Genomic DNA, 1036387 nt, shown 5'->3' with positions numbered 1-1036387 from the left:
ATAATCTAGGATGTTGGAAAGTTGTGAAGGAAGTTTCATCTTTACTTTTTTTAAAAAATATTTGATTAGTCAATATTGATATATTTTTATTAACTAAAATCCATAGTTTACATTAGGGTCCAGTCCCTTGAGTTGTGTATTATGTGGGTTTTTGTTTAGCTTTTTATATTTTATTGGAGTATAGCCAATATAATTTACTTTTAAATCATAGAAAGAACTTCATACTTTGTATATGTAATTTCCTCCATTGTTTAAAAAAAAAATTTTTTTAATTAAACCTTGTAGCATGTGGGATATTAGTTCCCCAACCAGGGATCGAACCCACATCCTCTGCATTGGAAGATGGATTCATTCATTTAACAAATTTTTATTGATAACTACTGTGTACTGAGGATATAAGGCTGTATGAGAGTTAGAATGATACATACATTGTTATAGGTACTTGTAGAGAGTGTAAGTGTTGGGAGAAATAGAGGGTTGTCAGCAGTTTGGGGAGGGCTTCCACTTCTCTTTCCTTGATTTGACTCTGCCAATCAAAGAGATCAAGCTCAAGGAGAAGCAGAAATACCAGTTTAGGAAGGAGTAGAAAAGTCCATGTGTTCACTTTCAGGAAGAGAAGGCAAATCTTTCAATAAGGATTGGAGATATTATTAATATATTGTACTGGACATTTTCATTTCTTCACCTGAGGATGGGTTTGCATTTAAAGTGGCTTTAGGAACTTTTATTAGCTAAAAATGAGTGGAAATGTCAAGGAGACTGCCTAGGTTTTCGTCCAGAGGGAGGAGAAAGACTACCTTTCCCAAGCAGTAGTCTTTCCCAAGCAGAAGGGAAAGTAAGAGATTTAAAATGTTGCATGTGCAATACATCCAATGAGTCCTGTCAGTGTACCTGTAACAGAAGGAAAGAACAACGCATTTAAAAAAAATTAATTTATTTATTTTTGGCTGCACTGGGTCTTTGTTGCTGTACCCGGGCTTTCTCTGGTTGCGGCAGGGACTACTCTTCATTGCAATGAGGGCTACTCTTTGTTGCGGCAAGCAAGCTTCTCTTGCTTCGGAGCATGGGCTTTGGGCACTCAGGCTTAGTACTTGTGACACATGGGCTTAGTTGCTTAAGGCATGTGGGATCTTCCCAGCAGGGATCGAACCTATATCCCCTGCCTTGCAAGGTGGATTCTTAACCACAGGCCCACGAGGGGTCCAGAAAAGAGCAATGCTTTTACTTCTGCTCATAAAGACAGGCAAACATTTTGGCTTAAAAGGGCAGGAGGTCACAGTGTCCTCATGAACTAAAGAAAGTACTCTTTCAGCTTCTACTATAACACTAAGGAAAGTGACAGCAAAAGGAAAATTATATAAATCACATCTCACATCTGGAAAATGAATTATGAACCAGATGAGCTTTATACTGGCATTACTTTGTGGAAGAAGGCAAGAGATCCTTAAATTATTCAGTAGTTTCACTGTATAAAAATAAAATATGGCTTAGACCAAGTCGGAGTAGTTGCTTTCTCCTGGCCCTAATCTTACGGCTATGAATCAGCTCAAATATTTACCAAGGTTCAGTTCCTGACTGTACTGATTTTTAGCCAGATATCACTGGGGAAAGTTACTTAGTCTCTCTGTAGATGCTTTTGAAATGTGATGTTGGAGAAGACCCTTGAGAGCCGTTGGACCACAAGGGGATCAAATCAGTCAGTCCTAAAGGAAATCAACCCTGAATATACATGAGAATGACTGATGCTGAAGCTGAAGCTCCAATACTTTGGCTCCCTGATGCAAAGAGCTCACTCATTGGAAAAGACCCTGATGCTAGGAAAGATTGAGGGTGGGAGGAGAAGGGGGTAACAGAAAATGAGATGTTTGGATGGCATCACTGACTCAATGGACATGAGTTTGAGCAAGCTCTGGGAGAAAATGAAGGACAGGGAAGCCTGGTGTGCTGCAGTCCATGGGGTTACAAAGAGTTGGACACGACTTAGTGACTCAACAACAACAAAAATAGGGCTGGTAATAGAAGAACTGATTCATAAAGTTGTGTTAAGCATTAACTTGAATAATATAAAACTGGCAGCTATGAATTAGATGGTGACATGTAATCCAATTATTTCTTCATCCACCATATGCAGAATGACAGGAAGTCTGATGGTGTATTATATAAGAATCCTGGGTTTATGTGATGCAGGCCTGCAGGGTGGAAACACCTCTCTGTGGTGTTCCTGATTATATTTCTCCTTGGCCAGGCCTGTGATCCACTTGAAAAGGACTTCTCCTGGAGGCTCCCACTCCAAATTAGAATTCTTTCTTCCTGTACCTGCTCTTCTTCTTTGTGTTTCCTCTCTCAGGGGATGACACTGTCCAAACCGACTTTCTCCCTCTTTGCCTTTCTCTTTCTCTTCCCCACAATCAACAAGGCTTCAACTCTTTTTATTCTAACCCTATGAACCTCCCAACCTTGTTCCTTCCTCTCCAGGGTCACTCTCAGGCCCTCCTCGTCTCTCTCCAGGACTGTTTAATCGTCCACTAATGGCCTCTGACTCCAGTCTTGGCCCGCTGTAATCCATCCCCAGGACTCTTGCCCAGTGTGATCTCTCTAAAGTTCTGTGTGATCTCATTTCCTTCCAGCTGAATGTTTTCCATGGTTTCTCACTCTAAGTTCAAGTGTGCATGGGAAGCAAGGCCCCATATCTACTTTTTACCTCTTTTGTGCCTGTGCCAGACCACTCTTCTCTGTGCCCTACGCTTAGGGAGCACTTCATGCCTCCCCAGATGGAATGCATTTCCATTTTTGTCTTTACTTATGGCTTCTCTGACTGTCACTGAACATTTAGCTTAAACATCACTCCTCTATGAAACCTCTCCAGACTACTCCTATCCGCACATGGTAAAGGAGGACCACCCACTCCTGGGAGACGTAGTTAGTTGAGGGAGTGAGTGAGTAGAAATGACCCCAATAAAGCTGTGGATGCTTTAAAGCTCATCTTCAAGGGTAACAGAATCCCTTTTTTGCTTCTGGCACCCAGCGACGTCTTTACCTCTTTTTCTTCCTTATCAATATTTGCTATTTGAAGAGGATCTGGTTTCAGTCTTTTGCACTTGAGTTTGAGTTTGTCTACATTGGGGAACTGTTCAATTAATGAATTTTTGAGAAAATATCATAGGTCCGGGGACCATGTTTGTCTTTTCGGTTACAACCTCAGTGAGAAGCAACTGAGCAGGTGATGTGATGATTAATTAATTTTATGTGTCAGATTGGCCACAGGGCCCAGATATTTGATTGAACATTTTTTTAGAAATTTCTTTGAAGGTTTTGTGGGTTTCGTTTCATTTTGTTTTTTTGTTCCAGATGGGATTAACATTTGAATCAATAGTCTTATAAAGTGGAGGACCCTCTATAATAGGGGTGGGCCCTTCCAATCATTTGAAGGCCTTAATATCAAAAGATTGACAACCCTGGATGAGGTGGAAATTCCACCAGTAGATGGTTTTCATACTTGAACTGCAGCACCTACTCTTTATTGGCTCTCTGACCTATTGGCCTACTCTGCAGATTTTGGATTTGCTAGCCTCCACAATTATGCGACGTAATTCCTTAAAATAAATCTCTCTCTATATATACATACACACATCTTGTTGGTTCTGTCTCTTTAGCGAAACCTCAAAAAATACAGTGTTTTATAGTTGTTTCATTAAATATTTGATTAATGAATTCATCATTAATTACATACACTTGAATAGGTAGATAAGATGTATTTTTCTGGAGCATTACTGTCTGAGAGCCTCACGTTATGAGTATGAACGGTGATGTGAAAGGTTTCAGCCTTTATTCAATAGCATGCAGCAACAGGTGTCATTCCCAGTATTTCTGTGAATTCTCTGGCATTTTTTATTTCTGGAAAATTAAGATATTCAAGGGTAAAAACAGAAGCCAAGTCTTGGATTTTGAGCTTTGTCTTTAAAGTATAGTTGATTGAAAATGTTGTGTTACAGAACTAAAACAAATAATTTCACAATTTGTATGGAAATACAAAAAACCTCGAATAGCCAAAGTAATCTTGAGAAAGAATGGAACTGGAGGAATCATCCTGCCTGACTTCAGACTCTACTACAAAGCCACAGTCATCAAGACAGTATGGTACTGGCACAAAGACAGAAATATAGATCAATGGAACAAAATAGAAAGCCCAGAGATAAATCCACGAACCTATGGACACCTCATCTTTGACAAAGGAGGCAAGGATATACAATGGAAAAAAGACAATCTCTTTAACAAGTGGTGCTGGGAAAACTGGTCAACCACTTGTAAAAGAATGAAACTAGAACACTTCCTAACACCATACACAAAAATAAACTCAAAATGGATTAAAGATCTAAATGTAAGACCAGAAACTATAAAACTCCTAGAGGAGAACATAGGCAAAACACTCTCCGACATAAATCACAGCAAGATCTTCTATGACCCACCTCCCAGAATATTGGAAATAAAAGCAAAAATAAACAAATGGGACCTAATGAAAATTAAAAGCTTTTGCACAACAAAGGAAACTATAAGTAAGGTGAAAAGACAGCCCTCAGATTGGGAGAAAATAATAACAAATGAGGAAACAGACAAAGGATTAACCTCAAAAATATACAAGCAACTCCTGAAGCTCAATTCCAGAAAAATAAACGACCCAATCAAAAAATGGGCCAAAGAACTAAACAGACATTTCTCCAAAGAAGACATACAGATGGCTAACAAACACATGAAAAGATGCTCAACATCACTCATCATCAGAGAAATGCAAATCAAAACCACAATGAGGTACCATTACACGCCAGTCAGGATGGCTGCTATCCAAAAGTCTACAAGCAATAAATGCTGGAGAGGGTGTGGAGAAAAGGGAACCCTCTTACACTGTTGGTGGGAATGCAAACTAGTACAGCCACTATGGAAAACAGTGTGGAGATTTCTTAAAAAACTGGAAATAGAACTGCCATATGACCCAGCAATCCCACTTCTGGGCATACACACTGAGGAATCCAGATCTGAAAGAGACACGTGCACCCCAATGTTCATCGCAGCACTGTTTATAATAGCCAGGACATGGAAGCAACCCAGATGCCCATCAGCAGATGAATGGATAAGGAAGCTGTGGTACATATACACCATGGAATATTATTCATCCGTTAAAAAGAATTCATTTGAATCAGTTCTAATGAGATGGATGAAACTGGAGCCCATTATACAGAGTGAAGTAAGCCAGAAAGATAAAGAACATTACAGTATACTAACACATATATACGGAATTTAGATAGATGGTAGTGATAACCCTATTTGCAAAACAGAAAAAGAGACACAGAAGTACAGAACAGACTTTTGAACTCTGGGGGAGAACGTGAGGGTGGGATGTTTTGAAAGAACAGCATGTATATTGTCTATGGTGAAACAGACCACCAGCCCAGGTGGGATACATGAGTCAAGTGCTCGGGCCTGGTGCACTGGGAGGACCCTGAGGAGTCGGGTGGAGAGGGAGGTGGGAGGGGGGATCGGGATGGGGAATACGTGTAACTCTATGGCTGATTCATGTCAATGTATGACAAAACCCACTGAAATGTTGTGAAGTGATTGGCCTCCAACTAATAAAATAATATTTAAAAAAAAAAATAATAAAATCCAAAAAAAAAAAAAAAGAAAATGTTGTGTTAATTTCTGCTGAGCAGCAAAGTGATTCAGATATGCATATATATATATGTGTGTGTGTGTGTGTGTGTGTGTGTATTATTCTTTTTATAAGCATGCTTTTCCATTATGGTTTATCATAGGATATTGATTATGGTTCTCTGTGCTACACAGTAGGACTTTGTTGTTTATCCATGCTATGTAGAAAGAAGCTTACATCTGTTAACCCCAACCTCCCACCCTGTCCTTCCCCCAACCCTCTCCTCCTTGGCAGCCACCAGTCTGTTCTTTATGTATGTGATTTTGAGTTTTAAAAGCTTCAGCCTCAGTGGTTGACTTTGAACCATAGACTTAGGAGGATCTGGGGTTGAGATCAAATTTTCACCCATCTCTGATTTAATAAAGACCTCCTCCCTCAGAAATAAAGACCTCCCAGAGCAGGCAGAGGGGGATCAGAGAAGGAGAAGGGAGTGTGTTGATACTGTGGGTCCCTAAGGAGATCATCCCTTTCCTCTGCCTCCCATGGCCAAACCTGGGAGTGGGATGGGAGGAGAAATCTCAGGTTAGTTGTGAGATCTTGATCTGGTAGGAGAGGGGACTCCCAGGCACTGCTTGGGAAGGCGGCAAGAAAATGCGGTAGAATGTTGTAGCTGAGCAGAGAAGGCGTTATATAAGTAAGCAGAGTGCCCGAGGCTCAGTAAGGCCAGAGAGCTGCAGAATGAAGCAAAGAGGAGGGTGGAAGTAACTGAAAGCAAGCCAGTCTTGAAGGGGCCTCGGGGGAGGGTGGTGATGAGTCAGCAGGCGCCTGTGTGTGCTGACGATGGAAGGACCGTGTTTCAATATACATCAGCATGAACAGTGGCCCAAATGAAATACCACTGAGACTGAGTTCCCCTGCTGAGTTTATAATTAACCTCTCTATCCAAAACTTTACTCTCCTGCTTATCCTGTTCCTGTTCCCTTCAGGATTGAAGAGTATCGAAGAAAAGGGGAGACTGAAACCTAGTAGGACCCTCTGGGGCACTCCCAGTTACAAAAGCCCCTTTGTGTCCCCTGTTCCTTGTTTGCAGGAAAAGACTTCAGCTTCCTAGGCCTCCCCTGAGTTCCAAAGAGTCATTTGGATCACTCTTCATGCTAGTGTACATTGATACATGCTCCTTCCATCATCAGTGCCCACAGGTGCCTGCTGATCACAAACACATAGAACCCAGATTGGTTGGAACCAGAAAGTGACTAAAACACTTTAATGATTAAAACATCACCCTGTCACCTCACCACCAATCAATCAGAAGAAAGTCAACCCTGATCCTTAATTTTGCTCTTAAAAACTCTTCCCTGGGGCTCCCCTGGTGGTCCAGTGGTTAGCCTCCCATGTTTCCACTGCACAGGTTTGATCCCTGGTCAGGGAACTAAGATCCTGCATGCCACGCAGTGTGAATGACAACAACAGATTCTTCCCTGAAACCCATCAGGGAGTTCAGATCTTTTGAGTATTAGCTGCCCATTTTCTTTGCTTGTTGCCCTGCAATAAACTCTGTACTTTCTTTGCCCCAACCCAGTGTCAATATATTGGCTCTTCTGCCTGGCAGGTGAGCAAACCCAAGTTTGGTTTGGTAATACCTCTTCTGCCTGCTAATGCCTTGGGCTACAAAAGAGAGTAAGGAGAGCCTGGGGTAATGGTTTAGAGCATGGACTATAGCATAGAAGACGTGGACTTTATTTCCTTAAGCAGATCACTTAATTTTCTGTGTAATCATCGCCCCATATTTAAATAGGAGAATAATAAAACCTACCTTGGGTCGTTGTAAGATTAAAATGAGTTAAGAAATGGAAAGCATATAAAACAATGCCTACAGACTTTCCTGGTGGTCCAGTTGTTAAGACACCACACTTTCAATGCAGGAGACGCAGGTTTGATCCCTGACCAGGAAGATCCTACATGCCTTGGAGCAGCTAAGCCTGTGCACCACCGTTATTGAGTCTGCGCTCGAGAGCCCAGGAGCTACAACTACTGAGCCCATGCACCCTAGAGCCCGTGCTCACAGCAAGAGAAACCACCGCAGTGAGAAGCCCATGCACCACAGTGAAGAGTAGCTCCCACCCTTGCCACAACTAGAGAAAACCCCACTCAGCAATAAAGACTGAGCACAGCCAAATAAATTACATAATATAAATATATATGGATATATATGAAAAAATATATATATATATAAGATCCAACTTGCTGCGTGGCATGTCCAAAATTTTTTTAAAAAATAAAATAAAAATGCAAGTCTCTTTTAAAAAATAAAATAATAAAATAAAATAATGCCTAGCATAGATAAGTGGTATATAATTGTTAGTTGTCATTTGTCCTGTTATTGTCATCACATAAGCCCTTCAGAATTTAGACAAAACCTCAAGGAAAATGTGTGGATAAGAGAAAACCTGAAATAACTGTGATTAAGTTTCTGCCATCTGATGGCATTAGGATTTGTATTAACAAGTGAGAGAGATTATAGAAAAGTAGAGAAACTTACATTTTGCATACATTTATACGACCCACTCCAGTGTTCTTGCCTGGAGAATCCCAGGGACGGCGATGTCTGGTGGGCTGCCGTCTATGGGATCGCACAGAGTCGGACACGACTGAAGCGACTTAGCAGCAGCAGCATAGGATGACACACGAAAATTTTGTAAGTTCTCCTCGGTATTCCAGGTGTTAAGTGTGAAGGGAGGTTTTTGGGTGCAAGAAGGGGTTGATAATCCCTCGATTTATAGGCCATAGTATCAATGGATGCAAGCTTCCCTGGTGGCTCAGTGGTAAAGAACTTGCCTGAAATGCAGGAGATGCAGCAGGAGACAGGGGTTTAATCCCTGGGTCAGGCAGATCCCCTGGAGAAGGAAATGTCAACCCCCTCCAGTATTATTGCCTGGGAAATCCCATGGCCACAGTCCATGGGGTCGCAAAGAGTCAGACACAACTTAGTGACTGAGCACATCAGCCACCTGAGGAGGGCTGGAGCAATGGAGATCAAAGTTTAGGAGGAAGTTTAGCTCAGGAGGACAGGAAGAAATAAATACCAGAGTACAGGTAGAGGGTTAGCTTTGAAGAGGGGGAATCCCTTCTTCCTAGGGTGAAGGGAGAGAGGAAGGGATACGATGGGGCTGTGATGTCCAAAGCCTCAGCCTTCAAGGGCTACTAATATGCATGGTCTTTCTCAGGTGAGAATTGAGATCATCTACTGAGTCAGGGTTAGAAGTTTGAAAAGAAAGGAACAGTTTTAAAATGGTATTTGAGTTGTTGCTAGGGGATGAACAGCAGCATAGAGGCTATAGTGAAGTTGGACCTTCAGAATATTTAGTGGAAAACCACTTGAAAACACACAAAGGAATTTTTAGTCTGGAAGAAAATACAGCTATAAATGCACACAGTGAGGGGTGTGGATAGATTGGGAGACTGGGGTTGACATATACACATTATTATATATAAAATGGATAACTCATAAGAACTGACTGTATAGCACAGAGAACTCTTCTCAATATTCTGTAATGAACTGTATGGGAAAAGGATCTAAAAAAGAGTGGGTAGGTATAACTGTTTCTCTTTGCTGTATAGCAGAAGCTAACACAACATTCAAGATCAACTATGCATGCATGCTTGCTAAGCCACTTCAGTTGTTTCCAACTCTTTGGGACTCTATGGACTGTAACCCGCCAGACTCCTCTATCCATGGGATTATCCAGGCAAGAATATGGAGGGGGTTGCTGTGCCCTCCTCCAGGAGATCTCCCTGACCCAGGGATTGAACCCACATCTCCTGTGGCTCCTGCATTAGCAGGCAGGTTCTTTACCGCTAGCACCACCTGGGAAGCCCATAAATCAACTGTACTCTAATAAAAATCTTTTAAAATAATAAAACAGATTTTTAAAAAACATTAGAGGAATTCCCTGGTGATCCAGTGGTCAAGACTCTGAGCTCCTATTGCCAGGGGCTCAGATTCAATTCCTAGTCTGAGAACTAAGATTTCACAAGCCGTGTGGCATGGCCAAAAAAAAAAAAAGGCATTAGATCAAATAAAGATACTCCTCAAGGTGAAAAAATATAAACGCACAAAGTTGTTCTATTAGAGTAGTGAAATTCTGAATTTTTTAAAAATTTTCTGTATTTTCAAAATATTTCATAATGAACTTATAATACTCTAATCATTGGAAAGGTTTATAAAAATATATTTTAAAGGAATTTATAATGTGATCTCAAAAGTCACTATAACTAATGTCATCTTTTTCCATGAATCACAATGGTTTGTCTTGTCTAAGGAGTTTTATCATAGATTATCTAATGTTTTCATCTCACTTTGATAACCTTGGCATGATGTAGCTTACCTGTTTCCTTAAACGATTGAGTCAGTAATCCCACAGTGCTGTATGTTCTACTCCAGTTGCCCCCTGAATTATTTTTTAAATCAACTGCAGAAACCAAAAATTAGGATTCAATCCAGGATCTCCTCTGATTACATTAACTTTTGACAGATCAGTGTAACTTAGTAAGATTCTACATTCGTGGAGAGCTATGTCTCACGGAAGTCAGGAAAAATGATTGGCTCGCTCTAAATTAGATTTATTGAGTGTCAACCTAAAATCTAGTGGTACACTTGGATTTTATTCTTTTTTTTCCCCACTGTGACTTTGAATCAGAGATCAGCTCTCCTGTGTCTCTTCATTCACAATTGCCGTAACTGATGCCTAATTCAGAAATGAGGCGGTAGGCATTTCTGTAATGGGAGATTATGTGTTATTCACTCATAAACACAATGCTACAGCTAAGTCATTGCACGCTTTCACAGGGCTATGGTGGGGAGAAGCAGAAGTGAATGAATGTGAAATCCATCATCAAAAGTATATTTAAAAAAGAATAATTCCATTCTAGACTTACTCAGAGCTCTAATGATAGAAAATAATAACTTTTATCCCACGAGGTTGAGGATGGATTGAGAAAGACCAGAGGTTCTCAATCTTAATTCCCAAGTGGTAATCACTAGGGGAACTTTAAAAATGTTGATCTGCCTCCCTCCAACCCCTGCCCTTGTCCCCGGTTTCCCTATCCAGGGAGGCCTAGTTAAATTTGAATTTATAATATTTATAGTATAAGTATTTCTCAAATATTGCATGGGGCATACTTATACTAAAAAATTCATTATTTATCTGAAATTTGAATTTAGCTGTACACCCTGTCTTCTTACTTGCTAAATTTTTCATACCAACACCCTTCCTCCCAAATCCTCAAACAAGATTCAGAAGTGAAAGGTCTGGTTGTTTAAAAAGTTCCTCAGGTGATTCTAATGTGCACCAAGATTCAGAAACACTGGGCTAATAAACCTTAAAAGGTTTAAGCTGTAAAACTCTGGAAGCTGACTGTTGGCAGAAGGCAAACTAAAATAGGAAAGAGGAACATGAGAAATGATTGTTAAGACAGCTCAGTAGAATCCATCATGACTTCTTTGAAGTCTTCTATTTTGTTGTCCTATATTCTATATTTGTTATAATTTATTGAGGAGGACATTCATGCTACACCTAAAGTCCCTTCTGGATTACTATACCCTTGACTGATGCTGAGTAGGGAATTCTAGGTGTTTATGTAGGCATGTGTAGCCATGCTGTGTCACTGATCATTTCTGCCTGTTCCAAACTGTGTCCTCTGGGAACAGAGCTGGCTGAACCTGGAGGAGACACATGGCCCAAGACGATCAGTTTATGGTCTGGACAGTGGCCCATAAGGTATTTTGGTATAAGAGTTCTGCCCTGTAGATTGATGGTGGTTCAATTAGACCAGACAGATTCTCTCTGTGTTTTATTTCTGTATATGGAGCGCCAGATAATGGAAGGAAGCAGAATCAAACAGGATAGGTTAGGTCAGTGGTGCTCAGACTTCAGTGAGCATTAGAATAATTTATAGGGCTAATAGGGCTAGCTTCTGTTGCAGTAACGAATAAGCCCCAGATCTCCACTGTTGAAGGAAACAGAGGTTTATTTCTTGCTTGGGCCACGTGTTTGTTGTAGGTTGTCTAGGTGCTCAGTTTCCAATGTCAATGTCAGCTTCCTCACTCTGAGATTCAGCCTGATGGAACAGCCACTATCTGGGACATCGTGGCCGTGATCACAGCAGAGGACACAGGGAGTGTGTGGTGAAGTACACCCTGACTCTTAAAGTTACCCCTGGAGGTGACATGTGTCACTTCTACTCAGTTGCACTGACCAAAGAAAATCACATGGCCCCACAAAACTTCTAGTGGAGCAGGTAAACACAATCTTATTTTCTTAGAAGGACGAGAACTAAGAGATTTGCAAACTGCTTTAATTATCAACCAATGGCTGGAACAAAAAAAAATACACAGAGAAAGAGAATAGCATGCAGAGTGCATGGGACAGAGGAAAACCCTGGCTAGTTGGAAGGGTTGAGTAGAGACAAGATGTGGGTGTATAGAGTCATATAGTGGTTGATGATGGTTATTGAAGCTGCTTTTGATCCTAAACCACCTCTCAAGTTGTTGCAGTATGTTCTGATCACCATGGATGTTTTAATGTAGATGTTCCCACATCAATGTGAGAGTCCCAAATGCTTATTCCTACAGACACCTGTAAGCTCATAAAGCCTTCTCCCGCAGGGTCTCGTCATATAACCAAGTCACCACCAACAGAATGTGTCCCAGCAATTAAATTAATGTCAAAATGACTTGAGTCTGCAACTTGTAGATCTCAAACACCATGAAGTGGACACGTAGACCAAAATAAAACATCTTAATTAAAAAAAAATAGTTTTCTTTATTTATTTATGGCCGTGCTGGGTCTTTGTTGCTACACGGGCTTTTCTCTAGTTGTGGTGAGCGGGAGCTACTCTCCAGTTGTGATGCATGGGCTTCTCATTGTGGAGGTTTCTCTTGTTTCGAGCACGGGCTCTAGGGCACGCGACCTTCAGTAGTTGCAGCTCTCGGGCTCTAGAGCACAGGTTCCATAGTTCTGGCACATGGGCCTAATTGCTCCGAGGCATGTGGGATCTGCGCAGGCCAGATATCAAACCTATGTCTCCTGCATTTGCAGGCGGATTCTTTACCACTGAGCCGCTGAACATCCCAATTTTTTTGAAAAACTTTTCACTTTATATTGCAATATAGTTGATTACCAATGTCGTGTTAGTTTCAGATGCATGGCAATGATTCAGTTATTCGTATATATGTATCTATTCTTTCAAATTCTTTTCCCATTTAGGTTATTGCTGAGTATCGAGCCGAATTCCCTGTGCTATATGGTAGGTCCTTGTTGGTTATCTAATTTAAATATAGCAGTGGGTACATGTCAATCCCAAACTCCCAATTAATTTTTTAAAGTATGTTTTTCCTGCATAAAGCCCCAATTCTGCCCCAAATCCAGTCTTTGGATTTCTAGTTTTTTCCCCTTCTTTTCCTTTTCTCCCAATTCTGTATTTCAAAATACCCAAAATCTGATTTAGCAATACAGGGGTGGGAACCTGTGTAAGCAGACCCAGCTGGACTCGTGTGTGGTGTTGGAAGAGAGGAAGGTTTAGAGATCCACTTAGGTTAATAATCTGACCCAACAAAACCTTACAACAAACCCCCATTATTTTAGGAAACTGAGAGACATCTAGTTCCTTTTACTTACAGAGTAAAAACAACTTGAACTTTCATACTAGGAGTAAATGATTTCCAGTGTGAACAATGTGTGTGCGGGGCTTAACTGTTCTGAAAACGTTAAGAACAAGAAGGAAAGTGGTAAGTTTTCATCATTGCTCACCTGCTCATCTTTTGAAATCGAGCTTAGTCATATCCAAGACAGCCCCACTGCAGTGAAATTTGGGGTCTCCTGAGTTGTTTTCCCACATGTTTGCTTGTCTAACACGTGAGTTTATCGTGAACCCTGTGATTCTTTTTCCTTACTGCTGTCTCCTGTTCAGTAAATGACTGATTGGACTTGAGTTCTGAATTTGGTCCAAGCCCTAGGGTCACTTCTGTGGACACTTCTAGGGCAGGCAGTATTTCTTTGGGGCTCAAGAAAGAGGGCTTCCTTCCCTGGGCTCCATGCTTTAACAGACTTTGGCTCCTGTCTCTCCTCTGGTCTCAGCACCCCTACAGAGTGAGGACTGCCAGAGATCAAGGGGCCATGCCCACCCGTAGGCCTCCTTCTCACCATTTAGATGCAGTCCTGAAATTCCCAAGCGTTCTGAGTTTGCTTCTAGGGCCTGTGTGGGTCTCATCCTGGGTCTTGGGTAGTACAGATTGTGCCACTGCATGCATACCTCTAGGCCCACAGTGTGGCCAAGGAGTGGCTCTTTGGAGGTGTGTAAATGGAGCCTGGGCATGTGGGCTGGGAATCTGAGACCAGGTGGGGACCAGGAGGTAAGAAGAGAAAGGGGCATATTCACGGTCTGGCTAGCAGGGCTCTCTGCAGTATCATGATTGGGCACAGAACCTTTAAGAACCCAAGAATTTTAACTTCAAACTTGGCTTTCCACATGGTTCTGAAGGTATATTTGTAAAAGTAGTTTGGATAGAATATATTCCACAGTTTCTTAGGTTGGTTTGTCCTTATAACTATTCATAATTATGGCACATAGATCTCCATTTATTTTTTAATTTTAAATTTATTTATATATGTATTTATTTATTTAGGCTGCACTGGGTCTTAGTTGTAGCACATGGGATTTTTTTTTTCAGTATCTTTTTTTTTTTTTAATTGCAGCATGTAAACTCTTAGTTTCAGCAAATGGGATCTAGTTCCCTGACCAGGAATGGAAGCTGGGCCCCCTGGGTACCACTGGGGAGTGTGGAATCTTAGCACTGGACCAGCAGGGAAATCCACATAGGTCTTCATTTGTATCCTTGCCACGTGCTGTGTGTGCTAAGTCACTTTAGTCGTGTCTGACTCTTTGCGACTGTAGCCCACCAGGCTCCTCTGTTCATGGGATTCTCCAAGCAAGAATACTGGAGTGGATTGCTGTGCCCTGCTCCGGGAGATCTTCCAACTCAGGGATCAAACCTGAGTCTCTTTGTCTCCTCCATTGGCAGGTGGGTTCTTTACTACTAGTGCCACCTGGGAATTCCCTTGCTCCAGACCCTGTAAATGTTAGAGTCTGATCTGGAGGGCAGGTGGAGAACTCAGGAGGTCAGGACTCAGATCGTGGCCTGGGGCAGTAAGGAAGCACCTGTGAATGTAATTCTGTGGTGCAAATACTGATGAGTCTGCTTTGACTATCAAATTTTACGGATTTAAGAAACAATGAATTGTCCCCAAATCAGGTTCTCCAAAACCTCACAAAAGAGCTTGGCAGAAAAAGGGTAAATGCTTTTATTTCACTTAGCCAATTTGGCTCTCACTTTAATCTGTCAACAAGTTGTGTACAACATGCTATGTTGTCATATTAAGAGCACTAGTGCTAGAATTCAAAAACATGGTTTCTAGACACTGCAGCCTGGTGGCCAAGAGTGTGGGCTTTGGAATCAGAGAAACACAAGCTGGAAGGTCAACTCTTCTACTTACAAGCTGAGTGATCTCAAGCAAGTATCAACCTCTCTGAGCTTCAGTTTCTCCATCTATAAATAGAATAAGACTCCCTGCTTGACGTGGGTATTGTTAGGATTTAATAAAACACACCTGAAAGTGCCTGGTGCATAAGGGGTAACTGGTGACACTGTGTTTTTGTTGTTGTTCTTGTTATAATTGATTGCACAACCTTCGACCAGCTAGTTATTTAAACTCACTTCAAAATTAATTAGAAAAAAATAGGGTAGCACATTCACGTAGTTAAAATCAGATATGAAAATATATATATATTGAAAAAAATTTTCGCCCACCCCTCTCCCCATCCATTACTCATTTTACACATGTGTTAGTTGTGGCTGTGTCCTTCCAGTATTTTATTCAAAAATAAGGGAATAAAAATAATATATTCTTATTTTCTCCCTTTTCATACACAAAAGGTAGCACACTATATATATTTTTCACTTAGCAGTGTATCTTGGAGATCTTTCCATATCAGTATGTAGAGAGCTTCCTCATTGTTTTCCACAGCTGCATACTATTCCACTGTGAAGTTTATTTCCTTACTCGCCTCAGTTCTGTTCAGTTGCTCGCTCATATACGACTCTTTGTGACCCCATGGACTGCAGCATGCCAGGCCTCCCTGTCCATCACCAACTCCTGGAGTTTACTCAAACTCAGGTCCATTGAGTCTGTGATGTCATCCAACCATCTCATCCTGTGTCGTCCCCTTCTCCCCTGCCTTCAATCTTTCCCAGCCTTAGGATCTTTTCAAATGAGTCAGCTCTTTGCATCAGGTGGTCAAAGTGTTGGAATTTCAGCTTCAGCATCAGTCCTTCCAATGAATATTCAGGACTGACCTCCTTTAGGATGGACTGGTTGGATCTCCTTGCAGTCCAAGGGACTCTCAAGAGTCTTCTCCAATACCACAGTTCAAAAGCATCAATTCTTCAGCCCTCAACTTTTTTTATAGTCCAACTCTCACATCCATACATGACTACTGGAAAAATCATAGCTTTGACAAGATGGACCTTTGTTGGCAAAGTAATGTCTCTGCTCTTTAATATACTATCTAGGTCGGTCATACAGTCATAACTTTTCTTCCAAAGAGTAAGCGTCTTTTAATTTCATGGTTGCAATCACCATCTGCAGTGATTTTGGAGCCCCCCAAAATAAAGTCTGTCACTGTTTCTATTGCTTCCCCATCTATTTCCCATGAAGTGATGGGACCAGATGCCATGATCTTAAGTTTTCTGAATATTGAGTTTTAAGCCAACTTTTTTACTTTCCTCTTTGATGTTCATCAAGAGGGTCTTTAGTTCTTGTTCACTTTCTAACATAAGGGTGGTGTCATCTGCATATCTGAGGTTATTGATATTTCTCCTGGCAATCTTGATTCCAGCTTGTGTTTCATCCAGTCTAGTGTTTCTCATGATGTACTCTGCATATAGGTTAAACAGGCAGGGTGACAATATACATCCTTGATGTATTCCTTTCCCGCTTTGGAACCAGTCTGTTGTTCCATGTCCAGTTCTAACTGTTGCTTCTTGACTTGTATACAGATTTCTCAGGAGGCAGACAAGGTGGTCCGGTATACCCATCTCTTTAAGAATTTCCCACAGTTTGTTGTGATCCACACAGTCAAAGGCTTTGACATAGTCAATAAAGCAGAAATAGATGTTTTTCTGGAACTCTCTTGCTTTTTTGATGATCCAATGGATGTTGGCAATTTGATCTCTGGTTCCTCTGCCTTTTTACTCCCCTAGAGATAAACAACTGGATTGTTTATTTTTAAAAGCAATCTGACTGAAGTGTAGTTGATTTATAGTGTGTTAGTTTATGGTGTATAGCAAAGTGATTCAGCTATGTGTTTATGCTTTTTCATATTCTTTTCCATTATAGATTACTGCAAGATATTAAATATAGTTCCTCATGCTATATAGTAGGACTTTGTTGTTTATCTATTTCATATATAGTAGTTTGTTAATCTGAAACTCCTGATTTATCTCTCACTCTCTTTTCGTCTTTGGTAACCATGAATTTGTTTTCTATGTCTGTGAGTCTACCTCTGTTTTATAAATAACTTCATTTGCATCATAGATTCCACATATAAGTGGAATATGATGTAAGAGAAATATGATATTTCTCTTTCTCTGGCTCACTTCACTCATATGATAGTCTCTAGGTCCATCCATGTTGCTGCAAATGGTGTTATTTCATTCTTTTTATGGCTGAGTAATATTCCATTGTATATATAGTCCACATCTTTATCCACTTATCTGTCAATGGACGTTTAAGTTGTTTCTATGTCTTGGCTATTGTAAATAGTGCTGCTATGAATATTGGGATATTGTATCTTTCTGAATAAGAGTTTTCTCCAAATATATGCCCAAGAGTGGGATTGCTAGATCATATGGTAACTTTATTTTTAGTTTTTTAAGGAACCTCCATGTTTTCCATTGTGACTGCACCAATTTACATTCCCACCAACAGTGTAGGAGGGTTCACATTTTGCTACACTCTCTACAACATTTATTATTTATAAACTTTTTAATGATGGCCATCCAGACCAATGTAAAGTGGTACCACAACATAGTTTTACTTGCATTTCTCTGACAGTTAGGGATAATGAGCATCTTTTCATGTACCTATTGCCCATCTGTAAGTCTTCTTTGGAGAAATGTATATTTAAGTCTTCTGCCCATTATTTTACATTGGTTTGTTTGTTTTTTGTTATTGAGTTGTATGAGCTATTTGTATATTTTGGAAATTAAGCTTTTGTCAGTCACACTGTTTGCAGATATTTTCCCCCAGTTAATAAGTTGTCTTTGTTTTCGTTTGCTGTGCCAAAACTTATAAATTGGATTAGGTCCCATTTGGTTACTTTTGCTTTTATTGCTATTGCCTTTGGGAGACTGACCTAAGAAGTCTAGGAGTTTTATGGTGTCCTGTGTTATACTAAAGTCATTAAGCCAAAGATGGAGAAGCTCTATACAGTCAGCAAAAAAGGCTAGGAGCTGACTATGGCTCAGATCATGAATTCCTTCTTGCCAAATTCAGACTTAAATTGAAGAAAGTGGGGAAAAGCACTAGACCATTCAGGTATGACCCTTATGATTATACAGTGGAAGTGAGAAATAGACTTAAGGGACTAGATCTGATAGACAGTGCCTGATGAACTATGGATGGAGGTTCATGACATTGTACAGGAGACAGGGATCAAGACCATCCCCAAGAAAAAGAAATGCAAAAAAGCAAAATGGCTGTCTGAGGAGGCCTTACAAGTAGCTGTGAAAAGAAGGGAAGTGAAAAGCAAAGGAGAAAAGGAAAGATATACCCATTTGAATGCAGAGTTCCAAAGAATAGCAAGGAGAGATAAGAAAGCCTTCCTCAGCGATCAAGGCAAAGAAATAGAGGAAAACAATAGAATGGGAAAGACTAGAGATCTCTTCCAGAAAACTAGAGACACCAAGGGAACATTTCTAGCAAAGATGGGCTCAATAAAGGACAGAAATGGTAGGGACCTAACAGAAGCAGAAGAGATTAAGAAGAAGTGGCAGGAATACACAGAAGAACTATACAAAAAAGATCTTCACGACCCAGATAATGAGATGGTGTGATCACTCACCTAGAGCCAGACATCCTGGAATATGAAGTCAAGTGGGCCTTAGGAAGCATCACTACGAGCAAAGCTAGTGGAGGTGATGAAATTTCAGGTTGAGCTATTTCAAATCCTGAAAGATGATGCTGTGAAAGTGCTGCACTCAATATGCCAGCCAATTTGGAAAACTCAGCAGTGGCCACAGGACTGGAAAAGGTCAGTTTTCATTCCAATCCTAAAGAAAGGTAATGCCAAAGAATGCTCAATCTACTGCACAATTGCACTCATCTCACACGCTAGTAAAGTAGTGCTCAAAATTCTCCAAGCCAACCGTGAACTTCCAGATGTTCAAGCTGGTTTTAGAAAAGGCAGAGGAACCAGAGAGCAAATTGCCAACATCCTCTGGATCATCGAAAAAGCAAGAGTTCCAGAAAAACATCTATTTCTGCTTTACTGACTATGCCAAAGCCTTTGACTGTGTGGATCACAATAAACTGTGGAAAATTCTGAAAGAGATGGGAATACCAGACCACCTCACCTGCCTCTTGAGAAACCTGTATGCAAGTCAGGAAGCAGCAGTTAGAACTGGACATGGAACAACAGACTGGTTCCAAATAGGAAAAGGAGTACGTCAAGCCTGTATATTGTCACCCTGCTTATTTAACTTATATGCAGAGTACATCAAGAGAAATGCTGGGCTGGAGGAAGCACAGCTGGAATCAAGATTGCTGGGAGAAATATCAATAACCTCAGATATGCAGATGACACCACCCTTATGGCAGAAAGTGAAGAAAAATTAAAGAGCCTCATGAACGTAAAAGAGGAGAGTGAAAAAGTTGGCTTAAAGCTTGACATTCAGAAAACGAAGATCATGGCATCCAGTCCCATCATTTCATGGCAAATTGATGGGGAAACAGTGTCAGACTTTATTTTTCTGGGCTCCAAAATCACTGCAGATGGTGATTGCAGTCATGAAATTAAAAGTCGCTTACTCCTTGGAAGGAAGGTTGTGACTAACCTAGACAACATATTAAAAAGCAGAGACATTACTTTGTCAACAAAGGTCCATCTAGTCAAAGCTATGGTTTTTCAGTAGTCATGTATAGATGTGAGAGTTGGACTTTAGAAAAAGCTGAGCGCTGAAGAACTGATGCTTTTGAACTATGGTGTTGGAGAAGACTCTTGAGAGTCCCTTGGACTGCAAGGAGATCCAACCAGCCCATCCTAAAGGAGATCAGTCCTTAATATTCATTGGAAGGACTGATGCTGAAACTGAAACTTCAATACTTTGGCCACCTGATGTGAAGAGCTGACTCTTTTGAAAGACCATGACGTTGGGCAAGATTGAGGGCAGGAGGAGAAGCGGATGACAGAGGATGAGATGAGTGGATGCCATCACTGACTGAATGGACATGAGTTTGAGTAAACTCTAGGAGTTGGTGATGGACAGGGAGGCCTGGCGTGCTGTGGTTCATGGGATAGGAAAGAGTCGGACATGATTGAGTGACTGAACTTAGACTGAGGAGCCATTTGAAATTTATTTTTGTGTGTGATGTAAGGTTTGTCCAGCTTTCCCAACATTATTGAAGAGACTGTCTTTTCTCCATTCTATATATTTGCCTCCTTTGTCAAAGATTAATTGTCTGTAGATGTAAGGGTTTATTTCTGGGCTCTCTATTCTGTTAATTGGATTGTATCTGATATTTTGCTCTAATGAATGATGTTGCTGTGAATGGACTTTAACATGTGCCATTTCATGCAAGTAGGTATATCTTCCTTAGGTAGGTAACTGGAGTAAATGCACTGGTAATTTTGATAATAATATTAAAATGTCTTCCACGGGAATGATACCATTTTGTACATTCTCCACAATGTATGTGGTTTAAGTCATGTGAACATCTCACTTATTTTTTTCATCTGTCAAACAGGACCAATAATGATGCCCAGCTGTGTTAGTTTCCTGCTACTGTGATAAAGTTACCATAAACTTAGTTGCTGACTTTTTCTATAATTTTTGTTGGAGTATAGTTGATTTACAATGTTTTGTGAGTTTCAGATGTACATCAAAGTGAATCAGTTATATATATGCATATATCCACTCTTTTTTAGATTCTTTCCCCATATATATCATTACAGAGTACTGAGTTCTTTGTGCTATACCATATGTCCTTATTAGTTATTTTATATATAGTAATGTGTATATATCAATCCAAATCTCCCAATTTATCCCTTCCCCCTTTTCCTCCCGGAAACCATGTTTGTTTTCTACATCTGTGACTCTGTTTTATAAATAAGTCCATTTTTTTTTTTTAGTTTCCACATATAAATGATATCATGATATTATCTTTCTCTGTCTGACTTTCTTCACTCAGTATGACAATCTTTAGGTCCATCCATGTTGCTGCAAATAGCACCATTTCATTCTTTTATATGGCTGAGTAATAATCCATTGTATGTATGTACCACATCTTCTTTATGGACATTTAGGTTTCTTCCACGTCTTGGCTATTATACATAGCATTGCAGTGGACTCTGGGGTGCCTGTATTTTTCCTAATTATGGTTTTCTCTGGACATAAGTCCAGGAGTGAGATTGTTGGATCATATGATAGTTCTATATTTAGTTTTTTAACAAACTTAGTTGCTTTGAACAACACAAATCCTACAATTGAACAACACAAATCTTTTCTTATAGTTGCTGGAGATCAAAAGTCCAAGATGGGTCTCAGTGAGCTAGCTATTGACTGGATTGCATTCCTTGTGGAGGCTATGGGGGAGAATTTGCTCCCACAGTCCTTGGCCCATGGCTCTGCATTATATCTTCTCCTTCTAACTTTCCTGTCTCCCTCTTATATGGACCTTTGTGATTACATTCAGCCCACTCAGATAATCTAGGATGATTTCACATCTCAGGATCCTTAACTTAATCACTGTTTGCCATGTAAGGTAACGTAGTCACAGATTTGGGGGATTAGGATAGACTTCTTTGGGGAAGCATTATTCTACCTACTACAACTACCTACTGCATGGGATGTCAGGAGAGTCAAGACAGAGTAATTACCTATAGAAAGTTATAAATTTGCTGTTTCCTTGTTAATCTCCCCAACTGGAATGTAAGAATGGGGGTGCTTTTAGTTCAACTATTTAGTCTCTGTTTATGCTTGATACTGTTTGGTCACTGAGCAGTGCTTCAATATAATTGTTTTATATTTTATAATTATATTTAAGTTATAATGTATGAGAGAGTAAATGAAATTCTTAGAAGAAATATAAAGCATATGCAAAAAAGCCATTATTAGTTTTTAAAAAGAGTATCTATATCCCATTCTTTGAAAAGAAAGCTTGTCTTGCTAGACAGAGAATGGTGATAAAGACGACCGTGAATTATTGAGCCATTATTTTGTCAAATTTTCTGAATCAGTAAAACAATCTGTATTTATTCAAAATAAATTTTATCTTTCAATGAAGAAAATGTATCTGCATATCTAAAAAAAAAGATTTTCAGTTTTTCAGATTAAACTTAACATGCAGATAGTCCGTCCACGCAAAAAGTCTGTCCCACTTTTTCTAGGCTTGTGTCACTGAGTCCATGGATCAAAGAACAGACTGGATTAAAGTTAAAACACACAAACACTGAGGAATTCAGTTAATATGCACTGATAGTGCCAAAGTAATCACAAGAAGAACTGCTGAGACGTCAGTAGGAATCAAGGCAAGGGCACAGAATTACATTAGCAGTGATTGCATTTTCATCATTACACCCTTGCATTAAAAAAATATGTCAGTTTAACTTGAAGAATGTCCTCAGTGAAACAGTAGAAATTATTAATTTTATTAAACCTCAACTCCTGATTATGTACCTTTTTAATATTCAGTGTGGTAAAATGAAATATGTTCATAAAGATCTGGGGCTGCATATTCTGAAGGATGCATATCTTAGGTGATTATCTGAGTTATTAGCTAAACTAGCCACCTTTCTCATGAAATGCCATTTTTACCTGAAAGAATAACTGCCAGACAAACTGTGGCTAGTGAGACCTGGATATCTGACAGACAGTTTCTTGAAAATTATCAAAATGGATTTGCTACTTTAAACAATCAGCAGTATTTATTGCTAATGATAAAATTCTAGCTTTCAAACTTTTCAGAAATAAAACCTTGATATACTTGCATCCATGTTCATGAATTCAGTAGCTTTCCATCAGCAGCTTTTCTGATGAGGTTGGTGGTGAATGTTACTTTTTAAATATTGTGTAATGAATTGGGTCAACATTTGGGAGACCTGCCTAATTCAGAAAACCAGTATTTTCCAGGTATTGGAATGCACGATGATACAAAATCTTTCCAGATGCAAGACAAACCAATGAATTTTAATATGACAGAGTACAAAAAAAGTCATTGATGTCATTTCAGAGTCCAAGAAAAAGAAATGCAAAAAAGCAAAATGGCTGTCTGAGGAGGCCTTACAAATAGCTGTGAAAAGAAGGGAAGTGAAAAGCAAAGGAGAAAAGGAAAGATATACCCATTTGAATGCAGAGTTCCAAAGAATAGCAAGGAGAGATAAGAAAGCCTTCCTCAGCGATCAAGGCAAAGAAATAGAGGAAAACAATAGAATGGGAAAGACTAGAGATCTCTTCCAGAAAACTAGAGATACCAAGGGAACATTTCTAGCAAAGATGGGCTCAATAAAGGACAGAAATGGTAGGGACCTAACAGAAGCAGAAGAGATTAAGAAGAAGTGGCAGGAATACACAGAAGAACTATACAAAAAAGATCTTCATGACCCAGATAATGAGATGGTGTGATCACTCACCTAGAGTCAGACATCCTGGAATGTGAAGTCAAGTGGGCCTTAGGATGGAAGCATCACTATGAACAAAGCTAGTGGAGGTGATGAAATTCCAGTTGAGCTATTTCAAATCCTGAAAGATGATGCTGTGAAAATGTTGCACTCAATATGCCACTCAATTTGAAAAACTCAGGAGTGACCACAGGACTGGAAAAGGTCAGTTTTCATTCCAATCCCAAAGAAAGGCAATGCCAAAAAAATGCTCAAACTACTGTACAATTGTGCTCATCTCACACACTGGTAAAGTAATGCTCAGAATTCTCCAAGCCAGGCTTCAGCAATATGTGAACTGTGAACTTTCAGATGTTCAAGCTGGTTTTAGAAAAGGCAGAGGAACCAGAGATCAAATTGCCAACATCCTCTGGATCATCGAAAAAGCAAGAGAGTTCCAGAAAAACATCTATTTCTGCTTTACTGACTATGTCAAAGCCTTTGACTGTGTGGATCACAATAAACTGTGGAAAATTCTGAAAGAGATGGGAATACCAGACCACCTCACCTGCCTCTTGAGAAACCTGTATGCAGGTCAGGAAGCAACAGTTAGAACTGGACATGGAACAACAGACTGGTTCCAAATCGGGAAAGGAGTACATCAAGAATGTATATTGTCACCCTGCTTATTTAACTTATATACAGAGTACATCAAGAGAAATGCTGGGCTGGAGGAAGCAAAAGCTGGAATCACGATTGCTGGTAGAAATATCAATAACCTGAGATATGCAGATGACACCACCCTTACGACAGAAAGTGAAGAAAAATTAAAGAGCCTCATGATGAACGTGAAAGAGGAGAGTGAAAAAGTTGGCTTAAAGCTCAACATTCAGAAAACGAAGATCATGGCATCCGGTCCCATCACTTCATGGCAAATTGATGGGGAAACAGTGGAAACAGTGGCTGACTATTTTTCTGGGCTCCAAAATCACTGCAGATGGTGATTGCAGCCATGAAATTAAAAGATGCTTACTCCTTGGAAGGAAAGTTATGACCAAACTAGACAGCATATTAAAAAGCAGAGACATTACTTTGCCAACAAAGGTCCATCTAGTCAAGGCTATGGTTTTTCAGTAGTCATGTATGGATGTGAGGGTTGGACTATAAAAAAGCTGAGTGCCGAAGAATTGATGCTTTTGAACTGTGGTGCTGGAGAAGACTTTTGAGAGTCCCTTGGACTGCAAGGAGATCCAACCAGTCCATCCTAAAGGAGATCAGTCCTGGGTGTTCATTGGAAGGACTGATGTTGAAACTAAAACTCCAATACTTTCGCCACCTGATGCAAAGAGCTGACTGATTTGAAAAGACCCTGATGCTGGGAAAGATTGAGGGCAGGAGGAGAAGGGGACGACAGAGGATGAGATGGTTGGATGGCATCACCGACTCAATGGACGTGGGTCTGGGTGGACTCCAGGAATTGGTGATGGACAGGGAGGCCTGGCATTCTGCGGTTCATGGGGTTGCAAAGAGTCGGACACAACTGAGCGACTGAACTGAACTGCACTGAACTACAGCTAACCTTTTAAGAAAGTACCAATTGTCACATTTTAGTGTAGTATCAAAGAAGAACATCCAAAATCATCTGAAAAGGCTATTATAACAGCCTTCTCTTTTCCAACTCTGTAATTTATGAGCCCAGATAATCTTCATCTCCTTCAACCAAAGCCATCACAACTTATTTAGCCCACAAGCAGATGTTAAATCTGCCGTGTTGTACTATGCCATGTACTAAAGAGATTTGAAAAATTAGCTCTCTCTGTCTCCCTCTCCCTCTCTCTTTCCCTCTCTCTTGTGATTTTGGAAAAGATGATCATTTTTCAGAAAATGTTATTTTAACATGAAATGAAATTATTGTTATTTCTACATGAATTGGTAAATATTCATAGATCTAACCCATATAACTAAAAACTCTTTGAGATCCTCAACAATTTTATGTGTGTAAAGAGGTCCTGAGGCCAAAAAGTTTGGGAATCACAATATAATGCAAGATAGGTAACATAACCCTAACCCAGAAAGTCAGGGCATACTTAGGTCAGTGAAGAGGCTATAATAAAATTTTGTTTCATTATCAGTGGGCAACCTTTCACAGATAAATACATTTAAATAATATGTAGTTGAATACATTGGTAACAGAGCAGATAATCAATTTACCCAGAAAGTAGCAGGCAAGTAATTGTCTAAATATATTCTTGTTCTGACCATCCCTTTATTTTTATCACCCTCTTGGGAAAAATCAAATCGGAAATATAATAAGGCCAAACTCCTGCTATCCATGCCCAGCCTCCCATGCCAGGTCTGCCAGTGAGAATTTCATACCAGATCTCAGGATATGAGTGGGATGTATCCCAATTAAAGAATAGTTGTTGACTTCTCTAGAAAAAAACAAAACAAAATAGTGGAATCAATGGATATTTAGCTACAGTAACAAATGGGATTCAGCTGGGGCCTGATAACTGGGTATCAAAGTCTTTACATATTTTTGACAGACTGAAACTCCAGATCTTGTCCACTGATATTGGTGTGCAGCTGCCTACACAGATTTATTCTTTCTCAGCTTTGATTTGGCACTGTCATTGGTCATCTGGTGAATGTGTGAGTCCAGTCTTCAAAACCAAAGACAGTTATACAAGGATGGCTGTTGTTGTTCAGTCCCTAAGTTGTGTCCAACTCTTTGCAACCCCATGGAATGCATCATGCCAGGCTCCCCTGTCCTTCAGTACCTCCCGGAATTTGCTCAGATTCATGTCCACTGAGTCAATAATGCTATCTAACCATTTCATCCTGTGCTGACCTCTTTTCCTTTTGCTTTCAATCTTTTCCAGCATCAGGGTCTTTTCCAGTGAGTCAGCTGTTCATATCAGGTGGCCAAAGTATTGGAGCTTCAGCTTCAGCCAGTCCTTCCAATGAATATTCAGAGTTGATTTCCTTTAGGATTGACTCGTTTGATCTCCTTGCAGACCAATGGACTCTCAACAGTCTTCTCCAGCACCACAGTTTGAAAGCATCAGTTCTTTGGTGCTCAGCTTACTTTATGGTCCAACTCTCACATCTGTACGTGACTACTGGAAAAACCATAGCTTTGACTCTATGGCTGCAGTCACTGTCTGCAGCGATTTTGGAGTCCAAGAAAATAAAATCTGCCACTGCTTCCACTTTTTCTCCATCTGTTTGCCATGAAGTGTTGGGACCAGATGCCATGATCTTAGTTTTTTGAAAGTTGAGTTATAAGCCAGCTTTTTCACTCTCCTCTTTCATCTTTATCAAGAGGCTCTTTAGTTCCTTTTCACTTTTTGCCATTAGAGTGATATCATTTGCATATTTGAGGTTGTTGATATTTCTCCTGGCAACCTTGATTCCAGATGGTGATTCATTCAGCCTGGCATTTTGCATAATATAAAGTTAAATAAGCAGGGTGACAATATACAATCTTGTCGTACTCCTTTCACAACAATGGCAGGCCCAATGAAACCAAAGTCAGCATCATGTCAAGGTTTAGACACTCCTGTTTGCAAGCAGTCTTCACTTGATCATTTTTCTTTCCTGTGTTTGCTGAGAAATTAATATCAAATATTGGCTGACAAATCTAGTCATTGCAGATAATACCCCACTAATATCAGAAAGTGAAGAGGAACTAAAGAGCCTCAGTACTGTATAAAGTACAGTAGTATAGTATCTTTATATCAAGCCCAGATTGTCTGGAAGCAAGCAAAAAGCAGCAGTGATGAGAAAAAAAGCCCTGGCTCAGAGAAAGGACAGTGAGAGACGATAGGAAGAAGTAACTGAAGAACCAAAGAGATTCATGATGCGAGGAAATGGCAAAGGGATTTTCTTAATTTGAGGAGGCACAGAACCCAAACGTAGAACAGTGCACAAAGGCTGCAGCCATTTAGAATGCAATCCAGTGCTACCATGTCATCTATGATGAGAAAAAAGGAGCTACTGCCTGGACATCACTGGATTGCTTTTTTCAAGAGGGTAGGTAGAACTGAATCCAACAAGGAACCAGAACCTGTGCTGTCAACGTCAGGTATGAGTGAAATTGCAGCTTGCCCTCCATCTCCTATTGCTGATGATCCTCCACCACTACCATCTCCCACTTCCTCTCCCTCCTCTGGTCAGTAACTCTTCTTGCCAGTTCACTCGATGCCAGTGGTAAAGAATCTGCCCACCAATAGGGGACACAGATTCGATTCTTGGTCCGGGAGGATTTCATACACCTTGGCGCAACTAAACCTGTGTGCCACGCCTACTGAACCTGTGCGCCTAGAGCCTGTGCTTTGCAACAAGAGAACAGAAACAGAGAGCAGCCCCGCTTGCCACAGCTAAAGAAAGCCCCTGCACAGCCATGAAGACCCAAGGCAGACAAAAATAAAGAAACAAATAAGTAAAATTTAGTAACACTTTATTACTAAAAAAAATGCTAACCATCATCTGACAATGCTGGGTTGACAAAATCTTCCATTTGTTAGAAGCACAGTATCTGCCAAGTACAATAAAGTGAAGTGCAATAATGAGAGAAGCCTTGGTCACTTACAAATGAAACAGTCCTAATAATTTATATTTTAGCTCTTTTTTCTATAAATTTGATTAAAATTCCTGGTCAAAACAAATGGGAGTCCATTTTACTTATAGTTTTAATAATAGCTGATGTTTCTTGAACCTCTTTTGTGTACCAGTCACTGTTCTAAGGGCATCACGTACACTCACTCATTTAATCCTCGCAGAAACCTACAAGGGGCTACATCTCCATTTTACAGATGAAGAAACTGAGACACTTGGTGAGCCCCATTTCCATCAACCCCGTGTTCAACACACTTTCTGCTTGTAGGTTAGGAAAAACCTATGAAGACCTTGCCTACTATTTGAGAAGTCACCAATTAAGTGAGTTATTGGACTTGTAAGGGTCCAAAGTTTATTTCTATTTTCAGAAGTGTCTCACGGAAACCTTAGAAGGATAAGACAGCATTATGGCAGCTGCAATGCAAGATCCCAAAGGAAAAGTCAGTGGCAGGCTGCTTCCACCTGAGGAGGTCTTTTTGTGCAGAAGGAGGGTTAGAAGGATTCTTTTCTCTCTGCAAGATTAACTGAATAATCAAGGGTAGCATACTACTCTCAGAAATAGAGACTCCCGCAGAAAGAAGATGGATCAGGAAATAATGGTGTGTTACCGTAGCAGAGGAGATGGGGAGTGGGCTCTTCTGCTATCTCCTGGCAACCGTGTGACAAGAAGCTGCACTAGGCGTTGAAATACAGGAGAGAAAGCTCCCACTCGGGAATCATCTGAAAGAGAACTTTAATCACGCTTACCTTGGTGCCTCAAGAGAAGATCAGATTTATTAATAGAAAATAAATATGTCAGGCCTCCCTAATGTATAACTCCGTGGATCTTCCTGATGTGTCATGAAAGCAATGAAAGTTTAGCTCATGAAAGCCTTCTGCTTTAGTTTTTGAAAAACATGCCAAGGAAGGATTCGCCCTTGTTTGCAATGGCCTTTGCTCAGGGCCGAGTACTTGTGGAGGTGAGTACCTACTGGAACAGAGCTGCTGATAACCTTCTTCTTCTCTCCAGCCACTAAATCTTCTAGGTATTCCCAAGCTACTGTATCTTTGTCTACTTCATTCCTTTAAAAATTTTTTTGATGTATTTATTTTTTAAAAGGTTAGACTTTATTTTTTGGGTGTGCCATGTGGCTTGTGGGATCGTAGTTCCCTGACCAGGTAGGTATTGGACCCGGGCCCTTGGCATTGAGAACTCAGAGTCCTAACCACTGGACTATCAGAGAATTCCACTACTTTATTCTTTTTAACTGCTGTCTGGAATTTTGTGAAATGGACGTCCTATAGTTTAGCTTGTGGTTGTTCAGTCGCTAAGTGGTGCCTGACTCTTTGTGACCCCATGGACTGCAGCACCACAGGCTGCAGTTTAGTTTACCTTTGTCTAATTCACAGACACTTAGGCTGTTTCCAGAGTTTTGTTATAACAAGCACGGCTCTCCTCACCGTCAGGTTAACGCTACTTGTGCAAATAGGTTTGTTGGATTGAGGAGTGTGCACGTTTAGAATAGTATAGCAACTTCCTAGGAATACCCTTGGCAGTACAGTGGTTAGGATTTCACACTTCTACTGCAGGGGGCACAGGTTTATTTCCTGGTCTCTGGTCAGGTAATTAAGATCCTGTAAGCCAAGTGACATGGCTAAAGTATATATATATTTATTGTAGTAACTTTCAAATTTCCCCTCAAAACACTATGTACATTTACATTTTTGTTAATGGCTCCCTGTGAGCATCCTGCCCTCTTCCTTCTCAGCGCCTTTGTACATGTTCTTCCCTCTAACTGGGATGCTGTCTCTTACTCATCTTTCAGGGCTTATCTTAAACTTTCCTTTTGGGGAGCCTTCCCTCACTCCCTGTCCAGGTCATGGTCTTGTGTCCTAAGCTGTCAGAACATCAAGCTCTTTTCCTTCAGAGCATTTAGTATGTGTACATTAATAATTGGTGTTGGCAATGTGATCTCTGCCTCCTTGAAACCCAGTTTGTACACCTGGAAGTTCTCGGTTCACATGCTGCTGAAGCCTAGCTTGGAGGATTTTGTGCCTAACCTCGCTAGCATGTGAAATGAGTGCAATTGTGTGGTAGTTTGAACATTCTTTGGCATTGCCCTTCTTTGGGATTAGAATGAAAACTGATCTTTTCCAGTCCTGTGGCCACTGCTGAGTTTTACAAATTTGCTGACATATTGAGTGCAGCACTTTAACAGCATCATCTTTTAGGATTTGAAATAACTCGGCTGGAATCCTGTCACTTCTACTAGCTTTGTTTGTAGTAATGCTTCCTAAGGCCCACTTGACTTCACACTCCAGGAAGTCCAGCTCTAGGCGAGTGACCACATTGTTGTGGTTATCCCTCGAGAGATAAGAAGAACTTCTTAAATGAATATTAATGATGGGATGGCCTAGTTAAATCTGCGCTCTCTTTGCAGCTCTAGTTTTCCATTTGTCCCTCCCTTAGATCCATCCTTTGACCTTGTCCAAACTCCAGAGGTTGACCCCAGGCTCCTTTGTCAGCTGGTTTCCGGCTGGGTTTGGCCAATGCCGGCTGTGGAGACTGTGACCAGTACATACTCCCATTCTAGAAAGCGTTCTCCAATAGGAATATACTCAAATATCACCTAATTTAAAAAATCATACACAAATTCCAGTATATTATTATGGGTCCCAAGCGATAACCCACCATATCCTAGAAGTCCCATGAGGGAGAACCCTGAGAACTTTGAGTACTAAAATAGGGTCATCAAATGAGGGCTCCCAAATGGATAGCCAAATAAGGGGTTTCAGATCCAGATGATTCACTATTATTGGTAGTTATAGTCTATGGAGTGGCAGCAAGTACTGAATCATTGCTCCTAGGGGAAATGCAGGGTTAGGTTCCTGCAAGCCTCTGATCACAAAATTTCCATGAGTGAGGAAGATATAACTTTATTTTATGTGTGTTTCTGTTTAAAGACATCTTGTGCTTCATTGCTCAGTCATGTCCAACTCTTTGTGACTCCATGGACTGTAGTCCACCAGGATCCTCTGTCCACAGGGATTCTCTAGGCAAGAATGAGTGGGTTGCCATGCCCTCCTCCAGGGAATCTTCCCAACCCAGGGATCGAACCCAGGTCTCCTGCAGAGCAGGCAGAGTCTTTAATGCCTGAGCCACCAGGAAAGTCCTAAAGACACCTTACTTAATGTATATTTTTGACTCAATTAACATTGAACTCATGGCCAGCAGCACTAAACTTATGCCTAAGTGAAACTAATCTAACAGATATTTTCTCTATAAGACACATCACAGTCATTTTGAGTTTAGGAAAAGACAGCACTTCAACATTATGCTTGGGAGTCATTTTAAACAGCAAGTATATGAAGTGTTAAGTCACTCAGTCATTTCCAACTCTTTGCAACCCCATGGATTATAGCCCACCAGGTTCCTCTGTCTATGGGAATTCTCCAGGCAAGAATAGTGGAGTGGGTTGCCATGCCCTCCTCCACTGTTTCTTCCCAACCCAGGAATCGAACCCAGGTCTCTTGCATTGCAGGCAGATTCTTTACCATCTGAGCCACCAGGGAAGCCCCCTTAAATAGCAAAATCACCAACAAAAAGCTCAAAATTTTGAAAAGTGTGGCATTAAATAGCTTGTGCAAATAATGCTGTTTACAGTGTGAGAGCTAGAACAAGAAGGCAGAATATCAGGTTGTTTAATCTCAGCTAAGTGCCCAGAGACTCAAATTTCTCACTACTCTGTATTTGTGCACAAATGACTACAAAAGTGCTACAAGTACAGTCAGTCCTCTGTATCTGCAGGTTCAACCAACAGTGGTTGAAAAAAAAAAAAAATTCCAGAAAGTTCCCAAAAGTAAAAGTTGAACTTGCTTGCAATGACAACTATTTACATAGCATTTTCATTGTATTATGTACTATAGATAGTCTAGAGATGGTTTAAAGTATACAGAAGGATGTGTGTAGTTTCCATTTAAACACTACACCATTTTATAAAAGAGATTTGAGCATCCATAGAATTTGGTGTCTGTTGGGGTGTCTTTGAACTAATCCCCTGTGACTACTATCTTCCCTGGTGGCTCGAACAGTAAAGAATCTGCCTGTAATGCAGGAGACCCAGGTTCAGTCCCTGGGTTGGAAAGATCCCCTGGAGAAGGGAATAGCAACCCCTCTGCTATTCTTGCCTGGAGAATCCCATGAACAGAGGAGCCTGGTGGGCTACAGTCCATGGGGTTGCAAAGGGTCAGACACAGCTTAGTGACAAACACTTTCACTTTTCCACCTGTGACTACTGAAGGAACTCTTTATTGCTTTAGGGGTTACAAATACAAATACATTTTAGTGAATAGGCAAATTTTCAAATTCAGAATCCTCCAATAGTGAGGATCAACTATATTTTGTTTGACTTGAATGTTGGCACCAGGAAACGAACATTGAGCTGAAATGTTTGGGATTACAGGATGTCCCCACTTCCAAATGTTGACTAGAGGCTGACTGCTTCACACTTACTTTTCCCTACTGGCCAGTAGAGGCATGAGAGTCTGGAACTCCTGGTGTGGTTTACCTCTTCCATCAAGGTCAGGTCTGAGAAACCATCCTCTGTGTGCTATTTATCCCGGTGAAATGGGATGAATGAGTACCAGGGGCAGGCTTGGACGGGCAGGAAATCATAGGAAACAGTCTTGCCTGATGAAGGGGAGGGCAGAGATATTCTAGTGTCTATCCAGGTGGGGGTCAGGATTGTGGACCCCGTTTCCAGTGCCTGGGGTTTCTCAAGGAGCTCACAGGCCACCACGGGAAGTGCTGCCCACTTCCTCCAGCCCAGCCTCTCCTCTTCAGGCCATTGGGTGGGGCCTGGACCAGTCCACCTTCTTGTTCTGCCCTAAGGACATTTCTCTGCAGTTTCAGGTGGGTGGTCTCTCCTTGGGCTAGAACTGGGAGAGAAAAAAAAAAGGGGGAAAACAAAGAACTTCCCTAATGGTACCGTGGTTAAGCCTCCATGCTTCCAATGCAGGGGATGCAGGTTGGATCCTTGGTCAGGGAACTAATATCCTACATACAGTGGGATGCAGCCAAAAGGAAAAGAACTGGGAGAAAGTGGTAAATAGACAAGTTCCCAGCATCTATTCCCAGCATGTGAGGAGTGAGTTTTCCAAGGACCTGAAATCTATCTCTTAAGCACACAAATTAGAATTTCTAGGCATCTAGGTGGAAAGTTTTTGGATAAACATTTTGTTTCACTGCCAGGTAAAATGATAATGTTAAACATAAAATAGTTTATGGCATCACTCTTACTACACTACAGTTTTTCACTGAAGTGACTTCCTTAGGGCTCAAAGACTTCTATACTGAATACCAACAGCTGTCTTCCTTTTATCATTTGTTGGATTTTGACCATTTAGCTGGTCAGTAATTACTCTGCTCCTACCTGCTTTCTCATCAAGTCCAGAGAACTGTCAGGTTCAGACTTAGCAGGGTAGATCTGAGCTGTTAAGCCAGAAAAAATCATCTGGAAACCCTACAGTAAATGCTACAGCGAGTCTGCTTGCTGACTCTGAGTTCCAGAGAATTCTACAGAGTTATTGCTGTAGTGGGTTCCCTTGTCCTGGTCCTATATCTTGGTCAAGATTTTCAGCTCTAAACAGAGACCTATTACTTCTGCAGTTTTTTCCCAGGCCTGGCCTCCTAGTGGCAAACTCGCTTGCTTTTGCCATGCTGTGGTCTTGTAAACTGATCATCAACCTCCACACCCACTCTGTGGCCACTTTTTATTTTTTAATTTAAGTGGTTATGTAGTATCGAATTTTAAAACAATATTTATATATTGATTTATTTATGGCTGCTCTGGGTCTTAGTGTGCAGGCTTCTCTATAGTTGTGACACCCAGGCTTAGTTGCCCCAAGGCATTTGGAATCTTCATTTCCTGACCTGGGATCAAATCCATGTCCCCTGCATTGGAAGGTGGATTCTTAACCACTGGACCACAAGGGAAGTCCCCATGGCCCCTCTTTTCTTTACTGCTTCCTTGCTTTCTGGTCCAGCTCTTGAGGTTGGTGCTGCTGGCCAGAGATGGGATATTACCATGTGCAGTTGATCAGCCGTATCCCAGAATTAGGTTGTTTGCTCAGAGATGGGTTGATAGGAAATCTCAGTGGGTGGAAGATTTCAGGCCTGGCAAAGTTTTCCCCTGAAGGGCTAGAGAAAGAAAGTAGCAGAAGAGTAACTTCAGAATGCCTGAACTATCTGAAGGAGTTTCTAGAACTCCTAATGAGAGCCTGGTTCTAGAAAAGTAAAATTTCTAGCCATTCCGCAATCAGTATAACAAACAGTTTTTGTTTTGTTTCATTTTGTCTGGGCTGAGCAAATGTTGAGATTTTACCAAGCATCAGTTCCCTGGCACAAGCAAACTCCAAATGGGAAAACAGTTTCCTCCCTACCTCTGGGGAAGGCATGGGTGCCCAACACCCCCTCCCCCACCCTATCACCCCCTCCCCCACCCCATCGCCCAGACCAGAAGCCAGGGATGTACGACAGAATGTCCTTTTCCCTCCTGCCCCACAACAGATCTGTCATGAAGTTCCATCCTGACACTTCATCCCACCAGTGTCATGCGTATGTGTCAGTCCTCACCACCGCTTCATTCCAGGTTCTGGTTTCTGATGTTCCACCTGCCACACCATCACCCGAGAGAACTTTCCGAAAGGTCAGTAGTGTTCTCTGCCCCCTTTGTTGTTGTTCAATCACTAAGTTGTGTCCAACTCTTTGTGACCAAATGGACTGCAGCATGCCAGGCTCCTCTGTCCTCCACTGTCTCCCAGAATTTTGCTCAAATTCATGTCCATTGAATCGATGGATATCTCATCCAACATCTTATCCTCTACCATCCCCTTCTCCCCCTGCCCTCAATCTTTCCCAGCCTCAGGGTCTTTTCCAGCGAGACAGTTCTTCACATCAGGTGGCCGAAGTACTGGAGCTTCAAGTTCGGCATCTGTCCTTCCAGTGAATATTCAAGGTTGATTACCTTTAGAATTAACTGATTTGATCTCCTTGCAGTCCAAGGGACTCTCAAGAGTCTTTTCCAGCACCAAAATTTGAAAGCATTAATTCTTGGGTACTCAGCTTTCTTTGTGGTCCAACTCACATGCTCCTTTGCACATCACCAACAGTTTCATCAGCATGGCAGGTGCAGCCTTTCTCTACTTGGCTGACAAAGCATGTGTTTGTTGTCAGTTCAGGGGCTTTTCACCAGACTCCCCAATTTGCCTGGTAGTTCCGCCTAGAAGATGAACCCAGAAATGTGCTGAATCCCAGATGTCCACCTGATAACTCAGTAACCCCAGACAAGTTATTTAACATTTATGAGACTCACTTTTTCCATCTGTCAAATGGGGATAATTATTAATACATCTAGGCATCAAAACTCATCAATTTAAACTGGCATTATCAGAGGATGTGTGAAGAAGTGACTTACATTTTACACAACTTTAGATTGTTGGCTTCTCTAGTAAGAATGCATGCATGTGTAGTTATGTCCAGCTCTTTGTGAACCTTTGGACTATAGTCCACCAGGCTCCTCTGTCCATGGGATTTCCCAGGCAAGAATACTGGAGTGGGTTGCCATTTCCTTCTTTGGGGGGTCTTCCCAACCCAAGGATCAAGCCTGTGTCTCCTGTGTCTCCTGCATTGCAGGTAGATTCTTTACCTGCTGAAGCATGGGGGATATGCATTACGTTCACCAGTAAAAATATTCAAGGGATGAAAAAATAGTCTGGTAGAATTTCTGTAGTGTCTGGTTTAAATCCAGCTGCCCACTTATTCGCTGTGTGACTGTGGGTGAGTTACTTAACTTTTCTGTGCTTACTCTGCTAATTTGTAAAATAAGAGTAACTGTAGTACTTACCTTGCAGAGTTATTTATTGTAATCCTTAAATACATGGCATACATTAAATATTTGGAATAGTGCTGGCACATTAGAAGTGCCACACAGGGGAATTCCCTTGTGGTCTAATGGTTGGTACTCCACATTCCTAATACAGGGGGCCTGGTCGGGGAACTAGATCCCACATGCTGCAACTAAAGATTCTGTGTGCTGCAATGAAGATCTCACATGCTGCAGCTAAGACCTGGCACAACCAAGAGAAAAAAAGACCATGAGAAGTGCTGCCTAGGACTTTGCTGATATTAGTGATGGATGATGAGACTGAAAGAATCATACCTGTCTGATGTCTTCTGCCCTCCCCACATATTTCCTAGGATTGCTGTGAGGATCCAATGAAGTGATATAAGAGTGACTCCTGGTCCTTGTTGAGTGCTCAGTGCCTGCTAAATGAATGCCAATTCTCCTCCCTCCTGCTTTCCTTGCATTTCATGCCTCAGTCGGAGAACTTTTCCTTTTCAAAGGCTTTCCCAATACCTAGGCTGTCTGGGCCAATCCCACATGTTTCTATTTTAGGACACTTTTCACATGACCATGTCATTGTTGGTTTACTTCTGTGTTCTGTGCTAGACTCTTAGAAATTTACAACAAAATTGTCTTAATTTACCCTTACATTTCTAGTCCTTGACCAAGTACCTGGCACAGAATAGGAGCTCAGTATACATTTGCTGTATTTTTTCATAAATAAGTATGATCTCTACCTTCATGCGGTTTATGATGCGCCTAGGGTGAAAAGAATACAAATATCTGAAAGGTCAATCCCATCAGCAAATTTAAAGGTCTATTTTTGGAATATGATGGCACAAGGGGCAGTGAGGGTGGAGGAGAACTCCAGCCCTAGGAAAGGGTCAGGAGACATGGGTGGAGTGTCCAGGTTGGTTGCTGAACATCATAGGAGACTCAGTACCAGGTACCTAACTTTTGTGAAAGGAGGTCCTGTAAACTGGAGAAGATGACAAAAATGCCGGGCTCCAGGCAATCCCTTGTGGCTTAGATGCTAAAGAGTCTGCCTGCAATGCAGGAGACCTGGGTTCAATCCCTGGGTCAGGAAGATCTCCTGGAGAAGGAAATGGCAACCCACAGTATTCTTGCCTGGAAAATCCCAGGGATGGAGGAGCCTGGTGGGCTACAGTCCATGGGGTCGCAAAGAGTTGGACACAACTGAGTGACTTCACTTTCACTTCCCAGGCAAGTGCTTCACACACTGGTGATTAAACACCAGACTTGGGGTAGTTTGTCAGCAGTATTTGAGCCACTTTGAGGGAATGGCTTTCCTGGAGGCTCAGATGGTAAAGAATCTGCCTGCAATGCAGACCTGGGTTCTGATTCCCGAGTTGGGAGGATACCCTGGAGAAGGGAATGGCTACCCACTCCACTATTCTGGCTTGGAGAATTCCATGGACGGAGAGCCTGGCGAGGTATAGTCCATAGGGTCGCAAAGGGTCGGACATGACTGAGCAACTAGCACTTCCACTCTGAGGGGGTGGGCAGGAATTAGGCTCATGGGGAGCAGGCTGGAATATTTCAGGCAGGGTAATAGCTTGAGAAGAAATAGTTTAAAGGGAATGAAGAGACAGACAGGAAACAATCACATATCTTTATTGTCCACAAAGAGAAATTAAAAGACTCATTGGCTTGTGAATGCTGGCATTTTACTTCATCTATCAGTTTTGAAGGAAAGCAGGAAAAACATGACCTGGACTGTGAAAGAAAAGCTAGGTGACAGAGGGGTCTGCTCAAATCTGGAGAAAACTGACTATAATTTCAGTGAAATTACATTTTGAAAAATGGCACACTCTTGCATTTAAAACAAAATAAAAGCAGTAGGTATGGAGATAGTTAAGCTCATAACCAAATGTTTTTATTGCTTTGAAGTTTCATTTAGTTGTTTAAATGAATTTTAATCTTCTAAATCCATAACTCAGTAAAAAGGTCTTAAAAAAAAAAGAAAACAACCCTGGCCTAATTGTTTTGTATTTAGCTTTGAAGAACCAGATGGGACATAAAAATAACACTCTCTATTATTGCTTAACTGTATTTTCTAAATGTTTTTTTTTTCAATGTGGTATTACTTGAGGAACTTTAAAAGTTCTGAAATAAAAACAGACACAAGTTAGGACAACCTCTGAATTTTTTTGAGCTCATAATCTCCCATCTCTGGCTCATTTGCCATTTATAGAGCAGTAGCCCAAGAGACAGTGATAGAAAGGAAACAAGCAGACTCTTTGGTGTCTGTCTATGTGTACTTTGCACCTTATCTACATTTTTCTGATGCTTAGACTTGAATAGTAACAGGATAGCTGGAAACCATCTCTTCTTTGGTTAACCTTTGGCTATTGCCAGTGACTGAGTGACAGATCCTGTTGCTAATGGATGTTGTCCTCTAAGTGGAAAATCACTGGTCCCCACACCATTGGGGGCAGCTACAGGCACAGTGCAGTTTTCAAATCACTCTACCTGTAATGCAAGAGAGATGATTGTCCCCCCCATCCACCCCTGTTTTCAGCTGTTTTGTCCAACCTGGCAATGGGGTGATGGTGGAAAGAATAATGGTTTTCCTAAAGATGTCCATGTCCTAATCCCCAGAACCTATAAATTACTTACATGACTAAAGGGACTTTGCAGATATCATTAAATTAAGGATAGTGAGTTACCCTGGATTATCAAGGCAGACCCAGTGTAATCTCAAAAGTGTTTGTTAGAAGAGAGGCAGGAGTTTCAGTGATGGCAGAGAGGGCAATGTGAAGATGGAAGCAGAAAGAGACAGAGAGAGATGAGAGAGAGAGATGCTACGCTGCAGGCTTTGAAGGTGGAGGAAGGGGCCATGAAAGCAGGCAGTTTCTAAAAGCTGGAAAAGGCAAGGAAGCAGATTCTTGCCTAGACTCTCCAGAAGGATCTCAGGCCTGGTGACACCTTGATTTTAGCCCAGTGGGAACTATCTTGTATTCCTGATCTCTAGAACTGTAAGATAGGAAGTTAGGCTTGTTTTAAGCTGCCAAGTTAGTGGTAATCTGTTACAGCAGGGATGGGTCACTGAAGTGCTGGTTTTGAGAAAAGGAAAGTTACTCATGGACAGGCACTAATCACCCAGGAATAGTGTGAACTGGAATCTTCAAAGTCATTACACTATGAACTGCATGTGACAGAAGGAAAATGTTACTCTTTTGGGCCCAACAGGTGGTCTGCTAAAGTGGCAACCTTACAAAAGCCTATGATGATGAGCACTGTTACTTGGTTGAGAAGAATATATATTATGCTAGAAAGGGGGATTTTTTTTTTTTTTTTAAGTTCCAGAAGCACCAGGCCCGAGCACTTGTCTCATGCATCCAGCCTTGGCTGGTGATCTGTTTCACCCTAGATAATATACATGTTTCGATGCTGTTACCTCGAAACATCCCACCCTCGCCTTCTCCCACAGAGTCCAAAATTTTGTTCTATACATCTGTGTCTCTTTTTCTGTTTTGCATATAGGGTTAGAAATGGTCACCTTCTTAAATTTATTTACTGAATAAATGGAAGAGAGTCATGAATAAAACAACACTGGTTATCAAAAAAAAATGGAGTTGTAAATACATAACAAAATAACATAAGTAATAAAGGTAACAAAAATAAATAAGGAGAATAATGTATCCATGCAAAATAAAAATATCATAGTAAAAGTCCAAATATTGGTAACTGAACAAAACTGTATAAACAGTTAAAAAATACTGTAAGTAGAATAGATGCTAATATTTTCCTAAATAACGCCTTACCTTCTACTTCCATGCTGATATAATCAGTGCCCAAACATTAAACAAAGAGGAAACAATGGTGATTATTTTGTTCTACTTTTTCTTCGAATGGATTGACCCTGTTTTAATGTTTCATTTATTAGGGCAGCTTTTCTTGGAAAGAAATACCCATTTTCATTAGACAATATTTAGGCTACAGGTGCACTGTAGAAAACATAAAATGTAGAAAAACAGAGAATGAAAATCATCTGTAACTCAACTCAGAAAACCACTGTTTTAGCATTTTTATTTTAACAAGTTTTGCAGTTCTTAAGATTACAGAGTATAAGTTTGAATCCTTTAATTTAATATATTGTATGCATTCCCCACATCACTGTAAATTCTCTGAAAAGGTTGCTTTTAATGATGATGCCATGCTCAACTAGCATTCATATTCTAAAGTGACTTACTAGTGCTATAATTGAGCATTTAAAATGTTTGAGTTTCCCAGTACAATGAATAACAGTGCAGTGAATATTTCTATATAATAATCATTGTCTGAATTTTGGCTTCTATCCTAAGATAAATATCCAAAGATAGAATACCTGCTTTAGAGGCTGTGGATAATATCAAGTTCTATGAAATTTATTGAAAAATTATTTTTCCATTAAGTGTGTACTTATTTCCTCTTATTAGTAGTTTATATTGGCTGAGAAATGTGCATATTATAATCTTGGATCAGTGACTTTCAAATATATCTTATTGGTTCACTCTAAAAAAAAACCCGACTATGTATCATAACCCAATACACACACACAGAAACAAAGCTTTCTCTTTCAGCGTAAGATGCCTTACCACTATGATGTTATGCTTTCTATTATCTTCCATTTTTTTAGTGCTAGTTTTGATTCATAAGGTGATTTCAATGCCTGTGAATGAGCCATGACCCAGTTTGAAAAAACTGCTTTAGATCATGGTGGTAGATCCAACTGAGTGTAATTCATATATGTATCTAGAAGGTTCATAGGAACTATGCCTTCTAAAAGTATCTCAAATCTCAAGTTTCCTGCTATTTCAGTAAACATACTTATATGATGAAGTGATCATAGTAGTAGGTTAAAAAATATATCTGTATTAAACAGCTGATCAAACTTTGGAAAACCTGAATTTAGCTCTACCTCAAAGCCTAAATGTTGTCTCCATTAGTTCTACATTATAGATGTTTGTTAATTCACAGGATTCTCACAGGTATACACCTTGTGATTTCTATGCATTTAATAATGGAAAATGAAGTGGCAACAACAGATCCTTAAAATTTTGAATTCTGTGAGATTTTGATGTAAGTTGCACCTTTGGTGCTATCAACACTTTTGTGTGTCTGTGAATTCTTCTAAATAGGCTTTAAAAAAAGATTTCCTTTTCCCAGCTAACATCTGGGGAAGGCGAATGAGCAAGTAATGGGTGTTTATAAATAGAGAAAAGGACATAGAAGAAAGTAACCATCTCTATTTTTACATAGGTGTTAGATTAATTTTCTGGATTCAGGTCTAGAGAAATTCCTTCTCCTGTGTTGAATGCTACCACTGTAATGAAATTTTTAAAAAGTCTACCAGCAAATATATCTAAAATATACTGTAGGCCATTCAGCTCTAGATTTTATGAGTGATTTAAATGCCAAACATTTCATGAAACATACTGTATTTGTGATTACTAGTCTTTCTCTTTTTTTTCCAGGCAGCAAGTCAATGGAGTCAATGCGTTCCTAGAAGAAACGCAACAATGATGAAACAGTTGAATGTCAAAGATGGTGAAAAAGTGCCTGAAAAATTACATTATTTTTTATTCACTTTTCCTTTAAAAAATTCAAAGCACTTCACAGACTTTTGTCCTCATTAGTTTTCACAGTCCTTTAGTATCACAAACAGACAAAACAATTCTTTTTTTTTTTTAATTTAAATTTGGCCACACCGTGTGGCATGTGGGATCTTAATTCCCCAACCAGGGATTGAACCCACAGCCCCCGCATCTGAAGCATGGTGTCTTAAACACTGGACCACTAGGGAAGTCCCTGGACAAAACAATCTTCTATCCACTGAATAGACAGAGTTAGAGGGAAAGAAGGGCTATGGCCAAAGGACCTGTCCAGATTCAGAATTCTGGATGAAAAGCTGACATTTGTTACTCTAAGTCACCATCTCACATGTGACCCTGCCTTCAGTCCAAGTCCCTCAAGAGTTTAACATTCTGAGACCAGAGTTGCATGAGGGATCTTAGCTACCCAGTCAGGGTTCAAATCTGTGTCTCCTGCATTGAGAGGGCAGAGTCTTAACCACTGGACCACCAAGAAAGTCCTCAGAGTTTGTTTGTTAAACACTAAAAGAGCATTACACATATGCCAGGAACTGTTCTAAGTGCTTTCCGGATAAAACTGAGTATTCATATCAATCCATATAAAGTGGGTATGATTATTATTTCCATTTTCCTGAGGAGGAAATGGAGTCACTGAGATATTAAGGACTTGTCCAAGTGAAACCTGGGTTTGAAGACTGCACATTGGGCTCCATGATCTTAACCATTGCCCTTGGTTACCTCCCATACTATAAAGTAAATGAATCCTCAACCTTTCCCTTTGAAAGCCAACCTTCCCTAGGATCTTCTGTTGTCTACTACTTTGGAGCACATTTTTTGACCTGATGATTTTTTTTTCATGATTGTTTTCCAGAGAAGGAATTAGAAAACCCGTGTGTGTGTGTGTTTGAATGTATGAGATATACAGAGATGAAGCAGAATAGAAGTTTACACACTACAACTCAGATGCAAAATAGAAAACAAAGTAACCTTATATACATAAACTTAGTCCATCCTGCTTCAGACTAACTCCCTTCTTGCTCACACTAATGAAGACACCTGCAATTTCTTTGTTAAATTTAACTCAATCTCTTCCAGTTTAAAACTGTCAGCTGGGGGGTAAATAGTGGATTCAAATTCACATCCTATCTCAGGGCTGTGTCTCCCTTCTCCTCAGGCACTTGGGTGCAGAGAGGAGGGTCCTTTGGGTTTCTCCTGCCTTCTACAAGATGACTCTCAGCCTGCAGAGTCTCTGGGCCCTCTCTACCCATGATGCTGAGAAGTAATGGGTCTTGGCTGGGATTTTGGGTGTCATTGCTAAAGTTGAAAGTTCCTGATACAGTCTTTAGTCACAAGGCTCTATGCTCTGTGGTCTCCTCCTCATGATGCCCAGGCTTCCTCTGGTACATCAGTTTTCTTAGCACTCTCTCATCCCCTACTGACACTTATGGGTTTTTCTCAAGCCTTACCTGTGGCATGTAGATGGGGCTCCACTGGGAACACTAACTCTCCATCCCTTCTTAGAAGTCTCTCTGCAGCGTCATTGCCCAATGTGGGACTTCTTTGAATGCCCTGCAGCCTCCTCTGACCTAAAACTCCAGCATCCTCAGGCTTCTCAAAATGTAAAAGTGGGTTCCTTATATCCCTTCTGGAAGTTTCCACCCCACAAGACAAGCTAGGACATTTGCATCTGAACCTTTTTCTCCTTCTCCCCTTTCCCCTTTCAAATATTTTGCCCTTATCCAAGTTTTTCCATTTTCTATCATCCAAACTTTACTTCTTCTTATTTAAGGGAAAGTTTCCAAATTTAGAAAATTACCTTTTGTCACTCAAGAAAACCCAGCATTCAAGATTATCATCTTTGCTGTGGACTTCAAATCAGTTTGAAACTTAAAGCTGAGATCAAAGCTGATTTCTTTGATCCCAGTGGTGTCACCTTGTCTCTGAAGCAAAGAACCATTGAAGAATTGTTGAAGCAACAGATGGAGAATTGCCCAGCAACATGATTTCCCAGGAATGAAAAATAACATTCCTGGACTCAGATATGAGTATTAGAGAATAATGAGGCTCCAACTTAAAAATCTTAATCTATAGACTACTTATAAGAGTAAACTGATATTATGAATAAATATACCTGAATGGGCTCTCTGTTTTTTTTTTAAATTTATTGGAGTATAGTTGCTTTACAGTGCTATACTTAATGTCTGTTGTACAGCAAGATGAATCAGCTGTGCATATACACATCTCCCCTCTTTTTTATATTGCCTTCACATTTAGGTCGCCACAGAGCATTGAGGAGAGCTCCCTGTGCTCCTCTGTAGGTTCTCATTCATTATCTATTTTATACATGGTTTAAAATGTACACCGCAAGTCACCATCATGGCCCTGTCCCTTCCTTCTCTACTGCAGGCTGTCCTCGACCTGCTTTAACAAAAATATATTCTGTTTCTTCTCTGTTTTAAATCCTTTGACTTTCTGTCACCTTCAGGATTAAGTTCAATGTCTTCTGTGACCCAGGCTCAGCCCAGTGCTTCAGCTTGCTTTGATGCCATCCTTTTTCGTAACCATCCTATGTCCTGCCTGCTGAAAGCCAAATCTCCCTGTTTTCTAAACAATTGTTATGTGATTCCACCAGCTAGAAGGGTCCCCATGACCAGACTTTGACACAACAGGCTTTACCATCCCTCTTCCCTCCTCCACCTTTCCCAGGAAAATAGCACCTAAAACTATCAGAAGTAGTCGATAAAACTTTTCACAAGCCCAGTACGGGAAGAGGAACTATGTCCCCATAAACGTCATAGAAGCCGTAACTTGGATCAAGGCCTCTGCTTTTAGATTGTTACAACTGTTTCCCCCCCACCCGAAGAAGGCAACCATTACCCCTTTACATGATGTGTTGTATACAATTGTGCTTAGGTTCACTGGATATATCTAGTATTTCAAGCATTTCCAGTGTGTAGGTAGGAAATGAAGTTACATTTGCTTGTGATGCCCAGCCTAAGATAGTTTTGAGCCTTAGCCAGCTGTACTGTGAGATACCTTCTCCTTATTTCTGGAGGTTTTTTAAAGGGTGCCTCTCAAGTGCTGGGAGACCTGTTTATCCACTAGGTGACCATGCAGTGTTCACCATGTTCTGTCTGTCATGTTCTGGTTGGATTCCCCAGGATGAAGTCCATTGCTCTCAAAACTTCTAAAGGAACCTCACTCTAAATTGCCATTGAGGATGGTGCCTATTGCAAACCTAGCCCAGGGATGGTTTGGGGAGATTTCAGTGGACATTCACAATCTTATTGTAATAAAAACAAGCCTCAAATCAACTCTGCCACCCCTGCAGACACCTATTACATGAACATTTATTAGCAAACAGCAGAGACCAAAATGGTCCTCAAAACCACTTCTGTAATTTCAGTGAAGGTTCCAGCTCTCTGCTATTAAAGTTGCTCTGATGAGTCCAACATCCCAGAGGCTGAATTCAGTTTGGGTTAGAGTGGGCTTTGGCAACCAAAAGTGCTCAGAAACAGTGGCTGGATATGAGATCATTTTGGAAAAATCATTCCTTGGTGTGCAAGATTCTTCCTTCCTGACTCTTAAGAGTGGGAAATGTCTCTAAAATACTATGTCCAGCCTCTTGCTCCCGCTCAGTCACTCAATTATGTCCAATTCTTTGTAACCGTGTGGACTATAGCCCACCAGACTCCTTTGTCCTTGGGTTTTCCCAGGCAAGGATACTGGAGTGGGTTGCCATTTCCTTCTCCAAGAGATATTCCCAGCCTACATATCTTAAATATAATTTCTTTTACCAAATGAGAATGCATTTCTAAGCATGAATCATGTCCATCAACAAGTTGCTAATTTCATCCTCGAAAAGCAATTCCTGATGTTCACTGTTGTGATTAGCAAAGTATTGAAGAAAAGACTGATATCAGAAACACTCTGTTTTGGTCCTTCTGATGCCAACTGATCACCACTGGAGCATGTATTCTTTCTTTGGACAACCGATATGCTTAGAGATGATGCCTAAACTAACTACACACATGTAATCACACCTGGTCAGTGATAAAATATTTAAAGGAATTTTCAGACACAGTGGTGTGCACCTGGAATTACCAAGAACATCTGTTTCAAAGAGCTCTCTCCTGCTGTTGCTAAAGTCTGCTTCCTGGACTTCCAGAGCAGCTGTGAGCAAAATATGGCCATGGATCCTCTTATCTGCTTCATGACCTCTAGGCCACACTTTGTTACTGGCCTTGAACAGTATTGCCCATAAGGCTATCACTAGCCGTTATGGTGCCTTTGTATGGATTCGGAAAAATGCATCCCTTCTGTCAGGTGGGTGCAGGCTGTGCCAGAAATGGATTGGATTATTCTGACCACGCACCCCTTTGGCCAGGTGCTCTTGGGCAGGGCAAAAAAAAGGCCTTGACTCTCCAAGTACAGACTTCCAAAAAACCTCTCACAAAAAAAAAAAAAAAAAAAAAATCCCAAACCAAACAACAACAAAAATATTCCTTTAGCTCTTCCCTCGTATCCTCATCTTTTACAAAAAGTTGTCCAAGTGTATCCTCATCTTCAACACACACACATACACACATCCTAGTAAAACGTAGAAAAGTCACACCACCCATCTCCAGAGAAACAATCATTCGGGCAAACGCTAGTCTCAGATTATGGATAAACAAGAGAGACCGTGCTTTCCTTCCCTCACAGAACCCTCAGTTTCCCCCGACCCTTCACAAAGCAAACTAGAAGATTCAGAGGAAGACAATTTAGCCTTTTGACTATTTATATGATTAAATTAAAACACTAAACATTGACTGCGAGTCATGTATCAGTATGCTTTCAGTGGCAATGAACAGAAGACCCCAAGTAGCTACACCGCTAAGGAAAATGTATCATCTCACTTAGCAAGAAATCTTGAGATAGAATAGCCGCCAGGGCTGAGTATTTCATTGCCTTCAAGAGTGTTTTCAAAACCCCAGATTCAGGACTTCCCTGGTGGTCCAGTGGTTAAAAATCTGCCTGCCACCGTGGTGTGATGCCTAGTCTGGGAAGATACCCACATGCTGCGGAGCAACTCAGCCCGTGAGCCACAACAGCTGGGCCCATCCTCTAGACCACAAGCCACAAGTACTGAGCCCCCGATCTAGGGCCCACAAGCTGAAACTACTGTGCTTTATGCTGCAGCTAGTGAAGCCCACGCGCCCAGAGCCCATGCTCTGCAACACGAGAATCCACCACAGTAAGAAGCCGGAGCACCACAGCTAGAGTAGCTCCCACTTGCAGCAACTAGAGAAAGCCCACACACAGCAAGAAGATCCAGTTCAGCCAGATAAGTAAAGAAATTGTTAAAAACAACAACTCCTTATCAAATTCTCCCTGGTTGGAACGTGTAGTTAAAGAAGAAAAAAGAAAGGGACTTCCCTAGTGGCACAGTGGATAGAAATCCACCTGCAATACAGGGGACTTGAGTTCCAACCCCGGTCTGGGAAGATTCCACATGCCTCAGAGCAACCAAGCCAATGTGCCACAATGACTGAGCCTGTGCTCTAGAGCCCGAGAGTTGCAACTACTGAAACCTTCACACCTAGAGTCTGTGCTCTGCAACAAGAGAAGCTACCACAATAAGAAGCCCATGCACCACAGTGAAGCATAGACCTTGCTTGCTGCAACTAGAGAAAGATTTCACACAGCAACAAAGACCCAGTGCAGCCAAAAATAAGTAAATTAATTAAGAAAAAAAAAAAAAGATTCTGTCTACTTTGCAGTCCTTTTCATATCAGCTTAGCTCCCTCCCTGTCACAAAGTGGCTGCCTTGGTTCCGGGTTTCACACACAGACATGACAGTGTCTGGCAGAATAAAAGGAACTTTTTATTTAATGTTCTTTTTTGTTTAATTGGTGGGAAAAGGGGATTCCCTGTCTGTCCAGTGGTTATGGCTCTGTGCTCTCACTGCTGAGGGCCTGAATTCAATCCCTGGTTGGGAAACTAAGGTCACAAGCCTGCAACACAGCCAAAAAAAAAAAAAAAAAAAAAGGTAGATAAGTAAATGAAGTTTAATTAGTGGGAAAAACTATTCCCAGAACCTCCTCTTCCTCTATCACCTTTGCTTTCCATCTTTTTGTGAGAACTGTGTTACACGCTCACACCCACATCAGTGGCCAGCATGGAATCGGGACACCAGGATTGACCTCGGATACAACCACTGTTCACACTGGGAGCTGAGATCAGGAAGAATGAAGGGCTTTTGTGGAGGTGCACGAGTGTGGAAGAGATGTATTCTAGGATGTGAATACAGTTCTGTATTGAGTCAGCCTTTATCCCACCTGTCACATTGAGGCATTTAATATTCATTTTCAGAAATTTTCTTGAAACTAAAAGCTTTAAGTTGAAATTGCTTTTATATTCTGCATTGCTCTCTGCTGTGTATCCTCTAATGATGCGTAAGTGGAAAAGGATGAGGTCGCTTATCTTACCTGCTTCCCCATTTCTTCTGGGAGGACTCTGTGCAGTGTCAGTGAGATATCTGGTGGAAGTCATTCATAATAACAGGGCTCAGGCATTCCTCCAGGGACCCACACATATGATTCTTCTAGAGGCCTCACCTGGACCCAAGCAACAGTTCTCACCCTACAAGACCCCTCAGACCCCAGGATGGGAACGACTTTTGTATACCTAGACGGCCGGCATGCCACCCTCTTCACCAACTGTCACGGTTGGGACAACTCGGGTGGGAACCTACACTTCCCCCCAAAGAGAGTTACTCACATTTTCCCAAATTAATTTCTTCCTCCAGGTCATTTTCATTTTGAACCCTCTTTAGGCCCTGAGCTGTGACTGTGAGTCTTGGCGCTTCACCTTACATCTATTTTAGTATTGACAAAAATGTCAAGGTTGTGACGCGTGATTCCCTTTCTAGAGCCCTACCGAAGATGCTAAAGAGGAAGTGTGTTGTCAGATGACCTCCCGAGGTCCCCAGAAGGAGCATGCATAGAGAAAGAGAGTGCTCACATCAGCAAGGCAGGTGTTCATGAATAGAAGCAGGAAATACGTTTGCTGTAACCCCTATGGGCCAGGGGATCTACAGACATTTTATTTATTCATTTATTTATTTTTTCACTTCAAAAACATTCCTTTATTATCTTCAAATTTTATTTCATCTGAATCTTATCCTTCAAAGAAATGTGTTCCACATTTTCATGGTATACAGACACTATTAGTTATAGGTGACAATTAAAATAACCTTCAAAACTGCAACAATAAAAGTGAGATTTAAATAAATTTCAGAATCATTCTGTTGATGTGACGTTTTAAAGGCAGACATTTTATTTAGTCTTGCCGCACAGACTTATGGATATTATCATGCCAGTTTTGCAGGTGTGAAAACTTAGTCTGGGATTAAGTAACTTGATCAAGGTGGTATTTAAGCCCAGGTGTATTGCTTTTATTTTATTTTATTTTTTTTTAATTTGAATCATCTGTATGGGGTATTTTTTTTTAATTTTATTTTATTAGTTGGAGGCCAATTACTTCACAACATTTCAGTGGGTTTTGTCATACATTGACACGAATCAGCCATAGAAGGGTGGGATGTTTCAAAAGAACAGCATGTATATTATCTATGGTGAAACAAATCACTAGCCCAGGTGAGATGCATGAGACGAGTGCTCGGGCCTGGTGCACTGGGAGGACCCAGAGGAGTCGGGTGGAGAGGGAGGTGGGAGGGGGGATCGGGATGGGGAATAGATGTATTGCTTTTAAAACCTGTGCTTTTACCAGCGCATCCTGCTGGCCTCTAGCAGGGTTGAGTGAGGCCAAGTGTCCTGTGGGCATTGTGGCAAGAGATCACTGACCTCCATGGTGATAAAAACCTTGACTCTGGGGCCCTGTGGTCATGCCACAGTTTCACTTTGTCCTGGCAGGAGCAGCTAGAAGGATGGGGGAGGGAGCGGGGAGGGGGGGCAGGAGAGGGGCCAGCAGGTTGTGCCCCACACCCTCTACTCCCTTTGCAAATCAGTATTTGCAGCAGCCGCTCTCTCTTTGGAGAAGGCAATGGCACCCCACTCCAGTACTCTTGCCTGGAAAAATCCCATGGATGGAGGAGCCTGGCAGGCTGCAGTCCATGGGGTCACTAAGAGTCGGACACGACTGAACAACTTCACTTTCACTTTTCACTTTCTTTTTTTTTTTTTTTTTAGAGCCTGAGAGAGTCAGTGGCCAATTTTGACTTTTTTTTATTTTATTTTATTTTATTAGTTGGAGGCTAATTACTTCACAACATTTCAGTGGGTTTTGTCATACATTGACATGAATCAGCCATAGAGTTACACGTATTCCCCATCCCGATCCCCCCTCCCACCTCCCTCTCCACCCGACTTCACTTTTCACTTTCATGCATTGGAGAAGGAAATGGCAACCCACACCAGTGTTCTTGCCTGGAGAATCCCAGGGACGGAGGAGCCTGGTGGGCTGCCGTCTATGGGGCACAGAGTCGGACACGACTGAAGTGACTTAGCAGCAGCAGCAGCTCTCTCTTTGGGTCTCACATCTTCCAAGATTTCAGGCAAAATGCAGGCAGGTCATTAGCTCTGAGCCTTGTGCCAGGTCAGGAATAGAAAGATGACAGTTCCTCTCTGAATGACATGTTCTGGGAACTAAAAAGACAAAATGAATTCCTGTGGGTTTTTGTCTTTCCACTATGAAGCCACTGCTGAAAAACCTTTCCTAAACCTCACAGTTTGTATAAGGAAGTAAATTTCCTGCTGCCACAGAACCAGCCTTTCACCCAACTGTGGGCAGAAGCCCTGTGGCGGTGAGGTGCGTCATTCACAAGACAGTCACACCAACCAAGCGCCCATTTATGTGTTTATCCACCAGGAGCCACAGGTGCATATCAGAGAACTAGGTTGTTTGTCTGCCCTGCAGACGGCAGAGCTGGGTGGTCGCACAGTCTAGGACGAGGCACTTCTGCAAAATGAAGCACCTTTGGCAGAGAGCCTGCATTAGGATAGTGACGATGTTTTCATGGATGGATATTCGCCAGGGGACACTCCCAAGGGGCCCTGCATTTCCTTTCTCATATTTCTTTGTTGTTGTTTAGTTGCTAAGTTGTGTCAAATTGTTTTGCAACCCCATGGAGCCCACCAGGCTCCTCTGTCCCTGGGATTTCCCAGGCACCAATACTAGAGTGGGTTACCATTTCCTGCTCCTGGGGATCTTCCCCACCCAGGGATCGAACCCACATCTCCTGCTTGGCAGGTGAATTCTTTACCACTGAGCCATCAAAGAAACCCCATATTTCTTTATTAAAAGGTAAAACTAACTAATACTTTTTGGGCATCATGCGACATACGAAATACAGACATCAGCAAGAGTCTGAAAGGAAATCTATCAAATGACTAAGAACGATTATGTCTAATAAGTTTAGAGGTTATTTACATTTTTGGTGCTTATTATCTGGTTTTTGGTCTCTAAATTGAACATGGAATACTTTCCTACTAAAAAAAAAAAAAAAGGAAAAATAGAAATGAATTGTTCTAAGTAAGACAAAGGATAAGGAAAAGAGCCAGTTCTCCACCTCAAATCTCCAATGTAGAAAGGCAGGAGCAAGATCTGGATTCAGACATTGGCTTTGCCAATGGGTGGCCCATTGTTCAAGTTGGTGTTTTTATTTATTTTATTTGTTTTATTTAAAAGATATTTATTTATTTATTTGGCTGTGGCAGGACAAGGGATTGAACCTGAGCCTCCTGCATTGGGAACTCAGAGTCTTAGCCACTGAACCACCAGAGAGGTCCCTATTGCATGTTTTTAAATGCCATTCCTCTGACTTCCAGTTCGTATCTATAATTAGCCTTCTTTTCTGAACTCGAGATTTGGATTTACAAGTGCCCATTCAGCAGCTCTACTTGGAAGTCTCAAAATTAACATTTTTATTAACGTCAGCATAGACTCTCAAGATTAATATTCCAAGACTGAACTAATTATCACCCTCTAATCTGCTTCTCTCACGAACCTCTTTCTCCAGTGATGGCAGCTCCATCTTTCCAATGCTCAGACATAAACCTTTAGGGTCATCCTTAGCTATTTCTCTCACATCCTACAAACTGTCTGTAGACCCGGCTAGCATTTGTGTCATATCCTGTCATATCATAAAATCAAATTGCTTCTCTTCACCTCCGCTGATATACCAAGAACCACGTTATCACTCTGTACCACGATTACCATGATAGTATCTTGGCTTCCTCCTTTGCATTCGAATAGAATTTTAGGAGGCAGATCTCTGCTCAGATTCGTCCAGAGGCTATCTTACTTGGAGGAAAAAACATCCCCACTGTCTCTGGCCTTTTTTCTTCCCCTCTCTCTGACCCTCCCCCAGTCACACTGGTCACCTTCTGCCCTCTGAACGCATCAGATGCGCAGCAGCCTCCAGGCCTTTGCACTTGCTGCCGCTCCACCTGAGAAACTCCTCCCTCACCTTCTCCAGGCCTTCACACCGGTGTCCCCTTTCCAGTGAGGGCTGTGTGTGCATGCTGAGTTGCTCAGTTGTGTCTGGTTCTTTACTACCCCACAGACTGGAGCCCACCAGGCTCCTCTGTCCATGGGATTTCCCAGCAGGAATTCTGGAGTAGGTTGCCATTTCCTGCTCCAGTGGATCTTCCTGATCCAGGGATCAAGCCCAAGCCTCCTACACTGGCAGGTGGGTTCTTTACCATGGAGCCACCTGGGAAGCCTCCTGGCTCTAAATCCCTCCACCCAGCTTCAACTTGCCTTTGCATGCTTTCTTGCTCTGCCTTTCCATAGAACTAATCACCATAGCACAGGGTTTCTTTTATTTGTGTTTATTGTCTCCCTCGCCCCGACCCCCAGCGGGAATGTGAACTCTATGAGGCAAGAGTTGTGTTCTGTGGCCCAGCTGCTTCCTTGGTGGCTGGGACAGAAGAGGCATCAGCTTAGTGACCCCACAGATGACTGAGTCCTACTCTGCATTCCTTTTAATTTTTTAAGAAAGGAAGAACTTTGTAATGGATATATATATATATTTTTTAATGTATTTGTCTGTGCCAGGTCTTCTTTGTGGCGTGTAGGATTTTTAGTTGCAATATGCGGGGTCTAGTTCTCTGATGAGGAATTGAACCCCAGGCCCCCTTCCTTGGGAGCTTGGAGTCTCAACCACTGGACCACCAGGAAAACCCCTGATTCCTTTTTTTAAAATTTTTTTATTTTTTCCCTATTATTTTTATTATTTGGAGGCTAATTACTTTACAATATTGTAGTGGTTTTTGCCATACATTGACATGAGTCAGCCATGGATTTACACGTGTTCCCCATCCTGAGCCCCCCTCCCACCTCCCTCCCCATCCCATCCCTCTGGGTCTTCCCAGTGCACCAGCCCTATCCTTCTTTTTTTTAATTGAGGTATAATTATTTAACAATGTTGTGTTACTTTCTACTGTACAGTGAAATGAATCACCTATATACACACATATCTCCCCTCTTTTTTGGATGTCCTTCCCATTTAGTTCACCACAGAGCACTGAGCACATTCTCATTAATTATCTGTTTATACATATTAGTGTATAGATGTCAATTCCAGTCTCCTAATTTATGCCAACCCCCCTCACCCCTTAGCATCCAGATGTTTGTTCTCTACATCACTGTCTCTATCTCTGACTTGCCTCCATTCCTTTATTATAAGATATTCTCTCATACTTTATCCTAATACTTTTAGAGTTTTTCTCTTTATTGTTTATATCCAGAGTCATCTGGAATTTATTAGGTATAGGGATCAGATGAGAGATTCAGTTCTTTTTTCTCCCTGACAACCCAGTTGTTCCAATGCCATTCCCCACTGGTCTGAGGGGACATCCTTTATCCAATAGCAATTTTTCACAAGCATTTGTGTTTATTTCTGGGCTCTTTGAACTGCCTGTCTATTCACAGGTTACTCTGCAGGTAATTCTTGTAATTATTATAGTTTTTGAAATAAATTTCTATTGGAGTATAGTTGACTTCATTATTGTAGTTTTGACAGTGCATTTTAATATCTGCTAGGGTTTGTCTCCTCTCATTTCTTCTCATTTTCAGAAAACTTTTGGTTATTCCAGTATGTTTATTTTTCCATGTGAACTTTAGAATCAGCTTGTTAGATTCCAAAAAAAAAAAAAAGATCCTTTGGTATCTTCACTGGGAGAGCGATCTATTTATAGTTAATTTATGGTGCACTGACTTATTTACAATACCTAATATCCTTTGAAAATTAGTTTTAAGAGCTGCTTTAATATACAGTTAATTCATTCTCATTGTAAAAAAATGTTCTGGCAATTCCATTATATGAAAAATATAAAAGTTCCATTTCTCCTTTCCTAGTCCTTTCCCTTGAGATGCATGCATGCTCAGTCACTTCAGTCTGTACAGCTCTGTGCAACCCTTTAGATTGTGGCCTGCCAGGCTCCTCTGTCCATGGGGTTCTCCAGGCAAGAATACTGGAGTGGATTGCCATGCCCTCCTCTAGGAGATTTTCCCGACCCAGGGACTGAACTCACTTCTTATGTTTCCTGCATTAGCAGGTGAGTTCTTTACCACTAGCGCCACCTGGGAAGCCGTTCCCCTAGAGATAACCATTATTAATAATTAGAGATTCATCTTACATGATGGTTTCCTTTTTTTGGCCTTTGTTTTTGGCTGCACAGAGCGGCATACAGGGATCAAACCCATGCCCCCAGCAGCGTAGTCCTAACCATGGGCCGTCAGGGAAATCCCCTACACAATAAGTGATTTTGTAATCATGCATACATTTACACATTTTAACATGTGTAAAATTTATTACATTGCTATATCTAATTTCGTACACACACACTGTTTCTAACCCACTTTTTCATTAATTGTATATTATGAATATATCAATTATATACCATGCTGATACCTATAGGTCTACTTTATCCTTTTAAAGGTCACACAGAGGCCCACTATGTGGTGGGACAGGGTTACCAAAATTAATTTACTCATTGCCCCCACTTGATGAATATTTATGTTGTTTCCAACTTTTTATTAATTACAAATAATATTGCAGTGAACAGCTTCGAGCATTATCTTTGCACCTTTGTGCAAGTATTTTAACCAGGTAGATTTTTAGCAACAGAACTGCTAGGTCAAACTCTAAAGACCCTTTCATTGGTCAAGTACTATGACACAGAAATGACCTCTCCACCAAAGAGAGACTTGCCTGAGAGTGTGCCCTTCCCCGACAGTGCATTCCCCCAAGCCCGAGTCAGGGCACTGTCTGTCGTGTGCAATTCAGAACTCCTGGGGGAGCTCTTGGTGCCTTTACAAATGCATGCCATCCAGTGCCTGGTCCGTGAATGCAACTAACAGGCTCTGGGTGCATCGAGGCTTCGTCCTACCAAAGGGGCTGGCCCTGACTGAAACTCTCACCACATGTTAGGCAGGAATACTGTGGGAGAGACTCAGAGATGGATAGTGGGCAGAAGTGTTCCTGGCTTACTGTTCTGTAACTTGGAAAAACACCTTTTCCCTTCCCTTAAAAGATTGTTAATTTGCAATCCTGAGAGGTGACATTCAAGTAGTAATACAGTATTAGCTCATGACTTCAGGGACCTTAAAGGATAAATGGGCTTTGGCAGGTTGGTGGCTGGAGAATTGAACCACTATAAACAATAATTCCAATAGGACAATGCTTTCTGAGTCCTGACAACTTACTTTAAAATTAGTTTTGAAACCATTTGTAGATCAGAGGTTGTGATGGAAGACACCCTTCTAGCCTTCACCACTTACTCCTGGTGCCTCCTTTCCTTTCTCTGTGATGATCCCAGGTCTGCCAGGGCCCTCTGTTGGTGCCAGACCAGGTCCATGATCCTCAAAGAGTAGCTCAGGGTTTAGTTACATCCTTTTACTTGTCTTTAGTCAATTTCCTCTTCCCTTCCAAACTCTCATCACTTTCCTTAAGCTTTCCACACAACCCAGCTCCCTCATAGTCAGGTGGCTTCACCTCCTATATGACCAAAAAATTAGGTTGTTTGGCAAAAACTGTTCTTGTTTCCTGCCTTTTACTTTATCCCTAATAAATGTGTCTGTCCAATCTCAAAGGATGAGTACCCCAATTAGGGCTAACCTGTGCTCTCAGCCTTGGCTCTATCTTCTTTTCCATCGGCGATCACTTCTTTCTTATATGCAGCTGGGCTGCTACATCACACAGCCATCGGAGGTGTCAGCCACATGTAATGCCATGTAAATGATGCCACTTGGGGTTGGCCATAGACAGTCTTGATTTGAAAATCCTATTTCTCTCCCATCCTTTTCTCCCATCTGTCATATCAACAGTCTCAGTGCCCTCTTTGTCCTTTGTAACCATCACTTATTCTCGCTCCTCTAAGCAGGTCTTTTTAAAAGAGTTGTTACACTAGTCTCCACTTCTCTACCTTCCTTTCCCTCTCTGTTATACTTTAAGTAATTTATTTTTTTCATGTATATTTCTTAACTACCTATTAAGTGCCAGGCACCTCGCCGGCTGCCCAGACCACAATAGCCAGTAAAAAGAAATATAAGCTCCCTCACATTCATAGAGCTTATAGAATGTTGAAAAAGAGAAACAGATAACAAGAAGTCACGTTTTAGAAGTATGTAGTTTCAGAGACAGATTCGGCTTTGCGGCCTGGTGCTGCCACTTCCTAGCTGCATATCCTTGGCAAGTTACCTCTGTGTCAGGATGGGCTGAGTTCCATGTGACAGGATTCTCAACTAGCCTGGCTTCATGCATAGGGATATTCGTTATTTGCTGGAGAAAAAGCCCAGAGATAGGCATTACCAGTCTCAATGAGACCATCAGTGACCAAACTTATCCTTTCCTCCTGCATCCTTAGAGGCATCCCATCCCTGCCTCTTGATTGCCATAGACTGACAACGCCTCCAGCTTCACTTCTTTTCCTGATAATATCCAAAGCCTGAAGCAATAGGAGTGAGGCCTAAAGGGCTTTCTCTTCTGCTCCTTTTTCTGTCATGAGGGAGAAAACACTTTCCCAGGAGCCCTCAACAGTCTTCTCTTTATATCTCTCATGCCTGCATCAGTGCCAACCATGAGTAAAACAGCACATGGTCACCAAAACTGGTGGGGGGACCAATCTTGACTTGCTGATTCACTAGGATCTGGGGTCATTGTCATCCCGGACAAAATCGGGCCTGGTTAATGAGGAGGCAAGTGGCGGAGGCCCTGGTTTGGCAACCAGAAGCATCGGTCTAAGTTGCCTCATCTCTTCAAAGGGGGGATAATGATACCTGCCGCACTGCATTGGTAGAAGGAAGAATGAATAACAAAGGTAGAGCACCTAGTGCATGGCGCTAGGACACTCGCTCAGTGCCCACCCCCTTCTGTGGTTAGGCTGTCTAGACCCTTGGGTCTAGCAGGGACCTCAGAGGTTAGCTAGGCCAGCCCCCTCCTTTCGGGGGTCACAAAGCAAATGGGTCAATTCTAAAGGAAATTGAGCCTGAATATTCATTGGAAGGACTAATGCTGAAGCTCCAATGCTTTGACCACCTGATGCAAAGAGCTGCCTCATTGGAAAAGACCCTGATGCTGGGAAAGATCGAAGGCAGGAGGAGAAGGGGATGACTGAGGATGAGATGGTTGGATGGAATCACCAAATCAATGGACATGAGTATGAGCAAACTCCGGGAGATAGTGGAAGACCGAGGAGACTGGCGTGCTAAGTCCATGAGGTCCCAAAGAGTGAGACACAATTTAGCAACTGAACAACAACAACAAAGCAAATGGGTGTTGAGCCAGACCCAGGAAAAAGATGTGCTTAAAAAAGGATGGTGAGAAAAGGTCAGACTGGGGCTATATTATGGAGTCTTGCCAACAGGATTTGTTGATGGCTTAGGCATATAAGCATCAAAGAGCAGAGTTGAGGATACTTCAGGGTTTTTAGATGGTGCCCTGTGCTGAGGTGGAGAACATCGCAGGAAGGTTAGAATTACTTTGGCTAAAATGGGAAGAAGGCAGTTTGTTTTATTGTATTTATTTTTATTTATTTGGCTGTACTGCACAGCCTGTGGGATCTTAGTTCCCCAACAAGCCCTCAGCAGTGAAAGCACAGAGTCTTCCCTGAACCTCCAGGGAATTCCAGGAAGAAGGTAACTTGAAGCTTTCAAACTTTGTCTTTACATTCTTTGTTTTGCAGATTTGGGGATTATTCATAACATAAAGAATAATGGGTAATTTCTAAATCCGTAGAAAAGAAGATAGCTAAAGATTTCTATATAATTTAACTTCCTCAAATTTCACAGGATTCTGTTGCCTAATGTTGACATCTGATCAATCCAAAAAATCAAATTAATATTTAAAAATAGTCTTCATTTTGCAAAGCCAATGTGCTCTCCCTTTGGTTCACTTCATTGGGCAGAAACAAAAGATGAGAAAACAGCCCATTGTTACCTTTCTGTAGTGTTTGGAGACTTCTGGACAATGTCTTTAAGAGATATAACTCCTGATCCCCATAAAGTGGTAGTTCTTCTTCATTTAGGGCAGAGGTCCCCAATGTCCAGGGTCTAATGTCTGATGATCTGACGTGGAGATGATGTAATAATAATGAAATAAAGTCGCTATAAATGTTTGTAATATACTTGAATCATCCTGAAACCATCCACTGCCCACCCATTCATGGAAAATTTGTTTTCCACAAATCAGGTCCCTGGTGTCAAAAAGGCTGGGGACAGCTGATTAAGGAGATACTAAAGGCAAGGTCTGAAATGCATCCATGGAAGGTGGTTTTCCTTACTTGCTCAAAAACACACTTTTAAATACTTACTGGTTCTTCAGCAACCAGGCCAGATGTGGTCCTTGTCAAACTGAGTGGATTCACTCCCTGGGTACTGGCCAGTCACAGACTGTAATATAGTATCACTACTTACCTTGGCCTTGTAATGGTGGTCGTGGGGGGAGATGGGGAAGCCAAGGAAAATATAGATCAGAGAAAGAGCTTCAAGAACCCTTAATGATCACACAGATCTATGATTCTGACCCTCGGCTGCAATGGGAATCACCTTGGGGATCTTCTAACAACACTAATGCCTGACTCCTACCACTCAGATTTTGACACAAGTGTCTGGGAGTGTAACCAGGACATCAGTAATTTTTAAACACTCCTCCAGTGTTTTTCATATGCAGCTAGGGTTAAGAACCAGTGACTGTTCCATTCTTTCTTTACCGATAAGCTCAATGAGTCCCAGAACTTCTAGGCCCCACGGTTTGTGAGGTAGTATATGAGGTTTCAAACTCAGACTTTGCACATCTTCTGTCAATGGTCTTAAGAAGAAGGAGGCATAGCCAGAGAGAAAAGGGAGGGAGACTTATTTAGAAGGTTGGTGGGAATGCTTGTGAATTCACTGAAAGTAGATAGTTTCTGTGTTTCGTCTAAGAGTTGTGATTAGATTACTTCATTATGTTCCCCAGTGAGAGGGCAAGGCATGGGCAACCCCAGACAACAGCCCTGGTTAGCCTTTCTCCTCCAAAGCCTCCCTTGGGATTGGTGCTCACCCCTCTGGGTAACAGATTTCTAGTGGGAAAGAACAGAGCTCATGGAGAAGGCTGGTTTTGGTCTTGGTATTCCCACGGCTGAAGAATGCGAACGGGAGCAGGACACCTTTGCTCATGACATTGAAGAGGATCATTGGGAAAGTTTATAGGAACCAAAAACCAAAGTTAAGCATTCTAAAGCTTTATTGTTTTCAGTTTCATTTATTTAAAAAACTTTGGAGTATAGTTGACGCACAATGTTGCACTAGTTGCAACTGTCCAGCAAAGTGAATCAGTTATTCACATGCATGTATCCACTCTTTTTTAGATTCTTTTCCCATATAGGTTATTACAGTGTGCTGAGAAGAGTGCCCTGTGCTATTCAGTAGCTCCTGAAACAACTAGCATTTTTTTGTGTGCTTAATAGGCTTTTGGAAGTCTTTTCTGGTGAAATGTCTATTCAAATCCTTCGCTCATTTAAAAACTGGAGTATTAGTCATGACTGTATTAGTCGTAGTAGTTTGAGTTTGTTTGCTTGCATGTTTGTTTTTTGATAGATTCCTTAGGATTTTCTACACACAGGATCATGTCATCTATAAATAAAGATGGTTTTTTACTTCATTCTTTCCAATTTCAGTTCAATCGCTCCATCGTGTCCGACTCTTTGCGACCCCATGGACTGCAGCATGCAAGGCTTCCCTGTTCATCACCAACTCCCAGAGCTTGCTCAAACTCATGTCTGTCAAGTCCATGATGCTATCCAACCATCTCATCCTTTGTTGTCCCCTTCTCCTCCTACCTTCAATCTTTCCTAGCATCAGGGTCTTTTCAAATGAGTCAGTTCTTTGCATCAGATGGCCAAAGTATCAGAGTTTCAGCTTTAGCACCAGTCCTTCCAATAAATATTCAGGACTGATCTCCTTTAGGATGGACTGGTTGGATCTCCTTGCAGTCCAAGGGACTCTCAAGAGTCTTCTCCAACACCACAGTTCAAAAGCATCAATTCTTCAGTGCTCAGCTTTCTTTATAGAGTTGTTTTATCTCTTTTTGTTGCCTTACTGCAGTGACTAGAACCTCGAGTACAACGTGAAATAGGCCTGATGAGAGGAGACATCTATGCCTTTTTCCTGATCTCAGGGTAAACCAATCAGTGTTTCATATTAAGTATGAAGTTAGCTGTAGGTTTTCCACAGATATCCCTTTACAGACTGAGGAATTTCCCTTCCTTTCCTATTTTATTGAGAGCTTTTATCATGAATGGTGTTGCATTTGTCAAATGCATTTTTTACAAGTGTTTGAGATTTGATACCTAATATTGGAAATAGACCGTGGGTGGAGCTGGAAGAGGAAGGTCTCAAGGCTGCTGCTGGAGGATCAGAGGAAAAGTCATTAAAGGCATATTACTGGATTCAGATTGCTAATGTTTTATTTAGAATTTTTGCATTGATGTTCATGTGGATCAGCCTTTAGTTTTCTTGTGATGTCTATCTGGCTTTGTTGTTAGGATAATGCCAACCTCATCTAATGAAGTGGGAAGTGTTCCGGTATCCTCAATTTTCTGACAGATATGTAGGAGGTATTATTTCTTTAAATCCTGGATGAAATTATCCAGGTGAACTTTTACAAGCTTATTTCAAATTATGTCTCTTTTTGACTTAAAATCCTGTTGCTTTCCTTTCTTTCTTTTTTTTTTTTTGGTTATGTGGTTTGCAGAGTCTTAGTTTCCCAACCAGGGATTGAACCTGGGCCCTCAACAGTGCAAATGTAGAATCCTAACCACTGGACCACCAACAAATCCCCCAAATCCTGTTGCTTTCTATTCCATTTAGATCAAGACCCAGCCTCGTCACCTGACTTATAAAAATCCTAAGTGGCCCCTTCTGTCTACTGTTCCAAACTTGCCACTTACCTGTCTGCCACCTTCTCTTACTGTCCTTCAGCCACCCGAGTTTTGTGTGTCCCGCAAACGTACTGAGCTTGCTCTAACCACGCACAACTTGTTTCCACCTCTGGACCTTTGCATCCGTTGCTTTCTGGTCCTGAACCTCCTTTTCCCTACATGATGTCATCATTAGTGCCATCCTGTTTTTAGATCTCAGCCTGAACCTCACCTCCTCCTAGAGGCCTTTCTCAAGACTAAAGGATCTAGTTCATCACTCTCTATCCTATATCCTGTTTTAATTCCTACATAACAAACTACCTTGGAGTTTTTCCTGGATATTTATTAACCATTTCTTGGTTATATTATTAACCATTTTTATTGGAATGTAAGCTCCCTAAGAGCAGAAACCTCATGTTTTTTTCCTGGCAAAGACTTCCCACTACCAAGAACAGTGCTGACACATAGTAGGGGTCAGTAAACGTTGGTTGAACAAATAAACATCCATAACAACAACAGCGGCTGCTCTTTGGGAGCAGGCACTCATTGAAGTGTTTACAAGTGTTATTTAATTATCATAACCCTAGATGCAGATATGATTTTCCTCCATTAACTGAGAAGGAAATGAAACTTAGAGGTGCTAAGTGACATGGTCATGGCCACCCACCTGTTAGGGTGCAGAGTAAGGGCACACCCCAGTTTGTCTGATGGCAGAGCCTGAGCTAATCTGTACCTAGACATACCTCCTCTTTGATTACAGAGAGGAATAACTGATCCACCAAATGACAGGTAGTGATCTCAGGATGACAAGTCTCCGCGGAAGCCCAGGGTGAGGCCCCTTGTTTCCGAGCAGCGATCTGTGTGGACCAGAGGAACTGCTACCAGGGCCCCCTCCCCCCTCCCCAGACAGGCTCAGGCTAAGCTTTCACATCCTCTTTTTGAGAACAGATTCGCTTCCTTAACCACAGCTGGCTTCATCTTGTGCATAATGCAAATTCTTACTCCTGTCTTTTGTGAAATCAGTGACCTCCACATGTCTGTGAGCTAAAGCATTGGTCTTTTAGACAAGCTGGTCCCAGAAATTAATAATAACTAAGAATCACTAGAGAGCTCCTCTGCTCCAAGCACCAAGAACATCTCAGGGATGACCTCACATCATCCTTGCAACAGCCCCAAGAGGTAATTCTGACTATTATCCCATTCTACAGATTAGAACTCTGAGGCTATAAATATTATGATTTATAAGAAATAGATACAATTAGGTCCACCAGATGATCAGAGTATATTTCTAAAATATATTTGGTCTTCATCCACAGCTCCCCAAACCCTTGACATTTCCTGAGCAATAAAAGGAATGGGAACATCTTTTGTTATAATATTTGGTCTCTTGTCCTTAATTCCTGAAAAAAAGAACTTCTTCAGAGCCAGGAAGGTTAAATTGGTGCCTTGTTAGTTATAACAAGCCCTTTCTACCACAACTAGGTTTATGTTAATGAGGCGGCTTCTGTAAAGCATCTAAGGTGGGGCAGGTGTTGCCATAGCAACCAAATAGGAAGCAAGAGTTGGAACTTTCAGTCTCACCCGTGATTTCCCAGGGGGAAGAGGGACTGGAATGGGGTTGATTCAGTCCCCAGTGGCCAATGAGTTAATCAATCATGTCTATGTAATGACGCCTGCATAAAAAAAGAAAAAAAAAAGAGGGCTTTTGGAGAGCTACCTTGGTGAACCAGACTACTTCCACGTGCTGCTGGGCCAGGCTCCAAGCTTCCCAAGGACAGAAGCTCCTTTGTTGGGAACCTCACCCTGTGTATCTCTTCATCTGGTTGTTGATTCGTATCCTTTTATATCCTTTGTAAGAAACTGACAATCTAGTGAGTAAATGGTTCTGTGAGCTCTTCTAGAAAATTCATCAAACACAAAGAGCAGATCATGGGAACTTCTGATTCATAGCCAGTCAGTAAGAAGCACAGGTAACAACCTCAGCTTGCACCTGGCATTTGAGGTGAAGGGTAGTCTTGTGGGACTGAACCCTTTACCTGTGAAGTCTGATTGTGTCTCTGGGTAGATATTGAGTTTGTTGGTGTGGGAAGCCTACACACACACACACACACACAAACACACAGACACAGACACAGACACACACACACACACTGAAATTGGATCCAGGAACCTTTTCAGGCTCAAAGAGGTTAAATTACATGCCCCAAATCACATAACTAGTCCAGGGCAGGCCTGGCACAGGATATGAACCTATGTCTGTCTAGACTCCTACTGCCTACACATGCTTACGTCACTGAGGGCAGTATCTGGCAGAGAACCATGCATTATGTGATGTTTACTCTTACCTTTATACAACAGAGAGAAAATGATGGTGATGACAGTTTGTGGCATTTTGATGGCTACATTATCTCACTAGAGTCCTCTAGGGAGTGCTGTTGGGTCCACCCTCATCACCTTTAATTGGCTGCCCTTCCCCCCATAGTTGGGAGTGTTGGCTGCTCACAGCTCTCAGCTGTTTCCTCCTTCTGAGCCCTGGGCTGCCTAGAAATGATCGCTTCCCTCTGTCACCAAGGACTGACAGATACGGGCTGCAGAAGCCTAGTCCCTTGTCTCAAGCCTGGATAAGTCTGGTGCCATCAGTGCTACAGAGCTCCCTGTGGGGTCAGACCAAGTCAGAACTCAGATGCGCCACTTCTTTCTCGGCTTCTTCCTCTATCCCCTCCCACTTCCCTCGTTCCTCTTCTCCCCAGAGCGTTTCTACCGAGAATCTCCATCTCAGGTCTTGCTTCTATAGAACCTCAGACAAGCCCCGTGAGACCACAACTACTTTCTGTATTTTTGCAGAGTGAAATTGTGGAGGTGCTGTCCCCACTAAAGTCACCTCACGTAGCTTCTGGAGGTGTGACATGACTCTGGGCTCCCTGTCCATGGAGTGGAGGTTTCTCCTCTTTGAAACTACTGCTTCACAAGTATAAGAGGAGAAATCTCACCGTCACGGGTTCTCCACCCTCTGGGTTCACTTTTTCTTATTTCATCCTTTCCCTGGCTTCTGTCTCAGCGTTGTCCTGCATCATCCACCGTGGACCACGGCTATTGGACACACGCAGGCAAGCTGGGGGCTGAGGCAGTCATGGATTTTATCTGCTGGCATGGCTTTTCTCCTGTCTTTCCCACTGATAACACAGCTTGCCTCCCCACCCCCATTCGATTTCAACCACATGTGGGCACATGACATGGCTGGCCTAGTGCACCATCTCCTTCTGGGTGCAGAGACTTGTTCAGAAGTGAGTGGATGCCCAAGTCAGGCCAATTGGCCCCATTAACAGCCAATCAGAACCCTTATTGGGGCTGTTTTGTGGAAACCAAGAGAAAAACCTCCTGCTTCTGAGATGCTGGAAGGATCTGAACCTGGGTCTGTGAGGGGCCATCTTCCCTGCTATGTGGAAAGAGCCCTTCTGAGGTCAAGGAAACTAAGCCAGCATCCAGGGAGCAGCAGCACCAAGAGGTGGCCGGAGAGAAAGCAGTGGTCCTGACAGCATGGTGCAGTCCTGGGTCTGTCATGCATGATACATCCTGGGCTTCCCAGTTACACAAGCTGGGGCAGGCCTGTCATTGATTTCTGTCTGTTGCATTTGAAAAACTTCTCAGCTGCACTGAGCACGCTAGATGTCACTTGCAGGAGGAAGCATTCCAGGAGACAGGCTAGATTTCCCAAGGGCATATCACCAGCTCCATCATCAGAAGGTGAGAATTAGCACATCAGAAATCAGTTTCTTCTGATTCTGGGTCCTATTCCTTTTGCTCCAACCTTCCAGCTTTTCCAGTGAGAGAATTACCAGCCCTGGCACCTGAGTAATGAATGACCAGGATGCAGATCAGCTAGAAAGAAGCTCTGAAGATGTAACTATGTCTAGGTGCAATGGTTCTCAACCTTTTTTGACACCAGGAACTGGTTTCATGGAAGAGAGCTTTTTCACAGATGGGGTGGGTGAGAGTTATGGGATGATTCAAGTGCATTACATTTATTGTGCACTTTATTTCTATTATTATTACATCAGCTTCACCTCAGATCATCAGGCATTAGATCCTGGAGGTTGGGGACCCCTGGTCTAGAGAATCTGATCCAGCCAGAAATCCCCCAGCAGAGCCGCCTTCCCCCAGGTCTTTCCAGCAAGCAGGGATCTGAAGTCTGGAAAGGAGCTTGCTAAAAGGGATATCTCAGGGATATTTTTGGCCTTTGCTGAACCCCAGCAAGGCAAGGTGTCTTCATGGGACTTTCTGTCTTACTGTGGTTTTTGCTACTATGTTTACTCCTCCAGGGAAAACTTAGGAATCTATTCCCTGTGGGGTTGGGAGTTCTGATTAGAGTTCTTGCAGATGTGAGCCACCCCAGGTCTGGCTGGTTCTGGGGGGCTTGAGGAAGCACACACCAACTTCCCTCTTTGTCCTCCTCCTCCACATCGCCTGACTGCATCTCCTGTGGCCACGCCCCTCCCTGCAGTAAAGTCTCTTCTCAGGAGGGGATCGAATATCCTGTAACTATGCAGGTTTTCCTGGTGGCTCAGATGGTAAAGGATTTTCTGCCTGGAATGTGGGAGACCTGGGTTCAATCCCTGGGTCAGGAAGATCTCCTGGAGAAGGGATGGCAACTCACTCCAGTATTTTTGCCTGGAGAATTCCATGGACAGAGGGACCTACAGTCCATGGAGTCACAAAGAGTTGGACAGCAGATGAGCGACTAACACTTACTTACACATGCCTCCATGTGAATATGACATATTGCATCTTCTTCTCTAGGAGATTTTGGAAGCTAGATACATATTTGGGTAATTAAAAATATAGTTTTCCATTAAAATACTTCAGGGAGTGATGGGTATATGAAGCTTTTTCTTTTTTTTTGGTGGGAATGGAGAAAAAAGCATCTCTCCAGAAACTTCTGTTTTCATATGTGAGGATGGTGGTACTGGTTTTCAGGCTTGTCCGCCTTTTTGTGACCCTATGGACTGTAGCCCACCAGGCTCCCCTGTCCATGGGATTCTCCAGGCAAGAATACTGGAGAGGGTTGCCATGCCCCTCTCTAAGGGATCTTTCTGACCAGGGATTGAGCCTGAATCTCCAGTGTCTCCTGCATTGCAGGTGGATTCTTCACAAATGATCCATCAGGGAAGCCTCACATGTGAGGCTACCGCTGCCTAAAGGTGCTGTGGGGGTTCTGTCCTCTTCCTGGAAGTACATGGGCATGATCACAGGTGTTTTTTAGAGACTTTCTCCTCGTGGATATTGCTTATTCTAATGAACTGATTTTGCCTACTTCTTTGGTTTGAGTTGCCCTAGTTGAAGACCCTAAGATGAGAGTTTGAGTGCAGATAATTCATTTGGGAAGTAATCTTGAGAAACACTAATAGTGGAGTAGGAAAGTGAGACTAAAGGGATAGAAATAAATACAGGGTGTATTAGGAAGTCAGCTCCTCCTATAGGCAACTGGGACTCAGTCCCTCTGGACAACTCTGAATGAATGAATGAACATATGCATGAGTGACAGTATTTGTCTCTTTGAGTGGTTTAAGATAAATGAAGGGAAGAGGCTGAATCCTATACCTTGACCAGTGCAAAATGGGGGAAGATGAGGAGCTGAGAGAAGAGCATGGCTCTAGAGTTCAAATACACATAAGATTAGGAGTTCAATGGTGGCAGGAGCTCAGAGGGCATGGGGAGAGATGACCTTGAGAAGATATGATGGAGGAATTAGCTTAATCTTATGGAGCACATGGACATGAGTCTGAGTGAACTCCGGGAGTTGGTGATGGACAGGGAGGCCTGGCGTGCTGCGATTCATGGGGTCGCAAAGAGTCGGACATGACTAAGTCACTGAACTGAACTGATGGAGCACATTAAAATTCTCCAGCCCCTGGGGTGGGGCTGGGTTCGATTTTACATAATCTTGAATGACAAAGAGGCTTCAGCAGACCCCCAGATGGTACATAGGAGCAGCTGACTCAGTTGCAGCCTGACTTCTTCCTCCTGGTGTCAACTCAAGCAGATCACTTTACCTACCCTGCCCTGCCCGCCTTGTAACTTGGATAATGGCCTCAGAGACGTTCCTGTCCTAATCTCCAGGACCTGTAAATGTTATCTCACATGGTGATAGGGACTTTGCTGGTATGATTAAATGAAGGATCTTGAGGTAAGGGAGGTTATCCCTAAGTATTCAGGTGGACGCCAAGTGATTACAGTGGTTCTTATAAGAGGGATGCAGGAGGGTCAGAGTCAGAAAGAAGGTTCTGTGACTGTGGAACCAGAGACAGGAATGATGCAGGGGGAAGCCAAGGAGTGTTGGCATCTTGTAATCGCTGGAAGAATCAAGGAGTGGATTCTTCCCTGGAGCCTCCAGAAAGAAGTAGCCCTGCCCACACCTTGATCTTAGCCCCTTAGGCTCATTTCAGACTTCTGACTCCCAGAACTGTACAATAATATGTTTGTATTGTGTTAAGACCCCAAGTTTGTGATAATCTACTATAGTAACAGTAGGAAACTAATGTAATGCCCAGACTGAAGTTCCTTATCTGAGGTCTTCCCTGGCAATCCATCCAGTGGTTAAGAGACTGGTCTTCCACTGCATGGAATTCGGGTTTGATTCCTGGTCAGGGAACTAAGATTTCACATGCCATGTGGTGCAGTCAAAAAAAAATTCCTCATCTATACCATGGAACCTCAGCCAAACTTAGATGACCTCTGCGGCCTCATCTAACTCTCTCAGTTTTGCACAATTATTATCCTGGCTTTCTTTTTGGCTAGGCACAATAAGTACCTGTCTTTTACACAGAAGTCAAAGTCACTCAGTCATGTCCAACTCTTTGTGACCCCATGGACTGTAGCATGCCAGGCTCCCCTGTCCATGGAATTCTTCAGGCCAGAATACTGGAGTGGGTAGCTGTTCCCTTCTCCAGGGGATCTTCCCAACCCAGGGATTGAACCCAGGTCTTCCTCACCCAGGCAGATTTTTTACTGTCTGAGCCATCAGGGAAGCCCAAGAATACAGGAGTGTGTAGTCTATTCCTTCTCCAGGGGATCTTCCAGACCCAGGACTCAAACTGGGGTCTCCTGCATTGCAGGGAGATTCTTTATCAACTGAGCTATCAGGGAAGCCCCAATGTCTTTTATAAATATTAACAAATCAAGGTCTAGTGATGTATGAGGACACACTGCTCTGGCTAAGGGTGAACTAGAACCCAGTCACTTGTCTCTTCATTTCCATTAGATCAAAGAGTCATAGAAGAGGTCTTTCTTACATGTATTGTGTTTGGATATAGAACAATCTGAGCCTGTTTCAACAGTGTTGGAATCTCGAGATGAGAGCTCAAGGTCGGACCAGGACTTGAAAGTCAGAGTCAAGGTGATGAGCAACAGCTCAGGGTGATGAATTTTCAAGTTTATAAACAGCTTCAAAGCCTCATGGTCTCATGAGGTAGTGCCGCTGGGATTACTATTTTGGAATGAAAGTAGTTTCAGGACTTTTTTTTTTTAACCTGTTAAAGTTTTTGTTTTGTTTTTAATCAGAAAATCTTTGATTTCTACCCTATCAGTACTTACAATTTTCAGTCTCTTCATGAGAAAAATGGGAGAATATATCACGAAGGAGAGAGAAGAACAAATACTTCAGCCATTATAGATGGGTTGCTTGGAGAATTGGCTTCTAATCCAATTGGCTTTAATCCTGCAAAGTTCAGAGAAAAACTACATTGAGTACTTTTAATAGGGTGGTGGTTTATTCACTCTTTCTTTCATTAAGCCAAGGAGTATATGTATGTATTTTTAATTTATGTTATTTATTTATTTTATTGTCGGCTGTGCTGGGTCTTCGTGGCTGCATGCCGGCTTTCTCTAGTTGCAGTGAGCAGGGGCTACTCTTCATTGCAGTGGGCAGACTTCTCACTGTGGTGGCTTTTCTTGCTGTGGAGCATAGGCTCTAGGCACATGGGATCAGCAGTTGCCTCACATGGGCTTAGCTGCCCTGTGGCATGTGGAATCTTCCCAGACCAGGGATGGAACCTGTGCCCCCTGCATCACAGGCTGGATTCTTACCCATTGGATCACCAGGGAAGCCCCCTAAGGAATACTTTTATTAAACAACTACCTTATGCCAGTTACTATCCTAGACACTTGGGATACATCAGTGAACAAAATGGGCAGAAACCCTTGTCCCTATGGATCACACATTCTATATTTGCTGGAGGGTAGCATTACAGACAGGTCATTTGGGTACGCCATGACCAATGGCAGAAACACTGAGGGCTGTGGGGCAGGGGGACTGCTCGGGGATCATTCGTGGGAAATGAGTCACTGAGCCTGAGTCTTGGGCAGCTGTTTCTCCTTCCCTTCAGTGGTTGTTTACATGGTCCAGCTGGAAGGGTGGGTGCTTGTGGAGCCAGGTCAGATTCTGTGGTTTCAGTCCTGGCTAACTGCTTCCACCCCCACCCCACCCCCCGTCTATGTGGTTGTGGGAAAGTCACTTTCAACTTCTCTCAGCCTCCGTTTCCTCCACTGTAAAATGGAGTCATGTGATGACGAGTTTGTATAGTGGTCAGGAGTATTAAGGGGCTTCCCTGGGGGCTTGGTGGTAAAGAACCCATCTGCCTATGCAGGAGACGTGGGTTTGATCTTTGAGTTGGGAAGATCCCTTGGAGAAGGAAATGGCAACCCACTCCAGTATTCTTCCCTGAGAAATTCTCTTGTGGACAGTCCAGGGGTCAAAAAAGAGTTGGACACGACTTAGCAACTAACAACAACAACAAAAACAACATATGAGTGTTAAAGGCTGGAGAATTCTTGCCCCAGAGTATCCCTGATTCTGTTAACTGCTCTCACTTCTAGCGCTGGGCTGGGATAAGCCCTGGGGCAAATAGTTGGCCTGAGATTTGAGCAGAGCTGAGGAAGACAAGCCTGTCTGTGGATGGGTTTGAGAGAGCAGGCAGGGGGCACTGGGGATAGGTGGGAGGGGCAAGGCAGTCATTCATTCGTTTATTCAAACAGCGTTCACCAAGCCCCCTGTGTACCTGTACACTGTGTTGAGACCCAGAGAGCTTGAAAGGGAAGATGTTCACAGTCAGGTGAAAGAGATAGACAAGTAGCAATTCCAATACAGTGTTGTACGTGCTCTGATAGAGGCAGGCACTGGTGGGCTTCTAAAAAGGAGGCTCATCTCCCAGCCTTGCCATGGGGAGGGTGTGAGATAAAGCTTCCCAGGCCACATCACCACTGAGCTGAGCGCATTAGCCAGACGGAAACACATTCCAGGCAGTGGGAAAGCAAGGGTAAAGGCAGAGTGGTGAGGGAACATGGTGATTCGGGGGAACCCAGGATGTGAGTGTGGCTGGAGTTTAGGCATTGAGTGGAGAGGCCCTTCAGGGGTCAGAATGTGGAGTGCTTTGGTTGTCAGGATAAGGAGCTAGGAAACACTAACCCGACATAACGAGGAGCTGTTGATGGACTTTTCACCGGGGAAAGACATGACTAGGCTCATGTTTTCTTTTCTTGTGGGGTGGGGGGTGGGGGTGTGTGTGTAGAGCCGCGTGGCTCAGGGCCCTGGCAGTGAGAGCTCCAGGTTCTAACTCCTGGACCACCAGGGAATTCCCTTAATTTGTGTTTTCAAGCTGTTTCTCAGACTGCATTGTGGAGAGTGAGTTGGGTGGGGGACATTCGGAGGCTCTTGCTCAGTTCTGGTGACTATGAGAGTGGTTAGACCTTAGGAAAAGGACCATGGGGCTGGAGCAGCTGGGCAGTCAGGGGGGGAAGGCTACTGGGTTAGAGAGATAGGGGAGAGGAAATATCTTTGATGGGGTTTCTTAGAATTACCTGGGAGCATTTATTAGAAGTACAGGCTCCTAGCCCCATCACTCAAGTGTGAATCTGAATCTCCGGAGTCCTGGTCTGGGAATCTGCATTCATAAAGCAGTGATTCTTGGTGCTCCAAGATTGGAAAAGCACTCTACGGGATAGTAAGGGTGGGATACAACAGAACCTGGGAGGAGCAGAGGTCTTCCTGCTCCTAGGAGCACTGCCGTCAGAAGTCCAAGAGGACTCAAGGGAGAAGGGACCCAGGGATCACCCAGACAGGGATGGAAGGTCAAGGGAGCTCCATCCGGTCCAGTTAGGAGTTTCCATCGCATGCTTGGGCTTGGGCATTGTATTTGTTAGCTAGGGCTGCCATAACAAAGTACCACAGACTGGTTGGCTTAAACAACAGACATTTGTCTTCTCTCAGTACTAGAGGCTGGAAGTCTAAGATCGAAGTGTCAGTGGGGTTGGTTTCTTCTGAGGCCCTTCTCTTTGGCTTGCAGATGACTGCCTTTTCCCTCTATCTTTACATGGTCTTCCCTCTGTGTGTGTATGTGTGTGTGTCCTAACCTCCTGTTCCCGTAAGTACCGGGTCATATTAAATTCAGGTCCATATGTGTTCAGTTGCTCAGTCATGTCTGACTTTTTGCGACCCCTTGGACTGTAGCTTGTCAGACTCCTCTGTCCATGGGATTTTTCAGGGAAGAACACTGCAGTGGGTAGCCATTTCCTCCTCCAGGGGATCTTCCAGACCCAGGGATCGAACTCATGTCTCCTGTGTCTTGGGTCCACCCTAACTTAAGTACCTGTTTAAAGACCCCCACCTCCAGTCACATTCTGAAGTACTGGGACTTAGGTCTTCAACAAATCAATTTTGGGGCAACCCAGGCAACCTGTAATAGGCATCTCAGAGCTGGAAAGGGAGAGGAAGACAGATAGGCTCTGACACCCATAAGAAATGAGAGCACAGAAATAGATCCTTTTTCTCAAAGGCAGTCTGAGAGAACATAGGCCTGAGCTATAGCAAGAGGGTTTTAGATTACACCTTAGAAAGCTTCAGACAGAAAGGAGCAGATTACTGGGAGACCTCATTCAGAGACTGAGTCAACTCATCAGGGTCATGAATAAAAGGGACAGATTTATGGTGTAAAAAAAAAAACTAGAAAAAATTATGTAGGAGAGGACATAAAAATTGCGCTTATGGTTGATGGCGACGGGAAGGAAAGTTCTTTGTATTTGCATCAAATATTTTGTATTAAGACTTCAAATCCCTTCCAGGTAGCCTTCTAGCAAAGTGTCTGGGTGTGTTTGAATAGATTCTGGTGTGAAGGCAGGGGGCTGGCTGGGTAACCCCTGGGCTTCATTTCAATCCTCCAGTTTCATCAATTTCAGGTTCCTCCTTGGTCCAATAACATTTTTACATCTCTCAGTCTGAACTGTTTCTGCATCTGACTTTTATTTCCGTTCAATATAAATCAACAATGAAATATTTACTACGCCCTTGACAGAGGCACTATAGCTCACATCTATATTCAACAAAACAATAAAAGAAAAGGAAATTGTTCTTTGGATAGAGACTGGTAGAGACGTACCTGCTGACCTTTAAAGAACATCATGTCCTCTTGTGTTTATAAAAATCATTTAAAAAATAGCTTTCAAAAATTATGGCTGATTCATGTTGATGTATGGAAGAAACCAACACAGCATTGTAATTATCCTCCAATTAAAAACAAATAAATTTTGTAAAATTACATCTTCAGTTTACGATATTATTCAGAATGAAATGGTCAACATAGAATTTTTGTAAAAGAAATGTTTAAAACAGTTTAAATGTTTACCAATTAAAGAAATGGTTAAATAAAATTTTGCTTACCCATATGATAGAATATCCTATAATTTTAAACCTGAGGTAGATTTCCATGTATATAAAGTTGCAGAATAATGTGTTACAGAATACTGTGATCCCATTTTTTTCTCTTTATTTTCCCATTTTATTTTAAAATTAGATAAGTTTATGTATAGATGAGTGTATGTTTAAACCAAAAAAATAAAAAAGACTCAAAGGATTTTTTTTCAAAGGATGTTCACTGTAGTGAATAACACGGTGTCCTCCCCAGCATCCATCCATGGTTGCAAGCCCCATTGTATAGTGACTTGAGTTTGAATGGAAAGGACCCCATGTCCACCTCTAGAAATTGGCCCTATTCATGGGGCCAATTAGGACAATTTCATACTTTCTGCCACAAAGGTCGAATTCAGGAATGGGAATTGACCCAGTCAATACTTGACATTCCCCAGGCCTCAATGGTGTGTTCATAAATAAGCACGTGGCCAGATTTGGTCCGATCAGAATGCAGCCTGTGACGTTCACTCCATGGTTGTTGAGTTTCTCTGTCTTGCTTTCTTTTCCCTCCCTTCTCTCCTCTCTAAAGAAGCATGTGGCCCTTTTGGCAATGTTGGGGAGAAAGAATTTTCCTCTACCCTTCAATGGTTCTTTTGGCTGGTCTAATAATCAAATGGATGTGAGACAGATTAATACAAGAAAAAATAAATTTTTCACATCCAGGAACCCCACATACAGGGGAGATGCAAAGATAGAAAGGTAAAATGAGGGATATGGCCATCCTGAGCTGAGGAATGGGGTAGGTTCTGGGGCTTCCAAGGACAGAAGTGTCATTCGCAGGATGATAAGAAGGGCAGCAGATGGTGGGTGATTACCTGTTTGCCCTCTCATACAGATGGGTCACTCAGATAATGATACTCATTTTGGGAAAGATCTCCAGTTTAAATTCTTCTAGGGAATTCCCTGGCTGACCAGTGGTTAGGACTCAGTGCTTTCACTGCCAGATGCCTTTTCAGTCCCTGATTGGGGACCTAAGATCCCATAAGCCACAAGGTGCAGTCAAAAATAAACAAATTCTTCTAGGTAATTAAGGGAGGGCAAAAGTTTCTCTTAACTCCCTGGAGTCTCCATTACTTTAACTTCAAAAGAATCCACATGTCATGGGGACTTCCCTGGCCTTCCAGTGGTTAAGACTCTGCACTTTCACTGCAGGGGGCTTGGGTTCAATCTCTGGTTAAGGAACAAAGATCCCACATGCCCCCCGACACAGTCAAAAACAAACAAAAAAGCATAGCTTCTATGTATAACTGAGTCACGTCACTATACACCTGAAACTAACACATTGTAAATCGACTGTGTTGTTGTTCAGTCTCTGAGTTATGTCTGACTCTTTGCAACCCCGTGTACTGCGGCATGCCAGGCTGCCCTGTCCCTCACTCTCTCCTGGAGTTTGGTCAGACTCATGTCCTTTGAGTCCATGATGCCATCCAACCATCTCATCCTCTATTGCCCCCTTCTTCTTTTGCCCTCAATCTTTCCCAGCATCAGGTTCTTTTCCAAAGAGTTGGCTCTTTGCAAAGCATTGTAGCTTTGGCTTCAGCATCAGTCCTTCCAATGAACATTCAGGACTGATTTCCTTTACGATGGACAGATTTGATCTCCATGAAGTCCTATGAACTTTCAAGATTCTTCTCCAGCACAATTTGAAAGCATCAGTTCTTCAACACTCAGCTTTCTTTGTGGCCCAGCTCTCAGATCTATATATGACTACTGGAAAAACCATAGCTTTGATTAGATGGACCTTCATTGGAAAAGTGATATCTCTGCTTTTTAATATACTGTATAGGTTTGTCATAGCTTTTCTTCCAAGGAGCAAGTGTCCTTTTCATTTACTGGTTGCAGTCACTGTCCACAGTGATTTTGGAGCCCAAGAAGTTAATCTGTCTCTGTTTCCACTTCTTCCCCATCTATTTGCCATGAAGTGATGGGAGCAGATGCCATGATCTTAGATTTCTTAGCTTTTCCTCTTTCACCATCATCAAGGGGCTTTTAGGTTCCTCTTCACTTTGTGCCATTAGAGTTGTATCATCTGCATATCTGATATTGTTGATATTTTTCTTGGCAATCTTGGTTCCAGCTTGTGATTCATCCAGTGAAGAGTCCTAACCACTGAATCACAAACTATGTGGCTGATGGCGGACAGTGGTGAAACTTTGAGGGGACTGATAATATTCTCTTTATTGAATTGGCTCCATGTGGGAGTTTGCTTTGTGAAAACTGAGCTTTCACCTTGGGATCTGTGTACTCTCCTACATGTAATGGGTTGATCCAAAAGGTCATTCAGGTTTTCCCACAACATTTTACAGAAAAACCAGAATGACCTTTTTGGTCAAAGCAATATATTAAACTTCAGTAAAAGATTTACATAAAAATAATGCAGGCTTTCAGGAAGAGGGTCTGCCAAGTTTAAAACCATGTAAATTCAAAAGCAGCTGCCGTTGAGACCTAGGTGTGAGGGGGTGTCTGCCATCTTTTAAGGGGATGGTACAAATGATACGTTCTCCCCCCCCCCCCCCCCATTTTAGCAGTTAACTAATGCTTGATATAGGGCTTCCCTGGTAGCTTAGTTGGTAAAGAATCCACCTGCAAGGCTGGATCCCTGGGTTCGATCCCTGGGTTGGGAAGATCCCCTGGACAAGGGAAAGGCTATCCACTCCATATTCTGGACTGGAGAATTCCATGGACTGTATAGTCCATGGGATTGCAAAGAGTTGCACATGACTGAGCAGCTTTCACAAGTGCTTGATATGGAAGTAGCTGAGTTTATTCATTTATTCCTTCAACACTTCTAAAAAAAAAACTCTCTGCATGCATTGTGATAAGTGCCTAAAACCCTAGGATGAAAAAACTGTGTTCTTGCCTTGAGAAATTTCCTATCAAGCAGAGAGAAGTAGGTGTATAAACAAAATTAGAGAAATAAAGTGTTATTCAGGCTATAACAGAAGTATGGATAGCGTATGAATAGTGGGAGAGAAACAGGAGGAAAGATCAAAACACCTTAGCAGGTGGGTGTATCAGGAAAAGTGTGCAGAGAATGGAACTGTAGAAAGAACAGAAGGTAACTGGGTGTGCGTGTATTTGGCTGGGATTGAGAGAATGTCTAGAAAGCTCTTCCAGGAAGAGAGGATCACAAAGGCAAAAGCACAGAGGTATGAATGAATTATCCAGGCAAGTTTGGGAAACCAAGGAGATTTTGCCTAGTTGAAGAGACAGGGACTAGAGGAATGGGGCGAAAGGCAGCAGGACACAGATGAAGAGGGCTTTCCCTACCAACCGAACAGATTTTTAAAACCTTTACTCTATAAACAGTAGCTGAGGAGCAGCATGGTCAGAGTAACTTTTTGGAAAAGCACTGTATAACAGAAGGTGGAGGGAGTTGGACCAGGGGAAGACACGCTGGCAGGGAGACCACTGCGACGATACAGGCAAGAGATGGTGGGGGCCTGCAATAGAAAAACAGGAGCCTGATAGAAAAGGTAGGTCTGACATAATGGATGTCAGGAAGGTGGAATCCACAGAGGTCAGTCAACAATGACCTGCTGCTTGTAAGGAGTGAGGAAGAGTGAAGTCAAGAGGAGGTGTTTTTAGGAGGCTGGCTCAAGCTGAGAGTGGATGGAGCTGTAATTCTCCAAACTCAGCATGTCCAAGGCAGAACATGTTATCTTTCCCCCACAAAACCGGAGAATCTTCAACCTACATTTATTGACTTGGGGGGTTGCATCTCAGGGCTCTGGGGAGATGAGAGGAGAATTGGGGGAAAGTAGACACCATAACTTTTACTTTTCACATTAGCAAAAGAAAATGCAACAGTGTTTTTTTTTTTTTTTTTCTTTTTTTTTTTTTTGAGTTTATATGAGTCCATTTTCCCCTCTGTACTTCATTCTTTTTAATTCCCTCCTCCTCCCTATCTTTGATGGCCCATTGAGCAGCGATGTCTCATTAGTCCTGCTCAGGGTCCCCTGGCAACTTCTGGAGGGGGTCAGTACAGTACAATCAGCTTCTGCCAAGGAAGACCTACCCTCACAATCTAGATGGTTATTCTGGAGAGAATTTTTATAAATATTTTGATTGCAAAATAAAACACACACATTGCAAACCATACAAATAAAAAAATCTGTGGTATAGCAAATTACTATAAAGCAAGGGTTCCCCAGGTCAAAAACTAGAACTTTGCCAGCCACGCCAGAAGCCTGTTCAATGGGGCCTATCCTCATCCTCACTCCAACCCCCTTCCTCCCCTAGGTAAGCACTATATGGAGAGAATTGTGGGTCTGTATACATTTACACAAAGTTTGAGCTAATTTTATCACAGAATCTTCATGTCTATATTTGCCCTTTCCTGCGACGAAGTGAAAGTGTGAGTTGCTCAGTCATGTCCCACTCTCTGCGACCCCATGGACTATAGCTCACCAGGCCCTTCTGTCAATGGAATTCTCCAGGCGAGAATACCGGAGTGGGTAGCTGTTCTCTTCCCCAGGGGATCTTCCAGACCCAGGTATAAAACCCAGGTCTCCCACATTGCAGGCAGATTCTTTACTGTCAGAGCCACCAGGGAAACCCTGAAGGCCTCAGAAAATTCCCACAAACAGGCAAGGTATAAATACCCGGCTAGGGAATGAGCTATGTATGGATGTGAGAGGTGGACCATAAAGAAGGCTGAACACGGAAGAATTGATGCTTTTGAATTGTGGTGTTGGAGAAGACTCTTTTGAAAGGAGATCAGACCAGTCAATCCTAAAGCAGATCAGTCCTGAATATTCATTGTAAGGAATGATGCTGAAGCTGAAGCTCTAATACTTTGGCCACCTGATGCGAAGAGCTGACTCATTGGAAAAGACCCTGATGTTGGGAAAGATTGAGGGCAGGAGGAGAAGGGGACTACAGAGCATGAGATGGTTGGATGGCATCAGAGACTTGATGGACATGAGTTTGAGCAAGCTCCAGGAGTTGGTGATGGACAGGGAAGCCTGGCGTGCTGCAGTCCATGGGGTCACAGAGAGTTGGACACGACTGAGCGACCGAACTGAACTGAAAGGAATTATCATGAGATAGTGGAATCAGACAGTGTGTGTGTGTTAAGTCATTTCAGTTATATCCAACTTTTTTGCGACTGTATGGACTGTAGCCCTCCAGGCTCCTCTGTCCTTGGGATTCTCTAGGCACTAGAGTGGGTAGCCATGCCCTCCTCCAAGGGATCTTCCCAACCCAGGAATGGAACCCACGTCTCCTGCGTGGCAGGCAGTTTCTTTAGTGCTGAGTTACTGGGGAAGCCCTTTCTTGGGATGCCCCTCTATGTATCACTGTTAGTATTCATTCTCCTGAAACTTGTCCAGATTGCCATTTTCTCTGTGTTGAATGACCACTGTGTGTGTGTTGAGCATTGATGAATCCCAGAGGGTAATGCCCTAGGCCCTGCTTCCTCTCTGTACTCTATTACTAGTTCCTCATGTTTTGTTGATTTTTTTTCTTTTGTAGTTTTTTTCCCATATGTCCCCCATTCCTGACTATATTGTGAGTCTCTTGAAGTAGAAACCAAACCTACTGCTCATGGATTCCAGACCCTTGACCCTTTCCATTCAGAGGGTGGGTCATATGCCAGTATTGGCATCACCTAGGAGTTGGTTAGAAATGCAGATAACTGGGCCCCACACCAGGCCTATTGAATTGAAATCTGCAGCTTACCAAGATCACCAGGGGGTTCTTGTGCACATTCCAAGTTAAGAAGCACTTTCCTGGAGAAGTGCTTTCTCAACTTGGCTACACGTTAGTACAACCTGGGAGTCTTCCAAAAACACTCATGCCTAGGTCCCGCCCTTAGTGCTTCTGTTCCAGTTGGTCAGGGAGTTGATTTGGACCTTAGGATTCTAAAGTATATCCTTACTGTCCCATTTTTCCTAGAACTGCTTTTTTTTTTTTTCTTGTTAAAACCGGAAGTACCCTTAGCAAATGAGGGCAAGTCGGTCACTCTAGCCCTGAAGATTATAACATGCAGATAGAGTTAAAATGCATTGCTTAAGAGCACATGTCAAAGGTAGGGAAGCAGGACTAGACCATTCTTTTAAGTCCCTTAAAAGCAGGCTTCCCTTGTGGCTCAGTGGTAAAAAAAAATTTGCCTGCCAACGCAGGAGATGTGGGTTTGATCCGTGGGTCAGGAAGATCTCCTGGGGAAGGAAATGGCAAACTGCTCCAGTATTCTTGCCTGGAAAATTCCATGGTCAGGGGAACCTGGTGGCTTACAGTCCATGGGGTTGCAGGGTTGGACACGGCTTAACAACAACAACAATAGCAGCCAAACAGTGTACTGGTTAAGAGCAGGGATCAGGGAGCGCCACTCCTGGGGTCATTAGCGATGGTACTGAACCTTATCCCTAAGATGGAAATACTGGGTATTTTACAGGGTAGTGAGGGCTAAGTGGACTCTTTCCTGCCATATCCTTAGAAGTCATGACCTTAGCAGGTGGCTGTACCAGAAGTAACTGCAGATTTATTCCCGCTGAGGCTTTTACTGCCTGCTTTGTTTTTTTGGGCTTCTTGTCCTTTCTTCTCCTTCTTGCATAAACACCAAGGGTTAGGGATCTGGCTTCAAACTTTTCTTATGTACCTTCCTTACCTCTCCTAACCTTCACTGCATTGAAGAGAATTAGGGCTTCGTTCTGAATGGGGCTTTGGCTTAAGGGAATATTGTGTTTGGTCTGATTCTCTATCCAGACTACCAAAACTTTTTTCATATCAGCAGTAAGGTTGTTTTGCTTTTTAACCATTCATGTGTTCCCTGGAGTAACACTTAGTTTCTTCAAGAACTTTTCCTTTGTGTTTTGAGGGAGGCTAACTGTTTAGGGCGAGAGGTCTAGCTTTTTGGCTTATTTCAGCTTTTGTAATGCTTTCCTCATAAGCTTAGTCATTTCTAGTCTTTGACTTACAGTGAGAGAGGTGTGAATCTTCCTTTCATTTGAACACTTAGATGCCAGTGTCGGGTTATTAATTGGCCTGATGGCTGGTGACAGAGCAGTCAGAACACACACCACTTTTATCAATTAAGGTCACCATCTTATATGGCCTGGGCTTGTGGAGCCCCAGATGGTAAAGAGTCTGCCTGCAGTGTGGGAGACCAGGGTTTGATCCCTGGGTTGGGAAGATCCTCTGGAGAAGGAAGTGGCAACCCACTCCATTACTCTTGCCTGGAAAATCCCATGGATGGAGGAGGTTTGCAGGCTACAGTCCATGGGGTTGCAAAAAAGTCGGACACGACTGAGTGCCTTCACTCACTCAAAACAATTACAATGGTAACATCAAAGATTACTGATCACAGATTATAACAAACATAATAATAATTTTAAAAGTTTGAAATATCTTGAGAATTAGAAAAATGTGAAACACAAATGAGCAAATGCTTTTGAAAAATGATGTCAATAGACTTGGTGAATGTGCTTCCCAGGTGGTGCTAGTGGTAAAGAGCCTGCCAATGCAGGAGACATGAGACATGGGTTTGATCCCTGTGTCACGAAGATCCCCTGGAGGAGGTCATGGCAACCCACTCCAGTATTCTTGCCTAGAGAATCCTATGGACAGAGGAGCCTGGCTGGCTACGGTCTATAGCTTTGAAGAGTTGAACACTGAAGTGACTTTACATGCACATACATACAGACTTGCTAAATGCAGGGTTGCCACAAACCTTCAGTTTTTAAAAAAATGCTATCTACAATAAAATGACACCTGTGATGTGAAAGTCACTCAGTTGTGCCAGACTTTTTTCAATCCCATTTAGTGTAGGCGGCCAGGCTCCTCTGTCAGTAGAATTCTCCAGGCAAGAATACTGGAGTGGGTTGCTCTTCTCTTCTCCAGGGGATCTTCCTAAACCAGGGATCAAACCCAGGTCTCCTGCATTGCAGACAGATTTACCATCTGAGCCACCAGAAAAGCCCCCAAATGAGACATGCCTATATTGAACATGTAAAAGGGAATAAACAGCAAAAAAATATACCACTCAATCTGTGTTTTTCAGTAGTCAGGTTACATGTTCATGTGCTTTTACCCAAATGTGACTTTCCAGAGTATCCTGGTAGAAGCCCTGTTTTAAGAATTTGAAATTTCACAAAATTCACAAAACTTCCAAAATCCTTAAATGTACTAACAAGTCCCAGGAAAAGCTAGTGGAACTGGATTAAAATTGTGACTATTAGTTTAATTCTTGACTGAGTGCCAAAGAATTGATGCTTTCAAAATTTGGTGTTGGAGAAGACTATTGAGAATCCCTTGGGCTGCAAGGAGATCAAACCAGTCAATCCTAAAGGGAATCAGTCCTGAATATTCATTGGAAGGACTGATGCTGAAGCTGAAGCTTTAACACTTTGGCCACCTGGTATGAAAAACTGACTCATTGGAACAGACCCTGATGCTGGGAAAGATTGAAGGCAGGAGGAGAAGGGGACTACAGAAGATGAGTTGATTGGATGGCATCACCGACTCAATGGACATGAGTCCATTGACTCATGACATCAATGTCCAATGGACATGAGCAAGCTCTGGGACACGGTAAAGGACAGGGAAGCCTGCATGCTGCAGTTCATGGTGTTGCAAAGAGTCAAACAACAAAATTCTTTCTCACCATTATTCATGAATATTGTACTCCTCATGACCATATTAAAATTTCCAAGAAACTTTAAAGTATTATTAAAGGACCTCATGTACTTTGTCTTTCCATGGTTTCTCTTCGGCAATGGGCAAAATTTAAGGTTAGGATGTCTACCTCTTAGACTCAAGCCTTCTCATCTCCCCCCACTTAATTTTATTTTTTTTTAAAGTAGACTTTACTTTTTAGGATAGATTTTTTTTTTGATAGACTGCAGGAAAATTGAGAAGATAGTATAGAAAGTTGCCATAAACCCTGCACTCCATTTCCCCTATTATTGACGTCTTATGTTAGCATGGTACTTTGCTTTAATTAGTGAAGTATAACTGATACATTTGGATATGAATTTGAGCAGACTCCAGGAGATAGCGGAGGACAGAGGAGGCTAGCATGCTACAGTCCACAGGGTCACAAATGATTGGACACAATTTAGTGACTGAACAACAACAAATTGATACATTATTATTAACTAAGGCCCCAGTTGTTCAGATGTTTTAAAATTTAACCTAATATTCTTTTTCTGTCCAGGATCCCATCTGGGAAATAATGCATTTAATTGTCATGTCTCCGTAGGTTCCTCTTGGCTGTGACAGTTAAGCCTCCCCTTTAATAACAGTTCAGTTCAGTTTAGTTTACTCAGTTGTGTCCGACTCTTTGTGACCCCATGAACCACAGCATGCCAGGCCTCCCTGTCCATCACCAACTCCCGGAGTTTACCCAAACTCATGTCCACTGAGTCGGTGATGCCATCTAACCATTTCATCCTTTGTCGTCCCCTTCTCCTTCTACCTTCAATCTTTCCCAACATCGGGGTCTTTTCAAATGAGTCAGCTCTTCGCATCAGGTGGCCAAAATATTGGCGTTTCAGCTTCGACATCAGTCCTTCCAATGAACACCCAGGACTGATTTCCTTTAGGATGGACTGGCTGGATCTCCTTGCAGTCCAAGGGACTCTCAAAAGTCTTCTCCAACACCAGAGTTCAAAAGTATCACTTCTTCTGCACTTAGCTTTCTTTATAGTCCAACTCTCACATCCATACATGACTACTGGAAAAATCATAGTCTTGATTAGATGGACCTTTGTTGGAAAAGTAATGTCTCTTGCTTTTTAATATGCTGTCTAGGTTGGTCATAGCTTTCCTTCCAAGGAGTAAGCGTCTTTTAATTTCATGGCTGCAATCATCATCTGCAGTGACTTTGGAGCCCCCAAAAATAGTCAGCCACTGTTTCCCCATCTATTTGCCATGAAGTGATAGGACTGGTTGCCATGATCTGAGTTTTCTGAATGTTGAGCTTTAAGCCAGTTTTTTCACTCTCCTCTTTCATTTTCATCAAGAGGCTCTTTATTTCTTCTTCATTTTCGGTCATAAAGGTGGCCATCTGCATATCTGAGGTCATTGATATTTCTCCCAGCAATCTTGATTCCAGCTTTTGCTTCCTCCAGCCCAGTGTTTCTCATGAGGTACTCTGCATATAAGTAAAATTATTATATTATTGTAAGTTATTATGTATTAGTCACCATTTAGATCATGAAATAGAATGCATAGTTAGTACCTCCACACATAGTTTAACATCAATATAATGACAAATTATAACAAAGAAGTAAAACAATATTTAACATGTATTTGCTTTTATAAATGCTCATATCTACATCAGAAGTCATAACCGTAGTAGTTAGATCAGTTCAGTCCTGTTGCTCAGTCGTGTCTGACCCTTTGCAACCCCATGGACTGCAGCATGCCAGGCTTCCCTGTCCATTACCATCTCCTGGAGCTTGCTCAAAATCATGTCCATTGAGTCGGTGATACCATCCAACCATCTTGTCCTCTGTGGTCCCCTTCTCCTGCCTTCAATCTTTTCCGGCATTGGGGTCTTTTCTAATGAGTCGGCTCTTCGCATCAGGGGCCAAAGTATTGGAGCGTCAGCTTCAGCATCAATCTCTCCAATGAATATTCAGGGTTGATTTTCTTTAGGATTGACTGGTTGGATATCCTTGCAGTCCAAGGGACTCTCAAGAGTCTTCTCCAACACCACAACTCAGAAGCATCAATTCTTCAGTGCTCAGCCTTCTTTATGGTCCAACTGTCACATCCATACGTTACCTCTAGAAAAACCATAGCTTTGACTAGACAGACCTTTGTCGGCAAAGTTATGTATCTGCTTTTTAACATGCTGTCTAGGTTGGTCATAACTTTCCTTCCAAGGAGCAAGCATCTTTTAATTTCATGGATGCAGTCGCCATCTGCAGTGATTTTGGACCCCAAGAAAATAAAGTCTGTCACTGTTTCCATTGTCTCCTCATCTGTCACGAAGCTATGGGACTGGTTGCCATGATCTTAGTTTTCTGAATGTTGAGTTTTAAGCCAGGTTTTTTACTCTCTTCTCTCGCCTTCATCAAGAGGCTCTTTAGTTCCTCTTTGCCTTCTGCCATAAGGGTGGTGTCATCTGCATATCTGAGGTTATTGATATTTCTCCCGGCAATCTTGATTCTGGCTTGTGCTTCATCTAGCTGGACATTTCACATGATGTACTCTGCATTTAAGTTAAATAAGCAGGGAGGCAGTGTTATAGCCAAACTCTCCAGGAAACAGACTCAGTCAGGACAGTGTAGATAGTGGAGTGTGGTTTATGACACCAGCGGGTCCGAGGCAGAGTTTCTTCTTTAGCCAGGGACCCCAACTGACTTTTGTGAAAGCCTTATATACCTTAGGTGTACGTGCTCAAGTCCACATCCCCAAATTCCTTAAACCTAGCCTGGAAAATGTTAAAGGGAGATACAAGCAGGTTATAGCCATGATTCATAATCAGAAGGGTCAGCTGGTTATACATTGTAACCTACACCAGTGGATGCCATAAAGATTACAAAGGTGATTGACTACATAGGGGATTATTATATTCTTTATGGCGAAGGGAAATCTTGGTATGGTATCTGGTGTCTATCAGTTCAGGAGGCCTCTTCAGCCATAGGTATGTGATCTCCATTGCTATTAGGCACATAGTCCTAAGTTCACTGGGAATGTAAGATGGAGTTTCCTTCTTTTTCAAGATGCAGTCAGATCAGCCTGCTCCTTTCCTTCTTCAACAGTAAACAGCCCTGATACATCAGGGCTTTTCCAATTGGAACTCCTTTTCCAATTTGGAACCAGTTCATTGTTCCATGTCCAGTCGCTTCTTGACCTGCATACAGGTTTCTCAGGAGGCAGGTAAGGTGGTCTGGTATTCCCATCTCTTTAAGAATTTTGTACAGTTTGTTGTGATCCACATAGTCAAAGGCTTTATTCAATGAAGCAAAAATAGCTGTTTTTCTGGAATTCTCCTGCTTTTTCTATGTTCCAACGGATGTTGGCAACTTGATCTCTGGTTCCTCTGCCTTTTCTAAAACCAGCTTGAACATCTGGAAGTTCACAGTGCACGTACTGTTGAAGCCTGGCTTGAAGAATTTTGAGCATTACTTTGCTGGCATGTGAAATGAGTACAGTTGTGCAGTAGTTTGAATATTCTTTGGCATTGCCCTTCCAGTCCTGTGGCCACTGCTGAGTTTTCCAAATTGGCTGGAATATTGAGTGCAGCACTTTCACAGCATCATCTTTTAGGGTTTGAAATAGCTCAGCTGAAATTTCATCACCTCCACTAGCTTGTTCATAGTGATGCTTCCTAAGGCCCACTTGACTTTGCACTCCAAGGTGTCTGGCTCTAGGTGAGTGATCACACCAGCATTCTTATCTGGGTCATGATCTTTTTTATATAGTTCTTCTGTATTCTTGCCACCTCTTCATAATATCTTCTGTTTCTGTTAGGTTCATACCATTTCTATCCTTCATTGTGCCCATCTTAGTAGGAAATGTTCCCTTGGTATCTCTAGTTTTCTTGAAGAGATCTCTAGTCTTTCTCATTCTAATATTTTCCTCTATATCTTTGCATTGATCACTGAGGAAGGCTTTCTTATCTCTCCTTGCTATTTAGAACTCTGCATTCAGATGGGTATATCTTTCCTTTTCTCCTATGCCTTTCACTTCTCTTCTTTTCTCAGCTATTTATAAGGCCTCTTCAGACAACCATTTTGCGTTTTTGCATTTGTTTTTCTTGGAGATGGTTTTGATCACTGCCTCCATCCAAAGTTCTTCAGGTACTCTATCAGACCGAATCTATTTTTCACTTCCACTGTATAATCGTAAGGGATTTGATTTAGGTCACACCCGAATGGTCTAGTGGTTTTCCCTACTTTCTTCAATTTAAGTCTGAATTTGGCAATAAAGAGTTCATTATCTGAGCCACAGTCTGGTCCTCGTCTTGTTTTTGCTGACCATATAGAACTTCTCTATCTTTGGCTGCAAAGAATATAATCAGTCTGATTTCTGTATTGACCATCTGGTGATGTTCATGTGTAGAGTTGTGTCTTGTGCTGTTGGAAGAGGGTGTTTGCTATGTCCAGTGCGTTCTCTTCACAAAACTCTGTAGTTAGGTATTTATACCCATTTATAATTTAAGAGCAACAAGACAAGACTCTGGTATATTATTAGCACTGTTTTTTTATTTTTGACATTTTGAGGTTAGAGCTAAAGAAAAATATCTAGATACACATTTGGAATAACTGGGCCTGTGACAGTTACACATTTGACAGGTGTTGATGTATTGATTGTGGACTCACAAGCCAGAGTGGCACTGGTGTCATCGTCCTGACTTTTCAAAACAGTGAACAAAGTAGTCTTCTCTAGATTTATACAGTAGTTACATTTACAGAAAATGCACTGTGTATTCAAGTGGTGCAAAAATATTTTATGTGGAAAACAGAGTTGAAGTTCTAATGTAATAGAAGCATATTTTAACTGCCCCAAATGTCCAGTCTGACATATGAAGCCCATGCAGGACACAAACAATCACTGTGCTGGAAAATCCTGGCCTGGTAGAACTTCCTGCAACCTCCTCCACCCTCCACTTAAATGCCCCTTCCTCCTGCCCCTTGTTGTTAGACCCAATTAAAGCATCTGTAAATTTCCAAATTACCCGCTAGGGGGCAGTACTGTTGTGGGCTGTAGTGCTAGCGTTTACCAGGAGACTTCCCATCTTTTTTTTTTTTTAATTAACTTTTATTGGAGTATAGTTTTTTTTTAAACAGGAGATTTGCCTTGATTTCTTCCTTTGTAAAATGAGGGGAGTAGTAGTTAAGGGATGGAAACAATTCATGTAAAACACTTAGTGAGGTGCCTGGCACACAATACATGCTCCAGAATGTAAGCTAGTATTACCTCCCAGTCATCAGCAGAGATTGTTCCCCCAGGTAGATGTGGGTGAGTGAAGATAGGAATCAGGCGAGCACCACATCCCCTGCTTCCATCAGCAGTGAGTTATTAAACACTTACAGTCCGCAAAAAGGAGAGCCCGGGGAGAGCTGGAGTCAGAGAAATCTTTCTGGAGGAGACAAGAATGGCTTATTGAGCCAGGGCAGCTGCAACTTGAAGGAAATATATTTATCCCATGAATAATAAATAACTCCTGGATCCTTGCTTTGAGAGTGTGGTCTTCAGACCAGCGGCATCAGCAGTGTCTGGGGGTTTGTTAGAAATCTTAGCTTGTACCCCAGACAGATTTAGAATCTGCATTTTAACAAGAATCTCAGGTGTCCAAATGCACATTACAGTTGTGATGTGATGGACTAGAGAACCAACTGAGGGACCAGAGGAAAGAACAATGATGCTTTATCCTTTAAGAAAACACAGATCTTGGGTGTGTTTGTGACAGAAGGAGGAGGGGAAGAGAGATGATGAGTGAGTAGGGGGCAGGTTAGTCAAGATTGTGGAGGCCAGTTAGTGAGACTCTCAAAGGTGGTCGTAGAGCAAGCCATCTACATCAGAATTTGTGTTATTCAAATGAAGATTCTCAGCCAGATCCCAGATCTACTGAATCAGAATCTCAAATAACAAGGAGTCAGCATTTAAATAAATTTAGAAAAGAAAAACCTTCTCCAGATGAGTTAAAAATGGTGAGGGAGTTTTAAAAAATAGCCATGTTTTCACCTGTGGTATTAGAATTTCCTGCAGTAGATAAGTCCTAAGTAATTTTGTTGGTAAACTCCCCAGGTGATTCTAATGTTTGTGAGCTATTGACAGGAATTAAATGGGAAAATCTGGAGAAAAAGTCTGGGTGGGAGGGAGTAAGAGGTGTCTGCAAATACCTGAAGGCTGTCTACTTAGAGTGAAAGTGAAAGTCAGTCTATCCGACTCTTTGCCACCGCATGGACTATAGGGTCCATGGAATTCTCCGGGCTAGAATACTGGCGTGGGTAGCGTGTCCTTTACACAAGCGGATCTTCCCGATCCAAGAATCGAACCGGGGTCTCCTGCATTGCTGCTGCTGCTAAGTCACTTCAGTCGTGCCCGACTCTGTGCGACCCCATAGACGGCAGCCCACCAGGCTCCCCCGTCCCTGGGATTCTCCTGCATTACAGGCAGATTATTTGCCAACTGAGCTATCAGGGAAGCCCCAGATTGAAAGTCGCTCAGTCTTGTTGACTCTTTAGTCCTGGGAATTCTCTGGGCCAGAATACTGGAATGGGTAGCCTTTCCCTTCTCCAGGGGATCTTCCCAATCCAGGCATCAAACCCAGGTCTCCCGCATTGCGGGCGGATTCTTTACCAACTGAGCCATCAGGGAAGCCCCTCAGAAGACAGAAGCAAGACCAGTGGGTAAAATTTATTTATTTTTGTGTGTGTGTTCAAATGATCATAGCGTTTTTCTTTTTCCCCCTCCCTTTCTTCCTTTCCTAGCAAGAAGGGGCTTTTGAAATAAATGCCCTTGTCCACCTCTTAAAGTTTGTAGTTATTGTTTTAAAAAGGTAAAGTAAATTGGCCAAGGTCAACTCAGATCTTCTCAATCCAACCCAACAGCAGCAACAAAATGAGTCCCTCTTCACAGTGCTAGTGATATTTCCACTGCACGACAAAGGTATTTTAATCCCACTCGGATTTCCATCGCAGGCAAAGCGAGAATGAGAAACTGGTTACTCTTCAAAAAACAGGGTGCCCTCCCCCACAGTAGGCAGGCTTTAAATGAGGAACTGGCATTTTAGAAGACTCATTAAATCTCAAGACTGATATACATAGGAAGAGGAAAATCTAGCTTTGTGACTCTGGATACGGATAATATATTCAAGCCGAATCTGATAAATGGCCGGTCGCCCTTGGCACCTTTCCGGGTTACACCGCGGGGCGTGGGTCCCAGTCTGCACCCACCTCGTTGGTTCGCTGCGGAGACGAGCCGGGCCGCGCGCCAGGGGTCGAGCTCCGCGCGGTCAGAGGAGGGGACAGCTGGCCGCGCCAAGGAAGCCAGCGGAGGGCTTCCCGTAGCGGGGAGGCTTCGATCTGAAGCCTAAAGTTATCAGCAAGACTTGGCTACTCAGAGAGGAAATAGCTGGTGGCGGACTGGCTGGATCCATGGTCCAAGGGCAGTCTCAGTGGTGGTGGGGGCGGGGGGCGGGGAGCGGTTAGGGTCCAGACTTCTTCTATAGAACGCCCTGGTCCTAAGATACCCGGTCTCTGTAAGTTGGTGCTGGAGGATAATCGACGCTCTTAGAAGACCCAGTACCGGTGTGGGTGGAGGCAGGTGAACCTCGTTCTCCCGAGATGGGCGATGCGGCTGGCAGCCCAGGCAGGAGATCCTGCATAGTCTGTGAAGCCCGTGCAGCTCCAGAGGAGAAGGTGCCACATTAGGGCGCTGACCGCTTTCTTAACCAGCGCGGGCGCAGCCTTCTCGGACAGCAAAGGAAGCGGGTCCGAGGTGATCTCCTCTGGTCACCATCCCGCGGCACGAGTGGGGCGGGTCTCCCATCACACCCTCAGCAGGCCCTGCCCGGGTTTCTGCCGGTCCCGGCTCTCCCAGGAGTCCAGCCCACACCCCCGAGCCTCCGGGCTTCAGGCCTGGCCGGATCCCTCCCTCCCCTCCGGCCTCGGGGCGCGGGCTCCGGCGCCGGGGCCTCGGGGCGGGTCCCTGCCGCACGCACCTGCCCCCGGGGGCGGAGCGCGGCAGCTGCTGCTGGGCCCGAGTCTCTGCCACCGGCCACGCGAGCCGCGCGGCTCCCGCACACCCCCCGCCCCCTGCCGCCGCCGCACCTCCACTCCGCGGCGCCCGCGCGGTCGGTCCGGCCCTTCGCCCGCTCCCAGCCGCGGCGCCTCGCACTTCTGACTCGAGTCCCCGCCGCGCTCGTCGTCGCCGCCCGGACCCGCCGCCCCGCGCCATGGAGACGGCCGCGGGCAGCGAGCGCCGCAGCCCCCCGGGTCCCGCAGTCCCGCCGCCGCCCAGGGGCCACGCGCCCATGGCCACCGCCTCCGGCCCGCTGAGCTCCCCGGCGCGCGAGCCGCCGCAGCCCGAGGAGGAGCGGCAGCTGCGTATCAGCGAGAGCGGCCAGTTCAGCGACGGGCTGGAGGACCGAGGTGAGCGCGCGCCGCCCCGGGCCCCTTCCCGCGGCCCGGCCCCTTTCCCCGGCCGGGCGGGAGCGGTGAGGAGCCGCTGCTCGGGGCCCGCCTTTCCGCTGGCGGGTGGGGCCGGGCTCGGCGCCTTGGAGCGCGCTGGGGCGCGGAGCTCCGACTTCCCGCGAAAGCGTGGAGAGCTGAGGGCGGCAGCCCCACCTTCCGCGGCCGGCACCGCCCGAGCCGCGGCGCCTCCGCCGGAACCCGGGAACCCGACTGCCTCCTGGGCGACCCCGCCGGGCCCGCAGCCTCCTCTCGGCCAGCCTTGGCTCCTCCAGCGCCCACTGGAAAAGTTTGCTGGAGGCGTGTGTGTGTGATTTTTTTTTTTTTTTTCTCCCTTTCCCCTCCGCTTTCCGAGCCGAGCGCTCCCGGTTGACTGCGGGTCGCGCTCAGTTGGAAGGGTCCTGAGCTCAGAGCATGCTCCTTCCCAAACCCCATTCAGCTCCGTGGGTTAACCAGGGAGAACTTCCCTCTGCGGATTCAGCTTAGAGGGGCGACTGCCCCGGCGAAGGGGAGTCGGGTGATCTCCGACCCTCATTTACTAGGAACTCAGTTTATCGTGGGTCGCTGCCCCGCTGTCTGCAGATGGTACAGAGGACTGGGACACTTGGATTTGGACCACCGATCCTAGGTGGATGCCGCTGGAACCTGCTGGTTCTCGGAGCGCGCCTCCCAGCCCCTTCAAAATCCCTGGAAGCTGGCAAACGTCCCTATCCCAGGAGGCCAAGCCCAGCCACCCCTCCGACAGATAGCCGATTACCCCTTTGAATTGCCCACAGAAAACGCGAGAGACTGCCCTATGCATTCCTATGTCTATCTCCTCCTACATCTCTCTTTTTTCCTCCCTAGTTTCCTTTCAGCCCTCTTCTTGGCCACGTCTGTACCTTTTTTGTTTCTTGCAGAATTGTATCCAAATTGGCCCCCTCAAAAAGACTCAATGGCTCTGCTAAAACCGGTTAGTGGCCGAAACTGTATTCCGACAGCCGGCCTTTCCGGGGGGAGCGGCTTGTCGCCGCTTCCACCCCCTGTTCTTGGAAGCCTTATTTTGTTGGCTGTGGCGGATTTGTATATTTCAGTCTTAGCAGGTTTCTGTCTATTCTTGGTATCTCCTGTACATTTTTATTCCGGTTTAGTGTTCGGAGGCACGATCTCGTTCCTCTTAGAAATTTTAAACTGTAGCATGTGAAAAAGAGAATGACATGGAAACGGCAATTCCCAGAGAATCGGCAGGGATGCTCGGGCGAGAACTGGAGCCGCTCCGGTTGCAACGAGTTCCGCACCTATGTTGCAGTTTCTCCTCTTATTCTCACCTAACTCGATTATCATTTTCGAGCTGATGATGGGTGACATCACAAGCACCCAACAAAACCTATCATTTTTATTGTAGATCGTGTTAATTACCTTTCTCTCTGCAACTGATGTAGGATTAAAAATTTTTGTATTGAACAAAGACCAAACTCTGGGATGGGCTTATTTTTGTAGCATTGCAGGTCATCTGTATCAAGCTGGCCTATTTCTCCCTGTCTCACAAAAGGCTAGGAGGGGAAAAACGTGCTAGGGCGAGTTAATATTTCGTGTCATTTTGTAGCTCGGGCTCAAGCGTAAAAAGCCCTTCTGAATTCATACTTAAGGTTATTTTTCACTGGTCAACTGAATTTCATTTTCCATTATGTTATTGCATGAAAGCATTCACTGTTTATAAACTGTCACTGTGTAAAAGCGCTGCGTGTCACACACTGCCAGTCTGTTAAGATGAGTCCTGTCTCCCAAAGAACCCGGCATGGTGTGGCCTTGAAAGCTGAAAGTCAGTGTGACATTCTTCTGTTTGACCCGTTCCTGGCAGCCAAGAGTTAATCCTGAATGAGTAGTTTCTATTAAATAAATCAGAAGCTTATCTAGGGAGGTTTCTTAAAATATTTTGTGTTATTTTTTCTTATGGGGCTGCATCTTTTCAATATCGATTTTTTTTGTATCCCTTGGGAATGGTTCGATTGCTACTACTGCTACATTTTTCCTAATAGTGAGAGGCTTTGGGGAGGAGGAGGCCTAGGTAGCTGTCTGCTGTGTATCTCTATATCATGCCTGGCTTGCTTGTCTTCTAAACCTAAATACCTACCTATAGGTGTGTGGGAGGGTGGACACCTGGATCTGTACCCGTATCTGGCCTTCTCTCTTGCCATAAATTCCTTCTGAGCTGTCAGGACCCTGTTAACAGTCTCAATCTAACTTTGATCAAAGGCTTGCTTATAAAAATCTACTGTTTGGGACCTTTAGTTTTTTTTTTCCCCCATAGAAGTGGTGTGGGCTGGTTCCCAGAAACCTAGCTAGCTCATATTGTCAGTAACCGCAGTACCATTTGGTTGAGCCTCGTAGTTCAGGGGGCAAGAACTTTGTGGTCCAAGACTGACTAAAACAAACAGAACGCAGGCCAAGTTTGTCTTAGGCGTTTCCACGCCCTCCCTTTCAATGCCCACTCTTCTCCCCACAAGTGTTTCCCATCATTCTGCCCCAAGGCTTAAGGCCCTAAGAGTGTTACCTGCTTCAGCATTTTCTAGTGCCTTCCTATCTCACGAATATTCCCCTTCTTTCTGAGGATCCAAGCACGACCAGTTCTTAGGAGAAAGCAATGGGAACTAATTCATACTAGCGTGGAAATGACTGATGGCTTCAACCTCCCTGTGTATATTTGCATCTCCCCAGCCCCAATGTCAGTCCTTCATTAATACAACCTTTATGCTTACTATTGCCAGGGTCCAAATTACAAACAGGTGAAATTTGAGTGAGATTAACAATGTGGAGGCCAACTAAAGACCTCTTGTAGGGGCCATGTGTGCAATGTGAGACCTGCCTTGGCTTCTGTAGGCTGTGCTACCTTTCTTCTGCCTTTGGAACACAGCTTCCTGAAAATTTTAGAAGTTCTCATCACATCTCTGACTTGCACGTGGGCACGCAGCTAACACAGGGTGGAGGGGGGGAGGTAGAGGAACCTGTGTGCAGACAATTCATTTATGAGCCAGGTCTTCATAGATCATTATATCCCACTTCCCTTTGAGGAGTGGAGAGTTATCCATTCTAGGTTTTAGCTCTATTTTTACGAGGAAAACTAGTAGGAAGCAAGTGAAGGTTGGATAGGAATGGGGAAGTGTCTCCCTTCCTGGACAATCTCCATGACATTTACTCCGGTGTTTAAAGTTGGAAACATCTCATGGGGAAGCACATACAGGGTCAGATCTGGGGAAGAACTATCAATCCTGCTGACTAGGTGCGATCCTGCACCAGCTTAGCAGGGCAGTGCAGCCAGGTAAGCAGGCAGCCCACACGCCTCCAGAGTGCTGGCCCCCTCAGGGGTGAGGTGTGTTGATTGGCTGTGCAGTCAGCTCCAGTCACAGGGTTGGAAGCAGCTGGCTTTGGAAGGAAAAAAAATAAATGTCATGTGTTGGAATCAGAAACCCAGATCGTGGTTGTTTCTCTTAGAGAATTAAATCTTCAAGAAGGAACCTTGTTTTTTTTTTTACCCCCAGTGGATAACCTCTTGAGATTGTTGTTGTCAAAGTACCCAGCAAATGAACTGCTTACTTGAGTCAGTACTTAAATGTTACAGCTTCACTTCTCTGGAAAATCAATTGGCCAGGATGAAAGAAAGATTTCTGTGTCATTTGGGAAAAGGGAAATAAATTATTGGGAGTCAGTGGGACCCTGCATCATATTTTAGGTTGTACCTTAAACTGGAATCAAGGGTGATTGCAGTTGAAAATTAAAATGTGTGTTTTTAGCAGCTAGGGAAATAGACAAAGGGACAAAAAGAAGTAGACCAAGGGACAGTTTGAAATCATTTGTACCCGGGGCATAATGTGATAAGAGAGAAGGTTTTTCTATTTTCTGTCCAAGTGCATTTTTTAAAGGAAGCTTTGGTGAGATTTTTACAGTGAGGTGATGGAGTTTATACCTACCTTTTGCAAATTCATCTCCCTTTTGGTTGTAAATGTGTCTACAGGTTTCAATGATTAAAAAATCTGGCCGTACACTGGACTCACTAAGCAGGCTTCATGACTTTTCCCTGTTGTTCAGGACTTGTGGTCTGAGTAGTTAATGGAACTGGGAAATTTTAACAGGGTCCTTGTTATATTTCAAACATGATGCAGTTTTCAGTAACCCAGTGTTTAATGTGGTACCCAGTCAGTCTAGTGGGAAGATGCCTTTTTACACGATGTGTAGGTGTGAATCGTTGCATGCTGTGTAGTATTTTACACGTGGGTGCTTAAATCCCGACTACCAGTTCCTTCATCATTTGGAGCAGTTGTGATAAGGCTGTTCCACCTCTAAAAAGTATATAACGAGTTGTTTGGCTAGAGACGGTGTCCTGTTTATGTGGAATGTGTGCTTAGTCAGACTCTCAGTTGTGTCTGACTCTTTGCGACCCCATGGACTGTAGCCTTCCAGGCTCCTCTGTCCATGGGGATTCTCCAGGCAAGAACACTGGAGTGGGGTGCCATGTCCTCCTCCAGGGGATCTTCCCAACCCAGGGATGGAGCCCAGGTCTCCCACATTGCAGGCAGATTCTTCACCATCTGAGCCACCAGTGGGATGCTGGGCTGAGAATTTGGTTCTCCATGCAACTAAGAGATGCCGTATATGATCTCTTTTCAAAGGAGAAGAAAAAATGTCCATCAAGATCATACTGATGTTTTATTCTTTGACTCAAGGCTGTTGAATCGGGCATTGTCTCATAGGCATCCTGAATTTCTGTTGTTGAGGACTCAGTGTTGAAAGCAGAGGAGATGAACTCAAACCTTTATTGTATGTGGCATGCCTAGGAAGTGACCCTAGTTTTAGCAGGTTTACCCCACTTAATAGTCTGAGAAGTTTTTGACATAAGCTTGATACAAAGGAATAGATACTATAGAGTAGAAAGAGTAGAGAAGAAAACATGTCATGTAATTTAGGCCTGGTGGCTGTTGGTTGTGGTTAAAGAGAAATGGTCCTTCTGTTAATTGATGAGGAGAGCCACGAGGGCATTTGTAGTCCATGACTCACTGCTTTGGGCAAAACCCGGTCCACCAGTGTGGGCCAGGATGGTGGGTCAACGCAAATTGGTGCTGCAGTTGAGCAGCCCAAAAGCCCAGCCAGATGTGGGCTATTCATGCTGTTTTCTTAACGAAAGGCTTCGTTAGAACGAGCAGCACCTGCGTGAGTCATTGAGCCGAGGGAGTTAGCGCAGGAGCAGGGGCATGACTGGGGTCATATGTCCTCAGGTCAGAGGTTGGTAGGCTGGCAGGCTCCTTTATAAGAAGACAGCAGGCATTTCCCTGTGGGAACATGAGCCAGATACGCCTGAGCCAGCGATCTTTCAAGAGACGCCCCAAAGCTTGATTTCCATGCAACTCTCCCAAAACACCTCTTGGATAACTGAATCACTTTGCTGCACCCTGAAACTAGCACAATATTATAAATCAACTATATTTCCATTAACCACCGCCCCCCCCCCCCCCCATCTTGGCCCGCAGGCTGTCAGTTTATAATCCTTGGATAAGAACATTTAGCTGTAGTTGTGGGTTTCTTAATAAGGAAATGCCTAACTTCCTTTTCTCCTTGTATTTGTCAGGCTTACTAGAAAGCAGCACTCGGCTAAAACCTCATGAAGCCCAGAACTACAGAAAGAAGGCATTGTGGGTCTCCTGGTTCTCCATTATCGTCACACTGGCCCTGGCGGTGGCTGCCTTTAGTGAGTATTCAGAGTCTTGCTGATTGATGTATTTTACGGGTGTTGCCGGTTTTCTTCTCTGACTCCTATGGGATGCGCTTTTGCTTTTAGTTGACTATTATTGATGAGTAAATTTTTTTTTGATGGTTACATAGTCAGATGCTTATAAATTAGTAAAAAGGCTTCTCTCTTCTGCAGAGGCAAGAGGTAGTTAAGAAGAAGACTGGGAGTCTAGGCTCTCATCAGTATGCGGGTTCATGGCAGTCAATTCTGGCTGCCAGCTGAAACAGTGAAAATATTCTCTTGGTGGATGCCTTCAGCCTGGGCTGACATGTGACAAAAAATATATATCCTTGAGACTCGTATTTTGAACCTCATGCTACCAGATGAGTGTAATGTTGTAGGACGACCTCTCCTCCCCACCCCCACCCCTGAATTATATTTGCCTGAGGTTTAGAATAAAATCATCTGAACATTTTAATGAAACAAAAATGGGAGGATCCCCTTGCAAGTTTTCAGTGGCCTTGGAAACCAAAATATTTATCATAGTCGAGAAGAACTAAGAAAACGGAACGCTTTTTGCCCATGGATAATCCAGTTTCCCTGTTAGGAAGCCCCATGACATGCATTTTCTCTGCTAACATTTGCAGCCTATAGAAATGTGCATGTGCTGTTTATTCTTATTAACGTGCAGTGATTCATAAGCTTAAGCAGTGACATTCAGCTTCAGCTCAACCTTGCCGGAATCCACAGTGTTTTTTTCTTTTTAATGCTAGGAAAAAGAATGTATTATATGCATTTTGTGATTAATTTATGGCCTTAACAGATTTATATTCTAAGTGATGAGTATCATACAAGGTGCCTCATGTGACAAGCGCAGAGTAGAAGGAAGGACTGTGTCTGCTGGAATATACTACCCTGTGTGTTTTTAAAATTCCATTCTGCACAGTTACAGCAGCTGCTGGAAATTGGTGTTGGCTCCCATGGGGGAATATTAGAATTTGACCAAGTGTTCCCTGCAAAACTCAGTGTATATTCCTCGAAGCAATATCTATTGGAAACACTGTACCACATCTTGGCTTTTTTTTGGCCACATATTTAGCAGCCAAGGATAATGTCAGGGTAGAAGCATTTACCAGTGAGCCAGAAATCTGATCAAGAGGAATTCTGATCCCTGAAAATAGCTACTCCTTCCTTTTTCTTAAAAAAATGCTGAACTGAGTAACAGCCCTATTGACATCCCTGGAGGATAATTTGGCTGCGGTGGCTGGTGGTGGGCTCCAAATCTGACCCTGTAATTTACATATGTAAAGAAAGAGGAGTGGCAGAAAGGGAGGTGATTTACAAACAGAATAATAGTTACTCTGACTGATAGAGCTGTTATGACTTTATAATGTGAGTGTTTGAATGAGGACCTGAATGTGGAGAAATATTGAACAAGTCTTTCCTTTGGGAGAAGAATCCTACATTTGATGTGTTTAATCAGAATAAGAAAAAAATTAGGAAATTTTGGTTTCGCATATTATGCCTGTTTAGTTGGGTTATCTTAAAAATTTTATTCCATTTCTTATAATAGGAAAAGACTGTTGCATAATGCATATGGAATTATAATATTGCTTTGTGAAAAGGGTTCTGTTTTTCTTTAAAATGATTTTACCCCCTTTTTATAGCAAGTAATTTAACTCTTTTAACTTCTTGCCTATAAAATGTTGGCATTGGGGTATACATGGCATCATGATTTTTATTGCTTTCTGTGGTACATTTAATTTGTTCCCAAGTTGCTTTCAACTTGTTCTGGTACAGTTAAACCAAAAAATGTAAAAGTTAAACTATATATTTTCTCATTTTAACTAGAGTAACTTTAATGTGTGTGCACATGTGTGTGTTTTATATTTTAGACCCTCGAGGTAGTCTGTGGCTGCATTGTTAGGGTTGTTGGTTTTATTCTTTAGTTTCCTAAATCTATTTGTAATATGAAATATTAAAAACTTTTAAAACATCACTTGCATGTTGATAGACTTTCACTCAATCCTTTTCACAGTTTTGAAAGGGAAGAAAATCAATAGAGATTAAGCAATATAAGCTGACTTTTGAAGCTGTTTAAATTAGTATTTAAAGGAAAATGGTATGTTTCGGAAAGTAAATGTATTTTTAAAAAAGCCTCAGAAGGAGCCCCCCAGTATTCTCCAAGGAGGTGGTTGACAGAGAGCTGGGATAAAATGGAATAGGCTGGCTTGGTGAACTGCTGTTGTATCCAATGAAATGATCAGGTTGAACTAGTTAACATTTTAAAGAGAATTGCTATGGAATGCAGTGCTATGAGATGGCAGAGAAGTGTTTGGAGTGTGTGCCTGTGTGTGCATGTGAGTGTGGTGTGTGTGAGTGTGGTGTGTGTGAGTGTGGTGTGTGTGTTGCCAGGAGGTGATAGTCATGGTGAAGAGTAGAAGACAGTATTTATTGTCATGTCTTCTTGCTACTACTGGATGGTAAACTCTTCGGGGCAGGATGAACATCCATTTTTACTTGGAAATCAGTACTCAAGATTGTTGAATGAATGAACTGAGAATCATTTTCTAAAAAGCAATTTTTTTTTAAGTTGGGAGAAGCAAAAGATTTCTTAGAAATAAATTTCATCTAAAGATTTGTTTAGATACCAGATTTCAGTTCAGTCGCTCAGTCGTGTCCAACTCTTTGCGACCCCATGAATCGCAGAACGCTAGGCCTCCCTGTCCATCACCAACTCCCAGAGTTTACTCAAACTTATGTCTATCGAGTCAGTGATGCCATCCAGTCATCTCATCCTCTGTTGTCCCCTTCTCCTCCTGTCCCCAATCCCTCCCAGCATCAGGGTCTTTTCCAATGAGTCAACTCTTTGCATGAGTTGGCCAAAGTACTGGAGTTTCAGCTTCAGCATCAGTCCTTCCAATGAACACCCAGGACTGATCTCCTTTAGGATGGACTGGTTGGATCTCCTTGCAGTCCAAGGGACTCCCAAGAGTCTTCTCCAACACCACAGTTCAAAAGCATCAATTCTTCAGCGCTCAGCTTTCTTCACAGTCCAGCTCTCACATTCATACATGACCACTGGAAAAACCATAGCCTTGACTAGACGGACCTTTGTTGGCAAAGTAATGTCTCTGCTTTTTAATATGCTATCTAGGTTGGTCATAACTTTCCTTCCAAGGAGTAAGAGTCTTTTAATTTCATGGCTGCAATCACCATCTGCAGTTATTTTGGAGCCCCCCAAAATAAAGTCTGACACTGCTTCTACTTTTTCCCCATCTATTTCCCATGAAGTGATGGGACCAGATGCCATGATCGTAGTTTTCTGAGTGTTGAGCTTTAAGCCAACTTTTACACTCTCTTCTTTCACTTTCATCAAGAGGCTTTTTAATTCCTCTTCACTTTCTGCCATAAGGGTGTTGTCATCTGCATATCTGAGGTTATTGATATTTCTCCTGGCAATCTTGATTCCAGCTTGTGCTTCTTCCAGCCCAGCATTTCTCATGATGTACTCTGCATATAAGTTAAATAAGCAGGGTGATACTAGATTTAGGTCTTATTTATTTTATAAACAATTGAAATCTACTTAAGACAATTGGATAATCCTACGGTCATTCTCTTACTAAGGGCCTGTCTTGGAGCTCTATCGCTGGTTCAGTTAGAAACCCATCTTTATCTCCTCACCTGCCATTTCCTCTTTAATAGTAATATGGTGATTTTTAGCTGAGCATCCTCTGGAGAAATGCCGTTGTCTCTTTTGTGTTTGGAAATGAGGCTGATGGATATATGTAAGTTTTGGGGATACCTCTTTTTTAAGTACTGGAAAGATTCATATTTTTACATATTGTGTACATTTGCAAATAAAGATTATTACCCTTTACTTCCTACCAGCTTCCAAGTAATCAGGTATGCTTTATTTTCACAAATTAGTAGTTTCTAAAAGACCTAATGATAAAAATAGCTTTGTTTAGTATTACTGAGTGATCGTGATAAATCACTTACACATGTAAATATGGATGACATACAGGATGTCTGACATACAATGGATGATGTACATGGATGTCTGGTATAGTCTGAAAAATTAGGTGAGTTTTCAAAGTTTGTGACTTGAAAGTATTTTGAGAGGAATATGTGCTTTGAAAGGGAAATGAACTATTTTTGGGAATCCTTGGTAATGTAGTGATTTTTAGACCTGCTCAAATGCTGATATAAAACCAGATGGTAATACATCTTGAATATTTCAGAGAGAGCTTTAGTTTGGCTTTAAAATTACTTTTGTTTATAATCGGTAGGCAGCATGGAAAATGGCAATCCTGTTATGAACAAACCTTAAAAAAATCTGTTTTAATAATGAGGTTAGAAAGAGAACAGAAGTTCTGTTTCACAATTCAGGGTTTTGACATCATTGCTGTCTTTGTTAGAATGATTTAGGAAAGTGCATTCTGACTCTGAGGTTTGAATGAGTGTGAGTTCATTTTTAGGCACTCAATACATGTTCTGTGGGAAGTGAAGATATATTTGAAACATTCTCAGGGGAAAACCTTTCCTAAGATACACAGTTCCACTTTGAAAAAAAAATCCAAACCAAGATCTTCTCAGAAAAAGTTCTCTCAAAAATTTTGTGAATCAGTAGATTTAAGAATTGGAAAATTATCTGAAAGGAGTGATTTTTATACTTGGGAATTTTAAAATAAAGTATCTGATTGTTGTATAAACTCTTGACCCTTAAAAATGGTAGAATAAGTGTACTTATTCTTTTTAGTTTGTGAGTTCAAGAGTTGAGTGGAGAAGGCAATGGCACCCCACTCCAGTATTCCTGCCTGGACAATCCCATGGATGGAGGAGCCTGGTAGGCTGCAGTCCATGGGGTTACTAAGAGTCAGACACGACTGACCAACTTCACTTTCACTTTTCACTTTCATGCATTGGAGAAGGAAATGGCAACCCACTCCAGTGTTCTTGCCTGGAGAATCTCAGGGATCGGGGAGCCTGGTGGGCTGCTGTCTATGGGGTCGCACAGGGTCGGACACGACTGAAGCGACTTAGCGGCAGTAGCAGCCAAGAATTGAGAGATAGATAAAATGAAATTATAGGCTCTTGTATACACTCAGCAAAATATGTCTGGGAATTTATTATGGTATCTCTCAACTGACACATGTGTGAGGTGGGAAAGGCAAAAGACGCTCCAGTGGCCCTCTGGTGCCCTGAGAGAGACATCTAAAGAGTTACAGTGGCTAAAATGTGTGGTCTGACCTGGCCTTTGCCCCACCTTGCTCAGACATCCCAGCTTCCCAGGACTGGAGCTGGCATCTTTCAGCACAACTCATCTTCTGGTAGACCTTCATGTGGCCGAATCCTTAGAGGGCCTCACCAGCCATAAGGACTCATTTCCCAGAGTAGTGTTATTCATTGTTCGGTGTATTTTCTTCATCCCAGTTTTCCCCTTTGTGTCCCGCCTCCATTAGGTCATGATGCCTGTGAGACCCTCACTGCTCCTGCGGGTGAACCTAACTAAGACCCTGCACCAAAGGCAGGTGGCTTCCCTTCTGCTCCTAGGATGATCCTTTGTGTCCTTCGCTGTTCTTGCTTATTTTTCTTGATAAAAGAAGTGCGTGCACATTATGAAAGTTCATGAGGCCAGAAGTACACAGTGCCAGTCTCTTTCCCACCCTCAACTTTCTCTCAGTTACCACTCACCAATGATAAGCCTTGTTGCCAGGGTCTTGTATTTCCTTCTAGAGTTTCTCGGGGCGTGGGAAGCGCAGGTGTGGTCCCCGTGTGTACAGTCCCCCGTTGCTACTTAGGTTAGATATGGGGGCTTATTCTTGCTGATCTTTCAAGGAGCCCGGTCTCTTCCCAAGCTGCTGCTTCCCCAGGGTAGTGTGGTAGGGACTTTTCCGGAACAACTTCCCAGCCACCGCCGGTCTGGGCTGCTGTGCTGAGTGGGGAGGTGTGGGCAGGAAGTTTGTGAGCCACATTCTGGGCGTGTTTAGGGGGATAACTGGCTCCCCAGGAATGTGCGGGGCGAATGATAACCAGAGATGCTGATTCTGAGGGCTGGAAACCAGGAGGGAGGGACAGCTGAAATGCGGTTTGGGCACCTCTTGTGGACAACACGCCCTGCCTCCGGGTTCTTCCTTCCTGCTCCTCAAAGGTCCATGCCTCATCTCCCCACCCCAAAGAATGCCGGCTCACAGATGCTTAGGATTTTAGCCCCGCCCCTTTGCTCACCTAGAGGCCCCTTCGGATCTTGCCCCTCCTCCCTGGCTGAACTCGGCTCCTCCCATCCCTCCAGCCAAGCTTGCCCACAAATGCTTCTTGCAGTTCCTCTGATGCTGCATCCTGCTCTTCGCCCGAACATCCATGCACCTGCTCTGCCCTTGGCATCAGAGGCCATGTGTTCCTGCCCCCCATGCTTTGTTCTCTAGTCAAATTTTACTTGTCCCTCAAACTTGAGATGAAAGAGCCCCTAGTGCAGGAAGCCTCCCCTGACCCTCCATTTCCTGATGAAATGCGTTTTTGGAATATAGCCAATATTTTATACTATTAATGGAGGAAATATAATTCTTAAAAACTGTGAATCGCTATGTTGTATACCTGAAATGTACATAAGTAAGTAAACTATACCTCAATAAGAAATGATTTGAAAAATGGAAAGAAAAAAAAATGCCCTTGGTTTCCAGAGCTTTGTGGGCACGGGGCCGTGTTTCAGGAATGTGACACACGATACTTAAATCATTGTGTTGTCGCTCTGTGAACCCTCCTCAAAGGCAGGCCCCGACTTCTCCGGTCTACCTTCTCGGCCCCTAACACAGTTGGCGCTCAGATACTGGTTCAGTTAGTTCAGTTCAGTCTCTCTGTGTCCGAATCTTTGTGACCCCGTGGACTGCAGCTTGCCAGGCTTCCCTGTCCATCACCAACTCCCAGAGTGTGCTCAAACTCATGTCCATGCTATCCAACCATCTTGTCCTCTGTCATTCCCTTCTCCACCTGCCTTCAATCTTTCCCAGTATCAGGGTCTTTTCCAGTAAGCCAGTTCTTTGCATCAGGTGGCCAAATATTGGAGTTTCAGCTTCAGCGTCAGTCCTTCCCAGTGGATATTCAGGATTAATTTGCTTTAGGATCGACTAGTTTGATCTCCTTGCAGTCCAAGGGACTCTCAAGAGTCTTCTCCAACACCACAGTTCAAAAGCATCAATTCTTTGGTGCTCAGCTTTCTTTATAGTCCAACTCTCACATCCATACATCACTACTGGAAAAACCATAGCTTTGACAATACGGACCTTTGTTGGCAAAGTAATGTCTCTGCTTTTTAATATGCTGTCTAGGTTGCTCATAGCTTTTCTTCCAAGGAGCAAGTGTCTTTTAATTTCATGGATGCAGTCACCATCTGCAGTGATTTTGGAGTCCAAGAAAATAAAGTCTGTCACTGTTTCCATTGTTTCCCCATCTGTTTGCTATGAAGTGATGGGACTGGATGCTATGATCTTCGTTTTTTGAATGTTGAGTTTTAAGCCAGCTTTTTCACTCTCCTCTTTCACTTTTATCAAGAGGCTCTTGAGTTCCTCTTCGCTTTCTGCTATCATAAGGGTGGTGTCATCTGCATCTCTGAGGTTATTGATATTTCTCCCAGAAATCTTAATTCCAGCTTGTGCTTCATCCAGCCTGGTGTTTCACATGATGTCCTCTGCATATAAGTTAAATAAGCAGGGTGACAGCATACAGCCTTGATGTGCTCCTTTCCCGATCTGGAACCAGTCTGTTCCGTGTCCAGTTCTAACTGTAGCTTCTGATACTGATGTTTCAGATACTGGTTGGACTGGAGTAGTTTTTAACATCTCCCTGCTGAGGTCACTGTGGCTGCAGCAGGTTGAGGATGTATGTTTGCAGGTAAAAATCTCAGAAAAAGGAACGGCAGATTTTTCCAGTGAATGGAAACAAGCGGGAAAGCCAGTGGGGATGGGGGGGGATGCAGGGCCCTTGTCTCTCCCTCCCCCCACACCCCAACCCTCTGCTCTCCCTCTGCCTCCTCTTGGGCTGAGGGATCCAGGGTTCTATTGACCCAGACTCACTCATGGCTGTTGGGAGAGTGCATCTTCCCAGTCCCCAGGCTTACAATGAGCTGTTGTTTCCAGCCCACAGTGGAGGAGGGGTCTTAGCAGCTGCCCGCTTGTTCTCCCCTTTTCCCTGCATTCTGCACACAGCCTTTAATTAAAATGTGGCCAGGGTGTATTAGCACAGAGGCGTCCTTGTCACACAGCCCCGGCGCTGACTCCGGGAAGCTGAGCTGTGAGCCGCCTGGATTCCTCTTATTAGGCCGGGTGGGTCCTTGCTGCCTCCTTGCTTGTGTCTGGGCTCTGCTAACAAGCCTTCCAGAGTCTGTGGGAAACTCCTAAGGGCTTTTCCTGTCACCTCTCTGGCTCTTCCCAGGCACAGTTGTTAGCAGGTGGGACAAGAAGGGATTTTCTGGTCCACTTGTGCTTAGGGACTGTGATCTGGTCCTCTGCGGATTTCCCCTTGAAGGTGAAATTTCTGGCAGAGTCCTCCTTGGCAAGAGGTTATTTCCTGGTGCCCCGTCCTGAGGGCTGAAGATGAGGTTGAAGGGACAGAGAGGACCTCCTTTTCCCAGGAAAGGAAGCTGTTTCTCACTTTCTGCTGTTTCTTCCTGCGCGTCCTTCCAGGGTGTGGCTGTGTTCACCAGTCCTCAGCGAGCGCCTGTTGCCTGTCTGGTGTTCTGGGTACCACAGAGGACACGAGGCCTGGGACAGTCTCTCCTTCCCTTAAAAAGCTTGGGTCTAATGGGAGGGGGAGTCTGTGGATGTCGGAGCAAATGATAGAGTAGTGGGGTAGGACAGATAACCTGTCAGACGCATAGGATGCTCAAGAAAAGATATCACTGGTCTGTTCGAGAAAGCACAGTCTGCAGCCTCCCCAAGAAAGAATTCAAGGAAAATCAGAGCTATTAATGCAGAAGCTAAGGCCAGAGGCCAGAGTGCAGGATGACTTAGGAGGGGCTTTGAAAACTAAGATTTTGGAATAAAGTAAATGCACTAGAGGATTTTACCTTCAGTGAAGAGACGAACCAGAATAAACCCACCCATCAACCCAGGGAGACCGCTCAACTCTGTGTGTGGGGAGGCTTCTATTAGAATTTATAACCATGGGAATGACTGTGTGCTCATTTGTTTTTGGAATTTTCATAGGTTGCTTTCCTAAGAAATAGACTCTGACTCTGAGATTCACTGCAGGAGGTTTATTAGGAATGGGGGCTGGGAAAGGCTCCCAGGAGAAATTTCTGAAAGGAAGCAAGGGAAGCAGGATTGGGTGGGGGGAGAAGTTGACAGTGCTGTTCCCTCAGAGACTTGTCCCACAGGGACTTGAAGCTGGGATGGCCATTCAGAATTGTCTTACTGAAGCAAGGTTGCTAGACCCGTCATTGGTATGGGCTGCCTCATGCAGAAGTGTGACCTTGGGAGAGGCAGCTTCCTTCAGTAGAGGGCGGATCCAGGAGAGGGATGAGCTGTGAGCCATTGGCGGCCCTCATTCCTGGCAGCTGAAAGAATGAATGGGAAGTCCCTGAGGGAGAAGCCGGGGGGTACACCATGGCATTCTATATAGGTGCTCATCCTGCCTGGGTATCCTAGGAACCCTCAAGCTGAGATACTGACATGGATATGGTCCTATGTTGCAAATATCCCTGGAATGCCTGAAAGAAGCAAGTATAGAACCTCCACTGAGTCCCAGTAGCCTCATGTGGATGACACGCAACCAATGGTGAGCTCATAATTCAGCATTAGGAAGCTCCTGAGAAAGGATCTTAACTAGATGGCTAAGTCATACAGCAGCATGATTAGAACTCGATGAGAAGAGAATCTGATAGAATCTGTAAAATGCATATAGTTAATGACTAGACAATAAAAAAAGGAATCAAACACATGAAGGACACTGAAAAGAGCAACTGGGAAACAAACAAATAAATATCTATTTTTGTTGTTTTTGTGGAAGCCATAACATCAACGTAGTTTTGTTTTTTGCCGCACTGCACAGCATGAAGGATCTTAGTTCCTGACCAGGGATTGAACCTGTGCCCCCTGCATTGAGAGCACAGAGTCCTAACCACTGGACCACCAAGGAAGTCCCATGTGGATGTGATCTTTAAAGTTAGGAACTGTAGCAGCAAACTACCCCCCTCCCACCCTGCAGCTGTCTCTCCTGTTTCCTCCTCATCTCCATGCTGGCAATCACTTTGCCTCTCTAGTTGATTCTTGCATTTTCTTATACCTTTAAAAATAACAGGCTTCTAATGCCAGTTCTTGAATTTTTGTTGTTAAGGCGTTACTTGTTGACTTCCCAGCAGGGAAGAAGATAATTTACTCTCTACTGTCCTGGCCCCACACAGACATGCTGACTTCCTGAATTTCCATCCTTGCATAATAGTTATGGCTTGCATTATTATGACTACATAAATCTTGCTCACTGAGCTATATGGCAAAGAATGATTACCTCTTTCCTGCACCATTTTTTATTTTCTCTGGTTTTAGTATTTCATATGTAAGTTCTGTTTATTCCTATGTTTACTTTTCTCTGCATCTCTTTATTTTTTAAAAATATTTGTTTATCTTCGTTGCTGCTCTTGGACTTTCTCTAGTTGTGGCGAGGCTACTCTAGTTGTGCATTTTCTCACTGCAGTGGCTTCTCTTGTTGCAGAGTACGGGCTCTAGGACGTGCGGGTTTTAGTAGTTGCAGCACACGAGCTTAATTGCCCCACTGCATGTGGAGTCTTCCCCAACCAGGGACTGAACCCGTGTCCCCAGCATTGGCAGGCAGATTCTCAACCACTGGACCACCAGGGAAGTCCCTCTGCATCTCTTTCTTATTAAATTCTAATTCAGCATTTTTATTTCAACCTCAGCTTCTTTGTAATATTTTCAGATGCATCAATAATTCCGTCAGCGTTTTCTTTAAGAAATCTCTTTCAGAGCTGTTTGACATTTGTTAACCTGTTTGGGTTGCCCTTTCTATTTGATGGGCATCCTAGCATCACCCTTCATCGTGGATTTGGGCATTCCCTGTATTTCTCCTCTGTTGAGTCCCCTGTTTCCTGGATGCCATGTTTTTCTCTTTGGTTGACGTGCTTATCTTCTCTTAGCTCCCCTAGGAAGGGGCACATGGGAAGGGAAGCTTTTTCAAGCCTAAAATGTCATTAATATATCCTGACACTTGACTGATGGCTTAATAGAAAATTCTCAGTACAAATAATGTTCCTTAAGAGTTTTGAAGCTCTTATTTCTAGGGTTACTATTTAAGTCCTAAGCCTTTCTAAATCATAATCCTTTGTATGAAACTTACTGTGGCAAGGGCTTTTTCATGAATGTATGCCCCTCCTTTCTATTTTTTTTCCCATTTATCTTTTTCTGTCTCTTTGCGCTACATTCTGGGAAATTTCCTCCACTTTATACTCCTACGTTTCTATTGAGCTTTTCATTCTTACTGTCAAGTTTATTTTTAATTGGCTGCGTGTGCCTTTTAAAAAAATCATCCAACTCTTGTGTTACTGATCTTTTTCATAGACCTTTTCTTATCTTTTTGAGAAAATATTAATGACATTAAAAAAAACCTTTTTTCCTGGTTCTTGTATTGTCTTTCTCTGAGGTGCTATTTTTGCCATTTTCCTTGAGTTTATTGTTTTTGTGAGGAATCCTGTGAGCGGTAATCCTTGATAGTCTGCTCATATTAAGAGTGGGTTTAAAAAAAAAAGTGGATGTGTATCCTATGTTCATAGCAGCACTGTTTATGATAGTCATTCCCTCCCCCAAAAAACAAAAAATACAATAGTCAAGACATGGAAACAACCTAAATGTCTACCAATAATGAATGGATAAAGAAAGTATGTGTATATGACACAATGGAATACTACTCAGCCATGAAAAAGAATGAAATAATGCCATTGGCAGCAACATGGCTGGACCTAGAGATTATCATACTAAGTGAAGTCAGGCAAATGTCATGTGCTATCACTTATATGTGGAATCTGAAATATAACACAAATGAACTTACATATGAGACAGAAATAGACTCACAAACATAGGGAACAGACTTGTGGTGGCCAGTGGGAGGGGTCTGGGGGAGGGATGGATTGGGAGTTGGGGACTAGCAGGTTGAAACTGTTATACATAGAATGGATAAACAGCAAGGTCCTACTGTAAGGCACAGGGAACTAATTTCTGTATCCTGTGATAAACCATAGTGAAAAAATAAGAAGACAAAGATAGTGGGTATTTAAAAGCTGACTGGAGTTCTGAATATGTGGGTGGACTTTGTGGTGGACTGTTTTGTTGGGTGGATCCCAGTTTAATGCTTTCTGGTCCTTCCTCCTGGGCTTCTCAGGTTGCCCAGAGAAGGGCTTTCTGATCTGCCTGGAGGGTAGACACTTACTGCTTGAATTGTGTGTGCTGAGTTGAGGTGGAAGATTGAGATCTCATCATTCTATTTGGAATTCTTCACTTGGTCTGCTGGGTAAGAGTTCAGTTTGGTTTTCCTACCTTTAGCTGAGTCTGGTGTTCCTCAAATAAGAAACTGTTGTACCTTCTTCAGAGACTAGATCTCTAATGTCTGACAGGAGTTGGGGAGGGAACCTGGAAAGGGCTGTTTAAATAGATTTTGAACCAGTCATTCTGTTTTTAGTCTTCTCTTTGTTACACTGTGCTACCAGTTCTTCTTCTTTTTTTTTCTTCAGTGCCCTGATTGTAAATTGAGTTGTCTTTTTGCTTTCACACTGCTGTCTTAGGAGTTTGCTTTCTGGAGTCTTGTTAAATCAATTACTAGTTGCCCATACGTTTTCTAGCATCTAAAAATTGTTTTTATTGCTTCTTCCTTTTTCTTTTTCTAATGGGTTTGTCTTTTTTTTTTTTTTTTTAATCTTTCTACTCTTAGTTTAGAATTTTTTTAGGGGAAGCAAAGGGGCTTTTCTAGTGGCTCAGATGGTAAAGAATCTGCCTTTAGTGCAGGAGACCCAGGTTCAATCCCTGGGTCGGAAAATCCGCTGGAGAAGGAAATGGCAGCCCGTTCCAGTACTCTTGCCTGGAAAATCCCATGGACAGAGGAGCCTGGTAGGCTACAGTCCATGGGATTGCAGAGAGTTGGACACGACTGAGTGACTTCAGGGGAAACAAAAGTAACTGTGAGGAACCATCCTGCCATATTTCCCTGGAAATGTCAAACACAGCAGTTTATAATGAAAATAGTAATACTAAGTGAATTAGAAACCAATGAGAAATAAATGTGAGCCAAAATATAGTCTGAGAAACCTACCCAGAATGTAGCCCAGAGTGATACTTCTCTTTCATATTTTCTAAGAGACATGAAGTTAGGAAAATTTCTAATATAAATGAATAAGAATTCTAAAAATAGAAAAAAGAGGAAATAGAGAATAATCATTTTTTTTAGAGGTGTCTGAGACTGTTTTGGAATTGGTGGAAATTTAAAAATTGATGTCTTTGAACTACATCATGCTGCCCATTGTGTGAGTGACTTGATGTCAGAGATTTTAAAATAAGAAAGAAAAGTACACCAAGATCATGTCTCTTTCATTTAAAAAGGTGCTGGGCACAACCTATCAAATTGATTTTATGTGCCACCAGTGGGTTGTAACTTTCAGTTTAAAGGACACTGATCCAGTGGGTCAGTATAGAACCACGCGTCCAACAAGTCTGTTTAATGTTATGGAACATTTATAAATGTGACCGCTTCCATGGTTACAAAAGAAGTCTCATTCAGTTACTCAGAATTTGTATTTTACAGTGTTGTCTGTTCATAATGCAATGAACATTTGAAATAGCATGTAGCTAAAATGCTTCGATTATGTCACAACATATGTGGGAAATTAACACCTTTCTGAGTATCACTGGGGGAGAGGTGCTAAATATTTAAAAATATTTAGAACTTAAAGTGAGATAAAAATTGATGAGCAAAACTATCTAAAACAAGAGACTGAGAAACAGAAAAGCAGTAAATCCAAAATAGGTGAAAGGAAGAAAACAGTACCTTTAAGAGTACAAATTAATGAAAGAGAAAAGGATAAAATAGAATCAATAATACTAAAAGCTGTTTAAGACTAATAAAGTAGGTTCAGCTCTAGTCAAACTGATCATAACAGAAAAGGAATGAATGAAAAGTAATTGCAAGTTAAATGAGGAGTAATAATTAGGAATAAAGAAAAACGTAGTCAATTAGACTATTTACAGGTTTATGCCGTAAGTCTGAAAGCTTAGGTGAAATGCATAGTTTTCTAGAATCATAGTCTGTTATGATTGACTCAAGGGGAAAAGTGACTAAGTATGCTTGATTTAAATTAAAGAAGTTAATCTAAGCCGTTGGCTCTCATCCAGGTATGATTTTGCACCTAACTCCCTGCCCCACCCTCCCAGAGGGCATTTGGCAATGTCAGGAGACATGTTCGGTTGTCACAACTGGGGCTACGAATGCGACTGTCATCTGGCTGGCAGAGGCCAGGGATGCTGCGAAACATCCCACAATGCATGGGGCAGTCTCCCACAGAACAAAGAATTGCCTGGCTCAAAATATCATCCTCTGTCATCCTCTTCTCCTCCTGCCTTCAATCTTTCCCAGCATCAGGGTCTTTTCCAATGAGTTGGCTCTTTGCATCAGGGGGCCAAAATATTGAAGCTTCAGCATCAGTCCTTCCAATGAATATTCAGGGTTGATTTCCTTTAGGATTGACTGGTTTGATCTCAGTGCAGTCCAAGGGACTCTCAAGAGTCTTCCCCAGCACCACAGTTCAAAGGCATCAATTCTTCTGTGCTCAGTCTTTTTTATTATCCAGCTCTCACATCCCTACATGACTACTGGAAAAGCTATAGCTTTGACTGTGTGGACTTTTGAGGCAAAGTAATGTCTCTGCTTTTCAATATGCTGTGTTCAGTTCAGTTCAGCTGCTCAGTTGTATCTGATTCTTTGCAACCCCATGGACTGCAGCATGCCAGGCGCAGATGACATCACCCTTATGGTAGAAAGTGAAGAAGAACTAAAGAGCCTGTTGATAAAAGTGAAAGAGGAGAGGGGAAAAGTTGGCTTAAAGCTCAACATTCAAAAGACTTAAGTTCATGGCATTCAGTCCCATCAGTTCAGTTCAGTCAGTCAGTCATATCCACCTCTTTGCGAGCCCATGAACCGCAGCATGCCAGGCCTCCCTGTCCATCACCAACTGCCAGAGTCCACCCAAACCCATGTCCATTGAGTTGGTGATGCCATTCAACCATCTCATCCTCTGTTGTCCCCTTTTCCTTCTGCCCTTAATCTTTCCCAGCATCAGGGTCTTTTCAGATGAGTCAGCTCTTCGCATCAGGTGGCCAAAGTATTGGAGTTTCAGCTTCAACATCTGTCCTTCCAGTGAATACCCAGGACTGATTTCCTTTAGGATGGACTGGTTGGATCTTCTTGCACTTCATGGCAAATAGATGGGGAAACAATGGAAGCAGTGAGAGATTTTATTTTTTGGAGCTCTAAAATCACTGCAGATGGTGACTGCAGCCATGAAATTAAAAGAAACTTGCTCCTTGGAAGAAAAACCATGACCAACCTAAACAGAATATTAAAAAGCAGAGACATTACTTTGCGACAAAGGCCCGTCTTTTCAAAGCTATGGTTTTTCTAGTAGTCATGTAGGGTTGTGAGGGTTAGACTATAAAGAAAGCTGAGCACTGAAGAATTGATGCTTTTGAACTGTGGTATTGGAGAAGACTCTTGAGAGTCCCTTGGACTGCAAGGAGATCCAGCCAGTCAATATGCTGTGTAGGTTTGTCATTGCTTTTCTTCCAAGGAGCAAGCATCTTTTAATTTCATGGCTGCAGTCACCATCCATAGTGATTTTGGAGCCCAGGAAAATAACATCTGTCACTGTTTCCATTGTTTCCCCATCTATTTGCCATGAAGTGATAGGACTGGATGCCATGGTCTTCATTTTTTGAATGTTGTGTTTTAAGCCAACTTTTTCACTCTCTTCTTTCACCTTCATCAAGAAGCTCTTCAGTTCCTCTTTGCTTTCTGCCCAGGAGTAGAATTTTTAATTTTCATCACAATACTATGTCTTATACTAACAAACCAAAAGTAATAAATCTAATATACACACAGTTCCTTAAGTTATAAAATATTAAAGTGCATTAAATAAAATCTGAATAAAGAAAGAAATCCTGTTTTCATGATGGGGAAGACAATAAAGATATCAATTTTCCTTATATTAACCTGAATACATGCAATTTTGCTAAGAATTCCAATAATTTTTTTCTAGTAAAGCTGTAAAATTTATGTGGGGGAATAAGGGCTAAATATAGTTAAAGTGATTTTGAAGAACAAGGTACATGGACTTGTCAAAACTTTAAACAGTAGAGCAGTTGAGGACTTCTGTGGTGGTCTACTGGTTAAGACTCAATGCTTCCACTTCAGGGGATGCAGGTTCAATCCTTGGTCAGAACTAGAGATCCTGCATGCTGATCCATGCTGCATGGCATGGCCAAAAAATAACAACGACAAAAAAACTAGAGCAGTTGAGATTATGATATTTTTAGGGACAAATAGACCAAGGAAGTAAAGTAGGGAGTTCAGAATTAGTACCACACATATGGAAATTTGATATGTGAGAGAGCTAGCGTCACAGATTGGGGAGGGAACTAACAGTACTGAAACAATTGGCTGTCTGTGCAGAAAAAAGGAACATAAATTTCTACCTCCCACCACAGACAAATATAAATTCCAAGTGAGTTAAGACATTATACCTGAAAAGCAGGAATCTAAAACTTTTAAATGAAAGTATGAGAATATGCATATGACCTGGCAGTAAAGAAAGTTTTAAAATTTAAGACACAGAGAGCGCAAACATCAGTTAATTTAACTACAACAATAAAAAATGAATAAATTTAACATTAGTAAAATAAACATTCATAAATTTGTCTGCAAGCAGACTGAAATCTTTGTGCATAAGAAAGAACTATATAAAATGAAAGATGAGCCTACAACTGGGAGAAGATATTTACAGAGCAACAACTTTCATATGTGTTCAAGGAGATGCACAGACCGTTCACAGCACTTTTGTTTGTAATGGCAAAAAACTCCGAGGGAGACAGATGTCCATTAACAGGAGAACTGATAAACTGTGTCTTAATTCTGTGACTCTCTCTATATAGCATCACTTTTCAGCTTTCTGAGATCCAGGGTACCCTTTTTATAACTGACATATATATATATTTAAATTTTTTTATTTATTTATTTTTGGCTGTGCTGGGTCTTCAGCGCTGTGCATGAACGTTCTCTAGTTGTAGAGAGCAGGGGCTACTATCTAGTTGCGGTCCACGGGCTTCTCATTGCAGTGGCTTCTCTTGTTGCGGAGCGTAGGCTGTAGGGCATGGGGGCTTCAGTAGTTGTGGCTCATGAGCTTAGTTGCCCCGAGGCACGTGGGATCTTCCCAGACCAGGGACTGAATCCATGTTCCCTGCATTGGCAGGTGGATTGTTAACCACTGGACTACCAAGGAAGTCCTATAACTTATATTTTATCATACCTATTCTACTATCGTCAAATAAACTCCCATCTATACATACAATTTATAAAAATAGCATTATATCCTAAATGCAAAGTAATGGAGAAATAAAAGCAAGATAATTTTGAAGAAAATAGTGTATATGTGACTGTATAGATCCTTGGTATGATGATATTTTTAGATACAGTTAAGCAGTTAGTTGTTTACACTTGTGTATAAGGAGGAAATTGGGATCCAAGAGAGATTTCATTGTTTACATTTTTTACATGTCTACAAAATGTAGGGCATTTTGAAAGAAGAACTGAAGAGGTTGATGATGTTGATGTGCACATGTAGAGTCATCACAAATTTGACACCTACGAGGACAGAGTGATACAAGTGTCTTGTATTGTGTCTTGAAAACCTGGAATGGAATTGCGATTAGTGACCTAATATTTTGAACTAGTTTATAACTCTGTTAAAGTCTCACTAAAACCAATCATACTGTCCTTTTCATTTACATGGTATTTCCTGTAAAAAATCAGTGTATATATAAAACTATGCAAAAGAAAACAAAGTTTCCTGTAGAGGTAAAATAGAATTGAGTTTTAGGCTCAGACACTTTTTCACCTAAATGAGTATCTTGTGGGTTTTCTGAAATCCTATGGGAAAAGAGAACATTTTTCATTGCGCAGGAGTCTCTTCAACATTTTAGAATATTAAGATCCGTGGCTCCCTCTCATTCACTAAATACTACCATCTCCTCAGGCCCACATTTAACAACCAGTGACAACCCAACACATTCCCAACATTACCGCTAGTGTTCTGTTGAGAACTGCTCAACTAGAACTTCTAATGCGGATTCATTGGAAAACAGTGCTTAATAATGGAGGAGTCTACCAATGATATAATCTTAACTAATACTAATGTATTGTGAACTATTGCACTGTTTGTGGATACAGAAGTGTAACAACAAACATGGGAATGGTAAGGTAAACTCAGGACGGTGTCTTGCTTGGAGTGGTTGGACACAAGGGATCAATGAAGGATATAAAGAAGTCTTTATCCGTAACTGTAATGTTCACAATCCTCCCCACCCCCCCACCCGAAAACAAAAGTAACAAACAAAAACCAACTCCAAAAAGTACCCTTTTGGTGTAAATATAGTGAAGTGTTAAGATTTCTCAAAACTGATGGTATGTGTATAGGTGTCCATTCTTTTATTGTTGGATCCTCACCGTATAATGTCAAGCGGGACAAAAAAGGGGACAACTAAGATAAAGGTCAGATAAATGATTAAGGTTGTATCTGTACTTAATTTTTGCTTCCATCCCTCCCCGCTTTTTTGCCATTGTCTACTGAATCCTTACTATGAATTAGTAACCTTTTCTTTCTCCTCCACTGTTTTCCATAGCATCTAATTTGAAATATTCTTTTCCTCACAGTATATACCCATAAGCAGTCAGTGAAGGTATTCTTTTCATATACTCCCTCCCTGCTTCTTCTCTCTTTAAAATATTATGTAGTATTCACATTGTCAGATCAATGTGTTTGGAATTCCCTGGTAGCTCAGTCGGTAAGGAATCTGACTGCAGTGCAGGAGACCTGGGTTCGATCCCTGAGTTGGGAAGATCCCTGGAGAAGGAAATGGCAACCCACTCCAGTATTCTTGCCTGGAGAATCCCCTGGATGGAGGAGCTTGATGGGCTACAGTTCATGGTGTCACAAGAGTTGGATATGACTTAGTGACTAAATCACCAACCACTATATTGTATTTCTTACAGCCATCATTTAGTCTTAGTTTTACAGGTAAATACTGTATTGTTGTATATTGTATATTGTTGAGAGTCGCTGCCAGTCCTTATACTGATGTTTCATTTCAGTTCTTTCTCTGCTAGATTCCTCAGGGAGAATTCATGGGAACATTTCTCGAACTCTTCCACGTATATAATATTTTTTTTACCTTTATACCTGAAGTTCATTTTGGCTGAATATAAAATCCTTGGTTCACTTCCCCCCACACCCGCCAAATATCTTAAATATGTTACATCAATGTCTTATGATATAAGGCATTGCTGTCAATGTTTAAGGACATTGATTTTCTTTCTTAATGATTTGATCATTTTCTCAGATGCCTAAATAATAACTTTCAAAAAAATGACCAAGAGTCTTCCCAAACTATATCTCAGTGGTTGCTTTCTGGATTCAACTTTTCCCAGATAGAAGGTGTATCTTGGTGTCTTTCTATTTCAGAAATGTTTCTTAAAGTATCATTTTTAGTATTCTATTCTGTTGCTTTGGTTTTATACCTTAGAAACTTCAGTGGTAGGTCTGTTGGATCTTCTTTACCTGTCATCTATATCTGTTGCTCATTTGCTTGCTCAGTCATATCTGACTCTTGATGACTCCATGGACTGTAGCCTTCCAGGCTCCTGTGTCCATGGGATTTTTCCAGCAGGAGTACTGGTGTGGGTTGCCATTTCCTTCTCCAGGGGATCTTCCGACCCAGGGATTGAACCTGTGTCTCCTGCATTTGCAGGCAGATTCCTTATCACTGAGCTACCTGGGAAGCCCTCTATATCTCTTAATTTTCCTCAAATCATTTTATCTTTCAATTCTTTTTGAGTTTAAAGATTTCCTTCCTTTCCATTTTCTAGAAAATAGCATTACTATTTATTTGTTCTTGTCATTCTAATGTTCTCTTCATTGCTGAAATGAAAATTTTCTTCTGGCTTTAAGCCTTTGCTGAGTTCTCTCATCTGTTTTTTCAGATGTTTTGTTTCTGCAGTCACGTGTTTCTGAAATTTTAAATTCTGGTGTGTATATATTTCCAAATGGGCTTCCCAGGTGGCGCTAGTGGTAGAGAACCTACGTGCCAATGCGGAAGACATAAGAGAGATGGGTTCGATCCCTGGGTCAGGAAGATCCCATGGAGGAGGGTATGGCAACCCATTCCAGTATTCTTGCCTGGAGAATCCCGTGGTCAGAGGAGCCTGGTGGGCAACAGTTCATAGGGTCACAAAGAGTCAGACACGACTGAAGCGACTTAGCTTAGCATACACATATTTCCATACACATGCCACTTTCTTTATTTCTCCGTACTCCTTTTTGAGATACTATGTTAGAGTTTGCATCACTTTGGTAAGTGTGTACTTTGCATCACTTTTTCCTAGTATGTGCTCACCACATATAGGGATATTTTCCTGCTTCTCATTCTTTTATTTACTTGAATAATATTTGAATGCAATCTTTTTCTGTGACTCATGTTTAAGTAAAACAAGACCTCCTTTACTTTTATGAGGAAGGATAAGTCTGGAGAGCTTTTTGAGCATGAGAGTTTCTAGACCTTTTTTTTTTTTTTTTCCTATAAAGCAATTAAAAAAAATATGGCCTCCTTCTCTGGCCTTCTCCTCTTTGGTTTTGCTCCTGTTCCTCATCTGTCATTAAGATAGAGTTTTTCTTTGCCCCAGTTGCTTGTGGCCTATTTAGTTTGGATTCTGCTTCTAGTAATTTCTTCTAAGTGTAGAGCTCGGTCCTAAGAGAGAGATTTGCCTTTGGTTCAGCACACATAGCTTTAGCAGACTTAATTGCTGTCCTGTGTCCCTGAGTTGGAGTTTGTAAGACTTTCTTGCACTTTGGACTGCCTTCTCAGATTGATTTACTACTAATTCCAGTGGTTATCTGTTTTAATTTGGCAGTTTCCCCCTGTTTCTTCTTTTTTAAAAAAATCTATTTATTTATTTGGCTGTGCCTGGTTTTAGTTGCAGCATGTGGAATCTTAGTTTCCTAACCAGGGATTGAACCTGGGCCCCCTGTAGTGGGAGCATGGAGTCTTAACCACTAGATCACCAGGGAAGTCCCTCTGTTTTCTTGATAATTTCTGATCAGTGTTCAGATAAATACTGATCACAGTATTCAGGTCAGTGTTTATATTTTATGTTTTCTGGCAATGCCTTTCAGCTAGTTTTGTTGTCAGTGTTTGAGTTTTTGTTTTATTTTTATCCTACTTTCTCTGATGTTTTTATTAGGGGACTTCAGAGAGATTAATAAACACTAACTACTGCCACTTCCATTTTTCCAAAAAAAAAAAAAGAAACCCTTGGAGTTTATATTTCTTACTTGGTCTGTTTTGCATGGTGCTTTTTTTTAAGCCAAGGAAATTTCTGGCATTTCTGTTACTTACATTTAGAAACATTATAGCATTTTTCTATGACAAGTGAACTTTGTTTATTTGATGAAGTACATTTTCAAAATGGAGACTTTTTGCCTTTTTTTTTTTTTTTAAAAGAATAATGTGTATATATATTTTGTGAGCTCATTTTGTGAGTGTTTGGATCTAATCCCAGGTTATTCTTTCCTGGGAACGAGGAAATCTGGTATCAGAACTGAAGAGATATTTATTATTGAATAATTGATGTACCAGCCTTCTGAAAGCAGAGGTTTAAACTTTACATGTCCCATAAATAGAGCATTCTTAGGGAATGATTTTTATACAAAAGATGGCTATCTTTTTGTTCTAAGCAGGGACAGATGCAATTTATTTCTGGGGAAATAAGAATAAGTTCTTAGTTGCAAGTAGATTTCATTACCTTTAAGTGCTGAAGTCACCATGCCAAGGACACTAGTCCTTCAGTTCTCCAGTACTCTCACCATAGATCAGGCACCGTCATATCTAAATTACCACTGGGGGTCGTCACGGTCCTCTGCACAGACCAGCACCCTAATGTGTCCCTCTTGGTTGTCAGGGTATCTCCCCCCACCCCATCACGCTGAAGCATCTCAGCAGCAGGCCCATGTTCTCTTCTGTTGGGTCTCGCCAGCACCGTGACACTGCCTGTCGAGCCAGTAGCTGGGTGGTCAGGGTTTACTGAGCTCATTGATTCAATGACTAAGTTGAATAAGAGTAAGTTGTCTCTCAGAGTCATCATTCAGGGCTCCGTCTTTATTTTCATAGTTTATTCGGGTTACTTTGGCGTTTGTGTTTTGCTAGTATTAGCCTTTGCATCGGTTGAACAGCTCCAATTTTGATTGTATAGGGTCTAATGAGTTAACCTGGAGAACCGCAGTGTAAGGAAAGCTGAGGTCAGAAAGTTTTTAATTGTCTAAGCTTGGGTTAGGGGTTTTACTAGTTTGTTCAAGGCTCTGAAGAATTCAGTGGCTTTTCCTCTGATGAATTAAATCTATCCTTCACCTGGATTAGTGACTTTTTATGAATTGCTGATGTAACTTGTTTCATAAATGGAATTTTCAGTTAATGTAAAACCAGAGGGGCAGGTTGAATGTTACTTCTGGGCTGTATGTACAGTTCTTTGGAGAAACCCCATTTTTAAGTGTGGGGGAGCGGCTATAATACTTGCTTAGGCATTCATTTGAAATAAAGTCCATCTGCAGTGATTTATGTTGCATCGAACTGTTCAAATTAGGAAGCCATAATATTTGGTTGGGCTTCCCCGGTGGCTCAGTGGTAAAGAATCCACCCGCTGACATAGGAGACACACATGGGATTGATCCCTGGGTCCAGAAGATCCCCAGAAGAGGAAATGGCAACCTGCTCCAGTGTTCTTGCCAGGAAAATCCCATGGACACAGGAGCCTGCTGGACTATAGTCCATGGGGTCACAAAGAATTGGACACGACTAAGCATGCGTGCAACATCCTCAGCCATATTTGGTTAGAAAAGCTCAAGCTATTAGCTTTTCTAACTGCATCTGTCTTAACTCATTTGTAAGTACTGGGCAAAGGTGAACTGTAAATGTTTTTCCTCTCTTTGTTCTAGCCTTGGAGCAGATCTCTCTGAAAGCCTCTGGGCCCCCATTTCCTCCTAAGTGGTGACAGACTTCTTAGGAGGCATCATCTTGGAGGGGATGTTATAGCGCTGATTGGGAATATGAGCTGGATGGCCCGTCTCTAGAGCAGAACTGTCTAATAGAAACAAAATAGAATTTGAGCCACAGATGAGAGCCGCATAAGCCATTAAAACATTTCCAGGAGCTACATTAAGCAAAGTAAAAAGAGACAGGTAAAATTAACTTCATCGATATTTTTAATTATCCTAGTATATCCAAAATATCCAGCATTTTGTAATAAAATGTAAGAATCGTTAATGAAGTGTTTTACCCTTTTTCATGCTAAATCTTTGAAATCCAATATGTGTTTTGTACTTACAGCACATTTTATTTTATTCACATTATATCTCATATACTCAGGGTTACATGTGTTTCCTGGGTACCATATTGGGTAGCATCCTTCTCAAGAGTGGGTGTGTTTGTGTCTTGGGAGTGAAGATATTCCATTGTTCAGTGTTATGAGATATTTGAGTAGGATTAATACTTTGATGAAAACTGAAGGTCAACTTTTTTATTACTGCCAAACACCTGTTGTTTCCCTGGAAATAAGTGGAAAAGAATTTCTATGAATGCTTCTAGTGGAGAAACTGTTTTACCTGAGAGATTTGGTGGTGGGAGAACTAATTGTTCCCTCCCCAAATTACAAACTTATTTTTACCTACTTAAGAATATTTGGAGGATTAAGCATTCCCATATAGAAAGACTGGAGAACATAGGAGTTTGTATAAAGAGGAAATTGTTAGGGGCTTCCTTGTTGGCTTAGCTGGTAAAGAATCTACCTGCAATGCAGGAGACCCGGTTCGATTCCTGGGTTGAGAAGTTCCCCTGAAGAAGGGATAGGCTACCCACTCCAGTATTCTTGGGCTTCCCTGGTGCCTCAGACAATAAAGAATCCACCTGCAATGGGGGAGACCTGGGTTCTATCCCTGCATTGGGAAGATCCCGTGGAGCAGGGCATGGCAACTGTTTTGCTTGGGGAATCCCCATGGACAGAGGAACCAGGCGGGCCACAGTCCATGGGGTTGTGAAGAGTTGGACACAATGAGCGACTAAGCCAGCACAGAGATTTTTAAGTTTCTCCTTTGTCATTGGCTAATTGCTATATTTTCATAGTGTCTTGTGTACCTGCTGCGGTGACGCTCCTTTTATTTTATTTTCTGTCTGCCAGCCTCTCAACCCCTCTCCTGTGTTTGGAGACTCTCACCATTTGGTCCTTGGTGGGACCAGTAGGGCTCTAGTAGAAAGTTGCTTTCCCAGGGCTGAGGCACAAAATCAAAGCTAAGCCAATTGGAAATTCCTGCAGGGGCTTTGAGTCCAGTGAGGCTGTCCTATAAGATTCCTTCCCGGCCAGGAGTCAGGTAGCTTGGTGCTGAGTGACCACTAGTGGCATGGTAACCAGAGTCACCTGGCCGTATCATTGGCTCCGTGCTCAGCACCTTGTCTTGCTCAGTTTCCACCAGTGTTTGTTTTGTCATCCTTCCAGTCTGTCTGCTGAACTCGGAACTCCTTCCAGGGCAAATCCCTTCTCTTTCTTTTTTTAAAAAATTATTTCTTTGGCTGCGTCAGGTCTTAGTTGTGGCACACAGGATCTGTAGTTGTGGCATGTGGGATCTAGTCCCCTGACCAGGGATAGAACCCAGGCCCCCTGCATTGGGGGGTGAGAAGCCTTTAACCACTGGACCACCAGGGATGCCCCCCATCTCTCTCTGTTAATCAAGAGGTGCTGAATGGTGTTAGCAACCAAGAATTAAGCTCCTTGAGTTTGGGAACTGTTTCCACACTTCTTTGTACCATCCTGTGGAACTTGGCTCATCATCTGTAGTCCAGATAAACTGAGTTCTGCTTTTCACCAGTGATTCATTGGTGAAATAACCCTGAGTACCTACATGCTGATCATGGTGTGTGTAGTCTATAAAGAATTGACCTCCACTCGGAATAGCTCTCCTTAATTGTCAGCTGGATCATGCATTTCATAGTTACGTAAGACCCAATATTGCCATCTCTGCATTTCATAGTTATGTAAGACCCAATATTGCCATCTCTGCCACATGTGTCACTTCTAGAGAGGTCTCTTGTCTGCAGTGTTTGCATAATTTGTTGAGATGTATCCAGAGAATGAATACACAGTGGTTGTGTCTTGTTAAATTTTTGTGTATTTAAGATGAATTTTATTTCTCAAAATGATACATGCTGATGATTGAAGTCAGAAAGTGCTAAATTCGGTAACAAAAACTGTTCCCTCTGGGTCCCCTCCCCTCCTTCCTCCTCACATAGCTTTGCTTACCCCAGAGGGAGCCACTTCCCAATGGTTCTTCTGTGCTTTTCTGTAAACTCTATGTTTCTAAAGTCATTACTTTTTGGCGTTTCTATGAATACATTATGGAGATTTTAACTTTCTTCCCCATTAGGAGATAATTCTCTCTGGGTCTTAGGTGTTTCTGCTTGTCTTGCAAGTAGAGGTGCTAACTCCTGTGTTTCAGATCATCTTTTCAAAGATACAGCCTTCAAGCTATCAGTAATATCTCCTCCAGAGCAGAGAGCAGTTTGCTTGCAGTCTTGGATGGAGAGAGTGTTTTCCTCCAGAGAGAAGAGCAGGTCTGCCTACTGCCTGTGAGGAAAGGTTCAGCTTCACAAAGCTTGGGGTTCTTCTCTTGCAACACAACTCACGATGTATACAGGTATCATGAATGTGCATGGCCGGGAAATAGAGGCTTTTAGAATCAAGGGAAAAATGAGGATCTTCCCTCATGGTCCAGTGACTGACTCTGTGCTCCCCTGAGTGGTCAGGGAACTGGATCCCACATGCCACAACTAAGAGGCATGCCACAGCTTAAAAAGATCCTGTGTGCCACAGCTGAGGCTCCCATGTCCTGCAGCGAGGATTGAGGATCCTGAGTGCTGTGGCTGGGACTAGATGCAGCCAAATAAATATGAATATTAAAAAAGGGAGCAACTTCACCCTGGCTACTGCTGTTGCTGTGAGTAATAAAACTCTGACGCAGAAGTCTCATGTCTTCTTCCAACATCCATGAACCTGACAGGCTAACTTGTTAGTTTTAAAGTCAGGTAAAATCTGTGACCCTTCACAACTTTTCATTTTCATCCCTCCAGTTTTCCCAGAATTAAGGTTTTTGGTTAAATCTGTATTAGGTATAATTTTGACTATATAAAAATTGTACATTGATGAGCCAAGTAGCGTCTATGATTATACCTCCTTTTCTCTATCATTTTTGTTGCTCCTAAAGTTACTAATTGCCTTTTAAAGATATTAAGTTGTTGAGTTTTCTTCTTCTTTTTTTTAAAATATTTATTTATTTGGCTACACCAGGTCTTAGTTGCAGCAGGGAAGTCCCTGGTGAGTTTTCTTTAATCTCTCATCACATCTTCCCATGATTTCTAACGACTCTATAATATGTTTAAAAAAATAAAAGACAGCAGCTCAGAGATAGACTGTTGGATAATCTACCAGTTCTTCTTTTTAACTGTAGACCTACCTCTTGGAGGAACCACCATCTTGTTCTCATGTGTACCTATTACTTTTAGGGGCTCTATATTTGTTTTCGCTGAGCCTCGTGGCAGGCTTCCAAATCCCCATTCATAACTACTTCTCCATTCTTCCATCTGCTTAGAGGCTGGGTAAGTTATATTTTCTCTTCCCTAGCTTATGCAGTCTGGGGTGTCTATGTGAAACTTCTGGCAAGTTACATATGAGCAGAGGTTTATCAGGGAAAATTTTTACTTTCTTGATAAAAAGGACAAGAAGGACTCAGATGGTATTCCTTTCCTCATGGCTTGTTGATGGGCATGATACCAGGACCTGTGACAGTCATTTCTCTGAAAAGGGCACATGAGTATATAGGATAGTAGGGTCCTTGGCTTAAGCCACACCTAACATTAGTTTTGCTCTGCTGCTGCTGCTGCTAAGTCACTTCTGTCGTGTCCAACTCTGTGCAACCCCACAGACGTCAGCCCACCAGGCACCCCCGTCCCTGGGATTCTCCAGGCAAGAACACTGGAGTGGGTTGCCATTTTCTTCTCCAAAGCGGAAAAATGAAAAGTGAAAGTGAAGTCGCTCAATCGTGTCTGACTCTTAGCAACCCCATGGACCGCACCTATCAGGCTTCTCCATCCATGGGATTTTCCAGGCAAGAGTACTGGAGTGGGGTGCCATTGCCTTCTCCGAGTTTTGCTCTAGACTTTCTTTTTGTAACAGGAGTCAATACATCTCTTTTTTGCTTAGGCCAGTAAGGGTTGGATTTTCCAACTCTTATAATGAAAAACTCCAAATGATTGTAAAAACTTTTCATTATTCCTGACTTGGTAACGGAGAGTGTGATCATGTTCGGCAATCTCTAAGGTGCAGAAAATGGGTTTAATGACTATGTGATTGATTTGTAGACAGAGAATCCTTTCCTGGTTTTGACTGTATTTCCTTCTGCCATGTTCCTTTTATAAAAGTTTTATAGCGAGTTCATGAAATGCTGATGGAAAGAGGTGGGAAGTGAGGTCTGTGGTGGGGGTTCTGGATCCAGTTAAGCTACCAGTGGACCTTTCAGTGACTTTTCTGGAAAATCCCTTATTTTATAACATATAGATGTAACATGATGCCAAATTATGCTTTATTATTCATAAATAATTCATTTCCTTAATTTGATATTGCTAGCATTCTCAACTGCTATTTTCAGCAAAGGGCAAAATTTCCCCTCAAATTGCTCATGATAAAAACTTCTAGTTACTGATTAGGTTGTTGATTTGTTGTTTTCTACCTACTGTGATTGAAAAAATATTACCTGCCTTGTCAGTAAACAAAGGATGTTGCAGCCATCACATTACAGCCGCCCTGATGATGAACCCTGAGGAAACTCAGGATGGAGGCAGGATGTCCCCCCATCTAGCAGTCAACAGCTGCAGCTCCCCCACTGCCAGGAGGAGAAAACACAAGATACTGGTCCCAGAGAGCTGAGGGGCATTTCAAAGGAATGATTTCAGTGATATCTGACTTTTGCATTTTCCCATACATAAAAAAGCAGTAAATTTCTTGAGATATCTGATTTTCTTTCACAGTAATCGTTTGATGTTCCAACTGCCTGGTCTTTATTACAAAAACTCGTATGTGTCCTGGCTCCCCCCTTGCCTCTTCTGAGCAGTGTCTCAGAGTTTTCTGAGATGTCAGTTTTGTCCATCAAATAAAACACAACTCATCTTTTAGGTTGTGTATTTTTTTTTTCAGTCAACACTACCCAGAGGTCTTCTTGGATTAAAAATTTATGCGTTATTCAGGATGTTTCAATGATATGTGTAGAGGAAAGAGAGTCCTAAGGGTGGGTTTATAGTGGAAGTCTAGAGCAATTAATTGAGAATTTTGGAAGCAGTTATTTTTAAGGATCAGACATCTCTCAGATGTAATGAATGGCTTCAGGAACCGACTCAGCCATGATCTTTAAACACTGTGCTTGACTTTGGGGTGGGCGCACATACAGCCAATTGCTTGTCAACTTGGAATCCAAGCGAAAGTCTGAGAAGCACTCCTGTTTTATTTTAGCTATAACACCAGTGAGATAAGAACGTGAAGACTGAGATTAAGGTTGGAGAGAGTGGACATTGTTGTTGGAGTGCCATCTTTTCCTGTTGATCTGCTTTATTAGTTGAATTATAGTTGATTTACAATGTTGTGTTAATTTCATGTGTAGTGCAGGGCCAGGTCTTGTATGGACCTTGATCTTGGGAGCTAATTCATTCTACTCTTATGGCTTCTCTCTGGTGTTGCCAGAACACTGGAATTGTAGGGCACCATTTTGCTCTCACGCCCTTTTTTGGTACCTTTGGAGTCCAGCCTCACCATCTGGTGGCCCGACTCCCAGGGGCCTCCCTTGGAAGAAAATGCCCTTCCCATTGTTCCTAGCCTTGAGAGAATTTTCCATTCCTTCAAGGCTCTGCCTAAGCCTTCACTCCTGCTCATGGTCAGAATTAACGGCCATGCTTCTTCCCACTTATGCTTCTAATTACTGCTGCTTATGGTTTTACTTGGTGCTCATTTCATCTTGCCTTGTAGTTGAATGTATCTGTAAACTTCACTAGAGGAGCCCTTAGAGTAAGCTTTGTAGTTGATAAATTCTTTCAGTTGCTAGTTGATAGAAGATGTTGAGTTCCACATTTGTTAAGAGAATGAATGGATATGGGGTGTGTGTAATAAGGCAGAGACCAAAGGCTGTGTGTTTTCTCCATGACCTCGGAGTATTGCACTGAACTTTTGTGTGTCTTGCTTTCCCCACCTGAGATAATAATACTTGATCAGAGTATTGGAGCTCATGCATGCCACTGCTTAGGATGTGAGAGCACACACGCAAGTGGCAACGATCGTCATCAGTTGTTGCTAATAAATCGCCCATTTTACTGCTTTGAATTTACTGTGAGTTAAACTGGACTCTTCAGAGACCACTAGAGAAACCAAGGGCATAGTGTGAAAAAGGGTCCCTTCTATGTTCCCAGTGGTGAGGATCTTAGCACTGACGCATCAAATTTAAGGAATTGCTGATCAAGTCACTTTAGTGCCCTCATTGTCCTTGTACCTGTTACCGGCCACGTTTGTTTTCATAGCACGATCTGAACAACTCCCCTCCACACCCCCATGTCTGTCAGACACTGTGTGAAGCCAAGAACTGTGCTGGGAACCCAGGATTGAGTAAGGGAGACCTACCATCTGCCATTCGGTATGACCAGAAATGAGCACGACTTATTACAGATCGGATCAGGAGGTTTGCAAAATCTTTAGAAACAGACATTTAGGTTCTGGTGTCAAGTGATTCAGACTTTGGAGTTCCCCCTGAAGTTGCTGTATCAGAAAAAAAAAATGTTCTCAAAAGAAAAGAAAAGATATTCCTGTTGTTTGGAGCTTAACAAATGAGTTTGGTTTGAAATTAGAGGTGAGTGCAGTGGACAGAGTATGGGATGGGATGTCAGGAGACTTGGGCTCACAGCTTGGGACTCTGCAGTCATTGCTGTTCCTGGAACCTTGGCTTCCGCACTCGGGTGAGATCTGAGAGTGAAGAACTCTCAGCTGTGGTTCTGAGGACTTAGGACCCCTTTCCCATTAATTTTAACCCCATACGCCTTTCCTAAAAGGATGGGCAACCATTCCCCATGGCTTACTTTGTGTGATGGTGAGGCATGACATGATCAGCTGACTGAGACTTGGCTTTGACCCCCCCAAAACGAGCTGAGTATGATCTTGGCTTCCACAGACAGGAAGAGAAATTTTCAGCTTTGTGAAGCGACAGAGGAAAACAAATACAAATTTGCAAGAAAGTTCCCCATCCTCCAGCCTTTCTCAGCCTCAACTTTGCAAGAGGATGAAGCCCTACTGCCTGAGGAGGCGTGCTGAGTGCAATGATTTAATGCCCGTCTTGGGCATCTAGAAGAGTGGGAGCCACGCACCGTGAGTGAGGAAACTCAAGCCCCCCATTTTCTGGAGACTGTGGTTGAGATGAGGAATCCTGGTTGGAACAGATTGTAAGGCCAAGTGGTAATCTCCGGATTAATCACATTCAGAGTCTTCTGTATTCATTTTCTCAGACATCTCTTAAGTATTGGACCAACTTGAGGTTATTTTTTCCTTTGTAAGGTGTATCCCTCTCTCCTAAAGCACTAGCTTTTTAATTATTACTTTTAAAAGTTCCCCTTATCTCTGGGTTCCTAATTTACACTCGAGTACTTTGGCCACCTCATGTGAAGAGTTGACTCATTGGAAAAGACCCTGATGCTGGGAGGGATTGGGGGCAGGAGGAGAAGGGGCTGACAGAGGATGAGATGGCTGGATGGCATCACCGACTTGATGGACATGAGTTTGAGTAAACTCTGGGAGTTCGTGATGGACAGGGAGGCCTGGCGTGCTGCGATTCATGGGGTCGCAAAGAGTCAGACACAACTGAGCAACTGAACTGAGCTGAACTGAATTTACACTCATGAAAATAAACCTACCACGAGGGTGCTTTGGGGCATATGAAGACTATATTGGCCACATATGGACATCAGGTTGTTTTATTCCTTGAGGAAAAAGGTGCTTGTTGATGAGCTGTCCATTCCACAGACCCTGATTGATGTCTCTGTGCTGGACACCAGGGTCATCACGTGGAAGGCAGGCAGGAGGACTTGTATACTGTGTGTGGTGGGGATGCTCTGCTCAGGGAAGGCATGGTGCCTGCGTCCAGTCATGGAGGCTGGATAGTGGGGTTTCCAGGTGGCTCTTATGTTCCTCTTTGGTTAGGAGAGTGTGTGCATGTGTGTGTGTGGAGGGAGTAGGGAGAAAGAGTTCTTCAAAAGCCTAGTGCCTTTGGGAAATTGCAGGTTGTTAGATCAGTTTGGCAGGAGCACAGAGATGAAGTTTGTGTGGGAGGAGCTACATGAAGTCAAGCTGAGGAAGTAGGGGGCAGGGAATGCAGGGCTGGCTTTTTTGGCAGGAAAGCTGAGGCTCTATCTGGTAGTACTGAGCAGGGTCACTGCAGGAGGTCACACGAGAGTGTGGCACAGCCTGGTGTGTGTCAGAGATGACCACGTGGCCTGTGTGGGGTGGAGGAGAGCGCCCTGCTCGCTGGCTGTGGCGGACACTTGGGTGGGAAAGGAGGGGCTTCACTGTGCATGTGTGATGTGCTCGATGGACAGGAAAGGATGACTTAGGAAGTTAGGGTTGCTGTTGAGGTGTCCTTAAACCACCCTAGGATCTCAGGCAGTTAATGTAAGTGGTTTTAAAGAAGGGTGAAGACACACCTTTATTATCCAGTCTCTATTCTACGTTATCAAATGCACCCTGTTTAACCGATTTTTTGTTTTTTTAGTTCTTTTTTTTTTTAAATTAATTAATCCATGGTGATTGTAGCAGTAACTATTATAAAACTCATCTTTGTTAAGCCCTTCCTGTATGTCAGGCCATCTTCTAAGCCTTCCTTGTGTTTTTGGGTGATTCTCACAACAACTCTATGTAGAAATGGAAGTGTGCAGAGGTTAACAATATGCTCAAGGTCCTACTGCCCACATGTGATGGAGCTGGCTTCCAACCCTGGGCCCCCCGGCTCCAGGGAAATGGTCATCCTTTCTGCACGAGCCCTGAGGAGAAGAAGCCCTGCTGGCCTGAAACCTCTGATTTTCTGAACAGGGATGGGAAGCTGTTCCTACTCTTGTGAAGTGGACAATGGGCAGCAGGTAGGGAACTGTCTGTCATACAGATTGGCTGCCTGAAGGACTGATGGGAAACTTGCGCTGTCCCTCAGGTTGTAATGAGCCTGTGGGATGACAACACCAGTGGAGAAATACAAGTTTGGGTAATTCAGTTAATGAAAAAGTAAAAAATATGTGTGAGGTGGACATTTGGCTCAATGTGACTAGTGACTTTAAAGGCTACTTTTTATAGGTTTCTTCTTTGTGCCTTAAATCCTGCCTTTGATTTAGTCTTTTAATTTAATCCTTTTATCTCTCCACTGAGGGTAAACATCCATTTAAATGAAAATTCCATGAAAACAGTAATGAATTATTTAGGAAATGATTAACACTTTTAAGATCTCATTAACACTTTTTGCTCCAAAACCTTATGTTGAAAACCTTATTTTCCCATGCAGCCATTTACGTGGTTAAGACTTCTAAACCAGCAACCTCCTTTGCCAGTCCTCATGCTAGGTGGCACAGAGCCATGGAATCCCAAGGTATTTCTGTTCCTATTTTGTGGCTTCATTGGCTCCTTTGTATTTTCAGAGGAATTGGTGTTTAGGAAGTATGTGTCCAAGTTGCCTCAGTCATGTCTGACCCTTATACTGGAGTGGGTTGCCATGCTGTCTTCCAGGGGATCTTCCCAACCCAGGGATTGAACCCACGTCTCTTAGGTCGCCTGCATTGGCAGGTGTGTTCTTTACCACTGAGCCACCAGGGAAGCCCGTTTAAGGAGCAAGTTAGGTTTATGCAGGCGCAGGGTGGAGTCATTAGGGGAATGGGAGGCTGGGCAAGTCTCTGGGCAGAGTGGAAGAGGACCTTGTGGGTGAGACCCTCCCCATGACATCACTCAGTTGTGGGGTGGTGGGGGGTCCGGGAGTGAGCTTCTGGGGTTAGGAAGCTTGTTTCTAGATAGGGTACCCCTACAGCTCTGTGACCTTGAGCAAGACCTTGAGTCTCCCAGAGCCTCCCCACCTGTCTGTACAGTAGGGACAGGGCTGCTCACCGTTGGCCTTTCCAAGGCAGGTGTATGAATCAAATGAAGTGCCTTAGAAAGCCCTGGTATGCTCTGGAGTCATTTTACAGCTCCTTACACTGCTCCTCCTTCCAACGCAGAGCTCTTCTCCACTCAATCACTTGGATGAAATTATTCTTTCTAGATGTAAATTCTTACAGGAGTCAGGCAGGCACAAAAATGAGTGAAGTGGGCAGGGTGGCTGGGGTCCATGGCACACACCTGTCACTTACTTGAAATGCCACTGTGCCCTAAGTGGAGGAGAAGACCTCTTCTTTTTTTTTTTTTTTTTTTAAATTGTTCATTTATTTGTCTACACCAGGTCTTAGTTATGACATGCGGGATCTTTAGTTTCAGCATGTGAATTTTTAGCTGTGGCATGTGGGATCTAGTTCCTGACCTGGGCCCCCTGCAGTGGAAGCACAGACTCTTCACCACTGAACCACAAGGAAAGTCTTGAGGAGACCGCTTCTAATATTACTATGTACGACTGAAAATGAATGAGTTTGTTCTAGAGTTGATGGACCAAACAAGTAAAGCTACAGGTGTAGTCATATACACGCATGGAGCATGTTTGGTCATAAGCACATATTCTCTAGCCGAGGGGCTGGGGGCCAGTGGTCCCTACCAGGATGGCTTTGCTGGTTGTTAAAACACCACTTGGCGAGCAGCCACTGGCCCAATCTCCCTGCCTCCACCCTTGCACCCACCCCTACCCCCTGCCGAGATCCTGTGGACATACCCACTAACCAGCTGCTGAAAGAGTGTGGGCCTCCAGGCCTGACCCCAGCCCAGGAACAGATGCTGTTCTTTATGGCTGATGGAGGCCAGAGCTGTGTTGTCAAATATGATGATCATCATCTCTGTGTACAAGGCTATTGTATTTCTGTACATACATAGATCTTGACAGTGTTTTTCACTAGGCAAAAGATTGGCATGGTCATCTCTTGAGGTAACAGTTGTTCTCAAATACAGCAGCCTCGTTAAAATGTGGCTTATCTACTTGGAGTTAGAGGTGAAGAAAACAGCTCAATAAAAATTCATTTTAAAGCAATTAAAAACCAATAACTTGAAAGATCAGTGTATTCAGCAGACATTTATTGATCGCCTGGAAAAATAATAACATATCCCAAGCAGTAACCATTGGATTGGCTCAGTGAATGTGTCACAGCTTTGACGGCTCTGGGTCCTTGCTGCCCTGGGTACCTGCCGTGGTTTGGTTTTACAGGTGTGAAAAATTAAGGAGCTTCTGGGGGAGATGTGAGTAGCAGAGACTGGGTGTGAACTCAGGTGAAGATTCTGGAACCACTGCTCTGACCTCGATGCCTAGAAGCCTTGCCTCCACTGGGCACTGGGGTGACCAGAAGGCTGAGTAAGATAGATGATTCTGGATTTTCCTGCAGGAGCTCATTCTAGTGAGAAAGATCTAGACGTAAACAGAAACAGTCCCCACAACATCATGTTACTTACAAAAAGAAACCTTGTCTGCCTTTTTTCCTGTTTAATTCATAAAGCCTGGAAAGGCAGCCAAAGAGAGGAACACCTCCCTATGCTCACATCAAGGGCTGGAGGACGAGGCAGGATGCACCTTTTGTATTGTTTTGGCAGTGGGCCTCAACTCACATCTAGCTTCCAGAATAGTGGGGTTCCTCCTTGCCCTGGTGTAGCCTGTGGACCTTAAACCTCAGAGTTCCTTGAGGTCTCTGTCCAGCTCTTACTCTTGGGTGTTTGCTAATGGCTCGGGGAAAGGGCAGATGTTAAAGATGATTTTCAAGGGCTCAGTGTGGTTCTAGAAAATATGCCTTCTGGAGCTGCAATAGCAGAATCAGTCCTGAGACCAGAAAGAAAAAATAACCCTGACCAAGAGCGCACAGCAAGCCCTGTTGAGGCAGGGCTGGCCCCCCTGTCTTCCTGGCTTGGCTGCAGGTGAGTTTTCTGGAAGGTGGAGGAGACTTTCACGGCCAGAGCTTCTCCTTGCTATTAAACCTTACGAGGAGAATAATGACCTTGCTTGTTCTTGCCGAGGTGTCCAGCAAAGTGGGGAGAGCTGCTGTCCATTGCATTATGAATTGATGTAACATGGGTTGCGTTTAAATTGAAAAGATAAAAGGCTACTTGGGTATTTATTACCAAGTAATATTATGACAGTAACACATCATTTGGAAAAAAAAAGTAGTCCTCTGTTCTCCCATATCCCAGGAACAGCCACTTTAGTATTTTTTGTTCACCCCTGAACTTTCTTAATCTATTTTAAGAATCATATATCTGTGGTCATATTATAAATACAGTTTTGTATTCTGTGGTTTGGGTCGAGTTTGTTACAAACAGACCTTCTGAGATTGAAACTATCTGCCTTCTATGCTGCCCCTGCAGCATAGAAGTGAAGTCTTTCTTTTGCTTATAAGAGTTTAAACCATGGTTTTGAAAGGCTACCAGCACCTTCATTTTCTGTCTGCCCCATGCTTTTCCTACATGGATTTTGCAGTAAGTTTTTTGTCTGTAGTGTTTCTCTTACGAGGAGTGGGATTTCATTGAGGGAAGGGCAGCCAGATGAGCTGCTGAAACTTGGGAGATGCTTTTGAAAAAAGCATCTTTTTTTTTTTTTTTTTTTTGAAAAAATAACCCCATCACGGCAGTCCAGCGGGCCTCAGGCTTCTCTTTGCAGCCTCCTTCCTGACTTGTGAGAATCCTGGCACATCTTCAAAGGCAACCTTCCTCTGCGTGGTCAAGGCTAGGGTGTCTGTGGGAGGAAGGCAGGAGAGCAGGGTCGCCAGCTTTGATTGTGCAGCCCTCAGAAGTTACACTAAGGGGATGTGGACACATTCATGGTATTTTACATCCTTCTGCATAGGGGCTGTGTCTGTGGGAAAAACATTGACAACAGAAAACATGGATACTCCCCTCAAGTTTTTCCTGCCCTACTTACAATGTCTAATCAGTTGGTTCTAGGAGAGAACAGTGAGGGTGGTTAAGTTTTTCACTTCGCATTGCCTCATGTAGCACTAATTCATTATAGTCTGTTCATCCCAAATCTTTTTTTCTTCTCTCTCTCTCAAAAATTATTTTATTTTTGGTTGCGTTGTGTGTGGCAAGAGGGCTCCCAACCTGCAAGCGTGTGGGCTCTGTAATTGCGGCACGTGGGCTAGTTTTTGAGGTGCACAGACTTAGTTGCCTCGAGGCATGTGGGATCTTATTTCCCCAAACAGGGATTGAACTCTCATCCCCTGCATTGGAAGGCAGATTCTTAACCACTGGACCACCAGGGAAGTTCCATTCCCAAATATTTTTATGTTTAAAAATATATGTATAAAATTACATGTTGTCATGTATGTGAGATACCAGAATAGGCAAATGTATAGAGGCTGAAAGTATATTAATGTTTGCCTAAGGCTGGAGGTGTTGGGGGAAAGTGAGAGGTGACTTCCAGAGTGTAAGGAGTTTGTTTTTTTTTGGGGGGGGGTGGCAATATTCTAACTATTACAGTATTCTAAACCAAGCCACAGTAACGGTTGTGCAACTCTGCAGAATGATTGACTTAGGTGCACTTAAATCAGTGAATTATATGGTGTATAAATTATGTCTCAATAACACTGTTTGAAAAAAATATGAATATATATATGTCCACTGCAGTACTAAACGATATATTAATATAACCCATCAGAAAGACGTGTGTTTGAAGAGAGAACACACAAAAAAACAATTCTTTATGTAAGAATTCATGGAGGTTCAGGCATGTCTGTGAGAGACCACAGAGTTTTTTTGTCTTTTTGAGAATGGGTGAAGAGGTACTCAATGGAGTCCTCTGGCTTGTGAGAGCCAATTGCTAAATTTTCAGGGTTTTTGTAAATTCATCACATTGAGCTGGTAGCTTGAAATTGGCAACAATGTGTATATTTATACCTTGGAATTTGGCAAATGCTGCAAGTCTGGGCTTTTTCTCCCTCCCAGGGAGCCACCACAAGACTGTACCTTTATTGTACCTTGCATCACACACAAGTCAGCTTTCCTCCTGGCCACTGAATTAAGAGCTAAGTTTAGGAGAATTGTATTGATGAGGGTGAGAATGGTGTGGTTGGGAGAATCATTGTCCTGGGTCCTTGCTAAGCTCTCACATTCTTTCTGTCTTAAAGGATCTAATTGACATGTTTCTTTAGCACCTGGGGGCTAACCTGAGGGGTCTTCTCTTTTGGGGGAGCTGTGCTCTGTGGATATGTTAGGAAATCATCAGTGATTGCTTTTGCCTGGCTTCTTGGCTTTTGAGAAAGAAGACAATTTGACTCCCAGATTCCAAGACCTGATCAGTTAATAAGTGCCATTCTCCCATGGAGGCTGCCCTGTTGTGGCTCTAGATAAAATTTCCAACTGTGAAGCTAAGGGACAGAATCTACTTTCCTTCATATTCATCTTCTTTAATTAATTCAATCTGATTTAGGCTTACATATCTAAAAGTAATTTTTTCCAGGCAGGAAATATCTGAATTATTCATATAGTCCCCATTATGAACTGTGCATATCAGTCCCCTGAGAAATCAGAGCTACGTATCTTAGTGCTGTTCCCCTGCGGTGGTTTGTCAACATCTCTCAATGAGATTAGTAATTAGACAGCCAGCCATGCTGGAAATTGTGGAAATAATAGAGGATTTTGGAAAACCTCAGGTGATACAAATGGCTGAAGTTGAAACCCAGATACAATTATCTTCATGCCTACATGGTTCACATTTCTTTCATTGGTTCATCATTTTTTATTAATAAGAAATGTAGTGGAATGATGTATTTCATTAAATTATTATTAATATTTGGTCTTTTTTCTTTGTGTGATGATCAGAATGAAATTTTGACATGAAATTTCAGGAAATGAGTTTTTCCTTGAAATAGAAATTTCTTCATATATGTCTTTTTGTTTTAATACATATTTATAAAATATGATTAGTACATAGAAAGTAAAAGCTAATGTTTAATCCTGTCCTCAGAGGTGTCCCTCCCTCAGATGAGGAAGAGATATTTTTGTATTAATTGAGAAAATGCCTGTGATACCATATATTAAGTGAAAAAAGGCAGATTAGAGACTGTTGTGCATAGTACGATCTGATTTATGTACAGAAAAGTATACCCCTAATATACCCCTAATATATCTATATGGAAGAATTTACATCTTGGATAAAAGTGTGTGTTTGTATGTATCTATAAATGATCAAAAAATAGCAAGCTTTTGTTTCCTAAAGAATGTGAGATACTTCAACTAGTCCCCTGTTGATAGATGCCTAGAAACACAGTTTTAGAATTCTGAACAGTGACGTAATGAGAATATACAACAATATAATTGTGCATATGGGCTTTCTTGGTGGCTCAGCGGTAAAGAATCCACCTGCAATGCTGGAGACGTGGGTTCTATCCCCGGGTTGGGAAGATCCCCTGGAGAAGGAAATGGCAACCCACTCCAGTATTCTTGCCTGCAAAATCCTATGGGCAGAGGAGCCTGGCGGGCTACAGTCCCTGGGGTTGCAAAAGAAATAACTTAGCAACTAAACAACAAATAGTTGTGTATAGTAGTTTGTGTTAATTTCGTATTACTTCTGTAACAAATAACCACAAACCTGTGGCTTAAAACCCACACAAAGTTATTATCTTACAGTTCTTGTGATCAGAAGTCTGAAGTCAGCTTCAGTGGGCTAAAACCAAGTTCTTGGCAGGGCTTTGTTCTTTCTGGTTTCTCTGGGTCTCCCCGGAGCTGTTTTCTTGCCTCTTCCAGTTTCTAGAGGCTTTCCCACTTCTTGCTGTGGGGCCTCCATTTATCCAGCAATCATATCACTGCAATCTCTGCTTCCATTGTCACTTTCCATTCTCCCTGTTTCCTTTACAAAGACTCTTGTGATGATATGGGGTTCACCTGAAGTATCCAGGATAATCTCTTTATCGCAAGATCCTTAATTTAATCATACCCACATAATCCCTTTTGCCATTAAGGTAAAATCTTGAAAGGTTCTGGGGATCAGGACATGGACATCTTTGGGGGGCATTATTCTGTCTGTCACATGATTTAACACAAACTACTAGCTTAAACTTGCTTATGTTGTTCAACTCATCTTCATGTCTGAGCACTCGATCCTAGGAAAACAGAAATGAATGGCATAGTTTTTCTTGGGGGTGAGGGGCTTTTCAGGGAGTTATAGCACTGAAAGGAGAAGGCAACTCATGAAAGAATATGGGCTGTTGGAGGGTCTGTGGGTCATTCAAGTACAAGGCGAGAGAGAGTTGGAAATGACTGGTTTGATCTCCTTGCTATACAGGCCTACAGCAGTGGTAGGACCCTGGAGGACTCCATGCAGGGAAATGCTGTTGTGATTTAATTTGCACCTAGGAAAACTGGCCCCTGTGGGGTTTTGGGGGCACAGATAGAGGCAGAGACATCATTAGTAAGCCCCCCAGGGATGGCAGCTTGGGATGGTGAGGCTGGGCAGATGATGGAAAGTGACAGTGGAAGCAGAGATTCAAGTGATATGATTGCTGGATAAATGGAGCAATTGCTGGTGCGAACCTGTGAGGTGGGCCTTGACCTTTCGATCAGGGCTTCTTATCCTAGGTTAATGGAAGGACCCCAGAAGTCTCTCGTACCACCTGACCTGTGTGTGAAAGTTGAGGTGTTGTGCATTTTCCTGTGGTGGGGGTTGATGATGTTTATTAGATTTTTCATGGGGTTTGTAAACCAAAAGCTCAGCACCAAAGCTGTGGTAGGACCCTGGAGGACTCCATGCAGGGAAATGTTGGTGTGGTTTAATTGGCACCTTGGAAAACTGGCCCCTGTGGGGTTTTGGGGGACAGATAGAGGCAGAAACATCCTTAGTAAGCCCCCCAGGGATGGCAGCTAGGGATGGTGAGGCTGGGCAGATGATGAAACAGAGCAGCAGTACTGGTCTGTGGGAGGTGAGGAAGGAAAAACTGACAGGAGCAGGATGACTTCTGTTGAGGAGGGTGGAGGACAATTTGCCAGTATGCGGGATGGATGAATTTAGTGGACTTAAGGAATATAGGATGATGATCAGGATCAGGGGTCATTCATTGTGGGGTGGGAGGGAGATGATAAATTCAGTTTTGTGTATATTCATGTCATGTGGCCTATGTGGTCTATCCAAGTGGAGGTCAGTAGTATACAACATCTAAGCACAGAGATTTCTAGATTACAGAGGTGGTGCTGTTGTTAAGTTGTGTCCGACTCTTTGTGACCCCATGAACTACAGCACGCCAGGCTTCCCTGTCCTCCACTATCTCCCAGAGTTTGCTCAAATTCATGTCCGTTGAGTTGGTGATTTTATCTGACTGTCTCATCCTCTGCTGCTCCCGTCTCCTCCTGCCCTCAGTCTTTCCCAGCGTCAGGATCTTTTTTTAGTGAATTGGCCGTTTGTCAGTTAGCCAAAGTATTGGAGCTTCAGCTTCAGCATCAGTCCTTCCAATGAATTGTTTATCTCCTTGTTTCAGGGGTATAGATACTCACTAACTGTGTTTCGATATTTTAATTTCTTCCTACCTATTACCATCCACTCTATTCCTTAATGGTCGAGTTAAACTCTTAAAATGAGCAGGATCCTAAGGTTAGGGATTTCGTGGGGGAGACAAGTAGCAATGGTTATAAAGTTTTCATGCTTTTATAATTTGCAGAGTATTTTTCACAAACAGAATCCCCTTCTATCTTTATATCCATCTTATGAAGGGTGGCAGTAGATGAACTGTAAGTGATGTAAGGATAATGATAATGAATAATTGTTGATAACATATATCCAGCATTTACCATGTCAAGCTGGGCTCTGAGTATTTTACACGTATTAGCTTAATTCAGCTGCACAATAGCCTTCTAAGATGGTTTCTTTCACTATCCCATTGCACATAGGAGGCAGCCAGGGTCCAGAGAAGTTGGGTCACTTGCCCTGAGTCACAAGCTAATGATGGATGGAGCTTGGCTTTGAATTCAGGGTGAAAGTGTTAGTCGCGCAGTTGTGTCTGACTGTTTGCAACCTCATGGACTGTAGCCTGCCAGGCTTCTCTGTCCATGGAATTCTCCAGGTAAGAATACTAGAGTGGGTAGCCATTCCCTTCTCCAGGGGATCTTCCTACCCCAAGGATCGAACCTGGGTCTTTTGCGTCTCTTGTGTTGCAGGTGAATTCTTTACCACTACCACTGAGCCAGCTGGGAAGCCCAGGGTGTGACTCTTCAATTCTGTGTTAGGCCCCTCAGTAGTGGGGCTCAGCCTGCATTCTTGCTGATCATCTCCACTTCCTTGCACTTCACCATCCGGTCTCTCCAAGGAGGGGGAGATGACAACTGCGTTTCAGTTTTATAGCCGGTGATGGGAAAGAAAGGACCCCAGGAGAGCGTGAATGGGGCAGTGTCAGAATGGAAAAGAGCAGCATTCCGGGGGTCAGCAGGATGAAGCAGGGGTCTCAGTCCCCATCTCTGGACAGAGGACTTGGTTTGGAGCTTTAACCCTGGGAGGTGAGTGTTCCCAGAGAGCCAGGATGTAGAGAGTGATCCCAGACACAGGAGGGGCATGTGTACTGGTATCTGGTGGAGCCAAAACGGTTTGGGAGGAGTTAGTTGTGACTGATCCTAGAGGCTTTCAGGGACTAGGAGCTGGGGTGGGGTGGGCCTCCTCGCTGGCGGAGCAGCTTGGGTGATTTCAGCAGAGAATCACCTGAGTGTGTTTGGGCCTCTGAACTGGCTTTGATAATAGTGAGGATTCTGCAACCCAAACAGTGCTCCCAGCCTTTGGGGGCCCGAGCATCTTGGGTCTGATGCCAGTCTCAGCATTATTAGCCTTTGTTGAGGGCCAGTGAAGCACTGGCGAGGACAGACGGGGCGCGTGGTCCCACTCACCAGGCTGCAGACAAGGCTTCGCAGGTCGATGGAAAGCCTCTCCAGAGGGAAGCCTTTGCAAACAGCGTGGTGTGCAGAGGGCAGGCCTTTCCCAGGACGGGGACCGAGTTACTCAAAAAAGATGCGCCATCTGTAAGGACAAAGGGATCAGCCCTGAAAAAAGAAATGAGCCAGAGCATCCCAGCCAGGTTTTGTTTATGCAGGCACCTGACACGGTGTTGGTCTCAAAGGCCTCCAAAATCGAGGACTTTAATGTCAAGTATTTGGCTCTTTGTGGAAAAGTATCTACTTACAGATGATTGATCTCACATTCCAGCCAAGCTCAGTTTAAAGGCCTCTGGTTTTCTGAAAGAGAAGCTCCCTGATCCCAGGGCACGCCCCATCCCTTCCTCCCAGCTGTTCCCAGTAAGCCTTTCTTCCCCTCACATGTCACTTCCTGCCGCTGCCCACAACTATTGGATTCTAGCAACTCTGGCCAATTCAGTGTCACCAGTCCATTTTTTTGTTTTGTTTTTGATTGACAAGTGAGCCTGATTCCTAGTTGTCAGAGGTTTGCTCACTGTAGCTGTTGTAGTGGAGGAAGGGTGGTGTAAGGGCAAGAATGCTTCAGATGGTGTGGAGAGGTCCCCATTTCGCCCACCTCTGCAGGTCCTCTGCTCTGGGTCTGCTCTTGGGGAGCACAGGAGGGCCCTTCCCTTCTAGCTCTAAGGATTACCTAACCCCAGTTTGAGATGCCTTGAGGTCTCTCAAGGAATCCTGAAAGAGGTATTGTCAACATCTTAAAGTAAAAATTTAAACTCATTTTTAAAAAGTGCCATTTAGCCTACCAGAAGTTGAGTTATGAAACCGCACACTGATAAGATGTTCTAAGCCTTCCGCAGAGCTGGTAAATTGCTGTCTTGGGGGATAAAGATCCTGGGTTCCAGTCACTATGTTGCATAGAAATGTAGTGGCTCCAAACCACCAATGACCTGTATTTTGTGGTTTCTGTGGGTCAGGCATTCGGGTGCAGTTCAGCCGTGAGGTTTGGGCCTGGGGCCCCTGGTGAGGTTGCCATCAGAGGATGGCTGTGGTTTCGGTCACGTCAAAGGATTGTTTGCTCACATGTCTGGGGTTGGGAGGAGACCCTGGTATAGCTGGGGGCTGGCACAGAGGGGACTTCTTGGATATCCCTCTCCACCCCGTGTCGTCTTTCCACGTTAGCTCTCCAGCACGGTGGCATCAGAATCACCAGACTTCTCTGCTGGCTCAGGGCTCTGAAGGTATGTGTCACAGGAGAGAAAGAACTGGAAGCTGATGTTCTTTGGGTCGTGTAGCTGTAGAAGCTGCGCTACGTTCTCTTTGTTGAAGAAGTCGCAGAGTGACACCCGGGTTCAGGTGAAGGGAATGTAGACCCACCTCTTAGTGGTGAGTGTCGGTGTTACGCTGTGAGATGCACAAGTGGGATGAGAGAGGTACTGGTGTAGCTGTCTTTGGAAGTTGGCTTGTCAGAGCTGATGAGCTTTGGAATTGGAGTGTTAGGGAATCTTCATTAGGGATCCAGTTTCTTTCTTCCAACTGCAGGCGCTATTTACAATCGCCAGGACATGGAAGCAACCTAAATGTCCGTTGACAGATGAATGGATAAAGAAGATGTGATTCATATCTACTGTGGAATGTTACTCAGCTATAAAAAGGGGTGAAATTGAGTCATTTGTAGAGATGTGGGTGGACCTAGTGTCTGTCATCCAGAGTGAGGTAAGTCAGAAAGAGAAAAACAAATACTGAATATTAACGCATATATGTGGAATCTAGGAGAATGGTACTGATGAATCTGTTTGCGAGGCAGGAATAGAGACACAGACGCAGAGAATGGACATGTGGGCGCAGTGGGAGAAGGGGAGGGTGGGATGGACTGGGAGACTAGGAGTGACATATACACACTGTCACATGTAAGATGGCTCGTGGGAAACTGCTGTGTAGCCCAGGGAGGTCAGCTTGGTGCTCTGTGATGCCCTAGGGGGCGGGATGGGGGGCTTGGGAGGGAGGCACAGCAGGACGGGGATGTATGTATACGTACAGCTGATTCTGACAGCAGACACTAGTGCAACGTTGTAAAGCAATTATTCTTCAATAAAATAAAAGTTTAAAAAGCGGGAGTGGGGGCATGGAGGTGACTAGGGCTCTTTATTCTTATCTTTTCTTTTCCCATGTGGTTGGAGGATAAGACTAGACCTCAAAAGACTCCCTAGGCCATTGGCAAGATAGGAGGGACTTTGCAAAGGGAAGAAACAGCTCAGAAACATATGATTGGGCGTCAGAAGGGGTTTGTGTTAGTTTTTGGGGAGGGACTTTGGTCCTTATAGAGTCAGCATATCCTGGAAGTGATCAAAAAACTTTCCATTCACTCCCTTTTGTCTTGTCTTTTTTACACGTGAGGGCGGGGAGCCCAAGGCTCTGCTTGAGCAGGATGCTGCTGTGGTTGGGAAGTGGCCGGGGGTATGCCCTTGCCCCTTCTTTGATTCCCTCCTCTGTGGTGGTCTCTTTCATGTGGCGCGAGGCCTGAAGTGCTGCATCCCTTGGTGTGAGAGTTCCCTTAGGAAGCATCATTTAGTCAATGAGGTGGACAAGTGACCTCACGTGGTGGATTTTCATTTCCCAAGTGTGAAACAAACATGGGCTCATCCTGTCTCAAAGGAAAATGATGTAAACACCCAACCTCCTTTGTAAATTATTTTGTGGTTAGATTCTTAGAGGATCAGTTATTTGTTTAAAGTAAATGAGCTCTGTGTTTATCATATGCAAATCCATTACAGGATATGAAGAGGAGAAAGGCCACTAGAAACCTCTTTGCCTCTTTTCTTTTTTTTTTTTTTGCACAACCTCTATATTAATAGTGAAAGAGGAGCCGGAAATGGCAGAAACAACAACAACAAAAAAAAGGTGAGCATCTGCTACCTGGGGATTGAATTTGGGGTCTGAGTATTTGGAAGAATGTTAACACCAATGATGAAGAGACCTTGTATCCCACACTCTATCCTTCCCTGCCCCACCCCCGCCCCACCAGTTACCTGGGTGAGAGGAAGATGTGGCCAGTAGTGAGCACACATGCAGACACACACACACACGCGGAAACTCTCGGCTTACTCCAGAAGAGGGCTGTGTGCTGACTGGGGTTGAATGGTAATGTGCCAATGGCTTGTAGGTTTGATGGGTTATTCTTTTGGGTTTGGGGTTTTCATTTTGTGTCTTTACTAGCTCTTTTCTCTTTCCAGTGGCTACCGTCAGGCTATTTCTTCCTTTGGTTGTAGGGTTTTGGGCTCTGGCCCCCCTGAGTGTCTCAGCCTTAGTATTCTACCAATATGGGGAGTGAGGGTGAGGCCCCATGGGTCTTGCCCTCCTGGGCAGGGCTGGACCCACAGCCCAGATCTCATAGCAGCAGGTCTGGAACTTTGTCCATTAGATTTCCAACTGTGTGGTTCCAAAAACTTGGCAAAACATTGTAAATGTCACTGCATGCGTTTGGCTGAAATTGTCAGATTTAGACTTTTGGATTGATTTTTCTTCCCATCTCGGGAGACATAATGATTAACTGTACAGTGTGTGACTCATTAAACAAATAACACTCTAGTACTCTAGCTGACTGAGTGTTCCCTTCTAAGGAGTCACTTTGGGATATTTCACAGAATGTGTTCCTTGCTTAAAATGTATTTCAAACTTTTCTTTTGCAATTACATTTAGCAACTATTACATGTCTGAATTAGTTGGACTATAGGTTTGTTTTGCTCTGAGAGACTCCAGGTAGTCGTGGCTTAAACACACTGCTGAGGCATAAGCAGTCCAGGGCCCCTGTGATGGCTGCATCGTATCAGAGATGCTGTTTCCCTTCTTTGTGCTCTGCTTTCTCTAGCATGTTGATTGCCTCCACACAGCGAGACGAGCTTTCCACGTTCTAGATTTCATGCTCACATGCCAATCAGTGGGAAGGGGAATCAGGTGGTGGAAGGTTTATCCTTTTTCTGCAAGGGAAATACCACAAGATCAAGGCCACACTCATCTCATTGGCCATAACTTCCTCATGGGGCCATCCCTAGTGGTGAGGAATGCCGGAAATAGAGTCTTCGTCCAGGTACTGTGTTGTTGTTTAGTTGCTAAGTCATTCTGACTCTTTGTGACCCCATGGACTATAGCATGCCGGGCTCCTCTGTCCTCTACTGGAGTAGATACTGTCCTCTACCGTATCTCCTGGAGTTTGCTCGCATTCATGTCCATTGAGTCGGTGATGCTATCCAACCATCTCATCCTCTGCCACCCTCTTCTCATTTCGCTTCAATCTTTCCCAGCACCAAGGTCTTTCCCAGTGAGTCGGCTCTTCACACCAGGTGGCCAGGGTATTGGAGCTTTGGCTTCAGCAATAGGCCTTTCAATGAATATTCAGGGTTGATTTACTTTAGGAATGACTGATTTGATCTCAGTGTAGTCCAGGGGACTCTTAAGAATCTTCTGTAGGACCACAATTGAAAGCATCAATTCTTCAGTGCTCAGCCTTCTATACAGTCTTTCTCATCCATACCTGACTACTGGAAAAACCATAGCTTTGACCATGCAGACCTTTGTCAGCAAAGGTCATGTGCCCAAATATAAACTGGGCTTCTACTACTACAGAAGAAGAACAAAGAGGGAATAAATATTGAAGGATGACCAACAGCCTCTGCCACAATTTATTTTTAGTTCTTCTCACATGGAGCACTTTGTTTGGTGTGGGTTTGATTTGGGGTAACATTAGACCCTTTGAGTTAAGTGGGTGAATAAGAATGTTCAAGCTCTAGGTCACATTCCTGCTGGGATAAACAAGGGGTCCTCATGAGTGCTGAATGGAGTTCCCTAGTTCCCAGCTCATACTCTGGGTCAGAAAGATACAGTGTCATCGAGGGCTTTCAGTGATGTTCTGAGGATGGAAACTTTGATAGAATAGACCGTGGGCCCCCAAAGTGACATCTCTGAAGGGAAACCACCAGATTACGTAAATTCTGGTAACAGGTTACATTTATTGAACACTTCCTGTATGCTAGTCATTGTTTGTTATGTGGGTTATCTCATTTAATCCACATAAAATCTTTATGTAGATGATACTATCTATATTTTTATTGAAGTATAGTTGATATACAGTGTTGTGTTAGCTTGTGGTGTACAACAAAGTGTGTGTGTGTGTAAACTCTTTCATGTTCTTTTCCATTATGGCTTATTACGGAATACTGAGTATAGTTCTCTGTCCTATACGGGGAACTTGTATCTGTTTTGTTGTTTATCTTTTGTATATAGTAGTTTGTATCTGTTAATCCCAAACTCATAATTTCTCCCTTCCCCACCCCCTACCCCCTTTTGCCTTTGGTAACCACAACTGTTCTATGTCTGTGAGTCTGATTCTGCTCTGTAAATAAGTTCATTTATATCATATTTTAGATTCCATATATAGTGGTATCATGTGGTATTTGTCTTTGGCTTACTTTGCTTCCCTCATGGCTCAGCTGGTTAAGAATCTGCCTGTAATGTGGGAGACCTGGCTTCTATCCCTGGGTTGGGAAGATCCCTTGGAGAAGGAAAAGGTTACCCACTCTAGTTTTCTGGCCTGGAGAATTCCATGGACTGTACAGTTCATGGGGTCACAGAGAGTCAGACACGACTGAGTGAATTTCACTTTCACTTTCTTTACTTTGCTTAGCATGATGAGCTCTAGTTGTATCCACGTTGCTGCAGGTGGCATTATTTCTTTTTTTTAATGGCTAAGTAGTATTCCATTGCACCTATCTACCACATCTTTACCCATTTAGCCTGATACTATTATAATCTCCTTTTTATAGATGAAGAACTAGAGTAAATTCTCCAAGGTCATAAAAAGAGAAAGTGGTGAAATAGGGTTTTGAAGCGAGGTAATCTGGCTCCAGAGGCACAGTTTGTATCCTGAAATGAAAGTCTACCCTCTCGATGGTGAAGCTGCTGAGTTGAGTAAGTCTTCTACTTACTCCAGAACATTGAGAGCTGGTTACACCACATTGAGAGAGAGGGTTACACCACACACTCCCAGGCAGGAGCATGGAGGGTTCCTACCTCAGAAGTTCAGCCTATCCTGTCTTTGCTAGAGGTGAAGAAGGTGGGCACCAGGGAAGGGTTTTCAAGGCAGAGGATGCGGCAGAGGTGGAGGCAGAAACAAGAATGGATTTTGATTCGTGGCTGATTCATGTCAACGTATGGCAAAAACCACTACAATATTGTAAAGTAATTAGCCTCCAACTAATAAAAATACACGAAAAAAAAAAAAAAGAATGGATTTTGAGGAAGTATTTCAGTAAGTTTGGAGTAGATGGTCTGTGTGGATGAGGATGAATCATGAATAGTTAGACTGGGGAGATGGACCCCTGATGGAGGAGCTGGATGGGAAGAGTATGGTTCTTTTTTAAAAAAACTTTTATTTGTTTATTTGTTTATCTGTGGCTGTGCTGGGTCTTATTGCCGTGAGGGCTTTTCTCTAGTTGTGGTGAGTGGGGGCTACTCTCTAGTTGCAATGCTCAGGCTTCTCATTGCAGTGGCTTCTCTTAGTCCTGAGCACGGGCTCTAGGGTGTGTGGGCTTCCAGTAGTTGTGGCGGGTGGGCCCAGTAGTTTTGGCTCCTGGGATCAATAGCTGTGGCCCATGGGTTTAGTGGCTCTGCACGGCATGTGGGATCTTCCCTGATCAGGGATCAAACCTGTATCTCCTGCAATGGCAGGCAGATTCTTTACCACTGAGCCACCAGGGAAGCCAGAGGATATAGTTATTAAAAATCTTCTTACTCTCTTTTTGTTACTGTTTCTAATAACTTACAACAGGATCAGATCTTAGAGGGAGCTGCTTACGAATGTGTCAGTAAACATATCATTATCAAGAAGGAGGCTTCTGTTGATCAGAGTAGGGCATGTCCATTCAACTGCTTTAAAAGCAGCTTCAAGTCACAAAAATAACAGAAGTAAATGTTTGAGCACTTTCTATCAGCCAGGCAGTAGTTAACACACATCATCTCATAATGCTCTCAATAACGCCTTCATACTTGGCAGATGTGGCTGGTGGTGTCCCCAAGTTACAGATGCAGAAACCACGAAGCAGAGAGGTTAAGTGACTGGCTGGGCCACAGGGCCAGTGAATGGTGGGGCCCTGTATTGAATTGGGCTCTGTAACCACATTGCCATGCTCTCTCCTCCCCTGTGAGTTAAAGAGAAGGGAGGGGGTGGGTATGGTGTGTACTCCTTGCAGTACTCATAGTGTTCTGAGTCATCATCAGATCTTCCAGGGGACTGACCATTCCTCAAAGTGGCATTAGGTGTGGGGTGGGTGGCCAGGGAAAGATGGAGTGCAGAGTTCTCAATGTGTGGGTCCTGACCAGCTATATCAGCATCACTGCTGTATTAGTTTCCCATGTCTGTTGTTAGTTCAGTTCAGCTCAGTTCAGTCGCTCAGTCGTGTACGACTCTTTGTGACCCCATGAATCGCAGAACGCCAGGCCTCCCTGTCCATCACCAACTCCCGGAGTTTACTCAAACTCATGCTCATCGAGTCGGTGATGCCATCCAACCATCTCATCCTCTGTCGTCCCCTTCTCCTCCTTCCCCCAATCCCTCCTGGCATCAGGGTCTTTTCCAGTGAGACAACTCTCCACATGAGGTAGCCAAAGTATTGGAGTTTCAGCTTTCAGCATCAGTCCTTCCAGTGAACACCCAGGACTGATCTCCTTCAGGATGGACTGGTTGGATCTCCTTGCAGTCCAAGGGACTCTCAAGAGTCTTCCCCAACACCACAGTTCAAAAGCATCAATTTTTCAGGCTCAGCTTTCTTCACAGTCCAACTCTCACATCCATACATGACCACTGAAAAAACCATAGCCTTGACCAGACAGACCTTTGTTGGCAAAGTAATGTCTCTGCTTTTTAATATGCTGTCTAGGTTGGTCATCACTTTCCTTCCAAGGAATAAGCGTCTTTTAATTTCATGGCTGCAGTCACCATCTGCAGTGATTTTGGAGCCCAAAAAAATAAAGTCTGACACTGTTTCCACTGTTTCCCCATCTATTTCCCATGAGGTGATGGGACCAGATGCCATGATCTTAGTTTTCTGAATGTTGAGCTTTAAGCCAACTTTTTCACTCTCCTCTTTCACTTTCATCAAGAGGCTCTTTAGTTCCTCTTCACTTTCTGCCCTAAGGCTGGTGTCATCTGCATATCTGAGGTTATTGATATTTCTCCCGGCAATCTTAATTCCAGCTTGTGCTTCTTCCAGCCCAGCGTTTCTCGTGATGTACTCTGCATATAAGTTAAATAAGCAGGGTGACAATATACAGCCTTGATGTACTCCTTTTCCTATTTGGAACCAGTCTGTTGTTCCATGTCCAGTTCTAACTATTGCTTCCTGACCTGCATACAGGTTGTTACAAACTACCAAAATCTAGTGGCTCAAAAAAAACACAGAAATGTTTCCTCCTACAGTCTGGAGGCCAGGAGTCTAGGCTGAGTTTTTTGATGCTAAAATTAAGAGCCTATGGAGAATCTGTTCCTGCTTCTTCCAGCTGGTGGTGGCTGCCAGCATTCTTTGGCTTGTGGCCACATCACCCCAGTCTCTGCTCCTCATTGTCACATTGCCTTCTCCTCTTCTGTCATTGACTCTTCCCAAGCTTGCTTCTTATAAGTACCCTTGACATTACATTTGTGACCTACAGACAATCCAGAATAATTTTCCTATCTCAATATCCTTAACTGAATCACATCTGCAAAGTCTCTATTGCCATAAAACCTACATATCTTTGTGTTGGAGGGAAGGGGTGACATTATTTAGCCTATCATACTGGAAACTTTTAGAAATGCAATTTTCTAACCCCCCCTCCCGCTGCCAGATGTGTAGAATAGTGGTCCCCAATGTTTTTGGCACCAGGGACTGGTATCATGGAAGACAATTTTTTTTCACCCATGGGGTAGATGTGGGGGATGGTTTCTGAATGGTTTAAGTGCATTGCATTCATTGTGCACTTTATTTCCATTACTATCACATCAGCTTCATGTCAGATTATCAGGCATTAGATCCCAGAGGTTAGGGACCCCTGCTGTAGACACAGAAGCTCTAGGGGTGAGGCCACTGATTCATATCTTAGCAAGTCCTCCAGATGATTTTGTTAGATGCTGAAGTTGACATTGAGCTCACACAGCTCAGCCTGTAATTGGACACTGCTGAATCAGGGGTCAGGGAAAGGGTAGTCAGAGCCACAGGGATCTTGTGTTACTCCTTATTGATTTCCGCAAGGGTGTGAGTGTTAACAAGAACCAATATGCACCAGCCATGATGAAAGCCTGACTTTGCTGCTTACTAGGGAACCTTGTCTGAGAATTCTAGACCTGGAATTTATGAAACAGTAGAGGGGTACATGGTGTACATAAAAATGCCATGATGCAGGTGGGAGAAGAGGAGAAGCCACAGAACAAAAGTGGGAGAGATGACATTGGTTGGGCCCTTCAGACCACATCTGTAGGGTTACTGAGGGTCAGCAGGTTGGCCAGGTTGGATGTTTACCTGTCAATGTGGCCTCAGGGACTTTAGAGCATCTGAGAAGGAACAGGTGTGGTGGGAAGGACAGGATTCAAATGTTGAGTGTCTTGGTTTTGTTACCTTCTAGCTGGCTAGCCTGAGCGTGTTACCTCTCTTCCCAGCTTTGGGATGGAGGCAATCCTACCTCGCAGGGTTGGAGGAAGGTGTGGGAAGATGCAGGAGGCTGTGTACACAGAACATCTGCATCCTTGCCCAAGGTAAAGATCAGTGCAGTCCTCTTGATGATGCTTCAGGCTAAGACCACGGCAGGGATGCTCAGGCAGAACGCGCCCTGTGATGCAAGTATTTAGAGCACTTGACCACATCTGCTAAACTGTCACCCTTCAGATTCATCCCAGAATGCAATGCAGCACTGGTCCATACAGCCAAGCCAGGGCCTCCTACAGGGCTTATTACTTTGATTTTTTTAGGAAGTGGCCAGGAGTTAAAAGGAATTTTGATTTGATGAGCTTCTGGGGCCTCTGCTGAATTCTGTCCTGCATGTTTGCTTCGTGAACCAGACCGAGAACTCCGGGGACCACCCCACAGACTTCAAAATGTTAGGCCTAACAAATTTCAGAAACCATCCTGAAGTGTCTTCAGCCAAACTCAGAGCTGAATCCTAAGGCTTATTCCTATAGGAGGGGGGCCTGGAGCTCAGAGTCTGGACTGTCACCACGTCCTAGAAAGCTGCTGGGACTGCAGCCCTCATCTTCCACCTTCGTGCCTCTTTCTGGGTCTGTTTAATTTCTTCTTTTGCCACAGCTGGGCTTTCTTCACTGCCCGGGCCACTGGGTGAAGTAAGGGTTTCTGCTTATGAGAAAAGGTTGGTTACCCAAAGGGATGGAAGAGTCCAGCAGATCCAATTCAGGGTTTTCTGGCCAGATGGGCTACTTGTCCTGCGGTGGGTGCTTGATACAAATCATTCCACCAGTGGTGGTCTGGAGGATACTGTTACCACTAGGCCCCCAAGTCTACCAGGCGTGGCACAGAGAAACTCTAACTTGGTTATTAGGTATAAAGTATAATGAGAGGTCTTGGAAAGCCCCTGGTTCTTCCTCATTCTTTGGAAGCACATGATCTGAAAAGTGTCTGGGGTTCTGGTGGATTCCAGGTCAGTGGTGTCAAAAGATTAGAAAAAACAAATTACGCCCTTTTTCCCTTCATCTCTTCTTTCTTAGGAGATAAATACAAAGGAGGAGAATAATAATCACTCACTTCTCAAATCCCAGAATGAGTCACTATTAACATTTTAATTACATTTGCAGCTAATCTTTTTCTGTATCTGTCCAGAAATTGAAATTATATGAAATATTATCTTATAAACAAAACATCACACATTGTTTTTGATCATTATTCCCTTTCTAGCCTTGCTTCCAGTATATCTAAAGATAGCCACTTTTGTGAGTTTATTATGTATCATTTTGGTCCTTTCATTACATCTTTTATTACATCTTTATGTATGAACTCTACCCATTTCAAATATCCATCTTAAAGAAGGGAAAACTATATCATATGTTTGCACATTGGATCCTAGGGTGGAAAGTGAATGAATGAAAGAAAGGAGTAACCCACAAATAATTCCTTGAAAGGCTAAAATTTTGTTATTCATTTTGAATTCTGACTCCATTAAAAAACAAAACACCGTTTTTAAAATCACATGATTCTCTAGGATATACACAGAGCCTTCCAGTGCCTAATCTTGAACTGGCAAAATGTTTTTTCAAGACTGTGTGAGCTGTGCCACATTTGCTTAATGTCTGAATGAAGAAGAGTTAAATTAGTCTTTATTCTATAGAATTTACATGGGTTCTGTATTGTGAATGCCTCGCTGAGGTCATCATAAGCCTCTTGAAACTTAACAAATGTTGCTGTGTCCTACCTGAAAAATTAAGGACTTGCAAAGTCTTCAGGTATTGTTGCATGAGTTTTGTCTAGAGAGGCTACAGAGGATCATTTAGGGATCACGCTATGCTGCTGGGTGAAGCCATTGTTTTGGAACATGAAGATGGTTACAGATTTCATTTGCCAGTTAAATGAAGGAAGTTCTCCTTTGAATAAATACCAGGTGAAAATGATGCCTTGGTATGTGCAAGTACTTTTTTCCTAGGGTCTCCTTCCATTTCTGAGCTATCAGGAGAACACTATTTCTCCCTTTCTCTTTCTTTTATCTATCTCTCTGTCTCACACACACACCCAGCCACGGGGCAGGTGTTTTGGAGATCTCCAGCAAAACCAGCATGCATGCACATGACTACCTGGCTCAGCTATTTAAAGTGATGAACTGATGGAGATCTGATTTAGGTTTGTCTAATGGCCTAGTTTCTCCTGCTCCTCTCTGCCATAGACTGGCCCCATGGTAGACCTCAGGTGGCTGACTTCAAGCCCTGACCGTGGGTTGCCTGGCGGCCCTTGTTTGGAAGCTCAGGTAAATCAGTACCGCTACAGAGAGATGTCTCTAAGCATGCGCTGCTGATTTGGGACTCAGGAAAGGAATTGTTTTTATTTAAAACAATTTGTTTTATTTAAACAAAAACAATTCCTTTCAAAGCAGCCTGAATTTCTACCAGGGCATTGTTTTTTTTTTTTTTTTAAATAAATTAAAAAAAATTTACTTATTGATTTATTTTTGGTGCGCTGGGTCTTCGTGGCTGTGCAGAGGCTTTCTCTAGCTGTCGCGTGTGGGCCTCTCATTGCGATGACTTCTCTTGTTGGAGGGCACAGGCTATAGACACATGGGCTTCAGTAGTTGCAGCACATGGCCTCAATCATTGTAGCGCACGGGCTTAGTTGCTCCAAGGCATGTGGAATCTTCCCGAACCAGGGATTGAACTCATGTCCTCTGCATTGGCAGGCGGATTCTTAACACTAGACCACAAGGGAAGTCCCTACCTGTGACATTTTTGATTTACTTTCTTATTATCCATCCGTCCATCCATCCAGTCCCTCTGAATTCCATTAGCAGTTGTCCAAAATATCCCGTTTGCTCAGCTCTCAACCATCTCTGCTGTTCAAGGCCACCATCCTCTCTTGTGGGTACTATTCCAGTGGCCTCCAACCAACCCTGCTTCCAGTCCCCTCCCAGCTGCCTTATCTCTCCTTTTCCATAGCAGAGAGATCATTTTTTTTGGAACTATAAACTAAACCTTCCCACTCTCTTACTTAAAAATCTTTCATTGCTTCTCCACTGCTCTTATATGAATATCTAAACTCTTTCCCCTGGCCTGCAGTGACCCTACTGGCCCTTCAGACCTCATAGGTACACTTCCTATGACTCATTCCCCACAGACTATAGCCACTTTCCTTGGTTCTCCAGTGCACCCAGATTCCTTATCCAGATCTTGCCTCAAAAATCACCTCTGTGGAGGCCTTCCCTGATCCCCATCTACAATAGCCCCCATGGCCCATATCACTTGATCAAATCACCTTCTTTTGTATTTTTTATGAGTTAGATACTAGCAAAGGTTTTCTTGTGTCTTTGTTGACTCTTTCCCTTGCTTCAGTGTAAGCTCAGTGGTGGGGACTTGTCTCTCTCTCACCAGGACACCCTGAAGGCTTAGAATAGAAGGTGCTTGGCAAATGTTTGTGGAATGAATTGGCTAACATGCCCACAAGAGATGGTACCAGCCAAGGAGCAGGTTTCCTGCTGTCTCTACTGTTCCTTGCATGGTGTGGATGGCATCAAGCCCCGAGATGCTTCAGTCACTTTATGCCGTGTTCTGAGAGGTCCTTCCCAGGAGGGATCGTCAACCCCCAAGCCAGGGACTAGTACGGCCTGTTAGGAGCCAGGCTTCACAGGAGGAGGTGAGCAGTGGGCAAGCAAGCAAAGCTTCATCTGTATTTATCGCTGCTCCGCATCGCTCGCATTCTTGCCTGAGCTCCTCCTCCTATCAGATCGGCAGCAGCATTACATTCTCATAGGAGGGTGAACCCTACTGTGAACTGCGCATTCAAGGGATTTAGGTTGTGAGAATCATCCTGAAAAACACCCCTTCCCTCCCATCCGAGGAAAATTTATCTTCCAGGAAACTGGTCCCTGGTGCCAAGAAAGTTGGGGACCACTGCTTTACAGGGTCTGTGCTCATTATGGCAGGGAGCAGGGTCAGGGTGGGGTGGGGCCGTTGATCTTCTTTTCATCTCTCAGACTTTAAAGTCTGTTGTCCTTATTCTTTTAGAAGCATTTTAAGTTTCTTTGCAGATCGGAGTTTCATAAAAACATAAGGAATTTTTATGTTATCTTCTCTTTGGAATATGTATTCTGCTTTTTGTCTGCTAATACAATTGTTTTGCTGATGTTAGTACTCAGAACAAGGCCAGTGTATTTGTTCTGAAAACATTAAAAAATACATAATTTTTCAGATTTATGCATTGTGTCTCTATCATGTGGGGGTGGAGGCAGGGGAAGAACTTATAATTTGAACAAAACTCACAAAGGCCTTTCATATTACATTTATTCTTTGACTTAAATAGGATTCTGAATTGAAAACTGGCTTTCTGTGACCTTAGAGCTGTTGGGTTGGAACAGTGAACATTCATGGCTGAATTTTTTCTTAGCAGTTTTCTTTCTGCAAGGGCTGCTCATGTTTTGGGGTGTTGCTTTGTGTCCTCATAGGCTTTCGCCCACACATCATAGAAGCTTTCTGAAGGCCATAGGAATCTGCATGTGGATGGCTATGACAGGCCTACTGAGTAATAAAAGTAACAATAAAATATTTGATTCTCATTCCTACCTGTTACAGCTACTTGTTTCTAAAACAGGCTTTTACTTAGAAATAAACCTTTCAATCTTGATTTGAAACCTTGTCAACACCTGTAATTTCACTGCTTCAACACTATTTTAATTTTTCACTTATTTGATTTTGAATATACAGACAGTTGGGTCCTTTAATTTAAAAGTAACACAGGTTGACAAAAAGTATATACTATAGAGAAAAGAATAATTTAAAAATTACAGTTTCCAAGCATACTTTTTAGGTGTTAATGTTTGAAATATGTAATTCTAGATTTTTAATACATATACATATTAAATCTTTTTGTGTTTTTTTTTTTTTTACATAAAAATGTGGTCATACTGTGCATATTGCCTTATTGTTTAGTTGTTAAGTTGTCCAACTCTTTTGTGACCCCATGAACTCTAGCCTGCCTGGTTCCTCTGTCCATGGGATTTTTGAGGCAAGAATACTGAAGTTGGTTGCCATTCCCTTCTCCAGGGGATAGTCAGGACCCAGGGAGTGAGCCGCCACCCCTGGATTACAGGTGGATTCTTTGCCACTGAGCCACCTAGGAAGCCTGTCTCATGGTGCGCTATACTTTCCTTTACTCTCAGTAATACGTTGTGGACTTCTTTGCATGCTACCACATAAAGAACTACTGCATTCCTTAGCGTGGCTACAGATAGTGCTCTCTTTTGTGTTATGTTAGGTGCTTCCTCAGTAGAGCGTATGTAAGTTTATTTTTTTTTAATTTCATTGGAGTATAGTCAGCCCTAAAGGAAATCAATCCTGAATATTCATTGGAAGGACTGATGCTCTAGCACTTTGGTCATCTGATGCAAAGAGCGACTCATTGAAAAAGACCCGGATGCTTAGAAAGACTGAAGGCCAGAGGGAAAGAAGGCAACAGAGGATGGAATGGTTAGATAGCGTCATTGACTCAGGCGACATGAATCTGAGCAAGCTCTGGGAGACCGTGAAGGACAAAGGAGCCTGGTGTGCTGCAGTCCATGAGGTCGCAAAGAGGTGGACAAGACTTTGTGATTGAGCAACAACAGATAGTTGATTTACAGTGTTGTGTTAGTTTTAGGTGTACAGCAAAGTGAATTAGCTATCCATACACCACTCTTTTTTAGATTCTTTTTGCATATAGGTCATTACAGGTATTGAAAGTTCCCTGTGCTATGCAGTAAGTCTGTATTATGTTTTATACATAGTGGTATGTGTACGTCCATCCCAGTCTCCCAGGTTACCTCCCCCTCCCTATTTCCCGTTCCCCATTTCTAGATCTGTGAGTCTGCTTCTGTTTTGTTAAATAAGTTCATTTGTATCTTGTTTTTTTCTAGTTTTTACATATAAGCGATATCATATGGTCTCTTTTTGTCTGACTGACTTCACTCAGAGCGACAATCTCTAGGTCTACCCATGTCGCTGCAAATGGCATACCCAGTGTTCTATAGCAGTAGTTTCTGTTACTTCACCCATTCCAATGTTGAGTGACATTTCAATGGTTTCAAAGTTTTAGCTATTAAAATATGCACTCATATGTTAATGTAATTTCAGGGTACTTTCAAGTTTTTAATCATTATACACATTTATCCATGTTTTTGTTGTAGAGTTACTGTCTAAAATTGGCATCTTTCAGCCAAAACATTACCCAATGTTTTGTAATGCTCCTAAATTCCGCCTTTTCATTACTATAGAGAGTACTTCAGTGGATTATGCTGGACTGTTGTTTGCAGAAGGGACTGTAAACATTTCCAGTGCAGCAGGACTTGGAGGATGTATCGGTCACTGGTATTAGTTCTGAGTACTGGGCATTGGGTATAGAGGGGAGTGAGTGTTTGTGTTCTGCTAAGCATGAGACTCCTTAAAGTTTTGAGTACTGGTTGAAATGGAACATTTCAAGTGTTTATTTCCTTTTCTGTGAATTGTGCACATGTATTTTGTGCATTTATTTCTTGAAGCTTTGAGTTTCTTAATGAGTTTGAGAATTTTATGTATTGTAAGTATCATATTTTGTTTTTTAGCCATGAGCCATCCACTGTAGTAATAGCCTGAGGAAGTGTTTACTTCTGGTTGAAGTGAATCATTTATGTCCCATATTAGCGAGGGTTGAATGAATATAAGAAATATCACAATTTAATACTGTTGGCAGGAAGTAAGTTCTTAGCACCATGAATCATGAGACTGATTTCAGAAAGGTTATTATAATTAGAAGCAGCAATGCTTACACAGATTGCTTAGTTATAAGTTTGTATGAGATTGTTGTCCTTTCCTTTTATGTCTGAGTGTATAATTGAAATAGAAGTGTAAATACAATACTTTGTTGTTGTTGCCAGTTGGACATTGGCTCTTCTTCACATCCTTAATATGTGTCTTCTCTACGCTTCAGTTGGTTTTCCAAATACTCAAAGCTGGCGGTGGGCAATGTGTGTTCATTTTTTTTTTATATAGATTTATTTATTTATTTGGCTGTGCCAGTCTTAGTTGTAGCTCTTGGGGCCTTCAGTTGTGGTATGCAAAGTCTGAGTTGTGGCATGTGGGATCTAGTTCTCTGACCAGGAATCAAACCTGGCCCCCACTGCATTCAGAGCATGGAGTCTTAGCCAATGGACCAGCAGGGGAGTCCCAGGCAACGTGTTTTTGATGTGTTGGCTACTTTTCAATGTCTGTGGGGTACAGAGAACATAAATCCTTCTAACAGCTGACTTTGTCTACCACCTCCACAATTAACATTGAACTTGACTGCTTTATCCAATGAGAATTTAAATATTATTCCCACTGTATAGGAGTGCTCAGAAATTATTGAAGAGAATCTTTCACAGGTAATTTTAGGGTTTGGTAGAACATTCAGAGACTGTTAGATTCTAGTTCTGTTTCAGAGATGAGAGATGCTGGGGGTGGGGAACTAACTTTTATAGTTTAAATTTCATAAATGACTGAGATTCTTTCATTTATGACTATGTTTTGTGTATAAATGCTTCCTCTTTATTAGTTTTCTTTTTAGTACTTAATAAATATGCTTCCTAGACATTTTGATTAATGAGTTAATGGATAATAATATAAACTCAATTTATGTTGGAAGGGAATATTGGGGGGATTTTCCTTTTGTGAATGAGGAGATTGAAGCTTGGAATGGTTAAGTGGTTTGGCCAAGAACACACAACTGATTGAAGACAGGTCTGGTTTTTCTGAGACATATCTAGTGTCTTTCTTCTCAAGTTGAAAATTTGCACTATGCTTTTTGTCAATGTTGGCAGAATTTTCTGAGTAATTTGGGTCTGGAAGTAAGGACCCAAATTGGGAATAAACTGTAGCTGGTTTGCCTTTAGCAATTACACAACTCCAGGTGAATGCAAATTATGAGGGTGAATTGTTTGTAAGTGTGAGTTATCCTGAACAGTTTCTTGTGTGGCTTTATCATGAATCCAACCACATTGTGTTTAAGTCCTCAGCCTCTTTCTAATGACCCAGTCTTCTCATTTAATTAGAAGAACCAGAGTAGGCGCTGATGCTGAAAACAAACACATGATCACTGAAAAAGCTATTCTGTGCATGTACATATTGAGACTATATTACATACATTAATCTTCAGATACTGGAAGTGAATAAATATACAGGAGAAGCTTAATATTAGAGGCAAAATCTGTTTCTTGAAAACTTTGCTAAGTTAACATAGAGTAAAATTGAGTTTGTTTTGGTATATATACTACTATGACTTTAACACATGTACAGTTTTGTGTAATCATCACCATAATCAGGATACAGAGCGGTTTTACTACTCCCCAAATCTGATTGTACCCGCCCCTCACAACTAAGCCTTCCTGCTGCTACTGCTGAATTGCTTCGGTTGTGTCCGACTCTGTGCAACCCTATGGACTGCAGCCTGCCAGGCTCCTCTGTCCGTGGGATTCTCTAGGTAGGAGTACTAGAGTGGGTTGCTGTTCCCTCTTCCAGGAGATCTTCCTGACCCAGGGATTGAACCTGGGTCTCCTGCATTGCAGGCAGAGTCTTTACCGCTGAGCCGCCAGGGAAGCCCAAATATGCCTTGGTAATCACTACTCTGTTCTTTTTCACCATAGCTTTGTCTTTTTGAGGATGTCTTGTGGTAGAATTTTACAGTATGTAACCTTTTGTATGTGGCTTCTTTCACTCACTTAATATCTTTGAGATTCATTAAAATTGTGTGTCAATAGTTTGCTCCTATTTACGATTGGTTAGTATATCATTGTATGGATATAACACAGCTGATTTATCCATTAACCTGTTGAAAGACAGACATTTGGGTTGGTTCCAGTTTTTGATGATTATAAATAGCTGCTCTAAACATCTGCATTTTGTGACAATTAAATTCTTTTTTCTAGCACAGATGTTGGCAAACTTTTTCTGTGAAAGGATGGATAGTATTAATAAATATTTTTGGCTTCGTAGGCTGCACAGTCTTTGTTGCAAGTGTTCAACTCCACTGTTGTCGGAAGCAGCCAGAAACAATACAAAAAGAAATGTGTCTGGTCGAATTTGGATCACTGCTGAATTTGGCCTGAGGGCTGTAATCTACGTGATGGTAAATTCTTAGGAAGGGGATTGTTGGACTGAATGGCAAGTTTATGTTTAACTTCTAAGAACCAGTCAAATTCTTTCCCAGAGTGGTTCTATTATTTTGCATTCCTACACTGATAAGAGTTCCAGTTGCTCCATATCCATTTGGTATTAGCAATTTTTTTTTAATGCCATTCTGATGGAGTTGTATCTTACCAAGGTTTTAAACTGCATTTTCCTCTTGGGTAATGGTGACAAGCACCTTTTCATGTGCTTGTTTGCTATCTCTATATCCTCTTTATTGAAGTGTCTTTTTATTCATTAAAAAATGAATTTTCTCACAGTTGAGTTTTGAAAGTTTTTTTTAAAATAAATTCTGAATAGAAGTCTTTTGCTCAGTATATGATTTGAAAATATGCTCTTTTAGTCTGTAGCTTGTCTTTTCATTCTCTTTATTCTGTCTTTTGCAGAAAAATATTTTTAATTTTGCAAAGGCATTTTATCAGTTTTTTCTTTTATGGGTCTTGCTTTTGGTGGCGTGTTTAAGAACTCTCTGGCTAACCCAGGGCTCCAAAGATTTCTCTTAAAAGTTTGATAGTTTCATGTTTTGCATTTATGATCCATTTTGAATAAATTTTTGTGCAATGTGTGTGGTATAGGTTGTGGCTTATTTTTTTTTCTTTGCATATGAATGTCCAGTTATTCCTACATCATTTGTTGAAAAGACCATCTTTTTTTTTATTGAATTGTTCATATAGCTTTGTAGAAGGTCAAGTGGCCATATTTGTGTGAGTCTATTTCTGAACTCTTGTTTCATTGATCTATTTGTCTTTTTGTTGATACCACACTGCCTTAATGACTATAGCTTTATAGCAAATTTTCAAATTTAATAGTGCAATTCCTTTAATATTGTATATTTCTTTCAAAATTGTTTTAACTAATTCCTTTGCATTTCTAAATGAATTTTGGAATCAGTTTGTCTATATGCAGAAAAAAAAATCTTGCTGAAATTTGACTGGAACTGTGTTAGGTCAGCTTGTACTGACCTAACTGTACAGGTCAGTACAGGTCAGCTGTACACGTCAGCTGTACAGGTCAGCTTGTGAAGAATTTGCATCTTTACTATGTTTAGTCTTTCAATCCATAAATATTCAGTGCCTCTCCATTTATTTAGTTCTTCTTTGACGTCTTTCATCAGTGTTTCGTAGTTTGAGCATAGTGCTACTGGACATGTTTTATTATACTCACCTGTATTTACTTTTTTACACTATTAAAAGTACTCAAGAAGTTGTTTTCAATTATGCACTGTTAGTACATAAAAATTCAGTTGATTTTTGTATGTTGATCTTATATCCCATGTTCTTGCTAACCTTACTTATTAGTTACATAAGGATTCATTTTTTGCTGTTTTTGAGATTTTGTATGTAGACAGTGTCATCTGCAACTACAGTTTTCGTTCTTTCCAATCTGTTTGTCTTTTATTTCTTTTTCTTGCTTTATTACACTGGCTAAGGCTTCTAGTATAATGTTGTATAGGAATATTGAGAGTAAACATTCCCTTCTGTTTGTAGTTTGTGGAGTTTTTGACATGAATGGATGAATATTGAATTTTCAAAATTTTCAGTTGAAGTGATCATGATGTTTTTCTTCTTTATACTATAAGTATGTTGGATTATGTTTGTTGATTTTTGAATATTTAACTGGTCTTGTATTCCTGGGATAAACCTCATTTGCCCATAATGTATTTTTCTGTTTTATATAATTAGATGTTTGTTATGAATTTTTGCATCTGTGTTCATGAGGGACATTGGTCTGTAGTGTTTTCTTTTTATACTTTCTTTGATTGGCATCAGGGTAATACTGGCCTTATGAAGTATTCCCTCTTCTTTTATTTTCTAGAAGACTTTATGTGGAATTGGAGTTATTTCTTTCAATTTTGGTAGAAATTTGCTAGGGAAATTATGTGGACCTGGAGATTTAGTCTGCAGAAAGGTTTTAATTACAGAGTCAGTTCCTTTAATAGTGATAGGGCTATTCAATTTATCTTTTTCATTTTGAGTGAGTTTTGTAGTTTGTTGTTTATTTGAAATTGATCAATGCAATAAAAATTGAAAAAATCATGTATATAGAATTTTCTGTTATTCTTATATTCCCTTATTCTTTTAGTGTTAGTGGAATCTATAATGATGTTTTCTCTTTCATTCCTGGTGTTGATAATTTGTGTCTTCTCTCTTTTTTGGTCAGTCTTGCTAGAGGTTTATAAATTTTATTTTTCCAAAAACTGGCTTTTAGTTTTATTGATATTTTTCTCTTTCATTTCTTTACTTTCAGTTTCCTTGATTTTTGATCTGTATCATTCCCTTTCTTCTGTTTCCCTGATTATTTTGCTCATCTGTTTCTAGTTTTAAAAGGTAGAAGCCAAGATTATTGATTAGAGACTATGTATTTAATAATCCAAATGTTCCTTGAAGCACTGCTTTGTTTGCATCCCATAAATTTTGATATATTGCATTTTCATTTTAATTAAAAATATTTTGCAATTTCTTTTGAGATATCTTGTTTAACTCATGAATTATTTAGAATTATATTATTTAAGTTCTAAATTTTTAAAGTTTTTGGAGTCATTTTTCCATTATTGATTTCTATTTTATCCTGTTATGTTCAGAGAATATATTTTGTATGATTTCAATTTTTTTATTATTATAAGTTGTTTTATTTACTCAGAATATGGTCTGTCTTAGTGAATATTCTGTGTGCACTTAAATATTTATTCTACTGTAATGGGTTAGTCTATATATGTCAGTTCCAATTAGATGCTAGTGTTATCCAGTTTGTACTTCCTTGCTCATTTTCTTACTAGTTCTGTTAATGAGAGACTAGTATTGAGGTATTCAGCTGTAATTATGAATTTGTCTATTTCTCGTTTCAGTTCTTCTTTCATGTGTTTTGAATTTCTATTGTTAGGTGCGTATGCATTTAGGATGTTATTTTTTCTTGATGACTTGACCAACTCATCCTTACATAATGTCCATCTTTATGCTTGGTTGTTCTTTGTTCTGAAATCTACTTTGAAGTGAAGTGAGAGTTTCTCAGTCATGTCTGACCCTTTGCAACCCCATGGACTGTAGCCCACCAGGCTCCTCTTTCCATGGAGATTTTCCAGACAAGAATACTGGAATGGGTAGCCACGCCCTTCTCCAGGGGAATCTTCCCAACCCAGGGATCAAACCTGGGTCTCCTGCATCACAGAAGGATTCTTTACCAATGAGTCATCAGGAAAGTCCTGAAATCTACTTTATCTGATTTTAATATATCTTCTTCAGTTTGCTTTTGATTCATGTTAACTAGCATATCTCTTTGACTTTTCACTTTTAACTTATTGATATAAGTGTATTTGCAATAATTTTTTTCCAGGTATCAGAAAATCAAGTTATTTAATTAATTTATTTATTGGGCACTTTGCATGGCTTGTGGGATCTTAGTTCCCTGATCAGGGCTGGAATCCATGCTCCTTGCAGTAGAAATGCAGAGTCCTAACCTCTGAACTGCCAAGGAAGTCCTGATAATCAGATTCTGTTAAAAATTTTATTCTGTCTTTTAAAATTGATATTTAGACCATTCATATTTAATGTAAGCACTGCTATACTTTCCTTTAAGCATATCATTTTATTATTTGCTTTCTGTTTGTTCTCTCTGCTTTTTGTTCCTCTGTTTCTTCTCTTCTGCCTTTTTTGTGTTATTTGACTAATTTTTAGTATTCTATTTTGACTATTGAATTTTTGATGATCTCTCTCTATATATGAACATGTATATATTTCTAGTAGTTTTATTCATTTGTATATCTTATTTTCTCCCTCAGCCTGCTGCTTGACTTTTTATTTTCTAATCATATCTTTTTCTGAGGCGAAGACTTAAAATTTAATTTCTCACTTTTTAAAATGATATTGCTTTCTGTGTTATATTTAAGAAATCTTTGCCTATCCTCAATTTGCAAAGATGTTTTCTCATGTTTTAACCTAGGAGTTTTATAGTAGTTTTCATGTTTATGCCTACACTATTTCAAGTTAATTTTTATGTATGGTGTGAGGTAGGAGTCAGAGTCCATTTTTTTTCTTTTGATTGGATATTCATTTATTCCAGCAACATTTGTTAAAATGATACACCTTTTGCCCCTGAAATATCCTGGCATCGCATCTTTGTTGAGAATCAGTTGATCATATATATGTGGGTCTGTTTCTGTTTTTTATGTTCTATGCATTGTTTATATAACGGTTCTTATAACAATTTTTATTACTATTGAGCATTTACACTCATAGGCAGTTTCCACTGGTTTTCTAGTTATGTTTCCTGTCTCACTGTGCCCTTTATGAGCTTTCTAAACAATGCTATGCACCTTTTCTTTTTCGTGTTTGTAGTATGTTTGCACATTTGCTTGCTGTTGGTCATATGGGTGTTGGTCATATGGCTCAGCTCAGCATGTATCGCTCTATCTAGACCTATTTTTTATTTTAATAAGGTGAAGCTGATTTCTCCATGCACCCTTTCCATCTGAAACGATACTTGCTTGCCTTCCTCACTGAACTGGAGTTTGAGGACTCTGAGTGTTAAAAAAAAATTTTATTCCCTGAAGGTGTACCGTCAGTGAAAGGGATTGGGAATGGAGCTTGGTTAAAGCTGGGTACAGCCATTTTGAATGGCCTGAGATATGCTTTCTCTTCTGAAATTTGGTTAAAGATTTTAAACCTGGGTTTACCCTCTCAGAGTTACAGATATGCCTGTTCCCATGAGGTGAGGGTATGTTCGGGCTTGGAAGCATTTTCCCAGTTCCCATGACACTTCCCAAATAACAAGCTCTGCCAGTTTTCCTGACCTCCACTAAGACCTCAAGATACTACAGTGATGGCTAGAACTCATTTCTGCTCATGCCACTGTGCTTCATACTTCTTAGCTATTATCCATTTCCTCATCTTGCTTCTCTTTAAATTGATGGGTGTTGGTAGAAATTTTCAATGTGTTGCAAAAACATACTGCTTCTTCTTTGAAAATCTACCCATTTTCTTTTTTCGGGCTTCTATTTTTCACCATTTTGTTAGGTATTAATGAAGGGAAGGAGTGCTGATCCTTAAGCTTTTCCATCTTTACCCAGTTGTCTGAAAGAATCGTTCATTCTTCCTTTTTCTGGATTATTTATAATTTTACCTTTATGGATTTGCATTTTATGCCCATTTTATTGACCTGAGTTTTAACCTTTACCTTAGTACTGGTTGCAGAGCTGGTGCTTTAAAAATTGGAGCTCTATTATGGTAAATAGAAGTGACAGTAAAGGGAACCAAATTCTTAGATAAACTACAACCTGGGAACACTGATTCTTTTAAGGGAACTTAAATTTTAGGCATTGTTTGTGTTTGGGAGAGAAGTAAGGAGATGATTCAATATCCGAAATTTAATTTGCTACTAATTTATAACTAAATTTGTAATTAAACTTAATTTGTTGAATTTAATGATGGTACTAACTTGATAGTAAAGGAATGAACCAAAGAGACTTTAGCATTTTCCTTCCCTGGAAAAATGGGGCATATTCAGAAAAAATACTTTTCATTTTATTTCCAACAGTAGTATCTAATACCCTAAGCTTTGGGAGGAGTTATATGTCATCTTTTGCATTGCTACTTGTTTTTGTGACATTTTCTAGGCCTTTATTTCTGATTTAGCAGACGAATTGCTGTAACTAGACAAAAGAGTCCTCCACGGACAAGATTATACACAAACACAGCACATTTCGATGGCGGCTTGTGTTAGTGACATTTTGCTGTGAGCCTCTTAGAAGCTTAGCAGCTCACAGCATCTCCAATGGAAGCAAAAGGCTACCAGGAAATGAGAAATTGGACTTGGAGCCAGAAACCAAAAATAAAAGTAACCATGGCAGTGTCTAAGCAGTGTGATGGTGAGCTGATTTTCAGATGGTGAGACTCTCATGTTGGTCATGATACTGAGGTGTTTGGGGCCAATAGTCCTGAGATTCTGCATGTCAGTTGCCTCCTTTGTCTTCAGTTCTCTGCTGTTTTTTTTTTTTTTTTTCACTGAAGCCTTTTCTTTGACATGTGAACTCTGACGATCTTCCAGGTTTCCTTAGAAAAATCTCATTTTCCTGCTGTTCTTGAACCCTGTGTCCATTCTGCTACGTTGAATGCAGTTTCCGCCTTGCTTCCTTGCATTTCTGGGGTGTCTCTTCCTGTTGTTTAGAAGATTGGGCCAAGATGCCACCTCATCCCTCTACTCTTCTGCTGTGGGCTTCTCCCTCCCTCCAGACTCTTTTCCACTTGGCTGACACCTCTGTTGGCTTTCCTGACCCACCATTGTGCTTTTTGTCCCTGTCCTCTCTGTTCGATTGCCTCGTCTTGGCTTCTTAACTGTTGGTAACACAAGGGAGGTGGCAGTCTGCACCCTTCTTTCCTTGGGTGGTTCTGTCTGATTCCAGTCATCTTTCTGGGTTCCCTAAATCTCTATTTCCATTCCTGTCTCCTCTCTTGAGCTTGGTGAGACATTTCCAGTCAATAAAGTTAATAAAGTCTGCCTGGTTGTGCCATAGACTCTCCACATCACCACGGGCAGCATGGAACTCTCCTTCAAGTAGGAGAGCGCAACCACACGAAGGGTTTTGTTTGGTACCCATGTCCTCCTGTATTGGTCTTGAAATCCCTTTCCCTCTTTTCCTTTTTAAAATTAAAAAAAAAAAAATTTCAAGGTATGCTGCTGCTGCTGCTAAGTCACATCAGTCGTGTCTGACTCTGTGCGACCCCATAGACGGCAGCCCACCAGGCTCCTCTGTTCCTGGGATTCTCCAGGCAAGAATACTGGAGTGGGTTGCCATTTCCTTCTCCATAAATGTGAGTATTTATTTAGAATGAGAAAAGAAATCACAGCAAATTAGAAATTTTTAGAAATGGACAACATCACAGACTCCCCAAATATAACAAGACATCTTTGTTAACTACCCAAAATACTTTTTTCCTTTATAATTTTTGGTTTCATATTCTTTTTTTAATTCCAATTTTATTGAGATGTAATTGACATACAGGGCTACATAAATTGAAGGTGTACAGCCTAATGGTTTGACTTATATACATCATGAAGTGATTGTCACAATAAATTTAGTGAACATCCATCATCTCATATAGGTACAAAATTAAAGAAACAGAAAATTTTTTTTTCTATGATGAGAACTCTTAGACTTTGCTCTCTTAACACCTTTTACGTGTAGCACGCAGCAGCAATAATTATGGTTATGTTTTACTTCACATCCTCCCCTGGTCTCTCTCCTTGTCCTCAATCACGTCTTCCGAGCTGCCCAGCCCTGCACCTTCCTAACTACTCTCTTTCTGTCATCCCCCTGCCTTGACTCCTTCACGCTTTTCTGTCCAGATGTCTCACCTTGACCTACAGATGTCTCTGACCTTGTCTCCCTTTCTTTTCCTGCCTCTACCGCTCACTCAGGAACCTTCAGTGGTGCATACCCTTTGACACAGCATTTCCACTTCTGCTAGGATTTATTTTGCAAATTTACATAGACATGGGCATGCCAAGACTGACACTCCATTTGTTTGCTGTCTTGTTGCTAACAGCATCGGGGGTAATAACCTCTGCCATCAATAGAGCTCCGCTTAAATGAATAAAGGTGGAGCTGTATAGAGAATAGGATGTTCTATGGTGATTAATAATAGTGAAGTATGTATGTATTTGCTGACATGTAACAACTCCAAGACACATTGGTCAGTTGAAAAAAAAGGGTAAGGGACATGATAGTGTGTGTTGTTGTTGTTCTGTCACTAAGTCATGTCCAACTCATTGTAGCCCCATGGACTGCAGCATGCCAGGCTACCCTGACCTTCACTGTCTCACAGAGTTTGCTCAGATTCATGTCCATTGAGTCAGTGATGTCATCCAAGCATCCCATCCTCTGTCGTCCCCTTCTCCTCCTACCCTCAATCTTTCCCAGCATCAGGGTCTTTATCAGTGAGTTGGCTCTTCACATCAAGTGAACAAAGTATTGGAGCTGCAGCATCAGTCCTTTTAATGAATATTCAGAGTTGATTTCCTTTAGGATTGACTGATTTGATCTCTTTGGTTTGACATCTGATAAAATGTGCTCCACTGGAGGAGGGAATGGCAAACCACTCCAGTGTTCTTGCCGTGGGAACCCCATGAACAGTATGAAAAGACCACAAAAGTGTGTATTTTAATATATTTCTATTTGTGTTTTTTAAAAAGGCAGGATGAGTTTATATACACACGAATATTCATAAAATATTTGTGGAATTTTACTGGACAGTTTTGCACAGTTTATTTTTGAACTGTGTGTATGTATTGCATTTTTCCTACAGAAAATTTAGTAAATAAACAAAACCTTTCAGGCACTTCTTGGGGCTATAGAAGCAAGTCTGAATTTCTGAACCAGCTTTCAATGAAAATGCCTTTAGATATGGCACTGTGGGTGTTGCCAGCCTCATACGTATTCCTTTCTTTTGTATGGTATTTATCCCAACCTGAACCTACTGAAGAAAGGCACAGACCTCTTACCATTGGTTTGGTGGGTATGATGTGGGCACAGCCCCAACTGAGGGGCGCTCGACACTGGGGTGTCATGTTCTCACTATAGTAAGTAGATTGTGTGGACAAGTGAGAAGTGGGGGAGGGTAGCCAGGGTTATGGTAGCAGTTCTCACTATAGTAAGTAGATTGTGTGGACAAGTGAGAAGTGGGGGAGGGTAGCCAGGGTTATGGTAGCAGAGTTGGGTAAGACAGGAGTGGGTGGACTGGGGAGATAGCCGTATACCTTCTGATATGGACCTTTGGGGGATTTTAACAAGTGGCCAACCATTCTGTTCTCTCCCCACTGAATATCACCCCAAGGCATCCTTTCTGTGGCCTCTGCTTGCTAGCTAAGTATGTGCCCGTATCCTTTGGTCTTTTCCTCTTGGAACACTCTTCCTAATCTCTGCCTTTGCAGATACACCCGCCCTTCAAGGCTTGCTATCTTCATCTTCGTTCCCTCCAGTTAGTCAGTTCAGTTGCTCAGTCATGTCTGACTCTTTGCAACCCCATGGACTGTAGCACCCCAGGTTTCCCTGTCCATCATCAACTCCTGGAGCTTGCTCAAACTCATGTCCATCGAGTCAGTGATGCCATCCAGCCATCTCATCCTCTGTCGTTCCCCCTTCTCCTCCTGCCTTCAATCTTTTCCAGCGTCAAGGTCTTTTCCAATGAGTCAGTTCTTTGCATCAGGTGGCCAAAGTATTAGAGCTTCAGCTTTAGCATCAGTCCTTCCAGTGAATATTCAGGACTGATTTGCTTTAGGATTGACTGGTTTGATTTCCTTGCAGTTCAAGGGACTCTCAAGAGTCTTCTCTAATACATCAGCTTCTCTAATACATCTCTAATACATCAGCTTTTGCACTCAGCTTTCTTTATGGTCCAACTCTCACATCCATACATGACTACTGGGAAAAAAACCATAGCTTTGTCTCTATGGACCTTTGTCAGCAAAGTAATGTCTCTGCTTTTTAATATGCTGTCTAGGTTGGTCATAGCTTTTCTTCCAGGGAGCAAACATCTTTTAATTTCATGGCTGCAGTCACCATCTGCAGTGATTTTAGACCCCCGCCCCCCAAATAAAGTCTGTCATTGTTTCCATTTTTTCCCCATCTATTTGCCATGACACGGGGCAAATGATGTGTCCCATGATGATGGGACCCGATGTCATGATCTTTGTTTTTTAATGCTGAGTTTTATGCCAGCTTTTTCACTTTCCTCTTTCACCATCTTCAAGAGACTCTTTAGTTCCTCTTTGCTTTCTGCCATAAGGGTGGTGTCATTTGCGTATCTGGGGTTATTGATATTTCTCCCAGCAATCTTGATTCCAGTTTGTGTTTGATCCAGCCCAGCATTTCTCATGATGTCCTCTGCATATAAGTTAAATAAGCAGGGTGACAATATACAGCCTTGACCTACCCATTTTCCAGTTTTGAACCTGTCCATCGTTCCATGTCTGTTTCTGTTGCTTCTTGACTTGCATACAGTTTTGTCAGGAGGCAGGTTAAGGTGGTCTGGTATTTCCATCTTTTGAAGAATTTTCCATAGCTTGTTGTGATCCACACAGTCAAAGGCTTTGGCGAAGTCAAAGCAGAAGTAGATATTTTTCTGGGATTCTCTTGCTTTTTCTGTGATACAACAGATGTTGGCAATTTGATCTCTGGTTCCCCTGTAGGTTATCAGGGTCTGCTCTCTGAAGTTCTGAGTCTTTGTGTGTCTGGGTTTTCACATTTATCTTTTTCTTTTCCACGTTTTTCCTTGTCTTACCTCCCCTGGTGATGATGTGCTGGTAAGACCAGAGTAATTCATCACTGTATTCTCTTTGCCATGAGATTTCCTAGGATTCCTGTGGTGTTGAATGTTTGGTCTGGTCCCTGTAAACAGAGGGATACTACTTAGTCCAGTGTTCTTGTGAAATGGAAAATTTCCTGTCGTATCAATAAACATTCTGACCCTCCAAATGTGAATTTCGGAGCCCAAGGGCAACCAGGAAGGAGAAGGGTGAGCCAGGAACTAAGAATGTGAAAAATCAACTCATAGGATGCTGGCCCCAGATACCTGAGATGCATATAAAAGGAGTGATTTCATTTAAGCCCAGACTCTTGCATCTTCCCATACATAGAAAAGCGCTAAATTCCTTAACTTGAGATACTTGGTTTTCCTTATTTACAATAATCTTTTGATGTTCAGGCTACATGCCCCTTGTTGGAAACTTCTATATAACCTGACTCCTCCCCTTACCTCCTCTGAACAGTTCTCTCAGGGTCATTGAGATGCTGTCTCCTGGGCTTGAAGTCCTATAAGTTCCCACCAAATAAAGCGTAGCTCTCAATTTTTAGGTTGTGACTATTTTTTTAAGTCGACAGTCTTGACTTCTTGTTTGGAAGATTTGACCCCTGAATGAGGGGTAATGAGAACGGGAGAAGGATGAATTGTTTTTCTGCTCCTTTAGCAAAGGAGATTAGCAAAGCCCTTCTGCGATGTGTGGGGGGGAATGGGGGGTGGGCTCAAGGATGCACTGAACCACGGGCTGGCTGGCAGTGAGTGCAAGTCCCTGTCACCAGGAAGTAAGGTGGGAGTATTTGTATTTTCCAGATCAGTCCAAGAAGCTTAGCAAGGAAGCAGATTGTAATTCTCTCAATGTGCAGTGAAAATGGACTTTCATAAATGTTTTTACTTATGTGTTTCTTTAATTATTTTTTCAAAGGTATTTTATTTTTAAATATTTAATTAACTTATTTGGCTGTGCTGTCTTTGTTGCAGCATGCAGGATCTTTCGTTGCATGTGAGAACTCTTAGTTGTGGGATCTAGTTCCCTGACCAAGGATTGAACTCTGACCCCTTTCATTGGGAGCTTGGAATCTTGGCCCCTGTATCTTCAGAAAAGTCCTTCTAATTTATTATTTTCTGTGAGACTTTTTCATGTTTTTTAGTCAATCCTTTTGTCCTCCCTTTTCTTTCTTCTCAAGAACAAAGAAGCACAAAACTTGTGAAGCCAGTTGTCAACACTGGAAATTCTGCTAGGTGAGATACCTGAACATTTGATCTTACTTTATCTCAATATGTTTCTCACATGTCTGTTATCTTCTTTAAACTTAGCAGCTAGAATTAGAAGTTTAAGAACATGTGCCTGGTTTGGTTTTATTCCATCTTTTTATTGCAGGGTCAGTGAACTATGGCTGATCACTCAGTTACTAGCTGTTTCTGTGAAAACTTTATTGGGATACAGCCACACCCACTCATTTATGGATTGTCTGTGGCTGCTTTCCTGATTCAGAGTTGAGTAGTTGTGTTGAGGACTATATGGGCCTCACACCCTAAAACAGTTACTCTCTGGCTCTTTTCAGAAGAAGTTTTCTGATCATTGCGCTGATTTGTGTTAAATTGTCTTCCATTCCCTCTCCCCATCTCCACCCTGTGATCATGTTTTCTTCTTGGTTGATTCTTTTCCAGTATTCAGACCATGTTGGTTTGTTGCTAACTCATGACTGACTCTTTTGTGACCCCATGGACTGTAGCCCTCCAGGCTCCTCTATCCATGGGATTTCCCAGGCAAGAATACTGGTGTGGGTTGCCATTTCCTTCTCCAGGGATCCTCCTGACTCAGGGATCAAACTTGTGTCTCCTGCGTTGGCAAAGTAGATTCTTTACCAGGGTGTCACTAGGGAATCCGCTCAGGTCATGACATGTATTCAGTTATTCAGCAGACAGGACTGGCTGGTAGAGAGCAGACCTGCCCTTCGCCTGGCTGTCCTTGCAGGGGGTGACTAAGTCACTGGCCTTCTTGATGCCCATGAAGGAGGGTCTGGAGGAGGCGTTGAACACCTGCTGCTGCTGCTGCTGCTCAGGAACCAGGCATGGGCTCAGTGCTTTCCATTGCTTGTGCTGTGCTTAATTGCTCGTCGTGTCTGACTCTTTACGATCTCATGGACTGTAGCCCGCCAGGCTTCTCTGTCCATGGGATTCTCCAGGCAAGAATACTGGAGTGAGTTGCCATGCCCTCCTCCAGGGGATCTTCCCAACCCAGGGATCTAACCCAGGTGCAGGCAGAGTCTTTACCATCTGAGCCACCAGGAAGGCCCTATCCATGCTTAAATTCCACCACTCACATGTAGAGGATGGTACCATCTTTGTTTTACTGGGGAAAAAGGAGGCATGGAGCTGTTTAGTAACTTGCCGCAGAGCATGATGGGCAAAGGCCAAGCCTGAATACGCATCAAGTCTAAGGTCTGTCTGACTCCAGAGAGCGGTGTCTCACCTTCTGTGCTTGGTTGCTGCCTCACTGAAGCCAAACCCAGCCTGAGGCCCTGCAGGCCTGTGTTCCAGCTTGTTGTACTTCATCTTTCTGGTGCGATTGAACTGTGAAGCCTACTGTTGGCTTCCCTACCTCTCCTATCTAGAGATAGAAACTCTTTCTTGGCTTCTTTACCATAGTCTTCCTCTTACTTTTGCATCTTAAACCTAGGCACTCTTTCAGAGTCTTCTTTGTTATGCCTCTCTTGGGCATCTTATTTCTGGTTGAAGCTTGAAGAGGCAACATTCTACAGAAAACTCTAAACCTGAAACTTGCTTTGTGAACTAAACCTTGGTCCTGTTCTTTTCCCAAAAGCCCACCCCCTTCTTTATAATGTCTTGGTGGACTTTCCTTGGGTGTCCCCCTGAGATCATAAACTCATTTTCTCCCCTGGGTTTCTGTTCATGGCCCTGTTGTTCTCTCACTCATTGCGATTCACAATGTAATGGTCAGGTTTCTTCTTATTCTTTTTTCTCAGTGCTTCTTATGTCTGCATTATCTTGTGTTTGCCCCAAAGTGTCCCATTTCTGCCACATCAACCCCATGCCAGCCCTCATAATGCCTTTTGCTTAGACTAGTAGAATAGCCTCTTTCTGACTGTCTTTAATGTTTCAGGCCAGGAATGACAGACTGCCTCATGGTTCTATCTTCTCTTGTCCAGACTGTGCTTTAGAAGCCTTCTCAACACAGTGATGGCGGTCAGGGTGCCATCTCTCAACAGTCAGTGACGGCACTCCTGTCCATCCCTTCTCTGATTTATTTATGCGGTTACAGTGATATAATTTCCTGGAAGTGCAGCATCATTTGTATCATTGATCTGCTTAGAAGCTCAGTGGTTTCTCAGCAGTTAGGCAACTGAAAGGTCCTAGCAATTCCTTGCTTCCCACCTCCAGGCTAATCCCTCTTCTCAGAATGCCTTTCCCATCTTGCAAGGCCCATGTCAGTTGCTGTTGTCTTCTGTGGTTTCTCTGATTTCCAAGCTAAGGTGAGTTTTCTCCCTTCCAAGACTCCATTTGGCTTTGTTTAAAACTTTCTTATGGAACTTGGCTCTTTACACCTGTGTTGTGACTGCTGAACTTATCTAATCATCCATTTACTGTGGTCACCCATGGCAATGGGGTGGCTGTGGCATGCAGCAGCTTGAAATGGGATCTCAGTTCCCTGACCAGGGACTGAACCTGAGTTAGATCAGTGAACCCTAACCACTAGACTGCCAGAGATAAGTGGCTAGGAGCCGGGCCCCATCTCTTGTCTGCTTTGAAGAAAAAACTCAGCAAAGAAATGAGAAGTAGTGAGGCAAGTAAAATGTTTATTAGGAGAAAAGATATGTGCAGAGAAAGTATGGGCAGGCTTAGAGAGAGGGGGATGCTGTGTGCTTTTGGGGTGTTTAAATCACTTACATGGGGTCAGTTCTTCTGGGTTTCCTCTGGCCAATCATTTTGCTTTGTCTGGCTTTGAGTGCACATTTGGTCTGACTCAGGGCCCTCTCCTGTATGCACCCATATCTTTTAGCCAAGCTGGATTCTAGTGCAAGTGTCTCTGGGAAGCTGACAGAATATACTATCATATGGCGCCCCCTCCCCTGAGGATCCTTTCTGCAGATACCTAGCTTGCAGGAGTCAGGGGAATGTTTCCTTAACCTCAAGAATGAGAAATCTGTGATCTCTTTATCCTTTATCCGAGCAGGACTCAACTTCTCCTTGCCTCTGCTATTATCTTTGTCTTGGAGTATCCGTCCACAGGGGACAGATTACAGCTGCTCAGCCTGGAGCCCATGTCTGTCCTGTCTCAACTGCACTGCTGATGCACTGAAGCAGGGACTCTTCTCGACTTAACTAATGTTCAAGATCCCTTGAAAATGTTTAATAAATATTTGTTGAATCAGTCCAAATGGTAGCATAGGAGAAAAGTCACAAGGTTGGCCATGAAGTTGAATAGCTTCTCATCCCCGTATCTCTAATATACTGTTAAGTTCTTCGAAATATGCCTTTGGTAACAGTCAAGTTTTAAAATACTGTCATCTTCAGTTTAAGCCCCAGGACGAGTCAGTTCAGTGTGATAGACACAGAGAACCAAGGAGCAGCTTTCATGGCACGTCCCTGTCTTGGTCTCTGCCTCAGCTCCGAGTCAGTCTGAGCCTGCCTCTTGGCCTTTCTAGGCATCAGTTTTCTCATCTGTAAACTGGGTGTGCACGAAGATCCTTTGGTTTTCTTAAAAATTAAAAAAAAAATTGTTCTGTTTCTGACTGTGCTGGGCCTTCATTGCTGCATTTGGGCTTTCTCTAGTTCCTGCACGCAGTGGCTCTTCTTCCTCGTGGGGTTTGGGCTCCTCACTGCTGTGGCTTTTCTCATTGTGGGGCACTGGCTTTAGCCGTGTGGGCTTCAGTAGTTGGGGCACACGGGCTTAGTTGCTCCACGGCATGTGGAATCTTCCCGGACCAGGGATTGAACCCACATCCCCTGCATCGGCAGGTGGATTCTTACCCCCTGCCCCACTGGGGAAGTCTCAAGATCCTTTTCTGATAGAGCAGCAGTGCCAGGGGAATGATTTTGTTTCCCAGGGGACATTTGGTAAGGTCTGGGGACATTTTTGGTAGTCCTTACACAGGGATGTAGCTAAACTCCCTCATTGTACAAGACAGCACCCAACAAAACAATTATTTGGTCCAAAATGTCAAGAGTGTTGAGGAAACCCTAAGGTACAAAATACTATGACTCAAAATCTTACTTTAATTGAAATAAGTATCACAAGTCTGATATTTTAATTATAATTTAATGGGAGACATTCTTTTTCTCAGAGGTGTTCTGAGATGCAAGATTGTTTTCATTTTTTAGTGTTTAAACAAATGTGGATAATTAACATCTGTGTGTGTGTGTTAGTTACTCAGTCATGTCTGACTGTTTGCAACCCCATGGACTATGTATCCTGCCAGACTCCTCCGTCCATGAGATTCTCCAGGCAAGAATACTGGGGTGAAGGAGGGAGGGTGGGGAGTTTATTTACTTATTTACTTTTTAAAAGAATACTGGAGTGGGTTGCCATTCCCTTCTCCTGGGGATCTTCCCGACCCAGGGATCAAACCAGGGTCTCCTTCGTTACAGGCAGACTCTTTTACCTGAGCTTCCAGGGAAGCCCTAATTAAACATCAGTATGGAGGCTTAAACTGTAAATTCATATCCACCTTCATCACATTGGGCCTCTAATTCTACAGGTTTCTGTCTTATTATTAGAACATTTGAAAGAATTTGAAGGGAAGAAGTTAAAAAAAATTGGAAACCATGTGTATGTGGGTTGAACATTAATGGAGAAATTAAAACTGAAAATTTTCCCCTTCTTATTTCCCTAAGTACCATATTTACAGATGTTGTCTGGGGGAGTTCCTGAAGCCTGATGAAGGTGGGGCCTGGGTAATTTGAAGGTGGAACTATTTGCTATTCCTTGGGACCAGTTTCAGTTCAGTCGCTCAGTCATGTCCGACTCTTTGCGACCCCATGAATCGCAGCACACCAGGCCTCCCTGTCCATCACCAACTCCCGGAGTTTACCCAAACTCATGTCCATTGAGTTGGTGATGCCATCCAACCATCTCATCCTCTGTCATCCCCTTCTCCTCCTGCCCTCAATCTTTCCCAGCATCAGGTTCTTTTCAAATGAGGCAGCTCTTCACATCAGGTGGCCAAAGTACAGGAGTTTCAACTTCAACATCAGTCCTTCCAGTGAACACCCAGGACTGATCTCCTTTAGGATGGACTGGTTGGATCTCCTTTCAGTCAAAGGGACTCCCAAGAGTTTTCTCTAATACCACAGTTCAAAAGCATCAGTCTTCGGCACTCAAGCTTTCTTTATAGTCCAACTCTCACATCCATACATGACCACTGGAAAAACCATAGCCTTGACTAGATGGACCTTTGTTGACAAAGTAATGTCTCTGCTTTATAATATGCTGTCTAGGTTGGTCATCACTTTCCTTCCACGGAGTAAGCGTCTTTTAATTTCATGGCTGCAATCACCATCTGCAGTGACTTTGGAGCTCAGAAAAATAAAGTCTGACACTGTTTCCACTGTTTCCCCATCTATTTGCCATCAACTGATGGGACCGGATGCCATGACCTTAGTTTTCTGAATGTCGAGCTTTAAGCCAACTTTTTCACTCTCCTCTTTCACTTTCATCAAGAGGCTCTTTAGTTCTTCTTCACTTTCTGCCCTAAGGGTGGTGTCATCTGCATATCTGAGGCTATTGATATTTCTCCTGGCAATCTTGATTCCAGCTTGTGCTTCCTCCAGCCCAGCGTTTCTCATGATGTACTCTGCATATAAGTTAAATAAGCATGGTGACAATATACAGCCTTGACGTATTCCTTTTCCTATTTGGAACCAGTCTGTTGTTCCATATCCAGTTCTAACTGTTGCTTCTCGACCTGTATACAGGTCTCTCAAGAGGCAGGTCAAGTGGTCTGGTATTCCCATCTCTTTCAGAATTTTCCACAGTTTATTGTGATCCACACAGTCAAAGGCTTTGGCATAGTCAATAAAGCAGAAGTAGATGTTTTTCTGGAACTCTCTTGCTTTTTCAATGATCCAGCGGATGTTGGCCATTTGATCTCTGGTTCCTCTGCCTTTTCGAAAACCAGCTTGAACATCTGGAAGTTGATGGTTCATGTATTCCTGAAGCCTGGCTTGGAGAATTTTGAACATTACTTTATTAGCGTGTGAGATGAGTGCAATTGTGCAGTAGTTTGAGCATTCTTTGGCATTGCCTTTCTTTGGGATCGGAATGAAAACTGACCTTTTCCAGTCTTGAGACCACTGCTGAGTTTTCCAAATTTGCTGACGTATTGAGGGCAGCACTTTCACAGCATCATCTTTTAGGATTTGAAACCAGTACCCAGTTAATATTGCTTTTTAATATGTAAAGTTTATCTTGTTAAAACCCCCAAAGCCCAGAAAGGAATAAAGCTGGTGTGGAGGTAGAAGCCAGGTCCTGTGTTGTTTAAGCTCTTGTTCCCTTAGGATACCAGGAACCCAGTCTGTGTGCCCCTTGCCAACTGTAGAAACCAAAGGGGATACCCTCTTACTGTGGATGTGTTTGGGGTAAGTTGGGAGAATAAGGTCATTTTCTCTTGCTTCTTCCTTTTCATAATCCATCTCTCCACAGATGAGCTTTGGAATGCTACCAGGTACAAAAAGAGAAAACGTAATTTATAGAGAATCACTGTTTTGGAATGAACTCAGAATCGCATTCTAAGAAATTAGTGTGAAGTTGGCACAGTTGCAGTGAATGGCAAAAATATAAAAATAAGTGAAATATATTGGAGTGAAATGAAACTATTTACTAATTAAAAGGATTAGATGATTTGGTAATAACACTTAATTTTACTGTGGTGCCATTAACCGATAATGAAAGAGAACCCACAATTCCAGATTTCCTGCAGGAAGACATGTAGAAAACTTGACTAGGGTGACTTAGCTGAATGAGAGGTTATTCTTCTAATTTGAATCCAGAGGAAGGCAGTTCAGAATCCTGCCAGGGTCCCAGACTTTCTAGCTTTTACTTCTCAGTTCTTGGTAGCATTAGAGTTTCATTGTCATGTTCATAGGATTGCTGTTTCGCTTCCAGGTTTTGCATCCCACGTGCTTGGCAGACAGAGGAAGGGAAAAGGTCTGAACACGGTCTGCTCATACCCAATTGTCTGGTTCTGGTTCACATGGCCGCCTTTAGTTGCAAAGGGGCCTGGGAATCAGTCAACCTGAATCAAGATATTGCTGTCTCACCAGAAGTGGAGTTGTCATGGAACAGGCTCAAGCAGAGTGAACCTCAGAGAGGCCCAAGGAGTGTCTGCTGCTCAATGCTGTCTGGTAGACCTCAAGGATTGTAAATCCATCCCTTCACTGGCCTAGGAGAAATAGATCAGGGAAAAGAATTTTCCCCATGTTCCCCTGCTGCCTTTCTCTTTCAGTTGGCTGAGTTGAAAGAGAGTTTGTCTTGTATTTGATTCCTTTTTGTTGACAGAAAGACTTTAAAATTATCCTTTGCTATGTGCAGCATCATTGTGCTATTTGATTTTCCTGCCAGGACTAAAATGTTCACTTCCCATGCTGGGGCATAAGGGCTAGCTTACAGGCCTTTGAATGCTGCACAATGAGAGAGGCTAGAGAACATGGGCACGTTTTAATTTAGAGAGGGGAGCATGAGCCCCTTCCTATTTTCATATTGGTTAAGTATATGGTGAAATATTCTTTCAGAGGAAGATGCTGGCTGTTCAGGTTACCTGTGTTTCTGGAATTTTCTACTCATGAGTGGGTGGCAGTTCTGTGGAAACTGGTAAGCAGTGGTGGCCACATAGATGTTGGCTTATATGCTGTATGCTGACTGTAAGGCGAATAAACACACATGCCCGCCTACATGGTTTATTGTTCTTTATTGTTCACTGTGATTACTGAACAAGATGTGTTTATATTTTGATCTATGTCAACTGCCGGCGACAGTCAGAGCCTCTGTGTCCACGCTGATTTTTTGCTGGACCATTTGAGTCAGAGATCTGGTGAACCTCCTTTGGGGCTTTTTTCTTTTTATTGGTATGTCCTTCTCTATACCTTGAAGAGACTCTGGGCTGCCTTTAATCCATTTCTTTTAAGTTCCTGTTTGTACTTGGTTGCTGATTTTCCTCTTTCAACCAATTTTTCTTTTTCTCAAGTGTTTGACACTTAGCTGAATGAGGCTGTCAAAATGTTTTCCTTCTATCATTAGCATAGCCTGTCTTAGCTCGGTATTGTGTGTGTTTGTGGTAGGTTTTTGTTTAATCTGCCGAGCCACAGATTAACAGCCAGACCTCCCCCTCTTCCCCTCACACATCTCCCATACAGAACAGATATAAAAAAATTAGTTTCAAAAGCATCCTAGACATTTCACATCGCTGAAGAGGACAGGCTGCCTGCCTCACTGACTGGAGGTGGTATGTCTTCTTGATGGAGGGTTGCCATGGCAACCGTGTGCAAGCTAAGGCGTCCTGGGCAAGGGGGAGGGGGCCTAGCTGTCAGACCCTTGTTCAGCCCCTCAGATATGTCTTATTTCTTACCGCACTCTTGGTATCGACGTTCGACTCTCCAAGTGCACAATGGATGTGAATGTGTGGAGATGGCTTTGTCAACTGTGCCCTTATCTTGGTTATTTCCTTGTGCCTTTCTGTCACATTCCAGTATCGGGTCTTTCCCTCTCTTCCAACATCTCTTATTCTTTGCTCAGTGCTGCGTTGGAGATGAGGGGCCTTATAAAGGAGATTCAGCTATATTAAGCCATCACTGACTTTAAAATGCTGGAAATGAAAGGAATATTATTTAGAGGGTTTTTTTTCTCTTGCTTTTTGGAATGGGCTGGTTGTGTGGCAGGTGCATTAAGAGTGATGATACCTTTCTTTTATTAGATATCTACAGTGTTCGAGAAACTTACCATGTTTTTTTTTTTAATCATTGTCTCATTTGATCCTCATAGCAATTCTCAAATGTAGATAATTATTATTCTCACTATACAGATAAGAAAAATAGGATCAGGGAGGTTAGATAACTTTCTTAAGATCACACAGCAACTACGTGACCGAAGTTAAACCCAGGATGCTACTCGTTGAGCATCGTGAGCAATCCCGACATAGTAGGCACATACAGTGCAGGTTGCATGATTGAATTCGGTTGCTACTGACAAGGGCCTCAGGGGGCCTGTGAATACTGATATTGATGCACAATTCAACATGTCCTCTTATTAGAAAATAAGTAGCTCACTGATGTTCAGATGTAGCTGTTTCCATTAGTTTGGGTGTCTACCTGAAATGCCCAGTCAACACAGATCAATTTGTCCGTCAAACTCTTGCTTCACAAGCAACAGATGTCAACTTCGAGCCAGCCCCCCTTGGAATCACAAATTCTGAATTATTGTTTCCTTTATGGATAAGGCTTTGCTTCTGTGTGAAGTCCATGCAAATAATTCTAATGAACATACAGATAGAATTTTATTGGAGAAGTTGATAAGAGTGATACTGAAGTTTATTTAGAAAAGTAAATGTGCAGAAATAACCCAGACTTGGGACAGAGATTGGTGACAAAGGACCGGGGTATAACCAGAATTACAATGAAGATTAAATTGAAGTTTAAGTTAAAAAAAAAAATGGAGCAAGTCCTGATCAGTGAGAGAGACCAGAAAGACCAGAAACAGCTTCCCCTTACCACCCCATGTGTCTATAAAAACTGAGTATACGGTAAGGCAGATCTTATAACTACCAAAAATTATTGTAATGTTAATATATGCTTTTACATAAAAATGTAATATATGCGAAAGTTCAATGTAAAAGTAATATCTTTTCTTCCTGTAATCTCACTCCTAAGAAGAGATTATTAATATACTGTTTTTGATGTATATTACAAATGTACCTACAGACATGCATACATTTTGGGAGACAGCAGCATGGTGCATTGGTCGCTGTTGTTCAGTTGCTCACTTATGTCCAGCTGTTTGTGACCCCATGGACAGCAGCACACCAGGACTCCCTGTCCTTCACCATCTCCCAGTGCTTGCTCAACCTCGTGTCCATCAAGTCAGTGATGTCATCCACCATCTTGTCCTCCATTGTCCCCTTCTCCTCCCGCCTTCAATCTTTCCCAGCATCAGGGTCTTTCCCAATGAGTTGGCTCTTCCCATTAGGTGGTCAAAGTATTGGCGCTTCAACATCAATCCTTCCAATGAATATTCAGGGTTGATTTTCTTTAGGATTGACTGGTTTGATCTCCTTGCAGTCAGAGGGACTCTCGAGAGTCTTCTCCAACACCAAAGTTCAAAAGCATCAGTTCTTCAGTGCTCAGCCTTTTTTATGATCTAACTCTTACATCCATACGTGAGTATTGGAAAAACCATAGCTTTGACTCTACAGACCTTGTCGGCAAAGTAATGTCTGTGCTTTTTCAATATGCTGTCTAGTGAAGTTGAGTGGGCCTTAGGAAGCATTACTATGAACAAAGCTAGTGGGTTGATGGAATTCCAGTTGAGCTATTTCAAATCCTATAAGATGATGCTGTGAAAGTGCTGCCCTCAATATGTCAGCAAATTTAGGAAACTCAGCGGTGGCCACAGGACTGGAAAAGATCAGTTTTCATTCCAATCCCAAAGAAAGGCAATGCCAAAGAATGCTCAAACTACTGCACAATTGCACTCATCTCACAGGCTAGTCAAGTAATGCTCAAAATTCTCCAAGCTAGGCTTCAGCAATATGTGAACCATGAACGTTCAGATGTTCAAGCTGGTTTTAGAAAAGGCAGAGGAACCAGAGATCAAATGGCCAATATCTGCTGGATCATTGAAAAAGCAAGAGAGTTCCAGAAAAACATCTGCTTTATTGACTATGCCAAAGCCTTTGTGTGGATCACAGTAAACTGTGGAAAATTCTGAAAGAGATGGGAATACCAGACCACTTGACCTTCCTCTTGAGAAACCTGTATGCAGATCAGGAAGCAACAGTTAGAACTGGACATGGACCAACAGACTGGTTCCAAATAGGAAAAGGAGTACGTCAAGGCTGTATATTGTCACCATGCTTATTTAACTTATATGCAGATTACATTATGAGAAATGCTGGGCTGGTGGAAGCACAAGCTGGAATCAAGATTGCTGGAAGAAATATCAATAACCTCAGATATGCAGATGACACCACCCTTAGGGCAGAAAGTGAAGAACTAAAGAACCTCTTGATGAAAGTGAAAGAGGAGAGTGAAAAAGTTGGCTTAAACCTTGACATTCAGAAAACTAAGGTCATGGGATCCGGTCCCATCAGTTGATGGCAAATAGATGGGGAGACAGTGGAAACAGTGTCAGACTTCATTTTTTGGGGCTCCAGAATCACTGCAGATGGTGACTGCAGCCATGAAATTAAAAGACGCTTACTCCGTGGAAGGAAAGTTGTGACCAACCTAGACAGCATATTAAAAAGCAGAGACATTACTTTGTCAACAAAGGTCTGTCTAGTCAAGGCTATGGCTTTTCCAGTAGTCATGTATGGATGTGAGAGTTGGACTATAAAGAAAGCTGAACGCCGAAGAACTGATGCTTTTGATCTGTGCTGTTGGAGAAGATTCTTGAGAGTCCCTTGGACTGCAAGGAGATCCAACCAATCCATCCTAAAGGAGATCAGTCCTGGGTGTTAACTGGAAGGACTGATGTTGAAGCTGAAACTCCTGTACTTTGGCCACCTGATGTGAAGAGCTGCCTCATTTGAAAAGACCCTGATGCTGGGAAAGATTGAGGGCAGGAGGAGAAGGGGACGACAGAGGATGAGATGGTTGGATGGCATCACCAACTCAATGGACATGAGTTTGGGTAAACTCCGGAAGTTGGTAATGGACAGGGAGGCCTGGCATGATGCAGTCATGGGGTTGCAAAGAGTCGGACGTGCCTGAGCAACTAAACTGAACTAGGTTGGTCATAGCTTTTCTTCCAAGGAGCAAGCATCTTTTAATTTCATGGCTGCAGTCACCATCTGCAGTGATTTTGGAGCCCAAGAAAATAAAGTCTGTCATTGTTTCCGTTCTTTCCCCATCTATTTGCCATGAAGTGATGGGACTAGGTGCCATGATCTTAGTTTTTTGAATGTTGAGTTTTAAGCCAGGTTTTTCACTCTCTTCTTTAACCTTCTTCACGAGGCTCTTTAGTTCCTCTTTGCTTTCTGCCATAAGGGTAGTGTTATCTGCATGTCTGGGGTTATTGATATTTCTCCTGACCGTCTTGATTCCAGTTTGTGTTTCATCCAGTCCACCATTTCTCATGATGTAGTCTGCATGTAAATTAAATAAGCAGGGTGAGAATATACTGTCTTGATGTACTCATTTTCCAATTTTGAACCTGTCCATTGTCAATGCCTGTTCTAACTGTTGTTTCTTGACTTGCATACCCATTTGTCAGGAGGCAGGTAGGGTGGTTTGGTATTCCCATCTCTCTCAGAATTTTCCACCGTTTGTTGTGATCCATACAGTCAAATGCTTTAGAGTAATCAATGAAGCAGAAATAGGTGTTTTTCTGTGAATCTCTTGCTTTTTCTATGGTCTAATGGATGTTGGCAATTTGATCTCTTGTTCCTTTGCCTTTTTAAAATCTAGCTTGAACATCTAGAAGTTCTCAGTTTATGTACTGTTAAAGTCTAATGTGGAGAATTTTGAGTATGACCTTGCTAGCATGTGAAAGTGCAATTATATTGGTTAAGAATGTTGACTTTTGAGGTAGGACAGTTAGTTTCAAATGGATGTGTGCCCTTGGATGTGTTATTAAAACTGCGTGCCTCAGTTTTCTCATCTTTACAGTGATGGTAATAAAAGTACTTGCAGGGTTTTTATAGTGGTCAAATTGCATAATAAGTACAAAACTCTTAGATAAATTCTAGATAAAGATAAACAGGTAAAAACATCATGAATGTTCAATAAAAGTTAGCTTTTAAAAGTGTAAGGCTGTACCAGGTATGTTTTGCAATTAATTTATATTTGTCGTAGGCAGACACTGTGAGTGGATACTCTTTCATGTAAGTGTGTTTCATTCCTTTCATTGACTGTATGTTGTTCCATTGCACCAATTTATCAGGCACCTGTTGGTAATGTGTTGGGTGTTTCCAAGACCATCCTCAGTCTTATTGGTTCACCAGAAGGACTGACAAGATATAGAAAAGATGTTACCCTTGCAGTTATGGTTTATTACAGGGCTTCCCAGATGGTTCAGTGTTTAAAAAAAAAAAACAAACAAAAAAAACACCTTCCAATGCAAAAGATGCAAGAGACATGGGTTCAGTTCCTGGGTCAGGAAGATCCTGACCCCTGTAGAAGGGAATGGTAACCCACTCCAGTATTCTGACCTGGAGAATCCCATGGACAGAGAGGCCTGATGGGCTATATAGTCTGTAGCGTCACAAAGAGTCAGACTCAACTGAGCGCACACACGTGCATGGTTTATTACAGTGAAAGGATATAAACTGGGATAAGCACAGGGAAGAGGCACATAGTAATGGGGTGAAGTCAATAGAAACCAGAAATCAGCTTCCAGATTTTCTCCCAGTGGAGTCACTTGGATGCACTTAGTTCTTCCCGCAATGTTGTTGACAACACATGTAATGTCTTGCCAAGCAGGGATATTCACCAAGCCAGGATATTTATCGGGAGTCATTATATAGCATGCACTGCCTGTGTGACCTGCCTCAGCTCACCACACTCTAGCCCTTCAGAGCAAAAGCAGGTGTCAGCCATATATCATATTAGCATAAACCATCTGATGAAATTGGTACTGCAGACATACAGAAAAACTCTTATCAGACAGAAAATTCCAGGGGCTCAGAGCTTATCTCCCCAGAGGTCGTCAAAGAATCAGTCCTGAAGATGGACTTTCCTTGGAAATGTGCAGGGTCTGATCAGTATGGGTCTATTGATTTAAACCTATTCCACAGATGGGCATTTAGGAACTTTCTAGCATCTTGCAAATATTGTGTGTAAAGAATACTTGAAGAAATAGCTGTATACATATTGTCTTAAGGATTTCTGTGTTTTTATAGTATAAATTCATAAACTTGTTGAGTCAAAGAGCATATAGAATTCAACTTTTGACAGTTGTGTAATTTTCTCCATGAGAAGGTTGCTCTCACACTCTGACCAAGGAAATCAGTGTTGACATTCCTCCCCCACCCTCTAGAGTGTTTTATATCCTAACTCTTTTCCAAACCAATCATGACAACATGTCAGTTTAATTTGCAGTTCATTGTGATAAAAGAGATTATACACTTTTAATTTCTTTTTTGAGTTGAAGTGGCCTGTCAAATTTAAAGGATAGAAGGCTCAATAGAGTCAGGACAGTTGGTTAAATTTCTTTGAAAAAGAGTAGGTTTATATTTTTCTCAATATGCAATAAAGTACATCTCACATGAATTGCTTTTCTATAAAGGACCAGGTAGCAAATACTTCAGGCTTGGTGGGCTCTACTGTCTCTGTTGTATGTCCATTTCTTTTCTCCCAAATAGCTCAGGGGCCATTAAAAAAATAAGTAACAAGTCTCATAGTTTGCTGGCCCTGTATTTGAACAGTTTACTGTAAAAAGTGAGTCATCTGATTCTTACATGGTTAGTACGAGAATATTTTTATATTAAATAAGACTCAAATATAGAACGTTTTCTACTTGTAGTTCAGTGTTCTATTATACTTCAATTATAAGCAATAAAGAAAGTCAACATAAGGGAAAATAATGTACCAAAGGGAAGAGCCTGGTGACTAAGCACAATCTTTAAATGAGGATTTAACTGTTTAGTCCCAAACATCCATAAATGCAGTGCAAAAAGAAGGTGAAGAACTAGATATTTTTTAAATGCCTTTATAAAAGATATTAAGCAGTGTAATAGTCTTAAAGACAGACATGGCTACCCACTCCAGTATTCTTGCCTGGAAAAGTCCATGGACAGAGGAGCCTGGCGGCCTCCAGTCCATGGGGTCTCAAAGAGTCAAACACGGCTGAGCCGCTAACACACACACAGAAAGAAAAGTCCTGTCATATTAGAAAATGGGCAAAGGACACAGCCAGACAATTCTAAAGGAAGAGATTCAGGTTTCTACTAAATATGACATCTAGAACACATTGTCACTGGAAAGAAAAGAAATACATGTTTAAACATTAGGCTAGCATTTCCAACCATACTGGCAATGATTGAATAAAATAGTAATGTTTCATGATGGCACAAGTGGTGTGAAATGAGTACTCTAATAGGCTGCTGCTAAGCATGTAATAAAAAGTCTTTCCAAAGGACAGTTTGCAAAGCTCATCTCAAGAGCCTTAATCAGGAGCTCAGATTCTTAGATCTGAAAATAACCACAGGAATGTTGAATGATTTAAATCATACAATCTGTGTTTTAGCTTGGGCTACTGTAATGAAACACTGTAGACCCAGTGGTTTATCAATAGCAGAACTGTATTTCTCATAGTTCTGGAGGCTGGAAATCTGACATCAGGGTGCCAGCCTGGGTGAGTTCTGGTCAGGGCCCTCTTCCTTGTTATAGGTAGTAAGCTTCTTCCTGTATCTTCACATGGTAGAGAGCAGAGAGACAGAGCTAGCGCTTGTGTCCCTTCTTATAAGGGTGCTAATGCCATTCATGAGGGCTCCACCATCATGACCTAACTACCCCGGAGGTCCCACCTCGACATACTGTCACCATAAGGGTTAGGATTTCAACATATGAATTTAATGGGGAACATAAACATTCAACCCTCTTAACAGATCTATTTCAACATATTGAAAACACCAAAATGTTTAGAAACAATTTAATAGAAACTACATGAGTATTTTACTTACCCTTAAGAGGGAACACTATATGTGCTAAAATTCATATCCCTGAAGAGTATTTTATTACTAGGTGTGTTTTAGGCAGAATAAGTCTACCCTCAACCCATGTTTGTCCCTGGAATCTGTGAATAGGTGACCTTACATGGCTATTGGGACACTATAGAATTAGGTGTGATTAAATGTGGTGTTGGAGAAGACTATTGAGAGTCCCTTGGACTGCAAGGAGATCCAACCAGTCCATCCTGAAGGAGATCAGTCCTGGGTGTTCATTGGAAGGACTGATGCTGAAGCTGAAACTCCAGTACTTTGGCCACCTGATGTGAAGAGTTGACCCATTGAAAAAGACCCTGATGCTGGGAGGGATTGGGGGCAGGAGGAGAAGGGGACGACAGAGGATGAGATGGCTGGATGGCATCACCGACTCGATGGATATGAGTTTGAGTAATCTCCGGGAGTTGGTGATGGACAGGGAGGCCTGGCGTGCTGAGATTCATGGGGTCGCAAAGAGTCGGACACGACTGAGTGACTGAACTGAACTGACTGAAGTAAGGGATATTGAGATGGGAGGATTATCTTGGATTTTCTGAGTGGGTCTTATGGAATCACAAAGCTACTTCTATGAGGGCGGCAAGACAGTCAAGGTCAGAGAAGGTGATGTAATGACAGAAGCAGAGGTCAGAGTAATATGGGGCTAGGAGCCAGGGAATGCAGGCCACCTTTAGGAGCTGGAAAAGCAAGGAAACATTATAGAGCCTCCAATAGACGGCAGCCCTGCCAACACCTTGAATTTTGCTCACTTAGTTGCTCAGGGAGACTTACGGACTTCTGACCTCCAGAACTATAAAGTAATAAACCTGTGTTACTCTGCCACTACATTTGTGGTATTTGTTATGGCAGCAGTAGGAAAGCCATACAGTAGGGGAAAGCTCGCATCCTGTCAGTGGGATTGGGAGACAGGATGTCACCGCAGTGAGGGGATTGTTGGGGTGTGGTGCACCCCCTGCAACAGACTCTCTGATAAGCTGTTGACCCCGTCTGCCCAAAGTGTACACTTGCTGGATTAGACAGCTTTAGGCTTAATGTTGCCCTGTGTCACAGTCTTTTTTTGTATTACTGTTTAGGAATGCCATATGCAATGATCTGTTTTTCCTTTTTTAAAAAATATTTATTTGGCTGCTTCGGGTCTTAGTCGTGGTGTGTGGGCTCAGTAGTTGTGGCCCAGTCTCAGGAGTTGTTTCGAGGCATGTAGGATCCTAGTTCCCTAACCGGGGATGGAACCCAACTCCCCTGTATTGAAGGTGGATTCGTTGTATTGAAGGTGGATTCGTAACCACTGGACCACCAGGGAAGTTCCGTGATCTGTTTTTCAATGGACGATATTTGCAGCCATTCAGGACCTATTTCATTTTTGAGTTAAGCTTAGCATCAGCAAGGTGACATCTCACATAAAGGAAAATTCAGAATCATGTCCAGGTATCTCTGCTTCCAACCTCTCAAATCCTCTGAATGTTCATCGCCCTATAGTGTTCCATGGTGACTCTGGCCCAGAACTGCATGTGGCTTGTGATCACAAAGTCCCTCCCTCCCCCAACCCCAGGAAAATACGGATGTGCAGACGAATTCCATCAAGAAATGTTGTTAACCAAACCTTGTGAAACTTGCTTCTTCACCTGTCTGGGCCCCACATGCCTATATTCCCTTAATAAAAAATAGGAGAGTTTAGATGCTGTGAACTTCTGGTCTTTCCATCTTGAACGTTCTAGAATTCTGAGTTGAATCTAGTCCTCAGATGTGAGTGGCACTTTCATAAAGTGTAAATGGAGGTCACAAGATGAATTTAATATGGTATCCACAGGGGATATACACCCCTGCCCCTCCAGAATCCCTGGATGCTCTAGTCTCTTGTAAAATGATATATTATTTGCATACAACCTGTACACATCCCCCGGGATACTTTATTTATTATTTATTTATTTTTTCATTTATTTTTATTAGTTGGAGGCTAATTACTTCACATATTGTAGTGGTTTTTGCCATACATTGACATGAATCAGCCAAGGATTTACATGTGTTCCCCATCCCAATCCCCCCTCCTGCCTCCCTCCCCATAGATGACTTAATACCTAGTGATATGTAAATACTATGTAAATAATTGCAAATTCAGTGTGCATAGTACAGTGTAAATAATTACCAGCACAGCAAATTCAAGTTTGGTTTTTGGAACTTTCTAGAATTTTATTTAGACTTTTTTCCCCCATGTCGAGGCATGTGAGATCTTAGTTCCCTGACCATGTGCCTCCTGCAGTGGAAGTGTGGAGTCCAAACCACTGGGCTGCCAGGAAATCCCCGTTTTGGAATATATTTGGTCAAAGATGGTTGAATCTTCAGGTACAGAACCCATGGATACAGAAGGCTGATTGTATACGCCTGGGTACGTAGACTTAATTGATGGCTATCATCAGAATTTGCTGGGGTTTGCATGGTTACAGAGGAAAAAGAACACACAAAGTCAGTGTTGATGAGAAGGTGAAGTTTCTGTCCCTTTATTTTTTCTTCTGTTCTTTTTCACTACCACCAGAAATCTTTAGAAGAGGGCTAGAAAACAGAATGGGAGGAAAGAAATGGTGCGGTCCTCTGAAAGTCCTTCTTAAGAAACTGATGGATGGGCAGAGGTTAGAAAGCATTCTTGCTGATTCATGTTTTCGATACCACCTCTCCACTTCTGCCTTCTTTCTGCTTTCTTCTTTTGGTGAGAATAGATTTTGTTTAGTGCTAAAATACTCCAGGGGCTCCCCTGTGCTTCTCTGTAACCAGTGCTCCATTCAGCAAGAAGGCTGATGGCTTTTCAGAACTTGAGAAGATTGCTCAATTTAATTTTTTTTTCATTTATTTTTATTAGTTGGAGGCAGTAGGTTTTGTCATACATTGACATGAATCAGCCATGGATTTACATGTATTCATATTCTTAAACATCTGCATCTGGAGTTTTCTTCTCATAATACTTTCTGTTGGGAATTCACTTATAAGTCTGTGGGGGTAAAAAGAAACCAGTATTATTTATCCCAATACTGAAGGACATACCACACTCTCTTAGTGTCTTAGGCACTTGGAAGCCAAATGCTTTAGTACCAGTTTCACCACAGCCTGTTGGCGATGCAAAGACTAGCCTTTGCTGTAATTTAGCAAAAAGATCTTTTTGGCAAGTTTCATTCCACAATTAGCATTCTCCCTGTTAGGGAGTGAAACCATGAGTTTCCTGCTGCGGGAGTGACAGAGGCAGTGTAGGGATGGAAAACAAACTTATTTGCTGTGCCATCCAAGCTATGATTTTTGTTGAGGTATAATTTACGTAGATGATCTGCCAGTTGTAAAATTATTGAGTTATGCAACCATGATTCATTGGCTCACCCCCAAAAGTTCTCTAATGCATGTTCACATCCAGCGCTTGTTCCTAGCCCTGAGGAACCACAAATCTTTGTTTCTATAGATTTGCCTTGCCTAGAAATTTCATATAAATGAAACCATGTAATGTGTAGTCTTTCATGTTTTGCTCCTTTCAAATGGTTTCGGGTTTCATCCATGTCGTTGCAGGTGTGAGCATTTTATTCATTTTATTTAATTGAAATATATTTGATATATAATATTGTATAGGTTTAAGGTACAATGTGCTAATTTGATACATTTATATACTGTGATATGTTTATCACTGTAGCGTTAGCTAACACCTCTATCATGTTGTACAGTTATTATTTCTTTTATGAGCATCAGATCTCCAGGACTTATTTATCTGCTAGTTGTAAGTTTGTAGTAACACCATTTCTCCAGGTCTGCAATTCCCCAGCCCCTGGTAACCATCATTCTGTTGTTTGGATGTTTTTTTTTTTGTGGGGGAGAGGAGCCACACTGCACAACATGTAGAATCTTAGTTCCTAGACAAGGGATTGAACCTGTGCTTCCTGCAGTGGAAGCGAAGAGTCCTAACCATTGGACTGCCAGGAAATTCCCTCTGTTCTCTGTTCTTATGACTTTAGCTTTTTTAAGATTCACACAGTGAATATTCATATAGTGACACCATACAGTATTTGCCTTTTTCATCTGATTTACCCTCATTTAACATAATGCCCTCAAGGTACACCCTTATTGTTGCAAATGGCAGGATTTCCTTCTCATGGCTGAGTAATATTCCACTGTGTGTAGGTACCATATCTTCTTTATCCATTAATCCAATGATGGGCTCTTGTTTCCACATCTTGGCTATTGTGAACAATGTTACAGTAAACATGGAAGTTCAGACATCTTTTCCATATGCTGTTTTCATTTCCTTGGATATACACCCAGGAGTGGTATTGCTGGATCATATGGTGATGCTATTTTTACTTTTCTGAGGAACCTTCATACAGTTTTCCATAATGACTGAGCCAATTTGCATTCCTACCAACAGTGTACAAGGGTTCCCTTTCCTGCACATCCTTACCAACAATTGTTATGCTTGTCTTTTTACTAATAGCCATTCTAACAGGTGTGAGGTGATATCTCATTGTGGTTTTGATTTGCTTTTCCCTAGTGACTAATTATGTTGAGCATCTTTTCCTGTATCTTTTGGCCATTTGGATGTCTTCTTTGGATATGTCTATATAGTTAATCTGCCTGTTAAAAATTATTATTGAGTTGTATGAGTCATTTATATATTTTGGATATTAACTGCCTATTGACATTCGGTTTGCAAATATTTCCTCCCATTCCATGGTTTACTTTTTCATTTTGTTTGTTATTTCTTTTGTTGTGCAACTTTTTAGTGTGATATTGTCCCACTTTTGATTTTTGCTTTCGTTGCTTGTGCTATTGGTGTTAGATCCAAAAAATTATTGCCAAGACCAATCCCTCATAGCTCAGTCAGTAAAGAATCTGCCTGCAATGCAGGAGACCTGGGTTCAATTCCTGGATTGGGAAGATACCTGGAGAAGGAAATGGCAACCCACTCCAGTGTTACTGCCTGGAGAATCCCATGGACAGAGGAGCCTGGCAGGCTACAGTCCATGGGGTCACAAGAGTCAGACTCGACTTAGCGACTAAAGAGAGAGAGAGAGAATGCCAAGGAGTGTCTTCCTTTTGTTTTCTTCTAGGAGTTTGTGGTATTAGGTCTTATGTTTAAGTCTTTAATCCATTTTAAGTTAGTTTTTGTGAGTGGTATTAGGGTCTCATTTCATTATTTTGCATGTGACTTTCTAGTTTTCCTAGCTCCATTTGTTGAAAAGACTATCCTTTATCCATTGAGTGTTCTTAGAACGTTAATTGACTGTATATGTAGGGTTAGTTTATTCTTTTTAATTGTTGAATAGTGTTCCATTGTATAAATACCCAGCATTTAGTTTATCCATTTAGTTAATGGGCATTCAGATTGCTTCCAGTTTGGGGTCTTTATTAATAATATGGCTGTGAATACTTACATATTGTGTGTATTTTCATTTTTTTATGTAGGTTTTCATTTCTCTTGGTAATATATTGAATTATATGGTAACTCTTTGTTTAACCTTTTAAAAAACTGAAACTGGTTTTTAATGTGGCTGTATCATTTTACATTCCTACTAGCAATATATGAGAGTTATATTTTCTAAATCGTCTGCTAACATTTGTCACTTTGTTTTTTTATTGCTAGTCATTCAAATGGGTATGTTGTAGTATCTCATTGTTTTAATTTGTGTTTTCCTAATGACTGATGTTGTTGAGCACCTTTTCATGTACTTTTTAGCCATTTCTTTGGTAAAATACTGTTTAAATTATTTGTCCATGTTTTTAATTGAGATGTTTGACATTGAATATTATGAGATAGATGTATATATATGTGAGTCATTGATCAGAAATATGACTCAAAAGTATTTTCTCCCAGTATTGGCTGGTCTTTCCATTTTGTTAATGGTATCTTATGAAGTGTAAATCAAGATTTATATTTTGATCATATTCAGTTCATCAACTTTTTCTTTTATGGATTGTGCTTTTAGTGTCATATCTAGGAAATCTTGACACTTAATCCAAGGTCATAAAGATTTTCTCCCACTTTTTCCTCCACAAGTTTTACAGTTTTACAAGTCTTATCCATCTATTTTAGTCAATTGTCCATTTTAGTTAATTTTTTTTTTTTAGGAGTAGGAAAGATTTTTTACTTGGAGCAAGTAAATGAATACTGGAGATCATTCCCAAAGCAGTATCTCCCATTTTAGTTAATTTCTTTTTTGTATATGGTATCAGAGTAAGGTTCTATATTCATTTTTCTTCTTTTGTATGTAGACATTTAGTTTTCCAGTGCCATTGTTGAAAAGGTTGTCATATCACCCCCTGAATTGCATTGGCACTTTTATCAAAAATTAATTCACCATAACTTAAGTTTTTTTTTTTTTGGACTCTCAGTTGTGTTTGATTAATAATTGTATCTGTTTTTATGCTAATATCACACTGTTTTGATTATTGTAGTCTTTTGCTGCTGAAATCAGATAGTGTAAATCTTCTGTCTTTGTATGTCTTTTAAACAATTTTTTGACTTTTCTAGCTCCTTTGAATTTCTATATAAATGTCATGAACAGCATGTTCATTTTTTAAAATAAAAATATATGGATTTTCGGGACTTCCCTGGTGGTCCAGTGGCTAAGACTCTGGGCTCCCAAAGCAGGGGGCCTGGGTTTGATCCCTGGTCAGGGAACTAGATCCCACATGCTGCAACTAAGAGATCCTATATACCATAACTAAGGTCAGGTGCAGCCCCCCCCCAAAAAAAAAATTATATATATATGGATTTTCATAGTGTTTCTGTTGAATCAATAGATTGATTTTTGTAGAATTTCTATCTTGGCATTACTGGATATCATAGTAGAACATTTTCCCTTTTATTTAGTTCTTTAAGTAATGTTTGTAGCTTCTAGTGTAAAAATCTTGCACTTCTGTTATTTTCTTCCTAGGTATTTCATTCTTTTCAAACCATTGTGAATGGGGTTGTCTTCTTCATACCTTTCCAGGTTGTACATTTGTAGAATATAGTATATATAGAATAACACTGAACGCCCACTCTGTGTCCAGAACTCTGTTTAGTGCTGAGGATGTGATGAGACTTGGGTCAGAAAGTGGCAATACTTTGGGGATGAGACTTTTTATGGAGCCTCAAGCCCAATCTACCTCCTCTGCAACTGGGATTGCAACCTCAGCCTAGAAGAGGTGGGCATAGTTTTTCCAACCTCTGGTCCATATCAAGTCAGTCTTTTCTGGCAGTGGTGCTACGAGTTTTCACATTCAACTTGGCCCTTGTATCACCACCATCCTATTCATTGAACTGGGTTGGGTGGTGGCTCCTGTCAGAGTCCTACTGTACTTACCCAAAGCGGAGCATTATTTTATGCACATATGCATCCCAATTTTTCATATGCCTTTCATTATTTTCCAGAGACCTGAAACGATTGTTTTGACAATTTTATCCATGTATTGGGTTGTTTTTTAGAGAAGGGATTTATTGACTTCTTTCCTTTCCTTCCTTACCAGAAGTCATGCCTATGATTTTAAATGTCTAGAATATATAAGGTATAGTGGAGTATGTGTGAAAGCCTAGTGGAAGAAAAACAAGGTTTATAATGAACCTCATTCTAGCATTCCCAATTATATATATTGTGATCATTTAGTAACATGAACTCAAAGTGAGTGTACAACACCACCTTGTGTTGATGGGACCCTCCATCACAGTTCTTCAACTGTCATAGTGTACTTCTTATTTAGAGAAACAGAAAAAAATCTTACTTGTTTTCCCAGTGTGATAATCTTGTAAAGCTATGATGTATTGATGGAGGTTAAATAAGAGAGACTTGTTTGTGTATGTGTGTGCTCAGTGGTGTCTGACTTTGCGACACCGTGGACTATAGCCTGCCCCGCTCCTCTGTTGTTGGGATTTTCTAGGCAAGAACACTGGAGCAGGTTGCCATTTCCTATTTCAGGCAATCTTCCTGACCCAGGGATCAAACCCACCTCTCTTGTGCCTCCTGCATTGGCAGACAGATTCTTTACCACTGTGCTACCTGGGAAGCCCAAGAGAGACTTAAGTACTATTAAAATTAGACTTGGTTGGATTGCTATAGATATTAATACTTCAGTATTCAAGTCTACTATACTTTGAGTTTCAATAGAATTTACAGAAGAAAATATAGGTTATAATCTGGTTTAACAATGCCATTTAGGTACATAATATAATAACATAATCAATACCAACTTTTAGTAATTCGTTAGCTTATCATTAAAGGTAGTTTAGGACAAAACACTCAGGTTACTGTGAGCTTTAAAGTTCTGAGGCATCCCACACATTAATCGCCCAGCACAAGCAGTATTATTTTTAAATTTCTAAGACAAGTTGGTCAGTCTCCAGTGCAGCATTGTATTCTTTAAAAAAGTGATTTATTTTTGGCTGTGCTGGGTCTTCATTGCTTCACCCCAGCCTTTTCTAGTTGCAGTGAGTAGGGGCTACTTTTCATTGTGGTGCACAGCCTGCTCGTTGTGGTGATGTCTCTTATTGTGGAACTTGGGCTCCAGGTGCCCAGACTTCAATGTTGCAGCCTTTGGGATCTAGAGTGTGGGCCCAATAATTGTGGTACGCAGGCTTGGTTGCTTTACTCTGTGGGATCTTCCTCCACTGGGGATCAAACTGGTGTCCCCTACATTGGCAGGCGGATTCTTAACCATCGAACCACCAGAGAAATCCCCAATATTCTGCTTTTAACAGCGATAGCAAAGATCATTTCTCAAGAAGGCAGGATTATTTTATTTTCAAAGTTAAAATGTAGGCCACATATTGTCAAACTGAATTCATCAATATGTAAAAGCATTATACTCAGTAACCAATGAGATTTATCCCAGGATGCAAGGTTAGTTTAATATCTGGAAATAAATTAATGTAATACTTCATATTAATAAAATAACAAAAGTCACACAATCATCTGAATAGACACAGAAAAAGCATTTCACAAAATCTACCCTTTCTGGGGGCTTCCCTCGTGGCTCAGCTGGTAAAGAATCCACCTACAATGCAGGAGACCTGGGTTCAATTCCTGGGTTGGGAAGACCCCTGGAGAAGGGAATGGCTACCCACTCCAGTATTCTTGCCTGGAGAATCCCATGGACAGAGGAGCCTGGTGGGCTATAGAGCATGGGGTCGCAAAGAGTTGGACATGACTGAGAGACTTTCACTTTCATTTTATTTCACCCTTTTTGTATCAGAATCCTCAACAAACAAAAAATAGTTACCCTAAATCTGATAAAGAACATTTATGGAAAACCTACAGCTTACCATCGTACTTAACAATGAAAGACTGAATGCTTTTCCCCTCAGATCAGGATATTACTCTCACCATTTCTATTCAACATGGTACTGGAGGTTCCAGTTAGGGCAATCAGGCTAGAAGGAGAAATGTATCCAGATTGAAAAGGAAGACATAAAACTGTATTTGCAAGTGACAAAGTCTGGCTCAGATGGTAAAAAATTTGCCCGCAATGCAGGAAACCCTGATTCCATCCCTGGGTGGGAAAGATCCCTTGGAGAAGGGAATGGCAACCCACCCCAGTACTCTTGCCTGGAGAATCCCATGGACAGAGGAGCCTGGTGGGCTATAGAGCATGGGGTCGCAAAGAGTTGGACATGACTGAGTGACTAACGCTTTCAGTTTTACTTTAGTCTTCCATACAAAAAATACTAAAAATTCACTAAAAAGCTATTCGAACTAGTAAATGAGTTCAGCAAGTTTGCAGAATACAAACAAAGTAAATATACAGAATTGATTACATTTTATGTAATAGCAGTGAAAAGTTTGAAAAGGAAGTTAAGAAAATAATTTCATGAACAATGGCATCAAAGCAAATAAAATACTTAGAAATAACATTTTTCATTAGGAATTTGTTTCCTTGGGAAACAGAAGTACAAAACTTGAATTTTTGAAGCTACAAACCACTGTTGAAAGAAAATAAAGATCCAAATAAATGGAAATACATCCATGTCTGTACTTCATCATACTTACTAATCCCAGCTCCCCTGTTGAAATAAGACTCACTTTCCTTTCTGGCTTCACTGTACCCCAAAGAAATAGCTGTCACAGCACCTTTAACACTTCATTATATTTTTGGTTTGTTTGGATACTTGTTGCTTTCTTCTAGCCTGTCAATTCCTTATAGGTAGAGACTATATTTTTCTGTCTTACTAATTTTTGCATCCCTACCTCTGTGCCTGGGGACCTAGCAGGCTTTCAGCAAATGCTGAATGGATATGTGGGAGACTTACAGGAAATCCAAGTATGGATGAGTGATCCTGGTCCCTTCCGTGCTGGGATAACCTGGATTCTATTTTGTGGAAATTACAGGTGTGTGTGTGTGTGTGTGTGTGTGTGTCTGTGTGTGTGTGTGTGTGCACGCTTCCGTGGTGGCTCTAGTGGTAAAGAACCTGCCTACCAATGCAGGAGACCTAAGAGATGTGGGTTCGATCCCTGGGTTAGGAAGATACCCTGGAGCAGGGCATGGCAACCTAACCTACTCCAGTGTTCCTGGAGAATCCCCTGGACAGAGGAGCCTAGTGGGTTACAGTCCATAATGTCACAAAGAGTTGGGCATGAACTAAAGCTACTCAGCATGTGTATGAGTGTATGTGTGTGAATGAAGAGAAATAGTAACTGAGTTTTGACCACAGGGTACCTATTTTGGGTAATTCCTCATTAAATTTTTTGTTTTATTTTATATTGGAATATGCTTGATTAACAATCTTGTGCTGATCTCAGGTATTCAACGGAGTGATTCAGGTATACATATACATGTATCTATTCCTTTTCAAATTCTTTCCCCATTCAGGTTATTCCAGAAGTTCCTTGTGCTATACAGCAGGTCCTTATTGGTTATTTATTTTAAATATTGTAGTGTGTATATGTCAGTCCCAAACTCCAAGCTTATCCCTCCCCTAACTTGTTTTTTTTTGTTTGATTTTTCAAAATACTTATATCAAAATCATTTGTTTTAAATTATGTCTTATTTGTCTGTTTTGTGTGCAGCATCCTGTGAACTAGTTATTTGAACATGGCTGACCTGCCTCTTGTAGAAGACAGTTGGGGTAGTTGAAATTACATTCTTGGTAAAGAAGCTCTTTGGCTTTAAGGATCTTGCCCAATCTGTATAATTATCCCCAGCCCTAGGGTCCTTTCACTCACTCCCATTCCTTCCAATAATTCCCTAAGGCTATACTTCTCATTCCTGCTGCTCATTGCATTCACCAGGGGGAGCTTCAAAAAATATTTCTTACCCCCTCCCACGGATAAACTGCCTCCAAATTTCTAGGGATGAGACCTAAGCATGGATATCTTTTGTAAAACTTCCAGGTCAAAACTAAGCAGGACTCTTGTGGGGCCTTCCTGGGTATAAGAAGCTTTCTGTGTTCCCTGATTCTTGTTTGTAAGGAAGACTTCATCCTCCCAGACCTTCCCTGAGTTCCAAAGGGCAGATTCAAGCAGTTTAGTGATTAGGGAAGTGAGGAAATGCAGGAACTAAAGGAAAAGCAGTCAAGAAAGAATAGTAGAGCAATAAAGCAGAGTCGTGGTTCCTCTTCAAGGGATGTACTTAGCAATCTGATACACATCTTAGGGTTCTTCTACTGAACTAAGGCCCCCAAACAGGTGGAGGATGGTGACTCCATACTGAGTACAAGATTCCTGGAGCACTGCTCTGTGACCTCACCACCATCAGTCAGAAGAGAGTCATATACCCTGAATCTCAAATGTTGTTTTTAAATAAAAAGTGTTGGAGAGTTCAAGCCTTTGAGTATGAGCTTCCCATTCTTGCTTTTAGCCCTTGCGATAAATAAGCCTTTCTCTGCTCCAAACTGAGTGTCAGTTTGTTTGGCTTCACTGAGCGTCAGGCACACAGACTTGGGTTTGGCCATGAGGCAACTGCTATGCACAGTGTTGATAATCAAACTCTGTGGGCATCCTGGGGGTCTTTCAGAGATGATGCTGGCAGTATGTGTTTGAACTTTTGAGTGCAAATCCCTTCTTTGGGAGAATGAATTAAAGCAGATTCTCAAAGTGTGGGTCAGCAGATCAGCAGCATCAGCATCGCCTGGGACTTCATTCAAATATGTATGTCCTTGGACCTCCACCCCAGACCTACTGGATCAGAAACTCAGGATTGGGGCTCAGCAGGCTCCTGTTGCAAGCCTTGCAGATGATTGGTATGCTCTGAAGTCTGAGAATTATTGTGTTAAAAAAAAATCGGACCTCTGTTCTTGTAAGGCCTGAGGCTAGACCACAGCTGGCGATGGTCCCCAAGTTGGGAGTCTGCACTTCTCAGGCCTCCTGTGCTGCAGGAGACAATGTGGGGTGTGAGAGGATGGTCATGTCCCAGGTCTTAGGTGAGTCCCTGGGATGACCACCAAGTGTGGCTTCATGCAGGAAAGAACTCAAGAGTGAGCCATAGTACAATGAAGGAAGGTTTATTCAGGGAGATACCGACTCCGTAGACATAGTGTGGGCCATCTGGGAAGGCGAGAGGCTCCAAAATATGGGGTAGTCAGTTTTTATGGACTGGGTTAATTTCGTAGGCTAGGGAATGAGGATTATCCCAACTCTTTTGGGTGAGGGGGTGGGGATTTCCAGGAGTTGGGCCATTGCCCATTTTTTGACCTTCGTGGTCAGCCTCGGGAACTGTCATGGGCCCTGTTGGTGTGTCATTCAGCTTGCTGATAGTTACAATGAATGTACACTGAGGCTCAGAATCTAGCGGAAGTCAGCTCATCCACCACCTTGGATCTAATTGGTTCTAAGCAGTTTATGTCGTCCTCAATGGCTGTCATTCTTTTAAAGGTGGTGCCCTGCTCCCTTCCTGCCGTACCTGTACCCTCAACAAAGCAGAGAGCCTGGCTCTGCCTTGATTAAGGAGGTGAAGGTCCATCCTGGGCTAGTTTTGTTTTCAGCAGCCTTTACCCCTCCTCTCATAGGTATCGGGCCTCCTTGTTCTGGTGAGGATGGTGCCTTGGTCTGTTTTGTTTAGCCCACTTCCCCTTCCTGCTTCTTGCAGGATCTTCAGTCCTTTTGCCTCCCCCTCACTCAGCATCGTGGGTTTTGTCTCTCTGCTTTCCCCTTCCCGATCCCCTGCAGACCCTGCTAGCCTCTCCCATAAAACCTTCCATGATCTTTTCATCACCGGAGTGCTCAAGAGTCCATACTTTTTGCTGCACCACACACAAGCCTATAACTGTGTAACTTGTAACTCACTTCTTGATTATTCTAGTGAAACTGCTTTTCACTGAACTGAAGTTTACTAAATCTAAATCCTCCCTTCCCTCACGATTAATCGTAGTCTTCTTTGAATTTTCTATGTTGTTTGATGTTCTTGGTCACTGTTTGATTGATAGATATTCTGGGCCATTTGTGTATCACTTACCCTCTTAGTTTTATTTTTCCTGCCTTCCATTAGTCTGGCCCCAGAATTCTGTTCTCTGCTCACTTATTCCTCGGACATTGACATCCATGCTGTGTCTGACACTCCGCTTGGTCCTGGGGATACCACAACACACAACACACAGCCGTCACCTTCCTGGAACCCCTGGTCCCCCAGCCCGACTCTTCCAGGGAGACGGGCTCTGGGAATACTTTGGGTGGAGTGATGATTCCGCAGGCCTGGTTAGGAGCGACTCAGAGGAGGGGTCTTTGGCTCAGGGGATGCCCAGGAATTTGCTCATGGCAAGGGCAGGGAAGAAAACATTCATTGTGAGCAGAGGAAGGAACGTGCCATTTTCCGAGCGCGGCGGTTTTAGCGTTAGATCGTGGGATTCACGACAGCAAGTGTTGGAAGTTGACCCTGAAGGGGGCTGGGGAGTCAGATAAAGACATTACATGCTGTGTTTAGACATTTGTACTTTACCCTGAGAGCAGTGAGTTAAAAAATACATATATACATTTCCAATTTAACTTTTTCCCAAAATAACCCATTCTCACTGCATCTCCTTCTACAGTATCCCCTCTGTAGTACTCAAGTATTTAAAAGGAAAAGTGAATGCCCTCCCGCACCAGAATCATCCCATGGGTGACTTCTGTTACCAGTTTCTGTGTATCCTGGATATTTATAAATATAAAACTTGCTACAGTCCCTTGAACAATATATTGCTCTCATCTTTACACGTCAGCATGTTTGGATCTGCCTCATTCTTTTGAAGACCTGTGGCATTTCGTTATACCAATGTCCTGTATTTTGTTTAACCACCATCCTATTGATGGGCATTGAAGTTGTCAAGTGTTCACTATTGTGAATGTATAACAGTGCACACACACACTCATGCACATAGCAGCACATATCCTTGTCTGTGTTTCTTTGTTCTTTTGAGTTCTTCCAGTAAACTTTCGAGGAACTTCAGAGGAAACACGAAGGGGAAATTGCCAGGCCCAAGATTAAGTTCATTCGTGTCCCTCCAAGGTGGTTGGAGCCAAGAGAAACTGCCAAACTGATAGGTGAAAAATAGGCATGTAATATTTTAGTAGATATCCCTTTTATGAGCAACATTGAGAATATTTTCCTATGTATGTTGACCAATAATTTCTTCTGTGAAGTGTGTATCATTTGTCTGTTTTCCTATTGGGTTGCTTTTTTTCTTATTGAGGCAGAGAGGTTTTAAAAAGATTTGAGTTATTATTTTTTCATTGGCATTTAATTACCATTTTAAATTAATATACAGTTTGTGAATACTTGAGGATACAAGTTTTGAATACTCATGAGGGCGGTCGCTCCATCTCCTTCCCTCAATCCTATTCTGTGTCCCTCTGCCCCAGGGCTCTTACCAACTTGGGGAGTGACTTTTCAGGCCCTTTTATATCCCTTTAGACCCCTTTGTATTGAGAGAAAATATCTTGAGGATTTTGTGTTTCATTAGCTGCTGAAGATGCATTTCAAGTTCTGAAACTTTTTCTTGAACAGTATGTCTAGTTCATCTTTCTTTGTTGCTACCAATACATATAAACCCAGCTATCATGTTTACCTGCTGCATAATATTCTGTGTGTGGCTGTAACAGGATTTATTTAACCATATCCCCCATGGATTAACCTTGCCCCCTTCCTCCCCAATCTATCCTGTGTTATAAACAGTGCTGCACTTACAATCCTTGTGCATTCCCCCCTGATCACTCCCGTGTTTGTCCTAAATGGTTTAAAGCAAGAGAGTTAGGATCAGAAGTGTCTGCAGGAGCCACTCTGACAACAGAGTGAAGGAAAGGCAGCTAGGTTGGAACCAGTTAGGAGGTTATTGCAATAGAAGGGGTGAAAGAGAAAATGAATCTGAATTGATGCATTTCAATTCAGAAATTGAAATGGGTTTAGAGAGAGATGCAGTAGGTTTGGAGAAAGAGGAGACCTGTGAGATAGATGTGGAGTGGTTTAGACTGCCCACAGACAGGGTTTGAAAATTGAAACAAATCTTCTTTCTTTTCATTGGTTAAGTTGGTACATGGATCTGCCAGATATGAGTAAAACAGTGCCAGCTATAGCATTGTCTTCTGCAGTGCTAGTCCTTGGGGAAGGAGAGAACCTTTAGCCCAGGGAGGGTTACAGGTGACGCCTGTCACTCTGTCAGGCAGGACCCAGTATGTGCTGAGGTCAGGGGTGTGTGTGTGTGACCTGGAACCCTAAGGGGTGCTACTTGACATTCTTTTGTCAGGTAAAGGACAGCAGCTGTGTTAGTGGTTTCCAGAAGGTGCCATAGTAGTCACTTTGTCTAGCCATGGGCAGATGGCCAGAAAACTGCTGCTTTTGTGGGGCTCCTTTCCTAGGCATCTAGGAATATATGGGGTATATTCACTCACTGTCTTAAATTACTTGGCTAAAATCTCTCATGATCTTCAGTTCAAGATTTGAGTCCCCTTTAGGGCCAAATCCAAACCCTAATGAAATTCCATCATCTTTTATGATAGTATTTAGAACCTTTGAACTTGAACTAATTTAAAGGAGAGTCTGTTAGGGAAAGGGTAAAAGCCTTGTTGAAAGATAAAATATACCTATGGTCCTGTGCCTAGAAGGGAAATTTTCTGGGTGATCACTTTCAGCCGAAAGATCGAAGGTTGAAATGACCTGCTGTTGGATATGGGGCTGGGAAAGACAAGTGCAACTTTGAATTTGTGATTCGGGTGACCAGAAGGATAATGTATAGATGGGACAGCAAAATACATCTGTGTTAGAATACAGATTTAAGTTTACAGTGCCCATAGCCCACACATTAGCCAGGGTTCTCCAGAGAAACAGAACCAATAGGAGAAACACACACATAGACACACACAAACACACACTCTCATGCAGACGCTCACACGGTTATTGTTCAGTTGCTAAGTTGCATCTGACTCTTTGTGACTCCATGAACTGCAGCATGCCAGGCTTCCCTGTCTTTCACTATCTCCTGGAACTTGCTCAGACTCATGTCCACTGAGTCAGTGATGCCATCCAACCATCTCATCCTCTGTTGTCCCCTTCTCCTGCCTCAATCTCTTCCAACATCAGAGTCTTTTCCAATGAGTCAACTCTCTGCATCAGGTGGCCAAAGTATTGGAGCTCCAGCATCAGTCCTTCCAATGAATATTCAGGATTGATTTCCTTTAGGATTGACTGGTTTGATCTCCTTGCTGTCCAAGGGACTCTCAAGAGTCCCTTTGCGACCCCAGGGACTGCACCACTCCAGGCTTCCCTGTCCATCACCAACTCCCAGAGCTTACTCAAATTCATGTCTATAGAGCTGGTGATGACATCCAACTATCTCATCCTCTGTTGTCCCTTTCTCCTCCTGCCCTCAATCTTTTTCAGCATCAGGGTCTTTTCAAATGAGTCAGTTCTTTGCATCAGGTGGCCAAAGTATTGGAGTTTCAGCTTCAACATCAGTTCTTCCAATGCATATTCAGGACTGATTTCCTTTAGAATGGACTGGTTTGATCTCCTTGCAATCCAAGGGACTCTCAAGAGTCTTCTCCAAAACCACAGTTCAAAAGCATCAATTCTTCAGTGTTCAACTTTTTGTATGGTCCAACTCTTACATGCATACATGACTACTGGAAAATCATAGCTTTGACTAGACGGACCTTTGTTGGCAAAGTAATGTCCCTGCATTTTAATATGCTGTCTAGGTTGGTTATAACTTTTCTTCCAAGGAGCAAGTGTCTTCTAATTCATGGCTGCAGTCACCATCTGCAGTGATCTCTGAGCCCAAGAAAATAGTTTCTCATTGTTTCCCCATCTATTTGTTATGAAGTGATGGAACTGGATGCCATGATCTTAGTTTTCTGAATGTTGAGTTTTAAGCCAACTTTTTCACTCTCCTCTTTCACTTTCATCAAGAGGCTCTTAAGTTCCTCGCTTTCTGCCATAAGGGTGGTGTTATCTGCATATCTGAGGTTATTGATATTTCTCCCGCAGTCTTGATTTCCAGCTTGTGCCTCATTTTGCATGATGTCGTCTGTATATAAGTTAAATAAACAGGGTGACAATATACAGCCTTGACGTACTCCTTTCCTGATTTGGAACCAGTCTGTTGTTCCATGTCCAGCTCTAACTGTTGCTTCCTAACCTGCTCACAGGTTTCTCAAGAGGCAGGTCAGGTGGTCTGGTATTCCCATCACTTTCAGAATTTTCCACAGTTTATTGTGATCCACACAGTCAAAGGCTTTGGCATAGTCAATAAAGCAGAAGTAGATGTGGAACTCTCTTGCTTTTTCAATGATCCAGCAGATGTTGGCAATTTGATCTCTGGTTCCTCTGCCTTTTCTAAATCCAGCTTGAATATCTGGAAGTTCATGGTTCACGTACTGTTGAAGCCTGTCTTGGGGAATTTTGAGCATTACTTTACTAGCGTGTGAGATGAGTGCAATTGTGCAGTAGTTTGAACATTCTTTGGCATTGCCTTTCTTTGGGATTGGAATGAAAACTGACCTTTTCCAGTCCTGTGGCCACTGCTGAGTTTTCCAAATTGGCTGGCATATTGAGGGCAGCACTTTCACAGCATCATCTTTCAGAATTTGAAATAGCTTAACTGGAATTCTATCACCTCCACTAGCTTTGTTCGCAGTGATGTTTCCTAAGGTCCACTTGACTTCGCATTTCAGGATGTCTGACTCTAGATGAGTGACCACACCATCGTGGTTATCTGGGTCATGAAGATCTTTTTGTATAGTTCTTCTGTGTATTCTTGCCACCTCTTCTTAGTATCTTCTGCTTCTGTTAGGTCCATACAATTTCTCTCCTTTATTGTGCCTATCTTTGCATGAAATGTTCCCTTGGTACCTCTAGCTTTCTTGAAGAGATCTGTAGTCTTTCCCATTCTATTGTTTTCCTCTATTTCTTTGCATTGGTCACTGAGGAAGTCTTTCTTTTTTTATTTTATTTTTTATTTTTTTTTCAGTGGATTTTGTCATACATTGATATGAATCAGCCATAGAGTTACATGTATTCCCCATCCCGATCCCCCCTCCCACCTCCCTCTCCACCCGATTCCTCTAGGTCTTCCCAGTGCACCAGGCCCGAGCACTTGACTCATGCATCCCACCTGGGCTGGTGATCTGATTCACCATAGATAATATACATGCTGTTCTTTCGAAACATCCCACCCTCACCTTCTCCCACAGAGTTCAAAAGTCTGTTCTGTACTTCTGTGTCTCTTTTTCTGTTTTGCATATAGGGTTATCGTTACCATCTTTCTAAATTCCATATATATGTGTTAGTATGCTGTAATGTTCTTTATCTTTCTGGCTTATTTCACTCTGTATAATGGGCTCCAGTTTCATCCATCTCATTATAACTGATTCAAATGAATTCTTTTTAATGGCTGAGTAATATTCCATGGTGTATATGTACCACAGCTTCCTTATCCATTCATCTGCTGATGGGCATCTAGGTTGCTTCCATGTCCTGGCTATTATAAACAGTGCTGCGATGAACATTGGGGTGCACGTGTCTCTTTCAGATCTGGTTTCTTCAGTGTGTATGCCCAGAAGTGGTATTGCTGGGTCATATGGCAGTTTTATTTCCAGTTTTTTAAGAAATCTCCACACTGTTTTCCATAGTGGCTGTAATAGTTTGCATTCCCACCAACAGTGTAAGAGGGTTCCCTTTTCTCCACACCCTCTCCAGCATTTATTGCTTGTAGACTTTTGGATAGCAGCCATCCTGACTGGCATGTAATGGTACCTCATTGTGGTTTTGATTTACATTTCTCTGATAATGAGTGATGTTGAGCATCTTTTCATGTGATTGTTAGCCATCTGTATGTCTTCTTTGGAGAAATGTCTGTTTAGTTCTTTGGCCCATTTTTTGATTGGGTCATTTATTTTTCTGGAATTGAGCTTCAGGAGTTGTTTGTATATTTTTGAGATTAATCCTTTGTTTTCTCATTTGCTATTGTTTTCTCCCAATCTGAGGGCTGTCTTTTCACCTTACTTATAGTTTCCTTTGTTGTGCAAAAGCTTTTAAGTTTCATTAGGTCCCATTTGTTTATTTTTGCTTTTATTTCCAATATTCTGGGAGGTGGGTCATAGAAGATCTTGCTGTGATTTATGTCGGAGAGTGTTTTGCCTATATTCTCCTCTAGGAGTTTTATAGTTTCTGGTCTTACATTTAGATCTTTAATCCATTTTGAGTTTATTTTTGTGTATGGTGTTAGAATGTGTTCTAGTTTCATTCTTTTACAAGTGGTTGACCAGTTTTCCCAGCACCACTTGTTAAAGAGGTTGTCTTTTTTCCATTGTATATCCTTGCCTCCTTTGTCAAAGATAAGATGTCCATAGGTTCGTGGATTTATCTCTGGGCTTTCTATTCTGTTCCATTGATCTATGTTTCTGTCTTTGTGCCAGTACCATACTGTCTTGATGACTGTGGCTTTGTAGTAGAGTCTGAAGTCAGGCAGGTTGATTCTTCCAGTTCCATTCTTCTTTCTCAAGATTACTTTGGCTATTTGAGGTTTTTTGTATTTCCACACAAATTGTGTAATTATTTGTTCTAGTTCTGTGAAAAATACTGTTGGTAGCTTGATAGGGATTGCATTGAATCTATAGATTGCTTTGGGTAGAATAGCCATTTTGACAATATTGATTCTTCCAATCCATGAACCCAGTATGTTTCTCCATCTGTTTGTGTCCTCTTTGATTTCTTTCATCAGTGTTTTATAGTTTTCTAAGTATAGGTCTTTTGTTTCTTTAGGTAGATATACTCCTAAGTATTTTATTCTTTTTGTTGCAATGGTGAATGGTATTGTTTCCTTAATTTCTCTTTCTGATTTTTCATTGTTAGTATATAGGAATGCAAGGGATTTCTGTGTGTTAATTTTATATCCTGCAACTTTACTATATTCATTGATTAGCTCTAGTAATTATCTGGAAGAGTCTTTAGGGTTTTCTATGTAGAGGATCATGTCATCTGCAAACAGTGAGAGTTTCACTTCTTTTCCTATCTGGATGAGGAAGGCTTTCTTATCTTTCCTTGCTATTCTTTGGAACTCTTCATTCAAATGGATATATCTTTCCTTTTCTCCTTTGCCTGTAGCTTCTCTTCTTTTCTCAACTATTTGTAAGGCCTTCTCAGACAACCATTTTGCATTTTTGCATTTGTTTTTCTTGGGGGTGGCCTTGATCACTGCCTTCTGTACCGTGTCACAAATCTCTGTTCATAGTTCTTCAGGCACTCTATCAGATATAACCCCTGAATCTATTTGTCACCTCCACTGTATAATCATAAGGGATTTGATTTATGTCATACCTGAATGGATTAGTGGTTTTCCCTACTTTCTTCAAGGCAGTCTTGAGGGCCTAAAATACTTTTGTATTTCACCCATAAAAATATTTTAATTTCTTTTAAAATCAATAGAAAAATAGAAGTTTTAGGTTAAAGCAAAAGTTTTCATATATAGTAGTAGAATACTCATATATAAAGTTGGAAAATATATGTAATTAATAGGTCTTCCCTATGTAATTAATATATAACTGCTGGAGGAAGGGGCAAAAATGACCAGCACTTTTAAAAGTCAGACCCCTGGCTGTGATTTGCCTGGGATCACCTAGAATATGGTGGACTTAGGCCTAAAATTGTTTTCAAGTCCCTTTCCTATGAAACTGGGGCCTGGAGAGGCTGTGCTAGGCTGAAAATCCATGCTGTTGCGCTGTTGAGGTCATTTGTCTTTTGAACCTCTGGCTAATGCTTCTTGCCTGTGTGCTGTGCCCCACTGCCTGAAAAAGCTTCTGAAGAAGTAACTTAGATGGATATCATTTCCAAGTATATTTCATTTATTTTAATTATTTCAACAGATGATTATTGACACTCTATTCCTTAGTCATTTATAAGGAAGTCACCAGTAAGTGGCTGTGAAGTTTCAATCACTCTTCAATCACACTAGATAAAACTTTTTACTGTTACTAATAAACCAAGTCTTAAAGGAGAGTAAGTTAAGGGGCCATTAGGTCCACAGATACTACTCTTAAAGAGGAGGAGACCTGCTGTACAGATTTTTGTGTTTTAAAATGAAAATGCATCTGGGGGCTTCTGGTCGTTAGTAGTTAGGTATGACTTGATTCCTTTCCTTTCTCTTCTCTTAGGCAGCATTTTTAGTCTTCTGCATACATCATGTTTTATGGTATTGTTTGTTCATTATCCTGTTGGGTCAGAGACAAGTAAAGAATTAAGTCACATAAAACAATTAAATCACATATGAAGACCACATTCACCTTCATTACTGTTTCAATTCCCTATGCTGTTTTGCTCATCTAGACTGAGTTCCACCTAGCCCATATGACAGGTGCGTTTGATTCTCTTTCATCACTTGTACAGTCATTCATTCAACAAATGTCATTTGATTGCCTTGTAGGTGGTGGGCTATTTTCTAGGCGCTGGGGATACAGAAGCAAACAAAGCCGGCAAACCCTGCTCTCAAGGAGCTTGATGTCCAATGTGGGTAACACTAGATTTGTTTGACAGCGTTTTTAATTTTGAGGTTCTCGATAGCTCTGATGTGTGTGTGGGGAGTTTGTATGTGTAAATACTCCTACACATAGCAGAAGCCTTTTTACTGGATCTGATTAAGCCTGGGTGTTTTGTTTAAGAAAAAGTACGGTAAACCTGGGAACTTAGATATCATCAGTGTTAATTGTAATTTTATGTGTATGAAGTTTTTGTGTCTACACCTAAAATATGTAGACCCCTTTTTGAATATGGATTCAGTGGTCAGTGTTTTAAATTTAGCTTGTAATGAACCATATCCAGAACATGCTGCCCCCTGATTTCCAGTTGCCTGGGGTTAATACAGAGCAGGCATGTACATGTCAAGACATGTCAGGTCATCCAAGCCCAGGATTTTACATTTTTATGATTTTTTCCTTTCCTCCCAGTCTTTCACAAATATCTTGCCCATACCTGGTGTGAAGTTGGTTATTTTTCAACAAAATGGTTTCAGCAAGTCTTTCTAAAGCATTTAACCTGATTTATAGAAACTATGTCTTCTTTTTTATCCTCATGAATATGAATCTATCTAATATTTGTGTAGCCTAGCCTAGTAATTAAAAGTGCAGGCTGTGGAGCCAGACTGCCTATGTTCTGTCATAGCTCTGCAGCTTTTAGCTTGAAACTGGGTGGTGGCCTGTTTTCTCATTGATAAAATGGACCTAATTATCAGACATATCTCACAGGATTGCTGAGAGAAGTTTATCAGCTAATACAAACAAAGTCCTTAGAGCAATGTCCGGGACATAGTATGTATTAGCTTTTATGATTACTGTAAATATTATGTAACTGTATTCAGAAATTCAACTGGCATGTGCAGGACTGGGAGCAGGCAACAGTGTTTCTTGGCTAAAAACTGGTGAAATTGGAATGGAGCAGGCATCCAGGGAGAATAGTCTAGATCCCTGGGCATCTTACAGTAGGACTAGTGGCTGCGACTATGGCAAGTATGTAAGTGGAGGTGAGTTGAGAGAGGTTATGCTCAGTGTATTATTGATCATCTATGTGCAGATCCTGTAATTCAGAACTTGCATTGAGCTGCCTGTAAATATACTGTCCATCTTTTTATTTTGTTCAGTGAAAGCCATTCCCCTGCTACAAAGCCATTCTCTCTGATTCTCTCAGACAATGAGGAAAAGAGACTGACTGACTGACTGACTGACTGGTCTTGAGCTCATGCTCCATGTCATGCTGTGGAGCTAATATTCTGCAGATTCTTTGGGATCCAGAAAACTGGCCACTACACTTTCTTCTGGATTTGGCACACTATGTACTTGAGGAAATGATATTTACTTGCTGATTAGCTAAACTAGTAGATGGAAATAAACTGAAAGTAACCAACTCAGCAAGCAGGCTATCTGCCTGTGGGCATGCCTCCCTGGATTACGGTTCTGCCTCATGCATCCTCGGCTCTTGTGATGGGGAGAGTAACTTTTTGCACCACATATGTCTTTGTTTTTATCCTGCTGTGTGTGTGAGAGGGCATGTTGACAGGCAGCATATAAATAGTTAGCTTCCATTTTTATTTTTAGTGGTAATGACTTTTTTTTTGAAGTGTGATTTCTTATTTAATACATTCTGGGATGTAATTACCACCTCGTCAGAATGCATCGCATTGATTTGAAACTCTCAGTAAAATTGAAGTCCACGTATAATAGAATAAAGTAAGCCTGGTGATGAAACAGATAACCTTTAGGCTGTTTTAATGTTCATTATTTTCCTCTCTCTCTCTGCCTCCCTCTTTCCCTTCCTTCCTTCATTTTTTATAAATTGGAATTATGCTGCTTAAAGCTGTTTATAGAGTGAGCTAGATGGCATGTGTTTTCTGATATCCCAGCTCTCCCATTGTTCAAGGGTTGTACCTATAAGTGGATTTCCCCCTTTGCATCTTTATTTACGTAGTTGCCCACAGCCTTTAAATTTATCTGTCTAGAGAACCTGAAGACTTCATTAAATGACTTTTCTGTTTGGTATCCAGACAGGCTATGTGCTGGCAGAATAGCCTTCATAGGGGTTAATCCCTGCAAGACTGCCAGCATCTTCCTGAGTTAAACCTCTGCGTGTAAAAAACCACCCCAGAATCAGAGTCTTCTTCAATATTTTATGAATCACGCTTTTAGTCACTCGAAACCATCAACCCTGCAGTCGTAAGCATTCTGAAGCGCCTGCGTCCAGATTGGAGAAGCAGTGACTAGCGGTCGGTTTTGGACTTGGGTTACCTCCCACCCTCTCCCGTCCTCTCCTCCCTATTGGGCTCCGCTCTTACCACACAAGGGCTGCACTTCCAAGGCTTTTCATCAGAGTGTTTCTTAGGTGATCCCCTCCAAAGAGAAGGGCAGACAGCACCAGGGCACGTGTCTTTTGGGGAGTGTAGTGTTGGTTGGTCCTGCAGAGCCCCTAGGAGATGCAGAGGGCAGTGGGTGAGGGGACTGTCTGCTTCTGCCTGGGCTACTCTTTGCAACAGTCTGTCTTGCAGGGAGCAGCGTGGTGTCCTGTGTTGTTTCCTCACTGACTGTCAGGCTCAGTGCTCAGAAAGGGCTTCCTCATGTCATCTTAAGTGAATGCATTTAGAATCACAGTGGGACTTCTAGGGGATTTTTGTGTCCTCTGAAGAGCTGAGAGCACCCTTCTCTTCTCCACGTGTCTCAATTCTGCCCTCACCTCTAGTTCCTTTTTTTTTTTTTTTTTCTGACTGCACTGTGTAGCATGTAGAATCTTAGTTCCCTAACCAGGGATCAAACCTGTGTTCCCTGCATTGGACGCATGGAGTCTTAACCACTGGACCACCAGGGAAGTCTCTACCTTCACCTCTAAAGGCCACCTCAAGTTCTAGTCCGGCCTGATGGCAGGTCTTGTCTGTTTACCTGGATTTCTCCTTTCTCTGAGCTCATGGGAGCTTAATCTGTACTGTACAGCCCAGATATTCATCACTTATTTTGTCTCATCTTCCTGAAAGCTTCATATTTTTATTCACAATGAAACAGAAGCCCCTGGAGCCTAAGCTTTGGAAGCAGATTAGATGATATTACAACACTGGTCTCCTCTCGTTTCCAAGGATACATGATATCTATGTCATGCCTGTCTGATACATGCACATTTCTGGGTTGTGAAGGCTTCAGGAAAACATAACCTGGTTGTTTCTCCTAAGAGCCAAATGGGAGGCAGCCACACATTTAAGGCATGGTATTTGACTGGCTGTGGGAGTCCTAGAATGTCAGACTGTGGAATTCGAGCTTTATTTGGTAGACACTTGAGGAGCTATGAACCTTTGTAGATGGAAGTGGTGTGAGGAAGCTCTGGGTTTAGACAGACTTATCTGGAAACAGTGGGCAGGAGCTGGTTGGAGCCAGACCACAGGTGTGAGACAGGAAGCTGTCACAGTGGTGCGCATGCCATGGGCCAGCAGCCAGTCTGATCTGGGGACTCTGAGAGCAAGGGGAAGTGTTGGGTGAAAAATGTCAGGGAGGAGGCAGGCAAGAACATAGGGTTAGAGACAGTTAAGCTGCTCTGGCTACTGGCTGTGTGATCTTGGGCAGGTTACTTAACCTTTCTGTATCTCTACTCGGTCCTGGTCTGAAAATGGGGTCCTCAACCTTAAACTTCATAGGATGGCATTAGGTGTAGCTCATTAGTAACTCTTAGCAGAAATAAGAATCAGAGAATCTTGGGACTTGGAGGATAGGAGAAAGCCTTATGAAAGATGATGGAAATTTTAAGTCTAAGTGACTGATGAATAAGAGCCAGTTATCTTTATCCTTCAAGTTCAAATCGTATGACTGCTGCTGTTACTAATGTGGTTCTTGATTTTCTACCTCCCTCAGGCTTCTTGAGGGGTTGGGGCTGTGCGCTAGTCTTATTTGCATTGTCAATGCACTGCATGCAGTAGGTACTCAGTGAGTGCTGAGTGTTGGCCTCTTCTTTGATCTTTCCAGTGCCCAGTTCCTGTGTGTTTTGTCCGTATATCAGAGCTCACCACCTCATTGCTCTTTCTGCTGCTTTTTGCTTCTGGATATCAAGACCTTGTACACAGACCATTGCAATAACCGCGTAATTACACTCTGCCTTCAACCTTTATCTTGTCCAGTCCTTCTTGGGGATTCCTGGGTAATAGAATAAACTTTTTAAAGCACATCTTGTGTTCCCTCTAATATTCAATGACCCTCATTCCTTGGAAGATAAAGCCCATGTTCCTTAGTCTGCTGTTTAAGGCCCTATATGAACCCTCCCCTACCCTTCAGTCTAACTGGTCTTCTGCCCTCCACCAGGAATGGCTTCCTCCTCTCTTGATTTTTTGCATATCTGATTACCATCCTGAGATACTGAAGCTCAAGTGTTACCTGTAGCCCTTCTTGATTCCGCCATCAGCAAGCAATCTTATGGCCTCTTGGACTCTTAGGACAGACAAACTTTACATTGTGATACATTTGCCTTGTGAATTTCCAGGTGTCAGGGTCCATGTGTATATCCTGGGGTATGCACATGGGTAGGTTCTTCACCACCTCATCTGGTAGATGTCTTGCACGCCATAGGTGTCTAATGAACATCTGGATTGAAAACTCTTCTTCTGAGAGGAGCTGTGGTGTAGCCTTGGTTAATGGTTTGTGCCATCCCTGTGTCCTGCGAGGGCCTTGTCAGTGTCCTGAGAGAGTCTTGTCTTCCCTCAGATTTCATCTGATTTTAAACTTCCGTCCAGTTTTATCTAATTTAGGGACTGTAGATTGGATCCCAAGGTGATAATTATGTATTTTTTTGGCTTTGCTTCTCTGGTCTGAATGATGCTGTGCGTGTGTGCATGCTAAGTCACTTCAGTCATGTCTGACTATTTGTGACCCCATCGACTGTAGCCTGCCAGCTTCCTCTGTCCATGGGATTCTTCAGGCAAGAAGAATACTGGAGTGGGTTGTCATTTCCTTCTCCAAGGGATCTTCCTGATGCAGGGATCAACCCTGCGTCTCTTTATGTCTCCTGCACTGGCAGGCAGGTTCATTGCCACCAGCGCCACCTGGGAAACCCTGAATGATGCTGTGAGATGAGGTGACTGGCGTAGGTAGGCTGTGGAGGCAGGTGCCTTCACTGTAAAACCCTCTCTCTTTCCCCCTTCTTTCTTGTTCTCTAATTCACTCTTTTCTCTTGGAGTTGCCAGAGAATGACTTTTTAATTTCATTCACAGCTTAACAGCTTTCCAGGTCTGTGGGCTGAGTGGTTCTCCAGGTTCTTCTCAGCTCTCCATGCAGTAGGGTTTTTTGGAAAGACAACAGTCCTCATTCACAGCATGAATTCACTTGGCTCCAGAGTGATCACTTAGGACCCCAAGGTAAGCAGACTTGGACTTAGGGAGATACTACAAGTTTTATACGAATCTACCTGACATTGAAGGGATTTGGGTTCATTTCCCCACCCTGGGCTTCTGTAATGTTTTACTTCCCTTTAGATGTGGCAATTTACAGGCACTGTAAACTGACAGGGTTAGTTTTTCTTGTAGCACAACAGGGAACACAATGAAGTTGCTTTCCTCCTGAAAGTAAATTAAATATAAACACTGTGGTCATTGGATTTGAAGTGCATCCCTTCTTGTTCTGTGTCTGAAGACCTCTTCATCAGTGCCTGGGAGGTCTCTGGAGCCTGTTAGGTTTTTAACTGCGTGACTTAACTGAATCTTTGTTACCAAGGAAAGGAGTCCCACCAGTTGGAAACCCTGGGGTAGCATTTGTGCCTCTCTGCTTAAGCAACTGCTTTCCTATTCAGAGTCTGAGCATTCCAGAATTAGAACAGTGATGAGATAGAATTTCTTGATCCCCGTGCTGTGATTTATCTAGGCGTTCCTGTCTCTTTTGTGTCTTCATCAGCAGGAACATATATGCCCAGACAACATGGTTTGTGTACATGGTTCTTTTAACCCAGCTTCCCAGGTAGAGGTGATATTTTGGTTCAAGGTCAAGGGTAAAGCTTTTCTTTTTTTTTTTTTTTTTTAAAGCACTTTAAAGACCATAGGTTTTCAGAACTCTGGAAGGAGATATTAAATTAAAAAATTGACTGTTAATAAACCCTTGTTTTCCCACCTTTTCATTTTGCCCAAGTCTCATGGGAAAGAAAATGCCCCTCTGTCCTCTGTTCTTAGGTGCGGGAAGGATAAAACGATCCTTTTGGGTTTTTCTGGTGAATTAAATGTTGGTGATGCTTTCTTTAAGATGACTTGCTATAATAACCCCTACTGCTCTACTGCATTTCTGTGGTTAATTAAATCCTTCCTAACAACTGCCACTGGGACCTACCACCATCTTGTGATGGGGTCTGGGGTTCTGTTGCGGCTGCAACACCAATGCCACTGGCAGGAAGGCCTGGACTCTTGTCAACAGCTCTGATGGGCTGACTTGTATTTCCCAAAATTCACACGTTGAAGTTCTAACCCCCAGTACATCAGAGTGTGACCATAAGATCCACAGCTGTAATTATTCGGTTAAGATGAGGTTGTACTGGAATCGGGTGGGCTGCTAATCTAGTATAACTGGTGTCCTTATAAAGAGGAGAAGTTTGTACATGACCCAGAGGGAATGCCACGTGAAGATGAAAGCAGAGAGTTAGGGAAAATAGCCGAAGCCAAAAAAAGGACAAAGCTCACCAGTAAACGATCAGAAGTCAGGAGAGAGGCATGGAGCCTGTTGCCTCTTACAGTTCTCAGAAGGAACCAGTCCTGCCGATGCCCTCATCTAAGGCTTCTTGCCTCCAGAGCTGTGAGACGATACATATCTGTTGTTTGAGCCCCGAGCCTGTGGTGCTTTGTCACGGTAGCCCTGGCACACGAATACACACTTGGTCTGAGATTAAGGGATCCCCCAAGAAAAGGAGGGGCTTCCCTGAGGGCTGAGTGGTAAAGAATTTGCCAGTAACGCAGGAGATGCAGGTTCGATCTCTGGTCCGGAAAGATCCCCTGAAGGAGGGCACAGCAACCCACTCCAGTATCTTGCCTGGAAAATCCCACGGACAGAGGAGCCTGGTGAGCTCCAGTCCATGGGGTTATAGAAGAGTCAGACGGGACTGAGCAACTAAAGAACAAAAGAAAAGGAAGTTGCCCTGGAAACAGCCCTTTCTGCAACAAGTGTCATCCAAAGGCTTTATACAGCATTTACATACCTTTATGTAAAGCTTTTTACAACTGACGACCCAGATTCTGAACACTCTTTGGAGATCCTTAGAGCCTTGCTTGCTCTTCATTACTATGAGTGTTTGTACTAAAATTTTGGCTTTAAGTAAGTAAGTGTTAGTCGCTCAGTCGTGTCCGAGTGTTTGCAACCCCATGGACTGTAGCCTACCACACTTCTCTATCCATGAAGTTCACCAGGCGAAAATACTGGAATGGGTTGCCATTCCCTTCTCTAGGGGATATTCCCAACCCAGGGATTGAACCCGGGTCTCCTGCATTGCAGGCAGATTCTTTACTGTCCGAGCCACCAGGAAAGCCCACAATTTTGGCTTTATTTGTATTTAATGAATAAAAAAGCAGCTATCCTCTTCTTTCCATGGTTGCATTTTATGAATGAGATATCTTAATTTTACATCATGTTTATAAGAAATGGTAAGAATAGCTAACATTTATTGAGCATTTACTATGTCAGGCTCTCTTCTAAGTACCTTATTGTACTAATTTATTTGATTTTCACTTCAACCCTCTAAGAGGAAATGGAGGAACAGAGAGATTAAGTAATGTGCCTAAAATTGCCCAGCAAGGAAGTGGAGGTGAGATGATAAAGTGTTTGAGAGATATTCAATTTGCAGCCTTCACCTGAAAATTAATTAGGTTAAGAGGTTGCTATCTCTTTCTACTGTTTCTGAGGAGGGGTGGATGGAGGGGTTGAATGTATCACTTTAACAAATGCCTTTCCATGTGATGTAGTTATAATAGACTGAGTATGTCTGTAGGCAGAGCATCAGTTTTAGTGCCTGTCCTTTAAGTTCCTAAAGACCATCCAAGTGTCTATGACGTGTCTTGACGATGAACATCTGTAGGGTAGTGGGCGGGTAGTGGGCAGAGACCTGTGTGCAGTTGGGGTCCAGAGCGGGGCCTTGAACTTTGCAACTTACCAGCTCTGTGGTTCTCGACAAATCGTGGCCTCTGGTTGCCTGAGCTTCCGTAGCTGTATATGGAAATACTACCTTATGTTTACAGACTCACGCCTGAGCTTGTTTTAATACTTTCACCTTATAGATGGTTTTGACAAACTTTCCAATATGAATCCAATATAGGTTGCTTTTTTCTTTCCCTAGCAAGAATCTTGGTCTTCATCCTGTGTTTTTCAACTATTTTTTATAAAGCAGTTTCAGAGAGTTCTTTTAGAATGAAATGGTGAACAAATCTGTGGTTCTGGGTACTTTGTCTTCCAAATAAACACTGAGGATTGTATCTTGCTTGAAACTTAGTTTGTGGGAGGAATTTTTCACCTGTGATTTTTACATCGGTGACAGTGAAGGGGTTGTGTAGACCCCTAGGCAACCCTACGATACGTTCTCTGGGTAATTGTTCCGTGACTTAGGAGGAGCTCAGTGAATACATGCCTTTGCAGATGTTGCTTTGAACACCATAGCTGAGTCATGAGTTTGTGGTGTTGAAGGCTGTTTCCTTTCTCTGATCCAGCCCTCTATTGACAGGCTTCTATGTTTATGCTTTTGATTTCAAGGCAGTTGCCTTGTTCCTCAGCTCTTCTCCTGATGACAGTTGAGAAATATTACTTGAATATATCAATAAGGGCATCCAAAAATGTGATTTCATCATAGACAAGTAAAGAGAGTTTAATGGTGCATCTGTTTATCATTAAACCTTTATTTCTAACAATAGCATGCATTTTCTGGGCAGCAATCTTGTAGCCCATTTGTGTAGACCCTACTACGTGGCAGATGCTGTTCTAGATCCACGAACAGAAATCCTGGTCCTTATGGAGCTCAAGAGAAATAAAATACATATGCAATTGTTAGTAGTGCTGTGGAAAAAAGTGAAATGGAAAGGGACTAGAGCACAGAAATAGCAGTTCCATGTTAAATAATGGGAGAAAAAACCTTACTGAGACGATCACACATGCGAGGAGGATGTGAGGGAATCAGCATGCAGGTGTCTGGGGAGGCGCATTCCACACACAGGGATGGACAAGGCAGCAGGTCGTGAGCAGGGGAGTGGGCTTCTCAGAAGAGCTGGGCAGCCAGTGTGCCCTGGGCAGGGGAGGGGCATGGGGGCAGGTGTGAGTTTGTATGAGAATCTGAGCACAGAATAGGAGCCTGCTAAAGTCAGAGTGTGGGTTGAAGGCAGTGCCCATGAGTGTGGTGAGACCCCTTCCTGGAATTCCGTTGGTTCCGGCTCCCCTGTTGGCCCTTGAATTCCACCTCAGTTGAAGACATGTGGCCTCCTGCATCTGAGGGCCGGTGGCCTTCTCTGCGGGGATTAAGTGAGAGGCCTTATTATTTGCCCTTGATTTGGTTTCTTTTTCCCCTTCATTCTGTAGGAGCCTTTTTGTCCTCTGAAAGTTTTATCACGGAGTAACAAATATGAGCATCCCCAGGGTGATGATGAGGAGAGCTAATTATTAAAATCTTAGCTGCCAGTCGGTGTTTACTATATGTCAGGCGTCTCCGGTGGCTCAGACCATAAAGAATCTGCCTGCAACGTGGGAGACCTGGGTTCGATCCCTGAAGATCCCTGGGAGAAGGAAATGGCAACCCACCCCAGTATTCTTGCTTGGAGAATTCCATGCACAGAGGAGCCTGGTGGGGTATATAGTCCATGGGATTGCAGAGTTGGACACAACTGAGTGACGAACACTTTCACTTCACTTTCACTGAATGCTTTACATGTGTCAGCTCCTTCGATTCATGGCAACTTCATGAGCTAGAGATTATCATTCCCATTTTACAAGTGAAGAAACCCAGGCCCGAAGACATGAAAGAATTGGCTCACTTTTCAATGCTGAGCAAGGCTGGGCTGAGTATTCAAATCCAGACCACTGGATTCTCAAAGCTGGTGCTCTGAGTAATTGCTTTGCCAGTAGTAACATTCCAAGGGAGCTCCTAAGATTCCACTCCCACGTGAGTAAATGAAAGTGAAGTTATTCTAATATTTTCTTTTTTCCAAACAGTCATTGCACACTGAGATGCCTCCTAAAATAGAGAAATATGTTTTAGTGCCATTGTTATAGGAAGTAAAGTAGAGATGTCTTAGTAAGCATGTGAGACATGTTCCAGCAGGTGGATTCTCTTTTACATATTGCAGGTGAGGAGTTAAGCTCCTTGAATCCCCAGAAGTGATTCCTTTGACTTCTGCTCTCCCCCTCCCCTCTGCCTCCTCTCAATGTGGAGGCTGCCCCCCACCTCCACCTGAGATAGCACCACCTCCTCTTTAGGTGCCAGTGACTTAATGTTGCTATAAAATAAAGTATCAATTTGACACAAGATTATATTTTGTTCCTTTTCCCAGAGACTATTATGATTAATTGGTTCTATGCAACTGGTTGTCCTTGAGGCAGGACCAAGTTGAGTGGAGGTTTCTGACTAATCCAGGTACATGTATTGGCAAAACTTACTATCCCTGACCTAGCCTCTACCCTCTCTTTATAAATTTAAATAATTTATTTTTGTTATTGAAATGTAGTTGATTTATAGTGTTGCATTAGTTTCTGGTATATAGCAAAGTGATTCCGATATATACATTTTTTTTCATATTCTTTCCCATTATGGTTTATTAAAGAATATCAAAGATAGTTCCCTATGCTATTTAGTAGTGTGTATCTGTTAAACCCAAGCTCCTAATTTGTACCCCCTCCCCAGCCCCTTAGGTAACCATATGTTTGTTTTCAAAGTCTGTGAGTCTGTTTCATAAATAAATCCATTTGTATCATTTTTTTTTAGATTCCACATAGAAGTGATATCAGATGATATTTGTCTTTGATTTACTTCACTTAATATAATAATCTCTAGGTTCATCCATAAATGGCATTATTTCTTTTTATGACAAGTAATATTCCATTGTATGTATGTACTACATCTACTTTATCTACTCATCCTTCAGTGGACGTTCAGGTTGCTTCCATGTCTTGGCTATTGTAAATAGTGCTGTAGTGAACATTGGGGTGCATGTATCTTTTTGAATTACAGTTTTCTCTGGATATATGCCTGGGAGTGGAGTTGCTGGATCATATGTCTGCTCCCCTCTTTAGTTCCTTTCTCTCTCAGTAGGCATCTGTCTATAGCACACAGCTTTCTTTCTTTCTTCCCTTTTTGAAATGATCATACTTTGCAGAAACCCTTTGAAATTTTCCTCAGTCTCCTGCATTTCTTGTGTTCTGTCATGGACCTCTGCATCTGACGTGTGTGTGTGTGTACATATGTGTGCAAATCTGAGCAGTTCTGATCGAGGTATCTCTTGATATTTCCACCCACACTCATGGTGATGAAGCTTCACGACACCGTTTGGAAGGGGAAAGTCCTCAGTTACAGGAAGCCCTATTTTGACCCATTGAATATTTACAGTGGAGAATCAGTGGCCCAGAGGGTGGAGGGATAGTTACCTTTTTAGTTCTAGGGCTTCATTTTAAAGGTGTCTTCTTTATGACTGATATGGAATAATTAGTGTACATGTGCTGATATATATGATGGGAAAGGATGGGATAGCTAAAAGTATTAATAGACTGTCCCTTCATCAAGGTCATAAGAAGCTTTCCCTACCCCAAAGAGTATGAAGAATATTCTAAACTCCTGTAATTGGGGGATTGTTAGGGGGTGGGCTGGGGGAGGCTCCATACAGCAAAGGAGCCAGAGTGGGATGGTGGCTGCTTTTTATATTTAGATGAAAATAGACCTAGGTCTGAGCTTCACTGTTGGCTCAGTGTAAAGAATCCACCTGCAGGGCAGGAGACATGGGTTCAGTCCCTGCTCCGGGAAGATCCCACATGCCACAGAGCAACTAAGCCCATACGCTGCAACGACTGAGCCTGTACTCTAGAGCCCAGGAGCCGCAACTACTGAATCCATGTGCCCTAGAGCCTTTGCTCTGCAACAAGAGAAACCACTGCAATGAGAAGCCTGAGCACCACAACCAGAGATGGCCCCCAGTTGCCACAACTAGAGAAAAGCCCTTGCAGCAACAAAGATCCAAAACAGTAAAAAATAAGTGAATAAAACAAAATAAAAAACCAATAATGGACCCCAGTTCTGGAATGAATGTGAATTGTTGACATTCAGTTTTTCTCACTGAAGTAAAGTGGAGAATTTCAGATATTTTTGAAAGAGACAAGCAAGGTGTGTTGTTGAGGCTATGTGCATGTATATACTTGTGAAGAGGATATGAAGGTTGTTTTTGCAGTGTGTATTTCCTAGTTAATTAAAGAAAAGCAATTGTCTTTTTAAGAGGACAAAGGCTGAGTTACTTTTCACATAGCTACTTTAGGCAATAGAAGGTTGGTCTTTAAGAAAGGTAAAGGAAAGAAGGAACAGAACCAACTGAAAATGTTGCCTCAAGATGCTGCTGGTACCTCTGTACTCCAAGTTCTTTCTGCCCAGTTGGCCCAGGGAGTCTCCAACCCTAAGTGTGGCATCTCCCTGCTCTGCTCCATTCTCTCTGGCACCAATGTCTATAATGGTCAGCAAGTTTGTTATAGGATCTTGTTCATTATAGGATCTTGGAACTATATTGAGCCTTAGTGGTTACCTCATGAAACCTTTCCTGGAGAGGTTGGTCAGCCAGAAGAACCACTATCCACATCTGGAGAAGGAAATGGCAACCCTTTCCAGTATTCTTGCCTGGAAATCCTATGGATAGAAGAGCCCGGTGGGCTATAGCCCATGAAGTCACAAAAGAGTTGGACATGACTGAGCATACGTGCATACTATCCAATCTTGCCTGTGTCCTAAGATTGTTGACTTATAAATGCATTAGTCCTGGACCCAGTTACAGATAAATTTCTTTTTTACCCAAAGATGGACATCCTTTGCATAACGAATGAATGAAACCATTTTATTACATGTATATTAGTGTGTATTTTGAGGGAAAGCTGGTGAACTGAACAGGATTTTGTTTTACTCTTCTTTTTTTTTTTTTGGTAAAAGGAGTACTTTATAGCATCATATAGTCTGTCCCATCAACCTGCTTAATTGGGCTTGACAATTAGGTTTTGGTTCTTAAACAGTTTTGTAACCCTCCTAATTAAAATCCAGTGTATGGTGTTATGTCTCTTAAATTGATGGCTGTGACTCATGGGGTTGAGATGGACTAATTAATTTTCAATCCTTAATGAATTCTAACTCTTTTCACCTTTGTTTCCTTCACTATGAAAGTCATTGAGGTCCAGACAACAGCATTTAATGTGCTGTGAAAATTCATCTTCTCAGTTGAAGAGAATTCCTTTATTAACATGTGATTAGATAAGTGAAATACTTCTGCTTTGCTTATTGAAGCTCTTGATGAAAGCCTGGAGTTTCGATTTCTTTTAAGTACCAAATCTTCCCTGGTTTAATAATCAATAATGTACTTTTTCCTGTGACTTTATATTGTTTTTGTAAGATTAAGTTTTTCAATTTGGTATCACATGAGATCTTTTATATCATATTTAAGAAAAGAAATTCTTAACATTAACCAATTGCCAAGAATTAGTTGTTTTTAAAGCAATACACATACAATAAGAAGTAAATTGGGTACTACATGATCGATATTTTACAATATGTTCCTTCTAATTTTTCAACTTTGTGAATTAGTATCTAACTTTTCAGAGGTGAAAACTGAGGTTTAGAAACATTAGATAATTTGCTCTTTTATAGTTGATGTCATGTATGGATGTGAGGGTTGGGCTATAAAGAAAGCTGAGCGCCGAAGAATTGATGTTTTTGAACTGTGGTGTTGGAGAAGACTCTTGAGAGTCCCTTGGACTGCAAGGAGATCCAACCAGTCCATCCTAAAGATCAGTCCTGGGTGTTCATTGGAAGGACTGATGTTGAACCTGAAACTCCAGTACTTTGGCCACCTGATGTGAAGAGCTGACTCATTTGAAAAGACTCTGATGCTGGGAGGGATTGGGGGCAGAAGGAGAAGGGGTCGACAGAGGGTGAGGTGGTTGGATGGCATCACCGACTCAATGGACATGAGTTTGGGTGAACTCTGGGAGTTAGTGATAGACAGGGAGGCCTGGTGTGCTGCGGTTCATGGGGTCGCAAAGAGTCAGACACGACTGAGCAACGGAACTGAACTGAATAGCTGATGTAAGGTCATAACTGGATTCAAATCCAAATCTGTCTTAGTGCCTTGTGTAGACAGCTTGACCCCACCACCCCTGAAAGAACACTTATTCTTCCTTGTAAGGGAACAATTAGGGGGAAAAGGTACTTAGTGAAAGAAACTTTAATTTTACTTAAAAAGAAAACATGGAGGAATGAATCACCCTGAAAAAATTGAGTCAATTAGAGGATCAGTGTCCTATTTGTAGTTAAACAGATTTATCGTGGTGTGGTTTTAAATCCATTTTGTTTTGTACTGTGAGAAAAACAAATGGAGTTTTGAAAAAGAATTCTATGTCCACACTATGTATGTTTTAACCTCCTGGAAGTTTTATCAGTAATCTTTGTGTTGAAAGCTCTTATAGGGATAGTTGCCCTTTTGTAGACAGAATGGCACCCCCTTGAATGGCCTTGGGTCAGCTGGGGGTTGCCAAGGATACAATGACAGGACAGCTGGGGCTGCTCTTGCAAAGTGGGGTGGAGCTTGGATGGACCGGAGCCACCCCTCACCCACCCACCTCTGAGTCTAGGAGGGCTTGATATCATCCTGCTGGGATTTTTGTTTCTTTGTTCATTTATTTATGGCCACATCAAGCCATGTGTGGACTCTTAGTTCCCCAACCAGGTATTAAACCTGGGTCCCCTGCATTGGGCTTCCCTGGTAGCTCAGCTGGTAAAGAATCCGCCTCCAATGCAGGAGGCCCTGGTTCAATTCCTGGGTCAGGAAGATCCCCTGGAGAAGGGATAGGCTACCCATTCTGTAGGGAAGCTGGTAAAGAGTCCACCGGCAATGCGGGAGACCTGGGTTCGATCCCTGGGTTGGGAAGATCCCCTGGAGAAGGGAACAGCTACCCACTCCAGTATTCTGGCCTGGAGAATTCCATGGACTGTATAGTCCATAGAGTTGCAAAGAATTGGACACGACTGAGCAACTTTCACTTTTCTTTCCCCTGCATTAGAAGAACAGAGCCCCAACCACTGGACCACCAGGGACATCCCCCATCCTGCTGTTTTCATGGACTCCTTCCAAGTGCTGTACCTGCTGGAAATTTCTGCTCCATCTTTTGATATCCTCTAGGAATAATTGAACCATGCTATTTACTTTTGGGTTGTCTATTTAGATACTGGATGGGTTCAGCATAGAGGTTTGCAACTCTGTGGTAGGGGATTTGGGGATGGAGGGAATGCAGTATGTTAAGTTGTTGGGGACTAGAGCAGTCTTTTCCTCTTTATTTCCTCAGAACATGGTCAGGTACCACTTGGCAGAGCTATTAAAAAAAACGGTTGCTTCTTATATACATCCACGTAGAGACACATGCACACACACGTGTGCACGCATGCACGAGTTATTTATGTTTTCATGTGATCAGAATTACCTCATCTAGGCTTCATGTCAGATTCCTGGGACAAGACAAAAGGGGACTAATCGCCACTGCATGTTAGTGTCATTTTGGATGTGTACAGTATTTTCGCATTAACTGTACCATGGGGAAGTGTTATCTGATGCTTTTGTAATTTGTTACCAAATTAGTCTCAAAATAGCTGCATGCAACATTACACATGCAGAATCTGTTAGCAAATTGGTAGCCTGGACCTGTGCCAGGGCCCTAGGCTGGGCAGGGACCCCTTGCCTTGGTTGGGGAGGTTCTTTTTCTTGGAATTTGCACAGCCCTTAAAGAGCACAAGCTTTTATTCAATGGTCAAAGAATGGAGAAGTGGGAACTCCCAAATCAAGTTCTCAACCTGATTTGTCCTGAGTCACTATATATATACACATATATGTATGTATATATATAACACGGGTCCAGACAAAAGGGAGGGAATTGAGTAAAGAGAAGAAGGAATATTCATGAATTCTCTTAGGACATGGGTGTGGTTTGGATCCAGAGCTGAGTTGTTCAGTTGCTAAGTCGTGTCCAACTCTGCAACCCCATAAACTGCAGAATGCCAGGCTTCCCTGTCCTTTACTGTCTCCTGAAGTTTGCTCAAATTCATGTTCACTGAGTTGGTGGTGCTATCCCAACAGCTCATCCTCTGCCACCCTCTTCTCCTCTTGCCCTCAATGAGTTGGCTCTTTGTATCAGGTGGCTAAAGTACTGGAGCTTTGGCTCCAGCACCAGTCCTTCCAATGAATATTCAGGGCTGATTTCCTTTAGGATTGACTGGTTTGATCTCCTTGCAGTCCAAGGGACTCTCAAGAGTCTTCTCCAACACCACAGTCCAAAAACATCCGTTCTTCAGTGCTCAGGTCCAACTCTCACATCCGTACATGACTACTGTAAAAGCCATGGCTTTGATTATACACATTGGCAAAATGATGTCTCTGCTTTTTAATATTCTGTCTAGGTTTGTCATAGCTTTTCTTCCAAGAAGCAAGCGTCTTTTAATTTCATGGCTTCAATCACCATCTGCAGTGATTTGGGAGCCCAAGGAAATATGGCAACACTCCTTTTCAGTCCTTATATGGGCTCTTCCCGTTGTTGTCATAGTGGTAGGGTGTATGTCCTTTAGTCTTGGAGCTTCAGCATCCAGGCTTTCCCTAGTGGCTCAATTGGTCAGGAATCTGCCTGCAATGCAGGTGTGTGAGTTTCGATCCCTGGGTTGGGAAGAGCCCCTGGAGAAGGGAATGGCAATCCACTCCAGTATTCTTGCTGGAGATCCACGGACAGAGGAGCCTGGCGGGCTACCGTCCAGGAGGATCTCAAAGAGTTGACAAGACTGAGCGGCTAACACTTTCCAATGAATATTCAGGGTTGATTTCCCTTTAGGATTGACTGGCTTGATCTCCATGCTAATATATTACAATGAGTGTATAATGAGGCTCAGGGGTCTCCTGCCTGATTCTAGGGCATCGGCTATGGTAACATAACGACAGAGGTAAATGCGTGACTGTTTACTTATGTAGCAAGCTGGAAATATAATTGGCTGAAGTGAAAGTCACCCATGACATTTCTGGTTCTAGAGAGACTATGCTAGTGCAGTGGAGGCATTAACATCACCAGAGTGTCCTGCTCTTCCCTTTGGTGTGTCTGCCTGGGTTCTCCTGTTTGACTTTGGTGAGAGTAATTGTTTTGAAATGAGCAAATCTACAACACAGAATGTGAGCAGAATCTATATGTGGACATTTTTTTTTTCTTTCTGGTTAAATCCTGTAATTAAGACTTTTAATGTAAACCTGCCAGGATATTGCATATCTCATTTGAAAACTACCTTTCTCTTATTTTTTAAATTATGAAACTCATATATTACCAAAATCAGGAAAATTGGAGGATTAAAGGAGCCATTCAGCCACCATTTCCCCTCATTTAGGACAGAAGTAGGTAACCGATGGGCCGAGGCTCACAGTGGCAGGTGGAGGAGGAGGAGGAAGCACCTCCCAGCTGATGTGGGTGTGACCTGGGCACCTAGGAGCCTCCTGCCGGCAATTGCAGGTAGGGAGGGAGGCTGGGACACTTCCGTGGACCCTCTGTCCTGGCTCTGAGCCTTTGGCAGAGCAGCCTTGTGGGGACTTCTTTCAGGAGCAGCACCTCTTGCTGGACTCTAGGCTCATGCTGGCTCTGGGGACACTGTCACCTCTCCTTGTCACTCCAGCCCTTGGAGTGGAAGTTAATGTTCACCTGTGGGTGAGTTTGCTCCCTTAACCCTGCAAGGTAAAGTCACTTCATTTGAACCACTTAGGGTGACTTCTGTTCCCTGCTGGGACCTTGGTGGATGGAAGGGATGCTTGGGGAGAGGAAAGGACCGTCCAGAAGAGAGAAGACGTGATTCCCTTAGAGAATGAACATGGATTTTGGTTCTCAAGAGGAGTTGATTTAGAGTCCATGCTGTACATATATTTGTGCGTGTGGTGTATTGAAATGTGCCATGCACATATGTCTGCATGTATATTATAGACAGAACCTGGGCTGAGGGCAGAAGGGTGTGTGACCTTCTCCTGATTGGTCGGTGCTGAGGTGTTAATAACAGGGCGGTGCTCCAGGATTCTTGCGCCCTGCCTGAAGTTACCGTCCTCCAGGTTGCTGGGGGCCTTAATTCTGCTGAAGAACTCAAAGATACTATTCTGAACCAGGACTCTGCACTTTGGTTTCTTGTTTGTTCCTCCATTGTTTCTGCTTTCCCTGTTTGAACCTGCCCTTTGGAATTCAGGGAAAGTCAAGGAAGATGAATGAAGCCCATTTCCTAAAAAACAAGGAATAGGGGATAAAGAAAGAACTTGTACAGGGGAGGGCCCTGCAGGGTCTTACTCTGTCTCATGTGTATATGACATACATGCATCTGTCTATCTGAAATGCTAAAAAATGGCCGCTGCCTTCATAAAGTTCAGGAAATATTTATGGGGTGCCTGTTTTGGGTCAGCCTCTTTGCTTAGCCCTGGGGTGAGGATGGAGAAGGGGCTTACAAATGGGGAATAAGGTATTAATAGTTGCGGCCCCTGGGGAGCTTCCCAGCTGGAGATGTCAGAACCAGCAACCTGGTTTGTGTGGGCTGTGGTAGGGCACAGATCAAGGTATTTACAAGATTTGAAAAGCACTGGCTGCACAGCATATCAGCAGGGAGGATTATTATTAATAGTATCTCTGTGTAATGATAATTTCATTTTTAGCAGACTTCAAAGGATTGTCCCTACCTCCTGTCCTCAGACAGCATTTTAACTGAAAGAAAGGAACCCGTCTGCCTTAGAAGAACGGAGGTGGGCCTGCTTGCTAGTGCAAAGAGTGCTATCTCTGCAACTTGAAATGCTTGCAGATGTATTAGATCTGGGGGAGGGCGTGTCCCCTGCCGGCCCTAAACCCTCAGCTTTGTAAGCAGAGAGGCTCAGGCTCCGCTTGGCCATTATCTTTCTCTCCTGCTGGTTTGTGTGGCAGACCTTTCTCTCCTAGAAAAGAAAACCTTGGCCTCTGAGAGGCATTCAGCCCGATTGGTAGGGAAATCCTGCTGGGCCCTTTGTTGAGGGTTAACCTTCTCACTGCCGCTTAATGGGTGGCCTTTCACTTGGGAGAGCTGACCTTGCGGGCTCCTCTGGGGTCAGACCTTACAACTGGGCGTGCGACTTTCCCTGTAGACGTGAACACCAACGGCCCTATTGGCGTTTTTTTGATTTCCTAATTTAGGGTTTAGTGAGAAATGTAACAACAACTGGTCCTTGAGTAACTAAAACCACTTTGTAGAATTTCACGGAGAGGTCATAATCCCCTACCTAGTATTTAGTGACTTTCTTTTTAAGATCACCCACAAGTTTCCAAAGTCATCACATTCCCTCTGTTCTTCCTTTGTCTCTGTTGTCCTCATTCTGCCCACACAGGTGACCAGTCAAGTGTCCTTTTCTCAGAGGTTTGTCCACCTGTGGACACTGTTGATGTCCTCCCCCGCCTCCCCTGATGCTGGCCAAAATCTTGGGTTTCTCTGCCTACCGAAGCCAAATAAAAATTATGGAGACAGAATTTGTAGGTATAGAAGGGTGGCTTTAGTTCTCAGCTGGTGGAGAAGGGAAGACTGTAGGCTCATGCCTTGAAGAAGTGTGCCCCCACTCCATGAGGACTCTAGGGGCTTAGATAAGATGAGGACTCACAGTCAGGAGTTGGTGATGAGCAAAGGTGTTAGGATCTTGATTTTTTCCACTTTTCTTGTTTCAGAAACAGTCCTAGGCTGGTGACAGTGACCCGGTAATTGAGTCTGGCAGGTAGCTCTGAGGCCTTCTTTCTGATATAAAACTACGAGGGGAAGAGTGTCCTAAGGGTAAACACCAGATACAGGGTGTATTTAGCATAGAGTCAAAGGAAAATAGGTGTGAGGTGGGGCTCCTGCAGAGTTAGGAAGCAGAAAAGCAAACTTAGTTACAGACATGCAGAGTTAGGAGCAGTTGAAAAAACAACTAGGAATTCTCAGGCCTGCTCACTGTTCCCTTTATCTTCTTGGTTCTCAGTTGTGTCCAACTCTTTCCGACCCAATGAACTGTAGCCCACCAGGCTCCTCTGTCCATGGAATTCTCCAGGCAAGAATACTGGAGTGGGTTGCCATTTCCTTCTCTAGTTCTCAGGAAAGGGAAAGAATAAAAACTCATTCCTCTTTTTTTTTTTTCCTTTTCACCATGACATTCCAGCACACCCCTTAAGCACATAAGGCACTAGACCTCCTAGCCCTCATTTTCTCCTTCCCCTTGGCTCCTTTTGTTCACTGGCTCTTCCATTTTTTCCTACCTCTTAAGCATAGGCAGTCCCCAAGGTCGTTCCTCAACCTTTGCATGGCGAATTCCGCTTCCATAGCCAGGGTCCTCTGTAAGCCCTGAGTTTTGGGTAAAGAATGGCTTTATTGCTTTGCCAGACAAAGGGAGACACAGTGGGTTCCTGTCCTTGAAAACTATGTGTCCCAACCCAGGAAGATTGGGTGAGGAGTTCCATAGCAGTAGCTCAAGGGAGGTGTGGCTGATAAGATTAGGGTCTGTGCAGGGCCTGCATGCTTTAATCTTGTCTTCCTAATCTTGATGAGTTTCTCTTGTTCCTTTAATCTGGAATGAAGAATACTAACACCTTCCATTTGTTGGGGGTTTGAATTCTGTAAAGAGCTGAAAGGTACTGTTATGTGTAACCTTTGAAGAGGAATCAGGACCCTGCCTCAAGCCTGCATTATTGTTTCTTGACTGCTTCTCCATAGTTTCTCCATCCCCTCCCTTCCCTGATGGTTGTTGTTGCTCAGTTGTGTTGGACTCTTTGCGACCCCATGGACTGCAGCACGCCAGGCTTCCCTGCCCTTTATCGTCTCCTGGAGTTTGCTCAACTCATGTCCATTGCGTCAATGATGCCATTCAACCATCTCATCCTCTGTTGCCCTCTTCTCCTCCTGCCCTCAATCTTTCCCAGCATCAGGGTCTTTTCTGAGTCAGCTCTTTGCATCAGGTGGCCAAAGTATTGGAGCTTCAGCTTCAGCATCAGTCCTTCCAATGAAAGGTTGATTTCCTTTAGGATGGACTGGTTTGATCTCCTTGCTGTCCAAGGGGACTCTCAAGAGTCTTCTCCAGCATCATAGCATTGAAAGCATCAATTCTTCGGTGCTCAGCCTTCTTTATGGCCCGGCTCTCTCAGCTGTACTGGAAACACCATAGCTTTGACTATAAAGACCTTTGTCAACAAAACGATGTCTGTGCTTTTTAATACACTGTCTAGGTTTGGCATAGCTTTCCTTCCAAAGAGCAAGTGTCTTTTAATTTCATCGCTGCAGTCACCGTCTGCAGTGATTTCGGAGCCCAAGAAAATGAAGTTGCTTCCCTGATTAGCACCTGACCTAACCTGCGCTTTGGAACTCAGGGAAGGCCAAGGAGCCCTGCAAACAAGAAACAGGGACAGAAAGACGTCTCCGGGAGCCCCCCAGGGTCCTGCTTGGTTTCAGTGCCTCTCCTGTTTGAAGATCGTCTCCCCACAATGTGTCTTCTTTTGGTGTCTGCTAGAACCAGGCTGATCTGTGAAATCTTGTGTGCTCTCTCCCAGCCCAATCTGACACTGCACAGCTGCAGCAAATTCATTCTGCCTTCCGAGAGGCTGGGCATGGCTCCCTGTAATGAGAGACCTATCTCATTAGAGGGTGACTCAGAGAGATGGTGTGGACCTAGGAAAAATCCCAAGAGTACTGCCTATGTGTCTGTCTCACCCACTAGACTGTGAGCCCAGGGGCAGGGATTTTTCTGTTGACTTCTGTGCCTGCAACTGTTGTTTAGCTCAAGCCCCTGTGCCTGAGTCACAGTGAGGCCAGACAAATCGAAATGTCCGCGTTTGGAGCAGAGAAGGGTTTATTGCAGGGCAAAGAAAAGAGAACAAGATGGCTTGTGCTCGAAATACTGGAACTCCCAGATTATTTCTAGGGAAGAATTTTTACAAGCAGAATTTGGAGTGAGGGCAGCAGGATGGGTGACTTTTCTCCTGTTGGGTTGGTGGTGAGGTAACAGGGTGATTCTCCAAGAATCCTTTGCTCAGCCTGAAGTTGCCATCCTCACCTGGGCGGGGGCCTTCGTTCCCATAGAACAACTCTAAGATGTATATCAGAGTGTTACCACACCCCTTGAGGATGGACTGGGGTCCTGTTTATGGTACACTGTTGTGTGACTGCCTTTCCTGTGGTCTGCATTCCCTCACTTTCCTAATTAGTAACTGCTTGACTTGCCCTTTGGAACTCAGGGAAGGTCTAGGAGGCGGAAGTCTTTCCCTACAAACAAGAAATGGGGGGCACAGAAAGGCTTTTGTGCCCAAGGGAGCCCCACTGGGTCCTGCTTGGCTTCACAACCCCGCACAGATGGCAGGCCCTCAGGCAAAGGGTGTGGAGCTGGAATAAAGGCAGATGTGCCCGCTACCTCAGGGAATTGTCTGACACCCGCCGAGGCAGTTCTCAGCCTCAGCTCCTGGATGAACATAAGCAGGAATGATGGGAAGCTAGAGGGGGCAGGAGGAGAGTGGGGTTGGACCATGGTTTAGATGGATTGGTTTGCAAAGTGCTTAATCATTTTGTAGGTGAAAACTAAGGCCAAGCATCTTTATAAAGTTATCCTAGCTATCAGTATGTGTGCTTTATGATCATTTCCTTCCTCCTAATTCTTTCCCCTTAAGCTGTGCTGAAAAAAAATCCACCAGGGCTAAGGAGGTCACGATTCTCCCTCCCCTCCTCTCTGCTCTGTCTGACCTTCCAGGCTGCATGCTTAGGACCCCAGCCTCACCTCCTTTCTCCCCAGAGCCAGGCAGGTCTGGGATGGCCTGGCTAAGCAAATAGATCCTGTCTCACTCTCTACCACTAGGCCGTGGGACACCTTTGAGCATATTAGAAAAACGCCCTTTTTCCTGAATCTGGATGTAGGCTCCACGGCAAAGCGCTCAGCTTGACTAGCCCTCCACCAGCCCTCACTAAACTCCCTTGACAGGAAACCCTTGCACAGTGAACAACCTTCACAGCTGTACGGGGCTTTACATCAATCTGTGCTATCATGCAATCTCTTCCCATCTTGCAGCTAGAAAACCTGCAAGCACAGCAGGAACTCTTAATGAGTTTACCGTACCATTTGGTCTTTAGAGAATTTCTTCATCCAAATCGGCATTTTCTTTTTTTTTTATTTGAATTTTTTATTTTTTTCCATTTATTTTTATTAGTTGGAGGCTAATTACTTTACAATATTGTAGTGGTTTTTGTCATACATTGACATGAATCAGCCATGGATTTATTTACATGTATTCCTCCCTATCCCCCCCTCCCACCTCCCTCTCTACCCAATCCCTCTGGGTCTTCCCAGTGCACCAGGCCCGAGCACTTGTCTCATGCATCCAACCTGGGCTGGTGATCTGTTTCACCCTAGATAATATACATGTTTTGATGCTGTTCTCTCGAAACATCCCACCCTCACCTTCTCCCACAGAGTCCAAAAGTCTATTCTGTACATCTATGTCTCTTTTTCTGTTTTGCATATAGGGTTATCATTACCATCTTTCTAAATTTCATATATATGTGTTAGTATACTGTAATGGTCTTTATCTTTCTGGCTTACTTCACTCTGTATAATGGGCTCCAGTTTCATCCATCTCATTAGAACTGATTCAAATGAATTCTTTTTAATGGCTGAGTGATATTCCATGGTGTATATGTACCACAGCTTCCTTATCCACTCGTCTGCTGATGGGCATCTAGGTTGCTTCCATGTCCTGGCTATTATAAACAGTGCTGCGATGAACATTGGGGTGCACGTGTCTCTTTCAGATCTGGTTTCCTCGGTGTGTATGCCCAGAAGTGGGATTGCTGGGTCATATGGCAGTTCTATTTCCAGTTTTTTAAGAAATCTCCACACTGTTCTCCATAGTGGCTGTACTAGTTTGCATTCCCACCAACAGTGTAAGAGGGTTCCCTTTTCTCCACACCCTCTCCAGCATTTATTGCTTGTAGACTTTTGGATAGCAGCCATCCTGACTGGCGTGTAAGGCATTTTCTTTTTTTGTTAAAAAAAAAATTTTTTTTACCTTATTTATGGCTGTGCTGGGTCTTTGTTGCGGTGCATGAGCTTCTTTTTGTGGTGGCTTTTCTTGTTCTAGAACACAGGCTCTGGAGTGTTCAGGCTTCAGTAGCTGGGGCGCCGGTTTTAGAGCTCAGGGCTCAGTAGTTGTGGCATGCAAGTGCAGGCTTAGCTGCCCTGTGGCATGTGGGATTGTTCCAAACCAGGGATTGAACCCGTGTCCCCTGAGTTGGCAGGCATATTCTTAACCACTGGACTACCAGGAAGTCCCAAATTGGTGTTCTCTTGGTGCAGATTTGAGGAACACTGAAGATCTTGACAAGTACTGAGTGATTTGGGGGTGGGGGCCTTTGAACACACCTGCCTGGATCTTTGGTAAATAGCTGGTACCCTGCTTCTATTTTCCTCTCTTCATACTTGGCCATCCCCACCCCCCACCCCCCCATAAACACACGATAAGCAGATCTTATTTATTTTTATTGTATTCACCCACTCTGTCTCCTAAGTTACCAGGATCTGCTGTTTCTTGACTGCTTGGCAATGTGCATTTTATTTCTCACTCCTAATTACTGTCTGGATTTACCAGTGTTTTCATAGTGGGTTTAAAAGTTTTACTCTAAACCCTTAGAAATGTAATTAAAAATACAAACTGCTGGGTGGTAACCGGAGGCTCTGGCATGCAGGCCACGTAACAGATGATGGCGGCCTGGACAAGCTCCTGGCTGTGGGTCCCTCTCCAAGTTCACCTGAGGGTCTTAACTCCCTGAGTGCTGACAAGGAAGCAAAAACTGAAGCTGGCATCTCAAGTATAATGAGCAAATTCTAGCAAAACACACTTCAAGTTTTGCAGAACGAAAGGGCACAAGCCTTAAAACAGTGAAATAAACCAAAACTCTTTCTAAATATTTACTGCAATGTGAATCCTCTGGTTAATTAAGTTATGTTTTAAATTCCTTTTTAATGTTTGAAATTATATTTATGTATCATCATGCTTCATACTAGAGCATCACAGAATTCTTAGAATCAGTCTGTCTACACATTCTTAGAACTGCAAATTGGCCTTTATCTCTCTAGAGTAGTTCTTCTTGTCCTCAGCGCTGTTCGTATTTTGGTCCAGTTAAATTTTGTTGGTGGGGTGAGGGGGAGGCTGTCCTGTGCCTTGTAGGAGGTTCAACAGCATCCCTAGCCTCTCCTCACGAGATGCCAGGAGTGTCCCATCTCCCAAGCTGTGACAGCAATGTCTCCAGACATTGCCAGATGTCCGTGCCTCCAGGTGAGAAGCACGGGGTTTATACTTTTCTCATACAACTTGAATGTCACTTTCTAGACTGAGCCCCTTCTATCCATCAGTTGTTTTTTTTTTTTTTAATTTGACATGTATTTCACATTAGAATATGGAAGCATTCTCAGCATTTGGGTCTCCCAGTTGTGGATTGCATACGACAGGAATCTGTTCTGTAGGGAAATGATCGGTTTTCTGTCTTTATGTGCCTTGGGGCTCTCTTCCTGCCGTGTGATGATGATAATGTGCTGGGGTGCCTGAAATCTGTTTCCTCTGGCCAGGAAAAGCCCCTTGGTATTCTTTCTTCAGCACACAGCTTCCTCAGGAGTTTGGGCGTGGAAAGCCCCTTGGTAGTCATTCTAGTGACTGCACTTGTAGGCCATCCGGGTCTTGGGCATAAATTTTTGCAGATTCAGCACTGTGTTGTGCTTCTGGGGTAATTATGAATATTTAAATGAGGATGCATATACAGCATCTAAATGTTATATTAAATATCCTCTAGTGCAGCAGTGATTTTTATTAGTTTTCTAATTTTCTGTTGGTTCTTTGCAGAGCTGTATAGATTTGCTTAGGTCATGAAGAGGACTTCATTTCAAATCATTAAGCCCTTAAGAGCCTATAATAAACATATATGGTCTTCTGAGCTATGACCCTGGACTGATAGAATAGCAGAAGGCGCTAGAAGGTCATGTTACTTGAAGTCAGGAGAAGAGGGGTCTGGTTCCAGTTTTTAGACACACTGATGATGGGGCCTCAGTTAAGTTGCCTCCCTCTCTGGACCCCAGTGCTTTTTCTGTTAAATAAAGATGTTGGACTAGACAGACCACCTCTAGGGACTCTTCCAGCTTTAAGTGAAAATGAATGATTTTAATTAAAGTGATAATGAGCTTGGTATTTTCAAATATAATTAGATTGAGTCAGAGAGGTATCTTTTCTAAGAGGAGGGTTACTGCTAGAATATTAAAAAATTATATGCATTCCATCAGTGAAACTTTCAAGTAACAAATGTAATTAATGTTGCCATGGAGAATTTGTGGCTGGAGAATCAAAGCTCTCTTTGCATCTTCTTCATTTGCAGTCTCTGCTCTGGAGCAAACATCTTTGGACAATATGTGTCTGGAGGCCTAGGGTGGGACTGACCCTCTTTCTCTCTCTGTGAATCTGGAGGCCTGGGTGCCAGTTCTAGCTCTCCTCTGTGATTTTGGGCAAGCCACTTTGTGTCCCAGGGCTCTCTTCTCACTTTGATATGAGAAATTAAGCTTTGGTCCTGTGCAGAAGCTCTAGAAGCCATTAACTTAGCAGGTGGGCCCCTGCGGTTGTAGAAAAGCCTGCTTACAAGGCTGGCTCTTGGGTGGCACATGTGGGGACTTGACTCGTGAAACACGCATATCACACTGTCTCTCAGTGATCAGAATGGCTCACTGAGCATAAACTGTCTGTTCAAACAGTGTGGTTTATGCTGAGCACCTGCTTGCCTTCTGGGAGTGTGAGGTTTTGGTACCTGCTAGCTTCCCAGGTGGCTCAGTGGTAAAGAACCCACCCGCCAATGCAGGAGACATAAGAGAAGTGGGTTCGATCCCTGGGCTGGGAAGATCCCCTGGAGGAGGGCTTGGCAACCCACTCCAGTATTCTTGCCTGGAGAGTCCCATGGACATAGGAGCCTGGAGGGCTATAGTCCATAATGTCGCAAAGAGCTGACATGACTGAAGCATCTTTGCATGCATGCACGCACAGACAGAACGTATGAACAAGACAATCCCCTGAGAGAATCCCCAGGTGCTGAGTCTCTAATGCACTTCTCCAGGAGTCAGCATTTTCCCTGTGTTCCTCAACTTGTTGCTGGAGGAATTAAGCACACTCTTCTCCATCTGCCTGGGAGAGGACTCTGGAAGCTTGGTCTTCTCTGGAGTTCGCTCTGAGCACCTTTTCCCTCTGCTGATTTGACTTTGTGTAATTTTGCTGTAATCAGCCTTAGCTGTGAATATGACTAAATGCTGATTGCCATGAGCCCTTCTGGTGAAGGGTTGCTGATATAGGTACTCTAAAACTCTTCCAAACTCTATACAGTAGCATTCTTTGGATATTTTTTCCCCATACCATAGGCTTTCCCCAGTCCTGAACTGAGCGGGAGACATCCCCCTGCTCTGTGGTTAAACCATAGCCTGAAAGTGAAAGTGAGAGTTGCTCAGTTGTTTCCTATTCTTTGCGACCCCATGAACTATATTCTCCGTGGTCCCATGAACTATATTCTCCAGGCCAGAATACTGAATACTTTCCCTTCTGCAGGGGATCTTCCCAACCCAGGAATTGAACCGGGGTCTCCTGCATTGCAGGCAGATTCTTTACCAACTGAGCTATCAGGGAAAGCCCAAACCATAGCCTGGTTGGTTAGAAATAAATACCAGTGAGAAAGGATCACTGCGAAGTGAGTTAACTAGGCAAGACCATTTCAGCCATCATCCTGTTAGCTGTGTGTTTTACATATTGGTGCATCCTTCTTGTTATTGAATTGGATATAGTTGGATTCTTAAGACTGAGGCTATTTATAATTTGAGGGGAGCTTATTGTTTATAGAAACCCTCCTGAGAATCGGTTCCTAATTTATCTTTGAAGTGAAGCCAACGCGAGTGGGGGAGTCTTGTTTATTATTGTGTCCTGATTGAAAAAGACGTTCATGTGTTGTAGCTGTCAAGATTGTTCCAGTTACAAGCAGTAGAGATCCCTCATTAATTTAAGCAGCAAAGTAATTGAGAACGTATTACCGAGTGCTGTTGGCTGGATCCGTGCCCTCGTGGATTCTGTTTCTCTCTCCCCTCCTGCCTCTTTCATTCTCTCTTCTCTCTCCTTTCTTCTGTGTCAGCCTCTTCTCAAGCCGATTCTCCAGTATGTGGTGGTCTTGAATTATCCCCAGAGTCAGAGCCATTTTAGTAGCAATTACCCTCGGTGGGAAGAGGCAGATGTCCTCAAAAGAAAAGATTTATTTTACCTGTGCAAGGAGCAGAATGAGCAAAAATAACTATCTTATGTAAGTGGATCCCATATAACAGTTCCATGGTGTCCACAAAATTGAGTCTTATGGGGTCCCTTGGTTGGTGGTATCTTTAAGGACCATCACTGAATATGGGAATAAAATATGACTATTTTCCCTGATGGGAAATAAATGTATTAGAGGCTTGATCTGGGCCAGGGGCTGGGCATGATCTAGAACACCAGTCCCAACTACAAAGTCCCACCCCCTTATTATTATGCAAGGGGAACCTTCATTTAATGTGTTTTTCAAGTGTTCTTTATATTAATTAACTCTTTACAGCTAAATTTTGACAGAGCCCTAATTCTTTTTTTAAATTTATTCTTAATTGGAAGATAATTGCTTTACAATGTTCTGCTGGTTTCTGCCATGCAACAGCATGAATCAGCCATAAGTATATGTATATCTCTTCCCTCTTGAACCTCGCCTTTACCCCATCCCACCCCTCCATGTTGTCACAGAGCACCAGGCTGAGTTCCCTGTGTTATATGGCACCTTCCCATTAGCTGCCTATTTTACATATGGTAACATGTATGTTTCAAGGCTACTCTTGCAATTTGTCCCATCCTCTCTTTCTCCCATCATGTCCACAAGTCTGTACTCTTTATGTCTGCATCTCTATTCCTACCGTACAAATAGGTTTATCAGTACCAGTTTTCTAGATTCTATATGTATGTGTTAATATACAATGCTTGTTTGCCTCTGACTTACTTCATTCTGTATAACAGGGTCTAGGTTCATCCACCTCATTAGAACTGACTCAGGCATTCCTTTTTATGACTAATATTTCACTGTATATATGTACCTCAGATTCTTTATCCAGTCTTTCATTGATGGACATCTAGGTTGCTTCCATGTCCTAGCCACTCTAAATAGGGCTGCTATGAGCATTGGGGTACATGTATCTTTTTCAGTTATGGTTTTATCAGGGTATAATGCCTAGTAGTGGGATTGCTGGGTCATATGATAGTTTTATTTCTAGTTTTTAAAGGAATCTCCATACTATTCTCCATAGTGGCTGTATCAATTTACATTCCTACCAACAATGCAAGAGGGTTCCTGAACCCTAATTCTTAATAGTAACAAAAAAGGAAGTTGCTCTGCTTGAAATGAGATAGGAGTGGGCTGAGAGATCTGTATTATCCCTAAAGGTTGTAAGCCTAGAGACCCTAAGGAATTCATTTTGAAAAACCGCCAGCCACAGTTAAGAGTTTGAAAATATTTCATTCTCTATCCTGATACATAGTTATGAGTTATTTATCAGTGCTGAATGGAAATAAAGCTGGTCCTATCAGAAGAAATATTGTCATAGGATCAAGAAAAAGTCATGATTCCTAAGTTTTACTCTCTTCTGGGGAAATCACTGATCCATCTTTGATTTATAGCTCAGTATCACTGGGAGATAGTCCTGGTTCATATAAAATGCCAAAACCACACCTCTCCATCTGTAAAATCCAACCAGAGCGCAGTTCAGGCTGTTTGTCTCAGGATAACTCTGAGTCTTTGGCTTAGACATCATGGAGTGTCTTTATTTCACATTCAAGGGTTGTATCTTCCATGTTAGTTCTTGCGACTGAGCCTAGGCTTCTCCGGTGAAGTTGTATTGATCGTGGGATGGATCTGCTGATGTCTTTTTTTTTTTTTTCTCTGTTGTACTCTCTCCACTTTAGAATGCTCATGGGGCACATGTACCACTGATGCATTTATTGACTTAGAAACCAAACTTAAGATTTCTTTCCTTTATTCTTGTTTCTACCTTTTCATAGGCTGTGACAATTCATGCTCAAAGTTGATGAAAGCTGACAATACTGAAACATAATAGACCTGGCTGACCCCCACATATAACAGTTAACAAGATTTCAAGTACAGTAAAGTGAATCCTGTCTGTTGAGTAAATTGCCTTATTCTAGTATCAATCTTATTTAAATCTCATTTTACTATTTTAAGTAATAAGAATGCTAAGCTCATGCAATTAACTAATTCAGATGTGATGGTGACTTTTATATAAGAAAATATATGTGTTTTTTTTGTAGTTTTTTTATTTTAAAAAATTTAAATTTTGTTGAAGCATAGCTGATTACAATGTTTTCTTAATTTCTGTTGTATAACAAAGTGATTCAGTTATACGTATATTTGTAGATATTTCCATATTGTCTTCCATTATGGTTTGTCACAGGATACTGAATACAGTTCCATGTGCTATACAATAGGACCTTGTTTGTCCCTGAAAGTTTTCAACCCCTAACAGAGGGGTCAGTGTAGCCAAGCAGAGTCCTAACCTTTTTAGCTACTGCAGAATATATTCTCTGACCTTTGTGTCTAGGACACAAAGTGAGTGTCCGAGACAGTTGTATGATTGAGGATGTTGGTATCTGTTGCTCCTTCTCTTGATTCTCCATCACCATCATCCCCAACTAGGAAGGCAACGCTTTGTTGCAATGGAGAAAAGGTGCTATCTTGGAGCCATTAATTTTGGGCAGTCTCTGACCTGTATTTTCACTTTGCTGTTGCTGTTGCTGTTCAGTCGCTCAGTCGTGTCCAACTCTTTGTGACCCTATGGGCTGCAAGCATGCCAGGCCTACCTGTCCTTCACTATCTGCCGGAGTTTGCTCAAACTCATGTCCATTGAGTTGGTGATGCTATCCAACCATCTCATCTACTGTCACCCTGTTCTCCTGCCCTCAATCTTTCCCAGCATCAGGGTCTTTCCCAGTGAGTCATCTCTTTGCCTCAGGTGGCCAAAGTGTTGGAGCTTTAGCTTCAGCATCAATCCTACCGGTTATTCAGGTTGATTTCATTTAGGGTTGACTGGTTGGATCTCCTTGCAGTCCAAGGGACTCTCAAGAGCCTTCTCGAACACCACAGTTCAAAAACATCTTTGGTGCTCAGCTTTCTTTATGATCCAACTCTCACATCCATACATAACTGCTGGAAAAACATGGCTTTGACTATGTGCACCTTTGTCAGCAAAGTGATGTCTCTGCTTTTTAATACACCATCTACGTTTGTCATTGACTTTCTGGATATTGACAAATAGTGGGTCTAAGTGATTTTTTTTTTCTTTTTTTTTGTTTGCACCTTGCAGCCTGCAGGATACTTCCTCAGCCAGGGATGGAGCCCTGGCCCTCGGCAGTGAAAGCAGAGAGTCCTAATCACTGGACCACCAGAGAATTCCCTAGGTGATTTTTAACTGGAGAGTAAGCCCAGGTGGTCTAAAAGTCAAAGCATAGCAACTCTAATCTCCAGCTGCAGAAGCCTTTTTGGCCAAATCCAATTTAAGTGTGTGATGGCACTGAATTGCAGTGACCATATCAAAAGTGGTTAGGCTTCTTCTTTCTTTGGTTTTGGTGAATGAACCTTGGAAATACATGTGGGTACATTAAGTATAAGTACAGAGTAAGAAGCCAAAAGGATGTCCAGTGGGATGAGAGCATCCTTTCAACTTCACATTTGCAGTACCCTTCTGAGGTCATCATCATCTACAGTTTGCTGTGTAACTTCTCTGAAGTTTTATCCATTTATGTATGCATTTATTTCTGTACATACAATCTATTACTTTGTTATTGACTCACTACATTTTGCAGCATTACTAACTTTTTTCAAAGAGCTTAATGAAAACATCTCATAGAATGAATGTGTGATAATTTACTAAATCACTCCCTTCGAAATGGATACCTAAGTGGTTAATGTTTTGCTGTTTTACATCTGTATTAAATACTCTTGTATGTATTCTTTCTGAAATTGTGGCAGTTCAAGTATGAGTATATTTCTCACAGTGTAACTTCTGGTTTCAATGTATGTGTAGGTTACATTTTGCTAAACATTTCCAAGTTTCCCATTGAAGAGATTTTCCCATGATATTGAATGAGAGGATTTGTATCCCATGCCCTCACCAACACTTAGCTTTTAAAACATCCTTTTATTTTTGCCCTTCTAATAAGTGAAATAGAGCTGATGTTTTCTTGTATTCAGTATTTTCGTCTTAACGTTTATTGGCTGTTTTAGATTCATTTTTCTGAAGCTGCTTGTTCATTTCCTTTCTTGACTTATCTTAAACTTAAAAAGAATAATTTTTCATTGTAGTATAGTTGCTGTACAATATGTTATTTTAGTTTTTGCTGTATAGCAAATAGAACCAGTTATACATATACATACTCTTTTAGATTCTATTCCCATATAGGTCATTACAGAGTATTGAGTGGAATTTGCTACTCTACACATTAGGTGCTTTTTAGTTATCTACTTTATATATAGTAGTATGTATATGTCGATCACCGTCTCCCATTGTATCTTGCCTTTTCCCCTTAGGTAGCCGTAAGTTTGTTTTCTGCATCTGTGACTCAATTTCTGTTTTGGAAATAGGTTCATTTGTACCGTGATTTTTTTTAAAGGTTCCATATATAAGCAATGTCATAAGATATTTGTCTTTCTCTCTCAGACTTACTTCACTTAGTCTGATAATCTCTAGGTCCATCCATGTTGCTGCAAATGGCATTTTATTCTTTTTTATGGCTGAGTAATATTCCATTATAAATGTACCACATCTTCTTTATCTATTCTTTTAAAAAATGCTGATTTATGAGTATGCTTGTGAAAAACTGAAGTATAATAGATATACATTAAAGTGTCCTGATCAAAATTATGCATTTTAAATTTTCATGAAATGAACACATCTGTGTAACCACCACTCACACTCACTCATCTTTTCATCTGAGAATCCCTTCTCCTGCCGTCTCCCAGTCCCAGAGGTAGCCACTATCCTGAATTCTACCGCCATACATTGCTTTGTCTGTCTTCAGAGTTATGCAAACAGAATCATAAATAGATCATCTGTCCAGCGAATGCTTCTTTGTTTGTGTTCTTTTCCACCTTATCATTATTTGTTGAGACTCATACATGTAATTGTGAGTAGCTCTAATTTGGTTATTGTCACTGTTGTGTGGTATTCCACTGGATGAATATACAGTACCAGCCACTTATCCACTCTGCTGTTGAATATTTGGGTTGTTTACAGTTTTGACAATTAGGAACACTGCTACTGTCAACATTTGGTAAGCATCTTTTGGTATCAATATGTGTGCATTTCTCTTGGATACAGGGGAGGAGAATGACTGGGTCATAGAGTGTGACTAGCTTTTGTAGATACTGGCCAACAGTTTTCTGAAGTGTGCCAGTTTACATTTCTACCAGCAGTTTTTAAGAGTTCTAGCTGTATCACATCCTTACTAACATTAGAAATGGTCAGCCTTTTGTTTTTCCTTTGGTCATGGCATCTCTCCATGGGTTTTAATTTTATTTTCCCGGGTGACTAACGAAGTTGAGCCTATTTTCAAATGTTTGTTGGTCACATATCCATCATCTTTCTTGAGGAGCTTGCTTAAGTCTTTTGCCCATTTTCCTAGTGGGTTGTTTTTCTCTTTGCTCTTTATTTGTTAGACTTAACATAGTCTGGATTCAAGTCTGCTAGTAGTTATAAGTGTTATAAATATCTTCTACCCTATGGCTGTTTGTTTTGCTCACCTAATAAGGTCTTTTAGTGTAGTTTAATTTAATGATCTTTCCCTTTATGATGAGTATATTTAAGTCGTATTTAAGAAATTGTTTATTTCCCACAAGATTATGAAAATATCCTTCCATATTATATTTCAGATATCTCCTATGTTATCATTTACTTAGCATATTTATATCTATAGCTCATCTGCAGTTGTGTTTTGTGTGTGGTGTGAGGTAAGGTCAATGGCCCAGTACCATTTATTGAAAAGACCTTTCTTTCCTCCACTGTACCTTAGGATACCTTGATTGTCACCCTGTATGTGTGGATCTTTGTCATTCTGTGATCTGTTTGTTTATCCGTGTGTCAGTACTATTCTATCTTAATTGCTGTAGCTTTGAAATAAATTTTGATATCTGGTAGTGACTGTCTTCTATATTGTTCAGTACTATCTGACTATTCATGACTCTTTGCTTTCTTCTTAAACTTTAGAATCAGTTTATCAATTCTCATTAAAAAACTGCTAGAATTTTGATTGCTGATAGTAACTCTTCTAATCCACGAACATGGTATGTCCCTCCATGATGTGCTTACTCTAATTTCTCTCAGCAATGTCTTATTGTTTTTCTTAGTAGGGCTCTTTAGCATTTTTTATGTTTCCCCTCTAGATATTTGATGTTTATGCTGTATCTTTAAAAATTGTATCTTCTTACTATTTGGTATAGAAATAACTGTATGTGTGCATTGACTTAATGTCTGGTGGCCTTGCTGAATTAAGTTCTCATTTCTCTTTGGTTCCCTGGTTCCATCTACCAGTTTGCCATACATCCCCGTCCTAACATTTTGGGATGTTTGGAGAGCTGCATGCAGCTTTGAGTACCTTTTCGCTGTACATTTTCCATCCAGTCTCAGTTGTAGGGAGCATCTTCCTGCTTCGTGAGCAAGAGAAGACTGCGTGGCTGACAGTGTCTCTGCTCCTTTCCCTGAAGGTGCCATTGATTTCCCCATTGCCTGAATCTTCTACCAATGCTTTCTAAGCAACTGCTCCTTTGGCTTCACCTTCCTTGCTCTGTGGTGTGTGAAATGTGGGGAAAGGGATCAGGCGTGGAGGCTGGGGCTCACTCCAAAACTTGCTGTTGCTTGTAAGGGGTCATCAGTTGTGTCCTGATGATTGTACTGTTGAACTGAGGAAAACTCTGAGCTCTGTCTGCATAAGATTTGATTGAGGTATGTTATCAGCTCTCAGCACATTCCTTCTATATTCCTATAATGTAAGTTTTAATGTATTTGATAGATACAAAAACTTTACTTTTTAAATTTGGGGTTTGGGTTGGTCATTTCTTAGTGTCTCTGGTCATTATATTCTTTCTCTAGTTTTCCTTGCTTCTTGTTGCTTTGGTGGGTTTTATAGAGGACAGTGGTAGGGAAGGAGAGGAGTAAAGTCCTCTTTCTACCCTGTTTAACTTTTATTCTCTGAGTGATAATGTTAATGGTTTTCTAATAACTTTGATTCAGCTCAATTAAGTACATATTTTTCAGCACCGTTTTTTTAAAGCCAAGTCTTTAATGTCTTATTCAGTGTATTCTTCTTCCCCACAATATGTTGTTTTTTTTTTTTTAAAAAAACTTCCATTAGCAGTTGTTTCCACCAAAGAAGTCCAGTGTGTGGTATGGTGTCATAGGTTCTGGACTCAAGGGCATCTTAGTCATCTGACAAGGCTGGACTTGGGTGGCAGGATCTATCCCCTTGCCAGCTCTCATTGCCCATGGCATTAGCTTTTGATTAATCCTTGAATGTTAAATAAGAAAATCAGATATTATTATTAGGTTTAGAGATTTTGCAAGCATTTATTGCTCAGTAAGCATTTATTAAGTTGCCACTGTGGGCTGGTGCTTTCACAGACCCTGGGGCTAGAAAGTTGAATACTATGGAATGAGCCTGACTTCAGGTTTTCACAGGCTGGTTGGAGAATACACCAGGATCTCTTCTGCGTGGTGAAAGGTGAGGGCAGTAGGGACAGGGGCTTTGGGTGCCAGAGGAGAGATGCTGAGCCAGCTTAGATAATGATTTGAGAATGAGCATTCAAGCTTCAAATTTCTAGCAACCGCACTCAAACAGGGGCTTCCCAGGTGGCGCTAGTGGTAAAGAATCCACCTGCCAGTGCAGAAGATGCAGGAGACACGGGTTTGATTCCTGGGTAGGGAAGATCTGCTGGAGTAAGAAATGGCAACCCACACCAGTATGCTTGCCTGGAGAATCCCATGGACAGAGGAGCCTGGCAGGCTATGGTCCATGGGGTTGTAAAGAGTCGGTCATGACTGAGCAGAGCAGACACTCAAACAGTAGTCTAGAGACAACAAACTGTCAAGGTTCTGTTTTCTGAAACTCTCCCACTTCTGTTTTCTGTTCAGTGAATGCTTTATTTATGAGGCAAAAGTAGCATCATTCTGTTATGAAGGGATAGTTAGGACTTTTAGAAGCATGTTTTATCAAAACACTGGGCAAGTCATGGCTGTATCCCCAGCTCACCACAGCAGTGAATGGCACATAATGCATGCTCAATATGTATTTGTTTATTGAATGAAGGAAGATTGAGGAGCTCAGGCTGCTCTGGTTGTTCTGGAGAGGGTTGCAGGTCAGGGTCTGAGTATCATCTGAGGACCCCTGACCAGGCCTGTCACCCACAGGTGATAGAGCTGTGCTGGCATCCCAGTAACCAAACACGGGGGGGTGGGGTGGGGGGAGTAAAACCATATGTAAGGGAATTGTTAGAAACATGCAGGTGATGTTCCCGAAGAACCCAGCTCCTCCCCTTAGTTCTGGTGAGTGAGAACTTTGGAATGAAAGTAGCAACCAGTGAGGGTTGATGTCCATTGACAACAGTCTGTAAGTGATCCTCAGAGGTGGGTAACTGTGTTTCCAAAAGCTCTTCTGCCGGTTTATTCCTGGTTTGTAGAAGAAGCAAAGTGAAAGTGTGCTGCTGAAGAAACTCTAGCATGAAAACCTGGGCTCTGGGCTCTTCATCCCTGAGTTAGTGCTTCTTGTGCCTAGAACCCCTGAGAGCCTCTCAAAACCTGGTTTTTCCCTATTAAGTGACAGTTGTCCCATGCACATTCTAGGAAGACTGATTCCCACTCTGGGATGGGGGTGAGTGCCTTTCATGTTACACTCACTGAAGCAGAGGGAATGACCATCTGCTGTGTGTTGGAAGGAGCGAGATGCCCCTGGTTCAGGGTGGAGACTCTCCCTGGGTTGTTTTCATTCTGACTTCTTTTGAATATGTGTGTACTCTTTATTCTGTCTGGCTCTTGACTTTCCGAGTTCAGGACTATTCTGGCTCTTCCCGTAGTCCTAGAATTTTGCTCTTTCCAGATGCTCTGAATTCTCCTTAAGGGAATGGGCCTTACCGAGGCTGCTTTCTCTGTGACACCCTGCAGAATTCAGGCTGCCACTCCTGTTTGCTAAGGGAACGGCTGCTTGGTCCCCCATCGAGGCCTCTCTGCATGTGGAACCCTAGTTCTGTCTGCTGTCTCCCTGAAGACCCTATTCACTACAAGTTGGAGCTAAGGGGAAGGTGTTGTTTCAATCAGCCAATCAACCTGAGTGTTTTCATGTCTTCAGGCAGTGATTTAGGTATGTGAGAGAGACCAAGGAACAAAAACGAGAAGCCTACAGCCTTTGTGGTGCTTACATTCTAGTGGGTGAAGGGGGCAAATGGTATACAGTATTCATAGATTAGTAAATGGGATGGTGTGGTAGATGTATGTACTCTGGATAAAGGAACTCTAGAGTCTGGTAAAGGGAAGGTTGCAATATTAAGTAGGGAAGTCAGGACAGGCCTACAAACTGAGCTTTGAGCAGAGACCGGAAGGCAATGAGGAACTGGACCAGTTGGATTCTGGGATAAGAATGCTGTGGGTGGAAGTACTAGCTAAAACACAGGCTGGCAGGAATTTGCCTGGCTCAGGGGAGGCTAGTGCGCAGGTGCAGCTATAAGGGGAGGAGGTCAGCACATGGGGCCTCATCCATCACAAGGATGGTCATGGGCCAGAGGTGCAGGCAGGGGGACGTGGGAAGTCCAGGCAAGACACTTTGGGATTTTCCCCCTGTTATAAACCTGAATGCAAGTGCATCTTTTACAGCAAAGCTGCCCAGGTCACCATCAAATGATGTTTCCTGCCCCAGAGCAGTAGCTCAAAAGCAATGATTTCTAACGTCTTCATACACATTCTTGCTGTGGGTCACACAGGTTATTGTGTGGTGGGATGGGGGAAGGAACTTTATGGCTACTTTCTGTACATGACCGCCTGTCTCTTGGTCCCATGAAAGAAAGAGAGAAACCTTCATAATCATCCCTGAGGTCTCGACAAGGATTCTCTGCAGATAGGCAGAGCCCTGGGTGGTGGGTGGGGAGTGCCCATGGCCTCCCTGGGCTAACGAAAGCTTCTCAGATTCCAGGGAAGAGGAAACTCTCCAAGAATGGTGTAGGCTTTGAGAACTGCCCCATGATACAGCTTTCTGTAATTTGCCACGAGCCACACCTGTCAGTGGAAATGGCAGACGCTAGTGTTTGAGAAGCGCACGTGATTCTTTAGCAGGCATTTTGCTGGGTATTGCAGACATGGAGATGACCCTGCTATCTCTTCCCTTAAGCTGCTCAGGGCTACACCCTCAAGCCTGCCTGGTCAGCTACATACCCAGAGGGGCCAGTTGAGCGAGGCCAGCCAGGTCCAATGCTGCAGGAAAGATAGCTGGCCAAGAACATGTCCTGTCCGAATGCAGCACTGGATCTTCTGAAAGAGACGGCCCAGCACCAGCTGATCTCGGGTTTTCGAGACAAGCCAAAGATTCAGGTGTTTTTTCCCATTCCTTCCTTTCTTCCCTCCCTTTTCTCAATTAAAAATTTTCAAAGTTCTGATACCTGAATCGTACTATATGGGTCGAACACAAACTTCTGAATTTCGTCCTCAGGTGGCCCTCTTTGCAGATTCTGGTCTAGACAAAGTACAAGGTCGTGCTGCCCCTGAAGATGAGTAGCTGAACAGGTTCAACAGCCTTGTTGGTTTGTTTTTTTAACTGTGTTCCCTCTTTCCCTTCAGTGATGACTAAATTCAACATCCTGTCGTTCACTTTTGGTAGTACGTTATATTCTTGTTTGAGTGGGAGAGAGTGTCTGAAAGCTGTCGGAGGTTCTGTTTAAGTGAGTCAGAACATCAGTCAATTTTGTCTCCTCCTGCTGCCTAGATTGCCGCCAGTATGATGAAATCGGATGACGGAAAGATAGGTTCACAAGTCGAGTTAGTTCCATGGCTGTGGGTGAGGTGGTTGCTAGGCATCTGAGTGACAGAGGTGGTCTAATTAAAGTGGGATTGATTTATTAATGGAGCTTTACTGGGTACATAATTTAGCAACTCAGAGGTGTTATCGGGCCTGGGGTATTACTAAAAGAGTGCTAAGACTCAAGACAATTATTGCCTGGCTTTGGTGAGAATGACAGATGGGTCCTCATTGTTTGTTACATTTTGCCTGCAGTTGAAATGGCCTTCTTTGTTTCATCCTTGAGGGGCTCCAGGCCCTGACCCTCAGTTGCCTGCTGGCTCGCTCACCTCCCTGTACATGTCCAGGGCACTTTCTGCTCCTCCCGAAGGCTCTCTAGGAGCCCGCTGCTGCTGCTGCTTACTCAGCTGCATGATTTGCATGTGGCTTGGCCCTGACAATGGGTTGTCTGGGTCTGCTCCATTTTCCAGCTGTCCTTCTGTTTGAATTGGAGTTTCCAGCTGAAGTGATTTCTGGCCTGAGTGGGATTTATTTAAAGAAGGTCTGGTCTTTAACTAGACCTGTATAAATATTTATTTAGGACTTCTGTTGCATGTGTGCTTCTGGGAGTGTAGCTCTTATTACCCCCTTGACATGTCAATGAAAGAAGAGTGTGGGACACATAAAAACTAGGGAGGCTGGAGGTCCCTTACGGGGGAAGTGACATTTTGCTTGTGTCCCTGGCCTGTCTGCCCCCACCGTGCTTCTGAGAACTCTTTGGAGGCATTTCCAGGCTTCTCATGTAGGTGATTTGGCCTTGGGAAATGGGTTTCAGAAACAGAGACATCACGAAGACGTGTATGGTAGCTTGTGTTCCTCTTAAACAGAAGCTCATGCGTGCTCATGAGCTCACAATGCCGCCTGCTCCCTGGTGTGCATCATAAATATGATTTCTGCTGCATTGTTACAAGTTGGATAACTTTTCCCCCAAATAAAATGGATTTCTTTTTCTAGTTTGAATGGACGTATAGGCTGGTTGTGGAAAATATAGGCAGTACAAAGAAGTAGAAAGAAATCTACTCAAATATTCCCACCCACCAAAGATTTCCTGCTGTTAACACTGGATGGATTTTTTTCATATAAGTTGTTTTCAGTGCATTTTTAAAGCTTAAATGTACAGTATCACATATATCATTATGTTGCTTACCTTTTCTACCTATTCCCAAACAATAAGGAGATCTATTATCTCACATAGCTCCCCTCTTACTCCCTTTTGTCTCAGACCAAATGGCCTCATACATTCCAGGTACTCCACCTCAGGGCCTTTGCACTGACTCTTCCCATTATCTGGAAGTTTCTTCATCTAGGTGACTGCATGACTCACTCCCTCACCCCCTCCAGATCTTTGTTCAAATCTCACTTCTCAGCGAAGCCCCTTCTGACCTCTCCATTCGGTTTGCACCTGTACCAGCCAGGGGGCCTCCTTTGTGGCTTGGATGGTGAAGAATCTGCCTACAATGCAGGAGACCCGGATTTGATTCCTGGGTCAGGGACATCTCCTGGAGAAGGGAATGGCAACCCACTCTAGTATTCTTGCCTGGAGAATTCCATGGACAGAGGAGCCTGGTGGGCTACAGTCCATGGGGTCGCAAAGAGTTAGCCATGCCTGAGTGACTAACACTTTCACTTTTCAGCCAGAACTGCTCCTGACCTGAACCCATTCCTTTCCCATGATTCCAGTACTGGTGGCACTCAATACACCAGCTATTTATTATCAATGTTATTATTCTCTCTAGTATGCTAAATAAGCGTTAGCCAGCAGTACACATGCTAAACATTTTTGAACAGCTATATGTATAGCTTATTCTTTAAATGGATCATTCTTTAATCATTATCCTACTGCTGGGTATATAAATTGTGTCCAGTGTTTTGTTATTATAAATCATGCAAACCTGCTCTGAACCTTTTGGTAGAAGGTGTTTGTCCATTTCTTGGGCATTAAAAGAGATTCTTGGAAAAGGGATGATTTGGGTCAAGATGTATTATATCCAGTGATACAAACTTAACTCAGGCTGGCTGAAGTAAATTAAAGGGAATTATTGGTTGATGTATTTGAACAATATAGGGGTAGACTTGAGGTGGGGCTGATTCCAGATTTCAGTCCATGTCCCCTGGCTTTGGTTCATTATCTTCATATCTGCTTTCCTCTGTGTTGGCCTCATTCTAAGTCGGCCTTCATCATTGAGGACAGAATTGCTACTGGCAGCTCCTGTTGTCATGCTGCCAACTCTGCATCCCCTCTTAGATAGATAGACATCCTCTTCCCAGTATTTTCAGCAGAATCTCAGGATAGGTTCTCACTGGCTCAAATTGAATTGTACCATCTCTGAATCATTAATTTTGGCCACGGGATGGAGGTAGGCTAGAGTGGGGGTCATGATGACATCCCACCCAAACCCCATAGTCTGAGGGTGGGTGACCTCCTATTTTCCAGAGGAGACTCAGGACCCTTCTATCCAAATGGGGAATGGCTGCTAGGCAGGCCCCAAGCCACAGATCTTCATTTGACTTAGGAACATCCTAAGGACTCTGCGTCTTAATATATAAGAAACAATGAGATAGCAGGGAAAGCGAGAGGAGCCCCGACGCTATGTGTGCGTTTCTGGGTGTGTAAGGTCAGCCTAATCAGATGGTAGCCTGCTTTCACTCTCATCACGGGGCAGTGAGAGGTGGGGAGTAGTCTAGGTCCCAGCTCCTTGGGGAGTGAGACTGTGGCCTGTAGGTAGTACTGCCTCCCTGAGTGCATGATTCAGTGATGAATGTTAGAGACAGTCTCTGAATGTGAGGAGCAGAAACATTGCTGAAAACCTCCCCAATTTCCCCACTGGTACCAGTGGTATCCAGATGAATTTGGAGGCTGCTGACAGTTGGAATGTGTAGCCAAGATTCATCGTCTGTACACTTTTGTATCAAATTGAAATGAGGAGACAGGTTTGGGGTGAAGTAGAAAAGAATAGCTTTATTGCTTTGCCAGGTGAAGGGGGATACAGCCAGCTAATGCCCTCAAAACTGTCTGCTCCAACCTGGAGGGGGTAGTGAGTTTTATTGCAATGGTTCAAAGAGGAAGGAGTGATCAGCTCATGGACATTCTGTGATTGGTTGGTGGTGAGCTAATAGGGAGCATCATCAACCTTCTGGTCCTTACTGGTCTGGGCTGTGAGTGCTTCTGGACAGCATACAGTTACCTTCTCCCACCTGATGGGAGTTTCAGTATATACAAAACTGGTAGCAGATCCCTGGAATAGGAAATGGCAACCCGCTCCAGTATTCTTGCCTGGGAAATCCCATGAACAGAAGAGCCTGAAGGGCTGCAGTCCATGGAGTCGCTCAGATGCTGCTGTGTGTATATCCCTTGAGAGGGAAGCAGGATCCTGTTTAAGTCTGCAGTCTTGTTTTTTGGCTGCTCCTCCCTTGTCTCTACATCCCCTCCCTTCCCTTATTAGAATATGTTTGGAACTCAGGGAAGGCCTTGGAGGCTGAATGAAGCCTGTTTCCTGCAAACAAGAAAACGAGTGACGCAGAAAGGCTTTTGCATCCAGGGCCCTGCTTGGTTTCAGGTGCTCTGTTCAGGAGCAGCTGCAGTATTAAACAGCCTCATACCACGTGCTGAGAGCCACCGAGACTTCATTACCTTCAGCTGGACCTCTGCCTCCACCAAGAACAGCCTTCCTAGGCGAGCTTCGCCCTTGCAATAGGGTGGGACCTTGCCAGCTTGCAGCGTAATGGCCTGAGGTCAAAAGGGCCTTTTCCTCTTTGTCGTCCAGCAGTGAGTCTATCACCTGCCTGAAAGGCACTGCTGGACTTTGGATGGATCTTTGCTGGCTTCCCAGCCATGTACATGTGGGCTCAGGGCCACCTGCCCTGTAATCTCTGCCTCGGTGGGTCATTCTGGCCCGGGACTTCTTCACATGGAACTCATTCTGAGCGTGAGGGAGGTTGAAAATGCCATGATGAAAATCCCACAGGTGGCTCTCTTTCTGTGGGAGCAGGGGCTGTCTAAACTAGTCCCATCTCTGAGTCCCTTCTTATCCCAGAACTAGAGTAGGTCTTGTCCAGTTAGGCTCCCCACACTCCCGCCCCCACCAAAACTCTCTTCAGAAACTCCTAAAAAGCTGACTGATCTCTTCCCCTGGGTCCTGGGCTCATGACTATGTGCTGTTCTGTCATCTCAAAAGCTTGGGGATTGCTCCCACAGGACAGCCGCCAGAGCTGTGGCCAAGTGGAGCGCCCTTCAATGCACCCTCAGTTCCCCACACAATCTCCAGCCTTTCCCATCTAGAAAATTAGATGGAATCAATTTAGAAGTAAATGGGACATGGGAATGCTTTCCTTCTCTTCAGGACTGTAGGTGGTCCTGGAGCCCTCCCGCTCCCATTTTCCTCGATGCATGGGGGTGTAGAACAACATAAAGATTTCACTTGTCCTATAAGTGATTCATCCACTGGGCAGGCTTAAGCCACACAAGCAGAGTTTTCCAGTAGAGTTCTGAAAGTACATGACATCATGGGCCTTGACTGCCACGGAGTCAGGGAAATCCCACCCTTCAGTGGCTGTCTCCTTTGTCTGATTCTAGAGTTTCTGAGACAAGGTTCCTTGTGTTTCTTAATAAAATCAAGTGGGTGTCAACTTTGAAATCTGTAACTTGTGGAGCCCTATGTCAATGTCACAGGTGTGGAGCCCTATAGCAAGGTCAGAGGACAAAAAATCTCTGGAATTAAGCAGGTTCCATCACAGCTGTTGCCATGAGCCTCCTGATCTAAACCTGCCAATTCCTTGACCCCATATTAGGTAAAATACCCACTCTATTTAATGCACCCTGGTGTCTCAGACGGTAAGGGAATGGCAACCCACTCCAGACGGTAAGGGAATGGCAACCCACTCCAGATGGTAAGGGAATGGCAACCCCCTCCAGTATTCTTGCCTAGAAAACTCCACGGACAGAGGAGCCTGTGTTTATACCCCATGCCTGTATCTCTGCTCCTCCGTCCGTGTAACAAACCATGGCCAGCCCTACCTCTGGTGTTTCCAAGTTTCAATTCCAACAGGGTAAATTGACCAACTAGAATCCCAGTCTCAATTATTTGCTTATTTTTTAGTAGGAAACTTTACTAGAACACTTGCCAAATCACATTTCCCAATTATCTGTACAAATCAAGTCAGTAGTTGGTTGCTTATAACATTCAAAGGGGCTCCCCCGGTGGCGCAGTGGTAAAGAATCTGCCTGCCAATGCGGGAGACTCGTTCAATCCCTGGGTCGGGAAGATTCCCTGGGAAAGGAAATGCAGCCCACTCTAGAATTCTTGCCTGGGAGATTCCACGGACAGAGAAGCCTGGTGGGCTGCAGTCCTTGGGGTTGTGAAGAGTTGGACACGACTTAGCGGCTGAAGGACAACAGCAGCATTCAAAAATCCATCAAATTGATGCTAGGCAAAGAAGATAGGTATACAGACATTCTAGATTAGGTCTGCCAGGAACTTGGTTAGCGTTGGGAGAAATGAGTTCTCAGTGTATTTATCAGCTACATCCTTTATCACAATAACGTTCTTAGATTCCATTTCTGCTACCCAGAGGAATTCCTTATACATAGAAAATGAAACATGTTTGGGTTGCCCTGGGTTGGATGCTCCCCCAGTGGCTGAGGGCAGGAGTACAAAGCCCAGTATGCCTGCCTGGGGTCCATGTGGATACGCAGAGAGCAGCTCTCAAGAGAAGGGATGTGTGCTGAGTTGAGGGGGAGTCCAAAGGGATGCTGACTTCCATGCTCTGTGTCCACACCTTCCTTACTCCTTGAGTGAGTGCTCGTAACACCTGTGCCTGGAACAACCCACAGCCTTGCTGACCCTCGGGGTTGGGTTCCATTCTTTACTAGTGAGTGGGCATGTGCTTGTGTAGTAGGGCTTTTGCCTGGAGCCCTGCCTTATTAAGTCAAATTGAGAACGGTCTTGGAAGCTGCATGTGGTTTTGGCACAGAACAGATCACAGAATCAGACAAAAGTGCTACCCAATTGACTTGCCTCCCCAAAAGGTAGATTGACTTTTGAGTATGGATGAAATATTGTCTTAACTATAATTGTGGCACTTACTTTTATAGACATCTCTTGTTTAAGGTAGTTTATTCTTGTTTTTCTAAACAGTTTTATTGAGGTCCACACTGGATTTTAAGCTCTGGAGGGCAAGAGATTTTTTTCCAACTGTGCTAGCAATGGTGTGTGTATCAGTAAATACCTTATTATGAGAACAGTTCAGATGGTTACAGTTTCACTTTCAAAGTTTAATATGGTTCCCAGCCCTCTATTCCCAGTTGTTAAATTCTCAGAGTCTCAGCAGTCATTTGATTGACAGTCACTTGAGTGTTTTCATTCGGAAGCTGGCCCTTTGGTGCTTCAGGGTACACTGGGAAGGGAGGTCCTTGCAAGTAAAGTCTGGAATCTTTTCATATCACTCTTGAATTTTTTTTTAAATTCTCAGATATGACAAGTACAGTTAATTTTAAATTTCATTCTCATAGAACTTTTCCAGTGATGCTTAAAAGGCTATATCAAATATATGAATACTCTCACAAATGAGAGAAAATATTCACAAGATCTTAAAATATTCTGAATAATATTTTCTTTCTTTTTAGCTGTCTCCGTTATGAGGTACAGCGCCTCTGCTTTTGGGTTTGCAGTAAGTAACCTGAAATGTACTTTTATGAAGTTTTGCACGTTTCTCCTGGGCCCACAAATCTCACACTGGGGCCTCTGATTTAAGAGGGTGGTTAGCAGATGAGAGAGAGAGCATGTCAGACATCCCTTTTATGGAAATCGCTTCTACAGACAATTATAATTTGATAGAAGTAAACTGCAGTGACAGTGTATAATTCTCAACAACAGATCAGGGCCACCATGTTTCTGCAAATCCTTGAGAGGATTCTTTTTTTTTAGGGTTTAGACCTTTCCCCACCCCCTTAAGGTTGTAGGTTTGAAAATGGGCACACACTGAAGTGAAGCATTTGCTGGTGTGGGCAAAGGTGATGTGAGATAAGACGGGGCTGCTGGCAATAGGATGTCAGTCTTCAGCCAGACTAGGGGTACCCTGGTTTCTGAACCTGCTTCCTGATGGGAGTTGGTTAGAGAAGATGGGTCTCAGATACTGAAAACTTGGGTAAAGTCTCCCCATATCTTTGAGAGAGCATTAGTGTTTATAGTTTTCCAGACAAAAATGTGTTGGGGTGAGATGATTCATGCAAAGTTCATTTCAACAGCCCTCCTGCCTCAGGGCTTCCTATACCTGCTGGTGTGTGTTCCCTGTTCCCAAAGCCACTTTTCCCGTTGTTTTGAGGACTTAATGCTTTGAGGCTGGCAGATTCTTTTCAGAATCTTTTGAAACCTGTGGACTGTCTCTTCAGAAATTACACACACACGTCACCCTCCTCCCCTGCCCACCTCTCTCACTCCTCTCTCCTTCCCTTCTTTTCTTCACTCTCTCTCTCACACATTCACGTCTTCATTAGAACAAAAGCGCTGATTTTGTATCCCATTTCACAGTGTTGGCAGACCTCGTGGAGCATCCTGGGTGACCTCACCCCTGGACCCCAGGACAGTCCTATTGAGAGCCAGAAACAGAGTCCTTGGCCCAAATCCTTTGCTTGGGATGGACAGGAAAATGCTGAAATTATCTTGCCTGCCCTGGGGAGATCCATTTCACATGTGTCATAAGTGTCATCACCCCACCCCTATCACCAGCGTGCTGGGAGTCAGGGGTCCTGGGAGCAGAGCTCAGCACACATAGAGTGTGGCTCCCCCCGCACCCCTGGCAGCAAGCGACCAGGAGGAGCCATGACCCTGGCACCACGTGGGCGTGTTGGGTGCTCTGACTTAGAATTCCCAGGATCTCCACCTTGAGGATGCTGAGTGGCCAGCATTGTAATGATGCGAAGCCTCTTTGCTCTGAGGTCACTGGTTCAGATGTTCCAAGTCACAAAACAATTGCTATGTGTCTTCACAGTTGTGACCTATGAACTCTGGAAAATCACTAATACTGTGTCTCCTCCTTCTAGTTTGATGCCATCCTCGATGTCCTGTCATCGGCGATTGTCCTATGGCGTTACAGCAATGCGGCCGCTGTACACTCTGCCCATAGGGAGTACATGTAAGTGGATTTCTATCTTCTTTCACTTTGTAGAACCCTTACCACGTAATTAGGCTGCTAGCATGATTCACCTTGCAGCTTTGGTACAGTGATGAGAAGAAGGTCCCCACATTGCCTTTGGGAGTGGCTGGTGTGATATCGCCTATATGATTGGTCCCTTTTGGAATGCTCAGAGAGATGGGATGTCCCCTTATAATTTTCCCTGTTCTCTGCTCTTGAGCCTGGAGTGAATGTTTGTATGCTTATTTGTCTGTCCATCCATTCATCTATTCATTGATCAATCTGAAACTGCACAGCTCAGATTGGGACTTGAACCCACTGTCTTAATTAAAATCATACATTCAGTCTCAGGACTTACTGAAGCTCAGATTCTTTATGTCTCAGCACAGAACGAATTTAGTAAGAGACACAAAGTGACAGCTAAGAAGTGGATTTATTTAGAGAGATACACATTCCATAGACAGAATGTGGTCCATCTCAAAAGGCTAGAGTGGCCGTGGGAGAAACACACTCCACAGACAAAAGTGTGGGCCATCTCAGAAGGCGAGAGACCCTGAAATATGAGGTGGTTAGTTGTTTCCTTTTTAAAAAAAATTTTTATTTATTTGGTGTGCCAGATCTCAGTTGTGGCATGTGGAATCTAGTTCCCTGACCAGGGATCAAACCTGGGTCCCCTGCATTGGGAGAATGCAGTCTTAGCCATTGGACCACCAGGGAAGTCCTGGGGTGGTTAGTTTCATGGGCTGGATAATTTCATAGACTAATGAGTGGGAGGATTACTCCAACTAGCTTGGAGAAGGGACAAGGATTTTTAGGACCTGGACCACCACCCACTTTTTGGCCTTTTATGGTTTGCCTCAGAACTGTCATGACACTGGCGGGTATGTCATTTAGCTTGCTAGTGTATTACAGTGAGCGTGTGTATAATGAGGCTTCAGGCCTACTGGACATTGACTCTTTGCCATCTTGGACCTAGTTGGTTCTGACCATTTTTTATCATGTCCTATGTCAATGCCCAATGCCCATATCCTATGACATATGCCCATGTCATTCTTTTAAAGGTCATGCCCTGCCTCCTTCCCTCCTGATTCAAATCCATCTAACAATTCATTCATCCTTCCATTTTCTTTCTCTTTGTGTTACTGAAATTTTTGTTCCTTTGAATTTTCATGCTTTTTTCCCCCTTTCTTTTAAGTAAGATGTGTTCTCCACTATGATTTACAGAGGACATTTTGAAAGCATTCTAAATTATTCTACTTGTCTTCTGTTCTTCTCTGTATTAGAAAATATTGCTTCCTCAGTCTCCACGTTTCTTGGGTGATTGTCTTTGAAGTACTTGTGTTTGTGACCATAAAGCATGTGTCTTTTTCCATTTCCATTTTTTATATTCGTGGTAATCCCCAGGTTCCAAAGTCAGACTTGTTGACTTTGAATCTCAGCTCCACAACTTGTCAGCTTTGTGACCGTGGGAAGCCATCCTAACTGCACTATGCTTTGTTTTCTTATCTGGCAAAAAGGGAGTATTTGACAATTATGTGAGTGAGATACTAATCGTCATGATATACGACATAATATCATCATATATATAAACTTATGACAGTGTCTGGCATGTAGTTCAGTAAACTTTAGCTGCGATCATTATTAATTATTAAGGGGGTTCCCCTGAGACTGAGTCACTGTGGCTTGTCATTAGAGCAAGAGCTTTACCCCACTTCCATCGCTTTTGGACAGCTGAATACAAGTGAGGAAATGCCCTGTCGTTTGTGGCGGTGGCCAGACAAGAGGCACTTTTGGTGGAGATGCTGTGTCACACTCAGCCATATAAATGTTGAGTGTTAGGGGACTCAGGAAATAGTAATATATCTGAGGTTGCTTGTGCCAAATGGAAAGTTTTTGAAAGATGATGCCAAAACTGATTTGCAAATGAGAGCCGATTTTAGTTTAGTTGTTGGCTTGAGACAGAGCACTAGAGCTCTGCTTCAAGTGTTAACTTAGCCCTTTTAAAAGTGCATTAGCCCTTTTAAGAAATATAATTAAAATATCAAATCTGTGACATCATAGATGATGTTATTTAGGATAAAGTTAATTTTTGAAGAAGTGAGCCAGTTCACTGATTGGAAAAATCAAGAAGCAATAGTAGTAAGCTGATTTTGCAGAAGATCAAATGATGGTTCCATAGTGATCAAAGTTGAATTACCACCTGTCTAGCCAAAGGAACAGTGAATGCATCTACTCAGGCTGTTGCTGATTGGTCTTTGAGGAATACAGTAAGAACAGTCTAGAGCATGCAGTATAGAGATATGCTTGACTTTCAAGAGCTAGTCCCTATCCTGTCAGATGAACACATTCTTTGGATCCATAGTTCTGTTACCAATATGGCAGCCACTAGAGGCTCTTTTAGCATTTGTATGTGGCTGCTCCTAACTGAGAGGTGTTGTAATTATAAAATACACACCAACTCCCAAAGATGTAAGAAAAAGGGAATACCAACATTTTATTAATTTTAGAAAACAATATGGATTACATGTTGATATAATAATATTTGGAATATATTGGGTTAAATAAACTACTACAGTTTTACTTCTGTTTACATTCTTAATGTGGCTTTTAGAAATTTAAAATGACATATGGGACATGTATTAAATTTCTGTTGGGCCTTGCCCTCTGAAAAGAAAGCTCTTCCCTCTGCCTTGCTTATTTTAGAATTAATAATCCAGAATTTGATTTGCAATTCTAGAAGGAATTGTGTTCACTGTTTCTCAATTTCTCTTTTCTAATTTGCTTTTTAAATCTGATTCCCTTTATGCTAAAGTGAGTCTCTTACATATTAGTCACAAAGCCACAAATTATTGTGGCTTTTCTATGGTGTTGGGATCTCTGTGACCATTTACCAGGTGGCCAGCATGTTATCTAACATTGATTGATTGATTAGAAAAGTCATTGGTTTCACTGTTTTTAATGATCCCCAAATATATACCCTTAAAAGTGTATCTTTAATAATACCCATAAGGCAGAAACTCACCAATTTGCTTTGATAATTCCCAGATGATTGTTCCACGTGATGATGCCCATGGATTCATTTGGAGATTCTTAATCTAGGGATTAAAACAACACTCAGAATCCTCTGTATTGTTGGTTTAGTTTAGAATTTTAATCTCTGGCTCATCCCATGTAAATTAAAAATTCATGAAATCACTGCCAGCTGAGAAACGGGTGTTTGCATATTAATAAGCATGAATGAATTATAAGGGGCATAGCTAGAAAAACCACTGGTTTTCAGTTAGTTGCTGGAGAATAAGATTTGCGAAAACGAGGAAATATCCAAGCAGTCCTTAGTTACCTCTTCTCATTTTCCCTCTTTTGTTTCTAAGCCTCAGAGTGAATCTCGACCTTGGAATTGCCAATGCCAAGTGATAGGAACCCTGCTCGGCCTTCTGCCTGATGACTCTGTGCGCTGACTGTGGGTGTGTGATGCTCGGGGGGGGAGTGTGCCTTCAGCACCGCCACAGAGCCCCAATAGGCTTTGCTTTGTGTCACACTTTTTTATTGTGGGGAAAAACACGTCATATTTACCATCTGAAATATTTTAAGTTTACAATTCAGTAATGTTAGGTGTGTTCACAGTGTGGTGAGCAGATCTCGCAAATTGAGACTCCATACTCATTACACAGCTTCCTACCCTTCCCCCAGAGCTTGGTAACCACCATTCTACTTTCTCTCTCTATAAATTTGACGACTCTAGGTAGGTCCCTCATATAAATGAAATCATACAGTTTTTGTCCTTTTGTGACTGGCTTGTTGCATTTAGCGTAATGTCCTCAAGGTTTATCCATGTTATCCCATGTGTCAGAATTTCTTTCCTTTTGAAGGCTCTGTAATATTCCCTTGTATGTTTAGACCATATTTTGTGTATCCTTTCATCAACCAATAGACAAGTGGGTTGTTTTCCCCTCAGCCTTAATAAATAATGAACTGTGAACATGGATGTACAAATCTCTCTTCATTGACCCTGCTTTCAATTCTTCTGGAAATACACCCAGAAGTGAGATTGGTGAGTCATGTGGTAGGGCTATTTTTAATGTTTTAAGAAACCTCCATACTGTTTTTCCGTAGCAGTTGCTCCATTTTGTGATTCCACCAACTAGTGATCTATTTTGAAAAGCTCCAAATTTAATCGGTTACCATCTTGTCGTAGGGAATATGTATATGGGGAAGGTGAACCGTCGGGCTTACATGTTGTCAGGTTTTCAGCGGGAGACTGTGATAGAAGGAGGGGCCAGGGAGGGCTTCTGAGAACATAACAGGACATCCAGCTGGCTGAGGGCTGGGAGAGAGGACCAGACAAGGGGAGTGAGAATCCCACTTCTCTTGGTGGTGGTTGGTGTGGGGCACTATCTTGACAATGGGATGCTAAGAACCAGGATTTCACAGGTGGTTCATTTACGGGTGTGGATTTAGGGTGGGAGTGGGTGGCTGAGGTAGGTGGCTGATAGCCTACTTAACTCCCCCCTCCCCACCACCTTTCCTCTTTGGTAACCATAAGTTTATTTTTGAAATCTGTGTGTCTATTTTGTAAACAGGTTCATTTGTGTCATTAAAAAAAAATTAGATTCCATGTATAAATGATACCATATTTACATATTTATCTTTCTCTGTCTCAACCAGGTTTCATTAGGGCAAGGGGTGAGGGAAAGAGGCGGAGAAGTCTGGGTAGGTGGAAACGGGAAGTAGGATGGAAGTGTTAGTGGGGGAAAGAGCAGGGCCACCCAGGAGGGCGCCCAGGAGTGTGGGGTTATAGGGTGGGGTGGTGACGGCTGCCCTGGTGATTGTGGGCTGCTGTGAGGCCACACAGAAGAATGAAGCGCTTCTTCATTGTACACTTAAGAGTGTCATCTCTGAGGTTCACTAAGGGAGGAAAGCCTGGAGCCAAATCATGTTTAAAGTCTTTTCTCTTTGGTTTTAACAAATGAGGTTTGCATCCACACAGGCTCTTTGGACATATGAAAAATACCTCTGTGAGCTCGCAAAGGAGACTGGCAGCAGGGTCGCCTCTGGGAGGGGGACTGGGGACAGAAAAAGAGGGGAGACACTTTCTTTATATCCTTTAGACCAGAGCTGTGCATTGAACTCTCTGTGATAATGAACATGTTTGCTGTACTGTCCAGTATGGTAGCCATTGGGCACATGTGACCTTCGAGCCCTTGACATATGGCTAGAATGATGGATGATCTGGATTTTAAACTTTATTTAATTTCAATTAATTTAAATAGTCACACCTGTGCCTAGTGGCTACCATGTTGAACAAAGCCTCTTTAACTAGTTTGATCATTTTTGTGCTGTTTTAGTTGCTAAGTCGTGTCGACTCTTGCGATCCGGTGGACTGTAGCCTGCCAGGCTCCTCTGTCCATGGGATTCTCCAGGCAAGAATTCTGGAGTGGGTTGCCATTTCCTTCTCTACGAGATCTTCCCGACCCAGGAATTGAACCTGGGTCTCTTGCATTGCAACATCATTTTTAATCTATTAAAAAAAAACACCAGACAATGTTAATAAATTAGTGTCCAGGGAATTTGGAAATGAGAGGAAGATATGATGGGGAGGAGGTGATGGAGGCAGAGGGTGTGGGAGAAATTAGTGCAGGAGGAACTTGGCATGGTTGGAAGATGTGGAGAATTTCACGCCTCTCTTAGCCATGCCCAGCCCTGGGTACCTTGTAAGTCCACAGGAAGTATCGCAGCCTCCCGCTGCCGTCTGCTGTGGAGGGCCGTCAGGATGCTTGCCACGGAAGGTACAGCTTGATGCTCGCTGGGGGCCGGTGACATTTTGCATATGATTGCAGCACAGGTGGGAGGCCCCCCTGAAGGTGCCCAGTGCCAGCTGTCTGTTTGGGCCATTTATCCGTCAACTCCCTGAGATGGAGAGGTGGAGGCAGATGGGAGGCTGTGCACCTTTACAGGCTTCTCATCCTGCTACAATGAAGCAAAATCGCAGCCTGGGAGGTTGTTCTCTTGTGCCAAATGTACCTCCAAATGGCATCATGCTCTGCGGCGTTTCAGGAAGCGAATGTGAGGAATGGAGAAGTATTCTTAGAATCTTTTGTGTGTCTTCTCGTGTGAAGAAGTTGGGACACCCTGATTCTCAAGGAGGCAGGGTATTCACTCTGTTTCTCTTTTCATTTTGCTTGGCCTGAAAACTACCTGTTGAGAGGATAGCTTGATAGTCTTTTGATTCCTGGTTTCAGTAGCATCCTTGCTGGTTTTGAAGCCAGTGCCAGAAATTGAAAAAGAAAACCGATGCAGTCAAGAAAGCATGGGTTGGTAATTTGCTTTTGGCATCTGGTCTAAGTGGACTGCAAAGGCAAGTGTTGTACCAGGAACATAAAATAGTACCACATCCCCCTACCCCACCTTCTCAGGGAGCATCCTATCTGATCATAAATTGAGGGCTCTGGGAAGGCGTCTAGTGCTCTTAACTTTACAAAGCTTTTGAGTGTGTTTTAGCTCAAGAGCAGACCTTGAACTAGAAAAATAAATAACTTTGGAGATGCCCTCTGTGACTGATGAGAGCTAATGCAGAAGGTAGGGCCTTGATAGCAGGACACGAGCTCATTCATCTGCCTGGAAAAATTTGGATTTAGTCTTGCCTGAAGGCAGAAGGGAGTTGCTTTCCACTGTCCGGAAAAGAACATATGAAACCTGCCAGACATAGACATGATATTGATGGGTTGTGATGCAGTGGGCAGGATGTATATTAGAAGGAGGAGGGTAGGTTTGATCCCTGTTACAAGTTAAATGGTGTGTTACTGAAAGATGTTGACGTTCTCACCCTCTGTACCACAGAATGATACCTTACTGGAAAATAGGATCTTTGCAGATGTCAGTAAGTTAGACCAGGTCCGAATCCCGTAAGATTAGGGTCCTTGTGAGAAGAGCAGACACAGAGACAGCGGCACTCAAGGAGAAAATGTGTGACGCTAGAGGCAGAGTTCAGAGCTAAGGGATGCAAGGACTGTTGGCAAACCCCAGCAGCTAGCAGAGGCAAGGAAGGCTTCTGCCCTGTACGTTTCAGAGAGAGTGTGGGCCTGCAAACACCTTGATTTCAAGACTTTGAGACCCCAAAACTGTAAGACAGTAAGTTTCTGTTGTTTTAAGCCCCGCAGTTTGTGGTGCTTCGATAACAGCTTCACAAGAAACTAATACTCTCCCTGAGAAGCGTTCTCTGTCAGACTTGCACTCATTTGCTCTGAGTTTCAGTGATACATTCATCTTTTGAAATTTCAGTTTTCTCATGTGTGAAAGGGGGAGGGCCCTGATGGCTACCAAAGGTCACTGAGATGAAGCTTAAACATGATATTGAATGTGATGTCAATATATGCTCAAAAATGTCAGCTCATTATGTTCCATCTTGAGAGTTTTGAATTTTTTTTTTTTCAGTCGTACTGGGATAGTTTTTCATTGTCTGCTCTATTGTTCTGTTTTCCTTCTCAAGAGTGTGGAATAAAAGACTCTGCAAAGAAAAATGGGAAAAACTCAAATACATGCTTTGGCATATGTAGAAAGTTGCTTTCAACCTTGAGATATGGGGTAGCAGTGTAGTGAAGTGATAAAAGATTATTCCTGATTTCATCCCATACACCCCACCCCCACCCCCGCAAAGTCTGAAACAGGACAAAGCAATGCTTGATCATTGTAAAAGGTTGAGGTAATTTCTAGTGGCACAAATACAATAAAACTTACTAGCTATAGGACCCCCCAGAGCTAACATTTCGATGTTGTGTGTGTGTGTTTGGCATGTGTGTGCACTCAAGCACTCGTGTGCATGGTTACATATACATCCTTTTTTCCCCACATAAATAGAGATGATCTATATTTACCCCTTTGAAATCTGGGTTTTCTCTGCTACCACCATGTTTTGAACATCTTTTCATCTTAGGACAGAGATATGTTATTTTTTTTATAGCTATGCGGTATATCTATGTATGGATTTAACATAATTTGTTTAAGCAATTTTCTACTGAAGACATGGGTTGTTTTCAAAGTCTTGGGGTTAGAAACAACCTGAAATAACTGTCCTTACACATTTTTATTTTAATGCTTATCCTCTTATTTCTTAAGGATAAATTACTAGATATCTGGGTCAAATAATATGCTAAGTTACAATTGTGATACCTGGTGTTAATCTATGCTCCAAAAAGGTCATACTGATTTACATTCCCACTGGCAGGGGTGAGGATGTGTGTTTGCTCACTTTTGCCAGCACTGTGTCCTCATTCTTTTTGATCATAGCCTTCTGTTCAGGTGGAAAATTGAATTCTCTATGTTAAAGTGCATTTAAAAAAATGTTAGTTACCAATCTAGCTGAACATATTCGCATATGTGTTTTTGGCATTTGTATTTCTTTTGGAAAATGGGTTGCCAGAATTTCAAACAGGATTAAAAGTCTTTTTATTTCCGTTTTGGGACATTGCCCAGACTGGTTGCTAGAACTTTGGTGACTGAGGAAGTACAACTTCCTTCTTGCTCTGGCCACCATCACTCATAATTTTTTTCTTTCTTTTGCTGTGCCATATTTTTTTTCTTTCATAAATCTAATTACCTATGATGTATTTAATAGAGGTATTAGTAGATTTGTTTATTGTCCATCACCCTCACAAGATTGTATACTCACAAAAACAAGGGTATTCCTTAACAATGCCTGGCATTTCGTAGGTGCTGGTTAAAGAGTTTTGAAATAAAAAATCGAACTATGGAACCCCTTCATCTTTTTTCAAGTTAATTTTTCTTGGAGCATAGTTGCTTTGCAGTGTGTTAGTTTCTGCCGTAGAGCAAAATGAATCAGCCATAGATATACACACAGCCCCTCCCCTTTGGATTTCCTTCCGTCCAGGTCGCCACAGTGCATTAAGTAGAGCTCTCTGTGCTAGAAGTTCCTTAACTGATTTACAGATAGATGGAACATGTATTTCATTTGTTACCTATTTTATATATAGCATCAATAGTGTGTATGTGTCAATCCCAGGCTCCCAATTCCTCTCACCCCTGCCTTTCCCCCTTGGTGTTCATACATTTGTTCTCTACGTCTGTGTCTCTATTTCTGCTTTGCAAATAAGATCACCCATTGGAACCGCTTCATCTTATGTAAAATTTTCATAGCCTTTATTAAGAGGATAATAAATATTTCCTGAGCACCTGCTTTGTGCCAGGTATGTCAGAATGTGCGTTAGGTTGCAGGTGTTAGTTAACACTTAATAGAAATGCTAAATATTGCTCCTGAAGGCTCATGGCTGGTAAATGGATGCACCTGGGGTTTGAACCTAGGTCTTGCTTGCCTGGACATTTGCATGTCACCATTATGCAACCCTGCCTCTCCAAATGGACATTTGTGTGTCTTAGTTATACCACTTTTTAAAAAAATCCCTTCCACCCTCAGAAATGACCCTTGCTAGCAATTAACTGCAGCCCAAAATAAATGGAGGGAGAGGGAAAGTGGAATTAAGAACTATAAAATTAGGCAACATGAAGTGCTGTCCTGGGCTTTGGTTCTGTGTGTGGTGGTGAGATGGCTGGCAGTTGGCCAGACAAGGATAAACTGCCCAGGCCACCTTGGGACAGGCTGAGGACTGGAGTGGCTGTCCCAGGAGCGGGCGGTCATGTCCTGGGTCACCTGGCAAAGTTCTGCAGTGACAGGCACTGTAGCCCTTAGTATCTGAAAAGCCTTGCAATGAGGATTATTTGCCTTAGCTGTCATGCTCTTTGCAGCTTTTGTTGCTGTTTTCAGGCCAAGCTAGCAGCTGAGTAGGGCTTCCTGGATCCTGGGCTGAGGGCTTTGCTGTCAAGGAATGGGAGCCCGTGCTGGTCCACAGCCATGGCCTCTCCTCTGGTACCTGCTGCAGGTTGGGGCATTTCATTTCACCCCAAAGATGGTCACCTTTTGGAAGTTTGGGCCTGAAAGTCTCATTGTCTGTCATCATTTTATCTTCCACTCTAGGCTGCGGTAGCCTAAGCCACTGCCTGTTCTTGGAGGTGAATGGACTTAGTTCAGGAGCCCTCTTTGACGTGGGGAGGTTTGAGGCCTTTGAGAATGAGGCCTGTCTCTTTGTGATCACTTTTGCGGGCAGGAGATGTTGGCGTATACTTTCCTTCCTCTGAGGTGTCCTATTTTCAGAGGAAAACTCTGTGGGTTTGGTTTCTTCAAAGTTGTCTTTGAAGGTTCAGGTCAGAATTTTCAGATATATTTCTTCTCCCTTTAGTCTCTAGAGCTTGTCCTGTGTGTTAGCTGTTGAACATGTAAAATTAAATTTTGTATTGTACTTGCCACTAATGACTAGTTAACACTAAAATGTTGATGTTGGTGATAGCTGGTGGTGACTTTCTTCTTTATGCTTTCTGATTTTTCTGAAAAATATTTTACAAGGTACATATGTTAGTTTTGTAATCCTATCAAGCTATTTTTCCTCTGGGGGAATATAAAAGGCAAATCAGTGTAGGAACAAAGAATGAAGCTCTCCTGTCCTCTCTGTTGGTTTTCCCTGCCATGATTATCCTATGGGTGCTGCTCTTCTTGCCGTCAATGTCACAGCGTGCTTTTAGCTGTGATACTGTCCTTATGAAGGGACCCAGCACAGTTCATGTAGCCTTCCTTTGCGGGTTGGGGTTGGGAGGAGTCAGTCAGTGAAATTGCCTTGATTGTAATTCTGGTGACTTCTTTCTCCCTGTCTCTTCCTTTCTCTAAGTAGATACACCCTTTGTAGCTTTTAGTTAGCACAGGTTTTACAAACATCTCTATATGATTTGGCTTATTCATATCACTAAATAGAAAGCAGCTAAAGGGATGCTTCAGTTTTTTTTGTATTTTTGTTTATTGAGAATAGTTTCTACCCACCTCATAAAATGGTTATGAAGAGTCAGTAAGAAAACATAGGTAAGGTCATAGTATTGCTTGTTACATACAGTAGGTATTGGATAAATAGGGTTATTTTTAACAGTAGGCTTTCTAGGCAAAATAGAGATAGGGTTTGTTTTTGTTTTTGTTTTTTTTTTAGTGGCTTTATTGAAGCAGACTCGGAGATCTAGGGAACAAATTAGTGATTACCAGTGGGGAGAGAGAAGGGGGCAATATAGCAGTGGCGAGAAAGAGGTACAAACCATTAGGTATAAAATAAGCTACAAAGTAAACAACAAGGACCTGCTGTATTACCTCAGGGAACTATATTGAATATCCTATAATAAGCCATAATGGAAAAGAATGTGGAAAAGGATATATATTTATATAATTGAATCACTTTGCTCTGTCACAGACATTAACACAACACTGGAAATCAGCTATACTTCAATAAAACAAAGTATATATAAAAAAAATAAGCTACAAGGATATATTGTACAACACAGGGAAGATAGCCAATATTTTATAGTAACTATAAATGGAGCACCACCTTTAAAAATTGTGAACCACTATACTATACACCTGTAACTTATCTATTATTGTACAGCAACTATACTTTGGTAAAAAATATTAAAAATAGCTTTATTAAAATATAGTTCACACGGCATACATGTTTATGCACTGTAAGTATACACGTCAATGGCTTTTATAATATTTGCAGTTCTGCACGTCTATCAGTATAATCAATTTTAGAATATTTTTACCACCACACAAAGAAGCCTCATTCTTCTTAACTTTCACCACTCCAGCCTCTCCTAATCCCCTTTCCCTGCTCCTAGTCCTTGGCACCTATGATCTCCTGCCTGCCCCTGTGGTTGCCTATCCAGGACCGCTCATGTAAGTGGAATCATACCCTGTGTGGTTCTTTACTTAGCATGCTTCCATCCCTTATTTAGTTGGTCCTTTAGCATAGTGTTTTCCACGTCTCCATACCGTAGTGGGTATCAGTGTTTCTTTTTTGTTGCTGTATAATATTCCATTGCATGGATGTGCCACATTTAATTTATCCCTCCCTCCACTGGTGGACATATGTGTTGGTTTACATTTTGGCTTTTATGAATAATGTTGCTGTGAACATTTCTATGTAGGTGTTTGCCTGGAGACATGTTGTCATTTTAGGGGTGTTTATACCTAGGAGTGGAATTGCCGTGTTATATGGTAACATTTGAGGGATTGTCAAACTGTTCTCCAGAGTTGCTGTACCGTTTTACATTCCTGTCAGCAATTATGAGGGTTCTAATTCCTCCATATCCTTGCTAGCACTTGTTATTATCTGTCTTTTTGATTCTCACCATACTAATGGGTGTGAGTAATATCTTTGTGGTTTTGATTTATATTTGAGAGTTCACATGCTTTGGAAAAATCACCTTTTTCTTCCTTTGTTTTAGTCTTGGTCTTGGTTCCCACAGACCCTTTAGAAGTTGCATTACTCCTGCTAGTCAGGTGGTTTGTGTCCAGAGAAGCCTTCCTCTGAGAGGTCCCCCATCCCACTGATGATGACCTCCGGCCTCCCTCTGGCTCTGCAGAGTCTGGCTTTTGGCCTTCCAGGCTGAGGTTTGGCTTTAATGGCACAAGGACAGGGGACTCAGCTTAATCAAGCTTGTAGAACTGACTGTAAAAATAAGGTGCCAGTTTATTGGTGGATGTGAAGTTTCTCCATCGTGAGACCTAGTGTGGGTATCCGTGTAGTTTTTTTCATCTTTGTCCCTGTAGGTAGACCAGTGTAGAAATCCCAGGCATGGGAACAAGCAGGGGTTGGGGATCAGTGTTTAGTGGATCGGGCTCTGAGACCCTGATATTGACGTATTTTGTAGTACATGCTTGGTTTTGTCCGACTCTGTGACCCTGTGGACTATATAGCCTGCTTGCCAGGCTCCTCTGTTTGTGGGATTTTCCAGGCAAGAATACTGGAGTGAGGGGCTCATTGAACCCGAGTTTTCTTTCATCTCACGCATTGGTTCTTTTCCAACTGTGCCACCAGCAGAGATGCTGTCTCCTTTGAAAAGCACACTCTGGAGGGATTTACCAAATTTGTCTTCATGATTAATTTTTCTTTGTGCTTCCTTAGTTGACCAACCCATTTCTGTTTTATGAGATTTTTCTTCAGTTATGTCAATAGTATCACCATCTGTAGCAATGGAGAACTTCCCATTCTTTTCTTTTTTTAATTCTGTGTTTTGAGTGCCTATAGGCCCTAAACATACAGCTGTGACTTTCATAGTCTGTCAGGGAACACTTGCCCGGCGTTGGAGAGCTGGGATGTATGCTGATGATTTGCACCAAGGCCTGCTAGACTCCAAAACCTGGTGTTGCCTTCATTTTGAGATGGCTCCCTGTAGATTTTGCTTGGCTGAGAAGCTCCGTGGATTCCTTGTGTGCTGATGGCAGGAATGACTTGGGTCCCGAAGTAAGCAGGAGTCAGATAACAGCTGGAAACAGCCCCAAATTTTCATCAGCACTCTCAGGGATATCTCGGGGCGTCACGGTGAGTTGGAAAGGCTTGGTGAATGGGTCTCCTTTCTTTTCCCCCACAGCCCAGAAAGAAGTCATCTTTCAAATTTAAGAGGCCCAAAAGCCATGTTTCAGGTCTGTTTCTGCTACACATAATGTAACTCCCTTGTGCTTTTATTTCCTCATCTATTAGGTAAAGATTAATCTTTATACCTGCCTTGGGGGTATCAAGTAAAATATGAAAAGAAAGTGTCTTCTGAAGAGTCAGAATGTTATTTACATGTTGTATGTGTATACATGTGCATGTACATATACATACATGTATACATAATATATAAGTAAATACATAACACTCTATATGTATAAAATTATGTATCCTTAAATACAATTAAACTAATAAATTTAAATTCTTTAAAATGATCTTTATTTTTTTGTAGTAAGAACACTTAAGATGATGATGTTGTTTACTCACTCTTTGCAACTGTCAGACTCTTTGCGTGTCTGACGCTTTGCAACCCCATGGACTGCAGCACACCAGGCTTACCTGTCCTTCACTATCTCCTAGATATAGGAGAGATAGTTTGTTCAAACTCATGTCCATTTAGTCAGTGATGCCATCCAACCATCTCATCCTCTGTCATCCCCTTCTCCTCCTGCCCTCAATCTTTCCCAGAATCAGGGTCTTTTCCAATGAGTTGGCACTTCGCATCAGGTGGCCAAAGTATTGGAGCCTCAGCTTCAGAATCAGTCCTTCCAATGAATATTCACCCCCTAAAAACAAGCCTGACTTTACCTACTTTTAGATTAAAGTTCAAATCCTCATCCTGTCCCAAGATGAGTGAGGCCAAGATGATGGGAAAACCAGACTCTCCAAGGTGCAGTTCTTCCAGGATATAAAGTTATGTGCTGGAGTCTAAAATTACATTCCCTTCTAAAATAGTAGTGGTACAGAGGCTCTGTTGACAAGTCCTGTCTAAGAATGGATGGAAATTTGACAAATGACACATTTACATATTGCAATACCCTCTTGTATCCTTCTATTGAGTAAGCATTTTGTTTGCTGCAGTTAAGACAAATTTGGCTATGTATCTACTCTTCCTCAGGGCTCCTTTGGCTGCCGGGGTTGACAATTCAGGAAAGGTGGTCCTGGAGGGGCTCCTTCCTGACTTCTGTATGTGTAGGAAGGATTCATGAATAAAGAGACTTCTGTGAAGTATGAGTGACTCTAAACCTCATCCCTCTTTTGAATTCTGTGGCTCATTTGCATTTTTGGGTGATGATCTAGACATCTGATTTCTGGTCAGATAGTGTTCTGCAATTGTGAGGAGCTAAACTAAATTATTTCTTTGTTCACCTCATATGTGAAGAACTAAACTTTGGGCTTCCCAGGTGGCACAGTGGTAAAGAACCTACCTGCCAGTGTAGGAGACTCAAGAGACGGCGTTTGATCCCTGGGTTGGGAGCATCTCCTGGAGGAGGAAATGGCAACCCACTCCAGGATTCTTACCTGGAAAATTCCATGGACAGAGGAGCCTGGCGGGCCACAGTCAACGGGGTTGCAAAGAGTTGGACACGACTGAGTACACAAACTCCATTCCAAACTTTGTTTTAAAAAAGTCCAGTTCTCCTGATCAGGGGAGGTATTTTCTAACACCTGACTCTGATATGTACTCATTGACTCAACAATGATTTGTTGAGTGCTCACCAGGGACCAGGTACTTTTTGAGACATCAAAAAACAGACACATTTTCGCTCTAATGGACCCAAAAGGAGGTGACAGAGAGTAACGCAATTGTATAGAGAAGTAAGAGCCAGGTGATGTGACAGAGAACGTGTGAAGGGCTTCTCTGAAGTTGCGGGTCAGAGAGGGTCCCAGAACTGTATTTCAGATGGCAGGAAAGGGCCTGGAAGAGAAACATCTCTGGGCAGAGTGACTGCTGCAAACAGAGGCATGAATGTGGGAACCAGCTTAGTGCGTTTGAAGGTAAGTAAAAAGGCTCTTGTGACTGGACCCAGTTAGTGCGGGTGGGAGGAGAGATAAACCCAGGAGGTGGACAGGACTTCGGGGCCCTTGGAAGGAGTTTTGATGATAAGAGCAGTGGGAAGCCTTGGGCAAGTTAAGCTGGCCTGGGGGTGAATTGATCTGATTATATAATTAATGTCAGAGAGCTCAGGTAGCTTGTCATAAGGAAATTTGGCCATTCTTGTAAATGTGTGAAGCTGTTGTTTCTTTAAAAATGAAAATATTTTTATTCATTTTACCGATTGTAATTATACATACTTGTGGGTCAAATATGTTTCAATTCATAACATTTTTTTGAGAATTTAAAAAAATTTATTTTGTATTGGAGTGTAACAATGTTGTGATAGTTTCAGGTGGATAGCAAAAGGACTCAGCCATACATATATATATACCTATATATATATATATATATACACACACACACATGTATATATATGTATGTATCCATTCTCCCCCAAATACATGTATCTATTTCCCCCCAAAGTCCCCTCCATCCAGTCTGCCACATAGCATTGAGTTGAGTTCCCTGTGCTATACAGTAGGTCCTTGTTGGCTATCCCTTTTAATATAGCAGTGTGTACATATTGATCCCAAACTCCCTAAATAATGATTGATCTTTTTTTTAAACAAAATGTTAGTTCATATAAATTTTAAAGTGAAACATTCATACTTACTTTCATCCGTTCCTCTTTCTCCCCCTGAAAAGAGAATTACACTGAACAGTTGTGTGTATGTTTTTCCAGAATATTTTCTATGGGAATACAATATAATACACCACCCATATGCTTTACACACACACACACACACACACACACACACACACATGACTAGGTGTAAATGAAAATAGAATCTGTACATATTGTTCTGGTACCTTCCTCCTTTTTCAACATAAAACCTAAGGACATTTTAAAATCTCCTACCTATGGATCTAACCTATCCTTTTTAATGGCCTCATGGAGTTTTGTTGTTAACTATACCAAAATTGATTTTGCACTCTATTGAGAAGTCTGAGTTGTTCCAGCTTTTCTGTTGTAAGCTATAATGCCATCTACTGCTTGTGTGTGAATCTGTACTTTCCTCTTTGTGTCTGAAATATGGGGTGCTTTTTTTCTTTAATGAGAGGCAGACTGTGAGTTGAAAAGTCCTGTAGTGTATCCTAGCCAAGTCTGTTTTCTGAATGCGGGTGAATGCTGGTCTGTTGGCAAGAGCGTGCCTTACACAGGAGAACTGTCAGTCCTCACGTACGGTGGGGTTGTTGTTTGCCCCTGATTCGTAACCTTGGCAGTTCTTGGAGTGGCCAATGTGATTGGAAACGGTGCCAGCCACAAATACAGGGGAGAATGAGGAACATATGCAGGGGCTGGTAAGCTCACCTACTTTATATGCATGTCAAGCCGGCAGGATTCCCCAGGCACCCCTCACTGTGTGGGCCCAGCTGCAGGTCTGCATGTTTTCCCGAATATCATGAGTAACTAAAGCCCGGGGACAGGCTTACAAACAATCAACTACACAAAGCTAGGTCTGCCCTTTGCATAATTAACCTGCGATTCTGCATTTCCAGAAATGTGATGGTCGGAGGGAGTGCCAAGCCCGTTCAGGATTAAATACACAGTTCCTTATTATCTAATCTGCATCTTGCAAATATCACATTCTGTTAAAAGCAAAGGAGCTGTACACCCATGGCGGATTCATGTCAGTGTATGGCAAAACCAATACAATACTGTAAAGTAATTAGCCGCCAACTAAAATAAATAAATTAAAAAATAAATAAAAGCAAAGGAGCTTAGGAAGAAAGATTGGGCTGATGCAAAGTCTTGGGAGAAAGAAATGACTTAAGAGTAATTTTCTGCATGTTGTGGTCTCACCCATTCCCTATGATGTGACCATCCCTGAAGACGAGTCTCACCGATATGTCTGGGGAAGAAGTGCACAGCCCTGGGGCTTGCTGTGTGTGAGTTGGACGTGAGGTCTGAATCCACCCCCACCCCTCTACCATGGTCTCTATCCACTGCCTCTCTGTGCCTGGTCACCAGCAGGGAGGTGGCAGCTCCCCTGAGAAGGTGAATGGGCTTAGGATATTAGCCAGAGTACATATCTCAATGGCCTTTTAAAAGGGGGCTTTTTTTTTTTTTTTTTTATGGCAGAGCAGCGCAAATGTAGATGTTATTACTTCCTTCTCCACATCAAAATCAGACTGTGATAAAAGCTGATAAAAGCTGACTTGAGCATCGGTGCTCAGGTCAGAAGGAATCAAAGCAAAGAGAAGGAAATATAGCAAAGTCTATCAATCAGTTTCTCTTTGGGGTCTAAGCATTTTTGTATTTGGCCCGGTTCAGAGGGAGAGTGTGTGTGTGCACATGTGTTGGGAAATTGTACTGTGGGAGGAAATGTATTTACGCATTAGTTACTTTCCAGAAATAATTGCTTTGATTTATTCCCCCTCCAATCCCAGAGGGAAGCCCAGGTTATTAGGTTTAGCTCCGAAGAAGACATATGTCACTGAGTTAGAGAAAAAGCCTTAAACTAGTAATTCACATTTTTTCCTTTTTATAGAATAAAAAGTATTTGGATAGATTTATTGAGGAGGACACTTTTTGCATCTCTCGAGGACCCATTTTATATTGGGAAGTCAGTCTTTTTTCCCCCTGCCTCTTAGAAAGTAGAAATGGGGGAATCTACATGGATGAAGGAGCTGTTTCTTGGGCATCTGAAGAAATGGGTGTTTGTAGGATGCAATTTTACTTTGGGATTCAGGTGCGGATATGGGACTTCCTCACCTGCGTGATTTTAATTTTCCCGTGAAGGGCTGGACAGGCCACTAGATTGGAAGTGACCTTGAGGTCCCCAATGCATCTCTTCCTCAGTGTTGAAATCTTCCTTGTGGTGTTTCTGTTATAATCCTGGGTGGGGGCCCTGCAGCCCCTGCCTGGATTCTCACAACTTATGAAAATCAGGGGTAAAAAAAAATATTTTATGACTTTAATATATATTTATTATTTTAAAATTGAAAAATAATCTCAAAGTGTAAAAGTAAAAACTACCCTTCATCCCTCCCCTCAGAGAAAATGCTTAACTTTCTTTCCATCTCTTTGACACTCATGCACAGGTTTGTGGGTACTTTTACAGAATTGAGTTAATGCTCTGTGTACTTTTTCTCCCCCACTGAACCTTCTAGAGAGTGAGCATTTCTGTTGTTAAAAATCTTGATATTTCTTTTTTTTAAATTTATTTACTTTTGTTTGCAAAAAGTAAACTTTAAAAAATTTTTGGCTGTGCTGGGTCTTAGTTAGACAGGGAGGATCTTTAGTTGCAGCATACATACTCCTAGTCACGGCTTGTGGTTTCTAGTTCCCTGACCAGGGATCGAACCCCAACCCCCTGCATTGAGAGCATGGAGTCTTAGCCTCTGGATCACCAGGGAAGTCCCTGATATTTCATGTTAAGTGTTAGTATTGCATCTCAAAGGATGCACCATCAGTAACTGTTCCCAGTTGATTAAATACTTGTTTTTCTTTTTTCTTTTTCTATTATAATCCAGCAGCAGAGAGTGTGTTACATTCTTGCCTGTATCTGATTAGTTTTTAGGGAGAAAATTCCTTGAAATGGAATTTGTAATCTGATGTGATACCTGTGACTACATTGTCCTCTGAGAGGATTATGACAGTTTATATTCCAGCTGACACTGGGGTTTTTCTTTTTTAAAAATGGGCAACTTAAGAGGCAGAGTGGTATCCATTACAACTTTGTTTCCTTTTCAATTTTTTTTTTTTTACGACATGACATCACTCCAAATTGATTGTGTTTAGCTAATCAAGATTTTCTGGAAGGGTCCATGTCAATGTATGGCAAAAACCACTACAATATTGTAAAGTAATTAGCCTCCAACTAATAAAAATAAATGGAAAAAAAAGCAAAAACAAACTGATTGTGTTTAGCTAATCAAGATTTTCTGGAAGGGTTATCCAACTAGAATTTAGTTCAATTAACTGCACCCTCATTTCTCTAGCTTGTTCATAAGAATATCATAAGAAAAAACTCTTGGCCTTCATGAAATCAAAATCTCTAATCCAAAGCAATATGCTGGTTTACTAGACTTCTGAAACCATCTATGAAGGAGATGAAGTTCACAGCCAGTGCAGTTCAGATGGACAAAGTCTTGCTCATTTTGGAATGTTTCTAATAAATCTGTTGAATAAGTCAACTAAGGTTTTGAAGTAAAGCTTTTATCAATCTTTAATTTCTAAGATCTATTTAAAAATAATAAGACTTGTTTTCAGACCTGTAGAAATATTTTGTTTGCCCTTATTCTTTTTCAAAGACTGCTGGCAAATTTTCCATAATAACATTGAGTGGTATTTCAGTGTTTGGAATGATGGGGTTTGGGACCTGGAGGCTGTTAGTGTGACTGAGAGCTTTTCCTGGGTCTCTCTGGCTGCATGTGTGTGTCTTCATGAATTTCATTTTCTGTGCCTGTGCCTTGTCCACTTGGAAGGTCAGGGTGAAATGAAGAGGAAGTGGTGCTCGTCCTGTTTTTTTTTTGGTCTTCTTTTAACGTGGACCATTTTCTTGGGTTGGAACCCACCTGAGAGTTTTTCTCTGAATAGCACTTGAAAAGGTTTTGTTTTTGCCTTAAAAGTAAAAAAGATGTTCTCAAGGCTCAGCCCATTTGGGACCTATGTTTAATATACGAATTTGCACTATGTATTTGATCATGTCTTGAGTAATTAATTGATTGAATATTTTCTTACATTCCTCTAAAACCTCATCTCATCAGAGAATTTCTCATACTGTCACAGTGATGAATTTATGGGCATCTTTTCTTTCAATCTTGATGTTTTCCAAGCCAGTGCTCCTGGTTTCAGCCAGGACCAGAAATGACTCCCAAGATTAGGACAGGTAACTCTGGTAGCCTCACTCAGGTCTTTGTAAAGACAGGATTTGGGAAGCCTCTGAGATGTTGGTCTCATTGCTACATGTTCCTCTGGAAATTATAAAGCCCTTGTCCCTTGAAAACTGCCTACCACACCTCCTTCTCTTTACTCTCTGCCTTGAGCTATGTTAGAGCAGGATTTTGGGACTCTGGGACTTTTTATTATCCTTTGCAGATATTCAGAATTTGTTTTATTCCCCTCTGGAAAGTTTTCTGTTACTTTTCTAAAGTTTTGTGTGTTTTTTTTAACAAACTTTCCAAGTTCTCTCTCCTTCCTTTGTCTGTCCATCTCTCTAGTATATGTATATTTGTACATCCATAGGCACACATACACACACATAAACATGTAAATGGCACATATATGTAGACACACATACACATGTATACATCCATAGGTAGAGATTTGCAAAGGAGCCAGGGGAAGTGGGAATGAGAGAATGAAAGTAAGACAATATCTTAATGACAAAGGATATGAGATTTATTCCTGGTTATAACTCATAGTCATGTCTGAAAATGGTCTGTGATGACTGGAAAGGAAATGAGGAATATAGGACATATACTTAAAACTCTAGAAATACTTAGCACTCTAGAAAGACAGTTCTTTGCCCCCATTTTGTTTTGAGGTGAGACATTTTTTATAAGGCCTTTGGGGCTTCCCAGGTGGCGCTAGAGGAAAAGAACCTGCCTGCCAATGCAGGAGACCTAAGAGACGCAGATTCGATCCCAGGGTTGGGAAGGTCCCCTGGAGGAGGGCGTGGCAGCCCACTCCAGTATTCTTGCTCAGAGAATCTCATGGACAGAGGACTTAGCAAGCATGTTTTAGGGCTCGAAGCTTAAAGAGTGAATGATGGGAACCTCCATCTGTACATCCACCTCCGCCAGGCACACTGGGCCTTGCTGTCTTGTAGAGGTAGTTTATGTACTTTTTTTAATGAATTTTTGCCCGCGCTGGGTCTTGGGTGCTGCACAGGGGCTTTCTCCAGTTGCCGTGAGTAGGGGCTCCTCTTGGTTGTGGGGCACGGGCTTCTCATTGCAGTGACTTGTTCAGAGCACGGGCTCTAGGTGTACGGGCTTCAGTAGTTGCAGCACTCAGGCTTAGTACTTGTGGTACGTGGGCTTTGTTGCTCTGCAGCACGTCAGTCTTCCCAGACCAGGGATTGAACCCATGTCCTCTGCATTGGCAAGCAGTTTCTAATCCACTGTGCCACCTGGGAAAACTTGTGTACATTTTTACTGTTGGATTTTCCAGTGAAAGTTTGATGGAATCTGGTAAAAGACAAAGCGTGGAGGATATGTGTTTACCTTGTCCTTCTTAAATTCTGATGGCCCAGTTAGGACAAAAGCAGACACAGACCTTCAGAAACAATGATGTTTGGAAGTAGATTTCCTAAAGGACCTATCAGTGCAATGCATTGCTGGGTGGTTTTCTGTGCTGTTTCTAAGGCAGTGAGAGCTCCAGTTTTAGAAGTAGGTAACCTAGATGAAGAAGCTTCATAAATTACACAAGGGTTCATGTCAGGCAACCGGGTTGTCTGTCATCGTTGGTAGCATGGATTTTAATTCAACTCCTCTCCGACAGCCTTTTGACATGGATAACTATTTTCCTTAAAGTATTTTACAAATCTTGGGTGGTTTTATAAAATTCTCTTGTCATGCTAAATGATCCTGAAGCATCCCTTCCCTTTTCTTTCTCTCAATAGGAGGGGGAACAATGCCTTTGTTCCTCCCTATTGGCTTTGGAAAAAGTGTATTAATTCCAAAGTGATAGTCATCATGTTTTTGGACCTGTTGTAGGCAGAGCAGATCTAGTTATGAAAGCTGTATGCCCAGGAACTGTGGTTGGCTCTGGAAAAGACCTGGCCCAAATCATCTCTCCAGTACACTCTTCGCAGGAACCACCTCTCCTAGCCTGAGGGGTGAATTCATTGTGCTCTTTAAATGCTTCTTCCTACCTGCTTGTGTTCCTGTGTTTCTCCAGCCTGCTCCCTCCTTCCTCCACTTATCCTCATGTTACTCCCCTAAAAGTCATGGGCTCCTCTGGAAAGCTTTTCTGGACTCTATACATCTGCTGGGTGTGGAAGGTTGATTAGACTTTAAAGGCCCCGTGAAGTCTGGCCAGGGGCCAGGGCAGGTTCTGCGATGGTCCACAAGTGGTGCCCACCCTGTGCTCAGGCTGTCAGGAGGCAGATTTCAGTGGGTCCTTCCCCAGATACAGAGTTGGAAGTCAGAGTTCAATTGCATGGCTCCAAACTGTCTGTATGTGCACCTTTAGCCCAGAAGTCAGTCTCAAAAGCACATTCTCCATTCCACTGGGCACACCTTCATACAAAGCCTGCAGGGCCACAGGGAAGGAAACCAGGGCCTTCAAAGCGCTGCTCAGTGAGTGATTTTGGAATAAGTGGAAGAACACAGTGATTTAATTCCAAACGATCAGAAACTGATGGGTGGTTGGGGGCATGCCATTTACTGCAGCGCTGCTCACACTCAGGGGCCCTGGACCCCATGAGGACTTGCCAGAGCTCACGCTGTGGGGCCCGCCCTAGAGTCTCTGATCAGGAGATGGAATGAAGGTGAGAGTTTGCATTTCTAAGAAGTTCCCAGGTGGTGCTGATGCTGGTGGTCCAGGGACCACACTTTGAGTAGCCCTGATAAACCATATTTGAAGACCATGGTTCTTACACTTGACTGCACATCAGAATCACCTGAGGAGCTTTTAAAAGTCTTGCTACTCAGATCACCCCTCAGACCAGTTCCCCTAGATGTCTGCGCATGGGACCCACACGTCCTGTGACCCGGTGATTCCCAGGAGCAGCCAACTTTGAGAACCATTTTTCTAAGACTTCTGGGGGTTACAAATGTTAATACACTTACAAATGGCTCTGGGAGGTTAAAATGCAGATCATGGTTCAGGACTGGAAATGGACCTGTGTGAGCTGCTGGTCCATGAGCCACACTTTGGTGGCAAGGGGCGAAAATACTGGAGTAAAACAGAGTATCTTAGCTTCAGTGCTGTTGATATGTAGAGTCCGGTGATTGTTGTGGGGCTGTCCTGCGCCTTGTCAGATGTTTAGCAGTGACCCTGGCTTCTACTTACTAGATGCTGCTAACACCCACACATGCATGTATGACAACTAAAAATGTCTCCTCCTTTAGTTGTGTCTGACTCTTTGTGACCCCATGGACTGTAACCCACCTGGCTCCTTTGTCCATGGAATTCTCCAGGCAAGAACACTGGAGTGGGTTGCCATTCCCATCTCCAGGGGATCTTCCCCACTCAGGGATCAAACCCAGGTCTCCTGTATTGCAGGCAGATTCTTTACTATTTGAGTCACTGGGGAAGCCTAAAAATGTCTCCAGATGGTGCCAAATGCTACCTGGGGGTAGAGGTGGGGATGAACTCACTGGAGTAAGGGGACTTAACTGAGGTTGGAAGGGCCCCATCTCCCTTCTTCACATTTCTTTTTCTTGAATGGAAATTTTGTTCCTGTGAACTGGAGAAAAACCATTTATCCACATGTGGACTGATCCTAAGTGCTTGGCAGAGGTCCCACAGTGACCAGAGTAATTCATAGCAAGATGAATGAAGCTTCAGCTTCTATTGCTGAAGGCTGGGGAAGATGGCAGAATAGTGATGAAGGAGTAGGTAGGTGCCTGAGAAGTCGTAGGGCTTGGGGTGGGGCACAGAAGTACCCAAATAATTGTTTCCATAATGGATTTTGAAAGTGAAAGTGAAGTCGCTCAGTTGTGTCCGACTCTTAGTGACCCCATGGACTACAGCCTACCAGGCTCCTCCGTCCATGGGATTTTCCAGGCAAGAGTACTGGATTTTGAAAGGTATCAGTAATTGCTTTATGTATATTTCCATGTGAATTTTTGCTTGTTCCCCATTCCAGTCATCTCTGAGTTTTAAAAACAGTTTGAATGCCACATGTCAGCTCATTTCTGTTAAGTGAAGTTTTTGGCATGTGACCTTTTAACAAGCCCATGAATAATTTCCTTAATTGACTGGCTGGTGATGTTTTTATTCAGCCGTGTCAGTAGCAGTCCAGTGACAGAACACACACTCCCACCCCGACCTACACACCCACTGACAAGCTATTAAATCAGCCAGGGGTGCAAATTGCATATCTCTTTCATGATTTTGAATTGGAATCCTTTTTTTACACAAAGCCTGTTAATGGTTAATAAAACTACTGTGTACACAGACATCAGTCTTTATCTACAAGACCCTAATTCTCTAATTTGCTTGAACCACCTCTGGCATTAATGGTGCAGATTGAATGTACATTGTGATTACCCAGGGCCTCTTTATATAGGCTCCACTGGGGTGGTGTCGTTCTTTTCCATCTGTCAGGAAACCATTGGGCTGGTAATTAGGAAGGGAATGGGCATTGCAAGGGCTGCTCAGAGCCACGTGGCATTTTTCTTTCAACATGTACAGGACCGCATGTTTCTTACACCCTCCCCCCTTTTTTTTAAGGCAGTGACAGTTTACTGTAATTCAAAACCACTAGGTAGTCTAATAGAGCAAAATGGGGTACTTGGAACAGTAGGTAGAATGATTATGATGGGAATAATAAATGACTTTCCTCTTCACTGCTCCCGTGATCATTTGTTCCATGTGGCTGCAACCTGTCCCTTCTAGGATCTTTATGTTGGTGGTTGATAAAGTCTCTGTTAGATCTGAGGCCCCCAACATAGGCAGAGTGTATTCTTCACAGATGAGCCCCTGTAGTTTCTGGTTGTGGGATTTAAGAGGGCAGATTATCTGGTATGTGTATCCAAGAAGCTCTAGGTTCTGACACTGTTAGTACCAAAATAGTATAGGAGACTAACCCATTTAGGTGAAACACATTTCCTGTTTTAGGAGCTGGCTTCCCCACAGGAAGGGCTGCAAATTCCCTGCTGACTGACCCACTGAACTGGTGTTTTGTTTTCTTTAGTTTAGTTTTGATTCTCGGGGGAACCTCTGTCTTTTGGTAACAAAGTTGGTCTCCACTCTCTATAGGAAACAAGTCCCCACGGCAGTGAGTCTCAGTAAGAGGCTCAGTTGAAGGCCACTGAAGTACAGTGTCTGGGTCTCAGATTTCAGGGTACTCAAGAATCATCAGTGGAGCTTATAAAGACCCCAGAGTTGTGCGGGTCCACTGGAGAAATTTTCTACAGATTTGGGGTGGGGCCATGAAATGCTAGGTGCAACAGGAGCTTCAGATGATGCTTTGGAAAAATGAAGATCCAGAATGATGTGAGAAGCAGCACAATGGCCAGAGAATGGGCTTCTAGTGATGCAGATGAACACAGGGCACACCTCAGCTTGGCAGCCTTCAACATGCTCCTGAAACCCATTGAGCCTTGGTTTCCTCATCTGCTCAAGCCAGTCAATAACATCTGTCTTAAATGGGATAGTGAGGCAAAGCCTCGAGCCCAGAGCTTGCCCCTTAGTAGGGTTACTTGGGGGGGGTGGAGTTTGTTGGGCAGTGAAACTGACACCCATGGATCAAAAGGAGTAGCTCTTGTCTGATGTGTCTCTTATTGTGGGTGTATCCTTCTTAAGGAAGCTTATCTTCGCCTTTCGTGCACAGAGGTTATGGCAGCCTTTCTCTGAATTAATTCCTGCTCTTTCCAAAGGTTTTGCCCTGCATCAGTCCAACATGTGTCACCCAACATAGATCTCTTATCTCAGTGGGAGGGCCCAAGTTTGATGAACTTGGGAACCTGATGTCCATGCACTGGACCTTGCCCAAAGAAAGTCACGTGCTAGGGATGATTGAGAGCAGGGTTTTTCAGTGTTGGCATGGTTGACATTTTGGACCAGATGGTTCTTTGTCGTAGGATGCTGTCCTGTACACTGTACAGAGCAGTCAGCATGTCTCGTCTCTACCCCTGGCATGCCAGTAGCATCATCCCAAGTTGTGACAGTGTAACTCCAGGGACTTTCCTGGCGGTCTAGCAGTTAAGACTCTGTGTCTCCACTGCAAGGGGCGCAGGGAACTGAGATCCCACATGCCTCATGGTGCAGCCAAAAAAAAAAAAAAAAAGAAAGTATCTCTAGACATTGCCAAATATCCCCTCATCTACTGGAGGGTAAAGTAACCCCAGTTGAGAACCACACAGACTCAGAGCCTTGCCACTGCCTTAAAACTGATGTTCCCGAGCCTCTTGCTTCATAAAATATCAGGAGAGCTCTATAAAAATAAAAACAAAAACAACCACCACCTGCCTATGCCCTGCAGTAGACTAGAGTCGGCTCTTTGCGACCCCATGGACTATATAGTCCATGGAATTCTCTAGGCCAGAATACTGGAGTGGGTAGCCTTTCCCTTCTCCAGGATCTTCCCAACCCAGCGATCAAATCCAGATCTCCCACGTTGCAGGTGGATTCTTTACCAGCTGAGTCACAAGGGAAGCCCTAGACTACAAAGTCGGAAATGTCAAGGAGTGCCCACTAATCTGAATTCTTTGAGCCCCATAGATTACTCTGATGAGCAGCTAGTTTGGGGACCAAGAGATGTACCTGTTGTGGCCCCCTTGCCGGTAGCTCTGGGTGGACCTGCCTGTTACAATATCATCCTAAAGATGAGTTGGCTATCTGCTTTGCTGGATCAAAGGATTAGTAATGGTAAAGGAAGATTGTAGATGAGGAGGCACTTAGGACTTCATGTGGTGAGTTATACACCCCCCATCATAGGAAGATGGGCATGTGGTCCAAGAAAAAAGTTTTTGTTTGAATCAGTTACGTTTTGTGCATCATGCAGCTATATGCGTGTGTATGTGTGGTCTCTCAGTTGTGTCCAACTCTTTGCGACCCCGTGGACTGTAGCCCCCCGGGCTCCTCTGGGATTCTCCAGGCAAGAACACTGGAGTGGGTTGCCATTTCTTCCTTCAGGGGATCTCCCTGACCCAGGGATTAAACCCATATCTCCTGTGTCTCCTGCATTGGCATCACACTCTTAAAAACAAAAGAACCTCTGTGTCCAGGTACTGTGCTAATAAGCTCTGTATGGGAATTAATTCATGGTAATTATTCCTATTACACAGATGGTGAAACTGTGGCAGAGAGAGGTTAAGTAGCTCTTCTGAGATCATATATTGCTAATAAGCACTGTCGCCATGATGTAGCCAGGCGCTGGATCCAGAGCCTGTGCTTTGAACGATACTTTCTTCTCCCTCTTTTTGTATCAAGAATGAAGGTTAGAAAAAACAAACATAATTCCCTCAAAATTTTTTTAAAAGAAAATTGATAAAAAACAAATAGAAAAAAACAAAAAACAAAGAATGAAGTTTCAACTAGAGCTTTCACTGTTTTTGTCAATGATTGGGGCATTAGGGTTGATTTCACAGAACTGAAATTGAAATTGAAGGTGAATAATTCCTTTTTAGAGGTATCCACATCCTTAATTAATGAGTTGACAAATTAGTCATTTTTAGGACACTGAGTTGGTTATTTGGAGGAAGGGAGAATATATCAGAGACAGGAGGCCTTTTAAAAATGGTCCCTCCCTCCCTTTGGTAGTACATATAGTTAGCAGAATTAAAGCAAGATTTTCTTGATGCCCCTCACCCATATTTTTTTCTTTTTTTTTTTTTTGACTCCTCCATGAGGCATGCAGGATCTTAGTTCCCAGACCAGGGATCAAACCTCTGTAGTGGAAGCATAGAGCCCTAACCCCTGCACCACCAGGGAAGTCCCACTCTTACCATTATATTGGTTGTATGAGTTTGGTTTCTAGATAAATATGGAGGACAGGACTGGTGATGTGAACTATCTTGTCCTCTACAGTTGGTCCTCCACATCAGCAAGCTCTGCATCCGTGGATACAGAGGGCAGACTGTATTAATTACACCAGTTTCTATAAAGGATTTGAGCGTCCATAGATTTTGGTATCTGCAGGGGTCCTGGAGGGCTTCCCTGGTAGCTCCACTGGTAAACAATCAGCCTGTAATGAGAGAGACCTGGGTTCGATCCCTGGGTTGGGAAGATCCCTGGAGGAGGACATGGGTTGCCATGGAGATACTGGAGCATACTCCAGTGTTCTTGCCTGTAGAATCTCCATGGACAGAGGGGCCTGGCAGCCAGTCCATGGGGTTGAAGAGTTGGACGCGACAGCGACTGAGCACAGCCCAGCCCAGCCCAGCACAGCGGTCCTGGAACCAGTGCCTCGAAGATCGAGAGGGACAGTGGTACTCAGTGCCCTGGAAAGGGTGTTTCACGATTCACTCTCTCTGTCTGCCTTTCTGATTGAACTTTTTCAGATGACTCAGCACTCAGGTCCTCCCCTGCATCCTGGACAGTTGTTGTTCAGTCTCTAAGTCGTGTCCAGCTCTGCGACCCCAAGGCTTGCAGCACTCCACACTTCCCTGTCCTTTACTATCTCCCGAAGTTTGCTCAGATTCATGTCCTTTCAGTCGGTGATGCCATTCAACCATTTCACCCTCTGCCACCCTCTTCTCCTTTTGCCTTCAATCTTTCCTGGCATTGAGTCTTTTCCAATGAGTTGGCGCTTCACATCAGGTGGCCAAAGGATTGGAGCTTCAGCTTTAGCATCAGTCCTTCCAATCAGTATTCAGGGTTGATTTCCTTTAGGACTGACTGGTTTGAAGTCCTTGCAGTCCAAGGAACTCTCAAGAGTCCAGCACCATGGTATGAGTCTTCAGAGTCTCCTGGCCAAACTTTCTTGTGTTCATCTGCCCAGAGGAAGCTCCTATCTCTTTCTGCTTCAGACTCACCCTAACCTCCTAGTTCACACCCAGATGCAGCTTTGTTCTTGGTGTTGATTTGTGGCACAGACCTCAGCCCTGACTCAGCAAGGCCTTCTTTTATGGAGCTGGACCAGATTTTAAAGATTGCCCCCTCAAAAGAGGGGAAAAAAATCACAGGACTTCAGAAGCAAAATATCTAATGATCCGGAGGGGAAGTCTCACTCTCTTTGGCTCTCTGATCCTGTTTATTTGGTTTAGTTTATTCATAAACTAAATGATTTTGCTTCTGTGAGTTTCTTATAAGGTAATGGGGAATTATAGGCTCCTATAACAATTGTTCTCAAGACTGTTGCTTTTGGTTGAATGTTTGAGCTTGGAAGAATGGCCCAGTTCTGGGGGCCTTGCCCAGATTTAATCTGCAAAACCAGGAGAATGTTGAAGTGGCTGTCCTGAGTCTACGTTGGGTTGTTCCCATGGATGTTTGTGATCAGACACTGAGTTTGGCCATGTTATCTTGCTTTCTCTTTATTTTGACACTATACCATGGCTGTCTTTCCTCTCAATTCTTCCTGGAACAACTGCTGTCTCAGATCGGGGCCTCAGGCAAGGAGCTAGCTGCAGGGGAATGATGGGGAAGTGATTCTGGAGTGATCCCAGGAGGCAGGAGGAAAGGAGGGTTAGGGAGGGAGGAGAAGCCAGTAAAGAGGTATGGAATTATGGTCCCTTCTGTCGTGGTGGCTTGATTCTCCCCAGACTCTGTCGGAGAGCCTAGAGCTTTCCACTAGCCATCCTCTGAACTGGGGATATGATGTGGCTCTAGAGGCATCTCCTCCTATACCTGCCAGCCTCCTGCAGTCTTTCCGGTGACACTCGTGCTCCCCACCCCCATGGGTGGTTTAAAAACCCCACCTGTTTACTCCGAGATGTCCTGGTGTTTATTTGGCACTGCAGCAAGTTGTGAACAGATTCCTTAATTCCTCCATTCCAAAAATGGGCAGGGTGATGATGCGTGTGTGAGTATTAGCGTTTCTCTCTTAAGATGGTATGATCCGTGATGTTTCAGCTTACACTGCTGGTTTGGTCCCAGATCAGTAGCCTGTTTTTAGGCAGATGTATATTTTATAAGGAAGTGTTAGTGTTTTGCGACTCTAATGAGCGAAATCGATGTAACTTAAAGTTCCAGAGTTCTTAGGAACTAGCTTCTCCAGGTGAATGCTTTTAGGGTTACTTATTAATGTGCTTTTCCCACATGATAAGTTAGTGAGGTTACAATATATTCATGTTATGCAAATAATTTAAAACTGTCACTCTCTCTGGAAAACTAGTTGCCCAACTCAATGAATGCATAACATTGTCTTTTAAAGTGCTCTCTTTCTGTTTTATCTATTTTTTTCTCTCTCACTGTGGGAAATGTCAGCCTTTCAAAAGAGTAGAGTGTGTAGGTCACAGAGAAGTTGCAGGAATAGTAAGAGCCAAAAATGTGGTGAATTTTTCTTGCTGTCTGACAGCTCTGCAGTAATATATGAAGGGAAGCCTATAATTTATACAGCACTCAGTGGGAGGCTCATATTTTTTCCCCTAACTTGCCAGTAGGTAAATAATACCTACTGTTCAGTTTTTACATCTCAGCTCTGCAGATCAATCTGTGCCCCAAACCTGTGGATTTAAACTAAAAAGCTGTAATGAGCCAGAATTCCCTTTGCTCCATTTAGACTTGAATTTTAGAATGTCAGGACCTTGGTGTTTAAATCAAAGTTGCTAATTTTCAGATGAGGGTGGTGAGGTCTGGAGAGGTGTCACCTATTCTCCTATTCTTTCCCAAGTTCATGACAAGGATAGATCTTGAACCCAGGGCTCCTGAGCTATTTGAGTTAGAAAATTCTGTACGCAAAACCATGTACAAAAATCATATGTGTCAAAATTGACAGAACATCCAAATAAATACAACTCTAGCTTGTCTGTTGTAAGGCTCAGGTTTGATTTGAGTCTCAAGTTAGCTACTGACTAGCTTTATAATCGTGAGCAGGTCATGAGGTCTTGCCTTCCCTCTGCCTGAATCCTGCTCTCTCAGCCCTTTTAATTTATCAGATGGCAGCCTTGATACGAGGTCAAGTTCATGGAAGTTCTCTGTAAACCAGACTCTTAGCCACATGCCAAAGGGTGTTTGCCCCAGGGAATTCATACCCATGGATTTGGCCCTAAGACTCTGCTGCAGACAGGACATGCTAAAGAGTGGGTCCCAGATACGGAAGAAAATGCCATAGGATTAAGTTAGAAATGTTATTTTTATTAGTTTACATATGTTCAGTATCATCTTAATACCATACCATTTTATCCATTGTCTTATCTGTGTTCAAAACAATTTTGGGAAGGAAGTAGTATTTTTATCATCCCCATTTTACTTGTAAGTAAACTGAGGCTTAGAAAGGGGGGCATGAACCATAGAGCTTGGGTGGAAGCTTACTATATTGCTCAAGCAGCCGTGCTGTAACCCACCAAAAAGCATGCCTTCTGCCTGCGTCCCCCTCACTTTGCAGGACATAGAGTCGGTGCTCAGTTAAAACCTGATTAGTTTGTACCATCAAAGACCAGTGTTTGATGTCTTATGAAGACACAATAAAAGGAAATGTTAAAAATGATACAGCTGGAGAAGGCGTTTTTAGACATTTTCTTTTCATTATGAAAGTACAACACATAGAAAAGTAGAAGGAAAAAAAGTCCATTTTCTCACTATTGTTACTTTTCAGTGTATTTCCTACTAAAAATTTTTCCCCATGGTTTAGATTTATTTTTACATATTTCTAATCTCCATGCGTATAAATTTTATGTTTTTCATTTAATATTTTATCTGTTGGACACTTTTTTTGTTGTAGAGACAGTTTTAAATAGCACTTAATAGTCTTCTGAATTGACAAGTCACCACCGGTACTGAAACCCTCCTTTTGTGACACATTTAACTTCCCCATTTTTAAATATAAAGAATGCTATCAATAAAGAATTCAGACATTCTTCTGCAGAAAGCTTTTTCTTTAGGGATGCATTCCCAAAGGTGGATCAAAGAGAATGAACAATTTAAGCCAATTACTTTAAATACAGTAATCAAGAAGGTTAGAAACACTGGAGAATAGGTTACCAAGGCAATGATACAGTATTTTTGTAGGGATGAAAAGAAAGAGAAGATTCAATTAACCAAGTCATGCTGATAAGCATGTCTCCTGAAGGCTCAGAGCCTTTCATTTCCCGCAGAGACAGAGAGTGGAGTTGGTGCCTAATGCCTGCAATGCAGAGGCGGGACTTCTAGAAATCTAGGAAGATTCCATTCTTGTATACCTTTTTGATTCTATAAGAATAATCATTAAGAAGTGGTTTTCTTTGCATATCTGTGACACCAGGATGGCCTGCTTTACAAGATGGACTGAAATTTGAGTTGCTTCCTCTCTGCTATAGGGCTTCTCTGGTGGCTCAGACGGTAAAGAATCCATCTGAAATGCAGGAGACCCAGGTTCAATCCTTGTATCAGGAAGATATCCTGGAAAAGAGAATGACTACCCACTCCAGTATTCTTGCCTGGAGAATCTCATGGACAGAGGAGCCTGGTGGGCTATCGTCCTCGGGGTCACAAAGAGTCAGGCATGACTGAGTGACTAACACTTTCTTTTCACTTTACTCTCTGCTATAAGCAAATTGTCATCAGACATGTGTTGTACAATGATCCTCAAATAGCCAATGGCCCACTCCAGTTCCAGGGCTGCTTTTTGGAGACAGCCTTTTGCTGCCACTACCATAAGAGGTTTCTCTTTCAAGAACCTTATAACTGTAAGTTTTGCTGCAATAACAAACTGCCCCCACATCTCAATCACTTTAAACCATAAAGAGTCATTTCTCAGTCATTTCCCATTGAAGCTGAGGTTTGGTGTTGGTCCTTTTCCACCTTAGTTCTCATTCCAGGTCTTGGTCCAAAGGATTGGCTCCTCTCTGAGGATTGCTGTGCCTCTGGCAAAGGGCAGAGCTTCTGCTCAGGTGTGGTGTATGTATTGTACATCATCTCCACTCACATTTCATTGGCCCAAGGAAGTCACATGTCCACGCCCGAAAAGTGGGCAGGAGGCACACTTCCCCTGCTCAGCTGTACTGCGAAGCACATGGCAAGGGTAGGAATGTGTAGTTGAGATCAAACTTCTGTGAACAAGGATGCAGTCTACCTGCTAGGAATTGGCTTCCTTGTTTTCTTCTGATCTCCTTCCATCCCCTTGTCTGCTGCAATACAGAACCTAGCTCTCTCCATGTGAACTGCTTTGATCCCCCATACAAGAGGGTCTCAAGATACAAAGGATTCGCTAACTGAATGTGTGACCTGTCGTTCCCCTATAAGAGATGATGTTTCTATCCCCTCTCTTTCATCTCAGCAGGTCTATGACTCACTCGTAGCCAACAGAATGTTCTGGAAGGATGCTGGAGTCTTCTGCCTGATTCTTGGGGATTGCTTGCTCTAGGGGAAGTCAGCTGCCACATACGATGAAAACCTGACTACTCTGAGGGATATTGGTTAACCTCTCTGGTCTAGAGTCCCCACTGACCTCAGCCTTCCACCACCCCTGCTGTGGGGTGAATCATCTCTGTGTTCAGTCTTTGTTTCATTCATCTTAGATTCAAAGACCAAGGCAAGAATATCTGAATTGCACAAGCTTGGGTTAATTGCCTAGGTTCAAGGCCAGGTGCAGTGATTGTCAGTCTTCTCTTTGAGGAGCTGCTGCTGCTGCATCGCTTCAGTCGTGTCTGACTCTGTGCGACCCCATAGACGGCAGCCCACTAGGCTCCCTGTCCCTGGGATTCTCCAGGCAAGAACACTGGAGTGGGTTGCCATTTCCTTCTCCAATGCATCCATGCATGCTAAGTCGCTTCAGTCGTGTCCAACTCTGTGCGACTCTATGGACAGCAGCCCACCAGGCTCCTCTGTCCACGGGATTCTCTAGGCAAGAGTACTGGGGTGGATTGCCATTTCCTTCCCCATCTTTGAGGAGAGTAGGGCCTAAAAGTGGAATGGATGCAAGTCAGAGCCAGCAGAACTACTCCAGTAGTTCATGGAGGCTACTGACTGAGTCAGCTGTTGAAATGCAAATCTAGTCATCTTACTCCATGTTCAAAGCCATTAGGGGTTCTGTATGGTTTTCATAAGAAAGTTTATACAACTTTGATTGGTCTGTGAGGTTCTTCAGCATTGGCTCTTGGCCCCTTCACTCCCCAGCTTCCCAGACAGGATCCCTCATGGAACCTTGATTCCAGTCTTACTGAGGCACTTGTAATTGAACAAATGATCTCGTCCACTTTCAAGGCTTTAAGTACAATCTGTGTGATGACTCCTGGTATATATCCCGACTTGGACTTTTCTTTGAAACTAAACTCTTGCCTCCAACTGCCTTCTCAGCATCACCACTTGGGGACCTAATAGACATCCCCAACAGTGAGTCCAAAACCCAAATCCTGATCACCCCTACCTCCCTGCCCCACCCCAAATCCTGCTTCTTCTGCACTCTTCCCCATCTCAGGAAATGGTAACTCTATCCCTCCCTTTCTTCACATCAAAGACCTTGAATCATTCTTGAGTCTTGTTTAGTTATGGTACTTGTCAACTGTACCTTCAGAATAGATCCTGAACAGACCAAAACTTGAAATCAGACTATATCCGGACACTCACCTCTTTCTTCAATGCTTGAGTCCTGACCCAAGATACCATCATTGGTCACTCTCTCATCTGAGTATTCCAACTGCCTTCTAACTAAGCCCTGTTTCTGCCTTTGCCAAGCAGCAGCAATCCTGTTGAAACATGTGATATCATGTCTTCTCCAAGTCAGAGCCTCTAGTGGCTTCCAGCCTGTGTAAATACCTAAAACTTTACAGTGGTTTTAAGACTTGACATGACCCTTGGCCTCTGCCTTCACCTACCATTTTCCTGCTTCATCTTCAGCCCTCCGGCTGCCTTGATGTTCTTCCATCAAGTCAAGCAGACTTCTGCTGCGGAGCCTTACTCTTCCCTCTGCCTGGAAGGTTCTTGCCCCATATGTCTGTGTGGCCTCTCCCTAGAATGGTGCCTGACACAAAGAAGGCTTGCAGGGAAATGTGCTAGATGAACGGATTCTGACAGGCCTCTGGACATAGTTTCCCTGAAATATACTCTCCTATCAAGCTGACTTCTTTTGGTTCTTTCAGTCAACTTAAATCTCGGCTTCTCTAGGACTATTCCTGTGATTTATTAATAAATATCCCCTCTTTCTACTCTTTGAGGAAAAAGACTATGTCTTATTTGTCATTGTATCTAGTGTATCACAGGTTTCTTTGCATCTGGTTGACCCTCAGAAAGTATTTCCCTCAATCTCAACATTGATGTAGTATTTATTTTAATAGATGATACCCATATGTTGTTTACAAAATACGTAACATGCATACTAGGGTAAATAGGGAAAAGCAAGCTTTTGTTCTCCACATATTTTCTGTAGAGACTGTCATCCCTCTTATTGGGTATCTCCTTGCATATATTCTATTCATAGACCAGCAGTTAAACATTCAGTATTTGTTGTTATTTACTCTCTAAGTCTTATATGTCTCATTGCAACCCCATGGACTGTAGCCCACCAGGCTCCTCTGTCCATGGGGATTCTCCAGGCAAGAATACTGGAGTGGGTTGCTGTTTCCTTCTCCAGGGAATCTTCCTGATCCAGTGATTGAACCCACACCTCCTACATTGGCAGGTGGATTCTTTTACCACTGAGCTACCAGGGAAGCTCTAACATTCAGTATTTGTTTAAGAAAAGAAAAAAATTGAGATTGATGTACAGAAAATTGACACTGAATATAATCTTAAATATAAACTTGACTTAAATTTACTTAAATGGTTCACTCTGGGTAACCAGTTTGCTGAAGTAGTAAGATTTCTTATTCTCCTGAAAAACAAATATTACCCTGAAAGTCCTTTTTAAATATCTTTAAAGCTCATCAGTTCACTTTGTACTTCCCTAGGTTGAAAACAGTGACTGTCAGTACATTTGCCTTGGATCTCTCAAGAGCTGGTAGAAACCAGCCCTCTCTCCCCATCTCCACGTCTCCTGCCCTATTCTAGCAGCATCTCTTTTCAAGATCATTGTTGTTACAGAATTGAGTCTTGTGGGCTCTGCTAAGACCCAGGGCTGTGGCAAAGGTTCTATTTCTGTTCCGGTTCCTGTAGCCTAAATCAAAACCAAAGCTGAGACTGAAGCAGTGCAGGCTTTATTCAGTGGTCTGAGAATGGAGAGGCAGGAACTTTGTTCACAAATCAGCTTCTCATCCCTTGGTGAGATGGGATTTGATTTTAAACAGTAGAGACACAGGGAGGAGGCGTGAGGTTGGTGATGAGGAGGCATGTGTACCAGTTTACCAGGGAAGGGGCAGTGCTTTTGATGGCATGGGTGCCTCCCTCTCTTATCCTCTTTTGGTCCTTGATTTCTGATCATGTTGCAAGTAGGTTATATGTTATAAAAGTAGGCTATATGTTATAAAATCAACGTATAATGAGACTGTGTTGGAGGTCAGATATGTCACCATCTTGGTTCCAACTGGTCCCATTTGGTTTTTTATTTTCTCTTCCTAAAGATTTGTGATAACTCCTATTAAATGTGGGGGCAGGTGGATTTTGAGAAAGGGAGCTTCCCCGATTGCTCAGCGGGTAAAAGAATCCACCTGCAATGAAGGAGACACAGGAGATGTGGGTTCGATCCCTGGGTTGGGAAGATCCCCTGGAGAAGGAGATGGCAACCCACTCCCGTATTCTTGCCTGGAGAATTCCATGGACAGAGCAGCCTGGGGGGTTGCAGTCCATGGGGTCACAAAGAATTGGACGTGTATGACTCAGCAACTGAGCACATACACTGGTTCTTGTTCTGGCAGCGTTATCTTCCCTTGGTCTCCCCGCCTCCACCAATGGCCCTCTTTGGTGTGCTCTCGACAGAGTAGCCAGATTGATCCTGCGAAAAATAATGAGTCATTTCTCTGTTCAATCCATTGTTGGTTTCCCATCCTACTCAAAATAAAAGCTAAGTCCTAGTATGACCATGTATGCCAATCAGGAGAGCTCTATCGCTGTTCATTGAAAATGCTGGGTTCCCTCTGTTACCGGGCCCTTTCCAGATCCTTCAGCAGCAACACTATAGAAATGAATATCACTTCCATAAGACCCTTAGATAAGCAAACCTTTCTTATTAAGGGAGGGAGCTTGTGCACAAGGGAGAAGGCAGAACAAAATAGTGCCAGCTCCCTAAGTAGAAGGGACAAGTTGCTTTTACAACAAAAGGGGGGGGGGGGTTTGCCTCATGATCACTAAAAATTTCCAGAAATTGTCCACCTTTTTTGATCAGCAGGAGGTGGCTCCAACTGGATATCGGGAATAGGGAGTGTTTCTGTGAAGAGAAAGGAGTGCAGGAGAATTTTCTGTGAGAAAACATCTGAGCAGATATGTCTAAAATTTAGAGTTGAGGGACTTCCCCTGCAGTTCAGTGGTTAAGACTTCATGCTTCCAGTGTAGGGGGCAGTGGGTTCAATCCCTGGTCAGGGAACTAAGATCCCGCATGCTGCATGGCATGCATAAATAAATAAGGCAGTCTTATTAAACTTTTTTCTATAGTTGAACTTCTTGTCTTCTGGCAACTAAGTATATTCTTGAGTGTAACACAGGTAAACTTAATATTTTATTCCTGAAAGTCTGGCTTTTGTCTCTGGGACTTGGGCGTTTGTTCTTTAGTTGCCAAGGCCTGTTTTGCCCAAGGCTGTTTCTTGGCCTTATTTCTGGACTGGCTGTCTTGCCTGCATGGGCACCTTTGCTCCTCCGGCTGTCTGTCTAGAGTGCTCGTCCCCAGGTAGCTGTTCAGCTCACTCTCCCATCTCTGAGATCTGTGGTTAAATGTCCGCTCCTTAGAGAAGGGTGATGACTGTGTGTAGAATACACGCCTGTTGCGCTCCTCCTTTGCGCTGCTTTACGTCTGTAGAAGGTTCTTATTTGTTCACATGCTTCTTGTCTGTCCCTCCCTGTGTGAGCTGCATGACAGCAGGCTGTTACTCGTGTGCTTCTTTGGAGCTGAATCCTGGCACCGGAACACTGAAGGTGTCAATTGGTAATTGTGGATTCAAGGAGACTGATGAGGCTCTCAGGTCTCAGCATACAGCCCCCTTGCAGCATATATGGGAAGTAGAGGTACTGGCTGGGGTCTGGCAATCACTAGGAAGGTTGTTCCCCGTTCCTTTCTCTCCTCGCATCTCTCTATACCCAAGAAACAGCATCCTGAGACCTAGGGGCCCAGGAAAGTGGTCCTGGGCAGCAAGGCTTGGGTGATGCTGCTTCCACTAAGCTCCAGGTATCTGGCTGTCTGGACATTGCTCCTTGAATTTTGCGAGTCCTAGACTAGATTCACCACCAGCTCCCCACCCTGGTCTCATTCCTCCTGCTTTGGGATGTGTCACTACCTGTTTCCTTTTGGAAAGAAAGATCCGGTTTTCCTGGCATCCTTCTCTCTGTCCAGTTGGTTACCAGGGTCCATCCCTTCTGCCTCTGCAGGGTCTTTGCTATTGACCCTCTCAGCTGTCACGGATACTCTGTAAGGGGTTATCACTCGTGTCCTTGACGACTAGCCTTGTCTCCCAGCTGATTTCCTTGCCTCTAGTTTCCTTCCCTTCAGCTCTGCCAAACTCCCCCCATTCAGAAGGTCTTTGTAAAGCCCAGATCACATCATGTGCCCCCTTGCTTAAAACTGTTTAACAACTTCCTGTCACCACTACCGGCTTCCTCAGCTTTAGACGTGTGTGTTCCACCTTGATGATTTGTGCTGTATCACCTATGCTATTACTTACTTAACATTTATTTAAATACTTGACATTTTTTCCTTCAGCAATATAATCCTTGTAGGCATGGGGTAAAAATCAGTTTTTCTAATGTATGTTTAAGTATATAACTATTATATATAATATGCACTGGTCTATGTACTAAGATGCATTGTAAATATCATGTTGTCAAATTCTTCCCAAAAATTGTGAAGAGGAAGCAACACTCTTAAAGAGATGCTCTGAAGCCACCATCCACCTGATATCAAAACCAGACAAAGATACTGCCAAAAAGGAAAATTACAGACCAATATCTTTGAATATAGATGCAAAAATTCTTAACAAATTTCTTAGCAAACTGTATCCAGCAATATAAAAAAAACTCATACACCATGACCAAGTAGGATTCATCCCAAGTTCCTAAGGCTGGTTCAACACATGCAGATCAATCAATATGATTCATCACACCAACAAAAGGGAAGACAAAGACCACATGATCATCTCAATAGATGCAGAAAAAGCTTTGTGCTTATCGTGGGTGGTGGTGTGCCCGGCATCTCAAGGGGACTTCCAGGATACCGAGGGCCCCTTCATCGTGTGGCTCTTGCACGGCTGCTGCCCTAGCCTGATGCTCCAGGAAGAGCATCTCCACTTTGGATTTCCATGGAAGCAGGACTGCACGATGTTGGACCTTCACATTTTTGCTTATGAAGTTCCCTCTGCCTGGAGTGCCCTCCACAGCCTTTCAGCTTCTCTGCTTGATGACTCATGTCTAGTCCTCTAGACCCAGGTTAACTGTCACACCACAGAGTCATCCTTCCTTCCCACCCCATCACCAGGTTGTGTTTCATCACTTTGGTTTCTTTCTTCATTTTGTTCTTTGTCCATTATCAGTTTTCACATTCACTACTAATGACTGTTCAGTAATGGTTTTCAGGTTTGGGAGGCTGGGGAGAGGTTTTGTTTTCTTACCTTGGCATTCCCATTCACATTGAAATGAGAGTGAATGCAGTTACCCCTGTGGAGCAGTAGATGTATGAGGATTGCTTGAGATTAGGTGAGATCAAGAGTGAGGTATGTAAACCTGGGAGTTGGGGGTTAACTGGAAGGAGAGAGGTGATGCATTGACTGAAGAAAGGTACCAAAGGCATGATGTCCCTTCCCAAGGTTTTTTAGAGTAGAACCTGCTGGACTTCCCTGATGGCTCAGATGGCAAAGAATTTTTCCTGCAATGCAGGAGATCCACGTTCAATCCCTGAGTTGGGAAGATCCCCTGGAGAAGGCAATGGCAACCCACTCCAGTATTCTTGCCTGGAGCATTCCATGGACATAAGAGCTTAGCAGTCCATGGGATTACAAAGAGTTGGATACAACTGAGCGACTAACACTACCACTACCTACTGCTGGCCCAGATCAACTTGCCTGATTGATTGTGTGTCTCTCTCTCCATATATATATATATACATATATAAACTAAACAGATTTTTTGGTGAATGTCTGTGTTTTCAACCCAACTATTAGAGTTCCACCGTTCAGTATGGTAGTCACTAACCACATGTGGTCATTTGTTTTAATTAATTAAAGTTTTAATTAACTTAAAAAGCAGTTAAAATTTAACTTCTTCCATTTGAAGTCTCTGTAGCCACGTGTGGCTAGTGGCTTCCCTTTTGAACAGAACAGAATGGAACATTTCCTTCATCACAGAAAATGTTATTGGTCTGCACTGCTCTAGAATCTGAGTCTTTAACAAATCTCCCATGCTGATTTTTGTCCCTAAAATTGAAGCCAAGAAGAAAGTTCTATGTCAGTGAGATTCTACTTGGATAGAATTAGTCAGCTTGTGTATTGTTCATTTGTTGAGTAAGGAGAGGGTCTTAGTGATTTGGTGTTGAGATGGACAGGTCTTATCGTGGACAGGGTATGACCACATGCCTGTAGAGCTCTAGCCTGAGCAGCCATCCCTGGTCCAAGCCACCCTCCCCCTCACCACAGCCTGTTGACAAAACAGCAGGTGGATGAGGTTAAAGCTAAAGAAAGAAGAGAGAGGAGGACACAGGTAGGGAGGGGAGACGGAGATTTAGAGCCTGTGAGGGTCAAGCAGGTAAGATGAGGGAGAGCAGAAAGAGGAGGGGAGCAAACCCCTGCAGTGGAAGAGGAGGTGGGTGCTGGTGGCCATGGCGTGAAAGGAGGCAGGGAGTCTTGAATCAAATGTTGGCTGTTTGGCGAAGCCATTGTAGAGAATGAGAAATGGCTCTTGGCATTCCTGGCGCACTTTCTCTTGTCTCCTAGCTGATTTTGTGTGTTGTTTTACTTAAAATGGCAGACTACATGCAGTAAAAGAGGACGAGCTAGAATGAAACAGCATTAGAAATCGTACATCCCTAAGTCCACGTGTACTTGCCACTTGACTGTCTTTTGTTTTTTATTATTTCATGTTGGATTGAAGATGGACCCAGATTACAAGTGCTTTGAAGGCTGGGGTGGAACATGATAAAACATTACACTCTAAGCTGTGGACTGAATTGGTAAAGTGCCAGAGCAACTGTGTTTTAGGACTTTTGTAAATTAGGGGATTATTAGAAGAAGTTTCTCTTTGGCAAATAACTTAGAATTGATATGATAAGACCCAGGGTTTATAATCTAGGGTGAAACAGATCACCAGCCCAAGCTGGATGCATGAGACAAGTGCTTGGGCCTGGTGCACTGGGAAGACCCAGAGGAATTGGGTGGAGAGGGAGGTGGGAGGGGGGATCGGGATGGGGAATACATGTAAATCCATGGCTGATTCATGTCAATGTATGACAAAAACCACTACAATATTGTAAAATAATTAGCCTCCAACTAATAAAAATAAATGGAAAAAAAAAAAAGATTGAGGCTTTATTCATATGATCTCAGGCCTTTAAGCCTATAGTTGACCAGGGACCAAACTTCCAACCTTCTCTCATTTGGGATGTGAGAGTGTCTGCCAATTGGTTTCCTGTACAATTTCAGAGGCAAAAATTAATGCTGACTGCAAGGTGATAGGTAGACTTACAATGCTGAACACAGTAAGAAATTTGCAGCTTTTAGGAGAAGAAAAAAAAAAAAGATACCAGTGGCTTCAACTATTTCTTTGGATGTTACTAATCTTTCAGATATTATTAATAAATATATATTTGACAAGATTAATACTACAGTGTTTCTCAAACTGCAGTGAATGTCTGAAGGACTTATTAAAATACAGATTGCTGGATCCCCATCTGCAGAGTTTCTGATTTAGTAGGTCTGGGTTGACCTCCAGCATTTTCATTTTTAACAAGTTCCCAGGTGATGTGGAGACTGCTGGTCCATGAACCACGCTTTTATAATCACTGGTCCTGTGAGAATTTAAATGCAGCTTCAGTCTGGATTGGGAGATTGTGTTGAAGGGGGGGGGCAGCAGTTCATTTGAGGAGAAGGGGGCGACAGAGGATGAGACGGTTGAATGGCATCACCCACTCGATGGACATGAGTTTGAGCAAGCTCTAGGAGATAGTGAAGGACAGGGAAGCCTGGCGTGCTGCAGTCCCTGGGGTCACAAAGAGTCAGACACAACTGAGTGACTAAACCACAATAACAACAAGCAGTTCATTTGCCTCTTTTTTATTCAATTAAGTTTTATTTCTTTTATCTTGTATTTTTAAAAGTTGTAATGAGCATACTATAGTTGATTTATAATGTTGTGTTAGTTTCAGGTGTAAGCAAAGTGAATCAGTGATATCCACTGTTTTTTTTAGATTCTTTTCTCGTTTAGGCCATTAGAGAGTGCTGGGTTCCCTGTTCTATACAGTAGGTCCTTATTAGTTACTAGTGTGTATACATCAACCACAATCTCCCAACTTATCCCTCACCCCAAATTTTATTATTTTTAATTGAAATATAGTTGATTTATAATATCATGTTAGTTTCAGATATATAGCATAGTAATTCGATTTTTTTTTTGTAGATTATATTCCATTAAAGGTTACTACAAGATATTGGGTATAATTTCCTATGTTATACAGTAAATCCTTGTTACTTATGTTTTACGTATGGGCATTTGTATCTAGGAAAGGGAAAACTACAATAGGGAAGGCAAATGTAGAGTGAGGATGGAAGAGCCCTTAAATAAGCCATTGCATGGATTAAGAAACAATCCAGAAAATTATGAAATCCATCCTTTGCTTCTTTCTGACAGTGTTTTCCTGCTCTAGGGTTTGGGCTGGAGGGAGAAGGAGTTGTGTTCACTGCGGTGACCTGGCTCCACCCTGCCCTCTTTCCCTGCCAGGCTGGCCTCTCCAGGTGAAGGCCATGGTGCCCTGATGGAGCAGGTCCCTTCCCCCATCCCTCACCGCCTCCCCACAAACCAGGAAGCAGCCCACACTTGCCCGTTCGGAAGCAGCCATATTTGCAGCATTTGCTCCTGACCCAAATCTTCTCTGCTTCCGGGAGATTGCTGCAGTCCCAGGGGAGTGGTGGTGTGAGGATGTCACGTGAATGCCCAGAGCCTTGGAGCGGCCAGGGAGGCTGACCACTGGGAGGACGTCAGGAGACCTGGCTTCCATTTCTGGGTGGACTTCAGATTCCTGGGGTGACCTTGGGGAAGCCTGCCAATCCTCCACAATCCCATTTTGACTCCTTGTGTTTGTGAAACAAACCTCTCCCCACCCCTGGCCCCTCCAGTCCATGAAATAACAGAAAAACAAAAACCTAGGTCTGGTCAGTGGCCCCCAGGGCATTTAGGAGCTGATGTGCAGAACTGTGAGTGCCTGAGGAGAAAGTTGCTGTGTAAACACAATATATTATTAATAACATGTTTAAAAAAAATAGCATCACACGCTTAGCTAATAATAACTGCTTTCAGCTATGGGGGAGCTCTGACACACAGGCTTCCAGCAGTGTTGACGAAAGGATGACTGGCTTCTGAATTTGCAGCACATTTAAAAGAAGATGAAAGTAGGTTTTTAAGACATTTGGAGCATATTTGTAGGTATATTTTTGAGGCAAATATGATGACAGATCTGTAAAATTCAACATGAATGAACAAATCATCGATTTCTTTGGATTTTTTTTTTTCATTACATTTCGGAGTTGTTTTACAGTGTGGGCTGTTCCATAGGCATTTTGGCTCAAGTGTTAGGAGTCTCTTTCCTCTTCCCATCCCCCGTGGTAAGTGGCTGAGGCCCCTTTAAACTCTGTGGGGGGAAACTTACAAATCAGCCAGTGGTTAGGTAATCAGTTAATATAGGGAGGTGGCTCAGCTGGTAAAGAATCTGCCTTCAATGCAGGACACCCAGGTTCGATCCTTGGGTTGGGAAGATCCTCTGGAAAAGGAAATGGCAACCCACTCCAATATTCTTGCCTGGAAAAGTCCGTGGACAGTGGAGCCTGGCAGGCTACAGTCCATGGGGCCACAAAGAGTTGGACATGACTGAGCAACTAACACTTCATTTCAGGGAGGGTCAAACCTTCCTGGGTGGACCCCATTTGTGGCTCCAATCAGTTAATGATTACATTTACTCTACAGATGCATGCAGGGGAACCTGCCAGGTGTTGCTGCTGTAGATACTGAAATATGAAAATATGTTTCTCACCCTTAAGGAACTTCTAGGTAGTTTTGATTAAAGATATATAAGCAAGATATTATGTAAGGAGACCATTGCATCTCTTATACCTGTCTCCTTAACAGAATCCAACAAAACCCAAATTCACTTTTTGTGCATTATCAAGGTGTGCCTGTGTTGACTGGGAGAAAGATAAGAATCCTGCAGCATCACTGGTCCCTGTCAGGAAGCAGCTCAGACATTTGTTTCTGTCCCCTCTGTGGAATTTGGAGATGGAGGCCTCTTGAAGATGTTGTAAATGCTCTACAGAAGGTTCAGCACCCAAGTAGTGCCTCTCACTTGGGTTCTCTCAGGCCTCAGGGAGAGAAGACTGATCGAGTAACGGGTGCGCTGCAGGTTTCTCAGGGAACATTAGACCCCTGCTTCCTTAGCAGCTGAAGGGTGACTGCTCCCTTCTCTTCAGAGAAGGATGGATTGTCCCCCACAGTGGAAGCTTGCTAAGGACAGGGCCTTCCCTTGAACTAGGCCTGGGACTCGGCCCTGACAGATTCTTCAGGGAATTGCCTGGGGAGCTTGATTTTCTTTTTCTACTGAAGTATAGTTGGTTTACAGTGCTGTTAGTTTCAGGCTTACAGCACAGGGATTCTGTTTTACATGTGTGTGTGTATCTTCCCTGGTGGCTCAGATGGTAAAGAATCCGCCTGCAGTGTGGGAGACCTGGGTTCGATCCCTGGGTCAGGAAGATCCCCTGGAGAAGGGAATGTCTACCCATTCCAGTATTCTTGCCTGGAGAATTCCATGGACAGAGGAGCCAGCTGGCTACAGTCCATGCAGTTTCAAAGAGTCAAACATAACTGAGTGACTAACAGTTTCACTTTTTCATATATATGCATATACATGCATATGGGAGAAGGGAACGACAGTCCACTCCAGTATTCTTCCCTGGAGAATCCCATGGACTCTAGAGAAGCCTGATAGGCTACAGTCTGTGGGGATTGCAAAGAGTCAGACACGACTGAGCGACTAACACTTCACTTCATATACACACATACATGCATTCTTTTTCAGATTCTTTTCCCTTATAGGTTATTGCAAGATATTGAGTAGAGTTCCCTACACTGTAAAGGAGAAACTTTCTGTTTATCTCTTTTATATCTAGTATAGCATGGATGCTCAGTTATGTCCAACTTGACTCAACCCCGTGGACTGTAGCCCGCCAGGCTCCTCTGTCCACAAAAGACAGTAGTGTGTGTATGTTAATCTCAAATCTCCTAGTTTATCACTCCCCCACTCTTTCCCTTTAGTATCCATGAATTTGTTTTCTATGTCTGTGGGTCTACTTCTGTTTCTGAGAAGCAATTTAAAAAGCAAATACAGATGCCTGTATTCACCCCTAGAGATTCTGATAAAATTGACCCTGAGGAGCCGTCCCTGGGCCACAGTTCCAAAAATTCCTCAGTGGGGTGTAAAGTGTGAGGGCTGGAAAACCGAGTTAGAGATTAAATTTGTCTGAAGGGGTCAAGCAGAGAGAGCATGTGTGCTAGTCACTTGAGTGGAGGCCTGACTTTTAGGCTCTGTTTCTGAAATGGCACCTCTCACGGTCCCGTTTGCTAGCAGGGAGAAGTGGTTACTTCAAGTGCTGGGCACAGTGGGTCCATAGTCATCTGTCCTGTGGGATAGCCGGGCCTTGACCTAGTTGCTTTGGGAGCTTTGATACCCCAAGCCCTGGAATCCCTGGTCCTGCCCCGGTGTCTGGTCACTAAAGGGCCCTCCAGGAAGCCGTCTCATTCCTGCACGATGCCCCTCTTGGTTGTGGTCCCCTCCACCCTGATCACCCTGCCAGGACTGTGGTGACCAGCGCCAGGCACTCCACCTACTGTAGCTGTCTTCATTTCTGCTACTGTGTCCCTGAGTGCTTTTTGCCTTGTAATCTCCACACACTGCCACCCCCCCAACACCTACCTGTAATCTGTCTACACACATGCACACACACACACTCACACCCCACCACTCCCCTACCATCCGCCACCTTGAGTGCATGTTTTCCCCCAGGCTCTTTATGAGGATGTATGGCGCCCGGGGTGGATCACCTGCTTGGTTTACAGGTCCAGGATTCTCTTTAGCTCAAGTCTGTACCAAGAGCCCCAGCCTGCTTATTACTTTTCCTTTGTTCTTTTGTGTTTCACCCCAGCCCACACTGATTGCTTCTTCCTCTGTTTTTGATTTTGTGATTTTTACTCTTTGACTTCATGCTACAGCATGTGGGATCTTAATTCCCTGACCAGGGATCGAACTCGCACCTCCTGCATTGTAAAGTGGTGTCATAACCACTGGATCGCCACTGAAGTACTTTCCCATCTGTGTTTTTGAGAGAATAAAACCTACAACTAATGTGTTGATAAGAAGCCTTTGGAGTGAACTCCACGCACCCTGTTTACCCACTTATTTCTGACCCTTAGGTTTGGGAAAAGGTGTCTGTCTATAGGCTGGTTAGGATTCTGAGTAGGTGCCACTTTGGGTCCTGCTATTAGTCCAGAACATGGTAATTAAAGCATGTACAATGAAAAATGGTTTTATTTTGTAGCTCAGGAGGAGCGCTGAGAAGGTTGCTAAGTGATGGTGACCTCAGGTTGGGACAGGAATGATGTAGGGCTGACTGTAGTTATTCCTGTATTGGTTTCTTTTCTGTTTCTCTTCATTTTCACTTGGTATTTTGACCCTTGTATCTCGATCATCATTTCGTCAGGTTTACTTTCGTTTTCTGTATTTTTACCTCCTGTGAGTGTCTGGGTTGCCAGTTGTTGCATCTCAAGCCCAGTAGTCATCCTCCCAGCTCCCACCCCACTCCCCTGGCTGGGTGTCCTCTGACTTTTCCCATGACCTCATTCCTAACTTGCTCTCACCTCTCCTATCCATGGTGTCTTGGTTGACCCCATCCTTCCTTTTCTCCTCTCATTTATTTTTTAAAAGAATTGCTTCATCCTGCCATGAACACTTTATTTTTTTGCTTTTAATTTTATCTTGGAGTGTAGTCAGTTAACAATGTTATGATAGTTTCAGGTGGACAGTGAAGGGACTCAGCAATCCATATATATGTATCTGTTCCCCCATAACCCCACCAAATTCCCCTACTATCCAGGCTGCCACCTAAGATTGAGCAGAGTTCCCTGTGCTATACAGTAGGTATTTGTTGATTATCCATTTTAAATACAGCAGGTGAACTCTCTTCTTTTGTCATTACTGAATCATTCCTCTTTTTATGTTTGAGAAAATCCAAAAGTGTCTATCCTGTTCTATCAGCAAGAGACATCCAGGATGTGCTTTCCTTTTCCATCATTTAAGCCAGCATTAATGGGTTAATTTTGTATCCTCTGTGCATTATCTTATTTCATCTTCAGGTAGGAAATATTCCTCCCACTTGACAGATGAGGAAATAGAGGCTCAAAGAAGTTCAGTAGCTTGGCCAAGATCGAGAAGCAGGTTAAATGGTAGAACCTGGGAAGTCTCATGTCAGAACCTCCACTCTTTGCTAGTAAACTCTGTACCCTCCAGCTAGAGGAGGGGTGAAATGTCGTGTTGCCAGGCAGGAGAATGGGTTTCATGGCCTTGAAGACCCTTCCATACCAGCATTCTTGGGATGCTGTGAGGTCATGTAGGATGGTGAGACCCTTTCCCGTGGGGTTGATTTTAATGATAAATCACTGAACTGTGTTCTAGAAGTGATTCAGTATTGATTCTGATACTGTGGGTGGGCATGGTGGGAGGACGGCGAATTATGGTGGGTCCCAGGGCCTTGGGTTGTGTCGTTGTCACTGTCATTGTGTAAACTGGCAAGATGGAGTTCTCCCCGTTGATTCCCAATGTTCTGCTTCTTTGCAGAGCCTGTGTCATCTTGGGGGTGATATTCCTTCTGTCATCTGTGTGTATAGTGGTCAAAGCCATCCATGACCTCTCGACTAAGCTGCTCCCGGAAGTGGTAAGTTTCTTCTTTTTTCCTAAGAGTCTTTCCTGAGGGTACCAGCCTCTTGTATTACCTCTTACCCCAGATTTACTAGGGGAAGTTGGGCAGGTGGAAAGAAAATAAATAGTATCTTAGGAGTCCAGAAGACCTCATATTAGAATGTGAATGACTCAGCAGAGAAAAGCACTGGGCAAGACAAAAAGTTTAGCTGGTGCATGTTCTGTGTCTTTTGAATACTTTTAATGTCTTATATTAAGAGAAATGAGGTGATTTTTATATAGCAGTGACCCAACCTGTGTTGTTTGCATCTGTTCTGCATCCACTCAATGACTTATAGTAGAATTATTTTTGCCTTTGCACCTCAATTTAGTACATAAATCTATTCACATTAGATTTTATGACACAACTAACATTCAAAATGCAGAAACTGGAGGGCACAATTTCATATTAAAGTGTGTTTTTGCCTCATTTTCCTGGTGAGAGGCACCAGATTCTTTTTTTTTTTTTCTTCTTGCACTCTGATTCTATTTTTGCCTCGCATCTTATGAATACTGATATAAAAATATTTTTACAGTCTCCTGGAGGCTAATTTACTTATCAGGAGATCAAGATAACTGCCATTATAATGATTCTCTCTACAGACTTACCTCACAGATATGATGGGTTTAGTTCCAGACCATCACAGTAAAGCAATTAATGCAATAAAGCAAATCACACTTTTTTTTTTGTTTCCCAGTGCACATAGAAGTTATGTTAATACTATGTCTATTATATGTAGTCTATTATGTGTTCAATGGCATTATATCTTAAAAAACAAAAACCAATGTACATACCTTGATTTAAAAATACCTGTTGCAAAGATAATGTGAGTTATCATCTGAGCCTTCAGCAAGTCACAATCCGTTTGCAATGGTAACATCAGAGATTACTGACCACTGTAAGAAATGTAATAATAATGCAGGGAAGTGGGTAGTAAATTGGGAGATCGGGATTGACATATATACATGACTCTATATAAAACAGATAACTAATATGGACCTGCTGTATAGCACAGGGAACTCTACTCAATGCTCTGTAATGACCAAATGAGGAAAGAATCTGAAAGAAATCAAAGAGGACACAAACAGATGGAGAAATATACCATGTTTATGGATTGGAAGAATCAATATTGTCAAAATGGCTATTCTCCCCAAAGCAATCTACAGATTCAATGCAATCCCTATCAAGCTACCAACGGTATTTTTCACAGAACTAGAACAAATAATTTCACAATTTGTATGGAAATACAAAAAACCTTGAATAGCCAAGTAATCTTGAGAAAGAAGAATGGAACTGGAGGAATCAACCTGCCTGACTTCAGACTATACTACAAAGCCACAGTCATCAAGACAGTATGGTACTGGCACAAAGACAGAAACATAGATCAATGGAACAGAATAGAAAGCCCAGAGATAAATCCACGAACCTATGGACACCTTATCTTTGACAAAGGAGGCAAGGATATACAATGGAAAAAAGACAACCTCTTTAACAAGTGGTGCTGGGAATACTGGTCAACCACTTGTAAAAGAATGAAACTAGAACACTTTCTAACACCATACACAAAAATAAACTCAAAATGGATTAAAGATCTAAATATAAGACCAGAAACTATAAAACTCCTAGAGGAGAACATAGGCAAAACACTCTCTGACATAAATCACAGCAGGATCCTCTATGACCCACCTCCCAGAATATTGGAAATAAAAGCAAAACTAAATAAATGGGACCTAATGAAACTTAAAAGCTTTTGCACAACAAAGGAAACTATAAGCAAGGTGAAAAGACAGCCCTCAGATTGGGAGAAAATAATAGCAAATGAAGCAACAGACAAAGGATTAATCTCAAAAATATACAGTCAACTCCTGCAGTTCAATTCCAGAAAAATAAATGACCCAATCAAAAAATGGGCCAAAGAACTAAACAGACATTTCTCCAAAGAAGACATAGAGATGGCTAACAAACACATGAAAAGATGCTCAACATCACTCATTATCAGAGAAATGCAAATCAAAACCACAATGAGGTACCATTACACGCCAGTCAGGATGGCTGCTATCCAAAAGTCTACAAGCAATAAATGCTGGAGAGGGTGTGGAGAAAAGGGAACCCTCTTCCACTGTTGGTGGGAATGCAAACTAGTACAGCCACTGTGGAGAACAGTGTGGAGATTTCTCAAAAAACTGGAAATAGAACTGCCATATGACCCAGCAACCCCACTTCTGGGCATACACACTGAGGAAACCAGATCTGAAAGAGACACGTGCACCCCAATGTTCATCGCAACACTGTTTATAATAGCCAGGACATGGAGGTAACTTAGATGCCCATCAGCAGACGAATGGATAAGGAAGCTGTGGTACATATACACCATGGAATATTACTCAGCCGTTAAAAAGAATTTATTTGAATCAGTTCTAATGAGATGGATGAAACTGGAGCCCATTATACAGAGTGAAGTAAGCCAGGAAGATAAAGACCAATACAGTATACTAAATGCATGTATATGAAATTTGGAAAGATGGAAACGATAACCCTATATACAAAACAGAAAAAGAGACACAGATGTACAGAACAGACTTTTGGACTCTGTGGGAGAAGGCGAGGGTGGGATGTTTCAAGAGAACAGCATCAAAACATGTATATTATCTAGGGTGAAACAGATCACCAGCCCAGGTTGGATGCATGAGACAAGTGCTCGGGCCTGGTGCACTGGGAAGACCCAGAGGGATCGGGTAGAGAGGGAGGTGGGAGAGGGGATCGGGATGGGGAATACATGTAAATCCATGGCTGATTCATGTCAATGTATGGCAAAAACCACTACAATATTGTAAAGTAATTAGCCTCCAACTAATAAAAATAAATGGAAAAAAAAATAAACGAAACAAAACAATAAAAAAAAAGAATCTTAAAAAAAAAGAGAGAGTGGCTATATGTATACATGTAACTGATTCTCTTTGCTCTACACCTGAAACTAACACAACACTGTAAATCAACTATCCTCCAATAAAAGTGTTTTTAGAAGTTTGAACTATTTTGAGAATTAAAGTGACACAGGGACAGAAGTTGAGTAAATGCTCAACTTCTGAGGGAAAAATGGTGCCAATAGACTTACTGGACCCAGGGTTACCACAAACTTTCAGTTTGTAAAAATAAAAGTAATAATAATTATCTGCCAAGTGTGGTGACATGAGGTGCGCCTGTTTACAAGTTGCATAGTGATGTCATGCAAAGTTATGAGCTCTTCTTTTAGGGTGTGACTTGGTTTGTGCTTGACTGTGCACACCATCTTATAAAAGGCCTAAGTTTTGAGACCTTTAGTTTCACTTTAGAAAAACACATGTTACTCTTTTGGGGATAATGTATTGCATTTGTGTGTGTGTGTTTATGGGGAAGATGAAAATGGAGTGGGCATTACACTGTATTTAGTAGAGCTGTGAAAGTGACTGCCTTAAGTTGTCCTGTGTACCTAACGCCCCCACCCCTCGCCAGCCTGAACCTGAGATTAGAGCCATTCCTTTGGTACCTCCTCAGGATCTCAGCTGTTATTTATCATCACAACTAACAACTCAGTGACGCAGAGGAAAGATGGATAGCAGGGTAGTAGTGTGCCTACCTGTGGATTTCATCTTTCTCAGAAGAGCTGGCTTGAGCAAATAATCCCCTGTCTTATACTCCACATGTTATATCTTATCTTGCCTTGGTCTTCCTGGTTACCTGGGATCCTGGACTTGTTCATCGTCTTCCTTCATCAGACTGACTATCATGTGTTCCATTCCATCAGAATCTGAAGCTTGAAAAAAGTGAAAGTGAACATGTTGTTTTCTCAGTCATGCCCGACTCTTTGCAGTGCTGTGGACTGCAGGCTGCCCGGCCCTTCTGTCCATGGGATTCTCCCAACAATAATACTGGAGGGATAGCCATTCCCTTCCCCACGGGATCTTCCTGACCCAGGGATTGAACCCGGGTCTGCTGCACTGCAGGCGGATTCTTTAGTGTCTGAGCCACCAGGGAAGCCCTTTAAAAATTAGTTGCTCAGTTGTGTCCAACTCTTTGCAAACCCATGGACTGTAGCCCTCCAGGTGTCTCTCTCCACGGACTTCTCCAGGCAAGAATACTGGAGTGGGTAGCCATTCCCTTCTCCAGGGGATCTTCCCAACCCAGGGGTCAGGCAGGCAGATTCTTTACTGTCTGAGCCACATCTAGACGTAAAAGTATTGTGTGATTAAGATGTCAGTCAGATAACATCTTTGCATTTTACAAGGGATGGAAATCTGACTCCACTCTAAGAAATGGTTATTGGTGGGAATTTTTAGCACTGGGCTCGTTGACATTTTCGTCTATTTAGGTATTAAAAATTAATGTGAGGCAGGGCTTATTTGATGTAGAGTGGATAGCTGTGCTCATAGTCCCTTGTTGGTGGCCCTCCTTGTTTTTGTCTTGAAAGCTGAACAGGTTTTAACTGAAAACAGACTTATATCTTATGGTACAAACATTCCTAAGAGAAGAATCTCACCAAGTTAAAATCCACATCATTGCTAGGGTGTCTCATGCCCAGCCTAGGTGAGATCAGAGAGGGTGACGACCTCTGTGATTGAACCAAGTCTGTCCCTGTCTTGGTAGGGTTCACACCCACTATATGTTATTAGTCCTGGTGTGGGATTTAAAAATCATACCTGTTTATGGTCATCCTGTCAGAACTCTAGGAAAGATGTAAGGTGGTCTGTTGTATTTGTTTGTTTCTTTAAACCTTCAGATTTGTGGAAACGCTGGCATATTTATGTAACCAAGTAACCAAGGCATATTTATACTTAAAATATTTGGGGAACCCTGGTTAGGAGCAAGTGATTAGTTTCTGGCAGACCAAACGCAGTCTGTGCCTCTTGGTGGCTCATAGTTTGTGGTGGTTGAAACCAGGGAGTTTGGTGTTTAGGGTTTTGATGTCCTAAATTTTAGGTCTAAGTTACAGCTTCACCCTTGCCCTCATCTGCAGAATTGCCTGTTTTTAAAAAGATTTTTCTATATGTACCATTTTAAAAGTCTTTATTGAATTTGTTACAGTATTACTTCTGTTTTATGTTTTGGTTTTTTGGCCATGATGTATGTAGGATCTTGGCTCCCCAACCAGGGATCGAACCTGCACCCCCTACATTGGAAGACAAAGTCTTAGCCACTAGACCACTAGGGAAGTCCCCAGAATTACCTTTTGATGTATGATTTCCATCAAGTTGTTACATGGGTTTGTCTGAAGCAATGTTTTCCCTGCCCCAGGCCTGTTTCCCCAGCAGCTTCCTTTTTAATGTCACCGGCACAATTCTCAGAGTGCGAGTAATTTGTGAGAATGGGTGAGTTTTGAAAGGAAGCCTTGCGGTTAGGAATCGCCATCTTGTGAAGTCAGCTGGCTCTGAGCCATGGTGTCGCTTGCTCCTCAGCGGCCTCATGCTGGAGGAGACAGGCCAGCCCAGTTCTCAGGGGACCCCCGAAAGGATTCCATAGTGTCTCCTGCAAGGGCTTCTTGAGCAGATGGCTGAAGGTTGCTCCCTTAAGTTTGGGCTGCATGGGGTCTCACTGGATCATTGACGAAGCAGATTCCAAAAGAGCCTTCTCAGAAACGGCATGAACTATGGTTCTAGCAGCTGGGGAGTGTGGGTGCTGCTGCAGATGTGGTGGCAATGGTTTGGTGCAGTATCTGTGGCTGCTTTGACGTGAGCAGTGTTGTGCTGCTGTTTTCACACCCACCACGCCCTAGAAGGGAAGGCGGGGACCCGTGGCACCCTTCTCTCTTGTGGTGGCACCTGGGGGCTCCGAAAGCAGAAGTGATCTTCCTGAGGTCATCAGCTGGTTGGGGGCAATGCCTGGGTTTGAACCCTTGTCTCCTTGTCTCGGGCTGTCTTGGCTCCTGATACTGTGGGATTCCGTGGTCCCACTGTTCATTGACTTTTCAAGTCTGAACTTTCTGTCTTATTTCTTCTCCTTTTTTTTTTTACCCCCTCCATTTGGTTTTTGCCTTGCTTTTTCTCGTCTTCTCACATTCAGGTTGAGGTGCCCGGCTCCCAGCTGATTCCACCCCTGGCATTTTCTGGCTACCGCGGCTGCTCCCACCATGCGGGCCCCCTGCAGTCTGTGCCACTGACCAGGGTGCGCTCCTGTTGCTTTGTCTGTTGAAAAGCATGCAGGCAAGTGTACCAAGAACTCATGGAAAAGTAGAAGTTTGGAGTGAGGGAATTCAGGGGTTACATGGAGTCACGTGGAAAGAGGTGAGGGCGTGGAGGCTGAGTGACTCCCCGCCACCCCAGTACCCATGTGACCACTGCAAGCAAATTGCTCCATCTCTCTGACTCTGGGCTTCCGGATATGCCACATGGGGACAATACTTAAGTCAGGGGTTTATGATAAAGACCAAGTGAGCCATTTATTTAAAATAATCGATATTATTAACAGGAGACAGTCCTACTATGGTGGTGACTACTCTTAACTTTCTGATTGTAAAGTTTCTGAATTGCTCGTGGCCTGAGTTTCTTGCAGATGGGCCCCTTGATCCCTCTTTCCTGCCTCCTGGTCCCCCTCCCTCTGAGTGGATAGGACTAGCGCTTGTCTCTCTCTGGCTTCAGGTGGCCACAGCCAACTCTGGGCCCCTTCCTTTTGGGGAGCACCCAGTACACTGTAGGCAGGCTGTCCTCTGAGTCTAACCCACCACTCGTTGGCTGTGAGATTTCCAGCAAATTGTGTCTTCTCTCTGAGAGACAGTTTCCTTCTTTGTAAATGGGTGTCATGCCCCCTGCTCCACAGCAAACATTGTAAGAACTAAGCGATGTGATGAATGTGGAGTTGCTCCAACTGGCGTGTGCTTGGCGAAAGCAGAAGGTATTATGTCAGATCCCATGACCCAGGAAGTCTCCTCCTTTCCCATGCACTTTCTCTCAGCGACCTGTTGAGTTGTACTAGCTCATTACACTTTTCTGTTCATAGGCTGTGACTTGTTTACCTTGAGCTCTTGACAGTGTCTGGGCCTGACCTCCTCTTTAAGTCACATGCACCAAAAGTGATAACAATTATAATTAAAATGATGCATTTTTCCCAAATGGCAATGAATAACATATCGTCATATGCTGATAATAATGATTGCTACCATGCGAGTGCCTACTGAACCCTACCGTTCCTACTGTCTAGGCATTGGGGATTCAGAGTTAACTAGCACTAATGGTTAGTGTTTCTTCATTGCCCTACAAAGTCCTTTACTTCTCCTAGGAGCTGGCATTTGCTTTCCAGGAGCTCACAGTTGGGGAGAGACCCAGAGAGCTTAAACATTTGATTTAGGTGATGAGGGCTGTAGTAGAGACAGGCAAACCTGCTATGGGGCAGGTGTGTTGGGGTCTCCACTGTGATCTGTAGGAAGAGTGGACACTGGGGAGACAGGCTTGAGTGAGGAGGGTCTGGGGCTGAGGTCCAGGGAGGAGGAGGCTCTTAGAGGCAGAGCAGCCACAGGGTCCATGGGATCTGTGTGAGCTTGCTTTCTTTTTCTCAGGCCTTTGTTTCCTGTTGACTCAGTGTGTCTGGGTAGGAGGAAGGAATAGAGAAAGGAAAAGGGAGAAGGAAGAAAGGAGAAATAACTCTGTTGTGGATCAGGAGTGGTTGCTCGGCATCGTTTTGATTCTTCTTCCTTGAGTCGCAGGGTTGCTTTTAAACCTCCCCTTGTTTTCTCTCAGCTGAGTTCTTGCCTGAGAGTCCATCCCACCCACCGGCACAAAGGAGCTTCCGCCAAGGGGAGGGAGCCCCTCTCACAACTGTGTTCTTTCAGGCAACCAGTCATGAGCCCTCTTTCATTTCCAGTCCTCGGGGGACAGGAAGGCGGCTGACGGTGCGGGGTGGCCGCCTGCTTTCATGGGCACATCTCTTCCCGCAGTGTTGCTATAGCTCCCTCACTCAGAGGCCTGGCTGGCTTTGCAGAGCTGGGGGCGGTCAGTGGTGTCCTTGCATGGGCCCCCGATGGGATTTCACTCTCAGGAACAAAGCTAGAGAGATAACTTTTGTAAAGGATATATTAGGATTGTACTTGCAAGTCCACAGCTGAGAACGTTCCCCAAGGATCTTCCTCCACAGTGACTGTGACTCTTGGATTTGTAGGCTTTTGTTTTAGTGAGGTGTTTAGCATTCAGGAGTGACTGGGTAAGAGTTCCTTAAGTTCTTCAGGAGCTTGTCGTCTCTTGGCCCATCTTTACCGGGTGGAGAGGATGGAACCAGCTCAGCCTGCCCCCTACCCACGCCCCTGTTTGTCTCCTCTCTTTCCTCCTTCCCTCTCACTCAGGGCCTCTCCCCTTCCCCTCCGAGCTCCCACCTTGTCCACTTTGGAAATTGCACCTCCGCACTCACTCCTTCTCCTCCTGGAACCCTCAGTCACTGCCTGCCTGACTCCTCCTCCTCCTCAGGCAGATGCCTTCAGGTCCTTCCCACCCCCTTCTAGCCTCTGTTGCTCTCACAGATGCTCTGTCTGAAGACACTCATCCCTTTCTTCCCATTCATCTTGTCCCCTCAGCTTCAAACCCAGCCTCCCCTCAGCCTGCCCCAGCAGTCTTTCAAATCCATTCTGTATGACCTCCTTTGGGAGGTAGGAGATGGTTAACAGGAGGACATGAGAGAGGATGGAGGGTCCAGGAGTGAAGGCTTGGGGCCCGGTGAGCAGGCTCACAAAGATGCTGCTTACCCAGTCAGCTTGTCTGCCTCAGGTCTTCTGGAGCAACTGCCTCATCCATGGGAGTAAGGTTCCTGAGGCTCTTGTACTGAATGAGTACTCTGAGGCATGTCACCTTGTGGTTAAAGATGTGGGAGAGAATTCCCTGATGATTCAGTGATTAGGACTCTGCACTAGATGAGTCACAAGCTGGAATCAAGATTGCTGGGAGAAATATCAGCAACCTCAGATAGGCGATTGATACCACTCTAATGGTAGAAAGTGAAGAGAAACTAAAGAGCCTCTTGATGAGGGTGAGAGAGGAGAGTGAAAAAGCTGGCTTAAAATTCAGTATTTAAAAAACTAAGATTAAGGCATCCAGTCCCACCACTTCATGGCAGATAGATGGGGAATCAGTAGAAATAGTGACATATTTTATTTTCTTGGGCTCCAAACTCACTGCAGATGGTCACTGCAGCCATGAAATTGAAAGACGCCTGCTCCTTGGAAGAAAAGCTGTGACAAACCTAGACAACATACTAAAAAACAGAGACGTCACTTGGCCGACAAAGGTCCGTAGAAAAAAACAAACTATGGTTTTTTTTCCCAGTAGTCATGTAAGAATGTGCGAGTTGGACCATGAAGAAGGCTGAGCATTGAAGAATTGTTTCTTTTGAATTGTGGTGCTGGAGAAGACTCTTGAAAGCCCCTTGGACTGCAAGGAGATGAAACCAGTCAACCCTAAAGGAAATCAACCCTGAATATTCACTGGAAGGACTGAAGCTGAAGCTACAATACTTTGGCCACCTGATGTGAAAAGCCGACTCACTGGAAAAGGCCCTGATACTGGGAAAGATTGAAGGCAAAAGGAAAAGAGGGAGGCAGAAGATGATATGGTTAGCATGACTGACTCAATGGACATGAATCTGAACAAACTCTATGAGATTGTGAAGGATTGGGAAGCCTGGCGTGCTGCAGTCCATGGGCTCCCAGAGTCTGAACACAACTTAGTGACTGAACAACAGTGACAGCTTCCACTGTAGAGGTCGTGGGTTTGATCCCTGGTCGGAGAAGTAAGTCCTGCATGCTGGCAGTGCAGCCAATTAAAAAAAAAATGTGGATGCTGAGGTCAAGGAGACAGAGCCCAACTCTGCCTCTTCCTAACTAGAGAAAGATGGGGCAGGAGTCCCAGCCTTCTATGTCTCAGCCTCTTTTTTGTAAAATGGAAATAGTAATAGCAGTCTTCTTGCTAAGCTTGCTAAGAAAGAAAATAAAACAATATAGATGATGCATTTAGCAAATAATTGTTGAGTGAACGTTGACTAATACTATGGTTGTTGGGCCAGAGAAGAGGTTTCTAAGGAAGTTGGTGGACCTTTTGATGCCTTTAGTTCTGGAAGCTTAGTCTGTATTGAACCATCCAGGAAATGCATTCAGGGATCCTATTTTCAGCTCAGATTGGGTAATGGTGTAGGCACCTTCTTGTGCAATAGTCTATAATTTCTGGATCTGTTATAAGCAATAGATTCATGTTCCCATATGACATGCTCTCAAGCATAACTCTGAATTTAATTTGGGAGTTGTGTTGACTCCCAAATATTTTAAAAACAGACACTTGTACACAGTCAAGTTCCTCACCATCCATCCAACCTGCCAACATCTCCCCAGCACTTCACAGAGAAAGGCAGAAAATTCCTGCTGTTAGACTATCAGTGGTGTCCCACTCTTACTACTTTAGACAGAATTATTCTATCACCTCAGCAAGACTGACCTCTTCATTTATTCTAGAGCCACAGTCCACAAGTTTCTAAACAGAAGAGAACTGAGCTCTGATGAAAGTGAGTTATATTGGCTGGAGTGATCTCATGGAGAATAGAGCCCAGAAATAGATGTGTACATATCTGGTCAACTGGCTTTCAACAAAGGTGCCAGGGCAATTCAGGAGGGAAAAAAGTCTCTTTTCAACAGATGGTGCTGGAGCAACTGGAAAGCTTTATGGACAAAAATGGACATTTACTTTTATATAAAAACTAGATCAAAGTGGATCAAAAACCTCAATGTAAAATCTCAAACCCTAAAACTTCTAAAGGAAAGCAAAACAGAACATTAGGTATTTAGGTGAAATTTATTAGATTTGGCATAAAATTTGCACCATAAAATTAAAAAATTGAAAGTTGAACTTTATAAAAGTAAGAAACCTTTGCTATGGCACCATTTATGACAAGACTTCATAGACAGTATACATAGATCAGACAAAAGACTTGTCTCCAGAACACGTAAAGAACAGTTTAATAAGAAGACCTGGTGGTTATGTATAGATGTGATAGTTGGACTGTAAAGAAGGTTGAACACCAAAGAATTGATGCTTTGAAACTGTGGTGCTGGATGGAGAAGACTCTTGAGAGTCCTTTGGACTACAGGAAGATCAAACCAGTTAATCCTAAATGAAATCAACCCTGAATATTCATTGGAAGGACTGGTGCTGAAGCTCCAATACTTTGGCCACCTGATGCGAAGAGTTGACTCACTGGAAAAGATCCTGATACTGGAAAAGATTGAAGGCAAAGAGGAAAAGGGGTTGACAGAGGATGAGATGGTTGGATGGTTGACTCAATGTACATGAGTCTGAGCAAGCTCGGGGAGATAGTGAAGGACAGGGAAGCCTGGCGTACTGCAGTTCATGTGGTCGCAAAGAGTTGGACATGGCTTAGTGACTGAACAATAACAATAACAAGAAGAAGACAAACAATCTGATAACAGAACAGGCATAAGATTTACAGACAGTTGCTAGGAGAAGAGATAAATGAAGAGCCAATAAGCACATGAAAAATTGCTCAATATTATTAGTCTCCATGGAATTACAAATTAAAACCACCATAAGATACCACTGCATACCCATTTGAATGTCTAAACTTGAAAAAAACAAAAATATGTGGACCATTTACAGCTCTCATACTTTGATGATGAGAGGATAAAATGGTTCATGTACTTTGGAAAAGAGTTCAGAGGTTTGTTAAAACATAAACATCCATTTACAATATGACCTAACCATTCCTTCCCTAGATATTTACCCAAGAGAAATGAACATATACATTTGTAGAAAGACCCTCAAACAAATGTTTATTGCATTTGGATTTCTCATATCAAAACCTAAAACTAATCCAAATGTCTATGAATATGTGAAAAGGTGGTATATCCATACAGTGGAACACTACTCAGCAATAAAAAAGGCACTGCTGACTCATACAACAACATGGATGAAACTCAGAATAATTAAAGTGGGTTCCAGATGCAAAGCCAAAAGAAATACATTAGTAGTGTACAGGCATACCTTGGAGATTCTGTGGATTTCATTCTATACCATTGCAAAATATTGCAATAAAGCAAGTCATGTATAGTTTTAGGTTTCCCAGTGCATAGAAAAGTTACATTTATACTATACTATAGTCTATTAAGTGTGCAGTAACTTTATATCCAAATATATACATATATACCTTAATTTTAAAAATAGTTTATTGCTAAAAATGCTAACCATCATCTTTAGCCTTCATTGAGTTGTAGGTATCATCAAACATCATGGATCACAGATCACCACGACAAATATAATAATAATAAAAAAGCTTGAAGCAGTGTGAGAATTACCAAAATGTGACAGAGACACAAAGTGAGCAAATCCAGTTAGAAAAATGACTCTGATAGACTTTCTCAATGCTTGGTTGCCACAAGTCCTCAATTTATAATAAATGCAGTATTTGTGAAGCACAGTAAAAGGAGATATGCCTGTATCATTCCACTTACATAAATTTTTAGGTGTAATCCCAGTAGCCATGACATGGAAAAAAGCTAATAAATGGATAACAAATAAAAAACAAATAAATGGATAAAGAAAATATGGTATATATATACAATGGAATATTACTCAGCCTTTAAAGAGAAATGAAAAAATGCCATTTGTAGCAACAGGATGGACCTAGAGGTTATCACACAAAGTGAAGTAAGTAATAAGGAGAAAAACAAATACCCTATGATATCACTTATATGTGGAAGCTAAAATCTGACACAAATGAACTTATCTACAAAGCAGACTCACAGGCGTAGTGAACAGACTTGTGTTTACCAGAGGGAGGGAGGGAGGGCTGGGATGGGAAGGACTGGGAGTTTGAGATTAGCAGATGCAAACTATTATATATAGAATGGATAAGCAACAAGGTCCGACTTAGCACAGGGAGCTATATTCCATGTCCTATGATAAACCATAATGGAAAAGAATGTGAAAAAGAATATATATATAGCATAACTGAATCACATTGCTATACAGCAGAAATTAGCACATTGCAAATCATCAATAAAATAAATTCTAGGAGCAGTCTAAACTATAGTGACAAAAGGCAGATAGTGGTTGCCAGAGGATGGTGTTAGAAGTGGGAGGGATTATTAAAGAGTCATAAGGAAGCTTTTGGGGGTGATGGAAAATATCCTCTTGCTTTTGGTGATGGTTTCACGGGCATATGTCAACACTGGTCAAGCTGTCCGCTTTAAATATATACAGTGCAAGTACATCCAGATGACACGCTTGAACACAAGTGACCTCACATTGCCACACCAGATAGGAATCCTGCTCAGATCTAACAGGATAAATATCTTAAGGTGCTATGAAGTGAGAGTTTAGTTTCCTGACTCTAACCCATACCTGGAATATGGACAGCAGTGCTAAAATTTATCCTGTAAACAGTCAATGCTATGAAGACAAAATAAATGATAAGAGAGGAAAGTGCAAATAGTAGGCTAAATCTAACAGCTGTCGTCAGAGGTACCTAGTAAGAGGAGCTTTTGCTGAAAATGACTGATCTCATGTAGTTGCCACAAACACCCTGGAAGTGCCAGCTGGTGGCTCAGTCTCTTGAGTGAGAGTATTAACCATTTTAAACCTGAAAATGTGGGTGGTCTGTCTTTTCAGTTCCTTGCATGCGGTGCAATTTATTTGTCAGTTCAGGTGTTACCTAGGAAATTGCTCTGAAGGATCTCTTATTGGTTCTCTTTTCCTTGCTATGTAAGCCTTGGATTTTAATCAGAATGTGATGTCTGTGAGCAGTCTGCCGTGTTGCTCTATTCAATTACACCTCTTTGTGCTTTCTGTTTCATAAAAGCACTTTTTAGCTTGAGGCTCATTAGACCTTCACAGTATTTCCGAAGTGGGCAGAGATACCACCATTTTATAACAAGGAAACAGATCTTCAGATAAAAAATTAAAATGACTGTGTAGTATGCAGTGTCAGAGGCACACACGGCAAGCCCGGACCTGGTCTGGTTGGGGCTCTTTCTCTTCCATGGACTGCCTCCTGAATACTACCGAGTTTGAGACCCCAAAGCAAGCTTTTCAGAAAAGCTAATACAGCTGACTTCCTTTCCAGGTTGAGAAAATGCAGCCCACAGGCTCCTCATAGGGGATTCTGAATCAGTTCATTGTCTAGGGTTTCCCACACTCAACTCAATGGGAGTGAACTCTGTCCACCCCTGCCATCTTCCCTGTGGCCTTGAAGATCCCAGGATGACATGTGCTATGAAAACGTGTCTAGGGGGCTTCTGGGTTATGGTAACAAAAATGGAAAAGAGAAAGGAAGGGAAGGAGAGAGGGAAATGTGCTCATTCTTCATCTCCTAGAAACATCTGTATATTTAAAGATATGGGTGTTTATCAAAGGTGGATGTTGCGGGGTCAAGGTTGAATACATTGCTATTTAGATGCGTCTGTACTTGACCTCAGAAAGTTTATCTCTTGTTACCTGTTTTCCCAACTAGAATGAGAAAAGTTATCACGTTAACTTAGCACTTCTTTTTCTTTGTGAGATTTTGAGAGTGCTTTTATCTTTGCAAGAATAACATTCTTTTCAAAAGTGATTTAACATTTTAAGGTAATTAGTTTCTTCATTCACTTCCCTAAGTATAGCATGGACAGTGCAGTCCTCATAACATTTTTGATTTTCTGCTTATTGTTTAGCTAATGGAGAGAATCGTACTGAATGCCTTTTTATTGCTCAAGCTTTGATTGAAGTACGCCTGTGTGTCTGGTGCACACAAAATATCCCAGTAGAGCAGAGCCATGGGGACCACGTGTCCACAGTGATGAGCGCGCCTCCTGTAAATTACTTGTGCTCTATTCTCCCATCACACGAGCAGTGCTGGTACTTTGAAATAGTCTGCCTGTGACTGGAATGTATGTGGTGACAAAGTCACACGTTACTGGGTTGTTAAAGAAACATTTGATACTGGGAAATATTAGGCTGGACAAAAAGTCTGTTCAAGTGTTCCCAAACATGTCAAACTTTTTTGCCAACCCAATGGTTTGGGCACATTGGGTAAAAATTCTTCTTAAATAATCCTGTTGAAAGTGGACTCTCTCATCATCTGAGCCTCCATGGACTCAATATAGGACCTTTACTCTAAACACGTTATGGGAAAACTTGAACTTTTTGGCCAACTCAATAGTTTGGGCATATTGGGTAAAAATTCTTAAATAATCCAGTTGAAAGTGGGCTCTCTCATCATCTGAGCCTCCATGGACTCAATATAGGACCTTTACTCTAAACACGTTATGGGAAAACTTGAACTTTTTGGCCAACTCAATAGTTTGGGCATATTGGGTAAAAATTCTTAAATAATCCAGTTGAAAGTGGGCTCTCTCATCATCTGAGCCTCCATAGACTCAATATAGGACCTTTAAAGAACTTTCTGAACAGAGATAAAGCATGAGAACTGAGCTGACTGTGGGTGCTCGTGAAGGTCAGCTGCTATAGGAGGGACCCTGGACTTTCTCCTTTGTTTCTGTACAGTGGCTGTTCACAGAGGGAGGCTGTGTGCAGAGACTGTTACAAGAGGAAGCAGCTGAGTTAAGGCTCTCACTGTTGAGAGCTGTGGTCATCCACGGTCCCCCTGCTGCTAGTGAGAAGCAGCATTGGTGACCATGTTGCAGTAGGCTCTGCCTGCTGTCCTTCTGTTTTACCTAACCCTCCCCTATCTCCATTTGGCATTATCCAAATACCACCCCGCTCCAGTATAGGTGCCCTGCTGCCATGACACCTCGTGTTGATTGCTGGGCACACTATAGGGTAATTTCCTGTCTACTTGTCTCCCAGAGAAGACTGTCGGCTCTTTGATGACTTAGCCTTGCATGTAGCAGAAACTCAGTAAATGGGCTGCATGCATGAGGCTATTGCCCTTCCATGCAACAGGCTAGAGCCACATGTAGGAAAAGGTTGTAACTAAGAGGAGCTTATCTCTCAAGGAAATCCAAGCAGAGATTACCTGGGACCTTACTCTGAACACTTACTGACCTCGTTGAAAGAAACTCTTGCTTGCAAAGCTGGCTTGTCTCAAACCCCCGCCCCCGCCATCCATTTATATCCTAGACTTTTCTGTGCTGTGGTGCTAGAGATATATATGAAGAGGTGATACAGGGGTGAGGCACTCCATATCTCTGGCTCCTTTAGACCATTGATGATGTTAATTGCCCATCATGTAGATTCATGTACCTTTAACCTCTCTCCCATTGGTGGACACTGGGTAATTTCCAGCTTAGTCACTATATCAAAGCTGGTAAAATGAACCTGTTGTACTATCATGGTTACTGTGTAGTGTGGGCAGATGGTGTTTGTTTTTTCCTTCTTTTTAAAAAAATTTTTATTATAGTGTAGTTGATCTACAATGTGTTAATTTCAGGTGTACAACAAAGTGAATCAGTTATACATATACATATATCAGTTACATGTATTTTTAGATTCTTTTCGCATATAGATCATTACAGTGTGTTGAGTAGAGTTCCTTGTGCTATACAGGAGGGCCTTATTAGTTATGTTTTATATATAGTAATGTGTATATGTCAATCCCAATTCCCAATTTATTCCTCCCCCACTGTTACCCCCTGGTAACCATAAATTTACTTTCTATAGTATATCTGTAACTCTATTTCTGTTTTGTAAGTTCATTTATATCTTTAAAAACAAATTAGTATAATTGCTTTACAACGTTGTGTTAGTTTCTGCCATACACCAAAGTAAATCAGCTGTAAGTATGTATATCCCCTCCTTCTTGCATCTCCCTCTTACTCCCCCATCCAAAGACACTATCCCGCTCCTCTAGGTCATCATGGGGCACCCAGCTGAGCTTGCTTTGCTTATATAGCAGCTTCCCACTAGCTGTCTGTTTTACACGTGGTAGTGTATATATGTCAGGGCTCCTCTCCCAGTTCATCCCACCCTCCTCTTCCCCACTGTGTCCACCTGTCCATTCTCTTAAGTCTGCATTTATACTCCTGCCCTGCAAATAGGTTCCAGATGGTGTTTTTTTTGAGAATAGTATTTTGAAGAGGAATTTTTGGATAGTAGAGGATGTGCGTGTTTTAATAGGTACTGCCAATTTGCCCTTGAATGTGGCTGCACCAATTTACATTCTCGATTGTCCCTGTATAACCTTCAAACTTACCAGTTTTCCAGTCTAATGAGAGAAAAATGGTATTTCATTTTAGTTTGCTTTCCCTTGATTATTGGTGAAATCAATTATACATTAAAGGGTATATTTATCGTCTGTTTCCTCTGTTATAAACGGCTACTTTGCCCATTTTTCTGTAGTTTTCTTTTTCTTATTTGTTCTTAGGAGTTATTTATATGTTCTGTGTACAGTCTTGCTGTATACAAGTTGCAAATGATTTTAGAAGTAACCCCTTGCCCTCATCTTGCGTTTTGAGTGTCATGAAATTTACCAGTCTTTTCCTTTGTGGGATTGTGGTGGTTGTGTTTTGCTGGAGAAGGTAGGGGGTTAAGAATGCTTTTACTCCTGTGAATTAGGTAATAATAATGCATGAATGTGAATAAATGAATAAATCCATCCATCAGTTTATGCATAATCCTCCAATAATAGAAACTGAGAGTCTGTGTTAGGTTTTCTTTGGGTAAACAGTTATTCCTCATTCCTGCTCTTTCCATATGTATGAAAGAATCTTCTTTTAAAATAATCTTGGCCTATCTCTGCCCCAGGGAAGAAGTGGCTTTCTTATCTGATCGCTGTACTGGGGAGAAGGGTCTCTCTCTATCTCTATTTGAAATCTGCCTTTCTGTAGACAGCACAGGTTCTCTTAACCTTTGCTCATTTGATGCAGAGGCTCTTCCTCCACTGGGATGCACGAATGCTCACTGTGTCCAGCTCTTTGCCACCCCGTGGACTGTAGCCCATCAAGCTCCTCTGTCCGAGGGATTTCCCAGGCAAGAATATTGGAGTGGGTTGCCATTTCCTTCTCCAGGGGATCTTTCTGACCTGGGATTGAACTCGCGTCTCCTGCATTGCAGGTGGATGCTTTACTGAAGACCTGTGCTTTTCTTGTCTGAATAATTATGGAGCTCAGGTTTGGAAACCAGTTTGGCACACATCTAAGCCATGTTCTCCAACATCGTCTTTGATGGTAATAAAGCTTACATTTTGGTTTAGAAAGAAAAATACATTACGCCTGGATGCCATAAAGATATCTTTACCTTAATTTCTTTTAATACATGTAAGAAATTAGACTTTAAAATTGGGCCTTTAGTTCATCTAGAGTTTATTTTTGTGTTTGGTATGAGTTAGATATTAAATTTTGTTGATTCACCCTGCTCCCACCTGAGATGATTATACTGCTTTCCCAATACCATTTCAAACACCATATCCATCATATGGCACCTTCCCATGGGTGTGTGGCTGGCTTTGAATTTCATACTTGAGGTTCAATGGATCTGTCAGTTCATTCTGTTCTAGTGCCATACTTGTAGAATTTCTGTAATTACAGTAAGTCTTAACATTCGGTTACCCTATCTTCTAGGGTTTTTGAAGAGGTTTTGACTAATGTTGCATTTGTAATACTCCATATGAGTTTTGAAGTCATTTTGACAAGTGGGATGAAAAATCCTTTTGGAGTATTGTGAATTGCATTCAATTCATTAATTTTGAGAGAAATTTTCTTTTTTTAACTACTTAACACTCTCCTCCATTTCATCCATCTCCATGAGGACCTTAGAAATTTTTGCCAGGGCTATACCTTTATAGTTTGTAAGTTTTGCTGCTTTATATTTATTTCATTTTCTAAATTATTACTGTATAAAAGAGGTAATGATATTTGAATATTGATTTCATCAGCCTGTAACCTTGCTGATTTTTAAAATTAGTTTCACTTTTCAGTTGATTACTTTGGCTATATCATATGACAGTTTTTCTTTCCAATTCTAATATTTCTCTTTTTGTCTTATGTTGTTTATTAGCCAAGATCTTTAGTACAACATTGAATGGTTTGCTGTTGATTTTGGAGCAATGGCTGCATTTCTTATTTGCAAAGGATTTGTTTGTTTGTTTCTTAAATTACAAAGAAATGTGGAATTTTGAGTATCTTTTCTGTGTACTCTGAGATGTTTCTTTTAACATGTTCATATTTTAATTAATCAGTATTTTAATATTGAGGCATCCTTGCACTTTCAAGTGAATCCTGCTTGGTCAGATATTATTATCATTTTAGTCTATTGCTGGTTTCCACTTACTATTTCATTTAGGAATTTTGCATCTGTGCTCATAAGTGGCATTGGTGTAAAGCTTTTGTCCTTGTGTATCACATATAATGAATTGAGTAAACTTTTCTTCATTGGCTGTGCTCTGGAGTACTGATTATAATGTAGGAATTACTTGTTCCTTTAGGTTTTAGTCAAGCTGATCTGCAAAATTGGGGATGCTGCCCTTTGGAGAGACAGTGAAGGGTGTCATCTGTTAAGATGGTGAACTCTGGGGCCGGGCTGCCCAATAAATTAGCTGTGGCCCTGGGACCACTTGCTTTACCTCTGGTTCCAGTTTTCTCATCTGTAAAATAAACATTAGCATCTCTTTCATATCATTGTAAGACTTAATGCAGTTAATACACATAAAAAGCATCTTAAAAAGTGTTCAACAGTTAGTCTTAATGATAGGTGTTCGTGGCTTCTATTATCAGCATCATCATTATTGTTATTATTGAGGCTTTTTTTCTTGCCATCTCAAATATGTTATAGTTTTTGTTTTTGGAACGTTTTTCAAAATTTGTTTTTTGTAGAAAATTGCCCATTTTATCTAGGCCTTCAAATTTACTGCATTAAAGTTGTTCGTATTATTTTCATATAAAGATCTCTAATTCCCCAGTCATTCCGTGCCCTCTAATTGCTAGTGTTTTTTGATGCTCTTTTTGTCTCTGAAGCTAGCTTGCCAAAAGTTTTCCCTTTAAAAAAATATCTGCTTTTGATTATGTAGATCAAGTTGAGTTGCTTTCTAGTTCATTAAGCTCTCATCTTTATTTTGTTCGTGCTCACTTTTGGGGGTGATTAAGTGAGTTTCATGTTGGCATGTTGTTTTTCTTTTTCTGTTTTGTTTTCAAACAATGGGAGAGACAGACATTTGTTCATGTAAGGAGCTAGCAAAGTCCATTTGCTTGGAAGGGTGTTCTGCATGGCCATTTTCCACATTGTCTCTATTAGGTGTTAGACTTTGAGTTCGGGCCACCCTCTTCCGTGTAAACCGTGCCTAATAAGCACTTCTGATGCAGGCCCAGTATGTTTAAGTGTGAGGAACAACTTTACTGGCTGCTCTGCCCAATGGCTGTTCTTGGGGTAACTATCTGATAAGAGTGTGTTACCCAGTGCCACGGTCAGTTTAATGTGCCAACTGGCTGTGGGTGCATGTTGAGTTGCTTTAGTTGTGTCTGACTCTTTGTGACCCCATGGACTGTAGCCCACCAGGCTCCTCTGTCCATGGGATTCTCCAGGGAAGAATACTGGAGTGGGTTGCCACACCCTCCTCCAAGGGAATCTTCCCAACCCAGGGATGAAACCTAAGTCTCTTCTTACATCTACCTGATTGGCAAGCATATTCTTAACCACTAGCACCACCTGGGAAATCTATCAAAGGACAGTACAGCCACTATGGAGAACAGTGTGGAGATTCCTTAAAAAACTGGAAATAGAACTGCCATATGACCCAGCAATTCCACTCCTGGGCATACACACCGAGGAAACCAGATCTGAAAGAGACACGTGCACCCCAATGTTCATCGCAGCACTGTTTATAATAGCCAGGACATGGAAGCAACCTAGATGCCCATCAGCAGACGAATGGGTAAGAAAGCTGTGGTACATATACACAATGGAATATTACTCAGCCATTAAAAAGAATACATTTGAATCAGTTCTAATGAGATGGATAAAACTGGAGCCCATTATACAGAGTGAAGTAAACCAGAAAGATAAAGACCAATACAGTATACTAATGCATATATATGGAATTTAGAAAGATGGTAACAATAACCCTATATGCAAGACAGAAAAAGAGACACAGATGTATAGAACAGACTTTTGGACTCTATGGGAGAAGGCGAGGGTGGGATGATCTGAGAGAATAGCATCGAAACATGTATATTATCAAGTGTAAAACAGATCGCCAGTCCAGGTTGGATGCATGATACAAGTGCTCAGGGCTGGTGCACTGGGGTGACCCAGAGGGATAGGATGGGGAGGGAGGTTGGAGGGGGGTTCAGGATGGGGAACGCATGTAAATCCATGGCTGATTCATGTCAATGTATGGCAAAAACCACTACAATATTGTAAAGTAATTAACCTCCAACTAACAAAAATAAATGAAAAAATATTTTATTAATTGTCTGTTAATATAATTGATTTCCTTTATGATCTATTATATATTTTATCATATGTTCTTAAAGTCATTTTCTCTGTTCTCGTGGGCTAGTCAACTTCCCAAGGCAGTAGGTACACTCCCTCAACTCTGTCTTTTCTATGTGGTAATCCAGTGATCGCAGCCAGCCATGAAATTAAAAGATGCTTATTCCTCAGAAGAAAAGTTATGACCAACCTAGACAGCATATTAAAAAGCAGAGACATTACTTTGCCAACAAAGGTCCATCTAGTCAAGGCTATGGTTTTTCCAGTGGTCATGTATAGATGTGAGAGTTGAACTATAAAGAAAGTTGAGCACAGAAGAATTGATGCTTTTGAACTGTGGTGATGGAGAAGATTCTCGAGAGTCCCTTGGACTGCAAGGAGATCCAACCAGTCCATCCTAAAGGAGATCAGTCCTGGGTGTTCATTGGAAGAATTGATGTTGAAACTGAAACTCCAATACTTTGGCCACCTGATGTGAAGAGCTGACTCATTTGAAAAGACCCTGATGCTGGGAAAGACTGAGGCAGGAGGAGAAGGGGATGACAGAGGATGAGATGGCTGGATGGCATCACAGAGTCAGTGGACATGGGTTTGGGTGTACTCCGGGAGTTGGTGATCGACAGGGAGGCCTGGCGTGCTGTGGTTCACAGGGTTGCAAAGAGTCAGACACAACTGAGCGACTGAACTGAATCCCTCCTTCAGCTGGGCGTGGTGAGCCCAGCTTAGAGACCCTTTATTTTGCTCTCTGCAGTGAATATGCTTTCTCTCCTGCTGGGGAGCAATGTCATCACCCCCTGGGAAGTGGGGGAGGGGTGTGGGCCTCTGAAGGACATAGTCAGTGAATCCTCCTGCTCTTGATCTCAGGTCTTTCACGCCTTTTCCAGGAGTGCCTAGTGAGTAGCTTTGATTTTCCAGCCTTTGGGAGTTCTGACATCTTGTTTCTCGACCACCCCCTCTGTGCTAGAGTCCACCGTTCCCTGTACCTTTAAGGCAGCTACCACTCTTCTGTTATCCCTTCTCCTGTTTTCTTTGTCCCTGTGGGTTCATGCCTTAAAAAAAAGTAAATAAATAACTCCTGTGCTACCGTTTAGTGGCCTCACAAAGCTGACTGTGTGTTTTCAATCCACCATCGTTAACTGGAATCCCTTCTGATTTTTTAGGCATTTTCAAATATATGAAGCAGTCCTCTTAGCATTGTGAATTGTTTTTTCCTCTGCTTTTATTTAGCCAGACTTGAGATTCAGGGCCATATCTTCAGGAGAAGGGTGATAGATTTTCGATCGGATAGATAGGGGTTTGAATACTATCAGTGTCATTGACTAGTTGTGTGAACTGATCATAGGGGCGTGAATTTAACCTTTCAGTTTGGAGGCCATAGTTTCACCTGAGCAGGTATCTTCTGATGACTTAAAATAAAGTAATTTATTAAGCCTTAGAAAAGGAGCATTGTCTCTAATGGGCATTGATAATAATATGTGCTTATATGACTCAGAGGGTAAAGCATCTGCTTGCAGTGTGGGAGACCCAGGTTCGATCCCTGGGTTGGGAAGATCCCCTGGAGAAGGAAATAGCAACCCACTCCAGTGCCGTTGCTTGGAAAAATCCCATGGACGGAGGAGCCTGGTAGGCTACAGGCCATGGGGTCGCAAAGAGTCGGACATAACTGAACGGCTTCACTTTTTCCTTTTTTATGTGACTGTTATTTAAGGAACTCTCTAGTCTGTGTTGATGTGACATTATTGGCATGGTATTCATATCAACAAAGGGAGCAAAAGCAGTCAGCCAGAACTGCTTCCTTTGCAGAACAGAGCTTTTCAAGGGTGGCAGTGCCTCTGTCATGAGGATTTAGCTGAGGGGATGTTAACTTGGTCCTGGCTTTAGGGAACCCCAGAGGTATTAAAATACCTGGTGATGATGGGCAGGAAGATTGTTAGCTGAGCAGGATGGCTCATCTCAGATTCTGTGGCTTTGTCCAGGGATTAGAGTGCTTGTTCCGCAGTGAGCCTTGTGCTCCTGTCTTGTATCAGAAAAGAACAATCAGGGAATTCACCGGCGGTCCGGTGGTTATTGAGACTTGGGCTTTCACTGCTGTGGACCTGGGTTCAATCCCTAGTCAGGAAACTAAGATCCTGCAAGCCACAAGATATGCCTCCCCCGCAAAAAAAAAGAAAGACAAGAAAAAAAGAAAATGGCAATCAAATGCTTCGCTTAACAGAAGCCAGGCTGTGTGTGGGGGTGGAAGCCAAGCGCTTCCGAGCGCCCTCTTGTCACTGAGGCAGGCGTGGTGCCTCAGTCAACGCTGCCTGTCCGTCCGCTCCTGCGTCCTGTGACCCCGCCAGACTCAGTTTCATGATGCCCATGGAGCCAGGCATCTGCTTCCTTCCCAAGCCCTTGCAGGCACTCTGCGGTCAGGTTGGCCAGCGCGGCCAGGAACTGCCAGGACTCCAGCCCCCAGTCTGTCCTGCAAGCTCGCCAGCGGCCCTGGCGTCCACTCTCTGCAGAACCTCCTGCTAACCTGGTTATCTAAACACCAACTCTCTACCCTCCCAACATCAGAATGGCTTGATGCTAATTTAAAAATTGTGAAGTCATTTAATGTGACTCTGTGGCAATTTGTCAATATAATTTAATAACCAGGGGAAATTGCAGGCTCGTGCTTGCTGTCATTTCCTCCACATCTGCCATCGTTCCTTGTCGGCCGGGGTGGGGCGGGGAAGGGGGCGATGAAAAGATCTAGGGATGAGAGTGACTTTTAATTTCACCTGGGGCCATAAATCGATACACATTTCTTATGCAGCCAGCACTCACATTTCCCTGGGTAATTCTAGAACACATGTAGTGTCAGAAGGGTTTGAAATTTGTCCTCATTAGGAAAGCAAAGGACGCCTTTTTTTTTTTTTTTGCAGACATAGCAAGTGAGCCTCCACACTCTCCCCCACCCCAGCTGTCATACAGCTTATGAAAAGGGAGAGTGTTGGTCTCCGGGGGAATAGGCAGTTTGAGTTTCCAGACGTGACCTCTGGCTGGTGTGAGTGGCCACAGCTCCCTGCGCCCTGGAATTGCATCTAATAGTGTCACCAATGATAAGGCATAAACTGAATATAGGAGGTGACAAGTGGCACTGCAGAGAGGAATGTCAGTGCTGCTAAAAGTTCTTCTGTGAGTGATACCAGGAGTCAAAATACTTTGAGATGAGACTGTATGGAAAAATGTTGGGGAGTGGCCGGGGGGAACGGAGACACTCAGTGTTACAGTGTTAGAGACTGCTGCTGGAGGCTGGCCAGCCAGAAACAAGGACGGTCCCTTTCATGTGATGATGTGAATCTGTCAGAAGATGAGTTGGATTTTCAGATGTTAATTCACACCCCCACTTCCCTGTTGATGAGTAGAGTATTGGTGGAAGTGATGAGGGCAGGGGCCTTAGCCATTCTGGCTGCTCTAACAGGGTGTCAGTTACAGGATGCTGTATGCTGAACTGACTCAGTGACTTTTTTAAAAAAGTATTTATTTATTTGGCTTTGTTCAGTCTTAGTTGTGGCTTGCGGGATCTTGTTGCCTGATGGGGGATCTTTCCCTGTGGCTCATGGACTCTCTAGTTGTGATGCTCAGGCTTTGTTGTTCCAAGGCATGCGGGATCTTCCAGGACCAGGGATCCAATCTGTGTTTCCTGCATTGGCAAGTGGATTCTGAACCATTGGGCCACTAGGGAAGTCTCAGTTATATTAACTTTAAATTTAAATAGCCAATATGTGTTTAAATGTGAAAAGTGCTATCAGAAAAAATAGGTTAGGATATAGGGAAGGATTATTAGTCAGGGACCATCAGAAAGCGAAGAGGAACTAAAGAGCTCCTTGATGAAGGTGAAAGAGGAAAGTGAAAAAGTTGACTTAAAACTCAGCATTCAAAAAATGAAGATCATGGCATTTAGTCCCATCACTTCATGGCAAATAGAGGGGAAAAAGCGGAAACAGTGACCGATTTTATTTTCTTGGGCTCCAAAATCACTGCGGGTGGTGACTGTAGCCATGAAATTAAAAAGAGGTTTGCTGCTTGGAAGAAAGGCTGTAACAAATCTGGACAGTGTATTAAGAATCAGAGACATCACTATGCCAACAAAGGGCCGTCTAGTCAAACCTGTGGTTTTTCCACTAGTCATGTACAGATGTGTGAGTTGAACCATAAAGCAGGCTGAGTGCTGAAGAATTGATACTTTGGAACTGTGGTGCTGGAGAAGACTCTTGGGAGTCCATTGGACAGAAAGGAGATCAAACCAGTCAATCCTAATCAACCCTGAATATTCATTGGAAGGACTTATGCTGCAGCCAAAGCGCCAATATTTTGGCTATCTGATGTGAAGAACTGACTCATTAGAAAAAACCCTTATGCTGGGAAAGGCTGAGGGCAAGAAGAGAAGAGGGCGACAGAGGATGAGATGGTTGGTTGGCATCACTGACTCAATGGACATGAGTTTGAGCAAACTCAGGGAGATGGTGAAGGAGAGGGAAGCCTGGCGTGCTGAGGTCCATGGGATTGCAAGAGAGTTGGACATGACTTAGTGACTGAACAACAATCTCACCAAGAAGGTGATACATGAGCTATGATATGACAGAGGTAGAGGAGTAGAAACAACATGTGCAAAGGTCCTGAGGCAGGAGCACACTCAGGGTGTTTGAGGAGCAGAGAAGAGGCTGAAGTGGCTGGAGCCGGGTGAGAGAAGAGGCAAGTAATAAAGGTGAGGGCAGAGGGGTCAGCTTCGTCCAGTGGATTTAACTGGGTTTGATTTCACTGAGACGAGCTGGAAAAGATCATCATGTTATCAACATCCATCAAGTCGTTAGTATTCTTATCTACCAGATCAGCAAGCTATGTGTGGCAGGCAGTGCAAGGACCCTGTGTCCTCCCGGAAAAAGCTGACTGAGACCCAGATCTGGCTGACCACGGTCTCCTGAGCTAGTGTACAACTCACACGTCAGCACAAAGATCCTCCCCAGATCAGCTTTTATCAGCTCTGCCCTGATTGCTTTTGAATCCTAAAATTAGCCCTGTTGCTGTATTCTAGCCCGGACTTAAAGAGCTAGAAGGAGTTGGTGATGTCAGGCTGCTGAGAAAGAGGCAGAGTGGGTGAGAGCCTCCGCTGTCTTTGGGGAGTCACCTGCTCTTCCCAAGCCTCAGTTTCCCCTCCTGAATCATGGGTTATATGACCCATGCTTTTCCAATTCCAGTGCTCTGTATTTTTCAGACCACTTCATGTTTATATAGACAGTATACCCTCCCTTATCTGGTGGTCGGCCAGAGTTGGGGGCCTGGTGGTGGTGATGCTGGCCGGTGTGGGGGGTGCTGGAGAAGGGGTGCTGGGGAAGGAGCATGATCTCTACAGCCTGATCTCTTGGCTGAGACAGGATTAGTCTTGGCGTAAATCAGATTTTGGGATGGAGAGTTTTTCATACTGCAGGGGTCTATCAGGTTTCTGGAATTCCTCTCTAAATGATTCATCCCACTGAGTAAAGATGTTTCTTTTCACACTTGGGGATCAACAAAGTTAGAACATTACAGAGCAAAGGCATTACTGGCTCTTAGAAAAGACAGATGGACTGACCATTTCCTTTATCACATGCTCTCTGGGGTGTCTTCTCCTAAGCTGGTCTGAAGTTTAGGTTGGGAGTCATGGGTGATTGCTCAGACAGGCAGGAGGCACTCTGCAGGTCTGGGGTAGGCATGGGGTGGTGGGGCGGGCCTGGGGTGGCAGCCACAGTCAAGTCCTTATGCCCCACATCCCTGGCTGCAGGCAGCAGCGGGGGGTGTTCAGACCCAGTTCGTGTCTGGCATCTTCGAGTGTGAGTGAGGCCGTGAGTGTCTGTCAAACCAGGATTCTTCTGTTGTCACAGAATTTCAGGCTTGCCCTCGCCGATGTCCTCTGTCCAACAGTCCAGGGTCACAGTTGGTGCTCAGGAGCTGGGGTGGTATTTCTTCCCACTCCGAGGTACATTCCAGCATCCCATTTGATCATGAGGAAACCAGCCAGCTTAACCCTCTCCTCTCCCCACCCTCACCAACCTAGGCAGGCATTTACCACTTAGATTTTTAAGCTTATGCTCCTTACTTCCACGGAGGGTCAACATAGCAAATAGCAATGTGGATAAACGTTTCTGCAACTTCCAGTAAAACTGCTTGTAAAAGGCTTTGTTGATTATGCTTTTAGTGTCTCTCTCTGCAGCATAGTAGTTCACAGCACAGATTTTTATTTTTTTTATTGCAATGGGTACAGCTCCTGGGGTGGATGAGAAAGGACCTCTCCACTCAGCTCACAGGAGAGGGGGACAGTGAAGGAAGAACATGGTTCCAGGGGCTATGGAGTGGAAACATTGTCAAGAAATGCTTAATAGAGGAGGAAACACTGGAGATGAGTCTATAAAAGGAAGTTTACTTACCAAGACAGTGGAAACACATTAATGGAGGAAATTCATGAGACCCAAAGTCAGTCCATCTGGGTACATATTCCACCACTGACCTCTCAAGCCTCTGATCTAATCTTTCTTAGATTAGATTAGATCTCTGTCCTCTACCTCACAGTATGACAACGAACATTATGTCCTTTATAATAATGTGCATATGCTGAATTGCATAAATACTAGTAATCATCACCTTGGGATCCCTGAGATAAATTGCTTTTGCTTTTTTAAAAAAAAATTAGTTGTATTAAGATGTAATGTGCATCAGTAAAATTCCACTCATATATTTTGATGGGTTTTGGTAGATGGTTATAACTACAGAACTACTGTCATAATGAAGGTAGAAAATATTTTTGTCACTCCAATAAGTGCCATCATGTACTTTTGTGGTGATCAATTACTTCCTCTTCCCAACTACTGATCTGCTAGCTGTCAGCATGCTTTTCTTTTTCTAGAATGTATTAGAAATGAATCATGAACTGTTGACTCTCTCCTGTCTGCTTTCTTTCATGCAACGTTTGCTTGTCAAGTACAGCTGTGTTCTGACTGAATACACCACTAGTCCTTTTTCATTGCTGAGTAGTATTCAATTGCCTGGCATTTTATCCATCTAATAGATATCCATTTATCCACAGTTCATTTATCCATCACTTGTTGGACATTTAAGCTGTTTCCAGTTTTTGGATGCTATGAACATGGTAGCTAAGAACAGTGGTGTGCAGATTTTTGTGTGGACTTAGGCATTTTTTTCTCTTGGGTAAATACCAATGAGCAGAAATGTTGAGTCCTATGGGCTTTGCTGGTGGCTCAGACGGTAAAGAAACTGCCTGCAGTGTGGGAGACCTGGGTTCAATCCCTGGTCTGGACAATCCCCTAGGGAAGGAAATGGCAACCCACTCCAGTGTTCTTGCCTGGAGAATTCATGGACAGAGGAGCCTGGCGAGCTATAGTCCATTGTGTCGCAGAGAGTCAGATATGACTGAGTGACTAATATTAATATATGGTAAGTCTATATTTAACTTTATAAGGACTGGCCAAGCTCTTTTGCAAAGTGGCTATACCATTTTATATTCCTACGCACAGTCCAGGAGAGTTCCTGTTGTTCCAAATACTCACCACAATTGATATTCTTTCTCTAGTTTTACTAATTCTAATAAGTATGTAGCAGTATCTCATAGTGGTCCTGATTTACATTTCCCTGTTGACTAATGACGTTGGCTGTCTTTTCATCTGCTTATTTGCTAGTCATGTATCTTCTTTGTGAAGTGTTTGTTCAAAGCTTTTCCTCATTAAAAAAAAAAAATTGAGTCGTCTATTTTCTTCTTATTGAGTTGTGCATGCTCAAGTCCTTTAACAAATGTGTTTGCAAATTTTTCCTCAATCTGTGGCTTTCCTTCATTATTTTAATAGTGTCTTTCAAGGAGTAGAAGTTTTTAATCTTTTTGGTTAGAGGGAAAATGGTATCTTGGTGTAATTCTTGTTTTTGTTTCTTTCATGAGTGTGTTTAAGCATCTTTCATATGTTTAACATTTGCTTAATTTTTGTGTGTGTCTTTGCCCATTTTCTATTAGTTTTTTGGTCTTCTTTTGGATTTCTAGATTAGGGAGACTAACCCTTTGTGATAACATTTTTCCAAGTATGTATAATTTATCTTCTGCATATGCTTTAATTTACCATGTAGTCAAATATATCAATTTTTATGGCTTTGAGATGGTTATAAAGCCCTTCACCACTACAAGGTCATAAAGAAACTTGCCAGAATGAACATGACTTATGTCGCATTTACCTTTAATATACACTTATCCTCGGCTTCTGAGTGGGTGGCTAGTTGTCTGGAACCTTTTTTCACTTATTTCTATCCATTTAGTAATGATCCAACTGTGAGAAACCACAGTGACCCAGCACTGCTAACAGTGGAAACAGAATACCTAATGAGGAAATGCCTGTCCCCCTGTTTGCACAGGGTCCATAGTCAGTAATGTGAGAGATGCTTAGGCGGCCGTGGTTGAGACATCCTGGTAAGGTTTACAGCTGGGAACAAATCCAGGTCCTGCTTCCAGCTGAGTGACCTTGGGCAGGTCATTTCACTGCTGTGCATCTGTCTCTCTACCTTTCAGATGCTGCTTGACTGGGCAGTGAGGATTAAGTGGGACATGACAGGTGCGGCTGCACTTGGAGAGAAGCCATCAGTGGTGCATACCTACTTGGGTTTGCAATTTCTCTTCCTTATGTAGCATTTACCTTATGTAACATGTCACGTCGCCTCTGGCTTCCCGACTCTCAGGAAGGTGACACTCAAAACCATCTTAACTCAGGATGACATAACAAAATACTATGGACTTGGTGGCTTTTATTTCTTATGGAATTTATTTCTCATGCTTCTGGAGACTGGGACTCTGAGATCAAGTTGCCAGCAGAATCAGTATTTGGTAAGGGATTGCTCCTTGGATCCCAAATAGTTGCCTTTTCACTGTTACCTCAGCTGGCCTTTCTTCAATGTGTGTAGGTGGAGAGGATGAGAGAGAGAGAGAGAGAGAGAGATCTTTTCTTCTTGTTATAAGGACACTAATGCCACCATGAGGGCCCCATCCTCATTATCTGATCTATTTCTAATCACCTCCCTCATCTCCATCTCCAAACGCTATCACAGTGAAGATTAGGGCTTCCACGTGATGCATTTGCAGAGGACACAAAGGTCTATAGGAGGGACTGATGTCTTGAGCAGGCTCATGACTACTTCTCTGTGACATTATGCTCATGTTAACCATAGATATGGAGGCTAGGGGAAGAGAGAAGACCCAGGTAGGCTTTGGCTGGGAGAATGCCAGCAAGCTTCTAGGATGTTGAAAGCTGATTTGGGGTGAGGGCGTTGGCAGGTCTGTGCCAGTCCAGTCCTCTGTTAGACCGGCCACAGGGTTTATTTTGTCTGAAGCAGATCAGTGCAGCAACGGTGGGCAAAGCCTTGTAGCTCTCAACGAAGCTTTGAGGTGGCCCCAGTGTCTGTCTTTCCCAGAGTTGAGGAAGGCAGATGTTCTTTCAGAGCTGATCCTGGGAGCAGACTGGTTGGTGGGAATAATCCACAGACAGGAAAGCCCTGAGTTTGGCACATTGGCTTCTGTGCTTTTAAATATATCAGTTATTCTGCACCAGGCCCTGTTGGAGCACTTCAGAATATCCTTATGAGGTAATATGTGAGGCTTCAGCGGGGAAGCAGAACCACTCTTAACCGGTCAGGATGGGGCTTTATTACAGGATGGGGTGTACAGAATAGTGGGGGCTCCTGCTTCAGGGTCTGGGCTTCTCCCCAACAAGAGGGAAGCAGAGCAGGGCTGCCAGAGACCCTGGAGGAGCTGCATCTGAGTCTCAGGGTCTCAGCCTCAGGGACCTGGGTGATCTGATCTGCAGAAGAAGCTTTTGGCATGAAATCCCACACTGAGCGCCTGGCCCAGGCCTCAGAGAGGCTGGAGGAGGGGAGCCAGGGGAGCTGGCAGAGCTGAGGGCTTGGTGTGGCCCTTCCCCCTCCACTAAGGGGAGCAAGTGGGTCAGCAAGATCCACTCTGCCCTGCAGCTGTCTTCAGGGACAAGGGACCGCCGCGTCACGTCCACTTTCCAGACCTCCTGCAGGTGTCTCTGCTGGCCGAGTGTGGCTTGGGAACACCTAGCTAGGGGATTCTGGGAAACGTAGCTCCAGCTGATCCTTGTGGACACACTACACAGCCACCAGGGGTGGTAGGTTGTTCTTTGTTTTGGGGGGTTTTTTGCATTTTACAGGTGCTTAGAGGGAGGGAGGTTCAGTGACTTGCCCAGAGTCACACAGTTACTAAGTGAGCCTTCTGCTTGGGTGCCCTTAGTTATCATGCGATGCTTCTACTTTATGACATCAGGAACCCCCTACCTCCAGAGGAACCCGGTTCCTCCAGTATTCCAGTCCATGGAAGCTTCTCCAAGGTAAAGGGTGGGTCCTGAGCGCCCCTTCACCCTTGCTAAGTCACCACAGACACCAACCACAGTTTCTCTTATGCTTCTTTACACTGCCCCGTGTGTGGCTTTCTCTAGGTCATGAGTTCACTGTTTCCTGTATAGGAGCAAATGAGTCAGTTCTTCGCATCAGATAGCCAAAATATTGGAGCTTCAGCTTCAGTCCTTCCAATGAATATTCACGGTCGATTTCCTTTAGGATGGACTGGTTTGATCTCCTTGCTGTCCAAAGGACTCTCAAGAGTCTTCTCCAGCAACACAGTTCAAAAGCATCAGTTCTTTGTTGCTCAGCCTTCTTTATGGTCCAACTTTCACATCTGTACATGACTATTGGAAAAATCATACCTTTGACCCTATACACTTTGTTGGCAAAGTGATGTCTCTGCTTTTTAATATGCTGTCGAGGCTTGTCATAGCTTTTCTTCCAAGTAGCAAGTGTCTTTTAATTTCATGGTTGCACTCTGGGTCCGCAGTGATTTTGGAGCCCAAGAAAATAAAGTTTGTCATTGTTTCCCCATCTATTTGCTAAGAAGTGATGGGACTGGATGCCACGATCTTCGTTTATTGAAAGTTGGATTTTAAGTCAGCTTTTTCACTCTCTCCTTTCACCTTTATCAGGAGGCTCTTTAGTTCCTCTTCACTTTCTGCCATTAGAGTGGTTATTAATATTTCTCCCAGCAGTCTTGATTCCAGCTTGAGCTTCATCCAGCCAGGCATTTCCCATGATGCACTCTGCATGGAAGTTAAACAGGATGACATTGTACAGCTTTGATGTACTCCTTTCCCAATTTTGAACTAGTCTACTGTTCCATGTCTGGTTCTAGTTATTGCTACCATCTTGCTTAATTAGACTGAGTTCCCACATGAAGAAAGCTTTGATTTGGGGAGTGGGGGGGGTCCTTCCCCAACACCACCCCTAACCCCCTGTTATGTAACCTCATGCACAGCAGGGACTTGGGATCTGCCAAGAGGCCAGGTTTGGCATAGTCCTTACTGATCTTTTGAGGAACTGAAACTTTAATATGGTAACTATTCTAAAAAAACTGTAAACTTTGGGATAGTCTTAGGTTTATGCATCAGTTACAAAGACAGGGTTTCCCTGATAGCTCAGTGGGTAAAGAATCCACCTGCAATGAAGGAGATGCTGGTTCAATTCCTCGGTTGGGAAGATCAGCTGGAGAAGTGATAGACTACCCACTCCAGTATTCTGGCCTGCAGAATTCCATGGACTGTATGGTCCATGGGGTCACAAGGAGTTGGACACAACTGAGTGACTTTCACTTCACTTACAAAGACATTACAGAGAGGTCCCATATGCCCTTCCTCCAGCCTCCCTTAATATTAACATCTCATGCAGATAACCAAGGTGCCTTTACTCACACTACGAGATGATGATGATGATGTTCAGTCACTGAGTCATGTCCAGCTCTTTGTGACCCCATGGACTGTAGCCCACCAGGTTCCTCTGTCCATGGGATTTCCCAGGCAAGAATACTGGAGTGGGGTTGCCATTTACTTCTCCAGGGGATCTTCCCAAACCAGGGATCCGACTCCCATCTCCTCCATTGGCAGTTGCGTTCTTTACCACTGAGCCACCTGGGAAGAACACTATGAGATGACAACACTGTTAACAGAACTCCAGCCTCTGCACTAATTTCCCCAGATTTCCTGCTGATGACCTTTGCTGTTTCTGTGGCATTTTATCCTCACGTCTCCTTCGCCTCCAACCTGGGACAGTGTCTCAGTGGTTCCTCGTCTTTCATGATCTTGACTTGTATGAAAAGTAGTACTCAGGTGTTTTATAGACCGTCCTCAATACTGTTTATGTTTTTTCACAATTCAGCTGAGGTTATGGATTTGGCATAGGACACCCAGAGGTGTCCTGCTCACGTCCCATCCTATCCGGAGGCACGTAGTAGCCGTATCAATTGTGTGTGGACATGCTCACCTTGCTCACTCGCCTGGTTTCTACCCTATAAAGTTATGCTTGGGTTGGCCAAGAAGTTTGTTTGGGTTTCTCTTTAAAATGTTATGGAAAAACCCAAATGAACTTTCTGGCCAAACTTGTTTTTCCTCTTTTCTGTATTCTGTTAGATTTGAGTCAGGAGTTGAGCTGACATGCAAAGGACCAGGGGATTAGGCTGTGCCTTTTGGGGGTGGGGCGCAGTGAAGGATTTGTGGACATAAGGTAAAGCCAACCACCACTGGTCAGTGTTGTGGAGGAGGTGCTTTGCAGATACCCTGTTTCCAGCGAGGTGAGTTTTCAAATCACTTTACTCAGGTTTGAACCTGGGGAAGCAGGCTGTCTTCCTAGCTTTCTGTTACTTGGTTATTTGAATAATAAAATGCTTAAGGAATTCTGTTCTTTGAGTATGTGTGTGTGCATGCTCAGTCGTGTCCAGCTCTTTGTGATCTCATGAACTATAGCTCACCAGGCTCCTCTGTCCATGGGATTTTCCAGGCAAGAATACTGGAGTGGGTTGCTATTTCCTTCTCCAGGGATCTTCCTGTCCCAGGGATTGAACTTGCATCTCTTGCTTCTCCTGCAGTGGCAGGCAGATTCTTTACCACTGCGCCACTTAGGAAACCCATTCTTCAAGTACATATGATGCTTTATCAGATTTCTGCTGGCAGTGGCATTTTCATATTGGGAGATCTGGAACCTGTGTCTCATGGGAGTGATGCCTGGGAGCCCTAAGCCGAGAGTTTCCATGGGCCCTGCTGTCAGGCAGCAGATACAGTGCTACTCACTTTTGCATGTGATTCACTCTCTTGCTTCCAAAGGTGAGCTAACAACTTAGAGGAAGTGCTAAGATAACATCAACAGCAAGCTATATTTTTAGATGCCTTGTCCCACCTTGAAGGCTATGTTTGAACTTCTAGCTGCTTGTATGAAGTTAAGGAAAGATTGTGGCTAGGAGTAGCCATATCGATCAGTCATAACTGACCCTGTGGCAAGCTCAGCTGGCCCTGTTCTCAAGCCAGGGATCTACTTACGTGTTCCCAACTTTGCAATCAGCTGCTTTTTGACTTATCCTTGGAAAACTCTACATAGAAGTTACTGTTGTTAGCACTTTGACCAACTCTGTTACTGATCAATGATTGCCAACCATTTTGGCAGAATAGTGGGAAGGGAAATCTCCTACAGGAAAAGAATCTGTAATGGGTTCCTGAGGTTTCTGAAGAAATATAAATCTGGGTTATGTGTTTCTGAACATCCTTTCCAGTTTCCAGTGACACAGGTAACAGGTATAAAAGCAAGCGATATACTCCCACCTTGTGGCAGCATCAGTCACTAAGTGACTCTGCCGCCCCGTGGACTGCAGGCCACCAGGCTCCTCCAGGGGATCTTCCCCACCCAGGGATCAAACCCGCATCTCCTGCATTGGTGAGCAGATTCCTTACTGCTGAGCCACCAGGGAAGGTGGAGTGGCAGCGTACTCTACTGTTAATTCTGGGAGCGAAGGCCAGTGATTTGCCGATGATCTGCTCTGGCATGAGCTGAACCACTGAAATCTGGAACTTCCTCTTCTAGGATGACTTCCTGTTCAGCGTCTCCATTTTAAGTGGGATCCTGTGCAGCATCCTGGCTGTGCTGAAGTTCATGCTGGGGAAGGTTCTGACCAGCAGAGCACTCATAACAGACGGTGAGTAAGGCCCGTGTACCTGGCCCCTGGGGGCTGAGCTCACACGGTGAGGGAAGGTGCTGTGTGGGTCACTTTCAGCTGCTCATCTTGCAGAAGCGTGCAACAGCCTACAATCTGTTCCCCACTGTCCTCACTTCCCCAGGCTGTGTCAAGATTCTCAGGGTTCCCTATCAGGGCAGATGTTCTGTGTCTGGGAATTGAAGATGCTCATCCTAAAGCACCTCCACCCGGACCTCCTAACAGGATAACTCAGGGCTTCCCCCCTAATCACAGAGCACAAAGGGCTTCCCAGAGTCTTGTGTTGGTTGTGTATCACTCCAAATAAAAAGTAAGTACCTTCCCTGGATCCTATGACGGTCTGGTGCGTGCTCCACACCCATTTCCCCCTTACCTGGGAGCTCAGGTTGCAGTGACTAGGACTTCACTGGGGAAACGAGCGACGTGTCCCTCTGTGTCCTGTGGGTCAGGAGGAGCCTTCTGTGTGGCCTTGGGGCTGATGGAGAAGGGTGTGTGAAAGTAGGAAAAGCACTTTTCAGTTTTTGCAAACTAGTGCTGGCGTGTAAACTAGAAATGTGATGAACACAACCTCCCGGCTGTTTTCTTTCTCTTTATCCTGGAGCATGTGAAGTTTCTGAGGGTCGGGAGCAGAGACATGCGTCCCTGTGCCCTGGGGTGGGGGGTCACAGGTCCTAGCTGGTGGATGTGCCTGCATAAAGTAGAGCAAAGATCGTAGGATTTTTTGTTCCCCCTCTCGGCCGCACCACGAGGCTTGTGGCATCTTAGTTCCCTGACCAGCAATTGAACCCAGGTCCCTGGCAGTGAGAGCGCTGAATCCTAACCATAGACCTCCAGGGAATTGCCATGATTTCTTTTTAAAGAACCACTCCCAGCTCCTCAGACTCTCAGAGTTCCCTTCTATGTGAAATATGTGGGTGCAAAAGCCTATGGGTGGCTCCTTAAACATGAGGAACGGGAAGGCGGGCCTGGGGGGAGACTGCACTGGTCAACACAGTGTACATGCTAAGTCACTCCAGTCGTGTCCAGCTTTTTGCGACCCTGTGGACTGTAGCCTGCCAGTCTCCTCTATCCATGGAATTGTCCAGGTAAGAATACTGGAGTGGGTTGCCATTCCCTCCTCCAAGGGATCTTCGCTACCCAGGGATTGAACCCATGTCTCTTATGTCTCCTGCATTGGCAGGCGGGTTCTTTACCACTAGTATCACCTGGGAAGCCCTGCGTTATTCCCGTAAGTCTGTCGTACGTTACACCCTTAAGTCACAGAGTCTGTGCTGATAGAGAATCAGCACTTTCTCTGTTCAGTTGACCACAGCTGAGATGCTGGACCGGAAGCCCCATCAGTCAGACCATGCTCCCCCAGCTGCCAGGCGGGGGGCCCTGTCCCCTTCCCACCCATGGCCCTGAGGCTTGACCCCCTTCTTCTCAGAATAGTGGGGCCTCTCCCATGACAGGCGTCCTTCCTTAATATTTTGAGAGAATCCCCTGATGATAAATTTGTGTTTTCTAATGAAGTGACTCTGGATCCATAGTTTTCACCTACAAAATCATCCAAACACGTAAGTGGTCTTCCCATCTGCCTCCTGAACCCTCAGGAAGGGGTCATTACAAGGAGGAGTGAATAGTTTAAGGGAAAATTGTCCCACAAACAGACAAAGCGGAGACAGGCGCTCCTCAGGCAGAGGGAACCGAGGTGGGAGGGAGCCTTCAGCCTTGGTAGGGGGTGGGGGGGGCTGTTGCGCGGAAGGGTCGCAGGGTGAGGGGCCCTGCCAAGTGGGCAAGGGTGGACCATTCGGTATGCTAGGTCAAGCGCGGGATTTTGGATGTTTTGTTAAACATTTAAACAGATGAGGTGGTGACATGGTGGATGTTTTTAAATGATCCTTCTGGCCATCAAGGTGGAGAACAGAGCAGAGAAACTCCCGGGAGGGAGAGGTCTCTGGGGAGCCCAGGGGTGGTGGCCTCAGTGGTGAGTGCAGAGGGGTGGGGTACGGGGGAATTGAGGAAATGCCGGTGATGTTTATAAAATGGGCAGAGCTGAGGGACAAACAGGCCGTGGAGGTTGAGGAGAGACAGCAAGGCTGTTGCAAAGAGTGGAGGCAGCACCCCCACCCCCAAGCCTGCCCATAACCTCGTTGCCTGGGGGTGGGGGGAGGTTTGGCACACTCTGCAACCCCTCACTTAGTGGGAGTATCAGCAAAATATGCAGCAGTAATTACAGCCTCCTGCTAATTGCATTGTCTGGGATCCCGATTTTCCTCATTCATTGATTAGCAGAACCATCTGTAATTATGTCCTCACTTGGGGGGGTAGGCGGCAGGCTAGGGTTCAGGAGCCCTGCCTGCCTTTCATGTTGGCTTGGCCCAGGGCAGGGGAGCAGGCCAAGTGCTTTCTCTCCAAGAAGGAAGCAAGTCCAGCAAATTGCTTCTGGTGCCGAGAGGCCGGGCGGGTCTCACCTGTCACCTGGTGAGGCGGCTGGTTCCCAAGCTGGAGTTGTGTGTGAGATGGGTGGGGCCGTGTGTGCACTGGGCCAGGCTGACTCCACCAGATCCGGTGTGCCTGGGTCCTGTCCTTACAGTCAGGAAGCGTATCTTCAGGGGAAGGGAGGGAGCAGGGTGCAGGTGGAGTCCAGACTTCCCCATGCTGTGCAGGAAATCATGTCTAATTGGGTTTTCTTGCCCTGAATATTTAGTGATGTGATAGCATGCGATCATGGCTATCAGGACTAGGCTGAAGCTGGCTTTGTATTATTTAAGACAAAATGATTTTGTGCAGGAAGTTAATCCTACAAATCAGACAGAGGAAGATTGTGGCAAGGTCTGTGGGGGGAGTTCTGAACCCTCGAGGGGCTCCAGAGCTGCCCACAGGACAGCTGGAAACCTCTCTGAGTTGAGGGGCCTGGGTTGACTCTACCCAGAGCCTGTGGTGGTTTTCAAGTACACGAACAACTTTGAATCCGAATTTTCTGCATACAATCAATATGTGCTTAATTATATAGATGCTTATCTAGTCATTAAAGCCAGACCGTTAAAGCCCCTAATCAAGATCAGAGGTTCTTATGTGTTCCGAGGTGATGACAGCATTTACTTTTTGCAGCTGCTCTGTTTGTTTGTTTGTTTTTTTAATTAATGTATTTTAATTGGAGGCTAATTACTTTACAGTATTGTAGTGGTTTTTACCATACATTGACATGAATCAGCCATGGGTGCACATGTGTCCCCCATCCTGATCCCCCCTCCCGCCTCCCTCCCCATCCCACCCCTCTGGGTCATCCCAGTGCACCAGCCCCGAGCACTTGTCTCATGCATCGAACCTGGACTGGCGATCTGTTTCACATATGATAATATACATGTTTCACTGATATTCTCTCAGATCATCCCACCGTAGCCTTTTGACAGGGGACACGGGAACAAGCTTATGGGCATGGGAGGTGGGAGTGGGCCCCCGGAGGTGAGGGACTGATGGGGCCTTGTGGGCCGCTTTGGTAAGCTGGGAGGTCTGCGGGGTGGGGCCGTGAGCTTAGGGTCCTTCATGGGAAATGGCTGTAGCTGAGGAGGCTCTAGAATCCTGGAGGATGTGGAAGGGCAGATACAGAATTGTCCCCTGGTCCGGGTGTGCTGGTTCCAGTGTTTCCGCCAGGCTCACAAGAGGTGCAGCTGAAATAAGCCATAACTAGAGGTGGGCGGAGAAGGTCAGATGCTCCTGGAGGGGATGGGTGAACGAGGTGAAAAGTTCCATCAGCTGTAGGGGCGGGTGGGTCCCCCCACTGTCCTGGGCTTGCTGAGCCCGGTGATTTGGTGGAGCGAGTGGACATCTAGTGGCCGTCTGGGGGAACCTCACTCTCTACACTGAACTCCAGCGGGCTTGCTGAAGGCTCCGGGGCCACTGTGCCCATGACGAGGGTGGAGAAAGAGGGGTGTAGGATTCTAGTCTGCCGGGGGCAGCAGCCATCTCCTTCCTGTCTCTGCCTTTCCCCGGCCACCCCTCAAAACAGAACTTCCCCAACTTTGAGGATGCTTGAGAGGTAAACGCCAGCCCAGGTAGCCCCTGAACAGAGTAATGGCTTTTGTGGATGCTCTGTGTGGCCCTCTGTGAGAAGATGTGGGCTCCAGAGACTTTTTTGAAAAGAGGACTGGTCTGATTCCATGCATGCTTGTGTGGTTAAGTCGCTTCAGTCGTGTCCGACTCTTTGTGACCCTATGGACCGCAGCCCCCCAGCCTCCTTTGTCCGTGGAATTCTCCAGGCAAGAATATTAGAGTGGGTAGAATGCCCTTCTCCAGGGGATCTTGCTGACCCAGGGATCTAACTTGTCTCCAGCACTTCCTACATTGGTGGGTGGGTTCTTTACCACTAGCGCCTTCTAGAGTCTGATTCCATTTGTCATTAATAAAAAGAATAAGAGGATTCAAGGCCAGCCAGAGAGAGGCAAGAGGGTGAATGCCAGCCTCTTCTGATGGGAGAGAGGAAACACTGTGATGATCTCGATGTGTCAGAAGACAGGAGGGAAAGATGACCTTGCCATTCTCAGAGTGAACCTGCTGCCCCCCATTTGGGGAGACTGGAGGCAGAATGGAGGGTGTGATTTGCAGAGGCCGAAACCAGGGGTGGGTCACAGAGAGGAAGTTCCAGGTGCCCCACATGCTAGGAGCTGGGAAAGACTCGGCTGGCACCCAGCTTCCCATGAGGTTGACAGAAGGCTGGAGGGGCATCAGGTCCATGAGCTGCGTGGAGAACATAGACAGAAGGGAAGCAGAGTCCACTTCCTCATTATCTGGAGGTGAATGAGCCTGGAGGAGCCCCAGAAACTCACAGCACAGGGGCCTGGGCTGCAGCCTTGCCCCGGGCACCCTGAGAAGGGGCACCCAGGGAGTCGCCTGCCCCTGGCCTCCGCGGCGGGGAGGTGGAAGGCTGAGAGATCTGGCCTTGGGACTCAGTGTGGTGGGACACATCTCAGGTGAAGCTCACGCCAGCCCTGCCCTCCCGCTCCCCCTAGGACACCCAGCGGAAGCTCCTTGTCAGACTGGCTGTCTACCAAGGAGGCCTCAGTGGGTGAGGGGTGGGAGGCTCACGATGGGGCGGTGGGCAGAGATCCCTGGTTATACACAGCAGGGCAGGAGAGGCCCGCTTGGAACAGCCCTCACCAGCCGCAGGCGCCCAGCAGGTCCTGGACTCCTCCACACAGTTCCCTGGACTGGCCTCCGGAGCATGTGGCCCCAGTTGGGGGAAGGTGGAGGGGTTCGCCTTTCCTCATCCTTGTCGCCTGCATTGAGGTGGTCTGGGTTGGACAGGTCCACCAGGCATGAATCTTGTGGAGTGGGGAGGTTGTCTCCATGCAGCCCCTAACCACACCCCGAAGTCCAGGAGTAAGCCCTCTGCCTCCCAGTGGCTGTCCCCCCGGAGCTCTAGCTGCAGGCTCTGCCTTGGTAGAGAGACCCCAGGGCCTGGGCCGTGGAGGCATCTCTCTTGGAATAGCTCTGCCCGGTGAGTAGGCATCCTCTTAGCAAGACTGAGGTCCTTCTGTCCATCTGTGAGGTCAGTATGATTCAGCAGTCAGTCGAGGCCCTGAGCAGTGGCAGCCTCCATTCTGGGACTCAGAATACAGCAGGAGAGAGACAAAACTCTCCATAAGCTCCTTACTGGTGGGAAAGAGAGGGATGTTTGTAAAAAGAAAAACAGTTAAAAAAACACCACAGGATGAAGGGCCCTGGAAAACAGTGAAGGAGGGGCAAGGATGAGAAAGTAGGAGAGTGTGTCAGGGCTGAGTTCAGGCCGGGGAGGCGGCGGCCTGGGAGACCCCAGGAGGAGGAGTCCAGGAGGGTGGTGGTCAAGTCCAGTGTGGCCGGAGCACAGGGGTGAGGAGGTCGGGGGGCCTGATGTGGACAAGGCGGGAGGGGCTGGCCACGCACGGCAGGGCTTGTCGGCCGTGAAGAGTCTGCACAGGTTCCAGGGTGGGCAGCTTGTCTACTGGAGGGTCTTGGCTGCTGTCCACTACCACAGTCACTCTGGCTGCTGGGAGGGGAATCACTGTGAGGAGGGAGATGTGGGCAGGAAGGGAAGGGGATGGAGGAGGAAGGAGGGGGGCTTGGGCTGGGGGTGGGTGGACCATGACTCTTGGAGGGAACAGCTGAGAAGAATGACTTGATGGATAGATTAGATTTGCGGGTGAGGAAAGTCCAGGATGGACTCTTAGGGTTGTAGCTTCAGCAGCTAGGTGGATAGGGGCGCTGTTTACACAGAAGGTGGCTGAAAGGTAAGTCGTTTGGAGGCAGAATGTTTTATTCTGAACATATTCAGTTTGAGATCCTTCTGTGTCTGCAGCTGAAGGGGGAAGGTCAAGATGAAAGAGAGCTAGGGATTTTGGCTTATGGGATGGAGGTGAGAACCTGGGGGGAGAATGTTGATGGTGGAGGACCTCAGGGGACTAAGCCAGGAACTCGGATGGGGGTGACTAGGAGGATCTAGTGAAGGAGAGTGAGAAAGAGCAGCTGGAGGGGGAAGAGAAACAGTGGCAGAGGGCAGTGTCACGTGAGGCTGGAGGGAAGCATTCCCAGGAGGGTGTAAGACGAGCTCGGGGAGGCAGCCATGGCTTGTGACAGCCTTGAGCCATCCATGACCAGGGAGGGCTCAGGGGAGGGGGGATCTAAGGGTGGGGTAGGGTAAAGAGAACGGGAGGTATGCTGGGGTAGACAGCTTCAGGGAGCTTTGCAAAGGGAGGTAGCGAATGGGGGTTGTGTTGGGGGTGGCATGGAGTCAAGGGAGGAGGTGGAGGTTTATTCCAGTGGGAGTGATCCAGGAGAGGGAGAAGAAATTCAAGAACAAAGTCCTTCAGTGAACAGAGACAAAGGCGCGGTCTGACACAGGAACAGCGGTAACTGGAGAAGCAGCTGAGGATGTGGGGGCACGGGAGAGTGATGCGTTTGGTGTTGGCAAGATGAGGCATTGTGATCTGAACCAATGTGCTCTAAGATGTGCAAGGCCGAGTCCTCAGCTGAGAACTGGAGCAGGGAGGTGATGGAGGTCTGAGGGGAGAGACGAGTGTGTGATGCAGACACCAAAGATGACCTTGCAGGCCTCGCTTCATCTGGGTTCCATTGTTGGAAGCAGCCTGTTGAGGTCTACACCTTGGATCCTGAGAAGGGATTTGGCCCAAGTCTTCTTTGCCCTACACTCTTCTTCCTTTCCCCCTGCTCTTCGTTTAGAATGCCCCCTAGTGGTATACAGCCCCTACTGAATGCATTGAAGATTGATCTCAATTCTCCCGCTGGAACCCGGAGTCACCGCTTTTGAGTTCAGCAGAAGCCTGGCGCCCTCACACAGGCCGGGCTGCCTGAGAACAGACCAGGGCCTGCTGTTGGAGTGATTCCTGGCCTGCGGGGCAGTGTGGGCCTGCCTGCGGCTGCTCTTAGGTCTCAGTTACACTGAGGCAGGCAAGGAGCCTTGTGGCTCACAGCACAGCAAGCCCCTGGGAGCCCCTCTAAGCCGTCCCCTCTCGTGTGGCCTTGGAAAACCTACAAGTAGACTGGAAATGCGACGGCCAAGTTGTAGGGGCCCACGGAGGTGACACATGGGGAGGAGACGGTGACTGAGGTGTGCTGTGTCCAGTTCTTGTTTGATTGCTGTTTCTGTAGCTAATTCGAGGCTTTGCATGTCCTTTCTGGACATTGAAAAGCTTCAGGTGACTTAGGGAGACTGTTGGGAAGGCATGTGGGTTCTGGCGTCACCCCAGCCTTGCCCCTTTCAATCCATGTAACCCTGGTCAGTTTACTGAACCTCACTCATTCTGTTCAACTTAAGTTTTATTGTTGGTAAAGTGGGGGTGATAATCTGACTTCACAGAATTGAGAAGATCCCAACTCTGTACTTGCCCAGCAGACATCAGACAGACATGAGCCCCTGAGCATTGCATCTGTCCCGTGTGTTCAGCAGGCCTGCTGCCCCACCCCTCTCAAGGCCTGCGTTCTAGTGTGTGGGAGGGAGGCGTTGGGAGCCACACACAGGCTACATCACTTGAGCACGAGTGCCTGGCTGGGGATGGACACTGATAATGGGGGTGATAACTATCCAGGGGTCTCTGGTGACATCTGAGCGGAGACTTGGCAAGCCACGTAGGTGTCTGAGGTGGTGGCTACCGCTTGCAAAGTGCTTCTGGAACATTCCTTCCAGTGCACGCTCTGGAATGCAGAGGCACACCTGGCATTTGGGGGCTTTTCCTTGTGGCCACGCTGGGCACTGGCCTCAGCCTCTCTCTGCTTCCCTTGCAGGGTTTAACTCCCTCGTGGGTGGCGTGATGGGCTTCTCCATCCTTCTGAGCGCAGAGGTGTTCAAGCACAACTCGGCTGTCTGGTACCTGGACGGCAGCATCGGCGTGCTGATCGGCCTCACCATATTCGCCTACGGGGTCAAGTAAGTGCTGCTTCCTCTTTGCCCTCTGGGCGGCCAGGGGTGCTGTATTCCCCATGTCTGATAACTACGTCCTGTCCCTGTCACCCTCCTGCTCCTGGGCGAGGCTGGGGACTGGAAAAGTCCTGAGCAGCCATCACACATCCTTGTGGCTGGGAGAGAAGGGAGGTGAGTGGTCCTCCCTCTAACTCTTGGTGCCAGAAGATCTGCGCCCCTTCCTTCCTCTATAGTGAGGGTCATGATGATGCACCAGGCAGGCCTGTGTGTTATCCTCACCCACTAGCCCCCTCTGCCACCTGCTGCAGCCAGTGGGGAGGTGGTAGATTGAGAAAACTTTTTATAAAAGGGACTTTGTGCAGAAGGGCTGCATGAAGAAAAACCCACCCAGGCCTTGGGTTCTAGTCTAGCCTGAGGCCACTCACTGAAGTGCCCTGTAGGCATGCCTGGCTCTGTATCCAGTGTCCAGACTGGAGTCAGCCTCTGAAAAGAAAACAGTTTCTCAAGCTTTTAAATGTTTACACGCTTCTCTCTCCCACAAGGATGGCTTTAATAAAAGAGACAGTAAGTGTTGGTGAGGTTAAGAAGAAATCAAAACTCCATATTCTGTTGGTGGGGATATAAGATTGTTTAGCCATTTCAGGGGTAGGTTAGCAGTTTCTCTGTGTTAAACACAGAGTTGCTATTTGGCCTAGCAATTCCACTCCTCTGTACATAATCCAGAGAAATGGAAACACATCCATGTAAAAACTTACAAACAATCGTAGTGATGTTATTCACAGTGAGCAAAAAGTAGAAAAAACTCGTATGCCCAACATACAACCCATATGCGGGTTTTAAAGAACACAAATGTCCATTGATTAAATAAAAGGTGCTAGAGACATAGTGGAGGATTTATTCAGCTAGAAGAAGAATGAAATACTGATTTGTGCCACATGGATGAACTTTGAAAACACACCCAACGGGAGAAGCCAGTAACAGAAGGCTAGATGGTGCATGATTCCAGTTATAGTCAATACCTCGAACAGGCAAATCTTTAGAGAAAGTAGATTAGTGGTTGTTGCAGGGGGGTGAGGTGGGGAGTGACTGCTAGTGAGTTTTTTTTTTGGGAGGGGGGTGATGAAAACGTTCTAGAATTAGGTGGTGGTGATGGTTGCACCACCTATGTGTACAATAAAAACCACCGAATCACAGAAATTTTATGGTATGTGAATTGTATTTATAGAAACAAAGCCCCCATCTGTTCCCCAAGCCCAGGGCTGTGGAGGGTCCTTGTTGGGGTGACCGGTCCGCTTGCTCCTCGCAGACTCCTCATCGACATGGTGCCCAGGGTGAGGCAGACGCGCCACTACGAGATGTTTGAGTGAAGGTGGCCGGCGCCGGCCGCCCCGCAGCTGCATGAAGACGGTCAGGAGCAGGAGACGTTTCCACGCAGGCAGACGGTGCCCATGTTTAACTTGAGCATCAGCTTCTCTCTCGGAAAGCTTGTGCTCACGGGAACGAGGTCTACCCCGCAGGTCGGACTGCCCTGCTCTCCTCCCACCACCGCCCCCCGCCCGACACCGCAGGACAACACTCGCCGAGCGGGGGCCCTCCCTGGGAACCGACCTCGTCCACCTTCTGCGGTAAAACAGGTTCGTGGGGGGAGGGTACACGCCCTTCCGTGGTGCTCCCAGCCTGACACGGATGGTGACTCAGCAGGCCCACCTCCCCGGGGCCCCACGGGGGCCGAGCCTCTGGTCTCCTGGCCGATTTTAAGAGAGGACCGTACCCTTTGGTCCCACACCCCTTTCCAGAACCATCGTGTAGATCACCTCCTAATTTCTATCCGTGTACTTCATTCGTTTCATACTGTTTTACTAATCCTCAATCTAAACACTGGATTTGTTCTAAAGGAGACCGTTCTATTTTTAAAGTATTTAGTGATAGGTGTATGAGCTTTGCATGGATCGAACTCAGCCCCAATCCTTTCTTGTACGTTCAGAGCCCAAACATATACGTGTAAACACAGGATCCCTTTTGGAGAGGTGTGAAACTACAGTTTATTTGTAATAAATTATATAATCTATCCATAGATGCATAGATCTATATGCTGTGTGAAGTGGTAACGGTACATCACAGTCTTCTCGTGATGGCTTCCTCCTCTGTAAGGAATGAGATGTTCTCGGTTTATGTAGCGTTAGTCGTAGACTCTGTACAAAACGGTCCCCACATGCGACATTCTGTCCTCCAGCACTGCTGCTTATCCAGGCAGCAGTGACCAATAAAGACCTTTTCCTGTTTTGTATGGCATGGGGAGGTGATCGCCAGAGTTGTCACTGCTGTGCGCAGGTTTTCTGTCGTGGGTGAAGGATGACTTGTGCCCGGGTAGAGCCCCTGAAGGGCAGGTGGTCTGTTCTAAGAGGTCACTGACCTTGGTTCAGTCCGATGCATTCAAGAGTGCTTTTCTCCAACGGCATTCTGAAGCATGTTCTAGGGGCTGTTACCATGTCACACACACACAAACCAGACACTGTTCTGGTCTGGGAAATACAAGATGCAACAGGTTCCTTTTCTGCAGGTTTTTCTTCCTGCAGCAATGTTTAATGTAGTTCCCACTGTGGAATCTTTGTGTAGCATCCCCAAAACGTAAGCACTCAAGTTATGCTCACCTTCCTGGGGACTTGTGTCCTATGTGTCTCCCATAGAGTCTCTGCTCTGGGCAGCGTCCAGGCACTCTGCTGTCTTCAGAGAGGCTGCACCATGGCCCTCCAGCATCACCTACAAGTCCCTGGTGGGAGCATGAACTTCACCTTCCTGTTCTCAGGGCACGTGCCTAACCAAGTGCTCATGGACCACTGAGCTCTGGGGTCAAGGTGTTCTTTCTGAAGCAGGGAAACGTGGTCCAGGTCTCATAAGCCCACAGACAGCCTCTTAAGGGCTACTGTACTAGCATACCCTGAAGGATTTTAAACATCTGTTGTAGCCCCCGGTTATCTTAGAAAAGCCTAGGAATCCACTGACAGATTCAGTTCCCCTCTAGGTGAGTACAGCGGGGGAGGAGCACTCCACCATCAGTACTGGTGGATGTGATAGAAGGGAAGAGTCTTCGACGGTGAACACTTACCCCTCCCCCAGTTCCTTAAACCTACCTTCCCATCGACGATTCCAGAAGCGTGTCTGCAGGCGGTGAAACCGTGGCCGCCAGTGCTGGGGGAGTGGCTGTATCGCCCCCCTTGCACCCACCCGGAACCTCCCACCCCACAAATCAAGTCCACCTGTCACACAAGAAAAGTTTATTGAAAAATAAAGTTCTCCCTAGTTTTCTCTACGACAGTGGAAAACGAAGCAGTGCTCTCTACGCCCGTACAGTACATGTGACAGCCACACCTTATTGGCAGAGCCTTGCCTGACTTAACCCCGGGTGGACGGTAGAAAACGGCCGTACCAGGAGCTGGCTGAAGACACAGACGCGCATGGCCGTTAGCTTATAGACACTGAGCGTGGGACAGCAACTACGGCAGAAAAGATGTCACCATCTCCTTTGGCATCGGTTGTCCCACCCGCATTTGTCCTGTTCATACCTGGCCAGGACGGAGCAAATGCTCCCTAAGTTTGCGCCATCTCAGCTTGGGCAGAGGTGGCCGACTGCGCTAGCTTCCTGTCCGGCTGTCCCAGGGACACCTCCTGCAAGTGCTCTGAGCACCCAGGACCACCCCCGCCCCCCGCCGACTCCCCAGACACAGGGCCTTGTGCCCCGCATGGGCACACAGCTGCCCTCTGTCCCTCTGCCCTGCCTCACCAGCTGCGGGGTGGGGGGGGGGGGTTGGGGGTCATCTAAAGGCTCCACAAGATCTGGGGAAAATCGAGGAAATGCTTTGAAGAAGGTGCACTTCAATCTGACATCCACATACATGTAAGACTGCTGATGGAGCTGAAGAGAATGCAAAGGATCTTAAAAAGACACCAACAAATTCCTCCATTTCCCACAAATGCAGTCTATCCAGAATAGCGCCAAAATAGGAGAGGAGATGAAAGCTGAGCCTATCTAGGGAAGTAAGAGGCTGACACCAACCCCGCTCCCCACCCACCCAAAAAAAAGCCAACTGACTTTCAGGTGATTTGGAAAAACATCACTAAGCTAGGAGCAGCCTCTTGGAGTTCTGAAGAGCTCTCTCCACGAGACTCTCCTTTAATTTGATAGAAACATAACAACTAACCAGCCTGGGAGTCTGATTCTCTTGGACTGGACACTGGAGAAGCCACCCTGGCCAGCAGGGGGCAGCCAAGGGACTTCCCGGGGAATGAGTGCGTTCAAGAGGTCATTCCTTTTCCCTTAAATAAAAACACAGAAACACCTCTATTATTGCATTTCAGAGGAAGATGGGTAACTTTAAGGGAACAGTCTGTCAGAGGATTTAATTTCCAGCCCCAAAAGTTCTGCATACACCCTGGAAGGGTCCAGAAGATGTCAGAGGAGTGGGGTCTGGCATGTGGCCACACTCTTATGTCAAGCTGATTAATTCTTGCAGCCCAGTTCCACCTGGGGCTTAAGTCAGGCATATTTTCAAATCAGTCAGTGCATTCAGGGACACAGTACCATTTTAGCCAGCAGGGTGGACACAGGACTTGGGCATCTTAAACCTGTAATTCCTACAACATTCTATCAACTTGGAGTATCTTCCTGCACCTACAGGAATCAATGATAGGAAGTGAGCTCAGCTCTTTTTTTCCCTCAACTTTTAGAAAATGTGAAAAACAACAATATTTAACATTTACTAGGACTTACTATATGCCAGACATTGCTAAACACTGAATCCTCACAAAACCCCTAAGTGCTAAGAAAGCTAGGGTAATTTTTTTTTTTTCTGCATCTGACACTAGACAGCTAATTTGGCCTTTTGCCATATAAACTTGGGTTTTCCATTTTGTTGTTGAAGCCAACAAGAAGGAAAAGAACCCACCCTCTGCTTTAGGCAACTCCCACGTTCCTAGAGCAGCCTGAATCTCTTGACATCGGTCCTTCTCTTCACATGAAGATGCTCTGCAGCCTAGGGGATGGGCGGGATTAGAATGAAACCAATGTGGAAATGAAAATATTCTTCAATAAATAAAACATTCCAGGCTTGGGAGAGTAACACAACCACAGCCTGTCGTTAATAGAGCTTTTTTTAAAATCAAGAATTGGTGTGGGGTGTGGGGGAGGGTGGGGAGGGTGGTGGGCGTGGGAGAGGGTGACAATGTCCCAATTATGTATATATCATCTAGTAGGGAAACCATCCCAGCGAGGGGGTGGCCTGAATGGCCTGGTCTAAAAAGCACTAACCCGCCCATAACAGCACAGTCTCTGCCTAACTGCTCACAATCACAGTTTTACCACCAGTGAGCTGCACTGGGGCGCCAAGGGAGCTTACTGGGAGGCTGACGTCTGCCAAGGAAATAAAAACGGGGGGTGCATATTATTTCCCCTTCATCCTGCTAGGGAGATAGAATGATTTGGGGCCCGTGCTTCCAACGAGCCCGGCAGGGCCTGCATGGGAAGCCCTCACACAGGGTTGGTTCTCTGCCCCCGCCACCCTCCACCAAGCCCCAGGGGGGCACCTGTCAACCATCTGTCTCCAGACAAACCCAGGGACCTGGCCGAGCAGCCTGGGAGGGTGAAGGTGGGTCTGGATGAAGTCAGCCCTCTTCTTGGGGCCCTCGTGGCCGCATGGGGGTGTCTGCGCACATATGCTGTGATCTGGGGAGCTTGGAGGGCATGTCTGGCGTCCAGCCTGGGCTGCCCTATCTCGCAAGGACAGGTCCTATCTATCTCCAAGCTGGAGGAGTCTGCTAGCTTCCTTCAACAAAACCCGGATCCCAAACACCGACACCAGATTCCAAAAACCAATCCCAAAGAAAAGTGAAAAGGCACCTCAGAGAAACAATAAATATCACCAAAGAAAAGATAGCTTAATACTTACAAACATACAGCAAACACAAAGTCAAAACCCCAATCTAAGCAAAAACGCGAAAAGCTTCTCCAACTGTGCATGTGCAAATCAAACTGCATACCAGAAATAAATGAGGTGTTTACTGGCATGAGAAGTGTGTTTTCCCTTTCAGGAGTTTTTACTCCTGAAAGTGTTTACATTTCAAAGGAAAAGCTTTCTCTTCTTTAATAAATTAAACCTTTTCCCTCAAGTTTTTTTAAGAACTTAGGATCACAGTGGAGGAAAAATAAACCCAAACTTTTAGGGGAAAATGTACAAAAAACTTAAAAACCAGGTAGAGAGGTGAGAGATGCTCAGAGCACAGGAAGACGCTAGTCCTGACTGGGAAGATCTCTCCCTGTGGAACCGTCATGAATTACAAGGTGGTTCAGGATTCTATCAAGATTGGCACTGGCAAAACCACCCAAGGCTTCTAGCCCACACCCTGAAAGGCGCCGTCTTCTCCCAGAGCAGGCAGGAATCGCAGCCCTTCTTGCACAGGGCAGATGGAGGCCGCCACCCTAATGTCCTCTGGGGTCACTGACCAGACTCGGGCCAAGTCTGTGGAGGCCTGGGAACCAGTCTACCTTTGGTGTCGCCCCCTCTGCCCTCAACAACTGGAGTGTGGGTTTCTTTGCACCAGGAGCAGCAGCCGCGTCACCCCACCCCGGGGGAGCAGAACTCTGGCTTACTCCCGGTCAGTTCTGGGATGGGGGGAGCAAGAAGGATCTTAAGGTGGGGAAGTGCTCCCTGGGCTGCCTGACCGAGGGTCCTGGCGTGGAGGAGGCAGAGTCCCTGAGCCCAGGGGCAGCCGGCAAACAGTCCCTGCAGCTTCTGGAACACAAGGCCGGCACAGCGTGTTTCTGAGAACCGGGCTTTCCAGCCTCCTTGCTTTCAGAGCTCCTGGGCTTGTTCTAACGGATCTCTGCCAGATGGGCGAGTCTGGCAAAGCGTGGGAAACTGGTCTCGGCCCGCGGGCTCCCCCTGCTGGTCAAACACGGGCACGCACCTCCTCGCACCAGAAACGGCCAGAAGGGCCCGGGAGAGGGCAGTGCTGGCCCAGGAACTGCAGGTCTGGGCGCTAAAGCGAATCCCCTCTCGGAAGGCTGCAGCCAGGAGGCCCGTTCGTGGCAAACAGTGGTTCCCAAGGGCAGGGATGGCAGCTGTTTCCTCCTCTGGCAGGAAGCTGTCCTCGCGAAGCACTCAGAAGCACACGGGCACTCACAGCCTCTTGCCCAGTTTCCTTTCGACTTCTGCCCTTGTTTCTATGCTCAGCCAGTTTGTGAGGGGTGGGCCGTGGCATCCCTGCTCAGCACCGAGGTTTCCCCATCAGAATTCTCCCTGGTACAGGTAACTCGGGGGCCACCTATGGGGTGGGGGAGACCCTGGCTGCCCTAATTCCCCCACTCCATTCTCTTAAGATCCACTGAGGTTAGTCTAAGGAAAGAAGGCCGGCTGCGCATTTGATATTAATTTTATACCCAGGAAGAAGAATCGAGGAGTGGGTGGAATCTAACCTCCCATCCCTCACAGCCCCACGCTCCTCCTGGGTGGGCCTCAGACTTGAGAATTCTAACCTGAACCTTGCGTCCCGAAGGCCCACCCAGCCGTGTCCAGCTTTTCTGCTCAGCAACCAAGCCACTCAGAATCTTCAGTGAGGGCTGGGTGGCTCACGGGACAGCTTTCAAGGGGGACATTCTGCCAGAGAGAGAAGGGAGCTCACTCTTACCAGCACGGAGATGCCAGGGGCATCACAGGACACACACACACGCACGCACACGTGCGTGCACGCGCAAAGCACTGAAGCACGGCGTGGGGGGAAGAGAGTGGGAAGGGGCTGGGGGAACTTGCACAAGCGCAGAGCGCGGGGGCTCCAGGGTTTGGTCCAACCTGCTGACCAGTTCAATACCCTCCTCCCCAGTATTTCTGCCTGGAGTAAAAGCCAGTATCAGATTCCTACCCCTTGCAAACCACACCCACACTCACAGTCAGCAGCCAAGACAGTGCACATTCATCCTGGCCTGCCCTTGCTCCCCCAGCCAACATCCCCTGGACTTCGGTGACATCGGACCGAGTGAATATGACACAAGCCCAGCTCAGGTGGAGCCACTAGTTCTTAGGGACCAGGTTCGCTCCTGTCCAAATCGCAGTTCAAAGACACCCCTTTCTCAAGGGGGGAAAGAGCACCACCTCCAAGTGCAAGGGAAGCTTGTAATCCTAACCAGAAATGACAGCCAAGCTGTGTGGGGGTGTGTTCCACCTCGGGGAGGGATGGAACAGACCAAAGGAGCCTGTCACTGCAAAGCAGCCCATCTCTGGCCCCTGCTGGGCTCTCTGGACCACACAGGCATTTCCCCGGACAACCAGGGGGTGCCTATCCCCTAGCCTCTGCCACCTGCTAAGCACAAGGAATTTCTTTTCTTCTGCCACCATCCACTTTGAGGAGCTAGGTAGCCACAGCTGCCCTTAATCATGCCACCAGCCCTACAGCGTACTCTGCCCAAAGCAGACAACCGTCATGTTATAGTGAAGAGGGATGGCCAACAGAGGAAAATCAGAGAAGTAGCAAGACGCGCAATCAATCCCTCTTTGCCCTCCCCAGCTCCCCCACCCTCCCTCCCAAATAAATAAATTAATGGGTTTAGGAATGTTCCCGTAGGAAGTTCTTTCCAACTAGCTTGATTCCTCCTCTGGTTTTGTTTCGTTTAAACGAATGTTGAGATTCTCTTTTTTTACCCTGGAGCAGCTGCACAGTCCCCCTACTGTAGCTCCTCCAAAATTAAAGACGAAGTTGTGCCCGGGAGAAGCCAGGTTCCCGGCCTGAGGTTGGCTCTCGTTTTGTTTTGGTGAGAGCTCCGCTGTGATGCTCTAACCGCAGCGGGACCAGTACCAAATCGAGACCTTCCACCAAAACGTTCAGGCCCTGGGGAGAGTCCCTGAATGGCGTCTGTGTCCCCGCCCCATCCTGGTGGGGCTGGAGCCACTGTCTCCCCCTGCAGAGCGTGGGCGCGGGTGGAAAGGTGGCCGCTATAGACAGTCTTTACAGAGAGCCACCTGGCCCTTGATGAAGTCCCGGCAGGGGCAGATCCTCCGGTGGCGGGCGTGGGCGCCGGCACAGCTGAACAGCAGGAGGTCGCCTTGAAACACACAGTGCTTGTTCTTGGGGTCGAAGGAGGGCGCCACGATGTCCTTGGCCAGCTCTGAGCTTTGGCAGTTCACCTCGTACCTGAAGAAGAAGAGGAAGGGGTTGGAGAGGCAGGGACCGTCCTCAGCCCTGGCCGCTTCCACCACCCTCCAGTGGGGAAGGATGTCTGGGGCCCCTGCTGACCACCCTCTGACCCAGCCGTCCTCACCTCTGGGAACCCGGGCTGGAGAAGGGCATGTGAGCGCCTGGATGTGGATGTGGCTACAGTATGTGTTCAAGGCTGCCTAGGGAAGCACTGTCCGTCACAGAGAAGAACTGGAAATAACCTGAAGACTCAGCACGTGGGGAACGGCTGGGTCCCCTGTGGCTCAGCTGTGTTATCAGAGTCACACGCAGCACTTGACAAGGAGGTAGGAATGCGACCACCAGCAAGAGAGCAAGTAATAACCGGGGGTGCAGTGTATCTACATGTGTGTGTGTGTGCGCGTGTGCACACACAGAGTGAGTGTGGGAGGGAGAGTGAGGGGGAGAGAGAGGGAGAAGAGAGAAAAAGAGGGAGACAGGAAGAGGGAAAGAACGTAGAGCAGGTACACTAAAGATTTAACAGTGGTTACTTCTGAGAAGTGAGACTGGGACAATGATATGCATTATTTAAATGCTTTTTAAGAACATTTTAAAACTATGTCTATTTTTAAAATTAATGCTTAGAGAGATTTCTGTTGTATGACCTTCGTCTCCCGCTGGAGAGCAATCAGATGGTCTCCTGGGCATGGTGTGTCCTGGGGCCTCAATTCATGGGACCTTTGCAGTCGCCTTCCATGGCTGTGGCAATAGAATGTCCTACCACTCACCCTGGTCCCCGGCCCCTGAGGGTTCTGGATGCGCAGAGCAGGGACTGAGTCCAGGCCCTGATCTCAAGCCCATGTTCTTGCTCCTCCCCTATCTTCTCCCACCCGTCTGGCTGTGGGCTGCAGACCCCTGGGGTTTTGCTTCCTTAGGCTGAAACCCCCACCTGGGGGGCTCAGGAGAACAGTGTTGGCCTCTCATCTCAAAGAAGAGCCACGTAAGTTCTCTTCCTAGCTGGGGTGTTTGGGTCCCACCATCCTGTCCCCCATTGTCCCACATGCCTGGTGGGGAACAGCTCAGAGAAGGTGGCCAGACAGATCTGAGTTTGCATCCTGGCTTCATCTCTTATGAGCCGTGTGGCCCTGGACCAATGCCTGAGCCTCCCCGTGACTCAGTTTCCTTTTCTGTGAAATGGGGATAAATAACCCTTGACTCACAGGGAAGGTCATGTGCTTAGTCGCCTAGTCATGTCTGACTCTTTGCAATTCTCTGGACTGGAGCCTACCAGGCTCCTCTGTCCATGGGATTTTTCAGGCAAGAATACTGGAGTGGGTTGCCATTCCCTTCTCCAGATCATCTTCCTGACCCTGGAATCGAACCTGCATCTCCTGTGTTTCCTGAACTGCAGGCGAATTCTTTACCCACTCACAGGGGGAAAGCACGGGGATTAAATTAATGTTTACAGAGCAGCTGGCAGAGTCCAGCTCTGAGTAAGCATTCAACGCATGAGAACTAGCATGATCGCGCCCACTGGTCGATGCTGGGTGGACTGCCACCTTCTGCCCTCACCCCACACTGTGAATTTACACACATGCCAAGTATCTCCATTTTGCTTTGTTCACAGAAGTCCTGATTCTTGCTGGCAGGGAGGGGATTCGGGCGGGGAACCTGAGGTTTCCTGCCGCTTCTGGAAAGCTTCCAAATGTTGGGAGGAAAGCATCTGACCCCCACCCCCACCCAGTGTTACTCCTGTCCGCTCGCCTTCCTTGGGCCAACTAACTGCCTAGGCCCACCTGCCCCCTTGCCGGCACTAATCTGTGATTTCCAGCGCATCTCCTGGGCTTCTGGTGAGTTCCCCGAGGCCTCCAGCCCAGCTCCTGGCTCTCAGGAGGGCAGCGCCCCCTCCTGTCCTGCAGTCTCCAGGGAGCTCTGTGACTTCTCTAAGTGGCCTAACACCTCCTGATGTTCAGGGTGCCAGCTGGGAGACGGAAGCACCCAGAGGATTAGGGTCATGGTGAGGGCAAGGAGCTGGGGGCTCCATGGACTTCCTAAAGGAAACACAAGTCAGAGTCAGGGCCCACCTGGTCCTGCCTATTTCCTGGCCAACACTGAAAGAGGGTCTCCAGAGCCCAGCTGGGCATGAAGTTTCCACATGGAATGTGGCCTTGGGATCCAGATTTGTGCTTATGCTATTGATGTATTTAGGTGAATCATGGCAGCTGCTGTGTCTTAATGCAAGCCATCTGCCTGGCACACCGCTCATCAGGGGCGTGAAGTCTCCAGAATTCATCTCGGACCCCGTGGCGAGTGGGAGGGACTGTCACGAGCCAGGGAGAAACACGCCTGCTCCTGGCCTCCTGGACTTGGACTCCAGGCCCAGCGTACCAGGGTGTGAGCACATGTGCCCATGGCCACGAGGCTGCAGCAGCAGCCGGTCCAGGGCTGATGTCCAAAGACCACCACAAAGCGTGGTGGGCGGTCCCCGGAGCCTCGGGTGACCAGCAAGCTCCCCAGAGGCTCAGCTGAGTGGTGGTGGGGCCACCCTTGGGTGCGACCCGATCCCTGGCCTGGGGTCTCTGTCCACAGCCCCGGGCCTGCAGAGAGGCCCCTCGAGCATCCTTGCTGAGCTCAGCAGGGGGAGGGGACCTTCCCAATCTCTGGAGCACATCCTCACCCCGACGTGGTCCCTTGCCTCTTCAGGGCGTGTGTGTTGCTGTCCTGCCTCTGTTCCTAGCATGTCTGTCTTGCCTGCACGGGCGTGTACACACACACACACACACACACACCCCTTGTGCTGTTTCCATTCTGCGGCCCCTGGGTGCTCGCCTCTCTCTAACTGCCCTCAACAGCTTCACTCACAGGATGGGAACTGGGGCTTCTGAGGCCCTTCAGCCCTCACCGGAGAGCTTAGAGCTCTTGAAACAGAAGAAAAAGGCAAGGCCTCCCCCTCCCCATGGGGACGCCTATTTCCCAAGAGAACAGAAGCCCCGCAGCCCTCTCCACACGCAGACCCACGCGGGATGAAAGGAAGGAAGCCGGGCCCCACCTACGGGTCTCCTTCCTCCCCTCCCTCCTCCCCCGATTCCACCTTGCTAATCCCAACCTCGTATCCACCAAGTCTCCCCAGGCTCACTAGTCACCACTCTGAAGCACTGAGGCACCACAGTGCTCACAATCCAGGCTTCGTGGCTTACAATTCCTCTTCCAAAAAAAAAAACAACACCCCAAACTCAATAAATTAATATTTTAGAGGATACAACTTGCAATGGTAGCAACATTACAAAGAAGATCTTCCACGAACATGTGTTTCTATTTCTGGGGGTGAGGTGCTCCCCCCGGACCCCATCAGCATGGACTCCGGCTCTTTCCAGGACCTCTGTCCTCTGACCTCTCAGGGGTGGTCTGGGTCAAGTTGCACCTGAATCACGCATGCTTTGTGGTCCCCTCTCCATCACTCCCAGAGCCCCGCCTGAGCAGGAGCTCCAAGACCAGCTGCCTGACTCCCTGAGTCCAGACGACAGCATGGGACAGTTGACACCTGTCGTATCAAGTCACACCGCATGGTGAGGATAGGCCGGGGACACCCGGAGACGGAGAGGAGCTTCAACTCAGAGCCAGGCCCCAAGCTGGAGGAGAAACAGCAGCCTGGGCTCGGAGGAGCCGCTCACCGCTGAGTGGCCATGAATATGGATCAGCCGGGACGGCCGCATTGGGGAGGCACTTGGCAGACTTGCCAGAGCGCTGTGACGTTATCAGTATTTACCAGTGCAGAAACGAAGGTGTTCAATAGGGCTCTCGTGTTCAGAAAATTAATTTCAGGTGGCTCTGTTGCAAAATTAGCATGTGCAGCAGCCTCCTAGGGAGAAAACCCACAGATCTTCAAGGGGCTAGGTGGGCGGGGGCTGCTGAGTCATGCCTCGGCAAAGGGCCTGGCCCGGGGTAGCCCCTCACCCAGGCCTTCTGCTGCCCTGGGCTCGGCCTGGTGCACGGGATTGCCGGTGGGGGACGGGGTGGGCTTTGGGGGGGGCGGGCGCTCGCTTTTCTGGCCGCAGCCCAGTGACTTCAGGCCTGCTCCATGGCCCACGCTCTTGGAGGGAAGGACTGTGCTGAGCACCATCACTGCGGCTGTCCCCATTCCACAGGTGGGAAGACTGACAGAACAGAGGAAACGCGTCCACTGGCTCCCCTTCCAGTTCCCCTGCAGGCTCGGCAGGGCCCTGGGCTCTCTGAGCCGGGCCCTGACCCTCCTGCAGCCCTGCCCCCGGCCTGGCCAGGAAGGCCCATGCCTCTGAGCCGTCCCATCAGGGTTCCCTCCTCCAGAGGCAGGCGGGGCTACCTCTACACGTGGACATTTGACAGTCTGTCCCTAGTGAAGCCAGATTTCCTGACAGAGGGAGACACTCAGGGTTCTCAGGAAGCCACCTTCGTACAGGAGTGGCCTGCAACAGGGGTGAGTGGGAAGCTCCTCCTGCACTTAGAATTGGGGACACGTGCTCTGGAGGTAGAAACTTCTAGCACCACAGACATCAGACCAGCGCTGCCTCTCACATGGCATCACCGGCTGCAAAGCAGGATGCCAACCCACTCTGCTGGTCTGGCCTCTATTCTGCTGGTGGAATTGAGGCCACCTCTGATCCTGGTCTTCATGTTAAAAAAGAAAAACGAGAAAAAATAGCATCCCCTGAGTCCCTACTCAGGAAAGGAGCCCTGCAGGCAAGATGCTAGAGATCACGTTTCCTCTCTGAAAAGGGTTTTACACCTTATTACTTGAGGTGAGCATAATAAGGCTTACAGGCAGGGCCAGGCCAGCTCAGACCACTGCCCAGATAGATGCAGTGGCCAACTGTGCTCTAACAGGGCGCGAAGCCAGAATGGAGACCCGTAAGCCTGGGGCCCCAAGTCCATCTGTTCCGAAGACTGGGGCAGGGGCTTCCCTGGTGGCTCAGGTGGTAAAGAATCCCCCTGCCATTGCAGAAGACACAGGTTCGATCCCTGGCTAGGTAGGAGCCCACATGCAACGACTGCGTCTGTGCTCCAGAGCCCGGAAGCTACCAACTACTGAGCCCATGTGCCTCGGAGCAACTGAGCCCAGGCTCCACAACTGCTGAAGCCCGAGTGCCTGGAGCCCATGCTCCACAACAAGAGAAGTCACTGCGATGAGAAGCCCGTGCACCACAACTAGAGACTTGTCCTCCCTCGCTGCAACGAGAAAATCCTGTGCAGCAACGAGAAAATCCTGTGCAGCAACAAAGACCCAGCATAGCCAATAAATAAGTTAAAAAAAAAAAAATACTGGGACCTAACTACTGCTCTGCAGAATATCTGGGGTTGGGAGAACAAATCCCCTCGGGGAAAAGACCACATTAGAGCTATTGAGGTTGGGAGGGAGGTGACAGGTAATTAACTAGGTTGTGGCCCAGTGAGTGAAAGTCGCTCAGTCGTGTCCAACTCTTTTCAACCCCATGGACCATACGGTCCATGGAATTCTCCAGGCCAGAATACTGGAGTGGGTAGCCTTTCCCCTCTTCAGGGGGTCTTTCCAACCCGGGATCGAACCCACATCTCCCTCATTACAGGTGGAATCTTTACCAGCTGAGTCACAGGTCCAGGGTGGGTGCGATAAATATCGAGGCACAAATTTAGCCCTGACTGAGGTCATGAGTCAGAGGCCAGAAGAAAGCTCACATGAAAATTTGGAAAATGCAAACACCAAACTCAAAATGCCACCACAAAAGGAAATGAACGGTGTTAAAGAAAGTAAATGGTTCCCTGGTAGCTAAGTGGTAAAGAACCTGCCTGCCAATGCAGGAGACGTGGGCTCATTCCCTGGGTCTGGAAGATGCCCTGGGGAAGGCAACCCACTCCAGTATTCTTGCGTGGAGAATCCTATGGAAAGAGGAGCCTGGCAGGCTATAGACCACGGGGTTGCAGAGTTGAACATGACTTACCAACTAAACAACAACAACTGTAAGTAACACAAGCAGCACAAGGGAAGCAATGCCGGCGAGAGAGAAGACCCCACTGGGCGACTCTGTAATTCCAGTGCTGGGCCCGCCACCCTGCTCGGGGACCCTCAGGGACCCAGCAGTGCAGGCTCACAGCTGGGATGCACTCACTCCAAAACGGCTGAAATAAAGTACAAAGGGGACGGGGCTTCAGGAGGGCAGGGCGGCAGTGGATTTGCTGTGGGCAGTTCTGTGCCAGCTCCTTGCCCACATTTTTCATTCCTCCCTGACTCCAGGGTTGAAGACTGTCACTCTGCTAGATGCCATCTGGGGACCAGGCTTCAGCCTGGGACCTCAGGGGCGGGTCCGTCCATGCTTGCGGTCTGGGCCCATCTTGGCTCTTATGCTTCTTGGGTACGAATTAGCTAACTGACACCTCCTACCATCTCCAAGCCCAGACTTGGCATTATTTATGCACATACAACACCCCCATTTGAATTCTAAATGTATCAGCAGGCCCGGTGACCTCATCTACCTAACAGTAGAAATGCTAGGCCAACTTTCTCTGGGTAGGGGGAGATGTGGTGTGACCCGCTCCTTCTCCACAATTTATTCCAACAGCCCCTGAACCTAGAGCCTAGAAACGCAAACTTCATCCCTGTCAACCCAACTCTAAGCCCGAGGCGAGCTGGAGGCGGAGCTGCCCCTCCCGCGCTCCGGCACTTACTTCAGCAGGTCCTTGTCCTTGTTGAGATGCTGGAAGAAGGACGGCTCACAGATGAGCTGGTTCTCCTGACAGACTTGCTTGCAGGACTGCCCGGGCTCGGCAAATTTTACCTGCAGGGCACTCAGGGGCGGCCACATCACTTGCCCGTGGCAGAAGTCCTAGAATGACAATGAAACTGTCAGGCAAGGGACCAGGGATGCGGGTGGGGGGTTCCCCGGTCTGCCAACCAGTCCCAACAAGCTGGAGCACTGGCTGTGTGAGAGTGGAGACGGGCAGAGGATGAGAGCCAGACAGACTCAGGCTGGGATCTCAGCTAGAACAGGCCTTGGCCTTGCCGCCTCTGCTCACCAGCTTCCTATGCCCAGCACCATGCCTGCCAGTAACGGGCTATCCCTTCATGTCCACGATGATACAGTCGAGCTATTTGAAGTCTCCGCCCTTGAAGGCCCATCTCCAGGCCCACGTTCACCAGCTGTTCCATTCCCTCCGCCCTAATTCCTAAGACATTTTCAGCGACTACCTAATCTGACACAGAATTTAACAACGGTTACCTAATATAACACTGTTCTGTGAGTGCTCGTTTCAACTCAGGGAAGCAAAAGAGGTCTGTAGGTCTCTGGAATAGAACCTATCGTGGGGACATGGTCTTGATAGAAGCTCAGTTGGTTGAAACAAATATAACACAAATTCAATCGCTAGAGAAGCTGTCCGAGGATGTGTGATAGGAGGTGAAGTAACCTGGTCCCCACTGAGAGGAGAGGCACCCGGAGGCAGGGAAGGTGGGGGTGTGCTCAGGATGGGGCTGGTTGGTCATTCCTGGGATCTACTGGGAGCGGAGGAAACACACACGTCCAAGGGAGTAACGGGCAGGGAGGACTAGGAGGAAACATGTGCAGCAGGGATGAGCTGAGCGGTAGGGAGAAAGGTGAACTGGGACCAGGGATAGGGCAGGTGAGGAGCGGGAACTCTCCCCGACCTGGGACCCCAGCTTTCATCTCAGCCATGCCAGGAGCAAGTCTGAACAGGTACCAGGGGTGGGAATTCAGGTACCACTGACACCTGGAGCCCGCTCTGCTTAAATGTTGCTGATGGAACCCTAGTCAAAGCCCTCCAAATCCCTGAGCCATCCAACCTGCAAAAGAAAAACTGTGTTTGTTTAACTTCTTTTGGGGTGGGCTAGGCCTCGGGGTGCCCAGTGATGGCTAGGATCCTGGGCTCTCAACTCTACTTGGAGGAATTCACCCCAGACATATGGGACACATGGGGCAGAGAAACCTACTCAGGACACAGGGAAACGTAAGCAATGTTGTTGAGAGGAGAAGTGGAAGACTTGAAACAAACTAAAGGTTGTATATAAATAGGTTGTGTTTAAACACCGAGAGCCAGACATCCTGGAGTGTGAAGTCAAGTGGGCCTTAGGAAGCATCACTGTGAACAAAGCTTGTGGAGGTGATGGAATTCCAGCTGAGTTATTTCAAATCCTAAAAGATGATGCTGCTAAAGTGCTACACTCAATATGCCAGCAAATTTGGAAAGCTCAGCAGTGGCTACAGGACAGGAAAAGGTCAGTTTTCACTCCAATCCCAAAGAAAGGCAACGCAAAAGAATGTTCAAACTATCACACAATTGCACTCATCTCACACACTAGCAAAGTAATGCTCAAAATTCTCCAAGTTAGGCTTCAAAAGTATGTGAACCAAGAATTTCCACATGTTCAAGCTTGATTTAGAAAAAGGTAGAGGAACCAGAGATCAAATGGCCAACATCCATTGCAACATAGAAAAAGCAAGAGAATTCCAGAAAAATATCTACTTCTGCTTCATTGACTAAGCCAAAGCCTTTGACAGTGTGGATCACAACAAACTATGGAAAATTCTTAAAGAGATGGGAATTACAGACCACTTTACCTGCCTCCTGAGAAACCTGTATGCAGGTCAAGAAACAACAGTTAGAACCAGACATGGAACAATGGACTGATTCCAAATCAGGAAAGGAGTACGTCAAGGCTGTATACTGTCACCCTGCTTATTTAACTTATAAGCAGAGGACATCATGCGAAATGCCAGGCTGGATGCAGGACAAGCTGGAATTAAGATTACCAGGAGAAATATCAATAACCTCAGATAAGCAGATGACACCACTCTTATGGCAGAAAGCAAAGTGGAACTAAAGAGCCTCTTGATGAAAGTGAAAGAGGAGTGAAAAAGCTGGCCTAAAACTCAATATTCAAAAACCTAAGATCATGGCATCCAGTCCCATCACTTCATGAGAAATAAATGAGGAAACAAGAGAAACAGTGACAGACTTTATTTTCTTGAACTCCAAAATCACTGCGGATGGTGACTACAGCTGTGAAGTTAAAAGACGCTTGCTCCTTGGAAGAAAAGCTATGACAAATCTAGACAGCATAAAAAAGCAGAGACATTACTTTGCTGACAAAGGTCCATCTAGTCAAAGCTATGGCTTTTCCAGTGGTCATATAAGGATGTGAGAGTTGGACCATAAAGGCTGAGTGCTGAAGAACTGATGCTTTTGAACTGTGGCGTTCGAGAAGATTCTTGAGAGTCCCTTGGACTTCAAGGAGATCAAACCAGTCAATCCTAAAGAAAATCAATCTTGAATATTCATTGGAGGGACTGATGTTGAAGCTCCAATAGTTTGACCACCTGATGCCAAGAGCTGGGTCATTAGAAAAGACCATGCTGTTGGGAAAGATTGGAGGCAGGAGAAGGGGACGACAGAGGACGAGATGGCTGGATGGCATCACCAACTCGATGGGCATGAGTGTGAGCAAGCTCTGGGAGTTGGTGATAGACAGGGAAGCCTGGTGTGCTGCAATCCATACAGTCGTAAAGAGTCAGACACCAGTGGCTGAACTGAAGTGAAACAATCTAAAGGTTGTATTTAAACAGGTAACTGTTCAGATACAAAGAAAACCAAGCAATGTAATAGGTTACTATGCCCTGACATGGAAACATCTCCAGTGCAAATTGAGAAGGGAAAAAAATAGGTTGAATGCGGGTATATAGTGTGTTTCCATTTGTGTCAATACACATAATCAGGCCTGTGTTCCTGTAAGAATATTTCTGGCACCACTAAGAAAAGGAAATGGATAACAGGGTTGGGGATCATCAGGGAATTTAATTTTCAGTGTATGTCCTTCTGGAATATTCTTTTCCCTCTTGCTTTCTCTCTATCCTCTTTGTGGATGGGGAGCTGGTTAACCATCTCAGGCTTTCAGAACTGGAGCCAGCAGGGACAGGTTCCATGCTCCTCCTGTTGGTCACGTGGAGCATTGCAGGACTGGGCCCTGCAGGGTCCCTGAACAGCGAGATGGGTGAAGCCCCAGAATGCAGGCCAGAGATGCATCCAGGGGGCCCTACAGTGCTGTTTGCATTTTTCCTCTTTCAAACCTCAGCCTCTTCATCAGAAAAATGTAGATGATGAAACTGATGATTCCCTATGGTTCCTGCTTCTCCCTGCTTCCTTGCTGAAGGAGGTGAAGCTATTACACGTGGAGGAAGGTAACTGGCAAGTAGGCTTCTATTCCAGTCTCCTCATCAGGGCTTGAGATCCCACCAGTAAGGTGAACTTGCTGTCGTCTCCCACGTTACATCGTCATGTGAGGCTGTGCATGCTTGAGCCTGAGTGCGTGCGTGCTCAAGTGGCTTTCGACTCTGCAGCGCCATTGACTACAGCCCGCCAGCCTCCTCTGGCCATGGGATTCTCCAGGCAAGAATACTAGAGTGGGTATTTGCTCCTCCAGGGGATCTTCCCAACCCAGGGATCCGAACCCTCCTGTGTCTCCTGCGTTGGCAGGCGGGTTCTTTACCACTAGCGCCACCTGGGAAGCCCAAGTGAGTTTGGGGCTTAACAAATACCTCACAGCGTGAGGTCAGGAACTCTAGAGCCTGAATTTGTATCAGCTGACAGCAGAAGATTCCAGAATGGTCTAATAATTCAGATATGAAAGAAATGCACTGGTTTAATAGGATCCAGTTTAAGGTTTTGACAGTGCCACAGGGCAGAGAGTAAGCAGAGTGTCCTCCTATCTCACAGCCCAGGGCTGGAAGACCTCATCTAGGTCTTCAGATTTGTGATCATCTTCAGCATAATCCATGGAGTTGCTAAGACTGGTGTAACACAATTATTTCGGTCTGGACACTGTTACTAAGGGTGACAGCATAATGGCAGACCCAGGCACCCGGAATGGGAACCCTGAGTGTTCACTGGTGGCTGTCACTCTCTAACCAGGCAGCATATGGAAACTTACTGGCCGAACTTTGAAAATATGTCCATCAAATAGGAAGGAAGATGCATGATGATCAACATAGTTATTGCTGATCAAAGCTGAGCATGTACATGGATATTTGGAAAAGGCTAAGCATTGGATTTTTGGCTTGTTTCTCTGGCTGGCTACTGTAAGCAAAAAAACTGATGCTTTTGAACTTTGGTGTCAGAGAAGACTCTTGAGAGTCCCTTGGACTTCAAGGAGATCAAACCAGTCCATCCTAAAGGAGATCAGTACTGAATATTCATTGGAAGGACTGATGCTGAAGCTGGAGCTCCAATACTTTGGCCACCTGATGCAAAGAGCTGAGTCATTAGAAAAGACCCTGATGCTGGGAAAGATTGGAGGCAGGAGGAGAAGGAGACGACAGAGGATGAGATTATTGGATAGCATCACTGACTCAATGGACATGAGTTTGAAGCAAGCTCTGGGAGTTGGTGATGGATAGGGAAGCCTGGCGTGCTGCAGTCCATGGGGTTGCAGTCAGATGTGACTGAGCGACTGAACTGACTGACTGTAAGCAACTTTGCCTATAAGTCTTTAGGAGAAATCTGATAGTGTTTACAGCCATTAAGTATTATAATAAAGAGATTCAAAGTCTAACGGACACCAAAGCCTCCTGAGTGACTGTACACAACAGGCAAACAACTAGGAACCCTGGATCACTGGACACCATGACACCTGAAGATGCAAACGCTGGCTTCTACAGCTTGGTAAGAACACTGCAGAACGTCCCTCCTACAGGCAGTGAGAGCTGAGGGTGGTGTCTACACCTGCAGAGTCTGGTGGACTCTTCAGAGACTGCTTCTTATTCATTCTGAGCCTCACGTGGTTATGCGACGCAGTCCAAGGGATAAAACTGAAACGGGGAGAAAGATTCTTGCTTGTTAAACTAGGAGGTGGTGGGGCCAGGGAATGTGCTTCCGATCCGAGACCTAGATTTGAGGCCTTGGCCTCACCAGGGCGGGGCTTCGGGCACACTGCCCTGCCTCTGGCCCTGCCTCTGGTCCATGCGGAGTGATGCTGCCAGGCCGTGGGTGGCGCAGCTGGGCTGAAGGCTGGCAAACAGCAGGCGCTCCCCTAACGCTCACCACCCTCCCCTGGTCCCTCTGTGGAGGCGGTGCCTGTGTCCTGTGTTGGGCTCTGGAGGCATTGCGGCGCTGGCGTGTGCAGAAGCAGGAGTGCTGGATAGATGGAGCCCTGGGCCTTGTCCCCAAGCAGGGCAGACCGAGCCCACCTGCTGAGTTCTTACTAAGCCCCTGCAGCCGCCAGCGCTGGTTCCCTTTAGCAGGAGAGCTTAACTCAACTCCACATGAACCCCTGGGTCCCGGTCACCCTTGCTTTGGCTCACCGGGGGCTGGGCCGGTATCCTCTCACTAGTCTGTTCTGGGTACCAGTAGGACCAGAAATAATAAAGATATATGGGTGGGAGTGTAAACTGGTGCAGCCACTGTCGAAAACAGCATGCAGGTTCCTCAAAAAAACTAAAAATAGAGTTGTCACATGATCCAGCAATCCCAATCCTGGACACACACCTGGAGAAGAGTCTAATTTGAAGATATAAATGCACCCCAATGTTCACAGCGGCACTACTTAGAATGGCCAGGACATGGACACAACCTAAATGTTCATGGAAAGACAAAAGGTGAAAGGAGACATGACATACATGTATACATACATGTAATAATACATATGTATGATGGAATGCCACTCAGCCACGAAAAAGAATGAGATAATGCCATGTGCAGCAACACGGATGGGCCTAGAGTGTCCTATTAAGTCAGAAGGAGAAAGACAACTACCATATGATATCACTCATATGTGCAATCTAAAACAAAACGTGTGAATCTGTCTATGAAACAGAGACTCTCAGACGTAGAGAACTGGCGTGTGTTTGTGAAAGAGGGCAGGGGGGTGAGGGAAAGATGGATCGGGAGTTTGGGACCAGCAGACGCAAACTAATATATATGTAAAAGTGAATCACTCTGCTATACACCAGAAACTACAGAACATCACAAGTAACTATACTTCAATAAAATACATTTTAAAAAAAGAACGAAATAGGGAAAATAGCGGCAGGCCCCTTTTAAGGCTTGGTGAACCATGTGGAAAGCCTGAAGGTGAACGGGCTTGAAGACAGGGAAAATGAAAGTGTCCCCAGTCTATGTGACAACAGGTGAGGCAGGAGGGACTGGGGATCCAAGTTACGGTTCTGCCTCCAGCTGCGGGACTTCACAAATGCCCCTCACGTTCCCTCTGCCTGCTTTCACGTCTAAATGCAGATAATACCATTCGTCCTTATATAACTCCTGTGAGATAAAAAATGAAGTGACTCTTACGAGGGTACCCGTGAAAGTGTTAGTCGCTCAGTCATGTCCGACTCTTTACAACCCCAGGGAACACAATCCACCAGGCTCCTCTGTCCATGGGATTCTCCAGGCAAGAGTATTGAAGTGGGTTGCCATTCCCTTCTCCAGGGGATCTTCTGGATCCAGGGATTGAACCCAGGTCTCCTGCACTGAAGATGGATTCTTTAGTATGTAAGCCCCCAGAGAAGCCAAGAGGGCGCTGAGAGATGTTAAATATCCCAAGGTGGAACATTATTTGCTGCCAGGGTTCAGAGGGAGAAGTCGAGTTGCCTGGATTACCTATGACAATCGTCCACAGGGGCCATCTCTTTGTCCAGCTGCTTGCAGGACACAATTGACGCAATAGCTTGTCATAAACCTCTTCTCACCCCAGGTGCCAGCCCCGCTGGGTGCTCACGGAAAGTGAGAGGTCCTCTGTTTCACTCAACCTCAGCATCAGCTAACAGGGCAACGCCAACTGGCCTCATCTCCTTGTTCACTCACTCAATTCACTCGTTTGTTCATTTGACAAATACTGTACTTGCTAAGAAGCAGAAAAGCATAAGGGTTTGGAGTTCGGATTGCTTAGGTTTGAATCTCAGCTCCTCCGAGCAGCTGAGTGTTCTTGGCGAGCCCCATAACCTTTCTTGGCCTCAGTTTCCTCAACTGTAAAATGATGAAAACGTCAGCAGTGACCTCAGAGAGCTGTGGAGGGGAGTAAAGTAATTATAATGTGTGAAATGCTCAGAAATGTGCATGATCAAACACCATGGGTTGGCTCTTACTGTTATTATGAGCAAGGGACTTTTCTACACCCTTGGGGATGACTTGGTTAAAAAACAAAAAAAAGGAACTAAAACACCTGCCTTTATAGAGCTTCTTTTCAGTGAGGGAGATAGAGAAACTAAATGAATAAATTATATGTAATGTTAAAAGCTAGTAATTGCTCTAAATAAAATGAAGTGAGGATAAGGAATTAGGATTGTTGGGGAAGAGGGTATTCAGATAAGGCATCACTGAGAAGGCAACATTGAAGAAAAGACCCGAGGAAGGAAAAGTGTGAGCCACGCAAGTGTCTGGGATGGACATAACAGAAAGCAGCAAACGAAGGGCGAAGGCCGTGACAGCAAAGCGTCCGGCGGGTTCTAGGAGGAGCGGGCTGTTCCATGCAGCCTGAGCTGTGAGTGTGTGTGTGTGTACGTGTGTGTGTGTGTGCGCATGTGTGTGTGCATGTGTGTGCATGTGTGTGTGTGTGCATGCGTTGCGGGCTGGAAGTAGGAAGAGATGGTATCTGGGAGGTCAGAGCACCTAGAGCTTGGGCACGGGGATGGCCCATATAAAGCCTTGGCTTTTCCTTGAAGTGAGATAGAAGCTACTGGAGAATTCTGGGCAGAGGAGTGACAGGATCTGCTGAGTTGAGAACAGTAGACAGGAGCAGAAGCTGGAACAGAGAGACAGTTAGGAAGCCACACAGCAGTGCAGAGAGAGAGAGGACAGCCTTGGGCATCTTTTTCCAACAAACCTCCATGAAATGCTCATAGGGTGGCTTTGAAGGGTCTCTCAGGCATCCGTTCAAAACTTAACGAACAACTATTAACACTCACCCTGGGTGCTGGAAATCTGAATGTGGATGAGACAGAGTCTCTGGGGACAAAGGCCCGCACTTAAAAAAATTACAGAACAGTACACAACAGATGTCCAACCAGGATGCAAAGGCCACTGAGAGGAGAGAGAGAATTAACTCTGGGGACGGGAAGGGGTGGGGGTAGTGTCAGAGAAGGCTTCCAGGAAATAGGGGCTTCCGGGCTGGGTTTGGTAGGCTAACTAGGAGTCGGTGGCTTAGCACAAACGCAGTGTTTTGCAGATAATTGGTGCTCAATAACGAGCCACGGAACAGCACTGAATGGTTTTGGCATCCTGGGGCTTTGATAGAAATAGAAAAAGATACTATTCTAACCCAGAAGCTTTACATAACCACAAGAGACATAAACAGTAATTTCCAATCTGGTTAACAAGCTCACTTAGACACAGAACATCTGCAATCCCCTCTAATAATGATTTTAGCCAGTCACCAAATTTCCCTAAGTTTGCTTCAGTATGAAATTTCCCGATAGTAACAACAGTAAGAAAGGTCTATTAATCAACATACTTATGAGAAGTAATGTTCTGAGCCAATGAACACAACGTACTATGAACAAGAAGTAAGGGAGATGCCTTTGTCACAGAGGCTAAGTAACAGTATGGAGAAAATGTGATTCACCTAACACCCAAAGAGCTGGAGAAGACACGGGGTGGGGAGAAGGGGAGGCTGCTCCCTTGGAGAGAAGTGCCTGGTTGCAGGTAATGGGATCTTTTCCATAAAACCTCCACCTTGAGTGGATGTCTGGCTAAACCTTTGATTGAGTTATTATACCCATGACATATCAGGTGCAGGTGGATTCAGATACAGGTCTGGAAGCAGGATCTAAAGGAAGTAAGGTCAGGGATTTGCAAAAGAAAAAAAAAGGGTGGGCAATGGAAAGCAGGTTCAAGGTTATGAAATTGGGATTTGGGCCAAGTTTAGCCAGCTAGGTGAGGGGTAAGGGGTATATTTGTTATTTATGTTACAGCAGAGGAATCCAGAGCCAAGCACAGAAAAAGTGTTTAATATATCATGTGTGACTGATTGAATTAAACACATTTCAGTTGCTTGCTGGTACCTGCCATTCTCAGCTTCTGCTGTCCTCAAAAAGAGTGAACTCTGTCCATGGGTGGCCCCCGGGGCTGATTCCCAGCAGCAGGTGCAAATTTACATTTCCACAAGGGAAACAGAGAAGGTGGTCTTGAAGCTGAGCTGTGGTGACTAATCTCTATGGTGATCTTTATACTGCAAGTCAACAAGCTCATGTTGCAAAGATTTAGACATGAACCTCCCACATTTCAAACTCTTCTACACGAGCAGTCTATGGGGAGAAACAAAAACATATGTGCACATATATGCGAATGTTCAAGGTAGCACTCCACTCTTCACAAAAGCCAAAAGGTGGAAATGACCCATGGGTCAATCAGTGGGAGAATGGGTAAACAAACTGTGGTCTATCCACACAATGGAATACTATTCAGCAATGAAAAAGAATGACGTGCTAAAGCATGCCACAGTATACGTGAACCATACAAAGATTATGCTGAGAAATTGCACGAGGCACAGAAGAGCTTTTTAGGGTGATGGAGATGTTGTAAAACTAGACTGTGGTAGCGGTTGCCCAACCCTAATAATTAACAACAACAAAAAGCCCCACTGAATGAAATGCTCTTACCACAAGCTCTTCAGCTATATTTTCTACGTCCTGTAAAAACCCTATAAATGCTATACAGGGTGATTGTGCTCACATCATTTTGCAAGAAGCTGTGTCTTTTACGTGAAAAGCAAGTAAATTGGTTTCTGGGCTCCTGCAGTAGAAGTTAAGGCTTTCAGAGGACCTACTCGGTGCCAGGTACCCTCTCAGCCTTAAACATGCATTCATTTCTTGATTCCTCTACCAATCCCAGGGGTGGGTTGTGGTTTCCCCACTGGACAGAAGAGGAATCAGCATGCAGAGGTTAGGAAACCTGACCCAGGTCACCGAGAGTGCGGCTAAACCCGAAGTGAACTTGGCTGTCAGGCTCCAGTGAACTTGGCTGTCAGGCTCCAGGGCCTAGCACTCAGTCGTTACCACTTAACCCCCCTGGGTTCAGGAATGGCTGGGCAAACAGCAACCACTAATTTTTCAAAAGAGTGAGTACTTCTTAAGCAACTGCCAGCCTTCTCCCTGTTTCCGTTCCTCTTCCTCTTTCCCTGTGACCTGGCACTTCCACCCCCCCCTGCGCTGAGCTATCCAGATTCCCTGCCAGGTTTGTTCCTGCATCTAGAACATGCCCCTTGCAGGTCAGGATGGGCCCCCATGAACCAGATTTCCCAGCAGCTAAAGTTGATTCCAATGCGGCTCTTGGAGTTAACTCTTTTCTCCTCCTCCCTATCTCCAGAGTGCTTTTCTCATAAACTATACAGCTCCTTGCAAAATAATGTGAGCATGGCTTTCAGAAATTAACCTGAGCATTGACATTCCATCAAAAGAACTTGCTCTCTACTCTCTGGCCTGAGGCAAGCACCTAAGTCTTTCCCAAGAAATGCATAAGGAGAACCTTAACAAGCCTGAACACACCCAGATTAGGGGAGAAGAGTGCTCTGGATCTTGGAATACATTGGATTTTTCTCCCTGGCACGAGCTCCTACTGCTCAAGAGGGTGCTTCTCTCGGAGAGCAATACAACAGGGCTTGCTATGCAAATCGACACTATTAGCACAGTAGAGGGAATGGGGGCATTAAGGGAAAAAGCAAGTGGTTTTCCTAAAGCCAGGATTCATTCCCATTGGGTGCCGCCCAGTCTGGAGGGGCAGGTTTCCTGCTGTCAAGCACTCTACAGAATACACGCTGAGGCCCAGGGCTTTCTCAATTGTGGTCAAATGGCATCCTCTGGCCCCCATTGCCTGGGGTGAGTGTGATGAAAAACCTTGAAAGGGTTCTGGGATAAAAGCTTCCTTATTCCCTTAGCAGACCACATGGAGGGCTCTGAAGGCAGAGATCAGCCTAATTAGGGCTGTGGCGCTCCTACGATTTAAGAGACGGCAAGCATGCACTGCCACCACCCTTCAGAGCGTGAGGCTTTCCTGTTCACACCAGAAACAGCCTCTGCCTCTCACTGCTCTTTGAAGATGGTCTTTGGGCGGCAAAAATACTGAACGCTCCATGTTCTGAAACACCAGAGCCTGGAGCTAATCGTTAAGAGGCAGAAGACCCGATCTGTGAACCAATCGGGTCTTGCCTTGCTAATTTCCTTCTGGAGTTGGGGAACATTATGGCTTCAAGAAAACCCTCCCTGGAGGTCTAGGATAAACTCAAAATAGGCCCCTTTATTGCTCATTAGCAGCACTGAGAGAATGCTGAACAAGAAATGCCCCTAAACACAAATGATTCCTAGAGTGACTTTTCTAAAACACCAATCTGATAGCATCACTGCCCTATTCCTGAATTAAAATCTGTCTGCAGCCTCCTCTTGTCCCAGAATCAAATTCTGAGTTCTTGAGCTGAGCCTCAGCATCTTTTCATGATGTATCTCCTCCGACCTCTTCTTGCATCATCTCTCTCTTTTCAGTCACAGCGCCAACCTTCCAATTCACCACCATTTCTCTTTTTCCCCCAGGCCTTTGGACCTCAGCCTCTCAGGTACTCCCACTTTGCCTTCAGGACTCATCTCCTGCAAAGTGCTTCCAGACACTCTCCTCCCTTCCCCCGTCCCCACCCTGCACCTGAGTTACGTGATCCCAAAGCACACCTGGCTAGTCGCTGTGACAGGTGTAATCACTGGCAGCAGCACTGCCTATCATTCTGACCTTGAAGCTACTTGAGGACAGGGACTCATCCCTCCACACCTCTTCTTCCCCAACTCCGGGCACAGTCTGCAGTCCCCTCCAGTTGACAAATACTTACAGAGCAGATGCATGAATAACAGCAGGCAGAAAAGAAACTCCTGGGTTTCTGTGAGCTGCAGAGCTCTGCAGAAGAAACTCTACCCAGGAGAAGTGTGAAAGGGCAATTTTATGAGCATGTTTTCTAGGAGACAATTTTATTAATTGTCTCTCTGAGTCATTAGGGTTCAGATGAGCCTCCTGGATCTTGGCACACAGGAATGAAAAGCACACACACTCATTGCCCTCCTCATTCATTTAATCATTCTTTCAGGTTTGTGCACCTTCTCCCTGCCAGGCAGAGGACTGGGCACTTGGATGTCAAGGGGATCAAACTGGGTGTGGCCCTGCATCACTGATCATTTAACAAGGTCTATTTGGGGAACAAATAGACCTTCCTGTTTGAAAGGAAATCTAGTAATAGGTTTAAAAAGAATGGGTCACCTGACAACTTCTAAGGACTGGCTGGCATTCAAGAATCTTAAGGAAGAAAGATGGCCTTCAAATAAATATGATAAAGTCTTTTCAAATATCATATGATACCACTTCCACTTATATGTGGATTCTAAAAAATGATACAAGTGAACTTTTTTTTTATAAAACATAAACGGACTCACAGACATTAAACAGAAAACAAGCTTATGGTTACCAAAGAGGAAAGTGGTGGTGGTCGGGGGATAAGTTAGGAGTTTGGGATTAACATACACACACTAGGGACAGCGACAGTCACTCAGTTGTGTCTGATTCTTTGCGACCCCGTGGACTGTAGCCCGCCAGGCTCCTGTGTCCACGGGATTCTTCAGGCAAGAATACTGGAGTGGGTTGCCATTTCCTACTCCAAGGGATCTTTCCGATCAGGGATTGAACCCAGATCTCCTGCATTTCAGGCAGATTCTTTACCAACTGAGCCACCAGGGAAGCCATATACACATGAATATATATATATATATAAACTAATCAACAAGGACCCACTGTATAGCACAGAGAACTATACTTAATATTCTGTAATGACCTACATGGGAAAACGATCTGAAAAAGAATGCACCTGTGTAACTTCATCACTTTGCTGTTTCCTGAAACTAATACAGTATTGTAAATCATCTACACTCTGATATAAAATTCAAAATGTCTTTTCACAATGTGGTGGAGAGTAACCATTCTCCCTCAGAGGAAGCTGAGACAGGAAAGGTGGGAGTGGGTTCTGGCAGGGATCCTGGTAAGATCTCAGCCTCCGGGAAGGGTAGTAAAGTCTGTGATGTGTTAAAATCTCACTGCCACAAGCCACAGCATCCCTGTCTGCACCTTTGGGAAGGGCTGGCAGCTTCTTGAGATCAAAGATGGAAAGTATAGCTCTGGGACAAGTGTCACTGCCTAAGGCTCCAGCAATGCTGTTGGAGCAAGCCTGCATGGACTCAAACCAACCCAGCGTCCAACCCTGATTCCATGACTGAGCCCTACGACCGAGACTCTTGGTTCTTGTTATCCAGAGAATGGGTGATGATTGCTACCTCCCAGGATTACTGTGAGGATAAATAAGATGATGTGTTGGGATGTAAAGTCTGTATGTAAAGGGCTGCCCCCGTCAGGATAATGATACTGTCATTTTTGAGTTAAGTGTCATATAAAGAGTGAATGAGATAGTGATTCAAATGCTCAGCTATCCTGGTAAAGGCTGATGAATACTACTGTAGAATACACTGTCACATAATAATATAACAATGTATATTAAATAAGCAACAGCAATAGTGTGTCTTTATTGAGCATATGTGTCGGCCTTGTTCCAAGCACTTCATATGTACTAGCTCATTTTCACATTAGCCGCTTGAGGTTCTAGTATCATCCTCATTTTGCAGCGGAGGAAACTAACACATCCAAGTCATACAGCCAGAAGGCCTCAGCAGAGGGGCTGGAATGCCAGGGGAGGGCTGCACTGTAGACCCTCTTTCCATTAACAAATGTTCAGAACATCAGGCCCGGGCCCCTGAAGCCTCTGTCTCTGGCTGGCCCCGTCCAGCGGCTGCGCTCAGGGCTGTCCATGGCTCACCACAGTCTCTGGCCTCAAATCTTTCCTTGTAAACCTGCCTTGGCCTACAGTCCACGCCTGCTTTCACTCTGAACACGCCATTTCTACTTTCAGCCTTCAGAATCTTCCCTGCCTACGTGTCAAGATCTGATTGCACTAAGATGCTCTGCTTTGAAGCAGAGTGCCTCATCTCTCGCATCTGGTCAAGGAGCTCATATTCCCCTACCCATGGGGGCTCTCGACCTGCCTATTTCTAGCTTTGTGCTATTTCTGAAGCCTAAGGGATTAAGATGTTTTAAAATGATGGCAACGACACTTTTGGCCTTTACTTCTCTGAGCACAAGACACAGTGTCCCAACTCTGTTGGCGGTGGTGGGACCCGAGGAGCCCTCCCCAGCTCTGGAAGTAAAGTTTTGCTTTTATCTGTTTTATATACTTGGATCTCAAGTAAAGTTTCATTTGAAAAGGAATCCTATTTTTAAAAACGTTTGAAAACCACTAAAGAGTCCTACCTATTTGGAATCACTGACATATACTGAGCCATCTCTCTGTCCCCCTCCCCACCCATCTTTGTGCGGTTCCTGGACAAGGGTCAGATCTGTTGGTGAAGGTTTTCATCTTGACCATCCAGTCCCTCCCTTCAGTATCCATCTGACGTTCCACCCACAAGGAACATTTTTACTCCAATGACAGCCAGACTTCTCTGACCATGGCAGTTCATATGTTAGAATTTCAAGAAGCCCTCATCTAGCTTGCGGAATCCTCCAAATCAGGAACATCTCCCAGAGCATGGTGAGCTTTCACTTGTTCACGAGTTGCCTGGGGTACCAGAAGGGAGGGAATGGCGAGGACAGATGGACTTAGGGGAGTCTTACCTGTTTTTCGATGAAAGCATTGATTCTCTGTAGCATCCCCTCGCATGTGAATTCATATGGCATGTATGGCTCAATCTGCAGAAACAGAACAGATCATGAAAGAGGAGGACATGAGACAAGTAATCTGTTCCCAGTTCTCCACTGATTCACCCACACTCAGGTGCCAATGCCTGCAGGTAGTCAGGTGAGGGGCTAAGAATATGAACTTGGAAATTAGCAGACCTGTCTTCACAACCTCCCTGTTCCTTATCAGCTGTGGGCCCCAGAACAAATTAACTACCATCTTGGAGCCTCAGATCCGTCAAGTGTGAAATGATGATAAGAAAAACCCATTCTTTGGGAACTGTGATGAATATTACATCGAGGGAAAAAGTAAAGTGCTTAGTTCAGGGTCTAACACATGGAGGGCATCCAACCAAAGGTACAGAGTGTCAGTTGTTGGAAGGTAAGATCTATGGGGCCGGATCCATGGCTGCGGATCAGCTGTATCCTGGTCCTGAGCATCAGGGCTCAGCTGGAACCAGCAAACGCCTGGTGAATGTTTCTCCTCCCCTGAGAAAGGCATGTGGTGAGTTATTTCACAACAGTGAGAAAACTTCCTTTTGTATTAGTAGGTGAATATGTACCCAAAGAACTCATGGAGCAAAAAACAGTGACGACGCATCACAGAGATTTCAGCAAGAGGGTCCCAGGAGGCTAGAAGGTCAAAGCCAACTTCTGCTAATGTTGGGTTTTTAAGACCAGCTATGATTCCAGCAAGCCAAGACTGAGGGAGGGCCAAGATATGGAAGATGTTCTAGGGGGAGGCAAGTAGTGGGAAATTAGACTTGAAAGAAGGAGTGTGGGAGGCCAGAACTAGGATCATGGAAGCTAATGAGCTAGGTTAGGAAGCAGCTCACTGGATTTCCACAAAGGACTTGAGATTTCTACCCCAAGGAGCCTGGACTTTATCTGAGGGTGCAAGTAATGCAGAAGGTGCCTCACTAGGGTGGGGGAGGCAATCAACACTGTGATACTGACGGAAGGGGAAGAAAAGTGGGTTGGAATTCTGCACTGCCTACGCCAATATTCTGAGGTCCATGTCTTCAGGGGCAGCCGTCTGGCATTATTAACCTGAAATGGACATTACACTTGGGAGAAAATCACCAGTAATCCAATTTTTTTACAGCTTCAGAGAACCCAACAGCAGTTGGCACATTCATCACTTCCCTCTTAAGTCTGCACTTGCCTATCTCAAATCTACAGGGTGGAGGCCTGGACAAAACATCTGTGAGGTGAAGCCTGATGAAAATGGGAAACTGACAGAGAAGATACTCATCTGGGGGAAGCCAAGCAGTTGGGCTCGAGGCATATTCTCCCGTTTCCTGTGTTGATTCATACATTACTTTTGAAATCTTCATCATCTATCATTGTCACTTTCATAACGTGTCTTTGAATACACAATTAGATGACATATCACACAGCCATTGCTCCGTCATCCACCCAGAGAGCACCAAAAGAGGCAGAGCCATAAGTACCGTAATACCAGGGCAGGACTATTTTGCAAGAACTGAGGTCCTTTTGTCCCTAGATAGTTCATCTCAGACGAGCACAAAATTCTATAACTGACTTACATCTTCCAAGCCTGCATCTTTTCATCTCAAGCTTTTGCACTTGCTGTGCCCTCTCTAGTCCTTTACACCCAATGTATACTTCTTATTTTCTTTTAAAGAATATTTATTTAACCAACCTGTTAGTGATTCCAGAAGCTTTCTCTAATTGGCTAGAAATATGTCTCCCCCCATGTTTGTTGGAAAATATATGGAGGAGTAAGAACAACAAAAAACATACAATAGAGGACTTGGCATGTCGGTTTCATTTATAAAGGGATAAGTAGGATTTCTACAGTGAGATAAACAAACATCAGTGACCATGCGTCATGCCACCAACAGATCCAGTTATGCGTTAGGAAGCATACTAAACACTCAAAGGTCATTCCTACAACATATTCCAAAGGGCATCCATTAGAAATGAAAGTGAATTAATTCAAAGAGCTCATGCAATAAACACAGAAAAACGGCTCTTCCTAGGTCACCCTACCAACCAAATCCAGGTTAACCAAAGGGATGCTGACTCATTGCTTGCTCTGTGGCCAGTTCACTGTTCTAAAAGATAAGGAACCAATTTTCCTATAAAGGAAAAGCCAAAAAGAAAAGAAACTATATTCTTAGGCCATCGCTGCCAGCAAGTTCCATGCGCCATCTTGCTGTGGATGGGGACAGGGCCCTCTGTGTGGGAAAGCTCTGCAGCTTAAGGAATATCGAGCACTGGCTAGTCTCTGATGTTAGATCTGTTGCACACATTTTGTGTGTGTGTGTGTCAGTGAGAGAGCGAGCTTTCTGCATAAGAGTCCTTCAGGGAAAGTCAAGGCCTCTTTGGGGGATGGAATGAAAGGGAATGTGAAACCGCACCAGTCACTGAGAATCCCAAATAGGGCCAGTTATGGAGAAGCAGGGGGGAGTGTTTGATCATCCCGCCTGGTGGAAGGACTGTTAATCATGGCCACAGGAAGGATGCCTGCAGACTGCACCACGCAGTCCCTCCTGGCCTTGGAAACTGTCCCTATCCCCTACATTGTCCTTCATTTTCTCCTCTTTACCTTCTTCCTTCCTGTGCGATGTCCTCTCTCCTCTAGCATCACTCAGCGTTCTGAGTCAGAGTGTGGATTTCTACGGGAACTGCAATCTGAGATCAGCTAACCCCTGCATGGCCCCACCTGACCGGTGGCTTGGCACCAGTCAATGAGAGATGGTCTTAGAAGGCAGGAGACCACGGGTTGAGTCTTATCTCCTCTATCTACTAAGTCGAGAATTTTAAGTTAGACACTTCATGTAATTTCTCTTGATGATTTCAAATGTAAGGCAGGTCATGCCATTCCACTTTTCAAAACTACCCATCATACTTAGAATAAAATCCATAATCCCTATGGTGACCTCTTTAAAGGCTCTATACATTCTGGCTCCTATGGAATCTTCTATGGTCTCCATTATTTCCAATAGGAAGTTAGTTGTCTTTTATACTGTTATTCCCCTGAATGTAATAAATTTTTCTCTGGCTGCTTTTAAGATTATTTTCCTTATCTTTCATTTTTGGCAGTTCAGCTACAATGTTCCTGTGTTTTTCTCCATATTTATCCTGCTTGGCCTTCACTGAGCTTCCAGGATCTGTAGGTTGATGTCATTCATCAATTTTAGAAAATTCTTAGCCATCATCTTTTCACAAATATTTCTTCTGATCATTCTCTCCTCCAAGATTCTCATCACACATGTTAGGTTGTTTGATGTTGTTCCATAGATCTTATATGCTCCCTCTTTTTATCTTGTTTCTCTAATTTCAATAATTTCTACTGACAAGCTGTTAAGTTCACTGATTATTTTCCTCTGCTGTGTACAATCTGCTGATAAATCCAGTAAAAGAGTTCATTTCTGATACTGTCTGTACCTTCGGTTCTAGTATTTTTTCATTTGGCTTAAAATTCCTTTTTCCATTTCTGCTGAAATCCCCCATCTGTTCACATATGCTATCCACTTTTTCCATCAAACATTTTAATATATTTGTCTCAGCATTTAAAATTTGCTGTCTGATAATTCCAACATCTGGGTCATCTCTGGGTCCGGTTTTATTGACAGAGTCCTCTCTTAATGATGTGTCATGTTTTCTTGCTTTTTTGAGTGTCATGTAACCTAAAATCTTGTAATTAAATACGAGAAATCTTGGTACCAAATTTCTGACACATTTATAACAAGCTTAAGGGTTATAATGACAATTGTTTTTGTATTACTCTCATCCCTTATTTTATCTCTCTTTCTCTCAACTTTTCCTTTACTTCATTTCATGCTGTTTTTCTTTTTAAATTTCATCTTAATAAACCAGCCAAAATACTAGTTTCTATCCAGGTCCTACTACTTACTAGTTGTGTGATTTTAGGTAAATTACTTAATTTCTTTAAACCTTAATGTTCTTATCTGTAGAAGGATTAAATGAGATAAGGCTCATAAAGATGCATAGAGAGATTCTACATGTGTAGAAAGAGCTTCTCCCTAAATATCATCTATTTTAATTAACACCCTCCCCCCCACCAGTTAAGTGGCCTTAGTTTAAAATTATTTAAACAAATCTGTATTGTTCAAACCACCAAGGGAAAGGGTTTTAAAACATGGAACAGTAGATGTTCCATGGAGTGAACAAAGCCTCGCTTAGGAGTGGACAGAACTCGGCACCCACTCACTGCTTTGTGTGTCAGGCATTCCCACAAGATTTCTGTCTGACAAAACAGATCTACTAGCTACAAGGTTTTGAACTTTATGATCCAAGATTTTCTGTCTGTACATTAACTTTTGAACTACTCCTTTTCGAGGCCATGTACACTTAACTAAGTGTTATGGGTTGAACTGTACCCCAAAAAAGATATGTTGAAGTCCTAACCCTGTGAATGGGACTCTATCTGGAGATGCAAATAGATACAATCAAGTGAGATGAGGTCATACTGATTTAGGGTGTCCTCTAATCCAGTAAGGGCGTCCCTGGTGACTCAGAGGGTAAAGCATCTGCCTGCAATGTGGGAGACCTGGGTTTGGTCCCTGGGTTGGGAAAATTCCCTGGAGAAGGAAATGGCAACCCACTCTGGTACTCTTGCCTGGAAAATCGCATGGATGGAGAAGCCTGGTAGGCTATAGTCCATGGGGTCGCAAAGAGTCGGATACGACTAAGTGACTTCACTTTCTTTTCTTTCTTTCTAATCCAATATGACTGATGTCTCTGTAAGAAGTGGAGAAGACAGAGAGACATACATATGGAGACCATTTCATGACAAGAGAGACAGGGATTAAAGTGTTGCAGCTACAAGCCAAGAACAGCAGAAGGTGGATGAGACAAGGAAGGACCCTCCAAGAGGCGCTTCAGAGGGCGTGTGGCCCTGCCGACATTTCACTTTAGACTTGGAGCCTCCAGAGCTGTGAGGGAATAAATTTGTGTTGTTTAAACCACCAAGCTGTGGTTCTTTGTTATGGCAGCTCTTGAAGCTAACACCCTAGAAGACTCTGAGACTGAAGAAAGAAGAGCTTCTTTATGAGGAGGACCCTCTGGTGGGGAAGATTCAGGTGTGCGGCAGACACTTGAGGCAGCTAGCCTCACTAGGCACTCCATCTCTCGGCTTGGCCACCAGAGGTCTGGGGAACTTCTGCCCTACACCGATGAGGCAGAGATGTCATTGTACACGTCACTGATGGGAAGCTCTGAGCAGTCACCCCAGAGCTCAATAAGTATACTCCCTCTAAAGGGACATGGGCAACACTGGAATGCTCCTGTTCCCTGGAGATGTTCTCAGGAAGCTGAAACTGGCTCTTGTGGGGTGTACATTTTATTTCTCAAAGGGGTCAGATGGTCCTTTACATGGGCCAGCTGGTGACTTCTCCCAGCATACATGCCTTTCTAGACTCTTCCCCGTGACTCTCACTGTTCCTCCAAGATAAGATACTCTTATCTTCTTGAACCCACTTCTCAGTTTAGGTTTGCAGATCCCTACTTATCCTCTGAGACTTAACTCAATGCTGCACTCTCCTGATGTCCTTATAAGAGGCAGAGAAGACACAGAAAAACCTACAGTTATCAGAGGGGAAAGGAGCCGGGAGGGATAAATTAGGAGTTCGAGGTGACAAACTACTATATATAAAACAGATAAACAACAAGCTCCTATACTGTATAGCACAGGCACGATATTCAATATCCTGTAATAAAGTAAAATGGAAAAGAATATGAAAAAGAGTATACACACATATCTGAATCATTTTTCTGTACACAGAAAACTAACAAGATATTGTAAAATCAACTACACTTCAATTAAAAAAAAGAAGCAGAGAAGACAGACACTTCTCAATCTCTGGCATGTTGGTCTTGGCATCAAACATCCTCTGCCTTAGTGTGGTGATTTGCAAATATCTATCCTCACTCCCTCCATGCTTCCCATGCATCTGTGAGGTACATCATTATGCTGGGTCCTGAGAACACAGCAGTGAGACAGATACAGTTCCTGCCCATGTTGCTTACAATCTAGTGAAAATCAAGACTATCCCTAACAAAAATAAGAGTATTATAGCATTACAATGGCCGTGACATAGAAACAAACCTAAATGTCCATCGATGGAAGAGTGGATAAAGAAGACGTGGTATATATGTTACTTACACACACACACACTAGAATATTACTTAGCCACAAAAACGAAATAATGCCATTTGCAGCTACATGAATGGACCAACAGCCAACAGACTATCATACTAAGTGAAGCACGTCAGATAAAGGCATATCATTGTACGATATCACTGATTTGTGGAATCTAAGATACAACACAAATGAACTTGTCTACAAAACAGAAACAGACTCACAGACATAGAGGACAGACTTTTGGTTGCCAGGGGAAAGGGGGCAGGGGAAGGTTGGATTGGGAGCTGAGGTGAGCTGATGCCAACCATTACATATAGGATGGATAAACAACCAGGTCCTACTGTATAGCACAGGCAACTATATCCAATATCTTGTGACAAACCATAATGGAAAACAAATATGATAAAGAATTTATATATAGATAACTTAATCACTTTGCTGTATACTTGAAACACAACATTGTAAATCAATTATACTTCAATAAAAAAGAATATTATTGCATATGTAATACTAACATTGACTTCATGTGTGCGTGTGCGCTAAGTCACTTCAGTCCTGTCCAACTCTTTGCCACCCTATGGACTGTAGCTTGCAGGCTCCTCTGTCCATGGGATTCTTCAAGGCAAGAATACTGGAGTGGGTTGTCATGCACTTCTCCAGGGGATCTTCCTGACCCAGGGATCAAACCCGTGTCACTCATATCTCCTGCATTGGCAGGTGAGTTCTTTACATTAGCGCCACCTGGGATTGACTTCATACTACTGGCTAAATGTTTATTATGACGCTGACATTACCTTTAAGCACTTTATATTCATTGTCTCACTGAATCTTCTCAAGCACCTGTAAAGCAGATGAAACTATCCTTCATAAAGGATGAGGTAACTGAGGCTCAGAGATTAAGTAACTGCCTGAGGGGGTGCTGCTGGATCCTAGGTGGAACCAGTCTCCTCTATGTTTATGAAGTAAGCATCCCCTACAGTGGTTCAGAAAGTGCTCTGCATACAGTAGGGATTTAATACATGATGCTGAACTGATCAGGAAAAGTCCAGAGAAGTTAGTTTCTTATATAAAATTCTGTAAGATGCATAGGTAGAAAAGTCAAATAAATAGATGCTATAGAAAAACATTTCCCAGTAATTCCTTAATTATTCCTTATCCTTCTCACTTCTTTTTTTTTTTGCAGGGGAGCAGGACTATCTTTTATGATCTTTAGGAGAGCTACATAATTAGGTCAAAGACTCAAGTAACAATTCAAGCTCCTACTACCCAGGAGTCATGTCAAAAGATCTGCAGAATCCGCACTCATCTGGACACCAGCTCCATTTCCACGTCATGGAACACCCACCAAATCCGCAGGCCAGCCCTTCAACTGGGCTGTTTTCTAATGCCAGAGTTAAGCTGACATGGAAATGTTCTAACTACTCAAACGAAGCACCTGGGATGCTTTCCACACCATCCCGTTCACATTACCAATGGAGAAGATGGAATAAGAGAAACAACCTTCTGACTTAAAATCGCTTTCACGGCATCCTCGACCTCCTCCTGATTGCCAAGGTCAACGGTCCAAACGTGTGGCCGGCCGATGAAAACTTCAGCGTAAGGATGCTGTGACGTCAGCTGGAAAAGGAAAAACAGAACCTCAGTCTCACAAACACTGACTTTTTTTAGCCTTCTGTGCCAGGTGAAGTGTGATGCTTTTTATTATTCAGACTTGGACTTGTGTGGGTAACAAGTCATTTTCTGTTCTTCCTCCTGATGACGGAAACCTCCTAAGCACCCCATGAGCATGCGTGCAAGCTAACTCACTTCATTCGTGTCCAACTCTTTGCGACCCGATGGACTGTAGCACGCCAGGCTCCTCTGTCCATGGGATTCTCCAGGCAAGAATACTGGAGTAGATTGCCATGCCCTCCTCCAGGGGATCTTCCTGACTTAGGGATCGAACCTGCGCCTCTTACCTCTCCTGCACTGGCAGATGGGTTCTTTACCACTGCGCCACCTGGGAAGCCAAGTCAACCCCATAAACAGATAATAATAAACGGGGGAGGGCTCCGTAGCTTCTCTGTTTTTGACCCAGCAGGACATCCACTGGGCCCTCCTAGGTCAGGACTGGATATGTATACCCTCTGGATTCGCATGCACAGCACTGACGGGTTCAGGTAAGGAAACCAAGGACGTACAGTGTGCCCGGCTGGTATCACCCCTAGAGCCTGTGGGTGCCCATCAAGTTCACGTGGGACATTTAAAAAGACACATGGGGACTTCCCTGATGGTCTGGTGGCTAAGACTTCAGGCTCCCAATGCAGGGAACCTGGGGTTCAGTCTCTGGTCAGGGAACTAGATCCCACATGCCACAACTGAGTCTGCATGTCACAATTAAAAGACTGTGACATGTAAGATGTAACATAACACAATGAAGATCAACAATCCCGCATACAGCATCAACAATGCTGTAACTGAGACCTGTCTCAGGCAAAGAAAAGTTTTTTTTAATTAAAAAATAAATATATTAAAAAAAAAAAAGACACATAGCCAGGCTGTCTTAGACTCTCTGGGCCTGGATCCTGGGCACTGTAGAGGGGATCCTAGGCATCTGGGGGTCCCTGGAGAGTGAGATGTGGGCCATGGCCCTGCCTGAGACCCACAGGGCAGGTCCAGTGATGCTCCACACCCTGAATATCATTTGGAAGAAAGAGTTACAGTGTCATAACCAGGTGATATGGAGGCTGTTACAAGTGGCTGCTCAATCCCTCAAATCACACCCAGAAATAATGAACATTATTTCCTCAATTATAGCCCAGTCCTGAAAATCACCTAGATGGAACTAGTATCTATTATAAAACACTGGTTAGGACAGATAAACATGATAAAATTACAATAAAGTCATTATAGGTTTTAAAGTCATAAAGAGACATGTAATGGCACATATGAAAGGCGACAAAAAGAGAAACAAGAAAACCAGGAAAAACAGAATTTTTGGAATAATCATTAGCAGAACATCGGAAACTTAACAGTCATAAAGACAATGTGTGATCAGAAAAGCCAGGAAAGGCAGCTTTTGTTCTAAAGGAGGTTTTATTTTAAAAACAAAGGGCGACCAAAGAGACCCAGAGGATTATTGGTAACTCCCAGTTCTCGAAAAATCCAGTTTTTAAGAAAACTAAATTTACCCCTCAGACTCATTCCCACCTTTATTCTTGCATCCCTATAACGGTGTGATATAAAGACAGCATTCTAGACTCCGTGAGCACATGTTCAGTTCTTGGGTCAGCGGGTGCTCTCCTAGTCCTTGGCTGAGGACCAAGGATGCCAGATGCCTTGAGATGGGATAACAGTCCTGCATGGGGCAGAGCTGTCCACTCCCCACAGGCCTTCACATGCCTCCCCAGCTCTCATGTGGGTTCACAGAATCCACTCTTTGGCACAATTTGAACACACATTGAGTTTTCCAGGAACATAACTGCCTATGTAAATCAAAGAGCCTTTGTGCTCTGTTTTATTCAAATTTCACCAACGAGTCATTATTGTTTCAGAAAAATCATGGCAGTAAAGTCAATGCCACCCAGAAGCGCTGGGTCTCCAGGACAGTGTACACTAACTAGTCCATATTTGCTAATTGTGTATATCTGTGTATCTATGCGTAGGCACCTTTCCATTTAGCTTCTCTTTCCTGACTGCAATGATAAGCAAAGAGGGCTGACCAGCTTCAACTCGACATCTTATTCCTCTTAAATACAAACATATTCACTGTAAGGAGGCAGGAGACACCATGGCTGCCTTCCAGGGTGCCTTTTCGTGGGTATGGGATAGCATTTCTGGACTGTGTATACACAAAATATCTTCTACCTTTCTGCACAGCATTTTCCTTTTATTTCTCTTTCATATTAGAGTTAGAGAATCAGCCTTTTAAAAAATTATATATGTTAGCAGGGCATACTGTTTATGAATTCATTTCAGGACAGAAAAGTAGATGTAATAATATATGTAAAAGAAGGGGCTGGTTCTCTTTTCTCCTTCAGACCCCAGCATACTCAGAGAACTGGAGGACTCAATGGGCAGCTCTCCATCTTGCTTTTGATCACTGCTCTTTGTGCTTTACCACATGAATGGTGTGCAGGCAATAGTTGGTGGTGGGGAAGCGGGGAGAAGATAAATTACTGAGCCTTCGCTGGCCCCCACTCATGTGCTTCTAGACGCAGGAATCCTAGGTTTTATTTTTGCCTCTGCCAGCGTCACACCTCTTGCTAGCCTGCAGTTCCCCATCCGTAGGACACGTACCCTCTTCTTTTTGCTCATCTGTGTCCTCAGTGAAAGGAAAGTGACTGCAGCTTCTTAGAGCTGGGGGAATATCCTTTTCTTTTTTTCAGCACACATTGTAGTTTGAGCACGTATCACCGAAGCCCCTCGTTGGGCCAGGCACTGTGCTCATCACCCATGCAGACATTATTATCAGGTTTCCCGTGTAACAGTGAGGATTCTCAGGTTTAGAGGGGTTTACAATTCATCAGAACTACATAGCCAAAAAGCAACAGAGCAGATTCAAATCCAGATCCTTCAACAACTTTTTACCTTTTGACAAAAAACGAAGATGACAATTTTAAAAGATGCTCTTGAGTTCTTAAAACAAAGACCAAAAGAAGCTCAATGTAAACACCAGTCTTTTCATCATTTTTTAAAAAACTTGCTAACCTAAAAAAAGAAAAATTGCAGGACTGAATGTATGTCTGTATAAGACCTTCCCTGAAGCTGGGCAAAATGTCACACCATTTTCATTTTGTGACCTGTAGAACCAACTAATTAATTCTTCCAATTGAATCAGGGCAAATGAAAGTTGCCGTCAATGTCACTATTTAGCAGTCTGTCTCCCCTCTGCCTCTTAAGGTCCCTGCTTATTTACAAGGTTGCTCTAAGCACTTAGAAGACACAAAATGCTGAGCCATTATTATCATGTTCATTTACATTTATGGAGGGTTACTTAATTTTATGAGTAAGGCTTTCTGTGATGCCTTATTCCCCATCTGAATGTTACACTCCTCCTTGTTAATTTATTGAGAAGCATCTGGTTTGAGACACTTCATTGTATATCCATTAGTATGTTTACTGAAGTATATAGTTTGTAAAAGTCATGAAAATCTTATTAACTATGAGACATTATTTCAGAGTGGCCATTAAATCTCCAGGAAGAACATGAGCTCTCTTTGTGGAAGAGGAAACCCTGGAGCCAGGGTATTTCCAGTGGCTTACAGAACGTCAGAATAATGATCAAGAACCTGCTAATATGTTTCCCAATATAAAGATTAAAATACAATTCATATTAAAGTATAACTTGAACCAACCACACTATACTTAAGGCACATGGAACTTCTCTTCCTGAGTATGCAGAGTATGGTTTTAAAAAGGGGTCCAATGAAGGGGATATCAGTTCAATCCCTGGTTGGGGAACTAAGATCCCACATGTCTCAGGGTGATGGCACCCATAAGGTCTAGAGCCCGTGTTCCAAAACAAGAGAAGCCTGCACACAGCAAGTAGAGAGAAGCCCCTGTGGAGCAACAAAGAGCCCACATGCCGCCAAAAAATAAAAATGGGTCCAATGCAAAAATAAAAACAAAGCTTTTTTCCCCCAAATACAAAGAAAAATTTATACTTCTCTTCAAATGAAGGCAAAGAAGAGACATAGATAGAATTTATATGGATGCATTTATATGGATCAATTGCTGCTCAGCTCAAAAGATTAGCTAGAGCACAAAAAGATGGCTATGCAATTATATACGCTTCGGTTAGAATTTTTCAATTTGTTGAGGGGGAGAAAATGATACCTTCTAGGGATTCTTGACCCTTAGAAATCTGTACAAGTGTTGATAGCTCTTTCCCAATTAAAAGCATCTTTGGTATATGTGCTGCCGAAGTGGGCACTAAAAGCATCTTTGATCAGGGGGATTCTGTGAGCTGAAAGAGCAGAGCGCGGTGGCCCACGTGCTCATGAGGTCAGGTTCACTGGCTCCTCTCAAAGCTGAGTCACGTCGCTGGCTATCAGCCTGCTCTCTGCACCGTCTCCAGCAGAGAAGGAAATGGACATCAGATGGAACCTGCCCTCCTGCATAAAGCAAAGTGACCTGCTTGGGGTTTCCCTCCAACTCATCAACATTCATGTTTCTCAAACTTGAAACCCACCTCTTCTTTTCCCTTAAAGCACAGCTCCTCCACCATCCGCATCTCAGCTAACCCAGCCTACCCACCACCTGGCAACACTCCAAGTTAACTAGCCTTCTTTAATGTACTCAGTTATTTCCTTATGCATTCCCATTGATTAAGCATCATTCTTATCAAGCTTCCAAATCAGTTTGAGCTCCTGGGAACAGGAAATGTGTCTTGAAAAGTTCCCTTAATGTAGTAACTTAGTACCACAGACCCTGTGGGGATACAGTGAACATCTGTCAGCTGACCTCTGCTTCCCAGCCCTCCTGTGGGGGCCCATGGCTGATGGAGTCACCTGTGGGAGGTCACTCGCTGAGCAGCTATTGAAAGGCTCCGCCAGTGCCACTCTATCTGGAGTCTCATTCCAGCACCGGTGGGGCCATGTGAATGAACAGGAGGAACCAAATGCCTGGGTGACAGCTCCAACACCTACTCCCTTTTTATGCTGTGAAGGATGAAAACCCTCCATCATCTCAACAAAGAAGTAAATTACTAAAGGAATGCAACTGACAGGATGAACACACTCAGCAACTGCAGCCTGGCTGATCTGTCCTATGTATCATCACATTACATCACATCACACACTGGGAAAGGGTTACATTGTGTTTAAGAGGGGGGCCTACATTTTTTTTTCCCCAGGAAAAAGTAGTCAGTTGCAACACAGTGCTATCAAAATCTTCATGAATCAAAATTTAAATTATTATCTAATTCTAATGATCTAGAAGGTACCAATGTAAAATACTTTTGATAACTCATTTCCCAAAGGTTTATATATAGAAACTGCAGCAAGAAGAGATGGGTTTCTTTGCTTTTCACGCACTTAAAAAAAAAAAATTCAAGATGACGGAAAAATCACCATTAGAATACCACTGTAATAATGGTTGCAAGCAAGATCTACCGACACATGGTAAAAATAAATGGTCAAAAGTTGGAGGATCTACAACAGGTTGAAGGGTAGGGTGGGGAGAGAGATGGGAGGGAGGTCTGAGAGGGAAGGGACATGGGTGTACCTATGGCTGATTCTTGTTGACGTAAGACAGAAAACCGGAAAATTCTGTAAAGCAATTATCCTTCAATTAAAAAATCAAAAAAAAAAAAAAAGAGTTGGAGGATATTTGCATGGTTTCAAAGTACTTCCCCCCAAAATAGAAAAAATTAGTAACTTCACAGGGGAGAAAAGCTGGCAAACATGACCTTGACCAAGTGATCAAGGTTACATCATCAGTAACAAGACACTGACATCACTAGCCCCCTGATAAGATACACTGAGGTCACATCACTTCTGCAGGATTCTTGCCAAAAATGTCTAACCTTAAACTCATCAGGAGAAAACACCAGTCACATCTAAATTGAGGGACAGTGTTTCGAATCACTGACTGGTACTCAAAAATGTAAGGTCATAAATGACAGTAAAAGATTAAAGAACTGTCACAGCTTGAAGGAGACTAATGAGACACGACAAGTAAAGCCCATGTGGGATCCTGCACCAGAAAAGGGGTGTTCGTGGAAAAACTAGTGAAATCCAAATAAAGTCTGTAGCTTAGATAATGCTAGGGTACCAATGTTAATTTCTTGGTTTTGACAATTACACTGTAGTTTTATAACATGTTGCCATTAGTGGAAGCTGCCTGAAGCACATAACCAAACTCTGTACTATTTTTGCAACTTTTCCATAAGACTGAAATTATTTCAAAATAAATAAAAAGCAGGTTCCAACAATTCTGCCCATAGGTATATATACCACAAAGAACTGCAAGCAAGGATTCAGACAGATACCTGTATGCCCACATTCACAGCAGCATTATTTGTAACAGACAAGAAATGGAAATAACCCAAGTGTCCATAAACAGATGAATGGATACATAAAATGTGGTCCATTGATACAATGAAGTACTACTATTCAGCCTTAAAGAAGAACAAGATTCTGACACATGCTACAACATGAATGAACCTTGAAGACCCACTTAGTGACATAAGCCAGTCAGAAAAGGACAAATGCTGCAAGATTCCACTTATATTAGGTACCTAGGAGAGGTAAGAGACAGAAAGTAGGGTAGTGGTTACTATTTTGTTCAGGGCTGGGGGAATGGAGAATGGGGCATTATTATAATGTACAGAGTTTCTGTTTGGAACAATAAATGTTAAAAGATAGTAGTGAGTGGTGATGATTACATGATATTGCAAATGTGCTGAATTCCAGTGAACTCAAAAAAGGTTAAAATCATAATTTTTATTGTGTATAATTTATCACAAAAAGTGGAAAAAAAACTGAAAATCACAAATAATTACCCAATTTAGGCAGACATAGAACTTCACAGGTTTCCTACACTCAAATGAAAACAGAGGAATGACTTGATAACCCACACTTTTTCCCCAGAGCTCCAAAGTTTCAAAATCAGTCATAGGCTAAAGCACAGATGCCTAAATTGAGATATTCTCACTGCTGGAGAGTATCTTTTCGAAGTTTTCCAAAGAATAAGTTCTCAAAGAATAAGACTGAAGGTTCCTGATCTGTGCCCTGGTGCCTCCCACAGCATGTGAAGTCCAAACACTGTTGAGCATTAAATATTCCTGAGGAATGACCTCCCCCTCGCCCTTCCAAAATGAAGAATTCAAATTCATAATATTAGCAGAAGGAAAAAGAAGGTAAACACGCACATGCGCACACACACACAGACACACACACATACACACACACACACTCTCACTGACACAGCCCATTAACCTTTGTCAGAGGTTATCTGGTCACAAGTCCATCTTTTTTCCGGATAATCTGTGGTCCTGCTGATCTTTCCCCATCTCCTTTGGCCCTTTCACCAATGATGGGGAGGGTCAAAGAAAAGAACTCTCAAAATAATCAACTCTATTAACTGGTCAGCTCTCTGACTGGTAAAAAGGAATCATGGAAAACATGCTTTATTCACTGGGGGCGTTTCAGGAGAATTGTCCTATAAAGGTTTGAAAGTAGCAGAGTTGAAAGCAGTATGCTTTAAAAACATGTCTGGGGGTCGGGGTGGGGAGGGTTGCACAGCAGAATCATCCTTTTGTCCTGAATGATAGGGGCACTGGGACAACTCAACACTTAGAGGCTTCCTCCTCGCAAGCAGCCCACAGAGCCACTTACTAACTAAATAAATACGAAATAATAAGAAATTGATCTTACTGTTCCTTGCACATGCTTGTTTTCTAAGCAGATATAGAAATACCCAGCTCGGTCACTCACATGCACTTTTGTTTATTGTCCCAAATAGAATCCAACTGCCTTCAACAGTGATTCATTCCCGGTTGTGGGTTTTCAAGAGAACCCCTGAAGGCAATTCAGATAAGGCTTCTGCAAACAGTTCAAACAACAGCATAACTGCTTCTCAGGGTGATGCTGGCTGACAGTCAGCTAAAATACCAGGCACACTATTTAGTCACTTTTGATACATCACTTCTCTTAAGGATGATGATTCTTTAAGGAAGGACCCCACAGCCCACTTTTTATTCCCCAAAGCTCATCACAGAGAGTAGGTCCTTTAAAAATACCCATTAATGATCCAAAAGGATACATGCACCCCAGTGTTCACTGTAGCAATGTTTACAATAGCCAAGACATGGAAGCAATCTAAATGCCCACTGACAGAGGAATGGATAAAGATGTGGCACACATGTACAATGGAATATGACTCAGCCGTTAAAAAGAATGAAATAATGCCATTTGCAGCAACATGGGTGGACCTAGAAAGTGTCACACTGAGTGAAGTAAGTCAGACAGAGAAGCAGAAATATTCTATGACATCCCTCATATGTGCAATCTAAGAAGAAATGCTACAAATGAATTCACAAAACAGAGAGAGAATCACAGGCTTATAGAATGAACTTATGGCTTCCGGGTGAAAGGAGGGAGGAGAGAGGTAGTTACGGAGTTTGGATAACCAACAAGGATCTACTGTATAGCACATGGAACTCTGCTCAATGTTATGTGGCAGCCTGGATGGGACAGGAGTTGGGGGGAGAACGGATACATGAGTCCCTTTGCTGTTTACCTGAAACTACCACATTATTAATTGGTTATATACCACAATACAAAATAAAAAGTTTAAAAAAAAAACCTGTTCACCAGTTGATTTTCTTTTTATTCCATAAACTAATCATTCAGAAAAATAGAGTGCAGCCAATTAGAAGGCTGGAGATATCCATTCAAATTACGATGGAGATGGGGTAGGGTGAAAAGACCCCATATTTTGTAGATGGACAGAAATTAGACTGGATCTTGGCTCTGAAACTACCTAGTGAGGGGATGTAATCAAACCCTCCATGTCTGAGACCCTATACACCCTCCTCTTTCTACCCAACTGTATGAAGTTCCCTACATACAAATGAGTTCCATTCTGAGAGCACGTTTGAAATTCTAGTTTGTTTGTAAGTTCAACAATTGTGTCTTACTAACACAATTGGCTATACAGTAGTACTGTGATAGGTTTATAATACTTTTCACACAAATAATATGTAAAAACGAATACAAAAAGTAAAGAAAACACTTTAAATCTTATAGTACAGTATCTTAGAAAGTATAAGAGCTGGCACAGAGGGGCTGACATCAAGTGAACAGGCAAGTACCAGCTACATCACTGCTGCTTTTATGCTTGCCTCTGGACATCCTGGGCTTGAAATAAAGATATTATCCTTACTGTACTCTACAGAATACTGCAAAGTGCACAAAAGCACAGCCACTTGGAGAGGATGCAAGCACACGGCACTGCATCCCAGGCACGTGACTGATTGATTGCATCCCAGGCACGTGATTGGTTGATTGCATCCCAGGCACGTGAACTCAAGTGACTGATTCGTGAACATACGCTCGCATCTTTGAAAGTTCAAAACTTGAAGGTGCGTATGTAGGGGAGTTACTGTACGTGAAATGAAGTTGGCAATACCTACCGTCCAAGGCTCTGAGGTTCAAATGGGCTCCTAGCACTCAACAAAGAGGTACCATTCATAGGCGTGAAAGCAGAATTGAGTTTTATTGATGCTTACCTCTCTCAGAGTTGGCTTGCCAATAAAAAAGTCTGTGTTTTTGCTGCTTTTGGGTGGGTTGAACTTGGGATTCAGAAAAGCACATCCATTTGCGATGGCCTCCAGTGGAGCTGGGCCCTCGTACGGGAACCCAAGTCCAACAAACAGCTGTAAGAGAGAAGAACATCACACGTCAACACATCGAGCGGGACTGGCGGCCCTGGCTCACAGGGCTCTCCTCTGGGCTCCACGCCTGTGCGGACGCCGCTGAGATTGGGAAGTTCCAAGGCCCTGGGGAGCTGGGGTGATGAGAAGCTGGCTTACAAGAGGACCTGAAAAACAGGACCAGGGACCTTTAAAGGCCCAGGAAGGTGCTCAGGCCATGAGGAATTTCACTCCTTTGTAAAAAAAAAAAAAAAAAGGTAAAGGAGTAAGAGTCGGGGTGGGTAGTTGAGGGGGTAGGGAGGCAGGGGTATTCAAAGAAAAACAACAACAAAACTCAAGACTCAACAATAATCTTTCTGTAATGCAACAGGAGACACGACTGGAAAAACACTTGCTTAACTAAACAGAAGGTTTCTTCATTGAACCTAAGGAACAACAGGCCCTTTCAGGGATGCCGGGCGCAGGGACAGAAAGGTCGCTCGGCAGTGTGATTTCAGTTCCCGTGGAGCTGCTTGGAAATGATGGCAGGTCAGCAAACACGGGTTTTCATAATGGGGTTCTCACTGGGGGACATCAACATCTAGGTTTTTATTTTCTTCTCGATGTGGGGAGAGGGTGTGGAGCTGTGACTGGGCCAGGCTTTCCCTCTCCAGCAAGTAAACCCTGAGCTGTCCCCACAGCAGACGACAGATGGCAGCAAAAACACATCTCAGAGTCCTTGTGGAGACCGCGGCGGCCCAGAGCCCCGGTGACAAAAGGGACTTGCTGCAGTTCAGTGGCACTGATTCCTGGGACCAGAAATGAAGCATCATCGCACAGAAAAGCCTCCCTGTGTACCCGCCTCCCAGGGTGTTTCACAGCGCTGGGGGCTGTGCGTCCTGATGGGCAGGCTCTGAGTCTGGGCTTGGTGACATGTGAGATCTCCCTAGCCACATGACGGAGCTGCTCCTGAAATCTCTCCAGTTTCTGAGGCACGGCCAGTGGCAAAGGATGACTGGGCCCCAGAGCGTCCTTTCCTTCTGCCATCACATTGGGGTAGACCCCAAAACTGAAGGAAGCTGCTGGCTTGGACATGGCTGGATGCTTGATTCTCTTTTCCTGGGTCCTCTCCCCAGCCATCCTATCTCTGCAGCTTTAATTGAATGATGATTTGGAATGGTTCTGTCAAGACAGCCCTGAGTACAAGCTGCTGGGTTCCCCAGGCAACACTGGAAGATGAAGCATGTATGTGCTGGGCACCCAATTCCAGGGCTTAACCCAGTGTGGTCCATGTTGGCCATACTGAAGAGGCAGGAAGGCCCTGCAGGGAATTTTCTGGGACAAGAAACTAAAATCTCAGGTTTTTCCTATAACTGTATGTTCTTTTGCACAAAGCAGCATACTGAAGTGCTTTGTTGTTTTGGAAGAATAACCTTTCATAACTTGTAGACCTTGAGATGATTCTCAGAGACATCTGCAGGGGAAGGAACTGTGGAGGAAAAGCTTTGAGAAGCCAGCTGAGCTCCCTCCGCTGGTGGGGGTCATTTCTCCTGGAGCAGAAAAGCCAGAGACACAGAGGGGTGGGAAACACGGCGGCCGGATCCTGGAAGCTCTCTGGTATGAGGGGCATCTCCCCCACCATTTGGAGGCCCTGATTTTGCATCTTATTATGTAGCTAACTTTATTTTCTTGGGCTCCCAAATCACTGTGGATGGTGACTGCAGCCCCGAAATTAAAAGACGCTTGCTCCTTGGAAGAAAAGCTATAACAAACTTAGACAGCATATTAAAAAGCACAGAAATCACTTTGCCGACAAAGGTCCATCTAGTCAAAGCTATGGTTTTCCAGGAGTCATGTATGGATGTGAGAGTTGGACCAAAAAGACAGCTGAGCACCGAAGAACTGATGCTTTTGAACCGTGATGCTGGAGAAGATTCTTGAGACAAACCAGTCAATCCTAAAGGAAATCAACCCTGAATATTCATTAGAAGAACTGATGCTGAAGCTGAATCTCCAATACTTTGGCCACCTGATGCAAAGAGCCGACTCAATGGAAAAAACTCTGATGTTGGGAAAGATTGAGGACAGGAGGAGAAGGGGACGACAGAGGATGAAATGGTTGGATAGCATCACTGACTCAATGGCTATTTGTTTGAGCAAACTCTGGGAGATAGTGAAGGACAGGGAACCTGGCATGCTGCAGTCCATGGGGTCACAAACAGTCAGACATGACTGAGCGACTGTAGAACAACATGCAGCTAACAGGAGTAAGATTGTCAGAAAGAACTTATGTGTACAGGGTATGACCTGTGTATGCAGCTTAGGGCTGGGAGATAACTGACAACAGTAGAAGAAATGAAGGAACTGTTGGGAAGATCTAGTTCCAAGACATCCCAGCTTCATTAAACATGAAGAATCCAGGGGACACTATCCTTGAGGCTTTTGATCTCTGTGATCTGTCACCCCTGGCGGATTTAGGGGACGAGGTGCCGGCTCTCCAGGGAAAAAAGGACCTCTATCAGGCTGTGGCTGGACTCAGGAAAGCAGAGGGCTTCCAGATCCTGAAAGATGCAGACAGGGGTCTCCATTGGTTTAACCAGAGACCATAGTATTTCCTAACCTCTGAAAATCAGGGCCTGCCATGAAGCGCTGACACCATCATCAACACTAAACTGCAAAGAATAACTTTGGAGGAAATGCAGGAACCACAATGCTTGTCTATTTAAATAGAAAATCCTGGAAAAAGAAATTTAATTAGCTCCTTCAGACCTACCAATCTGAACCCATTAATTAAAAGGATTTGAGGCTGTTGCTTAATGGACTCGAATGTGACCTAGGTTTAATTATATCTGAATAACAATTTGCACCATCTCTTCTGCCCTGCTGGCAACTGAGTATCTCAGTACACATAAAATAAACACTTTGGGCTAACTCTCCAAAGCCTCACCAGTTCATAATGAATTTTAAGCAAACACCACACAACTTCTTGGCAATGAGTCTTCGTCACACTAATTAGGATTGCAGGAAATGCACCACTTGCAAACACCAAAACAACAGTTCTTTGTCCCTTCTGTCAACAAACAACTTTTCTTCTTGCTTCCTGTGTACTCATTACCTGTGACATTCTAATGTAGCAGATGTATTAAGGTCAAAGAGCATACTTGAGGTTTGAATGACAATAGGATAGGCAGAGAGAGTCTGTCACCACCAAGGGCATTCTGTGAACTTGTGAGGGCTTATGGTCTTGCCACACACTGGCACTTAACCACACTAAATTGCTTTTCCCCCAACTCCCCACTCCCCATCATTCTGCCCACTTAGATTTCCTTAGCACAGGAGAGACACTGCAAGAATGCATTCAAGTGCAAAGGCTCAACTCAGGAGGAAGCAGCATGTTTTATTGATACTTCATCTTGTCTTCAGAAGCCTAGACTGTAATGAGGATATTCCAGATGACAGAACATCTCCATGGCTGCAGCTTGACTCCATCAATGAGTGTTTCTAAATAGAACTCTAAATTACATGCTCTAAAATTTAACTTTTGAACTAATACTAAGGAAGAGAGAAGAGATGAAGCTCCAGGACAGGGACATCCCTAGGTATCGACAGAGTTCAGTTAAACTACTCAGATTTTCACTCTGTGTGAAAGGAGGAACGAAATTGTTTTAAACCCCTAAGTGGAGTAGTTGCCAAAGAATCCCTTAAGTGTAGATAAAGGTAGTTCTTAGACATCAGTGCATGTATGTGGAATCTAGAAAAAATGGTACAGATGAACTTAATAGAAAGGGGTGGGAGGTGGGAAGAACTGGGATATTGGGATTCACATTACACTATTAATACTATGTATAAAATAGATAACTGATGAGAACTTACTCTATAGTACAGGGAACTCTACTTACTCTGTGGTGACCTAAACAGGAAGGAAATTCAAAAAACAGGAATATATGTATATGCATGACTGATTTACTATGATGTACAACAGAAGCTAATACATCATGATGCAACTACACTCCAATTAAAAAATTTTGTTTTTCTAAAGGTAGTTGTTAGGCAGATTCCATGGCTGTGGTCAGTTTCCAGGCTCTCTCTCTCTCAAGTGGAATATCCAGGATAACCCAAACCAGGAGATTGCATGCCCAGCAGACACTTTTCTGACTTGTTTTCATTAGCCAAGTTAGTGGAGTCAATCAGGATGGAGTCTGAGCAACCCGTCAACCTCAGTTTATCCAATAGGTAGATCATCACCACAAAGTGATCCGGACAACAAAGTGATTAAGAACACAAGCTCTGGAGTCAGGCTGACCAGGTTTCTAAGCCTGACTGTATCATCTCCTAGCTCTGTAACTGTGAGAAATTGTTATATCTTTCTCTCCATGGATTATCTGAGGTCCAATGACAATGCATTTTCTCTAGTTGCAGGTCTCAGTCAAGGTAACACACGCTCTCTGAACCTGTCTCTTCATGTGTAAAATGGTTGAAAGTGATAGCGCTTTATTTCATGGGGCTGCTGTGAGGATTCAAGGAGGTATTTCACAGAAAGGATGGATTCCAAGGTTTGGCTCTTGGACTAGTGTTTAGTGAACACTAAGTCCAAACCCAAGTTCCACTTGGTACCCCTATGGGCCACATGCTGTGGCTAAGTCTTACTTGTTTACCTTTCAAATAATGGTTGGGAATCATTATTTGGTAACAGGTATCCCTTTTACATTTTTAAATAGAATCTACACAAGGCTGGGTATGGAGAAATTTTATTTTCCTGATAAGTGATGTTTTCATGTAACCCAAAGGGTCTCTCTCTGAACATCTGTCTTTCGTTCAGTACTGAAAGAAGAGACAACAGTGGCCAAAATCTCTCCCCTATATTTTTAGCTATTCCCTCTCCTGATCTCCAGGATTCCCTGGTGGCTCTGATGGTAAAGAGTCTGCCTGCAATGCAGGAGGCCAGAGTTCTATCCCTGAGTCTGGAAGGTCCCCTGGAGAAGGAAATGGCAACCCACTCCAGTATTCTTGCCTGGAAAATCCCATGGACGGAGGATCCTGGCGGGCTATAGTTCATAGAATCACAAAGAGTTGGATATGACTGAGTGACTACACCTTCACTTTCTCCTGACCGCCATAAGCTCCTAACCAAAACTACCTGAAAACTGTCTCCTAAAGATCCACAAGGACAAAGGAGACAAAGGTAATATCTGCCAAGCAGGTTTAAGTGCCCAAGGTTAGTTGGATGCTAAATCCAAGTCCGTTTCCTGGAGGCCAACTCATTGGGCAGACTCCCAGACTACACCTAGCTACTTACGTGACGTTCCAGAAACAAAACAAAACATATAGCAACATCAAAACCACACGATTGGTTTGTGCAAAGTCTCGGCACTTTGGTCATTTGGAAGCCACAGCACAAAATCAAACGCATCACAATTTGCACTGCAGACCCACGACTTTGAAGATGAGGAGTAACAGAACATTCAAATGCATGTAAAACTGCAGATGCTGACCATCTCCAACTGTGCCTGCGTGAAATGTCTACGCGAAAAGGCAGTTCAGGTGCACCTCCTTGGAGAAGCCTCCCCTGCCCACCTCTCTCACCCCAAGTCCACGCCAGGCTGACCACTCAGCTCTCAACAGTGAGGAGGCCTCACAGGCCTGCGCACTACCACAGTAAGATAGGCTCTAATGGTACTGAGGTCAGAGGACTAGAGTGATGGAGAGATAATTCATGGAAAGGGCTTAGCACAAGGAAAGGTTAGAGAAAATGGGTGTAAAACCCCGTGGTCACGTGTATCATGGTAACATGAACCAGATAAATGTGTTACAGCTGGCTCCTGCCCTCCACGTGGGCTCAACTTGGTACTTCCCTGATGTCACCAATCACAGGGCAACATTTTCCACAACCGAATGGCTGACCCTGCATATGAGGGGTCCCACACAGTGAGGTCTCCTGTTGGGATCCCTTTTTTGTTTTCATTATTATTCCTCCTACCTGTGTATTTTTCACAGTTACGTCACCTATTTACCTGTCTGCCTCCTCTGCCATAGTAGTATCCTCCTGTAGGCATGACTGCCTTAGTCAGCCCCAGATCCAGAAGGCCCAGCACAAGTCCTGAAATATATTCTGTACTTCACCAACATTTGTCAGATAAATGGGCAAAAGAATAAATATTGCCAGATCTTCCAGCAATTGAGCATCCCTGTAAGGAGAGGATGAGCAATTTTTGTGTGCTATTTCTGTGTGAGGAGGTACTTTTGTTCTTGAAGTCACAGAGGTTATTGAATCCTATGTCCAAACATTCTTCACTTTATGTACATATGTGTGAAGGGAGGGGAGAGGATGGAAGGTGGGTGCATGTGTACCCAAATTACTCCCCATCCAGTTAGAATGAAAATGGCTTCTGCAACCGGTCACTTGCTTGACTGCCTGAAGGTAAATATTTCAGTATCTGAAACAGACATAGAAGATGGATTGCTCCATCAGTAAGCCCACTCTTGAGCTCTCTCACAGGGTCTGGAGATGTGGGCACACCACAGGGAGACAGGCAGGCATTTCGTATCAGAAGGACCTAGTCTCCTGCTGGCGAGACCTTAGAGATCAAGGCACACGATTCTTGAGAAAAGCAAGAAATCACTCCTAAGGGCATGGCCCCAAGACCCCAGATGACCAGTGGACTTTTCTTCGTCTCCTTCATCATTCTTTATACAGTTACCCGAAGGCCTCTATAAGCTAAGCCCCGAGAAGGCACTGCCAACAGAACAAGCGGAGCCCTTGAATTCTCATGGAGCTGCACAAGGAGTCTGTTCCATCTCCGTCCCCGGGCAGAGGTTGCTTGGAGCCCAGGGTTTTTTGAGAGAGCTTGTGCAACCACATCCAAGCTTGTGGGATGAGCCACAGCTGATTAAAGAGACCAGACTCAAGGATGGGTTAGAACAGGAACAGAAGTGCACACTGCCTGTCTTCCAACCCTGTCTAGGCTTCTTGGGGAGCCCCACAGCTAAGCTGCTGAGATGACCTGGTAGGGAAACAGGGCTGTCACACCCTACCAAGGGCTGGAGGGGGACATGGCCAGAGGTGTGGGTAGAAAAGGTGCGTGGCAACAGCAGGACCAGAAGCTGCTACTTCCTCTGAGTTCACACAGGCACAATATGTTCTTGACTTTCACTGTCAGAAATGGGGGTTCCCATTTGGGCTCACTCCGAATGGTGCTCCAACCCAGCGTGGGATGTGAATGCCCCGTTTCATAAGGAAATTCCCTGGTGAGACTGAAAGCGGGGTATGTGGGCATGGAGGGGTGAAATTTGGGAAATGGAAGAAAGAAACCTCATGAAGAGAGACTGTTTAGACTGAGGCTAAAAATTAAAATGTGCCACCCCATTCAGCCCTTAACTGCTGGCTTAAGTTGCTCGCCTGGATTTTGCTGGCCTGAATGGCTTGTCTACAATCTTCTGATACATCATGAGTTCATCCACATGTATATGTCTATTAGAAGAGTCTTCCAGATTCAACAATTTCCCGGCTCTTTGAGCCCTGACGTGAGAGTGACATGAATCCCATCCTGTCTCCAGAGGCTCCGTGTACCTGGGCCCCTCCTGGCACGCCAGGACAAAATTCTGCTGAGCAGACGGTTTCCTGGCTTGATGCAGAGCTTCAAAGATGGTTCATAAAGAAAAATAATGAGTCAGAAGCTGATTATGCATCCATCATTTCAATCTGTGTCTAGACCTCGAGGGGCACCCGACCCACTTCCCGCTCTCATAACAAGTCTGAGGAGCGTGCGAGTCCCATTTATTCCACGCGCATTTGCTTCTCTGCATCCCCAGTTCTCCACTTTCGATGTGGATTGGAATAAATCGCTTTTAAATTGCTCAGAGACACTGAGGAAGGAGTTAGAGGCAGAAAGGGTTATAAATGCAAAGCCTGACTAGTCTTTAGTGTCATTATTCCAAAGCCCAAGATTCATTCATTTCACTGCCTGCTGCTGTGTTCTGGGTATATGGGGAGGCTCAGAGATACACTGCCTCATTTTCATCGCATTTACCAACTGTTTTAGCCGTAATTCTACTTGGAGAGCTTTCATATATGCTAGTCAGAGGAACAGGCAATACAAAATGGGATCAGCGACATCCTCTGAAGGTACCAGTTTTTCAAGAATAAATAGTTGCTCCTTGCACTCAAAATTCCAATGTAATCCTTGGTTCCTGGGCAATATCTTATATCATGGCCCAGGCCTTCCAGACCTGCTCTCTGCTCCTCCCCAAATACCAGGGACCCCAGCTTCAGCCTATTTCGCATTCTCTAACAGGGTAAGTGGATGGTCGGTAAGGAAGGGTTCTTTTAAGATCTACAAAGCTGAGTAAGACATTCATGAGTCTGGGTTAACATAAGCACGTGAGACAGTGATGGCAGAGAACCAGTGCTGCCAAATGTACTTTTAAAGGAGCTTGAGCTGTTTCCACATTCTGATGTGGGGGAAAGTAAAATGAGGCAAAAACAGCACTGCCGCCAAAGAGTCCTGACATTCTAATGCCTCCAAACATCCTCCTAAGACAGAAGGTGAACGCAAAGTCAACAGTACAAACCGGTGGGCACACTTCACTCTGGAATGGCCCCCGTCGTCAGCCTGCAGATGACCTTGCATGGAGATGAAATCTTAAGCAAACCAGATCTTTGGCCAAGAAGAGAAAACCATCACATGAATGTATTCATGGCACCATATGCATGACTTGGGAGGTAGCAATGTTCAAACGCAGAAAGGAGATGCAGATTCTTTCAGCTGGTGAGTATCCACTGAATGTTCTTATGTTCATGCATTTATTCATTAGGATGGTTCATGGAGGGCCTAGCAGAGCTTTGATTTGCTACCCCCTCACCAAAAAAAAATCCTGAGTCATGGTTATCTCCAGGGTGACCTCCGTGACTGCGGACAAGCCCAACTCCATAGTCTTACTTCCTCTTGTTTAGAATAAAGTGAATAGTAATACCTGCCCTGCCTGCCTCTGCTTACTTGTGAGAAGGAAACAGGACAGCATTTGTGAATATGCTTTCCCACATCGAGGTATCATACACACAGATCAGAAATGCTGTGATGCCACAGACGCTCGTCCATCCAGCCTCTGTCCTCTACCCTGGAAATGAAAATGCAGCCCGCAGGGACCAGCACTGAACAATTCACTGGTGATAATGTGCCTCCCTCGGCCTGAGGAAACACTCAGGCAGAGATCATGCTTGTTTCTTTGCTCTTGCATCCTGTGTGTGATGCCGGACACACGGGAGCTGCTTGAGACGTGTGTGTAAAATCCACAGAGAAGAGTTTATTTTTTTTACTCTTCTGTTTGTAAAATGGGGGTATCGTTGTTTTACAATGCTGTGTAAGTCTCTGCTGTAAAGTGAATCAGCCGCGTGGGTGTGTACACCCCCTCCTCTTGGACCCCTCACCGCACCCCACTGCGCTCTCAGGGTCATCACAGAGCACGTGGCTGGGCTCCTCGTTGCTACACTGCAGGTTCCCACTAGCTATTTTACACGTGGTCCTATGCGTATGTTAATCCCAACCACCCCATCACCACTTCCCATCCAACTTGCTCACATGTCCATTCTCTACATCTGTATCTCTACTCCTGCCCTGCCAGACAGATTCATCCATACCATTTTTCTAAATTCCACATATGTGTGTTAAGTAATAAAGAGGATTTTCCTATGTACTGCAATTCTCTTTTATTATCTAAACAATTCATCTCTTTTATTATTTAAACAATTCACTGTAGCCTGATGTATCCGTCTTATACCTGTGATGCTATTGTGTTCAATACTATAACCCTTTAATGGACTGTAGTATTTTACCTAAAGAACGTGAAGCATTTTTAGGCAAGCTTCAGGAATCTATGTGATAAACATGTGAAAAGGTAGTCTTCTCGCTCAAAAAATGGGAAAAGTATGAACACTGACAGACTATATAATACCCACGGAGTCATTTTGGCTGTAACCTTTAAAACTAAAAATGTATATATCCTTTAGCCCAGCAATTTCTGATAGGGAGAGATTTTCAAGATATAGTTATACATGTACATAAACACACATACACATTTATTCTGAATATTTTCAATACTAAATATGTTGGATTAAAAAAAAAGATTAATAAACATGAGGAATACATCAAAGCGCCAGCCAACCCTTAGAGGTCCAACAATGTTCTATTTGCAGGTCCCCTAACTTCGCTGGGTGCATCCAGAAAGGACAGAGATGGTGTCAAAACCATGCTTATCATGCCACAAAAATGCCCTCCACCAGCAGCTCTCCCATCTATTCACACACATACACTGAATTCTACATCTGTGACAATCAGACCCTCAGCTCCTTGTCAAACTTCATCTTCCTCTATTTCCTGACACAGACTCACCGGGTTGGCCTCCTGACTCTCCTGAAGGTATCATCTCCACCCTTGCAATCTGACTCACTCCTGTTTGTGCCAAATGGCCGGTGCATCCACACCGCACCCACCTTCTATCTCTCACACCTTTCATGACGCTTCCTCTGCTAAGCCCCAAAGACTCTCCCCTTATCTCAACTTCTCCAGTACAAACTTCTTGGACAAGCCAATGTGATGAAACACAGAGGTGACTGAGGAGGTGCGGGAGGGAAGCACTCCAGGCTTGCTGAGAAAGCAGCTGCTCTGAGAGAGGGTGACACCCTCCCCTCTCCTGCTTGCCACGGTGTCTCCAGCCCCTCGCTTAATGGCTGGCACAAAGCAGGTCCTCAGAAGATGAGCCTTCCATGGTAGCAACTTCCTTCCACAGTTCACTGCCTTTTAAGCTATAACTGGTTTAATGTATCACTGCCCAGAAAGGACCAGAAGATCAATACGCCAATGAAAATAAAGCATGGGAGATGCTGATCCCATTTTCAACACCAACAGAAACAAGCCTCTGCCCAACATCATGGATGCAATTTTATAACAACAATGAAAAACTCACCTTGGTTTCTCGGAGAAGAAACTGCAAGTCACGTCCACTGAGGATCCCATGATTTTTCACGTAACTGGGAATGTTCTTCGTGCTGGAGCCGTGAACAGTTGCGTGTACTTCCGTGTATGTGTGGATGATGTCCAAGTAGACCTTCTTATTCTAAAGAGGGGACACAAGGAGAAGGTGTTTCTCTTTTCATTCTCATAAAAACCTGTCTCACGGCTGGGAGACCACAAAGACAGGAGTTCTTAACATGGAGACTGCACAGATTTGGCAATCCAACTCGTAAAACGTCTTTTAAAAGTAATCTGGCTGGATTTTGAGGGCAAAAAAACAGTCACATGAATGCTGTATAATTTTGCAAGAAGAAATATATTATATAGTGACCTACTACTGAATACCAATGATGGCTCGAGGCTGACTACTCTGAAGTACTGTCCTCGCCTTGTAAATTACCAGGGATCCAACACTTTGCTTTTGGCTTGTCTTCCTTATGAGGGAGGAAGTTTGGGGGAAGGAAAGCACAGAGAAGGCAGTCAGTTGGACTGGAATACTTATCTGGAGATGGTAAGCTGTCCCCGAGGAACACAAACATCCCCAGCTCTTGCCAATATTTCTAGTGATGATTAACTCATGTTGTCAGAACTGGATCCCACCTAATTCGGATCATGGGGAGATGAGCGTTTCCCACAGTATACACGGGTTGACTTGGCGGATAGGAGAGATAATGAGAACATTCAGGTAGACAAAAGGTGGAAGAAAGATTAAATGTAGACTCGGATGAGTCCTGAAACATTCACGAGTCGTCTTACTTTTCTTAGAAGCAAAACAGAACCTCTCGTCTGTTATTCGTGAGCGTTGAATTTGAGGCACATTTTCTAAATCAAAACCACCTGCGAGGAGAAAGCAGGCTCTCTCTCCCCCTTCATGTTTCTGTGTGACTAAGTTACAGAAGTCGGATTCTGTGGGTTGCCCTTTGAGGCTTTTTTTGGACATTTGAAAGGTTCAAGGTCTGTAATGTTTTCCAGTTGTAGGAAAGTGGGTCAAGGTTTTCCCCACTTGAAGCCTGTTTTCACACACTCCAGGCAAGTGTAATAATTGCCAGTTTTGTGACTTAGGACCACAAAGGACCTGGGGTTGTGGCATCAGTGGCCACTGAGCCCCTGACAGGAAGCAGCTCCCCCACCAAACCAGCATCCTGAGCCCTGTTCAGCGTCTGCCCCTGCTTCACCACTCGGTGCGGATATGACAAAGTACTCAACTTTGGGGGAATACATGTTTCAAGTCAGGCATCCAGAGTCTTCATGATGGAAAAACAGCACACTTCACAGTCTATTTTATGCACCAAAGAAATGTGTGTGGCAACAAGCAAGTCGACCTTGCACCCCCACTGTATGAATAAAACGAACACTTCAACTGAAAGTCTAATTTCATGCCATGTTTGGTGGGGCCGGAAAATGCTAAATTCATTACTTGAGACATGTATACTCTTCCATTTGTGCAGAGGTGACTAGGAACAGTTTACAAACCCTGACTCCCATTCACAGCTTGAGCCAAATGTAGGATCTCCTTCCTGGTGTGAATAAACAGGAGGGGGTCTATGACATAGTTTTTGTGCTAGAGGGACCCGATCACTCCTTCCCAGGGGCTCTATCTAGGTAGACAGGGTCTTCTGTAACTCTGGCCCACCCCCTGGCACTGCTGATGGGCCCAGGTGTGTCTATCCTGAGGGGGGACCCATCCCCAGGCTGCCTGCCAGCCTGGGACAGAGTGGCTGGACTCAGGAAAATGAGCTGAGCCAGTCAGGACCCTCTCTAGGGGGCTTAGAATCCTAGTCACAGAGAGATGATTGCCAGATGGTCGGCGGCTTTAGAGCACAAAGGTCATGTGGTGTTGGAGTCTGGGCAATTATGGACCAGATACAAGTCAGCTGCCAGTTTTGGGGGTGGGAGTGGGAAGGGAAACAGGTAAGAGCAGAATGGAGCGAAGAAAAAGATGGATAGTTGGTAGTAAGAGGGACCTAGAGTGACTGAAACCTAGACATTCCTCCTGTAAGTGTGACAGGGGTGGGGAGGGAGGGGGGGGAGGGAGGGGGAAGAGGGAGGGGAGAGGAGGGAGGAGGGAGGGGGAAGGGGGAGGGGAGAGGGGGGAGGAGGGAGGGGGCAGGGGGAGGGGAGAGGGGGGAGGAGGGAGGGGGAGGCGGGAGGGGGGAGGGGGAGGAGTGACTGAGACCTAGACATTCCTCCTGTAAGGGTGACAGGGGTGGGGAGGGAGGGGGAGGGGAGGGGGGAGTGGGAGGGGGAAGAGTGACTGAGACCTAGACATTCCTCCTGTAAGGGTGACAGGGGTGGGGAGGGAGGGGGAGGGGGAAGGGGGAGGAGGGAGCGGGCAGGGAGAGGGGAGAGAAAGAAGGAGGAGCAAGGAAAGAGGAGGAGGAGGAGGGGAGAAAGGGAAGAGGAGAAAGGGGAGAGGGAGGAAGAGAGACAGATGGGGAAGGAGGAGACAGACTGAAGAGGGAGAGGGAGGGAGGGGAAGGGGAGAGTTAAAAGAGGGGATGAGGAAGAAAAGAGATGGGGAGAGAAGAGAGTGAGAAAAGAAAGCAGGGAGACAGGAGAGAGAAAAGCAGGGTCAGAGGTGCTTCTGGGTACCACCCCATCTGCAGCTGTTCCCTGCCCTAAACCCCCAGATCTTTCTGGATCCTTACAGTAACAGCACCTTCACCTGGGCCACTGCAGGGAGATTCCTACCATCCAAAAGGAGGTCTGTAGGACATCAAGTTGGGCTTTTGGCAGGGATGGGACTGGGTTGGGGATGAGGTGGGAGGCAAGCATCCTTCCTTTAATAAAGCAAAAAAACCCACATTTCCCTGTGAAGAACCAGCTGCTAACTAGTGAGGATGGACCCACAGCCCCTGACCAGGTCTACAGTGAGCCACAAAGCAGAGCAGCGAGAGATCACCTGGGTCCTAGCTTGGAGAAGAGCACTCACTGGGTTCCCAGACCAAACGCTGGGGAAGGGAGCAGGTGGAAACAGGAGCTCTAGCATTCATCCCAGAAAAGGCTGTGGCGCCTTGAAGTTTCACCAGGGGGTAAGTTTAGGCAAAAGTATTTGCCAAGGTCAATAAAGCCTATGAACCTATTAACATGAAAGCATGGTAAAATCTGAAAACAGAAGTACCCTTCAGAGCTGATTCTGTTAATTTCACAACAGGTTATGAGGGGGAGGAAAAGTTTTCAGATATAACCCTAACCTTTCAAGTTGACATGACAATGAAGAAATTTCCATCTCATGTTGCCACTTGTTCTGAAGAAATCAGGTGAACCACACTAAGGATTCCAGGCAAAGGAATCTGAACCACGCATGCTGAGTGCCCTGGCCCCTCCCTCCCAAAGTGAATGCTCACCAGATGCGCAGGGATCCCAAAGAGGCATCTCTGTAGGCTCCCAACCACTGTCTGAATTTGGGGTCCAAAAATCCAGCTGCCTCCTGAACCTCCCCATCTGTGTTGCCACAGACACTTCCAGCTCTTATGGGTCAGAAAGGGAATCCAGTGCCTGACTTCCCCAGACCAGCATTGTACCACCGCCTCCCACCCCTCTCCCCTCCTAATCTCAGTGACTGGCATTATCTGCTAGCCAGTTACCAGAATCACACTTGTCATTCCACACATCAAATTAGTCACAGAGTCCTGCTGATTCTACCTTTGTAATATCAAATTGTCTCCTCCCCTCCAAGCTGCAATCCTTGCTCACCTGGACTGGACTAGGATGAACACAGCCAGTATCTTAACAACCTGCCTGGAGCTCAAAAAGATGACACAACTTGTCCATGGTCCAACAGTCCTCGGAGGGATTGCAGAAGAATCTGTATGACTTGATGCCACTTTTTTAACCATGAAGAGCAGTATTATCCAATGGTATGCATATCAACAATACTTTACATGGATATTTGTAGTTAACTATAAAAACATGCATGGGGATGTTAGGTACCAACTTCCGGATACTAATTACTGAGAAGAAAAGGGAGGGTTTGGGGAGGTGGATGGAGCTTCAACAATATTTGAAGTATATCATTTTTCTGGTAAAGAAAACTATTGCACAGTATCAACATCTGTACATCTGGGTGGTGAGTATGTTTTATATATTTCACAATTAAAAGAGAGAAAAATTAAAATGTATGTAGTCAACAAAAAATAGAAACCAGTCTGTATGACACCGAGGCGTACACCATCGCCATCTCACATCTCTTGCTGGGCTCCTGTACCTGTACCTGTCAAAATCGCTTAGCTGTCTTCGACTCTTTGCGACCCCATGGGCTATGCAGTCCATGGAATTCTCCAGGCCAGAATATTGGAGTGGGTACCCTTTCCCTTCTCCAGGGGATCTTCCCAACCCAGGAATCAAACCCAGGCCTCCTGCACAGCAGGCAGATTCTTTACCAGCTGAGCCACAAGGGAAGCCCAAGAATCCTGGAGTGGGTAGCCTATCCCTTCTGCAGTGGATCTTCCCCACTTGGGAATCGAACAGGGGTCTCCTGCATTGCAGGCGGATTCTTTACCAACTGAGCTATTAGGGAAGCCCCCTTGTTGGGTTCAGTTCTTTCCATAAAGAGGTTCAAAGGATCTTCTTTTCTCTTCAATGGATAATGCTATCTTTTGTGTTTAAGAAATAAGGATAAATTAGGAGGCTGGCATTAACATATACACACTACAAATTAGGTAATTCACAAGGATATACTATATAGTATGGGGAACTCTACTCGATACTATGTAATAACCTATTAGGAAAATAATCTGAAAAAGAGCAGATACATGTACATGTATAACTGAATCACTTTGCCCAACACCTGAAGCTAATACAACATTGTAAATCGATTATAATTATAAATAAAAGTTGTTTTTTTATCTATAAAAATAATATAAAATAAAAGTTGTTTAGAAAGAAGCTGCTGAAGTTCTGTAAGTCAACCATGGTCCTGGCCTGCCTCTCTCCACCCACGGGAAGGTCCACAGCAGGGAGGGATGTGTGTGCAGGGGGAAGAATATTTTCCAGCAGACCCCTCCTCTCCTGATTTTGGACATCCAGGTTCAAGGTCAAGGTGACACCCCAGAACTAGGGGTCCTGTTGATCCAAGAACTAGGTCAGTATCACTCCTTAGAAAGTTGTCTTCTCTGACTTAAGAGGACAAGGTCAGAGAAAATTACCTCCTCCATAAACCCTATTGGGCTTCCCTGGTAGCTCAGATGATGAAGAATCAACCTGCAATGCAGCAGTCCCGGGTTCAACCCCTGGGTCAGGAAGATCCCTGGAGGAGGGAATGGCAACCCAACCCCGTATTCGCGCCTGGAGAATTCCATGGACCGAGGAGTCCAGGGAGTCGCAAAGAGATGGGCACGACTGAGCGACTAGCATTTTCACTTTTCACTTTCTTTCATGAACCTTATTACCTACAAATTTGCTGAGACACAGTCAGAAGGGGCTTGCACGGAATTACCACGCCGCAGCATGCCCCCGCCCCTGTCTCAGGGGTGAGACCTGCCTCCAAAAGGCCCCGCCAAGCAGCCTGCAGCCCCTTAAAGCTCTAGGTCTCCGGTTCAGTCTAAATTCCCATTAAAAACAACCAATCAAACTGATTAAAATTTCAATCTTCCTAAACTCATTTAGATCTACCTAAACTCATCAGGGAGCTTCCCTGGTGGCTCAATGGTAAAAAAAAAAAAATCTGCCTGCAATGCAGGAGACCCGGGTCTCCATCCTTGGGTCAGGAAGATCCCAGGAGGAGGGCACGGCAACCCACTCCTGTATTCTTGCCTGAAGAATTTCCTGGGCAGAGGAACCTGGCGGGCTACAGTCCACGGTCGCACAGAGTTGGACACGACTGAAGCGGCAGCAGCAAACTCATTAGGAGGCGGGGGAAGGGAAGATGCCAGGGAAAGGAAAAGGGAAGAACATACTGGAGCCAAGGAGCAGGGCTTTCAGCGTGTCTTCAGTGGCTGTGAGTGCAGCTGGAGGCAGCTGTTTGCAGAGCTGGTAGGAAGATATTCAGAGGTTGAATAGAGAGCTCCGGGAAAACAATTCAATAAAGCAACACTCGCCTGAGTCCTTAGCAGGAGGAGAGGTAGAAGGCACAGCCACAGAATCAGGAGCCCTTTTCTTCTCCAGCTGGTGAATGAGGGGCTCAGGAAGGTCCTCTGGCGAATGGCAGTGTTCTGAGCTTTGGGCCGCAGGGACGTTATGTACGTTTCTCCTCATCAACACCCTTGCCCCCCAGGGCACTTATGCATATCCCTTCTCCTGGACCCTGTTTCCCCTCATTCACATGGCACTTGGTATAATAATTCTGCCGCCCTGCGCAGAGGTGGTTGGTCCATGGAGAGTGCCTGGTGAGTGGCTGGGCTAGTGGGCATCCTCCCCAGGAAGGGCTGAGTGGTGTGAAGAGTCAATGTGCTCTAAAGCCAAAGCAATCAGTTAGGAAACCAGCTGCTGAAGCCAGTGTGGGTCCTGTCCCATGAGGGTCAGGCTCCAGACAGAGAAGAAGAAAATCCCCTCACAGAGAAGGCCAAGTGTGAGAGGGGGAATGTCCCGGCGGGGTCATGGTCCCTAGTTCCAGTGACATCTCTGCCCAGTGCATGCCTGCCCCTCCCTGGGTGCTGAGAGTCTCCCAATCCTAAGCTAGGAGAGCTGGGTTTCTGCCAATTCAGTAGAAAGAATTCTGACAGGTACACTTGTGATCAGGTTCCTTATGTTGATCACCTTGGATTTTTAACCATTTTTAAAGTAGTAGCTTCCTCTTCTTCCCTGACAAATACAGGAATTGGACTATCCCATGACTTTATGAATGAGTATTCAGCGATGAATCATATATTTTCCTTAGGAAACTTCAAGTCCATAGAGTATGCCTAGCTCCATATTAGCCATGGAAGCCCTTTACTGATTGCTGTGCCGTGCTGAGTCACTCAGCCGTGTCCGACTCTTTACGACCCCATGGACTCTGTCCCACCAGGTTCCTCTGTCCATGCAATTCTCCACGCAAGAATACTGGAGTGGGTTGCCATGCCCACCTCCAGGAGATCTTCCCAACCCAGGGATCAAACCGGGGTCTCCTGCATTGCAGGCGGATTCTTTACCGTCTGTGACACCAGGGAAGCCCAAGAATACTGGAGTCTGTAGCCTATCCCTTCTCCAGGGGGATCTTCCCCGACCCAGGAATTGAACTGGGGTCTCCTGCATTGCAGGCGAGTTCTTTAAATAACTGAAGGGAAGCCCTTACTGACTGCTGCTGTGATGTATCTCCTTGAAAGGTCGGGGTGGGGCTTGTCGACTCTACTGAATGAAGATCTTGCACATCTTTCTCTACACTGGCCTCCTCCGTTCACTCTGCCATCCATCCCCTCCTTCCTGGACTGCTGTGATGGTCTCTGAGAGAAGCCCGATGCCTGACTGGTGACACCCCTTATGGACCTCTCAGATCCCCCCAGACTGCCTGCTCTTCTTTTTCTTTCTCAGCTCAAGCTCACAAAAACCAGGCTGCCCTCTGCTGTTAGACTGGGAAGAAGCTACACCAGGGGTGGGTGGGGGGCTAGGTTGTGGAGGCCCCCATCCCAGAACAGCATTCCGGAAGTGCGGGACACCAGTTCCCTGTGATATGAACCACGAAGCGGAGGGCGCCTCTTTTCTCTCTTCTACAGGCTATGCCAAAGGGAGAGGCAGTCGCTCCCTGCAGACCCTAAAGGGGGTCCAGAGTGCCCAGAGTCTGCGTGGCTCCTGGCGAAGCAGGAAGAGTACTATTACTCCAGGTAGTGATACTTCAACCTTTGCTGCAGGCCCTGCTTTCTAGAAGCTCTGGGTTAAGACACTTTTTCTAGGATCCCAGCCCTTCAATCCACCCTCCCCAGTGCCACAGTTTTCAAAACTGAAGATTGAGTTCCCCTGTATAGAAGTTTTCAAAGGCTCCTCATGGCAATGAAAGGCCACCTCCTCGGCTCTGCACACATGAGGATCTTCACACACTGGGTTTCTCCGGGCTCTGCAGCTCACCACTGGCCCTGCCCTCCCCTCCCTTGCTTAAGGTCAACCTACACTTATTCCGTATTCCCGAACTCTCCTGCTCTCTCGCCTGTATCTGATCTTCCATGGCCTTCCCCAGGGACACCCTTCTTCCCTCCCTCCTCTTTTCTCTCCTGAATGGATTCCTCCCCACTCTTCCTGGGCTCGCCCAGGTGAGGTCAGCGGGGCAACCTCTGAGCCCTTGATGTCTTCCTGCTTGGCCCCTTTGGACTGCGTTGGCACTGGAGGTGCCCACCCACTGGGTCTGTGAATGTTGGAGAAGGACCCTGTAGGTCCCATGTCTGTAGGTGTGGCGCAGAGCAGATGCTCGGTAAACCCATGGTGGCTCAGGAGGAAGGCTAAGGGGGTGCAGGAAACACAAGACATTTCCGGGAAGAGATGTCTCAGGCACAGCCGGGCTCCTCCCACCCACTGTGGTCCTGCCTACCTTTCCACCCTGTCTCAGGGGCCAAGTGCTTCTATATCAAAGCCTGCTCTCAGCCAATGAGCTTCTTAACATCTGTGACTTTACCTAAGGGTGTATCTGAATCAAAATAAAATAAAAAGAGAGCTGCAAACCTTAAATGATATATTTCATGGTTGATTCATCTTCCTTATAACGTGGCAATCAAGTATGAGGTTCTCTCTTAGGAGCTGTGAGGTCAAAGAAAGGGAGAGAGCGAGAGAGACACAAAAAGAAACGACCTCATCTGCCTGTTACTGGAGTCAAAAATTCAACAAAGATTCTTTTATTCCAAGATTAGAAGTCAAGTTCTAAAATGCAAATCTCTGTGAATTTCAGCAGTGAAGCAGAAACAATTTACATCACAAAATAATGTTAGTCCTTGGCTTTTTTCCTGAGTCCTTGGCTTGTTTATTTCAAGTAACTTCCCAAGGTGAAGGTGGGGTGTGTGTGTGGGTTGGGGGTGGGGGGAGTCCTTACTCTGTCCCACTCAGGCCACTAGGGCTTTTGAAGACTCCAGCAAGCTGAGATTCTTAAAGCCTACACACCTCTGATTCCTCCTCTTCAAATCCTTACCTCTCTGGGAGACAAGATGGTGCTCAATGATTACAGGGGGAATAATAATAAGAGGAACCTTGTTCTCTTGGCTCCAGTCTGGCTAGTGGTCCAGCTACAGGCCCACAGGTAATTAAGAGGGGGTCTGCTTTTTTTGGCTGTAGTGGGTTCTATACTTACTCTTTTTGTTTAATTTTTATTTATATTGAAGTACAATTGACTTACAATGTTTTGTTAGTTTCAGGTAAACATCAGAGTGGTTTAGTTATATATATATACACACACACACATATATACACACGTATTTATACGTATATATACATATATCTATTATTTTTCAAATTCTTTTCCTACTCAGATAATTACAGAATATTGAACACAGGTCCTATGGTATACAGTAGATCCTTGCTGGTTATCTATTTTAAATATTTATTCTTGACTGGACCTCACCTGGTATAAATTACAACTCACCTAGAGCAGCAGGTGAACAGCTGGTCGTATGCCTTAAAGTATGACATGAGTGGTTCTCGTACCTACCTTTGAGTTTGGGATGGAAAAGAAGAATTTTCAGGAGCCCTTGACTTATACTTAAAATACTTTGGCCACCTGATACGAAGAACTGACTCATTTGAACAGACCCTGATGCTGGGAAAAATTGAAGACGGGAGGAGAAGGGGATGACAGAGGATGAGATGGTTGAATGGCATCACTGACTCAATGGACATGAGTTTGAGTAAACTCCGGGAGTTGGTGATGGACAGGGAGGTCTAGCGTGCTGCAGTCCATGGGGTCGCAAAGAGTCAGACATGACTGAGCGACTGAACTGAATTGAACTGCCTTATTATTCCTTACTATCTGATCAGGTGAAGAATTTGGTCTCTAGCTTAAAAAAAGAAACTGGGAGATTTCTGAGGCTAAATATATGAGTAATGCAGACAGAGCCATCAGTCCTGTTTTCGCAACCTGATGGATCTATAAATGGGATAATATCGCCTCCCAGTTCTATCAGACACCCACTAACTGTGCTGAGCTAGAAATGGGAATAATGAAATGCATGTAAAAGCTGTTTAAATATGTATTCTTAGTGTAAAACAGTGCAGACACTACCCTGCGCCATCCAATGGGACAAACAAGTGCTGAGTCTGGGGATGGTCAGAGCCTTCACACCACCGGCCACACCCACAGCAAATTTCTCTGGGAACCAGCGGGTTAGTTCCTATGCTTCCCTGTTCCCAGCACTTGGAGGTTTCTGGGATTTCTCCGCTTTTGCACTGGAGCTTTCTGCTACTTAACGAATGCCTTTTAAAGGACCCTGGGGACTCGCTAGCCAGTTTGTGAAAACAAGAAGCCCTCTGACATGACCTCCTTTCTGCTCTGAGACAGGCAGGAGGTCTTCAAATTGTAAAACTGGCTTGTTTCCCCACCAGGGCAGACGGAGTCACTTAGGGATAATGTTATCCCTCACTCCGGCTCCAGCCCGAGAAAAACAAAGCCCCCCAGCTATGCGACTGTGCTCAGAAAACAGGCTGAAAGGTGGAAAACAGACCGCTGTGGCCTAGATGTGTCACCTGGCTCCTTCAGGAGCTCTGCTAATCAGTCTATCTAGGTGGTAATCACAGAAAGACTGGCCGGTGGCAGAGAGCTATCACGAGGGAAGGGCAGAAAACCAAGAGGCTGCCTGGCAACACGGAAGCTGACTTTTTTATGGAACTTCCACAGGATCAGGGACTTGTGGATGGAATGGACTTGACCCGAGAGATGCATCCACTCCTGACAAAGTGGAGGCGAGGTTACCCTGATGGGCTTTGGCCAGCGCCTGGCAATCAGATGGTGCAACGCCTCATGGAGAGACACTGAGGTCGAGAGGATGCCTGGAAGGAGGGTTCCTGAGCAGAGCCCGCGTGTGCATCAGCAGAAGCACCCACAGTTTCTCAAAGGAACAGACGCTGTTTTCTCTTGGTGCAGGCGTGAATCCCACAGAAGGGCGCCCAACTGGGTCCCAATGGGCAGAGCTCTGTAAAAGGGGCCACAGGCAGTGTGGGCTGCCAGAGGCTGGTGCCAGGAGGAAGCCACATGAGCAGTCCAAGGGGGCATTGCCAGTGATGTGTGTGTGGGGACACAGACAGGTGAGGAAGGGCCACGCTGTCATTCCACCACGCACACTGGCGGCAAGGCCATGGCCCGGGGACTCAAGCTCACTCTCTTTACTCCCTTTATCTAATGGCGGGAACAGAGGAAGGCAAGAGGAACCAGACCAAATGGTTCTGAGTAGGGAACATGCACATGGAGGGAGAAGGGGGGTGGCAGGTCGCAGAGGCAAGAGAAAAAGGAAGTGGTCAGCTTTCCCTCAATGATCTCTTGCTTTGCAAAAGTCCAGGGATGGAAAGCTTCCTCATCAACGACACTCTCACCCTGCAGCAGCTGTCAACTGCAAACATCACGCAGGAATCTCCTCCCCTCTGTCTGGATTGTGAGTTTCTCAAGTTCACCCCAAAGAAAAGTCTTGAGTGAGGCCAGGCAAGGCTACTCAGAATGAAGTGTTTAGGAGGCACGATACCCAGGTATAAGCTTAGCTCTTCTGGAATGACTGAGAGAAGTCTGAACAACCTACTTTATCCACTGTAACATCAAATTCCTTGGTTTTAAAATGAGGGAGCCAATGGTTTGAAGGTCCTTTGAGCCCTAAAGTTGCAAGATTTTTTAAATTTATGACTTAAAGCACCTTCCTCTCTGCTTTCCCAAGGGTGATACCTATTCATCTGCAAAGGAAAGGAGGTGTGGTGGCTGCTGGTGGCCAACCAGGTCCCCCTTCCCCACCATGCTACCATCCCTAGGTGTTTGGCTCTGACCATTAACCTCACAACTACCCTACCTCCAAGAGCAGCTCTCCACTGAAGAAACCCAGAGGCTGTCAAGGGTTCCAGAAGGCCGACCTCTTGTTGCAGGGTGGGGTCACCTCTCCAATAACTCACTCCCCACCAAAGAATCAGACTGAAGCTGGTCTCTAGCCGAAAACCCTCAGTTTGCCCGGACCACCTGACACCTGAAGGGGATCGTTTGTTCACACCCTCTCCTCTGGATCAAAGATTATTTTCAGTAATAACCATGAAATGGAATAAATAGTAATGACGGTCAGAAAAGAAACACAGACTGTGAATATTTTCTTTTCTGAACTTTGTATATAAGATCTATATAATCATGTCAATTAAGAATAAAAATATGACCAGGTGAAAACAAGTGATAGATTAATACTCTTAAATCACTTACTGTATTTTTCTATTTGTTGTTGTTCAGTTGCTAAGCTGTGTCCCACTCTTTGCAATCCCATGGACTTCAGCACACCAGGTTTCCCTGTCCTTCACTATCTCCCAGAGTTGCTCAAATTCATGTCCATTGATTTTGTGATGCTATCTAACCATCTCATCCTCTTTTACCTCCTTCTCCTCCTGCCCTCAATCTTTCCCAGCATCAAGGTCTTTTCCAGTGAGTCGCCTCTTTGCACCAGGGGCCAAAATATTGGAGTTTCGGCTTCAGCTTCAGTCCTTTCGATGAATATGCAGGGTTGATTTCTTTTAGGATTGACTGGTTTGATCTCTTTACAGGAAAAAAAACTCTCTGGTGGTCTCTCTCAGTAACGAATAACAACATGACATTTTCTGTTATCGACTGGCAGCTTCTATGGATCTGTCACTGACTCCACCAAGACTGGGGCTTTTCATATTGTCATGTTAGAGTGTAGCCACATCTGTCTACCTAACTAGTTTATACAGAAACACTTTTTATTCATTTCAAAAAGTTTCTTTCACATGAAGTAGGATACATGAATCAGCACACACAAGGGAACTGGTGGAATACACACCTAACCTGGATGAACACAGGATGAGAGGAAATTGCTTTCCTGCAATTTCGGACTTTCCCACACGACAGACGGTGGAGGTGGGGGGCAGATAATGACCTGTCTCCAAAATCACACAGGGCAGCCCTGAAGGGTACACTTCAATGCAGTGACCGTGTAGAGATCTGGGAGGTGGAATACACAGAGACAGCCCTATTTTGTTGGGAAACTAGGAAGGGAAAGTAGCATATGACGCACATCTATGGGAGAGTGCGCACTTGCATCCTTCATACTAAACAGGGAGGGTTTCCCACGGGCCTCACTGCCTTGCGAGCCTCTCCCAGCTCTGAATGAGAAGGAAAGCTCTAGTTGCTGAACCACACACACAAAGACAGGATTTACACGGCACTGAATACCTGTGCGCTTCTTCTCGGACCTTGCGAAGACGGAAGTGGGGGTGGTGCACAGGAAGATGGGCTCCATTCATTTAATTCTGAGTTACAAAACCACAAGCCCAGGCCACTGCGTTGTACACGAATAGCAACACACAGTCTGGGACCGAAAGAAGTTTCCTTTAGGGAAAAAAAAAGCCTCGTTTATGGTTTCACTGATTTTCAGAGAATTAATAAATCGATTCGATGCTGAGGCAGTATTTGGAGGTATCTTCTCTTTGAAGCCTTAATGAATAATCAAAAGCACCCTGTTGGGGAGACGGGGACAGCCACACAGATTAGGCAGGTCACAAATGTGGCCAGCGGTGCTGTCCCAGATCCTGACTGCGAAGCCTGCACAGGAGGGAGACATCTCTGAATAAGACACAATTACATGCCAGGAGGCTCTTACTGTCAGGCCGGTTACATGTTGGGTGATGAACAACACTGCTTCAAAAACACCAAGGGCTTTTTGAAGATCCTTATGCTTGGGGGCTCTTACCAGCAGTTGGCGCTCAGCGTAAACGCCAACTCCCAGAATGGATGGCAGACGTGGGCCACCTGTCCCAGCCGTGTTTCATTATTCGGAGTAGGAAGGGACTGCTGTCTGCCTGTGGACAGCCTTTCCATGGGCAGGCCAGCCCCTACTCTGATCTGAAGTGATTTAGGCCCTTCTGGGGACCCATCCACATTTGTGTAAAATTTAGTAGGCAGTCTGGGGTCCAGAAAGAAGCAATCTGGGCTTTTATGCCAGCTCTGTAACTAACTTCTTGTGGGACCTCTGGGCAAGTTCCCAAGCTTGGTTTTCTTATCTGTAAAATAAGGCAACAGCGCAGCTGCCCTATTATCTCCTAGGAGCATCTGCAGAAACAAATGACTCTTATCATTACACGACAGGGTCACAGCTCCTACCATATTATCCGGCACACAGGCACAGTCATGCAGCCCACGCTCCACAGGCCTCTGAAAGAACACCCACGCTTTGTCCAGGTAGAGACCAGGCACCCCACTGACCCTCAGGGTGCAGTGCCTCCCTGTGGAACAGGACAGATCCTTCACTCACAGACGGGTCTTTGGTCCTTGTTACAGGACCCATGATGGAGGAGATCCCACCTCTGGGTGGGTCTTCTCAGGCTCGCTTCCACTGCAGTTTCAAATTTCCAGGCTTAAGCTCTACTGCGTCAGGCTGTGCTTGTTAAATTTCCTCTCCCAGGCATTCAGCCCAGCACCATATGCATTAATACCCAGGACTTCACGATGATGGATGTGTCAGTGGGTAATAATGTGTATAATCTCTCCCCTCTGAATAGCAAGTGTCAACACATCTTTGTTGTAAAGGCTGGGACCTGACATGTGATAAACCAGGCCATTTAAAACACAAGACTCTCTCTCTCAGGCTCTTTCCTTGTCCTGCTCCAATCAAACCAAGAACAACCTTCCGGATTCCAGGCACAGGCATAATAAATACCCTGTGCTTTTTGAGGAAGTCAGAGCATACAGATCCCGACTTTGTCACAGCAGAGAATATTCCCTTTGATAATGGCTAACCACTGGTCTTTAAGTGAAGGACTGATTTTTAAGAGGGAAGCTAAAAATACTCTTTTCCATTCCTTGAAGTAAATCACATGTCTCTTGAAACCTCTTCCCTTCATTCCTCCCTTTCTGAAAACATGGAAGTTAGCAAAATACAAGTGATTAGCCTAATCACACACATTTGAATCTAAAATGCCACAAATAAATATATTTAGAAACGAAAAACAGCCAAAGTGTCTAATTTAGAAGCAATAGTTTGAAAACAGAAACAATTAAAATACACTGGGAATACAAAGCTGAGGTCTAACGCTTGCCCATCACTTTGGAAACTCCTTCAGGCTTTCTATAACCCCTCTCCCCGCCTCAGTCCACACCTCTTCCCCCACCTCTCACACATTTCCAAAGATCTGCCACCAAACCACCACTCATCATAACCTGCCCAAGGGAGGCACAGGGAAAATGGTGAGAGACCAGGAGTCAGGAGACCTGGGTTTGGCCATTTACCAGAACTGAACCACCATCTCTTCCAGAGAGGTCCAAAAAAACTACATGAGATGATGTGGACAAGTGACTCAAGCTATAAAGAGCTGTGTCAGGGTTAGCATTCTTCTTAGGATTTCTCAACCTTGTCAAACCTTTCTTTCATCCCGAGCTCATGGCTCAGATGCACTCCGATGGTACCTTCTCTTTCACACTTTTCTCAAGCCAATCACCAAAGGCACCATCTCCTCTCCTACTCCTCAAGCTGCCTTCCTCCAGCCCACGGACCATTGTCCTCCCCACCTACTATTTCCAATGATGAGGACGCAGTGTCTATGTCCCCAACCTGATTCCCAGTTTCCAGGGAAGGCAAAGACCTAGTTGAATATGTCTCTGAGCACTAGTTTAGATCAACACCATCAGAAAGCACAGCAAGATCCTCTAGAGTAATGAAAATAGAAACAAAAATAAACAAGTGGGACCGAATTAAATGTAAAAGCTTTTGCACAATGAAAGAAACTATAAGCAAGGTGAACAGAGAGCCCTCAGAATGAGAGAACATGATAAATGAAACAACTGACAAAGAATTAATCTCCAAAATATACAAGCAGCTCATGCAGCTCAATACCAGAAAAATGAACACCCCAATCAAAAAGCGGGCAAAAAACCTAAACAGACATTTCTCCAAAGAAGACATACAGATGGCTAATAAACACATGGAAAGGTGCTAAACATCACTCATTATCAGAGAAATGCAAATCAAAACCACAATGAGATATCATCTCATGCGGGTCAGAATGGCTGCCATCCAAAAGTCTACAAACAATAAATGCTGGAGAGGGTGTGTAGAAAAGGGAATCCTCTTACACTGTTGGTGGGAATGCAAACTGGTATAGCCACTATGGAGAACAGTGTGGAGATTCCTTAAAAACCTGGGATTATCCCTGGCTCATTCATGTCAATGTATGGGAAAAACCACCACAATACTGTAAAGTAATTAGACTTCAATTAAAATAATTAATTAATTTAAAAAAAAAGGAACAAACAACAACTTGGAATTGAACTGCCATACGACACAGCAATCTCACTGCTGGGCATACACACCGAGGAAAACGGAATTGAAAGAGACACATGTACCCCAGAGTTCATTGCAGCACTATTTACAATAGCTAGAACATGGAAGCAACCTAGATGTCCATCGACATATGAATAGATAAGGAAATTGTGGTACATTTACACAATGGAATATTACTCAGCTATAAAAGGGAACACATTTGAGTCCATTCTGTTGAGCTGGATGAACCTGGAGCCTATTATACAGAGTGAAGTAAGTCAGAAAGAGAAAGACAAATACTGTATATTAACATATATACATGGAATTTAGAAAGACGGTACCAAGGATTCTGTATGCAGGACAGCAAGGGAGACCCACGTAAAGAACAGACTTTTGGACTATGTGGGAGAAGGAACGGGTGGGATGATTTGGCAGAGTAGCACTGAAGCATGTACATTACCATGTGTAAAACAGATGACCAGTGCAAGCTCGATGCATGAAGCAGGGCAGCAAAAGCTGGTGCTCTGGGACAACCCAGAGGGATGGGGTGGGGAGGGAGGTGGAGGGGGGTTTGGGATGGCGGGGGGGACACATGTATACCTGGGGCCGATTCATGTTGGTGTATGGCAAAAACCATCACAATATCGTAGGGTAATTATCCTCCAATTAAAATAAATACATTAAATAATAAAAAAAGACGAGCTCAATGTGCATTTGTTAAAATAAACAGTCAGGAGTCCAAAAGGCAAAGACCTCTGGGGTCTGACACAGGCCGCAGAGCAGCACGAGTCTGAGGATTGATATAACTGATACTGAAAAAGGGGTGTTTCTCCAGCAAAAGAAACTGTGGAACATGGTGGGAAGTAGCCTGCTTCCGGGGAGACCTGGCCCACAAATAATGTAATGTTCTAAAGGAACTGTGCACTGACTGTTTTAACAGGAATCAGTGACCACTATCATAGATTGGGGGGGGGGGTGACAGAAGCTTCACATATTATAATACATATCATGTAACTTCATTGTGTCCTCAGCAGCAGTCACACGATTTCATGCATGAGTGGACATAGGTCAGATTCAAGTCCTTCAAGAAGTTCCACCTTTGAAATGGTTATGGAGCCCTGTCATGCGATTCAAAAGAAAATTTCACTTCCGAAAACAGTAAAAACCTTTATGCTGAAAATAATGTCTTACTGTATTTCCTGATTTTAAAAATTAGTTAAATTTTGCCTTTGAGGTATGGTATGTCCAGAGGGTACCACTGCCTCACTGGAACTTCATACAGTGTCTACCCTAAATGATGTGCACCCCCAAAGTGGGATGTGCAAGGAGATCCAGTGGGATGTAAGGGAAAAAAAAGTGAAAATGTTTGTAGTTTTCAAGGTTTTCAGAATACACATAACATTATTACAGTACTGTTCATTCTTTATCATTATATTAACACCCATAGATTGACAGGGGGAGGGGGTGTTCTTGCTCAAATTTTTTTTTCATTGACATGGATGTAACAATTAAAATCAAGCTGAAGGCCAAGGAGCAATCCAGCCCTGAAGAGGTGCTTGCAAATAACCACTTTCCTACTGAGAAAAAAATCTGGCAAGTCAAATTTTCCTAGAAGGAACGGGTGGGAAAAGCTGATAAACCACACTAGTGCCTCATTGGTTTTGGTCATTTGCAGTTCTCAATTTAGAAAGAGGAAACATAAAAGAAGAACGGCACGGTCTTCCAGATACCAGCAGAATGTGAAAAAGGGAAAGTGAATGTCCTCCTTAAAAAGGTGCAGAAGAGGAGGCCTTTGATCTCCTGTGTCCTAGACAGAATTTCTGAGTTCAGGGCTATATGGCTTCCCCACAAGGGAGTTACCTAACACCCACTTAGGCAGAAACAGAAATATTCCACATTAACTGTAGGAACAGCTTGCCATATTCCACATTAGTTCTGATTCATATTTATTCAGGTCACCTTCACACACCATTAACTCAGTTACTCACCATTAGATACCATATGTGCACCATTGTGGGCCTCTGGGTCTCCAGGAAAAAAATCAATCACCAGGAAACCTATCTAGCCAGTAGGTCTGAAAGTTCAGCTGGTTAAGCATATGGACATAGCACAGGGCTAAGGCTTAACTCCACTTAGAAGCATTAAAGTGAGAAAGCTTTAAAAAAAGGAGAAAATCTGGGAAAGGCAGAGGGTGCCAGCACAGTGCAGATGTTAGCCAGGTCTTTTCACTTAGATGAATTTTCGGATGTTCCCAAACTTAGCATTCACAAAATTTAAATAGGCTGAATTTTAAAGTCAATATAATATTAGCAGGAATAACTTCGACAGACTGAAAAGCATCTAATATATTTAAATTAAGTGAGTGTGTAAAAAGATTTAATTAGAAAATCGTCATTTGCAAGCATTGATGAACTAATGGATCTAGGCAATGATTCTTAATAGCTGAGAACATCAAGAAAAACAAGATAAACAGACTTCTGCACCTCCTGAGGGTAGTCCCCAAATATACCTCCAAAGTGGCCTTCCAAAGAGTCAAACCTGAATTTGATCAAGCTGGAATCTCTTATCTACCAATTTCAGAAAAGAGAGTAGGGAGAGAAAGATGGCGAATCACACCATGAGTGTGCAATTAATAAAATTCAGACTGTGGGAAACTACAGGATAAATAACCCCATTTCTTCAACAAATGAACCTCCATTAAGAGACTTATATAGAACATAACCAATAACAACGTGTGGATCTTATTTTCATCCTGACTGAATAAACTAAAAAAAAAAAAAAAGTGTAGTTTAAGAAATCTGCACACTGTGTATTCAATGTTAAGAATTTAATAATTATTTTCAGGGGTGATAATGGTACTGTGGTTAAACTGTTTTGAGACTTGATAGAGGTACACAATGAAATACTTAGGGGTGAAATAATGAAAGGTCTTGGATTTGCTTCAAAATAATCTGGGGGTGGGGGACAAAGAGGAAATATGGCTGGCCACGAGTTGATAACTGGTGAAGCTGGGTGAGGGGCTCGTGATAGTAATCTTTTATTAGATATTCTCCACGATAACATACACAAGTCACCATATTTTATTCTGAGAAAAGCTTTCAGACACTCAGAAGCGTTCAAACATTTTTTCTTTTTTTGCTGTTCAAGGTAACTATTTTGATGTTTCCTAATTTCTCATCACTCGGATTGCTATAATCACAGGATTGATTGTACGTAGCGGAATCATCCTGATTCTTCAACAGTTGCCTAATCAGTCACCTTATCTTGGGGGTTTCCAGGCAAGTCATCCACTCACAGACATGTTATTTCATCTGGCTCTGGAGCTCTCAGGTACACACTCAATACACAATTCTCCCAGTCGACGAGTGGGCTCCTTCCTCCCAATATTCCTGGTCCTTCTCATTCTTCAGTAGATAACTGTTGAGGACTAGGTCAGGATGAATGAGATCCCTCCCTCGCCCTCCAGCATGAGATTAAAAGACCTTGCCAGCTGCTTTGCGCTCGACTGAACAGGACTCCGAGCAGTTACATTCGTGGGCGTGGGACCCCGTGTGCTGGACTCCCAGTGTGTGCTGGGACTTTTCATGCAGCATTTCCATTAATCCTCACAAACCTTAGGAGGAAGGGACTGCTGTTGCCACCTTCCGGATGGGCAAACTGAGGCTCAGAGAGATCAAGACACCTGCCTAAGGTCACCCTGTGAGTTACATGGCAGAACCAGGATTGGAACAAAGCTCTTCACCATCACTCTCTGAAAGTGAGTGTCTCTGACAGCTTATTTAGGAAAGAGACTTTATCATACATATCTTTTTTTTTTTTTTCTCACCAAGTAGTCTCTGACATACTCCTATTGTGGCAACATTTTTATTGTTCTTTATTTTACCTTTACCCCAACTTTAGTTTATCTTGAGACGTTGTCCTACACAGGCATATTTCCTGGGCATCCTCCCTACCCTTCATTTAATACAAAGATTAGCTCAGCACATATCCCTCTGGTGGTAGAGACAGCTGGTAGTTACACTTCTCTTCTTATGAACAGAACTCCACTGCAGAAATAGTTCCAGATAAAAGGTCACATTTCCCAGTCTCCTTAGCAATTAGGGTAGGTCAGGACTGTGTACAACTCTCAAGAAAACTCTGAAGAGGGCTGCCTCGCCTGACGGGAAGGGGGTCTGGGGAGAATGGACACATACACATGTATGGCCGAGTCCCTTCACTGTCCACCTGAAACTATTACAAGATAGTTAATCGGCCAGACCCCAATACAAAATACAGAGTTAAAGAAAAAGAAAGAGGGCTGCCTCACCAGAGGTGTTTCCTTTCTAGTCTTCCCTGTTTCTCTTGTGTCCAAAGTGGACTGAGGACCTAATGGTTGGAGTTTCAGCATCCATACTGGATCAAAAGATAAATTTGAGGATGGGTGGGCTTCCTCCGTGGCTCAGTAGTAAAGAATCTGCCTGCAAGGCAGGAGATGCATGACAACCCACTCCAGTATTCTTGTCTGGAGAATCCCATGGACAGAGGAGCCTGGCGGGCTACAGTCCATAGGGTTGCAAAGAGTCGGACGCGATGGAAGCAACTGAGCGCACAGGCACACACGCACATCATTATGGTGGAGTAGAAAGACAAAAGCAGGCTGGATCCCAGATGATGGGCCACTAAAGCAGCCCTGAGTTGCCTGTCTTTCTTAAGTAAGAGAAAATAAAACCCTTAATTTATTTGTGAAATTATTTGTGTCTGTGTGATCTAACATTCACATTTGAAAGCAGTTCCAAATTTAGTTAACACATCCACCCATTGCAACACTCCAATTTGGGGACACTTTAATGCCAACATTTTATCTATGCAGTTACTCACTTGACTGGCATTTCTTCTAACACTGCTGAGGTCACTCTTCCCTTTTGCATTTTCCATCAATGGCTTGTTCAAACATTTCATATATTGCCTCTGACAGCTGCTCAAATCCTGACACTTAACTGGCTCTCTACAGTCTGGTCACAAGCTAATTCTGCACATTTAGAAATAACCCATTATTTTACTTTGCCTCAAATTTTTTGCTCTGACACCCTTTTGATGATTTCTGCCAGCATACCAAAATATTCCCAGTGCTTACTGTTATGTGATTCCAGCTGATAACAAGGTGCTCTTTACACCTTATCTCACCTTCCACAAGACCACTGCTGCTCAGCACAGCTTCTGCTGAACTTTCTTTATTTTCTCTATTAAGACCAATATGACATCATTGTATATGCCCCGAGCAAAAAAAATACTAGATTTATCTTTCTTTTAACAACATTTTTCAAAGTCTAATTTTCTGTATTTCTTCTTCCTCCTGAGAATGTTCAATATTTTTCAACTCCAGTGGGTTTATTATTTTTCTCTAGTGTTACATCATTATGGGTTTTTCATTTCTTATTGTCATACCCTATTCATGTGTTGATATATACTTATAAATACCCAACCTTACGTGTGTCTTTAAAAAAAATTATTCACAGAGGCTTCCCTGGTGGTTCAGTGGCTGGGAATCTGCCTGTCAATGCAGGGGACACAGGTTCAGTTCCTGGTCCAGGAAGATTCCACATGCGATGGAACAACCTAGCCCATGAGCCACAGCTACTGAGCCCATGCTCTAGAGCCTGTGGTCCTCAACTACTGAGCCTTTGTGCTGCAACTGCTGAAGCCCACTGTGCCTAGAGCCCGTGACCCACAACAGAAGTCACTGCAGTGAGAAGCCTGTGCACCGCAGCTAGAGAGCAGCCCCAGCTCTCCACAACTAGAGAAAGCCCATGTGCAGCAACAAAGACCCGTGCAGCCAAAAATGAATAAACAAACATGCTACTCAATCAGCAGCTGATAATTTCTCCAATGGGGAGCCAGAAGTGAGGGCCTTTACCTGGCACAGGGGAGGATCAGGTGATTAATAACCTTCTAGTCAACCTTTTATTCTTCATTCTCTTTGGATTTAATATATACTGTGGTATATACATGCTGTCTTGACATAAATGCTGACCTGGAATTTTTAATGTTCATTTGATACTGGCTTGTTTTTTTTGCCAGTTACTGGGATTCAGATTCTTCTGCCCATACTGCTGTTTAGTACATAAAATTATTTTGAGAAAGGGAAGAAATGACAGAGTCTGAAGGAGAAAAGCACAGTCAGTTCTGCTAAAACACATGTTTTGTCAATGCCAATAAGCTTCTACATAAGGGATAAGTAAGGAGTGATGTGAACAGAGCATGTTAGTGGCTTTCATACACGATTTCCCCCCCAACGCATTAATGTTCTATAGAATCAGAAACCGCAGTTGAATGCAAAAGAAAACTCACTCAGCTGTATGCACAAGCCACAGAGGCACAGAAGACTGCACACCATGAATGTTCTCCCTCCTGGCTCAGTGTAGCCATAGGCTCCATCTGGGAAGTGCTCCCGTGGGGTTCTCCTCCATCACTGTGCATCTGATCCTGTTTCCATAGAAGTGGAAGGAGCCTCCAGTCACCTTAACTTCCCCTCTTTCCCAAGCATACTGATTTGACCTTCTTAAAGGTAAAGTTATATATTTATTATAGTATTTACTTCTTAGGCTTTAAATGTATCATTTCCAACTCTGCTGCTGTTTTTATTAGGAGTATTATCTTTATATAATAGCTGTGGTTCACAGTATTCAGATTTGTAGTTGTCTGCTCTGACCCTTTTTTTCTCCTAAGTTCTGTTATTTTCAGTCTGTGATTCTGCAGTTGGAGATGTCTTGGAAATATAGATATGATACAGCAGAAGTGCTCGCACATCCAGCCTCAAAAAGGTAATGGCAGCACCAAAATAAACAGCAATTTAAAATAAACGTGTCCTCCATGAACACGGTATTTTCACAATACTGAATCACAACAAGATCCTCTATGATCCACCTCCCAGAATATTGGAAATAAAAGCAAAAATAAACAAATGGGACCTAATGAAAATTAAAAGCTTTTGCACAACATGGGAAATTATAAGCAAGGTGAAAAGACAGCCTTCAGAATGGGAGAAAATAAAGCAAATGAAGAAACAGACAAAGGATTAATCTCAAAAATATACAAGCAACTCCTGCAGCTCAATTCCAGAAAAGTAAATGACCCAATCAAAAAATGGACCAAAGATCTAAACAGACATTTCTCCAAAGAAGACATACAGATGGCCAACAAACACATGAAAAGATGCTCAACATCACTTCATTATCAGAGAAATGCAAATCAAAACCTCAATGAGGTACCATTACATGCCAGTCAGGATGGCTGCTATCCAAAAGTCTACAAGCAATAAATGCTGGAGAGGGTGTGGAGAAAAGGGAACCCTCTTACACTGTTGGTGGGAATGCAAACTTGTACAGTCGCTATGGAGAACAGTATGGAGTTTCCTTAAAAAACGGGAAATAGAACTGCCATATGACCCAGGAATCCCACTCCTGGGCATACACACTGAGGAAACCAGATCTGAAAGAGACACGTGCACCCCAATGTTCATTGCAGCACTGTTTATAATAGCCAGGACATGGAAGCAACCTAGATGCCCATCAGCAGACAAATGGATAAGAAAGCTGTGGTACTTATACACAATGGAATATTACTCAGCCATTAAAAAGAATTCATTTGAATCAGTTCTAATGAGGTGGATGAAACTGGAGCCCATTATACACAGTGAAGCCAGAAAGAAAAACACCAATACACAGTATACTAACACATATATATGAAATTTAGAAAGATGGTAACGATAACCCTACATGTAAGACAGAAAAAGAGACATAGAGGTATAGAACAGACTTTTGGACTCTATGGGAGAAGGCGAGGGTGGGATGATCTGAAAGAACAGCATCGAAACGTGTATTATCAAGTGTGAAACAGATTGCCAGCCCAGGTTGGATGCACGAGACAAGTGCTCAGGGCTGGTGCACTGGGAAGACCCAGAGGGATGGGATGAGGAGGGAGGTGGGAGGGGGTTCAGGATGGGGAACACATGCAAATCCATGACTGATTCATGTCAATGTATGGCAAAAACCACTACAATATTGTAAAGTAATTAGCGTCCAACTAATAAAAATAATTGGAGAAAAAATAAAATAAAATAAACGTGTATTTGTAGACATTAGTTTTTGAGTCATTAAAAAAAAATTTTTTTAAAGCTGAGATCTGACTTTACAAATATTTTATAGTTTAGAAGATCTAGGCGCTTGAGGTCTTATACACCAGAGGATTGGCCAGAATTAAATAGGTGAACAAAGAACCCCTGAAAAACTGACCCAGTTACATTCAGCACATTTACTTTAAAGCCAGGCCATAGGCAAGCCCTCAAGGAGAGTGGAAAAGTGTAGGACTAGAAGCAGTGACTCCCCAGAGGGACAGCTAAAAAAACAAGCTGAATAATTCAGGGAGAGCCGGCATTTGAGTTTGAGGTCCACCACTTTTTTCTTAAAGGGCCAGATAATAAATATTTTAGGTTCTCTGAACCAACACATAAATTCAGTAAAGTTGCAAGATACAAAATAAATACACAAAAATCTGTTGTACTTCTATACACTAATAATGAGCTATCAGAATGAGAAATTAAGAAAACAATGCCATTAACAATTGCATCAAGAAGAATAAAATATTTAGGAATGAATTTAAGCAAGGATGAGAAATGGCTGTAATTTGAAAATAACAAGATGTTAACGAAAGAAACTGAAGAAGACACAAACTGAAAGATACTCTGTCCTCATGGGTTGGGAGAATATTGTTAAAATGTTCATAATGCTTGAAGGAATCTATAGATGCTATGCAATTCTATCAAAATTGCAATGGCCTTTTCCACAGAAATAGAACAAAGAGGCCTCAAGTTTGTAAGGAATCATAAAAGACCCCCAATTAGTCAAAGCAATTTTGATAAAGAACAAAACTGGAGGTATCAAACAACTTGATTTCAAACTATATTACAAAGTTCTAATAATTGAAACAGTGTGGTGCTGGCATAAAAACAGACACAGAGATTAATGGAACAGAATAGTGAGCCCAGAAATAAGTGCATGCAAATATGGTCAATTAACTTATGACAAAGAAACCGAGAGTATACAACTGGGAAAGGAGTCTCTTCAGTAAACGGTGATGGAAAGACTGGACAGCTACATGCAAAAGAATGAAACTGGACCACTATCTTAGGCCATATACAAAAATTAACTCAAAATGAATTAAAAACCTGAACATAACAAAGGAAGCTATAAAAGTCCAAAAAGAAAACGTGGGAGGTAAAGTTCTTGACATTGGCCTTGGCAATGATTTTTTGAGTTTGACACCAAAAACAAAATCAAAAATAAACAAGTAGGCCTCCATAAAACGGAAAAACTTCTGTATAGCAAAGCAAACCATCCAGAGAATGAAAAGTCAACCTACTGAGTGGGAGACAGTATTTGCAAATCATATATCTGATAAGGGGCTAATATCCAAAAATATATAAAGTACACATACAAGTCAGTAGCAAAACTCGACAAAACAATCAGACTAGAAAATGGGCAAATCTGAATAAACATTTTTCCAAAGAACATATAGAGATGGCCAACAGGTATATAAGATGTTGACATCATTAATAATCAGGGAAATGCATATCAAAAACACAAGGAGATGCAAATCAAATTAATAATTAGGGAAATGCAAATCAAAAACACAGATCAAAAACACCTCACACCTATTGGAATGGTTATTATCAAGAAGACTAGAAATAAGAAGCAAAGGAGAGGATGTGGAGAAAAAGGAACCCCTAATACACTGTTGATGGGAATGTAAATGGTGCAGCCAGCCATTATGGAACACATACATACATACAGTATGGAGGTTCCCCCTCAAGATTATCACCTGATCCAAAAATTCCACTTCTGAGTGTTTGCTGGAGAAAACAAAAGTACTAATTTGAAAAGTATTGCACTCTCATGTTTATTGCAGTATTATTCAAAACAGCCAAGATATGGAAGCAACCTAAATGTCCATGGATGGATGAATGGATAAAGAAAACGTGACACACACATACACAAAACAGAATACTATTCAGCCTTTAAACAAAACGGACATTCTCACACCTTACAACGTGGATGAACCTTAAGGACACTATGCTAAGTGAAACAGTAAGAGAGACAGAAAAAGTCAAATACTGTCTGATCTGTTTTATACGTGGAATCTAAAATCATGTATTTCTCACATGTCACAGCTTACTTTTTTTAAAAATTTGTTTTCAACCATTTAAAACCATAAAAACCAGGCTTAGCTTAGGGGCTGTATCAAAGCAGGTGGTGGGTCTGGGGGTCAGAGTTTGCCAACCTTGATTTAGAGCTCTGAGATGTATTAAGGATGAGATGAACCACTGTATTACAAATAACAATTGGATACAAAGTGGCAAAAGTAGACAATGGCAGTATTGACAAGAGCCTGGGGTGACCAGGGAAGACAATTTCAAAAGCAAATCTTTTAGTACAGTACAGATTAACAGCTAGATTAGTAACTGGTCTTAGACTAATTTTTCTTTCACTGCCTGATTTAAATTAGACGTATTGGTCTTACATGAAAAATAGAAAGTTCACTAAATTATTTACTGCTGTTTAAGAAGACAGAAAATTAATGCTGTATCAATATCTTAAAAGCTAATCACACCTACCCTCTCCTTGTACAGCGTCTATCACTGCTCATTGTTTCTTTCGTAACAGAAGAGGGAAAAGTAGTTGGTCAGCTAAAAGTAAGCAAAAATGAAAGGGGATACCTATATATCAGTAATGTTTCATTGTAAGCAAAAACTATAACACTATATCTAAACTTGGCATTGTGTAACTTAAAAATACTTGTAGAGCAATATAAGTGAAGTCACTCAGTTGTATCCAACTCTTTGCTATCCCATGGATCATAGCCTACCAGGCTCCTCTGTCCATGGGATTTTCCAGGCAAGAATACTAGCGTGGGTTACCATTTCCTTCTCCAGGGGATCTTCCTGACCCAGGGATCGAACTTGGGTCTCCTGCATTGCAGGCAGATGCTTTACCATCTGAGCCACCAGGGCAATATAAACACAGAGCAATATAAACACAGCCTCAAAACTCTTAGGAATTTCCCATTATTTTACTGTTGTTTCAACCACCCATAATTGAATAGCGAATCATTTTTCAGAAGACTCAATTTGATCAAATCCTTCCTGAGTAACAACCTAAGTTTGTACATAAGTGACTGTTCTTAATTTTCATGTTTATATTTTATCAGTTGATATAACATTTAATGAAATTATGTAATTACAACACACGTATGTGGCTGTAACAGGTTAGGTAACAGACCCACCTGATGCTAGAGATGCACACGATTCAAACTGTGGGTGCAGAAGTACTGGCCGCTGTGAGGAGGGCTTAAATTCCAAGGCTTTCTGGGTTCAGCACGTTCGACAAGGAAATAGCAGATGTGGGTTACTCAGGTCTCTGAGAAGTGGGGCTGGTCAAGAGATCTTTCCGTCTACTGTCAACTTTTCAGTATATCTTCAAGTCTCTGGAATGCCTTAGAATCATCTGGGGGAGGCACAGGCTAAAAAAATTTAAGTCTGGCTCCCTGCCCCCTCATCTCTACCAAAATGACACAGAAGACCTGTAATCCTCTGGCCGTGCCCAGCGTTCCTTCATTCAGATCTCCAGATGTACTTGCTTTTTGCCAAGCTCCCGGATGACTCTGATGCATACCATCTTTGAAAACTATCCTTTATTTATTTATTTACTTAATTTTTATTGGCGTATAGTTACTTTATGGGCTTCCCAGGTCTCAGGGGTAAAAAATCTACCTGCAATGCAGGAGACCCGGGTTTGATCCCTGGTCGGGAAGATCCCCTGGAGAAGGAAGTGGCAACCCACTCTAGTACTCTTGCCTGGGAAATCCCATGGACAGAGGAGCCTGGTGGGCTACAGTCCACGGGATCACAAAAGAGCTGGACATGACTTAGTGACCAAACAACAACACAACAACAAAACATTTGCTCTAAAATGTTGGCCTAGTTTCTGCTGTAGAGCACAGTGAGTCAGCTACACGTACACATATATCCCCTCTTTTTTGGAATTCCTTCCCATTTAGGAAAATCACCCTTTAAAGAGGCTTGCCTGGCAGCCCGATCCTTCCCATAAGACACAGTAGTGATGGTCAGCCTTGGTTGTACCCTGTAGTCACCTGGGGAGGTTAGACAGAGATTTTGATCTAACCGGTCTGGGGCAGATGGGTCCTGAGCACTGGGAGTTTTGACGGCTGTCCAGGTAACTCTAGGAGCAGTAGCAGCTGGGGCTGAGAACCACCACCATACTCCAAGGTGAACATTAACGACGGGGCCAGCTCATAAAGATGCTTCTAAACTCCCCCAAACCCAAACTTAATTCACACAACCAGGGTTGAGTAGGCAAATAATGGTTTTCAACAAAAATACACATTTCTAATGTGTGTGTATGTGTGTGTTTTCCCCATAAAATACCTATATTCATACTGAATCAGGGCCCAGGGAATACACACAGCAAAAAATCAACTTGTAAAGGATTGCAAATTGCAATGATGGTCAGAACAAGCCTATAAAAGCCAAGTTCCTGAGTTGATTGCAAGGTTTGAAGCAGCTAAGACTAAGATATGCATTTGAGAGCCTGGGCAGGATTTTAGATAAATGTTTGCATATCTGAAGCCAATCACTCTTTTCAGACATTTATATGGGTACCTGGAATCAGTCATTCTAGAAAGTCATTATAATCAGGCCAGAGACATGAATTCAAACTTCCCATGATTCAAGCAGAATTCAAAACTTGTTTCCACAAAACTATGACACTGGCTCTTCTATTTGTAAGGCTTTTTACTGGAATTTGGGGGAGGCGGCAGGTGTACTTAAAAAAAGAATATTCCGGCCCCTCTCAAAAAAGGCAACTTTCATTATTCTTAGTTTTCTTACCTTATCTTATTATTGCTCATAGAATGCATCACTATACTATGTAGCTACTTAGTGGTTTATCATCACCTTTTTTCTTATTAAAATATAAACTCCATGAAGGCAAGCTTAGGACCTATTTACTCTTGCAGTACCAGACCCTGGAACAATGTTTGGCATACAAGCAGCATTCAGTCTGAATGAATGAATGAATGAAACAAGGTTCTTGCCTTCTGGAAAGTTAAAAAGGGAGTCTAACCCACTGAGCTGCAGTGGGGCAAACGCAAAGCAGCTGAATGTGGCAACATTTAATTCTATGTTTGACAGCAAAAGCAATACAGAATTGAGGCGTAATCACAAAAGAAGGTGGCTTCCATTCTCAGACAGCAGGAATGCTTACACTCTCCTCTTGTGAGATCTACCCAGCACGTGTGCCCGGAAGTGAAGACGAAACGGAAACGTGGAGCACACAGGTGGCTTACTGACAGCCACAGCGCTGGGAGGTGAGCGGGTGCAGGGGGTGGTCTGCCCTCCTTCTTACATAGACTCACTGAAGCACACGCGAGCCTAGGGAGCGTGTACGTACATTTCAGGGGCCTGAAACAGAGACGACTATTTTTCCTTAAAAAGCTAACCTATGGGATGGGGAGGGAGGTGGGAGGGGGGGATCAGGATGGGGAACACATGTAAATCCATGGCTGATTCATGTCAATGTATGGCAAAAACCACTACAATATTGTGAAGTAATTAGCCCCCAACTAATAAAATGAATGAAAAAAAAATAGAAGTACAAAAAATAAAAAGCTAACCTAGGTGCAACCACAAATGCTGAGTACTGGTGTGACATCATAAGGTAATAATATTTACTGTTTGCTAAGCAAGTACTGCGTGCCTGCCACACCAATGTGTATTTCTAGTTTACTCCTTTCCACAACACTCTGTGTGTGCGTGCTGAGTCATCTCCCACTCTTTGAGACCCCATGGACTACAGCCCATCAGGCTTCTCTGTCCATGGAGTTTTCCAGGCAAAAATCCTGGAGTGGCGTACCATTTCCCCTTCCAGGGGATCTTCTCGACCCAGGGATCAAACCCACGTCTCTTGCATCTCCTGCACTGGCAGGCAGATTCTTTACCTCTGAGCCACCTGGGAATCCCACAATCCTCTGAGATGAGCATCATCATCCCTGTTTAGCAGATGAAGTTTTAAAAACTTCTTGAGTCAAACAGATGTGGGAGAGGACGGACTAGAAGGCGATTGTGTAAACCCTTTCTTGGTGCTAAAACTCTGAGTCTGAATGTCGCCTTCCTTGACTTAGAGGAAAGGAAGCCGCAGCAAGCTTTCCTTGAAATTCTGTGGCAGACACTAAATGAACCACTCCCTGACCTTCCTTATTTCACTTCTGCAGCCCTATGACCCAGGCACTCTTGGTGTCATTCTTGTTTTACAGATGAGAAAGCTGGGTTTATGGAGGTTTAAAGGTGCTCAGCGACTTCACTTTCACTTTTCACTTTCATGCGCTGGAGAAGAAAATGGCAACCCACTCCAGTGTTCTTGCCTGGAGAATCCCAGGGACGGGGGAGCCTGGTGGGCTGCCGTCTATGGGGTCGCACAGAGTCTGACACGACTGAAGTGACTTAGCAGCAGCAGCAGCAGCAAAGGTTCTCAGAGCACATGACGGAGTCAAGAGCAAGTCCAGAGTCCATGGTGAATTCACTCACTGCAGAAATGCAACTTCAGGATGCCAATCACTCTTTTTTTTTCTGCTTTCACTGCAAAATGCAGGAGTTGCTACTGACAGGGGCTGGAATAGACAGCACATCCCCCTGGCCCCAGGTTCACATGTGAACAAGACCCGCAGTGCCTGCCCTCAGGAAGCCTGCCGTCCAGCCCATAGCTGCTTGCTGGTACAATGAGTCCCAGTCCGAGCGGAGGCAGCAGTTGCCCACAGAACCACTTGCTCTGGGTTTCCTGGTGCTGGCGGGCTGCCTCCGTCTGCTGGTCTGCCTGCACAAAATGTAATTCTTTGAACTCTATATCCAGCTGGAGGAGGGGAGCCCTAGAGTTACAGATGTTTCCTCCCAAGGAAGAGAAACTACTTAGACTGAGACCTCTGTGTCTGATCCCGAGCTGTGACTCATCGATCTTTCGGGTCATGGCCAGAATAACGCTGCCTTCTTATCTTATTCCTGAAAGGACAGAACTAGAAAGGGAACACTTGACCCTGGAGACAAGGAACACGAGCAAGTCATCACAGGATAATAAAATACTCAGAACAAACACATGTGCATTTCTGCAAGGCCCTGAGCAAATATTTCTAAACTGTTTCATCAAGCCCTTGTTAAGTCATCATAGCCAAAAGCTAAAAATAGGGAGAGAGGATCAAGACACACATGACGACAGGATGGATAAGCAAGGGAGAGTGGAGAGTGTAGAGATCAGAAAAAGAGAGAAAGGCAGAGGTGAAGAGGAGGCGAGGCAAGAGGCTTGAAGTCACGTGGACCCGCACGTAAGTAAGGATTCAAAGTGGGAAGGACTCAGAAATCACCCGGTCCCATCAACCACAGCGAGCCTCCCAACAATTTACAGAGTGATTATTATATACCACGCATGCCGCTAAATGTTTTCATGTCTAACAATGATCTCCAGTAATCCAGATAACCCTGTGAGTGGTATATTACTCTCCCCATTTTACAGCTGGGAACACTGAGGCTTAGATGAGTTCAGTGTCAAGTAAAGGAGCACACAGTGAGTAACTTGGCAGACCCTGGAAATGAATTCTGGTCTATCTCTGAGGTCCATGCTCATCACTGCTGGGTCCTGTCTCTAAGGTTCTATAGACATGTCTATGGCCAAGGAGCCTGTGAAATCTGACTTTGAGGGTAAATAAGAGAGACAAATTTTAGAAGATGAGAACCGCACCACAGGCTCTGCTTCCCAGATGATGAGCCCTGAGCCCACATACTCTGCCCCAGTCACATGGTCCCCATCTCCTCTCTCTGGCTCTAGGGCCTGGGTGCTGCAGGAGCCAGTAAGAACCAGATGCTGAATCCCTTTTCTCCTACATCTTTCATGCACTCTGTACTGACAGTGTTCGAGAGCCAGCTGCAAAGGAGAAATATTTCCAGGGCCCAGATCCACTGTCACGGAACAATTAGAAAGGGTGAATTTGTACTGAGCCTCAGTAAGCAGGTACCTGGCACACTGGCTTACCCTCCTGCCAAGAGCAAGAGATTTCCTGTGTCTGGAGGCCTAAGTGGGGTCGGGAGTGGAGGGCTAGCAAACGCTCCCAGGTGTGTGCTGGGTATAGTAGATGCCACATGGACTTTGTTGAGAACTGTGCTGGAATAAAGCCCTCGGTCCCTGCTTGGACTCATCTGCTGATCAGGCCAGTATGAGCATGAGCCAGTTCTCTGTAAAAGAGAAGCTGCGGGCAGGTCTGTTCCAGGAAACAGGTGGAAAAAGAGGATCAAATCGAGAAAAACTGATCAGTATTGATGGCGGGAACCTCTGAATGACCAAGGTGCATCAGGTGGGGGAGGCAAGGTCCTGGGGGACACACATTTTTTACTTTTTCTCTCTCAATATTGCTGATGAAGTGTTCTATCTCCAAAGTGTCATCTGACTGTGATAAAGAGAAAAGGGTAAGTGAACATGCCACAGACTCAAAGCCCACTTTGCTCTCCTCCTGCCTTGTCACAGGAATCCCAATACCCTTGAGGTCCCTGGAATCGTGACTGACAGTCAGTCACAGACATCCCTTCCTCCACCTTCCCTGACTCCCTTGTGACCATGTGATGCCAATCAGAAAAGACCACACATCAGGGGGGAGATGAGCAGGGGGTGCTGCAGTGTCTGATAAAAGGAACAGACATGGCTGGTTCCATCCTCTTCACCCCCCTTTCTGCTTTGACCACAAATAAGATGCTTGGTGCTGCAGGAGTTCTTGGGACCAACAGCTAGCCCACTAAGGTAAGGGGGGGGGGTGTCAAGCAGAAAAACGGAAGCAGACTGGGTCCTTAGTGACTCTCAAGAGGAGAAATGCCCCTGCCGTGGGCTGTTGACTCCCAGGTGAAAAGTAAATTCTTGTCTGCCCCACTGCTGGCGAGGTATCCTGCCCACTCCTGCTGAATGAACTTCTACTGGGTCTGAAGCAATGGGTCTTGGGCATACCTGTCTAGCATGTGGTAGTTTAAAAGGTATTTTCTCAACTATATCTTGTTTGATTCTTATGTCAACCCCCTAAAATAGGTGAAACAGAGGCTGTGAGCTCATCTGAAGGATAAGGACATGGCTTAGCAGGTGAAGCCATTAGGTCAGAGCACTGAGAAGACTAGCGGCAGAGCTGGGGTCTGAGTGCCCTGAGCCCGCATCACCTTGGACAGCACTGGTGCCAAAATGCACCCTGCCGATGGCTGCCAGCTGAGTTCCATTTCGGGGGGCAGTTATCCTTGGATTATGATCCTGCAAGAGTCAGCACTTGATCACAAAATAAAAGTAAGCAAAACTAATCTTCTCTGTCCTGGCTTCAGCTGAAGGATGGGAAGAGGCCTGCTAGTTACAATGGCATCGGACAAGCCACTGAGCAAGGATGGCAAACAGCTTTCTCCTTCTTGAGGTTCCTGCAAACCAGGAGATGTGCTGTACTGGGGGTCATCGAGGAGGAATTGTTATCTGGCCCAAACGGTGCGGAATTTGTCCAGGAAAGTGGCTACACCTCCCCTTCTCCTTCAAGTTGTTACCAAACTGCCCCTGGTTTAAGTTATCCAACTGCCAATTCATTCCAGGTAAACATCATGCCTAAGTTAACAAGATAAAAAGGCACTGTCTGATTTAGGACAAAGTCTCTATAGCAGCTGATGAGCTATAGCATATCTAGTAAAGGATCTAGATACTTTAAAATACAGAAAGAGGGAAGGAAGAAGAGGGAAAGAAGAGGGGAGAATTAAAGGAAGGAAGAGGGGGAGAGAAGGAAGAAGGAGGGGAAAAGGAGGGGAGAAAAGGGGGAAGGAGGAAGAGAGGGGAGGGGAGAAGCGGGGAGACAGGAAGGGACAGAAGGAGACAGGGAAGAAGAAAGAAAAATCTTTGAATTGGATGCGTCCCTTCTTTGGCAGGGGTTCAAATTCCATGTCTCCCAGACCCATTTTCCTCCTGGTAAATGCAGGTAACAGTGCTCCTTACAAAGTGGTAGGGAGGCCCTATGTGTCTGTCATCACTCATTGCAAGTGCACTGGCACCATCTGGAGATCTGGCCAAACCCTGGCAGGCTTTGAGGACCTGGAATGACCACCAGTTGGTCTGGATCCACAGGGCTGGATGCTGCCCTATTCCATTCCCTAAATTGGTAATGGTCGTGACCTCTGGGGGTGTGTTGAGGAAGAGCTGCAGGACCCTATGGGGGAGCCCCCTGCTGACTCCCACTGCAAGCCCCCTGCTGTCTTGAACCCTCACCCCCCCAGCAGTCTGGACAGAGGATGAAGATACTGGGTGAAAGACAGTGCAGGTGGCTTCCTAAGCCCCTTTCCTCTCACCACCACCACCCCCGGCCCACCCTCCCCTCCTTCACTTGAGCTGTGAGTTGTGACTTCATTAAGGAAATCAGATGGAGTCCCCCTAACCCACACACGGACTATCACTCACCCCTTATAGGGGCCACTCTTATCCTCCAAGAACTGACATTTTCAAAATCCATTTGGGCTCATGGGAGTACTCTCCCACTTAGTTTTAAACTTCATTTTTAAATACTCCGCCCCACTCCCCGCCACTTTTCTCTTTCTAGGTCAGTATTTCTGTCTCACCTATTAAGGCAGATATGCCTTTGCAAATCCTGATATTCAAGTAGGTTCCTGATAACTGGTTCTACAACAACTATTTCAAATACAATGAAAATGGGCAGGTTTCATCTTTGGATCTGGGGCAGAAGCAAATGGTTTCACCCGTTCAGTTTAAGTTGCCACAGAGAATCCCATAAAACTTTACCTTGAAATCTATCCATCATAGATATAATCAGGTTCTTGGGATTTCAGGGGATAGGCAGGAGAAAGAGGAAGAAGTTATGGAGAGAGTCCATTTCTTGGGAGATGGTCCAGTGTTGGGGCTGCAGTATACAACCCTTCAATTCAATCTTGATTCAGCCATTTATTATGTGTGGGGTCTTAATCTCTGTTTGCCTCAGTTGCTCACTCGAAAATGTCTGAGCCACCAGGGGAGTCTCAAAAATATGGAGTGGGTAGCCATTCTCTTCTCCAGGGGATCTTCCTGACCCAGGGATCGAACCTGGGTCTCCTACATTACAGGCAGATTCTTTACCATCTGAACCATGAGGGAAGCCCCACTAATGGTACTGACTTGATAGAACTGTTGTGAGGATCACACCTGGTATATAGAAGTCCTCAAATATTAGCTATTATCATCACCTCCCCAAGGAGCTCAAAGTAGTTAAAAACAGAATCAGAGAAGAGAGATGCAAAGCCAGCAAGCTGTAAAAATTTCAACTGACTGTAGATAATGGCAGTCTTCCCTGAAGTTCCCTCAAGCCCTAAGATTGGACCAGGATTCTTGAGGGGGAAGTCCTGAGTTATCTTTGAGTACAGACAGACTCACTCAGTGCTAAGGGATGCACAGCCAGATTTTATGAGCATATGCTGTTTATATGAATTTTACTTAAGTATAAAATTGTATATAGATACTAAATATGATTTTGAGAAGCATACATATTACTACATTAAAAAAAAAATCTTCTCAATTGGTTTATCGGTTTCTCGAAGGTCATAATACCTCTTCTTATAAAATGATAAATTTTGCTTCCAGAAACACTTGACATGGTAAATGATGCTCCCAATCTGTATTTTTGCTATAAAACTCCACCAACCGGCTCTGTCCTTGCAAGGCCTGTTTCAAAGTCTCAATGACTGGCTTTGTGCTGATGCAGACGTCATACAGGGCAAAGTTCATGGTGTCAGGTCTCACCAAGAGCAATTCCTTGGGGATTCAGGCTAGCCTGGGAAGCCAGCTGGGAGCTAGCTCACACAGACACCTTGAATACCTGGTCTCTGACGCAGTGAACACAGCACCAGGAAGAGGTCAAACTTCCTTCAACTGGCCCAACACACTCAAGTGCCTTGTTTGATTACCACTCTCAGATCTATAATCCGAGTTGACTCTAACCTCATTTTAAAACAACACGTCTACCTGGCTATTTTCTCTGAGAAACAGCCAGAAACACACTTCCATTTCCTTCTACTGCCATGGGTTGCTTTCTTCACTGAGTTTCTCAACAAGGGAGGATAAACAGACCACAGGGAACCCATGTAAAGGCATCCTCTTCTGGGTGTGTCTGAGCCCCTCTCCAGCAAGGCCGATGGGGAATGAACTCATTCTCCCAGGAGGTGGCCAGGGAGCCTCAGGGATCTGCCTTCTCCACAACCTCTCCACAGCTCTCAAGTCTCCAGGGACTGAGCATCTCCGGCTGGGCTGAGCCACCGCAGCAGGTGTGTGGGACCACCGCCCAGCTCAGCCTCCGCTCTCGGCACCCTGCGTTTCATAGGATGCCCACATCCTCCTGGCCCAACCAGCGGGCATGGCTGAGCACAGGTGTGTTCGCTATAGTTGTGACTGTGCTTCTGGAAGAATGCGAATGATGCCTCGGAGTTGCATCCCCAACCATTTTCCTCTAAGCTGTGCTTGCATAATGTTCTATCTGAGGGATTCATGATACCAATATGATATCTCAGTTGTCCTTATAAATCTGGGCCTCCCATTCAGAACGGCACGCCTTTCAGACTATTATAAATTCACAGGCATTATGTCTTTCTCCTTTCAAGAACTATCTTAACCCTTTCTTCACTTGAAAGGAACAATCTCGAAGGCTTTGGTAACTCTTCTTCCCACAGCCCTCTGGCTTTTCCCCGTGCTGTTGAGCATGTGGGCGCCTGAGACCCGCTGGCCACCCCTTCTTCAGGGAGCAGGGCTTCCGCACATTTGGTGTCGCTCAGTGGCTCCTGTCCACAGACAGCCGTTGCTTTCGGCTCACAGACGGCAATTTCTTTTCCCATCCCTAAACACCATTGTTCCCGTACCGTGTGCCAAACTGTTAGGGCTGGAGTAATAGTAAAAAGCCTCGAGGCAAATTACAACCACAACAGCTGTGTTTACTAAGAGCTTTACAAATGAACTCATCCCAGCGTCATGAGAGCGGGCAGGCAGTGGCTCGGAACCTTCCAGAAACACCCCACCCTCAGGATGATCACTGGCTGCCTCAGCCTCCTGCTACACCAGCCAGTCCCAGCTTTTGGAGGGGACCCTCTGCTTCGCACCAGGGACCTTTTTTCACCCACAATACGTTGATCTGTATTCTTCTCCCAGCTGCGATGATTTACACTCAGCTGTTTATCCTCCGGGAGGGCTGCCAGTCACCGACAGAATAGGCAACTGGACGCCGGTTCTGCAGAGGCAACAGGAAAACAACCATCCACCCTGAGGGCCCTCGAACGCCTCCCTAACCACCTGCGGCGAGGCCTGAAACTCCACCATTCATCATTCACACCTTTGGGCCGCTGGTGACCGCTCTAAATGCAATACATGTTGCAGTGCGTGGCATCAAGAGAACTATCACTCATTCATACCTTTATGTGGACCTGTTGCTTCTAAACAGGTGGCTTCCCAGCTGGCACTAGTGGTAGAGAACCCGCCATCCAATGCAAGAAAAATAAGAGACTTGGTTTCAGTCCCCAGGTTGGGAAGATCCCCTGAAGGAAGGCATGACAACCCACTCCAGTATTCTTGCCTGGAGAATCCCATGGACAGAGAAGGTGGGCTACAGTCCATGGGGTCACGGAGAGTCGGACACGATTGAAGTGATTTAGCACAACAACTCCAAAACTTTGTGCTCTCACCTGTAAAACTGACACATGCTTCATGAGGCTATGTGGAAGTTGCTGTGCAGCTTCTCAAATTCCTGCAATTCGTATTTGAATTACTGGGTTAAAAAGCAAGCATTCTTGAGAGAGACTTCACTGGAACTGGTACCAACTCGGCACTCTTGCATGCATTAATTTAGGCAACTCGCTGTTACCACGGAAATCAGAGGGCGGGTCCTTGGGCTACAAGCACAGGATGCAGCCTAGTAAAACAAGGGCACACACATCTTCTGAGCATGGGGTGGTTCTGAGCCAAGTAGCAGCCATCCACCAATCCACCATGTGTGAAAAAGAAGCCGTTAAGGTTTTACTGACCTAGGAAAATTCTGACTCTCTAGTACAACTCACCTGTTTAAAAGAATGATCTGGAGCAACATACAATTCCCAGGTCTCTTTGGTGGAGGTTCTGATTCGATGAGGCTGAGCAGGGTCCCTTACATCTGGATGTTTCACAAATTCCCAGGTGAAACTTACGATTGGGCAAGTTTGTTTAACACTGACCTAGATTCTAAGCACCAACTTAAGCTTCCCTGTGTTTCCTTGGAACAGAGGCTGGAAATAATTTTTTCAAAAAGCAAAGAAACCCACAAGTCACTGCTACCCCAGAGCACCAGGCCAGTTGCCTGCACAGACCTACAATGGAGCAGCTGCTTGAAACTATAGCCCTGAGAAGTTCTATTAGCTGGGTTCAAAGGGGGAGGTCTTCACTCCCAGGTGGGAAGGAGTCTAAAGACTTTATTACATTATATGTGAGCAGTGAGCTGACAGGCTCCACGTCCCAGACACAAAGTCGATGACGGCCATACATTCTTCCCGGGCTCCCCTAGTCGCCAACCCAAAGGTTGAAACTTCATTTCAACCACAAGACAGCTTGGCAGAAACAGCTCTGGCAGCGTATTATCAGGGTTGGGCTCTGACAAGAAGAAAAACTCAAAGTCTCACAGTCAGATTTCAAGAACCTGGGCTTCCTACTAGAGCCGCAGCTGAAAACAGCCTTCATCTCCCTCTCAAAACTTCCCTGATGCCTCAAAACTTGACCAACATCAACACAGGTCACTCAAAGGATGCTGTGGCCTGGATAAAACATGGAATTCATTCTCCCACTCAAAGCTTCTGTCATTTCACCCTCTTGTGAAGAAACGTATTCTCTGAGAGTAGGAGACAGAAACAGGGGCTTCTTCCTGACCTCCCAGGGACAAGTCACAGTCTCAAACACCTCCGGGGGCGGAGCAGCTCATGGAGGTTAGAGATGGACCTGCAAGGACTGTCACTCTGGAGCATCCCATACGTGGTGGTTGCCACTACTCAGCTCAGCCACCCTAAATGTGTAAAGAGAGTCCAATTTGCCATACCACCTACATTTTCAAGAGAAGCTGGGGATTCTGGCTTTTCAGATGAACTTTCCCAGATGGCAAATGTCCCAATTGAAAAAATGTTGTGCTGGGAATTCCATGGCAGTCCAGTGGTTAGGGCATCGTGCTTCCACTGCAGGGGCCATGGACTCAACCGTGGTCAGGGAACTAAACTTAAAACCCCGCAAGCCTTGCAGTGTGGTGAAAAAAAAATACATCATGCTGGCTAAACAAAAACGTTTGTGGGGTAACCTATATGGGAGAAGAATCTGAAAAAGAATATATACATGTCTTATATACACGTATATAAGATATGAACATACATATATATATTCTCTTTCAGATACTATGCTGCTAAGTCGCTTCAGTCGTGTCTGACTCTGTGCGACCCCATAGACGGCAGCCCACCAGGCTCCCCCATCCCTGGGATTCTCCAGGCAGGAACCCTGGAGTGGGTTGCCATTTCCTTCTCCAATGCACGAAAGTGAAAAGGGAAAGTGAAGATGCTCAGTCGTGTCTGACTCTTAGCAACCCCATGGACTGCAGCCTGCCAGGCTCCTCCATCCATGGGATTTTCCAGGCATAAGAGTACTGGAGTGGGTGCCATTGCCTTCTCAGATACTAAAAAACTGATTCACTCTGCCATACACCTGAAACTAACACAACATTGTAAATCAACTATATGTCAATAAAAAAATTAATCAATTAAAAAAATGTCTGTGGGGGATGTCGCTGGGGGCTTTTGCTCCTTGCAGTGCCTTCTGCTGTCTCCCTCCCTCCTGCCTCTTTCCACCCACCTGCTAGACACATCCTCTCGGGCTGCCAATACCACACAGGTGGCCCGGCCCCCGGCCGCAGCGGCCCCTCTCCCCAAACCTTGCTAGTGTCCCTGCGGCCAGCAGCAATGCGGGCCACGGGCTGACGGCTTCCCAGGTGGCCTGTCTCATCCCCGGACAGCAATGACGGCTGAGTTATACTTCATCTGATCTTCCTTGACAGCTCGACAAGTTCAAGAGCGGCCTGTTTACCATCCTTTGGTGGATCATCCAGGACCAGTCTGACTCCTCATCTCCTGGCTGCCCCTGTGGAGTTCTCACCCACCCACCCACCGCCTCCATCACGCTCCCTGCTTCCCAGCCAAACACGCTAGGTTCTTCAAGCAGTCTTTGTAAAGCAAGTTCTGAGTCTCCATACATCGTACTGCTTCCAATCAAAAGTTCTAATTTACCTAGATGATAATAGTAACAGTAAAACCTAACAGATACTAAGGAATACCAGGCATGGCTTTAAGAGCTTTGTATTTATTAACTCATGCATTCATTCTTCCTAAGAACCTTAAAGAGGGGTGCTGTTATTACCACCCATTTTACAGATGAGAGAAGAGAGGCACAGGAAGCCTAAAGCACTGGCCTGCGACCACACAGCTGGTCAGGGCAGAACCAGGATGGAACCCCACCAGAAGTCACCACCACATCCTAGAGTGCAAAGTGCTCTCAAATGGATGGGAACACCAATCCTTCACCACTGAAGGTCCATTAGCCACACTGTCGACTCACATAAGCTTACTGTTAGTGACTCTCTGAAATCTCTTTTACATACACGAATGCTAAGTCCCAGCAACCCCATCCTTTCCCCAGGCGGTGGGTTTTATGAACTCTGTGCCTGGCCTGGTCCAATTACCATCCTGCTGCCCTATTTCTGATGGCCCATAACATTGTCCTGGAGGACCTCTTCCCTGTGCCCTTGCTCGTAAAAGAATTAGGAGGAGGCCAAGGAGGAGTTCAGATTATAGAATCATGGAACTCTGGGGAACCAAACAAAAGAACATCCAGGCCTCCACCTCATTTTACAGATGAGGAAAGTGAGAACTGGAGGGCAAACGAATTCCAAGGACAAGCAGCTGGCGAGCGGTGCGGTCGAAATTAGAACCTGGGCATCTGCTTCCCACCCAGGGCTCCTCCAGCTGCTCCAGACTGTTTCCAGCCCACGTTTCTGGGCTTAAACAGAAGGATGATGAGGAAAATGTGCTCTATGTGCCAGTCGATGAGGAAACCTCAGTGGGTTTAAGATGACAGCAGAGAGCTGGCTGAAACAGGGGACAGACCTCCAGGATGATGAGACTGGGGGGAAAAGGCCGCCTGAGGCTCTCTGAGCTCTGAGTTCAGCATTCAGTCCTGCACACGCTGGCTCCTACACACTGACCGGGTCATGCCAGATGCCCTGCGGGGTTAGGTGCAGTCAGCACGCAGCCCAGGAATTGTTTGAAAAGTCCTTAAGTCTTCTGGACTGTAGCCTTTAAAATCTTAAAAGACAGTGATTCATGCCTGATGTTTCTCTTTGCGCTTGGCGTGTCTTCCTTGTTCCCCTGCTCCACTCCCCTAAGCTTATACTTGAATGTGGGCAAAGGCTCTGCAGAATGACTGCCCTTGTCATGGGCCAGGCCCTGAGCCAGGCAGGACAGGTGACCGAGGCTCGGCCAGCAATCACCCAGGAGGAGCATGTCCACTCAGGGACATGGAAGTCATCCCCGAGAGGAAGAGACCTACTCCCTGCCTCTGGCAAGGGTGGTCTCTCGGGGACTGTGATGGGGTCTTTTCTGATTGCCCATCCAAGGGGGACAAACTGGGAGAGATACAGGGATGCTTCCAAAGGCTCTTCTGATGGAAACCAAAAACAGGACCTGTGATCACAATGCCTACATTTTCCGGAAAAACTTTAGTAAGACTGATTCCAATTTCATTATTTCAAAATATATAGGCCAATTTGACTTCAGGTAGGTTTAAGTATGGGACTTCCTACGTGGCCCAGTGGTAAAGAACCCACCTGCCAATGCAGGAGACACAGGTTCAAGCCCTGGGTTGGGAAGATCCCCTAGAGTAGGAAATGGCAACCCACACCAGTATTCTTGCCTGGGAAATCCCATGGACAGAGGAGCCTGGCGGGTTAAGGTCTGTGGGGCTGCAAAAGAGTTGGACATGACTTAGTGACTAAACAACAACAGATTTAAATGTATCCGGTTTATCTCCATCTCATCTGGGAAGAAAAGTCTGGCCAAGTACTTTAAAGAACAGGATGACAAGGTTTAACCTGCTTACAAAAGCATGTTCCTTTCAAGGATTTCAATACATCCTTTAACGACAAAGGTCTTTGGTGATTCATTAAAACAACATATTAAGAGCAGTTAAATCTCCTTATGAAATAAAATGGCAGTTCTCCAAACAACTCCCATTTCCAAGCTTGCATTAATTTAAATTAAGCCCAAATCAACGAAATTAGTGAGCTAGATGATGACACAGTTTCTAGAATGAGATTTTATCAGACTCAGAAGAGAGACTTTCCAGATATATTTCTGGTTGTTTAAAGCAGCTGTACTCTTTTTCCCAGAGAAATCTGACTGGAAATCCAAAGCTATGCCACAGACAAACCAGCGCTGCTGCAGTAAGTGGGCCCAGAGGAGCTGGTCTCCAGGGTTCTGAAGGACACAGGTGAATAATCACTGATCTCATCCAGGGCTTAGCAAACTTTCTCTATAAATGGACAGGTAGCAAATATTTTAGGCTTTGTGTGAACATATATGGTCTCTGTCATATATTCCTTTGCTTTTACTTATTATTCATTGCATTTTTTACAACCTTAAAAATGTAAAAACCATTTTTAGCTTCAGGCCAAAGGCCCACAGGTCACTGTTAACTTTGATTTAATTTTTAACAGCCTTATTGAGGTATGATTAGTGTATAAAAAACTACAGCTTTTTGTTGTTGTTTGTTTTAAACCGTACCCATGGCCAGGTGTGTTTTTTAAAAGCAATATAATAATTTATGGCAACATCATAACAATGAACATTTTCTCTCCCAGATGCTTGACTTCTGAGGCATCTTGTACAGAATAACATATTCAAAAAGCCTGCTCCTTCCCCCACATGGTCATCTGTTCAAATGTTTGCCCCTCCTCCAAGGAAAAAAACGGCACATATTTAAAGTGTGCAATTTGTAAGTGCTGACATATGGATATAACTCAGACCCATCACCACCATCAAGACAGCAGACATGCCCACCTCTCTCACCCCTCCTCCAGGCAACCAGCCATCTGCCTTTCATCCCCATGGATTAGTCTGCATTTTCTAGAGCTTTATATACAAAGACTCATATAGTATAGACTCTTTTTCATGTTTGATTCTTCCACTTGGTGTAATTATTTTAAGGTCTGCTATGTTGTTGTGTATATCAATAAATCAATCTTTTTTACCAGTACCTTCTTCATTCATGTTATTGTTTAGTTGCTCAGTTATGTGTGACTTTTTGCGATCCCACAGACTGTAGCCCGCCAGGCTCCTCTGTCCCTGGGATTTCCCAGGCAAGAATACTGGAGTGGGTTGCCATTTCCTCCTCCAGGGGATCTTCCCAACCCTGGGATTGAGTCCATCTCACTGCGTTGGCAGGCAGATTCTTCACCACTGAGCCACCGGGGGAGAAGGCAGGAAAAGGAAGCTGGAAGTGCTACTCAAAATGCCACAGACAGTCCAGCCTCTTCCCAGGCTCTCTAACTGCTAATTTCATCACAGCTTTTGAAAAAAAAAATATTTTTTTTTGACTGTGCGGTGCAGCATGAGAGCTCTTAGTTCCCTGACCAAGGATTGAACCCACATCCCCTACAGTGGAATCGCAGAGTCTTAACCATTGGACCACCAGAAAAATCCCTTGAAAACCTCCTGACACCTTTCAGTGGTCTGAGGAACTTGCACAAGTACCTCCACTCCTTTCCCCTTAAATCCCTCCTTCCTGTGTCCCTCGGGCCAGAGAGACTTGGAATCTTCCAAGCCATACCCTAAATTGCACAGATAAATCAATGTGAAAAGAAATCAAAAGGAGACCAGTTCATTCATTCAGTAGGTACTGCATGCCTACCATATGCCAGGCACTGTGCTGGGTAGAATAACATCAATGATGATTCCTGTCCCCAAACTGCTTCGTTTCTTAGCAATCAAGAAGAGACTGACAGAAAAAGATAAGTATATGATCACAAAATGATTTACATAAGAAGTGGGGGAGAGGATGCTGTGTTCGAGATGGGCGGAGGTGACGTGTGGTTGAGAGCACAGACACGGGACACGGTGGCCCTAGGAGGTGAGGGCTGGGACAAGCCGGGGCAGGGAGCAGCCCGGCAGAGCCTGAATCCTCATGGAAACTGGATTTCACAGGAAACACAATGTGCTCCAAGTTTACAGTGAAGCCATCGCAGGGACTCCAGGAAAGGAGGAACACGATCCAATTTACATTTTTAAAAAGATCACATGGGCCGCTGCTGTGTGGAGACTGGATTAAAAGGGCAGGAAGTTAAAAGAGAGAAGGGAAAGGCTGTGGCACATTTCTGTTGGTGGCTGTAGGGATCTATATCCTGTATGATGAATTACATGTTCATAACTATTTTGTTCTCCCTCATTTGCACATTTGCACTTGCGTTTTGAATGGCTGTTAATTACATACAGACATTTAAAGATTATTACAGATTAAAGGCAATATCATCTCATTCTAATGCACTGCCAAGTTTACCAGGAAATGCCTCAGAGACAGCATTCCAACTTTCAGTTGATTTATCAGAAACTTGAATATGGGGTAAACCTTGAATGTGAGAAGCAACCGTGGTAGTGTTACATTTTTATGGAAAAAATGGCAGTTCTGTGGATATCTGTTTGGAAATTTCATCGTTTAATAACTGAAATGTGATAATAAAACTATAGTTAGTTAAGTCGCTCAGTCATGTCCGACTCTTTGCGACCCCGTGGACTGCAGCCCACCAGGCTTCTCCGTCCATGGGATTCTTCAGGCAAGAATACCGGAGTGGGTTGCCATTTCCTTCTCCATGGGATTTTCCCGACCCAGGGGTTGACCCAGGTCTCCTGCATTGCAGGCAGATGCTTTAAACTCTGAGCCACCAGGGAATCCCAATAAATATTCCAAGTTAAAAAAAAAAATCACCGTATTCCCTGTACCCTGGGGCCTGGGAATACTGAACTATGTGTCATTTTAGGGGAAACTTTAAAACCACAGTTTTTTATAAAGAACAGACTAATGGTTGTTAAGGGGAGCAGGGGTTGGGGAAGGATGGAGGAAGAGGTTGGGGTTAGCAGATGCAAGCTGTTACATACAGGATGGATAGACAAAAAGGTCCTACTGTAGAGCATGGGGAACTAAATTCAATATCCTACTTAAAACATAATGGAAAAGAATATGAAAAAGAATGTGTATTTATACACACACACACACACACACACACACACACACATAATTCAATCTGTTGTACAGCAGAAACTAACACTTCACTATACTTAACAAAATCAAACTATACTTAATAAAAGAAACAATAAAAAGAACACACAGTCTTTGTCATCTAGATAAAAAGGAACTTTCCAAATTCTTATGAGACTATCTGACTTTGGTTGCTGCCAGGCAGGTTAGGGCTGGGGCAAGTCAGGCCCCAGGGTCTGGAGCCAGAAACAATTGAACCTGCTCTCATCAGGCATATTTACTCTGCAGAACTGGCTGTGAGGCTGTAGCTGACTCTGTGTGTGGTAAGCACCCAGGAGCAATGCTTTACCTGTTATGTTAATGTTTGCCCAGTGCACCAATATCACCTATGCTTCCTGGCTTCTGAATCCAGCTCGAAGCATGGACTCCCACTGCTCAAGCTCTGAGTGTAAGTGGCAGCCAGAAGGCACTTTCCTAGAGGGAGGTTGGACCCTTGACCTGGTTCTGGATTGGTCCTGCCATGGGCCACGCCCCTCCATCCATCTCCTTGAGCTGGTTTCTGTGCTAGAAAGCAAGCTGGTGAAGGAAGTGACAGCTGATACCTCAGATGGAGTTACCCTGCACTCTCTAAATAATGGCTGTGAAAGGCCCAGAGAAGTGTAAACTCTGCACTAATATTAGACCCTCTTTCAGGATAGTGTTGGGGCTTCCCTTGTGGCTCAGTTGGTAAAAGAATTTGCCTGCAATGAGGGAGACCTGGGTCCGATCCCTGGGTTGGGAAGATCCCCTAGAGAAGGGAAAGGCTACCCACTCCAGTATTCTGGCCTGGAGAATTCCAGGGACCGTATAGTCCATGGGGTCACAAAGAGTTGGACACGACTGAGCGACTTTCAGTTTCACTTATAATTGCGTTAGTTATTGATTCAAGTGGTAGCCTCTGCTGACTGCCTACTAGCAAGAAATGTCAGACCGAGGGCTGGGGATTCCATCTTTACAGTAACACAGATCTTAGTAAAGTCACACTTCATTTTCCACGGATTGCTTATCCATCAGCCTTAATTACACAGAATACAAGCAAGAATCCTCAAACAGCTAAAAAGACCTGATGAGATCCTGATTTGATGGCCAAATGTGTCCTTCAAGACAGACTCAGTTTACAAAGGACATGGTGTAGTTCAGAGGTCAGCAAACTTTTCTATAAAGGGCCAGATAATAAAACATTTTAGGTTTTGATGGTCATACAGTGTCTATCGCAACTATACCACTCTGCCACTTTAGTGCATAGACAATGGGCAGGTGTAGCTATGGTCTTTTTTTTTTTTTTAAAATAGTTGGTTTATAGTATCTTGTTAGTTTTTGCGTATAGCAAATGATTCAGATACACCTATATATTTTTTTCTTTTTCATATTCTTTTCCATATGGGAATCACAATTTCTAATTTTTTTTTTTTTTAATTTCTTTCTCTTTTTTCTTGGCACATCACCAGAAATGTGGGATCCTAGCTTCCTGAGCAGAGATCAAACCTGTGTCCCCTGCGCTGGAAGAGTGGAGGCCCAAATAGAACGAGCTATGCTCTAGTAAAATTTGATTTACAAAAACAGAACTGGCTCAAGGGCCAGAGATTGCCGACAGAGTTTAAAAACTGGAATCTGAATATCTGAGAGCAGGTTTGTAAATGCAGTTCCTTAGAAGTCCTACCCTGAACCCCAGCTCCTCCACAACCTCATATTTCCATCAATTCTCATTATGTTTCCAAGCTGACCCCAATAATTATGTTAATAATAGCAAACATTTAGACTTACACTGTGCCAGGCCCTTTTCTAAGCACTTTACATACATTACTGCATTTAATCACTGAAGAAACCCTACTGTCGTCATTCCCATGATAAACGAAGCCAAGTCAAGTTAAGCAACTTGCCTTGGGGTGCAGAGGCAGGATGTGAACCCCACTGTCTGGCTCCACATCAGTGTTGTTGACCACTATGCCCTACTGCCTGGACCAACTATATACACCAGGGTGACAGATGACTAGGCAGGTACTGGACTTTCTGCCTCCTCGGAGAGTCCACTGTTGACCACGGGCTTACCCCACTCAAAGGGGTCAGGCGCCAGAGACTGGCAGGAGCAACACTTTGCAAATGTGCTTACTGGGAGGTAAGCCTGGGGGGCTAGTGGAATGAGTAACTAGCATGGGTAAAAAGTAACATGAGAGCTGGCGGCCTGACAGGAGGAGCAGAAAGGCCAAAGTAAAGAGGAAAAAGGAATTATTTATTCACTGATTGGCCAGCTACTCAAGGCCAGCACTCTTCACAACCCCAAACATCTCAAGGCCTTGTGCTTTGATCAACCTCACCTATGTATCAGCTGGGTGCTTGTATGAAATGCAGGATCTCGGCCCTGCCCCAGGAGGTCTGAATCAGACTGAGCATCTTCTATAAGACCTCATGTGCTTCCCGTGCACTCTGAAGGCTGAGAAGCCCTGCCCTACACAGCAGTTGTTACTGCTCCCTTCTCCTGGGTTATGCACCTAAGACTCGAAGAGGTTAACTACTTCCCACACTGGTGAAAGCAGGCTTCCGTCTGAACTCCAGCTTGTTGTTTAGAGGCTATTTCTCAGAGGGGCTTAAAGCCAGTTCTTCAAGACATTTACTTCAGTAGCAAATGTGTATCAAGAAGTAACATGAATATTATGGTATGTAACATGTTGACCTACCATCAATATAAAAATTGATGTAGATCAATAGATGCAGTTGTGCTCAGGATGAATTTTTAAGAAACATGAAAATGAAAAATTGAGTCAAGCAAGTTTCAATCACTTAATTTCTACAATTTTCAAACTCTCTTACTTTTAGGAAACTACCTTATTTTTTACTTCCTGATGACTTAAGGTAACGGGAAGCTGAAGGACTCTGAATTAAGACACACAGGACAGACTTTTCTCTTTCTAGGCACAAGTATCAGCTGACGACAATGACCAGACTGCCCCATAGGTAGATGAGGATAATCTAAAACTGTGGGTTCTTGGGCTAAGAAAGAGGGTTGTACTTGGGATCAGGCTTTTGCAATCTTATTTGATGCTAAGGGTCTTGAGTAATGATGCTTTCTAAGTGGGTGTCTTTGGGATTATGGACTCAAGACAGCAGGTGCTCTCTTTCCCAGTCACCTCTCCACTATGTATTATAGCATCAGGAGACCAAAGGGTAACTCCACCATGAATCAGGGAAGAGGTGAAGAGTTAGCCCACTCTTCCTTTGCCTGTATTTTTAACAGACTGTATTTCCTGACAGGAATTGGAAGGTAGGGAAGATATCTTAGAGGATATCCTTCACATAACAATAAGGAACAGAAACAACCCAGAATACTACAAGAGAACACAATGAGATAGAGATGTATGATCCAGAAAAAGAAAGCTTCCAGGACTTCCTTGGTGGTCCAGTAGGTAAGAATCTGCCTGCCAATGCTGGGGACACGGGCTTGATCCCTGGTCAAAGAAGATTCCACTTGCGAAGGGGCAATTAAGCCCATGTTCCACAACTACTGAGCCTGTACTCTAAAGCCCGAGAGCCACAACTACTGAATCATTGCATCTACAGCCCGTGCTCTGCAATACGAGAAGCCACAACAATAAGAAGTTCGTGCACCACAACCAGAGCAGCCCCTGTTTGCCGCAACCAGAGAAATGACCACACACAGCAACAAAGACCCAGCACAACCAGTAAATAAATAAATACAATTTAAAACTGCACACGCTCAAGCACACATACACACAGAGAAAGGTTCCAGGAGCTCTAAGCTACTTTCTCTTTCTTTGCCTCCAGGCTGCATGGGTGGATTCTGCCTGTATGCCTTCCAGCCTGCACCCCCGGCCCGCGCCGCCAAGCTACCCCGTGGCTCTGCCCCATCATCCTCTCGACAGCACCCTCTCTCTTTCTAAACTGGTCCTGCTTCCTCCTCGCTGGCCTCCTGGAAGGCTTCTGCCTTGGCCTCATCACAACACTGGACACATTCTTTCAATTTCTGTCCCCATGGCTCACTGCCCCTCTAATTTCCAATGTCAAGTGAAGAACTCCATCGATCCAGGGTGGCTTTCTGAGCCACAGTCAGGGCAGCCAACCACTGAAGAGCCTTGGGGCTGCCTTGGGCCAGAGGACAATCCCCTGGGCCAATCAGCCCAGGGTGGAGGGGTCATGGGGTGGCATTCCCTAATCACATGCCTTGGAAGGTGGGGAGTGTGTGGAGTAGGAGTAATAGCCTCGCAGTTATCTTCAGAGTTTCAGTGAGTCTAGAATCTCAGGGTGAGCGAGGACCTCCTGAGTCATTGGGTCCAAACCTGTGCCTGCCCACAAGCCCTCACTGCAGTCCCAAACCCCCCCAGGACTGACAGCGTCACTTCCCTTCCCAGCAATGCTGGGTGGGAGGAGAGAAAGGGACAAGGGATGGGAGAAAAATTCACTGACCTTCCTGCTGAAGTCAGTGTTGAACACGACTCTGGAAACGTGACTGTAAAAACACTGCACTTAAAGGGTGTGTCTGACTTCTATAAACACCCACGAGGTACTACAGGATGGGGAAGATTTGAAAGAGGAAGCTAAGTTCTCATATACTGTGCCGTGTTCAAAAGCCTGAGAGGATGTCCTGAATTTATGTGAGAACTTTAGGGTATTTTTTGTCTTCTGGGGCCTTTCGCATCAAAGAATGTTGGGTAGTTATGATGCATTAAAATGGAAACAATACCCCAGATTTGGGGCACTCAAATTCTAAAGTAGACACACTGCCACTCCATCCTTTGTAATACTTCCAGCACGTGGGAGGTCAGGTAACCTGTGGAGTTTTGGAGGGATTTCCAAATCACTCCCCAAATCTCTTGGGCCAACACGGTTAGTAGTTTAGGATTCTGATTGGCATCACGGAAATTATCTTTCTAGTGGCAGTATTACTTTGTCCAAGAAAGGTGGCTGAAAAGCTTTCAGAACCAATTTACTGTTTTGTTTTTCTAGGGCTAGATCGCTCAGTCATGTTTGACTCTTTGCGACCCCATGGGTTGTAGCTCGCCAGGCTCCTCTGTCCATGGGATTCTCTGGGCAAGAATATTAGAGTGGGCTGCCATGCCTTTCTCCAGGGGATCTTCCCACCCCGCACTGAACCCATGTCTCTTGCGTCTCCTGCAATGGCAGGTGTATTTTTTTTTTTTTTTTACCACTCAGTCAGCTGGGAAGACCCTTTTGAAACTGAAAAAGCTGCCAGGAGCACCTAGGAGGAAGCTGCACTTGGGTCCAAAACCCATGTAGTTTCAAGTCCACGTGGACATACAAACTACCTTTTTTTTGAGCAGGTACAGGAGGGAGAAGGGAGTTACAATTTTTTTTTTTTTAAGAGCTCAAGTCTTACTAAAACCAGCTCTGAAAGTCTTAAAACCAATACTACGATCCGCGCATTTTACAATGAAGCAGAGAATGACAATATCCAACGTACACTTTTAAACCCAAGTTCACTGGAATGGCAGCTGAAAAATGCTCCGTTCACAAGGAGCGGATTTTGACACAAAGGGAACGAAGATGTACACATTCAGGGGAACATCTTAAGTAACCATTTATAATCTCAGCTGATTTTATTTTACTTGAGGGGAGAACACATGGAATAATATATTAGGAAATAAATCTTGTTAACCAGCCCTAGTTTCTCAGCCTTGGCACTACTGACATTCTATGCCAGGTAATTCTTTGCTGTGGGGCTGTCCTGTGCACTGTTGGGGGGTTCAGCAGCATCCCTCACCTCTACCCAGTAGACGCCAGGGGTCCCTACCCTCTGTCACGACAACCAAAATTGTCCCTAGACATTGCCCGATGTCCCCACTGGAGAACCACTATGCTAAACCAAAACAGGATTCTAGCTGTATACAGCAAAGGCAGTTATCTGGAAATAAATTAGCTTCCCTGGAAACAGGCTGACGTGTTGTCCCTTCCACATAGTTAGCACTTAGAACTGAAGAGGCGTGGTAGGGCTTTCCCTTTTCTGAACACGAGGTCAGATAACTGACAGCAAGGGAATTTTCTGTGTGTACATCACGGGTGCTCCCTCAGCGGTCAGACTTCCAACTTCCTGAGTAAGGGAGACATGGGACCAGGAGACCACAGTCCCTGATCATTCCAGAAAGCCAGTAACTTTTATGTTTAGGAAGACGCATATTTTCCAAGTCCTGGAGACTGTTCTGTCTTGTACAAACATATCTTCCAAAAAACTCGCAACATCGCATGCTAAGGCAGACTTTCCTTATAAGAGGATCTGCATGCCATGTGGACAGGTCACACCCCCAATCCAGTTCCTTTTTTATTGTATCTTTTTCAGACGGGGCCTGGAAATCACCCAGGAGAACCAAGGGGCTCTCCAGGGCCCAACAATCCAATGTTCTTGGAAAACTTGGCTCAGCCTGTGGCCAAGAATGCTGCTGCAACCAAGATGTCCTCAAGTAAACTGTCTGCCGTCAGCAGACATCTCCCTTCCCTGTTTAGTTGAGTACTGATCACACTAGTGACCAAAGCCAAGAGGATGTGAAGGAACACCTTCCCCAGGCAAAGGGAGCTGCCTCCCCTTACGAACCATCTCACAGAAGGCCCAGGAAACGAATCACTAGGCAAAGGGTCCCCCTGTGCAATGCCTTGCTCCAGAAACGCATGCAGCCTCTGAGGGGCCCCGGCTTCCGGGGGTAAGCCCAGGATGGGAGAGGAGCCGACACATGTCACTTTCCACATGCAGAGGATGAGGGGCCCTGCGGGGCAGCCACTGTACAGACGGGCAGGTATAGCTTTGCTCAGACGCCCAAACACCCATCGGCCCAAATCCCCACATGGTCTTGTTTATTTCTAAGCAGACCCTGTTAAGCTGTGGGCACTTGGCTTGATTACTCCCTGGATCAAAGCTGAATTAAATTACACGGCAAGTTTCTTTGTGACCGAAAGGCACGCACACAGGCTGACTCACTTTCCAGAAGCTGTCCACTTTGCCGTACACGAGTGACTGGTTCTGCCTCTTGATTTCGTTGATGTGGTGGATGTCGCTGGAGTTCAAGTGCTGCTCGACCACAAAGCCCAAGAAGCTGTTGTCTGGAGTGTGAGCTGGGGTGGAGAAGACGGGACATGGCAGTTAAAATTCAATCAGCAGGAACAAACACCAACCATTACCAATTTCACTCAAGCTGTCGCGAGCATAATTAAATGTTTTCATGTCACCTTGTTCTTTCTTTACCTGGGAGGGAGTTCAGGGGGGCGGCCTGCTCCCACCCAGCCCCAACTCCACCTTCACAGAGAACTGATTCTCTCCAGGATGGAGAGAATCCAAGCCCAGCCCTGATTTTCTCAGTGGAAAGTCCATCTGTTTGAAAACCATTCAGCCGCGCCCTCCCCTCCATCCTGTTTCCTCAGCACAAAGACACTGGCTCCTGACAGAAATGCCCTCATCCAGGTTACTCCAACCAGCGGCTGGAAATCTGAAGGGAGCAGGGCTGAGTCCACGATCCCCAACAGGGTCAGCAGACCCTGCACGCTCTCCTCCGACTCCAGCTGTGCTCCCCATCCAGTGAACCAGGCAACATCACCCCCACTCTGCACTGCCTCTAAGAATCATTCACTAACGAAAGATTTAATTCTGCATGGATGGATGGAAGACAGAATAAAAGGTGAAGCTCACTGGGATGTGAACCACTTCTGAAAAGTCAACCAACCTAAGAAATCACATCTAATCTCCAAGATAGACAACTCTGGAAGAGAAAAGGCATGTTCCTCTGGATCATTCATGATTTGAGTTCTAAAACTTCTCTTTTTTTTTTTTCCATTTATTCATTCTTTTCTTTTTTGGACCATGCTGCATGTAGGATAATCTTAGTTCCCCAACCAGGTATCAAACCCCTGCATTGGAAGTGAGGAGTCTTAACCACTGGACTGCTAGAGAAGTCCCTAAAACTTTTCTGTTTTAACACCTGACCAAGGGAGAAAGCAAGTCCACACCCTCCGCAAACATTTATCTCTTGTGTCCATAATTTTAAAAAGGAATTTCACCAGAAGGCAACCATCAGAAAAGAGTCTCTCTCGAGGAAACAGAAAGCCCTTCTCTCCTCTCCAAACATCTGGCCAGAGAACTCTGCAGAAGATGACAATGCTGCAGAGGCCCCACCACAGGAAAAGCAATGACTTTGACCTGAACAGAACGAAAAATAACTTAAATGGAGAGAGACTGAAAATTTAATAAAATCTACACAGCGACGCTCCCACCCTATTCATTCACAGGTGGGTGGCTGACAACCCACAACCGGAGGAGGAAGTTGGTTCCCGCGTCTTGTTTCGGTTTTCTCAGGAGTCTCCCTGACAGGAAGAGGGCACAGAAGCCCTTTAAGATGCTTCAGGGACCTGAAGGCCCTGTTCCCCCTCAGGCACCCGCAAGAAGATGAAGGAGGGAGCTGGGCAGAGAGCCCTGAGCCGTGGACGTGAATGAGCTGCATAAACACTTGTGATCACCATCCTGTCTCCCAGGCTGCTGCTTAATGGGGGTGACAGAATGAGGAGATAATAGGGCTGTGACTAGGGAGTTGTGTGCGGTCTGGCCAATCTGTTATTTCATTTCTGCGTTTTTGAACAAGCGCCCAGAGGCAACGGCAATGGCTGCAGTTGGCTGGAAAGTAAATTACTAAATAAATTCTACTGCCAACAAGAGGCAATGGTCGCTTTTTCACTTCTCCCCCTTTTGGAAGAGCTGGCGAGGAGGGGGTCTGACGGGGTTTAGGGGAGGGGCAGAGAGCCTGTGTGCATTTGAAATGCTGATAAGACAGTTTAAAAAAAAAATCTCTTTCTAAAACTTTTGATCCATGGTAGAAATTCTGAAATAGAATCTGATGCTTTAAACGCTGAAATTGTGGTTTTGTCTTCAGAAAATTTATGCGGTGACTAAAGCTCCACGCTTTAGATATTTGTTTCTGCAGTTCCGTTCTCTAGTCTCTTGGTGGGCCCGTTTTAAAATATGAGATAATCTAGCATCTAAAACACTTAACAGGTTAGAAAAATAGATCCTGTACTAAGGTGCTTTCAAAAAGAAAATGATCATCAAGACCCAAGAAGAAAAAAAAATACGTCTGTTTATATTAAAAAAGACATCTGTTTACATTTCTGTGTCAAAGATTCCCCACAGCTTGAACAATAAGAGGGAGGAGAAGTAAACAATCTACTCAAAAAAACTTGCGGGGAGTGGTGGGCTTTTACCATTTTATGACTGGTCATTTGGTATTAAACTAACTTGGACACTGTATGAAGAAAGAATTACACACACAAGCTCTCCTCTTAAGTTTTCATCCACACACCTTACTTCAACTCTTTTCTTGTCCCCAGGTATAAACTTGGGGACTGACAACCTGCAGGAGCCATTTAAGCAGCTCAGGTGAGACTTAAGGAGAAATACGGTAGCACTTACAAACACGCTGCCACATTTTACGAGCACCAGGCAGATCGGCCACGTCTCTCTCCAGGCCACACTGGACCTGTCCCGGGACACCGACAGTCTGCAACATGAGCAGATGCTCACCTGAGATCTGCCCGACGGGGGACTTGGAAGTAACCACAGAGCAGGTATGCCTGGCCTCCAAGGAGCTGGGTGTCTGTCTGGTGAGACGCCCTTCAAGAGCCCCCATCTGACACAAGCCTCCTTCCTGAAGCTGAGTATAGAAAGCCACAAACCACAAGTGCAGGCTGGTGGATCTGCAAAGATCTACCCTCAGGCCAAGCTTTGTTTTTTGCTTTGCCTTCAGAAGGGAACACAAACTTCAGCTGTGTTGGGAGGGCTTCAAAGGGAGGGTATTTACATTTCAAGGTAAATCAAAGAAATCCCATCATAAATGAGACACAGGAAATCCTGTACTTCTGGAAATCACTCCATCCCAGGAGGTAAACAAATGAGATTAAAAAAAAATAGCTCACAATCTGAGCGCTTTATAGTGATCATTTCATTATATCTTCACAAAAACCTTATAACATGTTTGTACAGATGAGAAAACAGAGAGAGTCACTTAAACTATCCAAGTTGACAAGCCAGGAAATGGCAACATTGGGATTCAGAGTCAGACCAGCTGTTCCCAGAATCCAACCTCCTTAAAGCACTTTAATACACAGCTTCAGACGCCAAGTATCTTATTTTCCGGACTCTGTGAAACATAATGGTAAACATGCTTTACAGGAAAATAATCTTATAAGGCAGACCAGGATATACATGAAAGAACAATAAAGTATAAATATATATATATGGAGTCTTCAGAATTGATGCTTTCTAACTGTGGTGCTGGAGAAGACTCTTGAGAGTCCCTTGGACTGCAAGGAGATCAAACCAGTCCATCTTAAAGGAAATCAGTCCTGAATATTCATTGGAATGACTGATGCTGAAGCTGAAACTCCAATACTTTGGCTACCTGATGCAAAGAGCTGACTTCCTAGAAAAGACCCTCTTGAGGGCAAGAGGAGAAGGGAGTGACAGAGGATGAGATGGTTGGATGGCATCACTGACTCAACGGACATGAACTTGAGCAAATTCTGGGAGAAAGCAAAGGACAGGGAAGCCCGGTGTGCTGCAGTCCATGGGGTTACAAAGAGTCAGATGTGATTTAGCAACTGAACAACAACAATATGGAGTCTTTCCTCAGTTTCTTGAGCAACTTATGTTATATGTGTATGGAACCAAGCTGATTTTTTCTATATGCAGCAACTGGAAGGGACATTGTTTCTGAGCTGACTCCTGCAATGATTTTTTTAAAGAATTACTGTTGCTTTGAAAAGTGAAAGTGTCAGTCGTTCAGTCATGTCCAACTCTTTGTGACCCCATGGACTGTGGCCCACAAGGCTCCTCTGTCCCTGGGATTCTCCAGGCAAGAACACTGGAGTGGGTTGCCATTCCCTTCTCCAGGGGATCTTCTTGACTTGCCACACATTTTAGAGGACTCTTTCTGCGAACCAATTTTATGTGCTAGGTATTGAGGAATGACAACATAAAGATGAGTTTCTGGCCTCATGAAGCTTACCAACTACTTAATAAAAGAGGGATAGATACACCATATTCACCATGCAGTTATAATGGCCTCTTTGGAAATGCAATTCACAGTTTTTATTAAGTCAAACTGAGCCTTCTTTCAATGGCATAAATTCTCCCAGGTCTGATTTTTCAAACAGTCAGTTCTAAACATCTCTAAGAAGTACAAAATCCATTCTAACAGATGCCTGCCAGCCTCTAACTGCAGCTGGCCCTGCAGCTTTGGGGACCCTCATGCCACCTGGTCACCAAGGGCAGAAACTGCAGAGCCAGCTGGCCTCCCTCTGCAGCCCCACAGCCAGTCACCAAGTCCAGGGGATGTCAGCTTCTGAAAACCCGTCACCTCCTTCTCTCCTCTTCACCTACCTAGTTATGACCTCATCAAGTCCTGTGAAAACTTCAATAGACAAGTTTGTCTTTCCTTTAAATAGAAATATATTCTCAGTGTATGACTTGTCTCAGATAATAGAGAATGATAGAAGGAAAGAAAGATGTCACCCATCAATTTTACCACCTAGAAATAACTACTCTTAGGCTCCTTTTTTTCTAGACTCATGAAGCCTTTTTAATCCTCAAGCCAAAATTGGATCTTACTGTACCTATTCTTTTATGAAATTCTCTTTTCACTTATACAATGTGCCATGGGTATCTTTCTAGGGGTAATAACCACAGCTCATCACAGCTTGTTAAAGCAGCACAGTGCTTCAGCACCTCGATTCTCCCCACTAGATGGAATGCCCCTAGTTCTGGTCTGCCAGCATCGCTATGTGGAACTAACTGCCCTTCCCAACCAGCCATGCAATTCTGTTCCATTCCGATAGCCTGAACTGGTGCCAGTCCTCATCCCTTGTCTCCCCAGCTCCCCATGCCTCCAAGGATGGGCACTTGACCGAGAGGACTCTACCTGACCATGGCTCAGTTGAAAGATGGGTTTATAACCCAAGTTCCATCCATCACGGTTGCTCCATGATGAGTGGCAGCTACTTTTGGGGTCAACATCTTTCTGCTACAGTCACTGCGGGAGCAGGGCGGACATCCTGAGCCACAAATGCCATCTCTGTGTCCGTGAGAGGACAGCCTGCCTAAGAATAACGCCAAGACAGAAATACTAAGGCGAGATAGGTAGAGACTGACGAGAACCTCCAAGCCTGAATCCAGCTCTGCCTAAAGCCAGTTTCCTCCCATCAGGAAGCTTCCACAGGCCTCTTATCCTTATCCATCAGAGGGCAGAAAGAACGAAAACCATAATCAGAGAAAACTAATCAAACTGATCATGTGGATCACAGCCTTATCTAAATCAATGAAACCATGAGTCATGCAGTGTAGGGCCACCCAAGTCGGATGAGTCATGGTGGAAAGTTCTGACAAAATGTGGTCCACTCGAGAAGGGAATGGAAAACCACTTCAGTTTTCTTGCCTTGAGAATCCCATGAACAGTATGAAAAGGCAAAAAGATAGGACACTGAAAAATGAACTCCCCAGGTCGGCAGGTGCCCAATATGATACTGAAGAAGAGGCTGAGCCAAAGCAAAAACAACGCCCAGCTGTGGATGTGACTGGTGATGGAAGTAAAATCCAATGCTGTAAAGAACAATATTGTATAGGAACTTGGAATGTTAGGTCCATGAATCAAGGCAAATTGGAAGTGGTCAAGCAGAAGATGGCAAGAGTGAACATCGACATTTTGGTATTCAGTGAACTAAAATGGACCAGAATGGGCAAATTTAATTCAGAGGATCATTACATTTACTACTGTGGACAAGAATTCCTTAGAAGAAATGGAGTAGACATCATAGTCAACAAAAGAGTCTGAAATGCAGTACTTGGGTGCAGTCTCAAAAATGACAGAATGATCTCTGTCCGTCTCCATGGCAAACCATTCAATATCACAGTAATCCAAGTTTATGCTCCAACCACTAATGCCAAAGAAGCTGAAGTTGAATGGTTCTATGAAGACCTACAAGACCTTCTAGAACTAACACACACACACACACACAAAAAGTCCTTTTCATTATAGGGGACTGGAATGCAAAAGTAGGAAGCCAATAGATACCTGGAGTAATAGGCAAGCTTGGCCTTGGAGTACTAAAGGAAGCAGGGCAAAGGCTAACAGAGTTTTGCCAGAATACACTGGTCATAACAAACACCCTTTTCCAACAACACAAGAGACAACTCTACACATGGACATCACCAGATGGTCAATACCAAAATCAGACTGATTATATTTTTGCAACTGAAGATGGAGAAGCTCTATACAGTCAGCAAAAACAAGACTGGGAGCTGGCTGTCATTCAGATCATGAACTCCTTACTGGCAAATTCAGACTTAAATTGAAGAAACTAGGGAAAACCACTAGACCATTTAGGTATGACCTAAATCAAATCCCTTATGATTATACAGTGGAAGTGACGAATAGATTCAAGAGATTAGATCTGATAGAATGCCTGAAGAACTATGGACAGAGGTTTGTAACACTGTATAGGAGGCAGTGATTCTAACCACCCCCAAGAAAAAGAAATGCAAAAAGGCAAAATGGTTGTCTGAGGAGGACTTACAAACAACTGAGAAAAGAAGACAAGAGAAAGGCAAAGGAAAAAAGGAAAGATATATCCAGCTGAAAGCAGAGTTCCAAAGAATAGGAAGAAGAGATAAGAAAGCCTTCCTCAGTGATCAATGCAAAGAAATAGAGGAAAACAACAGAATGGGAGAGTCTAGAGATCTCTTCAAGAAAATCAGAGACACCAAGGGTACATTTCATGCAAAGACAGGCACAATAAAGGACAGAAATGATATGGACCTAACAGAAGCAGAAGATATTAAGAAGAGGTGGCAAGAATTCACAGAAGAACTGTACAAAAAAGATCTGCATGACCGAGATAACCAAGATGGAGTGATTACTCATCTAGAGCCAGACATCCTAGAGTGCAAACCCAAGTGGGCCTTAGGAAGAATCACTATGAACAAAGTTAGCAAAGGTTATGGAATTCTAGCTAAGCTATTTCAAATTCTAGAAGATGATGCTGTGAAAGTGCTGCACTCAATATGCCAGCAAATTTGGAAAACTCAGCAGTGGTCACAGGACTGGAAAAGGTCAGTTTTCATTCCAAACCCAAAGAAAGGCAATGACAAAGAATGTTCAAACTACTGCAAACTATACTCATTTTACATGCTAGCAAAGTAATGCTCAAAATTCTCCAAGCTAGGCTTTAACAGTATGTGAACTGAGAACTTCCAGATGTTCAAGCTGAAATTACAAAAGGCAGAGGAACCAAAGATCACATTGCCAACATCTATTGGATCACAGAAAAGGCAAGAGAATTCCAGAAAAACATCTACTTCAGCTTCATTGATGATGCTAAAGCCTTTGACTGTGTGGATCACAACAAACTGTGGAAAATTCTTAATGAGATAGGAATACCAGACCATCTTACCTGCCTCAAGAGCAATCTGTATGCAGGTCAAGAAGCAACAGTTAGAACCAGACATGGGACAATGGACTGGCACCAAATTAGGAAAGGAGTACGTCAAGGCTGTATATTGTCACCCTGTTTATTTAACTTATATACAGAGTACATCATGAGAAATGCCAGGCTGCATGAAGTACAAGTTGGAATGAAGATTGCCAGGAGAAATATCAATAACCTCAGATATACATATGACATCACCCTTAGGCAGAAAGCAAGGAGGAACTAAGGAGCCTCTTGATGAAAGTTAAAGAGGATAGTGAAAAAGCTGGCTTAAAACTCAACATGGAAAAAACTAAGATCATGGCATCCAGTCCCATCACTTCATGGTAAATAGATAGGCAAACAATGAAAACAGTGACAGACTTAATTTTCTTGAGCTCAAAAATCCCTGCAGATGGTGACTATAGCCATGAAATTAAAAGATGCTTGCTCCTTGGAAGGAAAGCTATGACCAACCTAGACAGTATATTAAAAAGCAGAGATATTACTTTGCTGACCAAGGTCCATACAGTCAGAGCTGTGGTTTTTCCAGTAGTCATGTACGGATGGGACAGTTGGATCATAAAGAAAGTTGAGCACTGAAGAATTGATGCTTTTGAACTGTGATGCTAAAGAAGAATCTTGAGAGTTCCTTGGACTGCAAGGAGATCAAACCAGTCAATCCTAAAGGAAATCAGTCCTGAATATTCACTGGAAGCACTGATGCTGATGCCCTAATACTTTGGCTACCTGATGCGAAGAACTGACTCATTGGAAAAGATCTTGATGGCTAGCCCCCCTGGCTGCAACCATGGTGGTGTTCAAGGGGTCCCCGTGCTCCTGTCCCTGGAGCTCCTCTTCACCCTGGCGAGAATGGGGCACGGAGATGAGATCGTTCTTGCACACGTGAACTTCCCCAGCAGCTCCATGTGCAGAGGCGGCCCAGAGGAGATCCGTGCCAATGGCCTGGGCATCCCCCAGCTCCTAGCGGCTGTGCTGCAGCTGCGACCCCTGGACACCTACGTGCAGAACCTGGCTATGGTCATGGAGCTGATGCCCAGCGACTGGAAGAAGGGCCTGCTGACCCCAGTGTGGATGAGCTACCAGTCCATCCTCTCCAGGGCTGGCTATGAGGGCTCCCTGGGGATGGTGGAGAGGTTTGCGTTTTATGAGCGGGCAAAAAAGGCTTTTGCTGTTCTGGCAACTGGCTCTGAGCGATCAAGCCTCGTCTCTGGCCCCAGATTGAATTCTTCTCCTCCGGAGGCCAAGAATCCCAGCGTCTTTGTGTGATTCAGCAACAACCTTTAATCTTGGGGGTTTGTCCAGGATTTTTCAGGACAAGTGGGACTATCTGGACGAGCCAAAAGATAGCCCTGGTAATCTATGTGAGCCTGCTTCTGCTGACTCCAAATATCCTGAGTCTGCCGTTTGATCAAGACAATGCCTTCCTGTCTTGGGCTCATTCCTATGCTGAATTCCACAACCAGTCTAACTGTTGGGTCTGTGGAGCGCTCCCCTCTTCATCAGTGGAAGGCTTTCCGTGGTGGACATCTCCACTTCAAGAAAAAGACTTTCTCCAAGTCTGTAAATATCTTCAACAACAATCGCATTTTAATCGATTTTAAACTGATGGCATCTTCTTCTTAAACTGATGACATCTAACAACCTTAAGATGAACTGATGTAACTATGGACATAATGTGACTTTTCATTTTGATTTTCACTTGGTTTAAAGATTATTTTGCCTTACGTCTGTAACTGTATAATGGGGTTTTCTGACCGTCTAAAAGCTTTTAAGTTACAAATGGTTGTCCAAGCTCCTATGAATGCCACAGCCTCCTCCAACTATTACTTGGGTCCCCTGGATCAGAGACCCTCAATATGAGGGTTAGGAGAATATGTTGCCTCAATAATTTAGGGACTATGCACCTAAACAGCAGGAAGTAGTTATGGAATGAAAACGATGCCCCTTTCCCTTGGCAACATAATTCTCCTAAAAGAAAAGGGGGGAATGAGAGAGTCATTTCCTAGGCTGGTTGATAAGAAGTCTAGGAGTCCCCAAGGAGAGAGGAGTCTGGAATTCTCAAGGAGGAAGAAAGGACAAACTTTTTTCCCTCTACATTCCTTAGGATTATATAACAATGATGTATCCCGCTTGAGGACAGTCTCTCGATTAAACCTTCTGGCTAATCCTGTTATCTTATTTTTTTTTTTTTTTAATTTTTTTTTTATTTTTTTTATTAGTTGGAGGCTAATTCACAACATTTCATTGGATTTTGTCATACATTGACATGAATCGGCCATAGAGTTACACGTATTCCCCATCCCGATCCCCCCTCCCACCTCCCTCTCCACCCGACTCCTCAGGGTCCTCCCAGTGCACCAGGCCTGAGCACTTGACTCATGCATCCCATCTGGGCTGGTGATCTGTTTCACCATAGATAATATACATGCTGTTCTTTCGAAACATCCCACCCTCACCTTCTCCCACAGAGTTCAAAAGTCTGTTCTGTACTTCTGTGTCTCTTTTTCTGTTTTGCATATAGGGTTATCATTACCATCTTTCTAAATTCCATATATATGTGTTAGTATGCTGTAATGTTCTTTATCTTTCTGGCTTACTTCACTCTGTATAATGGGCTCCAGTTTCATCCATCTCATTAGAACTGATTCAAATGAATTCTTTTCAACAGCTGAGTAATATTCCATGGTGTATATGCACCACAGCTTCCTTATCCATTCGTCTGCTGATGGGCATCTAGGTTGCTTCCATGTCCTGGCTATTATAAACAGTGCTGCGATGAACATTGGGGTGCACGTGTCTCTTTCAGATCTGGTTTCCTCAGTGTGTATACCCAGAAGTGGTATTGCTGGGTCATATGGCAGTTCTATTTCCAGCTTTTTAAGAAATCTCCACACTGTTTTCCATAGTGGCTGTACTAGTTTGCATTCCCACCAACAGTGTAAGAGGGTTCCCTTTCCTCCACACCCTCTCCAGCATTTATTGCTTGTAGACTTTTGGATAGCAGCCATCCTGACTGGCGTGTAATGGTACCTCGTTGTAGTTTTGATTTGCATTTCTCTAATAAGGAGTGATGTTGAGCATCTTTTCATGTGTTTGTTAGCCATCTGTATGTCTTCTTTGGAGAAATGTCTGTTTAGATCTTTGGCCCATTTTTTGATTGGGTCATTTATTTTTCTGGAATTGAGCTTCAGGAGTTGCTTGTATATTTTTGAGATTAATCCTTTATCTGTTTCTTCATTTGCTATTATTTTCTCCCAATCTGAGGGCTGTCTTTTCACCTTACTTATAGTTTCCTTTGTAGTGCAGAAGCTTTTAAGTTTCATTAGGTCCCATTTGTTTAGTTTTGCTTTTATTTCCAATATTCTGGGAGGTGAGTCATAGAGGATCTTGCTGAGATTTATGTCGGAGAGTGTTTTGCCTATGTTCTCCTCTAGGCGTTTTATAGTTTCTGGTCTTACATTTAGATCTTTAATCCATTTTGAGTTTATTTTTGTGTATGGTGTTAGAAAGTGTTCTAGTTTCATTCTTTTACAAGTGGTTGACCAGTTTTCCCAGCACCACTTGTTAAAGAGGTTGTCTTTTTTCCATTGTATATCCTTGCCTCCTTTGTCAAAGATAAGGTGTCCATAGGTTCGTGGATTTATCTCTGGGCTTTCTATTCTGTTCCATTGATCTATATTTCTATCTTTGTGCCAGTACCATACTGTCTTGATGACTGTGGCTTTGTAGTAGAGTCTGAAGTCAGGCAGGGTGATTCCTCCAGTTCCATTCTTCTTTCTCAAGATTACTTTGGCTATTCGAGGTTTTTTGTATTTCCATACAAATTGTGAAATTATTTGTTCTAGTTTTGTGAAAAATACTGTTGGTAGCTTGATAGGGATTGCATTGAATCTATAGATTGCTTTGGGTAGAATAGCCATTTTGACAATATTGATTCTTCTAATCCATGAACACGGTATGTTTCTCCATCTGTGTCCTCTTTGATTTCTTTCATCAGTGTTTTATAGTTTTCTATGTATAGGTCTTTTGTTTCTTTAGGTAGATATACTCCAAAGTATTTTATTCTTTTTGTTGCAATGGTGAATGGTATTGTTTCCTTAATTTCTCTTTCTGTTTTTTCATTGTTAGTATATAGGAATGCAAGCGATTTCTGTGTGTTAATTTTATATCCTGCAACTTTACTATATTCATTGATTAGCTCTAGTAATTTTCTGGAAGAGTTTTTAGGGTTTTCTATGTAGAGGATCATGTCATCTGCAAACAGCGAGAGTTTCACTTCTTCTTTTCCTATATGGATTCCTTTTACTTCTTTTTCTGCTCTGATTGCTGTGGCCAATCCTGTTATCTTAAAATGTAAATTATGGGAGTGGGTCTGATGAGGTCTTTACAACCTCCAGACATTCTTTGGATTCATTGGAGAGTATATAACTCCATTGCTAACACTAGCAAGGGGGTACCCTTTCTACCCCCTTCTGATGTCTATGTCAGAAGGTTTCTCTATCTCCTTTATACTTAAATAAAACTTTATTACACACACACACACACACACACACACACACACACACACACACACACACAAGACCCTGATGCTGGGAAAGACTGAAGGCAGGAAGAGAAGGGGACGACAGAGGATGAGATGGTTGGGTGGCGTCACCGAATTGATGGACATGAGTTTGAGCAAGCTCCAGGAGTTGGTGATGGACAGGGAAGCCTGGCGTACTGCAGTCCATGAGGTCGCAAAGAATCAGACAGGACTGAGTGACTAAATTGACTGAACTGAAAGCCAGTTTCAATTCTCAGCGTCACAACCGCCAGTGGCAAGCACCAACAAACCCTTGAGACCAAGTCAATTTGACAGAAATTCTAAGACACCCTACCACACTTAGGATTTTTCCAATTTTTGACTGTCCAGATCAACAAATATTGACCATCACTGCACCCTAGTAATTTCTGCAGTGGATTTCCAAGTAGTCGCCATATCTCCAGCCTTGCCCTTTCGTTTCTTTCTCACTGTCCCCCAACTCTAGTTCATGTTCTCTGTTGCCTGACAAAGTATTCTTTGAAACAAGTATGTGACTATGACAGTTTTCTGCTGAAAAGCTTCACTTCCTTCAGGGGGAAGCAAGGCCCAGCATTCGTATCATCTCAGGTCACCCTTCCATGGGTACCTCTGCTCCAGGATGACCTACTTGGGGCTTTTAATGCCATGTTTTCCCATCTTATTTCATGCTGGCATGTGTCTGGTATGTCTATCACTTCTGCTTCCCTTTAACTCTCAGTTCTCATCACCTCTCAGGTGAAGGGTTCCCTGACTCTCTAAGACTGAGGTAAGTAAGTTCCTTCTTAGATCAGGAAGAGTTGGAGTTCTTGTCACACATCACTATTTCTACTTATGGATATATACTCCTTGAGGACTGAGTCATATTTTATGTGTCTCTGACTCTCAGGGGCCCACAGCATAGTAGGAATTGAGAAAATATTTTTTGTATGCACAAATGATTAAGCTTGTTGATTAATGATGAATGTTTAATTACCTGATGTGATTGACTTCATAGGCAGAGCCCCATTATTAGGCAGCAGAGGCCATGCTGCCTGAACCATTTCCAGCAGCACGTTCTTTGCACACAAGCTCCCAAACCAAAGCCCATTCCTCTCAAGATTCAGCATTATCAGAGGTAGCTCACCACCCTATCCTAGAACCTCGCTCAGGCCTGGTATAGTATAGGTATTCAATGAATATTTATTAAATAGATAAATGAGCATATCTTTTTTTTTAATCTAGGTCACAAAGTGTTGGGAAGAAGGGAAACAAATCAGTCATTTGGGTTTTTAAAAACATCACAAGTTTCTAAATATCCTCATTCATTCAACATCCAGCACATTTACTGAGCACTTACTGTGGACCAGGCAAAAGGTCAGGAGTTAAAGATGTACCAGTGAACAGGATAAGCAAGGATGAAGTTCCCCTCATGGAGGAGAAAGAAAGTAAATAAGCAATCAAATAATTCAGTGAAATACATAAAAATAAACACAACTCGTGTGGTGACCAGCATTGAACTCTAGTTAATGATGTCATGCTGCAACATCTAAGGGTTAAGTGTTCTTTTATGCCAAAAAGAAAAACAAAGTCGGATTGATGGATGGGGAGAAGATAGACATACGGATGGACAGGTCATGGAACAAATAAAGCAAACGGTTAACTGTGGAGTCCAGGCTGTGGGATTCTCTTCTACATTTCTTCCCCATCCCCCACCCCCCACTTTCAAAATATTTCACAAATTTCACAACAAAGCGGGGAAGAATATTGGCTGCATGGCATTCACAACGTTGATGCTGATTCTGACGATGACAAAACTGACATGACAGAAAAAAACCCCACCAAAAAATAAAGTTATATCACACGAGAAGCAATCTGATTTTAAAAACTGTACATAGTGATGTGACGCTTCAAATTTCACCAAAACTGATGCTTTTTCCCCAAATGGTAGTGACGCTAGCCTCTTTGAGAGACAGGAGACTGGGATATAGGCTGGGGAAACTATTACGTTCAGTTGAGTTGAAAAGGATGAGCATCTGAACTGTTGACAGAAGGCACACCAGAGTAAATTTTTCAAGTGTCAAAAAGCAATTTAGGAGGGAATGGACCCCTTAGAAGAACATCATTCCTGAAGGCTGAGACTCAGACTGAAGGAACTGCAAGGCTGAACCTATTATTCACTGGTCTGCACAGAAGTAAAAGGCAAGAGCCCTCCTGATCCGAGTTAAAAGCCAAAAAGGCCGTCTGAATCACAAATAGCTCCTCTGCTTGTCAGCCTCTAAAAATAAAGTCGTACGTGGAAGCAATGCATCCTTGGCTGAAGCCAGCACGTTCGTCATTTGTATGAAATGAAACTAGCTTGTTTTTAAAATTCCTGTTGTGTCAGGCAAAAGTTTTGGTCTACAAGCCACTATTCTGACTTAGCTTCAAGCTCCAAGTCCCTGGAGAAACTGCGTTAGAACGTCAGCGACAACAACCATCAGTACGACTTCAACACCTCTTGAAAACCTAACCATGTGAATAAATTCTGTGGGAAGACAAGGGAGAGTAACCTGAGGTCACTAGCTTCAAGAAGCTTCTGTACTTTCAGATTTTTTTTAAAAATTGAAGTATTGTAGAATTACAATGTTGTGTGAATTTCTGCTGTATAGCCAAGTGATTCTCATCCCATCTCAGTGAGGTGAGGATGAGACAGTTGGATGGCATCACCCACATGATGGACATGAGTTTGAGTAGGCTCTGTGAGTTGGTGATGGACAGGGAAGCCTGGCGTGCTGCAGTCCATGGAGTCGTAAAGAGTCAGACACAACTGCACGACTGAACTGAACTGAGCCAAGTGATTCAGTTATGTATATATATATACTCTTTTTGATATTCTTTTCCATTATGGTTATTAATATCCTGTAATGGTTATTAAATATTACAGGTTATTAAATATAGTTCCCTGTGCTATACAGTGTAATCTTAGATTTGTACATTTGTACCTTCCTTATTTTTCCCTACATTGTTGCATGAACTAAAAACAGAACAGACATTATCACTGAATTTAATTAAATCAGTAAGTATTTTCTGAATGCCTACTATGTGCCAGATAGCCTTCAAAGTGTTGGAGTCTCAGCGATGAACAAAACAGACAAAACTCCTACTGACACTACCCTCAGAATCCGGCAGAGGAAAAGAGAAAAATAACAAAAGTCTGTGAATATGCAGTTTATATTTATACCAATTTATACCATGCAGTATAAACGCTTCATGGTAAAGCAATTATAGAGGAAAAGAAAGCAGGGAAGGGGTGTAAGAAGTTGCAGAGAAAAGAGTTGCATTTTATAAAGGGGAAGGGGGTCAGGATTAGTCTCATTGAAATGACATTTGAGTCACAGGCCCAATTTAAGGGAACAATATTCGGAAGACGGAACGATCAATACAAAGGTCCTAGAGTAGGAGTGGGTCTGGCCCATCTAGAAAACAATAAGGATGCTAGAGAGAAGTGAGTAAGAGAACATGGAGTAAGCGATGAGGCCAGGGGAGTAGCGGGGCTGGACCCCTTCAGGCCTTGCGGCTACTGGGGTGACTCATCTCCCCTCCAGTGAGAGGTTACATCACTGGAAATAGGAGGGTCAGGATGTGACTGACATCTTAATGAACCCATTCTGTGGTTGTGTCTATCTGTTCTTTATTCATTAATTCAACACACATTTACCACCTATGAGGTTGCTTCAGATACGGAAGACAGCAGTGATGATGCTCGTGGAGACCAGAAGGTGCGATCCGGGCTGGCCCACGGGAGCGGGGAGGACGCGGGGAGGAGTGTGTGGCTCAGGGCGGGAAGGCTTTCCGGAGGACAGCCCCTCCCTGGAGGGTGGGCAGGGCGAGGGGAGGCACAGGGCTTCCAGACAAAGGAACAGCACACGCAGTGGCCTGGTGCTGTCCTGGGGGACACCTAAAAGCCGAGCAGAGGCAGGGCGCCATCAGAGAGGCCAGCGGGGCCGAGGCAGTGGAGCAAACGGAAAGGGTCGGAGGTGAGACCGGGAGGCCTTGATGCCTCCAGAACCCCTCCAATCTGTTCCTCACTCAACTATCACAGCTTCCAAATTTCCACACCAAGAAACACTGAACATCCCCCAGCCTGGACTACCTGACATGAGCAGCCAGAAGGCAAATTCTCAAAAATTACTTAAGTAAAAAATAAACTAATGCAAACAAGACTTTGCCTCAAGAACTGGAAATATTCTAGGACAGTGACATGAACAGTGAGGTTGCTAAACAGACTAATAAATGTTACTGAAGCTTTTCAATGACAGGAGGTAAATACACACCTGAGATGCAATTTGCCTGAACCCAGGCATGAGGACTCTGGTAATCTCTGCTATTGCTACCTTCAGCCATAGTCTCCACAACGAGAGGAAAATAATGCGATTAGATGAAGATGTTTTACCACTGCTCATGTTTTCACATAAGCCAGAAGAAGCTGTGAATGAAGGGGTCACGCAGATCACTAGAACACTATCCAAACACGGGATAATTCAAGACGCAAGACACCAACTTCACGGTTTATTTTCTCTTGTAAATGGTATAGGCAGATGACTTCTCTATTTGATTTTTCTGTGTGGGCAGATTCCTTTCATTCCTTTACTGGGGTATAATGCGCCTTGTTTGGGACTGAGAAAAACAGAGCATGCCTTCAAGAGCTCAGTAAAAGCAGTATAGACAGCAGATTAAAGGCTTTTGAGTGAAATAATGCCTAAATATAGGGTCAAGTCCCTAGCAAGTCCAGAAAAAGTAACAATTAATTCTCAACAAGAACTAGCAAAAGTATCCCAAATAAATCAAAGTCTACTTGACAGACTACACAAAACAGTTCTAGAAACATTAGTTTAAAAGTAGAACCTTGAGGGGAGAATGGATTCGTGTATATGTATGGCTGAGTCCCTTTTCTGCTCACCTGAAGCTGTCACAACATTGTTAATTGGCTATACCCCAATACAAAATAAAAAGCTAAAAAAAAAAAATGTAGAACCTTGACAACTTCCCTGGCAGTCTAGTGGTTGAGACTCCACCCTTCCACTTACAGGAGGCATGGGTTCAGTTCCTGGTTGGGGAACTAAGATCCCACATGCCAAGAGGCATGGCCAAAAAAAAGTACAACCTTGAAAAAAACTTTTGATGTATGAAGTGGAAAATTAGTGAAAAAAAAAAGAAGACACAAAATTCTAGTATGCATGTTACAATGATGTAAAAATGTACCCCTGAAAAAAAGATAATAATGCTTATATTAGGGTATGGGAACCTTCTTCCATGGGGAGGCTTTCCCCATTTTTGTGATAGGGTTATTATTATTATTTTGTATTTGATTGGAAATATGGAGGGAATCACACTTCAAGAGAAAAAAATAAAACCTTGCTATCGGAGTGATCTGAAGGAGGCAAAGGTGGTGAGGAATTATGGGCCACTTTCAGAGAGCAGCAGGCTGTTGGTTGAGGTCGGGTTCAGGGGAAGGGCAGTGGTGGGGGAGAGAAGACGGAGGGTTCAAGAGCTTTGCTACGGACTCTGAACCCAACCCCAAGGGCAAAGGGAAGGCATTGTGGTCTGTGAGGAGGAACAGCCTGGTCCAAGCTGAGCTTTTCCGAGCTGGCTCTGGGTCAGGAGGAGGGTCTCAGAGCACAGTTCAGAAGCCACGCTCAAAGCCATACTAGAGTATGGACAAGAGTTTTGGAAAAGCAGGAACCAGAGGCCTGCTCTGATGGAGGAAGAACCACACTTCTCAGCTCAGCTTCCTGGGGAAAAAACCATCATTCAAAGATCTAGTTAAATGCCCTTACTATTCTCTGACCACTTGGTTTGCCCCTATAGAAGCTGTGTAGGAAAGTGCTGGGATTAGTCTATGCTGACTCATAAAAATGCTCGAATGCAAACAGAATACACAAAGATAGTTCTCTGAAATTCTGAGATTTGGGGCAAAACAGTAAAGAAAAGCCAGCTTTTCCAACTCATAGAAACTCCACCAACTTGGTGAGGAAATGAGTTAGAGGAGAAATATAAGCAGCCTCAAAGTGAGGCGTGTGTTCTGAATATTCAATAGTATCTATCTGGTCAGAAGCATCCATCTCACTTCCCTGCTCCTAAAGATGCTTCAGCAGTGGTGGGTGTGTTTTACTCTCTCCTTATCCTCCTGCTGGGCCCTTTCTAACCAGCCTTTCCCACCCTCCCCCTGCACTCCATACCTGCCAAACACCTAAGACAGCTGGAGTTGATGACAACGATTTTACAAGTACGTTATTTCTGTGGTCTCCAAACTTCTCCCTGTGCAACCATCCCATCAGGAGAAAACAACCTAAATACATCCACAGTGTATGTGCATATTGTTGTTCAGCAGCTTAATTCATGTCCAACTCTCTGTGACCCCATGAACTGCAGCATACTAGGCTTCCCTGTACTTCACCACCTCCCGGAGTTTGCTCAAATTCAAGTCTATTGAGTCGCTGAGCCATTCAACCATCTCATTCTCTGTCACCCCCTTCTCCTCCTGCCCTCAATCTTTCCCAGCATTAGGGTCTTTTCCAATGAGCTGGCTCTTTGCATCAGGTGGCCAAAGCATTGGGGCTTCAGCATCAGTCTTTCCAATGAATATTCAGGGTTGATTTACTTCGGTTATGTAAAGATTACTATCAGCCCATCTTTTAAGTACTAGTAAATGTTTCATTTTTTTTTTTTAATTGACAAGACATAGGTAAACTTTTGACACTTTTATCTTCTATTTAAAGGAATGGTTCCCCAAACCCCCATCCCCTCCACTTCAGGTCGTGAGAACAGCCACAGTTACCCAAAGGGCGGGGGATGGAAGGTTCTGTGGGAACAACTGCGTTAGACTAGATCTGGACCCTTTGTCCTGTGGGAAGGGAAGGACCCTCTCTGAGGGGTGCAGCCAAGTTCTCTGCGGGCAGGCTCTGAAGGTAGGGTGGAGTGGGGAGGCACTGCTTTTTTCCTACAAGTTCTCCAACTTCAGGCACATCCTCAACAAGATCAAGGTCCCCAACTGCTTCGTTTCCGTGTTTCCTCCATTCAAGACTGCCTCGACCATGAGGATGTTTTCCATCAACCTGTTCACTGATGGATTTTGCCACCATTGATAATCCCCGCCTTGCTCCACAGTCTTATTAATTGTAAGATGCTGATTTTCTAATTTTTCATTCCTTTTGCATTTATTAGCTGTGATTTCTTCATAATTAACAACGTTCTCTCATCAACTGATTATCTTCAAATACAATTTGTCCTAGAAAGGCAGGATCAAAACTGGATTCTTTCCCTTTATTTTTCAAAGTAATGAAGTGGGTGTCCTAGCAACTTCTAAAGGTGATCAATTGATTTTGTGGATTTTTCTTGCTTGGACTATCATTCTGGACTCATGGATTATTTTCTATTGTTTGATTCCCTCCACTGCAGTTGTTATTATTATTATTTTTTAATTTATTTGGCTGTGCCAGATCTTAGCTGCAGCATGCAGGGTTTTTAGTTGCAGCATATGGGATCTAGTTCCCTGACCAGGGATTGAACCTAGGCCCCCTGCACTGGGAGCTTGGAGTCTTAGCTACTGGACCACAGGGAAGTCTCTCATTATTATTTTTGATGCTCAAACTACCCCATCTTTGGCTCCTGTGTCCTTCTGACTCCACCCCAGGGGTCTTTCTTAGCCTCCTTGCTACCAGATTAAAGATGTCACATTTTTAATGTTTGCTGCTCTAGACTTAAAATCACCTATTTATCTTAGAAAGGGATTTCTTCAGTGGGAAAGGTACTTCAGTTCAGTTCAGTTGCTCAGTCGTGTCCGACTCTTTGCGACCCCATGAATTGCAGCACGCCAGGCCTCCCTGTCCGTCACCAACTCCCGGAGTTTACTCAAACTCATGCCCATTGAGTCAGTGATGCCATCCAGCCATCTCATCCTCTGTTGTCCCCTTCTCCTCCTGCCCCCAATCCCTCCCAGTATCAGGGTCTTTTCCAATGAGTCAACTCTTCACATCAGGTGGCCAAAGTACTGGAGTTTCAGCTTCAGCATCAGTCCTTCCAATGAATACCCAGGACTGATCTCCTTTAGGATGGACTAGTTGGATCTCCTTGCAGTCCAGGGGACTCTCAAGAGTCTTCTCCAACACCACAGTTCAAAAGTATCAATTTTTCGGGGCTCAGCTTTCTTCACAGTCCAACTCTCACATCCATACATGACTACTGGAAAAACCATAGCCTTGACCAGACGGACCTTAGTTGGCAAAGTAATGTCTTTACTTTTTAATATGCTATCTAGGTTGGTCATAACTTTCCTTCCAAGGAGTAAGCATCTTATAATTTCATGGCTGCAGTCACCATCTGCAGTGACTTTGGAGCCCAAAAACATAAAGTCTGACACTGTTTCCACTGTCTTCCCATCTATTTCCCATGAGGTGATGGGACCAGATGCCATGATCTTAGTTTTCTGAATGTTGAGCTTTAAGCCAACTTTTTCACTCTCCTCTTTCACTTTCATCAAGAGGCTTTTTAGTTCCTCTTCACTTTCTGCCATAACGGTGGTGTCATCTGCATATCTGAGGTTATTGATATTTCTCCCGGCAATCTTGATTCCAGCTTGTGCTTCCTCCAGCCCAGTGTTTCTCATGATGTACTCTGCATATAAGTTAAATAAGCAGGGTGACAATATACAGCCTTGACGTACTCCTTTTCCTATCTGGAACCAGTCTGTTGTTCCATGTCCAGAATTCTAACTGTTGCTTCCTGAGCTGCATACAGGTTTCTCAAGAGGCAGGTCAGGTGGTCTGGTATTCCCATCTCTTTCAGAATTCTCCACAGTTTATTGTGATCCACACAGTCGAAGGCTTTGGCGTAGTCAATAAAGCAGAAATAGACATTTTTCTGGAACTCTCTTGCTTTTTCAATGATCCAGCAGATATTGACAATTTGATCTCTGGTTCCTCTGCCTTTTCTAAAACCAGCTTTAACATCTTGAAGTTCACGGTTCATGTATTGCTCTGAAGTCTGGCTTGGAGAATTTTGAGCATTACTTTACTAGCATGTGAGATGAGTGCAATTGTGCGGTGGTTTGAGCATTCTTTGGGATGCCCCAAACTGAGTGTTAAGGATACTCATTGCCACCTGATTGTCTTTACTTTTGATCCTTTTCAAAGTACAGAGTTAGGAAAGATTTCCTTTTCAAAGAGAAAATATAAGCTCATATTGATATTTCCTATTCAAGCCGAATATTATATGGTCTTAACTTATTTAAGCATTCCCCTTCCTATACATTGCAAATTCTGGTTCCCAGGGTATACTTGTAATAGTTTCAAATAATAATAAATATTCCCCACTACAAATGAATGGTCCAAAGATTGTATTTTAAAGTCAGTTGAAATAATTATTTTATCTGTGTGAGAGATTAGTACCAACCTGACATATCACTAGGTGTGTTTCATATTTTTTAACCTCTTTTCAATCTTTACTGAATTCTTGTTTCTTTTTAAATAAAACATTTATATGGTTCCAAAGTCAAAATAGAGTACATTAAGAGACATCTAGCATAGAGAACTATATTCAATATCCTGTGATAAATCATAACAGGAAACACTATAAAAAAGAATATATAGATATGTGTTACTGAATCACTTTGCTGCACAGCAGAAATTAACACAACATTGCAAATCAATGTTTAAAGAAAAAAAAAAAAAGACATCTATTTTCTATCCCTGTCCCTTCAAACCCTCCTCCGGGGTAATCATTTTTATTAGCTTGTTCTTTAGTCTTCCATTGTTTCTTTTGAAAATATAAGCGCATTCACATACATCGGCATACACACATTTTCCTCCCGCTGCATACCCTTCTTGCGTAGAAGGGAGGGACTCCACATACTGCCCTGCACTTTGGTTTTTATCACTTAATACAGACTAGACATCTCCCTTCAGACAGTGGAACCTTCCCTCGGTCCTTCTGCACAGTTACACATGATTTCACTCTATCAATGGACTACATGACTCAGTTCTCTAATAGGAACCTCTGGGTTACTTCCAGTCACTCCTTAGTACAAACAGCGCCCTGATACACGGCCTTGTACGCATGCCATGTATGACCTTTGCTTACTTGTCTTTGGGGTGGAGTCCTAGATATGAGCTGCCCAGCCACAGGAAAGACGCCTAGAAGCTGTGCTGGGCGGTGACAGATCCCCTGGATCTGCATTCCTAGTGCTCTCCTGAGGTCTCACCTGAGGAAGAGCTGCGCGAGCAAACTTGCAGGTTCTTGCTAATGTGATACGTTGGACATGGGACCTTGGTGCAATTTTAAAATGCACTTCTCTTATCATGAGTGAGGTTAACATGTTTCATATATTTGGAGCAACACGTTTCTTTTTTTGGACTGCTTTTGACCATTTGCCTACTGGATTGTGGAACATTTTCATCTCAATTCTTAGTAGCTTTATACATCAGTGATATTAACCCTCTGTAACAAAATATGCTATGGTGTTATTTTTTTTGGTACTGTTGTTTTGGTCATACAGATCTTTATTTTAAGGCAGTCAAATGTATTGGCTTTGCCCCCTAATTCCTGCTGAATTCTGAGTCACTTAGAAAACTATCTCCTTCCCAGGTTAACAAGAACTAATCTATTTTTTCCATCTTTAGTTATATTTTAAGCAGTGAATGGATTTCAATTCAACCAGCACTTTCAAATCCTCCATTCATAGAAAATAAAATAGGTACTTCAGGACTCTGAATCCCAGCATTCTAAATGAGAACTTATTTTCTGGAAAAGCCTCCTATGTTTCTGCCCCAGATGTAGGGAAACACCATTCCATGGAGGGTATAAATATATTATGTCATTTAAGCAGTTCTGGCCATTTTGCACAACACGGCTAAACATTGTATTTATGTGAAGTAACAGACAAGTCACCCCATCCTGGCTCCTCAAAGGTGCATAGCCGTGTCTCCCCATGCTGCCAGCCACCTGTCACCCACCACCCCATATTAGTTTGTCCCCTGAATTCTGCCCCAGGAACAGACTGTAACAGCAGGATGACAGCGCTCCAGAAGCAGTAACAGTAACGTTTACGATGCACACGGAACTTTCACACACCTCTCTGAGCTAAAATGAACATTTAAACGTGAGCACATTTCCCCACCTGCCACAGCCCTTAATTCTTTGTCCTTCTCACACTTCACACTCAAGGAGCAGTCCAGTGTATCTGCTGTTGTCCTCAGTGAACCCAACGAAAGGTCACCTTTCGGTGGCTGTTTGTGTGTGTGGGGGGTCAGCACACGGGGAAAGGGTAAGGGGAGGGGGATTGCGGGTCTTAACAAGGGAAACAGATTAGCTTTCAGATAGTAATTCTAGGATGGAGAGCTCTGGATTAAAATGATTCCAAGAATTTAGGAAAACAGAAATCTGCACTCTGACTGTACAAATGAACTGTTTACCTTGGGGGAATGGTCATTTCCAGAACAGGCATTCGCCTCATCAAGGGGAATTATCAAGGTCTGAACAATAGAGTTATCTCTGGCATGAGTACTATCAGACTTGGCATTTGGCTTCACAGTCCTCAACTAATTGTAAATGAAATCAAACTGCGGGCAGGTAGACCAATGGCAGCAGCGAGAAACGGTCAGTGTGGGAAAGAAATACAAATAAAAAAACTCTGAGAGGCTGCAGCTGGGGCCAGTGAGTTCATCGTCTTTTAGTCTGTCCGTTACATGACTTTGCAAAAGAATCACTGCTGTTGGCAACAAGACATCACATGGGCAAGAGAGGGTAAGATTTCATCCTGAGCCCAGGGTTTAAGAAGTCAGTAAGGTATGAAACAGATTCTTTAATCATTCCATCTTGAAAAGGCTGGCTTTTTCTTTATAAAGTTTGATGCCTAAAATAATGAACGTTCCATTACAGTATTTGGAAAAATGTATAGACACGGAAGATCTCATTCCTTCTGAATCATCAAGTGGACCTAAACAGGGTCTGTGAGGCAGGAAGCATGTTTACTGTCTGTCAATCAAAGATCACCGAAAGTCTTTCCCAAGTGGTTTCCAGTGATACTTTAATACTGAACATTTTTCTCCAGAATATTTGCAAGGCTTTTCACAAAATGTTCACAGAGCCTTTCAATTCTAGTTTAAAAAAATCCAGTTATTCTCAAGAAAAAGGTTCCACAGCACACATTTCTACAGCTAAAGACCCCAGGAATCACAAATGAGAACACACGGTAGCCTCATTTCTTCTCCCCTTTGTCTCTGACGGGATTCTGGAAAGCAGAGCTGAGACACGACTACTCACGGAACATGGTGTAAAACTGCTGTGGGTTCAGATTCCACTTGCCCCAGGGAGTCTTGTGGCCTTTCAACTGGGCATAGTTGGCATGGTTGAACTCTGGCTCTGTGCCAAATGAGTCCAGGATTCGGAGCATGCACCTGAAAGATAAAAGATGCCATGAGTAAAATAACAACCGTGACCCCAAAGTCAAAAGACCAAAAGCTCTACCCTCTTTCTCAGGAACTACTAAAGATGGACAAATTCTTTAAGAAATGCCACTGGGCAGGAATCGAGAGGTCTTACACTAGCCTGTCTAGTAAACATCCCCTAGGTGTGACTTTCGAGCCAGAGCCAAAGCACAGCTCATACAATCTGCTTTGGACAAGTTGACTAATCACAGAAGATGCTCAAACATCAGTGAAATAAAAAGTTCCCTAAAGCTAGAACTGTAGAAGGCCATGGTCACTGCTGTGCCCCTAGCCAGGGCCGAGCATACAGTGTTGACTATTAATGAACAACTGTAGAAGAAGAAAAGAATTAACATTTTTAGAGGTTACTATGATATGAATGCTTATCTCCATCCCCCACCACCAGCCCCCCACCCTTCCCTACCCTGCCCCAGCAATTCATATACTGAAATCCTAAGGAGATGGTATTAGGAGGTGGGGCTTTGGGGAAATGATAAGCTCATGAGGGTGGAGCCCTCATAAATAGGATTAGTGCCCTCATATAAGTGATTCCACAGAACTCCAGAGCCCCTTCCACAGTATGAAGAAACAATATGAAGTCTGCCACCTCACCTCACCATGTTGGCATCCTGATCTCAGACTTTAAGTCTCCTCAGTATGTGAGCAATACATATCTACTATTTATAAGTCACCCAGGATTTGGTACGGCAGCCCAGGCCCACTGAGACAGAGGTCTTATTCTGCTCAGAGCACAAAGCTTGCTCTCCTTCAACAATTATTCAAGATTTTCATCAATTGACTAGAGTATAAGATTTTTGGTAAAGCTTAGAATCTCACTCAGTAGGCAGTTGTGATTTGTATGTATTTGATAGTAGCAGGACATTCTTGTTTTCTCCCAGAGCTCAAAATGACTTGAAACTGAAGATGTTTCATTTGGTTATTCCACCAAAGCCTTAGAACAGCACCAACCAAACCCAGTCTATTGCCTGCTTCTGTGTGGTCTTCCAGCTAAGAATGGTCTTTACATTTTTAAATGGTTAAAAAAGGGAGAATATTTTGTGATGTGAAAGTTACATGAAATTCAACTCTCAGTGTTCAAAAATGAAGTTTTATTTGAACTAGCCAAGCCTAGTTGTTTCTGTATGTCTGTGGTTGATCACCTAGAGTAACAGTAAAGTTTGGTAGCTAAAATGGAGACCACATGGCCAAGCAAAGACTGAATTATTTATTACCTGGCTCTTTACAGATAAAGCCTTCTGATCATTGCTTTGGAGTACATAAAGAAGGATCAATCAGAAGAAAGGAATCAATACTAAAACAGAATTTATTGATTTTGGTTACATTTATATCATCACTGATTTTCAAGACACTGATGTAAATTTAACTCATGACTGGCCAATGAAAACAGCGTTGTTTTCTGTATCTATTATTATTTCAGCACTATTATTATGTATTAATAACAATTCTGAATGGCTCTTACTGGGCCAATAAGCATAACAGTAAAGAGGGATCAGAGCCCACATTTTAGTATCAGATGATGACAATAACTTTCAAGCATTTGATTCTGTTTCCCCACTAGTAGGAAGTCCATCTTTCAGTCAGTTTTACATCAATGATGCAGAAAAAAAGAATGCAAAAACACCAGACTGAATTTTCCAGGAAGAGCAATATTAAGTTGTCATTTTAGTTAATGACTTTCACATCAGCATCATCTGTCTAGACAAGGAAGAAAAGAAAGAGGGAAGGAAAGGTGGAAGGCGGGTGGGCCGTGACTACAAAGTAAAATACAAGCTGACCACAGAAACAGTGTCCTTCTTCCAGGTCCCCATGTGGTTCTCAAGGAACAAGGGATCAAGCTAATGGTAGAGTTTATATGTACGTGTAACTGGATCACTCTGTTGTACACTTGAAACAAACACCGCATTGTAAATCAACTATACTTCAGTATAAAGAGAGAAAAGAAAAGAGCTGGGATGATGGCAGCTCTGTAGAAGGCCACTACAGGAAGACGGAGGACACACATTGATTTGTGGGATTGGGGAAGGTTCAGCTCCCGTGACACGACCAGAGCTGGGAGTCAAAGGTGACAGCGCTCTGAGCAGGCGCGGCAGGGAGAAACCCGCCACCCTCCTCACAGGAACCTTTGCCTTGAAGGCTTTGGCTGCCTACACTTGTTTGTAATGGGCTCTAACACTCTCAGCTTGTGATTCTATTTTTAACTTAGAGTTTTGCTGGAGTTATTTTATATTTGGATAATTAAAACAAACCCTGATGAGTAAAGACGCCTGGCAGGAGCCTCACACTTGAAATCCTGGACTTTTAGACAGTGTCTAAATGTGTGCTACGTGATGCTGGCTTCTATTCAGTGGAAGAGTACAGAATGAATGATGATGGGATGTCTCTACACTTGTAGCTCTACATACTCAAAGCTTTGATCTGGGAACTGTCCTTTTTCTTTTCTTTTTGAGCTGATCTTGGTTTGTTTTACAAACCAGAGGCAAGAGACTGATCACTGTCTATGACAGGGGAGGCCGAACATTACAGTTTTCCCTCTTCAATCACTTTCTATTATCTGTGTGTTTTGGAATTGGGTTTGTGTTGTTAATATTTATGCTGTTCCTCTAATGCCTTTTGTGTGTCTGGAGAGTCAGGAACAGACTGATGACTTTAAAAGATATTTGCCTCACTGCCCGAGGCAGCTGGCTTCCTAACAGGGATGGCTGCAGCAATGCCAAATGATTCCTGGAACATTCTCTCTGAGCTAAGCCCCACTATTACAAGATTGGATACTCACAACCTCCTTGCCAGGACCTACTTTCTAATTTGGAGTTTGATATGAAACAGTGTATCTTGGACTATTTGCATCTCACTTTCCTGTGTGTCCTCAATGGCCAGCAAAGGCCTCACATGAAACAAAACAGATATGAGTTTCGCAGTACCTAGCAGGACACTAGTCACATGTAGGTATTCAATACATGTTTAATTGAATGCCCTCAGTTCAATTCAGTCGCTCAGTTGTGTCCAACTCTTTGTGACCCCACGAACTGCAGCACACCCTGGGTCCCTACATAAATTGGACAGAATTTATATTTTTTCAAGATCAACAGGATTCATAAGTTTGTGCCTAAACAAAACATCAAATGATAAACTTTACATTTAACAGAATCCCCCATCATCTTCCATTACCCATGATGAATACAGGGAGCAGCACTAATTTCTAATCTTTAAAAGGAAAAGGAATAGGCAAGAAACTTTCTAGAGAACCTGGTTGGCCTTTGGATGAGAATCTCAGATATATCACACCTCAAAGACACCAACGCTAAGTCCTAACAGACCTCCTGCCAGCTAATATCACTGACACAGATGATTTATTAAAGAATGGAGGGATAAACATTACACTCTCCCATAAAATCCCCTCTGAGATAGCGCCTTTTCATCCAACAAGAATCAAATACCCATCAGCAGTGACCATTTTAATAATAAAATCATCCTTTTTAATTGACCTAAATGCTACCACCGAGAATATATTTCCATCCAGACAGCCTTTCTTAATGATGAGAATATGTGAGTCCAGGGACTCTCAAAAAGGCCAGTTCCTTTGGCATGTTCATCAGATGCCTGCCACTCGTGAAAGCCAGAGAAAAACAGCTCTGTCTTTCTTGTTTTTAATGCTGTTGCTAAAAAGAAAAAAAAACTTTATTCACTTATAAGGCCTATTAACCAAGGATAAAGATGGCTACTCCCATATAACAGAGAACATTTATGGTGGTCTGTGATTCATGAAGATTTGAAAAGAAAACAACAAACTGCCGTCCTGGACCAAACCCAGATTTATATTTATATATATATATATATATATATATATATATATATATATATTTTTTTTTTTAAGAAACTACAGGCACACCTCATTTTATGGCGCTTCACTTTTCGCATTTTGCAGATATTCATTCTTTCTTCAATTTTTAAATACAAATTAAAGGTTTGTGGCAACCTTGCACTGTCAGATGTTGGTTAGCAATTTTTAGCAATAACCTATTTAAAAGACTTTGCTTTCCCTTTCCAGTTTTAATGAAAAATAATTGACACACAGCACAGAATGTTTCAAGTGTATAGCATAATGATTTGATTTATATACAATGTGTAATGGATACCACAAGCTTAGTAAACAATCATCATTGTAGAGATACAAAATAAAATTTCTTTTCCTTGTGATAAGAACTCCTGGGGCCTGATCTCTTAACAGCTTTCCTAAATAACACAGCAGTGTTAATAATATTTATCACATTGTATATTACATCCCTTACTTATCTCACAACTGCAAGTTTATGCCTTTTGACTACTATCCCCCAACTCCTCCTCCCCCATTCCCCACTTTATTATAACCACAAACCTGACCTCTTTTTCCATGAGTTTGCCTGCATCTTTTGTTGTTGAAGTATAATTGACCTATAACACTATGCCAGTTTCTAGCGTGCAACTTAGTGATTCCATATTTCTGTAGGTTACAAAATGATCACCACGATTAGTCTAGTTATCATCTGTTACCATATTACTGACTATATTCTCACACTGTGCATTTCATAACTGTGAAAGTATTTTTTAAATTAAGTATGTATATTTTTATTTTTTTTTTACACATAATGGTGTTGCACATTTACAGTATAGGATAAACAGAACTTTTATATGCACTGGGAAGCTACTCCCCCCACCAAAAAAAAAAAAAAACTGTGGGACTCAATTTATTGTGGCATTCACCTTACGGCAGCTGGATTTGATGTGGATTCAAGTCACCCTTCCTCCTGGAATGCCGGCAGCTATCACCTTGCTTTGGGGGGGACTGGAGATGGAGGGGCTAGAGCTGACGTTGGGGGTGAGGTGGGGCTTCCTCTGGGCTAGGCGGCCGTCACCTTCCTATGAGAGGTGATCTGATCCTAAGGTTCTGGAGCAGAAGTCCTGAGATTTCGGCTCAAGCTGGCTCTGTTCCTATCTATTTGGCTGCCTGGGGACGTAGGTGCAGCACACAGGATCTTCGCTGCATCATTCGATATCTTCGGTTGTGGTACATGGACTCTTAGTTGCGTCTCATGGGCTCAGCAGTTGTAGCGTGCAGGCTTAGTTACTCTGCAGCCTGTGGGATCTTAGTTCCCTGACCAAGGACTGAATGCATGTCCCTTGCCTTGCAAGGTGGGTTCTTTACCACTGGACCACTAGGAAGTCTCATCTGTTCCCGTTAAGTGTGTGCTTTTCCCTGTCCCAGCACTGGAACCCTCAGCCCAGAGTGCAGAGTGCTGAAGCAAGGGCAGAGGGTGCAGGCTCTCAGCTTGTCAGCCAACCACAGAGATCCGAGCTGTCTCTGACATGCTCTCTGTGTGGGCACCAGCCACCGTTTCCCTTCCTCTACTGAGATGCAGTCTTGGGTCCAAGTACCTTCTGCAGCTCACAGACTGCCTTTCGCCGCCCCCAATCTCCTCTGTCTCTGCCTATTTGTGGCATCGCTGGCAGGTGGAGCCTGTGTGCCCAGGCATTTAGGGTGAGCTGCCGTCAGAGATCTGGGCTGCTTCTAATGCACTGTTTGAGTAAGCTTCAACAACAGCCACTGCCGCCCACTCAGGTTCCATCCTGGGACCAGGTCGCCTCTGTGTCCCACTGTTTCCCCTCTCTCATCGTGGCCACCCTGGATCCAGGGCCATGCTGTGATGTGGGGTAAGCAGGGCTGGCACACACCGAGGCAGCTGCAGGAAGCCTCTGTTCAATCTCTCTGCTCTGCCTCATGGGCAAGCCTGGGCACACGTGCTCCTCACAAGCAGGGTCTAAGCTTCCCACAGCTCTCCTCTTAGTGCTGGTGGTCCAATGTAACAAGGGGGTTCATCTCTCCCGGGTAGGACCCCACGACTCAGGGCCCCAGTCTGGCTCTCACCACTTCCCAGGGTAGTGTCCCTCTTCCAGAGTGCCCTCCCAGGGATCCCTGTCTGATCGCTTTTCCTTCCTTCCTCCCCAATTACATGTGGGTCTTTCTTACAGTCCTGGTCATACAGGACTCTTTCTGCAAGCTTCCAGTTAGTTTTCAATGAGAACTGTTCCATGTTTAGATGCATTCTGGATGTTTATGTAGCAGGAGACAAGTTCCACATTCTCCTACTCCACCATTCTGATCAATCCTCCTATTATTCTTCATTAATAAGAATTATTAAAGTCAAACTGGATACTTTATTTTGCCTGCTGAACGCTGAGACTTACTGCTATTCCCATGCAAGTGTTAAAAGTAGTGTCAAGGGAGATATGCGTATACTTATGGCTAATTCACGTTGTTGTACAGCAGAAACCAAGATAATATTGTAAAGCAATTATCCCCCAATTAAAAAAAAGTAGTATCTGAGATACAGTAGCATCAAACTAAGCCTCTCTTAGAAAGAGTGTAAGGAAACTGAAAAATTAATACACTTCATTATACAATTAAATGTTTTTTAGTGTCAGGCTTGTGTACCATGTAAAACTGTTTCAAATATTAAGTCATGGTTTCAAACCCACAAATAGGGAAATAGTGAGATCTTCTACTAAATAATAAAAACCGCACAGAGTAACACTGAACTCAGGTCATACTAAGCATGAGGCTTATCTTTAAAAGTATAAGACTCTACATTTAGACAAGCTACACCCAGCTTTTTCTTCCAAGCATTATAACAATACTGATGGAGGAAAGGGACAGAGAAATGAGTCGTCATCTCAAATCTAAAGAACACAAGAAATGACACTGTCCACATTTTATCAAAATTGTTATTTGATTAAACGGATGAGATTAGTATATGCAGACAGAGACGCAAGCTAAGTGTTAGGGGAGGAAAAAAGAAGGCTGGACATTTGGTTTCGACTCTTAAATCAGTGAAACTAATGAAGAGTACTTGAAAGTCAAAAGACACCATGGAGAATCTGAACTTCAATTAGGAATGAGAAACACTCTACAGAGTTCAAAAGATAATATTTGATAAGCCTTTTCTGCTGGCAACCATGTAACTCTTGTTAACAAAATAACAAGCTCTAAAAATTTAAGAACAATATGGAGCACTTACTGGTAATGAACCCAGGATGGTCCAAGAGTTTTCTTGAATTGAGCGAGTCCTACAATATCAATATAAATGAGCTCAACGATTCGATCTCCTACAGTTGGGCAGCCAGATCGGTTTCCAACAACCTTCTTCATTATTCTAGAGAAAGAACAGAAAGAAGAAAAAAAGAAAAGCAATTTACTATAAGCACTACACTTAACAACTTTAATAGGCTAAGAAACATCCCAAGAATCCTTATCAGGGAGAATGACATGGCTGTTTCCAGTCAGCTGCCTATCCAAATTCTGCTCAGTCATCAGGTCCATCCAAAGCCTCAATTCTGAGTCTTGCAAAAGCAAATGGTGGTATACAAATACAGCCTTAGAAACCAAAGATGATCTGGGTCTCAGTCTATCTCTATTTAATTTGCTGGTCAAGAAGATTATGCAGGTCTTTAAGCATTGGTGAAAGGGCCAGATGTGTTATTTAAACAGGTAACTGTGGAAGCAACATGGAGCAATGGTTCCCAAAAATGCCTGCACATTAGAATCACCTGGTGACCTTGGTGGATTTTTCCTAAGCCCAGGCCATATATATTCCAGACAACATAAATCATACTCTCCAACCTAGCAGCCATGAGATCTTAGGAAGTTAACTTCTCTGAATCTTTCCTCATCAAAAACAGAACAAAAAGGACTAGATATGGAGAATATGGTAAGACAGAAACCTCTCAGGAATTCTTTAGGTAGTTGAAATAAGTATTGAGAGGAAAGTACATATACTGGATACTCAGTACCTATCAGTTTCTCCCAGAGTCTGTTCTTATTATACAGCCTTTACTGACCTCCTTCCATTTCAATACAAGCCTTTACAGTACAAACTTCTTTTTATACTGCTCTGTACAGAAAATACTTTGGCCAAGAGAATGCACTATCATAGCAAACACCTTCTTTCAACAAAACAAGAGATGATTCTACCCATGAACATCAACAGATGTTCAATACCTATATCATACTGATTATATTCTTTGCAGCAAAAGATGGAGAAGCTCTATATAGTCAGCAAAAACAAGACCGGAAGCTGACTGTGGCTCAGATCATGAACTCCTTGTTGTCAAATTCAAACTTAAATTAAAGAAAGTAGGGAAAACCACTAGAGCATTGAGGTATGACCTAAATCAAATCCTTTACAATTATACAGGGGAAGTAACAAATAGATTCAAAGGATTAGATCTGATAGAGTGCCTGAAGAACTATGGACGGAGGTTTGTAACATTGTACAGGAGGCAGTGATCAAAACCGTCCCCAAGAAAAAGAAATGCAAAAAGGAAAAGTGGTTGTCTGAGGAGGACTTACAAACAACTGAGAAAAAGAAGAGAAGTGAAAGGCAAGGAGAAAAGAAAAGATATACCCATCTGAATGCAGAGTTTCAAAGAATAGCAAGGAGAGATAAGAAAGCCTTCCTCAGTGAACAATGCAAAGGAATACAGGAAAACAACAAAAGACTAGAGATCTCTTCAAGAAAATTAGAGATCCCAAGGGAACATTTCATGCAAAGACGGGCACAATAAAGGACAGAAATGGCAGGGACCTAACAGAAGCAGAAGATATTAAGAAGAGGTGGCAAGAGTACACAAAAGAACTATACAAAAAGACCTTCATGACCCAGATAACCACAATGGTGTGATCTCTCACCTAGACCCAGACATCTTGGAGTGAGAAGTCAAGTGGGCCTTAGAAAGCATCACTACGAACAAAGCTAGTGGAGGTGATGGAATTCCAGCTGAGCTATTTCAAATCCTAAAAGATGATGTTGTGAAAGTGCTGCATTCAATATGTCAGCAAATTTGGAAAACTCAGCAGTGGCCACAGGACTGGAAAAGGTCAGTTTTCATTCCAATTCCAAAGAAGTGTAATGCCAAATAATGCTCAAACTACTGCAAATTGCACTCAGCTCACACGCTAGTAATGTTGAAAATCCTCCAAGTTGGGCTTCAATAGTATGTGAGCCAAGAACTTCCAGATGTATAAGCTGGATTTAGAAAAGGCAGAGGAATCAGAGGTCAAATTGCGAACATCTGCTGGATCACAGAAAAAGCAAGATAATTCCAGAAAAACATCTATTTCTGCTTCACTGACTATGCTAAAGCCTTTGTGGATCACAACAAACTGTGGAAAATTCAAGAGATGGGAATACCAGACTACCTTACCTGCCTCCTGAGAAATCTGTATGCAGGTCAAGAAGCAACAGTTAGAACTGGACATGGAACAATGCACTGGTTCCAAATCGGGAAAGGAGCACATCAAGGCTGCATATTGTCACCCTGCTTATTTAACATATATACAGACTACATCATGCGAAATGCTGGGCTGGATGAAGCACAAGCTGGAATCAAGATTGTTGCGAGAAATATCAATAACCTCAGATACACAGATGACACGACCCTTTATGGCAGAAAGTGAAGAAGAACTAAAGAGCCTCTTGATGAAAGTGAAAGAGAAGAGTGAAAAAGTTGGCTTAAAATTCAACATTCAGAAAACTAAGATCATGGTTCTCCATCCCATCACTTCATGGCAACTAGACGGGGAAACAATGGAAACAGTGACAGACTTCATTTTCTTGGGCTCCAAAATCACTGCAGATGGTGACGGCAGCCATGAAATTAAAAGATGCTTTCTCCTTGGAAGAAAAGCTATGACCAGCCTAGACAGCATATTAAAAAGCCAAGACATTACTTTACCAACAAAGGTCGATCTAGTCAAAGCTATGGTTTTTCCAGCAGTCATGTATGGCTGTGAGAGTTGGACCATAAAGAAGGCTGACAAACAATTGATGCTTTTGAACTGTGGTGTTGGAGAAGACTCTTGAGAGTCCCTTGGACTGCAAGGAGATCTAACCAGTCCATCCTAAAGGAAATCAGTCATGAATATTCATTGGAAGCACTGATGTTGAAGTTGCAAGTCCAATATATACTCTGGCTACCTGATGTGAAGAGACAACTCTCTGGAAAAGACCCTGAGGCAGGGAAAGACTGAAAGCAGGAGGTGAATGGGATGACAGAGGACGAGATAGTTGGATGGCATCATCGACTCAATGGACATGCGTTTGAGCAAGCTCCAGGAGACGGTGAAGGGCAAGGAAGCATGGCATGCTGCAGTCCACGTGGTCACAAAGAGTCAGACATGACTGAGCTACTGAACAACAACAAAATACTGTTCTGTACTGTTTGCTAATTTCTTCTCTTATGTCTATTTTTTCCTTCTGACTAGACTGTATTTAAGAACTGGCACTGTGGTTTATACTTTTTCATTATCCTTCCATCCATCCACTAATATAAACCTAATCATCTATTTAAAGCCACCCTTGCACTAAGAGACAACATACTTGATTGTAGGTGAGTTTCACATGGTGAGGCATATAACTGCTAACCACACTGCCATCTGCCCAGAAATTGGCCATTTATCTATTTATCCCTGCTCACATCCCATAATAGTCCTTAACCAGACTATGGACACCCTACTCCAAAGGACAAGAGTCATCAACAGACCTCTGCCTACAGCTCCACAATGACACTGCTCTAGGTACTCTTTTTTTCCACTGGGTTTCTGAAAGAACCAATATCTTCCCAAGAATTTGAAAATTTTTTCTGTAAAGGGTCAGGTAGTAAATATTTTCATCTTCACAGGCCACACATTCTCTGTCACAGCTATTTAACTCTGCTCTTGTAGAAGGAAAGCAGTCATAGATAATATACAAACAATGGGTGTGGCTGTGGGCCCATGAAACTTGATTAACAAAAGATGATCCTTGTGCTATACCTGGGAGCATCAACAGAGACTTATGCCTGAGTCTTACCCCCAAAAGCTGTCATTTAATTAGTCTGGGATATGGTCTGGGCTGGGGGAGTCTAAAAAGATTCCTGCTGCTGCTGCTAAGTCACTTCAGTCGTGTCTGACTCTGTGCAACCCCATAGATGACAGCCCACCAGGTACCCCATCCCTGGGATTCTCCAGGCAAGAACACTGGAGTGGGTTGCCATTACTTTCTCCAATGCATGAAAGTGAAAAGTGAAAGTGAAGACGCTCAGTAGTGTTTGACTCTCAGTGACCCCATGAACTGCAACCTACCAGGCTCCTCTGTCCATGGGATTTTCCAGGCAAGAGTACTAGAGTGGGTTGTCCTTGCCTTCTCCGAAAAAGATCCCTAGGTGATTCTAATGTGCAGGCACGTGTGGGAACCACTGCTCCAAAATTAATAAACACATCTGGCTTTGACACCAGGGCTTAAAGACCTCCATGATCTTCTTGACCAGCAAATGAAGTTTCTGCCTAGTAGATCCCTAATATGACTTTCCGGGCTTCCCTAGGGAGTACCGATCCCCAGAGCACCCATAGTGTTCCATTTCTTCACCACCCCCTCCTTCCATCGATCTCTTCACTTATTTGTTCAGTAAACAGTTATGAGTACCTGCTGTTCTAGGTGCTCAATACACAGTGATGAGCAATATTCACAGTTTCTCCACTCCCTGTGCTTATCATCCTCATCTCAAGTAGTACTAATCACATTTCAATTAGTGTCACTATTATACAATGCATCAGTTGTAATTATCAAAAGGTTTGCATCTCCTTGACCACAGGCTGATCATCGTTAAGTCCCATGCCAAGAACCAGCCCAAAGGAGGAGGTGAAGGAATGACCGTGCAATGTATGAATACATCCACTTCAGAGGTTGTGTCTCCAACGTGTATTTTTAGAAAGCAGGGCAGAGGCAATGGCAGGCAGCTATTAAAGAGTGGTGAAGGGCTCAGAAAGACCTCAGGTTTCTCGAGCTTTGAAAGGAGCATTGTGGTTCCATGGTCAAGAGCAGAGGCTTTGAGGTCAGAGAGACAGAGGGCTCACATCCTGGCTCTCCCACATACCTTCAATAGGATCTTGAAGAACCCATTTTTGGTTTGAACCCCAGTTTCCTCATCTTTAAAATGCAGAAAGCAACAGTACCTACTTCCAGGCTTGCACTAAGGACTAAATAAAATAAAACATGCAAAGTGCTTAGTATCTGGTGCATAGGAAGAGTTCAACAAATGTTAGTTCTAAATGGGCACCATCAGTATTATGGTTGTCATAACTGGTGACATATGATATTTTCACCATCAATATCATAACTGTTGATATTACTGCTGTAACTAAAGCCCGGATCATGGTTTTAGCATATGAAAATCACTTAACAAATGAGAGCTGACACTGTTTTATTGATAACACTGCTTTTTCATCTCAATACTGCCTCTAATCCTGTGTGGACCTTGGACCTAACACAGTGACCTCACTGGGCAACAAAGTAGGAGCCAGGTGGGACATATGCTGTCTTACCTCTTCCATCTCTAGAATGTCCCTTCAAGTGTTTTCTTTTGGAACAGTTGACATATTGCTTCATGCTAACTTGGCTGTTGGTAGAGAGTCTCAATGGGCAGTTATCCAAACAGGAGGGAAGGAGAGCTAAGCACTTCTGCTTGACCAACCGTGTCAGTCTAAAAGTGATTAACGGAGGACTCAAGCTAGAAGCACACTTCAGTGAAACCAAAAAACCTAGGTAGAATTAACAGACTCAGAGTTGCAAGTGGGCTAATTGAAATAGGATTGGATCAGGGCTTTCGAGAAACTCATCCTCTCCAAATTAAATTACAAACAGGAACCTGCCCTGTTTGAAGATTTAGAAAGTGGGATGTTGAGGAGGGAAGGGTATGCATTTCAGCAAGAGACAGGGAATTAGGAAAGTCAATAATGTTTTGTGCTGCAGATGTTGGAAGCACCTGTAACAGCAGAGAATAAGCTCCTTAGTTTGAATTTTCTGGCATTCATTTATCAAGCCTCTGGAGCCTGCAGCTACAATGAAAACATATTAGCCTTTTCACAGTGTATGTATTTAGCGCCTGAAAATAATCTTCTTATCTCCTGTTTAGTGAATTATCACTTTCATTTTCCTCCACAAGAAATTACACACTAATAGAGGGCTTTAAGAGTTTACAATTTCTTTTTTGTATTCTGATTTTAAAATTGAAAAGTAATCTCCTTACTCCTTGAGCTCTGCCAGTGAAGCTGAAATCCTAATGTCATGGCCCAGTAAGTACAGAGACGTAATTAAATCACTCCACTGAACTAATTCACCAAGAGGGCCACCACTGAAAGCTGTCTCTGCAATCTTAAATCCAGATTCCTTAGTCAGGAGGCCCAGGTGAACAAGGACCTGAAAAAAAAAAAAAGAGGGACATACTGATTCTCATTGGATCAAGTACAAATTCCACAGAAACCCATCAAAAAACCACCCACCAATTCCAAAGTCATGTTTACATTCTAACAAAATCTCAACATGGGGTAAATAATTTTTCTAGAAGGTACATAGAAAGAAAGGAATGATCTCTCGTTGTTTTAGAGAAATAAAGTCATTACTGCATTTGGTATGGCTATGGACAGATAATTCTGCTTCCCAAAGGTGAAAAATCAGGTTTAAAGGAGAGTCAACCATGACAATAAAATATCTTTTAATAATACTGGGCTTTTTTTCCACAGTTGGAATATTTTTAAGATTTTAACATGACAAATTTCAAACACTAACAAAAACAGATATGACAATATAGTCAATTCCGACGTACTTAACAATTACTGACTTCAACAATGATTAACTCCTGACAGATCTTATTTAATATACACCCCTCACTTTCTTCCAACCCCTCCAGCTTATCTTGAAACAAATCCGAGAGAACCTATCATCTGTAAAAATCTCAGCTGGAATTTCTAAAAGAAATAAATTTTCACTTAAAAAATATAACTGTAATATCACTGTCACCCCTAACACAGCTATTAATTCCTTAGTATCATCCAATATCCAGTCAGTGCATACACTTGCTCAATTGTCCCTTATTTTGCCCAAGAGCAGTTATTTGAGCCAGAATTCAAATAAAGTGCATAAACTTCTCATACCTCCCCCTTAGCCTTCTTTAACTGTAGGTTAACTGCCTGATCTTCCTTTCTGGGAGAGGGAGGGGTTTGCAATTTACTTGTCAAAGAAACTGGGTTGTATTTCCAGTAGAGTTTTTCACCCTCTAGATTTTACTGACTGTAAATCAGATTTTTCTGTCCCTTGTGTTTATGGTATATCAGTAACTACAGCTGCAGCCATGATCAAATTTGTATTTGATTTTTTGGGTAACACTATTTCATAGGTAGTGCTGTGTGCTTCCAGTGGTAGGAACAATATCTGGTTGTTTCTGTTTTGTGGTGTTTGCAGCTACTGATGATCACTAACTAGATGCATTAATCCATTATGGCTTGCCATTGATGACATTCTATCATTCCTTCTGCATTCATTAGCTGTAATATTGGTACTTCTAGAAAGAGAAACTATCCCTCATGGACAGCCTGCATAGGAAAAAAACTTGGTAAATACCTGATTCTTTCCTTTTACTTACTGGTTTTCAAAATAACAAATTTGTTCTTTAGCATTCTCTAATGATGACAGAGGAAAATTTTTTTTAAAATATGTGTATTATTATACATGAACATGAACATAAGTATATTTGATGGGTTTCAATACAGTGCAGTTATTATTCTTACTGATTACCAAATTATGCCACCTTGGAAAATGGGAGGCTATTAAAGTTGGCTTTCAAGTTCTTTGAAAAAATTCTAGCAGTCTTTGATAATTTTTTTTTCATATATAGAAAGATAATTATTATGCTCACATGAGATTCATATTTAATACATATCAGTATGTTTTAGCTGACAGTGAGAACAGCATTCAGTATAGGTTTCCAGGTGTAAATTCAGAGTAGCAAGGCAGCTTTTAATGTGGTCCAACTGACTGAAGTCTAAAAGGAAAACAGCGATGTTAGCTTAACTAAACCCAGGGTATAAGAGCTTCACGCTCAGGGATATTACAGCGGGTTTCCCAAGCATCTCCTCATGAACGTCAAAACAAACTCGCTCTAGTTTAATTTACAGTATCTCTGTCTCAGGAACACAAGCAGAACGCCACCAAACAGAGCAGCAATGAAACTCACCAGCTGGCTGCCCAAGTTACAGAACTGACAAATACCCAGAGTGTGAAACTGTCATGATGATGTAACAGGAAGTTCTTTAAGGTTGCATTCGAGTAAAGAAAAGAGAATTAAACTTCCTGATGGTACTGAGAGTGAGTCAGATGGCACACAGGAAAATCTTACAAGCAGATATTCTGCTTGGCTCCACTGAAAAAACACGTGTGCTAGTTCCTGCTAAGACCGTTGTAAACTGGGGAAAGGAAAGCCCCAAAATGGCTGTGGAAGAAGACACCCCAAGGGAATATCACCGGGGACATGACATTTCTCTTAGTCTTGCCTCCATGAAAATCAAATTTTCAAGGAAACTGGCATTCAGCTGAAGTGAATTAATCAGAAACTCACTTTCTTCCGCTTTCTCTTCTCAAGATTCTGCTTCATTGCCAAGGACTTGATTGCTTGGATCCACGCATCAGCCATTCGCCGGATCCGCAGTCTCATCCATCGGAATTCTTCATGCTTTTTCATCATACTGTAGAGAATATTAACATCTGTACGAATTTCTGCCTAGAAACAGAAATTTAATAAAAATGAATAGGAGATAAGAAGCCCAAAAGCATAATGGTTTTCATGATGTGACGTTTGAAAACTTGAAAGAGAGAGTCAATTAAGCATGTGGCTTCAAAAGGGAGTCTGGCTCATTGAAGAACTCTGCCTGAAGGTCCTGGGGCTGCAAACTGAAGCAAAGGGCCACTGACTGCTGCTCCGCTATATAAGGGACATCATTAAAAATTCAGAAGCGGAGAAAAGCGGCACAGGCATTGCCAAGCCCTGAGCTAGGTCAAAATGTGTATTTTACAGTGAAATGTGCTTGATGCATCTTGAAATTGTCTGCACCTGAATTTATTGGCCCTTTGGATCTACTTCGGGGGAGCAGACTCCTGGGAAAACTGAAGTGTATCCTTAACAGACTACCTGCCATTATGGAGGCTGCCACAAAGCCTCATTCTGTCCACAAAGTAGGAAAATACATGCTGGCCCTCTAGTCTTGTCCCAATCCAAATAAACAAAAGTTTATTATTTTCTACAAGGAATTTAAAAGCCAGGGATATCACTTTCCTATTGTAACTGAATAAAATTTCGAATTCAAGCCAGAATAACTTAAAAGTCAGAAAGAGTATTTTTCTACAATAGCTGAATATAACCAGTGATTGAAAGAACAGGGAGAAATAATAACATTAGTATTTTTTTCATATAAAATCTAAAGAAAGCATGCTGAATCCATCTTTCAGCAGTCACCATAATTGATTCTAAACATTCATCTAACCATGCCATGACTCAACTATGTCCCAAGAATCCCATGGTCTAAGCGAGGCTCAGTAAACTCTGGCTCTTTGACCAAATCTTTCTTAGTTCAGTTGCTCAGTTGTGTCCGACTCTTTGCGACCCCATGGACTGCAGCACGCCAGGCTTCCCTGTCCAAAAGGCTCCAACTCCTGGAGCCTACTCAAACTCATGTCCATTGTGTCATGTGATGCCATCCAACCATCTCATCCTCTGTTGTCCTCTTTTCCTCCCACCTTCGATCTTTCCCAGGATCAGGGTCTTTTCCAATGAGTTGGTTCTTCACATCAGATAGCCAGAGTATTGGAGTTGCATCTTCAGCATCAGTCCTTCCAATGAATATTCAGGACTGATTTCCTTTAGGATTGACTGGTTGGATCTCCTTGCAGTCCAAGGGACTCTCAAGAGTCTTCTCCAATACCACAGTTCAAAAGCATCAATTGCTTGGCTGTCAGCCTTCTTTATGGTCCAGCTCTCACAGCCATACATGACTGCTGGAAAAACCACAGCTTTGACTAGATGGACCTTTGTTGGTAAAGTAATGTCTCTGCTTTTTAATATGCTGTCTAGGTTGGTCATAGTTTTTCTTCCAAGGAGGAAGCATCTTTTAATTTCATGGCTGCGGTCACCATCTGCAGTGATTTTGGAGCCCAGGAAAATGAAGTCTGTCACTGTTTCCAATGTTTCCCCATCTAGTTGCCATGAAGTATGAGACGGAGCACCATGATCTTAGTTTTCTGAATGTTGAGCTTTAAGCCAACTTTTTCACTCTCCTCTTTCACTTTCATCAAGAGGCTCCTTAGTTCTTCTTCGCTTTCTGCCATAAGGGTGGTGTCATCTGCATATCTGAGGTTACTGATATTTCTCCCGGCAATCCTGGTTCCAGCTTGTGCTTCATCCAGCCCAGCGTTTCTCATGATGTACTCTGCATATAAGTTAAATAAGCAGGGTGACAATATACAGTCTTGATGTACTCCTTTTTCTATTTGGAACCAGTCTGTTGTTCCATGTCCAGTTCTAACTGTTGCTTCCTGACCTGCATACAGATTTCTCAGGGGGCAGGTCAGGTGGTCTGGTATTCCCATCTCTTTAAGAATTATCCACAGTTTGTTGTGATCCACACAGTCAAAGGCTTCGGTGTAGTCAATAAGGCAAAAGTAGATGTTTTTCTGGAACTTTCTTGCTTTTTTGATGCTCTCCTTATTTTTCGATGATCTTCCTCACTCCCTGTTTTTCTACATAATGTTTTGTGAGAACATAGCCACGCCCACTCATTTACATGTGATGAGGGCTGCCCTGGGCTACAAGGTCAGAATTGAGTAGGCGTAACAGAGACTTCCTTATGGTCTACAAAGAGGAAAGTATTTACTATCTGGCCTTTCATGGAAAAAGTCTGCTGACCCCTGAGGAAAAGAATAAGGGCTTGAGTGTTAATATGAAGCTTTTCACAGCCCCTACCTACCTTTCCCAGCTCTTCTTCATTCCAGCTCCTTCAGACCCCATGGCCTTTTCCCAGGCTCTTCTCCTGAAAACGCCAGGCTCTTGTATGGGCACCTTTTCACCTCCCATCAGAGACATCTTTCTCTCCCTGACTTGGTATAAATCCATTCGTCACTTCAAATTCAACTCCAAGGTCATGTTCTCTTTACATCTCTCCTGACCCACGCAGGCTGTGCTGGCCCCTTCCTCATTAACTTCCGTGGGCCTGTGTTTCAGTGTTGACACGGGTGTGGTCACCATTTACCACCACCACCTTCATTACCAGATCACTGGGCACCTGCAAGTCTGGCACCAGGTCTTATTGACTTAGGAACCCTCGGAGAACTGCTCAATAAACAATCATAACGCTAACAGGGTCACGTGGTCACTCACATTTCCACAGGGCTGGGGACACAAGTTCTTCAGTTTCCTATTATTCCAGATTACAAGTGGCATCTCTAGAAGACTCTACATGTATCACTTGGCATCAGCTCCAAATCACAAGTCAGGTAAAAGGCTTCCAAGACCACTTACCAATGAGTTACGATCAGCTTCTTCGTAGGGATTTTTCGCTCTCCAAGGTAAATGGGGACACCAATTTTCAACCTGAGAAACAGGAACCAGAGACACTAAGTATGCGGTTCATTTGCAAATGAATTAACGTCTGTGCCAAGCCTCCAGCACAGTGCCTGGTACACAGAAAGTGGCTTATTATTAATACTCACATCCCTGCCTTCTCCATGATCCTCCAGTGGGTTATAATTGTTAATAATTATTAATTATTAGTCAGACTCCCACACTTTTAGCTAGCAACCCAGAGAGGTGTGCTCTCAGATGCAACAATAACCAGTCAAGGTCCCAAGAAGCATATGATTACACTTCACACCCGTCCTTCAAAAACTTCATAGTCACTAATTCCTTAATCATTTAATCTTCATACGTCTATGCAGAAGGAGAGGGGGCTCTTATGGTAGAAAGTTAAAAGATTTGAACACTGCCGCCAGGGGATAGGAATGCAAAGGTGCTTCTGTGCCATTTATTTAGCAAAAGGACAGGAATGATTTGTTATTTGCTCTGGCATGTCTGGAAAGGTAACAGCAAGTCATCTGAGGCACAGAACTCCATCATTTATCTCCAAATTAGGAATGCAACTGAGAGTTTAAGGCTAACGGATCAAGGCTTCCCCTCATTTTGTGGCTGTTCACTTCACACTATCTCAAGGAACAGGGTGATAAAACCTATTGGAAAGAGAGATGAGGAAAGAAAAAAATCCTTCAGCAATCTTGTGAGAGCCATTGTGGAAGATTGATTGTTCTGTCAATGCACCAGAGTTTAGAGAGCAGGAGAGGAAAGAGAAAGCAGAAGTACCAAATTTTACAGGAATGACTTCAAAGGGTACCAAAGAAAATTAAGGCAGATTTACATTTTCTACTAAATGAAGAATGCACTGACTGATATTGATGTCTGACCTCTTTGCTCAAACTGGCCATATAATTCTAAGATAGCATATCACCCATTAACTAATATGAGATTATTAAAGATGGCTAATAAACAGGAAATGAAAATAATGTTTCTATGGCCAGGTGGACCCATAAAAATGAACAGAGCCAGAGGGCAGGGGGCATCCTTGGAGGATCATCGAGAAGGCAGGGATGTAAGTGAGGTTAGACTTTCAGGTCAGCAATGCAGAGTCAGACAAGCTGGTTAGCCCCCAGTTCTGGGCAAGTTTTCAAAGACAGCAGTTTCACTACTCTAGAAATAAAGCAAGGTGATTTTGACTAGAACCCAAAATAATTGGGCAATTTGCATAAAGCCCTCTGCCGCTGCAAATGATCTGAAAGCAATATGCAGAGGGCAGCTAAGTTTGGGGGTGGGTAGAATTCCTGGATAGGAAAAGTATCATATTCTCTTTTCTTTTTGTGGAGTGAAATTAGACTTGACCAGCTTTGTGAATGGTTTCAGAGACTCAAATGGACTTCTTATAAGAAAGGTTGCAATGGTTTTTACTCGTAAGAAAATACCAACTTGCCTGAAATGTCTATGTCTAAAAACTGAGCGCTTACACAGCAGCATCACCATGAAAGGCAAAAATCACAAAGGAAAAACACTCTGTAAGTGAGAAAAACGAGGAAGAACCAGCAGAAAAGAAGGCTCCAAGGGCACGAAGCTGGTCCCAGCAGCACTGCACACATCCGTGCCTTGTGTGCTTAGGCTGGACTGAATTATTTAATTCAAATGAAATTTTTGTAAATGGACTCAATAAGACAGTGCTTTAAAGCATATTTATACCATGAAGGATTCAAATAGATTGCTGACCTGACTGCGAGACCTTCCACTGCACACAAAAGCGCGAGGGTGAGCAAGCAGGGCAGAGATTCATAGTCAATCCCATATTAAATAAATAACAGCAGCATGTCAGAATAAAAAACGTCCTCATGAAGAGCATGATAGGGAGAGATGAGACATGACTATGAATAAAGAAACTCAAGCAAAAGGAGACACATTAGTGAGATCAGATAAACGAGAGTACACTCACTCCTTCGCCCTTCGAAGAATCTTCCAAAATTTACTCTGATGAAAATACAGTCCAAGGTGATCTTCTAAAATATGACTTCCCTACAGAATACTCAAGACTTTAATTCCTCTTTGAAACTGATCATTCATCTCAGTTCTTCTTACTCTAAATCACTGGATAATACCATGTGAGATTTCAAGGGCATCTCAGTATGGGAAATGGAGTCAGTGTATTTTGAATTTAGCAAGAAATCTTACCATTACATACACACTCATAATAGAGGAAAAATTCATTCTGAGTATCTTGACACAGAATGAGGACAGTGGGTTTTTAGGGTGGCTGTTTTTGTACATTGTGATAAGCTAACTGGTTAACAAAATAATTAAATTATACATAAATCAATTACTCCATGGGGAGTGGAGGAAAAACAAACAAACAAACACAGTTCTTTCTGAAACCTCAGTGGATTACCAGGACTGGAAGAAAGCCAGCACTGGCAGTAACTCCACGTATTGAAACAAAACAGCCCTCAAATGAGCAACATTTTCCTAAATAAGAACATCATTGACAACACAGAGAAAATCTTGTTCAGGGATCGTAATTCAACTTCCTCATCCCTGTTTTGTCCAGTCTACCCTGGCTCCCTAAATGAGTTTAACCACTCAGCACACCATCCTACCTAAGAAAGCTGAAACCCAGGGAAAGCCCCCTGTCTTCCTGATCTAGAAGTTCTATTTCAACTCATTCTCATCATCTTAGTGTTCTTCTGGCTCTCAGAACCCTAGGGCCCTATTTCTGCCTGTGGTCACCTACTGACTTGGCTATAATTTTCCAACTGCAACCTTAGAGCTCTCTCTGGGATAAGATCTGTGGTGCTGGACCCTCCCACTGCCTACCCCCACCTCTACCGAACTCCTGCAAGTCCTCCGTCAGGCCCTCTGCCAGGGAAGCGACTCTGCAGCCTTAAATTCTCCCACAAATCGCTGTAGTGAGTCTAAGAATTGAAAATCATCTGAGTTCATGGCAACACGCATGCAACAATCAATAGAGTAGCAGAACCATGACTATAATAACCTTTGATTTGAAGGTGAAATTTCTACAGGAACTAATCTTTTTAGTGCACTAGCCCAAGGCTACAAAATAGAAAGTCAGGGGAGGAAAGGGTGAGATATATGGAAAGAGTAACAAGGCAATTTACATTACTATATGTAATGATAGCCAGGGGAATTTGCTGTATGGCTCAGGAAACTCAAACAGGGGCTCTGTACCAATGTAGAGGGGTGGAATGGGGCTGGAGATGGGAGGGAGGTTCAAAAGGGAGGGGATATATGTATACCTATGGCTGATTCATGTTAATAACAAAATTCTGTAAAGCAATTATCCTTTAATTAAAAAAAATTTTTTTTTAATATGAAGAGGAAATAGAACCAGAAAAGACTAGTCAGGCTAGACCTTTGGAACATGAAGGCATCTCCCAGAGAGAGGGCACAAAGAATCACTTTTCTTGAGCAAGGAGATCTAAAATGAACCAATTTTATTTTTGACATTCCTCCTTCCAATGATTTAAACTTCTTTGATCCGAGATGGTTTTGCAGCTTCATCAATGCACAATGTAAATCAAAGCAAAGTTCCTAAACAGACCTCAGGTAGGTCATACTTACTTTCAAGCTCTTTCGGATGGACAATTCTTACATTTAAGAAGAGAGAAACTACCAACAGAGATGCCTACAGCTCGAATTGAATTTTAAAGAGGGAAAAGAAATAATAAAATTACAGCAAAAATGAGTAGGAGATTTAATGTATATCTGCATGTACGTCTGCAGAACTAGCCTTAATCTCTGCAGTAATATTCTGTTCTTTTGAAAGAATAATAATCAGGCTCTGATATGGCCTCTTCTCTCATGGATAATGTGAAGTGGTTTTGCCTTAATGGATCACTGACATACAGAATTTCATCTGTATTTTTCCAAGAGTTAAGTGTGGTCAAAAAGTAAATACACAAAATGCATAAGAAAAGTCTAAGATTACCTCTAGAAATTGATGCCTTGGATGCTTAGGATTCTCTTCTTTATGTAAATTTTCATATTATGATTTTTTTTAAACAAAGAACATTTATTGAGTAATTTTTAAAGGCATTGCATTATATAAGCATACAATCATTGACTGAAGGTTTACAGTTCAGTGTGTCTGGAAAAAAAACAAATGAACTTGACTGCATCCCATCATTTAATCCCCTGAAGTGCCCCAGAAGGTGGGTACCATGCCCAGATTACACGTGAGGAAAGCAAGACTTAAAGGTGCCGAGAACCTGCAGAGGTCCACTCACTAGTGACTTTCCTGTGGCTCAGATGGTAAAAAAGTTTGCCGACAATAAGGAAGACCCAGATTTGATCCCTGGGTCGGGAAGATCCCCTGGAGCAGGAAATGGCAACCCACTCCAGTACTCTTGCCTGGGAAGTTCCATGGACGGAGGAGCCTGGCAGGCTAGGTAGGCTACAGTCCATGGGGTCACAAAGAGTCGGGCACGACTGAGAGACTTCACTTTCACTTTTCACTCACTGGTGAGTGGCGGGGCTGGGTGATGACTGAGATCCCGTCCCTGGACCAAGACATCAAGTGTCAGAGGCACTTTAAAGGGCAGGGACAAGAGGGCTGCTGAATCCGGAATCCACCAAAACAGATTCTATGTCCAACTCCACAAACAACTAGAGGTATAACCTTAAACCATGTGACTTTCAAATTTTCTCATCTACAACATAAAGGTGCTGGCTTGGGTACTCTATAGTAATTCTATTAGCTATGAGACCTAAAAAATATAGTTAGACACCACCATGCGGGTTACCTATCAAAATGACACAACTGATTATATTCATTAGGTAAACTGATGATACACACAGGTATATGCATACACATATTTGTTGTACTAATAATCTATCTAATGTAGCTACTCATTAAGGAACATGTTTTAAAAAAAATTTCAAAAAGATCTCTTTACCCCACTCCATGCTCCTCCCAGGCCTACTCTCCTTTTCTTAAAGATTCAAAAAGGAAATGCACATGGTAAAAAATGTCTCCACATGTGAGCGGTTCTAGTACCTGGCCCCATACTCTCCATCAAACACCTGAGCTGATGAATATTTTGGCCAAGTGGCTTGTTAGGAAAGGCTGTGCCTGGGGAAGCAGGTGGATGACAGAGAACAAGAAAAACCACAGTGCACCAAGAGCCAAGCACGAGGAAATGCGCTTCACACACATTGGGTCCTCTGGTTTCCACGTACTCACACAGGCAAGGTCGCTCATCATGACAGATGAAGGCACGGGTGCAGGGCGGCCCCATGGCTGGGGACGGAAGTGCCATCTGTCCTGTCCAGGGCCGGCACTTAGCAGGGAAACCAGACATGTGGTTCCTGCCGTCCCACGAGCACAGTCCAGCTTCCAATATCAGAGTAGGACTGCCTAGATCTTCTCCACAAAATCCTTCAGAAAGGGTTCCCTCTGCTCCCGCTGTGGGGCAGAGCTGGAAGGGCCATGAGAGTGATGACAACTTGCTGCCTGCAGCCTTCTTCCCTGATGTCTGTTCTGTGCAGCAGAGGTGATCATTTCAAAGCCTAAGCTGGATTACATCCTACACTAACTCAGACCCTCCAGGGGCTTCTCCTTACCCTTAGAATAAAACCCACAATTTACCCTCAAGCTTACACGGCTGTCTCACTCCCTCTGCCCTCCTAACAAGAACCTCCTTCCACATCCAAACACCTGCCAGGTTCATTCCTGCCTCTGGAGGTTTGCCGGACTTGTGAGAAGAGGGGAAAAGATGCTCAGCTAAATTCAAATTTCAGACAAAGGATGATTTTTCTTTTTAGTAAGCTGCATGCAGTATTTGTCATATGTGAAAGTGAAAGCGTAGTCGCTTAGTCGTGTCTGACTCTTTGCGACCCTGTGGACTATAGCCCATCAGACTCCTCTGTCAGTGGAATTCTCCAGGCAAGAATACTGGAGTGGGCAGCCATTCTCTTCTCCAGGGAATCTTTCCGACCCAGGGATCAAACCCGGGTCTCCCATATCGTGGGCAATTTTTTTTTTTAATCATTTAAGCCACCAGGGAACCTCCATTTGTCATATACTCACAGTTAAATAAATAAAACACTCTGCCTGAAATTCATGATCATTGGGCATCCTGTATTTTACCTGGTAACCCCACACCTCAGGCTTCAGTATCCACACTCTTTCTACCTGAAATGCTCTTCCTCCCGGAGTGCGCATGCCTCCCTCTCTTTCCTCCTACATACTGTGCTCCAACTTTTCCTGAGAAGCCTTCCCTGATCTGCCTTCTGGCCACTCTACCTCCTTACTCTGTTTTTCCTTGTCACACACACCACATGTGGAAATTATCTGACCCATGGGATGACTCCTGTTTGCTGCCCCAACGAATGTAAGCTCCTTAGGGACTTCAGTTAGCCAGTTCAGTGCTCTTTCCTTATCGGGAGAACAGGGCCTGGCATACAATAGGTCCTCAATCATTGCTTATTACATACAGAATGAAAAAATGGGTGACTTGAGTGCTAAAGATATTCATTATAAGGATACCCTTTTCCTTTTAAGTGGCACAATGTATTTTCATCACTGTATTAGAATCTTTCAACAATACCCTGAGGCAAGCATGGCAGGCTTTACCTTGACCTCATTGGAGATAAACTAGTCTGAAAACTCAAGGGAATGTTCTAGGCCACACAGGTAGGAGCTGAATCCAGACAGACATTTTTTTTCCCCAATGGAAAGGCATTTTAAACATAGAAGTGTGTACATGTCAATCCCAAACTCCCAAGCTATTCATGCATTTTCTGCAATATGCAATGCTGCCCCCAGCCATGGGGGGTAAGGCAGGAATATCAGAAACAGCAAATATGGAATCAATCATGTGCAAGAGAGCCGGGGGCTGGGAAGACCTGAGACAGGACTACTCAGGATATTAGGGAAGGGATAGGACTTCAAGAGAAACTGCTGTGTTTTCAACACACCCCAAACAAGTGGGGTTCTAATGAGAGGATGTCAGAGTTTCAAAAATCCATCCCAAATCTCTGTGGTAAGAGACCTGTCCATTTCCTTTATACAGGAGAAGCAACAAATGATTCCTCTGTCATGAACTATTCAGATAATAGAGAGATGCTTCTTACACTGCACAGAGGCAAACTCGGTCCCACTGGGCCTGGATTCACACTGAGGACAGTACAGCCACAGTCACCCAACTGATAAAAGTGGTCATATTCCAGTCACCAAGGACAGAGCTCCTCTTCTGTGGCAGTGTGCAATTTGCCTAAAGTGTAGATCCAGGCAAATAATGCTGAGTGACAATATGAAAGGGCTTCCCAGGTGGCGCTAGTAGTAATGAACCCACCTGCCAATGCAGGTAGATGTAAGAGACATAGGTTCAATCTCTGGGTCGGGAAGATCCTCTGGAGAACAGCATGGCAACCCACTCAAGTATTCTTGCCTGGACAGAGGAGCCTGGCGGGCTACAGTTCATAGGGTCACAAAGAGTCAGACACAACTGAAGCGATTGAGCACATGCATGTGCAAAACAGCTCTTCTTTTGCGGTAGTATGCAATTTCGCCTGAAGCGTAGATCCAGGCAAATAATGCTGAGTGACAATAAGAATAAAAGCTGGGCCAGAAAACTGTGCCTTCTAATATAAATGGCTAATTCCATTCTAACAGTCTAACCTGATCCTCTGCATTCCCCTATAGATAAAATATTAAAGAGCATTATATTAAAATTGCTAATAGGTGCTCAAAATGCCCTTGCTTCATGTCTCAAACTTAATGTTCTTAGCAGATTTTAATCTTAAAATTTTACAAAAACAATTCTTCAAGATTGGAAAGTTGATAGCTGGTGAAGTCAACCCACTTAGAACAAAGAGACAAAAAAGCTATTAACTACTTTTAAAAATGCTTTAAATAGAGTCATTCATTCAATAAATTTGTGTTCCAGGCACTATTATTCCTATAAACAAAACAGATAAAAATCTCTCTGGAGATGACTCTCCATACACTTTTTTTTAATGCCAGATGTTGATGGTCACCCCAAGACCTTTGCACTGACTGTTCCCCCCACCTGCTAAATACCTGTGTCAGACTTCTGAACCTCTTCCTCTCTCAGCTCCCTCAATATGGTGCTCACACATCCTCCTCCCATTTTTTCAGTAGGGTATTTTCTGAACATGCTATCTAAAACTGACACCATCACTTCTCATGAGCATTTTGAGTCCTATCTCAGTTTTATTTCTCTCCATAGTTCTATTGTAATCTAAAAGATATATATTTTACTTTTTGCTGCCCATCCCCTCCTATAAAACATAACCTTAAGAAGTGTTTGCCTTGTGGTTCACTGTCATATGCCCAGCATCCAGAAAATCCCAATAGCAATGAATTCCCCTGGTACCCAGACTATGGTTTGTCTTATTTCCCAGTAAAAGGAACCAAGAGGACTTACAGAAAACACCCAGGGTTATGTCAAAAGGCCTCAGAAGACAATTTGGCCCCCACTGGTCAAAGAAGGAGTAATATGAGAACTAGCAAGAAAATAATTGGAATGGATCAAACATATCCAACATAGTTCAGTCAATGCCTTGATTGAAACAAGGTGCTAATTGAAACAACAAGCATTAAAACAAGCAAGCAAACTACTGGTCACCAGTGGAAGATGCTAGGAAATCAGCAGAGAAATCAAGGTTTCCTTTATGACCTGTTCCTCAGGGTAACCAAATACCAGATGAGGACTCATTTCTCTATACAGAGTATTCCTGATATATTAAGAAAGAATCCTGATGAATCCAGGCAGTAATTATCGATGGCTGCTGATATCACAAAAAGAGAAAGAACTAGGCATTTATGTGTCTCCTGCTAGAAGCATTTAATACCATCCATGAAACAATTTTGAAAAAAATATTAAGCCTGACTCTGATCAAGCCTCAGACCAACTATCAATTTACAGGAAATACAAGGGTTGGGGAAGCAGGTTATCCAACAACACAGGGATACGGTCATAAAAACTCAGAGCACAACAAACTCTTCTAAGAGTACAGAGTACAACAAGAGCTTCTAAGGCAAGTAAAGTTTCATCACTGAAAAATCACAAGGGGCACCACAGTTGTAATTTATGTTCATTGCTTGAAACTCCATTCAAATAAATAAACTTCAGGTTACAAGATGGTCTACAAAACGTGAATAGTCATCTGACATTCGAAGATACTATGGAATTCTGTGATTTTTAAAATACGGGGCAGTTTTAGTAGTCATATGTTTTAAAAGAACCTCTTTTAAAGGCTTGTAGTGAAATATTCACAAATGATGCGATTTGGGGGATTTGCTTCAAAATAACCATCTGGGAGAGGTGTCAATGAATGAGGCTGGCCACAAACTGACACTGATTCAATCTGTGTCACAGACACACAGTTTCCTCATATCTGTTTCTTTGACATAGGTTTGACATTTTCCACATTTAAAAAAGTTTAAAACATAAAACTTTACAAATGTCTTACTGGTATATAATATGAATGATCAGAGACAATAAAAGTTTGTAAAAACACAAACTGGAGATGACTCCATCAAAGCCCCAATCTGCCACATATTTCCAAAGAGCGAACAGGCAATGGTTTGGGGTTTGGCAAGTTCTGCTATTTACCCTTTTAATTTTTGGAAGGTGGAGGTCAGAGTAAGAAATCTCAATCTAAATGTTGTAGTTTGTGGAGAAAAAAGATAAATGTTGTAGTCTGTGAAAATAATAATTAAAAAAAGATATAAAACTAAACGCTGTGGTATGTGAAACTGACAAACAGGACTGGTCATAAAAGTATGAACTCAAAAGAACGTAAAGGCTGAAGGAAACTGAGAGATCATTTAAGCTGGTGACAAATACTGTTCGGTAAAATCAGGATTGTTTTAAAAAGCAATTTCTAAAGATGTCTTAGAATTCAGGTAATACGAGCCACAAAATCACAGATAAAGAAGATAAAAATAAAGGCTGAATTCAAGAACTGAAAAGAACAAGATCATAAATCTCTGTCACCTCCTGTGTTGCCAAAAAATATTATCTCACAGAAAGAGAATTTCCTGTGTCAAATGGCTAAACATTTAAAAGGTGTGTGTGGGTAATCTCAGGCAACAGTCTCGTGGTATTTTTAAAGTACTCCCCGACCCGTCCCAAAATGTTAGTTATATTTTCTCATTCAGGTTTTCTCCTGCAACCTAAACAGTCAATTCTTTACTGCGGCCCACTTTGACAAATTAGTCTGTGCGACACCATTTCCAAGATATCTTTAGCAGCCAACATAGTCCATAAATCCAAATCATTGTACTGGTTATTAGAATTTCATTTCATGCTCACATTCACAAACATTTAAGCTTTCAACCTTTGCTGTTGGGCATTAATCTTGGCATTAATCAACGGATTAAGTACGCTGAATTTAAACTCAAGGTTAATAGCATGCTCAGCCAATATTAGTTTTACATATTGCCAAGGGAGAACAGGAAGACATGGAGACCTTTATGCCTGTTGTTTCTGAAACATAAGAAACAGACTGATGAGTAAGGCATGAAATTGCTTCTTTTGTTCCTTTATGAGGGACTCACACATACAGGTGGGTGTGCGCACAGACACACACACACACACACACACACACACACACAGAGTTACTCACTCAACTAGTCCAAATTGGCATTTGCAGCAAAAGCTTGTACACATCCTAAGATCTAGCAATCGATCACTGAGCGATTGATTATTTCAGAGCAACTATACTTCCAATGGCACCACAAGTCCTTAAAAAATAGTACAAACAAATTAAGAAGTCTGGCAGGGTGTGATGGTTGCTAGTTGCTACAATAATTGTGTAGACAGGAAAAATGTGTGGGCATCAAATATATCCGCACCATCTATCAATATAATATCAATAGGGGTAAAGACACTTATTCTCAATTGTGTAAAAGCTGACAGCAGTATAAGGCTCTGCAGAAGGCTAAGTTAATAATACCTGAAACAATGACATTCAGAGTAATTACTTCATAGGCTCTTGTCTCTAATGGGAGTCGTTACGTGGCTCACAAAAACAGATACAGAAAATGAACTGCCCGATGATCTGGAAATGCAAGGCTGGTTAACGGACATGAATCATTCATTTGCTCCCACCTGAGTACTTGGTGTTCATGAGTTGTATCTTCAGGAGAATTGGTGATGCTTTGGTGCGGGAGGGGGCTAGTAAAATATTAAAATTATGAGTATTTGAAAACCAGCAATGAAGACTGATTAATGGAAACCAGCTAACTTAGAGCTGTGTTTCAAACACAGGTGGACTGGAGAATAGAACTGACCGCAAAGGCAACGGTGACAGATGATTTCATTTGAATTCAGCTTTCATTTGATGTGAAAGGGCAACAGTAATGGCGAGCGCAGAAGTACTAAGCGACTACACCTCTTGGAGCCTCTAAGCGCAGCTCTCCGAGCTGGGGAGAGGTTGAGATGGCGCTGTGCATCTGAGGTGTCAGGTACACACGGGGCTCGGTCACGTTTCATTCTTCTCTTACCGTCTGCCACCCAAGAAGGGCAATGCTGAGACTCTGAGCACCACACCCAGGCCCTAATGCAGCGTCAGACACATAACAAGCATCTGTGGGGATAATGACGAATAAACACTGATGGCTTTGCCTTCTGAGAGTCCCCCTAAGAGGCTGGTAGACTACTAGTTGGTGAGGGGAAGATTAAAGTTTCAGGGGAAGAAAAATGTAGGAAGAGTGCCATCTTCTAAGACTGTCTGAATCTAAATGCCTCAATTCAACTAGTGACTGACTATGGGAGATATTTTACTTCACGTCCTTTTTCATATGTGTCAAAGCTCTGGAGTTAAAAGTACATGGAAACAAGAACTGGCTCTTCTTCAGTTTTTGTTGTTTTTCAGTCCCTAAGTCAAGTCTGACTCTGCGACCCCATGGACTGCAGCACACCAGGTTCCCCTGTCCTTCAGTACCTCCCAGAGTTTGCTCAGATTCACGTCCATGGAGTCAGGGATGTTAATCATCTCATCCTCTGCTCTTCAATAAGGATTAAGAAAAGAATCAAAGTCACCAGTGTATTCACTGATGAAATAAAAAAATCAAATGAAACTGTCAATCACCTTCCCAACTGCAAGAGTAAGCTGGCGTATGATACAGGTTAAATGAAGTAACAAAAGAAGGAAAGTGTGAAGAAAGCAAGAGGAAAAAAAAATAGACAAAAACAGCACCACAAAGCCACAGGTGTTGTCCAGGATTTATAGACTACCAGAACAGAATTAACAGCATTTAGAAAACATCTCTAATAATTTCATTTTAACAATGGCAAGAGGTGCACTGCACCTCCACACATCCAGTTCATGAGTTTAATATGAACAAGCATCACATCCTGAGAAAGGAAGCCAAGGAGAACTATATCCTTCTATATTGCTAGAAGTCTAGGGATCTAGAATGAAATGAGATTAGTGAGTGAGAGCCAAAAATTCATTCTAATTCTAAGAGGAAATCAAGGTCCCAATAGAAAATGTCCTGGACTATATGACACTCCACAACTGTACTCAAATAATGGCAACATCAAAAATCTATCATGCACAGACATAGAGAACAAATGAATGGTTACCAAAGAGGAAAGGTGTGTGGGGGGGAGGGGTAAATTAGCAATTTGGGAGTCACACACACACACTATTTTATATATAAAATAGATGACCACAAGGACCTACTATATATTACAGAGAATTACACTCAACATTTTGTAATTATATAGGAAAAGGGGGCTTCCCAGCTGGTGCCAGTGGTAAAGAAACCACCTGCCAATGCAGGAGACATAAGAGATGCAAGTTCGATCCCTGGGTTGGGAAGATCCCCTGGAGGAGGGCATGGCAAACAACTCCAGTACTCTTGCCTGGAGTATCCCACGGATAGAGGAGCATGGCAGGCTACAGTCGATAGGGTCGCAAAGAGTTGGTCACAACTGAAGCAACTTAGAACGTATATGGGAAAAGAATTTGAAAATGAATATATATATATTTTTTATACACACACACACACAGAAACAGACCTGAAACTAAGACAACATTGTAAATCAGCCATAGTTAAATAAAAAAACTAAATACCCTCCACGAAAGTAAAATTAAAAAAAAAAACTTTTTGTGAAAGTATCAGTTAAAATGATTATCATTTATCAGGCTCTACTCTAAGCATGGTCCCATAGAGACTCAGGAATCTTCAAGGTTGGATTCTTTAAGAACAAAATTAAAACTTTTATATTATAAAGGAAGAACCTGAGACACAGAGAGAGCAACTTTTCCAAGAGCACAGAGTTTAGCACGCATCAGAAACAGAAGCTGAAGTCAGGTGTGAGGCTCTAAGACAGTACTGACTATTGAAAGACCATATTGGTTACATTTTCTTCTCTTATAGGGTACCTATTAAGATGCTTTGAAAAAAGGAAAAAATTTTTCTTTAAGTGCCAGAGTTTCAAGATAATTTTCACATTAAAACTTTGAAGAAGTCCCTAGTTGTTTCCCAGGACCCCTTCCTGGCTCAATTACCTGTATCCAGGCTTCCTCTTCTATTAGACTTTAAAGATAATGAATGCATAGCATGGTGCCAAGGAAATGAGTTCTCAGTAGCTGTTGACAATCAATGAACATAATAGATGTTCAGTAAGTGCTCGCTGAACTGAGTTCAGTGGAACAAAAAGGAAAGTCTGATCATTTGCATAAGAAAAGAGTAGAATAAGTCGAGGGGGGAGGAGCCAAGATGGCGGAGGAGTAGGACGGGGAGACCACTTTCTCTCCTAGAAATTCATCAAAAGAATAACTGAACACAGAGCAAACTTCACAAAACAACTTCCGATCGCTAGCTGAGGTCACCAGGCGCCCAGAAAAGCAGCCCATTGTCTTCGAAAGGAGGTAGGACAAAAGATAAAAGATAAAAAGTGAGACAAAAGAGCTAAGGACGGAGATCCGTCCCGGGAAGGGACTTAATAGAGGACGTTTCCAGACACCGGGAAACCCTCGACCTGGCGGGCCTGGGGGAAGTGTTTGAATCTCGGAGTTTGAATCTGGCTGGGAGGGATAGAATAAATAAAACCCACAGATTACGAGCCTAAAAGCAACTCCCAGCAGAAAAGTACCCCAGACGCCCGCATCCGCAACCAGCAAGTGGGGGCGGAACGGAGAGGAGCGGGCGGCATTGCTTGGGGTAGGGTCTGGGGCCTGAGTGCCCTGAGGACAATCGGAGGGAACTTTTGTGGGTGCCCAGCCTGAACTGTGGGAGAGCGAAAGAGAGAGAGAAAATTAACCGGCCCGAACACACTGCCGGCAGCTCGCAGAACAAAGGGACCGAGAAAGTCCTGAGAAGAGCTCGCAGGCTGCGGACCGGCCCAGCCCCGCCAGAGGCAGGAGGCAGGGGGGAGGGGAAGGGGGCAGGCTCGGCCCCAAGGACCACATCCCCTACCACACTGCAAACGGGCCTCCGCCTTCTAATCAAAGACCTCCGGGGATTCTGGATGGTCGACATCTGCCGGGAGGGTCGCGACTAGACACAGTACAAGCACCCGGCCAGTGCGGGCGGGATTGGGGCTGGGGACGCAGAGGGCAGAAGGCGCACGCACCCGACTGGCGCAGCGGAAACTGAGGCTGGGATAGCGCAGGACAGAAGGCGCGCCGCACACGGGGAGAGAGCGCCCGACAAGCGCCTGGCTGCCTGAGCCACTCGGGCGGCGTAGGGACAAACCGCAGGCGCAGCTTTGTGTACCACGCTTTTGTGAATCACCCGAGGGCTGGAACCGCCTGGAGCCTGAGCAGCCCAGAGGAGAAAATAGCGCCAGCCCCTCCCTGCAGCGCCAGCCCCACCCCGGAGCGCGACGGAACTAGCTACCTGAATAAGAATCCACCTCCGCCCACCTGTGTCAGGGCGGAAATTAGGCACGGAAGAAACTGCCAACAGAAGCCAAATAAACAAAGGGAACCGCTTCAGAAGGGACCGGTGCAACAGATTAAAATCCCTGAAGAAAACACAGACTTCACCGGAAGGACCTATAGATATCGAGAAGTATAAGCTGGAACGAGGAGATATCTGAAACTGAGCCGAACCCACACTGACCGAAACAGCTCCAGAGAAATTCCTAGATATATTTTTTTCTTTTTTCTTTTTCTTTTTTTTTTAAGTAAGAAAAAAAAAAAAAATTTTTTTTTTTCTTTTTTCTCTTTTATTTTCCTTTAAAATTCCCTATTACTCCCCCATTACTCCTTAACTTTCATTTTCATAAGATTTTTACGATTTTTTTAATTAGGTAAAACAATTTTTTTCTCTTTTTTTTTTTCTTCTTTTTCTTCTTTTTTTTTTTTTTCCTTTTCTTTTTTCTTCTTCTCTTCTATTTTCTATTTTTCTTTTTCTCATTTCTTTTAAAGTCATCTAGTACTCCTCTTACTACTCCTTAATTTTCATTTTCAATACACTATAACCTTACAGGGGGAAAAAAAAAAAAAAAAAGAAGAAGAAGAGAAGCCCTATTTTTAAACCAAACTTCATATATATTCCTAAAATTTTTTTTTTTTTTATGTTTTGGTTTTTGTTTTTAATATAGTATTTTTAAGAGTCTAACCTCTACTCTAGATTTTTAATTTTTGTTTTTCAGTATATGATATAAATTGTGAACATTTAAGAATCCAATATTCAGCTCCCATTTTTATTCAGGAGTGTGTTGATTATTCTCTCCCAATCTTGACTCTCTGTTTTCTACCTCAGAACACCTCTATTTCCTCCTTTCCCCTTCTCTTCCCAATCCAATTCTGTGAATCTTTGTGGGTGTCTGGGCTACGGAGAACACTCTGCGATCAGACAACTTCGTAGATCTGTCTCTCTCCTCTTGAGTCCCCCTTTTTCTCCTCCTGTTCATCTCTATCTCCCTCCTCCCTCTCCCCTTCCTCATGTAACTCTGTGAACCTCTCTGGGTGTCCCTAACGGAGGAGAAACCTTTCACCATTAACCTAGAAGTTTTATTATCAGTGCTGTATGGTTGGAGAAGTCCTGAGACTACAGGAAGAATAAAACTGAAATCCAGAGGCAGGAGACTTAAGCCCAAAACCTGAGAACACCAGAAAACTCCTGACTACATGGATCTTTAAGTAATAAGTGACCGTCCAAAAGCCTCCATACCTACACTGAAACCAACCACCACCAAAGAGCCAATAAGTTTTAGAGCAAGACATACCACGCAAATTTCTCCAGCAACGCAGGAACATAGCCCTGAACGTCAACATATAGACTGCCCAAGGTCACACCTAACACATAGACCCATCTCAAAACTCATTACTGGGCACTCCATTGCTCTCCAAAGAGAAGAAATCAAGATTCACGCACCAGAACACTGACGCAAGCTTCGCTAATCAGGAAACCTTGACAAGCCAATCATCTAACCCCACCCACTGGGTAAAACCTCCACAATAAAAAGGAACCACAGAACTCCAGAATACAGAAAGCCCACTCCAGACACAGCAATCTAAACAAGATGAAAAGGCAAAGAAATACCCAACAGGTAAAGGAACATGAAAAAAGTCCACCAAGTCAAACAAAAGAGGAGGAGATAGGGAATCTACCTGAAAAAGAATTTAGAATAATGATAATAAAAATGATCCAAAATCTTGAAAGCAAAATGGAGGTACAGATAAATAGCCTGGAGACAAAGATTGAAAAGATGCAAGAAATGTTTAATAAAGACCTAGAAGAAATAAAAAAGAGTCAATTAAAAATGAATAATGCAATGAACGAGATCAAAAACACTCTGGAGGGAACCAAGAGTAGAATAACGGAGACAGAAGATAGGATAAGTGAGGTAGAAGATAGAATGGTGGAAATAAATGAAGCAGAGAGGAAAAAAGAAAAAAGAATCAAAAGAAATGAGGACAACCTCAGGGACCTCTGGGACAATGTGAAACGCCCCAATATTCGAATCATAGGAGTCCCAGAAGAAGAAGACAAAAAGAAAGGCCATGAGAAAATACTCGAGGAGATAATAGCTGAAAACTTCCCTAAAATGGGGAAGGAAATAGCCACCCAAGTCCAAGAAACCCAGAGAGTCCCAAACAGGATAAACCCAAGGCGAAACACCCCAAGACACATATTAATCAAATTAACAAAGATCAAACACAAAGAACAAATACTAAAAGCAGCGAGGGAGAAGCAACAAATAACACACAAAGGGATTCCCATAAGGATAACAGCTGATCTATCAATAGAAACTCTCCAGGCCAGAAGGGAATGGCAGGACATACTGAAAGTAATGAAAGAGAATAACCTACAACCTAGATTACTGTACCCAGCAAGGATCTCATTCAGATATGAAGGAGAATTCAAAAGCTTTACAGACAAGCAAAAGCTGAGAGAATTCAGCACCACCAAACCAGCTCTTCAACAAATGCTAAAGGATCTTCTCTAGACAGGAAACACAGAAATGTTGTATAGACGTGAACCCCAAACAACAAAGTAAATGGCAATGGGACCATACTTATCAATAATTACCTTAAATGTAAATGGGTTGAATGCCCCAACCAAAAGACAAAGATTGGCTGAATGGATACAAAAACAAGACCCCTATATATGCTGTCTACAAGAGACCCACCTCAAAACCAGAGACACATACAGACTAAAAGTGAAGGGCTGGAAAAAAATATTTCATGCAAACGGAGACCAAAAGAAAGCAGGAGTCGCAATACTCATATCAGATAAAATAGACTTTCAAATAAAGGAGGTGAAAAGAGACAAAGAAGGACACTACATAATGATCAAAGGATCAATCCAAGAAGAAGATATAACAATTATAAATATATATGCACCCAACATAGGAGCACCGCAATATGTACGGCAAACGCTAACAAGTATGAAAGAGGAAATTAATAGTAACACAATAATAGTGGGAGACTTTAATACCCCACTCACAACTATGGATAGATCAACTAAACAGAAAATCAATAAGGAAACACAAACCTTAAATGATACAATGGACCAGCTAGACCTAGTTGATATCTATAGGACATTTCACCCCAAAACAATCAACTTCACCTTTTTCTCAAGCGCACACGGAACCTTCTCCAGAATAGATCACATCCTGGGCCATAAATCTGGTCTTGGAAAATTCAAAAAAATTGAAATCATTCCAGTCATCTTTTCTGACCACAGTGCAGTAAGATTAGATCTCAATTACAGGAAAAAAATTGTTAAAAATTCCAACATATGGAGGCTAAATAACACGCTTCTGAATAACCAACAAATCATAGAAGAAATCAAAAAAGAAATCAAAATATGTATAGAAACGAATGAAAATGAAAGCACAACAACCCAAAACCTATGGGACACTGTAAAAGCAGTGCTAAGGGGAAGGTTCATAGCATTACAGGCTTACATCAAGAAACAAGAAAAAAGCCAAATAAATAACCTAACTCTACACCTAAAGCAATTAGAGAAGGAAGAAATGAAGAACCCCAGGGTTAGCAGAAGGAAAGAAATCTTAAAAATTAGGGCAGAAATAAATGCAAAAGAAACTAAAGAGACCATAGCAAAAATCAACAAAGCTAAAAGCTGGTTTTTTGAAAAAATAAACAAAATTGACAAACCATTAGCAAGACTCATTAAGAAACAAAGAGAGAAGAACCAAATTAACAAAATAAGAAATGAAAAGGGTGAGATCACAACAGACAACACTGAAATCCAAAGGATCATAAGAGACTACTACCAGCAGCTCTATGCCAATAAAATGGACAACTTGGATGAAATGGACAAATTCTTAGAAAAGTATAACTTTCCAAAACTGAACCAGGAAGAAATAGAAGATCTTAACAGAACCATCACAAGCAAGGAAATCGAAACTGTAATCAAAAATCTTCCAGCAAACAAAAGCCCAGGACCAGATGGCTTCACAGCTGAATTCTACCAAAAATTTAGAGAAGAGCTAACACCTATCTTACTCAAACTCTTCCAGAAAATTGCAGATGAAGGTAAACTTCCAAACTCATTCTATGAGGCCACCATCACCCTAATTCCAAAACCAGACAAAGATGCCACAAAAAAAGAAAACTACAGGCCAATATCACTGATGAACATAGATGCAAAAATCCTTAACAAAATTCTAGCAAACAGAATCCAACAACATATTAAAAAAATCATACACCATGACCAAGTGGGCTTTATCCCAGGAATGCAAGGATTCTTTAATATCCGCAAATCGATCAACGTAATACACCACATTAACAAATTGGAAGATAAAAACCATATGATTATCTCAATAGATGCAGAGAAAGCCTTTGACAAAATTCAACACTCATTTATGATTAAAACTCTCCAGAAAGCAGGAATAGAAGGAACATACCTCAACATAATAAAAGCTATATATGACAAACCCACAGCAAGCATCACCCTCAATGGTGAAAAATTGAAAGCATTTCCTCTGAAATCAGGAACAAGACAAGGATGCCCACTCTCACCACTACTATTCAACATAGTGTTGGAAGTTTTGGCCACAGCAATCAGAGCAGAAAAAGACGTAAAAGGAATCCAGATAGGAAAAGAAGAAGTGAAACTCTCGCTGTTTGCAGATGACATGATCCTCTACATAGAAAACCCTAAAGACTCTTCCAGAAAATTACTAGAGCTAATCAATGAATATAGTAAAGTTGCAGGATATAAAATTAACACACAGAAATCCCTTGCATTCCTATATACTAACAATGAAAAAACAGAAAGGGAAATTAAGGAAACAATACCATTCACCATTGCAACAAAAAGAATAAAACACTTAGGAGTATATCTACCTAAAGAAACAAAAGACCTATACACAGAAAACTATAAAACATTGATGAAAGAAATCAAAGAGGACACAAACAGATGGAGAAACATACCGTGTTCATGGATTGGAAGAATCAATATTGTCAAAATGGCTATTCTACCCAAAGCAATCTATAGATTCAATGCAATCCCTATCAAGCTACCAACGGTATTTTTCACAGAACTAGAACAAATAATTTCACAATTTGTATGGAAATACAAAAAACCTCGAATAGCCAAAGTAATCTTGAGAAAGAAGAATGGAACTGGAGGAATCAACCTGCCTGACCTCAGACTCTACTACAAAACCACAGTCATCAAGACAGTATGGTACTGGCACAAAGACAGAAATATAGATCAATGGAACAGAATAGAAAGCCCAGAGATAAATCCACGAACCTATGGACACCTTATCTTTGACAAAGGAGGCAAGGATATACAATGGAAAAAAGACAATCTCTTTAACAAGTGGTGCTGGGAAAACTGGTCAGCCACTTGTAAAAGAATGAAACTAGAACACTTTCTAACACCATACACAAAAATAAACTCAAAATGGATTAAAGATCTAAACGTAAGACCAGAAACTATAAAACTCCTAGAGGAGAACATAGGCAAAACACTCTCTGACATAAATCACAGCAAGATCTTCTATGACCCACCTCCCAGAATATTGGAAATAAAAGCAAAAATAAACAAATGGGACCTAATGAAACTTAAAAGCTTTTGCACAACAAAGGAAACTATAAGTAAGGTGAAAAGACAGCCCTCAGATTGGGAGAAAATAATAGCAAATGAGGAAACAGACAAAGGATTAATCTCAAAAATATACAAGCAACTCCTGAAGCTCAATTCCAGAAAAATAAATGACCCAATCAAAAAATGGGCCAAAGAACTAAACAGACATTTCTCCAAAGAAGACATACAGATGGCTAACAAACACATGAAAAGATGCTCCACATCACTCATCATCAGAGAAATGCAAATCAAAACCACAATGAGGTACCATTACACGCCAGTCAGGATGACTGCTATCCAAAAGTCTACAAGCAATAAATGCTGGAGAGGGTGTGGAGAAAAGGGAACCCTCTTACACTGTTGGTGGGAATGCAAACTAGTACAGCCACTATGGAAAACAGTGTGGAGATTTCTTAAAAAACTGGAAATAGAACTGCCATATGACCCAGCAATACCACTTCTGGGCATACACACTGAGGAATCTAGATCTGAAAGAGACACGTGCACCCCAATGTTCATCGCAGCACTGTTTATAATAGCCAGGACATGGAAACAACCTAGATGCCCATCAGCAGATGAATGGATAAGGAAGCTATGGTACATATACACCATGGAATATTACTCAGCCGTTAAAAAGAATTCATTTGAATCAGTTCTAATGAGATGGATGAAACTGGAGCCCATTATACAGAGTGAGGTGAGCCAGAAAGATAAAGAACATTACAGTATACTAACACATATATACGGAATTTAGAAAGATGGTAACAATGGCCCTATATGCAGGGCAGAAGAAGAGACGCAGAAGTACAGAACAGACTTTTGAACTCTGTGGGAGAAGGGGAGGGTGGGAAGTTTCGAAAGAACAGCATGTATCAAGTGCTCGGGCCTGTTGGGCTGGGAAGATCCAGAGGAATCGGGTGGAGAGGGGGGTGGGATGGGAGACCGGGATGGGGAATTCGTGTAACTCTATGGCTGATTCACATCAATGTATAACAAAACCCACTGAAAAATAAAAAAATTAAAAAAAAAAAAAAAAGAAAAGAAAAGAAAAAAATCGGGTAACTTAAAACCTAAAAAAAAAAAAAAAAAAAAAATAAGTCGAACAGGCAAACGAAGCACCATTCCATGTCCCGGAAGGAGAAAAAAATAGTTAAAGGTTCCGAAACAAGATACCCAGGCTCCAATATCAAGTCTACATGATCCATCACATCTTTACGCAGCCCAGTCTATCCCACACTCCTCTCAATTTACCTCCACAGAAGCTCCCTCTTCTCTCATCTTAGCTACATCCTTCCTTCCCTTCTGGTAGTGGTAGGGTGGCTGTTTCAAAAGGAAGGGAACCAGGTCCTATGTAATTGCAGTCCTCTCCATCTGAACCCTTCTCCCGCACCTCCCCTGCTCTGGCTCAGGAAATGAAGACCCAGGCTGGAGGGGGCACCTCAAACCCTCTTCCTCTCCCTTCACTTCAGCAGTCCTCCCCAAGATGCAAACTCTCAGGAAGGTGTGAAATTAGCTCAGCTTGTCAATCAGGGAGTCCAGTTAGACTGTGGCTAAATTCTACCAAATGGAAATGAGCAAAAAACTTTTGAAAATTGAACTAAATGAGGGACTTTTCCCTCAGGGCAGGAAAGGTGCCTCTAATTGACTTCTCACTGGAGTGAAGGTTCACCCATAGCCCCAGGCCTTACTCCCCTGGAGAAGAAAATGAGAAGGCCGGCCCCAGGCCACCCAAGCTCAAAACACACTCAAGTACATGATACAGAGTCAACTTGCCAGCAGCCTGCTAATAAGGTACATCACACACCCAACTCTCAGAGCTTTTTCATTTCCAAGAGGTATTTTAACTATCATTTACTCTGACAGTTGCCACAATGGCCTTAGGGTGGCCATGTAGCAACCTCATCCAAAGAAAAAAAAAGTCTGACTCTTAACAGAGGAAAGAGAAGGGTGCCAAGAGCGACAAATCCCACAGATTCCAGGGCCACATGCCCTAGAGCAATACTGGTTTGGCTTCCATCCCCCATCATCTTATGCCACAGAGGAAGACACCTGAAGTATGTCAAGGAAAAGTATGGCAAAAAAATTTCATTTAGCCTCAAAATGGAGGCATTCTCCTCTCTGCATGGCATCACCAGGGAGATGTTGTTAAGGTTAGACAACAACAGTACCAAAACTAGGGGTGCAAATAAAAGGAGATGGAAGCCAAGAGCCTATCAAGCGCACAACCTTAAAAATTTAGCCAGCATCCATTTCACAAGCTCTGAGGGCTACTGCCACTGCCCATAAGGGGTGGGGGATAGAGCCAACGGAGTTTTCATTCCCTGCTCAGTTCTCTCCTGTAGCTGGCTCTGAAAAAAGTCTTAACCCCACCCCACTCCATCAACCTTTCTAAAGGTGAAATAAATCACTGAAGCATGTAATAGATTCCATGTGGTCTGTAAAAATGCCTTGTAACTCTTAAAAAACAAGCTGCTATTTAAACTCAAGGGTACAAATGAAAATGAAGTTCAGATAAAAAGGTGGAAAAAAAAGGGAGAAAGTTAATAATTCAGTCTGTAAGTAGAATAAATAGCTAACTCAGCCAAGAAGCATATGAAAAGATGCTGAACATCACTAATCAGTAAGAAAATAACAGTGATACAATGAATGAGATACTCCCTCATACCCATTCACATGGCCATTAGAAAATAAAAAATAGAAAATAACAAGTGTTGGTGAGAATGTGGAGAAGTTAGAACCTTGTGCACTGCTGGTGGGAATGTAAAATGGCACAGCTGCTATGGAAAATAGTCTGGTGGTTCCTCAAAACATTAAAAATAGAATTACCATATGATCTAGAAACTCTGTTTCTGGATATATATCCAAAAGAATTGAAATCAGGGTCTCAAAGAGTTATATGTACACTCATGCTCACAGCAGTACCATTCACAACTGATGAAAGATGAAGGCAACCCAAGTGTCTCCTGAGAGATGAACGGGTAACAATATGCAGTCTGTATACATAATGGAATATTATTCAGTCTCAAAAAGGAAGGGCATTCTGACCCCTGCTAAAACATGGATGAACCTTGAGTACACTATGCTAATTGCAATCAGTGGATCGCAAAAGACAAACACTGTATATTTCACTTACAGGAGTACTTGGAGTAATCAGAAGAAGGTGGGAGGCTGTGGAGTCATGGTTTGATAGGAACAGTTTCAGGTTGGCAAGATGAAGTGTTCTGGAGATGCATGGATGGTGGCGATGGTTACACAACAACATGAACGTACTTAATGCCACCGAACTGTACGCTTTATGATTAAGCTGGTAAATTTTGTTATGTGTATTTTACTACCTTTTTTTTAATTGGTAAAAAAAAATTAGGGAACTCAGACTATTTTTTCCTCAAGGGAAAAAAAAATATCATGCTACTTGGGGACAAAGGAAAGCAATGAAGAAGGAAATCATAAACCGTTCATGTAAAAACAATATACATTTTTCAGCTTTCCAAATTCCAGGCTCAGCTATGGAACAGACCAAACCACACACATTGACTCCACCCCTCCCAAAAGACACAAGAAGCCGCTCACCTCACTGAGGTAAATAAAAAAAGAGCAGGTGGACCCATCCACTCCGTATTCTGCGTAGCAGGGATCCGAGCGCCACATATTTTTCATCCACTGAAAAAACCAGAGGAGGAAGAGCAATGATGAGCAGCCAGTCACTGTTGCGGGCACGTCTGCAAAGAGGCTGTGAGATTCAGCCAGCAGTAAAGCCCAGGAGCACCAATGGGGAGGAGTGTTTTCTCAAGAGCAAGTGCCTCACAGACCCTGGCATGAGCGTGCCCTCCCAGAGACCTACAGTTGCACCAGCCCCAGCACGGAGCCTGGAAAACAGCACAGGAATCAAGGCAGGAGCACCGTATGTACTTGAGTCCCATGTGGAAGTCATTTTTGTTTTTGTTTTTGTTTTTTTCATTTATTTTTATTAGTTGGAGGCTAATTACTTTACAATATTGTAGTGTGGAAGCCATTTAAAATGCTCTGGGGTTTGTCTCACCATCCTGGGAACAGAAGAAACTTTTCTCTGAAAACTACTGAGCAGAGGAGTGGTCTCCCCAAGGTTTGGCCACATAAATGCGATGAAAAAACAAACAAATGTTAAGAGTGGCCGACAGCTGTCTGGGTACTCAACTGCGCATGCAAATGTGCCATTTAAATAACAATCTGGAGACCTCTTGGTTGAGGCCTGGGGACTTGGGAGAGGGGAGGTGGACATTAAATCAGGGAAGCCCCTTGTCTTTGGCTCTTGAAGGATCACCCACTGGAGGACGGGAAAGAGAGGGAGCGCAGTTTCAAAGACACAGCAGGTGCCTGCAACGGCCCAGCTCTTTCAGTCTGACCAGTGAGTCACTGTTGACTAAGCCCATGGAGCTGGCATAAGCAGGGAACGGTTGTCATGGCCACAGCCCCAAACTGGCAGGGCTGATGCATCCCTTAAACGACTTCCTTAAAGAGGGCTCGATCACCCATCTGCATCACTGGGGAGGAGAAGAGACGGGAGGGGATGCCACAGGCTGTCAGTGCAGGTGGAGGAGGAGGGGGTGAATGGACATTGCTCTTGACTTACCTTGATTTTCCCCTCGCAATGGGGGTAGCCATCCATAGGAGGCAATACGCATTTTTCTTGAGCTCCATTAATGATATCTGAAAAAGAGGGAAAAGAACAGAGGATACCATCAAGTTTATGGCAAGTGCAGGACAGAAAGACAAACAGAAAAGAGAAGTCTATCCTGGGAGCCACACTCTGACCCCTCCAGCTGGTCTTACTGGTCTACAGAGAGGAATTGACCCAACCACAGCCAATCTCCAGGGTGGTCAGAGGCCTGTGATGGGTGAGGACAAGTTTGAAAGGAAGAGTCAGGTCAACCATATTACTTAGAAACTTGCAACTGGAAAACTGAGAAAACAAACAAGTGGGCAGGGGGCGGCGGGGGTGGGGGGGGGGGCAGGAAATGAAGCCAGGAGATTAGGAGGGTCTCTGGGTCAAGCCAGACTGGGCCATGAGGACAAACTGAGGCCACGAGCAGATTCATGAGCACGTGTGCTTGTCATTTATGAAATTGAAAACAGTGGTACAAATGAACTTATTTACAAAACAGAAATAGACTCACAGACATAGAAATCAAACTTACGGTTACCAAAGGGGAAAGTGGGGGGTGTAGTGGAGGGATAACTTAGGAGTTTGGGATTAACAGGTACCTACTACTATATATAAAATAAATAACAAAGTCTTACTGTTACAGCACAGGGAAATATACTCAATATTTTATAATAACCTGTAAGGGGAAGGAATATGAAAAAAATATATATATAAAACAGAAACCATTTTCCTGTATATCTGAAACTAACACAACACTGTAAATCAACTATATTTCAATAAAACAAAACACACAAGTGCCTGAGCTGAGGCAGTCCAGGAGAGAGAGTGGCGAAGGTGTGCAGAGGAGCAGAGAGCCACAAGATGCTTGTGCAAGGTACAACTTTGTATACACCCGGTTCTTATATTTCCACCAAGATCTCCTTATTCTTCCAATCTTTCCTCCCAATAAACTCCCTTTCTATCAGCAAGCTCAAGTGAACTCCTATTTCTTGTAACTACAGAATCAAAACTAAAAAGAATGCCCTCCAGAGGCTTATAGTTAAGTGATGAACAACAAACTGGTCAAAAACTGAACAGTTGCTTAAAAGGCTTTATATTAGGGAGGGGCCAGGGAAGGATGCCCAGACCAGTCTCTAAGCATCAGAGAAGACTTCCTGGATCCAGAGGCATCTCAGCTGAGATATGAAGGTGCAGAAGTGACCCAGCTAGAGGGAAACAGTAAAGATGGTGTTCAGCGAAATGTCCACATGTAGGACCTGATCTGATGAGAGTGAATGAGAGTGAGGCACTGAAATGCGAAGAGCTGACTCACTGGGAAAGACCCTGATGCTGGGAAAGACTGAAGGCAAAAGGAGAAGGGGACGACAGAGGATGAGATGGTTAGATAGCATCACCTACTCCATGGACATGAAATCCGAGCAACTCCAGGAGATAGTGAAGACAGGGGGGCCCTGTGTGCTGCAGTTCATGGGGTCACAGAGTTGGACACGACTTAGCAACTGAATAACAACAACTCAGAGTCAGACAGGGCCCAAACCAGAAAGGCCACAGAGACTCCAGCCTCTGTGCCAAGGGCATGGCTGGTGGAGCGCTGAAAACTTTTAAGGAGAAGATAGTTATGATCAGGTTTTCGTTTAGAAATGATCATTTCGGTTGGAAACTAGGACAATCCTAAACCTACATGCTTCTCTTCTGGGACCAACTATATTTTCCAGACATGCTTGCAAAACTGTCCCCGTTCTCACCACTGACCATTTTCAATACAAAGTACTAATCGGAAATTAGATCCCAAACTACAAGGTCATTTGACAGTGGTTTTTAAACAATGTCAATGGCTGCTAGGGCTAAAACAGAAGTTAGTGCAAAGAGGAATTTTAGTTGTACCTGTCCCTTGAAATTCAGTTCATCTGAGAGTCTAAAACAGAAATCCCAGACCTCTTGATTGAGCCTTTTCAATGAGCATTCTACCTGCTAAGGATAACTAGAGCGTAAAATCAGTACCTTCCTTATCATAGGTTGGAGGCTGTCAGTTGATAACATGAAAAACACTTAGCTTATTGGAGTCTTTGTCTTCCCATCTGTAAAATCAGAATCACTGCAGTTCTATTTCATCCAGGTCTTATTAAATAAGTTAACATTTGTAAAAAGCCTGGTTGGCACTCCTATCGGCTGGTATCAGAGACCACAGCAGGTGCTTAAGAGTCGGCATTTGCTGTATAATTCCACACAACTTTCAATTGCTATATCCAGGAAAGCAACGTTTCAAATGCACAGCTGCTTCTGGAAATGAATTCTCTTCATTTTTAAAATAACTGCAGGCTTGAATGGTGGATCTCCCTAAAGTTCCCCTTCTGTCTCACTCGCACACCGACAGCCAGCTCCAGTATCCTCAGACAGATGGGCTGCCTTACCAAAGAAGAAAGATGCTTTCCAATGACTACTGCTCCAATGACTAATTCCAATTTTGCTCACACTCAACAAGCAAACAAGAGGCAGCACAGGTTCTGAGAAACTAAGCAGAGTCTAGAATTGCTGAAGTTCGGGGTAACTGAACATTTAAAGGGCTCCTTAGGGGTTAGTAGGCTTCCCAGGTGGTGCTGGTGGTGAAGAACCCCCCTGCCAATGCACGAGACATAAGAAACTTGGCTTCAGTCCCTGGGTCGGGAAGATCCCCTGGAGGAGGGCATGGCAACCCACTCCAGTATTTTTGCCTGGAGAATCCCATGGACAGAGGAGCCTGGTGGGCTGCAGTCCATAGAGTTGCAAAGAGTCGGACATGACTACAGCGACTTATCATGCATGCATGCATGCATTAGGGGTCAGTAGCTCTCCTGTGTTACACACAATAGGTATTATTCCAGTTCTGGATGTTTGGAGCCAGAAGTTATTGCAACTAAATGAGTTGGAGGTATGCTAGTGTGGGGCAAAGAGAAACCACCAGATGATAAAATTAACCAGCAGGTCCATGAAAGGTGCAGGCAAAGCCTGGTTGCTGGCAATGTGGGTCCACTTCATCTAAGAGTTTCAGGGAATAAAACTATGTTATGCCAACTTTTTCTGCAAAGGGCTAGATAATAAATATCTAAGGCTGGGTAAGGCACATGGTTGCTGGGATGGAGCAGTCACAGCAGGGGAAATGGAATGATGTGTGTGTCTGTGTTTCAATAAAACTTTATTTGCAAAAACAGGTGCAGACCCTGGTGTTTGCTATGCTAAGAGAGCCCCCAAAAGAGGATCCTTGCTTCTTCAAAGACCTGTGAACTGACGTCTTAAAGGACATCTGCAGGTACTCTCCTGCCAGATGTGCCCTTCCTCCACCCACTGAAAGCTCTTCCTCCTTTAAAACAGAGTTGGAGCATCCATCCCCGCCTGAAGAAAGCCGAGATCCTTCCTCCCTATCTCTATGTTCAATCAAGACTGAGTCAGGACTGAGTGCTGCCCCTTCAGCTCCTGGCCCTCCCATGGCAGTGAACAATCCTGTTCTCTTTTCTGCATCTGTCCACCCCCTTTGCTAGGACATGAGAACACTGTGGGAAGGTTATGTCTTTCTGCTCCACCACCAGGCACTCAGCGAGTGCTGCTGAACTGGATGAACACTCACGTGTTCTGCCTGACCCGCCCCCGCTCCCCACCCGACACTTTGGATCAAGTAGAAGGAGACTGAGCTGAGACCGCAGTGTTTTTCACTCCTCTACTAAGCGGCAGTATGTCAGCTAATCCAACAGGGCTCCTCTGCATTTCCATGATCTTAGGAGGGCTTTTTTCACTATTTGTTACACAGCGATGGGTCTGAATAGATGGCAGCTTCTAAAAGTGCAGTTCAGTGGCTGAAGGCTCTGAGGTAGGTGGGATCTGTGAAAGGGACACACAAGAACTGCCAACCTTTCTTCTGAGCATGGGGTTGAAATGCTCCCAGAATCTGACCACCCGTAAGTAACCTGAACAAGACCCTCCACTACCCCCCAGGCCCTGAGGAGTCTCAGTACACCTCACAGGGCAGCTCCCCATCTTGCTTCCATCACGAGGACAAAATTCCAACGAATCATGTTTCTAGATTTTTCTAATAGAAACAGAAGACTTTTCTACCTCTGGAAGAGCCTCCAATCTCAGTTCAGTTCAGTCACTCAGTCATGTTTGACTCTTTGTGACCCCATGGAGTGCAGCACACCAGGCTTCCATGTCCATCAACAACTCCCGGAGCTTGCTCAAATTCATGTCCATCGAGTTGGTGATGCCGTTCAACCATCTCATCCTCTGTCACCCCCTTCTCTTCCTGCCCTCAATCTTTCCCAGCATCAGGGTCTTTTCAAATGAGTCAGCTCTTCGCATCAGGTGGTCAAAGTATTGGAGTTTCAGCTTCAGCATCAGTCCTTCCAATGAATATTCAGGACTGATTTCCTTTAGGATGGACTGGTTGGATCTCCTTGCAGCCCAAGGGACTCACAAGAGTCTTCTCCAACACCACAGTTCAAAAGCATCAATTCTTCGGTGCTCAGCTTTCTTTATGGTGCAACTCTTAAATCAAATCCATACATGACTACTAGAAAAACCATAGCTTTGGCTAGATGGACCTTTGCTGGCAAAGTAATGTCTCTGCTTTTTAACATGACTACTTTTCAGGGGGCACTTAGCTTACTGCTCATGAGGCCCCTCCAAAAAAGGAGACAGGATTCTGCCAAGATATGTTACTAGAAGGTTCTTCCTGCTGTTTCCCCCACCCTCCCCCACATGTCAAATTATTTTTTTAATGGTGAAAGGGCAAGGTGCTAATATAAGATAAAATGCAAATGTAAAATAAGACGCTAATGCAAGCAAAGAAACTCAGCTTTTACTATTATTCAGGATTCAGTTTCATTTCTCACCCTAATACCAGCTCAAGTAGGGCCCCGCACTGGAAACATCACCTCTGAACTGATTCTATAGTGCTGTCAACCCAGTATTAGAAAAAAGGAAGGACATCTAGGTGTAAAAACTGTTTTTTTATCAGTGTGGTAAGAAGTCAAATATTAGGTTGAATCTAAGAGAACAGTTTTCTTATTATCAAAAATGCTTACAACTCAGGAAGAGCACCTGTACCGCAGGAGAAGTGACAGAAGATGCCATAAACACATCCAGAGCGAGGTGTTCCTGCCAAGCGTGGAGCCAGATTCTCCCTGACAGCCCTAACAGGTGTATACAGATTGACAGAGACACAACAGGATTTCAACTATACATTTGGAAGTGACAGAGACCAAGAGATATGGAACCAGGCAGGGAGATGTTTTTAACTCATGCTTTCTTCTGCCCAAGGAAGGAAGGAAAGTGGGAGAGAACGGGGTGGAAGTAAATGGTAAAGACGATCTCAGAGGGTTGGTGACAACAGCAAAAGGGTGATTCAGGAAATGAAGGTGGATGATTGTGACCTCTCAAGATATAGGACCAGCCTTTGGAAAGTGCTGGCACACAAATTATCACACTTTACCCTCATCACATCCTCCTGACAAGGAAGACAATGACCTCATCTCATGGTTTGGAAAGAAGCTTCAAAATCCTCAGTATCTATCTCCAAACTCAGCCCACAGTTGCTTGGAATTTCTCCCCAAAGCCTGTGGCTTGCCACGTGCTGAGATATCAAAGCCACATCCTTGAAAGATATGGTCTGTATCCTCGAGGAGCTCCCCAGGGCTTGGGGAGGGACCACATACAGCAGAGCGAGGCACACATCAGCGGAACCCCATCCCCAGATAAACCTCCTGAAAGGCTGGAGAGCCACCCTTTGGCTAGCCCCCACCTACTGCGTGGCACCCCGGCAGCTCCGCAGAGTTGTTTTTAAACAAATGAATGAACTACTGTCACAAAAGGATGAAAAGCCTCGGTTCCAGAGAAGTGCAGGGAGGAGGAGAATAAGCCGCAGAAGAAAGGGGGTGAGCAGTCCTCACTGGGAATCCTTAAACCAGAAACTCTTGAGTTCCGGACCACACACTAAATAAGCCAGAGGAATCTGGGTTCCACACGAGGAAAAACGACAGAAGCAGCAGCAGTGAAAAAAAGACTCATTTCCCATGCAGAGAGGGAGGAAGTGGATTCATTCCCCGTGTGAATTACTGATATTCATACCTTCTCAGCATTTAAAAAGAGAGGCTTATGGTTTTGTGAGATATGATCTTCATGAGTTCTATGTTAACTGTCCTGATATGTTTATAAATGAAGCGCAAACATTGGGCAGCACACAAGGAAACCTTTATCTTTTAACTGCCCAGCTCAACGCACATACGGAGATGCTGTTGTGTTTTTAAAGTAAACGATCAACCATGCAGCATCATAAAACACTCACCTACTACAAACTCACATTAAGTTAATGATAACCATTGCTCATTTTGAAGGACAAAAGTAATCCAGAAAAGAAAGAAGCTCAAAACGAGAGGCTGGCAGCCAGGTGTCACTCTTAATCTGATTCTATCAATGCTTGTGGGTGGCACCACCTGTAAGAAAGTCAGCTACGTGCTTCTGGTTGACGATGATAAAGTGAGGACATGGAGGGGAAGGGAGTGGATGTGTGTGGGGGGGAGGAGGCGGGCTGAGGAGGAGGTGGGAGAAAGAAAGAGAGGTGTGGCTGTAAGTGAGCCCCACACAGAAGACAGTCACTTCAGAATGAAAGCTGACCCTCCCAAGAGAGCCTCCTTTGTGAAGGCTCACTTTTCTGAATATTTATTATAGCAAAGACAACATGTGTTTTGAAGTGGCATTTCTTTTTAAGAACTTGTAAGACACGGTGCCATTAATTTTTTAATCTAGAACTCAACGGGCATCAATAGGTTAAGGGTTTCTGATTTCCTCACCATCACTATTTTAACAGAAAATGGGGAGAAAGAAAGAAAAAGTGTTTTAAAAGCCTCTCAGAAACCTCAAAAAACACAACCATCTGTCCACCCCCGGAAGTTTTGGAAACCTAGTTCAACCTCCTCATCCAGTTCTGTTGCCAACAGCTCAGATAACCATCTTCTTGAGTGAGGGCTCAATCCGCCCAAAGGTACCCCACGCATATCTCCTCTTAAAAGATAAAGGGTCTCCAGCGATCTGCTTTGTGTGTAAGACAAGGAAGTGCTTCTCTGGGAACACCTGATAGGAACACACGGCCCCAGTTATCAGATGGCCCCTGCAGGGCCCCCACGTGAGCACTGCGCTGGCTGGGAGCCGACTCCAGCTTTGCGCTCAGCCTGGAGACCAGGCTCTTGCCAGCACCTCTATCAGCTGGCCTTGTGTCAGGAGTTAATAGCAATAAATCGGACAGAAATCAGCCATGGTGAAATGTAATCTCCCATTAAAGGTGACCTCACCAGTCATTCTCAGCTTGACAAATATTCATTCAGGGCCACTTTATATCTGCATTATGAAAAAGTGATTTAATTTCTATAACTGAATCATGTACACATATTCCAGACCCAGGGCCCACAGGAACAGGAAACTCTCTGCCCCCTGAAGGAGCTGGGGCAGTCCTGATGGGTAATGGGGCATGACACACTCAGACTCCCAGGGATGGACAATGAGCATCTTGAGAAGGGTTGTCTGCATTTTGTTGGTTTTGTTTGGCTTTTCAGCCTAAGAAGCTAGAAATGTAATCACTGTACCAAAGAATTTCAGAGTTGCAAAGGACTTTCTGAAGCCATATTAGTAAGCAGTTAACTTTTTCTGATTCATAAGAATGTACTGAGTGATGAAGTGCCATCCTTATTCAGTGATTTAACAAAATTCACTAATTACCTCCCATGCATAATGCATTCTGCAACCCTGGCCTCTGTCTTCTAAGTCAAGATTGTTTCCACTTCTGGCTCTTGGTATTAAAAGGTACACCACCACCACTATATTCATGGTCTACTCTAGAAATCTGAAGAGTCAACACTGAAGAATAAAATGACCAATTTTCACTTGTCTCTGAATAAGTACTCCAAGGGCCTCATGGACTTGCTAAAAACCTGGAGCTACAGTATTGCACGTGAAGAAATGCTATAGGCATAATGGAAGTCAATAGGAAAATCACATTTGATGAAGTTTTCCAATTAAGCACAGCTTTTCAAGGATGGTATTAATGTGTGAAAAGAAAGAAATTGTGAGGACTATGAAAATACACTGCCAAGTATAATCAATGTCAAAATTTCAAATCACAGTAATAGCTAAATAAACCTATATCATTTACATTTTCTTCTGTTACACCCTGTGTCATTTGTTTATTAATATTTATTTTTGCAGGATTTCTACCTAATTAAGTTTTTAAGCTAACATTAACAAGGTTTCATCTTTTGTTGATAAACAGAATTAAAAAGAAGGTCTAGGATTAGCATCTAGGATTAAGATTCTCAGTACAATGAGGTATCACCTCACACCAGTCACTGGCCATCATTAAAATAATAAATGCTACAAATAATAAATGTTGGAGAGGGTGTGGAGAAAATGGAAGCCTCCTACACTGTTGATGGGAATGTAAATTGGTGCAACCACTATGAAGAATGGTATGGAGGTTCCTTAAAAAACTAAAAATAGAGCTACCATATGATTTTGCAATCCAACTCCTGGACATATATCTGAAAAAAACCATAATTTAAAAAGATAACATGCACTCCAATGTTCATAGCAGTACTGTTTACAATAACCAAGACATGGAAGGAACTTCAATGTTCACCGACAGATGAAGGGATAAAGATACGGTGCGTGTGTACACACCATTAAAAAGAATGAAATAATGTCATCTGCAGCAACAGGGATGGACCCAGAAATTCTCATACCAAGTGAAGTAGGTCAGACAAAGCAAGTCCAATATCGTATGATACCGCTTATATGTGGAATCTAAAAAAAAAGGATTTACTTACAAAACAGAAACAGACCCAAAAAACAAAGAAAACAAACTTATGGTTACCAGTGAAAGGTAGGGGAGATAAATTAGGAGACTTGAATTGGCATGTGCATACTACCACATATAAAATAGACAACCAACAGGGACCTGCTGAACGGCACAAAGGACCCTACTGAATATTTTTTAATAACCTATAAGGGAAAAGAACCTGATATGTATAGAATCTGATATGGTGTGTGTGTGTGTCATACATACGTATGTCAGTCACACATATGACATATGACATACACATGTCAGTCATACATATGACATACATATGTCAGTCATACATATATGACTGAATCCTGATCACTGTTCTGTGTATCTGAAAGTAACACAACATTGTAAATCAACTACACTTCAACGAAATAAATTTTTTAAAAAATTAATTAAAAGATTCTAGGAGGGGCAGGGTCCATAAGAATGTTGTATGTGTGCATGCACACACACACACACACACACACACACACACACCCCTCTATTCTGATATGCCTCCCGGTACTGCTTCTGATAAAACATGTCAGATTCCTCGGGATTCACACCTAGGACCACATATGCATAGTGGGCAGAAAACACATAGGATTAAACACTTGCCAGTGACTTAACAACAACAACAACAACAAAAAAAGCTCATCGTTGTTAGTCATCAGGGAAACTCAGTCAAAACCACAATGAGATATCACTATACTCGCTGAAATGGCTGGAATCAAAAATTCAGGTCATAACAAATGTTGGCAAGGAGAAATCAGACCCCTTAAGCACTTCTGATAGGAATCTCAGATGATGTGGCTATCTTGGAGAACAGTCTAGCTGTTCCTTAACAAGTTAAACATAGAGTTACCATTTGACCCAGCAATTCCACTCCCAGGTAGATACCCAAAACAAAAGAAGACCTTAGACCCATACAAAAGTTCACAGCAGCATTAATCATAAGAGCCACAAGTTAAACACTAAAACAAACCAAATGTTCACCAATGGATGAATGGGTAGACAAAACACAGTATATCCATACAACGGGGTATCATTCAGCCATAAACGGAATGAAATACCCATTCATCCCACAACATGGATGAACCTTGAAAAAGTAAGCTAAGTGAAAGGAGGCAGTCACAAACGACCACACATTACATGAAAGGTCCAGAATACACAAATCAACGGATACAGAAAGTAGCTTACTGGCTGCTTAAGACTGGGGGAAAGGGAGGTTCGGGGTGTGGGGGCAGGTTGTAGGTCATGATGACTAACTGGTACAGAATCTTTTTTGAGGTGATAAAAATATTCTATACTCGATTGTGGCAATGGTTGCACAACTATGTGAATACACGTAAGACCTTTAAATTATACTCTTAAAAAAGGCAACCGGTAGGGTATGTAAATTATATATCAATAAAGCTGCTACGAAAACCCCCAAATCCCTGCCACTGACTCACTCAGCAACCACTGCACCTAAATGAGACCTGTGATGATTTTAGTCCCATCCTAAGATGTATACCGGGGCTTCCCTGGTAGCTCAGCTGTTAAAGAATCCGCCTGCAATGCAGGAGGACCCCGGTTGGATTCCTGGGTCAGGAAGATCTACTGGAGAAGGGAAAGGCTACCCACTCCAGTAATCTGGCCTGGAGAATTCCACGGACTGTACACGGGGTCGCAAAGATTTAGACACGGCTGAGTGACTTTCACTTTCACTTTAAGACGTATACAGAGGAATACAAAGTAATCTTAACCTTGAGGGAGCCTAGAATACATCTAAAACTTGCCCATGAGAAAAGGCAGATGACATTCTCTGGTGCACTAGAGAATGAAGGACCGCAGATGAGCAGCAGGCGGCAGTGGCCTGGACTTGGCAGCCAACCACCATTCCTCCAGTCTCATCTCTCTCTACGTTGCAGTAACAGAGTTTTAAGCTGAACCCCTAGCCGGCCAGGTAGGGCCTCTGTTGCATCTAGATGTGACCATGAGACTATGCTCTGGTCAAGGAGACATGAGAGGAAGTTACAGACAGTCCTCAACCTCAGGACTCTCTGCCTGGCCAAGTTTGCAGTTCTGATCCCCTCCCTGTGGGCTGGAAGACAGATCTGTGATGACTCAGCAACATGGGAGGGATGGGGAATCTCGAAAGGCAGTGTGTGGACAAGAGCCTCCTGGAAGCCCTGACTGGTGGCTGCTGGATCATCATGTGAGAGAGAAGACACTCGGTCTCAACGAAGCACCACCGTATTTCGGTCTCCTCGTTTGTTCCTTAAATAATCCCCAGGCAAGTGGGATTTCACTCTGAAGTTGAGCTTCAAAGCAGAAGTAGGAGTAGACAGGAGGGAAAAAGGAAGATGAACACCGGGTAAAACAGTGATGAGGACAACCAACCTGAGCACCAACCAACATCCACGCATGTGAACATCCCACTTCATCCTCACAGTAACTTGAGAGCTATGAATACATATACTATCCCCATTCTACAGCAAAGGACACTGATGCCCAGAAAGACTGAGTAACTTGGCCAAGGTCATAGAATAAGTCTGCCCTTCCACATATTAAAATCATTTCAGGGGCTTTGAAAAATGGACTGTACCCTCCAGAGATTCTGACGGAATGGTTTGGTCACTGCGCTTTTTTATGCTCCACTCGCCTAAGGTGATTTTGATGGGCAGTTACTGTTGAGAAACAATAGAATAAATAGGGAAGTAAGATGGGTACCCAGAAAGAGAGGAAAGGCCGGAAATGGAAAACAGGTTTTTATCTCTTGTTTTAACCCCGAGTGTCCTACTGAGACAGCAAATCCACCCCTCAGTGGGTGAGAGCAACCCATCCACCATCAATGTCTGAGAGGGTGTGGAGAGGGCAAGGTGGTCAGTCTGGCTGAAGCAGCAGCCTCAGAGCAGGAAGAGACAGGCTGGAAACCCAGCCGGCATCACACCTCCCAGGATCACAAATCTCCCACCGCGGGAACACACTGCATACTCTTGGGGCGTGGATGCAGTGACGCCGGGGAAGAAAGGCAGTCTCTGAGGAGCAAAGCAACACCCTGAAAAATGTGAAATCCAGGGAAAACGCAGAGCAACACCATGTGCAGGATGAAAATCTGATCCTGTGGACTGCATCAGCATCAAGTCTTTATAGATGAGTAGAGTTTATCTTGAAAGTTATAAACTGTCTAGGAGCAGAAAGTTGTCTTTTGCTGGTAAGGAAGCTCATGCTATTTTTCCAACACGGGGTCTTGAAAGATAATTATGAATGTTTAAACCCTTTGATTTATAGCTGTTTCGAATGCCATTCTTGCTCTGTTTACATTTAATGAAATTCTCATTGATGCCTTCTTGGCAGGTAGGGGTAAATTCTTTTCAAATTTTCAAAGGTTTTCCAAAATGATGTGGCATAAGCCTCTGAAGTTGTAAAATGATAAATATCTGTCTTCTGACTATAGTTAACGCTGCTGTATGGTTTATCTCAAAGTTGCTAAGGGAGGAGATCCTAAAAGTTCTCATGACAAGGGGAAACAAAAAAAGCACCTTTTTTTTTTTTTTCGTCTCCACCCTCTTTTTTCTCATATCTATTGGAGAGGATGGGTGGATGCTAACTACATTTACTGTGGCAATCATTTCACAGTATTACATGAGTCAGGCCTCCATTCTGTACACCTTAAACTGACAGCGCTGTATGCCAGTTGTATCTCAATAAAACAAAGGAAAAGCATCTGTCTTGTCCATGCCTCAACTAGTAGATCAATCCTCTCACGAAATGCTATCTTCCCACCACAGTCACCATGCTACATGCCCCCTCATTATGAGGCAACCCGCTTCTGGAATTGATACAGTAAAACGTGCGAAGAGAACGCAGCCCTCCATGTCCTGGTATCTGAGTACGTGACCACATCCCACCCCAGCAGCGGAAATGGTAGAAGAGGTGAGTAGACTCTGTGCCGGAGAGGACTGAGGTAGCTAAGAGATTGTTGCTAGGATTATTGCTCAGTTTCTTACAACCTAGGCAGGTTACTGGACCTTCCTGAGCCTGCTTCTTCATGCAACAGATGGAGTCAGTAAAACTTTCTAACACCTGAGTTATCACCTTTACTGTGTCAGTACTGCCCCTGGCACTCATTTACTGTCTCACATCATCCTGAGCCTTCAAAGTCAAATAAGAAATGCTGGAGGAGATAGAGCCGTAAGAAAGAGAGATGCATATGTTACACTGAAATATCACACGCTAACTCTCATTCACTCAATTCGCCTATTTGTAAAATATACTTGTTCTACTGTCCCTGTATCTCTGTGTCGTTACCCATCTCTGATTCATTTTAATGTCACAATGCTTGGTGGGGTGTGAGATATAGCCAGTGACTAAAATGTTTTGCATTTATGGAAGGAAAAAAGTTCAAAGTCTTTTTAAATGAATGTCACAAAGGCATACACTGTATATTCTAAGAGCTCTGGGACTGGAAAATAGAACTGAGTGTGCAATATGATTTAGGCAATCAGCATTCTTTTCATGCATAAATCTACCTATATTTATCTCCAAGCAAGTATCATATTCTATAAATTTATACTTCATTTCCACTATCATTTCTTCTGCAACAAAATGTTCTTTGGCATTTTAAGTAACAATGTAAGGGACATAAAATATTCCATGTGGCTATTATGTATCCAGTTATAATAAATGGACATAACAGTCACTAAATTGGGGGAATGTCACTTTTATGCATCAAAAACAAAATATAAAGTTATAATGGTATTGTACATCCAGAAAAAAGTTTCCATATAAAATATTTTTAAAAATAAATGTGGTTTGCAGCAATATAGATGGACCTATGAAAAAGCCAGATGGAGAAAGATAAATATCACATGATATAACTTTTATGTGGAATCTTAAAAAAAAAAAAAAAGATTCAAAAGAACAAATCAAAACAGAAAGAAACTCACAGACATAGAAAATCTATTTGTGGCTACCAAAGGGGAATGGGGGGTGGGTGGATGGAGGTGGGAGACAGAGATAAATTAGGAGTTTGGGATTAATATACATACACTATTATATAAAAAGTAGATATACAATCAATAAGGACCTATTGCAGAGCACTGGGAACTCTACTCAATATTTTTTAATAACCTATAAGGGAAGAGAATCTGAAAAAGAACATACATAGTTGTAAATCAACTATACCTCAATAAAAAATTACTAAATAAAAAAATAATTCAGACATTTAAATAAAAAATAAGATATACTACTGACAGATTTTAATGCTTTCTCAGCTGTCAACTTAGATGCAAGAAAGACTAAATGGGAGGTAGATGGCAGACATTAAAAATTCCAGGTTATACTTGCAAAATTCTCAAGTTGGGAGCCTTAGGGCAAGTTTCACACCTGTTCTCCTTTTTCAAAAACAGCAGGGGACTTTTCATAATGTCCCTCTTTTCACACACAGTTTACTGTAACAGCCACATGTCCCTGACACTTAAAGAATATACACATCTTCCCTCTCCCTTCCAACAACAAATACTTCCATTTTTCTTCTAAAACACAGTTAAGCACAGCTCACACATTTCTAACTATTCGTATCAAACTGTCAAAGTGTTTGGAGTTTGGATTTTGTTAAGTAAAAGAAATGTACACACAGTGTATGAATGTGTGTATTTGTTGAAACTAAAGAAGAAAAGCAAGCAATACGGAATGAATAAATGGAGAAGATTGGCTCTGTGTGTTAAGTCGCTTCAATCACGTCTGGCTCTGTGCAACTCTATGGACTGCAGCCTGTCAGGCTCCTCTGTCCATGGCCATCTCCAGGCAAGATACTGGAGTGGGTTGCCGTGCCCTCCTCCAGGGGATCCTCTGGACCCAGGGACCAAACTCGCGTCTCTTAAGTCTACCTGCATTGGCAGACAGGTTCTTTATCACTAGTGCCACTTGGGAAGCCCATCCCTAGGCTATTTTGATTGAACAAACTACTAGAAACTACTGTTCTCCCCCTTCACACAAGGCCCCTTTTGAACCACCTGTCATAAGCCTTTTTGTATCTGTTGGTAAAGACAGGAATTATGATTGGACATCAGACATCTACAGGCAATGAGGAAGCGCTTTGATTATCCTTTTGATGGGAGATCAAGATCATTCACTCATATGAATGGGGTTTTTCATTTTGTTTTGGTTGCTTGGTTATAGCCTCTCTCCTCTCTTTTTAGCATGGAAAAATAAAATGTAAGTTAATTTAGAATTAAGATGACACCCTGATAATAAGTTTTAGATACTACAAAAAGAAGCGTGAGAACAAAACACAACAAAAAAAGAAGCTTAAGGTCTACAATATTGATAACACCCTCCAGTGCATCAAACCTTTGAGTATATGTTAGAAGAAAGGTTGAGAGCTACTTAATTTTTAGGTCCATTTGACTTATCCAGAGTTGCCTGAAATCTGCAAGCCCCCTGGCACACCACATACATGCTATGCCTGCTAGATATGTCCTTGGCTAGGGGGTTGTCTCTCAAAAACCAGGTGGTCTTATAACCTAATTCCTATCTCTCCTAGCCTTTAGTAGGTTTCTCTTTTTGTGGAAAGGAAACATGTCTGCCTGAGACCATATAAATTTGGACAATGGTACTCAGCTTGAGACATTGAGAGGGTAATGTGTGTATACTTAAACATTATGTCCTACCCTGAAATGCTAGTCACCTACTCAACAGAAAACGTTAGTAAATACGTGAACACAAGCTCTTTCCAGTATGGTTTTCAATGGCCTAAGAATCTGTTTCAGGAAGTAGGAAAGTTGGTTTTTGAGTCAGTTCTTTGACAGTGCTGACCCTCTGGCAGTGGGATTACCTGATGGTCTTCACCTAAAGACCCATGCCACCATGTCAGTATCCAGAGCAAACTGCACTCACCCATTCGCTCTTCAGCCATGGCATCTAGGATAGGGAGAATCCTCATTAAAAACACATTCTCCTTGTCAACATAGAAATGGAGGTTATTGCATCAGAAGATAGAAAGCTGGCAGGCATACATACCAAAAGGCAGGAGAAAGTCAGAGCAGGGATAAGAAATACCTCAGATGATTTGCTGGCCAGGCACACTCCTGAACCACACTACTTGTGCAAGAACTGTGTGATCAACTTAACTTGGGACTCTTTATAAAGCAAGGCTGAGAAATCATACATTGGCAATGGTAGAGACGCTTATATAGGAATAATCTTCCCACAGATAATATTTATAAAACAACAAAGAGTAAGGAAAAAGGACAAAGCCAGAAGGAGTTTGAGCCTTAAAAGAAAGGGCCTACACTGGATAAAGGGATTCCCAGCTGGCACTAATGGTAAAGAATCTGCCTGCCAATGAAGGAGAGGCAGTAGATGGGGGTTGGATCCCTGGGTTGGGAAGACACCCTGGAGTAGAAAATACCAACACATTCCAGTATTCTTGCTTGGAGAATTCCACAGACAGAGGAGCCTAGAAGGCTACAGTTCATGGGGTTGCAAAGAGTTGGACATGACTGAGCAGCTGAGCACACTGGATAAAACCCACAGTAAACAGCTTTGCCTTGAGGGGACTCTGGGTGACGGTGGGACCACTAGAAGGTTAAGCAAAAGGCTACAGGCAAATCCTTAATCTTAGGATTAAGTTTGGGTAATTAGGACAGCAAAGAAACTGAGGTAGAATGTTTCCATAAAGAAGGAACCAAAGAAGGGGAGCCCCCAAATCTGCATATAAACGACCTTAAAATCCTTGAATGACCCTATCACTGAGTGTTTGTCTGGGAGATTCCAAGGAAAGCTCTAAAGGCAGTCAGAGATTCAGCTGCTGCTTGCTGCTGGGGAATCAGAGTTTGAAACTGAACAAGTCAGAGGGGTTTGGCCAACGTTTCAAGGTTTCCACTGAAATCACAGAAAGCCTTGCATCAGGCCCAGGACTTAAGACTTCCTCAGACTAGGATAAAAACTGAAACAGACATGCCCAACAAAGCATAAAATCAAGACCTCTTAGGCTCAAAGTGGTCAGTAATTTAATTGCCTGCTAGAATGAAAAAAATCAACTCTTCAGAGGATGATACACACACTCAACAACATATTGTAATGCCAAATACATAACAATTAGTAGATTTGTGGAAAAACAGAAAATGTGAATCAGGGTCAAGAAAAGAAGTCAACAAAAACACATCCCAAGATAACGTACTGCTGGAATTGACAAATAATTTAAAGCAATTATCATAAATATGACTAAAGATAAAGAAATGGACAGTTTTTAAAAACACAAATTCTGGGACAAAAATGAAAAGTTGACAAATGAAATTAAGAACAGCTTGAAGATGGCAAAAGAAAGGATCAATGAACTCAAAGTGAAAGTAGCTCAGTTGTGTCCAACTCTTTTCGACTCCATGGGCTACACAATCCATGGAATTCTCCAGGCCAGAATACTGGAGTGGGTAGCCTTTCCATTCTCCAGGGGATCTTCCTAACCCAGGGATCGAACCTAGGTCTCCCACATTGCAGGCAGATTCTTTAGCAGCTGAGCCACCAGGGAAGCCCAAAAATACTGGAGTAGGTAGTCTATCTCTTCTCCAAGCGATCTTCCCAACCCAGGAATCAAACCGAGGTCTCCTGCATTGCAGGCAGATTCTTTACCACCTGAGTTATCAGGGAAAATAACAATTCTTCAGTCTGAAAAAGAGTGACAATGAAGACGGGAGGAAAAAACTTCGAAGAGCCTTACAGTGACCTGTGGGCATCATACAAGCTAAACTCTGTAAAAATGGATACCAAAAGGTAGAAAAGAGGGGAAAAAAAACGGGGAAAAAAATAACTTTTTTTTTTTATATAACACATTTTTTTAAAATAACTTTTTATATAACACTTTTAAAAATAACACTTTCCAAACTCAGATTCAATATCTCAATGAATCGCAAGTAAGCAAAATACAAAGACAATTACATTTACCACCATCAAAATGACAAAAGCCAAAGATGAAGAGAAGATGCTGAAAGTAGCCAGAGAAAAATAAGACACATTACATTACACAGTGCAAAGGCAGAAATGTTGCCTAACTTCTCATCCACAAAGGATGGAGGTTTAAGAAACAAAGAAACAGCATTTTTAAAGTCCTGAAAGAAAACTACTGCCAATCTAGAATTCTCTACAAGAAATCGTGAAACATCCTGGGTCCCAAAAAGTCATTTTCAGATAAATGAATAATGAGAAATGTTACCACCTGCAGACCTTTGTGGCAGGAAATAAATAAAAGTGGTTATTTGCACTGAAAGGGAAATACCTTAAGAAGGAAACTTGGAGCTACAGAGAGGAATAAAAGTCATTAGGAATGTTAATATGTAGGTAAATATTAAAGACTATCATTTTTCCTTCCCTTAATTTCTTCATTAATTGACTTTCTAATACAATAATCAAAACAGGGTACAGTGAGGTTTAAAATATATGTAGATGTAAGATATTTAACAATAGTGCAAAGGATAAGCAAGCAGGATTAACAGAATTAAACATGACGTTTGCAATATCAACCCTCAAGTAGAATGTGTAAGTTAAAAAGGTCTATTGAAGTTTTTAGAAGAGGGAACAGCAAACTACAACTTAGAGGTCAAATCTGGTCTACTGCTTATTTTTCTAAATAAACCTTACTGGAATACAGCCATGCCATTCATTTATGCATTGGCTATGGCTACTTGTGCACCATGTTAAACAGCTGAACCAGAGATCATATGTCCACAAAGCTAAAATATTTACATCTAGTGCTTTACAAAACTAGTTCAGTAATCCCTTTGCTTTAGCATCCTTTGGTCAGTCTTAGTGCTGAGAGAATTTTGAGGGGCTCTAGGAGGTAGGACAGAAAAGGCAATGGCACCCCACTCCAGTACTCTTGCCTGGAAAATCTCATGGACAGAGGAGCCTGGTAGGCTGCAGTCCGTGGGGTCGCTGGAGTCAGACACGACTGAGCAACTTCACTTTCACTTTTCACTTTCATGCATTGGAGAAGGAAATGGCAACCCACTCCAGTGATCTTGCCTGGAGAATCCCAGGGACGGGGGACCCTGGTGGGCTGCTGTCTATGGGGTCGCACAGAGTCAGACACGACTGAAGCGACTTAGCAGCAGCAGGAGGTAGGATGTAATGATTTGCTTCCACAAAGTTTCTTTTTCAAGATAAAGAGCCCCAGCTTCTGTAGAACATTCATATCCCAAGGGCAGAGGCAGAAAAAAAAATAAGACAAGGGGTCACTCTGTCATCATTCGCTCCAGCTCATACTTGTGGATTCCAGCATGCTATTATTTTCCTCTACTTAACATTCATCTTCCCTTGCTGGCTGACTTTTATGTATTTTAAGTTCCAGCATCAGACACAAAAACAATACCTTACAGAAACTGTTAAACCAACTCCCACAACTGTGTATGGTCAAAACAAATTCCTTAATAAACATGTGCTCACACACACGTACACACAAAACTAGTGGTTCTGATTCTGATTTAATCTTGTCTGAGAGACAAACTAACAAAGCCGAAGTTGACTCTTTGAAAAGATGAATAGAATTTAAAATTCCTAGCAAAAGTGATCAAGAAAAAAAGAAAATTTAAATCAGTCATATCAGGAATTAAGAGAGGAATGTTGCCACAAATCCTACAGATATTCAAAGTGTAAGAATAGGAAAAACTTAGGACAATATAGTCTAGAATTTAGAAAAATATGATGGGCTCATGTATTTTTGGCAGCACTCATTAACAGTTCAAAACTGGAAATTACTCATATGTCCATTATCAGGAAAACAGATATCATCAATTATGTTTATACTCATAAAGCAGAATACTATTTGGTGATTAAAGAAAAGAACAAACTGATAAATGCAATACCACGGATGAACCCAAAAAAAAACCATCCAGAGAGAAAGTAGCCAGCCACATACTGTATGATTCCATTTTTATGATGCTCAAGAACAGGCCAAATTAATCTATGATGATAAAAATCAGGACAATGGTTTCCTACAGGGGAGGGAGAATAAATGGAAGGAGACTTGAGGGAACATTCTGGGGTGAGGAACAGGTTCGATATCTCGCCTGCAGTATTGCTTTTATGGATGTACATATCCATCAAACCCATCAAATGGTACGCTTAAGATCTGTGTCTTGCATTATATGTAATTTGGCTCTCACATAAGCTAAGTTGCTTTAAAAAATGTATGCTTTCTCTATGCTTAGGAATATAGATGAAGGAATACTATTTTCCTTTGTTAATTTCCATTTATCAATTCTTCGCCAAACATCTTCAGAAGAAAAGATACATTCTCCAATGACGTCACACACATCTTAAAGCATCTCACAATACCAGTGCCTTCAACAGCCTCTGATACACGTTTCACCATGGGCGGGCAGTGCTAGGGGATCCCTCATTTAGGTTGGTTACACAAGCACAGAGGGAACTGATGTTTAATTTTTCTTCTAGAAATTACAACCTTGGAATTAAGCACAAAGTTGGGAAAGTGCTTTCTCCCACCCCCGATAATGACTGCATCAAGGTGTCCCTTATTTAGAGTAGACCAGTTAATTGTGCATTTATAGTGCTCAGCATGATGCTGAAAGAGGTGTTTAAATAAAATCCTTCACTTTAAAATGCAACTGCATGTATGAAGAGTGAAGAGTCAGCAGTCCTAGGAAATAATCACCCAAAAGACACTCAACAGAAGAAAGGCTGTGATTTCACTCCTCCCGTCTGCAGCCTGCAACAGAAATCACTTGAATTTAATTTGCAATATGCAACTCTGATTGCTCAGTCTATCTGTAATATGTGGCATTCTGCCTTTCAAGCTAAGCTCCTAAACAAGTCCTGAGAGGAGAGGATGGTCTAAGTCAGGGGTCCCCAACCTCTGGGATCTAATGCTTGATGATCTGAGGTGGAGCTGATGTAATAATAATAGAAATGAAGTGCACAATAAATGTAACATGCTTGAATCATCCCAAAACCATCTCTTCCCCAGTCTGCAGAAAAATTTACTTGCATCAAACAGGTCCCAGGTGCCAAAAAGGTTGGGGACCACTGATCTAAGGGAGGCAAACAGGAAAACTGGGAATTTTTCATTTTTCAGCATTGTAAAAAAATAATAAACCAGAGGGTCGGAGAACAGTGGCTTCTTGCACAAGTTAAAGTGAACAGCAGGACTGTCAGGACTAAATCTCACTTGACTTCCATTCTGTTCACTAGAACACAGAAATGAACTTAATAGTAACAAGTGCCACAGACGACTTCCCTGGTGGCTCAGATGGTAAAGAATCCACCTGCAATGCAGGACACCTGGGTTCGATCCCTGGTTTAGGAAGATCCCCTGGTCTTGCCTGGAGAGTCCCATGGACCGAGGAGCCTGGCGGGCTACAGTCTGTGGGGTCGCAAAGAATCAGACAAAACTGAGAGACTATATGCACAGTACCCAGTGCTTCAGAACTGCAGGCTGACGAGTAATCATTAATGACTTCTGTATCAGTGTGACAAAACTGCAGATGAGCTTGGAGATATTCAAAGAGTTCCAAGTAAGTTTAGGGCAAGGCAAGGAGAAAGCCAGTGAGTAGTCCATTGGGAAGAAGCAAAGTTTATGTGTTCCAGGGGTGAGCGTTTGCTGCAGGAGGGGACACTGCCCAAGGAGGCCTTTGGGATTAAAGGGAGACAGCTTTGAAGTGGAAAAAAAAAATTTTTTTTTCCCTGGAGACTGTACATGTTAACTCTGAAGTTCTAGAGGAGTCAAAGATGACATGGGAAAAATAACTGATATTTATCCAAATATTATCTAAATGATACATGAGAGGGCAAGAATTTCCAGGAGTTGCCTCAGATATTCCTGTTTGTGTTGGTCTTCCCATTTGGAACTAGAAGACAGGGTGCAACTACCCGTACCAACACCTGAAGTTCATCTTGCTGGAATAAAGATCTTGATGCAGAGGGTGACTGCAGCCATGAAATTAAAAGACGCTTGCTCCTTGGAAGAAAAGCTGTGACCAACCTAGACAGCATATTAAAAAGCAGAGACATTACTTTACCAACAAAGGTCTGTCTAGTCAAAGCTATGGTTTTTCCAGTAGTCATGTATGGATGTGAGAGTTGGACCATAAAGAAAGCTGAGTGCCAAAGACTTGATGCTTTTGAACTGTGGTGTTGGAGAAGACTCTTGAGAGTCCCTTGGACTGCAAGGAGATCAAACCAGTCAATCCTAAAGGAAATCAGTCCTGAATATTCATTGGAAGGACTGATGCTGAAGCTCCAATTCTTTGGCCACCTGAGGCGAAGAACTGACTCATTGGAAAAGACCATGATGCTGGGAAAGATGAAGGCAGGAGGAGAAGGGGACAACAGAGGATGAGATGGTTGGATGGCATCATCGACTCGATGGACATGAGTGTGAGCAAGCTCTGGGAGTTGTTGATGGACAGGAAAGCCTGGCGTGCTGCAGTCCATGGAGCCTCAAAGAGCCGGGATATGACTGAGCGACTGAATTGAACGGAACTGATACAGACACACTTTAAAGCAAAATCAAAGAGCTACGAAACTTTAAATATAAATCTTGTATCCACTTATTCAATGCAATGAAGGTCATGCAAGTAGCTTTCAAAATCTTGGCCAGCCTTCAGATAGAGCTCAAAGTTCCCCTTACCTACAACCTTGGCAACATTACGTCTACTCATCTGTAAAATTTTTAATCTGTACTGAAATCTAGAACTCTATTGTGTGTTCATTCTGCCCTCTAATTGAGGTGTGTTTGTGTACACAACCCCAAAATACTGCAAAGTCAGTGACTACTTAAATCAGCTTCTTTTCTATTTCCCAGAAAAACAGAATAACAATGGCTTACACAATTGATAAGGTTTTGTGAACTAAAGATGGTGTTGGTATTGCCTATACTTGAAAAGGTCAGATAGGAACCCCAGGGGAGAACAAAAATGATAAGCTCCTGTGTTTCTGAGCAAGATGGAAAAGTGCTGTCAGAAAGACCTAGGTGAAAATATTATTCTTAAATGAGGACATCACTCTTACAGAGAAGGAATCATTTTCTAAATGTCACTTTTCTTTTCCATTCCTCTGTTGTCTTCTTCGTTCAGAGGGAATTCATAGTCTTAACCTGCATCCATGTCTGCCGTTATGAAATCATCTCAGCTGTACATATTATATCCAGCCAGCCCCAGTTTCGACCCATGGCCCTGGCCAACCAACATAAACAACATGTGTGTGTGCCCCTACACACATATACACTCAACCACCATCACCACCACCAAGAAAAGTCACCCCTTCCCCATCCCCCGCCTAGATGCAGTTCTTTTTTTTTTCTTTTTCACTGTTGTTATTATTTAGATGCAGTTCTTTTTTTTGTTTTTCACTGTTATTATTATTTAGATGCAGTTCTTTGGCACACTTTTTTATCAAATATCATTTATTGCATTCTAATCTTGGTTAAATTGTTTATATTCGTAGTTTAATCTGGTTTGAATTTTTTTTATTTATTTACTTTAATTGGAGGCTAATTACTTTACAAAATTGTAGTGGTTTTTGCCATACATTGACATGAATCAGCCATGGGTGTACATGTGTTCCCATCCTGAACCCCCCTCTCACCTCCTTCCCCATCCCATCCCTCTGGGTCATCCCAGTGTACCAGCCCTGAGCACCCTGTCTGATGCAACGAACCTGAATTGGCGATCTGTTTCACATATGATAATAAACATGTTTCAATGCTATTCTCTCAGATCATCCCACCCTCGCCTTCTCCCACAGAGTCCAAAAGACTGTTCTACACATCTGTGTCTCTTTTGCTGTCTCGCATATAGGGTTATCATTACCATTTTTCTAAATTCCATATATATGCGTTAGTATACTGTATTGGTGTTTTTCTTTCTGACTTACTTCACTCTGTATGACAGGCTCCAGTTTCATACACCTCATTAGAACTGATTCAAATGTATTCTTTTTAATGGTTGAGTAACATTCCATGGTGTATATGTACCACAACTTCCTTATCCATTTGTCTGCTGATGGGCATCTAGGTTGCTTCCATGTCCTGGCTATTATAAACAGTGCTGTGATGAACATTGTGGTGCACGTGTCTCTTTCAGATCTGGTTTCCTCGGTGTGTATGCCCAGGAGTGGGATTGCTGGGTCATATGGCAGTTCTGTTTCCAGTTTTTTTTAAGGAATCTCCACACTGTTCTCCATAGTGGCTGTACTAGTTTGCATTCCCACCAACAGTGTAAGAGGGTTCCCTTTACTCCACACCCTCTCCGGCATTTATTGTTTATATATTTTCGGATAGTATCCATTCTGACTGACGTGAGATGGCAGCTCATTGTGGTTTTGATTTGCATTTCTCTGATAATGAGTGATGTTGAGCATCTTTTCAAGTGTTTGTTAGCCATCTGTATGTCCACTTTCGATAACAACTAGTAAGATGCCCTAATGGACTACCCCAAATTATCTGTGATCCTGATACAGGTCATACTGAAAATAGCTTCCAGCACCTGGAAACTGGAAATCTATATTTAGTTGACATTAATTTTTGATAAACAAGGATTTGTAACAACAAAATTTGATTTATATGATGTCCAGTTTTCACTATAAATAGCTCCTTCAATTATCTGATCATTCTTAGGGCTGGGAAAAAATAAGAGACATGACTTACTAAAAATAGAAATAATGTTCTAACTCTAAATTTTCAATTACATTATTTATAACAAAGAATTCAATGCTAACACATAAGAAGCATGCATTCACACTCAAAAGAAAAAAAACTGCATATATGACCTTACAATTTGGACAAACAGAAAACACAACAGATTTAAGGTCTTGGAAGCTTTGTAAATTACCTAGGTTATTTTTTCTAAGTTTCTATTAGGAAAAAAATGGAAAACATACACAACAGTAGAATGAAATAGCAAACCTTTACTGCCCATCACTTAGCTTCAACAGTAAACAATAAACTGTTGAATACAAGTGACAAGTGCAGACAATCTTGCCTTTCTGCTGATCTTAGGAGAGAAGTATTCAGTTCTTCTCTATTTAAGATGCTGTTGTTCTTTAGTAGCTAAGTCATGTCCAACCCTTTCGCAACCCCATGGTCTGTGGCCCACCAGGCTCCTCTGTCCATGGGATCTCCTAGGCAAGAACAGTGGACTAGGTTGCCATTTCCTTCTCCAGAGGATCTTCCTGGGGGGATTGAAGCTGTGTCTCTTGCATTGGCAGATGGATTCTTTAATATTGAGCCACCTGGTAAGTGCATTAAGATACTATTTGTAGGATTTTTCCTAGTTTGTTGAGAATTTTTCCAAAGTTCAGTTCAGTTCAGTTCAGTCGCTCAGTCATGTCCGACTCTTTGCGACCCCATGAATCGCAGCACACCAGGCCTCCCTGTCCATCACCAACTCCTGGAGTTTACTCAAACTCATGTCCCTCGAGTCGGTAATGCCATCCAACCATCTCATCCTCTGTCATCCCCTTCTCCTCCTGCCCCCAATCCCTCCCAGGGTTAGATTTCCTCAAATGGTTTTCTTCATCTATGAAGATGCTACGTAATCTCTGACCTTTGTTTCATTAATATGGTATATAATGATCACTGAATGCTAAAGCAACCTTGCATTCTTGGGTTAAATTTCAACTAGTCATGATATATAATCCTATTTATATATTGCTAGATTTGGTTTCCCAGTACTTTAAGAATTTTTGTGTCTGTGTTCATAGGAATTCATGGTTTGTAGTTGGATTACTTGTGATGTCTTTGTCCAATCTTTAGTGTCTAGGTAATAACATTGGACTGCTAGAATGTGTTGAGAGGCATTCCTTCTTCCTCCATTTTATGGAATAGTTTGTGAAGGGCTGGTATTATTTCCTCTTTAAGATTTTGATAAAATTTACCAATGAAGTCATATGAGACTGGATTTCTCTTTGTGGGAACAGTTTTAAATACTAACTCAACTTCCTCATTTGTTACTGAGATATTCAGATAATTTTGAGATAGCATGGATTATTTGCATCTTTTTCGGATCTTGTGGAAATCAGTCCCGAATATTCATTGGAAGGACTGATGCTGAAGCTGAAACTCCCAATACTTTGGCCACTTGATGCAAAGAACCAACTCATTGGAAAAGACCCTGATGATGGGAAAGATTGAAAGAGGGAGGAGAAAGGGACAACAGAGGACGAGATGGTTGGATGGTATCACCAATTCGATGGACATGAGTTTGAGCAGGCTTCAGGAGTTGTTGATGGACAGGGAAGCCTAGTGTGCTGCAGTCCATGGGGTCGCAAAGAGTCAGACATGACTAAGCAACCAAACTGAACTGAGGAACTTGCCCAAATTTATCAAAATTGTCATATCTGATGGCATAAACTTATTCATAGTATTTCCTTATAGTCTTTCTAATTTCTGTGAGGTCATTTGTGATGTTCCTTTTTTCATTCAGGATTTTAGTAATTTATATTACTCTTTTCTTTTTTTCATCAGCCTAGCTAAGGATTTGCTAATTTTCTTGATCTTTCCAAAGGGTCAACCTTTGATTTCACTGATTTCCTCTGCTGTTATGATTTCCATTTCACTGATTTTTACTCTTATCTTTAGTATTTCTTGATTCCTGCTTGCTGTGGGCTTACTTTGCTCTTCATTTTCTCATTTCTTAGCACAGAGGCTTACTGATTGGAACCTTATTCTTTTCTAATATAAAGATTCAAACCTATAAATCATACCAACATATGTTATAGACCCAATAATATTATAATTATTTCATTAAATCTTAAATAAGAAAAAGAAAAAACATACCTATATCTATCTATTGATACAATCTTTCATATTTACCCACACATTTACTTTCTCTGGTGTTCTTCATTTCTTTGTGTGGATATAAGTTATCACGTAGTGTCATTTCCTTTTAGCATAAAGGACATCTTAAGTTTTTCTTGTAAGGCAAGTCATAGTTAGCAACAAATTCTCTTGAGTCTTTGTCTGGGGATGTCTTCATTTTGCTTTCACTATTGAACAGTTTTGATGGAAACACGATTAACTGCTGTTTTTTCTTTTTTCTTTCAGCGCTGTGTATTAACAGTATCTTCTAGTCATTGTTTCCGATGTGACGAGTTATTTTCCACTTGTTGCTTTCAAAAATTTATCTTTGTCTTTCAGTGGTTTGCCTATGATTTGCCTATGTGTGAATCTCTCTGTTTATACTGCTCTGGGTTCATTGAGCATCTTGGTCACTAGGTTAAGGCTCTTTATCAAATTTTTAAAGTTTTCAGCCATTATTTCCTCAAATGTCTTTTTCTGATCTCTTTTCCTGTCTCTCTTGTTGGGGTTCCTGTGAAACATATGCTTGAATTAAGACAAGTCTCTTGAGTGTACATTTCATCATTCTTTTATACTTTGCTTTTCAGATTGGATATTTCAGGGTCTTCCTCAGTGGCCCAGGGGTTACAACTTCACAATTCCACTGCAGGAGGCGTAGGTCTGATCCCTGGTGAGGGAACTAAGATCCCTCATGCCACACACTGTGCTCCTCACCACCTCCCAAAAACAGAAAACAAACTCAGAGTGGATAATTTCTATTTACCTATCTTCAGCTCCATTAATTATTTCTTTTGACATCTCAGATATTGTCATGAGTCCCTTTGGTGAATATTTCATTTATTTCATGTTAGAATTCCAGAACTTCCATTTGGCTCTTTTTTTTTTTTTTTTTTTTTAATGTTTCTCTCTTTGCTGTGATTCTCATTGTTGAGTTATTGTCATCATGCTTAAACATGTCATCATGTTTAATTTTTAAAACATGCTTTCCTTTAGTTCTTAAAACAACTGCTTTGAAGTGCTTTTCTGGCAAGTTTAAGATCTATGCCCACTCAGAGAGAGTCTCTATTAACTGCTTCCCTTGGACTCCTAGTTTCACTTCCTGTTTCTTTGCCCAGCTCGATGCTTTGGATATCTATTATAGCAACTCTGGGGTCTGTCCACCACCACCACCACCACCACCACCTCACCCCTGCTGGAAGCTGTTGTTGCTAAAATTTTGTTTGTATAGCAATCTGCCTAGACTAAATCTGAAATCTGTCTCCACCTTGGTATTTGGCTGATGCTTCTGCTCAAGTTTTTTGTTTATTTTTTAATTCCTGGTTCTTACTTTTTAAGTCCAGATCCTAAGAATCAACCCTGTGTCTGCACAGCTCAGCAGTCAGGCAAACATTTGTCCACTACAAATTGGCCTTTGCCATTGGCCCTTGCCATCTACCTCTATAAGAATTAAATCATGTGCTTGCATGCTGATTTTCAACACCCTCTGAAAGAAGTTCAGGGTGGAGAGCAGAAATGAGGCACTCTGTGCTCTGAGAAAAGCTGCCAAAACAGGTCTTCAGATAGATATTTTCAAGAGCCAATTTTATGAGCCCAATTCTTGTATCTCCTCATTTCTAGAATGGTACTAAAATCCTTTATGGTGACAACTGCTCCTCATAACTAGCAGAAACCTTCTGCAAAAAATAAGATGCTTGATTGCATGTATTCCTCCTTCACCAAAATTACATATATACCGACCTCCCCCCTACTTCTTTGGAGCAGTTTCTCAGAGCTATCTGAAATGCGATCTCCCAGACTATAGTCATTTTACCCACAATAAAACTTAACTTGAAACTCTCACATTTGTGTATTTTTTTTAATCAGCACATTGTTCGGAGATCTGTCTGTTGATAGGGCATTCAATGTTCAGCAGTATTTAAATCCATCTGGCTTTTATTTTCTGCCATAGCCCCTTGTGTTTCCTCCATATGCGCACGCAGGTTTATGGTCAGCTAAGGATGAGTAGGCAGCTTGAGCCCTATTTGGTCTCTCCTGAGTAGATTTGAGAAGCTTATAACACCTTCTTAAGACTGTCTTATTTCCCAGATCTTCATATCTGGCTAAGTCTTCTGGTTTACTGCTTGCCCCAAACCAGGAAGCAACCTCCATCCTGCTGAGTCAGTGGTGTTCGCATTCATTTGCCAAGATCACTGTTACTGACTGGACATGGAATTTATCTATGCTCTGCTCCAAATCAAGTCAATCCCCTTTCTATCAATCAAGCTACTGGTTTTCTCAAACCAAAACCTCAGTTTTCTCAAACTGAGTTGGGGTGGAAAATAACAGCAACTCCAGGCAAAAGGCTATCAACTATTTCAGTCTATTTTAGCAACATAAAATAACAGAAGAAAGAGGGGTTACATGAAATAGATTACAACATCTGCAGAATAAGGTCAATTTTAAAAAGAGTCTCTATTTTTGACTGTCTCTCATATACTCTGTAAGAGTGGAAAAGTGGTTTTTTTTCTTTCAAGTAGGACAAAAAGAAAGAGGAAGTAAAAGAACATTAAGTTCTGGTCCTCTGCTCCAAAGTGGGGGAAAATATATTTAAACTCCTACCAGTAAAAACTTGAAGTCAAAGATATTAAGAACAGGAAGTTCAGAAAAACTGAAGGAGCCAGCCACTCCCTCGATACCAAACCAAGTAATTTAATATTTGGTATTTATTTAGTGCCCACAAATTCCAGAGAATGACTTCCAGGTTCAGCCAGTTATATATGATCATAGAAACTTTTAAAACTGTGTAGGGTTTTTTGAGTACCAGGTGTTCATTCTCAATTGCCGGAAATACAGCTGTGTGGAAAACACAGCAACTCAAATACAGTTGGCTTTGCCAACCATACTACACAAAATTTAATGAATTTAGTCTGTTTCCCACGCTTTTCTCCCCCTACCCCATCTTTTTGCCTAAATGGTCAAGATCATAGTATTTCTTTGTCCAAAGTGTCAAAATTCAAATTAGAACAAACACATGTGCTTCAGGCTGCCAAATACTATCAGATACTATTTGGCCTATCACCTCCAAAGGATTTCATCTTACTTAACACTTCACAAATAAACTTGTAGTCATTTTTGGATCCAACTACAAACCATAAACCCATAGATTTCTACGATTCAGAAAGAACGTTGTAGAACCATCTAACCATCCCCCATCCTTAAGGAGAACTTAGATTAAGACAGAGGAATATTTGTTGTGTTAAGGCTCAAAGATTGACCCGAAAGATGAACTGCACCTTCGTGTACCTCAAGCTTCTGAAACCACTCTGCTGAGCATCAAAGCTGTGCAGACAGTTCCCGACGCTTCCAACAGAAACTCTGAATAGCCCTATCCCATTTGGCTAAAGCCAGTGACATAATCAATGAGCCACTATCAGGCTACCACGTGGTTCTTGTAATTCTTGGAGAGAATCTATGTGATGTTTTCAAATATAATGAATACTCTTAGTAAAATGATCTTAAAACTACCTGCCAAAATTAAGACAGAGAAGAGTGAGAATAAAAGAGAAGGCCAATCAGGGGAACAAATATTTTTAACATCAAGAAGATTTCTTTCCAAGTATCATCCTGTTTCATAGTGCTAATGTTTGAAAAGTACTGAAAGAGGACATTCAAATGACTGCATCTTCCCTGCCTGACTGCAGAAAGCCATGTACTGGACTTGGGTCCACTGACCTCCCCCTCACTGTCCACACCCTGCCCCCTATTCCCGCTGTCAGCCTCAGCAGATACTTTTAACACAATCTGAATCTACTATGGTTAAATTCAACTTATCAGTACCTTACCCACAATTTATACCATTTTTTACCCACTTCAAGTCTCTAATTGTTCTTTTCTGAAATCATTAAAGCCCTTAAGAGTCATCTAATGTCAGTCAATATACGGGCACCCAAAAGTATATATCTGGACTGGCCTTTTATGAAACCACAACCCTCAGCATGCAGGACCTTTATACAAAAGTTTATCTGCAGTGAGACATGCCTGGGATAAAAATCCCTTGTTACACTACGTATTTCTAAAGTTTGTCTCAGAAATAAGAGCATCATACTCGGAATACTTAATCCTAGGGGCTTCTGGAGCAAAGTCACTCAGCATCCCAAAAAAACCCTTATGTTGGGATCCTATGTTAAGACTTGGAAGCAAATGAAAATACAAATGAAAAACTTAAACTGAAGACAGATACTTTACTGCCACTACCTACAAGAGACCCTCCCACTACTTACAAGGTCTATGGGGCTAGACTGCAAGTGTGAAAGTGAAAGGTGCTCAGCCTGCTTTTTGCGAACCCATGGACTACACAGTCCATGGAATTCTCCAGGCCAGAATACTGGAGTGGGTAGCCTTTCCCTTCTCCAGGGGATCTTCCCAACAGAAAGATCGGACCCAGGTCTCCTACATTACAGGCAGATTCATTACCAGCTGAGCCACAAAGGAAGACAGAAGGTGCAGCCCTCAGTTAATGCCTGAAAGAATGCAGACTGGCCACCACGAAGGAAAGTAGACCACAGTTTCACCTCTCTCCTCTCTGTGTCCCTCACTCAGAAGCAAAAGGATTGTGGCCACCAGAAAAAAACGCAGAAGATCTCTCTGCTGGATGGGAAATTCGGTGTGAAGCAGTCCAAGAACTAGTCCCTGCTAGATGTATCTTCTGTCCATTGAAACACCCAGAGAACAAGGAGGCAGGAATCTGGGAGCGGCAGAAAGATAGTGAGTCACTTCACCCATCTGTCCACTCTCCCACCTCCCCACTGTCTTTCACATCCATGGCATCCTGTGCAAGAAGAGACAGAGAGTATGGACAGAAGCGGTCTGACCTCATTCTAGCCAAGCCATGATCACACACCTGGGAGAGGCTGCATATCCCCTTGTCAGCCTACTCTAGCATCCAGGGGCGTGGCCACTATCAAAATGGACACTTTTCCAGCTCAGCTCTTCTTTGATTGAAAGGAGGAGAGAGGAGGCATAAGAAGAGGAAGGAAAGGAGAAAGAAAGGGGTAGACATATGGATGAAGAGGGAAGAAAAAGAAGGGAGCAAAAAAGTACCCACTTATTTGTACCAATATCCACAGGCTTCTATAACTGCCCCCCCCCCCATACTTATTATCCTAAAATCACAGCACGAGTAACCAGCCTGGCGCTTGGAGCCAAGTGCCAGCTGATAATGGATTCATTTGCAATTTAATGAATCCACCATGAATTTTCAATTTTCATTATTTTCCACTCAATGAATAGTAACATTTATTATCATATACATGTTATAAAAACATGCAGGAGGGGCCAGGGTGCAGAGTGGTTCCCCAAATGAATTGTAATTAAATGAGAAGTAGTTACGTCTCCTGTGTGAAGGTCTGGTAAGGACCTGGGTTCCCCTGGAGGCATGTATGCTTAGACTTTTACCAGTGACAACAGTGGATTTGCCCTGAGCCTGGCACCCATCTGGGAAGGGGTGAGTGGAGACCCATGATTTCTCATCTGAAAGCTATTTGGAGATCTCACCTTGAAACACGGCCTTCAAGGTTCCTACCTGTTCTTATCAACTTAGGTATTTGGGCCAACTGCAGCGGCTTTTCAAAGAGCTGCAAGAACAGGGGATCACACGCCTTGATAAAGAGTCCCTGCATGGCCTGGAGAGCCTACAGCACAACCACTGGGGACTAGAGTTGCCTGTGGAATCTCCAAAGCAAAATTTAGCCACCAGCTACGGTCCAAGACCAAGAATAATGAGGAAGACAGATCCTAAAGGCGGGGAGGCGGGGGGGAGGAGGCTGGCTGGGATCCTGGATTGGTTGGGGTAGGAGCTGGGGGGGAGATAAACCTAAATTCTATTAAAAATCACAGAATTTTGGAGCTGGAAGACCTTAGAGAGAACCCAAATCTTCTAATTCCAAAAATAAACAAAGCAGAATCTGGCTTTATCCTCAGGTTAACACTCCACTGAGCAGAGCTGGCAAAAGAAGCAAAGTCTCCTGTGACAGGATACAAATACGATGGACTGAAAGAGCTCAGAGTCAGGTCACAGATGTTCTAGTTAAGAACGGGAGATCTTGAGCAAAGGACACTCCTCTCTGCTGTCCTGCCAAAGAGAACTAGGAGGGATATTCTCGGCCTGCTTCCTGCGGGGCACCCTGTTCTGAAGACACACACAGGATCCGAAAACTCATCACTAAATGAGGCCATGCTTCCCAGCCAAGGTACTGGAAGGTTTTCATTTTACTCACTCATTCTAAGGGGGCCCAACACTTTCACATGTTAAAAATGTCAAACTCCAGATTGAAAAAAAAAAAAAAAAAAAAGATGACATGTATGTATATAGACCCAGCCTACTGGGTAAATGCCTTTGAGAGGGGAACCTTCTAGATAAACAGTCATGGAAGGTCCCAGAATGGACCAAACTCTATGACTGCAGGTAAACAGGCATAGATGGAGTACCATACTTAACAAAGCCTGTTGCTGCTCATTGCTGACTCATGCTCCACTCTTTTTGACCCCATGGGCTGTAGCCCACTAGGCTCCTCTGTCCATGGGATTGCTCAGGCAAGGATACTGGAGTGGGTTGCCATTTCCTTCTCCAGGGGATGTTCCCGACCCAGAGATCGACCCCACATCTCCTGTATTTGGCAGGTGGATTCTTTACCACTGAGCCACCAGCCTGGGCAACCACCAAATACAGAGTATTCACAGATTCTAGCAGGGCCCAAGTTTTATAAGTTGTTAGGAATAATGGACTGAAGAAGTAATAATCATAGCAGCTGCTGTCACAACTATCAATACCAACATAGTCTTCCAGCAGCCAATGAACAATCCTAACGTGTCCAGCAAGGCTCTCAAACCTCAGCCTGTATCTCTCTCCCCCTTACTCACTGCTCTGTGGCCACACTGGCCTCACTTTGACCTACAGACATACTAAGGAAGGAATGTCCCAACTCCCAGATTGTCTCCCTGCTGTTTTCTCTCTCTTTAATGCCTCTCCAGGCAGTGTCTCTTTCACTTCATTCAGATTTTTGGCTCACCCATCAGAAATGCACTCTCATCCAGCCTCAGGTCATTCTTTCTCTCTTAACCTTGCTGTATGGTTTTTTGTTTTTAATCACACTTATTACTCTTGAGAGTCCCTTTGACTGCAAGGAGATCCAACTAGTCCATCCTAAAGGAGATTAGTCCTGGGTGTTCATTGGAAGGACTGATGCTGAAGCTGAAACTCCAATACCTTGGCCACCTGATGTGAAGAGTTGACTCATTGGAAAAGACCCTGATGCTGGGAGGGATTGGGGGCAGGAGGAGAAGGGGACGACAGAGGATGAGATGCCTGGATGGCATCACCAACTCGATGGACACGAGTTTGAGTAAACTCCAGGAGCTGGTGATGGACAAGGAGGCCTGGCGTGCTGCGATTCATGGGGTCGCAAAGAGTTGGACATGACTGAGCGACTGAACTGAACTGATCACTACTTGACATTAATGTTATATATAAACTTGTTCATCTACTGCCTGCTATACTCACTAGAATGTAGGCTTCCAGAAGGTAAGTCCTTGTCCATTTCACTTTGTATTATGTCCCAGCTCCCAGAAGAGGCTGCACAAACACCTACTGAGTCATGTAAGTAATTTTCAGGCTCCGCACACCCAATCTAATCATGAACTGGTGTTGCTCTGCTCGGTTCCACTGAAGTGTTCTCTGCTATGCTTTTCTGCCACCACTGTAAAGGGCTGAAGAAAATGGTTTCTCCCTCCAGTATAGCTTTCTCTGCTGGCTACAGATAGGAAGTAGAGAAAAAGTCACAGTAATCAGCAAGCCCCTCTGTCACAGGGATCGACTATGTGTGATCAGCCCACTGGTGTGCATTTTCAGGCGGGCATCCCTTTCAATACAAAACCATCGGGGAGCCAAAGGGTGATTGGGAGAGGTTTCAGAAAACTATACATATATCTGTAGCCAGACATCAATACCAACCCAACTGCAAGACATGACTAAGACAGGAAGAGATGCCTCATTCGCGTGTGGAGTGAACACAGGAAGAAGAGTGTGACCGGGGCGGGGGAGGGGGATGGCAAACAAACCACTAGTCTCACATTTCTTGTACTGTAAGTGGAACTCATCTCTGTCATCTGTGTTTTCATCTCCCACAAACACCCGAAAATATGCCAAGGCAACACAATCAGAGAAACCCAAAGGGGACAGCTACTATAGAAATGGTAAGAGCCGGAGCTCAGAATGCACCAAAATACATCAAGTGGCCAAGATAAGGCTGGTGGGAGCAGCTTTCTCAGTTTCATCTCATTGGTTCAAGTGTATGCTTTCTGAAAGAGAGGATGAACCTGAGAAAGTGTGTGTAGGATGATCCGACACCAGATAGCCTGTCTTAAATCTGCATAGTCTGGGAGGGTCCCAACATCCTGAGAGCCAGCCCTGAAAATACCCACTCCTGTCAGGGGTCAGTATTCAAGACTGCTCCTAAGTTTGGCAATTCCAAAAACACAGCTAAGATCTATTTCAGCAAAAGTAAAACCACCAAAGGGAAAAGGTATGGGTGGCTGAATCAAAGCAAACGAGGTAAAAGTCCTCTCCCAGTGGAGTCACACGAGATGCAGTTAATTCCTCCTGCCACGAGTTGTGAACACACAAGTGAAATGTCATCCAGCTTATTAGAGACTCGATGCTCTGCATTTTTACTGGGGACTGGTTACATAGGGACTCTCAGTCCAGCATGAGCCAAGACTCAAAACTCCCAGAAGAAAAGCAGGTGTTTGCCAGGAACCACACTGTCTGCACAGGTGATTTGGGCACAGTGAGCGCTCCTATCAGGAAATGGTCGGGACCTTCCTGAATCCCGAGCTTCCAGATGCCAGTCACAGGCCAACCGTCCATGCAGGCCTGTCTAAGGATAACAGGTCTCAGGATCACAACGTCAGCCCCTTCTGCATGGACACCCCTACACCATACCCACGTCCGTCACCTCTGCACACACACAACACACAGGGCCCTGCTGCCAAGAGGTCGTGTCTCACGGGGTGTGCGAGAGAGTGGGCAGGGAGCACCAGTTGGCAGCTCTGAGTCCAGGCCACCACCCAGGGGTACTGTCGGCAGGGACTCTGGAACCGCCACGCAGGGGATGTGAGTCCCAGGAAACAGAGGCTGTCTCCAAGGGCACAGCAGTAATTCTTCCACAGTCGGAGAGGGAGAGGCAGGGCCACATCACAGAAGACAAGCCCCACCGAGGGAAGCCATGCAAAGGGAGCCACCCACGCATGCCCCAGGGTAAACACAGCCCTCCAGAGGCCAGCGTCTGGCTCCTGAGGGGTGGGAGGCGACCGCCACGGAGGCAAGTGCGCAGAAGCCACGGGAGAACACCGGGGCACTCCAGACAAGTCAGATGAAGGACAGCCAAAAAAGACTGGTGGTTCAAACATATGGAGAGGCGTTCAGCTTCCACATGCTAACCGCTGGCATCCATCTGCCGGCTGCCTGTGCAAGGCTTTGAACATAGACGAAACAAGGATTGAGAAGGCTAAGCCCATTTTGTACATCTGGTATTTCCGGAAGGCAAGAGGCGAGGAGAAGACGAGTAGAAAAGAGAAGTGGCTGGCTTGCAGGTAGGATGTGGCTACAAAAGCAATATTCCTAGAACCCTCCTGTGCCGCTGGTGGAAATGTAAACTGGTGTAGCCACGACAGAGAACAGTACAAGGTTCCTTAAAAGGCTAAAAATAGAGTTACCATATGATCCAGCAATCCCACTCCTGGGCAAATATCCAGAAAAGATAAAAATTCTAATTTAAAAAGATACATGAACCCCAATGTTCACAGGAGCACAATTTACAATAGCAAAGACATGGAAACAACCCACAGGTGTCCATCAGCAGATAAATGGATAAAGAAGATGTGATACATACATACAGTGAAATTTCACTCAGCCATAAAAAGAATGAAATCATGTCATTTGCAGCAACAGGGATGCACCCAGAAATGATCATACTAAGTAAGTCAGAGACAGACAAACATCATATGATATCACTTGTGAAATCTAAATAATAATAATACAATGAACTTATTTACAAAACAGAAACAGACTCACAGAAAACATAGAAAAACTTAAGGTTACCAAAGGGGAAAGGGGGGAAGGACTAAATGAGGAGTTTGGGACTAACAGATACACATTACTATATATAAAACAGATAAACAAGGACCTACTGTATAGCACAGGGAACTATATTCAATATTTTGCAATAACCTGTAATGAAAAAGAATCTGAACAAGAATATATATAAATATGTGTATATATATTTTTTTATAGTCATTATGTCGTGTCTGACTCTTTTGTGACCCCATGTACTATAGCCCGCCAGGCTCTTCTGTCCATGGGGTTTCTCAGGCAAGAATTGGAGTGGGTTGCTGTTTCCTTTCCAGGGGATCTTCCCAATGCAGGCTAATTCTTTACCGCTGAACCACCAGGGAAGCCCTATATATGTTATATGTATACACACAAATGTATGTATAAATAACTGAATCACTTTGCTATACACCTGAAACTAACACAACACTGTGAATTAACTATGCTTCAATTAAAAAAAAACAACAACAAAACGCAATATTCTTGGAAACCAATTATCTGGGAAATTGACTGAAGGGGGTACTGACCAGCTATTACGCCAACATACATCATTAGAAGAAAGATGACTGCCACTGTCATCTGACTTATTAGCTTTTGCAGAAGGCATGACAATGACACTGATTAGTTTTTGTTAATAAGAAAAGGAACCATCAATTTTCCTAAGCCTTTGCAAATACATATATGGTATGAAGCAACCAACAAACATCTAGTTCAAGGGTTTGTGAACTTTTTTTTTTTAAAGAGCCAGATCATAAATATTCTAGACTTCAATGGTCTCTGCCTCAGCTACTCAACATCTGCCATGAAAGCAGCAAGAAAGTAGCCATAGGTACATGTAAACAAATAAGCATGACTGTATACCAGCAAAACTTTATTTACATACCAGGATGTGGGCTCGATTTTGGCCAACGGGCCATCATTTGCTGACCACTGGTCTAATTTATATATAGAACTTGTAAGAGGCAAAAACAGGTCTTGGATGGCCTTTAAGGTTTTTAGTTGAACTGGTGTTGACCTCTCTGAGAAGAAACGCACATCACGTGTCAGATTAAGTATTTCAGGTGCCCCTGTCCCACAGGAGGCTACTGGTGCCATGTCAGGGAGACACGAAGCCAACAAATACAAAGGAGGCCTTCACTTCCAGACGCCAGGATTCAAACTTCAGTGGCTTCTCAGGAGAATAAAACCAAAAAAGGACATGAACAGAGTATTTATGAAATATACGAGTCTCATGAAACATATGGAAAACATCCAACCTCTCTAGTCATCAAAGAAACACATGTAAAATGTCATTTTCTATTTATTATGTTGGAAGACATCTTTTTTAAAAAAGGAAAACATCAAGAATTTAGACAGAAAATGTGAAACAGAAATATCAGACATTACTGGTTAAGAGTGTCATTTGTAACATCTATACTTCAGATGCTTACACTGGAGATTTCCAGTCAGAAACAGCAACGGTTTATTCTCTGGGCCCAAAAAAGTTTCTGGATCTAGAACAGCAGGGATAGAGAAGTGTGGGAGAGGTCCCTACTCCAAGTTTTAGAAGGCCCTAATCTGCAGCTTTGCAACAGTTTTAGGAGTGATGCTTTTTGTCCCCTGCGTCTCTGAGGAAACTAACCAGAGAGAGAAAAGCCTACAATCAGATACCCGGGGGATTCATACACCGTCCCCTATGGCTCCTGTGTGGAGAAGGAAATGGCAGCCCACTCCAGTACTCTGAACGGAGAAGCCTGGTGGGCTATGGTCCATGGGGTCGCAGAGTCGGACACGACTGAGCGACTTCACTTTCACTTTCGTGGTTCCTGTGAGCTGGCAGAGCAGCCATCAATCCTCGTCTACTGCCAAGCCCTGTGGTCTCTGGACCTTTCCCTCCAGTATGAAGAACTACTACAGGTTACTAAACATTTAAGAAAATATTCTAAAGTGAAAGAAATCAAAATAAATTCATAAACACAAAGGGAAAGAAAAATAACTCAGAGGAAACAGAGGCAGCACAGACAACAGAAAATGATTTTTTAATAACTTTTTAAAAATATAGTAAATATCTGACAGATGCCAAGAAATACACTGATTCAGGAAACCAGAAAAAGAACAGAATGCTATCGTGTTTTTTTTGTTTTTTTTTTTAAAGAGGAATCCTGAGAGAACAAGCAGTCTTGGAAATGAAGAGTAAAACAGAAGAATTAACACATTCGGTAGAGAAGCTGAATATAAAGCTGAGGAAATCTTCCAGAAAACAGAGCAAAAAGATGAACAGAAGGATAATAGAAGAGAAAAATTAGGAGGGAAGAGAGGGGAAATCAATTACAAGTGCAAATTCCAACTGACGTTCTAGAGGAAAAGGTAGGGGGAAATGGTAAACAGGACTGGGGTTGGGGGGACAGAGAGAAAGAGGGAGATCAAACATAATAGTTTAAGAATACTTCCCAGACAGAAAAGCATAAATATCCCAATTGAAAGAGTCCACGGAAGGGTCAGAATCATGATGAGACAGCCCACACCAGGCGCAGGGCAGACAGCAAAGGCCACATGCTTCCAGAGGGGCCACAGGTTCACACCCAGGTATGAGAATACCACCAGGTATCTCAAAATAACACAAAGGAACAGGTCTTCACATTTTTAAGAAAAACAGTTTCAAAGTTAGAATCTTATATTCAATTACTTTTACATTCAAGTGGCTCAGCAGCAAAGAATCCATCTGCCATGCAGGAGACCCAGGTTCAATCCCTGCATCGTGAAGATCCCCTGGAGAAGGAAATGGCAACCCACTCCAGCATTCTTGCCCGGGAAATCTCATGGACAGAGAAGCCTGGTGGGCTAAAGTCTATGGTTGCAAAAGAGTGGGACACGACTTAGCAACTACACAACAACAACGATTTCCCATTCAAGGTAGAACAAAGATGCTTACTATTCACTGAGACTTACTGTGATGAGCATTATGCAATATATACAAATATCAAATCATTACACTGTACACTTAAAACTAATATAACGGTACATGTCAATTAAAAAAGGGTATGATTCAATAGTCAAAGATTTTCTCCCCATGTACCCTCTCTTAGGAAACTACCTGAGAATGAGCTTTATCTGGGTGAGGCAGTAAAACAATTTTAAAAAGGAGCAAAAGAGAGGGAAAGAGTCTTCCTAGGGTGTTGGAAATAGGGCAGCAGCCCCAGGACAGACTGAATAGGAGGGCCAGAAACCAACCAGGCTCAGCTGCAATAAGAGGGCAGAAGGTTCCAGGAAGAAAGCTGCTAAATAAAAATGCCTCCAAGAAGCTATCAGATCTGCTGGCCAAGTTAACAGGAATTCTGATGCAAAGTTTAGGACTGAAGCTTGATGAGGGCAAGAATTTATTTTGTCCAATGATGTATTCCTGGCACCCTGAAAGTAACTAGTAAACATTTACTATACCTATTAAAATGAAATAAATATAGAAAGTTAATTATTAACTCTGGGACAAACAAAAAGATGTATCAGGAAGGCAATTCAGTATCATAATATTTTACTCGAGAGTTAATCTATGTCTTTATACTTAAGTACTGACAGCTGATTTAATTTAAAAAGAAGAAAATCAGAGTATCAGAATTCTAGCAGATGGGAAGAGAAGCATGTGTGGGAAGGTTCCTGACAATGGTGGGATGTGGTGTCAGAAAGTTACATTCCAATCTTCAACAACAGAAAACCAGGAAGTAACACTGTAAACCACAAGAAAAGGAAAAGTAGCAGAGACATGTTAATGAGAAACACAAAGATATGTATTGGAAGGAACAACTAAATAGAGGTAAAGGTATTCACACTTGTCAGGGAGAGGGAAGAATGAATAAACACGGGACAGGTGACTGGTTTTGTAGAAGCCTGGTATTAATTAAGTGTACGCCTTAATTTGATAAAAACAAAAATTAAACATGAGACGGGGTTTATACTTTAGGCCTAGCCATTTGCTAGCCATGAGACTCTCCCAGGAGAATAATCAGAGATGCAAAGATTTTTGTTCACTGTAACAATCTTCATAATAGAAAAAAAGGGGTGATTTATTGATATTATTTCTTTCATAATAGAAAAATTAGAGATCTAGGTAATGAAATAAGAGGACATTATGTAGTTATTTTAAAAATAAAGCTTTTGAAGAACAATGAAAACATAATAGAATGCTCCTTTAAAGATAAGGATTTCGAAACTATACGGTGTACGAGGATAGTGGCATAGAAAAAAGAAAGAGGCAAGCATATGTTAACAGTCAGGTGCTCTAAACAGTAGGTTTACTGGTCATTTTTATTTCTTTTATACACTTTTCTGTATCTTCCAAATTTCCTACAGTAAATTTGTATCATTTGGTCAAGCATTTTTACAGTGATTTTAATTTACAAAGTAGGAACATTATAAAAATTGGAAAACAATTTTTGGGATTTCTCTAGAGAAATGACCTCATTTGAATACTTAATGGTTAAGAAGAAAATCAAAGGGTAATCAATGCACAACAGCAAAAAGACATCCCCCCCAAAAAAATCAAAACCCACGAAATAAAGTATGCATGGTGCCTGACACATTTATAATACAGAATTACCAAAAGAGGTCCCATCTCTTACATTACCTTCCACTGTTAAGACTTAAACTGATCTCATCCTTTAAAACACCCCGGATGTGACCTTGGCTTGAGGGTCAACGAAATTCTATTGTCTCAGCTGTGGGTGTTTCCGGATGTGCAGTTTGGTTTTGAGCCAACCAGGATCTGAGTCCCAGCTCAGGTTTTCACCAATTTAGGCAGATTATACACTCTCTCTTACTCTGCTACTCCTCTATTAAGTTGGGATCATTATTTTGCAGCTTTGTTCTGAGAGAAGAACTAGGAAAGTATTTTAAAATGATTATTGCTCCTGGGACAGCAATCCATCAATAAATGGTGGCTTTTTTGTTGTTGTTTTATTTAATGAACACCCCACAAGTCAAAACTGTTTAGCCACAGTCACTAATACAAAGTGTGTACTCATCCACTCACTGACTCCTTCTCCCAAACTTAACTATGGGCCACATGTGCTTGATCTGAGAATGGGAAAGGGGATGCCTTATTTCAAAGAACTACACAGCAGTGACTGGCTCACTGAGTCAAATTTTTACAACTTCATCTTTATTAAGAAAGCAGCTATCTCCAAGGGAATCTGATCAACCTGCAAAGGATTTGTGAGTTTCTTTTTATTTTTTATTTTCGACAAATAACAAATGAAGTTCAAGAGGTACAAGGAATGTACAGTGGTGAATCACAAAGAGCTACGCTGCACCAAGGCCAGTGTGTTACAGCCACACAAGGCATACTTAGCTGATCATTTTCATAGTAATTTCATACAGGGCTTTAAACATTTTTAATAGTGTTTTCAACGACTTTGCTTTTAATTTCTATTGCCAAAATCTGGAGGGTGGCAAAGTGTAAGTATGATACAGATTTGAAGGATGGGAATACCTGCACCATTATCTAGAAACTGTTGAAAAGACCAGAGATGGGCAAATGTTTCCTCCATTCAAATGTGGTAGAGGAGATAAGATTATGAAAAGAATAAGCTTCCTGTTCATTTCTGGCAAAATTCTAGATAAGATTACTACACAAATGAGTACACTTAAGAGTAATTAGAACACCAACTAATCTATAATTATTCACAACTGCATCCCTCCCCCTTCTTAAAGGGGTACCAGATCAGGAAAGGAGGGAAGGGTGAAATGTCCTCTGACATGATATCTTGACATCACTCTTAATGATGTCCCTGTGATTAAGATGGGAAAGTGACTGGCTAACTAGTTGCACTGTACCTGGTCTGGCAATTATACCAGTAACATACTGATCAATGGGCCAATGTCAACCTGGAAGTTGTCTCTAGCCCTATCACCATGCCTCTGCTCTTTCACTGACTAAATGAAAGCCAAAAATGGAAGAAAAAACTACTAATTCAGAAGACAATAAAAACTTCAAAGCATCAAGAGGAAGGTAAGGCCCCTCCTTTCTTCCAAGCTCTGGACCATGCAGCTAGTTTCCAGAGGAATGAACACAGCTCTGGTACCCCACTGTAAGTGCAGAATCCTGGCAAACTGGAGCACGCTCAGAGGACAGCATGGGGTGTGGGGTGAATGGAGACACCACACATCAGGCAAGAACAGGCTGGGGACAGATCTGAGAGGGTGAGGACGGATGCCTGAAAAGGCATACTCTGCAGTCACATGACACAAGCCTCCAAAGATTAGCAGTTATTCTAGAAGGCGAAGCCAAGATGAGTAAGTGAAAATACCAAACCAGAATGGCCCCAAGCTCAGAGGGTCATCTTTTATGTTGGCTGAGCCCTACCGCCATAGCTCATAGAGCATAGGCCACGCACTGCACTCCAGGGAGCACCGCTCATTTAGAACCAGGGGCAGCAAGCTTTTTCTGTTAAGAGCTAGGAAGTAAATATTTTTCAGCTCTGTGGATCATATGGTCTCCACCACAACTTCTCAATTCTATATTTGTAACATAAAAGCAGCCATATATGGAAACAAATGGATTTCAATGCTTTATTTAAAAAACAGGTGGTGGGCCAGATGTGACCAATGGGCCATATCTGTTAACCCCTCATAGACAGAGACTCATTGATGCTGCATAGGATCTAGGCTAAAAGAGCAGCCCACCAAGGATTTCAGAAGGTTGCAGTCACTCAATTTGGGGGAAAGGTTACAGTGTCCTTTAGTCTAGAAAGGGTGCTCTAAATAGAAAGTCTCCTCTATTTCCAAAAGTCCATGAAAATCTGTCTATGAAAGAAGAAACAGAAAAACTGATCTCACAGTCAGTTCTGACAGCAGTAGGTCTAGAACCCAGACCTCCTGGGTCCCTGGTCCTATACTCCTTCACAGTAGCTCACTGCACAAAAGACCTGGTATTCCTCAAACTTGTGGCCAGCTTACACTCAGAAATCTTCTAAATGCTAGCCAGTCTACCACGAGCCACTCATATATTCTCAGAAACCTTCCAGCATTGATGCCCACATCTTGGCATCCCCGACGTCACAGAGAGAAAACCCAGTGGCCAGGGGAACGCACGTGATTCTCTCCTTTGGAGACTAAGGACAGAGCAGGCGGAGACTGGAGATCATGTGTGGAAGGAATTCTTGTGGAGCTGGAAGGCGGGGCAGACCTTCATCTCGTGACTCCATGTGTCCAAGAATTCATCTTGAGTCAAGGAGAGCAGAGGAGGTGACCGAAATACTGAGAAAATCTGCATCTTGGACCCAGATACACCATGATGACTTATCCACGCACCATCTTTCAGGAAGCAATAAGCTGAAAGCTGAGAACCCAGTGTAGATCAAGCCACACAAATACCACCCAGGACCAATGATGACATCACTGTGTCCTTTTGAAGACTCACTGTCATACACCGACATTCCCAAGTCTGAGAACAGGTTCTACAAAAACAAACACGACATTCTTCAACAATGGTTTTAAATCTGAAGAAACAGGCAAAAACAGAGAAGTTGCTGATCTCCAACCAAATCTGCATCTAGTTCATGACAGAAAGCTCAAACCCCACCCCAAATGCATGATCTTTCTGTTAAAGCTTTGATTATATTTGGCAAATGAATAGAATTTGTCCCCACTTTGGTGCCTTAAATACAATTTTTGAAACTTAACTTTATTGAAGGATTTATTAAAGTTGATTTACAATGCTGTATTCCTTTCTACTGTACAACAAAGTGATTCAGTGATACATAAAAACATTCCTTTTCATATTCTTTTCCATTATGCTTTATCACAGAATAACTGTTCCCTGCACTATATAGTAGGACTTTGTTGTTCATCCATTCTAATAAATCATAATTTACATCTGCTAATCCCAAATTCCCAATCCATCTCTTTCCCACCTTTCAATGCAATGGACAACAAGTTTGTTAGATTTGGTTAAAACATCTCTGAAACAAAGTCACCTACCATTTGCCAAAACTGCATTTGGATCATTATCATAATAGCCAGTATTTTCTGGTCACTTTCTGTTTGCCATTACTTTGTATGCACTTTCTCACAAGGTCCTTCCAATGTCCCAGTGAACTAATTTCTGTAGTACAGATGAGGGGACTGACACTTGATTTCTCTGAATGACTGAGCCAAAGCCACACGGCTGGTGGAAGTCAGATTCAAACTGCAACAACTTGAGCACGGGGCCTGTACTCACGGCTTCTACACACACGTAGATCATCACATACCAAACCACTGTGTTAACACAACATCTGACCATGGTTCCATTAACATCTCACAGATACCCAGTCTGAGCCTAGCAGAAGAATAAATCTCAAGTGATACAGTTGATAGTACATGTTTTCTTCGGGGGTTTTAATAAACCATCTTCTGCAGTAAAAGATTTAAAGAGCACACAAGTTTTCTTGAATGCATCCAGGAAGGCTGTGCCAGGGATCCCTGCGCAAGGACCAACCTCCCCCAGGTGGCCTCGTGGCTCCCTTCCTCATTCATCTGGATTTCCATCCATGTCACTTCTTCAGAGAGATTTTCCCTGACAACCCACCCAACCTGAAACAGTCCCCCCTCCCGCATCTCCTCATCCGGCTTAGTTGTTTCCTAGAGCATTTATCACCACTGGGCACAGTGTGTTTCCGTATTTGTTGATCATCTGCCTTCACTGCTGGGCTGTTATCTCCATGAATGAAGACACTTGGTTTTGCTCACCCCTCTGTCTCCAGTGCCTAGGAAGCACCCAGCACAGAACACACAGTATGTGGTAGGAGAGCAGCAAATCAATTAATCTCTGGGTGATAGAATAACTGCTGCTTTGTATTTTTATCTCTGTGCTTAGTTTGCAATGTCTAAATTTTTAGCAGTCAAATTTTATCCCTTTTTTATAACACAGAAGTAAAGTTCTGTTTATAAAAGCCTTTCCTTTAGAGAATCGTACCCTATTATTACATAAACTCAAAGACAGAGATTATGGCTGCTTTTGGTCACTGGTAGCCTAGAGGCATGAAAACCATGTTAAATCAATCCCCTGGTGCCCTCAGATGACAGGTCAGCACGCCCAGCCAGGGGCAGGCACTCATCACGGGCTTTCCTGGCCAACTCAGCTGCTGCTAATGGCCTTCTGCCTCCAGTGAACAACATCCTCCCAGCATGGCATAGCCATGCGCCAGCAGCCACCTTCCTGATCCTCACAGCGTGCCTGGAAGTACAGAGAAGGCAGTTTCTCTACATTGCCATGGTACTCTGTCTCATGGGGGCCAGAAACGTAAGGAGAGAACAGAGCTCACAACTGTCCCCCAGAAGACACCCACTGGCCTCCCCCAGCTCAGTACAGGGGAGCCACCCGAGAAAAACTCCTGGAGCTTCACCCAAGAACTCCACTGTATTTCCACGTGAGACACCATCAGACTCAGCTTTTACTAATCTTCTCTTTACCCCAACCCAACTGCACCCTGAAATAAAGTCTTAAATATTTACTTTGTTCTTTAGCTCATCTTGCTATAACATGTACTGCTCCTATTAACCAAACTTAATGAGAGCAATTATCGAGAAAGTTATATTAGCATAAAGTTTAGACAGGTTAATGACTGCCTTCCCTTGGGAGCTGAGCTCTACATGCATAAGAGCTCCCCACCCTGCTCTGGAGTGAGACGGTGCAGTGAAGGGTCAGCACCGTTTCCAGAAGGCCTGACTTGGCTGCAACGAAGGCCATATGCCAGCCATCGTTCAGCGGGCATTCCTTCTGTGCCAATCCCTGTAGGCCATTCCCAGACCTATCGCCATGGCTAGAGAGTTTGAAGGTCATTCCCCAGGCAAAGCCAACAGGTCCTGAAAGAAGCTCTAGGCTGAGAGCTAAGAAAGGTACCATGAGCACCATCAACCTCCCTTCCTTCTCTGCTACATGGCGAGCCCTATATTGCCCACAACTGCCTTAGCTTCTGACCTGGCTGCACCACCATCTGCCCCCACCTCCCCCGCCACCACCCCCAGCCTGGCACAAGGCCCAGCACCCTCCAGGCAGGGCTGGGTATAAAATGCACATTAGAGTTTGCTGTACTATATTTGGACTCCTCCCTTCACAAAGGGTGGGATCTGTAGGTAAGTGGGGCAAGATGCCGTGCCAGGCTCTCAGCACACGTTTATCTCATCACACACTTGCCACTCATGGGGAGAACGTGGGCATCACTACGTCTCTGGCACCTACGACAAATCTAAGACTCTGCAATAGTAAGAAATCGCCAATAGCAGGTTAGAAAGGGGACTGGGAGCTCTGCTCAAGGTCATTTGATACCAACTGTCCAGTCTGTGAGCGCCAGGAACTTATTTCCAGGAACTTATTTCCCCAGTTCTTTCCAGTAAAAATAGCATGAGAACTGGGTAGTTTACACACTCATCAAGCACTGACCATCTTCTACCCGCCTGACCCACAGGTCCAACCCTGATCTGCATCCTTAAGATATGCATGTCCCAGGGCCCAAACCTTACTGAGTTCTTATTTTGTGTGTGGCCTTTAGTGTTTTCCAAGGAGTAACTCACAGTCTTCACAACAGCACCACAGCCCAGGTACTCTAATCCCATTTTACTGATAAGGAAATTGACTGGGTTTCTCCAAGGACACATGGTTAGGACGGGGCAGAGCTGGGATGTGAACCCAAGCAGTCAGGGTTCAGGGTCTGTACCAGAATCCTATGACCGCAGTTTGATCATCCTCTGCTCCCACAAGGACTTCACTTGCTGTTCACCATGGGTCTTCCGTAATGACTCTGTTTCAAGAGCCCATCTCCAGCTGCACCCAAGCAGAGAGGAAAGTTCCCACTGTAAATGCTGACTTGGGAAATTCACCAAGATGAGACATCAAGACAGCTTTAAAGCAGTTCAAGACTTGTGGTTCCCAAGGGGGAGGAAGGTGGGAAGAAGTAGATAGGGAGTTGGGGATTAGCAGAGGCAAACTATCATACATCGGGATGGATAAACAACAAGGTCCATGTAACCCATAATGTAAAAGAATATGAAAAAAGAATATATATATAGATATGTACAACTGAGTCACTTCTCCATGCAGCAGAAATTAACACAACATCGCAAGTCAACTATACTTAAATAAAATATTAAAAAAAAAAAAAAAAGGAGTTCATAGTGTAGCTGGTCACCTCAGACAAAGCACATCAAAATGCATTGTAAACACTCTGTCAACCCCTGACAGGGGCCCCTCTGCTGACTCTGTCAATGCAACAGACCCCCAGTCTGGCATGAATGGACTTGGGAGGCTATGATCATGCCCATGAGATATGCCCAATGTCCACAGGGCAAGGAGGGACAGAAAAAGGAGATCGCCATGAAATGAGATCGGCAGGTTGAACCATGGGGCAACTCAGATCCTCTTCTTCACGTTTCAAACTGGACACCTTTTTCCTTCATTTCTAAACTCAGCCAAGAACTTCAGACCACCTTCACCACAGAGGCTCCATCTCTTCTTTTTCTGAGATCCAACGAGGACAGAAAAACTGAACTGGCAACTGATTTTCACTGAGGCTGCCTAATTTTAGAAGCTAGGGATATGCAAAGCAAAAGCACGGCTTAAAAGAAAATCCCTCAAAACCGCAAAAGCCTCTGAACAGAAAAATCCTTTTCAGCCACGTGGAGACAGAGACAGTCCCCTGCTTCCATCCAAACAGCTTTCATTCCAAAATGTTGCTAGGTTTGTACATCTCAGGCTCTAGATGGCTTCTATTGAAGTAATGTGTTAAACAGGTAGAGAGAGGATGAGGCGGCAAAGACAAGGGAACATCTTGGGTAAAGCATATGCGGGGCCGTCGCTGTGGAACGTCTTTTGAATCAATACCATATGCAAGCTGATAGCACAACTGTATACACATACCTCATTAAGCCAAATTAGAGCAAGTGGGATCTGTCGCCTTCTGATTAAAACAAACACGTCTAATTTTGGCATGTCCTATCTCCCATCCGCAGAACCACCCTGGAGGCATTTTCATAGACACAGTAAAGCCTGCACAAGTTCCCAAGGCCAATACTGCCATACACGCTCCTAAGGGCTGCTGTTCCCCCTGATGTGTTCCATCAAACAACTGGGGAAGCGTGGCATCCCCCCAAACGGATACTCACTCTCACTTTTTGAAATGGAAAAAGTCACTTTGAAGGGTCAGTAAAGGGTCCAAAAGCACTAAGACTGATGGGTCCCCACCTCTCTTCTGCAAAAACTCTTCATTCAGAGAAATCCCTAATATAAGGCTTCCCTGGTGGTTCAGATGGTAAAGAATCCACCTGCAATGCTGGAAACCCAGATTTGGTCCCTGGGTCGGGAAGATCTTCTGGAGAAGGGAATGGCTACCCACTCCAGTATTCTTGCCTGGAGAATCCCACGGACAGAGGACCCTGGCAGGTTACAGTCCACGGGGTTGCAAAGAGTCGGACACAACTGAACGACTAGTATTTTTCACTTTCAATACAGTGTAGCTGTATTGGTGAGAATTCTTTTTTAATCCTACTTACATATTTATAATTACTCATGAAGAAATGACAAAGTAAATTACCTTATGATGGAATCATAGTTTCCAGAAAGCACAGGAAAGCAAAAGTATTTTTCCTTCTGAGCAACTTAGCAGTCAGCTTTCTAGGTACTTTCAGGAATTCCTAAAATATTTAGGAAACTGCCAAGGCAGCGGACACAGTGATTCGGAACTGACAGTGTGGACACCAGTGTCATGCTAAAAGCTTCAGAACTGTGGCTGACCGGGGGTGTGGCCAGGAGAGGGAGGCACGCGTGCAGCTGGACAAACGTTCATTGAGAACCTGCTGTTTACCAGGCTCCCTGCAATGTGGGAGACCTGGGTTCGATTCCTGGGTTGGGAAGATCCCCTGGAGAAGGGAAAGGCTACACACTCCAGTATTTTGGTCTGGAGAATTCCACGGACTGTATAGACCATGGAGTCGCAAAGAGTCAGACACGACTGAGCAACTTTCACTCACTGCAATATACCAGGCTTATAGGGTTGAAAGGAAAAATACAGCTATTTTGCCCATGCCTTTGAAGAGCTTGAAGTCTGGCTGTGGAAACATCCAGGGATGCACGTAGTAGCCATGGGGGAACATAAAGCAAAAAGAAATCCCTGAGGGCAAAGGACATCAAGGAAGCCGTCTTATGGGAAACAGTGCTTCAGGTGAGTCTTGAAAAAATATGATAAATAAGGGTAAGATAGAAAAATGGAGGGCATCCGGGCTGAGGACAAAAATAAGACAACGCTTCAGGCACACATGAACAGCAGGCTGTAGGCTGGGCCAGTTCCTAGAAGGGCTGGGGCAGACACTCAGGCACAGCAGCATTTAAACTGGAGGCAGACGTCTCCGGCGATCCAGCGGTGAAGACTTCGCCTTCCAACGCGGGGGGCGAAGGTTTGATCCCTGGTCAGGGAGCTAAGATCCCACATGCCTCCCGGCTCCAAATCCAAAAACATAAAACAGAAGCAATATTCTAACAATTCAATAACGACTTTAAAATAAAACGGGGGCGGGGGGGGGGGGCGAGCACAGAAAGGCTAGCATTCCAGAAGCCTTGTCCTCTGAACCTTGCTGGAAAGAAAAGTCTGAGCTGGGCTTAAGATGACTCTGGAAATCCAAGCCATAACATGAGAGGAGTCTCTGGTCATTATCTATGTTCTATCTGCTTGCTTGGAATCTTTTTAGGGACGCTCTCCCATCATGGAATCTCGGGGTGACCTATGTGATGGAGGTTACTGCTCACGGCCACTGGGTCGTGGAGAGGCATACACTGCAACCCAAGCTGTTCCCCAAAAATATTGCCAGAATCCTACAGCCTCCGGCGATCATTTCTGCCAGCACCCTGTGAGGGTGGCCAAAGAGTGACACCCATGCTGACAGCAGAACTGCTGAGGTTCCTGGAGATGGTTCCCGTGTCTGCCTGCACCCAGCAGGGTGATCTCGGCCTCATCTTCCAAACCCTCCAACCACATGGGCCCCCAATTCTGTTTGATTACTGATAAACACGTGGATTTCCTCTCAGTATTGACAACAAAAGTCTCTAAGACCTGATAAAAACATCAACTGGGGAACTTCAAGTTTTAAAGTACTCAAGGGAATAGTATACATGTATGAAAATATTTCCTAATCCATAAAACAGTATACAAATATCAGTTCTTAGCTTCACTGTGGTGATAACAGCTAGTCAGTATTATATTACATATAAGCATTAACAACTAATAACTAATAATCCAGTCTTCATTCTTATATCAATATTCCAAATGTGTAGCCTTTAAACTGTAACTAACAATGTTTATTTAGTGCTGACTTTGCAGCAGGTATATTTCTACATAGCTTACTGATCTCACTTAAACCTCATAAACAACCCCCCATGAAACGGGCACTATTATTATCTTCCCAATTTTACAGAAGAGGAAATGCAAGCATTGACAGATTAAGAGAGACTCCCTGGTGGTCAAGGGGTTAAGAATGCACCTTTCAATGCAAGAGACTCAGGTTCCATCCCAAGTTGGGGAACCAAGATCCTACATGCTGCGGGGCAGCTAAGCCTGTGTCTCGCAACCACTGAGCCTGCACGCAACTAGAGATGCCCACGTGCCACACGCAAGACTCCCACGCGCCGCAGTGAGGATTCCACATGCCACAACTAAGACCCGACACAGCCAAATAAATAAATAAAAAGAAACATTAAGAAACAGACCCAATGTCACGAAGCTGAGCAGGGTTTGAGCCTGGGTAGCATGGAACACACACTGCCTTTCACTGTCCCTCATCTCCTGAGAACTAATGCCCCAACTTCCTTTAAACTGGTATTTGTAAACAAATGGCTTGCAGCAAAGCAATTTATACTCCAAAGTCCACATTAACACATGGCAACTGTCTTTCCCAAATCTTGCCTTTGCTGGCTTCTTTCCCTCATAAATACACCACCCCAGTGTTCCATCATGCAAGCTCCATCCTTGAGAATCGTTGTGACGCCTCCTCCCTCACCCCTTCCCATGGTCCACCAGCAACCCCGTCAGGTGAGCTCCACCCGATGTGGGTCTCAAATCCTCCCCTTCTCCCTAGCCTCACACACCTCTCTTTCAATCCTTCTACACAAGTCAACTAAACTTTCACCTGGCTTCTCTATGACCCCCTTTGAAAGCATTCTGTATCCACATTTTTCTCTGAAAATACAGACCTCGTCTAATCATCTGCCTGCTTTAAACCTTCGTCAGCTGTCACTGCATACAGAACAAGACAGAAATTCCTTAGTACTACATTAAAAACTCTTCACAGACCCCCCCAACCTACCTTTCCTGTCTCATCTTCTTTTATATTGCTCCAGTTAAGGTCTGGAGAGTATTTCATGCTGTGAAGTAGATCTTTGGGGACCTCTCTTGTTTTCCTTAACTTAGTTAATTTACTCGCTCATATCTAGATAATTATATACTCTACTTAAAATTAATAAAATGGAACTTCTTCTAAAACATACTGGTAATTTAAATCCACTCTCTCCAACCACTTTGCCATCATTATTCTGAATTAGTGGCTCTTTTATGAAGAGAAATAATTACATTCTATATTAGCCAGAGTAAAATGCAAATTGCCAAAATTGTATGGTTTGGGTCCAGGAAAGAGGCTTCTTAAGGTCAGAATCCTAGAACAGTCTTCTGGGGGTGTATAACTTCTCTTAAAGGTTCCAAAGACCAGTTGCAAAGCTAAAAGTGGTGAGGCTTGCAAACTGTCTTGGTAGGAATGGGGAAGGAGACTAAAGGTTTCAGCTGGTGATCAGGAAACCTCAATGTCTCAAACATCTGTCTCCACTGATCATAAGTGGGAAAACCAGTTCTCAACAATGTCTTATAGATGAGGGTTTCTGAACTACCACACAATTGACTTTTGGGGTTAAATAATTCTCTGCTGTGGGCCAGCCTGCGCACCACAGGCAGTTCAGCAGCATCCCTGGCTTCTGTCTACGAGACGTCACAGCGTTCTCCATTGTGACAACCAAAACTGCCTGGAGGGAGAAACCACAGGTAGTTGAGAACCAATGATATTAATATCCAGGCACACAGAAATCAAAACCACAATGAGATATCACTTCACACCAGCCAGAAGAGCTGCCATCAAAAAATCCACAAACAATAAATGCTGGAGAGCATGTGGAGGGAAAGGAATCCTCCTAGACTGCTGTTGGGAATGTAAACTGGTGCAGCCACTATAGAAAACAGTATGGAGGTTCCTTAAAAAACTAAAAATAGAGCTACCATACGACCTTGCAATCCCACTCCTGGGCATGTATCCAGAGAAAAACATGAACTGAAAGGTGTATACACGCAGCCCACGTTCACTGCAGCACAGTTTACAAGAGCCAGGAATGGAAGCAATCTAAATGTCCACTGACAGAGCAACGGATAAAGAAGATGTGGTGCATATATACAAGGGAATACTACCAGCCATTAAAGAGAATGAAACAATGCCATTTGCAGCCACATGGACTGACCTAGAGAATCTCACACTGAGTGAAGTAAGTTAGAGAAGGAGAAATATCCTATGACCTTCCTTACACGTGGAATCTAAAAAGAAGTGATACAAATGAACTTACAAAACAGAAAGAGACTCACAAACTTAGAGAATGAACTTAGGGTTGCCAGGGGGAAGGATGGGTGGAAGGGATAGTTGGGGAGTTTGGATGGGCATGTACACACTGCTATATTTAAAATGGATTACCAACAAAGACCTGCTATAAAGCACATGGAACTCTGCTCAATGTTGTGAGGCAGCAGGAATGGGAGGGGAGTTTGGGGGAGAATGGATAAAGTATATGTATGGCTGAGTCCTTTCATTGTTGACCTGAAACTATCACAAGGCTATACCCTAATACAAAATAATAAGCTTAAAAAATATTTAAAAATACCCAGGCACACAGGTCAGCACCACTCCTCCTGAACTGTATTTTCTTCCTTTTCCTCCTTCCTTGTGATAAAAAGTCAAACTGCCCTTGACCACACAAAGTGAAAACCAGACCAACAAAGACATACATTCTCTGTGACGGTACTAAAGGGATTGTTTCTGACAAGTAGCCAAATACTTACCACCCCCTGTGCAAAGAGTGACACAGAAAAGGACAGGTAGATAGACAGAAGGAACATACTGGTTTCTTGCTCAGATTAATAAAAATCTCTCTTTAATTACTAAAAGGCAGTCTCCTCTCTCTCCTTTCTCTCGGGCAGCACCTGGAGTGTCACTGACAGGCTAAAGCCCGATCCTGGGAAAGGCATCCGCTGTGCTGTTTCTGGGCGGGGCAGGGCCACTCCAGGTGCTAGGCCAGCATATCTGATGTCACGCGGACACAAACAAGCAAACAGCCCAGGTGCGACTTCATTTCAAGGTCCATTAGCAGCACCAAGAGGGGGCAAGCTGTGCTTCCAAACGCAGTCCCTGGAACTCAGCAGGAACATTTTTCAATTTTCGAATGCTAAGAATAACAATTATGGTTCTTTTCTTGAGAACAACATCCCAGTTCAAATACACCGCACTTCAACTCCAAATACTAGAATATGTTGCATGCTGAAACTGACATTTGGAAAACGCAGGGCTGCCTAATGTTCAACGTAGACTCAGTATCAGAAAGCATCCTCTTGGGCTGTGCCTGTATTTTTGATCTTGCGAATGTTTCCCAATTCATTTACCTTGCAACTGTAAACGATCACAGCACAAGGGAATGGATGTGGTCATGATGTTCTGTCTTCTAGTCAACTGTCAGCGTTGGCCAGTTATTCAGCTGATGTTGAATGACAACAACAGGCCCTTGAGGGTATAAATGAATAAATTTGCACACACAAGTGCTCACACTCCTGCCTCCCCTCCCCTCACCAGAGAGCTGCACAATATCTCCACTCCCCACAAATATTACAGCCTAGAGTGGGAACCATCACATACTATAAGGGCTCCAGAGCACCAAATCACCCACAGGAAGTTCAGTCATGGTCGAGAAACACGGAGTTGTATTTCTTAGATGGTGTCTGCCACTGATGTCTAAAAAAGGAAAACGAGAAGCCAAGTCCCACTTGTAAGCAAATCCTTGTACATGTAAGTGGAGAAGGGGAGCTACAGGGAGGAATTCCTTGCAGAAGTGAAATGCTCGCCCCTCCAGCAGAATCCAACCCACGTGGACAGTACTTACTAAACACCTTCAACAGCAGGCTTTGAATGAGACACAGAGGCCCAAACAAGACTGGAAGCAGGCACTGGCACGTCACACACTGGTGGATCTTTACCTTTCCCCCATGTCAGGACACGGCCAAGAACCACCAGTCCCAATCTATTCTCTCCACTTCAGAATTTAAGATCACAAATCCACAGAAAAGCAGAATTGGTCTCCAAAAAAACAAAAAAAAACAAAAAAACCCAAGTATCATTCCCAAAATAAGTAATCTTGACAAGGAAATATACAAATTCTATCAGTGCTTAAACCTGGAGAAATCAAGATTGGTTGAAACGTAGGTTTGGGGTTTTTTCCAACCTATTTTTTTCATTTCTTTGATTCACCTTCCTCTTCAGTAAGATAAAGATTGCTCAAAAATGCAATTCAAATCTGGTTCTTTATTTTCCTAAAGTCCATTTCCACCTCAATTTCTCTAGGGGAACATTCATTTTCACATAATAAAAAAGCCCTAGAGTAATAAATTTGGTAAGACAAGCCATTTTGGATAAAAATCACATACAACACAGTTAAACAGAGCAAGGAGAAGGGAGACACACACACACATTACCCCTAAAAAGAAAATAAATTTAGAGAATTCTTCTTCAACTGCTATGGTGTCCAATTTAGACACAGTTTATAGTCAACCAGAAGATATATCAGCGAGCAATAAGACACAACAGTAAGCAATCAGAAACATCCGTTAGCAATAAGACACCAGAGTAAGCAGTAAAGACACCAGGGAGAACATTTCTGAGCAATTACCACATGTCTTAATGCAGCGAGGGAGGAAGAACAACTTCACTCAACTAGGATTGGAACCCTATAAAAAATGAACTCTCATAGCTCAAAAGCCACCCCTGCTACGACAGCAGGGATGTGAGAACTGCTAGCCTGGCCATGGATCAGGAAAGAGGGCAAAAAAGCCATGAGGGGTTGACCATGAACTAGGACTGGGATCTTAAGTGCTCAGGCCCTCTTTATGGACACTAACCCATAGACCTGGCAAATAAAAATACACGTGTGCTCTTTGACAAGATATAACGGCCCCTCCGACCTTTGGAGGAAATAAGGGCGGATGCCTGCATTCTTCACGTCCCATCTACAGTCACTGTGGCTAGCGCAGTGTCTGGCAGGGGTGCATATGCACGCACGCACAGAGGGAGGACATTTCTTTTTGTTGCTGCTTAACACACAGGTCAGCCAAAGAAACAGACCCTCAGACAGAAAGAACTTCCACTGTAGACTGGATATTAAGTAGTCCAGCAAACTGTCAGCTCTCTAGGAACCTCGAAGAAAATGGGAGCACATTTTTCTAGACTCACCATTTGAGATGATTCACAAAATGAAAAGCAAGGAGCAGGGCAAACAATCTCTTCTCTGCTTGGCACTAGGAGGTCTTCACCTCAGCCCCACCCCATCCCGCATACTTAAACTCATAAAACCTGTGAAAGCACTTACTTCTGAGATGCTGAGAAGAGTAACAAAATCAAGGCTCCAAGTTCCTCCAAGGCTCAGGAACTGGAAACAGTTTAATGGCAGAGAATGGCGAGTTTCTTCTCCTTCCTTCTAACTTCTTACCTGGGTAGCAATCCATCTCTAGTCTGTATCTCCTCCTCAACCCTCAATTCCCTCCATCCTAACCACCTTCTAAGTTTACCTTCCTATCAGAAGCCTTCCAAAGACAGCCCCTCTTACAGTGACCATAGTCTGTGTTATTCCATGCATGTGTATTATTTTTCTAATTGGCCAGTAAAAATCTCAAAGGTATGGAGCATGTCACACACGAAAGATGAAAACGAGTAAGAATGAGGTTAATTATCAAAGGCAGAACTTTAAATTAGCTCCCTTTTCCCAAAAAGGAGAGATAAAAAACCAAATACTCTGGTTCTATAAATATTAGTAAAAGCACAGTACCAGTGGCACTTTTAAAGAAGCCCTTTTCAAATCCAATGACTTTGTGCAGAGGTCCCCAATCTTTTTGGCACCAGGGATCAAGTCAATGTAAGACAATTTCTCCATGGACAGGGAAGTGGGTGGTTTCGGGATGACTCAGGTGCATTACATTTATTTGCACTTTATTTCTATTACTATTATATCAACTCCACCTCAGATCATCAGGGATTAGATCCTGGAGGTTGGGAACCCCTGACTTAGAGAATGTGCTCAGAGATATTTGTTAACCAAGTGTACTAGCTCCATGCACAGGTCAGGGACTCCATTTGAAAAGAGTAGTCACTGCCTCCATCACGTTTCATTCCACAATTGTGCACCCTGGGACTTGGAACTCAGGCAGGAAATCTCCCTGTGAGCCTGGCATACAAACAAGACAGAGGCAGAGAGATCCCTTATCAGGGAAGAGAATGATGGTAGACACATGGACACGGGCCCTCCAGGACAGAGGCAGTGGGAGGCAGCGATGCCAGAGACAGAACACCGCCCCCACCCCTGCCAACACACACACACACACACACACACCCCACCCCCACTCGCTCTGAAACAGGAACCTACAGAACTGCCAGGAAATCAGAGAGGACCTTCTCAACAGCACTTCCTACTGGGAACAGGGGTGGAGGAGTGGAGGCTGTACAGGCCTGGGTTCCATTTATTAATAAGCAGCTCAACACAGTGGGAGGTTTTCTTGTCTAATTACAGAAGCTGTTGGAAACTGCAAGGAAGACAGGATTTACGGCCCAGATGACACTACCTCTGTGTTGTAATTAAAAGTTATTTTTAATGCCTCTGTTTGGTCAGATACTTTGGATTATTAGAAATATAGTTTGCAATTTAAAACTTGCTAAAGGGCAGAGAACACAGCAGAAAGGTAATACAACAAGCTTGCATAATGTGAAACAGTTAAATGTTTTCACATTGGGAGGTGGGAAAGGAAAAGAATCTTGCTCCCACTTAAGGCTGAGTTTTCCTACAAGAAAGGGAGAGAAAAACAAGCCAGAGAGGGTATTAAGCTGATTTTTAAAATTTCAAAAGTAACCCAGCTACTTATTTTATCCATTAGCTAGAGCTTATATACCACCCACCAGGAGTATAGATAACTCATTCACAGCCATTTCATTCAAAGCGCCTAATCCTTATCCTCATTAAAGCTCCTCGCTTTGTCCTGGGTCCCCAGGAAATGACAGTGGTCACCCTAACAAGGCCAAGGCCTGGCTTAATCACAAAGGCCAAGAGGCCAACGTCAGGGCAGAGCGATGCGGGGGAGGCAGTGGCGGGGGAGTGGGTGGGTGGGTCCAATGTGAGCTGTGGACATCACCTGTTGTGTATGATATGGGGGTTGCTTTAAATCCATTTCTCTTCTTTTATCCAAGAGTCCAGTTTCAAGAAGGGGGTCAGACACACACATCCAGGTGTCCACAAGTAGCTACAGAATCAGGCCAAGATCAGGCAGGGGCCATTTATTCCCCCAAATGCCATTTCTAGAACACCTATTTCCCCAGATATACAAAGGAGGCAAGTCTGCCATGAAGGCTCTTCTTTAACAGCAGGGAGGAGAGAATCTATTATGTGGAACAGACTTTAGAAATTGTTTGATGAAAACGGGGAGGGGAAGGAACCTCTACCTGGTGTGAGCCTCCCAGATCACCTCTGTATTTCCTTTATCCCTGCTATGAATCTCCTCATTAAAAGTAATTCCAGGAGCTCATTATGGGAAACATATCACAGAAACCACCCAATATTACACATCATGATGAGACTGTAAAAGCCTTTGAACACATTATTCAAAAATAAATTTAAAGTTAGGGTTACAGGGAGCATACCAAGTTGCTAACCACTGTGCCCCTGTGGTTCTCTTCCTAGTTCAGAGCAGGCCTTGACTCCACGTCTGTGCATAGACTCGTGGTCCTTACCTGCCACATTAATTTTCTCAAGTAAGCTGGGAGCAGGTGTGGTGGAGTTGGTCAGGTTCGTCCCGGTGCCATTGCTTACGAGGTTGTCCACCTTTGACTCCAACTTGCCAATGCGCTGCAAAATGTTATCCAGCAACACAGCAAGTGTCTTCTTCAGATCTGCAGCAGAAAACATACACAGTGTTTAAATACAACAGCTTAGACATCCTCCGGTCCGCCCCCCATATCGGCCTGGGACACACATGCACACTCGCGCTCGCTCTCTCTTTCCGTCCCTCTGATGTGAAGAACAAAATGTGGCAAATCGAAAAGCACCACATGAAGACCTGTCCTAACAAACTCCACCTGAAAGGCAACAGAGGCCACATTCAAGGGGCCCAGAGAGTCCAAAACACATCAGTTCGCTCTGTAGCATAAGCTTCACAGTAAGTGACATAAAACTGTTCAGCTAGTAGGATGAAAGAGAAAACTCCCTGTTACTTACCATCCTACCAAAGCATTCAATTCTTCCTCCTTCTCTCGTATGGCGGTTACTAACACACAGCATGACAAGCCCCAAATGCAAGAAGGCCTTGAAGTAACTTCCAGATCAAGTTCATTGTTGTTGTTTTTTTGTTTCTTTGTTTTTTAGTGCTGTATACTCTCGCAAGTCCCAATTTTTTGAGAAGTCTTTACTGCTGTTGGTTACATACGGTAATACTTAATAAAAAGTATGGGCTTTCCTGGTGACTCAGCGGTAAAGAATACACCTTCTAATGTAGGAGATGCGGGTTCAATCCCTGAGTTGGAAAGATCCCCTAGAGATGAGAATTGCAACCCACTCTAGTATCTTTGCCTGGAGAATCCCATGGACAGAGGAGCCTGGCAGGCTACAGTCCATGGGGTCACAAAAGAGTCAGACACAACTCGGCGGCTAAATAACAACAAGACAAAAGCTACAGTTTCAGATTTCAGATACGCTGGATAATCCAAAGTTAACTATAATGCAACTTAGAAGCACACTTAAAGACCAGATTCATTCATTAATTCAAAGTGAAAGGCGGTTAGTCATGTCCGACTGTTTGCAACCCCATGGACTATACAGTCCATGGAATTCTCCAGGCCAGAATACTGGAGTGGGTAGACTTTCCCTTCTCCAGGGGATCTTCCCAACCCAGGAATTGAATGGGGGTCTCCTGCATTGCAGGCGTATTCTTTACCAACTGAGCTGTCAGGGAAGGAGTTCATTCATTCAAGATATTAATTAAAAAACTATGATGTGCCAAGCATTGTTCTAGTTGCTGAGACTACTTTTCTTCTGGTCCTTACATTTAAGAGTTGATTCTCTCTCTTAACATATCTGGCTATGGGTTACAGAGAAATGTACTTCTCTCCAGATAAATTACAGACACATATCTTCAGGCCTACATAAGTGTTTACTAAGTTTGTATACAAGGTACTCTACACACAGAGAGAGATTAAGTTAGCCCCTCCCCTCTGGAGACTCAAAGACAGTCTGACTTGTACTTGTGAGCAAGGCAGGAGGATCACAGGGCAGCAGTTATGTGAATAGACTCACTTATGAACTGGGAGTGGGCCAGGGGAGCAGGATGCAGCAAAATCCTGAGTTGAGACCAAGGGGAACCTTCCAATCTGCTGGGAACAGAGCACACCTGCCCTGAACAGGTGCTCAGATCTGCCCAGGAAAGCACCACAAACTGGACCAACCCACCAACCCCAGAGCACAGCCAGCGACCGTCCACTGACAAGCAGGCAGGCTTTCCATTTCCAGTCCAGGGAGAAACGCTCATCCGAACAGAAACAAGACACGTAATTGACATGCAAGTTTGCATTCCCGGGGTTTGCAGACAGCATCACTAAGCTCACTAAAGACTGGAAACAGAACCCACATCTTTATCCTGGAAGTCTGGATCTTTGCGCTTGGCATAATCTCAATCCCCCCGCCACTCCCAACACCAAACGTAAGACTTCTTCACAGCATTAAGATCTGTAGCAGTCTGTTCATTCAATCTCTCTAACAAACATCTGACCAGGTCTACTTTTTATTCTTCATTGAGTATGTTACCCACAGATACTGAGACAAGCTGGCCATGCAAAAGAGCAATTGGCCAAAAATAAGATTATAACAAAGAAGTTTAAAAAGGAACAAAGAGTTCCTGAATGCCTATCAGGTGCCATGCACATATATAAGGAACTGCATTTATTAACAACTTCACATTCTCCATGAAGCAGGTGTGACTTCATTTTACAGATAAGAAAACTGAGGTTCACAGACAGGAAGCAATTTGCTATGGTTCTAGACATACAAAATCACAAATGGGGACTCGACTCAGGTCTGCCTAATTCCCTGATGCCTCGCTGCAACCAGCGAGAAGTCAAGAGCCAGGGCTGAGAAAAGAAAGCAAGTGTGAAATTCAGTGACTTTCAGCTTAGTGATTAAGGGCTTAGACTCTAATCACTTCCTGGGTTTGAGTCCTCACTCTCCACTTCTGTACCCTTATTTGTAAGAGTGAAAAGAATAAGCCTACCTCTTTGGAGTTATAATGAGGATGTAATGAGTTAATATTTGTAAAATGTTTTGAACACTGCCTGGCACATAATAAGTGCTACATAATTGTCTGTTACATAGGTAAGTTAAAAGAAAACGCTCTCATCCTTTCTAGAGAAATCTCTCCCCGAGTGATGCAAAGCTTTATAATTTCATCCAAAGGGTCATGAGATCACGCTCCTCGGGGGCTGCAGCCCGACATCCAGTGTGACTCACAGCCTGCCCCTGACACATCATTAGCTGGCACAGACAGCAGGAGTCAGACACCAGCTCTGGTCTTGCACTGACTCTGAAGCCCTGCCTGCCTCTCCAGAGCTCTGAAGATTGCCAAAGGGTAGCCACACAGATGGGGGCCGTGCTGCCGCTCAGAGGTGGCTGCGCTCACTGTAAAGAAACCACTCCTAGATAAATGGTATCCACCTCCCTTCCCCCCTGGCCCCCAATCTCAACCCCTCTGCCCAGAGCCTGAACTGTCAGCCAAGGCATCCTTGTGTAAAAAGGGCATTTAACTCTTACCAGCAATTGCAGTTAGCCAGACACAGAGGCCCGATCTGCCAGTCTGGCTTTACTCAGGAGTCTGTTTCTACGCTACTGACACTTTGGCCAGATAATTCTTTGCTTGCCGGGAGGGTGGGGAGCAGGAGAAGGAGACTATCCTGCACTATGAGATGTCCGCAGCATCCCTGGACTCTCGCCACTGAACAAGAGTAGCAATCCTCCTGTGTGAACCAGAAGTGTCTTCAGACATTGCCGATGTCCCTTCTGGGGAGCACAACTGCACTGCGTTCGAGAACCACTGAATGAAGCACATGCTCCCAACACTTGTCTCCCGCACTGCCCTTCTGCGGAGCTATCAAGACAGAACTTGGACAGAAGGGTGACGGGAGAAAGAACGAAGAGTGAAAAGAGAGTCACTAAACTTGCATTATGCATGACGTCCATGTGACACTACGACAAATATGATGGAAAGTACATGAGGAAAGGTGGGCGCTGACACAAGCCCACGCTTCCGGTCTCTCAAGAGCTGGTAACCCCTTTCAGCCTTCTGCCCTTCGGTTAAAAGGCAACAGGACACCTGGAGAGAGCCTCCCAACCCATAGCTTTTGGTGGCACACACACCCTGCGTACAACACACGGTTGTCACATCGGCATTAACAAGACACTCTTCCTCAATTCTTAAAACACAATCCACTAGTAAATGTCACTTACTATCTCTTGTTGATCCCACCTACACAAATGCACTTTGTGTGACTCTATGAGATGGTATAAAGGAATTTATGACGATGAGAAGAATGCCGATGTTCACCACCATCACTCCACTCCAACACCACTGCTGCTAAGGCTGCTACTGCTGCTATTATCACTATACTGATGCAACTGCTACTATTGCTCCTCCACCAGCACCAGCAACACCATTTCTTGAATCTCATGTGTTAGTCCTGGGCTAAGCATTTTAGATGGATTAATTCATTCAGTCCCACCAAGACAATATGAGAAACATGTTGCCATTCCCATCTCCATCATACAGAAGAGTAAACCACAGTATCTAGAGGTTAACTAATTTGTCCCACGTGACTGCAGATCTGGGGGCCAAACCCAGGCAACCTGGTTCCAGACCCAACAGTTCTTACCCACCATGCTTTACTGCTTCTTAAGGAACCTTATGGACCTGACAGCCAGCAAGCATCTCTGACTTGCTGCTTCTGAACACACTTAGCATGGATTAAGTCCTGGGCTTCGGCCGTGTGTCCCTGTTAAATCATACCCCAACCTCCCTCAAGACTCACTGATGGGGCGGTTCTGTGAGCAACTCCAACACGTAAACATAATGAAGAACTGCTTTTTCTGTATCTTCTCCCTTAAATTCCATGAATTGAATACAAGGCTATTAAAAACCTTGGCCTCTCTAGACACTTTACCTGGGTAGGCATGTTTTCTCTCCCAATGTGGAAAAAAAGAAAAAAGTTCATTTTCAATTCAAGCAGCTATTTGAGTCACTATTTCGAGGCACTCCAACACAAGATGAAAGATACTTGTGTCAATAAAAGACACAAGGGCAAAGATGATCCCAAGTTCATCTCTGAGTCCTTACAAACTGGCATGGTGCCTGGCACAGTGATCAGTAAATGTGTGTTACCTAAGTGCATATGTGAATGAATGAACCAACAAGGAAAGGAACTATAGTCTTCCCACAGATAAGGCTGAATAAACGATACCTTTCTAGGTGATGTAATTGTTTCTCACCTTTGTATTTCACAGCTAAATCTGCAAGAACTGTTAGAGTTTTATTGCAATTTTAAACTTAATACAGAATATTTTTGTATGCATTCTTAGTCTTAATGTTAACCCATATATTTGATAAGACTGAACACTCAAGACTAATTTCATATAGTTTAATAAAGAAATGAAAATATTCTTCCAAATTCCAGTGTAATATCTTCATATTTATCATTGTGTTTTATAGTTATTACAGCCATAAACTGGATCCTCAGCAGGATTACAATTTCCAATTACTAACAGACTTTTAAAATTTTGTTTGTGCTTCAAAGCCTCAGTAATAAAAATTTAATCCCAACATTACTACTGCAATTCTGTGTTCTGAAAACTTATTGAACATGATAAAGATGAGATCAAAGTATGTGAAAACATTTTAAATGTCCCGCTGGAGAAAGAGAGCTTTGGTTTCTATCAGGCCAGGAGTTCTTTGATAAAGGATGAGATCAACAAAACCTCAGAACAGGTGCCCTGGCAGCTCTGGAAGTTTTCATTTCTGGAAAGCCATGACAGTAATGCTGAGAGAGGCCGGAAGAGGCTTTCATATCCTTGAGCAGAACAGTCAAGGATTTATCACTGCCTGCTATATCTTTCCTCATAGCTGGGGTCCAAGGAGATGGAAACTCAAGAAAGGGGGTCCTGCTGGTAGAAAAAGATCTATCAGTTTATAGGTCTATTGGCTAAAGCTGTGAGACTGGGTGATAAACCCTGACTGCCCAGATGAGCAAGTCAGTTAAGAAAGCCTGTGCTGACCCCACCCCGTGCCCCTGCGACATGCTTCCCAAACAGGGGTTCTCCAGCCTGCAGTCCATCAGGTTCAGTTGTGGAGTCAGAGGTACCAGGTCCCATCCTCAAGCCACTCCATTGGAACCTTCACAACCCACACGTCAAGGATTCTGGGCCCAGCCACAATCAAGAACTACATTTAAGGTGCAGCTGCCACGACTCACTGGCACAGAACCAACTGTGCAATGAGCAAGGACTTACATCAGAACTGCCAGAAATCATTTACATCTGGGCTTGCTCCTAACGCAAATCCCTCTCTACCATGGCCACCCTTCAAGGGCAGAGCTCGAACCAGAGGACCCCAAAGCAGATTCAGTCACTGCTCTGGAGAAGCCAGCAAAAGACAGGGCGATAATGAGAAAGGAAGGTGCTAATGAAAAATGAATTAACCCCAACCTCCCATTCCCAATGACTGCCAGGAATGTCAAGTTTCATCAGTTACATGTTTGAAAATTAATTTGAAAGTGACCTTTCCACAGAAAGATAATACAGTTAGAGCAATGACCAAAATACAGTCCATTCATTATGTACAAGGACATTCGAAGCAGTGTTATGTATAAAAGAGAACAGTGTTATTTATTACAGAGAAGCTGTGGACACTACCCAAACACCAGCAAAAAGGTTACATTATATGATGTCCAACTATTCCTAAAATGGAATAAATCACTAGATTGGAGCCCGGGGAGGGCAGAGAGCAGGTCTGTCCTGTCATCTCTGTTTATTGCCACAAGCTACTGACCCCGAGAACTCAATAAACATTTATTGAATGAAACGTTTGGATGAAAAAGGAAAAGTGTATGGCCATTAAAAAGATCTAATGGATGAGGAAATACAACAAAGATGAGTTTTTAAAGCTCTGTATAAAATATTCCAATTAAAAAAAATAAGCATACATATATCTATCTGCATTTAAATAAAGGACTAGAGAGAAATCAAATTTATCTGGGTTTGGGGGTAAGGAGTATTTTCTTATTCTTTGTTTGTAAGAATGCGATGATGGACTTGGGACTATCTCTGCCCTTGTGTGTTTTATGGAATAGTATCTTTTATCTTGTGTTGAACAGCTTTGAAATAGTGACTCACATGGCTGCTGGAATTGAAAATGAATTTTTTTTTCCTTTCACAATTGAAGAAAAAAGAAGCTGACCCAGGAAAAGTGCCTGGAGGGTCCCAGGTTTTCGTCAGCTCATGTTCCAGATGCTCTGTATTTTCTATCAATGTTCATATCACTCTGACTATCACAAAGGTATGAAATGCTATCTGGAAATGCAGTCAGAACCATGTATTCTACCTCGGAACTTCAAAACACTGGCCACGGGTACCCTGACACCCCCTACTCTTCTGAGAAGCATCTCGGTCACTGACCGAGCTCCATCTCATCTGACTTCTTCAAGCCATTCAGAGGACAACTCACCCACATCTAAACTCACCGATGCGCCCTTCACCCTGCAGTTGTCACAGGCAGCCAGACCAGGTCACAAAGGGAACAATTATCACAAAGTGAAGATCAGCTCCAGAGGCTCAGCATCACTGACTGTATGCTCTCCTGGGTTAGCTGTAGGCAATTAAGCTGTGACTTGAACTTGCACCTAGAAGTGAACGCTATTCCTGTGCTGTGGGGAGGGTCATGAGGATTTCAAGAATTGTGAGGCATTGCAATCTGAGACAGGATCGTATCTAGGCCTGTGGACGGTAGTTAGTGCTTTACGGAATCTGTAAACAGCCAGAATGGAGTTCTTGGGCTGCTCTCTCCCTTTTCCTAACACTTCGCCAGCTGCATGGAAAAGGACTCAAGCAACTTAGCAAGTGGTATAGAAAAGTCCACAGGGTCTGAAAGGTCAAGTTCACTGTCACCTCAAGTCCCCAATGACTCCAGGGCATCTTCCTTGTCCAGAAAGAGGAGCCACAGCATAGACCTCCCCACTCACCATCCACCCCCAGAAACTGCTCCAAAGGTGCCCACTTCATAGACAAAGCGAGACAGGCTGCACTGGTCCATCCCACACCCATTAGAGAAACAAACACTTATCTTCGAATAGGAAGACAATGACAATCACACATTCTGTTTCTAAGATGCCCAAGTCACTCGATGGCGCTAACACACCTTTAAAAAGGGACCCAGGGCAGAGCCAAACTCTCCATAGAGTCCAGAGCAGCGGGTCTCAACCCTGGAGCGGAGCCCAGCATTTGTGTTGTCACAGCAGCCCGGGGATCCTGGTGGGCACGCCTTGCCAGTCTTGTTTAGGAGGGAGTGGCAAGCCTGTTTCCTCCACACCACAGCTTATTTCCTCTCTTGTCTGGTTGGGTCCTATCCTCTGTAAACCCTAAGAACAGCCACATAAACAAGCTCCTGAAGCCCCACATCTTGTTGTTGAATAAACAACATCAGGGCTACATGGACAATTCTCGTTGGCTCGTAGCTACTGCAGGTCCGTGCAGGCCAGAGTGAGCAATGACTCATAACAAATACACGTTACTAATCTAAGTGCTTTGATATGCTTGGTCGAATGCAATCTTTACAGCATGCCTATGAGGTCAGTGATATTTTATCAGCTGTTTCTTAAAAAGAGGAGGCAGGTTTTTAAAACATCAGTGACTTGCCCAAGGTCACACATCTAGTAAAGAATCCTTCCACAAGCCACAAATAAACACATTCCCAATGCCTTCCAGAATACACAACGGTTCCCATGTCCAGATCCTGCATAACAACTACTTGGAGGCGCCTAGACACCCAGTCCATAGGGAATCTCTTCTCATTTCCTGTCTCACTGAAAGCATGACTAAGTCACTGGGATTTTCAAATTAGCCTCAGCTGGAGCTGTACTGCAGAGAGTCAGGGTGGAGGGGCCACTGCAGCTATTCACCCGTGGTCCCACTGTGTGCTAGGCAGGTGCAGAGGCCCCAGAATACTGTGGGGAACAAAAGACATGAAACTCTCTGCTCTCTGGGAGCTTACGATCTAAGTGGGGAGAGAGGTGATGATAAACAAAGACATGTCAGTGTCATGACAGGTGGTTTAAATGCCATGGAGAATGAGAAGGAAGCAGGCCTGGGGCTCTGCTTCTGCAAGGGCCTGGAAGGAGAGGAGGGAGCCATCTCTGTGGAGGAAAGGCACACAGGTGGAGGGAAGAGCAGTTGCTGAGGTTCAGAGGCAGGAGGATGCACGGCCATCACCCAACAGCTGGTCCTTGAAGATGGCTACACCACGAGGCAGCATGAGTGGGGCAGACAGCTCTTCAGGGTGGCCGGGAGCTCTGTCCAAGCAGTTCTGACCGAAAGAGCCCAGGGACACAGCTGGAAACGAGGGAAGCTACGTCCCCCCAGGGAAGGTGAAGGACCTACAGTTCAGGGCGGGATCTGAGTCTGAGGCCAATCCCTTCAGCACCTGTGTTCCCTTCTCCAGCCAGGACCAGGAGCAGCGGTGTGGTATGAAGAAAAAGGCTTGAGGACAAAGGGGAAACAAGCAAGAGTCTCCAGTTCCTCCCGGAGATCCAGATTCTGATAATAGAGCTGTCCCAAACACACCCAAGGTCCTCCTCAGACATCCGGACTGGGCGGGCATGCCCGTGAACTTGGCCTGGCTCAGACGGGCATGCTGCATGGGCCAGGCCTCTACCACAGGCTCCCTGGAAAAGCCCCAAGCCCCAGAGAGGCCTGTTTTCAGGTTCCAAGCTTTTAAAGCAGAGCCCTTTCTTGAATCACACCAGCCGTATCACCATAGAGTAACCAGGGCCTCCTCAGACAACCAAATGGCCCACCTCTCTCCTTTTTTTTTTAACCCCCTATCTGGTTCACTCCAAGAATGTATTTCCCTCAAGTGCAGAGAATTTCTGCCTGGGCGAAGGTAGCTTTTCCACTTCACCCAGGCCTCCGAAAAATGTCCCTTGATCAAATTTTGAGGAACAGAGGCAAAAGAAAAAATTAAAAAAAAAAAAAACAACAAATCTTCACAGGCCTAGTCAATGAAATCCAAGTTCGTTTTTTTTTTTTTTCCTTCTTCTAACACTAAATGATGTTAGTCTTGGAAATGGACATCCCCAGGCCAACGAGGGCCACAGAAGCCCAAAGTTGCTACCACTCCACTGCCCACTGGCCAGCAACCAAAACTCCACCCTAGTTCTCCAGCCCCACATCCCTAAGGAAACAGAAAGAACTCCCTTCCTCCTTACCTCCCTGCCCCACTGTGGAAAGGACAGTGGACCAGAAGGCAGGGCTGAGCTCTACAGAAGGGCATCCGCCCATCTCACCCCCACCACTCCCATCACACCGCGACCACAGCCTGCAAAGCCACGGCACCCATGCCCTCTGCCTGCTGCTCCCCCATCAGCACCAGCCAAGCCACCCCGCGCTCACTTTCTTCTCACTGCAGTGGCCTCTGCTCTGCCCTGGGCGTGCACACGAGGCTTTGCTGCTGCTGTTCAGTAGCAGCTGCTGCTGCTGACTCTTTGCGACCCCATGGACTGCAGCACGCCAGGCTTCCCTGTCTTTCACTATCTCTCAGAGTTTGCCCAAGGCCTTAGGACCTGGCACACATCATGCTTCTTGCCTGGCCTGATCTGCCTCCATCTCCCACCTCCCACCCTACCCAGTAGAGCTCCTCAGCATCCTTTGGGCTAAAAGACACCTCCCAGGAGAAGCCTTCTTTGACCTTCTCCTCCCAAGTATCAACAGCTCCACAAGTACTTAAAAAAAAAAAAAAAATCCCACTGTACTCATTTTTCTTCCTGGAATTTACTGTTATCTGTCATTCTCTTGTTTATTACTTCTCCCTCCAAGTAAGTATAACCTCTGTGAGAGCAGGAACCCTGGCGGTGTTTTCCCAGCTGGGATTGGGACGAAGCTTCGAAGGCGTTGACAGATCCCGGCCCACAGCACAGACATGGTCGAGAGTGGCAGGCTGGAAGGGTAGCAACCAATCTAGGGGACAGTCTAGGCCCAAGGGGCACAGGGAACCGGGAGACAGGAGGTTAGGCACAGCATATGTACACAACCTGGAGGCCAAGAGGAAGCAGGCAGCACGGAAACAGGATATTGGTGGGGGGCTGGCCGAGAAGCGGGGGCTCTCGACCGCTTCAGCCTGAGCCGGTGACCTATCCAGGTCAGAGCATCCCCGTGCACAGAGAATCAAGTGAGAAGAGTCATGGTTAATTAGGTGAGGATGGACCCCTTGGCTGGGGAGAGGTGTGTCTCATCAGCCCAGGTTTCTATTACTTTGCGAACAGGATGGACCATGCCTGGTCTATTAAAAAAGAGCTGATCACTGAGCATCAGAATTTGGGTCAAGCCATTGGAGACAGACATCAGTTCGCCTCAAAACAAGCCCAGCACTGACTAGAGCGAATGGCACCATTTGTGATGCAATTCCCAAGAAATCACAGACAGGCAGGGCCCTGCCACATGGGCCTGGGAGTCAACGCTGGAGGCTGAGCTGTGGCTGGCGCTGACTTTACACACTCCTCTCCACAGTGACAGAGGAGCACTCAGAAATGCCCTCCACACCCCAGGGATGAACACTCCAACTGTTCCACACAGGCTGCCAGGGACCTCTTCCAGGCACTGCTCCTGAATGACCAAATCCCAAAAGAAAGTCAGAAATCTCTTTTCGTATCACCAGACCAGGGTTGGGGGAGGGGGAGACAGCATTTGAAAGTTCTTCTACTGTTGTCTGAGGATTAGTCAAATGAACAAGCAACTGCAATCCTGTTGGAGATGGACAAACATTTTTGGCAAAGGACCAGAGCATAAACATCTCAGGCTTTTGTACTCTATGCAGCAACTACTCAGCTTTGCAACTATCGCACCACACAGCCACAGACAATACACAACAATGGGATGCCAGCTTCCAAATCCTTCCAAAGCCATATGAAAACAAGAAGATCTGGCTCAAAGCCATGGGAGTCCTGGGAAATTGTTGACACAAGGAGGGATATGATCAGATGAGCTTTTCAGAATGAACTATGGCGCCTCCTGAAAGATAGAGTCAGCACACTTTAGATGTTATGTGAAACAAATCCTGGTATTGTCACGTTTGTCTGTTATTAGTTGCTATAAACAAATGACAGTGTGTGTATTTCAGTCAAACTTTATTTACACAAGACAGGCAGAGTTCCAGATGTGACCCATGGGTCATAGTGTGCTGAAGACTTCTGCTCCAGCATCTCAAGTCAGAAATGTTAATAAGTCAGTAATAATCTAAAGTCATCTACAGACTGCCTGTGTGATCAGCTGCGTCCAACTCTTTGTGACCCCCTGGACTGTAGCCTGCCAGGCTCCTCTGTCCATGGAAACTTTCAGGCAAGAATACTGTAGTGGGTTACCATTTCCTACTCCAGGGGATTTTCCTGACCCAGGAATTAAACCCACGTCTCTTGTGTCTCCTGCTTTGGCAGGCAGATTCTTTACCACTAGTGACACCCAGGAAGCCCCCAAATCATCTACTACAGTTCTTCAAACACCTGCTGCAGCTACTGAAGACAAATTATAACATATTAAGAGCCTCTGATTATACCAATACAGGATGAGAGACGGAAGGGATTTTTTTTTTTTTTTTTGGAGGGGGAGGTGGTCTATTAACTGGATTCATTCAAACCAGACACGGGTCCCAGCCACTGAGGGTCAGCTCTTCACTGTCCCAGAGCAGATGTCCAGGAGGTGCTCTGTGCATGGGCTGCCTTTGTGGCAGAAAAACACTGCAAACCAATGGCTCATGCATCCTCATGCCCACGCCTCCAGCCCAGCTACACTGCTGAACATCCAGCAGTCTCCGTATCTCCATCCAACATATAACCTCACCCACCAGAGCTGCCCAGCTACCGACATGCCCACAACGGCTAGTGATGGATTCCAGGGGAAGCACATATCCTCCCAGTGGCTCTCCCACTTCCCAAGGACTGGGCCTGGATAATATCATCGGGCTCAATCCCAGTTGTTGGTGCCCAGAAATGAGAACCAGGAGAACCAACTTGGCAAAATTTAAATAACAAAATTCAATTATCTGCATGAGGACTTCCATGAGAAGATGCTGTTAGATGGGTTTGTTGTTTTCAGTCTTATTGCAGTGGTTCTCTAAGGTGGGGAGAGGGGAAATTTTGCCCCCCAAGCCTGGAGATATTTTTGAGGCTGGTGGATACACAAACCAGAGATGCTGCTAAGCATCCTACAAGATACACCACGCACAGAATTATCTGGCTCCAAATGTCAATAGTGCTGAGAAGAGAGCCTATGTCTTGGTAAGATTTCATCTCATGATGATCCCCAAACCTCAAACACAAATGCGCAGTCCAATTAAATTCTTGAAACTCAGCTCCAAGGACCACTTTGATTGGCAGCTTGAGTTGATTAGATGAAAGAGAAAAACAGGCTAGACTTGCCGTTTGGTTGTTTCTCTGCTGTTTCTGAGGAACAGAATTATTCTGCTAAAATTCCTCTGTAAAGGGGGAAAGTGGAAATAAATTTCCGTAGTTTCTTTGAGCTCCAAAGTCTTATGATTATAAACATACAAGGTGATTGATATTCTAACTAGGCTACTCTGAAGTTTTTCATAACTTTCTAAAAAAAAATATACTGTCTCTGTGGGGCTGAAAAGCTAAGATCATTGCTCTTTAGTGTGGAGAAAACTCACGCTATGAGATGTTCAACAGTACACAAGAAATAAAACCGCTGCAAACAACTAGAAAGAAAAAACTCTATGCATTTGCCATTCAAGTGGTTTTTTCCTTTCCATGATGAAGATTTGAGAGAGACAGAGAAACAGGAGGAAATCACTACAGGACTAGACCCCTTTCTCGCCAAATATGTAATAAGGAATACACTGAACCAGAAATTGGAAAAGCAGCACCTGTTTTACTCGTGACATTTACTTGTAACACAATAGAAACACCAATGGTGACAATTTATCTTTTTTTGGTGGTTTACCTAAAATATTTTGGTTTACTTAAAATATTTGGGATTCAAGTCAACATGTAATTTAAAATGCACCCTCCGAAAAGCTACCTAGTCGTTTTTCAACATCAACTCTCAAACTAGCCTCATTTTTTGATTCATCAGATCAAAGAAAGGTGACATTTGGACGTATTAAAAAAAACCAGTGCCAACAGACACTGCCAAATCCTGAAAGACTGGATTAAAAGCAGATTGTGTGATCATTCAAACAGTGGGCACTGAAAAAGAAAGTCCACATTGTATGTGAAAAACAACCATTTCCACCTTACAAAAAAAATATATATATATATAATTAAAAAGTAACCATATTTCTTGGATTTCTTTTAAAAAGAAAGAAAACATATATGTACAATTGAGTAGGATTTCTGAGGTGGCTCAGTGGTACAGAATCCTCTGATGGATTCGATCCCTGAGTTGGGAAGATCCCCTGGAGAAGGAAATGGTAGCCCACTCTAGTATTCTTGCCTGGGAAATCCCATGGGCAGAGGGACCTGAAAGGCTACAGTCTACAGGGTCTCAAAAGAGTTGGACGTGACTCAATGACTAAATAACAACTCCTCTGTTTGAACTCAAAGTTCAACACCTGTTGCTACACATTTTCAGGAATCGTCATTTGAACACTAAAGTAGTCCATCAATGTTTCCCACCTCAACCAACCCCACCCTTGTATCTGATTTATATTATACCTCAGGTTCCAAACCTTGAGGCCACTGAAGTCTCCATTCAATGGCCAGAACTGTCACTGCACGACTTCACAAAGGTCATCCACTGCAAACCAAGTCCACTCAAATATTCAGTGATCATGGGAGGGCTGCAACTTGGATTCTCCGAAACACGGTCTGATCCAAATTTCATTTGCAATTTTTGTTTTGTATGTGTGTGGTGGTTTAGTCGCTAAGTCATGTTTGACTCTTGCAACCCCATGGACTGTAGCCTGCCAGGCTCCTCTGTCCATGGGATTCCCCAGGGAAGAATACTGGAGTGGGTTGCCATTCCCTTCTCCAGAGGATCGTCCTGACCCAGGAACCGAACCTGGTCTCCTGCACTGCAGGCAGATTCTTTACCGACTGAACTACGAGGGAAGCCCCCATATTGTATTTGTGTATGCTTTGGTAAATATTTTGTGTCCATATATACTTGTGTGTGAGTGTGTGTGCATATACATATATACCAGAAAGATATACAGTGAAATGTTAATTGTGGTTATTTCCCACAGTAGTAGATTTATATGTGATTTTCCTTAATCTTGTTTTTTTTAGTTTGTCTACAGCTTCCAACTTTTCTATATTAAGCCTAACTTTTGCCGAAAGAAAAATAATATTCCATATGCATATCTTTTCACTCAACCTCATTTCAAAAAGAATTTCGAGCACCTGACAAAAAAAGCAACGAGTAGCAAAAGATTTCTTTCAAAGTGAGAGCAATCAGAGACAAGAAACGAGAGAGCCATAAACTGTGAGGAAGCCCAAGGTTAAAGCTACTGATCAGCACGTAGGCTCCGATGACGTGCGTACTGGCCGGAGGGAGGCACACACTTGGCTCTCAGTTTTCTGGCAGGCCTAGAACATTCCTCCTCACCCTCCTTACCTCGCCCCTACCCGTCCTAATTAAGTTTTGTTTAGGGAACAATAATGAGACTATTTTTCTACATTCCCTGAACATCCTCCCAGATGAGATCATGCAATTCAGCCATGTGTCCAGCGAAGAGGAGCCAGCTGCAAATACAACCAACAGAGAGCCGAGAGAGAAGCCCCACTGCTCCGGGCACCACGCGTCAGTGTGTGTAAGAGGTCAGAGTCTCCCAAAGGGCACTGCTTTAACTTTCTCAAGGCATCCCTTTGTGCGCCAAGTGTCGCCAGGAAGGGAGTGGCAAGGGGTAGACTCAATCCATGACCAAGTGTGAGAGCCTCTGGGGTCCCTCGGAGGCAAAGCAGAATTGGACAGAGGCGCCCCGGCAGTGCAGAACTTACCGTAGGCCGTCATGACCCCCGCATAGGGTCCATCCACCACGTTCCTGTTTTCTTCGGCCAGTGCCTTGATGTACCTCTTGCTGAGGTCCAGGATCTGCTCTCGGAGCATGGAGCTGCTCTCGGGCTGAGTTCGCTGCTGGATGGTAAAATGCAAGAGCATCATACCCCAAATAAAGCCGAAAGTCACGAGGAAGAAGCCCAGCTTCTGAGAGGACAGCTTCCACGGAGTGAAGAAAGCCATTGCTTTCTGCCGACTTCACCTGGCCCAGGCTCCTACAGCACAGAGGGGAGACGCGAGCTCATGGTACTGGCTGGGTTTGCGGGTTTCCTCGACTCACTCTGGCTCCTGCATCAGCTGATTTCCTTGCCTTGTTTCCATCCTGCTGTGAAGAAGGGGGAAAGTTAGCAGAGTCCTCGTGGCAAAACACGGCGAAATAAACCAGAGCCTTGTTTTCACTCAAACAGCTCTGAAACGTGCACTTCCTTTTTTCTTCATCTGCTGGTAGCCTATCTTGTGTTATGATTTGGGATCTGTAAGCCGAGAGGGGAAATCTGGCCGGTCGACAGAAAGCTGTACAAATACGGAGGGGAGGAATGTGTGTCTGCGCGTGTTCACAGGTGTAGTAGCAGGGCTGTTCCAGTCTGGACCAAGTTCAAAACAGGAAATTTGCTTTGCAAGGTGGGGAGGAGATGGAAGGATATTTCACTGAATGTCAGCAAAAACCCAAGAGGAGGGTGAAGTCGTATCACCAGCAGGCACTTCTGTGCCTGTGAAACTTGAACTTACCAAGTCACGATTCTCTGCTCTGGCAAGGATTAGCGCCCGTAGCTGGAGAGGTGAGCCAGAAAGTGGATGCCCCCTAGGGGGTAATCAGACAAGGAAAGGAGCGAGCCCCCCTGCAACTGGTATTATTTGAGCATGGTCAGTTTTCAGTAGCAGTGTCTGGAGCCGAGCTGAAGGTCTCAGGGCCACCAGGTGGCCTCTCCCCAGACAGCGGCACAGAGAGGCTGAGCAAGGGGCACCCGACTATCTTTTCGTGCCAGCCACACAAGTGAAAGCTGCACCGTACTTCTCACTTGCACACTTCAGCACAGGAAATGTGGGGCACATGACAGCCTGCTTTTTTGTGGTTCTCATTTTTACTCATACCAATGGGGCAAAATGAGAGCTTACAAGGCATCCTCTCAATACCAATGCAGCCAGATGCTATCTGGTATCAGCACAGGCTGCACTGTGGTTCTGAATCAAGCCTTCCCAACAAATGAGGCTGAAGCATGAGTTACAAATGCATTGCAATAGCATAGATGGGCCCCCTTCTGAGAGTCCTGGGCTCACAAACCAGCCAGCTCACAAATGGCACATTCTTTAGGCATCTGAAAGCAGAGGCTGAGCATCCCCTCCTTCGAGGGACCGACCCAGGATGTATTCTGAGTGTGCCTATGTTGCGGGTGAAAGGATTCCTCTTCCTGAGCAGCATGAGAAGAAATGATAGTGGACCCTGGAGCAATTAGCTTTCAGGGTCAATGATGAACCAGATCTGTGCTGCTCTTCCTCTCTCTTTTCCTCGCCTGTCAACCGTCATCAGTAGCTGGTAATACCTCTACTGATACTGATAGTAAATGATACATAAATTCTAGTGATGTTCCAGGGACTGTGATAGATGCTTTTCATGCCTCAGCTCGTTGAATTCTTAAAAGAGTCGTATACGGTAGGAACTATTAATGTTATGTCTGTTTTACAGATGAAAAAACAACAACACGGAGATTACCTTGACAAAGGTCAGTTGGCTACATGGCAGAGAAGAGAGAGTCTACGGAGGCAGCAAACCAGGCCCTGCCTTCCCTAGACCATTCCTCTTCCCTGCCAATCTGTTTATGGCCAAGAATGGTCTGAACAGGCTTAAAGGGTTGTAAAAAGCAATGAAGAACATGTGACTGAAATCCTACCATAGTTCGAAAGCCTAGAACATTCACTCTTGGCCCTTAACAGAAAAAGTTTACCAACTACTGAATTCTAAGCCAGTGGCTCCCAGAGTGTGGTCCCCAACTCGGCAGCGGCAGGAGCATCAGTGAGAAAACCAAATTCTCAGGTTCCACTCCATTCCTACTGAATCAGCAACTGGAGGCAGCCAGCAAGTGGGAGGAGGGGTGGACCCGGCCACCTGTGCTTCAATAGGCGATTCTGATGCCCACTCACATCTGAGAGCCCCGAACGCAGGCAGATGCCTTCACTGTGCCGCGCCACGGCTCTGCCAGTCCGTGTTGCGGTATCTCCCTCCTCTCATCCCATGAGCTCCTCTGGCCCACCACACCCTCCACATCGCCAGTCTGCCACCCCTTAACCCCCAGGGTCTCCCTGGCTTCCCTCAAGCTGCTCCCCAGAGCCTGCCCCACATCACGCGGATCATCCAAACCAAGCCTGTCTCCCCCTCCTCACTCCCACCCAGCTCCATTCCCATCTGCTTCGGACTCCTCCCCTCCCTCCAGGGTGTGATGCCCCCTCCTAGCCTGAAGTTGTAAAACACTGTCTACCTCGACTGTTTACCAGTTTCTGTATGGGATCCATGACACCTTTAAGAGACTCCCCGCTTGTGTTCTCAGAGAACGATGTGGCCATGGAACCAATAAAACCCCTACAGACGGAATGAGCTGGTTACCCAGGCTCGGTGGCACTTCATTCAGCCCGTTCTCACATGGACCAGCTGAGAGGCACCTGTGTTCATCGCTACAAGGATGCACTGAGCATGTGTCAGGCCCCGGGGACTGAACAGGGACGAGACAGGGCTCCCATCCTCAAGGCCTGAGGCTTCAGAAGGCCCCCCTCCACCCCAGGAAGTGGCTGCACTTCCTTTTCAATAAGCCATGCCAGTTAGCCGATGTCACCCCAGGGCTGAAGGGATTTTCCCAGAGCAAGCAAACAAGATGCTGACCAAGAAAGACAGCCTCCGGTAATTTTCTTTTGCTATTTTAGGAGAGCCCCCAAAGCAGACAGGAATTACCTGTCAGCCTTCATACAAGAAGCTTTCCTCCAAGGAACCCCTGAAGAAGCCACTCAAGGCTGCAAAGTTTAAGCAAAGGAAAGAGCAGGCCCAAGAACTGAGCAAGGACCCAATAGCAGGCGGTGCTTCTCTGCCGTGGCTTTGGGGAGAGGCAGGACCCACCCAGGTGATACATGCCAGGGGCAAAAAGAAAACCCAGACATGGCAAAATCACTTCCTAAAAGAACAGTGATCACTTCCTCGCTTCCCATCCACTCATCAACACGCTGAAATAGGGTTTCCCTTTTGAAATGTGATCAAAGATCACATTTGGCAAGGAAATACATCTTCATTAAAAAAATAAAAGTATATGAAAAGACACCAAAAATTACTAGCCTTTAGGGAAATGCAAATCAGAAGCACAATGAAATATCAATTCCCCTCCATCAGGATGGCTATAATCAAACAAGACAAATAAGAACAAAGGTTGGTGAGGATGTAGGAATAGGAGAACCCTTATATCCTGTGGGCGGATATATATCCTTATATCTGTGTACAATGGTGCAGCCGATGCAGAAAACTGTCTGGCACTTCCTCAAATGACTAAGCAGAGTTATCAGATGACCCAGCTAACTCCGCTCCTAGGAATTCTCCTGAGAGAAATGAAACCACACGTCCACACAAAAACTAATACATGAACTTTCACAGCAACGTTATTCAAAATAGACAAAGAGTGAAACCCAAATGGTCATCAAGTGACACATGGATGACCGAAATGGGGCAGACTTGTTCTATTCAGCAATAAAAAGAGATGAAGCACTGGTACATGCTGCAACATGGATGATCCCCAGAAATCCTAAGTGGCAAAAGGCAGTCACAAAATACCACATATTACGTGGCCCCATTTATATGAACGGTCTAGTAGAATAGGCAAATCCTAGAAGTAGAATGTGCACAGTAGTTGCTTAGGGTTCTGAGGGGAGTGGGGGGGGATTAGGAGGTGACAACTAAGGCTTGCAGGGTTTATTCTGAGTGGTAGTGAAAATGTTCTAAGATGGATTGTGGTGATGGATGCACAATTCTGTGGATATACTAAAAACGCTGAACTGTATACTTTAAATGGGAAAAGTGTATGAAATGTTAAACATATCTTAATAAAACTTTTCCAAAAAACAAAAAGCAAGCAAGCCCACCTCCAAAGGTGGGGTAGGAGGGAGAGCTGAATTGAAGACAGGCAGAGGAGCCTCGTAAGTGCACTGCGGCCCCAGTCAGGACCCACCCCTTCCCCTACTTCCACAGCCGAGATAAGGCTGGACCCTTACTGAGGGCTGACCACAGGCCCTGCAACAGAAGCAAGTGATGCAAAGAAATTTGCCACCCATTTACCAGGCAACGCTAACCCTTCTCCTCTGGATCAATCACTCTTCGAGGCAAGGCCTGCTTTGCCTACCAGATGCCAATTTCTCAACACACTTGAGGAAACTCTCAAAAGCAGCCCTGTTGTACAGGGGTCAGAACCAGACTGAAGAAGCAGTGAAGAAGCTTCATCAAAGGCCCATCCGACATTAGTGGGAGACCATTTGTCACATCAGGACCCGTATCTTTGGAGGATGGATGAAGACAGAAATGCCTATCCCTTTAGGAGCAATACCAGCCCCAGACACAGAGATCTGACCTTTTCCTCAGGCCCACAGGACAGTCCCAACACAGCCTGGAGGTACCACATGCACATGGGTAGCACTGCCTGAACTTAGTCATTCCCACAACTTTGCTGTCCTATTAGGGGTCACCCGATCTTCCCACCTGTCTCTGGATGGCAGCCATCAGGGCCTACCCTCTTGCCTCCCCCTCCACAGTAATAGTCAAGAAATCCTATTTGTGTTCGCAGAGGCTGCTGCCACACCACCATCACTCTAGCTCTCCAAAGCCAGTGCACCCTCTAGCTCGCCAAGCTCCAGCGGCAGAAGAGGGTAAGGAAAGAGGTCTCTACACAGACTGCCAGGAAATCCACCCATGGTCAAGCATCAGAGAAGCAACTAGCTACACCAGCTGCTCCCAAGAGTGCACCCTCTACCAGGGGGTAGAGAAGCCTCACTGTTACAGGCCTGGTGAAATTGAGTCGCACACTTTCGTTCCTGTGTCTGGTGCTGGAAATTGCTCAAGACTGCAAAACAGATCTGTGCTTCCAGACTGCAGCTACTGGAGCTCTGCAGGAGGCAAGCAAGACCTGCTGCCTTTTAAAAGACACCAACCTGGACTGTATCTATGCCAAGTGTGTAACCATCATGCCAAAAAATATCCAGCTCGCGCACCACATCCCTAGAGATCCTGTTTAAGAACCACTATGATGCAAAAAAACATTTAAGAAAAATTCTCTTCTTCCTATTACTGGTAGTTCTGAATGTTAAAATATTCCCCCCGCCCCATGAGGGTCAAAAGATACCTAAATATATAACTGCAAGTGGAAAATGGGGTGGGGGTGGGGAATCAGTATTGGCAATTTTCCCACTTTCATTTGTGTGAATTTTTAATATAAATGTGGGGACATAAAGCATTAATGCAAGTCAAAATGTTTCAGTGGACAAGTTTCAGCAGTTCAACAATATAAATAAACCTATTAAATTTTTCTGGACAACGCCAGCATCTGGATTTTTTTAAAAACAGGCAAATTTCTTGTTGACTGCAACTAAATGGTATTTGTAGCATTTTTATCAGTAGATTCCATTCATTCACTCTACTTTTCTGACTTGTCCTACGTGCAAGTACATGTTTTTAAGTTTGCTACTGAAATACATTAAACTGTTAAAAACACACACACACACAAATCCTGAGTCCACTGTACTATTCATCCATGTTGCCTTGGAAACCCCGTCACTATCTCACAAATGAACCCCATATCCTGCCTAAAACCTTCCCTGGATTCCTGGACTGAGGGGGGCCCATCCTCCTTGGAGCACCCCCCAGAAGTATGTGCTCCTTCTAAAGAGCTTCTTAACTACTCCATCGGATAATTTTTTCTTTCATTTCCCCTGTAGGGTCTATAAGCTCCCTGGAGACAGGAAGTGCCAGGAATGGGTCTGCCTTGCACACTGGGGACGGTCATTATGTGTTTGCCAAATGAAAGAATGGGATGGCAGGGATGACAAAATACAAATGAGCAGTGACCTCTGGGACCACCGCCCGGGTGAACCACAAAGAAGCCGGACACTCTGAGGATGTAAGTGAACCTCAGCTGTTGGGAGTTTTTAACCCGAGGATCTGTCACATAGCAGTGAACGACTACTTTGCCCTTGACTAGGTGGGTGTTAAACTAAAGAGGATGTGGTGGAAGATGGGTACAAAAAGAAAAAAAGGGGACAAAAGCTTCAGAAAATAATTCGAGAAGGGGCAGTGACGTTAGGACCAAAAAGATGTCCAAGATGAGGGATAGGAGGGGAAAGAAGTTTGGGGGAAACTTAGGTAGAGGCTGTTGGTTCCATCACTGGGTGTCCAAGATGATCCTAGGACATCAGAAGGGAGATGAAGGGGAACTGAAAGAACTCCTGCATCTAGGGCCTGGAAAGCCACAGCTGGTCCCACCCACTAGCACTGTGGGACTGTAGACAAGTCTGTCTCAGGTTCTGCGTAAGTAAAATGGGGAAAGTTGTAGAACCACAGAACACATTGGTAAACTAGATGAATAGGGGTTACTGGTGTTCAAACTGTGTTCCAAAGGACTTTAGGGTCCCCAGAGATGTTTCTGAGCTTCCACAGATGTTTTCATTTGAATTTTGTCTTCCTTAGCGTAATATTTCTTCCTTTAAAAAATTTGGTTAGGAAAAGTTTTATACTATAGATTCTCAACAAAACTCCCACATACCTCTGTATGTGGAGTTTAAACTTTGAATTCCTATGCTAATTTGGTAGGAAAATTAATGCTTGGCAGTGGTCTTATTTGCTTATTTGTTTTATAAAATTCAGGTCCACATATCTACTCATGTAAGATTGCATGATACCAAATACTATGAGATCCAGATTAAATGTCAGATGAGGGTCCATCATAAATTGTATGTTTCAGAGACATTTTGGCTGATCATTCTTCATTACAAGTAATAATAACAGTCTTTAGAGAATGCTAATGACTCAACTCTGAAACAATTCCCTACCACTTTTCTTTCCAGCCTCTGTACAAATTTACATTAATAGCAACTTAGAAAGCCTGGTGTTAAAAAAAATAGTAGCCATTACCATTTGCTATCAGGGTGAATCTGGACATCCACTAATCTACAGCCAAAATGCAGCACAGAAATCAACTGTGTGCTAACTAGACATGCATGCACACCATCTCACTAATTCTGACTTTCCAGAGTAGCTCACTGGTCTAGTCATCCACTTTAAAAGGAAGTAGGATTAATTAAAGTGTATAAAATCACTACAATATTGTAAAGTAATTAGCCTCCAACTAATAAAAATAAATGGAAAAAAAAATTTTTTTTAATAAATAAAGTGTATAAAATAGCTGTATGCAGACTGGGATACTATGTGAGATCTCACTTAGGAAAATAATAACCAAGTACAAACTCTTCATTCACAGAGGAGGACACTGAGGTCCAGAAAACATTCTGTTTTCCAATGAGATTCAAAATCAAACCATAGCTCAAGCTTCCTGATCCCATTTGATCTGCTCCACACCAAGCTGTATCTCCCAGCTGCCTGCAGAAAACTCAAAGGGGAAGAAATTTACCACATGAAACCCCAACCAGAAACCACAGTCCAGTGACAGTAAGGACCTGTGAGTCTACTGTAATGCCGTACCAAGCTCGAGGAGCTGGGAGAATCAGCAGATGAAAAGAAGAAAAACATACATTCATGGAATTACTGGTGCAAGGCAGGCAGATGGCCTGGGGTGGGAGTCTTGCTCTAAATGTGGTATCTTCTGTTGTTAAAAGGAGAAGCTGAGCAGGAGGGAAGGACAAGCACAACATTTTTTCCTCCCAAGTGGAAGTCCAAATTCCTAGGAAGATGCCCCAAAGCTGGATACTCACTGGCTGCATGGTTCAATGCCACCAAAACCTGAAGCCAGTCCCGGGGCCCTCTCACCAGCTGCCCCCGGTCTGAGGTGTGAGTCCTTGACAGCTGCGCTAACCACGAGCTCGCCTCCCAATTCGTGGAGCAAAGGAGCCCGGGAACCAACAGTGTTGGAGGCGCTGCTGGAACACGTACAGACAGGGCCCTCCTCGTCCACCTTCTAGACTGGGTCCTCTGACATATTCCAGTTCTTTGTAAACAGGAAAAACACATTCGAAGTGAAAACAGCCTGTTCTCTTCGGAACCGGCTCAACAAGTCTTATTTTGAGTCACTAACCAAAGACACCGGCTAAAGCAACACACCTTTGCTGAGGGGGCGGTGGCTGGGGGTGGTTCTGATGTTTAGGTTTTATATGACCCGTGCCTTTTATATTTGAAGTGATCAAACCAAGACAGCCCTGTGGCCGGTTTGCATTTATCAGGCGGCACTTGCATTCTCCATGTGGACAGACGGAAGGGAAATGGCCAGCCATGCCCAGTTGAGGCAAGATCTGCCTTGCAGTTACACTGTTGACTGAGTGTAGTTTGGGGCTCCATAACTGGCATTAATAAATAAGTTTTCAAATACTGTAATAAAGCTAATGACTCTGTATCCAGAACAGGCCCTCCTTCCCACCCTCTCTATTCCATTCCTTCCCCACTTCCACAGCCAACTATCCTCTGGTGTATGTGGCCACCTCCACTAGGGGGAGCAGAGGGGCAAGGAAAACACTTGGAAAGGCACACAATGACTGTATTCTTCTGACTTCCCCTCTTGGGCAGAAGGCTTGCACATTACGGGCAGGTGGACAAAAAGGAAAGGTGACAAAGGAGTGCGGAGGAAGCTGTCACTCCTGGATCAGATAATATCTTTGTTCTGTAAGTTTCATTTACCAGGCTCACCAGTTATTCACAGTTGACAGAATTTCCCATCATCAACAACAACAAAAATAAAACCACAGCAAGTCCAAGAATTCAGAAAACATCTACTAAGCCACAACAAAAAGCATGGGTCCCTGAAAAATGAAATAAACCCATTTAATCCAAGGTGTCTCCATCCTTGGCACAACTGACATTTGAGGCCAGATCATTCTTTGTCATAAGGGGCTGTCCTGTGCATTATACAAATTTGACAGCACCCCGTCCTCTAGCTACTAGACACCTTTAGATGGACGCCTTTAGAACCTGCCACCCCCAACTGTGACAATCAAAAGTGCCTCCTGACAATGTCAAATGTTCCCTAAAGGATAAAAGCACCCAGGTTGATAACCAGCGCCTTAGCGCACCAGCAGGACCTCACCCAACCCACTGGATGAGGCTCAGGGAAGGTGAGGCTGTAGGACTAGATCACAGAGCAAGGAGAAGCAAACCAAGCGAACTCAGGAGTCCAGTCACCAGCCCTGAAGACGCGCAGACTCAGAGCCCTGAGCCAAGACTGAGGCCACAGACGGACAGGGCAGAGCAGGGATAGGGGCTGATTGCTGACGCTGTCCCAAGCTGACCGACAGAGGAGTCTCATCTGTCACATCCCATTTGAGGATCTGACTGTCATAACTGTCACATGAGTCTCATTTCGTCCACATCCTTCATTTCCAGTGCTATCCTGGTACCTGCCAAGGAGCTCATGCTTGGGCTGGCTATGCCCCCGTTTACTAATTAGTATGTGGCATGGAGGCTTCACTCCACAAAGATCCGAGTCTACAAATCAAGGCACAGGGAAGAAGCCTTTGAGAAGACAGTCTCCGACGCTACATCAGACAGTCTTAAATAGGAAAGGATTGTCATCTGGCTTCCAGCCCAGGAAACCGTGAACACACACTATGACAGGTCGATAATGACTCTCTAGGAAGAAAAAAGGAATGGTCTGTGAGAAGATCACATAGTGTGTAAATCTGTTAGGTAGGTCTCCTCCGTGTTGGATGAAACACTCAAATATTCGCTTTCATTTAGGGCCAAAGGACAATAAAGCCACAAAGGAATTTTTTAAGTATGAAATGTACTTCTTCCCCCTGAGGATCAGATTTCTGGTAACTCTCTGTCCATGTAGAAAACATCTACAAATGACAACAGGCCCTAGATGACCCCGGAAAACCAGAGTCACAAAGATCATCAAAATTACTTCCAGAAAGTAGGACAATGCCTCAAGATAAAGCTCGTTATTCAACAAGTGCTCCCAGAACCCTATAAGCCGATCATCCCAGAACCCTACTCCTCCACATGGGTGGAGCACAGGCTGAGTGCTGGACCACAAGTGTTCTAGCTGCACTGTCTGCAGAACAGCACAGCTCTCTGAGCACTGGATCTGATAAAGATCAGCAAGTTAAAAGTTCTTTTTCTTAAAAAAAAAAAAAAAAGACTAGCTGATGAGTGAGAAGATGAGTGCATACACACGCAAACATGCACACACCATTGGAAGTGGCCAGTCAGAGGCTTATCAAACATAAACAGTTTAATGAATTTCCCATCACTTCTAAAATGGGGTTATAGCAAATCTCCATGAAGCACAAAGTCCTGGACTCTGGCAGATCCTGGGTCATAAATGCCCCAAGGCTAAATTTTCTTAAAGAAGTTAACCATCCAACACTGGATGATAAACTTACTTATCCCTTTGTTTATAAACCAAGGTCAGTTCTCCCAATAACTACAAATATCTGGTCACAAGTTACAGGATTACATAAATGATGAATTATCTCAAGTTAAATGATGCATCTCAGGAGAGTTCCCTGCCCTCCAAGTTAAGAACTGCCTAAATCCAGGCCTTTCAACCCTGATGCATTTAAGAATCACCTGCATATGTGTTCACTCAGTTGTATCTGACTCTTTGCAACTCCATGGACAGTAGCTTGCCAGCCTCCTCTGTCCATGGAATTTCCCAGCAAGAATACTGGAGTGGGTTACCATTTCCTCCTCCAGGGGATCTTCCTGACCCAGGCATGGAAGACACATCTGTGTTTTCTGCATGGGCAGGCGGAGTCTTTACCATTGAGCCACCTGGGAAGCCCAATAATCACCTGGGCTCCTTAAGAGAAAAAAAAAGATGCCCAGGTCTCACACCTAAAGATTCTGGTTAACTTGGTCTGAGGTGTTACCCAAGCAAGGGTATTTTTATTTAGTATACAGGCAGATGTGATAACCATTACATCTTTGGAAAGATATCCTTTCTATCAAGTCTATGGATACTATCTAGTGGAATCCAAAACATGGTCTACCCAGTATTTATAAAGATAAACCCTCTTTTCTGTACAAATGCAGGTGTGCTGTTTACTCGACAATCTATATGCAAGGCCTTCTGGTTTTCTCCTTCAGGAATCACATGCTGATCTTTTCGGGTCAATGCCCAAGGCACCCTCCCCAAGGAGGCAGCCTTTCAGGAAGGGCTAGTCGACTACAGAGCCCTGTTAGACCTCTGTGCTATGGAAGGACATGTTGAAATAGAATGTTGGACTGTTAGGGCTTTTATTAATCTCTCCTTGGCACTTGGCTCCAAAGATGAGAGATTATCTGAGGCTAAAATAATGACCTCAATGTCTACCAATGCCTCTAGTAACCAGCACCTCTATAACTTCGTCTGACTTGTGGACCAGCAGCACTGAGATGAGCTGCTAAATTGTTGGAAATCTCACGCCCAATCCCAAAGCAACTGAATTGGAACTGGCACTTAAAATGAGATGTACAGGCATTTGCACATTAAAGTTTAAGATGCATCGCTTTTTATCTCATCCAGGATACTAAGAACGAGAGCCTCTCAGACACTAATATCCACTGGGGGATGGTGGAGAAAACAGCATAATTCTTCTTTTTTAATGTTCTAAGAAATGAATGATTTGGTATTACTTATAAATGGGGTTTTCCTGGTGACTCAGTTGTAAAGAATCCACCTGCCAATGCAGGAGATGCAGGTTCAATCCCTGGGCCGGGAACATCCCCTGGAGAACGAAATGGCAACCCACTCCAGCATTCTTGCCCGGGAAATCCCATGGACAGAGGAGCCTGGTGGGCTACAGTCCACAGGGTCACAAAAGAGTTCAACACGACTTAAAGACTAAACAACAACAAATTACTTTTGAATAAACTGGAGGCATTTCAGGAAAACCAGTTATCTTATAGACTTAGTTACTGTAAGATGCATCCATTCAGTGAGAATGACATCTGCAGGATTTTGATTCATTTTGCTAAAATTCAAGACATGTTTGGATCCACGTCTTCCAACATTAACTCTGATATAGCAAATAACTCTACACAGCGAATCATTCTATGCAGCAACCCAACATATACTCTGTTCTGCGCAAAGTTAGATATCATCGGGGGCAAGGGGGCTACTGGGTTTTTGTGTTATAATCGCTGAAGCCCTCAGTTTAGAAAACTTGCTTAACAATTCTATTGTCCCAGATGACTTCAAAGTGAAACAGTCTTCAACCCAGGTAACCATCCTCATCAGAGGATGCTTAATTTTGCCTGAGATGATGTGAACCAATATTTCAGTTTCTAGAAAAGCCTCTAATTCTGGTATTTTCCAGGGCACATAACTGACTTTATGGCCACTGTAAGCCTTTCAATGTTTTGCTGAAAGAAACTATTTTTGAAGGATGACTAAAGTTCTTTCTGAAAGAAACTCTATTTGAAGGATGACTTCATACATCCACTGTTCTAGATTGACTTAGCCCAACCTTTTGTAACAAATGAATCTTTAACCATCTCTCATTCTCTTACACTCACATACACACAAGCACATGTACCTTAGGAACTTTCTAAATATTTCTTAATGCCTATTTCATTCTTGAAACAAGATATTAGTTTATGAAGTTCATTCATTTTGATACCACCTTTGTTCACGTGCAAAATGATTAATGACAAATTACCTTTTGCCTATTTAGGCTGTTACACACAATAGGCTCATTATATGAGAAAAACATATGATTAGTCAACAAAATCAATTTCAAAATTACAGTCTTATTAGTACACATTTGGGGTGGGGACCCACTGTCTATTCAAAACCAGAAAGCAATCTAATTACCAGTCCCAGCAACAAAACCAGACAGGAAACAGCCCAATTTCTTATATATGAATTTAACAACAAATCAAATGGTTTATAAAAGGAGGACCCTTTACTTCCTCTGGACACATTTTCACACAGAATGTGTGTTCCATTTCCCAGTAAGAACCACAGAGGGGACTAAAACTACACTATCATCAGTGCTCACAGACCTTCTGGGGCAGGAAGGACAGCATCTCAGTGGGGAGGATGGGGTGGACTGCTGGGCTTCCTGCCTTGGGGTGGGGGTGGACTCCCCCTTTCCCAGGCTCCAGGAGTTAAAGAGAGGGGGCTTCTCTAACCAGCAGAGTCCGCCCACAGCTTCTTGGCCAACACCCAGGCAGCTGTGTAAATTTCCATCTAGGATGGGTCAGAAGTCTTACACCCAAGATCCATCTTCCAACTCAGCTTACTCTAATAAAGCTGGTACTGTAATCTTCATCTGGCTTCTACTATTCCCTCTACTTCAGAACCCAGAAGGAAGGAAGAGTATAATTAACTGGCATCTCCAACTCCCCATAAGTTTATTTTTTAAGTTTTCCTTGTTTTGTTTCTAAATATCAGGGTGAGACAGGTGGTTTTCAGCAGCTACTTGGAAGCATTTCTCCACAAATAACACATTGCAGGTGTATGAATCTTTAATTCTAATAAATTAAAAGACAAAATGACTATCACAGTCAAAATATTTTCTCCTTCTAAACATTGATTTTAAAAAAATACTGTAAGATATGCCAAAAGAATCCTGATCAGATAGATGAATCCAACTTTTGGCTAGAAGGAAGATAATCTGGAGGAAAACTGGCAGAATTGTCAGTAAAATGATCAAATTTGCACTTTGACCTCAGTGTTCCTTATGTGTTGTATCTGTAACCAACAGCCTATTAGGGGTATAAATAAATATTTTTATAACATACCATGTCCAAAAACTTCTTGGGTTTCTGATTCAGAACTACTGACCATGATATAAGCTCTTCATAAATGCTGGGAGGCTTTCAAACTATTCCATCTCAAAGGGGGATTGGAGATTATGTTTGTAAATATATATTATGTTTAATGACTTTCAAAAATAGAAACGTTAAAAAGGACATCATCACCGTTCAGAATGAAAGCCCAGGGCAACCCCAAGAATCCCCAGAGCATAAGCAACATCACTTGGCAACCGCTGCTCTAGGCGTTTCCAACCCCTAGATCTGCCCTGACCCTAGACAACATTTCTTGGAAGAAATCGTCAAAGGAATGTATATTTAACCTAAATAGAAAGCAGTAAAAAGGAAATGGCCGGATAAAACATATCTCTGAGTTTACCATAAACTTGGCAAAAGTTTTCCTCATTATTCTTTTTTGTTTTCCGAAGGATCCAGAGAAGTTCTTTCATCTTAGCATCATGCCGCTGCTGTGCTCAGTCATGCCTGATTCTTAGCGGCCCCATGGACTGCAGCACTCCAGGCTTCTCTGTCCATCAAATTTTCCAGGCAAGAATACTGGAAAGGCTTGCCATTTCCTACTCCAGGGGATCTTCCCGACCCAGGAATCGAACCGGTATCTCCTGTGTCTTTTTTGTGGCGAGTTCTTTACGATTAGCCCTACCTGGGAAGTTCTCTCAGTATCATCTGGGCATTTGAACAATTAGTTGGATTTTACTCAATGACATGTTAAAATATAACTGATATTGCTTCACCTTTCAAGTGGCTAAAGTCAAAGCCAAAATCACAGCCCACTTCTAGGAAACAAATTGGTGTCAATTTTGTGTTTAAACCTCATTCCTGACTCTTCATTTTCTCTACTTTTCTCCCTGCTCCATTTTTTTCTCTTCATTTTAAATGTATTATATATTTTAATCTTTTTTGAAACAAATAAGTAATTAATTAACAAAAAGGAACAAGACAGCTGTAGCATACAGAATAGTGGTTCTCCAAATATGTCCACATTCTATCCTCAGAACCTATTACATGACAAAAGGGGGATTGCAGTATTGGATGGAATTAAGGTTGGCAACATCTGTAGGATCATCAGAAAAGCAAGAGAGTTCCAGATCCAGAAAAACATTTACTTCTGCTTCATTGACAATGCCAAAGTCTTTGACTGTGTGGATCACAATAAACTGTGGAAAATTCTGTAAGAGATGGGAATACCAGACCACCTTACCTGCCTCCTGAGAAATATGCATGCAGGTTAAAAAGCAACAGTTAGAACTGGACATGGAACAACAGACTGGTTCCAAATTGGGAAAGGAGTATGTCAAGGCTCTTTATTGTCACCCTGCTTATTTAACTTACATGCAGAGTACATCATGAGAAATGCCAGGCTGGATGAAGCACAAGCTGGAATCAAGATTGCCAGGAGAAATATCAATAACCTCAGATATGCAGATGATACCACCCTTATGACAGAAAGTGAAGAGGAACTAAACAGCCTCTTGATGAAAGTGAAATAGGAGAGTGAAAAAGTTGGCTTAAAGCTCAACATTTAGAAAACTAAGATCATGGCATCTGGTCTCATCACTTCATGGTAAACAGATGGGGAAAGAATGGAAACAGTAACAGACTTTATTCTCTTGGGCTCCAAAATCAATGCAGATGGTGACTGTGGCCATGAAATTAAAAGATGCTTGCTCCTTGGAAGAAAAGCTATGACAAATCTAGATAGCATGTCAACAAGCACAGACATTACTTTGCCAACAAAGGTCCATGTAGTCAAAGCTATGGTTTTTCCAGTAGTCATGTATGGATGTGAGAGTTGGACTATAAAGATAGCTGAGTGCCAAAAAATTGATACTTTTGAACTATGGTGTTGGAGAAGACTCTTCAGAGTCCCTTGGACTGCAAGGAGATCAAACCAGTCAATCCTCAAGGAAATCAGTCCTGAATATTCATTGGAAGGACTGATGCTGAAGTTGAAGCTCCAATACTTTGGCCATCTGATGCAAAGAACTGACTCATGGGAAAAGACCCTGATGCTGGGAAAGATTGAAGGCAGGAGGAGAAGGGAATGACAGAGGATGAGATGGTTGGATGGCATCACTGACGTGATGGACATGAGTTTGAGCAAGCTCCAGGAGTTGGTGATGGACAGGGAAGCCTGTCATGCTGCAGTTCATGGGGTCGCAAAGAGTCGGACACGACTGAGTGACTGAACTGACTGAAGGTTGCTAATCGGATAACCTTAAAATAGGAAGATGATTCTGGATTATCCTGATGGGCTCGCTGTAATCACAGGATCCTTAAAAGTACAAAAGGGAGACAGAGGATAGGTTAGAAGGATACAACAGTCTCAAGAACTCAGACTGATTACCAAGTTGTTTGCATAAAATCAGGCACACTGATGTAACACATTTGGTCGTTTGATTTCTCCCGGTAACCTTTGGTGCTACTCCAGTAGTGAGAGATACAAATAAGGAGGGCATAGATGGAGATGACAGCACAGCAAGTAATTGCAAAAAAGGACCATAACTTGGCACCATTTGGTATAAGGGCCGGCAGCCTCTCAGGAGGGCCTAGGAGCATCATTCTGTGCTTCTGACCAAAATGGATTTTCACAATAATGACACTGCCTCACTTTTTAACAAGCTGTGATACAGAATTCTGGGATATTTCTAGAAAAATTCATATAGCTGAGCTCCTCACTTACAGATAAATGAGGTATGGATGGGGGGTGGAGTGTAGAGAGATGGAAGGCCATATGGTGAGATGGGAAAAGCACCGATGGGCTCAAATGTCATGTACGCTGACCATGGTGCTTCCCCACTTGACCCTGGCTTCCACACAGGCATTCAGTCCCTGAAGGCGAGACTGTTCTCCTCCTCACTGCAGTGAGAGCTATCAGTTATCACCTATCGTACATCCTCTCAGCTGATCAGGTGGGGACGATGACTGTCCCCACATAGAGCAGGGGAAACTGAGGTATGAAAGACCATAAGCAATCTGTTCCAGGCCACACAGCTGCAAGTGGTAGAGCTATTATAGACTCCAGCCATCTCGCTTCTTAAGTCTGGCTCTTGAATGCCTCAGCACCTATCAGAGAGCCTGACATCTTGAAGGTATTCCACTGATGAATTAATGGAGTGAGTCTGTGAGAAGCCAAAGGGATTAATTCCCTTGCTTGGGCACATAAAACAAGCTGTGGTTAGTGGCTCAGTCGTGTCCCACTCTTTGAGACCCCATGGACTGTAGCCTGCCAGGCTCCTCTGTCCATGGGGATTTTCCAGGCAAGAATATTAGAGTGGGTTGCCATGCCCTCCTCCAGGGGATCTTCCCAACCCAGGTCTCCCACATTGCAGGAGGATTCTTTACCGTCTGAACCACCAGGGAAGACAAAACAATAAGTACTTAATACATAACAGTTGTTTTCCACTGAGTATTAGTCAACTCTTTTCAAATGAAGAGCTGGGGAGATATATAACAATCATCAAGAAGTTTTTCAAAAGATATAGCCCTGAGCAGAGCCCTCCCTCATCCTCTTCCCCCAATTTAGTCATCCTGAGTTGGGCTTCTATCTGGGGATTAAAAAAGAAAACCACTTCCCAGGTGATCCTGCAAATACCCACTCCTATCCCCACTGGCAGCCAGCAAAGCATCTCTGTTATGAGGTGTCTTGGCTCCCGTGTCAGGGAGGAGAACCCAGGACGGGCTGAGCGTGGAACCTCATACGTATGTACAGTCGTGCCTGACTCTTTGCGACCCCATGGACTGTAGCCTACCAGTCTCCTCTGTCCATGGCATTTCTCAGGCAAGAATACTGAAGTAGATTGCCATTTCCTTCTCCAGGGGATCTTATTGACTCCGGAATTGAACCTGCATCTCCAGCACTGACAGGTGGACTCTTTACTACTGAGCCACCTCATGGTGGAGACTTAATTTCAAAGGTCTGAGGAGGCACAACCAAAATTGATACGATCAGCAAAATAATTACATTATGAGAACTTTGGCAGGCAGATATAGAAAGCGGATGAAAACACACACAGACCTTACAGTGCAGAGGCTATCCTGAGGAGGATGGGCGATAACTAACATGTTGCCTGTTTAGAACGAGATCACAATCTTACTCTTTTTCCCATGTGATTCCATCAAAGTGATGTTAAGGTGGCATTTTTTTTTTAGCATTTTCCATAGAACAAAACCAGAGAAAGTGAATAGAGCACAGAGACCTCCCATCAGACAAACATGCATGAAGGAGCTCACTGCGTGCCCTTCATGGTTCTGGATGTTGTAGAGAAGACACCAAAGGTTCAAGAAATGGTCCCTGCCCTTAGAGACAAGTGTCACCCTCCCCCGACAGACACACACAGCTCTGCAGAACATGCTAACTCTGGGCTCTGTCCAAGGCGTGACACCAGGGTGTCCCAAAGACACAGGGGACGAAGAGAAGCCCCCCAGAAGTTTCAGAGACCCCCTGACATAAACTGGGTCCCTTCCCTTCATTTTCCCTCATTTTTTAAGCTCCAACTAATGCCAGACTCCAGGCTAGTCGCCTGGGGATAAAGGATGAATAAAAGTTCTGGAAGCTACTGACTGCAAGCCACAAGCTTGAGGAAGGGTACACAGCCAGAGAGATACCCACTTTCTCTGCAGTCACAAGGGTTGAGGGAGAACAGCTCTAAACCAGAGGGAGGGGACCATGAGGCACAGACTTCCAGGACGAGGGGCAGAGTTTTAAATGAGTTATTTAACATCTCAACACCTTGGTTTTGTCTGCCCTTGAAAGGAAGCCGCAGAAATAGGTGATACCTAAGTCCCTTTTATTTTAAGATTCAAATAAGAACATACATTTACTGACCAGTTACTCAAATGTTTTGATCATTCAGGATGACCACTCTCATAATCGAGAATGCAATCCTGGCAGGAGGGGGATGGGCAAGTGGGCATCAGATGGCAGAAACTGGTTTACAGTGAGGGAATTACACACAAATGGGGCCACTGTGCAGAAGAGAAACCCCCAAAGTTCATTTTAACCGTGCCACCTCCATTTTATCCCTTGCCTGGAATACACTATATTCATGTCACTTGCCTCTCAGGACCACTAGATTTATAAGCCTATTAAAAAATACTTTGATAATCATTCTGTGCAAAACAGTACGGTCATTATTATAAATGATTTAAACGCCTGCAGCAGTGCGGCAAGATCTGGGGGGAGTTTATTAATGCCTTAGCAAAATGTGCCATGAATACACCCTTGGGATATTTGCTTTGAGAAAAAGTTCCCTGAGTTTTTCCCAGTGAGCTCAGTTTGCGGCTCAGACAGTAAAGAATCCATCTGCATGCAGGAGGACCTAGGTTCCATCCCTGGCTCAGGAAGATCCCCGGGAGAAGGGAACGGCTACCCACTCCAGTATTCGTGCCTGAAGAATTCCATGGACAGAGGAGCCTGGCGGGCTACAGTCCATGGGATTGCAAAGAGTGGGACATGATTGAACAACTAACACTTTCAGCTCCCACTGTGTTCACATTGTGCCGGCCCCAACCAATAGAACAAGGTAAACTGTTTCCCCATTTCCTCTGCCCCATGGTGCTTCTCCTCCCTGAAACCTACCCCAGGATCATGCTAAGGCACTGGTTCCAACCCTTACAGTGCATCAGAACCACCTGGGGAGACTTTTTAAATACAAATGTCAGCCCAACCCCCTCCCCAAGATGATTCAATTGGCCCGAGTAAAGCCAATGTAATTTTAAGCATGTGCCCAAATTCTGAGCACTACCGGGCTACAGTTTCCACCTCACCAGACAGATAAGTCAATGCGGCAGAGAGAAAAATGGGGGGGGGAAATGTGTTTGAGGGGAGAAAGTGGTGGACGAGGGAAAACAGGGGTTGTGATGAACCAGAGACCCATCTAGAGGCGGCAACCACTTTGCAGATCCGGACATGGGACCACTCGAGGGAAGAAAGACAGTCTGGGGTTGGCTACATCTTTCAGTCTTTCCAGAGAACTAGAAAACCAAAGTCTTAGGACAGAACTCTGTATGTATCAATGTCCGCACTAACTTTTTAAGTTCAGGTGGGCCCAAGTTCAAAGGAGTTTAGTTTTGTTCACCTGCTCAGGCCATCTCATCACAGGTATGTTACTTTATCCTAATCGCCTAACCATTCTTAACCTTCTAAACAGTAGTCACTATTGTTCTCAACCAGATACTAATTTCTGATCATCAGTCTCACAGGCTTCAGAGCTCTAGCTTCTAGCCACATGCTCTACCCAACACAAGCTTGTGAATTAGTGACATCTAATTGCCACCCCTAAGAATTGGAAGGGCATTTAAAAGTCATCTAGAAAGAGAGATGCAGACCCCAGGATCCAGAAAGTGTAAGTGACCTGCCGAGGACCACAAAGACTGTTGAAGGTGGGGTGACCAACTCTGCCCTCATATAAATTGTTAGTTGCTCAGTCGTGTCCGACTCTTTGTGACCCCAGGGACTGTAGCCCGCCAGGCTTTTCTGTCCATGGGATTCTCCAGGCAGGAATACTGAAGTGGGCTGCCGTTCCCTTCTCTAGGAATCGTCTCCACCCAGGGATTGAACCCACATCTCCTGCATGGCGGGCGGATTCTTTACTGTTGGGCCATCAGGGAAGCCCATCCTGCTCTAAGCACCCAGGCAAACCAGATGGCTGGCTGCCCTGAACGAAGGACAAAGTCACATGGCTGTCCCTTGGGAAGGCACCTCTATTATCTGGAATTCAAGATACATATATACATTGTAGCTTCATGTAGCTTCATGTAGCCCTGTTAAGATTCAAACTCCTTGAAGGAAGGGATTCAAGTCCTGCAAATTAAGTACTTGATATTTGCTGGGGCAAGTCTTTGCAGCTCCGTGGTCAATAAAGATACCTGCCAGTGTTGTCCCAGGAGAATCCAGGCATCATTGCTCTGGGAATCTCTTTTCAGAACCCAAGGTCTTGACCATTCACAGGAGCTTCCATCTCAGCCCCCACTGACTGCTTCACCACCTCACTGACAGCGTGAAAAACACGAAGAAACAAACCAGATGAGTAACTTGCAGCTGGCTGCTTCCTTCTCTCCTCGGACCACTAAGTCTCCTTCCTGCCTAATGAGGTTTTTACCCATCATCAAGGGACATGGCATCTAGCACATTTCGAATTCTCCACTCGGAAGGCAGCCTCTCAGCCGTGAAAGAAGTCAGACTCTGCGGTCCTCTCTCAGACGCCCGCCTGGAAACTACTCATGAGGGTCAGAGCTGAACACCGAGTGTCTTGCACGGATGCAGAGGCAATCTGGTGTGGCAGCAAGATCCAGATTCAAATTTCAGAACTGGCCCTGAGCCCTCTTCCTTCGGGGCTTCTCAGGTGGCGCTAATGCTGAAGAGCCCGTCTGCTAATGCAGGAGACCTAAGAAACATGGGTTTGATCCCTAGGTTGGGAAGATCCCCTGAAGGAGGGCATGGCAACCCACTTTAGTATTTTTGCCTGGAGAATTCCAAGGACAGAGGAGCCTGGCGGGCCACAGTCCATGGGGTCGCAAAGAGTCAGACACGACTGAAGCGACTAAGCATGCACACATGCACCTCTCCCTTTGGGAAGTTATAGAAATGCAGATACAGCCTCCTTCTCTATAAAATGTCTAATCTGCAGGATTTTAATTTGCAACAGTGCCTGGTCCTTAATGAGAGGTGAGTGTTACTGAATAAGTCTCAGGACTCCTATAAGGCTCCCCAGCAGCCTCTGTGACTGAGGTGAGAAATCTCTCCACTACTGCCTTATTTTAGAACATACCACCAGCCTCCGCTAACCAGGTTTTATTCTGAATCAGACAGTGGTTTCCTTACTGCCCCTCAGTTCCTTTTTCCAAAAGATGCAAACTAATCTGTCTGAGATGCAGAAAGCGGAGGCAAGTGTCAGCAAAATGTCACCATGACTGACACAAAGGATTTTTCTAGTTCGCCCATCAGTTTTGCTGGAGAAGGGAGCAGAGCTCAGTCACCAAGCCCGATGCCTGGTGTTGGTAAAGATTACTGCTTCAAAGAATGTCCTAGGTCAGCACCTAAAAGCCTGAAACCCATCCCCCTGAATTCATTATAAGCCACAGTAATTCAGTAGGACTCTTGTCACTCAGAGCAAAACTCCACTTTCAGATTCACAGCCTAGAGTCATTCCCTCAAAGCAGCTGTAGTTTAGAATTACGACCAAAACAAGACCGAACAACAACAACAAAACAATCCCTATGCCCTTATGTTTTACCATTTAAACAAGATAGAACAAAGCAAGATTTACACGTGCCTGGGAAACAACTCACATGGACATCATTCTAAGCGAACTGTATCTTAGATTCAAGAAGAATAACTGCACTGTTCTTCTAGCATAAAACCTGTTGTGGCAGTTCTGACTTTTTACATAAGAAAGTTATGACCTCAGGTCACCAGATAGAATTACAGGGCTCAGATTTATTCTTTGGGGGTATAATCCACTTTGCAAGGATAAACAAGTGACAGCTATCAAAATCTTATGGACATTCACATACAGTAAAGACCCCGGCTATGACCATCAGTGCTCACAGACGTAAGACTGTCCACGCTGATCTTGAATCAAAATGTGTCACAGGACCTTCCTGGTGGTCCAGTGGATAAGAATCCATCTTGCAATGCAGGGGACATGTGTTCGATCCCTGGTCACTGAACTAAGATTCCACATGTCACAAAGCACCTAAGCCGGTACGCCACAACTAAGACCAGATGCAGCCAAATTTAAATAAGTGTTAAAAAAACAAGTGTCCCAATGAAGTTGAGAAATAACCCATGAGTCCACATAACAAGAAGTTTGACATTCTAACCTAGCAAGAGAAATGGACAATAAAAAAAACATTACTTAGGTCTAGCAAACTAATACTCAAAATTCTCCAAGCTAGGCTTTAACAGTACATCAACTGAGAACTTCCAAATGTTCAAGCTGGATTTAGAAAAGGCAGAGGAACCAGAGATCAAATTGCCAACATCCACTGGATCATAGAAAAAGCAAGAGAATTCCAGAAAAACAAATACTTCTGCTTCATTGACTACACCAAAGTCTTTGATTATGTGGAAACTGTAGAAAATTCTTAAAGAGATGGGAATATCAGACCACCTTAACTGCCTCCTGAAAAATCTGTATGCAGGTCAAGAAGCAATACTTAGAATCAGACAGAGAACAATAGACTGGTTCCAAATCAGGAAAGGAGTATGTCAAGGCTGTGTATTGATACCCTGCTTATTTAACTTATATGTAGAGTACATCATGCGAAATTCTGGGCTGGATGAAGTACAAACTGAAATCAAGATTGCTGGGAGAAATATCAATAACCTCAGATATGCAGATGACACCACCCTTATGGCAGAAAGTATAGAAGAACTAAAGAGCCTCTTGATGAAAGTGAAAGAGGAGAGTGAAAAAGTTGGCTTAAAATTCAACATTCAAAAAATGAAGATCCGTTAAAAAGAATTCATTTGAATCAGTTCTAATGAGATGGATGAAACTGGAGCCCATTATACAGAGTGAAGTAAGCCAGAAAGATAAAGAACATTACAGTATACTAACGCATATATATGGAATTTAGAAAGATGGTAACAATAACCCTATATGCAAAACAGAAAAAGAGACACAGAAGTACAGAACAGACTTTTGAACTCTGTGGGAGAAGGTGAGGGTGGGATGTTTCGAAAGAACAGCATGTATATTATCTATGGTGAAACAGATCACCAGCCCAGATGGGATGCATGAGTGAAGTGCTCGGGCCTGGTGCACTGGGAAGACCCAGAGGAATCGGGTGGAGAGGGAGGTGGGAGGGGGGATCGGGATGGGGAATACGTGTAACTCTATGGCTGATTCATATCAATGTATGACAAAACCCACTGGGAAAAAAAAAAAAAAAAAAACGAAGATCATGGCATCTGGTCCCATTACTTCATGGAAAATAGATGGGGAAACAATGGAAACAGTGACAGACCTCATTTTCTTGGGCTCCAAAATCACTGCAGATGGTGACTGCAGCCGTGAAATTAAAAGACACTTACTCCTTGGAACAAATGCTATGACAAACCTAGACAGCATATTAAAAAGCAGAGACACTACTTTGCCGACAAAGGTCCGTCTAGTCAAGGCCATGGTTTTTCGAGTAGTCATGTGTAAATGTGAGAGTTGGACCATAAAGGAAGCTGAGCGCTGAAGAATTGATGCTTTTGAACTGTGGTGTTGGAGAAGACTCTTGAGAGTCCCTTGGACTGCAAGGAGATCCAACCAGTCTATCCTGAAGGAGATCAGTCCTGGGTGTTCATTGGAAGGACTGATGCTGAAGCAGAAGCCCCAGTATTTTGGCCATCTGTAAGAAGAGCTGACTCATTGGAAAAGACCCTGATGCTGGGAAAGATTGAAGGCAGGAGGAGAAGGGGACAACAGAGAATGAGATGGTTGGATGGCATCACTGACGTGATGGACATGAGTTTGAGCAAGCTCCGGGAGTTGGTGATGGACAGGGAAGCCTGGCGTGCTGCAGTCCAAGGGGTCGCAAAGAATCAGACACCACTGAGCAACTGAACAGTAGTCAATGTCCTGGCATATGAAATGACATCGCTGGGGGAGGTGGGTTCATAAAACTCTCTGTACTATTTTTGCAACTTCCTATTAAATAATTATTTCAAAACAAAAATATGTTGCTTCTGAAAGCATTATTTATCGAGCTTCTTCCTGTTTGGGGAGATTTTTCAATATTTTTCATCATTCAGAAGCCCAAACTCCATTCCAAATGCCCCTTTTCTACTGATGGGTCCAGGAGGGGACCTATATCTAAATAATGTCAAAAGGGTCTGAAGATGTTTTTGGACAACCTCCCCTGTTCAACAAGAGCCCCAAACAATGTAAATCACTGGAGACTCTTAAAAGCAGAGAGACCACCATATTTGATCGTGGCTACTATGCAGAGGATTTGAAGAGGGCCTGACCATAGCTCTGGAGGTAGGATCATGCAATTCTGGGTGAAGACTGAGTCAGATAAAGGCCTCAACAGGGTAATGGTAGACATGGTAGGTGGACACAATCAAGAAGTCAAATTGGCAGGACAGTGAATGATGACTAAGTGAAGGGAATAGGGGGAGAAGTCTCAGATGACCACTAGACTTTAATCTTGGACAGCAGGGGCTATCATGCATTAAGACAGGAAAATGAAGAGCTGGTGTGTAAAGGAGGATCAGAAAGGTTGCCATAAGGTTTTATGTGTTGTTTTCCACAGTGCGGAAATCCCTTTTTCCTTATCTGATGGGGCATAAAGAACCGGGGATGGACAACTTAGCACAGTGGGTAAGAAAGGCGGCCTTTGTTCAGCCACATCAGCCACGTGGCCATGGTCAGACCATTCTCACAGCCAGCCACACTCCCAAGCCTTAACCCTATGTCCCTCCACTTGCAAAAGAGCTACCCAACCGAGATGTCCCCCACAGGATCTAGAAATGTTAGATTCTAGTATTCCTATAAATAGAACTAACCACCACAAGAAATTCGACTTAAAAGTTTTTTTCAAAATTGAATATCCTACAACAGATGTTTCTACATTTTCTTTTACACGTAGGAGAACAGTTTATCGGGAATAGGAAAAGGGTCCCTGGACAAACATTTCCTTGGGTGGACTGCCACAACCACTCAAAGTTTCATTTAGAAATGCATTTCTTTGAGGCAGAGAATTCAAATTTCAGGAACCCCTGCAACAAAAGAAACATTCCTAGAATAAATCATCAAGAATCGTAAGAAGGAGAAGGGACCTCAAAAACAGTTACTTCAACTGTATACCTGAAATGAATGTAAAATTGTACATTAACTATACCTCAATAATTGGGCTTCCAAGGTGACACTAGGGGTAAAGAACCGCCTGCCAACATAGGAGACATAAGAGACACAGGTTCAACCCCTGGGTCAGGAAGATCCACTGAAGAAGGAAATGGCAATCCACTCCAGTATTCTTGACTAGACAATCCCATAAACTGAGGAGCCTGGTGGGCTACAGTCCATGAGGTCACAAAGAGTCAGATACAACTGAAGCGACTTAGCACGCATACCCCAATAAAATAAATTTTAAAAAGTTAACTTCTATTACCTTCTCTATAACCTAAATGAATCCTTTCAATACCACTGATGATCAGAAATTAGCTTCTTCACCATCTACCCCATCCTCCACCCCAATCTTTACCTATTGAAAGGCCATTTTCAAATAAAATGTTGCCTTGTTAGGCTGCAAACACACAGGATTCCTCCCTTCTGTTTCTCTCATGATTTTTGTGAAATGTCTGTGCTAGGGTCACTTCTGTACTTGGATTATTCCTAACTATATCATTTTTCTATATTATAAGAACTATTTCTTGAGTGTTTGCCATGCACCAACTAGGAGCTTCATGTAAACCTTAATTCTCACAGCCAGTATGGTATCTGCATTACAGAAAAAGAACCCAGGACTGAGAGATGCTGATTCTGTAGTAAAGTACAGAAATGCTCTCAGTGATATTTCTCTGTCCCAATGCAGGCTGCCTCTCCCTGTAAACCTTAGTTTATTCCACATTACACATGTGATGTGAAGGTTTTATCCCCAGCACATTGAATTCTGGTTTTCCCACAAAGGTGTTCCCAGAAGAAAAAGACTCTTTAGTGAGTAAAGATACACAATGATTATTTGCTAAACTGCACAAGCCCCTCCCCAAGCAGGGCCACCCTCTGTCTGCAGGCCCTGTAAGTCAGTGATCCCGTTAATGAGATCTCAGTGTTCCCAGTGGGATCCGATGTTTGCCAAGTATTGGCACTGCTGTTATCTTCCTTAAGCTGGAACCCCTACTGCTAGAACCATCTTCTATCATCTGTATCATCATCATATAGCACCTACTAGGTATAGCTTTAAGGCTTCACAAACATTAACATGGTTGATTTTCACAACAGTCCTGGCAAGGCTGATGCTACTATCCCCATTTTACAGATGAGGAAACTGAGATGCAGTGAAGTTAAACAGCCTGCCCTCATCATTCAGTCATTAAGTGGTGATCTGGGGTCTGACTCAAACTTCATGGTTAGTTTTCTAGAACTCAGAGCAATCTTTGGCTCTTATTTAACCTTCTTTCTGACCATAACCAAATTAAAACCACCACAGCTTTATTTACAATTGGAATTACCATTAAGCAGGGTCTTCTCCACTCTGAAAGAAAGTGAAAGTGAAAGTCATTCAGCTGCATCTGACTCTTTGTGACCCCATGGACTGCATGGAACCTGCCAGGCTCCTCTGTCCATGGAATTCTCCAGGCCAGAATACTGGACTGGGTAGCCGTTCTCTTCTCCAGGGAATCTTCCCAACCCAGGGATCGAACCCAGGTCTCCCACATTGCAGGTGGATTCTTCACAATCTGAGCCTCCAGGGAAGCCCACTCTTCTCCACTCTGGGTTGGTATAGTTGTTTTGTGTTTGCATGCATGACTTCCTATTTACAGTGGTGCCTTTCTTATCCTTGGGGGATATGTTCTAAGACCCCCAGTGAATGCCTGAAACTGAGCATAGTACCAAACCCTATAATATGCCATTTTTTTTCCTATACGAACATACCAGTGATAAAGTTTAATTTATAAATTAGGCACAGTACAATTAACAATAACTACCAATAAGATCAACAATTATAACAATACATTGTAAGAAAACTTATATAAATGCAATCTTTCTCAAAATACCTTACTGTGCAAATTTAAAGCCTCCTCCATGTTAATTAAATACCACATCTGTGCTGTGGTTATAACTTTTGCAGTCCGAGGAGCAACAGCAAAACCAGTACAAACATTCTTTTCCTTCTTTAGAGCATCTCAGATAGAGATTCATTTTTACTGTAGATGTTACCAACTTCAATAAGTTGAGAACCTTCACCTATGCATTAAAGAAATCACTTTATAGCTTCTCTTTGGCACATGTAAATTGCCAGCATCACCACTCCAGTGCATTGGGGTCAGTATTAAGTAAAATAAGGATGACTTGAACACAAGCCCTATAGCTGATTTGAAAACTGAGATGGCTACTAAGTGACTAATAGGTGGATACGCTAGACAAAAAGATGATTCACAGTCGGTCAGGAAGCAGTGTATTGTTGTTATTCAGAATGGTGCACAATTTAAAGCTTTTGAATTGCTTATTTCTGGAATTTTCCATTTAATATTTTTCATACTGTGGTTAACTGTATGTAACTGAAATTGCAGAAGGCCAAACTGCAGATAAGGGGCTGCTGCTGCTGCTGCATACCCAAGACATTTTATATTGTTAAATTAGGCCCATTGTTCTATCCCACTGTTTTTCTTTGATTGTTTCTGTCAATTAAAGTTCTAGATATCATTTTGGCTTTACATCACTTGTAAATTAAATAATTTACAAATTTACAGATTCCTTGGGCAGCTACTATCACAAGACCCTGAGCGGAAATGATATACAATTAGACCTTAAACACTTAAGTAGTGATGGAAAACCAGGAGAAAAACCTCAAAGAATGCATTGGTTCTCCAAACTGCTTCCTATACTGGAGAGCTGGAGAGGAGAGGAATGCCCTGTTAAGAAATCATGCAGTTATTCAGTTCATTTTGCAATAATCTCCCTTAAAGAAATGGTTTCCAAATTAAAAAGGAAAGTTCTATGTGAAAGGACATCCAAAGAGAAAGCACTTCATGAAGCTCCTCTGACCTGTGGACAATGGACCTGTACGTTTATACATCGGCAGCATTTACCACCCACCACTGAGGGATGTGGTTTATCTGACTATCATTTGTCTAGGTTATCTTTTTTTGGTGACAGCTTTATTGACACACACTTCATATACCATACAATCTATTCTTTCAAAGTGTGCAATTCAAAGTTTTTAGAATGTCCACAGAGTTGTGCAACTATCAAATCAATCAAATTTAGAATATCTCCATCATTTGGAAAAGAAAACCCTTCAGTTCACTTCCTAGTCCTCTACCCATCCCCCAGCACTAGGCAATCACTAACTCACTTTCTGTCTCCATAGATGTGCTTATGGTAGATGGTTCATATAAACAGAATCCTATACTACGTGGTCTTTTATGATGGTCACCTTTCACTTAGCACAACGCATTCTTCTTGTTCAGTTCAGTCGCTAAGTTGTGTCCGACTCTTTGTGAACCCACAGACCGCAGCACGCCAGACTTCCCTGTCCATCACCAACTCCTGGAGCTTGCTCAAACTCATGTCCATCGAGTTGGTGATGCCATCCAACCATCTCATCCTCTGTCATCCCCTTCTCCTCCTGCCTTCAATCTTTCCCAGCATCAGGTCTTTTCCCATGAGTCAGTTCTTTGCATCAGGTGGTCAAAGTGTTGGAGTTTCAGCTTCAGCATCAGTCCTTCCAATGAATATTCAGGACTGATCTCCTTTAGGATGGACTGGTTTGATCTCCCTGCAGTCCAAGGGACTCTCAAGGGTCTTCTCCAACACCATAGTTCAAAGGCACCAATTCTTCAGCACTCAGCTTTCTTTATAGTCCAACTCTCACATCCATACATGACTACTGGAAAAACCATAGCTTTAACTAGACAGATCTCTGCTGGCAAAGTAATGTCTCTGCTTTTTAATATGCTGTCTAAGTCAGTCATAGCTTTTCTTCCAAAGAATAAGCGTCATTTAATTTCATGGCTGCAGTCACCATCTGCAGTGATTTTGGAGCCCCCCAAATTAAAGTCTGTCACTGTTTTCATTGTTTCCCCATCTATTTGCCCAGATGCCATGATCTTAGTTTTCTGAATGCTGAGTTTTAAGCCAACTTTTTCACTCTCCTCTTTCACTTTCATCAAGAGGCTTTTTAGTTCTTCTTCACTTTCTGCCATAAGGGTGGCATCATCTGCATATCTGAGGTTACTGATATTTCTCCCAGGAATCCTGATTTCAGCTTGTGCTTCATCCAGCCCAGCATTTTGCATGATGTACTCTGCATACAAGTTAAATAAGCAGGGTGACAATATACAGCCTTGACGTACTTCTTTCCCAATTTGGAACTGGTCTGTTGTTCCATGTCCAGTTCAAGCTGTTGCTTCTTGACCTGCATAAAGATTTCCCAGGAGGCAGGTCAGGTGGTCTGAGATTCCCATCTCTTGCAGAATTTTCCACAGTTTGTTGTGATCCATACAGTCAAAGGCTTTAGCATAGTCAATGAGGCAGACATTTTTCTGGAACTATCTTGCTTTTTCGATGATCCTACGGATGTTGGCAATTTGGATCTCTGGTTCCTCTGGCTTTTCTAAATCCAGGACTGGGGAAACAGAGTCTTGGAGGGCACAAACAAAACCTGTGGATATACCCTTGGTAGACGAGAAATGATTTTTCCTTAATGACATAACAACATTTGGAAAACAGGGGTATTTAATATAGAAAACTGAGTTTCTGGCAGCTCCTGAAAAATGGGACTATCTGGTCACATTAAACCTTTTCCTCTGAGAGGATTTTGGCAGTAGTGTTGGGCACAGCCCTCCAATTTTCCATGGAAACCGTGCAGACTTCTTTATATACCTGTTACCTAGTCTTATACTAAATGATTATACGATCTAAGGAGGGCCAGCCATGTGTTACTTTTATTCATAAGCACATTTCAACACGGTGTTGGGGACACAGTGACCAGCAACTGGGCCTGCTGGATACTAGGCACTCGATATCAAATACCGTGCTAGACCCTCTGTACATACCACTTCGCTTCATTCTTACCCTTTTGAAATAATTGTTCCTCACTTTACATGATGTTCAGAGAATTAGCCAACTGCCCTTTCAAAGCTCACCAGCTAGTAAGTGATTAAAGAATTTGATCCCAAGTTTATGTGATTCCAAAACAAAGGAGTGTGGAAAAGCAAGTAAGGGTATAGATAAAGAGTTTCTCATAAAAAATAATAAAAATAAAAAACACAGCAAGAGGCAAACACTCTGGTTTCCCAGACACAGTTTTTGTTCTACATCTGTCAACAGAAAGTACACACATTATAGGGTCATTGCTTCTTTCTGCTACAAAACTCTTAATCTTGCACCAAGAGAGGCAAGCAAGGTCTCTCTTATCTTCTGAGATGGCCCACACTCTATGGAAACTCTTCCTACAGGGCCGCTCTCACTTTCCGAGATGGTCTGCGCTCTCTCTGTGGAATGTCTTTCTCTCAGGGATCCTCCAGCTTTCTGTGATGGTCCATATACTCTATGGAATGTCTTTCTTTCAAGGCCCCACTAGCCTTCTGAAACAGTCTACGCTCTATCAAATGCCTGTCTCTCAGTGCCTCTCTAGCCTTCTGGGATGTTCCACACTCTGTCTGTAGAATGCTTTCTCTCAAGGCCTCTCTAGCCTTCTGTGTGTTCACACTCTATGGAATATGTTTCTCTCATGGTCTCTTAGCCTTCTGAGACGGTCCACACTCTGCCTGTAGAATGTGTATCTCTCTAAATAAACTCTTTCAGTTTAAAAGAGAGAGAGAAAGCCAAGATCTACCTCCTAAATCTTCAAATAGGTTAATTCAGCTGTAGGGATTAGTGACCATGCTTCCAGCTAGGCGATTCAGAAGGAAAAGCATTCAGCTGAAACATAACATGCCTTCAGTGTGAGATCACAAAGACAAAAAGTCACATCGGGAAGTCATTCCACGGAATAGGAAGTAGGGATCCTTAGCCAAGGGGCAGAGCCCAGAACAAGCACTCAACGACAAACATTCTCTCTTGGGTTACATACCAGCTGACTGGTAACTGAACAAATGGCTATTTAAGCTACTTGCTTGAAAACACAAAAAGTGCTATCCAGTCACAGTTTGAGGAGGCATCACAGAAGCTCCCAGAAGTGGTCAGATTCTGGTAAAGGTCTAAAATGACTTTAGCACATAGCGCTGTCCACCTATCAATATCTACTGATATGGGTGACACGTCGGCAGTGGGACAAAAATCTACCCACTCTTTTCTCTGATTCCTTATGAATCACAAGATATACTATGAGATGAAATCACTCTTTTAATGCTTATCCTCCTGGACCAGACTCCTCAAAGTCAAAACCAAGGTCTTACTGCTTGAATCCCAGAACCTTCTACAATGATTGCATACGGTGAGTATGAGTAGATAGTCAAAAGGATTCTTTTTCTGATCTACACATTTCCTTTAACACTCACAGCAAAGTACCAAACCAAATCACATACAGATATATATTGCAGATACATATATATTTATTTTATGATAAATTCTAACACAAAGTAGCTTATATATATTTGTGTTAGAATTTACCATAATTCTAGGAGAGAGGAAATCAGAACCAAATCTGACACAGGGAGGGGCCGTGCCCACGACACAATGCCTCAGAGAGATTTGACCACTGCCCATGAAACATGCTGAGCCTAGAACTTTGCTCCCTGAACATTCATGTACCTGTGAATCACCTAGGACTCTGGTTATCTGTAGATTCTGAGTCTGTGGGTCTCAAGAATCTGCACTTATTCTTTGGTTTTTTTTTTTTTTTTTCTTTTTGCATTTAATAACATTTTTTATCACAGTTTTTTTAAGACTTTTTTTGTTGTGGATCATTTTTAAAGTCTTTATTGAATTGAATGTGTTACAATATTGCTTCTGCTTTACTTTTTTTAACTTCTTATTTTATACTGGAGTATAGCCAATTAACAATGCTGTGACAGTTTCAGGCAGACAGCAAAGGGACTCAGCCATAATATACGTGTATCCATTCTCCCTCAAGCTCCCCTCCCATCCAGGCTGCCACATAACACTGAGGAGAGTTCTCTGTGCTACACAGTAGGATACTGTGAGTTATCCATTTCAAGTCCAGCAGTGTGCACACATCAATCCCAAGCTCCCTTTTTAAAATTAAAGTTGATTTAAAATGTTAACTTCTGTGATACAGCAGAATGACTCTATTATACATATATACATTCTTTTTTATATTCTTTTCCATTATAGTTTATCCCAGGATACTGAATACAGTTCCCTGTGCTATACAGTCAGACCTTGTTGTTTATCCATCCTATATATAACATAGTGTGCATCTGCTAGTCCCAAACTCCCAATCCTCCCTCTCCTGCTGCTAAGTCACTTCAGTCGTGTCTGACTCTGTGCGACCCCAGAGACGGCAGCCCACCAGGCTCCCCCGTCCCTGGAATTCTCCAGGCAAGAACACTGGAGTAGGGTGCCATTGCCTTCAACAGACCTCCCTCTCCTAGCCCTTGGCAAACACAAGTCTGTTCTCTGTGACCGTGAATCTGTTCCTGTTTCATATGTAAGTTCATTTATGTTGTATTTTAGATCCCACATATAAATGACATGCTTTTTAATAAGTGATAAATGATTTGGCATTGGTCTTTTTCATTCTGACTTTCTTCACTTAGTATGATGATCGCCAGCTGCAAGAGTCTGCACTTCTGATAAGCCTCCAGATGTTGCCAACACTGCCAGTTTGTGGAGCACCTCTGAGCAACAAGGATCTAAGAGCTCCAACAGGGACCCTGACCGCCTTGGTTCCTGCAGACCCCGCCACGCCCTAAGGAGCTGGGGTGACAGGCAGCAGAGGGCAGAACTGGGGAGACGTGCTTTAGATGGGAAATTCCTAAGGCAGTGACCTTCCCCTTTTACTCCATTCAAGCTCTGACAATCTATCAGCAGTCATCCCTAATGGGTAAGAATTAGTACAGGGGGAAAAAAAAGCAAAAAACTCTCAAAAACAAATTCCAAGCACCTTCCTGACCACCCCTTGTGTGGCTGCCACAGCCGTGGAGATCTGGGCCGCGCGCCTCCGATGCCGGTGAGGGCTCCGTCCTCACTAGAAATGTGTTCCTTCATGCTCCTCTATCTTTCTCTTCAAGATCATGCATTGTTAACTTCAATCTCTTCTGTTGTTAACTCGCTCAGTCGTGTCCGACTCTTTGCGACCCCACAACCTGCAGCACGCCAGGCCTCCCTGTCCATCACCAACTCCCAGAGCTTGCTCAAACTCATGTCCACTAAGTTGATGATACCATCCAACCATCTCACATCCTCTGTCACAGGGAAGCTAAATATTGGGGGGCCACAGAATCCAAGGGGAATCTGAAAAAAGCTATGAACACTCTCTGCCCCCCAAATACCCAAATTTAACATTTCAGAGGTTTCATAGACGGTGCTGAATCTATAAAAGGAAACCTGTGCCCTGTCTTCTAGAAGCTGTACTTCAAAACAAAACAAAACAGGTTAAGACTTACTCAGAACACTTTGTTTTTAAAATATAAATCCTTTTCTACAAATACTCCATGGGAGATATCGTGTCCCTGGCTCTGGAAACTTTCTGCAGATCATAAAATGCCTGCAAACAGGTGACATGCCTTGTTACAGAGCGAGATGACAAATGAATGAAAGCCCAAATTTCAAGACAAAGCCACCAGCCTGGAAACAATAACTGTGATGGCCACTACCCCACCCACATTTTCTTAAAAGCATGCAAGAGATGGTGGGACTTGTTCTGTTCAGCCACAGAGGACTGTAGGATGGAGGGGACCAGAGGAAAAGCGGGGAGGAAAACTAATTAAAAAGCGAATGGGGAAAAATGAGCTTGGAAAGGGCTCACTGAACTGCTGACAGCCTAGAGTGCGGAGGTGAAAAACAAATGCAAAAGAGATTTGGCAGAATCCAAAAAGAGCAGGATCAGAATGAGAAATGAGGCCACGACCAACTCCCAGCTACAAGTCAGAGAGAGGAGTCAGAGTGACATTTGCGTGGAGGAGAAAAGAAAAAGTTCCCTGGATGAAAGGGGAGTGAACAGAGTGGACTGAAGGAGAGAGAGAGATAAGGAGGACCATGGAGAGATAGCCGCTCCAGAAAATAAAACATGGCAGCATCACATTCACACACATAGAACATCAGAGATCCAAAGCCATCACATGCTCTCTCAAGAAAAAAGAGGGAGGGGACAATTAGCAGCCTAAGCCATCACAAATCAGCTTAAAATTACAAATGAAAGCCTACCTGGTGCATGGAAGAATTTGCAGGCACCTGCAGGAGTGCCCCCTGGCCCCACCCTCACATCTCAGGCCAGGTGGCTCCTGCTCATTAATGCAGGAAACGACAAGCCAGAGAGACACCCTCTTATGCTCCTTTCATCTGAGCCACTGATGGTGGAGACAGGTCATTTCACTGCGGGGAGAGGTGGGGATGTGGGAAAGAGACTCCGTATGAATGGAGGTGCCTACGAACAGGACTTCGAAACACAGCTGCATCTGCAAAGTAAAGTTCCCTGAAATGAGAAGCTGTGGGAGAACAAGGGTCCCACCGCCAGGTGTGAAGATGCACAGCACTGCCCTGCAACGCCACATAGAACGGAAAGCCCCACTGGCCACTCAGAGACTCGTGGACTTCTCTGCAGACCTTCCTTCCAACAAGGGGTACCTGTGCTGTGCTTCTGTTGAGTGTGTGTGTGTGTGTGTGTGTGTGTGTGTGTGTGTGTGTGTGTGTACACGCACGGATGCACACTCAGTTGCTCAATCCTGTCAAACTCAGTGACACCCTATGCTTTGTGTGTGTGTGTGTGTGCGCGTGCACACGCGGGCGCACGCTCAGTTGCTCAATCCTGTCAAACTCAGTGACACCCTATGCTTCTGTCCCTTATAAAAGACAATGGACTCAGCAAGAGCCCAATTACAGGGGTGATGCTGAATGTTAAGGTGGCTAGCCAGTTAGTGTTCACCCACTACCAGTCTCCACTTATAGCCTTTTACTTATACGAACTCATTTATTCCTCTTGGTCACCCCTGCATGAGGAGGCACCATCTCCACTTTATAGATGCACGACCGAGAAAGCAACTTGCTTGCCGAAGTCACACCTCTAATAAGAGGCAGGGGGCAGCATTTGAACCCAGGACCCTTAACAATTTCACCAGCAGTTCCCAAACTCAAGGGGCTTCCCTGCTAGCTCAGACAGTAAAGAATCCACCTCCAGTGCAGGTGACCCAGGTTCAATCCCTAGGTCAGGAAAATCCCCTGGAGAAGGGAATGGCAACCCACTCCAGTATTCTTGCCTGGAGAATTCCCATGGACAGAGGAGCCTGGCAGTCTACAGTCTATCTGCAGATCTACAGTCTACAGATCTTTGTGATCGCACAGAGTCACACACAACTGAATGACTTAACACTTTCACTCTTTCCCAAACAAACTTTCCCACTTTACTGTGCCTTTAGAGATTTAGTCATTTTTTCAGGACACCCTTTGGCCAAAAGAAGTAACTAAAAAAAACTCCACTTAGCAAAACATTAGGTCCCAACAACTTTGTGGTGGTAGTGAGGTGGTATCTGGCAAAGAGAGCTATTTTCCTCACAGTTACACAATATCCTATGACTTTGACTTAATCTCGTGACTTCCTCGGGGCACCCCAGGGTGCCTCGGCACACAGTTTGGAATCCACAGAACCACACTTGCCTGCCTTCCTCCTCCTGGTGGGGAAAAGGCATCAGCCTGCAATAATCACACTGGCTGTTCCTTCCAGTGCATGTGTCAGAGAGAAAAAGAAGTCTGCCGACAACTTCCCTTTGGCTGTGAGGAATGGCTGCACCCTGAGCGCTCCGAGCTGCAGGGTCTACGTGGCCCACTCGATCTCCTGCCACTTCGCCCTAACAGGGACCCAAGCCTTCCAGAACAAGCTGCTAAGGTCCTGCCATCTGCGTGCCCTTCCGTCCAGCCATTTCCTGCTCCCAGTTCCTGGGTGACTTCGTTCCTCTTCTGAGAAGTCTCTCTACCCACAGAGAGAGACTTGGTTCACCTCTTCCTCTGGGGTCAAGGTCCACTTTGCACACAAGATTTGCTGGGCAACTCCAACTGGCCGTCTTCATGTGTATTTCCCCCACCCCTTTGGTGATGAACTTTTGCAAGGTGAGCTTGTATCTCACTCATCTTGGCGGCTTCTTCAATGACTCTGCACAGTAAACGGCACACAGTCTTTTGAGTTTTCATTAATAAAGAATGGAACAAGAGTGAAGGATGGCTTGAGAGACCATAAGAAGGATTATGGGGTGAATGAATAAAAAGGATAAATGTAGGAGATGCAGGGCACTGCTGGCCCCAATTAGGAAAATCCCTTATCCACACACCTTGCAATGAGACTCTGGAGCAACTCTCACCAAGATCAGTCTCCATCTTACCCTTTGAATCTGGACACATGTTGCACCTTGCTTTGCTAATAAATGTGGTAGAAGTCAGGAATGCCAGTTCTGAACCTGGGCCTCAAAAGACATTCATCGCATGCTTCTGCTTATCCTATAACCTGGATCAAACGGCTGCAAGAGGGCAGGCCATGTGGAAGGGAGCCCAGCCAACATCGGCTGGGACCTGGAAGCCTTGGCTGCAGTGTTTGCACTTGGACAAATATCTCCCAAACAACAAAATATAGAGAAACTATACGGGACTAAAAATAACTGTGAATGTATGAGTGAGTGAGTGAAAGTCACTCAGCTGTGTCTGACTCTTTGCGACCCCATGGACTATACAGGCCATGGAATTCTCCAGGCCAGAATACTGGAGTGGGTAGCCTTTCCCTTCTCTAGGATATCTGCCGCTGGGGCAAATTATGGACAAAATGATACAAAAAGACCGAAAAACCCAACTGCCATTTCTGAAGAGCCTGAAGCAAAAGTAGGGTACTGTGCATGCCCCCTGCACCCAACACCACCTACGGGGTTGGTGGTAAGCCACCTCTCTGGCCACACCCCTACCCTCACCCTATGAAAGGAACCAGATCACCCTCCCAATGGGGAGCAAGTGAGCAAAGGAACCTGTTACTTGTTTACACTCCCCTCCTGCTGCAGCAGGGGCCCCAGTAAAGTCTTGCCTGAATTTCTTGTCGGGCTTCTTACCAATTTCGATTGATTAAGGAAGCCAAGAACCCTGGTTAGTTGCAGTCTCAGCTGAGACAATCCTGGACCAAACTCAGTCAGCCAACGCCCCCCAAACATGTGAGAAGCCAGCTAAGAACAGCAGACTGACCCCCTAATCACGACATGAGTAAACTCAGTGGAAACCAGAACCACCACCCAACTGACCCAAGACCTGGGAACACCAATAAATGACTTAGTGTTTTAAGCCGCTAAGAGTTGGGATAGCTTGTCATGTTGGTATGACAAGGGCTGACTGTTGATGAACAGTCTAACTTAGGGCAGTCAAGTCCCAGAAGGCAGGGGCTGTGAGTGTCTGTCCTGTGCTGAGCACCCACATTACTGAGCAGATTGTGGGCCCATCTTAGGAAGTTATCTCATGATCTGTTAGGTATTTTTTGTTTGTTTGTTTGAAAGAATGAGAGTTTTATTCATGAGCACTTAGATGTTTACTAACATTATATATATATTTTTTAAAAAGACTGATTTCATGTCAGTCTTTACAATCACACTCACATCTAGAGAGAAACACTGTTGTAAGGGATTTGAACAGAGTGTTTCTGAATTTTACAAGGGATTGACTTGAAGTTAGGTGTGGATTCATCATTACCCTCATCTGTAACACTAACCTCTCTGCATTGTGATCAGCTTTCTTGAGGAAAGAAAAGAGCAGAAGAGGAAAGAACCTACTTCCTATTGTGCCTCCTAGAAGCCAGCAATAATAGTCAGAGCCAGCAGGTATTCACACCTGTCTTACCCACCCTCTCCACTCACATCAACTGCCTGGAAACCAGCTCCCAGTGCATCTAAACCACCATTTCCGGTGATGATGTCAAATCCTTTTGAGAAAGGGCAAGGCATAAAAACATTTTTCCAAGTTATAATTCATTTTTTTTTCCCTTCAACGTTCCATGTTTTCCACCCCTCAATCAACATATTGCTTATTTGTACTTGGCACTGAGGAAACCAAAGACATGGCTTCTGCCCCTGGGGAACTCCAGTCTGATTGACCTAAGAGACCTACTTCTCTCAACAGGAGGCTAGACAAGGGCCCATTCCTTACTCCTTCGGGCTATAAAAGTCAGACATTTACCGCAGGTGGTGAGCCCAGTAGGGCCTGCCGTCTAAACTGAGAAAGCCTGGTGACCACCCCCCACCCCCACCATGGTGGTTGTCCCTCTGGTGCTGTAGAAAGCCTCTAATCTCAACCCCACTTCTGAGATAAAGAAGTTTCATGAAGGCCCTTGTGGAGGGTGGCTGCTGCTTTTGTTGTAGGAAGGGGGAGGCACTAGCGAGAGGGATTCTGGGAAGCGGACGGACACGCGGTGTATCTTTTCGACCTTTCCCGAACTCTTCCAGTTGGTGGTGGCTTATTGGTTCCGTACTCCTTACCAGGACCTTCTGTCCCGAAACAACTCATGGGAACGGTTACTAAAGGGCCTGGCCAGGGAGGGCGGTTTCAGCCAGTGTGCTTCCCCTAACACACTGATGGCACATGCCGTGTCTCTCCATGATGCCTTTCCTCTGGAAAGTAGCTTTCGGTTCAGTTTTTAGGTACCCACACCCACTTTCCCTTACACTTTTCCAGGGACTCTAGTCCAGCAAATCCTCCAGGCCTGCAAGCCTTAGTTTCACACATACAAAGTGGAGAAGACATGAGGTTGAATAAGTTGATACATGAAAATTCAAAGGCTGGGCAGAGTCCCAAGCACCTATAGGTGCTCACAAATGTCTACTTTCCCTCCTTTCAGCTACAAAAACACAGGTGCTACCCTACACACACAAACATATACACACTCAGACTCCTTCAGGCCATACTTAGCCCCTTCTGCCCAATATAATGTCACATTGGGAATAATAGTAGGAGTGTAATGTCCTGAAAGTCAGATTCCCAAAACACAGGTATTTATTCAACTTTTACCCAACATCACAATGGGTATGATCAACGTGGGGACCCTGAGACTCCCACCAACCTCCAAGGGCACTATTCTTACTAAAAAGGATCATGACAACCTTCTGAACAATCCACAGAACAACTAGCAAGCAAACACGCCACTGGGGTCCTAGCAAGCAGCATCTTATTATCCTACTGAAGTCAGTATTCTGCCAAGTCCATAGTGACTTTATTTTCTGGCAAACACATCTTTATGCTAAGCAAGACTCCCGACATGTCCAGGCGAGGGATCCGATCTATTCAGCTGGCCCTCAACTGTCAAGCACAAGATGGATCATGTCTCCCACTCTGGAGACCTCACTCCCCCACTCCCACCTCCCTCATTCCCAGAGCACCTGAGCTGGCCCCTAGATAAAAACAGTCACAGCAAAAAGAGCAGCATAAAAAACGATGCCAAATCTGTCTTCATTAATCACCTTCCTCTACTGGTGTGAAACTCTCAGGAAAAGAGCCGGAGAATGACTCAGATAACCCGCTTACATAAGGAGACCTGAGTCTCTAACATGCTTCATGTACCAACATTGTTTCCTAGTGAATCTTTAATTCCCCCTCAGGATCGCCACGGTGCATTCTTTAGATCATGCAATTGCCTCGACAAACAGAAAAACTTGAACTCCATTCTAGGAAGCAATACTACAATGAGCTTTCAGGTTGTCAGGGGTTTTGAGCTACTTCATCTTCATTTTTCTTCTTTGGAATCCTTCCATCCTGAAAGTGTATTCATGACAACAGGGGAATTTCCCACTCAAAACCTGAAAATCGAGTTTGATCTCACCAGACCTGAATTTGAACAAGATTCAGACTTCTCCATCTTCTGCCCACTGACTCCTCTGGATTGTAAATGCCTATGGTGGGTACTAATCAAGTCAACTAGACCAAATTAAGCCAGCCTGACTTAGATCTTGTTCCTTATTTTTGCTGATCTCACTGCAACCAACCATACAGTGAACAGAATGGTTATTCAGTACAAGACACCAACTTCACACGCTTCTCCCCTACAGAACAGCTGGGAGATGGTGGGGTCTGTTAGAAAACATCAGCCTCTTCGGAAACTTAAAAAATTATGCTTGCCTAAGGTCGCCATCTAAAAATAGTAAGGATTACAAAGTCCATTATAAGCACCAAACAAAAGCACATAACCAAGTCCTTTGGAATCAAATACAAAGGATGAGATTAAAACCACAACATAATACCACTACACACCCGCCAGAATGGCTAAAGTGAAATGGACAGGAAATAGTGTACTGAGGACACGAGGAGGTCAGCTCTCACACACTGGTCAAGGCACAAGCTGGTACCACTATTTACAGAAACAGGCAGTGTTCTCATATAGCTGAGCATGCATACTCCGTGTGACCCAGAAACTCCCCTTCTAAGTATACAGTCAATGTGCAGTGTGGCCTATGCCCACCAAGAGCCATATACTTGAGTGCTTCCAGAGGCACTATTGAGAAGAGCCCCAAACTGGGAATTATCCAAACGCTCATCTGTGGTAGGATGGACCAATCAATGGCAGCATAGTCACACAATGGAAGACTCTATAGCAATGAGAATGGATGGTCTACAAATGCACACGATGGTATGAATTTCACAGCACAACATGCAAAAAGCCTAAAACGGCACACACCGCATGAGTTCGTTCACATAGAGCACACAGAAGCAGACCAAAGCAGTCCTTACTGGTGAGGTCAGGAGAGCTGTATGGGTAGTGAGTGACCAGGAGCGGTGAGACAAGCTGGTTCTGAATTGCTGGTGATGTTCCGTTCGTCTACCTGGGCAGTTGGGTAGGTGTGTGCACTTTGTGCAAATCCATCGGGCTGTACACGTGTCATAGGCACTTTCATGCATGTATATATATATTATATATATATATATATATATATATATATATATATAATATAGCCAATTAAGAAGCTAAAAATAAAATCAAGGGTGGCGCTTTCCTGGGTAAGGCCCTGCCTGCCTCAGGGACTAGCCAATGCTGGCTGGCCAGTAGGTGGAGCTAAGGCTCTTGCTGACTGCTGCTCCGGGAACCAGCTGGCTCAGGCACTAGCTGGCTGCGTGGCCTAGGGCAAACGCCTTTACCCCACTTGCCTAAACGTGTTAATAAGTTTGGACAGAATGCTGGCTCAGGTTCCTTCGCAGTTCTAATTCTTGAAGATTATAATGTTGCCCTCCTCATCCATTCCTTCATGAGGTGGATAGGAATCACAGGGGGAGGTGGCTGGGGTTTAGGATCCTGCTAGAACCAGAGGAACTGACCCTCTTCATCTTAGAATGCAAGATGCCTAAGGACAGAGGCCCAAGTCTCACTATCCAGAAGCGTCTGATGTTTCCAAAGCCAATCCAATCTCTGATTAGACAAAATGGCACCTCACCATCTGGATCTGCAATTTCAACCCAAGAGCTCAATTTGCTGCTCACCTGTCACTTGCCTCCTTTTCTTTCCTCTAGGAAAAGGAGTTGACAGGGTATAAGCAAAGGGATGCTTTTACACAAGTCAGCAGCAAAGGCCCTCTGAAAATAAAGTGCAAATATTCAAAAGGCTCGTCCATACAGGGCTCCTCCAAAGAACAAAACCTATCTCAATGTCAAAGAGAAGACAAGTCAAACATTTTGCACCTGCGCTGACTGCAGCAAATCAGCCTCCCTCGCCCAGTGAGGCCCAGCACTCAAGCTGGTTCATTTACCCACACCGCTCCCTTTGGAGTCTCAAGGTCTTACGGACATCCTCCCTCGCCCTGGTTCAACACAGCACAACTGAATAATGAAAGGAGTATTTGTGAAGAAGAATGAGAAGATGATGTGGGCGGAGAGGTGGACAGAACGCAAGAAGCAGGGAAATTTAAGTTTTCCCCACAATTTTCCTTGTAAAATAAAACCTTCGTTTGGGGGAGGGAAGTTGGAGATGCTCCAAATTTCCAGAGAACTCTGATTCTACATTCTCTCAAAGCTGGACAAGAGGCGGCCAGGAAGCAAGGTGATCATTTCAAGGGGTTTTATGTGGGACAAAGAAGCCAACCCCATATACAACTCCCCTGACCCCCTAAAAGCAAGAGAAAGAGGAAGGCAAGGGCCTGCTGGAGACACACAATTTCAGGACAGGCCTTGGTCTTTCCATGCACACGGCCCTCATGCTGACAGAGCAGAGACCACCCAGCAACCCTGCTCTCAAGGCCCTGGGAATACCTGACCCCATCACAACCCAGGGGTCTCTCCCTAGTGGTTCTCTTTATTATTTAACTCTTCTGCTTTCCCCAGAGGCTGAAAGTAAGACCAAGTTTTATTAAAACAAAGACTATCACACAGAAAGTTTTAAAAAGTTTAAAGCCCAATTGAGAAAGGTCAAACAGAGTTTTGTTTATTACATTTTTGCTTCACTTGAATATTGAGTTTCATGGTCTGGTGAGGGCCCTGTTTTGACCCTATTTTCATAGTCATTCCATATAAAAGTAATGTAACTTTTTCCACAACTTTTACTCCCAGTAGGATAAAGATGAAGGTGTGTTGTGGTTTTTTTTTTGGGGGGGGGGGGGGAGCAGGATACACATTTCTGTTATCTATATTGTAAATACTAGTGTTGGTAACTAAACTCTCCTGCTTGCTGGGGATATCAGCTTGTCCACATCCTGGTGGACAGGAATTCTATTTGCAATGCTTCTAAATAGCTAACCAGCCATCCTCTTAGCTGCTAAAGCTAACAGAAGTCTGGCTGATGACTCCATCTCCCTAGAGCACCAACCCCCCGGGGCAGTCAGCATAGTCTCATACAGGTTTGTTCCCAGATGTCGTACAGGTGCACTCTGAGAGTACACACAATAGCCAAACACAGCTTTGATTCTAGTTGTGCAGTAATTATTTCAACCCGCACACACACCAAACTTGTACCTTTGTAAATGTTGTCAATTAGGAATTAGGATAAGACCAAATTAAAATGCATGATAAATTATATATAAATAATACATTCTTATTAAAACAAGAATAAATTTGAAGAAAAATATGTTAAGTAACTAATACAAGTAGCAATAGGAAAATGGCAAAAACTATGCATGAAGTTTGGAAAATACTGATCTGCTTTAAAAGAAAAAAGTCCTGCCAAGATTCAAAGAGCTGTGGTTCTACGGCTGCCTGTGTCCTTGGGGATCCTCCACATTCCTTCCCTGGGCAGCCATTGCTAGAAGAAGGACAGCAGCGGAGCTGACAGGGTCAGGGCAGGATGACAAGTGCAAAATCTTCTAAAAGAGAACACAAGGGCTTTTTGCCTTCAATTAAGGTGTGGCTTCTGTCCACCTGAGTCTCATGGACCAATATAGTTTTGACACATACACCGAAAGGGTAATAGACTGAAAGCTTAAACCTCCGTAGAAGCTCCCGGAGCTGTGGCAAGTCATCCTGCCAAGCTTGTAGGCAATGACCTCCCGAGGTCTGCTTGGTGGTGGGCGAGGGACAGTAGATGGTGGCGCCCCAACAACACATACCGGTGAGGCCTGGAATCTGATCTCAGTGACAACCATGCCCAAGATTCCCAGGAAGAGAGAACGCTCCAAGGTCATTCATCGTTAGACTCTCAAGACCACTTCTGAGCTGAGCAGAAGCAAATGACCAGCATCTCTGGTTGAGCAACTATCTTGTTTTAACCTGTCAGTCTCATCCTGGGGTTTGTCATGTGCCTTGAGAAAGCAAGCTTGAAGGCTGAAACACGAAAGCCTGATTGGCTCAGAGATTGGAAGAGGAGAATAACACCAGGTGGGCAAGTTAGGTTTCCCAGAGAAGACCTTTTTTTTCACCTTATATACTATTGTTGACACATTATTGACTGGCAGATTTCTGCAGAAACAAATTCCTGTGGCGTGAATAAATCTCCAGTCAATAATGTGTTAAGTAACTGCCCACCATCCATAATAAACAGAGAATGTCTGCCTGCCCCCTAAAAAATGCCCCTGTCCTAATCCCCAGAACCTGTGAATATGTTGCCTTACATGGCCAAGCGGAATTAAAGCTGCCCACGAAGCGTGCAGGGTGGGGATGGGTGACTTAGGGGAAGGGGATGCAGAGGTACAAGCTACCAGTTATAAAAGTCACAGGATGTAATGTACAGCACAGGGAGTGTAATCAATAACATGATAACAACTCTGGATGGTACATAATCTATAAAAAATATTGACTCACTATGCTGTGCATCTGAAAGTAATATTTTAGGTCAACTATACTTCAGTTAAAAAGAAAACACAAAGTTGTATCTGGAATTAAGGTTGCCAACAGGATGATACTGAGAAGACGAGACTGGATTATGCAAGCGGGTCCATAAGGGACCTTACATGTGGACTCTGTCAAAGTCACAAGAGTCAATGTCTAACAAGCATCAGGACAGACAGATTTTTAAGATGGAAGAAGGCCACCAGTAAGGATGGCAGGCAGACTCCAGAAGCTGGAAAAGGCAAGTCAGCATTCTCCCCCAGACCCTCCAGAAAAGAACGCAGCCCTCCTAGCCATGAATTTAGTCCAGAGAGGCTTTGTATTAGCCTCCTATCGCTGCTGTAACAAATGACCACAAACCCAGTGGCTTAAAACAACAGAGATCTATTCTTTCAAACTTCTACAGTCCCGAAGTCCTAAAAACATTTCATTAGGAGGAAACCAGGGTGTCAGGAGGGCCCTACTTGCCCCCACCCCCACCCGCCACCCAGAGGCCTAAGAGAGAATTTGTTGCCCAGCTCCTCCAGCTTCTGGGGACTGCAAGCGCCCCTTGGCTTGTGGCTGCATCAGGCCAAGCTCTGCCCCCACACACTCTGCCTTCTCCTCTCCTGTCTCTGGGTCATGTTCTCCTGACTCTCTGTGATAAGGGTATTTGTGATGGCATTTAAGGCCCATCTTAATAATCCAGGATAACGTGCCCATGTTGAGATGCTTAGCTTGTATCTGCAAAGTCTCTGTCTCTTTCCGTATTTGTTATTGTTCAGTCACTAAGTCGTGTCCAACTCTGCGACCCTATGGACTGCAGCACACCGTGCCTCCCTGTCCCTTACCATCGCCTGGAGTTCACCCAGGTTCATGTCCATTGACTCAGGGATGCTACCCAACCATCTCATCCTCTACCACCCTCTTCTCCTTTTGCCTTCAATCCTTCCCAGCATCAGAGTCTTTCCATATAAGGTACTGTTTATAAGGTCTAAGAGTCAGAGCCTACAATGTGTGGAGGGCATTATTCAGCCTACCACAGACCCACTGCAGACTTCTGACCTCCGAACCTTAAGATAAATGTGTGCTGTTTTAGGTCACCAAGTATGGTCACTTGTTACAGTAGCAATAATAGGAAACTAATAAGCTCCTATCTCTCAAATGTGGGCTACAGATGAGGAGACAGCCTGGATGAGGGAAAGGAGCTAGCCCATCCCTACTAGTCACATCCTGGGCTGGGGGGGAGCTTTGCATCTAAAGATGACACCCCTCTCACCCCACCAGATGTGAAAGACTATTAAGATTCCACAGCACGTGGCCAACAGAAGCTTCAGAAATCACCCTTCTCTCTTTCCTTTCAGCTACTGCAAGGTTCTTAAATAAACTTTATGGTAATTCATAACGCAAAGCTTAGGGGCGAGAAAAGAACTGCCATTCATTTCCAGGAATTCCTCTATCATATAATGAGTAGGCTCCATCCACAAATGTCAACGGGTTTTGCTCACAAAGCCAATAATCCTTACCACAAATATAAGATAATATAAGACCTTGAAGGACTGTATCCCTCAATTAGGAACAGCCTCTTCTGATAGCTTTCCTATCCTTGCAGGGCCGGAACATCACACTTTCAAGCACCCATTCATCACTGTTCTTTCTCAGGAAAGGTTACACTGCTAAATGTCTGTCATCTCTGCAGGGGTTTCTGTTTGCAGAATTGCGCCTTCTCACTGATCAGCCTTTAGGACACTACAGCAATTCCCGGGCGGATCCTATCCCAGGATTCACCATGCTGGCACACCCATAGGTTCTGTCTCCAGCCCTGTCCTCTCTGGGTTCTCTCCCTCAGTGAGTGTACCCTGTTCACAACCTCAGATCCATGTACCCAGCCTTGACCCTTGCCTGAGAGAGTTCCAGTTCCAAACGTCCAAATGCCTCCTCCACTTAAATGTTTAGAATCTCCCCAATTTGCCGGTCCCCAAACAGAGCTGCTAGTTGCACACAGAAGCACCCATCGGCTTCATAAATGCCACCGCCATCCACCGAGAGCTCTGATGAAACCCACAGCTTTCACATTCACGATCTCTCCATTCCTTCTTGCCCCTCATATTTAATTCATCAGCAAGTCTACCAGCTCTGTCTCCAATATTTTTCCCAAGGCTGAATTATTTTTCAATCCAGTCCAAGCTCCCCCCCACATCCCAATCTGACTGTGTGTGTCTGTCAGTTGCTCAGTGGTGTCTGACTCTTTGTGACCCCATGAACTGTAGCCTGCCAGGCTTCTCTGTCCATGCGATTTTCCCGGCAAGAATACTGGAATGAGCTGCCATTTCCTCCTCCAGGGGATCTTCCCCACCAGGGGATCAAACAAGGGTCCCCTGCATTGCAGGTGGATTCTTTACCATCTGAGTCACCCAAGGTAGGCCCATTCAGACTACAGCTATTGGCTACCAGCTGGTCCTCCTGCCCCAGGCACCATTGCCTCCAAGCTGACCCTCCAACCTCCTTGGGGCCGTTGGTCATCTTTCTAAATTAGAAATCCAATCCACCCCGCACTGTGAAACTGGCTTCGGGCTACACACAAATTCACACTTGACCTTGATCCTGAGGCAATCTGGCCACTGCCTAGCCTGCAGCCTCTCTGCCCCTCTGCTCACATGCACACACACTAGCCTCTGTCCTCATCTGGAACATGAAAGGTTTATCCCACCTCCGAGCCTGGGTGCCTGCTGCCCCCAACCTGACCCATCCTCCAGATCTTCTCATGACTGTCCTCTTCCACGCTGAGGCCTCACCTCAAAAGTTTAAGACCTGAGCACAGAGAAAAAGACCCTTCAGTCACCCATTTCTCTCCTACCCTACTCTGTTCTCTTCGGAACAGAGTACCTGAATAGGTCTTCACTGTCTGTGGATACAGTGGGGTGCCCTTCTGGGGGAATGCCTGCTCACAGAGGGCAGGACTCTTTACCACGGTCTCCCCAGTACCTGGCATGTCTTGGGGACACAAGAAATACTTGGTCACAAGCTTGCTAAGGGTTTTACAATCCAGTCGTGTCCGACTCTTTGTGACCCCATGGACTATACAGTCCATGGAGTTCTCCAGACCAGAATACTGGAGTGGGTAGTCTTTCCCTTCTCCAGGGGATCTTCCCAACCCAGGGATCGAACCCCGGTCTCGCACATTGCGAGTGGATTCTTTATCAGCTGAGCCATCACAGAAGCCCTTACAATCCAAGGGTAATATCAAACCATCTTAGTCTCTTTTAGCTTTATTTTTTTTTACACTATTTTCCCTTTTCTTTAAATTGAAGTATAAAAGACTCACAATGCTATCTTTGTTTCAGATGTACAGCAAAGTGATTCAGCTTTATATATATAGATCTATTCTTTTACAGATTCTTTTCCATTATAGGTTATTACAAGATACTGAATATAGTCTCCTGTGCTACAAAGTAGGTCCTGTTGATTATCTAATTTATACACATTAATAGTAATGTGTATGTTAATCCCAAACTCCCAATTTATCCAGTCTCTTTGAGGAAGAATGATTTCCTGGGTTCCAACAGGAAAGGCACCAAGAGCCCCCTCCCACACAACATTTCGCATCCCCTTTCCCGGCTCCTCTGCCTTCCTACATTGTGTCCCATTCTCTACTTTCTACCAGCTAGCTGGCTTCCTAACCTTTCACTTTACATTGTTTCTGCTTCTTCATAGAGCTCAGTGGGTCACTATACTTGCTAACAACAAAGCTTTCTCTTACATCTCTCAATTCCTCTTCCTGGGAGACCATGTCCCTGGCCTGAATATAGAACCAGAGCACCCAGGCAGAACTAGGAGTTCTAGTAATGAGATGAAGAAATCCTCCCAACAGTAGTGGGACCAAATGCATCTCCATTCATCCTCCCTGAAAAGATGAGTACGTGACCACAGGATCCTCCCAAAAGGGTGGGAGGGGTGTCAAACTCAGCAGATGGTGGGAATCACGAGGACATGTGAAATGAGAATGAAGATTAGGAGAGAAACGAATCTCTGTGTAAACAACGTGATTCATTAAGAAAAATTAAGCAGTGCAAGGACACGTCTGATTCTTCCTTAAATGCCTGTACAAAGGCTCGCTCTTTGGTGGAAGGCTTCCTCTTGGCCAACGTACAACAACTCCAATTTGTGCTAGGTAGTAAACGCGCTAGAAGCTTTTGCTCAAATCAGAGCTAATGCCTACAACATGCCTGCAAGGGAACTAAAACCTCCCTTTTCAGGAGAAGGAAAAGATGTTCATGATGGCGTAAGGACAGTTTATCCAGGAGGCATGACATGTATGGTATCGAGGGCCTGTGAAGCTTTTAGGGGCCATGAAAACGCTTTCATGTTTTGTTTTGTTCTTTAATAAGAAGGAAAAAGTGAATAGAGTTTACCCTGAATGAAATCATTAAAATATATGCAATGCATTAAAATTAATGCAATCATTAAAATTTTCAGTATTTTCACAGAGGAAGGGATCTGTTAAACTCAATGTACCTAGGGCCCTCGAGAGTCCTAGGGTGACTCCGAAGCGGTGGAGTGATGTACCGACGGTCACTAGAAGCGAAGAGCTGAGAAAAGGCCAGACCAGCCCTGCTTTCTTTCAGAACACCACTCTTACTTTTAATGTCTCATGGACCCTGAAAACTCCCAGGCTTTAAAATGTCTACATCACTTCTTGGAAATGCATTTTTTTCAATGCAAGAATCAAGGAGCTATATAACACAGGGAACTATATTCAACATCCTGTGATAAACCATATGGAAAAGAATATGAAAAAGAATGTATGTGTGTGTGTGTGTATAGACAGATATATCTATCTCTCTCTGTATATATATATAAAATCACTTTGCTGTACCACAGAGGATGAGATGGTAAAACAGCATCAGTGACTCAATGGACATGAATTTGATCAAACTCTGGGAGACAGTAGAGGACAGAGGAGCCTTGTGTGCTGCAGTCCAAGGGGTTGCAAAGAGTCAGACACAACTGAGCAAATGAAAAACAACAACAAGAAATTAACACAATTAACAAAATTAACACAAACACTTTGTAAATCAACTATACTTCAATAAAATGAATTTAGAAAAATCATAGACCTAGAAATATACCTTTCAGGACTCACCAAATATCAGACCATTCCTCCTGTGCTTGAAAGAGGAGGAGTTCGTAACATATTAAAACAAGTAGGCTCTGAGTGTTCCTATCCCCAGGACTTTCTTCAGGGAATGCTTAAGGCAAATAAAGACTGAGTTTCAAACAACTTGTCTCAAAGCTTGTCCTGGGACTAATAACTGCCCTGCGATGATGAGGCATACTCCTTAAAAATGTAGATTCCAAGGCCCTGGGGCTTCCCTGGCATGTCAGACAGGAAAGAATCCACCTGCAATGCAGGAGATGGGTTTGATCCCTCAGTGGGGAGAAACCCTTGGAGAAGGGAATGGCAACACACTCTTGTATTCTTGCCTAGAGAATTCCACGGGCAGAGGAGCCTGGCAAACTACAGTCCATGGGGTTGTAAAGAGTAGGAAGAACATGACTGAGCAACAAATACTTTCGCCTTTACACTCTCCAGGGCCCCACCCCCAGACCTGCAGAACCATCTGGGTTAGAGCCTAGAAATCTGCATTATAAACAAGTACCGCAGGGGAGTCTGATCTGCTGTGGAGATTAAGACGCACTGGGTAGGAGCCCAGATGGGGACAAACAACTCCTTGCACAGTTTCAACATCTTCTAAATTTTTGCAGAACACAACTGCTATGTACAATGAACCAAGACTTACTTTGCTTTCTCTCAACTTTACCACAAGCTACTAAGCATGTAATTAAAAAAAAAAAAATCGTATCACTGATGACAAAACCACTCCTGGAATATGAGTCACCCAATCAACCAGGTACTTAGGGTTGTTAGATTTATTGGTGATATCACCAGTACCTACAGGGATCTGACAATGTCATCTCAACTCATTAGTTGGGTCCAAGCATTTAGATAATGAAATACCTATTTGAGGATGCACTACTTTCATTTCTTTTTCACATTAGTTAGGAAGTTGCACTGATTTTTTTCCCTCCAATTATGTGTGCTGCTAAGTTCTATCATCTGTGACTTGCACTACACATGGCAAAGAGAACAGGACAAAATAGCTGTTATAGGAGGAGACAATGGGCCTTATAGATTAAAATTTAACTAAAAAAGATTCTGGCTAAAAGGTACTCTGAGATGTTGCTGCCAGTGTCACAAGGAGGGGAGGTCCCAAAGGACACTGCCCAGCCATCCACTTACCCACATACAGAAAAGAAAAAAACAGTGAGCAGGGCCCTGGGAACTGGCAGCCAAAGCAGATACCTACAGCAGCACCTCCATCCAGGAACTGAGCCCTGGGCCAGCCACAAGGTAGACAAGCTGTGTGAAAAAACAATAAACATACAATTCTGGCACGAGGATGCTGGGGCAGGAGGCAGGGGATGGGAGAAAGAGGAACAGAGAGATATGAGTTCCTGGCAAGTCCAAGTCCTTGGGTTGGATGGTTTCAAAGTTATTCAATAACAACACAATAGCAACAATAATAATAATGCTATGTGACCAGTTGCATGTATTCATTAGTATCAGTCAACTACTGTATCATAGAAAGGAAAATGATTAACCTAGCAATAGCACCAAACCCTGGCAGCTTGCATGATGGACAAGAAGCAACATATTAGCACAGAGTCCTTTAAGCCTGAGAACTCATTGGCAGCTTCTGAGAGGGATGGTGAGTAGTCACTGTTCTCATATTAATAAAAAGAAAAAAAAAAAAAAAAAAAAACCAGCAGCAGCAGGCACTTGGCACAAGGAGCGCGGCCTTCTGAGCACCGTGTCAGGCAGATAAAGATGCTGGCGCCCAGCGGCCACCAAGGCCACCATTCTCCTTCCTCATTAGCATCGTGCAGCTGTTACCTCACTAGACAGTAACACCCGCTCTGGGGGATCTGACAAGCACAGGTCACCCTGAAGGCGAGGGCAGAGAAGGAGCCGAAGACAAATCAGAGAAATTGTTTCACCCTGACTGGAGCTGTCACAGGTTGACTAGACACAGCAGAAGATGGCGACTTCTTTTCCGAGGGCCTCCGGAGGATTCAAAAGGGCACTGGACTGCCTGCTCTTCCCCCCTCCCTCCCCATCACCTCATCTTTCCTAATAGTTGGTTCCCTAACGTAGAAGGATATGAAAACAGGAGAGAGGGGAAAATAATTTGCTGCTCGTGGCCAAAACCTAAGAGAGGAATCTTCTTCCCATACGCTATTCCATCATCGCAGAAGAGCGGACAAGTCCCTCTTTGGTGCCCCCCAAAAGACACATCTTTGTGCCCCCACTGACCCCTGGTCCTGCCTTTACATGATCATTTAAGACTTCACTGTACCTACTGATTCACAGATGCACCTGCCCAACTATGTCAGAGAGGACTCAAGACAGCAAAGACCACATCCTTTCCATTTTTCAGAAACAGCACCAGGAGTAAGATCAGGCACAAAGCAGGTCTTAAATAAAAGTAATTGAACAAATAAGTACAACAGATAAGCTCCCCCAAACTGAAGAATAAATCCATTATTTGTGTGTTCAAATTCCAAAGTACCTTGTGGAACACCTAGGCACTGACGTGACATAAAGTCCATGACTATGCATTTTATTATCCTATATCACACATGACCTTTAAAGTCTTTATGAGCCCTAGTGATAACTGACAGGAACAGAAGAGGAGGAGATAGAAAACTCTAGGCACAGCCCCAGATGGGGACAGAAAAGGAAAGGACGGTTGAGAAAGCCGGCCACAGCTCCCAGAATGTGGAGACCCACAATCTGCTCCAGGAACTTCTTTATTCAACTTCTTTTTTCTCTCCCTCCAGATTCCAGAGTCAAGAAGGAGCATCAGCTAATATGCCAACACAGGGACAGATAGGCAGTCAGGGATTGGCCTGAACTCACCTTCCCACGGCAGCTCCACGAGTCAAGATGATCACCAAGTACAGCTTCTGCAGTGGCAGATGAAGCCCTTGTTAGGATGGAGTTATCAAGGAATGGAGAATGGCATGGCATGTCACTTCTAGGAAGGATATCAAGTATATAACCTGGCACGTGCATCTCAATGCCCACATACAAGTAGGGAACTCAGCCTATTGGCCCTGACGGAAATGTGAGGTTGTTGGCACAGACTTCCTTAGTAGGGCCCGTCTTCCTTATTCCAATGATGCCCATTACACTGCAGGGAAAATTCGCAGCTCCTTACCCTGGCTATATGCAGACTATCTCGATCAGCCACCTCCCCACCCTCATGTCATCCCACTCCTCACTCCCTGCCCCCATCTTTGGCAATGAGAACAAGGCCTACTGCATGGTAAGTGCTTAACTATTCCCTCATGAATAAATAAATGGACAAGGGCTAATGGTCAACAGAGATGACATTGAAGGACACTTGACCTGTACCAAATTGGGTTTATCTGATTACAATTAGAGAGGGAAGGTCAAAGAGAGGCAAAATAGAAAAGAGAGGGAGACCAGTGGCATTGCTAATTGGCAAGGACGGCCCTGGTCCAGGGGCAACAGCTGTGTCCCTGAGAAGGCAGCAACGCCGCAAAGACGAGAGAAATTTCCAGAAGGACTCACAAAGGAAGCCGATGTCAGGGGACCTCCAAACAGCCCTGTCTGAAGCATTCAGGCTGAAAGCTACACTCCCTTGGCAGAAAATCTGTTGAAATCCTTCAGGCATGACTATTAACAGTGTCCTTATCAAGGTCAGTCACCCACATATTTCTGGAACACTTTCCCCGAATTGTGACTTTCTCAGCCCTTATTGGCGGAGGAGGGAAGAGGGCCAGAGGATCAGCTAAAACAATCATCTTTGTCCAAATAAAAGGCTAATAGCTATGTGCAAAGTCTTACATAATCAACTCTTCGTTTCAGAGAAGTTTACCTAAGACAGAGAAAACAAACTCTCAGGTATCCCAGAAACACACTTCTAGTCAACCGCTTTAATGATGCATGAAATGTTATCTTTGCCAGACTACAGAAGTTCCTTGTGGGCAAGAATGTTCAATTCTGCTATCTGCTCCATTTCAACAAAAGCATCACGCAGTAGGTACCCCAATCAACACCAGCCTCCCTTAAACCAGCAGGGCCAATGAGCAACAATGGATATCAGCCATTATGCAGAGCCATTTCCTAAGCAGAGGATTTTCTGGGTCACCTTTCCAAAGTTTAAAGTTCAAATAGTAAGGGAGGAGAATAAAAAAGCAAAGGAGTCCAGGTAAACCCTAAGAAAATCCTGAATGACTAAGGGAACAAAATCACAGAATGAATATCTGAATGATCAAACAGTTGGGGAAAAAAAATCACAGAATAAAGACATGAAAGAGTTGTTAGGCCAGTGTGCAGAATGGCGTAAAAGTCATCATGTTTCTCTCAACAGAGGTTTAATCCTCCAGTCCCCACAAAGTGAATGGAACAAAGAGGTACAGGCTACTGTTTTTAGAAAAAGAAAACAGAGCATGCAAACAAAAGACAGCTGCAGCCAGCCCTGAAATGCCAGCTTCCATCAGAAACAGAGGAAAAGTGGCTTTATGTCAAAGCTGGTCCCACAGCTTCAGCCACTTGACCCTGACTCCCTCCAAGAATTCAGTCCCATCCCACCAGATTTTGTCTCATGAGATACACAACCTTCTGAGTCCTACGAGCAAGCAGGAAAACATACTGTCTTCCTGTGGAAGGCGGAGGATGGGGGGCAAAGAAGTGTAGTTAAGAAAGGAAGGGAATTTGCTTCTCTAAGATTCTAGCCAAATTACGTGCAAAAGATTTCCCTAACGAAACACTGGCACAGTCTAAAACCTCCAGAACGGAGTTTAATGTTTACTTTCCAATCTATCACCAATTTTGGAAGATCTGAAAGTATTTAATTTCCCTGAAATGGTACACATGCAACATTTCCTGGTGTGTTCATTTTTACCTTCTGTTAACCAAAATGTTTTAAGACAACTTAATATGCCATAAGAATACATTTCAAGGGAGCCTGGGAGCTGCACACAAGTATCATTCATTCAGAAAATAAACTTTTGTCTCTTGAAAACTTACTGAGCATCAGAGACAGACCAGCACTTTGCACTTACCAGTTAAGCTGTAATACAAACCCCTCAGTAGAAGGGGAAATGAGATGCAGTTCACGAGAGTTGTAAGTAGTTATGGGAAAGGTTACAAAGCAATGGGTCCCAAACCTGGCCCATTGTTAAGTCCACACAGAGGCGGTGTTGCTTAAATGTCCATTTCTGGGCATCAGCCTGAGAACCTGCTAGAGCTGGTCTACTGTGGTGGATCGCAAGAACCCACAAATTTAACCAACCTCTCCTTCATGTGATCACAAGGCAGGTTTGGGAGCAGCTGCTATAGGAAACACGGCAAGGGTGAGCTGACTGTGCTCACCCACACCATGTAACCTCAAAGTCTATAGGCAGCTTTGGACCAAAATGCCCACAAGATCTCATTAACTCAGCCACTTTGGAGGGAGTCCAGATGGCCCAAGACAGCTCAGCTTTCCATCCAGCTGGACTCTGGAGCAAAGGGAGTACTCCTGAACACTTCCTGGGCATTGCTGCCAATAGCTTGGCAGTTCTGAAGAACGCTGGGTCAGAATGCTAGAAATCTTCAGAGCAAGATATGTGCATGTCTGCCTTGGCACTTGTATTGCCCATAATGGTGAAGGTCACAGAGGGCAGCTGGAAGTCAACTAGAAGGCTCAGGGAGTTGGAAGAGGCAGACGGAGAGGGTAAGGCCTGTTTCATTTTTCACTCGAAGAAAGTAGGCTGTGGCTAGCCTTCTTGATGACTCAGGGGTTAAAGAACCTTTTATTTGTAGTTATCAACAGTTTCAGCTGCAGAGGACAAGGTCTCAATAGGGCTATGATGGACTGCAAATGTTCACCCCCAACCATTCTCCACTCATTCCAAAGACTCAGAAACTGAGCAGAGCACCAGGATCTCCTGCAGCAGGTGGCAAGGGTAAGAGGAGAAGAAATGTGTGCAACTTCTGGGACACTAACTCCCCTTGCCCTTCCTCCCACACTCTATCCTCCCTTGTTCTTGTTTAGTCGCTAAGTTGTCTGACTCTTTGTGACCCCCATGGACTGTAGCCCATCAGGCTCCTCTGTCCATGGGATTTTCCAGGCAAGAATACTGGGGTGGGTTGCCATTTTCTTCTCCAGGGGATCTTTCCCTACCCAGGGATTGAAACCATGTTTCTTGCATTGCAAGCCAATTCTTTACCACTGAGCTACCAGGGCCAAATGACAGAGAGAAGCCCTGGAGATGCAGCCCAGTGGAAGGAGTTCAGGCCCTTTAGCATAAGAGAAGTGCTGTTCTAGCCAGCTTGAGTAAAAATCACTGCAGATGGTGACTGCAGCCATGAAATTAAAAGACGCTTGCTCCTTGGAAGAAAAGCTATGACCAACCTAAACAGCATATTAAAAAGCAGGGACATTACTTTGCCAAAAAAGGTCTGTTTAGTCAAAGCTGTGATTTTTCTAGTCATGTGTGGATATGAGAGATGGACTATAAAGAAAGCTTAGCAAAGAACTGATGCCTTTGAACTGCGGTGCTGGAGAAGATTCTTGAGAGTCCTTTGGACTGCAAGGAGATCCAACCAGTCTATCCTAAAGGAAATCAGTCCTGAATATTCACTGGAAGGACTGATGCTGAAACTGAAACTCCAATACTTTGGCCACCTGATACGAAGAACTGACTCACTGGAAAAAAAGACCCTGATGCTGGGAAAGATTGAAGGCAGGAAGAGGGGGTACGATAGAGGATGAGATGGTTGAATGGCATCACTGATTCAATGGACATGAGTTTGAGCAAGTTCCAGGAGTTGGTGATGGACAGGGAAGCCTGGTATGCTGCAGTCCATGGGTTCGCAAAGAGCTGGACACGACAGACTGAACTGAATGGAAACTCTGGGTTGTTTAAGTCACTACTGTTTTGCGTTAAAGCAGCTCCTCATGTATTCTAATACAAGGGCTTTCTTTCCTACATGGAACACAAAAACTACTGCTCAGAAAATGATCCCTTCATACTCCCTTTTCCTCCTCAGACAGACATTACCATCTTCAGCAACAAAGGATAGCTAGTTAAGGTCAGGAGACTCAGAAATCTCCCTTTAATCCCCAACATCAAACTTTTTACGTGCTAGACACACCTGAAAAAAAAAAAGAAAACCTTTCATCTTCTACCCAACTAATGTCTCAATCTACCTTCTGAAGTGAATTTTCTAACAGTAATTACTATGTAAACTATTCACCATTTCTGAAACAAGTCTACTATCACTTCTCCAACGCTAATGGTGTTCCGCCTACCTGAAAGGCCCTTCCTGACCTGGAAATTCCTCCATATCAGTGCCAATTTCAAATGCAGAAATGTCCCCATTCCTAAGGGCTTAGAGGACTTTTTAAAAAATGGATTGGAGCATATTGTGGTAAACATGCCTGTTAATCCTCAAGGCTGTTGGGTGCTTGATATCAAGAACAGCTGGCTCGTCTTTGTAACCCCATCGCCATCGCCAACCCCATGCATGTCAGTACCTAGCATGGTATGAATGAATTAAATATCTGGGGAACTAATGAATAAACGTGTTGAATTAATTGTGTTAAGGCTATCTTGAAAATAATTTCAAAATTGTTGAAAATTCAAAAGCAGAGCATATGCCTTAAGGAAATTTCCATGTAAATCAAATAACCACAAGTATTTCCCTTAAATTATTCAATATTATACCTTAGTCTCTTAAGGTAGGCAACTCAGATTTTAAAGGATCATGGTGGAGTTAAAGATCCATGGCACTTATGAGCAACAACTATCATTTATTAAAAGCTGTACTTAATGGAAAGACAATTTTGCACCAACTAGAAAAACAGGTAGCACAATAAGAAGTCTGAGTGGCCATATTTTTTTTCAATGATCCTTTCGCTTTGAAAGCAGATCCTACATTGACTCAAAAACATACACACATTAAATAATGTTTTTAAAAGTCCCATTAGATAGTATATAGATTTGTTTTTACCTAAAGATCTGAAGGAAAAAAAGTATATACACATTCCATGCTAGCACTTGAGCATCGGAAATAACAGCCTAAGTTCTCTCTTTTCAAAGATAAGGAGCAGTATTTTCACAAACACCAAGAATAGGTCATGGATCACAATTCCCAAGTACAAGGCAAATCTGGACCAAGTCTATGCTCAGTAGAAATTTCCACTTTTGTGACTTGCTTACAACATGACTTGGGGACTAAGCAAATGTCTAACTAAAGGTTGAAGAACAATATCGGCAATGAGAAAATTTGACTCTCAAATCACACCACATTCAGAATATAAAACAGGACCCTGAGGGGACCTACCTAAAATGATAAACCTGAGGGAAAAGTTACTTCAAATTCTGTAAGGATCATTGAAGCCTTTTATCCTGGAGTTTCTGAAAAATAAAGCAGGTAATTCTTAAGCTCACAGCATTTTAAAACTGGAGGGACCTTCAAGACCATTCACTCTAGACGCCCAGATATATTCAATGACTTTCTGGGCGGTGGATGGATGAACCTAGAAGCTGTCAAACAGAGTGAAGGAAGTCAGAAAGAGAAAAACAAATATCATATATTAACACATACACATGGAATCTAGAAAAATGTTACCAATGAGCCCATCTGCAGGGCAGGAGTAGAGACACGGCACAGAGAGCAGAGTTGTGGACACAGCAGGGGAAGAAGAAAGTGGGACAGATGGAGACAGCAGCACTGACACATAGACACTACCATCTGTAGAACAGATAACCAGTGGGAAGCCGCTGCATGCCACAGGAGCCCAGCCCGGCGCTCTGGGACGACCTAGAGGGTGGGATGCTGGGGGGATGGGGGAGGACCAAGAAGGAGGGGGTCCATGTGTGCTTACGGCTGACTCATGCTCATGGGCAGCAGAAACCAACACAACACTGTAAAACAATTATCCTCTCATTAGAAATACATAAAAAATTTAAAAATGACTCGCTGGCGAACACAAGCCAGTGACGGGCATAGCAAAGCCTAGACTCCCCAATCCTCAAAGATCTAACCCAGGGTCTCTCAGCACGGCATAAAGAATAAAGACGACTCCTTAACAAAACCTACACAGAGAAAACCAACTCCAGGCAAGGAGATAACCCAGTCCATTCAGAAGTTCATCTTAAAACACACACACACACTAAGCATTCAATACAGCAACAATTACAGACATTAAAAAGCCTCCAGGCAAATCTTACATTGGGATTCACTTAATGCAGCAGGTATTTACTAGGAATTAAAAAATGAGTGAAGCTAAAGGAAACACATTCCAACAGAGTTCACAGTAACTGAAGGAAACAGAGGGGCCTACATACATAAATTACAAAACCACATGCTTCATCCCATATGGGAGATAAAAACAGAGTATTATGGGACATTTCTGACTCCATGATTAAATGTTTATTTGAATCTTTCTTCCCTCTGTAATTTCTAGGGTAATGTCTAGAAAATTATACTCTAAGCTAAGTGAATAAGATGCAAGAAGTTACAGACAATGCCCAGACTAAAATCAAAAGACTCTTTCAGAACCTTTGAAAAGACAAATTGAATCTTTCTCCAGAAGAGGAAATTCATCCTTGAAACTTTTTTCTAAGTCAAGTTTAAAAACATTGAGGGTATTGCATTTGTGGAAGACTAACAAGGACTCAATTCTAGTACAATATCTTCTAATCAGATTTAGGTCACCTTCTCGGGTGGGTGAGAAATAAACCTGAACCACTGACAGGAATATTCCAAGTAGGCGTTGTCTTGAAGGTCAACAAAGTCCATTATGCATGACCCCAACATCAACTATGTTCTGGGGAAATTTGAGGTCAGAGACCACAAAAATAAAATAGACATATGACCTTCACTTCCAGAACCACTAATAAAATACTGGAAGATACTAAGTACTTGAGCAATTGACTCAGATCAGAGAGAAAAGATTTGTGAATACTGGTAAAAGAGCTCCCAACTTCAGCTCTCTCTCTGACTTCCTGAAGCAAGGGTCTTGTTGGGGTTGCATGGACCATCCAAACCACAAAATACCAACCAATATCAAGGAGAGGAATAAATGCTCACAGAAGACCTCCCACCAGGGCCTTCACCAGAGAAGAAAGTGAGGGCAGCACAGAAGAATGCTCACTAGAAGGGCTGGTGAATGAGCCAGGATTTCAGAATCCACTTAAGTGACTGGAGCAAAACTGTATTGCAGAGGGATCTATACCTCCTGGAGAACAGGAAGAATTCGTGTGGGCAGGACCAAAACATTTGGATTCTAAACATGCCCCATCATTTATTACATATTTTTAATGCCAAAAATATTTTGTATTGAGGTATAGCTGATTAGCAATGTTGTGGTAGTTTCAGGCGAATAGTGAAGGGACTCAGGCACACAGATACACGTATCCTTTCTCCCCTAAACCCGCCTTCCATCCAGGCTGGCCCACAACATTGAGCAGAGTTCCATGTGCTATACAATAGGTCACTGTTGATTATCCCTTTTAAAAAAGGCAGCATGTACCTGACCTTCCCAAACTCCCTAACTGTCCCTCCTTTCCCCACTCATTGGCCATCACAAGTTTGTTTCTTAAGTCTGTGAGTCTGTTTTGTAAAAGTTCATTTGTATCATTTATTTTCCGATTCCACATATAAGGGATGTCATACAATATTTCTCCTTCTCTGTCGAACTTAACTTCACTCAGTTGACACACTCTAGGCCTGTCCATGTTGCTGCGCTTATTGCATATTTTGTGAGCAAAAGTTCTGAGTGACTCAAATGTTCATTTTTACTGCACAGCACCCAGAAAGTCATATCTTCTTCAAGCTGTTGACCAATTATGGGGTGAACTTAAGACGTAAGAGTCTACATACACACACTAGTGTATATAAATAGATAACCAACAGACCTACTGTGTAGCACAGTGAACTCTACTCAATATTCTGTAATAACCAAATGGAAAAAGAATCTTAAAAGGAATATATAGACATGTATAGACATAAAACTGAATCACTATCCTGTACGCCTGAAACTCATACAATATTGTAGATCAACTATATTTCAATTAAAAAAAAACTTTTTAAGAGTTCATATTCTACCCTGCCTCCAAAGTTGTACCAGGAATGAGTGACAGAGAATGGACGTGGAACACTGCAACAGAAGTGATATTATAACTACCTGCAGCATTTTTCTGGCCCTGTTCACACTGATACCTACTCGCATACTATTCTACTGAAGGCAGCAAAACTGTATTTTAATGCTACCCTTGCAGATAACTCTGAGAAAAAAAATGTACTTTCCCCAGAAGTTGGCACATGTGTTTATTTACGGAGACATATCTATACAACACTAGCAATAAAACTAATTCAACTTCTGGGAACCAGAGAGTCGATGTCACCTCTATCTCCTTCCCAAAATTCCATGAGGGAGAGGGGGAAAAAAAAAAAAGCAAATTGCCACTGGCAGAGTCTTGTGTTTAAGGTGCACAGAACGATTCAAGAGCAAGTCAAGGTTTCCCAGCAAATGCCTATTCATTTACCCAGTAGGAGGTGCCACGCCATCTGGCACTCACGTCCAGTGAAAGATATATTGCTCAGGATCAATGCTGAGCAGCGAGCAAGTTTATTTTTATCCCTTTCATGCGCAAAACTACAAGGACATAAATGTCTGCGTTAGACACGCCAAAAAAGACTTAACGAGACTGGAAAATGGAATCCAAAAATGGGATCTGGCAGAAACCAGCTTTCATGGAACTTGATTAAATAACACCCTCCTCCCGACGCTGAGGAATCCCAACAAACCCCTCAACAACTCAGCCAGAGACTCCCCAGGAGTGGAAGGAAGGGGAGACAGCGCTGCAGCCACTGATGTCAAAGGACTTGAAGGGGCGCACATCCCAGCCGGGACTCTGGGCACCTCAGCCTGAGTGCAAGGCCAGCCACGGGGGAGGGTCAGCCCATCACTGGGCACTCCGTGATCTTCTCCCTCTGGGGCTCTTTGAGTCCCCCAGAACCAACCAGGATCTTCTTCTTCCAAGTGAAGTTACTACCTTTTTCTTTAACAGAAACATTATGTTTCTCATGCCGAAAATGTACTCAGTGCCAAATCATCAGAAAAGCACAAATCAAGTTAAAAACTCAGTTCTCACATCACCACTCACATATCAACCGCCACGATTTTGGTGTATTTCATATATACACAGAGAATGTGCGGATACACATATATATGTATCACGAAAACAATATTATATTTGCTTTCTTATAGACTGGTTTTATGGGCTACCCAGGTGGCTCAGTGGTAAAGAATCCGCCAGGCAATGCAGGAGACACAGGAGAGGTATGTTTGATTTCTGGGAGGATTCCAGGGAGGATCCCCTGGAGGAGGAAATGGCAACTCACTCCAGTATTCTTGCCTGGGCAATTCCATGGACAGAGGAGCCTGGCGGGCTACAGTCCATGGGGTCACAAAGAGACACAGCTGTGCACACACAGAGCCTGCTTTTCTATCTTAATGACACATTTTAAGTGTTTTCTCAGGATAACAAATATCTTTAGACCACAATTTAAAAGGTAAATAGTACTCCACCATAATACCACCCTAAAGGAAATCAACCCTGAATATTCACTGGAAGGACTGACGCTGAAGCTTCAATACTCTGGCCACATGATGCGAATCGCTGGAAAAGACCCTGATGCTGGGAAAGATTAAAGGCAAAGAAGGGGATGGCAGAGGATGAGGTGGTTAGACAGCGTCACCGACTCAGTAGACATGAATCTGAGCAAACCCTGGGAGAGCGTGAAGGACAGAGGAGCCTTACAGGCTGCAGTCCAGAGTGTCACGAAGAGTTGGACATGACTTAGCAACTGAACATCAACAACAATTGGGCATTTATCTTTCTCCCAGTTTTTCTTTGTTAGAAAATAATGCAACAACAAAATGTTTCTCACTCCTATCCTCGCAATTTCAGATACTACCTCAGAAAAAAGGGATAACTAGATGAAATAAAAGCATTTTTAGGCTTTTGATATAGTAATATTACCACATTTTCTTTCAGAAAAGTTATGCCAACCTATACTCCCCACTAACAAGGTACACGGATGCTCCAATACCCAGTGGTCTCAAACTTTTTATTATCTAGATTTTATTATCACTTAAAAAATGAGTTACCAATCAGTGAGGTGTACCTGACTACTGATAATAACAACAGTAATAATAATAATACAATAATGACATTCACCAGGCACTTACTGTCTACCAGGCACCGTTCTAAGAGGTTTACATGTGTGAAGTGTGGCAATATTCTTGACCCCACTGTATGGATGGGGAAAATGAGGTACAGGAAGGTGAGGTCATCTGCCAACGTGTAACTGGAGGAGCTGGGAGTTTGAATCCATGTGATCTAGTTCCAGAGTCCAGGCTCTTAATCACTAGACCATACAACCACACAGGGAACTATCAGGAAGAAGGAGAGAAAAGATAAGATTAACATCCGGTGGATGGATCACTGGAAATACCTCTGGCCTGTCACACCCTGACCTTTATTCACATGTTCAGTTATCACCATTGGTGGGGTGGTCCCATAAGTGACAAACTAGAGCTGTCTGTTCTAACAAACTAAATCTGAGAACAAACTATGTACTTCCTACTGGCTCACTCATTAAAGTGACTGTGTTTATTTTTTTGACATGTAACTATTTGCCCGGTCACACCAGCCACATAAAAGGAAGTGGCTTACTTGTCTCCTTGTGTAATAAGGTATTTGGGATTCGGTAATTTCACTTGTGGGTAGAGAGATAACCCTAAAGTACTGAAAGTAAGAACTGGACCAGATATATCTGAACACCTGTGTTCACAGCAGAATTGCTCACAACAACCAAATGGTGGAAGCAACTCAAGACTTCATTGACAAAGGAATGGATGAACAAAATACGGTATACATGTGCAATGGAATAGTATTTAGCCTTAAATGGGAAGAAGATTCCGGCACGTGCTACAGTATAGATGAACCTTGAAAACATTAAGCCAAACAAAAGCAGTCAGTACAAAAGGAGAAATATTGTAGGATTCCACTTCTGTGAAGCACCTAAAACAGGCAAAGGCAAAGAGACAAAAAGAAGAATGGTGGTTGCCAGGGGCTGGAGGTGGCTGCCAGGGGCTGGTTGCCAGGGCCTGGGGTGGTTGCCAGCAACTGGGGGCAGTCAAAGGAAGCAGGGGTTGTTCTTTAATGGGTACAGAGTTTCAGGTGGGAAGATGAAACAGTTCTGGAGATGAATAGCAGGCAAGGTTACACAGTGATGGGAAAGTACTTAATGACACAGCTGTACATTTAGAAATGGTTTACACGATACCTTTTATGTTATATGTACTTAACCACAATTGAAAAAAAAAAAATTTGGAAGCAAAGGGCCTCCTATGAGCTTTGTATCTAGTTAGGATGCTTCAGCCACTCAGGCCCTCATCAGATCCCCATAAACCTTTCTGGGAAAGGCTACCCAACAGAAGTTGAGAGGGAGTACAAATGCTTAGGAGATGGAAATGCTTCTAGAAACACTCAGTCTTAAACTGCAGGGAAGAACTTGCACTGACTTCCACAAAAGTGAGCAGTCTGAATACCAAAAGAAAAAAATGGGATTCCAAAGGATGGACTATAAAACCACACCTGTACAGGAATCAAAGAACCAATGGGAAAATGAGGTGAGCATTCCCTGATAACTGCTGAGGATAACAAGCACAACCACAGGAAAGGTGTTCCCACTAGCCTGTAGATCAGCAAACCTCAGGTCTCCAGTGGCCTAGAACATCAGGTGCAGAAAAACTGCCCATCCACAAGTCAGGTTTGGAGTACACTCTGGGAGTCAGGAAGATAGCTTCTGAACACTCAGCAACTCACTGCATTCACACAGCATCACAGAATAGTTTTAGAAAGACTCAAATGCAGAACTGTTGTCTTTGTGACTTATTTAATAGAAGGTCACTATAACATTCCCAAAGACAGCTTAATCACCATGAGACTATATAAAGCTCTTCTAAAGAAAGGAAAGCTAGCACTATCAAGGCTAATCACACATTACTGCCTAACCATAAACCCAACTCTACAGACACAGAATTAGACAGACAACATCAAGACAATGGCTGGGCTCACCTCCCAGGCCACTATCTTATATCTTGCTAACTCAAATATAATCCCCCCTTATACAATAAAGAATTTGACTGATCTTAGTCCTTGGTTCTTGAAAGGGAGACTATAAATCCTTGGCATTTCCTGAGTAACAGAAGTGTCTTTGTTATTCACGAGCTCCCTGGATCACAGCTGAGGTTATCTAAGACAAGAAGACTCAGATTGGAGGCTGATCATCAGTAAAACCAACCATGTGATTAGAGAGGTGGGGCTTTGAGGCAGCCCAATCCTGAGAAGAGGAGGAAGGCTGGAGATTGAATCATTGGCCATGTGGATGGACTCAATCAATCATGCCACCATAATGAAACCCCAATATACTCTCTGGACACCAGACTCAGTGAAGCTTGCCGGCTGGTGAATACAATGATGAGCTGGAAGGTGACAAACCCTAATTTCACAAACAGAGGATGTGAAAGAGGCGTTTGGAAGCCTCTCAGGCTGTGCCTGTGTCTCTTTATTTGGATAGTCTTGATCTACGTCCTTTAAAATTAAACTCCAGGCAAGAATACTGGAGTGGGTAGCCATTCCCTTCTCCAGGGGATCTTCCCTACCCAGGGATTGAACCTGAGTCTCCTGCATTACAGGGAGATTCTCTATTATCTGAGCCACCAGGGAAGCCTGATCTATATCCTTTAAAATTAAACTCTAATCTTCAGTATAGAACTTCCTTGAGTTCTCAATCATTCCAGAAAATTACTGAACCTGAGGAGTCACGAGAAGCCCCAGACTTGGCAGCCAGTCAGAAGCGTTAGTGGTTTAGGGGCCCCAGTTGTAGTTGGCATCTGAAGGATGCACCAACTCCAGGTGGTCAGTATCAGAACTGTAACTAAGTGGCATTAACACAGTCCTCCCAACACACATTCCCAACTGACTCAAGTGCTATACACTGGTTCAACACTGCAGTCCACATAACAGAGCTTCATCTGCGAAAATTTAGGCAAACTGCTAATGACTAGAGATTTTTCCACCATTCAAATACTGCCATTTTCAGCAACATGGATGGACCTAGAGATCATCATACCAAGTAAAATAAGCCAGGAAGAGAGAGAGAAATATCTTGTGATATTCCCTTATATGTGGAAACTAAAATATGATATGAACGAATTTTTCTTTTTTTTAAAACAAAGCAGAAACAGACTCACAGGATAGAAAACAGATTTATGGTTACCAAGGGGAAAGGGAGTTGGGAAGAGAAAATCAGGAGTTTGGGATTAACATATACAAACTACTATATTTACATATATCAGAGAAGGCAATGGCACCCCACTCCAGGGCTCTTGCCTGGAAAATCCTATGGATGCAGGAGCCTGGTAGGCTGCGGTCCATGGGGTCGCTAAGAGTCGGACACGACTGAGCGACTTTACTTTCACTTTTCACTTTCATGGATTGGAGAAGGAAATGGCAACCCACTCCAGTGTTCTTGCCTGGAGAACCCCAGGGATGGGGAAGCCCGATGGGCTACCGTCTATGGGGCACAGAGTCAGACACGACTGAAGTGACTTAGCAGCAACAGCATATATAGATATATATATAGATATAAAACAGATAAACAATAAGGTCCTACCGTATAGCACAGGGAACTATGTTCCATATCCTATACTAAACCATAATGGAAAAAAATATGAAAAAAATTATACACACACAAATATATGTATATATAACTGAGTCACTTTGTGGTATACCAAAAATTAAAACATTGTAAATAAACTATTTTAATTAAAAAAAAAAAACCCACAAAAAAGAAATTTTCCCCATTCAACGCTCGTGCTCCTGCTTAGTCGCTCAGTCGTGTCCACCTCTTTGTGACCCATGGACTGTCGTCCCCCAGGCTCCTCTGTCCATGGGATTCTCCAGACAAAAACAGTGGAGTGGGCTGCCATGCTCTCCTCCAGGGGATCTTCCCCACCCAGGGATCGAACCTGCATCTCCTACGTCTCCTGCACTGGCAGACGGGTTCTTCACCACTGAGCCACCTGGGAAGCCCCACCCCTCCAAGGATTCACAGGTCATTGCCCGTCCCACCCCCAGTTGCTCCCATTCTCCATCCTTATGGCCACGTGCCTAGTTCCTTGGGCAAGAATGCATGCTTTCTGCTGATAGATTTATTCAGCTTTGACTGGAGCTCAGGAAAACTAATTTTGAGAACACTACAGAACTGGGGGAGATTAACTGTTTCCCTGAAAATCTTTTCCAACAAAAATACAAAATTAACAGCTGGATTACATCTGGAGCCATTCAGCTGTTAATTTTGTATTAAATTTTGTGACAAATTTCCCTGCAATAAATGAATAGATTCAAAGTTGTTCCTTTTCATTACCATCTTGCTCACCGCAGGCAGAACTTCTCCACGGGTGACACGAATCCCTTTCTCCCTTCTCTTTTCCCCCAATTACTTAAAAGTATTACATAACCGCTTCTTCACTTTTATTAAACTGGTGTAAGCTTAATGTTTTCAGTTTGCTTAGTACTGTAATTAAAAACCTCAGCGGTCACAGTGGTCATTTTTCAAACAGAAATGATGTAAGAAGGACAGCAGCTGACTGTCCTTATAATTCATGTCCTCTTTTCAGCATTCAAGGCACTCAGGACTGGGCAATCAGAGAGCCTGCTTGCCCTCAGGGCACGTACATGCCAGCAGGGGATGAAGTCAAAAAAGGGAGAAGTGTGGGCAGGCATGCATTGTATGTGTATATATGCATAAATAGGGGCAAAGATCAATGATGTTAATAATAGCGTGAGTGTAGATAGGCAGAAGAACAGGATGTGTGTTTCTGGAGTGAAATCAACATTTTTGATTGAAAAGGGTAGGAAATGAAGACACAGAGGAATCAGATGGTTCTGAACTAAGGTATCCAATCTCTCATCACTGTCTCCTTCCCCTCCCCGGAATCTATGCCTCCTTCCCCTTACACTGAACATTTGTCTTTCCTACCTGACCTCCAGGCTTCCTTATAGCCCGTTCTCCATCCAAGCTAAATGACCTTTACAAAACAGAAATCAGATCAGGTCATGTCCCTGTTCAAAACAATCGGTATAAAACTAACTCTGCACTGTGCCAGCGAGGTTCTCCATGTTCCAGAAGTGCTCGCCCTCCAAACTCAGCATCTTGTTCCCCTCTGCCCACACAACCTTCATGCTGAGTCAGGTTGCTCCTGCCTCAGGCACCTACACCTGCCGTTTCTTCCTGGAGCTCCTTTCACCCTGGATATGTGGACTCAACTGTCATTCACATCTGGGCAGAAACATCCCTCCCAGGAGCAGCCTCCTAGACCACCGAACCCTATACAGCACCCCACGCATACTTCCTACCCCTCACGCAACTGGATTCCTCTCCCCCTTCACCTCCACCTGACATATGATTTACCTCTTTCTCCACTTCCTCTATCCTTTCGCACTACTCTATCTGCTGTGCCTAGACTGATGCTGGGCACACAGCAGGGGCTCAGTGAATAGATGGAGGGATGAATGGCTTTGAGGATGCCACCAAATTCCTAATCCACAACCCAGTGAATCCAGGCTCTCCATGCCCCCTGCCCCCAGACCGCATACTCTTGGGTCAGCTCTTATTGTCTGCCAGTGCAGAAGACAACACTTTCCATCAGATTAGGCCAACTGCTCCAATTCCGCCCCCCTGTGATTCTGATCCTAAGAGCATAAGGACGTCCTACAAAATCATCTGACAACCCAACACTTACCAAAATGGCCCCAAAGTGCTTCTTGGTCGATGCATTTACCCAAATAGTGAAATAAGGATCATCGTCCTTTCCAACAGGCAGAGGCTAGAAAGGACTCCTGGGGAGGTAGAAACCATCTCCAGGGCTCCCTTCTCTTGCACAGACTCAGTTACCACTCACTGAACTCCTCCCAAGTCGGGCCTGTGAGCTCATCTCTGGGAAAACAATGAATCTCAAGTCAGTCCCTGGGGCAGGGGGCTTCATGAAGTCTAGTATGGGAGAAAGGCAAGACTGGACATCCTTCAGACAACCACTGTGAGCCTCAATGCTTTGTCCTCTCAAAAATCACTATTGGAGACAGACCCACAGAGAATGAACTTGTTGGTTACCATCAAGGAAGGGTGGGGAGAAGAGATAGTTAGGGAGTTTGGAATGCACGTGTACACACTGCTATTTTTTAAATGGATGACCGACAAGGACCTACTGTACAGCCCAGGAACTCGGCTCAATATTCTGTAATAACCTAAACTGGGAAAGAATTTGAAAAAGATACATTTATATGTACAACTGAATCACTTTGCTGTACCCCTGAAACTAACACATTGTTAGTAAACTATATTCCAATATAAAATAAGAAATTAAAAAAAAACAAAACAGTGTGGCTCTCAGCAACCAAACTGAAATCTCCTTTGTGTGTGTGTATATGCGCTCACTCACTCAGGTCCAGCTATTTGCGATCCCAAGGACTGTAGCGCGCCAGGCTCCTGTGTGTGTGGAATTCTCCAGGCAAAATACTGGAGTGGGTAGTCATTCCCTTCTCCACGGGATTTTTCCAGACTCAGGGGTGGAACATGTGTCTCCTGCATTGGCAGGCGGATTCTTTACCACTGAGCCAGCAGGGGAGTCCAGAATCTCCTTTGAGACTACTTCAAATTGCCAATATAAGAAGTGACTATATTACTGCACAAAATAAAACTTTAGCAGGTACGGCCTCCCTTTCTGAGATAGTTTAAATACACAAATACCATATTTGACTAGGAATTACTGTGATAAAATATGGCAGCAGTCATTAAAAGATGGCTTCCAGTGTCAATGTAAAAAAAAATTTTTTTTTTAATCACCGTTGGGGAAAATATGGTGTCAATAACTACACCTCAGGGTGAAAAGTAGGCCTGGTGGGAAGGCTTGAGTGGGGTGTGGGGGAGAAGACTGCCCAAAATCTCACCCCTGAGGCTGCCTTCAACACATTCACAGAGGTCAAAGACAACTTTTCCCCTCTTCTCTGGGCAAGGGTAGTGACACGAAGGCCAGGTTCGCGGGGACTGACAGGGCCTACCAGCCTCAGTCTGGGAGCAGGAAGGTCCCGCTCGGGCGGCCTGTGTCACAGCACATCCTACAGACAAGGGCTTCCAGGGGAGCTTTCTTGACCGAAGTCACTGTTCTAGGGCTCGGTCCTCACCCGGGCCCTCTCCGCCCACATGACTGAGCTACTCTCCTGTGACCTCAGGCCAGAGCAGGGTGTTCCATTCATAGGAATTCTCACCCCACAACAGGATGACACATTCAGTGGCCATCACGACGTGCTCTGCCTGGACCATTCACGCTGACCTGCCTGGTCCTCTCATTTGGGGGAGAGGTAGGTGAGGAGTGTGTCTGGTCATCAGTTTTCTCTCTCCTTTTCTTGTCCCTTGGTTGGCAGCAAAGAGACAGGCCCTATGAGCCATGAGCCTCAGGTAACTCGCCTCTGTCTGTGAGCCAGGGACCCCCAAATGTGAACCAGGGACCCCCAAAAAGAGCAGAACCCCTAGCATCTTGGCCTCTGGGACTCCTGAAACATGAACACCCTCCTTCTCAACCAGGAACAACCCAACGAGCAGGGCAGGGTACAGGTGGTGGACAGAGGCCTCAGCATCTCAGAAAAAAGAAGATTAATATTAAAGTCACATCTCCCTGCTTTCCTACAGCATGTTTTTATTACAGTTCTTCTTTCTACCACCCATGGGTCTCACTGATTGATAGATAGGTGATTGCCAAAGGTCTAAGCAGGTTAGAGGAGGGGAAGAAAATCAAAGACAATTTTGGGAAAGCTCTATCCCATCATTTAATTTTTTTCTGGGAACTGAAAAAATACCACTATGATTCCAGGCGCTAAGCACCTGATTTCAGGTAAGCAATCATGCCAAAATTACTACAGAAACAAGACATGCAGCACACAGGGCCTTTGTTGAGATGCACACTCATCATGTAAAAATGACAGTTACTTCCTGTAAGGGGTGATGATTAACAGTGCCTTTACATAAGCCCACTGTTTTTTAAGTTTTTCTTTTTTCCTGATATTTTCCTGCATTAGCAATCAGCAGGGTGATTGACATCACTGTTAGGCTTTTTCTCTGAGAGATGAACACTTTCACCAACACTTCCCTGTAGGCACAGAAGTGCTCCCTTTTGAAAAATAAAGCAAAGGGATGGGGGATTTTAGGGCATAGTTCTTGCCCCACAGCATTCTGGGGCTCCCCTGCCCCTGATCCCAAAGCCACTGGATGAGATTCTGTCCATACTCAAGATTTAACACAAGTGAATGTGGTACAGGAAAAACTCTCTCTTGCTTCTAAAATGCTCTCCTCATCAGGTCAGCCTCGCCTGCCTGCCATTCAAACATTCGGCCCACCCCCTTCCCCCAAGGCTATGACACTCACAGCTTATGGGATCTTAGTTCCCCAACCAGGGATCAAACCCAGGCTCGTGGCAGTGAAAGCGCCAAGTCCTAACCACTGGACCACCAGGGAACTCCCAATTCAAACATTTTTGAGTACTTCTGTCAGGTACTCAGTATGGGCTGATGAGTAGGCATGATCCCAGCCCTCAAACTTTAGTGGCAAGGTAGATAACAATGAATCATTCAACTATAGCATAAAAGCAGAATCTACCTAGTGATTCCACAAATGTTTGCTGAGCACTGTTCTGGATGCCGAGCACATGCTGGTATACAAAACCAAGAGGACATACACAGGATAACCTAAGAACATAGAAGAAATCCATCACATCCTATCCAGGAGGATCAAGAAAGGCTTCTCTGAAAAAGGAACCCCTGGAAGGAGTCTTAAATGGTGAAAAGAAGATGGTGGAGGAAGGCACCCCTAGCAGGGAGTAGGGGACTGTGAGTGGAGCAGAGGCACTGGTGACCAAGGACACCCCAGGGCCCGTCCCACTGCATGCCTGGAATGGGAGGCAGGGGGCCAAGATGAGTCTTGGGAAGCAAGACAAGGTAACCGGGACCTTGATGCCACTGCAGGACTTCCCTGTTGCTGATGTTCAGTCGCTAAGTAGTGCGCAACTCTTTGCAGCCCCATGGACTGCAGCATACCAGGCTTCCCTGTCCTCAGCTATCTCTCGGAGTTTGCTCAAACTCGAGTCCATTAAGTCAGTGATGCCATTCAATCATCTCATCCGCTGTCATCCCCTTCTCCTCCTGCCTTCGATCTTCCCCACATCAGTGTCTTTTCCAATGAGTCTGCTCTTCGCATCAGGTAGCCAAAGTTTTAGAGCTTCAGCTACAGCATCAGTCCTTTCAATGAATATTCAGGGTTGATTTCCTTTAGGATTGACTGGTTTGATCTCCTTGCAGTCCAAGGGAATCTCAAGTCTTCACCAGTACCATACAGGGCTCCCCTGTAGTTGAGTAAATTTGAAGAGCCTGAATCCCAAGAGTGATGTGATCCAACGTCCATCTCAGATATATCGTGAGATGGTTTTTGTCTGCAAGTATTGCCTCTCCTGCCTCAGAGGCTTGAAAATGCAAAAGACAAGCAGATTTAGATTAAGTAACTGGATACAAATACATTTCCAAAAAAACTAAGAATCTTCTATTCCAAAAAATAGAAGATTCTTCCCTGTTTTAATTAGAGAAGATGGCTAGAAACCACTAAGTGAGTGGGAGGGGGGAGAGAAGGAAAAGGATGCTTTTTTCACAAGCCCCCAAAATTAAGTGAGCAAAAAGCAGTTTCCCAGAGACAAACAGTACTGACTTAGTAATTCTGCTAGAACTCTTCGTTTTCATCTCTGCTGGGACCAACAGAAGCTGCGTGGAAACGCTCTTCACGTCCCGTGTGGCCTGCTGCCACTTCACACCTCAGTAGGAGCCACACCAGCCTCCCAGCTTTGCCGCCAAGTTCGTCATGAAGAAGCCAGCCTCTGAGAGATCCAGAAAGGAGTGAGCCTACATATTCTCACCACAGAGGATGGCTGCAGAGAAGGCTGTTTTTTCCATATAATGTTTTACATTAATTTAATAGTTCAGCATCCCCAAGGGCCTTCAGACTGAGGACTGCAATTCTACAACATGAAGGACAATTTCAGATCCCCACAGCCGAAATTTCAACTATTAAACATTCCATCCCTATAGACAAGATACACTTACTACTCAGAAAATGGCACCCTGAATATAACACAGATACAATGATATCACACTGTGACATTATAGTTTCCAACAAAAATCTAATTAAAAGCTGCTATATAGTGTATCCTGCTTATTCACCAAAGTTTAAGCCTACCAGCTATTCTAGCTTCAAATGAACTTGATAGCTTTGATACAACCACAAACTCCAATTTGATAACTACACAATTATCTGCCTTCCAGAAAATTCTAAAGCCCAACACGTAACATCATAATTAGGTTGGTTACATTTTTTATTATGGAAGGACGCATATTAAATGTTACTACCTTGAAGGCCAATGTTTCTCTTAGGGAAGCCAAGCATGAAACAAACTGGGGAGTTTTGTTCACCTCCCACTACAAGTTGCCAAGATGTTTAACTGCCACATTTTAGGATAGTCCAAAAGTTCCCAGTCAGAATTAAAATTGAGAGATGGGTTAAAAAGTAGTTTTCTTGGACTTTCCTGATGGTCCGTCCAGTGGTTAAGAATCTGCCTGCCAATGAAGGAGACATGGGTTCAATCCCTGGTCCAGGAAGATTCCACATGCCTCGGGGCAACTAAGCTCATGTGCCCCAACTACTGAATCCCCCGAGACTAAAGCCTGTGCTCCAGCACAAGGGAAGCCACTGCAATGAGAAGCCCGAGCACCACAATTAAAAGTAGTCCCCACTCCCCGCAGCCAGAGAAAGTCCTCATGCAGCAACAAAGACCAAAAACTGCTTTACCAGACATGTTTTCATTCTCCTTCATTCATTTTTCTTAAAGATCCCAACCATATGTTCATCGCAGCATTATTTACAATTGTCAAGATCTAGAAACAACTTAAGTGTCCATCAATGGATGAATGGATAAAGATGATGTGCTATATACACACAACGGAACAACACTCGGCCATGAAAAAGATGAAATCTTGACAATTGCAACAACATGGATAGACCTTGAGGGTATTATGCTAAGTGAGTAACACAGAGGAAGACAAATACTGTAGGATTTCTCTCCTGTGGAATCTAAAGAACAAAAAATAAATAAATGAACAACCAACAGAAAGAAACACGAGGACACAGAGAAGAGAGTAGTGGTGGCCAGAGCGGAAAGGGTCAGGAAGGAGGGACGAGGGATGGATAAAAGGGATCACCCGTTAGATGAAAGACGGAAACTTAAGTTTTTGGTGATGAGTATGCTGTAGGATATATAGAAATAATAATATGACGTTGTATACTTGAAACTTACATAATGTTATAAACCAATGTTACTTCAATAAAAAATAAAAATAGATCTTAACCATCCTAACAGTTGTGTACCCAGCACAGGGAACACCCAGCATGGATTATTATTTAACCATTCCCCTCCTTCATACAATTCAACTACGTCCAGCAACAATCACACAATAATCATCATTCTACTCTTGAATCCTCTAGTTTTAAAATGAATATTTAAGTCATGTGGCAGCCTGGATAGGAGGGGAGTTTGGCGGAGAAAAGGATACATGTACACGTATGGCTGAGCTGTTCTGCTATGCACCTGAAACTATCACAACACTGTTACTCAGCTATACCACAACACAAAATAAAAAGTTAAAATAAATAAACAAAATGAAGGCCAATTTTAAAGTGACTTCTAAAACAGCACAATTTTTCTTCCATGATCTGAAATATGCACTTAGCCAGCAACATGACACCTAGGAGTTCTCACTCTCTGTTTTAAATCTCAGTCACACATTAAAACCTCCAAATGAAAAAAAAAAAGAAAATAAAATAAAACCTCCAAATGGTCACACAGAGTGACGGAAGTGAAGAAGCTCGATTTCTGTTTATTCATCTTAAACTGCACTATCACTGTTTATCTCAAAGTCTTATTTAAATTTAAGAAAAGGTTGTACCATAAGGACAAAAGGCACGAAGTACTCCTAAAGAAGCTCCAACAGCCCAAACCACTGGGATCTCACTCTCAAGTCAATGAGTATCACTTAGTCCACGAGAGTCAGGGCCAGCTGGATAACAGAGCTGCCCAAATTAATTTCCACGTACAATACAATGCTTATTAAAGGGAAAGCTTTTAAAAACATGTGCTAATCTGATTGTGTAACTAAATATATACTCGAAAAGTGAAAGTGTTACCCACTCAGTAGTGTCCAACTCTTTTCGACCCCATGGACTGTAGCCTGCCCTCTCCTCTCAACACGGAATTCTCCAGGCAAGAATACTGCAGTGGGTAGCCATTCCCTTCTCCAGGGGGTCTTCCCAACCCAGGGATCAAACCCAGGTCTCCCACATTGCAGGCAGATTCTTTGCCACCTGAGTGTTTATGTATATATGGGCTTCCCAGGTCGTGCTAGTGGTAAAGAACACGCCTTCCAACGCAGGAGACATTAGAGATGAGGGTTCAGTCCCTGGCTTTGGAAGATCCCCTGGAGGAGGACATTGGCAACCCACTCCAGTATTCTTGCCTGGAGAATCTCATGGACAGAGGAGCCTGGCGGGCTACAGCCTATGGGGTTATGAAAACATCAGACATGACTGAAGAGAATTAGCACAGCACAGATGTGTATATACAGTTATTTCGGCATTTTTTTAAATATTGGAACATGATTGCTCTGCAATGTTTCTGCTGTTCAACATCATCAACCAGCTGTGTGTGTGTATTAGTCGTTCAGTCATGTCCGACTTTTTGTGACCCCATGGACTATAGCCCATCAGGCTCCTTCATTCATGGGATTTTCCAAGCAAGAATGCTGGAGCAGGTTGCCATTGCCTACTCCAGGGGATCTTCCTGGCCTAGGGATCAAATCTGCATCTCTACCATCTCCTGCAGAGGCAGGCAGATTCTCTACCACTGGGCCACCTGGATTACCTGGCCATAAAAAGGAATGAAACTGAGTCAGTTGAAATGTTGTATTAATAGATGATCCTAGAGTCAGTCATACAGACTGAAGTAAGTCAGAAAGAGAAAAACAAATACCATATATTTACGCATGTATATGGAAAATAGAAAAATGGTACTTACGAACCTATTTGCAGAGCACAAACAGAGATGGAGATGTAAAGAAAGAACTGTATTATTTATATGCTGTTTTTCAGTCTCTAAGTTGTGTCTGACTCTCTGCAACTCCATGGACTGCAACACGCCAGGCTTTCCTGTCCTTTACGATCTCCCAGAGTTTACTCAAACTCATGTCAATTGAGTTGGCAATGCCATCCAACTATCTCATTCTCTGTCACCCCCTGCTCTCAATCTTTTACATGTATATTAGTAAGGTAAGGTAAAGCCGCTCAGTCATGTCCGACTCTTTGTGACCCCATGGACTGTAGCCTACCAGGCTCCTCTGTCCAAGGGATTTTCTAGGCAAGAGTACTGGAGTGGGTTGCCATTTCCTTCTCCAGGGGATCTTCTCAACACAGGGATCGAACCTGGATCTCCAGCATTGCAGACAGATGCTTTACCATCTGAGCCACCAAGGAAGCCCACATATATATTATATATATACAATTTACATAATCATATATAAATTATTCCCTGGAGAAGGAAATGGCAACCTGCTCCAGTATTCTTGCTTGGAGAATTCCACGGATGGAGGAGCCTGGCAGGCTATATAGTTCATGGGGTCGCACAGAGTCTGTCACGACTGAGCGCACGCACACACACACACACACACACACACACACACACACACACATATATCAATTTTTCAGAACTTAGACAAGCAAAAGGATTTTTCCCAGAAAGTATTTTATCATTAGCTTTGTTTAGAATTGCCGACACAAGCTGATAACAAAAAAAAAGCAGAAGGTTGAAGTCAGCTGTATTGGTTTGAGGCTCTCTAAAGGCTCAAAGACCTTGGAAAAGACCCTGATGCTGGGAGGGATTGAGGGCAGGAGGAGAAGGGGACGACAGAGGATGAGATGGTTGGATGGCATCGCCGACTCGATGGGCATGAGTTTGAGTAAACTCCGGGAGTTGGTGATGGACAGGGAGGCCTGGCGTGCTGTGATTCATGGAGTCACAAAGAGTCCGACACAACTGAGCGACTGAACTGAACTGAACTGAAAGGCTCCACCCTCTGACAGCCCCACTTGGAGTGGACCACGCCCATGGCCCCACCCACAGGAGGCAGCTGCAAACAAGTAAAAGAAGCCTACGAACAGAAGCCTTCTGAACACACAAAAATGTAAAGGTTCAGACACAAAAGCTTCTGTGTTGCCAACATTTGTAGTGAGGGTAAAACAGGACTTTTCAACATCAACACTACTACCATCTGGGCTGGGTAACTCTGGTGTGGGCGTGTCCTGTGTGTGATAGGGTGTTTATCTGCATGCTAGGCCCTGCCTACTGCAGTCACACAACAGCAATACACTCCCATACCCTCCACCCTAAGAGGTGAGAAAGGTCATCCCCATCACTGGGCAGCTGAGAGTCCCCGGGGTGGAGGTTAGAACACCTTGGAACAACACACAGATCAAGCCCAGTGCTCACACCAGGGAAGGAGACTTTTTTTTTTTAATAGCACCCTTTTAATTCTTAACAAGTACATCTATTTCTTATTCAAACACACACATTTAAACACACAAAGAGTATGCCACTGAGAAAAACACCAGCAGCCCTCGTGAATTATTTTCCTTTATTTTCAAATATTTCCCTAGTGACCAGAAACAAAACTAGCATCGTCCCAAAAAGGCCATTCAAACCGGTGAAAGACAGTCTGTAAACAAGGGCATAAATGATTATTTTAAAGAAAGTATTTCTGGATTCTCCCTTGGAATCACTTCTTTCACGCCCTGTTCTAACTAGCTGTGGTTTCTCCAGGTCAAAGCAGCCTGGAAGGAACCAATCGGAAAGGTGGTGTCAAGGTCAGTATTGGGTACCCAGAGAACCTGGCAGACAGGCAGCCTGGGTATTCCAAAAGGAGCCTAGCTTTGAAACCGGCTTTGGAAACTGGCTTTGAGTCTCTGTTCTATCCAGCACTTTCTCAACCCCGGGCCCTGCCCAAATCACAACCTCCCAAGAAGCTAGCTTTTATTTATGAAATCAAGGGTGATGTATGCTTCTGAGAGCTGCGCTGAGTTAGTCAGTCAGTTCAGTCGCTCAGTCGTGTCCAACTCTGCGACCCCATGAATCACAGCACGCCAGGCCTCCCTGTCCATCACCAACTCCCGGAGTTCACTCAAACCCATGCCCATCGAGTCAGTGATGCCATCCAACCATCTCATCCTCTGTCATCCCCTTCTCCTCCTGCCCTCAATCTTTCCCAGCATCAGAGTCTTTTCCAATGAGTCAGCTCTTACCATCAGGTGGCCAAAGTATTGGAGTTTCAGCTTCAGCATCAGTCCTTCCAATGAACACCCAGGACTGATCTCCTTTAGGATGGACTGGGTGGATCTCCTTGCAGGCCAAGGGACTCTCAAGAGTCTTCTCCAACACCACAGTTCAAAAGCATCAATTTTTCGGTGCTCAGCTGCCCTGAGAACTAACTCACTTTGTAACAGGAGGGAAGGGAGCAGTGCACAACTTCTGAAAGTATGACGTAACCCAAGGACACAACATAAACCAATTAGAATCAAATGGGTCCAAGACGGCGGACAAGTCCACTTTGAGGGATCCTCAATCAGCAAGCTCAATGACACACCCAGAGGCGCCATGACAGTTCCAAGGCACTGTCAAAAGACCCAGGAGTGGGTGGTGGCCCAATTCCTGGAAATACCCACCCCTTCTCCAAAACAGATGAAACAATCCTCCCACTGATTAGCATATGAAATTACGCAGTCTATAAAAACTAACCACACTACCCTCTGTGATGGCCCAAACTCAGTCTGTGGAATGTGCTTCTCTCTGAATCTGAATAAATCCATTTCTTAACTATCACTTTGTTTCTTCTGCAATGAGACCTGAACTTCATTAGGTCTTGAAACCAGGTACCATGGGTTTTATCTGGGTGGGTTTTATCTGGGTTCAAGTCCCAGCCATGTTGGTTTGAGCCCCAAACTGGATTTTGACTGGGTTCAACTCCCAGCCACATGGGTTTGAGTCCCAATCTGAGGTAAATGGCTTCAATTTGAGCTATGTGGAGGTTTTCAAAACATGTCACATATTATTACCTTTATTGTAGAATTATACATGTCAGGAATCTCAACCAGAGGTAACTGCTGGCCCTGCCACCAGGAGTTTTATCACTGAAAAGAGCTGCAGGGTTGATTCCGACAGCATCAACAGCAGATTCAGGAGATGGAAAAGAGTAGGAAACAAATATGAAAGCGTCGAACACGTGGTGAAGTGCAGGGAGCCTGACTGCCTGGGTTCTCATCCCACTGGGTGATGCTCGGCAACCTCCTGGACTTACACCACCTTGGTCTCCACCTGCAAACTGGGGAAAACAGTGGCAGCATAACGGCCATCATTTCAAGTCATGATGCTCTATAAAATCTACAAAAATCGTGAACACTAACTTGGCAAATATTAAACCAGTGCTCCTAGGGGAAGGGAATATGGGCTTAGGTTTCCATGATCCTCTGATTAGAACATTTTTGTCACCTGATCAATGCATAACCATCCACTTGGACTTCCCTGACAGTCCAGAGGGTAAGACTCTGTATTTACACAGCAGGGGGTGCAGGTTCAATCCCTGGTTGAGGAACTAACATTCTGTGTGCCCAATAAATAAATAAATAAAACAAATATTTTAATTTCACCTATTAATTTTTCTTAAAAAATCTGAAATAAATTATTTAAAAAATAAGATCACTGTTTTTTATGTGTATCTGTTTTAGGACACCTTATTTACTATAAACTGTTGGTTCATTAAACTGAAATTGCAGCCAAAAGGCCTAAGCTCATGTTTGAAGAAGTTTATCTAATATACCTATTTTCTCTCTAAGGCACAGCACAACCTTCTTGCCCTCAGGAACTCTAGATACAGTCCCAGTACTAGGCTTGGGTTTTAAACAACAAAATCACCAGTCAAAAAACCCTCAAAAATGCCAAGAGTTGCACTAATTATACCAGGAAGGGGACACCTACTTAAAGTATAAGACCTGAAACAAAAAGGCAGAAGATCTCCTAAGCTGGGAATGTGCACATCAGTAGCTCAAATTTTCCTCCACTCTGAGTCTGTAAAGGGTTGCACAAGCGCTGCAACCCTGATTTGGGTGTTATACACATAAATTTTAACAAGGAAGCAAATATGTACATACACAATGTGCAAATAATGAGGATCAACTGTACTGAGCTGCTCTGAGTAGGTCTGATGATTCAATGAGTGAATACAGATAAAGTGCTGAGAACACTGCCTTCCCCGTGTATAGTAAAGTGTAAGTCGCTCAGCTGTGTCCTACTCTCTGTGACCCCATGGACTACACAGTCCATGGAATTCTCCAGGCCAGAATACTAGAGTGGGTAGCCTTTCCCTTCTCCAGGGGATCTTCCGAACACAGGGATCGAACCCAGGTCTCCCGCATTGCAGGCGGATTCTTTACCAGTTGAGCCAAAATGGAGTCTGTGTATAGTAAGCACTCCACAAATGTTCTCTGTAATTATTAGGGAGTCAAACATGTTCATAAAATATCACATGGTGTAAAAAGGTGAGCTATTTCTAATCCTGAAAGATGATGCTGTGAAAGTGCTGCACTCAATTGGTCAGCAAAGTTGGAAAACAGCATTGGCCACAGGACTGGAAAAGGTCAGTTTTCATTCCAATCCCAAAGAAAGGCAACGCCAAAAAATGTTCAAACTACTTCACAGTTGCACTCATCTCACATGTCAGTAAAGTAATGCTCAAAATTCTCCAAGTAAGGCTTCAACAGTACATGAGTTGAGAACTTCCAGATGTTCAAGCTGGTTTTAGAAAAGGCAGAGAAAACAGAGATCAAATTGCCAACATCCACTGGATCATCAAAAAAGCAAGAGAGTTCCAGAAAAAAAACACCTATTTCTGCTTTATTGACTATGCCAAAGCCCTTGACTGTGTGGATCACAATAAACTGTGGAAAATTCTGAAAGAGATAGGAATACCAGACTATCTGACCTGCTGCTTGAGAAACCTACATGCAGGTCAGGAAGCAACATACAGAACTGGACATGGAACAACAGACTGGTTCCAAATAGGAAAAGGAGTATGTCAAGGCTGTATATTGTCACCCTGCTTATTTAACTTATATGAAGAGTACATCATGAAAAACACTAGGCTGGAGGAAGCACAAGCTGGAATCACAATTGCCGGGAGAAATATCAATAACCTCAGATATGCAGATGACACCACCCTTATGGCAGAAAGTGAAGAAGAACTAAAGAGCCTCCTGATGAAAGTGAAAGAGGAGGGTGAAAAAGTTGACTTAAAGCTCAATGTTCAGAAAATGAAGATCGTGGCATCCGGTCCCATTGCTTCATGTCAAATAGATGGGGAAACAGTGTCAGACTTTATTTTTGGGGGCTCCAAAATCACTGCAGATGGTGATTGTAGCCATGAAATTAAGACACTTACTCCTTGGAAGGAAAGTTATGGCCAACCTAGACAGCATATGAAAAAGAAGACACATTACTATCAACAAAGGTCCATCTAGTCAAGGCTATGATTTTTCCAATGGTCATGTATGGATGTGAGAGTTGGACTATAAAGAAAGCTGAACACCGAAGAATTGATGCTTTTGAACTGTGGTGTTGAAGAAGACTCTTGAGAGTCCCCTGGACTGCAAGGAGGTCCAACCAGTCCATCCTAAAGGAGATCAGTCCTGGGTGTTCATTGGAAGGACTGATACTGAAGCTGAAACTCCAATACTTTGGCAACCTGATGCAGAGAGCTGACTCATTTGAAAAGACCCTGAAGCTGGGAGGGATTGAGGGCAGGAGAAGAAGGGGATGACAGAGGATGAGATGGTTGGATGGCATCACTGACTCAATGGACATGATTTGGGGTAAACTCTGGGAGTTGGTGATGGACAGGGAGGCCTGGCGTGCTGCAGTCCATGGAGTCGCAAAGAGTTGGACATGACTGAACTGAGACTAAAAAAGACTGACACGACTAAACTGAACTGAGCTGAAAAATCTTAATAAAATTGTGAAAAAAAAGACCATAGACGGTGACAGAGAACCACAGAAATATGGCACGGAAGAAAGAAATACAATTTTAGAAATTTTCTTCCCTAGAGCAATCGTCCATTCAATCTATTATCTTCCTTTCTCTCCACCAAAAGGTTACACTCTCCAGGCCAACCCTCTGCATGTCTGCTCTCACATACATTCTCTGGACACCTTGTCCTTTTTGCAACATATTGTAGCAAACTCCATTTATCAAACTCTCCTGCCAACTATGTAGGAGGGGTACCATTCATGTAGGGGGGTACCAGCAGCTCCTGGGAAGACAGGAGCAGGAAAAAGGCCGGGGTCTCTCACCCCTTTTCCAACCACCCACAGGCATCTCCGCCAGGGATTCGGTCCTTTCCAGAGGGTCCCACTGCCCCTTTCTGGTATCATGGCCAACCCCCATGCCCCCTGCAGCCCCAGGGGAGGGCGCCTTCCGGTGGGGCACACAGTCTCTTTGGTATGACACTGGCACCTCTTCCATCACCGACAAACCCAGTTTTCTGTAGTAAGTTCTCTGTTGACAATGCTTAGTCCAGTTATTCTGACATGCCACCACACACGACTCCAGAAGAACGTGAAGCCAGGCAAATCTGCCAACACCAGCCCCACCACACACAGACGCCCCCATCCCTCCTGCAACCTCACCTCTCACATCTGGACTCTCAGGATTAAGGACAAATAAAGGTCCTTTTGTTTCTTTTTTTTAATTCACTGCTTGCAGGGGGCGGAAATGCACTTACAAAACTATTAGAACGAAACTATGAGAACTATTCTTCAGCTTTTTATCAAGTACATGAACTTCCCCATCTTTCAACAGAGGCTCCTGGCTGCCCCTGCGCCAAAGGCTTCTCGCTCTGTAAGTGCTATTTACTTTAAAAAGATTAAGCAGTACTTTCAACTCCTACACACCTTGATTTTTTTTTTTTTTAAAAAGATCCAAATGCAGCCAAGGGCACATGGCCAATCTACTCTCCTGGTCGGCACTGGCGACTGCTGGCTGCTGACAGCAGCTGGTATAATCAATGTCCATTAATCCTGAGGCAATTTCCAATCTTCTCCTCCCATTGTTTCTTATCCAGGGCATATAAAAATGTAACGCCTGACCATAATCACATACAAACATGAAAAGAGAAGTAAACCAGCTCACGCAGATAAAAGGATGCAAGAGTGAATCAGAGAAGCAGGAGGTGGGGGGGGGGGGGATTTGTGGGCAATGCTTGCTATGCACAGAACACACAGTCCTCTTCTCCCTGGACACACAACTGGATGAGGTGTCTCAGCAAGGGGCGGGGGCGGGGAGGGGGGGTGTCCAGGGGACCTGCATCTGTGGCCCCTTCCAGGGGCTAGAATGAGCACTGCAGGGTGATCGGAGGGCAAAGGTTCACAAAGTCAAGACCTATCCAGTCTTGGTCACTAAATATTTTTTTTTTTTTAAGTTGAAGCGCAGCTGATTTACAATATTGTGTTTCAAGTATATGGCAAAGTGATTCAGCCATACATATATACCTATATTCTTATTCTTTTCCATTTTAGGTTACTGTAAGATGCTAAATATTGTTTCCTGTGCTATACAATGAGTCCTTGTTGTTTACTTCATATACGGTAATGTGCATCTGTTAATGCCATCCTCCCAATTCATCCCTCTCTCTCTTCCCCTTTGGTAACCATAAGGGTGTTTCTCTGTCTATGAGTCTGTCTGTTTCATAAACAAGTTTGTTTGTACTATTTTTTAGATTCCACATAGAAATGATATAATATTTGACTTTTTGACTTACTTCACCTAGTCTGATAATCTCTAGGCCCATCCATGATGCTGCCAATGGCATTATTTCATTATTTTTATGGCTAAGTAATATTCCATTGTACATATGTACCACATCTTCTTATCCATTCATCTGTGAATGGACATTTAGGTTGTTTCTATGTCTTGACAATTATAATGCTTCAAAGAACACTAGGCACATATATCTTTTCCAATCCCAGTTCTCTCCAGGTATGTGCCCAAGAGTGGGATTGATGGATCATGATAACTCTAGTTTTTTTTTTTTTTGAGGGCCCTCCATAGTATTTTCCTCAGTAGCTGCACCAATTTATATTCCCATCAACAGTGTAGGAGGATTCCCCTTTCTCCAAACCCTCTCCAGAATGTATTATGCTCAATGAATACTTTTTAAAAATTTTTTATTTTTAATTAGAGGATAATTACTTTACAATATTGTGATGGTTTCTGCCATACATTAACATGAATTGGCTGAATGTCCCCTCCCTCTTGAATCCCCCTCCTGCCTCCCTCCCCATCCAACCACAGAGCACAGGCTTTGGGTCCCCTGGGACATACAGCAAACTCCCACTGGCTACCTGTTTTACATATGGTAATGTGTACGTTTCAATGCTATTCTCTCAAATCATCCCACCCTCTCCTTCCCCCACCGTGTCCCCAAGTCTGTTCTTTCTGGCTGCATCTCCTTTGCTGCTCTGCAAGTATGATCATCAGTATACTATCTCTCTAGATTCCATATATACATGTTAATATATTGACATCTGTCTTTCTCTTTCTGACTTACTTCACTCCGTATAATAGGCTCTAGGTTCATCCATCTCATTAGGACGGACTCAAATGCATTCCTTTTTATAGCTGGGTAATATTCCACTGTGTATATGAACTACAGCTTCCTTATCCATTCATCTGTTGATGGTCATCTAGGTTGCTTCCGTATCCTAGCTACTGTAAATAGCCCTGCAATGAACACTAGGGTACACGTGACTTTTTCAATTATAGTTTCCTCAGGGTATATGCCCAGTAGTGGGATTGTTGGGTCATATGATAGTTTTATTCTCAGTTTTCAAAGGAATCTCCATATGTTCTCCATGGTGGCTATATCAATTTACATTCCCACAGCAGTATTAGAAGGTTCCCTTTTCTCCAAAACCTCTAAACGACTTTTTAAAAGGGGTCATTTCCTCATCTCCACCAGCCTAAAACTATGAACTAGGGGGGAGAAAAAAAAAAACTTGCACTGGGTACAAAATGACTATACATTTCGAAACACACACAATTACACACACACAAGAGGTCCTTCTGTTACAGAAGGTCTTGAACGCATGGATGTGTACTTTTCAAATGAGCTGGGCAGACATCTGGTCAAAGTGGTCATGGGGGTGCATGAAATAATCCCCAGCATGTCCCTTCCACACAGATCTCCAAAGGGAGAACCATTTGAGTGAGGGTCACAGGAATAAGCACTGTTCCTGGTTCCCCAGCTCCTGTTAGGGAGAACTGTGCCCTGTAGACCAGCAATGCTTCTACTGTGTAGCACAAAAAACAGGATTCAGAGAGGTCAGGGTGGGCCTTTCAGCAGCAACAGAGCTAAGACCCCCATCTCCCAGGTCAACGCTACTCCAAGCGGGGTGGGGGCGCATCCACAGAGCAGGGCCAGTCCACAAAGAGCTTCTGGCCTTTGAAGTGCCAAAACTGAGGGTAAGTGTTCACTTTTACAGCCAGTGGACAGGGTAATTTTATGTCTTTGAATCTCATAATAAAATTGAAGGCTTGTATTTTACACTGCTTTTTTTATCTCACTTTTCTAGTAATTTATTTTTATGGTAACAGTCTGTGATGGTTTAGAATTTTAAAAGCTGGTTCTGTTTCTGTCGGCACCCAGAGTCCCCAGACTCTTCTACCAAGACCACTGCACCCTCTTCCCCAGTCCTTCCTGCCTCAGGCTCACCCAGGGTCTCCTCCACCCACCCTTCACCCTTCCTCTCCAGGAGGTGCCTCCCTTTAGACAGGTGAACTTTCCCAGAGCCCCTCCAATGCGTGCGCTGTGGACACCGATTCCTGTGAGCCATCCTGAGCTCAGACCAAAAGGAAGTCAAGTGATTGATCAGTCCTCCATCCACACAGCTACAACAACACAGGACTCTGGTCCCAGAAAGGCTTCCCTGGTGGCTCAGTGGTAAATAATTCACCTGCAATGCAGGAGACCTAGGTTTGATCCCTGGGTCGGGAAGATTCCCTGAAGAGGGATATGGCAACCAGTATTCTTGCCTGGAGAATCCCATGGACAGAAGAGTCTGGTGGGCTACAGTCCATGGGGTCACGAAGAGTCAGTCACGACTTAGCAGTTAAATAACAATGACAACAACTAGTCCCAGAAAGCAGTCACAGTACAAGAAGAAAGGGCTGGCTCTTACCTACATTAATTAACCTAAAAGAGAACCTCAGCATGCCTGACAGATGCTGTCTATCCATCATCTCAACCTAGGATGAAAAGGGAAGGAGACTTTGCCTCTCTCCTCCAGGGAGGTGGGGATACACAGAGAGATGCCACACTGGCTTGGAGAGAAAGGAGAGATTATTTACAGAGTAAGTCATGTGTGAGAGTGTGTGTGTGTATGTGTGTGTGTGCGTGCGTGAGTGTGCACGAGTGTGCGTGCGTGAGTGTGCATGTGTGAGTGTGCATGCATGAAAGAGAGTGTGCGCATCAGAGAGTGTGTGTCCGTGTGTGTGGCATCAGGTATGATGAAGTATTATGGAAAGGGAAGGGGATGTGGAGACCACATTAGCTCTGCCCAATAGGACCCACTGAACAACCCCTTAAAAGGGAGTCCAAACTAGTGGGGAGGAGGACCTGGAGAGAAGGATTTAAACACATACATCTCCTTGAAAATGAATGAAGAAAAAACCAGACAGATCGCAAAGATGGCCATGACCTAGCAGAAGGACAAAAGGAACCCTAGGAAACAGCAGAGTCAGGCAGCACCAACCCTCCCCAGAGTAGGGATACTACGCAGGGCTCAGTGTGTGCCTCGGTTCCAGGCAGACCACATTTTTTCAGAATTTCCAGAGACAGAAGGATGGTAATTTTAATAGAAGCCAACATCAGCACCTCTCAGTTATTAAGACATGTGTCAACCATGGATCAGAAAGGCAGGGAGTCAAGGGGGGTGGGGGGTAAATGAGCGAGTGTTCTGCTAGGCTGCTGCACTTTTCTGGGTATTTGAAATTTAAAAAAAAAATTTTTTTTTTTCAAGTAAACCAGAGAACAGATGCATGATGCTGTTTTGAAACTTCTTGCCACGAACAGAGAGCTCTGATTAGATCCTGTCCAAACTAGGCATGCCTTGAGAAGACAACTGCTCTGCTGTTCCCTGTCTGGCCCAGTGACAAGACAAAGGGTGGCCCCTGCCCTCCGCCCTGCACCCCCACCTTCCCCTGAGGCCAGCAGGGCTAGCCCAGTGTGGTTATTATCAATGAGCAGCAGCTCTCTAGATAGAACACAGGCACCTCATGGGCTTTGAGAAGGACAGAGATGGAGTTCCCGTGCGTGCCACAGGCAGAGGGCCGGGAAGGTGACAACTACCCTCAGCTGATTGTCTTCACAAAGCCTGTGGCCACCCACAAGCTGGCTCAACAGCCTGTCCCTGCCCCACTCCAGGCAGGCCACACACTGGACTCAGCTGCCTAGCATATGGCTGAAGTCAAGCACCGACATTTCCTAAGACGAGACTCATGTCCCAGGAACCACAGAAAGAAATCGCAGCACAAAGAGTGAAGCCTGTTTCATTTTAACTGCACCCCAGGCATGCCATCTAAGCACCCCCTTCCTGTTACATCTCTTCCAGGATTACTCATCTTTGATGCCAACAGGAAAACATCATGAACTTGAAACCCCATCATCTGGATTTGTGGATGACTGTACTTCAGTGCCTACACTAGCAGGATACAAATAGAATGAAACCAAACTTTTCTACCTAAGACCCGTTTCTCTCTGACATTCGTTGTTTCAGCTCATCCTGCAGCCACATGCCAGGATCTTCACTCCCCACCAGTGATGTGAAGGGAGTAAGGCCAGTCCTTCTGCTCAAGAAATTTACAGTTTACACAATGAATACAAGGCCTTCCGCCGCCCTCCCGCATCTTCTCCGCCTTCTTTTGCAGTGTGTTCATGTGATCTACTGGGGTGGCTACGGTTTTAGTTTTTTTTATCATCAACACTGCATCTTTCAGACATTTTTGGAGGTCCAGCGGTTAGGAGTCCGCCTGTCAATGCAGGGGACACAGGTTCCATCCCAGCCCAGAAAGATCCCACACGCTGCAGAGCAACGGAGTCCATTCGTCACAACTGCTGAGCCTGTGCTCCACAAGAGAAGTCACTGCAATGAGAAGCCCTCACCACAACTAGAGGAGGCCTGCACACACCAACAACGACCCAGCACAGGCAAAAATAAATAAACAAATTTAAAACAAAACACTACCTCTTTCTCTTCCAGTCCTATCTCCAGAAACGAAACAGAGAAGATGTTTCTTTGAGAAATTAAGGCATAAAAAACCAGGTGTGGGATCTACCAACCTATCTGAGAAACACCCCCCTTTTTATTTCTACACCCATTTCCTACCACAGACTCTGCGGCAGAGCTCGAGAGTCATTTGTTTGCAGAAGCCAACCACCTCCCTGATCTAAACTGTTAGTTTAGATCATATGATTACACATAAACCCAAGCAGAAAGCCGGGACGTCTTTTCCCCAGCTGAGTCAGAAGAGAGATGGTTTTACAGACTGGCCAGGGGAGAAAGGTAACTGCTTCTCCACCTTCAGGAAGACCCAAGCACTGCCCAAGCCCTGGGCGTTGTCGAAGTGTGGAGAGTGTGCTTTCTATCCAGAACGCTATTTAAAGGATGATAAGAAACGCAAACTCATCTGTGATATGGCTTTCAAGTTATAAATGTCAATGACAGCCAGTCTGCCGCGTTGGGAACTCCTCCAACAGGTTGACAACGGCCCAATTCCACGGCTCTGGAGGAGGCCGACAGACAGCTGCTCTTTCAGCAGTTATTTCGAAAGGAGCCAAGAGGCCCTTCCAAAGGCAGCTAGGTGTTGGCGCGCTGACGGGGGAAGGTGACACCATTTCTGGTGGCAGACAGACACAGCCCAGGAGTGCCGCGAGATGCCAACATGTCTGCCTGCTCCATGGAGACTGTTAACCCGACATAGAACAGGGGGCAAAAAATATCACAGGAGAGGTAGAAAGATGCGTATCCTTCCCAGAGAACAAGCCACAGCACCTGGGGACCAGGGACCACAGACCCAGTCCTGAGTCTTCACCATGTCAGCCTGCGATGCCCCCAGCTGCCACGCCTGGCAACCCTTGGAGGGCAGTGAACTAACTTCCCTATCTGTCAACACTACACTAGTTTCAGGCAGACCCTAGAAGACAGACGGTTTAACTAAGCCAGTCTCTGAAATGAAGCTCATTCCCTTTAAGTCATGTGTGTGATATGGGGGTGGGGAGGGTGTATAAGATGGATTAAATATGCTTGTTCCATCTCAGACAAAATCCCGTATCTTTAGAGATGCAAAATCTCTTTGAGGTTCTGAAGGAGACACTTCTTATTTTCTCTGGTTTCTCCCAGCGGGACAAACTCTCAAGGTGACAGAGAGAAGCCTCTGATAAAAGTCACACGGTCACATGATTTGAGTTCTAACTAAGGCTTTTATTCACAGACATTCATCTGCTTGTCAGTTGCTGGGGTGGTTTTTCTTCTGTGATGGTGTTAAGGACAAAATCTGTTCAAAGACCCACACACATGAAAGAAACACCAAATATGAATGCTTAATGTTTCATTCTGCTGGCCCCGTAACCTCAACACCCAAATCTATCAGCCTGTAAAATTCAAAACTTCTGCTCCCAAGTTGAAAGTCTGATTTACCAAGGTGACTCTCAAAGGTAGCTTAGATCATGGTTTTAAGCACTCAGGACTATTTGTACAGTTAGAACAGGAACGTCCTTAGCAAATTGCTTCTCCATAAAATATATTCATAACTGGGGGCTAAGGAAAATGTACTCTTTTACAACATTCTTTGATACGGACACAGTTCAGAGATCATGGAGTCATTATGAGTCACACTCTTCAGTTCATTGGCTTTGTTATGTTCACACCACGATCCTCAGTGTCTGAAGGGGCCTGCACGTCTATCTAAGAGTAGCTGGCCAAGATTCGGTTCAATATAGTTATGTTTGACAACAACTGAATAAAGTAACAGACGACCTTCTGCTCCGGTCACATTACTAATTCGAAGCAGATAAAATATCCTTGCCCAATTAACCCAAATGATAAATTTCACCAGGTCTTAACCAGATAGCCAGAAATGTACGTGCCCTCGGGACTGAGTCGCACTAGAAAGGTGATCCCCTGGCCCTTTGGGTTGTGGTGGTCCAAATGCTCTGACTCAAGTACTCAGCCCTCTCTCTAAGGGCAAATATCCCAGTCTGTGCTTAAATATCTGCTTATTATAGTACTTACATGGCCTGATGGCTCTGCCTCCAAAGTCCACTTTAGAACAGTAATCACTCCTGCAATCACAAAGACAAAGACATCTTTAAGTTTCTCCTCTTTACCAACTTGAGCCCCTGCAAACAGAAAGGCTGACAAAGAGCTTCTAGAACTATGCCTCACATTTTGGAACTCAACCGCCTTTTAAGATAAACACCTAAAAATAGCTAGATGAGAATTCCCTATCACTCCAACACCCAGAGGCATATCTCTAAAAAATTACATTATCTCACTTGTTAGGATCCAAACCCATCCATTATTAGTTCAGCAGGAGTAAGGCTCCATTTGGCAAAGATGGAGCATCTCCACAAAACCACTCTCTTGGTCTAAGTCTCAGGAGGCATTAAACCAAAGCTTTTACCAGTCCTAATGCTTTCCGGACTAGACTACATTAATTCACAGTCTCAAGTACATGCATACACACAACTTTAAAAATACACAGCTCTGTGACAAGAAAACCAAGGAGTTTGCAATATGCGATAAAGCCAATTGAATGACAAGCCTGTTCATTTAAATATAACAGATTACTTGCAGCTGCTTTACCTTGAAAAAGCAAACCAGAAGAGCAGTAAAAAGTCATTTTAGAAATATATCTACTATGTGCTTCTGATATCACTAATATTTTCCCTAAATAACACTCCTTTTCAGAAAAGGGAGGAAAACAGTCCTTTTACAGATATACACAGTGTGTTTCTGATAGTCATGGAATTTATCAGCAGATAATTATAAAACTGAGAGCTCAATAGAGAGAGAGGGAAGGAGAGAAGGAGGGAGAGAAAATAAAGACCAGGCGGCACAGATCCATCTTCAAGCTGACTATTCACAAGTTTTTAAAACTAGCCAACAGGTCTACCTCCTCTGAAAGCCCCATGTGGAAGAACATCTACCATCTTCTGCTGAAAAACATTTGATAAAGTTTTGCATTTTTTTTCCCAAATATGGTCTGCAACATATAACTTCCCTTCCCAGTACTAACATTTTTGTCTGTGTCAACAATATCTGAACAAGAGCAGAGGGCTGTGCACTGGGGCAACTTATAAGAGCAGATTCAATCTATTATCATTCCAAAACCATGACTTCCATGAAACAGTCTGGCCTCAAATGTTTGCTAAGGAAGGGTAGAAGGCTGGAAGGGTACCGAATCAATGCCTGTGATCACATGACCCTTTTTATAACAGCTATTATCTGAGATTGCTTTAAGGTGAAGGAATGGGTTGTGAAACTGGGTTATCATGATACAGGAAAAGCTACCATCTCCTGTAAGCAGCACCAAGATATAGTTAGAGAAAACAATCCTAAGCACCTTCATCAACATCAAAAATACCTTCTTTTGTAGTGGTATCAGCTAACAAAATGAACACCTGTGTGCCTCCGACCTGCATAATATCAACTTACTTTCAGTACTCTTTTCTGCATGTTTTCATAAACACCTAAGTTGTTGTATTACATGGTAGTTTGCCTTTGAATATTGTGATCAAGTGCACAGGCTGTGGTGGCTAATGAATCATATAGTAGTGAGACTGGTATGATTCATAAGTCAAAATGTTCATGACGAGCCAAAAGGGAAAAAAGAGTTCACTATCTTTTACCTCCCCCAATGCTTTCAAATCTGGATTTTTTATTCTTTCATAATACTCATACTAATAAAGAACTCAATTTTGACTTCACCTTAAGAATCAGGCAAACTACTCCAAGTCATATGAAAATATACATTAGTAAAATTCATGGTCACCAAGAAGCTCATAGGCTATTCGTTTTCATCCTCAGCAAAACTTTCAAGTTCAGCTAATCTTAAATATCCTTTCCTACAGAGCCAAGTGTATAATATTAATGATTTTTAGCTGTGTTTATAGGTAAATGTCTTAGATAAACGTTCTCCTTCCCCATTTTCCAAACAGCACCACTCCATAGCTTTATCAAGATTTTACCCAAAAGTATCTTTTCTGTAAGTTCCCTCAATCTCATCTTGGGTGTATGCTTTGATTTCCCACCTTAATTAAACCTAACTGTGAAAGCACTTGTAAATAGATTCTTCAGGCAAGAATACTTGAGTAGGTAGCAGTTCCCTTCTGCAGGGAATCTTCCAGACCCAGGGATTGAACCTGGGTCTCCTACATTGCAGGCAGGTTCTCTACCATCTAGGCCACCAGGGAAACCCCAAATAGAGATCATGGGAGTGCAACTCAATCTAAAAAGAATAAGACAGCAATCACTGGGGATGGACAGTGAGAGAGTACTTAGGAAAAACTGAAGCATCGTTTTCAGACATTACACCTCTCAATTTATAATTTCGAGAAGATATATTATGAATGACCCACAAACAAAATAACCTGCTTGGTGAGTTCTGCCCTCTAGAGTGGCACTCTATTAGAAATCCGTATATGAGTATCTTGCCTATGGCCCCTTCCCCATTCAAAGCATCTTGAAAGGGGAGCCATGATAAACCCTTGTTGAAGGACGCCCTCTGCAGTATTACTCTGCATCTGATGACACCGGATGACCGCCGCCAAGTCCAGGCATGTGGATCTCACGCCTCCCTTTCCCTGATGCTCTTCAACACTGCCATCTGTCCGGTTGACCCCATTTCAGTTTTACACTCAAGAGTCCCTCTTCTTATTTCCTGTGGACAGTCCCTCTCCAAATGGAGAATCTCAGAATCTTGATGTAACCTCAGATATAACTCCAAGCAGGCTTTCCCTGAGAGCACCAAAGCTGTCCCATATACAGATTCACGGGAGCAAATAGTTCAGGGGAGCCTACTGCTCTGCCTAAAATATTTTCATGCCTAGAACAAAGATTTTCCATGATAAGATCACTGAATGGTACACATTAGAAAAAATCATGACCATCATTATACGCCTTACTTTTTAAAACTTTTTCTTCAGTTCTTTAAAGAAATCTTTACAATTGAAATGTAGTTGGAAAAAAAAAAAGAAAGAAAGAAATGTAGTTGATTTACAACTTCATGTTAGAGCACAGCAATTCAGTTCATGCATATGCATATACACACATATACCACTTCTTCAGATTTTCTTCCCTTACAGGTTATTACAAAATATTGAGTATAATTCCCTATTGTTTGAAGTCCTTCAATCTCCCCTAAGGAACATCAGATAGTCAGAGAGGAAAGAAGTGCCATAATTACAATCCTGGCTTCATACGGCTTTCCCCTTAGGTTGGGCAGACTGACTAAATGTACTGCGAATGCGACGCTGCCCAGTAACAAAGATCTAGAGTGGACCTTGACAACAGAACTTGCATAATCTTGACCTTTGTTTGGTTTTGTCACAGGTCTCTCATCAAGGCTACACGGAGAGCTTCCCAAAATAGACTCCAATCTAAATCTGCCCCCTAAGGCTCCCACTGCCTGGACACAAACGCAAGGCCCAATCTCACAACCGAAGCCTCTATCTTCTTGTGTCTGAGGCAGAGGCAATCTCAGTGCCTCTATCAGAAATGATGAGGGGACTCACAGACTATCACAGACAAAAAGTGCAGCTGTCACATCAGAGGGGCAGCGAATCCTCTACAAATGTTAGTGATTATCACTATTGTGTTGTTACTGCTATCGGGATAATAAGCTAATAGGATAATAAAAGGGCAGTTCTAGAACCAGTCAGAAGTCTGGAAGCACAGCCTGGTGGCGCCCAAAGCATCACATCTTCATTTTGCTAACAGCTATTTTGGCAGGTGGTGGATCAGGAATAAAGAATCCACATGCAATGCAGTAAATACGGGTTCAATCCGTGGGTCAGGAAGATCCCCTGGAGAAGGAAATGGCAATCCACTCCAGTATTCTTGCCTGGGAAATCCCATGGACAGAGGAGCCTGGTGGGCTATACTTCATGGGTTTGCAAAGAGTCGGACACAACCGAGCGACCACATCACCACCATTTTATCAGGCAGGTGTGACAATTAGAATGATTCAGTGGCTTGGACACTGGAATACCCTTACTTAACAAGACTGTTACCCTGTAGGTGGTTCCCAGGTAAAGTGCTTGATTTAAAAATTAGAAAAAAATACTCAAATCTTGCAATGTTCTAATTCATCACTAACTTGGATTAGAGAGAGAATACCTGTAGCCAAAAAAGTTTACCCAAGATTTTATCAAGACATGATGACTGCAGGTCAGGGGATCACTTATGTAGGCTTGCAACTATTTTTAACATTGACAGTGTCACAAAAAGCAGATCCCCTTTACAAAACTTGTACATAATCCCAAACAAAACTTGCTATTTTCATAAAAATTATTTTAAGAGGCACAAGGGAAATTCATCTTAAAATTCTGTTTTTGGAACCATCCCCACATTACACCTGTTTCTCTCCCACAGCCTAACAGTTCTCAATGTATAGGCCCAGATCCAGAAACACCAACATCGTCTGGGAAGTTGGGGATGCAAAATCTCCAACACCGCCACCACACATCTACCAAATCAGAAATTCAACTGGGGCCCAGCAATCTATCCATACAAGCCCCCCAGGAGATGGGGATGTACCCTCAAGTCCGAGAAGTGCTGACAATACGCTATTCACATGTGGCCGGGAACACCACTTCAGGCAGCTCTTTTCCCTAAAAGACGATCTGGCATTTTTCTGTTCCTTAAAAACCTGCTATAAGATGATGTCAACTGTTCCCTTCTATTTTTAATTCCTCATGATGAGGCTGAAGATGATTCATTCGGCACCTTATGTGATCACTTAAATAGTAAGGCTCCCTGTCTCCCACCCCTAATGGAAGGTGACTGCTGCCTGTTAGCACTGATGTAATTACAAGAACGATTCAGCAACAAAAGCCTGTCCTTTATCAACCTCAGTGAAAGCTGTAATAGAGAGTTATAAAGCTCCATTCTTTTCCATAACATGTTCATAATAATGTATCCTTTGAAACTGATCATACCGCATGTCATAACAAGGAAACACACAACCCGGGATCAAATTTAGTTTATTGTAAATAGAAATCAAAACTGCCAGTGTTTGGGCAAATCCTTTCAACTGACAGGAAACAAGGATGCATTAACCATCTGGCTTGATCTCATTTATCTACATGGAATATGAAAAAAAGAAAGTTGAGTTAAGGCTTTCCATGGGCCCTAAGGTGACCTCAATACTGAATGGTCTTATCACCAGACATCACCCATCATCTAACTGATTATCAAAGCGGGAAACATTAAGGGGCATTTCTGAAATAATAAATAATCCTTTTCTATACCTTTAATTTGCTGAAGTGTGTATTAATTCGAAGTTAATATCCTCCCTGCTGTGAGGCCTCCTGATGGATTGTGACTACCGATGTTATTATTAATTTCCCTTTCCTTTTTGACTAATTTCACACTCAGGCCAGAGAAGAAAGGCGAGATTAATGACGTCTGGAAGACAATGTTTGGTTCTTGTAAGATACTAAATTAACTTCAAGTGTTCAAGTAAACAGAGAACCCAGATAAGGATATGATAATGGAATCATATCCCAGAGATGTCTGAGGTGCCATGCAAATAAACGCCCAGAACCCCAGGGAGTGTGTGAGCTGTGAATTCCAGTTAATACTCTTCTGGGATGCAAGGAGAATGAAAGTGGGAATTCTGAAGATCACAATACACCCTGATAAACTTGTGCCCCTACCAGTGACTGCAGCCATGCATTTATTTATCATACTGTAATTCTCGATTTTGCAAGGGTCCCTCTGTGTATTACTTAGCCTCTTCACACCCTTCTTGTCATCTCTCCAATCTCTCTGGGACAATCTCAGGATTCCTTGCCCAACATGTGAAGAGACAGATCTCCTTCGGAGGATATACAGAAAAGGAGTATAAACTCAGTTGTGTGATGCACTTTAATAGTCAGGGAACTGTGTATATATATGCTAATCCTATTTCCAATAATAATGTCTACATTCTTTGAGAACCTTCTATGTGCCAAGATACTAGAAGCTTGTCACTAGTATAAGTCATCTAACATAACAAAAGCTCTTGGCGGTACTATTGACATTATATACATTTTACAGATTAAGAAACAAAGGCTTAGAAACCTAAATATCTTGCATAGGTAACCACCATTTTCATACTGATCTGTCAGGCCCCCAAGCCTGAAGTCTTCCATATCATACTGCTTCCCTGGGAGTGCGAAGAAAGAGAACACTTATACCTACATTGTCTTTATTCCAGATGACCTGGAAGCTACAGGCTTGCCATTATCCTCCAAGAAACTTTCCTGCCTATTCTAGCTCCACTGACCCAAGTCTTCTCTGAAGTCTAAGATTTTTTAAAAAATTTTATACTAGAGCATAGTTGATTAACAATGATGTGTTAGTCACAAGTGTACAGCAAAGTGACAGTTACACCCATGCAAGTATTCATTCTTTTTCCATTTAGGTTAGTATAGGATGTTGAGCCGAATTTCTTATGCTATACAGTAGGTCCTTGTTGGTTATCAACTTTAAATACGGCCATGAGTACATGCCAATCCCAAACTCCTCATCTATCCCTCCTCCTCCCACCCTTTCCTAGTGGTAACCATTAACTTCATTCTCTAAGTCTGTAAGTGCTCCTGTTTCGTCAATAGTTTTTTAATTTACAAAGTTCATTTGTATATATATTGTTCATTGTATATATATTGTGTGTATCTATATATATTTCTGAAGTCTAACATTTAAATAAAATTCAACAATTCTACACTATCTTTTAGACTTTCTCATGCCCACTAGAGTACCCTTAAGACATCTCTCCTCACAAACAAGCCTGCTCAACTAAGACCTCATAGAATAGAGAGTGTCAGAAATGAGAGGCACCAAGAAGCAATCATTATAAGGCGTTCCATTCAGGAATAACCACTCTCATGGAACCATAGGTCACGATTCACCAGGAACAACCACACAGACACTTGCACAACCACCCACACTCGTTTCTCTAGGCTCGTCCTCACCAAAGTCCTCACCACTATTTCTCCTGGGCAAGACAAGGGCCCTACATTTGGTCTTTTGTTTCTAATCACAAAGCAAGAAAATCACTTTTCAATCAGACTGATATTTCCCACCAATCACTCTCAACTGCTTCATTAAACGCTGGAGAGTTAGTAATGAGACAAACTTTTGGCGACAGAGACAGTAGGCTTCAAAAGAGAGCCTTAGTCCCCTAGTGACCCCTGTCCTGGAAGTAGTTACTTAAAAGATTTCCAAGAATTAAAAAATTCGAGAAACTCTGGGTATAGCTAACCTTTAAGGGAGGATCCCAAGATACAGTGTTACTGTTGGATTAGAACAGCCTTGGGTGGGACTCACTGAGTGATAGAGAGGCAAAGTCATGGATCTGACCTTTGACTGTTACAATCTGCAAATGCCCTGCACGTGGCATTTCTTCTCTCCCTCCATTCGTCATTGCTTTCTCCTTCCTCCTTCCCCACTGTCAGAACTCTAGGATTGAACGCCACGCCCAAGAAAAGCCAGGCTTCACGGCTGCTGACATTGGTCCAGAAAGTGGTAGATGAATGTCTGAATGCCACCTCCACTGCCAAGAAGGAGAGTTTTCTGATGAAAATGCAAATCAATTCATCCCCAGTTAGGAGGAGGTGATGATAAACTAACATCTCTCTCTCTTAGAGCCTATGAAAGTCATCTCATCTCTAAACTCCCAACTCAATCACAAGTAAGGCCAACTTCTGCCTCTCCTGTCAGCATTACTCACCTTTGCTTAAGGACCACAGCCCACTGAATCACTAACTCTAAGGAGAGGCCCAGCATTAACCCTTTCCTGCCCAGGAGCTCACAACAGCATTCTCACCTGGGGGACCTTTCTCCAGCCTCATCCGTCCACCTCCCCATCCATTCCTGACCACCTGCCTGATGAGACTTGGGAAGCACCTCGGGGCCAGCCCATTCCATGTCAATAAGATTGCCCAAGTGCCACCATCTTGAAGATCAAAACTTGGCCTCTAAGGTTCTCCTGAATTAGGAATGGATGACTCTGCTCAAACCAACTTGTCTACTTTTTCTCCTTGCCTTCAGGTCTTCCCTGTCCCCAATACAGTCAACTTACCCTGCAAAAACAACATCTGCTCTGGGGAACTTTTGCAGACCCTGAAATGCCCATCGCCTCCCATGTGTGGTAAGACCTATAACCAGTCAGCTCCTCAAGAACAGGGCGTGTCCTACACTTCCCAGTATCTCTGAATAGCATTTCAGACCCAGACTCTTACACAAAAATCAATGCTCTGCAAGTATTGGATAATCCACTGAAAATAGCTTCTGTCCATGTTTGTAAATCCATCATTTCAATAGTGGATTTTCAGACCACTAAGACCCCTTCCATATCCAGTTTGCTCGCTGTGAGCAGAAGGAGGCTCTGGACTCTGTGTTGCGATTCCCACTCCACCATCTTCCAGGAAATGTACTTAACACCTCGAAGTCTCAGCATCCTCTTTTGTGAAACCAAGGCCCTAACAGTAGTAATAGCTGTAATCCCACCACCATCAACATCCCCCACCAGCTGTGGACTAGAAACAATGGGAAAGCCCTTAGCACAGCAAGCATTCAGGAACTTTCACCTCTTTCTCCTGTTGAGTAAGTTTCCTTAAAGGGGCTTCCCTGTGGCTCAGCTGGTAAAGAATCCAGCCTGCAGTGCGGGAGACCTGGGTTTGATCCCTGGGTTGGGAAGATCCCCTGGAGAAGGGAACATCTACCCACTCCAGTATTCTGACCTGAAGAATTCCATGGACTATATAGTCCATGGGGTCGCAAAGAGTCGGACACGACAGGGCAACTTTCACCCACTCACTCCTTTAAGGGGACACAGGGCATGGTTGCTTTAACATGGTCTTGTAACAGCAACTTGTGTTCAGATCCCAACTCAGCTCAGATCCCAGCTGTAGGACCTTGGGGAAATTATTTTACTCAGCCTCAGAATCTTCAGCTGCAAAAGGGGTTAATAATCCACCTTAAAGGGCTAGTTTAAGAATAAGGGAATACACCTAAAGTTCCCAGTACTTAGTCAGCAATTCACTTCATGTCATTTACTAAACATGATTTTGCTTCAGTCAAAACACAACTGAAAAGGGAAAAAAAAATCCATGTATCCACACATCACTGTCACCCCGCCCCCCTTTCAGTCACATTAACCCCATAAACAGGGCCCCGGGCATTTTGAAGCTGAGCAGGATGCTGTGGCGGGCTCTCTAGGGTATAAGAGCCTTTCCGAGGGCCCTGTTTCTTGTTTGAGGGAAAAGGGCTGCGACCTCCTGAGCTCCTGAGGGAGTGAGGAACGCAGGAAACAAAGGAAAGGAAGTCAAACAATAGCGCAGCGCCTGATTCTGTGCCTCCTGGGGGATGTGGGCAACAATCCGACAGGACTCTGAGAGCCTCTACAAGGACCAGCCCCCCACCCTCCCAGGTGGAAGGAAACCTTCAGGCTGAGCAAAAGCACGTGGACCCCAGACTGGCTGGAACCAGAAGGCTGACGACTGAGACCCCTGGACCACTCCAACCCAACGGCTGGTGGTTCCCTCCCCACCAACCAACCAGAGGAAGATCATACACCTTGCAGCCCTCACCCCAAATTCTGCCTATGAAAACTCTTCCCCCAAAACCATCGAGGACTTCAGATCTTTTGAGCACCAGCTGCCCCGATCTCCTCACTGCGCCCTGTTATCAACCTTACTCCAACAACCATGATTCAGTTTGTTTGGCCTCACTGTGTGTTGGGCACATGAAGTCGGGTTTACCAAAAATTTCAGCTGCCAAGCCCCACCTCCGGGGACATCAGCTAGAGTCTTCACACAGTGAACGCCAGAAAATTCCATTCAGAGTCGCAAGGAGACCCGTTTCCTGAAGGAAAGTATATGGGTTCTCACTTCCAACACTTTCCCATCTCCAAATATTCACATCTACTCAGATTTACACTGAAAACCAGCAAGGTCCCTCCTAAAAGGAAAATACACTAAGATAACAAGCCACTTATCAAAAACAAACCTATAATTGAAGCCATTCTAACCAAACAAGAGCCCCATGTGCTAAGAGAGAAAAATCCACAGGTTTGAATATTCAAACAAGTGGTTGAAATGATACTACCCCAGAAAGGCAGCTCCCAGCCAGAATCACACTCCTATTGAAAAGAAACACTACTCCTTCAGATCAATTTGCAAGTTTCTGAAAACTCAGAGTGGGCAGTCAGAGCAAAGAGAAGCCTGGTGCACCCACTTTTGCCTTATATGAGGCTCCACGGTTCATGCCTTCCACCTCCTCCCAGCTCAAGGCCAGGATCCAGAAGGCCCCAGTGCTGAATCCTTGGCTCAGGTCCCTCCAGGGCTGGAGGTGAGAGGAAGGGCAAGAAGCCAGCATTCCAGGGTGACAGGAGTGAGCAGGTAACCAGGTTCCCACCAGAAACATGTGTCTTCCCTGCAATGGTCTTACTCCCCAGAGCTGAAAGATGACTTCGTTTTCTTCCCCAAACAGCCAGCCCAGCCATTCCCTTGATGACCTGGGCTCCCTCAGACTCACAGGCTCTTATCCCAGTCCCGCTCAGTCAGTTGGTACAAGGAGTCATTCTCCCAATGCAGGCCAAGGAAGGCCTGCTAGCACCCAGGGCAAGGGAGCTGTGCTTTACAAGAGCCCAGATCTCTAGCGCTGCGGACCCTCCGACAGCCCCGGAATCCACTGAGCAGCTCTCTGCCCCAAGCTTCCTCACCTCCTTTCACTACCACCTCCTCCTCCACGTGTTGTCAGGTTTTCCCCTCGCCTGAATCTGCCTGGGGTTCGAAGGTGTTCCTCATTAAAACTATTAAATTAGCTGGATGTTCCCGGCCTGAGGTTCACCGGAAGTAATTAGATACCACGGCAGAACAGCAAGCGGCATCACCCACTGTCTCCAACCAGCCATGATCTCCACGACCAGTGACTTTTACAACCACCTTCCTCTTTGCAGATGAAGGAACAGAGGCTCAGAGACTTCAAGTAGCCAGCCCAATGTCACACAGCTGACAGGTGGTGGTACCAGGATGTGAATCCAGCTATCTAACCACAGAGCTCCCCCTCATAACCTCTGGACCAGTCTCGTACCTTCCAGCCAGTTTCCACCACCTGTCCTCTCACCGTCCTTTCACTGGAGGAAAGGAGGACCTCTTAATAAGCCCAACTCGCCATCATCAAGAGCTGCGTGCTGGGTGGAGGGGGCGGGGGGGACCGGCTGTGTCAACCCCCAGCTGCACGCAATTCCTCATAAGCACCTCTCCGAGAGACTCGGGCAAGCCAGACAGAGCTTTGCAGAAAGGAACACTGGAGGTTTATGCTGCAGGCCAGGCTGCACTGCCCCCTCCCAGCCAAGCAAATGTCAGGCAAATGTGTCCAGTGACTTGCTGGGTGCAAATCCAGCCTCATTCCTGGGAAATGCCAGCGTGCAGAGCTCAGAAATCTGCATTTCACTCCCCACATGACTCTGATGCCCCTTAGGAGCCCCTGGACCGCCCACTCTTCCCCAGAGTGGTAGTTCTCAAGGCAGACGTGGGAAGGCAATGAGAGACACACCCCTCAGGAGCTGTTAAAAAGATGTGCCATGACCCCCAACAAAAATAAAGCCAAAGAAATAAACCAAGAAATCTGTAATCTAGGGCATAAAGAGTAAGGTGGGAAGATGGGAGACAGTGAATGACTTCGTAGCTTTGTGGCCCGGGAGAAAGCACTCACTGCCTTTTCTACTGAGCAACCTCATCATTCTTGAAAGGATGTAACATTCCCAGAGATTCATTTAGCAGGCTCATTGTAAAAATAGTAAGAGAGAGGTTGGAGGGGGGGAGAGAGAGAGGGAGAGAGAAAGGAAGGGAAAAGGAAGGAGAGAAATCCTGGTGAAGCCTTTTACCTGTCACAGTGATAGGAATAACAGGGCCCTTCACACACACACACACACACACACACACACACACACACACACACGATTTAGACCACACACACACACACACACACACACACACACACACACACACACACGATTTAGACCACACACACACACACACACACACACACACACACACACACACACACACACACACACACACACACACACACACACACACACACACAACGATTTAGACCAGCACTCACCAAAAGGAAAACAATGCAAGCTACACATGTATTTTAAATGTTCTAGTAGCCACATTGAAAAGTAAAAAGACACAGGTGAAATTAATTTCAATGCCGTTTACTTTACCCTATATAGCTACAATACTATTGTAAATCATATAATCAGCATCTCGGCATCATTAACGAAATCTTCTACATTCTTTGATACCAAGTCTCTAAATGTCAGTGTGTATTTACAGCATATCTCAGTTCAGATTAGCTGCACTTCAAGGGCTCAGACAGCCACATGTGGCCAGTGGCTGCCGCATTCAACAGTCCGAATTTAGACAGAAGTGGTCAGCTAAAGGGGCTTCCCAAGCGGTGCACTAGTAAAGAATCCACCTGCCAACACAGGAGATGCAGGTTTGATCCCTGGGTCTAGAAGATCCCCTGGAGAAGGAAATAGCAACCTGCTCCAGTATTCTTTTTTTCTGAAAAAGAAACAACTTTATTGAGGTATAATTTAGGTTCCATATTTAAACTGTACAGTTCAATGACCTTTCTAAAAAGGTTTAATTTTAAATGTACAACTGGCTGCAAGACAACACTTCATTCTAGATATGGGTGGCAATAGATGTTATGGCAGCGAAGCCAGATGCTTAAACAGGAATGGAATTGAGGACCACTTCAACGAGCTTCATTAAACTTACCTAGTTGTGCAACCATCACCACAGTCAAGTTCTGTAACATTTTTATCTCTCCAATAAGATTCCTCTTACTAATTAAGTTAGTGATGATTCCCATTCTTACCCCTATGGTCAGTAGCTCAGTCGTATCCTATTTGTGACCACATGGATTCCTCTGTCTACGTAATTTTCTAGGCAAGAATACTGGGGTAGGCTGCCATTTCCTTCTCCACCTGCTCCAGTATTCTTGCCTGGGAAATCCCATGGACAGAGGAGCCTGGCAGGCTATAGTCCATGGGTCACAAAGAGTCGGACACGACTGAGCAATTATGCATCACACATAGGCAGGTAAAGAGGAAAAAGAAGGGGTGGAAATAAAGCCTTGAACAAAGAACTAAGGGAGTATGGCACCCAGGAACATCCATGACCCACAGTCAGTGTTTGTAAGGGGTGAGATGTAATTACCTTCATTCTCAAAGTTAGTACGTTAGCACAGTTGCTAACCAAGGGAAAGCTGGTGTCACCATGCTGGTGCCTGAAGTACCAAGCCCAGAACTGAAGAGTCACAGTCCGTTAACTCAGTAGCATGGCACCCACCTGCTCATCACACACACCTGCTAGACTTCAAACCCCAGTGTAAGTTCTCCCTCACATAGCGCTCAGGCCTTCAAGGGGAGTAGCTGAGAACTGCTCTCTCAAGTCCTGTGGGCATAGCTCCACCCAGGGAAATCAAACAGCAGGGCCCTCCCATCCACAGGCTGTAAAGGGGAAGAAGAACACAGGCAGATGGAAAAAGGAGAAGATGACTTAGCACTTGCAGTGGGCAAAGTCCATCGGCCCCTGATCATGTCCTTGTTAATTCTGAGAACTTGGCAATGTTGCCTTACATGGCAAAAGGGGCTTCGCTGATGTGATGCAGTTAAGGATCTTGGGATGGGAAGATTACCCTGGATTATTCAGATGGGCCCAGGGTTTTATAAACAGGGTTCTTATAAAACAGCAGCAGGAGAGTCAGATCAGAGAGGCGTGGAATCCCAGAAGCGGAAGTCACAGTGACGTGATCACTTGCTTTGAAGATGGAGGGAGTGCCAAGATCCTCTAGAAGCTGGAAAAGTCCAGGAAACAGAGTCTCCCCTTTCAGAAATAATGCAATCCTGTTGACACCTTGATTTTAGCCCGGTGAGACCTCCACTGGTCTCCAGGACGATAATGAATCAGTATTAAGTCACCAAGTTTGTATCAACTTGTTACAGTAGCAGTAGAAAATGAGCATACCATTTGTAGAGTGGTCAGCTAGACACACACGTGGGTTATGACCCACGTTATGACCTGGTACCAGAGGTGGCAAGGTATCAGAGGTGGTACCTGTAGCTGTCTTTGTAGTAATGGTAACGGCCACCATGTATTGCTGTTTAGTCACTAAGTCGTGTCCAACACTCTTTGGTGACTTCATGGATTATAGCCCGTCAGGCTCCTCTTCTCTGTCCATGGGATTTCCCAGGCAAGAATACTGCAGTGGGTTACCACTTCCTTCTCCAGGGGATCTTCCTAACCCAGGGATTGAACCTCAGTCTCCTGCATTGGCAGGCGGGCTCTTTACCACTGAGCCACCTGGGAAGTCCCCTACCATGTACTGAGGGCTTACTAAATCACAAGCACCCTAATTACAGAAATAATTCACCAACATTTTTAAAAATACACTTTTCACTTTGGAATAATTTTCAATTTACTGAAAAGTTTCAAAGATTGTACAGAGTCCCTGTATCCGTTTACCCAGCTTCCTGAATATGCCAATCTCTTACACAATTGTGAAACATTTGTCAAAACTAAGAAATTAACATCAGCACAACACCATTAACGAAACTACAGACTTTCCTTGGATTCCACCAATTGTCACAAATACTTTATCTCCCGAGAACCCTGTGAGGTGAGTACCCTTCTAATTGCCATGTGATAAACGATAATGCTAAGGCTTAATAAGGTCCAGTCACTGACTCATGGTCATAACAGTGAACACTAGCAAGGCCTTTCAATTTCATGCCACTGTTTGGCTTTTCAACTTGACCCCTACACCACAAGCTCTCCTGGATATCATCATTCCCGCTTTATAGGACAGGGAAACCCAAGCAGAAGCAAGTTACCCAAAGCAGCAAACCTGGGAGTGTCTGACTCCAAAGACCATGGTCCAGCAACACCATCTCCCTCCTGGACACGGAGGGATGAGAAGCTGCCAGGGCCCATGAGAGCCTCCTGAAATCATGAAAATATGGAGGCTGTGATGGGAAAGGAGGGGATCAGGCCTCCAGACAAAGCCTACCTGTCTAGGGCCACTAGTTAACTGTGACTCTCAGGCAGCAAACAGAAACCCAAGGGGCCCCCTAGACAGTCCCTTACAAGGAGCTTTCTTTGAGCATCAGGCAGCAGAAGGGGCTGCCACCAATGACTCTCCTGAATCCAACTTCCATCAGACCTCCAGGATCCTTGCCCTGGGGCCTTTACATGATTACAGTGAGCTCCTTGAAAACATTTCTCTCCCTAAAGCAATTATATTTCAATTTTAAAAAAAACCAAAAAACATTCATTTCCTGGGGGATCCTTTTAGCCCTGAGATTCTGCTGCTAAGCTGCTGCTAAGTCATTTCAGTCGTGTCCGACTCTGTGCGACCCCTTAGACGGCAGTCCACCAGGTTCCGCCGTCCCTGGGATTCTCCAGGCAAGAATACTTCAGTCCAAAAAAGCAGGAAGAGCTTTTCCCACTGTGAAGTCATTAACAAACTCACACACAACTACACACAAGCGAAACAGGAACCAGTGCAAACTCACCTGGATTGCCCACAAGAAGATCTCGTTCACTCTTCCCATCTTTCTTTCTTTTGTGGCATTCCATGATTTACAGGTTTCAGAGCACTGTGACAGGGACTATTTTGCTATCTACACATCTCTTTCGGTGATTCTCAAACCAGCACCCTCACCTTCTCGCTTCTGAGAAATGCAAGGTCTCAGGTCACTTTTCAGGCCTAGGGAATCAAACTCTGGGGGGCTGCACCCAATAATCAGCATGTTAACAAGCTCTGCTGGTGTTTCTGATGCCTGATAGTTTGAGAACCACTAAAGTCTATAACCCCTGCGACCCTCCATGGCTGACCTATAACCTAGGCATGTTTGCAAAATTCCCTGTCTGCAAGCTAACATGATGTCATACACCAACTGCAGGCCCAGAGCAGGAGATCACAGCCTGACTGGGGCAGCAGTATTCATTCATCACATATTAGGAAGCAGTGTAAGCCAGTGCAAGCCAGGCCTGTGTCACGTGCTAAGGATCATCCTTGGCTTCACGGTGCTTCAAGAGAAGAGAGCTTCCCCGGTGGCTCTGATGGTAGAGAGTCTGCCTGCAACATGGGAGGCCCGGTACGATCCCTGGGTTGAAAAGATCTCCTAGAGAAGGAAATGACAACTCACTCCAGTATTCGTGCCAGGAAAATCCCATGGATGGAAGAGCCTAAAGGGTCATAGTCCATGGGGTCACAAAGAGTTGGACACGACCGAGACACTAACACACACACACACAAGGGAGGAGAGCTTGAAGGCATCAGTCAAGCAAACCTATAGATGAACAGAAATTATAAACTGGCCAACACTATGATAGCAAAGAATGGGAGTGCCATAATACAGAATGACAGGGTTCTCTTCTCACCTCAGTGGTCAAGGGAGGCCTCCCTGAGGAAAAGACACTTAGACTAAGACACAGAGGAGGAGCAGGAGTCGGCCAGGCAAAGAGGGAAGGAGGCAAACATTCACAATATAGAGAAAAGCTTGTGCAAAGGCCCTGCGGCAGGAGAAGGAATGGTGCTTTGGAGATGCTGAGAGAAGCCAGGGTGGGCAGGAAACAGAGAAGGAAGCAGGAGTCATCCTTGGGAAATACGAAAAGTTGTCCAGCCTTGTCTCCTGGTGCACCTCACAGGCTTGGTTAGGTGTCTGTGTTGGAGTCTAGACTTAGACGATCCAAGAATTTTAGGTGGAACATTGACAATAAACATAACTTATTCAGTTGTGGCCTAAGTGTTCCATGTAAAAAGATAACCCTTATAACAACTCATGAGTAGGTTCTATTAGCAGCAACATCTCCATTTTGCAGATGAGGACAGAATGTAAGTTGCCCCAAGTCACCCAGCTAGTGAAGGATTAGAATCCAGTAGGACCAACTTCAGGCTTCCCTGGTGGCTCAGTGGTAAAGAATCCTCCTGTAATGCAGGAAACACTGGAGACATGGGTTTGATCCCTGAATGGGGAAGATCCCTCAAGGAGGACAAGGCAACCCACTCCAGTATTTCTGTCTGGAGAATCCCATAGACAGTGGAGACTGGTGGGCTATAGTCCAGAGTTTCGCAGAGTCGGACATGACTGAAGCGATTAAGCACACACACAGGACCAGCTTCGGAATCCAAGCTCTGGATCACCTTGACACAAGGCCTCTCAGTGGTAGAAAACAGATGGCAGTGATATGGCTTGCATTTCAAAAGCTTGTGGAAGATGCTATATAGATGGGGAAGAAAAGACAGATGCAGAGGCCATTGTATCTTCCCAGGAAAAAATAGCATGTCTGGGCCTGGGTGGTGGGAGAAAAGATGCTCATCAAGAGAAGTGTCTGGGTGCAGAGAAAAAGTGGTCTCTCTCAGGGGTTGCTTGCCTAGTTCTCAAGCTCCTGAACAAAAGTCAGTGCATCCCAACCCATGCCCTGCACGTTCCATCGGAGAATCAGAGTAAGAGCTGTGAGGGCTCCCTGTCCTGGGAGATAAACCCAAAACACAGGGTTGTCATTGTGACAGAAAGAGAACTTGGCCTCTTCAACTGGAGCCACTGTCACTCTTTAATTTTTTTACGGGTAGCACAGCAGTAAGAATCTGCCTGCCAATGCAGGAGGTACAGTAGACTTGGGTTCCATCCCTGGGTCAAGAAAATCCCCCAGAGAAGGAAATGGCAACCTACTCCAGTTTTCTTGCCTTGGAAAATTCCAGGGACAGAGGAGCCTGGCGGGGCGACAGTCCATGGGGTCCCAAAGAGTCGGCCACGACTTAGTGATCAAACAAACAGCTGATTTACTATGTTGTGTTACTTTCTGGTGTATGGCAAGGTGATTCATTTATGCATTTTTTTTCAGATTCTTTTCCACTGCAGTTTATTATAAGATATTGAATATAGTTCCCTGTGCTAAACAGTAGGACTTGCTGTTTCTATTTTAGTGTGTATACGTTAATCCCAAACTCCTAATTCAGCCCTTCACCCCACTTTGATCACTTTGTTTTCTATATCTGTGAGTTTGTTTCTGTTTTCTAAATAAATTCACTTGTATTACAAACTTTAGCATTCTGAGGAAAACGTTTGTTGCTTGTTCAGGATGGATGTCATTTGCCACTAGGAAAGGTCACCAACAGCAACAGGACCACATCAACAAGGGACAGATTCAAACCTGGAGACAGAGGCTTCCTGCAAGCATCTGAATGAACAGTTTCCTTTAATTTCCTTGACTGCCTCCTAATTCATCAGGGAAAGTGCAACAGCACATCCCTCAGGGTGGCTGACATTTCCAGAAAAGTCCTGTCTATGACTTGATGAAATGGTCTGGGTCTTGGGGAAGACAGTATTCATCCATTTCCTTGGGTTCCATTTACAGTCCGAGGGGTGTGGTCGGTGTGACCTGACTTTAAAAGGGTGAGCGGGGGTGTGAGGCTTCACTGAATCATCTGACAGAGCCTGAGACCCAAAACCAGTGGCTGAGAGCTGCGTTGGCAGTGGGAAGCCCCCACCAGCCACCAGAGCCTCTGGGCTTCCTGTTTTCATGGGTCTGGAAGCCATGGGGCTGCCATTTCCCCATGGTGAGCCTGGCTTCAGCCTGCAGGTGTGGATGCAGCTTGGATTGTGGAGAGGCTCGGCCTCTCCTGAGAGTGGGGACCATTTCCTTACATAAATCAGTCACAGCCTCGCTTACTACAGTTGTGAAAAGGCCCCGTGGATTTCGGAGTTCTGAAGAGCTTTGTCTTTGAAGGCTACAGAAGTGGGCAAGCTGTCCTTCTGAAGCCTCTCTGGCATCCATTCCCCACCCACCATTCTTCTGCCCCATACTCTTCTTAGCACTGCCTGCCTTATTGAGCTGCAATGTCTCTGTCTTGTACATTGAAACTGTAAAACCTGGAAAGTGAAAAAGGCTACATCTTGCTCTTGTTGACAAAAGTATGAAACTAAACTGCCTCTTGGTTTGTAGAGCTCTTGTATCTTTTCCCCTAGATGACAGTGAATCTTGAAGGGAGCTAGAGGGACTCCCCTGGTGGTCCAGGGGTTAAGACTCCATGCTTCCACTGCAGGGGGCATGGGCTCAATCCCTAGCAGAGGACTTGGCCAAAAAAAGGAAAAAAAGGGAGAGAGAAAATGGACTTCCCTCCTGGTTCAGTGGTTAAGAATCCACCTGCCAAGGCAGACACTGTTTCAATCCCTGGTTTGGGAAGATTCCACATGTCTCAGAGCAACTAAGTCCAGGTGCCACAACTACTGAGGCCCAAGGGCCTAGAGCCCACTCTAGCAAGAGATAACCCCCCGTCCTGTGCCTCAACTAGAGAAAGTCCACACACAGCAATGGAGACCCAGTGCGGTCAAAATCAATTAATTAATTGAAAATAAATAAAATATCATCTGTCAACAACAACAACAAAGTGAGAGAGAGAGAAAGCTACAGCCCTGCCCTTGCTCCGCTTGAAGGGGCCAACACACTTCCAATGATGTAGGAAACATAAAGAGACAGGGTGGGAAAGAGAACCCCACCTCTCTTGGCCTGAACCTCCACGGCATGGAGCCCTGAGGAGTCTCCCTTCCCAAGGAAACAGAAGCAACGGTTAAAGCGCCACGCAGGGAGCTCTAGGTGAAGCACAGCCACGATCTCGGAGCTGATGGTCCTCCAGTGGCCTGTAAGATGCCGAATGAGTGGCTTAATCACCCAGCAGGGCCTAGTACGAGATACACAAAACTCCTCTGAGACAGCAGGCCTGCAAATGGAAAGCATTTTCATTTGTAACAGGATTAATAACAACACAGGCTTGAAACCAACAGACGCCACTGGATTATTTTTCCAGCCTCTTCAGGCAGACCACTGAATTCAAGGGATGGTTTTATTTCTTTGTTTTCAAGCAAGACAGAACTTCCATGTGACAGTAGGACTGCCAGACTGCGTCCAAGGAATTTACTTCTGATGCATCTGTCCAGCCAGTGACAGGCTGCCTGAAGTGCAGGGGTCAAAAAAGCAAAATGAAAAAATACAGTCTGGAAGAAAGTCCAGAGGATTTTTACCATTCTGATAAAGAAAAAAAAGACCAAAGATCTCCAGATTAAGCATCAGTACCTTAAAAATGGCTTAAGGGGAAGCAGGGGTGGAGTTTGGGAAACAGGAAGAAGATAGTCAAAAGGTACAACCTTCCAGCTATCAGCTAAGTAAGTACTAGGAATGCAGTATACAGCATGAGAAATACAATTAACATTGCTGTTATACTTGTTATATTCAAAAGTTGTTAAGACAGGAAATCCTAAGAGTTCACCTCACAAGGAAAAAATGTTTCCATTTGTTTAATGTTGTATCTATATGAGATGATGGATGTTCACTAAACTGATTGTGCTCATCACTTCAAGATGAATGTAAATCGTTGTTCTGTACAACTGAAACTTATACAGTGCTGGTGTAAGTATATACCTGTATGTGAAACAAAGGTGTTCCGTTGTGTCCAACTCTGCAACTCCAAGGACTATAGGGTGGTAGTGGCTTAGTTGCTAAGTCAGTGTCCGCCTCTTGTGATTCCATGGACAGAGAAGCCTGGCAGGCTTCTCTGGGATTCTCCAGAGAGAATGGGATTCTCCAGGCCAGAATACTGGAGTGGGTAACCTTTCCCTCCTCTAGGGGGTCTTTCCAACCCAGGGATCGAACCCAGGTCTCCCACATTACGGGCGGATTCTTCAGCAGCTGAGCCACAAGGGAAGCCCATATATCTGTATATATCTCAATAAGACTAGAAGAAAATAAAAACTTAAGATATGTGTGTTTCCTAAACTGTGCTTCTTGAACCACCTGGGGTGTTGGCTACAAAGGTGGACCCCATGTCTCGGGACAGGGTTGCAGGGGCTGAGATCTGCCTTTTTAATAAGCTCCTTTGGTCCTTTCTTAGAAAACTGAAATAGGTAAACTACTGCCCTATGGACGGCTGACGTCTGAGACTGATCCCAACTTTTTTTTTTTCAAGATTTTTTTTTATATGAACCATTTTTCAAGTCTTTACTGAATTTGTTACAACATTGCTTCTTCTGTTTTATGTTTTGATTTTTGGGCTGTGAGGCATGTGGAATCTTAGTTCCCTGACCAGGGATCGAACCTGCAACCCCTGCACTGGAAGGCAAAATATTAACCACTGGACCACCAGGGAAGTCCCCCAACTTTTCTTTCAAAATCATGATAGTCTCAATCATGTCTGTGTGTAACTTGGGAGGTAAAACAGAGTTCACCATGCTCACCAGCCCGTCTCTTGCCCCTAAATCTTTCAACAAGCAAATATTATTTAAGGAAACTAAAAAGACATTGATTTTTACATTTGCTTCCTTTGTTTTCCTTTGGTAAAGTTTCTATGGACTAGCCATGATCTACAAAAGTCAGCATCTGGAGACAGAAAGATGAGGTATCCCCATGGAGGTGAGCTAGTCCACCCTGGTCCATAAGAAGTTCCTGCAAGTCTCCTGTACTTATGTTTTATCAGACTGACAATTAGGAAAACACAGACATACTTTCCAAATCTAGGTCTCGGAAGGCATAGAGGGAAAGTGAATCAAAGCACATAGAACCTAGAAGGATGGGGGCGTTAGATTTGGCAAGAGCCCAAGTCACAAGAGCCTCAGGCCCAGACATCTGACACTTTCTCCCACTGAGTCACAGAGCCTCACAGAGATACAGCGATGGGGCTGAAGTGGAAGTCATTCATTATATAACTTTGAACAGATATCCTGGTAATCCAGATCACACCACCTAGAGTGTGCACTCTCTCCATTGTTTTGAAACTCCTCTAATTATCTCGTGGAAAGCATGGTTAGGTCATATTATGCTTCTTTGTGTTAAAAACATGCAGTTCTTAACATATAACCATTTAAGATTCTCTGCTGCTGCTGCTGCTGCTAAGTCGCTTCAATCGTGTCCGACTCTGTGCCACCCCATAGACGGCAGCCCACCAGGCTCCCCAGTCCTTAAGATTCTCTAGGATGATGTTAATCCTAATATGCATTTTCCCACTTTTCAAATACATTGGAAGGCTCTAAAGATGGAAGCAGCTGGATCTTCTCTTGAGTTCTGAGAGGCTGACCTGCGGAGTGGCTGGTGAGGCTGACTGGGCACCAGTGTGGTCTCCTAACTGCCAGAGATGACACCTACTACTGGAGATCTCCAGGCATGGGTGTCAGGAGAAAGAAATGAGGGTGTTTCCAAACTGACATCTTCTCAACTAAGCCTCCGTGTGTCTGGTGTGTTACCTGCCCAGCGGCAGTCATGAACTAGGGAGCAACAAACACTGATAGCTTCTCTACACAGACACCAAGAGAGCCAGAGCTCAGAAAAACATGAGAGATCTTGATTTGAGGGTTTGCTTTTTAATAGGTGATGGTCTCCCTCCTTTTCTGTCTCCCTGAATAACCTTGCTGGTGTTTCTTTAAGACAGGGTTGAACAAGATGCCACCTAAATCCTAAGATGCCAGGGGAAGGGAACACCGCGTCCTGGGCCCCATTTAGGTGCTCAGCCCACTGGCGAGCACTTCCTTCACTTCTGATGTCTAACAGCCACTGTGTGTGCCGCTCATCTGGTTCTTTTCCGTGGCCACCTCCAAGCCGGCCCAGCCCGAGCCTGGGCCCTGGCCAGGGGCACCTGTGGATTACATCACCAGGTACATCGCCACTGCCTGCTGGCTTCCCGCCGGTTGGGCCCAGCGGTGGACTGGACAATTAGAAGAGATAGCGCAGGGTACTTTTCCCAGCCCCATCCCTTCTTGGATGCCACCATCTTGGGGGTAGATTCTTCTTGAATGCTCCTCTCTAGTTCCAGATTCCACTGGGATCCAGTAACTCTACTTTCTCCCATCCCCCTCAAGCCTAGCAGATATACTGGTTTCCCACTGTTGTCCATCCTTCCGTGCCTCACAGTACCTGGCCAACGCCTCCGTAACTGCTCCTTTCCTCAGTCTTCATTCAAACCATCTGGGGTGAATTCTGTTTCTGGTCACATGATCTAATACTGGTTCTCACCCTAAACATAATTGCTTCTGCAAGTGAGATGAAATACAAAGTCAATAAGCTAGGGTGGTGCGGGGCCGGGGGGAGGAGGCGGGGGGCAGGTTGTCCATTTCTAAGAATGTGTTAACCTGGTCTAAGTACTTCCCTGAGAAGAAGTGATAAGGCTAACTCATCGTCAGTGTGGCCTTGGACCCAACTCCTAAATCAGCCAGATGATAGCAATCCCAAAGTGTGGGTTCAGGGCCTCTACTGTCTGCAGTGGTTGAACAGGGATTTTTCTCTTTAACTTACCTCTTGTCTTCTGTGTACTAATTGAAAAAAGAACTCTGAGAAGACCAAGGACTACATCAAGCTCCTCTGAGGAATACAATCTGCAAAGAGAGTCATGATAATAGCTGGCTACACTTCAGGCAGATTCTTTACCATCTGAGTTACCGGGGAAGCCTCACTTGATTATAGCTACCTGTCACCAACCTTGCACAGATTTCACAGCAGCCCTAAGAGGAAGCCTTCGTAGTCTCCATCTGACAGATAAGCAAACAGATTCAGAGAAGTTTGCAAGGATAAGAGGCTTGCCCCAAGGCCCATACCCCAGATGGGCCTGACCCCAATGCTGTTCTTTCCTGTCCATCCTGCTAGTTCTTAAAAGAGGGAAATAAAAATCCACAGGCTTCCAACTACTCCTGAATTGTGCCTAGAGGTATGAGGCTCCCTAGTTGAAGGCAAATCAAAAACAGCAAAGAAAAGGAATTTAATCTCAAGGACCAATTTAGCTCAGAAATTAGTTTTGAAAGCTCTCTATGTGAAATAACTTGTAGAGTATGTCTGCATAGGGTAATATGTATAGTATAATCCCACTGTGGGTGTATGTGTGGATGTGTGTGTCTGTAAGGATTAATTATGCAAAAAAATTGTCAGCAACAGTTATATCTAGGAAGGTGAGTGAGCTGTGTTCTTCGTACAGTTTGAATTTTCTACCATAAGCATGAAACTGAAGTTATTTAAAGAATCAGAAAGGAGGCAGAGAGGTTTATCTGAGCATATAGGCCAGTGGTTTTCAACCTCAGCTACACACTGGGATCACAGACCTCATTTCCATAAGTTCTAATTTAATTAGCCTGGTAGTCTGGCATTATGACTCAGGTGGGGCTTTCCAGGTGGCTTTGTGGCAAAGAGCCCACCTGGCAATGCTTGAAGACTCAAGAGATGTGGGTTAGATCCCTGGGTCAAGAAGATCCCCTGGAGGAGGAAATGGCAACTCCCTCCAGTATTCTTGCCTGGAGAATCCCATGGACAGAGGAGCCTGGCAGGCTACAGGCCATGAAGTCACAAAGAGTCGGATACGACTGAGCACGTGCACGCACAAACACACACACACACACACACACACACACACGACCCAGGCACCAGCAATATCTGAAACTTCCAGGTAATTCATACAGGCAGCCAGGGTTGAGAGTCACTCTGGTAGGCCCAGTTCCTTGCTATAAAATTTAAATCATTAAGGAGGGGCTTAACCTTTCGTATGCCTCGGACCCTAGGGCCATGAGGTGATGCTTCTGGAAGTCTCCTCCAAATGATGTTTTTAAATACATAAAACACAAAACATTTCAAAACAAAGAATATTTAGATTTCATCGTCACCATGTGTTAAAACTGTGATATAGTAATATATCAGTTTATCAGTAATATATCAGTATATTAGTAACATATATCAGTGAATATTAGCATGTTAGCAATGTATTATATAACTAATATTATAATATATAACTGTATTACATGATTATATTATAATTATATATATTATATTAATATAAGTAATATATTAGTAATATATCAGTGTTTCTTTATTAATACACCAAGTAATAAGATGGAAAAATAGTTCTGGGATCTAGCATTATTTTGAAGTAGTGATGTGTGTGTATAACACCTGATGGTTTCTGCACAGCTATAATTCAATACAGATATATGGGGACAAAATCAGGATCCTTTTAACACTACTTTGGTTTGCTGCCTAGGTTCATAATGGAAGAAAATGCCTAACTTCAGTTAGAATTCATTGTACATAAAGATGGATTTTCTTTCCCATTCAAGCTCACAGATTCCCAGGTGTTGAGGGAGGAGGACAGGTCACAGCAGCATCAATATTACCACAATAAGCTATGGGGTAAGATCTTATACTATAAGGTGTAAGATCTCAAACAGAAGAACAAGGGAAAAAACAACTCTAACCTTGTTGTTCGGCCACTCAATCATGTCTGATTCTTCGTGACCCCAAGAACTGCAGCATGCCAGACTTCAAATTTTGAGCAAACTCGGGAAGGCAGTGAAGGACAGGGAAGCCTGGTGTGCTGCAGCTCACGGGGCCACAAAGAGTCGGACACAACTGAGCAACTGAGCAGCAGGTCCGTTGAGTCGGTGATGCCATCCCACCATCTCATCCTGTCATCCCCTCCTCCTGCCCTCAGTCTTTCCCAGCATCAGGGTCTTTTCCAATGAGTCAGCTCATCACATTAGGTGGCCAAAGGATTGGAGCTTCAGCATCAGTCCTTCTAATGAATCTTCAGAGTTGATTTCCTTTAGGATTAACTTTATCACATGCTAATTTCCAGTAGAGGCTGTCCTTCACCCCCCCTACCCTTTTTTTTAAAGTAACTCTGTAAGGTTCCTTCAAGACATGAAAAATGTACATTTCCCGAAAACTAACTACACTGTATATTTTAATTACAGCAGTATTTTTCAAGTATCACTTCGTGTGAAAGGATCCCTGTTTCTTCCACTCAAAAGACTCCACTGTTTTATCTGCCTCAAGACATCCATCACAGGAGTGCCAATATCTTGGGACTTAAAAGGAGGTTTTTGGGAACTTTCTAAGAGTTTAATCAATAGGTTCTTTTTCGTACTGTGCTGCGCTGCCTACATAGAATCTGAATGCTTTTTTTCCCTTTCATCTGAATTTAAAATGGAATTTACCATGTATTGAGTGACGGTTACACTGCAGGCACAGCGCTGGGTTCTTTTCCTGAATTAGTCCTAATGCTCATATCCACGCTGACTACTAGACCTTGTAACTGGAAATAAAAAAATGAGGAGTTTCACAACGGAGTTTGATATTATAAAATCACTCTCTCAGGAAGGAAAAAGGAAAAGGAAAAGAAAGCCCCCAATACATCAACATCTGTGTTGAAACTCCAGTCATAAATTAAAAGGTAGTTATTTTCATCTAAACAATAAAATATTCTAAAATATTTTCCTGGGGTGGGGAGGGACTTACCACACCCAGTATCCTAGCAACAGATTGAGCTAAGTAATTCAAAGGCCTATTTTTTCTTCATATCCATATTTTTCTGAAGAATGACTGTAAAAGCTTCTTCCATCCTTCCATTCTCAAAGTATACAGCACTCTGATTAAGCACAAGAAGAGAACAACATGGTCACACCCAGGAAACAGACTGTCCAAGCAAGCGGTACCCAGAGATGAGAGAAACGCAGCCTCTAAGACAGGCACCCAACAATCCTGTCCTCTGTAACATCAAAACAGCTTGGGGAGGGTCCCCAGGCCACCAACACTGTCATCATTTTCAGATAAAAAGGTTCCTGTTTTATAACTACAAAACAGCTTTTGAAACAACTCTACTCAAACATCATTTGAAATGCTCTCTGAACTCATTTCCATTGACTTAATATCTGAAATTGGGGTGGCGGTGGGAGTGGAGGGGTGGGGAGGGTGTTATTTTGTTTTCTGCTTCCTGTGAAATCAGTTCCTCAAGAAGGCATTTCATGAGGTGAGGGAGCCTCATAATTAAGGAGTTGTTTCAACATTAAACACCTTAAGAAAACTCAGGATGCCCCAAACTCTCCTTGAGACAGTATAGAGGCTGGGGAAAGAAACCCACGAAAGAGATCACAAGGCAAAGAGCAGCAAAGTTAAGGATACCTTTAAACCAGCACAAGAGTAAGTCAGCGATTCACCCTTGTTCTTATCTGACTCCTCCACCAGGGCAGAAAGATACAGGAGACAGGGTGGGGTGAGGGGTGTCCAGGAAGACAAGAAACTGGCATTTATTGAGCCCTAGCAAGTTTAAGGGGCTTCCACAGTGTCATTAACTCCTCTGATCTTGCCCATAACCTTATCAGATAGAAAATCGCCTCTCCAATTTTAAAATAAAATCAGTTGTCAGAGAGGTTAAGCGACTTGGCCCAGCAGCACAGAGCTCATAACAGCAGTCAGAATTGGAAGTAAGATTGCCTAGACCCAGGACCCCGCTTTCTCCTCCCCTGCCTCCTCAAATCTTGAGTTATTTCGGCTCAAATTCCAAGGTTTAGGAAAACATTATCCCAGGTTCTTAAAAAATCTCCCCTAGGTCATAATCTCTTGGGAGGAGAGGGAATAACATTAATGAATATTCATGAAAACAGAAGAAAAAGGGGGAAAGGTCCAACTTAAAAAAAAAAAAAAACTGGGTTGGGGATGGATTTGAGAAACAATTGATGCTGACTGGTATTTAGGTACTACAAGGAATATCCAGCACACTGTTGGTGATTAATTTTAAAAGGTGATCCACAGTACATAATGGGTTTGCACAAAGCCAGTGACTCCACGGAAATTTTATGCCCTTTCTGGAAAATACCCATATCTGGCTAAGCAGGCGATGGTGAGAGGCACAGCAGACACAGGGCTTCTCCTTCAGCAAGTCATATGACCTACTCTCCGATGGGACATTACTCCCAAAAGTTTCACCCCAGGCCTGTGAACCTCCCAAAACAGTCACTTTCACAACTATTTTGTTTTCTTTTTTTTTTTAATTTTTATTGTATTTTAGCATATAGCTGATTTACAATATGGTACAGAACAAAGTGATTAAGTTATACATACCCAGGTCTCCCACACTGCAGGCAGATTCTTTACCATCTGAGTTACCAGGGAAGCCCCTATACATATATGAACATATATTCATTCTTTTTCAGATTATTTTCACATGTAGGTTATTATGGAATATTGAGTATAGTTCCCTGTGCTATACTGTAGGTCCTCGTTGATTATCTATTTTATAATATAGTAGTGTGTATCTGTTAACCCACAGATACACAGATATAGACAGGAGGGTACATATATTAATCCAAAGGTCCATCTAATCAAAGCTATGGTTTTTCTAGTAGTCATGTATGGATGTGAGAGTTGGATTATAAAGAAAGCTGAGTGCCGAAGAATTGATGCTATTGAACTGTGGTGTTGGAGAAGACTCTTGAGAGTCCTTTGGACTTCAAAGAGATCAAACCACTCAATCCTAAAGGAAATCAGTCCTGAATACTCATTGGAAGGACTGATGCTGAAGCTGAAACTCCAATACTTTGGCCACCTGATGCAAAGAGCCAACTCATTAGAAGAGACCCTGATGCTAGGAAGATTGAAGGCAGGAGGAGAAGGGGACGACAGAGGATGAGATGGTTGGATGGCTTCACCAACTCAATGGACATGAGTTTGAGCAAGCTCCAGGAGTTGGTGATGAACAGGGAAGCCTGACAGATCATGGGGTTGCAAAGTGTAGGACACAACTGAGCGACTGATCTGTTAATCCCAAACTCCTAATTTATCCCTCCCCCCACCTTTCCCCTTTGGTAACCATAAATTTGTTTTTGAATTCTGTGAGTCTGTTTATCTTTTCCAAATAAATTCCTCACAACCATTTTGACCACACATTCCACTAGTAAAAATGAGCATGCACCCCTAATTTATTTATTTAAAAATAAGAAACATGTAAATATAACTAAAACATAAATCCTCAATTTTTAAGGGAAAAATACAAGTTAAAGGGGGCGGTCCTAAGAAGGCGGAGGAATAGGATGGGGAGACCACTTTCTCCCCCACAAATTCATCGAAAGAACATTTGAACACTGAGCAAATTTCACAAAACAACCTCTGAACGCTGGGAGAGGACACCAGGCACCCAGAAAGGCAGCCCATTGCCTTTGAAAGGAGTGCTGTGTGGATGGAGAAGTCTTGAGGCTACTGGAAGAATAAGACTGAAAACCAGAGGCAGGAGGCTTAAGTCCAAAAGCTGAGAACACCAGAGAACTCCTGACTCCAGGGAACATGAATTGATAAGAGCTCATCCAAAAGCCCCCATACCTACACTGAAACCAAGCTCCACCCAAGAGCCAACAAGCTCCAGAGCAAGACCTATCACGCTAATTCTCCAGCAATGCAGGAATATAGCTCTGAGCTGTAATATACGGGCTGCCCAAAGTCACACCAAATCCATAAGACATCTCAAAACTCACTACTGGACACTTCATTGCATCCAGAGAGAAGAAATCCAGCTCCACCCACCAGAACACCGACGCAAGCTTCCCTAACCAGGAAACCATGACAAGCCACTCATCCAACCCCACCCACTGGGAGAAACCTCCACAATAAAGAGGAACCACAAACTGCCAAAATACAGAAAGGCCACCCCAAACACAGCAATCTAAACAAAATGAAAAGGCAGAAAAATACTCAGCAGGTAAAGGAACATGATAAATGCCCACCAAACCAAACCAAAGAGGAGGAGATAGGGAGTCTACTTGAAAAAGAATTCAGAATAATGATTGTAAAACTGATACAAAATCTTGAAAACAAAATGGAGTTACAGATAAATAGCCTGGAGACAAGGATTGAGAAGATGCAAGAAATGTTTAACAAGGACTTAGAAGAAATAAAAAAGAGTCAATCAATAATGAATAATGCAATAAATGAGGTTAAAAACACTCTGGAGGGAACCAACAGTAGAATAACTGAGGCAGAAGATAGGATAAATGAGGTAGAAGATAGAATGGTGGAAATAAATGGAGCAGAGAGGAAAAAAGAATTAAAAGAAATGAGGACAACTTCAGAGACCTCTGGGACAATGTCGAACACCCCAACATTCAAATCATAGGAGTCCCATAAGAAGAAGACAAAAAGAAAGACCATGAGAAAATACTTGAGGAGATAATAGTTGAAAACTTTCCTAAAACGGGGAAGGAAATAGTTACCCAAGTCCAAGAAACCCAAAGAGTCCCAAACAGGATAAACCCAAGGTGAAGCACCCCAAGACACATATTCATCAAATTAACAAAAAACAAATAATAAAAGCAGCAATGGAAAAACAACAAATAACACACAAGGGGATTCCCATAAGGATAACAGCTGATTTTTCAACAGAAACTCTTCAGGCCAGAAGGGAATGGCAGGACATATTTAAAGTGATGAAACAGAATAACCTACAACCCAGATTACTGTACCCAGCAAGGATCTCATTCAGATATGAAGGAGAAATCAAAAGCTTTACAGACAAGCAAAAGCTGAGAGAACTCAGCACCACCAAACCAGCTCCTCAACAAATGCTGAAGGATCTTCTGTAGACAGGAAACAGAAAGGGTGTATAAACGCAAACCCAAAACAACCAAGTAAATGGCAACTGGACCATACCTATCAATAATTACCTTAAATGTAAATGGATTGAATGCTCCAACCAAAAGACAAAGACTGGCTGAATGGATACAAAAACAAGACCTTTATATATGCTGTCTACAAGAGACCCACCTCAAAACAAGGGACACATACAGACTGAAAGTGAAGGGCTGGAAAAAGATATTTCATGCAAATGGAGACCAAAAGAAAGTGGGAGTAGCAACACTTATATCAGATAAAATAGGCTTTGAAATAAAGGCTGTGAAAAGAGACAAAGAAGGACACTACATAATGATCAAAGGATCAATCCAAGAAGAAGATATAACAATTATAAACATGTATGCACCCAACATAGGAGTAACACAATATATAAGGCAAAGTCTAACAAGTATGAAAGGGGAAATTAACTATAACACAATAATAGTGGGAGACTTTAACACCCCACTCACACCTATGGATAGATCAACGAAACAGAAAATTAGCAAGGAAACACAAACTTTAAATGATACAATGGACCAATTAGACCTAATTGATATCTATAGGACATTTCACCCAAAAACAATGAATTTCACCTTTTTCTCAAGTGCACACGGAACCTTCTCCAGGATAGATCACATCCTTGGCCATAAATCTAGCCTTGGTAAATTCAAAAAAGTTGAAATCATTCCAAGAATCTTTTCTGATCACAATGAAGTAAGGTTAGATATCAACTACAGAAAAAAAACTATTAAAAATTCCAACATATGGAGGATAAAGGACACGCTTCTGAATAACCAACAAATCACAGAAGAAATCAAAAAAGGGAATCAAAATAAGCATAGAAACGAATGAAAATGAAAACACAAAAACCCAAAACCTATGGGACACTGTAAAAGCAATGCTAAGGGGAAGGTTCATAGCAATACAGGCTTACCTCAAGAAACAAGAGAAAAGTCAAATAAGTAACCTAACTCTACACCTAAAGCAACTAAAGAAGGAAGAAATGAAGAACCCCAGAGTTAGTAGAAGGAAAGAAATCATAAAAATTAGGGCAGAAATAAATGCAAAAGAAACAAAAGAGATCATAGCAAAAATCAACAAAGCTAAAAGCTGGTTCTTTGAGAAGATAAATAAAATTTACAAACCATTAGCCAGACTCATCAAGAAACAAAGGGAGAAGAAGCAAATCAACAAAATTAGAAATGAAAATGGAGAAATCACAACAGACAACACAAAAATACAAAGGATCATAAGAGAGTACTATCAGCAACTATGTGCCAATAAAATGGATAACTTGGAAGAAATGGACAAAGAAAAGTATAACTTTCCAAAACTGAACCAGGAAGAAATAGAAAATCTTAAGACCCATCACAAGCACAGAAATCAAAACTGTAATCAGAAATCTTCCAGCAAACAAAAGCCTAGGACCAGACGGCTTCACAGCTGAATTCTACCAAAAATTTAGAGAAGAGCTAATACATATCCTACTCAAACTCTTCCAGAAAATTGAAGAGGAAGGTAAACTTCCAAATCCATTATATGAGGCCATCATCACCCTAATACCAAAACCAAAGATACCACAAAAAAAGAAAACTACAGGCCAATATCACTGATGAACATAGATGCAAAAATCTTAACAAAATCCTAGCAAACAGAATCCAACAACATATTTAAAGCATCATACATCATGACCAAGTGGGCTTTATCCCAAGGATTCAAGGATTCTTCAATATCCGCAAATCAATCAATGTAATACACCACATTAACAAATTGAAAGATTAAAAACCATATGATCATCTCAATAGATGCAGAAAAAGCCTTTGACAAAATTCAACATCCATTTATGATAAAAACCCTCCAGAATGCAGGAATAGAAGGAACATACCTCAACATAATAAAAGCTATGTATGGCAAACCCACAGCAAACATTATCCTCAATGGTGAAAAATTGAAAGCATTTCCCTTAACGTCAGGAACAAGACAAGGGTGCCCACTCTCACCACTACTATTTAACATAGTTTTGGAAGTTTTAGCCACAACAATCAGAGAAGAAAAAGAAATAAAAGGAATCCAGATTAGAAAAGAAGTAAAACTCCTGCTGTTTGCAGATGATATGATCCTCTACATAGAAAACCCAAGACTCCACCAGAGAATTACTAGAGCTAATCAATGAATATAGTAAAGCTTCAGGATATAAAATTAACACACAGAAATCCCTTGCATTCTTATACACTAACAATGAGAAAACAGAAAGAGAAATTAAGGAAACAATTCCATTCACCATTGCAAAAAAAGAATAAAATACTTAGGAATAAATCTACCTAAAGAAACAAAAGACCTATATATAAAAAACTATAAAACACTGATGAAAGAAAAAGATGACAGAAATAGATGGAGAAATATACCATGGTCATGGATTGGAAGAATCAATATAGTGAAAACGAGTATACTACCCAAAGCAATCTTATAGATTGAATGCAATCCCTATCAAGCTACCAACGGTATTTTTTACAGAACTAGAACAAATAATCTCACAATTTGTATGGAAATACAAAAAACCTCAAATAGCCAAAGCAATCTTGAGAAAGAATGGAACTGGAGGAATCAACCTTCCTGACTTCAGGCTATACTACAAATCTATAGTCATCAAGACAGTATGGTACTGACACAAAGATAGAAATATAGATCAATGGAAGAAAAGAGAAAGCCCAGAGATAAATCCATGCACCTATGAACACCTTATCTTTGACAAAGAAGGCAAGAACATACAACGGAGAAAAGACAATCTCTTTAACAAATGGTGCCGGGAAAACTGGTCAACCACTTGTAAAAGAATGAAACTAGAACACTTTCTAACACCACACACAAAAATAAACTCAAAATGGATTAAAGATCTAAACATAAGGCCAGAAACTATAAAACTCCTAGGGGAAAACATAGGCAAAACACTCTCTGACATAAATCATAGCAGGATCCTCTATGACCCACCTCCCAGAGTAATGGAAATAAAAGCAAAAATAAACAAACGGGACCTAATTAAACTTAAAAGCTTTTGCACAATGAAGGAAACTATAAGCAAGGTGAAAAGACAGCCTTCAAAATGGGAGAAAATAATAGCAAACAAAGCAACAGACAAAGAATTAATCTCAAAAATATACAAGCAGCTCCTGCAGCTCAATTCCAGAAAAATAAATAACCCAATCAAAAAGAGGCCAAAGAACTAAACAGACATTTCTCCAAAGAAGACACGCAGATGGCTAACAAACACACGAAAAGATGCTCAACATCACTCATTATCAGAGAAATGTAAATCAAAACCACAATGAGATACCATCTCACGCCGTCAGAATGGCTACGATCAGAAAGTATACAAATAATAAATGCTGGAGAAGGTGTGGAGAAAAGGGAACGCTCTTACACTGTTGGTGGGAATGTAAACTAGTATAGCCACTGTGGAAAACAGTGTGGAGATTCCTTAAAAAGCTGGAAACAGAACTGCCATATGACCCAGCAATCCCACTGCTGGGCATACACACCGAGGAAACCAGAATTGAAAGAGATACATGTACCCCAATGTTCATCGCGCACTGTTTATAATAGCCAGGACATGGAAGCAACCTAGATGTCCATCAGCAGACAAACGGATAAGAAAGCTGTGGTACATATACACAATGGAACATTACTCAGCCATTAAAAAGAATACATTTGAATCAGTTCTAATAAGGTGGATGAAATTGGAGCCATTATACAGAGTGAAGTAAGCCAGAAAGAAAAAAAACCAATATAGTATACTAACACATATATATGGAATTTAGAAAGATGGTAATGATGACCCTATATGTGAGACAGCAAAAGAGACACAGATGTATAGAACAGTCTTTTGGGCTCTGTGGGAGAAGGCGAGGGTGGGATGATTTGAGAGAATAGCATTGAAACACGTATATTACCATATGTAAAACAGATCGCCAGTCCAGGTTCGATGCACAAGACGGGGTGCTCGGGGCTGGTGCACTGGGATGACCTAGAGGGATGAGATGGGGAGGGAGGTGGGAGGGGGGTTCAGGATGGGGAACACATGTACACCCATGGCTGATTCATGTCAATGCATGGCAAAAACCACTACAATATTGTAAAGTAATCAGCCTCCAATTAAAATAAATAAATTTTTAAAAAAATACAAGTTAAAAGTTTTCATCTTTTCTTCCCATATCCTAATGGGTTATCCTGAGTACCAAATTTGGGAAATGACTGCCCCAGCAATACTGTGACCATTTGGAGGCTTTCAATGGCTGTCACCTTCACTCTATCTGAGCCACACCCTGACCTCTAGTTCAGGTCAGCTATCTAGGTCTCCACTCCCAACACCAATGACCTGCTCTCCATGCCTCAGAGTTCGGGGATCATTTGCTTCCATTTTCTCCATGTACAGAGCTGACCCCTCCAGAATCCCTTACCTCCCTGAACTATTACCACCAATGCCCTCTCTTCCCCCAAATCCTGGTCTTTCCATTGTAATCACCCCGCCCCTTGTAGCAGCAAACTCAGCCTCATAGGCTGCCTGCTCCTCTGCACTCAGCACTACCAGGAAAAGCATCTGTTCCATGTGCCTTCACGCCCTCATCTCCTGTAGGCCACCTTTTACCATCAGGAACCCAGGCTTTTATCCTCAGCTCCATTTCCAGTTATCCTCAGCCAAAGATTCCAAACTAGCAGCCCCTTCTGCACTCTACATCCAGGAGCCTGTCTGACCTTCCACCCCATCCATTCAGGCCACCATTCTTTCATCCATTCCAGCATCTACAAAGCACCACCGTGTGCCGGGCGCTGCTCCCGTACTAGACAGAATGGAATCTCACAGCCCTCTCTTACTTTCTAGTAAACAAATTGCCTTCAGCTGTTGGGAGATGCTGACAATAAAGCTGTTACATAACAGGGAGCAAGCAGGGGCCAGAGAATCCTGGTCACCGGATGTGACCCACTTTGCATCCTTCCCACTTGCCCTCTTCCAATTTTTTTTTTTTAATTGAGGTAAAATTTACATAACTTTGAATTAACCATTAAAATTTTTCAACTCAGTGACGTTTAGTTACATTCACAATACTGTGCAATCAGCACCTCTGTCCAGTTCCAAAACATTTCTGTCTCCCAAGAAAGAAATCCTGGACCCATTCAGCAGCTCGCCCCATTCTACCCCTCCCCCAGCCCCTGGCAACTAGTAACCTGCTTTCTGTCTCTGTGGATTTACCTTCTCTGGATACTTGCATGCTCGGTCACTTCAGTCGGGTCCGACTCTTTGCAACCACGTGGATTGTAGCCCACTAGGCTCTTCTGTCCATGGGATTCTTCAGGTAAGAATACTACAGTGGGTTGCCATGTCCTCCTTCAGGGGATCTGACTGACCCAGGGATCAAACCCACATCTCCTGCATTGGCAGGTGGATTCTTTACAACTGAGCCACAGGGGAAGCCCCATCTATTCTGGATATTTCCTATGGAAGGAACCCTAGGAGTCCCCTTCAATTCTGACAACAGCTCTGACCTTCCTGCTTTCTTCCCTCCAGCCAGCTCCTCCTCCTCCTCCTCTGTGTTTGCCATCCACCACCTGAAACATGGGTCCTGAGTCCCCAGGGTGACGCCTGCCTCTATCTTCAAAATCTCCTTCTGAGCTGGCTCCTTCTTTCAGAAAACAAACCTTGACCTTACCTCCTCTTGCCCTCAAGACAGTTCCAACATCCTCTTCTCAAGCTCTGCTTCAGGATTTGCAAAGGTCTGCAGAGATTTCCATACTGACAAAACACATACAAAAAACCAGGGGGGCCCTCATTTCATCAGGGAGGTCTGACCCTGCAAGGCATGTGACCTTGGGTAATTCTGACTAATGCTCTGTTCCTTGCTTTTCTCTTCTGTAAAATGGGGCTCAGTATAACACTTACCTCATAGGGGTTTCATAAAGAACAGTTGAGAGAAAGCACCCCCAGTGCATGTCCATATGCCAGCACACTGAAAGGACTCAAAAAATGCTATCACCTCGGTGATCAGTTCAATAAAACCTGCGCCGCCCTGCTCTGTTCCAGCAGGACCAGGCCTCTCTGGCCTTTGCCCTGGGGCTTCTTTGGGGCTCAGCTTCCAGGGATTGGCTCTTTCAAGGTAACACCGTTTGGGGGAAGATGTCATTCACTCTCCTGGCTTTAACCAGCACCTGATGCAGGCACTGCCCAAACCCCCATCTACCCCATCTTCTCCTCCAGCTCAGCTAGTTTGCACTCATCCAGGAGCATGTGTATAGCACGCCAGCAGCCCAGGACCCTTGAAACACACCCAAAGTTAAATGTGACCTTCCCCTCCTCTCCCTCTAGCCACCTCCACCCACACACCCACACCAGCATCCCAAGATCTCTCGCTGGGACCACCAGGGTAGCTTCTCCCCCGCCCAATCTTGTTCTTGTTCCTTCTCTTTACACTGTAGCCGGAACACCCCCATCTGAAATCCATAGCTGCTCATGTCACTCCCCTGTGTAAACCCTTTTGCGAGTTCTGTCTCCACTGTTCTCAGGAGCAAGCCCAAACGCCTTCCCCAGGAAGGCTTCTCCTGACCTCACCCCATCTCCACCAGCCCCTGCCTGACCGTCTCTGTTCCAGGCATAGCTACCTGGGGCAATGCTACAGTTAGTTCACATGGCTCCTCTGCGTGGCATGCCTCTCCCACCAGATTCTCCCAAATTCTGCTCATCTTTCAAGGCTCAGTTCAGGGATCAGCCCCTGAAGGAAGGTGTCTCTGATAACCCAGATTGGACTAAGCACCCTTCCTGCCTGACCATGACTGGCACTGCTGGGTGTTTATGAGTCTGTTTTCCTTCTTAAACTCCCTGAAGACCTTGTTTATCTCATCCATCCATCTATCCATCCATCCATCCGATCATCTAGCCAGTCAGCCATCTGACCATCCATTCATACATCTATCCAACCATCCATCCATCCAACCATCCATCCATCCAACCATCATCCATTCATCCATCCAACCTTCCATCTATCTATCCATCCATTATCCATTCAACCATCCATGTATCTATCCATCCATCCAACCATCCATCCATCCAACCATCCATCCATCAAACCATCCATCCATCCAACCATCATCCATTCATCCATCCAACCTTCCATCTATCTATCCATCCATTATCCATTCAACCATCCATGTATCTATCCATCCATCCAACCATCCATCTATCCATCCATCTAACAATGGCTCAAGAGCCTATGTTCAGCCAGGCACTAGGACTAGAACAATTAACAAGACAGAAGAGGTTACTGCCCTCAGGCAGCTGACAGTCCGGCATTGGAAACAATATGTGACAACCCCCCCCACCACCACCACACATACACAGCAGTTGCACAGTGTGAGCTGTAGAGCCAGGCCCACCGGGTTCAAATCCTAATTCCACCAATGGTTAGCTGTGAAACCTGGGACAAATTACTTCATTTCTCAGTGTCTCAAAAATTAGAGCAGTCTGCCTAACTCATAGCGTTGTTGGGAGGATTAAAAGAGCTAATACAGATGTAGATCAATGGGAAGTAACTATAACCCTGCCTGCATACAACAAAAGCTTCCTAAGAGTTAGTTCTCCTTGCTGATGGGCCAACAGGGGAACTTATAACGGGGCCCCACCCTAGATGTAGGGCCAGGTGATACATTTGTGCCCCTATGCCTGACAAAGAGGTTCACTGGGCCACTCTGATTAGCCCTGCAAAGATAGTTCAGCATCAAAGACTAAGAGCTGGAAGTCATGTGTGTAACCTCTGACCCAACTCGCCCACTTGTGCAGAAGAAAGTGAACTGGTGGGAGGGAAACACCAGCCCCCAGATCTCCTGACTTCCCAGTCTCCTGTCCTGTTCCAAGAAGACTCTGGTTACCCGAGACAGCACAGCTGCCCTGCATCCTCTACGGGTTCTCATTGTCCACAGTAGAAAGGCTGCGGCCACCTCTTTTATCCCCTTGCTTCCCCTCACGCCTCTCGTCCAAGACTGTTTTCTTTTTCTGTCTTGTGACCCATGGTTCTCTTATTACCAAGGGGAAATCTTGCCCTTCAAAAAAAAAAAAAAAAACCCACCAAGGATTGCAGTCTTCTTCATGGACCTGCTCAAACAAATCACAAGCAGGTGCAATCCCCGAGCCCCCCAGCTCCTCTCCTGCTCCCACTAGCTAGGGGAAGGCTTCTCCTCCATCACCAGAAAGTTTCATTTTGCCTGCTCTGGGAGTCAGTATTTTCTGGATGCTCCAAGTCGCAGAAGGCACATCCCTCAGGGACCTGGGTGTAGAATGAAGGCCAAAGAACAGCTCTCATTTGAAAGCCAGATCCCGTCTCTCCAGCCAGACACGTAACTCTTCCCCACCGGGCCAGCTTGCCCTGGATCCCAGCAGTGGCCTTTGAATGGCACGCCATTCTCTGGCATCGCTGACTTGATGATGAGCGGCAATCCAGCAGATGTTTTTAGAGGCCATGGGATTTACAGAAGTGTTCTGTTAGGAAACTTTCGCTTTCACACCTCAACTTGCCTGGAAGGTGGCAAGAGAATGAGACACAGAGAAAAAATAAATCCCGGAGCGCTGTGTAATGTTCTTTATTACTTTCCGTGGTCAGGCTGTACCATCAGTTTTAAGTACTGTGAGTTTTACCTACCTTTGTGCCTGCACGCCTGCTAGGTGTATTCACACACGCATGTCTGAGGCTCATAAAGCCTCATCACAAGCCAGGGTATCCAATCCTGGGAGTGCAATATTTTCAAATGTGAGGGCTTTTATCTTAAAATCTCATGGTAATGGTTATACCACACAGATCTGCCTCGTTAATAACAGTCACAGAGTGCTAAAAACAGGGGTAGTAAGTGACCTACACACCTTACCATGGAGAATTCATTACATTACGGTTTACGGCAACCACCACTGGCTATGAAGATGTTTGCCCTACATATGGAATTTTATGAGTCTTTCTCTATCTTTCTTGGAAAGGCTATAGCAGACCCATTTTTTCCCCACAACAACAAAAGGGAAAACCATTTTTCCAGAAGAGAAAAACCATCTGCCTTTCCAACAAAACCCATTTTACCTTTTTATATGAGAGGAGATCTCTAGTAGATCTTTTTCTTGCCAAAGGGAACTTTAACCTAGCCTAAGAGGAATTTCTCTTTGGCTCTCTAACCAATGTAGAACTCACCTTCAGAAGTTTATTCAATTTGTGCCTTAACAATTTATTTGTAGCATCCCAATTTAATGCAACTAATTAAATACAGGTGGGCAGACAGGCTCTGGAATTGGACCTGAATTAAACCCCCAATCTGTACCTTCTGTATTAGTAAGGGGGTCACATGTCCCCATTTATGGCTGTTATTCTAGCTTCATCATTAATTTAATAGCACCCCTTTCACTCTCAAGAGTGTTCATGTTTCAGGACTTCCCTGGTGGTCCAGTGGCTAAGACTCTGCACTCCCAATGCAGGGGGCCCTGGTCAGATCCCTGGCCAGGGAATTAGATTCCACATGCTGCAACTAAGAGTTCAAATGCCTCAACTAAAGATCCTTCCTGCCGAAATGAAGATCAAAGATCCTGAGTGCAGCAACTAAGATCCAGTGCAGCCAAATAAGTAATTTAAAAAAAAAAAAAAAAAATAAGACTGCTCAGGTTTGGATGATAAATTATATGATCACCTTATAGTTATGGGAATCACTCAAGACAGAACATTTAACTTTCCCATACTTTGGTTTCACATTTGTTCAATGAAAACAAAAGATTCTAATTTACAAGGCTGTCACGAGCATGAAATTAGACAGTGTCCTCAAGGCTTGGTTCCCAGGAGGGCCCAGTATGCCTGCAAACACTAGTTACGTGCTCAAGAGGTTCACCTTCTGGAAAAGGCGTTACTCTGTGAGATCTTCCCCTTTAGATCGTCAGTCTGAAGACAGGACCTGCATTTTCCATTTTTCACTGTGATAAGATCTATAAAATGGAAACGGTATCTGTGTCTAGCAGCTACACAATTAATTCTGCCATCTCTAACCAGGAGGTGAATCACTTATGGACATTTTAACCCCTATTCTCTAGATCTTCAGGACTTCATTTACTCTCTCCACAAAGGTAGGATTAAGATCAAAATTACTTCCAAACCAAACCTCTGTGAAAAGTAAGCCAAGGGCTTGTGGCTCAAAACAGGAACAGAGGAGGGATAAGAGATCCTTTTAACTGAGTGAAAGCCACATTCCTCAGCCGATGAGCTTGGTAAATTTCTTGCTTTCTCGAGCCAAAAAACACTGGCCTTACCAAACCAATGACAGGATAGTTTCTCAATAAAAGGATCCGAGGTATCTCATTTTAATAATTAAGCCAAACACTACCCACAATCTTACACTTGCAACTGTGATAGCATCATCAGTTCAGGAAGCATGTGTTGTTCCCTTTTGACAAAGAGAGAGAGAGAGAAATGCTATCACTTCACTGACAGCTTGTTAAAGACACCTAGGTTCACACAAGCAGGAAAAGTATCTTGTAATGGGACTGATCTTACTTCAAGGTAGTGGTTCTGACTCAATGAGAGATATGATCAACACCTAAACTCAAAGAAGTAGTCCACTGCCCAAGAAATAGGTCACACAATTAATTGGCTGCCTGGGTGTTTTCCTAATTTGTGGGGCAAGGACCATTTCCCAGCAAGTAGGCTTTGGGGTGAAGGCTGACAACCTCATAAGGGGTGCCCTTTATCCTGGATGCTACCTTGCCACTCAGCGAGTCCGCCTTAGAGGGTGCTGGGCCCCAGCTGTAACACACCCTCGTGAAGGTGCGACATTTGAAACTATTCGATTCCAATCTTAGATCATATTTTCTGAAACACAGAATGAACCAATGCAATTCCCATTATTACATAACACGGTTGCTCAAGGTATTATTAGTATTGCATGCGTAAAGATCCCTCTTGTGCTCAACTTCTAAAGAACTAGAAAGGAAATTTTCAGGCTGTAAATATAGAAGCTGTGTGACAAAAATGATGTACATAGCAGCAGCACAGCAGTAACTGCGTCTGGAGGACATCAAGGAAAAACAGCAGGCTATTCTGAGGTCAAGACGGTTCCTCCCCACAGAAGTTTCTAGCAACAGGAAGAGACTTACGCCACTCCCAGAAATCCAGTTCCAGCTGGGGCACAGCACCCTCCAGGGTGGACTCGCTGGGCAGCAAGGTAGTACCAGGACAAAGGGCAGCCCTTATGAAGACGTCTACCACCCAAACCCTACCTGCTGGGAAATGGTCCTTTTTCCACAAATTAGGAAAACACCCAGGCAGCCAATTGTGCAATCTATTTCTTGAGCAATGGGCTACTTCTTAGAGTCCTGTGATTCTAAACTCTGAAGCACACAAAGAGGAAAAGAGAAGTTAGGCTATACACAGGGAATTTTCCTGCAGGGTGTTTATGGTTTTTCTCCACTTGAAAAGCTCAACCAGAAATCACACTTCTGCTCCAGATTCAGATGATTGATACATTTGGCTTTAAATGCATCTTGTACCTTGTACTGATCAATACAGTTCAGTTCAGTCGCTCAGTCATGTCCGACTCTTTGCGACCCCATGAATCGCAGCACGCCAGGCCTCCCTGTCCATCACCAGCTCCCGGAGTTTACTCAAACTCATGCCCATCGAGTCGGTGATGCCATCCAGCCATCTCATCCTCTGTCATCCCCTTCTCCTCCTGCCCCCAATGCTCCCAGCATCAGGGTCTTTTCCAATGAGTCAACTCTTCACATGATGTGGCCAAAGTACTGGAGTTTCAGCTTCAACATCAGTCCTTCCAATGAACACCCAGGACTGATCTCCTTTAGGATGGACTGGTTGGATCTCCGTGCAGTCCAAGGGACTCTCAAGAGATCAATACAAGCCTTCCCCAAAGGCTATTCTGATAATCTTGCCTCCTCGTGTCTGGTAAGAGAATAAGCCAAGGGCAAATCAAGAACCGTTCTTTGACCAGGTCTAGGAAGAAAAAGCCAACTGGAAATAATAAGTCCAGGGCCCTACACACCCAGACCTGGCTGTCTTGGGGAAAGGCTGAGTCAGGAGATAGTCAACTCCCCAGAGACAAGGCAGAGTGGGGGGCTGTAGTGTCTCGAGGACACCTCAATTCTACTACACAATCTCTGCGCCACCCAGACCTACACAGGCTGATGAGGTGGTACTCCTCCAAACCCTTGAAATGCATAAAATACACAGAATCGGAGGAAACTTTTAAAATTGTAACATAACAACACATTTGCTTCTTTGTTAATACATTAAATAACACTATCAAGCAGCATGTAATAACCACTGTAATTTCTAAGTCATAATGAGCATGACATTTCAAGGTTATCTGTTAGATACCTAAAATGTGATACAAAAATATAGAATTTCTATTGGTGACAAAGTTGCAAACAATGCTAATATTACTGTGGGTCATGACCAATATCCAGAAGTTAAGGGATTGTGCAATTTTGGTCAAAAGTGTGTGAAAATCAAGGTGTAATATTTTTCCATGCAATCTCACAGATCCCCTTGAATCTCTTGCAAAGAGGTCTATAGTAGTTCACATGAAAACTCAGGTGATAATCTCATTTCATCCCCTATCCTTCAGGCTCTTCCAGAATAACGGAAATCCACATTAGAACCTGATCCCACCAACAGCCTCAACCACCCGTAAGGGAGTGGAAGGGAGGATCTTCACCAAGGAAAGTCTCTAGGAAGGAGCAGGGTGGGGCCAAAATCCCCTATTCTTTTTATCTCTGTCAGCTCTGTGTTAAGGGTTATTTAACCCCATAGTTGTATGGCAGAAACCAACATAACATTGTGAAGCAATTACCTTCCAATTAAAAATAAATGGTTTCAAAAGTGGAGAAACAAAGTTATTCAATTCAGTTGACTCATGGGAAGGGGGGAATTACTTTCCAGATCACTTGGCCTAGGGCTGTGTTATAAACTCTCTAAGCACCAAAGCTCAAGGCTGACAGCAAACTTCCACCTCTTTACTTCCTGAAATCAATACTTAGATAAACTTTCCGAATACATTTTCAAACATATGTATTTACTGCTTTAATAGTAGTATAAATGAGACTAAAAGGAAAATATAACAAACTAAACCTGCATTTCAATATGCGATTAGTTGGACAAAAACCAATCTAGAAGGCTTAAGAAGTCATTAGATGCTTGTGTCAAAAACCAGGTGAGCTACAAATGTTGACTAACACAGGTGATATGGTGATGCCATGTGATTTTCCAAAATGGCAAACACCTCATGGTAAATTTCCCAGTAAAACAAACCACAATCTTTCTTCATGGACTGGAAAAGTCAACATCTATTTGAAACATGCAAAATACTCCTTATGTGTAAGTTAGGTCTCTAGGTTCAGGTAACAAATGGGTTTTGTCATCCAAGATCACCTGGTAACCAAACTGGTCAACTAGACCTGGACTGGGGTCCAAACCTAGGCAGAGGCCCCTTGTCTCAGCCTAGGTTTTTGTTTTTTTTTTTAATCAGATTTGCACAGCCAATAATAAAGTCATTGCTGCTTCAATGGCCAAGAAATGGAGAACCGGGAACCTAGTTCAGAAGTCAACTTAACCCAATTTGGCCAGAGACATCAAATATATAGGAAGGTGAAGGTAAAAGGATTTGGAAGGAGTGGGAGAAATATTCATGAGTTATCTGAGAACAGGGGTGTGGTTTAGACTTGGAGCTGTACCAACTTGCTCCTTGAAAGAAAAACTATATAACCAACTTAGACAGCATATTAAAAAGCAGAGACCTTACTTTGCCAGCAAATGTCCATATAGTCAAAGCTATGGTTCTTCCAGTAGTCGTGAATGGATGTGAGAGTTGAGTGTTGAAGAATTGATGCTTTTGAACTGTGGTGTTGGAGAAAACTCTTGAGAGTCCCTTGGACAGCAAGGAGATCAAACCAGTCAATCCTAAAGGATATCAGTCCTGAATATTCATTGGAAGGACTGATGCTAAAGTTGAAGTTCCAATACTTTGGACACCTGATGCAAAGAACTGACTCATTGGAAAAGACCCCGATGCTGGGAAAGATTGGGGCAGGAGGAGAAGGGGACGGCAGAGGATGAGATGGTAGGATGTCATCACCGACTCAATGGACATGAGTTTGAGCAAGTTCCGGGAGATGGTGATGGACAGGAAGGCCTGATCTGCTGCAGTCCATGGGGTGGCAAAGAGTCGGACACGACTGAGCGACTGAACAACAAATGTCTCAGTAAAAATAAAAATATATTTTCCCAAAGTCTTTTCAATTCCATAAGTCCATGATTTGATGTCTCTAAATTTTATTATGCTCAAAACAATACTAATTCAGAAATGTGACAGTAAGGACTAGGTGCCACATAGGTGTTCTGAAAGAATCCCAGGTGACTGTTTTCCAACCTCTTCCGTTAATGGACTCCATTATATCACAAAAAGAGGCACTGCTGGAATCTAATGAATAAATAACTAGCACTTAAATAGAATTTGTGTCCATTTTAATTCCAGCTACTTTCCACAAGAAAGCCTCATTTAAATTAGAAAGAGGGAAAAAATAAATAAATTAGAAAGAGGGGGAGCATGCTTATAATGAAACATTTTCAAAGTCCTTTAAAAGTTTCCTATACAAGTCAATCAAGTATAACGTTAAATATTAATAGCAAAAACTTAATTGTTGAATCTAAGTGAATAAACCAGAGAGCTTGCGTGTGACACAGGGAAAGGGTTCATTTTCACATCTGCTGGATTTGCTTAGTGTAACTTCCAGATGCATTATGGGGAGAGCTAAAGGTCCCTTAAAGTGTGTCTTCTAAACGGAGGATCACAAGTCAGCCATGGGTTATGAAACCAATTCAGTACAGAGGTCAGAAAACTTTGTCTTCAAGAGCGGAAGTGTAATACCTTGGGCTTTGCAGGCCAGATAACGTCTGTCACAACTGCTTGACTCTGTCATTGCAGCTTGAAAGCAGCCATAAACAAACCATGAACAAAGGGGAGTGGCTATGTTCCAACCAGACCTTATTTACAAAATAGGCTGCAGGCCACCGTGCTGACTCCTGACCAGCATTTTTTAAACAAATGAAATATAGTAGAATATATCAGAGGCCATGACGACAGAGGGTAGGTACTGTCTCGGGAAACTTTTCTTGCTGCTACACATTTCCAATTGTAGTGTTGAAGAAGATTCTTGAGAGTCCCCTGGAATGCAAGGAGATCAAACCAATCAATCCTAAAGGAAATCAGTCCTGAATATTCACTGGAAGGACTGATGCTGAAGCTGAAGCTCCAATATTTTGGCCATAGGATGTGAAGAGCCAACTAATTGTAAAAGACCCCGATGCTGGGGAAGACCGAAGGCAATAAATAGAAGAAGGGGGTGGCAGAGGGTGAGATGGTTGGATGACATCACTGACTCAGTGGACATGAGTTTGAGCAAACTCTAGGAGATGATGAAGGACAGGGAAGCCTGGCGTGCATGGGTCCAGTTCACAAACAGTCGGACCCTACTTAGCAATGGAACATACACATCTGTATATGTGAGCTTTTAGTAAATATGTATTTCTTACTGTAGGTTGAGGGTCAAAAGTCACCATATTAGAAACAATAAAAAGAATCTGAAAAGAAAAACATAAGTCTGCTTCTGACTGAAACTGGTAAGAGTTTAAAGACTTTCATGCCCACACCCCCCCCACCAAAAAAAAAAGCAAAGAAAAAAGAGTAGAAATAATGGGCAAGTTCTTGAGCCTAACATATGATCTTAAAAATATTTTTTAAATGTATTAAAGTTTTGAAAAAAAAGAATATGAATTAGTTATAAGTAGTCCAAGACGGTCTTCAAAAGGACATTAAAATCACTTCTTATGCTTTGTAAACATCCGATATAAACTGTATATCAGTTAGCAACAGCTGCATAACATACTTCCCCCAGAACTCTGTGGCTTAAAATCATCATCAATGCTTTCTGCAACTCTACACGTCAGCTAGCTGGTTCTGATGACCTAGGACAGGCTTAACTAATCTTGGCAGGATAAGCTCAGGAGACTTCGAGCAGCTGGTCGTTCACTTGGGAGCCAACTAGTCCAGAAAGGCCTCAGCTGAAACAATTTGGCTCATTCCCCTGATCTCTCAGTTCCTCCCTTAGACTAGCCCGGGCACGCTATCGTGGAGGTGGCAGGGATCTGAGTGAGCACGCCTAGCTGTGCAAAAGGCAATCAGAAATGCGTGGGCTCTTAAACTCTGTTTATGTGGCATTAGCTAACACCTCAGGGGTCAAAGTAGTCATGAGGCCAGTAGTAGGAGAGAGGGATGGGGACTAACAAGTTACAAGGCAGAGTGTGGACACAAAGAAGGAGGCCATTAATCGGGGCCGTTACAGCATCACTCTGCCGCAAACATTATTACTGTTTGTCACCACCTTGGCAGAAACAAGAGATTTTACATTATTTTAAGTTTTCCCATTACCATTTCTCATTCTGATTTTCCGTTATCACTCCTAAGGCAGGAAGGCAGAGTGAAAAGAACACAGTCTTTGGAATCAATGAGATCCACTTTTGCAGCCTGGCTCTGCCACTTTTGGCTACCTGACCCTGGGCAAGTCTCCTTTGCACCTCAGTTTCCTCATCACAGCAACTACTAACATAACATGAGCCAGAACACAGAACATGTGTAGGTCAGTATCTGGTTATCTCAGAACTCAAACCTTAGACACTGTGTGTTTGTGAATAGCTAAGTATATTCAAAAAGATGAGAACAAGGAAATCGGCAAATTTCCTGGGACGTAAAGTTTTTTAACAGAAAAGAACAGTTTCCTTTATATATTAACTAAAAAGTCATTTCTTTACAAAGAGTTTTGGGGACTATGACAGGCAGAAATATGGCCCCAAGGATGTTCACAAGCTAAACCCTGGAGGCTGTGAACATGCTACCTAACAGGAGATGTGTGAAGTTAAGGACCTTGAAATGAGATTATCCTGGATTATCTGGGTGGACCCAATCTAATCATACAGATCCTTAAAGTCAAGGAATCTTTCCAATCTGTGGTCCCAGTCTGATGGCAGAGAGACAAGGAGTCAGCCCAACACTTCTGGTTTTGATGCTGGAGGAACGAGCCACGAGCCTGTGAATGTGAGTGGCCGCAAGAAGCTAAATGAGGCAAGGAAAAGGATTCTCCCCTACAGCTTCCAGGAGGAGTGCACACCTTGGTTTTAACCGGTGAGACCCGTGTTGAGCTCTGACCCACAGCATAATAAATCAATAGTTTATGTTGCTTTAAGCCTCCAAGTCTGTGGTTATTTGTTACAGCGGTAACAGAAAGATGACGTAATTTGTCATCTTCATAGAGAGGCTGACAACGAGGAAACAGGAAAGTCTCTCAGAGCCCCTGAACCAGGAGGAAGAAACTATGGAATCCAGAGAACACTAATCAGGCAAGGCACCAAAAAGGAAAGTCGCATCTGATGCTGGTTATCAGGGCAATTAAAGAAAAGGCAGCATGACAGAATAAGCAATTTATTATCAGGGAAAACACGTTATTGCAGTCTACAAGGAAGTACAATAAAATCATTATTTATCCACACTCTCTCCAAAGATCCCTGGTTATAACTGACAAGCATGTACCAGGAGAAAAACCGTATTTTAAAAATCCTTCCACAGAAACTTTCTAAAGGTTTCATTTAACTGAGGGCTGTTTCAGAGATGCAGTGCCAACTCTGATCACTTTCATTTCTGTTTGTAGATTATATGACAAGAAGGTAACAAGCCCTAGTGGTGTGTGGACATGAACACACACACACACACACTCACAATTTATGAGACTTCATGAGCCCACAAATAATGCTTACAGAGAGGGAGAAAAATGTGTACACCCAAAGCCCACTGATGGATTTAAAAAACAGAACTCCAAGCCACAGCCAAAGAGGAACTCAAAATCAGGGACACACTTGGAACTTCCCTGGCAGTCCAGTGAATAAGACTTCCTGCTTCCATTGCAGGAAGCAAGTGTTCAATCCCCAGTTAAGGAACTAAGATCCTCATGTGGTGCTGGCATGGGCAAAAAAAAAAAAAAGGAACACACTTAAGAATATTTTGGACTCTGTGGGAGAAGGCGAGGGTGGGATGTTTCAAGAGAACAGCATCGAAACATGTATATTATCTAGGGTGAAACAGATCATCCCAGGCTAGATGCATGAGACAAGTGCTCGGGCCTAGTGCACTGGGAAGACCCAGAGGAATCGGGTGGAGAGGGAGGTGGGAGTGGGGATCGGGATGGGGAACACATGTAAATCCATGGTTGATTCATGTCAATGTATGACAAAAACCACTACAATATTGTAAAGTAATTCGCCTCCAACTAATAAAAATAAATGGAAAAAACAAAAAACAAAAACAAAGAATACCCTTGATAGATTAAACCATCTACAGCAGATGAGTATGCTGGGCTCAGCCAAGAAGTCAGACTAGTAGAATCCCACAGATGCAGCTGACACTAAAAGATGCCTCAGGTAACAGAGGAGAAACCAGATCAAAAAGCAGGGACAAGACCTGCCCGGGGGCAGCCGGGCTAACTGCACAGAGGCCGGCCCTGCCGAGCAGCACCTCACCTGTGCTGCCCAGCTGATCATGTGACTCTGGGGTCAGGCCCTCTGCGAGGCCATGGGGCTTCCAGTCATGCCTAGAGAGCTTGGCTCCTTGCTTAGAAACCCTTGGGGCCAGATGCAATTTTTTAACCAACCCGTGGGGGGCTGGGGGGGGGGGGGACTCTCCCTTTCTGGAGCTCCCATCAGAATAGGAAATAAGGAATGGTGGACCTAGAGAAGAAAGTTGATAATATTTGCCTAAGAAAATTACATTGGCCTGCACTTATCTGGTACAGTGAAAAAGTACCCACATGAAAGAAGTGTTAGTCCCTCAGTCATGTCTGACTCTTTGCGACCCCGCGGACTGTAGCCCACCAGGCTCCTCTGTCCATGAAGATTCTCCAGGCAAGAATACTGGAGTGTGTAGCCTATCCCTTCTCCAGGGGATCTTCCCAACCCAGGAATCGAACCAGGGTCTCCTGCACTGCAGACAGATTCTTTACCAGCTGAGTTACCAGGGAAACTCATTAGAATAAATACTAGTAAATGAAAAAATTAAAGTTGAAAATAACAGATGGCCAAAGGTGGGGAGCGGGAGAAGCAGCTTCAAGGAGATTGTTATTAAAGTCTCTATTCTTTCAACATAGTTATTTCACAGGGAAGCAATAATGAAAGTACGTAAACAGACTTTGGCCCAGCTTGTGGCAGTATAAACACTTAGCCACTGCCTTAAGGGTGCTATGCCGGGGAACCAGAGAACTCCGGGAGTCTGGTCATCTTCTGTTCTTTGAATCTCAGTTTCCCAAGAGGGGAAAAATAACTTCACTAGGGGAAGCAGGTTATTTCTAGACTGAGAAGGACCACAGCCTTTTATTTCTAAACATACAAAAAGACGTATCCCAAAAGACAGTGATGGTAGAGGGCTAGGTCTTCTTAGGTAAGCAATTCAGCTGTCTACTAAAGAGTCTGCCAGCAAAAGCAAAAACAACTTGAGCTTCTCCTCCATCTCTTTTTGTTCAAGACCGCTACTTTATTTCTTTATTCTATACTTCCTTTGCCACATGTGTAGGATTATAGGCAACTTGAGGACTGAACAGAACGTTGGCGCTTGTTCAATCCCCACGTAGCCTCTAATGTAAAAACTAAAGCCCAAAGCAGCCGCACGGGCTGAATTAATGTGTTCTCATTTGCATATTTCTTTTAACTGAACTTAACTCTCTGTGTGGGCCCTGCCCAGGCCTAGACTTTAAACTCCATAAACAGCTAGAGACTATTTATTAACCACAAAAGTTCAGAATCAAGAACAGGTGAGAACAATGACGTGCCTAATGTGAGGCCAGTCAAATGTAAGGAATAAAATGAAGAGAAACAGCACTCAATGGTACACCTGATGGAAAAATACCACGAAATATGAAAATCTCGGTGGTCAGAGGAATATTTTGTGGGACTTCAGCTCTATCTAGGATCCCAGAGACACTGGGGGAAATCCTTAGATGTTCCCTTTCATTGGAAATGTTGGGGCATAGCCCTGACTCCTCTGCCAGATTACCCCTGGCCCACCCCATGCCCAGAAAGGGTGGAAATCAACACCGAGCAGAGGACTGCCCTGGTGGTCCAGTGGTTAAGAATCCGCCCTCCAATGCAGGGGACAAGTGTTCGATCCCTGGTCAGGGTACTAAGATTCCACGTGCCACAAAGACCCAGCACAGCCAAAACAATAACAACAACAAAAACACAGCCAGGAGCCCTAAGACACAGAGACAGAGATCCAGAGACAGAGATCCAGAGACAGAGAATGAATATTTAAGAATGAAATGTGAAAAAAAAAAAAAAAGAATGAAATGGGAAAGCCTTCTCAGGCTATATCCCTAAGATGTGAAACTTAAAAAGTGACATACGCAAGGGAACACCTCATATAAAGGCACCTAAGTCGCTTAGATTCTTCTATTTGGGTATGGGCAAAAGACAGGGCCACAGGCACCTGCTCCCGGCCAGACTGCAGGGTGAAACTGGATGTGGGCACATAGGGTGCTGGGAGGGGGACGGACAGATGTCAAATGACCATCACATTCTCTTCCTGAGTCAGGACTGCAAACAAAGCAGGCACACATCTGCTATCAGCTGTTATTCCTAAGGGACCAAGGTCCAGCTTTACCACTGCCATCAAGCAGGGAGACTTCGAGCAGGTCCTTCTGCTCCTCTACACCTCCAGGACTGCAGCTAGAAAGAGAAGGGGTCCTTGAGGTCCCTTCCAACCCAAGTGATGAAGACTCTTCTTGGCCTTGTTGTAAAGAAGGAGATGGCCCGTACAGGGTGAGCTTGCTAGCCTAAAACTAAGCTAATGTGGACCGTGGACCTAGACCACCCAGGTTCAAATCCTCAGCCAGCTGCTTGCATGACCTTGGCCAGCTTTCATAACCTCCCAAATGCCTCAGTCTTCCTACTGTATAAACTGGCAATAACAACCCATCTCAAGTGTTGTAGCCAGAAATAAACGAGATACAAATGAAGCCTTTGCAATCACATCAGGTATAGAAGATACATTTTTCATCTCCATCTCTCCAAGTTTCTCACCCACCTGTTCTGGACATTTTTCTACCCAGATATACAATCACTGCAGATGGTGACTGCAGCCATGAAATTAAAAGACGCTTACCTCTTGGAAGAAAAGTTATGACCAACCTAGACAGCATATTAAAACGCAGAGACATTACTTCGCCACCAAAGGTCTGACTAGTCAAAGCTATGGCTTTTCCAATAGTCATGTATGGATGTGAGAGTTGACTATTAAAGAAAGCTGAGCACCAAAGAATTGATGCTTTTGAACTGTGGTGTTGGAGAAAACTCTTGAGAGTCCCTTGGAATGCAAGGAGATCCAACCAGTCCATCCTAAAGGAAATCAGTCCTGAATATTCATTGGAAGGACTGATGTTGAAGCTGAAACTCCAATACTCTGGCTACCTGACCGGAAGAACTGACTCATTTGAAAAGACCCTGATGCTGGGAAAGATTGAAGGCAGGAGGAGAAGGGGATGACAGAGGATCAAATGGTTGGATGGCATCACCAACTCTATGGACAAGAGTTTGCATAAACTCCAGGAGCTGGCGATGGACAGGGAGGCCTGGCGTGCTGCAGTCCATGGGATCACAAAGAGTCGGATACAACTGAGCGACTGAAATGAACTATACAATCTTTGCTGATCACCAACAGAACACACTCTCATGGGTGGACAGGGGTATGAAAGAGATCCAAAACTGTTATGCTGGAAGACTGTTCCATGTGGGATATTATTTAAAAAAAAAAAAAAAAAAACCATCTTAGCAGCACACTAGGACTTAGCGGGCTGGGCTGAGAACTCAGCACTAGGGAGTGGAGCTTAAGCAGGACTGGGTGGGCGGGACTTGGGCCTGGGTCAGTGGGCGGGGCTTGGGCGGAATCCCTGGACGGTACACCTCACTTCAAGGACCACCACCTACCTGCAACCTCACCCTTCCCCATGAGAGAGGGATGCAAAATCAGTGAGGCTGTTATTCTTCTAAGGATAACCTTGAAGTGATGACATTTTTAAACAAAGTAAATCAGTTGCAAACACCAGTACTTAACTCTTGCAGGTAAGGAAGTATTTGGGTACATCTGGCTGCTGAGTTCATAGGCGACAAGGTGGGATCAATACTCCTTAGCCATCCTAAGTTGCTGCCCCAGCTGGGGCCAAGGTCCAGCAAGCATTAGCACAGGCATGGCAGTGGGGGTGCCCGTTTAAAGGGAGAATTGCCCCCACAAACCCAGCCACAACAGCTTAACCCCCCTGCCTGTCCAGATTTTTGAGGCTGGACAAAGGCCCTGACAGAAAGGCCCCTGTCCTGTTTCCAGAAGGCTAGGTGTACAAACAAGAGAACTGTGGGATTCTGAAGGAAAAAAGATTCCTATGACCTTTCTCATGCATACATACAGCTTTCCAGATACGACAAAGTCAGGGAAGGATAGACTTAACTATGGTAATGAAAAAGAAAAAAATGAGGAGGAAATGGCAACCCACTCCAGTGTTCTTGCCTAGGAAATCCCGTGGACAGAGGAACATGGTGGGCTACAGTCCATGGGGTTGCAGAGTCCAACACGACTGAGAACACACACACACACAAAGAAAGTGGGCAAACACAGATCAAGTCCCAACTCTTCCCGCGGAGAACACTGTTAGAGCACTAAGGCTCCTGGGACCCATCTTGGCAACTTTCCAAGGGCTATTAGTCTGCCTTAACACAGGGAAAGAGAAGGTCAGATGCATTAAAAGTGAGAAGATAATTTTGAAGGAGGACATCTTCCTACACAGCACCAGCACCCACCAAACCAGCTCAAAGTGGCCGCCTGATAAACACTCAGTGAAAACCCACAGCTGGCACTGGGGTCACAGCTATGCGCAAACTTTTCGCTGACTGTTCGGGGGCATGGCTTAGACTGGTAACTTTAAGAAGATGGGGTTGGGGACAGCTTAACTCAATTTCAAACAGAAATCTTAAAGTTTAGCCATCTATTCAATATCCTGGAACAAACCATAATGGAAAAGAATATAGAAAAGAATGTACATGTGTGTATGACTGAGTCATTTTGCTATACGGCAGAAACTGATATAACATTGTAAATCAACCATACTCTGATTTAAAGAAAAAAAAAATTTTTTTAAGTTTAGCCATCTTCCAGCTATTAAGAGTGACTTTATACTTCAAAGCAATTATGAACTTTAAAGGCAGCCTAGTAAAACGTGCCCTGGCGAGTACCAAATTTATTTCTCACATGAGCCTCTCACCTGTCACTCACCTGGCACTCTCTCCCAAATATAAAGGTATTAGCTCTCTCTTTCTTAAAGTACCTAGATTCTGAAACACACGCATCTTTCTTCAGCCAAAACTATCTGTTAACAGTTCACCTGACACCAAAACCCTTCCCCAAAACTTGACGTCCCCCCAACAAACCCCCAGAGAGCATGCCCCCCACAGCACCAGCTTTTCCAAGACCTCCTGTGGTAACATCAGTGCACCCTCAACAGCCACTCCCCCTCCTACAGCTAGGAGGCCAAGACACACTGGAGGAGGAGAGAAAAATGAATCCTCTCTGCTCTTTAGGCCTCTAGGGAAGGAGCAGAGCAACTACCTGCCTGGAGGACCAGAATGCAAAAGGACAAGAACTTCCCAAACTAGGTCTTACTGATGAATGCTCCCGGCAAGTTTCCAGATAGCTCTGCAGGGGACAGTGGTCACTGTCTGTTGTCCCCAGCCAAAATCACCCTGAGAGTGACTCTGCAATGACTTAGAGCATTAAGTCTCTGCAACGACTTAAAGCCACATGGAGTATTAGGAGGCTCACTTCACAGCAGAGGAATCACAGGCACTCCCTGGACTAGGATCACTGGGGATTCTGGCGCTGCAATGCTTTTGGAGGCCAACTGGGCAAAGGCTGGTTGGTTATGTTTAAACTGAGAAAACTGAACAGGAAGAGAGCAAATTTGAATTCCTGTGATCTCCTAAGGTCCCTTCCAGCCCCAAGATGCTACCAGAGAACACTGCATACGCACATACATGTGTACATGCTTCTTTATAAAAGCATGTACGGATGTGTGAATATATATAAATGAGTCCTATATTCACACTCCCAAACACAAAGCACTTCAGATGCGCGCAGCTGAGGCAATTCAGAGATGCTTGAGCTGCTAGAACACAGATGCCACTGGCAGATCTGAGCAGAGCCACCCAGCCCTCCTGCCTGCCACTGCACGCGCCTTCAAACCAACCTGCAGCCGCGTGTGTGGGCGCGAACCCTGCAAAGTCCCAAACAGCAGCCTCCTTTCCCAGCGGCTCCAGTCCACAAGTATCCCAGACTCCAGAAGGTGGGCTGGAACCAAGGAGCCGATGAAAAAACGTCAAGACCAAACCTCTATCCAGGAACCCCGGTCTGCCAGTCAGGGGTCCGGCAGAGCAGCGTCCTTCTCTTTCCGCCCCCCTCCGCCCCTAAAAGAGGCCAAAAGTCACCCTCTTCTGCCACTGCCATCACCTCTTCTCAGGGTCTCTCTACTTCAAGTTGACTACATGGAATTCGAGGTAGTAACTGAAGAAACTAAAAAGTCCTCTAGAAAGCGGAGCTTTGCTCTAATCCTAACAGAACTAACCAGATTTGAGGGTTCCCCATCTCAGCCCTGAACAATAAGAGCAATAAGAATTTGTGCTTGGGGGCGAGGGGGCCAGGGAGGAATAAAAAGTCCATTTATTAAGAAACACCTGTGATGGTTTACCCGTCCGTGAAAAACAGTTTGGTGATTTTCTCCAATTAGAATCGAAGAACTTCTGATCCGAGTTAAGGATCCGAGTTCAGGATGCAGGTAGCTAAACTGGGGGACGGGGTGGAGGGGGGAGGAGGGGGTTGGTGGGTGTGTCTCTCGGAATACAAACCCTCGGAGTCGCTCAGGTCCTGACAATGAACGGAGGCGGGGCGCACCGGCTTCCCACCCGCCCCTCTTTAGAATGAGATTCCACCTCTAACACTCGGATCCGAGTTGTTTACAGGTGCAGTACTGTCATTCCCTGGGGAACCCCGCACAAACCTCAGCCTTCCCCTCCCCAACTTCACCGCCCCCAAAGTGCCCAGCCGTTCCTAACTGGGCCGTCAGGGCCGGGTGCAGATGGAGGCGTCCGCCCTGGGCCGGGCCTGGCAGTAAGCGACAGGAGTACCGGGCCCCAGACCTCGACTCGGGAGTCTCTGAAAACCCTCTGCATCGCCAGGTTACAACAGCCCGCAAGCGCCCGGCACCCCGTCGGCGCTCCGAACGTCGCCGGACAATGCAAGCGCCACCTCTTTTCTCTTCCGCGCGGCAGCTACGAAACCAAGGCTTTGTGTGTGACAGCAAGTGTGTGCGCGCGAACGTCCCCGGGCTCACACACCCCCTTCCATCCAGTCTGCTCACCGCGCCTGGTCCGCGCGCGCGGCGAGCGCATCCCGAGCGGGTCCTTACATCAGGCGGCCTCACCGCCATGCCTCTGGCCACCCGGCCTCGGACCTGGCCTCGGGAAGCTGGGGGCGACATTCACGCCCCGGTTCTCAGCCGCACGGGCCACCGACAGGAGCACCGCCGGGAGCCGGGCAAAGACGAGGCAGGGACCGGGGGGAGGCGAAAGGGCCACTGGCGCGCGCCGCGCCCCCAAGTTTGGCAGCCGCGGGCCGGGAGGGGGCCGGGAGGGGGCCTGGGCGGCTCGCGACTAGGCAGGAAGTTCCAAGGCCGCACTGAGCATGCTCTCGGGGATTGTGTGAGCGGGTGTGGGCTCTGCGCTCCTCGCAGCCGCTCCGGCCAGGCAGCCTCCGGAGCGCGCGGGCGGGATCCGGGGCCCGCGAAGGTCCCTTAAGGGTGGGGGGCACCCCCGGGCTTCCCTGGTCCCCTGAACCTGGTCCTCCCGCCACATCTCTCTTTCCCAGGGGCCAGGAGCCAGCCTTCCTTCTTTTACTCCCCAGCGGCCGGTGGCTGAGCCCGCCCTGCGCTTCCAGGTCCCCGGGACCCCAGCCCGGCCCACACCCTCAGCGTGACCCCACCAGGCTCCTCCGCGGTCCGAGCGCCCATCTACCATCCCTGGCCGCTCGCCTCCAGTCCGCGCAACCAAAGCCTCCTCCGGACAGTCCCTTGAAAAGCCCACAACCCCCTCTTCCCAAGGGCCATGGAGACCCTGCAGTCTCCCGTGGGAAGCGGTTGCCCCGGGCAGATGGGCGCCTCAAGGCGTATCCCTGGCCGCACTCACGGGTCTCTCAACCCGGCCAGGGCACCCAAGCAGGCGGCGGGGTAGCGGAGGGCGGAAGACCCCAGCCGCGCAACCCACGGTGCAGGCTCTTCCCCCACCCCCGCGCCCAGCTCCCCGCGCCCTCCGCGGTCCCTTCTGCGTCCATCTGCCCGCGGAGATGGAGAGCTTCGACGCGATCGCCCCGACCCACCGGCTCTCACCTCCTTGTGTGAGCAGTCGCAGCAGCCGGGAGTGCCTGCCAGCCGCTGTTCCCCGGGGAGCCCAAGGCGCGGCGGGGCACGGGGTCGCGGCGCCCCGAGCCTGCGGCGCGGCTACCTGGGCTGGATCGCGCCCGGGGCCGCCGCGGCAGCCGCGGGAGCCGCAGGGCCGCCGCTGAGCGGGCCGCGGCAGGGACAGTCTGCAAACTCTCAGCCCTGGCGGGGCCGCGCACGGCGCGTCCACAGCCGGCCTGGACACTGCAGAGACGTTCCTCCCGGGCTCAGCCGACCAGGGCGGGAGGTCTGTCTGCAATTTCTTCCTACCCTCCCTTACGGACCCCTCCAACTTCCCTCTAGCTTCTGAGCTCGCAGCTCTCTAAAGGCAGGGATTCCGGCCAGGGACGTTCGGCGAACTCCCCGCCCTCCCCGCGGAGCGCTCAGCCAATTCGGAACGCCCCAGCCTCTCAGGGCCCGTCTGCAAACTCCCAACCCTGTCGGAGAGGACTTCTACCAACCCCTCAGTTCCGCAGCCCAAAGGGAAACGGGAGCAAGGGAGACCCTTTGCGGCCACAAATAATAATCTAGCAAGGTCAGGGGCAAGTATGCAAATGCTGATGTGACCGTGCATCCTCCAGAGAGGTGCAGTCCAGGCCACTCAGCACCAGGGACCTTCCTCCAGCAGTGAAGCCCAGTGGGGGAAGATTATGGACTCAACCATCTGCAGGTACAGGCTGCTTGAATCAATGCCCTGAGCCTCAATTTCCAACTTTGGGGAACGGGTTACATGAAGTAGTATGAATTTCAGCCTGGTTTTTGTGACCTTGAGCAGATCACTTAACCATCTGAATTCAATTTCTTTATCTACGAACATAATAAATGGTGTTCCTTGAGGTTATTTTGAAGATGAAATAAAATATACCTAAAGTGCTTAGCAATACGCGGCACATAGTAGGTGTTCAATAAATAAATTCCATTTCTCTTACTCTTTCCTGCTCCCACCCCCGGGTTTTATGAACACTCTGGACCGGCTAACTGAACATTGCACTGTTATAAATTCAAAAAGAAATAAAGCATCCCATGCCCTGAAGGCACCACAGGGAACATTGACTGACACGACATATTAAATCCAACCAAGCCCCAGGAGAGAGAACATTGTACATTTACATCGCTAAGTATTATAGATCCTTGTTAAGCAGTTTCTGAAATGGAAGGAGAGTGGCCTGGTGAATTACCTAGGGGTGGAAATGACAAGGTTAATAACCCCATCGAGTTCCAAGCCCTTGTCACTGCATCAAGTTACTGTATGAGGGTTTATGTTCAACTTCCCTTACCCTCCCTGCAGAATTTCTCCACCCCCATTTCACTGTCCCCCTAGGGTCTTCTTTCTTCAACTTAGATCACCTTGCTCTGACGCTCACCCTCTTCAGCAAAGGCATTTAAAGACTAAAGATAATGGAATTCTTAGACCCTAGAAATGACAGTCCAAGTGCCTCACATTGTAAGTAAGCTCTTGTGGCCCCCCAGCTGGTTACGGAGGTCTCCTGTCTCCAGAATCTTAGCATCCATAGAACACACACTGAAGCCTCTCTTGCATTGAGCTACTCTAGGCTCTAGGCACATTAGATCGATCAGTCTACTTTTAATTCAAGATGAAGGAAATGACTCTAACACTTCCTGACCAGATGAGCCCCAAATTATCAGCCACTTAGATCCTCTGCTGTCAGGAACTGTCTGGATAATGACCATAAACTACAAGGAAATCTGTATGGGCAGGATGATTCCTCTTAATGAGACCTTTTGGTAAAATCCCAGGAATGTTGGGAGTCACGTTTTTCTCTCAGTCCCTTGAAAGAAAAACATCTCTCCCTGTCTGGACACTGGGAGGGAAATAGAAGAATGGTGACATCTGGTGGTCAGGACTTTCTGTGCGTTGGATATGGTGGTACAGATTCTGATCCTAATAAATTCACTTTGAAGCCAAAGTTCCTGCGGCTGCTTAATAATTGTACCACCTGGTTGCCTAGTGATTTCTGAAAGACATCAGTTATTTGAACTCTGCGGACCCACTGCTATAAAGGATATTACAGATGGTTATTATTTCAGGATATTTTTTATACAAAAGGGTATGTGTATATAGAGAAATAAAGTATATTTAGGTGTAATGTTCATATATATGTACATACATCATATGTATTTATAGAATATATATTTGTATTACATATATTCTATTTGTATGAATACTATACTTCAATGCTTTTGAGGGAAATTATATTATCTCAATTATTTTCTATATAGAATTAAGGTTGTAACTTATAATAATCATTGCTAAAGGACACCACTTGTAGATGTAAAGATGCCTGCTAGGATGGAGTTGTATGTTTCATCATATTCTCTCAAGAGAGAATTGATTACAAGTTTAGAGAGGAAGAAAATAAGACAGTGGTGTTTCAATAGTGAAAGCCCTGGCAGCTGATGGTCAAGCCCAGGCTTACATGATAAACAGTGATTCATTTTCTGCATTTCACCACTTGTGAACAATGGTGTTAGGTTCAAAGAAGAAAATGTTTGAATTACTTCACAACAATGCAACAGTGTCTGTTGGTGTTACTAAATGTTCTCCATTTCTTTCCATGTTTGTTCCAGGTACCATCCTTTAGGTAATTGCTCAGTTATAAACTTGGAAAACACAACTCTGTCCATACAATCAAGTCCGTTGCTTCTCAGAATTGCTTATTAAATTCTATGTGAATTGTGTTAAGCTTTTTAACAACTTATAGGGTAGATTTTACTATACCCATTTTACAGAAAAAGCCAAGACTGAAAAGTTAGCTAATATACTCACCAGAAGGCACTACTGAGGAGTCAGTCAGGATTAAATGGAAAATTTTCCTGCCGCCCGAAACCAGAATCTTTCTCCTGTGTTGTGTTGCCGACTCTCAGGAAGAAATGAAGATCAGAAACCACTCTGAAGGGTACACTGAAAACTACCTAAGTAAGGGGATACTTAAGGTACTACAGTGAAACCACATTTCCTGACCTATTCAAATTGAAAATTATAAGCAACAAAATAACAACTGTACCTGTAAACCTTATAAAGCTGAGACCCATGTGATTCTGTCTTTGGAGCAGCTCTCCGAAATAAAGGAATTTTTTTCCTGCCCAGGACCTGATCTATCTTTAATGGCTTGAGAATTACCCACTATGTAATCCTGAGTGACTCCTAACATTCCCATTAACGATTGTTGTTCCATCACAGGTAATTTTTAACTTCAACTTTTATACTTGTTTATAATTGCTTATAAATGAAATTTCTGTATTTCAGATCCTATTAGTCTAGTCTGTTGTTGCTAAATTGTGTCCAACTCTTGCGGCCTCATGGACTGTAGCCTGCCAGGCTCCTCTGTCCATGGGATTCTCCTGGCAAGAATACTGGAGTGGGTTGCCATTTCCTTCTCCAGGGCATCTTCCCGACCCAGGAATTGAACCTGGGTCTCCTGCATTGCAGGCCAGTTCTTTACTGACAGAGCTACAAGGGAAGCCTTCTCTTGGAAGACAACAAGTTGGTCCCAGTATGAAGCCAAATCACATTTGAGGATGTCAAATGTTTACAAATTTCATACCTTAAAAATGATAGAGTATATTTTAAAGATAATCATAATGCTTAAGATGACATTATTTGTAAAAACAAGGGAGTTAGGTTTCTTCCTATATATGATTGTATTGATGGCGCTTTATTAGTTTCCAATTGCAAAAGTAACAAATTACCACACACTTGGTGGCTTAAAATAATGCAAACATATTATCTCATACAGTTCTGTAGGTTAGAAGTTCTAAATGAGTATCCAGGGGACAAAATCCAGTGTCAGCAGAATTGGTTTCTTCTGGAGAATCTAAGAGAGGATCTATTCCTTGCTGCATCTAGCCTCTGGAGGTTGCAGCATTCTTCAGCTGCTGGTTACATCACTCCAATCTTTGCTTCTGTCATCACATCACTTTCTCACTACCTCTGTCTTATAAGAGCCCTGTGATTATATAGGCCACTTGGATAATGCAGGATGATAGTCCCACCCAAAGATGCTTAACGTTCATAGCTGCAAAGTCTCTTTTGCCATATAAGGTAATATTCACAGGTTTCAGAAGTTAGGTTGTGAACATCTTTGTCGTTGTTGCTGTTGTTCAGTCACTAAGTCATGTCCAACTCTTTTTGACCGCCTGGACTGCACATGCCAGGCTTCCTTGTTCTTCACTACTTCTTGGAGTTTCCTCAAACTCATGTCCATTGAGTACATGATGCCATCCAACCATCTCATTATCTGTCCCTCCCTTCCCCTCCTGCCCTCAATCTTTCCCCCATCAGGGTCTTTTCGAGTGAGTCTGCTCTTTGCATCAGGTGGCCAAAGTACTGGAGCTTCAGCTTCAGCATCAGTTCTTACAGTGAGTATTCAGGGTTGATTTCCTTTAGGATTGCCTAGTTTGATCTCCTTGCTGTCCAAGGGACTCTCAAGAGTCTTCTCCAGCACTAGAGGATCCTTATTCAGCTCACCAGACTGTCTTCTGGCCCCTAAAGATTTACATCCATCTCGCATCAAAATATATCACCCTTTTCCAACATCCTCTAAAGTCTCAACTTACTACATCAACTTACAGTCTAAAATCTCTTTGCATATTTATCAGTTCGACAGTCCCAAACCACTTTACTAAATCATGGAAATTAAGAATGAGTGAGAAAAATTCTTTTCTGTCCCTAGGCCTGTGAAACTCGAAAACAATTTATCTGATCCCCCAAATAGGATGGTGAGATAGCCATAAGATAATAGGTAGAGACATTCCCATTCAAAAAGGAGTAAAATAGAGGAAGAAGCCACTAGTGTGAGCAATTTTGAAGTCCAACTGTGAAAACACTATTTCAAGGCCTATTTTAATCTTCTGTGGCTCTACTGTCTAAGCCCAGGAATCCACTCTCAGTCATGCTTCCTTTTTAAAGACGAGTAAGACCAGTTTTCACCTGAATAGTTTTACCCATCTGTTTCGTGCCTGTGGAATTTTGGGAGTTCAGCAGTCTTTTTAAGTTTTGTCCTCTCTCTGTTCCCTTTGGTTCAAGCTGGCAATATTTCTTCTCATATTACAACATCAAAAACCTCATGGATCTCCCATGCATGTCCCAGAGATGTCTTCCATTATACAACATGCTTCTCCACATATTTTTCCTTGATAGGTCTATGAGATGGCTAAAGAGATTGATGGATCACATGCTTAATTTTTTCAAAGAAACCCTGTGCAACAGAATACACACACACACACACACACACACACACACACACACACACACACACATATACATATATATATATATATATGTTGTTTTTCAGTTGCCGAGTTGTGTCCCACTCTTTGAAACCCCATGGACTGCAGTGTGCCAGGCCTCCCTATCCCTCACCATCTCCCAGAGATATATATTTGATTCCAGGTACTAGCAAAAGACTGTCCAGCCACATCCTTGGCTTTCCCTCTAGAGCATGCTTTCCTAACAGTAAATCTCCTACTTTTAGCCAAAATCTGGATAGGCTGAGAATTTCCAAAACTACTTAGTCCTAGTTCTGTTTGCTTAATAGTACTTTTATCAATTTATCTCTTTCTTCTTGGGTTTTACTAAAAGCAACAAGAAAAATCCAGGTTGTACCTTCAACACTTTGCTTGGAAATCTCTTCAGTTACATATCTAATTTCATCATTGACAAATTCTTCTTTTCATGTAAATGTAGGACATGATTCAGCTAACCTTTCTGCTGCTATATATTAATAGCAAGAATCTTCTTTTCTCTGGTTTTGAATAACATTTTCCTCATTTCCTCCCAAGGCCTTACCAGCAATCTTTAACACCCATATTTCTACTAACCATGTATTATTCCAGGCAATCTAGGCTTTTTCTATCATGCTCTTAGAACTTCTTCCAGAGTCTACCACTTATCCAATTCTGAAGTCACGTCCACATTTTTAGATGTGGATCTCACATCTAATAGCACCTCACATCCAGATACCAAAATCTGTAGTGGTTTTCAATTGCTCCTCTAACAAATTATCACAAACATAGTGGCTTAAACAACACCAATTGACTCTCTTACAGTTTGGAGGTCAGAAGTCTAAAATCAAGGTGTTGATAGGGCTACATTACCTCTGGAGGCTTCAGAGGACATTCTGTTTCCTTGCCCTTTCCAAGTTGTGAAAGTTGTCTTCTGTCCTTGGCTCATGGTCCCATATGAGATCACCTTTCCTCCTTCTGCCACCGTTGTCCCAGGTCCTTCTTCGAACTCTAATCTCTTGCCTCCCTCTTAAAAGGACCTTTGTTGTTACACTGAGCAAATCCAGAAAATCCAGGATAATTGTTCCATCTCAAAATCCTTCATTTGATCACATCTTAATTTAATCACACTCAAAATTTCCAGAGATTAGAGTGTGACAAATTTGTGGTGCTCTTTTCAGCCTACCCCAGTCCCCAGTTCACCGCTCCCTGGTCACGTACTCTTACAGTGCCCTCTTTCTGTGACGGGGCATCCTCCTCACCTTGGGCTCTGAGGTTGGCCCTCTGATTTGCTTTGACTCATAGAAAGAGGCAAGTAATGCCCTCAACGGGTCTTCCAGATTTCCCACTGCCTTTGAGCTCTTGCCATTGCCAGGAGAAGGAATGTTTCCATCAGTCTAGCCCAGTGGTCCCATGAGATAGATGAGGAATGTGTGGGGCACAGCTGCCCCACAGAAACTCAGTTTAGGGTGGAGCCTCCAGCTGCTCCACAGACAAAATAATAAGCGCAGTTAAGAGTGAATAGTCTCTGCCACTAACCCTCAAATGTGAGGAAATAAATGCTTATTGTTGAATGCCACTTACTCCAGAGTGATTCGTTAAGCAGCAAGACAATTCTTTTATCTCCACAATAACTGTAAGGCCTAAGGGAAAATTACCCATGCCCATCCAATTGTTCAAAATACCTACAATCATGTGAATTTTAGCATGCGCACACACACACACACACACACACACACTTCATTTTATAGAATACGAAACAAACTTTTAATGGTTTATAAAAACTGCTTCCAAAGAAAACATCGTATGGGCTGAAGCAAAGAGGAATCAGAGAAAAATTGGAGAAGGCAGTGATTTAAAATAGAGGGACCACATATCTTGGAACATCCCCAACAGAAGTTGAAATTATGAGGAAGGGTGTTTACTGAAACAGGTTTCCTAAAGACCCGAATATTCTGTAAAGAACACCTTCAGGTCATGCACACTGACTCTTCCTTGTTTCACAGAGTTTGCAAGTTAGAGAGTGTTTCCCCAAGTATTCTTTGCAACCCTAGTTTGGCAGTCTTAACTGATGTTGTTGCTGTTGTAGATGTAGTCACTGTGTCCTGACAGACAACTAACCGTATACATCTCTTTCCAACTCCATGTTCAGCAGCAGTTCAGTGACATCAGGTGACAGCTAGTAATGAATTTTGGTGAAGCATTTACACCACAGAGATCTTGCTTTGGCTCTGGATGTATGCACTGAGTCATAACAGCAAGTGTATTTCTTTTCTTTTTTTTTAGCAAGTGTATTTCTTACACTGGGTCATAGTCAGAAGCTCTGAAGGCCATGGCTCCCATAGTGATTGAGTAAACTTCAACTTCCTGCAGTACTAATGATCTATTTGTGCAAAACATTTTTGCCCCTGGAAGCAAAGCCTGACACAGTAACAAAGCAAATGGTAACATTACCCACATTAATTTGGAAACAGGCATTTTTCTGTGGAAGCTTCTGCCAGGGGTGTTTAGGTTTCTGTGTTTCTCTTTGTCCTCTAGCTAGCTGCAGCAGCTGGGGGCAGAGAGTATGTGTTTGTAGATGCTTCATCCTCATGCTTCAGGCTACAAATTACAATTTATGTCAGTGATAAGGAAAGAATGGGTGTTTTCTCTGGTTAACTTCAAAAGACAGCGATGGTCCCGTGGCCCCTTCTCTCAGCCCACGCCATTGTCCCAGCAGCGCTATTCGGAGGTGAGGTGGGGGACAGCACGGACTTTGAACCATGCTGGTGGCCCTTGCCTGCATCCTGCAGGTCCTTGCCCAGCAATTTGAGAGCCTTTATGCTCAAGAATAATTCACGCTCGCCATGACTGAGAACTTGAAGCAAATCCCGTGCAGGTCGGAACAATCTCTGTGTTAACACAACAATGTTAAAAGCTCATTTTGTGTCTTCATCCTGATGAGGAGGCCGAGATGTTGCTCTTCATTGAATTTCCATATTTTGATGAAACATCATATGTTTTGACAAACACACCCAATATTTTCTCCTGCTTTATGACTTTCTGTGTATCCTGAGTCTCAGACACATTTAAGAGTCCTGGTACCTCTCTGCCCGTTTTACCGAGTTTCCCACTTTCACTGTAGCAGAAATTTAAACAGGGGCACTAGGGATCGGTACTGATGTAAAAGGCACCTTCCTGGAGCCATATGGTGCTAACCATCTCAGAAAACCTTAGTCAAGTTTATTTCCTACCCCTACTCCCCTTTACACACACAATGAGGGTGGCATTAGCAGGACTTTACCCACATCCCAATCTCCAAAGCCTCACTGTTTGATCAATTGACTGGTCACTCTCACCTAAATAGCCATCTGGTATCAAGTTAAGCTCTTACCCACCCCCACAACTTTCAACTAGATGGGTGCTGCCGAGCAGCTCCTGTAGTCGACTGGACCCTGACTCCTGTCGGCTTTCCCAGAGAGCAACAGTTGACCAAAAAGATCCTAAAAGGATAACAATGGTGGAAAGTCTAGTTGATGTCATGGGTAATCCTACAAGCCAGACATCATTCTTGGGGCTTCACATCTATTAAATCACACAACTCTTCTAAAACAGATGCCATTAGCATCATTTTACAAATGAAGAAAACCGAGGTTAAATAACCTGCTCAAGATCTCCGAGCCATTTAGTGTCAAAATCTGGATCCAAACCCAGAGAATTTGGCCCCAAGGGCTCAGACTTCTAGCAAAACACCCCTGCCTCCAAACCCTTTACCTCCTTCTCCAGACTGAGTTCTAACTCGTGAGAGAGGCCCAAAAGGCCCTCCTCATGTTATCCTCTGCTATCTCTCCAGCCTCAAACTTCCCCTGACCCTCCTCCCTCCACCTCTCCTCACACTAACCAACTATTATTGCCCTGAGCTTGCAGCACTGCTTGAAGACCCTTTAGCACAAGTTATTCCCATCCTATAACACACCAAGTGAATAGGAAGGTCACTGACTATGTCTAAAGTTATATTTTTCAAAGACAAATCCCTTTGCAATATTTGTGTTTGACTTACATGTAGTAAAAAAGAAACTGTTATGATGCATCTTACAATGGATTACAATGATCAGTGTGGTATGGTGCCAATGTCAAAAGCCAAAAAGATGACAATATCTACAGCTTCCATTTAGTTGCTTGATAAGCCCTCAATATTTTAAAACTTGAGCTGAGTTCTGACTCCAGGAAAAGAGCAGAAGTTAAGAAATCCTATTATTTTCTTTTTTTTAAATTGAAGTGTAGTTGAAGTATAGTTGGAGCTCCAATACTTTGGCCACCTGATACGAACAGCTGACTCATTGGAAAAGCCCCTGATGCTGGGAAACATTGAGGGCAGGAGGAGAAGAGGGCGACAGAGGATGAGATGGTTGGATGGTACCACCAATTCAATGGACGTGAACTTGGGCAAACTCTGGGAGATAGTGAGGGACAGGGAGACCTGGCGTGTGCTGTCCATGGGGTCACAAAGAATCAAACATGACTTAGCAACTGAACAACATAGTTGATTTACAATGTTGTGTTAGTTTCAGGTATAGAGCAAAGCAATTCAGCCATATATATATAATCAGCTATATATATATATATATATATAATCTGTAAAAGAAAATCTATGTATATATAGGCAGGTGTGCATATATATATGTGCTCTCTGAAGCACATAGAGAATTTTCCCCCCAAATGCTTTAGTATCAATTGCCGTACTGTGGCAAAACAAGAATTTGGTTTCCTCTCTATTAAAACGACAAAATTTGCTGAGATGATTGGTCTGCTCTTTAAAGAGACTCCAAAAGATAATTTCTACCTTCTGTGTAATCTGCCTAGATACCAGATTCTTTATAAGAATAATTTCCTATTCTTGATGTTGACTGTCATGTTCTTGATTATTTAAGAGAACAAAGCTTGCTCACTTTTGAAAAAGTTAAGTAAGGGTTCTTGAACACCACAGTACCACCTATGTTTCCTTTTTAAATCTGTTATTGTCACTTTGATTAAATGGGTAGCCAAGTATTTATTCTCCATAACCTATGATCCTCTTTTAACCAGTGTTTCAATCTCCTGACAACTTTTGATATTTTGCCTTCTCTAAATTAAATCCTATATGATATCTCTTACTTTTAAAGCTGTCTTTAAGATTTCCTAGAGGGTCCCCAGAAAATCACAAGCAATTTCTTTCAGCTTGTGAAGAGACATGCTGGAAATAGGTTTATTTGATATGCTACAATTGTTGAATTACATGGAAAACATTTTGAAATCAGAAAAGATACTTAAACATTCCTAGGTCAAATTTATATGGGTAAAATATTATTAATATGATTATTTTGAAATGATATGCCCTATAGGTGTGATCACTCACCTAGAACCAGACATCCTGGAATGTGAAGTCAAGTGGGCCTTAGGAAGCATCACTACGAACAAAGCTAGCGGAGGTGATGAGCTATTTCAGTTGAGCTATTTCAAATCCTAAAAGATGACACTGTGAAAGTGCTGCACTCAATATACCAGCAAATTTGGAAAACTCAGCAGTGGCCACAGGACTGGAAAAGGTCAGTTTTCATTCCAATCCCAAAGAAAGGCAATGCCAAAGAATGCTCAAACTACCGCACAATTGCACGCATCTCACATGTCAGTAAAGTAATGCTCAAAATTCTCCAAGTCAGGCTTCAGCAATACGTGAACCGTTAAATTCCAGATGTTCAAGCTGGTTTTAGAAAAGACAGAGGAACCAGAGATCAAATTGCCAACATCTGCTGGATCATTGAAAAAGCAAGAGAGCTCCAGAAAAACATCTATTTCTGCTTTACTGACTATGCCAAAGCCTTCGACTGTGTAGATCACAATAAACTGTGGAAAATTCTGAAAGAGATGAGAATACCAGACCACCTGACCTGCCTCTTGAGAAACCTGTATGCAGGTCAGGAAGCAACAGTTAGAACTGGACATGGAATAACAGACTGGTTCCAAATAGGAAAAGGAGTATGTCAAGGCTGTATATTGTTACCCTGCTTATTTAACTTACATGCAGAGTATATCATGAGAAACGCTGGGCTAGAGGAAGCACAAGCTGGAATCAAGATTGCTGGGAGAAATATCAATAACCTCAGATATGCAGATGACACCACCTTTATGGCAGAAAATGAGGAAGAAGTAAAGAGCCTCTTGATGAAAGTGAAACAGGAGAGTGAAAAAATTGACTTAAAGCTCAACATTCAGAAAACTAAGATCATGGCATCCGGTCCCATCACTTCATGACAAATAGATGGGGAAATAGTGGAAACAGTGGCTGACTATTTTTCTGGGCTCCAAAATCACTGCAGATGGTGATTGCAGCCATGACATTAAAAGACGCTTACTCCTTGGAAGGAAAGTGATGACCAACCTAGACAGCATATTAAAAAGCAGAGACATTAATTTGTCAATGAACGTCCATCTAGTCAAGGCTATGATTTTTCCAGTGGTCATGTATGGATGTGAGAGTTGGACTATAAAGAAAGCTGAGCGCAGAAGAATTGATGCTTTTGAACTGTGGTGTTGGAGAAGGCTCTTGAGAGTCCCTTGGACTGCACGGAGATCCAACCAGTCCATCCTAAAGAAGATCAGTCCTGGGTGTTCATTGGAAAGACTGATGTTAAAGCTGAAACTCCAATACTTTGGCCACATGATGCGAAGAGCTGACTCATTGGAAAAGACCCTGATGCTGGGAAAGATTGAGGGCAGGAGGAGAAGGGGACGACAGAGGATGAGATGGTTGGATGGCATCACCAACTCAATGGATATGGGTTTGGGTGAACTCCGGGAGCTGGTGATGGACAGGAAGGCCTGGTGTGCTGCAGTTCATGGGGTCACAAAGAGTAGGACACGACTGAGTGATTGAACTGAACTGAACTGAATATGAGTGCTGTTTTCTGTTGGGACTCTGGTTGACAAAATTTATTTTAGGACCTCAGGAGACATTTTGGTTTGGGGGAATCCACTTTCCAAACATTCTGTGGAAGGACAATGGCTTCAATTATTTTCAAAGAACAAGACCCACCATGATCTGGCCCCTTTCTCATCTTTATACCTCTTCTCACACATTTCACGCTTGAGTCAACTGAAATGATCAATATTTGAAGTTCCCCAAGTGTGGGATGTTATTTTGACCCAGGCTGAAACACACACTCACCTAATCTGGCAAACTCTTACCACTTCTCAGGATCCAAGGCGAGTGCCCTTTCTAGAAATCTCCTCTCCCTGGGCCTTTCAGGCAGGAGCGCCCACTCCCTCCTCCACAACCCCTGGTACTCACCTCTAGTTCTGCACCCACCATGCTGTCCTGGAGAGGTTGTCTCCATGTCTGTCTCCGCAGGATATTCCTAGACCCTTGAAGATAGCGCATTGTGGGTGCTAAGTTGCTTCAGTCATGTCCAACTCTTTACAGCCCAATGGACTGTAGCCCACCAGGCTCCTCTGTCCATGGGATTTTCTAGGCAAGATTACTAGGACAGGTTACCATGCCCTCCTCCAGGGGCTCTTCCCAACCCAGGGATAGATCCCAGGTCTCTCACGTTGCAGGGAGATTCTTTATTGTCTGATCCAGCAGGGAAGCCCCTTTGAAGATAGGGTCTTATTTAATTCTTGCTTCCCTGGGCCAGAAAGATCTGCTGGAAAAGGGATAGTCTTCCCACTCCAGTTTCTTGGGCTTCCCTTATGGCTCAGCTGGTAAAGAACCTACTTGCAATGCAGGAGACCTGGGTTTGATCTCTGGGTTGGGAAGATCTCCTGGAGAAGGGAAAGGCTACCAACTCCAGTATTCTGGCCTAGAGAATTCCATGGACTGTATAGTCCATAGGTTCACAAAGAGTCAGACACGACTGAGTGATTTTCATTTTTCACTTCCATTTTCAGCATATAGCTTGGGTCTTCCCAGGTGGCACTAGTGGTGAAGAATCTGGTTGCCAATGTAGGAGGTGCAGAAGACTCAGGTTTGATCCCTGGGTTGGGAAAATTTACCTGGATTAGGAAATGGCAACCCACTCCATTATTCTTGCCTGGAAAATTCCGTGGGCAGAAGAACCTGGCAGGGTACAGTCCATGGGGTCACAAAAAGTCAGACACAACTAAGTACCATTGCATTGCAGCGTATGGCTTGCATATAACTAGCCCTCAATAAATACTGGGTTTATTGAATTAATTTACAACTGATTGAATTAAACTGGGGGTTCAGTTCACATTGACAGAGTGAAGAAAGAGAAGGGCATAGAAATGGAAAGGGTGGGATGTTCCATCCTGATTTTTTTTGCCTAGGGCAGGCTCCATGTACCTTTTATAGCCATAATAAGAAAGAAGAGAAAACTAAAAGCTTCAGAGTTAATATCTTAGTGGCAAACTGGGTCATAGTGAAGCTGAGGGTATTTAAATTGGTCTTCTCTCTAGGGAGGCACGCTACATAAATTAATACACTGAACCATGGCCTGAAGGGCCCCAAGGCTTTAATAAATAAAGAGCTGTACTGGGCCAAATAAGAACATAACACTGCCAAACGTCCCGATGTCTCAGTTACAATAACAATGTTTCCTGGGTGTGGGCCAGAGAGCAGCTCAAAGAACATTAAAGAATTTTTGTGCTCCTCTTAAATTCCTCTTTGATTGAAGAGACAACTTTGGCATCTTCCAAAAGCAAAGCAGGCATCTCCAGTCTGCTTAGGCTCCTGCCTGACTCTGGCTTGAAAGGAAAGGCTATCTCTGGAGCCTTTCTCTCTGCACTGTTTTCTTCTCTGAGACTTCTCCATTTATTTAGGATAAAAAGCCAGCTGATGTTAAAGGGACAGTTCTGCTGGGTATGCTGGGGTTTTGTTAACAAGATCTCTTTTACAGAGAAAAAGAGGATACATCTTGGGATGAATTCCCTCTTTCCCACTATATAATATCAGGATATTTGAGCGAGACAGGATCTTAGAAGTTATCCCATGTCTTATTTTACAGATGAAAAAACTAAGGCCCCAAGGGTGATCAAACACACTCACAGTCATAGGGTAGGGCCAAAATTAGTTTAGGGTTCCAATCTGGTGCTTGATTCGTTCAGCACCTCCTATTCTTTGAATATCTCTAACTTTCCATCAAAAGATTGAAAAAAAAAATTAAAAAGAACAAAGATTGATATTTGGCCATTCATAGCACCATGGATGGACTCAGAGGGTGGTGGTGTTGTTGTTGTTCAGTTGCTAAGTCATGCCCAACTCTCTGTGACCCCATGGACTGCAGCACACCAGGCTTCCCTGTCCTTTACTATCTCCTAGAGTTTGCTCAAACTCATGTCCACTGAGTAGGTGATGCTATCCAACCATCTCATCCTCTGTCGCCCCCTTCTCCTCCTGCCCTCAATCTTTCCCAACATCAGGGTCTTTTCCAGTAAGTCACCTCTTCATATCAGGTGACCAAAGTATTGGAGCTTCAGCATCAGTCCTTCCAATGAATATTCAGGGTCAATTTCCTTTAGAATTGAATGATTTGATCTCCTTGCTGTCCAAAGGACTCTCAAGAGTCTTCTCCAACACCACAGTTTGAAAACATCAATTCTTCAGTGCTCAGCCTTATGTATGGTCCAACTCTCACATCCATACATGACTAAAGAAAAAGCCATAGCTTTGACCATGAGAACCTTTGTCGGCAAACTGATGTCTTTGCTTTTTAATGCACTGTCTAGGCTTGTCATAGCTATTCTTCCAAGGAGCAAGCGTCCTTTAATTTCAAGGCTGCAGTCACCATCCTCAGTGATTTTGGAGCCCAAGAAAATAAAATCTGTCACTGTTTCCACTTTTTCCCCTTCTATTTATGCTAAGTAAAATAAGTCAGAGAAATACATATACTGTGCAATACTACTTATATGTGGAATCTAGAGAACACAACAAACTAATGAATATAACACAAAAGAAGCAGATGCACAGATATAGAGAATAAAGTAATGGTTACCAGTGGGAGGGGAAAGGCATTGTTAGGGGTAGGGAAGTGGGAGGTACAAACTACTGAGTGTAAGATAGGCTATATGGTGTACTCTACAACATAGGAAATATAGTCAATATTTTGTAATAATTGTAAATGAAGTATAACCTTTAAAATTGTATTTAAAAACTTACTAGGAAATATACACAATAAAATATTGTTTACGAGAAAAGGAAGCAACTGCAGTAAGTAATCCATATGGGAGGTGATGAATCTGAAAAAAGGATGGACAGCAGAAGTGATGAGGCAAAGACAGGGACTTCTCTGGCAGTCTAGTGTTAAGATTCCACTGCAGGGGGTGCAGGTTCAATCCCTGGTCTGGGAACTAAGAGCCTGCATACCACATGGCCAAAATAGAGGTAAAGACAGATGAGACACGTATATAGGAGGTGGACCCAAAGGGCTGTAGAGATGGATTGAATGAGTAGAGAGAGTGATCAGTGATCTAGGGCCAGCCATAGAGAAATAATACGCACAGCAAGATTTCTCAAGCTTTCCTTAGCACCATTAGTATTTTTGGACAGATAATTCTTTGTTCAGAGGAGATGTGCAGCTGTCCCAGACATTTTAGGATGTTTAGCATCATCCCAGGTCTTTACCCACCAGATCCCAGTACCACATCTTGCCTTCCCCCATTTATGACAACCAAAAATGCCGTAAGGTATTGCCAAGGGTCAGGGCAGGATGAGCGAGGGGAGCAAATCATCTCCCAGTAAGGCTTCTCAAAAACTGACCTGAACACCAGCAGCTTTGGCATCACAAGAAACCTTGTTTGAAGAGCATTTTCTGGAGCCCCAAACCAGATCTACTAAGCCAGGAACTCTGAGGGTACCCAGCAAGCTTTGTTTGAATGAGGCCTCCCTGGGAACTCTGAGAACCAGTGGTCCCAGAGGGGAGGAAGGAAGATGAGGGTGAGGTTAGAGGCTATGGACTGGATAGGGTACTTTCGACCTGAAGAGGGTGTGTCCTAGAGGGAGATTAGGTGTCTCTTAGTAACTCTGCTTAAAACCAGGCTCAGTCGTGTCTGACTCTTTGCGATTCCATGGACTCTAGCTTACCAGGCTCCTCCATCCATGGAATTTTCCAGGCAAGAGTACTGGAGTAGGTTGCCATTTCCTTCTCCAGGGAATCTTCCCAACCCAGGGATCAAACCCAGGTCCCCCGCATTGCAGGCAGATGCTTTACCGTCTGAGCTACCAGGGAAGCCCTAAAACAAGATCAGACCACTTTTTCCTGAAGCCAGCATGTAAGGGGTAGAGAGAGAGCTAGAGGATCATGCAAGGTCCAAGGATGGTGATCTATTTTTTGGACAAAGCTTAAATATCTGTACAAGTGTAGTCCAAAGAGCCAGCTGGGACAGGGTTTAAAAGCTGCAAAGAGAGACATAGGAAATCTAAGACAGAGTAGTTCAGAAGAAAGTAAAATCTGTAAGTAAACAATACAAAACATCAAAGAACACAGTGGCAGAATGGTGTCGTTTAGACCACAGTCTCATGGGAGAGGTAGGGGAAAGTTCATTATTCAGGTTCAAAGTCAGCCTTGGGAATGTGCCTGAATCCTGCAAGGGTCTCATTGAAGATTCAATTCTGGTGTATATTCATGCAAAATACCTATCGTTTCAGGCCAAGAAGAAAGAACTAAGTCCTCAATTATTTGGACATATCAATTAAAAGGGTTTCCTTTACTTAATGAGTTTCATTGCTCAAATTAAGAAGATCTTTTCCCACCTTATCAATCCATTTATCTTGCTCACAGATCCCACTTCAGTGGCCTGGAAACTTCAAGTTCATAAATCACTGTAGAGTCCTGGACTCTTGGTGTGAGAGAGTACCTTAGAGGTGAGCTGGTCTCTGTCCTCTCTTTGGGCAGGTAAGGCCTATTTATGCTTACCATTATAGGTAATTCAACTGAGCACCCAAAAGAGAATGAGATTTGCTCAAGGAAACAGAGTCACCTTGTCAGTATGTTACACATTAAATATTAAATGATGTGCTTGATACTGATGGCTCCATGAATGGATGTCTGAGCATTATCAGGGTATAGACCGTAATGGACAATTTCAGAGTGATGAATACAAACCCTGAAACAAATAATGCTTGTTGAGAAGATGACTAGTTAATGTTACATAACTGGAAAGACCCTATGGACCAAAGAGGTAGATTCTCAGGCCATTTGCTGTACTCACAACTCACACTCCTTCCAGTGAGTCATCATGCTGTTTCCTTCTGAGCCTTTTTTCCTCCTAACCTTGGCAAACTGGGCAAGAAGTAAACACTTGATCTAACCACAACCAGAGTGCAGGCTCTGCAAAATCTCTGTTCAAACAAGGGACTTCACTGATCAATCAGATTCCCCCTTTCCTTGGACTCTGAACTGCAGTTGAAAGGAGAAAGGCAGTTAGTTGGTATTGTGAGGACAGTTGAGAGGGGCTTAGAGAGAGGAGAAAGAAACTTTGTCACAAAGGTAATGGAGCCCTAGGGTGAGGCTCACAATGATCTAGGGACTGGGGTTGCTTTGGATTTGGAGCAAACTCTGAACTCTTGACTAGATTCCCAGGCTCTGGTAAGCCCGATTTGCCCCCAGGATCCTGGTGATGCTACTCCTGGGCTAACATTAGAACAAGCCTGAAGCTGTGATTCCAACCAAACCAAACCAAACCACCACCAACAACAACAAAAACCCTTTCTTCCTTCCCTAAGGAATTTGGAATCTCTGTTGTTTGCAACCAGATGTGCCTGGTCTGGCAGTCCATTCTAGAACCTCTATTACTGCTGCAGCCACTGCACGCGTGTAATGTGCATGCTAAGTAGCTTCAGTCATGTCCAACTTTTCTCGATCCTGTGGACTGTAGCCTGCCAGGCTCCTTGGTCCATCGGATTCTCTAGGCAAGAATACTGGAGTAGGCTGCCATGTCCTCCTCCAGGGGATCTTCCCAACCCAGGGATTGAACCTGCGTCTCTTGCATCTCCTGTATTGGCAGGCAGGTTCTTTACCACTAGTGCCACCTGAGAAGCCCCAGCCCCAGCACATACACATCCTAAGATGAGGTCAGAGTATCCCAGCAAAACCCCCATGTGCTAGATCTTAGATACCCTTCTATCAAAGGACTGTGTTCAGAGGGAAGGAAGGTCAGTGGATCCACAGTTGTCCTCTGTACTTTCAGTACAGACGATGCAGCTAAGGTTAGTGATAATAGTAATGTCTGTGGAGGAGATGGTAAGAAGCTGAATCTAGCCAGCAGAATTCTCAACAAAGTTTTCAGTAACATACTTACCCCTTTTCCTTCCATCAGTCAATTTGGGGTGTGCAAGATCTGTTCTCTGCTCTCAAGAAGCTCATTGTTTAGTGGGAAAACAGCCATGCAAGCAAGTGAATGCAATACAATGTGACAGGTACCATGATTGTTGCAAATACAGGGGAAGTGAGAGGATACACTGAAGAGAGGAAGGAGGAACAGGCCATTCTGAAAGAGAGAAGGACACGTGTGAAGCCCTGGAGGCCAGGAAGCAGGGGGAGTAGCACCCAGAGTGCAAATAATGCAAGAGATATGGGTTTGATCCCTGGGTCTGGAAGCTCCCCTGGAATAGGAAATGGCAACCCATTTCAGTCTTCTTGTCTGGGAAATTCCATGGACAGATGAGCCTGGTGGGTTATAGTCCATGGAGTTGCAAAGAGCCAGACACGACTGAGCTATTGAGCACACCCCCAGAGTGCTATGGATGAGGGAGCCAGGGAGAGTCAGCGATGAGTGAGGCCAGGCCAGGTCAAAATGGGCCTCATCAGAGATCCCCAAACTTGCTCATTTCTCTGCTCTCTTAGTTTGTGAGTTCTTTTTTTCATGGTACCCTGAAGCCAAAAGAAATATATGGAATTAATACAGTTCCATGTATTAAATAGTTGGGCTTAAGCAATTAAATGTGTATTTATGTCCTAATGATTATTGCCACTTGAAAAAATACACACAAATTAAATGAAAAACACATATTATCACTCCGTTCTTAAAAGATCATGATTAATTATGAACAGGATTCAGGTACCTGTTGGACCCAGCACAGTTCCTCAAACCTTGGAATCAGATTGGACTCTGCCACATCATTTTCTGCTTCAACTTGAATTTCGGGTGATATTTCCTTTTCATCATTGTGACCACACAAAACCCAGCAAAGATATAATGTTATTAAAAGAATGAGTTGGGTGGAATGCTGAATTGTGAACTGTCTCAGGCTGGTGACCCTCAAAGTTGAGGACTGCTGCGTTTCCCTCAAAAATGTAAAATATCCTGGGCTCTCCTGTGAGTTCTCCTCCAAGTGCTCTGATGTACTTCAGAGTCCAGTGTGGGAATCCTGGGGCCATGATATTGTTCCTGGTTTCCCAGAGAGGTACAACAATGAGACCACACAATGGAAAACTTAGAGATAATACTGGGATACTTAGCTATTTTAGGCATTGTTGGTGAAAGATAGAGGAACTCTGGTGACTAAGATGGGATATATGTATACAAATAGCTGGCCTAAAATTCAGTGTTCAAAAAACTAAGATCATGGCATCCGGTCCCATCACTTCATGGCAAATAGATGGGCAAACAATGGAAACATGACAGACTTTATTTTCTTTGGCTCCAAAATCACTGCAGATGGTGACTGCAGCTACGAAATTAAAAGATGCTTGCTCTTGGAATAAAAGCTATGACAAACCTAGACAGCATATTAAAAAGAAGAGACTTTACTTCACTGACAAAGGTCCTTCTAGTCAAAGCTATGGTTTTTCCAGTAGTCATGTATGGATGTGAGAGTTAGACCATAAAGAAAGCTGAGTGCCAAAGAATTGATGCTTTTGAACTGTGGTGTTGGAGAAGACTCTTGAGAGTCCCTTGGATTGCAAGGAGATCAAACGAGTCCATCCTAAAGGAAATCAGTCCTGAATATTCATTGGAAGGATTGATGTTGAAACTGAAGCTCCAATACTTTGGACACCTGATGTGAAGAACTGGCACTCTGGAAAAGACCCTGATACTGGGAAAGATGGAGGGCAGGAAGAGAAGGGGACAACGGAGAATGAGATGGTTGGATGGCATCACCTACGTGATGGCCATGAGTTTGAGCAAGGTCCGGGAGTTGGTGATGGACAGGGAAGCCTGGTGTGCTGCAGACCATGGGGTCACAAAGAGTCGGACACAACTGAGCAACTGAACTGAACTGAGAGCTGATTCACTTTGCTGGACAGCAGAAACTAACATAACATTGTAAAGCAACTAAATCCAATACAAAAAATAATAAAAAATAAAGTTATTTAAGTAAAAAGCAAACAAACAAAAAAGAGAAACTCTTTGGACACATGCAATGGAGATGGAGATAAAGGAACAATGGAGGGTAGAGATGATAGCCAAGGAGATGCTGTGTACTTGAGAGGTTATTATTAAGCCTCTCTAAAAGATTTTGGTTTCTGTTACCAAGTGATAACCCTCAGCCTGGGTGAGAGGAGGAAGGCTGTGAACTCGAATCAGCCAGTCCCTCCCAGGTGTGCTCTGATGACCCCCCGACTCCACCCTCTGTCTCTTTGGTGGTTGTGTGCTATCTGTGCGTAGGCACTTCTGTTTCCACCAAACACAAAAACACTGAAATAATTGCTGTGGGCCCTAGCCCTCTTCCATTCTAATCCCCAGTTTTCTGTCCATTGTGAGTGGAATTCCAGGGTTTCCAAAGGACTGTAGAGGCAACAAATGTCAAAGGAGACAAAAAGATTTAAAAAAAAAAAGAGAGAGAGAGAGAGAGAGAAAGCCCGCAGGCAGCAAACACAGAACTTAATAGGAATGGAAAGACCCCTTCCGTGAAGGAGATAAAGCAGAGAATGCCTAACCTTTATTCACAGGAGATGAGATACAGTCAAAAGAGCAGACGCCGTGAAAAGGAAGGGGCAAGAGAGTCCTGGAGAGATAGGAGCATTTTTCTATCACTTGGACAGTGGTGACATTATTGAGTCCCTGCCTGAGTTTCCTCCTACAGGAATTGTCTCTCTGGGCTGCCTGAGGAATGGGTCGAGACACTCCTAGTAAGAACAGGCAGCTGGTGGCATGGAATAATTAGAAAGTCACATAAACTCCCCAGCCCTGGACCAAAAATAACCTCCCTACAGGCCTTCCACCAAACCTGGAATGCTCACCATTGTCACACTGCTTTTGAATTGGGGCACTGTGTCTCCAGGGTTCCTGTTAAAATAGAAAGGTTATTCAGGGAGGATAAAGCATTAACCCAACAGTGTTTGCCCAGATTTTAGCTCAGAATGGCTAATGGTTAGCCAATATTATCTAACAAATTATCTACTAACGTATACTTTTGTATCTCACGTCACCTACCTCCGTAAGACAGATTATCTCAAAATTAGTGGCTTAAGACACTAAGCCACTCTCATAGTTTGTGTGAGTCAGAAATTTGGGAGTGGCTTTGCTGGCAGTTCTGGCTGAGGACCTCTCAAGAGAATGTGGTTAAGACTTTGGCTGTAGCTGCAGTCCTCTGAAACCTTGAACACCTCCGGGACAGCTCCCTCATTTGGCTCTTGGCAGGCAGCCTCAGATCCTTACCAAATGTGCCTCTTCTGGCGGCTGTTTGAGCACCCTCACAACATGGCTACTGGCTTCCTTCAAGAGTGAATGATCTAAGAGCCGGAAGCAGAGAAGGAAGCTATGATGCCATTTATGATCTAGTCTCAGAAGTTATACTCTCTCACTTCTGACACACCTCATTCCTTGGGATAAAGTCACTAAGCCCAGGCCACATTCTGGCGGAGAATGATTAAGCTCCATCTCTTGAATGGAAGAGTATCAAAGATTTGTAGGCATACCTGAAACTCGTCACGGCTAATCAACCGATAGCCATAAAGAGATGAAGGATGGTCCAGGTGAGAACTTTTTAAAAAATAACTTTCTTGTACTATATTTGGTATAGCCATACAATCTACCAATGCAAGGTGTACAATTCAGAGGTTTTTAGTACAATCAGGGCTGTACAGCCATCACCAGTAATTCCAGATCATTTATATCACCTCAAAAACAAAGCCTGTATCCATTAATGGTCATTCCCCATTCCTCCCACTCACCAAGCCCTAGGCAACCACTCATCTACATTAGGGATTAGGTTAGTTTTTAATCGTTTTTAGTTTAATTTAAACTTTTTTATCTATTTAAACAATTTTTAAAGATTACTTTCCATTTACGATTATTACAAAATATTGGCTTTATTCCCCATGTTGTACAATTCTTGAGCCTATTTTACATCCGATAGTTTGTACCTCCCCCTCCCTCACCCCTATATTGCCCCTATCCTCCAGCTGGTACTCCTACAAGATACTGGTAACCATTATGTTACTTTTGATAGACGGTTAGTAAAGGAGAAAAGATCAGAATAGATTTCTGTCCTGGTCTTCCACCTTGCTGAGGAGGGCATGGCAACCCACTCCAGTGTTCTTGCCTGGAGAATGCCATGGACAGAGGAGCCTGGCAGGCTACAGTCCATAGCATCGCACAGAGGCGGACTCGGCCGCCGTGCCTAACAGAAGCAGCAGCTCCCACCTTGCTAAGGCTGGTCTGTGGAGGGCAGTTGAAGGCAGGAACCCAAATAAGGCAGGCAGAGATATTGCCAGGCCGAGCTGTGTGCCACACACAGCAGTCAGAGACCACTCAGGACTTCTCACCATCCGCAGTCAGAGCAGACGCTGCCTAGGAAACTGGGTCTGCCTGATGGTCTCTGGTGAGGGCCCTGAGCGGCAGTCTAATGCCTTGTAGCAGGGCTCAGGGGCCTGAATGGAGGCTACAGGTTGAGGGATGCTGGATCTAGAATCTGATACAGCTTTGTTAGGATCCTGGCTCTGCTAACTTGTGTCTAGTCAAATTGCGTGAATTTATTTAAGTAGAGCTTTCCTTGGAGGGTAGTACAAATTTAATTTTCCTCCTGCCTGCTAGTTCCTGAGACCCACCACAGAAGCATCAAACTTGCAATTTATTAGTTAAGTATTAGATAAAACAGATAACTAATGAGAACTTACCGTATAGCACAGAGAACTCTATTCAATGCTCTGTGGTGACCTAAACGGGAAGGGAATTCAGAAAAAAGGGGATATATGTATATATATAGCTGATTCACTTGGCTGTACAATAGGAACCAACAACATTGTAAAGCAACTACCCTCCAATAAAAATGAATAAAAAATAGAAGTATATGAATATACTTAGCCTGAGTATATGCACGCGTGCTCATTTGCTTCAGCCCTGTCAGACTCTTTGTGATCCCACAGACTGTAGCTCCTCTGTCTGTGGGGTTCTCCAAGCAAGAATACTGCATTGGTTGCCATGCCCTCCTCCAGGGAATCTTCTCAACCCAGGGAACCCACAACTCTGATTCTCCTGCACTGGCAGGTGGGTTCTTTACCACTAGCACCACCTGGTAAGCCCCAGTAAAATAAGAAGCATATGAATATACTTAGCCTGAGTACTTTGCATATATTATGTTTTCAACAGAGGATGGTTATTACTACTATTATTCACAAGGTTGCCTGGGAATCACTTGCATTTAGGCTGAGAGCCTTAGCATTTGGGGATAGGAATCCAGGTGAGTCGAGTCTCCCTTACCTTTCTCCAGCATGGGACACACTTCTTTTGTCTCCTTTGGGGATGCTCTATGTCTTTCTTTTGAATGAAGGGTGAATTTGAGAAACTATTTTGTTCTCACTGCACTTAGAAATACAGCAAGAGCTTAGAAATACTGCTATGTAAGCTTATGAATTTATAGAAAAGTTGCTTTCTTGCGTTTTGAATGCACACCATCTCACAAACACATGTGTACACAAATGTACTGCCCTGCCATGTTAGCAGAAAACACAGTTCAAACAACAAACAAACAAGCAGATTAGCCCAGCTGCAGAGGCAGCCGGAGAAAAGGCAGGTAGCAGGATGGGCTCCTCCCCAGGGCTCCTGTTTTAGATTTGCCCACGGGCTAGAGCGGTGTTAATATTACCCTCGCTGCCCTGTTTGGTGCCATCAGCCCTGGACATACCTCATGGCAGAGAAGCACCAGGAAGAGGACCTGTGATTTGAGAGAAAGGAAAGCAAGCTGCCCCTCTAGCATCCTTCCTCCCCGAGGCTGGCCCTCCCTTGGCCCAGGGGGGGCACAGAAGGTTTACTCACAACCTCCACATCTTTACTTCCTTGTGTGATGGGGCACTGGCTGTATAAGGAGCCCCTGAACAGGTCACTTTTCTGATCTCCCATCTTACTTGGGCACCCCCTCCATCCACTCACCATCAGGTCTCCATGTTTTATCCTTTTTTTTTGGCCATGCCACACTGGAAGTGTAGAGTCTTAGCGCTGGTCTGCCAGGGAAATCCTCCACGTTTTACTTCCTTCATGGCAGTATACCTCAAAATCTTTTGTTTGCTTCTTTGTTCACACTATATGAACATAAACTCCAAAGGTGCCAGGGATTTGCCATTTTTCCATCCAGTTTCCCAGTTCCTGGAATGCTGTGTGATGCATGGCAGACACTGGGCAAATATTGCTGAGAGAATGACTAGAACCATCCTGCACTTAGCATCTTACAAAGCTTACAAAGCGTCTTACAATGTTCTTCCATGCATTATCGCATCTGATGCTTCCCCGAACCCATGAGATAACCATTTTTGTTGACTTTATTTTATAGATGAAGAAATGGAGGATTCTAACCCTTAAATGACTTATCTAAAGTCACACAACTAGAAAGAGAAGGAGCCAGAATCTGAACCTGCTTCTCCCTTTTTTTTTTTTGTACCAGCTTCTGATTCCAGATCCTTCATTCATTTTACCAAATCCTGCAACCATCCTGTGTGCCCCATGACGGTGCCCCTACTTCCAGTCTCCCTCCACCCACACCCTCACCACTGCTCCTGTGTAAGACTGGTGAGCTATTAATACCATGTTTTTTTCCCTCAACATGAATTTTCATCTTTCATGATAATGTCTTGTAAGAAGGCCACCAAATAGAAAAGTGTACTGGTTGCTAAAAGCTTAGATTCATGATACTTTTCATACATTAAAAAAAACTGCCTTTAATTCATTGGAACTGATATGGAGTAATCTTCAAAATAAAAGGAAAAAAGCAAGCAGTACATTGTATATGGAATACTACTGCTTGGGTAAAGAGGGAAGGGAGATTATCTGATCCAGCAAATGGTATTTACCCAAGTGAACTGAAGCCTTATGTCCACACAAGAACCTGCACATAGATGTTCATAGCAGCTTTATTCTCAACTGCCAAATTTGGGAGCAACTGAGATGTACTTCAGTAGGTGAACAGATAAACAGACTCTAATATACTCAAACAGTGTAATATTACTTAGCACTAAAAAGAAATGAGTTATCAAGTCATGAAAAAAACATGGAATCTTAAATGCATAGTACTAAGTGAATGAAGCCAATCTGAAAAGGTTACAAACCATGGGATTCCCACTATATGACATTCTGAAAAAGGCCAAACTGTGGAGTGATGAATAGGAGGAACATGGAATATTTCTAGAGGGTTTTACTCTATATGATTGAAATTATGCAATTATTCTATATGATACGATAAAGATGGATACATGATATTAGGCATATATCAAAACCCAGAGACTATACAACACCAAGAGTGAACCCTAATGTAAATGATGGTCTTAGGTGATAAATGACATGTCAGTATTGGTTCATCAGTTGTAACACATGTACCACTCTGGTGGGGGATTTGATAATGGGGGAGGCTGTGCAAGTGAGGGGGCAGGGGCTATATGGGAAACCTCCATACCTTTCTTTCAAGCTTTCTATAAACCTAAGACTGCTCTAAAATATAGCCTATTCTTTAAAAGCTCAAAAATTTAAAAATTAAGTTAAAAGGGAAGAGGAAAGAATACTTAGACGTGTTTGCTTATATATGTATTACATATTTCTGGCAGGGTAGATAAGAAATTAATTACATTAATTGTTTCCAGGGAAGTAACTCCAGGTCCCTGGAGTTAGGGATGAGGGGAAGGCTTTTCACTGTGTACCCTTTTGTTCCTTTAAAATATTACAGTGCGTGACTATGTAATACTTTCAAAAATAAAATACCTCTTACCAACCAACAAGAACCTACTGTATAGTACAGAGAACACTGTTCAATATCCTGTAATAACCTAAATAGGAAACGGATTTGAAAAAGAATAGATACATGTATATGTGTAACTGAATCACTTTGCTGTACATCCAAAACCAACACAGTATTGTTAATCAACTATGCTCCAATACAAAAGAAAAAATAAATACCTTGCTGATAGAACCCCTGACCATACCCACTGTCTGCTTTTTTTTAAGTCTAATGACACAGATGAATTCTGAATACCCAGTCTGAGTTTCCCTTGACTTTCCACCAAAAAACAAAAAAAATAAAATAAAGTAAGAGAAAATAAAAATGGCAGGGCAGCAGGATCCCAGCTGGGGACCACGGGCAGCTCCAATATCAACCTCTCCCACCCAAATCCGCCCCCACAAGATGCTGGTCCTGGCAGGAAGCATGGCTCCAGGTACAGTAAGTGGACGACCCTCTTAGAGACCCCAAGGCCACATGCTCTGATTCCCCTTTCACCCTCCAGTCCCCAGAAGTAGAGATCGGGGCTGAGGCAGGCATTCTGGGGAGTAGTTGTTTTCCTGAGTTCGTTTTCCGAAGTGTTTTTTCAGTAATTTTTCCTGCCAGGTAAGCTGTTGATATGTTAGTTGTTAGAACAAATGATAAAAACATTTTTTTCACAAGAGCACGTGATATCCGACAGAGTTGGCAAAAGAAGTTGCTGCTCTTTATTTTTAAAAATTTTTATTGGAGTACAATTTATAATGTTCTATTAGTCTCAGGTGTATAACAAAGTGAATCCACTATGCATATACACATAGCCACTCTTTTTTAGATTTTTTTCCCATATAGGCCATTAGAGACCATTGAGTAGAGTTCCCTGCGCTGCACAATAGGTTCTTACTAGTGGGAGTTGCCACTCTTTTCTCTCACCAGTTCCCTCTTCCACCAGCTACCAAGCACATGGCTGGGTCATCCCTAGCGCCCTCCTCCTCCCTGCCTCCAAGGTGAGTGCACGTCCATCCCTCTGCTCGGTTCCCACAGCCAGCTTTTCCTCTTTGAAGACAAAATGGTAAGAATTACACACAAACACTTAAGATCCTCTTTTCCCCTTCTAGTCTCTCCTAGACAGCTGGCAACACTTCCCTCCTGCCCTGGACTTTAACGCCCAGGATTTTAAAGCTTGTACTGCTTTCAGAATTGATGGCAGATAATTTCCTATTCACTGCAACTCCCCCACCTCCCCAGGAGCTAAGAGCATGCTTGTGACCTCACTTGCCACAGAAAGACACCAAACATCCCCCAGAGATTCCTTAACCACCCAGAGCCCTATCCACTCAAGCATCCATTAAGCGCAGCGCCTGCTCTCAGGCACCAGTGAGGCAGAAGGTAACAATCAATCTGAAAATATGTACCATTGTCTGAAGGAGTCTTGATTCAAATAGGGGAAGCACACATCATACTTAAAAAATACCGAACATAATAACATAGTGCAGTAGCGACAGAAACATAAGTATGCAGCTAATTACAGATAGGAAAGCAGATGGCCTCAGCCTCATGGAAGAGATGAGGAAAACCTCTGGCGAGCAAGGTTAAGTGACAGCTCTGATAGGCCCGTGGCAGATGGAAGAAAGGCAGGCTTTATCTACCGTCTCATCTGTCCTCCCCACTCTTTTCAAGGCTAGAGAAGTTCTCCGTCATTAGCCTGTCAGAGCAACAGCCGTAAACAAAGAGAAGAGCCCCCACCTTTTTGGCGACTTGAAATACGGAGAGGATAAAAGGAGTTGAGAGGAGGAAATGAAATGCTGCTTTGAGCTATTTCCTCTGCCCTTCCTACTTGGAAGCATTCCATCCAGTGACTGCCTCTGACTGCATGTATCCCCTAACCAAGCTTGGGAAATGTGGGTCTTGCACATCTTCGCCTTGATTCGTGTGGTTGTTACAATCACAGTCCTCAAATGAGTCCTTGTCTTAATCCCAGAAGCCTGGAAATCTGATATGTGCGTGGCAAGGGGCAGTGAAGGGAGCAGAGGGAATTCAGGTTCTTAACCAGCTGACTTGAGGAAAGGAGATGATCCTGGGCTGTGCAGGTGGGCCAGTGGTCCTTCCACCACGTGGGCCTTCCATCACACATGGAAGAAGGATGAGGAAGAGTCAGCATCAGGGCGATGCAGCAAGAGGACTCAAACGGCCATGACTGGCTTTGAAGATGCAGGGAGGGGCCACAAACCAAGGACTCTGCGTGGCTTCTGCGAACTCCGTCACTTAGTCATGTCCGACTCTTTGCAACCCCGTAGACTGTAGCCCACCAGGCTTCTCTGTCCGTGGGATTTTCCAGACAAGAGTACTGAAGTGGGTTTCCATTTCCCTCCACAGTGGGTGGCTTCTAGAAGCTGGAGAAGGCAAGAAGAAGAAGTCTCCCCTAGACTCTCCAGGAAAGAACACAGCCTTGCTGACACCTTGATATTAACCCAGTGATGTCTGCTTTGCACATCTGGTCTCCAGAACTATAAAATAAGTTTCCTTTTTCTTTTCTTTGGCTGCACCATGCAGCGTGTGGGATCTTAGCTCCCCAGTCAGGGATGGAACCTGCACCCTTTGCGGTGGAAGCATGGAGTCTTAACCGCTTGACTGCCAGCAAAGTCCTAAAATAAGTTTTCGACCACCAAGTTTATGGTAAGTTGTTACAGCTGCAACAGGAAATGAATAGAATTAGAAAATCAGATCCTACTTGACTCAGGTTGAGGTAGGACCTGCCTCCAAAGCTGTCCTGGAGGGAGTCAGCTCCATCATCATCATCATTCACAAATGAAGGTCAAAAGAACGTGAATTCCACCCACTGGCTCTGAGCTAAGGCAGCAGGAAGGCTTGAGAAGGAGTCTCTGACCTTTAGTTTCCAATATCTTGGGGAGAACTGAAATTAAATGGTGCCCAGTACTCATAAGAGCAGAAGACTGAAGCAATTGCGTAGAGGTGTAGGTACTAAGTGTTGGAGTCAGCCTTGGTAAGAAAGCACCGCGTGACCTCAGGTGGCGGAAGCAGACGGGGCTTTGGCCTGAGGTTGTCCTCGAGGGTCTAGTGAGATGGAATCAGAGGAGGACACTGTAGCCCGAGGGGTCCCCAGGAACCGAAGCATTCTGGAGGGAGAGGTGCTTCTTCACTCTTCAGAAAGAACCACCTGGGCCCAGAATCACTGACACACAACAGAGTGTCTCCTGAAGCTCTGAACGTCTTGCAGATTACAAAACCAAACCTTGGGGATTCATCAGAAAGGGGTAATGACCACGGAATGGCGTGACAAGTACAACTTTAAAAAATTCAGTAGAAACTCATTACTAACTCATTCTTAGAATCAGCTTTTAAAAATCCCTATTTTCAGTGCTCAGGAGGTATGGAATTAAGCTTCACAAGCTGTTTTTATTTTTCTCCCAAAGGAAACACAACACATAATGAGTCCAAGCTTCTCTTTATTTCTCAGCCTTCCCCCAGCTGACTCCATCTTTTATCCCCCAGGGAAACATTGTTGGTGGGGGGTGGGGGAGAGGCTGTGGAGAGGAAGCAGAAAAGCATTTCTTGGCCATCCTGCTTACTGAAACAGGGAGCATGACCCCAGAGTGGGGGCGGCCTGAGCTGGAACAGGTTGGAGGATGAGGGAAGAGGGCACAGTATGATAACCAGAGCAAGTCTAAGCAACACACTCTGGGTTCCCTTTAGCTGGAACCCAACTCTTAGCTCTGAAAACTCTAGAAGCAGAGCTCATGGCTGTTCACACATTACATCCCACCAGAACCTCTCCATCCAAGTACCAAGTAGAGTGCTGAGCACAGGACATTCCACTAAATCCCAGCCAAATTGCATGGGATTTGAATAGGCAGCTGGGCTTCCCTTGTGGCTCAGCTGGTAAAGAATCCACCTGCAATATGGGAGACCTGGGTTCGATCCCTGGGTTGAGAAGATCCCAAGGAGAAAGGAAAGGCTACCCACTCCAATATTCTGGCCTAGAGAATTCCATGGACTGTATAGTCCATGGGGTCGCAGAGAGTCGGATATGACTGAGTGACTTTCACTTTCACCGAAGAGGTAGCCAAGGTCTTCTTTCCCTCCCAGCAGCTGTGACTGATGGGCTCTCTTGCAGCAGACACCAGGACTCTCTCTGTACCAGGTCACAGGAGTTTAAATGAGACTATGTAGCATTAATGTGAATTGAAGAAGTTGTAAAAATGCCTCCAATTGGAACACTACTGGATGGATAATTTGGGGTGTAGTCTATCTTCTTAGGAAAGCAAATTTATGATAACTGAGCTTGCCTCCTGCTCTAACCACACTCTTCCAGTTTCTCTCCCTCTTCCACAGACTCACTGAATGACTCAGTTCTCTGCAAACCCCAGATTCTTTGGGGCTATTCCTCTGCCTGGAGTGCTCTCCCTGTTCCCTCTTCCCCATCTATCTGGCAAATTGTCATTCTTAAAACTCAACATTCAAAAAACCAAGATCATGACATTTGATCCCATCACTTGACGGCAAATTGACGGGGAAAAAATGAAAACAGTGTCAGACTTTATTTTCTTGGGCCCCCAAATTACTGAAGATGGTGACTGCAGCCATGAAATTAAAAGACAATTTCTCCTTGAAAGAGAAACTATGACAAACCTAGACAGTGTATTAAAAAGCAGAGCTATCACTTTGCCAACAAAGGTCCCTGTAGTCAAAGCTATGGTTTATGAAATAGTTATGTATGGATGTGAGAGTTGGACCATAAAGAAGGCTGAACGCTGAAGAACTGATGCTTTCAAACTGTGGTGCTGGGGAAGACTCTTGAGAGTCTCCTGAATTGGTAGGAGATCAAACTAATCAATCCTAAAGGAAATCAACCCTGAATATTCATTGGAAGGATGGATGCAGAAGCTAAAGATCCAGTACTTTGAATACCTGATGCAAAGAATTGACTCGTGGGAAAGTATTCTGATTCTGGGAAAGATTGAGGGCAGGAGAAGGGGATGACAGAGGGTGAGGTGATTGGATAGCATCACCGGCTCTATGGACATGAGTTTGAGCAAGCTGCAGAAGATGATGAAGGTCAGGGAAGCCTGGTGTGCTGTAGTTTATGGGATCGCAAAGAGTTGGACATGACTGAGTGACTGAACGACAACAATAATTCAGGTCTCATCTCTCCCAAGAAACTTTTTCTGATGCTACAGGCTGGGTTCGGTGCCTCTTCCCCAGGAACTCTTACTGACTGTCACTTGTTTCAAGCATAATTAATACTTGTCATCTTCAGGGACTGTGTCATTTATCTTTGTATCATCAACCTAAAAAATTCCTGGCATGTAGTAAACTCTCTACAAATGTCTTCTGAATGAATGACCCAGTATTAACAGATACTATTTATTGGGCATATTTTACTCTGGGCATCACATTCTTCTAAGCTTTATGTGTATACTATCTCATTTAGTCATTTCAACAGTCATACAAATGTCCATCCACAGATGAATGGATAAAGAACATGTGGTACACGTATATAAAGAAATATTACTCAGCTATAAACAAGAAAGGCTTTCCAGGCGGTTCTAATGGTAAAGAACACACCTGCCAGTGCAGGAGACAAAAAAGATGCAGGTTCAATCCCTGGATTGGCAAGATCCCCTGGAGGAGGGCATGGCAACCCACTCCAGCATTCTTGCCTGGAGAATCCCGTGGACAGAGGAGCCTGGTAATCTACAGTCCATAGGGTCGCAGAGTCGGACACAACTAAAGTGACTTAGCACACATAAAAAGGAATGAAGTATTGCCATTTACAGCAATGTAGATGACCTTAGAGATTATCATACTAAGTGAAGTGAGTCAGACAGAGAAAAGCGAATAGATGATACCACGTATGTGGAATCTAAGAAAATAGTACAAATGAAGCTACCGACAAAACAGAAGGAGACTCAGACATAGAAAAGAGACTTGTGGTTACCAAAGGGGAAGTGGGGAGGGGATAAACTGGGAGTATGGGATTAACAGAGGCACACATGATGTATAAAATAAACACCAAGGATTTACTGTATACTGCAGGGAGCTATATTCAATACCTGGTGATAAACTGTAATGGAAAAAATTTTAATATATACATATATGTATATAAATGCATGTATACATACATATATGGGGCTTCCTGGAGGCTCAGGGGTAAACTATCTGCCTGCCCATGCAGAAGACACAAGAGATGTGGGCTCTATCCCTGGGTTGGGAAGATCCCCTGGGGAAGGAAATGGAAACTTGCTCCAGTATTCTTGCTTGGGAAATCCCATGGATAGAGGAGCCTGGCGGGCTATAGTCCATGGGGTTGCAAAGAGTCAGACATGACTGAGCGCAGCAAAGCAGGGTACACACACATACATGTATAACCTAATCAGTTTGTTGGACATCTGAAACTAATACAATATTCAACTATACTTCAATTTGAAAAAAAAAAAGTAAATATGCTCTCCTATTTTATAGATTCAGGAACTGGGGTCTGAAGAAGCTGAATAATCTTCCCAAGTTTACCGAGCCAGTCATTGGAAAAGCCATCATTCAAATACAGGTTTATCAAATTCTCTCTGGGGTCTTCTAAGGTTCCTAAGAGGGTTATGGACCACCGCTTTAGTTTAAAATAGAAAAGATCAGGATGGTCATCTTGTGTTTCCCATTTGTCCTCTAGTACATACCCTTCATCATGTGAGTTTGCAGTTCCTACCATAAGTGCAGGAGTTAATTTTTGGCTCCATTGATGTTGGGTTTGGCTGTGTGATTTGCTTTGGCCAAAGGAATGTTAGTGATGGGAAAGGAGGACAGACTTTAAAGCCATCAATGGGATTGGGCTGGTTCCTTGTGCTCCTACTTTTCCCCAAGGGAACACCATGCCTCAGGATACCACTGATCAGAGGAGAATGAGGGACAAATTGGGTAGCCTTGGTCCCAACCACAGCTTGATGCCAACTTAGCTGAGGTCAACCTTGATCAGTCAAATCTCTCGCAACCCACAAATACCTGATCAAGAAATCAGTGCTTTTGCTAAGCCACCGAGTTTTGAGATTGTGTCTCAGGCAGCATATTTTTGGCACAGCCAACAAAGACAATTAAGAAGTAACTTTAGACACATAAAATATAATAATACATGAATAATATCCCTTCCCAGTGAAGATTAAAAAGGACCTCTAGCTTTTAGATTCATAGGAAAAATAATTTATCAATGGTTACTGTGTTGTCCTAGATTGGTTAATTGGGAAACATAGGATATTTTTTTCCAGAAGAGCCTCACAAAGAGTCATTTTTCTAGAATAATTTCTTGCAGAGACTCAGATACAGTAATAAGCTAGAAGACCTTTAAAAAAATCCCTTAAAACCTGGAGATTTTGCTGGCCTGTAATGATATCTAAAAGGAGTTTAAAAGTCTTTGAAGTTACAAATATGTAACTGAAAAAAATTTAAACTGGCAACCTTTTGATTAAGTAGCAAAATGGTACTATTTACTTTCTGGCAAGGTTGCTCTTGGGAACGGCAGTACGGCTCTGTGGTTAAGGTAGGAATATAAATTAGAGGCCAAAGAAAAGAAAGGATTTGGATTCAGGAAAAATATGCACACACAGATTATGAAAGCTTTCAGTATGTTCCCATCACTCACATACTTCCATCAAATTCTCTGCCCTCTAGCAAATTGCTGCTGAAATCCTCAGTGTGAGAAGCCCTTCTCTGGGCTTTCTGGGGAAAGATGTCAAGCTGAGAGATGAGGTTCATTCCAGGCTCCTCTTCTTGGGGCTCAGTCTTGGCCTTTCTCTGGCACTGTGTCAGCCTCCTTCTCAGACAGCAGGAGGGAGATTGAATGTTTGCGGTCAAGTATGGCAGGCTACTGAAGCATTCATTGTAGAATAATTGCCTCACCACCCGTCCTTCTTTTGATAATAATTTTCATGTTGATGAACTCATCCGGGGTAGGGATGAAGATCATCAGTCCTTTAGGAGTTTTTCTTTTTCTAGGGTGATTTTTCTTTAATTAATTGGATGAGTTCCCCTCGCTCTTAACCCCCAAGTATAGCTGGTGAAAGAATTAAAGAGAATTGTTGAGATTTATAGCAACACAGTCTGACCTACTTTGGAACAAGCACATTCTGGGAAGCCCAGATTTCAACTATCTGTTCTCTTTGTATCTAAATCCCTCTTTTAGTAAAGAAGGGCCAAAGATAAACATGGTTTCATTGAGATTTAGAGAATTTCATTTTCTGTGGTGGATAGTTGGCTAATAAGCTTGATTCTGATGCAAGTGAAGGCCATTACATAAAGGAATAGCCTTTGTAGCTGGGTCAAGAGAGTAATTTTCACTTCAGCTTCATTAAAAACTCAAAACTCGGGGCAAACATTAGCACTTTCTAAAGCTGACCAAATTGGAAGGCTAAATGTTTAACTTTTTCTGAGAGTCTTAAAAGCAGAAAGGGAAGGGAAACTTTCAAACGAATAAATGTTATTTGACAGTGCTGCTTTAAGTCTTCCAGAGCCATCTCTTAAAAATAGCTATTAAAAAATTCAGAGAAGACAATGATGGGAAAAAAAAATACTATTTTTTCAGATCCAGAGAATCAGTCAGGTGTGTTTGAACAACTTTCATATCCATGACTTTTAAAATTTAATGATCAAAAAGGCAGAGTCTGATTCAACTGCTTCTCAACCAATAAATACCTGAATATATGACCCCACATCTCATAGAGGCCTCAGAATTCCTCCAAGGACAAGAATTTGGGAATTGGTCATGGGGTGGCATCAGGGCCATGGTTTTCCCCTAGGCCTCTTTTTCCTCATTCCACTTGCTAGAAGGGTATTCCTTACATATATCTCCACCTGCCAAGTTGTCATGGATCCAACTCACCAATTGCACTATTGCTCTGTGTCTTTTCCACCCTCCCCAGGTTGACCTGATAGGCATTTAGTTACAAGAGAACGGTACACAGCCACAGATAACTAGAATCTCCATGTAATCGGGGAGCAGCCATTATCACAAATAATCTCCACGTACTTGCCACTTAGCTTAGTAGGCAAAGCATAGCAAGAATCAGGAGACGTCTGGATGACTGCTCACAGGTATACCACTGTGATAGTGGAAATGTCCTAAAAATGTTCACAAGCCTAAGGGCGGGTAAAAAACATTGTGAAATAGTCATAATATAGATTACCACAGAGAATGAGACATGGGTACACTTTAAAAAATTCTGGAAAAAAGAAATGGTTGCAGAAGGGTCCCAAAATATGACAGCAGAAATATGAAGTCTAAAAGATACAGAAAATATACTATTAGATGATAGTAGGGCTTCCCTGGTGGCTCAGTAGTAAAGAATCTGCCTGCTGTGCAGGAGACACGAGTTCAATCCCTGAGTCAGGGATTGAGCCTCTGGAGAAGAAAATGGAAACCCACTCCTGTATTCTTGCCTGGAGAATTCCATGGACAGAGGGGCCTGGTGGGCTACAGTCCGTGGGGTTGCAAAAGAGCTGGACATGACTTAGCGACTAAACAACAACAAATAGAGGATAACAGTAAAGGCAGGAAGATCTTCAAGGGGACAAAGAGCAACACATTCAGGATCGAGGTCACCACTTGCGGGTGAGGTTGGAGGAAGAGCAGGAGTCTTCATTTATATTTTTTATTTCTGATGTCAAGTGGTGGCCACAAGATACTTGCCTTATTTTTGACTTACTTCTTTTATATGCCGGGCAAAATTCATTATAATAAAACTGTGAGAAAGAGAGTGCTGTAGACTGAGTGTTTATATCCCTCCCATATCTATGTTGTGTATGTTAAAACCTAAGCCCCAATATGAGGGTGTTGGGAGGTGGGGATTTGGGGGGTGATTAGGTCATGAGTGTGGAGCTCTGGTAAGTGCGATTACCACCCTTGTAAAAGAAGCCCCAGGGGCCTCCCTCAATCCTTCTGATTTTTGAGGACACAGCAAGAAGATTCCATCTTGAACCAGGAAGAAGGTCCTCACCAGGCACCAAACCTGCTGGTCCCTTTCTCTTGAACTCGCAGCCTCCAGAACCTTGAGAAATGAAAGTCTGTTTAGAAGCCAGTGGTATTTACCAGCCCATGGTATTTTGTTACAGCAGCCAAATGGACTGAGACAGTGAGTTTTCTAAGCCATGAGCTAGAAAGAGCTGGCCTCCATCATCTAGGATTTTAGATACCTGCCTGCAAAAAAGAAGACACTCCACCTGTCTGCTTGTCAGCATCCTTCTAAGCTGTGTCTGGACGACAGTGAGGATGAGTGAAAGACTGAAGTGATCAACACGTGTGCTGGGTCACTTCAGTCATGTCTGACTCTGTGGCCCCATGGGCTGTAGCCCACCAGGCTCCTCTGTCCAAGGGATTCTCCAGGCACGAATACTGGAGTGGGTTGCCATGCCCTTCTCCAGAGGATCATCTTGACCCAGGGATCAAACCCACGACTCTTATGTCTCCTGCCTTGACAAGCAGGTTCTTTACCACTGAGCTACCAGGGAAGCCCTGAAGTGATTAAGGATGACACCAAAAGACTGACATGCCTGATGTTTTTTTTTATAAATTTCACTGACTTGCTATATCATCACCTGCTGAAGGTCCCCTGGCTGGCTGGGACTCCTCTGTTCTCAAATTTCTTCTGGAGAAAAAAAGATTCTATAGTTTTCCTTGGTAGCACTCCCTAGTTTCTGACAATCTCTACTAAAGAGTGTAGTAGAGATTATGTGTAATTGGGGAGCATGCTATAATCATTCTTTCCCCCTTTATCCCTTAGCATTTTTATATTAATAAAATTATAGATTTATATAAAAAGTATATATTAAAAATGCCACTATAAGAACTTCCCTGGTGGTCCAGTGGCTAAGACTCTGATGGCTATGCAGGAGGTGTGTGTTCAATCCCTTGTCAGGTAACAAAGATTCCACATGCCTTGTGGCATGGCAAAAAAAAAAAATGCACTATAATAATCTTTTTTTTCTTTTCAGAGAAGAATTAAGGATTTCACAAAATGCCCATGATATAAAGTTCTATCATGGAGAATATATAACTATGTACGGTATGATACCAAGTCTGTTAAAAAAAAAAATCACACACTCACACACATGACTGGAAGGAGGAAGATGGAAGGAAATGCATCTAGGCAGTGGAATTATGAGTGATTTGACATTTTCCTTCATATTTAAATGAATTTTCCAATTTTTCTACAAGAAGTATGGTTTTACTGTTTTAACAGATTATCTATGTGCATGCATTACTATTTATTTTAAAGCGTGATTTGTTTTGAACTGGAAGCCAGGTTTCTAGCACTACCCTCCTGCCCCCAGTCCCTGCACTGGAGGAACCTGGGGCGGGCTCTGAGTTAGGCACCAGGGATGGAGCACAGAGCCTTCCTGAGAGTCGCTTTTACACTAAGCCAGGTGTTCCAAAGCCTGGTTTCCTAGAGGCATTTGAGGCTCCATTTGACACATGGCAGAAGAACAAATGCATCACCAGAGAGGATTCTGATGCTTCCAGAGAGTCATAAAGAGTGGAATGGCGTCGGTTCTCATTGCCAGCATAAAGTCTGCATCTAGGAGGTGATCAAATGCTCCGATACATCTCCTCAGCCAGCTCAGCTGCCCAAAGTCTTAGTGAGACATCCCCTTAAACCACACAAACATCTCAGTCTTAGTCAGCTTGGGCTGCCATACAAACACCACAGACTGTGTGGCTTAAAGTTTATCTTCTCACAGTTCTGGAGACCGGGAAGTCCAAGATCAAGGTGCTGGCAGCGTCTGAGCTCTGGTGAGACCTCTCTTCCTGGCCCAGTAGACACAGCTTCTTGCTGTGTCCTCACATGGCCTTTCTTCCAAGCGTGCATTTAAAGAGAGCAAGAGAGCAAGCTCTCTGCATCTCTTCTTTTTTAAAAACAATATTCATTTAATTATTCGGCTGTGTTGGGTCTTAGCTGTGGCCCACGGGACCTTGTTGTCTTTTGGTGCATGGGCTCCAGAGCTCACGGGCTCAGTCGCTGAGGTGCACAGCTCGGCATGTTGGATCTTACGTCCCTGACTTAGGGTTGAACCAGAGTCCTCTGCATTGAAGCCAGGTTCTTAACCGCTGGGAAGTCCTAGCCTCTAAGGACATTAATCCTATTAAATTAGAGCCCGAGCCTTATGACCTCATCTAAGTTTGCTGCTACAGCTAAGTCGCTTCAGTTGTGTCCTGCTCTTTGAGATCCTACGGTCTGTAGCCTGCCCAGCTCCTCTGTCCATGGGATTCTCCAGGCAAGAATGCTGGAATGGGTTGCAATTTCCTCCTCCAGGGGTTCTTTCCAAATCAGGGACTGAACCCACATCTTTTATGTCTCCTGTGTTGGCAGTTGGGTCCTTTACCAGTAACAACACCTGGTAGCCCCATCTCTCCAAATACAATCATATTGGGGGGTTAGGGCTTCAGCATATGAATTTGAGTGGGTGGGGGGTGTGTGTGTGTGTGACGAGGGTGGACACAACTCACTATCTAGCAATCTTCTGAAAGTAAACTTTGGACAGAACTCAGTTTTGTTTTTCTCTTTTGGGTCAACCAGCCAATGCCCTTGAACCTGCATGGACCAGTTCTTTAAAGAACATAATGGAAAAGACACAGGCTGATGTACTGGGTTGGCCAAAATGGTCGTTCACATTCCTGAATGAACTTTATGGCCAACCCAATAGAACTAGGTGGAGAGTAGACATCAGTGATAGGGGGGTACAAGGTGACATCTGGTGAGGGGGAGCACTTGTAAGGAAACCCTACTGGCTTTCTAAACAAACCACCAGCCAATCCTACAAGGTTGGAAATGTAGGGAGACATTTCAAGTATGCAGAAATGGCTGGAATTTGGGTCCCAAAGATTTATCCTTCTCTCCAGAAATCTCTCCTTATTGATGACAACCACCATGATGGCCTAAAGGATGTCTGTTCTCTCTTATGAATCCCCCTTCTAAGGGTGTCATTGATTTTTTCTTTTCAGTTCCCTGATATATATGAACAACCAGAGGGGATCATCTCCCCAGAAGGAGGGTATTTCTTTATGTTCTCTTGGGCACCCAGAGGTGACTTATTCATCTCAGACTTAGTCATCGAGAACATTCCTTGGTTGATAACTCAGGGTATTTACTCAATATTACCTCTTACAGTGCTAATCTTGGAAACAGAAACGACTAGATGGCAGAGACTGATTTTACTTTAGAACAGTTAGTAAAGCAGCCGTGGAATAAGTCTGGGTTCTCAGAGATGCCTGTTACTGTGTCAGGTTCATTACCAACTTAGGATGGCAGATGGGCCAAGGAGAGGATTTATTGTCCTTGTGGCAGAATGATGGCATGCTTCAAATGACCTGGCATTAGTCTAACACCTGAGCACAGTGTAGGCAGTTCAAAAAAATATTTGTTACTGTATACACGAATGAAATGGCCAGTCAGGGTGTCAAGCATAGTGATGCTCTCATTATCATCTTCATCAATAACAAGTTCATCCTTACTGAGCATTTCCTATGACAGGGGTCCCCAACCCCTAGACCACAGGCTAGTATAGGAACTGGGCCACACAGCAGGAGGTGAGTGAGCAAAGCTTCATCTGTATTCACAGCCCTGCCCTATCACTCACATTACCACCTGAGCTCTGCCTACTGTCAGATCAGTGGGGACATTAGATTTTTATAGGAACACAAACCCTACTGTGAATTGCAAATGCGAGGGATCTAGGTTGCACGCTCCTTATGAGAACCTAATGCCTGATGATCTGATTCTGCATTATGGTGAGTTGTACAATTATTTCACTATATATCACAATGCAATAACAATAGAAACAAGTGCACAATAAATGTAGTGCTCTTGAATCATCCCGAAACCATTACTCCTCCTCCCCCTGCCTCATCTATGAAGAAATTGATTTCCATGAAACTGGTCCCTGGTGCCAAAAAGGTTGGGGACTGCTGTCCTACAAGGCCAGAATATTTAAATCTGCTTTTGAAAAAGAAAGTCATTCACAAATCAAAGCACCACAGAAGTCATAGAATCTAGTGTTCTCACCTAGGAACCCTAGGGCTGCCCAAAGTTATCTCAGAGGTTGTGTGTAGGGATAGCCAGGAGAAAATAGCATCGTTTCTATCTGTCTTCTATTTTGGCAGTCTCAAAAAAGGGTATCAGGAGAAAAAGGGTTCCACTGCTAAAATCCGAGGAGCATTGCTTCATTCAACACTCTTATTGAAAAAATCAAGTACTAGAGTAGAAAGAGGCTTAGCAAAATGTTACACAGTTAGTAAATAACACAGATGAGACTAGAAACTTGGTCTCTAAGACAGTGCTCTTTCAATCCACACCCTCTGCCTATGATAATACTGTAAAGGTAACAACGTACTGATTTTTGGATTACATAAACTGGGTGACTACAATAATAGAGGCTTTGTTGAGTCCTTGCTATGTACTGGGTATTGCTAAGTACTTTGTAGGTATTTATTTAATTTTCTTAAGAATCCAGAGAAGAAGATGCTGTTATTGCTGTCATTTAATAGATTCAGAAATTGAGACAACAAGAGATGAAATCACTTGCTTATGGCCTCACCATAGGAGTGTGATAAAGTTAGGATTTTACCTCAAACAATATAGCTTCAGAGTTCATCTCCTAACTAATATATTATTCTGCATCTCAAGAGTAAAATGAATTCATACAGCAGCAACATGAATGGACTTGGAGGGCACTAGGCTAAGTGAAATAAGTTGGACAGAGAAAGACAAATACTGTACGATATCACTTACATATGGAAGCTTAAACCTACAACAAACTAGTGAATATAACAGACACAGCTAAAGAACTAGTGGTTGCCAGTGGGAAGAGGGGAAAGAGAGGCAATTTAGGAGTGGGGAGGGAGATACACAAAGTATTTGGAATAAAATAGGCTCAAAGACGTATTGTAAAAAAAAAGGGGAATATGGCCAATATTTTATAACAACTGTAAATGAAAACTGATCTTTAAAAATTGTATAAAAATTTTAAAAAAGAATTCACATCAAAACAAAGATGCATAGCGTTAGTCCTTAGCCTTTTCTGTCTGCTCAACAATTCCTTTTGGCCTGTCACCTTATTTCCCAACCTTTAAGAAATGAAAATTATAGAATCCTCAATGGATTCATTGCAACCTCTGCAGGGACGAATTAGCGGTGAAAGGAATTATTTCTGCTTTATAGATGAGATGCCTCACAGAGGCTGTAGGCACAACTCACCATTTCTTATGCAGAAAATGCAGATAAAGTGGGAAGTTATATTGGTTTGAGTCCCCAAGCTTGGTTCACCTGACAGTGGGAGCTGCCTGAGTAGACCAAAACAGTTGCATGTGTTTGTGTGGTGGGAGGAGGGGAAGTGCGGACTGGTTGTTGAGAGATGAGGCTAGAGAGGTATTCAGGGAGGTGGCCTCAGTGACCTGGAAGCTCTTCAGTTGCTGTGCATTACACAGAGGCCACAGAAGAGCTTTAAGAGAGTGAGTGAACAACAGTTAGCATTGTGTTTTGGAAATATCACTTTCCATGGTAAAGATTGGGATGTAAATTGGTGTAGCCACTATGGAAAACAGTATGGAGGTTCCTCAAAAAAAGTAAAAATAGCACTACCATATGATCCAGCAATCCCACTCCTGGGCATATATCCAGACAAAATTATAATTAAGAAAGGCATGTGCACCCTTATAGTGCTGTTAATAACAGCACTATTTACAATAGCCAAGACATGGAAGCAATCTAAATGTTCATCGACTAATGAATGGATAAAGAAGATATCTTTTATCTTCTCTGGATATCCAATATGGGCTTCCCTGGTGGCTCAGAGGTTAAAGCGTCTGCCTACAATGCAGGAGACCTGGGTTCGATCCCTGGGTCAGGAAGATCCCCTGGAGAAGGAAATGGCAACCCACTCCAGTATTCTTGCCTGGAGAATCCCAAGGACGGAGGAGCCTGGTGGGCTATGGTCCATGGGATCGCAAAGAGTCGGACACGACTGAGCAACTTAACTTTCACTTTCACTTTCATTATATATATAAATTCCACATATAAACAATGGAATACTACTCAGCTATAAAAAGAATGAAATAAGGCCATCTGCAGCAACATAGATGGACCTAGAGATTATTATACTAACTGAAGATAGTCAGAAAGACAAATACCATATGATATTACTTAGTGGAATCTAACATACAACACAAATGAACACATTTATGAAACAGATTCACAGACAGAGAGAACAGAACATTAGGTAGACGCCTGCCAGGGGAGCAGGAGGGGTGGGGGAATGATGGATTGGGAGTTTGGGACTAGCAGATGCAAATTATTATATATATTGAATAGAATGGATAAACAACAAGGTCTTAACTATATAGCACAGGGAAATATATTCAATAACCTGTGATGAGCCATAATGAAAAAAAAATATGAAAAAGGATGTATGTATTCATAACTGAATCACTTTGTTGTAGAGCAGAAATTATTTTTATTTTATTAAAAAAATTTTGTACAGTAGAAATTAAATACAACATTGTAAATCAACCATACATCAATAAAATTTTTAAAAAAGATAATTGGAGTTGGCTAATCTTGAAAACAGCATAGGAGAGTGGGGGTCAGGGAGTTGAGTTAGGACGCTGATACAGCTTTCCAAGAGAGAGACGTTGAAGATATTTGAGCAGTGACAGAGGTGTCTGACCACATTTGTATGCAGTCCCCGTGACTTGAGCTTTCTACATCTCAGTGATGAAAAATACTCCCTAGCATCCCCTAAGCTCTCAGGAAACCCTCCAGTGTTGATTGACTGTAACGGTGGTTGAAGACTCATGGTGTATGGATGCTTGATTGGAGATTTCAAACTAACTAACCTCTGTCCCTGGGGGCGGCAAAGGATGAAAATTAACATATATAGTTATTACATCGTTGAGACCATATTATTGAAAAGTGAAGTACGCAGCTAACAGCAGGACTGAGTAATGGGAGAGTGAATGACAGGGAAGGTGAGTTGGAAGAGATGCTTACCCTTTGGAATTGTTCCATCTAGAAGGAAGATGAAGTGATAACAGCGGGCAGGCATTAACTGTTCAGGTGAGGCCAAATACGACAAAGGATCTAAGTGCAGGTCATTAAAAGTGACAAATGTCCTCAAGTTGGCCAGTGGTAAGAAGGACTGGTCAGGAGTAAACTTAGCTTTTTATTCATTTTGCTGCAATGTGCTAGGCTCTGTGGAAATACATCAGTGAACAAGAGACGAAAACATCCCTCGCCATGGAGGATTTACGTTTTTGGAAATATTGTTAGAGAAGGTGGGTGGGACTTGAGCTGGCTTCAGAAGGAAGCAGAGCCTTGATTGGCAGAGAGCAGACAACATCAGAGAGGGGAATAGTTAGTATGAAAATCAGACACAGGAAACACTTACACAGGAGATAACAAGAGGAGGCTTGGGGAGTGGCCAAGGTGACTTTGTACTTGGGGGTGGGGACATCAGGAAATCAAACTGGAGAATGAGGTTGGGACTAGGCTTGAAAACTTGGCAGGGGAGACTGGACTTTATCCTGTAAACATCACAGAGTCCTGGGGATGGGAGTGGAGCTTCAAGTTGAAAGGAGTCGTTAGAGATAGCACAGCAGATGGTGGGGCTGAAACCTGTGGCCATTTCAGAAATTAATTATTTCTCTCTCTCTGTCTTGTCATTTTCTCCACCCTCTGAGTTTTAAAGATATCTAAAATGTTGTAATTATGTCTGAACACATAAGAAGAGTAGAACCAGGTGGGAACAGCATACAGATCCACTGAAATTATTATGTAAATGACTTAGCAATAATCTAGTCAGTGTTCCCAGAGTGAACACTTAACCATTCTTATACTGGCTACTTAAATATATTGTGAGCTTAAGAATAAATCTAGGAGATTGATGTGCTTGGGTGAAGTGGGTCCCTGAGCAGGGTCATCTAGATATAGTTCCTCTGTTGGAAGTCCCTCATGGAGAATTTAATTTTAAATGGGTGATAATAAAGTGGAGAATTAAGAGTCAATGACAGGGAGGGAAAATGGATAAAGACTCCAAATGCTTCTCTCTCTCTCTCTTATGCATACCACACACTTTATGGAATCTTTTATCATTTTGACACTTGCCATTTATAGCCCCAGTGTCTTCTCCCAGATTTATTTTACCATTGAGGAGAAATAAAGCTGCTTATGCAATACTCTAGCTTGCTCTGCAAAGAGCAGCGTCCCCATGATGATTTCAAGAGTCCGTCATCTCTGGAACTTCTCAGAGCAAAGGTGAGCATCATCTTTACCTTGAAAAGGTATATGGGAGCCTTTCCCTGACCAACCCAGACGTGCCCAAGCTGATTGTACAAATAATCATGGGATGACTGTGGAAACTCAAATCTTGGGCACAGAATCCCTCAGTGATTTGAGGGAGTCTCCAGACGTGCCTTGCTTGTTCTCATGTCCTCCTTCTGCTGCTGGTAAATGTGCAAGAATGCATTCTGCTTGGCACACCGGTCCTTGAACCCTTAATCACCTGTGTCTTCAGATGACAATGCCGCAGGGTGAGAGCCCTTACATCTTATCATGGAGACCCTGGAGCATCACTGCTAGTATCCAGTCTCACAAAGTCCTTATGTCTTTCAACTTTGAACTCTTCTGTTCACAGAGTTCAGTAACAGGCCATCAGAAATAGGCAGAAAAATTGTATTGCGGATGTGCTTTAGTATCAAAGGACCAAAATAAATTGATTTCCCATTGAGAAAAGAAATTGACTGAATATATCATGATATAGTCATACTGTGAAATTATAGGTAGACATTAGAGATAATGAACTAGAACTATTTCAGATGACTTGAAAGGATTGAGCTGCAAGTAAAAGAGGTAGAAATGTATATGAAATTTGATCCCATTTTTGTACAAAATGGAACCTGTGCAATAGTGTAACCTGTAGAAATAGTGTGTATTTGTACAGGTTACATTGTACAGTGTATTATACATTATTTGTACGATAATGTACACTGTCAATCTGTATGTTTTGGTATATGTGCATATGTAAAGGAGTTGTTTAGTAGGGCATTTATAACACACATTAATATTAAGAAACAAGACATAACTTAGGTTGTTATAAAGGTATCAAATACCTCTTTTGCCTCAACATCTTTTTAAGTCCACCTGTAAAAAAGATTTATTAAAAAATTTAAGAAATGTGGTAAAGTACACATAACATACAGTTTATCATCTTGACCATTTCTGAGTGTATAGTTCAGTAGCACCATGTATATTCACCTTGTTGTGAATATATTAACACATCATCACCGTCCATCTCCAGGAAGCTCACATCCTTCCAACTGATACTCCAAACCTACTAACCAATAACTCACTGTTTCTTCTCCGCCAGGTCTGGTAACCACCATTCTACTTTCTGCCTATGAATTTGACTACTCTGTATACAAGGTACCATATACAAGTGGAATCATACAGCATTTGTCCTTTTGTGATTGGTTTATTTCATTTAGCCTGCCCTCAAGTTTCATCCATGTTGTAGCATGTATCAGAATTTATTTCCTTTTTCAGGTCAAACAATATTCTATTATCTGTATTGAGCCCACTTTCTTCATCTATTTGTCTGTTAATCATCACATGGGTTGCCTCTATCTTTTGGCTATAGTAAATAATGCTGTTCTGAACATGGGGATGCCAACACCTGTTTGAGACACTACTTTCAGTTCTTTTGGGTGTATACCCAGTAGTATTGCTAGATCATACGATAATTTTAGTTTTAACTTGTTGAGAAACTGTTCCACTGTTTTGCATAGAGACTAAACCATTTTATGTTTCCTCTTATAGTACACAACGTTTCCAGTGTCTTCACATCCTTGCCATCACTTATTTTTGTTTTCATTTTTGTTTTTGATAGTAGCCATCCTAATGGCTGTGAGTATCTCATTATGATTTTGACTTGCATTTCCCTCATATTTAGTGATGCTAAGGATCTTTACATATACTTGTTGGCCACTTGTTTATCTTCTTTGCTGAAATGCCTATTCAAGCCCTTTGCCCCTTTTTTCATCTGTTTGTGTGTTTTGTTGTAGCTGTTGAGTTGCAGGAGTTTTTCATATACTTTGGATATTAACTCCTTATCAGATATATGATGTTTAAATATTTTCTTTCATTTTGTGGGCCACCTTTTTACTCCATAGGTTCCTTTTCATTGCACAAATGATTTTACTTTTGATATAGGCCCATTTGTTTATTTCATTCTTTTGTTTCCTGTGCACTGGGTCACCTTCTTCGCCAAACTTTGCTGGAGCTACTAGCTTCAGTGGACATCACTTGACCGCACCTCACTTCAACTCCCCTTCTTTCACTCCAGATCTCTGGTGCCGGCTGGACGCACCCAGCATTCACACCTGCCTACACAACCTGCAGGTTCCAAGTGGTTAACACTCATGTGGCAAACCTTGATCAACAGGGCTTGGATGTGGTGGATTAACCCTCTCCTCTTTCTCTCCTGAGATGGGCAACTCTGAGGTGCATTTTGTTGAACTCCTCAGATGCCTGAGGTCAATCAAAAAATGACCTGCCCAAGGAGATCCATGTCAAATCTCTAGATCTATGAATGTTAGCTTGTTTGGAAAAAGGGTCATTGCAGGTGTGATTAAACGATGGATCTTGAGATTATCTTGGTTTACCTGAGTGGGCTCTAATTTCAATAAGTGTCTTTTTCAGAGCAAGGCAGAGGCACACTTGAGACAGAAGAAAAGACAGATACAGGGGAGAAGGTGATGTGAAGACAGAGCAGAGGGAGGTGTAGCCACAAGCCAGGGAATGCCAACAACCCCAGAGGCTGGGACAAGCAATGAAAGATTCTTCTCTAGAAGCTTCAGAGGGAGAATGGCTCTGCTGACACCTTGATCTCAGATTTTTTACCCCATGGAACTGTGAAAAAATACACTTCTATTGTTTGAAGCTGATAAGTTTGTGGTGATTTGTTACTGCAGCCGACGAAGCTAACAGTCTCCTGGGGTGGGGGTGGGGGGCTCTAGCCCTACTTGCCCACAGTTGGGGCAAGCTCAGTAAGTGAAGGACTGGCTTTCTTTCCTTCTCTGTCTCATTCATTCCCGACCACCATTTCTGTTCGCTAGGATCATTTCCCAAAATACATTTCCTGCATGTAAACCCTGGTCTCAGTCTCTGCTTTCTGGGGAAAATCTAGGTGAACAAAGTTAATTGCAGCAGTGACCCTAGAAAGCAGAACCTCAGCCGGCATTGTGGGATTGGTTCGCTCACTGATCAGACAGAGATAAGGACCTGCTGCTGGTGGGAAGCAGACTGGTAACAACTGCTGGCTTCCGGCACACTGCCGATGCGTGTGGGGCCCCTGATGACGTGGGAAGTGCAAGGACAGTCCCAACAAATTGCCAAGGATAACTGATTTTTCTTCTTGTACCTCTTTTGCCAGGTAAGAGACATTATGCTTGTACCTCTTTCGATTCTGGAGGTTACGTTGAACACATTTGGGAATACTGCTCTTGTCCTTTGGTTGGGTCACTGAGAATCCTGTCTGTTTTGAGAAGATTCTGCAGCCTGTCTTGGCTTTGGGGCAGGCTGTTCTGCCACTTGAGTCATAAGACTTGGCAAATCCAACAGTATGAGAAGTATCTACAGTAGATAAGAATGCTGTGTGGAGTCCTTGGAAAACCCTTATAGGAAAATCACAGCATAGAACCCTAGGGATGTCACACAAAGTCACACCTTCTGCAGCAGAGATTCACTCACCATTTAAAAAGCAAATGTATGCTACTTTGTATCCTGTTAGGCCCTAGTGGACACTGACCATCTGCCATGAACCATCCAGGGGCTATGTGACCTCAGCTGCCAATCAAAAGTTGGGCATTATGGCCTGCACCAAATTCTGTGACTAGATAGGTACAGTAGCAGCTACTTGTCCAGAAAGAACGGTAGATTTTTGAACTGCATGTGAATAGGCACTGGGGGTGCGAGTAAGTGACATGAACAGGCAGCCCTGACTCCCATGTCACCTGCCTCAGTGGTACCACTGCCTCCTCCTCAGCTTAAAACAGGCAGCCTTGTGGTCAGGAGAGAGGGAGTTATGACCAACTGACACGGGAGGAAAAAACTTGGAGATTGTTCACAGATGGGTAAGTTCCGTATGCTGCTGGATCCCTCTGCACTACAGCCCCACCCAAGGGGGCCCTATGGGATCGTGAGAAGAAAAGTCCCGTTTGCAGGAAGATCTACTGCAGTACATTGATGATTTAATTCACATGGGGGCAGAGATAATCTGAGATATGTCTTTTACACAGACTGCTGGCGGCGTTAAGTGGCTTGGCTGAGTGGCTAAGGGCCCAAGGAACAAGACTGAAAGATAAGAGTCGAGGAAGTTAGGAGATGAGGCATTTATGTCCATGAACGTGGGCAGGGTATGTAAGATTTTTGTGTCTCATGTTAATTCTTACCAGAGAACATTCAGCACAGAGGATAGCCCTTTTGTGCAGATAACAACCAGCTTCTCTCCTTGGTCGCCGAGGTCTTATTCAATGATCTCTTGAATGCCATAGGGACCAAGATAAAGGCTATATAACTAGTCCATCACCTGGAACTTCTTCTTATCAAGGTTGATCAAGTTATTGTCACTGATGAGTGCCTAGATTTCCAGCCAAAGTAATCATAGAGAAGCTCTTGATGGGATAACATCACTCAATGAGACCAATAAGTCACCTGGTGGTGGGTGAATTTCCTTAGATTTTTTCACCCTGGTAGGGCAGCAGTTTGTTCTTACAAGAAGTGACATTACTCTGGATATGAGATTATGATCCCAGGCTGTCAGCATCACCAAGCAAGGGTCTACAGAATGCCTGGTTTACCAACATAGAGCCTTAGAACATTGCCTCAGACCCACTTTATAGTGAAAGACATGTGCCATTGGATGCATGGCTATAGGAATCACTGGAAGTTGACAGCTAAGAAGAAGGATGAAGGATTTAGTAAAGATTCCGGTGAGATGTTCTCTTGGGCACAACACTTAGTAGTGGGATGTAACTTTCATGATATGTTACATGCACTGAATCATGGCCAGAATATGGTTTGTGTCCATAATAGCTAGAATATGTGGGTCCTGGTACCAAGGGGTGAAAGAGATTAGCTACTCTCACCATTACTCCCAGGAATCTACTTGAGGAATTTGCACTTCCCCCACTGAGACCTTTTAGATGGTCATATTGGCGCTTACAAGGGGATGGAGTAGAATAGGGGTTGAGAGGCATGTTTGCTCTACTGGATTTGAAGTTATAACTACTGCCTAGTCATTTTAGATTTCTTGAGCAAGTGAACTGTAAATAGTTATATTGGTGAGGATAATGGACCCTGATTACTATAAGGAGCTAGACCTGCTGATCACCAATGGAGTAAGAAAGGAACTTGTCTGGAACCCATGGAATACTTGTGCTTCATGTCAAGTGGTAAGTAGAAATGGGCCATCACAGCAACCATGACTAAATAGGGGTAAGAGAACTAAGGCCCCAACTCTGCAGAGATGAGGGTTGAAAAGTTTGGCCAGGGAGAGGGAAGTCTGGAATGAGCATGGGGGAAAGAAAAAATGCACATCAACAATGGTATTGGGACCATGTACAGCTGGGAGGACTGTAGCTAGGTCTACAAACTCTCCTGTCTCTTTTGTAGAGACTGCTGCTGGCCATCACATTAAAGCAAAACAGACTCATAAATACAGAGGACAAACCAGTGGCCGTGGGGGTGGGGGTGTGTGGCAGGGGGACAGATGAGATGGGTGAAAGGGATTAAGAGGTACAACCTCCCTGTTATAAAATAAATAAGTCTCAGGGATATCATGTACACATACGGAATATAATCAATAATGTTGTAACCATTTTGTATGGTGAAAGATGGTAACTGGACTTATTGTTGTGAAAATTTCATAGTGAATAAAAATATTGAGTCACTATGTTGTACACCTGAAACTAATATAAAATTATATGTCAAGTATAACAATGAAAAAGGAAAGACTGACTGCATAGACTCCAGGAAGGGCTTGAGTGGGTGCAAGTAGTGTAAGGAATGAAATATATCAGTCACCGCTCATGCCTCATGCCTTGTATCCCTTCAGCCTACCTTTTACCATGTCCATTGCTGCAGTGACCAGCTTCATGCAGGTATGACCTTCCAGCATCTTCCCTGAGCTGAACCTCATTTCTCACTTTCTGCCTGAGGCTCTCTCTGAAGTCACTTGATGAAATGGCTGCTACACCAGTCTGGCAGCTGCTCACTTGTGCACAATCTAGAAATAAAAGGAAATTAATATTCAGGGGGCAATCCTTGACCAACGAGAGACAGAAATTAGTGAATAGATAAGTGCTTCCACCTTCCCTTCCCACAGGTGGACAATTCTGAGTTGTATTCCAATAGCTCCTTAGCTGGTCCCTGGGAGATTGAGTCCCAGTTGCTCACGGCCATGATCAGTTCAATAAAGAGCGTGTGTATTGACTTTCTTCCTCGCTTTGCTCTTTCCAGCTCTTCATTCCTGTTCCCTGGGTCACTGCCTCAAATAAACTACTCGGGTGTCAACCCTTGTCTCAGGCTCTGCTTTCTGGCTAAGACACAAGGGTTAATTGGGGAAAATGGAGATGGGTATGGGCTGATGATCAGAGTGAGGACAGAGAGAGGTGGGGAAAGGTGTCCACAGGAAAAATGATCATTTACATAAGATCCCACTTTTGTAAAATTACATAGATATGTGCATGTATGCATAAAGAGATGCTTGCAGAAGTGGTCATCAAAATATTAGTCTTTGTTATTTAGGATGGCACCATTTTTATAAAATAAATAATATATAAAATAAACTAATATATAAAATAAATTTTATAAAACATTCTATTACATTTTTATATTTTAAAGTATTATATCTTTATAAGTTGTTGGAACTATTTACAATGAATGTGTGTTAGTTACATATTATAATCAGATGACATTGTAAGGAGACGGGTATACATAGTGGGAAAAAAAATGTAGGTCTTGAAGCCAAGATGGGATTTCTCTGTCCAGATATCTGTGCACAAAACTTTCCCTCCTTCCTGAAGCCAGGAAACAAATCCTCTGTATATATCAACTCAAGGGAAATAGAAATTCCAAGGCATGATGGGACCCCGCTAGTTCTACAGCAGGGGGTGAACTCTGATTTGAGTTCAACTGGGATTCTTGCTATACACACACAGATGAATGAAACCCCAACTTGTCGGGAAAGAAAAAAATCCTGCTCATTGTGATTTGATATTTTCTCAAAGTTTTCACTTATGCTAGGCAGCAAGGAAAGCTAAAAGGCTTATAGATTACAGAGGATGAGCTGAACCCTCTGAAAAATGATGCCTTCTATTTATTATTTTCTTTCTTCCTTTAGTCAAAGGTCACCACCTGGAGGTCCTAACACCATCTGATGCTAAAGGTCTCCAGGCAGCCCACAGCTTCAAGTGTCTTATTTAAATAAAACTGTCCTCAGCACAGCTTGGCTTAGTTCATCAGCAAACCAGGCCCGGGGTAAAACACGGGCAGGACACGAGGCTGTGCTTTTGGGAGGTGGATGAAGCTGGGGAGCTCTTCTTTCGGACTAGAAATTGGATTTTGGAAGATAGAGGAAAGTTTCTAATTTGAAGAGTGGGTTGTCATGCCCCTGACAGAGGAAACCTTCTGGGTAGAAGATTCTAAGTACGAAAGATTTTTAAATGTGACCTAGAAAAAAGAAGGTTGGTGAAATCAGATCTCAAATCCCGGGTTGACAGCAGCTTTACGTTATTAAATCCTGACTTTAGAGTGGAAGGAAATTTCCCACTGGAAAAAAACAGAATCAAAGCTGATACTTGGCACCGGACTCGACAATCAAGGAGAGAGAAAAGACATCTCTCTGTAAACATCAGTTTAGGGATTTAAAGGCAGCAGGAGCATCTTTTTTTTCAGCCTCTAGACCAAAGTTTCCACCCCTCAGTGGCTATTAACAAACCTGCAAGCATTATCATTCTTTACTGAAAACTGTAATATACAAGTCAAGTCTATCAGGTTTCACTGCTGTTTTTCTCTTGTCTGCCACATTTGAATTTTCTTTAAACCTCACATTCACTGCCATCCTCAACCAGCTCCAATTCTCCTTTTCCTTGCCTTAAGCAAGGTCCCCATGGGATCAAATGTCTGATGATCTGAGGTGAAGCTGATGTAATAATGATATAAATAAAGTCCACAATAAATGTAGTGCAGTGCCAGTGCAGTGGACGTGGATTCGATCCTTTGCTGGGGAAGATCCCACACGTCGTCAAGGAGCAACTACACCCACAAGCTGCAACTACTGAGCCCATGTGCTGAAACTACTGAAGCCCGAGTGCGTAAAGCCCATGCTCCGCAACAAGAGGAGCCACTGCAGTGAGAAGCCATCGCAGTGAGAAGCCCAAGTTCCGCAGCTAGGGCGTAGCCCCTGCTTGCTGCAACAGTAAACCCCAGGGCAGCAGTGAAGAACCAGCACAGCCAGAAAAAAAATAAAATGTAACGCACTTAAATCATCCCCAAACCATCCCCCTGCCTCGGTCAGTGGAAAACTGTCTTCCACAAAACTGGTCCCTTGTGCCAAAGATGTTGGGGATCACTGCCCCTTAAGGTTTCCTTTACTTTGTCAAGAAAATGTTCTCAAGGGCATGCGGCTGCTTGGAGAGGTTCTGAAGCCTGAATGGCTTGCAATTGCCTTTAAGAGAAATTTTTCCTCCAATCTCCCCTGGCTGCCTCTGGGAGTCCATTACACATCTGGGATAAGCTGGCCAGCCAGGCAGAAGGCACAAGAGGCCTCAATTTGCATAACATTTAAATGTCATGTCCATATTTGTGTGCCCTAGGAACCCTGTGATGATGTTGAAAACGGTCTCTATCTTGGTCAGAGTGGTGGCTACCAGATCTATAATATATAACAATTAATCAGCTTTGTACTTGGTTGTGTATACACTGCAATTTACAAGTAATTTAAAAAATGCCTTCAATATGTGCACAGATAAAACCTCACACTGTCCTTCTTATTCCTATGGACATTGAAATATGCACTAGAAGCCATGGCTATTTTATAGGAAGCCAAACATTGCTAAGATAATATACATTTTGAATCAATAGTGGTTTTGGTTCATACTTGCATCTTGTAACTGCAAAAATATTTCTTTTCTTGGGAGAAACATCAGAACTCAGAGAAGAAATGGACCTTTTATGGCACGGCATTGTGAAGGGAGGCAGTTGTCTGCAGTTAGTTGATTGGTTTCTTTTTCTTTTTAAGGTGACGTTTGATTTATACTTGACAGTACCCAGGAATGCAGGTTAGTTTCAAAACTGAAAATCCTCAGTTCTTGAGTGAGTTGTGGACGGCTCCTGCATTCAGGATCCTTCCCCAGGACAGCTTGCAGGACTGTGTCACTGGCGGCTTTTGGCTAGAGCCAGTGGGCTGGAAAGGGACCATCCCTGATGTTGTTCCACTGGGCAGAGGCCCAGGCGCTCATTTTGTATGTGGCTTCTGCTTCTCTGACACAAGGCTCTTGGAGAGGACAAGACACTCTGCAAACCACAGGCCAGGTATCTGTTTATAACTTGGAATTTTCTGTTTTTATTCTATGAAATCAGCCACTCTCCGGGCGATCTGAACAAGCTGTTTACATCGGGGCTTCCTTTTTTTGGTCTGTAAAATGAAGGAGTTGGTCCGACCTAGTGGATGATAGCCCTCGAGGCGGGGGAGACACTCTAAGGTTTAACCAGAACAGAAAGCAGGTGCTGTAGCAGACTTTTTTCAAGGCTCCGACTTGCAGATAAGTCTGCAACAGAGCAGGACCCTGCGGTGCCTTCCCAGGGACAGACCTCTCCCACGGATCCTCTCCTGTAGCGTACCTCCATATTCCCTGAGTTTTTCAGATGTTCAAAACCACCACCAAATGGAAGAAATTAACTACTTGATGATCATGAGCACGTAGCTCCCAGACGTATTGGCGCCTAAGGATTGATCATATTAACTGCCCTGCTACCTCAATATCAACCAATCAGAGAATTGTGCACGAGTTAATCACATACCTGGAGCCCCACCCCACTTTCTTTTAAAGACCCTTGGTTTTGCTGAAACTCTTTGAGGATTTGGGGGTGTCTGGGGACATGAGCCACCTGTTCTTCTTGCATGGAACTGCAGGAAACCATTCTCTGCTCCAAACTCCCACATTTCTGTATTGTTTAGGCTCACTGTGTATCGGGCACATGACAAATTTGATTCTGTAACAAGTCCTTGGGTTTTTTAAGTCATGGAGGACATGCTTTTAAAAACACATGCCTGTACTCACAGACATAGAGAACAGACCTGTGGTTGCCAAGAAGGGGTGTGTGTGGGAGAGATGGATGGGGAATTTGGGGTCAATAGACAAAAACTATTCTATACACTGTAGGATGTATAAACAAAACAAGGTCCTATTGTATATCACAGAAAATTATAGCCAATATCCTGTGATAAACCATAATGGAAAAGAATATGAATTTATGTGTGTGTGTATATATATATATATTTATGTGTGTGTGTATATATATATATATATACATAAAACTGAATCACTTTGTTGAGAGCAGAAATTAACTAAATCAACTACACTTTGATAAAATTAATTAAAAAACACATGTCCATAAATTCAGAGGAAACCCTTATTTGAAAAGATACATGCATCCCAATGTTCATAGTAGCATTATTTACAATAGCCAAGCCGTGGAAGCAGCCTAAATCAACAGATGAATGGATAAAGATGATGTGGCACATCTCTGCAACAACACAAATGGACCTAGACATTATTTTACTAAGTGAAATCAAACAGAGAAATATGTATCATATGATATCACTTATATATGGGATCTAACAAAATGATACAAATGAACTTATTTCCAAAACAGAAACAGACTCACAAACACAGAAAACAAACTTCTGGTTACCAAAAAGGAAAGAAGGGGGAGTAATTCATTAGGAGTTTATCGTAATTTTAGGGATTAAAAGATTCACACAACTATATTTAAAATAAATAAACAATAAGGATCTACCATATAGCACAGGGAACTATATTCAGTATCTTGTAATAATCTATAATGGAAAAGAATCTGAATCACTTCTATATACCAGAAACTAACACAACACTCAAAATATCTTACTTCAATTAAACAACAAAAACATAAAATGCCTGGTGAAACAGTCTTCGTCCTCCATCTCACTGAGTGATGTTCAGAATGCACTAACTTTGCAATTAAGCATTTTGATTATGTTCTGTAATCTGCCCATTCCTCCCTGTTCACCCCACCTCAAGTCATCCTTAAACATTCCCTGTTAGGATCAATGAAACTATCATTCAGTTATTACTATTTTTAACCTTTGTCTTTTGAAATAATTTTAACTACAAGATGTTGCAAAAAGAATACAGAAAGTTCCTGTTTATCTTTCACCGAACTTCCCCCCAAAACAGCATCTGACATAACCATCATCACTGGTCATTATTTCAAAACATGATTTACATCATCCCCACTCTTTAACCTCAATCAATCTTGGGATCTGAAGGAGCCTAATATCAAACAGCAGCACATTTGCAATAAAAGAGTGTGGATCTGAGACAAAAACTCATTTCCTCGTTCCTAATTCAGAGCTTGTGTGTCTTTGTGTGATCCGGCTTCACAAGGAGGTTAAAAACAAATCCTCAAACGAAAACCAATGGTTTATTTATTTAAAGTAGATGCAGTGAATAACTCAGGAATTCATGCATTTGCTTATTAGTCAGTCTCCTTTGCAGTGGAGATGGATGAAGAAATCAGTTTATCTCTCTGCCTATACATCTCTTTCCACCATGCAAAGAAAATGAGACAAGTTGGAGAATGCAGTGAGGTGTGATAGGAAAGAGGATATCACTGAGACTTGGGAAGAAGAAGATTTAGTCCTGGTTCTGCCGATGGGTCAAATTTGGTAAGTAATTTTCTGAGCCTTCATTTTCTTGTTTGTAAAATGAGGGAGGAGACCTGGGTGGAAGTACCCTCAGAGGCTCAAACTGTATGTCTATGAGAATAGGCCTGGTAGGTTGGGTTCCCTAAGTATCTCACTTAGAGAAGGGGGTTAGCTTGCAGGATGCTGGTTAAGGAGAAGTTGTGGGAGCAATGTCATTGAAGAAGGAGGCAGAGGGAGAAGGTGAGGCCAAATGAAAGACTTGGCCAATTATGCATGGAGAACTCTGGAGCTGGCATAGTGTCAGTAAGGGTGAAAGGGCTGGGTGCTCCTATGCCACATCTACCAGGTGGGCTGTCCCAGGACAGGATGGCACTCTCTGCAGCTTGAGGCAGCTCCCCAGTGACATCCCTAACATCTGAGTAATAAAGTCTTCACTGAAGGTCCTAGGCGGGCTCACCACTGTGGCCACCACAACGGGAAAGCATTTGTTGTTGCCATTGTTTAGTTGCTGAGTCGTGTCTGACTTAGCCTCTTTGGCAGCCTCATGAAGTGTAGCCTGCCAGGCTCCTCTGTCCTTGGGATATCCCAGGCAGGAATACTGGAGTGGGTTGCCATTTCCTTCACCAGGGGATCTTATCAACCCAGGGATTGAACCTGGGTCTCCTACATTGGCAGCTATATTCTTTACCATTGAGCACCTGGGAAGGCCTGTGAAAGCACAGGTTGCTATTCCTATTAATTAATCCTATTAATTAATACAGGTTCCTATTCATTAATACTATCCTAGGAATGATAGGATGTTAACATACATAGGGATATTAGAAAGCACGCAGCTTGGGGCTCATCTGGAGGCTCAGTGAAGAGTCCGCCTGCCAATGCAGGGGACACGGGGACACAGGTTCGATCCCTGATCCGGGAAGATCCCGCATGCCACAGGGCAACTAAGCTCTTGTGCCACAATTACTGAGCCTGTGCCCTTCAACAAGAGGAGCCCCACAACGAGAATCCTGTGCACCATGGCTAATGAGCAGCCCTGCTCACTGCAACCAGAGAAAAGCCCTCACAGCAACGAAGACCCAGGACAGCCAAAAATAAATAAACAAATAAACAAAACAAGGAAAGAAATCATGCAGCTCAATTGTTTCATTGAACAGAGAAGGAAAATGAAGGGTTCTGACTTGTCTGAGTGAACCTGAAGAAATGCAACTTGAGGGGCTCTGGGGAGCTCCGGCTCTTCATGTCTTAGCATAGAAAGAATTCAGCTGGAGTCTATGTTCTCTCCCTGGCTCCTGGTTAAAAGGGGGAAAGTTTAAAATGCATTAGTATTAGCTCCAGTGGTAATGGTTCCTCAGTGCCTTCAGCCACATGGAAAATTCTTTAATTCATCATGCAAGGTACCTCAGCTGGTAAAGAACCCACCTGCAATGCAGGAGACCCCAGTTTAATTCCTGGGTTGGTAAGATCCCCTGGAGAAGGGATAGGCTACCCACTCCAGTATTCTTGGGCTTCCCTTGTGGCTCAGCTGGTAAAGTATCTACCTGCAATGTGGGTGACCTGGGTTCGAAGCCTGGGTTGGGAAGATCCCCTGGAGAAGGGAACGCTACCCACTCCAGTATTCTGGCCTGGAGAATTCCATGGACTGTATAGTCCATGGGGAGGCAGAGTCTGACACGACTGAGCGACTTTCACTTCACAAAGCTGGACTGACAGAACACAGAGCCAAGCCTGAGAGGATTGGGAACAGGCCTTTCCCCCTGGATTTGCACAGTTTCTTCCACAAGGTGTGCTGGGGCCTGGACTGGAGAGGCCCACGTGGCTGGATGATGGACTCTGGGGTCTTGCGGAGAGCTTGCTGGGGTGCCTGGCAGCCCTTGGTGAGGTGCGGAGTGTCAGAAACAGTTACATTTTGTAAGAGACGTGTCTTATCTTGTTCCATTCACAGAGGAAAAGAAAACATCAGTTCCAGAGCCAAACCTATTTCTCCAGGTAATCCATCTCTGTACAGCTGCTCCCTGCAAAGCTCTCCTATGTTGTTTTCTGGGCTTCAGACTAATTCACGCACTGTCTCGGAAATTTAATAAGAGCCCTATGTGTCTTTTGTGATTCCTGTTTCTGTGTCTTATCTCCACATAATGTGTTAATATGGAAATTAATTTAGTGCTTATCAGATAGCGGAGTGAATTGTCAGGGTGTGGGTTTCTTTGGGCTTTGTTGAAAGTTCTCCCCGCCCCATTCTCTCACAGCCTAATACTTAATGTTATCCAAACAGGAGGAAATTAACTTGCTACAAACACAGAGAAACTACTTTAGAGATGAAGGGATTCCTTAACTTTTCAAGCCTGGATCATAGCTAGCCTTCCCTGCTCAGTCTGTTTTCCCATCACTCCTTCCTGTGTCCCCCTCACTTGGGTATCTTTCTAGAAGATTCCTAAATGCTCACACTGCCCCAAGTCTCTGTCGTTTAGTATATGCTGGTTCCTCTGCCCAGGCCTGTCTGCCCTCCCTTCTTTACGGGAGAAACACCTTCACCTTTTTTTGGGGAGGGGGGGGCACACACTGCGTGCATGTGGGATCTTAGTTCCCCAACCAGGGACTGAACCTGTGGTCCCTGCATTAGAAGTCCATTCCCTGGACTGCCAGGGAAGTTCTTCACCCTTTAAGGGTGTTAAAATGTCACTTACTCCAAACAACAGGGGTTGGGGGTCCTTCCACCCTGAAGGTGGGATCCGTGGCTGGGGCCAGGGACACGCTTCTGCAGGTGGGCCTATTAGACCTCCCTGGGGAGCTGTGATTCTGATTCTTTGCACACCTCCCTCCACGGAGAGAATTCCTGTAAGGGAGACCAGCTCCTGCTTCCCGGGGCTACCCCTGGCCGTGGTTTTCAGAGTTTTTTCCTTTGTTTGGCGCCTCTTGGATAAATTGTCAACAATTCCCCTGTAGGGACCTGGCCTGCCATTCGTTGCTGGTTTCCAGACCTTAGCAGGCTCAGGAAGGGGGCAGCTAGTAAGAGTCTTTCTCAATGAATACATGAATAAAAGAGGGAAGACATGAAGTAGTAACAGGAAGTAAATGTGTTTCCAAGGGAAAACAACTGGGAAAATTACTTTTCCTCTGATTTACAAGATTACAGTGTTTTTTTTTAAGTACCCTTCTCTTTAATAGAGAAAAAAGTTAAAAAAAAAATATCTATGAGTCAGAAGTCAGAAAGAATTTTCATAGCTCTGAAACATGAGAGCAGTAAATTCACTCCCCTTGGACCCCAAAGGCATGTGCAAACTGCCTCACCTGGAAGGGTCCCTTTGTCTGAAATATTTAAAGGAGGAAGCTCGTCTCGAATGTTCTGCCCTGAACTGTTCCTCTTTGGAAATGGGGCTCTCTTTTCCACCCCAGCATAGCCACAGGCCTCTTTCCTGACCACATGCCACTTCTGTAGCCCCTGGACCCCTGCATCCTTACCCGCATCATTGCCACTGCCTTGAGTGTGAGGGCAGGAGCGTGGACACAGTGCCCGTCCTGTTACCACTCCCACCAGCTTCTCACAACCACCTCTCTGAAGGCTGTGTGGGAGGGTCTGATTTCCCTGCAGGGTGAGGAGACGTAAGAAGCAATGCAGACACAGGAGGAAAACATTAAGAAAACTGAACTTTATATTGCCACTTACAGTGGCCAAGAGAAAAAAGCAAAGCTAGCCCCTCTTAGAGATGACATGCCCAAGTCCCTAGTCTGCTTCCCTCCCCTCAGGTCAGCCTCCTCTGAAAGAGAATCAGGGGCTACCATGTACACTTACTTAGCGTGCAGGGGAAACAGCACCCCCTGGAGTTGGACAATGCAGCAGCCCTGGAAAGAAGCCCTTTCAAGCCTTCACATCCTCGGGAAGGAGACCCCAGAGGGCTGGTCTTGTCTAATTTCACTTCCCTCCATCCTCCACGCCCAACTCCCACCCCCCTCTGGAGACAGCCATTCCCAGCACAAGACCCTAGACACAGCAGGACGCTCCTCAGTGAGCCTGGGAGGTTCTGCTGGTCTCTTTGGAGTTCTTCCTGCCAGTGTGACATTTATTCACATTGCATGATCTTGTCGTTGTTCTGGGGATAACTATTGACACAATTCCCAAAATCATATGTAGGCATTCTTCAGAGATATTGCAGATTCAGTTCCAGACCACTGCAATAAAGCGACTATCACAGTGAAGCAAATCATATGAATGTTTTGGTCTCTCAGTTCATACAAAAGTTATGTTTAGACCATACTGTAGTCTGTTTAGTGTACAATAGCATTATGTCTAAAAAACTATATATATATATATCTTAATTAACAAAACCTTATTGCTAAAAAGTGTTAACCCGCATCTTGCCATTCACATTGCCACAAACCTTCAATCTGTAAAAAACTCAGTAAAGCAAATAGCACTAAAATGAGGTATGCCTGTATTAAGTCCCTCAGATCGCATACTCTGTTTTGTTTTTCAGTTGCTAAGTCATATCCTACTCTTTACTACGCCACAGACTGTAGTCTGCCCGTCAGGGTCTTCAGCCCATGGAATCTTCCAGGCAAGAATACTGGGCTGGGTTGCCGTTTCTTCCTCCAGGGGATCTTCCTGACCTAGGGATCGAACCCGTGTCTCCTGCGTCTCCTGCATTGGCAGGCGAATTCTTTACCACTGAGTCACCTGGGAAGCCCTGAAGAAACTGAGATATTATATTAATATATAATAAATACATCACACAGAGAATTCCACACCTAGGGCCCAATGAGAGTATAATCAGGTGACATGACTTTGTAGCCTACTGGACTGCATGTAGGGCAACCCATGGGCAGAAGGAGACCCTAAGTTGTCACAGTGAGGTTAACTGCTGAGAGGGAGTAGCAGGCCTAAGTGGAAACAAAATGAAAGAAGGATCCCAAAGACCAGGGGTCAGACCCAGTCCCACAAAACAGCCATGTGACCTTTAGCAAGTCCCCCTCAGAGTTCCAGTTTCACATTCTCATAGCAGAACACAGGGTTCTTGTGAAAATAAGATAATACAGATAGAACGTCCTCCAGGAGTTTAAAAGCACAAAGTAAATGTTTGAGTTTAATTATTCAGCTCCATGTTTAAGAAGAAATGTGAGCAGGAAGATTTAAAAAGAGTTCCAGAATGGGAAGGGATGACTCTCAGTTCTTTGAAGATTTCACTTAAGTAAATGTGTGTGGGGCTTCCCAGGTGGCTCAGTGGAAAATGCTAGAGATGTGGGTTTGATCCCTGGGGTGGGAAGATCCCCTGGAGGAGAAAATGGCAACCCACACCCGTTTTCTTGCCTGGAAAATCCCATGGACAAAAGAGCTTGGCGAGCTATAGTCCATGGGGTTGCAAAATGTTGGACATGACTGAGCAACTGAGTATGCATGCATATGTGATCTACATATCTCTATGTATCTATCTATCCATCTATGAACAGTATGAAAAGGCAAAGAGATAAGGCACTGAAAGATGAACTCCCAGGTTAGTAGGTGCCCAAAATATGCTACTGGAGAAGAGTGGAGAAATAACTCCAGAAAGATGAAGAGACAGAGCAAAAGTGAAAAGAACGCCCAGTTGTGGATGTGACTGGTGATGGAAGTAAGGTCTGATGCTGTAAAGAGCAATATTGCACAGGAACCTGGAATGTTAGGTCCATGAATCAAGGTAAATTGGAAGTGGTCAAACGAGATAGCAAGAGTGAATACCGACATTTTAATAATCAGTGAACTAAAATGAACCAGAATGGGCGAATTTAATTCACGTGACCATTATATCTACTACTCTGGGCAAGAATCCCTTAGAAGAAATGGAGTAGCCCTCATAGTCAACAAAAGAGTCCGAAATGCACTACTTGGGTGCAATCTCAAAAATGACAGAATGATCTCTGTTCATTTCCAAGGCAAACCATTCAATATCACAGTAATCCAAGTCTATACCCCAACAACTAATGCTGAAGAAGCTGAAGTTGAACAGTTCTATGAAGACCTACAAGACCTTCTAGAAATAACACCAAAAAAAAAAAAAAAAAAAAAAAAGATGTCCTTTTCAACATAGGGGACTGGAATGCAAAAGTAGGAAGTCAATAGATACCTGGAGTAACAGGCAAGTTTGGCCTTGGAGTACAAAATGAAGCAGGGCAAAGTTTAATCAGAGTTTTGCCAAGAGAATGCATTGGTCATAGTAAATACCCTCTTCAACAACACAAGAGACGACTCTACACATGGAGAACACCAGATGGTGATGGACGTCATCAGATTGAGTACATTCTTTGCAGCCAAAGACAGATAAGCTCTATATAGTCAGCAAAAACAGGAGCTGACTGTGGCTCAGACCATGAACTCACTGCAAAATTCAGACTTAAATCGAAGAAAGTAGGGATAACCACTAGACCATTCAGGTATCAAATAGTTAAATCAAATCCCTTACAATTACACAGTGGAAGTGACAAATAGATTCAAGGGATTAGATCTGATAGACAGAGTGCCTGAAGAACTATGGACAGAGGTTTGTGACATTGTACAGGAGGAAGTAATCAAGACCAACCCCAAGAAAAACAAATGCAAAAAGGAAAAATGGTTGTCTGATGAGGCCTTACAAATAGCTGAGAAAAGAAGAGAAGTGAAAGGCAAAGGAGAAAAGGAAAGATATACCCATCTGAATGTAGAGTTCCAAAGAATGGTAAGAAGAGATCAGAAAACCTTCCTCAGTGATCAATGCAAAGAAACAGAGGAAAACAATAGAATAGAAAAGACGAGAGATCTCTTCAAGAAAATTGGAGATACCAAGGGAACATTTCTTGTAGAGATGGGCACAATAAAGGACAGAAACGGTATGGATCTAACATAGATATGTTATATGTTATCATAACAGAAGATATGAAGAAGAGGTGGCAAGACTAGACAGAAGAACTGTACAAAAAAGATCTTCATGATCCAGATAATCATGACGGTGTTATCACTCACCTAGAGCCAGACATCCTGGAGTGCGAAATCAAGTGGGCCTCAGAAATCATCCCTACGAACAAAGCTAGTGGAGGTGATGAAATATCAGTTGAGCTATTTCAAATACCAAAAAATAATGCCAATAAAATGCTTCATTCAATATGCCAGCAAATTTGGAAAACTCAGCAGTGGTCACAGGACAGGAAAAGGTGAGTTTTCATTCAAATCCCAAAGAAAGGCAATGCTAAAGAATGTTCAAAGTCCCACACAATTGTATTTATCTCACATACTGGCAAAGTAATGCTCAAAATTCTCCAAGTCAGGCTTCAACAGTACATGAATTGAGAACTTCCAGATGTTCAAGCTGGATTTAGAAAAGGCAGAGGAACCAGACATCAAATTGCCAACAACCATTGGATCACAGAAAAATCAAGAGACTTCCAGAAAAACATCTGCTTTATTGACTATGCCAAAGTCTTTGACTGTGTGAATCACAAAAAACTGTGGAAAATTCTTAAAGAGAATACCTGATCTGTCTCCTGAGAAATCTGTATGCAGGTCAAGAAGCAACAGTTAGAACCATACATAGAACAACAGACTTTTTCCAAATTGGGAAAACAGTACATCAAAGCTGTATATTGTCACCCTGCTTATTTAACTTCTATGCAGAGTACGTCAAGCAAAATGCAGGGCTTGACGAAGCACAAGCTAGAATCAAGATTGCCAGGAGAAATATCAATAACCTCAGATTTGCAGATGACACCACCCTTATGGCAGAAAGTGAAGAGGAACTAAAGAGCCTCTTGATGAAAGTGAAAGAGGAGAGTGAAAAAGTCAGCTTAAAACTCGACATTCAAAAACGAAGATAATGGCATCCGTTCCCATCACTTCATGGCCAATAGATGGGAAACAAAGGAAACAGTGAGAAATTTTATTTTCTTGGGCTCCAAAAATCACTGCAGATGGTGAGTGCAGTCATAAAATTAAGACACTTGCTCCTTGGAAGAAAAGCTATGACCAACCTAGAGAGCATATTAAGAAGCAGAGACATTAATTTGCCAACAAAGGTTCATCTAGTCAAAGCTATGGTTTTTCCAGTAGTCATGTATGGATGTGAGAGTTGGACTCTAAAGAAAGCTGAACACCAGAGAATTGATGCTTTTGAACTGTGGTGTTGGAGAAGACTCTTGAGAGTCCCTTGGATTGCAAGGAGATCAAACCAGTCCATCCTAAAGGAAATCAGTCCTGAATATTCATTGGAAGGACTGATGCTGAAGCTGAAACTCCAATATTTTGGTTTCCTGATGCAAAGGTGATTCATTTGAAAGGACCCTGATGCTGGGAAAGATTGAAGGCAGGAGGAGGGGATGACAGAGAATGAGATGGTTGGACGGTATCACCAACTCAATGAACATGAGTTTGAGCAGACTTCGTCAGTTGGTGATGAACAGGGAGGGCTGGCGTGCTGCAGTCCATTGGGTCGCAGAGAGTCAAACACGACTGAGCGACTGAACTGACTGCACTGACCTATCTATCTCTCTCTCTATCCATCTACAGAGAGAGAAATGGGAAGTTTCATTGATGGTAAAAGCAGAGGTTCTGGAGTCTCTTATGTAGAATGTGTATGTTCATTCATTTATTGATTTCCTGAGTGTCTACCACGGAACAGGGGCTTCCCAGGTGGTTCAGTGGAAAAGAATTCACATGCCAATGTAGGAGATGGGGAATCAATTCTTGGGTTGGGAAGATCCCCTGGAGAAGGAAATTGCAACACACTTCAGTATTCTTGAAATCTCAGGGACAGAGGAGCCTGGCGGGCTAAATCCACGGGGTTGCAAAAGAGTCAGATATGACTCGGCGACTGAACAACAACCATGGAGCAGGCCTTAGGCTGGGCACAGAGGATTCAACGGTGAGAAGAGACCAATATACTCATGTCAATTTTAGTCTTGGTGGAGCACTAATAAAATAATCCTACTAAAGAATGTATTTTCAAAAACTGCAGTGGTTGCTCTGAATTATGGCCTGGTGGTGCCAGGTTACCTGGTTTGAGCCCAGAATTCTGGCGGGGTGAGATTTGGTATGTTACTTAACTCTGCCAGGCTTCAGTTTCCCCATCTATTAAATGGGGAATTATAGCGACATCTCTTAGGGTTGTTGGGACAGTTAAATGAGATAACACCCTAGAGGAGTGATTCCTAATCTTGGTATGATAGGCATTTTGGGCTGGGTAATTCTTTGTTGTGGAGGATTGCTCTGTACATTGTAGGAGTTTTCATCCCTGGCCTCTTCCTGTTACAGTAGGCCAGGAAGCACCTTTTCCCGACACCATGGCAACCAGCCATGTCTCCAGACACTTTCAGACGTCACCAAGTTCAGAAGCACTGGTCTAGAGCACTTAGAACAGTGCCTGACACATGTTGGATACTCTGTGTATGTTGACTTTTATCATTTTCATGAAGGGAGGGTACACAGGAAGACCTTGGATTCAAATCATGATACTGTCATTGACTGGTTTGTGCGGTCAAATTTGGGGAAGATTAATGACACATAAATACCTTGGTCTCCCCATCTCAAAAAAATGTTGATTATTACACATAGCTTACTTTGTTGATCTTATATAAACTATATGTATTATTGTATTTGAAACAGATAACCAGCAAGGACCTACTGTATAGCACAGGGAACAATACTCAATGTCTTGTAATAACCTATAATGGAAAAGAGTCTAAAAAGATTATATATGTAATATATATATAAAACTGAATCACTTTGCTGCACACTTTTAGTGGATCTTAAATACTATATTAAGCATTAATTTAGCTCCACATGAGTATCTAAAATAATGTTTGCATCTTTAAGGCAAAGGTTGACAAACAATACCCCTTTGATCAAATCTGACCTGCTGTCAGTTTTTGTATAGTGCACAAATTAAAATGGCTCAATTTTTCTTTTTTTTTTTCTTATTGAGTTGAAATTCTGGTAACATAAAATGAACCATTAAACATTTTAAAGGGTACTGTTCAGTGACAATGGCTTTTAGGCTTTTTAATGGCTGAAAAAATAAAAAGGAGAATATTCTTTTCCAACATGTGAAAATTATATGAAATTCAAATTTCAGTGTCCACAAATAGTTTTGTTGGAACAGAGCCCCCACTCATTCTATGGCTGGTTTCTCTCTGCAACAGCAGGGTTAAGTAGTTGTGATGGAGACTGTATGGCCCAGAAAACCTAACATATTTACTATATGGCCCTTCATAGAAAAAAGTTTGCTGACCTCTGATTTAAGTGTTAATAAGATGGAAAAATTAAAGCCCTGGCTTTTAGGAAGTATGTGCGTCCTTTTTTACTCTGCTTGCTGATTTTAATGAATGACAGAGTGTACTTGAAAATAGGAAACACTATTATTTTCTCCCATCAATCTGGCATAATAGGCAAGATGTGTAGATGTGAGGTCCTGGAGGCCAGTGAAGAGGTTGGTCCCATGAGGATCCAGGGCAGGGAGGTGGCCTCCTGCTATCTGATCTTCAGTTTCTGCTCTTGATTTCCCTTTGCTGTCTGGGGCCAGCAAAGCTATCTCTGATCTTGAATGGTTTCATTTTGGAAGGCTTTGTCATTTTAATTTCTGGTCATAAACCCAGTCTGCCCTTGTCTTTCTATCCTTGGTGTCACCTATTTCTGTCTATGGTATCTTTCCTGTGTTGTTCCTTAGATGCGAAGTCATGTCTGACTCTTTGTGATCTCATGCACTGGAGCACCTCAGGTTCCTCTGTCTGTGGGAATTCCCAGGCAAGAATGTTGGAGTGTGCAGCCATTTCTTTCTCCAGGGGATCTTCCCCACTCAGGGATCAAACCCACATCTCCTGCATTGGCAAGCAGATTCTCTACCACGCAGCCACTTGGAAATACCCCATAAAACATTTTACTCTCCTGTTTCCATCCCTGGTCTAAATTAATTGACCATGGAACACTGCTTGGTCCAGTGTTTAAAAAGAGATTCCCATTACTGCTTAGTTCATGTTAAATCATTAGGCTGTCTTTTCTAGGAAGTTTATTAGTGGTGGTAAAGTGGTGTGGACTCTTGGAGGTCAGTTTATGGTGACCAAACTGGTTTACCTGTCTGTCCTGCTGTTAGCACTTAAAGTCTCATGTCCTGGAAAACCCAGGCATACGAGACCCACTCTAGTACTCTTGGGCTTTCCTTGTGGCTCAGCTGGTAAAGAATCTGTCCGTAATGCAGGAGGCCTGGGTTTGATTCCCTGGGTTGGAAAGATCCCCTGGAGAAGGGAAAGGCTACCCACTCCAGTATTGTGGCCTGGGGAATTCCATGGACTATACAGTCCATGGGGTCACAAAGAGTCAGACACAACTGAGCAACTTTCACTTTCACTTTGAAGGTCATAATGTAGAAAAAAACCTGAGGAGTATTTAGCTTGAGTAGATACAGTTAAGATGCAAGCAGGAAGAAAATCTTTCATAAGATACAAAATTCTTGAGTGCCTCTGACACAAGTACTCTAGACTGTGGAAAACTTGAATCAATAGTCTAGGAAAAGGCTTCTCATGTACATGGAAAAGCCTTCCCGAGGGTTTATTCCCATAGCCTGACCAGAGTGAGGCCCTAGGATTCTTTCCTGGCTTCTGATAAGAGCTGAAGACTTTCTGGCCATTATTCCCCAGGACCCTTAAAGGATAATATCTAGATAAAATGAAGCCACAATACCGGACTTTTCACCCTAGCAAGCCTTATTTTTCACAGTGATTGAGTCAGAGTCCTTCCTTCCTGGGTATATATTATACAAATGTGGAGGCTTCCACTGAATAAATGTTATTTTGATATTGATAATTCTGTAGATCAACTTATACTCTAAGGATCCCTTTGTCAAAATTCATCTATAGTCTTGCCCCTAGGATGCTGTGTCTCCCAGGTTGGGTCTGAAGTAGTAGCCATGGTGACAATATCAGAGAGAACTGGGAAGATTCACAACAAAGCTTGCAAGAATTTTTGATGTAGCAGATCTTACTTAGGAGGAGGTCAAAACGCGTCTAGCAGTAGCTTTGAGCCTCAAAAACAGTGAATGTTGATTCCCCCTGAGGCAGACCAGCCACATCCTTGTCTGCTAATATGAAGAAATTTTAGACTCTTAAATTTCCTTAGCTCTGAAAGGCTAGCTTGGAATGAAAAGAATTAATGCATGGCACAAGAGAAGTATGCCCATTAGTTTTATATTAGAATTATTCAAAAATTAATGTAATAAAAATAGGAGTCAGAAAAATGCCTTCAAGTTTCTTAAAATCACTTCAGGAAAGTCTCGTCTTTCAATCAGAGGATAAAAGACAGTGACAATGACTATAGTAGATGGACAATGTACACCATATCTGTATGACACTGCATGTGTGTGCATATTCAGTCCCTCACTTGTGTCTGACTTTTTGCAATCCCACAAACTGTAGCCTGCCAGGCTCCTCTGTCCATAGAATTTTCCAGGCAAGAATACTGGAGTGAGTGGGCCACTTCCTCTTCCAGGGGATCTTCCTGACCCAGGAATCAAACCTGCATCTCCTGGGTCTCCTGCGTTGGCAGGCGGATTCTTTACCACTGTGCTACCTGGGAATCCCCTATCTGTATGACGCTAAAAACAGTAATAATTTCAACCCGTATTTTGGGGTTGTCATATAGACCTTGCACTCTCCTTTAACCTTTGATGCAAAATGGAGAAGTGGGACTTCTTAACTTCCTGAAGAAGGGTTTCCCAGGACATGAGACTTTCGGTGCTAAGAGCAAGACAGACATAGGTAAACCAGTTTGGTCACCATAAACTGACCTTCTACCACCACTTTCTCCTAGATCATGCTCTGGGTGCTGGAAGCCTAGAATTCCTTGCACGAATGGTCCCAAGACTGGTTCTGGAAACTGTACAGCCACTCTCCTAGATCTACTCTTGATTATGCCACTGGTTTTCATTTGCCTATGCCTACAGTGAATGTGTTGGGAGGAGGGGGCATACTCTTTGCAGGTATAAGGATAAGCTAAGTAGGTGGCTGGGGTGTCTACATGCATAGTAGAGCAGTCCCTGGAAATATGCAGCAGAGCAGGGCTGCTGAGAGTAAGGCTTGGCCTGAGACTGACTCTCTCCATGTCTCCATCTTTGATACAGAATTCTAAGTAGTCTAAGAATTTTAACTTAAATATGGGCTTCCAAGTTGTTAGGAAACTATCTTTTTCTGGATAGCACAATAGAACATCTTTTCCTTAATAATTTTCTAGCTTGATGTGTAACTTTTAAATATGTGTAGAAACAGTTATGTGAATATCCAGTCATACTTTTACCCGTGGCACTGACAAACATTAGGGATGGGTTTTATCTATTTTCCTTGCTTGCTCCTTGGAAGAAAAGCTATGACCAACCTAGAGAGCATATTAAAAAGCAGAGATATTACCTTGCCGACAAAGGTCCGTCTAGTCAAAGCTATGGCTTTTCCAGTAGTCATGTATGGATGTGAGAGCTGGACCAAAAAGAAAGCCAAGCACTGAAGAATTGATGCTTCTGAATTATGGTGTTGGAGAAGACTCTTTAGAGTCCCTTGGACTGGAAGGAGATCAAACCAATCAATCCCAAAGGAAATCAATCCTGAATATTCATTGGAAGGACTGATGCTGAAGCTGAAACTCCAATGCTTTGGCCACCTGATGTGAAGAACTGACTCATTTGAAAAGACCCTGATGCTGGGAAAGATTGAAGGCAGGAGGAGAAGGGGATGACAGAGGATGAGATGGTTGGATGACATCACCAACTTGATGGACATGAATTTGAGTAACCTCCGGGAGTTGGTGATGGACAGGGAGGCCAGGTGTGCTGCAGTCCATGGGGTTGCAAAGAGTTGGACACAACTGAGCGACTGAACTGAACGTGCCTATTTTAGTCTTACTGCTTGAACAGAAATTCTATAGGCAGTTTTGTTTGGTAGAAAATTTTGAAGGTCCTAGGCAGGTATGTACAGATGTTCGAGTTGGATCATAAAAAATACTGAGCACCAAAGAATTGATGCTTTTGAATTGAAGTGCTGGAGAAGACTCTTGAGAGTCCCTTGGACTGCAAGGAGATTAAACCAGTCAATCCTAAAGGAAATCAGTCCTGAATATTCACTGGAAGGACTGATGTTGAAGCTGAAACCCCAATACTTGGGCCACCTGATGTGAAGAGCCAACTTGTTTGAAAAGACCTTGATGCTGGGAAAGATGGAGGGCATCTCCAAGATCACCAACTTGATGGACATGAATTTGAGCAAGCTCCAGGAGATGGTGAAGGACAGGGTAGCCTGGCATGCTGTAGTCCATGAGGTTGCAAGAGTCAGACATGACTGAGTGACTGTACAACAACAAAAGGCAGGTATTCTCTGAAATTTGTCTTTAAAAGATGAGTTACTTTTAAAAAATGAGATTCTGATCCATTTATTTTGTTTATTCTTTCCATTATCTGGTTGAATGATTATTGCCCCAAGAACTGAAGAAGAGCAATTAGCATCATTTTACTAAATGACTTCAAACCATCTCTCAACCCTTGGTGAATGAACATACCTTCCTCCTTGACCTGTGTGTGTATTGAATTGACATTCACTTTATAAATTAAATATAGCAATGTTTATATATATTTACAAATATAATGCAAAATATAGCATTTTGCACATGGACCAGATTTTCCTATCTGGATAAACTTGAGTGGAAAATACAGTGACTAAATCACAAGCACTGTACTTGTGTTTGGGATTTAGTCAGTTTGGGGTTACCTTTGTAGAAGTCCCATCTGTCTGTGACAACATAGCCTAATGAGATGGGGAATGAGCTTAGAGTACTTCCTGCTAAAGCCAAAGTCAAATTGCCCATGTGGCCACTTTGATCCCCTAAAATCTGTGTTCAAAAGAAACAGAAGTTTTGACAGCTTCATTAATAACCTCCTTAAACAGGATATCTTAGTTCTAATCCAGAGTCCACTAGACACTTAGTGAAGAAAGAGGTCAGGGAATTTTAGTTCTGATGACAGACAAGTCTATTGCTTTGCTGAAACTTTTACCACATTCACGCATATGTCAGCCCAGTTCATTCCACAGTTCCTAATTCTAATATCATCCAGTATCCTAACTCAGGTCTCATTGTTTTACCTGGCCAATGCATTATTTTTCCTCTCCAGTATATTCCTAACCTCTTACCCTTTCTACCATAACCAATGGCTTACATCAATTACACAAACGAGATTAGTCGGGGAATTGCTTGAGCTGTTGCAGCCGCTGAAGTTGCTTCTCTCAAGGACCATCTATTTCCTCTTGCACTTACCAACCATAAAACAACTATATGACTTAAAGAATGAGGCCTCTGATTAGAAAAAGGCCATCAGGAAAACAGCAGCTTGCCTCCTTCACTCTTTTTACAACCTGTTTATATCCACACTGTCATCTCATAACTCCTGAGGCCCCTCTGTCAGTTAATACATCAGTTAGAGGGGACATCCAGGAAATTCAAGGGAACAGAACAAATCAGAACTGCCTGTGTGCACCTGCATTATCCAGCAAAGCAGCTTGTTATTGTGTGTGCTCTCTGCTTATGGCACAGGGCAGCTGGTGCTGGAACCATCCAGGACTTGACTGGTAGCTGGATGCCCTCTATCTACTAGTGAATTAAATGTATCAACAATCTCCTATCAAGTGATGACCCCAAGTCCTAATTATAATATGCTTATTTTATAGAGGGTTCAAGGATTTCCCCTAGGAGAATAGTTTCCAAACTACAGGAAACAATGAACTATCAGAAAGAGAAATAGCAAACTCTCACAAAGAGAAATTAAGGAAACAATTCCGTTTACCATCACATCAAAAAGAATTAAATACTTAAGAATAAACCTACCTAAGGAGGCAGAAGATTTGTACTCAGTAAACTAAGAGAAACTGATGAAAGAATTTGACGATGACACAAACATGTGGAAAAATATACTGTGTTCTTGGATTAGAAGAATCAACATTGTTAAAAATGACCATAGTACCCAACACAATCTACAGATTCAATGCAATTCCTATCAAAATACCAATGACATTTTTCACAGAACTAGAGCAAATTCAAAATTTGTATGGAAACACAAAAGACCTTGAATAACCAAGAGTACCACATCTTCTTTATCCATTCATCTGTTGATGGACATTTAGGTTGATTCCATGTCTTGGCAATTATAACTAATGCTGCTATGAACATTTGGGGTGCATGTGTCTTCTTGAATACTGGAGGCAAAACAGGGTGTTGGGAGCAAAAACAGAGTACTGTGCATGCCCCCTGCACTAAACACCACCAAAGTGATGGGTCAACTACCCAAGCCACCCCTCTGGCCTGACCCTTGAACCTGCCTATACATTCACTCCATTTAAGGAACCAGTTTGCCCCTCCTGGGGAAGTGAGCAAGGGAAGCTGTTACTTGTTTTTCACCCCCTCCTGCAGCTGCGGGGGACCCTTGCCTGAGTTTCCTGTCCAACCTCTTATCAGTTACTATTAATTAAAGGAAGGCCAGGACCCCTGATCAGGATCACAGCTACTGAGGAAAACAGTATGGAGGCTTCTCAAAAAGCTAAAAATAAAACTACCATATGACCTAGCAATTTCACTCCTGGGTATATATAAAAAAACCCCACCAACCCCAAAACACTAATTCAAAAAGATACATGCAGCCAAATGTTCATAGCAGCATTATTTACAATTGCCAACATATGGAAGGAAACTAAGTGTCCGTCAACAGATGGATGGATAAAGAAGATGTGGTACATATATACAATGGAATACTACTCAGACATAAAAATGAATGAAATAATGCCATTTGCAGCAACACTGATGGACTTGGAGGGCATTATGCTAAGTGCAATAAATCAGACAGTGAAAGACAATTACTGTATGACATAACTTGTATGTGGGATCTAAAAACCTCAGCAAATTAGAGAATATAATGAAAAAGAAGCAGCCTCGCAAATATAGAGAAAAAAACTGACAGTTACCAGTGGTGAGAGGGAAATGGGGAGCAGCAGCATAGTAGTAGGGTGATAAGAGGTACAAGTTATTGGGTATAAAATAAGCTACAGGGATATATGGTAGAACACAAAGAATATAACCGATCTTTTATAATGATAACTATAAATGGACTTATTGTTGTTCAGTTGCTAAGTTGTATCTGACTCCTTGGTGACCCCATGCACTGTACCTCAACAGGCTCCTCTGTCTATGGGATCTCCCAGGCAAGAATAGTGGAGTAAGTTGCCATTTCCTTCTCCAGGGGATCTTCCCCACTCAGGGATTGAACCCACATCTCCTGCACTGCAGGTGGATTTTTTTTACTGCTAAGCCACAGGGGAAGCCCATAAATGGATCATCAGTTCAGTTCAGCCGCTCAGTCGTGTCCTACTCTTTGTGATCCCATGAATCACAGCACGCCAGGCCTCCCTGTCCACCACCAACTCCCGGAGCTTACTCAAACTCATGTCCCTCGAATCGGTGATGCCATCCTGCCATCTCATCCTCTGTCGTCCCCGTCTCCTCCTGCCCCCAATCTCTCCCAGCATCAGGGATTTTTCCAATGAGTCAAATCTTTGCATGAGGTGGCCAAAGTATTGGAGTTTCAGCTTCAGCATCAGTCCTTCCAGTGAACACCCAGGACTGACCTCCTTTAGGATGGACTGGTTGGATCTCCTTGCAGTCCAAGGGACTCTCAAGGGTCTTCTCCAACACCACAATTCAAAAGCATCAATTTTTCGGCACTCAGCTTTCCTCACAGTCCAACTCTCACTTCCATACATGACGACTGGAAAAGCCATAGCCTTGACTAGACAGACCTTTGTTGGCAATGTAATGTCTCTGCTTTTTAATATGCTATCTAGGTTGGTCATAACTTTCCTTCCAAGGAGTAAGAGTCTTTTAATTTCATGGCTGCAATCACCATCTGCAGTGATTTTGGAGCCCCCAAAATAAAGTCTGACACTGTTTCCACTGTTCCCCATCTATTTCCCATCAATATCAATAACCTCAGATATGCAGATGACACCACCCTTATGGCAGAAAGTGAAGAGGAACTAAAAGCCTCTTGATGAAAGTGAAAGAGGAGAATGAAAAAGTTGGCTTAAAGCTCAACATTCAGAAAACTAAGATCATGGCATCTGGTTCCATCACTTCATGTGAAATAGATGGGGAAACAGTGGAAATGGAGCATAACCTTTAAAAATTGTAAATCAGTATCTTGTACATTTGTAACATATAATATTGTACAACAACTATACTTCAATTAAAAAATACAGGTTTCTGGGCCACACCTCCAGTTCCTCATTCGATAGTATGTGGTAATGCCTAAGAATCTTCATTTCTAAAGAGTTCCCAGGTGCTACTAGTGCTATTAATCTGGTGACCACACTTTGAGAACCACTGCCCTAGAGGAAAGCAGACATATGACTTTGCCAAAACCTTGCTCCAAAAACACATTCCTCAATGTAGACTCTGATCAAGTTTCTAGTTTTTATGGGATAAATTTTCCAATTTTTATGTAAAGCCCCCAGCATTAAATTCTAACCACAGAACCCAGAAGCTTGAAATGCTTTGACAAGGTAGATTATGATGTGAAGCAAGAATTAAGCAGACTTTTCAGTGAAGACCTTAAATGGCCTGAGACCTTTCCAATTATCATAATGAACATGAAGTTCTGTAGCCAGAGAACTCAGCCCATGTGAATTGTAAGAGGGGATGGCTCAGGCTGGTTCCAACTTATGTTCCAGCTGTTTTTCTTTAGAACAGCAGTTGGTAAACTATGGCCCACAGGCCAAATCAGGCCTGCCATCTGTTTTTGTATGGCCTGCAAGCTAAGAATGTCTCTTATATTCTTAAATGGTTAAAAGGAAAAAAAATATATGGACGACTGTTTCATTGAATGTGAAAATTATATGAGATTCAAATTTCACTGTCCATAAAGTTTTACTGCAACATATCCATGGCCAGTTTTGCATGTGTTGTCTATGGCGGAGTTGAGAAGTTACAACAGAGACACTATGACCCACAAAACCTAAAATTTGCAGTCTGATCCTTTACAGAATACATTTGCTGACCCCTTATTCTAGAGGGAAAAAGAGGTTACCTTATGGCATCTACTGAGTAAAGACTATGTGAAACCTGCAAAGACATGAAAAACTCTTTGGAGCCACAGGCCATGTGAACTCAGATGTTGAGATGTGCATTGGAAAATGCTGAGTTTCCATGTTCCCACAGGATTATTAACCATCTTTACGTTGCTCACCATTGCAGTTGCTATATCTGCTAGGAAGACTTTTCCTCCCGCCATCTGCATTATCTGTGTCCAATACCCCAGTTGGACACAGGTTTAGAAACCAGTTCCCTAAACCTAGCAGCTGCGTTGGAAAACAAGTCAGTGCCAGGTTTGTGTGTGTCCGTGTATTCAGTCACTTCAGCCGTGCCTGACTCTTTTCGACCCTATGGACTGGCAGCCCATGAGATTCTCCAGGCAAGAAGTGGAGTGGGGTGCCATGCCCTCCTCCAGGGGATCTTTCAGACCTGGGGATCAAACCTGCTTCTCCTGTCTTCTGCATTGGAGGCTGATTCTTTACAGCTGAGTCACCGGGGAAGCTGTGTGTATGGCCCCCTTAATGATAGTGAGCCTTCTTTTCACAGACTTACTATAAACGTTTCATTTTGGAACAATTTTATGGGTTGAGGGAAGGCTTCCAGATCAAAACAGTTAGAACAATGCTAGGCAGGAGGCTGCGTGGCCACCAGTGTGGTCACATACAAGCCTCACAAGCTTCACAAGAGACACACATAGCCAATCACTAGGTCAGTGGCGTAAGTGCAGCCTCATAATCTCCTGTGCCTGACCACTGATGGAACATACTGGATCACAGCAAACTCCCCCCAAACACAAACATTCAGCAAAACAAATACAGATATTTTTGAATAACAATGATGTTTTGTACCCCTTGGAACATTCCTTCTATGCAATTGAAAAAAAAAGAACACTTGACTGAAAGTGTAAAGTTTCCATTGATAAAGCTGTAAGGACTCTATGTTTGGAGATTGCCTAACATCTGTGTGTTTTCATAACGAGGAAAAATATGTAATTTGTTTGTATACCACTAAAAATTATGAATTAAACTGTTTTAAAAACAAGTCTTCTATTTTTCCACCACAGCCTTAAGCTCAAAAACTTCTGATCTGCTAATAAGAAAACATAAGCCAAGGAATGAAAAGTCCTAGTTCAAGAAAGCAAATATGTGGGGGTGATTTTTTTTGGTTTTGGGTGATCTTGTTTTTCTAAAACATATTTTTCAAATATAGAATTTGTATGTTGCTGTTTAAGCGCTAAGTTGTGTCTGAATCTTTGTGACCCCATAGACTGTAGCTACCAGGCTCCTCTGTCCATGGGATTTCCCAGGAGAGAATACTGGAGTGGGTTGCCATTTCCTTCTTCAAGGCATATTCTTGACCCAGGGATCGAACCTGCATCTCCTGCACTGGCAGGCAAATTGTCTACCACTGAGCCAGCAATTTGTTACTACTTGCCCAGAGAGACTGTTCTCTCACTGCCCGTCTTGACCTGATAGTTACCAAGAGACATTTCCTGTGTCATTCATAGCAAACACTGTAAACTTGGTGCTATAAAATGGAAAGACATCATTTTACAGAAGAAATCTTCCCTCCCTCTTTGTTCCACAACAATAATGCTGCTGTCACAGAGACTGCTAGTTTAGACCTTGGAAAACAAATAAGAACCTTATGTTTCAGTTCTACTGAACAAATAGTGTGACCTCTTTCAAAAGTCAGTTAAAAGTATGCTTTAGAAATTGCTAACCCAGGCTCCAGTTTAAGAGAACTGCACAGACCACCTCGCCATGTTGCAATATTTGGCTGAGATCAATTTGCTTCTTATTTAAAGTAATCCATTGTGCCCCAAAGAGTCCATTGTTTCTCTGATAGGTTTAATTTGTAAGCTGAGAAAGGTCAGTCAAAGGATGGGGTGTGACTGTTGTAGAATTTCCCTCATTTCTTCCTATATGAGGATTTTTGGGGTAGTAATAAAGTCTTCCTCAAAGCCTGAAGTCTGAGGACTTATCTTCTACAATAATCAAAATTACTCTTGAGAGGCCTGTGACGTAGTGACTGAGAATCCAAGACCTTCTTCAAGGGAAAAAAAAAAACCCAAAAAAACATAACCTGTAAACTGCCTTCATAGGAAGGTGGGTTTTGTGTCTGGAGAGACCCTCAATTTGCTGAGTACCCTGACACAGTTGCCTGGGTGAGTTGTTCTGAATAGCTGAGTTGGGTGAGGACTTTGAAGTTTCCCCCATCTAATTGCCATGAAGTGATGGGACCCGATGCCATGATCTTATTGTTTTTAATACTGAATTTTAAGCTGGTGTTTTCACTCTCCTCCTTCACCCTCATCAAGAGGCTCTTTAGTTCCTCTTCACTTTCTGCCATTAGAGTAGTATCATCCACATATCTGAGGTTGTTGATATATCTCCCCGCAATCTTGACCCAGCTTGTAACTCATCTAGCCCAGCATTTCACATGATGTGCTCTGCATGTAAGTTAAATAAACAGGGTGACAATAAACAGCCTTGTTGTACGCCTTTCTCAATCCTAAATGATAAAGAAGGCAGAGCGCCGAAGAACTGATGCTTTTGAACTGCAGTGCTGGAGAAGACTCTTGAGAGTCCCTTGGAAAGCAAGGAGATCAAATCAGTCAGTCCTAAAGGGAATCAACCCTTAATACTCTTTGGAAGGTCTGATGCTGAAACTGAAGCTCCAATACTTTGGCCACCTGATGTGAAGAGCCAACTCATTGGAAAAGACCCTGATTCTGGAGTGAAAGCAGGAGGAGAAGGGGGCGACAGAAGATGAGACGGTTGGATGGCATCTCCAGTTCAATGACCATGAACTTGGGCAAACTCCAGGAGATGATGAGAGACAGGGAAGGCTGGAGTGCTGGAGTCCGTGGGGTTGCGGAGAGTCAGACACTACTCAGCAACTGAACAATAACAACAGCAGCAACCCATGGCTCTGTTCTGCTCGTGGTGAAGACATGACCTCTGCCTGTCACTTTGCATGTACACAATGCAGGTGGCTAGGAAGAATGCACAATAAACATCCGCTTATAAGAGAAATGTAGTTAAAAAACAGGAAATAAGTAGATTAAATATTTCCCCGAGGTACATTAAGAGCCTTTATGAGGACTGCTGAAAGGGCTTTGTGATTTCTCCCACCTCCTCATATCTATGGAGCACTTTTAACTTCTCAAAGCATTTTTCCCCATCCATTATCTAATTTGTCGTTTACAACTACCCTGGGGTAGGCACTGCAGTTCTTATTCTTTTGCTTCTTCTTCTACAAAGATATATTCAAAACACAAATTTACCAGAATCAGAGCAAAGATTCAAAATGGAATAAACAATGATATTTCTGAGAAGGATACAATGGCTCCCTCCTCAGAGGGAAAATTTAAATGAAATGAAATATTTAACATATAAATAATCCCTTTCCGCTGAAGCACAGCACTAAGTGCTTATTAAAGAAGAACAAATTTTCAGGTCAATTTTTTTCCAAGAGAGAAAATGCTTATAAAAAATTCAAACAATATGGCAGTGTTGTAGCGCATACTTAAAATTTTTCGCTCACCTAAAAAAAAAAAAAATCAGAGAACTTATGTGAGGCTGAATCCAGTTAGGAAACAGAAATAACAATAGTTATTTGAATAAAGCAAATTTTATATAAAGAATAGCTAACTAGGTACAAAGTGGTTAACTAGGTAACTGAAAGTGTAAACAGAGAATAAGGCAGAGGTCTGAAAACTATAATATAACCTGTGGGCCAAATCTGACCAGCTGCCTATTTTTGTAAATAAAGTTTTATTGGAACACAGCCATGCTCATTTCCTTACAAACTGTTTATGGCTGCTTTGTGCTATAATGATAGAATTAAATAAACTCAACAGAGGCCATATTGCCTGAAAAGCCTAAAATATTTACCATCCAGTTCTTGGCCAGAAAGGCCAAGGGGTATCTTGGCCAGATACCCCTGCTCAGTATCAGTATCAAAGGTTTCCCAGTATTTATCTCAGTGGTAAAGTATTCCCTTGCCAATGCAGGAGCTGCAGGAGATGTGGGTTCGATCCCTGAGTCAGGAAGATCCCCTGGAGAAGGAAATGGCAACCCACTCCAGTATTCTTGTCAGGATAATCTCATGGAAGTTTCAATCCTTTAGTCACCTGATATCAAGAGCCAACTCATTAGGAAAGATCCTGATGCTGGGAAAGATTGAGAGCAAGAGGAGAAGGGGGCAACAGAGGATGAGATGGTTGGATGGCATCAATGACTTAATGGATATGAGTTTGAGCAAACTCTGGAAGATAGTGAAGGACAGGGAAGCCTGGTGTGCTGCAGTTCATGGGGTCACAAAGAGTCAGACATGACTTAGCGACTAAGCAACAATCCCACGGACAGAGGAACCTGGCGGGCTACAGTCCATGGGGTCACAGAGTCAGATATGACTGACTGAGCATGCACGCATGTTCAGTTTCAAGGAGGCAGCAATTGCAGGAAGCAACTTTGGCCTCTAGAAGGGAAAGAACAAAGAGAAAGAGTTGGAATTATTAACACTTAGAAGCTTGGAGGAGCCAAAAGTGAGACCACAGAGGAGGGCATTGCAGTGTGGCTGCTGCTTGAGTTTCAGGGATGGGGCACCATAATGCTGGTTTTCCAAGTGTTGGAAGAACTATAAACTTGGTCCCTTTGAGCCAAGGAATGAGGCTCACAAGGGTTAAGAGCCTGCCTTCAGACCACACAGCCTTAGGAGCAGAACTGTAAGTCCCTCCAAGAAACAAAATTTCAGAATTGCCATAAAAACGTTGGAAAGGAGAGAGAGCCTGGTAGGATGGTAATGTTGGAAGAGTTTTCTTATTAGCGAACAGCTCAAGGTGGGAAATGCAATGCAGGCTTTAAGCTTGGGGAAAAAAATATGAAAAGGGTGCCGGATCCTCTGCCCAGGTCGCAGCTCAGACAGGTTAAATCAGGTCCTCTAGGCATGGTTCTTGAGCATCAGTAGTTCTGAAAGCTCTGCAAGTGATTCCAATATGGGGCCAAGGCTGAGACCTAGTGTTTGAAATGAGACATGGATGCATTCATGGTCAAAAGCATCCTCATACCCCCTCCCTGCTTCACTCATGGTATCTTATACCTTGGAAGGAGTCCATTGTTTTAGGATGGAGGGGATCACTTCTGCATTGGGGGGTGGGGTGGCTGTGGGCGGGAGAAACAGTAGCTCCTTTTAGAGAAAGAACAGTCTCTTATTCCTCAGCAAACAGAGACCTAGGTACACCTAGGTACTGCAGCCACAGGGGTGAGCAGCTGTTCCCAGACTCTTGGCTTAGAGCAGCTTGGCTCCATCCTCTGTGTTTCTCTTGCAGTCAAGCCCCTTAATCAAGCTTTCATTGAGTGAGGTCATTTTCAGAGCATTAGCACTGGTCTGTTGCAGAGAAAACAAATCCTCATGAAGGGGGAAAAATCCACACAGGAGGCTAGGGCAGGAATCTCCTCACCTCAGGTAACTCTGAGCTGGGCCCTCCTGTGGAAGGTGGTACCAGACGGACCCAAGGAAGGCAGCTTTGCTGAGCAACACATCAGCCTGATTCTTCTTTAACAGGGGCCTGATTCTTCTTTAACACTTTTTTTCACAACAAAAGAAGTGCATGTTCATTTTTTTTTTTTTTAATCTGAAAAATCCTGAAAAGCACAAGGTAGAAAATCATCAGCTGTATTCTACTCCTCAGAGATGATTACAGGTAGAATAATAGGGTGATTGGCCTGGACAAGCCATGCATACATAAAATAAAATATAGATAAGAACGAAATTTGGATCATACTGATTGTACATCTTTGTCCTGTTTTTTCAAACTTAATATATCTTGAGCATTGTCATCTGTAGTGCTATTTTAAAGAGTTCATTGGATTCTATTGCACAGACTTTTTTTTAGAGTAGTTTTAGGTTCACAGTGAAATTAAGAGGAAAGTACAGATTTCCTATATATCTCCTGCCCCCACACTTGCATAGCCTTCACCATTATCAAATCACCCACCAGAGTGGTACATTTGTTACGGCCGATGAGCCCACACTGACACACCATAATCACTCACAGTTCGTAGATTACATTAGAGTTCTTAGTGGTGTATTTTCCATGGATTTAGACAAACATATAATGACATGCATCCATCATTATAACATCATATAGACTTTCTTCACTGACCTAAAAATCCTCTATGGCATAATTAATTTTTCCCCTGCTATTGGACCCATGGGTTGCTTTTTATTTTTCATTCTCATAAATATTACTCTAATGATCATTCTTAGTAAGTCTTGGTACTGCTGCTGTTTAGTCGTTAAGTCATGTCCTATTCTTTGCAACTCCATGGATTGTAGCCTGCCAGGCTCCTCTGTTCATGGGATTTCCCAGGCAAGAATAACTGAGTGGGTTGCTATTTCCTTCTACAGGGGATCTTCCCGGCCCAGGGATCGAACCCACATCTTCTGCATCTCCTGCTTGGCAGAGATTCTTTACCACTGAGTCACCTGGGAAGCCAGGTCTTGATACATATATTGATTTTTCAGTTCCTCTTAAGTTCTGAGGTGTGGGCTTTTATACCCTCTGTCTGTACCACTTCCCTCTCTCTAGGCTCTTTGTTTAGTTAACTGTGAGCCTAAAATATCAATTCCTCCAGGGAGACTTCCTGATCCCAAGGCTAGGTTAGACCTACTATTATATAACTTGGTAACAACTGTACTTTACTTTCATAGCAATAGGACACTTATTTCTGTCTTGTTCTCTCCCAAGCTCCCAGAATTTGAATAGTGTCTGGTCTACAGCAGCTATACAAGCATATGCTAATTGAATTTATATGGTCATCAATGCTTCTCAACAGGGTTTTCAGATATCTTTTCATTTTTCAGAGAAAAGTCTTAGAAGACTGATTTAACCTCCAGTTCACCCATAGTCCTAAGGCTGCATTGCCCAGGTTGCAGGTAATGAAGTCAAGGTCACAGTCTGATCATTTCAACTGTTAATTAATTGTGTTTGCCTGATGACCATGGTCAGATCCTCCAATCTAGGCCCCAAGGGAACAAATTAATCTTTACTAGAGGAAAACCTACATATTTCTCTAACCAGTCACCATCTGTCAGCCTGCCCATCCATCCATCCATCTTACTCAGAGTGGACATGTATTATTCCTTCTCTCAAAAATATTTATTGAGTGTCTACCATGTGCCAGGCATGGTTCAAGTTTCATTATGAAATGATGAAACTTTCATTCATTCATTATGAAACTAATGGCTAACATTTCATTTTTCTTGGAGTTTATAATTCATCTATTATATGGAAAACATCACGCCATCAATTTAGAAAATAACTACAGAGAAAGAGACATGGTTCTGATTCCTAAGGAACTTAAGGTCTACTGATGAGTTACAGCAAGCATACAGATAGCCATAACACAAGAAGCATAAGAGCTATTAAAAGAAACTAAGAATTGTCACGAGTTAAACATTACCTCCTTCATGATGCAGTTCCCATGTTCATATATAATTTCAGCTCTTGGTCAGATGGTGGGATGTCATTCAAACTGATCACTACCCTCTGGTCAAGGTGTAGAGAAGGAATCTGCTTCCTTCCTCAGAATATTTCAAGCTAAAATCGAGAGTATCTGTTTCTTTCTAAGAATGTACACTTTAAGAGTGTACATTTTAAGTTCCAAGGAGCTGTAGGCAGCATGTTTCTTGACATGTGGGGAAAAATGTGCTGCAGGGAGAGAGAATGGAGCCTCCATGATGGAGATGGAGAATCTGGTGCCTTTCCTTCACGGTTCCAGCTGTTTTTGCAGCCCAGCTGTGGTTTTTCGGTTGTATTGTCTGTTAAACTTTTCCTTATAGTCCAACAGCTGACATATTTACCACCAGTATTTATTGCTTAGAGTTGAGTTTGTGTCACTTGCAACTAAAAGAATCCTTTCTAAAACTAAAGACTTTCCAGAAGAGGTGAAATTTGAGCTTGAACAATAAATAGGACTCAGGGGTTTTAAGTTTTGACTTTTGCTCCAAGCCTGAGCTACCAGATAAAATGAGTCAAATCACATTTCAACTGTCATTTTGTATTTGGAAAAAAATTGAAATAATTTTCCCCCTGATAATGTTAAAAATATGAATATTTCAAACAATACAGATAAAGTTAGTATTTATCTCTTAGTGCCATTTAATCCCACCCTCAAGAAATAACCATTGTTAACAATATGGGATGAATACACAGTATTCTATAATCTACTTTTTCCCTCACTATGGGCTTCTTTTAAAATGATTTTATTTAGAAAGTTTTTTTTTTTTAATTTGGCAATAATTTCAAATTTACAAAATTTTGAAAAGTCAAAATAGTACCGTGAAAAGAAGACAACCTAGATTCATCTTATCTCACTTTCTTTTCTTTTGCTTTTTTTCTTTGAGTCATTTGAAGGTAGATCATATACATCAAACCCTTTAACCTCTAAATTCTTTAGTGTATATATGTAAGTATAGGGACATTCTCTTATATGACTATACCTCAGTTGTCAACTTCATAACTTTATACCAATATGACAGTCTTACCTAGCCTACAGTCTACAGTCCAGTATTCCAGTTATCTTAATGATGTCCTTCACAGCCAGGGACTGCATTTGGCTGTCATGTTTCCATAGCTTTATTTAATCTGGAATGTTTCCACATCCCTTCTTTGTCCTTTATGACATTAACATTTTAAAAATAGAAAATGCTTCATTTTGTGTTCACTTGATATTTCCTTGGGGCTCCCTGGTGGCTAAGCAGTAAAGAATCTTCCTACAGTGCAGGAGACAAGTGTTCGATCCCTGGGTCAGGAAGATCCCCTGAAGGAAAGGGCAACCCACTCCAGTACTCTTGCCTGGAAAATGCCATGAACAGAGGACTAGCAAGCTAGTCCATGGGGTTGCAAAAGAGTGGGACACAAATTAGCTACTAAACACAAACACACACATGCTATTTCCTTGTGATTAGTTTGAGGTTATTTATTCTCTGCCAGAATACTGCATAGGTGATATTATAGCCTTTTCAGAGTATTTCATCTAAAGGTGTAAATTATATGAAGAAAACTGCATGAATCCAAAGTGCATAGCTTAAAGTCTTTTTTAAATTGAACTATAGTTGATTTATAATATTGTGTAGTTTCAGCATATGGCAAAGTGATTTAGATATATATGTGCATAAAATATATATGAAAATTACATACATATATATATATATTCTGACTCTTTTTCTTTTCCATTATAGGTTATTACAAGATACTTAGTATAGTTCCTGGTGCTATACAGTAAATCCTTGTTGCTTATCTATTTTATGTGTAGTAGTTTTTAATCTATTAATCCCATTTTCCAAATGTATTCCTTTCCTCTTCCCTTTCTCCTTTGGTAAACAAAAGTTTGAGAATTTTTCTTTCATATTCACATACCCATATGACAAGGTCAAAGTCTAGAATATTTAAATCCACTCAAAAAGTTTTCCTGTGCCCCTTCCCGGTCAACGCCCACCATCATCCCCACCTGAGAGAACCACTATTCTTCTATCACTATATATTAGTTTTTTGTGTTCTTGGATTGCATATAAATGGAATCATGCACATGTTACTCTTCTACATCTTACTTCTTCATTTAGCATAATCTTTTGAGATTCTTTCATATTGTGTATATCAGTAGTTCACTTTTTCCCCATTGTTGCTAAGTACTCTTTTGTATGAATGCACCGCAATTATTTTTATCCATTTTCCTGTCGATGGAGAATGTTTTCAGCTTTTGGGTATTGTGAATAAAATTGCTATGAAAAACCTATTTACAAGCCTTTTGTGGATATACAGTTTTATATGTCTTGGGTAATTAGCTTGGAGTAGAATTGCTTAAGAAAGTTTATGCTTACATTTTTTTTTTTTTAAATCGCTAGTTTTCCAAAACAATTCTATCATTTTAAGCTCATAGCATGAAAATCCTGTTGCCCCACATTCTCACCTAGGCTTGCAGTTGTCAATCTTTCATTTTAGCTTATTTTAGTGATTATACATTAGCTTATCTTTGTGATTTTCATTTGCATTTCCCTAATGATTAATTATTTTACACACCTTTGCGTGGATCTTTGGGTCATTTGGATGTCTTCATTTGTGAAATGTCTTCTTGAGTCTTTTGTTTTCTTCTTTTTTTAATTGGACAGTTTGGTTTTTCTTCTTGATTTCTCAGAGTTCTTTGCATATTCAAGATGCAAGTTATGTCAGATATGTACATAGTGAATATTTTCTCTCAGCTTCCCCTTAATTCTCTGAATAATGTCTTGTCAATGAGTAAAAGTTTTTTATTTTGACTGAGTCATAATTTCAGCTTTCACATTTCACGTATCTATGTACTATGTTTTGCATATGGTGAGAGATAAGGATCGAAGTGTCACCCTATAGGTGTTACAGGCCCTTATCTCTCGCAGGACTCTGGACCCCAAGCCCTGGATGACTGTGCCTCTCTCTCTGCCCTCCAGCCAGGCTGTAGTTTCTCTGCCTGCTGTCACTGCACCCCCAGCACCTGGGATGGGAAGAATAGGTGGACATGGAGAGTTAGCTCTGCACTGAAAACTCTAAGAGATCCCAGGCTCTCTGGCCAACACAAAGACTTTCTGAGCTCTACTGGTTCCTCCTTATCCCTATGAAGTCTCTGCCTACAACAGGATGGATTCTCCATACACTTAAGTCAAGACTCAGCAGATACCTCAAAGGAAAAAAGCAATCGATAATCTCGTCTCTTCTGAGGAGATCCCATCCTTTGCTGGTACTTTGTTCCCTTAGACTTTTTTGCTCTCCCAAATTCTGGAGTCCTTTAAAAATGTACATTTTATTTGGCATATCCACTTTTTAAAAAAGTTATTATAGGAAGTGTGATGAACCACTACAACTGTCTCTGTCAGAACCGAAGCTAGAAACAGAGTTCCATGAATTTCAACTACTATTGTCCTGTTGTTGATTCTCAGTTGTTTATTTTGAGCCAGGATTATGCTAATGAACCCCAGACTTTTATCTCTAGTTGTGCTAATATTCTATCACCTTCCAACATTTGCAAAGAGTAATACACCAGCTTCTATCTGGAATTTCCTGTCTTGGTGCATACCATCCCCACCCACCCAGCCACTCAACCCCCAAACTTGTTGATTTTTCCTTCTCTCTCTCTATCCTAGCAATGGGTTATGATGGTAATTTCACTGGAATCTATCTCTGAAATCCTTACAAGTCCATTCTCTTCATTCCCTTACCTCTGCTCTACTCAAGGCCTTCAGAATCACTGGCCCAAACTATTATAACAGCTTCCTGACTGAACTCTGGTGCCTCTCTCTGCTTCTCTCTCTATTTCCTTTCTAGAAACACACCACACACACACACACACACACACACACTATTACTTTCTACTTTAAGAATGATCTTTTAAAATAAATATCATTTCGAAGAGACAAACATGGTTGAATAGCTCCAAGACTTGGGCTCAGTTATGAGGATCTTTGTATTCTAAATGTCAGGCGAGTGTATACGCCTCGGTTCCGTCTCGTCACAACAAAGGTTTGGAGTGACGGACATTAAAGCCCTCGGCCTGTCACAGCTCTCGGGTCTCGGACAGACCGTGTTATAGCTCTCAGGTCTCAAATGGACCGTGTTATAGCTTAGACAAATCAGTGTTACAGCTCCGTGTTACGGCTCTATTTTATTTAGATAATAACAGGAAAATCCATCCTCAACGCATGAGGGCATGTCGACCCAAAGACGTGAAGAGAAGAGCACCCCAGCGCACGGGGTGGTGGGGAGAGAGAGAGAGAGAGACCCCCAAGCCCTTTAGCGCCTCTTTTATTTTTCTTTTTCTTTTTTTTTTTTTAACCCCTGGGCCTGCCCTATGTAAATTGGGTTAGCTAGGAGTGTTGTTTGTTCTACCTGAGGTCCTCACTCTGGTCCTCGGACCTTCCTTTGTTCTATTTTCGCGGGCTTTTTTCTTCCTTATCTTTTAGCCACCGCCATTCTGGACTCCTTTTCCCTATTCTAACTACCTAACATAAAGAACTTATACTTTCTTCCTTGGGAATTAAGAGAGCTATCAGGAATAAAGTAGAAATTCTTTAGACACCAAAATCCTTTATAACCTAGCCCAAACCTACCTTTCCAGTCACACGTCTGGTCCTCCCACTTAGATGCTTGTGGACCAACTGATGTGAAGCTTCTGGGCACCATTCATATGAAATTCTATATAAATGGTTTCCAATAAAATGCAATATCACACTGGAGTTTTTGCAGTGAAATAGCCTGGTTATACTATAGCATCTCTAGATCGTTTTCTGTCCACCCCCCCACCCCCAAATAAAGTACGTTTACACCTTGGTATTCTTTCTTATGTTCCCAAGAAATCCCTTCCAAGCTGGCAAAATTCCTCTTCTTACTCCAAGACCCAGTTCAGATGGCTCCTGGCCACCTTAGGTTTTTCTGAAAACACCCTCATCCTACACAGAGGAATAAATTATTCCATTGTGTTATTGTTGTTTGTTTCTCTCTAAGCAGTCAGATCTGAGGAGAAGCTTATGTGGTTATATATCCTCATCTACTAGGCTGGGTAATCTTTACTCATTTGAGTTAGAAATAATTTAGATGTCTGGGTGTGGCTGTTGTTGAGAGCTTTGAATATCAGTTTGTGGAAGTTGTATTTATCCTGTAGACAATGGAGAGGCATTAGGATTGGAGCCGGGTGAGTGGTAGGTAATAAAATGAACCCTCCTGTGCTTAACAAAATAAGTCAGTGTCAAACAAAGGAACAATTCAGGTATCCGTGGAGGCAGGAAGGGCAGCTGGGTTGCCTGCCCAGCCCACCTGCGTCAGTAACAATCTCCTCACACATTACAAACAGTCATGTTGTCATTCAGTCACTAAGTCACGTCTGTCTCTCTGCAACCCCGTGGACTGTAGCCCGTCAGGCTCCACTGTCCATGGGGTTCTCCCGGCAAGAATACAGAGTGGGTTGCCATTTCCTTCTCCACAAGCAGTCACATGAAGGCATTATTTTTCAGAAGAGAATAATTAGCCAATTTCTGAATTGTCCCCCTGTTAGCTTTCAATTTGAATGTCCCATTTAATGGTCCAAATGTTGATTTGCTGAAATCTCCCTGGAAGCATATTCATGTGTATTTCTTGATGGCTTTGGCTAGGCTGTCTCTAGGTATAAGGAGCAGTTTCTTCATTTATGATATGACTGCATATTCTGCTTTCTGCTGGGATATGTGGGGAGAGAACCACTCAGCTCAAGAGCAGGTGTAGGTCCAGTCTCTTCTTCATTCCTTTGTTTGACTCTTTTCCTAACTGGATCCCACTGACTCCTCTAAGCAAGCCTAGGGCCCTTCCTTGCTGGACATACAACATTTTATTTCAAGACAGAATCAAATCATTTTTGCAGTTCCTCTGTTTCTCTCTCCTTTCTTTATTTGCTTTCTTTGTTTCTCACTTGGTCTTGATTTTCTATTTCATTAACCTCATTGTATATTTCTGCTGCTGAAAGCCATGTCAAATATACTGTGGAAAAGGCAGGCTATAAATAAAATCAAGGAAAAAAAATGAAACAATAGCATGCTTTTGAAAAAACCAATACATGTGTATTACAGAAATTTTATGACACGTAGACAGGTAAAAAGAAAAAACTATTTAGAGAATAGCAGTATTAACATTTTGGTATATACCTGTAGGCAAAGAATGCTGCCCACCATCAAGCCATCAGCCAGTGCACCACCCCCTGCAACAAACAGTGCACTCTGAAGGGAATTCAGGACGGAGAAAATAGGATGCTAGCCCCAGATGGTTAAAATGTGTATTAAAGGAATAATTTCAACAAGCCCAAACTCTTGCATCTTTCCACATATAGAAAAGCACTAACATTAACTTGAAATGTCTGTTTTGTGATTAGCAGTAATCTTTTTTCAGCAAAAATTCCTGGGTATCCTGGCTCCTTCCTTACCTCTTTGGAACCATTCCTCAGAGCTATCTAAGAGGCACCTTCCCAGGCTACAGTCCTCAATAATACCTCCAAATAAAACACAACGCACAATTTTAGGCTGTGAATTTTTTTCAGTTGTCTTGCCCTTACAGATTTTTATATAAAATTTACATATTTCCACACTGTAGTTTTACATATCTATATTTGTGGGCTTCCCTGGTGCCTCACATGGTAAAGATCTACCTGCAATGCAGGAAACCTGAGTTTGATCCTTGGGTTGGAAAGATCTCTTGGAGAAGGGAATGGCAACCCACTTCAGTATTCTTACCTAAAGAATGCCATGGACAGAAGAGGCTGCTTCCTCAGTTCTATATACACACATATATCTATATCTTTAGGTTTCAGTATAGATACAGATCTATGCAGAAACATTGATCAAATATGTATTTTTATAACAATAAAATGATTATTTGATAACCTGCCTTTTTATCAACGATTTGTTTCTCCATGTCAGTCTATATCCATCTAGTTTCCAGATAAGTGTAGTGAAATGAAATTGGAGCTTAGAGTTTATTTCTCTCTCTGTCTAATTAAATAAAAGCAGCAAAAGCAAAAACAAAAATAAACCCAATGCAACTAAATAAACACAATCTCATCATAACCTAATATTCTTTTTTTTCAAATTTTTATTTATTTTTTTACCTCACTGCATGGCATGCGGGATCTTAGTGTTCTAACTAAGGATTGACCAATGCCTTCTGTGTTTGAAGTGCAACGTCTTAACCACTAGATCACCAGGGAAGTCCCTAGCCTTCTGATCAGGAAGACAAATATTTCCTTTTCCAACCCTCAGAAGCAGGTTATGAAAAAAAGAATATTAATCAACAAAGCCCTGAGAATTTTTGCAAATATTTTCTAATATGAAAGGAAAAAAGAATAAGAGTTAAACAGGAAGCTCAGGATCTTTTCTATCTAGGGAAGTAAGAACATCTGTTGGGAAGAGATGAGTGAAAAGAGAAAGTAAACAACAGGAACTGACAATCTCATATGACATATAGTTTCTAGGGAGTCATACTGAATTAAGCAAATAATCCAAAGTTGAAGTGCAGAACTAATACTTCCCACTTTATTAAGTGGAGCCCTTTTACAGGACATTTCAACTCACTTGAGACAGGTCAGAGCCAAGTTTTCCAATGAAGATTGCATACAGTGCAAGCTGATCACTTCCTCTATCTTCAAGGGAATCAAATTTCATACTTAGTTGATTTGGAGCAGAAGGAAACAGATGTCAAGTGGGAAGGAGTCAGGGTAATTTATTTATCTTCCATTGTAGGACAGAACTTCCCTCTTAAGCATGAACAAGATCAAAAGAAACTACATGCCACTTAGGCCTATGTACTAATAGTATTAATAGAATTAATAACAAGAAGTGAAAGGAACATAGAATGCAGCTGACTGCTGAAGATTCCATTCTGTGAGAAAAAAACCTAAGAAACAGAAGAAAATTATCTGCAAATATTTCATTCTACACAACAATTTAATGAGAATTTGAATGCAATATTTAGAAGAGCTCTGAAATTAGATGATAAAATATCTAAATGAGATGGATATAGAGCTGCAAAATTAAGAGGTGATAATTAAGAATAAACCACTATCACTATAGAAGTTATTACTTAGAATAATTTAGAAATAGGAAGGAATAGAATAATTGTGGTTGGAAATGTAACCATGGAAATTCAGGAAAAGCTAGAGGCAATTTCAAAAAATTTAAATGATTTAGGGACAAGCTAAAGGAATTAGAGAAAGAGACAATAACAGCTATAGAAGAGAGATAAGAATGATCAAACATTGATAAACATGAAGCAGAAAACCCATCAAATAGAATATAACATTTATTAAATATCATAAAAGAAAAATATCCCTGAAAAGAATACTTGAGTTTGATACTGTAGAGAATCATTGGTCCAGATGGTAGACTCTGAATTTTATCCTTTTAAACTTATTGAAGAAGGGAAAACTAGTATTCTTTAGGTCACCATGAATAAAAATGTCTTTTGAACAAGAATCAGGTTATCTTTAGACTTTCTACAGCAATATTTCTTTAGAATTTCTACAGCAATGTTCAATACAGCAATGCCTACAATTAACATGAGGTAAAGTATGAAAAAAAACCCACTTAGCAATTAACAAACATTAAAGAATCAGGAAATAAGCATATATGAATCATTCTTGAAGCAAATAAATCAACAGCTACTTTGTGATAAAATCCAGTTGATCAAGAGATGAATGTAGAGGCCACAGGGAGAAAAACAACAACAAAAGATTAGTGGAACAATTTATGCAAGAATACAGTGAAATAATGTCTACAAATTTTTTAGGTGAAGAAAGTGTGACTCAAAGATTTTATAGTCACATTGATTATATAGCAGAAAGGTGAGGACTCATCTCCACAGCCCCCAACATACACATGTGAGAGTTGGATTTAGTGATTAGACTCAGAAGTCTTGCAAAACAGAGAGCTGAAGCCCTCTGGTGATGAGCACGTGTTCTATGGAAGTTCTCCCTTGGACTACTGCTGCCGTTGTGCCATCTCATATTCTGACCTCAGTATCTCCACCACTCTGACGTCTATCTCCTTCTTGGTCTGCCAATAGAAAGCATGAGATGGGCCTGGGACCTGGAACCCTTTGGTGCAGTGCTGCAACGCTTGCACCTGGACACCCCTCTCCTCGAGCAACAAAATGCGAAAAAAAAAAAAAAAAGTATAGGACTAAAAATAACTGCATGCACATGCAGTTGGATCAAATTCTGGACCCCCAAAATTCAAAGAGACCGAAAAATCCAACTGACAGTTATGAGGAACCTGGAGCAAAAACAGAGCGTAAGGAGCAAAAGCAGAGTACTGCATGTACACACCCCCTGCACTCAACACCACCAAGGGGGTGGGCAGACCACCTAAGCCACCCCTACCCTCACCCCATTTAAGAAACAAGCTTGCCCTACCATCAGGGAGCACGCAAACAAGGGAAATGGGCGTTTGTTCTCACTACCCACTGCTGCAGCAGGGGTCCCAGTAAAGCCTTGCCTGAATTTCTTGTCTGGCCTCTAGCTAATTTCTATTCATTGGGGAAGGCCAAGAACCCTGTCAGTAACAAGAGCATGATACTTAATGCAGGGATTCTGAGTTTATATTCATAGTTGAGGTTGAACTAAAGTATTACTTTCTCATAATCTCCTTGCTATTTTTGAATCAAGGTGATGTTTACCTTATGAGTTGGTATGTATTTTTTAATTTTTCAATAGTTTGGATAAGCTTGGAATTAATTTTATTTAGTTGTTATGTAATAAGTGTTTTTAGTTGTGAATCTCTATATTACTAGCCTAATAGTAAAAAAGGACAGTCTGATGATACCAGTTGTTTGAAATTTACTGCGATATATCATATGGCCCAGTACAAATATCATTCCCCAGTACAAATATCGATGTCATTCTTACAAATGCTTAATGTTTGCTTCATGTTTTATTACTGGATCCAGAATTATATATGTGCTATTAGGTCAAAATTGTTTATTATGTTGTTCAAATTGTTTATACTCTTATTTATTTTTTCTCCACTTGAAATCATATAATCACTTCCAATCATGTCCTCTTTCTTTATATGCTGTTTTTGTCATTTATTTTCATTGTAATTTTGTTTTATTTTCTTGCCACAGATATTGTTCTTTGATAGTTACTTATTTGGTTTTCATAATACAGCCCATAGTTCAAAAAGTCAAAATACTGAGATAGGTATGCTAAAATCTCCCACTATGATTATAAAACATTCATCTATATCTTTTAGCAGTTCTGTCAAATTTTGCTTTATTTTTTTGAGGCTACATTATTAGAGAAATACTATATTAATTACATCAGTCATATCAAATGCTATGTAGTTAAAATTTTGTTTTTAGAAAGTCTTTATATTTTAAAATGGATTTTTAAAGTTTGACAGACTTTGTGTATGAATGAGCAATTATTTACATATATTATTATTTGTGTATTTAGATTTATTTCTGCCACTGTGTGTTGTGTGTTCTATTTGTTGTGATTTTTCTCATTGTGGTTTTTCCTCTCTTCTCTTTTTTTTTTGAAAGATTAAATATTTTTTCTTTATTCATTTTTTGGTCCACAGATTCAGAAGTCATACGCTATTACTTATATTCTTTTAGTCATTAATCTAGCATTAACATTAGTGCTTAACTTACTACCTTCTAGGGCTTCCCTGATTGCTCAGTGGGTAAAGAATCCGTCTGCAATGCAGGAGACACAGCAGACGCGGGTTTGATCCCTGGGTTGGGAAGATCCCCTGGAGGAGGAAATGGCACCCAACTCCAATATTCTTGCCTGGAAAATTCCACGGACAGAGGAGCCTGCGGGCTATAGTCCATGGAGCCACATGGGGCCACAAACAGTCGAACGTGACTGAGCACCGTGCACATCTCCATTCTAAAGTTATATAAGGGGTTCGTTTAACATCTCAAATAATAAACATCAGTTTCAATCATGTCCCTTTCTTTTTATGCTGTTTTTGTCAGTTACTTTCATTTTCATTTTGTTTTATTTTCTTGCCATAAGATATTGTTCTTTGATATTTATTTGGTTTTTATAATACAGCCCATAGTTCAAAAAATCAAAACACAACATTAAAGGGGAAGTTTAATAAAAATTCTTCTTTCGTTTCTGACTACAACCCACTTCCTTACCTCTCCAAAGAGAAGCTTTTATAATCTTCTAGTATTTCTTAGTATTTGTACAAACAGCTATAAATGTAAATTCTCATTTTTTGACTTTCATATATAACTGCCAGCATACTGTAAAACGCCTGTGTATTTTGATTTTTAAGTTTAACAGTATGCATTAGAAATGATTCATATTTGTCATTTAGTCACTAAGTCATGTTCAACCCTTTGTGACTCCATGAACTGTAGCCTGTCAGGCTCTTCTGTCCATGGGATTTCCCAGGCAAGAATATTGGAGTCCTTCTCCAGGGATTCTACCTGACCCAGGAATTGGACCCAGGTCTCCTACATTACAGGCAGATTCTTTACTGCTGCCCCACCTGAGAGGCCCATTAATACATAGAGATTGTCATTATTCATTTATATAGCTGCACAATATTCTACTGTCTGGGTGTATAGTAATTTATTTAACAAGGTCTTTATCATTCGCAACTTGGGTTGTCCTTCATCTTTTCCTAATACAAACAATGAAGTAATAAATACTCTATATGTGAAAACTATCTTTTTATAGGAGGGCAATTAAACCTGTGAAACAAATTCCCAGAACTGTCATTGTCAGGTCATAGGATAAATGTACTTTTCATTGAACAGATATTTCCAAATTGCCCTGGTGGACTTGGTTTGCTAATATTCTGGTAAAGATTTTTTACACCTATGTTCATGAGTGAGATGGACTTGCCTTCCTGTCATGTTCTTGTCAGATTGGGGTGTCAGGATTACTTTTATTTCAGAAAACAGATTTGGGATATCCCCTTGTTTTCTTTACTTTGGTAGAGTTTGTATAAGATTGGTTTTATTTTTTATTAATTATTCAGTAGAATTTATCAGGAAAGGGCCTGGAGTTTTCCTTGTGGGGAGGTTTTAAATTACAGCTTCAAAATTTTAATTGAATTATATGGCTTGCCATTACCAGAAAGGAAACTCCCTATGGCCTTATTATCGAAAGAAATCTTCACAGGTAAAAAATTCAGGCTGCTATTTCTCTCAGCACAGAGAATTGATTGAATATAGTGGTCAAGGGCATAGTCTCAGAAACAAGGCTAACTTGATTTGAATTTTAACTCTGAAATTTATGAGCTGTGTGAACCCGTTAAGATTCCTGCTTGACGTGGGCTTTCCCTGGTGGCTCACTTGTAAAGAATCTGCCTGCCAATGCCGGAGACGTGGATTTGATCCCTGCCCCAGGAATATCCCAAATGCCACAGAGCAATGAAGCCTGTGTGGCAGAACTATGGAGCCTATGCTCTAGAGCCTGGGAGTCACGACTACTGAAACCCTTGCACCCCCGAGCCCATGCTCCATAACGAGAGCAGCCCCTGCTCACAACTAGAGAAAAACCTCCACGGCAATGAAGACCCAGCAAAGTCAACAACAACAACAGATACCTGCTTCGGTTTTCTTATGTGTAAAATGAGAATAGTATCAGTACCTACCTCCTTGTGATTCTGAGGAGTGAACAAATGGGTTGTGAAGGCAAGAAAAACCCTTAGAACATTCTTAGGTACAATACAGGTACCATGGAAGTGCTGATTTCTATTATTCAAGATATCCTATGATACCATCGTTTTTCCATTGAGAGGAGATTAGAGTTTAGCTTTTGTTAATTTGAAATTAACCTGTGTTTTCTTCCTGGCTACTTGTATGATCTGCTTTTTGTTTTTGGTATTTCCCAGTTTGATTATGATGCATCCCAAAATATACTTCTCTTTATTAATCCCCTTGCTTTTTAAAATTTTCTATTTTCTATTGGAGTATAGCCAATTAACAATGTTGTGATAGCTTCAAGTGCACGGCAAAGTGAATCAGTCATATCCTCTTTCTTCTTTTTAAATATGCGCATAAGAGTAACACAACTTTTTGAAAATGTTGAGCTCTTATTTCCTCAAAGACTGCTTCTGTCTCATTCTTCTTCCTCTCTTTTTGGAATTCTAGCAATACATGTGTTGTACCTTCTACTTTAACTCCTTTTTGTGGGGGGATGTGTTTTTCCATCTCTTTGTGTCTGCTTAACTTTGGATAATCCTCCATTTCTCACTTTGAGTTTGCACTGTCTTTCTTCAGTTGTGACTAATCTGTTTTGTAGCCAATCATCAAAGTTTTAATTCCAATTATTAGATCTTCTTTTTAAAAATTTCTAGAAGTTCTGTTGGGTTCTTCTTGAAATCTGGATACACTTCGTATTTCTAGTTCCTTGCTCATTTTTCAAGTGTCATTTTTCAGTTTCTCTAAGCATGATAAACACAATTTTAAATTATGTGTCTGATAATTCTAATATCTGAAACGTTTCATGCTGCTTTAGTCCTCTCTCCTGTTTTGGCTTACTCTCAGACCTGGTGACTTGTGTTCATGTGTGTTTTATGACATTATATTCTATATTATATGCTCATTTTTTTTGGTACTTGATGTGTAAGAATTCTCAGGACCTGGGATGAGTGGGCCCTTCAGAGAGGAACTGTGTTTATTTCTTCTCTGTATCCTAAGGCAGTATCACAGTCTGTGATGATTTGAAACTCTATCTTTGGTTTGAAGATTTTTAAAACATAAGGAAGTATGAATTTGGGGGTTAAAGCAAAATTTAAATTTAAGAAAATCTAAGTAAAATAAAATACAATTAACTTTAATACTTTAAAAGTAACAGCATCAGATCCTTTTGCAGTTCATGAGCATGAGGATGGGTGTTCACGCTGCTGCATGACATGTGCCTCCCTCTAAACCTTGTTAGGACATGGGCACATTACCTGTCTCCCGTAAAAAAAATAAATAACTAAAGGCAACAGCATCTACCTGTCTGTCCAGGTGTCCATACGTGTGTCCACGCGTCTATTTGTCCAGCTTTCTTTGCATATGTGTGCTTAGAATTGTCTGAAATGACATCCATCTGACAGCAAGAAAGCTTATTCCTCACTGATACAGCTTACTGCTTTATTCTTTGGTCTCTGTTCTTTTTTGTATTGCTTAGTTTTATGTTATAATGACCACATGTTCATTTCCTAAAACAATGAAGTCATTTTACTTTGAAAACAAATGAATATGCAAACACTTTTCCATCTATGCATAGTCTATAAAATATTCTCCCTCAGTCTGACCAGGAGGCATCTGGTCTGGTCTCTCCTTGTGTTTTTTCCTGTAACTGGATTCCTGCCTACTGCTCTGGTCCTAAATCTCCTTTGTAACACTGGATGAGAGTCCAGTCTCTGGTTTCTAATCCAGCATGTCCAGCTTCACGAGTTGCTGACAGACTCTGAGCCCGCCTGCTTGGTTTTCCAATCTGGCCAGTAGGCACAGTCTTCTTGCCAAGGTCTGGGGTCCCAGCAGGTCACTCTTGTCAGATCTTGGTGCTGACTGTTGTCTTGGAATCGCATCGGGTGTCTCTGGTCCAGCCCTCAGGATGGTGTGCTCAAACCAGATCCTCTGGACACCTTCTGCTGGACCTGGGCTTCCCTTGGGGCAAAGCTACTTGCAGGTGCCAGCTGTCTGTTCTTTAAATCTTTCCTTCCTTCACTCTTTCTCCATCTCACCTCTTCTCGAGTCCCATTCCCCCTTCCCCTCATGATCCTATCCCACCCCCTTTTCTTTCCACTCCCCTTCCATCCCCCTTCGCCTTTCCTTCTCCCCTCAGCCACCCTCCATCCCCTCTTTTCATCCTTCTACCCTCTTTCCTTTTTCTTTTTCCATTTCTTTTCCTCCCCATTTCTTATCTATAAAATGCTTTGTTAGAAGGACTAAATGGGTTGATAAAATGTCAGTTTTTAGCATAGTGTTGGATACGTAGTTACTGCCTGTTCCATATGGGCATCACTATAATTGCTATCTATTCACTGATTCCTTCATTCTGGCAACAAACATGAGTGAACCTACCACACACCAGGCACAGGGCTAGGCATTCACAGTTACAGTGAGGATTCAGATATTTTGTCCTGAAGGAGCTCACAACCAAGGAGGGAGAAAAAGCACAGGAAAGGACAGATACTGTGCAGTTAGCTGGCCATTTGTGCTCCCATCACCTTGTGCACAGAGGCTGGGGATTGTCAGTTCTGGGGCAGAATTTGAGAGAACCACTCCATGACTTGTCACTGTTGCTGCTGAAGGATCTGCTCCCTTAGTGAGGAGGGGAAGGGCAACAGCAATGATAGATTCTACACCTTAAATAAACGGATCTTTTTGGTCTTCTCAGAACTCTAAGTCAGCCTGCTTACTCTCTAAGTTGGGACAGCTCTGAAGCAGAGTTTAAGGAATCTACATTCGAGCCACTTTTATTATACAAGCAAGGCAGTAAATTGGAAATCAGAGGGAGCAGGGATGCTTGCAGGAGGCAAACTTGGTCTCATAAGAACTGAGGTGTCCTTTAAAAAAGAATCACTGTGCATTCTGCCATTTTCATTATGAGCCAGATTTGGGCCTCCTGCACCTCTTCTAACACACTAAATTTTGCCTTTGGAAAATAAGAGGTCCAAAGACATTCAAAGGACAATTTTCCACAAAGAGTCCAACTGCTTTTAAAACAATCGTGTGTGAAATGTACTATTTCCACCCATTATAGGCCATTTGGCCTTTGCAGTAGCCCCCCTGCCAAACCGCTGTGCATGTTAGGTGTCCCAAGGCGGGGCGGGTAAGCTTGGCACTGCAGTGAAGCCCAGGCAGGAAGCCCTGTGGCCAGACTTACTGTTATTTGTGCATGTCAGCCTTAGCGCTTCTTCTCCAAGTCCCCTTCTTGGGTGTACCCCTGGATACGCACAGCTGCCCACTGCTTCCTCCAGGCTGGGTGGTGTGCCCTGGAACTTTGGGTACTAAATCTGCCAGCAAAATCAACCTGTCACCTGACTCCTTAGACTCCTGAAGTCTTCAAGTGTTGCTGTTGTTTAGTTGCTAAGTCACATTTGACTCTTTGTAATCACATGGACTGCAGCATGCCAGGCTTCCCTGCCCTTCACTATCTCCAGAGTTTGCTGAAAATCATGCCCATTGAGTCGGTGATGCTAACCATCTTCTAACCATCTCATCCTCTGTCGTCCCCTTCTTTCGCCTTCAGTCTTTCCCAGCATCAGGGTCTTTTCCAATGAGTCAATTCTTCACATCAGGTGGCCAAAGTATTGGAGCTTCAGCCTCAGCATCAGTCCCTCCAATGAATATTCAGGGTTGATTTCCTCTAGGATTGACAGGTTTGATCTCCTTGCAGCCCAAGGAACTCTCAAGAGTCTTCTCCAGCATCACAATTTGAAAGCATCAGTTCTTCAGTGCTCAACCAACTTTTTGGTCCGACTCTTACATATATATGTGACTACTGGAAAAACTATAGCTTTGACTATATGGACTTTTGCTAGCAAAGTGATGTCTCTGCTTTTTAATACATGTCTAGGTTTATCATAGCTTTCTTTCTAAGGAGAAACTGTCTTAATTTCATGGCTGCAGTAACCATCTGCAGTGATTTGGAGACCAAGAAAATTAAGATCTGTCACTGCTTCCCTTTTTTCCCCTTCTATTTGCGGTGAAGTGATGGGACCAGATCCCATGACAAGACTGTATATTGTCACCCTGCTTAGTTATCTTATATACAGAATACATCATGTGAAATGTTTAATCAAGAGTGCTGGGAGAAATATCAACAACCTCAGATATGCAGATAATACTACTCTAATGACGGAAAGTGAAGAGTGAAGAGGAACTAAAGACTTTCTTGATGACAGTGAAAGAGGAGAGTGAAAAAGCCCCTTAAAACTCAACATTCAAAAAAAAACCTTAAGTCTCCCAGTGACCCAAGGTGATTCCAGGTGTTGTATTAGATCACAGCTTTCCTGGTTGGAAAGTAAATGCTAATCCCCACCAGGCACTGGTGATGGTACTCGTCTTCCAGAGTTTTTTAGGGATTAATCTCCAAGCAATCTCCAGGAACAGTGCAGGCGGGTGAGAGAGGGATTCAAGGGTCTCTGGGATTTGCTTTACCCATTGAATCACACCTATTGGGAGGCTGCTGTCTTTGTCTTTAAAATGATGCTGTTTTTGTTCATTTGTTTGTTTGTTTGCTTGCTTGCTTTGTTTTTTGCTGTTAAATGTCTATCTATCGCACAAGGTTCTGAGAAGGGAAGGGCCAGGCCAGGCATGGAAGGAAGAGTGAGTGCCCCAGGCCTTGGTCAGTGTCATTTTCTAGGATTATATTAGAGAGGTCTCAGCCAGCAAGTCTCTTCATCTTTTGAATAACACTTTTCCCATATATTTTTTCAAATTTCAAGAGAAATAAGTGCTTGTTTTAGGTAATTAGAAAAGTTCAGAATATTCAGAATTAAAAAATATAAATCATCCATAATCTTACAGCCTAGTTATAATCACAACTACCATTTGGTGAACATTGTACTTCAGGTCATAGACAGACAGATAGATGGAGAAGCCTTAACATCACTACATTAAGCTGTGTCCAGACCATGGTGCTCCTTAACTCTCTAGAAGAGTGGTTCTCAAGATGTCATTCCTGAACTAGCAGCATTTTGGGGAAACTTCTTAGAAATGCAAATTATAAGGCCCCATGTCAGACTTCCTGGGAGTCCAAAGCTCTGGTGGTGGGTCCAGTAATTTGTAATTTAACCAGCCCTTCTGGTGATTCCAATGCACACTAAAGCCTGAGGACTTCTATGTCTGTAACTAATCTGATCCTCTGCGGCATTCTGCGGAGAAGGCAATGGCACCCCACTCCAGTACTCTTGCCTGGAAAATCCCACGGACGGAGGAGCTTGGTAGGTTGCGGTCCAGGGGGTCACGAAGAGTCGGACACGACTGAGCGACTTCACTTTCACTTTTCACTTTCATGCATTGGAGAAGGAAATGGCAACCCACTCCAGTGTTCTTGCCTGGAGAATCCCAGGGATGGGGGAGCCTTGGTGGGCTGCCGTCTATGGGGTCGCACAGAGTCAGACACGACTGAGGCGACTTAGCAGCAGCAGCAGCAGCAGCAGCAGTGCCACTCTGACCCCTACCATCCTCCATCACTACAGAGGGTTGCTAGAGAAGATCTTCCTCTTAGCTCACTTGAGTTGAAACTTAATCCAGACTAATAATTTATATAATCTCTTTAGGCTTACCTTCATCTTCTTGGGACGATTGTTGAGTCTTTCAGATTCTTACCCAGCTCTTCTCAAAGTAGCATTTGGGAAATATAGGGCTTAAGCGCTCATGTCCCCATAGCCAGAGGGACCCCTGGCCGTGTGCTGGTGTCCCCCATGTGCTGACTGCTGATGACAGACAGCTGGCCGAGTCTCATCTTGGACCTTCTACAGTCATTTGCCTCTCCCATGTGTCCTAATCTTTCTCAGCTTGTTTGGGGGCCAGCGGCTTCCCTCTGCAACCTAGGTCATTGCATGGCTCCTACAGGTGCTGCAGACCCCTGAGTTCTCTGTCGTTTCTTCTTCTTTACTCTTGATCGGTTCAATCTACCCATGCTGTGACCTGTCCGCATCTTAATTCAGGTTCCCCAGCCACGGGGAAGCCTGCTCTGCCCAGCCACGGGGAAGCCTGCTCTGCCCAGCCACGGGGAAGCCTGCTCTGCCCAGCCACGGGGATGCCTGCTCTGCCCAGTCACGGGGATGCCAGCTCTGCTCAGCTGTGTCTCTCTGCTGCAAGAGTTGTGCACCATGGACTTGTCTTGCACCTTGGCCTTGCCCGCTTCAAGAGGAGACCTGGGTGAGATTCTGTCTGCCCTCAGTCCCCTGAGTTCAGCAGAGACTGCTTCCCACTCTGTCTCCATTCTCCTTCCCTCTAATCCCTTATTCAAAGCCACTGACTTCCCAACTTTCAAGCCCACGTCAGGTGTAAAATCCTCTTTTGAATGTCAAAAGCTAAACAGTCATTCTTCCCCTTGGCATCTGTAATCATGCCTTGCCCCAGGCAGATGGAAGTAGGAAGGCAAAATAGAAAAACACAACAATATGTTTCCAGATCTTACCGTCTTCTCCTAATCAAACATACACACCACTTCCACACAATTTGAATTCTACCGCACGTTCTTTCGCATAGGTCTTTTCTCGTGTGTCACTTATCCATATGCCATGAACACTGTTTCCATGTCATTAAATACTTTTCTACAACATGACTCTTAATGACTCTGAGGAATTCAATTAAATGTGTGGTGGGAAGGAAAATAAACTGCTATTTTGAAAGCCATTGGCAATTTGTCTTGGTTTCTCTAGGATGTGGTAGCAAAATTCATTTGAGGGAGAATTTTTTTTTAATTGATATAAAAGAAACATTTCAATGGGTCTTTGATGATGCAAAGTTAAGAACAAATTCCTTCAGTGGAGCCAAAGTTTGAAACAAGGAGGAAATAAGTGGCAGCAAAAAATGCCTCTTTAGTTGTTCTAATAGTTATTGATTTTTGGCTTCCTTTAGGGGTCTGGGGTCAGGGTTACAGGCTTAGGACACAGAAAGGTGAGAAGAACATGGATATAAGTAACAGTGGACTTTTGAGGGGTGGGGTTGGGGAGGGAGTGGTGCGGTAGGGGATGGGCCAGGACAAAGAGGTGAGGTCAGCAAGGAGATCCTTGTATTGAGGCACCAAAGATGGATTTATGAAGATTGATGTCTGATTTTGAGATTTAAGTTTAGTGTTTTTGGTCTTGAACTCTATGATCTCCCCAGTCAAGATTCACAGTCACATACCCAAGTGATGCCTTGAGAAATGAAACAAGGGGCCTATTTCCATGTTTACAATAAAGTGGAGAGAGGGTAAGGATACCACCATAAGATACTAGAAGTCAACAGATCAAGAACCAAGGGGTGAGACCCACTACCAATTGCTATGTCTACTTCCTAAGATTTGTTAGAAATATTTAGGAGTCCCAGTGTCACAGAGAATAAAAAATCCAGTTGATTCATTTGAGAATTAAATAGCAGGGTGACTACACAGGGTTGGAAAGCCTGGGACACTTTAACCGTAAGTGTATATAACTTATTTAAGCCCTTCATAATTTTGGGCATTTTCCTCTCCATTTTCCACTGTCATTCATAACACTGCTATAAGCAGCCTTATAGATAAAGTTTGGGGTATATTATTGATTGCATCCTTAGGGCAAGTGCTAGAAGTGGAATCGTGTGGGTAATGATATGCCCATTTCAAAGCATGTTATGCAGAGCAATTTGCTTTTGTCCTTGAACTCCCCAGAAGAACAGACATGTAGGTCACATGTCTATCGGAATTGGCACTTTGCATGTAGTCTGTGAACCAGACAGAGGATTCTAGTGTTTGAAGGAACATCTACATCCTGGGCTCAGACTCTGGCACCACACCGTGGCCTGGGACACCTGAAGTGAGTCAGATGTCTGAGACTTTTCTCATTGAAAAATGTTGTATATAAACGCCTATACGTGGACTCTAGAAAAAATGGTATGTGTGTGCGTATTAAATCGTTTCAGTTGTGTCTGACTCTTTGTGACCCTATGGGCTGTAGCCTGCCAGGCTCTTTTGTCCGTGGAATTCTCCAGGCAAGAATACTGGAGTGGGTTGCCATGCCCTCCTCCAGGGGATCTTTCCCAATCCAGGAATTGAACCCACATCTCTTATGTCTCCTGCATTGACAGGTGGGATCTCGACCACTAGCACCACCTGGGAAACCTATTTCCAGGGGAGGAAAGGAGACACAGATGTAGAGAACAGACTTGTGGACACAGCAGGGGAAGGGGAGGGTGGAGCAAATCGGGAGAGCGGCACTGACATATAGACACTCCTGTGTGTAAAATAGCCAGCTAGTGGGGATTTGCTACACAGCACAGGAATCTCAGCTCGGTGCCCTGTGGTGATCTAGACGGCTGGGATGGGGATAAGGGTAGGGTTGGGTGGGAGGGAGGTCCAGGAGGGAGGGGATATATGTATACTCGTACCTGATTCACTTCATCATACAGCAGCAAATAACACAACACTGTAAAGCAATTATACTCCAATTGTAAAAATTTTTAAAAAGGAAAAAGATAAAACGAGGATGATTCCATATGAGCCGTATCAATTTGATTTCATGGAAATTACACATAGAAAGTGTGTGGAATTTTATGTATGCTAAAAAAATCATAGATATTAAAACACTGAGTTCTCTGCCATTTTTTTATTTAAGAGTGAAAGAAACGAAAATTTCAATGCTTTCATCTCTACAACTCCAGAAAGGAAAGAAAAATAAACCATGTAGAACCTGCTTGCTGTGGCAGCTGCGGTCAGCCATTAGCCCTAGTAATTAAATTCAAGGATATTTATGACCCATTTTTTGAATCATGGCAGCCCAAGCAGTGCTGTTTCTCATGTTCTCTTGCTGAGAACTCAATGTCCAAGCAGAGGCTGTGTGGTTTTCTGTAAAGAGGTGGGTAGAATTTCTCTGGAAATTCTGGAAACCTTTCCAAGTGTGCAGCACAAGTTGCGAGAATGATAGAGACAGGCTGTCATGCAGACTCAAGTCTGCTCTCTTAGTGTTGCAGCCGTGAGCCTTGGGGAAGTTCTTGCCTCCATAGGTGCTCATTCTCTCTGACACTCATTGGCAATAATTAGATCCCATTCAGTGAGAAGGATGGGCTCTGACTCTCTCAAAACCATTATTTCACTGAGAATTGTTGTTCAGTTCCTCAGTTGTGTCCGACTCTTTGCGACCCCATCGACTGCAGCTTGCCTGTCTTCCCTGTCCTTCACCATCTCCTGAAGCTCGTTCAAACTCATGTCCATTGAGTCGATGATGCCGTCCAACCACCTCATCCTTTGTCGTCTCCTTCTCCTTCATTGGAAGGACTAATGTTGAGGCTGAAACTCCAATACTTTGGCCACTTGATGTGAAGAACTATCTCATTGGAAAAGACCCTGATGCTGGGATAGATTGAAGGCAGGAGGAGAAGGAGACAACAAAGGATGAGATGGTTGGAGGGGGTAGGGATAAGTTAGGAGCTTGGGATTAAAAGATTCACACTACTAAGATATTCAACAAGGTCCTACTATATAGACAGGGAAATATATTCAGTATCTTGTAATAAACCATCATGGATTCCCACCAACAGTGTAAGAGGGTTCCCTTTTCTCCACACCCTCTCCAGCATTTATTGCTTGTAGACTTTTGGATAGCAGCCATCCTGACTGGTGTGTAATGGTACCTCATTGTGGTTTTGATTTGCATTTCTCTAATAATGAGTGATGTTGAGCATCTTTTCATGTGTTTGTTAGCCATCTGTATGTCTTCTTTGGAGAAATGTCTGTTTAGTTCTTTGGCCCATTTTTTGATTGGGTCATTTATTTTTCTGGAATTGAGCTTCAGGAGTTGCTTGTATATTTTTGAGATTAATCCTTTGTCAGTTGCTTCATTTGCTATTATTTTCTCCCAATCTGAGGGCTGTCTTTTCACCTTACTTATAGTTTCCTTTGTAGTGCAGAAGCTTTTAAGTTTCATTAGGTCCCATTTGTTTAGTTTTGCTTTTATTTCCAATATTCTGGGAGGTGGGTCATAGAGGACCCCGCTGAGATTTATGTCGGAGAGTGTTTTGCCTATATTCTCCTCTAGGAGTTTTATAGTTTCTGGTCTTACATTTAGATCTTTAATCCATTTTGAGTTTATTTTTGTGTATGGTGTTAGAAATGCAAACTAGTACAGCCACTATGGAAAACAGTGTGGAGATTTCTTAAAAAACTGGAAATAGAACTGCCATATGACCCAGCAATACCACTTCTGGGCATACACACCGAGGAAACCAGATCTGAAAGAGACACGTGCACCCCAATGTTCATCGCAGCACTGTTTATAATAGCCAGGACATGGAAGCAACCTAGATGCCCATCAGCAGATGAATGGATAAGGAAGCTGTGGTACATATACACCATGGAATATTACTCAGTCGTTAAAAAGAATTCATTTGAATCAGTTCTAATGAGATGGATGAAACTGGAGCCCATTATACAGAGTGAAGTAAGCCAGAAAGATAAAGAACATTACAGCATACTAACACATATATATGGAATTTAGAAAGATGGTAATGATAACCCTATATGCAAAACAGAAAAAGAAACACAGAAGTACAGAACAGACTTTTGAACTCTGTGGGAGAAGGTGAGGGTGGGATGTTTCAAAAGAACAGCATGTATATTATCTATGGTGAAACAGATCACTAGCCCAGGTGAGATGCATGAGACGAGTGCTCGGGCCTGGTGCACTGGGAGGACCCAGAGGAGTCGGGTGGAGAGGGAGGTGGGAGGGGGGATCGGGATGGGGAATACGTGTAACTCTATGGCTGATTCATGTCAATGTATGACAAAACCCACTGAAATGTTGCGAAGTAATTGGCCTCCAACTAATAAAATAAAATTTAAAAAAAAAAATAAAATAAACCATCATGGAAAAGAAAGAAAAAAAACAGAATGGAGTCATGCCAGTATGGACAGTGGGTGCAAGGGGGAAAAGAAATATTTTCAACTGTGCTTGTGCCCCTTAACACCTGAGAGGTCAAATCCCAGCCACAGATGATAGTTCCTCGCGAGAGCATATGCAGTGCAAAGTGGTGGAAGAAACCGTTGTTGAGTGTGTCTTTCTAGCTCCCTGATCTTGTTCTGGAGGCTTTTTACAGAGATGATCTCATCAGGGCTGGGCCTGGGGGAGGTGAATGAAGTGCATTGTGCCAGTGCAGGGGTGGATCCTGTACTTAGAATTCGGAAATTTTGTTCTTTTTTTTTTTTGCATGAATTTTGCTCTAAGAAATATTGCTGTGGTTGAATAGCGTCCCTTCAAATTCAGAACCTCAGAAGATGACCTTATTTGGAAATCCATAGAGTCTATGCAGATGTAATTAGTTACAATAAGATCATACTAGGTTAGGGTGGATTCTAAGACCAATGGCTGGTATCCTTATGAGAAGGCCACCACGTCTATGTGATATTCAGAGACACAAAGGGAAGACATCCATGTGAAGGCAGAGGTAGGAGGGATGCAGCTACAGGCTGAGGGATGCCCAAGACCACCTGCAGTCAGCAGAAGCTAGGAAGAGGCAAGGGAGAATTCATCCCAGAGCCTTTAGGGGAGCATGGATCTGCTGAGACCTTGACTTCTGTCTTCTAGTGCCCAGAACTGAGACAGAATAAATTTCCATTATTTTGAGCCACTCAGTTTGTAATACGTTTTATGGCAGTGCTAGGAAACTAACACAATTGCATTAAAATATTTATCTGACTACTGAGGTTTTGTGTGCCCCCTTAAATATTTCACCCAAGTTGGGTGCCTTCCTCTGCTCACTCTAGTGCTGGCTCTGTCCTTTCACTTAACCATTTGCAATAGCCCAGCGAGGAAATTGTTCAGAGGAAAAATGGACCATAGGCTCCTTTTGACATAAAATATGATATCTGAGTGATTTTCAAATTGAAATAGAGATAGTTGACAACATTGTGTTAGTTTCAGGTGTATAGCCAAGTAACTCAAATATGTATATGTTGATTCAGATTCTTTTCCATTATAGGTTATTACAACATACTGAATAGAGTTCCCTCTGCTGTACAGCAGGTCCTTGTTGTTTATCTTTGTCTTATAAACGGTAGTGTGTGCATGTTAATCCCAAACTCCTAATTTATCCCTCCCCCAACAAGTTTCCACTTTGACAACCATAAATTTGATTCTAGTCTGTGAGTTTGTTTCCGTTCTGCCCTAAATAAATCTGCATCATCTTTTAGATTCCACCTATCAGTGGTATATGATTGATACTAATGCGACTTCATTTGAACCTCCGGTTGGTGAGTTCAACATATCCAAGCTATAGAAGTGCACAATGGCATTCATTCATTCTTTTAACAAATACTAGGTGCGGGCAGTGTCAGAAACTGTGCTGAGTGACAATGCTGAAATACACAATCTTTGCAGTGAGAAGGGGATATAAGAGACAGACATAAGCATCACAGAAAGAGATGGCATAGAGTGGGGTTCACAGTCCCCCAGAGGTTTTCATCTGCAAGGATCCTTCCAGGCCTTTTGCAAAACACTCCCTGGACCTCGTCCTTCTCATCCACAGAACAAGAGATGGAGCTGTGGGAGAGTTTCCTTTGCCTTGTTCCCTCCCTCCTGCTTTCTGATAGGTGTGGTCCTCCTGGTGGTGTGCCAAAACCTCCTCTCTCTTGGCCAAGGTTGTGAGTGAGGAGGTCAAGCCCATAATGATGTCAGAAAAACATCCAGAGCCAAGACACCCACGCCAGGGTTCAGAAAGCACATTGTCAAAATAAAACTAGGAATACACATTTCTCTTGGTATAAGGGAGTATGGATAGGGGACCTCAGTGGGGCTCAGGTTGAAAAACCATTGAACATCTGCCAATTATAAGAGGATAAATCAAATCTCTGTTGGTTTGGAGAGCCAGTTGGACAGGATAGGCAAGGAAGAAGAAACAGGTTGATGGTCCCATGAGCCTGGGATTGCAGGTGATGCCATAGTGGAAGAAGAACATCAGGGGAAAGAGGGATGGGCAGTGACTCTGGTACACAATTTTCCCAGCTGGAGAAAACTCAGCCTTCTTGGAACCAGCTGTACATAAAACCATTTGCCTTAGTGGTGCAGGTTAAAAATAGTGGTAATTGCCAGCTGCCTGAGTGTGGCCAATTATTACCATTATTATAGTTGGACTGGAAATTAACCCATTGTGTACGGAACCCACAACATATCCATGCTTGTTTCAGGCCAGCTGGTTTGCAAAACACTAGTGTTAATGTGGTTGGTGTTTTCTTGGAAGAACTCAAAGCAGGGGTGGAGGGGGTGGGAGGAACGGTTCCAGCTGTAGCCCTTGATTTTCCAAGCTCTGCAGCAGTTCTTCTTTTTAAATTATTTTTTATGGGAGTATAGTTGCTTTACAATGTTGTATTAGTGTCTGATGTACAGCAAAGTGAATCAGTTATACACATATCCCCCTTCTTATAGCTTTCCTTCCCACTTAGGTCACTACAGAGCCCTGAGTAGAGTTCCCTGCACTGTACAGTAGGTTCTCATTCATTGCCTATTTTATACATAGTAGAGTCTGTGTGTCAATCCCAACCCCCCAATTTATCCCATCCCCTGCAAGCTGATCCTCTACATCTGTATCTCTATTTCTGCTTTGCAAATAAGTTCATCTATACCATTTTTCTAGATTCCACATGTAAGCAATATTATATGATATTTACATTTCTATTTCTGACTTACTTTACTCTGTATGACAGACTCTGACTCTATCCATGTCTCTGCAAATGGCACTATCTCATTTTTTTATGGTTGAGTAATATTCCATTGTATATATGTACCACTTCTTCTTTATCCATTCCTATGTTGATGGACATTGATATTGCATCCTTGTTCTGGCTATTGTAAATAGTGGTGCATATATGGTTCCAAAGTGAGATTTTCTCTGATATATGCCCCAAGTGGGATTGCTGGTTCATATGGTATCTTTTGTTTTTAAGGAACCTCCATATTGTTCTCCATAGTGACTGTACCAATTTACATTCTCACCAACGTGTAGGAGGGTTCCCTTTTCTGCACACCCTCTCTAGCACTTATTGCTTGTAGATTTTTTTGATGATGGCTATTCTGCATCATTTCTAAAGTCTAAAGCTAGGAGAAGCTGTGCCAAGGGGCTGAGTGGCTTTGCCCTTCCTGGTGAAGTGGCATTCAGCCTCACCATCATGATGTGTTTACCTGCTCTCTAGGGGTTATGGGGACAGGGCTGTGATGGTGAGACCTGTGTGTTGTAGAGGGTGTGAAGAGGTCCGAGGTCTCTGAGAACTCCCAGCTGACTGAAATTCTGAGGCTCACGTAGAAGGCTTGTTCATTTTGGAAAATCAGACCTAGTGGGAAGACACTGCCCTGAACAACATGGTGAGGAGGAAATAAGGGCTGGGTGTTTCCACCTGGCAAGTTTAAAGTCGAGATGGCACTAGGATTAGGCCTGCAAGTTGCCTAGGATACAAAATTTAAGGGGGCTCTCAGTCCCAGGTTCACACAAGTACACTGCTAGCACTTGCATGAACCTGAGAGTGACAGCCTCCTTAAATTTTGTGTTCTGGTCCCAGTACTGCTCTCTGGATGCTTTTCCCAGGTCCTTAATCTGAGGAGAAGCGTGAGCATGATGCCTGTGATGGGAGTGACCTAGGAAGGAGCTCAGGAGGATGGGGGCTTTTGGGGCAACAGTCGGTTGCCTCCTTCAAAGTTCATTTCTCCTTCCTTCTTAGGAATAGGAGCCTGATTTTATTTAGGGGGATGAGCAATGAACCTAGTTTAATAAAAGCACATAAAAGAAGATTTCCCTGGTGCCCTGTACCTTACAGCTTGGTCATGAAATTGAGTTCTCCTCCTTGAAAGAGAAGTGTAAATGCATGTCATATGGGCAGGACAGTCTGCTTAAAAGGAGTTGATTAAACCAGACAGGGCTCTTTCTTTCCTCCCATTTTGCCATTTCAACTTTTCTCCTCCTTCCAGCCTAAAAGTCAGAAGCTCCAAGAGCATTTTGAATCATTAGGTGACCTTGAGAATGGAAGCCTTGTCCTAGGGAGATGCAGTAGACTAAGAAATCTGGGTCCTTAATGCCAGTGTGGAGCTGTTAGTGACGCTGTTATTAAGTCTCGTATGAAACAGGTCTTTATAGATAAGGAAGCATGATGCTGAGGGATAAAGTAACTGGCTTTACAGCCTTTTCCTAAGAAAGGTCAAACAGGCCTTGAGACTCAGAACCATCTGATTACAAACCTATGTTCTTAGCTGCTACCTATTCTACTGTGAGCCAAGGGTGCTTGTGGCCAACCTTTGGGAAATAAGTGGTACAGGGGTCTGTTTGGGGCAGGACTAGAGGTCAGCCCCTTCCCTGATACAGCGGGAAGGTTTCTGCCAAGTTCCCCTGAGTGGCTTGTGCTCCCCAGACCTGAAGCCTGATCACTGGCTCTGCAGTCCCACCCTTATCTCCGCAGGCCGGCCTAAGGATCAGCTTCCCTGCTGGAACCTTTGAGCTCTCAGCTTCCAGAGCGCCAGCTTCACTGCACTGGCTCACCTGCCCAACCAGGACAGAAACACTCCCTAGGGCTTGTTTTTCCAAGCTCCACACATTCATTTAGATTAGGTTTCCATGAAATATGTATGCTTTTTCCTATGGTTCTGGGAAGTCTATGCCTGCCAGGATCAGCTCAGCGGGCTGATAAGTCAGGGTGAGGAGAGCTACTTTTTTATTTAGCTGTTTGTCCTCTACCAATGGTCAGATGGCAAAGAATCTGTCTGCAATGCAGGGGACCCAGGTCGGGAAGATCCCCTGGGTTAGCATGGCTAACCCCTCCAGTATTCTTGCCTAGAGAATTCCAAGGACAGGGGAGCCTGCTGGTCTACAGTCCATGGGGTTCCAAAGAGTTGGCTACAACTGAGTGGCAAACACTTTCACTTCATTAAGGGGCTGCAGTATCTTCACACTTTGAGGGCAGCTTGGGATCAGAAAGGTGCCCACCAACCGGTTCTGTGGGTGGCAGGGCAGGTACAGTGGATTGTTCTCAGGCAAAGCATTCAGTCAAGAGGCAGGACAGGGCCTATCTGGTGTGACATGAGGCCCCTGGTTCTATCCTGCTGCCCTCAAACTTCCCACTTGTCTCCAACCCCAGAAACTCTACCAATAGCAGAGATGCGTATCTTTCATCTTGAAGCCTGTGAGACCTTCAGCAGGTTTCCCAACCCAGTTGAAAATGTGAATTGTGTTTAGGGTTAGGGTTGTGTTTATCTTAGGATTCAGCCTTGCCTAATCAAGTGGAGAGCTGATGGTGGGGTGCCATGAGAGGCCACTGGCGGGGGTTGGGGGTGGGTTGCTGCTTATATGAAAAATAAAGGAGTTTGTGGGGAAGGATCTTAGGGTTAGAGAAGAGAAAGTTAAAGCCATACTTTGGTTCAAAGGGTAAGGAAGGGGATGAAGGTGAGGAGGGGCAAGCTCTTTTTCCATCAGAAGAAGCAGCCATGGTAAAGGATTTGGTGTCAGTCACATGAACTTTGTGTGTGTGTGTGAGCTGGACCGTAAAGAAGGCTGAGCACCAAGAATCGGTATCTTTGAACTGTGATGCTGGAGAAGACTCTTGAGAGTCCATTGGACAGCAAGGAGATCAAACCACTCAATCCTAAATGAAATCAGTCCTGAATATTCATTGGAAGGACTGATGCTGAAGCTGAAACTCCAATATCTTGGCCACCTGATGTGAAGAGCTGACTCATTGGAAAAGACCTTGGGAAAGATTGAGGGCGGGAAGAGAAGGGGATGACAGAGGATGAGATGGTTGGATGGCATCAGTGACTCAGTAGACACGAATTTAAGCAAACTCTGGGAGGCAGTGAAGGACTGGGTAGTCTGGTGTGCTGCAGTCTATCGAGCTGCAGAGTTAGACATGACTTAGTGATTGAACAACAATAACGACTACACATAAGCTGTGTTCCTGCCTTCTTCGTGGAAGCCTCATGTTGCTCTGTATCAGCCCCGTTAGCTCCAGGGGATGCGCTGACTGTGAAGTGTGGGCCATGGTGCTGGATACCCAGGGGCTCTGTACCCAGGTGCAGCTTTAGTGGCCCCAGAGGCGGTGTCAGCGCTGGGGGACAACCACCCCCGCAGACACAAGCAGTCCAGCTGTCGCCTCTGCCGCTAGCACTGGCGGGGGGGGGGGTGCTTAATTTTAGGTGTCAACTTGTCTAGGGTATGGTGGGGGGGCGGTTTAGATATTTCATCAAACATTATTCTGGTGTTTCTTTCAGAGTATTTTTTGAGATTAACATTTACATTGGGAGATTGGGAAAAAAAGCAGGTTGCTTTTCTCAATGTGTGTGGGCCTTAGCCAATCAATTGAAAACCTGAATTGAACAGAAAGGCTGACCTACCCCTAACTTGAGAGAGAATTCTGCTTCCTGTGCCTTTCAGACTGGGACATCCGCTCTTCCTGGTTCTACGGGCTCTGGCTTTTGGACTCACTTGTCAGAGTCCAGAATTGTGTGTGTCAATTCCTTATAATAACTCTTTTCATCTATATCTATACCTAAAGCTAACCTCCTAATGATGCTTTGAAAAACCCTTAACTGTCCAGAAACATCACCACAGGGGCCCAAAATAAAGGTTCACCTTTAGCTTCATCACACCTGTCATGGAGTAGCCAAACCACCTGGGGAAGCTGAGTGCACTGAGAAACACATGTGGAAATTTCTAGAATTATCTGATTAAATCTTTAGAAAGAATGGCTTATTTCCTTAGAGTGAGTGAGTGCTTAGAGGATGTCACCAAAGAGATACACTTGTGAGGCCGTGTGGTAGGCTGAATAATGGTCCCCTAAGGATGACCATAGGCTTCCCTGGCAGCTCAGATGGTAAAGAATCCAGCTGCAATGTGGGGAACCTGGGTTCAATCCCTGGGTGGGGAAGATCCCCTGGAGGAGGGCATGGCAACCCACTCCAGAATTCTTGCCTGGAGAGTTGCCATGAACAGAGGAACCTGGTGGGCTACAGTCCATGGGGTCGCAAAGAGTTGGATGTGACTGAGCACAGCAGAGCCCAAGGATGACGATGACCTAATCCTCAGAACCTATGACAGTGTTACCTTTCATGGCAACAGGGACTCTGTGGTGAGTAAGTTAAAGATTTTGAAATGGGAAGTTTGTCCTGGAAGGTCCAGGCAGGCTCAGTGTAACTGGAACGGTCTTCATAAAGAGGTAGGCAAGAGGATCAGAGAAGAGGGTAAGAGATGTGAAGGTGGTAAAGTTGCAGTGGTGTGCTTTATAGATGGGGAAGAGGTCATGAGCCAAAGGATGCTGGCGGTCTCCAGAAGATGGGAAAGGCAAGAAAGATGAATAGCTGGAAAACACATTACTGTCCCTGAGAAGGGTAGGACATGAAGACATCAGTCGAGCAGAAGGCAAGCCTGTCTCTACACACGTGGGAAGGCAGACCCGGAGAACGGCTCCCCCAGCTGCATAGACTGACGTACTGATAGCACAGAACAGCTGAACTGACCCTGGAACGAGCTTCCCCCAACTGTCTTATTACATTACAAAAACATATACACCCTTCTGGGTGAGGTCATAGTGTAGGAGGGTTTTCTAATGTGACAGCCAGGCGTGTCTGAAAGGACCCAAATCTTGGCTGAGTCTCCTGGGGGCATCTCAAAATATTGCGTGGGGGCTGGGTGCTTTTTAGAGACAGAAAGGTTTGCAATTTATTTCCCTTGTGCATAAGGCGGGACCATCCCACGGGAGAGAAGGGTGTGGAGACCCTCTTGCTGCCCCAGGATTTTGACTTGTTTAATGGTAGCATAGTACCAGACAAGGCGGTTTGCTTATCTGATCTGAAGGCTTTGATGTGTGGTGCAGGTGACCTGAGATGGTTTCTGCCGGGAAGGAATAGCAGAGGGAGAGAGCGCTGCTCTGTCAGCCCACAACAAGGAGGGGTGTAATTGTTGCTGGGGAGTGAGGCTGTGGTTCTGTTTTCTCGCTCTCTCTCCCATTTTGTAGTTTTTCTAAGTTTGGCTTGGCTGCCCAAATAATCTGATTTTCACATTCTGTCTTTGTGTTTGCTTTAACTATTTTTAGATCCTTAGTTGGCAGCTGCTCTTCCCCCAAATACTTGAAGAACTTCCAATTCCACAGTCAGATGAGGCAAAGTTGAGGCGGCTGGGAAGAAACCCCTTCCCACTGCCGCCTTCCTGAGTCACCGGGACGCGGGTGGCCTGGACTCAGCAGGGCGTGCACTGGCCCGCAGTTGGCATCCTCTGCGGGAGAACTCCAAAGGAGGCTTTCTCACGCGACCGGAGAGCTCACGTCACCTCCTGTGAATGCAACTTATGGCAACATTTTGAGGGCAGCCCTAGAAGTCCTTCCCTGGGAGAACTTACGCTAGCTCTTCCAAGGTTCTGTTTGCCAGAATGGGCAAAAGTAGGATTTCTGATGGCAAACTTCTATGGCAAATGCATGGGTTTTAAACTCATCTGAGATTTCAGTACTACTTTCTGATCCTTCAGTCATTCCCTGGGTATTTCTTCTCTAAATCCGGACATTGCTTGGTGACCACCTGGGTTTAAGTCCTGGCTTTGCCACTTTCCCCCACGTGACCATAACCTCTAAGCCTCCGTTTTCTCTTCTGTAAAATGGATATGATGATAATAGTGTCTCCCTCCTGGAGTTAGGACGTGGGTTAAATGAGTCAGTATACATAAAACACTGATGACAGTGCCTGACACATAACTCACACTAGGGAGGTGTTAGCTATGTTCTCAGGCGATGGTGCTGCTGTGTCGCTGTCTCATGACCGAGGAACTACAGGCTTCTACTACCAATGATCTCAGCTCTGTTCCATTTCAAAAATTGATATTTCTAGTTCAAATCTTATATTCTGTGTATGCTAATTTTACAGCTGGACAGACAACATCAACACTTTGCCTTGGATTGTTTTTAATTGATTGAGTACCCAATAAAACCTGAGCCATCTGAAAAAAAAAATTGGTGTTTCCTGAATTTTTATCCTCTTCTTGTTGATCTCAAAGGACACACGACCCCTCCTCTTTGCCAGAGCTAACCCTTCTGCCTGTGGGGTTGATCACTGCTCTTGTCTTTAAGTCTGGGTCTCCAGGGCTTTCCCATCTTAGGTTGCTCCTTCTTTTCATGGTTGTACCTCTTAATTTCAAAGGAAGTCCTGAGTAAAATACTTCCATAGTAGGATAAAATATAAACAAATTTTAAAAAATCAACCAGAATCTCACTGAACTGGCCCCTTCTCCAACCTTAAGATAATGAGTAGTTCTTCCCACTCATGCCAATTGGTCTTTCTATGTGTCTATTTTGTCACATCATCCCCCTGCCTCCAAGGGTCTCCACTTTCCACAGAAGAATATTCATCTTCTTCAGGTTGCTCCTGGAGCTCTTTGTCATCCACCTTCCCCTCCTTCTCTCCTTCCCAGGAGGCCTTTGTGAGCCCCCAACCTTTGTTCCAACTTGTTTCTCTACCTTGTAAAATTCTACTGGTGATTCAGACTCCACAACAGATGGTGTCTGTTGGGTAAAGCCTTCCATTTCTATCAGCAGTCAGCAGCGCTGGCTGCCTCTGTCCTTGGTCACGTTGTGTTCAAACTTCTAACGAAGCCCTTATCACACATTACCACCTGTGCAGGTGCATATTTACATGATTCTTCAGATTCATGGCATTTGGCTGCTGTGTGATTCTCTCTCACTCAGTATTCCTGGAGACGGCTGAAATATCAGCAGGGAGTTCTTCCTCAGAGTTGCATGCATAGGCATTTAGCTTACTTTTGGAAGTAGCATGCTACAAGTAGTCCCAGACCTCCACTTGCAACTGGAGGAGGGCATTTTAGGGGCTAGTCTTATGAGCACCCCATCAGGTATATCTTTTGTGGTCTTCCCAGGAGACATGGGTAACTCATCTATGTCAGGTTTTCTGCTGTGCATTTGCCTTCCTGAGTTACTTAGAATCTGCTCCTTGTTGAACTTTCAACCAGGGGTTCTCAATGGCAACCCACTCCAGTGTTCTTGCCTAGAGAATCCCAGGGACGGAGGAGCCTGGTGGGCTGCCGTCTATGGGGTCGCACAGAGTCAGACACGACTGAAGTAACTTAGCAGCAGCAGCAGCAGCAGCAGATTTCAGCAGATGTCAGAGTCACTTGGTAGTGGAGGTGAGGGCTGGTCAGAGGCAGGTGAAGAGGGGGAAGGAGAAGAAGAATGTGTTAAAATGCAGATGGTGGCGGCCCCACCTCCAGGGTTTATGATTCCCAGAAGGTCCCAGATGGGGAACTCAAATGTGCATGTCAACTAATGCCCCAGGAGAGGCTGATGCTGCTGGTCTGGGGACCACACCTGGAAAACCTGTGTTCTTAGAAGAGGGACAGGCTTAGACCCTGCTTTCCTCCACTTTCACTGCCCTGCACTGTCCTTTGTCTCAATGGCAACGGCCACAGGTTTTTCCTCTGCTTATTACCATCACTACTTGTGATACCAATCATTTTATATCCATTCCTTGCTTTTCCCTGGCCCTCTTTTCCTTCTCCAACATGCCTATTATGAACACCCAAAGGACAAAGATAATGCCAGTGAGGTTTTTATATCCTCGTTGTCCACAATGAGTGACACACACTAGATACTTGAATAAACTTGAGAATAATTGAAGTGGATGTCTGGTCCTGGCCCTGCTATTGCACTTTGTTCTTTTGGTAGTGAGTTAAATACTCTCCCATCCACTTCTATTGTTGGTAAAATGAAGGGAATGGTGTTTGACAGTAGATATGCATTAGAGAATTGGGTACAAAAACAAGTCTGCCCAGGAAGAAGGTGAATTAATAACCTGTTAATCAACCAGGTGGAGGCAGTGTCCACTGGTGACACTGGGAGTGGTCGTGCTGGGCAGCCGAGAGCCCAGATGGCCTGCAAAGCTGTCTCCAGGGCAGGATGCTCCCAAGATTTGTTCCTTAATGTGCTCCACAGGGACACAAGCCACTGCAGCATCCATGAGAAGAATTTTCCCCAAAGAACTTCAGTTTGGGAAAAGAAATAAGGAAATGTGAGCCTTTATACAGCTGCTCTGGCCTAACACTTCACAGGATAGTAACATAAAAATTGACTTTAAAAAATGTCTACTTTTTTCTGACTTAAAAAATTAATTTATATTTTAGAAGTTTTCAGGACACAAAATGTATCTTGAAGGATATAAGTTATCGGCAACCTTTGTACCCAGAAATTACCTGCATTTACATGTTGAATAATTTTCTTCATTTCAGTGTCTTTTTTGACCTTGTGAGTGCACATGTGTGCGTGTGTGTGTGTGTGTGTGTGTTGGAGGGGCAGAATATTTTATGGGGTTTTAGCCTTTATATATTATGTGTCCTACTTTGAAAAATTAACCTTGCATTATAAACATTTCTCTGTCTTCCATCAATCTTCAAAAGCATAATTTTTAGCAATTTCCGTGGCAATCTAGGGAGCATGGGTTTGATCCCTGGTCAAGGAGCTAGGATTTCACATGCCAAATTGTGTGACAAAAAAAAATACCCATAATTTTTGATCTTCATTTTTTTAATTACAAGAAATTATAGTAAGTAAACCCAAGGATTCACAATTATATATAGTAGAAAAGAGAAATTTTCTCTTCTCCAAATTCATTCCCTAGAAGAAATCACTGCCAACAGCTTGAGACTTTTTATTTCAGGCATAGTCAGTAATTTAAAGTTTAAAGAAAATAAACAAATGGGTTTATATCATTCTGCCACTTGCTCTTAAAAAAGATTTAGCATTTTGTAGCCACTTCTTTTATACGAAAAAAAGTGAAAACGTGATTTTTTTCGCTAGCTATTCCAAGATTCTATTATCGAACACTCCCATTGTTTGGCATTTTCAATATTCTAAAGAATGGTGAGAACACCCTAATATAGACTTCTTTGTCTGTGGGACGTAGTAAGTAAGTGAAGGTCACTCAGTCATGTCCAACTCTGAGACCCCTTGGACTATACAGTCCATGGAGTTCTCCAGGCCAGAATACTGGAGTGGGTAGCCTTTCCCTTCTCCAGGGGATATTCCCAACCCAGGGATCAAACCCAGGTCTCCCACATTGCAGGTGGATTCTTTACCAGTTGAGTCACAAGGGAAGCCCAAGAATACTGAAGTGGGTAGCCTATCCCTTCTCCAGTGGATCTTCCTGACCCAGGGATCAAACTGGGGTCTCCTGCACTGCAGGCAGATTCTTTACCAACTGAGCTATGAGGGAAGCCCCCAGGGGAGGTAGGACATTTTTCATGGCACTTGTATGCTAAGCAAGTCAGTATCAAGGATTCAGTCTTCAAATAGGGCTCTTGACTTTGGTCTCACCTTGACTCCTGACCTCACCCCTCACTCCCACCAATGTCTCAAGGACCTTTGGGGTTGAGTGCTGTCTGCAGGGTGGATCACTGAACTCTGGGTCCCTTACTTGGTCCCTCAGGTCACGCTCAGGGTGGCATTTTCCCAGAGAAAGGAAATGTTTTGAAAAATTCAGAGCAGCAGAAATGTCCTAGAGGGTAAGAGTGTTCTTATCATTCATCCCTGTGAACACCCAGGGTCAGGGGGTCAGGGATGAATCCTGCTCCTTCCTTCACTCCCTCAACTGGAAGTCTTCTAGCTCCATCTCTGCTCCTGAAACCCACTAGAACAAACATCTTGGGTATATGATGCTGAAAGCTCAGCTTCTCTGTACAGCAGTGCCAAATCAAATCTCAGAGACAGAGTCCTGGGTGAGGTAGAAAAAGATAGCTTTATCGCTTTGCCAGGCAAAGGGGGACACACTGGGCTAATGCCTTCAAAACCATCTGTCCCCACTTTGGAAACATAAGGAGAAGTGTTATAGTAAATGAGGGCATGATCAGTTTCTGGACATTCTTCTGATGGGTTAGTAGTGAGGTAAGTGGGAGTCAGCATCAACCTTCAAGTCCAACTGGTCTGGGTCTGCATGCTTGTGGACAGGATACCATTAACTTCTCCCACCTAGAGAGGGTTTCATTATCTGTAAAACAGCTCAAAGACATTGTTGTGTTTATCCATTGATGGGGAAACAGGACCTTGTCCCACGGCAGCTCTTGAATGTTTGTTTCTCCCAGTCCTGCATCACCTCCCTTCTCTAATTAACAACTGTTTGAATCTGCCTATTGGAACTCAGGAAGGGTCATGGAGGATAAAGAAAGGCTGTTTCCTATAATCAAAAAAATGGGGGACACAGAAAGGCTTTTGTGCCCAGGAGCCCCACAGGGCTCTGCATGGTATCAGATAGAAACTTCTGAAGTTATCAGGATGATTAAATGTGGAGGACAATGTTACTGGCCCTCCTGGAAAGTCAGATTCACTGCTTATATGGGGGAGGGGTGGGATTCTGACAGCAAGCTCTCAAGACAATGGATAACAGGGCTGAGAGCTTTTGAAAGGGAGGGCGTAGACCCTTCTTCGACAAAACCAGAAATATGTGCAGTTTCACATGACAGGAATATGTGCTTCTTGGTGAAAGACGAGAGGGTTCGCAGTTCACTGGGAATGAGCAGGAAATCTCCTCCTCCCAAGATGCAGAGAGATAAGGGAGGAATCCTGAGTCCTTGAGAAGCACAGCTGATGTGTGATTGATTATTCCAGGCCTGGGACACAGTTCAGGGGTCTTGGCAGCCATTTCTCATTTCCTCCAGCATTCTTGCTCTAGAATCATCCCTGTCATAATCCCCTCCCTGAGATGGTGCAACATGGGAAAGGATGAGCCTAGAAAGAAAAGAAGCCATAAAGGCACAAAGACTTCTCCTCCAGACCCAGGGTTGGGGGTTTTATGATGGATGGTTATTGTGCAGACTGGGGGCTCTTCAGAATCTCACAGGGTGTGTGTCTGGTGGTCACATCTCTGATCCTTTGAGCTAGACCTACCAAGCAGGAACCTATGGGACCTTCCAGGGACGGGACCCACCCCCATCCCTTGACCACCACTCCCCACCCCATGATCTGTTTGCTTCTTGTTTCATGAAAAACGTTAGCCTTCTAGGCCTTCCCTGAGTTCCAAAGAACAAATTTAATCAGAGAGGTGAGAAAATACAGTTAAGCAAGACAAAACAATAATAGTTTAGCCATTAAATAAAGTCAAGGACCTTTAGTGCCTCCTCATTGGCTCTTGATAATATTCTGAGTCATATCCTTGAGTTGAAATCTCCATGAGGTGGAAGAAATCAACAGCATGCTGTCCGCAAGCACAGAGACCCCATACTAGTTGGAGCCAGAAGATTGATGATGTTGACTCCTGATTACTTTACCACCAACCAATCAGAAGAATGTCCAAGAACCAATCACACATTCCGTAACCCTTTCTCTCATCCTTTCTTTAAAATATCTTTCCATAAAAGGGGGAGTTCGGGCCTTTTGAGCATTAGTGGCCCATGCTCCTTGCTTGGCCTTGCAATAAATGCTGCACTTTCCTTCACCACAACCTGGTGTCAGTAGACTGACTTTACTTCGGCAGTGTGAGTGGACTCAAGTTTGGTTTGGTAACATGTGGGTCAGGATTCAATCAGAGAAGCAGAGTCACTGGGAATGAATATCTATACCAGGGACATCCCTGGTGGCACAGTGGAGAAGAATCTGTCTACCAATGCAGGGAAAACAGGTTCGATCCCAGGGAGGATTCCGTGTGCTGAGGAACAGCTAAGCCCATGCACCACAGCTACTGAGGCTGTGCTCTAGAACCCATGAGCTGCAACTGCTGAAGTCCACGTGGCTAGAGCCTGTGCTCCACAAGAGAAGCTCCCACAATGAGAAACCTGCAAACCACAACTAGAGAGTAGCCCCACTTGCCACAATTAGAGAAAGCTGCACACAGCAACAAAGACCCAGCATAGCCAAAAACAAAATAAATTAATAAAAAAGGATATCTATCCCAAATCCCTGCAACAAAGTATTTGTATGTATTATATATAATATAATGCCTTTATATTATATATTTGTGTAGGTAGTGCTTACTCTTGGTAAGGTCAAATTCCTGCAACAAATTATATATAGATAGATAGATGTAGTTGGCTAATAATATTATATGGGAGAGACTATTGGTCTCTATTCACACTGTTTATTGGCAAGGTCAAACTTCTGAAACACATTATATGCCTATGTATGTGACTGTAAAGTAGAAGAGAGCAAAGGACAAGCTGGAACCCACAGGATGAGTGGGGTCTCATGAGGATAAACTGAATCCCATGTCAGTTCTCACTGCCTCTGGACTGGGTGGCATGAACACCCCCATAGGAAGCTGAGGCTCTTCGTCAAGGTGTGAAACACACTCTTGGTCCAGGAACTGCACAAGCTGAAGAAGGATTCAGGAGAAGGCAGAGCAGTTGCAGCCCTGACTTCTTCATCCCAAAGAGATGAGCCAGCAGATAAATGAGCACATGCGTGAGCTATTCAACACCTGCAGCTTCCCTTCCATCCCCAAACCCAATCTCCCACAAGAATATCTCTTGTGGCCCATCCTAACCAGTGACACTGAGCCAGAAAGGGAACCTAGCAAACGTAGGGTAGCTTAACCACACTGACGCATCACACAGATACTGGAGTCTGCTTCCTGACCATTTGGCACTCATACACACTCCTGAAACCACACTTTTTAATCTTCAAATAAAGACAGTAGCAAAGTCATCCTTCCACCTACCATAATATGACTATTTAGTGTGCAAACAGAAACACTCCAGCCATTTTTCCAAAAAAGAATATAGAACCCTTTTTTTGGTCTTTGGGTAATGTTTCTTTTTCCCCTAGGAGATTCACACACCCTCTTACATCCTCTACTCTAAATATTGATATTAAAATACCAGGAAGGTAGATAAAGCATTCTGTAGGTTCATAGATGGTAGTTTTGGCAGAAGACCTGCAGTCAGGAAAGGCAAATTTCTGCCCAGAGTAAGTGGCTACTCTTCCATAATATTCCATAAATATCCACTGGGAATATTTCCCTTTTCCACTGTCCCTCTGGCTCATCCATGAGTGAGGCTATAATGAGGCAACCACCTGCTTTCAGGTACAGAATCAACTGTGAACCATACCCAAAAGTTCTTCATTCTTCTCCTCAACCAGTTGTCACAGGAAATTTCCTATGAGGCCATAGGTGTGGGTTAAAAGAGAGAAGGTGATGAGAAGATAGAGGAGCTGTGGTTTTGGTGGTTTAGTCACTAAGTCGTGTCTGACTCTTGCAACCCCACAGACTGTAGTATGCCAGGCTCCTCTGTCCATGGGATTCTCCAGGCAAGAACACTGGAGTGGGTTGCCATTTTCTTCTCCAGGGGATCTTCCCAACCCAGGAATTGAACCCAGGTCTCCTGTGTTGCAGGCAGATTCTTTACCAACTGAGCTATAAGGGAAGCCCTAGAGGAGCTGCAGGGATCTGATTTACTTCTTCATGCAACTTGAATCTTTAAAACCTGCTTGACTCTGATCTCATATGTACCACTTCCATGTGATGATGGAGTGCTGCTGTGGGTCAGACACCCCTGCCCCCCACACCCAGTTAACAATGTGTAGCTCAAGTCATATAATAATGTAGTTTCCTATGGTTAGGAGCATTTTGTCTCCACCAACGCCCACTAGAAAGCCCAAAGCTGTTGTTGTTTCTCAAAGGAAAGTAATTATCTGCATAGGATAGCTTGACTTTGCGCCCACATCCTAAGAATTTGCCCTGTGAATCACATACAAGTGTCTTCCAAAGCCTCCAGATATCATGCCTACCAGCCATTGCCACTTCAAGCATGACTGGATCTGTGGCTTCTGTGGTCCAAGTGTCAGAGCAGTTGACATGGAAGACCTGTTTTAAAATCTTCTCTTGTTCCGGGACCCACTCAAAACAGGAAGCATTTTGAATTGCTTGGTAAATGGGTATGTGTTGCCTCCAAAATCCAGAGAACACTATGCAGGATGGGACAGATATAGCAATTTGTCCTTCACATTGGAAGAGATATCGCAACATGCCTCAGACAATGAAATTTCATTAAGGTTTTTGTGGAATTTATTTCCCTTACCTTACTTAAATGTTACCTCAATATGCCTGAAGTTTGCTCACTAGGTTCAATTATTATAATATCTTCAGTGAAATGGACAAGCACAGTATCATATGGGATGGAAAGGTGATCATGTCCCTATGGACTAGATTGTGGAACAGGACTGGAGAGTTTCTATAGCCCTAAACAATGAAGGTGTATTACTGGCCTTACCAGCTGAAAGTAAACTACTTCTGATGATCTTACTAATAGGTATAGAGAAGGAGGCATTTGACAGACCAATAGCTGCATACCGGGTGCCAGAGGATGTGTTGATCTGCTACAACAATAAAACCACATCTGGCATGAAAAGATGCTCAACATCACTCATTATCAGAGAAATGCAAATCAAAACCTCAATGAGGTACCATTATATGCCAGTCAGAATGGCTGCTACCCAAAAGGCTACAAGCAATAAATGCTGGAGAGGGTGTGGAGAAAAGGGAACCCTCTCACACTGCTGGTGGGAATGCAAACTAGTACAGCCACTATGGAGAACAGTGTGGAGATCCCTTAAAAAACTGGAAATAGAACTGCCACATGACCCAGCAATCCCACTCCTGGGCATACACACCGAGGAAACCAGATCTGAAAGAGACATGTGCACCCCAATGTTCATCGCAGCACTGTTTATAATAGCCAGGACATGGAAGCAACCTAGATGCCCATCAGCAGACGAATGGATAAGGAAGCTATGGTACATATACACCATGGAATACTACTCAGCCATTAAAAAGAATTCATTTGAATCAGTTCTAATGAGATGGATGAAACTGGAGCCCATTATACAGAGTGAAGTAAGCCAGAAAGATAAAGACCAATACAGTATACTAACACATATATATGGAATTTAAAAAGATGGTAACAATAACCCTATATGCAAAACAGAAAAAGAGACACAGATGTACAGAACAGACTTTTGGACTCTGTGGGAGAAGGCAAGGGTGGGATGTTCTGAGAGAACAGCTTTGAAACAAGTATACTACCAAGGGTGAAACAGACCACCAGCCCAGGTTGGATGCATGAGACAAGTGCTCAGGGCTGGTGCACTGGGAAGACCCAGAGGGATGGGATGAGGAGGGAGGTGGGAGGGGGGATCGGGATGGGGAACACATGTAAATCCATGGCTGATTCATGTCAATGCATGGCAAAAACCACTACAATATTGTAAAGTAATTAGCCTCCAACTAATAAAACCAAAATAAAAAAAATAATAAAACCACATCTGGAAGAGCAGCTGCACCTAAATGTACTACCTGATTAAGTTTAAGGTAATTCAAGGTCCATCTGTTTTCAACACAGGTGAACTATATTATAGGCTAGTTGTATGGGATGTGGTGGTAATCACCATGCCTACATCTTTCAAGTCCTCAGTAGTGACAACAGTCCCCACAATCTCCCCTGAAATGTGGTACTGCCTTTGTTTTCTGATTTTCCTGCATATAGAGAGTACTAGTGGCTTCCCTCGGTCTTTCCTAGCACAGTAGTCCTCATTCTACAGATTAGGGATTCTGCTATGTCTATTTCAACTATGCAGCCCAGATCTGGGGAAGTAACCACAGGATGATTTCAGGAACCCACTGAGCCCCCTATGAAGTGTGACTGTACCAGAATTCCATCAGTCATTTGATCAACAGAACCCCTGCTCTGACTGGTGGACCACGGTGACATTTTAGACTTTTCAGGAATTCATGCGAATCCAGATTCAGTGTCCCAGAATCCCTGAAAAGTCAGAATGTGTCTCCTTCCCCAGTGCACAGCCTCCCTGGTAAACAGTCAGAAATCTTTGGAGAGAAGGATGGGAGGGAGTTAAACAAGACATATTTTTGATGCTGGAGAGGTGTGGAGAAAAGGAAAGCCTCAACACTTTTGGTGGGAATGTATTGGATAAATCAGTGCAGCCACTATAGAGAACAGTATGGCGGTTCCTCAGGAAGCTAAAAATAGAGTTACCATGTGATCCTTTAATCCCATTCCTGGATATATATCCAACGAAAGCCATCATTTGAAAAGATATATGCACACATATTTTCATAGCAGCAGTATTTACAATAACCAAGCCATGGAAGCAACCTCAATGTCAATTGACAGATGAATGAATAGAGATGTGGTGTGTATACATATGTATATATATATATATATATGTAAAAAATTCATATTATGTTATATATAATATAATATGAATATTGAATGAATATGAATGAATATTATTCAACCATAAAAAGAATGAAATAATACCATTTGCAGCAACATAGATGGACTTAGAGATTATCAAACTAAGTGAATTAAGTCAGAAAGAGAAAAACAAATACCATATAATATCACTTGTATGTGGAATCTAAAATATGACACAAATGAACATATCTATAAACAGAAACAGACAGTCATAGAGAACAGTTGTATTTGTCAAAGACAAGTCGGGGAGAGGGAATGATTGGGAGTTTGGGACTAGCAGACACAGACTGTTATATATGGGATGGATAAACAACAAGGTCCTACTATATAGCATAGGGAACTATATTCAGTATCCTGTGATAAACTATAATGGAGAAGAAAATGAAAAAGAATATATACGTACATACCTGAGTCACAGCAGAAATTATTACACAACACCGTAAATCAACTATAATTCAATAAAAAAGATACACTTTTGAGAGTGTGGCAGGCTTCTTCAAGGACCCACTGAGTCTGGGCTGGTGAACCGGCTTAAGTTTGGAGATGGACTGAAAGGCTAAAACTTTCTAGTTTGATAGCTTGAGTCAGAATTCTGTTCACTTAACTTCGAGCTTTGATGACTATACAAGTAAAGAAGGCTTTAATATACCGTCCAACTATTTTGGTCCTAGGGACAGCAGGATCAGTTATTCAGTGCTAAAGATCTCTGTGAGTCAGACTTTTGATTACTGTCTGGATTCTGTGCCACTCCACAGTCCGATCATTCTTATCACACTTAGGAATCACAGTCGAGTCACAAGTCACACTATAATATCTGATCTACAGAGAAGAGCAATCACAAAACTCTTCAATGATGCTGGTGGAGGGTATCCTCTAATTAATTTATCACAGCCTTAGTGAAAAGTGTATCCTCTGGATCCCACCCAGAGTGGATGAGGTGGTATTATACAATCTCTCCTTCCTATCTGTCCCAATCTCAGCAAGGAAGTTTTGGCATCTCATCTTCATTTACTATAGACCACTTTTAGATACAAATTTCACTCAATCAATCAAGCAGAATGTGAGAGCTATCCCAATTTTCTTGAGCTAAATCCTCAATTATGGATTCTTCACTCAGTGAGCCTGTATTAATTAGAGCTTTCCAGAGAAACAACCAATCAGGGGTGTGTGTGTGTGCGTGTGTGTGAGATTTATTACAAGGAATTGGCTCACAGGACCATGCAGATTAATTCCAAGATCTGCAAGGTGAGATTTGTGAGGTGAGTCCTAAGTCTGTAGGGTGAGTTGGTAAACTGGAGACCCAGGAGAGTTGAGGGGGTGGTTCCAGGGTCAAAGTGGGCAGGCTTGAGATCCAAGAAGAGCTGATGTTTCAGTTCAAGCCAAAGGCATGAAAAAGTCAATGTCCTAGTTTGAAGGTCATCAAGCAGGAGAGCTCTTCCTTACTTGGGAAAGTTCAGCCTTTTTGCTTTATTCAGATCTTTGACTGCCCACCCACATGAGAGAGAGCATTTGCTTTACTCAGTCTACTGATAAATGTTCATCTCACCCAAAAACAGCTTCATAGAAATATCCAGTATAGTATTTTACCAAACATCTGGGCACTGTGTGATCAAATTAACACAGAGAATTAACCAATTTAGAGTCCTTATCAATAAGTTTGGATTGATTCAAGTTTATAATTCTTCTACCTGAAGTAGCTAAGGCCGGAAAGGAGAGGGAGTGGAGGAGAAAGCTAGGATAGAGAATCTATATGGTATATAATGATCTTACTGGTCACTATTTATACCATGATGTACATTCTTTAGAATCCCCAAGAGATTGATAAGGCACACTTCCTAACTAGCAAGGCAGCTAGCTTTACCCTTAATTACCTTATCTTTGTATTGTTAGCCTATTCTTAATTTTTGAATTGAGGTGAGTAGACAACAGAACTAGGAAAGGGTGCTATTGTCATCTGGATTCTATTCCTGCTCCTTCTTTTTGGAAGGGAAAGTACCTAAATTCTAGTTTCTTTCTCTTTGAATGGGGTGTTGCTTTGTGGAAGTTGTGATGATTAGAGACACTCAGCTAGACCTGAGTTCTGGCTTCCCAGGTGGCACAGTAGTAAAGAATCTACCTGCCAATTCAGGAGATGCAAGAGACTCCAGTTTGATCCTTGGGTTGGGAAGATCCCCTGACATAGGAAATGGCAACCTACTTGAGTATTTTTGCCTGTATAGTCCATAGTGTCACAAGGAGTTGATCATGACTGAGCATGCACACAGCACTGTAAAGAGCTTGGCACAGAGTCAGCATGAAATAAAACACTTGGTATCGATTCTTATCATTAGACCTAAGCATGCAAATAAATTCCATTCCCATCCTTTTTGCTTGAATACTTCTAGAGAGCTTTTTCGCTTTTAAATTTTGAATTAAAAAAAAAATCTTGAATTTTGTGTAATCAGAAAATTATCCCTTTCATGCCCAAATACAATTCCTTAAGAAAACTATCTGAAGGACCTGACATCACAGAAATAATGAGAAGGTACTGTTTTGTAGTATTAGAAACATAACAATGACTGGTTTATTTTGTGCAAACCTCGGTGCAAATGCTGCTTGACCACATGGGGGAAAAAACCAGGGTAGTGGAGTGTTTCAAAGCATGTATTCTAGAGCCAGTTGGTGAGGGTTTGAATCCTGGCTAGGCACGGCTTATCAAATCTCTTTGTACCTTGGTTTCTTCAGCTGTACAGTGGGGGCTACTGTGCCTACTCTGAAGGCTTGCTCTGATGATTAAAGTTGTTAACACATTAAAAACCTTAAAACAGCTGCTGGTATGCTGTCCTTGTGCTCAGTAAGTATTGCTATTGAAAGCAGGTCTCTGCAGTGTACAGCGGCTATGTATTATTAATATATGATCTTCGGGGGAAGCAGGGTGAAGGGGTTCATGGGAATAATTCTCACTGTTTTTGTAACATCTTGTGTGTCTTAAATTCTTTCAGAACAAAATGGTATATAAACAAAAGGGAATCTCCTGACTCCAAAGCCTATATCCATCCTTAGATGTCTCTTTCTTCATTATTAGGAAAGGCATTTCTTAAATGTTCCACTACAGTAGCTGCTCTGGCCTAAGGACTGCAAAGTTAATCAAACGGTTCTTCAGGGTCCAACTATGCATATAGAGAACAGCTTTAACTACTTATGGAGCAACAAATTAAACCTAGAAGGAACTGCAAGTAACTTGTAGTTGAGAGGCCCAGAAGTAAAAAGCAATCAATGACAGAAATATCACTCTGTCCAATTTAACTATGAGTAGAAGACATTGGCAAAAAGTCTTCAGTAGCCTGAGTTCAGGACGTGTGAATATACAGCACACACTTGCCTTAGGAACCTCAGAGGTCATCTGCTTGTCATGTGCATATGGCTGAGGTGTCCGATAAAGCCCCATGTAAGAATGGAGAACATATGCTACAATCTTCTGCATCACACAAAGGAAAAGAAACAGGAGGAAAATCCCCAGGAATAATCGAATGATACATCCAAACCCCTATTGATCAGGTGATTTTTGCTACTCTCAGTTCAGTTCAGTTCAGTTGTTCAGTTGTGTCCAACTCTTTGTGACCCCATGGACTGCACTATGCCAGGCCTCCCTGTCCATCACCAACTCCTGGAGTTTACTCAAACTCATGTCCATTTAGTCAGTGATGCCATCCAACCATCTCATCCTCTGTTGTCCCCTTCTCCTCCTGCCTTCGATCTTTCCCAGAATCAGGGTCTTTTTTGCTACTTCAGGGAGGAACATGAAGATTTTCAGAGCCAGGGTAAAGAAGAAACAAATAATTTTTTGACTCCTCCTACTTGCAAAATATTCCTCCTTCAGAGGCTCTTGAACTCTAGGAAGTATTCCAGAGAATATACGTTCAGACAAAAGTTCCTACTTGTAATGTCTCTCTCAGCATTCTTCAAGGGCAGTGAGAAGGTAAAGTCTCTCAAATGGGAATATGAGTGGTTTGAAACATATATAAATTGTAATAACATTTATATTTGGAAGACAAACCAAAAAAATCATTTTTGTAGTTCTAACTAGAAAAGTAAGACTCAGTATAAATCTTGGCTAGAAGGCTATGTTAAAACAAAACAAAACAGACTCTTTTGCACATTAATAATTCTTAGGGTGGTAATGAAAATTTTTCTATCAAATGGTACATGTGTGGTCAGTCGTTCAGTTGTGTCCAACTCTTTGTGACCCCAGGGACTGTAGCTTGCCAGGCTCCTCTGTCCATGAGGTTTCCCAGCAAGAATACTTGAGTTCATTGCCATTTCCTACTCCAGGGACTCTTCCTGACCCAGCGACCAAACCTGCATCTCTTGTGTCTCCTGCACTGGCACAGAGATTCTTTACCATGGAGACACCCGGGAAGCCCCTCATCAAATGGTGATATGGGTTAAAAAAAAACTATTGACTCAGAAAACTAAAAATAGAATTAGCATATGATCCAGCAATTCCACTCCTGGGCATATATCTGGACAAAACTATAATTCAAAAAGATACATGCACCTCTCTGTTCAAAGCAGCATTATTCATAATGGCCAATACACGGAAACCACCTAAATGTCCATCACTGGATAAATGGATAAAGAAGATGCGGTACCTATACACAATGGACGACTACTCAGCCACAAAAAAGAACAAGATAATGCCATTTACAGCAACATGAATGCAGCTAGAGACTATCATGCTGAGTGTGTCAGAAAGAGAAAGACAAGTCTCATATGATATCACTTATACACAGAATCAAAACTATGACACAAATGAACCTATCCATGAAATAGAAGCAAACTTATGAACATAGAGAACAGACTTGTAGTTGCCAAGGGGAAGGGATTTGGGAAAGGGATGGACAGAGAGGTTGGGGTTAGCAGATGTAAGTAAGCTATTATATATGAATGGAAAACAACAAGGTCCTACTGCATAGCACAGGAAACTATACTCAATATCCTGTGACAAACCATAATGGAAAGAATATTTTAAAAAGAATATATATATATGTATAACTGAATCTGCTGCACAGAAGAAATTAACACACATTGTAAATCAACTATAATAAAAACAAAACAATTTATATGGACAACTATTAAGTATATATATATATATATATAAATTTATATTTTACATTAAATAACATATATTAATAAACATTTTAATTTATATTTTAAATTAAATGGCAGATGAGCTTATTGAAGGCGAATGATACAGCAGAAGCAGTAGAGTATAAAAATGCACAAGGAATGGTAAATTTGAAGAGAAGTTTTATACTGATGAAGAGTAAGTGGTTCTGAAGTCATTATTGAACAAGGGAGATTCTCTACCATGGAGCCACCTGGGAAGCCCCTTCTTATTTTTAAAATGATAGAACTTTTAAAAGTAGCAATATGGCATTACATTTGTATTTTCTTACCTTGTTTCAAGTCACAATTAAGTCTTAAAAGAAACTAGAAGAAAATCTATTGAAAACTTCTGGACTAGATGGTACAATTCTCAGGTACCTTACATCTTATTTGCCACCCCTCCACTTCTTCCTCCCTATCTTCAACCATTGGATAAGACAAATTTGGATGACTGCTAAATATTAGCAGAAATTTATCTATGGCATAATTAAGGACTCAATATTTGGAAGGGGAGTTGGAGAAACATTTTTCCATGGACCTCTGCTCTTTCACTTGTCTAAAAGAGCAGAGTTCTCTGAGTTTGGAGAACAGCTCAAGGTTTATTTTTTTCCACCTGGTTTCCATGAACTATAGACTACACATCAGCTCACACCTTCCCTCTGTAGTCCTGCTTGACAAGGCTGACTGCTAGACCTGAATCCTATTTCAACAACTTAAAAGCTGAACTGTATTGAGTGACACATTTAATCTCCTGAACCTCCATTTCCTCATCTATAAAGTAAGAAGGATAATAAGAGTACTCCTAAGGTGGTCATTGAAATGCTTAAATGAGACAATGCACTTAAAGCCTCCAGCAATTAAAAAGTCCTCAGTAATATTAGCTATCATTATTCATATCTGGGGATAGAATTAACTGATCCTTTGCTCCCCTTCACCTAAATGCCCCCTCCCCATGACCTTCTCCACACATGTCTTCAGTGCTAGCATAGGATCTTATATAAATGCCTGGTCATGTTCCAAGTATGTATTTGTTGTACGCATAAGAAGACAGTCAACCAGAATCAGCATTAATCTGTAATTTGGACAGTGGTCAAGATGGAACCTGGGTATAAAAGGCTGAATTCCAGATGCTTCAACCTGGAGCATCTCTCTGGTCAGGAAAGGCCATAGTAAGACCTAATAACAATCCTTGACCTTGCCTATTAAGTCCTTAAAAGCGTTATCCTTCTTGGGCTTTCTCCAGGGAACCCTGAAACATCCCAAGTTGTAGAAAACAGGACCTAGGTTGCCCACTCCCTTTTCACTCAGGAGCACGTCCAGCTTGTGAGGACCCAAAGAGTATGGGTCCCCATCCTGATAACAGATGAGCAGTTTCTCCAGCAGACAATCCACTGTCTAAGGCTCCTGTGCTCCCTGAACACCCAGCCTGCATGATCCTGGATTTTCTCTCTGTGAGCCGAGTCTCTCCTGAATGGAAGCCAGCTGAACTTTGTGGAAGTGACCTCAGGGTGACTCACATTTACATTTCCAATTTTTTTTTCCTCTTTGGCGTTTTGTTTCTATTTTTTATGCTCCTTTTTTGGTATTTGATATATCACTTTAAGCCATCTGCCATCCTTTCTGGAATGAGATGGCATATAAATACATACATAGATGCATACATAAAATGAAATGCTGAGATTTCAGAGAGACATCAAACACAAATGCACCCCTCTAGGTTATTGATATTCAAGAGAGTGACAAGGAGGGGAAAGGAAAGGGAAGCTCTATTGTTCAAAATGCACATCCTAGTATTTTCTTCTGATCCTTCCCTACCCCCACTCCCCAGCCTCCTAGGTAATGTGAAAATCAAGGTGAAGGGTGGATTTGTATTTTGAAAAATTCTTTCAGATGATTTTGATATACCTCTTTGTCTCCCAATCCTCTCCCCAGAGCTCAGAGCTGCATCTCCAAGTTCCCTCAGCTCTGTCCTTGTGTTTGGTCAGGAAGCAGCCCGTTCAGCCAGACTAGCTCATCTCTCCATGGAAATGCCATCCCAGGGTTATGATGGAGAATTATGCCCTTGGCTCTTAAAGTGGGATAACATAAGAAACAGGCAAGACAGTTGAAGGGCATTTCTAAATCATTTGCAAAACCTTAGATGAGGCCACTGTCTGCTATGTGACCAAATGTCACCCAAATAAAGATTTCTCTTCATGGTATTCAGCCCCTGAGAAAGATCTGACTCTCCAGGAAAACTTGACTGTCTATAGAGGAGAATTGCAATGCCCATCATTCTGTCATTCCCCCCCCCCCCCAATTATCTTTCAGGGGATTGTATTCAATACAGCAAATATTGGAAGCTGGGTACCATGTTACATACTGGTTTATAAAGATCAGCAGGGCCACTTCTGGGCCCTGGAACATTTATTCAATACAATTTACAGGATGCAGAGTGAAATACACATTCCATTATAGCTATACTTTCCTCAGATTCTTCTTATAATAATATCTCCTTACTTTCTCAGTAGTTTCTATAAAGCTTTGTTATATGAATTTTTTTAAAATACAACAAATGGATAAGAAAGTTGTGGTATGTATACATGATGGAATATTACTCAGCTATTAAAAAGAATGCATTTGAATCAGTTTTAATGAGGTGGATGAAACTGGAGCCTATTATACAGAGTGAAGTAAATCAGAAAGAAAAATACCAATACAGTATATTAACGCATATATATGGAATTTAGAAAGATGGTAACGATGACCCTATATGCGAGACAGTGAAAGAGACACAGATGCAAAGAACAGACTTTTGGATTCTGTGGGAGAAGGCGAGGGTGGGATGATTTGAGAGAATAGCATTGAAACATGTATATTATCATATGTGAAATAGATCACCCATCCAGGTTCAATGCATGAGACAGGGTGCTCAGGGTTGGTGCACTGGGATGACCCTGAGCGATGGGATGGGGAGGGAGGTAGGAGTGGGGTTCAGAAAGGGGAACATGTGTACACCCATGGCTGATTCATGTCAATGTATGGCAAAACCCACCACAATACTGTAAAGTAATTAGCCTACAATTAAAATAAATAAATTTAAAAAAGAAAGAAAACACTAATACAGTATATTAATGCATATATAGGGAATTTAGAAAGACGGTAATGATGACCCTATAATGCGAGACAGCAAAAGAGATACAGATGTAAAGAACAGTATTTTGGACTCTGTGGGAGAAGGTGAGGGTGGGATGATGTGAAAGAATAACATTTAAACATGTATATTACCATATGTGAAACAGATCACCAGTCCATGTTCAATGCATGAGACAGGGTGCTTGGGGCTGGGGCACTGGGATGACCCTGAGGGATGGGATGGGGAGGGAGGTAGGAGTGGGGTTCAGGATGGGGAGGGAGGTAGGAGTGGGGTTCAGGATGGGGAACACATGTACACCCATGGCTGATTCATGTCAATGTATGGCAAAAACCACTACAATGTTATAAAGTAATTAGTCTCCAATTAAAATAAATTAATGAATAAAAATATTCTTATACAATTTTTAAAGATTACTTTGCATTTATAGTTATAGAATATGTGCTATATTCCCTGTGTTGTACAATATGTTATACATGTACAATGTAGTACATCCTTGAGCCTATCTTACACCTGATAATTGTTGTCTGAATTTTTAATGTCTTAGCTTTGGTTTTCCCCCAGTGGAAGACAGACTTTTGGAGGTGTTTTCTGTTTTGTTTGTTTGGTTTTGGCTGTTTGCTGTCCTATATTTTCTATCACCCTATATCCACTACTCAAAATCTCTTTATAAAAGCCCCACATGCAGTGTAACCCCTCCTCCACGGTCACAGGTAAATGGACTGGAGGTGACCACCTGACCCAAGCTGGGCAATAAGGTTTTTCACACTGGGAATTTGAAATTGGAACTCTTAGAAACAAATCAAGTGGTCTTGGGGGCTCAGGTTACCATTTTGAGGTGACTGTGGTGGAAGTGAGAGGAGACTGAATTAAACAGCCAAGAAAATCTGACATAAAGACCATAGAGAAAGAAGGAAAAATGGGTATAAGTCTAAGAGGGTGAGAAAAGCAGATGGCAGCACATGAAAGTTCTCTAGATTATTTCTATTTTCTCAGTGAAATGAAAGGTGAGGTCTTCAGCTGAGATGAGCGGTGGGAAGGAGGTGGGCAGCTTGAGAGGAGAGAAGGTGGTGTGAATTACTCATCATGCAATGGGGGAGTGAATTGACTCAGGGAACGTGGTGGGTGTGACAATCAGTGCTACAGACTCACTGGAGTGACTAAGTGGAGACAAGTCATCCTAGCTGTATGCTTTTCTCTGACCACTTTCAGCTGTGTGGATATGGAGCTGCCAAGTGAATATGACAGAGCAAGAGAGGAGCAAAGGAGTCGACTATGCCTGTGAAGGAATTATTCCAATAATGGACCATGGAATCTAATGAGGGAGTGGACAAGTGAAATGATGACAGGGTTCATGATCCCAATGTGGTCAAAGCATCGGTGATACTGGAGTACAGAGGGAATAAGCTCGAGACAAAAGACTGAGAATCAGTTCAGTTCAGTCGCTCAGTCATGTCCGACTCTGCAACCCCATGAACTAGAGCATGCCAGGCTTCCCTATCCATCCCCAACCCCCAGAGCTTGCTCAAACTCATGTCCATTGTGTCAGTGATGCCAGTCAACCATCTCATCCTCTGTTGCCCCCTTCTCCTCCTGCCCTCAATCTTTCCCAGCGTCAGGGTCTTTTCCAATGAGTCAGTTCTTCGCATCAGGGGCCAAAGTACTGGAGCTTCAACTGCAGCATCACTCCTTCAGATGAACATTCAGGACTGATTTCCTTTAGGATGGACTGGTTGGATCGCCTTGCTGTCCAAGGGACTCTCAAGAGTCTTTTCCAACACCACAGTTCAAAAGCATCAATTCTTTGGTGCTCAGCTTCCTTTATAGTCCAACTCTCACATCCATACATGACTACTGGAAAAACCATAGCTTTGACTAGACTGACCTTTGTTGGCAAAGTAACGTCTCTGCTATTTAATATGTTGTCTAGGCCTAGACTACTTGTTTTTCCAGTAGTCATGTATGGATGTGAAAGTTGGACCATAAAGAAAGCTGAGTGCTGAAGAATTGATGCTTCTGAACTGGTGTTGGAGAAGACTCTTGAGAGTCCCTTGGAGTGCAAGGATATCCAACCAGCCAATCCTAAAGGAAATCAGTCCTGAATATTCATTGGAAGGACTGATGCTGTAGCTGAAGCTTCAATACTTTGACCACCTGATGAAAAGAACTGACTCATTGGAAAAGACCCTGACGCTGGGAAAGATTGAGGGCAGGAGGAGAAGGGGATGACAGAGGATGAGATGGTTGGATGGCATCACTGACTCAATGGACATGAGTTTGAGCAAGCTCTGGGGGTTGGTGACGGACAGCAAAGCCTGGCATGCTGCAGTGCATGGGGTCAAAAAGAGTAGGACATGACTGACCGACTGAACTGAACTGAACTAGGTGGGTCATAGCTTTTCTTCCAAGGAGCAAGTGTCTTTTAATTTCATGACTGCAGTCACCATCTGCAGTGATTTTGAAGCCCACCAAAATAAAGTCTCTCACTGTTTCCATTGTTTTCCCATCTATTTGCCATGAAGTAATGGGACTGGATGTCATGATCTTAGTTTCCTGAATGTTGAGTTTTAAGCCAGCTTTTTCACTCTCCTCTTTCACTTTCATCAAGAGGCTCGTTAGTTCTTCTTCACTTTCTGCCATAAGAGTGGTATCATCTGCGTATCTGAGGTTATTGATACTTCTCCCAGCAATCTTGATTTCAGCTTGTGCTTCATCCAGCCTAGCATTTCACATGATGTACTCTGCATATAAGTTAAATAAGCAAGGTGACAATATACAGCCTTGACATACTTCTTTCCTGATTTGGAACCAGTCTGTTGTTCCATGTCCAGTTTTTTTTTTTTTTTTCCATGTCCAGTTTTAACTGTGGCTTCTTGACCTGCACATAGATTTCTCAGGAGGCAGGTAAGGCGGTCTGATATTGGTTTACTCAAAATACAGATTGTGGAAGGGTGTGGCCTATGGTAATGACAAAGAATAAAGTGGTGGTGAGCAGAAGTAGGGAGGACAAAATAAGTGGAGAAGACAAGATCAGGAAACTGGGAGGTAAAGTCCTGGAGGTATTATCTATGTGAATACTGAAACTATCAAGTATTGTACAAGGAGTACTAGAAGGAGAGAGAGGGAAACCAAGACCTTCACCTGGCCTGATAAGATGGTACCATATGGTGCACAAGCATCATGGAAGCCACGTGTGTGTGTTTGTGTGTGTGTACAGGAGGAATGAAGGTCTGAAAGTTGCAATGAAGAGGAAAGAGGACATGTTTCCCACATATAACCTCAGTGGTTGGAGAGGAGTGAGATAAAGCTTGGACTTCAGAGGGCTGCAGGGGTTGGGGAAAGTCCTCAGGGAAGAGTCTGACTTCAGCCAGAGCACCAAGAAGGAAATATTCAGCTGTTAAGGATGGATGGGATTTTACTGATGGTGGATCATGAGTTTCAGAATGCACAGTGAAAGAGTTATGAATCAATAGGAAATTGGATTTGACTAGGGGATGTTTTCAAGCTTACAGGGGTGGGAGTCCAGGTGGAAAAGAAAGACCGGCACTGTGGAATCTTGTGATGACTTAGGGAAACAGGAATGTAGGATTAGATGGGAATGGCATTTATGGTCTCTGACTGGGAGGTGGCCAGTCCATTGTAACTGTATCTTTTTTTGTATCCTCTCCTTAAAAGTAAATTCTCAGGCAGATGGTAACAGTGAAGAGGAAGTCCTGGGGAAGGTTGCTTTGTGGTGTTCCTGATGGTGGAGGCATGACTGGATAGGCATGGTGGTGTAGAACACAGGAGCAGGCATGTGACACATTCAACCAATCAGAGACCCCAGCTCCCATCAGAGATGGTCTCTAACACTAGAAACCAGTATCCAGGTTTTAATGATCTTTTGTCCACATCCTTGCTATAACTCTGCCATCTCTTATCCCTTATTCTGAAATCCTCCTACTTTGAAAATCAAAAAGCTTTATGTTATGCATTTACTGGCAAAGTCTGACCTGATTTGAGTTAACAAGAAAATTTACATTAACATCATTATCTTGAAAGTGTGACTATTCAACCATTTTACCATAAAAGATTGCTTGAGTTGGATGATGGAGTATTGCTCTACACTCCACTGGTAGGGATATAAAATATATACCCTACATGATGTTTGTAAAATCTGAAAAGTTATAAAACTTATCTGACTCCTAAGGTCTTGGGTAGAGGTTTTTCGATTTACATATGTAACCAAGTCTGCAAAAATCTCTCCCGAGCCTCTTGAAGGTGGAGCAGCTTCATGGGTCTTGACCCCACCTGGGAACACTCTGAGAGCTCCCAGGACCTGGGGGTCCTGTGGGCTTGATCTGCTTATTCTCCATTCCTGCTTCCAGTCTCCTCCTCTACAGGCCAAAACAAGATGGGAAGAGAAGAAAAATACAGCCATAGAGAAGAACAAAATTTTAAAAAAAGAATGAAATAATGCCATTTGAAGGAACACAAGTGGACTTAGAGATTAATGATATAATAAGTGATGTAAGGCAGAAAGAGAAAGACAAATATACCATATGATATCACTCATATGTGAAATCTTAAAAATTATACAACTTATTTACAAAACAGAAATAGACTCACAGACATAGAAAACAAACTTATGGTTACCATAAGAGAAAGAGGTAGAGGGAAGGATAAATTAGGAGTTTCTGATTAGCAGCTACAAACTACTATATATAAAATAGATAAAAAGGACCTACTATATAAGCACAGTGGAGAAGGAAATGGCAACCCACTCCAGTATTCTTGCCTGAAGAATCCCATGGACGGAGAAGCCTGGTGGGCTACAATCCATGGGGTCGCAAAGAGTCGGACATGACTAAGCGACTTCACTTCACTTCACTTCTTCATATAAGCACAGAGAACAATATTCAATGTCTTGTAATAACCTATAATGAAAAAAAATCTGAAAAGGTATATATAGATATAGATATAGATACACACACACACACACACACACACACACACACACACATATGCATGTATAACTGAATCACCTTTGCTGTATACCTGAAATTAACTATAATTAACACTATAAATCAATCATGCTTCAGTAAAAAATAAAATTAAAAGAAGCTATAAACTTCCATCTTTCTCCTCTCTTTATTGATAGCAGAAAGAGAAGGAATTCTTATTCAGGCACTGAAAATTCATACTCACTAGAGATTCCATGGCTGCTGGTGGCTGTGGTTCCTGCCCTTAGAAAAATCTTTCTTTAGAGAGTAAAGGTGAAGCCAAGATTTTAAGACAACATGGGTGGAAGGCAGGGCTAGAAAGCAGATCCTAACTATGTTCCAGTCCTGGAATCTATTATTTCTGAGTTCCCAAATCCTCATCTCCTGCTTAAGCTGGTTCAAGTATTCTGTTAATACATGACACAAGCAGGAGTGCCCTTTCAGGCAAGTGGTGTAAAGTGAAAGAGATCCCTGGCCCTGGGGGTGTTGGGCATCTTAGAAGACAGGTAGTCGTGAGTACCATGGAAGTGTGTTAGCTATTGCAAAGTCTCCATTTCCTGGGCTTCAGGATGGGACTCAAGTCCTGTAGAGAGAGAAGGGGAAGCTAATAATCCCAGAGAAACCAGGGTCTTAATGAGTTCCAAGTCAAAGACTCAGGATCATGAGGCAAATATACGTATTTCAGTATTACCCTCAGCCAAGCAGGGTCCAAGATGCTGGACCCAGGAGCTCAGGTGGTACATAGAAATAAGAATGCAGTCTCAGGGGCAGCATCTGGGTTGAAACCCAGTAATAAAAATCAAACAGCTTGTCCTAAGTAGTAGTTGTCATTGGAAAGAGTCTAGGCAGAGAGGGTGGATATGGTAACACTTGTAGATAGAAGAGGCTTGGTGACTGAGCACACACACCCAGAAGAGAAGCAGATGAGAGAGAAGATCCTCAAAGAGGAATGAAAGAGGTAGGGTCTGGAGAAATCCCTGAGTTAAGAAAAGGTAGGTGTGGCTTCTTTTTATGGGTTATCTGTGGCTTAGGTTTTGAGTACAGAGAGAGTTGACAGCAGACAGCAGATGCACAATGGTCAGAACTGGGGCACAGGATTGGGTTTGGACAGGACTCTCAGATGAGCCAGATTGCGCTAACTGCTATGCTTATGGTCCCTAGGAAGCCACGTGTCTCAGTATTCACACTCTTGTGTGATCCTTCCCATAGTAGTGACTCTGGGCTCAGCCAGATAACTAACTGGCTTTGGCCAATGAGATGTCAGCAAATCTGATTAACTAGAGCTCTGATAAGCACTTGCTCATTGATTTTACACACTTAGAATTCTCCCTCTTTGAACTCTGCGGCCACCACGCTATGAGGAAGCCCAAGTTCGCCATGTAGGCTCTCAACGTGGAGGACAACCAAGGAACTCAGCCAAGAACCAAACGCTAGGTCCCCCAGTTGGCCAGTCCCCCATCTGAAGCTTCAGATATCTTGGAGCAGAAACGAATCTTCTCCATTGTGTCCTTCCCATTTCCTGCCTCATAGCATTGCGAACAAATCAAGTGATTGTTGTCTCAGGTTACTAAGTTTGGGGCCCTTTGTTATGCAACAATGGGTAACCAAAACAGGTGACCTCCTGCCTACCGAGTTACCATCTTAGGTCAGAACTGGCCCTAAAGCTAGTGGGGTCAGGGGTAAGAACAATCAAGCCTGAAGATTTGTTAATTAACTATTGCTGTAAGGTTTGAAAGGTGGAGACTTGACCCAGGGCTGACACAGTGATCTGTTTGCAGAGCGTGTTGCTGGTTATCTACTATCTTTTATTTCTCTTCCTAACAGATTCTGACCAGGTATACATCTCTACTCTAGGTGATTTGTAGAAAGGTGACCCCAGTCCCCAGGGGTAGATACTGATTATGGAAGGAATATGTGGCTTAGTTTTGGCCAATGAAGCATGAGGGTGATCCTGCAATGGGGATATGTACGGTTTCTTTTTTATTTTTTCCACTTTTTAAACAAGTATATTTGATTTACAACTGTGTGTTACTTTCATGTGTATAGTGAAGTGATTCAGTTGCAGTATACACACACACACACACACACACACACACACACACACATACATATATATATTCTTTTTCAGATTCTTTTCCCTTATAGGTTATTACAAAATATTGAGTATAGTTCTCTGCCTCTATAGTTTCTTGATCCTAAAAAAGTACTTTTCCTTTCAACAGTCATTGCCCACATGACCGGACGACCTATTGTTATTTTTCTACAAAGCCTGTTAATGAAGCCATCACAGGAGGAATGGAAAGAATGAGAAAGTTACAGAGATGTGGGGCTGGAACTCTAATACAACAGGTCTGGTACCCTCTCTGCCCCTGGTCTTCTTGTTAATGTATTAATGTGTTAACTTTTTGTGTGAGCTTTTCAGTAAACTCAGTTACTTGTAGCTGAAAGTGCATTAACAATATAGGCTTGGACTTTGTTGTCTTTTTAATCTTTGGAAGTAAAATTCTTGACATGGGTGTTTACTGCAAGCTGGAAATTCTATAAATAAAAATATTTGCAAACTACTTCCCATCTTCAGTGGGGAGGCTCTATCACTGTGTCCATACTTTCTCCCTACCCGATCCCTTCAGGACCAATTTCTAAAATGCACTGGAATGCAGCAAAGAGCCAGGCTGGTAATTTTAGAGCATCACAGCCATGCAGAATTATTATGGGTTATGTGTATTCATTTTGAACTAAGATAGACTTTTTGGTTCCAATTGTCATCTTGTGACCCAAGTGGGCAATACCCATTTATCCTTGTTCCAAAGGGCTTTGAGGGGCACACCAGATAGAAACACTTCTTTTATCCCTTCTTGCTCAATGCCTAACACATCTGCTGACTTTTCCCTCTAGTGCTTGAAACTTTAAAAAGGCAATAAAAGACACACATCAATATGCTAAAATAACCATATCTTCCAAATATCATATTCTGGCTTTCTGGACATAAAAAAGTATACAATAGCCTTGTGTAAAAATAAAAGCACAGCTTATAACACTATTTCCATCTGACATGTTCTCCCGCAGAGAAGACTGTATTATATTTCCTAATGTTTCCCCAATGTCTACTTGAGTATCAAACAACTGTAAGATGCTATTATAGAAATTAGTAGTTATTTATCTGTAATTGTCTTCAGGTTCAACTGTATCTATAATAAGTCACTGTGCTGAGGTCATTAAGCTCTAAATAAATCAGAGGATTGGAATGACTCGTATCTATCCTCACTACTGGGTGACAACTCAAAGCTTGTCCTTATTACTCACTCTGGGGTGTCTTCCTAAAGAGAGAAGAGCAAGGCTGAGTTATCTGGAGAAAGCTGAAACCTGTGAATGCAGAGGCACAGCAGTGATCAATGGAGCATCCCCATCATTCATCACTGGGAAAGTCTAGAGAGGGACTATGTGCCCTATTTCCTCTCACCACCCTTAATGGAACACAATCTCATTGCTCCATCTCTCCCCAGAGCCTGTGCTAGAGCAAACAGTCTTGGGATGTGCACACTTCAAAGCAGCCCCATTAAGTCAGGCTGGCAGATGTTGCAAAGAATTTGCCATTCCTCCTTTTGGATAAGTTGGATAAATGTGGCAAGTGGTAAAGACTTTCCTACGTGAAGACTGTGACAGAGCCTTAACTAAGTTTAGAGCAATAGGTCAAGGTCCTTTCGCAGAGGAGAACCACGGACTACTAGTAGCTATACTAGAAACCTGTGGGTTTGCCCTAAGGCTGTAGCTGGAAGCGGAGCAGTTATTGGGACATTCAGGCCAGAGTTCTTTCCTCTGAGCAGTGCTGCTATTCCAGGAAGACAGGTAACTGAAGTGTTCAGTGGGTTCCGTGTTTTAATCTCCATCACTCCATTGACACTTGCTCTTATCCTACTTCCATCCCTTTCTCTTTGATCTTATGCCCAGCTGTCTGCAAATTATAGGACTTCTTCCATACCCAACCAGGGGATATCTGGTCACTACATTTCCACATGCTACCAGAAGCCAAACAGGATAAGAAATTCTAGCAACTCAGTTTGTCTATGGAAGAGAGATAGATGGTGCAAGGGGATTTCTGTTTAATTCAAGTAAGAATGTACTAAGTACCACATACTGATGAGGCCATCAGGGGACACAAAGGTGAATGAAGCATGCCCCATCTCAAAGACCTCACTATCTACAGAAAGGATTGGCAAACTACATCTGAGGGCTGAAGACTGCTGCCTGTTTTTGTAAATAAAGTCTTACTAGAACACAACCATATTCATTCATTTACACATGGCCTATGGCTACTTTCCCTCTACGGCGGCAGAGCTGAAGAGTTGTAACAAAGATCATGTGACCCACAACACCTATGACATTTACCATCTGGCTCTTTCCAGATGTTTGCCCACCTCTGTATAATTCAGTGATTTTTTTATATATTTACAGAATTATTACACTCATCACCATTATTGAATCTGACAACATTTTCATCACCCCAGGAGAAACACAGTGTTCATTAGCAGCCAACACCCTAACCCCTGGCAACCACAAATTTGATACCTATCTCTATGGATTTGCCCATTCCTGACATCTCATATAGGTAGAATAATATGTGGCCTTTTGTTACTGCCTTCTTTCATTCACTAAGTATACTATTTTTCAGGTTCATCCATGTTACAGCATGGATCAACACCTTATTCTTATTGTCAAACAATATTCCATTGTGTAAATATACCACATTCTTCTTATTCATCAGTTGATGGATATTAAGGTCATCTCCACTTTTTGACTATTATGGTTAATGCTGCTATGAACATTTGCTTTGTATAGCTTAAGTTTTCAGTCCTCTTGAGTATATAAGTAGGTGTGGAATTGTTGGGTCATACAGTAACTATATGTTGAACATTTTGAGGAACTAGCAAACTGTTTCACAAAGCAATGGCACTGTTTTACAAGCTTAGCAACAATGTATGAAATTTCCTATTTCTCCAAATTCTTGCTAACGCTTCTTATTGTCCATCTTTTTGACTCTATCCATCTAACTGGGTGTGAAGTGGTATATTACTGTGGTTTTGATTTGCATTTCCCTCATGATGAATAAGGTTGATCTTTTCAAGGGCTTACTAGCCAATTGTATGCTTTCTTTGGAGAAACGTCTATCATATCCTTTGTCCATTTTAAAATTTGAGTTATTTGTCTTTTTATTGTTGAATTAAGAGTTCTTTATATACTTATGCTCTTGATCATAGTCACTGATCAGATATGATTTGCAAATATGTTCTCTCATTCTGTGGGTTGCTCTTCACTTTTTTGATGATATACTTAGAAGTAAAAAAAAGATGTAATTTTGTCAATGTCTAGTTTATGTAATTTTTTTTGTTCACTTATGCTTTTGGTGCCATATCTAAGAAACCATTGCCTAATCCAATATCACAAAGATTTATTCCTATGTTTTTCCTAAGAGTGTTATGGCTTTAGCTTTTACCTTTAGGTCTATCATCCATTTTAAGTTAATTTTTGTATATAGTGTGAGATTGGGGCCCAATTTAAAGTTTTTGCATATGATGTTATTTGTTGAAAAGATTATACTTTCCCCATGAATTGTCTTTACATCTTTGTTGAAAGTCAATCAACTGCAAATATGAGTTTATTCCTTGATTGTGTTCTGTTCCATTGATCTATATGTCTATCCTTAGGTTTGTACCACACTGTCTTCATTACTGAAGTTTTGTAATAAATTTTGTAATTGTGTGAGTCTTCTAACTTTATTCTTCCTTTTCAAGACTGTTTTGGTTATTTTGGATTTTAAGAAGTTTGTTAATTTCTGCAAAAAAAAAGTTATCTAGGATTTTTGATTGTTGTTGTTCAGTCACTCAGTAATGTCTGATTCTTTGCATCCCCATGGACTACAACATGCCAAGCTTCCCTGTCCTTCACTACTTCCCAGAGTTGGCTCAAACTCATGTCCATTGAGTCAGTGATGTCATCCAACTGTCTCATCCTCTGTTGTCCCCTTCTCCTCCTGCCCTCAATCTTTCCTGGACAGCATCCATATTTTCCAATGAGTCGGCACTTCTCATCAGGTGGTCAAAATATTGGAGCTTTAGCTTGAGCATCAGTCCTTCCAATGAATATTCAGGGTTGATTTCCTTTAGGATTGACTGGTTTGATCTCCTTGCTGTCCAAGGGACTCTCCAGAATCTTCTCCAGCATCACAGCTCAAAAGCGTCAAGGCACTCAGCCTTCTTTATGGTCCAACTCTCACACCCGTATATGACTACTGGAAACATAGCTTTGACTAGATGAGGCTTTGTCGGCAAAGTGATACCTCTGCTTTTTAATAGCTTTTCTTCCAAGGAGCAAGCATTTTTAAATTTCATGGCTGCAGTCACTATTAGCAGTGATTTTGGAATCCAAGAAAATAAAATTTGTCACTGTTTCCATTGTTTCCCCATCTATTTGCCATGAAGTGATGAGACTGGATGCATGATACTAGTTTTTCAAATGTTGAGTTTCAAGCCAGCTTTTTCACTCTCCTCTTTCACCTTCATTAAGAGGCTCTTTAGTTCTTCACTTTCTGCCATTAGAGTGGTGTCATCCACACGTTTGAGGTTACTGATATTTGATAGAGATTGTGTTAATCTGCAGATCAGCTTGGAGAGAATTCCAGGATCAGTATTCACCCTTTTGTTTACAAAATGTGAGGATGGATCATCTGGGTAACTTTCCTCAGTGATGTCCAACAGTTTTGAACATCAAGATCCCTCTATAATACCAAATATTATTGTTGACTCCTCAAAGGGTAAAAATTGTACTTTTTTATTAATAGTAATCATTTATTGCCTAAGTACACAAGGACAAAAACTATTATGAATTTGATAATGCTTTCATGTGAATTTGTATTTTATCAATTCACAGTTGCATCTGTATAACATCCAGAAGTCATAAGCCATAACATGAAGAAATGCTAAGTACTCTGTCTTCAGTCATGTGTCATATATTTACGGCATTTACAACAATGCCGTAAATGGCTCCCATGCTGAGAACCTCTGGTCAACATAGAAATCCCTCTTATGTATTCCATCATAGTATTCCTTCTTTCTGTACAGAATACCTCAGCCTCAGAAGAAGGAAGTTTGGCCAGTACTGGCCCCTGAGAATTAGCCCACAAACAATCCAGTGCTTGTGATAACCTGATTTTCTTGTGGGAGGAGGAAATCCCATCCTGAGCCACTGCTCTGCCACCTCAGGCCAACCATGCTGATTGTCTCACCTAACTTCGAAATCCTTGCTCCCAAAATGATCTAACAATTGAGCTAATTGGCAGTAATACTCCGATGAACAAATTAGCCACAGAGATACTGTAACATTTTTTCTTTGACACCTCCAATTACCAGTCTTTATAAAAACAGAAAACAAGCAAACAAAACTTATAAAACATTCTGATCTTCTCTGCTGCTACCACTTTTCTTTATATTTGAAACAAAGTGAAGAAATGAAAAATTATCATTTTTTTATGAGTCAAGGAGCTCTACTGAATAAAAGAATGAAATACGCTGATTGCTTACAACTGCACAGAGAGATGTTTAGTTTTTTATTCTCTTTTACTTGGAAAGATCCATTTTGCCATATTTTAATTTAAAGATCACTGATTTTGGCATAAAAATATTTGAGCTCAAGTCTCAAACCCCTGTCTTGCCAGTCCACATTTCTTTATCAGTTATAAAATTAGTGATACCTAACTTTTGGTTATGAGAATTAAGGAGAAACTTGAAAAGAAGTAGGTCAATAATTTAAGTATATTTTTGTCATTAGTGTACCATTTCCACATTAATACTAATGTGGATGTGCTCAGTTGTGTCTGACTCTCTGCAACCCCATGGACTGAGCCAACCAGTCTCCTCTGTTCATGGGATTTTCCAGGCAAGAATAAGGAAGTGGGTTGCCATTTCCTCCTCTAGAGAATCTCCCCAACCCAGGGATCGAACCTACATCTCCCTCATCTCTTGCATTGGCAGGTGGATTCTTCACCACAGAGCGACCTAAGAAGCTCTCTTTAATACTAATGTGCTTGATACCTAATAAGATTCCCAGACTCTTCTAGAGGGTCAACTATTTTCAGAGAGGCAAGAGTCTACATGGGCTTCCCTTCCTCTGGAACAAGTAGGAGATGTGCACACTCTCAGAAGTGTGCCCAAATCATGGAAACCTCAAGAGATGCCAGGAACCAGGAGTTTGTTTCTGGGACAGGAGTTCTTTCTTTCTGACGGCAGGAGTTGCCAAAGGCAATGGGCCACAGGCCCATATGAAGTGAGGCTGAGACAGCTAGGAGAGAGAGAGGAGTATACAGTTTTTCTCTCTCCAACATCTCACTTGCCCACGTAACTGGCATTGCTTTAATCTTCATGTGCCCTTTGGGTCCCTGGGTCTTCTATTTTCTTTTTCAGTATCACTTGGTATTTTCTGGGCTTCTATCTTGGTGCAAACTATTTGCCTTTATGGAAAATAGTACTTTTTTTTTTTAAAGATTCACAGCTTTAAAAATCCCTCTAGTTCCCCCTTCTTTTTTCTCTTTTCCCCCTTCTGACAAACCAGATTCCATTTTGTGTTCATTGCCTCAGGAACAGCTTGAAAGGGCAGGCTAGCTTACCAGTCTCTGGCTTCATATTTCTGAATCCTGACCCACAAACAAGAGTGGGTAGGGTGCCCTGGGTAGGGCTGGGGGATAATAGGAAAGTATGAAGATGGAGAAAGTGTGAATGCCTCTGAGGAAAAATGCCCAGGGTCACCAGAGGAGAGGTTCTTCCCCCTACTCTCCTTTCTCCAGACTAGGAAAGGGTCCTCCGGGCTGAGGTTTAGGTTCAGAGGGAAGAGGTGAGAGCAGAAAGTCAACGAGTCAGAGAAGTTGACTTATGCACCCTACTTCAAAGGCAGGGCCGGGGGTCTCATGCAGCCACAGAAATTTGGGGGAAGCTGGAGAGCAGGTTTGCAACCTTCCTCCACGGCAATAGTCCAGAGAGGCTGCAAGTGCCTAGATGGGTTATGTCTGAGCAGGATTTCTCACAAGATAGGCCACAGGAAACCTGGCTGAGAATCTTGTGTTCTGTTCTGCTCAGAAATTTCACAATGGGTCATAAATAGAACAGAGAAGTGCAGCCCCAAAGGGGCTACATGAATAAGAATCTTAGGATGTGGACAGCGAAGCAAGTGGGGTAAGGCACATTTTGGTTAATACCTGTGACTCAAGGAACAGGAGATGCCTTCCCTCTACCCCCACCCTCATGGCCTTGGCACTAAGTAATATCTCTTGAATTAAAAAAAGAAAAAACAACACCCTGGGCAAAGGAGAAGTGGATTCCTACCACGTGAGATCACATCTTTGCCATTCTGGCAGGATGAGGGCTCAGATAAACAAACTGAGTTACAGGGAATTTTGTACTTCTCACTTGCTTGAGTTGGTGGAAAGAAAGTCATACCCACCACACATTTCTTTGTTTATTCCTTATATATATTCTACTCTCCTTGGTGTGAGTCCTTTAGACTGGATTACTTCTGGTAAAACAATTATAATTGAGTCTACCATTTGCCTAACTCTGTATTAGGTGCTAGGCACACCCATGTGACTGAGATGGATTGCTTGAATGAAGCTTCAAGGAAAGCCCAGGTGATCCCCACCTCCTTGGGCAATTTCCCAGGTCTCTTGGTATTTATGATCTTCTGAATCCGCTCCGTTTGGGTATAGACTTGATCTAGTGACTCACTTTTAGCAAACAGAATATGGCAAAAGTGACGGAATGCCATTTCTAATATTAGGTTATGATAAGACCACTGAGGAAAGTCAGCTCCCATGTGGTGAGTCACCCGATAAATAGATCCATGCAGAAAGGAATTGACGTCTCTTGTCAACATCCAGTGTGTCTTGTCAATAGCCATGCAAGGGAGCTTGATTTCTTTCCATGTTAGACCTTAAGCTCTAGTTGACCCTTGATTACAGCTTTGATTGCAGGAGATGCCCTGAGACAGATACCCAGAGAAGCCACCTGGATTCCTGACCCCTGGAAACCATGAGATAAAAAATGTTTTCTTTTTGAAGCTGCTAAGTTTAGGGGGGTGGTATTTGTAGCCATAGATAACTAGTACATGGTCCTTGTTCTCCAACAACTTTTGCTCTAGGATGAGAATTTCTTTGGAATGGGCATCCATGATAAACAATGTGAGCTGGGCAGATTGACATGGGTTCTGTTAATTAGGCTTCAGGTGGTGAGATGGGAAGGAGGGGATACTCAGATTGATGAACAGGCAATAATGGCTTTTGACATCTGTGATGGACTTCCTCTAGACAAGCCTTTCTCTTCAATTACAAAAGTTCATTTTCTTGAAATGACAGTATCCGTATTTTCACTTGGTTGGCAGAAGTTGGAGAAATAGCATCAAGTGTTAGAGAAGAAAAATCAGGGCTGTTCTGTTCTTGAATTTAGCTCAAATCAACATCTATTTGGTGGGGGGGGGGCATGCCGATATTATACTCGTGTATGCTTCATACGCACACATGTTCTGCCCTAGGCCTTTACTGAGGACATCTTTGCTAGGAAGGACTGCCTGTGAGTGACATCCTGAGTCTCCATCTCTTCTGTGATTGGAATGTACAGAAGGGATGGGAGTTCTGAGTCAGTGATTCTCATCTGCCATCATTTACACTTGTAACCAATTTTGGAACTACTTTATTGAAAATGGAAGAGGGTGGTGGTGGAAGTGGAGGTAGTCATGAAGGAGAAATTGGACAAGCACCGTTTCTCCTAAACAGTCTCAACTTAGCCCAAACATTAGAAGCAGTACAATTTTTTTTTTTTCTTTCCGCTACCTACAGCTGAGGATCCCTAAACCACTATCAAGGTAAACTGAATTTTCATCCCAAATAGTGTATTCTAACAAAAGCAATCCTGAGCATTTAGATCATTTTCCTACCTATTGATTTTTTTCCCCTTGGGTGTCATCATATTGAAACATTTTTTCTGGCTCTTCACGTGAGGAGAGTTCAGAAGAAAAACTTCAAACTGAAAGAGGGCATTGATATCAATTATAAACCCATTAGCTTGAAACAGTTTCCTTGTTCTTTTTCTCTTTTCCCCCTTTCTGTATTGGCAAGTGCCCACGCATACTGCATTTGGGTGCAATCAAACTGCTCCAATCTTCTGATAACTGCCTTGAATGTCAGAAGTAACAGGGAGTACCAGCAGTCGGGCACCATTTCTGCAGAAACACCACTGAGTAATACGGAATTACACGAATCTTATCAGAACAGCTTATGTTTCATCTCTGAGCCCAGTACCTTAGCTTACTGCTTGTTATTTGCAATGTTTGAGAGATAACAAAGGTATTTGCTCCTTTGTCTTCTGTTAATAGCACTGGCTTCCTGGGGGGTAGATCCCCCTTTTGGTCCACATGATTGGGTGGGACTGCTCCCACGCTTGGCTCTGGAAGAAGGTGCAGGACTCAGGGATGAGCCTTCAGAGCACTGTATCTCCTGGACCTAGTAATTGGTTTAGGATGGACTGATTACCCAATCCCGGCCAAGCCATCGAGACTTGATTCCCAGATGTTTCTTAGAAGGGTTGGAAAAGGCATGCTCTGCTTTGGGGTTGGTGATGGCACCCCTCTTCCGGTCACAAGGGAAGTGCCTAGAGGTGAGTGGAGACAACACAGAGGAAAAGGGAGCAGAGAGAAAAGAGAGAGAGGAGTTTTGTGAGTTGATATATTTCCCTATATCTCCTTTATTTTTTGGTTACATTTTGTTTAAACAAGCTTAAGCTGGGCTTCTGTAATTTGCAACTTGAAGCGTCTTGGGTAATGTCAGGGAGCAACCTGTATGGGCCCTGCACACTCTGGCTGGATATGCCAAAGTCTCAAGGCCCTGACTGATCTTTTTTTGATACACTTTTCAGGACTGTGTTTGTACAGCAACTTGAGGGATGAGGTGACCTCTTCCATAAAGAGCACACTTGCTTACGAGTGCTATAAAGGTGGTGAATCCTCCAAGCTCAGTGTTCCTTTCCTATACCACTACTTACCACGTTTGCAGACATTCATCTGATCCAACTGTGTGCGCTGGGGAGCCTGGGAGTGGAAACAGGAGAAGAGACACAAACCAACAGAATGTTCACATTTTCCTGGCTGTGACGGCTAAAGACCTTTGTCTCTTACCCAAGAGTCTCATGTCTCCTGCCAACATCCATGAAAAAGTAACAAAGTAATTTATTAGCTTGAAAAGTAAAGCAAAATCATATCCTTCACCCCTGTTGACAGTGTATAGTTCCTAGGGCTTCCCTGAGCCAGTGTGGGGGTGCATGCTGTTTCACTAGGGCACGCATCAAATAGGAAGACAGACAGTTGATTCTAGGCTCTGCCTCTGACTGGCTTTGTGATTGTGAGTTTAGTTACCTAACCTCTTGCGCTTCCCAGGTGGTGCTTGTGGTAAAGAACCTGCCTGCCAATGCAGGAGAAGTAAAAGAGGCAAGTTTGATCCCTGGGTTGGGAAGATCCCCCGGAGGAGGGCATGGCAATCCACTCCAGTATCCTTGCCTGCAGAATCCCATGGACAGAGGCTGTCGGGCTACGGCTCATAAAGGTGCAAAGAGTCGGACGCGACTGAAGTGGCTTAACACTCGTGCACATGTACCTAACCTCTCGGGCTGTCTGCTTCCTCCTCTGTGGAATGGGGCTACCATTGCTAATCACAGATTTTTTCCACGAGGACAGAACAAGAAAATGATTGCAGTATGCCTGACACAGAACTTGGCTCAGGTAAGAACTAGGGTAAGCTCAGCAAGTGTTAACTATTATTACCACCTTAGTCATAGCATTTAGTACATTACATTATTTTTAAAAATATTCTGAAATATTTTCTCATTACAAGAAACTTTATTGTTGATAATTAGGAAATACATATCGAAAAATAAGAAAAGCTTTTTAAAAGTTATAATTCCGCAACCCACACACTACTTAATATCGTTTTGCTCAATATCTAGCTAGAATTTTAGTGTGGCTATATATGTGTGTGTGTGTATGAGTGTATGCGTATCTTGTTCAAGGCAGGGTTATAATGTACACATTGTTTTGTTATCTCTTTTTCCTTACTTAATATACCATGACTATACCTTCTTTTCAAGTTATACTTCAGTTTATACTTTATATTTCACTAAAGAACGAGGACTCAGAACTCAGGAGCCCACCATATAACTTAAACAGGAGACTATCCCCTACAACTCTGAGCCTCCTATGTGCCCCTTCCTAATTAGATCATCCTGCCTCATCCCTCTGCTCTCATGATACCGCAATCCTGAGTTTCTATTTATCATTCTCTTACAATTTGCATAGCTTTACCGTGCATGTGTATGTTAATAAACATTGCATAAGTTGGTTTGCTCATAGAACCTAGTAGACATAGTATTATGCAGGATGTTTTCTGTGACTTGCTTTTACGCTTGGCATGTGTCTCTGAGATCCAACCATGTTGATTCATGCAATTGTTCTTTTGTTTTTCATGGATGTATGGTCTTCCCATGTAGACATATGCCACTATTTAGTCAATGATATTTGGCTAAACTGCCAAGGAGATGGGTTTAGTGAAGGATGTCTACCTCCCTTGAAAGGTGCTTCAGACTCTGGGTGGGAGATGGGAGTCCCACCCCAACCTAAGCTACTTGCTCCCAGGCCACTTAGAGGTTTCCCAGCACTAAACAGACTGACCCAGATAATACACATCCTAGGGGTAATGTGGAGGAGATCCTTACAAGCACAGAGGAGAAAAAGGAGGGTTGGTGGTTCAAGGCTACAGATAGAAGACAGTATGGATGCCATAGGTTAATTGCAAATATTGCACTGAGAGAAAACATTTTCCCATAAGAATAAATGGCTGGAGATGTAGTACTGGAAAAGTTAAGATTTTGCCTAAGAAAAAGCATGGAAAATGTCATGCAATTTAAAACAAGCTATGTGGGCTGAGCGTGTGGGTAACTGATACTCTTTAACATTGCTAACAAGAGGATAAATTAGCAAAACCTTCTCGGAGGATAATTTGGCTGAATTTACAAAAATGTAGATCTAAAATGTGCCAAAAATATACCTTTGAGCCAATGATTAACTTTCTAGGAATTTATCTTACAGATGAGTAAAATTATATGTGTAATTAGTTACTTACTGCAGCATTATTTTGATAATAAAACATTGAAACAGTTTAAATGTCTTTCTATAGAGAATTAGATAAATTACATTTGTTCCATCCAACGGAAAAAACATAGCTGTTACAGAGGATGAGGTAATCTCTGAGGTACTAGTAGGGTGCAATACCCAAGTTTTATGAATTGAAAAGGCAGAGTGTAGGGGTTTAAAAAAGAAACTGTGTTGTGTGTATTTTCTGTCTATTAATAGAATATTCTTGGTGGTTGCTTCTGTGAATCTGGATTATAGTGACTAAAGATGGGAGAAATATATTATGGCTACCTTTTGTGCCTTTACAATTCTGTACCATATAAATGTATCAGTGAGCCAAAGAGTAATAAACATAATTAGAGATGAGAAGCTGCAGTCAAAGTGAGGGAAGCAGAGAAGTGAAGAAGATGCAAGTAGAAGCTGGAACTTTGAGGAGAAGCAGAGGGATTTGTCCTGAAGGAGACTGTCAGAAGATATGGTGGATTTCAGAAAAGAGGATCTTTGAGATGTTTTGCAGACTGTTGGCGTAGTATGCCATTGTTTTGCCAAGATGGCCTTTGTCTGAGAAAATCTTTACTCTTAATGCAATTTGTGAAGTTGGATTCTTTTTCTTTTATTATTTCTATTTTGTTTTTCACCTTTAAAGTGAAAGTTGTAACAGTGGTAGTAACCATAATAGAAAAATAATGATAATACTAATATCAACAATGAAGATTGGTTACTATTTTGGCATTTAGAATTTGACAGCCATTGACTAAGAGTTCACATTCTTGATCTCACTGGATTCTTGTATCAACTATAGGAAGTCAGTGGCACTATAATTCCCACTTTATAGATGAGGAAACTGAGGCACAAAAATATTAAGTAACATATATTAAGATTACATAGCTAGGAAATGATAGCACTGAAAAGTGAGCTCACTTTTGTCTGCTTTCAAAGACTCTGCTTTTATCCATTTTGCTGTATTCTTTTCCTAATAAATGAGGAATCTGTTAGAAAGTATAGTAGCCTGAAATCATGCATACACACACACACACACACCCCTCATCTAACTTCAGATATTAACTGCTTACAAATATCTATGGGCCAACTTTCAGGTAGAGGTGGGATAAGAGCAGGGAATTGATATTATAATCTTGTTCACCCAAGAAAAATCTAGATATTAGGGCAATAGGCAGGGTAGTCATTTGGGGAGTGTTAGGAAGAAAGATGACTGCAAATCGACAGCTAAGCAGGTGTTGCTGCCATTACTATTAGGCTACTGGGGATTCTCAGAATGTGAGGCTGAGGAGGAAATCAAATAAATGCTTTGCTGACTCCACTAACTTGCAAAAGTATTTTCAAAACTCCAAGCAGATTATTGCCCACTGTTCAGAGGCTCTCTGACTCTTGGTGATATTTCAGAGATAATGTGTTAAGCCAAAAGCTCTCACAAATCACCCCAGAGCTAAGATGAGCCAAGCTACTTCAGCTCACATGGGGCACGATGGAGCCACTATTTTCCCTGGAAGACTAGCTCTTTATTGTTCCAACAAGGCTGATTTCAGTAAGTTTTGGAGAATAATTCAAGGCCTATTTTCTCCTAAGGGAGCTGAAGTAACATTAGTATCTTTGTTACCACCAAAGGAGAAGTGTGTTTCCATATTGTTCCCCACCTTTAAGCTTTGATTTGTTTGGACAGAAAGTTTCTAATCAGTTACTCATATTCCCATCAACACCAACACTTTTTAACTCTGGCTTTAAAAGACTGGAGTAGATTTGTGCTATTGGAGGCTATAGTCCCGAGGGCTCAGTGGGTAAAGAATTTGCCTGCAGTGCAGGAGACACAGGAGATGCAGGTTTTGGTCACTGTGTTGGAAAGATACCCTGGAGGAGGAAAATGGCTACCCACTCCAGTATTTTTGCCTGAAAAATCCCATGGACAAAGGAGCCTGGTGGGCTACAACTCAAAGGGTTGCCAAGAGCCAGACCTAACTGAGGAACTAATTGCGCACATACACACACACACTGCAGTCACTAGTCTATGTGGCTCCTGAGCACTCGAAATGTAGCTAATCTAATCTGAGCAGTTCTGTACGTGTGAGATGCATACTGTATTCTGAAGACTTTGTATGAAAAAAATAATGCAATATATCCCAAACTTTTACATTGATTACTGAAATGATAATGTAGGCAGTCCTTGCTTTACAGACAGTGCAAAACCACAAAAGTGACTTAGTAAGACAAAACTACACTTAGTAAGCCAAAATGATTGCAATAATCAATGGAGGGAAGTTATCATTATTACGTGAACATTAGTGCTCACTTTGGCAGCACATATACTAAAATCGGAATGATGCAGAGAAGATCAGCATGGTTCCTGTGCAGGGATGACACCCAAGTTCATGAAGCATTCTGTATTTTTAGCATGAGAAAGGAAACATTCACTCAAGTCCACTTGAAATATTCAGTCAGAGTCCCATATAGGAGTACTCCAAGGAGGAATACATCAAGACACATATTAATAAAACTGACAAAAGTTAAATACAAATATATTAAAATCAACAAGGGAAAATCAACAAATAATATACAAGGGAACTCCTAAAAGGTTAACAGCTGATTTTTCAGCAGAAACTCTTCAGGCCAGAAGGGAGTGGCATGACAATGTTTAAAGTGATGAAAGGGAAATATCTACAACCAAGAATACCCTACCCAGCAAGGCTCTCATACAGATTCTATGGAGAAATCAAAACTTTACAGTTAAGCAAACATAGAAAATTCAGCACAACCAATCTAGCTTTATAACGAACATTAAGGAATTTCTCCAGGCAGAAGGAAAAAAAAAAAAAAGAGACCACAACTAGAAACAAGAAAATCATAAACGGGAAAGCTCACCAATTAAAGAAAACATACAGTGAAAGCAGGAAAACATCCACACACAAATATGAAATCAAAACCAGCAAAAACAAGAAGAGGAAAATACAAACGCAGGAAATGGAAGGTGAAATTAAAGAGACTAGCAACTTAAAACAAACCTTGTATATAAATAGACTGCTATATCAAAACCACATGAAAACTGCAAACCAAAAAACTATAATAGACACACACACACACACACTCACACACAAAAAAGCAACCCCAACACAATAATAGTCATCACAAAAGAACTATGGAGGAAGGGAAGAGAAAAGACCTACAAAACAAATCCAAGACAATCAAGAAACTAGCAATAAGAACATACAAATTGATAACTACCTTAAATGTAAATAGATTAAATGCTCCATTCAAAAGACATGGACTGGCTGAATGAATACAAAAACAAGATTCATATATATGCTGTCTATAAAGACTCACTTCAGAATACAGATTAAAAGTGAGGGGATGAAAAAAGATATTTCATGTAAATGAAGTTCAAAAAAACGAGAGTAGCAATACTCATATCAGACAAAACAGACTTTAAAATAAAAACTGTCACAACAGATAAGGAAGGATACCACATAATGATCAAGGGATCAATCCAAGAAGATATAACAACTGTAAATATATATGTACCCAATGCAGGAGCACCTCAGTATATAAGGTAAATGCTAACAGCCACAAAAAGAAGAAATCAACAGTAACACAGTAATAGTTGAGGACCTGAACACCCACTTACACCAATGGACAGATCATCCAGGCAGATATTTTTTCCCTGTCACAACCACATTCATCATTTCTGTCAATAAGTTTACCTTCACTAAATTTCCGAGGCTATTCATCTAGTCTCTTGAACAGTAGAATTGTCAGAGTCCCTACAATTGTTCATCATCACATCTGCTTTCACTTCCAACAGTATCTTTTAAAAATTTCTTTGCTGATCTCTCCCTTTATCAGGCAACTCCCTAAATGATTATTCATTTTTGCAAAGTGTTATGTGGGTTTAACACTGAGCTATAAGAAGGTAACACAACTATATGCTTCACTGTCTATGCATGAATTGAATAACAGGTGTGCAGTGAACAATTACCAATAGACTTTGAAAGAAAAAAATGTTTTGATTGGTAACTGATAATGATGCTCACTTGTTCAGGTTTGTGGACTGAAAGTCTAGTAGTGAAGTTTGTACTTTATGCAACTACTCACTGTTATTACATCAGAATAATAGAGATTCAGACCATGTTATTGGAAGACTACTTTTATTAAACTAAATGGTGGTAACTGAAATTAATGCATGCCAGAACCATGCGAAGTAAAATCTGCCTGTATTTTGGATACTGGGTCAAATAAATTATATGGTTAAAATAATTATATCTGTTTATTTTTACTTTCTGAATGTGACTAACAGAACATTTTAAATCACATATGTGTCTTGCATTAAATTTCTATTAGACAGTCATGCTGTATACTGTATATTAACAAAAATGTTACAAGAACAAAAAGAAATACCCAACTAGGAAAGAATCAAACACTGTTAAAGTTTCCAAGTGAGAAGAGTAGTCACAAGCAAAGGAACAGATTCAAATCTACATGAACTGAACATAAGTGTATGGTGAAAAACAGCAAAGCTAAAACTAAAAGATAATAAATTGGGAAAACATTTGCAACAAATGTGAGCCAAGGGTGAATTGCTGACATTATAAAATTACCCATTCAAATTTATTCTAAAAGTATCAAGATCCCAGTAGGTTGTAAAACAGATGAATAGGCAATTTATATGAGAGGAAATAGAAGTAGCAAGTAAACACCTAGAAAAGTATTTATCTTGTCTAGTTATCAAAGATATGAAAATTACTCAAACTTTGAGTTACAATTTAGAATCCACTTTATTAACAAAACAATTACAACACCCAACACCGTGGGGAATTTTGTGAATTCATGCATGATAACTGGCAATGTATAAACAGGAAGAACCATACAAATATTCCTAACCCTTTGACCTCATAATGCCACTCCTGAGAATTACTTGAAGGAAGTAATTCAGCAAGAACAAAAAGTTATATATATATAGTAAGATATATACTGTATCTGTATCATTGCTTATAATGGTAAAAACCTGGAGATATTCTAAAAATTTAATGTAGAACTCTGCGTTCAACAATGAAAGAATACACAGTGTTTTTCAAATGCATATCAAACATTTACTAGAATTTACCATATGCTGTGTCATAAAGCAACCTGTAATATATTTCAAAGGACTGAAATCATTCAGGGTGTGCTCTCTAAGCATAGTGGAATTTCTCTCAATACCCATACAAAAGTTAATTAGAAGAGCACCAACTGCTTTTAAAATTGAGCAATAAAAATCTAATCAATCCATGAATCAAATATAGAAAACATTGAGCTAAATGACATTGAAAATATGGCATATCAAAACATCTGGAAAACAGTTACATGATGATCAAGAAAATAACTACCAACCTGTAATTTTATAATCATCAAAAGTATCCTTTATCTTCATATTAACAAAAACTGAGAGAATTTATGCAGTTCCTAGAGGAAAATTTATATTCTTAAGTGTATATATTAGAAAGAAAATAGAAAGCTATTCATCAGTTTATTCATCAAGTTTCTATCTCAAAACAAAAAGAACGCTACATACAATTAATTAGTACAGAGAAAGTAGAAGGAAAGAAACAATAAAAAATAAAAGCAGAAATAAGAGAAACAGAAAACAAAATACAATAAAGAAAATCAACAAAATGAAAAGTTTATTCCTGGAAAAAAATTAATCAAATTGATAAAATTCTGGAAAGACTGATGTAAAAAGAGAAAGAAACAATATACTAATATCACCAATGAATAAAGAGACACTAGTATAGGTCCTATAGATATTTTAAAAATAAGACTGCAAATAACTTTGGCCAACTTAAATGAAATAAATTCCTTAAAGAATATAATATATTGAAACTGACACAAAAAGAAAGAATAATCAGAATATCATATATCTACTAAAGAAATTAAATGTTTTATTTTAACCTGTCCACAAAGTATGCTCCTAGCCCAGGTGGTTACTTTGGTGAATTCTAGCAAATGGTAAAGAAAGTAGAAACTTCAATTTTATATATACTCTTCCAGGTAATAGAAAAAGAAGCTACCTTTTCCAATATTTCTATGGGGTCAGCATAATCTTGATAGCTAAACTGCTGCAAAATTTAAAAGAAAGGAAAATTACAGACAAATATGCAGCATGAACATACACATATAAACATTTAATAGATTAGAAAAGGGAATTCAGTAATATATAAAATGGATAGTGCATCACAATTAAATGAAGTTTATTCCAGGAATGCTAGCAATAGTTTACCAGTAATAGGACTTTCCCAGGTGGCACAATGGTAACCGATCTGCCTGCCGCTGCAGGAGATCAAAGAGACATGAGTTCAATCCCTGGGTCAGTAAGATTCCCTCGAGTAGGAAATGGCAATCCACTCCTGTGTTCTTGCCTGGAAAATTCCATGGACAGAGAAGCCTGGTGGGCTACAGTTCATGAAGTTGCAAAGAGTTGGAAACAAGTGAGCAACTGAGCATACACAGGCAATAGTCAATATAATTCAACACATTCACAGAAATATGGAGATAAATAAAACGATGACCTTAACAACTAGAGAAAAACTTTTGATAAAATATTGATTTATGATGAAGACTCTTAGCAAATCAAAAGGAGAAGTTAATTTAATGATCAATTACTGAAACTTTCTTCCTGAGATTAGGAACACTATATGGATTCTACTAACACTGCTTCCATTAAAATAAAAAATAAGATCTTAAGCAATGCAATGAGGCAATAAAAAGAAACAAAAATCATAATATTTAGAAAAAGAAAAAATAAAACTATTAATACTCACAGAAAATATAATTGTGTATAGAGAAAAATCTTTTTAAAAATCTAGAGATAAATATTTAGAATTAACAATTATTATTCAGGTTGTTGGATCTAAGGTCAATGCATGAAATCAACTGTATTTTTACATACCAGCAACAAAAAGTTTGGAAAAGAAATTAAAGTGATAACACTTATAGTAGCATACAACCCTTTAAATCCAAAAATGTATTTGTTGATAGATGATCAGGACCTCTACACTGAAAATTGTAATGCTTTGTCAAAAGTAATGGATAAAGGCATAATAAATAGATAAATAATTTTCCTCCATTTTCATGGACTGGAAGAATTTAAAACTATTAGAATGTAAATTTTTCCTAAATTAATTTTTAGATTAAAAACAGAATTCTAATTAAAATCCCAATACATCTGTGTAGAAATTGACAAGCTGATTTTAAAATTCATATGAGAATGGAAGAAGGCAAAAACAGTCAAGGTGATCATTAATAAATAGAAACAAGCTGGAGGACTTATACAGCCAGGTGTCACAACAATTAAAAAGCTATTAAAATTAAGACAGATTGAAGTTAGTATAAGAATAGACTAAAAAAAAAAGCCAGTAGAAAAAAGAGTTCCACATCTCAGGGCTACCTCATATTGGCAGAGGTGACACTGTGGTGTAGTGCAGAAATAATGCTCTTTTTAACAAATGGTTCTAGGCTGTTTGGATTTCCAAGTAGGAATAGTTACTCTTTAGTATCACCCTTCACAAATCAATTCTAGGTGAATTATAGACTTAGATATGAAAAACTTAAGCAAAGGCTTTAGAAAAAAACTGGACAATATTTTTATTGACTCAAGTAGACAAAGTTTTCCTCAATAGGATACAGAGTGTTCTAATCATAAAACATTAACTATATTACTTCCCTGGTGGTTCAGATGGTAAAGAATCTGCCTACAATCCAGGAGACCTGGGTTCGATTCCTGCTTGGGAAGGTCCCCTGGAGGAGGCATGGCAACCCACTCCAGTATTCTTGCCTGGAGCATCCCCATGGACAGAGGAACCTGGTGGGCTACAGTCCATGGTGCCACAATGAGTCGAACATGGCTGAGCAGCTAAGCACATATTAAAATTAGGACATTCCTATTCCTCAAATGACTCCATTTAATTCTAAGTTCAGTTCAGTCACTCAGTCATGTCCAACTCTTTGCCACCCCATGAACTGCAGTATATCAGGCCTCCCTGTCTATCACCAACTCCCTGAGTTTACCCAAACTCATGTCCATTGAGTCGGTGATGCCATCCAACCATCTCATCCTCTGTTGTCCCCTTCTCCTCCTGCCCTCAATCTTTCCCAACATCAGGGTCTTTTCAAATGAGTCAACTCTTCGCATCAGGTAGACAAAGAAGAGAATCAAAACTCAAGCCATACAACATTGAATATATTGGTAATTCATATAAAAAGACTCATATGCAGGATATATAAAAAACTAAACATTCAATATAAAATAGGACAAATGACTTAAACAGTCAAAGAGGATAGCCAAATGGCCAATAAACATATGAGACATGTTTAACTTCATCAATCATCAAGAAATGCAACTTAAAATGACAAAATAATATCACCACACATTCACTGGAATAGCCAAAACAAAGTCAGACACTACCAAATTTAAGCAAGGGAGTAGAGGAACTGAATTCTCATTCACTGCTGCCAATTTAAGTGTAAATTCATACAACCACTTTGGAAAACTGTTTGACAGTCTCTTCTAAAGCTGAATGTATGTATTTCGTATAAGCCAGTAATTTCTCTCCTAGGTATTCATTCAATAGAAATACAAACATAGGGCATCCCAAAACTTACAAGAGAGTTTATTGTAGTATTTGAAATAGCTCTGAACTGAAATAATATGTATTTGTCAATAGTTGAATGTATAATTTTTGTATGTTTATACAATAAATAAAAATGATAATAATGACCCACTGCTACATGCAACAAAGAGTGAATCTCTAGGAGTGACATGCGCATCCTGGAAGCCTAAGCTACCCCTCTTTTCTCCTTTTAAAACAACTAATTAGACACCCATGACAGAACAAAAGTGCTTCTGCACATTACACCAAGGCACTCAGCAGGTTTCTAGCCCACCTGCACATCTGAAAAATAAGCAGAGCCTGAGAAAGAGCTGAGGACTCAAAGGAGTCAGCAAGCCTGTCCCACCCCACTAGCCATGACCGGGAGAAAGGAAATCTGAAGACTGCACATGCAGGCAGATACCCATGGGTGAGGGAGAATCTGTGGACGTGCAACCTGCCTAAGGGGGAGAGTCTAGTATAACACTGGAGAGGGGTAGGGATGAGTTTGAGTGCAGAGGAGAGGGAGGAACTTGCCTAGGTAACAACCCTCACTAGGGTGACCCTGCAAAGGGTTGGACTTCTGGTGGTGGCAGTGGGGACGTGTCCAGCAAAAGAGGAGGAAAGCAGTGACCTTGCCTGTGGAGGAGGCAGAGAGAAAAACTGATGAGTAACTGCCCGGCTACCCCACTTAATGAACAGAAGGAGCTCTTTACCAAAGAGAGTGAAATTAAAACAAACAAACAAACAGAAATTCTGGACCTGAGTAATTCAATGAATGCGATGAGCAATACAATAGAGGTTTGGTAATAGGGCAGACCACGTGGAAGAAAGGATAAATGACTTGTAGGATAGAAATATAGAAGTAATTCAATTAGAAGAGGAAAGAGTTCTAAGATTTTTTTAAGTGAAGAAACCCTAAAAAATCTATTTAATTTGATAAGAAAGGTAAATATAAGAATAACTAGCTTATAAGAGGGGAGGAAGAAAAGAAACAGAGTATATTTAAAGAAATAATAGCGAGAATTTCCCAAACCTGGGGAAAGACTTGGACATAAAACTCCATGAAGCTAATAGAACACCTTATTATTTCAATGCAAAAAGATCTCCAAGACACATTATGGTGAAGCTGTTAAAAACTATAATAAAGAATCTTAACGGTAGCCAGAGGGATAAAAGAAAGTAACTTACAAAGGAAGCCCTGTTTGGCTATCAGTAGATCTCTTAGCTGAAACCCTATAAGATAGTAGAAAGCAGAATGATATGTTCAAAGTGTTGAAAGATGAATTTGTCAGGCAAGAATAATTTCAGCAAAGTTATCCTTCAGTTATGAAGGAAAAATAAAGATTAAAAAAAAAACTAACAAAAAATTAGAAAAGAAACAACCAAAAGACTGAGGGAGCACACGACCACCAGATCTGCCTTGCAAGAAGTAGTGAAAAAAGTCCCTGAAGCTGAAATGTAAAGAGTGCAACATGAGAATGTATGAAGGGATACAACACACACTGGTGTAGGCGAAAACAGAATTTAAAAAATGCAATTCTGTGTTGAAATGGTGTGTTAACCACTTAACCAGAGTATAAAGATGAATGGAAAGGAATATTACAAATAACTATAGGTACAATAGTTTGTTGGGCTTCCCTGGGTAGCTCAGCTGGTAAAGAATCACCTGCAATGCAAAGACCCCAGTTTGATTCCTAGGTCAGGAAGATCCCCTGGAAAAGGGATCGGCTACCCACAGCAGCATTCATGGACTTCCCTGGTGGTTCCAACGGTAAAGAATCTGCCTGCAGTGTGGGCGACCTGGGTTCAATCCCTGGTTGGGAAGATCCCCTGGAGGAGGGCATGGCAACCCACTCCAGTATTCCTGCCTGGAGAATTCCGACAGACAGAGGAGCCTGGTGGGCTACAGTCCATCGGGTCACAGAGAGTCGGACACGACTGACTAACCACGGCACAGCACAGCACTCTAATTTGTTAATAAATACACAACGTAAAAAGAGATAAACTGTGACATCAGAGGTATGAAATGGAATGAGTACAAGAGTGGGGCCTTTATAGGTGAACGAAGATAAGTTGCTATCAGTATAAAACTGAATGTTTTATCTGTAAAATGTTTTATATAAGCCTCAAGATAGCTACAAGGCAAAACTCTAGAATAGATTCGTGAAACATAAAATAGGGGGGACAGAGCTTACCAGAAGGAAAAAAAAAAAGCAATGGGGATACCTAACAAACAGGAGGCAAATAACCGCATGGCATAGTAAGTCCTTGTTATTCAGCTGCTCAGTCGTGTCTGACTCTTTGCAACCTCGTGAACTGCAGCACGCCAGGCTTCCCTGTCCTTCACTATCTCCCCGAGTTTGCTCAAACTCATGTCCACTGAATCAGTGATGCCATCTGATCATCTCATCCTCTGTCACGCCCTCTTCCTCTTGCCCTCAATCTTTCCCAGCATCAGGGTCTTTCCCAGTGAGTTGGCTCTTTACATCAGGTGGCCAAAGTGTAAGTCCTTACATATCACTAATCACTCTAAATGTAAATGGATTAAATTTACCAATCAAAAGGCACAGAAAGGATGGATAGATAAAAAACAAGACAACTATATGCTGCCTGTAGGAGGCTCATTTCAGCTCTAAGGACACACACAGAAATAAAGTGAATAGGATGAAAGAAGATACTTTATGCAAGAGGAAACCAAATGGAAGCAGAGATACTCATATTTATATGACACAAATTAGACCTTAGGCCAAAAATGGTAACAAGAGGCAAAGAAGGTCAGCATGGTTAGAGAACAGGATGCTTGGATTAAAAAAAAAGGTCACGTGGAATCAATTATTTCTCTATGAAATTGTCATTATCGTCACTTTACGGATGTGGCTTAGAACTATTAAATAACCAATGGCTATACAATCTAGTAATTCACTGGAGTGAGATCTGAACATGGATCTACCCCACGCTAAAGCTTATTTCTTTCATAAAATGTAGCCCATAGCTGTTCTCTGTACAAGCAATTCAGTTATAGGAACTCACACAGCAGAGAGAACACTGCAGGCTGGGTTGATCTGGAAGCTGTGTGGAGGAGGGGGATGCCCTTTGAGATTGGATTTAAACAGGAGACCCATGGAGAGGAAAGAATCCTGGGTTGACAGTGGAGGTGGTCAGGAAAGTGTTGGGAGTTTCAGTGGTCAGTAAGCAACTTGTTTGATTGAAGAAGAGGATTTTCAAGTTCCCTGAAGTCAGGGATTGTGTCTGTTGTGATAACTGAGTTATCCCCTGAGCTTGACACATTTTAAATGCTTGATTAATATCTGCTAAATGAATGAAAGGGTAAATGAATAAAGGTTTCACATCAAAATTAGGTTGAAGCAACCTAAATGTCCATTGTCAGAGGTTTGGATAAGGAAGATGTAGCATACATATACAATGGAATATTACTCAGCCATTAAAAAGAAAAATATAATGTCATTTGCAGCAACATGGATGGGCCTATATTGCCATATTGAGTGAAGTTAGAGAAACACAAATATTGCATGACGCCCCTTATGTGTAGAATCTAAAAAGAAATGATACAAATGAAATTATTTAAAAAAAAAAACAGAAACAGACTCACAGACTTAGAGAATGAACTTATGGTTACCCGGGGGGAAAGGTGGGGGAAAGGGATAGATAGGGAATTGGAGCTTGACATGTATACATTGCTTATATTTAAAATGAATAACCAACAAGGACCTACTGTATAGCACAGGGAACTCTGATCAGTGTTATGTGGCAGCCTGGATGGAGAATGGAAACTTGTATATGTATGGCTATCTGCTCTGCACCTGAAACTATCACAATATTGTTAACTGGCTATACTCCAATATAAAATAAAAAGTTTTTAAAAATTGGGCTAAAGGTAACTGTTTATAGATGGCATAGTTCATTTACTCCATGAATAACACAATTTGACACACCAGTTAAAAAGTACTCAGAAAATAAGATGGTATCAGCCAAATTTATTGAGAAAATATTCAGGGAAATTGAGCTTTCCAAGCATGACTTTGCATATAGGCGCTGGGGGTATCTTAGAGCACAGGGTGGAGGTAGCCTGGATTAGGGCCAACACATAGACATGCTACCCAAGGCATCTGCCTCAGCCCTTCCATCTGGGGCTTTAGAACCTTTGTCCTTCCTGTCAGAACTGCATTTTTTGGAAATTTCTTTCTGAGTTCTCTTTTCACTAGAAATACAATTTCTTGAGATAATGATCTATACAATGCTACAAAATATTTCAGGCACCACCTCTGCTTTTAGGGGGGAAATTGGCATTTCAGGTCACTGTTAAAGAATTTCTCTTTTTTGGTGTTGCAGGAACACTGCTCCTCAAACAGTTTCTTCCTGGGGGAGGAGGAGATGATGAATCTCCTAATCTCAGTGTCTCTGACATTTACATCTGTGGGCTTCAGGAAAGACTCATTTCTAAGATATCATGGTTGGCTAATTACAAAGGGTATTGATTAATGGACCCAAGTCAACCTTGAAAAATGTTTCTAATGGATTGCAACAAGGTTCTGTGACTCTATCCATTTTATTATCTACTCATGAATATATGAAATCCAGACTTCAGACAGACAATTGGAATACATTAGTAATATATGTTGGATGAGAAATTCCAGTAAAAATTTCAGGTTTTAAAAATGTGCTGAAATTCAATCAGTACAAATGATGTCATAGGTTCAGATAGCCAATATCACAAGTATGGAATGGGACACATGAGACTATACATCAATTTAAATATAAATAGAAAGGACAGCTTAATTAACTGCTAGTCAAAAAAAGAAACCTAAAACATTGTACTCTCTAGTAAACACTTGCATGCCCATCTGTACCACAAAATCTGGTTCTCTCCCATAGTTAATGGGTCCAGGAGTGGGCATGTGACTCAAAAATGAGATACCATATCTTAGTTCTGATTTAATAATTATTAAGTTCATAATAATTTTTAAAATATGACTATTTTGATATAGACAATGGTAAGCCAGTCTCACCTTGAAACCCTAGGTTCTGAAAGGCAAGGCTCTAGATTTGTAGGCAGCCATGTTTTCACCACTGGGGCAACAGAGGAATCTGGCACAGAGAGAACATCAGATGAGAGATGAAAAAAGAAACTTCTGTTGAAATTTGGGTTCCTTGGCTCGGTTGTACCTATGACTCAGCTCCATTCCTCCTTTCTTAATATCATTCTATTATGATAGCCTAATGTGTGTTTGTGTGTGTGTGTGCACATATGTGCATGTGTGCGTGCACATGTGTCTGATACTTTGCAAACTCATGGACTGTAGCTTGCCAAGCTCCTCTGTCCATGGCATTTTCCAGGCAAAGATACTGAAGTAGGTTGCCATTTCCTTCTCCGGGGGATCCCTCAACCCAGGGATCAAACCCTTGTCTCTTGAGTCTCCTAAACTGGCAGACAGACTTTTTACCACTAGCACCACCTATAACTGAACAGAACCTGAGAAATTACTTTTTAACTCAAGCTATTTAAGTTTCTGTTACTTGTAATACAAAATGTCATAAGTAATAATACACAAACTTAAGCTCCAACTCTAGTATCTGGAATAAGGGTGGGATAATCATTAAATACTAAATCTCTAGGTAGCTATAATCTGAAGCTCTGTCCTGGCCACACTAGTATGGACTGTTGTGGTCATTTCTGGGTTCAACTTTCTACAGATGCCTGTCAACAGGGAGAATTCTTAGAGGAGGAGGATGCAGTTATATAGAAAAGTTTAAAGGGCTTCCATGTGGAAGGCAGAGTAGATGTTCTATTTGAGTCAATGAACAAAACTCATCCTGAGTAGGAAGTTAGAATGAAGATTTTGACTCAATATAAAGATAGCCTTTTATATGGAGACAGTAGCATGGATGCATATACACTAACATATGTAAATAGATAACCAATGGGAATTTGCCGTATGATTCAGGGAACTCAAATGGGGGCTCTGTAATAACCTAGAGGGGTGGGACTAGGCGCGAGGTGGAAGGGAGACTCAAGAGGAAGGAGATATATGTACACCTATGATTAATTCATGTTGCTGTATGACAGAAATGAAATCAATATTGTAAACCAATCAATCAATTAAAAATAAATATTAAAAAAATAAAGGTGGTACTTCTAAATCTTAGAGCCATCCAATGATGGAATGGACGACCTAATGAATGATAAAGGTCTCCATCAATGGGAAGGCTGGCTCTGAACATGGACAGTCACTTCTTTGGTAATTTGACAAATAGGTAGCAACTAATAGCTACAATCTGTTGAAGCCTTCCTATATGTAAAGTTCAGTGCTTAATATACACTTTATATAAATTTACTCATTAAATCTTTATAACAATGAGTGACTATCACACACTAACAATTTTGCAGTACTCTTGGGGCTTCCCTGGTGGCTCAGATGGTAAAGAATCTTCCTGCAATGCAGGAGATCTCAGTTCAATCCCAGTCGGGAAGATCCTCTGGAGAAGGGGATAGCTACCTACTCCAGTATTCTTGCCTGGAGAATTCCATGGATGGAGGAACCTGGTGGGCTATAGTCCATGGGGTCGCAAAGACTTGGTTATGACTGAGTGGCTAATAAGACAGACAAGACTCATTTAATTTATGTAACAATCAAACAAAGCACACATTTCATATCTGTTTTTTTAAAAGTTACTGAATATTATACATAGGGCAATATTTCAATAATAATAAAAGGTAAAAAATAATGTATAGAATTATACTACAGATAGTGTCAATCTTTGTCATAAGTACTTATAATTTTACTATTTCATGGTTATCTAAGTTGATAAATAGTTCTCAACTCACTTCTATAGCAAATGGTATCCTATAAGATTTTTAAATATGGACAAGATATAGCCCTTTCATCTCCATTATGATAAATTCAATATGTTTGCCCAACAGCCTCCCTGTAGTGTCTTCAGGACCTAGTGGATAATGGCTTTTCATTTATTCTATAGTAGGAAAATTGACCTTTGTTGTCCTAATATTCACTAGTTGCGAAGCTCAAACACTTTCTTTCATAAATGGGTAAGATAAGGAGTTAAACTGCCTGCTTTACTATTGCTCATCAACTCCAAATCTTTAATATTATCTGTTACGTGAAAATTCCAAAAACCACCACTGCTTAACATCAGGCTAGAAATGAATCATTTCTTTCGGAGGATAGCCTAAATTTGATAACTAACCCAACCTACCATGCTGTTTATATAATAAGGAAATCTTATCCATCACACTAACTTCTAAAATATATTTTTGAGTTTTAAAACATTTTCTATAGCCATCTATTCAATTTTGCGTTTACTTTTTTTTTTACCAGGTACTGTAACAATTTTGTGAAAATACATCAGTATTGTTTTCCCTTATCTCTTTTCTTAGTTTGCCCCACATTCTTTTTCTTTATAAAATGTCTGTGAAAAGACTAAACGTAAACATACAAAGATCCCAGCTAAGCTAGATGCAGAGAGACTGACGGTTAATGCCAGATGCTGGAGGTTCTCTTCAAATTAAATATTCAGCACCAGGTGTTTGAGTTGGCCTAACAAAGGAACATGTGCTTATGAGGGATACAAAGATGGAATTAGAGGGACCAATTCTCATTTGGATAAATTATTTAATCAAAGTATGTAAGGAGGGTTTGAAATCAGAATAAAAATGAGATTAAGTTAAATCATTCATTCACAGCTATACAAAAGAGAAATATTGCAATTTGTAAAATTTCTTTTCAAAACTCATACTTAGGACAAATGCTGGTATTTATAATACAGCTAAAGGAAAAACCTCTTTAATTTGCTTTAGTGACAGCATAATGTTGCCTGTTTCCAACTCCCTACAGACTGCTGCTGCTGCTAAGTCGCTTCAGTCGTGTCCGACTCTGTGCGACCCCACAGACAGCAGCCCAGCAGGCTTCCCCGTCCCTGGGATTCTCCAGGCAAGAACACTGGAGTGGGTTGCCATTTTCGTCTCCAATGCATGAAAGTGAAAAGTGAAAGTGAAGTGGCTCAGTCGGGTCCGACTCTTCGCGACCCCATGGACTGGCAGCCTACCAGGCTCCTCCGTCCATGGGATTTTCTAGGCAAGAGTACTGGGATGTGTTGCCATTTCCTTCTCCCCCCTACAGACTGGTAATATTAAAAATAATCAATTTTTTTTTCATCTGACTTAAAGTAGAAATAGAATTTCTCTCAATAACACATTTCATTGCTGAAAGATCTCACAGCTGAAATTCAGGTTGATGCATTGGCTACAGTAAGTGACCTGACCACACAATATGACTTCACACAGAAACTAGTGACCTTAACAGCATTCTAAGATGCTTTCTTAACAAAAGCAAAGCAAATCATCACAAATACACTGTGAAATGTGTTTAAGACAGAGGTTTACACATGTGTAGATGATGCGGGCAGGTGAATATTGCTATTGTCAAAGTTGCCACTGTTTCAGAAAGCTATCAAATGAAGGCAGGATGCCTATTTTACCATAAGATGTATTTATCAAGGTAGCACTGTCATCACTTACATTTATTTCATAAAAGTTACTTTTTAAGAATATAACACAGATGAACGAGAAAGTAGCCTCCTAAAAATATTTCAGACAATATTACAAACAGCAAACACAAGTGCACAGCTGTATTGTCAACACACAGGAGTCTCCTTTCTTCTTTGCCAACCATCACCTTGCAGAAATAAGCTGAATACACAGAAGAACTGAACAAAAAATATCTTCATGACCCAGATAATCATGATGGTGTGATCACTCACACTCACCTAGAGCCAGACATCCTGGAATGTGAAGTCAAGTGGGCCTTAGGAAGGATCACTACGAACAAAGCTAGTGGAGGTGATGGAATTCCAGTTGAGCTATTTCAAATCCTGAAAGATGATGCTGTGAAAGTGCTGCACTCAATATGTCAGCAAAGTTGGAAAACTCAGCAGTGGTCACATGACTGGAAAAGGTCAATTTTCATTCCAATCCCAAAGAAAGGCAATGCCAAAGAATGCTCAAACTACTGCACAATTGCACTCATCTCACACGCTAGTAAAGTAATGCTCAAAATTCTCCAAGCCAGGCTTCAGCAATATGTGAACCGTGAACTTCCAGATGTCAATCTGGTTTTAGAAAAGGCAGAGGAACCAGAGATCAAATTGTCAACATCCATTGGATCATCAAAAAAGCAAGAGAGTTCCAGAAAAACATTTATTTCTGCTTTATTGACTATGCCAAGGCCTTTGACTGTGTAGATAACAATAAACTGTGGAAAATTCTCTAAGAGATGGGAATAGCAGACCACCTGACCCACCCCTTGAGAAATCTGTATGCTGGTCAGGAAGCAACAGTTAGAACTGGACATGGAACAACAGACTGGTTCCAAGTAGGAAAAGGAGTACGCCAAGGCTGTATGTTGTCACCCTGCTTATTTAACTTCTATGCAGAGTACATCATGAGAAATGCTGGGTGGGAGGAAGCACAAGCTGGAATCAAGATTGCCAGAAGAAATATCAATAACCTCAGACAGGCAGATGATACCACCCTTATGGCAGAAAGTAAAGAACAACTAAAGAGCCTCTTGATGAAAGTGAAAGAGGAGAGTGAAAAAGTTGGCTTAAAGCTCAACATTCAGAAAACTAAGATCATGGCATCCGGTCCCATCACTTCATGGCAAATAGATGGGGAAACAGTAGAAACAGTGACTGACTTTATTATTTTGGACTCCAAAATCACTGCAGATGGTGACTGCAGCCATGAAATTAAAAGACACTTACTCCTTGGAAGGAAAGTTATGACCAACCTAGACAGCATATTAAAAAGCAGAGACATTACTTTGCTGACAAAGTTCCATCTAGTCAAGGCTATGGTTTCTCCAGTGGTCATGTATGGATGTGAGAGTTGGACTATGAAGAAAGTTGAGCACTGAAGAATTGATGCTTTTGAACTGTGGTGTTGGAGAAGACTCTCAAGAGTCCCTTGGACTGCAAGGAGATCCAACCAGTCCATCCTAAAGGAGATCAGTCCTGGGTGTTCACTGAAAGGACTGATGTTGAAGCTGAAACTCCAATACTGTGGCCACCTGATGCAAAGATTTGACTCATTGGAAAAGACCCTGATGCTGGGAGGGATTGGGGGCAGGAGGAGAAGGGGACAACAGAGGATGAGATGGTTGGATGGCATCACTGACTCGATGGACATGGGTTTGGGTGAACTCTGGGAGTTGGTGATGGACAGGGAGGCCTGGTGTGCTGCGATTCATGGGGTCGCAAATAGTTGGACATGACTGAGCGACTGAACTGAACTGAACTGAGAGCTTATCATTATGGAATACATTCTTTCAAGTCTTTCAAACAGCAGATTATTTTTATATTAAAAAAGGTAGGAAAAAACAAGCAGATTTCATATCTGTTTCTGATACATTGTTGGACTTCTATCGTTTACAACAAGAAACACTCTAATATGATTTAAACCTTGCTCTAAAACTCATCTTTTATGTTGAAAATCTTTAAAACACTGAAATTTATTCCAAAGACTTCATGTTAGTCATGATCATTGAGGCTGAACATGGCAGGAATCAAGAGAACATAGGATGCCCCATTAGTCAAATGATAGAACTGTAAATGAAATACCATCACTCTCATGTAAATATCATATATTTCATGATTTCACAAATATGATGATGCAAATGTTTACACTTTAAGCATATAACATTGAATATTTAAATGATATGGGATATGCTTAAAATAAAATGAAAAAGACAATAATATTAGAATAATGTAAATAACAATCTTATTTGTTACTGAATGGCTGGATAGTAACTGGTTAATTCAGTTGTTAAGAATGTGGTTTTCACTACCTGTGGCATACCAAGTTGACTATGTCAAAATCTAAGAAACTTAATATTTTTTAAGTATTTTTACCATAATATTACAACATAATTTTAAAGGTTACATGCATTTTTAAAAATAACACTAGCCATAAAAACATTCAGACCCTTCATCTATGCTAACCCACCACCAACTCCCTCTCCCCTTAAGTACTTATGTTTAATTTTTCTAGCTATTTCTTCTGGAATTTACTCTAAGTTGGGTTTGTGTGTGTGGGAGGGTTGGTGGTTGGTATGGATTTTGTTTTTGTTTTTGTTTTGCTTTTTGGCTGTGCTATATGACTTGTTGGATCTTAGTTCGCTGACCAGGGATTGAACCCAAGCCCATAGCAGTGAGAGCGCCAAGTCCTAACCACTGGGCCACCAAGGAATTCCTTCTGTATTTTGAAATAACATGTGTGTGCTATACTATTGCTTCCTGAGAGGATGTATTAGTTTTCGGTTGCTTGTGTAACAAACGACCACAAACTTGGTGGCTTAAAAAACACAGACTTACTATCTTACAGTTCTGTAGAAGAGAAGTCCAACACTGGCCAAACTGGGCTAACATTGAGCTGTCAGCTGTGTTTTCTCCTGGATGCCCTAGACAGCGTCCACTTCCTCACCTTTTCCATCTTCTAGAGGCCACCCACATTCATCGGCTCATGGCCCCGTTCATCTATTTTCAAAGCCAGCAAACTTGCATCACTGCTTTTCTTCTGTAGTCACATCTTCCTTTGAGAGACCCTCTGCCTCCCTCTTTCATTTTTAAGGATGCTTATGATTTTCTCGGGCTCACTGAATCATCTAATCTTCCTGTTGTAAGCTTGGATTATTAGCAATCTTAATTCCATCCAGTAGCTTAATTCCTCTTTACCACGTAATGTAACACATTCACAGGTCCTGAGGATTAGGATGTGGACATTTTGTGGGGAGGAGTAGGTATTTGTTTCAATTAACAAAGGGGTTATGGGGATGTCACCATCCAAATAGAAGAGTTTTGCTCAATTTCCTTGTTTTTACTGCAACAGCCTATCTTGTCTATTCCTGGTGTCTCGGAGTCCCTTGGTTCAATTTCCCCTCTAGTCTTCAGCTGTTGTGAAAGAAGATCTGACAACATGCAGCTAGAAAGGGAACCTAAGATTTTATCTGCTTCCTCCACCTTCCCCCATCCCCTTCCCTCACCCTCAGCCAGGCAAGAACACTGGAGTGGGTTATCAGGGGATCTTCCAGACCCAGGCATTGAACCCACATCTCTTGTGTCTCCTGCAATTGACAGGTGGAGTTTTTTATGCTGCACCAGTTGGGAAGTCCTCCGCAGTGTCACGTCCCCTCCAAATCTTGAAACTCTCTGAGGTTCTTTGTGTTGTGAATTGACTTCTTTCCCTGAAAGAAATTGGCTTCTTTCTGCTTATAAGTATTTTTGCCCATTTTCCCCTCTCTATTTCTCTTGTTTCTTATGGGTAAAAAATTCTTTGCTGCAATTTATGAGAGTTTAAAGAAAGAGTGGAGACAAACATGTGTGTTCCATCAGCCATGTCCAACCAGAAATTTAGGATACTCATTTTACAGAAGAAAAGCAAAGTCCCAAGGCTATCAAATAACTTGCCTATGCTCACAAAGCCAGTTAATTTGGAGCCAGAATTCCTGTCTAGGCTTTTCTGATTCTTGCATTGGGAAGAAGATAAAATGAGATGAACTTCAAGTTCTCTCCCTAATCTAAGACTTTATGGATACAATTAACCACAGTGTTTCTCAAGATTTATTGCCTCTGACTGGAAAGGCAATTTAAATTTATATACATGCCATATAGCATCTATAAGATGATAATTACCTTGAGAATTTTATATCTTTTTAACTCATGTGTGTCATAAACATAATGGTCACCTGATAAATATTAGAATGAAATAATTAAAAAATTCTTATTTGCGAACAGATTTGATCTTCAGGGTCTCCTAATCTATAATTCTAGAAATGGTTAGTGTCAGAGCTAGAGCTCAAATTCAGCCCCTGATATAATGTAAGCATTTCTCTATAGTAGGATTTCTGTGCTTTGTGAGTCAGCAACCTGCTCATGTGGTGTTTCCAAGGCTCTTTCAAAAGCACATGTAAGACAAGAGGCCATGGACATCTGTGTGGATTGTTAGCACTTGGTATATATTGGCACAGGATCAAAATTTTGGATAATTTTTCTTGTTGACACTTTTGGTATTTGGGGCTGGAAGACATCAGTGTTAGCAATAAAGTTCTTGCAGTTTCCTATTACCAGACAGAGTGAAGATGTATTAAGCCTGGGCTCTAACTTTAAAGGGTATGAGAATTGTAAAAATTTATAGTGTCCAGAGAATGAGAAGATAAACCACAGAGTTGGAGAAAACACTGTCAAAATACACATCTGATAAAGAACTGTAATCCAACATATACAAAAAATTAAAACTCAACAGTATGAAAATAAACAAACCAACTAAAATGGGGAAAAGACCTTAGCAGATACCTCACCAGAGAAGATATACAGATGGAAAACAAGCATATGAAAAGATATACCACATCTTGTTATTAGGGAATGCAAATTAGCACAGCAATGAGTTACCACCACACACCTATCAGAATTGCCAAAATCCAGAACACTGACAATACCAAATGCTGACAAGGATGTGGAACAACAGGAACTCATTCATTGCTGATTGGAATGTGAAGTGGTTCAGTTACTTTGGAAGATAGTCTGATGGTTTCTTACAAAACTAAACATACTCTTACCATATAGTTCAGCAATCATAGAGTCTAGCTGTGAAAACTGAGGCAAGTCGTGTTATTTCTCCAAACCTCAGATGCTTCAGTAACATTTGCTTTAAAATACCAACCCCTTAACACATACATACTACTATATATAAAATAGATAACCAACAAGGATCTACTGTATAGCACAGGGAACTATACTCAATATTTTGTAAAAACTTATAAAGGAAAAGAATCTGAAAAAAAATTGATATATATATGTACATATAACTGAATCACTTTGCCGTACACCCAACACAACATTGTAAATCAACTATATTTCAATAAAAAAAGAGAAAAAGTTTTTTACAAGTCATTTAAAAACTTATTTCATCTTCCATTTGTGTTTTTACCTGTGCAAATACATGTGTTTAAATGAATAAAATACATATTTTCCACAGATGTTTACTTAAAAAATAAAATACCAACCCCTTAAAAGGAATGTGAGGGATAAATGGAAAAACACATTAGGAGTTAGTGCCTGCCAATAGGTATCAGTTCCATCCCTCCCTTTCCCATTATAAATAAGGGGATTCTGGTGACAATAATGCAGTACATTTTATGTAATTTAAAAATTACAAAGCAGTTTCATATACATTCATAGAATGATCAAATATTAGTGTTTGAAGATAATTTGAAAATGATCTCATTCTTTATTCCTGTCCATGAATAAGCTGACATCAAGAGACTCTATATAAAATGTATCCAAGGTCACCCAGTTAGGTAAGGGCAAGATTAAGATGAAAAACGTAGGTGATACTCTGTTCTTAAACACACCTTTGGATATGTTTTATCTTTATGGAGGATGTAGAGTAATATAATGGTAGCTATTATTAATAATCATTTATATACCGAAATCAAAGTGATTACATTCTTTGTAGCCAAAGATGCAGAAGCTGTATACAGTCAGCAAAAACAAGCCTGGAGCTGACTGTGACTCAGATCATCAGCTCCTCATAGCAAAATTCAGGCTTAAACTAAAGTAAACTGGGAAAAGCACTAGGCCAGCCTGGTTTGACTTAAATCAAATCCCATATGAATTCGCAGTAGAGGTAACGAATAGATTCCAGGGACTAGACTTAGTTAACAGGGTGCCTGAAGAACTATGGGCAAAGGTCTCTAATACTATATAGGAAGCAGTGAACAAAACCATCTCAAAGAAAAAGAAAAGCAAGAAGGCAAAGTGGCTATCTGAGGAGGCTTTACAAATAGCAGAAGAATGAAGAGAAGTGAAAAACAAGGGAGAGGGGGAAAGTTACATCCAATTAAATGCAGAGTTTCAAAGGATAGCTAGGAGAGACAAGAAGGCCTTCTTCAATGAACAGTGTTTAATAATAGAAGAAAACAACAAAAGGGGAAAGACTAGAGATCTCTTCAGAAAAATTGGAAACATCAAGGGAACATTCTACCCAAAGACGAGCACAATAAAGGATTAAAATGGTAGAGTCCTAGTAGACACTGAAGAGATCAAGAAGAGATCAAAAGAATACATGGAAAAAAAAAAACCAAAAGAATACATGGAAGAACTGTATAAAAGAGATCTTAATGAACCAGATTACTATGATGATGTTGTTAGTCACACAGAGCCAGACAGTGGAGTGTGAAGTCATGTGGGCTTTAAGAAGAACTAGCTCAATAAAGCTAGTGGATGTGATGAAATTCCAGCAGAATTATTCAGATCCCTAAAAGAGGATGCCATCAAGGTTTTGCATTCATTATGTCACCAAATCTGGAAGACCCAGCAGTGGCCACAGGGCTGAAAAAAGTCAATCCTCATTCCAGTTCCCAAGAAGGGTAGTACCAAAGAATAAGCTAACCATCGGACAATTGCACTCATCTCCCATGCTAGTAAGGTCATGCTGGGCTTCAGCATTATGTGAACCAAGAGCTTCCAGATGTCCAAGCTGGGTTTAGAAAGGGAAGAGAAACTAGAGATCAAATTGCTGGATTATAGAGAAAGCAAGCGTATTTCAGAAAAACCTCTATCTCTGTTTCATTGACTGCACTAAAGCCTTTGACTGTGTGGATCATGACAAATTGTGGAAAGCTCTTAAGAGAGACAGGAATATCTTACCTGTCTCCCGAGAAACCTATATGCGGGTCATGAAGCAACAGCTAGAACCTTGTATGGAACAACTGATTGGTTCAAGAACAATAAAGGAGTACAACAGGTCTGTCTGCTGTCTCCCTGTTTGTTTAATCTACATGCTGAGCACATCATGAGAAATGCCAGGCTGGATAAGCTGGAACCAAGACAGGTGGGAGAAACATCAACAACCTCAGATATGTGGATGATACCACTCCAATGGCAGAAGGCGAAGAGGAACTAAAGAGCCTTTTGATGAGGGTGAAGGAGAAGAGTGAAAGAGCCGACTTAAGACTAAATATTAAAAGAAAACTAAGATTATGGCATCTGGCCCCATTACTGTATGGCAAATAGAAGGGGAAAAGGTTGAAGTAGTGATAGATTTCCTCTTCTTGGGCTCCAAAATCACTGCAGACAGTGACTGCAGCCATGAAATCAGATGTTTGCTTCTTGGGAGGAAAGCAATGACAAACCTACACAGTGTGTTGAAAAGCAGAGACATTACTCTGCCAACAAAGGTCCATATAGTCAAGGTTATGGTCTTCCCTGTGGTCACGTGCAGTTGTGAGAGCTGGACCATAAAGAAGGCAGAACACCAAAGAATTGATACCTTTGAACCGTGGTGCTGGAGAAGACTGCTCAGAGTGCCCTGGACTGCAAGGAGATCAAACCAGTCAATCTTAAGGGAGATCAACCCTGAATATTCACTGAAAGGACTGATGCTGAAGCTGAAGTTCCAGTATTTTGGTCATCTGATGCGAACAGACAACTCATTGAAAAAGTCCCTGATGCTGGGAAAGGTTGAGGGCAGGAGGACAATAGGGCTTCAGAGGATGAGATGGCTGGACGGCATCACCGATGCAATCAACATGAACTTGGGTGAACTCTGGGAGATGGTAAGGGACAGGGAGGCCTGACATGCTGCAGTTCATGGGGGTTGCAAAAAGTCAAGTATGACTGGGCAACTGAAAAACAGCAATAATCATTTACCAAATTCCAAGATTTTCACAATACTTTCTCATCTAATTCCCACAATGATATTCCAAGGTGGGTACTATTATTTTCCCATTCAAGGAATTAGGAGTGGAGGCTCAGAGAGGTTGAATAATACTTACAAGTTCACTCAGCCAACAAGAGACAGTATAGGAATGGGTCTGACAAATTCCACAAAAGTGTTGCCAAATGGGGTTATTAAAGGACAGTTTGGGTGGAATTAGCTGCACTGCTCAAACCACCTGTATGAGTAACTCCCTGAGACTGGTATTTATTACTAGGAAACATGGTAGTGAAAAGTCTATCTGCTTTGGAGTTAGGCAGACCTGGGTTGGAGTTGGAACTTCAGAGGAGATCTTTTGAGTGGAGTGGTTGGGTATGGACTCCGGTGTCCACCTGACCCATGTTCCAGGCCTGGCACTGCCACTGACCAATTATGTGACCTCCAGTCATGTGCTACTTGTCCTCTCTAACCTCTTTCTCCCATCTGTGAAATAGGCATAATAATAGTGTCAACCTCGCTGGGTTGTTGTCAAGAGGAAACGAGGCCAAGAATGTTTAAGGAAACGTAGTAGAGACACAGTATTTTGTACTGTGCTTGTTACCTAGAGGGTGCTTACTGAAGGCTGACTCTCTTTATTATTGTTTTCAATAATTTTCTAACCTCTCTGAGTCTTGGTTTTTTTATTAGTAAAATGGGAAAATGATATCTGTATTATAGTATAATCATTAAAGAAATGTATGCAAAGTACCTGGCACCAAATAAATGGCAACTCAAAAGTCCAGAGTGCCCTAGAGACTTTTATCACGGAGTCTCTGCAGATAAATACTAAGCATTCGGAAAAGTATAGATAAGTAGTCTCAATGCCAGTAATGCTGTCCTAGATGGGAAGTTGCTTCCTTATGCTCACATTCTTGGAGAAGGAAATGGCAACCCACTCTAGTAGTCTTGCTTGGGAAATCCGGAATGGACAGAGGTCCTTGGTGGGCTACAGTCCATGGGGTCACAAGAGTTGGATACAACTTAGTGACTAAACCACTACCACCACCCATGTTCTATTTTGTGAAACCAACTACCAGAAGTAAATGAAAAGCTACAGATTAGGAAAGATGTCAGCTTTGCCTAGGACTAATTTTTTTAAATGGCTGAAATGCTCCCAACCCCAAGGTTGAAAAGCAAAATCTGTTGTTCTTTTGCCTTCCTCCAACATTCACTGACAGCAGAGTTTGCTGAGACATTAGACTTAGCTTATAAGAAAAATGATTTAAACTAGTTAAAATAGCAATAGTTCCAGAAGGCTCTTGAGGAGGAAATAAAATGGTGGGCGTTTCATGGCTTTGCAAAGAGTGTTGAATGTGATGCCTTTTCTCAAGCGTGCATTTTGTGCCGCATGATTCACACTATGTGGTGAGGTACTGCTCATATTACACCCAAGTGACTGAGTCTTCTCCTCATGCTCCTTGGCAGGCAGAGAAACAAGTGGTTTTCTGAAGCCAGCGTCTGCTTGGGGACGGGGTGGGGCTGTGAGTAGCATGGCAGATTGGGAACAGGGGTCCTGGACCAGAAGTTCCCTTGAGTGTACAATGGTTAGGAAAAACTATACATCCCCAAGATGCTGTCATGGGTGGTAAGCAGAGAGACCACTCAGGAGGACCCTGATGGGAATGTGACCTTGCTGGGTGCCTCTGCCTTCAGCCACAATGCCCTGAGATCTTTCTACCTAAAGCCTAAAGAAGGCTTAGTGGGGGTGGTTCCTGACATCATGGTAGCCCTTCTCCTTCAGATTGCCTCATGGAGGATTGGGTGCACAGGGGCAAAGTGGGATGCCAGAAACCATTGGGAAACAGAAAGGGCATAAGACAAACCCCAGCTCAGTTTTCTATCCGCTGGGGACCCTGGGTAAGTAAATAAATCAACACCCCTGTGTTGCTCTCTGACTCAACCATTTGTAAAATAAGAACTGTGAAAATGAAATGCAGAACTGTGTTTGCTGTGATGTATTATGGGTATTCCAAAAATGTCTTTAAGTATTTAAAAATCATCAATGTTAAATGTTGGAGAAATAGAGAATACATCATAAACAGCAACAACAAAAACAAAACAAAATCCCTGAACCAAAACCAAACCTGAGCTTTCCAGGTCTCTTGTTCAAAGCATGAAATAACATCCAGTGGATTGTTTTGATGATTACCTCAAGTCTAAATTGGCAGCACTGTTTAAAAAATAACCATTGATTTAGATTTTACTGGCTTAAAACTCCCTTGAAAGACGTTTTCATCAGTGACATACTCTTTCTAAATTAATTTGAGAGATTAAGTCATACAACTGTTTGAAGTAACTTAAAAACAATTCTTCTTGAACACTTGTTATCTCAATAAATAAATGAATTTCTAACTTTGGTATTTCAAATTAAGTAATCACCTATTGTCTAGAAAAAAGTCTTTTTATATTTCTGAAAAGCTTCCTGCTATCATCTTAATTATGACAAAGTATTTAATTTTGTAGGAATATTGCCCTTTTCACAGCTCACATGATTGCACAAAGATCAATTAATGGATTCTGAATCCCTGATTTGCATAGTTTAAGGCCATAACTATGAAGACTCAGAATATTCTTTTTTATAAATTAGGTCATTTCCAAAGAGCAGCCAAAACCGGATCCCCTGACTATTCCAACCTTTTCTTACAGGAAATAAAGGTACAATAAATACATTTCCCCAAATAGAATCTGTAGGTTTCCATATGGAAAGGCAAAATCTACACCTCCCCAAAATAATAGTGCCAAGAAGGAGAGGAAATAGTATTTATTGAGCATCTGCTTTGGAACCTAAAAGCATTAGATGCATGATCTCATTATACTTTCACAGACTCCATTTCATTTTAGTCCTTACAGCAACACTATGACATAGACATTGCTTCCATTTTTCTGCATCCTGCTTCCCAAACCTGTCCCTCTCCCCATTCATCCTCCCTGCTTCAACTCCAGGTAGACATTGATTCCCAGCATTTTCACATCGTGGCATACCTGGAAAGGTGTAACATTTGCATGGTACATTGAAACAAACAGTAGAGTCTTCTGAAGCACTTAGATAAGGCTTGGTGAAATATATATATATATATGTATATATATATAATAAGAAAAATAAAGCACATATATTATAGAAGATATTAAATATGGAATTTGTACCATCCTTACAAATTAAAATGTTTTGAGAAACTTAAAGCCTACTTTTGCATACACAACTTCATTTTTCATTGGAAAAGTTTATTGAGGCTTAACATCCAGTGAAATACACTGAGTTTAATACACTTTTGATCATTTTTGACAAGTGAACAAATACCTACCCCCCAATCAGAATACAGAACATTTTTTCACCCTAAAAACTTTTTTTTGTGCCAACAATCAGTCAATGGCCCTAGAAGCAACCCTTTGATCTGGAATCTATTACTGTGGAAAAGACTTCATACAAATGGAATAAATCAGTGTATACTCTTTAGTGTCTGACTCTTTTTATTAAGCTTAATATTTTAAAGATTCATTCAGTTTGTTCCATGTATTGGTAATTTGTTACAGGCATACCTCATTTTATTATGCTTTGGAAATACTGCTCTTTTTTTTTCCCCTACAAATTAAAGATCTGTGGCAACCTTGTGTTGAGCAATCTATTGGCACCATTTACCATTTTTTCAACAGCATTTGCTTACTTCAGATCTCTGTTTCACATTTTGGCAATTTTCGTAATATTTCAAACTTTTTCATTATTTTTATAGTTGCTATTGTGATCTGCAATCAGTGATCTTTGATGTTACAATTGAAATTTTTTGAGGCTCCATGAACCATGCTCATATAAGACAGTAAACTTAATAGATAAATGCTGTATGTGTTCTAACTGTTCCATGGATCAGGCTGTTCACTCATCTTTCTCCCTCTTCTTGGACTTCCCTATTCCCTGAGATACAATATTGGTATTAAGCCAGTTAATAACCCTATGCTGTCAAAGGAAGATTCACATGTCTTTCAATTTAAATCAAAAGTTAGAAATGATTAAGCTTAGTGAGGTGGGTGGTGGTGGTTCTCGCTGTCGTGTCTAACTCTTGTGACTCCATGAACTGTAGCCCACCATGCCCCTCTTGTCCATGAAATTTCCCAGGCAAGAATACTGGAGTGGGTTGCCATTTCCTTCTCCAAGGCATCTTCCTGACCCAGGGATTGAACCTGGGTTTCCTGCATTGCAGGCAGTCTTCTGCACTGCAGGCGATTCTTTCCTGCAGATCCACCTGGGAAGCCCAAGCTTAGTGAGGAAGGCATGTCAAAAGCTGAGGTAGATCAAAAGCTAGGTGAATGTATGGCAAAAACCACTACAATACTGTAAAGTAATTAGCCTCCAATTAAAATAAACAAATTAATGTACAAAAAAAAAAAAAAACAAACTAGGTCTCTTTCTCCAGTTAGCCAACTTGTGACCATAAAGGAAAATGTCTTGGAGGAAATTAAAAGTGCTACTCCAGTGAATACATGAATGACAAGAAAGAAAAACAGCCTTATTGCTGATATGGTGAAAGTTTTAGTGGTCTGGACAGAAAATTAAACTAACCACAACATCCCCTCAGGCAAAAACTAACCCAGAACAAGACCCTAACTCTCTCCAGTTCTATGAAGGCTGAAAGAGGTGAGGGAACTGCAGATGAAAAGTTTGAAGCTAGCAGAGGTTGGTTCATAAGGTTTAAGGAAAAAAGACATCTCCGCAATATGAAAGCACGAGGTGAAGCAGCAAGTGCTGATTAGAAGTTACCTACAAGATCTAGCTAAGATAGCCACGGAAGGTAGCTACACTAAACAGCAGATTTCCATTGTAGACAAAACAGTCTTGTGTTGGAAGAAAATGCCATCCAGGACCTCCATGGCTAGAGAGGAGAAGTCAACGCCTGTGTTCAAAGTTTCAAACGACAATGTGATTCTCTTGTTAGGGGCTAATGCAGCTGGTGACTTTAAATTGAAACAAGTGTTCATTTATCATTCTGAAAACCCTAGGGCCCTTCAGAATTGTGCTAAGTCTACTCTGCCTATGCTCTATACATGGACCAACAAAGCCTAGATGATAGCATGTCTATTTGCAACACAGTTTACTGGATATTTTAAACCCCCTGTGAGACCTACTGCTCAGAAAAATGATTCCTTTAAAAATGTTACAGCCCGCTGACAATGTACCTGGTGACTAAAGGTCTCTGATAGAGATGTACAAAATTCATGTTGCTTTCATGCCTGCTAACACAACATCTATTCTAGAACCCATGATGAAGGAGTAATTTTGATTTTCAAGTCTTATTATTTAAGAAATACATTTTGTAAGGTTATCATTGCCATAGAGAGTAATGGATTTGGGCAAAGTAAATTTTAAAATTTCTGGACCTAGATGCCCATCAGCAGACGAATGGGTTAAGGAAGCTGTGGTACATATACACCATGGAATATTACTTAGCCATTAAAAAGAATTCATTGGAATCAGTTCTAATGAGATGGATGAAACTGGAGCCCATTATATAGAGTGAAGTAAGCCAGAAAGATAAAGAACATTACAGCATACTAACACATATATATGGAATTTAGAAAGATGGTAATGATAACCCTATATGCAAAACAGAAAAAGAGACACAGATGTACAGAACAGACTTTTGCACTCTGTGGGAGAAGGCGAGGGTGGGATGTTTCGAGAGAACAGCCTCGAAACATGTATATTATCAAGTGTGAAACAGATCACCAGCCCAGGTTGGATGCATGAGACAAGTGCTCGGGCCTGGTGCACTGGGAAGACCCAGAGGGATCGGGTAGAGAGGGAGGTGGGAGCAGGGATTGGGATGGGGAATACATGTAAATCCATGGCTGATTCATGTCAATGTATGACAAAACCCACTACAATATTGTAAAGTAATTAGCCTCCAACTAATAAAAATAAATGAAAAAAATATATATACAAAGGAGAGGTTATAGAACAGGAGAGACAGAATAACAGTAACGGGCTATGATTGACATATTAGATTAAGGAAGAGAAAAGAATGTAAGAAAAGATCAATGTTCCTCAAAATAATGACTGCAAATATTTTCAGAACAAAGAAAATCTGTAAACTAACTACTGAAGACACACACTCATTGTGCATCGGGATAGATAATAATAAAACCACACCAAAATATTATCCTCAAACTAGAAACTATCAAAAATAAAAATGAAATTTTAAGTATAAGAAGGGAGGAAAAACGAATTACTTACACAGCAACTATAGTCAACTTCTCATCAGCAATGCTAAATGCTAGATGAGGAAATGTTATTTAAATATGTTGAATAATTTTAACACTGAAAATTACCATTCAAGGAAGAAAGTATTAAATTAAAGTATTGCCAAGGATACAAAAAACAAGAAGTCTTTCTCCCTGCAAATACTTTTCAGAAAAAATTATTAAAAATGTAGTTGGAAAGGAAGTATGTTAATAAAACCTTGACCACACTTAAAAAAAAAAGTCTTTGTGGCACACGACCAACTGCTTTGTATATCAGCTGCTCTGTGAAAAAGTTGAAAATGTGATAGATTTGCTGACAAGCACATTTTATGTTTGATGTGCATAATTTTTTTTGCAATGATAAAAATAGAAGCAGTTAAGAGTTGGAAAAAAAAAAACTTCTGGAAAGGATTCACAATTCTCGATGCCATTAAGAAAATTTGTGATTCATGGGAAGAAGTCAAAATATCAATATTAACAAGAGTTTGAAAGACGTTGACTCTAGCCTTCATGAATGACTTTAAATGGTTCAAGACTTCACAGGAGGAATTAACTGCAGATGTCATAGAAACAGCCAGAGAACTAAAATTACTAAGTGGAGCCTGAAGATATGAAGATGATAAAACATTAATGGATTAGGAGTTGCTTTCTTATGAATGAGCAAAGAAAGTGGTTTCTTGAGATGGAATCTACTGGTGAAGATGCTATGAGGGTTACTGAAATGACAACAAAAGATTTAGCATATGACACAAACTTAGATGATAAAGCAGCAGCAGGGTTTGAGAGGATTGACTCCAGTTTCGAAAGACATTTTATTAATACTGTGCATAAAATGCTATCAACCAGCATTTCACGCTACAGGGAAATTATCCATGGCAGGAAGATGTGGCTTTGCCACAGCCATCCCAAACTTCAACAGCCACTACCCCAATCAGTCAGCAGCTGCAAATATCGGGGCAAGGCCTACACCACCAACAAAAAAAAATTCCCTCTAGATTCAGATGCTGGTTAGCATTTTTTTTTTTTTTTTTTTTTTTAGCAATTAAGTATTTTTTAACTAGGGTATGTAAACTGTTATTTTTAGACATGATGATATTGCATACTTATCATGTAGTGGACTACAGTCTAGTATGAGCTTAACTTTCATAGGCACTAGGAAACAAAAAAATATTGTGTGACTTGCTTTATTGCAGAATTGCGATATTTACTTTACTGCATGGTCTGGAACCAAACCTGCAATATCTCTAAGGTATGCCTGTATATAGATATCCAGTTGTACATCCATCATGTTTTAATGATACTTTCCTTTTCTCTTTGAATTTCTTAGGTGCCCTTGATGAAAAATCATTTCACTATATATGTGTGGGTTTCTCTGTTTTGTTCCATGAATCTGTTTGTTTATCTTTTACCAATATCACACTGTTATGATTAATGTAGCTTTTAAGTAAGTACTGAAATGAAGCTAAGTCCTCCAAGCTTATTTTTCCTTTTGGAAAATTTGACTCTTATAGATCCTTCTTGTTTATGTAAGTTTTATATATATATAAAATTTTTTTTTTTCCTTTGGCTGCATCTCATGGCATGAGGAACTTCCCCAACTAGGCATCAAACCTGCACGCCTTGCAGTCGAAGTGCAAAGTCTTAACCACTAGGCCACCAGGGAAGCCCCTTGTTGAAGTTTTAGAATCAACTTGTCAATTTCTACACATAGTAGAAATTGTTATTTTGGCTGGGGTAGCACTGACTCTAGGGCATTTGAGTAGAATTCCCATAGTAACGCACTGAATCTTCCCATTCAAGAACATGGAATTTTTTCCATTTATGTCTTTAATTTCTCTTAGCAGTGATGTTTAGTTTTCAGTATAAACGTGCTGTGTATCTTTTGTTAAATTGATCCTTAAGTGTTTTATATTTTGGGGTGCTCTTATAGGATGGTATTTTAATTTAGATTTTCAGCTGTTTGTTGTTAGTACATAGAAAAATCATTTGATTTTGTATATTTTTATATACTTTGTATTCTATTGTTGTTGTTTAGTTGATAAATCGTGTCCAACTTTTTTGCAAACCCATGGACTATTACGCACCAGACTCCTCTGTCCATGGGATTTTCTAGGCAAGAATACTTAAGTCAATTGACATTTCCCTCTTTAGAGGATCTTCTCTTGACCCAGGGATTGAACCTGCATCTCACAGTTGGCAGGTGGATTCTTTACCACTGGGCAACCTGGGAAGCCCCTTGTATTCTGTACCTCTGTTAAATTTTACTTATTAGTTCTGATAGAGTTTTTATACATTCCTTAGTATATTCTATACACAAAATTATTCCACCTATGGAAAAAACTGCTACTTCTTTTACAAACTTCATTCATTTAAAAAAAATAAACTTTATTTATTTTTGGTGATCTTACTTTGCTGGGTAGGGCCTCTAGTAAAATCTGTGATAAAAGATAAAGTAGTAGACAAAACATTCTTATCTTGTTCCCAATCTTAGGAGGAAAGCATTTACTATTTCTCTGATATTAGTAACAGGTTAATCATAGATGGCTTTTATTACACCGGGAATTTTACTTTAATTCCCAGTTTAAGATATTTTTGGCTTATGTGAAATAGTGTTGAATTTTGTCAAATGATTTTCTGAATTCATCAGGAGAATCATATGATTTTTTCCCTTTAATCTGTTAATGTGGCTAACTACATTGATTCTCCAAGGCTTAAACAATCTTATATTCTTCCAATAGATTCCACTAGTTCAGGATGCATTATTCTTTATGTTATACATATATGCATATTTCATATTTTTATATGTATCTTTATATTTTATATATACCTGAGTTCAATTTGCCAATATTTTGTTAAGAATTTTTGCATTTACGTTCATGAGGACTGGGGTTCTTGTAGGGAAATTTTAATTGACAAATTCAATTTCTTCAATGGAGCTAGGAATTTTCCCTTTTTTGTTGTGTCAAAAATGCTTTTCAAGGAATATGTTTATATCATTCGAGTGATCAAATTATTAGAATGAAGTTTCTCCTAATATTCTTTTATTATCATTTTAATGCCTGGAGGATATAACCTGCTTCCTTTATTATTGATATGGGTATGTGTGCTTTTTTCTTTATGCTAGCTGTTAATCACTCTCATTGATCTTTTCAAGACTCTACATTTACTTGTTGATTTTTCTCTATTGTTTTTCTATTTTTTTTGGTTTTGTTGTAATCTTTTCCTTTTATTTATGTAATTTGAATTAACTACGCTATCTTTTTAGCTTCTTAAAGTGGAAGACTGGATCACTGATTTTAGGTTTTTACTCTTTCTTAATATAGACATTTAAAACTATGAAATTTCCTCTAAAAACTTTTATCTGTATTTCATAAAATTTGAAAGTATGTGTTTCAGTATGATTCTGTTAAAAATATCTTCTAGTTTATCATGCTGACTTAAAAAAAACCATGTATCATTAGAAATGTGTTGTTTAATTTCAAAATATATGAACATTTTCTACTTTTCTACATTTTTACTATCCAATACAGTAGCCACTGGCCATATGTGTATATTTAAATTTTAATTAATGAAAAGGATTAAAATAAAAAATTCAGCTGCTAAGTCACTCTAGTCAAATTTTCAGTGCTCAACAGTTACACATGGAAAGTGACCACCTTACTGAGCAATACAGATACACAGTATTTTCATCATTACAGAAAAATCTATTATGTTCTATTGTTATTGATTTCTAATTTAATACATTGCAGCCAGAGAATACCCTATATGATTTTGACTTTTTTTGAAATTTATTGAGATGTGTTTTATGGCCCAGAAAAGAGTCTATCTTGGTGAATTTTTCATGTGCACTTGAGAAGATTATACAGTCCGTTTCTATCGTTGGGAGTAACTGTCAATTAAGTTGACTTACATCTTCCATGTCTTGGGTACTTATTCTTTTTGTCTAGTTGCCCTATCCATTGCTCAGAGATAAGTGTTAAATTCTTCAATAATTGTATATCTATATATACTTTTCTTTAGCTCATTTAAACCTTTTGTGGTCTTTTTTTCTTTGATGTGGACCATTTTTAAAGCCTTTATTGGATTTGTTATGATATTGCTTCTGTTTTATGCTTGGTTTTTTGGCTATGAGGCATGTGGGATCTTAGGTCCAGGACCAGGGATCGCTGCATTAAAAGGCGAAGTCTTAACCACTGGACCATCAGGGAAGTCACCTGTTACAGCCTCTTGATCATCTAGTCCCTTTATTATTGTGAAATGCCTCTCTACCCCAGTAATACTCTTTATCTTGATGTCTACTTTTGTTATTAAGTAATGGTAAATTTTTAATGATTAGTATTTGAACAGTATATCCTTTTTCATGTTCCATTATTTTACTTTCAAATTTTCTGTGTCTTTGTGTCAAGTGTGTTTCTTGTCAACAGATACACTTTAGTCTCGCTTATTTTTAGCCAGTCTGACAATCTCTGACTTTCAGTTTGGCTCTTCAGTCCATATGCAGCTATTGGTGTGTGTGTGTTTGTGTGTTAAGTAGCTTCAGTTGTGTCTGACTCTTTGTGACCCTATAGACTGTAGACCACCAGGTTCCTCTGTCCATGGGATTCTCTAGGCAAGAACACTGGAGTGGGTCTCCATGGCCTCCTCCAGGTCATCTTCTTGACCCAGGGATTAAACCCACATCTTTCACATCTCCTGCATTGGCAAGCAGGTTCTTTACCAGCAGTGCCACCTGGGAAGCCCAATTTACATGAATTTTAATCAACCATAGTGATCATAGTGATCTTTGATTTATATTGTTCCATCTGCTCTTTTCTTTGATTCCTCCTCTTCTGCCTTTTTTTGTGTGTGTGATTTAATTATTTTTAAGTATTCATTTTATTTTTATTTTCCATGCTAGTTATTATCAACAGTTATGTCTGTCCTTGTTAAAAATTTGATGGTTGATCTAGAGATTATCATAGGCATTTCTAACTTGTCACATATACCATGAAAAATTATTTACTACATTACAAAGTAAGAATCTCAAAATAACATGCTTTAATTACTATTCTCTCACTCTTTGTGCTCTTGTTATATATTTTACTTCTAAATATGCCAGAACCTCACACTACAATGTCATTAGCTTTACTTTAAAAGATTAACAGTCTTTAAAATGTGTATTTTTGTGTTTGTGGGTTCTAATGTCCTTTATATTTACTGACATGTTTTCTCTCCCTTCCCAAAGAACTGGTTCTCTATCTGGTATTGTTTTTATTCAGCTAAAACAATTTTTGCATTCCTTATAGTAGAGGTCTCTATGAGACAATTTCCTTCACTTTTGTCTTTTTGAAAATATCTTTATTTTGCCTTTTTAATTTAACAATGTCTTTATTTATTATCGGAGGACCCCAGGATCTCTCCTAAGTCTCTATATCTATTTTGGGTAGTCCCCAGGAAATGTCTCCATATGCTCACAAACTGACACTAGCCAATTTTCTTATCTCCTGCTTCAATGCTGAGATCTCAGACACACTCAAAAAATTTGCCAAGGCATTAATTTTCCCGAGTTCTCGGAAAAAGGCCTTCAGCTACAGCCGAGGTTGTTGCCCCCTGTGTCTGCTTTTTCTGAGTCTATTGTGCCAGCCTTTGTGCTCTGATGCCAGAACCACGTGTGTGTGCTCAGCCCTCGGTAGTATCTGGCTCTTTGTGACTCCATGGACTGTAGCCCGCAAATCTCCTCTGTCCACGGGGTCCTCCAGGCAAGAATACAGGATTGGGTTGCCTTTTCCTACTCCAGAGGCTCTTCCTGACCCAGGGATCAAACCCACATCTCCCGCAGACATATATTTCCTCTCTTCTTGATTTCCTTCCCATTTAGGTCACCTCAGAACACATTGAGTAGAGTTCCCTATGCTGTTCAGTAAACTCTTGATAGTTATCTATTATGCTTAGCAGTGTATATATGTTGATCCCAATCTCACAGTTTGTCCCACCCTATTTCGCTTTTCTTAATTTTCAGGAAATAATTCCACTAGATCTAGAATTCTAGATTGATTTATTTTCTCCTTTCCTTGAAGCTGTCATTGTTCTCTCTTCTCCATTGTTGAGAAGCTATAATTTCTATTGTTGTTCCCCTAGATGTAATGTGTCTTATTTCTTCTTGCAGCTTTTAAGATTTTCTCTTTAATGTTCGTTTTTCAGCAGTTTGGTTACAATGCTGTAAAGGTGCTTTTATTATTATTTCTTTGTGTTTATCTTTCTTTGGGTTTGCTGAGCCTATTGAATCATAGGTTGATGTCTTTCATATATTTTAGAAAATGCTAGGCCATTCACATAATTCTCCAGGAACTCAAATTACCTGTTTATTTGGACATTATATATATCCCAGGTATGTGTGTGTGTAAGTGTGCTAATATATATGTTTAGTGCAAACAGAATTCAAAAGTGAACTCTCTGACTATTTTCAATTTCACCAATTCCTTCTGCTATGTCCGGCCTGCTAATAAACTCATTGAAATGAGTCTTTATCTCTGGTATATTTTCTATGTCTAGCATTTCCACTTGGATATGAAACTGTTCATCTGTTCAAACATGTTCACTTTTTCTGTGTTATCATTTTATATATGTATTGCTATATAAAAATGCCTGATAATTCCAGCAGCAATGCTACTATTTACTAGGTCTGGTTCTATTTACTGTTTTCTGTTTAAGGGAAGAGTCATTTTTCCATAACTTGTAACTTGATTTTGACTGAATTCAGACATGATAAATGATCAATGAATAGTAGAGTCTGAAGAAATCAATAGAAAGTGGTAGACTTTTTTTTTTTTTCTGGCAGGCCATTAGGGAGAATGTTTGATACAATCTAGTCTGTCCTTGATCCAGGTCTGAAAGTTTTGGTGCTGGAGTTAGATTTTGTTCAGCATATGCTTCACGTTAATCAGAACCTTTCCTGTAGCAGGGCTTGGAATATGAGTGCTTGAGGGTACGCTCTCAGCACTCTGCCTTGTCCTCATCGCCATCTCTGGCGGTTTCTCTCAACAGCCCTGTTCTGTCCTTGGATTCTAGCCGGCCCTATGCACTTATATTCAGAGCAAGGTGTTTTCCTCAGCTCACCAGCTCCTCCCCTGGCAGGGAGAAGGATGGCATCTGGTAAGGTAAGACCCTCTCCTTGGACTCCAGCAGGCTTCACCCAGCTGCACGTGGAGAAGCTTTCCTCAGCTCTCCAGTTTCTCCCCCAGGAGTAGGCAGTTACTCCTCAAAACCAGCACCAGGATCTTAGAGCTGAGGGAGGTCCCCAAGTTCTCTTGCGCAGACTTCTGCAGTCTCCACACACCTGTGCATTGGGGGTCTCTCAGCAATCTTACCATACCCTAGTCTGTCCTATATACACTCTGTGAAGGCTTGTGGAAAGAGTTGGTGGGGAGGCGCAGACCCCTCTGTGTCTGAGCTCCTAAGGATTTAAACACTTTTAAAATTGCACTAAATACATGCACCCCAGTATTCATAACCACACTATTTACAGTAGCCAAGATACAGAAGCAATCTAAATGTCCATTGACAGATGAATGCTTAAAGAAGATGTGGCACATCTGTATGTTTTCTTTGGAGAAATGTCTATTTAGAACTTCTTCACATTTTTTGATTGGGTTATTTTTTTGATATTGAGCTGTATGAGAAGTTTGTATAGTTTGGAGATTAATCCCTTGTTGGTTACTTCATTTGCAAATATTTTCTCCAATTCTGTGGGTTGTCTTTTGGTTTTGTTTATGACTTCCTTTGCTATGCAAAATTTTTAAGTTTAATTAGGTCTCATTTGTTTATTTTTGACCAAAAAACACATGAAAAGATGCTCAACATCACTAATTATTAGAGAAATGCAAATCAAAACCACAATGAGATATTACCTCACACCGGTCAGGATGGTCATCATCTAAAAATCTATAAAAACAATAAGTGCTGGAGAGAGTATGGAGAAAGGTGAACACTCCTATACAGTTGGTGGTACTGTAAATTGGTACAACCACTTTCTTTCTTATGGAAGTTCCCTAAAAACCAAAAATAGAGCTACCATATGATCTAACAATCAGACTCCTAGGCATATATCCAGAGAAAACCGTAATTCAGAAAGATACATGCATCCCACTGTTCACTGCAGAACTATTTACAATAGCCAGGAAATGGAAGCAACCTACTTGTCTATTGGCAGATGAATGGATAAAGAAGATGTTGATAACATATATAAAATGGAACACTACTCAGCCATGAAAAGAATGAAATAATGCCATTTGGAGTGACATGGATGCTTTTTGAGACTGTCATACTGAATGAACTATGCCAGACAGAGAAATACAATTATCAATGATATAGCTTATATGTGGAATCTTAAAAATGGTACAAATGAACCTATTTACAAAACATACATAGAGTCACAGTTGTAGAAAAGAAATGTATGGTTATCAAAGAGGAAAGGTCGGGTGGGGGCAGATAATTTGGGAGACTGGGATTGACGTATACACACTACTGTATGTAAAATACATAACTTATATGGGCTTACTAGATAGCACAGGGAACTTGACTCACTACTCTGTAATGACCTATATGGGAAAAGAATCTAAAACAGGGTGGACATATGTACATGCATAACCCGTCAACTTTGCTGCAGAGCAGAAACTAACACGGTGCAAACCAACTATATTCCAGGAAAACTAAAAAAGATAGATAATGGAATATTGCTTAACCACAAAAAGAGAATGAAATAATGCCATTTGCAGCAACGTGGATGGACCTAGAGATTATCATATGAAGTGTCCATAAGTCAGACAGAGAAAGACAAATATCTTATGGAGTCACTTACATGTGGGATCTAAAAAACAAAACAAATGAACTTATTTACAAAACAAACATATGGTTTCCAAAGGGAGAAGCAAGGGAGGGAGGGATAAATTAGGAGTTTGGGATTAGCAGATACAAACCATTATACATAAACAACAAGGTACTACAAAATAGCACAGGGAACTATACCCAATATCTTGTAATAACCTATAAGGGAAAATAATCCGGAAAAGAATATATGTGTGTGTATATATATGAATCATTTCGCTGCACACTTGAAATTAATAGAACATTGTAAATCAACTGTACCTCAGTAAAAAAGGTTGCGGCCAAGATTCCGCTTTTTTCTTATCAGCTGCCTCTCACGTTCACAGTGCTGCCAAGGATAGAAGCAGCTCTCAAGAAGGATGTTGCTACTTTTTGGATTTGGGTTCATCAGGTTTCTTTATACTCATACCAGCTTTCAAAAATTACAACTTTGTAGATTATCTGGCTTGTTCTTATTGTTAGGGTGAGAGCAATGTTCTCCTGTGACTTTCCATATCTCAAGTAGAAAGAAAAGTCAACGAAGCTTTTTCTATCAGCTTTATGTTGAAATGGTTATAAGCAAATCCTAATAGGCTTTTTAATGGTTTCTTGTCAAATCCTCATCAACACCATTGAAAACAGAGTTTCATGTAGAGGTGATAAAATACTTGAAAACACTTTTCACACTCATTCAAACAGTTGCAAGAGCTAAAGCTCATTTAAAAACCTCAATAGCGCATCCCTTTCTTGTACGGACAAAGTTATGTTAAATTTTATTTTGTAATAATGCAACCAGAGTTCAAATGGAAACTATCTTTGGCATATCAAGTATTTGAAAATAATCATGAGGCTTTAATTTACAGAACATACATAGCAAAGCCTCTACCAGGAAGATATTTGGATTGCTAGTAAGAACACTTCTGCCACAAAGCAACACTTTCTGTGTGAAAGAGGTTTGGAACTACACTATCCAGTCTTCTAGGGCCCCTGGCCAACAAATTGCCCGTTGGCCTATAAACCCTGTTCTGTGGGCATCTGGAATACCCCTGGCCACCTTCACCCAATAAGCTGTACCTTGACCTATGACCCCTGCTATGTGGGCACTTGGAACATGAACCTTAGTGGGTCCATGAGTCCCGTGGCTGTGATAGGCAGCTGAGTGCTTTAAACTGGCTGCTGAGGTAGAGGTCCATCTGGAACCATCTAGATGCTACCTAAGGAAACCAGGGGCCCACCACTAGACCTCATCATGCCTTCATCACCCTTCAAAAAGCCCTAGAAGAGACTTCTATGGCTACAAGTGCCTGGCCTTGTGTTCACCGTCATCCACGGGCACACACCAGTTAGGGAACTCAGGGACAGAAGTGGCCTCACACTGCTTCCAGGCCGCCCAGCCTCCCTGCTCTTCTCCCACTTAACCCTGTGTTCTGAGCTTGGTTCTCACTTGTAAGGTTGCCAAGTAAAATGCCAGAAAAAAAAAATCAGGTAAACATAGATAACATATTTCATATGTCTCAAGCATTGCAGGAAACATACTTTTACTTAAAATTATTTTCTATCTGAAATTCTAATTTTACTGGGAGTCGTATATTTTTATTTGCTAAATCTGGAAAGGCTACTCACTTGGAGATAGCCAGTAATAAGGCAATCTCCTGGTTATTTTAGTCTTTGATTAGCTATAATGAGTTGGCCAACACACTCAACCTCTGTACCCTCATTAGCTCCACTATTGAACAGGGTTGGGTAAGATTCAAATGAGATAACCCATGTGAGTGCTGTTGGTGGATGACAAACTTCTTTACAGAAGTAAGACAGCATAATGATTACAGAAGTGACATAATCTAGTTAAATGACTAATTGTGACAGAGAACAAACCTGGCCCCAAGGTGGATCTATTCCTTTAGCTCCAACCCTTCTGTTTGTTGCCTGTGCTTGCTTAGTCATGCTGGCCCTGCACTTTGTAAAAGAATGTTGCCTATAGCTTGAAATATCTCAAATGCTCTGCCTTTCAGGCTTAGCCTTTAAAGGTATAACAATTTTCCATTCATACAGAGACAAAAAATCACAGAACAGAAATAACAATTGTTTTGGAAGATTATAGGAACCTTGCGACCAGTCTTATCTGGACAGTCACAAGAACAAAGGATTCCAGCACCAAGACATTTGCAACCATTAGCTGCACCTCCTCCCCTTTCTGTATAAAAGAAGCCTGAATCCTAATTCTGGTAATATAGTTCTTTGGGACACTAGTCTACCATCTTCTCAGACTGCTGGCTTTCTGAATAAAATTGCTTTCCCTTGCTCCAACACTTTGTCTTTTGATTTATTACCCTGTCATGCAGAGAGCAATATGAGGCTGGACTCTGTAACACAGCCATTTAAAAAAGTCTTTTTACACTGTTCTCATTTCAGGCCACGTGTCTGTCCATGGGGGAGACAGGATAGCGAAATCGGGGAGTTCTAAGCTTGAGGCCTCAGTTTGAATCCTGACTCTTCCAGTGAACTGGCTGTGGGATGCTGGACAAACAATCTGTTATGTCTGTGCCTCAGACGCCTAGAGACCCCGTTAGTGCAGAGCTCAGAGGGTACTATGTACTCACATTTAGAATAGCATCAGCAAGTGGCAAGTGCCCAGTGTGTGAGCAGACCTTCCCGCTTTTGCATCCAACAGGAGATTGCCTCCTCCACCTTTGTACAAGCATTTTCTTATGATATTAATAGATGTTCTGAGAAAAAAAAAGTTTATGTGATTAAAAGTTTGGGAAGTGCTACACATTACAAGCCCCTTTGAAGCTTCATAGCATATATTTACATATCAAAGCTACTGAGATGATCCACTGTAGAGAAACTTATTCTATTTATTGATCCAGGATTTCTAAAACTTATTTATACATAAAACACCCTTTTAAAAAATGGTTCATCTATTAACATCCTGTGTAACTATGTTTAACTTTCAACATTCCTGTTAAAAATCCTTCCAATGCAAGGGAGAAAGTCAAGAGGTATTATTGTTTGTGGATAATGGAAAAAGACATAATGCTGTGGAATATATCATTTAAAGTGACAAAAATAATCAATAGAGTTAGTACAAACAGTGATAAACCTTTACTGAAGTTAGGAATTGGGATGATTTTTATAGGGGGGCTAAATCTTCATCTACTAAAGAGGGTCAGGAGATCTCTCAGATTATCACACAAAGCAAGAGTGATAGAAACATGTTTTTCTAGGCAAGATAGGAACAACCCAAACAACTGAAAACAGGATGGGGGGGGGGGTGAACAGGGGCAGAAATGTTGTCTTTTATTACCAATTCCTCGGTAAAGTCTGACTTTTTAAAAAGTATATGCTTGTATTATTTGGATAAAAATTTTAAATAAGAAAAAAAAAAAACCTTTGAATCCTCAAAGTTTTCAGGCTTGGGCAACTCTAAGTTGGGTCTACATCTGATGAAAAAGGAATTTCTTGGGACTAAGAACCCCCCCAACACCCCCCAGCCCCTCACCTCCACCACTTTGACAACAAACAGAGCTGAGATCAATCAATACCAGCCGGTTGGAACTTCATGCAAGGCTTTCTACTTGCTCCCTTTCAATTTTGTGCTTGCTCTAATACTCTTCCCTCCCTCCCTTCTCTCTTTTTCACATTTCACGCCATCCTGCAGTTCTATATTGTGGGGTAAGATTAAAAAGAAACTAATAAGCCCAGGGCAACTGACTGATTGGTGAATTCAGCTACCATACTATCTAGACAATATTATGACTATTTTTCCTCCAGCAACTCCACATATGCCTGCTCCTTTATGGCTTTTCCTTTTTTTTTTTTTTTTTTTTTTTAGCGAAAAGATGCTGAAAAGTCTTAGTAATCCTAAAATAAGAAGAATTTCAAGATGCAGCAGACTTTAGAAATGGCATCCAGATGCATTGTTTAAGCCCCCTGACATCATCAAGGTAGCCTGCCTGACTGATTAAATGATTAATTCTGCCTGGATTTAATTTCTGGCTCTTTTAGAATTCCGCTGTGGTCTAGATTAAAGCATTAGTCTTTTACCGAGAAACATGAATTTGGTTTACATGTGCAGCTCCCATTAGGAACTAGTTCTCATCCGTCAAATCTCAGCTCATAATTCACCTCCTCTCTCAACTCCATTTCCCTCCTCCTCCTCTGATTTTACTGCTAATCGCCTACAGGTCTCATATGCACCTTCTGTGCCAACACCTGCTGTGCTATATTACAACCCTTTTACCTGTTAATCCTCACCTCACTTACTACAAGGTATATTTTAGACAGAAGATGGTATATAAATGTGTTGTATGGCCCCCTCCCCCTGAGCATAGGCAGGATCTGTGAATAGGACATTTTATCACTCTGTTGGCCAGGTTACGTTACAGGGCAAAGGTGATGGGAGAGTCCCTCTGTGATTACCTCGTGTTGCGTAAGACGCACAGCAGATAGCAGGGACCCGCGCTGCTGACGCCTTGGCTTTAGCCCACTGAGAAAGATCTTTGGACTTCTGATCTTCAGAAGTGTAAAATAGTAAGTGTGTGCTATTTTAAGCCTCTAAGTATGTGGTAATTTGTCACAGTAGCAACAGGAAATTGATAGAGATTTCAACCCCTGCCCCATCCTATATTCTCTTGGTGACTATCAGTCACTGTGCTTACACCGGTTCCTCTCCAAAGAGAAGATAGGATTCAGATTTCCTATCCTGGAATATGAATTTTAAATGAAATGAGACCAGGACCAGAATGGAAGGCTTCTGGAACTAAATCATTCCAGGGCAACACCCAGTATAAGGCTCTTAAACAAATTCCAATTGCTGAGATCCCTATAGGTGCATTGTTCTCAAGGTTGATAGTTCGATTACACTTTGAGCCAGTTAGTGCCCCAGCATCTTTATAAATTCCTCTTTTTTTTTTTTTTTGGCTTAAGCTAGCCAAGTGCAATTTCTTTTGCTTGCAGCGAAAAAAAGAAAACAAAAAACAAAACAAAAAAACACCTAACCAACAAACAAAATCCTACCAGCTATCACATGGAACTCTATTACAATGATTAACTCTTTTTAGTAACTCTTATAATAACTTTAGGATTAGCTGTTCTTATTCATTTCACTGAAGCGAGACAGATACAAAGGATTAACTTGCTCAATGCCACATGGCTATTTCATGGCAGCACCTGAATTCAAACATGGATCTCTTATTCCAAAGGTCCACTTGCCCAGCCATGAAGCTATATTGCTTTAAAATAAGTGATGTTTGTTGAAGAAAGATGAAAGAGGCACTCCTCAGAGGGAACAGAAGAATCTAAGGTTAAGGGCAAGGAATAGACTATGTAGATGTTGTAGATACAGAAGCTAAAGTGAAGTGAAAGTCACTCGGTCGTATCTGACTCTTTGTGACTCCATGGACTATACAGTCTATGGAATTTTCCAGGGGGAGTCTATTTTCAAAGAGGAGGAAAACTCCTGGTTAGAGGATGAATCTATCAACCAGTGTAGGCTGTTCCTCTCAGTATTGTGTTCAGTGCTGTGATATTTGGGCGCTGTATTGAGTAAAAGAATTATGAGGAACAAAAGGCATAGTTTCTGTTCCCATGAATATCAGTAATCTACTGTTGATGATAAAAACCAGTGGTAGCAAGGGAAAGGGCTGTTGGAGAGAGCAGATTTCAGGAGATAATGCAAGGAAATCTCTCAGCAAAGTGTTTGGCCAGTATTGAGGCTAAACAAATATTTGTTCTAATTCTAGGACTTCAAAGCCCTCTGTTAAGGAAGAGAGTTTTCCTTTAGATATGGTAGTGACTCCACCTGAGACTTGCTGCAGCTTACAGCCCTGATCCAGTGTTGGTTGCTTCCTGTTTGTGTGTCTGAAGGCAGTTTTATTTTTTTCCTATTTCAATTCCTCAGAGAACTTTTCATTTCGGGTTCTCACACATCGTTACCAATGCCTATAGGATAATGTGGCAGGATGAAGCTTTTTCCTTTCATCCCAGACTGTCCCATCTTCTCCTTTTCCCAACTGTGTGGCCAGAAGACCATCTTTTATGAGACAAAAAAAATATGAACATAGCAAAGGATCAGAGCTATCATTCTAGCGATATTAGAAAGGTTTATTGTCTTCAAAGATTCCCACTTACACTGGATTATTCAACCTAATATCCTCCAGAAAGAGTGAAAGTGAGTGTTAGTTGCTCAGTCATGTCTGACTCTTTGTTACAGTATGGACTGTAGCCTGCCAGGCTCCTCTGTCCATGGAATTCTCCAGGCAAGAATACTGGAGTGGATTGCCATTCTGTTTTCCAGGAGATCTCAACCCAGGGATCCAACCCAGATATCCTGAATTGCAGACAGATTCTTCACCATCTGAGCCATCAGGGAAGCCCTAAAGAGCAGAAGGATCTAAAATCTTTTCCAGAACTCTCTAGGGGAAACTATTGCAGAGTCGGGGTCTAGAGGAAGAGATGAAGAATGGGGGAAGAGCAGAGATAAAAAGACCGAAAGAAACAAAGAGGAGAACTGGGCAGAACAGAGGAAGTGGAATGAGAGACAAGAGGGACAGGTACACCCCATTCATTCTATGAATATTTGGGGGGATCTACTACACTTCAGGGAATGTGAATATGGGAAAAGAAGGCCCCAGATCTCAAGGAATTCACATGACAGTGGGTAATAAACTAGTTAACAATGGATGAACTAGATGATTACTGAGAGTGGTAAATCCTAAGACTAAAATACAAGAGGATGATGTTATGAAGAGCACCTAGGGATGAGAGTCAAGGGAGTGATATTGGTTTAGGGGCCTGGGGAGGCCTCTGAAGAAGTGGTGGGTAAGCTAAGATCTCAATGATGAGCAGGCAGCATGTGAAGATGAAAACAAAGAATGTTCCTGGCAAAACCCAAGCTGCAAGTCAACACGGAGGTGCAGAGAAAGACTGATCCAAATAAGAGAAGGACTAAAGTCTCAGTGGTCATGGACCTGCTGTGGTCAAGCAATGGGAAACAGACTTCAAGCAGAGGAGTTCCTGCTCCTTCTCTTGGAGCACAGATACAGGTAGCATGGTCCACTACAGAGTGGACTCCTCTCTGCTTTCTCAGACAGCATCCTTCCAAATATTCAGGGGAAGCACAGGGACAGTGATGTACTTTTTAACAGATGAGGAAACCTAGGCACAAAGTGAAGATGACACTCCCAGAGAAACAGAGCAAATGAGTGGCTGAACCAAGGGTTCAAAGCTATCACAGCCACATGATGTATCCCTTAAGCCACAGAGATGTTCTCTGGGTTCAGTTGTTGGGTTGCCTGCTTCTAAAGAACAAACTTTCTTTTCTCTAACATCCTGTCTGCCATGGATGTTACAATTTCTTTATTTGGCTACATCAAGTCTCTCAGTTACATTAAGTAACCAATAGGTAAACTTCCTTTTTCAAAAATTTAATTTTTAAATTATTTGTTTATTTTTATTGGAGTATAATAATTGCTTTACAGGTCTTCCCTCATAGCTCAGATGGTCAAGAATCCACCTGTAATGAAAGAGACCTGGGTTCAGTCCCTGGGTTGGGAAGATCCCCTGGAGAATGGAATGGCAACCCACTCCAGTATTCTTGCCTGGAGAATTCCATGAACAGAGGAGCCTGGCAGGCTACAGTTCACAGGGTCGCAAAAAGTCAGATACGACTGAGCAACTTTCACACACACAATTGCCTTAGAATGCTGTGCTAGTTTCTGCTATACAGTGAAGTGAATCAGCTGCATGCATACATATTCCCCCACCCTCTTGGACTTCCCTCCCATCCCACCCCCGATGCCACCCATCTAAGTCGTCACAGAGAACCAAGCTGAGCTCCCTCTGCTTTAGAGAATTTTCTAAGTGTCTCCTTGAATATCCCTTGAAATCTGACAGGTATCATAACACTTGGGTCAGATAGCTCTAGTGCTTCGTGGCTGGGCTTCGGCTCTGAGAACCTAGGGGGAAAGTATGGAAGGCTGTGACCCTGGTGTCAAGTGTCCACCCTCTCTTGGTGGCCAAGTAGTTCTTCCCTCTGTCCCGCCTGGCATTGTTCTTCTGGAGGCCTCAACAGAGCTAACTAGGGAAACAAGAATTCCTCTCCTTACCCATTAGGGAACCACTCAGGAATCTGCATTTAACGTAAGTTACCTTAAAGAATTCTGACCTAGGTGGTTCTTGGACTAGCTTCCAGTAATGTTGTCTTAGGGACTATACTCTGGATCCATTTGTTCTTTCATTCATTTTATTCTTTCCTTTATTGATTCACAAGTGTTTACTGACCCCTACTCTGTTCCAGGTACTGTTTTAGACAACACTGAAGAAGGAGCAGTGACCAAAGCAGGCAGAAGTCCTGCCCTCATGGAATTTCATATTTCTCTGTTGTTAGGCAGGCAATAAACAAATTAACAAAGAAAAACACGTAACATAGCGTCAGGCAGTGATGGAGAGAGGGATGCTGGGGAAAGGGAAGAGGAGCAGGGGTGCTACTTTGAAAAGGGTGATCAGGTCTCCTGGAGCAGATGTCACCTGGGCAAGGCCTGGGGGCAGTGAGGCTGTTCTCGAGGGAAGAGAGTCCTGAGCAGAGACCAGCATAGGCCCGTGGCTCTGCAGTGTCTCTGCAGCCCGTGTCTCTGTGGGAAGTCAGGTAGGACAGCTGGAGCAGGAAGATCAGGATGAGTGGGCAAGAGGAGGAGGAATGAGTTACATGACTGGCAAGGCCACTCAGGAGGTCACTGGGACCTTGGGGGGGGGGATTCACATTTTAACTGCATCTCAAAGGATGGACCTCTTTGGATGGTGGGGATGATCATAAGAGTGCATGGTGCTGGTGACCTGCCTGGGGCCTCTGAGACTTGCTTTCCTTGCTCGGTGTGTTCATCCCTCAGCTTCTGCGAGTGTTCAGAGGACTGCTCGAGCACCCTGTAGCCATGACCCCAGGGAGAACTGGAAGGGCTACAAGAGCTTGAAAGCTTACAGCCTGCCTGAGAGCCGTGGCCCTGAACCAGTGCTGACTGATGTGGTTAACAAAAGTCCGCCTCCTCCCCTTCCCTAGCATGCTGCCCGCCCCCACTCTCTCACTGATGTTTTGTTGCTTGTACTAAATCTCTGGTTCAAGTTCTGCTTCTGGGATGATGTTCTGCCATGACAACCTCCGGGTTGGCCGATACTCCGTGAGCCTTCTCTTTGCCAGCCCAAGTCCCTCGTCGCCTGTGGCAGGCAGGCTGGCAGCCTCCAGCAGTGATTCTGTATGATTCCCACTTGCCTCCTATTCATTTGGCTTTATCTTCCTGATCCTTTTGATTTTCAACATCTCCCTATGACTGAGAGTTCAAAGTGTAATTCTGGGGTGGCAGACTTTCCCACCCAAGAGAGCTTCGGTCTTGGCTCTGACACCTGGGGCTGTGTGACCTGCGCCATTGAGGTGTGGTTTTCTCTTACAGAAAGTGGTGACAATCAAGCCACCTGGCCAGGTGGTTGTACAAGTTAAATGCCACAAAGCATGTGAAGTGCCTGGTTCCCAGGGTTTCCTCAGCAAATGTTGTAACTTTCCTCTCCTGTCCTGCCCTTAACAGCTTAAACTCTCCTCTCCTCCCTCTCCTCAAGGAGCTGAAGAAGGCTTTTGAAAATGGTTACACAATAGCAAACATAGTTGCATATCAACTAATATTCCAGATGAGTGTTAAACACTTTGCACGTGGTTTCTCTCTGAGCTCTCTTGTGTTAACTGTGATTTACTTGAAACTTTTGAACCAATGTATTCTTGTGTGTATGTGCGATTACAATTAACCAGTTGCCTGGGTGCAGCCAGTATTCCATTGTGGGCTGAATGGCCAGAAGTGGTCCGTAAGCACTACCCAAGAGGCCTCTCCCAGGGCTAATGCAGGCTTCTGTATCTGTATCTCCATCAAGCTCAGATGCTTTGCCTATTAGCTCAGAGAACGTCAGAAATGTTTCCTTACTGGTGAAATTAATGGCTTGTTAAGTAACATAGCAAGGGCAGTAAAGAATCTGCCTATCATAAAGGAGACTTGGGTTCAATCTCTGGGTCAGGAAGATCGCCTGGAGAAGGGAATAGCAACCCACTCCTGTACTCTTGCCTGGAAAATTCCATGGACAGATGAGCCTGGCAGGCTACAGTCCAGGGGTGGCAAGGAGTTGGACACGACTGAGCGACTACCACTTGACTTCAAATAAGATGGAAACTGTTATAAATGTGTTTCAATGGGGAAATAAAAACCTTCAAGATGTTTGGGCTAGATAAAACATTTGAGAAATGCTCTACAGCCTGACTCCTAAGAAATAGCTCACAAAGGCTAAATCTCTAATTTGTCTGATGTCCTGCGTAAGCAAGGAAGAGTCTGGGGTCTGGTGCCAATTAGAACATAAACTGAGTCCCTGCCTCAGCAGTCCCCACGTGTCCTCCCTGAAGGAATCTCCCAAGCAGACAGAGGTGGAAACACAGAGAGGCCGAGAACCTCACGGAGCTAACAGACAAGCACTCACTATGAATTCTTTTGGGTTTGCTTTCTAATAACCGTGTGGCAGAATTGTAAAATCTCCTTCCTTTTTAACCGGGTTAGCTTGTAGAGGAGGAGTTGGCCAACTCTTCTCTACCTCAACCCTCTTTGTTACCCACATCTACCAAAAGGAACCTAAGAAATGTGCAAGATCATACTCCATTAACAGTTATTACAAAAAAATGACTATAATTCCCTGTGCCTTGTAATATATCCTTGTTGCTTATTTTGTTTTATACACAGTAGCTTGTATCTCTTAATTCCCCTACTCCTAATTTGCCCCTGCCCAGTCCCTCTCCCCTTTGGTAACCACTAGTTTGCTTTCTATATCTGTGTGTCTGTTTCTGTTTTATACATACATTAGATTTTAAGATCAGACTGTTTCAGCTGAAGCTGGCTGAGATGCCCTTCTGCCTATTCCTTTAGGAATAGAGGCTGCTTCAGTGAAACTCTGCCAGTTCAGCCCTTGGCCTGTTCCTTTGGAGTAGGGGTTGCTTTCTGGAAACTGGCTGATAAAGCTTTTGGTCCAGCTCCTCCCAGACCAAGCTATCTTCTTAGAACTGGCTGGCAAGCTGCTTGAATTGAGTTGTTCGTACTGTAAGCTGTTCGAACATGATTCTTCTACTCTAGGGGAAAAAAACCTCTGAGAAATGGGATCCCAGTTATCTAGTATTTAAGTGAACATGCCCACCAGAGACTCTGGCTGATTTTATGTTTAAAAACCATGATTCTTCCTCATGCATATTTCTAACTAACTGGACTGACCTAACCAAAGTCCTCTGGGCCTCCCTGGCGGCTCAGACAGTAAAGAATCTGCTTGCAATGAAGAACACCTGGCTTCGATCCCTGGGTTGGGAAGATCCTGTGGATAGGGGAACCCACTCCAGGATTTTTGCCTGGAGAAATCCATGGGCAGAGGAGCTTGGCAGGTTATAGTCCATGAGGTCGCAAAGAGTTGGACATGACTGAGTGACTTTCACTTCACTTCCCAGTAATAAACAATTTTATTGTCCTTCAGGCTTCCTAGGCGGTGCAGTGATAAAGAATCCACCTGTCAGTGCAGGAGACACATGAGACTTGGGTTCGATCCCTGGGTCGGGAACATCCCCTGCAGTAGGAAATGGCAACCTACTTCAGTATTCTTGCCTGGAAAATTCCATGGAGAGAAGAGCTTGGCGGGCTGCAGTCCATGGGGTCACAAAGATTCAGACATGCCTGAGCATGCATGCACACACACACGTTATCCTTTAACACTCTGTTGTTTCTAATCCTCATATATTACCAGCATCCATTCTCACCAGAAATAAATTTGTTACTGTAATTGATTTACACAGGGCATTCTTTAGTATTGCAGCTGATGAAGCGAGTCAATACCTTTTGGTTTTCACTTGGGAAGAAAATAATTCACCTGGTCTGTAATGCCTCAGGGTTTTACTCACTCCTTGTTTCTCATAAATTCTAAAGGCTGATCTGGATGATACAAGGTTCCCTGGAGGTTCTACTTTCTTGTAATATGTGGATGATTTGCTTCTTTTCTCTCCTTCTCAAGCCTCCTCAGAGGAAGACAGCATCTAATTGCTAAAGCTTCTAGCCTTAAAGAGACATAAGGTCACCAAAGGACTTTGCAGATCCACAGAGACTTCATGGTGTCCCAAGTTTCCCCAAACCCAAAACTAAGTGCCAACTGCAAGGCTTTCTCAGGCTAGTTGGTGCTGCTGGAGCTGGATCCCAAACTTCTCTTTTGACTAAACCTCCATGTGTTTTACCCAACAATAACTAGCCAAAAGCAATTTTATGGGAAGACCAGGATGATATTACCATTAAAATCTCAAAGGGAGAACTTGATGAGCTCATCTACCTTTGAGCATCCAAATGATCAGATTTCCTTCCTCCTTTCTGTACATGAAAAAGAAGGGAACGCCCTTGGAGTACTCACTCCAAAAGACAGGGATCACCACTGACCCAGAGGCTATTATAGACAGCAACTGGACCCTGTTATATGGGGATGCACTCCTTGCCTTAGAGTCATTACTGCCCTTTTGGTTAAGGCCACTGAGAAAATTATTGTGGGCTCTCCTTTAATCACTACTTGTGCCATATGCAGTAGGGGTTCTCCTGAATTCACATCACATCCAACATTTCTCAGCCAGTCGCCTCACCTTCGAGGCAGTCCTTTTGTTAAGTATTCTTCACATAACTCTTTTATATTGCAGTAACCTTAAACCGGGCTACTCTTCTCCCCTCCCTCACTGACACAGTCCTCATGACTGCTTAATGCTGACAGACCACCTCCTGACTCTATGATGATCCACATTAAATTTTTTGGGGGTAGTTTTGACTTCTCATGGGTTGCTGATAGTTCTTATTTAGAAGGTGACAATGGCAAGTACTGTGTTGGACATGCTATTTTTGATAGTGTTGATGCAGTAGCTTTACATATGGCTATTTCAGCCCAACCAGTTGAATTATTTACTCTTACTTGGGCTTGTACTTTAAACAGGGACAAAACTGGCAACGCTTATACTAATAGTAGTATACTTTTGGAGTGGCTAATGATGTTGGGATATTGTAGAAGCAACATGACTTCCTTGCTTCCAGAAGGAAAAAAAAAAAAAAAAGGTCTGTTAGGCCTTTCTCCCACTTTTTGATCAGTCATTTGTTTTTCTGGTATTGACTTGTAGCAGGATGCTTATGTATTTTGGAAATTAATCCTTTGTCAGTTGTTTCATTTGCTCTTATTTCCTCCTATTCTGAGGGTTGTCTTTTCACCTTGTTTATAGTTTCCTTTGCTGTGCAAAAGCTTTTAAGTTTAATTAGGTCCCACTTGTTTTTATTTCCATTACTCAGGAGGTGGATCATAGAGGATCTTGCTGTTATTTATGTCATAGAGTGTTCTGCCTATGCTTTCCTCTAAAATTTTTACAGTTTCTGGTCTTACATTTAGGTCTTTAATCCATTTTGAGTTTATCTTTGTGTATGGTATTAGGAAGTGTTCTAATTTTATTCTTTTATATGTAGCTGTCCAGTTTTCCCAGTACTACTTATTGAAGAGGCTATCTTTGCCCCATTGTGTATTATTGCCTCATTTGCCAAAAATAAGGTCCCCGTAGGGTTTATCTCTGGACTTTCTATCTTGTTCCATTGGTCTATATTTCTGTTTTTGTGCCAGTACCACACTGTCTTGATGACTGTAGCTTTGTAGTGTAGTCTGAAGTCAGGAAGGTTGATTCCTCCACTCCATTCTTCTTTCTCAAGATTGCCTTGGCTATTTGGGGTCTTTTGTGTTTTCATATGAATTGTGAGATTTTTTTTGTTTTAGTTCTGTGAAAAATGCCATTGGTAATTTAATAGGGATCACACTGAATCTGTAGACTGCATTTGGTAGTATAGTCATTTTCACGATATTAATTCTTCCAACCCAGGAACATGGACTATCTCTCCACCTGTTTATGTCGTCTTTGATTTCTTTCATCAATGTCTTACAGCTTTCTGTATATAGCCCTTTTGTCTCCTTAGGTAGATTTATTCCTAGATATTTTATTTTTTCTGTTGCAATGGTGAATGGGATTGATTCCTTAATTTCTCTTTCTGATTTTTCATTGTTAGTGTATAGGAATGCAAGTATATTGGTTTCTGTGTATTGATTTTGTATCCTGAAAATTTGCTAAACTCAGTGATTAGCTCTAATAATTTTCTTATAGTATTTTCAGGGTTTTTTGTGTATAGTATCATGTCCCCTGCGTACAGTGAGAATTTTACTTCTTTTCCTATCTGGATTCCTTTTTTACCTCCTCTGATTGCTGTAGCTAGGACTTCCAAAACTGTGTTGAATAATATTGTTGAGAGTGGGCACCCTTGTTTTTTTCCTGATCTTAGAGAGAATGCTTTTAGTTTTTCACCATTGAGAATAATGTTTGCTATAGGTTTATCATATATGGCCCTTACTGTGTTGAGGTAGCTTTCTTCTATGCCCATTTTTTGAAGAGTTTTTTTTTTTTTTTTTTAATCATAAATGGGTGCTGAATTTTGTCCAAGGCTTTTTATGCATCTATTGACACATACAGATGGCTAATAAACACATGAAAAGATGCTCAACATTACTCATTATTAGAGAAATGCAAATCAACATTACAATGAGATGCCACCTCACACCAATCAGAATGGCCATCATCAAAAAGTCTACAAACAATAAATGCTGGAGAGGGTGTGGAGAAAAGGGAACACTCTGGCGCTGTTGGTGGGAATGCAAACTGATACAGTCACTACGGAAGACAATATGGAGATTCCTTGAAAAACTAGGAACAAAACCACCACATGACCCAGCAATCCCACTACTAGGCATATACCCTGAGGAAACCAAAACTGAAAAAGATCCATGTACCCCAATGTTCACTGCAGTACTATGTACAATAGCTAGGACGTGGAAGCAACCTAGATGTCCATCAACAGATGAATGTATAAAGAAGCTGTGGTACATACATACAATGGAATATGACTTAGCCATTAAAAGGAACACATTTGAGTCAGTCCTAATGAGGTGAATGAACCTAGAGCCTACTATAGAAAGTGAAGTAATGGGCACGGCTGGGTGGGAGGCGAAGGAGAGGGTGGGAGTTATGCAGAGAGCAACATGGAAACATACATTACCATATGTAAAATAGATAGCCAGTGGGAATCTGCCGTATGACTCAGGAAACTCCAACTGGGCCTCGGTAACAATTTAGAGGGGTGGGATGGGGAGGCAGGTGGGTGGTATGCTCAAGTGGGAGGGGACATGAGAAAACCTATGGCTGATTCATGTTGATGTTTGGCAGAAACCAACACAATATTGTAAAGCAATTATCCTTCAATTAAAAAGAAATAAATTAAAAAAAAAAAAAAAACGAAAAAACTAAGATCATGGCATCTGGTCCCATCACTTCATGGCAAATAGAAGGGGAAAAAGTGGAAGAAGTGACAGATTTTCTTTTCTTGGGCTCCAAAATCACTGCAGATGGTGTCTGCAGCCATAAAATTAAAAGACGTTTGCTTCTTGGAAGGAAACCTATGACAAACCTAGGAAGCATATTAAAAAGCAGAGACATCCACTTTGCCAACAAAGGTCCACCTAGTCAAAGCTATGGTTTTTCCAGTGGTCATGTACAAATGTGAAATTTGGTCCATGAAGACAACTGAGTGCCAAAGAACTGATGCTTTCAAATTGTGGTGCTAGAGAATGCTATTGAGAGTCTCTTGGACTTCAAGGAGATCAAACCAGTGAATACGAAATAAAAAATGGTCTCTATGTTTACAGTGATTCAGTGGATGTGAATTTGAGCAAACTATGGAAGATAGTGAAAGACAGGGAAGCCTGGCATGCTGCAGCCCACGGGCTTGCAAAGAGTCGGATACGACTTAGCGACTGAACAACAAAGTTCACAAATTATAGGATGCAATACTTATACCTGCTGCTTTATATGTTAAGATTCTCAAGTACTCTAAACTTCACTCTCTAGATGTTAAGGGAAATTAACTTGCTGTTATTTCTGCAAAGAATGCTGCTCTTAAAAAGACCACCAGCAGCCAAACTGCTACCACGGTCCAAAGGCATATTTTCCCAAATGATAACTTAGAAAAACTGGCTACAGAAGCCCAGCAATTGACCTCTGAAAGGGAAAAACAAGATTGGAAATCCAACAATTGTTGGTTGATAAAAAGAGAAAGCTCTGGTTTGGACCAAATAACAGCCCAGTCCTAAAATTCCCACTCCTCACCACTGTGCAAACACTAAACCAAAGATCTACTGACACAATGATAGCCTTCATGAATCAATACTGGTGGAGGAACATAAACAGGACTGTAAAAGTGCTACCACACTTGTTCAGTTGTCTGAAGTATAACCCAGGGACGACTGCTCTTACTACTCCCAGATGTTTTAAACTGCCTAATGGGCCATGAAAGTTCTGGAAAATAAATTTTATACAACTTTCTCCATCTTGTGGATATAAATATGTTTTAGTCATGATCTGTATGTTTTCACACTGGACTGAAGCCTTCCCTTGCAGACACGGTACTATCTGTTCTATGGCTAAAGTCCTTTTAGAAAAGATTATCTTTACATGTGGACCTCCCCTTGAACTTCACAGTGATCAAGGGGCCCGTTTTACTAGTGGAGTACTTCAGCAAGTTTGCACTGTTTGCCCAGTTTTACAACACTTTTCCTGCTCTGGTTTAGTCAAATGCACTAATGGCATTGTTAAAACTCAGCTGAAAAATTTGTACAGGCTCTCTAAATGCTTTGATCAAAAGCGTTGCTGTTGATCTTTCTAAATCTTAAATTCACCCTCTTAAAACCTCACTCGATAGTCACAGGGCACCCAATGGACTTTGCTCCTGCCTTTTTTTTTTTAAACCTAAAACTGATTTTAAGAAAAAAGAAGAGCTGTTCCAATATTATATATGCAAGTGAAAGTTGCTCAGTTGTTTCCGACCCCATGGACTATACAATCTTTGGAATTCTCCAGGTCAAAATACTGGAGTGGGTAGCCTTTCCCTTCTCTAGGGGATCTTTCCAACCCAGGGATCAAACCCAGGTCTCCTACATTGAGGGCGGATTCTTCACCAGCTGAGCCACAAGGGAAGCCCAATATTGCAAAATCCTAATTGTTTCTACTGCAATTAACCATATTTTGATAGAGCACTCTTCACAGTGCATTCTCAGGAGATGAAGACCTGAAGCATCACATCTTGGAACCTGGAGGTTTTGTCTTTTGGAAAAGATACTTCCAAAAGTGTTCTCTTCAACCTCACTTGAGTGGCCACTTTCAGGTACTGCTAACCAATCCTTGGGTCACCAAACTCCAACAAACAGACTGATGGATTCACATGACGCACCTAAAGAAAGCACTGAATCCTGACTGGACCTGCATATCATCTGGTGATTTAAAAGTGAATTATTTCCTGGAGTTGAAGCAGATAACATCTGTTAAGATAGTTTTCCCAAGAGATCAGAACCAGGACTCTTGGAAGTTTATCTCCACATCTTTGATGATGACATATTGCTTCGGATGATCTCCAGCATCTATGATGTTGAAAACATACGGACTTTAGACTAAAAAGTGCCTGAGAATTCTTCCTTGTACCCCTTCTTTTAACTCAAACGTGACTTTAGTAAGTTTCCAATCTGTTTATTTTCGCTCTGACATGGACACTAACCTAAGAAAGATCCCTTCTGACACTGAGGGACAAAAAGCTGCTGAAACTGCAGAACCTAACTCTTCATCAGTGATGCTTTCAGAGAAAAATCTTAATCAAGAGGGAGAAATGTAAAAAACTAACAAACAGAAGGCTCAGTTAAACAGAGTTGGGAGACCAGAAGGGAGAGCTCTTATGCCCTGCAACGGGAGCAGAGCCCAACTGAAAGTACAGACTCCTCTTCTTTTCTGGCAACAAGTTGGCCAGTGAAAAGTCATGGAATCTTTGTTTACTATAGCACACTCAAAGTCCTTTCTCCCCTCTATAAAACAGTTCTGCTTTTCTTGTAGCATGAAGACTTGCATGTGGCTCACCATGGTTGTAGACCTTGAATTGCAATTCTCTGCAAATCCCAAATAAACCCATCTTTGCTGGAGAAACACCTTGCAGTTTATTTGTTTTAGGCCAACAGGACAAAGAGGGCTCAATTTTCAAAAACTTTCTAAACAGATGAAGGATATTATTTGCAGAGACGGAGAGAAAAAAGAAAGATAAGAAGATAGATAGATACTGAGAAAGAGGTATAAAAACCATTGTGAAACCATGAGTGTTCACAGTCTCACCACATCTGTCTTATTTTATATTCTCACAACCACTATGTAAAGTATATGCTATTAGCCTGCTCTCCCCTTCATGGATCACTACCTTGTCATGGTGAAGGGGTTTGCCTAACTCCATGAAGCTATGAGCCATGCCATGTAGGGCCATCCAAGACAGATGAGTCATAGTGAAGAGTTCTGACAAAACGTGATCCACTGCTGGAGGGAATGGCAAATATACTCCAGTATATTTGCCATGAGAACCCCACGAACTATATAAAAAGAGAAAAAGATGTGATACCGAAAGATGAGCCCCCTAGGTTGGAAGGTGTCCAATATGCTACTGCAGAAGAGCAGACGACAACTACTAATAGCTCCAGAAAGAATGAAGCGGCTGGGCCAAAGTGGAAACAATTTTAGATGTGTCTGGTGATGAAAGTAAAATCCAATACTGTAAAGAACAGTATTGTATAGGAACCTGGCATGTTAGGTCCATGAATCAAGATTAAATTGGACATGGTCAAGTTAGAGATGGCAAGAGTAGACATCAACATCTTAGGAATCAGTGAACTAAAATGGATGGGAATGAGTGAATTTAATTCAGATGACCATTATATCTACTACTATGGGCAAGAATCCCACAGAATAAATGGAGCAGCCCTCATCATCAACGAAAGAGTCCAAAATGCAGTGCTTGGGTACAACCTCAAAAATGACAGAATGATCTCAGTTTGTTTCCAAGGCAAACCATTCAACATCACAGTAATCCAAGTCTATGCCCCAACCACCAATCCCAAAGAAGCTAAAGTTGATTAGTTCTATGAGGACCTAGAAGATCTCCTAGAACTATAGAAGGTTCTAAAGATCTCCTAATACCAAAAAAAAAGAAAGGTGTCCTATTCATCAGAGGGGGTTGGAATACAAAAGTAGGAAGTCAAGAGATACCTGGAGTAACAGGCAAGTTTGTTCTTGGAGTACAAAATGAAGCAGGGCAAAGGCTAATATAATTAGAGAGAATGCACTAGTCATTGCAAACACCCTTTTTCAACAACACAGAAGACGACTTTACACATGGACATCACCAAATGGTCAATATAAAAATCAGATTGATTATATTCTTTGTAGTTGAAGATGCAGAAGCTGTATAGAGTCAGCAAAAAGCAAAACCTGGAGCTGACTGTGGCTCAGATCATCAGCTCCTCATAGCAAAATTCAGGCTTAAACTAAAGAAAAATGGGGAAAACCACTAGGCCAATCAGGTACAACTTAAATCAAATCCCCTATGAGTATATAGTGGAGCTGATGAATAGATTCAAGGGATTAGATCTAGTAAACAGAGTTCCTAAAGAACTATGGACAGAAGTTCATAATATTGTACAGCAGGCAGCGAACAAAACCATACCAAAGAAAAAGAAATGCAAGAAGGCAGAATGGTTGTCTGAGAAGACTTTACAAGTAGCTGAGGAAAGAAGAGAAGTGTAAAGGAAGGGGGAGAGAGAAAGATACACCCAACTAAATGCAGAGTTCCAGAGAATAACAAAGAGAGACAAGAAGGCCTTCTTCAACGAATAATGAAGAGAAATAGAGGAAAACGACAGAAAGGGAAAGACTAAGAGATCACTTCAAGAAAACTGAAAGTATCAAAGGAACATTTCATCCAAAGATGGGCACAATAAAGGACAGAAATGGTAAAAACCTTACAGAAGCAGAAGAGATCAAGAAGCAATGGCAAGAATACTCAGAAGAACTACACTAAAAGATCTTAATGACCCAGATAACCACGATAGTATGGTCACTCACCCAGACTGAGACCTTCTGGAGTGTGAAGTCAAATGGGCTTTAGGAAGCACTGCTGCCAATAAAACTAGTGGAGGTGATGGAATTCCAGCAGAGTTATTTCAAATTCTAAAACATGATGCTATTAAAGTGCTGCACTCAATCTGTCAGCAAATTTGGAAAACCCAGCTGTGGCCACAGGACTAGAAAAGATCAATCCTCATCCCAGCTGCCAAGAAGGGGCAGTACTAAAGGCTGTTCAAACCACTGGACAATTACACTCATCTCCCATGCTAGTAAGGTTATGCTCAAAATCCTTCAAGCTAGGCTTCAACATTACATGAACTGAGAACTTCCAGATGTTCAAGGTGGGTTTGGAAAAAGCAGAGGAACCAGAGATCAAATTGCCAACATTTGTTGGATCATAGACAAAGCAAGGAAATTCCAGAAAAGCATCTACCTCTGTTTCATTGATCATGCTAAAGCCTTTGACTGTGTGGATCACAACAACCTGTGGAAAACTCCTAAAGAAATGGGAATACCAGACCATGTTACCTGTCTCCTGAGAAACCTGTATATGGGTCAAGAAGCAAGAGTTAGAACCTTGTATGGAAGAACTGACTGGTTCAGAATTGAGAAAGGAGTACGATAAGACTGTTTATTGTCACCTTCTTTATTTAACTTATACACAGAGCACATCATGTGAAATGCCAGGATGGATAAGTTACAAGCTGGAATCAAGACTTCTGGGAGATATATCAACAACCTCAGATATGCAGATGATACCACTCTAATGGCAGAATGTGAAGAGGAACTAAAGTGCCTCTTGATGAGGGTGAAGGAGGAGAGTGAAAAAGCCAGCTTAAAACTCAATATTTAAAAAACTAAGATCATGGCATCCAGTCCCATCACTTCATGGCAAACAGAATGGGAGAAGGTAGAAGCAGTGACAGACTTCCTCTTCTTGGGCTCTAAAATCACTGCGGATGGTGAGTGTAGCCATGGAATTAGAAGATGATTGTTTCTTGGCAGAAAAGCTATGACAATCCTAGACAGTGTGTTAAAAAGCAAAGACATCACTTTGCCAGTGAAAGTGCATATAGTCAAGGCTATAGCCTTCTAGTGGTCATGTATGGATGTGAGAACTGGACAATAAAGAAGGCAGAGTGCTGAAGAATTGATGCTTTCAAACTGTGATGCTAGAGAAGACTCTTGAGAGTCCCTTGGACAGCAAGAAGATCAAACCAATCAATCCTCAAGGAAACTAACCCTGAATATTCATTGGAAGGACTGATGCTGAGGCTCAATCTCCAAATCTTTGGCTACTTGGCGCAAAGAGCTGACTCACTGGACAAGACCCTAATCCTGGGAAAGACTGAAGGTAGAAGGAGAAGAGGGCAACAGAGAATGAGATGGTTGGATGGCATCACTGATTCAACGGACATGAACTTGGGCAAACCATGGGAGATGGTGAGGGACAGGGAAGCCTGGCATGTTGCAGTCCGTGGAGTCACAGAGTCGGACATGACTTGGTGACTGAACAACAAGCCCCAAGTTAGAACTAAGGAAATGAAAGATAGAAAAGTTTAATGTTCCTAATGCCACACAGCTGATAATAGAGGAGAGCGAAATCTAGTACTCTTCAACTTCAAAGGCCATGCCCTAAAACACCACCCAGCAGACGTTGACTCTCAACGCTGGGGCACTGGGTTAACAGGGCAGGAGATATCTGCCTTGGGAAAGAGTTTCTCAAACAGTCTGTGACAGGAGCCAATCTGCTTTAGATCAATAAGTGTGTTTACTGGACCCATTCACATCTCATGCCACAAATGACTCACTAGCAACTGAGCAACATCATGACTGTTCCAAACCTGTCCGACGGATCACAGCCTTGGATGTCACAGCAAGCTCAAACCACCCTACCAGTTTCTAACGCTCACTCCAACCCTCTGTTCTTACTTTCTCGTGACTTGGTAGCAAACCACTCACAGAAAAGAAGCACTCTGTGACCCACACTCAGGATCAGTGGCGCAGGGCCCAGCTCTTGCCGGGAATCCGGGCCTCCAGCAGGGCCCTGAGGTCAGGGAAGAGACACTGTCCAAGGAAACGAGCTAGCATTCTTCCTGCTAGCCTCGCAGTAGCAATCTCTAGGCGTTTTACAACTCAGCGGATGCACAGCTGGCTCTAGATAAATAATTTGACAATATCCTCATTCATGGGAAAGAATATCTATGACTCCTTTGAGATGCTAAATGAAATATTTTCAAAGTTTCCTTTGCTCTCCGTGTGATGTTAATTATAGTGTATTTATGGCTGTTGCTATGCGTTTTTGCCTAGGAGGCAGTTGAATCATTTAAGAGCTGCCATTTCAACAAGGACTTGTTAAGGTGTTTGGACATCCTCACTGTCGGTGATTGCGCCTATAATTTTTCTTTTCTTGGAGCACCCATGGGGATTTCTGTGTGCTCCTGGTAAACACGTGTATTTAAATAGTCTGCTTCTCTCAGGATTATGATTTTTCAACTGGAATACAAACATTAGGATTTGCTGCTATCTCTTTCTGTCATCATTCAACACCCGAGGAAAGGTGTTTTCCAATCTGCTTCTTGAACCCTTGGCTTATTTCCTTCTGGGCGGCTTTGCCTCGCTGATTTGCATATAGTTCCCCTCCACAAACACCTCAGCAGAAAACCACTGTATTTGCTGGCTTTTGTCGCAGACATGCTTTTTTGGTGCCACCTAGGGGCCAGTTAGGTTAATTTCAGGCCTTGGAATTGTGACTGGTAAACTAGGCCTCACATTGCTCAAATGTTTGAAAAATGGACGACTGGAGTTGTTTGGGGTCTGTTTTTTTCCCCCTGAAAGACCCTACTGAAAGCAGAGTTTTGAGAACCTGAAACTCATAGTTTTGAGTCAGGTTTGGGTTTGAACACTGACTCTGAGACTTGCTACCTGAGTGACACTGAACACGTTCCTTAACCTCTTTGGTCCTGGCTTGCTGCTGCGGCTGCTGCTAAGTCACTTCAGTCGTGTCCGACCCTGTGCGACCCCATAGACGGCAGCCCACCAGGCTCCCCCGTCCCTGGGATTCTCCAGGCAAGAACACTGGAGTGGGGTGCCATTTCCTTCTCCAGGGCATGAAAGTGAAAAGTGAAAGTGAAGTCGCTCAGTCGTGTCCGACTCTTTGCAACCCCGTGGACTGCAGCCCACCAGGCTCCTCCGTCCATGGGATTTTCTGGGGAAGAGTGCTGGAGAGGGGTGCCATTGCCTTCTCCGTTGGTCCTGGCTTACTCGTGTATAAAAAGGGGATAATAACGTGCTGGTGAGGATTAAATAAGTATTTCTGGGATAAATAGTGCTCGGAAGAACAGGCAGACCTGCACCTGGGAGAAGCCTGGAAACGTTTGGCAGACGACACAGACGACAGCTGTCAGAGCTCCAGTCCCATCTGAGAGCAGAGCGTCTCTGCCCGGGTAACTCCAGGCTCGTGCATTCAGGTGTATAGGGGTCTGTACACCCATCTTCATAAATTCAGCACAGATGCAGAAAAAGGGAGGGCATGGAAGGAACTTTCCACACCTGCCTTCAAACTTACCTATTCAATTCCTGGGCAGTGGGGTGGACAGACGCAAGGAGGACGCTGCCTACAGACTTAATAAGTTAAGAAAGGGCTGAGGAGTTTCAGAGAAGTATCAAGAGAGGTACCGTAGTACCCCCCCATCCCCAGTCCTGATCTTCTCTCTATTTGAGGGGTTCATGTGGCCAGAAGGAAGGGGCAACTCTGCCCTAACCCAGGCTCTCCATGCCTCCTCCAAAGCTTCCAAGAATGCAGAGGAACAGAAGTCTGTTACACCTGACGCTGGGGGTTCCTCTGCAAGAAGGGTGTCTGCAGGCACCGGGGGGACGACTCAGGTCTCACTCCAGGAGCTGCTCTGAGGGTTCTTCTTTGATCTCATTAAAAACAGTGTGTGACTTCAGATGTGATTCGATGGGGCGGGGAGTGTACAGATGATTGCATGGCAGAAGCAAGCTGCACTTTAAGGAAAGGATACATGAAACTGGAGATAAATTAAGGACTGGCTCTTTGCTCTATGAAAGGGTGCTTTGATGTAGAAAGATTTGTCATGAAATTTAAGACACTGGATATATGATATGACCTGAGCTACAAAATCTGTTTGTATGCAACATTACAGGAACACATGTCTTTTTTTTATCTAAAGCTCATCTGAATATTGAAAGCTGAAGAATAAGAGGCCATCAACAAAAAATAATAGAAATTGACTCCAGATAGGGAGAAGTCATGGACTTTGGGTCATGCAGACAGGGTCCTGACCCCTGTCTCTGCCCTTTACTATGAATCAAGTGGTCTTAGGATGCATATCTGAATTTCTTCAATGGGCAGGAAACCACATACTTCAGGGATCTCATAAGGAGTCCACAGGCATGTAGCTTTAAACTGGCACTGAGCTGGCTCTTACCAATAGTTTATTTTTTTCCTGTTCCCCAAGGAATTGATCAGGATGGTATTCTCACTGTGTTTGTGTCTGTGTATGTGACTGTGTATTAGAGTCTGTGTATGTGTCTCTAGACAGACTTGTCTGGTTTCAGAGGGAGCAGGGTAACAGGCTGGGCTTTGGTCTGTAAGAATCTCCTGTCTTAATTTTGCAGCTGAGTGAGGTCAAAGTGAAGGCAATGTCTAAAATTCCCTGGCAGTCCTGCAGTTAGGGCTCCATGCTTCTACAGCAGGGGGCACAGATTCAATCCCTGGTCAGGGAACTAAGATCCCACATGCTGCACAGCAAAATAAATAAACAAATGAAATAAAAACTGAAGGCAATGACTTGGGTTGCTCTTCAGTTGCCTCTAGAAGGGTCCCAAGTTTCTCCCTCTCATGATGTCAGAGAAACGTACTATACAAAAGGTAAAAACAGTAGTAGGTTGGCAAGTCCCTAATATTTAGTTAGCAGAAATCATGTGAGATTGCACTTTATCCACAAAGTTGACCAGGAAAGCTCCCCTGTTCTAGCCAGGCGGATGGAAGAGGAAGGGGTCCTAGAAGCAGCACAGCCTTCTACTGCTTCCTTGTCCGGGATCCTGGAGACCTCGACCTCATCTGACCACATCCACCTGTGAATCTGTGCCATAATGTCATGTCCGACTCTTTGTGACCCAATGGACAGTAGCCACCAGGCGTCTCTGGAATTTCTGTCCATGGAACTTCTCAGGCAACAATACTGGAGTGAGTTGCCATTTCCTCCTACAGGGTATCTTCCTGACTCAGTGATCGAACCCACATTTCTTGAGTTTCCTGCATTGGCAGGTGGGTTCTTTATCACTGCACCACCTGGGAAGTCCACATCCATGCTTCCCTAGAAAAAAAGGCTGGGAAACCAGCAGCAGAGTTCTGAACACTTAAATATCATTCTCTGCCAAAGATGCATGAATATGCTTTATTTTCCACCTCCTCTTTAATTTTTCTAACAAATATTATTATTCCCTTTGAAGATTTTAAAAATATTTCAGATATGAATGCAGTGATTTATCTTGTCTCCCCTTTGTACCTCTCTGTTCCTGCTCTGTCTCTTTGGGGGACTGACTTGCTCATTCCTGGATTGTGGAGGCCCCTCTCTTTCCCCTTCACACTTGCTCTTCTCTCCCCATGCAATATGACCGTCACCTGCAGTTTCAGGAGATGCCACCTCAAGCCTCCTAAATTCAAATTTTTGGATGAAACCCACGTCCAGTTACTCAACAGGTGTCCTTATGGAGTTGTCCCACTGACATCTTCAGGTCACCATGCCTTGCGCTGAACTTACTTCCTGCATGGACCTGAAAGTTGCTCAAGCCAGAGACCTGCATGCCCAATTTTACTGCTTTCTCTCCATCAACCCTCATAGACAGTCAATGACTGTATCCTTGCTTCTGTCCCTTCTTATGGTCAGTTCAGGCTAGATCAGGCTCCTGCATCACCCTCCTATTGGGTCTTTGACTTTCCATTTTGACCTGCTCCAGTGTGTTCTCTAGAGAACCACAAGAGTCTTTTTTAAGAATGCAGGTTGGGATATTTCTTTACTTAAAAACTTGCAGTGGCTCCCACGCCCCATCGAAGAAGCTTCACTCTTCCTAGTAAGCCAGGAAGGGACTCTGAGGTCTGGTCCATCTCCCCACTCTGCCTTCATCACCCTCCACCACCACGCTGTAACTGCATCAGTGGTCTTGCAGCTCCCCAGCTCATCATGCTACTTCTAAGCTGTGTTCTGTTTCTGGAAAGCCTTTTCTTCTGCTGTACACTTGGTGAACCCAAATGCATCCTTAGATGTTAATTTTTCCTCTATAGAGCTGTCTCTGCCTTTTGAAACTGAATTAATCACTCCCCCCTCTGGGCAACTGCTGTAACTCACATCATTGTACCTCCATTGTTGCATTTGAAATTGCTTTTGATGAGTTCATTTTTCCCACTAGACTGTGAGTGCTTGAGGGCAGGAACTGAGTCATATTCATCTTTTTGTCATCAATTTCTGGCCCGAGGCCATATTGTCAATATTCAACAGATCACATGGTTCAGACCTCAAGGGTTTCACAGGAGGCTTTCTGGGCATTTAGTAGGAAGAGTCACAGGAAAACCATCTGTCCTGCCCTCGTGGCCCTTCCTGCACAGCTCCAAGAATTGCTTTGATATCTGAGAGCTGTTCCCTAGCCTCCCCATAGCAGTTTTCTCTGGTCTATAAACTTTCTGAACTATTTTTTCTTCTGAAACTATGCTCCATTTTGTTTTCCAATATGATGAATAAGCTAACCTTATCAATACCTTCACAAAGGTATTGATGGCTGATAATGACATAAATACTAACTATAGGCAGTATTTGTTGTTGTTTAGTCGCTAAATTGTGTCCAAACTCTTTGCAACCCAAGGGATTGTAGCCCACCAGGCTCCTCTGTCCATGGGATTTCCCAGGTAAGAATACTGGAGTAGGTTGCCACTTCCTTTTCCAGGGGATCATCCTGACCCAGGGATCAAACCCATATCCCCTGCATTGGCAGGAGGATTCTTTACCACTGAGCTGCCAGGGAAGCCCCATAGGCAGTATGAATTTATATAATATAACTGCTCCTTGGGTTATTTATGCTTTAATAGAGATGGAAACCCTATTTTTTCTTAGAAGAAAGTTGTTTTGTATGCATATTATGTCTCCTGCATTGCAGGCAAATTCTTTACCATCTGAGCCACCAGTGAAGCCCTAATATAGTATTATGGAATGTGTATTACTGGGCTTCCCAGGTGGCTCAGTGGTAAAGAATCTGCCTGCCAATACAGGAGGTGCAAGAGATGCAGGTTCAGCCCCTGGGTTGAGAAGATCCCCCGGAGTAGGAAATGACAACCCATCTTGGTATTCTTGCTTGGAAAATCCCATGGACAGAGGAGCCTGATGGGCTGCAAAGAGTTGGACATGACTGAGTGACTGAACGCAAAGTATGCTTATCAATATGAATATAGAAAAAGAATCTCAAATAATTGCTGAACTTTAGCTAAAGAAAACTTAAATATCAAAATATTCATAAAGAAAATTATTACATAATGTCAGGAATTAGAGTCCGTATATTTGTTTATTCACCCATTTCAAATTCAGGCAGTGTCTACTGAGTCCCTTCTTTCTTGCTATAATTTTGCTTAGGTCTCACCCTTTTGAAGTGAAAGTGAAAGTTAGTCACTCAGTTGTGTCCAACTCTACATGATACCATGGACTTTAGAGCCCGCCAGGCTCCTCTGTCCATGGAATTCTCCAGACAAGAATACTGGAATGGGTAGCCATTCCTTTTTCCAGGAAATCTTCCCAACCCAGGTACGGAACTCAGGTCTCCTGTATACAGGCAGATTCTTCATCATATGAGCCACCAAAACTCACCTTCTTACATGTCCTAATTAATTTGTGCCCATCATGATAGCTCCATTCACCTTGTTAGAGGCTGAGTGAGGACTCAGTTCTGGCAATGAAATGCGGAAGAGGGTCTCCAGCAAAGTCTTGAAAAAAATTTTGGTTTTTTACTCTTCTTTTGGAGATAATCACATCTACATGAATACCTGTAGATATGCCAATCATGGAGAGGGGCAAGTGAGGGCCACCCCAAAATGAAGATCACAGGGCGGACACATGGAAGTGATCTGGATCCTTCATGACATCACAGCTGCTGAATTAACCTACTTGGCGCCTCTCTACATGGGAAGTTGTGCAATGTGAACAAGTAAATCTTCCTTCTTGCTTACTACAGTGGTTCTTTGAAAAGATCAACAAAATTGACAAACATTTAGCTTGACAGATGAAGAAAATGAGAGAGAAGAATCAAATTAATACAATCAGGAATGAAAGACGGAGCTCCATTATTGACCTTACAGAAAGAAAAATGATTATAAGGCCATCAACAATGGCATGCCAAAAAATTAGAAAACTATGATGAAGTGGGCAAATTCCTACAAAGAAAAAAGCTATCAAAAGTGACTCAAGAAGAAATAGAACACCTGAGTAAACCTATATCAAACAATAAGGTTGAATTAGTATCAAAAAATCCCCCCAAAGAAAATTCCAGGACCAGGCTTCACTGGTGAATTCTACCAAACACTTAAAAGAGAATTAAAGCCAATTTTCACAAAGTCTCCCAAAAAATAGAAGAAGAAATACTTCTCAACTCATCCTAAAACAAGACAAAGACAACATAAAAACCATACATTAGTATTTCTTATCAATATAGACTAAAAATCCTCCACAAAATACTATCAAACTGATACAGCAATATAAAAAGATTATACACCATGACCAATTGGGATGTTTCCCAAAAATGTAAGGTTTGTTCAAGATATAAAATTTAATCAATACAATATTAATAGAATAATGGACAAAAATACAGAATCCTCTCAATAGATGCAGAAAAAGCATCTGACAAAATCAACACTCCTTAATGTTAAAAACACTCAATAAACTAGGTGTACAATGGAACTTTTTCAACCTGAAGAAGGGCATCTATGAAAAACCTACAGCCTATATCATACCTAATATTTAAAAACTGAAATCATTCCTCCTGAGATAAAGAACAAGACAAGGATGTCTGCTGTCACCATTTCTATTCAACATTGTACTGAAGGTTCTAATCAGGGCAATTAGACAAGAAATACAGGCCATCCAGATTAGAAAGAGGAAAAAAAAAAACAACCTATCTTTTTGCAGATAATATGATTATATATATGAAATCTTAAGAAATTCACACCAAAAAAATCATTAGAGCTAATTCATTCAGAAAAGCTGTGGGATAGATGATTGCTATTCAAAAGTCAATTGTATCAATAATTCTACATACTGGCAATGAACAACCCCAAAATGAAATTAAGAAAACAACTTTATCTACAATAGCATCAAAAAGTAAGTAAATAAAAAAGCATCAATAAGCATCATAAATCAAATACTTAGGAATAGATTTAGCAAAAGGAATGTAAACATCATATACTAAAAACTATAAAATTTCATCGAAATGAATTTAAAGGCTTAAGTAAATGGGAAGATATCTCATAAACTGGAAAAATTTAGTATTGTTAAGATGACAAATCTTCCCAAATTGATCTACAGATTCAGTGTAACCCCTATCAATATCCCAAGCAACTTTTTCTTCAGAAACTGATAAGATAATCATAAAATTCATCTGGAAATGCAAAGGACTCAGAATAGCCAAAACAAATAAAAAAGTTGAAAGAGTCACATCTCCCAATTTCAAAACTTAGGACAAAGCAACAGTAATCAAGACTGCGTAGTACAAGTGTAAAAGGGACACGCTGTTAACGTTGTTTAGTTGCTAAGTTATATCCAACTCTTTTGCAACCCCATGGACTGTAGCCTCTGTCCATGGAATTTTACAGGCAAGAATACTGGATTGGGTTGCCATTTTCATCTAAAGTAGATGCATACATAAAACAATTGAGAGTCTAGAAATAAACCTTACAGTTACGGTCAGTTGATTTTTGACAAGGGTACCAAGACATTTTAATGAGAATAGTCTTTGTAACAAATAGTGCTGGGACAATTGGATAGCCACATGCAAAAGAATGAATCTGGGCCCCTCTGTCATACTATATATAAAAATTAATTCAAAATAGATTATAGACCTAGGTGCAGGAGCTAAAGCTATAAAACTCTTAGAAAAAAGTATAGGAATAAATCTTTGTGAGCTTGAATAAAATAATGATTTCTTAGACATGACACAAAGCACAAGCAACAAAGGAAAAAAAATAATAAATGGAATTTATCAAAATAAAAAATTTTACATTTCAAAGGTTTCCAGCAAGAAAGTTAAAGCAACCCACAGAATAGGAGAACGTATTTGTCAATCATACATCTGATAATGGACTTATGTACAGAATATATAAAGAAATTTTATAGCTCAAAAATAAAAAGATAAAATTAAAGACAGAATAAAAATTAAAAATGGGCAAAGAATTTGAACAGTCATTTTTCTAAAGAAGATATTGTAACAATCAATAAACATATGAAAAGATGTTGAACGTATTTAAGTCATTAGAGAAATGTCTATAAAACCACAATGAGAAGAGAAAAAACAAAACCACAATGAGATACCATTTCACACAAACTAGGATGGCTAGAATAAAAAAGACCAACATTAACACATGTTAGCTAGGATGTGGAAAAACTGGAACCCTCAGACATTTCTACTGGGAATATAAAATGGTGCAGACTTTTGGAAGGAATTGGGCAGCTCTTCAAACTGCTTAATGTAGAGTTGTCATATGAGCCAGCAGTTCAACTCCTAAGTATGTACCCAAGAGAATTCAAACATATATCCACGTATAAACTATTCATAGCAACATTATATGTAATAGACAAAAAGCTGAAACAACTCAGATGTCGACTGGTGAACAAAAAAATGCAGTATATATCCATACAATAGAATATTTTCAAACCATAGAAAGGATCAAGTACGATTCATGCTACAACATCAATGAATTTGAAAAGAGTATATTAAGTGAAAGACACCAGTCACAAAAGGTCACAAATTCACTTATTTGAAATGCCCTGAATAGGCACATCTGAAGAGACAGAAGATAGATTAGTGGTTGTCAAGAGCTGGGGGTAAGCAAAATAGAATGTGACCAATAATGAACATAGGCTTTCTTTTTGGGTTGACGAAAATGTTCTGGAATTAGGTAGTGTGATGGTCATACAATTTTATGAATGTACAAAAAGTCACTGAATTATATACTTTAAAAAGGTGGACTTTTAAGGATATATCAATATACCTTAATAATTTATATTAAATATAGAGAGAATAGGGATAGTTTATTGCAAGTGTTTCTGTTTCATATGCCTCTCTTCTAGCCCTTCTAAAGAACTAAAATCTGTCTTAATAGAGATGCCCTCTGCCTACTCTATGACTGGCTTTGATCTTCAAGCTTTAATTGAAGTATTAATGGATTTAATGTCATGGACTTTGGCTACGGCTTTTATGGTAGTGAACTGTATTTTATTTACCAAAGTATAACACACTGAGAAAATTACACCAACCATAAGTACACGAAGTGAACATACTTGTTTAACTGTGAACCAGGTCAAAGGAAGAGTATTTCCAGGATCCTAAAAGTATAATTTGTGTATCTGCCCATTCCATAACCTTTCTATTTTCCCTAAACATAACCACCTGACTTCTAACACCATAGATCAGCTTCACCCATTTTTTAAATTTTACAAATGGAATTACACATTATATACTCTTTCCTTTCTGACTTCTTTTGCACAGCTCCATGTATGTGAGATTCATCCATGTAGGTTGTTGCATACAACTATAGTTAAGCATTTTTTGCTGTACTGACTTCATTGCTTATATAAATAAAAGAGTTTTTAAATTTTTCTGCTGTGATGAACATTTGGCTTGCTACCATTTGGAGGGCTATTGTGAATAATGATGCTGTGAACTTTGCTGCATATAACTTTTGGTGCACATGGGCATGAATTTCTCTTTCTGTAACTTTAAAAGGTTTTTAAAAATTAAATAATTTTTGGACACATATATAGGAATTTATGGATTATTGACCATGTATATACTTAAATTTAGTGGATACTCTCATACAATTTCCTAAAGCATTTATATTAATGTATATTCCTATCAGCAGTAAGTGAGAGTTTCAGTTGCTTTACATTTTTGTTGAACTTAGTTTTGCCAGGCTTTTAAATTGAGGCATCTTAAAAATTATACACTGGTATCTTACTATAGTTCTAACATGTATTTCTTTCAATGAGTCTGGGCACATTTTCCTTTTTTAAAAAACTGTGGTGAGGACAATGAGATCTACCCTCAATTTTATTTTTCTTTTATTTTTTGGAGGACAGATGCTCTATAATATTGTGTTGGTTTCTGCCACACATCAATACAAATCAGCCACCGGTTACCCTCAGTTTTTTTTTTAATGTAGAATACACTATTGTTAACTATAGGCATAGTGTTGTAAAGAAGATTTCTAGAACTTCTTTATCTTGGGTAATGGGAGACTTTATACTTACTGAACAGCAACTCCCCAAACCCTCCCCCAACCAGATCCTGGTAATCACCGTGGTATTCTCTGCTCCTAAGAGTTTGACTATTTTAAATATAAAAGTGATAAAAAAATAAATATAAAAGTGGAGTCATGCAATATTGGCCCTTCTGTGACTGGCTTACTTCACTAAATATAATGTTCTGAATGTCTAATTCATGTTGCTACACATGGCAGAATTTCCCTCTTTTCAAAGACTGAATAAGATTCTATTATATGCGTATGCCCATGTTTTCTTTCTTTATCCACTCATCTGTCAATGGACATCTAGATTGCATCTCCATCTTGGCTATTAGGAATAATGCTGCTGAACATGGGAGTGCAAATATCTCTTTGAGATACTGATTTTAATTTTTTGGGTAAGTAAACAGAAGTGGAATTGCTGCATTTTACTTTTAACTTTTTTAGGAACTTCTATTTTTAATTTTTAAAGGAACTTCCATATTATTACTGTAGTGGTTGCACCATTGTACATACATCCATATATATTTAATATAAATACACACAAATATATATACATACATATATGTACACACGTCAAACCCCATTGAATTATACACACTACATATATGTATATATACATATGGGCTTCCCAGGTGGCGCTAGTGGTAAAGAACCCAACTACCAATGCAATCCACTCCAGTATTCTTGCCTGGAGAATCCCATGGACAGAGTGTCCTGGTGGGCTACAGTCCATATGGTCACAGAGTCGGACACTACTAAAGCAACTTCACACACACACACACACACACACACACACACACATAATGGCCATCCTAACAGGTGCGGTTTTAATTTGCACTTCCCTGGTAATCAGTAATTTTGAGCATCTTTTTATGTACCAAAGAAGATAGACAAATCATTTTCACTGCTTGTTGGCCATTCAAATATCATTTTTGTGAAGTACTCATTCAAATATTTTGTTTGTTTCTAAATATATTAAATTGATGGGATTTAAAAATTTATTGGTAGGATTTCTTAATATAGTCTGAACACATGTCCCTTTTAGTTATGTACAGTGTAAAATCTCCCATTTTGTGGCTTGTCTTTTTGCACTCATAGCAAAGTTTTTTCATGAACAGTTATTTTTACCTTGGTCTGATTTGTTATCTTTTCCTTTATAGATTTTGTGTTCTTTTCAGAAATCTTTGACTACTCCAAGGTCATAAAAATATTCTATTTTTTCTTGTAGATTGTTTTATATTTCACATTTAGATAAACAATTCATCTGAAATTGATTCAAGGTGGCAATTGGATTTCATTTCTGTATATACAGATATCTAACTGATCAGCAAGACTTAATGACAGAATTGGCTTTTCCCTGCTGCCTTCCAAGCCACACTTGTCATAAATCAAGTGTAATACTGTATGGGTCTCTTTCTGGGCTTTCAATCCAGTTCCATTTTCCTATTTGTGTTTTCTTGCACCAACACTACACTGACTTAATTACTACAACCTTATTACAAGTCCTGGCATCTTTTAGACATCTTTGAATTTGTCTTGACTATTCTTGGTATTTTACACTTCCATATCAATTTCAAAGGGAGTTTGTCAAATTACATAGACTCTCGTACACACACCACATCCTGCTGAGATGTTGTCTGGGATTGTGTTGAATCTAGAGATCAACTTGAAGAGAACTGACACATTTACAGTACTAAAGCTTCCAATTCAGGGACATGGTGTATATATATATCAATTTATTGCAACTTCTCTCAATAATGCCTTAGAATTTTCTGTGTAGACATCTTGTACATCTTTCTCTCAGATTTATTTCCTAGGCATTTGATTTTTTAATGTTGTTATAAATAGTATAAACATTTTTATTTTTGAGTATTTGCTCCTAGAAATACAATTTGTTTTGTGTATTTACCTTTAATCCAGCATAATTGCTAAGCCCATTTCTTAATAATTTATTTATAGTTTGTGTTTCTGGTTACACAAATATCCCTTATGAAAATTATGACAGTTTTCCTTATTTTAATTTTTTTCCCCCTTGCTTTGTTAGACTGACTAGGACTTCCAGTACAATGTTAATTAGAAATTAGTAAGTTTCATTATTTTTTCATTTCCAATTTAGAGCGAAGGTGTCCACCATTTCACTAGGAAGCATGACAAATGCTTTTAGATTACTGACGATCCCATTTATCAGTTAGGAACTTCACTTCTATTCCTAGTGTTCTAAGATTTTATCATAAATATATGTTAAATTTTATCAATCTGTTTTTCATGCCTATTGAATAAAATCATGCACTTTTTCTTTTTTGTAAATGGAATGAATAACTTTGAGCTTCAAAACTTAAACCTCCCTTCTACTTCTGAAATTAACTTTTTCACCATTTATTATCTTTCTCATATATTACTTAATTCAAATTTTTTTGATAATATTTTGTTTAGTATTGCTGAATCCTGGTATTGTTTTGGGGAGTCATGTGTCTGAATCATGAATTCATGCTTGGTATGATTCCTGTTTGGTATGTAACCTTCCCTTCTTTTAACATCCTGTGTCAGGTTTTGGTACTAAGGTTATCCTGGCATCAAAAAATGACTTAGGAAACACTCTCCATTAAAAAAAAAATCTCTGAAAGGGTTTATAGACAAGTAACAGACCTTCTTTCTTAGTGACACTTGACTTCGGGAAAATCTGAATCTTTCATGAACTCTGAGGTAGAGGCATTGACCCTCACCATATTCCCTCAACCAGACTCAGATCTTGTAATGCTTGGGCTACTTATGCTTTGTGCACGCATTTGTTTCCTCACTTTATTATTATTGTTTGGTGGTTTCCTTCTCTTTTTTTGGAATATAATTGCTTTACAGTGTTGAGTTAGTTTCTGCTATACAATGAAGTGAATCAGTTTTATATATACATATATTTCTCCCTCTTGAACCTCCCTCCCACCCCTCCTTACTGTATTTTAAATTAATTAATTAATTAAAAAATAAAATAAAATAAAACTGCATAAGTGAAGGTTCAAAAAAAAAAGATTAATTCAGAGATTAAATGAGCTAATGTATGCAAAGCTCTTAATCACTTTCTCATGTCACATTACATATAACTAATATATGCTAGCCACTATTATTCTTTCTACATTGTTACTCTTTTCCCATTTTTTTCTTTTTTTTCTGGATGTGATCTATTTTGGCAATGACATTAATAAAACATGCTGCCTCTATTACCCAAGTGTCTTTAAAAAATAAAGAAAGAAAAGAAAAAAATAGTGTTATTTCTCTATCTTTTGTATAACTTTTCGGTTTTAATTAATCTTTACAGAGTCCAGCAAAAACAGTTGTATTTTTCTACCTCTCAGTGAAAATTCTTCTCTCCTCTATTTTAATATGGAAATCCTTGCTTTAAGACAAAGAAATGAATATGTCTCTTCCAGACATATAAGATGGGAGAATGGACGGACTGTATTTGGAGAAGCGAGGCTCTTAAGCAAAAGACCACAACATACAGGAAGAACACTGGATTAGGAGTTAGCAGGCCTGGGTATTTGACTATGTTTCCTCTCTTTTATTTGCGTGAGGCACTAAACTTCTTTGAGCTTTAGTTTCTTTTTCTATAAAATACAGAGAATAACACCAGCCTTACGAAATTCAGAGGATTAATGGGAGGATCAAAGGGAATAAACAATATTAATCTATTTGCAAAATGCTATAGAAATATATAGTGTGTCATTTTCATGCCTTCACATTGAGAACTCTGGAAAGCTGTCAGGGAACACGAAACAAAAGAATGTCATAGCTCCTGTTGCCTTTTTATTCCATCTTAATGAATATCCCCCAGCTAATCCGCAGTCACAGAGGAGTCACATTAATATGGAACTTATATAAATCATAAACTGATACAGCAGTCTGGAAAGGCTTTAATCAGTAGCCTTCACTCCAGATTATTTTAAAACTTCAATAATGGTCAAATGAGCTGCATGGCAGTTTAATTAATTTGCATTAAGCCCAGAGGTCCTGAGAGAGTAATGAGTTTATGAACACAACGCCTAAGGGTTCGGCAGGAGTATGTCAAGCCTGAATGGGTATCTGGGCTGGTTCCCTTCATTTCTCCCAAGTCAAGCTGTGTGTGTGTGTATGTTGCATTCACACAATTTGTCTCCCTGTTTATTACATTAGAATTGGCCTTGAAGCCTCTGAAAATGAGCTCGCATGCTGTCACTTGCTAAAGAAAAGCTTTGGAACTTTCCATGAATTCCAATTGCCTCTGCTTTCGTTGCTCCAGCTTCTATGGTTAATAGAGAGCTGGCTGCATGCCATTTTTATTTTTGTGGAGGAGAATTGTTGCTTTTTATTCCCTGCCCATCACACTGGTTTGGTCATTAGTATGTTCCAATGCAGAAATCCCACGGGGTGATAGTGGCATTCCTGAACTGCTTCAGTCTGAGCCAGATGCTGCACTGAGTTGGCCCTGCTCATTCTCAACCTGGACATGAGTCTGGGCAGGACTTATCACCTTATTACCATTTCTCTGAGTTTGGAGTTATAGTCATTCCATCAAGAGACATTTATATCCACATGGTCAGGAGGGCAAAGAGGAAGAAAAACAAAGTAGGTAAGTACAGTCATTCATCTGATTCATTGCATCAGTCTTCTATTTTTCTATCAAATGCAGCCACCAAATGTGTGATATTTTGCAATGGCAGCACTAGCAAACTAGCTCAAGGGACAATAATGTATTAATACTACATATATCCCAAATTGTGAAGACTTAATGATATGCGGTCTGCGAAGCAGGTCCAACAGAATCTGGTGTGTAGTAAAAAGAGTGGATGTTTACTGAACATTTCCTATCTAAGTGTAAGTCCTCTTGCTGAGATGACTTATCACCTTGGTATGTATTCAAACTCTTTGAGACCCCCCTGGACTGTAGCCCATCAGGCTCCTCTGCCCATGGAATTCTCCAGGAAAAAATACTGGAGTGGGTTGCCCTGCCCTTCTTCAGGGGATCTTCTCCCACCTAGGGATCGAACCTGGGTCTCCTGAATTGTAGACAGATTCTTTACTATCTGAGTCACCAGGGAGAGTGAAGTCACTCAGTTGCATCTGACTCTTTGTAACCCCATGAAGCCTGCCAGGTTCCTCCATCCATGGGATTCTCCAGGCAAGAATACTGGAGTGGGTTGCCATTTCCTTTTCCAGGGGAACTTCTCAACCCAGGTATCGAACCCAAAGTCTCCCGCACTGCAGGCAGACTCTTTACCATCTGAACCACTAGGGAAGCCATACTTACTGAACATTTCCTATCTAAATGCAAGTCTTCTTGCTGAGATGACTTTTCACCTTGGTACTTGTTCAAAGAATCTAGGGTGGTACTGTTACACAGATCTTTCTGTATTGATAGGAATGTAACATAACGGTGTTCAATATGATAGCCATGGGCCACATGCATCTCAAGCATTTGAAGTGTGACTAGTGAGATTGGGAAACTTCATTTTTATTGAATGTAAGTGTAAATAGCCATAGCTACTGTATAGGAAAGTACAGATCTGGACCTCACTAGAAGAGGCCCATTTAAACTTGAAATAGTTACAATATGATCTCAGCATGGGGTATCACATTCCTTGCAGTCCTCTAGGCTAGTCTATATAGTGCCACTATGTATATAGTCTATATAGTGGCACCGTCACTAAGAGTTACAGTAAATCCCCTATATGTGAACATAAACATTGAGAACTTTAAAAGATGTGAATGTGGGTCTTGTTCTAGTCCTTGCTGGAACCTGTCCCATCAATGTCAGACATGAATGAAATTGCAGCCTGCCCTCCATCTCCTATTGCTGATGATCCTTCAGCTCTACTATTTCCCACCTCCTCTCTTTCCTCCAGTCAATAACTCTTCTTGCCTGTTTTACTCGATGCCAGCCCCTATATGCCAGGCATTGTACTGTACTACTGTACTTTTCAACATAATACTGTAAGATTAAAAATGTTTTCTTTATTATTTATGTTTGTATTTTTTAATATGTTACTTGTGTGGAAAATATTATGGTATAGAACTATACAATATTACATGCTTGCATGCTCAGTTGCTGAGTTGTGTCTGGCTCTTTGTGACCCCATGGACTGTAGCCCACTAGGCTCCTCTGTCCATGGAACTTTCTAAGCAAAAATACTGGAGTGGGTTGCCATTTCCTCCTTCGGGGGATCTTTCTGACCCATGGATCAAACCCAAGTCTCCTGCGTCTTCTGCATTGGCAGGTGTATTCTTTACCACTTCACCACTTACAGTACTGTACTATATATAGCTGATTGTGTTAGTTGGGTTCGTAGGCTAATTTTGTTGGACTCACGAACAAATAGAACTTACAAATGCACTCTCAGAATGAAATACTCGTTCATATGCAGGGCATTTACTGTATACAATGTCAAATCTTAAGTACCCAGCACATAATTTAATTGGATGTGTTGCTATTTCCATCCAAACATGTTAAAATCTCCACTGTTGCACATACTAGTGGTAGAAAATAACATTTAAAGAATGGCCTGAAAGAACCCTAATAGGCTTTTAAGTGGCTATTTGAGGGAATTTTCATCTCTGCTCAGGTTTGGATGGATCTCTGTGGTGTAAGAAGGAAAAGTTAAACGTGTTAAGGAGTTTTCTGAACAGGACTAGAGATATGAAAGTGAGGTGAAGATGGTGAAATGTGGTTTAGAGGTGAGTAAGGACCTGGATTCTCACTCTTTGCTTTCAAGAGAGAGCCTGGTGAAGAAGTCTCCGCTTTTACCTTAGTGGGAAACCATTGCCCCATAGCCTCAACATATTCTGTTGTGTCAGAAACACAAGTCCAGCAGGAAGAGCTGACAGCAGGAAGAGGAGGAGGTCTTTATTAGTTAAGTCAATATCTGTCTATCACCTGGGTATCAGTCCTCTAGGCAGGGAATACAGTGAGCAAAAGTTGATGCTGTCCTTAGCCTCATGGCACTAGCAGGCTAGTGATACAGACAAACATGATTACATAGTGACTCAAAAAGCTGTGAAAGTGAAAGTCACTCAGTTGTGTCCAACTCTTTGTGACCCCATGGACTATACAGTCCATGGAATTCTCCAGGCCAGAATACTGGAGTGGGTAGCCTTTCCCTTCTCCAGGGGATCTTTCCAACCCAGGGATCAAACCCAGGTCTCTTGCATTGCAGGCAGATTCTTCCCCAGCTGAACCACAAAGGAAGCCCCCCAAAACTGTAGTGATAGGCAAAAAAATTTGCTGAGGAAGGAAGGTCTGGGCTGAATTCTACAGGATGTGTCCTGTCTTAGGGAGTCCCTCCTGCGACTGAAGATGAAAGAGCAGAAGATTATAATACTTCTCACTCAATACCTTAGTATTTGAGGTACTACATTAGCTACTAGTATAAGATGCAAATGTGACTAAGGTAATTTCTTCTTTTGAAGACCAGGGGAAGACTTGGAATGGGGTAAACTGGAGGAGTAAGTGTGTACAAAATAGATGCCAAGGCAAATTCTAGAATGCAGTCAATGTCAAATGGTGGGGGAGGTCAAGAGATCGGGTTCAGAAGAGGCAAAGATCTGTCCTGATAGCAACATTAGGAAGGCCTTGTTGACAATGGGCTTTAGACTGGACTTTGGAAAAAGACAGGAGGGGGTGGAGCCCCCTGCTTCAACTTAACCAGGTGGGCTTGAGCAGTGAACACCATAGCTGACACCACCCTACTCAAATGACGAGACCATACTCATGTACCAGCTTCCCTTTTGAACTCAATATTGTTTCATGGTGGTGGTGGTGGGGCAGATGTGAGAAAGAAGCTCACCAGTGGCCGAAATCTAATGTTTCTCCAGCTAGGCAATAGAGATTAGAACTAATTTAAGCTGATATAGGGGAAGAATGAAGTGATCTTTGCTGTACCTTAGGGGTCTGCGATGAAAGTCATACTTTTTTGCATACACTGTATGAAAGTGCATGATTCCTACACCCTCAGAGAGCTTGCTGTCAGGAGGATGGGTGGATAAAAAAATGTGTTAATATTTTCCACAATGTAATTAGTGCCACAGATGAGGTATCTTATAGGACATTCAGAAGAAGGAAAGGCCACTTGGTAGAACAAAAAAAGTTTTAGAGTATGAAATGATATTGGTAATAGCTCAAAGAGAACAGTGAGCTTTCAGAGAGGGGAGGGAATGGAACGCCAGTAGGGAAAAGTGCTTGAGCAAAGACTTGTGAAACATCCTTGTTCTAGAGGTAGAGATGAATTTAGTCCTTCTAGTGAAGATTGGCAGAAACACCTTGCCTTCCCCTAGCTCAGGGTCTGACCATTCTTTACTAGGACAAATCCCCACTGAAAATCAGTATGTTTTTCTTGTATTCCCCCAGATCAGGGATATTTTATTAAGATGTATTTCATGTAGTTTGTATTTAAAAATGATACAAATATTTATTATTTGAAATACAGTATAATATTGGACATGCTTTTTATAAAATACAAAGGACCTTTAAGGACCCTCCCTTTAGACTGTGACTCATTGTCAATCTTCCTCCTCATTTGAAAATCATCAGAGTTTACTTGGGTTTAAGATATCTGTATGGGGAGATATGAGAGTCAATATTGGGAAGCTTGGGTCAGATTTGGCAGTTAATACTGAGTGGACACAGAAGAAAAGGATAAGATCAGAGGACTCTGATCAGATTAGGATGAACTTAATCAAGGAAGACATCCTGGGAATGGTATCATGAACCAGGCATTGATGAGCAAAAAGAAAAGATGGTGAAAGGATAGCAGGGTAGGGGGAGGAACATCCACTTAGTGCTGCATTGCAGAATAAGCAGTTAATGAATAAATGAATGAATTAGTGCAGGTGATATGAAATTATTCAAGTGAAAGATCCTATGGATAGAATGAGCCACTGAGAGAGAGTTTCTTCAAAGATGAATGAGTCAAAAAAATGCATGGCTCATATTTGAAACTCTGTAGGTTGACAGCAGATAAAGGAAAAAAAATATTATTGCTACTATCACATGAGAAGAAAAGGTGTCCTTGGGGCTAATTGAAATTGAGTGCTACCACCAGACTGGTTACGTGGAGTCAGCGGGAGCAGCTGTTTGACTGAGGCGTAACCTGGGAATTTTATCTACTCTCAGCTAAAAATCAGAGAGGTCTTCCTTTCATGTGAAATAACCCCTAAAAAATCTCCTGGGTCTTCAGGAGATTAACTGGGAGCAAAATTCAGGCAGAAAATAGAGGTGCTGGGCTGATGGGCAGGCTGTGGTATTGGCTGTTGAACCCAGGATATGGATTTGGATTTAATTCAGCAGAAAATTATTTTCAGGGTGAGCAGTCCACCCAGTTGGACTCCCAAGACTGAAGCAAGAGTCAGTAATTTTGGTGGCCTCCCAGCAGTGGGAAGAAGGATGGAGGAACAAGTGCATTAGTATTTGCAAGGAGGAGAAGCTTGTTTTATCTGAGATGTAGGGCTTCCTGCCTAAAAGTCAGTCACATAGAGTCCAACTTAGATGCTGGCCTTTACTGTGGGGATGTGGCCAGAGAACACTTTGTAGGTGGCTCTTGCACCAGAGTTCTACTACATTTTAAAAGAGAGGGGAAAGCATAGTAATTTTCTAGAAGGTTTGAAACCTGGTCAGCTCCCCTTTCTCTGTCCAGGTTCTGAATGATCTGAGAAGGAAGACAAAAGAGAAGCAGATAGAATCCAGGATGGTGGATGTGGCTTTGGGTCTGTCAATGCCTCCAGAATTAGGTAAGCTCCCCCCCCTCCTCACAAGCTGGAGAGGGAAGCACATTCTGGAGGAGTTCCAGAAGCCACCTGCTCCCCAAGCACAGCTTATTCCCCGGAGGAGAGAAGAGGGGCTGAGACAAGCGGGTCCAGTGGCTCTCACACTTATCAGACTGGCCCTTAATGGTGTTTGGTGCCAGCAGCAGGAAGAAATAATACTCTTCTCCAGGATCTGGCTGAACCAAGTGGTTTTCCTGATTCATTTAGAAACTGACTCAGGACTCAGAAGATGGCAGCTCCCTCTACCCTTCCCTTCCCCATCCCTTATAGATCTACTATGGACTTTGAAATCAACTGGATTCTCTGGGGACTATATAGCAAAGAAGGCAGCCTCCTTCTATGCTATAGTTCCTTATTATAAAGGGACTGGAATAAAGTCCCAGTTTCCCTGAAAAGCTATCGAAAAGTGTTTCAGAGGTTGAAAGTGAAAGTGTTAGTCACTCAGTTGTGTCTGACTCTTTGTGACCCTATGGACTGTAGCCCACCAGGCTCTTCTGTCATGGAATTCTCCAGCAAGAACACTGGAGTGGGTTGCCATTCCCTTTTCCAGGGGGTCTTCCCAACCAAGGGATTGAACCCGAGTCTTCTGCATTGCAGGCAGATTCTTTACCATCTGATCTATCAGGGAAGGTTGAGTTTATTCAGTTTAGGGAACTCTCTCAGATCTAGAGAAATTTTGGATTCTGGATACTGGGAGCTGATGACAAACCTGTATTCAGAATTGGCTATGTAATCTGAAAGACCTAGCATGAAGGGAAAAGCAGGTCCCTGGTTCAAACGTTATTAAGAATTGTAGGATGACGACAGCATAGCACTGATCCATGTTTGGGACCTTATCTGTACAAGGTCTGGCACAACTGCAAAGCTCCCACACCACGTGAAGTTAACCCTTGATGCTTCTGGATGTTATTGGTGGCCTGTAGGATAGTTTCTTCCCTCTTTGCTCTCCAGCCAGGAGCATCTCTTTCTCTGTCTTCGTTTTACACATATACATACACAGACTCTAAATGTAATTTATGTATAACATGTAAAAGAGAAATTTCACTTATCAGTAGTGTACAGCTTGACTGATCTTTCACAAAATAATCACATCAATTACCCACACCAGTTCACAGAACATTAGCAAAATCTCAGAAATCCCTTTGTGTTCCTTTCTAACCATTCCCTGTCTCTTGTGATTGGTTTCTTTCAGTCAGTTCTCTTTGTGAGATTTATCTGTGTTGTTGTGCATGGCTGAGCTGGTTCATTTACTTTGCTGTGTTTTAAGTCATTGTACTTATTCACGGATGTGTTTATTCCTCCTATGGTTGATGAACATTTGGGTTGTTTCTAGTATTTGGTTATTATACTTAGTGCAGCTGTGAACATTCCAGTGCATCTCTCCTGAAGCATACATGCACTCATTTTGTTGGAGTTGCTGGCTCATGGAGTAACCTTATGCTCAACAATAGTGGTTACTGGTATTTTTCCAAAGTGGCTGACTAATTTACCCTCCTACTAGGCTCAGAGAGCGAAGAATCTGCCTGCAATGCAGGAGACCCCAGTTCAATCCCTGGATCAGGAAGATTCCCTGGAGAAGGGAATGGCTACCCATTCCAGTATTCTTGCCTAGGATGAATCCCATGAACAGAGGAGCCTGGTGGGCTACAGTCTATAGTGTTGCAAACAATGGGACATGACTGAGCAACCAACACCTTAGAATATATGAGAGTTCTGTTTGCTTAATATTTAATACTCTTGCCAACATTGGTTTGTCTTCTTAGAAAACTTTTTATTTTGACCATTTTGGTTAGAAGGGTATATAAAATTGATTCATGTCTCCCTTGCCTAATTCAGAAAGGATGGAAAAATTCTTATACTTGTGCATAAAACACAGCTCCTATCTCAGCTTCCCTCTGTCCAGTGGCTTCATTTTTGCATCATTTTTTTTTTCCTCCACCTGGTGGCAAACACAGCCATACAAATTTTTATTTAGAAAAAGAGAAGCCTATGGACTAAAGGAGTCAAGGAAGATTTTGTGGAAGTTATGAGATTTGAGTTAGATTTCTAAGTACATCAACAATGTAGTGGGTTGGCAGGGAGGGATTCTTAGATGGATTAAGGTGGAGAGAGTGGTCACATCAAACCTGCTCTGGCTGCAATGGCAGATTCAACTGGGGAGCAGTGGTCAGTATGACTAAGGGCTTCAGGGCCAGAGTGCATGCAATGACCCCCCGTGGCTAAGAAACTTGGTTGCTACCCCTGGTTTGCTCATGTCTGGTTTAGGAAAATTAATCTGACCAAGGTCCATTCAAGGGAACCCAAGGGGAAAGACTGTAAGCTAGCTAGGACAGGAGGAAAGGATGATGTAGGGGTCTGGATTAGGGTTCCTAGTGGTTTCAGAAGACCAAAAAGGAGTTGGACATATTTGGAAGAAAGGATGAATGGTCCTTCATATTCCTTGTTCCTATGCCAACATCATAGGGAAAAGGATCATCAGAGGATGCTCGAATAGATGGCTCATGGAGAGGTACCCTGCTGTCTCCTTGTTTGGGTCCTTCCCTCCCTGCCTCCAGTACAGAGCATCAGTATATAGATACGCATGTTAGGCACACCTCATGAAATCCTTATCTAACTGACTAACGAAATTGTGGCAGTGCCTCTTGGTTCTGAATTTAGAAGAGTATGACAGAGCTACCTGAAATCATACTTTCAACTGATTCCATGATTTTTCATGATGGAAAGGAAGGACTGTCTTATTTGTTTTCTTTTTAAATTTTGTAAGCATATAAAGATTATTTTGGTAGTTGGAAGTCCCAAATATATATTGAATATATTTGCATGCAGGACATCATATAGGCTATTTTGTGTAGTTCTTTTTCTCCATGGTTGCAAATGATGTCTTCCTGCCAGTTTTGCTGGAAAAGATACAAGTTACCACTTCAATTTCTTTCACATTTCAATACTTGCCTACCATGCTACGGTATATAGCATTGGTATATAGCAAGTTGATTGCCTCTCTACAGGGGTGTATGCAGTTCTTTTAAATATTTAAAACAATATTTTCCCTAAAGACGCCACACAAAAACTACTAGAACCGATAAACGAACTCAGCAAAGTAGCAGGATATAAGATTAACACACAGAAATTGCTTGCATTTCTTTACACTAACAATGAAATATCAGAAGGGAAATGTTAAAATTGCATCAAAAAATAAAAAAAATGTTAGGAATAGAATGGTATTTCATTCTGCCATATTCCCAAATGCCTATTTTAGGATGCAGGAGATGTGTACCTAGCTCTCTCTTTTGTGTCCAGAAGGCATGAACTCATATACAGAACGAACTTTCAATGGTTTGTACTGCAGGGAGGCAGTGGTGGTAGGTGAGTGACCAGGGGTCTCCAATCTCTGCCAGGATCTCCAGTCTTTCTCACTTAAAGTCAAATGGTTGTTGTTGATGCGTGTGGGTTTCTGTGCATGTGGGCATCTTCAAAATAATCTGTGGTGGCTAAGAGTTTGGAGAGTAGTGTTCCAAATGAGGGCTCCAGTTAGCCAATGACTAGGAATGGCTGTATATTTCTTGAGTGATGGCTTCCTGCCCTTTTTTCCACCATAAATGTTCATAAGCTTTGGGACCTCCTTGGTAGCCCAGAGGCTAAGACTCTGCACTCCCAATGCAGGGAACCTGGGTTCAATCCCTGATCAGGGAACTAGATCCTGCATGCCACAGCTAAGACCAAGCACAGCCAAATAAGTAAATAGTAAAGTGAAAGTCACTCAGTTGTGTCCAACTCTGTGACCCCATGGACTATACAGTCCATGGAATTCTCCTGGCCAGAATACTGGAGTGGGTAGCTATTCCCTTCTCCAGGGGATCTTCCCAACCCAACGATTGAACCCAGGTCTCCCACACTGCAGGTGGATTCTTTACTAGCTGAGCCACCAGGGAAGCTTTTTAAAAAACTGTCCAGAAGCCTCAGGACAACCACCTATACTCACTGGACCTCAGTTTCCAACGGTCTAGGTTGAAGTTAAGGCCATTTGTCCTACTTTTCTCTCAGCTGTATTGTAAGCACCCCATACACGTGAAAGGTATACGGGAGGCTTACATAAAGGATTTTTGTTATTAACCAAATAAACACTTCAGAAATCCTTCAGAGATTCCCCTGTGAGACATTTAGACTTGGAGCATTTGACTTTACAGAGTTAGAAAGACAGGAAGAGAGAATATTTATTACCAGTTCTTATTTAGGTAGAGTTTGCTCATCCTATTAATCTAAAATAAGAGGCAACAATCTGGAGTGGTTTTGATTGGATCTAAATATTTCTCCACATTTGAATGGACTCCAAGGGTACATTTCAGCATTTGGCCCAAGAGATCTGCACGTTCTGCAGGGGAGCGAGGTTGTCTGTGTGTGCAATGGTCCTGCTCTGGCTGTACACAGGCGATGATGTCATGTCCCCACCACACTAGCTGTCACCATCACCTGCCTCCTTCTGCTCTAAGCTGATGGTGGGCTAGGAGCCCTGGAATTATGAGAAGCAAGCTTCTGCTTTTCGCAACTCAGGACACTCTGGACATTTTAACTCTGAGACACTGGCCTTTGCTCAGACACTGTTCATACTTTGGGAGAGAAGAATTATCATAGCTAATATTTATTGAGAATTTATGTACCAGGTATAATTCTAAACACAGTCCTTCTGCCTACTCATTTAATCTTCCTAACACTTGAGGTATGCAGTGTTACTCTTCCTAGTTTACAGATGAGGAAATTGAGGTGTAGAGAGACTTAATGTCTTCAGTCCACCGTGCAGTAAGGGAAAACATGGGTGATATTCAAAAGCTGTAATGAGTAGGATGATCTAGACATTGGCCAGTCAGAGGCAAGACTGTGACCTCAGAACAGATGCTACGTGTAAGCAAAGCTGGCATGGCTACATAGATCCTACTGGCTGAGCTTCACTCCAAGTGGGGATTCAAATCTGGGCAGTCTAGCTATAGGGTCCACATTCTTGCCACTTCCCTGTAACATCTCTTTGCTCTGGGAAGATACTCCATCAACAGTGGGCAAAAGTAAGGTGCTATGATCCAAGTGCTCCCTTGCGGGGGCTGAGGGGAGTTCTGTTTTCTCTGTCTCCTGCCCCTCCTCTTGGCATTTACAACACCAGAGCATGATCATGCTCTTGCGGCATCATTTGTAAGTGATCTGGTTTCTGCTCCACGGTACTCTTTCTCTCTCCTTGTCAAGATCCAGGGTTCACTTACCTGCTTCCAGGCTCTCCGCAAACAAACAACCCTTTACTCTCCATGTCAATATATCCAACAGTTCTGCTTTTGCTCTTTTGCTCTATGCCATTTGATGGCTTCCCTAAAGGCATTGAGAATCTGTGGTTTTCAAGAGGTGGCCTAGGCTGGTCCTAGAAAATGTGGGGCAGGAAGAAGAGGCCCACACAAGGGCTTAATGGCCAACCCCAGAAAGCCCTTCAAGTTCCCAAGTGTCTTTTAGGGAAAGAAACAGAATATATAGACTGGAATTTCTCCACAGATGGAAAATTGACACAGAGGGCTTCCCTGTTGGCTTGGTGGTAGAGAATTCACATGTCAATGCAGGAGACACAGGTTCAATCCCTGGTCCGGGAAGCTCCCACATGCCGTGGAGCAACTAGGCCTATACTCTAGAGTCTGGAAGCTGCAACTTGCTGAGTCCACATGCTGAAACTACTGAAGTTCACACGCCTAGAGCCCATGCTCCACAACAAGAGGATTCACTGCAGTGAGAAGCCCTTGCACCACAATAGAGAGACCAGCCCCTGCTTGCCAAAACTAGAGAGAAGCCTGAGCAGCAACAAAGACCCAGCACAGCATAAGTAAATAAGTAAAACTATATATATATATTTAGAAAGCTGGCACAGACTTTCTGATTCAGTAGGTCTGGAGGGAATCCTGAGAATCTGCATTTCTAACAAATTTTCCAGGCGATGCTGCTATTGCAGATCTGGGTACCACACCTTGAGATCATAGCACATTAATCCTCTGTCCTTAGAGCCAGCCCACCTTTTTAGTGATTGATTTCACCTAGGAAAGGCCTCCTGGCTCAGGGCCTGTTCTAGTCATTTCTCAGGGGCATTGGCCACATCCTCATTAAGAGCACTTGTGTGATGAGTTTATGCTGACCCATGTCCAACACCTGGGCCTTGCTGGCCTGAAACCAAGGGCTGCTCTGAGTGTGGTGTGGTGTGGTGGCGGTCATGGGCAGCCAGGAGTGCTTGTGATCAGTGTTCACTAGGAACCCATCAATCTCCAATTCCACATGCTTGCTACTGTCCACTGAGATCCTGATGTCAAAAGGCACAAAAGGGTGCCTAGTGCAAAGTCCCCCTCATACCGCTCACCACCCTCCACTCCCAACTTTTCCTCCTTAGAACAGTCTTACCTCTTTTTTGGAATCTTATCATTCCTCTGCAGCTTTCGCTTCTGGGATTCCTGAGCACTCCTTCCCATGTTTTATGGCATTGATTTAGACTGTGAGCAGCTGGAGGGCATGTCTCACTGCCTTGTTGATCCTTGTCAAAGTGCAGAGTGCGCTGTAGGCTCTCTCTGCATGTTTGATTATTGTTGTTGATCAGTCACTCAGTCATTTCTGACTCTTTGTAAACCCATGGACTGCAGCACGCCAGGCTTCCATGTCCTTCACTATCAGAGTTTGTTTGAACTCAAGTCCATTAAGTCGATGATGCCATCCAACCATCTCATCCTCTGTTGTCCCCTTCCCCTCAAGCCCCCAATTTTTTCTAGCACCAGGGTCTTTTCCTATGAGTCAGCTCTTCACATCATGCGGCCAGAGTACTAGAGCTTCAGCTTCTGGCATCAGTCCTTCCAATGAATATTCAGGATTGATTTCCTTTAGGAATGTTTGATAAATGAAACAAAGGCACCAATTAGTAAGATAACACAATGGAGGTAAGGTTGATGGAGTCATCTGACCTGAGTGTAGGTTTCAGTTTTGTCATTTGTTAATTGCAAAACCCTGTATAGGAATTACTCAACTTTGTTCTCAGTTTTCTAATCTGCAAAGTGGATACAACAGTATATTCCTCATAGAGCTGTTGTATCAAGATAATACATGTAAAGCTCTTATCACTGGGCACAGAATAGGTTATCAGACAATGGTATTTATTAGCAAAAGAACCGCTTGCTAAACAGATGGGGGTGGGCACAAAAAGAGGAATCTTGGGACCTTTATGTTTCGGGCTTTCACCCAATATCATATTTTAGCTTGATCTATTGAAGTGGGATAAAGCAAGAGACTCTAGAGGGTAGATGCGTCCTGTCTGAAGGGATAGAACAAGGATTGTGGAAAGAGACAAGAAGACAGACCCAGCAGGCACTCCACAGCCTGTCTGGCCTTTGTTTCCACTTCTGTGTTTGTTTCTAATGGCGTTAATTCTCTGTCTGCTTTCTTTCACAGACACACTTTTTGTCTGCATTTATCAACAGATACAATAAAACCTGAATCGCCCTGTGCTGAGAACTAGGTCACCAGAGATGTGTGTTTAATAGGTGTTTGGGAATGCCACTGCCTCAGGGCTGCTAACAACACATGCCTCGTTCAGTCCTCCAAGCTGCGCTTGGCTCTTGTATTAGCTAACTTCCCTTTGGTGCTATGGAGAGGCACATCACGTAATGTGGCAGACATCCTGGATGCCAACGTCACACTAATACCATGTGCAGTTTTCCTTCCCTTCCAGGCAGGTGGACAACAGTTCCCCTTGTAATTGAGCAGGGCCCTGAATCTGGTCCTGGGTGGCCTGTGAGCAGAGACAGTGAAAACCCCCCCACAGCTCGCTCTCTGAGGGCATGCGATCCTGGAGGCTTTGTTTTAGGGGCAGAGCTTCAAGATTAAAACAACCTGGGCCCTGAGCTGCACCAGGAGGAAAGCTGCCTTAAAGAGGTACTTGCATCATCCCAAATCATTTGATGCATGAAGGCACTGAAATTTTGAGGTTGTTTGTGACTGTCAGATATCCTGGCTCATTCTAATTTTTAAAAATCAATAAGAAAACATTACAAGTCTTTTCACACTTTTTCCATCATCAGTAGGTTATCTGCTTGTGCTTTTCATATAGTAGCCCAGGCATGTCAAGTTATAATGTTCTTGATAATTCTGTTTTTGGCCAGGAGCCTTCTCTGCATTCTCCACTACCCACTCCACCCCCCAATTTTGCAGACCAGATGGCACTAGTGGTAAAGAACCTGCCTGCAATGCAAGAGACATAAGAGATGCAGATTCAATTCCTGGGTTGGGAAGATCCCCTGGAGAAGGAAATGGCAACCCACTCCAGTATCCTTGCCTGGAGAATCCCATGGACAGAGGAGCCTGGTAGGCTGCAGTCCATAGGGTCGCCAAAAGTCGGAGGTAACTGAAGTGACTTAGCCTGCACATAGCACACATATTTGCCAAAACTCTTCAAGAAAGATCTAGATGCCATCCTGGTTGGATCAAACCTATCCCTCTCCTGCTGAAAATATTTATATTTTACTTGTGGTGAGAAAAGAGTGCTAGCTGCTTTGTAAACAGAATCAGATCTCTGGATGGATCTTTTAGTGATAAAGTCTAGAGAATTACATGAACCAATAATTTACTTTATTTTTGTTTCTTGTGTGTGTGTGACCCCAAGTAAGAAGTATCGTAGTGTGGATATCTAGATGAGGAACTGTGAAATTGGGTTTATAGAGGAGACTTGACTGGAATCAGCAGTGTGGTTGAATGCAATCATATGTCCTGGATCCCTGCTCGTGGGTCTGAAAGACACCTCCTATTGTGTGTGATAGAACTGGGGCCTCCGGGCTCAAGGAACACAGGTGGACTGCACAGCATGGCAGGCCCTGAATATGTCCCATCTACACCTGAGTTTCCTCACTGTGGAATGGGACTGTGACATACACCCCAGGCCTTTGGAAAAGACACAATGCTTGGTACTTTACTGTTTAGCTTTGCTTTTTCTTTTTCACTAGGGGTAAATTTCTAAAAAAAAAAATCCACAAACAAAAAGGATTTCCAAAGAACCTAGGATCAGAAACATGGATGAAATAAAAATTCTGACTGATTAAACTATGTAAAACTCTCAGGGGTGTATCAGGATAGAGTAGGTCAAAGGGCTAGCCTACTCTCCCTGACTCCCATCCTGGGACCAGATCTGGACTCCTGATTATTTCTGTAAATAAAGTCGCATTAAAACACAGTCAGGGTCTCCCAGGTGGCTCAGTGGTAAAGAATCTGAGTGCCAATGAGGGAAACACAGGAGACACAGGTTTGATCCCTGGGTCAGGAAGATTCTCTGGAGGAGGGCATGGCTACCCACTCCAGTATTCTGGTCTGGAAAATCCCATGGACAAAAGAGCCTGTGGGCTACAGTCCAGGGGGTTGCAAAGAGTCGGACACGACTGAGTATGCACTCCCAGACAAAACACACTCAAGCTCATCCGCCTTACACAATGTTCACAGCTGTTTTCATAGGACAATGGCAGAGGTGAACAGTCGTGACAGGAATTTATGGCTCACAAAGCTTCACATATGTAGGTCCCTTCTAGCCAAGACTACAACAGTGGTTCTAAAACTTGAGCAAGCATCTTAGAATCACATGGTGGACTTACAAATTTCTGAGCCCTACCTCTAGTTCAGTGGGTCTGGGGTAGGGCCCATGAATCTGTATCTCTATCAAGGTCCCATCCAGGCGATGCTGATGTTGCTTGTCTGGGGACCACATTTTGAGCACCATTAAGAGATTATAGAGACTAGAGGTTATAGTTGGCAAGCTCTGATGATGAGGCAAATTCTAATAGAACAGAATGGGCACCAGCTGTGTTTGGGACACTTCTCCCATTTCCAGAACAGAGTCGAGGAAGGAGGGGGTGCCTCTTTCTCTAGGACTCCTGGGCTGATTATCATTGCATGGCTTCATCTCCCAAAGGCTACTTCCCAGAACTCAGTAGCTGACACCCATCAGAAAGAAGTGATCCTGGAAGAACAAAAAACCAAAATGGGATATTCCAGGGCTGCACAGAAGTTATTGTGCATGTATTTGGGGAACTCCATGAATAAGGCTGTCTATAAAACAGCTCCTCTATTTGTGGGTGTGTGGGAATCCTGTCGATCTGCAGAGCCTGAGGCAAAATGCTTCTTATGTACAGTCAGCAGGTACCAACTTGTAGCTACGTAATTACTGAATTCCAGATGAACATGTCGAAATTCATCTGGTATCACTTCTTTCTGAAAGGTGTCAACTGCTGAGCTCTGGGAAGTAGCCTTTGGGAGATGAAGGCAAGCAGTGATAATCAGGCTTTTAAAAATATTTACTTATCTTTGCCCCCATATCCCCTTTGGAACATTAGTTCATTGGTATAGGGATTGAGAGGAAGCCACTTGGTATAAAAAAGGAAGATGGTAGGTGGCAAAGTCAGTCCCAGAATAGGGAATAAAATGGATGTTGCCCACAACAATTCTTGTGTTGGAAATTCAGCTGTAAGGAAGAAGGCTAGAGTCTTCTTACCCGTGAGGATTCAGAAATGAGATCCTGCTTTTATCACTTGCTTCCTCTCCACACAGCCACGCAGCAAGGAGGATGAAGAAGAGAGAGGTTTCTGGTCCCTACTGTCCCAAACAAATAGGACTTCATTGCCTTTCAGGCTGGGCTAGGGTCCTTTGGGAGGGAGCAATCAGAGACAGCAAAGGAAAGCTGGAATTCACCTAGAGCCACCTCTGCCCCACACTCTCCACACGCTGCTGCTTGCCTCTTCGTCTCTTTAATGTGGGGCACTCCAGGTGCAGGAAAACACAGCTGTTCTGATGGCCCCCAAATGGAATCACCATGGCAGCCCCACTGCAGGTGGTTTAAATTAGCCCAATCACGATGGTCCCGAATGGAGCATGATGGCAGTTAGGAGCCTGGCTGACCATTTAGCCAAGGGCTGATGAATCAGGTTTGCAAAGCAAAATTCCCAAGTACACCTTTTGCAGCCCAGCCAAGAGGCACTTCTTGCTCTGGGGCTTGTCTCTTCCATGCAGGCTCAGAAGACACCAGACCAATTTAGAAGGGCAACTGAGATGCATGGATATTCCAGGGCCTCTGCCTCCTCCTTTGTCTCCCTGGAGGCCTCCTTCTCACCCTGTAGATTCAGTGATAGGATCACCCTTCAGTCCTGCAGAAGCAGGCTGGCTTTCTGCTTGTGCTAACTAGCTCTCTGCAAAGGCACACTCTTGCTTCCATCAGTAATGTGCATAGGGAGCAGGTCATGGGGTGAGGGGTTTGTGGGTAAGGCATGCAGAGTGTTGGGTTGCTTACAGGTGAGGCACCCCCAGTGGTCACGAGAGGCCTTTCAGTGGAGTCTCTGATGTGGTTAGTAGGATCTGCATTCCTTTGATGAATTCTGTTCTGAGCCTGGGCTGCTATTCTTTTAGTTGCTCACCACTCCTCGTCATGCAATTGGATATTCAGCATTCTGAGTGGAAAGAGAAAGCAAAAGTCGCTCTGCCATGTCTGACCTTTTGGGACCCCGTGGACTATACAGACCTTGGAATTCTCTAGGCCAGAATACTGGAGTGGGTAGCCTTTCCCTTCTTCAGGGAATCTTTCCAACCCAGGGATTGAACTCAGGTCACCCACATTCTTTAGCAGCAGATTCTTTACCAGCTGAGCCAAAAGGGGAAGCCAAGAACACTGGAGTGGGTAGCCTATCCCTTCTTCAGCAGATCTTCTCCACCCAGGAATCAAACTGGGGTCTCCTGCATTGCAGGCGGATTCTTTACCAGCTGAGCTATCTGGGAAGTCTATTCTGAGTGGGGTGAGAGGCAAATGTCCTTCTTTGGCAGTGACCAGCACAGTTGTAGAAGCAGGGAGTTTACTTACATACTCTCACTCTCCCCATGGGAGGAATCGCGGGCTGATTCCTTGTCACTGTCCTTGTCCGGTGACCTGTCTTGTCCCTGAGCTGTGCCATCTCGGGGGAAGGGGTTAACACGGGTAAAGTGAAACTATTCTTTCATCCTCTTCAGTGTGTAAAATCTTGGATTTTGTTTTTTTGTTTGTTTGTTTGTTTCTGCTTTTGCTCCAGCAGTGTGCTGGAAATTCTCTGCTGGAATCTAAGACTTCTGCAATGCCCTTCTTGTCCATAGGTGACTGTCAACATTGGTATTCTTTGAGGGGAAGGTGGTAGAAAACTTGCATTTTGCCATGTTGATGATATCACTTTCCTCATTTAACCTTCATAACAACACTGTGAAGTAGGTATTACTATTATGCTCATTTTATAGATGAGAAGACTGAGGCAGAAGGAGGTTATAATTGCTCATGATCACACATCTCGTATGTAACAGAGCTGGTATTCATAACTAGGCAGTCTGACTCTGGAGTCTTAACCACAGTGCTATACCACTTCCCCTTATGGGAACCACTTATTCTTTTTTTCATCTTTTATTTCTAGTTTCTAACACCGAGCCAGGAATAAGGAAAAACTAACAAATGTTTTTGAAAGAAATGATAGAGCACTTATTTGCTAGGAAGACAGAGGACTGAATACTTTTTTTGGAATCAGTACATACATATTCCATTTAATGGAATCCATACTGTGCTAGTTTATTATGTTATTTGTCTCTGGAATTATTTTCCTAACAAAAATATGTATGTGTGTGTGTGAAAAATCCCTTGTAGATTCCTGTTACATATTTTCCACAATGTGCCTTTGTATATTTTCATTAAATAAAAAAAGTGAGCGTGCAGACAAAGAGAAGAGACTTGTGGTCGCCAAGGGGGAGGCAGAAGAGGAGGGGGGAGGGCAGAGGGCTGGACTGAGAGTTTGGGATTTGCAGATGTAAACTATTCTATATAGAATGGGCAAACAACAAGATGTTACTGCATAACAGGGAACTACATCCCGTATCCTGTGATAAATCATAATGGAAAAGAATAAGAAAAATTATATATATATATAAAACTGAATCACTTTACTGTATAGCAGAAATTATCACAACATTGTAAATCAACTCTTGTTGTTTAGTTGCTAAATCACTTCTGCCTCTATGCTACGCTTCAATAAAATAAATTTTAAAAAGGCAAGAGTGGAAACTGTCCTGGACACTCTTAAATAATGAGTGTTGGCGTCCTCTAATGAAATCCCTCTATGCCAATGAACCCTCTACCCTCACTCTTTTTCTTTTTTTGGCCACTGCAGGGCTTGTGGGATATCAGTTCCCTGATCAGGGATTGAATCCAGGCCATAGTAGTGAAAGCCTGGAATCCTAACCACTAGGCAACCACGGGAGTCTTATGCCCTTATTCTCTTGAGTATATTCCATAAGGAGGGCTGGTAATGCCTCTGTAACCTCTCTTTCTGCTATGTATTTTGTATCCCAGTTCAGTTTAGTTCAGTTGCTCAGTCATGTCCTACTCTTTGTGACCCCATGAACCGCAGCACACCAGGCCTCCCTGTCCATCACCAACCCCCGGAGTTCACCCAAACCCATGTCCATTGAGTCAGTGATACCATCCAACCATCTCATCCTCTGTCGTCTCCTTCTCCTCCTGCCCTCAATCTTTCCCAGCATCAGGGTCTTTTCAAATGAGTCAGCTCTTCGCATGAGGTGGCCAAAGTATTGGTGTTTCAGCAGTAGATTATTTTAATCTATAGTTACTGACCAAGGAAATGTGTAAATTAAGGGTCTGAGCCTGTATCAAAGAAACAGGCAGAGGATCAAGTTGGAACTTAAAAGACAGGCAAGGTTGTTCTCTAGATCTGCAAAGTTGACCACTAGCACAACTCTGAAGTGTAATATTCTATAAGCAGCTCTTCATCCAAGAGAAATTAGAGAACCTCTTCAATCACTTCTAAAGCGCAAAGGAAAGAGCCATGAACAAATCTGTCTGGAGCCAGACCTAGATGACGGAACAGATTCAAACACTGTCGAAACCTGCGAGGGTAAAGTGTTTAAGGAGGGAGCCAGGATTGACCAGCAAGCTGCATTTGGATCCCCCAGCACTCCACGGACTTCATGAGCCTGATGTCAACCCTCTCAACCTGTTTTCATTGTGGATAAACCTTGCCTTTACTGGAAGCATGTGTTACTAAGTCACTTGGCTCTTGAGAAAAGAACAATGCATTAGGTTGTAAAGTCACCAAAGATAACTTCACATTTTTGCTGGGGACCATGCTTTGGCAGAGTCTAAGCTGAGCTCCATGACTGTCCATTATCAAATAAGAGCCAACACTTTAACTTCATGTGGCTGCATTTGTTATACTGGGGCTGTGCTGTTACCAGACATGTACATAACTTCCTGAATATTGTTTTCTTTTATCCATATGCATTTTATAATATACAACATTTTAATTAATCTGCTTATTACTTGTACTACAGTTTAAATGATCAAGCCCATGATTCTTAGTAATAAAGAATCTGGGTGGTAGGAACACATCTCCATTGGGACTATCATAAAATGTCCCTTTACTAAGCATTTAGTTAAGGCTCAAGTTTTCAGAAGCACTCACAGTACCAAATGCTATGTGCCATGTTCTGGGCTAAGCTTTTTACATATTTTATCTCATTCAGTAGTCAAGATACAAACTTAGGAACTGCAAGGTTGAAATTACAACCAGGCAATAAAATGCAGATATTATCCAAACTCATTAACTCCTTTGTGTGGGTTTGTGAATTGGTAGGCAGAAATTGAGGGCCTCTTTAGTACTGAACACTCTTACTGAGTACCTGCAATTATACTAATTGAGAAAAATATCTTTCCTTCCTTCATGACTAACGAGGCAGTTGGTTATTCAATAATAATTGTCCTGTATCACTTAGGGCATACATTCAGCAGCAAATATCAGATGTTAAAGAATAGTGACTTATTCCAATGAAGAGTTGTATTTTTCTAACTCTAAGTATGGATATAGTCAGTTCAGGACTGGAAGGACAACTTCATAATGTAATCAGAGACCCAGCAGATTCTAAAATCTTTCTGCTCCATCATCTTTAGTACATGCTTGTCTCATGGCCACAAAATGACTGCCATCCTCCAGCCAGCTTATTTGCATTCTTGGCAGGAAAAAGACAATGGCCAGGGGTTAAAAGGAACATGCCAGCTGAGTCAGCTTTCCTTTAATGTGGCTTTCCCAGATTTCTTATCTGTGAACTTCCTCTTGCTTCTGATTGGCCAGCCTTGTGTCTGCTGAAACCAGTATCTTTGAGCCTCTCACGACCTTGCCAGTCTTATCACACTTCACCTGAGAACTCAAATTCCTGTAAACTGACAGCCCGCTGAGTAGCTGAGTGAATGGCTCCAGGCAATAAAGGTTCTTTCTAAGCCATATGACCTCCAAGTGGCCAGTAGGACATTTACAACCCTAGGGTATCAGTTAAGAATGGAAAATGTCCAGACGGTATTCTTTACTTCCCAGCCTCTGGGCAAAAGCCAAAGAGGATGGATAATTCTAGAGACAATTCAGCCATTATCTGTCTTTACTACAATCATAGACTGAGATTGGAATACAGGAGGAGGGGAAATTCTTTATATTGTAAAGACAATTACAGGACAGAAAAAAGAAAGTGAACTACATATGTAGTTAAAGTCATTTTTGAGGTGGTAGGAGCCTCATAGTAGCCAGATTTTAGACAGAATTTAATAAAATCATGAATGACACAGTCATATAATTGATTTTATCCTATCTTTGGGGCCAACTACATCCAGGAGCTCTATACTCATTAACACATTTAATCCAGGTAACAATCCTCCAAAGCAGTTGGTTATCACCCTTGCACAGCTGAGAGGACACTAAGGTTTAGCTGGTGAGCAGCTTGCCCTGGGACATATAGGGTGGCTGGGCTCAATTTAGCTGCTCCTAATCTTGTGTGTTCATTGGAAGGACTGATGCTGAAGCTGAAACTCCAGTACTTTGGCCACCTCATGTGAAGAGCTGACTCATTGGAAAGGACCCTGATGCTGGGAGGGATTGGGGGCAGGAGGAGAAAGAGACGACAGAGGATGAGATGGCTGAATGGCATCACCGACTCGATGGGCATGAATGTGAGTAAACTCCGGGAGTTGGTGATGGACAGGGAGGCCTGGCATGCAAAGAGTCGGACACAATTGAGCAACTGAACTGAACTGAATCTTGTGTTCGTCTCACCACCCTATGCAAACCTTACAAGGCACTGCTAACATTTTCCATGCAAGAGGGAATAGATTTCTCTATTCCCAAATCACAGTGTTTATTGATAGATACACATCTATAAAATCAGGGAATGAGCATGACTTGATACATTAAGCAGACTTAATTTCAATATAACAACCAGAGGAGCCCTGTACTAAGATCACAGGATAAAAGTCTCTGGAACTGACCAAGCCCATACCAACCGTTGCCATGAGCCTCTGGATCTAAACCAGCCAGTTCCCTGACCCCATATTAGGTGAAATACCCACCCTATAGCATCCTAACCAATCATCTAATGCCACCATTCCAGTAGGAATTTTCTCTGTCTTGAGGCTATAAAAATTGGCTACTAGCCTGAGAAAGAGGTCAGCGCTCCCTTGAGCTGGCCTGTTGTTCTAACAAAATCTCCTATTCTAATAAATTTTATTCTCCTCCATTCTGCCTCATGTCTGGAAATTCTTTTCCAACCCACGCAGGGATGACAACAGGACAAATTCAATTTCTCACCAACTGTTTTGTGTCTATAAAAGTCACTTTAAAGGCATTAACCATTTCTCAAAACTTATCAGTTTTGTGCAATTAAACCATGTTTCTTCTAAAAAAGACTTGTGTACCTGCCCAGGCTCAAGGATATTAAGTATTAGGAGATTGGAATTAACACATACTCATATATATAAAACAGATAACAACCAAGAACCTAGTGCATAGTACAGGGGAATAAAAATAAATATCTGAATTACTTTGCTGTATACTTGTGAGACAGGAGGGAAGGGGGCAAGGCACAATCTTTAAAAGAATCACATGGGCATAGAACATGACAAAAACTGGTTAGAACCAACTAGGTCCAAGATGGACGAAGATACCACTTCCACGAGACCTTGAGCTTCACTATACACTCATTATAATACATTGTTGTTGTTGTTTAGTTACTAAGTCGTGTCCAACTCTGTGACTCCATGGACTGTAGCCCACTATGCTTTTCTGTCCATGGGATTTCCCAGGTAAGAATATTAGAGTGAGTTGCCATTTCCTTCTCCAGGAGATCTTCCCAACTGAGGGATCAAACCCAGGTGTATTGCATTGCAGGCAGATTTGTTGCAGGAAGGGGGACCCCTTCCAGGGCTGGAAACTGGGCTCTTGACTATCACTCGGAAATGCGTTGTCTGAGGAGACACATGTGATAACAAAGCAAGAGATTTTTTTGGGAAAGGGCGCCTTGGTGGAGAGCAGTAGGGTAAGGGGACCCAGAACTGCTGTGCAGTCACGGGTTTTATGGTGATGGGATTAGTTTCCGGGTTGTCTTTAGCCAATCATTCTGACTCAGAGTCCTTCCTGGTGGTGCACACCTTGTTTAGCCAAGATGGACACCAGAGAGAAGGATTCTGGGAGGTGGTGGGATATGTGGTGTCTCTTTTTGAGCTTTTTCAAACTCTTCTGGTTGGTAGTGGCTTATTAGTACCGTGTTCCTTACCAGGACCTCCTGTCATAAAACAACTCATGCAAATGGCTACTGTGGTGCCTGGCCAGGGTGGGCCGTTTCAGTCAGTGCGCTTCCCCTAACAGATTCTTTAGGACTGAGCCACCAGAGAAGCCCTATAATACGTCAGCATATGCTAAATGATACACCCACCAGCACCATTGTTATGCCCGATGTCCGAATCCCCGAGCGGGAAGAGAGAAGGCTTCCAAGACAATGCAACTCGCAAAAAGGGAAGTTTATTACTGACTCAAGTCAGGGCTCCTGCCGCATCCAACGCAGTGGTGCGGGGTCAGAGAGCCCTGAGCCCAAGCTGTTACACAAATTAATAGGGTGAGCACACGCCATTGGTAGTTGGTTTAAGTGGATTGGTTACAAGTTTGCAAAGCAATTTCATTGGTCAAAACTTTCCTGTGCGCGGGACTTTCCTGAGGGTTTCCGCCCCATTCCTAATTTCCTAATTGGCAAACAGCAGTCAGTGTTTAAGCAAAAGCTGATTGGTTGTATCCAGGTGGCCTGATAATCTTACCACCCAGAAGTAGGAAGGCCTGCTCCTAATCTAAGCTGCCTGCCATGGCGTTACTTCTGCTTGCCTCACACCATGAGTTCTGAAGGAACCATAAACAACCCAGAAGTGGGTGGTGGCCCAACTCCTAAAATCCTTGCCCTTTCCCCTGAAACATTTGGAATAATCCTTCCATTCCCTAGCCTAAGAAATTACTCAGCCCACAAAAACTAAGCACCCCATATATTGGCCCTCTCTCTCTCTCAGAGACGAGCTGTGCCTTTTAAGAGGGCCCACACTCTGCCAGTGGAGTGTGTTTCCCTTCTTACCTATCACTTCGCCTCCGAATTCCTTCTTGACAAAGCGAGACCTAGAATTCACCAGGAGCATACTGGCAAAGCCAGCCAGGAGAATTCAGGAAGCCTCCGCCTCTGCGCTCCCTTGCGCTTCAGTCGCTGCCTCACTTTCCGCATTACTCTCCGGCTCTCTGTTGCTCCCTGCCTACCTCACTCTTACTTCCCACTCTTACCTCTCACTCTGCTGGAAAGTGGGGAGAGAAGCCTTCCAGGCATTTCCCACCCTTCCTGCCAGGTCTCCCCCTTCTTACTGTACACGCCCACAGGGAACGTCGGGGAACGTTTCCAGCCGTCCTCACAGGCAGCTCGGGACATGAACCACAGGCTCTTTGCCCTCTGGGTTCGCCTTATCTACCACTTAATTAACTGTTAACAGGTCCAGTTGTGTAAAAACATGAAACACAGCTTGACTTCGGGTCTGCGCCACTGTTCAGGTGGCGACAGCAGTCCCTCCCGGAGCGCCCTGGAACTCGCAGGCAGCCTGTGCGCATGCTCCCAGGTCTCAGGCGTGGGGGGTGGTCCTGCGCCACGTGGGTGGGGCTCCTGGTGGGGGCCGTCAATCCCAACCTGCCCGCCTGGTTTTGGCCGCCCGTTGCAGGGTCTGCCCTGATCCCACCTCCACTCCCTCCCTCTTAGGGCGCGGCTGGCGACTCAGGCTGGGTGGAGGTACACTGCACAGCCCTGGGGATACACTCCTGGGCGGTGATTCACATTTGCGGTGCTTACCTCCTGCGGGTCCTACGATTGGGAGTGTCTCTCCGAGGTCCTGGGGTCCTCCACCCCCATAGCTACAGTCACCGTGCCTCCTCCCCGGCTGCCGTATCTGCCTCTGAACCCAGCCCCACTGCCCCGCTGGCCAGAGCACATGTGGGGAGAGGCAAGAGAGAGGATGACAACGAGGTCCCAGGGGTGCCTTCCACAAAAGGGAAAGGAAAAGAAAGGCTTTTCTGTTTTTTTCTTTTTCACAAACCCTCTTGCTAATAACCGGTGCCTGATATCGGAAACTTACCATCTTTTAAGAGAAAAAGACTTAAATAGGTCTCAGAACAATCAGGATGTCTGTTCCAGGGGAATATATCCTGGAACACAGAGATTAATCTATAGAATCTGTAGAAAAACCTTCAGGAAGATCATCATTCATCATGGGTACCTCACTCAGTCAGTTCATTCGCTCAGTTGTGTTCAATTCTGTGCAACCCCATGGACAGCAGCACACCAGACTTCCCTGTCCATCAGCAACTCCCGGAGCTTGCTCAAACTCGTTTCCATTGAGTCAGTGATGCCATCCAACCATCCCATCCTCCGTCATCCCCTTCTCCTCCTGCCTTCAGTCTTTCCCAGCATCAGGGTCTTTTCAAATGAGTCAGTTCTTCACATCAGGTGGCCAAAGCATTGGGGTTTCAGCTTCAGCATCAGTCCTTCCAATGACTATTCAGGACTGCTCTCCTATAGGATTGACTGGTTGGATCTCTTTGCAGTCCAAGGGACTCTCAAGAGTCTTCTCCATCACCACAGTTCAAAAGCATAAATTCTTTGGCACTCAGTTTTCTTTATAGTCCAACTATCACATCCATACATGACTACTGGAAAAACCATAGCTTTGACTAGCTGGACCTTTGTTGGCAAAGTAATGTCTCTGTTTTTTAATATGCTGTCTAGGTTAGTCGTAACTTTTCTTCCAAGGAGCATGAGTCGTACATGACTGAGACACTGAATAACAACAAATACTTCAATAAAAAAATTGCACATAAATCTCATTCCTATAAGTAGAAGTAGGACTATAATACTACATAGCAACAATCATCAAATGATCTGAATATTCTCTTCTTCATGGGTAAATCTGTCCTTTCTCCATGTTTACAGTTTTCCAGCAGATGGCACCAGATAGCTTAGAATCAGTTGCAGAGAGAGTTAAACTGGGTTAAAGTGAACCCTTCAGACAGCTCAGGCACCTGTCAGACAGGAGGAATCTCAGTACAGATTTGGTACCGCCAGCATTTATGCATTCTCCATCTATTCAGGGAACTCTGGGCTGGTTCTGAGGTGGTCGAGACATGCAGCTCTCATAATGTGAGAGATGTTTGGGAGGAGGGCAGAATATTTGAAGGTGAGGCTGGCTTCTGAAAATGGAGATGTTGACTCCTGTGTCAACACAGGAATAACCAACAGAATAACCAACAGAATAACCAACTTCATTCTGTATGGAAAGTGACCACTCGGTGAAATCTCCCCAAGGATCTCATCATGTTACCTAAACATTTAGTCTGTACAAAGAGGAATGGGTTGTCTAGGAACTACAGAAGGTGGTGCCCGTGGTAAAGAACCCACCTGCCAATGCGGGCGATGCAAGAGTCGTGGGTTCAATCCTTGGGTTGGGAAGATCCCCTGGAGAAAAGAACAACAACCCCCTCTAGTATTCTTTCCTGGAGAATTTCACGCAGAGAGGTGCCTGACAGGCTACAGTCTATGGGGTCGCAAAGAGTTGGACACAACTGAAGTGACCTAGTATGCTCTCACAGAAGCCATAGGACAGGAAACAAGTATTGCCTCCAAGGGGTTTTCTTCTTGAGGCAAAACTGGAGAAAAAAAGAGAAGAAAACCAAAACCAAACCCCAAAACCCAAACATTTTTGGGGGTCATTTCCATGAAGGTTTGTCCACTCAAATAGCTAGCTGCAAAAATACAGGTGACCCCCTCACCATTTCCCCTCATTGCCATTACGTTGAGAGCAGTCAGCTACACTCAGCACAGGTAGGTCCTGTGTCAGCCCCGAGGTGGGCTTCTCTGAGCTGCAAGCTGATGTCAGCCACCTGCCCTTATCTCTGGAGCCCTTTCAGGTTCAATTTCACATCCACAAGTCAATTTCACCAGCAGCCTAGAGTCACTGGGGATTCACCTGGGGGCCCAAAGTGAATGTTCTCTCCTTCTGATGTTTCTATCTTTTCCTATTAAATGCATTTTGAATTTGCCATGGGTATAATAATTTTTTAGAGCAGACATTTATAAATAATATAAAAATATTAACACCATGAAGCCATCTGGAGACAGAGATCTTGAAAGCAGTTCGATTCAGAAACAGACCAACAGAGCACATTTTGAGGGTCTCCCTTTACACTGCTGTTGTTTGCCTTAGAAAGCCCACGTGTGAATACATACATTGGAAACTCAGAGTTGTTTATTTCCTTTGTCCTTGCTACTTGAAATGTAGTTCATGGACCAGTAGTATGGACATCATCAGGGAACTAGTTAGACACGCACACTTTTGGAATCCAGTTGCATCAGAAACTGCATTTTAACAAGATCTCTAGGATTTTGTATGTTCTTTAGAGTCTGAGAAATGCAGCCCTATGAGACTCTTTTTAACACTAGGAGCTAATAAGTCCAACAGGGTGGGGGAGGATCCCAGAGCTGGACTCTGCCTCCTGAGGTGGGTGTACTGTATTATTATTAATCACCAGGGACAGTATTTTCTTCTTCATTGTCCTCTTTGAGGAAAGAGGACTGATTGATAGGTATCAGCACATTTGCATTAGATAATAGGCAGGGGCTACATATCTGTGCCATTTCCGGGTGCGGGACATGGATGAGTGATACACAGAGAAAGACAGCTCTTCTGATGTGCAAGTGGTGGGCATGGAGTGTCATGGAGGGAGAGGTGTCAGGAATCGGCCAGAAAACAATGGAATCTCAGCACAGACATGTTCGTTCAAGCCGCCAAAGGTCACCTGGAATCACAAGGCATCTCCTGAGATGAGAGTGGGGTGGGCAGTCTGAGCTGGAAGCCTTCAACCTTCTCAGGAAACACCCACAAAGATCAAGAGATTTTCCATGGCCAAAGGTTTCCTGGTGTTGCCTCAGACTGTGCCTGGGGACTGTCCCCAGAACTCTCTGTGCTAAATGAGACGATTTGGCTGTCTGGTTAGGTGGCAGATGGAGATAGAGAAGAGGTGCACAGCTGTCATAGTTAAGAGATCTTTGTGCCCATTAAATAAGAATATTAGTGGCCCAAAGGGGCCATTCCCATTCTTTTCCTGACCATCACAACTGCCTGTCAGGTAGCAGAGATCAGATCAATATCTGTGTCTATGCAAGTATTACAAGTACTTTTAAAATAGGATCTAACTTTCGCCTGGGATGAAGACAAACTTTCTATGATATTCTCAGACTAGTGGATATAATCTAACCTGATTTTTCTTTTAAAATGAAAACAATATTAACTGCCACTGTTAAGGGAATAACGAGTGAGAAAGGAGGTGTTACCCACCAGAAAGGAAGGTTCACCTAGACTGTTTGGGGAAGGGGAGTGAAGGGGAGTGCTGGTGAGTGGTGGAGGGTGGAAGCAACGCCCCACTCCTTTTTCATATCCGCAAATGTCACTAGAGGTCAAGCTGCCCTTTCAGAGCACGCTTTGTGTCCTGACCTACTCTTGAATCTCCAAGGCCACCCAAGTGTTTGGAATTTCATCTTGAGAAGAAGTAATATTTCTCTCTCTCACTGGCTTCTTTCTCCCCCTGGGGGGCCTCAATTACTCATCAGGCTTTAGTTTCTATCTGCAGAATATTACCCAGAGAGAAATACAACCCGGAGGGGAAATGGCAGCAGGTCACACGGGGCCTCTGCTTGGCACGTTGGGCCTTGAAATTTGGTCAGAATCCCAAATCTAGAAGTTAAGGTCCCTGACAGGCTGAAGTCTCCTCTGTGTGCCTCTGAGTTTCCCAGGCACAATCTGACACTTGAGAAGCAGTCAGCTACCGCTTCTGGTTTCCTCTTGCCTCGAGTGTTGGTCCCTGTAGGACGGGGACTTGGTAATGACTTTGACCCTGCAGCCTGATGGCTTGGTTCAGCCTGTTCTCTGGGGGCATCTGAACTTCTGATGGTTGGTGCCGCCAACCGTGTTAAGTGTGTCTTTTTATTCTGATATTTGGACATCTGGTACCTTGCAGACTCTGGAGAGACTGCCTCCCAGTGTTAGCTAATTCTTAGAGACACTAAACCGCCTTCCTGGAAGTGCATTCTTCATATGCAAATCAGCCAATCCAGAACCCACACCCACCACCCTCTGCATCCAGCTTTTGGCTTTTATGACAACTAGTGACAGTCTCACAGCCTGCCCAGAATATTCAAATTAGCCGATCCTTGGCTGTTTACCTGCTTCACCAAGGTCTTCCCATGGAAACCACAATGAAGTCTTTTGCCAACATCTTTTCACGCTCTCTGCCTCCTGCCTGACCCTGAGGCAGTCCTGTGTGGCACAGCCTAGCACGCTCTGCCTCCTGTTTCTAGAGAACTTTGAGCATAAAAGCTTCTTCCTCCATGCCAACCATTTGCATGTCTCACCAAACCTAATTAAAACAAATCTGGAGAACATTTCAAACACCATCCCTCCTACCCCTAGATTGAGATTGGGCCCTGCATGTGTTTCCTGTACTAGATGGGTCTACCTCCTGCCTTTCTGACTTCAAACGTGAAATTATTTCCTTCCACATACATTTTGGTAATTTTTTATTGTCACTTTGTTCGATAGCCTAGGGCCAGCAACATCTGGAAAGTCGGAATATGGCTATCATGCGTATCTCAAACACTGTACCTGACCCACTGAAATGCATTTTCCCTAACTGGTGCTGTTATTTCTGTGGGATGGATTCCAGGAGTAAAACTTCTGGGCTGGAGGATATGTTAATACAGTCAATTTTGATAGATGTTTCCAGATTGCGTTATAAAAACAAAGCTGTCAAAATTTATATTTCCACCAGCAAGAGATGAAATGAAACCTTTCCCAGAAGCTCCTTGACATTCCTAGAATCTAGCCCCTCAGCATGCCAGGTGGTAAACACTCTGCTTCCAAGAAGGTGTGGCTCCCAAGGGAGTGGGTGAGGCTGTTGGCAGCTCACAGATGTGAAAGCCACTTAAGCACCCAGGTTAACGGGTGAAGGCGGGGGTGCCTCCCACTGGCCTGCCCATAGTGGGTTTTGCTTCTCTGAGCTGAGATCATGCAGGTGACATTGTTTATGGTCCCCTTCCTTTCAATTGGGACCCCCAGGCTCAGATCACTCTGCAGGAGAGTCCGTTATTGCTTTTTAGAATCAATTTAAGGGAGTAAGAGAGAAGCTCCTTTCAAATAGTTGCTGCCAAACTTGCTTTCATAATTACTGAATATCAAGGATTTTATGGTTCCTGGTTTGATTTTTTTTTTTTTTTTTTATCTTTTTCAAACCATTTTGACTTCCAAGTCAGGACTGATCTTAGTGACAGTTAGCTGCCGGGGGTGGTGGGATTTCCTGGTGGAACCCAGGACACAGGGCTTGCTGCTTATCTTCAAGACCACCCTAGTGACTCCCTCTTCTATGCTCTAGGGCTCCTTTTAAAAATATATTTTGTCTTTTTAGAAAATTGCATGATTATTATTTTATAGGAGAAAAACAGCTAATAAACAGATAAAATATTATTTAAATATGACTAACCAGAACAAACTGTGGATAATTCTTTAAGAGATGGAAATACCAGACCACCTTACCTGCCTCCTGAGAAATCTGTATGTAGGTCAAGAAGCAGCAGTTAGAACCAGGAAGGGAACAATGAACTGGTTCCAAATTGGGAAAGGAGTATATCAAGGCTGTATATTGTCATCAGCTTATTTAAATTATATGCAGAGTACATCATGCAAAATGCCAGGCTGGATGAAGCACAAACTGGAATCAAGATTGCTGGGAGAAATATCAATAACCTCAGATATGCAAATAACACCACCGTTGTGGCAGAAAGGGGAGAGGAACTAAAGAGCCTCCTGATGAAAGTGAAAGAGGAGTGTGAAAAAGTTGGCTTAAAATATTCTTGGCAGCCAAAGATGGGGAAGATCTATACAGTCAACAAAAATAAGACTGGGAGCTGACTGGCTCATATCATGAACTCCTTATTGCCAAATTCCAACTTAAGTTGAAGAAAGTAGGGAAAAACCACTAGATTATTTAGGTATGACCTAAATAAAATCCCTTATGATTATACAGTGGAAGTGAGAAATAGATTCAAGGGATTAGATCTGATAGACAGAGTACCTGAAGAGCTGTGTACGGAGTTGCGTGACATTGTATAGGAGCCAGGGATCAAGACCATCCACAAGAAAAAGAAATGCAAACGGGCAAAATGGTTGTCTGAGGAGGCCTTACAAATATCTGTGAAAAGAAGAGAAGCAAAACGCAAAGGAGAAAAGGAAAGATATATCCATTTGAATGCAGAATTCCAAAGAATAGCCAGGAAAGATAAGAAAGCCTCCCTCAATGATCACTGCAAAGAAAAAGAGGACAACAATAGAATGGGAAAGACTAGAGATATCTTCAAGAAAATTAGAGATAACAAGGGAATATTTCATGCAAAGATGAGCATAATAAGGGGCAGAATATATTAAGAAGAGGTGGCAATAATACACAGAAGAACTATACAAAAAAGATCTTCACGACTCAAATAATCACAATGGTGTGATCACTCACCTAGAGCCAGACATCCTGGAGTGCGAAGTCGAGTGGGCCTTAGAAATCATCACTACAAACAAAGCTCGTGGAGGTGATGGAATTCCAATTGAGCTATTTCAGATCCTAAAAGATGATGCTGTGAAAGGCTGCACTCAATATGCCAGCAAATTTGGAAAACTCAGCAGTTGCCACAGGACTGGAAAAGGTCAGTTTTCATTCCAATCCCAAAGAAAGGCAATGCCAAAGAATGCTCAAAATACTGCACAATTTCACTCATCTCACACGCTAGTGAAGTAATACTCAAAATCCTCCAAGCTAGGCTTCAACAATACATGAACAGAGAACTTCCAGATGTTCCAGATGGATTTAGAAAAGGCAGAGCAATCAGAGGTCAAATTGCCAACATCCGTTGGATTATCGAAAAAATACGAGAGTTCCAGAAAAACACCTACTTCTGCTTTACTGACTATGCCAAAGCCTTTGACTGTGTGGATCACAACAAACTGTGGAAAATTCTTAAAGAGATGGGAATACCAGACCCCCTCACCTGCCTCTTGAGAAATCTGTATGCAGGTCAAGAAGCAACAGTTAGAACTGGACATGGAACAAAGGACTGGTTTCAAACTGGGAAAGGAATACATCAAGGCTGTATGTTGTCACCCTGCTTATTTAGCTTATATGCAGAGTACATCATGTGAAATGCCAGGCTGGATGAAGCTCAAGCTGGGATAAAGATTTTCAGGAGGAATATCAATAATCTCAGATATGCAAATGACACCACCCTTATGGCAGAAAGTGAAGAAGAACTAAAGAGCCCCTTGATGAAGGTGAAAGAAGAGCTTGAAAATCTTGGCTTAAAACTCAACATTCAGAAAACTAAGATCGTGGCATTCTGTCCCATTGCTTCATGTCAAATAGATGCGGAAACAGTGAGAGACTTTATTTTGGGATTCCTAAATCACTGCAGATGGTGACTGTAGCCATGAAATTAAAAGATGTTTGCTCCTTGGAAGATAAATTATGACCAACCTAGACAGCATATTAAAAAAGCAGAGACATTACTTTGCCAACAAAGGTCCATCTAGTTAAAGCTATGGTTTTTCCAGTAGTCATGTATGGATGTGAAAGTTGGACTATGGAGAAAGCTGAGCACCAAAGAATTGATGCTTTTGAGCTGTGGTGTTGGAGAAGACTATTGAGAGTCCCATGAACTGCAAGGAGATCCAACCAGTCTATCCTAAAGGAAATCAGTCCTGAATATTCATTGGAAAGAATGTTGCTGAAGCTGAAACTCCAATATTTTGGCCACCTGATGTGAAGAACTGACTCATTTGAAAAGACCTGATGCTGGGAAAGATCGAAAATGGGAGGAGAAGGGGATGACAGAGGATGAGATGGTTGCATGGCATCACTGATTCAATGGACATGAGTTTGAGTAAACTCCAGGAGTTGTTGATGGACAGGGTGGCCTGGTGTGCTGCGGTCCATGGGGTTGCAAAGAGTCAGACACGACTGTGCAACTGAACTGAAAACTGAACATTCAAAAAACTAAGATCAAAAAAACAAAAACAAAAAACTAAGATCATGGCATCTGGTCCCATCACTTCATGGCAGATTGTTGGGGAAACAAAGGAAATGGTGAGAGGCTTTATTTTCTTGGGCTCCAAAATCACTGCAGATGGTGACTGCAGCCATGAAATTAACAGATGCTTGCTCCTTGGAAGAAAAGTTATGACAAAACTAGACAGCATATTAAAAACCAAAGACAGTACTTTAACAACAAAGGTCCATCTAGTCAAAGCTATGGTTTTTCCAGTAGTCATGTATGGATGTGAGAGTTGGACCATAAAGAAAGCTGAGTGCTGAAGAATTGATGTTTTTGAATTGTGGTGTTGGAGAAGACTCTTGAGAGTCCCTTGGACTGAAAGGAGATCAAGCCAGTCAATCCTACAGAAGGTCAGTCCTGAATATTCACTGGAGGCACTGTTGCTGAAACTGAAGCTCCAAATCTTTGGCCACCTGATGCAAAGCACCGACTTATTGGAAAAGACCCTGATGCTGGGAAAGAGTGAAGACAGGAGAAGAAGGAGTCGACAGAGGATGAGATGGTTGGATGGCATCACCGACTCGATGGAAATGAGTCTGAGCAAGCTCCGGGAGTTGTTGATGGACACGGAAGCCTGGTGTGCTGCAGTCCATGAGGTCGTCAACAGTCAGACATGACTGAGTGATTTAACTGACTGAACCAGAAATAATTGTTACTAACATTTTGGGTAGATTGTTTTCCAGACTTCTTTCATGAAAAGATTGTTATTTTTGCTCTGTCACCTGCATTGGACAACCTAAAATATCATATGCGTCATTCTTTGTAAGTATATTGGTTTACGGCAGCACTTTCCATGGGTTCGTGAGTATTTTGTCATGCCTTAAATTGTTTAAACAATTCCGTATTGTTTGATTTTCTCAGATTTTCGGTATTGTAATAACTTCTATAATAAACAGCTTTGCGCATATGCCTGTATAATTGCCCAATTATATTCTTAGGCAAAATGCCTAGAAGTGAGATTACAGAATTAAAGCATAGCTACTTTTTAAGAGCTTTTGAGTTGAATTGTATGCTAGAAATTGTGTACCAATTTACTTTCTCCCAAGAGGTATTTGAGTAACTATTTCCCCGAACTCTCCTCAATAGTTAAGATTTTTTTAAAAATTTTGGCTAATTGAGAGGTACATTGAATATATTTACCAGTAAAGGCAAAAAACCCCTATCCTCAATTCCAATAAAGCCTTATCCTTTACCACCTTACCATCTAACATGAAAGGCTAAGAACTTGGGGTCTGCAGTCAGAAAGACCATATTTTTAGGACCCTGGGCTAGTCACTTAATTCTTCTATTTCAGTTTCCTCAACTCTAAAATGGTGCAATAAAAAGCTTTATATCACTGATTACTGAGTGTTTAAGTGAAGTAATGCAGAAACAGTGCTTACCCGTGCTTGACACAACATGTACTTTTAATAAATATCTTTTTAGAGAATCCTCAAAAATGTCATGTGGAGGATGCTGGAGGAAGAACCTTGCCTACCTGGCCACACACATAGAGGAGCAGTGAGTGAGGACACATGTCTGCATGCTGTCTTTCAGTGAAAGAAGGGTAGGGAAGAGGGACATTTTATACAGCTTGTTTTTTATTTTGGCCATGCCTTGTGGCAGGCAGGGTCTTAGTTCCCCAACTAGGGGTTGAGCCTGTACCCCCTGCAGTGTAAATGCAGAATCCTAGCCACCGGACTGCCAGGGAAATCCTTAATACAACTTCTCTGAAGGAAGTTCTGCCAATCTGATATGTCAGATGAATTGATCAAACATCTTTTCTCCCTTCTTGTCACTTCAACTCCAGTATCAGCTCAGGAAGATGATCCCCCCTGAAAATCTTGAATCCAAATGTGCAAGTGAGATTACAGTGTCACTAGCGCTCCCTCATAGGAGCTCCTTATAGGAGGACATCTGTCAGAACTAAGACCAATTTCACAACACCGTTTTGGGTGACGGCAATTGAATACCCCCTCAGGGTCCAGCCTAAAATTGACACCGGCTCTCCTGGCCTCCACTCCACCATCCCAGCCTCTCCCTTCCCTCTGGCCACCCTGTGAGACCCAAGCAGATCTAGAACCCTCACCACAACCTTGGAACATTTCTCAGAATCTTTTGATTTGCAGTTTATTCTAGCAGATTTAATTATCAGACTCAACCAGTAACAGATGAAAAACAAAGAATTGTAAGGCAGAACAGAATGTATCCAGAAGGAAGAGGGATAGTCGACAAGAAGGCAGAAGAAAGACCACTGATGCACTTTGGGCTTGAGTCATAAACTGTGTGCACCCAGCTAAGAGGCTGCCCGGAGCCCCTTGGATGGGCTGTCGGTGTGAGCCCACCTGTCGGGGGAGATTCTGTTCTAGCAGGAGTGGGGTACCTGTTATCCAGGCAGGTGCCTGGTGGTGCGCTTGACTAAGAGGCGCATGGAGCTTAGACTTGCAACCCATGTCTGGCACCGATCAATCAGATTCCTTACGTTGAGGAGACATCTATCAGCTCCTCTGTGTCTGGTGGATGCCATTCTGAAAACCAAACGCAATGCCAGGTACATATTAGGCCTTTTGGTTCCCCTGAGTTTGTTGAGGAGGGGTTTGGACCTGGGGCAAGAGGAGCTGGGCTGTCTACTGGAAAGTTTTAGTTTCATAGTTACTCACTTCTATTTCTTAAGATCCATCGTAAGATGTGCCTGAACTTTGGAGATGTTAAAAAGGAAAAACATATGTATCTTAGAATTGATGACATGTATTGTTGGTTTGGGAAATTCTTGCCTTTGGGAGATTTAGCCAGTTTATCAGCGTGGTAACAGCTCCAGCAGTCCTGGAGTAAAGGCACCTGCTTAACTTGAGTTCTCTTCTCGAAGAGAAGGGTTGCCTTCTCTGAGTCTGTCAGAGAACCCTCTCTGTATGGCTCCAATCAGCATTCTTTGGAACTTGCACTTTGTGGGACATATTTTAGGTTGCCTTAAGTCACTTAGAAAAGTTTAAAGTTTATTCAGTATACCTTCTTCATTGACCTTAGTTCTGGGATATGATACATTTTAGGAAGATTTTTGTTAAACATGCTTAAAGACGTGTCAATTTTAGCTACAGATTTGCTTAAGTGCTTCAGGGAGCTTGGGACACTCCTGACTTGCTCCAGGGGCTGATTTGCATAAAGTGCTCTAGGCTTTGGGGAAACTGCTGCCCAGGCCTTCCTACATTTAGGTTAAGACTGTTCCCTCCAAAAGGGGTGATACAGAACATGTGGCCATCCCAGGACCACCAAAAGTCAGAGGTACCTTCTGTCCCCCTGTCTTCCCATAGCCAGTGACTTGTTCTTGGCTGTAAAAGCCCAGCTGCCTCGACTGACAGTAAAACAAACCCTGTACAAAATAGCCACGTTAGATCACCCTACAGAATCAGGCTTAGGCTGTGATTTTGCCTCAAGTTTCCACCTTGCCAAATTTTTATCTTCCCCTATTTTCTTCCCTGATTACCTCCCCACTTACCAGGTTTTCCTGGTGTCACGTCTTTGATAAAGCACTGGCATGTAAGTTTTGTCTCAGAGTTTGCATCCATGGATCCTAAACCCAGACAGGTCCTAAAGACTTAATACTTCTTAAGCATTTAGCACATTCAATTTGCATAAAATTTTCACCATTTATTTATTTATTTTACTAGTTTCATTTATTTCATTTACTAGTTTGCTTTTTGCATCAGAATCCAAATATGATCCACATGTGTCAATAGGGAGACTTTAAAAATCCCTTTTAGTCTTTAGGTTCCCTTTATTTTCTTTCCCATTGCAGTTTTTTTGTTTTGTTTTGTTTTGTTTTTGAGAAATGATCCTGCTTTCCTAAGAGTTTTCCACAGACTGGATTTGAGTGCTGGCGTTCTCTTGGTCTTATTTAACGTTTTCCCCTGTCTTTGCTTTTCCTATAAATTGGAAGTCACCTCCACAAGCAGGATTTGATTCAGATTTAATTTTTGATGAGACTCTTTCTTAAGAAGTGGTGTACTCTTCCATCAGAAGGCATCTAACTTATGGTTGTTTTTCTCTTTGTGATGTTGGTATCATCATAATTGAATACTGATGCTCGATACTCAGATATATTAATGCATTGGGGGTTGCCAAATGGTGATATTCAAATTCTAATATCTCTTCTTCATTAGTGCAAATATCTTGAGAAAGTTTCCTTTATCAGCTATTTGGTTATGTTGAAGTACAGTTTGTTCAGGGAATTTGAAGAAGAAATATTTGATTTTTATTCTTTAATAGCCTATTTTCAAAAATAATGAGTTGGTTTCCTAGCATGCTTGAAAGTTTTCTTACCTTACAAATACAAAAAGATTTCCTTTTGTATCATGACGAGCTCAGGGATTTATCTATAGAGCATGTTTTTCAATCCACTGTAGTGGTATGGATTTTCAGAAGAAAATGTTATCCTACTGTATATTTCACTTTATAATTTCCATTTAAAAACCTTTGAAGTACAACTGGCAGATCTTTTCAGGCTTGTGTGAAGATCTACCTCATTCTTTTCACTGCTACTGAGTGTGACACTATATACATGTCTTAAGGTTTACATAGAGTCTTCTGTACTAGGCTGAGCCTTTTGTGTGCATTATTTCATATAGTCTTCAAGATACTCTATGATAGAAGTATGAAATTTTTCTGTTTTGGATGCAGAAGTGGAGTTCAAGGTTATCTAGCTTCGAAGAGGTAACCTGGGATTTGAGCCCAAATCTGCATGACTTTGGAAGGCCTCTGCTTGACCACTGAGTTTCTGGCTGGTCCAAGTAAAGATGCTTTTCTCTTTCAAGAGAGTTCTTTACATGACCCCTTCTTTGTCTGAGTCCAATCCTCCTCTGGGTGGAACCTCCAATCTCCTTAGGAATCCTGCTTTAATCAGTTATCCCTCTGGGTACACACATCTGCCTCTCAAGTGGAATCTTTCCCTCAGTAGTGAAACTGGCTCCATCCTAAGAAGACAACCTGCTCACCCCATGACCCTGTGCCCTTTGACACAGCCCGCCTCTCTCTCTCACAGCTGCTGTTTATTTGATCAAGTCGGTTGAGAGTAGGGTGGTCTGTGAACTGGCTTTTTGTTTGCTCCATGAGTGACCTCTGGGCCTTTGTACCTGTCCTGGAGGGACTATCTCAGCCCACCCACTGCAGTTAGCTCAGTCTCTGTAGAAACCCCTACTGTTGCTCCTACCTGCCCTCCCCTGGCTCAATCCTGAGGAGTGGGTAAATTTTGGAAAATCAAACATGGCCTTTGTGCTTCTGGCTTGGAGATGTTGGGCAAGTTGCAAGAAAGAATTCTTATCTTAAAGAAGAGTATTCTTTTCATAGCCAGGAAATATCTGTTTCCACAACCTGGATATTCATTCTTTCTTGATGAATTTTTCCTTGATGTGCTCAGCTTTCATTAATATGCCTTTTTCTGTCCAATTAGTTACAATTCTCTGCATATTTGGGTTTCCCTGGTGGCTCAGACAGTGAAGAATCTGCCTGTAATGTGGGAGGCCTAGGTTCGATGTCTGGGTTGGGAAGATTCCCCTGGAGAAGTGAATGGTTACCCACTCCAGTATTCTTGCCTGGAGAATTTCATGGACAGAGAAGCCTGGCAGGCTTGTTTCTAGGGTTGCAAAGAGTCAGACATGACTGAGTGACTAACACGTTCACTTTTTCACTTTTCTCTTATTCTGCTTTGCATTGTTAGCCAGGTTGAAATAAACACACTTATAAAACCTTTGAGGGCTGGTATGTCTCCTATTCCCTTAAAATTACCTAACCCACTAATTACCCTCCACATGATGGGCACTGAGTTGTTGGAGGATGGTTTAATTTATTATTCTTACCAGTCTTTGGGGAGTAAATGAACTATAATAACAGACAACCCAGACAAACCAGGCTTTAGAAGCTATCTACTGATTTAAGGGATCAGACTGGTGACATCCCTGGGTAATGTCTTGCATGAGCTCCCCCTAAAAGCCTATTTCTGACACCACTATTGTCTGAGACACATGTTTTAGAATTTTTGCTGTTTTGGTGAGCTCTTTGGAGAGCTTCATTGTTCCCACCATAGCTAAATTATGGGGTCTCCTGGTGTCCAATCTTTTTAATATTAAGTAATAGGACTGGGATGATATTCATTTTGCCTGCCAAGAATTCCTTATGCCTTTAAAGAATATATTTTCCTTGAAAGACCACCCATACCTGTAATCAGTCCTCATAGTTGGGGTAGGCCTGATTTTCCCTCTTCTTGGCCCAGTTCTGGGTATGTGGAGATCACATGACCCAAGTCAGGCAAATGAAGCTCAATTTTGGGGAGCATGACCAAGAGAGATGTGTTCTCTGTCTGCTGGATTTATCAAAGTGGAATTAAGAGGCTGCCATGAAGACAGAGACTTTCTGAGAGAGATGCAAACACACAGTGGAATCAGAGCAATCAGGACAGAGCCAGGACTGATGACATTGTGTGAGCTTCTTGATCCATCCATGCCTGAAGCCTGAACGTTCCCTGCATTGACAGTTACATGAAACAACTGGTTCCTCATTTTGCTCAAACCAGCCTGTGTACATTTTTCATCACTTTAAACCTAAAGAGCCCTGTGAACTTAGTCACTCAGTTGTGTCCAACTTTGTGAGACCCCACTGACTGTAGCCCACCAGGCTCCTCTGTTTATGGGATTCTCCAGGCAAGAGTACTGGAGTGGGTAGCCGTTCCTTTCTCCGGGGGATATTCCTCACCCAGAGATCTCATCCAGGTCTCCTGCATTGCAGGCAGACTCTTTACCATCTGAGCCAACAGGGAAGCCCATAGAGCCCTAATTCATAGCATATCTTCCACATTTAAGTAAGATTGTTAGAAGGGTATAGTGTTTACAGGGGAGGCATTCTGTTAACTTTGGTTTTTCCTATGTGTTCCCTATTTTCCTAAATGTTTTGACAATGGTCTAGTGGGGAAAGGGAGCAAATCAAAGTAACAGGCTCATGTTGTATGAGAACCTCCTTCCCCATCCAAGGAAGGCTTTATCACTGGGGTACATGAGTTATAAATATGCTTGGCTTTAGGTAGTAGAAAATTCCAACAGAGACTTAAACCAATAGGTATGTAATTTTGTCATATAACTGTCTGGTCTGCCATCCCAGACATCACATGCACATTTAAGACAAAGTGAAGATGGAAGAGAGAAGGGTGTTACTACCTCTATGGTTCCACTTCCATTTGAAAACTGGAAGCTCCCTGAATCTCTGGGCAAATTTCTGTTTTCATCTAATCTCCCAGAACTTAGTAACATTATAACTCCTACTTTCAAGGGAAGCTGGGGGGAAAAAAAGTTAAGCTAGATGTATTTATTTATAACCCTTACAATTATACAGTACAAGTGACAAATAGATTCAAGGGATTAGATCTGATAGACAGAGTGCCTGAAGAATTAGAGATGGAAGTTCATGATCACAGGAGGCAGTGATCAAGACTATCCCCAAGAAAAAGAAATGCAAAAAGGCAAAATAGTTGTCTGAGGAGGTCTTACAAATAACTGAGAAAGGAAGAGAAGCTAAAGGCAAAGGAGAAAAGGAAAGATATAATCATTTGATTACAGAGTTCCAAAGAATAGCAAGGCGAGATAAGAGAGCCTTCCTCAGCAATCAATGCAAAGAAATAGAGGAAAACAATAGAATGGAAAAGACTACAGATCTCTTCAAGAAAATTAGAGATACCAAGGGAATATTTCCTACAAAGAAGGGCACAATAAAGGACAGAAATTGTATGGACCTAATAAAAGCAGAAGATATTAAAAAGAGGTGGCAAGAATACATGGAAGAACTATACAAAAAAGATCTTCATGACCCAGATAACCACTATGGTGTGATCACTCACCTAGAGCCAGACATCGTGGAATGTGAAGCCAAGTGGGCCTTAGGAATCATCTACTTAGGAAGCACTACAAACAAAGCTCGTGGAGGTGATGGAATTCCAGTTGAGCTATTTCAAGTCCTAAAAGATGATGCTGTGAAAGTGCTGCATTCAATATGCCAGAAAATTTGGAAAACTCAGCAGTGGCCACAGGACTAGACAATGTCAGTTTTCATTCCAATCACAAAGAAAGGCAATGCCAAAGAATGTTCAGATTACTGCACAATTGCACTTATCTCACATGCTAGCAAAGTAATGCTCAAAATTCTTCAAGCCAGGCTTCAACAGTATGGGAACAGAGAACTTCCAGGTGTTCAAGATGGATTTAGAAAAGGCAGAGGAACCAGAGGTCAAATTGCCACCATGCACTGGGTCATCAAAAAAACAAGACGGCTCCAAACAACACTTACTTCTGCTTTATTGACTACGCTACAGCCTTTGACTGTGAGGATTGCAACAAACTGGAAAATTCTCAAAGAGATGGGAATATCAGACCACCTGATCTGCCTCCTGAGAAATCTGTATGCAGGTCAAGAAGCAACAGTTAGAACCGGACATGGAACAAAGGACTGGTTCCAAATTGGGAAAGGAGTACATTGAGGCTGTATATTGTCACCCTGCTTATTTAGCTTATATGCAGAGTACATCATGTGAAATGCCAGGCTGGATGAAGCTCAAACTGGAATCAAGATGTCCAGGAGGAATATCAATAAACTCAGATATGCAAATGACACCACCCTTATGACAGAAAGCAAAGAAGAACTAAAGAGCCTCTTGATGAAAGTGAAAGAGGAGAGTGAAAAAGTTGGCTTAAAACTTAACATTCAGAAAACTAAGATCATGGCATTCTGTCCCATGACTTCATGGCAAATAGGTGGGGGAACAATGAAGACGTGAGAGACTTTATTTTTTGGGGGTTTCTAAATCACTGCAGATGATAACTGTAGCCATGAAATTAAAAGACACTTGCTCCTTGGAAGGAAAACTATGACCAACCTAGACAGCATATTAAAAGGCAGAGACATTACTTTGCCAACAAAGGTCTGTCTAGTCAAAGCTATGGTGTTCCCATTAGTCATGTATGGATGTGAGAGTTGGACTATAAAGAAAGCTGAGTGTTGAAGAATTGATGCTTTTGAGCTATGATGCTGGAGGAGACTCTTTAGAGTCCTTGGGACAGCAAGGAGATCCAACCAGTCAATCCTAAATGAAATGAGTCCTGAATATTCATTGGAAGGACTGATGCTGAAACTGAAACTCTAATACTTTGGCCACCTGATGCAAAGAACTGACTCATTTGAAAAGACCCTGCAACTGGGAAAGACTGAGGGCAGGCGGAGAAGGGGACGATAGAGGATGAGATGGTTAGATGGCATCACCGTCTCGATGGACATGAGTAAGCTCCGGGAGTTGTTGATGGAAAGGGAAGCCTGGCATGCTGCAGTCACAAAGAATCGGACACGACTGAGTGACTGAACTGAACTGACCAATGCTTGTGTTTCTTTAAGTTAAAAGGAGGTGAAGAATGGATCTTAGTTACTTAGCAAATACTTGTCTGTTCTCTCTTAACTCCCTTATTGTGACTTCTCTACCGGAAGGCTCCTCAGACTTATTGCAGAAAGGCTCCAGCAGGTATCCCTTGCCAGAATGTCAGATCTGTCTGAATCCCAGCTAAAAGTCATTCTCAGTCCCCTCTTTGACAAAAGTGGATTCATCTGAGAAGATCAAAGGCTAAATTATAAGTACCAGTGTTCTAACTTGCTGTGTGAAAAGGTTATAATAAAAATTCTGCAAACAGTACCATAAAAGACATAAAGTGCCTAATGTAGTGTCCAGCATATTGTTGGCACAAAATGAGTATTAATTTCCTCCTCCCTGTCTCTTTCCTATCAGTGTCCACCTCCTCTGTTTACCCCCTTATGTTAGTAAGAAAGGTCATTGCAACATGCACTGGGCACTTCAGCTTTTTGGTTTATAACCCAGAACACCCAGAACAGATCTCAAAGAACTTATCAGTCTCCAAGATCAAAGGAAGTAAAGCAATTACCCTTCAATTAAAAATAAATAAAAAAATTTTTAAAGGCCAAAAGAAGCCAAAAATGTCACATACCTTTGTTTTAATTCAGTTCACAAGTTGTTCACCCAGAAAACATGAATCTATAGCAAACCAGACCCAATTCGTTCTGGTGCTTGCTTCATTGATCTGCTCATTATCCTGTAATAATGTAATCAATACTGCCCGCTTGGCATGGAGTAGAGTTTCCACAAGATGCAGAGACCCTGAGAGGTCATCCAGGTTGCAGCATGACAAAGGGAACTTATCCTAGTGTTTTTGCAGCAGAATCAGTTCTGCACAGAGGCAGGGAAGATGGTCTCCTATGTCACACAAGATCAAAGCAAGGACTTCTCCCCTGCCTTTATTTTTTCCCTTCTTACGAGATCCTGTGCTGAAGTAGGAGCACCCGAATGACAGTCCCAGTATGAGTTTGAAATTTGGATCCACCACTTACTAACTATATGATCCTAGGCAAAAAATTCAGCCTCTCTAATCCTCCATCCTCCCTAGCCAAATGGGCTGTTGTGAAAATTAAAAAAGAAGACTTCCGTAAGAGGATATGGTACACGGTAGGTGTCAATTACAGCCTGTTTCTTCTCCTGCCAAAACAATAAGAGCTTCTACTATGGATCAGGTATTTTCAATATGTTGGATCATTGATTCTCATTGTAAAATGAAGTATGGGTAGAATTTCCAGTTATAGATGAGAGAGAATGCTGAAGCCCTGAAAGTCTAAATAACCTGTCCTAAATCACACAGTGGGTAAGTGAGGGAGCCAACATTTGTCCCTAGGATGGTTTTATCCCCTATCTTTCTATCCACTGACATCCTTCTTATCAGAGAGTCTTTTGACTATTCCTGGCCTAAAATCTTATGACTCTACCTATCATATTTTCATTCTCATAGGAAGTAAAGTTTAGACTAAATGGAAAGCATTCATAGTGGCATCCCAGGCACCCGAAAGTTAGGTGAGGAGGTTAAGCCATCAACCAAACTAAACTTGATCTATAAGACTGAACTCTGAGACTTCAGCACTAACCTAACTATCTAATTTGGATAAGGGCTTCCCTGATAGCTCACTTGGAAAAGAATCTGCCTGCAATGCAGGAGACCCCAGTTCGATTCCTAGGTCGGGAAGATCCCCTGGAGAAGGGATAGACTACCCACTACAGTATTCTTGGTCTTTCCTTGTGGCTCAGCTGGTAAAGAACCTGCCTGCAATGCAGGAGACCTGGATTCGATCCCTGGGTTGGGAAGATCCCCTGGAGAGGGAAAGGTACCCACTCCAGTATTATGGCCTGGAGAATTCCATGTATTGTATAGTCCATGGGGTCACAAAGAGTCAGACACTATTGACAGACTTAAAAAAACATTTGGATAAGCCCCCTTTCAAGACTCAGTTCAGTTCAGTTCAGCCGCTCAGTCATGTCTGACTCTTTGTGACCCCATGGATCGCAGCATGCCAGGCCTCCCTGTCCATCACCAACTCCCAGAGTTTACTCAAACTCATGTCCATCGAGTCGGTGATGCCATCCAGCCATCTCATCCTCTGTCATCCCCTTCTCCTCCTGCCCCCAATCCCTCCCAGCACTGGGTCTTTTCCAATGAGTCAACTCTTTGCATGAGGTGGCCAAAGTATTGGAGTTTCAGCTCAGCATCAGTCCTTCCAATGAATACCCAGGACTGATCTCCTTTAGGATGGACTGGTTGGATCTCCTCACAGTCCAGGGGACTCTCAAGAGTCTTCTCCAACACCACAGTTCAAAAGCATCAATTCTTTGGTGCTCTTCTTTCTTCACAGTCCAACTCTCACATCCATACATGACCACTGGAAAAACCACACCTTAACTAGACAGACCTTTGTTGGTACAGTAATGTCTCTACTTTTTCATATGCTGTCTAGGTTGGTCATAACTTCCCTTCCAAGGAGTAAGCATCTTTTAATTTCATGGCTGCAGTCACCATCTGCAGTGATTTTGGAGCCCAAAAAATAGCCCGACACTGCTTCCCCTGTTTCCCCATCTATTTCCCATGAAGTGATGGGACCAGATGCCATGATCTTAGTTTTCTGAATGTTGAGCTTTAAGCCAACTTTTTCACTCTCCTCTTTCACTTTCATCTTCACTCTCTGCCATAAGGGTGGTGTCATCTGCATATCTGAGGTTACTGATATTTCTCCCAGCAATCTTGATTCCAGCTTGTGCTTCCTCCAGCCCAGTGTTTCTCATGATGTACTCTGCATATAAGTTAAATAAGCAGGGTGAAAATATACAGCCTTGACGTACTCCTTTTCCTATTTGGAACCAGTCTGTTGTTCCATGTCCAGTTCTAACTGTTGCTTCCTGACCCGCATACAGGTTTCTCAAGAGGCAGGTCAGTGAAGGACCTATTTTTAAAAACATGCTTCTTGTAATATATTATGTTTTCCTCTCAAGTTATAACCACAGGAAGCAGTAACCCAAATGTTCAAAGTTCTTCACCCGCCAGGCTTGGTTATGTGGAACTTGCTTGGTGACATCTGGCTAAAAGCACTTCTTTACATACTGATGCATTTCTTTAACACTTGTCGCACTCCACGTGTCGGTCCACTTTGTTATTCTCGAGAGTAGGTTTCAGTCTGACTCAACTGTGTTTGCCCAGCACGCATGCGTGCCTAGAGCACACGATGACTGTCCATGTTTGCTATATAGCTGCTTTCAGCTGACAGTGACCCTTGCAGCCTAACTGCCAAAAGCAAACATGCCTTCTTTCTCCATTCTTAACAGAGGCAGAGAAGTCTTTTACATTCATTCTCTCTTGGGATGGCACATCCTACTCCACCAACTTCTAATAAACATGATAAGCTCACGGCCAATCCTTGAGGGATTCCCAGCAGAGGACAGCAAACACGCGGCCCAGTCTTGTGTCTACCGCCTGGAGCCCTTCATCTGGGGGAGGGAGGCAGGTCGCTTTGAAAGCCAACCTCAGGTCACTGGTGGGATCTGTTCATTCTCAGTTCACACAGGTGGTGTGTAAAGCAGCAAAAATGCTACCCGCATCATCTGTTTTCATCCGCTTTAATAATTTTAAGAATTCAAACTTTGATCTATTTAACAAGAAAAACAAAAAAGAACTTTCTCTACACACAGCTAGTACTAAGTCTCATCCCTCAACAATTTAAACATTGCTGTTGAACAATTTAAAAATACATTTATTTGCAAAAGCTGTGCAAGTTCAAACTGTAGAATCCCTCACTACTGATGGGCTTCTTCAGATGTTCCGACCTAAACTTTGCATGTTAAATCAGAAAATCAGAGTTTATTTCCATAGTCTCTGGTGAAAAAAGAGAGGGTTTCAAAGTGCCTATTCTATACTGTACTGCAAACGATATAAGTACATGTGTATAAATTCACACTATACATCTATAATAAGTCATGTAAATATGAAAACAGAGACATTTAGTTCTTGCGGTAACACGGGCAATACTCTCTTGGAATAATGTTTTCTACTCCTGTTACTTTTGTCTGTAACTAACAAATACACAAGCTTTCATAGGGAGACATGTAAATCACACATTTGTTGTTTTGCATGGTAAAGGAAATATTTTTTTTTTTGTCAGGGGTGAAGTCGAATCCTCAGGTGATTTGCTGTTTTAACATTTTCCTTTTAACTGACTGTCGGCCCCTTTTCCTAAGTTAAGAGCTTCTTGTACAGGCTGCTACTCAGGTTGGTGGAGCAGGTGTCCAGTTTACTTGGCACCAGCTGCCCGCTGCTGTTACAGCTGCTGGGATCTGCACTTTCCTTGCAGCGTAAGATCGCCGAGAGGTGCCTCTGGCACTCCGAGGAGGCATAGTAGTATATCAAGGGGTCGATGCAACAGCTTATGCTGCTGACACAGACACAGAGGAGGTAGGCAAAGTAGGCAGCCTCTGTCACGGAATCGGGGGAGAGGAAGGCGTAGTGGAGAAGCAGAAGGACGTTTGTGGGTCCGAAGCAGAGGATGAAGACGCAGAAGACAGCCGCGGACAGGAGCAATATATTACAAGAAGCATGTTTTTAAAAATAGGTCCTTCAGTAACAGAATATGAATATTTTTATTACAGTGTTATTCAAGCAAGATAATTATAAATTCTGTATATAATATAATCATCAGTCTAGATATCAACATGAAAGCAAAGTTATACATAAAAGACTGAAAAAATAAACTAAAACATCAACTAAGGATAAAAAGTAAGTCCTTCAAAAAAAAAAAGTAAGTCCTTCAGTCTGACTTAATTAGACACTATTTACAAATGTTTTGTTCAGTACATGCTCAAATCAGATTTTTTAAAAAGCATTAATTATGTCAGAAATGGCAGAAGAAATGGAATTGACTTTGAAATCTAGGCAAGTATTCTCCATTTTTTTCCATTCACTTTTCTTAAGAGTTAATGAAATGACTTTAAAAGCCATTTTTTAACCCTATGATGAGTATCAAGTACAGAATATCCTCGTGTATTTAGCAAAATAATTAAAAATAACGTTGATATATATCTTTTTTCCTTATGAAAAAATGTTGGCATTTTAAACAAAAAGAAAACTAAGACAAATCCTTACCTATTTAAAAAAACTGTTTCCAAATGCCATTGAATAATTTACATAAAAATATGTATTGTAAAGTAAGTGAAAGTTAACATTGTTTTTATTAATTTAGTTACTGTATTCATTTTATCTAATTTAGTGAAGATATACTGTCACTGTTTATTCTGAAATGCATCTGACTTAATATCGAAATGTTTATATTGAAATGCATCTGACTTAATAAGACCCATTACTGTATTATCAGTATGTACTTATAAAATATTACATCACTGTTTTTATGTGCTTTTTAAAAAATGTGTATAACCTCTGTTAATAAACCTGAAGGTTTGCTTGGAAAAAAAAAAAAAAGAGGCAGGTCAGGTGGTCTGGTATTCCCATCTCTTTCAGAATTTTCCACAGTTTATTGTGATCCACACAGTCAAAGGCTTTGGCATAGTCAATAAAGCAAGAATAGATGTTTTTCTGGAACTCTCTTGCTTTCTCGATGATCCAGCAGATGTTGGCAATTTGATCTCTGGTTCCTCTGCCTTTTCTAAAACCAGCTTGAACATCTGGAAGTTCACGGTTCATGTATTGCTGAAGCCTGGCTTGGAGAATTTTGAGCATTACTTTACTAGTGTGTGAGATGAGTGCAATTGTGTGGTAGTTTGAGCAATCTTTGGCATTGCCTTTCTTAGGGATTGGAATGAAAACTGATATTTTCCAGTCCTGTGGCCACTGCTGAGTTTTCCAAATTTGCTGGCATATTGAGTGCAGCACTTTCACAGCATCATCTTTTAGGATTTGAAATAGCTCAACTGGAATTCCATCACCTCCACGAGCTTTGTTCATAGTGATTCTTTCTAAGGCCCACTTGACTTCACATTCCAGATGTCTGGCTCTAGGTGAGTGATCACGCCATCGTGATTATCTGGGTCGTGAAGATCTTTTTTGTATGGATCTTCTGTGTCTTCTTGCCACCTCTTCTTAATATCTTCTGCTTCTGTTAGGTTCATACCATTTCTGTCCTTTATTATGCCTATCTTTGCATGAAATATTCCCTTGGTATCTCTAATTTTCTTGAAGAGATCTCTAGTCTTTCCCATTCTGTTGTTTCCTCTATTTCTTCACATTGATTGCTGAGGAAGGTTTTCTTATCTCTTCTTGCTATTCTTTGGAACTTTGCATTCAAATGGGAATATCTTTCCTTTTCTCATTTGCTTTTCACGTCTCTTCTTTTCACAGCTATTTGTAAAACCTCCTCAGACAACCATTTTGCTTTTTTGCATTTCTTTTCCATGGGGATGGTCTTGATCCCTGTCTCCTGTACAATGTCATGAACCTCCATTCATAGTTCCTCAGGCACTGTCTATCAGATTAGTCCCTTAAATCTATTTCTCACTTCCACTGTATAACCATAAGGGATTTGATTTTGGTCATGCCTGCATGGTCTAGTGGTTTTCCCTATTTTCTTCAATTTAAGTCTGAATTTGGCAATAAGGAGTTCATGATCTGAGCCAGAGTCAGCTCCCGGTCTTGTTTTTGCTGACCGTATAGAGCTTCTCCATCTTTGGCTGCAAAGAATATAATCAGTCTGATTTTGGGGTTGACCATCCGGTGATGTCCATGTGTAGAGTCTCAAGACCCTATTAAACCCACAGAGCTGAAAGCGAATGAGTGTGGTTCTAGAATCTGTCAGGGCAGAGTGATGTAGAAGGGCACTTTTACCCTAGTATGTGATTTGACTGTCGCTGGACCATACTAGCTTGAGATTTTCCCCCAAGAGAATTGGGTGAAATCCACTTTATTATATGTGCATATTTCTATTTTCAAACACAAACCATACCACATTACAGAGAAGCATCTATACCTTGTTTTTTTCACTAAATAGTACATCTTGGCGATGTTTTATATCAATGCATGTAAATCTATCTCATTCACTTTAACAACTTTTTTTTTTCACTTTAACAACTTTATAGTATTCTATTGTATGGAAGAACCATATTTTATTAGATGTCTAAGATATTTTCTATGTTTTGTTATTACACAATACGTGTAGTAAAAAGAGAAAAAGATGCCGCTGGACACTATGGCAAGCCCTCTCTGCCCAGAGATGGATCATGAGGATGTATGAGCTCCCCTCTCCCCTCAGGCCTTTCTGGGAGGTCCATTCCTCATTTCTTTTGTAGATTCTGGCACAAGGCCATCCTCCTTTATGAAATCCCAGCAGAGAAGGGCAACATATTTCTTTATCTCCCATCTGTTGCCTTCCAAACAATACAGAATCCCTATTGATTTTTTTATGCCACAGAGAAACAGCAAAGGGTGAATAAAAACATGAACTACTTGATAAATTATGTAATGTTAGGATAATTCACAAAGCTATGGTGGGCATTATTCTTGCAGACATGTAAATGTTGCTGGTCTCAGTTCTCCAGTCCCCTTGCCAGCCATACTCTCACCTCCTCCTTGGGAATATCCAACTTTGTTTACATTCTGTTTATTCTCTGCCTTTTCCTCTTCTCTGGGAGAGTAACTTTCAACTTCACTGACATCAGTCCAGGTCTGGCATCCAATAAACCTGCTTTGAATCTTAGCTCTACCCCTTGTATGGCTTTGGATACTTCATCCCTCTGAGACTCAGTGTCCCGCTTCCCAATGGCATATCCTCATGGCGTTGTTATTAAGATCAGATAGGAACACAGGGTTTCCCAGGTGGTGCTAGTGGCGAAGGACCCGCCTGCCAATGCAGGAGATGTAAGAGACACATGTTCAATCTCTGAGTCGGGAAGATTCCCCTGGAGGAGGGCACAGCAACCCACTCCAGTAATCCTGCCTGGAGAATCCCATGGATAGAGGAGCCTGGCGGGCTATGGTCTGTGGGGTAACACAGAGTCGGACGTGACTGAAGCGACTTAGCAGCAGCAGGAACAAACAAGAATGTGCTAAGCCCAGTGCTGGCACGTGGTAAACAATTAGTAAGTGTTAACCAGTCATAAGAATCATCATCCTGTAAGAAAATCCAAACGAAGTCTTCATTTTGTTTTTTTTCCACTGGATATTTTCCCCCTTCTGGGGAACTTCAGTAACAACATAAAAGAACTGGCCAACCCAGACGCCAGAGTTCAGAATCAATCACTATTCTGTATCTTCGTGACAAGGAGAAAGAATCATATTCAAAAAGATAAATCATTTCGTTCATGGAAGAAACACACATGAGTCATAGATGGAATGATTGGAGGACTAAAGGAGAGTCTGTGAAGAGACTGAGGACATAATATATTGCCACGATGTTGTTGGGTAATTTTTTTTTTTTTTTTTTAAGGAAGTCAGCAGACAATGGAGTGAAGGATTTGTCTGAAGTTTTTTCTCTGCTTTTCCTTCTTTGATCTGAGATCAACAGGGTTGTTCTTTGAAGAGCTGGTTTCTGAGGCTTCTGATGAGTTGCAGGTGGCTTTCTGAACCATCATGTGATCATTCATCAATCTCCATGACATATTTTGCCAACACCCAGGTGGAAGTTTTGAAATCTTTTTGGCTGATTTATGTATGCAAAATATGACAGGTACATTCTAGGTCTTTATTTAGGGTCAAAGGATGGCACTGCCTGTGTTAGGCATGAACCCACACAGATAGCTATCAAAACATTCAGGGTTGCTAAAGGGGAAGGTGTCTGCAGACCACCCCAGAAGTCACCCAAACACTGTGAATCATTTACAAATGAACAACTGTGGTCTCTACATAAAGTGACTGTGTGGGTGGAGGCAAAGAGCATATATTTTCAAAATTTTCCTGGTGAGTGGGATGTTATTTTTGTGATTCTTGTAAACCACTCAGAGCATGATTTTCCCCCATTTTTGTCATACATGTTAGTAGGAAAGAGTCAAGGAAAATCAGTGAAATAACTTTTATTATTTTGTGGGAATCTTAAGTACTATCTGAATTTGCTAACACATGAGTTCTTGCCTTGATATTTCTTGGGAAAATCCTTTGGATGGATAATTCAGTAACTTAAAATGTTTACTTTGAGATTTTTCAGATTAAAATTGCTTTCATAATTTCTCAATTCAAAATCCCCATAATTCTTTGAGCCCAAACTGATAGTTACAGGGTCTGTATCACCTGCTAAATGTTTTCTTTTCTTTTTTTTGATCAGCACATCCAACAGAGCTTTTTCTGGTGATGTAAAATTTCACTCTTTGTGTTGCCCAATAATTTGCAACTAGCTGGTAGAACTGAATTTTTGGTTTAACTTTAATTATTAAAATGTCAATTTCAGTAGCATACATGGCTGGTCCCTTCTTTATTTGACAGAGCAGGCTCAGAGCATTCTGAGAGGGATGTCAGGGGACCTGCGCTTTCTGAGCCTTACTGAGGTCAAGGGGAAGAGTCTCATGGCCTCTCTGGGTCAGGACAGAGAGGCAGAATTGCAATGTATCCTCTGGTTCCCATCTCTCCAACCCCACTCAAGTCTCCCCTGAAAGCCCTAACAAGATGCTCCTCCTTTAGGAACCTTGTAAATCACCATCTCTGCCCCTGTCTTGGTCCTCTGTGAGGCTACCTTGTGTGACAAGGTTTCATCCTGTAGGTCAACCCTCTGTGCCCCCCAAGACTGTAAGGTCACTGAAAGTCCTACCCCAGCATAGGGAGAACAAATCCAGGTAAAAACTAAGCAGAAAGACCACAGGCCAGGGCTTGTGAAATTCATCCTGAGCTCAGCTTGACCTGCTTAGCAACCTCCCCCTCCTCTCACCACCCTTCCTTCCCCTTGCTTTTTAGAAACTCATTTTTTTTTTCTCTCCATCATCCTTTCTCCTATTAATGTCTCCTGACTTTGACCCTCCCACTCGGTTCCCACTCTAGCTCCTGTCTCTAGTTTCCAGCACCTTGTGAATTTCCCACTGTGTTTCCTGGTACCTGACCTCTTTGGATGAACACAGGTGTCCTCCTGAGGTCAGAGTCAGGGCAGATCCTGCCGAGGTGCCTGCCTGGGGTTCTGCGGTTGTCTGCCTCCTTCTTTAGTTATCATGCTCATGCTTCGTCATTAAGTCATGTCCTACTCTTTGCAACCCTATTGACTGTAGCCCTCTGTCCATGGAATTCTCCAGGCAAGAATACTGGAGCGGGCTGCCATTTCCTTCTCTGGAGGATCTTCCTGACCCAGGGATCGGACGCATATCTCTTTTATGTCTCCTGTCTCCTGCGTTGGCAAGTGGGTTCTTAACCACTAGCACCACCTGGGAAGCCCCTTCCATTAGGTATGTTGTTGTTCAGTCCCTCAGTCGTGTCCAACTCATGTGACCCCATGGACTGCAGCACACCAGGCTTCCCTGTCCTTCACCATCTCCCAGAGTTTGCTCAGACTCATGTCCGTTGAGTCAGTGATGCCATCCAACCATCTCTTCCTCTATCATCCCCTTCTCTTCCTGCTTTCAATCTTTCCCAGAATCAGTATCTTTTCTAATGAGTTAGCTGTTCGCATCAGGTGACCGAAGTATTAGAATTTCAGCTTCAGCATCAGTCCTTTCAATGAGTATTCAGGGTTGATTTCCTTAATGATTGATTGGTTTGATCTCCTTGTAATCCAAGGAACTCTGAAAAGTCTCCAACACCGTAGTTCAAACGCATTAATTCTTCAGCAGTCAGCTGTCTTTATAGTCCTACTCTCACATCCATACATGACTACTGGAAAAACCATAGCTTTGACTAGACAGAACTTTGTTGGCAAAATAACATCTCTGCTTTCTAATATGCTGTCTAGGTTTGTCATAGCTTTTCTTCCAAGGAGTAAGCATCTTTTAATTTCATGACTCCTGTCACCACCATCTGCAGTGAATTTGGAACCCAAGAAAATAGTCTGTCACTGTTTCCATTGTTTCCCCATATATTAGGTATAGGAGCCTATAAATACTTGTTGAGAACTTAAAAAACAAAAATCATTTTTAAAAAGACGTTTCTGTTTTGTTTTGAATTGCTTCTCAGCAGTAAAACATGTGCAATTGCTTTGAAAAAGCAAAACCAAAATGGGGGCCATATGGGCGTGTCTAACCACCCAATTCGATTTCTCCTCTTGTTATTACTGACCTGCAGTGAGGTTCCTAAGCCATCATGTTGTCTGTATGCAGTAGTGTGATGTGTTGTGGGAAAGGTAAGCCGCAAGTAGGATAAGGGTCCCATTCATGTATCTTCAGTGTATGAGCAGGATAGCCCAAAAGGAATGAGATTTTCCCCTGTGAAGGGGCGGGAAGGGTATTCACAGAGTTGAGGGGGGCATCTCCTCTCATGGTTGGAAGGGTGAGTTTACCCTCGGGCTGTAGTTTGTTAGACATGTGACCAGATGGTAAATGCTTTGGACATAAATGGAAAATTGCTATTGCAGGCTTCCCAGGGCAATTTTTAATCAGGAGAAAATTTTTCTAAAATTTAGGCAGCATTTAATTCCTCTGTTGAGTGGGATGCCCATCTTGTAAGGCACTAGATTGTTTTATACAAAATATATGCATACACAGACACACACACAGATGTACATACTCATAAAGATCTCTAGTGGAGTCATAGACGACTCATCACACTCAGCAGTGCAGAAAAATGTGTTTTCCTTAATATGCCTGTTACTGACATGATTCTCCTATGAGGCCCCTTCCTATGGGAAGGGGGGAGCCCAGAAGGTACTTAACTCAGTCTAATCTGGCAGTCTTAGTCTGAGCCTATAGTTTGAATAGACTCTCTAGGTAATTTTGTTTCTTTGGGGGTAAATTCTGCCTTTCCTTTTCTACCCCTCCCCACCTTCTTCCTTTCCCTTCCTTGGACAGATGGAGAGAGGGGTGTGGCTTAGGTGAACTGAGCAGAGGAGGGAAGATGGGGGACTCTTGCATCCACAGAGCATCTTCTGGGGGCTCCCTGACTTCTGGTACAGTGAGGCAGGACTGGCATGTGTGGGACTGGTACCACCGACCTGGAACTGATGAAGTTGTCCAGATGGTCTGATGGGCTGGTATTTATGCTGCAGACATTAGCTTCCACACTTCACATCCAGTTTCAAAGTTCCAAACTATCTTGAAGGTCCCTAGCCTTCTGCTGGGCCATATGGCCTTGAAGCATCTCCAAGACCCCTGTTAGGGCCTCTGAGACCCTACATGCCACACCAGGGGGACAGACAAAGCCAACTCCTGCTGCTAGTGCTGGGACAGCCCATCCAACAATGGTCCAAGGGACTGCTTGGAGGTGTCTTGATTACCTTGGGCTGCCATAACAGGATTCCTCACACTGAGTGGCTTAAATATCAGGAATTTATTTCTGGAGGCTGGAAGTCCAAGATGAAGGAGCTGGTAGGGTGGGTTCCTGGTGAGACCTCTCTTCTTGGCTTGCAGACAGCCATCTTCTCACTGCATCCTCATGTGACATCTTTTCTGTGTGCATCTCCCTAAGTCTCCTCTTCTTTAAGGACACTGGGAGTAATTTAATTACACCCTTAAAGTTCCTAATTCCAAACAGTGTCCCATAGGAGGTTAGGGCTTCAACATATGTATTTACGGGAAGGACATATTAGACCCATCAGGGGATGTCTCTGGATGCTTCTTCCACTGTACCTGTGGGAGCTGCCACTGGCTGTCAGATCTTGTTCCCTGCCTCCTCTGTACCTGTCTGGATGTTTCTAGACTACCTGTGCCTTCCAGAGATGTACCAAAAATGAAGACTTCACAATCCTTGTCTCTATCCCTCTTCCTTCCCACAACTCCTGAAGAAATTCTGTTGTCTGGGTCTTCCCATCTTCATGCCTGATAGGTTGAAAGCATCTTAGATGTGACTTTCTTTTTAAATAATGCTGGGCTTTCCAGCTTCTTGTCAAAACAAAATCCACTGTGACTTTGCTATGCTTGGGAGCTAATCCCATCCTGAAACACTGAGTGAGACCCATGGTCTGAAAGCCCCACTAACAAGGAGGGTCACAGAGTGAGAAATATCTCTGAAAATGCCTTAAAAACTTCACATACCTACAGTATATATTTATACACAAACACAGAAGTACCTTCAATGCTCTATCTTTTGCTTCTCTCAAATTCAATGGAATTATTTATGTAAATATTAATCACTGTCAGTATATATCAATGATTAGCTGTATTTTAGTTATATTTAATATTAATATAGATAATAATTTAAGGACGTCATTCATGTCCATGGACTGAGCGACCTCACTTTCACTTTTCACTTTCATGCATTGGAGAAGGAAATGGCAACCCGCTCCAGTGTTCTTGCCCGGAGAATCCCAGGGACGGGGGAGCCTGGTGGGCTGCCCTCTATGGGGTCGCACAGAGTCAGGTTCGACTGAAGCAACTTAGCAGCAGCAGCATGTCCATGGATGGTCTGGGGGGTGTAATGCTTGGTGAAACAAGTGAGACAGAGAAAGACAAATACTGCATCCTTTCACATACAGGTGGAATCTAGAAAATTTAAAAAAAGAGTCATTGTAGCAAAACAGAAATAGACTCACAGATGCAGAGAACAAACTCATGGTTATAGAGGAGGGAAGGGTGGGGGAGGGACAAAATAGGGAAAGGGGATTAAGAGGTACAAACTACTAGGAAAAAGTCAGTAAGTTACAGGTTGTTGTGTATACCACAGGGAATATAGTCAATAGCTTATAATAGCTGTGTGGAGTTAAGTCTATAAAAATATAGAATTACTATGTTATATACCTGAAATGTAATCTTGTAAGTTTGCTATACTTCAATTAAAACAAAAAAGAATGTCATATCCTGGAAGTATAATATTCCAAATCCTGAGCAATGGGTGTCCTAAAAGAATTTGTTCCAGTTGTGTCTGACTCTTCGCCATCCCATGAACTGTAGCCCACCAGATTCCTCTGTCTATGGGATTTCCCCAGGCAAGAATACTGGAGTGGGTTGCCATTTCCTTCTCCAGGGGATCGTCCTGGTCCAACAAAGGAAGTTGTTACCTTTGCTTCTAGCCCTCACTGTCAGTCAGCCTCCTTGAAGTAAACTGGAGCCATGGTAGGCAGGCATCTTTCAAGATTCTGCTGTGTGAGAACATGAGGTCTCAGGAGAATACGGCATCTCGTGCTGTCAGCCTTCAGGGCTCCCTGCCTCTGCCCATGCTGTTCTCATGCCTGGACCCACTGATGCTTCCACCTCTAGATTTGACATTAAAAAAAAAAAAAAAAAAGGTTGTGTCTGAAATGGTACCATGCATCACTCATTATCAGAGAAATGCAAATCAAAACCACAACGAGGTACCATTACACACCAGTCAGGATGGCTGCTATCCAAAAGTCTACAAGCAATAAATGCCGGAGAGGGTGTGGAGAAAAGGGAACCCTCTTACACTGTTGGTGGGAATGCAAACTAGTACAGCCGCTATGGAGAACAGTGTGGAGATTCCTTAAAAAACTGGAAATAGAACTGCCATATGACCCAGCAATCCCACTTCTGGGCATACACACCGAGGAAACCAGATCTGAAAGAGACACGTGCACCCCAATGTTCATCACAGCACTGTTTATAATAGCCAGGACATGGAAGCAACCTAGATGCCCATCAGCAGACGAATGGATAAGGAAGCTGTGGTACAT

General features: G+C 43.0%; 2 protein-coding genes, 1 long non-coding RNA gene, 3 other non-coding genes and 1 pseudogene across 11 annotated transcripts; 5 read left to right on the top strand and 2 right to left on the bottom strand.

The window, feature by feature from the left end:
• The first annotated feature begins 13323 nt into the window (after positions 1 to 13323).
• LOC136165274 (uncharacterized) lies at positions 13324 to 43777 on the top strand. Its single transcript, XR_010662484.1, has 4 exons — positions 13324 to 13430; positions 14597 to 14723; positions 34743 to 34881; positions 41559 to 43777. It is a non-coding gene; the product is annotated as an uncharacterized lncRNA (long non-coding RNA).
• Positions 43778 to 89673: 45896 nt separating this feature from the next.
• TMEM163 (transmembrane protein 163) lies at positions 89674 to 349352 on the top strand. Its single transcript, XM_065931422.1, has 8 exons — positions 89674 to 89869; positions 95508 to 95627; positions 252074 to 252117; positions 253490 to 253581; positions 301908 to 302004; positions 337368 to 337479; positions 345757 to 345898; positions 347199 to 349352. The coding sequence occupies exons 1-8, from the start codon at positions 89674 to 89676 to the stop codon at positions 347257 to 347259; spliced, it is 864 nt and encodes a 287-aa protein (XP_065787494.1). The 3' UTR covers positions 347260 to 349352.
• Positions 105671 to 105743, bottom strand: TRNAE-CUC (transfer RNA glutamic acid (anticodon CUC)). The gene has a single exon. It is a non-coding gene; the product is annotated as a tRNA-Glu (tRNA).
• A 5132-nt stretch (positions 349353 to 354484) lies between the features above and the next one.
• Positions 354485 to 748793, bottom strand: MGAT5 (alpha-1,6-mannosylglycoprotein 6-beta-N-acetylglucosaminyltransferase). Of its 6 annotated transcripts, XM_065927827.1 has the most exons (19): positions 748422 to 748793; positions 691371 to 691420; positions 653603 to 653649; positions 600603 to 600982; positions 585084 to 585242; positions 526209 to 526285; positions 525170 to 525259; positions 501019 to 501090; positions 498067 to 498228; positions 495703 to 495872; positions 489657 to 489791; positions 482423 to 482556; positions 458039 to 458172; positions 405244 to 405393; positions 394162 to 394308; positions 384447 to 384563; positions 376748 to 376822; positions 361727 to 361884; positions 354485 to 355069 (listed from the first exon to the last, which is right to left on the bottom strand). In XM_065927827.1, the coding sequence occupies exons 4-19, from the start codon at positions 600841 to 600843 to the stop codon at positions 354871 to 354873; spliced, it is 2220 nt and encodes a 739-aa protein (XP_065783899.1). In that variant the 5' UTR covers positions 600844 to 600982; positions 653603 to 653649; positions 691371 to 691420; positions 748422 to 748793; the 3' UTR covers positions 354485 to 354870. The 6 variants fall into 6 exon arrangements, with proteins under 6 accessions (XP_065783899.1, XP_065783898.1, XP_065783900.1 ...); XM_065927826.1 differs by lacking the exon at positions 653603 to 653649 and having other exon boundaries at positions 600603 to 600985; XM_065927828.1 differs by lacking the exon at positions 653603 to 653649.
• Positions 466348 to 466851, top strand: LOC136162929 (fucose mutarotase pseudogene; annotated as a pseudogene).
• A 96514-nt stretch (positions 748794 to 845307) lies between the features above and the next one.
• On the top strand, positions 845308 to 845411 carry LOC136165885 (small nucleolar RNA U13). The gene has a single exon (XR_010662848.1). It is a non-coding gene; the product is annotated as a small nucleolar RNA U13 (small nucleolar RNA).
• A 58715-nt stretch (positions 845412 to 904126) lies between these two features.
• On the top strand, positions 904127 to 904233 carry LOC136165702 (U6 spliceosomal RNA). Its single transcript, XR_010662703.1, has one exon. It is a non-coding gene; the product is annotated as a U6 spliceosomal RNA (small nuclear RNA).
• Positions 904234 to 1036387: the final 132154 nt, after the last annotated feature.

This window comes from Muntiacus reevesi, chromosome 3, assembly GCF_963930625.1.
Source record: "Muntiacus reevesi chromosome 3, mMunRee1.1, whole genome shotgun sequence".
NCBI classification, from domain to species: domain Eukaryota; kingdom Metazoa; phylum Chordata; class Mammalia; order Artiodactyla; family Cervidae; genus Muntiacus; species Muntiacus reevesi.
Note: the sequence above shows the minus strand (reverse complement) of the source record. Positions and strands in the feature narration are given on the sequence as shown.

Coding starts and splice junctions, on each gene's coding strand:
- MGAT5 (XM_065927827.1), bottom strand. CDS start 600,843: ATGGCTTTCTTCACTCCGTGGAAGCTGTCCTCTCAGAAGCTGGGCTTC. Junction 376,823..384,446: donor AAGCGATTTTAAGTCAGAAG/GTTGTTTCTCTT, acceptor CTGTTTCTGCAG/ATTGAGCCATACATGCCATA. Junction 361,885..376,747: donor ATGCTTTCATCGAAAAACAG/GTAAGACTCCCC, acceptor TTGTCATTCTAG/GACTTCTGCCACGGGCAAGT.
- TMEM163 (XM_065931422.1), top strand. CDS start 89,674: ATGGAGACGGCCGCGGGCAGCGAGCGCCGCAGCCCCCCGGGTCCCGCA. Junction 302,005..337,367: donor CTAAGCTGCTCCCGGAAGTG/GTAAGTTTCTTC, acceptor TTCCTCTTCTAG/GATGACTTCCTGTTCAGCGT. Junction 345,899..347,198: donor ATATTCGCCTACGGGGTCAA/GTAAGTGCTGCT, acceptor TGCTCCTCGCAG/ACTCCTCATCGACATGGTGC.